This window comes from Poecilia mexicana, unplaced genomic scaffold (assembly GCF_051168715.1).
Source record: "Poecilia mexicana isolate PSO_F unplaced genomic scaffold, ASM5116871v1 scaffold_14, whole genome shotgun sequence".
In the NCBI taxonomy this organism is placed as follows: Eukaryota; Metazoa; Chordata; class Actinopteri; order Cyprinodontiformes; family Poeciliidae; genus Poecilia; species Poecilia mexicana.
In genome coordinates, this window is record NW_028263383.1 from 15,033,097 (window position 1) to 16,180,201 (window position 1,147,105).

General features: G+C 40.5%; 55 protein-coding genes, 2 long non-coding RNA genes and 2 other non-coding genes across 88 annotated transcripts; 27 read left to right on the top strand and 32 right to left on the bottom strand.

Moving 5' to 3' along the window:
* Window positions 1-791: 791 nt before the first annotated feature.
* mthfs (5,10-methenyltetrahydrofolate synthetase (5-formyltetrahydrofolate cyclo-ligase)) lies at window positions 792-1,985 on the bottom strand. The gene has a single exon (XM_014995426.2). It carries the CDS (start codon window positions 1,627-1,629, stop codon window positions 1,030-1,032), a length of 600 nt encoding a protein of 199 aa, XP_014850912.2. The 5' UTR covers window positions 1,630-1,985; the 3' UTR covers window positions 792-1,029.
* An 82-nt stretch (window positions 1,986-2,067) lies between these two features.
* On the top strand, window positions 2,068-9,771 carry adss2l (adenylosuccinate synthase 2, like). The gene is made up of 13 exons (XM_014995383.2): window positions 2,068-2,365; window positions 2,950-3,052; window positions 4,240-4,308; window positions 4,387-4,437; window positions 4,517-4,583; window positions 4,690-4,797; window positions 5,735-5,816; window positions 5,934-6,060; window positions 6,146-6,300; window positions 7,541-7,665; window positions 7,746-7,843; window positions 8,752-8,901; window positions 8,992-9,771. Exons 1-13 carry the CDS (start codon window positions 2,132-2,134, stop codon window positions 9,042-9,044), a joined length of 1,422 nt encoding a protein of 473 aa, XP_014850869.2. The 5' UTR covers window positions 2,068-2,131; the 3' UTR covers window positions 9,045-9,771.
* Window positions 9,772-9,856: 85 nt separating this feature from the next.
* On the top strand, window positions 9,857-25,871 carry kcnk4b (potassium channel, subfamily K, member 4b). Of its 3 annotated transcripts, XM_088012244.1 has the most exons (8): window positions 9,857-17,081; window positions 18,081-18,201; window positions 18,490-18,766; window positions 22,425-22,548; window positions 22,646-22,806; window positions 22,894-23,080; window positions 24,236-24,399; window positions 24,728-25,871. In XM_088012244.1, the coding sequence occupies exons 3-8, from the start codon at window positions 18,578-18,580 to the stop codon at window positions 25,319-25,321; spliced, it is 1,419 nt and encodes a 472-aa protein (XP_087868370.1). In that variant the 5' UTR covers window positions 9,857-17,081; window positions 18,081-18,201; window positions 18,490-18,577; the 3' UTR covers window positions 25,322-25,871. The 3 variants fall into 3 exon arrangements, with proteins under 3 accessions (XP_087868370.1, XP_014850816.1, XP_087868371.1); XM_014995330.2 differs by lacking the exon at window positions 9,857-17,081 and having other exon boundaries at window positions 17,564-18,201; XM_088012245.1 differs by lacking the exons at window positions 9,857-17,081; window positions 18,081-18,201 and having other exon boundaries at window positions 18,208-18,766.
* Window positions 25,872-31,340: 5,469 nt separating this feature from the next.
* Window positions 31,341-46,185, top strand: esrra (estrogen-related receptor alpha). Of its 2 annotated transcripts, XM_014995284.2 has the most exons (8): window positions 31,341-31,848; window positions 33,621-33,718; window positions 39,214-39,597; window positions 39,800-39,916; window positions 40,036-40,149; window positions 40,903-41,070; window positions 41,963-42,232; window positions 42,949-46,185. In XM_014995284.2, the coding sequence occupies exons 3-8, from the start codon at window positions 39,219-39,221 to the stop codon at window positions 43,200-43,202; spliced, it is 1,302 nt and encodes a 433-aa protein (XP_014850770.2). In that variant the 5' UTR covers window positions 31,341-31,848; window positions 33,621-33,718; window positions 39,214-39,218; the 3' UTR covers window positions 43,203-46,185. The 2 variants fall into 2 exon arrangements, with proteins under 2 accessions (XP_014850770.2, XP_014850779.2); XM_014995293.2 differs by lacking the exons at window positions 31,341-31,848; window positions 33,621-33,718 and adding an exon at window positions 35,154-35,681.
* A 1,072-nt stretch (window positions 46,186-47,257) lies between these two features.
* prdx5 (peroxiredoxin 5) lies at window positions 47,258-50,059 on the top strand. Its single transcript, XM_014995320.2, has 6 exons — window positions 47,258-47,500; window positions 48,518-48,652; window positions 48,744-48,875; window positions 48,961-48,999; window positions 49,081-49,145; window positions 49,705-50,059. Exons 1-6 carry the CDS (start codon window positions 47,405-47,407, stop codon window positions 49,808-49,810), a joined length of 573 nt encoding a protein of 190 aa, XP_014850806.2. The 5' UTR covers window positions 47,258-47,404; the 3' UTR covers window positions 49,811-50,059.
* A 1,479-nt stretch (window positions 50,060-51,538) lies between these two features.
* Window positions 51,539-54,766, top strand: banf1 (barrier to autointegration nuclear assembly factor 1). The gene is made up of 3 exons (XM_014995260.2): window positions 51,539-51,645; window positions 52,496-52,648; window positions 53,468-54,766. Exons 2-3 carry the CDS (start codon window positions 52,523-52,525, stop codon window positions 53,612-53,614), a joined length of 273 nt encoding a protein of 90 aa, XP_014850746.1. The 5' UTR covers window positions 51,539-51,645; window positions 52,496-52,522; the 3' UTR covers window positions 53,615-54,766.
* Window positions 54,767-54,812: 46 nt separating this feature from the next.
* Window positions 54,813-60,920, bottom strand: gng3 (guanine nucleotide binding protein (G protein), gamma 3). Its single transcript, XM_014995270.2, has 3 exons — window positions 59,864-60,920; window positions 59,147-59,246; window positions 54,813-56,176 (listed from the first exon to the last, which is right to left on the bottom strand). The coding sequence occupies exons 2-3, from the start codon at window positions 59,243-59,245 to the stop codon at window positions 56,048-56,050; spliced, it is 228 nt and encodes a 75-aa protein (XP_014850756.1). The 5' UTR covers window position 59,246; window positions 59,864-60,920; the 3' UTR covers window positions 54,813-56,047.
* A 3,794-nt stretch (window positions 60,921-64,714) lies between these two features.
* On the bottom strand, window positions 64,715-73,001 carry LOC106922645 (uncharacterized). The gene is made up of 3 exons (XM_014995237.2): window positions 70,921-73,001; window positions 70,269-70,571; window positions 64,715-69,154 (listed from the first exon to the last, which is right to left on the bottom strand). Exons 1-3 carry the CDS (start codon window positions 72,989-72,991, stop codon window positions 68,889-68,891), a joined length of 2,640 nt encoding a protein of 879 aa, XP_014850723.2. The 5' UTR covers window positions 72,992-73,001; the 3' UTR covers window positions 64,715-68,888.
* A 19,417-nt stretch (window positions 73,002-92,418) lies between these two features.
* LOC106922637 (sodium/calcium exchanger 1-like) lies at window positions 92,419-105,322 on the bottom strand. The gene is made up of 6 exons (XM_088012617.1): window positions 105,318-105,322; window positions 104,461-104,567; window positions 103,724-103,842; window positions 102,455-102,554; window positions 97,231-97,503; window positions 92,419-95,410 (listed from the first exon to the last, which is right to left on the bottom strand). Exons 1-6 carry the CDS (start codon window positions 105,320-105,322, stop codon window positions 95,031-95,033), a joined length of 984 nt encoding a protein of 327 aa, XP_087868743.1. The 3' UTR covers window positions 92,419-95,030.
* Window positions 105,323-119,564: 14,242 nt separating this feature from the next.
* Window positions 119,565-122,041, bottom strand: LOC148155493 (sodium/calcium exchanger 1-like). Its single transcript, XM_088012246.1, has 2 exons — window positions 120,640-122,041; window positions 119,565-120,189 (listed from the first exon to the last, which is right to left on the bottom strand). The coding sequence occupies exons 1-2, from the start codon at window positions 121,981-121,983 to the stop codon at window positions 119,668-119,670; spliced, it is 1,866 nt and encodes a 621-aa protein (XP_087868372.1). The 5' UTR covers window positions 121,984-122,041; the 3' UTR covers window positions 119,565-119,667.
* Window positions 122,042-140,383: 18,342 nt separating this feature from the next.
* cnih2 (cornichon family AMPA receptor auxiliary protein 2) lies at window positions 140,384-150,883 on the top strand. The gene is made up of 5 exons (XM_088012618.1): window positions 140,384-141,759; window positions 144,525-144,593; window positions 148,154-148,201; window positions 149,898-150,229; window positions 150,856-150,883. The coding sequence occupies exons 1-5, from the start codon at window positions 141,679-141,681 to the stop codon at window positions 150,881-150,883; spliced, it is 558 nt and encodes a 185-aa protein (XP_087868744.1). The 5' UTR covers window positions 140,384-141,678.
* A 9,698-nt stretch (window positions 150,884-160,581) lies between these two features.
* On the bottom strand, window positions 160,582-171,587 carry tm7sf2 (transmembrane 7 superfamily member 2). Its single transcript, XM_014995168.2, has 11 exons — window positions 171,488-171,587; window positions 170,956-171,035; window positions 169,748-169,944; window positions 169,136-169,190; window positions 168,664-168,858; window positions 167,917-168,020; window positions 166,719-166,838; window positions 165,567-165,735; window positions 165,401-165,481; window positions 165,070-165,192; window positions 160,582-161,102 (listed from the first exon to the last, which is right to left on the bottom strand). Exons 2-11 carry the CDS (start codon window positions 171,023-171,025, stop codon window positions 160,942-160,944), a joined length of 1,275 nt encoding a protein of 424 aa, XP_014850654.2. The 5' UTR covers window positions 171,026-171,035; window positions 171,488-171,587; the 3' UTR covers window positions 160,582-160,941.
* A 2,242-nt stretch (window positions 171,588-173,829) lies between these two features.
* On the top strand, window positions 173,830-176,734 carry LOC148155494 (uncharacterized). Its single transcript, XM_088012247.1, has 2 exons — window positions 173,830-174,463; window positions 174,911-176,734. Exons 1-2 carry the CDS (start codon window positions 173,874-173,876, stop codon window positions 175,779-175,781), a joined length of 1,461 nt encoding a protein of 486 aa, XP_087868373.1. The 5' UTR covers window positions 173,830-173,873; the 3' UTR covers window positions 175,782-176,734.
* Window positions 176,735-177,189: 455 nt separating this feature from the next.
* On the bottom strand, window positions 177,190-186,583 carry vps51 (VPS51 subunit of GARP complex). The gene is made up of 11 exons (XM_014995135.2): window positions 185,787-186,583; window positions 185,469-185,598; window positions 184,208-184,354; window positions 183,891-184,110; window positions 181,985-182,888; window positions 181,123-181,338; window positions 180,906-180,989; window positions 180,683-180,817; window positions 180,482-180,603; window positions 179,632-179,719; window positions 177,190-177,953 (listed from the first exon to the last, which is right to left on the bottom strand). Exons 1-11 carry the CDS (start codon window positions 185,958-185,960, stop codon window positions 177,693-177,695), a joined length of 2,481 nt encoding a protein of 826 aa, XP_014850621.1. The 5' UTR covers window positions 185,961-186,583; the 3' UTR covers window positions 177,190-177,692.
* Window positions 186,584-187,139: 556 nt separating this feature from the next.
* frmd8 (FERM domain containing 8) lies at window positions 187,140-195,471 on the bottom strand. The gene is made up of 11 exons (XM_014995146.2): window positions 195,297-195,471; window positions 194,138-194,235; window positions 193,838-194,005; window positions 193,635-193,736; window positions 192,520-192,578; window positions 192,244-192,410; window positions 191,140-191,355; window positions 190,950-191,073; window positions 190,670-190,819; window positions 189,647-189,863; window positions 187,140-189,574 (listed from the first exon to the last, which is right to left on the bottom strand). Exons 2-11 carry the CDS (start codon window positions 194,226-194,228, stop codon window positions 189,465-189,467), a joined length of 1,404 nt encoding a protein of 467 aa, XP_014850632.1. The 5' UTR covers window positions 194,229-194,235; window positions 195,297-195,471; the 3' UTR covers window positions 187,140-189,464.
* A 1,303-nt stretch (window positions 195,472-196,774) lies between these two features.
* Window positions 196,775-200,315, bottom strand: rom1a (retinal outer segment membrane protein 1a). The gene is made up of 5 exons (XM_014995156.2): window positions 200,209-200,315; window positions 199,735-199,978; window positions 198,110-198,540; window positions 197,774-198,020; window positions 196,775-197,579 (listed from the first exon to the last, which is right to left on the bottom strand). The coding sequence occupies exons 2-5, from the start codon at window positions 199,882-199,884 to the stop codon at window positions 197,367-197,369; spliced, it is 1,041 nt and encodes a 346-aa protein (XP_014850642.1). The 5' UTR covers window positions 199,885-199,978; window positions 200,209-200,315; the 3' UTR covers window positions 196,775-197,366.
* Window positions 200,316-201,475: 1,160 nt separating this feature from the next.
* LOC106922535 (uncharacterized) lies at window positions 201,476-211,708 on the bottom strand. Its single transcript, XM_088012248.1, has 7 exons — window positions 210,373-211,708; window positions 206,023-209,428; window positions 205,633-205,661; window positions 205,153-205,314; window positions 203,966-204,032; window positions 203,746-203,850; window positions 201,476-203,004 (listed from the first exon to the last, which is right to left on the bottom strand). Exons 1-7 carry the CDS (start codon window positions 210,504-210,506, stop codon window positions 202,159-202,161), a joined length of 4,749 nt encoding a protein of 1,582 aa, XP_087868374.1. The 5' UTR covers window positions 210,507-211,708; the 3' UTR covers window positions 201,476-202,158.
* Window positions 211,709-214,344: 2,636 nt separating this feature from the next.
* zfpl1 (zinc finger protein-like 1) lies at window positions 214,345-219,080 on the bottom strand. 3 transcript variants are annotated; one of them, XM_014995101.2, is made up of 8 exons: window positions 218,901-219,080; window positions 216,850-216,962; window positions 216,639-216,750; window positions 216,352-216,545; window positions 215,882-215,957; window positions 215,361-215,546; window positions 215,168-215,288; window positions 214,345-215,064 (listed from the first exon to the last, which is right to left on the bottom strand). In XM_014995101.2, exons 2-8 carry the CDS (start codon window positions 216,949-216,951, stop codon window positions 214,878-214,880), a joined length of 978 nt encoding a protein of 325 aa, XP_014850587.1. In that variant the 5' UTR covers window positions 216,952-216,962; window positions 218,901-219,080; the 3' UTR covers window positions 214,345-214,877. The 3 variants fall into 3 exon arrangements, with proteins under 3 accessions (XP_014850587.1, XP_087868375.1, XP_014850598.1); XM_088012249.1 differs by having other exon boundaries at window positions 216,850-216,994; XM_014995112.2 differs by having other exon boundaries at window positions 216,850-216,997.
* A 14,414-nt stretch (window positions 219,081-233,494) lies between these two features.
* flrt1a (fibronectin leucine rich transmembrane protein 1a) lies at window positions 233,495-297,199 on the bottom strand. Of its 3 annotated transcripts, none has more exons than XM_088012252.1 (4): window positions 296,433-297,199; window positions 254,511-254,784; window positions 241,007-241,083; window positions 233,495-240,729 (listed from the first exon to the last, which is right to left on the bottom strand). In XM_088012252.1, exons 3-4 carry the CDS (start codon window positions 241,040-241,042, stop codon window positions 238,576-238,578), a joined length of 2,190 nt encoding a protein of 729 aa, XP_087868378.1. In that variant the 5' UTR covers window positions 241,043-241,083; window positions 254,511-254,784; window positions 296,433-297,199; the 3' UTR covers window positions 233,495-238,575. The 3 variants fall into 3 exon arrangements, with proteins under 3 accessions (XP_087868378.1, XP_087868377.1, XP_087868379.1); XM_088012251.1 differs by lacking the exon at window positions 296,433-297,199 and adding an exon at window positions 256,630-257,003; XM_088012253.1 differs by lacking the exons at window positions 241,007-241,083; window positions 296,433-297,199 and adding an exon at window positions 256,630-257,003.
* A 33,374-nt stretch (window positions 297,200-330,573) lies between these two features.
* rps6ka4 (ribosomal protein S6 kinase A4) lies at window positions 330,574-347,911 on the bottom strand. Its single transcript, XM_015009721.2, has 18 exons — window positions 346,919-347,911; window positions 345,083-345,154; window positions 343,983-344,050; window positions 343,127-343,277; window positions 342,855-342,970; window positions 339,944-340,051; window positions 339,779-339,859; window positions 339,046-339,149; window positions 338,700-338,850; window positions 338,346-338,507; window positions 338,123-338,248; window positions 337,245-337,378; window positions 337,025-337,118; window positions 335,456-335,626; window positions 334,288-334,479; window positions 334,038-334,197; window positions 333,780-333,943; window positions 330,574-332,849 (listed from the first exon to the last, which is right to left on the bottom strand). Exons 1-18 carry the CDS (start codon window positions 347,004-347,006, stop codon window positions 332,640-332,642), a joined length of 2,352 nt encoding a protein of 783 aa, XP_014865207.1. The 5' UTR covers window positions 347,007-347,911; the 3' UTR covers window positions 330,574-332,639.
* A 525-nt stretch (window positions 347,912-348,436) lies between these two features.
* stip1 (stress-induced phosphoprotein 1) lies at window positions 348,437-359,967 on the bottom strand. The gene is made up of 14 exons (XM_015009722.2): window positions 359,859-359,967; window positions 356,808-357,017; window positions 356,571-356,712; window positions 354,498-354,639; window positions 354,221-354,383; window positions 354,008-354,134; window positions 353,718-353,820; window positions 352,710-352,830; window positions 352,500-352,596; window positions 351,674-351,798; window positions 351,551-351,587; window positions 351,358-351,461; window positions 350,217-350,389; window positions 348,437-350,140 (listed from the first exon to the last, which is right to left on the bottom strand). Exons 1-14 carry the CDS (start codon window positions 359,964-359,966, stop codon window positions 350,068-350,070), a joined length of 1,725 nt encoding a protein of 574 aa, XP_014865208.1. The 5' UTR covers window position 359,967; the 3' UTR covers window positions 348,437-350,067.
* Window positions 359,968-361,063: 1,096 nt separating this feature from the next.
* Window positions 361,064-364,551, top strand: spata22 (spermatogenesis associated 22). Of its 2 annotated transcripts, none has more exons than XM_015009730.2 (7): window positions 361,064-361,141; window positions 361,765-361,902; window positions 362,014-362,197; window positions 362,532-362,904; window positions 362,994-363,117; window positions 363,208-363,305; window positions 363,766-364,551. In XM_015009730.2, the coding sequence occupies exons 2-7, from the start codon at window positions 361,863-361,865 to the stop codon at window positions 363,955-363,957; spliced, it is 1,011 nt and encodes a 336-aa protein (XP_014865216.2). In that variant the 5' UTR covers window positions 361,064-361,141; window positions 361,765-361,862; the 3' UTR covers window positions 363,958-364,551. The 2 variants fall into 2 exon arrangements, with proteins under 2 accessions (XP_014865216.2, XP_087868383.1); XM_088012257.1 differs by lacking the exon at window positions 361,064-361,141 and adding an exon at window positions 361,161-361,549.
* Window positions 364,552-364,661: 110 nt separating this feature from the next.
* On the bottom strand, window positions 364,662-499,185 carry lhfpl7 (LHFPL tetraspan subfamily member 7). Its single transcript, XM_088012258.1, has 3 exons — window positions 497,139-499,185; window positions 457,821-457,959; window positions 364,662-366,727 (listed from the first exon to the last, which is right to left on the bottom strand). Exons 1-3 carry the CDS (start codon window positions 497,499-497,501, stop codon window positions 366,501-366,503), a joined length of 729 nt encoding a protein of 242 aa, XP_087868384.1. The 5' UTR covers window positions 497,502-499,185; the 3' UTR covers window positions 364,662-366,500.
* A 145-nt stretch (window positions 499,186-499,330) lies between these two features.
* Window positions 499,331-512,966, bottom strand: akap10 (A-kinase anchoring protein 10). 3 transcript variants are annotated; one of them, XM_088012256.1, is made up of 15 exons: window positions 512,708-512,964; window positions 509,856-509,903; window positions 508,969-509,154; window positions 505,252-505,722; window positions 504,527-504,625; window positions 504,320-504,404; window positions 504,099-504,222; window positions 503,636-503,772; window positions 502,979-503,123; window positions 502,410-502,586; window positions 502,160-502,269; window positions 501,407-501,489; window positions 500,749-500,801; window positions 500,485-500,577; window positions 499,331-500,381 (listed from the first exon to the last, which is right to left on the bottom strand). In XM_088012256.1, the coding sequence occupies exons 1-15, from the start codon at window positions 512,727-512,729 to the stop codon at window positions 500,376-500,378; spliced, it is 1,839 nt and encodes a 612-aa protein (XP_087868382.1). In that variant the 5' UTR covers window positions 512,730-512,964; the 3' UTR covers window positions 499,331-500,375. The 3 variants fall into 3 exon arrangements, with proteins under 3 accessions (XP_087868382.1, XP_087868381.1, XP_087868380.1); XM_088012255.1 differs by lacking the exon at window positions 499,331-500,381 and having other exon boundaries at window positions 500,388-500,577; window positions 502,160-502,266; window positions 512,708-512,966; XM_088012254.1 differs by lacking the exon at window positions 499,331-500,381 and having other exon boundaries at window positions 500,388-500,577; window positions 512,708-512,965.
* Window positions 512,967-513,706: 740 nt separating this feature from the next.
* Window positions 513,707-518,020, bottom strand: bkgd (beta-keto-L-gulonate decarboxylase). Its single transcript, XM_014989708.2, has 9 exons — window positions 517,888-518,020; window positions 516,576-516,690; window positions 516,385-516,483; window positions 516,217-516,290; window positions 516,008-516,109; window positions 515,751-515,927; window positions 515,368-515,517; window positions 514,378-514,494; window positions 513,707-514,290 (listed from the first exon to the last, which is right to left on the bottom strand). The coding sequence occupies exons 2-9, from the start codon at window positions 516,640-516,642 to the stop codon at window positions 514,117-514,119; spliced, it is 960 nt and encodes a 319-aa protein (XP_014845194.2). The 5' UTR covers window positions 516,643-516,690; window positions 517,888-518,020; the 3' UTR covers window positions 513,707-514,116.
* On the top strand, window positions 517,997-523,133 carry LOC106919394 (uncharacterized). Its single transcript, XM_014989705.2, has 5 exons — window positions 517,997-518,172; window positions 518,250-518,493; window positions 518,580-518,707; window positions 519,367-519,409; window positions 519,500-523,133. Exons 1-5 carry the CDS (start codon window positions 517,997-517,999, stop codon window positions 522,896-522,898), a joined length of 3,990 nt encoding a protein of 1,329 aa, XP_014845191.2. The 3' UTR covers window positions 522,899-523,133.
* Window positions 523,134-523,268: 135 nt separating this feature from the next.
* aspa (aspartoacylase) lies at window positions 523,269-533,395 on the top strand. Its single transcript, XM_014989709.2, has 6 exons — window positions 523,269-524,379; window positions 526,907-527,102; window positions 529,644-529,737; window positions 530,267-530,374; window positions 531,751-531,860; window positions 532,341-533,395. Exons 1-6 carry the CDS (start codon window positions 524,120-524,122, stop codon window positions 532,530-532,532), a joined length of 960 nt encoding a protein of 319 aa, XP_014845195.2. The 5' UTR covers window positions 523,269-524,119; the 3' UTR covers window positions 532,533-533,395.
* Window positions 533,396-537,055: 3,660 nt separating this feature from the next.
* Window positions 537,056-664,085, top strand: abr (ABR activator of RhoGEF and GTPase). 3 transcript variants are annotated; one of them, XM_088012263.1, is made up of 23 exons: window positions 537,056-538,105; window positions 584,440-584,606; window positions 594,602-594,700; window positions 596,306-596,491; window positions 600,627-600,734; window positions 603,667-603,727; window positions 607,166-607,218; window positions 608,721-608,861; window positions 609,041-609,162; window positions 611,578-611,746; window positions 615,081-615,200; window positions 615,420-615,495; window positions 615,591-615,695; window positions 618,293-618,367; window positions 624,916-625,013; window positions 625,100-625,231; window positions 658,373-658,432; window positions 658,747-658,856; window positions 658,940-659,079; window positions 660,022-660,156; window positions 660,271-660,376; window positions 660,774-660,927; window positions 662,638-664,085. In XM_088012263.1, exons 1-23 carry the CDS (start codon window positions 537,319-537,321, stop codon window positions 662,725-662,727), a joined length of 3,294 nt encoding a protein of 1,097 aa, XP_087868389.1. In that variant the 5' UTR covers window positions 537,056-537,318; the 3' UTR covers window positions 662,728-664,085. The 3 variants fall into 3 exon arrangements, with proteins under 3 accessions (XP_087868389.1, XP_087868390.1, XP_087868391.1); XM_088012264.1 differs by lacking the exon at window positions 537,056-538,105 and adding an exon at window positions 577,967-578,085; XM_088012265.1 differs by lacking the exons at window positions 537,056-538,105; window positions 584,440-584,606 and adding an exon at window positions 590,682-590,964.
* trnav-aac (transfer RNA valine (anticodon AAC)) lies at window positions 654,529-654,601 on the top strand. The gene has a single exon. It is a non-coding gene; the product is annotated as a tRNA-Val (tRNA).
* On the top strand, window positions 657,647-657,719 carry trnav-cac (transfer RNA valine (anticodon CAC)). Its single transcript has one exon. It is a non-coding gene; the product is annotated as a tRNA-Val (tRNA).
* Window positions 664,086-665,579: 1,494 nt separating the features above from the next.
* Window positions 665,580-668,284, bottom strand: timm22 (translocase of inner mitochondrial membrane 22 homolog (yeast)). Its single transcript, XM_014989698.2, has 4 exons — window positions 668,026-668,284; window positions 667,160-667,356; window positions 666,229-666,301; window positions 665,580-666,131 (listed from the first exon to the last, which is right to left on the bottom strand). Exons 1-4 carry the CDS (start codon window positions 668,282-668,284, stop codon window positions 666,055-666,057), a joined length of 606 nt encoding a protein of 201 aa, XP_014845184.1. The 3' UTR covers window positions 665,580-666,054.
* specc1 (sperm antigen with calponin homology and coiled-coil domains 1) lies at window positions 668,222-754,507 on the top strand. Of its 3 annotated transcripts, XM_014989694.2 has the most exons (16): window positions 668,222-668,307; window positions 669,924-670,083; window positions 689,558-689,719; window positions 690,414-690,549; window positions 708,942-710,491; window positions 711,478-711,685; window positions 713,225-713,298; window positions 717,146-717,321; window positions 722,830-722,999; window positions 723,959-724,059; window positions 724,158-724,233; window positions 724,993-725,137; window positions 727,373-727,475; window positions 742,888-743,004; window positions 748,618-748,677; window positions 753,473-754,507. In XM_014989694.2, exons 3-16 carry the CDS (start codon window positions 689,564-689,566, stop codon window positions 753,560-753,562), a joined length of 3,162 nt encoding a protein of 1,053 aa, XP_014845180.2. In that variant the 5' UTR covers window positions 668,222-668,307; window positions 669,924-670,083; window positions 689,558-689,563; the 3' UTR covers window positions 753,563-754,507. The 3 variants fall into 3 exon arrangements, with proteins under 3 accessions (XP_014845180.2, XP_087868392.1, XP_014845182.2); XM_088012266.1 differs by lacking the exon at window positions 669,924-670,083 and having other exon boundaries at window positions 668,227-668,307; XM_014989696.2 differs by lacking the exons at window positions 668,222-668,307; window positions 669,924-670,083 and adding an exon at window positions 685,257-685,467.
* LOC106919392 (uncharacterized) lies at window positions 677,149-690,482 on the bottom strand. The gene is made up of 4 exons (XR_001418614.2): window positions 690,395-690,482; window positions 687,497-687,595; window positions 684,730-684,800; window positions 677,149-677,613 (listed from the first exon to the last, which is right to left on the bottom strand). It is a non-coding gene; the product is annotated as an uncharacterized LOC106919392 (long non-coding RNA).
* A 132-nt stretch (window positions 754,508-754,639) lies between the features above and the next one.
* adora2b (adenosine A2b receptor) lies at window positions 754,640-776,900 on the top strand. 2 transcript variants are annotated; one of them, XM_014989689.2, is made up of 3 exons: window positions 754,640-756,528; window positions 756,642-757,103; window positions 773,325-776,900. In XM_014989689.2, exons 2-3 carry the CDS (start codon window positions 756,784-756,786, stop codon window positions 773,998-774,000), a joined length of 996 nt encoding a protein of 331 aa, XP_014845175.1. In that variant the 5' UTR covers window positions 754,640-756,528; window positions 756,642-756,783; the 3' UTR covers window positions 774,001-776,900. The 2 variants fall into 2 exon arrangements, with proteins under 2 accessions (XP_014845175.1, XP_014845178.1); XM_014989692.2 differs by having other exon boundaries at window positions 756,645-757,103.
* On the bottom strand, window positions 776,888-793,555 carry zswim7 (zinc finger, SWIM-type containing 7). 2 transcript variants are annotated; one of them, XM_088012267.1, is made up of 5 exons: window positions 793,153-793,555; window positions 791,773-791,794; window positions 790,377-790,479; window positions 781,362-781,458; window positions 776,888-777,285 (listed from the first exon to the last, which is right to left on the bottom strand). In XM_088012267.1, the coding sequence occupies exons 1-5, from the start codon at window positions 793,226-793,228 to the stop codon at window positions 777,218-777,220; spliced, it is 366 nt and encodes a 121-aa protein (XP_087868393.1). In that variant the 5' UTR covers window positions 793,229-793,555; the 3' UTR covers window positions 776,888-777,217. The 2 variants fall into 2 exon arrangements, with proteins under 2 accessions (XP_087868393.1, XP_014845179.1); XM_014989693.2 differs by having other exon boundaries at window positions 781,354-781,458.
* Window positions 793,556-793,876: 321 nt separating this feature from the next.
* ncor1 (nuclear receptor corepressor 1) lies at window positions 793,877-864,330 on the bottom strand. Of its 4 annotated transcripts, none has more exons than XM_088012261.1 (45): window positions 864,200-864,330; window positions 854,696-854,888; window positions 850,845-850,939; window positions 850,496-850,706; window positions 850,175-850,357; window positions 849,484-849,597; window positions 844,451-844,507; window positions 843,319-843,371; window positions 841,719-841,785; window positions 837,395-837,567; window positions 837,028-837,118; window positions 835,675-835,853; window positions 835,529-835,583; window positions 835,330-835,431; window positions 826,105-826,235; window positions 824,734-825,026; window positions 822,214-822,279; window positions 818,902-819,038; window positions 818,714-818,807; window positions 816,878-817,316; window positions 816,672-816,795; window positions 815,762-815,939; window positions 811,539-811,705; window positions 811,029-811,143; window positions 810,202-810,287; window positions 809,943-810,105; window positions 809,733-809,858; window positions 809,006-809,089; window positions 808,645-808,895; window positions 806,931-807,237; window positions 806,110-806,340; window positions 805,696-805,896; window positions 805,138-805,224; window positions 803,011-803,127; window positions 802,795-802,930; window positions 801,266-801,729; window positions 800,116-800,232; window positions 799,697-799,830; window positions 799,199-799,407; window positions 798,958-799,101; window positions 798,138-798,283; window positions 797,954-798,007; window positions 797,657-797,857; window positions 796,583-796,753; window positions 793,877-796,239 (listed from the first exon to the last, which is right to left on the bottom strand). In XM_088012261.1, the coding sequence occupies exons 2-45, from the start codon at window positions 854,807-854,809 to the stop codon at window positions 796,058-796,060; spliced, it is 6,849 nt and encodes a 2,282-aa protein (XP_087868387.1). In that variant the 5' UTR covers window positions 854,810-854,888; window positions 864,200-864,330; the 3' UTR covers window positions 793,877-796,057. The 4 variants fall into 4 exon arrangements, with proteins under 4 accessions (XP_087868387.1, XP_087868386.1, XP_087868385.1 ...); XM_088012260.1 differs by having other exon boundaries at window positions 798,180-798,283; window positions 805,138-805,284; XM_088012259.1 differs by having other exon boundaries at window positions 805,138-805,284.
* Window positions 864,331-864,865: 535 nt separating this feature from the next.
* pigl (phosphatidylinositol glycan anchor biosynthesis, class L) lies at window positions 864,866-879,085 on the top strand. The gene is made up of 7 exons (XM_015012306.2): window positions 864,866-865,166; window positions 865,683-865,782; window positions 874,352-874,442; window positions 876,133-876,200; window positions 876,902-876,933; window positions 878,386-878,519; window positions 878,743-879,085. Exons 1-7 carry the CDS (start codon window positions 864,908-864,910, stop codon window positions 878,869-878,871), a joined length of 813 nt encoding a protein of 270 aa, XP_014867792.2. The 5' UTR covers window positions 864,866-864,907; the 3' UTR covers window positions 878,872-879,085.
* cenpv (centromere protein V) lies at window positions 879,018-881,868 on the bottom strand. The gene is made up of 6 exons (XM_015012313.2): window positions 881,772-881,868; window positions 880,443-880,493; window positions 880,188-880,280; window positions 879,762-879,831; window positions 879,556-879,670; window positions 879,018-879,246 (listed from the first exon to the last, which is right to left on the bottom strand). Exons 3-6 carry the CDS (start codon window positions 880,277-880,279, stop codon window positions 879,107-879,109), a joined length of 417 nt encoding a protein of 138 aa, XP_014867799.2. The 5' UTR covers window position 880,280; window positions 880,443-880,493; window positions 881,772-881,868; the 3' UTR covers window positions 879,018-879,106.
* A 174-nt stretch (window positions 881,869-882,042) lies between these two features.
* On the top strand, window positions 882,043-884,450 carry ubb (ubiquitin B). Its single transcript, XM_015012308.2, has 2 exons — window positions 882,043-882,195; window positions 882,915-884,450. The coding sequence occupies exon 2, from the start codon at window positions 882,925-882,927 to the stop codon at window positions 884,296-884,298; it is 1,374 nt and encodes a 457-aa protein (XP_014867794.2). The 5' UTR covers window positions 882,043-882,195; window positions 882,915-882,924; the 3' UTR covers window positions 884,299-884,450.
* A 2,627-nt stretch (window positions 884,451-887,077) lies between these two features.
* On the top strand, window positions 887,078-888,548 carry LOC106933200 (polyubiquitin-B). Its single transcript, XM_015012307.2, has 2 exons — window positions 887,078-887,188; window positions 887,787-888,548. Exons 1-2 carry the CDS (start codon window positions 887,107-887,109, stop codon window positions 888,482-888,484), a joined length of 780 nt encoding a protein of 259 aa, XP_014867793.1. The 5' UTR covers window positions 887,078-887,106; the 3' UTR covers window positions 888,485-888,548.
* A 1,266-nt stretch (window positions 888,549-889,814) lies between these two features.
* Window positions 889,815-900,053, top strand: p2rx5 (purinergic receptor P2X, ligand-gated ion channel, 5). 2 transcript variants are annotated; one of them, XM_015012304.2, is made up of 12 exons: window positions 889,815-890,269; window positions 890,803-890,953; window positions 892,346-892,417; window positions 892,494-892,569; window positions 893,317-893,401; window positions 893,898-893,978; window positions 895,673-895,814; window positions 896,865-896,998; window positions 897,075-897,198; window positions 897,662-897,727; window positions 898,816-898,904; window positions 898,988-900,053. In XM_015012304.2, the coding sequence occupies exons 1-12, from the start codon at window positions 890,139-890,141 to the stop codon at window positions 899,250-899,252; spliced, it is 1,416 nt and encodes a 471-aa protein (XP_014867790.2). In that variant the 5' UTR covers window positions 889,815-890,138; the 3' UTR covers window positions 899,253-900,053. The 2 variants fall into 2 exon arrangements, with proteins under 2 accessions (XP_014867790.2, XP_014867791.2); XM_015012305.2 differs by having other exon boundaries at window positions 889,817-890,269; window positions 897,075-897,168.
* emc6 (ER membrane protein complex subunit 6) lies at window positions 900,053-902,067 on the bottom strand. Its single transcript, XM_015012316.2, has 2 exons — window positions 901,863-902,067; window positions 900,053-900,731 (listed from the first exon to the last, which is right to left on the bottom strand). Exon 2 carries the CDS (start codon window positions 900,698-900,700, stop codon window positions 900,368-900,370), a length of 333 nt encoding a protein of 110 aa, XP_014867802.1. The 5' UTR covers window positions 900,701-900,731; window positions 901,863-902,067; the 3' UTR covers window positions 900,053-900,367.
* A 532-nt stretch (window positions 902,068-902,599) lies between these two features.
* shpk (sedoheptulokinase) lies at window positions 902,600-907,476 on the top strand. Of its 2 annotated transcripts, none has more exons than XM_015012329.2 (7): window positions 902,600-903,000; window positions 903,081-903,222; window positions 904,375-904,549; window positions 904,651-904,803; window positions 904,960-905,135; window positions 905,368-905,568; window positions 906,384-907,476. In XM_015012329.2, the coding sequence occupies exons 1-7, from the start codon at window positions 902,863-902,865 to the stop codon at window positions 906,776-906,778; spliced, it is 1,380 nt and encodes a 459-aa protein (XP_014867815.2). In that variant the 5' UTR covers window positions 902,600-902,862; the 3' UTR covers window positions 906,779-907,476. The 2 variants fall into 2 exon arrangements, with proteins under 2 accessions (XP_014867815.2, XP_014867816.2); XM_015012330.2 differs by having other exon boundaries at window positions 904,375-904,534.
* A 3,939-nt stretch (window positions 907,477-911,415) lies between these two features.
* On the top strand, window positions 911,416-919,435 carry LOC148155498 (transient receptor potential cation channel subfamily V member 1-like). Its single transcript, XM_088012268.1, has 6 exons — window positions 911,416-911,609; window positions 911,691-911,843; window positions 911,992-912,129; window positions 918,410-918,705; window positions 918,864-919,040; window positions 919,118-919,435. Exons 1-6 carry the CDS (start codon window positions 911,585-911,587, stop codon window positions 919,325-919,327), a joined length of 999 nt encoding a protein of 332 aa, XP_087868394.1. The 5' UTR covers window positions 911,416-911,584; the 3' UTR covers window positions 919,328-919,435.
* LOC106907480 (uncharacterized) lies at window positions 913,919-917,411 on the top strand. The gene is made up of 2 exons (XM_088012575.1): window positions 913,919-916,331; window positions 917,339-917,411. The coding sequence occupies exons 1-2, from the start codon at window positions 915,319-915,321 to the stop codon at window positions 917,409-917,411; spliced, it is 1,086 nt and encodes a 361-aa protein (XP_087868701.1). The 5' UTR covers window positions 913,919-915,318.
* Window positions 919,436-929,787: 10,352 nt separating the features above from the next.
* On the top strand, window positions 929,788-936,782 carry trpv1 (transient receptor potential cation channel, subfamily V, member 1). Its single transcript, XM_088012269.1, has 15 exons — window positions 929,788-930,047; window positions 930,213-930,367; window positions 930,449-930,601; window positions 930,738-930,875; window positions 932,169-932,464; window positions 932,672-932,848; window positions 932,926-933,084; window positions 933,157-933,249; window positions 933,342-933,412; window positions 933,864-934,029; window positions 934,102-934,168; window positions 934,277-934,605; window positions 934,680-934,801; window positions 936,184-936,305; window positions 936,389-936,782. Exons 1-15 carry the CDS (start codon window positions 929,803-929,805, stop codon window positions 936,475-936,477), a joined length of 2,382 nt encoding a protein of 793 aa, XP_087868395.1. The 5' UTR covers window positions 929,788-929,802; the 3' UTR covers window positions 936,478-936,782.
* Window positions 936,783-938,800: 2,018 nt separating this feature from the next.
* Window positions 938,801-995,297, bottom strand: fam222ba (family with sequence similarity 222 member Ba). The gene is made up of 3 exons (XM_015012326.2): window positions 995,037-995,297; window positions 960,767-960,894; window positions 938,801-942,505 (listed from the first exon to the last, which is right to left on the bottom strand). Exons 2-3 carry the CDS (start codon window positions 960,846-960,848, stop codon window positions 940,827-940,829), a joined length of 1,761 nt encoding a protein of 586 aa, XP_014867812.1. The 5' UTR covers window positions 960,849-960,894; window positions 995,037-995,297; the 3' UTR covers window positions 938,801-940,826.
* Window positions 995,298-1,001,417: 6,120 nt separating this feature from the next.
* eral1 (Era-like 12S mitochondrial rRNA chaperone 1) lies at window positions 1,001,418-1,010,841 on the top strand. The gene is made up of 11 exons (XM_015012319.2): window positions 1,001,418-1,001,701; window positions 1,003,372-1,003,533; window positions 1,003,685-1,003,812; window positions 1,003,907-1,003,984; window positions 1,004,438-1,004,484; window positions 1,004,566-1,004,627; window positions 1,004,717-1,004,829; window positions 1,005,908-1,006,213; window positions 1,006,882-1,007,031; window positions 1,007,945-1,008,025; window positions 1,010,365-1,010,841. The coding sequence occupies exons 1-11, from the start codon at window positions 1,001,596-1,001,598 to the stop codon at window positions 1,010,485-1,010,487; spliced, it is 1,356 nt and encodes a 451-aa protein (XP_014867805.2). The 5' UTR covers window positions 1,001,418-1,001,595; the 3' UTR covers window positions 1,010,488-1,010,841.
* On the bottom strand, window positions 1,005,319-1,012,654 carry LOC106933209 (uncharacterized). Of its 2 annotated transcripts, none has more exons than XR_001421424.2 (3): window positions 1,012,516-1,012,654; window positions 1,010,338-1,012,426; window positions 1,005,319-1,006,207 (listed from the first exon to the last, which is right to left on the bottom strand). It is a non-coding gene; the product is annotated as an uncharacterized LOC106933209 (long non-coding RNA). The 2 variants fall into 2 exon arrangements; XR_015765192.1 differs by lacking the exon at window positions 1,005,319-1,006,207 and adding an exon at window positions 1,006,970-1,007,059.
* Window positions 1,012,655-1,017,947: 5,293 nt separating this feature from the next.
* Window positions 1,017,948-1,040,743, bottom strand: LOC106933206 (flotillin-2a). Of its 2 annotated transcripts, XM_015012320.2 has the most exons (11): window positions 1,040,484-1,040,743; window positions 1,032,226-1,032,307; window positions 1,029,270-1,029,360; window positions 1,024,178-1,024,301; window positions 1,023,137-1,023,255; window positions 1,022,907-1,023,020; window positions 1,022,699-1,022,818; window positions 1,022,394-1,022,608; window positions 1,021,883-1,022,066; window positions 1,021,080-1,021,229; window positions 1,017,948-1,020,438 (listed from the first exon to the last, which is right to left on the bottom strand). In XM_015012320.2, the coding sequence occupies exons 1-11, from the start codon at window positions 1,040,530-1,040,532 to the stop codon at window positions 1,020,388-1,020,390; spliced, it is 1,299 nt and encodes a 432-aa protein (XP_014867806.1). In that variant the 5' UTR covers window positions 1,040,533-1,040,743; the 3' UTR covers window positions 1,017,948-1,020,387. The 2 variants fall into 2 exon arrangements, with proteins under 2 accessions (XP_014867806.1, XP_014867808.1); XM_015012322.2 differs by lacking the exons at window positions 1,029,270-1,029,360; window positions 1,040,484-1,040,743.
* Window positions 1,040,744-1,043,281: 2,538 nt separating this feature from the next.
* Window positions 1,043,282-1,052,117, top strand: LOC106933204 (sodium- and chloride-dependent GABA transporter ine). Its single transcript, XM_015012318.2, has 13 exons — window positions 1,043,282-1,043,471; window positions 1,043,762-1,043,896; window positions 1,044,656-1,044,860; window positions 1,046,087-1,046,219; window positions 1,047,174-1,047,308; window positions 1,047,391-1,047,494; window positions 1,047,565-1,047,689; window positions 1,047,786-1,047,898; window positions 1,049,898-1,050,038; window positions 1,050,120-1,050,219; window positions 1,050,297-1,050,397; window positions 1,050,495-1,050,662; window positions 1,050,944-1,052,117. Exons 1-13 carry the CDS (start codon window positions 1,043,297-1,043,299, stop codon window positions 1,051,091-1,051,093), a joined length of 1,785 nt encoding a protein of 594 aa, XP_014867804.2. The 5' UTR covers window positions 1,043,282-1,043,296; the 3' UTR covers window positions 1,051,094-1,052,117.
* Window positions 1,052,118-1,052,202: 85 nt separating this feature from the next.
* dhrs11a (dehydrogenase/reductase 11a) lies at window positions 1,052,203-1,074,188 on the bottom strand. Of its 2 annotated transcripts, none has more exons than XM_088012270.1 (7): window positions 1,073,774-1,074,186; window positions 1,056,310-1,056,519; window positions 1,054,581-1,054,675; window positions 1,053,561-1,053,690; window positions 1,053,326-1,053,418; window positions 1,053,169-1,053,234; window positions 1,052,203-1,053,074 (listed from the first exon to the last, which is right to left on the bottom strand). In XM_088012270.1, exons 1-7 carry the CDS (start codon window positions 1,073,903-1,073,905, stop codon window positions 1,053,033-1,053,035), a joined length of 768 nt encoding a protein of 255 aa, XP_087868396.1. In that variant the 5' UTR covers window positions 1,073,906-1,074,186; the 3' UTR covers window positions 1,052,203-1,053,032. The 2 variants fall into 2 exon arrangements, 1 of the variants encoding a protein (XP_087868396.1); XR_015765193.1 differs by having other exon boundaries at window positions 1,052,957-1,053,074; window positions 1,053,169-1,053,261; window positions 1,073,774-1,074,188.
* A 2,797-nt stretch (window positions 1,074,189-1,076,985) lies between these two features.
* Window positions 1,076,986-1,084,871, bottom strand: ggnbp2 (gametogenetin binding protein 2). 3 transcript variants are annotated; one of them, XM_015014116.2, is made up of 14 exons: window positions 1,084,756-1,084,871; window positions 1,083,832-1,083,952; window positions 1,083,316-1,083,396; window positions 1,082,380-1,082,633; window positions 1,081,042-1,081,140; window positions 1,080,685-1,080,798; window positions 1,080,383-1,080,592; window positions 1,079,253-1,079,427; window positions 1,078,988-1,079,176; window positions 1,078,771-1,078,900; window positions 1,078,554-1,078,676; window positions 1,078,306-1,078,451; window positions 1,078,006-1,078,218; window positions 1,076,986-1,077,747 (listed from the first exon to the last, which is right to left on the bottom strand). In XM_015014116.2, the coding sequence occupies exons 2-14, from the start codon at window positions 1,083,922-1,083,924 to the stop codon at window positions 1,077,544-1,077,546; spliced, it is 2,031 nt and encodes a 676-aa protein (XP_014869602.1). In that variant the 5' UTR covers window positions 1,083,925-1,083,952; window positions 1,084,756-1,084,871; the 3' UTR covers window positions 1,076,986-1,077,543. The 3 variants fall into 3 exon arrangements, with proteins under 3 accessions (XP_014869602.1, XP_014869599.2, XP_014869601.1); XM_015014113.2 differs by having other exon boundaries at window positions 1,078,306-1,078,475; XM_015014115.2 differs by having other exon boundaries at window positions 1,078,548-1,078,676.
* Window positions 1,084,872-1,085,643: 772 nt separating this feature from the next.
* Window positions 1,085,644-1,088,784, bottom strand: pigw (phosphatidylinositol glycan anchor biosynthesis, class W). 2 transcript variants are annotated; one of them, XM_015014117.2, is made up of 2 exons: window positions 1,088,654-1,088,784; window positions 1,085,644-1,087,371 (listed from the first exon to the last, which is right to left on the bottom strand). In XM_015014117.2, the coding sequence occupies exon 2, from the start codon at window positions 1,087,366-1,087,368 to the stop codon at window positions 1,085,872-1,085,874; it is 1,497 nt and encodes a 498-aa protein (XP_014869603.1). In that variant the 5' UTR covers window positions 1,087,369-1,087,371; window positions 1,088,654-1,088,784; the 3' UTR covers window positions 1,085,644-1,085,871. The 2 variants fall into 2 exon arrangements, with proteins under 2 accessions (XP_014869603.1, XP_014869605.1); XM_015014119.2 differs by having other exon boundaries at window positions 1,088,693-1,088,764.
* A 368-nt stretch (window positions 1,088,785-1,089,152) lies between these two features.
* Window positions 1,089,153-1,104,728, top strand: myo19 (myosin XIX). Its single transcript, XM_015014109.2, has 24 exons — window positions 1,089,153-1,089,398; window positions 1,090,970-1,091,117; window positions 1,091,220-1,091,368; window positions 1,091,482-1,091,595; window positions 1,091,771-1,091,903; window positions 1,092,200-1,092,269; window positions 1,092,354-1,092,456; window positions 1,092,552-1,092,648; window positions 1,092,733-1,092,809; window positions 1,093,744-1,093,834; window positions 1,093,943-1,094,108; window positions 1,097,163-1,097,236; window positions 1,097,319-1,097,440; window positions 1,097,547-1,097,660; window positions 1,098,772-1,098,948; window positions 1,099,028-1,099,165; window positions 1,099,574-1,099,681; window positions 1,099,766-1,099,836; window positions 1,099,919-1,099,992; window positions 1,101,033-1,101,175; window positions 1,101,765-1,101,894; window positions 1,102,578-1,102,663; window positions 1,102,761-1,103,084; window positions 1,103,160-1,104,728. Exons 1-24 carry the CDS (start codon window positions 1,089,339-1,089,341, stop codon window positions 1,103,271-1,103,273), a joined length of 2,883 nt encoding a protein of 960 aa, XP_014869595.2. The 5' UTR covers window positions 1,089,153-1,089,338; the 3' UTR covers window positions 1,103,274-1,104,728.
* On the bottom strand, window positions 1,104,700-1,106,570 carry znhit3 (zinc finger, HIT-type containing 3). Of its 3 annotated transcripts, none has more exons than XM_015014112.2 (5): window positions 1,106,374-1,106,570; window positions 1,105,722-1,105,753; window positions 1,105,576-1,105,641; window positions 1,105,134-1,105,211; window positions 1,104,700-1,105,051 (listed from the first exon to the last, which is right to left on the bottom strand). In XM_015014112.2, the coding sequence occupies exons 1-5, from the start codon at window positions 1,106,466-1,106,468 to the stop codon at window positions 1,104,861-1,104,863; spliced, it is 462 nt and encodes a 153-aa protein (XP_014869598.2). In that variant the 5' UTR covers window positions 1,106,469-1,106,570; the 3' UTR covers window positions 1,104,700-1,104,860. The 3 variants fall into 3 exon arrangements, with proteins under 3 accessions (XP_014869598.2, XP_014869597.2, XP_087868397.1); XM_015014111.2 differs by having other exon boundaries at window positions 1,105,134-1,105,214; window positions 1,106,374-1,106,568; XM_088012271.1 differs by having other exon boundaries at window positions 1,105,134-1,105,214; window positions 1,105,576-1,105,658; window positions 1,106,374-1,106,544.
* Window positions 1,106,571-1,106,983: 413 nt separating this feature from the next.
* Window positions 1,106,984-1,108,023, bottom strand: LOC148155499 (nuclear protein 2-like). Its single transcript, XM_088012272.1, has 2 exons — window positions 1,107,696-1,108,023; window positions 1,106,984-1,107,285 (listed from the first exon to the last, which is right to left on the bottom strand). Exon 1 carries the CDS (start codon window positions 1,107,954-1,107,956, stop codon window positions 1,107,726-1,107,728), a length of 231 nt encoding a protein of 76 aa, XP_087868398.1. The 5' UTR covers window positions 1,107,957-1,108,023; the 3' UTR covers window positions 1,106,984-1,107,285; window positions 1,107,696-1,107,725.
* Window positions 1,108,024-1,110,546: 2,523 nt separating this feature from the next.
* Window positions 1,110,547-1,121,335, top strand: vkorc1l1 (vitamin K epoxide reductase complex, subunit 1L1). Its single transcript, XM_015014104.2, has 3 exons — window positions 1,110,547-1,110,848; window positions 1,116,062-1,116,171; window positions 1,118,496-1,121,335. Exons 1-3 carry the CDS (start codon window positions 1,110,658-1,110,660, stop codon window positions 1,118,720-1,118,722), a joined length of 528 nt encoding a protein of 175 aa, XP_014869590.1. The 5' UTR covers window positions 1,110,547-1,110,657; the 3' UTR covers window positions 1,118,723-1,121,335.
* Window positions 1,121,336-1,125,508: 4,173 nt separating this feature from the next.
* gusb (glucuronidase, beta) lies at window positions 1,125,509-1,146,844 on the bottom strand. The gene is made up of 12 exons (XM_014978395.2): window positions 1,146,572-1,146,844; window positions 1,135,816-1,136,001; window positions 1,135,523-1,135,704; window positions 1,135,250-1,135,392; window positions 1,133,982-1,134,169; window positions 1,133,479-1,133,631; window positions 1,132,887-1,133,065; window positions 1,131,557-1,131,703; window positions 1,130,484-1,130,568; window positions 1,128,924-1,129,100; window positions 1,128,356-1,128,491; window positions 1,125,509-1,127,669 (listed from the first exon to the last, which is right to left on the bottom strand). Exons 1-12 carry the CDS (start codon window positions 1,146,761-1,146,763, stop codon window positions 1,127,518-1,127,520), a joined length of 1,920 nt encoding a protein of 639 aa, XP_014833881.2. The 5' UTR covers window positions 1,146,764-1,146,844; the 3' UTR covers window positions 1,125,509-1,127,517.
* Between the last annotated feature and the right edge of the window lie 261 nt (window positions 1,146,845-1,147,105).

Below are 1,147,105 nucleotides of genomic sequence, written 5' to 3' on the forward strand. Positions count from 1 at the left end.
TTCTGTTCCTGCTGGTTAGTGACTACCACACCATTTGTCAGGGAAAGTGTTGTATGACTAATGCAAACTCAAATACCACATTTGTCAAGAATAGTTATAAATAACCCAGGTTACTTTTTATACACCACATTACTACTAAACTCATCAGTCTAAAACTAACATATTTTGTGTTTTAACAGAAAATGTTTGATAGAAATGTTACAGGACTAATGGTGCCCATTGTATCTATTCCCAGGGATAGCTAGTGAAAGATGGGCTATTTAAAATACGAACAATGAATAGAGAAGATAAGGATTCATATGTAAAATGTCAATATGTGGCCAATACTGCCACCTGCCTGCATGACAGAACATCACAAAGAGCGGCCTGCAGTGGGCCAGAGTGTTGAATTAAGGTCAAAATGGAGGTTTGAGCTGAATGACACAGGAAGAAGATTATTCTGTTATCATGCACCCTAAATATCAATGTGATGTCAAAGAGAGAGTCCACAAAGCTGGTCATAAGGATGGTTTAGGAATGGCCTAGTCAAAGTCCAGACCTAAATCAGCCTGAGATGTTGCGGCATGACTTTATAAAGGTTGTTCATGCTCAAACCCCTTTAGTGGGACTGATGTAAAACAATCCTGAAAATGGAAATTGGACTAAAATTGTTCCACTGCGATGTAAAAAAACACTTATAGCACCATTTCTCAGTCATAAATTGTTAAAACTCGATCAGAAAATATATAACCGTGAGGAACTACTGTTTATAAGCTTGTAAGTCCAAATTATGAGTCTTATTACCAGGTTGGTTCTTTGCTATTTTGTATTTTATTTTTCATTAGTAGGTCAGACAGTATTATGGCATTACATACATCATCACAGCTAGAAGGTCATCTATGGATGACCACCAAATGGTGACTGTGTTAAATCAAACCATCATTGATACAGAAGGTCAAAAAAACAAGACTTCATGCCGTCATTCCTTTGAATTGGGAAGTGATTCATGAATTATCCTGGATCATGTGAGATGTACACATAAGTGACTGGCTACTGCTCCTCATATAGGACTTCGTCTATGAAGACGTCAGTGGAGTCCACGGGAACCTTTTCACAGAGCTGCTCTTTGAAAGCCAGGGCGATGGTGTAAGGCTTCCTTTTAGGGTGTTCGCTGCAGCGTCTCAAATAGGTGTCGTAGAAGCCCTTTCCTCGTCCAAGACGTCCTCCGCTGAGGTCAAAGCCCAGGCCTGGCATCAACATGAGATCCAGCCCTCCTGAGGTCAATGCTTCCTTTCTGCTATTGCAATCATCCGACGGCTGCCGGATATTCCAGGATGTCAGAGGCAACTTCTCCAAGTCCTGCAGACTGTTGATCTCCAGCATGTCCATATGTGAGCTATTGCTCAGATATCTGGGTATGAAGCAGCTTTTGCCCCGTTTGAACATGTCTCTGATTATTTCCTCAGTGCTCACTTCATCATCCATACTGAGAAACACTGCAATTCGCTGTGAGGAGACATACTTAGGATGTTTCAACAGCTTGCGTGAAAGCACCAGGGACTGTCGCTGCTTCTCCTCGGCGCTAAGCGCAGCAAGCCGACGCTTCAGCTCTTTCCTCAGGGCTTGTTTGGACGCTCTCAGCACAGCCATGCTCTCTCTATCAGGGACAAGCGCTCAGGGAAATCCTCTGTCTTTATGTGCTTATGTGTCCTTAGAGATCTACAGCTTGGTGTAAAATTCAGAAAGTTAAATATTAACAAGCACATGAACATCTAATAGGACAAGAGACTCTTGTCAAGAGTTCAACGACATGACGTTTTGCCTCCCATATCTCAGTACCGAAGCAAAACAACCGGAAGTTGTGCAAACTGCGTCATATAACGTCACATACCTTTTCGTTGGCTACTCGCGATATTTTAATAAACTGATAATCTGCTAAAACTTAATATAATTACTTTATTTTATACTTCCAAAGTCATTCACAGCCACTAGATAAAGGTATCGAAAGAGTAAACTAAAAACGTCCAGTAATAATAATTTTTTACCCAAAACAATAAGTGAATTGAAGGAAACAGCGCAACCTAGCGGTGCAGGACGACAGGACTTCCCGCGAGCAGAGGGAGAACGCGGTAAAACGAGGAGAGAGGGCAGCATGGCATCCGACGACAATATGGCTAACATTAACGGCAAGGAGGCTGCCTCCCTGAACGGAGAGCCGGTGGTGAAGCGGCCCAGGGAGAACGTCCAGCAGGACGTGTCGCTCCGCGCCCCGAGGGAGCCCCAGAACAAAGTGACCGTGGTGCTCGGAGCGCAGTGGGGCGACGAGGGGAAGGGAAAAGTTGTGGACTTGCTCGCTATGGATGCGGATATTGTATGCAGGTGCCAGGTACCAAACTACACTACCGTGTTAGCGCAATAGTTTTTACTTAACGGCGACTGTATGTTAGGTCAGTGTCGTTTTTATGTTTGAACTAACAGTTATATTTCCACTCGTGAGTGGAAGTCGGTCTGTTTGTGTGTCTGTGTGCGCGCGCGCGCGCGCGTGCCTCCTTTACATATTCATTACCGACGTTGACGTCATCACCTCCCCTGACCTCCCGGATGTGGAAGGGCTAGTTTCATGTTAGCAGACATTTTTTTTATTCTGTTCATTTCTTCTTTTTTTTCTCTTTTAGTCATAGTCACGAGAACAACACGGTTAGAGAATGGAGCTCGTGACCACACCGATAAGCATAGCCACTGAATAATCAGTTATGTAAGGCATCGACCTTGCAGGAAGCAGCTGTCCCTGTTGCTCTTCACACTCTCAGCTTCAGAAATTATTACCCCAAATGCAATCCCCCTGCCTGTCCAGCAGCAGAGCTGCCACGGCCTTTTGAGGCTTAATCAGAAAATGATATTACAGCTTGCTAACCTGATTTTGCAGGACTGTCTTGACAAAGCGGCTGCATGCTGTGTGCTGTTTTGCAGGGAGGAAACAATGCAGGTCACACAGTGGTGGTGGATTCAGTGGAGTACGACTTCCACCTGCTGCCCAGCGGCGTGCTCAACAAGAAGGCAATCTCATTCATCGGTAGGCTTTTATTCGCTTTCAGGACAGAAGATGGCGGGATGATAAAGGCATCATTAACAAGGACAGCATCCGAGCTCCAGCGGGTCTCCTTTATCTCTTCCTCAGTCGCACTTGAGGAAGAGATAAGAAAGCGCCATAGTAAACAGAGGGCACTGAACCATAGAGACAGTACAGTTTGGCAGAAAGCTGAACTGAGGGACGACCCGGTTTACCCTGGGTGGAACTGATAAATGGACTCGACGTAAAAATGTTTCCCCGCCTCCATCAGCCTTGTTTTGGGCCTGCGAGTGATTTATTTAGATTTTTAAGCCTGGATACACATTCTCAGTCGGATTGAGGTCCAGACTTTGAATGTGCCATTGTAGTCCTGTCTGTGTTTTTAGGGTCATTGTCCTACTAGATTCTCTCACAGCCTCCAAAAAAGTTTTCCTCCCTGGTTGCCTTTGTCTAGTTCCATCTAGCTTCTCATTGGCATCAGTATGATGCTGCCACCACCAAACCAAACACCCCTTCCTCTGGTTCCAGCATGTGGGCAGTGTTTAAAAATGTAAAATTACGTTAGTAATCTCAGTGTTGTTGTATTTCATATTCTTTAAACAGTTGTTGTGGGCAAGAAGGCTCTGACATAGCAGTCTGTATTACAGAGGGTTGGAAGAAGCCTCTGACTGAAGACATGAAGAGGATGTTCAGGCCAAAAAGGTCAATTTTGTTCTTATCCGACCAGAGTATGATTGTAACTAGTGATTATTATCATTATTAGTGGAAAAACGATGTCTTTAGTCAGAGGTTTCTTCAAACCCGCTGTACTACAGACTGCTACGAGAGATCTTTCCTGCCCACAGCGTCACCATCTGCAATAACTCCTTGAAAAAATTTGAATTGAATGAGTTACAGCATTCAGTTTCTCTTTGGGATCAGTAAAGTATTTTTGAATTTTGGTGATTGCATTTTTAAAAAAAGTGGCACATTCAGCAGATTTTTCATTTAACCACTTAAACATTTTGTACCCAACATAAGAAATACACTAAAACATGCAAATGAATAATTCACCTCCTTTTTAAAATAAGAAAACTAAACATTTTATTGCCTGAAATAAGTTTTTTTTAGCAGTCTCATAAATGCAGTGAGTATTAATTTTCTAGGATATTAAATGTATAAAATAATTCTTCCTCCTCGTTTGTAAACAGGCAATGGAGTGGTGATTCACCTGCCAGGTCTGTTTGAAGAGGCTGACAAAAATCTGCGGAAGGGGAAAGGTAAAAACCGTTTCTCCGGTCAGGTCAGACAGATTTGTGTAAAAACACACGAGTTGACGTTTTCTCCATTTCCTGCAGGACTACAGGGATGGGAGGAGAGGTTAAAGATCTCCGATCGGGCCCACATCGGTGAGTTTGCTTACCTCTCTCGTTCTCTTTCATGTTTTTGAACTGGAAACATCATTGTTGTCCTCGTGGTTTCCTCTAGTGTTCAACTTCCACCAAGCTGTTGATGGGATCCAGGAGCAGCAGCGGCAGCAGCAAGAAGGGAAAAAGTACGTCTGATAAGTTACCTGAACAAGATGTGAACGTGCTTCTCCGCAACTCGTCTCAAATTGTGAATTATTTCTGTGGTTTTTCTTTCATCTGCTTGCTCTCCAGTTTGGGGACCACTAAGAAAGGCATTGGACCAGCCTACTCATCCAAAGCCGCTCGCAATGGTCTGAGGGTCTGTGACCTCGTCTCAGATTTCAAGGTTTTTGAAGAGAAGTGAGTGACGACTGTGTCCAAGTTCCAACCATCCAGCTCAACGTTTTCCATTCAAGGAGACGATTTTTTTTCCTCCCGCTGCTACAAAATAAAACCGGGCCAGAGTAAAACCTTTTATCGCTAAAGCATACAAACTCAAACCGGAATGCATTTCTATTTTCAGATTTTAGAACAATTTGAATCCTATATTGCAAAAATTAGAATAAGGTGGAAAATTAAAGAGGACAGGGAATTTACTTTGTGAAAAGCCTGTTGTAGCTATTAAAAGAAGATTTTACATCTAAATTTATGGGGAAATCTCCTAAAATGATAATTTCTTGCTGCTTCCATATAGTGGTGGACGTTTATCGTGTAGTTAGCCCGATAAATTTCAATTAATGTTTAAAAAAACTGACATCTGAAATGTTGTTTTTACTACTCTCTCCATTGTTTGTTCCACAAAACTGGCAGCAAATATTTGTATATTTGAAAATAAGATTAAATCCATTTTTGATTTTTGCAGCTTAGTATTATAGATACTTTGACAAATGGGAAGTTGTTTTCAATAGCAGTTTTTGTGTTTCTGGTGCCGTGAATGCTGTTCCAGTTAGCTAAAAAAAAAAAAAGTAGTAGATACTTTTTATCATTTTTAATCTTTATCACAAAATATTGTGATAAAACACTAAATTCACATTACCCACAATTTATCTAAGAGCACTACTTTATAAAATCTTTTTTCATACTGAAAAAGTAGACAGGAAAGTCAACTTTTCAAGTAAATCACCAGTTTTCTGAATATAACTAAAGGCTGTGCATTCCTTGGCCAGCAGATGGCAGCACCTCTAAAGTCTCAAACCTGACAGAACCTTGTCGTCTCCCTGCTCTCTTCTCTTTCCTGTCGTAAATTGAGTATTTTCTTTTTTATTTTTTTTAAGATCTGCTCTGGTTTCTTCTGCAGGTTTCGGATGTTGGCCGATCACTTCCTGGCCATGTATCCAAACCTCAACGTCGACATCAAAGGGGAACTGAAGCAGCTCAAAGTAATTTATTATGTTTTTCCCTCTTTACACTTATATTTCAATTTAACACAAACAAAAGCATTTGAAATGATGCTCAGGTGAATTTCTGAGTATAACTGCACCGCTATTGTTTTGTAGGAGTACGCAGAGAAACTGCGCCCCCTGGTGACTGACGGCGTGTATTTCATGCACAAAGCCCTCACTGGTCCTAGCAAGAAAATTCTGGTGGAGGGAGCCAACGCTGCTCTACTGGACATCGACTTTGGTGAGCGACAGAGACTCCGCTCCAACACACGAGGAGGAAACGGCTTTTCTCTTTGTCCCCGTTTAACAGACGTGACTCTGTTTAGGGACGTACCCTTTCGTCACGTCTTCTAACTGCACCGTCGGCGGCGTCTGCACCGGCCTTGGCGTGCCTCCCTCATACGTCGGCCGGGTCTACGGCGTCGTTAAAGCCTATACGACCCGGGTGGGAGTTGGTGCTTTCCCAACTGAGCAGGACAACGTGAGTGAGAAACTGTGACCCGAATGCAGTCGCTGACAGATTTGTGGAGCAGAAGTCGCTGAGATGCTCTGCAAAAATAAGTCTGACGCCTCCTGATCCTCAGATGGCGTGAATATTCATTTGAGGCTTTTAATTATGTTTTTGAGTAGTTCTTTCTCAATGCTGGAATGGATGTACACCAGATAGTTTGGATGATATAATAAAAATAAGATAAGTTTGAATTTATTGTAGACTTACTGTCTGCACTCCCACTAGTATTTGCATTAGAGCTGCAACTAAAGATTATTTAAGTAATTGATTATTCTATCAATTAATCAGATAAAAACAGGCACACTCTGCAGATTTTTTATTTAACCACTAAAGGGTTTTCAGAAATGCATTACAACATGCAAATACACAAGTAATTCACTTGCTTTTTTGAGTAAGAAAATAAAAATGTTCAGCGTTCCTTTAGTGAACGCTTGATCGTTTGGCATCTGCACCAAAACAACCAAAAACAAAACAAACTGCCAACATCAACATGTGAAATTGAAGGATTTATCTGTTAATTTTTGGAATAATGAATTAATAATTGGACAGTGTGTTTTTGAGTCTTATACTCCAGTTAATGATTAATCAAACTAAATTAGTTGACAATTATTTCAGTGATTGCTTAGGCCAATTAATCGTTTCAGTTCTAATCAGGATAAATGTTTCTTGGCAAGAAGAAAACCCCACTGGCATATTCCAGGCTGAATATTCGACCACTCTTCTTGGCACAATTGGATTTTATTTTATAGTTGGTTTTCTGGCTAAAACCAGACTTTCATCCATTTTCGATGGGGAAGAGGTCAAGGGTCCAGATCCTTTACTGTGAGACAGTTTTACTCTTTCCAAAAGCAGCTTTGACGTCCAACCAGGTGTGTTTGTGCTGTTAAGTTTGACTTACTTAACCTCTCCTAGCAATTCAAGAACCAAATGATCTCATTTTGTTCTCAAAACCCAGAAGGTGGAGCTCTCGACGCGTCTTCTGGGTAGAACTTTTTTAAAGTGGCTTCTGACCACAGCTGCTGTGTGATTGGCCAGACATTTCAAGTGGGAGGAGCCTAAAAGGACTCTCTTGAACTGTGTTTAATAATCAGACCCAAACCAGGAAACCAGTCCGTTTAAAGAGATCTATGCTGTACAGTCAAAAATCCAAAGTCTTTAGTCATAGATAAACTTCCTGCTTCAGTAGTTTAACTTCCTGTTGGCTTTGCAGGACATTGGCGATCTGCTGCAGAGCAGAGGGCGAGAGTTCGGCGTGACGACGGGCCGGAGGAGGCGCTGCGGCTGGCTGGACCTGATTCTGGTCCGATACGCCCACATGGTCAACGGCTTCTCGGCGTAAGGAGCCGTTTTTGCGGTGTCTTCTCTCCGTCTCCTCTCTGCAGGGAGCTCAACACAGCCATGTTTCGTTTGTGCAGAATCGCTTTGACAAAGTTGGACATCTTGGACACCTTGCCAGAGATTAAAGTGGGCGTGGCTTACAAGGTCAACGGCGAACCCCTGCCGAGCTTCCCAGGTGAGCACTTCCTGCTGCTCGAAGGTCTTCCTGGATGTTTTTCTTTCTTTTTTTTTGTCAGGGTTTTGTATCGGCTGCTTTGAAATCCTTAAAAATTCTTGGATTTCAAGTAGATGTGAAATTCAATTGCTTGATTTAAATTTGGAGAAAATGTTGTTTACAGTTGAAGCCAGATACTTAAAGAATGTTTGAAGTTAAATCAGCCGATATTTTTCTTGGTTTAGAATTAACAAAATCATTTCTATTTGAAATTTGGCAGAAAACCTGGCGAGAACTTTTTTATTTATGTAACTTTCTCAGACCAATCAGGTGTCTAGACATAACATTTTTCATTATTTTAGTTTTCTTGTCCCTAATGCAGAATGTAGAAAATACTATTTTATTAATGACAGTAAGAAATTATATAAAAGCTTTTATTGAAACTGTTTTCTTTAGTTTATATTAATATTTTTAATTTGCGGTGCTGGAAAAGGTTGGAAACTTTACTTGAATTCCACTGTTTTTTATGTGTGAAGTAAATACAATATATTTAACCGAATTTTCACAGTTTGATATTTAACTCCCGTAAAAGCCGTGAAGTGGGCATGTCTTTATTATTTATTCATAAATTAGAAGACACTTTATCTGTTGCGTATAGATTCTGGGCCCTGGTGAATAAACATGGTGCTGGTTTTGTTTGGATCAGCTCCTCCAGGCAGAAACAGCTACATCTTTGTTTTTCCAAATCTGTTTTGCAGCAAATAAAAAATTTGTCTTCCTAAGCACTTGGTTTGTTTCTCAGAGTGCAACAAATGGGACATTTGAAGCCTTTTACCCAGATGGGTGATGAAATCCAATCCATTTTCTGCTGCTAAACTCCTAAAAGAAGCATTTTGTTTTTGTTTTCCTCCAACTTTTTGCTACGGCAGCAAACATGGACGTGTTGACGCGGGTGTTGGTGGACTACGAGACGTTGCCCGGCTGGTGCTGCAGCACCGAGTCGGCCCGGAGCTTCGAGGAGCTGCCTCCTCAGGCGCAGAATTACATCCGCTTCATCGAGGACTTCCTGCAAGTGCCGGGTTTGTAAAGAGATCTCCTCGGCTAATGGAGAAACCCGAGCCGGGCCCTCCGCTCACGTCCTCAAACGACGCTGTTGTTTCTCGTTTCAGTGAAGTGGGTCGGCGTGGGGAAGTCTAGAGAAAGCATGATCAAACTCTTCTGATCCCCAGCAGCAGGATGAGGAAGAGGAGGAGCTTCACATCAGCAATCATCATTTCACGCAAAGTGGAGGTCAGAGGTCAGGGGGTAGAAACCAGCAATGCTGCTTGTGTGCCACAATAACAAAACGTCTTCAGCTCTAATTTATCCATTCCACATACTGACCTCTCTCTCTCTCCCTCTCTCTCTCTCCATACATATATATATATGTAGGGTGTTAATAATGATATGAATAATGGTGCAGCTCTTCCCCGTATCGGTCCAGTTAAGCACAGCTTGTTTTAGCCTTTGAATGTTAATGAGCAGAACTGACATCTGTTTAATACGCAGGTCTATTTTTACATTTTAAGATGAGCAACTTCCAAACTATAAAAAAAAAGAGATTATATTTGTTACATGACGGGGAGGGGAAAAAACTCGCTAATCCTTGGGACTTTTTTCTTGTTTAGCACATTTTAGAGCAGAAATGCATCTCAATTCTTAACTTGTAGATTATTTGTGCGATGTGTGAAGGAACAAAATAAAATAAAAAAAGAAAACATCCTGAAGATTGAAGGGAGCGCTAAGCTGTCGGAATCAATGAACTGCTTTTCACATTTTCACAGTCGAGCATTTGAAGTGTGTGTAAATGTCCGGACGGTGGGTGGTGATGTACCGAGTGCAGCCCAATGTGGCGAATGTAAAGACTATTCCAGAGCTTGCTATTCATTAAAAGAAACCCATCACATGTAGTTTTTGTTCTTTTTTTATTTACTTTAGATCATTTTGGCTATGAACCGTTTTTGTGAGAAGGTAAATTATCCTCCCTCTGGGTCGACGGGTGATTTATTGTCCCTAACAGGAAATTGATTTGGAGTCTCTCTACTCATCAAACGGGTAAAGAAAAACCGGTTAGTCAAAGTCTGATCAGTCAGCATCAGTGCAAAAATACAGGCAATAATACTTAGTTTTATGTTATTAAGCCTCAGGAATGAAGTTGAAAATCTATAAAGAGAGGCTGGCCCGAACATAACATGACAGATGCAGGCGTCTCCAGCACATGCCTGTCGTAAAACCCGACACGCCGGATCCGAGTCCTCGCTTAAATCTTTGAGATTTCACAAAAGTAGCTGCAAAATGTTTATGGGATTTTGTGAAAACCTGCAAAAGCAACACGCAATCAGATCTTTCTTTTGTTCTAGCGAGAGATCGCATAAGTTTTATTGTATTTACTCATTTACAGTTTGAAATAAATATAACATGTTGATGTAAACAAAGGTTTTGAATGAAAATAAGTAGCTGGAAGAAAGAAATCTCATTAGTCAAAATGCATCCAAAGTGTTTCATTAGTTGTTTGATCAGTACCTCTTGCTTCAATAATGCATATTAAGTATCATTCATAATCATTTCAAGGAACTTTGTCATACCAACATTGTCATACCAGTTCAAATTTACATATATGGAACAAAACTCAGACTAAATCCTAGTTTAAGGGGCGTAATAAAAAAATGCTCATAAAAACACTTATAAGAGAGTTAAAAAAATAAGATGAAGCTCAAATTAGCTTTGCTAAATGCTAAAAAAAACCCTTTTCTAACCTTTAAATTGAAATGAGAGTAGAAACAACTTTTAATTATTGTGTATTTGTCATTACTCAATGTTTTTTATTATTATTCATTAGAGAAGATAGATACTTTTGGAGTCTTTAGTTAAACATTATGAAGACAAATATCTGCTTTTTCAGGAAAAAATAATGTGCCTCTGTGTGTGGAATCATGATAATGAATAAAATCCAGAACAGTATTTCTAAAACACAGAAATGTTCCATAAAAATATGTTCTGGGCAAATGAAACCAAGAGTAAATCTGAACCGGAGTCATGACGAGCAAAGGAAATTGAAAGCGTCTCATTGACGCGACTGTCGTTCCACACCTTCACTCGCCTTACTGTAGATCCTTCCCTCGTCCTGATAGTTTCTCAGCGTCTGAAAGCTTTCTCCAGGCATTGGATTAAAGTGTAAAGTAGATTCCTGGGCGGATCAATAAGAGGTGTAACAGGACGTGTCAAATGCACGCAGCTTCGAAGGTCTGGCTTTACTGTGCAGCTGCTGTGTTGGATGATGAGTCACATTCGTGTCATTTCAGTTAGTAATATCACATACTGTGGAAGATAAGTTTGTTTTAGCACATTAGCTCACCTGTCTGCACTTTGAGTTTCCTGGCATTTTATTGATATAAATTAATTAATTTCCTTTAAAATATTGAAATGTGATGTTAATCCAAGCTGGCTAGCATTTCAGACTACGTAGTCGGAGGTTCGGTGTCGTCATCATCGTAAAGAAAAGTCCAACATGAACGGGATTTAAAGGTGTGGAGTGTTTAACCAGACTAAATACTCGGAGGTCTGCAAACTAAACAGCCTAATTACCTGAAAACTTAATTGAAGACATTACTGATACTTTTAATGTCATTATTTTGTGGAATTCAATGTAATTATTCCAGAAAAAAAACTAAAACTCGGATTTGTTATTAAATCTGCATTTAAAGACATAATTTCATTGATTACCATTTCATCCAAAGTTATTCACATCCATTGCAGAAGGTCCTGGTCTAATTAGTCAGAATCATTTCTTTATATTCATTATTCATGCATGTAATCATGTATAAAAAGACATTATTGAACAAAAACAAAAACCTGTCGTTTGCTCAGTGAAACAGCTTTCTGCTGCGTTTCTGGATCCCTCCCAGTGCTGCGAAATTAAATATGTATGTGATGAATAAGCAAATAATTAAAAGCTATTGATGCTTTCCTTTTTTGGGTCAATTTAAGAGGAAAACAAGTAATCTGTTCTAGCTAGTGGAAGAAAAATGAGATATTTCAGTCTTCATGAGGTTTTATTGAGAAAAAGAAAACCAAAGGTTTTCTGGGTTTTCCCAGAAAACTTGCTAAGCCCGGCCCGTCAAAAAATGTTTAAAGTTGACAGGAAATATCACTTGATCATAACGAGTTATTGGAAGATTTGAAGATTAATACCTGGACATCAACTATAACGTCTTAAAATGCTAACATAAAAAAAAAAAGTAATGCTTAGCCTGGTGGGGCACAAGTAAAGCCTGGTGGCCCTCCAGGCTTATAATACACTGGGAGCAACCCTGCATGTATACTACAGGTATAAGGGATGTCGCCCAGGGCACCATTCAACCACGGGGCACCACTGACTGAGAATTTATTGAATATTTTATTAAATAAGTATTGGACATTTATTCATTTTTTATATTCTACATGATTATAAGTAAAAACATGTGTAAAATAAAGTGTATACATTTTCCATCTTCTTTTTCTGTCCTTTCTTTCATTTCGTCGTGTCTGATAACACGTCTTCCCTCAAATGACCAAAGTTGCCGACGTTTGCTAACCACGCAATTTCCAGTCGGGAGAAAGTCCCCGCATCATCAAATCTGTCAGAAAGTGTAGCTCGCTGTGGAGGCACGAGGGCTTAATTGAAAATAAAGTGCTCATAATAGCGGCGTAGCTCTTCTCCTCTCCTCTGTCTGCTTCGGTTTTTTTTTTTTTTTTTATTGCCGTCCTTTTCATGTCTACGGTAATTATGAGCGCGTCTGTCGTCAGGTCAATGAGTCTGAGCAAACTTTTGCTCCGGTGCAGGTCTTGCAGATGTTTTATTGGATCCGTCTCCACTGCTGGATGGACGTATTTATCTGGCTGCTAGGAACAAAACAAAGCATTTAACTGGACCAACATCTGGAGGTGCAGTCACTGGTCCACGAGAAGTAAGAGGAATTTCAATTTCTTTGTTTAACTCTTTTACAGTTTGTGTGACTTGACATGAATGATTGAACCGGGGAAAAAAGTTACTTTTTTTAAAGTATTTTTTTGTTTTGCAGAATAAAATACAGCTCTTCTCTAAGGTTTTGCCAAACATCAAACTTTTTTCTTCTCTCTCTCCCTCATGAAGTAATTTATGCATTCAAAGCAACGGCACACCTCTTTCACTGCAGTTGGACAGAGTTCAGTTTTGCCGAGATCGGACAGACGGAAGCTCTCACGCAGATTGAATTGAAGCGGCTAAATGTATTTAACAGTTTATTAGGTGCAGTGCATAAAATAAATCCAATTCTGCCTCTCAGCAAGTCGGGAAACCCAGCGGAGGTTTCCCGAGTTTGCAGGAAAAGATGAAGATGTTGAAATCGGGTCCGTCTCAGCTCATTTTACTCGATGTTCCTTCCACTATAACAGTCGTAGAAACTCAAAGTTTAGCGCTTTTTGGCGCCGCAGCAGCCGTGTACAATCAATCGGCTGTGAACGTTGCGTTTCAAACTCGGCGACCCTGGCGCTGAGCTGTGATTCATGACGCAGCGCCTTTACAAGGACTGTTTTAGAAACGTTATTAATCAGCAAAATGAGCAACCAATTAATTTAATACAGAATTTATAGAGGTGTGCGGTTAAAATGTACATTTTGACAGTCTTCAATGTGTTTTGATTTATTTTTAATCTTAGGAAACACAACGTAGGCCTGTCACTCTAACCAGTTTTGATGGATGGATAAATTGTCCCAGAAATTATTGCAATCAATGATAATATTGTCGTTTTGACAACATTTTCAGCTAATGTAATAACAAAGGCACGATAATGAAAGGACCCGGTCTCAGAGATCAATAAACTTTCCAAAGAACATTTAACACTGGAACTGGAAGACATTTCAAATATTCAAGAAAGAAAACGATAAATAAAATGAAATATGAAGTCTCAACAGAGGAAAATCACTTTACAAAACATTAATAATTAGGCTCAGAGAAAACAAGCAAAACTCCCTGTAGCAAAAAAAAAAAAATAAAGCAAACAGCATGGTACTGTGTGTCAAATGCTTGTTGAACTTTTTTCAAAATGGCGGCTTCTAATTAACATCAAATAGCAGCACTGGCTTTAAAGATTAGGCAAACAAGCACGCAAATGGAAATGACAAATTAACTGATTTAGTGCGTGTTGTGACGGGTTGAACACAAAGTAGTACTAGACGGTTTCACATCGTTTTTAAACTGATGCGAACGTCAAAAGCTCATTTATATTCTCTCTCTGTCTCGGCTCTTTGTAGAACCACCTCTCTCTGCAGTTTCGGCCACAACTCATAGATTTTATCTAAAATATTTACACATTCTCGGACGCTCGGTCAGATTCCACCGAGAGCGTCGGTGAAGTGCCGCCGGGGGGCAGAAACGAGAGGAACTGGCGAGAGCGAAGGAGCGAATGAGACTGACTGATGCACAACAGCTGAAGATGTGTTGGTAGCATGGTAACCGGTATTTAGGGTGATAATCGCTCTCTGATTACGGGGAACATGTTATCTGATGCGACAGAAAGCCACAAAGCTCGCACTGAAAACAATTGTCATAGAGACAAAGTACACACACGCATAATGTTGTTCTTATTTTTAAAGTCATTGTAGCGCCATCTGATCAGATCACGCACCATAAGGGAACCATCTGTCACAAGTGGGAGGTGGAGGGGAGGTTATGAATGCAGACAGACATTCAGGAGCCAGACGGAAAAAGATGGATTTAACTTGAGGGTGGCTAATAGTTCACCGAGCATTAAAATCTGGGGAGATGGAAGAAAAACGCACCAAGCTTCAAGGACCATTTGAGGCCGTGGTGTCCAAACGTTTTGCCTCGTTGGTCAAAAATGCTCCAAGTTGAAAGAACTTGCAAAATATTTTGGTTTTTATTATTAAAATAGCAAAAACTATATTTTTTTTTTTACCTGCTCAACTATAAACTAAATACACAATATTTTAATTTAATACTCGAAGCAGTCTAATTTCGTGATTCCTGTTGGCAGCGAATCAAAATCTTTGTAGGTTTGAAAGATGAAAAACTTCTTCCAGTTTTAAAAAAGTAACTGCAAATCATGTCCAGTATTTTTGTCAAGTTGATCTTAATTTTCTAGATTTTTTTTTGTTTTTGTGTGTGTGTGTGTGTGCGTGTGTGTGTGTGTGTGTGTGTGTGTGTGTGTGTGCGCGCGTTTGTTTGTAATACCTTGTGGGAACCATTTTCCTGACACTACATTGTGGGGACCAATTGCTCCTTGTGGGGACCGAAGCCTGGTCCCCACAACGGGAAACGCTGTTTATGGTTCAGGGCTCAGATTTCGCACTAAGGGTGTGAATTGAGTTTTGGTTAGGTTAGGTATGTAAAGGATAGGGTTAAGGTAAGGTTTAGGCTGTAGAAATGAATGGACGTCAATGGAAAGTCCCCACAAAGATAGCCACGGAAACGTATTTTCAACAATAAGAACAGTGAACAGGATATGGCTCACTCTTACAATATTTTGCCAAATTTATGTTACGGGCATTCCCAAATCTGTTTTTTTTGTTGTAAAAGTCACTATGTGTTTGTGGCCCCCTTTTACTAATAAATTAAATGGAAAGCAAAAACTTGGAGGAATTTTGTTTTTAAGATTTTAATTTGTATCTTCTTTGAAAAGACAAAGCATCACTTGAAATCACATCCCCGGATTTTTTTATGTGTATCTGCATCTGACCATCAAACCAAATTAAGCCATTTTCATCCATTATCAAACACGTCACCAGTCCGTCACAGAACTTAAGCTACGTGTGAATTGTAATTAAGTTTCCACCCGAAATCGTTTTGAGGTTCTACAAATGTCCCCCAGACCGCCATTTTGGATGCTCCTGGGACATGGAGAAAAGAAGAAAAGTTGGTTTCTCATGCGCACCAGATTCTCTTGGTAGCCAAAAAATGTTCACAAACTGAAACTACTAGGGAAAAACCCTGCAGAAGATTATATATCCATCTCCCTGAGAGCACATATATCTTACAATGTCATCCAAAAACCCAAGGAGATGAGTAAAGATTGAGATTAATCCCAGAGATTTTCTGGAAAAAAAACATGGAAATTTCTGAGTTTCAAAAGCCAAACATTTTCAACTGCGGCCTGCACTTTCAGAAACAATGTTCTAGATCGAAATATACTCATCAGTGTGAATGACCCAGTCCTAAATCAGAGAATTTGAAAGTTGATGTACACTGAGACTTTTCATGAACTCTCACCGAGCCTGAGCTACTTTGCAAAGAAGAACGTGCAAAAAAAAAAAAAAAAGAGTAGCAGCAAAAGCAAACGAGGGGGATTAGCAGTGCTACTGCTCACAGCAACACCTTGGACTCTGAAAATAATCTGATGATATGAGTTACAACATTTAATTTCCCTTTGGGCATAAATAAATTATTACCGAATTGAACTGAACTCAGTTTCGTTCAACTGCTCCACCTCATGTTGGTGTGTTGCGTTAAAACTCAATAAAACACATTAGCTTTCCTGGATTTATTGTGGGAAACGGACTAAAAGGTCAATGGGTTTGAAGACCTTCCTGTTTGTGGGACTCCAGTTTCCTCTGCGCGTGGTGCAGCGCCAGCCATCAAAGTGGAGAATGAAATTGAAGACCGATGAATGAAACTCTAGGTTGATGCAGATGAGCCAGAAATAGTACGAATGTAAGCATGTGTATGTTGGCCAGGTCTCACTGGACTCAAGCACAGGAACTCAAAAAATCCCTGGTATTAGACCGAAGGCTTACACATAGGTAAATAAATAAGTAAAGACTAAATAGGATTTAAGTGAGCTAATAAATAAATGTGGCACTGATAGACCAACTTGCTACAGTACAACTCAATTCACTCCTGCTGGGGGATTTTTCTAGTAGTTTTGATTGCTTTTTGCGAAGTAAAATAAGAATTGCACAATAATGAAGTAAATAATTTAGTAAATCTTTCATAAAATACAAATAAAAACCAAAAACTGCCTGACTTACACTGCCAAACCTCCATCCCAGCTCTCTCTTTAACTCCCTCTCTCGCTCTGTGTGTAAAGTCCGTTTGATTGAGCACCTTTTTCCCCCTCTCTGGTGTGCTCAGCACAACCCGACCGCGCTCCTTTTCTCACACACACTTGTCTGCATGCGGCTGCTTGAACTCCACGGGACGCCATCCCCGCCGCCGCTCCTCTCGTTGGATTCCTTTGGGTCTGAGGTAAGCGCACATGCCTCAAAGCGTCCGCAGCATCTGTCAGGCTGAAACTTATGGATTCAAATGGACTCCCGAGTGGCAATAAAAGTGGATCGTTATGCAGGGCTGCGTTTGCGCTGCAGCAGCAGCAGCAGCCCTGTTGGCATTTAACGCAGTGCATATTACACTTTCCTTCTGTCAAGTGTCTCACAGCGTGCTTAGCATTCTGAGGTGTTTATTCGCTTGGCAATTTCACGTCGACTGGTCGCAGAGGAGCTCAGTTAAGCGTGTAAAAGTTTCAATTTTGACTCCAAATGTGTGCCAGCATTATCATAAAAAAATGTGACTACAAACTAGCATCATGTTGTGTTTTTAGTCATTTATATATGTATATATGACTGAGATGTGCTCATATTTGCAAGCGGGCAGTTCCTCTGTGCATTCCCAGCAGCTGTAAAACTGGTTAGAGTGCACGTCTGTTTAGCTGTCACTGTGTGGCAGTTTACTGCTCTAAGTTTTGGATGCAGACCAGAACAGATCTGCTGACTAAAGAGCTACAATCTCTGAACTTCAGGGAATTGTGCTCCTTTATGCTGCTCCCCCGCCTCCCGCATGCAGTCCACTGCTTTTAGGATCGCAACTGGTAACCCAAGCCTTTCAGGATGATAACCAAATTAGAGCATCTCAAACTTTACTCGGCGTCTGAGCTTCTGATGACATTTAGCTGCTGCAGTTTAACTACGGTGGACTTGTGCAGAGTCACACATCCTCTTGTTTTGGGGTTTAATAAAGTAGAGTGCTGTCTTGATCTGAGCCAACAGCGATCAGCGTCATCCCACCCAACCTGTTTCTTTCACATCTCTCTCCTCCGGCTGATGATAAAGAGCCAGAACCCCCCACCCCCCACCCCACACACTCCTCAGAAAGCTCCACCTTGCTTCACTTTGCCACTAGTTATAGGGATGGGGAAAGTCTGGTTTGATTGGTGACATCAAGGTCTGAAGTGTGTCTTTCCCCGTGCAGTGTCCCCTTCCTTGGAGTGCGAGGGTGACGGGTTCCCCATCGACTACGGGTCCAGGGACACCATCATAAGAGCCGATGCGAAAAAGGAGCGAAGGCGTGGGCAGATAAGGAGGGCCAACAGGTGAGTTTGATCCATCTGTTGGGTTCACGACACGCATCGTGGACGTTTTATAAACAGACACACAATGGCCTCTGTTCAGAGTGTCACCAGGCAGGCCAGATGACAGATTCCCCCCCCCTCCATCTTCTTGTGTGTCAGCGGTACAGTAAAGCCCGGGCTGATTTAATGCCTGGTGCAGCTGATGTAACTGGACTGCCTGCTGCAGGCATGTTGGCAGTCAGGAGCCACTTTCAGACGTCGTGTGGTCAGAATAAAACCCGCGCGCTTCTGTGGTTGCTGATGTTTCAGCTGCAGCAGCTGGGATCGAGGCCCCGTCAGAGCTGAGGGCGGCAGAGAGAGGCACCAGGCTGAGTTCGGACTGAGCGGCGGCGCAGCCATGCGCTGCTCCACCCTGCTGTTGATCTTCACCATGGTGCTCCTTTACTTGGTGATGGGAGCGCTGGTGTTTCGCTCCCTGGAGGCTCCGCTGGAGGAAAAAGAGCACGCGGTGCTGATGGACCAAACCCGGGCTTTCCTGTTCAATAACTCCTGCGTTGACCTGTACACCCTCAACGACTACGTGCAGGTAAAGCTGGACCCGGCGAGGCGGGAGCCACTTGTTCTGTCACTTACAGATAATTTTTTTTTTCTTTTTCTACAAATCGCGGGACGTCGTGTCCGTGTCTCTTTTGAACTGTACGTCGCAAGACTGCTTCTGTTTAAGTCTTATTTCATTGTCATTTACAGTAGAAGTATTTAGCTTTGTTATCCTTTCAACTCAATTTTAGGATGTGTTGGATTGTATAAAAATCAGTTTTTTTATCTCAAGAAAAATTATTATACTTAGAATCATAAATATTCTCTATTTTAAATTTTAAAAACTATATTTTTTATGTTGCGGTTAAACTTTTAGCTGTTTCTGGGACTCGCTTAAATCATCCAACTTATGTACAGCTTCATGTGAAATAAATTTGGAATATTTCATTGCAAAAATGAATCATACAAATTGGCAAAAAATTTGATGGGAAGAAAAAAAAAACAGAAAATTAAAAAACTGCAGTAGTATTTTGTTGAAACCTTTTGCTGATTCATTCAAGTTGTAGTGTTTTTAAATGAATTATCATTATATAAAGGTGTCAGCCAGGAGCAGGATACAAAAGGTTCCACAGTGTTACATATAGTTACATATATAGTGTGTGTGTGTGTGTGTGTGTGCGTGTGTGTGTGTGTGTGTGTGTGTGTGTGTGTGTATGGTCATCTGCTTTGTGTTGACCAGTGACTGGCAAACTGTCTCTGCCTTCGCCACTGGTGACACTAGATACTAGTGGCAGGTGTAACCATATCATTATCTTTAATAGGAAAAAATATCTTTTCACTGGTTGATTACTTCATTTATAACTAGTACTTTTTCATCAATATTAAGGCATTATTGGCTTACTTAGTTATTAACAAGTTAAGATTTTGTGTTTTTTCAGAGTGGAAAGCTGAAGAAAAAGAAAGATTCTAGTTAGCACCACTTTGAGTCTAAACATACATTTAATGTACATTTAATGTATGTTTAGACTCAATATGAGTCTTTTTCTTCTTTTCTTCAGCTTTCCACTCTGAAAAAACACAAAATCTTAACTTGTTAATGGACCTCACAAGTGGAAATACAACATTTTGGAATGGCCGACTAACAATAAGACCTGCATTTGATGGTCACCTGAAGAGGATTCTAGACAAAATATGTTGTAAAAGTTCAATAGATTAAAAATGTTTGAATATTTTACATATTTGCAGATGTTGTTTACTCACTGGAGCGCTGCGTCTCTATTTTGCGGATCTATAGAGACCCAGCTCTGTGTAGCAGTGCAGCGTTCCTGCATAACTCTACTAGATAACAGGTGGGATCTGAGCAGCTATGTGACACTGGTTTTGCTGCAGAGTGCGTCTAAGTACAGGAAAGTTGATCCACACATAGGCGGAGAATTTACACTGCTGGTTTGGCCACCGGGTTGTGATCCAAAGATACCTGTCCTCGCTTCAGAAAGAACATCGTAAATGACTGTTTTAGCTCGCTATGCTGTCTACATGTGCAATGGCTGACATTTGCGAAAAGGTTAACGCGATCGAAGGATGGAAGAGAAGTAAGAAGTTTGTAAAGTATTTTAGAGAGAGATCAAATGAATGAAGAAGTATGAAGTCTAACATTAGAAGATGTCCATGTCTAGAGGGAAATTGAGATATGGCTCATCCAGTCATAGTAGGATGACCTTTGGTTCGGGTGTAAACCAGTAGGAAACATTACTCTTATGTTGTCTCTATGATAATTCATGGTTTCATATCAGCAGACTCAATTTCCTTTCCATTTCTGCTCTAAATTGCTCTGCTGTTCATAAAGGCTGTGGAGACGTTGGGTGATCTTAAAAGCTTTTGAGTCTTCAAAACATCACAGAGCAAAATGAAGCAAGAGCAGAGTAAGTATATCAACATACTAAGGAGGGAATAGGTCACAGCATCTTGTTCAAGCCTCTTTAACAAAACATTTCCATCAAATGTCTCTTAGACAAGCCAAAGACCAATTAGCTTGTCTGGCTAATTATAAATCACAACTCAAGCCAGTAATATTCACTCTTGCAAATAAAACCAAAGGAGGAGTGAAGTGGATCTCAGTAGATTCGATGTAAATGTCCGCATGGGATGTGACGTGTCCCATCCCAAAAGATTAATCACATGGGGAGTGTGTGACATCTTTGACCTGTCCTGTGCGTGTTAATGGTAAGAAGTATGCCTGATGTACCACAACACAGTGGTTCATCATTTGGTTTCTGTCTCAAATCCGCCAACCATCTGTGATCAATACATTACACCCTGGAACCATTGCATAGCTTTTGCCTCGCTTAGCAGTTTAGAGGTGTAGCAGCAGCAGGTTGACTTCAACCTGTTTCTACACAGACAGGGCCAGAAGGTATCCCAGATTTGTGACATATACACACACGTCATGTCCTTTAGCGCCTACAGTAAACATTAGATGTGTGTTTTTGAACGGACCCCCACAGTCTTGGAAAAGTCTAGAATTGTCCCCCCTCAGAGAAATCATAAAATAAACCTTTGTATTTAAACAATATCAATATGAAAAGGCAATAGAAACAAAGAACGGAATAAATCTGCCATACATTTAAGAAAAAAAAATAAGAATGAAATTTTAGACGTTCTTTCTTTTTTTTTTTTTTTTTTTTAGCAATTTCATTATAAAGTTATTCTTCATATGGGCAAAAAGAAATAATAAATTGCTCTTGGGTTCCCCCTGGTGGCCAGGGTAGGTCATGTTTCAACGGTAGTATGAGCTGCTGTGCTTTTCGTATTCAAACCTCCAAAGCAAAGTGGAAGATAAGCTAGCAAAACAATGTCACAAAAAAGAACTTCTTCTTCAGGGAGAGAGAAAAAGCGGAAGATTAGGAAAAAAAGGCATGTTTGTATGTTGCTTGGTAGACGAGAATTAGCTAAAAGAAAATTAGCTTGGTAGCGACCTTGAACAGTCCAGTTCAACAGGAAAACATTTATGCTATGTCCGTAGAAATCACCCTACCTAACTTTTACTTCAACATTTTTACAGTGCTATTATCATTAGATTTACTGATAGTATCAAATAGTATATAATGAAGCATGACAAAATAGGATTATTTTATTATCAGCATGCATTCACAGACCACATGAAGAAATCTAAATAGTTACTCAACAGGACTAGGTAAGGTAACGACAGCTTATGTAAGAATTGCGGTCCTCTTATTTATGGTTGTGTTGGCAGCCCTTGCAGTTATCCCTCAGATGTCGATCCCTGCCCCAAGTTGGTATTGTGTGTCAGGTTTCATTGAGCCACATGTTGGATGCTAAACAACTCTCTGGTTTAGTCAAAGTTTTGCTCTAGTATGTTCTGGGCCTAAAGCCACAAAGTTATAAGTAGAAAATCTTGGAACAGCGAGTGGATATTAAAGGGGTTGTTTGTGTCTGGTGAGGAGAAAGATATTTTTGAACACATTTGCTGCTGTGACTGCAATCAAGTGAATAAGTCATGGACTGTTTTTAATGTTGTGTTTTCCTACAACCAGCTATGCCTCATTTATGTGAACCCTTACAAATAGATGGAAGCGATAGTCTTCTTGGTGAGCCATTATAGTTCTAGTTCACAGACCTTTATACCAACATTGCATTTTTCAAAGCACCTTTACCTTTCTAATCTCTTGTGCTTTGTCCCTTCTCAGAAAGTGCTTGAGTCTGTAGGTGCGGGAGTGGACGCTGAAGCTGCTATACTCAATAAAACCTTTGCCACGAACTGGGATATAGCCAGTGCTCTTTTCTTCTCAGGGACAATAATGACTACCATCGGTAGGTGTCTGCTGAAACATTCACCGTGTCGTATATATATATATAACTGCGTTGACTTAAATAAGCTGCTTCCTCACCTCTGACTTGACATGTACAGGCTATGGAAACATCTCCCCCAAGTCAGATGGAGGAAAGCTCTTTTGCATCTGTTTCGCCCTCGTGGGAATCCCAATGTTCGGCATCCTGCTTGCTGGGGTTGGTGACCATCTTGGTACCGGGCTGAGAAACACTGTTGCCAAAATAGAGAAGCTCTTCCTGGTCAGAAGCTTTCATAATATTGAAAACACTTCCTTTCATTTTAAGTTTTTCTTTGTCTTATACCACGTTATCTCACTTTGTTGACAGAAGTGGCGCGTCAGTCCTACTGTTGTACGTGTGATCTCAGCAGTCCTGTCCATCCTGCTCGGTTGCTTGCTTTTTCTTGCTGTGCCCACTTTGGTTTTTCAAGAGGTGGAAAACTGGTCCCTTCTGGAATCTTCCTACTTTGTGGTTATCACACTGACCACAGTGGGCTTTGGTGACTATGTTGCAGGTAAACAAACAGTTCTGACTTACCTGTCATTCCTTAACATATTCTTAATTAGTGGGAAACTGTTTCACTTCTCTTTCAACATGCTTCTTTAGTTGCCTGCTACTTAAGTAATTAGGACTGTCATGTCTTGGATGACTGAGTAGCTTCCCTAGTGCATTTTCTTCTAAAGTGGCACTTTTCCCCAAAAGAGACTCCAATATGCTTTGATATATGTCTTTAAATTTGGCCATTGGACCATTTTTGCGGAAATATTAAAGCAACATCACAAGACATGAGCCAGGAAGCTAAAGCATTTCTTCCAGTTGGAGAATGTTCCCATGCATACTGACAGTTTTGTTTCAAATTTGCTTAAGTACAACAAAGTCAGTTTTTGTAAAAGGCCATCACTCTGATCTCAACCCAATAGAAAATTCATAGGTAAAGCTGAAAAAGTTTGCAAGCAAGACAGTCTACAATCCTGACTCCATAATGCCAGTTCTGTCAAGAGGAATCGGCCAAAATTACAACAAACTACTGTGAAAAGCTTGTAGGAAGCCCAAAATCTTAGACTCAGTTTGAAGACCTTTTATCCAAATGCTAAGGAGACATATGTAAACTTCTGAATTTGAAGAGAGTTTAAAAATATTCCAAAAAAAAAAAAAAAAAAAATCTCGTTCATTATTCTGGTATTTGGCAAAAAGAAACATTAATCCTAACTGTCCTAAAATCGCTAACGCTTTCTTTGATTTAATGTCAGACTGCACAGGAACTCAAGTGAACAGACGCGTTTGACCATTTTTGGTATGTTTTTGATGAAATTATTAATCTGTAGACAAATAGCAATGTGACTTAATTAGTCATCCATAAATACTTGTCAGTTGCAATGCATTAAGTTCTGTAATGCACAGACAGCATCATTAATTATTCAAATATTTTGTGCGAGGGATGAATTATTGATTACTTTGTCTCATATGGATGGATGGATGGATGGATGGATGGATGGATGGATGGATGGATGGATGGATGGATGGATGGATGGATGGATGGATGGATGGATGGATGGATGGATGGATGGATGGATGGATGGATGGATGGATGGATGGATGGATGGATGGATGGATGGATGGATGGATTCCGTTAACATTTTCCCTTGCATACTTTGTATTTGTATCAAAGGGGAAGGTGAATTTATGACCCGCATAGGAGAGAACCTTTTGCCAGAGTACTGGTACAAGCCTTTGGTGTGGTTCTGGATCCTCCTGGGTCTTGCATACTTTGCTTCTGTCCTGACAATGATCGGTAACTGGCTCCGGGTTCTATCAAAGAAGACCAGGGCTGAGGTACTTCCTTTCTCTGTATTTTTCCTGCTGTCTGCACATCATCCTTTGTTTTAACGAGGGAAGGTACTATGGTAGATGATGGTCAATGGTTTCAAGTGTTTCTTGGGTCTCTTTCCATCTACTGTATGGACTACCATGAGCTACATCAGCTCCAGTGTCTTGAGTTACCATTACCAATAACATTATAAGAGTGTTTTGGCTTTGAAGAGACTGTTCTGCATGCAAAGCATGAAATAACTAAAACATAAGGGATATTTTATTTCAAAAGTAGAGTTTAAAAATGTTGAGACATTCCATACAGATCTTAAAGTTTTTGTTTCTATTTCAGATGGAGGAACTGAGAGCCCATGCCACAGACTGGACCCAGAACATCCAGAACATGTCCGTGGACTTTCGTATTCCAGGAAATTTAGAGGACCCTTTCAAGCGTCGCCGGCGAAAGCACCGCCATCGCAGCCATGGTCACAGTCACAGTCACGGTCACAGCCACTCGGCCAACGGGGCCCCAGGAGAAAAACAAGAGCAAAACCAGAGTCAGAACGAATCTGGATCTTACTCTTCTTCCTATTCTTCTTCTGAATCAGAATCCGGATCAGAATCAGAAACAGACTCTCAGGCCACGCAGACCGACCGGGTTCCAGGAACGGAGGCTCCTCCGGACCCTGTCCAGCCGCAGCCTCTGGACTACTTGGCAGAGAACCTTGCCTTCATTGACGAGTCCTCGGATGCCCAGAGTGGCAAAGTGCAACTAGAACCAGTACAAGAATCAAAACAACCCAATTCTCGTCAGGCAAAGAGGAGACGCCACAGGCGGCCAACTAATAGGAGAAGCTCTAAAACCAACTACTCCAACAATAACAAAAGGCAACCCAATGGAAACACAACACCTGTCCCAGATCTTCCAAAAAAGCCCCTGGACTGAGAGTACTAACACCTTATGAGACCCTGCTGACGGAGGAGGTCTCAGTCAAGCAGTTCCTTTCTGTGTAAATGCTGCCTATATACTGTCAGTTAAAACAAAGACACAATGCTGATGCCTTATAAACCTTTGTGTGGTTTGCCATATAACTTTTCTCTTTGCATGTGAGTGCATATGCAGCAAATGAAAAGATTAAGATGCCATAGGCTTGACGACTTTGTGAGGAGCTACTGCTCTCTACTGGCCTAAAACGGTATTGCACTGATCACCACTGTGTCAAAATGAACCACTTTTTTTAAATAATCCGGGTACTGCAACCCGATTTGTGTTGTCAGAAACTTGCTACAACAGTGTGAAACTCAATTTAGAGAAATGTTGCTGTTACCCGAGTCCATTGTCCTTGAATCCTGCCAACAATCAAACAGGTTTACTTTTTGCTACCTAACGAGTTTGTAAAAATAATATGCATAGCCATCCATTTGCATTTTTGATGGTCAGATTCATCAGTGCTACTATTCTGCATCAGTGCATTAAATAACTTTTCAAAAAGAAATTGTTGTTGTTAAATACTGTTCTATTTCTCAGATTCCACCAAAAACATGCTGCTTGATAAAAAAAACAAAAAAACAATGGCATTTTTTTCCTAAAGAACAGAGCCTTGCATAAGAATTGATACACCTTTACATTTTTTGTCATCTATCCATTGCTTACACTTGCTGGTGCTTATCTCCAGTGGCCCCTGGACTGGTCTTCTGACTGGACTCTGTGAGAGCATTAATATCGAGGTGCAATTCGTTGTTTGTTGGCCAATAAATCTGATTCTGACTAAAAAGAGCATGTCGACTCACACCAGGCTAAATGCTGCTGAAAAACAATGGCTTTAAAGGAGACTTAAAAAAAATAGGAGGAAAAAATGTCTGTTGAATATTTAAAAGGCAACGTAATCCAAAGATTGCGAGAACACAACAGGAAAACCCTCATCTCCGCTAAGGTTCTACCAAATGAGATGTGCTCTAGTCTGGGTTCAACTTAAAAGACAGGATGATTTTTAAACAAGCCAAATACGTGAAAAAGGTTGACTGACACCAGCATAAAGTTGATTGCAGTTGTTGAGACATGTTGAGATTAAGGCGCCTATTGCTTCCACGAAGACATGCCTCAACAAAACTGAGTGTTTGTCAGAACTTGAAGAAAAATTCCTTTTTTGACAAACAGCGGATCTGTTTATTAAATTTAAAATTTGAGTCTATAATTAATTACTCTCAAATGTGATACATGCAATTTGATGTACTCAAACCAACCAAAATCAATAACCGAGTTATATTATTAAATCCTGCTTAACTTCCAGCGAGACCTGAAATGACTGTTTAGAGAAGCTTTGCTAAAGTCAGTCTCGCTAGCAAATTAAGTTTCTTAACCTTGAGACAGTCGTTGCCACTGAACAACACATTTTATCTTTGGTTAAGGAAAATGTTCAGAATTCACCTTAGCAAGTTTGACTTTAGCATTAGCACTATTGCAAACAAACTGAAGTTCATGGCTGAGTTATTTAGCAATAGGTAGATATTCCGTGTCTAAAAGTGCAAAGTTGTTACAGACATACCCTTAAAACATAGCAGCTGTAATTTCAGCAACCATATATTACAGGACTTCCACTTTATAAAAATATATGGTACCTTGTCCTTGTCTATCATAAATACCCATAAAATGATGTCGGAATTTGTCCAGCTTCCAATCCAGTCCAGCCTTTTAAAAGCACTTTAAAACATAATACAAGACCAAATGCCATACATAATAAAATGAACTAAAATATACCAAAAGTATAAAATTAAAAAGGGAGGGGATCCAGTAGAAAAACAGATAACATGTCATGTTTTTACAAATTAAAATATATTTTTTGTCAATTTTAATAGGGTTGGTCAGACTGTATCATGACCTCTACGGTTTCTGAAATGGGTTGGAATATTTTAAACACTGCAAAACATTTTGATTTTTAAGACCGGGTCAGGAATATGGTGCCAAATTTCAAAAGAGGACATTCTATCTGGTGGAGGTACAGTGTGATACGCCTGCAGTCGTCGGCTCGGCCGTTTTAACCTGCATTGATGCTTTTCAGGTGATCCCCGTAAGTGATACTCTGCTGGAAACTCTAGCTTTAGTCGGTCTGAAACCGGCACCGGGGGGGAATGCTGCTGCCGCTGCAGATCTCTTATCTATTAGTTATTTTCCATTAGGAAAACAGCTAGATGCTTATAAAAACCGTCTTACGCAATTGCTTGTTAAAGACAAAATCTGCTGACTTTAATGTTAAAGCAACCAGCAGGTGGCAGGCAAGATGCAGCAACACATTTAACACCTTTGTGGCGCTGGAGTGAAATTCTAATCTACGTCCTGATTGTGCATTTGCATCAATCTTAATTATACGGCATGAGTCTATTTTTAATTATCCTATCTTTCCATCCAGTCTCAGGTTTCCCAAATAAAAACATAAAGGCGAAGAACCAAATAATAACGTGTCCCTTGGAAATCTGAGACCGCTCTGAAGGACGTTGCTAAAAGAAAAGGAAACGTTTGGGGACTGCAACCAAGGAATTCAGGAAGCAGAGATGATGTACAAAGGCAGTGGGTGACCTTTTACTGGAGGACACACTCTCAGCTGCTATAACGTCATCCACCGCAGCCTCCATCTGCTGCCACTAGAGGACGAATGGTGGGCAGCGTCTGAAGTGCCGAGGCACACTTCTGACCTGAATTCAATGGGAAAATCCGTACCCAATTTAGATCCAAATATGGTGTCTCTACAGTGCTGCGCACAATACAAGATGGAAACCGCAGCCTTTTTGACAGAATAAGATAAATCCGGGGTTCCCATTGTCAGGACTTCTTCTTTTTTTTTTTTAATTTTATTTAGTAATGGTACAATACTAATCTAGATATAGAATCAACGAGACATCTATGTCACAAAGAAGTTAGCTATTTTGCCAACGCAGCACTCCCGTGACTTGAGTACAAGTTCTCTGATACTGGTTCAGAAAAACAATGGTGAACCTTGACCTTATGGGTAATTATTACAAATTAACTTATACAATCTGAATACAGTAAGTTAAATTTACTTTAAAAAAGCATGTTTATCTTGTACTACCTTCTTGGTGAGGAAGCTCTGGCTTCTCATTTCTGGCCATCAGTCACGACCAGCTTTCTTTAGCTGGTGTACTGATCAAACACACTGTTAAAACCTAACCAGTGAGACTGGTTTAAAAATGTGTGTACATTTTATTTTGGTAGATTTGAACCAATACGTCTGCGAAGACATCATGTGTTAAACCAACCGATTTCTAAAAACCAACTTAATTACCGAGATCATTTGGCTCATCAAAGGCAAACATTAATAATGGCTTTTGGATGAGGCATACAATTTTACTAAAGTACTGCTAAACTTTTCAAATATAAGGTGAACTGTCAACATTTTCCTTGGCAAATATAGCTAAAATTTGCTTCTCAGTCACAACAGTAATCTTAGTATGTTTGAGTTTTAGCTGGATGTAAACTTAAATTCTCTCCCTAACACAGAAACTTGCTCGATAAGTTTTGTGACGGGTTCTTAACTTTATTGACTTGATAATACCCTAAAAACCTGGGTACAAAACAACCAAAATGTTTTCAGGCGACAACAGGGACATTTTGTACCTATGTCATTTTTTTAAAAAACCAGCTTCGATGACTGCAGACTTAGTTAGGTTTAGTTTTCTGTAAACAATTGTGGTTTTATGACTCTAATAAGTAATAACAGCCTCCAACTGGAATGTGCTTAGTTACTTTAGTTTCAACAGGAAGTCATAATCCATCATGTGTCATGGGGAGCTTCAATCAGTGGGAAGAAGGCAAAAGAAATATCAAGAAAAAATTGGTAATTTTATTAAAATACTTGTAAGTTTGAAGACCAATTTTTCAGATATGAAATGGTGCCGGCTGCCTTGAAATGCTTCGTACTGTACATCTGGACATTTCCTACTTGTCTAGTGAACACGTGGATCCTTTCTGCCTGGGTAAATCTTCTCATGTAGCATAGTACTTTATGACAGAAATACATATCTTTAAATTTGAAAGCTAATTTAAATGAATGTTATCATCATTTATTATTCTTCATTTTTGCCATAATCATTCATACCATGTGATATGGGAAGCATATGCATGACACACATTTCTGATTGTCCTTTGGGCTAAACGTCTAATGAAACAAGACACATTATGACCTCAGATCTGATGGTAGATTTGAATTTTTGGAGTCATATAACCAAGTTTCCAAGTTCATCGATGGTTGAAGTGAAAACACAGCAGATTACATCTAAAAAGAGCAAGATATGAAAATATCAAAGCTATAAACATATGATGAACCACATCGAATGGCAACATGAAGGTACACACGGATATGAATGGAAGGGCAAATTGACTTCACCATTTTTGAGCATTACACATTTAGACTGTGCATTATCAAAATTTATGTCTATTAGCTTATATTTAATACCCTCCACATTTTTTATAGTGTAATGATTTGAATAAATAGGTTGTTTGGTGTAAAGGTGGACATTGTTTTGTGTAATCTATGACTCACTGATACTGCGCCTTACTTGCTTGTGCACTACAGGCACAATGGCTCCTTGGTATTTATAAACCATATGAGCCTACACCTGTCTGAGGTCATGACCCGCACTAAGGAGCACCCTCGGGACCCCAGCTGGCATCCATCAAGCGTTCCTTACGCCCAGACCATAAAGTCGTTCTCCACCATCCGATACACGCCGCACTGACTAGTTAGAACATTTCACGAAGCAGTAAATTCTAAAAACAAAACCTGCTTAAAACACGCGTGTTTTTCCCCCCGCCACTGGATGCGGCGTGAATTCTTCAGCGTGACGGCTTTCTCGTCGGGGATAATGCCGACTCTGCAGCAGAAGGCTGTGATGCAGCCCCGCAGAGTTGCAGCGTCTGCAGTGCCGAGTGAGTGACCTTGCTCAAGGTCGCGCTGACAGCACCGGGAGTTTTCCCTCTAGTGAGTCGCGAGCCCGGCCCGGCCCGCCACGCGCATGTGACCACATGGAAGATCCAACAGCTCCGACGCCGAGCGCGCGAGAGAGAGTCGGGGCAAAGCGAGCGTGACCGCGTCGGTTCCGACCACACAGGCGAACAGGGACCGGGCTATATTTAGAAGCAGATAATGGTGGAGTGTCAAGAGTGGAGGGGTATACACGTACCAAACTCCCAGTTTGAAAAATATTATATTTATTTCCTGCCGTAATTTAAGAACGTGAGTCACCGTTGAAGGTTAAACACCCTCTTTTGGGAACTTTACTCTTCTTCAGTCAGCCTGGAGTCCAGCTGTACTGATATGCGGATGTCCACAAAGTTTGAACAGAAAAAACAAAATCACAGTGCAAAAGAGCAGCCCTATTGTGTTTCCCAGTATTCCCCAGCTTAACCCAATTTCAGTGAACTTGTGAACCATTCTTCCCCGAACTCTATCCAATCAGTGCTACAGTGGACTGAGCCCGGTCACTGCCATAAGACCAGCAGCATGACAATATTTTCCATAGTGGTGTCCCGCAAGAGGTGCAGCTCAGTCTCTCTGCAACACTCTATTATTTTAACTCAAAACAACCCAAGAAAACATCTGCACGCAATTATATAAACAAAACATAAATGCACGTAATCTGCCAAAAGATAAAAACATATGTAAATCCGTAATCCTAACTGCAGAGAGTTTTATGAGGTGACACCACAGTACTGGTAAGTGGGCAGTACAGACTCCGAATTAGTTACCGGGGCAACGTCACGGTGAAAGCTGAACTGATTGAATTTATTTTATTTTGGGGTTGCAGACCCTTATTTTAACGCCGATGATGACGGTGGTGGGGGTGTTGACGGACGTAACGGAGAAACAGCGGACGCAAACCGAGGCAGAGGGAGGAGAGAGGAGCACGAGACAGAGGCTGCGTCATCAGCTCGTCAAGCTGGCGCGAGGAGAAGCGGAAGTTCGGCAGCTGAGCTCGAGAAATAAAACAACATTTTCTGCTTTATTTAGTCAGATACAGACAGTTTTAAGTTTTTGGAAACATTCTGATATACTGACGTAGAGCTAAACATTTGGTAACGTTACTCGTAGCCTACAGGCGTCAACTGCTCTGAGAGACGTTGCTAGGAAAACACAATTGTTTTATTGTTACTAATTCTTACCGGAAATTCTTTGTTTCCCCTCCATGTCTTGACGTGAATATTAAAACACAGCCTAGTTGTAGAAGCCTAAACGGGGATTGATAACGCCAGTGTCCAGGAGCGAACAGCCGGGTAGAGCTATTTGGTCGCCGGGTGGAGTTGTTGTTGGTTATCGCCATATTACGCGGAGAAACGGCTTAAAGGCGACGTGATGTGAAAAAAGAAGTCCGGGCGCCATCAGAGCAGTCCAGCCGACTTTCCAGCGTTAAAGACTTGACTTGAGACTGAGTAGGATCAACGCGATGCTTCTCCTTCTACCAGTAAATATACCATGTACACTTCCAGCGCTGTGGGTTTGAGGCATTATTGATGTGTTTTTTTTTTTCTGGGCATGCCTCAGTGATTGCCTGACGTGCATGCACGACTCGCCTGGCAGAGCTCTAAGTTCGCCTGGCCGTGTTATTGGGCTAAGGGGCACAACTCGCTGAATAAGTAGTTGTACAAATTGTGTAATAATTTGCGGCACGCGCTTCCTGTCTGTCTTACAATCCTCTCATGTGATCACCTCTATGCTAATTCACGCGTTTGTCCCGTCAGTCTGTCTAATGGTTAATCCCCCCCATTAGCTCCCATCAAACACTTCACGAATGTGAGAAATGATCGTATGAATGAGCACACACACATACAGCAAGCGAAGAATGCAGAGATTTGGCTTGGGTTTGTGCAGTGGTTATTTCTGTCCTTCTGTTTCCACTGCAGCTCTTCACTAATGACACAAATCGTGAATATTCATAACACCCAGCAGTTTCCAGAACTGTATATACTTACCCTGTGTGTGTGTGTGTGTATATATATATATCGAGTTATTCATCTCGATTGCAATGCATGGAACTATGTAAGTCACCGTGCCTGCTGGACCAAGATTGGGATCAGTGATCTGAAGGCATAATCCACTTTGGCAATTAACCTTTCACCGGTCCAAGATCAGTAGGCAAGGTCACCACTGGGGTGCCGCTCCGGCTCCACAGAGCGCCGCGTTTGAAAGCCTCAAACGGAGTTTAATGTGCAGTCTGTATGATGCACTGACAGGAAAACCCCCCGCTGTCTATAACTTAAGAAAAACGCTATTTATCACTTTGCAAGTGTCTTATATCAACGAAAGCACTATTTGGTTTAGTTCAGGGTGAAAAACTAAATATATTTTCCCTACTTGTTTTATGAAAGTGATCATTTTACTTTTTAAAATGAACAAGAATGGATTTTCTCTTCTTTTTTCCCCCCCTCAGGTTAAAATCCGCCCTATCTAAACTAAATTTCGGTAAAGATTTACCAAGAGTTGCAACCAAACTTCTGCCTACACGACTTCAGATGAATGAGGGACAAGGTGTTGGCTTTACTCTGTCTGTCCTTCAAGCATTCCTGTGACTGTGACCTTTGGAGTGTGTCATGCAGCATTCAAGGGGGAGGGTAGAGAGAAGATTCTGCATAGACACACTGGGTGTATTTATATTTGAAAAGAAAGTTGTTTTGTTGCTAGTATACGCAAGTTTTCGGATTGAGAGACCAAGACTATTAATAGAAGGTATGGACTAAGATAAGAAAATTATTGCGGAATGACAGTTTTAAATAATCATACCATGTTTTTTTTGTATAATGTTATTCTAGCAAACATGCACTAACATGGTACAGCTGATTTATTTGATGCCAAAAAGCAACAGTGATTTCACTGAAAATATTTCCAAATAGTCAAATTTCTCTTTCTGGTAAGTTTTGGTGGGCTTTTTTCAGCCAGCTGACCAGCAGTGTGCACAACAAGTTTGGGAGGGGTGACACTATACAGCTGTAAACGGTCGATTTAAACCTCAAAAACTCTGACAAATCCAACTTAAGTAGTTTTAAAACTAGGGTAACATTTTAAAAATCTTGGTATATTTTGTGACTAGAAACTTTCAGTGATCAATATTAACTTGGTGTATATCACATAAGTGTAATTGGTAAGTTGTGAAAAAAAGAGTTAATGTTTTTTTTTTTTTTAAAAAGTAGCTATCTTCTTGCTTTGTGTGAAACTCAAAGCTATTTGCTTACTTTGCAGATGTCCTGATAACTACAGGCCTGCAGCAAGAACAAGCCAGCGATCTGCCAACCAGGAGTGAGCAATATATAGGTTTCAAGCTCCAGTTCACGAAACAGGTAAGCTGCCCCCACATTACCTCTTATGTTAATGAAATATTTGTCCACAAAACTATGCTTCAGTAAGGATTATAGATGTCCGCGTGAGTCACCGCTCCTCGATCCTGCAATGGACCTTCGGCTGACATTGTTGGCGTCTTTTCCAAAAAGTAGTCACTCAGGCTGAAGACAGAAGAGAAATGAGCAAAGTATGAAGAGTAGAAGAAGCTGGGTTTGAATTTCAAATTAAAAAACCCACTTTAAGCAGCATGCAGGTTGAATAATTTGTGGAATATTGCATCACTTCCACCCTCTTTAAAGCCACGTCGTAGAAATATCTTTTAGGCTTTTGCTTCAAAGTTTATGATATAAACTGTATAGAACAGTCTTTGATTACCCTGCTGATTAAAAAACAAGTCAAGTGATGATCAAGATCTTGTGAGAGAGAGAGGACGGTTCTTCGTCTAAGATTAGTCTAAGTAGCAAATCGAAAAGGACAAACAACACAATGAAATATCTGTTTGAAAAAGTTGTTTGCAAGTAATAGAATCGTGGTCATTTCACCCTGGTACAAAATGAAGGAATCTTTTTCTTTCTTTTTTTTTTTTTTACCTGCTTCAACAGCCTCAGATTTAAAATATTTTCAGATCATGTAATATTAGTCTACTGTACGGAAAAGTGGTTATGGTACTTTAATAATTAATATCTGTCAGCAGGAGGCCATTCAGAATCATTTTGTTTAGCTCAATAATCACAATCTCTTATAATTTCATAACTAAGGGATCAAAATTTGGTGGAACTAGGATTTAATATAAATCTTCAGAAAACAATCTTCAGCTAAGTTAAATTATGCAGTGGGTTTTACGCTATTTATTTTTATAATTCATGAAAAAGAGAAATAAACTAGTATGCAACGGGAATACTGGACATTTAGTCTTTTCTGTATTTGATAAATTAGTCCTTTTGGTCATTTTGTGCCTGACTTTTTTTGGATATGAAGACAAGCTCTTCCTTTATACGGTTATAACAAACAATGGATCAAGTCATCTCAGCCTTTGGGATGTTTAGTGATTTTTTTTTAAAGAAGTTAAGGTGGTATTACTCCAGTTAATAACTCCATCCTTGTTATTTCGGTTCGACCAGGGATCATAATCCGTCATGTGAAATCAAAACTACAGTCAGCTGAAATAGGGAACACAGTAAAATGCTAAAAAGTAGAGAAAAAAATCTGAATATTTGTGAATGAATATTAATTTTTGTCAGTAGAGGTGGGCAAAATGGACTTTATCACAATATTTTGCTGTGGTGCTATTGTGATAATAATAATAATAAATGATGATAAGAACTATTTATAACTTTTTTAGGTAACTTTACAACTGTAGCTGCATGACACAGCATTAATTACCCCACAAACCCAAATATTGCTATTGAGAAACTCATTTGTAATATTTACTTGGGACACCAGTCGGATAAAGAATTTTTCACAGTAACTTCATTTAATCGTATAGGAACATTTTAATACATGGGACTGAAGAAAGACTAAATGATATTTAACTGAAGATAAAGGCAGAGCCCTGCTTATTTCATCCCTTGAATTAATAAACTGGAACTAGAATATTTCTGCAATATCATAACTTTTGTTTCAGTCCCAACGTCAGTCTTAACTAGAGTTAACTCCAAGTCTCTGGGTTTTTTTTTATGAGTCTAGCTGCTTTAAAAAGACATCAACTTCCAACGTAAAACCGGTTTCTTGTCAGCTCCCAGTGCTGCTCCTGGATCTAATGTGTTTAGCCCCAGCAGATCCATCCTGATCACAGCAGCTGTTACAGAAAGCCGATGTGGCCCGGCCCATGTGAACACGCAGCCGACACAAGCTAGCAGAGGCTTGGCAGTCTGCTCTCAGATTCTCCTGTCCAACCTGTGCCATGAGACCACACCGTGGACAGAGCTAACCTTTTAGCACTGTAGTGGTCGCGGCTGTACGGTAAGACGCCGACTTGTCCCGGGCAGAGTGACAAAAATAAAGCGCAGTGGGAGAGAAGCAAGCCGGCCAGTCAGGATTAACACCAGCTAGCCAGCTTAGATAGCTAAGGTTAGCTAACCTACAGCTGTCATCCTAATGTTGACGCTAGCTAATGCTAACGCTACTCTTAAAGTGCTGGCAGGAGTTTACATCGCCGCAACACACGTTTTCTATGTTGGGTGAAGTTAATAAGACAACATTTATATCCGTGTTTAACTTGACACGAGTTTAATTGTGTTTTAATCAATGTAGCTATAATGGCCTGCATGCATTTAATTTTCTTCAATGTTTTCTGCCAAAGCATATGTCGAGGTGGCCAGCAGTGCACATGGTTGATGAATTGATTTACTTAATCTCAGTGCTGATCATCTAGATTTTTTTTGCACAAGATATGCTGGCGTTAAGTAAGGGATTCACTATGCTGCATAACTCAGTCCAACTAAGCTAAACTTTAAACAGGCTGGGTTTGCTGTGACCCCCTTACTGCTTGCCAAACAGTCCTCTCATAACCTGAGAGGGCAAACTCCAAGAAACGTGTGCCAGCACCTGTGTGTTTGTAATATCCACTTTATCAAAGCATGCTTGCTTTGAGATGAATGTTTTAGCACCAACTGGAATCCTCTGTTATATTATTCAGTCCTTGTATTCATGAAAGTTTGCCTAGACATTGACTCAGTTTTCCTAATATCTTTGTGTCACTGGAAGCTCCTCTAATTTTTCCTTCCTTGAAGCAAGTTTTCAAGTTTACACGTCTGATATTGAACAGCTCTGATCACCTTCACGACAACAGATTATGCCTGGGGAATAAATGAAAAAAGTATTCAGCAGATTAGGAACAGCAGCGTGTTATCAGGACCGTGTTTGTGCAAAGGAGTGCAGAACACCGGGGTCACGCTAAATAAATGCATGGAGAGATGTGAGTCATATCAGGCTCTAAATGTTGTCAGTAGATGCTGGTGCATGATGGACGTCTTTTGCAAGCAGTTGGGGGCAGTTTAAACATGATAACAGAGTAAAGGGCTTAATGCAATGCGATTACAAACTAGACTTATCTATGAACCCATTATTATTTTAGTTTAGTTTAGATTTTATCATTGTGGTTTTCTACCCAAACTGTTGTTTTGTTTTTCTTTTCTTCATGTTCTGAAGCATGGAGTTCAGCTAAATGAATTTGGAGATTTGCAACTCTTCATAATTTCGTCGGCTGAAATGTGCTTATCTGGAAATAACTGATGGTTGGGGGGGAGAGAGAGAGAGAGAGAGAGAGATTGCTGAAGTTGACCGCCACTGTAAACACACAGGCCAGGCTCAGAAGTCGCATTCAAGTCTTGACTGGATTGAAGTTATTTAGGCTGCATAGATGCCATCGCGCTCAACCCATGCGTTGGAAACAAGAGCGCCGCCAGTCATCATCGGTGATGATCTGAAACCTCGAGGCAGAAGAGGTACAGATTTTAATCGATGAATTAGTGCGTGTGTGTTTAACCTGGCTTGTGTTTTTGTTTTCATATATATTTAAAATGTCTATTTCAAAGAGATTGGACTTCTTTTAGGCTTATTTGCGAAAGACTTTAGGACTAAGTTACTGGAAGCTGAATTACATTTTAAAAGCACAAGTTCACGTTGGGTTTCCATTTGGCAAAAATATCTGGATTTTATGCGCCATCTTAGATCCCCCATAGCACAGATTTGGTCACCATTTTGAATTAATTGGTTAAAAATTAAACAAGGCTGTGTAAAGCTTTTGACTTTTTGGATACTTAGAGGTGTGCTTCGTTGTCTTTCCTCTTAATTTCCTGTTTTAAATTTGGGGTGTGCACACAGCCTTGGTCCCACTCGCAGGTTACTGCAGTACCCTTACCGCATTACTCCAACATAAGTCATATCTCTGGATCTGAAGGAGGAGTGGCCAGTGTTTATGAGCACAGTGACCTTCATTCTGTCACCTTGGCCGTTTTAACGACTAGAGACACACGGCCAACACACTTCACGCCGCGGGGATCATCCGAGGACTCTGGAGTTTCATCTCAAAAGTGTTAAACGCTCCATTTTGATCGGCAGGTGAAAATAATAAGCAAGAAGGTGTCATGTTAGATTTAGGCAGGTTGAGCACCACAGTTTGTGTCGAGAGTTTTTTTTTCTTTTTTCCCTGCTGTCCTGTTCTTTACCATGACGGTGTTTACAGTCAACTCACACCGCTTCTGTGATACGAGTTCAAACCTTAAACCCGGCTGATGTAAACGCTCGACTACATGGAGTTGAGGTTGGCTGTAATCGACGGAGCTCTGTAGCTGAGATTAAGTTTTCAGCCAGTTTATTTAGCTTTCTCAGCAAGGAGAACATGTATTTTTTTGTGTGTGGGTGTTTGCTGTGGTTTATTTGATTTTGGATATGGCATTGCTTTTACGTTAGAAGTAAAAAAAAAACCAAAAAAAAAAAAACCCACTGTATTTAACAGTTGTATTAATAATTGAGTTTTTCAGTGTCAACATTCTCATGTTATAAGATGACGCTCTAGAAGAACATTTCAAAATGTTAAATGGCTTTGATTATAATTCTTAAGATAAAAAAAAACACATTAGGCACGGCCCAGCTTGAGAATCTTGGAGGAAAAATCTGCATTTTTATTCCCACTAATTCACTCCTTGGATTTCCAGGGTTCAGAGCCAAGATCTGTCATCTTTTTTGATAAGAACGCACAGATATTTTCTGTCATTTGTTCCTTTATGTTTATGGAACAGGAGGGAAAGTGTTTTTTTTTAATCAGAAATTGAATTTGGTGTTAAAAATTCAAAGATTTTAATTTTTCTTAATCCAGATTTCCCAACCCTACTGGTTTCACAGTATGTACACAAAAATAAAAAGTGAATGACATGAGCCTTTATTTAACAAAATAATATATTTTAATTAATTTATTTACTACACATCACAGTACAAGAACATAGCAGCGGTACATTAGTGAAAAAGAAAAAATGCACTACAGGTTATTGAGTGAATATGTATGACCATGTATTAAACTAACAAAATAATGTAATTCATGTAAGGTTACCTAAACATTTATTATCTTTGTTTTTGTTTCTTTCGGCTACTAAATATCTTCCAGTTCTAGTGTGAAGTGTTCTTTACAAAAGTAAAGCTTCTCAGTCTTTGAGAGGACAAAGTTTCTCTATATATTATTGGAAAACGGTCTCAAAACAACAGTGTTATCGTTTATCGCAATCATTTCTGGGACAGTTTATCGTGACAGGCCTAGAACTTGGTTTCTCTGGCAACGAGGAGTTTAAACCACAGCAAGCGATGGTTGTTTGTTTAAATTGCGTCCACACCTGGAGCTCATCTGTTAGGTATTTAAATAGCTGAAAACTGTTTCTGGTAAAAGTGAAACCTCCTACTTCAGTCCAGTCAGCTTTAACGCTCTTTAATGTGGTTTAATGTGCGGTCCGTTCTCTGCGCCTGTATTTACTTTGACCTTTCTCTGTTTTTGCTCCGTCAGGCATCATGTCTTCCCGGGAGCGCCGCTCTGAGGTCTACATAAAGGCGGAGCCGAGCAGCCCGGATGGAGGCGGCGGAGGCCGGACCAGCCCCGGCGGGGTCTCCTCGGACTCGTCTCAGAGCGGCGGCGGGGGCACCAGAGGAGACGGGGCCAAGCGCTACTCGCCGCCGCTCTACACGCCGGCCCTGCGCTGCCATTTTAAAGACGAGCCCGGTGACGGGGCGGAGGAGGGCTCCACCGGAAACGGAGCGGGGCGCTGCAAGTACGCCCTGAGCACGCTGCCCAAGAGGCTGTGTCTGGTGTGCGGGGACGTGGCTTCGGGTTATCATTACGGCGTGGCGTCATGCGAGGCCTGCAAGGCCTTCTTCAAGAGAACTATTCAAGGTGTGTGTACACGTGTGTGTTGTGAATAATTTCATGTTGGCATAACACACCAACCATGTAATGTGTCACAGTCGCCTTTAAATGCGTTCATTATGCCTTAATGAGAGAAAGATGATCATGTTTAGTAGCTGATACTGATCTAAATAATCAGTGATGAAGATGACATCTATTTAACTTTAAACTTCTGTTTTCTCTCGTCAAGGTAACATTGAATACAGCTGCCCTGCTTCAAATGAGTGCGAAATCACCAAAAGGCGAAGGAAAGCCTGCCAGGCGTGCCGCTTTACTAAGTGCCTCAAAGTAGGCATGCTGAAAGAGGGTAAGCGTTTGACGTGGCATGCTGACTCGTTTACGGCTTTTGGGGTTTTCCTCCGTACTTTATTTGCTGATCGATTGGCTTCGCTCTGAGCTATTTTAAGTATTTCTTTCTGTTTTTAGGAGTTCGTCTTGACAGAGTCAGAGGTGGACGGCAGAAGTACAAAAGACGCCCGGAGGTGGAGAACGCAACATATCAGAGCGCCCCTCTGTCTCTGACGAAAGAGAGCGAAAAAGGTGAAATTTATCCTCCATCTATTCTTTTATTGTTTTTTTTTTCCACCTCTTGAGTTAAAACAGATTTATTTGTGCAAATAAGAACAAAACTTTTTCATTTGGACCTGATACTTCTTTTTTTTTTAACTAATACTAATGAGCTCAGTCTGAGTAAAGCTTTTAACTAGTGATATTTATGTAAACACTTCATACATGTATAACCACTATGTGTAATGTAAGTGGTATATTTCATTAATACCATAAAGTAGTGTTTATATGACACATTAAGCTAGCCATAATCCAATATATTATTACAAGAAACATATTTAAGGGGGTCTACAATTCGCTCAGATAATTAATCTCAGTCTTCACCTTTTTGTCTTGCTTGGCTGCAGTTGCTTCTCAAAAAAATGCAAAATGTTTAAAATCTAAATTGTTTAAAAAATAGAAGCCACACACAGAGGCACATGTTGGTAGAGCATTTGGAGTGGAACTGCAAAAATCTTTTTCTTTTACTTTCCTTTGTGGTTGTGAATTGATTAAAACATTCATTTGGACTAAAAACGGCGCCCCCTACTGCTAACAAAGCCTCATTGTACTCCCTACAGTTCATAGGAGCTTCATTAAAATTTGACGAACCTTTCTGCTTTTGCTGTTAGACAAATCTCGCTGCTGCACAATTAGAGGAACAAATCTGGGTATAAATTGGTTATATTTCTGCAGCTTACGAGGTCTAACAGGTTAATTAACCGTTTGCTTTGTGTTTTCATGCAGGTTCCTCCAACATCATCGTGTCCCACCTCCTAGTGGCAGAGCCCGAAAAGTTATTTGCCATGCCGGACCCTCTGCAGCCTGACACGGCCCAGCGGACCCTCACCACCCTCTGTGACCTCGCCGACCGCGAGCTGGTTGTGATCATCGGCTGGGCCAAACACATTCCTGGTAAGAGATGGAGAAAAGAAGTGGAGCGAAAGGCATCTGTAGCATAGTAGCAATGTAGGAGATTAAGAAGATCTGCTCCTGCCGTATAGTAACAAGGTATTGTGAGGTGATTGGGTCATGTGGCTTCAGTATCCATTAAAGGAGGTGTTTATGGTGTTATGACTGTGGCTTACCTTTGAGCAGGAACAGCGGCTCCTCTGCCGCAGCGCGAGAGCTGAAACACTTCCTTGTCATTTAAAAGGATTACGTGGTTATTTTTATTACCTGCAAGTGTGGATTTACAAATACAGATTTTTCTTTTCCTCCACCAACTGAACTTGTGCTACCTTCAGAAAGCCATTTCAGCACAACTCTGCCAAGAGGGCATTACTTCATCACTCACAGCAGCATCTGCTGTGTGCGTTTTGTATTATTATCTCGGAAACATGGATGAAATGAGATTCTGGAGGCATCAATGAGTACAAATCTTTTGATTTCCTGCTTTTTGTTTTCTTATTGAAAAAGTTACTTCTGAATAAGAATCTTTTTAATCACTCAGAGGTTCATATGGTATATTTGGCCCAGTAGGATGTTCCTATGACAAACTTTACATAAGCACTTACTTTTATTGTTTTTCCTCTTCTTTTCCCTCCAGTTAAGCAACACTAGCATACCAATAATTCATAGTGACTTCCAAAAGTATTCACACCTCATATGGGTTTTTAAGTTACAATTAAACTGTTTTTTTTTTTGTTTTTTTGCTGCAATAGAACGGTTTGAGCTAAACCAATCAGTCATTTGTTAAGATGTTATTTGTTTGTCATGTCGGATGAGCAGCTCTCTACACCAATAATGTACGTACCTACCAAGTTCTTCTCATACAAACCTTGTCTCTTCCTTTCTCTGTCTCCAGGCTTCCTGTCTCTGTCTCTAGCAGACCAGATGTCCGTGCTGCAGTCGGTGTGGCTGGAGGTGCTGGTCCTGGGCGTAGCGTACCGCTCCATCAGCTGCGAGGACGAGGTGGTCTTCGCCGAGGACTTTGTCCTCGACGAGGAAATGTCGCGCGTCGCCGGACTGACGGAGCTCAACGCGGCCATCAGCCAGCTCGCACGCCGTTTCCGTGCGCTGAATGTGGACCGAGAGGAGTTCGTCATGCTAAAAGCCATCGCTCTCACAAACTCGGGTACTTGCACTTGAATTTTGATGCACGGACCTCATTCAGCCTCATGATCTGTTGATTAACACCTCTCTGCTTATTTACTTTTAAATCTTCTCACAGATTGACTGAATGGCTAACATGTGCATAATAAACTATAAAAGTGCATTAGGTGTTTCATTAAGGTGAACTAATGTAGAGCAATAAAACAAGTGGCTGTTATCGGCGTTTCAAAAACAGCTGATTCAGCGATGTCCTTTTATGCTACGGCTGAGGGTTAACATAAGATAAACTACTAGAAGTGATTGTCATATCTCATCCACACTGATGCAGTTTCTTCTGCAACAAATTGTTTGCATTGCACCTACAAAACAAGTGTTAGTTGATGATAATTGTCTAGAAAGAAAACCAAATTTCAAACGGTCATGTTCTTCACCATTCGCTGAGTTTTACAGAATGATTATGCAGCCAACAGGAAGAGCTTCCTAGCAGCTGCAGGTGTGCTCTGGCAATACCGGCTGAATGAATTACGCAGCACACATTCAATGCTATTTATACTTTAGAGAGAAGGGGGGGGGAAACATCCAAGGACAATGTAGCAACGGTAGGGAGAAGTTGTAGGAAAGTCTGCAGTCGGAGCTGCTGCTTAAAAATGCAGATTTAAAGACTCGGCGATGTTTCATTCGACACAAAACGATTCAACTGGAACGAAAAGCTAAACTAATCTTCGTTGTTTCTGTCAGACTCTGTTTACATCGAGGACATGGAGGCCGTGCAGAAGCTCCGGGACCTCCTCCACCAGGCCCTGCTGGAGCTGGAGTGTCAGCGGCGCCCAGACGACCCCCAGCGGGCGGGACGCCTCCTTTTAACATTGCCGCTCCTCCGACAGACTGCCGGCCGCGCGCTCACCACCTTCTACAGCATCAAGACCCGTGGCGGTGTTCCCATGCACAAACTATTTCTGGAGATGCTGGAAGCCATGATGGACTCTCCTTAGAGTGTGGAGCGCAAAAAAGAAAGGAGGAAAAAAAACAAAAACAACCAACAACAGAGCTGGTCTACAAGACTGGACAAGTGGCTTTTTTTTTTAAGAAAAAAGAACAAAAAGGAAAGTTTTTATTAGAGAACTATTGAGGAATTTATGCTTCTCATTTTAAGGAAAGTATAAGAAAATAAACTGTATTCACATTTTTTAGAGGGATTTTGCTTTTTACACCACGCGGTACCTGCCAAGCTCCAGTTTAAAAAAACAAACAAAAAAAACAAACAAACTGCAAGTGTGACAGCGTAATATTTGAACTACATCATGGAATGCTTTTTGTTTTTTTTATGGCATCAAGCTACGAATACTTCACCACTTCACTTTTAGGTACACGACAGACTGCAATCTGTGTAGCTTTTGAACTTTTTAACATTATGCTACATCTGCACATAAAAGCCATATTGAGACATCTCGTGTAAGGCTTGAGGGTCCATTGAGGTGGGGGTGGGGGGAGCAGGAGCTGTAGGCAAACCCATAGGAGTTACTTGCAATATTTCTTTTTTTTCTTTTTCTTTTTTAAAGGTTTTATTGGCTCTGGTGGTCTTTATTTGAGAGCGATCAGACAGGAAAATGGGTATTGAGAGAGGGGGAAGACACGCAGGAATCGGCCGTGACGTGGACTGAGGCCTCCTGACGTGGGTTGTGCTCTCCCCCTGCGCCACCGCGGCACCCCCTACTTGCAATATCTTAAAAGCAATATCATCCATGACTTTCAAAACACAAAAACAAGATGCTTGTTAGTATTTGTATCAGTTGTTCTGCATACTTTGGACCCCCAAGTGCTTATTATTATTATTTTTTTAATTCTACTCTCTTGTATTCTAGGAATACAGGATGTATGTGTGGAAAACAGGAAAGACTACAACTTTTTTTTTTTTTTTTAAATAAGAGGGATATTTAACATTAAGCCACTGAGAAGTTCCGGATGGATTCTAAACGTTTGGCGGTACGTCGGAGGATCGCGCATATCCATAAAATTCTGTCCTAGCAGCAAAAACCTGGCTCCCAGCAGCACGCGCGTCTGTGGTCGCGTGCTGCGGAAAACAAATGAGATCAGGGAAGAACACAACTTTATTTATTTCATTTTATTTTTGACATTAAAGTTTTGGTGGCATCGATAGCGGCTGGATCAGCAATGGATCCGCCTCATTTTGCTTGTTTTTTTAATAACGCCCTCCATCGTAGCCTCTCACCTTCATCCTCCACTACAGCCACACTTTGACCTCTGCAGCTGTGTGTCTAAAAAAAAGAAAAAGAAATGAAGGAAAAACACATCTTTCATACTTGGGCTGCGATGTATAACACTAACCTACGTGACTGCTAATGTGCGCGGTGAGATTTCGCCGCATTTTTATTTTTTTTTCTGCAGTGACGACGAACATTGCATAAAAGATCTCGAACGGTTTCGGTTTGAGATCCTTCGTCCTCCTCCTCCTCTTCCTCCTCTTCCTGTGGATGCACATGGTGAACTTGAACCCGCGCCCTGGGTCGGTGCTCAGGGCTACAAGACATTCAGCTTATGCAACATCTTTCTTTCAGATGTTGAAACCTTGTCTGGTTAACGTGTCGAAGGTCCTACTCTTTATTAGAATTATTTGTATAGTCGCAGTGTAAATGATCATTTAGGTAAGCAAAAAAAGAAATCTGAAGAAGAAAAAAAAGAAAGATAACCAGATCCCTATAACTAGAGACCAAAACGGTCAATACTCCTAGCTATGTACAGTTCCATTTAAACATGCAATTTGTAGTGGAAGCTAATAAAAAAGAAAGCCAGCGGATGTAATACTAATTCTCTCCCCCATTACAATATTTGTGCAGCTTACTGTGTGCTGATGTTTGTAAAAACTTAAAACTTAGTTTTCATATAGTTTCCCTCTTAGGATATAAGGGTACTTACATTGTGACTCTGTTGTGGGTTTGAAATTAAGCTTTTCATGCGGGCTGTAATCAATGTTTTTTATTTTGTTTAATTTGGGGCGGGTGGGGGTTGTTAGTTTAGGGATCAATTTCAAATGGCACTATAAATGCAGTGGCTTAGTAAGGCTACAGAAGGCTACCTCAGGAGGCAGCATCAGCCACATGGCCAACTAACTGTGGAGAAAACGATCAACTTGCATATTGGATTTAGACGAATTCGCTGAGCCCGAGTTTGTTTCATTTTTGGTTTTTAAGACGCATCCGACTCGGTAATCGTGCTTGAACAGTTGGTGCAGCTGCAAAATTACACTAGCAACATCAGATATCTGGTAGAATGTGACCCAGATTAGCTGTTGTTTTTTTATTTTTGATTTTATCTCTTGATTTCTTTGTTACCACGCAGTTCTTTACTGCAAAGATGGAGTTGTTCTGTTTATCTCTGTGTGTTTTCGGTACAATGGGTTTCAGGGGGCAGAGGGGCTTCAGATTGATCGCTTGTGGTGTCGCTGTTCAAATTATACCGTCATTTATAGGTTCTATTACTAATGTGCACATTAATATAAATGAGCAATACAACAAATTACCAAACCTCACATTTCCTTGTATAGCCATTGTGTACATTTAACATTGCCAGTTATAATTATTAAATGAATAAAAAAGAAAAACAAGTTAATGTTATCTTATTTAGAAAATTCAAATCAATGTTTGTATTTTGAAAGAGTATTTAAATGATTAAATTCTATTTTTTACTCAATTTACTGTCGTTTGTTGACACTGCTTTAATTTTGTGTGAGATACCGGCTGTAAATTTCTGTGTAGGCATTTTTTTTTTTTTTTGTTAGGTAAACAGTTTGATGTCCTTGTCTAAACATGTTCACATTAAATTCACTGTGAAAAAAAAAGAAGAAAAAAAAAAAAGAAAAAGATCTTCCACTGTCTGGCGCAGCAGGGAGTGGATTATTGTAGGTGCTTTGTGTTGTGTAATAAATGGACACACCACCACCACACACCATTGGACTCATATCTCTGTGGATGTGTTATCTATGCGTGTCGTGTTTTTTACCATTCCCACGCAGACGTCGACAGCGGACGCCCTGACTGCTCACGCAGCTAATCCTTTTAAAGTAAATCAGCCCATTCATTTAAATCAATTTGGCTTTGGTTGGCATCCATCTGTTTTTCCTCCCACCTATAAGCAGACCTGTCTAGGTCCTGTGATAGTGGTGGAACCCTGTTCCTCAGGTACTAAATGTTTCCTTTTTGTTAGCTTAGCATAATTAATCTGTGTGCTGTGGCTTGTATTTTGAGAAGAGCTGAAAAAGGAGTCCTACAGTGACTTATGCAGTCAGACCCTTTGAACTTTTTCACGTTTTGACGTAGTTGATAATCTTTGCAAAACGGCAAAACCTCGACCAGATTGGATGCAGAGTGTTTTGACCTTCAAGTCTCCCCACAGACACTCAATTGGATTTAGGTTTGAACTTTGAGCCACTTACTGTTCCACTGTCGCTCAGGCTGAATGCTGGGAAGGTGAACCTCTGCTCCAGCCTCTAGCATGCTTTCTGTCATAACGCTTTCTGATTTTAGCTGCATCCATCTTACCATCACCTCTGACCACTTTTCCTGTCTCTAAGTAAAACCTCCACATAGCATGATGCTACCACCACCATGTTTCACAGTAATGATTCTCTGTTTAGGATGAGAGTTGAATTTTGGTCTCATCTGACCAGAGCAAATTTCAACTTGATTGCTATGCCCCCTGCTGTGATAGTAGGAAACTGTAGACTGCAGTACTTCACTTTTGCCACAGTTCCATATAGGCCAGTTTTGTGGTGTGCGTGGCTAGTGGTTTTCTTAACATGCCCAAACCTGAGCTGACAGGAACAGCTGTGGATACCATGGCCACGTTCCCTTTAGCAGAGACTGTAGCTAAGGGATAATTAGCTCTACAAACAAACAAACCTGTATTAGCATCACTATTAAACACTGAAGCTTATGGCTGCTATAGCAGATGGCGCTGTGATACAGATTTAGCAGGCCTGAACCTGAAAGATAGGTTAAGTACTCAGACAAACTCTGGGTGGGACACATCCACGGGCATTTACTGTGTCTGTAAATAACACAGAGTGGCAGCAGAATCAGTCTGACGTGCCTCTGAACGCACCATTGCATAATTCGCCAGTCGTGACGCAGTCCTCAACGCTAGCCCCGGTTAGCTGCGCAGCTACAGCGGAGCCATTATGTTTTCCATTACGGGTTCTCTCCTTAAAACCCCCCGAGTCCTCCGGTGCGTCAGACTGCTGCACTGTTCTCCAGTCACCAAGATGCCGATTAAGGTAACAAACTTTCAGTTAGCGTTAGCTTTGATTAACGCCCTTTGACCTTTAGCGAACGGGATAGCAAGTATTGCCCTGCAAAAAAAAAAAAAAAATCTATTTACTTTGTTTTTGGGGTGTAGCTGTAGCTCGCGCAGCTGTCACATTGTCGCCATGACAGCCGAATGGCGGATACTGCTCCGTTTGTGGCATTCAGCAGCAAGTTATGCTCGACGTGGAGCTATCGACTGAAACCTAACATTTGGTAATAAAGGGCCTCTTTAGTTAACACTACTTCCTTGTGGCTATTTTGGAAATCATTTTACTCATTAAAAGATATTCCTGGTGCAGAACAGAAGGGATTTATTCACATATAAGTCTTCGCTCTTCATTCCTCTTCCTCATTCTGCTTTGTCAAGTTGCTTGTGCTTGTATGGAGGGCAAATAATTATGTGCATGAGTCAACCTGTGTTTTTCAACTTTAAACGTTTACGTTCGCTGCACACTTTGAAAATGTCAAGAAAATTAATAAATAAATATATAATTTGTAAGTATGGTGATTTGTCTCCATCTTGTGGCCTTTAATCGGTATTTGCGTATTTTGGAATAACCAAAATTTCTGTCAGTAAAGATACTTATCTCACCAATAAAATCAGGTATAAAAGACAAACAGCTACTTATTATTCCATGTCAGATTCCGTGTAACTTATTTATATAGTCTAGGTCATACAGGTTTACTATAGTATGAGTCCAAATTGAGTTAACTTCAGTCTAATACTATGAAATAGTCAAATGCAGATCCATCTTCCTTTGTGTTCAGATTCATCTGTGCTCCATTAGAAGATTTATTTGAAAGCTGAGAAATGAAAATGTTTTTTTTTTAACAAATTAAAAATGAAAAATTAGCTTAAATTGCAAAAATAAATGCTACTAGCTGGTATGGAAAAAAAATAAAGTGAACATTTAAAAAAAACAAAAAAAAAACGGCGTTACTGTAGGACAATTTTTAATCATCTTTCTTGTCCTGATCTCGGTCAGGTTGGAGAAGCTCTTCCTGCAGTGGAGGTCCAGGAGGGTGAACCAGGAAACAAAGTGTCCATGGATCAGCTGTTTAAGGGGAAAAAAGGAGTCCTCTTTGCCGTACCTGGAGCCTTTACCCCCGGCTGCTCTAAGGTGTGGCCCCCCCGCCGGTGACTCCGCTTGCCCCTCCTCCACACGCTGACCTTTTCATCAGCCACCCTCATTCTTTCTCTGCTGCCTGCAGACTCACCTTCCAGGCTTCGTGCAGCAAGCCCAGGAGTTGAGGAGTAAAGGTATACAGGAGGTGGCGTGCATCTCTGTCAATGATGCATTCGTCATGGCTGCATGGGGAAAGGAGCATGGAGCGGACGGAAAGGTATACATCGGATAGAAATATGCAAAATGCATGCTTCGAGTGTGGAGAAGTGTTTATTCATTTGTTTTCTTTTCTTTCTCTGTAGGTTCGAATGCTGGCTGATCCCACTGGTGCATTTGCAAAGGTAAAAAAATAAATGACCCCTATATGCCAGTTTAGTTCACAGTCTTTGTACTCATCAGCTCTTCCTGTTTGTGCTCATTAGGCGGTCGACCTGCTGCTCGACAGCGATACGATTGTGCAGGTACTGGGCAACAAACGCTCCAAGAGGTAAGCATTGTTATACCTATGAGTGTGATTTTAATGCCACAATTACAGTTTAATTTAGTTCTGAATGTTTCTGAACTTAAGGTTTCTCTATATTGTCTTAATAAGGTTTCATGCCCTTTACTATTGTTAGTTTTTTTTGTTTTTTTTTACATTTTCTAATAAATAGTAACCCAGTGAAGTTGTTAAATTGGACCTAAAACGACAAAACAAATCAATAAAACCTCTGTTTTAGGAATTTAATGAAAGTCAATAAAGTGTGGTTTAAAATAATCTGATGTATCTTAGACTATGAGTGTAAGATACTCCTTACTTGGCAAGTACAAAATGTATAAAGTTATAAATATAGCTAACCGCAAAACACTTAAAATGTTTGTATTTGTGAATGTACCGAAATAAATCTGGTACAGATTTCAAAAGTTTCAAAGAGTTTTAAAACGTTCGATTCAAAAATCGAAAGTTTTTAAAGCTTTAATTGTGGTTGTTTTCAGAGATGGCTACTTACTTACTCGCTGTGCCGACTACGATCTGAATCCCTCGTATTCTGAATAATCCGTTTCAGATACGCGATGTTGGTGGAAGACGGAGTGGTGAAGAAGATCAACGTGGAGCCGGACGGCACTGGGCTGACCTGCAGCCTCTCCTCCAACGTTCTCGCCGAGCTGTAGGCCGCTGCTGTAGCTTTTTAAATCCAGCTCCTCTCCCGCGGCTGCTCTGAAAGTTGTACAAACGAAGCTCGCCTCCTGCCGACTCGACCTCGGCTCTCTTCCCAAAGACGGTTGCAAACGCTGGTCGCAGGTGTCAGGAGGAAGGTGATTAATGCGCACAATATTGACGCGGAGAGCAATTCCTTGCACAACCCATTAGCCCTTGTATACTCTTACTTAAATCTTAATAAACGTCATTATTTTCCTCAATGTGTGCTTTACTTATTCGTTTTCCGTTAAGAGAAATAATTTCGCTTGTTAATTTTAGATTTCAAACTCTACGCCTGCTTCGAACATTTCACTTTCAGTTCCAGAGAGCTTTCAGGCATTTCTTCAAATTCATGCTGATTTGTTTGCAAACTCTAAACAGGTGTGGGTTAGTCTGTGATAAAAACTGAGCCTCCTGAAATGGTCGCTTTAGTATTCTGCAGAGTTAATGTTGAGAGAAAGAAAGTATTCGTCTTTTATCTTAAGACTCTGCTTAGCTTTCCAGACTTTGTTTTTTAATCTCCTCTATAAATTATAAATTGTCTGTTAATGCAGATGCAAAACCTACAAAAGGTGGAACTGCTTTAGTTTTTTGCTTAAAAGACGTGGGTTCTACAGCTAACATTTTCTCGTGGCCATCTTCTACTTATTTTCAAGCTTTTCTTTTAAAATTGAAAACACTGGGTACTTTTTGGATTGACCACGTCAGGTGTCTGCAACTTTTACAAACCAGAGAGACATTTTTACCCTCAGTCCATCTGAATAAAGCTCATCTAGAGTTGCAACTATTACCTGACCTTTTTGGGAAAAGGCACCTTACAATTGTTGTTACATGTCTACTGTGAGAAATGTCTTATGGAACCATAATTTTATTTCTGGGTTTAGGATTTAAAATAAAGAAAAAAGATGTAACCTTTGAAAAAGGAGCATTGATCCATTTTCTTCTATGTGGAATATAATTTGTGCAGATTTATGTAACAAAAGAAAAAGCACAGTTTCTAATTTAATGACAAGAAAAATAGATCCGCAAATATATTACTGGTACTTTTGGTGTCAAATTAAATGCAGTTATTCCATGAAAAAAGCTAAAACCTGCTTTTGGGATTATATAATTTGTAATAATTTTTTAACCAGAGTTAGTAAAAGCCATTGTGGAAGGTCCAAAAGACAGTTGTGGTTCTAGAGCGCAATTAATGTCGAAGCAAATTATTTCTACATGATTTAAATTTACTGACTAATGTACAAATCAAGCGACTGAATCCTTTAAAAGACATTCATAGACACAAAGGAGTTACCAACATGGCAATAAAAAAGATATTCTACAAATAAATAGTTAAATATGACATCACTAATGGTAATATCGTAGAAAGATGTATGAAACATTACACGAGGTAGAGATACATTGCTTTATAAGGTCCTGTCTTTCCTGTCTCTCCAAGAATGCTGCAGTAAAGGGGAAAAGAAAACAAAAAATCCTAAAGCATTTACTTCAGGCAATTACAGAACTAACTCTTATTTTTCACATTCATTTGATTTGACTGTAATTTTAAAAAAAGCCATTCATTATATATCTGTTAGCTCAAAATCAACAATACATGCCTATGTTAATGATGACCCTCTGTCGAAGTCACGTCAAAAAACTTTTACGTTTTAATATCTTGCGCCTGCCAGGTCACGCGCAGGGCAAATAGTTCCCTCAAAGTAATGACGTGCTGGCGCGGGCGCAATGCATTGTGGGTGCCGGTGGAAACAGAAACCAAATAGCTGCTCAGTTACGGTTTCATTTATTTTGAACTGGACGCTGAAAGGTACGTTTTTCACGCTGCCATATTCTGTAGCTGTAAATTTACTGCAAGTATTACAGAGCGGTAGATTATAGTAAGCAACAAAGAGAAGGAAAACAAGCTGAGAAACATTGTTGTTGTTTTAGTCTTAAGGCGCCTTCAATTTGAGCTACATCATGTCTGAGTAGCGCTAATTTCAAACCTGAAGCTTCCTCGGAGATTTTGTAATGGATTGCGCAATGTTTGGAGGTGGCTCGCACCCTCTGGCCTTGCAGGATTTTTGGGTCAGAGGTTTTTTAATGGAATGTGCAGCTAGCAGTGAAAGTCCGGTCATTGTGACAAATGTTGGCGTTGCGCGCCCATTTCACGGCTGTCTCTGGAGCGCGAGCTTTCTAACAAATACACGACAGATTTTCCACTGTGATGAGACTAGATTCCTTATTATGGGTCAGGAACGAACATAACTAGCATTACGTGAAGCTTGCAGTAAACTTTGCTCTTCATTTGATGCACAACGTTTGCGTAAACCTGATTAGCAAGGACAATCAAAACAATCTTGATATCGATTAAGCTCCGATTACAGTTTAAGACATACTAGCTATTTGCTAGTTACTTATTTCCTATATTATTTACTCAACTCAACACGTGTTGGGAAGTATTTCTTTTAGATGGAGTTGAATACATTGGTGTTTGTATAGCTGAAATAATTTGGTGTAAAGAAATACCTTGTCATACCAGCAAAATATTGTTGACCAAAAACGCAGTTAAAAAGGTAGCTATATGTTGTTGTTGTTTTTTTTTTTAAATAAATAAATAAATTATAATTATGTCATTTGCTATTGCCCGGATTATTTTGTGATCCTTCATGTTGCAGCTCAGCCCTTGGATCTTTGACACAGCCATGTCTTCAACCTCCCAAAAGCATAAGGAGTTCGTGGCTGAGCCCATGGGTGAGAAACCTGTGATGGCTCTAGCCGGCATCGGAGAAGTCCTTGGAGGGAAGCTGGAGGAAAAGGGTTTTGATAAGGTGCGTCTTTTTATTTCTTTGTACATTTAGAAAATATATATATATATATATTTCATATCACAGTTTATGAAGTGAACATATGTACACTTTTACTATATGTACACATATGTATGTTGGGTGAATTGATAAAGGGTCAGAGGTCAGTGACCTGTTTTGTTTCTGGTCTGACTTACCTGTCCGGATTTCGACTGATTATATAATTTACTGTTATTATAAAATAGAGGAAGTTTTGTAAGTTTTGATTGAAAAGAAAGGAAATTTATATATATATATATATATATATATATATATATATATATATATATATATATATATATATATATATATATATATATATATATAAAGCATATGACCCTAAGCTTTATTTGGTTTTTGACAAAAAGTAAAAAATAAATAAATCATAACATATAGGTTAACATAAAAGGAAAGCTGTGCTCCAACACAGAAAAGATGACTTAGAGCTCCAGATTTGTATTTTTTTATTTTTTATTTTTTGCATAAAAATATGCAGAACTTCATTACAGTTTCAGTTTTATTGGTTTTGATATATTTTATAGAATTTCCTGGGTAGTGACAAACTAGTTTAGATGTGAAAGAGTCTTGTCTTTCATTTTCGGTTTGATACAAAGTTGGTAAAACGCCAGCTAGCTTTGCCTTTCCGCTGCCACATTGAACAATCTGTTAACACTACAGCAGAGGCGTGGTAGCCAGAGCAGCTTTTCGAAGTTCAGTGGCTTAACAACACGTTTCTCTCTATGTTGAAAGGTTACTGCAGTTCTTTTAATCAATAATGTCCTATTCCTCCTCTTCTTCCTGTAGGCCTACGTTGTCCTTGGGCAGTTCCTGGTTCTGAAGAAAGATGAGGAGCTTTTCCGGGACTGGCTCAAAGATACATGTGGAGCAAACGCCAAGCAGCAGCGCGACTGCTATGGCTGTCTTAAGGAATGGTGCGACGCCTTCCTATAAGCCCCGGTTGCCAATCATGTTGTTTTTCTAACTTGTGAAGTCTGAAATGTACATTTCCTCTTCAGCAGTCAGTTCAGTCACAAGTATTCAGTAGTTTTCACAAAATAAGTAAAGTGACGTGTGCTCTTTTACATGCCATTCATTCAGATTAGAGCTCCTTCTTTCATTACTTTTCTCACCAAGCTTGTAAGCTATACAATAATGGCAGCTTGCAATGTTTACTCACTGGTAATTTCCTTATTATGCAAAAACTAATGGATAAATTTCAGCTGGAAAGAATAGAACACCGACTTCCCCTTTTGCTTGTGGGCTACTGATAAGTCAGGTTGCATTTGTGCTTGTTATGGTCTAGGTAGGGCCTTTTAAATGTCACCACAACTGTGTTTTATAATTATCCGAATAAAAGATCTGTTTATGAATGTCGACCTTTAGCCTGATCACTTGGCTCGGATGTCCCCAAATGTAAATTCAACTGATAATCTGCCGTTGTATTCTCACATCTAAAAGCAAAAAAAAATATAAAAAATACTTTGCTTTACTAGTTCAGTAAAGGTTTAGGGTTCAGACAACTATCTATTCACCTCCAGTTCTCAGCGTACTCGCTCCATTTTCTTACCAGCGTTGTGCTGTAATCCACCACAGACTGCGTCGCGTTTGAAGGGTTTCGCAGAGCATGTAGCATTTTGCTGAGAATAAAAGCGATTCTTCTTATTGTAGTGATATAGAAAATACGTGTAGAAGCTGCTGTTCCTGGAACAACATCACAATTAGACCACAGCAGATCTGATTTAAGGTCTCTCTCTCTCTGGAGCTGAACATGGGAATGTACATGAGATACTGTTGAGACGTAAGCTACATTACCAGACTTCTAAATAAAGTGTGTTGCTGTGCTTTTAAGTGGTTATTCACATCCACTTTTACGTTTCACCTGTTTATGAAGTCATCAGATGCCTTAAAGCATGCTGTTGTATTTAAATCTGATAACACCCTCTAATCTGTATCAGGAACAGCTTTGACCCGAGTCACTGCAGTTCCTTCGTTTATAAAAAAACAAAAAAAACACTGGCCCACGTGTTTTCATCCGTACTGTGAAAACTTCAGCTTTTCTATTGTGTTTATTATAAAACAATAAACTGCATGTGTCACATTCAAGCACATCTGTGGTTTTATGTTCACTTAAAAAAATCACAAGAGAGAGTTCATCTTTGATGACAGGAAGTTTTATTGTTTCAGTGCTTCATTTTCCAGGGTAAGATTTTCTGCCACTTTTTTTTTTTCTTTCCAGATTTGATGTTTTGCAAGGTACTGACAATGCAAGGGATGGTCACAAAATTCCAGATGCCAGAGATAATTTTGATTTTTTTTTTTTTTTTTTTTTTTTTGACGCAGGGATTTAAAACATAAGTAGCCTGTTACATGAACACCATTAAAAACACTTTGGAAGAGGCGGGCTCTCTGCACAGGAACGTCTCTCATCTAGATGGCCACACACACCCGTCTGCAAAAGTACGCCGTAACTGCTGCAGCTGCTTTGTGCTCTAAAGAAATAGAAAATTATTCATACACGACAGAGTTAATGTAATAGCTGATGTTTGCTTCTCCGCGTATACGTCAAATGTCCTTAAATAATCGCTGGAGTGAGCTGCAATGGGGTCGGTGTGCTATCGAACTATAAAATCTCCAATTTACAGTGCTCAAATACTTGGACTTGTTGCTTAGCTTCCACAGTAGCACCTAGCCTTACACACACACACATATGCTTCAACATCCACGCCACGGCGATACTATAAATGAGTGTAAGGTTAAATCTTGACAAAACTGATAAATTATATGTTGAAGTTCATAAACAGCCGTTGTCTTTAACCGGTACAGGTAACTGCCAAAATACCAAAACGTAAAGGTTGACCTTCTGGTAGAAAAAGCTCAATATCATCAGCATACATGAGAAGCCACCAAAGTAAAACAAATTTTTAGAGGGTAAATGTCAAACTTCACCTGTAATTTCTCAACATATAGCACCACTGAAAGCTATAAACTGAATTATGACATGTTACAACAATTCAAAAATAATATTCGGTGAATATTTTGTCCATTTTAGCAGTTACTTGTAGCTTCTTCGAGCATGAGATATACGTGTCTGAAATCAGATGACAGCTTTTCCGCTTAGGATTTTATATCTTTATTATGTTCACATTTTTTGACTCAAATCCTTTTTTTTTCTCCTTTTGTACAAATTTCCCAGATTCAAGAAATTTAGACCAAGACATTTTGTAGATGACTCTTAAATGTACATTGGCAGCTTTTTTTTTTATGTGAGGCTACTACAGTACACCAACGTCTTGTTTGAGTAGGAAGTACATGTATGCGCTGTACATACATGTACATACATACTGTACAGTTGTACTTTGAATCAACAACAATCCCTGATTTGTCTCAAAGCAGAGCACAGAAGAACTTCTTCTCCCTGAAAGGGTTTTCTGAGGTGGGCACCGGGGTGATCAGGGGGTCATCGCAGGCGTGCGCGTCGCAGTATGCCATCAGGTCGGCCGCGGCCTTCGAAACCTGCAGACAAAGACGATCGGAACATCGTTAGAAATGTCCTTGTAAAAAAAAAAAAGTCACTTGTTGACTGAAAGACGAGCAGGAATGGGTGTGGCATCGTCAGAAGTGATTTCCGTCTACAGCTGGAATGTGCTTGTGGACAGACGAGATTTAAAGGAGGTGGCTGGTGTTTCAATCAGCTGCATGTGGGAGTGAAGACGTGGAAACCAGGTTATCAAGCTAAAAGGAAGAGATTCTCAACCCTAAAATGCCACAAGTAAAACAGGTTAAAATGACACAACTTAAAGTTGTGTATAAGAAAAACAACAATCCATAACGGGTCTGAAGTCGGTCAGTTATTCCCATGGCAGCGCAGACTGCTTGCTCGCTCAGTCACATGGGACTCGTTCATTTTGTGTTGGAACCGTTTCCTGAAGCAAAGACTAAAGATGAGGACAAATAAATTACAGCTAAATGACAATTATCTAAGGCTAGCTAGCAGGGCAAATAAAAAAAAGACATCACACCTCCGCTTATCCACATGACCTTTACCCTTTCATCATTTTAGTTCCTCCATTTGATTTTTCTTCTGTTTTTTAATGTCCCACTTCTGGAACCCATTTGTTTGGTTTACCTTCCTGGCGAACGGGAATGTTGGGAGCTGTGAAGAATTCCCGCCACACTTTTCGCAATCCATGAACTACTTGCACATTTTGCTATACTACAACCAGGCATGTGACAGGCCAACACAGGGAAAGGATATACCGTTTTCACATATTTCTTTTTTTTACAAATAAAAATCTGTGCGACGACAAATATTTGTATGCTGAACTCAGACGGCTCAAGCTCGGTCAGACTATTTAGGGATTGTTTGTAAAAGTGGCTTTCAATTCTTTTCATGGATTCTCCAACGCAGACATGTGGATTTGAACCATCTGTAACTCTGGCTTCACGTTCAACCCTAGACTCAAATCAACAGCTGACTCCAACTGGTTTGACTCTAACCAGATTTCCGGCTCATTCTCGAGTAAAGCGTCACGTTTCAGGGGATGAGGAGGAGAAGTTCGTTTTCTGTCACGTTTTGCATTTAGGCTAACAAAATCACTTCAGTTTCATCTCACCTTCTTCAGCATGTCTCCAACACTTGGGGGTTTCTATTAACAATTACGTTCTTCCCGATCTCAGTAATAATAATAATAATAATAATAAAAATCATCTTCAAGAAGTTTTAACATGTCTGCAGAGCTCTGCTGAGATAAGGTCTGTTGGCCCAGAGCTTCAGCAGGGACGCTTCTCCGTCTGATTCCCTCGGTTTCTGTCCCCGAGCTCTGCTCTCTTTCTTTGTGAACCATCTTGCGGTCGCCTACTGTTTGAGGAAAATGTACTCATCTGTCCGTCTCCAGCCGAGGTTCACCACGCGTCATTGCACACACTGTGTGTATGGCCCTAATAATAACTCGGAATAATGAAAAGCATCAAGTCCGGAGCCCCGTTCTGCCGGCATCCTTGGCTTTTCATGCTGGATTTTTTTTTGTTTTTTCTTTGCTCGCATTACGTGGCACAAATTTCGCTCATGAAAAGGCAGCGCTTACTTTAACCTGAGCTGCACTCGTACACACTCATTCAACTATGGTTTCATAGTTGAATGAGTGTGACTATGTGGGAAGGACAGTAAGGGAAAAAAACCCCACAATTATTTCTGCATTTCCTTCTTAAAACCTCCATTTTTGCAGTGAATCTTTTATTAGCGGGATATTAACGTCGATGTTAAAATGTGGCTCTTTTCTCTAAGTTGAAGCTCTGTGTAAGAATAAGCTGTGGTTTTATAAAACATAACAGAAGGTTGGTGAAATCGTTGCATTTATTTTGGATTTATCCGTCGATTTTATAGTTCTGCACTTATGGTTTGTTTTAGAGTTTTAAAACGTCTTTTTGAGCCAAAACCACTGAAAAACATTCCAGTGGGCTGCTATGTCTGTCTTCCTCTAATTAGCTCATAAAGTTTTACACTGACATAATGAGTTGGAGAAAAAAATAATTTCCCCTTTCAGATCTCTTCAGTTTTTTCACATTTTAATGTTTCGGATTATTAAAACATATTGTGATTTTTATCTAATAACAAAAAGCTTTCCAAATCAATCTGACCCGATGCGGAAAATATAACTGCCTCCTGAACCGACTAACTTGTTGAATTGCGTCAACCTTAGATCTGCCAACACGGCTTTGTTGTTACTGGTAGCGAGTCTTGAGGATTTGACTTTGACTAGGCCACTTTTCTTTTCTGTAGTGCTGTGCATGAAAACAAGAAACACACTTTCGTAATTCTACTGGATGTTTTCCCAGAAGGTCTTGGAGATCATCAAGATGTTTTGTGGTAAATGCCTTTTACTGTTTGTTCAGTATTGGTTTTGACCTTGAGACTCACCCAGTTTTATTTTTATTTTTTTCATGCATCATGAAGCCTCAGATGTTCTTCTGGGTTCCTTTGTGAGCCTCCGCATGTGCCGCCTATAGTGTTCTGCTGTAATCACGGATTGACCAGCCATTCCTTCCCAACATTCACTGCTGTTCTGTCATTTATCCACTTGCTGATAATGGCTCTCACTGTGGTTGACTGGAATTCACAACGCCTCAGAAATGGATTTGTAATGATGTCAGTAAGTTAGTTTTCTCATCTACTCATGAATTTCTACAGATCTGGTCCTACTTCATGTTGTCAGGCAGACTATAGGGGATTTCTTGACTGTACAGGGTGGTAGCTAGCTAGTAGGATTACTTAAAAAAAATCACATTCATTACTGAGCAAGTTCAATTTTAACATAGGACCAGATTGACTGTTTGTAGCTTCTATTCACTCGCTCTATATCCATCCATTAACTGAAGTGTGACAACAAAAAAACAGCAAACATAGAAGAAATCTGTACAAGGCAGCCAATATATATATGCTGCCTTTCACAACACTGCATATGTGTGGGTAGCAGGTGATTTTACCTTTATCCTGCAGAAACTAGCCTCAATCTTCAGCTGCTCCACCAGCTTCCTGGCCTGGCCGACACTCATGGTGCTGTTCACTGGGGTGTCTCCTTTCATCCTGGCCACAGAAACAGCAACATTTGTGGTTTGGCTCAATACATTAGTCTCGTTAGTGCCCTGCTGCTCGCTTTCGAGCCGAATACACAGCGATGCACGACTATGTAGCTGGCTATAAGATCTTACCGAAGAGACAGTGGAGCTAAATGGCTCTGGTTGCAAAGCGAGCTTCAAGCCTGACTGTCACTTATCCAGAAGTCTGAGTATCTGTCAGTATTGTGTCACAAATTCATCACGGCTGATTTGTTATGTTATTTGTTAGAGACAAAAGGCAGCGTCTTTCTTTGATAAGGCAAAAGGAGCATAAAGTGGGCCAAGTGGGCAAGTCTATTCGACATGGCCCACTATTTCTCCCCCTCCAGTCTGTCCAGGAAAAGCCGTAGAGAGACGAAATGCCAGGAGCAGATAACTGAAGCCATGAAGACAAGTACGAGACGAGGACTTTGTACGAAATCAAAAAACAAAAAAAACAGAGATCAAGTCAGATGGGTTACGAACAGGGAACAGAAAATAAAAGCAGAGCAGAGAAAAGAGCAAATCTGCTTCTTTTATTCTGGAGCTTTCCTCATTGTCTTCTCCCCTCTCCTTCCCACCATCCCCCCTTTTTTCCCTCCTTACCCGTATGATATTCCTCTTCAGGTGCAATCTTCCCCCCTCTTCTCTCTCTCGCTCTCTCTCTTTATGTTCGCCTGTCTTTTTCCGCCTCTCCGTGTTCTTCCTCTGTCAGCTTCTGTTCTTTGGTGGTATCAGTGTAGCCGAACCCCACCCCTCACAGACTACCAGCCTTGGATGGCACCCTACTCTGTACAGTCCAGTGCACTGCAATTCTGCCACAGTGAGCACTAGATTTGTGGTGGATGGATGGATGGGATCACCCCCCCCTCTTCTCTCCACCCCTCAGCCGTGAATGGTAGCTACCAGACGGAGGGAGGTGCGGGTGGGGAGAGGGGTTTGTATGCCACCGGTAGTGGTTCTCCTATGTGGGTGGACTGCACCATATCCGTGTGCTGGATTCTCTCAGATTATAATATTCAAATAAATATCAGAGGTGATTATATTTTTTATTTATTTATTTTTTTTATTGTTTTTTGTTTTACAAAATAAATTATTGTATGAAATGAGCCCCCCCCCCCCCTCCCCTCTCCACAGACCTGATTGGTATTGTGCTCCTGAGAGATTTGTGATGCCCACCCTCTCCTCCGTTGCCATGGGGACTGCTGCAGTCTGGTTTAGTGGCTTGCAATCATGTTAAAGATTCGTAGGTTTTCTGCGTTCTTTAAATTAGCCCCATCTGGAAATAAAATAAAATCGTTTTGTTTCCCTTTTGTCATATGAGGGTGATGGACGAAGAATAAATAAAACGTTAGAGCAGGTGTATGTTTTCAGGATGCTCTCGGACCAAACACCCTGTAGAGCAAAGATGTCCACAGGCACACGTCGATACGCTTCGCTTCTTTGTCGATGTTAAATAAATGTACTTGAATGCATCTGGACTAGATTGCTCAATAAATAATTCGCTATACATTTTACACAACAGCAAAGCCGACAGGAAAAGCCTGGGAGACGAAAATACCACATTCTTTTCCTTCCGAAAAATGTTCGACGCCATCTTTGTTTCCTCTTCTTTAATGGCGCAGTGATCCCGACCCGCACTCCGGTTGTCCGGCGGAGGGATATCTCCTCCTTTTTATCGTCTCTGTGTTCCGTTTGCTATTGATGCCTGCCGTAAATTGTCAGTGGTGTATAGACAACTTAATATAGACTACAGTCCAGTTTCAAAAGATGCTATAGCCTAGACTTTTAGCACCTTCCGAACAAAAATAGACCAACACAGAATAGCTCAAAAATAAGTGGTCGATACAGGGTTTTCAAACTGTTTACCAATCAGAAATACTTCATTTTAATTTTGTATTCAACCTGTTTTACTTTGACAGCATGAAAGAAATCTGGTGTAACAACTTATTAAAAAATGAGAAAATATGATTATGCAGCAGTTCTTATGTGATTGTTTTTGGAAAACAACCAGCAATATTAAAAAATATATTTTAACATCTTCTAAAACTACAAGGCATAATGTAAACATCTGCCAATTAGTTGTTTGCTGCTCCTTTCAACTAATGAAACACAAATACAAATTTTATTTCCCACTTTTAAAGTCCTAAATAGTCAGGCTCACTCAATTTTTTTTTTATCAACATTGAAAGCTCTCTGGCCATCCAGCCAGTTTCCCCTTGATGCTCCAATCTTGATCAATCCTAAAACATAAAGACAATTGAGCGTTTGCTTCTAAAATATATCCACATACACCAGAAACATTCCTGTTTGTTTTTAGGTTCTGGCATCAGATTTAACTTAAAGGTTACACACGGATGATTTTATTTGAAGAATTAGAGCACTTATCTCGTTACTCACCTTGTTGCTGGTTAACTTAAGCAGAACAGAGCAGAGGGTGTCAATGGCTGCAGTTGCAGGACTCCATCTGCTGGCAGGCTTGATTGACTCCTGAGCATAATCCCCAGAGACAAGCTCTATAAATTGACCCATCAGCTGAGGTGGCGCATGTGCTCCCCAGTTTTGGCTAAGGTTGACAATCAAATAACCACAGTTCTGATTATGTTTCTTTTTTTTTTATTCTGTTGTTATTAGGAGTAGCAGACGAAAGGAATACAGACATTTCTTCAGGCATGTAAACGTTACCAACATACCACACTCGGCTGTACTTCTTACTCTGTGCATTTATCCGAGCTACCTAATGTGCCATGTGAGAGTTAAACACTTAATTAACATATCCTAATTAAGTTACACTTAATTACCGTAGCAGCACATAGGGACCTTTGAGTCCGGAGACACTTACGACTGAGAAATCTGGATTTACTGAACATTGATTTCATGCACTTTACTCAGAAAATCAACTACAGCCTGCGGAACAAGCAGAATGAGAGTCAGGAAAAGCTGATAATCCTGCAGAACTGATGTGCAGATATGTCAGAGATACACTTAATAGGTGAGCTGTTGGTACAGCCCTCCAAAACGCAGCGCAATCTATAATAAAACGTGCAGAATGTGCTTCTTAGAAGTCTGAAGTTTTGATTTTTAATTTACCGAACCGCTGTCTCCACCTCGTCATTCACGTCGACTGCTTTGACGGCAAAAGGTTTTCATTTGAACCCATTTGGGGAGTCGATTCTGTAACTGGACTCAGACACCTCAAGGCTGAACGTGTTTCAAGGTTAACAGTAATTGTAATTTTGAAGATTGGTGAATTATCAGTGTTGGAGTAAATTACACATTATGAGACTGGATATTTGTGCATCGTCCAACATGACCTGTTGGACACAGTCACATGGCCACTGAGTCATTTACTATAATGCACCAATGACTGATGAGCTCCCATTAACTAGTTGCTTTTTTATCTTTATGTCAGATATATCTAACAATACCTAGCTAAAATTCCTTAAAAATGATGGCAAAAGCTGTAAAAATAAATATTTTAAGTATTAAGTCCCAGAGCCCGCCTGAGGCATTATGACTTAAGCGACTGCTTAGATTCCCCACACCACCAGGGGGCCCCCAAGAGCACCAAGTTCGCTCTAAGAAAAATGTTCTATCAGCATTTCATAACTTTTTGAAGAATTTGAATGAATATGACTTACTTTGGGATCAATAAATATTTTATTATTATTTGAATTGACATGTAACTTTCCCTCCACTCAAAGTGTTCAACACGAAGACCAAACAATCCATGTTGGTCTCAGTGCAGAGCACCTTTCTCCATCTGTCTTGCAGCAAACTGCAGACAGATCTTTTTGTGAATTTCTATGAAATATGGCTTTTGTCAGTATGCTGCTTCTGAGAATTTGGCATGTACAAAAAGAAAATGTTTGAAAAAGCAAGTCTCAGTTTCCTTCTTCTTCTTCTTCACAATAATTAATGTGCTTGTGCTCATCTACCACATAAAATCCTAATAAAGTAGTGAAGCTCGTGGTTGTAATGTGACATAATGTGAAAAGGTTTTGTGTTTGTGAATATTTCACAAGGCTCAGTAAGTGTGCACTCAATGTAAAAACAATGGCATACTTAAAGGATCGTCTTAATTTTGTTATTTGGTTAATTCCTCTGTTTCATCCTCTTGATCCTCTCCACCGTCAGTCTGTCCTTGCTCAGTATTCAGATTGCACTGAACTGAAGATTCAGTGTTATCAGATTTAAAAAAAAAAAACTCCAAATAATAAGTGGAGTGTACATTTTTGACATCATACTAATATGATGCGTCATGATTCCACCCTGGGTCAAAAGCATCAAAGCCTAAAACCAACAAGACATTAACGTGTATTTTAAATAACACTCTAGTTCTCACAGAGTCGGTGCAGTAGAGCTTGTTTGAGGAAGTTACATCAGTCGGATGCTGGGCTTGTTTCAACCTCTCTGCCGCTCCGATCGATCTGCCCTGCGGCTGCCGCAGCACGCTGCTGTCAGTCGCAAACCGTTCTGACGTAACGATGATGAGCGAAGCAGACGATCATTCGAATCATCGGCCGCAATCGTCCATTTGCATCGACAGAAACGTAAAGACTCGATACTTTCCAAATAGACACTACTGGCTTCATTCATAGGGTGCTGGTGATCTGTTGATAGTGCCAGCCCGTCGGGTTCATTGCATGTTTTAGCTCAGAGGAGCTTTCAGAGAAGTGAGACTCCATGCCAGTATCAGAACCTCAGACAGCTTTATTTTATGTTATGTTCAAGCCGTATTGGGCATTTTATGTGATTGACCGATCAGGGTAGTGCTTTAAGCAGAAGGAATCTGAAAGTTGTGCTTTACTTTTATATTTAGCGCTCTTTAACCTGATATCTCTAAATAAAATCAGCCAGAACCAAACATAACCCATATAGTTTAAGTCGTATTTGACTGAAAGGTGTTTAAAGTCCACTTGGATCACTGCTCGTCAGCTACTGAACTTCTAACATGTGAAGCTCCTCTATATGGAGCTAAATAGGGGCCATAAAGTTTGCTAAACAAAAAAAGGTTTCTTTTTGGAACAGGAAAAAAAATCCTTGCATCTGAACTTTTTTGTTCAAAACCACTTTATTTATTGTTTTTCAGTTAGAAAATTTTGTTTTAGCTTCAAAACAATTTTTTTAGCACACTTATGGCCCCAATTTATGTCCATAATTTTTATGGGTAACTTTGTTTTTAGTTTATAATTTTTCTCATTGATTTTGTTGCTGTTTTTTGCTGTACAGCATTCTAGTGCAACTCTTGTTTTTAAAATTGACACAGACATTAATGGGACTTATTCCTTCCATCAACATCAGTGTTTTCGATTCTCTCTCATATCAAGTTAGAAATTAATTCTTCCATCGGAGGCCAATTCGTGCCAAGTGTATCTAAAACATGGAAGCACATGTCTGACGACAAAACAAATCGATAAACGTTAAATCAATGAACAGATGGGACGCCACAGCACACACACACATCTGCATCTTTATTATCCTTTGCAACATGTCATACAAATCTTCTCAAAATCTCAGTATTTGCATGAATGGCTCAACAGTATTTGAATGCCTATATATTAAAACAAAATGAATTGTATTAAAAATCTAAATAATTGTACCACAATGTTGGGCTTAGCGAGGAGATTCAGTCATAAATCCATCACCGGTTAGAGAGAATATTGGCCAGAATCACTAGTGCTGCAGAAAAGAAAGCAACACAGCAAAGACACGTTGCTTTCTTTTCTATAAAACTCGCCGAGGAAGACCACCGTGGACAGCTACAGATCCCGCGTTTGTGCATTTCAAGCTGGAAAACGTTAGCGGCAGCATATGGATTCCAATTGAAACAAATCAAGCAGGGGCTCCCCGTCACCAGCCCATCTGCTTAAACGTGACCAACATACTCAGTCTTTTGATATAGCAGCATCGTGTTTGTCACAGTGCACCTCAGAAGGATTATGAAGAGTATAGGCGGTACATGGAGGTAAAAAAAACTGCCTAAATACAAGGACCAGATGCTACAATATGAAAAATATTACAATTGGTTAAAGAGGAACAATCCATTAAGAAAAAAAGGGGCGGAGGGAGAAGGAGGAGGCAGCGCTAGAGGGAAGTTTACATGAGTTTCTGGGTCTCTGGTTGGAGGCGGGATGGGGAAACAGCACAGCGTTACTATGACGACGTCGTACCTGAAGAAGAGTTCTTGCCCCCCCATCAGGATGGAGGAAGGGTGGTGTTCTACTTTGATTTCTCTTCGTCAGCTGACCCATTAATGACCTCAAATTCAGAATTTGGTACAGAAAACTATTCCACAAAGTTTGAAAGTAAGCTTTCAAAACAGGAATAACTGGAGTTCCCCGAAGTAAGTGAAGGTATACAACGTTCCCAGATGCACAGCAAGAAATAACCCAGTATTTTTTGTGTGTGTGTCCAAGAGAAACAAACAGAAAATCTGAACACACACAGACACTCACACACTCACAAAAAGAGGCCCTTCAGTTCCCATAAATTAAAGAATTTCCTCCAGAGAGTCTCTCTTGAGGTCAGCAACGACCCCGCTGTGCAGCAAATTCACACAGTGTGACATTAAAGTAATCGCTTCGGCAGCCATTTTGCATATAGAGTTCATACAAAAAAATCTGGTAACAACAGCAAGCGAGCGAGTGAGCCGCCTCTCTCTCTTTCTATTTTCAAGGTGAGCTGAGCTGCAGAGACGGGAGGAGGAGTGGTCAGGCTGATGTTTCTCCAGCTGAAAGAAGGCGAGACGTTAAAAAAAAAAAATTAAAAAAAATCACCAAAACACGAGAGCGCCATATTGACCCTCGTTCGCCAACATCCAAACTGTCATGGCAGAGTTGGAGGGAGTCATTCTGTCCATCTAGACCTTCGTGTTTAAAAAAATAATAAATAAAATGCATGTAATATAACAAAAAAAGAAAAAGAAAGAAAAGAAGTATGGCTGTAGAAAAATATAAGAACTATAACAAAGTCGATCAGTCAGAAAATAAATCCACCAAGTAAAATTTGGGATTTTTTCACCCAGCTTCCACAGCAGCTGTGTACCAGTTTACACAAACTAAAGGCATTTTGGTTTTTTCAGACAACTGGAGCCAGACCTCACGTTAATCACAGCTCGAGAAAGAAAAGGGTTAACTGCAGTCGGAGTCGAATACTTGAGAAAAGCAGAGGATTCTGGTGTAGTACGGCTCTTTGATCTGTCGCATACACATACTTTGCTACTGTTTGGACCTTCAAGTCGTTTGTGAAGAAATACGTCAAAAACCTGCAGACTTTGCCCTCCGCCGCCGTCAACAAAACCAAAAGCTGCCGCTTTTAAGTTTGTCAGGAGGAGCATCAATAACTGAGTTCACTTCCAGTGAAAGTTTGGACCAAATTACAACGCCTTGCAAGTATTCATACCCTACATTTGCTCACACATCCATAAACCTCAATTAGGTTTTTATTGGATGGATTAAGAAAAAAAAAAATCTGAAAAGTGCGTCCTATAACTGTGTTTAGCCCCCTCAACTCTGATCCCTCTAAATTTAAAAAAAGCGGAGTTGGTGTGTTTAATAAAAATCCCCCAACAAACATTAGAATCTCGAATTAAATGAATACTTTTGCAAAGCAATGTTCTGAATGCACTACTGTTAAAAATATAAATATGATCTTATTTTAGAAAAATCCGCTCCAACAGATTAAAATACATTACATCCAGTTAAACACAGTGTTTAAAGTTCTGCTATCTGAAGATCCGTTGGAAGTAACAGCACTGCAATTCATCATCTACTGTCGAATAACCTTTTTTTAATTTTGTTGAGTTATAATGAGCTAATTAAATTGAATGTAATCCTCCTGTAACAGATTATATTCTCTCTTTCACGGAGTCTGAACCACTCTGGAAAATAGTTCACAGTGAATCAAGAAACATTTTCAAACCAAACCAAAGACCTTGTTATCAAGATAATGCATAGTAATGGAGAAGGTCAGCGAGCCACATGAGTCGAGCTCAGGAATAATAATAATAATATTAGGACTGATGATGGTTAATGGTGTGAAAGTAATTCGAAGATTTTTGGCTTGAAGGCTGCAAATAACTTAATCCACATCCACTGCCATGTAAAAAAGCCCAAAAATATTCAGCTTTTATTACAGTAGCAATTTCTGACAAAGAAAATATGTATGAAACATTGTGAATATATTTTAGTCCCATATTAAGAAATAATTGGTTTTAAAGCAGTTAGTACCTCTAAAAACACGTTTAGCATAAATGTGACTTGAAGCCTTTTGTAAGTAGTTCTTTCATTTTTAGGAGTTTTTTTTTTTTTAGATCACCTGGTTAGGAATCAGTAATGATTTCATCATCATCATCATCGTCTGGATACAAACAGGCTGTTTGGGACAGGTACTGGCAAAATGTTGGGATTGCTAAACCTTACTTGAGCTTTATCAGGCACAACTGATGTTTCAGTGTGAAACTATGCTACTGCAATAAAAACAAATAGATTTGAAGGCTTTTAAACAACACTGTGCTACTTCAAATGGGCTCCGTTCAGTGAATAACAAACTGCAGCGGGCAGACTATTATTATTATTATTGTTATTATTATTATTATTATTATTATTTTGTTTTTTTTTTAATGCAGAAACAATTTTATGACCGAAACAGCTTTGCAGGACCTTAAGTGTCACCCATGTGCTCTCTTGATTTCTAGAAAAAAACTGCAGCTCTGTTTCATGCTACATATTAAACTACTTTTTGTTAAGCAGGAAACACAGAAATACAACTTAACATAGAAAGAAAAACAAAATCAGTTTTCACTCTTTGAGAAGATTTAAAAGCACACTGCAACAGCAGGAACCCACCATCTGCTGAGCTGTTTGCTAGGAAATGCTCATGTAGTGGAATAAATGCTTTTATACAATTGTAAAACCTGCATTTCTAATTGTTCGCATTGACATTGCATGTTAATGCACCATTTAAACGAGTCTGCAAAATTTAACCACCGAAATGGCAAAAAACAAACAAACAAACAAACAAACAAAAAAACTTTACTTTCTAGGTCCACACCTCACTGTTCCACAGTTCAAACTGAAAGAAACAATGAAACTGATTAAATGAAAGCAAATGGTTTAAAAACAGTAACTGAGGTCCTATCTCATCTCTGATAACAAATGAATGGGCAGTAAAGTGCATCGCGCTGCTACATGTGGTGGAAAGTAGTAAAGAGCTGTTGTAGATGAATGATTAACAAAGAACCCTTTCCATGGTGCATTCAGGTTCTGCATGCATTTATGATTTCGGGCAAGAAAGTCGCTCCTCCTGCATGAACGTTGACTGTAAACAGGAACAAAAAGGAAGAGGTATTAGATTTTAAAAAAAGATATCTGAATTATGTCGGAGCTGTACAAAATATTGGCACGTTATCTTATGAACAGTACGCTGGATGGGGATCAAATTGTCTAACAATGAAACAAATGAACCACCCAGTCCTCTGTCTCATGTTTCACAGTATTGAAAGTGCACTATTTGCCAAACCCGCCAAGATTCTCTCTCGACCTGTCGCTCTGAAAAATGTGCTGCACTCTTTTTCTTTTTAACGCCCCTTTAATGCTACACAGTCCTGACCGTCGATCCCCTTCCCCCTTCAAACCTGCGTCTCCACACCATTTAGTTTAGGCATCAAGATCCGAGGAGTCACCCCGGAGTTGAGGTCCCTCTCAAACTCCAAGAGCTGACCCATGAAATTCAGGTTGGGCGACACCACGGGCCGACGGCTCCGCACGTACTTGTAGGCGTCCGTCATGGTCATGAGGGTGTGCTTCATAAGGTAGGCGATGACGATGGTTGCAGAACGGGACACACCTGCCTGGCAGTGAACCAACACGCCCTGTCCACTCTGATATGCCTCCTCTGGGGATGAAAACAACAAATTGGTCAATGTTTGCTTTAGTATGTGAAACGTGACGTTTTTCACTGTAATTTTGACATTAAAGTAGAAATATACCAAGAATACAGAGCATCTCTTTGCTTAAAAGTGGTGCATTTTGGAGTATGAAACCACAAACGCACACAGTTCTTTGTCTGGGCACCTCCAGGATTTGTAAAGATAGATCAGCTGGACCTTACAGCAGCCTTTGCTCTGTACTCGTCTCACCTGCATGACCGTGTTGGTATCCAATGGACAGTCTTGAAGTGGTTTACCGCTTACCTGATTTAGAAAATCTTTTCTGTCAAGCTCATTCATTCCCCCTCTTTATCTTCTTCTCTTTTGTGTGGGGTGCCACAAGGTTCTATGTTAGAACCTCTGCTTTTTTTCCCTTACACATGTTGACACTTGGATCAATCATAACGCAGCACAATGTTAAATTTCCTTGTTATGCAGATGATTTGCAGATTTATTTACCATTAAGACCAGAATTAAATAATCCACAACATTCCCAAGCAAAAAACAAAACTGATTTTATTTGGCGACAAAACTGCCACTGACTGCTAAATTAATTTACTGGTTTCCTTTATCTACCTTGATTTTAAGTTGCTTTTCATTAAGCACTTCGATCATGATAATGACATCACATTTCATTATAGCCAGATATTGTTCTGGGGACTGTGTTAATGTTCATCAGAGAGACAACCAATCTCTGTGTTTTTCTCTAGCGATGGCTTGAAGGTAAAAGTCTTAACAGTTTGTGTCCAGCATGTGTGGGATCACCAGAAAGGTTCCCTGCTAATTTTTGAAAACAGGACTATAATGGAAATGTAGAAACCATTATTATAGAAAAAGGGAAAGCTCTAAAAACAGAAATGGTAATTTCTTTAACCCTAACCAACTACAATGAGAGTCAAACATTTCCTAGTTCCTATTTTACTTTTACTTAACTTTACACTGGAAACTGATAGCAAACCTTCACCTAAATGCTAGCAGACCTGCAAATGAGCTAATTCCCCAATCCAAACACAATGCTTACACCACATAGACACAGACACGCACAACAAAACATTCAGATTATAAAAGCTGAATTCTCACCAATAAACTCAAAAACCTCCTCAAAGTACTGGCGAAGGTTTTGCTTGCTGTTGTCAGTGGCTGGGAGCCTTTTGTAGCGCAGCCCCGCGTTGGTGTGGTAGAGCGGCAGGTGTGTGGTCACATTTACCACGTAGCCAATGTTGAGGCGCAGCAGCAGGTCCAGGTCCTGGGCGTCTCTCTCGTTCCCCAGGAACAGGAAGGGCAGGATCGGGCTAATGACGGCATTCTCCGCATCGGGAGTCATCACAGTCTCATCGGACAGGGAGGCAGGCAGTGATGAGGAGAGTGGCAAAGACAGCCTCACTGGGGAACAACAAGGAAAGTGTGGATGCGCATTGGCATTTCGAGAGTGGCTACAAGACTCAACTTCAAACAAAAGGATATCGACTTCTGGTCGCTGCTAAAAAAAGAACGCCATGCTGGACATTCATTGTTGGGTGTAATTTCGTGCTAGCAACACGAACATTATGTAGCTACTTTGAAATTTTATTGAATACTCTCAAATGTACAGTTTCAATTATTATAAATATTACAAAAATATCCTCAATGTAGGGTTAGCTTATTGGTGTTTAGACTACCAGATTTTTGTACTTTCAGCATTAATAAAGAGACATAACCTGCTCTACTCGGGTGGACTGTAAGTTAGTCTTACTTCGGTTGTTCTCCTCATCTTGCTCTCTGTTAAGGGAGTTCAGGGCCAGGTGAAGGGACTGAGCCGACGGCAGAGAGTGTCCTCCCTCCCTTTCTCTCTGCCAGGGTTTGGGTTTGATCAGTGTGCTGGGGGCCGAAGGGGGAGGGGAAAAGGACACGGGTGATGGTGGAGACACGGAGCGGGGAGAGGGCGATCGCGGATACACTTGGCCATGCTCAGGACTGTCGCTCATTCCAACATCATCTGCTTTATTCAAGAGCCTCTTCAACGAGTTACGGCCATCATCGTAGCTAGATCCCAACCTGCTGCCTACAAAACCAAGGGCAGCCATTTTGCCTTGCTGAAGCCGTCGTCGGCCAGCATGGTCTGTGAAATTAGTCTGACCGTATTCCTGAAGGTTCTGACAGTCCAAGAGGGCAAGGCCGGGTCCGTTACTGCCATTCTGGGTCTGGCTAGAACAGCTTTTCCCAACACTCCTCCCATCGTAGTTGTTCTTTTGGGCTTTGGAATGGGTCATTTTCTTGGCCAGTTCCTCAGGCCAGATGGTGCGCACGCTGTAGTCGTCATCGTCAGCTTGCAGCATAGCCATTGGGTGAGTCGGTCCTAAGCCTCTTCCAGGAGGCTTTCCCCGGCGAGGGTTGAACGTCACCACTATCGGGTCGCTGCTGCAGTAGCTGCAGGAAGAACTGCCAGTCTGAGATGCCTTGTTGTTGCAACCAGACACACAGCTTTGGATTGCCCGCAAAGGGGTTGAAGACGACAGAGAAGTACAGGGAAGGCATCCTCCTACTAGCTTCTTCCGAAGGATAGCAGGACTCTCAAAGTTTCCGGCCTCTCTGCCGCAGGAGGCACAAGGTAGAGGTTTGAACAGAGCTGCTCGACAATCAGAAGCAGTGCTGTTAGACGAGGAAGTGTTTGATGTGGAAGCGGTGGAGAGGCAGCCACCCAGATTCTTCAGGCCCATGTCTTTACTTCCTCTCTTCACTGCGCCGGCATTGTGGCCACAGGAAAATGAGGTAGAAGTGCTTCCTCCACCTCCTTGGTAACTGGAAGAGTCTCCTTTACATCCTGGGCATCTTACCAACCTCCAGCAGCCACAGTTGAATGGGTGCGCACAGTCAATGGTACAAGTGTGGTCTGGACTAGGGAACCCTCCGACACGGGAGGAGCAGGGGGACAACGGAAGACCATGAAGAATGTGAGGGCGGTGATCCCTTGTGCGAGGAGGGTGAGGTTGGTTAAGCTGCTGAAAGGAGACTGGGACATGAGTGGTTTGGGACGGGGGAGACGAAGGATAGGTGGAGTTTAGGATGGCAGCATGGGGAACAGGAACAGAGTGGTGGTGGTAGGGCAGACTGTGGCTATTATGGCTTTGATGAACAGTTCCCAGCTTGGAACTTTTCCTGTGACCCAAAGAGGGAAATTCCTGGTCACCTCTGTAATGAAAACTGGAGTTTTCTTTCTCTTTTTCACCCCTGAATGTATGCTGATTTGCCTGAGCAGGGACAAACTGGAGGATCCCTCCAGGGGACGACGACAGCTGACGGACCTGTTGTGGCTTATGCTCGAATCCACAGGGCCTCCCAAAGCTTCCGGTTTTTTTCTCGCATTGTCCTTGATCAAACTGGGAAGAGACGCATTTCCCTCTGCCGCCTTTTACACTTCCAGCGCGCCCTAATGAGTTACTTAATCCTCCCCGTCTCCCTTTGTCCACCGATACCTTGATATCAATAGTATGTGTGTGGGAGGGAAGCCGTGGGGCAAGCGTTACTGTGCCATTGCTATGGCAGTGGCTCGGGATGTGGAGGACATCTGCTGGGATGGCAGGCTGGTTGCCCTTGAATCTCTGCACACGGGATGACCTGCGCTTGCATTCCACACTCACAGATTTACACGCAGGTGAGTAAAAATGGGAATGAGAGGCGTGGAGATGCGAAGGCTGGGAAGCCCGTCCATTGGTAGAGGCTGATATCTGAGAGGAATGCTGTGGGATGGTTTGTGGGGAAGCCTCACACACGTTTTTGGGGCGCTGAATAACCACTATGCGCTCGTCAAGAGGGAGGGGAGGCATCTGGGTTTATGCAAAGCTGACCAAAGAAAGAAGAAAGACAGAATCAAATCAGTCAGGGGAATATTATTGCAAAAGCACTTTACATTTCACTAGTTGTAAAACTGCTGTTATATCTAAAAATGTGGAGTTATTTATTAAAAGGAATAATATATTTGACTTCGAAATCTAACGTACAAGAGTGATACCCTTAAAATCTTCTAAAATTTTAAAATGCTACAATCACAAACATTGTATTTTAGATGGAAAAGACCAACACAAACTGTTCAGTTTTGAAGTGGAGGAAAAGTAATATTGCAAATGTAGAAACCGAAGTTTTTTGCCTCCATTCGACTTTTCATCGCTTGTGAACAGAATGAAGTCTTGCAACACATTCTTGGTTGATTTAGGTCTAGACTTTGACTAGGAATAAGGAATTAATATGATTTGATCTAAACCATTAGCTGAAGTCAATATTATTGATTAAATGACACAAGCTGAACTTTTGGAGTATCAAAATAGAAGATGGAAAATAAAAATCATGACCACACTCTTCAGGTTTTTAATGAAGACGTAAAAAAAAAAAAAGGGTAATGTTTAATTTTTGTTCCACTTCATAATTATGCACCACACTGTGTTGGCCTGTAACATCAAGTACAATACATATTGTTTATGGTTGTAATGTGACAAAATGTGAAAAACCTTAAGGACATTGATACTTTTGCAAGGCACTGTTAACTCTTAAAAGTGGTGACACATATTCACAGCAAATTCATACGTTTTGTATTTGAAAGACACTAGCAGTTTTTTTTTTTTGCATAACTATTAAAATAAACAACCTCTGATGTTAAATGTTAGTTTCGACCTTGCAGAAATTCACATTTGCATCAACAAAAGGAGAAACCTCCCAACAAAAACCAGGTTAATTTCAAGTGCATGTTTGATGGATATTACAGTTTATGTATCCATTCAAACATGCAGCTCCCAGTCTGGTCCTGCTTATGCCATGGACAATGATGCTTGTCTGTAATTACAGTTTAAATTGTTCCCCTTGTCATATCTGAAGTTGCTAACCTGGTTGCTGTTGGCAATGCATAATCCCAGCTAATCCTGATGGCACTGAGGGTTCTTAACAGCTAAATCCAAAAGCTGTGATAAATGAGCTGCAACAACCTTCATCCCCTCTGAGGGGCCCAATTCTTAACAAGATGCATTCATTTGAAATAATAAGCCAAATCATGGAAAAAATAGCTAAAGCACTACAATGCAGTGGCTTTCAAAAATGTAAAAAAAAACAAAACAACAGGTTTTGCTAGATCCAACTCAACCAAAGAGCGGCTTCACAGGGGAATGGTTCAGTGAAATCTGACTAAATATGTGGGGGTCGCCTGAAGAAAGCTGAGTCAGGGTGTTGTGATGTCCTCACAATCTGATTCTAATCCTAATCTGATTTGGAGAAGCTTTGCGAGGCAGAGTTGGCAAATATTGCGCAGTCCAGATATGGGGTGATTGGAAAAACTCATTTTGACTAAAATTAAATCAAAAGGTGCATCAATAAAGCTTTTGTTTAAGGTTGTGCACACTTCTTATTTTATTATGCCATTTTATTTTATAATTCAAGAAAATGTCACAGTACTTCAGTTAATTTGTAAAGAAAAAAAAATTCTTTTATGCATCATTTATTACAGTTTTCTTTTTTGATGCCACAAAATCCTGGCGATGCAAACAATATTGAGAACCACTGCATCGGTGAACCTTACATGTTAAATCTGAAGAATGTCAAAATGCCCGTTTTGAGATATTTAACCAAAAATTTTGCTATGGATGAAATAATTACACAATACGGATAAGCTATAGCTTGTCAGCGTGTGTACCTTGAAGCAAATAAAAAAAGAAAAATCAATTTGCATTTGTTGTTTCTGGTCTGCACTGCGAAAGGAAAACAAGAAAGTGACTCATGTCTTATAGCTTAGAGCATTTCTTTTCTTCAGAGGCTGCTTGAGAGCTGCAGAGTCTTGTGATCATCTGAAATGAAAAACTTCCAGCCTCTATTTATGGTATTGGTTCATCCTGCCCTTGGTGCAAACAGAACAAACCAGCTAATTTCTTTGGGCCTGCCAGAAACAAGCATTTGTCCATGCCACGGTATAAACAGGGAACCCACATACACAACAACACAATGCAGCTAAGGAGTAATTTTTCATTTCATTTTATTGCAAGAAAAGATTATCTGAGTGTTTTTCACATGCAAGCAGTTGTACAAAATAAACATGATAGCAGCTTAAATTGCTTCTGTGATTAATGCTACCTATAGAGTTGCTATACTTGTTACATTAGTTTGATATTAATATTTTTTGCAGTGCAGTCATAAGGCTGCTGTGAGACATTAGGATGAAATATTACTGCCATTAAAATGAAAATCCACCCTCTTGATACATACACGGGTAATTATAATCAGCCTCCATCTTTGCTTGATGAAGTGCCTCAATTTCCTCCAGCAAGACGGCTCTGTGGGTGGCCGCACTGGTCAGCGAGGATGATGTTAGCATGCTAAACTTAGCATCAAGTTCAAGTCTGTGTTGGCTGTAAAGGATCAGAGGTTTTCTCAATGAACACGAACTCAACTGTTACATTTAAGGATTCCTCCATTGTGTTAGAGCGTTCGGTCTTTATTGCTTGATGCAAGTAGAGTAATGGAGATACAAGCACATTCTGCTCCACCTGTAGTTCCAGCTTTGCTAGTGAGCCACATGTGTAATGCTAATCTTTCCCCCCGTGAATAGTGCATGCTAATGGACCTCGAACTTTTCACTGAAACTACTTGTATGGTTAGTTTGACACTTAGAAATGGGTGGAACACATTTAGTAGCATGTTGACTGTCTAAAGTTGTCTGATTTGGGCTCTATCCACATGGGAACATTTCTTTCTTAAAACTGGTTGCCAGTTTTAAAGACGCTCATGTCTGCATGGAGCCTTTTCCAGAAATGTTTTCATCCACACAGAAACCCTAAAAACCGCCCAAAACGCAGTTTTTAAGTGGTGCTAAACATGGAAAATTGGATGTGCGCATAAAGCCTCCACATGAGGTTAGTGGTCAACATAACAAGAATTTGTTTAGTTCAGAGGTTCCCAAACTGTGGGGCGTGCCCTCTAGGGGGGGCGCCGTGCCATTGCAGAGGGTGGCGCGGGAAGCCGTCTGGATGAAAAAAAAAACAAGAAAAAAAACATGAATGCTGTATGCGCTGGGTTTTAACCTTAGAATGGCCAACTCTCTGTTATTCCTATGTCAATTTGATACAGTAGAGGCTTCGTCACTTCCCATATTTGTGTCCTCTGTCACTTTTATCAGCAGTTAAAACTGTTTAATCCGTTGTTAACATGTTGTAACCTGTTTTTCCGAGCCGCCTTTAAACGCAACATGAGCGCTACGACGCTAGCGCTGGGTTTCCACCTGTGAAGGAGACCTGCTGCTGCTGTGCAGAGCTACAGTTGTGTTAGAATCACGGCAGCAAACCAGCAAAACGCAAAGAACTTTTCACAGTTTTTCCCTCCAAACTAACCGACTGAGTTGAGTGAAGCTGTTGGATGCAGGTAATGTTAGCTAAAAGATGACTAGCTAATATCAATACAGGACCTTGCTTAACAAGTAGCCTGTAGGCTACTGGTGTTGTTGTCTATATCCAGCTATGTACATTCATTTTGCCCCCAAAAAAGTCTCCCCCCCCCCACCCCCCACAGACATCGTTCAACCAGACAGCTATTTGTAATCCATAGGGTGGGGGGGAGGAGGGGGCAGGAAATGTTTGGAAACCACTGGTTTAGTTGATTGGCCACTCTCAGTCAACTAGGATGGACATAAGCAAACTTTACCCAACCTACAGCCCCTCCCTCCCATAGGGTGGATTTTCATTTCAACACAACCATAGTTTAAAAAAAATAAAAGACTCTTTTTGGGAATGGAAGACCATTGGGAAGACCTGGAAGTGCACGACCCCGGCTGACAGCAACAAAAGTGGGCAGAGATAAATCTACAGAGGGACAGATCACACAGATGCACCATAAACCACAGACTACAGGGAGAGGAAGGAACATGTCAGAACAACTGTGGGGACGGGAGTTCAACCCCAACACAACACAGTTACCAACCCATCGGGAAAGCAAAGCGCGCTCCGGTGTCTCCATGTTTAAGTCCTCGCGCAGTCTGGTGACGGTATCCTCATCTCTTTTCCACCCCTCTCTTTCAGCCTTGCCTGCAGTGGAGGGGGGTTGGGGTTACATTGACCCAGTTTTATCATGGTGGAAGTCACTATCACTCTGATCACTTTCCCCTCACAAGCAGAGTGTGCGACAGAAAGAGCGGGCTGGCCACTGGCATTTTCACTCAACTACAGTTGCAGCTTGGGCCAAACAGAAGTTAAAAATACTCGGTGGTAGTGTCGCTGGCTGACAGTGTTTTACTGGGAAAAACACGGGAGAATGAGCAAAAGCATGAGCAAAAGCCAGAGCCAGGGGCAGCAGCACAAGCGCTGGCGATTACAGAGATCTGATTTGCCATTTCGTCTGACAGCGTGATTAGGTCAAGCATTCTGCCTGATTTGCTTAATAGGTCTAATCTCGAATCGGACGCTCTAAAATAAGACACATAGCGTAAAAAGTCAGACTTTTCAATCAGTTTTAAATTCTTTGAGTGCTAAAAATTTACAGCAGAAAAAAATATTTTGTTGAATATATGGATTATTGAGGAATCTCACTGTATAGATTCACTCATATTAACAGATAAAGATCAGTGGTGGAAGGTGTTATTGCAACAAGACACACATTTATATTAATGCCTTTTTTAACCATCTATCAAGGATGTCAACACTTCTGGAGGACATTGGCAGAACTTTGGCTGCATATCAGGATCATCTCAACCTGATTTGATATCAGAAATCAGTCCAATCAATCAAAAAAAGAGAACCCGATTCTATTGAAACACATCTACAATCTCTGATATAATTAGGTTGATAGAAGCTCCTTCCCGTTATATTGGGTCAGTTCTTATTGTTGACTATTCTCTTTTTTGAGTAACATCACTTGATCGAGTCTTTTCTAACATTCCACTCTAAGAAGTAAGTAATAAAAGTATGTATAATTTTTGATGATATCGTATCGGGTGGTTATTGGAATCGCCCGATACGCAACACTGCAATATGGCAGTGAAAATACAATACAGGTATTATTCCAGATCGTCCTGAATGTGTTAACGTCTGAATTCAGAGGAATTATTAAAACTTACTGATTTGGTGAGTTTACAAACAGCGAACGTCTTATTTAAAGCACAAAATCAACAGTTGCCAGAAAAAAAAAAATCAAAAAATTGTTCTCAAAAGAAGAAGGATTTTATCCTTTCTGAGAGGAAGACAAATTTAAAGTTTGTAAGATCAGAACCACAAGGAGTTTTTATGTTCTAGTCTGTGGTGTAAAACTATGGAACTAAAATAATGTCCAAACATTAACCAATTCAAATCAGGAAATGGTTTACACTAAATATGAGAAACTGTCTTGACGTATTATCATGTTGTTGTTGTTGTTGCAAAGCACTGTTATCCTCAACATTATGATTACTTTGTTGTTATTAGAGTTTTTAATTTGTAAATTATTGAATGCACTGCATTAAGCAAGAACCTGAGAGTAGAATGAAGGTATTTTGATACAATACTTACAAATAGGATGAGATTTTGTGATGTTGCTGGAGAAGGGTTGGGTTTCAATAGGTTTACACTTCTACCCACTTCTTTGAATGTTTATTGTTTGCATTGCTGTCATTTTAATTGCAACTTGACGTTTTCAATAAAACACACACACACACACACACACAAAAAGAGAAATGCATCATTTAGCGTTACAGACATTCTTCTACCGGCGGCCGTGTCTTTGGGGTTTTCACTTCCAAACTGATGCAAAAATCTTCCAATCTGAGCTAGAACAACATCTGATATCCTGTCACGTCTCTGCCGTGTTTTCTCTCGTCCTGAAGGCGAAATGCTTCTGGACCAAAATGATCTAAAACGGTCTCTTTAGGAGGTTAATCAAAACTGTGTTTAATTAGCCTTGTTCATGTGAAAGCACTTCTGTTGGTTGATCCCAATTAGCCACTGAAGCTGATAAGTTACCAAGTCCTGTTGCTCTGTGCGCTTACATCCCTCCTGAAGCTGCTTCACTTAAAACCTGCAGCCAAACAGTACAAAGAGTTTAGGGGCCTGTCTGAGAAAAAAAAAAAAAAACACTGTTTCGCTCGTGATCAAAGAACTGACTTGTTCTTTTCTCTTGGCAGTTTTTTCAGTGTGGTCCACTTGTTAGCTGTTTAAACTGCCAAACAGCAGATTGCCTCGGAGGTGACAGCCAAGTAAGAGAAAAAGAGAGAGGAATAACGGGAAGCACACAGGGTGTTACTGCACAGTGTAGGAGCGCAGGCACAATCTGGCTCTGTGTTGACTGCGAGAACGCTGAAAAAGAAACTCTTCCATCAATTTAATGGCTCAAATCGAAGCGTTCCTGACTCAGGGCCATCAGACAGTGTGTAATGGCAAACCTCTGTAGTAAGTAGTGACAGGAAAATAGCTGTAACATGCGGTGAAACGGCATTATATGTCTTCCAAAGATATCACAGGAAGCATAAAGCTATAACCTGCGGATCACAACAAAGGCCACGATCAGATCTTCTCAAAAGAAAAACACCTAAATGTCACAGGACGATATTTACGGCAAAACCACTGCAGAACGTGTCCACTCAGGTATGCAAAAGCTTAAGGAGGCTACGCTATGAAATCCCTTCAGCTCCATCTGAAGTGGAGCACATGAAAGAGGAGTAATTTGGAATTCAAACTCACAAAGATAAAAAGACACGTGTTAAAAAGAGAGATGGGAAGCAGGCCTACAAAGCAAGGGCTCTAAACGTCTGCAGGGGGAGTTCATGATGGCCTCCCTCGGCTCACAACACACCAGCAGAGGGAAGATAACAGACAGCCAACCGCCAGGAGGAGGACGGAGCACATGTCAATGTTTTGTCAGAGATTTCTCTCCCATAAACACCCAACACTGCTGTACACGTAAATTCAGTATTTAGACGGATAAAGCTTTGCAAAAGTATTGATTTTACTTTATTGAGGCCATCAACACAAAGTATTGCAAAATCGTGAAGTGAAAGTGGTTTCTGTTTTTCCTACCCTTGGTTACCATCAGGTTAATCAATAAGTACATATGTGTAACTTAGTCTCAGCATAAATCCAGCTTTTCTGTGAAGGACTCTAGGACATTAAGATAATTTTATTTATATAGCACATTTTCAGCAAAAAGGCAATTCAAAGTGCTTTTACATTTGACCTTAGTGAACAAACAGACAGCTCGGGGAGAAAGTTGTGGAAAAGTATAAAACCAGGTTAGATTATAAAACTTTAATCATCTCACTGAGACGACTGGCCAAGGACAGAGAGCATTAATCAGAGAAGCAGCTCCATCAATCCAGCCAGTTTGGAACAAAGGCAAGAAGAAAGAAAAAGTCATTAAAAGTCTTGTTTGCAGTTCGTTATGGAAAGCAGCGGCCAAGCTGATAAAAAGCACGGCAGCTGCTGCAAACAAACTAGTGGAAAAACAAATCCTTCCACTTCACAATTATGCATCACATTTTGTTGATCTATTACCTGATTTTATTATTTTTTTATACATTTTGTGATTGTTACATGAGAGGGCGAACACTAATGCAAGGTATTGTAGCACTTTACTTAAATCAGATGATAAAGAAACATATTTCTTCATCATCTGATAAAGACAGCGCCTGGTATTTGCAAAGTGAGATCACAGAGGCCTCTCCTTCTCCTGCAGGCTCCACAGTCTTCATCACCTGGCCTGTTTGGGATGCGCGGTTCTGCTCCAAATGGAGAGGCCGCGTATTTGGTACGTTCAAGATGGTTCTTTGAATGCACAAGATTGATGAAGAGCTCTCCGTTCCCACTCTCCACCCCACTTTTATGCAGCTACTTCATCACAAAACAGATGACGGAGCCAAACGCCCACACAGTGGAGAGGATGACATCGGAGCAACAAGGTGAAAATGATCCGCATCGGACTCCCAAATTCAACACAGACTTTTTTAAGACCGTTATGAACGACATTATATATGCATGTATGTGTGTGTGTAAGAATGAAAAACTATGGAGGAAGAAATGGTACTCCTTGTGAGATTAACCATGAGAGATTTTCAGATTCTTACTCAAGATTATGAGATTAATTGCCATTCCTTTTAATCAACAGGAGACCAGTGGTGAAGACGAATGTTGTCCAACCTAATGCTGATAAATTTGTTCTTACCCACGATGGACTTTGTAAAGTTAACTAGCTAGCTAGCAAGGGTATATTAGCCATAGACATTAGCAGCCAGTGGTAGCCTCGACTGTATCGAAAACGCAACGACGGCGTCTGCGCACTATTCAAACATTTTCCAGACAGAAAAGTACCACGAGAAAGGCAAAAGAAAAACTAAATTTGAGACTAATGTGTTTAATGCCAACTTGCTTTTTGAAAAATAATTTAAGACATATTGAGGCCTAAATTTTAGATTTGTTAATTTAAAATCTCTTAAGGACGGGCAGACACTGTCGCAGCAGGTGGAGGGTTCTCCTCTGTTTACAGCGCTCTGCTTGTTTTCGTGTAGCTGTCGAGGTGTGGACTCGGTTTACAGCAGACCTGCTGCTGTGACAGGAAATATTGCATCCTAAAATGTAAACCGACTGCTGTCCACATCGTTGGCAACCTGATAGTTGCTGACTGAGGCTGCAAATCTCAAAATAAGGACATCACATAGTGGCTCTGTTTTCATTTGATCCATAACCTAAAACTCAGAACAACAGTCCGGCTGTCGATTGGAAAGGAATATGTAAATTGTCAGTTCAAAAAAATGGTAATAGTGCCAAATTATCTATACATGTACAAACATTTTGTACCATCTGTTTTAATAAAACAAAAATGGAAAACGGTTCAAACTGAGGTACAGAACGGACAAAGATATTTTCTCTAGTTGAAATCCTCTCCACCACCAGTGGACGGTCACCAGCGCCACGTCTTCTACTAGGCTCCGAGCGCCAAAGATTATCATTTGTCAAACTTTCTAATAAGATACTTTCTTTCTGTGAGTCTTTTCTGGACAAAGCCACAAATCGATATACTGCTGCCAAAGAAGCTTGTGCATTTCTTTTCTTTTATTTTCTGATAGAAAGTACATCAGAAGCCATCCTTCAGTGTTTAGCTCTGCCCCTTTCCTGAAAATGCCATTGACAAAACATGTTGTATATTCCCAAATTTGGACTCTAATAGAAAAAAAAAACACCTGATCTGTTCTTACATGTTGAGCTAAGTCTCTTTTATGGATAAAAAACGTCTCTTACTCTTTGCTTTTTTTCTCCCCCATAGAAAGTTGTCATGACTTTGTCTTTTCCGCTACCTGGAGGAAGCTCCCCATAAAAGTTGCTGCTGCCACATGCCTGCTCAGAAGGAGGAACTGCTGCAGTTTTCCTCAGACAACCTTTTTTAAGCAACTAGGATAATACGATTAACCGAGTTTAGAATCCGACACACTAGATTCAGATTCTAGTGGATCTGAATGCGACTGAGCGGACTGCATTAGCATGAACTGAACTGAATAGGATTCTGGATTTGGACCTGCTTATTTTGAGATTCGCTGTGAGCTGGCTCTACATAAATAAGCCGAACAGAACTGAGTCGCCCTCCTAATCCTTACATGAGAAAAAGGACATCAAACCGTTTCAGCCGCTCGGTTAACTACAGGGAGCTAATCAAGGAAATACATGCAAGCTGCTCCATTTGTTTTGATGCAGCAGTAACATTTGCAGGAGTGTGTAGAGACGTCGGGTCCATTGGACAGATTAAATGCTGAGACGTGCAGCACAGTTTGCTCAATTAGTCCACATAACAGGACCAAAGAAGACATCCGCAACGAGAAAATGTTTGCTTCAAGAACAAGAGAAATAGCGCTAGATGTTCACATCTGGTCAAGGAGGTAGGAGCAAATAGATTCAATCGTGTTCAAGCTAAACGGAAGAAAGAAAAAAAAATGAACTCGGGTAAACATCAGAGGCGATCATTAAATATACAAATAAGTCTGGAGCCAGGCCTATTTGTTAAAAACAAAGAGGAAACAGTCAGCAGGGGATCAGAGGGAGCCTTGATGCTGATGTCACATCCCTCCGGCGGCCCAGTGGGGCGTAGCTCTGAGGACTCGGAATGAAAACGACAACATTAGCCGGGTCTGTCGTTATCAGTAATGAAGGAGTAAATAGCTGGTTGTTTATAGAGTGTAGCTCAGGGACGTGACTAAAACTGAAAAAACAAACAAACAAACGGATAAGGAGTTAGATCAACACACAAATCAAATCAAATCAAATGACTGATGAATTGTTCAACCAAGTGCAGTGAATGAAAAAAAGAAAAACTACAAGATGACTCAAACTCTATTCAGGCTTACGTTACAAATCTAATGATGTCACAGGAAATAAACAAAGCGACTCGCTCTGACTCAGTCGCCCAAATTGAAGCGCCGCGTTAACGCTGGCGTTATAATACACCCCGATAACGATCGGTGCCGTTTGATTTAGATCCGTTTGGATGAACTGGCAAGGGGGGTGGGGGGGGGGTCGTGTAAAAAAAAATTACTTTAACAAGAGTCTGGATGAGAAGAAATAAGAAACGCATTAAAACCTTGCAAGGTGAAGGAGTCCGTCAAGTCTGCTCTGACCTTTTACAGGTTCTAGTCAGAGAGGAGAGACTCGATTGGACAACAGGTGTGAATCCCTGATTGTTATGTACCAACAGTTCTGTGGAGCCCAACACAGATGGTCTGGACATTTGGCTGCTAAAGAAAGGAGGTTGTTCTCTGATGCTAAAGAGGGCAGATAACTTCTACGTTGGGGGGGTAACACCTAGATAGTCTCCAGGATGAAGAAACTCTTGCTGTTATACGGCACTGTAGAGGTTTATAGGAGAGCATCTTGACCAATCTCATGACGAGATCATGCAGACACAATCTGAAGCACAAGAGGGGTGAGGGGCACATGATAATGTTTTCCATTACAGGGGGGAAAGCAGATGCAACTGATGCAGTTAAAAGGCCCTTTCCAGATATGCGCTAAATTCGCTCGTCCGTCTCGTCAGACCTCACATCACGTCAGGCGAGAAGGGGGCAAGTCAAAATAATTACATCCCTTAACGTCCGCAGTCAGCAGACAGAGTGATTGAAGCTGCAGAGCGGAGAGGAAAACCAGCGAACGGCGTGATGGAAAACATGCAGCAGTTTCTTCTTCTTCTCTTCTCAGCCTGACGGATTTACCATGCGGACAAACCCGAGTGGACATCTAGCATCAGAATCCCCGTCTGAGAATAAAAAATAAAAAAGGGTTTTTACTTTCATTATTTGAAAGAAAGTTTACGATTACGTTTATAGGGAATATGCTAAACTAAGCCAGCTATAGGCCACTGAACTGCTCAAGAAAAATGCATTAAAACACGCAATCGGGAGTGTGATCTTTCAGAAAGTTGGAACAAAAAGCCTCCAAAAATAGAAGTCTCTGAAGAGAGTTCGCCTGAAAAGAAGATTTTGTCGTTGGCTGAGATTTGAGCCCTCTGACAGGTGAAGATAAAACCAACCGTAATCTGCTTTGAATATATTTTAAATAATCTTCTCAAAATACAGACGGACTTAGCAAGAACTGAAACCTTAATGGACCTCAGATGGAAAATGTTCTGGCTTGGATAGAGCCTCACAGAAGCATTAACCCCTCTTGCACTTTATGTTAAAGGTGAGAGAACGCCATCATGTTTTATGTGACAGGGTGAGTCAAGGTAGAAGTACCAAAAAGGAGGCAAACAAACAGCATGTTCCATGTTTAAATTGACTCAGACACTCCTAATTAAACAATACGTTTGTGCGGCATGTTATGGTATGCATGAGAGTAATTAGGTTGATCTTTAAATACAGCCTCTACATTCTTCAGGTACACAATAACCTTTGGAGCAAAGAGAATCCCCCAAACCATTTAGTGTTCAGGTCCACCTCAGAAAAATAACCCAAATAAAATGTGAGACGATTCCTTTTGACAGGAGTCTGCGTGGCTTGAACATAAAAAGCCAACAGTGACATCTATGAGCTGAAGTGGATGAAAACAGACTCTTTCTTTTCCCCCTTTGGAATCGGCGCCAGACGGTCTTCAAGGAAAAGCAACAAAAACAACAACGGTGGGAAACTCACACAACCTCAGAGCCTCACAGCACACACAGAAAAAAAAGTTACTTTTATCACTAAACTTGGGTTAAGTGACTCTAAGGGACATACATTTTGGAGAATGGTGTGACCCCAGAGAACCAAAGTTTAGATGCATAATTAACTTCCTCGAATCGCTCAGTCAGGAGTTTGTCTCGCAGGTTATGTGAAGTGATAATTCGTCGAGTTTTGTTTGGGTTCGCTATTTCGTCATAACATTAGTAAGATGACACAAAAAGGTCACAGTATTAAAATGTGGCAATACATCTTGATTTGCAGATGCTGCTATCCAGTTGCTGTCATTTCTGGCTGTCGTCTATATAAAGTAGGTTTACTCCTTTATAATCCGCTGATATCAGGGTGAGAGCTTTAAGCTTGGCGCCCTCTATCTCTGCTAACACTCACATACATAGAAATCAGTTCTCTCTCCCAGGCCTGCATGAGCAAAATTACATCGCTCAATACTTTCAGCTCTTGTTTTGGACGTCTTGCATTTGTTTTGTGGCAGAAATATTTTCTTGCAGGGTGTCGGACAATTTAGAAGCTACCTTTCTTGACATTTTTCAGGAATAATCCCATTTCACATTGGGTCCATGTTTAAATAAGCCGACTGATCATAAATACAGAGGTGATACGCCATGTCAAATTATTGAAGACTAAAGAGAATAAACGTTGCTAAACTGGTGCTTCGTTCACATGAGACTGCTGTTTGGGAACTTTCAATATTTTCAGATGTTAATTGGGGAAACGTGTTTAGACGAATCCTTGAATCCAGTGTTGACTTTAGAACATAGTTTGAGATTTATGAAACGCTGGGTCAACAAAAACTGTTTGTGAACCAAAATGTCGTGTCTTCTCATTAAGCATTTAGCTCCTCTAATAAATCATACATGAAGTTCAGGTCAAAAAAAAAAAAAGATGTCAATCAGAAAAAAGACAAAAAAATCTCGTTAATATTGCGAAATAATCTATTTATATTTAGATCCAACGCGCTGAGGCGTTCAGAACGAGCCTACCTGAGGCCGTCCCTCCCCCCGTGCCGATTATTCATGTGTTCACACCAACGCCAACCAGGTGGTCAGGTGAGATAGTTACAGTTTGAAGGGTTATTATTATTAAAAAATAAATAAAATGCATAACTTTGGATCTACTTCTGGTTCACAATGCTGACAAGAGTATTTGAGCGTAAAGCCAACATACAGTACATAGAACTGCACAACAGAGATAAATAGTGATTGATTTTTTTCACATAGCGATGTGGAACAGTGGACTATCCATGCACACAGCAAATAGTGAAATGGCTCCATCTAAGCACACAGTTCAGAACTATAGAGCCGGCCAATTAGAAATAAGTGTTAACTGCTCATAGAGAAAGGCTGCACCTGTCGTATTGTGAATGATCACCCTCAAGCCAGAGTGGCATCTTTCTTTTGTTTAGTTTTTTTGTTTTATTTTAATCCCCACAACCATCAGAAACTTTAGATTTCATGAGGAAAGCACATTAGCGAAACATTTCTCTGTCACCAACAAGGGTTCCTGTGGTTTTATATAAGCAATGAGTCAAAAGTCTATGGTGTGTGAAAGCAGCGTCAAGCTGTGCTGCTGAGTGATGACTCTCTGTGGGGTGATCAATAGGCGTGACCCTGTCACAATAAAGACTCGTGCTGGCATCTAAAATACATACAGTGCAATAAACGCCTCACGGGAATTTTTTTTTTCGTTTGTTTGTTTTTGCACCTCAATGGTTCTTGTGTGTTTTATAACCAGTCACATTTTCTGCAGACTAGTTTCTGTCTAAGCAGTCCTTCAAAAAAAGCAACAGAAAACAGAATGAATTAGCTCCGATCTACAGAGTCTCCTCTGTTAAAGCCATTAATCCTTCACCGATGCCGCTTGCACCAACAACAAAAGGCTCAAATGGTGGTGAGTAAACCAGCTCTACAATCTTGGCTGTTCTTCCTCCGCCTTGTTGTTTTCAGGGCCACTCTGCAGGTCAGTGATGGAAAAAACACACTCACTCCTGTTCTGCGGCTAGGTGGCGCACTGCCCTCTTCCCCCCACTCTATGTTTTATCGCATCTTTGCGGTCTTGCCAACCTTTACCATGATGAGAAATAAAGCTGATGTGGGCCCGAACCAGCAGGCCTGTCCCTTCACTTCTTCTCCCTGCCTAAATCTGCACTGTTCACCCCAACAGAACCAATAATCATCCTGCATATGCCACCTTCTCGTGGGTTTTAAACAAAACAAAAAAAAAAAACGAAGGGGCACGGGCTGCGTGTTGTGGCACGTTAACAACACGTTGCTATTGTAGTGGAAGTCATCGGGCCACGCAGGTGGAGGTTGTTCTGCGGCTCTTTGTTGGAACCTGCTGCTTGAGGCCGACAGTCACCAACATCACTGAGATTTAAACATGACTTACATCAAGAGTCCCGCTCCGTGTTCATCACTCACGCGCAGCCGAGTCACAAATCCCCACGCTTCATGCCGTGGACCCCGAGCGGAACGAGCCGGTGGGTCAAGTGTGCCGATCCAGATGTGTGACACTTTCCTCTGCGTGGAAGCGTAGCGAGAGAGCAGCCCCGGTCTGAGTGGCGGATGCTCGGCAGCTCGGTCGGGCTCCGGACTGAACCGACGCGGCAGCGAATGTCATCAGAAGTGCTTGGCTCACTCAGCTGGCGTCACGTCCGAGCGCGTGTGTCACGCCGAGCCGCGGTGCGCGTGTGGCGAGGAGACACTGACGGGGGAGGTGGGCTCTATTGTCTCCGCCGTGGATGACATCATCCCACACCAATGGCGACGCGCACGAGACGAGCGGAGCAGGGGCGAGCACGCAGCACGTGCGGGCTGGTTGTGGTGGTGGTGTGTGTGTGTGTGTGTGTGTGTAGGTGTGTGTGTGTGTGTGGCGGGGGGGGGGGGGGTTAAGTATGTTTTTTTAAAAGTATGTTTTTTTTTCAGAATCTCTCCTTTTTACTGTTTATTCAATGTTACATGATGTGCTTATTATTTTTCTTTAATTATGTAAAGCACCTTGAAATGCCTTGCTGCTGAAATGTGCTATACAAATAAAATTTGATTGATTGATTGATTGATTAAGTGGGCAAATGGAGGGATAGTAAACACAGTAAAAATAAGAAAAATATATCAAACGTTATGTGATTTAAGCTAATTAATATTATTTTGTATGATAAAAAGTTTTACAGGTGACATGATGCTAATTTAATTATAATAGTGTTGAATTTTATGTTTTTTTTAATATTGTTTTGAAATACTTTTGCTTAAATGCTCTCTTACTTTCTATCAGTGTTGTCTAAATTGCCAAATTTTCTCCCCCTTTAATTATACTCTTACTAACACAGAGTAGCTTGTGATGTGAAAATTATGCTTGTTGCTTTTACACGTTTTATTATTACTTTAAGGCTGAAAGAAAAACACCCTTTCAGAACAGCTTTGTATAACTACTGTCCTGTTTTATGCATTTATTTTTTACATGTGTTTAAGTGTTCTCCTTTTATGATTTTGTTTTTATGTACATAGTGTTCTGTTCATAATTTTACACGAGTGTTTAGAAAAGCGATATACAAAAATATATATATTATAAGGCTTCTTTTGCAACTCAACACAAACTCAGTTAGATCAGATGGAGTCTGTGTACATCAGATTTCAAACCAAATTCTCGAATGGATCTATGTCATGACTTTTGCCAGATCGTTCTAACTAAATAGGTTTAGATCTTCGTCGTTGCAATGAAAATGTTGTTTGTTTTTTGGAGGGGTGGGAAATCCATGTTTTTTGGTGGACCACCAACCCGATCTGAGATCCCTGCAGGAAAACCTAACCTAGAAAAGTGATGAATTAGTTTTCCATATTGTTTGGCATGTAGCTTAAAAAGTTCCTCCATGTTTGCTGCAGGCGCTAGCTTGTTGCCAACTGCAAACAAGACTTCTTTCCTTCAGCTTTTGGTTTCTTCTTGCCAGCCAGCAGTGATCTGAGTGCTTGTAGGAATATTTTTGTATTGTCCTTGTACCTTTTAAAGCACCGCTGTGCAATTATATTTTTGGAACTATGTTGTTTGATTTTTAGAATGAATTTTACTTAAATGAAATAAGCTGAAAACCTTATAATTAAAAAAAAATTAAATTATAGTTATTTTGCTTTCTAATGGCCTGCTCTGTGGTATAGTTAGCATTTTTCTAAGCATAAATAGACAAGCAGGTTTCTTTTCAATGATCCATCTAAAAATAATTATCATTTCAGCCATTTTTGAGTTTTATTTTAATCACATTTTCATTATAAAAAAGAAAAAACTTAATTAATGACATGATTTTTAATTGACAAATACTTTCATATACATTTCTGATCATTTATTTGTATTTTTTAACGTCAACATAGAAAGTACCGTTTGATGGCCAGCATCAATTGAAACGTCTGAATCGAAAGTGCCTTGAGACAACGTGTGTTGTGAATTGGTGCTGTGTAAAACTGAATTATTCCTCATCCAGTTATTTTTAAGACGTGCAATCAACTCTTTTGCCGTCTCTGTAATGGTTTCCTTTGAGGCTTTGTTATCTTTCGCAGGACCGTGTCCTATTTCGTTCGTCACAAGAAAAGGAGATGATTGGCAGGGATGTCACGCTGACCAGGAAATCGTTTCCTCACTGTGTGAAAAATCACAAAAAAGACTGGAGCCACGAGTTATCGTCTAATTTTAGCCGTCAGAGCAGCTTTAGCTGTTCCCAGCAGCTAAAAATGGCTGACAGTAGAGACACGCTGCGTCTATAATGGAAGGTCATATTTTATCTTTACCCTAAAAACTGCACAGCGTTTGACATTTTAGTATAAATCTTAGCTTCGTTTAATGGCTGTACAGCAGCATATTGTTACCTTCATCCATCCAGAGCCACAATGCATTTTATATTAGCATTTCTTTTCTCCTGTATCTCCTAAAACACATGTTGGACAGTTCCCCCAAAGAGAAAAGCAATCTCAATTATGCTCCCGCGATAAATCCCCTGCCAACGCCGGAATCACTTTATCTCAGCAGCCCCCAGTCACAGCTGCGACTTTAATGAGTGAAGTCTTTCACATTTGCAATTTAGCAGCATGAGCCAGACAATAGTTCACATCCCATTTGTGAGGGACTTGGCACCTGCTGCTCATGATAAAATAATGATGTGCGAATCTGCTAATTGAAGGGATTACAACATTTGACACCTGCACTTTATGCGAGTCTACGACTAAAGCGCAGAAAGATTTGGTCAGTATTTTTGTCCCTCATGTCAGAAAATGAAAATTATAAGATATATCATTTTTAAATCAATATTTCAAGCTTTTATTGCTCGCAAATTTAAAGATAACAGCTTACAGATAATGAAAAAACAAAATTCGGTGTCTCAGAAAAGTTGACTATTATGTGAAATTGACTAAAAAACAGGATATTTTCAACAGGAACATCAGGATTCGTTACTTCTGCCTCAGCCCACTCTTTGGGAAACTCCCTCAAATCGCTGAAAAGACATTGCTCGACAATCGTCTTAAGTCACACTTTTTCCTTCCGCTCAACTTTTAAGGGATATCCACTCATGGTTGTCTAAGCCCAGAAACCCTGCAAGTTTTAGATCCACCCTTCTTGAATGGCTTTTTCAGTTTACAGTAATGTTGTGGCCGGCTGAATGCTGGGTCTCCATCCTCTGTAGGCATTAGTTTATGTTTCACTTTATGCGTCATGAATCTACACAAGTATGAGCTTCACTTCCTGAAATGAGCAGCAAAAAATATTTAACTTTTTCACACTATTCTAATTTTGAAACATTCAAGGGGTGTAAATACTTTGGTAAAGCACGGTGTGTAAACAAACCGATCTAAGTAGTGACAGGCTGCCTCTGTGCGGCTGGAGGGACCGAAAATAAACTGACACCAAAAGAAAACGCACCTTTATTTTCAGTCTCCTCTGTCTGAAAAAATAAAACTCCTCCTTTCTGTATCCAGGAAGCTGAAAACAGAAGGCCACCCTTGACGAGTGCTTTTAGAAGGACTTGGAGAAATATAGGCCTTCAATTTAGAGCCATAATCTGAGACTTACATGAGTTTAGTAGAGAACTTAGAGGAGGGGTGTCCAAAGTGTGGCCCGGGGGCCATTTGTAGCCTTTGAAATGATTTTACTTGGCCCCTGACCAAAAGTCCAAGATGATAAGAATTTGGCCAACAACATAGGAAACAGGAAAAATTTGGAAATTGTCTGTTTTTTCTTTTAATAAGGCAACATTAAACCCCCAAGCTTAACCCTTTGTATTGCCTTGTTGCTGAAAATGTGCAATATAAATAAAACTACCTTTATCTTTACAGTCTGAAGCCTTTGGATCTTTAATGATAGATTTCATCAAAAAAAAAAAAAAACCATTGAGCAGGTAAAACGAAAATAAATTATGTATTTTATTTTGAGTTTGAACATTCGTAAGTCTTTGTCTGTTTATCCCCCCTGAAGGATTAAAGAACCTGCAGCACCACGAATCGTAAAGTTTGGGCATTTCACATTCAAATGTTAGCATTTCAGCTAATTAGCCCTTTTACAAAAAAAAATTTGTACATAAAGGAACGATTTACATGTAAAAACTGAGGTAATTTTCATAAATAATACTGAATATTTTGTTTGAATTATAGTATATGCTGCATATTTTCGGGACAAGAACGCCCTCAGATGATCCCAATTAAAACATCCTTCAGTTTCCAGACCTTCATCCGGTTCAGCAAGCGCGACAAGTTAAAAGGGATTTTTTCATGTCTATAAAAGGGGAGGGTGGTAAAAAAAACAAACATCTTTGAGTTATAGAGCAGAGTACAAGGTAATTCGACCATGAACAGAAAATTGCATGCGCCCACAAGTAATAATAATAATCTTTTTTGTCACACCAGGAGGTTTGCTTGCAAGTTAATGTGTTTGCAATTAAGGGATGTTTTTGCCTGCCATAAAAAGACAGTTATTAAGACACAGAGCTGCAGTCGGAGGATTATTCCACATCCTTTTTTACTCCCTTTCACATCATTCCCTGTATTTTTGCTGCTGCTTTTGGGGAGCATAAAGGTGATGTCAATGTTACCCAACCGTGTTTTACATACAAAAGTAATACAAACACTACAAACCTTTCTGGGACCATAAATCATCAACATTTATTTCCACTTTTTATACATCAAACGTGCATATAAATAAAAGTAAAATAGATAATAGAAATAGCTCTACAGCAATACAGTAACAATAAATATGGCTATGCACACTCCAGGTTAAATAAATAATAATAATAATAATAACAGTAATAAAAAAGACGGTAACACTCTCAAGTAATACTGTACACACATCCTGTTTATAACACATTTTTCAAGTCAAATCATGAACTCTTTTGGTGCTTTCTAGTTGTGCCGATCGCTTCACTCGTTGCTTTCTGCTGTGCTTTTGTTGTACCAGTGTCAGCAAGACGGAGGTTAAAAGAAGAGTTTTTCAAATCTACACACAAACTATCACTTTTCTTGTTTTTTTTTGTTAATGTGAACAACACCCATGTCCCATCTGTGAAGTCTATTCTTTAAACAATATTATCCCAGAGAAAGGCTCACCTGTATACACACACACACACACACACACCACACGCACACACGCGCGCACGCACACGTATATGTAAACTTCATAAATCTATCTAAAAGCAAACACTTTGCTTCAACTTCACAATTGTTGTAAAAAAACAAAACAAAATAAAATTAAAAAACGGGTCATTTCTTGGAAAAACTTGGCTGTCTGAAACCGATGGAGGAGGCTATGTGAGGAAAGGGCACCAGGCAGTGGAGAGAGCATGAAACAGCTGGGATTCACATGTACAGAAAAAAATAAATAAATACACCAACACTTCAACAGCCAGGTCCAAAAAACCACACACGGCATTTTATAAAACAGATTACCAAGAAGAAACCGTGAATCTGAGTACGTGCAAAAGTAAACACATCGAGTCTTTCACGAAACTCCCACGCACAGTGGTCATCCTTTACATGATATACAATGAATAGTTAATGTTAATATTGATTACACAAACACGTCTTGTCCTTCTCGAGTCCTTCATATTGCACCGAAGCTCTACGTAACGTCACTCCATGCACCAGCGTTAATTTTTCATCCTCCACCGAGGAATCTCGAATGTCCGAGTCGGGATTGAGCGAACTGAATCGGTAGGTTACACAAAAAGACCAAGTAATGCTGCAGATGTCAAGCAAAAGAGCGGCTTGGTGGAACCGAAGCTGATTATATACAGTGAAAAAGTCTTGCGCACCTCACAGATTTCTTCTTTGTTTTGTTATTTTTACACTTGTTTCAGATCCTCAAACACATTTAAGGGACTTTCTATTGCCTCAGTAAAGGTCAGTGGTTATGATTTACCACTAAAGCTGTAGTAACGCTGTTTGTTTCCTGTCTTGTTACGTTTTGAAAATACCTGGTAAGTGGGTTCAAACGTGAGGAGAAGAAGGGCATCCGTTTAAACGATCAGGTTTAAGTTTGCGTGATGCTTTTGATGCGAAATGTCCATGCATGGTACAGATTAATTGGGTAATGACTGTCGGTGTTACTTTTCTGTGACGTCCCCATCTTGTTTTATTTATTTTTTTCAATATAAGAACAGACCGACCATCAGGGAATGAATCGTCAGCGCTCTATTAGGAACCCTAAGTGGTCAAGTAATCAAAAGGCAAATAAATCAGTAGGTGATGGCTCACGTTTCACTTTTGGTTTCCCTACTTTCCTCTACAAATTCAAAAATCCATTGCAGGGAGGTTAATATGGTGATCAAATTGTTTATGCTTGGAGCTGAATGTGTAAAAAGATGATGTGGAAGCGTCTTTTTAGTTGCAGCATCATGTTTTCAGATGCCTTTGAACCAAAAGGCTCACACGCAACAGGTGCAACGAGGTTTTAAGAAAGACTGTCATCAAAATGGAGTGCAAAATACCAATTTACCAAAAATAAAAAGAAAAAAAAGGCATTTGGGAGAATATTCTATGCACTGATAAGAGAAAAAAGAAAACTTTAAATGGATGGAAGTCTATGTGGGAGTTTGCTGCTTTAGGACCAGGACGAGTTATCCTGATGCTATACGGGACAATGATCTGAAGCAGAGCAGGAAGAACACCTACAAATGGTTAAAAAATACCAAAAATTAAGATCTCAGAATGGCCTAGTTAAAGGCTGGACCTAAGTCTGATTGAGAGCCTGGAGCATGACCCAAACTAGGTTCTTAATGCCCATCAACCCTCAAATGTTCTTGATTTTGTAAGAAATTCTGCAAAGGAGAGTAGGTCATAATTTGCTGCCAAGGATCACTAAGTTATTACTTTATGGTGCCAATTATTTTACTCCTGTTATCATGGTTTGATATTAAAAATTATTTGAAGATCTAAAACACGTAAATGTGACCAAATAAAAAAGGAAAAACGGAAGAAATCTGTCGGGGGGTAAGTACATTTTCACAGCTCTGTAAACGTCATATGAAGTAAGTATTTTAGTGTAAGAAAAGAAAGTTTAGCTTCAGTGGCTAAAGCTAGCTTTCACAGCGTCATCAGCGGTAACAAAGTCCCAAAGTCCTTAAGTGCATCATTTTCTAGATTTTGTGCTATATCAATAATAAGTGATGATACAAATAGTTAGAAATCTTGTGAGAAAACTGTAAAAACAAGAAGAGGAGTCATGTCTGTACTTTCTTATTTTTTGCCTTGCGTTTAGAAGCCAGGCACGTGGCAGTACGCCTCCAAGGAGGACAACAGGATGTAGATGAACCAGAGGGAGATGAAGAAGAAGAAGGTGATGAGCTTGGCTGTCCGTGGGCCCCCGAGCTCGCCGCCCGAAACGCTGGGGCGCCTGCGGTAGAGCAGCACGAGCACGCACACCAGCGCCATGATGGTGAAGAGGGTGACGGAGAAGGCCAGCGAGCCCGGGTTCACCTTGAATGTCTCACCTTTGGTGTTCCAGAAAACGGCGGCGATGGTCCACGCCACCCCGATGCCCAGGAAAACGTTCACCGCGTTGCTGCCCGTCACGTTCCCAATGGAGGCGTCGGCGTACTGGTCTTGGATGGCGGCCACTTTACTCGCAAATGTGTCTGTGGAAGAGAGGACGAGAGAAACGGGGTTGGTCTTTAAACCTACGCAAACGGCTGATGACAAATGCAAGGTCCCAGAGTCACCTTGCACAACTGGAGCAGCTCCAGTTTTCCTGGCATTGATTTTTTTCTAATCACACTTATCAAAGCCGTCTGTGAACTGCGGTGGCCTATTGATGGGCGCATTGTCATTCTTGGGGAGGCTTTTCTCATCAGGATAGAAATCTGTCATTGTGGGATAACGGTAATTGCTTACAGAGACTCACTCTCGATCTGCAGTGACCCTTCTACCTGCAGGAATGAGGCGGTTCAATCTGTGTCTGTATGCCGGTCGAGCACAGAGTGAGTATCGGCTGCCAAACTGGACTCAAGGCAGAGTCTGATTAAAGAGCTAATGTCTCAGCAAGATCTAGAAAAAGTCATCCACGCGTTTATCTTTAGTCGCTTTGGTTACCGCAGTAGTCTCTTCACTATTTGCCTAAAACACATCCAGACCCGGATCGCTGCTGCTCAAGTTCTCGCTAAAACCAGGAAGACAGGAAGCATCACTGCTGTAGCTCAACACAGCAAAACAGCCGAAACACTGAGTTCCTTTAATCCAAGGCCAAAACCTTCACCTATTTAGAGCTGCCTTTGATTCATAGTAACTGGAACATTGATCAATAAATATGATTCTGATGACGACTTTTGACAAAACAAACTGCCTATCGTCTGTTTCATACTTTGTGATTGTTGTTTTTATGATGTAAAGCACTTTGAACCGCCCTATAGACGCTAATTGTGGTATATAAATAAACTTGACTTGAAAGTTGATTTGAAGGAAAATAGTTTTTATAAACCTAATTAAATATGAACACAGACGAACACAGAGAGCACACTGATTAGGCTCTCAACGCAGATACAAAAGCTTTGCAGAAACACTTTTGACGTAGCGTTTAGAAAAGCGACACGCTGACAGAGTGTCAGGGAAGATACGAGCAATGCAAATTTCATTAAACGAACTGTGGCAGGCGGAGTGGGTGAAGCAACGCACGAGCTGCCGGGGTTAGGAAACAAATTCAGGAGCGGCGCCTCGTTTGTAACAAGGGCAGTTCTTCTTTGTCTCGATTTCGCGAAATTACGAGATACAAAACTCGTCTACATGGGGAAACTTTGTCATTTTTTGCGAGGTTTATGTCTCGTTAAAAGCAAAACGTGTTCCCGTTCAAACGAGAAAAGACGTAGCAGTGAAACGGCACCCTCTTGTGGGATGTTTTAGTGTCGTGTAGCAGAAGCAGGACGGAGAATCAGAGCGAGCCTCTTTACGTTTTTCTGAGAAGTCGCAATTCCTGATTTGAAGGACGTGTTTAAATGAGAAAGCTGCTAATTTTAACGAGACGCATCTCCTGAATTAATGTTTTAGCCACATATATATAGGTATATTAAGGCACATTTTAAACATGACTACCAAAACCTCTGAATAAACATGTTGTGCATCCCTAAACAAAGCTATCAACTGTCTTCCATTTTGCATGCTTGTGTTCTGCACTCAAACCTGTCAGGCTAATAGATACTCTTGTTGTGCCTCAAAGACACACAAGAAAAAAATAAATTGAGGAAACGGCGACGTGGTAATACAAGCCGATCGTACAAGTGAGAACTGTGTTTTCCTTTGTTTACGTCTTGTTAAGGTGCTAAGTGAGAGCTTTGGAGATAATTCCTCTGACAGCTCAGGAGAACAAGAGGTTACGTAAGTCTCCCCCGAGCAGCTGCTTCTGCGCCACAGGCGAAAAGCCCAGGGGGATTACAGAGCAGGTCGATTCCTCGGCACGGACGCCCACCTGGAACAGAGGTGCCGAGGGCAACAAACACCACGGCGGTGACCGAGTCCTTCAGGCCGACGGTGCATCCGAAGTGCGAGGCCAAGTCGCCCGTCACGGCCGTCAGGACGCCGATGAGGGAAATGGAGACGAAGAAGCAGGCCCAGCCGTTCCAGTATTCGGTCGGGGGGACGAAGGCGAAGAGGACTTTCCAGAAAACCGTCAGGAAGTGCATGATGTAGTCAAAGCAGGACGGCAGCCGCTCCTCCCCGCTCTCCTCTTCGTCGTCGTCACCTAGCGGGAGCACATGAACGAAAAGCAAAAGCAGAGGGAATCAGCAGCTGCCCGAAAGAATATCTGGCGATTAGCACGTCTTTCTTCTGCTGTTGCCACTGGGCTGTGTGGGGGTTTGTTCATCACCAAGGAACCCGCGCTGCGTAAAGCGTCTGTCTGCTGTACTTAACGTTATCAAGATGTCACCGTTGCGCTAACGAGGATTCAGACCTGACTTGACCCAGGAGTCACCAATGTACTCCGGGGGGAAGCTAGCGACACGAGGACATCAGTCAAGGCAATTATACCGATTGATGGTTCACACACACAAGCAGGATCTGTGTTGTTGTTTTTAAAACAAGTAAAGTTCACAATAATTACCCTGTGGAGACAGCTACAGCCTTCCTTTCTGTTCGTTAGTAGATGTTTTACAGACATATATGGAGCTAGCTGTTGCTAAGCCACTATTAAATTAATATTATAAAACTACACAGTTAGAACAAAGTCAAAAAAATTATCACAAAGCGTGTATGCAAAATGATCAGTTTCTCTGATTTCACTCTTTATAGGTTTATGTTTGAGTGGAATGAACTTTGTTCTTTTATTCTATGAACTACTGACGTCATGTCTCTGAAATTCAAAGCTAAAATTTTGTATTTATTCGCAGAAAATAAAAATGGTCAAAATAAAGAAAACGATGCAGTGCTTTCAGACCGCAAACAATGCAAAGAAAATAAGTTCATGTTCATTTAGAAACAACAAAGCTGATATTTTAAGTCGGAAATCTGTGTTTCGTGGAATAACCGGGAGGTTCTCAATGGGATTCATTGCAGTTAGCTCCTAATTTTTTTTCCAGAGCTTTACATTCACATTTTAAATATTATTTTATCAATTAAATCAACAGTTTTGTCTGTATAATACCAGACTACATGAATGCGAAATCATATTTCATATAATTTAATTTCAAGAGGAATTAGTCAAACGCAGAGACACGGTTTGTAGTTTTATCAATACTTTTATCGATCTTGAATGAAAATGAGTTTGACTCTCTTAATTTAAGCCAGGGGTCCCCAAACTTTTTCCTGCGAGGGCCACATAGCTGTTCCTTTCTGTGGTCGGGGGCCGGTCTTAGTTTTTGCAGTAAAAAAAACAAAAAAATTCTTGTCGAGGGGGGGGGGGGTTGTTCTGTATTTGAAACTGTCGAGCGGGGGGGGGACACGACGACACATTCGCGCTTTTAGATAGATTTTTACCCAGAATGCAAATGGAAAAAACCGTGAGTGAAACGGTGACTGACGAGTATATATTCCATTGAGGGAAAGTAAGTTTCACATTTGCTCAAAAGCCCCCTGGTTGTTGAAGAAAAATCCACATATAAACCAGAAAATACAATATATGAAAAAAAACACTGAATGCTCTCTGGTATGAGCAGGCGGGCCGGATCCGGCATTGTTCAGGGGGCCGGACCAAATGACGTGGCGGGCCGGATCCGGCCCGCGGGCCGCAGTTTGGGGACCCCTGATTTAAGCCACATATACCACAGAGCTGTCAGTCGATCTTTGGTGTTGGAAAGTTTCCCAAAGTCAAAGGGAGTCCCTCAGGGTCCCGCAAAAACCTTGGGCTTGCCCTACATGTTGAGTAGCAGCAGATGGCGGCTCATATTAAGTCCGGTTCTGCTGGAGGTCGGTTCTGGTTGGAAGCGAGTCGTTAATTTCCACTGCTGCCGTGTGTCTGTGCAGGAGGCGAAGTCGGTAACTCAACCTGTCGAGCGTCCTGGATCCGACTTTAACCAGTCGGCAAAGAAAAATTAATCACACCGAATTACATTTTAGTTCAGACTGAACAGGAATGTGTGCAACTGAATTTGGATCCGACTGTGGCCGTTCATGCACAAGAATTGGACCTGTTTATTTTATGACTGAATTGTAATTACCATCGAGACTTGAGAGGAAACCTGTCGTGCTGACAGATTTGAAGCCCGTTGTCTGGGCTCCAACAATTTCAGATTCTCGTTTCTGTGGCAGAGTGACCGACAACAAACAATTTGCAAGCAGCACTGTGAAAAACAGCGGACCGATGCTGAAGTTAGCATCTGCTTCAGTTTGCAACCAATAGGAACCAGCTTCAGCGGGTTAAGCTGATTTTAAAATAAACTGATTAAACTTTTAGTCAATTTAGATTTCTGTCTACAACTCTCACTCATTAATAAAATCTTTATTGCAGTTGTAAAACCACCAAAAATATGGATAAAATCTGGTCTCATCTCGTTCTCATGAAAAATACTGTCCTGTCGTATAACCTCAGTAGCTACATGTCTAAATACATCACAATAAAACTACTCTGTTATCCTCTTTTAAGCAAAAGCTCTGCGAAACTTTAAAAGCAATGAATTTACTAGTGGTAGTAAATCTTTAGGAGATCTGTACAATGACATACTACACCTCCCTGCTAATATCCTCATCAAACTCTGATTTTTCTGAGAGAAAAATCCGTGATTGATTCTGTCGCCCTGATCAGTTTTAAATCTGCCCTGCAGAATTAACATAATATCACTTTCTTTCCTCCCTTTAGGTCTTATACGGAGAGAATATCATCTGAAAGAAAACAAAATGGTAGAGAAGTTCTGACACTTTGTGAAAGAGGTTGTGTTTTGACAGGTCTGCGTCCAAACCTCCAGAGCTGCTGTGAATATCAACATGCACTGAAGAGTCTAATACCTCACCGCAGCAGTAAAGACGCATTTGCTGACCTGTGGTGTGAAAGAACATCTTTGAAAGAATGATTTTCAGGCTTCAGACCGTCCTGTCTTCAAGCAAACAGCATGAGTCAACCCTCCACCAGAGAGCCTTCCCTATATAATAATAATAATAATAATAATAATAATAATAATAATAATAATAATAATAATAATAATAATAATAATAATAATAATAGTTCAGTTTTAAAATAGAGTATAGCCGAAGGGAAAAAAATGTTTTGTTAGGTCTACTTTTTTTTAAAATCATTATCTCAAACACATAAAGTGGTAAAAATATCCTCCTGATTGCAGACGATTATGCTACAGCAGGTTTTGTTATTCGCTCAGTTCAGGAAAACTCCAACAAGCCGGCCTGATCTGATTGTTATTTTAAAAACATAAATTCACTCACGAATCGATGTCTTTACCACTGAGATCGAAACAACGACTGAAGGTGCAAAGGACAAGCAGCATATATTGCTTTGAAATAGATGCAGCTGCAAACAGAATTGCACGATAAAGATGTGAGATATCTTCCAAATCAAGACAAGAGCCTCATATTCAAGAAGGTTAAGTGAGTAATCTAACTATTTGTAATAATACGTCTCCTAGACAGAATAATGCAGCGATGGGATTTGTTTGATCTCAGAGTAATTATACAACACATTCAGCCAAGCTTAGACTTCATTCTGCTTTAAAGACACCAGCATAGTTTCATTGTAAAGTTATTATGGTTGATGGCTCACTTCCTCTAAGAATGACGTGTATTTGTATTTTGTTTAAATTCCCCCCATGATTAAATTTAAATGTAACCATGTCTCGCGTCTTTTAGAAAAAATATTGACCAACTTCATGTAAAATTGATCTTGAACCGTCACATCTCATCTTTTCTCTGTTAAAATGCTTTTTTGTTCTGAGTTACAGACTTTTAGACTAATTTAAATATGCAGAAAAAGTACCAGAACTACACAGAACCAGTGTTGAAAGTTAGCTGTACCATCGCTTTCTGTTTTATGGGAAGGCTGCCCTGGAAATCTTCACTTTGTTTTCGACGATTTTCCAAAAGGAAATCAGTCGAGAGCGAACCGATTTATTGTCCCACTAAATTCACATGCATATTGACCCCTTTACCAGCTGAATTAGTTACAGTAAACACATCTTACCACAAATTATTGATGCTTTATTGTCAAACAGACTCCAAGTTAAGATTTGTATCCATTTAGTAGTGGGTACTGTTGTGACGTCTAACATTTTTTACACGTACATCAACTTACATGTGCTGTTGCTATGGCTACAGCTTGTCAAGAGGACGGTGATGTCCCTGACATTAATGACTCTGAAGTGATGACTGTGAGAGCTCTGATGAACTAGAGACCAACCCATTGGCTGCTGTACTTCTGATTTCAGTGTCTCTTTTAAGGAAAGCTTTACCGTAACTTCCTAAAGTTTGAACTGTAACCAGATCAAGTTCTCATTGCTAATAAAAGTGGTTTGAGGTCAAACTTGTATCTTTTTTGTATGTGTTGCTACAATAATCTGTTTAAACTGTTTTTGTCAATTGGTAGGAGTTCTTAAGTTCCGACTACAAATGGAATAACTTATGATTATTATAGATCATTTTTCAAATTTTAGCAGCATAAGGCATTGGTTTGATTTGATTTTTTGAATTGATAAAATTAAAGCTCTGTAAAACAAGGTGAAAATAAAAAAAAATTCATTTTGGAAGCTGCTGAGCCGTGCCGAAATGTGTGTTCTTGACAACAATGAGGTAAATTCTCAGCAGGAACGGACTTCCGTACGTTTTCACTATTTTACATGTTTTCAAAGAAACGTTGCTGACTTTAAGCTGGAACAAACAAAATGAAAACTTCTGGGTCGGGAAAGTCGATTTACTGATTTTGTGTGAGAGAATCTGAAAGTTTCACAAAACAAATGGCTTTTTGTGAAAGAGCAGAGCGCCGAGAGTCGCATAAACTGTCCAGAGCCGCTTTTACGGCGGGGCTCATCAGGAATTCAGCACGTAATGCATTTTTAATCAGCTGTCAGCTTCAAACAGATGCAGCAAATAAACGCTGAATCGCCGAAGGGCGTTAGAACTTTAAACCGAGACTCTCGTCTTTGGGGCTTTAACGAGAGCGAAGCACGACAGGCGGCTGGCGGGACTTGGTCCGGACCGCGCGGGTCCGCCTTCGCCGGGAGGAGCAGATGTTAAGCGTTCAGGTGCGTGTGGCTCACCTGCGCTGACGGTGACGGCGCTGACAAACTGCTCCCTCCAGCTGCTGCTGCCCACCACCAGCGCCAGGTTGGTCTTCTTGATCAGCTTGTCCACGGTGCTCTGGAGACGAACACGGAGACAGAGACAAGAAGCCGTGAGACACACATTATCGGCGCAGGCTTAGCAAGAAGTGACACGGGAGACACTGATGAGGTGACCGAGGGTACAATTACTGGTGTCTCTCATCCCACAGCGGTGCACAGTGAGTCACAGAACCAGATTTGGAGGGAGGTGGGGTTGAGCTGGGCTTCATGCCCACAGGAAACAGAGCCAGTGTGGGGAGCCGGGAGTCTCAGATCTGTATCATGTAGCAGCTTAAATGCTCTTAAATAGTCTTAAAGGAACACAACGGCCAGTTTCACACGCAGGCATCAGTTTACTCTGCGAACACACCGCGTCCCGTGGCAGGAACGGGAGAAATAATAAGGCTGGTGTCATGGTGATGTAATCAGGGGGTCTCAGATCGGATTAGCAGAACAAACCAGAGGACAAACAGGCGTCTTCTTCTCAGGTCTGAACCTGCAGAAAAGGCCTTTTTCCTACAGTAGATTTTATTTGCTTTTGTTGTAAAATCACATCCGTTCTCTATCAATAATAACTCCTATTAAAATTGCATGTGCCGCGTAGAGACGTTAGTTTGCAACACGAACACGCTTCATAATCCAACACAGATCTTTGGCTGAGTTTAGACAGTCGCTGTAAAAGATGAAATTATGTAATTTGATGAACACTGCTATAACATTTGGAGATTACTCTTGGTCTCTAGGTTTTGTCTCTTAACATACAGAGCTTTTATGCTCTCTACCCTCATAACTTGAAATTTAAAGACTGTGGTATTTTTTAATTTACTTTATTTTCTCACCTACAAGCCAAATCAGAGCCTCAAAATGCCTCTGCTTTCCATCAAGAACTTTGACAAGCTTGTCCAGAAAACTGAGACAGAAATAAAGATTCCTCTACTTGCTGATGTAAATGATAGATCGTGTTGATTCAAAATAACGAAAGGACTTACAGACACATATCCAGCAGCAAACTGTTCGCACTCTAACTTTCTCAGCGCAAATAATACGACGTGTCTACAGAATAATTCTTAGCAGCTTCATGTTTCAAATGAATTACAGCCAGGTAAAAACAGCGTCAACTATGCTGTTTATCCGCCAGCGCAAGATGTAAACAAGAGATCTTGTTTTAGGAGGAGAGTGGCTCAGAACTGCTGGCTTTTAAGTTACCTTGAACTCGTAGGATTCCTCAATGACCACCTCCAGCTTGGTGTGCTCTCCCAGGACGGGGCAGCCCATCTTTGACACGTCCTCTGGACCCACCGCCGTTTTGTTGTCATTGGTGTCCCCTGCGCAGATCGGCAGAAGCAAAAACTTTGATTGTACCTATAACTAGAGCCAGGCATCCTGTGACGTTTCAGAGGTTTGAGAGAACATCAGTGAACAACACTGCAATTTAAAAAAAACCCCTCTTGTTGTTCAATATAAATTCTTTGTGCTACGATGAAACTGCGATGGAAACATTTCTGTCACATCACACGTGTCATGCGTTCAACAACTGGACCTTACTACTGGAGGAAATGACGAAGAAGATGACAGGAAGTGGTAGGAAGATGGTGGCGCGCCATGTTTTTTTAATGATGTCGCGTGAACAAACATGTTAACGTGATTTTTAACGCATTTCTTCTTTTAATGGAAACATAGCAGGTGCGAAATTGTGTGTTTCCGACTGTAGTGGAACATCACCGAAGTTACGTACAAACAGCTAGTGTTGAAAGAAAGCATTAAAAACTCCCAGCTGTGTCACAAACCATGAAAGAGACACAGCTAGCCTTGTGGGGAAAGGTAGTCTGGTCACATGAGCCCAAAATGCTACTTTCTGACCCTCCAAAACATGCGGCAGAGAACCGAGCTCACCCTCTCTTCCATCATTAAACATGGAGAAACTCATGACTGAAGAGACTCACCGTGCCTCTGTCCCACCTCCAGCAGCACTGGTTCCTCCAACACAATGGTGAACGTCTTATTCTTCTCATATTCCTCGTCATCGATTATCTTCACATTCAGCAGCTTCCTGGAGACAGACAGGAAACAAACAAATAAAACAATGCACCGATGACATTTAAACGTTTTAATCGGCTCCTTTATAAACATCAGTCAGGAAATCTTTTTTTTATTTTATTTTTTTTAAGTAGCACACAAAACACTTGATGATTATGTCCATGATTTATTGCAGAGATTCGGGTAAAACAAATGTTTCAGCCCACACAATGAATCATGAAACTGTTAGGTAAGAGGGTGGAAGCTGAAAGTGCTCCACAAAATATCCTGTAATGCCGAGCAAAATTTAATTTTTTTTTCCCTTTCCCCCAGCACTCCACAAGAGGGCGGACTCCTTCTACATCATTAAGTCCATTAAAGTACGAGCGTGTAGCGACATGGCCCACACCCCTCCCACACACTTCACATCCTAATTCAGATTACCAGAGAAGTTCGCTGTGGAAATTATAAGCGCTAACTTTCAGGGGGGGGGGGACCCAGCAAACTCCTAAACCAAATCCCAGAAACGCATTTCTTACATCTGAATGCAGCACGAAACACGAGGTGTTGAGCTGTGACCACCATATTTTCTTTTTCTTCAGCCCCGCTTCAGAATCCTACGCTGTCACAGCCCGTCTCTCTCTCTCTCTCTCTGCATCTCCCTAATGATATGTGGGTGGTTGTCTATTTCTGTCTACACACATACACTCAGGGTCTGACAAGGCGCAGGGAGAACGTTCAGTCGCAGAACACAAGATATTTTATTTTAAACACCAATGATCACGTCATCCCGCTGTTTAATGTCAGGGAGAGTCATACCAGTGGGAGCAGAGTGATTCGCTGCAAAGCCTCGGATCCTCACAGAGAAAAAGAAGAGTTTATGTACATGCATGGTAGTTTATTTTTGAAGCTTCCTGTTTGGGTCTTAAAATAAAAAAAATAAAAAATAATAAAAAATGTGAAGGTTCATGAGGCAGTATTTGCCCGCTAACATGAGCTGATTAAACCGCTGAAGACGTTTCTGTTACAAATGTATTATTTAGCCATTTTATTAGAGCACAGCTTACCTTTTGGACCCCCGTTTTGTCCGAAAACTAGCTTAATCCCAAGTCAAGGTTTTCCTCAAAGATACACAGCAAATTTGGAAGTGTTCCATCAACTCCTACAGAGTTGAATTCAACATTTTGATAATGTATATATTGGTCCACTCTGGATGGTGTAGAAATTACACTTTAGAAAGTGTTACTTGTGATATAGTTGAATCAACACTCACAGTAGTTGAAATTAAACACACATCAGTGTTGACTTACTCAACACTAGTGTATTTTGTCAAAAGTTAACAATATGAACATATTAATGCAACACAGAATGGTGTAAAATATATATTAACATAGAAATCTGAGTTTTAAAAAACCACTGGCAGGGTGTGCTGTGGTGGTGCAGGAGTTAAGCACAACCCACATATGGAGACTCTAGTTTTCAATGCGGCTGTCGTGGGTTCTCTTCCCAGTCTTCCCCTTCTCTCATTATCCGCTTTTTTTGTCAATGTACTACCAAATAAAAGCCACTAGAGCAATTAAAACTGTTTTTTCATGTTGTTGAATTAACACTGTTTTTTTTAACATGCAACATTTACACTGGAAATCTAGCACTTTTGAATTTGCTGTGTATTCACGTGACGCCGTCATGCATTAACTTCAGATTTATTGGTTGTACATTCAGGACATGAATCTCGTGTAAACTGGGCCATCACTTCATTCACACAGCTGAATAAATTGGTACAAATTCATATATAAAACTATTACCAAAACCCCTCCATCAATATTCCCAACAATACTTTCATTTCAGTTCCAAGAGTTCGTTCATTATTAGGTCAAACCAACGTTTGGAACAACTTGAAAAAACACTAAAGTATTGACTTTTATCAACTCGATAAAAACCATGAAACATGACCAATGTACCTGCTTTTAAAACACTATCAGTATTATAATATGTCTAGTCAGTTTGAGTATGGCTGCATTTCTAATTTTTTCTCTGCTTTATGATATTCTTCTGTTTTCTGCTGTGTGATATCCTGATGTTTTGATGTTTTCTGAACGTTTTGGTTGAAAACAGGTTAAATAAAGGTTATATAGACATGAAATAAACTCACAGCATCTCCAAAGCGCTCTATTAGAAACCAGTTAGGGCTAATGGGAGCCTTACCCTCACTGGAGAGGACTCTTGAGTAAACTCCATTACGCATATGAGTGGCACATTACTGCCATCCTGCAACATTTTCCGACATGCCAAACAAATGCGTGACAACCTGCCTTAACTGGTGATCAAATCGGGTATTCTGCAGTGTCAGATGCAAAAAGGAAATGCTGGAGTGTTGTTTATTTAAAGCTGCGGCTCTTCTTTTACCATGGAAACGCAGGCAGTGTGACGGAGCATTTAGGTTTCAGAAAGGTTTTATGTAACAAGGCCTAATGAGTGATGGCTGCTGAGCAAAAATACAGTTTCAGGCAAACTCATTTGTGAAAACCCGAAAAAGAAAAAAGTTTTTGTTCAGTCTGGAATAATCTACTCAGGTTTCAGTAATTCAGTGGATGTAAATAATAATGATAAAAAATTAAACTACTCCTATTTTTTTACAAACAGAAAAACTATTTTGTAAACCACTACATGGCGTTTTAAACATAGTTCTCAGTGAATAGTAAACCAATTAAGCTTTACCTGAAATATTATTGATTTTAATCATCCACTTGAGTCAAATATGTAGCTCAAAATTCAGATTTTATGAGTCATTTTAATCTACTGTATGAATTTATCTGATCATGCTGAGGCTCAGGTGTGCCGGCTTGAGAAACTTATGAATCAGTTCTGAGAACAGAAGTCGTTCCCAGGGAGAGCCGTGCTAGATAAAATAGCTGACTAACTGGAAAAATATTGACAGGTTAAATATCGATCGCCTTCATTTACCGAGAAGCAGAGGGTATTTTTTCGACAGAGAGTTTGGAATAACTTAAACACCAAAATCAACCAACCTCACAAAGTCTGTCTGGCTGATTTTATCCCATTTTCTATGTATTGGTTCAGAAGCTACCGCTTTGAACAGTTTGGGTTTTAATTAAAGTATTGGTTTGGTTCATATTCACGCTGTGACTCGCTAAGGTCGATGTTCACCTGGAGAACATCGAGTCGATTTCCATACAAAATCCATCCCATCGTATCTCCCGTGGGTCTTAAAATCGGTGTTATTGGAAGTTGTGGAGCATTCCCTGCATTAAAGTTTAATGTGAGGTGTTTTGTTTCTGCATCTCCAGCCTGGTTGGATCCAGAAGGCCATGTCCTTAGGCTGACCCACAATATGCCTGAATAAATAATAAGCAAAAAAAAAAAAAAAAAGAAAAGCTGCTTTGTTTAATATGCAGAAAAACATTGGAAGCATCTTTTAGACTTATTTCATTCCACCTGTTTGGCACCAAGGACAGCATATTTCTGATTTTCTTTTTTTCCCATTAATTCATGGGAATCTTATGATTTTTTCACTATGCAGAAATGAAGGCATGTATCATTTTAAAGATTTTACAGACCTTGGGGAAATGAGGAGCATAACATCTCAAGGCTTATAGAAATACTTACTCTTGCGGTCAATTTCTTCTTCCTCTTCTTCTCCTTCAGTTGTCTCGTAATGGTTGCATAGTTTTCCCATGGGGCAGTATTCTGAAAAGCAATCTCCTCATCCATTTCCTGTTTCTGGCCATTTGTTTATATTTTTGTGTTGCCGTCCATTTCCTGTTTTCACACCACACTGCCTCCTGTTTTCTATTCTAACACTACGGCATGAAACCCAGGATGAGATTCTGACTTTATAAGATTGATGCCACAAAGAGTTTTTCTGGCATGACAGCATCAAAACGTAACGCGGTCAACTTTTTATTTTTAAAATAAAATGGCGGCAACGGTCACTGAAAGCCAGGGATGTCAGACTCATTTTCGTTTTGGGCCAAATCAAGATCCTGAATGTTTTTAAAGGGCCGGTCGTGCCAGAATGTGTCGATAAAACCCGTCAACCAACTGTTAAATATTAACAAATCTTTGCAGTTTTAGTAGTTCCTAAAATTAAACATCTTTTCACATCGTCCAGTCCCTCCAGGATTAGTGATTTTTTTTTTGGGATGGAACAATAAATTCACAAATTTTGTGGGGCTAATTTAGAAATATTCTCAAGGAATTTTAAAATATTGACGTTTATGTGTGACGTTAAATGTGACATTGCTGACCGTCACATCGATCACAGAACAATAACTTCACAGGCTAATAACTTGACATCAAATAAGGCTGAGGCAGTGGGTCGTAAAAGTACAAAATACTGCCACCTGCAGGTTAGTGGTCAGATAAACACAATGTTTCTCATAATTTTCTGGATAATTTTCAGTTATGTATTATCGAGAAGAAATGTGGGAATCTGTTGATTTTGACATGAATTTCCACAATCACAGGAAACTGGGAGGACTGGTTGATGTAATTTGGCACCTGGAGTCTTGAGGGCCACACAAGAAGCTACAGCGGGCCAGATTTGGCCCCCGGGCCTTGAGTTTGACACATGTGCTATAAGCAAAGTAATAATTATAATATCTTACGCTGATTTTTGTAAGAAACAGAAATCTGAGCATCAAACACTGATAGTTAGCTCTTATGTAGATTACAGTCTGGGATTTTTAAAAATGTTTTTCCAACCCTAAGCATTTTTGAAGCAGCCGACTTCAAAAAGTCGGCTGCTTCAACCGACTTTGAAGCAGTCGGTTCAAAAATGCTTAGAGTTTTTGAACCCTAAGCATTCATGGTTCAATGTCTGTGGCCAGACCTGTGGCCACCAGGTGCCACAGGTCTGGTGGCCAGACCAACAGGTGCCACCAGACCTGTTGGTCTGGTGGCACCTGTTGCTGCCACCAGACTGGCAGCAACAGGTGGAGGAGGGGTAGTGTAACTGAATATATTATGACCAAGATGCAGGAGGTTTTATTGAAGGCTTTTAAAACTTCATGCCTGTTTGCTACGACTTTGAGAGGAAGCTAACAGCTAGTCAGACGTTTGTCCAGCTTAACTGTTTAAATGGACTCAAAATTTTCCTTTTTCCAGGTTTCGTAGTTATATTGAAAATCATTCCTACGGAGATCATAACCAGGACACAATAACCTGCACAAGCACATGAGAGGTTTCTGCACTTCGATATGCATTTTTCCAATCAGTGATTAGCATAATTAGCTATATGACTATTCAACATTTCACATTATATCTCTGTTTATTTTATAGTAGTAATTGATCTGAGAACCCATTTTCGCGTTGTTATTAATAATAGATTAATTTCGGCAGCATAAATTCAGAGAAGCTGTTTGAGAGTAAAAAGAGTAATTTCGATTTAATGAACCGAGCCATTAAGACGAGGATCTCTCAGCAGAGCCGGAGCTCCCATCACTTACTCCTGGAAAGGTCCAGCACCGACTCACGCTTCCTGTTTTCACGCTTCCTGTGTTTTCATGCTTCCTGTGTTTGTGGGAAGCTGCTCTCACTGTGGCTGCACCTCGCTTTGCAACCAGAGGGACAGATGTCAGAAAGTTTGCTTCTCCCTCTGTTCTTTAATTTCTTTAAATCAGGGCATGGTGCATGGTTGCTTTTTGAGATCTTCTAGCCTACTTTGTGTCGTTATATGTTGACTCAGGCTAGGATTTATTTAATGCTCTAAATTACAGTAAAAAGAAACAAATCGTTGAGAGGACGACTACTTTTACGGTACCATACAGACAGTCGTATTTGACGAATTTTAATATTTCTGAAAAGTTTATTTCATTAACTCAGATGACTGAGACACATAATGTACACGTAAGGTGTTTTGAAGCCTTTATTTGTTTTAATTACAATTATTTTCCATTCACATTTAAAACACAGAAATGTGGGCTTACTGAAAAGCATGTTTAATCCTCCTTAAGGATACTTATAATCTGACAAAAGAGCTTCATCAGAACACCTCTAATTTATGAATGACACAGCTAAATAATGATTTTAATCCGTTATTAAAGCTAGATCTATTAATCTGAGGAAGCCAGATTTTTGTCAAGTGAAAAACATTTCCTTTTTTCTTTTCACATTTTTGTGAATTTGCAGGGTAAAAATACCCAGCATGCTGCGGAAAACCCTACATTTCATTTATCTGATTTGTAGGAGCTGCAGCCTCCGTCTTTTCAAGCCGTTGTTAAAGCTACAGAACATTTCCATCGAGACTTCACAGCTCTCACTAAAAGCATATCACATTTCCCTGTGCCCTGTTCATCTCTGCCTGCCAGTCTCCTGAAGCACTGGGGTAGTTTCTGAGAAATCTGCATCGTAGTCCTGAGCTGTTGCATCGTGTCGCACACACAAACTGTCCTGTCTGAGCTTTGAGGCCTTGAACACTGCAGCCTGGTCGGCTCCATGTGGAAGCAGGAGTAAAACTGCCCAGGGTTCCTCACATTGCATAAGAGTCTGATAACATTAGATAGAAAAAAAAAGAGAGGGTACGCCTTATTTTTACATTATTTCACTGGAATAACAGAAGGAAAAGAGAGATTCAGCAAAGAAGTATCAGCTCTTTTCAGTAATTCAGAAAAGATGCTTCCTTAAACCTGAGCTGAATCCCTTTATTTCAGGCTCTTGTAAGGGCTGAGAACAGCAGAAGAACAGAATGGAGGAGATTAGGAATAAATATAAATAATGTACTTAGCCATGATATTATGGAGTGAGCTTGAAAGGGCGAAGATCGGACAGCGACTCTAGTCCTGTAGTAATCATCAGCACTCGTTGTTTTATCACATCTGAACTGTGAGTGATTGAGATAGTTACCAGTTTATAGCGACATTCAACGTCTTCTACTGCATTCAAGCGCAGTCACAAAATATCAATAAAATCTCTGAGTTTTATGCTGATTCACAAAGTTTGCAGAGTTAATCTGCTCATAAAGAAGAAAATCGCCAACTGATGTAGAATTAATCAAAAGTGAAGTGATCAAAGCTTTTAATTCTAATCATTTAAATTCTTTTCAACAGAACGATGGCAAGAAAAATAAAATAATATTAAATATAGGTCAAATAGTTTTTTTATTTAAATGTTTTTTTTGTTTTGTTTTGTTTTTTGGTTGGTCTCTTGCTTTTATTAAATTTAACAATCATGTATGAGCCGACCTTTGTCTATTTTCTGACTGTCTTCAGTCTTTTCAATGTGTAAAAAAAGAGAATTATGTGACTTTGGGGCTCAGCAGTGCCCCCTATCGGCCATACTTTTCACCTTACGCTGCACATTTTCACTGCACATTTATGACCAATTACACTAAAGATGCCACACACATTTTTGGGGGTTCATTGTCAAACTTTCCGTACACAAGACAAATAAGAAAAAAAAAACACAAGACGAAACCAGCACAGAAACAGATAAATAATATTTTAGTGTAGGATACAAGCTTATTATACCTTCACTTTGTTATTTCAATTTCCAGCTAAGTCTGACAGACTCATAAAATCAAATATAATCAAACTGTATTCATTAAATTATAATTACTTTAGAAAGACTGTGGAATATCAACACATATAGTGTATGTGTAATCAAACATGTCAGGTCAATCTCAGGTCATTCTGATTCGGCGGTAATGGAGGTTATTAGAAAGAGTTCTGTTGCCAAACAGCTAAAGAGTCATTTATAGTAAATCTAAGTCTTTTTTATCCTACGGTATCTTCTCCTTAAAGCCCTCCGGAGACACTGAGACGGCTGTAATTGATTGCTATCGAAAATTAGTTACTGGATAACTAACTTGCAGTATGAGGCCCAATCAGTCTTCTAGCTTCAATTTTTTAAATATATGAGCTTTATTACCTTTACATCCCCTCATTACTTCATTTATGATCCTTTAAGCGAATGATTTTGCAGAAGGATGGTGTTGTGCCTCAGTAACCTGGCACTGTGACATAATGTGAAATAATTATGTCTCCAAACAATAAAGCACCTGTATCCCTGCTGACGGTCTGCTAGCCTGCAGGCCATTATCAGTGGCGCTGTTCTGTCAGATCAGCATACGTTGTCAGATAGTCATACGCTTAGCTCAGACATGTATACGCTGTCATTACCATATGATTTTATTTAATCAGCAACATTGAATCATGACGTAGATCATCATACACTTTATTATTAACAGCTGTATGGCAGCCTGACTTAGCGGTTAAGTAGGTTAATGAGTTTTACACGGGCGTGTGTTGTAGTTGACTGCAGCTGCAGTCAGACCTGCTTTAAATGCACTTTGAAACCACGACAACGCATGTATATCTAGTTATTATATTATATGATATTATAAACAATTTAATGACTTATCTTCGTCATAACTTGTTGCGTATGCTGAACTGACAACTCCACTGGCGGTCGGCCTTCTTAATGCGCATGCGCGGGCATGGTACTAACTGCATGTATGCTATCCTGACAGTGTATGGACATCTGATAGAACAGGGGCATTAAAAAATGTGTTGGCAATATTCAGTGGCGCACAAATCATACAAATAGATTAATAGTAAATTAATAAATATTGTGAAGAGAAACCGCTTATTTTTTCAACATTAAAAACATTTGTTAGGATTGTGTAGGAAAAATGTTGATACCTTTTATACATTCAGTGTTTTGTGGTCAATATTATTCACCGTTTTATTAATGTGGGTTGCCAGTTTGGTTCAGGCTTCCCATCAAGTTATAAGAATGATAGAAAACTTCCTTACAAAATGCTTTAGACCTGCAGCCCATAGGCGGTTCTAGACACAGGCTAACAGAAGTTAGCGTGGACAGCGCTTTATTATTTTTGATACTTTAATTAAAAATGAGTTGTACAAGTTTATGTTATTGGGAGCGAGGGGGGCGATGACATGTAGTTGCACCCCTGGCCATGATGTTAGGTAAACTGAGATCACCGTGTTTTTGGACAAACATTCAATTATCTTTGTAGTTTTGCTGTGAAGACTCACAAAAAGATGAATTCAGAAGGCATTGGACCCAGTGTTGCATTTCTGCCTTGACATTGTGTTGGTCTGACAGAGTGAAGGGACTTTTTCCCCCGACTTTATTCCATTTCTCTGGGACTAGCGCTTAAAAGATTCACAGAAAAAGAGCCTCTGAAGTCTGACTTCAGCTTGAAGGCTTTTTAATAAATCAGCAGTCATTTCTGTGTATATTTCCCACTTTTCCTTCCATTGGTCTACACGTCAAAGAGCCGCAACCTTGTTTTCACGTCATCGTTTTTGAATTAGTGGGAGGAAATGAACATGCGTTGTGACAGGCGGTGAAAAGCCTGAACTGATTGAACCTCACACGGCTGACGGCCCAGTTAAAGGGACAGTTCAGGTTTTTGGTAGCGGGCTTTTGTTGAGAGGTTATGAAATGTAACTTAGCAAGTTTGCTTTGTGGGAAACACAGATTGGTTATTTTATTAATCAAACAAATCAGTGTTTTCCTCAGGCATTTATTACTATTTACAGTGAAGTTTATATGGAAAAAGAGGCTGTAGGTCTCTGAAATACCAGCCAGTTAAAAGTTATGTTTAGAAAGTTTTATATCTATGTTTAGTTTATGAAGAGGAGTTATCCTGTGCTTTGTTAGCACTGGGTAACTGGAAACACCCTAATATGTCACAAAACAAAGTTTCAACAAGTCATATCAAAATAAAGTTAAATACATCATCTAAAAAAATTTGCATAAAGGTGAAGCAAATAACTAGCATAGTAAACAAAAAAAAGTCTTAAGAGTTGGTCATAAAGGATTAAAGGAACAGTATGGATTTTTTTTTGTCCTGATCCAGAAGATATTTTTGTGTAAAAAATATGAAAAGAGAGTTAAAAATGAAGGAATCGCTGAGGTGAACCCAGAGATGAATGAGAAGACTAAATTTGATGGTTAGAGTCACTGTCAGCCGTTTGCCAACAGGAACAAAAGCTGCAAACTCTTAAAGACGACTCTTCTGGGAACAGGGAGCGTCTTTGTCACTAATATTCCACTGCATGAATGAAAACAAACTTTTCTCCTTCAGGTGATGATAGACGAAATGTCAGGGGATCGGGAATGCTAGCAGCAAACACACAAATGTGCTGAATACTTATTAAGATATTTCAGTTTGGATTAACTGTGAATCATATCTGTGCAAAGCTGTGCCACAAAGCTAAAAAAAAATAAAATAAAATAAGTGTAGCGTAATTACCTGGAGAGTTAAAATTAGATTGCTTGGTGCACAAGCTAGAAGAATGGCAGTCTCACATTAGTGCTGCTTAAATGAAGCAGAGCTTTCCTTCTCCCTTAATGAGACTGGAAGGAAGATGATTTGTGAGCTGCGGAGCGGCTGCTGTGAACCTGTTAGTCAACGTTTACCGCACCGCTTCCATCTTATCCTGGCTGTCCGCGCATCCTTCAAAAGTCTTAAATCCACGTATCTAAAATTAAAATGTCTTAAACTGAATTAAAAATGTGATTTAGTCTTCAATTTGTTAATTACAGGACTTGAATGTATCTATTTAATCTTGTATGTGTAGTTTTTCTAATGGGACTGTCCAGTTTGGCAAAAGTTTGACTTTGTGGCGATTGAGGCTACCGCTAGCTAGCTGCTAATATACCCTTAATAACAAGCTGGTTAGCTATCCTGTTAGCATTTGTCAGCAGTTGTACGTCGTTTGTTTTCACCACTGACTCGCTTCTGTTGCCAATCCATGCGAGGCTAGGAGCCTTTAAGCTAGGCACTATGGGGTTTTTTACGATGCTTGGTTACGTAGAACAGGATCACCCAATCATCCACAACATTTAGAGTTTTTTCTGTCTTAGATTTCATTCAAGGTGGCATTACAAAAGCTCTTAAAAAGTCTTAAATTTGACCTGTAGATCCCCTGTCATCTGTGTGCATCCAAAAGTGTTACTGATCGTGACTACGTCAGATGTGAGCAACAAAGAGCATCGTATCAGGACATTGGTTTCCCCCTTTTGAGAAGGGAAACTGCCTCAAGTCTTTCATCTTTGGTTATGTAATTGCTCCGATTACCCACTTCAACCCTGACAGGAGTGAACGGGTTGCACATTGTGAGGTGGCAAACAAAACCAGATGCGAGCTTATCCTCAATACGGATCTTCCTGTAATCCGCAAGCGCGGAATCAAAACGCTTTTCCATGTCCGCTTGTTTATTTCAGTTCGGAGGTTTGTGTCTGTACACCATAATCTAGTTACCACAGGGATGCATTTAGATGGCAAATATGATTCAACTGCATGCAGAGATTTTAAGCCGTTCCTCCTGGCTCTGTGTCAAAAGCTTAAAAACTTGGCTTCCTCCCCGTTTTTCTCTCCTGCGTGCTCAAACGTCGACTTGCACACAGAAAGGAGCGAGCGGAAAGCCTGAGACGCTGTAGCCGGCGCACACAAATACAGAGAGGATACAGAGGGCCCTGGAGGGCCGCTGCAGAGTGTCAGCTCTTTGTCCCGGTCGCTCAGGGAAATATTGGGTAAGAAAAGCCAGCTCTGTTTGAAACACGAACTCTGGCAGCCCGCAGAGCAGCAAGCACCACAGACTCACTGCAAAGAAAGTGGCAAGTCTCTGTTGATAGTGAAACACCTGGACAATTAGCGGCAAAATGGAAATTCAACTGCAACTCGCGTTCTAGTTACAGCTTATTTTTCACTCCAACAGGTAAAACTGAACCGTGTGACTGGTTGAAAACATGGAGGAATTTAAGTAAAAATGGCAAAACCCCTGCCAGCATGCCTAGGTGGGCCCCATATGGGGAAAATGAGGGCAGACTATATGGGTCCCATATGGGTTTGCCCATGTAGGGCCACAGCCCACATGGGCCCTACAAGGGCCCTATATGGTGGTGGCCCACATGGGTTTGTCCATTTAGGGCCCATGTAGCGCCCATGTGGGCTGTGGCCCTACATGGACAAACCCATATGGGACCCAATATATATCAACCCTCCTTTCCCCCACATGGGTCCCACCTAGGCATGTTGGCTGGGACCGAAGGAAGGAAGTTTTATTAAGAAAGTCCTATGTACTACAGCACGAACCCTTTGAAAACCTTTGCACGTCCACACACTTAACATTAATTAGTTTTTGATTCCCTGTTTGCCATTTTCCAAAGTGAAAACGAACACCATGTGGACTCTGACTTAAGCTCTTGCCTAATCACAATCCTGCACCCTGACGTTCAGCATGAAGGAGGCACAAACAGCCTCAGGTGGCGCGCAGAGATGAAGGCTTTTCATAGAAATGGGATTGGAAAATTAACTCAGCGCAAGTTGGTGGGGGGGGACTTTACTCGATCTGCCTCTTGAGATCGGGGATCTTTAATCAAAGATTTACACTCATGATCAAAGCGCCCTTGCCTTCGTGCTTCCCTTCCTTCACGTCGCCCTTTTAATCCGAGGAGCACGGGAAAAGCTCGCCGTCGCTTCGGCATTTTTTCCCCCCTTACATCTGTAACTTGTATTCTTCTCATGAACTTCTTGTGGCAAACTGTACTCCCCTGCCGGATCTCGCTCTCCGTCGTCATCTGAAGGAAGCATTACTCCTGTCATAAATTAGGCAGGACGCTTGAGTCTCTGTAAGCCCGATGATCTTGGTTCGGTAGTTGAGGATTTTATCCACAGCTCAGCTTCCTGTTTGACTGCAGACACACGCTGCCTGACTCTAATCTCTCATTGTTATACACTCCTGACTCATTATGTGCAGCCGTCTGCAGCGTGCTCAGAACTTGCGGGACTCTCTCGACCCCTCGTCAGCCGCTTTAATTGCCTCGGATGCTAAAGAAGTTCCCTTTAATTCGCCTTCGGAGTGGCGTTTTTGTTTGATGTTCGAGGTTTAAAGAAGTGGAATCAGCACACACACACACACACACACACACACACACACACACACACACAAGCGCGGCCTTGATTGCAAATGAGAAGACAGAAGCAAACAGCCAAACATACAAAAGCGATCTGTTCGCATCTCACCTCCACTACTGCGAGGCAAAGTAGAGAAATTAGGTGAGCTCTCGCTTCTCTCTGACACCGTGTATTCACCTGCCTTCCCTCCCACTCGAGCCGGCCCACACCATCCACCTACACGCGGCCCCTGAAACTCTGCGCGCGCAGACGCGCTCCGTTCTTTCCTTTTGTCCTCCAGTGGAGCTGATACTCGTTCTGTGATGAGCTTGACATGGCGAGGGTTTTGTTTGTCTTTAAAATTAGTGGAGAAAAATAACCAGAGAGAGAGAAGGAGAGAGAGACCTCTGCTTGTGAAGTCATAAAGCAAATACAACCCACATGTAGTTACTATTAACACCAGATACATACCAGAGACAAAGAGTATCTATGGAGTACACTGTTGGTATGAAATGATTTTTATTTCAAAATCTCAGAATAATTAAAGATTTTTTTCATTTACTTTCTTGAAATTGTGAATTTCACAAACATTAAGGCTGCTTTCACACTGAAGGTTTTCCTCTTTTTTCCTTAAATCCATTTTTTATTGTGTGTGTGTGTGTGTGTGTGTGTGTGTGTGTGTGTGTGTGTGTGTGTGTGTGTGTGTGTGTGTGTGTGTGTGTGTGTTCATACTACTAATTAAACCCGACTGCAGTGAGACTTCTGTGTGAATGGTTTGTGTCCCCAAAGCGACCCACATGCACAGAAAAAGAACTTTGATGTCACACAGCGGCGCTCTGCTTACGGAAGTAATAACGGATGGAGTCGTTTATGAATCAATTCATGAAGTTTACTCGGCAACGAGAGCCGACAGTATCGTCTCAAAATCGTAACAGCGAGAAGAAAGCTAATAAAAATAAAGCGATGACCTTTTGTGGAGCATTGACTGCAACTTCTGACCCAACCAGGAGTGGTGGGACTGCGATGTGATTCGCTCCAGTGTCACAGACATCTTTCATAAGATCATAATTTTAATTATCAGCCATTTTTTTTTACACCCTGATTTCCACGTCTGTCTTTTTATGGTGCATAATTATGACGCATGTCCCACAAAAATTACATAAAAATCAGATAAAATTTGCCATGACTGTTGCAGCTGCTATGAAAGTGTTACTATTCACATTACACGAGTCCCACACTGAATGCCACTCAGTGAGGAGGAAGCCACTGGTCCAAAAGCAGCAGGAAGAGATTACCGTTAGCAAATGTCCTCATTATTATGAAAAATAGAGCTCACATAAGAATCCAACAGCCAGAAATTTGCTGGAGGTCTGATTTTTCTAAAGGTGGAATTTGTAGCTGAAAAAGTGTGTGAGAGAAAAGTTGCCAACAAACCAGACGAAGCTAAATGTCTAGCTTACTACCATGAGAATCTTGTGGAAGGATATTCAAATTATTTGACCTTAATCATGCAGTTTCAACATTATATCTACCAAATACAAATGAAATATACGTAAACCTTTGAATCTGAAGAAAGCTAAAACAAAGTCTCTCTCGTTCTGACCTAATTTTTCCAAAATAGCAAATGTTTAGCTTGACTTAACATCAGTGAGGGGAAAAAAGGCCAGTAATTTGATTTGAGCTGTGTCTTTGGGCCTGTGCGATCCTTTTCATCTGCCTCTGAGTCCTGTTGTTGGAAGAATCACACAGGTTTGCATCTCACACACTTGTTTGTGAAGCTTCCTCTGTCCCTTCCTCGCTTTTCTTGATTTCCATCCTCGCTACTCTGTCGCTCACATGCTCTCCCCTTTGTTTTCTGCAGGGGATCTACAGTGCAGCACCACAACAAAACATCAGACGCTCAGCGCAAATCCCAACGGGCTACGTTTTTAATTCTCTCTATTCATTCACAGAGTGCTGTTCCTGTGCCTCTAATTCTCCATCTTCTTCTCTTACATCTGCTACAATGTGTCATTATCTGCAGCTCAATTATATCCTCTTATCCTCCCACCTCTTCCCCCCTGAAAGATCTAAATTTCTCCAAGCGAAGGTATCTGTGACTCATAAAAATAGCCCCTGCATCCGTTACCAGAATAGGCCGCGTACAATACTATGGAAGGACTATTTAGCATAACCAATGTGTGGGCTGTGATGTTTAATCAAAGAGATGTGGAGCGTTTTTAAAAAACAATAAAGGAATTAGCGCTTACATGGTTTCGTCGTTCTGGAACTCCAGCTTGCCGGAAACCTCGTCGTAGTCCTCCCCTGCTTTGGCGGTGCCCTCGACGGTGTGGTAAGGCACGGCCACCTTCCCCCTGGCACCGGACGTCCTGTGCACCTTCACCTGCATGTTGCCGACGCTCTCGCTCACCCTGGTGGAGTTGCTCTCGAACGTGAAGATGCCGGCGTGGTCGTCGTCGTAGATGGTGACGGTGGCAACGGGGGCGTTCCCCAGGGCCGCCTTGGGAGGGACGTGCGAGGAGATGCCGACCATGCTGTTGCTGGACGTGATGGAGTTGGGCTCCAGGACGGAGACCTCGGCCCGGTGGACGATGCGGGGGTTGCTGAGGCGCACGTAGAAGTGCTCGTCCTCCTCGAAGATGTCGTCGTCTATGACGCCGACGGTGAAGTCTTTAGTCGTCTCGCCAGGCTTGAAGACCAACGTGCCCTCGGCAAACTCGTAGTCTGAGCCTGCAGTGGCTGTCGCATCCTCCGTCCGGTAGTCCACCTGTGTGCCACGGGTGAAGAGACTTCATTAAATATTTAGAGAGTGGAGCTTTAGCAAATTGCTGACTGGTTAATATTTCATAGCTTAAGTAGTTTGGGTTGGTTTTTATTTCACACTGAGGATTTGGAAGATTTTCACATTTACACAGCCTGGCAACAGTTTTCATACATTTGACCCTTACGATGTATTTCATTAGAATTTTAAGTGCCTAAGACAAAGTAGTGTATACATATGGCTTTATTTTATTATGTTTTGCAAATAAATATCTAAGAAGTGTGGCTGCATTGATTCCACCTTACTTGTCATGTCAAGTTTATGTATGTCATATTTGAGTAACAAGGCAGTTCATAGTGCTTTTCATGGTAAAACACCATGTACATTCTCAATCCCAGGAACAACATCATCATTGAACTCAGGACAAGTTCAAGGTCACTGGGTTCTAGCTCTCACCTTAACTGTGCAGCCGGCCTCTCCTCCATGGCGGCTCACCGTCAGCTTCAAGGACCCGCAGTTCTCAAAGCACTGGTAGTGAGAGGGGTCGAACTGCAGGTAGATGGTGTTGGGATCTTCCTCCTGCCCGCTGGCCTCATGACAGCTCACCACTTTCCTGGCCTGGTCAGCCGCGTGCTTTTTCAGGATGTTCCCAGCTCCGATCATCATGCGCGTGGCCTGAATGCGATAGAAGGCCCGGCTCTTCTGCTGCTGCACCAGCACTTGGTAGTTGGCCATCTCAATCAGCTGCTCCATGTCTTTGTCTGGATGCCTCTGTTTTAGGTCCTTCAAGGTGCGCGCCATCTCCCGGCGGGCCTCTTCCTCTTGGTCCTGCTCGGCGCTCATCCCTCCACCCTCCTCCACCCCCTCCAGCATCCCATCCAGAGCCTCCTTGTTGTGAAGGTGGGAGTTCGTGCCCTGCCCGTCCATCTCCAGGTCCATTTTGGTGAACATGGCGTCACCTTCGGACTCGATGATGATGCCTCGGTTCTTGTCGGTGCGGTAGCGCTTGTTGACGTACTTGTAGAAGAGCAGGCGTCGGTCTGCGATCCAGGCTTGCAGCACGCAGAGAGGGAAGAAGAGGAAGGTGAGGACCGCCTCCCAGACCTCGACCTCCCCAGGGGAGAAGACAGACAGGATCAGGTACAGCCAGATGTAGGCGAACACGCTCCAGGCGGCAGTGACAAAAAACACCCGCAGGTGCTTTATCTTGCGGGTCTCGCTCTCTGGCACCACGTAGACACAAATGGCGATAATAATGAACATGTTGAACGCAGCGCTGCCCACAATGGTGCTGGGCCCCAGAGCTCCAGCTTCAAAGTTGTGGCCGACCACTTCGATGACAGACAGCAGGATCTCTGGCGCCGAGGAGCCGAGAGCCATCAAGGTCAGGTTGGACACCGTCTCATTCCAGATGCGCACGGTGGTCGTTGTCGTTTCGCCGTTCGGCTTTTTGATGGTGATCTCCTTTTCCTGAGAGGTGATGACCTCGATGGAAGACATGAAACGATCCGCGATGATGGACATACCCAGGAACATGTATATGAGAGCCGCAAAGTAAACAATGGCGCGAGCCACCTTGTCACCAACTGCAGGGTTCTGGGGGTTCCACATGGGCAGCACCACGCCCTCTGAGCAGTTGTCCTCGCTGGAGCAGTTCTTCGGGGTGTCGCCGGCGTCTTCATGGCCGGAGCTGCCGTGGGAGAAATGAGTGACTCCTGGCTGAAGGACCAGCAAGAAGGTGATAAACATCCACGGGGCGATGGGTCGTGGTAAGCTCATGGTGCGTTTGTCTGAAGTCATGATCAGATTTGGAGTCTTCTAATGCTGGAGATCAAATTGTGTCACATTTGAGGGTTTGTGGAAGGTTCCTCTGCAAGAGAACAGAAAGAAAAGATTTAATATTGAAGGAGTGTTCTAGATCCAGTGCCTTAACAAAAGTTTTTATACTTTGAATGTAGGACTGGATGATATGGCTGAAAAACATACCACAATATAAGCATTTCATTTCAGTTGAGATGGATAATTACTGATTAGTTTATTGTTTTAAATATCTGAAATACTTCTGATGAGGTTGCATGACATTTCCTGTTTAATCCAAAGTTTTCGCTCCGCGTTGTTATTTTTAAGCAGTTTCGAGGCCAGGTGGCGAAACCTGAAACTGCTGCTGTGCAAGTTACCCAGCAACTTGTTGCTAGGTAACAAGGAGTGAGTGAGTTGGTTGATGCCACCAACTATCTCGCTCAAACGTGAGAGTTTGAGCGGCTAAAGCCTTTCCTCTGCTTACATATCCCAGAATGCCATGAGGTTCTGGGGAAAATGGAAATTTTTTTTTGAAAAGAATGAATATTTTTCCTTCATTACTGTGCATTGGTCTATCAGATGAAATCCAACCACACAATAATTTGAAGTTTGTAGCAAAATGTGGATGAAGTTGCAGGCGAATAAAAGACATGAATCATAATCAGTTCTTTTTAGTTCTCTTCCTAAAATGACCTCTAAACAAAAAAAGTAGGCAAAAGCAATCAGAGCTGTGCACTTTTATATAAAACTGATGTGGGGATCCAACCGTTTGTTCGGTCCAAGCCTCTGGCAGCTACTTTTGGTTGACTCACAGGGTACTGAACAATCCAGTTAGACTCCTACACATATAATGTGTCCATTGTGTGCAGAGAAACTGCAAAAATGTTGCACTCTGCACCTGTAGTACAGAGGGGAAAAGTGACTAAGTCCACTGCGTACGCTGTAGTCAGATGAAGATCCAGAAATAATCTTTCTTGGTATTAAGAGAAAGCAGGAAAAGAGCTCTGGTCCCTCGGTAAGCTCTTCTACATTATTATTTAAAAGAAAAACACTCCCGGTAGCTCATGAAAACTGCATGGGAAAGACTGCTTAATGCTAAAGCGTAGTAAACACCTCTAGTCCTGCGCTCTACATAACCAATATCAGGGGAAGACCTTAAAATAATCCTTCAGTGGCTTTCTTGGCAGCTGGGTTTTAACAGCTTTGAGCGAACAATCCAGGCAGCAGCGCCGACACCACCCGGGGAATTAACATCTGCAGCGGCGTGAGCGGCGAGGAACAGCCCAAGAAACGTCAATTAATTTAACCGGTGCCTCCTAATCAAAAATTTAAGACCACCTCCATCCCCAAAATAGGTTTCCCCCCATCAGCAGCAGGGGGAGATTCACGTTGCTTTACGTACAGCACAGGCTCTCATTGGCATGCAGCAGAGGAGAGCTGCATCCTGCACTCTGACCCACCTAACAGGAGGAGCACGTTTCCCCATCGAGATTTCATTTCACGGGGCGAGGGGAGGGCAGGGAACACAGATGCACAAATTAAGCTGGAATTATTTATTTTTATTTTTTAACTGCAGCTCATGAGGGAAATAAGCCGACTGTATTTGTGCATCCCAGTGTAATGGCTTAACAACACCTGTATGCTCATCGCAGTGAGCCAAATGCCAGCAGGGTTCGGCGCTGCAGACGGCAACAAAGCAAGTCGAACCGGCACAGTTCCCCCTGCTCGGCTGCAGATGCATAAAATAAAATGCAGTCCCTTTCATCTGGCACACAAGCCTGCACAAATGTGTGAGTGGGTGACGTTTCTATGGCAAAGGCAAGCTTTCCAACTGGTAGTGGTGCTGAAATCCACACACTTCTTTTGACTACGGTATCAAGCCACAGAGTCTGTGTGGTTCCTTCGTTTTTCTGCAGTGGATTTCTCACAACAACAACAAAACAAACATGAACAAGTAGTAGCAGATAAATAAGGTTCATCTCTTGTTTCACTGGAGTTTTGAAGTCAAAGAGTGAAATATTTAACCTTCTTCTCATTTCATTGATTATGTGGGAGAATACCAGTTAGAGGAGAATAGAAATATATGTTATTGTCCCACAGAGCTGCAGGACATTCGATTGCATCATAAAGCAAAAGGTAAACGGTAGCAAGAAAAATGTAAAAAGAGAAAATAAGACTTATTGTAATGTATGTTACCAGAGTAAACTCTAGCTCTCTGTACTGAGGGATTATAAAATTGACTTATTTTTTAAAAAAGTATTCATCACCGATGTTGAGCCCAGCAGGATGTTCCCTTATGACTTCATAAAAAAATAAATAAAAACTCATGTCAGTTTTTAAAACAATAAAATGAACAGAAAAGTAGCACAGACCGAGTTAAACCGTGACAATTTAATCCTCCGACATTTTTCTTTCTGCCAAGCAGAGGTTCAAAGGCCAGCAAATAAACACTTGCACATAATGAGTCATTTTGATGCCTGCTTGCTCTTGTTTTGAGTCTGTCTGTGTAAGTGTGCACACACAGTCACGGTAAGAATCGAGAGTTCTCGCAAATGCCATGAAGGAAAATCACCAAGACGAAGGAAAAAAACAAAGGAGCTTTGACTAAATTAATGAATTTAGTTGGCGCCCCTGGTAAAGTTACGTAAAACTTGGTTTCGCAGGTTTTACTCAAGTTTATCGTGCAACACGTTGGAACTCACTTTGAGTAAAAAGTGGCAAAGTGGGGTCAGCAAGTCTCTGTCGCGCCACCTGGTTGCTTGGGAGGAGTTACAGAAAACAACTTCCTGTCCCAAACCAGGAGCATGTGTGTTATTTGAGCCTCATCCCAATCAATTAGCAGCAAAATGTTGCAACTTTAAATAACAAAGAATCTCCCGATCTATTTACAATGTTACAAGAAACCATGAGGAAATTATATGCACTTAGCGGTCCGTTAAAAAATATTTACCACTAAAATATGTTCATGTCCAAACAGATGAGCAAAGAGGAAGCCAAGATTTTAGAAAAAGATGATATAGTTGTAAAGTAAAAAAAAAAAAAAAGGACTATAAATTCATCAAAACAGCTGGTTAGTTGTTGTTTTTGTCCAATTTCCATGTAGGATTTGCTTTTTGTGCGTTTGGAATGGATGATTATCAGAGCCAGGCTAGTAGGACAAATATTTTTGTTTGAACCAGATTCACAAATTTGCCACACATTCAGATATTCGGTGCCATAAGGATTTTTGGTATCCATCCCCAGATTTATACCAGTCAATAGCTTTAAGTCTGCTTTGCTTGGCGCGTTCTTTAGTCTTCATGCTGTAATAGCAGCCAGTGACTGGATCTTCCAGACTCAGGCGACTTTATGCTACCATCACTGCAGACACATTCAGTGCGTTCAGGAAGTCTCCATCCACTCAGCACCAATTGGGTGGACCTCTGTTAAACTACATCAGTCACCTTTGTTCACTATGATTGATTTGTAAAATCAACAAAAAGGCCAAAACATCCAAGGGGGAGAATACTTTTTATTGGCACTGAGCCTCCCATAGAAAGCTGAAGAAAAAGGACGAAGTGGACGAACTAGAAGGCCTGTCCAAGACAAAAGGTCAAAGGTCCTTCTCTCTTTATGCTCCAACCTTCTGAAGTGTTACCAAGTTCTCTTCTATTGGCAGAAAATGGTTGTAACAAACACTGGCTTTTACATATACAAACAATTATTGCTTAGCCTGTAATTTCTGGCGTCAGGAATAAAAAGATGGATTTAATACAGTTTGGGTTTCTTTTTTTAGAGGCATGGAATTTGCTTTATTCCTTGCATTATATTGAATTTTATTACCACATTACTCACCTGGACGCAGTTGTCAGTGAGTCAGCCCGGTGTGGAAGTTGTAGCCTCAGGAGATGAACTTCTCCCTCATGTTGCTCTGTGGAGACACAATTCATCTGTCATCAACAAATTGCGGAGAGTGTTGTACAAAAAAAATTACAAGGAAGCAATCCACGTTAGTACAGAGTTTTAATGAGCTTATTTACATTAATAAATAAATGTCACCTGGGGGAACGAAAAAACACAAATAATAATACTGATAATAAAACGCACAGTTGCGTGTTGAAGACGGTTAAAAAAAATAGAGGCAAACTACAAAGGAGAATGGAGATCAAGTGGATTGCTGACAATCCAATCAGGAGCCAAAGAGAGCGGTCCGGTCGGTGCACACAGCTGTGGCACAGATACTCACAGAAAGCCCCGAAGCCCGACTGGATCCCGGTCTCACCGTGGCCACCCTGCACCACCTGAACGCGGAGAGGCAGCCTGTGTGCCATCCACGCAGCGGGCTGGTTTGATGCTCCTGGCTTGTTGCGCTGGCGTCTTGGAAATGCCGCGTCGCTTCCCACTCCGTTTCCTCGATGTTTTCCTGACAGTTAACCCTACCTCAGCAAACTTAAGGCAGTCCGATCACTTCCCTTCACTGATTTGCTTTTTGAATCATCTTCCACCAAAGCTATTGCTTTTATTGTTATTATTTAATTTCTAAAGTAAAATAAAAATAAAAATAAATCAGCTTTCTTCTCTTTAGACTATACGTGCGATTGTTGATGCGTAAAAATAATAAATTAAATTGCTGGGTCTATCCTCGTTCCCTCAGCTTCAACCAGACAAAATTTCATGAGATTCCCCAGTTTACGAAAATAAAGAAGAAAAGCATTTTCTTTGGAAAGCCGGGGGGAAAAATCCTTCGCTCTTCTGTCTAAGCTGGTAACGCAAAAAAAAAGAAAGAAAGAAAGAAAGAAAAGAACCAAGGACCGCACATGAGAGTAGGCGTGAATGGATGGTGTAGAATCGAGAGGACGCAAAACGGCACGGAGCATGGATCAGGACAAGATGGACATCAAGCGGAGGAATGGTGGCAGACAGGGAGAGAAGTTGAGGTGCTGTGCAAAAAGGAAGAAGGCTCGCCTTACTCTTGCGGCGTGGGCAGCATTGGCATAAGAAGCGCGATGAGCGGAGAAGCGAGAGCTGTAACACTGCAGAAACAGGGGAGGAGACGTTCACAAGCGGCGCTACACGCACGGCTGGTCCTCCTGACTGCGCATCAGGAGTCCGGGATGAATGAATGGACAATTAGACTCCAAAAATCCACGCAATTGTACACTCATCATAGATATAGACCATAATGGGAAGTTGGGTATATATACACACACCAATGGCTTTTATTTGTTGTTGTTTTGAGCCTCCCCGATGTTGATTTGTTTCTGCTGTGGGTGGTGGGGTGGCGGATGTTTTAGTCTGGAGGGTTATATATAGCACAGAGAAAACGCAAAGTCTCAATTTCATCCTTAAATAGACCACTGGCCAAATGATCAAACTCACTCTCCAAAGTAAAAATGACTGAAACTGACCAGTTGTGTAACAAGACTAAACAATAATGGAGATTTAAAACAAATGTTATGCAGTTGAAATCATATTAAATTCATTACTTCATAGTTCCTATGAAGTTGGTGTTTTGTGCTGCCTGGAACCTGAAACACCATTAAATCCATCAGTGATTATTGACTAGATTGGTTTCTTGTTTATGTTTTGTTTTGTTTTTCAGGTAAAGGGTTAAAAGGCATAATTAGTGGATTCAATTAAACACTGTTTAGCTGATTAGATTAATTATCTATTTTTTTCTGCAAAAAATAAATCAAAGAAAATGTAAGAGGGAACTTAACCTTTCAATAAAGGATATATTTCTATGATAAAGATAAGTTACACGTCAAATAATCACTTGAGATTATTTCCTTTCTGATTAAACAAGTTTGTTTATTAAAAGTTGGAGAGGTAAAATGTGCATTTATAGTGCATTTATTTAATTATTTGTTTAAGCTTTATGTTAAAATCATGTTTCTGAATGGATTCCTGACCAAGAGGCATCAACAAATACAACACAGAAAAAAAATTATTGCAAGAAAGTTATATATTAGTAGGATCCTAAGTTGTGTCTTGGGTAAAAAGTGTAAAAAGTGTCTAAAAGTGAACAGAGAATCAATTATGCAAACACAGACACCTCGAATTATGAAATAAGTGAAATATCTAGCTTAATGAATTGATAAGAAAAGATAAATTGAACTGGGATTTCTACTATAAATCAGAGTTAGAAGAGGAATCAAAATAAAATGGTTAAAACAAGCTGTTCATTTTGGTTGGTGCAAGTTGGTTGTGCCACCAAGAGGGGAAACAAGAAACACTGTTAGCTTATATGGCTAACAGTGTTAGCTTGTGTGGCTAACAGCGTTAGCTTGTGTAGCTAACAGCGTTAGCTTGTGTGGCAGTGCAAAGACAGTTCCCACTGTGCTTATCAGTGCATATTGAGGTATATTTGGTGTTAGAACAATTAAAACAGGCAGTTTTAACCATTTTTGAAGGGAGTCTCATATATTTTGCAGGTGGTTGGGGATCCTAACCCCAATGGTATTAAGTTTGATGCTTCCATATTAGCACGAAGGTAACGGAGACAAAACCCTGCATAAAACGAAGATGAAGGCAACTCCTCTTTCAAAATCTGTCTGGGAAGAACAAGGATGTGAAGATGATTGAAAAGAGTTTATTTTTCTTTTAAAATATGGTATTTGGTGATATTTTAGCCAATTGTTTTCATGAGAAAATTGGGAAAATATGTGAAGTAGGACTATAGACTTGTTAAAAGAAAGAGAAGTACAAGAGCAGGAGATTCCACTACACCTGAGGGAGGAAGGAAGATAAGGGAGTGTTGTTGTTGTTTTCTTTTTTGTTAGAATTTCCAGAAAATAAAGTGATTAAAAGATGGTGGTAAACTAAAACAAAAATTATCATCAACAAATACCTTAAAATACTGTAAAACTTGGAACCATGACACTAAAAAAACAAACAAACCTCAAGAGAAGCGATATCCCTGTTGCATTTATTACAATAAACAAACATTTTCAACTGATTCCCAATGTCAGAATGTCAACATGCCTAAGAATAATGTGTCAGTAATGGCTATTTATGGCTCTAAAAAGGTCACCAGGTTTTGTCAAGGTTTTATCATTACCGTCCCCAAATGTGTGCGTCTTTAACCATCCACATGTTCTCACTCGGAAAATATCCCGGTCTACATCTTTAAAGCTTCAGTGGCAGCGACGCGAGCGATATTGCCGTCATTATAGACGGCGTTCATTTAGTTTTATAGGTGCATGATTGCCTGTTATGATTATGAGGGGCAGGCTTGACGGGATGATTGTGTCAAACCTTGGAGGGGAAATAAAAGAGATTAGACTGTGAGCCCGAGGACAGGGAGTGCCGGAGGAGCGGCTCGGCAGAGAGTAGTGCTCCTGCGGAGACGAGACAGTTTCGAACCGCATGCTGATGCTGGAGGAAAGGTTTGTACCGCCACCTGTGGCGATGCGTCCCCTCAACACGTCACACGCCGTTTAGAGGAGCAGGTAACTTGCAAACGCTCGTCTGCATCTAAAAGCTCTTAGAGCGGTGTAGAGAAAACAAAACAAAACAACAAAATCTCTTCTCATCTCAGCAAAATGTCAATTTATTGAAAAACTAAATTGCTGCAGTGAAGCTGGCTCGTTCTGCTCGTAGGTGGGAGCAGATGGTGATGTATGTGCCTTTAGCTTCGGTGAACAGAAGGTGTTGCTCGGAGTAAACCGATGCAAATGGTTTTTACTGCCTCTTTGCAAGAAGGCAGTGAAATGACACCCCACTATATTCTCCAGCTTGTTTAAAATCTCTTCAGGCGACTTAAATAAATGTCACAGTCCATCACTGTAGTTTAGCTCCTCAGACCCACTCTAGCACTCAGCAGAGTTAGTAAAGCTTTCACAGCATGCATCCTGAGAGGTTGTGTCGGGTGAAGCTCCGTCAGAGGCGGACTCCTTGAGAAATGAGGTGCAGCTTGGATAAACGCTGACAGGGAATTTACCGCATATTCTTCTTCAAAGGCTGTAAATGATAAGCAGTAACATTTCAAAGCGTTAAAACAAATTAGTTTCAATCAAAAAAGTTTCCAAGCTTACGCCTCACAGAGCAGCCCTTCCCATGATTCCCACACTCGGCTCCTTCAGACTAGCCGACAGCAATTAGCAAACGCCCGGTTGAGCTGCGCATCAGCCGAGCTACGCCTCGTCAAAACGTCGTTAAAAATGTAGTAGAGGAGCGGTGTTGAGTTGACTTTCTGACGACGGGTTGCCAGAGAGAGCAGGGGTTTTTAAAGAGGCAGAGAACCAAATTCAAGAAGTTAAATCATGACGCAGAGTAACTGAAGTTAACACAGTTACTGTTCCTTCAAAGTTCAGCAGTTTATGTAAGAGCGTATTTATTTTGTCAACCTGGTTTGGTCCCTCCAACCAATCAAATCTCATCTACTGTTGGGCAGTTTTCATAAAACTTTGTTTGCTGTACACCTGAGAAATCAGCCACGTAGCAGGAGATTATTTAAAATCAAACCCAAGATGATTTATTGCAGACCCAATAAATCCTGCAAACAGTCCCGGCTCGGGGCTGTTTAACTCCAGTTGTTCAAAGCGGCGAGTCCATCTCTGCGAGTTCCTGCAGATATTTTTACCACCTGGTTGCCAGATGATGTTTTAAATGGGCCAATTAAAATATTATGAAGCAAAGGGCGCTCAGTCACTTTAGCAGAACACCCAACGACACAAACAATGAAGCTCAGCGCTGCAGCCTGAGCTTGATGTAATTGCGCTGGTTGGAAACGCGGCTTAGATGAAATGCATTTCTTTCTGTATGTTGAGGAGGAGTCGTAAGGAATGGCTCCGTTTCAGCCCAGAGAGAAGTGACTCACATTTAGCAGTGACGCACGCTTAGATAAGACATAAAAGGCTAACAGTCTTTTAAGTTATTTAGAATGAAAAACGACGCACTAACATGATTTTGATAAAAAAAAAAAAAAAATTAATAAATAAATATATATGTATATTGCAGCATTGTGGCAGATTAGACTGTTTTGTTTTAAAAGTGTTTGTTGCTGGAAGATTGTGAAGATTGTCTGGCTGCTCCACTTGTTAGAAATGTTTGAATTATGTCACCAAACACACAGGCCCACCATGCGCCCACCGAGTTTTTGCAAAGCTGAGATTTTCTGCACAGTTTGCACCTCTCGTCCACAGACACAAGAGTTTTTGGCGAGAGAGACACATCCCACCGTCTGCATCGATGCAGATTTCGAAAGTGGCTTTCAAAATGTAAATAACGTCATAAAGAGCATTATAAGTAGAGTCAAATTTGATTGTTTTTTTTTTTTTTATTCCAGTAATTTATGAATGAATTACAGAATTAAATCGGGGTAAAGTGGAGTTCTGTCTCATGTCTATTTATTTAGAAGTTTTTCTCATCAACCGCCGAGTTATTAAACCTAAAATCACATTTAGGTTTAGAGTGACATTTTAATCGGACCAGCATGTTAAATGAATCGACTAAAAGGGTTTGATTCGTGCAATTCCGATAAAGATTTTTCTCCACTGAATACTGAGAAAAGTATCAATAAGCACGCCGTTTTTCATCAAGTGTAAATAAAGACATATGACCTACTTTTTCCAGATTGCTACTAATCAGAATTTCTTCTTTTTATGAGTATCAGTTGCCAATTATTACTTTAGTAATTTGAATATTTAGTGTACTTTTGTTGCGCATTTACATAAGAGTTTTCTTATGTAAACTCCAACAGTTCACATGTCACACTGTCTGAAAGCTTCACCAGTGGTGCAGACTGTGTCAAAGGGTAAAAAGATAGCAGGTTGTCTCACTGGAATAAAAAAAAAGAAAAAAATATCACAGTAAACAGTCAACTTCGTTTAATATTATGAAGGAAAGAATCAGTGAATATTTGGAAGCTGGAGCAAATATTTAACTCAAATCATGGTAAGGCTGACAAACATCTTAAAGCTCCTACAGCCGATGAAAACGACGTTCCACAGCAGCAGAAACATTGTGAAAACACCTGATTTCTGGTTGGAGATCTTAAGAGCAGCTAAGAAAGGTTTGTTTTTGTTGCTACGGCAACTGCTGCTACTACGGCGTATCCATGGTTTTCAAAGACGTGCTCATGACTATTGTGATGCTGAGCTATTTTTGATTCCTCTATAACTTTATATTAGTTCTCATTAGAGGCTGTTTGCGCTGTAAGAGGCTCTCAGCTGTTCAGGGCTAAAAAAAAAAAAAAAAAGGTTTTTGTCATTAACCTTTTAAATAAGATTTGATGGAGTTGCGCCCATAATGCCACCTGTAATAAGACAGAGTAATATAGGAATATCAGGGGAGATTGATTGAGGCGTTTTTGGCATTACAAAGCACTGCAGCAGCCGTTTAGGCCGCAGCTTTTACATGAAAGTCGGCTTACAAAAGCCGATTATGCAGTTGTAGTGACAGAGGCAGGCTTGTGAAGTTTTACAGCATCCTGTTAAACAAAAGCTTCTTCCCTGGCAGCATCATTCGAACAGATGCTCCAATAACTTATTGATAACAGCCTCGGGAATATACGACTCTAATAATAACAGATAAGATGCCAAAGTTGGGACAGCGCATCGTGCTGCGAGGTAAAGCAGTCGTCTGGGGTTCAGTTCCTGATCTGATGCATTCATTCCCAACACGTCTTCCTGCCTCATTTCCTGTCTGACTCACTTAAGATAGGTGTTCTCACATAAAAAGTTTCAGTGGTTGAAGCTACAATTTCTGACAAATCATGGAAAATGATTGAATTCAGAAATACTTTACTGATCCCAAAGGGAAATTAAAAGGTTGTTGCAATTCAAATTATTTGAGATTCTTCAAAGAGGGCAAAGTTGTTGTATTCAGCTGCTGGTCGAGCTGTATGACAACATCGCTAGGTTAAATGATTTACTCTATTTAGTCTCTTTGGTTCTCACTCTGTACGACCAGACCCGTTCTTGAATCAGCAAAGCAGAAAAACCCAGAGGAGAGGAAACGCTCACCTGAGAACGAGAGCATGTCAAGTCATCACGGTCAGTTTTTGTGTCTGTTTGCCATTTTGTGGTAAATCATTAATCAGTCAGGACAATTTTTACTTTTCAAAAACCAGCGATTTCTCTGAAAACCTCACATAAAGATAAAGTTGCTGATAAGAGCTCTGCTGCTGTTTTCTTGTAGTTTCTTTCCCCTTATTTGTACATTTCCTTGTATTCTGTGCGTCTGCATCCAAACATGAGCCGCATGTGAAGCTACTGCGTTGACCTTAAAAAGACATGGAGGGGATTTATGAAGAGGACCGGAGCGGAGTCAAATGGACTGATCTAATTATTGGAGATTACGTGCCGTAAAGTTACAGTAAAAACCATTTGGCCTGGTTAATGTGCTCCATTAAGGACATTTTCAAATCCCAAATGTGTTTTCTTCACCCATCAGCTTTTTATGAAAAACGATCAACAGGCAGGCGGGAGATAATGAGGCCATTTTTACCATCTATGCACCTGCGGGACAGAATAGATCATTTCCATCGATACAGGCAACGCCACAAGGACCATTACTTGGTAATCTGGAAGAGAGGAGTTTTTCAGGTAAGCCGATGTGGTCTGCCACTATTGTGGCAAATCTCATAAATATTTTAGCAGGTACAAGTGGAGAATAGCATTTACTCATTTTGTAGATTGGAAATGCGGATAGAAACCAAACCGATTGAATGGACACAAACGGGAAGAGAGACGGATCTGTGTCAGATGTCTGTTGTCGCCAATGTTTGCCTCAGGTTTGTATTTTGTGTAATTATGTTGAATTATGTACTTTATTTCCTGCTTGCTACTATTTTACAGCCAGTTAGTGGAACACAAACACATCTGCATACTGGATATTTTAAAAAAAGACATTGTGTTTAAAGGTGGGACAAACCAATCCACTTTTTTCACTTCCAATACCGATACAGATATCTGAGGTTTAGTATCGACTGATACCGATCCGAAACAGAAAAACGGTGCTGAATTGACTTAAAATATTTCTTTTTTTTTAAAAGACACAGACATACATGTACTGAATTACAGATTAATTTGATAACTCTGCACCAGAACAGAACATTTAAATACACCAATAGTTTTTACATGTTGCTTAAACATGTACAAACAACACAACTTTAACAGTTAGAAGAAAAGCCAATGCAAAAATAAATAAAGCAATTAGACTGTACAGATCCGACACATAGTCACTCATGTGGACTGATCTAGAATTGTTTTCAATACTGAGACCAATACAGGTAATAAAACCAAGTCAGTGCATCTCCAGTTTGTAGTCAAACTCAATGGAGGGTTGCCATTTAGGAGAAATTGAACTCTTTCCGTTTCCCTTCTCTTGCAGCTTCCAGCCCCTGCAGTGCTACTGAGACGCTCCGCTTCTACAAACCTCCACTGTCGCGTGTTTTTCATTTTTCCAACCGTTGTGGTGAATGTGTCTGCATGTAGGTACAGGCAGCAGTAGCATTTGAAGAGCAGTTTTCTGCTAATCGCCTGTTAGGATGCCTCTAGATCTCATATAACCCATGCTGCGGTGCAGATGCCTCAAAGCATTTGCTAGCTCCAATTAAACAGACATTTTGAACATTTATTTTAGTGGGTCATTTGTTAGAACAGCCAACCTGACCATCTGTTGCTGCCTCTGCCTCTAACATGTTGCCATCTTGTGGCCAATTTTGAATCGTAACAGGTGGACTGATGAAAATATTTCAGTGAAAGAGCTAGATGATTACAGCTGTTAATCTGCTGTATTTTTTTTTTTACAGTTGACACTGGATATTACGAAGCATACAAGAATACTTGAGAGACATATTTCCCCCCCCTCTCATTAAAAGTTTATACCTCTAAAACTGAAGAAACACACAGATCATGTGGGAGAATCTGACATTAGTTCAACATTTCACTCCACAAATCTAAAGTATGACAGGAAGAAAACCAAACAAAGTCCAACAGTAACGCTTTATTTGACAGGGTGTGCATGAGACCGACATGTCACTGTCATAAACATGACATAACACCTGTCATGAACAGGAAGGAGGCTTTATGAATGTCCATAACTGTTGTCATTTGGTAAATAATGACACTTTTTATGCAACGTTGCTTTAAAAGTTGCATTAAAAGTCCATTAAAAGTGCCCAACTTTGCATTATTTTGTAAATAATAACACTTTAATGCAAAGTTGGGCTATTTTAATGGACTTTTATTGCAACCTTTAGAGCGACTCTGCATTAAAAGTGTCATTATTTACCGAATGACACTTCATGACGACAGTCAGACATTCATAAAGCCTCCTTCATGTCCATATTCCTAACAGGTGTTATATTATGTTTATGACACTGTGCTGTCAGTCTTATGCACACCCTGTCAAATAAAGTGTTACCAGTCCAATTTGCAGTTTATCCCAACTAATGCAAGGGAGTGTAGGAGATGTGGAAGAAGGTGCACTGATCAGGAAAGACCAAAGTTGCTCAGAGTTGATGGGACGGCAGAAGAAAACGAGAATACAAATGCAAGGTACACTTTTCAGATTTTTATTGGTATGTTAAAAATTATGTATAATCTGTGAGTTTATTCATCAAAATCCTAATTGACGGTTCTATTTATAATGTGTCGAAACTTAGAATAGAATAGAAATAGAACAGAAATAACCTTAACTAATCACTTCCTGTTCAAAACACGCAGCTTCTCCAACAAACATGTAAGATGGCCGATGCTTCCACAGAGTCAATAAGATGTACAGGATGTGAGTCCTACTGCAAGACACTGTGTGGTGGTGACAGAAATAGTGTTTTATAATTGTTTGAAATTGTAAGAAACTACACCAGGATAACAAAATTGGTTTGTAGGTAAGAATGTTAGATATTTTCATAGAGAGGGAGCTGCGATGTCCTCTTATGGCCACTAGTGGGAAGCCTAAAGCCGGTAATGAGACAACAATAAGTCTGAGAATGAGTCTTTTCTTAATTAAGCTGATTTTAAGCTGTTTGCAGGAATTTAAAGGTGGTTTTAATAGAGGTCCATCTGTTATAGGTCTAAAGGTATTGGGATGAAAAAGGCTGTATTCAATTTTGAAAAACAGAGACATCAGAAAGAATAGATTTTCTATGATAATAAGAGGAAATGAAAGCAAAAGTCAAATTTACACACAGCCATTTGCAAAAGACAAAAAAAAAAAAATCTCGACATAAGCCAGCAAAGCCTTGATTAGCATTTAAACAACTTTGTAATAGTTACACCTATAAATAAACGTCACCAGGCTGTCGACCACTTAATGTAGGTGCATTGAAACCTGGGATTAAGATCTTCACTCTGAAGGCCAGAAGACTAACCATGTTGGACTGGTTCCCATGGATCCCGGCCCAAAAAACACATCATTTTCGATGACGCTAGATGGAGCCAAAACCCTGACGGAGGCTAATTTGTCAGCTTTCAACACCAGTGGAACTTGACTGCTGTTCACCATTACATTATTTACTGCATACTGACGGCAGAGAGAATCATTACGACACGTCAGATGTTCAATTTGAGTTTGCTTGCTCGACAACTCAAATAGCTCCAAGGGAAATGCTACTGTGAATTTAAATGGCACGACAAACGTTACATCTGGAAACATGTTGAACAGACTGCAGGCTAAACCTTAATCACTGAGAATACAGAGACTAAATAATAACACCAGAGTGGAAGCTACTGAATCCTCAACATGCATCATTCCCCATCGATCATAAAGTGTTATTCTGCTATCGTAATGATTTCCCTACACACACACACACACTGCAATCTGGAGAGTTGGAGACCCCAGATGCACAAAAAAATAATCCATAGAGTAATAACCTTACATTCTCAAAACACACTGGTTTTATGTTCGATATGCTCTATTAACCTGAGGAAAAAATAATGGATTTTTGTGAGAGTTTTTATCTATTTTGTTGCATAATAAATAAAATAACAAGCCAGCTGAAGATCTAATATCTAAAACACAGATAAGTAAAAAAAAAGAAAAAAAAGTAGGGATTAATGGTCTTGATCATAAAATTATGATAAAAGAGAACATAAAATAAGAAATCCTGGTACAAGATCAAGCACTCTGTTCTGTGACAAGATGGATTATTATCTTGAAAAATGACTTCATCATCAGGTAATCTCCTTTGTGTTGAGACGGGAGAAGTGTCCCAGGTTTAAATGTCAGCCTGTGCTCTTTCAGCGAGATGTCATGGCTGCCATCTCTCCTGCTGCCGTGTCTGATCACATCCTCACACCAAACAATAGCAGAGCTGTGATTGTCTTCTTCGCTCTGCTTTTCAATGTAATCTGACAGAGTGCTGCAACCTGGATTTATTATTCTATGCCATCAAGTTTTTACCTTTTACTTTATTAAATGTAAATCCAATTCATTTCCATCAGTTTCTCAGGGCTGTCTCACAAACATCAACTACTGCTTTTCTCATTGCTTTTACATTTTTTGTTACATACTGCGAAGGCATTTCACATATTAAACTGTGAGTTTACCTGTTAACTGGCAGCAACTCATTCTGCATCACTTTCTCAGTTTTTATTTCTAAGAGTTACTCTCTCAAGTCTCTGTTGTTTGGACCAGGTTTCCTATCAACGGGTGAGCTTAAACACATGCAGAACATCAAATATGTATCTTAGCTTCAAATTTATTTTTGTAAGCAACTTTTGGTATTTAAGAAACACAAAGCATGATGTGCTTCCATACTGTCACAAAACAGCATAAATGCTTTATTATATTTCATCTGCTAAAAAATGTGTGTAAAATATTGTTCTGAATAATGCTTCATATATCATTTAGAAAATACTCCTGACTCGCCATGCTCTCAGCTAACACTTGTTTTCTGTACAAATTAAGGCTTTTTCAGTTTTGAATTTCAACAGAGCTGCTAAAGGATCTAGGGATTAATGGTCTTGATCATAAAATTATGATAAAAGAGAACATATATTTTTGTAAGAACTCAGATATCATGGAACCATTATTATTTACTCTGAATAAACCGTATTTTCCGGACTACAGAGCGCACCTCACCATAAGCTGCACCTACAAAGTAAAATAAATAAATAAATAAAATTTAAAGCTGCAAGCAGCCTCGAGCGGCCCTCGCAGCTCATCGCCGCTCCAGCCTATTGGCCACCGCGGGGGTCCCAGCACCCAGCCCTCCAGCCACCACGGATGCTCTCAAGCAGCTCCCGCACTCATCGATGAGTTCTGCAGCGCTCCCTGATGATGCACCAAAAATCTGGTGCAGATCGGCGGATGTAGCACGGAGATATAGCGGTTTCATTAACCTAGGGGGCGCAGTGGAGTCATGCCTCCTGCGAGCATGTGCTTGCTCTGAATCTAAATGAAAATTAGCACTTTCTTCTTTGATTTCCAATTTTGACTTACAATGATTCACTTCCTGCTAAAGCGCCCCCTGGCGGTTGAAGAAAAATCCACAGAAAATCCGAACCGGGCTATAAGCTGCATGGTTCAAATCGTGGGGGGAAAGTAGAGGCTTATAGTCCGAAAATTATGGTAAATGTAAAAAAATAAATAAAATAAAATAAAATAAAAATCACATAGCAGCAGCATACCAAGTAGCTGAAAGAAATAAAAAATGACTTGAAATAAATTTTAATAGCTTGTTTGCTAGGTAAAATTGGTGAACAAGACACAACTTAAGGTAAGTTATACCAAACTTAACAAAAAGGTGAAAAGAAGGATTGTAGCTAGCTGGAAATATTTGTTTACATGTGAAGGACTAGCTAGCTCAATGTTTCTGAATGTTAGCTGAACGAGCTAGCCTAGCAGCCAGTTAGCCATAATGCCATGCTAAATACATGGAAGTAAAGGTTGCCAGGTAAAACTAATCTAAAATAATATACCTGCAGTTAGCTTGTCAGCTCATTAAAAGTAAACGAGCCTTTAGTTTTCAGTTTTCACTTCTGAAATCACATAAAAGCGATGGTGGTTAGGAACTGGGCTAGTTTCAGTGGTAGCTAAAGAGACATTTATGTAAGAGCAGGTAATTGTTACAATAGCAACTAATTTAAGTGGATAGCCAGGTAAGAGTGGATGCTCTGCCAACACATTGCAAAGAAATCAGCCAAGATATCCGGAAGAGAATTGTGGAGCTGAACAAGTCTGGTTCATCCCTGGGAACAATTAACTGATGCTTGAAAGTGCTGCATTAATCTGTTCAAATAATTAAATGCAAGTTTAGATGTGATAATGTCTGACCATCATGCGGCTCAGGAAGAAGATGTGCACATGTGTTTAGCTTTGTTAAGTCAACTTCGCATTGCATTTTCAGCAGCTATCACATCTGGAAATAGTTTTGCCCATAGTTCCCAGCAAGTCTTGGTCAGATTGGATGGACAGCAGGTGTGAATAGACATTTTTTTTATTCTTATAGATACTAAGTTGTGTTTAGGTCTGGGATGACATTAAATATACTTTAACTGAAACCTTTCGATTCACGATATGTTTAGAGTCCTGCTTCTCAGTCTGACGTATGTCATATCATGCAACAGGTTTTCTTCCCACATCGTTTTCTTCTATTTACCTCCATCCATCATCCAACCATCCTGATAATGAAAGGCTACCAACATACTAACAAGGTGCTACCCACTGCGTTTCAGATTTTAACAAAAATGTCAGGTTTGTCTCATCTGACCAGAGAACTTTCTTCAAACATCTGGTCGATTTACAGCTAAAATTAGCAGAAACACAACAACTACATAACCACCATCTTACGTGGTTCTGATGCACAAAATGAGACTGAACCATTGGATGCTGTGAACATTTCTCTTTTTCCCATATCTTTGACATTTTTGAAAGCAGATGCCAACGCTCAGATCTAGAGAACAAAATTATTTGGTACTTTTCAATTTAAAAAAGAAAAAGTATGTGGCACGTCTTTGCATTACGGCACCAGCGGTTTCTGAAATCAGTCCATTGTGAGGCTGAGAACGACTGAAGGGAGGAGAATGAGAACGAGGCAAAGTAAAATACAGCAATTTACTGCATGCTAATGGTGCGGAGGCAGGAAATGACAGGTAACAGAAAGCAACACCCTCTCAGAGCCAGACTTACATTTCACCAAATGATGGATGATTGAAAGCTCTGGTGAGGAGGGAGAGGGAGGCAGACATCTCCAGCTTGCCCTGCCCCCTCATCAGTCTCTGGGGAGCAGGGGATTATAGAAATATAAAAATGCACGAGAGAGGGACGCTGACAGAAAAGAGGAGAGAGGAAGCAGGAGAGCGGGAGGGAGACGGAGCAACGCTATTGGTTGACTTTTATAACAGCGACCGTGGTTGAAATTTTTCTCTCGCAGTCTAAGAAATAGTGGAAAGAGGCAGCCAGAGACAGCAGACTCAGGAAATACACATCTCTGGAAAAAATAAAGGGCGGTCTGTAGCAGAGGGGCTTTGGGTAGACGAGATGAGAGGCTGGTACCAATAAGTCATGACTTCTGAGAGCCGTGGAGATGTCTTGCTTATCAACAGGAGTGTTTTCAAAATCGGCACAACTGCGCACTGTGAACACGTAGATTCCCTACAGGGTTCTGGTTAAATCTTTTCCCCTACACTCCTTTTTTCTTCTTCTTCTTCTTCTTTTTTTTAATTGTTTCCGGCCAGAAGTGAAACATTTTCCTGGAGAAGAACCTGCGTGTGAAGGCTCTCTCTCTCTCTTTTGAGGTTGGAGAACTCTGAGGAATGCATCTGAGACGCAGAAATAGGGCAGACAACACTGACATGGTGCCGACCCAAACTGACAGAAACAAGGGCAGAGTGGACTGTTCAGAGGCAGACACGGCTGCACCCGCAGACAGGTACTCCCTACTCGATGTTAAGGTCAGTTTAAGGTATCCGTCCTTGCTTTTGGTCGTGTATTTGAGTGTTTCAAAATTTCGTGTCGATTCCAAACTTGTGCGTGCCGTTTGAGTCCTCCTTTGGTAAATCACTGGAGCAACAAGTATTTGCCACAATAAGCCTGCAAAGCAATACCTTCAACTTTAGGAGGGAATTATAAATGCTCAACAGCCTACAGATAGAAACAAGCTGGATGTTTATAAAACCGTTAAATATGACCTGGAATAACATGCCAATAAGGGTGTCTGAACTGTAAGCCATAGTAAACTTGACTACCATAAGCCATAACCACCCTGGACAGTAATCCTGTTTTTTCTTATTCTTTCTTTTTTTTTCTTCTTTTTTACTGCTCTTAATATCGACAACAATCCTGCGATTCTGCAGTCGGTGTGCCCATCAGACACTTTTACCTTCAGAGACATATGTGTAGGTTTTGTCTCAGGAGAAACTCCTCGGCGGAAGAGGAGGCAGACTATTTGCCTGTCAGAGATTGAAGAGAGAAAAAAAAAGAGGAGCACCGGGTGTGTGTGCGTTGGGGGCAACAACAGTGAAACTGTGGCTGAGAACAGATTTCCTCAGAGCTCCCCGAACCCCAGCGAGACGTCCTGCCGTCAGCCACACAAAAGGGGAGACAAGCACTGGAAGCAGCTTGAGCTCACTATTGATCGTCACTGTCAGTGATTGCTCTGCTCGCACCTGAAGTGGAAACAGACAATAAGCAGCCGCTCAGGAGGGAGGGACACCGGCAGCCTGAAAACGATATAGAAAGAAAGCAGGCGGGAAGTTTTTGGATTTTTTTTTTTTGTTTGTTTTTTGTCCCCCTCCTCCGGTCGTCAGGCTGGCTGGGGAAGCCATGGCGTTCACCTTCGCGGCCTTCTGCTACATGCTCACCCTGGTTCTGTGCGCCGGGCTCATCTTCTTTGTCATATGGCAGGTGAGTGTCACCAAAACCACTGCACACACACACACACACACACACACACACACACACACACACACACACTCTCTGACAGCGAATCGGGCACATGTTGGGGCCTGTGGACGTCCACTCTTATATCATCCCACACAGGCAGACAAACACGTCCACCTACACGCAGTTGTACAACACTTGGGTTTTTTTTCTCTTTCTTCTGCGCAAGCACACTTATTGGCTCAGGCCATTTAGGGTAAAAGTAAAAAAGTAAATGTGCCTTAATAGTCCTAGAATGTAGTAGTTTGATTCTTGGGACCAGTGGCATCTCTAAAAGTTAGGCTGCAGCCCACAACTACAACCAGGGGTCACTAATTATGACAACCAATGAACAGTCAGTTCATTCTTACTGTGCACATTATTAAAAAGATGTTTTTGTGTATGTTTGTGGGTTTGTGAGCGACATAATTCAACTTTGTGTCACTCTATGCCTCTTCTTGACCAATCAGTGTAATTTCACAGATTTCTTTTAACACCTTTAAAAATATAAAAATAGATTTAAAAAAAATCAATTAACAGCCAAGGTTTAAAATACTTTGACTAGGCCGTTTTTGTGAATACTTTAACAGTAGTAAAAAGATGCGTAGTAAAAATGTGTTTTTGCTTTTAGATTGACAGAATTTCTAACTGTTCACTTTTATGAGCAACACAAACTTTAGCGATCTTTGAAATGATATCTTATGACTAAAGATTATATGACATTAGAATAGTTTCAGTTGAACATATAAATGCATAAAATGGAATTGCAAAAACATATTTTCCTGACAGAAACACGACAATTTTGAGAAAACCCACGTTGTGCCAGGATGAGGTGGTTTTTCAGCTGTATCGAAATCGAATACTTGTTCACGTGTGGTTTTAGTTACATTTCTTATTTAATGGAAACACCACCACTGAAAACTTGTGTATTTTCAACATTTGTGGAATATTAGCAAAATTTTGCCCACATTTCTAATGGAAATGCAGCTATTGAAGTCTACAGTGAGTAGAGCAAATTTCTAAGTCAAATGCATTCATTTATGAATGTGTTAGTTTCTGTTTAGGACAAATGTTATCAGTTGGATTGTTATTCCTTTTAAAAGTGAATAAGGTAACAATGATGCACGCACTAGCAGTTTTTGAAATTAGCGGTGTGGGCAGCGAGAGACTATTTAATAAAAATGCTAACATGTGAAAATTTGGACTGTTTTCCAATATACTGCTGTTATGTCCCATAACTGATACTTATCAATACCAAATAGATTAAATATAGCTCCTTGCACTTTCAACACTGTGTAAACGCGGCACGATGCTTCTGGCTATATACTCATAGACCTGTGCTGTGTTCCACTTCTATGTTTTTCAAATAAGATTCAATCAAATTTCCATTACGCTTGCTTCAGAAAATGGAAATTTGAAATAACGTGTCACGGTTGGTTGAAAAAGCGAGAGTCGGGGGGTTAGGAGGTGCTGAATGTTGTCCACCCAGGGCACCGAACAAGCTAGCACCGTCCCTGGATGCACGATTTCTAATTATGCAATCAGTCATCCATCGGAGAGCTCCAGACGACAAACACTTTCTCAAACAAAGTGCTCCGGCTTCCTGAAAGCCTCAACGATCATGACTCTGGCCCGCCAGATTGGGCCTCATCTAACGCCCTGCTTTGGGTGGAATTTGTTCAGACACCTCAGGAGACCTGAGCTCTTTGTTTGGCGGTTACACACTCTGCAAACATCTCCGCTTCGATGTCTCACCTATTTTTTTTACATTTGCTGCATGGAGGCAGTCAGGCAGGCATAATGCGAGATATGAAACGCCTCATTAGGGCTATAGGACTTAAAATGACTAACGTACCAGTTGACTAAGTGGGTGAGACTGTATGTGAGTCACTCTGCGTGTCTGCATGTGAGGCGTGCGTCTGGCTCTGTGGTGATTTAAACACGCCGTCAAACCAGGAATATGTTCCGACTCCCTCCGCCCCCCTCGTGGGTCTGCCTCCACCCATGGGTGCAGCACCCAAAACTATGTATGGCTCACTCACACAACCAATCAGCTTTTATTCCTCCCCCCCTTCTCTTTCAAGAGTAACCATGGTGCCCAGCGAGGGGACTCACCATGTCTCCATGGAAACTGCATCTGTTTACAAGGGAGCCAAGTGTGAAAGATGAGGGGGCGCCATATGGGCTCAGACGGGGGAAATTACCGGGACGTTTTCTATTGTACACAGAAGTGGTTCCTCACTGCTGACGTTCACTCTTCTCCTGCGTCTTAAGGAGCAGTCGCAGTCATTTCCAAAGCTCAGTCAGCGCATCGGGTTGTTTTTTTCTTTTACTTTTAAAGCACTAATCTGATTTTGGCTTGCATTAAATAAACAAAAAAAATATCTAAACGGAAAATTCATGCATTTTTTACCTCGAAAACTTTGCAAGATACACGGATGCTTTTAATTACTGATGAATATTGCTAGCAGGTTTGTGTTTTTTCTGGACACTGCTGTGTGTAAAAGGGGTGAAAAATTCACAAGACAAGCCAGATCAATGCTTCCACTAATTGCACATGTGCGCATCCATCCCTAAATCACCATGTGTGCCTCTCACAATGCGAAGAATGCTGCTGCAGCTGGGCGGTATAGGCGCTGCTCGTCGATAGCATCGGCCTGCAGCCAATTGTTACGAGTGTGTCTGAAAAGTCGAAAGAACATTTTCTCACACCGTTCTGCTACTTTTTTCTCTTTTCTTCTTTTTTTCAGATCATTGCATTTGATGAACTCCGCACAGACTTCAAAAACCCCATTGATCAGAGCAATCCCACCAGAGCGGTAAGAAGAACCCTGTTGTTTCCCTAAATCTAAAAAAAAAAAATCAAACCTTCATGTGCTTGAAGAGCAATCTCTGCTTTCAGATTTTTTTTTCTTCATGATCATTACACGCATGCAAACAGAGCAGGCAGCCACAATTTAATGGCGGAGAATGGTCTGGGGATCCCTCTGGGTATTTAATTGAGCTCCGTTTAGAGCGATGCATTAATTTCCTTAGCAATAAATATTTGTACTTTTGATTTTACCGTTAATCCCGGCTTCCGAGCGATTGCCGCCGTGGTAAAGCAGACGGTGTTTCTTTGAGAAGTCATTTGTATGCAGATTAAAGCAATCAACGCTCTTCAAAGACGTCGGCTCCTTGGCCTAATCAGTTAAAGAGATCCATTTGAATGAAGCCCCTGTTTAGACAATGATGAACTGCGATGCTGTCAGAGCGAACTGCGTTGCAAGAACAAAATCTATAATTAATTAGAAAACAAAACAAAACACAAAGCCAATTTTTGTCCTAGTTTCTAGCAGTTTTCTTCTCATTCCTTGTCCTTTTACCAAAAATCCAATGTATTTTCTTTGGATTTTATGTATTAAAGGAGGACAAAGACGCACATATTAGTTCAATACTGCTCTTGAAAAACTTACCCGTTTATAATATGCTTCTTAAGTCACATAAAGAAGTGATTTATGCCACCAAACTACACAGAGTAACTGCATTTAATCCTATTATTATTGAAGCTCTTATTGAGCTACCAGTCGATAAAAATAACAATCCCAACAATACGGACAGGTTTAGGGTTCTTTAAAGGTAATTAATTGGAATTTAACGTGATAACGATAAATCAAAATCGTTATCACAATAAATGATAAACGATGCGATAAATGAAATTGGCATTTGACTCAGTTTACTCTCGTACTAATCAAGTATCAGCCGTTTGGTCCTCAGATCTGACACAGGTTGAGCAATTTCATAAAGAATCACAAGTAAAAATGTTTCTCCTGGTGAAAAGCTGGTGGAGTGAAAGTTTTGACTCAGCTGTGTCGAATACAAATCCTCGACACTTTTCAAATTTGCATTTGCAAGGAATCTTTCTTTAATCTTGAAATTTAGTGCTGCTATCTATCACATAAAACACAATGGCGTACAACAATATAAATATATTTTACCGTCCCAGAAGCCACATAAAACCTAATCTGTAACAGTAATTCCTCTCCTTGCTTAAGCTAACAGCGCTATCATGAGTCAGAAGAAAGTGTCATCATTCACTTAGCAACTGAGGAGCAGCTGTGAGCATCTTTTTCACAGGATAGCTAATGTTCTAGCAGTCATGTGAACCTTCATCTGAAAGTGAGGGAGCGATGAGGAGCGGGAGAGGAAACTGTGAAACCAGGCCGTGGGTGTGTGGAGGCACGCCAGCCACAGGAAGTGGACACAAAAGCTGCACCACCTGTAAAATCCATAACAGTCTCTGAAAAAAAGTGGAAGCCATTTTTCAAAGCTGAAAGCTCGTTGCGTCAAAGCTGCATGACTGAGTGGCGTTGCCACACACACACACACTGTAAGACGACAGCTGATGTGCAGCTTCTCCCCAAAAATACAAATCAACTGGACAAACAGAAGAGGAACTGGATGGAAACAGACGGTGAAAATATGCGCCGTTGGTTTCGGATTTAAGCCAAGAGAAGCCGCCGTTCGCGCGGCCGGGGTTGTGTACAAAAACGACAGTGGCAGTGAACATTTGATTACATACAGACAACATGGCAGTGTTGAAACGTGTGTTTCCAGTTTGGATTTGTGTTTGTAGCTAATATTCACAGTTGGAGTCTTGCAAACACAGTCAATCCTTTCAATGATTTTTATACCTCAGCTAAAATCCCCTTTATATCATCGAGTTCAAACGTTTAGTAAGCATTCATCTAATACTAATCTCATCTAGCACAGCGAACATTCCTCATTAAACAACTCTTTAGTTCAACAACTAACATTACTTCCTGTCTTACTTCAAAATAAGAGACTCCAACACAGACACAACATGGCTGCCCCAGAAATCAGACCTCTAGTGACAAAACCCAACTCAACCGCGTTTTAGGTGTCAGAGAAACTTCTAGATTTGCAAATTTTTTGGTGCTGCTATTAACAATACAAGCCACTAGCAAACTTTTCTCTTCCATTTTGTGGATTTAAAAAGTAGCTTAACAAGAAAGAAGCGGTTAGATTTCCCGATAAATAGTTGAATCGTTCAACTTTCGTGATATTCCTTTGCCACTCCGGATACGAGGACTTCCAGTTTCATTATTTTTTTAGAATCATTTTTGTATTTCCAACTGGGAAACTCATAAGAGCCGACTTTATATTACAGAAAATGCGTTGTTACTTTGAGAAACAGACACGACTTTATTGAGAAAAATCACGGCTTTTTAATCTCAACGCACGAAATCTTGTTACGCCTTAGCGGTGGACCAGGATGTGTTTTTTTTATATATATATGGCTGCAGAATAATTATCTGTATCAATATGATTTAAATGAAAGCACGTCAAAGTGTTTCATTATTCAAAGCAGCAGGTACAAATTATATTTTGTAATCGCTTCCTCGTTTTCGCTCTCTTTTATTTGTTTTGTGTAATTTCTCGACCGCCTCTGATAAATGTCCCCCGTTGGGTTGATTCGGTCCCACTGAGCCTGGATGACCGGACACAGATCCTCGGGGAAGCTACGGGCGATAAAGACGGAGTAGCACAATGATGGACAACTCCAACTCCAAACCAGATAACATTCGGTTTATCGCATTCACATGTTGACGGATGTGGGGCACGGAGCTTGAAAAAGACGGAGGGAGTCAGACAGACCGAGCTAACTGTGCTGAAGCTGAATAGTTGATAGCTGGCTGAGGATTCAGGGCAGAATTTACTCTCAGGTCAGCAGGGGATTCTCCATTTATGTCCACATTTTCGGAAAAAAAATCGACTAAAGGGAGCAGACATCAAGGGGCCTCGACCCGAGACAGAAGCTTTAAAAAAAGGACTCATAAATAAAAGGGAATTGGACTTGCTGATTAACCAATGTTTCTTGTTTGATGTAACTTTGCTTCACCGAAAAAAAATAATAAAATGGATGAACCATCTGCTAATGACAGGACTAATGATATTTTAGCTTCGCTGCTCTATTAAACACATAATTTCCCCACGGTGGCTTATTAGTGAACAACCCAATGAGTGACATACAGATAGTGTCTGATCGATGCTGTGAAAGACGGACGGCGTTCATATCAGAGCTGGGCGTCGAGTTATCGCTCGCAGGAGGGTTGTTAGCAGTCCAAAACATCACAGTCCATTAAAGGTAGACGGGTTTATGAGTGTAATCAATCCAAGCTTTTCGAAAACTAATAAAAAATCAAGCGATTGTTGGTGTTTTAGTTAATAATTACCAACATTAATATCATTTCCAGCTCTCTAACGGATGAAGATGTATTTGTTCTTTCATTATGTGACTGTTTTTGTTTTGTAGGAACATCTTGTATTTTGCAGACTATTGACAGGCGGTGTTCTCTCTCTCTGTCCTCCTTTTTAGAGAGAAAGGATCTTAAACATCGAGCGGATCTGCAACCTGCTCCGCAGAGTGAGTAACAGATGATTCTCACCTTTTGGACGGGGTGGAGGGAAGCGGATGACTAAGGCAGAGGGGCTTCAGACAACCAACACCATTTGTCTCTTTTGCACACACACACACGCACACGCTGATTCACATATATTCCTGGCCTGCAGACAGGCGGTGATGGAGATGCCATCAAGGTTTTTATCTGTGGAGTTTTCTTTTTTTCCTTTCGAAGCTTTTAGCGAAAAATAAACTCAAGAGTCTCTGAAAGCTCCTGTTGCTCTTTATGCTCCTTTGAAAATGCCTGAGTAGGAAGTTCAGGATGTAGAAACAGGGTAAGATTCTGATTCATTTGAGTTGGATGAAGGGACTCACACCGTCGACTCTAACATATATTTCTAAGCTGTAAATGAAAGAAGTGAAACTGTATTATGTGTTGTGGAAAAAGCCCTGAAACACGGTGGTGGCAGCATCATGCATGAAGCTGCAGAAACCCTGTTTAGAGCCACAAATATTACATGAACTTCTGAAAAATGGCAGCTTAAATTAAAAAATACAATAGAGTCTACTATAAGAAGTTTGTTATTTTGAAAGAACAACCGTTTTAAATGGGTTTTGTTTTTAGGTTCTGAAAAAGAAAAAACTCCACTTTCTTTCATGGAATGTTTACATTTATAAAAAAGGCAGAACAAAAGCAGATAAAGTTGTAGTGCCAATTGAAAAGTATCAGAGTGAAAAATGAACAGCAGTAATTTATTATTTAGTCATTAGGGAAAAAACTGTGGCTTCATCTTTTCGACATATTTTCACCACATTTGTAAAAGAAAAAAAAAGAGAACATCCATAAGTAAATATAATATAACTGGAATAAATTCAAATGTCAGTCATATTATAAAGTTATTCACATATTAATGAATGTCAGTTCCAAAACAATAAAAAAAATTTGCAAATTAAATATTTAGTTACAATCAAATACTGGAAAATAAAATATCTGTAGTAGACACTGGTGGGATCTCCAACATAGAGACAAGAAAAAAATAAATAGATCTTAAATATATAAATGACACTTCCAGTGTCATTCTGCTGTGGAAATTCAATGCAATTATTCCACAAAAGAGTTTCAAAGCACCTAAGACTGACTTTTGTTATTACACCTATACTTAAAAACTTCAGTTTGTGTTTTGTAATTTTTAACAAAGTCACTCAGACGCATTGTGAAGGGTCCGAAGAGCCACTGGCAGCTCTGGACCCGCAGACTGCAGACCCAGTACCAGAGCTATAATGGAATGGTTCAGATCAATCTGATAGAATGGTCTAGTCCAAGTCCATATCTCGATTCAAGTCCGAGGAAAGACTTTAAAATTATGCTGAAATTGTGTGAAAAACCATTAAAGAGATAATAGAAAGGACAAAAAAGTAGAAAATAATTGCAGCTGTTCTGCATTTAGACTGTTGAGCAGGAGTCTGGAGGCTCAGGATGCTGCTTACTGAATAGACAAAAAAAACTTGCTTTCATACAACGGGACTAAACTACTGATTTGTTGGAGGAAAGCTGGCAACTTTTAAATCAGCGTAAAGCCTAGAAACAAATAAAAACAGTCCAAATACCTCTGGAGCTACTTCTTCCCGTTCAGCAGCTCTGAAGGTCTGAGTTTACTCGGCGCTGCAGCATCCCAGCGATGTTTAACCCAGTCCTCGTCCTTGTGTCTGTCCCAACCAGTTGGTGGTACCAGAGTACTCCATCCACGGCCTCTTCTGCCTGATGTTCATGTGCGCCGGAGAGTGGGTCACACTTGGCCTCAATATCCCGCTGCTCTTCTACCATCTGTGGAGGTACGGTCCCACAGCAGCTGTCCCGTCGCTGTGTGTCGTGCCGTCCAGCCAAACTCCCCCCGCTGCTCTTTTCAGGTTCTTTCATCGGCCGGCCGACGGATCGGAAGTGATGTACGATCCGGTCAGCGTGATGAACGCCGACATCCTCAACTACTGCCAGAAGGAGTCCTGGTGCAAGCTGGGCTTCTACCTGCTCTCTTTCTTTTACTACTTGTACAGGTGAGGAGAGACGTGGTCGTCCCAGAGGTTGGTTAATGAGGACATCCAGAAAACGTTCAGGTTTTCTGGATTTTAAGTGGGAGTAAATATCTTTTTTCTTAGTCAAAACTGTATTTTATTCAGTTTTGATGTTTATTTAGAATTAATTTGAAGTGGTCAAATGTACAAATCATGTTTAGTGTCTGTTTTCAAATTGTTTTTGATAGAAAAGAGATTTTTTTCCCTTTATTTTTTAATTAAACTCATATTGCCTCATTTTTTGAACAGATGGACTTGTCACATGAAAGTCACTTTTTTTTATTTCTAGCAAAATAAAAATATTTCATCTGAAAGAAACCACAAATCGGTTCTGCAAGAAGTATTTTTAATTGTATTATTTCACGTGGATATTTGCCAGTGAGAGAAAAACAAAAGACTTGTTTGGATGTTTACCATCAGTTTACCCCAGAACTTCTAAATGTTTCCAATAAATTCCCACTAAAGGTTTGCCGTTTGGAACATTTCCGAGACATTTCCATGCACGTATTTGTGTTTTCCCATCACTTTGTAGCACTAGGTAGAGATCAGTGATGCCTCTTGTTGTGACACAGACATTTTGTTAACTTTTGCCCAATTTCCCTCCTCAGTATGGTCTACGCCTTGGTGAGCTTCTAACAAGTGCTGTGAAGATCTAACTGGAAGGAGCTGTAAGATATCCAAAACCGACGGAGGGAAAATCTTCTTCTTTTCATATTTTCTGACTCTTTTGGCCTAAGACTGATCTGACTGAATGTGAGTGTAAAACGGTGTTACTTAGGATCTTGTTTAAACCCTTCATCCCAGATACCGCTCTCAGAAAGCCTGAAGAAAAGAGAGGGGAAAAAAAGCAGCTCTGAAAGACTGAAAAGAAGCAAAAAAAAAAAAATGAGGATGTCGGATATTTGAGATGCCTTTGACCCCGATACACAATTCACCGATATTTCTGAAGGGCTGGATTTCCCCGTGCTGCTCTTACCGATCCGGTCGCTCAACTCACTGTGAACCTCCAAACGCTTAGGGGCCGGAAAAGAAACAAACACGTCTGTAACCTTCGACTTTCAAAGCGTTTACGATTGTTTTGATATCAGTCGTCGTGTTTAAAGCGCGGGTTACATCGAGCGGTCGCTTTAACCGCGTCGCAGTCGCATTTCGCGTCTTCGCTGCCGGAAGAAACGCAGAACACCGACAAGGTTCGTCAAGCTCTGACAAAAAAAACCTAAAGTTGAACACGACAAGGAAAATGACATCCAGGTACAAATCAAACCCAGTTTCACAGAAGGACGTTAGAGAGCCGCTGACAGGAAGATGCGTTTGTGCAAATCTGTGAGCAAACATGCGTTGGCACGGACTGGATTCAGCTTTTATGCCTGTGTCCACATTTTCCCGTGTCGCTGGGTTTGCTCATCATAAATTTGACTTTAAGGGTTTTCATGCTATGTCTGTAGCTGTAAAGACATATATTTATTGCTTCATAGGTTCATGCTTTTGAAAAGAGTAATAATGCCAAAAGTTTATAGTAAAAACAAAACAAACCTTGTGCCAAATTTAAGAATGAATCACGTTTTGTGCATTTAAAGGGATACTTCTGATTTTTTTTTTTCCACGTGAAGATCTGTGAAGTTTCCAGACTTGTTTCTGCAGAATGCTTACATACGCAGAGATGAGAATAACTTCGCTTCCCGAAAATCAGAACTGTGCCTTTAACACATCTGGCACCCGGTTTTTGTCTTTGTTTTTTTTTTTTAAATGAAGAAAAGCAATGTAGAAAAAAAAATCTGTTGTACTTTTAGTGTGCAGAGAGCGCCTTATTCCTGTTCCCAGTGAAGTTTACTCTCACTCATCTGCATCTATCCTATAGTCATTTTTAGCGAGCGGTTTTCGAAACTTTTCTCTGATCCAAGGTAGAGTAGAGATCTCATGTATAAAAAGCAATTAAAAACACGCAAAATAGCAACGTCGTGCGATCCATGAGACATATCAGAGGTGTGTTATTCAGTGTTTATAATGCCGGTGAGTGAGGCTCGGGCGTTAGGATGAGACATTAATGACTCGATGGCGACTTTTTCGATATCGAGGAAGTGTAAAAACGCAGCGAAATCACCATGGTGCCGTTTCAGCCGTAGAGCGGACGGGTGTGAGAAGCGAAGGAGCAAAACGGTTTCCATGGCGATGCTGCCTTCGATGAGACTTTGGTCCGTTTGTGCGTGTGATTGGGCAGAAATGTTTGAGCTGAGACGTCGTGACAGCAGCCTATGAAAGACGTTTCTCATTTAGTCAGACTTTTTAAACCTAAACTTCACAAATTGCCATTTAGATATTTTTAGTATCTAGATATTTAGGTACTAAACATCTGATGCCTGTTCGTTGTGGGCTGTCAGGGATTTTATGACACACTTTGATTTAGCTAGCAAGTCCACATGACCAATTTTAAGATTTTTGTGACCCTGAGTTTTCTGTATTAGCCTGTTTCCTTACCATGACAAAGAGACTGTATTGGGTCTTCCTGCATGTCACCTGACCTGCACTGTGTGCCAGGGCGCTCATCATAAGCTCAAACACAATGGCAATACGATAAATTCAAAGCAAAAAAATTTGAAAAACAACTTTTTCAGTAAGCTTTGTGTTTACACTGTCAGCTAGACCCACGTTGGAAAAGTGTGAAAAACTAAATACGCCTGCGCAAATTACCAAAAGTCATGGGAACAATTTTTCTACAGTTTTTTAAAAATGTTACAATTCAGAAAATCTCGTGTATATTATCAGTTTTGGGGAAATCAGTTTTTAAATGTTATGAATTGGGTCAAACATTTTCTACAGCAGCTTGCTGTCGGTCGCTTTGCTCACACAAATCTTTTCTGTTCTGCCAACAATGTTTCTAGATCAGGGCTTTCTGAAGGCCACCAAAACATTAACTTCCTCTTTGTAAAGCGCACCAGTCCCTCCCGCAGCAGGAATACAGACACACAACAAATGTAACAATGTTCAGTAGAATATGATAGAAAAATCCTTTGTTGTCCCACAATGGGGGATGATTTCTGTACAACAGCAGCAAAGAAAGAAGAAATCAATAGCAATAATCAATCATGGCAAAACATTTCGTTTTCATCACACCACAGGACGTCTCTCCAGTCTTAGGATCTTTGTCCCTGAGTGCATTTTGCACGTCGTAATTTGACCTTTTTTGTTGTGTAATGGATTCTTCTTCCTTCCAGCTCATGTCGATAAATTAAACTCATCTCATTGTGGATGATGACAGTCTTACATCTTCACAAGTTCTCTAGCTTTCCCAAATCTACTAAAGGCGTAATAATCTGAACTCCAAAGAAGAAGAACTAAACGTACAACCTTTAGCTACCTGAATGTGGTATTGAACTGGAATATGCTTCATCAAACCAGTGTCAGGGACAAAGAAATCTTGACTAGGACACTTTTAATTTACTTATTTCTTTTAATTTCTTTCCCAATAAAATGCAATAAAGCCAAACATTGTTATAGTAAGACATATTATTGACCGCAGAAACGAAGCAACGCTTCTCCAAGACGCTTTGCCGAGACACGCCGTCTATAGGAGAAAATCTCACATAGGTTGTGTGATTTCACTTTCAATCACTGAAGCAACTTTCATAGGCTCCCAGTGTTTTGGAAGACGAGCAATATGTCGTGCCAAGAGACGTTCGCAGATAATCACAGGACACCGAGACCTCATTGTTCCGCCAACTGTGTGAATGTGTGGAGTCTGGACAATCACTACTGAAGCACAGGAACTCGCCGACAGAGGAAGACATAACGCCTCCTGCTGGAACGTTATCATGTAGTCGCTCTAAATAAAGCATTTTAGAAAATTGAACTTACTGAATTCTGTATCGTATCCGTCTTTTATACATTCCTCATTATAATGCTAAAGTCGATTTGGTGAACCACTTTATATCTATTCGGTTACAATATGATGTGCATCTATTTACACGCCATATCCCAATAAAACAGTTATGCCAAAAGTTGCTTCCGAGTTTCTTCTTTGGTGCTGGAGGTCAGCAGGGTGAGAAAGGTCAAAGCCACTGGTTGGTACGCTCGAGGAGAAAAGAAAAAAAATAAATAAAAAAATAGCTCCCCAAGCTTGCAGAGGGGGAATTCGTGAGGAAACAGAGTGGTAAATTAGACGATGATAGAGGGCAGAACGCCTCGCTGAAAGCTGCCTAAGCCAACAGCTGCATTTAGAAGTGGCTGCAGAGACATTTAGGCGCATCTTGAAGAGTACGAGAATAACTGAGAGCAGCCCCCACTGAGACGGCAAGAGCTTCCACTTCAGAGGCAGAAAGCAGGTTAGAGCTTCCTGCTAATGTCTCCGGAATACTAACATGAGAACTAGATACATTAGAGGTTTACAGGGACAGAGATACAGCAGTGGCTTTACACAGGCATCACCGAAGAACATCACAAAGAGTCGTGGTAAAAGGTTTTAACTATCAGGAAGTAACCTTAAGTAAAAACACCCAAAGACTAACGATGCTAAACTTAGCCAAAATAAAACTGTATCTAAAACATATTTGAATGTTTTACACATTTTTGATCTTACAAATCAATTATGATAAACATTTTTTTTTTGACAAATTACAAGAATAACCCATTTAGTGTCAAAGTGAAAACTGATTTCTTCAGGTGACTGCATAAATTATCCACTCCCTTTAAAGTGACTGACCTAATTCAACAGCTAATTGGTGATAACTAGCTTTAGGCTGGCACTGGCAGCACTAGCTAGCTTTAGGCTGGCACTGGCAGCACTAGCTAGCTTTAGGCTGGCACTGGCAGCACTAGCTAGCCTTAGGCTGGCATTAGCAGCACTAGCTAGCATTGAGCTGGCACTGGCAGCACTAGCTAGCATTGAGCTGGCACTGGCAGCACTAGCTAGCCTTAGGCTGGCACTGGCAGCACTAGCTAGCATTGAGCTGGCACTGGCAGCACTAGCTAGCCTTAGGCTGGCATTAGCAGCACTAGCTAGCATTGAGCTGGCACTGGCAGCACTAGCTAGCATTGAGCTGGCACTGGCAGCACTAGCTAGCTTTAGGCTGGCACTGGCAGCACTAGCTAGCATTGAGCTGGCACTGGCAGCACTAGCTAGCATTGAGCTGACACTGGCAGCACTAGCTAGCCTTAGTCTGCACTGGCAGCACTAGCTAGCATTGAGCTGGCACTGGCAGCACTAGCTAGCCTTAGGCTGGCATTAGCAGCACTAGCTAGCATTGAGCTGGCACTGGCAGCACTAGCTAGCTTTAGGCTGGCATTAGCAGCACTATCTAGCTTTAGGCTGGCACTGGCAGCACTAGCTAGCCTTAGGCTGGCACTGGCAGCACTAGCTAGCATTGGGCCAGCACTGGCAGCACTAGTTAGCTTTAGGCTGGCATTAGCAGGACTAGCTAGCTTTAGGCTGGCATTAGCAGCACTAGCTAGCTTTGGACTGGCATTGGCATAGCATTGGGCTGATGTTGGCAGCACTAGCTAGCTTTAGGCTGGCACTGGCAGCACTAGCTAGCCTTAGGCTGGCATTAGCAGCACTAGCTAGCATTGAGCTGGCACTGGCAGCACTAGCTAGCATTGAGCTGGCACTGGCAGCACTAGCTAGCCTTAGTCTGCACTGGCAGCACTAGCTAGCATTGAGCTGGCACTGGCAGCACTAGCTAGCCTTAGGCTGGCATTAGCAGCACTAGCTAGCATTGAGCTGGCACTGGCAGCACTAGCTAGCTTTAGGCTGGCATTAGCAGCACTATCTAGCTTTAGGCTGGCACTGGCAGCACTAGCTAGCCTTAGGCTGGCACTGGCAGCACTAGCTAGCATTGGGCCAGCACTGGCAGCACTAGTTAGCTTTAGGCTGGCATTAGCAGGACTAGCTAGCTTTAGGCTGGCATTAGCAGCACTAGCTAGCTTTGGACTGGCATTGGCATAGCATTGGGCTGATGTTGGCAGCACTAGCTAGCTTTGGGCTGGCATTGCAAGGCTTGCACAGAGAAGTATTGCAACGTGCACTAGTATTTTTGTTTTGATGACTGTGTTTGCAATGTCATTACAAATACAGTCATCAGTCTGTATTTGATGACTGTATTTTAATGGCAGTCATCAGTCATTGCTGATGACTGATGCTGCTAACTAATTTTCAACAAAGTAAATGTCCTGCTGTAATGGGTCAGATGTTCAGTTATCTGGAAATGTTGAAAGCATGTTTTCTGCAGGAGGAAGATAATTTTTCTGTGTGGCGCCAGTTCAATATTATTTCATTAATATTCCTAATGACTTGTAGGAAAGGAGTAATAAAGTGCTACCTTTTCTCTTTTAGATATCTAAACCAAACTTTACTTGTTTTTTGATAAAACATTTTCAGTTAATTGTTTACATATTGCAGAATAAACTTTAATTGATTTGAAATGGTGAGAACATATTAAAGTATGTTCTGGGAGCATCACTGGCTCTTATCTAGAAAAGTTCTTATAAAAATCTGACCTGCTAAGATTTATGATCCTGAAAAACACCTTCTGGTCACATGTACAAATGGTGTTTGTCAAAAACAAGCCAGGGACTTGTTCTGGCGTCTGTAAGGTCCTGCGCTATATCAATAGTCTAAATAATGATTCAGACAGAAAACAACAAGGTTTCAAGCTGGTGTTTTTTCCTATGTTTGAAGAGGACATATTGCTCCCCGCTGTCACCATGGAAACCAAATTGTACTAGAAATTCCTGTTGACTCACATCGAGGGTCTCACTCAAAGCAAAAATATTCAAGTCAAAGTGGTGCAGATGCCCCGCGGCGCCGCTTTTCTGCTCAAAAACCTTTTACCGGGACATAAATATCTCGGACTCAGGTAAGCAGCCATGACAACCTGAAGCCCGGCGAGTGTTAGTGGCCGCAGACAGGAGCTAACACACGCACACACACACACACACACACACACACACACAAAAACATCTTTTCTACTCTGTCTCAGCCCACGGTTCACACTCCTGCACTCCCATCATCCTGGGCTCTTCCTTTCACAGCACCCTCCACCACAATAATTGTCTCAACTCCTTTCCCCTCTCTCCCACGTCTGTGCTCTCCCCGAGAGATGTAACCATGGAAACTGGCCACAACTGATGGGCTTGAAACGTCAGGATTGGCATACACAATCGGCCGGCTCGCACACGCGCGCAGAGATGCGTGCTCGCTGACAAACACGTACACAAACACACACACACACACTTGCAATTATTGTGCTCATTCATTATTATGCAAGACACTCCAGGCTGCATGTTATTGTGACTGTATGGGTTAGGAAAACCGCAAAGCGCCTTACATGTGAAATTTATGTTTAAATATGTGGAGAGAGTTTCATATTTTAGTGGAAGATTACCAGCACATTAACTGACAAGGAGACCATGAAAAGAAATCCAATTTCTGTAATTCGGTGTGTTTAATTAAAAAGGGGAATATGCTAAAGGGCTTTGTCATATTTTGTCTGCAGCCAAACATTCCTGCCAAATATTAAAACAGACTATTTACAAACGTATTCGTACCTTATGAAATGTTTTCAGAGGCTTTAATATAGGTAGGATTTTAAGCGATTGATATATATGCTATCAGATCAAAATTGCTAAGCAGAATTTAATTATGTCTCATCAGTAAGCGCAACAATATTGAATAATCAATTCGTGTCCAACCTAAGAATTGTTCCACACACACATAATTAAATCAATAGTTCTTAAAATCTAATTAATTGTTCAGTTTCGGAGCCTTTAGACTCTATTGGAATTTAAAATTTTACCCAATCGTTAACGTTTGGCTGTCAGCTACGTAAAGAGGCAGTTCGACGCTATGAAGCTTACCATAATAGCCTGAAATGTAAACAACCATCTCTCCACTGCGAAGAGATAAGCTGCCAAGCTGAACGAAGCAGTGATCAACGTTAAGTCAATGTGTGGAAGTGTGGTCGACTGAATGGCTTCGTTCACAATCTCCTAAAACTACAGGCAGACTACAAATCTAAAACTGACGTCATTCACAACTTCTCGTTCTGTTCACCGATTGGTCCAGATGAAAATTCTACCGGAGCAATCCACTGTAACTGGAGAAAGTGAAGATGGAGCAGAGACAGAAGATGAGAATCAAGCGGAGTGGAAAGGAAGGCAACGGCCAAGAGTGTAAATGCTGTAGAAAGTGTATTATGTCTATTTTCCACACTGAATATATGTGCATCCAGCATAAACACATCACCCCAAAACACTCAAAAACGTCATTATGCAGGAAAAAAATGCAGGTTTCAGAGTTAACAAGATCGGCTACAGACTTACCCTCTGCTTTGTGTCGGTAATAAATCCCATAAATAAATAAAACAAACTGAAGTGGGTGATGGGAATGTGGCAAAACGTGGAAAAGTACAACTGTGTATGAATTCTTTAGCAAGCGTAGGAATTCTGACAGACGTACTTATCCATTTCTATTATAATCTGCTTTTCTATTCTTTCCGTTTCCCTTGCAAGCCTTCAGACGGACGTAGAAGTGGAAGTGTTGTGTTAGCAAAGCGTTTGAGTCCAAGAATGTGTCAAACCTGTTCACACTTATGTTTTTATGTGGACCGTGGATCGTCTGTCCAGACGGAGACGCGACTGTGACTCACTCTGACTGTCAGCTCTCGCCTCATTTGTATTAATATCCATCACATTCATCTCAACTAACCGCAGATTTCGCTTTCAGCTCAGGGTTTTATTCGAGACGTAAAAAGATTATGTCCAACTGCTTGCGATGTTTCAGTCAGACAGGGCCTGCTTCCCCAAAATTGAATTAGATCACGTATCTTACAAATAACGCTTTTAGGTAAAAAGGTTTTTCCTCCTGCTTATTTAATTTCTGATTTCAGTCTGATGTCCAACAAAAACCAGTAATATAAATCTCTACAGTACAATTATAGTTTAATCCTGAAATACAAGCGACAAAAGAAGTGTACAAATGCACGGACACGTGTAGGAAATCCTGCCCACAATCCTGTCCTTGCACAAGCACATAATTAACACTTTGGATATGAAAAACAACAGAAAACAGCGTGTGGGTGAGGCCGGAGGCCAGCTGCGCTGCATAAAGGCCAGAAAAGGTGACAAATGGAGAGCGCTCCGTCGTCTGAGTGCACACCTCTGACCTCATACGGGGAGAGACATCATCTGCAGGATAAACGTGAGGTGAATCACAATGGAAAAGAGGCACGCATTTTTACATAACACTGCTGTCAGAAACAGGTTTTTAATTTGTTTGGAGACAAAAAAAAGTCATGATCAACGATAGCAGACAACGTGCAGCACGAGTCAGACCAGAGGTCATGGCAACAAGTCATGGATTTTTAATTTTTTTTTTCCCCTTTAAGGGAGGCGGCTGTTTGGAAACGAGCAGCGTTTTAACTGCAGCAGGTTCCCAGGAAGAGGTTAAATGATTCACAGCCGATTTTTGCTCACTTGTCACGTTCAGTTTAAATGAAGACACCGTGACGGCTACCCGCCGCAGTTCATCAGCTACACAACTTCGTGTTTCATAGTTTTTGTGCGACAGACCAAGTCAAAGCAACTGACACTGTAATCGTTGTAAGGGAAAGAAAAGCGATGCCAGCGTTTGCATCCGGCCCACCTGAGTCGGTACTGTGTAGAATCATCTTTCGCCGCGGGCTGCGGCTGCCGGTCTTGTGGTTGTCGGTTTCCAGAGACTGAAATTGGCGCCCATGCTGTGCAAAAATAACTCCAGCTCAGTCAGACTGGACGGAAGGTTTTTGTGAGCATCAATGTTTTACGTTTCACCACAGATTCTCAGTTGGATTCAATCTGGACCTTCCGAACACAAATAGGATTTGATCCTAATTGTAGATCGAACACGGTGGCAACAGCAGCGTCAAGATGCACGGTGGCGCCGCCATGTTTCTGGATGTGAAGAAGCACCTTCTTCAGCATGCCTCCCTGACATGTCATCTAAAGAAACGCTTTTAGATGAACTGCAAATGAAAAAGACTTTCCTCCTTGAGGATCTTCTAGAGATGCCAGGTTTTGGTTTCTCAACAGACTTGTTTGTTTGCTAATCATAGGTAACTTTAAAGGCAATAATTTTTTTTGTTTATTTAAATGCATACCACACTTTTCAGTTTTTTTTAACATTTAAAAATATTTAGAAATCATCCACCTCGCAATAACATTACTTTTCGTTGCCCCATCACCTAAAACCCCAATAAAATACTTGTCAAATAGCATAACATAGAAAGGTTTCAATGGTTTAAAATGTTTTTAGAAAATAAATGTTAAATGCTAACTCAATTTAAAAAGTTGCAACAAATAAGAAACCCAATTCGATGAATTTATTTATATTAAACTTCACCAAATGGACACAGTAATGTAAAGGTTGTGACTTCATTTTAATAAAAAGACAATTTACAGTTTGTTTCTTGTTTAATCTCGGCAGAAATCATTTTCACATGTAAAAGTAGATGTTTACAGTCTTAGGTTTTTAAAATCAGAATAAAAAATAATTCAATACAGTTCTCTCTAACCTCTAAACCAGTTCTGATTTAAACACTGATCTCAACCGGCGGGTTCCACTTCCAGTCTGTGTGAATTAAAATCGACATTATGGTTCTATGTAAACGTGACGTCGTGCACCAGTATTAAAAAAAAAAAAAAAAAATCCAGCATGTCGTCCTTTTTCAGTAAATATACGGGAAGATCCTGTAGGGGACTCGGCGACAGTAGGCGTCCCACGCGAGTCCGTACTTGGCCCTGCACTGCCTCTCGTCCCGGGCCTCCCGGTGAACCAGCAGGACGGTGAAGTAAACCACGTAGAAGTACGGCAAGAGGTGAGAGAAGCCTGCAGGGGGGGGAAACGGAAGAGCAACAAGCATAAATGACCTAAAAAGCAGCCTAAAAATGTCACCCGAGGGATTAATCAGTGTTGGATTGGCGAGGAGAAACACACACCTTCTCTTAGCAGCGTTTGTGACGTGAACCACATTTAACAAGCTGTAATCAAGAGTGCAGCCCCCCTCCGCAAATAGCAGCACACTTTCTCTTCCGTCTGCATCGCACAAAAGCCTGGCGCTGAATAGCTGTTTGATTATGCGCCTGCAGCTCAGTGTTGATTCATCCTGACGGTCACTTTATAAGCCTGTACTTAGAGCCTTTGTCTGTCATTGTTTCCTCAGTTTTTGTCTGGAACATGCTGCCATGTTATTTTTTTTGTTTTTTTTTTAGAAGTGAAGAATTTCTCAGTTTGGGATTTTGCACCAGCAATTAAGACAGAAACTGCATAATGCGTCTCGGTTACAAAGGCTGCGACAGCAGTGAGTCACTTTAAGCTGAATTTCAATGAGAGGTAGAGAGAGAAACGTCAACCGCAACAAAAGTCTGACAGCTGCTATTCAGGGATAGTTCAAGGAAAAGTGATGCAGTCTCTGCCGTGTCGTCGTGTCAAAATCTCACAGTTTGGTCAAAAATACAGAAAATATCGTGAGAGGCTAATAAGGCCTTAAAACATCCAAGGGAGAGAGATGTGGGTTTGAAATCTCTTCGTGTTGCCATGAACTGCAACCTGATTTTGAGAGAATTTGGAAGGGAAACAGGCCCACAGCATAATAAGTCTGCTGCCGTACCTAACTGTGTTTTAGGGCTTTTTTTCTTCCAGATCTGCATGTAGTGTTATTGGCATAATACTTAAAAAATTGGGTTTTATCTGAGCAAATCACACTGTTCCAGTTAAGCCAACAAACTCCACATTTTTACGTTTGACGTGGTAGGACAGACATTTTGAGTCGGGACCCTGCATGTTACATATAAACCCTACACCCAATCCAGTTTAATCCAATCCAGTTCAGTATAATTTAATTCAAGTTGATTCAAATCAAAAGTACTTCATTAATCCCAGACAGAAATTAAACGTTGTTGCAACACATACAGTTTTCTGCAAGGAGCTGCCATAGATGCTAAGAGCTGTAGGAAGGAAGGATCTCCTGTAGCAGTCTGTTACAGCTAATCTGAAAAAGCCTCTGACTGAAGTCTAATAAAGAAGATTTTCTGCAATTTTCTTGATTTTTATAAAGAACAATTCTTCGCACAATAATCTCCAGATGTTCTTTTTAAGTCCACGGCTCTGATGGCCTTCATAGGCAACCAGAACCATTGTTTCCCATTAACATGTTAGATGTTAATAAAAAATATCAACGTCTCATATGTTAAGTTCACCAAACTTTTATTGAACTAAAAGTTCGATAAACTTTTAGTTCATCTCATAAACCGTGATAATAAAAAATATTGGCCTTTTATGTCCACCAGAGGGCGCATTGACGGCATGACTATCTTACAGTTCCATGAGTCCAACACACAATTTTCTACTGAATTGTGTTTGAAATAAATTATGACAATTATTAGTCATTAAGAGACTTACGACGTTGTGTATCTTAGCAAGTAGCATTTTAATTAATCTAATTTGATGATTTTAAGATTGATCTGGAATGAGCCATGAATGCGGATCGGGCTTTCGGACAGAACGTTTTGTGGAGCGGCAAAGAGGAATAAGCTTCTGTACATCTCCACAATAAGGAAGTTATGGATTACTAATTAGACATTTTTATGCAAAAATACTTCAGGTAGATTAATCAGGATTGTGAAGGGTGGAATTTATAAAAAAATATATACATATATATTTTTTAAGATAATATTTTACTTTTCTGTGTGAGATTATGCTATTGTGCTAAAAAAATAAAAATAAAAAAATCAATGTGTGAACTATCTAGCAGACTGTACTGTAAACAGCACGAGAAACAGCTACGGCTTCTTTCACCCACACTGTGTTTTGTAGGGTTTTCACATAAGAAAGGGACTGAATACAAAACATCAGATATTAAAAATGACCTCAAAGCAGTGAAGAAGGTGTTGGGAAGCTTTGATGTCCAGCTACGCGGGGCGCATGGGCAGTCGGTGCTTTAAAGTCATGCCATTCATCATCAAAAGAGATTAAAACAAGTTTTAGACATGCACTGCTGTCCTACGATAGGATCAGGACGACCTACATGAGGGAAAACAGTCAGGAACACAAAAGGGCTCGTGTGAGAAAAAGCTCAATCCTCTCTGCTGAATATTATCTGTAAAGATATCTGCAGGCTTTCAGACAGAAATCTGTGCTGCTGTGGTTTACTATGCAGGGTGCGTAATATATATGGAACTACTTTAAAATAAAATTAAAAATCTCTGTACGGCTGATTTATAGTCATCCTGACTCAGAGGAGTCATGCTAACATCTCACTGTAAAACGTTTCATCCGCAGCAGGTTGTGATTCATTAAAGCTGAAACCAAAGAGTCACCTTGTCAGAATAAGTCATGTGGTTCACCTGGTGGCTCACCGAAAAAGACGTAGATGTTTACATCGCAGATTAGAGGGATTTATTGAATAATCCATAATTATACAGAGAAAGCCTGTTTTCTTTCTCTATTGAAAAAAAATAAATTCCCCAAATGCATTTAAAAGGAACCAAAGCGAAACCATCAACCACAGTGACGGAAAGAAACTAAAGTATCTGAAGCGGGTCTTGACACGAGTCAGGACGCCATCATCACATGGCTGTCAGCAGGAAACCTCTCTCTGGTGACAGGGAGACTTTTATTGGGAAAAGTGGAACAACATTCCTGCCAAGTGGCACAGATCTAACAAGCTAAGAAAAAACAGAAAGCCCACAAATGCACCATGCTCTGTTCGTGCAGGATTTATCTTATGTGGTTGATGAAGTTTGTATAAAAACAAGCCAAATAGTTAAATATAAGTAGATAATGGTATCTAAATAGTGCTTGTGCAAGCAGGAAGGGCTGCTTCTTTCCACAATTCATTTTGTTAAATATCATAGATTCACACAACCTGATTTGTTGGGATATAATGAACGACTTAAACAGTGGCGTCCTCCAACGGGGGGGGAAAGGGGGACCATGGCCCCGCCTTAAAAAATGTTCACCACCTCTTTGCGCCTCCAGAGAATCATTCTTATGTAATAGAAATTGAAATTCAGAGTCAAGATATGTTATATTACATAGTAGAATTTATATTATATATATATATATATATATATATATATATATATATATATATATATATATATATATTGTTTTTTTTTTTTTGTTTTTTTACTGGCCTCATCCGGCCATCACTATAAAACTTATTTTTTTCTACTTGACTAAAACTCCACCCAGCTGGTAATTAACACACACTATGATTGGGGATTTAAATAATAATAATAATAATAATAATAATAATAATAATAATAATAATAATAAATAAAAAAACTTTGTAATTTAGTTCTCATAAAAAATATCTCACAATGAGAAGAGAAGGACCAAAAACGGTCTTTATCAATGGATTTTTCTTTCTCATCTGCCATTGAATTTCTGTAGATGGTGGCAGAATATGTACGTTTTAAGCTCCTTTAGCCTATTTTATGTTATCTGAGTCCATAAAAATGTGATCAAGAAAAAAAAATCAGAAGAAATATGTAAGAGGGAAATAAATGATCACATAGAATCTCATTTACTATGTGAGATTTAGACCTCTGAAACAACTACTCAGACAAGTGACAGAGAATCCCCAGCCTGTTTCACTTATTATTATTGAATATTTCACACTTAAGTTGATATTTTTTAACAAATATACATGAAGAAACTAAAGAATTATCGGTCGATTTTGCATATATTTTCTATTTTAGCTTCCATTTGACAATTGAAGTCACACCAAGGAGCCTCTGAGGCTGTGTGAGGTTGGTCAAACAAGGCGGCGGGGAGCCTGAAGTGGTCTTACCACATGGCAGGGACCACGCCAGCGCCATAAGGAGGTCGCCGAGGTAATTGGGATGACGAACGAGACCCCACCAGCCTGACACCAGCAGCCGTTTCCCCGTTGCTGTGGCGATGGTCTCCAGTCCTGTAAGGAGTTGTGCAGAATGCAGATTAGGCAAAAAAAAAAAAAATAACTCACACCTCAGCTTCTTCCTCTCCTGTCCTGACAGGCATGAGTGGAGTTTCTTTGTTACACATGAAATCAAATGACGTGAGAAAATGGATTCCCTCAATAGATTTCCACAGCTTTTGCCGAATGATGAAAAAAGAAAAGTATGGAAATGACGGACGACCTGAAACGCTGGGGTGAGTCGGGTCCCGCCTGAACTGGTTCTTCTGCGAGTTGGATTTCCTGAAAATGTAATACCCAGCACCTGACGGCAAACGGAAACACGCGTTTAAAAAAAAAAAAATCATCAAATGTGCCGTGAAACACAACCTGATGAAAACAACATTCACCATTCAGGGCAACTACGGCCGCCGCCGTGAGCGAAGACAGACTCTGAGGGTGAGTAACCAGGAAGGAAGCCTGCAGGCTGTAGGTGAAGGGAACCCAGGCCAGGTCGCCAAACACCAGCATGAACCCAAAGCCGTCATGCACAATGTCCATTGTGGTCAGAACCGCCTCCTGGTGAGAATGGACGCAAAGACAAAAAGACATATTAAAGTAAAATGTTGAATCAGTCTCCACGCTGGAGTTTCAAACTCAATTTCATTTTGGACCACATTAAAAATCTGAATGTTCTTAAAGGGCCAGTCGTACCAGAATGTATGGATAAAACCAATTTGACTGTTAAAATATAAACAAATAGCTGCTTGTTTCAGCTTCCAGTAAGTGTTTCTTAAAATAAAATAACATTAAACGTCTCTTCACATCCAGGATTTTGAGATTCTTTTTGTGGGTTTCTTAACAACCAAAATCTCCGATTGTGTGGTGCTAATTTAGAAATATTTAATGTATGATGTTAAATGTGACTTCTTATTAATTGCCACTGACTATAATTTGACATCAAGGAAGGCTGTCTCTTAAACTCAACGGTTTTGGCCAATTTTGAGAAAAAAATTGGGAATTTGTAGATTTTGTGTACATTTTGCAGATTTGTTGAAAAACTGGAAGGACGAATGTAGAGGGCTCCAAATGACCACATTTGGCCCCGCGGGCCTTGAGTTTTGTCGGGATTTAGGTTTTTCTGAGTTCTCTGTATGTTTAGTTTAGGTTGCTCTGTCTTATTTTGATCATGTTCCCTGTGAGTCCTGGCTTCCCTGATAATTGCTCCCAGCTGTGTCTAGTTACCTGATTACCCTCCGTATGTATTTAACCCCACCAGTTGTCCTCGTCAATATTACGTCCATTGTCCATAGTAAGTCTTTTGTCTGCGCCCCATCACAGTCAAACTGTTAAGTCCTGTGTTGGTTGCTCTCGTATTCAGTCTTCAGTTTTTTTCAGTTGCTACCGGTACTTAGCTGTGAACTAACGTTTCTGCCGTGGACCTGGACTGTTTGAGCATCTTTATTAAATTCATCATCATCATCACACACCGCCACATCATGACAAGTTTGACACATGTAGCGTATCAAATATCTTTGTACAGCAAAAGTCACAGAGCTCACCTCGTTCCATAAAGCGTCTGCCACATAAAGCAGCTGGAAGCAGTTGACCAGGATCATGGAGAGGGAAGGAGAACCGCGAAGCTCCGCCTCCTTCATCAGCATCCCGAGGTTAATGACCACCTGAAATAACTTGTGTTTAGAAAATCATTGTTTTTTGAAGTGGTGTTTATTTTACCGCATCAGGTAGAGTTTGCAAAGTTGGTGGTAATGTTTAAAAAAAAAAAAAAAAAAAAAAAAGCTCAAGGGGATTGAGCTCCACTTCAAAGCATTAGCAACCAAAGCTAATCGTTTAGCTTCTCCTCCTGATACGAAGCTAAATCCGTGATCGCAATGTTCCAGTCTCGCCCTGATACATTGTCAACCAAATGAGAAACGTAAGTGCACCGTGACTATGTTGTAATTCTGCATCTCATTGTTTGTTATTCTGAACCTTATGAATCTTTCGTAGCTTCCAACTGTAAATAAATTATTATAATTTGTCAGTACACGATCATGTGAGTTCACTTAGCTGTTTTAATTTGGGACATTATCATCGATTTTAAAAATTCTGAACACTAAAAAGTAAATAGTTTTGACATTTCCAAAGAGGTAAAAAAAAAAAAAAAAAAAGATCCCACACATTGTCTGGAGCCAGTTGGTGGAAGGTTTTTCTTCTGCTCTCCTACGCACGCTGCTTTAAAACATTCACATGTACAAAGGTTTAACTGTTTACATCGTGACTAAAGAGGGACACCACTTTCCTTTCGTAATTAAATCTTATTAATTTGTTATTTCTATTCTGAAGGAATCTGGTGGAGTGATAAAAACGTTTCATTTCAAACTAATAAATCTCTCTCTGTTTTTTTCTCTCTCTCTCTCTCTGGTGACGCAGATGCGAGATAAAAGTGTCCAATAAATCTGGTACTGTGCTGCTGGGTCATCGGGGAAGCAGCAGAACTTTGATCTGGGTTGCGACAAACTGAGGCTGCAAATCGATCAGAGGAGAGCAACAGTGCCACCCGGTGGTCAGTTTGGGTTTTAAAAGAAAGGGAGTTTAGCTCTTCTGACACATTTTTGCATCACATTTGGATATATCACCATCAAAAAAACAAAAAAAAAAGTACGAGACATTTTAAGTTGTGCTTTTTCCTAGCTTTTGGAAAAAGTGATCAAAAATCTAAAAGTAAAACAGAACATGATTTAGTCACATTGAACTCACCCAACCAATCAGACCTGGTCTGAGTTCACAGAAATACTTGAGGTCAAAGTTTCCGATCCGAGGGTTCAGCTCCCGCCCAATGAAGAAGTCATAGAGGGGATTCCCTGCAACAAGACAGACAGCAGGTACCAACAACTCTTTGAAGAAGCTTGGATGTTAAGATGCTATTCAAGTTACCGTGTTGTCATATGAATACACAGAACAAAGGTGTGTACCAGTAGATCTATTTATCTACATGTTCTCTTTAAGCAATTAATGCATCATTTATATATTCGACAACCTTAAATATTAATTGCCAATAAGCAATTTGTTCACAAATTTAGTCGAGAATCATTTCAGCCCCGCATGCAACTCTAACATGCAGAAATTGAGCTGATGCAGTCACACGTGTTTTTCTGTTGATTAGAGGAATTTATCCTCTCAGAAACTGAATAGCATTTCTGCTGTTTTTTTTTCTCTTTGTGGTTGCTTATTGCCTGAGGATACATAAGAACAGCGTGTTGCTGGCGCAGCAGGGTCGCCCGACTTAAAAAAGGCAGGATGCAGTTGATGCTGATGCCTGCAAACTCCTGCCGAGCAGCAGGGCTCTTGGATATTTACCCACAGGAAAACCAAAAAAAAAAAAAACATCCCACAATCCAACAAACGGGCGTTCGAATGCGCAGTGCGTAGCCACCGGCCGTGTTTACACAGCGCTTTCGTGTTGACTTCCCCGCTTTTTGCATGGTGAAAAGCTCGCTTTCTCACCTGTGTCTCCCCCCAGGGCCAGAGCATGGGAGGGGGCCCAGAAAGAGCGGACGTAGAGGTAGATGGAGGACAGGAAGGACACGGCGACGGCAGACACCGCCAGCGGCACCAGCAGCTCACACAGATATCCAAGAGGAGCGCCGAGCGCCAGCAGCACCGACAGCAACACGGCGCTGATGCACAGGCCGTGGAAACCTCAGGGAGGAGAACAAACAAAGCTAAATGTTAGAGCCCCAGGGAGAGCAAACAGACGGAGGACTGCATTAAAAAAAACAAAAAAAACAGCTAAAAGTTGACAGAGGAGATGTTTATCTAAAGTAAACTTCAGCTCAAACGTGAGCAGAGTGTCGTACCAGGAGATATGAATCATAACAGCTGGTGATGCACAACAATAAAACATCACACTTTATTTATTTAGACAAAGAGATTTCTTTTTAAAAAACTGTTGATCAACAATGAAGCTGATTAATACCATTTATGGGATACTTGAGGCGGCTTCCGTCCCTCAGAGCTAATCCTTCAGAAACCTGCATGCAAATAGATATGATGGAAATAGATATCAATATTATACTTGAGGATAATGTAGTAATGTTTCAAAGATCTGATGTGTCAAAACAATAATCACGACATACAGTTTGAAGAAATGCAATTGTCTAAATCAAAACAAATATAACAAGAAACTCAATTAAATCATGCTCTGTTTTACATTTTATATTTATTTAAATATGTAATAAGCAGTGGCCAAAACTGCTGCCATCACTGTTTATGTGTTTCTGCTATTCTACACTTACACACTAATCAAGTATGTGTTTTAAATTGTAAGTTTGGACAAGATCTTGCATTCTGTGAGTGCTATTAATGGCGAAAACAAAAACAAAAAAAAAACTAAAAACAAACGACCACAAGGATATTCAACAGGACCACCTCACAGAGCTAAATAATATAAACTGCTTAATGGTTTATCATTGATTATTCATGTGCTATATGCATTTCATCATATTAAAACCACAGATTTTCACTGGATGTAACTCAGATTTTACGTGACAGACCAAAACCAAGTGGACATTTTGTAGACATTTAGTACCTTCCCTAACGGCAGCAAGTAGAGGAGGGCGTGCAGTACGATCCATGCCAGCAGCAGCGTGGGAGCCAGCGGGTCCCACAGCTGGTCGGCGGAGGGGAGGCAGGGCGGCCACTGCAGGACGCTGGCCTCCGCTGATTGGCTCACACAGATCAGGAAGAGAACCGTCAGTGGGAGGAAAACGGGGATGCACACGGCGCCTGAAAGAGCAGAGGAGGAGATGAGACGATGGGACGGTGAGACAGGCGAAGAACTTTGACTGATGGCAGCAAAAAGACCGAAGATATTGAAGGTTCCTGCATGAAATAAATGGGGCAAATAATACCAGGCAAGAAAGACATTTAGAATAATGTCATGATCAGGAAATCAATCTACTGTGGATAGACGCCTTTCAGTATCAGATGAGCCCCGTTCTATAAATGCACTATTGAACTTCATTAACACAAAATCCTACCAAGTATTTTTGCCTCATTTCTAGTGTAAATGTCTTAGTACACTTAAAATAACACAGAACTAACTTAGAAATAACTTTTCAGTGTGACATTTAGGAGCTTATTTTATGCCAGTAATTCCTTAATGTTGATACTTTTAAAAAATCTGGCAGATTTTGTTATTTAGGGAAAAATGTCCTGAGTCAACTAGAAACTAAACTAAACTAAATTCCTGTAAGAAAACATCTGTTAACAGAATTTCAAATAATCATATTCCACAAATTAGTGTAAATATGTTCATCAGTGAATCACGTCATTATAAATAATACTGCGTCTGTTGCACGTATTTTGAAGTGTATGAGTTTCGTGATTTCCTTTCACATGTCATATGTGTTTGCTTCTTACTAATAATAATGTCTAATCTTGCTTATCTCTAAAAAGAAAATGGGTTAATTGGACCAAGACAGCAGAAATTAACTTTATTTTACTCATATCAACGAGAAAGTGTTTCCTAAAAGTTAGGACATCTTGTCCCCTAATAGTTACACCTATCCACTTTGGCTGGGAAAAAACAAAAGATTTTATATAACATTAAAACCAAAAATTAACCTTACTTTACTTATTAAATGCAACACATCAACAAAAAAACAGAGGAACGTATTAGGACACCCTAAAGTATCCTACACAGTCGGTCCTACAGTGTCTTTTTCTTTTCCTTTTTTTACATTTGACTCTCCCATCACAGATTCAAAATTTTTAAACTTCGCGGCTCTGGCTTACCCAGAGTTCCTCCAAACTCTCTTTCTGTGTCGTGTGACAGTCGGTGTTTCGGGGCTTTCTTGGCTCCCATTTTTCTCCTCCTGTTTAGGATATTGACACAGATAGTGGACACCAGTCAAGATGCATACATTAAAGTGAATGATAATAATAGTGGAATGACAATAAAGAAAGAAAAAGACTCAAAATTCTTTAACTTCCCTTTAAAATCAACATGAAAATAGTTCAAAATGAAGGACAATGATCCCAAACACATCAAAACTATGCTTTATTAGTGTGTTTAATAACTAATTAAACAGAGCAGGGTAACACTAAGCTTCTATAATGGACCAACATTCATATCCATAAAAAACAAAACAAAAAAAAACTGTATGGGAATGCTGCCAAACTTGGATCAAAGTGCAACCAGTGACACACAGACTAAACTTTCTACACAGAAATGGGAGGTAAACACCATCTAGAAACGCTGCAGTTACCATAACCTGAACGTCAAAGTGAGAATCTGTTATTTAACACAGTAAATGAAAGCTCTTACCAGAGTTGGGTGAAGGAGGGAGTCTGCGGAGCCTCAGAGGCTGTCCTGTCCGTCCACACTGCAACCTGCACATGGATCCGCCCAAAGTACGACCTGTCGGCATGGAGCTCCCTCTCAGCCAATCAGATTTGTCCGTGGTCATCAGAAGAGGGTGGAGACAAGGTGCCTTAACCAATCAGAGCCAGCTAATCAGATGGCGACAGCTGAAGCAGGTGTTATGCCCAGAAACGCATGCCTGCCCAAAATTGCATCCCTTCTCGCGGGAGCGCGCATCGCTCTGTTGACGAGAAAACGGACTGAAATATGACCGAAGAGGAAATTTTAAAGATATTTTTAACATTATCACGTTTCTTAACCATGTAATCCCTAAAATGGTGGGTTTTATTTCGCAAATTACTTGAAATAAATACGGTTTTTACACCTTTATTGACACATATGAGTCGAACTTTTTTTCAGCCCGTGTCTGTTGAAAACGTTCTCCGCAAATGGTTTGAAATTCTCTGTTTTTTCTTTTGATACCACAACAGCTTAAAAGCATTACAAAACAGAGGTCCAATATGTAGAACATTTTACATCATGCTTAACTTTCTAGTCTGTTAATGTAGGAGGAAATGCATTTTAATTCATCAGCCTGAAAATATTTGCATCCATCCTGTTGATATAAAAATTATAGCATTAGCTCAGAGAACAAGTGTCATTACGTAGAAAAGATGAAATCCTTCCAGCTCTTTATTTCTCCAAGTTAGCACAGGGATGCATTTTTTCGCAATTTGCTTTTCCAGCCTGCCAAAATATGCATCCCCTCTTTATTTTCCTCAAATATTATTCTAGTGATTTAAAACTTATACCAGCAGATCATGGAACTATTCTGGTTATGTAGAAAAAGTTATTTCACTCTTAACCTTTTATTTCTTAAAGTTAGAACAGGGATGCATTTTTTGGCAACATGGATTTCCAGCCTGCCACGATATGCATCCCCTCTCTATTCTCCCCAAATATTATCATATTGATATAAAACTCATACCAGTAGTTTACAGAACTACTCTAATCATGTAGAAAAAGTTATTTCACCCTTAACTCTCGATTTCTCCAAGTTAGCACTGGCATGCATTATTTGGCAACATGGATTTCCAGCCTGCCATGATATGCAACCCCCTCTATTCTCCCCAAATATTATTCTAGTGATTTAAAATAACTTTTTCTACATAATCAGAGTAGTTCCATGAACTACTAGTATAAGTTTTAAATCACTAGAATAATATTTGGGGAGGATATAGGGGGGATGCATATCGTGGCAGGCTGGAAATCCATGTTGCCAAATAATGCATGCCAGTGCTAACTTGGAGAAATCGAGAGTTAAGGGTGAAATAACTTTTTCTACATGATTAGAGTAGTTCTGTAAACTACTGGTATGAGTTTTATATCAATATGATAATATTTGGGGAGAATAGAGAGGGGATGCATATCATGGCAGGCTGGAAATCCATGTTGCCAAAAAATGCATCCCTGTTCTAACTTTAAGAAATAAAAGGTTAAGAGTGAAATAACTTTTTCTACATAACCAGAATAGTTCCATGATCTGCTGGTATAAGTTTTAAATCACTAGAATAATATTTGAGGAAAATAAAGAGGGGATGCATATTTTGGCAGGCTGGAAAAGCAAATTGCGAAAAAATGCATCCCTGTGCTAACTTGGAGAAATAAAGAGCTGGAAGGATTTCACCTTTTCTACGTAATGACACTTGTTCTCTGAGCTAATGCTATAATTTTTATATCAACAGGATGGATGCAAATATTTTCAGGCTGATGAATTAAAATGCATTTCCTCCTACATTAACAGACTAGAAAGTTAAACATGATGTAAAATGTTCTACATAATGGACCTCTGTTTTGTAATGCTTTTAAGCTGTTGTGGTATCAAAAGAAAAAACAGAGAATTTCAAATCATTTGCGGAGAACGTTTTCAACAGACACGGGCTGAAAAAAAGTTCGACTCATATGTGTCAATAAAGGTGTAAAAACCGTATTTATTTCAAGTAATTTGTGAAATAAAACCCACCATTTTAGGGATTACATGGTTAAGAAACGTGATAATGTTACAAATATCTTTAAAATTTCCTCTTTGGTCATATTTCAGTCCGTTTTCTCGTCAATATGCGAGAGAACAGAGCGATGCGCGCTCCCGCGAGAGGGGATGCAATTTTGGGTAGGCATGCGTTTCTGGGCATAACACCTGAAAACTCCTCAGAGGCTAGTTTATGTTGTGAAATAATAGGGCATATGCCACGAGAGGTGGTGACGTATTTCCGTTTGAATTTATTCCACATACGTTGGTTCCGGGTTCTGCTTGCTCCTATTGTTCTTGGCCGAAGCTGCACTTGTGAGAATGAAGAAGTCACAGAAAGTGACATATCTCCGAGCAACTGGCACAACATCCGAATTTTGTTGTGTACCGTTGTGTCCGGTGAGTAGCAGGTGCAACAAATTAGTCAGTTTTTTCAACTTCCCTACTGATGAGGAGTTACGGAAAAAATGGATAGTGGCTATCCGGAGAGCTAACTTAGCTATCAAAGCTCACACTAAAGTTTGTAGCCGGCATTTCAAACGTGAGGACATACAAGAGCCCAAGTCTGAAATCGGAAGACGAAGGTTAAAAAAGGGAGCTGTACCTGCTCTCTTCCAGTGGAATAATTTTTCCCTTCCACTCCCACAACCGGGGGTTTGGGAGAGGAGGAAAAGACCACTACCAGAGGACAGCGAGGAGGAGGCTAACCCACCGGCTAATGTCTATACTAAGGAACACGATTATGCCTCAGCTCCAGACCCTGCAGTTGTGGATTTGGTTTTGGAGGAAAACGATGCTCTCCGGGGGGAAATCCGACAACTACGGAAACAAATGGAGAGCCTTAGTCTGAGGCAGCGATTTGGCATTCACCGTTTTGGATCATCGGACAAGGACATTAGATTCTTCACAAGGTAAGACTGTGTTTTCTATTCATACCTATCAAGTCTCCAGTTTTGGCCGGGAAGCTACCGGTTTTGTTTTTTTTTTTTACCTGTCTTTCATTTACTGGAAAATACCAATACGGGATTGTATTATTATTATTTCCAAGTAAATTTCACGTATAATACCATAATAATATGTACAACCCCCCACCACCCATCTAAAGGTAGCACTGGACCGCGAAAAATTTATCGTATTTTGCAGTGTGTGTGTGTGTGTATTAATATGCTTAGAACACAACCAAGCACCTCTCCAATATTACAGGCAGCAGTGCTATGTACTGTAACACCAGGACTGTTACTTTAAATAATTAGTTTGACATAAACATTTTATTTTCAAGCACTCTACACAGATTTTTTTTTATGTTGTGTTGGTAAATATGAACACTTATTTCTATTTCAATATGTTTTGTTTTTCAGGTTTGCATCATATGACGTATTGATTCGTTTCTGGTCCATGATCGAGCCCGCTCTGCCATCCATGGTCAGTGTTCGCCAAGTACAGAGAGGAGGAGCTGCCATCGACTTGACTTCCTCAACCCGAACCCTGCAGCCCATTGATGAGTTCTTCCTGTTTTTAAATTATCTGGCCCTTGGATCCAAACACCGTGATCTCGCTGAACGTTATGATGTCCATCAGTCCACGGTCAGCCGGATAATTACTGCATGGACCAACTTTCTATTCACAGTGCTTGGCTCCATTAGGATCTGGATACCTGAGGACCAGATCCACAGAAATCTACCTGCCAACTTCAAGGACTACCCCGACACAACAGTCATCCTTGACTGTACTGAGCTGAAGTGCCAGTGCCCATCTTCCCCTGTACTTCAGAGTGAGGTGTTTTCATCTTACAAATCACACTGCACTCTGAAGGGGCTGATAGGGATGGCACCACATGGTGCAGTGACATTCATCTCAAGACTGTATACAGGGTCCATCAGTGACAAGCAGATCACACGTGAATCTGGTCTCCTCACCCTCTTAAAACCTGGGATGGCTGTCATGGTAGACAGAGGCTTTCTTATTGATGACATTGTACCCTGCAAGGTTTACAGGCTAGCATTTCTCTCTGGAAGGTCTCAAGTGTCAGCAGGCGAAGTTATGGAGACTCAGGCCATAGCACGCCTTAGAGTGCATGTGGAACGTCTTATTCGCAGAGTCAAAGAGCACAAGTTATTTGAGTCTGAAATTCCCCTATGTCTTTTTGGGAGTATCAACCAGCTGTACACTGTTGCTTGTTTGCTCACAAATTATGAGAATGGCCCACTGGTAAAGGTTTGGGCAAAGTAGCCTGTTGTCAGCAACTGCAAAAAAATTTATTCTGTATGTTTTAAATGTTATATTTGTTCATAAAACAAAACCGAATGTTTTCCATAACTGCATTACACAGATCATTTTTCTCTTATCAGTGTTTAGATTAAATAAAGTATTTGCACATATGTCAGACTTTCAAGTGTGATATTGAAATGTAACGCTTTCATTTATTAATAGCAAAGTAATATGAATATTGCAATAAGTTAAGCAAATAATTCAATATACAGAGTAAGGGCAGGTGGCATAAAAATAAAAACAGAATTGGTTTCCCATAACAATGCTCTTTTTTCTCTCTTTTCTAGAAAACAAAGTACAAATGACAATACTTTCAAAAGGCTATGTCTTAACAGTTTTGGGCTGGCTTTAGTATTCTGTCAGAGTTCATCTGAAGTCAAAGTCAACATAAACAAGTTGTAAATCATGCTTGTCAGTGAAAATGGAAGTCTTTGAGTCCTGAGTATCACAAGCTGTGTAAAGGTGAAATAAAAACCTTTTCAAATATTAAATATTCAAAATTAATTTATAAAATTCAATTGATCAAATATAACTATTACTGACATTTGCTTGCCTTTTTCACGGTTATCTCACTTATGTAAAACGTACAAACTATAAACTAATCCTGTACTGTTATCAAAAAATAACACTCATACACCAAATACAAAAAACAGAGAAAGACAGATTGCAAAGGGTGAGATTACCAAAGCCAGACACGTTTTTCCTCCTTTTAAAAGAAATAATGCCAATTACAGCTATGACAAATTGCACACCTGAACATGGCACAACTAATGTACAATATATGTTAAGTCATGTATCTCCAGTGGTGAAGCTGTACAATGACACCTTACCTGTTCAAATAAGCATGAAGGTAATGATAAAAAAAGAAATAGCTTTGTCTTTTATGGTTGTTGCAACTTCAATGTCATGGAAAATCCTCTCAATAAAAATGTCATTTTCAGTATATATGACAAAATCGCACCAGTCACATCCTGAAATAAGCATTTGTCCCTGCACCTGCCAGTAATATGGATGTGTGTGCTTCAGTGAGCGTCTGCCATCCCTGTTTATGTAGGAGCAGTTCACATAACTCCTCACATTTGGACATTTTATTTCTAAAAGACCAAAAGCTGATTGTGCCTCTGGATCATAAATTATTCCATCTGGTGATGACCCCATCCAGGGTGCATCAGGATGGATCAGGAATCCACAGGGGTAGTGGTTTACTTCCCTTACCCTGCAGTACTCCTCTACTGCTGTTGGTTCCCAAGGCAAGCCCCCGCTGCATATCAGAAGTCTGACCGGAGGGTCTAAGAAGCCTAAGAATCTCATAGATGCTTTGGGAAAGCAATACCTGAAGTGTTAAATTTTAACAATTAGTAAGAACAAGTTCTTTTAAACTCATACTTTTTTATTCTGGACATACATTCAGGTTAGTTCATTCTCTATGCAGACATGTACAGAGAAAACAGACAGGAATCAAAGATGTGCTGCAGTTTACAGTTAATGGATGAAAAAAAAGTCCACAAATAGCCTGAAGAGATTTATTAATGGAGCAGCTTTCACTGGACACAGCCTTGCGCTTTAGTCATCAGTGTTTTCTATTCACATTCATATTATCTTCAAGGTCAGAGAGCTAGAGTTCCCCTGTGTTCAGACTGAATCCAAGTTTTTTCATTCTTATTTTATAGTAAATGATTAACAGAAGAAACTGTAAGTAAACTGAACAAACAACATGGTTCGTAAATCTTGGAAATATACCAGCCAAGAACTGTGGGAGTAGTAATAAACAAGAGATTCGGATGATTATTTTCCTACGATATGTTTACAGTATTCACCAAACTAGTGCCAATAGTGGCTAAACGATCCCGAACAACGCAACAGAGGTACAACTCAACCTCTCTCACAGATCACTTCAATAACACTCTGCTCCATCGGCGAGGGGTCCAGGCAGCGGTGGGCGGAGCTTCCCACTATCTCATCCAGCAGGAAGTGAACGAGGTTCTCGTCTGACACGAAGCGCCACAGGTACATCTGCAGGTAGTGGCAGTCGACTTGGATCTGCTGCAGGCCGTAGCGCCCAAAAGTGCGCAGGCGGACACACTCCAGGAACGTCTTCAGGCTGATTTTGATGATTCCGGTCATCACGGAGACCTGGGAGACAGGGGACATTAACCGTCACGCCACTGACAGCAAAACAAACTCATAGCCACAATAATGTTTGAAGCTTGCTAAAGCCACTGTCCTGCATGTTTTAAACTTGTACCAGCCAGCGGCTGGATTGGGGACCAAAGTTGCAACATTTGTTACATTTTCAGCTGGTGTGGTTCTCTTTCATGCTCCATTGTGTCAAACAATCCAAACCCTTTGAAAAACCTGTTCCTCGCCTCGCCTGTGGTGGCGCTGCACCGAGAACTACTGAAGGAAACAACGTGCAAACCTCTGAACCTTCTTCACAAAATGCTAACAAAAATAAAGTGGCATCAGTTGTAGGATTTTTCTCCAGCTAGTGTCAGTCATGCGTTTGTTTTGGTTGTATTTACCCAGCATGCCCTGCACTTAAGTTCGCTTCCTGCTTTTGAAGTGGTCTCTGGTCCACTTGGCGTTCACGTATGCACTCAAACCGCACCAGGGTTCACTTCCACCGATCTTCATCTGGGTTTTTAGGAGGTTTCTGGTCCACATCAGGGTTCAATTATGCATTCACACTTCCTTAAACAAACCAGGCAAACGAACTAGAGTTGGATCAAATTGAACTGAACAGGGCCGGTGTAAATGAATCCTCAAATACATCCCAAATTTGGTTTTGGAATAGATAAGGCCGACTAATGTCAAGCTTCTGGAATGGCTCTGAAGTCAGCCTTATTGAAATTCATGGATTATTTGTTCTAGGAATCCATCCATTTTATGCAAACTCTGCCATTGCTTGATGGCTACAAGAAGAATGTGTTTTTGTTCCTGTAACTTGCTAAAAGCCATTTATTCAAATATTGCTGGGGGTGTTTATGTTAATTTGATTCTGTTTGTATAATTTTGTCACAGTGGAAGTCAGAGAAAATCCACAGCAAATGTAAACTTGCCTGACACTTCTTTGTAAAAACGTATCGAAGCTGTAATAATCAATCCCCCCTCAAATTAAATCAATTAAACATCAAAATTAACATAAGTGGCATACCAATGTTGAGTAGCTGTAAACTTCTGACAGAAATCGTTACTGTGAGTTAACAACAAATCAACTGGGGGAATATTCAAACGTCCCAAGAGCAAAGAACAGCATCTGTGAATGCAAAGTCATGCTCTGTAAGAAGCAGATCTCCACGCTGAGCACACACTGGACAATTCCTACGTGCTGACGAGGAAACTGAAGATATCAGCCAGCGGTTGAAAGCCCAGTTCATTAAATCAAGAGCTTGGAAACGAGAAACACAAAGAAGGGGGACTTCTACACAGGCTCAGAGAGAAAACAGCAACTAAATCTGAATAAAGTTTTTAGTTAGATAAATACGACAAGAATCTACGTTGTGCAGAACAGCCTTAAACATGCTCTTGTTTTCTTTCCTGAGTCGCTAGGAAATGATGCGAAGGAGGAAATCGAGGGGCATCATTAGCATGTTAAAGTGCGCCCACGTCCGCGCCTCCAGAGTCAAAGCAGTCTACTTGAAAATGTAACCAGCAGCGTCGCTGAGCATGCTCCAATTCACACGTTCCCACAGGCAGACAGCCTGCAGGTCCCGGATCACGTCCTGCTTCTTTAGTGTGGAGGAGATTCTCACGTGGCGCTTCTATGGCCGTCGAAAGATATTTATTCAACTGAATGAAGAGCAGCACTGACCTTGTTGAACTCCACTGAGCTAAAGATGTCGATCCTTTCAGAAAACAGCTTGTGGATGTTGCTCAGCAGATTGGTATCCATGGGAGCGCTGCAGGTAAAACAACAGGTAACCAATCAGTTATTGTTTCTATTCTAGACATCATAGCTATACAATAATAATTCACTTATTTAGAGAAAAGCAAATGAAACAAATAGTTTCCACTTCAAAGAATTTTTAGGAACATTGCAACTATGACAAAATTACCTCTGTAGAAATAAACAGCGACGACATTTCAGATGCTTTTTCTTCAACTCTTAACATGTATATAACTCTAACCCTGAATATCTCAATCTCTGCCAACAAATATCTCAATATGACAAAAAGGATTAAAATGCAGTTTTAAATGAGTCTGTTTCTGAATGGGTTTGGTTCAATCAGCCTCTTCACCAATTTTGCACCGACTCATCGCCATTAAGTCCACACGTCTTTCCAGTAGAATATGACTAAGTTACTAAGCGTTTCAAAGCATGTACGAATTGACACATTGTCAGTACAAACTGCCACGAGGCAGATGGCCTCATGTGGTGCCACAAAGATTCATTGCTGAAACAACTAACACTGCCAAAGAATGAAGCTCATTGAAAGTCGAGTTTGTCATTCGTTAGTATTTAATTCAAAGCTCTTCTGTCAAATCGCTGACTACAGTTTCCCCAAAACACCAAACACACACGCAGCTGCTCTGAGGTGTAACGGGCTTGTCGCTCCAACGCCAGAATAAGACACTGAAGACTCATGAAGGTGTCTATATCTGTCGCTGCCATGATTTTTAATGACCAAGGCAACAGAGCTTCATAAACAAAGCTGCTTCACCTCGGTGTGTAGCTGGCTGCGTAACGGGGCTGCTGCCTGGAGCTGCTGTAGACGGAAAAGGTCCTTTTGCTCGAGTCGCTGCTGTGGGCCTTCCTCACACCCTCTTCATACAGCAGGCCCACCTGCGGTGCAGGACATTCGTGGATGACGTTCAGGTAGGAACAGAGGCAGTTTGACTCGATCCGTCGTTCGAAGCCGTACCTGCACGTCGATGGAGGTGGTGTCCTCCACTACTCTCTTCATCACAGCTCGGACGTTCCTGGGCTCGATGGTGTTGACCCAGTCTCGAGTTTCGACACTCTTTCTTAACATCTGCGAGATGATCAGCCCCTGAACCTGGACAGAGAAAGAAAACAAGGTGTCGTCTTGGATACGGCGTGAATTTTCACTCTTGACTCTATTTTTGTTTGTAATGGTGAAATACCTTGACGTAATGGTTGAGGAGCTTTTGTGCCGCTTCTCTTGCTTCTCCACATAACGTTGTGACTGGTGTTATGGGATTTTGGTGCTGAAAAAGACGGCCGGTCTTTTAACAGAGTCATTTTAAAAACTTGTTTACAGTTCGTCATGCTACAGCCACACACGTGTCTGTGTGTTTTTCCAAATTCTGCATTGCGCTGTATTTTACATTTCTCCAATACCTGGACGAGAAACTGTTCGTCTGTGAGCGTGAGTATGTAGGAGATGGTGGACGTCTCAAAGTCCAAGCAGAGGCGAGACAGCAGCAGCAGGAGAGCCGGGGGCGTGGATCCTCCTTTGTCTCCGGCGCTTTCACAAAACTGTCGAGAAGACTGGCACACAAACCTGATGAAGTTCACCACCAGGTTCTCACGGACTCCCTGGCTACAGAACTCCCCCTACGGCGACGGCACAGAGAAAAGCTTTCATTAAAAACTCACTTTTTTAACTTCGTGTCAAACTCATTTTCATTTTGGGAAATGTCTACGTCATGAATGACCTCAAACGGCCGATTGTGCCGGAATTTACTGATAAAACATCTACAAAAACGGTTAAGATACTGTGTTGGAATTGCTTCTTAAAATTAAATAATATTAAACACCTATTCAAACTGATCTGTCCCTCGTAGATTTTGCATTTGTTTTTGATTTTGTAAAGGTAATTTACAAAATATCAGCAAGAAATTTTGCGATACTTGTGTCAGTAAATCAATCTATCAAATTTTATTTGTATAGCACATTTCAGCAGCAGGGCATTTCAAGGTGCTTTACATAATTAAAGAAAAAAAATATATATATATATATATATATTTTTTTTTTATAAAATAAGAACATAAATGTGACTTTTTGTTACTCGCCATGTTGATCACAGATCTGACATAAGTGAGAGTTGGCGTCACTTAAACCCAATGTTTTTTGACCAATTTTGTGGAAAATTTGCCAAAAAACAAAAAAATCATACAATACCATTATACAATATAATTGTGAGGAAGGATGGAAAATCAATAAAGCTCATAAAAAAATGTTTTTAACAAAGGAGATTTACCTTAAAGTAAGGCTTGTTGGAGAAAGTAATGTCCTTGGCGGTGAAGAGATGGACTGACGCCAACACCGACTTGATCTGGTTGAGAATAGAAGCTGACAGAGATGAGAGAAGCTCTGGAAGGCTGCTGGGAGCGTCTCTGCCAGCTGCAGGCCCTCCTAGATGCGTGCCGCCTCCAGCCACGGAGAGTCGAGGCGTTGCCAGGGCCTGCCTCACATCTGTCAGGCTGTCCATGTAGAAGCTCTGCAGAGCAGAGAGATACTGCTTCACTCGCTCCGTTGCCGCTCTTACCACAATTTCCGTCCCCCGGGTTGGAACAGCGGAGCCGGGCAGCAGTTTGGCCACAGCCTGCAGCCTGCGGTGGAAGCGGTCCAGAGCGCGGACCAGGAGGGAGTTATCGCCGACGCCTTTCTCTTCTTGTATCCTCCTCTCGACAAGCAAGAAATACCGAGCTGCCAAGTCATCCACGAAGGCCTGCAGCTTGCCGTTTGCCATCTGAGGAATATTCTTCGAAGCCAGCTCGCCTGTCTGAGCATGGTTGATGAACAATTCTTGATAGGAAGTGATAACCAGACATAAGCTGCTGACAAATTCATTGCAGCCTCTGTCTATGAATTCGAGAATGTCGGTGTTTGGGGTGGGAGACGGTAGAGAGATCGTCTTAGGGGAGTTGTTGTCGCTCGGAGATCCTACGGCTGTAGAAGAGGATGACCTGCGTGTTGCAGCATCTTTCAGAGCTGGAGTCGGTGGGTACGGTTTGATCTCTGCTTCCAACCCCTGAAGGTCCAGCTCCAGTCGAGAGCCTGCGTGGCTCAGGAATTTATCACAGAGCTCCTCTGCTGGCTCATCCAGCTGCAGCAGGAGCTCCACACACTCCGACAGGTCTTTGGCGCTCGTCCCACCATCTCTATAAACACACACACACACACGCACGCACGCACACACACACACACACACACACACACACACACACACGCGCACGCACGCACGCACGCACGCACAAGAATTAAACAGATTAAACAGAATCAATACATGGTGCCTTGCAAACATATTCACATGCCTGCTTTTCCAAGTTTTGGCATAACAACGTCAATGCATCTTAAGGAGATGGATGTCATGTGACATAATTGTAGTTGAAGAAGATGCATCGATTTTTTAACCTTAAAAAAAAGCTTTTGTTCTCAGTCCCACTTATTCAATTGGGTTACCACATCAATTAACTGAATCTTTTCTTCCTTACGAAACAACTCAAGCTTAGTAAGAATGAAAGAAACATGTCTGAGGACATATTTACTAATTCATGGTATCTACAGGTTTCAGGAATTCAAATTTAATTTATTGGAAATTTGAATAAAATTTAATATAGAAAAAAATGTAAATATAGGGGATGGTTGGAGGAACTTGCTGCATTACAAACAAGCATAAGAAGAACTCTGAACTTTGTGCTTCTCTCATTGCATATGGCTCTCTACAGTCTTTACCCCCATAGTCCGAAGCTTAGTTTTTGGCACCCAGCCTTGTATGGATTGACACTTGGCAGCAGAAGTCAGTCAGAGGTGAGTCAACTGCTGATAAATTTGCAAGTACCCAAGATGGCCTCAAAAAAGCTAGCTAGCAAGGGTACATTAGCATCTAGTTAGCCTCAACCAATGAAGATGTTTGCGTACAACTCGGACTTTTTCCTGAATGAAAAGCACCACAAGCCAAAAAACTATATTAAATAGTCCTGGCACAACAAAAAATGAGACCTGTGATTAATGTATATCTTATTTGATCAATTTAACATGTTTTAAAGCTTTAATTTTAGACACAAGAACTTAAGACTTTTCAAGGATGCGTGGACACCCTGTAATTAATGATTGTGCCATGTTTCCTTCATCGGTCACCCCTGATCTTAACAGATTCCCACCTGAACTTCTGCCGAAGCTCCTGAGCCAGCTTCTCCATGATGGTGTTGCAGTCGTCCTGAATGCCCTTGAAGGAGGGCAGGTGGCTGTACTGCTGCAGCACGCAGCGAGCACGCCGGTGGGAGCTCACCGCCTGAGCGTAGGCCTGCAGCTCCAGACACTTATTCAGTCTGGCAGGTAACTCGAACAGAAACTGAAGTTTCCTCAGTAGCGTGTGAACCCCTGGCAGGAAACATAATGGGACAAATAACTAAGAAAATCATCCCAAAGGTAAACAAAAGTTAAAAAAAAAAAGAAAAAAAAAAAAAGTGAATCATACCAGAGAGTTTGGTTATCTGTGCGTGCTGGTCCTGAAGCGTGCCGCTGATGGAAGCGCTGAAGTCAGTGATGGCAGCCATGTTCGCAGACAGGCAATCCATTTCGTCCTCCATCTTTTTGAAATCGTTCTTCATTTTTCTGATGGTGTCTAACAAAAGAGGAAATACCTCACCTACATGCTTTGAAAGGTCTTCAGTCTCCTTAAATCTTCACAAATTATGTCATATTACAACTGAAAACTTCAATGTGATCTGTTGAAATGTGTATGTTAGATTAATACAAAGTAGTCTATCATTTGTATTAACGTGTGCTACAAATACATCTAAAAAAATTTGAACATTGTGGAAAATGTTCAGCATTTTTTGGTCACTCATATCAGAAAGAAAAACTCAAATAGATTCATTATGCATACAATTAAAAATGTCCACTATATTTGCACAATAATCAAATTACAAGAAAAAAATGATTTAAATATTTCACTGCATGTGCCATGAATATGAGGTACTTTCTGAACAAGTGACAAAATGAAATTAACGTTGGCCCTCAGTGCAGCTAAATAAAACTTTAGAGCCATAAGAGTTAAATAGTCTTTTGTGAAAAGATAACTTAAAAATGTTTAATAAATATCTACAATAGAAAACTCATGATCATTTTAAAAAAACGTTATTTCTGTCATTAGGCTTAAAAACAAAGAAAAACATAAAACATTTACAAAAACAGGATTCACCAATAATGTTTTTTTAGGGCTTTTGATATTTGTGGAAAACGTAAACAAAAAGTTTCCAACATAATGAGATTTTTTTGTTTTAGTTTTACTAATACCGTACTTGTGAAAATTTAATACTGAATTTATTCCATGCAAATAACTATAACACTGCTAAAATCCACTGTAGCTTTAGCTATATTTCTTTTTTTGTAATTGTTAGTTTTCCAATATTAATCAAATTATTAAGAGTAATTGTGCAATTTCAAAGACCCACTTTGAAATTAGATGAGTCTGTGTGAGGAGCTGCAAGTTGCAGGCTAATAGTTTAGATGAGTCTGTGTGTTATAATGTCCCAGTCAAAGTACAGACCTAAAGCAAACTGAGAACATGGCTTGAAACTTAATCTATTGATGAAATCTTGTGTTATTATCCTTCCGCTTTACAATGCTACACTGCTTTATGTTGGTCTATTGCACACATTGAAGTTTGTGGATGTAACGTGACAAAACATGAAGTAGTTCAGGGGCTACAGATACATTTGTATCATCTACTTTACCTGTAGCAGATATGAACTTGTTATAGTTTTCATAGACCAGGGTCTGCATGTCACTGTCCAGAGAGCGGATCTGCTTCACCATGCAGGTCTCATGGTCCATCAGCTCAGAAAGGGAGCACTCTCTTCTAAGCTGTAGTTTAAGAAGCATAACGGGCATAAACATCCTTTAATACAGCACACTTGTGTTTCCAGAGCAAGACCTCAAAGTCATCCTACGTATTTACATGTAAATATAAAGTGCTGGAAACTGTATGAGTGGCTTTAGCGACTTATGTTTACACTACTACTGCGTGATAGTAGAAGCTAAAAAGACAGCACCTTGTTGAGGTAGAGCTCCGGGTCAAAATGCGGCCCGTTGATGTCGCAGGGATCCAGGGACTGTGGCTGCTCCGGGGTCTTACCCTCCTCGTTTAGCCCGTAGTAAAGCTTCAGCATGCCGTGCACCCTCCGCCTCCTCCCGGACTCGTCCGACACCGAACCGTCGGCGTCCATACTGAACTCCGACCAGCTGCCAAAACGGACGAAGCGAAACAAGCACCTGACAGCTCAGAAAGACGAACTGAAAACTCTAACTCCCCGTTTAAAATAAATAAATATTTTCAGCTTTGCAGAATGTCCTAAATAACGTAAAGTTGTTATTCAAAATATTCAAAATCTGTCATATTTCCTTTGAGAGAAAACCAGCTGTATGGAGTCGTTGTTGTTTCCGCATTTGTAGCCAATCCAAACTTACGTTCTCACAAAGTGTACGTAATCAAGTCTGACTCGGATATGCTACCGCGCATGCCTGCACCATGACGATTTAAAGGGCCATTTACCTTCTCTGTTTTTCTTTTCTTTCTTTCTTTTTTGGGACTGAATCATTGTTCTAACAATGGTGGGAGTGGACCTAAAAATTCATTCTTATTTTTTTCTTTTTTCTCTGTACCTTTTACCACTGTTAACTATCCTGCATAAATATGGGAATATACTCCATTTATATGTCAATGAGTGATATACACAACTTTGAATTTGAATTAACTAAATGTATTTAGTCCTAATTGTTCCCTCAATTCCCTTTGTTCTGATATCTCTGCTCAAACCTCTCTTTTCTAGGAGTATAAATGACTTGATCAGATAAACACACACGAAAAAAAAAAAAAAGTGTGAATACGCTGTCTATTACAGTCCCATCATTGGAAAGGAGCCATCTTGGATTTTGACACCGTCTGGAGCTGGAGAAAAATCTGAAACTTTCCCACTTCGAACTCTGACATGTTTATTTTTACAACTAGAAACATTTTCAACTAAGAGTATGGATGGGTATGGATGGATAATTTCTTCTTTGTCACACAACAGAAGAAAAGCTTCTCTCCTGTTGTATCATTTTATGTCTTTATAGCAGATTTTGGAATCAGAATAAACAAAGGTGCATTTCACAGAATATCTACAAGAGTACATGGAAAGGAACCACAATCTTTTATATTACTTCATACACACTGAACAAGTATTCTACAACAGAACAATTATCAGCAAATGTGTAATGATAGAAATGATGGGCATGTTTTAGTTCAGCTGTAAAACAAAACTACAGATGGTTTTAAGAATAAAAGTTGTAACAGTGCATCATGCTTGTTAAAATTAATATGGCTTCAGTATACAGTACAGTTTTTAGGTGTGTAGTAAGCACACTTTTGTTTTTTTAATACATCTTACTTTATTTTAGATTTTTAAAAAAGACAGCAGAACTGACTGCCTACAAGACAACATCAGTAGGAAAGGTAAAATTCATACAAACCATTTTAATTCCCGATTTCAAAGCATGAAAACGGGGACTCCGATATCAACATGGTTTTTTTGTTTAAAAAAAAAGGCACTTCTGCTTCTTCAGAGCGACTGTTTAAAGAGACAGCATTTGATTAGACCTAATTCTTCATTACTGTATACAAACACAAACACATGAAAATGGAAGTAAATGTAGTCAATCACAAAAGTTCAAAAGTCAGCTGATGGAAACAGTTGTATAAAGATTACGTTAGTATTAGTGCAACATTACATTAGGCAGAGGCTGTCGGAATGGCAATTCTACAACGGGTCATGCATAGTGTGTGCTAGCAACGATGTGTCGGGACTGCTAGGGGTTACAGACGGTCGCTGATACACAATCCGAAGCTCAAAAAAAAGGAACATTCTGGAGTTTGCATGATGAGAGGAGGAAGAACACATGAGGCCGTCACTTATCAAAGGAAACCAGACGTTCAGGTGGAAGGCAGTGTTACATATATTAGGCTTCCTTCTTTCAGTGTAAAATTTGAAACGCACAGTACAGACTCAAGGCGGTTGCATCGGCCTGAAATCCAGAGACGCATCGAGGAGTGAAATCTGTCATCTACCGAGACAAAGCAGGTTTGGTTTGACGTGCAGAATAAAATTCATACAGTACAGTCAGATTTGCCATAAGATGCTGTTTTTAAATCTTACCGTGTAGCACCACGGTGATACACGACACCTTGAGAAGACAAGTGGAAACCCCATCTTTTTTTAAAATGTTCTACTATACACTGATATTGCTTTCTCTCTTCTTCAACAATAAAACTTTACCATTAGTTTAAGTTTCAGGAGAGGCACAGTTATAATGTAGTCCTTTTTTTTTTTGCTTGTAAGGATTGATTGAATAATAACATGAAATAACGGATAAATGTGAGCATTTATTTAGTGTCAGCGGTACCTAGTGTGGAAATTTAAACGATTAACTTCAAATCTTAGCTCCAACTAGAAAGTTCCTTGCAAAAACATTGACCTTTTTACTTACATTTAACAAACATCAGTGTATTTTAATGAGATTTCATGTGACAGAAAAGTAGTGCATAATTGTGAAGTGAATCTAAATCTAATGCTGCACACAACAGTCCTTAGGTGTTACATGGAGGTGGCAGCATCATGCTGTAGTTTTTGTCTAGGCTGGCTGAGCGTAAGAAGTTTTGCAATGAAGCCTCAGCAAAAATTTCTTCTTCTACTGTAGATATGCAAATCTGGCACAAACACACAGAAAAAGACTCGCAATCGAATCAAAAGGTGGTTCTGTTTGACAATTATGCACCACTTTGGGCTGGTCTGTTCACAACAGGTTAACAATGCAATGAAGTTTGTGTCAGTTTGGTATAAATGCTTTTGTAAGGCGCCATAACAGAATAACACTGGTATCTCTAGGTTTATTGTTAATTTATAATTCAATTATCTGATCCTGACTTTAATCTTTAACTCTCAGTTTTTTATGTGTTAGTTTCACACACACACACACACAAAAAGGGATGAATGCAAAAATCCTCAAATGAAATGAAATGGAAAATGTACTCACAAGAAACTTCCACAGCACAGCAGATGTGCTGCCATAACAGTGAACCCTTTATGTTTCTACCAGTGTTTCTCCTACTTGGCTTCACCGTCGATCGTGAGAACAAGGCACTGGTAGTTTGAAAAAAAAAAAGAAAAGCAGAATAATGCCTTCGCACCCTTAAGTTACTCCCCCTTCTAGAAGTGTTGGTCATGCTGACTGAGGAGAAGCTGCAACAATCTTTATAGGAAGCTAAAAAAAAAAGAGGTACTGTGGTGGTTTATGCTCCTTTGAGGTGTGGCATGTTTGAAGAACAGCACTCTGCAGAAGAGCTCAGAAATAGTTTACGCTTGGCGGATTTCTCTGAGGTTCGACTCCGCCGAAGAGCGTTTGGATGGCCGTCGGCCGCCCGGCGAGTTCAGTTCAATCTTTGCAGGTTCGGGTTTTAGAAAGATCTTAAGTTTTCACATTAACGTACTCTCATACTGTACACCACTTTAAAACGATAAATACACCCACACATAGATACCTCTTACTTGGTCCTTGGTTTGCTCAGAGACTAACTGAATAAAAAAAAAAAAAAAAAGGAAAAATAATAATAAAAAAAAGTCTTATTTTTCACTTTTACATCTCAGTGTAAAAACGTTCAGGTTTGGTCGTCGAGGAGACGGAGGCAGAGAGGTTTAACCCTGCTCCAGGCTCTCAGTGTTCACGGCGGAGTAGGTGGGCGCCGTGGCCTGCCGAGTGAAGAAGGACGCGGCTCTTTTTGGCTTTAAGCGTTTGATTTCTTTGCCTGAAAGACAAAACAACAGAAGCTGGAAAACGCTCCTCTCGCTTTTATTTCATGTTTATTTCGAGGACTCACCGTTATCCACGTAGCTGATGGTATTGAGGGAGTGGACCCGGCTGCACACGACGCTGCCCTGCCTTTGCAGCATCCCGCGGCGCCCTCCGCGGCCGTTCCTGGTGCCGGCTTCCTGTCTGGCGGGCTCCTGGGGAACGCCCGGCTCGTTGGCAGCGCCCCCCTCTGACGTAGACATCAGCTCCACGCAGAACTCGATAAAGCCGCTCATTAACTCGGCCTAGGAAAAAAAAAAAGATTATTTTGTCAATGTTTTTTTTCCTGCACAATAAACAGCAGCTTTAATCTCCATTTGATCTGAAACGGGGAAGCAGAGGCGCATAGCGGTCATGTTGGCGTCGTCGGATTGGACCCAAGTGTGATTATGATTTGCTGATGTTATGTAAGGCCCCTTCGCCATCTGGTGCTCAAACAGGCTTTTTCCATCGCAGCTTTTGATGATGTAAGACCACTGCACCCATCACCCTCTGCAGCAAAAACTGAAAATACACCCTTTCAAAAGTATTCACAACACTTAAAATGTTTACTTAGGGCATCGTAGTAAAGGGGGTCTGAATAGAAATGCATACCACACTTGACACCCTGTAGGCTTCCACTTATGCATTATTTCCTGATTATCACCAGCAGCGCCAGGTTACTTACCTCTGTTTTTCAGTTGCGAGTAAACTAACGGGTTTCTATTTCCAGTCCAGTAATCAGATTAGCTACTTTTTTTTTTTTTGCAATTTTATTCAGAAAAAACATATATTTTTATTTTCCGAAGCAAGAATTTGGTGCAAAACCAAAAAACTGGTTGAACAGGAAGTAGTAGAGGAAATGCTGCTTTCAAACACAGCTGATTGGCTCTGATTGGTATTTTTTATGTTGAGGCGCTGAGGGGGCAACTAATAACGTAACTTATAAAATCACAATAGGAAACATTGACGTTTGTGTTTGTAAAGGGACAAAATCTAGAGGAATTCAAGGGATGTGGATATTTTAGAAAAGATCGTTTGATTATTTTACCATATTCCCCTGAGTTCTTACTTGTTTTGAGTAAATCTTCAGCAGTTTGTTGACGGGAGTGCCGTCTTCCTCCCCGTCAAACTCCAGCCACAGGATGTGCGAGTCCCCCTCCTCTTCGGGGCGACTGTGGTCCCACGAGAGCTCGCTGAAACGCAGCCCGAGCAGCACATGCTGCAACGAGACGTGACCAGCAAGAGGACAACTTTTCACGAGAAGAAGTAAACAGCTAATAACTGTCCGACTGCGCCCAACGTTAGCAATATTTCCCCCCAAAACAAGAGAAAAGGCAAAGAAAATTCACCTTCTCCTTCACGTCCATCACATAAACTCCGTCCAGGCAGATCCCGACACTGACAGCTTTACGTCTTCCTCGTTGGAGGATGCCTTGAACTGGCTTGTCAATCTCCCCGCAGAAAAAGGCGCACCTGATGGTAGATTTAGCGTCAACGCGAGAAAACGAAAGAAAAAGTGGCTAACACAACAGCTCCTACCCGTAATAAGGCAGAGTGTGACACATGCTGAGGTACTGGTGCAGGAGCTGCTGCGGCTCCGGAGAGCCTCCAGTGGACTTGCTGATCTTTCCGTACTCCTCGGAGAGCTTCTGCTCCAGCTCTGCCTGGCGGCTCGATTTCCCTCGCAGGGTGGAGAAAAACCCTCCGCTGCCCACGGCAACGTGAGCCGGCACGAAGGAAGGCAGCTTCTTTTCCCTGCGCGCAACAGAGGGCAAAGGTGAAATTAAATTCTACCCCTGTGAGACAATTCACTGCTGAATCCAACAAGAACAAACGTATTCCTGGGTCTCATTTGATTTTGTTTTGTTTTACTGTGGAAAAAAGTGATAATTTGCTTTTGTGGTGTCAAAGATATATTGAAATTATTTTACAGCAAATACTCTTGGTACAGGGTTGTCCCTGTACCATTTATCATTTATCATGAAATAGATTCTTTGATTCATCGTTGTAATCATAAGTTTCAGATATTGATGGTAAATAAAATAACAAAATAAATGTTATCTTTGCCATCTCTCAACTGCTCCGTGGGAGTGAATAAATATCAGTGAATTCAATAAAATACGATGAAAAACAGCCGCTGTGTGCAGTTTAGTAATTTAAATCACACATTTTAAAATAAGTTTTATTTCAAATGGGAATGTTTTTCAAGAACAATATTTGTGTTTCTGGTGCAACGAATGCTACGCCATGTAGTCACAACCATCCTGTAAAAGTAAAAACTGATGCTTTCCAAATTAGAGAAGAAATCTATTAACTGGTTGATGCATTTTTTTTTTAAAATTTAATAATGGATATATGCTTTGACTCTCATACACAAACATTAGCAGGTTTTTGGTGACGTTCTGAAAGGAAAATTGGAATGAGACCTGAAATAAAACTGTTATTGGCTGGTAAAACCCTGACCGGTGCATCGCCATTTAAATTGTAATAAAGTTGGTAAGGCTTCTCTTGACGTGACGACCAGAACCAGAGACAAACTGCATGTTTTAGAAATGATTCTGTGGCACATTCATCTGATCAGATTCCACACGGCAGCAGCTTCTGAACATCGGTCCTTAAACACAAACCAACAGATCAACTTACCTGATTTTAGTGGTGATCTGCTGGCTGTCAAGACCAGGCCCCTCTTCAAGAGCGAGGGACAAGGCGCCGAGCCCCGCCCAGTGCTCCGGGTCGCACGGGTACCGGCCAGAGAGGATGTTGCTCCTGGCCTCCTCGTAGAGAAGTCTCAACACCGTCTCATCTTTAATCTGTGGAGGAGCAGAGACGCAATTAGTGTTTTCTAACGCAACGGCGAGCTTAAGAGCTTCGTGCAATGAGTAGCAGTTCCCAATGAACGCTTCGCAGTGCGGATGCTACCTGCAGCTCTTTAGATTTCGGGTAAAACACGTTGCGCCTGTACTGCAGATATGGTTCATCTGAGGAGAAAAGAAAAAAAAAAAAAAAGAAAAGAAAAGTAGGAAATAAGGATGCGTCAGTGTTTACTGGTTTTTAGGTCATTTAATTTGACACTTAACAAGAGTCTCTCAATTCAGAGTGGAGCACCGAGGCTACAGACAACTCAACCCACTCAGTCCAGGCTGACAACCCTCGAGTGTGGGCAGAACGTCCTACACAAAAATGAAAAAAAAAACAACTTTCAAAGCAATTAAATACTCCCTTTGATATCCTTGGTGGTGTTTTTAGCCGTTGCCGTTCCCTTTTTCTGTGACTTGGAGTTAACACATGTGAGCTTTTCCACTTTGATTGCTAATAACCACGAAAAAGACAAAAACAAACAGCAAACTGAGTCACCGGCTCACAGCCGTTTAGAGACGAGTAGCACTTCAACAAAAGTCTGCTGTGTGATGTGTGGTCTGTTTGTGAGAGATAACAGCTCTCTGGTGTAAAACTCTAAAAAAAACTCTGTGCATTGTGCACATTTGTAAGAACTACTTTATTTGCACCGGGATTGTTACAGTGGGAAAATAATTATTTGCACAGGTTTGCAAGACAAAACAAGTCTCTAAATTCTATTAAAGTTAAACTTTAATGTGAAGAAGCACAATATAAACCAACAAAGGATTTTTTTTTATTTAACCTTAAATGTAAAATTGATATATATATATTTTTGAACACTTACTCAATTTCTCTGAGTGTGTTCTTCTTTTAACAATTTTTTTTTTTTTTTTTTGGGCTGCATACTCCAGTTAATGATTAATCCATTACTAAATTAGTTAATTATTGTTTCAATAATTGATTCTTCAGAAATAATTGTTTCAGCTCTAGTCCACAGCATTCAGTCATGAAAGCTGATGCTCAGCTATTTTATCTTTACACATTAACCTAAGTAGCACGCTTAGCATTAGCATGCGAAGCTGGAGTACGTGTGGAAAGTACTTGTGATCTCAGTGTTAAATGGCCCCAGGCCATTAGTATATTTAGTATATTCCAAATAAGACCCTTTGTGCTGCTAATCCCATTCAAGTTCCCACCTTGTGAAATGTCGTCTTCCGACGCGTCAGTGAATCGATACAGCAGATCCTGCCACTGCCTGCACAGCTTGTACGGCTGATGCCTCGCCTTCAGCTGCAGCTCTGCAGAATAAAAGAAAAGGCGATCCAGTTAGTTGTGTTTTGAACTTATTAGAAGATAATAGGATGCCTAAATCATAAAAAAAAAAAAAAAGGGTTCTTACCAAGCAAAGGAGAACAGAGCCAAAAGGCAAAAGCATCCGGTGCGGACTCTGGGATCTGCAGGGCTTCACGAACGCTACGGCCCAACTCCTGCACGGAGACGCTGCCGAGCCCTTCCATGGATAAGTGGACCGCGCTCTCACCAAACAAATACACCAGCACGTCCTGAGCTGTGGGAGACACATGCAAAAAGTGGTTCACAACAGCACAATACAGGCTTTTCTATTCTTAATGATCTCAATAGACTTTGAGGTCTATTGACAAAATAAAAAGAGGAAGGAGATAATTCATTCCTCCCTTACCACGGGAAAGTGTTGCGGAAGAAGCCACACTTCCTCTTTGCGAATGATCATCAGACAAATCCGCAGGAAAACTGCAGTTGTCACCCTCCATCTTTTATCTGAAACACAAACGCCAATACTTAGAGCAGGTAGGACATTTAGACAGCAGCAGAGCCACAGGTTGCAGACCCCTGTGATATATCAACAAAAAGTTATACATACATATGTGATGTGGAAGGAAAATAATGGTATGATATATATATAGAGAAAGAGAGTACAACAAAACTGCAAACATAACTGGCAACCTAAACTTAAACAGCAGAAAGAAAAAAAGAATTAATTAGAGAAGCAGCCATGAGGCACGTTGTGACTCTGGAGGAGCTGGGAACGTTCACAGCTCAGGTAGGAGAACCTGTTGACAAGTATTATTTACATCTTCCTCCTTTAGGAGCTGGAGAGTGCAGATTGGGAAAGGAACGTTTTGTTTTGTTTGGTCTACCCTTGAATTCACTGATGGGTGTAAATACAGATTTCACCCCTCCAATGTGTGTTTTAATAAACACAAACCTTAGCAGCGCCTTTAAAATGTAGATAATAGCATATATTATATGACCATATTATTTAATACGTATGCTAAAATAAAGCAACTGTCCTTACTGGCAGTCAGTGTGTCGCCTTAAGGGATCCTTACTGGGAATAATTCAACGTACTGGGCGACTGTGGTTGGCCCAAAATTTCCATTCTTCTGTTTTTCTTTCCGTCTGCTTTGTTTTTGTTTTGTTTTGTTTTTTTTTAACTCAAGCAAATTTGTGTTTGGCAAGTTTCTTAAACGTCTAATGCCTTAACAGACAGAAAGGGGAAGCTGTCTCAAGGACATTAGTTGATTCCCTGCCCAGGTCTAACAGGAATGACAGCCTAACAGATAAGGGTTCGGGGGGAAAAATCCATCATCAACAAATCAAATTACCGTTAGCTAATGCTAGCTCAGAGACGAAACAAGTTTCTATGTTAACGATTTAAACACCACCACCTCGGAGTGACGGGTTTTGCTTTTACTTTAGTATGTTATGTTATTCAGGAGCTACTTTGCCAATTTGAACACTTATCTCTGGCCCATCAGCTAAGTTTCAGTGTTCTTCCCTGCAGTCTGTAGAAATAAACAGACGTTCCGGTCACCTACCTGTATTATGGTAAATTCACCTTCACTCGCTGCGTTTTCCTGGGACAAAATTCTGATATTGTAACAAAAACTGCTAAATACATGAGTCAACAAGCAGTTCGTTCCTGCGGTGTTTTTCCAGCGAGGAAGGGTTAGCCAGGCGCCCGAAATTAGCTTTCCGGGCAGAGAGTGTGTGGTAGCTGAACGATTCGATCATTTTGACCGGTTCCTCATCAGGGCGCGTTGTGGTTGATATCAAAAGCTCTTAACCTCAGCAGGACGGAGAAACTTTTAAATACGAATACTTTATTGAAGTGATTTATAGCAAATGTCTACCTCCATGGTGATTTATACTTTCCCTTTTGTCTAAATGAGCGATATGTTTATAGCGAGGCCAAAAAGATTTAATCCCGAAAACAAGTTGAAAGCTAAAGAGCGCGCAGTCGTCACCTTACGTAATGGGTACGTCATCGTCACTGAAATCCATCAAGGAGATTATTTTGTTTTTTTTATCCAGGCAAGTCTTTGTTGATCCGTCTACAAATGAGAGATTATAAGCAAAATAAAACCGTGCAAACACAATAGAGACAAAATGAATAAAGAAATAAATAACATTTATTATTATTATTATTATTATTATTATTATTATTATTATTATTATTATTATTATTATTATTATTATTATTATAAAAACAACCGATTGAACAACAAGCTACTGAATTGTAATTAGATAATTAGAGAGCAGTTTTTGCATATTTGAGACAAAAAAAATGGCAACTTGCAGAGGATAATGGCTTACAGCCATCCTGGACATTGTGCTAGTCCATCACAGGACAAAGCATGCACCATGTAAATAACCTAACATGTATGTAGTTTGTTATACTCTGAGAAAAGCCACATATGTCCATGGAGACCATGCAAACTGTGGATTCAAAACCAGGACCTTCTTTAAGCAAGCCAAAAGTGCTAACAACCCCACCACTATGCAGTCAGTAATAATAGTAATTAATATTATTTGTTTTTTATTACTAATAGTAGTAGTTGTAGCAGCCATTAAAAACATTTCCACAGACTGAAAAACAAACTTGAAAAAATAAGATCCATATTCAAAGAACAGAACATCCAAACTCTTAGGGGTTTTGTCAAATTGTATGCCACAGAATTGTTTACATTTTTAGCATTTGAAAATGCACAGTTCCCTTCGCTTGTTCCCTCCACCTGACACAGGTGAGTAAATGCAAAGTTCAGCAGGATGGGGATTACAGCTGTAAATGGGTTTAGCAGCTTTAACAAAGGTGTCAGGACAGGGGACACACTTGATGGCTTTAACTGAATTACTGACACCGCTTAATCAATCTTCTTAATCCTATTCCTTCATGAGAGAGGAGAAGCAAGGGCAGAGATGCAGGCCAGAGGATTCGCCATGAAGAGAAATGTATTACAATACTCGCATGTGCTTTATTTATGTTAGAAAAAAAAGGAAAAGGGACGCCACGCCATAAGGCATTTAGTAACTTCAAACTTTAATAAGTCATCTGTTAAATTATGTCATAGTCCTGTTACGCAGCAGAGCATTGCACCTCATGTCTCTCTACGGTCAGCTTTACATCTCTGTTTTCATAAGTCCACAAAAATCATCTGTGTACACTGCCTCATCAAATACTGATTTATTGCTTTTGGTCGTAAGAATGCAAATGGTAGATCACTTTCAAAAGCAACAAACAAATACAGTACAACAGTGACGGGTTACCAGTCACGGACAGGTCGCAACAGGAAAAAGTAGAAAGGAATTTAAAAAAGTGGTACTTTATTTTGACAATGTATATTCCTAGAAAATTCTTTGGGGTTTTTTATTTTTACTGTAACTTTTGTGCTTCTTTTATTTGTACTGAAGGTTCCTGGGTGGAGTTTTAATTTGAAGACCATTCTGAATTATCTGGCATCGTCCAACTGACAATAAAAAAAAACCCACTCTCTAATCTTGTGAGATTCATAGACATTTGTTTGTTTGAATTGCCCTTTTTTAAATTGAAATAAATAATGATCTCTGTAAAAATTATTTACATGTCTATACAGGGTGTGCGGTTTAGTTTAGGCGGGCGCAGTGGTCGTCTCTCCGGCTGTCCCTTCTTCCACCTTGTTTTTGAGCAGCAGGAATGTGAGCACAGGATCGAGGTACTCCATGACGGTTTCCTTCACTCCCTTCTCCAGCAAGTACCCTTCGGTTTCGATCTCCGTGTTCTCCTTCCCTGCCACTGCTTCCATGGCAGTCTGCAGGAAGCGCAAGCTCACCAGAACGGAGCCCTTAGGCGGGGAACGAAATAAAGGAAGGAATGAGAGGCTGGCAATGTAAATATCAACTCAACCTGCTGCAATAAGGGACTTTGTTTCTTATTTACCAATGAACAGAAAGCCGGAGGTCAATGGTAAATCAAAAAACTCATGGAAACACCAGTTTAAAATTAACAGCAGTCAACTTAAAAATTTTCCAAGTTTACCTGCAGGAGGAAGATGGACAGCACTCCAGCTCCAATGGTGTTCATCAAACCCATGTAGTAGTTGACCAGGGCCTCTCTGCAGCCTCTAAGGTAGATGTTGAGCTCCTCGGTTTGGTAGTCGTAGTTGTAGTGAGCTGAGTTGTTGGTCAGGCGATACTGGATGCATGGTCGCGGAGAGCTGGGGTTGCAGCAGCTGAACGGGACTCCATCCACCAGGTAGCGTCCGTCTACGTTGCTCTTGATGCGGCTACAGAAAGACGTAAGAAACCACTGCCTCAGGAAGAGTTCTCTATGGATACGTCTTCATGGGGAGCTCTTTTGGTCTCATCTACTTACTTTTTCACTTCCGTGGAGCTGAAGTCAAGGTAGCGGTTGCTGATCCACTGGACCTCAAACCAGTCCCTGAAGTCATTGTTCCCGCAGCACTGGAACTCCATCTGTAAGCGGTCGATGTTCTGCTTCTGGAAGCAACGGCCCGGGGTGTCCGTGTCCTTGTAGAAGCGGATGCCATTCCGCAGGCCGGCTTTCAGCGAAGACTCCAAGCTGCCCTTCATGGCATAGCTCATGATGATGGCGAGCAGCATGAGGACGGTGAAGAAGCATGAGACAGCAAAGTAGGGCTTCAGGAAGTTCTTCCAGCGAGGGAATCGGCCAGCGTCCAAGGCGTCCTGACAGATCTTCGAGGCAAAATAATTGATGCCCAAAGACGCCAGCCCAACAATCATGAGGGTGTTGGGCACGATATGTATGTCTGTGTTAGCCATTACCTGAAAGTCGGGCATGCAAAATACAGAAAATGTGAATTCACTAAGTTAGGTTTCTTTGATTATGAATTCTACATCATAAATTTATGTGCACTCATTAATAAAAAACTATGTGGAAAATATGCTACTGGTTCCATGTATCCACAAAGAGATGATGCATCACAATGCAGTGAACTGTTCGACTGAGGCAGTTCATTTCTGATTTACTGAAATCATATTCAATTGAAACAATGCAAACTACTTTCACTGTTCTTTTTAAAAAATTATCAGTACACATAACCTTCACACCTTTCTTTTTTTTTTTTTAACTTTTTCAAAACATTGAAGTGAGATCATAACTGCTGTATTTTGACCTTAAACTCGCTCATGTGCTCTGCAGCAGCGCTGGAAGGGCTTTAACATCAGTTTACCACTGGGTGGTGCTACAAAAGCAATAGGGATTTTTGCTCTTAAATGAGTGAAGAATATTTAGGCTCCTTTGTTTCTGCTTTCTTTTGTGTTTTCTAGAAAACTTTTGAATTTTTAGCTCAATCTTTGTCCCATCAGACCATAAAACATACCAGAACATCCAAGTGACCAACAGTACTTGTAACACAGTCGACATTTTCTTTCTTTACTTTGCAAATCTGTGCAAAGTACTATGTAAAAGTACATGTTCTAGTTGATAAAAGATAAAAAAAAAATTAAATAAGCTCAAATAAAAGCACACTGATTTATGTGAGGAAAACATGACAGCCTTCAGAATAAGGGATTAATTAGTTTGACCGAGACTCTGATTTAAGGAATGATTAGTCAGGACCCAAAGTGGGTCAAAGGTCTGTAAACCTTTGCAGGTTCAGAGTTAATGATGTTTTGTGTTATATTGACCAATTTGTCAAACTACAAATATATTCCCAAAGTCCATGATGATGTTTGACAAATGTTTTGATACTTTGCATCAGCAATAGTATCCTAAAACTTGCACACAAAAAAAGTCCAAAACTTGTTATTTTTGCATCATACCAGAAGTTACAGCTGAGATTTCATAGGTTAAAATTCTAATACAGACAAACATAAACTCCATAATAGTTTTGCATTTCATATCAATAACTCCTTCAATAAAGCTCTAAATTAAATGTTATGATTTCAGCTAGTAATGATGCTAAACATTATATAATAAAAAGATACCAAGGATTTGACAGGCATCACAGCAAATACCTCCGCTCTTCTGCGCAGCTCCGTTTTCAGGAGGCACCCCAGGGTAAAGGTCGTGGCCCCGGCAACCGTGGCACACCAGGACAGGAGCCACAGTCCCTGTGCCAGCTTCACCCGTTTTTGGAAGGGGAACTTCATCTTCATGACCACCATGGTTGCAGCGCAGGGTTTTGGGGGGATCCGAGTCTCACCGGGGGAGAAGGGGAAGGAGAGCGACGAGCCAGCGAGAGACGATGCTGTGTTTTGTCTGCGAGGCGAGAGAAGAGTTTAGAGTTAATAGACCCCAAAAGTCTCAGGGTGAAGATGAATTTCAATAAAACTGAAAGATGACAACTGAGCTGCACAAAAAGAAAAATACTGAGAAATTTAGAAAACCTCTCTCCAGATCCTGTAAGATTAAAAACTTTTGTTTTTTGTTTTCGACATCTCCAGTGGTGTCACCTCAAAATAAACAGATGTGAATGCCCCAAAGTTCACCTTATTGGTCTCCACAAAACGTCGTGAAAAAGTCCAGTTCTCCGCTGACCACCGGACGCTTTCCTGTGTGCCACACAGTGGATTTGGCACACTGCATGGTGGGAGCGTCTTACTGCTAATGCCTACCTATCCTATTAAACCGGTCTGTGGATCCAGGCCAATGTCTGCTCAGCACACATTACTCACACAGTGGGACGAGAACGACGAGCCTTATCGAATCTGACAGGAAGATATTCTTACTGAAGTCATTTGTGAAAACACTCGTGCTTAGAGACAGAATTTTAAAAATCTTTATTCTATAAATCTAAATAAATATGAGGCTACTAGAAATAAATCAGACATGTAAAATATATAGATTCATTCTGAATTTTGCACAGAGCAAATTTGTATGATTTTCCTTTCAATATTTTCAACTATAATGGAGCACTGAAGGTTTGAGGGGCAATAAATTACTTGTATTGTACTTGACAACTTTTACTAAGATAAAATATTTCTGTTGCCATAACCAGTGAAGTAGCAGAGTATTAGTAATGATTATCTTCTAATGCTACCGAGGAGTTTAGAGAGACAAATATAACTCTCAGCACAGCATTAAGAGGCTCATAACATTCCCTACACAGAATACCTATCACTCTGATGTTAAATGTAAATATAGAGAAATGAAAACGTTTTGGAAACAGAAACAACTTTATTTTATTTTTTTCTGTTTAATATAGAGTCAATTTTTTTTATTAGACTTTTTTTACATATAAAGAAAAAAGAGAAAGGTAGGTTGTGATAGTGAAAATAAATAGATTTTTGTTTCACAGCAGAGTAGCTGACTACTCACTGACACTGCAAGATGTTTGTCGTGTTAATCAGAGAAACAACCTGGGAAAAGAAACTGTCTCTATGGCAGCCGGTTTTTGCAGATAGCGCTCTTTAGTGTCGACCTGAATGTAACTGTCTGAACAAGTTGTGTCCAGGATGTGTGGGGTCTGTCCTTTTCCGGATCCAGTCATATTCATTCACATTCTTTAGGTAGATTTACTACCAACATAAAGTTGGCAATAAAGCAAAAGTAGGTCATATTGTTCATTTCAACATTTGACTGTTACGTTCAAGTAAAATTTAGGTTGTAAAATGTAATAGCTAACATTTAATGCTCTCCAAAAAAATTTTTATAACATAGTTAGAAAACTACAAGTTTATTCTTTTAGGTTCAATTATATTGATTTGTGTTGGTAACCTAAGTATAAAGAAATAAAACAAATGCAAAAAGTACATACTGAGTCTAACTTATTTGCTTTATTAGGTGGAATATAGACGTACCTACATGTGTTGTGATCAGGTGTTTTGACAAGCTAATCCAGTATTGTCACAGTTTTACTGTTCATGAAGGTACAAAGAGGTCGCATAAAGACAAAATACTATAAATACATACAAACATACATGCAAACAAGATGGCGTCTACAATTTCATACAGCACAGAGAACACAAAAATTTAGAAAGCTATCCCTAAACATCCGACAAAATATTCTGCAACGAATTAGCCAGTGGAGCTGAATCCAAGCTGCACCGCGGTGGTTCGATGTTTACACCGTTTTATCGCACTCCTGTTACTGTTATTTCAAATCCATTAATCATACATTATTTAAAAGAGGACTGGGCGAAAAGCTTTGATGCTACACCGGAATAAATATTATAGGTAAGTTTATGAAAGAAGAGGAAAAAGAATCTGCTTTGTCGCTGGGATTGTGATCAGTTCAACAACATGCTAGTGACGAAGGGAGTGGAAGGCTTGTCATGAAACACAATGAAAAGAAAATTAGATACAATTAGAAGTTAACTGGCAAGGTACCTACTAATTTACAGTTTATTATAAAACATAAATACATTAGCAAGCGTTTGAAAACTCAATCTTCAGCAGCCTTTTAGTTTAGTTTTGTTTCGGTTTTTTACAGTGCACAGTCAGAGCTGAGTTCGCTCCCCTTTCAGGACCTCCTCCGGAATCGCCCCGGTCCAACCGTGCATCTCAAACCTGGCCGGGTCTCTTCCTTCACCCGACGTCGGGTCGCATATGAAGTGATTGAGCAGCTGTTCCGCCGACCGCAGGCTGGCTAGGATGCCGTCTTCCTCGGGCGCTCTGCTCTTTACCAGCCTCCTGATGACCGTGTCCCTATCACTGCTCATTCGCCAGTGATGAATGATCTGATTGTCGAGGTCCTCGAAGGCTTCGTCAGCTGAATGGTGAAGGCAACGCGCGGCCTCTGTTCCTCTGAGCTCTTCGTCGTGGCGTATCAGAGGTATTTCTTCTAGGCTCGCAGATCGGATGAGGATGGAAGACTTGACATTTGGACTTGTGGTGATCCTGTAGCTCTCCTCCTTGCGCATGCCGTCAGACAGATTCTTGAAGCCGGAAGGTAAAGTGTTGGCGTGGGACGACGGGACGAACTCGTTGTGAATGGTGAACTGAAGATGGGGTATCTGCAGAGGGCGCGGAGAGTGTCTTCTCACTAGGTCCTCATTTCCCGACTCGCTGTCTTTGTCCATGTCCGCTTCTTCCGGCCTCCATGCCTGACCTCTGTTTGATCCCGTCAGTATGAGGCGTGGGGTCTCCTCTCCCACCTCGGACCAGTCGGATTCCTCCTCCTCTGGAACCGACCCCAAAGCCTGCTCCGGTGCAGAGGTGGCTTCTTTCCCATAGTTGTGGCTGTCCATGAACTGAGCCGGTGGGGGGGCGATTGGAGGACTCATCTGCGGCAGTGCGTCACCAGAATGAGAGTGTGGGTTGACTTGATGCGGCCCGGCTGTTGCCTAAAGTGAACAGAGGTTGAAACTTAATCGGTTATAGTGCCTTGCTAAATTACACCACTTTGACCTTCTCACATTTTGTTACTTCATAATCACAATCTCCGGTGTTTTGCTGTGATTGGCCAATACAAAGTAGTGCTTGACTGTGAGAATATTACATGGTGTTTACCTACAGAGGGTTAAAAAAGACAAAATGAAACAAATATACACATTGTTAAACAAGTACTTAAATATACCATGAAATAAATAAAGGTTTGATTGAAATAATTAATTTGATGGACAGCTTATATATTAAATATGTAAAAACAAACAAACATTGAAACGCAAAACTATACACACACACACAGACACACATATATGTACATACATATATAATGTCCATATAATTATTTCATAGTTCCTGTTCCTGCAGCTTCACCCTGAAATAATCTAATCTGTCAAAACTGAACCTCAAAGTCTAGAGGTGAGGATAAGGGCATGGCTAACATTCATTTGTTGATCGGTTATTACAAGTTCCTATAAGTAAAAGCCGAAAACTCTTTTCCTATCACTCCACAAATATGTATTACTTTGTATTGTTTGGATACTTGACAATGTACTGTTACACCTTATCAAGAAAATATAAAGTTAAACAAAAATCAAAAACTGAAATCAATCATAATACATTCATATTTTATTGTATTGTGCCCACTTTTAGTAAATGCGTGTGTGCTTTGAATGTGATGATAAAGGCAAACATCTCACGTTTATTTCTTCCATGGTGCTGGCATACTGAGCGTCACTCAGTTGCTCGGTCAATTCGGAGATGCGCAGATTCAACCTTTCTTGCTCTCCTTCCATATTCTGAAGCTGGTGGAGAAGACAGGGAAAACGCAGGTTCTTCAGTAAGTAAGATAATTGGCCCACAGTGCAGCTCACCAAAACATTTAGGAATATGTTAATTGAGGGAGAGTTGCTGCCTCACCACTGAGTGAAGCTTCAACTCTAGACGACTATTGGTCTGTTGTGTGGAAGAACAATCATCACGGAGCCTTAAGAAAAGAGACAGAAGCAGAGTAAAGAACATATATGTGCAACATGTTACCATGCAAGCACAGTCACCACTTTATCAGTTGCACCTTTCCAGTCAGTAAAGTGTTTTACAATTGTGGTAGTTATTTGTATCAGTTGTTCAAAAAAAGGTGTGTAAAACATTCCTTGGAGATTTGAACCCATTTTGGGAAAATAACATTATATCGATATAGACTGCTGTCAGTCCATGACGTGAATCCCCAGTTCCACAATGATCTAAAGCTGCTCTTTTGGATGGAGATTTAGTGCCTGGGGAGTCACGTTTGCCCATGACGTATGTAATGTGCCGGTTTGATGCTATGAAGCTTACCGGAAATTGCCTGCTCTGTAAACTACCATTCTGCACTGCGAAGAGAGAAGTGCCAAGCCAAACAAGATGGCTGTTAATCTTACTTCAATATTTGGAAATGTGGGCCAACAAGAACAGAAAGCCTCCCTTCTGCTGTCATTGCCAAACTACAGGCAAACTACAATCTTAAAATGGCAGAGAAAATCAATACTATTATTCACAACTTCTCCTTCAGTTCGCTTGTTGGTCCAGTTGATATTCTATTGGAGAAATCCACTTGGATGAGAAATCAGAGAAAGCCCATGGATCATTGAAAGGAGATGAGAATTGAGTGGAATTGTGTAGGAAGACTGAAAATGGCTGAAAATGGCTGCACCGTGGTAATACAGTGATGGACATTGGCAGTCTTCATACTCAGATGCAACGGGCCCAGGATGTACCAAGACATTATCTTTATCTCCTTCACACCTTGACACTACCACCACCAGCAGCCTAAACTATCGATGCAAGAAAGGATGAATAACTGCTTTCTAGATAAAACTGAGACTCCCATTACCAGGCAACATTTTCCCTCTATTCTATTGTACACTTTTAATTTGCTTTTGTAAACTGCACCCTTGTTTCATGTTTTGTGGGAGACAGAGGGGCACCTGGCGTGGTTTTCCATTGCTGTAGCCCATCTGCTTCAAAGTATTCTGCATAGCTTGGAATGAATTTATTAAGTCTGCTTTTGGCTTTGTGTCATCTCGAACCATTCCCCTCTGATGAAGATGTTTTTATTCTGGAGGCACCTGTTAAACCTGCCCATGAGGTTGCTGAGCTCCATGCGAGTCCTCTGAAGTTCAGTTTCCAGGATCTTCTGGCTACTGATGAACTCTTCTCCCAAGCACTCCATCCTCACTGCTGTCTTCAGTAAACTTTGCTGCAGACCTTCATTTTGGTTTTGCAGCATCCTAGATAAACAAAAAGTAAAAGAAAAACACTTCACTAAGTTACCGCCATCACTTTATAACTTTTTCAGTTAGCAAAACCCTGAAGCAGCGATCTCAAACGTCAGTCCTCAACAGCCACAGTCCTGAAACTTTCAGAGGTCTCTCTGCTAATATTAGCTAATTAGCATAGCTCTGTATAGCGTGACTGCATGCTAGTGAGGATGTTTCGCCATTTAATTCACGTCTGTAAGACAAGAAACATGTCTAAAGGTTGCTGGACTCTGTCCCTTGAGGAATGCAGGTTGAGAATATTGCCCTAAAGGAAAACATTGGGCTTACATGATCCTGCCAAAGTCATGCGATTTTTCCTGTATGGGAAAAGAAAGAAATATGTTGGTGAGATGAAACACATTCAAATGGAAGTACTGCTGTACTGCTAAAGTCTAAATACTAAAGAGGTTTAAAAAGGACATAAGAATAAAAACCTTTAGTTTGGATGCTGAATTGATTTCCATTACTTTTGTGCATAGTGTCTAATCTATTGTTCTGCTGCAAATAATGTATTTTCCACCATGCCGTGCATGCACTTGCCAGAATCAATAGGAAAACAAATGAGACAAATATTGTTACATAACTTATGTTTTTTTTTTTGTGACTCTTCCCTAAAAGTGAACAAACTCTAAAGATAGATTGCATGCAGAAGTTTAGACTTGAAAAGTAAGACCATACTTTAACATGGAATGGCCCGGAGAAACTTGTCCGTTCTTCATCCAAACCAGAGGGATTATTTGTGTTGCTGGGGGAATCAGTGCTGACAAGACATTCTGGCTTTCTGTGTGAAGGTGAACTAATAGCAGAATACTCCTTTAAATTATGATGATGATCATCAAGAGTGTTGTGTTCAAGATCACTGTTCAGGCTCAGATCTGCCGGAGATTCAGGGTGATGGTCATGATGAAGATTTGTTTGGTGGTATTCAACATGATGACGCTGAACATCTGGATTGTGATGGTCTCTATGTTGATGACCTGGGGTATGGTAGCTTTCATGGTGAGGACTTGGACTGTGACAGTCATCTTCATGATGACTAGCTGGACTACAATGAGCTTCATGAACACTGCCTGGACTATGGTGGACTGTCTGTTCATGGCCTGGACTGCTGTGACTTTCATAATGATGGTGTGAATGGTGGGGATCTTCATGATGGTCACCTAGACTGTGTTGCACTTCATGAGCATGGCTTGGGCTGTGGTGGTCTCCATGATGATGGCTTTGATTGTGGTCATCTCCCTGAAGATAGCGTGGAGTGTCCTGATCCCCAAAATCTGGATGGTCTGGATTGTGGTGTTCTTTATGATGATGGCCTGGACTGTGGTCATGTCCATGATTATGACCTGGAGTGTTCTGGTCTCCATAATTACGATGGTCTAGATTATGCTGGTCCCCATGATTCTGGCCTTGACTGTGATGAACCCTGTGGTGATGGCTTGGACTGTGATGGTCTCCATGTTCATGGTGGTCTGGACTGTGGTGGATTTTATGATGAGACTGATGACCTGGAGTGTGGCTGTGGTCAGGACTGTGAGGGTGTTTAGGGTGGAGATGATGGTCTGGACTGTGGAGTGCTCCATGATGATGGTGGTCTGAATTGTGGAGGCCTGTGTCATGATGATGGCCTGGACTGTCGTGGTCTTGATGATGATGACGATGATGATGATGATGGCTTGGACTGTGGTGATCTTGGTGATGATGATGGCTTGGACTGTGTTGGCCACCATGATGATGGTGACCTAGATTGTGGTGGTCAACATCATGATGATGACCTGGACTGTGGTGGTCACCATGATGATGGTGACTTATACTGTGGTGGTCAACGTCATGGTGATGGGGGGCTGGACTGTGGTGCTCTGTGTCATGATGGTGGCCTGGACTATGTTGGCCACCATGATGATGATGACCTAGATTGTGGTGGTCAACATCATGATGATGACCTGGACTGTGGTGGTCACCATGATGATGGTGACTTATACTGTGGTGGTCAACATCATGGTGATGGGGGGCTGGACTGTGGTGCTCTGTGTCATGATGGTGGCCTGGACTGTGGTTGCCACCATGATGGTGGTGACCCAGATTATGATGGTCAACATGAGGATGACGGCCTGGACTGTGGTGCTCTGTGTCATGATGGTGGCCTGCATTGTTGTCATCTCCATGGTGGTGGAGTTCTGCATCTTGATGACGGCCTGGACTGTGGTGACCTCCATGATGATGACGGCCTGGACTGTGGAGGTTTCCATGATGATAGTGACCTGCACTGTGGTGATCATCATGGTGATGGTGACCTTGGCTTTGGTGGTCTCCATGGTGATGGTGACTTGTACCGTGGTGGTCTCCATGGTGATGGTGACCTGGGCTATGGTGGTCTCCATGGTGATGGTGACTTGTACCGTGATGGTCTCCATGGTGATGGTGACCTGGGCTATGGTGGTCTCCATGGTGATGGTGACTTGTACCGTGATGGTCTCCATGGTGATGGTGACCTGGGCTATGGTGGTCTCCATGGTGATGGTGACTTGTACTGTGGTGGTCCCCATGATGATGATGATGACGATGGCCAGGACTTCGGTGCCTTCCATGGTGATGGTGGCCTGGATTGTGGTGATCTCCATGATGATGCCGATTAGCTTCTTTATGGGAGTCCACATGGTAGTGCCGGTGGTTTTCATAGGGCTGAGGCCTGTCCTTGTGCTCACTATGGTGATGTGGACGTGTTGGACTGTGAGGATCTCCAATGTCACTGGTTGAACTGTGACGTCTATGCAGATGAGGAGTGGTAGGTCGTGAGCTTGAATGGCTGTGATAGTGATGACTTGAACTATGATGGTCTTCGTGATGATGAGTTGGACTACAATTATCTTCATGAGTCTTGTCTCCGGACTGATGGCAATGTGGTGCATTGTGGTGTCTATGGTGATGGTGATGACTAGTAGTTTGGCCATATCTTTCATGTTGGTGATGACCTGGGCTGTTGCAGTCTTCATTGTTATGGTGATTGGAACGATGGCGGTGGTGGTGCTTTCGAGAAGGCAATCGAGATTGATGCTCACGAGCTGGGGATCTTGAGCGACAGCTTCTACGTCTGTGCTTTTCATGACCATATGGACTGTCGGAGCAGACGCCGGGATGATGGGAAGCATTAGAGTGAGACAGACGAGAAGACTTAGAATGCTTGCTAGTATGGGAATGCCTGCTTGAGCTAACTGAGTCTGCACTTGCAGCACGACTTCTCTGCTGTCTGGGTTTGTCAGTGCTACTGTCTGTCTCCCTGGATCTGGTAGAGATCTGTCCTGGGCTCCAGGGTCTTTGAGCATCCGTGACCCCAAGAGAGGTAAGTCTCATTGGGCTGAGCACTTGCCGTGTAATCTCATTAAGGAAGGCAGAAAACTTCATTTTTTCTTTCATTAAATTCTTCTTAGCTTCACTTTGGCTCCTCTCCAGCTCATCTCCTTCATTGCCTTCATTTCCTCCTTTGTCTTTGGGTGCTTTGAGATCCTCCATTGATTTTGCCTTGCGGAAGCTTCCATCATTTCCTAAACCTCTTGTACTTGTTTGCTGATTTTTGAATCCTGCTCTAGTAGGACAGCTTCGGGAAGACTTCTCAATCCCTTTTTTCTGCTTGGCAGATGTCCTGTGCAGACTTCCTCTTTTAATTATTAAAGGGGCAGTGTCTTCTTCTTCTTCTTCTTCTTCTTCTTCTTCAAAGTACCGATGTTTTGTAGAAATGTCAGTAAAAGACTGGGAATGCTGAGGCTTTCTGTGAGTGTATGTATCTGAGGAGTCACTGGTGTTTCCAGTAGAGAGGCTAGAGGTGGAAGAAGATGTGGAAGAGGAGGAAAACGAAGAAGAGGAGGAGGAGGAGGAGGAAGATGATGATGAGGAAGATGATGAAGAGGAAGAGGATGTTGATGAGGAAGACGTTGAAGATGAGGAATCAAAGGAGGTTTCTGAAAGAGAAAATTGACGATGCTTTTGCCTGTGGTGACCATGGTGAGGGTGTGAAGAATGACTCTTATCATGTTCCCCGTGATTTGGGTTGTGTCGAGGATGATCGCCGCTGTCCACTGTCGACAGAGTGCTGTTGACAAAACATTGTATAGTTAGAATGTTTGAATCACATTGATAAGAGATTTTTGTTTATTTCATGTAATAGCACATAGTTGCAAAGTGGGAAAAAAAACGTGGTAATCTTGGTAATCAGAAAATAATTGTTTCTAAGTCAATACTTAGAAAGAAATCTTTTGTGGTTTTTCTATACCACCGTTGTACAGATGGAGTCTATGAATTTTGTCCATTCCTCTTTGCAAAATCCCACAAACTCAGCAGTTTTTAAGTCTTGCACAAAGTCTCAATTTTTGAATGATATAATCTAAGCCTCTCTAATGTAGATCTGTCTGTAAGGATCCTTGACCTACTAGAATTTATTTCTTTTGCAGCTCTGACTGGTTTCCCGTTCGTCCTCAAAAGAAGCGTCCTTGCAGCACGAGATGCTCCCACCTCTATGTTTCATTTTGGACATGCTGTTTTTAGACCTAACCTATTTTAAAATTGACACAACTTTATCCCTGACCACTTTGCTGTATTCCTTGTTCTTTATGAACTTATCAGAGAACAGCTGCATATAGTGAGGTCGAACTGCACACAAATTGACTATTTTTTGCAAATTAGGTGACTTCTGAAGGTAATTTTATTTTTCATGGATTGTCTTGATGGGTGTCCGTTTAAAAGGGACTCAATCCAGATGCATTTTATAAATTTGCAAATAATGCAAAGTTCGTGCGTTTAATAGACCTTTAATTCTACTTTTAAAGCAACTTTGCATTAAAAGTGACATAATTTATCGAATGACACTTCATGACAACAATCATAATCATTCATTTATGTTCATGAAAGGTGTCATGTCACATTTATGACAGCGTTATATCACCCCTTCAAATAAAGTTTTACCAAAAAGTTCAAGTGATACGAACATTTTTGCAAGGCATTGGGTCTTAGAGCAGGGAGGAAGAGTCACAGACTTACTCTGGACTGGTGTTGTCATCGGACCGGTGATGGTAGTGATGGTGGTGATGGACCTGGTGGTGGCGATGCTGCATCACTTGTTTAGCCTTTCTGTGCTTCAGTTCTTTTTCCTGATGGTCACACATTTCAGACATCTTGCAACTGGTCTGAAATATTTCTTCATCCAGCCAGGCAGCAGCTGAGGACTGAAATAAAACAATCAGTTTAAATTATACTGTTTTCATTTTTTTTTTTTTTTGTTAACTCAAAAAATTATAATAAAATTGCGCATTTCATATTTTATATGAATCTAATAATTAATGTAAGCTTGATATAAAATGAAACACCATGACATGAAGCAGAATTGATGCTTATTTTGTAGGAAACCAATGATGAAATGTTATTGTTTAAAAAAATTAATGTTTAAATTGACAAACAGCCTAAAAGATAAAGATATTCCAGCCATTTGTTGTTAAACTAAGTGACCTACAGTCAGTATCTGTACTTACGTTGAGAGCTGGGGCGTTCACACTGACGTTCCCTCTGTGATGCACAAGCTGAACCCGTCCTGACATATCAATATATATATCTCTGTGCCAACCAATGACAGAAGGGCTTTGATTTGAGCGCCACTAAAAACAGTACAGAGCGCGACTGCTTCTGCAGGAATCAATAAAAGAAAGAAAGTACGAATGAGGGCAACATATAAACAGCGATATAAACTATGGTCATAAGCTATTCGTACAGATGTGTTTAGGTTTATTGCAAGGCAACAGCTCTACCAACTGCACCACTGTGCAGCCCCATCTGTCTCACATTACCAAAAAAAAAAAAAAAAACACATCGTGATAATCCTCAAGCTTTTGGGGAAAATATTCTGTCAACTTACATGACAGAAGAGATATGAATAGTCAAACCCGGTGGGGGTAGTGTGATGGTCTGGGTCTGCTTTGTCATTTCCTGACCTGGACAGCGAGACGTAATGATGGAACCAGGAGTTTTAACGGGTAAAATCCTGAAGAAGAGGCTTCGGCTAGCGGTTCCTAATCTAAAGGTCAAGTGGAGCAGAACAATAAACCGAAGCATTCCATAAAGATCACTTTTCAGTGGTTTAAAAAAAAAAACAATGAAGATTTTGGATTGGCCTATTCAAAGTCTAAATTTAAATCAATTTGAGATGCTGAGGATTGACCTTAAACAGTGTTTCCTTCTACTAAATCTTCCAGTGTGACTGAATTAAAAACAGTTCTGCTGAAAAGAAGAAAAAAATCTTTGAGGAGGGAAATTGTGTTTCATAGACAATTTTCTATTAAATTCTTGAAGGTGTCACATATTACCCTAATTCTCCATCTATACATCTATATCCTCTTGTTTGTTCACGCCGTACAGCAACAGAAGAAATAAACAGCCAAACTGTTTTGTTATTGAGTCCGTTCTAATTTTGTAACACAAAATGTTCCCTCCGTCGTTATATCAAATACTGTTTATTTCAGCAAACATTTTATAGAGTTTTGTATTTATAACTGACGTAAAGTCAGATTTCTTTTTACAAAAAAAAAAATCAATAGGCTATTTTTACACTGTTACTCTTGACATTTCTGTTTTCTGATTAAAATATATTTCTTCTTTGCTTTAATGCTCAAGGATAAGTCTAAGCTCATCCCTGTGTTAGTTTGTGTTGAAGCTATCATGTAAATAAATACACTCTGTAACAGAGGTGCAAATAACGGCATGTTGACAACAAAGTCAAATTATTGATAAGTATGTCCCTATTATGTCAATGCAATGGACAAGCTAATAACTCAGTTAGCGAGAGCCGCATTGAACTCCGATAATGTGACAGGGGCCACTGCACTTCACACGTTTTAATAAATCCAGTCTGCTACTTATGTCTATCTATACATACATATAGATATAAACAGAGTGAAAAAAGAGGACATTTGAACCAACCTAAATAAACAGCTTAATTGTCAAATTTAACAAATTTAATAAATGAACTTAATTCGGTTATTTGTTACCAGTATAAGTTAGATCAAATATTCTCTTTTTTCAGTTCATATAGACGTAAATAAAAGTAAAAAAAAGTGTATTTTGATGATGACAAAGACCAAGTCAAGACCTTTGTTTTAATCCAATTTATCTACAGTGTTTTACAAAACTATTCATGCTGCTTAGACCTTTCCAGATTTTGTGACGTTACACCTGGACGTCAATGTCTTTAATTTTATCTAAACATTTTATTGATGCTCTGGGTGTTTGTTTACGGTCGCTGTTCTGATGAACCTCTGCTGCCTTCTTCAGTTTTTTTCTTCTTTTTTTTTTACAGATTTTTTTTGAATTTATCTCAGTCCATCTTCCCTGCATCTGCTGAAGACAAGCATCACCACAGCATGGTGCTGCCACCGCCATGTCTCATGGTAAGGTTGGTATGTTCAGGGTGATGTTCACATCTAAAACCATGAATCTTTTCCTTTCGCGATTAAATGCTACTTTAACATAAGAACCCAATGAAACGGACAAAATGCGTAAAAGAAACTCTAGAGGTGTGGACACGTTGTCAAGGCGCTGTATGTATGAAATAGCCAGTAGATTTCTCCGCATCAATTCAGCTGTGACTCAAATCCGCTAACAATCAATGCAGCGAACCTGTGATGCGTCAACAACACAATGGAAAGTTGGGAGAGTCAGATGACAAATGCAAACGCAACGCGTGTTTATAAACTCCAACATCTGCACATCAATTATTGTGGTGACTGATGTGAGATGCAAGAAGTTGCACATATAAATGTGGAATTGGGTTTAAGAAACTTAAATAATACGCCTTAATAATGATTAAAAAAAAGGGAATTACCACATTAAATAAATTAAAACATGGTATTGCTAAATTTCCTCAGACATACATGAAACATTTGTGAACAAAATGTGAAAAGTAATTTGTGACGATGTCTAAATTTTTCATGTATTACTTTTAAATGTAAAATACAGTCAACCTAAATTTCTCTAAGTGATATTTTTGATTTCAGTATCTGAAGGGACAGTTCGGAGAGTTTTAAGAATATTGTACAGAATTTAGAACAAAATGGGAAGATTTCTCAGTTAAAAACCATAAAGAAGCACTTCATGCAATTAAAACTATTTTTTTTGTTTGTTTTATGTTGTGCAACCAAGTTATGTTTTTTTTTTTTTTTTCCCCAGGTAAATTATATAGAATAAATGGCACATCATTTCTGTAAAAGCTTTTTTATCATCTCATTTTTTATGACACAAACCTAAAATCTTTGTTTGGCCACCTTTTTTTTTTACTTAATCAAGGGAAATGAAGAACGATCAAGCTGCATAAACAGCAAAATTCTACAGATTTAATGCAGCCGCAAAATGTTTTCAAACCCATTTAACTTTTTAAAAACAACCAACTTCAGTGTATTTTGAAATTATGAGAAGCTAACATAAATTAAAGAAATACAGCAAAAGACTTATAGCTGCGAAGAAGCAAAAATGTTGTTCTCTAAGCTACTGACTCATGTTGACGTTACTCTATCATATATTAAAGTGTGGGTTTGTAACGACACATTAAAGTATATTTAGTATACGCAGTATATTTAGTAATAAATCATTGTTTCCTCTGGTTTACCACAGAAAACAGCAAAATAAATAAATAGTTAAAACAATCTTAAAAATGTTCTGTCATGCTACAATCCCTGCAGCTTTAATGAAAAAAAAACATCTCTAAATGTAATTTTGGCAGCAGCATTAACAGATGAGAGCAGAGCAGAACGTCCGTTATGTGGAATCTTATCGACCTCCGTGCTTCCCCTCCTGTGTTAGCATCAATATGCTGCTTACAGGCAGGAACTTTGCATAATCTGTAGTCACAACGGCACGACAATGTGCCGGACATATTTCCACATCAGCGCGTGACGAAGGCGACAGATTTCTAAAAAGCAGAGCCAACAAGTGCCAGAAGAAAGTCTAAAGATTCAGCAGTAGAACGTGTCACTTTGGGGGATTCCAATTTAATGGACACTCGAAAAAAAAACAACAACAACAACCAGGAAAACATACATACAGCAAGAATGGCAAATCTAAAAGCAAAGCACTCAATTTGCAGAGGAAATGCAGATCATTACAGTCGTAGAAACGTAGGATGTGTCGGGTAAGTTTGACTCCATGGCGACAGAGTCAATCAGTTTGTAATGCAGACAGTTGAAGTTTCCTCAATGCTTCCACATGAAGTCTAAACAGAAATTAACTTACAAAGATCACAGGGAAATGTTAGCTGAATAAAGTATTGCCCCTCGTCCCCAAAAACAACATTTGGATAAATTGTGTAACTGCGTCGAGCCCCGGGGTGTCGCCTTTAAAGGTTCTGTGTTTCACCTGGATCAATAGAACCGGCCGAATGGTGTGAGAACTGCTTCTTTACAGTCTGAGGAACGTCCTCCTAGGAGTTGGGCAAAGAGCTCCCTCTGGTGGGCAGTCTGTGCATCAGTTTCTTTTCAGACCAAACAACAAATCGCTGCTGCTCCTCAGTTTTTCCCCACACGGATGTTGGGATTAAGAAGAGGATCTAGGTTTGGGTCTGAGCCGGCCGAGGCGCGTCCGAGTTTCGCCATGATGATGATCAACGTGAAGAATCCCAGAACTCCCACCAAGAGGAGCATGAAGACCCGCTGCTTCCAGGACAGAGCCGTCTTCTTTCCTCCGGTACGATTTCTGGAAAGAATGCATGAAATAAGACAAAACTGGAGCAAACAAAATCCTCATTTGTTGTATTCTCTAGTCTCACTGCGCCACGGCAGAGTTTCAAAGGACTGACTTTAAAATTCGTGCGAACCAGCCGAGCGCCGGTCGCCGCCGGTACTTGTCGTCGTCAAAGTCGATCTGCGTGACAGAGCTGTGAACGTCCCGTGTGTCATAGACCTTTCTTGGCGATGACGCTGGAGAACAACAACATGCATGTGTTGGTAAAGTCACAGAAGCCGGAAACAAAAGGCTTTCTGGGGATCTACCTGTGTGTATTGTGATAGTGTCACTGGTGGAAGCAGCAGGAAAGTTGACCACAGAATGCTCTGGCATATTCGTATTCCCGTTTTTATGAAGTCCGCCGACATTTTCTTGTGTGGGAGGTGAGGCAGCAGGCGGGCTGAGGCTAGTGTTATAGGAGTGACTGGAATAAACGCCACTTTTTTCTTGTCCTGTGAGAAAAAAAAACAAACAATTTGACTCATAAGTCACTAAGGCAGAACCTTAAAAAAGTATCCAAATTTTGTGAGATTACAACTACAAACTGAAATGAACAAACAGATCTCCAACTCCTGAAGATTTTTAAATAGAGTTAGGTCTGGACTTTGACTGGGCCATCCCTAAGTCAATCCAGCGTAGCGCTGGCTGGATGTTTAGAGTATTCAGGCTGATGGGAGGCAAACTCACTCTAAAGATTTTATGAAGCCTCATTGTGACAGCTATGTGATGAAGTTCAAGGGGAAGGAATGGTTTTCTGATACCCTGTGTGTCCAAACAATTGACTCACCATCAAATGTTGACCAGTCTGTGTAGTCAGAAACATCAGCTGTCGTTTCTTCAAGAACCCCAACGGGCTCTTCAATCTGCCAGGGGAAAGGATTTCATTATCACACATGAATACAGAGAGAGAGAGAGAGAGAGAGAGAGGGAGAGAGGGAGAGAGAGAGAGAGAGAGAGAGAGAGAGAGAGAGAGAGAGAGAGAGAGAGGAAAAGAAAACAAGAGAAAAGAAAACACAAAAGAAAGAAAACGAAAAAATAAGAACACATGGAAACAAAAGAAAACAAAGAATGAAAAAACAAGAAAACAGCACAAGGAAGAAAAGAACACTAGAAAGAAGAAAAATTAAAAAAAAGAAAGAAAAGAAAGAACACTACAAAGAAGGTAAGAAAGAAAAATAAAACAAGAAATAAAGAAAGAGAGAAAACACAGAAAACAAGAAAAAAACAAGAAGGAAAGAAACATCAACAGGTCGTTACCAACGGCAACCCTAAACCAGCTCGAGCCCAGTTAACGGATGAGAGCTGCTCTCTCAGCACATCAGCCACTGGGCTGGCCAGATTAGAGGGTGGGAACACTGGGCCCTGACAGGAGGGGCACTGGTACCCCGCTGGCGCTGTGTGGAGCGGTAGCCGAGACGCCAAGTTGTTCAGACACGCCCAGTGGAAAACATCTACGGGTCGACAAAAAGACATGCTGGGTTGCCGACTGCTTCTGCTGCTTTGGGTTTATAAAGATCCAACGGCACAAAAAGAGTTCATCTCACCATAGCAGATCAGTCTGACTGTGTCGTGTGCGGTCAGCGGATTATTGCACAGAGCACAGTTCGGGTTGTAATCGCTGTCCTGAAGCCACTGCAGATAAGACTGGACGATGCACTGAGGAGCAGCAGGCGGAAGCGCAGGATGTCAATGCAAACGTTGAATAAACAAACATAAGACAGAGACGGCTCTGTCTCTGCACCCCCCAGCATTTACCTTGTTGTGGTTGGAAACAAGGCAATGTTCACACACGTTCACACGATGCTCGAAGCAGAACAGGTTGGTCACCTTCCTCTTCGGACACTTGCACAGACCCATAGCCGCATGCGCTGCGTTGGGGAAAATAAACAATGCGGATCTGCTACTGTTTTTGTTGCAGGACAACCAGAAAAAAAAAAAAAGAAAGAAAGAAAGAAAAAAAGGATTTTTGTCAATAATATCCGAGCGGATCAAACATGGAATAGGGAATTGATTCTGGAATAATAATAAGAAGAAAAACATTTCCCCAATAGCTTATTTTTCTTTTCTATACTTATTCAGACTTCATGTGGAATATAAATAGGTTTTCTACACATTTTCAGAATCATCAGGAATAGTGCCGGGCAATAAAACAATTCCAATAATTTAGAGAGAAATGTTAATAAGACTTATAGAGGCAAGTTTCATAAAATTGCCCTTCAAAAAATATCATCAGAATAGAAATTATCGAGCTTGAATTAATTTATCATGTGATGAGTTGCTTATTGCGATAAGTTTAATAAGAAGAGATTACAACAATATGTGGAATTAATATTTAATCTGTATTAATTAAAGAAATCCTGCAGGTCTTAAAGAAATTCTGTCTTTAATTCTTAACAATTTCTGTAAAAAAAAAAAAAACACACACTGTTATTGAGAATGTTTAAACACTCAATGATATTCAACCATCTGACTCAAAATATGTTTCCAAAACAAAAGGACGTGGCCTCCAACTTTTTAAATTCTGCATCTGTAGAGTGTCTGCTAAGTCCTTTTATTGAGGTCTATAAAAACCGATTGCATCTTCGAAGAATGACACCTGATAATACATAAAGTGTTTACTTTATGTAAAGTAAACACTTTATGTAAACGTGTCAGATTGCGTATTGAAATGCAGCAGATTTTTTAAAAATACATTTTTAAATTGAAACCATGTCTTGGTTCATACAGACATATTTATTGAGATAATGTTTTCCTGTCCATAGCACATAGCTCTACGTAGGAGCCCCATTCATGACCATTTTATAAATTATAAAAATCGAAACATCTGCCTAAATAGGAGCGGTGTCTTGTCTTTCATGTTTCCACCATGACATCTATGAACTTAAAAACACTCTTAGCCTTTACCCTAAAAATGTATCTGTTTCATCAAAGATGATCATCTGTAGACAAATGCAGATTTATTGTAATGACCCGTTAACAACCCCATGAGTGAATGTAAACTATCCCTCTGAAACAAAGCAGCTGTGAAAACCTGACCAGCAAGAGTTTCTAGCTTATCAATGGATATCGTATTTTTTTATGACACCTAGATCACAGTGAAAGAGATGCGATGATCCAACATAAGTTTTTTATGTCAAACTTTCCCAGAATCAAATTTCGAGAGTTCTCGATCTTATTTAAAGTAATATTAATGTTCTAATGAAAATTCTTAACTATTTAATTAAGACAAGTCAGTGGAAAGGCTTTTAAAACAGAGCCTGCAAAACCACAAACTGTAAGAAAATGGAAGGATGGATGTACTATTTAGAAAATGGGACAGTTTAATGTTTATTACCCAAAGTTCAAAGGTTTCTCAGGTAATTAAAAACCTACAGTTAATAAACTACAATTTAGTAATTTTGCAGCTGATTGTGGTCCCTAATGTCTCGTTTTCTTGTTTATATATGACGTAATCACGCTGTAAACGTGACAAGCTGAAGATGGGGGATGTTAAAGGAAGAATATTGATAAGAGCACCCAAACATATCTTACTTCCAGCCCATGCTACAAAAACCACGCAGTAATGCTACATGTTGACCAAAGTTCAACCTCACCACCAGTTATAACAAACTCTAAGACTTTTGAATAAACTGACCATTTAAAAAGCATATTTACATATTAGTACCACATTTTTTCAGCAAGAAAAAAAGAACATCTTCTGACAGCTTCACTCCCACATTTACGACTCTCACATTGGTTAGCTGCTAGCTCGGCGAGCTAATCCAGCTAGCTGCAGGAGCTAAGGAAGTAACAGAGTAAAAACTCACCTTCTTAGTTGTCACGGTGACATTAAAGAAGAGTCGTTTGTTTTAAGTACTGCTACAACGCTGTCATTTAAGGTGTCTCCCTAAATTCCCAATGAAAGTTGCCACAGAGGATGTCATCATAAACCTGAGCTGTCTGCTTCCTCTATGTGTTTATGTGCCACGTCTCTTCCGGACTTCTACTTCCTGCTCGTGGGTTTTTATTGGTGGCCTCACCAACACGTGCTGCCACCTACCGAGCCGGCGGAGAGAGTCACGTAATGTTATTATATTTGGCAAATTTCATATTCACAAATGTACATTTTCACCATCTTCACCTTTTTTTCCCCCACAGTTTTGGTTAAGGAAATCGAACTTTATTTATCCACTATTTCCAAGAGTATTAACAAAAAAGCTGTAAACATATGAATGTTGTAGATCTCTGAATATTTTTAATTTGTCATGTCTGTAATATCTGCTTTCTGTTCTTTTTGTTTTTCATACCAGTGCATTTACTGTTGAAACCTATACCCCTGGCATACTTTGTAATATTTTGTGTTCTGTTTCTTTGTTTTTCTTTGTATTTGTAAAGAAAGATGTTCATTAAAAAAAGTTTGTAAATTAAAGTCACAATCCAATGTGTAACAATTTGTCAAGTTAATATTCATCTATGTGGTAATACAAATGTGACATTAAATCTAATTGGTTGACCTGCACAGCAATATAAATCCAACCAATCACCTTTTTTTATTGCCTAGCCTCTTGTATTGATTGGTATTTAATACTTGAGGTTGGCAGGTAAAATAAAGAAAACTATGGGATTTTGCTGGTGAAACAAATGTTAAAAACAAAGACGATATTTAGTCCCAGATTTTTATGTCTAAGTAAATAATAACTGAGATATCAAAAAGTAGTTTGGTTTTTGATCTTACGCCTTTTTGTAGCTGTTTCTTTTTCAACATTCTTTTTCTCTGCGTTGAAAATATATTTCAAAAAAATGTGTTGACTTAAGCCAATGACATGTCAGCTGTTACACTGAAGATAAAAATCTTAACCTTTCATCTCTTAGCCATCCACTAAAATGCTGTGTTATTGATCTCTTAAGCAGATAATCAATAATGGTTTGCCATGGGTCTGTGTACATAAGCTTCCAAAAATTTTGCTGAGTTTTTCCTCACAAATCTAAGAAAATATCTAAGAATGTGCTCTTAACTTATTAATAGATTACAGGAAAAAAATGACTGGAGTCTAATCTATATCACTATTTTATCTGATTATGTTAACAACATTTCAAGTTTCAAATTTCAGGAATATGAGCTGGAAGAATGACATTTATCGTACCGCAAACAAATAAAAGCATTGCTTTAAATTTAACACAGCAGAGAAATTAAATAACACCCTTTTAAACAAGTTAGAAATCAAGAAAAACAAAGAGGAATAGTGTCACTAGTGGATAGAACACAACAATAAAATATAGATTTAAAATAACCAATATAATAACATGACCATCAAGCACCTGAATCAAAAGGTGTCTGAAAAGTGGCAAAACACTGAGTTGTTTGGGAAGGCAAGCTAGAAACACACAAATTAAAGCTGTGAGAGGGAAAGAAAATGACACATACTTTATAGCAAAGCTCCATCCAAATGTATTTGCTCTCTTTCAGTCTAATAACTCTAAATAAATTCTAGTGAAATGTATTGCCTTTCATTCACTTAATTAGTAAATAGTCCACTTGTTGTTCAGTCAATATCCACACATTACTATGGATTACTGTTCAATTCTTCATCTAATCTCTTGACATGACAACTGAGTCATGCTCACCACAAAAACGGCTTTAAGTCGAAGCAGAATGTTTGAATACAAATGTAAAATTTGTTTTTTTTAGATTTTTAGTTGAGAGACGTTTTTAACACAGTTGTAGTGTTTTTCTTTAATTAAGAGCTACTCTGTGCTCGTCTGTCTCTTCAAAGAAAAAATACTTGGTGGTTTGTGACCATGATGCGACAAATTGTGAAAAAATTAGAGGCGCATGCACGCTTTTTACAAAACGTTACACAATAGTCACCAGTACATGTTATCAGTCATAAATTATGCACAGGCGTGTCGTGATGAAGGTATGAATGAATCTTTAGGAGGCAAACACAGTTTAATTTGGGTAGAATAAGTAATGAAACAAGTTTGTTTTGACAACTGAATTAATTAATCCACTAAATTAATAAGTAATTACATGAAGGATTTTCACAAATGATCCTCCGTTCGACCTGAATCTAAAAACCTCTGGTATCAGTTCATCAGCTCTGCAGGTGAACAGCCTTCATCCGGCTCCTTTAAAAAAGCTGAAATTTCAAAAAGTCCGCATGCAAGCTTGATTGTGTCAATGACCGCGGCTGAATATGAGAACAAATTGTTTCCTTCACACTCCACTGCCCCCCCCCTAAATTGCCTGTAGAGGGAGACATTGAGGGCAAAATGAGAAAATGAAAAATTAAAGGAACAAACCAAGAGCAGAGCAGGGAGACAGAGCAGTGCTGCATATTTATCATTCAGTGTTCTGTCAAATTTGGCTTAAAACATGACACAGCAAAAAGTCAAAGAAAAACAACCTTTTCACAAAAGGCGGCTGAAGTCATTTGTTGAGCAACCTCCACCCGCTCATTAGATGGAGCGTGTTTCAGCAACACGGACACCTGTGTCAGCCCTCGGTGAGAAAAACAGAGAGAGAGACTTAAATGAGTTTGTGCCAAGGAGCACGGACCCGTAGTATCCCGCAGTGACAAGCGGGGACGAGCATAAATCACTGACAGTGGGGGGAGCAGAGGGGGAACGGAGGGGGAATGTAGCTTTCAGATGAAGGCAAATCTAAAGACAAATGACAGAGACGCTGGAGGACGTATCAGCCCCCCGGGGGGGCTGCAGCTCGGTCTGAACGCGGTGACGGAGAGCCGAGCCGGGTTAGGTTGTAGGACGTTATTGACTGATTGAGTCTGGCAGGTATTGATCAGCTATCAGCTCTATCTGTGAGGGAGAGTGTTAAGATTCAGGCATGGCTCGTTTAATTATTCTCCTCCCTGATGCTGCAGTCAGAGCACAGCCTCTACGTGTTCACATGTGTTACTTTGACGTGTTGCGCTCAGATTACTGTACATAAAGAATAAATAAATAAATAAATAAATAAATAAATAAATAAATGGGGGATTTTTTTTATGGTAAAATGAGCTGGGATGTATCGGTAAAGCTATTAGCAGGTCATCCAAAAGTCAACAAACAGAACAGTTTTATTGGCAAAACTGAATAAAAATGTGCCCTGAGAAAATAAGTATTTTCATTTTGAGTTGTAGAAACGCATTTCCTGCATTGCAATTTGTTATACGAGACAAAACGATCGATACCAGCATAAGACAAATCCTTTCAGCGATCCACGTTCTTCTGTTAATTGTGCTCACACGGCCTTTTAACAAAGATTGGATGTGGCTCTTGTTCTCATCGGAAAGGCCCTCAAGTACTCTTGCATTCACTCCAAAATAATTAGTTGCCATCCAACAGAAAATAAAAATCCAGAAGCAATAAAATATGCATAAAAATACAATGTAATACCGAGAAGTATTCATCCAAATGAATGAATTCAAGTGATCCTATCACTCCAGGTCTGCAGTGTCCAGAAAACAAAACAAAAACAGGAGCTCCTTGAAGTTCAGTGTGGGACCTGGAGAGATGAATCCTGCCTCTCTGTTTGACACATTCTGTCCTTATTGTGGCCCGACTGGTGAGATTTGTTTAATGTCTTAGTATATAGTCAGTATGAGGTTTCCAGATTCTTGTTTGATGAATGTTGTCACGTCTGATAGTCTGGTAGATTTGGTTCAAACGGGGACCAAAGTTGCAAGATTTGTTACATTTTCAGCTGGTGCTGCTCGCTTTCACGCTGCACTGCGTCAAATGAAGCAAACCCTTTGAAAAACCTGTTCACCTCCTCGCCTGTGGTGGCGCTGCATCAAGAACCGCTGAAGGGAACGGCATGAAAACCTCTGAAGACATGAAGGCAACTTCCCTCCTCGCACTATGAAAACAAAACTTTACCAGCCGTCTTTGGTAAAAGACCATGAGCCATTTCTCCCTCTAAGGCTAGACGCAATTGTTTTGGTTGTATTTACCCAGAATGCCCCGTGATATAGTCTGCTTCCTGCTTTTGGAGTGGTCTCCGGTTTGCTTGCATTCACATATACATTCAAACCGGCACCAGAATTCATTTCAACCGAACAGAGACCCAGGTTTTTAGGCAAACCTGAGTTTCTTTTTTGGTCTACATCAGAGTTTGATTCCACATTCACACCTCTCCAAATAAACTGGAGTTTCCAGGTAAACAAACTAGAGTTCGACCAAAGTGGACTAAACAGGGCTGGTGTGAATGCACCAAGAGATGCAATCAGGTCCTCAACTTTGTCAACTTTTAACAGCTGTAATCAAACGAAGGGGTGACATGAAAATACGTATTTAACTCTTTCCTGTCAACAAATAAACAATTAACTAGTGTGAAAAGCTAAAAAAAAATGCTCAAAGTCTTAGGTTTTTGAACACCATTATCGCAGGATTGCATATTATTTGTGTGTGTGTGGTTGTGTGTATGAGAGAGATAGCTGAAAATTAAGCTAAATCAAATCCATGGTCACATAGCCACATCATCTAATTCAAAGGGTAATTACACTCTGGATGCCGTTACTTTATCAGGACGGTGGCTCCGAAGCAAATCCATCAGGCTTTGTTCTGGATGAAATTGGTCTGATTGATTTATGGATGTCAAGTGAAGGGCAAAGAGACGGAGACAAAGAAACTCCGGAGTGTGAGAGAGGGTCAGGGAAAGGCAGTCGCAGATGTACGGCTGAGACACGGCCCCCTGATGGGGGGGAAGGAGAGTATTGAATCAGACAGAGACAAATGGAGTGTGAGCGACAGAGAGAAAGAAATTTAGACATATGCCTGCTGACCTCAACTCTTTTTCTGGACAGATCAATACAGGGAAATGCATGTGCGTGTGTGTGTGTGTGTGTGCGTGATGCTTGAAGGGGATCTGTGTGTGCCGCTCCCAATAAACATTGAAATGGCAGTGACATTACCTCGGTCCTGACTGGCTCCTCCCTGGCCTTCAAACCTTTGCTCATGTCTCTATTTCGTTTGAGACCTTGTAATCTTATCAACGACTGAGAGGTCTGGAGATCCTGGATTATCCTCACCGCAGAGTTTGCTGGGGGAAAAAAAAAAAAAAAATCACGATTACACTGCAGACTGTGGCAGTCGGAGAAGCAGTACATGTAGTTGCACAAATAAATCCCCTTTGTTTCTAACTGTGACCGTGAGATGAAGCAGATTGTTATCCAAAATACACACAAATTAGAAACAAGGAGATTATTTTCCTTCTCATATTAACCTAACACATTTGAAAGGAGAGCAGATGGACTAGACGACTGCTCAGACCTTCTACAAGAAGTATTAGGGTTAATCAAAAACAAATGCAAGCATAAAAAGTGAAGAAATTTGTGTTGACAATAACGTTTGCACCATAAATTATTCCCTTCATTTCACTTTTATAAGGAAAATTCATTTGTGGGTACCCTAACCCTATCCATTCCATTCTCTCCAACCCCAAATACTGGATCTGGACTGAAAAACCCGACTCTGTGGGTGAGTACTGACATTGTGGTCTTAGAGGGTTTTCCCACGAAGACCCTCTATGGCCACTAAAGAGTGGAAATGCAGGACTGACACTGGTTGCAGTGGCTCTTCTTCTTAATTGAGAAAAATAATAACTTCTCTATGGCTTCTGCATAGCAGCTGCACCCCAAACCTAACAGTTTGTCTTTCTGCGTCAAAAATGACTTTGCCTTATCGTTTTAGAAAAAATGAAACAAGCTGAAATAGCCTCTGACTTTTTCGTGCCTTGCCAAATTAGCATCATTACGAAGACACTTCAGTTCATTTATTCTCCCAAACTGAGCCTCACTCTTTGCTAATTTCCTGATTACTGTTTATGTCCTGAGTACTGATTAGACCAGACAAAAGGTTTTAAATGCTGATTTAGATCAAGGTTTCCTAATAATCTTGCAAATCTGTCAAGAACAGATCTTTAAAGAAGGAGCACTTCCTTCAGAAATTCTGTGACCTACTTCTTATAGGTAAATGTATCTAATTCATTGTTTTTGGATTCAGAACAGTTAATAACAGGTTGGGTTTTTTTTTAAAGTTGAGTTTAACATCCCAAAAAAAGATAAATGTGTTAAATATTAATGTGTTGAATTATTTTGAAAGGTAATTATTGAATTTACGCCCTATATTTTAGGTAGCCTTTATATAATGCTTCCTAAATGGAAATGTCAGTCATCTGAATCTTTACTTGGAAAACATGGTTTGCGAACAACGTTGTTCTAAACACAATGAAATACGCTTCCAAAAGAATAAATAATCCTAAGAGTTTTAACTGTGACAACTGTTCAGTTATTCAGATGTTTAAAAAAATGCAAACATTCCTTGTCTTGCAGTAAATCCCAACACAACCAAAACATCTGCCCTGTGAAACCAAGTACTGAAGCCAGGATTTGTTTAGTGAAGGGTCACCTGAAAGGACAACAGGCAAGCAGTCAAAGACTAAGTGCCCTGGATGACAGGGAGTGCAGGCGTGCAGACCCTCCCCATCCCAGCTCTCGGCTGTTATTGGTTCTCAGGATAGTCCGTAATCACCATTAAAGTCTCAAAGGGTCCTGCTTTATGAGACAGTAAATTACGTTGACACTGCACAGTATGAGATCCGGGCGCGTTTGCAATAAAGATGGACGCCCTCGTGATGGATAAAGAAACTGTGGAGACCTTGAGTGGTGGGGGGGGTGGGATCCCCGCTCCAGGTGCTAATAGATAAGAGCATAAATATAAGATGATAAGAGACACTTTGTTGCAGTGCAGGTTATCTTTGGGGAATCTCTGACTATCATTGTGTCGTAGAGATTATGAAATTAATCTCTGTGGCTGGTGGGGAAATAAAACTCCTATTTGTTTTTTCAAAAACACCTTTTTATAACATATGTCTTGGTTAGGAAACAAACAATAACAAAACCAAACATAAATCTGTTTAATAAAAAAAAAAAACATATGGCTATCTGTCCTGAATACTGTTATAAAAAGAATTGTATTGTAAAAGAAATGCAACAAGCAAACTTGTACACAAAAGTTTGCTTCCAAACTCAAACAAAAGAGATGTTTAAAAAGGTAAAAGTTGAATTTAAGAGCATTATTGTCAACAATAATTTCCATACCTGTATATGGAATGTGATATTGCTGTGGGTTTGAGGAAAAGTAATAACGGAAGGCTAACAGCCAGTCAGACAAACACCTATTTTTAGTTGTAATATCCATTAAATATAACTTAAACAAAAAAATGTTCATAGCTCTGAGATTAATTTCTACATCATCTTTCAGCGGTGGTCAAATGCGATTACAAGAGTTCAGCTATGCTGCAGTTTTGTGAAGATGAATTAGCTAAACCTAAAACTAGCATGCTAACATGCTAATCGCGAACATGCTAACACTTGTTTCTCTTCTTTTTTGTGTCCCAGTGATGTGCGGTCAGGGGAGGGTCATCATGGAAAAATAATATATAATAATGAAACCATTTATATTGCTATTTTCAACCTGTGGTTTGTACTATAAAGTATCTATTTTTTACTTAGCTTAACCAATTCTGATTAGTTTTTTCTTAAAATCGCTGGATTTTTGCATTTTCCCATTCAAATGCTCAGAAGCGAAGCCGGTGAGGCAGCAGCGAGCTGAGCCTCACCTGGGATTGCGTAACCTCTCGCTAACTGCACTGGCTGCCATTCTATGGGAGCATATTCGTCCTGTCTGTACGCCGGCAATAAAATGGCTAAAAAACTTTTAATATATGGACTGATTTTCCATAATTTCGCTTATGTATATAATGTACAGTGTGTTTTTTTTTGGTCACCAACTGTGTTTGTATCGTGTTTTGTGTGCGGAGGAGCGATCCCAAACGGCAGAGAACAGACTCCAGGTGAGGCAGACAGTTCTCTTGCCTCATGGCAGGGGGCACTCATGATCCCAGATATTGTGACTCCACAACTGCAGAGTAAGACACAGTGCGCTAGCCATGGAGCTAGCCACACAGTAAATAAGTAAAGTACAGCGATATATTTGTTTTCTCCTCTCTTCCGACGTCAACATTACAGACTACATTTCTACACTTAAACAGTTTTCTAAAGTGGATTTTCAATTGAAGCAGGAGATAATAATTAAAGGAAGACCAACACCGGAGCTGAAAGTTTTGCTTCGAGACAGTTTGATGATTCTCAAACGGAGTAGAAAAGACATGCTGAGGATAGACGTGGCTTTGGATGAATGGATATTTTTGTGCAGAATTAGCGGTGCATGGATTTCATTGATAGATAAAGGTATGAAATGTGCGTTTTGTGGGCTACAGTTTGTATGTCTAAATAATTCAGTAAAGTAGAAGCGGTAGCTAATCTACCACAGCAATTATTTATTAATAAAACATTAAGCCTAAAACGTTTTACAACAATAGACTAAATGTTCTGTTCTGTGTGCAAAATTCTTGAATGTTTTTTGGCGATAAATCCTAAAACATAAAGTGGTATTGTTGTAAGTTGCCATGGAAACGAGTCTGCATAGCTTGGCGAATACAGCTGTGGATCATAGCACAAAATCAATACCTACATTTCTAAGTTTTACTGAGTTAACGCGGCTATGGATGACATGTAAATGATTAGTCTTTTTGCCCTCCAGCGTTGTATGCATGCGCGAAATTTCCGTACGTCCAATAACATGCATGGTGTCTAAGTCATAAGTCAGAGCCTCACCAGCAGTGAACCTCACCGCACGTCACTGTTGTGTCCATAGAGGCAGACATGGAGTTCGCCTGTCTGCTTTAACTGCCACAGACTTAGTCAGAGATGTTTCATGCTGTTGCTGTGTTGATACTGAGTCATTCTCTTTGCCAACCTGTGATTCTGACCTGGTGACATCCGTGGTTTTACTGCTGGTTGACTAACTCTTTCAGCCACTTCAAGCTTGTGTTTCTGTTTATCACTGAGAGCATTTTTGGCTCGTTGGAGGCAGGAAACAGCGCTTGCTCACTTTAGTATAATACAAGGTTCAGAATGCAAATGGGTTTTAGACCCAATCTAACACAACTCAGAACGCACAGAACCTGAACCAACCCTGAAATGCTAGCCTGTCTGTTGACAGAAAGTCAACGAAGGAAAGGTCAACGCAAAAATAAATTAAATAATGTATGAGCAGAGGGAGAGGAACCATTAGTGATGTGGCATTATATGGAGCTACAAACATATTGAGTATTTCACAAGTCAATTAAGTATTTTAGTTGCTTCTAGAATGTAAAATGTGTTTTTTACAGACAGAAGTAGAAGTCGAAAAACATTTTTTGAAAAGTTAAAATTGTGCATTTATCTCCAGAGCCTGTTAGCTTCTGCTAGGAAAATCCATCTGCTTACAAGTATCATCACTTTCCATTGTTGGACTTCTATTTGCAAAGTTTGACTGTTAAATTTAGTTGGTTTGCTGGTAAAATAGAACAAAATAGTGTTTCTAAATAATACAGCAATACCCGTATTGGTAATATATTCCCAGTTATCATTTCATTTTAGCTTATCAAAGTCTGATCTGGAATCTTTCTGATTACAGAAACCATGTTTTCCTCTTTACCTCTAAATAAAATCTGTCTAGACCTGCAAAATGTTATCCTTCCTTGAAATACTACTTCTAAATTAACTAAATATACATGTTATACTATTTTTGCTAAGAGTGTGTAAACTGCATTAGGAAACCACTTTTATTTAATCACGAGCACACAAATATTTTCTGTACTTGTTAAAATTGTTATTTCAAGATTTTAACCAAAAAAAACAAAAAACTTCTATGAGTCTTATTTGAAGAGCAAAACCACACTTTCTGTTTTCCCTTTAGACAAAAACAGAAATCTCTCTCTTTAGATATTTTTATGACTTTAAAGATTAGAAAATGTTATCTTTTACAAAAGGGAGTTGTGCATAATATTAACAGCAGAGGACTCACTAATTGTGGCACGGGTAATTTATTTAAAACTTATTTTACAATATAGGATTGTTATTCCTCCTACTGAATATAGTTAAACTAAAGGTAGCATCTTTCGGGTGAGATTATGTCTTACTACAATTAAAATGAATTTATTCGAAGGTGTTATACATATTTTAATACGTGAAGATTGCTGTGAGTGAGTGAGATGATTTACAATTGTGTGACAAATATGCACATATACAATAGGAGAGGGGTTTTATTTTTTGAAGGGATGCATATTTATGCAAGGACAAAAAATATGTTTGGGTGAGAAAAAAATGTTTGTGTGAGACGAATATATGCATGAGAGAGTGGCAGAACCAGGCTTAAATGGGCCTTTCATAGTCATGTCAGAAATAACACACACATGTATGTATTATTCTAATTTTGTTGTAAAAACTCCATGGATTTATTACCTAAAATAAAAAAATAATAATTCCATTGCTATTGAAATATAAACATTTATTCATAAGGTTCTTTTTTTACAGTTAAAGTGGCGGAGAGCAGCATGTGGCTCCAGAGTTGCAGACCCCAGTTTGGTCTTCATCATTTCAGGACAGCAAAATATGGATCCTACATCTGGTTTTAGCATCACCTCTGTGAAACACTATAAATCTTCCTATGAATATCAAGAAACCCTATCCAGAAGAAGATACAATGTGCTATTTAAGGACCTACACATTCAATGCTAAAACTCACTTGGACACATTCTATTTCTGTGTTTTAAGCAAACTTTTTGCCTTATAAAGTTGCTTTTGTCAATAATTACTTACAAGTAAATATATTACAAGTAAATATATATCTCACAAGTATTTTTACTTTTTTTTTTGTAATTTGTGATTAATAATTTTACTACTTCTCCTAGTTTTGTGTCTCAATTTTGATTTAGTTATGGGGGAATTTTCCTGCCATAATTCAAGAGCACACATTTTCAGTCTGAAAACAGGATTTCATGTCTTTCTTCTCAAAACTTTTCCTCGCGCTCACACTATATGGGTGCGTTCACACTGCAGCCTGAAGTGACTCAATTCCGATTTTTTGGCAATTCCGATTTTTTTGCCGGGGCCGTTCACACTGCCAGTAAATGCGACCTGTATGCGTTCTGCAGTGTAAACGGGCAAACGACCTGAAAGTGTCCCGCATGCGCAGTAGAGGGCGCAATAGCGTCAGCGTTCTCAGTGTTCTGCCAACCGCCATAAAAAGAAGAAGTGCTCAGTGTTTGCGAAAGCAAACATGGAGGCTAACGGTGGAGCTTAGCTTACATATTTGAAGTTGTTGTCCGGGCGGAGCAGCATATTAACAACTTAATCCTCATATAATCCGTCATGGTTGTTGTTTGTCGTCCCACTTGCGCGTATCAGGATGCAGAATAGTGAGATTTGTTGAGAATCAGTGACGTTCAGTTCGGATGAAGGCGGCCTGGACATTAGGTCGCATTTGAATCTGATACGTATCGGATATGGGTCAGATTCGAAAAAGAATCCGACCTGTGCTGTTCACACTGCCATGAAAAGATCAGATACAGGTCGCATTACGTCAAAAAAATCGGAATTGAGTCACTTCAGGCTGCAGTGTGAACGCACCCTATGTCAGCTCTGACTTTCTGCTCGCTTCCGAAACTTTTCTGTTTGCTTCTGGAGCAAAAAAAATTGCACCATCACCTAGCAACCTCTCAGCCAATAGAATGAAAGTATTGCACTGGGTGTGTTTGTTTCCTTCTAGCGGGTGTGCCTGTGTGGCTACTATCGATTGTAGCAACCTCATAAATGATGCTGATAAAAAGTAGAAGTACATACTTCGCTTGTTAAATGTAGCACTAGATTTATTAAAATTATGAATTTCCACAAACAGCAAATTTTGTCTTAACAGTGACTTTAAACTGCATGAACTTTGCTGAAGAGAAATATGTTCAGAAATGTTTTTTATCTTTGTTTTTTGTAATAAAAGTCTAAACTTTTAGCTGTGTAAAAACATTACACGTTGAGTTTTGTCAGGGAACAAACTAACAGGAACAGAAGTCATTTATAAATGCTGAACTTGATGAGTGTTGAACTTTTGAGTGCAGATTCTTTAGAAAATGATTACAGTGTTTTGGAACAAAGGCCTTTTTTTTAATGAAGCAGTATTATTAACTTTTCCATTCCACAGCTTCCACATTTAGTCACACAGTGCAGCAACAAAAACATCCGCGCTGTAAAACATTTATTTTGTCATCTGCGAAACACAGAGGGCCAAGTTGACATCAGGCAGTCATTTATAAAAAGAAAGAAGAAAAATCAGAAAGGGAACAAAAGATTTTGATGTTATTCATGTGGGTTTAAGTTTATTATATTATAATCACTTTCCTGTAACTTCTGGAAATGTCACGATGATGCTGATGAAATATCTCTTATATTAAAATAAGAAAATATCCAGAATTAACCTTTACACATAGTGTGAATACTGTAGGAACAAAGCTACTTTTCTTAACTCACAGTGTTTAAGTTGCACAAATTCTGCATATAAGCTTTTTCTTAATTAGTTTTATTCAGCGACCTCTGCAGAACAAATGCGTTTTATTCCCTTTCGAACAAATGCATCGGTGATATGCCCCTGATTTAATTGAGGAAAAAAGGGCTGGAGCTAAATTGATTTGCAAAATGTAATTTTATACCAGTCTGGAGCAGCACCTCAGTAATGTGAGCCACATCACAATGATTACCACCACTTCAGAATAAATAGCCCTCTTCAAACAGATGTTTGGCTACCTACAGCAAATCTGCTCGGCAGCAAATCTGCTTTCGATAATACTGTAAGTAAATTTAGGCTTTGGATATAATCTCTCCGCCAAACACACGTGCTTTAAGTCTTCATTTAGCCTCCTGCATTAAACTAATTAGGCAGAAACACAAAAAAGCAAGCTGTGGAGCGCGTCGGGGAAACAATGCGGTCCACCTGCAGAGTGCGTTTCTGGGAACCTGCCACAGATAGTGTGTTAGACCTTGAGAATAACAGGATTAGATGGGTATACGGTTACTGTACGGATCATTGTACAGTAATAAAATGTCACAGGGCAAATCATCCTGGCCTATGAATACCAGGGTATCATTTAACAAATGTAAAGTCAGAGGCTAGCAGGAAGAAGATTTTCACTTCAAGCTGGAGAATTGATGTATTTTCCAAATGTGTTTACACCCATTGAACCTTCACTCGTTATAATGCACAAGATCAGATGAATTTCATTTCATTTTATTTATTTATTTATTTTTTTTATGATAGATAAATCCAAAATAAGGCTTAATTATGAAGGTGAAGGATACAGAAAGTCATGCAAAGGACCTGCAGGGGGCGCACCAATTGAAAGGTGGTGAAAATGCAACTTATTTTGAAATGCAACTTGAATGCAGCTTAATATACGGTAATACTGGGAGAAAACCAGTTAAGGGCCATATTCACTCATTGCCTTCTCTCCCATGACTGTAAAAAAAACAACTAAATACACGATTCTGTTCCTGTATGGTTTAAGTTTGGTTCTTGGCACATCATCTGAGCACAAAACCTCAGTTTTTGTGTGTGTGGTTTTCTTTCAAAGTGAACATGTTTAGTATACCGACTACAGTTCTGCATTCACATTTTGGCAGAGTATGAAATGCCCTGGATGAAAATAACTTTGTTCTTGTAGCTTCAAAGTGAAAGAACATAATGAGCGAGTTAAACTCTGAGAGCAACCAGGTTCACCCTGCAGCAGGAGAAGGAGCGTAAACATGCAGCAGGAGTTACATTACATGACATTACATTACGGTCATGATGTGTCAGACTCAAATCCAAAATGAAAATATCGACTTTAAAACTCCTCCGTTTAATCTGACTGAGCTTGAGCTGTTTTTCAAAAGCAAAGAAGCACATGAAAGAAAATCCACCACCATGTATGTATTTGTGTATGTATGTATGTATTTCTATGTATGTAAAATGGTTTGATCTGTAAAAGGAGTCTTAGGTTCGACACAACATGTTGAAGCATTCAAGGGATTTGAGTACTTATTCAATGTAATTTACTGATAAAAAGGCAGTTTTATGGAAAATCTCACATCTCAGCTGAAGTTGAAACAGATTCAATGCTACATGCTGTGATATCCAACACTGAGCTCCACTGCATTCCTCTGTCCCACCAGCTCAGCTGCATCCCACAGGGATTACAGCCTGACTCCCAATCTGCAGCTGTCTTTGTTGATACCAAGGCTGCTGCTGCCTGGTCCGTGTTTGTAACGAAGTGGCAGTCGAGGAGTATAATTCATTTCCAATTAAAGAAAGCGTGACATTCAGATTCGGTCATTTTCTTTTCATCTCTTGTGTTTTTACCTCCACTGCGGCGCAGAGGGAATTTTCCAGCTTCGTTTGGTTTCTCTTCCTGTACTGAACTGTTATCTTCAGGTTCTTTGAAGACTTTCGAGGACAGCGCATCAACAAGACGAAGACAGGTTGTTCGTGATCTTTATACTGGACTCTGTTCTTTTTTTTTTTTTTTTTACTGAGTTCTCATCGTTGCCGGTCACTTTCCAGAAAGTCATAGATGGAGTGTGTCTCTGCGCCGGCTGAAACTGGGATTTCGGTGCAGCCGAAGGAGTTCTTACTCCAAATCCCAAAGGCTCAGATCAAGCATTACTTCCAAAATCCATTCAGTGTGGAAAGACTCCCAACCAAGATGATCCGACTGCCGGCTTATTCACTGTTAACTTTTGAAAAAAAGAAGAGAAAAAAAAACACATAAACCCCCCAGAGAGCTAGGAAACCCATCTGCTTTTTCTATTCTTCAAAGACTCATCAAGTCTGTGTGTCCATGCAGAAACTCTTATACATGTCCCCGGTTTGTCCTCTGTCCTATTTGGTCTTTTGGCTCATTCAGTGCTGTATAGTCTGTAATTGTGGCAGCACAATGAGATTTGCAGGAGAAATTGTTCAGTAATGAGACGAGAAATGACTGCCTCACATCCAATTTGTCTCATCTTCCAGCTTATCTTTCATCTGCGTGAGCACAAAAGGTGTTCGAGGAGAAGCGGAAAGCCCAAGATCAGCAGGAGAAACGCACATATATGTAATCGTTGTTTTTTTGTTATTCTCTTGTGCCAATAAAAGCTTTTACAATAAACAATGAGGTTTTTAAAGACAAGGCTACAACAGGCGGTGTATAATCAGTTTGTGTTTTCAAAATAAGCACATTTTCACCTGATGATTTATTAGTTATCTCCAAGTTCCCATTTTTTCCCCTGAGTTTTGGAAACAGTTCACAGCAGAATTCCTCTGAGTTACCGTCATCAGATATTTCACTTTCACAGGAACTTAGTCGAATGTCTGACTTTTTCTTTTCCCTCTTGCAGGGTGAAGTGAGGAAACAAGTGAATGTAGGTTTTCTGTAATCCACATTTGGTCTGAACTAAACTTAAATATACTCCCCTTGTAATATTTAAATTAATGTCATTCAGAGGTGCTCAAGAGTAAAATGTACTTAATTTCTTAGACAAAGAACAATAAAGTTTTCTTCTTCTTTTTTTGTAGTGAGTGCTGTTTTGCACACATTGCACTCTTGTCTAAAGCTCATCATGAAACCAGATGAGCTGTATAGGTAGTTTGGGATTTTTTTGATTACAAACAATATTCCACTACGAGAAAACAACATGGAGCTTTTGGCCAGGGGATGTCTTAAATCTACCTCACATCAATTCATACTCACTGACATACAGCACTACTGGTTACTGCACTGGGATTTTCATTAGCAATTTTTTTTTTTTTTTTTTTTTGATATGGCACCAAAACTGGCTCCAGCCCGGGGGCCTATATTCTGGCAAATATGGCCCTGCTGATGCATCAGGTTTTGACGTTTTACCTTATGATTTAATTCAAAGAAACTAAAGGTAGTAACGTTTCTTCATTACTTCACTCAGTATGTGCAAAGCACCACCACCACCGGCAGAAAAACACACCTTTAGCATGATGCCAACTTGGACAGCGTTTTAAACTTGAACGCCTCACCTTGAGCGCTCCAGACATTTTCACCTGTGATGGGGGTGTAACTCGCTCAGTCTTCTCCAGAAAGCGTCTGTCTCGTCCGTTGTGGGGATGTCAGTCGAGCACCGATGTTACATTTTCCAGTTTTATCTCAGGTTTGAGTCTTTACAGCGCTGCAGTTCCTGAAGATTATACAAGAGGTCTGAGGGTAACGACTTGGGTCAGGCTGAAACTATTGAAACCTTCTTTTCATACAATAAATAATTTGTTGTTCTTTATCTTAAAAACTAATACCAGATGCTGTTGTTCCTGCTAATGTAGCGCCATCCTATTAGATTCAGTCTGCTGCGTTCACTTCTCTCTCTAACCCCCGCTATTGGTAATCTTCTAACATTTGCTGCTCTGTGCAGAACTTTATTGTCTTAACAATTTCTATTGGCAGCCCAAGGGCTGGAGCTGCCAGTAGAAATTGCAATTTAACAGCGGACTACACTAGCGTGGTTATAAATAAATGAAATAGCGGCACACTGCATTTCTGAGGCAATCAGCTGTGTGACAGGCAAAACCTGAAGTTGCATAAAAGAGGAAAAAAAGAACCAGGCATTCATCTTCCATCCATTGTTTATCCTTGCAGGGTCATTTGGAATGAAACTATAGGATGCATTAACATTAATTTGCTTTTTATTGGAGTAGCAATAGTGTCAATTTTTGAAAAAAGAAAAAAAAACAAAAACCAAATGATCCAATCACACGACAGCCAATCAATAAATTTAGGCAATGAGACAATGACAGTGAGTTCACTGTACTCCAGCGGCCTCCAGTCACCATGTCAATCCAATTGAGCAGCTTCAGGGCGAACATCATGCTAGAGCAACGGACGAAGCTGCAGCCACTGTGTGACCTGGATGAAATCTACACTGAATAATAAAGAATCTCTGAATGCAAAACGGATCCCTACCAAGACGTACCTTGATAAAGTGGCCGATTGGTCCATGTGAAATAACTAAAACATGTGGTTAGAAAGAATTTTATTTTATTTTATTTTTTACAAAATAAGACTTTAATCATGTGTGAAATAGGAATCTATTTTGGTGTTCCTTTGTCATCGCCATGGAGACGCGCTGAAAGAGTCCAGCTGCATGCGACGCGGTTCTCAGTGCTTCCTTACTGCCTCTCGGGTACATTCACACATCTGCACTGAGCGCTGTCTACACATGTTAACGTCAGGTTTGAGCGAGGCCGTAAGGTCACGTCCAGGCAGCGGCCTGCTAAGAGGCTGGCATGCTCCGGCTCATATTCCCGGCCAGTTTCGTCTGGCTGCGGGCTGTGGTGCGTCTTACATGAGGCCTCCTCCAAACCGAAACAATATGTGGGTCAAGTTTATGCGTGAAGACAGCTCACTCGAATAGAAATCTTTTGCTGCTCTGATGCCTCCTGAGCTGCTAAAAGATTATCTCCACAGGGGTGAGGTGAAATGACTGGTTGCAGTGATAACAAGATTATAAAACTTTTATTAATCCCCTCTGAAGATGAATTCATAAAGCAAATTCCACACATATCTCAGGTTTACATCTTCTTTTCCCCTTCTTCTGTGTTTTTTTAAAAGCAAAATTATGGCACTATTATTTTCTATAATTTTCACCAGAAAAAAATATATATTCATGTGGCTGTGGCCAAGATTTTATTTATACAAATGAAGAGGAAGTATGCATCTTTAACAGACCCACTTAAAAAAAAAGGAAAAAAAAGAAAGAAAGAAAAAGTCACAATTACACTATATCAACATTCCCCGAAACAAAATTAGCCAAGCCAGTAATTTTGGGTGCAAGGTAAATTTTACATTCCACTGACGTATTGTCTGACACCAGTACGAAACTCTGCCGGACGGAATAGTCAAAGGAAGCACAAACGGTTTCCCCTTTGGAAGCAACACAGTGATAAACAACTGATAGACGACAATAAACCTGGGAAGGGGGGGCGGGGGGGCATCCAGGTATGACAAACAGACTTATGCAGCGCTGAACCCCGCTGTGCAGCAGCCATCAATCATCTATCCTTCTCAATACACACAGGTTTGCGTCTTTACCCCCGTTACTGTTATTCCTCCTCCCTGCTAAGTGCTAACACATTTACATTTTTAGTGCTGCTCAGTAATAAAAGAGGTGGAATGAGCGGAGAGGCCTTTCTCCGGTCGCGAAAACAAACATCAGTGAACCGCTATCACTGATGAGCCTCCCCCCCATCAACCCCCCACCTGTCCACCCGCCCACACAACTTGGCCGCCGCCCCACAGTGTAGGTCAACAGTGTTGCGGTTGGAGTCTCCTCAAATGCACTCACAGTTCTTGGCCTCATCTTCTAGGTCACTCACAAGAGTCCTTCCTCCAGCAGGAGGCTCTGCTTTATTAGCTTGTCCGCTCAGTCAGAACGGCAGCGGGGAGGAAACCGTTTACAAACCCAAAAAGTCAGCAACTGAGGTCACGGGGTGAAGCACACGTCGGAAAAGAGCAGCTGAGGTCGTTGCCTAAGGGGATCTGAGGGTTCACATGCCAAACCTTTGGGTGGTTTGATTAAAAAAAATATAATAAAATGACATAACAGTACAAACAACTCACGTCGATGTTTAAAGTGAAAAACAGAAATCTGAAAACGGTTGAAATTCATAAACTGTGACAAACATGAGGTACAAATTAGAAAAAAAAAACAATTTTAGCAAATCATATCATAAAGGACAATATAAATAAAGATATCTGTGCAGAGTTTCATCATGGAACAAACCACTGAAAAAGAAACGGCAAAGCATTATCCGAACACAGCCCAGCCGGTAATGATAATGGTAAATAATCTACACACAACGTGCTGCAGCACTACCTTACTGATCTCAGGTGAATGATCTGAAGAGGTAAAACCAAAGCTGATCAGCCCTCGTACCGTCGTAACCCTGCCATCTACTGAATAAGGAAATAGCAAGCCTACTTTAAGACAAGTGGTTATTGGGTTGTTTAAAACAGAACAATTCACAGCTTTACAAAGCCCTTTGCTCAGGTAGCTGATAGGGCACATCAATATAGTTGAGGCATTTGGAACAATGAGTCAATAAGACTACATACTGTGTGTGACTGGTGAGAAGGAAAAGAAAGAAAAAAGTACCAAAAATGTCTGTTTTTCATCATTAATGAATCCATTTTGAGCTGACCGCTGCGGCTCCCATGTGTGAAAAAAACTCTACCTTCACCCACGCCAGGTTTGACCTAAAGATACATTCTTACATGTCACAGGGAAAGAGCAAAAAAAAAAAAAAAAGAGAGAGAGAATCATACACAGGCCATTACTAAGACGGTGAAGAAACACTCAGCTGTGCATTTACACCTGGGGCACTGGCTGCTGCTTCCTGCAGTGAATTGTTCCCACACAGTTCAGTTAATTGTATTCAGTCCTCTCAGTAATGAACAGTAGGTCATTTGGAATGGGAGACCAGAAGAAGAAGAAGGCACAGAGGGGTGCTTCAGAAGTGTCCATGCCAAGGGAAATTGTGCATCTATACAGTTTTACCAATTACACTATGAACAGCATCTGGAACAATACATCATGTGTAGCAGTAGTCTATATCTGGGATTCCTCCTTCTCTATAGCCACGGTTGGTGCCATGCCCGGCGTTAGAAACGTGGTTGGACCCTTTGTATAAGCCGGTGCCGTTGGAGGGGAATATGGTGTGAATGATGTAATCCTCTCGAAGCGGTTTCGGCTGCATCGGCGGACAAGCTGGCATTGGTGTCATCTGGAAACCTGGGCCGCGAATCTCCAGGATCGTGTTATCCTTCTTCGTGCCAGATTCAATGTAGTCGTCATAGGTTTTGCTTTTCCTCGAGCTACTGCGAGTGTAGTGGTCACGGGAACATAAATGCCCAGTTCTATGCCCGTACCAGCAGAAGACACCAAAAATTAGAGCCAAAGATACAGTGGCGGTAGCTCCGCCAATAATCCCTGCTAGGGGCAGTGATGTAATCTGACGTGAATCCTCGTCCACTTCCTCTTCCGATGAGCTAAGGTCTGACGTTTCTGCTTTTGCACAAACTAAGGCTTCATCAGAGTCAGCATCTCCAGAAACGGTGGATTTGCTTTCTGAACTGACAGCCAGTGGCACCATGCAAATGATATAGCTAGAGCGTGGCTGCAGGGAAGTTAACAGATACTCTTGGCGATCACCGCGCACAAGTGTCTCTGTGATCGATTCCATGGCATTCCCAGTACCTTGTCGGAGCCAGCTTAGCCTAAAAGAGGAGCTTGGTTGAGCTGCACTCCAGGTAACACGAATACTGTTGTGAGATAGAGGTTTTACATTTAGCGCCAAGCTCTTCCCCACACCACTGCTGCTAAGAGTGTAGTCTAAGCCAGAGTCGGGAAACCCGAAGCCAGGCCTCTTTGAGCGCAGAGTAAAGAGGGAACCCTGTGGAGGTGCATTGGTAGTGGAGCTCTCAACCCCACCAACAGCCCCTTTGTCTTTAGTCCCTGTCAGTCTCACGACTTCACATTCCTCCATTTCACTGCCCAGGTCAATCAAAGCCAGGTCTCGCACCCTGTCTGGACCATGGCAAGTGAGACCCCTGACGGTGATGGTGTTGCCGCGGGCACGCAACCAGTCATAAAGCCATCGGAGGTTGCAGCCACAGTGCCACGGATTCCCACGCACCAGCAGCTGGCCAAGACTGTCAAGGTCTTTGAACAGCCCCCTTGGTAACGTAGTTAGGTTATTTCCTGACAAGTCCAATCTCTGCAACCTGTGCATGCCATCCAAGGAACCACGTGGCATGTGAGTCAGGGCATTGTCTTGTAGAGACAGTCGCTGCAGATGAGCACTGGGCAGGTTGACAGGTGGGGTTTGAAGGGAATTGCGCACGAGGGACAGTTCTGTCAAGTTAGAGAGACGGGAGAATGTGTCATCTGCAATGCGTTGGTTTGCCAAAAGGTTCCCATCCAAAACAAGACACCTTAATGAGTTGAGGCCTCTGAAAGCATGGGTAGGGATAGTAGAGATCCGGTTGTCATCCAGACGCAGTTCCTCCAAAGAAGCTGGCAGTCCCGAGGGAATACTCGACAGGTGGTTGCGTGAAAGAAAAAGCAAGCGTAACCGCGGGTTGTCGGCAAAGGCCTGATCTTCAATGGACACGGTGGAGATGGAGTTGTCGTCCAAGTGGAGTTTTTCTAACAAGGGCATTCGAGCCAGCGTGGTGCGAGGGATGGTGCGTATGTTGTTGTCCTGCAAATGCAGCTCTCGCACAGACGGAGGAAGGTGCATGGGGAACTCATCCAGCTCATTATCATAGAGGTAGACAACGCGTACAGACAGATGACGCTCCAAGGAGGTGGGGAGGCCTGGGTTGTTTATGTGGTTGTTCTGAAGGTAGAGGACAGATGCAGAAGGAGGCAGTGATGGGATGGAGCTCAGCCCACGATCATTACAGTAGATAAAGTCCTCGTCGCACCTGCATACAGATGGGCACGTCATGTCTATGTCCCCAAAGTATCCTTGTATAGAAGCAGCAGCAAACTGAAGCATGCCAGCATGTATAGTCAGGCAAAGGAACAGCACAAAGAGCCGGGCACCCAGTTTGGCCATGCAAACAGGTGCCATTATTAGGAACATGAAGACTGTCTTTTTTTTTTTTTTTTTTTGTCCCTCCCCAAGTATGGTGTTGCTTCCTAATAAGCTGCACCGAGCAGGAATCCTGCGACCTCCACCCTGAGAAAGAAAGAGAGAAAAGAGAGAAAGCAGTTAACATTGATCCAGGCGCAAATTAGATGATTGTTGTACATGAAAACGGAGATGATTTCAATCAAGCTTAATGAGCTCATTTATACTTAACAGCATATTTTACTATGGTTTTGTCACCCCCTTTAATAGAAAGAAATACTAAGATTACAACATAGGAACATATTCCTGTTGTTGTTTCTGAGCAGAAGCATGTCACGCCAAGAAACAAGACTGAGTTTTTCTTTTCACCAGTCAATAATCGTACCATCAGGGGGTTGTGCACACATGGGTGGACCTGCATGGATTCTCAGCCTCTCAACACATTCTGCCTTCAATTCAAAGCTAAAAAACAAAACAAAACATACACACAGGCAAATATTGTGTCAAACGTACAGATAGAGGAGCTATGAAAGATAAATTCTCAACCTTATAATCAAACCTCGTCTTCAGAAAATGCACAAATAAGTTTTGAAAAAAGCATAAATGATTAACAAGAGCTTAGGAAGCTCTATAGTTATTATGTATGACTGTAAGCTGCACAGAGATGGTCATGAGGCAAATTTAATAAGAGTTATACAAAGATATTATCTGCAGCCAAATCAGGAGGTATTGGTACCTCATTAACAGGTTGTGCAGGGGGAATTTACATAAGCTGCACTGAGGCCGTGATTGGTGTCCTGATTTGCTGTTGTTGCTGATTAAATGAGCGATATCACAACAGCGAAGCGCGGAATTGATTGCTGGGATTCGGAAACTGGCAAATTGCAACACTATCGGTGACAACTTGAGCCCATCACGGAGTTCAACAGCCAGCATCTTCGGTTTGCATCGTTCAGCCCCACGCGGCAGCCAAGCGCAGCCCAGCACGAATATTGATTCTCCCACAAATCCGAGGTGATCTGCCAGAGCGAGTCGCCTCTTATAGAGATTACAGGATTCCCAGGAGTGCGAGTCAAACAGCGCGATAATTAACCAAATGAATGACAAACTCTGCTGGGAGTCAAATTTAGTAAATGCACATCTGCAAACATGGCGCTGAACGTGCCTCCGCAAAGGCCGCCGGAGTCACCTCGAAATTTTACGAGTGTCGTGAATCAGCGTTTCGATACATAAACATAAGCAAACACTCCGAGAGCAGTGGCACCGAAGCAGATCAGGGATCATTTAAGGGAGAAATAAGCACTGCATGTCATTTGTCAGTCTGAATGTTTGTGCAGGATTACGTTTAATCTTGGTGGAGATTGGGGCTGTTACTGTGGGGGCATGTTAATGTATAAAGAGGGTCTCAGGGTGTCATGTTTTCTTTTTTACACTTAAAACTGAAGAAATTGCAAAGGTAATTTGTCTTATTTCTTTCTAATTAAAATAATTGAGAATTAATCACAGAAGGCTTTAATGCTGGTTTTCTACCATGTTAAAAACTTTGAATGTGAAACTGCTTTTAGTCACTAGAATTATTGCATTCATAAAACTACATTTCATGTGCAAAACTTTGAATTAAAGTAGAAAAATTGGTAAAGGTCACACATCTGTGAAGCTCTTAACATCAAGTTGTCTCAAATCAAAATGCATCATAAACTTTTATTTAACCAGGATAAAAACTCCTTTAAGGAAACACTTGGTGCTACTACTGCTAAATGTAAATATGTATGAAAGTAACAACAGATCGCCATTAGAGGCAGCAGTATTATGACTGCAATAATATATTTTCAGAGGTAGGACTATTATATGTTGCTTTTTTGTTTCAAATAAAATCAGTTGTACTCTTTTTTTATACATCTACTTTGACTCAAAACATTTTACCATGAGCATCTCAGAGTCCCCTGCATTGTTAAAACTAATTTTATGCACCAAACATTTAAAAATAGCTATCATAGTATAGAAGCGAGCATTTTCAAAATCTCCCCTTTCAGTCACTTATCAACGATGCATTTGTTTTTCCTCTAAAATGAAATGCCACTACATTTTAGGATTTTATTTTTGGCGTCGGTTTTCTGTACTTGCTTCGGTTTTACACAGAAAGATACAGAAGTTGGTCACCAACATCTGCGCTGCATCGCCCTCCTTTTCCCCCCCGACTCCACAAAATATTCAAATTGACTTGCAACCCACTAATCCCTTTTCATGCCTACTTCCACTCCAGTCCCCTCGACGCAGCAGAGTGGAGTCAGTGCTCTTTAAAGTGGAACCTGAAGAGTGAAATAAAAAATTTAAAAAGCGGAGATTGTTACTTTGCGCAGTTTGATATTGACTCGGTTTACGAGCGGAAAGGCAGATGTACGCGGTTTTCTGCTGTAAATGTTCATAGGGGCATTTGTTTGCGCTTGTGTGTGTGCATGTGTGTGTGTGTGTGTGTGTGTGTGTGTGTGTGTTGTCAGCAGTCGGGGTAGTGCTAAAGAATGGATGACTTTTGAATCCCAAGAGCTTCGGCTGCGAGTCTCTTGAACACTAGAGTATTTGGGTCAGCCCTTTAAAAACAAGATAGATGTGGTGTGAGATTGAAGAGGCACAGAGAGCCAGAGGGATTAAAAGAGCATATTGAGCTGTGATTCTCTGGATTAAGCAGGTGCTACATGGAATAACAGCCACACATTTTGAGCTTTTCTTTCTTTCTTTCGGGGTCTTGTGTTTGCTCTTTTTCTTTTCTTCAAGCTCAAAAGAATGCCAAAAAAAAATTACAGCTCTTTGTATTTGTGAATACCTAAAGAGACCTTTTTGTTTGTCTGTTTGTCCACGGACGATCAAACTGAAAGCATTAACCCACATGTGGAGCGTGATCTGTGGCGGGGAGTGAAGTCGGGATGTGGGGTAATGTGTGAGCTAGACAGCCGGTCGCCTCAGGCCGAGTACTGGACACCCGACTACACCCGATCCAATACTGGAACTGGATCAATTTGCATAAAAAACAGACAAGGACGGAGAGAGAGAGAGACGGAAAGCAGCTTTTAGCTGGACTACTGAATCCCCTTCTCCTCACTAAGACTCTAATAGTGGCATAGAACAGGGGAAATCTGGAAAACTGGGTTTTAGATGGCTAGAGGAGAGCCTGGCATATCATAAAATCCACTTCACTTGTGGGAAAAGAAAAAAAAAACAGACAACTGTGGTCCACAGCTTATCTTCCACGACATGGCCGTGCACTAGATTTTAGATTTAGGCGCTCGACATGAGGAATGGATGATGCAAAACATGATGGGCAAAGTGATGACTGGGATGAAGGAAGAGATCACAAAGAAAGAAAATTAAAGAGGAAAATGGTACTTTAGCTTAATCACAGAAGTTGTAGGATTGTATTTGTGGTAGATGAAATCTGTTGTAATAATATAGGATTGTTTATCTTTGTCAAATGGGCCTGTTATCTTTTAGTGAGTATAATATGGAACAAGGATTACAAAAGGAAAATAAAAAAAAGACAAAAAGAGTATTTTTACTTAGTTCTGCAGATTCTAAGCTAAATCTTGAAAGTAAACAAAATGTAGGAACGTCATTGCTCCTTACAGTGGCTTCATTTTGTCTATTGTCCACTAATGTAAAAAAAATCTCTATTTCTATTAAATAAGAAACAGTTAAAATCGTGGAGAAGTTTATTGACGCAATAAGTCATTAAACAACATGGTGTGCCATCATCCTCCTCCCACTTCCTGTCGTCTTCTTCATCATTTCTGCCAGTAGTAATAACCTGTTGTTGATGACAGATCGTGTAAAATAAAATTTAAAAAAAAGTGTTTCCATTGCAGTTTTGCTAAATAAATTTCCACACAACCCTAAAACCTCCGCCTTTCTGTGAAGCAAATTTATTTTCCGACTTTCAATGCGGTGAATGGAAACTGCCAGCTAATGTCTTGCAAAAAGTATTCATTGCTTTTAAGCTTCAATTTTACACCACAACCCCACATGTAAATTATTGTATCTGGGTTTTATGAGATATAGCAGATGCCTGTAATGTGCCATTGCGTCCTGAAACTATTGGATGCATCTCTGCTCCAACACACCTGAATCAAATGAATGGTCACTGACCAAACTGGGCGACATGCAAACGAGGCAATTGCAGAGCAGCAGTACTGGAGGTCTGCAGTTGCAGTGACGGATCAAACACAAAGCAGCACAACACATAGTTTTAAAAATGATTTTACAAGTTAAAAATGCAAAAGAAGTGTTTGTGTCGAGCCCCTTTTAAGCTCTGATTCAGCTACATGTAATCAAGAGCCTGAAGTAGTTCTCCAACTAGTAAAAAGCCGTTCAGTGAAGAGGTTTGATAAAGAACGGTATCGCACAATCAGCAAGTCAGAGGTAAACACTTAACATGACAGGCTAGACAAGGAGAACATTTATTAGAGAGGCAGAAAAGAGACCCGGGGGTAACTCTGAGGGAGCTGAAGAGAGAGAATCTGATCAGATCACACCAAAATGGAAGTTTCTGTGTGACAGAAAACTGACACTGAAAATCACCCTGAACGCACCGGCATCTACACAGGGAAACAAACTGTGAAGTAGCTTTCATTCAAATAAATAAATAAGATAAAGACAGGGAAGCTGGTCAGTTAAGATAGATAGAGCTAAATAAAGCTTAAAGCTTTGGTTGCCGTCCGGCAGGACGACCCCAAACACACAGTCACATCTACTATGGATTGGTTTAGAAAACGGATGCTTGTGTTTGAATGATCCAGTAAAACGTTCTGACCTAAATATAATGGAAAATCTGTCACAAAACCTGAAAATTACTCTTCACAGACGCTCTCCCTCCACACCGACTGAGCTGCAGATATTTTGCAAACAAAAACTCAAATGTTAGTCTCTGCATAAAGCCGGTAGATGAATACCCCTAAAGCAGATGTGGGACGTTAAATGAAGCATTTTCTCAAATGGGACCGATTACCAAATCAGGCCGCACTTCTCAGACTTTTATATTTTCATATAATTTCAAAGAAAATTGTGAAAAACGTTATTCTCCTTGCGTGTCACAATTATGCACTGCTTTGTGCTGATGTGTGCACAGGATTTTATTTAGGGGTGTCAGGATTCAAATTCACACTTTTAGGGTGTTTATTTGTAAAAAAAGTCTTTGAAAACTTTGATTTCCTTCCTTTTCACAATGATGCGCTACTTTGAGATGGTCTGTCACATACAAACAAATACAAAACAATGAAGTATGTGGATATAATGTGGCAAAATTTGGAAGCATACAGCTACTTCTGCAAGAAATTGAAAGTTTTGAATAATGCAATATGATAACAGGTCTAGCATGCTTGTCAACAGTTACTTTGCATTTAAATGAAGCAGCACATTTAAAACGTCTTGTCCTCACTGTCTTATTTAAATGTATACTAAATAACAGGAAGTGACAGATTTTCTTCTTTTCTTTATTCTATTCATGTACGTCAGCGAACAGACTTGTGACTTCACATTGCTAAATCACTGCACTTGCTTCAAACACAAAGACAAAATCAACTTATTAGTAAAAAAAAAACAAAAAAAAAACATGTATATCAGCATCAATTCCATACAAATGAACTCGATCATCAGCACAGAAACTGTTCATGAAAGGTTGGATCCGGAGCCAAGAAATGAGGCTAAAAATAGACCCGCGCTTTCATTACGCAGCTGCCTGTTCGCCACATCGGCAGCACTTTGACACACTCTGGATGTTTACGTCTAATTGCCTAAAAATGCGAAGGCCGTAATTACTCATTTGACTTTCCATATTTACTATAGGAAGGATTTGCCGCTGGTCTCCGCGAGGCGAGAGAAACCCCGCAGCCGTCTGCCGAGAACCCAACAACATTCACACTCGGGGGGGGATTCACCTTTTAGAGGGCTGTGTGTTTGTTGGTGGCTACGCAGCTCACAGGACCCTAAAGCTACTTGATGTATAGCTTTTCGGCGCCGTGTCGTGTTTCATTCCTACAGCACCATAATAAGTTCTGCTGTGCCACCAGTCCAACTCCTCGCTCTCTCTGCTTCCCTCTAAACTCCTTCAGCTCACCGTTCCCGCTTCAGGATAGATGGATTGCAGCTAAATCCTTTCGGCATTAACATGAGGGTGGCATCCTGCTTGCGGCAATATGCTCCGGCGCTGTGACCAAAGCTGGGACTGGATCGTGAGTCGGCGGGATTTTTTTTGGCGGGGGGGAGATTGAGTGTTTGCGACGCGCTGAATGCTGGCCTTGATCGATGGTGTAATCCAGTGGGTTTCTTCAGGGTGTTACAAGGGAGTTAGTTATCTTAGCTGAACTGGATCTGACCTCGGTTCATCAATAAAAGTCCCATTTGGAAAGTTTTTTTTCTGCAATGCAACAAACACTTTGGGGTCACGGTGACAGAAATAAGCAATTTTATTTCTTCCTCTCAGTATCATGCGTCATAATTTGAATTTATGGTGCTTTGCACTTCACCCAAATACATTGAATTCCCCAGCAAAACCTTAATTGAAATGTGAACATTTTCCCCCATATGTAGCAAGACACAGATAAAAAAAAGTCACAAATTTTTCTTTGTCATTTAATGAATAGCGGGGTTGGTGTGAGAATAAACTGTTGGCAAATTACTGTGAGAAAATTTGTCTCCAACAATTTGGCACACAGTAGAATACAATAAATATAAATTTAGACATTAATAACGTAAATTAGATTAATTAGCCAGTATTCAAAATAATTCTGACCAATAGGTGGAGCCAAAGTGCTTCTGATAAGATCCTTTAGTGGGATGAAAAACGCATCAACAAGCAACAAAGTGGACCTCGCCTATTTGCAGTTCAGATCCGCAGATTCACCTTTTCACTGATTTTTCTATGGAACCTGACTCTAAATGACCAAGTGGTAATTTGAGTTTTCAAAGACTTAAATCAACTGAAACTGATCCATGCAGCTCAAAACTATATAAATATCAGAAATTCAAAACTGTCGGATGACCTCTGATAACAAAAGTTGTATTTTTAGAAAAATGCCTCACTTTCTTACTTTACTGTGTTCATAAGTTATTGAGTTGTCTGTCTTTATATGGAAGAGAATAGCTGACAAATGAAAGCTTTTCAAATGCTCCATCTTGTTGCTCTTTTGAAATGTTTTCATAATAAGCGTATTTGAGCTCTGCAAATTCTTCCTGACCTTTTCTCACAATATTCCTACAGGACGGGTCGTCTAAAGCAGCCAAACAACCTTTTCAAACGTCCGTATCATTAGCTGCTCCACAGCTGAGCAGAAGAAATACATAAGTTTAATATTCAGGCAGAAGTGTGGTATTTTTTACACTTTGAGGCACAAAGTGCAAAGAGATGCTTTTACTTTCTAGGAGGCAGATGTCACGGTGTTTGCCCCACAATCAAAATGAGCAGACATGGCGTGGGGCAGAATTATTGTTCCTATTATTACTGCTGCCGCCTTTCCAAAAACAACATTTAATAATTGTAAGACTAAAAAATGGGGTAATCTTCAAAAATCAAAACAAAATAAATAAAAATACATCCCATTGTTAGATTTTTATTGAAGATATTGTGCAACTTGAATTAAAAAAAACTCAAAAATGTGGAAAAAAAACTTCAAATAAATAAATTTTTATTATCGCTCAGTGTCCCTCTTCCTCTCTGTCAAACACACAAAATAAATAAATAAATTTATTAAAATTCCAATTAGTAAATACACAGCATGAGAAAATAATCCCCAAAGATAATATAGATTTTTTTTGTTATCTAAACCACCAGTGTTCACCACAACTATAGAAGCTTCTAATTCTGATCAAATACATTTTTCTGACGTATTTCTGAATGTAAAAAATTGAGGTTTCTTCAAGAGTTTTTATGTAAGGAACCATGATGTCCTACTTCCCTGTGTTCCTCTTCAAAATGGGAAAGACAAGGATAAACCCAAGAAGTGCAGGTGTTCTCCTTTATCATAAAAAAACAGCTTTAGAGAAAACAGCTACTTGCTTGAATCTAAATATTTAACTTCAGAGAAAAAGATTTGAAACAGAACTAATGACAGAACAACAGTAAGTCGTTTTAGTACATTTTCTCTGAAACGGCGTTGGGTTTCTCTGCTTCCCAGCTAAATGAAACAAAAAAAAAAACAGACAAAATCTCACACAAATACAGAAAAAGTTTCAGCATGAAATCATGCTGCTGCAATAAAAAGAAAAGCATTTTAAGGCTTTTTACACATCATTACCAGGAGGAGTAATAAGTGTGGACGGCTCTCTCTGCATGTATTTCCCTGCTTTTGGCTGCAGTTGAGATCCAGTTTCTTGCCACCGCAAGCGAAATTTGGTCCGACCACAGGTAGAAATAAGTCAGACATCTGCCACTTTGGAGCCTGATACAGTGGGACACCAGAACGAGGCTGGCAGAGCAGACGGTAAATAAAGCTCAGAGGATGTCGAGCTGCGACTGTGGTCACACTCAAGGCTTCACGGGCCTCTAGATTAACCGGCTCTGGTTTTAATGTTGTCCCGACGCTACATAGAGAACATGATTTAATCTCAGGAAGAGCTAGCTTCTGGATTTTATGAAAATGTACTTCATGGTTTTAAATGGCGCCTATAAAAGGCAAATTTATCTCCCCCCTCCTTTAAGCCAAAGAGTCGGCCTGTGGTTGTCACGCTTCAGCAACAACTTTGATTGGATTTTTTTTCTTCTTCTTTTATTTGGGAGAGACACTGACACTGAGAGGGAGGTTGGTTAGCTTAATTGGTTAGATTTGAATTCAACCCTGACGAGTCGCGATATAAATGCGAGGCTGTGGGAGGGCCGGTCACACAACAAGGCCCTTCCTTCAGGGCGAAAATGGATCTGAGAAAAACAAATGAAAGGCATCTTCCTAAACCTTTAGTGTTAAATTTTGGACGTCTGTCATGTGTAAAGAAGTGAGCTTGTAACCAAAAAATAACACCCTCAGGTATTACAGCAACATATAAATATCATATGAGACAAACAATAGAAATTCTGACAGCGTTCAGGTTTTGTCCTGGTTCTGGCCAGTGTTGTTACTCCGATGCACACAGGTACCAATGATCCTTTTTCTGTACCAAAGGAACTTGTAACAGTGGTTGTAGGAAAACAGCAGTAGTGAATGGAAACAGCTAAAAGTCTCACAAAGTCAACTAGAGCCTTTCTCATGAGGGTTTAGTTTATTTTATTAGAAAAGAAGGTGTAGAAATATTATGATATTCTTAAGACATCAGCTGTCATGCCTTACAGTCTATAAGTCAGCATATAGCTAGCAGAAGGTTGTTTGATCGTTTTGGTGGCTTAAAAGAAAGTCAAACTTCTGATTCACTATTACTAGTTCATTTGGCTCAGACACTGAATAAAAACTGAGTTGCTACTGCAGGTAATTGTCGTGGATAACATGGAGGGAACCGTTTAGAGAGCTGAATTATTGGCTTGCTAATATGATTCATGGAAATCAGCAGATGCTTTTGAATCTACAGAAGGCAAAAGACGCGAAAATCCTCGAGTAAAACATTAGCTAACATGGGAAACTTTATGCTCACAAACAACAGCCCTGTTGCCTTAGAGATCTGACTTTTGACTCTGTAAACCAATCGGTTATCACAATGAGACATGAGCTATGTTGTGTCCTTGAAGAAAAGAATTAAATTGTTATGTAATTCCAGGACAAAATGGATCGGAACAAAAAGATTTTTGTGGGAAAATGTGAGGAGAAATCCGCCAGCTTTCACATCTCTCAAATATTATTAAACAGGAACAACGGGGCTCTTTGTCGTAGGTTTGAACAAACCCAAATGCAGAGTAAAACTCTGGTTAAATGGGAAGCATTGAAACCATTGAAACCACAGAGAGCAAATCATGAAGCAAGTGGCCAGTAAATGGAAGAATCCAACACTAAACAATGGGATGATGAAAGGAGGCAGGATGGAAAACGACAAAGAAACCAGACGAGGTGATCAGATGAAATGTGGTGCAGGTGAGGCAAAAACAGAGGGAGGGACAGAAATCAACTCAAAGGAAGCAAAACTACAACTGGAAGAAACTTCAAACCAAGGGAATCGACTGACACTAGAAACAGATCACCATTAACAAACTAAAGACTGTCCTGACAACAACAAACACATGAACTGAATGTAAAAAGACACCAAACATAAATGAACACCAAGGACAAGATAAAAACATAAACACCCAAGGATCTGGCACTTTGGGAGAAGTAAGGCGGTTCTCACTGCTAAGCATCCACTTGACCTATTCCCATTAGAAATAATTTTTTCTTTTTTGTTTTAGGCAAACCAAAGCCGTAGCTGCACCTCACTGGCCTTTAGATTATAATTCTCCAGAAAAGAAAAGTAATTCAAGGTAAATAAAAGTGTTTTTATCTCACTAGTAGGCAACCACATGAACAACAACCTAGTGATGTGGAGATGAATTCAAGGGAATGAAAATCCTCTGTGTTGCTGAGGTCTACCTACTTTATTGTACAGTAACTGAACTTCTGTCAGGATGTCTAATTAAAAACACACATTGGTGGCATATGACGCACACCATAGTCACCCCACAATTAGTTCCAGTGATTACAACCCACACCAGCAGTGTGTGGCCCTCGAACGCAGCTCCGTGACTGGATGCAACGCTTCCTGATAATGTCCCTTCCATAACTCTACGATTTATGTCCTCCTTTTGTCCCAACATGACATCAATCTCTTTCATGTGCTGTTAGGACGACGTCTTCACGTTACGTCCCGGTTCTACCGATGCCTCGGCGTCACTAAGATGTGGATTAGCTTTGCTCTCCGAATTCCAGTTCAAATGTTAAGCTCTCAGCGTCCCACAAACCAACAGCCTCTGAACATCACACGCAGCCGGGACGTCTGGGGACCGACTCTCGGTCTGCAGGGGGTTTAAAAAAAGGAAGTTTCACTTCAGAGACATTTATTCTTGTCCTTGCTCCCCCGTTTGCATATGTCATCCACATGCGTGTGGGACTTGTGGGAACAATAAAGCAGCTGACTAAGACTCGAGCTTCAGAATCATGTGAGAGTTTATTTTATTTTACTTTTTTTTGCCTATCCCGTCAGCTGACATGAACAGAATTTTTTCTACTCTGCATCTGCGTTTCAAAATGTTTTCATCTTTTTTTTTTTTTTTGCTTTGCAGCCACTTCCCTCTGTGTCTTTGAGCAGCTTTTGTTGAGCTTCTTGCTGAAAGTGAAAACGCACGGCGGCAATTCCTGGGACTGACAGGAGGAATAAATGCTGGCAAAATGCCATCCAGTTAAAATCCACTTTGGCTAATAATGTATTTCTCAAAGGAAATTACAACAGCAATGCAACACAGAAAATCACTTACATGAAGTAATTTCTGGTTGAATTGCTTTCCAGTTGTCTTTAAGATACAGCAAACTGCCGGGTTGGAAAGCGGCTTAAGAAACATTTTGTCATGTTACCATCATCAAGTTTAATGTATTTTGTTGGGATTTCACCAACCCAACACAGTGCAAAATTGTTAGATGGAAGAAAAATTATGAAAATAGATGTGAATTAGTAATTACCCCCTTCTCTCTGATGCCCCTAAATGAAATCCTTTTTGTTTTTGTTTTTTTGGAAAAACAGAATCTGTGAAACGGTCTCCTTCACCTCCTGCCTGAGCTAATGCTGCTGTCTAAAGAAATGCATCACTCCCGACCAAAAACCACCAATCAGGTCCAGGAGGCGGGTCACAGCGCTGCCAATCAACTCAATGTACTCGCTGCTAAATGTGCTGATGGTGGAGAAACGACTCACCGTTACAGGAAAATCATTGATGGCCATGCTAACTAGCCTGTCTCTGCTAGCTGCAGCGTAGCAGAGAGCAAGAGAGCGAAGGGGGAACTAGCAGGGGTGCATGTAGGGTGATTGACAGCGCTAACACCCGCCTCCTGTCGCTGATTGGTTGTTTTTAGTTAGCACTGGGAGCTCTGGGAGAAGGCAGAGGAGCTAGATTTTTTTCTGCAGATTATCTGTCTCATCACAAAATGGTCAGCTTTTCAACAAATATGTAAAAATTTATAAAAGCTTCCTACTGCAGCTTTAATATTACGGTTGTTGAATGTTGACTGTGAAAACCTTGAAGGCGTATAAACACTTTTGCAAAAAATAGGGACATCATGAAGTCATATGAGTTAATTTTTTTTTTTAGAAATGGATCCAAACTTCAAGATCCCATCATGCAGTGCACACTTCTCAGAATGAGAGGGGTTCTCATGTATGAGGCATCGGATGTGGGAGAGATCCGGTCTTAAGACGCAGAGAGGAGAGTTTCTTCACTGATCAGATTTTCTGATCAAAACTCCTACAATATAATCATTCTCACTGTCACAGTGTCATATTTAGAGAAACTTGGTAAGCAAGGATTAGATCATCCCTCATTTAGGATGACTCAAACGAGGCAGAGCTACACACTTACTTAGGTCCAGACGTTAATAGCACATTAAAATCAAAGAACTGAGGTGTCCCGGTGCAAAGCCGGTCTAAAAAGAAGAAAAAAAACATAAAATCGTTCTGTTCTTCTAATGGGTGCGAGCTTTTAGAGAAACCTTTAGTGATCGCTTTCTTTGGCCTCCTGCCCGCAAAAAGAAAACGAGGGGGATAATCGTGCTTACCGGCTCACTATTTAACCGTTTGTAGGTTAAATAGTGTTGTTTTTAATGGCTTCATTTAGGTTGGATTTTAATTGCCGCCACAAATCGGGAACGAGTGACAGTGCAAGGTGTTGCTCCGGTTCGGGTGGCGTTCTGTTCTCGTCCATGTCGGCGATTATTTACAGCTTTTCAATCGAATTATACGGCCGTGAGGATGATGGAAAACCTTTAGGTCAGCATTCTGCGCAAGTGATTTAAATTTGTCTGAACAGTGCAGATGCTTTACAAAATCTAACCTGATATATCCTAATAAGTAACCTAGTGTAAGTAGTAACAAGTAAAAATAAATAACCTAATTAGGTTAGAGGCTAATAAATGAACACTGAGTCAGATTAGATTCACAGAAAGAAATTATCCTTCCATTTAAGAATGCTAATCCAAAGTTTAAACATTTGAGAAAGACATAAATGTTCAATTATTTTTGCTTCAACAGCCACACATCGGAAAACTCACAACTAAAAGTGAGTATTAATGATGCACCAATCAATTAGCCAGGTTTCAAACACTTTGATTGGCTGTGAGTCGATCATTAGGTTGCATCATGGAAGGATTATCTTCCTTTACAGTTTGGCGCTGTTAGTTTAAAAACAGACAGAGGCATTCGCACGTTTCCGGAGTCTGACTGCTTTTGGATTCAGGACAACGTGGTGCTGCGCCAGCCATCCTGCGCTTTCACAGGTTGGTGCAAAAAGTAACCGAGCGGTGAGAGCGGAGATGCAAAGAAAAGACAAAAAAAAACATTTTTTTTAAAGAAAAGCACCAAAATAATGGTGCAAAAAAATTGAGTTAGAGATTGAAAAAAATCAGACTAACACAACTGACACAATGTGACTGATATTAAGTCTGAATGAAGAAACGATTATGCTCCTATTTATGAAAAATATTGTACTGATGACATCTTGTCATATATGCAGATATGATGTATTGTAAGATATGCAAAAAAGCCCAATATGCCTGTCAAACTTTAGGAATCAGCTTCAGCTGTATTGACATCCAAAGTCTGAGTCGGGCCACGATCCATGTGAATTCCTTCGTCCCATTACGTCACATCTGTATTAAAACGAGTGATTCTAGTTTTTCCTCCTGTTCAATTTTGCACATTTCTGTTCCTTAGGAACCAAAAATAAACAGAACAATCCTCATACTCACTTTTTGAAGTGGGGTTGACAGGGAAGGAGATGATGCCACATCATCTGCACTATTCTTCCCAACACAACTCCTTCAAAGTCTGCAAACACCGCTGTCCTCCCAGGCTCCTGCTCACACAGTCCGTGAACTCCAGGAAGCCGAGGCGGATGGCGGCGTGTAGGAGTGCGCTCACTCGCTCGCTCGCTCTCTCCGTTTTATAGGAGCTGCTCTTTCGTTTTCAGCTTTTGGGACTCTGATGTAGATTAGTTGTTGCTTCTGATTCAGGATCGGCTCCCTGCGGGGAAAAAGAGAGACAGAGAGAGAGAGAGACGGAAACATCATAAAGGGTCGCTTGTGAATATCGGCGTCAATCAAGTGTCACCATTTCTGATGAAACCGTAACCGGATTACGACACTGTGCCGGTCTCATGTCGTTTGTCGTACGTCGCATTCAGACTGTTTTCATTGCTCTTTCATTCAGTCTTGGTTGGAAATTATTATTGTAATTAAGTCAGATGTGCATTTGTAATTAGTGGGACTTCAGTTTAACAGGAAAGAGGCTTAAACTCAGATTGAGTGATTCTTAGAGGGATTATTCAGAGTTTTTGAAGTGAAGTTTTTGTTAAAAGGTTAGAAGCAGTTGAGGACGTTCAAACTACTAATCCAAGGGGATCGAACCAACGCCGCCTTTTCCAGTCTTCAATCTCAAAAACATCACAGCTGTTTCCACTAAAGGATTTAATCTGATATAAAAGTAAAGCAGCATACAATGTAAATGCTGATTTTACAGCTTTAGGAAAAAACTTTTTTTTTTTCAAAATAAAACAAAAAAAAACACTGTAGTCATCTATTTCGGCGATACAAGTCATATAGCAAAACCTCAATAACAAGAAGTTTATCTATGTAATCAATACATGTTTTCCAGACATTTACAGAGCTTTAAATGTTCTCGGTACGTCTCACGCTGGAAGATGATTGGCAAACATAATCCATGTTCAGTGCAAACATTGCGACATTTGAAAGTAGGACTGCGTGATAAATCCACTTTATTGCTTAATCAAATTTTTTGGCTTTTGAAGATTTTATTTTTTCAAAGTCTTGATTTTTTTATACCGATGTACTCCTTGGTGTTTTTCTTCAGAGTGACGTCAGCACGCGCAGGGCGGCCATCTTGTTTGACAAGCGTGTTTTACAGCTTCTCTTCATTTGTGCTTTGAATTCAGGCCAAATAGACCCAGGCTAAGTTGATTTTTTCTTTTTTTAAATTGTGAGAATAAAGTTATAATATTACAAGGATATAGTCATACAACAATCAAGTTGAAAAAATAAAGTTGTAATATTACCAGAATAAAGTCAGAATATTAGGAGAATGAGGTTTTTTTGAGAACTCCACAAAAAGTCCACAAATAAAAAAATAAAAATGAGGAATCTTGAGCGTCTTGTAAAGGTTATATTTTAGTGTTGATTATACAAATATGGAAATACGTCAGCTTTTTAACACATCAGCGTCAGATTATCATCAGTAGCAAAACTTTTGAAACGGTTGAGCAAAATGAGTATTTTGAAGAAAGAACCACAAACTGAGCTGGTCGTGTCAGATCCTGGTAACTACAGAAGCTTTTTCTCATTAAAACAACTAATTCTCGATTATTCAAAATGTCTTTTAATCTGTTAATATTATGACTACATTATCGTAATCAAACAGTTAAAAAATTAACATCGCGGCCTGGCCCTGATGCTCTGAATGGATTGATTTAAAAGCAACGTTTTGAAAATATTTTCTGTGAGAAGTGAGGAGAAAAAAAATAGATTAAAATCAGAATTGATATGAAAAAAATGTGACTTTTTTTTTAAGCTAACATAGCATTCGCATAAACTACTATGAAGACCACTCCAACAAGCTGTTGGCGTTATCCTCTCACTAATCTGGATTCAAACTAAGACACTGAGAGAGTCGTCCAATGCAGGTGATGAGTGAACAGTCTGGCCTTTCAACATAACCTCACCTTAAAACTACTGAACTGTCCTTCCAGGTTTAGCAACGTTGAGGCAATTTAGGCCGGTTTTCACAAACCCTCCAACAAAGCTGATTAAAAATAAACAATATGCAGCACCTGGAGTTTATAACTTACAAAATTACCTTTTTTTCCCCCTAGAAAATGCTGTGAAACAAAAAGCACGCCTGAACGCCGCTGCCGCCCCGTCTCTGACTGTCAGTCTCCAAACTGACGTTATGGCACGAGACGGCAGGCCGTCTTCCTGTCAGTCACAATGAGGAACTCCACTTGTCTCATCAGATCATATGATTTAAACTAAAAAAAAAAAACAGAAGTAATGCCTTCCCTTTCTTCCTCATAAATTCTCCATCAAACAATTGATTTTATGTCTTTTACACCTGAGTTTGCCTGTTACAAAGTGAACATGTTGAGGTTTTGACAAATGTTCTTTAACAGGAAAGCCTGAAGGAGTGCAGGTAAGGGAGACATTATTGAGAAACACAGCAGACTGGTTGGTTTTGATCAGTTTGATAACACTTCACAGCTGGTAGAAATGATTTACTGCACAGACGGCTCAATGACGTAGAATCTGACGATAACCGCTAAAGATCAAAATGTTAGCAATTTTACCGATTCCCATCCTCGTTGGGATTCACCATTGAACGGCTGAGCGGAAACTCAAAAACCGGACCATCTTCTGATCAGTAAATGCTCCATGCTGAGCTTTACCAGCATGGAGCTGGTAAAGCTCCATGCTCCATGTTGGTAAAGCATGGAGCATGGAGCTCCATGCTTTACCAGCATGGTAAAGCTGGTAAAGCATCGTGATGACAACTCTTCAGTGCAGATGCTACTGCCGAGTACAGCAAACCCAATCTCAGCTGTTTCAGTATCAGAGGGGCATTTAAAATCAAGTCGGATTAAGCAAACAGATACAAGAAGCCATTTTGAAGAAACTATTGCAGTGGTTCTTAACCTGGGTTCGATCGAACCCCTGGGGTTCGGAGAGTCGGTCTCAGGGGTTCGACGGAGCCTCTGCCGCGGAGGTAAAGACACACTGTGTAAAGTCGTGATGACGCCCCGCTTTGCCATCACTTGCTGCAGAGGATCACGTTACATTGCTTAGCCAATCAGTGCTGAGGAGGAGCACTGATTGAAGGAGCTTCACTCTCAGCGCGGATTTGAACTTGTGTCTTTAATTACTTCAGCAAAACTCACCGTTTTTACCAAATTCTTTAGCTTTCGCTGTACTTCTAAATCTGCTCCTTAGTCGCATCTTTTCAGGGTTGGGAAAAAAATCATATTTTATTTATCACTACAGAAGGGTTCAGTGAATGCGCATATGAAACCGGCGGGTTCGGCACCTCAAAAAAGGTTAAGAACCACTGAACTATTCTCTACATCATGACAAAAAAACATGTGAGGTTCTTTCAGGCTGAATGGAGAGCGTGAGAGGCAAAGCAGATAACAGGAAGGCTTAAAGGGAGAGAAGTGGGGAAAGCTTTGTGTGGTTTCCAAGTCTTTTTATAGCACAATTAAATGAAAATGCTCTATACATCAAAAATAACTTTAAAAAAAAAACTGTATATGACGCCTTGAAAATTGGCCTCTGTCTCTTTAAGAACCTCCCCCTTTAGCAAGTGACACAACATGCCATCCACAACCAATCTTAGGAGTGTTGTAGTTCATATGATGAGCTCAGAAAACTCGCAGTTCCTCCAACTGTTAGCTAGTTGTGCTAATATGAGATGTGAAAGTCATTTTATGTGTTTAAAACTGTAAATCCCTGTTGTGCAGCTCCATCACATCTCCTCCTCGTGTAAATAAATAATGAGTCCTTATGGCAGGATGGCTAGACAAAATATTTTAAGTGCTGTTCTTGCAAAACTCGGCTTTGTTCCGAGCCTGTTAATTTGTCTTTTGAAGACAGTCGGGATCAATTTTCTGCGCAGAATCAATTTACACCTGGAAATAAAAATATTTTACAACACGATGACAAAAAAAAGAAGAATGCTGAATGAAGTAAAGTGGTTTAGAGATTGTTTTTGCAAGTTTCCGGCCCAACAGCTACAACCTGAGCATTGATATACGATACTATTAGAGCACAGAGGAGTAGAGTACAAATCACATCAGATACTGGAGCAACTTAATACCAGAAATGCCTGAAAAAACACAACCTAGAAAAAAATGTTGGAAGCTCAGACTTATTAAAGGATTTTAGCTAGCATATCAAAATATGTCTTTCCTTGTTAACAGCTGCAGGGGGATTCAGAGTCCCTTCAGACCTGAGAGGCCAGGATGAATCTTAAAGTATTTCTGCATTTAAATGCGAGTCAGGAGATAAGTGGCATTTTTTGGGGGGGGGGGGGGAGTGTCTCGTGTATTTGTGTGCAGATTCACCGTTAGCTGCAGGTGAAATGGAAACCTTTGAGGTCTGACTCTACCTGCTTTGCACATCAAGCTCCAGCTCAGTCAGAATGGGTGGAAATGTTTTTTTTTTAAGCCTTACAACACATTCTCAGTTTGATTTAGGTATGGACTTTGACTGGGCCGCTGCAGCTCATAAATATGCTTCGATATGAACCATTCCGTTTTAGCTCTGGTTGTATGTTTAGGGTCGTTATCCTGCTGGAAGGGGAACCTCTATCTAACAAAATACCACCATCGCTCTGTATTTATCTAATTCATTCATTCATGTTTCACTAAAGTCTGTCTGGCCTCCCTGCAAATATATATTTAAAAAATGACCCTGTTTTGACATGGGAAGGTGTGCATTGTTACTTTTTGTTCTCATCTGACCAGAGCATTTTTTTTTTTTGCCAAGATGGCTCGTTGTATTCTTTCACAATTGCTTTCTTCTTGCTAATCTTTCATAAACACCAAATTTTGTTAGTGAATGACTAAAAGCAACAGATTCTCCAACCTAAACACGAACACGTGGATTCTGAAAATAACGAGAATCTCCAGGGTAAAGGGGGCTAAAAAATGCACACTGCATTTTCAGCTTTTCTTGGATGACAAAAATGTACACGTCACAATTATGCCACTCCTTTATGTCGGCCTGTCATATAAAATTACAACGAAATTCCTTAATATCCGAGGTTGGAAAGTGTGGAAAAGTCTGAGGAAGCACTGCAGCTTCTTACTTCTGTGTTACTGTCGCATGTCCCGCCGCTGACACCAACATGCAGGCCTTCCCGATGTCCTATTTAAACCACATGTCGTGTTTGTTTCATGTCTCCACAACTGTGTCACGCCCACCTAGGGAGCCGCGCCGCTCGGTCGGAAAACCTTTGAAGCAGATGAATACTTCACACAGATGTTAGGTGCAAATGAAAAACCTGCGTTCAGTGTTAGAAATAAAAAAAAAGAAAGAAATGCTGTCACTGAAGCCGGAGCTTCCAGATCCCTGCCTTCTGGGCAGAGCGCGTTTCGGCTGTGATTTAAGGCCAGTACATCATCGGTTATATGGATGAGCTGTGATTAAACAGTTTTCAGCGCCGTGTGGCGGAGCGGCGCGCCGAGTCGAGTCAAGCTCGCACACAGGGGGGTCGAAGCTTTATTCGTGAGGAGCTCATATCCTTCTTGCGCCGGGCGTGATCTGTAAGGACAACAACTGCTTGATTACCACGGCAACATGGGAATCTGTCGCAATTCACAGGAACAGACGGTCGCAGCAGAGACCTCCAATCAGAGCGAACGGCGAGGTTCAGTTTATTCGCCTAATTTCTCTCCGCAGGTTTCTCTGATTGAATAAGAAGTTTATTTAAAACCGTCACAGCGAGAGATTTGAAGTCAGCAACATTGTGATTAACGGAAACGGCTGACACCTTCCCCCTCCAAGGACGTCTGACATGTCCAGACTATCTGGCCTCGTCCCCACGTCCCATAATTCCTCCCATCACTGCGATGAAATTTAACTGACCTTTAGATACCCAGCTCTGACACACAAGTTGGGTTGCATATCGTCAATTTTCGAGTTGATATCTCCAGTTGGACGCCTGCCAAACACCTCCCCGATTGACCTTGACAAGACCGAACCGCTTGTTCTCCCCCTCAGAAATCCTGCCCCCTTAACAAGAACCGTCAATCACGGCGACGCGGGCGCACTTCCTCCCTTCCCCGAGCCGCGCTCAGGTTGATCTCAGACAACCAGCTGCTTCTGCTGCTATTGCAGATCCGCTGCGCGTGAAATCTGCTGACTCAGGTCCACAAATACTCTTTGTCTCCCATCTGGACTGCCGCAACTCCGACGTGGCTGAGCAACCTGAAATAACTGCAACACAACAGCTGAGATCAGCTTAAACGTGCAACTATTTTACATGTTTTCAAGCTGGGAGTGAAAAGGGCGATTCGATTTGCAGGGAATTTTGATTTAAAATTACAGAATTGCGCACAATTGTAATTATTACTGCATTTTGATTTTGGCTACAGAAATTAAAGAAACAGAGTCACCACATTTTAAAGTCAGTGAATAGAGTAGGATAAAATGTACTTTATTCATCCCACAGGTGAAATTGCTTATTTGTTGACAAGCTACCCCATGTGTTAAATATAGACATAAATATAACCATAAGCAATGTAAAATTTATCTAAAAAATTTTTTTAAAGTAATGTAAATATGATCTAAATTTAAAATAACAAGTATGTATATGGAAATATGTCAACATATAAACAAATCTATAGACTTAAAGAGACTCGGAGATTGAAGTTGCATAATCTGATGGCTACATGAATGACGTCTTGTGGCTCAACTCAATAATCTCAAAAGTGTGAAAGAAAACTCAAACACAGTCACTCTTTCAGTAAGTAATTCTCAAACACAGCTTCTTTTTAACCCCAAAAGGCCATTCAGAGGCAGAGGTTTCAGAAATGGAGTCATTACCATGTATGAATGACGTAGTGGATGTAACAGCAGAGCTAAAGTGCTAACTCTTTTAGACAAGAAAATGAATTGGTTTCTTTAGAAAAATGCTCCCATAAAAGTTTAAATTAATGTGCTGCTAGTTACTGGCACGAAAAAAAAAAGGATGGTGAGCACGGATGAGAAGCTAATGAATGTTTTCAGAATAGTAAAGAACCCAATTAATGCGGGAGCTCATGTCACGCTGTGGAAACTTACATCCTGTCATATAGGAGCTAAAATTATCCACAGAGTGCCTGGAAATGTTTGTTGTTGTTTTGTTTGTTTTTTCTTGTTATAATTTATAGGGATTTTTTGAGCTAGCCCAACATAAAGATGCACATAACTGTGAAGCGAAAGGAAACTTTTCAAAATGTTTTTACATAAGAAAATCTCAAAATGTGATGTTATATACCATCCAAGCAAGGATAACTGACAGAGCTGTTTGTTCTCAGTGTGAGTAACGTCTCTTACTCAAGCTTTTCATAACACTACAAAATCAGGAATAAAAGTATTACATTATTGTCTTATTGGGTAGATAAGGTCCGGGAGCCAAACGTGGCCCGCCATAGGTTTTTATGTGGCCCTCCAGACTCCAGTTTTTCAACAAATCTGCAAAACTCACTCAAAGTTCACACAAAATCTACAGATTCCCACTTTTTTTTCAGACTTTTACTGCAAATTTGTCTCAAAATTGGCCAGAAACATTGAGTTTAAGTGACTGCTGCCTCGGCCTTCCTTATGATTGATACGGCGATTTATAAAAAGTCACGTCTAACATGATTTGTTAGCACAAATATCATAAACATTCCTTACAAATATTTTGAAATTGGCACCACAAAATATATGATTTTGATTACAAAAAAATAATCACAAAATCCTAGATGGACTAATCAGTGTGAAAAGATGTTCAATATTATTTAATTTTAAGAAACACTTACTGAATCCTGAAACAAACAGTTATTTATTGGTATTTTTAGCAATGTAATGTATTTTATCAATACATTCTGGCACAACCGGCCCTTTAAGAACCAGATATATGATATGACTGAAAATGAAAATGACACCCTTGACCCCTGACCCAGAGGTACAGACAGTTTTATACTCTGGTTGTATTTCCGTCGCGTCCTCTTGTACCATCCACGTGGACAAAGGACTTAAACGAGCAGAACCAAGGTACAGGACCTGAAGCCGAAGTGATCCGACACCCTCACACACACACACACACTGCTCTCATGCAGACAGAAACGCTGCGATGTGATCAGACTCTCAACGCAGCCGCACATTATGCGTATTCACTGGCAGGCCGGTGGTGGAGAGCCGCGCCGCCGGGGGCGACAAATAAGAGACAAAGCGCGCCGCGGCAGATCATCGCGCGCAAACAGTGTTGTTACGCGCCTTTCCTGCTCGAGCCTCTATCTGAAAGCGCGTTCTGGCTTTCCTCGTTAACTAAGGCCAGCCTCAGACCTAATAAGAAAGCTTTTACACGCGTAATTAGGAGACACTGTAATGCGGTGTGTAATGCTCAATTTACTCTATATGATTCTCCTTCTTGTCCTCTTTAATTTCATCCTGAATCAATCCATCAAACTCCTTTTTTCCCCTCCCCATTAAGCAGACTCCCCCCCAACCCCCCACCCCACATTAAAAGCCCACAACGACCGTCCAGTTTGCTCATGTCGACTCCATTTTGAGCCCTTCTAATAGCACCACTGCCCTCTCTTTCCTCTCGTTTCTTTTAAAGTGTCAGCCTTGTATTTGTCAAAGCGAGGCGGAGGATGTAGCAGAAACGGAGTAAAAACGTGTAGCTGGAATAAAACGATAAAACAACAGGCTACAGCTTCCGCCAAGACGCGTACAGTAAGGCTGGCGGCAACAAGGACTCGCCGGTGGAGCCTAATGTCAACATGGAGGGAAAATACAGTAGAGTGGAGAGGAAAACAGAAGCTGTGAAAATAGAGTCTGGTGCGCGCAAGTGGATGAGTAAACAGACCGATCCCACTTTTGAGAGCAGGAAGGAAACTGGAGGCAGAGGAGAGGAAGACGCAGAGAGAGTGAGGCACTCGGGAGAGGTTAGCAGACGGAGGCTGCCGATTTAAATGTGCGCACGCTTGGACGTTAATTAAAAGTTATCCACGGATGAATTTCACCGCAATGAATTGTTTCCCTTACCGTAAGAAACCTGCGCGCCTCCCGAAGGGCTGGAGCCGGGTCACTAAAATCTGCCATGCATGTTTTTCATGCTCTCTGCCTTTGACAGTAATGAGCCGAGCCGGCATGATTGGCCCGTTCGGCAGCTGATTAGAAGCCGTTTCCCCCTAATACGTGGATTAACTTTGACATTTTCGCAGAGATTCTTTAAAGTGTAGCAACACTTGGTGAATGTCATTTTATTGTCAGTATTTATTTCAGTCAGAAGTTCTGCCACGGCTCGGTCTTAAAAGCCTTCTAGAGGCAGCAGCAGCCAGCAGTAAGACATTTAACTGTTTTTCCCCCCAACATCATGTCTATATTTCAGTCATTTCTAAATGTCTTGTACAGACTTTAGAGTCACAGGATGTATGGCTCGCTAAAGTAGTTCAAGCGGAAGCACAGTGCGTCTCTATGAATACAATTAAAATCTTGTTTGAAACATTTAAGATTTTAGATAACTCAGCACATTGTCTTCCCAACTCTAGTCACGATCCCTATGTTCACTCTGCCACAATTTTCTGTGAATGTGTATTTACACAAGACGATTACACTACGATGGTACCTTACCAGTCTCTTTGTCGGAATCCTATAAACGTTGGAGATTTCTGAGCCTCCTCCATCAGTTTCAGCCCAGCTGAAAAACATGATTAGTATTCACACAGAGAAATGGCTTTCTTGACTCAGTGATCAGATTGGTTTGCAGGTAAAAGTGAACAAACAAGTTTTAAAAAGTCATTCAAGCAGCACTTTAGTGCGAGAGAAGACGGTTCAAATTTGTGAGGATGTCGCACTATCAGACGGCATCCTCACTGTTCCTAATATATGATTACCTTAAGAAAATACTTTGAATACTAAATGCAATTTTCTCCAGAGTAAGAGGATCACTGGAAATCAGTAAGAGATTGGCACATGCACAGTGTTTATTAGAAGGTAACGTGGGTTCATCGGTGCAGCCGGTCCCAATGACTCTAATGAGAGCGGCCACTTTGCTAACAGAGCAGCAGCTAATGTTGCCAGTGACCGGGGGGGCGATGGGCCAGTTGACACGGTCAGTCCTGCCCAATATTCTTGACCACCAACCTTTAAGTCATGAACATACTGCCACTTCAGCCACCATCTTCCCCCGAGCTCCACGTAACGCTGAACAACTGCATTTTTTTTTTTTGCCCACTCAAAACTCCTCGTGATCAAACATGATAGCATGTGACGGCACGACACCGTCAGGTTCCTGATTCAGTATGAACAAGTTGTTAAAGGCATTCCTTGGTTTCTCCAAGTCATGTGCATGTTTGGTCTTATTGTTCTGTCACTATTGACAGACGTACAGACAGTAATGATAGCTGAGGCCTCATGCAGAGTGGGGCGCTACGCTGCTGCTCGGTTGGTGCAACGCGTCAGCCTGTCATAGCTGTAACGTCGACTAAAACAGTTGGCTGTTTTTTATTTTTCCTCTTTACTTACACTGCAGCAAAATGAAATGTGCATAAAAAAAGAGTTTACGAGCAATGACTGATGGTATTATAATGATCAATCGCTGAAAATTTTGTAAAAAGACTGTTCACAATTTCAGGGGGAAAAGTAAAACTAAGATATTTTAGTTTTTTTTTTCTGTTCAGAATGACCTGGTAACTTCAGTCTAAAGGTAAATTGAGAAAAAATGGCACATCTCCACGACAACAAAGCATGATGGCACATCCCTTAATCTATAAAATCCATTCTGTTTTCTTAAAAAAGACCATAGTAAAAAGTTGTTTCCAAGTGTTTTGCTTGTTTATCAAAACTCTTATATAGATTGGGTTTTTTTCTACCTTCCTGATTGTAAAGAATCAAAATAATCCAGTCTAGGAGCAGCAAATCAAAGGGCTAATTTTATCAGTACTGCGCAGGTGAAAGACAGAACTCATAGAAACCTGTTTAATGTTGGATTTAAATGACATTAGCTGGTTAAAGATGACACCAAGCTTTGGTATGTTATTAGTGTGCTGCACAGAAATATGACTGAAATAAATACCATCTACCAGAAGGAGGTTTTAAGAGTTATTTTCAGTTTGATGAGGGATTAGAATCAATCATATTTCATAACTGGCCAAATTTGGGATGAGAAAGAAAATAGCAGGAAATAGGGTGAAAAATGAATACGCTTAAATTTAATTAAAATTTGAACATCTACATGATGCATTGAATTGAAACTACAAAGAAGAATAAACTGATATGAAAAAGTGCATGGCTACAAAATGGATGTTGTATGGAGAAAACAGAAGCTATTGTAATATTTAAGTGTTGTTTTTAGCTGTAGAAGTTGAAATACTAGTAGAAGAAGCAGAAATATTTGCGTATTTTTTAGGACACGCTGTATATTTTGTTCTGTAAATACTGCAGGTTTTCAAACCACTCAAATTTCCACTCAAAGTGGAGAGACAGCAGCAAAAACAATGAATCGTTATGAGTACAGTTTATGTCTGTACATCTTCTATTTTGACCTATTGTCTCCTAAAATAAAACAATTACAATTAACGAAGTCTACGAGTTGTTCCAGTTGCGTCGCACACCACGCTGAATCACATGTTGAATCAAATCACGTCTGAATTATTCTGTCATCATTTCTAGCTGCTTCATGTGGATTTTCGAAGTACCTGGCGGCCAGCGGTGCATCAGTCGACGCCATCAAGCCTGAGCCTGCAGGCTGATGCAGATGCACGTCCCTACTTAAAGGTCAAAAGGCTTCAAAACAAGCATCCACGACCTTTAACCTTTTTGCTTTGATGATTTTAAAGCACAAACTTTGACTAAATTTGTCCGGCTTTTCACTTCTTTCTCACAACATATGTTTCAGATTAAGATGTAATTACAAACATATGTAATCTCTGCAGTAATTAGATGACTGATGGTTGTGAAGGATTTTAATTCGGGAGTGTCAAATGAGAGCTAAGGGAACAAAATATCAAATATTTTTGGTTAATTTGAAAACCACCAACAATTTTACTTCCACTTCAGAAATATGTTACTTTTGTGTTTCTCTTTTCCATAAAATCATAATAAAATGTACAAAAGTTTGTCACGATGGGGGGAAAAAATACAAGGAAAACATAAGTACTCCAGAGTGGAATTACAAAGGAAAACAGCAAGTCAACAAAAGTGATGATGATGCTGCTCCGAGCCTGACGAGTGTGTGTATCCAAAAGGTTTACTCTACTTTTTCTTTTCTTGGTATTTTCCATGTTGCGTCTACCAGGTGCAGCTGCTGGAACGAGCAGCAAGAAATAACAATTCAGTTTATGGTAGCATAAAGCAATGTAATTTGTTGGGTAATATTTAAAGAATAACTTCTCACACTGATTGGTTTACACAAATAGCATTCCCAGAGGCAGCATCTTAACAAACTGAAATGACATTTGCAGGTTCATTAGCATATTGTTTTATGTGCTCCAGCAGCCATAAACGACACGAGCGGCACCCGGATCGCCCAGGCAGGTTTGAGCGACTGTTCATCATCAGAAGGCGTTGGATGTGTCATCACGTTACATAGGAACAGATCATCGCCAACACTCTCATACAATGCGCTTAGAAAGTGAAAGAAATGTGTTGATTTTTTTTCTCTTCACATTTTTATCAGTAGAAAACAATGTTATGTGTTATTAGGATTTCATGTAGAGAAAAAAGTGATTTTAAGAACAGAAATCTAAAAAGTGTGGCGTGCATTTGTTTTATTTACCCCTCTTCAGTCAATATTTATAAAACTTACAGATTTAAAAGTCTCACGTCTCTTCCAGCTGTTACTTTTTGCCCATTCTTCTTTGCTAAATAGCTAAAGCTCAGTTAAATTTCATGACCACTCTTGGTGGTTTTGTGATGAATTCTTGATTGGTTTCAAGTATGGACTTTAACTAGGCCATTCTAGGTTTCATCTAAACCATTCCACTGTAACACTGTTGTAGCGTCCTGTTCCTGTTGGATGGTGAACCTTCCAGGTTGATGCTTTTACAACCTCTAACCAGTTTTGTTGTTGTTGTTTTTTTTGTTAAACTTCCCAGTACTTGGATAACTCCACTGTATCAACTTTGAGTGAAAGCCCACCCTCTCCCCCACAGCATGATGCTGCTGCTGTTGTGTTTCACTGCAAGGGTGTGGAGCTTTAGCTAGCATGGATATGTTGTTTTTCACCACACATGGGACAAGAAAATTCATATTTTGTCTGATTTGACCAGAGCAACTTCCTTCGCTTGTTGTGGTCAGGTGGGATCTACGCACAGATCCCACCTGACCAGTGGGTCTCTGCCGATACAACGGGCCGCCTGGCTGCTTCTCGGATTGATGCGCTCCCCACCTGGTTTGTCAGTTTAAGTGGCAATGTCTTTGTAGGTTTCAGGTTGTGTCATACATTTTCAGATAACGGATTTAACCGTTGAGGCATTCAAAGCTTTTTATAGCCTAACCCTGATTTAAACTTCTCCACATTAGGGCTGCAGCTAACGATTACCCTAGTAATCGATTAGTCTGTTGATTATTCTGATCAACTAGTCAGATTTTTAAAAAAAGGCACATTTGGCAGATTTTTCATTCAACCACCTAATCATTTGTCTTTTCACTACTAGAAATAAATAAAAAGATGCAATTACTTTTTTTAAATAGGAAAATAAATGGTAGCATTCCTTCAGTAAATTTGAGCCATTTTTTGGCATTACGTTTTTGGCTAAAACACATTAGCAAAGGTGGTTTTATTTTTAAATGCAATATATTTGTATAGTTCTGGTTTAAATACTGATCTGAGTAAGTTTTTATCAACAGATCAATCAATCAATCAAATTTTATTTGTATAGCACATTTCAGCAGCAAGGCATTTCAAAGTGCTTTACATTATTTTAAACAGTGAGAAAGAAAAAGAAAGTAATAAAAAGATAAAAAGAAAAGATAAAATCACAGCCTAACAGGACAAGGCCTCCAGCCTTGCAGCACCAGGCTCCGTCCGCCTGTTTCGCGAAAATTTTGCGCTAGGACTTTCGCTGTCCTACGCGGATTTTGTGCATTAATTGGTTACCTGTTAGTCTAGAATTTACAGGGTTAAACAGTGAGAAAGAAAAAGAAAGTAATAAAAAGATAATAAAATCACAGCCTAACAGGACAAGGCCTCCAGCCTTGCAGCACCAGGCTCCGTCCGCCTGTTTCGCAAAAATTTTGCGCTAGGACTTTCGCTGTCCTACGCGGATTTTGTGCATTAATTGGTTACCTGTTAGTCTAGAATTTACAGGGTTTTATATACGCGCAATGACTCCCAGTCACTCGCAAATACATAGAAGGCATCAATTGCCATAAGCAACTGTAAACAGGTGGGTTTTAAGTTGAGATTTAAAGGCACCCAGTGTTTCAGCTGTTTTACAGTTTTCTGGAAGTTTGTTCCAAATCCGTGGTGCATAGAAACTGAATGCTGCTTCTCCTCGTTTGGTTCTGGTTCTGGGGATGCAGAGCAGACCAGAACCAGAAGATCTGAGGGGTCTAGATGGTTGGTACAGCAATAACAGATCTTTAAGGTATTGTGGTGCTAAACCATTCAGTGATTTATAAACTAGCAACAGTATTTTAAAGTCTATTCATTGAGCTACAGGGAGCCAGTGTAGGGACTTTAGAACTGGTGTTATGTGCTCTATCTTCCTGGTTCTAGTGAGAACGCGAGCAGCAGCGTTCTGGATCAGCTGCACCTGTTTGATTGATTTATTAGTCAGACCTGTGAAGATGCTGTTGCAGTAATCAATACGGCTAAAGATAAACGCATGGATGAGTTTCTCTAGATCCTGCTGAGACATTAGTCCTCTAATCCTGGAGATGTTCTTCAGGTGATAGAAGGCCGACTTTGTGACTGTCTTTATGTGGCTCTGAAGGTTCAAGTCAGAGTCCATCACTACTCCCAGGTTTCGGGCCTGATCCCTGGTTTTCAGTTGTAATAACTGAAGCTGAGCATTGATTCTAGTTCGTTCCTCTTTAGGCCCAAAGATAATAACTTCAGTTTTGTTTCTGTTCAGCTGGAGAAAGTTTTGGCCCATCCACACATTTATCTGATCTAAGCATCTGTTCAGTGATTGGATGGGTTCAGAGTCACCAGGTGACATCGTGATGTAGAGCTGTGTATCATCCGCATAGTTATGGTAGCTAATCCTATTTCCTGCTATAACCTGAGCCAGCGGGAGCATATAAATATTGAAAAGAAGGGGTCCTAGGATTGAGCCTTGGGGTACCCCACATGTGACCTTTGACCTCTCTGATGAGAAGTTTCCAATTGAAACAAAGAAATTCCTGTTCTTTATGTAAGATTCAAACCAGTGGAGCACTGGACCAGAGAGTCCGACCCAACTCTCCAGTCGATTCAGTAAAATGTCATGGTCAACAGTGTCGAAAGCTGCACTGAGGTCCAACAGAACCAGCACTGTGGTTCTCCCACAGTCTGTGTTTATATGGATGTCATTGAACACTTTTACAAGGGCCGTCTCCGTGCTGTGGTGTGCACGAAAACCAGACTGGAAGGAGTCAAAACGAGTCATTATTGTTAAGAAGTTATTTAATTGTTTAAAAACTGCTTTTTCAATAACTTTGCTGATGAATTGGAGGTTGTAGATCGGCCTGTAATTCTGCAGTAGTGATTTGTCTAGATTGTTCTTTTTTATCAGTGGTTTGATAACTGCTGTTTTCAAAGTCTGGGGGAAAACACCTGAAGACAACGATGTGTTTACTATATGGAGCAGATCATTAGCAACGACAGGCAGGACTTTCTTAAAGAAATGTGTGGGTAGGACATCCAGACAGCAGGAACTGGAGCTTAATTGACTTATAATTTCTTCTAGGGTTTTATAATGAAGTAGTTGAAATTGGGTCATTTTTACTGCCTTTGTTTTGTTTGGGCACAGCATTGGTACTGGCTTTGGAGTGGATGTGCAGATTAATCCTCTGATCTTTTGAATTTTCTCTGAAAAGAAACTGGAAAACTTGTTGCAGGCGGCATTAGATTGAAGTTCAGGTGGTAACATCACAGGAGGATTTGTGAGCCTGTCAACAGTAGCAAATAAAGCTCGGGCGTTGTTAGTGTTTTTGTTTATGACATCTGCAAAGAAAGCCTCTCTTGCAAGTTTTAGTGTTGTGTGATAGTTACGTAGTCTTTCCTTGTAGATGTCATAATAAACGTGTAGTTGAGTTTTACGCCATTTCCGTTCGGCCCTACGGCAGAGTTGTCTTGCAGACAGAACTGTTTGTGCATTTCTCCATGGAGATTTCTTCCTACCAGACACAACCTTCACTTTAATGGGTGCAATGTAATCAATGATATCTGAAAGTTTGCACTGAAAATCATCTACCAACTTATCTACGTTATTATAGTTTAAGGGCGAGGAAGCAGAGTAGATTTGATTAAATGTTTCTGCTGTGTTTTCTGTGAAAGTACGTTTTGTGATAGTAGCTGTTTGTCCAAGTGGGTTAATGGATAAAGAACATTCAAAGATAACAGCAAAGTGGTCCGACAGGGCGACATCAGTTACAGAGACATTGGAAATATTCACACCCTTACTGATAACCAGGTCCAGTGTGTGTCCATGAGTGTGTGTTGCTTGTTTGACATGTTGTGTTAAACCAAAACTCTCTAATATATCAAATAGCTTTTTTGCCCCTCGGTCTTGGGGGTTGTCAACATGAATGTTGAAATCACCGACAATTATCAAACAATCGTAGTCAATGCATATGAGAGATAGAAGTTCATTGAAGTCCATAAAGAAATTTTCCACATATGTTGGAGTTTTGTATAAGGTTAGTATCAAAGTTCTTTTGTGGCCTTTTACCTCAATTCCAAGATACTCAAAAGACATAAAATGACCCAGAGAGATTTTGCCACAGTTCATGGTATTTGTAAATATTGAAGCCACGCCTCCTCCTTTTTTTATGTTTTCTATTCTCACTTAAAAAATTGTATGTAGGAGGCGCTGATTCAATTAGTATGATTGCTTCATTATTGTCATTCAGCCATGTTTCTGTCAGAAATAAAACATCAATATTATGCTCAGTGATGAAATCATTAATTAATAGAGCTTTAGCACAAAGAGATCTGGTGTTTAAAAGAGCCAGTTTAAGTGACTTGGAGGCTGAAAGTTCTTCAGTCTGAGGTTCCTGTATGCAGGGGATCAGTTTGAGGTTTGAATTAAGACCGCTGCTTTTTGTATTTCTGTTTTTTCTAACTTTTCTTCTAGTGATCCGGACAGGTAATGTCCTGCTATGAAATGTCGGGGGGCCAGACACATTCTGGTGGAAGACTGTTGTAAAAATAATATCTGGACCCCGGTCTCAGACCTCAGAAACGCAGAGTGCTGGATCCTCAGGGAGGTCAGAGGCAGGTGGCTTAGATGAAGTGAGGTCTGCTATGTTAGCGCTAAGGAGAGTCGTGCCGAGGCGAACCTGTTGATCTATTCCAGCCTGCTGAGAGGAGAAAGAGTCCGTCCGCCTTCCTTTCTGACCCGTGTCCTCCACCAGCATCTTCAGGCGGCTCAGGTGCAGCCCGACTCTCTTTAGTGATTGACTTCCTGGGAAACTTTGTTCTTGTGAGTGAGTAAAGGAGCAGAGAGGAATGGGGGATGGAGGAGGGGAACCGGTTAATCTGTCACCAGTCGATGTTTTATCAGTTTGTATTGGAATAGTTTGTTCTTGATAAGCGGAGGGTTCCATCCTAGTCAGACATCCTTGAGCCAGTTCTTCTGAAGCAATGGTCACATTGCTGTTCTTGTTGATAAAATGAAAAATGTTTGCAGTGAGCAGCCTTATCCCATGTTTGTTAAGATTGCGTCCTCCTCTTCCAAAGAGGTGAAAGCGCTGCCAGTAGATCCAGAGGTTATCAATGAAGGTCACTGAGCTGGCTGAGCAGGTTTTAATCAGCCATTTGTTTATCATGCCCAGCCTGGAATGTTTTTCGTCTCCCCATTGAGGCGATGGAATTGGACCGCTGAGAAATAACTTCATTTTTAATTTTCCCATAGTGTCCAGAAGAATATTAAAGTCCTTTTTTAGAATCTCCGATTTTTGCTTTGCCAGATCGTTAGCTCCAACATGCACAACTAAAGTCTCCATGTTTGGCTGATCAGCGGTTAGAGAGTGCACTTTGCGAGTCAAATCAGAACAGATGTCCATTTTTTGAGTCCGTGTACTGCTGTACTGCAGTTAAGGATGAATCGATTACTAAATTAGATGACGATTCAGTAATCGATTCATCACGATTAATCCGATTGATCGTTTCAGTCCCGTTTCACATTGTCGTGTTTGACCGCTGTTTGTATTATGCTCTTCGTGACGGTGTTTGCTCACTAATCTACTTACCAATTTGGTCACAGTTGCTACAACATAAAATCTTAAGAAAGGGACCGGCCTGAGGTAAGGGAGAAAAAGTCTGGCTATGAACGAGGAAAAGGGAATTTAGATTTAAGGTAATAGACACACTACAAATCATTAAATTAAACTGAAATCTCACATTCCCCCCCCCAAAAAGCAAAAATCGGAGACATGAACCATATATGACATGAATATAAGAGTGAAGTATAATTCCCTTCATCCAACAGAGTAAAACCCCCAGCTGATTATTAAATGAGCATTCATTTCAGGGCTTTTGCTGCAGGGGATGGATTTCCAGAGAAGTCTTCTTCCCCCTAACAACCTTTCAACATGCATTTGTCTCAGACGCAGGCTGTAATCATATCGCATTCACGGCGTTACATTTCCTTCCTGCGAGAGGCCGAGCCGCGCAAAAACGTGAGACGCTCCAGCCTCTCGGCAATCAGGAATTCACATGTACCTCGCTGCGGGAGGCATTAAGAGACGGGCACGGGGCAGGACGGACACGCACGCGCCGGCCACATCCAGGCTGCCATACGTGACGCGGAGTGGGAGACAAATTGCAGCGTTGCAGGCCGAAATGGTTCACAGCCTCAGCTGAGTCTGATGAATTCCTCCCGCTGAGCTCCACTAATCACTGCAGCCTGTCACAGACACGCCCACCTTCCCCAGGAGAGCCGACAATCACGCTCCCGATCTCGGGGCAGCCGCTGGCAGACCCCGTGTAATGCACGCTTGAGGACACACCCAATACGGTGCCCCTCCACAAATCCACAATGGGGTGCGGAACGGATCGCGGCCGCATCTTTCCTCTTCCTTCTCTTCTGCCTGGCAACAGAAAAGAAAAATTTATATACTTTTTCTGCTTACTGTGTGTTTTTTACGACAACCCTGCAGCCATAAATCACTCACCACGTCGTTAATATTTAATATCTGACTCTTAATTGTTTCTCCTTTTCTTCCCCAGCATAGACACCCATGCACCGAGCGCGTTCATTTGTAAGCTGGATCAGTGTAATTGATGCAACGACTGGAAACAAACAGGCAATTTAAGTGCTGGAAACCTCGCTGCCTCCCATTGCTCTTGCTCCTCCTCTCTTACCCCTTTGTTTCCTCTTTGTCCTTTCACACACACACATTTGCAGGTACTTCGTGGACCACCTCACAATTGAAAAAAGGTGGAATAAATGACAAGGTCAGCGTTGCTGGTAAAAACAACAACAAACAAAAAACATGTGAGATGGAAAGGAAATTAGGCTGGATAAGGGTAACGAGGGCATGAAGAAAACAAAAACTAATCTGGTGAATGACCCACGACTGGACGGTCTGTTTAATGGTAAATTTGCAGCTCAGACCGAAAGAAACGGATCCCATTATCGCTAACGGAACTACTTTTTTCATCCGTTTCTGTTTAGCGACATCGACCGCTCGCTCCTGTTCATTTTCATCCTTGGTAACCTGCAGCCTCATATGAGCTTTAATTCACTGAGCCATTTCCCCTGTTAAAATGATGAGACCTGTAAGGCATTGCAGCACGTGACGTCACACAACGAGCGTCTGAACCTTTTACAAATGTGAGCAAAACTGTTGATATTCAGCTGATGTAAAAAAAAAAAATTGTGGGGTTTCCAATAAATAAAGGCAATTAAAATCAAACGTAGAAATCGTGCTGGATGCGTTTGTATTCAACCCCGTTAATCTCATACCCTTAAATAAAATCCAGTGCAACCAATTTGAGTCAAGTAATTAAGTACCAATAGTTCTTATCTTGTAAAATTGTAGCTCAAATTAAAGCCATAAAATCTCCATGTAATAAAAAAGAAAAAACTTTTTGACTTGTATGCTAAACACTATGTATAGTAAAAAAACAAACACAAGACCCTGAACACAACATCCCTAATGTGAATCACGGTGGTGGAGGTATCATGCATTGGGATGGGGTTCTATAGATGATATAGATGGATCCAGGCCACTTGCATCATCCTTCCATTTCACCCAGTACTTTAAGGTGGTATTTCACTTAAACTCAAAATAAATTAAAGTATATTAAGATCTGTAACTCAAACATGAGAGAATGTTAAATGTTTAAGGAGTAAGATTTCTTTTTTTTACACAACATAACTGTGTTTCCTGATGAGAAACAATTTCTACTTCCTGTTTTCTGCACAACCCCATCTCTGATAAACTCCAAAGCAAACCGTCTAACAGGGGAGATGCAATAAAACGCACGGCGAGGCGGCCATGGGAGCAGCGCAGTAATCAAACCGTGTCCAAAGATTGGCTCCAGGGAAATTTTTCAATCACTAACAAGATATTTTCCTCTCACTTTTCAGTAGCAGTCAGAAAAAATTACTGCAACTGTCTTTGACAGCCATCTCATTGCCCACTCCTTCAATTACTTCACCACTGACAAAATTACACCCTGCATATTTTATCATCCAAAAAAGAAGAAGGAAAAAAAAAAGAAACAGGATAATGTCAACTCCATTTAAAAAGTCCTACGCTGCTGCGCCTGTAAACATTTTTGATGCGAACATTTTTCAATTTATGCACGAGTGTGATTGGTCTGCAAAGGCGGCGCTACTTGTCATGTTGCCACCCAACGTGCACACACTCCGCCCGGTCACTTGTCGTTGAAAAATTGATTTGATTCCAGCTGGCGTTGAGATCCTTTGTCTGTACGGTTCACCCTGTGTACACATCCAACCTTGATAACCTGATATTTATCAATAATCTATATGTTATAATGTTCACCTGCTGATGGAGTAATGCATATGGATGCATTAATCTGATTCCTCTTGCCCTCTGAGCAGCAGTTAGAGACAGTCAAGGCTGTCTGAATGTTGAAGCTTCTAGTTACTAAACAGTTAATAATAAATGAATGAAGTCTAATTATTTAATTGGCCTCCATTTTGACATATTCAATAAGTTGTTATGATGTCTGCATAAAAGGACACGACGAGCCTTGGAGGACATAATCTGCTCTGAATCCTCAGAACCAGAACTCAATTTGGAGAAGCAGCAGTCAGTTTTCACGCTCTGGTAATGTGGAAGAAATGCCCAGAAAACTGAAAAACTGTTGAAACACTGAGTTCCTTTAAATCGAGCCTAAAAACCCACTTGTTTTTAGCTGTGTAACTGGAACATTTATGAATATATTTGATATATATTTGCTTGATGGCATTTGACAAAATGTAATCTATAATTGGTAACTGTGTGATGTTTTCATGGTGTAAATCACAGTCAACCACCTTATTGCTGAAACGCCGCTATACGAATAAACTTGACTGTTTCTTCTTCGGTCTCTGTTGCAGGTGAAATCCTACAATAATCTATTCTGGAACCAATTATTTATACTGTACATTTAATTTTTAGAAAATATAAGATTTCTATCCACTCATACTGATGACCCTTTAGCTGAAGGATACACCTGTAACTTTGTGCATGTGTAATTTTTGTATAAGACAAATTGAATAAAAGGTGCAAACGAAAATAAATTAACTGCCATCTGATGTCAAACGAGACCCATTTGCGAAAAGATGCTAAAACATTTAAGCGTTTGCACCGGCATCTCATTAGTGCTATGTGCTCAGCAAATGAAGATTTACAAGCATGTGCAGCTGAGAAGATTCCCAATTCACTGAAGTATGATCAATCAAAATAAAATTGTTCCAGAAGTATACGGTGCTGCTTTACAAGGAAATAATGCCAACTGCAGCTACGGAGTTGGTCACTGACAGAAAAATCACATGCACCACAAACACTGCTCATTTCTGCAAAGTGCAACGTGCCACAGGCTTCAATGTCAGCACTTGGTCAGCCGCAGCCTGAATCAAACGTTTGCTCTGACACTTCAGAGAGGTTTGTGCCATGGAGGATGCTGGCCTCCAAGAATATCATTATATTTTGGGGAAAAGGAGTGATGAGAATGGTGTGCAGGGTTTTCCCCAGAAAACTTACTAAGCCCACTGCTAGGGCAGTCATCCAGCCGGCGGCCATGTTTTTGAGTTAAAAAATGCTTAAAGTTGACAGGAAATTTGAAAATATCACTTGACAGTTATACATTATTGGAAGATTAATACTTGAACATCAACTACAAAGTCTTAAAAATAGGCAACGATTAAACAAAACTGAAATAAATAAACAATGCTTAGCCTGGTGGGGGCACAAGTAAAGCCTGGTGGCCCGCCAGGCTTATGTGGGAAACCCTGGTGTGAATAGTGTTAATCGCACCCTTTTATCACAGTTCTGTTAACAGTGATCACATGATCATCTCCGACTAAAAATATAGATACTGCTAGTAGAAATACAACGGTATAACAAGGCCTTAAACGATCCGAGAAAGCTCAGATCATCCTCTTTCTCCATGGTAAGAAAGAAAATTTTCTTTGCTTTCCAAACTGTGATTTTTTTTCTTTAAACTTTCGAATACTTTAAAAAGTGCAATCAACCCGAGCCTGGCTGCCATCTTTGACATGGTTTGGCATTGACTCAAAGACTGCCTGCCTGCAGCTAAAAATGAGACTCTTATGAGTAACAAGCAGGCTGTATAATCTGTTTTAAAACAGGTATGATAACCAGACAGAACCTGGCAGTTAAAATGACTAAATGTGTCAAATTTTGACATTTCTAATCATAAATCTGAAAGCGCGTTGACCCTCTGCAGCATATCCGAGGCATCGCTCCGGGGTTCAAGCGTTCAGAAGTGCAGCTTCTATTTGTATATGTCACACTTACATTCGCCCACTTGTTGAGAAAATGTTGGAGAATGACTCATTGGGCTTTATTTTACATCTGTGTAGGTATGAACTTATGGTTTCTGCCCTAATGAACTCCAGACTTCACATCCATCTTTGTAATAAGGGGTTAGCACGCTGAAACTGTAATAACTCTCGGTGTGTATTTCTCCACGGAGCTTTCTTATGACAGTCTGATCTCAGCCTACATTTACTTTCTTAGTCATCTTCGGCTTCTTTTTGATTTTCCATTTATGGAGCAGAAATCCAGGCATCTTGTGCATGAAGGGAAGGCGTCGTTTTTATTTAGCCGCTAACCTGAAGTGTGTTAGCTTAGTTACTGATCGTCTTTAATCGGTTAACCAGTTTTATGCTTTGTCATGTGGGTTCATATTTTCCGTCTTTCTATTTTTTCTCTCTCTCATTTTCGTCACTTCAAAGTTTCACTTGAAGTGTCTGAATTTTCTTGCTTTTCCATCCCTCTCCCACTCACTTCCTGATGTTGCTCATTCTCCCTTGAAAGACTTCACTTCTTGATGGCGGCATTATCACAGCAACCTCTTGACAAACAAACCCCCACTTACGCAACAAAAGCACGCTTACAGAAGCACACACACACACACACGCACGTACACACACACACACACACACTGCGTAGGCTCTCTGCAGTGCCTCTACCTCATTGACCACAGTATATTACTTCATTAGCTATAGAGCAGATTGTACCGTTTTAAGTGAGATTAGCTTTCTTTGTCTCCTCCTGGCCTCCAAAAAGCCCCGTGCCATAAACATTCACTTCAGACGCAGAGCCAATAACCTCAATGTCAAGTAATTTTATGTTTTCCTGGCATTTTTCTATCCGCAATTCATTCCTTTATTCCCTGAGAGAGTGCGTGCTGGATGGGCTCCACGACCATCTGACAAATTGTGACTCTGACGCTAAAACTATGGCCGTAAAAAAACAAAACAAAAAAAACCACAGTACCAGAAGTCAAAAGCTTCTGTTATAAAGACACTTTCATGAGAACGGTATGACGCAATTTACTAAAAAGCTCATGCATAATAAAAAAAAAAAAAAAGAACGCTGCCGTGTTTTTGTATATTTAACAACACTTTTGAGTAATATATATTAAAAAGGAAAACTGCAATATTAACAATCAGAGCGCTCTGGGGTAGTTTCTATAAAGGGCAGCCATTTGTCTTTCTGTACGGAGGCAAGTTAAAAAATTTAAGAGGTAGACCGGCTCCACCAGAACTCCATTTCAAACCTTCCGAGAAATTTTCAGCCCAATTGATCATTGCAGTTCATTGCACGAAGCAGGGAGTCTGTGCAGGCTCAAAAAGAGGAAGAGAAGGAGGAGGATGGGGGAATCAGAAACACTAAACCTGTCCATCTGGGCGCTGTCTGCGTGGGCCGCTGGTTCGCTGCACCCTGACCGCGCGGCGAGAGGCTGATGCGTCGCTGTAATCTGACCCAGTGATGATGGTGCAACAAGCTCTGTTTGTTTCCATATAGTGGTGTTGTGAAATTAATACGTTTGCTGCTGGTAAAATATGCGTCGTTTTACTTGGTCGCCATTGCATTTTTCACAGCTGGCCGCGTACAAGCTCCGGGACCGGAGAGCATTAATCTGAAAATGTAAACTGTGAACAAACACAAGGCTATGGGAATACGCTTTCATTTTCAGGAGCACAAAATGACTTTCCCTTTCGACAAAGAGTGACGTACATGCCTCTTAACGTACAGAAGTTACAAAAAGTCCATGATTTGTGATGCCACAAACAATCTGACCAAGATAAATCATTTTAAAGCTTTTTCTACCTTTAGTAGAAAAAATATTATGCATATTTCAACTGAGAAACAAACAATTCTGCATGCACAGCCCTAAACTTATGACTCCTTTCATCATTTTTAGTGTTATACTTTTAGTAAAGTGTACTTTGTCTTTTTGCTAGTCTCATAAACTTGTTTCTTGCCTGCTTACCCTTTGTTATTTCCGCAACAGGTTAAACGATCTACTCCTCTGTTTGCACTGTAACAAGTAGAATCACACAACTTTATATTGTGGTTTCTTGTTTTGATTTATTAAACGTGCAACAGAAGCCCGAGCCCAACCCGACCAACAAGGAAATAAATTTGGCCCGACCCGGGTCGGGTTCGGGTCAGACTCGTAAATCTAGACTCTACTGTGGAATCATGAGCTGTGGAAAAGAAATGTCCTCACAATCTGATGCATGTTCTGCAAGGGAGCGCCGCTGAATGTCGCCAACTTAAGGTGAGAGATGATGATTTTGCAACTTTTTTATTAAGATTTTGTTTGCCCTCCAAACGATTTGGATGTTTTTTTTTATTTTTTATTATTAATTCCTCTGAATATATCGCACACTAATTACGGTATTTTTCGGACTATAAGCCGCTACTTTTTTCCTACGCTTTGAACCATGTGGCTTGTAGCCCGGTGCGGCTTTTCTGTGAATTTTTCTTCAACCGCCAGGGGGCGCTTTAGCAGGAAGTGAATTATTGGAAGTCAAAATTAGAAATCAAAGAAGAAAGTGCTAATTTTCATTTATAGCAAGCACATGCTAGCAGTAGGCACGACAGAGAAATTTCTTCAAACTCATATGATGCAGCTTTTAAGTTTTTACGGGCAATCGGTCTGGCAGCACAGGAGGAAAATAAAGCTGCTGCTCGGCGTGAACGAAACCATGGTTCGGCGTTGGAGACGCACAACTGCGTCCTTAACAAATCCAGTAGGTTTATAAGGACGCAGCCCTCTGCTGCCCTCTGCTGGGTCCTTGTGGAAAACCGAGAGCGGCGGAGATACCAGCTGCTTAAAGTATGGTGCGCTCTATAGTCCGGAAAATATGGTAATTTATTTTGACAATGGTGTGAAGACTAATGTGTCTTATTAATCAGTCAAACTATTCTGCTAAATGTCACACTGATACACTTGATATACACCAATATCCAACGTAACATAATTTTAATCTGTACAGTCATGAAACTGTAATGTATACGGAGGTTTCTTTCTAATATCTTGCCTTGAGATCTTGTTAAAGCGCTACAATTAAAATTCCACTTGTATAGAATCGGATAAGAGAATAGGAAAGGGGTCCTTATATGTAGCACAGAATAGCAATCAGACCGAGCAGCAGTCATTTAAGCTTAGAGAAGCATTTTGTTCATGAGCTAAAAGGAGGAGAAAAAAAAGTGAATGAAAAGAAAGGAAGGAATCCTCCGAGCAAAACTAATAGAGTTTGAAATCAAAGCGGGATGTAAATATGTGCAGTTGCCTGAATGAGTAGGTTTGATTAGGACATTTTAACACAAATGTTCACATTTCTTTGATGCATTTTTCACCCATCCAGCTTTTCTTTTCTTTTTATTTTTTCCTCTCGTTTTGGGCTGATTCCATTCAGCTCTCCTTGCAGCTAAAGGGCAGTGCCCTGTCTGTGAGCCAATTCCCAGAGCTTTCTGCGATGGTTTGTGAATTATTCATTCAAACATGATTGACTGCAGGATTGAATTACGGGATTGATTGATCAGTGGGCTCGTAAAACGGGATCCCGATGCCCGCTGAAACCTAAGTGTGACTTGAACGACTTGAGTGGAGAGCAGCATCAGCAAAGCTCTCTGGTTATGGTTGACCGTCAGAGTTATTGGTAGTTTGCAACAAGGAGTCGGTAAAGTTTTGATCCTGGAGGATCTTTGTCTCAACATGCCAAACCGAGCAAAAGAAGAAAAAGCCGCTGCGTTCAGGAATCATGCCAACACCGACGTCCGGGTATTAGAAACCGAAGAGAAGATGGAAAAACCTGAAAAACAGTCACAATAAAAGCACAAATGCGACAAATGCTGACTGGATATTGGAAAAATACTTTTGTCCAATAAGATAAAAAAAAAACACCCAACATGTCAATATGGGCTCTGTTGGGATTTGCTAGGTTGAACGGTTTCTTATTCAATGGGCTTCGGTTCTCACTCACGTCTTATATGAGGATCAGTTGGTATTGAGAAAACCAATTTAAATTGTGCAACAAGTCCAAGACCCATGAAGGTCCTAATTTGTACAATTCCTACAAATAATATACATTTTTGTCATTTCAGTAACTCACACACGATTCATCCTTATTTTCTCCTGCAACATGAGGAGCAGTTCACATGCCTATATGTTCATTTATTGCTTAGATTATCTTAAGAGTTGTGATGTCATCAAGAAAGTATGCATTAAAAAATTAGAAAGCATTAAGCTGTCCTGAATCTGCTGCCGTATTCAAGCAACATCCAAACCTTATTAGATAGTAGTACCGTTTATGTTTAAAAATAATAAAGACTAAATTCTGCCTATCCTTTTACCTCTAGAAATCTGCATTAAATCTTTTACAAGAACATCTTTTCTCTTGGTTTATATTCTGCTACGATTATTAGACATACCTTACATCTCTCAACAAATGACATGGAAATAAAAGAACAAACTCCAGCTATATGCACTCAGCTTCCATCAAAAAGCTATTTTTCAATAGTTTTTTCAGAGTAATGCAGCATTATAATGTTATAGAGAATAAAAACCACTTTCTTCATGGTTTGCTGTAACATACGTACCCACCGTTACTGTGGTAACTGCTACAATGCTGCATGCTGAATTGATGCTAAATGCAAGAACAATATTCAGCCAAATATCCGATTTGTGCAGAAATGTCTTTGGATTGATTCCAGCAGATTACTGAAGCAGTGGTTTCAGTCTCAGGCTCCGGTTTGATCCTCGACTGTCTGTCCTGTCAAAGCACAACAAATCTCTGCATTCCTCGGCTTTCATTAATGTCTCGCTTTATCCCTCAAGGTTCAACTTTCAGCCTTGTTTTTTAAGACTCTCTTTCCTGTTTGTGTATTTTTTTTTTGTATATTTCTGTCTTGCATCTCCCTGTGGAACTACCACAATCCCAGATTAAGCAGAAATATTCACTACTTGTTCATATGCGTGCGTCTGTGTACAGCCTCTTATGGTTTTATTTTTCTTTTACACTCCATCCATGTTCCGCCTAATCCGGTGTCCTGTTATTTCCTGTTTGCAGCTGATGACCTCCACGCCTCCAATTGCTGTAACACTGAGCAATCAGGTTTCCAGGAAACACTAATCAGATCCTAGATATCCCGAACTGCTTTTTCATCCTCCATCATCAAAGAGCCCGACTCAATTGTCAATTCCAATTTGGTGCTAAGGGAAGAAAATAAAGCTGACTGCCTTTGGGAGTTTCCTTAAAATGTGGAAATTAAAGAAAGTAGCTTCCAAGCCTCCACTTCTGAAGCCATGTTAAGACTCAGTGAAATAAATATGATAGTCTAAGTCATGAATACCAAAACTGTGTTTATTCAAAACTACTCTGTGGATCTGATTCCAAGCCCATCAGTGGAAGCGGTTGCAGATTCAGACATTGGTACTCTCCACCCAGGGCGTAATTCAATTAGGGGTTGGCTCCAGTACTACTGAAAACAAAAAATGACTTTGATGGACCTTCCAAGCAGTTTGAACTGTTTTGTTGCTGAAATGTGCTACACAAATAAACTCGATTGATTGATTCGATCAGCAGTCATTCCCGTTATGGGAAAAAAAAGCTAAACTGACCTCACTCAAATCCAATAAACAGAAGCTGAGCAAAAAAAAAAAAAAAAAAAAAACTTGATATGACAAAATGTTTTTTTTTTCTTGATAAGAAGGTAATTATCTTTTACTTACTGGTTTGTGTTTCAAATATAAAAACTAAAGTAAGCAACACAAAAAAAAAAAAAAAAAATTTCCACAAATTAGCAGAGAAAGTAAGATGTCTAAGAATTGGAATGGTGCTTTTTCATCACGTATAGTAAATAAACTTTATCCAAACATTTCAGGAAAATATCTGTTGCTATTGTGGGAACCCTTTCTGTGCACGTTTGTTTCTCTCGTCCAAGTTTGTGAAAAAAAAACAACAAAAACAACAGTAAAGAAAGCCACAGCACAGATTCAACTCCGTAGATTTATATTCAGTTAAGACCCCCCTCTAGGTGTGTGTGTGTGTGTGTGTGTGTGTGTGTGTGCGTGTGTGTGTGTTTCAGCTGACATCACAACACACAGTTTGGACTCCCTGTTCCACGGTGGTCCGTACTGTAAATCCTAACACCGCATGTGAGACCCAGTAAGATTACCCTCGCAGAATGCTACAGAAAAGCCCCTGGGTGCTCAGATTAATGGAAAGCGGCGCGTGGCTGAAAGAGTCTAAACAAACAGGCAGAGTCTGGACGGCTTTCCTTCTCGCGCTTGCAGAACAGTTTGTCCATCTGCCAAGATTTTAATATTCAGCAAGCACAAAATTACCATCGCAAGATCCCGCAAGATAACTTCAACATCAGTCGTCTCATCCTGACTAAACATCCTTCAGATTGTTAATTGAAAGCATTTGAAAGCGTTTTCAGCAGATTAAAATATATTTCAAGATGAAACTATATAACTGGGAATCCTTCAAAATTAGTCAATTTATTAAACGTGACAAAATTGTCCCACTGTTTTATGGGAAAGTTACTCTGTGACATATTACTTCAACTAAAAGATCAAGATTAGTTCACTACTAAAGGCTTCATACACCTTCAAGACAAATATCATAGACAGCATCCATTTGTTTATTCAAATTGTAAGATAATTGATCACTGAAGTTTTTCAGAATCTAATCTTAAATTTGCTGGATTTCGTCAGTGGAGGTAAAGTCACATTAATAGAGAAGAACGGAGAAATCATCCGTCAACTTTCAGCTTGATCAGCTAAAACGCAATAATACCGCCCACCACAAAATCACCATGACAACAACACTCTTCCTTGTGGAAGTTGCTACAGCAGGAAGAAGACTGAAAGTTAGCTTGTTTCAGCATCTGTGAGGTCAAGGGAAGTGCAAACATGAAAGAAGCTTTTGAAGAGGAAACGGTGTTTTCTATAGCAGCGACATGTGACAAAAAAAGAAAGAGAGCAAAACCTAAAACAGATAACAGGAAGAATAAAGACATCATAGCATAGAGGCTCTATTTTCTTAACCTTCAGCTGGATTTGGACAGCCGTCTTTTGTAATCTCAGAGGAGAAGTAAGAATCTATATTATCGAGGAAAACATGAGACAGCGGTTATTGAGGCGTTAGCCATGCTAACTATGCTAATTTCTAACATAAGATGAAAAGAAATACTAGACTTTTCTGTTGTTGATGGCACAAAAGCCAGAGCACAATATTTCAAACATCAGTCTTAAATCCCAGCTATTTTCTTACAAGGAAATACGAATTTGCAACATTGCCAATTGAATGCCTTACAAAAAACAGAGATCAGCAACCAGATAAAAAAATCTCATCTCATTTCTGTGCATTAAGAATTTTATTTAGGATTATTTATGAGGTATTTTTCTATTCAAACTTTTTATTTTCAAACTGATGGGTGTTTACTTTCAACTTGTAACCTATAGCTTCTAGTTTTCCAGAATGTGACACTAAAAGCAGAGCCATGGCTAAAAATAGGAAAGACAAGAGAACATGTCATTCGGGTAAGGGATGTTCTTCAACAGCGAGGCCATTGCTACAAATGAGCTCATCCCCTAAAATCACCCATATCTACACTCAGACAGATTAAACCTGAGCATACCAGGCTGCATGAGGATCCATGTTTAAGTCTTATAACCATGAACACTGAGGAAGACATATTTATCCTCACTGTTTCTACAAGTGTGAGGCATCCTGGGGTCGCCCCGTCTCCACAATAATTTATTTTTAAAGCACTGGTTCCGATAATTAGAATAAGAAGATCTGGCATCCGCCAACCGAGTTCTCATCTCGACATGTTGTTGCTTTTAGTGTTTAATTTTATGCGTGGCCTCTGTCGCCAGACAGTTTCATTTAGGATTAGAGGCTTTTTTGTAAATGTGCTCCTCGCATGTTTTGGTTACCACAAGCTCTTGTGGGTAACAGGGAGAGTAATATGTCCCGCATATGTATCCAAAAAAAAAAAAAAACTAGAGAGAGAGAGAGAGAATAAAGAAAGAGCATCATTTGGAGACACAGAGCTGCAGCGTGCATGAGTCATTCGCGTTCAAATGTGTATTTTCTCAAGTCAGTTGGCAAATATATGCGCTTGGGCTGGCACGCCGGCTGTACCCTACTGGCTGCCAGCTGTCACTCAGGAAGACGGAGAGATGGCGGATTGAGAGGGAGAGCGGGGAGAGATAAAGGGGGTGGTGATGATGTGAGGACACGAGCCCCGAGGCTTTCTTCCTCTCTTGTTCCTCATTTGTCTCTCTGATGATAACAAAAAACATGGCAGCTCAAAAGGAGAGAGGTCGACATCAGAAGGCGAAAAGCGCAGAAGAGAAGGAGGAAGGCGAAACGGGAGAGACGTGACATTTTTCAGAGTTGTTAGCAAAGCACGCCGGCCACAACACTGGGATTCCTAATGCATTAGCCCAAATGAGCGAACCTCAGGGTTCCCCTCAGCGATCGCTATGAACGTGATTTTTTATGCAGACGTCCAATTGCTTTGTTTGCAGAGGGCCGCACGCTTTAGTCGCGGCCTCTTGCAGTATTTATTACAGTTCTCTTCTGACTAATTAGGATGGGCTGGGGGCAGAATAAAGCTCCTCTGCAGAAAGAGGAACAAGAACTCATTTTAGCCTGAACAAAAAACAGGCATCCTTTTGGGTCCAGATTCTCTTTTTTTCTCCCTCACTCTCTCTCTCCAATTAGGAAGAAACGGGCCCCTGCTTCTCATGCCAGCGATGACAGGCAGGTTTCAAAACGCAATGAAAGAACAAATTCATCACCGCCAGTGAAAGAGGGCGACGTGAGAGGTCTCTCTTCTGTGCCACGCTTGGCAGTGAACACGGAGAGCGTGTAGAGTCAAGCGCCGAAGCAAACTCGGTGTACTGTACCTGTTAGAACGTCACGACAAGCCAACCACGGCTACTGCAAAACCCAACATCTTTGAGAAAACACCGTTTCCTGCTCCAACATGACAAATGGAGCTTGGGGGGGAGTTGTACGCCTCTAATGGCGCTGGCTGGACGAACAGCACGCCGTCCACAATCTGATGTCATGGACTTTCACGGCATCAATCAACCTGCGGCGACGGAGCCGGATTTTCATAGTTGCTCTGAGAAAAGTGTCAGCGTCGTGTGCAAGGAGCTTTATTTGAAAATACATCATTCGTCCAACAAGCCGTACATTGTATTTGACAGGAGGAAACCTGATATTCTGTGCTGCGCCGCAGCACGCTTATTGATTCGCAGCGTTGCATATCGGACACGCACAAGCTAGCAGCTCATGTTCCGCTTTATAGGAAATATAAATATTTCATGCATCGAGCTTCCGAGTTTGCAGCCGATTTATCCCGTTTTATTTGTGTATTTTGGCAGCTGACGTCATGTGCAGACTAATTACACAGAGTGGCGCGAACTAACCTTTAAACCTCATCAAAGAGATTCATCTGGAGACTTCAAATACGCTGTTGGACTTACAAAATACCAATATCACATGATAATCATGTTTTTCTGACATTCTGATCTGTTTTATGATTATCTTTGTTCGTTTTATGTGTATGTCAGAGAGAAATATCAAATAATGAAGGTTTATTTATTCAAAATCATCTAAAATCATCTTTTCAAGGTAAAATGTTGAATATTTGTTATATCAACATTCAGGGAGTTTAATCTTTATTTTCTGGACTCGCCCATCAGTAAGGCACTGAGGAATAACTCTTGTGATTGGTTGAGATCAGTCTCCTCTTGTCATTTAAATCCAACTGATTTGCTGCTGGCCACGCGCCTCAATCAGTCTCAATGCATGTGAAAATAGCTGCAATTATACAACTGTACATCTCGGAAAAGCGGAAGTAGAGCCTTCTGCACAGCCAACAGCAATGCAGCAAGTGGTTTCTGAATGATAAGAAAACAACAAAACACTTGTCTTTTCCAGCAGCCATTGTACAGAGCGTCCAGCGGAAAAAAAAAAAAAAACAGCTGACCAAAACGTGCTGGAGCTGATTTTACAAAAAAAAAAAAATAACTTATTGCCAAAAAATGTCTGGGTGGTGGTTGTTTTAGGGCTTTTTTTTAAAAAAAAAAACCAAATGAAAGTACAAACATGCAAAATGCGAATTTTAGTCTTTCCCGCTTCCTTTAAAAGTGCAACTGTGAAAAACTTAGTGGAGAAACGTGATTTATGCTCATCTGATTTGGATAACCATGAAGTAATCCGAGTAAAGGACATTAATGTAGCTTAATGTGCCTCATACATTGTGCTGCGTTACTAATAAAACTGACGATGCACACTCGGTCTGTTCATAAGAGACTGAATTCTTTGAGACCCTGGCTTAGTAGATGATTAAACAGCACTTACTGAATTCTGCTGGATTTATTTGCTTTAATGTCAACAAATGTCAGTCCTGTTGGGCTGGAAAAAGCTTCCTCCGTCTCTTATTTAGTTCAGAGGCTTGGCAATTTTAAAGCAAGCCCCCATCAGCTACTTCTGGTTTTTGTAATAACAACTAAAGGTCACAGCATTTTAAATGCTTTTAAATAAACTGATTTTGTTGAAATTGGTCAGACAAGTATTAGTCAGTATGAGCTTCACCTTAGACCACAAATTCCAGTTTTTTTTATTATATTACACATGAAGGTTATTAATAAACTGCCAGGGACATAAATAATACCTCAAATGTTTCAGCGTGTACATGCGCAGGTTAAAACTCAGCGTTTCTTTCAAGGCTGAGCTTGTCAGATTGAAGAAATATGCAAAGTGATTTGTATACTAGTCTTATGCAGCAGTGTGTTGTGTGTTATGAGATTTATATATATATAAAAAAAGAAAAGATACTCGTGTCTTCTAATTCAGCTAACTTGTTTTTAAAACTGTATTTTTTTGGTTATCCGTGTTTTCTAATATATTTCTTTCCTATGTGTAGCCTCAGCCTGTTACTGAAAGGAAGACGGGATGAATATTAAAACAGTTTCAGTCTCCAAACACAGCAATCTCATGTACGAACAAGAAAATATTGCCAAAGGCAAAAAATAAAAATAAAATAAATAACAGACTCTACTGAGACAGACAAATTGCGATTCTACTCCAGCTCAGTTTGCTCTCACAAGTAGCTTTAAGCTATTGAGGTCTGTTCCTGCAAGGGGCGGACGTTCAACGTTCGATTGAAGGAACTTTTGGATTTACGAGAAGTAAAGTGATATATTTTGAAGCATCGCTGCATTTTAACAGTTTTCACCAACACTCATCTTTTATCTGCCAGGGAACTGGTCCCTATTATCACAGCATACAATTTTCCCAGTTTACTTATGACAAGTATTAACCATGGTTCAATTTCAGCTAGCTTGTAATCAGTAAATAGCTCTTTATTTAAAAACCGGACATGTCAGTGTTTCAGTATCTTACATGAATGAACTGAGCCATTTCTTTTTTTAACTTTATACAACCTTAGTGTTTTCAGAACGATAAGTTGCCTTATGGCAAACATTTCTTCCAATTGATTCATATCATATCATTCAATCACATTGTTCTCAAAAGTTGTATCTGTCACCTATGAGACAATTTTTCAAAGGTTCAGTTGCAGTTAGCTCTATTTATATAGTAAATATTTTTTTTATTTAAGTGGTTATACATCATTTTTAGACAACCATTTAATATTTTAACCACACATTTAATATGCATCTGTGGTAGTAATTGATTTTATTTCTATCAGTTTTCTATCAAACTGAATAAAACTCGATAAAACTAAACGCAGGATGCTAACAGAGTCTATTAGCTTGCTGGAAGCTAAATGTATTAGCATGATGTCTTGGTCGAACTTTACCTCTAAATTAGATTTCAATAACTTTGTTTATCTATTCTGTAATTTAATCATTTTAAAGATGTCATTGATCTAGTCAATCTACTGTTTCTACAAGCTAAGTGGTGTAAGCTAATGAAAATAAACATGAGATATTATCAAAGCAATGCTTCTCTTTTTGCTAATCATTTTAACTGTCCAGCTTCACTTTCTGTACATTTTCAAACATTAACATTTAGCTTTTTAATGTCCAAATAAAATAAAAAGCATGGAATTACCTTCTAGATGTACCTTATCTGGTGTTGGGTCATAACTCTGGTTGAAACCAAGCAGCAACATCTTTCTTTTAATTGTGCTCCTCTTTCCACAGAAGCCTAACTGAGACGCATCCCAGCTAACCCCTGGTGTACGGCTAACCGAGCTTGGAAATGGAGGCCTAAATTGAATGATGTGCCACCCCACTCCAATGTCACCATCCATCTTCACAAACAGCTGCCTTGGCCGTTTCAAATGGAGAAAATTGTATCTGCCAACAATATAAGCAACACAGGCAGCATTTTCCAAATATGAAACTCAAAAATAGAGCCAAGCTTATTACTCATTAGAGGGATGGATAAATTTACATTATATCTACTAATAAGCTAATTATCAGTCGATAAATAACCTACTACTCACACTATTTCCTTCAACTGAAAAAAAATGAATGAGCTGGGTCAAAGATATTTTTGTTTTACATATTTATGCAAAAAGTGAAAATATTTACAACTCCCCGGTGGTTTGTAATGCCTCACTACTAAATCATATATGATGTATTTTGCAGTCAGCGTAGCAAGAATCAGCGGCAATTACAAGACAACTGGAAATGTTTTCATCTCCCTTCATGTTTTATTTGCCTTGGAAGCGTTTCGGTTTGAGGAGCATGTGCTGATCCTGTCATTCCCACCCCGCCAGATAAACAGCAACTCGTAAAACTCGGGCTTCTGCCGCGCAGGGTGGCAGGGAAGTTTACAATAAATGTCTGGATAAATCCACAAAACGCGCCGTTGCCAACTCTCCTCCAATGAAATACGCTAATGACCGCTCGAAAAGTCACACAGCGAAGCCCAGGCGACGCCCTAATTTACATGTGGATTAGGTTAATGGCTATTTATTAGCAGAATGAAAGAACTTACAACAAGATTACGGGGAATGAATTTTGCGACTTGGAAACGGGATAAAACTGAGTTGTGGAGATGAGGGACGGGCGGCGCCTTCTGTCGCTCAAACAAAGTCTTACAAAGAAACCAGTCCAGTGAATTTGAAGTTTTAAGCAGCAGCTTAATGTGTGGTTACCCTGCAAATGTTCAACTAATGAATTTTTAAGTCATGCCCACAGATAGAAGCTGTAGCACCATCAAAAGCCACAATGGCTCCAAAAGGCTCTCCTCCACCTCTTTCCCTTCATTTCTTTCTTTCTTTCTTTCTTTCTTTTCCTCCACCACAAAATGCTTTCAGTAAACACAACCAGGGACCTTATTAAAATAAGGTTATTTACACGGGTAAATTAAAAAATATGTATTATAAAATACATCTTCGGTCGCTCTAAAACACAGCGTTCCACTGGGTTCTGTTCTTAGCCTCGTTTTATTTTCTTCCTTTTCGCCATCTTTTCTCATCATAGGCATGTTTTCTGTCACGGCGTTTCCTATAGATATTCAGCTTTCTGCTACATTAGCGCAGCAGTTAATCATTATTTTATTCCCTCCCACATATATGGATGCGATTCTGTTTCTACGCCTCACTAAAAGGTATTTTCAACTTCATTTGCCGCTTGCCCGAAATGCACTTCAGCGTGAAGATCCCCATAATTTTTCTCTTGAAGCTCAGTTCTTAACCTGCCATTTAAATATGCTAGTCCGTTTTCTGTTTCAATTACATCTTGCACATTTTATGTAGCTCGTCTTGTTTTGCCTCTCTGCTGCGGCAAAAATAAATAAAAAATACAAAAGACAGCAGGAATTACAAATTTTGTAATAACTTCAAATCAATATTGAGTACAGATGCTTTATGGCTAAATCGCTTTCATTTTAGCGCCAATATCTGTTTTAAGATGGATTCTTTGTTCTCACAGATTTCCACCTGCTGCCCAACACACACACTCACACACACAGTCGCCAATTCTTTCACCTCCAGTAGCAACAATGGATGCTGGCGAAGGCTGTCATTCCTCTAATGACTGTGCTGTCGTGAATATAATGGTGACGCCGTTGTGTTTTATAGACAGGAAGTCCTCACAGTCCCCATGCCAGCAGAAAGCGCTGACACTCGGAGCCACCAGCAGCCCCTCGCCGATCTCAAACGGCGTCACGTCCATCCAATTCTGCGAAGCTGCTCCGCAGCCACGCAGAGGAGGACGCGATGGGAAAACAAAGCAAAGTGAAGAAAAAAAAAGGAGAAGGTGGAGCTGTGATGTTGCAGATATGCATCCAGCTGATCTCTCTCGATCTTGCTTGCTTGATTTCTCATTCGCCTGCTGCGATATCGTCCACGCATCGTCTCCTCAGCCTGTTTTGAACGGCTGTTGTGTGATGTGTTTTGGTGGCTAATCTGTCAGAGATCAGGATGAAATGATCTGCCCATCAGTCAATAACATCAATACGTCAAACGTCAGCCGGTAATGCAGCCTCGCTTTCACGGCCGACTGAAACGAGCACTTATGATTTAAGACGAGCTTATCACTGGCAGCAAACAACACGGGCCTCAGATCGGCTACAGGTTGCCAAGTGAGGTACTCTTACAGCTCTGGTCATTACTGAAAGTAAGCCTGAAGGCCAAATGCAATTATAAACGGCTCCCTCCACATTACCCTGCTTATTGCATAAGCTGCAGACCTAAAACATTGCGTGCCTGCCAGCGCACTCTGTTTCTACTATTTTTCTTGAGCGACATAGGAGTGATTAGCAAGCACCTTGGTATCTCATCGTTCGTAGCTGGAATTAATTGCTAAACACAAAACCAATCTGGAGTATTTCTTTAGCCCATATGATTTGTTTTTGCTGTGTCCACCGGGAGACTCAACATTCTTCAAAGAACGCCATTTTGTACCACATAATGCCTCCTGATCAGGCTTCGCTGAACCTTCTCATTTCACAGGTTGAAACAAGAAATGCAAAGATGGTACAATTGTGCACCTAATTAATAGGTGTAAGAATTATTTACACTTAAAAATCGTGGTATTACTTTTTTTTATTGGGCTGAGTTAATGCTTTTGTTCATTTGCAATGGCATTAGCCTTTATCAGCTTTAAAGTACTTAGCACAAGCTAATGCAAGGTTTTTTTTATTTATTCAAATAAAAAATAATCACATTTAACTAATTCTGTTGATGTTCATTTTAGTAGCAATGACATAAGCCAGTGAGATAATAATGAACAACATCTCTACACCAAAATAAATAACATTTTCCAAAACTATGATCCTTAGCTACACCTAAATTTGCCTGTGAAAAATATTTAGTTTAGTCCAATAATTATTTAAGGAGTAGGGGTATCTCAACAAAACTGCCTCTCACAACCTGGTGGTGTTCCTGACCCCAACATGGCAGCCATCGCTTTCTCCCAGAAGGCAAAGCTCAGAGCTGGGAGTGATGGCAAACCCCAGTGGTGTGGGATCTCTTTGGATGTCAGAAACTATAGTACTGTTATTTTGGGACAAACAACTATGAGCAATCCATCAGAACAGCTAATTAATAGTTTGTTTTAGCAGCTTTCAGTAAAGGCATGCAGCCATGTTGGACACTGAGAAAGGGATTGGTCGGTGAGCTTCGGCTTTTGATTTGGATTTCTGGATTCAGAGTGTTTTAAGGGGATTTTTACGACTGAAAAATTATTTAAGCAAAGAGTTTTACTAAATATTAAAGGTTTACTCATCTAAGTTGTGGGTTTATTCTTTTCAACTCATGCTTTGGTAGTCATAACGTTAGTCATTAGGCATTTTACCCATTTTGGGGCTGGCCTGCGTCGGATTGGTCCATATTTAACCCCAGAATGAGCCAGCATAACAACCTGAACTGGGATGTGGGGGGTGTTTTTTTTACCCAGCAGTTTCTAATAGTGCGAACAGTAAAATATGGAACAACATAAAACCGAACAGGCAATCAGAAGTTTTGTTCTCCTGCAATAAATCAATGTCCTCGGCGGTGTAAACAGCGTTTGGCAATAACTTTAAATCAAACATCAAACGCAACACATCACACAAAGACTCGTAACACTACAAAGACTCCGCCTGCAACACTTTGGGTCTGCTCTGTCTGCAAATGAACAAGACACAGCCTTACCATTCAATAACCATGTTAATATCAAAACATCTGATGGCACTGGAAGAGGCTGCATTGTGCCCAGGCGGCTCATGCATTTGCAAATCTCAATAGCTCGCATCTATTGATGTGCGATGGAGAAATGCAAATCAGTTCAGCAACCCTCAGCAGCATCAGTGGCAGAGCTGCTAGAAGGATTTTGCTGTATTTTTTTAATATATTTTTTTAAAGGTGAGTGGAAGTCGTATGACTGTGCAATGTAATCAGCGAGGCCATTCAGCACTGCTGCCATGATTACTGCCAGACGGAGGCCTCGCTGCCAGCGAGTCAGAGGCCAGCCCGTCCAAGAATACCTCTTCCAGCATCCACAAGATGAATTCCTTTGGAGATGCCATCTGTTTGTCTATCGCCCGAGTGCTACGAGCACAGGTTAGATCAAGCCGTTACATCAGGCGTGTCTCTAGCCTCTCCTTATCCATGTGAGCTCTGGTTTTGTTTTCCTCTCCCCCTTTCGGTCCAGGGGATTGTTAAGAGAGCTGCAATATGGAGGAAAGCCGGTGGCGTTGATCATCTGGATTGTTCCTCTGCCATGATTAGAGGGTCCTAGTTAAATTTTGGTCTTGGTGGAGGTGTTTAAGAAGCAGCATCTGAAGCTATCCCACTGGTGTTTGTTCATTTTGCCCAAACGCCATTTTGTACCTTTGTAGTTTTAGGGGTTTTTTTTGGTACCCCAACTTTGTCATTGGGTGTCTCTTGGGTCTCTTAGCAATCCTTAAAAAACTGAGAATTTAGCTTTTTTGTGTGTATCTGACTCATCTAAAGGAAGGAAATGTGATTTTATGATTTCAACATATATTATCAATCAGTTCCATCTAGAGTTATTTTGTATAGATAAGGTCTTCTAGTGTGTCGTAGTTTATACGACTCAGAATGCCAAAACAGGGATCAAAACCCAAATAAATGGAAAATTTTGAAGAGGCAACATAGAGAAATAAATGATACATATTCTGTGAGCATATGTATAAGTAATAATCCCCATAACCCATGAAAACACTAAGATACAAAGAAAAATAAATGGCTACATAGCAGTTTAAGTTAGCAATAATGTGCAATGAGATTTTCACAGATCAACCTTGAATCTAAATACCCCGGTCTCATGGTCCGTCCGTTCGTTCATCCACTGGCCAAACCTGCCTTCCCTTGTAGGAAGGAGGGAGTACTGCACCAGACACACACACACACTTAAGGGTCCAATTTAGAGGGACCAACGAACCTAAACGTTGTGTTTTGGGAAGCTGGAGTACCCGGAGAGAGCTCACTCAAACCTCGAACCCACAACCTTCTTGCTGCCAAGTAACTGACCCACTTTGCACAAAGATGTAAAAGTAGAAAAGCCAACAGTTATGCTGCTTGAGTGTTAAACCATCACCATCCATGTGCTTCTGTCGGCTAGCTGATCACTGTCATCCAAAGGGTGTATAGAGTGATGAAAATCTTTTTGCAGTTTTTAAGCTAAACTTCGGAACAGGTGTAGTTTACTAGGCCTAGTTTACTAACAAAGATCCCAAATTATTTGCGTACAAGTACAAAAAAGAAGCTGGAAGGGTAAGAAAAACATTTCAACATAGTTACATAAAGTGGATGGTGCAAGCTGAGCCCAAATTGTTCAAATAGGAAGGCAAACAATGCAAAGATTAGATGCATTATTATTTATCATATTTTCTGCCCCATCAGTTTGCACTTGCTCAGTCTCTGATTCTGTAAAGCAAAATATTTCTCAGTTTTACGTTTAGATTTGGATCATGTTGTGTTGGTTTCAGCTGTTTTACAACCCTAATGACAATTTAATGGGCATAAATGGTGGTAGCATGCGTGTGTGTGTGTGTGTGTGTGTGTGTGTGTGTGTGTGTGTGTGTGTGTGTGTGTGTGTGTGTGTGTGTGTGTGTGTGTGTGTAGGGGTTACAGGCATTATAAACGCAGTAATTCTGTCCACAAGTCCTTATCAGATAAAATAAATGGAAATCCAGCAGGGTGGGGCTTCTAAAACTTACCTGATCAAGTTGTTGATTAATCAACACCAGAGGGAAAGATGGAGATAAAAGTCTGCACTAATAATGGAGTACATGACATCAACAGTACTAACTATATATAGAAATAAAATTGGTTAAAAGCATTTGAAATATTCCATCTGAAAAAAAAAACAGCCTTACTGTGCTGTTTTGATGTTTTTGCATGAAGCCAATCAATCAGTGCAAAATCCCTGAAGCTTTCATGCTCTCCCCTCTTTTGTTAGATTTTTCTTTCTTCCTTTCCTTCCTTTCTTTTTTAATACCCACGCTGGGCCTTCGAACCAGAACCCAGTCCTCACATCAGGCTGCCAGCTATTCACTGACAGCCGCATCCTCAATCATTTGCCTTGGCATTTGCGGAGAGCCGAATGTATTGTCTCACAGACAGACCTAATTGTTTCTTGAACCGTGCCACGAATATTGGTTGAGTAAGAAAGAAAAAAGAAAAGGGAGATACTTGTTGGGGCTACAGCGCGGTAAAACACTCCTGAGGTGGTTTTTCTTCTTCGCACAGATCGGATGATGGAAAAGCATATTGGCAGTCCGGGCACATCAATCAACGCTCACCTACCGGATAGTGTTCGGGGCTGCCGCTCTTTCCCTTTTCTCCCTCCCTTTCAGTCTCTCTCTCCTTTTCCCTCGGCTGGTTCAGGCTAAGTCCCCCGGATTTGGCCACCTTTCTCCCCCGAAAGCTGTCCTCCGGAATCAGGTGCGATCGCAATCTCGCCACCGTTGTATTCCCATATGTGGACGCCACCGCAATTATGAACGCTCCAGTAGATGAGTGACTGGATACAGCCCGTGTGATCATGTGCTGCCAGCCCCTTCCTCTCCTCTCCTCTTCCCTCTCTCTCTCTCTCTCCGTCTACTCTGTGCAACTGCTCCCTCCGCCCGATTATCTCCCCGCTGCGGCACTGGCTGCACGGTAATACGGAGGCATAAAACGAGCCGGACTCGCCCGCAGAACTTGTGCGGGGTTTATGATGGTAATTAGTCACCGGAGCGGTCCGTGCTCGCTCATCCGTTGCAGGCTTGGGAGGGAAAAAAAAAATGCGCTGGCTCTCATGTGCTATTTGCACTGAATAAATTGGCCCCGAGACGCGGAAACGTGTTTTATTCTCTCAAAGAGAGAGAGAGAGATGGGGGGAGGAAGAAGAAGAAGAAGAAAAACCCTCCAATGTTCCAGCTGAGATTGGTGGAGAAAAGAAGGAAAACATTGATGAAAGCCTCTAGGCACGCTTTGAACAGTGATCTATCTATCTATGATGCATGGTTTCATTTGTTTGATTATTTAAATAAATATATATAAAAGTGCAGTGTTCGGTTTTATATGTGCCCCTTTACTTTGATGCCCCTAAAAGAAGTAAAATAATGATCAAAAATTGCCTTTAGAAGTGGTATCTATCTATCTATCTATCTATCCATCTATCCATCCATCCATCCATCCATCCATCCATCCATCCATCCATCCATCCATCCATCCATGACCCTCTGGCAGAGCTGAAACTGAGGTGTGTCTCAGATACTTCGTTTCAACTCGTGGACCTTTTTGGAGTCCACAATGTTTACAGCGACCCGTTTCCTTTTCCGTCGTCAAACATCCGTGAAAAAGCAGATTTCAGGGCAGAACATCAGAGCATCAAATCAATCATTTAGGAAATACCTGTAAAATAAAACAAATGTGTCGCCCATACGATGATTTGCTTGTTTCCTTGTTGGTCAGCAAGTTAAATACTGATGTTAGCTGACTGGGGAACCGTCCTCCACATGCAGGCTGAGCCCCATTTTGTGGCTTGCAGCGAACTTTCTTCAAGCCCCCTAAATACGTTTGCAGTTTGGTGTTGATCCATACGACAAAATCAAGAATCATCACACCCCTTTGATTTCTTCAGAGGACACAGGCAGCTCTATGGTGCTGTCAGGATACCTATTAAAGGAGCTTGATGCTGGCACACGGTGTCACAGCTTCCAGTCTCCCCCTTTAGACAGAACAAACATCACAAGATATGAGTAGATGCTGATTCTTGTAAGTCAACGTTTGAGCTCTAACACGGTTTCCACTGCTTGCTACTTTTTTTTTTTTTTTCAATTAAAAATGAAAACCTAAGACAAGCAAGCCTACTTTTTTTTTCACATGTATATAAAGTCTTGCCCTCATTAATGTTGCAGCCCGGGCAGCGGAGAGCACAGCTACCAGCGGTTGTGTTGTACTGGCTAATGTCAACAACCATGTTTGAGTTCATGACTCAGTGTCAGCAGCTGATGTTGGTTTACAGTCGCTCGCACATTTTCAGACGTGTTAATTAAATGTGCCTGCCTGGTGATGGAACATGGACTCGCCCCGTAATGCTGTATGCTCAGAGTGATAGCGACGCTGTCCTTGAGGACCGGGTCTGTCTGGCTCTGGGCTTGGTTGACTATCAGAATGCCCGCATACTTTGTGAGGTGCATGCAGACACATTACACATCTGTAGTTTTCCTTTTGGTTTATTTGATCTATAAAATCTTTTTGTCTTTTTCCTGCAACAAAAAGGAAAACTTTCTTCTAAAATAGAATAAATGTGATCTAGTTTTTCATTTTTTAAGTAAAAAATTACAATTATAAGAAATAAAAGAAAAACACTTTCCATTAGAGAAGAATTAAATTCTTGTGTTAAGAAATTATAAAAAAAAAAAAAACTTCCCACTGGAGGGTGAAATTTGAACCACTGTAGACGAGGGGGCACACAAAATTGTTCAAAGGTCCACGAACGGCCCCTGAGCCGCGCTTTGGACACCCCTGCAGCATAGCCTCTGAATGTGAAGTTCCAACCTCGTTTGACTTTGACTAGACCGACTCACACCTGAGTCGACGCTGCTATAGAGGAATATTTGAGGGTCTTACCTTCATACCATCACCGTGTGTTTAACTGTTTGCTAATTGAGATCGTGATGTTCAACGTGACCTTTCCCCCCCGCCTCATCCGTCTCTCACAGCGCCCAGCTCACAGTGAGGGAGCGACTAACATCTGACCCCTCTGCGATATTTACTTCATCCTTCCTCCCCCCCCCACCCGGCCCCTCACGCGCTGCTTTCCGTCTCTGCCGCGCTCCCTCTCCATGGCGTCTCAGCGGGAGTGGGAGTGTAATTACGCAGTCAGACGGTGTTTACAGACGCAAAAGCGCCTTAATTTATTCCAACAGTTAGCAGTAATTTCCCAGTTTAATTTATAGCTCCTCCACCCAGTGGGAAAGTGAGAGAAGCAGATAGTGAGAAAGAGAGTGGGGGGGAGGAGGAGGAGGAGGAGGAGAAGGAGAAGCATATGGACCTTATACTGCTAAACACAGCCACCGCGACTTCTACAAGGCGTGTTCACACGTAAAAGGCTTCATTATTGGTTTAGCTGCGCATTTAAGTTGTTTTTCCCCTGATCGGTGGTTTGGGTTTTGATTGCGTTCACAGGGGAAGGAATGCAAAGCAGGAATGTTCATCGACGGCGCCTCGCAGGAGTAATCACACTTCCATGGCGTCACCGAAGAGCTTCTATGAATTTTATTTTTACTTTTATATGATGGACCACTTCAAAATAGATCACAAATGCAAAGTGGAATGGAAAGATTTTGAAAATATTTTCAGAGTAAATACCTGAAAAGTGTGGCGTGCATTTGTATTTAGCTTCCCTAACTCTGATACCCCAAAATTTAGAACAAATTATCTTTAGCCACCGTATTAGTAGACCCATATCAAGATATAAGAGCTTTTTTAATCTAATTAATTAATATTTATGTAAAAAGCACTAGTTCCACTGGCAGATTGCTTAACTCAGAACAAGATGTTTTTTCCTATGCATTAAGTGAAATACTCGCAGGGCTTTCCCCCAGAAAACTTGATAAGCCTGGTGTTTGGGCGCTAGGGCTTTGAGTTGAAAAATGTTTAAAACTGACAGAAAATTTGAAAATATCACTTGATAATTATGTGTTATTGAAAGATTGGAAGATTAATATCTGAACACCAACAATAAAGTCTTAAATGCAAACATTAAAAAAAAAAACTTAAATAAATGACCAATGCTTGGCCAGGTAGGGGCACAAATTAAGCCTGTTGACCCGCCAGGCTTATAATACATCTAATACTTATAATACTGTGAATCTGAACTAGCACTTTTTCATAATCATTAAGGAATAATTTACTTAAAACATATTTTAAAATATATCTTATTAAAAAGTTACTTGCAAGATAAATTGTCTTATTTCAAGACAAATGAACTTGCATTCATTTGTAACCTCATTTTTAATCAGGTTTTCATTTTTTGGCCTAGTTGCTTTAGGAACTAGGCCAAAAAAAAATACATGGCAAGATTTTGTGTTTTTGCAGGGAATGAAAAATGCACTTGAGATTTTTTTTTTTATTAATTTTCCTTCCATTTCACAACTAAGCTCTGCTGTATGTGTTGTCATATCACATAAAATCCCAACGAAATATGTGATGCTTGTGGTCGTAATATGACAAAATGTGAAAAAGTTCAGGGTGCATGAATACATTTGCAAGTCACTGGATGTGTTACTTGTGATGAAAACCCCCCACAAACTCTCCTGTCATCCTGTCCCTTTACAATCTGCTCAAGCAGACAGCAGACTGACAATCATGTCATTTCAGGCTGCAAACTGTGTAAAGAAGACGACTGAAGGCTGGATTAGTTTGTCCTCGCCGTCATTAAATCATTGCTGTGACCAGGCAACGTGTCACTCTTTGGCAAAGTGCAACACTTTCTTACTCGTAAGCAGATTTTCAGCTCATTTTGGATGGGATTTTTCCTTCCACGCTCAGAGAGCACTTTGACTTCAACGCTTTCTGTGCACTTCTTCGCCGTGAGCACCGGGCATTGATTACGTTTGTGCTGTCGCCTCACAACAGCTACAGTGGCTTTTTATTGACTTTTTTGGGCGGCCGTGTAAGGCCAGGTACAAAACCTTAATGACCGCACAGAAAGACTTGTGTCAGGATAGCCAGGAAAAACAGCCCGCTGAACTGAAACGGCTGCTACGGAAACACGACTTTTCCGCCTTCAGCTTGAAAGCAAGATATTGATGGAGCACTTTAGTGCAATTTGAACAAGCAGGGGAAAAAAACAAGGACAATTGAGCTAGGACTGGAAAGCATGATACCAATCTTTGTCAAATCTCTGAGCAGTCTCAGATACTTAAAAACATGTTTTTTTAAAGAAAAAAACAAACATTTAAAAGCTGAACAACTCTGCTTTTTTGCTGAGTTTGGCAATGATATTGGTGCTGAATATTATTAATGACGCCGTTCTTTACATTTTCCGTTTTCTCCATCATCATGGACAAACGTGCACCACAACGCGACGCGAGGGCTCCGCGAAATTGGACGAGTGCAATTCACATTTATTCATCGGGCTTTGCTTTTCCTCCAGAAGATAAATTGCATTTAATGCGATGCTAGAATGAGCTTAGGTTCCTGGACATCCAGCAGTACAGCTGAGCAGTAATAAGATAATTAGCAGGAGTACAAAAGTCAAAGCCACTGGGGCCTGTGAGCACTTTTAATGGAGAAACACTAATTAGAGAAAGCAGGGGGTTCTGAAAGAAGGAGGGAAAATAAAATATGGTGGCCGATTAAGGTAGGGTGGTCAAGAATGACATGAAGGAAGCAGGAAATTTTTAAAGCGGACACACCATGATTCTCTGTTGACAGGGATGCTGTGGCTAACTTTGTCCGTTTTGCACCAGATAATAAATTTTTCCTCTTGTAAATAGGCTGACGAGTAAAACACCAGTGACAGAACATGCAAAGCCTTACTTCATGCAGACAGACAGACAGACAGACGATAATAATACATTTACTACATGCTTACATTACTTTTCAGGGCTTTTCTAGAGATGCATTGATGTTTTTTTATTTTTAAACAGGAATCACAAGTTACATTTCCCTCCAATCCACAGAGTTCAAATTATACACACAGAAACAGATGTACAGCATTGATAAATAAAAATTATTCTCTCCCTTTGATGTTTTACTCTTTTTGTCGTTTACACCAGTCAATCGTGATCAGCAAAACATAGCTTTTTTGACTGAAAGAAAACACACAAAACAATTAATGTCAAGTTGAAGTGGCGCTTCTTGACCATCTTGGTAAGAAAAAAAAATTGTTCTGTCATGAAGTGGTTTTGGTGAGGTGAGGAGATGACGCTGAGACCCAGGTAAGATGAGGAATAAGATGAATTTAATGATAATATTGCTCAGTAACAGTCCAGGAAACAGGCGGCACGGCAGATAGACAAGCACACAGCTAATCGCCGGTAGCTCTGAAAACAAAGACCGAAAAACTGGAGCTGACGCCGACACAGGACTTAACCAGTACTACTGGGACGACGGACAGAACAAACGCAGACAGCATACACTTGACCATAGACAAGGACCTGACGAAGAACATAGACAACAGGGGGGACTAAATACACACAGGGGTAATCAAGGGAACGAGACACACCTGGGAACAATCAATGGGAAGGACAGGACAGAGACTCACGGGGAACAGGACAACACACAAAATAAACTCAAAAATAACACACAGTAACACGGATCGTGACATGTACTGAAGAAAGAACTGATTATCTTTGAAATAATACCAAACAGAAACTGGCCAAAAATCATGACAGGACCTTGACCTTAACTCTAAGACGATGCTTAGAAGACTTGATGTTCCAGGAACTCAACCAGTTCAGACGAGCTTCACCATTACCCAGAGCTACACCAGAAGCTTGTGGATGACTGCCAAAAGTACGTGGTTTCTCTGCGACTTACTACATTTACTAAAATATTTATAGGGGTGTTGATTTGGAAAAGATATTGATAACAAAGAGAAATTAAATTCCACCAGGTGTTTGCTAACTGCTGATGGCTAGTCTGAAGGAGCTGAGTGGGGGAGACCCGAAAGAGGTGTGAAAGAATCAAGGTCAAATCAAAAAAGTTGATCTTACTTGATACTGCACCTTTAAACATGACTGCAACGGTTTTAACAGAAGTCTGCTTTGAAGCCATCAGTGACCACTGTCCTTATCAAGAGTAGGAAGTACAATAAACTCAACTTAGCATCCTTTCTTTCTTTCAGGAACAGCTATACATTATGTGAAAGAAACACCACAAACAAAAGATGTCTGATCTATAAAGACAGGCCAGCCTCAAAAGTCAAATTCAGTTTAAGTAGAAGTACTTACACCTCTACGCCTGGGAGCAAAAGGCTTCCTTATTCCCCCTTTCAAAGCCATCCGCCATTTTTATATCAGTGATTTTACCCCACGGTTCACAGGAGTCGTCCGTCTTTCTTCACCTTGGTCCGTTAATGTGTTTCCAGGCTGGGCTGTGAACTGCAGCCGGAGCGGCGTAAAGACTTCAGGCGGCGCTGGACCGGCGGCTGCTGCGTTCTGAGGTAAACTCGCTGTTCCAGTCAAAGGGAAGAACCAGTGGCTTTGAAGAAAACCATACATGGTTATGATTGCTTCAGTTCTGTGCCATGAAAGGCTTGACTGAAGGCATCATACAGCCCCCAAACTATGCTAAATATAGCGTGTAACTCCACGGGGAGCGGCACAAAGGGCTTTTATGCAATTTCTGCTCACAGTAGTTCTCCTCAACACCTGTAAACACACTCTGATGTGTAAAATCAGTGGAGTTTCCTATTAACGGAGCACCGCTGTGGCGTCTGGTGTGCGCGTTACAAGTGAAATTTGGGCATTTGAGTTTAATAAAACACAAAAATAAGGAATATCTTAGAAAACAATTGGGTGGGTGGATTTAAGAAACGTTTTTACTCCTTCGGCAACTTCATCAGCCTCCGAAAACAGCAACATTTTACTCAATGTCACACAACTCATGTATGAATCAACCCCTCTGTGTGTCCTTGGAAGGTATTTTTTTGTTTCATGGTTTAATAGCGAAACAAACAAGATACCTTTGCCGTTTTATGTGAGCGTGAGCGCTCATCTCGGGAGACATTTTCTGAATAAACTCTGAAAATGGAGCCGCTGGATGGTGCATTCATTTTGGAGAAAACATCCAAGAGCTGTGATATCGGGCCTGCTGTGTCAGAATGAGCCGGGGTAATGAAAAATCCCTGAGTGTGCTTTGTAAGTGCTCCTGCCTTTCTCTTTTTAAATAATTTTAATCAAATTAAACTTAAAATCTTAAAGAAACAAACGTGAAATTGTTATGGAAGTCCTAAATGCCCAACAAAAGGTACTCAGCATCCTGTAATAATCTGATGAAGATTAATTTTAATTTAACAAGTGCAGGAGGTGAAGCTTTAAACAGTGGTCCGTTTTACAGCCATTTTCAGAAACCTCACTGGAATTTTACATCTAAATATGTTTTGTAAAAGTATTTCTTCGGCTTTTTTGACCATTTTGTCACATTACAACTACAAATATTAATGTATTTTATTGGGATTTTAGGTGAAAATCCAAAAACAAAGCAGCAGATAACTGTAAAGTGGAAGGATATATTATTCTTACATTGAAAATAAAAGCAAACATTTCAAACCTGTAGTTCTTTAACTACATGCCGTACGTCATTCTCAACATTTTACTTTCTGCGTCAGAGTCAACATATTTCTCAAGTCAGACAGAAGATCACCCAGTATTGCTTTGTTTGTACCTGTGGACATGTAGCTGTCTTTGTTGGGTTTTGTAGGATGAATGTCTGGAACGTCTGTTTTCATTTGGAGAGTTGTGAATGCATCATCGAACACTAATCCGTCTAAAAACCAGGCTTCGGTTCGGTTGAAGTGAACTCTGGTGCTATGCCAAACTGGAGACTGCTCCTAAAGCAGGAAGCGGACTACAACACGGGGCATTTTGGGTAAATACAACCTAAACAAATGCAAGAGTTTAGCGCTAGCAGAAGAAATGACTTGTGGTCTTTTACGTGTCATTTCCTGACACTGGTTCTTGGTGCAGCGCCACCACAGGTGAACAGGTTTTTTAAACGGCTTGTTTCATTTGACACAGTGCGGTGTGAATGTGAACTGCACCTGCTGAAAATGTAACAAAACGCTCCTATTGAACTGAATCTAGACTATTAGATGTGAAAACACTATTAACGCTGGCAGCTCCTAGTGTTTACAGTTCTGCACAGAATAGGTGGGTCAACTACTTTTTTTATATTCACTAGCATGCTCTAACAAACCACCTGGCCTTCACACAACATATTGAGATTATATTTTTACTAACGTGGTGGCTTCTAAACGAAGACGGTTGAGCTCGATTTTAATTACAGGTATTAGAGCAGTGGGGACTGAATACAAATGGGATAGTACATAATTCTCATATTTTATTTGCCAATTATGGCAGATGACATAAATCCCCAATAAAACATATTACCTTGTGAAACTGTGCAAACCTCAAAGATATCAGTACTTTTTGCAAGGATTTGTATAATCCATAATCCGCACATCTTTGTCATTCAACATCTTCAACTAGCGAGATAAAACCAAGGCAAAGGTGTAACATTCAAAGTACCGCCATAACTGGGGGAGATTTCTCTTTCATTTGAAAGTAAATGGGTTCTGAGCAGAACCATAACAGTATCCGCTTTCCAACCATTTTACTTCTCAATGGGGCCTCAAACTATGAAAACGACCACACTTTCACCCGCTCTGTCACTTACATTTTAATGTTCGGTCTCCACTTAAAGCTTTCGCCTGGCTGCGGTTTCACTTAAGAAGCGCATAAAATGGGCACTAGGCGGGTACGGCGTGTCATTAGGCCTTAAACAGGAGGGGGGAAAAAGGAGTGACCGGGCTGCGGACGAAGAATGGGACAAAAAAAAAAAACGATAGTAACAGAAGGAAGGAAGCAAGGAGGAAAAGGTTTTCATTTTTAGCCTTTCATGTAAGTCCCACAATGCCGAAGCCATCTAACCATACTGATATGTTTAGTGATCCATTATAACATGATAACAGCCACATTGGCAAAATGAACTGAGCCAGACCACTCAACTAAACACAAAGCAGCTGTCAAATTCAACTTAAATGTCACGAGCTGGCAGCTGCTACACCCAAATTGCTGCACACGTTTTTTTTTTTGTTTGTTTGTCCTTGTGGGCAGCTTGATTATATTTATAAAAGTCATGTTGGCCTCATCTGCTACGTCCGACCTTGTTTCCCCTCGCCCGCTAAATACTCCCGAGACCTTTCCTCTCCCTGCTGCCATGAGGGAGGCGGCCATTACAGTCCGACTGGACTCCATCTACCTGCTTAGCGTCGAGGCCCAGAGATGCTCCTCCATTTTGCCATAATATGTTGGGGAGGATCCCCCCCCTCCAACACTCACTCAGGCAAAACCATCTATATACAAAGTTGACGGCTCATAAAGATATAGTCCAGTGGTGTGTGGTGTTGTTTACAAATGCAAAATGATTAATAAAAAAATACAGGTGGTTATTGAAGAGGGAATTGTTGCAGCAAATTTTAATTTCAATTTATTTCTTGCCAGTTCACAACAACGAAGGCAAAACACTGATGCAGAAAGATTATCGAAAACTGCAGTCAGATTTTTGGTTCAAATTATTTCATCTTTAATTATAACTACAGACAAATTAAAATATTCTTAAAATGTGAAATGCTCATAACAACGTATGGTATTTTTTGAATAGCAAGACTTTTTGATGTACCTACCAAATTTATCCAGTCTTACTCAGATACTCAGGTGTTTCTGAGTAGTTTATACAGATGTTTATACTTTTTTTTAATAAATTTGCAAATTTCTAAAAAAAAAACTAAAAAAAAAAAACTAAATGAATTTTGTATAAATATTAAAGAAACTTTAGTAAAATTTACTTTTAATAAATGTTTTAAACTTGTCAAAATACAGCAAACGTTTTAAAGAAAGGGTGACCCAAATCCTGTTTCTTGCTGAGAATTGACTGAGCATTTGTCTTTTTTTCAGTCCAGCCCAGATGAATCTGAAAACTGGATTCCTTTCTTCTCATAAGGCAAAAACGTGAAAACCCTTTGAGGTTTTGGCTCTACAATGACCTAAACTTGACTTTCCTACAAAAATCTGACTTCTTTATTTGTTTAATTAAGATTATTGTATGCTTAGTTTATTGTTGAGCAGTAAAGAAAAATGATATAAGACTATAATTTTTTATGTTTCAATGTTTTTAAGAGTGATGAGTTTTTGGCTCGTGGGTCTGTGTAATTTAACGATTTTGGCCCAGTTCTGACACCACTGATCCAAGGAAACCCGGCAGATTCACTCGTTGTGAAAGAGAATGGATAGTCGCTTCTACTGTGTCATTGACTTTGCAGCAATGATCATGAGGATTTGTTTTCCATTATTAATTATGTCTTTTTTATCCGTGAAAAAGCGTCTTGAAAAGGGCGATTTTGATAGGTCTACCACTAGGTTGAAGCCGATGCGGCCGCCATTTTGCAAATGCCAGTTGCGTTTAAAGGCACTTTTTAAAGTAGGAAATTACAGTGAAACTTCAATAATACCTTAAGCAACTCGTTTATAGAATAAAAAATTATTATAGATCAAATTAAATGTGATTAAAACATTTTACACTTTTTCTTTTCAATTTTCTAGGACTGGCAGAGAAGGCCCTGCTGGCTCTGTCAGCCCACCACTGCTAATTACAAGAAAATTGTTGTTTTCAAAAGTCTGCGTTGGTGACAATAATAGAGCATCATCAGTGGATGCTCTGTAGGAAAATCTACAGACCTGATATTGTTTGTTGCTGATATAAAAAAACAAATCCCCTTTTATTTTAATAAGGTGATTTGTTTTGAGCACAAAGCTCACCCACCCCTTGCCCGGCAAACCGCTGAGGCTAAATTACTTATCAAAGATTTCTTGTTGATGATTTCCAATTAATGATCTAATTTTCCACCCCGCTGGGCCGCCTCGCTCCGTCCTGCAGCATACGGAACTAAAATACCGCAGGCAGAGGAGAGGCAGACACACTTTACCACGCAGGCATATTGTTGGGGTGTGGGCGAGTGTGAAGAGGAAATCCTCTCACACAGTGTGGCGCTCACACATACTATGGGTTTTTTTAAATTTTTGTATTTTTAACAGGACTGGTCACAGCAGCCAAAGGAGAGCATACTTAAATTGTCTGAGGAAAATTTCTCTTGTAAACTGAACAATAGAGGATGAGAAAAATAGAAAAAATGGTTTTCAAGAGTATAAACTGCTGCATTCTCTATTGTACTGGCATAAAAAGCCCAAATATTGAAAAAAAAATGTATTCATTCATTTTCTGGTCTTAAAATAAGCCAGAAAAAAAGGGACATTTATCACAATTGCATAATTTATTTAATCTCAATTTTCAATTTGGGATTTTATTTTCTTACCATTTCTTGTTTTATATTTATTCTGTATTGTACATCTGAAGCACCAAAAAAGTAACAACGACCAATAATTTCATAAATTTTGCCATTTTAATTGTTATAAAGCCAAAGAAATGTGGAAAATGTTCCATGAAAAACAAAACTTTGTAGGGATTGACATAACAGTTGCCAATAATGCCATAAATTATGTTTAAAAATAAAAAATTAAAACTTTGCAAAACAAAATAAATGCAATGTCTTAGGAATAAAAGACTTTTTACTGGTTTCTGTTAAAAATAATAAGGTGCAATTGAAGCTACAGTTGTCATATACCTTGATCAAGGGTAAGGCTACTATAAATCCAGTTAAACTAATAACAGTTTGAATTAATTTCATAGTTTAATCACTTCTCTGTTGTAATTGAAAGAGACAACAGCAGTCATCTGACCTGCATGTGTTTGTTAACCAACCAATGACATAATTTCTTCATTTTACCAGAAAGTTCTTATTATATCAGTGGCTAAAAATCTTTCTAACACTATAAACATTTAAAATCACCTGATTTTGTAATATTATTGGCAGGTATTTTACTATTGGTTGCTATGACTTTTTGGTTTATTTTCAGCTCTCAGCCATCTTTAGCAGGTGGATATCATCATCCCACATCTTGACTTAGCCATGTTTGCTGACTCCACTCAGCAAATATTCTCCAGAGACCCTCAGACTGCGAGGTTCTGACAGATGTCTGACAGATGTTCTGTCAGTGTCGGCTCTGGACTCGGGCGAGGCCTATTTCAAAACTCCAGTTTTCCGCCACTGCTCTTGTGTTGATCTGTGTGTTACGTCTGGACTCAATGCGATACTAAAGCTTAAAGTTTATCTTTATTTTCAGGTCCCTGGAAGACCCCTGAATGTTTTGGGTCTGAACTGATTAGATTTATACTGCTAATTTAAAAACCCCAGAGCATGACGCACCCACCACTATGTTTCAAAGAGGACATGCTTTCTTTGTTGTTGTTTTTAGCTTAGTTTTGTTGTCACATAAGAAATGCTCACAAGGCTTCTTAGAAATTCCTGCCGCTCCTTTGGACTAGCGTCCATTTTGTTATCAATAATTTAGGAGGAGTGTCCAGTTTTTGTAACGTGCCACATCAAGTCATTGACGACTTTCGATCTTGAGCATAAATAACGCTCTGGACATTTTGTAATCCTGTTGGTTCTCTGTGTAGCCTCTCTATAAACTGTTAGCAAAAGGATGAAAATGTGTAGTAATAATAAGGAAATATCATCCAGGATCAGCTGAAGTTCAGCTCTTATTAAGCAGAGCCTAACTAATTGGTGGAAGCTTTGGACCCAAGAAGTCTGAATCCTGCCACCACGAGCGTTAGCTTAATGGTTAGCTTAAGTTATGGCCCCTTTTGTTTTCCTTTAACAATTTGTTGTTACATTTTTTTGTCTCATTTTTTTTAACTCACTGTACCTGAAGTAGTTAGGAGATCGCGATCTTTCATCTGGGTTAAATCTCGAAAGGTGGAGGATAAATAATAATCTCACTTTTCTGAGCCCGCTCGTTTCCTTCCAGATTACCAACACAGAGAGAGGACTTAAGGGATAGCTAAGATGCAACTGAAACGTTAAAGGAAATTTTATTTGGCTTCTGGTTTTCATAGAAATGTGAAAACATTTTATTTTCAACCATTTTGTTTTAAGATTTTATTCCTGTCCAAAGAGTCAAAGTGGTTTTTCTTTGCCCGGCTTTTTTACTGCTTGCTCTTTTGGTTCTAATAATAAGTCGCAGAGAGAAAAAGGAGCTGTTCTGCTTTGTTTGCATTAGGACTCAATGAGAAGAAACTCTGACTGAAAACCCCCATCAGCAGATCGGACCCCGAACCTCGAAGCGATGTCGTCATTGTCGTTAATCGGGTTCCAGAGGGAGAAAACGTTTAACAAGTTAACCGGAGAGAAATTAGTCAGCTTCAGAAATCTGCTACAAAAGGAAAAATGTCCAGCTGCTACATCTCTTCCCAGGTTCAGCAGACAGTCTGATGGTGAAATCAAACTAAGGCCCTCCAATCAATGCAGGTGTTTGTGTTGGGCTGTGGGAGACGGAAATATTTGGACGTCTTCTAAAAACGGCATCGGCGCTCCCGACAGTGCCCGTCTCTCCCAGCACGAAGAACACCGAGGGCCGTCTATCGATCCGCCCATCTCCCCCTGCATGTGGGCAGGGAGTCACAAGTGCACTGCAGCCTTTTATTTCTACTAAGCTACATAAAATGGTTTTATGTGGAGCGAGCGAGCAGAGGAGGCCTCGGAGTTCGCCGGGAGGTCAGAGCAGCAGTCCAGCTCCCTGGTGCCACAGAAAAAAAAAAAAGGCTCTGTGCCAAATAGAGAAGCAACGGTGTGGACCGACCGGCGCTGCTGTTGATTTTCCGTCACACCTTCCCCCATCCGTCCGGCCCGGTGCAGCAGCGTCTGCCGGACCTCTAACAGGGTCAGGAAGTCTTCAGGGAGAGTTGTTCCTGTTTATACCTGAGCGTTTACAGTAAATGACCTCAATATAACTGGACATCTAAAATACAACGCCTTGCTGTAGCTTGGTAGTAGAAAACGCTGGCTTCCAAAAGGATTTCTTTTTTGGGGGGAATTATTTCTGTCACCAAACCGTAGTGGACAAGTAAAAGCAGTAGGGCTGAAACGATTAATCAAATTAATCGCGATTAATAGATTCTTGAAATCAAACTCAACTAATTTAGTAATCAGTCGCCAACTGGAGTAAACAGACTGTAAAGATGGCCGTTTTATTAAAGAACAACACAGTCAGAGCATGCCGTAGCTGAACCAAAACTGTACAAAAATAAATATATTCTGTATTTAAGATATAAAACATTCTTTGTCTATAATATATTCTACCCAAATCTCCTCAGGTGGAAGTTTTACCTTCACCTGGTTCAAATTCTGTAAAAAAAAAAAAAATCTCCTGTTAATCACCTTTTGCTATCCAATTATTAATTGCAGATACAATGATCTAGCGTACACTAAAGGAATGATACGTTATTGCATTTTAGGCAGTAATATTTTTATTCAATTATTTGATGTGTTTATAATATATCAAACAGGCTTAAGAGTTTGAATGAAAAATCTTCAAAATGTGCCAGGTGCTTTATTAGTTTTTATACAAAGAATTTACTCACTAGGCTGAAAAACAAATGTACTCCACACTTTTCAGATATAAATAAATAAATAAAAACTACTACAAACTACATTTTGTTTGTCCATCTGTTTAAAAGGCTTACTTTGCAGGAAACCAATCTTACTGCCATTCGTTGAACGTAGTTGTCTGCAGTTTTTCTATTTCCCTCAAACAGCTGTTGTGTTTTACTTCTTTATCAGGAATCACTCAAACAGGATTAACTTGTGCATTTCTTGCGGAGTATTTTCAGCGGAGGATTACTAAAACATTTTGTGTCTAAAGAAAAAAAAGAGGATTTAAACATTTTCTGCTCGCTGGGTGGGATTATCTCACATAAAATAAACTGCAGAGCTCATATTCATGGCAGTCAAGGGGACAAGTTGCTCAGGATGTTCTGCTGAGGTGCAGCAGCAATAAACCCGTGAGTCTTTGCCAAATAAAGCAAGGCATCTGAATATTCAACATATCATATCAGAATTAATTTGGGGAAATTGTGAAGACTGTGTGATCAGGCAAAAAAAAAAAAAAAAAGAGAAAAATATCACACTTTAAGTCAACACAAGAGGAGGCAGTGAATTAATAACGAGGGAGCAACAACACAGATTTCCACCTTCATTGTGCGTTATTATTACCCCACGTAACCTCCATCTCTTACCCTCACTCTCCACCGGCTCTTCCCCCGTCAACCAGTGGGGGAGGGGGCAGCAGGCTGGTGATTATTATGCTTTGCTGTTTGTGCACAAGGGCAAGGACGCATTTCATGTCTCCTACGGCTGCATGTGCCACTTCCAGCTAATATGTCGTCCCGTGAATGCGCCGCAGCGGCTGCAGCTGGGAGGCCTGAGTGATGGCCGCAGGCGCTCGGAGAGAGTTCCTGCACGCACGCACGCGCACTCACGCGCGAGAGTGCGCACGCGCAGGCATCAGCAAAGAGCAATTTGGAGGCTGTTAATAAGAGCAGGGCAGAGCGCTCTCCACAATAGACTCGATTGTGTTTCATCTGGAGCGGTCATCCTGTGTGTGCGCGTCGGTCTTGTGTCTGCCCATAAAAAGCGCTCATGCATTACAAGGGCCTGACCCAGATCACAGATAGACGTAATAACGCATGACAGGTTGTCCTTTTGAGAGCCGTGTGTCCTAAAAGGCAGACTGGCCACTCGCAGCCTCTGCGTCTGATACCCTGACGGGGCTGACGGAAGCCCGCTGAGCTGCTGGCTTTTAATTTGAAATGCAAAACTATTCATATATATTTATATATATTACATTTTTGTCACATCACATCTACGAACCCGCTGGGGATTTGATTTGGAAAAGCAGCAGAAAGTGCTGCGTGATTGGGAAATTATGCGAGCGGGAAAAGTCATTAGCGGGATCCTGTTTTCAGGTTCGTCTTTTCTTTTCTTTTTTTTTTTTTTACCTGCACGCAAAACGCTGCGTGTGGTAGAAACCCGACAACCTGAACACACCGTGGCGGCAGCATAATGATGTGGGAGTTGCTATTTTCAAGGACAGGGAAGACACTCAGATTTAATGGAAAGACAAATGGAGGAAAGTCGTGGAAGAAAACCTGCAAGTCTGCAGAAGATTTGATTTAATATGTTTTAATTTATTTATTTCATTTTCATTTGGGAACAATAGAGTACTTTTGAATTGAGAGTGGAGCGAAGGTTCACCCTGCAGTACCACAACATAATCAGAGCTCCAAGTCTAATTGGTTGATTTCAATAAAGGCGTAATCGTGTATTGAATGGCCCAGTCAAAGTCCAAAGATAAATTCAATTGAGAGGCTTTGTCAATTTGCATCTTTTGAGGCTCTTTGCATACAAGTTTTGACTCAAGTGAATTAATTTTTATTCCATTTCAAAATTATGTATTGCCCATAACATCCCTATAAAACACATTAAAATTGGTGGTTGTTGCATAAAAAAAGCTTGAAAAAGGTCAAGTGGTATAAATATATTTACATTTCATATCATTATTCATAAAAATTTGGTTTGCTATGGGCTTTGAGTTTGGTTTTTATCTCGGTTCTTGGTTCTGCTGCCACTAATCACATCCCCAGCAGTTACAAGCCTTTCAGCTACTGTCACTCCTTGCCAGATTCTTCTATTTCCCTCTCTGATCTGCTGCCATGCTGGTTTCCAAACCTGATGGGTTTTTTTTTCTTTTGTCTTTGGAGTTTGCTTGAACTTTTGTTGTTTTTTTCTTCTAAGATCCGTGATTCTGCCACCATCTTGTCTGCGTTCAGGTAATCTACACACAAAGCTAAAGCCTGACTACAATTTTCTCTGAAAACTCGAGTTAAAGAGGGCATTCAAAAAGCCACTGAGCATAATCGTAAAAGCAGGATGCATGGCTTTGACCCTCAACATGCAAACTGCACACGGCCATCGAGCCAAGGCCTCATACCAGCCACTAGAAGCTCTAAAAATACTCTCAAGATGTGCTCACGCACCAGGATGTCAACTTAAGCACAGTTTCCATGGCATCTGTGAGAACACTCAGATTATATTTTTTCATTATACATGGGGATGTGTGAGTGCGATATTAATGATGCATACGAACAGCTTCCCCCAGACTTTTAACAGCGCTTCTCGCAAAACAAACGCGGATTATGTATTATTCAGACAATCTCACGTTGCGAAACTCCAGCAGTGCTAAATTTCTCCGCTTTGACGTCTTTAGACTTAACGAGGTGAGACTCGCTCTCTGAGTGGCGTCAGATGAAGGACACGCGCTCCGTGTGGGGAGGCTGGTCATCCCGGTAGGGCCGTTTGCGTTTTTTGGACTGAAGCGTACGTAAACATGTGATCACGACGTCCTCATTGAAATCCCCCGGTGGAGTTTGTTTAGTTTCCCGCTCATTTCGTTGTGTTGTTTTGAACATTTTCACGAGGTGAAGCCACAGCGAAGGGAAATAGCACGGCAGGCTTCTCTAAATTATTGCAAACGTGTGCCTGAGAGCAGAGGAGAGTTTTCACAGCACCTCGCAAAAGTACTCAAATTGTTTGAAAATGTTCCAAAATTCTCCCATTAAAACCAGACAGTTTGGGGTATTCTACTGGAATTTTGTGTGACCTAAACAAAGCAGAAAATAGTTGAGAAAAGAAATGATATTCCCTATTGTATTTATTTATTTTTACAAGAATTTGTATTCAACCCCTTTACTACACCAAGCTCAGTCAGATTTAATGGAGAACGTCTTTAAAACAGCAGTTTTAACGTCCTGGTATAGATTAGCTAGTTGGGTTTGTGTCAGGGATTTGACTAGGCCATTTGATCTAAAACATTCAGTTGTGAGTAACTAACAGGTTTTCTTTCAGATTGTCCTGTGCGACTCTCCATCCATCTTCCTATTAACTGCGATCATCCTCCCTCCACATCCACAGCATGACGCTTCCACCACCATGTTTCTGCTTCATTATTTTTAAACTACTTTTTGTTAATTTTCATCAATAGAATCCACTCTAAACAAAGTCTCCAGTTGCTATGTGAAAAATGTGGGGGGAAAAAAGGTTTGTGCATTTCTGAACAAATACTGAGAATCTGTGGCCAACATGCAGAATGAGATTTCACAAAATGTCAACTTCATAGAGAGGATATATAGAAGATGTTTCATGTTTGATTTGGTCAGTCTTACTTCTCAATATAATCCAAAACATCAATGTATCTATCAATGCTGAAGACAGATTCATTAAAAACTGAGTGTTCGAGGAGAAAAGAAGATCTGCAACTTGTTAACAAATGCAGGACAACTGGAGTGTTTTAAAGCTAATCTTTCTTCGTTCAAGAAAGACGGGGGGAAAACATTTATGTATTTCTGCCTGTACGGCAAAAATAACATTCCAGATTCAAGAAGGAACTTCAGAGACTAAAATGCAAAGATGCGGCTTCTTTTTTGATCAAGCGCAGACGTCTGTCAGCGGCACGTAGAGCAACGTAGACAAGAAACCACTGAGGTGCCAGCAACAGGTGACACGCAGCACCAGAACCTTTTTAACATCTCGTAGTGGGAAGTTTTCCCAGTGAAATGTGTTTCGACTGCATCACCCTGTTGCAATATGCACTTTACCAACTAATTTGATTTAAAGTTAGATATTGAAAACAGTTTACATTTCTTCTTTTTTATTATTATTATTTATTTGTAGTGTTTTTACTTTAGTATTTAAAATGCCAGAATTTCCACACAATTCTATATTTTGTCTGTTTAACAGCATTATTTTAAAATATCAAATCAATTACTCTGTGCTTTCTACCAAATACTTTTTTTTTTTTCATTCTTACTCGAGTAATATCTTGGATTTTCTCTCCTTTACTTGGTTAAAATTGTAGTGCTACTCTTGCCTGAGTACGATTATTTTTTGGCGAGAAGGCCCCAGTAGAGATTTTACTTCCTGCTGCAACTCTAGAAGTTCAACCTTCCACTTCAGAGCGCTACTTGCTAAAACCAGCCGTCACTGAGACACTTTCTTCCCAGACTGTGGTTCATTGTGCTCTGATGAACACAATGAACGCCTCGCAGCCTGAGTAGTCAGCTACTCTGCTGTGAAAGAAAATAAATAAATAAGCAGAAGTGTTTTATCACGATGAGTGTGCATATCTGAAGTTTTTATATTCCTAAGTAATGTCTGCACACTGCGAGTTGTGAAACGAAAATGAAATCCGTTGTATGTGCACACATAGTGGTTCTGATTCTGCATGCACCACAAGAACGTATATCATTTAAATCACTCAGAAACCGGGTCATCCGTATGTTCCTACTCATCTCACATTCAGCGTCACAAAGTGGGAATGTGATTGCAAAGTTAAGCTGGACGGCACTGGGAGCGTTTAATTTAGAAAAATACAAAGATTTTTTTTTTTTTTTTTTTTTTTTTTTTTTTTTTTTTTTTTTTTTTATTCTAGTAAGATGCAATGTTCTGATCTTAGTGTCTCTCCCAGGGAAGAGACACCATGCATTTTTAAACAAGACAACGTAGCATCACATGCTGTACACATCACAACAACAGAGCTGCTAAAGAACGGAGTCCTGAACAAGTCAGTGCTAAAAGCCTTGCTGTTGCTGCTGTCGTGTCCTAAAATGCCTGGATTAACACATAAAATTAAGTCAAGAAGGCCGAGTCATAGAATGTGTTCTGTTCACTATTACTGTGATAAAGTGTTTGCAAAAAAAAAAAGGTGATAATTTATGATTTTGTTTGCAGTTGGAGCTACAAACTGTGCTGAAAATGCAGCTTAATTCATTGAATTTGTACAATAAAGCTTTCAGGCTAGCATTAGCCCTGCGGCACAGCTTGTTGTGACAGAAAGTGAGAATAGTAGCAACTTTGTTTCAAGGTTGTTTTCAAAGTTGTGAACTTCAGATGTGGTTGGCTGCCTGCTAGGAATGTAGCGTTTTCTCTCATTGGGTTTTTTGTCATACTTTTATGGAGGAAGACAAAAATAGTTATTGGAAGTTGAAACCAAACCCCCTCATAAACAAGGGGTCCTGTTTATGTAGACATCAGCATGAGCAGTGTAGTACAGCTCATCTTTACAGGAAGTTAGAAATGTAGCAGTTCAAAATTTACGTGGATATTAGTTTTGGGAGTCACGTTGACTGTTTGTTGTCATTTCTGATTTATTATTGTTGTCAGATGTGGTGGTTGAGAAGTGGTGAGGAGAGACGCAGAGACCCAGGTTGTAGAAGAAAATGATTAATTTAATGAAGATGCTCAAAAACAGTCCAGATCAGGCAGCACGGCAGAGACAATAGCACAGAGCTAAATACCGGTAGCAACTGAAAAACTGAATAAGAGAGCTAACCAACACAGGACTTCACAGTACAACTGTGATGGCAGGCAGGCAGGCAGGCAGGCAGACAACAAATGACATACAACCAAGGATCCAACAACAGACAAAGACAACAGGTGGGACCAAATAAACAGGGAGGGTAATCAGGAAACTAGACACAGCTGGGATCAATCAACAGGGAGGAGGTCGTTACGCACTTCCGTTTTTTGGCTTCGCTTTGGGACAGGCTAACGAAGGTGGATCGCGGAGTTGACAGAGCAGAATTGATACAGAAACAGCTGATCTTGGCGGTTGGCATAAACTGGTTTGTGACTGGACTGCTATGGCGACTCAAGTTGAGGATGAGGGAGACGATGAAATGGATTTTGGTGACTGGACTCCAGTACGTGGTAGTAGAGGATCAGGAAGAGAACGAAGTAGAAAGGAAGAAAGGTTGGTGGAGACACAAAGTAGTAGCAAACGGAGTCTAGAAGAAAATAGTTCAGATGAAAATAATGCAGGTTGCAAGAGGATTGTTGGGCAGGAAACTAAGTTGATCATAAAGTTTAGGAAGGAGGATGAAGGGATACAACTTAGTCCGTTAGCTCTGTCAAGAGAATTAAAAAAGAAGTTTGGAGATCTGACACTTGCTAAGACTCTTAGAGATGGGAATCTGTTGATCACAGTGAGGAATGAAGAACAGAAAAACAAGGTGATGAACGCCCACAGTATTTGTAAAAAACTGATTACTGAGATAAAGATTTTGGGAGAGGGTAAAGTGGTAAGAGGAGTGATCACAGGTATCCCAGTTGGTGAAGATCTAGAAAAACTTAGACACAGTATTAATGGAGGTGAAGTAAGTAAAATCAAAAGATTGATGAGAACAGTGGAAGGTGAAAGGGTGGAAAGTCTCTCAGTAATGTTGGAGTTTCAAACACAAGTTCTTCCTGAAAGGGTAAGAGTCGGGTGTATGTGCTTCCCTGTAAGGCCATATATCCCTCCTCCTCTCAGGTGTTATAAATGTCAGAGATATGGACACATTGCAGCTGCATGTAGGGGAAAACAAAGATGTCCAAAGTGTGGAGGAGAGCATAATTATGATGAATGTAAAAATGGGAAGGATAAGTGTTGTAATTGTGGAGGGCAACATAGGGTGACTTATGGAGGATGTGAAGTCAGAAGGAAAGCAATGGAAATCGAACAAGTCAAAGCTACTAATAATATAAGTTATGCTGAAGCTGTTAAAAGAGTGAAACCTAAGGAAGTTATAAGGAAAGTTCAACCAAACCCAACAACAGAACAGAGACCGAGTGGAACTGAAACTGGGTTAACAGTTGAAAAAATTCTATTGTTCATTGCATATGTAATTAATTGTACAGATCAAGTTAAGCACAAAACAGAAAAAATCAAAATAATTGTGAAAGGGGCAGAGAGGTTTTTTGGTATTAAGGACATATCTTGGGAACACATAAATACGAGGTTAGGGGCAGAAGGAAAGGTCGAAGGACAGGAAGATAAAAACTGATCATCCTACAATGGAACGCTAGAAGCCTTATTGCAAATGGACAGGAATTTAAAGGATTTATTAGAGAGTATAAAGATGATTTAGATATTATATGTATTCAAGAAACATGGCTTAAACCAAATCTTGATTTTGTTATAAAAGGATATGAAAGCATTAGAAGAGACAGAGAGGGGGGATCTGGAGGAGGGTGTATTACATTTATTAAACAAGGAATTCAGTTTAGATTATTAGCTAAAGGAAGAGAGTTAGAATATATCATTACTGAAATTTGGACAGTAAATGGACGATTTAAAATAATCAACTTTTATAATCCATGTAAAAGACTATCATTAGATTTAATGGAGGAAATTGGGGTATTTCTAGAGGGTAAAGTTATTTGGTGTGGGGACTTTAATGGGCATAGCTCTTTGTGGAGTCATCATAATGATCAAAATGGGGATATAATAGAAGAAATAATGGATGTTAAAAATTTGGTCTGTTTAAATGATGGAAGTGGGACTAGAATTAATTTTAGAGATAACACAGAGTCAGCAGTTGACTTAACATTAGTTTCAAATTGTTTAGCAGGGGTTTGTTTATGGCAAGTTTTAAATAAAACAACTATAGGAAGTGACCATTATCCTATTAGGATGGAAGTAAAGCTAAATATAGAGAGGTATTGTATAAAAGGGATAAAGAAGTGGTCTTTTAGGTCTGCGGACTGGGGAAAATTTAGGAAAAGTAGTGAAATAAAAATGTTAAAAGTAGACATGAATAGTAGTATTGATGATTTAAATTCTTTTATAAGTAATGCCATACTTGAAGCAGCTGATCAGGCTATAAGGAAGGAAGGCGGGAGAAGAGACAGAAGGTTGGTGCCCTGGTGGACATCAGAATGTACTAAAGTTATAAAAAAACGAAATAAAGCATTCAAAGTATTAAAAAGAAATCATAATTTTCAGAATCTGAATGAATACAAGAGATTGCAAGCAAATGTAAGAAGGATTATTAAAAATGCAAAAAGAGATTATTGGAGGAGTTTTTGTAATTCAATAGGGAAGGAGACAGATATTTCTAAGGTCTGGGCAATAATTAAAAGGATGAATGGGATTAAGAGAATAAGTGGATATCCAATACTAAATGATGGAGAAATAACAGCAGTTACTGATATAGAAAAAGCAAAAATGTTAGTAAATACTTTTGTTAAAATCCATAGTTCTGAAAATATTAGTGAAGAGGGGAAAAAAGGAAGGCAAAAGACAATATTGGAGAACAAGAATTTATTGCAACAAATGGAAGATACAAATGATCCATTGAATATGTATTTTACAATAAATGAATTAAATATGGCACTCAAAAAATGTAAGCTATCAGCTCCAGGAAAAGATCAAATTTGTTATGTTATGGTTAGTAATTTAAGTGAGTCTTCTAAAAATATTTTATTAGAAATGTACAACAGGATATGGGAGGATGGAGAATTACCAAAAAGTTGGAAGGAAGCAGTGATTATTCCAATTCGAAAACCAGGAAAAGATGAATCCAAACCAGAAAATTATCGGCCAATAGCGTTAACATCCAACTTATGTAAGATAATGGAGAGATTGATAAATGAAAGATTAATATATTATATGGAAAAGAAGGGACTTATATCATCTTATCAGAGTGGTTTCAGAAGAGGGAGAAGTACAATGGATCCAATTTTATGTTTAGAACATGAGATTAGAAAGGCTCAAGTGAATAAAGAGAGTGTTGTGGCAATATTTTTTGATATTGAGCGAGCATATGATATGATGTGGAGGGAAGGGTTATTAATTAAAATGAGAAGAATGGGTATAAATGGTCATATGTTTAGATGGATCAAAAATTTTCTAGAAGGAAGACAAATACAAGTGAGGATAGGGAAGGACTATTCTGAGAGTATGAATATAGAAAATGGGACACCACAGGGTAGTATAGTAAGTCCGTTATTGTTTTCAGTGGTAGTTAATGATATGTTTAAAGAAGTAGAGGGTGGAATGGGATTTTCACTTTTTGCTGATGATGGAGCAATGTGGAAAAGAGGAAGAAATTTAGAATTTATTGTTAAAAAACTTCAGGGAGCAATTTTAGCTGTAGAAAAATGGTCGTATAAATGGGGTTTTAAACTTTCTGTAGAGAAAACTAAAATTATGTTTTTTACAAGGAAAAGAGTTGATGGAAAAATTAAATTAAAATTATATGGACAGGATTTAGAAAGGGTTAAACAATTTAAATTTCTTGGAATGTGGTTTGATGAAAGAATGACATGGGGAGTGCATATTAAGAAAATAGTAGATAAGTGTAGGAAAGTATTAAATATAATGAGATGTTTAGTTGGAACTGAGTGGGGAGCTGATAGAAAATCATTAAAAGCAATTTATACTGGGTTAATTAGGTCAGTCTTGGATTATGGATGTATAAGTTATAATTCAGCAGCAGATTCAAACCTCCATAAGTTAAATATTATTCAACATCAGGCATTAAGATTATGTACCGGTGCTTTTAAAACATCTTCAACAGCAGCATTACAGGTTGAAATGGGAGAAATGCCTCTTAAACTTAGAAGGGATCAATTATCCTTAAATTATTGGTCAAACTTACAGGGACAAAGTCAGGATCATCCAACATTAGAGGTACTTAAACATGGCTGGGAAAATTCAAAGAAACAATTAAAGAGCTTTGGATGGATAATAAACTCTAAAGTTAATGAAATTAATTTAAATCAGTTAGATATATGTCAGGCAGTTCCATTATCTGCAGTTCCACCTTGGTTAATTCATGATACTGAGGTTGATTTTTCCGTCTTAGAAAAGAGCAATAAAGATAAATTTAGCAATATGAATAGTAATATAATACAAGAATACTTAAATGAATATTGTAACTATGTACAAATCTACACAGATGCATCAAAAAATACAGCTAATAAGGTAGGGATAGCATTTATTGTACCACAGTTTCAGATTAAAGTAGGAAAAAGGATCAGTGATGGAGTCTCAGTGTATACAGGAGAAATGCTTGCTTTACTTTTAGCAGTTCAGTGGGTGGAAGAGGTAAGACCATTAAAATCAATTATTTGTTCAGATTCTAGTTCTTCATTATTTAGTTTGCAAAATAATAAATCAGATAGTAGACCAGATATATTAATTGAAATACAACAAACACTTTACAGAATCAATATGATGGGGCTAACAGTAAATTTTGTTTGGGTTCCAGCACATCACGGGATTAAGGGTAATGAAATGGCAGACAGAATGGCCAAAGAGAGTACTAACCGGGTGAAGATAGATATTAATGTTAGTTTTAGTATAACAGAAATAAAGGGTACAATTAAAAAAAAAACAAGAGAGAGGTGGCAAAAGTTATGGGATGAAGAAAAGAAAGGAAGGTGGTTATATAAAATTCAAAAGAATATTGGTCAAATGAGAAGAACAGAAAGAATAAGAAGAGAAGAGATAATTATTTCACGGTTTAGAATCGGACATACTGGACTAAATAGATCATTATTTCTAATAGGGAAACATCAGACAGGGAAATGTGACTGTGGGGAAGATGAGACATTGGAACATGTTATTTTCAGTTGTAGGAATTATTTGATGCAAAGAAATAACTTAATTAGAAACCTTAGTAGCATGAAAATGAAATTTGATATTGTTGATTTATTACAGAAAGATTCAGGAAGTAGAGGATATGAGGCCTTATTTTATTTCTTAAAACAGTGTAAGTTGTTTAATAGGATATAGTAATATTTATTTATTTATTTATTTATTTATTTATTTTTTTTTTTTTTTTTTTTTTTTTTTTTTTTGTCATGTGGTCCACACTCCTTACCAGTTGGTGGCGGTAATGCATACCTAAAGTTTCTTGCCAACCGCCATTAAAATTCAAATAGAAGAAGAAGAAGAACAGGGAGGACAGGACAGAGACTCACAGGGAAACAGGACTAAACAGAGAAAATCTCAAAATAACTACACAGAGAAACACAGATCACAACAATTGTGAGCTTTGTGAGTTAGTGGCTGCTTATATTTCTGTTTATTTGGAGACTTACACAGCACACAGCTGAATATCCCTGTGAGCCCCAATTAATCAATAATGTATCAATTCATCTCAGACCAATATGCTCACATCTAAATCCAGTATAAAATGACAGACTCTGATTATTAAAACCAGAAAAAAGGGTGAAGAATACCTCCAAAAATATTTTTGTCATTGGTCCCTAAAACCAAACGCTTCATTTTGCCTTTAAACCCTTGATTTGTGTCTTGTAATGAAGTTATAGCGAGAGATAAAACATTGCAGGCGGTAGTCAGGCCTGCTGCATGTAAATACAGTCAGTGAAAGAATGTTCCCTGATGCTCCGGCTGAATCTGCAGCCTGCGCCTGGTTAGCATTCATCTCTCCCAATAATCTGGTCTGTTAACGTCCCCCGGCCGTCTCCTCCAGCATTTAACCTTGTCAGAGATAGGCTGGGATCCATTAAGATTTCCTGAAAAGGCTTGAGCATTACAGGCTCATTTGGAGCGACTTCCATTTTTTAATAAACTGCTCGCAGCCCCGCAGATCAAAATGCCAAGGAGGTGCAGTTAACAATGGCAGAGAGAGAGAGAGAGATACGGCTCATAATTTCCATCGCACAAAAGCTCAAGAAATCACACCGGATGATTCCTCCCCCTTTAGGGTTTTGTTCTCCTCCTTCCTCCTCTTTGTGGCGGCACCTTTTCATTACAGCGCGCCATCAGCTGGGAACATTCAACACGTTTCAAAGCTGCTCGGTCGTCTTTTCAGGTTCGTAATCCCTTCTGTCGAATCCCCCCGGTGTGGTTTGTCTTTCTCCGCCGCCGCCGTGATGCTGACATTGTTTTTCGACGGACTTGGAGGACTGGTTGGGACATGGCATCCCCGAATCTCTTGACAGTCAAGAGTGTCATGTCGCCGCTGCGGAAAAGAACCACGGCTCCGGGCAGACGAGGGTGGAAAGGCAATGGCGGCGAACGAGAGATGAAAAGGGCCTTTAACTCAGAAAGGAGAACTTTCTGAGTTAAATACTGTTTTTGCTTTTACCAGGTAAATCACTAAACGGCCTCCAACACGAAAAACGAGCTTCGTATCGAATAGCACGATGTTGACATGTTCGCCGCTCGAATACGTTCATTGTGCATAGTCCTCATTCTCTCCCGCTCAATTTAGCACTGAAATCCACTATGTAGTGCAGAAGTCGTCTCCCCTCTGATATTTCTCGGAACAAGATATATGATTAAGAGAAAGCGGCGCCTTGATCTACGCGCACGCTGCTGCGAAATTAAAATTGCTCTCCAAATGCCACGGCGGCGTGAGGAGAAGAGAGAGGAAGTGATGCCTAAACATGTTCTTTAAAAAATACAGACGATCACATATAGTGACTGTTTTCATCTGAAAGACTGACAGAAAGGTATTCGTCATTTCCTCTTTCGGAGCCACATTAGATTTTTAGGGAAATGAGGCCAAAAACAAAAGTAGAAAGGTTTAAAATTGGTGCGTTTCACCTCCTCTTTAGGGTTTTAGAGATGCCCTAAGAAGTTACCAGACACAACCGAATTACGGTTTCAACAAGTTGAAGGGGCTTGGAACCTTTTTTTTTTTTGCCTTCATTTTATTAGGTGCAGTAATAGTTTAAGTTAATTCTGTCACAGAGCTTCTTCCAGATAACATCCAGAGAACAGAGAAGAAGGCTCACTCAGAGCTATGCAGTATTCGTTCCTCAAACTATTCCACGTTTTGGCGCAAAAATATTTCCTCAGCTTTTTTTGACATTTTCAGTTCAGGAACGGTCAGGGGGGGTCAGTGACCTTTACAAGTCGTTTTGTCTTCGATCTAGCTAATCAAAAGTTGTTTAAAATGGCCCTATTTAGACTTATTATAGAACTGTTTAGATTTTTAAAATAAAGAACAATTTATTGTTTTATTTTTTTAGGTTTAATACTTTTTTTGATGGCAAATACAATTTTTATAGATTGTGATGTAAAAATTGCAGAAAAATAGTCATCAGATAGTATTAACGTCATTCTTTGGAAACATTTTTTATTTTATTTTTTTCATATACATCTTATAAGAAAACACCTAGAAAAAAAACTGCAAAAACTGTCATTCTTACCATACCATAATTACCTATAAATTTGAAAACATGAGTATGCCACGAGTAAAACACAGTGTGCAGAAATCTGCTGCTCGAGATCCTCCTTGATTATTTTTAAGCTTCAGCTGCCACGCAGATGGCCTAACATTTGACTCTTAAAACGCTTGGTACAAACAGAAGAATCCGTTTCCAGCTCAGTGGCCTGATGCGGTTCTTGATGGTTTTCTAAATTCGTCTCTGAGACGTTTGATTAAGAGTGGGCACTCCTGCTTTTTCAATGCGTCAAACGGGTGAACCCCCCACCACCACCACCTCTTTAGACATACTCTCTACATCAAAATGTGTGAGCTCTCTTCTCCCCCAACTCCACTCCAAAAGTTCTCGGGGGAGCAATTATCCGCCCTCTCTGCACAGCCAGCACACTTATTATACACATGCTGTAGAATCGGTCAACTAATTAATGAAGGAATCTAGAAACCTGTCTGCATTTGTGATCCTCCGACGGAAAGGGCCTGGACTTCAGAATCAAAGGTGTTGCTTCTGGTAAAGTGCAACACAACCTCTCGTGTGAACTCCTGCTGCAGGAGGCGCTCTCTGCTCTTGGGTCACTTCCAAGCGGCGCAGATTGTAATTGATGATTCCGAGCGAGCGTTCCACCCTGATCCGTCTTTGTCGCGCTCAATAAATTACATTTATTCCATGCAAATCATCCACCCAGGGACTGATTTAATTAATGGCTTGGTGACACATTATATTCATGTTTTCCATTTCCTCTCTATTGCTCACTGTGCGTCTCTCCGCGGCGGCCGGTCGCGGCAGGCGTCCTGCTGACCCCTGGCGGCGGCGGCGGCGAGCGGTTTATGACGCGTCCGGCACCACGGACAGCGTCAGAGTTCACGAAACCTTTCTAATGGGCAAATCCTTTATTGCTTAAATTAACGAACCAGTAAATATTTAATTAATCATTTCACATTATGCAACATTCGTTCATTTGCAGCAGCATTAGTTCTCACCACTAATAGGGTTTATTTCGTCTTTGTGGGCTTGTGGGTGGGCTTGTGGGTCATGATGAGCGTGCAGGTTCGGGAGGAAGCTGCATCCTGAAGGTGTGTCCAGCTGTTTCCAGGTGTGTGTGTGTGTGTGTGTGGTGTCGGTAGCAGAGGCCTGTCCTGCAGCACACGGAGAGTATGTGAAGCAGGGAACCTGATTAGCCCGGAGGCTCGGTGGGCTCCATTCGCAGCCAGCGATCAATGAGCGGGGCTGCAAACCATGCCAATCAGCTTTATTGGTTTCTCCTTGCTTTTATGTTTCCACATGGATCACTGCCGGTGATGTATAATTCCCTTCAGGAGCCCCATGATCATCCTGCGATCCCACTCCATGGAATCTGGAGCGAGAGAGAGAGAGAGAGAAAATCTCAACAATTGGACAAATAAATTATATTTCTTTTCTTCCCTTTAAATCCTCCAGTTTTGTTTATTTTTTCTTCTTCCCTCAATTGTGTTTATTTGCACTGTGTAAAAAAAAAAAAAGTTAGCCAACGTTATTCATTTCAGTTCAACTTATTCATATAGCAGAGCCAAGGCCGTAGGTTCGGTCTAAGTTTTGGTGGGGACCTTGACACCCCCCCCGTCCCCCCCCCCGGCAGCACAGTGAAATGCCCAAGAGCACAGAACATTTTTGAGAAGGTGGGGGAAACCACATTGGCTTAATAACCCCTCCCCCCAACCATAACCATATCATACATCTTGTGTATACAACCAGATACAGTCATACTCAGCAGATCAGTTCAAGAACACTTTACTTTTTCCTTTACAAAATTCAGCAAACGTTACAAGTAAGATCAAAAGAAATATCCTCTGGATACAGCAAACACAATTGCAGATAAGAAGAAATCAATAATAAAATAAAAAAGAAAAAATATTACATAATTAACAGACCTATTCTACCTCACATTCAGTGCTGACCTTACTAAACACCGGACTTTACAACAAATGCGTTGCGTGATAGATATCTAACTTATGGGTCCACTCACTGTACTTACAGCCGACGTAGCGAAATAACTTCTAATGTCTGTCCTTTTCTTTTTTGGTGGCGACATGGTCTCGGAGACTCAGAAGGAGACGCGTGTGCCCAGCTAGCCGCCGCCTTTTGCAGCTAATTAAAGAACGTCCGACGATTCAACTGACTCCCCCTCCCCCCCCCCCCGACAGCACCGTTCCGACACGGTCTCGGAGGCTCATAATAAATGTCAAACTAAGAAGCTTCCGTTCCGCGCACCGCCTGTTGCTGCTAATCAAAGATCGTAGATCCACGTTCTTTGAGCCAATATGGCAAAAATTGGTCGGGACTTTTTCATATCCCGTGAATATTGGTCGGGACATGTCCCTACCGTCCCTACCCAAACCTACGCCCATGAGCAGAGCTATATAAATAAGACGCCGTGACGCCACAAACACACCATCCCTGCTGAGAAGCAGCAGTGGTGGTGGCAGCATCATTTTCTGCAGCATGCCTCGAAAGGCTCGCAAAGGCAGAAGGTGAAATGAATGCAGCGAAGCATCGAGAGATCCTGGAGGACAATCCACTTCGATCTAGAAGAGAACCACGGCTTCAGGGATCATTTATTTTCCGGCACGAAAACGATCCGAAGCATATCCAGCTGAAGATACGCAGAGACGGTTTGAAGACGACGAGGTGGATGTTCTGGAGTGGCCCAGTGAACAGTTTTTATAGGCACCGTAAGCTACATACACGTAAATCCCCCTCCCACACACACACACACACACACACACACACACACAGTTAATTCCATCAAAATCCAGCTACACATCATTTCACTGCATTCGGATTGGAATCCAATTATATACCATTCCATTGAGTGCAATCCAATTAGGATATGAAACAGTCAGGCTGTGTTTGTTGTAAAAATGTCAATTAGCAAAAACCTGCCTATCAGAGGAACTCGTGGGGGATTTGCATCATAACTTTACTTCAATTCAAAGTGACATTATGGAATATACTTGTAAGTTAAAAAAACCCAAATTCATACCTTTGACAGATTTAGATTTTAAATTATTTCCGTTAAACCAAGAAGTTTATTCCGAATGGGAAATGAGACTGCCATCTTTTACAAGATTCGATAATCAATCAATCAATCAAACAAACAAACGTAAAAATACCCTGAATTAATACGTTGTGATTTTCATCAAGGGAAAAAAGGTTATTCAAACCTTTTGCTACCAAAACTAATATCTGATGGTAGCAACATCTTTCATGCTTATAAATGTTTTTTTTTTTTTTTTTACATCACTCTGAAGGAATTCTGGTCCACTGTTCAGTCTAAAAGCTTTAGAAATGATTTTTGAGACTCCAGAAAGTCCCATAGCCTTTTTTTCTCATTAGTACTTGGATCTTTTGCTGTTTGAAAACTTTTTGCCAACTTCATGTTGTCAGATTGGTTCTTCTTAAAGTGTTATGTGTTTTCCTGTCATCTCATGTTACCTTCAGTTGTTATAAAAGAAATGCTGCAGAAATAAAATATGACTTTAAAAAATTTTAGCTTGGTAACTTAACTCTTTGGAATCAGACTCCTGTCTCTTTAAGGAAGTCCTGCTCTTTCCAACACTCCGCCTTCGGGGAGTCATCACAGCATCACTCCTCTATTAGCACTTTGACAACATTTTTACCAGCTCAGCTGATGTTTGCTAATTGCTGCGGGCTAGTCTGAAGGAGCTGAGTGGGGGAATCACTGCAGCTTTGAGGAGGAGCTGCGCCTCGACGGCAGCGCTTGGGCCACCTCGGCATTTCACACAGCTGAATGGTTGCCACGGGAGATTAAAGGATTTAACAGGAATGAAAGAATCAAGGCAACACGTCAGGTTTGTTTTTGATGAGGGAATAACTTTATAACATGATGTAAAGCTAAAAAAAAGTGGATTTTACTTAATGCAGCCTCTTTAAGTGAATTCTTAACCCCATATGAAAATCATCCATGAAAACCGCTCTGCCTCTCTTTGCATTCATGCCGACATGATTTGAAAATCTTTTCTTTCTTTCTCTCAGTTTGGTATTAAGAGACACAAGTTGGCATTTCAAACTGTAAATAAGATGCTTGTCTGGTGCAGTGAACATCTTGCATCATTAACTGGATGCTGGGTCTTTTACTGCCCAGTCTGTCAGCAGTGGTACAATGAGTGCACCTGTGCTCCCAGCCTCCATTTTTTTGGTAGACGTTTTAAATAGCTGCTTGTCCGGATGGAGCAATACAGCCCAGCAGCAGACTGCAGCCGGAGAACATCATGCACTGCATTATACAAGATGAGTATTGAGCAAAACACCATGCAAAATAGCAAATGTGATGAGAAACAGCCGGCAGGGGACGAAGCAGTAAACACAGAAGCTCACAGCAGCCCCCTAGTGGTGCAATAAGCTCATTACAGGTGGATAAGCGTGGAGCTCAAAAAGCAGGAGCCTTGTTATGCAGAGACAGCTTGAAAAATCATCTTTGGCTTAGCAGCAGTTTAAAAAGGGAACACAGTGTAAAATGAGCAGTAATACAGTGATGAATATAACATCCAGAAGTAATTCCTGGATCATCACCGCTAAGCTTCTCAGCCGCACCGGAGGATCAGCAGCAGGACGAGATACTGAGTGTGAGGGAAGGAAACAGCTGGAATTTAAAGGGAGTCTTTTTGGACACCCCCCTGCTTACGTCAGCCATCGAATTAGCATAATTTTTAAAGACAAATTTAGATCTTTTTACATGGAATGTATTTGGTATTATGTTTTTATTGTCTTTTTCTTCTTTGTTTACTTTTTTTAAGTAGAGCCTCAAACATCCTACAACTTTTTACTCAAAAACAGATAAATTATTAAATTTGAATATCGTGGAGAGTACGTTTATATATATATATATATATATATATATATATATATATATATATAGGTGAAATAATTTGTAAGCGAACAGGCTTTTGCGTTAAACTTTATGCTAAAACGGAACCGGAAGTGTCATGACCGGAGTGGGACTTCGAGCACCTTCTCCCAGCAGTAGCATGGAAAGTATGGCGGCTTAAAAATCTACTTGTAACAGAAAAAATAGTGGCTGCACCCTAGTTTACAGCCTTAATCTTTCTATACAGTTAAGCTCAGAATCTTTCATACCACTGGCATAATTTTGTGGTATGAATAGTTATAGGTCTGAAGTACTCTTAACGTTTTATAGAGGCCCAGCTAGATGCCTGATTGAATCTGACAGAGAAGCTCGTCTCGAACGGTCAATGATCAAAGTCCCAGAGGAAACGATAATACAAAAAGAATGCCATAATTGAAGCCATTAAATGTTTCCGTTATTGAGGATACAAAAAAGTTGATTATTTTTTAAAAATTCGAATATTAATATTTCCTTTTTGAAAATGCATGACATGCATGACTCATTATAGGACACCTGTCTGATTTATCATCAGAAATAAACTTCGAGTTGAGTGAAAATAATTTTAAATTTAAATTTACCAGACTGGGGTTCACTATATATAGCAAGAAAGGTACAATATACAGTCATATTCAATAAATTAGTTCCGATGAGGACGTGTTAGCAACATGTCTGTATGAATGTTTTTTTTAAATCAGTCACATGTAATATTCTAATTTTAAATGTCATGTTTTTATTAGCTGTAGACAGAAAAATCATGATTAACAGATTTAAAGGCTTTATTTCATCCGTCCGTGTATTTAATCTATATAAGGTGTTTCATTTAGTCACAAAGTTCCTGAAATAAATAGACTGTTCAATAAGATTTGAATTTATTGAATGGGTCTGTACATGTTGGGTTGCATCAAAGAAGCCACACAACCAGTGATTTACAAAATAATGCATCAAGACATTTTAATTCACAAAAAAATCTATATAATCAATTTTTTTTTTCTTTCCTTAGCTGAAAAGAAAGTCAGAAAACCCCTTTCCCTCCATCAAATTGTATAAATATAAATATCATCTTACCGTCATATTTCCTCTAGTTTGATCACTTAAGTTCAAATAAATACTACTGAAACATCCAACAGACAAAAAAAAATCATAACCAGATATTTCAAAGTAATATTTATTTTTGCACCAACCAAAAAACAAAAAATACAAAAATACAAATCTTGGTGCAAAAGATAAATTCCCAGTTAGGACACTGACAGTAAAATAGTAATGCTGAAACCGAAAAGAAGAGCGCGAAAAGAAACATCACCTACAACAGCAAAGGAATATCAACACCAATAAAAGCAATTCTTGAGTAAAAACATCAACAAACAACCAGTTCAATTCAAAAACAACATCAGTGGGGAACCAACGACAGCAAAGATGCAATAATGTTTCATCTGGCACAGAAATATGAGCACAACCGATCCGCAAACACCCCTCAGTACGATACATAAAAACACACACTCTCTCTCACACACACACACACGCACGGTGCACTGGAATTCAACAAGAGCTAAAATCATGATAAACCCACAACCACATTAAAAAAAATCAAAGATATAATAAATATCAGCAAAAATCACTGTTAAAGCTGAAATGTGTTTAATCGCTCAACTGACAACATGTAAGAAGTCCAATAAAAACAGATACCTTTGAGACCGCTGTCAAACCATAACTCATTACATGATCAGTTTCCGTTTAAAAATCAAGATGGGTATGTACATTACTTTCACCGAAAAGTCGTGTTTGGAGATCCGAAGCTGTACGACGTTTTAAAACCACCTCAGGAAAAAAAAAAAAAAAGAAAAGAAAGAAAAAAGATGAGAAACAACAAGGTCTCAGCATCACTATGGCGCTGGGAAAAGCAGACAGACGAAGGCATCGTGTGCGCTCCGAGATCCCATCTTCTATCAGTCGGGTACGAAAATATAGAAAACCGCATGCTAGACTGAAGCAAACATGAGATTCAATTCGACAAGCTTGTTTTGTGTTTTTACAGCTGCTACTCCTGAACACTTAAAAAATAAAAATTCAACTCTGTGGATCAAAAAAACTCCCAGAGTTGAGCGATTTGAGACAAGAGCTCTGCCCGGAGCTGGTAGTGTATTGGAAGTGCAGCACCTCTCGTGTGAAAACTGACTCCCACTACGCCCCGACGCTCACCCTGCACAGTGCCCAACATCCAAACGACACATAAATCACAAAATAAATCCCTCTGTGCGAAATCCCTGCAGCCCCTTTATGCATCTGCGATAATTTGATCGTCGACATTCTCTCCTGATAGTGCAAACGGCTCAAAATTTGCCCCTCGAACGTAACCGATAAAAGTTGATTTCGTTTGTGATCATGTGGTGGAGAACTTGTGAAGGAGCGGTTTGATTGATTGCAGATAAAATCAACGATTGAAAGGCCGGTTCGCTTGCAGCGTGCAAACGGACGCGCCTTCTTACTCACAGAGTCGCTGGAATTATGGCTTCTGCTCATTAATGGCTCGATTTTTCCCTTTCCTCCTCCTCTGACCAGGCGCTGCTTCATCACCACGGTGAGGATAAATTGATTGTGCCGAGAAGAAAAATACTGAACAGGAATTCAAATCCTCAAGGGCACGTCTTCTTTTTTCGACAAAATACACGTTTGGTTTGAGTAGAGTGCAGCGGGAGGAATCGAGATTATTTTTCCGTTAAAACTATCGTCGTAACCGCACCTGTGTTTCTTATCCATCAGTGTGGGTTTGTTTGTGTTTTTGTTTGTTTTTTTGTTTTGTTTTGTTTTGTTTAGCACTGACCCCACCAGCAGACACCATGTCCTCAGTGTTAGGATACGCCTCTTGTTTTTGTTTTTTTTTGTTGTTGTTTTTTCCAGCGTCGCTCCGGCCGCATCATTTGGGCTTGATGTGCTTTGGGGTCACAGTCTGCTTGTTCTGCTCTTTGGACGCCGAGGACGAGGTGGAGGAGGAGGACGAGGAAGAGGAGGAGCTCCATCGGGTCTCCACGCCCGTGCTCGTCATCTTGAGCTTGCGTCGTTTTGCCAGGGGGGCGTTGTCGACGCTTTTCAGGAAAAAGCCTTCTCTCTTGCAACGGTTAAAAGCCTGTTGTACCAAAAAAAAAAAAAAAAAAAGGTATTCAGAATCCATGATATATTTCTTGCCAACAATGTATCCATTTTCTTTTTGCAAATGTCTTCTGTCGATTTTTATTATAATTTAGAACCTAAGTATGGAAATAAAAATGTGGCTTTTTAAAAGTTTCTTAGTGTAGATATTCCTCAAAACGACAAGTTGTCTCATATATAAATGACTCTGTGGACTGTAAAGGTTGCAGATCCCTGGTCTGACATGTAAAATCATCACAATACACTTAAACGTTTAGAATTATAATAGTAGAAATACTTTTTAAGGCATGATATATGCTTAATTTAAAGTAAAATCCAACATTATTTTAGTAATTTATTCTAGCAATTATTCTGACAATTAATTGGATAAAAAAATATACATTCTGCAGATTTTGTTCTTTAACTGCTTAAGCTAATTTTATATAGTATTAAAAATACATGGAATAAGGCAAATAATTTATTTCCTTTCTTGAATAAAAATTTTATTGCTTAAAATGCAATAACAGCATTCTTTTAGTGCGTGTTTCATCATTTGTAGCAAAAAAAACAAAAAAAAAACACAACTTGTGAAAAGTTCAGCCCTTAACATCAATAAAATGTAGAGCTGATCAGTTTTTTGAGTAGCTGATTATTAATTAGATGAAAAGTGGAAGATTTTATTGATTTATTTTAACAGAATTAGAAAACTAACATTTTATAAGTTCTGGGTAGAAAATATTTACAGAAAAAAAGTTTTTTCATCATAAATGCAAAATGGTTTTTTTGTACAGTTTTGGAATAATTACTGCTACGAATATGTTGTTCTTTCAGCAACTGGAATGTTTTGTTTGTTTTTTTTTATCTGCGTGCTCCAGTTAATGATTAATCAATTAGTAAATAATTTCAGCCCAACATAAAAAGCAGCTACCTTGTATGTAGCATTCACATATGTACGGACTGTTGGCCCGCTGGACTCCAACACATCAGGAGTGCACAGAGGAGTGGTGGACATGGACGCTCCGCCCTGCAGCCAGCTGTTCTCCTTCAGATCGGAGAGTTTCAGGCGTCTCTCTGGATCCACAGTCAGGAGTCCTGAAGACAAACACATCAAAACGGGCTTAAAAGATACAATTATGTGACATTTATGCTCTCTAACTACTGGACAAGCGTCACTAGCAGCACAAACCTTTGACGAGCTCTTTGGCGTCCTCTGACACACCCTTCCACGCCTCCCCGTCCAACGAGAAATCCCCCTCCTTTATCTTCTGCATGATGTCGACGGCGTACGATGAGGTCATCCCGCGCTGCTCGCTCTGAAACGGCACCTGGCCCGACAGCATGGTGTACTGCAGGACGCACACGGAGACTCATTAGCGCTGCTGCCGTTACTTAGCCGCGACACATGTCACATAACCAGGGCGCGCCGGCTCAATTACCAAGATGACCCCCAGACTCCAGAGGTCGCAGGACTTGTCGTATCCGGCGCTCTCAAAAAGCTCCGGAGCGGCGTACTGCAGCGTGAAGCAGGGCGTCTGCAGAGGGGCGCTGCCCGCAGGACACAGGCGAGCGAAGCCGAAGTCGATGACTTTCAGCACAGAGTCCTCGCCCTCGTCGGTAAACAGCACGTTCTGAAAGGTCAACAAGAAAGGTCAACCCGTGTAGCGCGCTGCTGGTGGGAGGACACTGCTACAGGGTTCCTGCAGGTTCAACTGACTAATTTAAGACCCTTTTTCAGACCATTTTCAATGAAAATTAAGACCAGCGTCAAGACAGAAATGTACAAAAGACAATAGCATATTTTATATGTGTGTAAAGACACAACAGTGTAAAACTATCGAGGAAAAAAGCTGTAATCCTAGTGAGATCACCTGCAGATCAATTACTGTTGTTTTTTCATCACATTTTTTTAATCTGTGTGAGAATACCGCTCGGTTCTGTTTTGGTTTTCCTTTTCTGCTCCTTCTCCGTCGCTCCCTTTGTACCAACAACTTGGTCAAAATAAAACTCTTCAGATGTAAAAACCGCTAACCCTCCGACCTCAGAGTTTGTATCACACCAAAATGAGGCTCTTCTATCAGTGCTAGTCGCAGCAGTGCTGACCGTTTTCTGGGGAGCGTCAGCCACACCAGGGGATCAAACCGGCGACATGCTTGTAGTTCTCATCAGTCACTCTGCACGGCTCAGACATGGTTCTCTACAGTGTTCACCCCGTACTGCCAACCTTTAGCACAGATTGAACATCGTACGGTTGGCAACATAAATGAGCCCGCGATAAATTTACTAGCTAGCTAGCTACCGAGGTATATTAGCAGCTGGTTAGCTGTAGCCTCAGCAGACCAGAGTCACAGAACGCAATGAAGATGTCTGAGCGTGACTCAAGCCTTAGCGTGACAGAAAAGTCCCACAAGAAAAAATAAAAACATGGACGCAAAATAGTCCAGGCTGAGACAAAAATTTAAGACTTGGGATTAACGTATTAAAGGCCAAGGCAGGTTTTGTCTGTAATGTATTTAAGGATTTTTAAGGTTGCGCAGACACCCTGTGCTAGAATGATTGAAATAAATCAACAAAACAAATAAAAACTAAAAAAAATAAAAAACCCACCTCAGGTTTAAGGTCTCTGTGCACCACTCCAGCGTCGTGCATGAAGCTGACAGCTGAGACCAGGCTCTGCAGCAGCTGACTGGCCTCTGCCTCCCCAAACAGCTTCTTCTTCTTGATCCTCTCCAGTAACTCCCCGCCTCTCAGGAGCTCCATCACTAAATACGTGTGATACTGACAGAGCAGAAGATGTACCAGGGAAAAAAAACTAATGAGTCATTTTGTTGTACAATCCAGCTGATTATCATGTAGCGTAAACTGCACACATAATATTTAACTGAGGTTGGTATTGTTTTTGTCCCCAATTCTTTCAAAATAAAACCAAAGTAGAAAGCCACAGTTCTGGGAAAGCAAATCTACCACCTTCTTGCTGAAAAAGACATTAATTATTGATACAATTTCTTTATAATTTCTAGTTAGGATTTAAGACATCTTAGGAAGCCAAAAGAAGGGTATGAAATCTAATTGAAATGTTGCGCAGTAAAAATATGCAGCATCCAGGGTTGGAAACAGTAGAAAGTGCCTGAAATGAAGAAATGCTGAAGAGAAAAGTGATCAAATCTAAGAGGCAAATACATTTTCATGACGCTGTCCCTTTAAGGTAGGCAGTGTGACGTATGATGAAGGAAAAAGTGAAGAGGAGGCTCAGCAGTTTTACTGTTAGTGTCATAAAGTTCTACCCTGCAAAGTTTCATAACATTTTTCCTGACAAACTTCTACACTTTGATTCCTAGAGTCCTAAACTCTCTTAAGACTGTTTTTTTTTTTTTTTTAAATCCAAATACAAACGTTTACTGCTGATATTTCTACATTTGTAGAATTGTAGAAATAGGCTTTAAAATCAACCCAGTAAAAACAGAAACAGTCAGGAAGATGTTGGCGGATAGATTCATCATCGAAAACACTCACGCCCTCATGTGGGGAAACAAAGACGCTGCAGTTTAAAAGGGAGTGAATGCAACATCTAAGGCATTTGGCAACAAGAAAATATTCAAACTAAGAAAACTGATGCATTTTGTTAGGTTTCCTAGACTTACGTGGAAATATGATAAAGTGTGTATTTATCTTCTGACAGCTTGGTGTTTGTGTCGATAAATAGATTTTAGAATTTATTGTATTTATACGTCAGTGACCAAAAGAAACATCACATTACTATTTAACCTTTCTGCAATGAAATCCAAGCACCTATAACTAACAAAGCACTTTTGTTCCATTACATGTTTTGTTTCTCTCGCACCAAAGACGTTCTGTTGACTCCTGCTGAAATAATCGCGTCTACTTTCCTCAAAACAGGCGTAAATTTTAAGTTACATCTAACTTCCTTGGATGAAGACACTTTTACAGAGATAAAGAATGGAAACTGTTTTTATACTCTAGTTTTTTTCTATCCTTATCTAAATTTGTAAGATTATTAAATTCCAGACTTTGTAGGAACCCTGAATTTAAAACGGCATATTGTTTTATTTTCTCAGCTGGCAGTGGGTTTTTACAGATAAAGTTTTTTTTTTTTTTATGCATGTCCCGTTTGATGTTTTGTCTGTTCATCAGCTGTCGACGCGGCGGTTCCTGTACCTGATCGGTGAAGACGTCGTACAGCTTGACGATGTTGGGGTGAGCCTCACACTGCCTCAGGGCAGCAATCTCCCTCTGAGTGTTCGCTTCCATTCTGACAAACAGGAAAACAAGACCAGTATGAAAAGTGCTTACACGTAAAACATGAAAACCGATCCGTGAAGGACAGACGAACACTTCTCAAACAGTATCACACTAAGGGCGCGGCCTGCCCTCTCACCTGCGGCTGACGATCTTGACGGCGTGCTCGTGGCCGTTCTGCTTGTGTCTGCATTTCCTGCACACTGAGAAACTCCCCTCGCCCAGTGGAGGACCATGGAGATCCAGCTCATAGTGCTGGAAGAACTGGGATTCCTGAGCAAACGTTCGTGAAGAGGACAAGCTGTTGGTATCCAGTGATCACGACGCAAGAAAGTGTGTTGTCACAGGTTATTCATTATTTACAGATAAAAGCTTAAACCTGCAGTTTGCAGCCTTTGTAAACATTATATTTTTCACATATTTGTCAAGACTGTCACTCTTTCCTGACTGTATAATAAGAGCGATAATCTGTGCGCGTACAGAGCATGATTGACAGCTCTAAGACCCTCCTCCTGGCTCTGATTGGTTGCTTCTGACTGGGAGTGGTGCATTTCTGGGAAGTAGTAACAAGTTTTATGAATTATGTAGAAACAAATGTTTATAGAAGTTACACAGCTATTATTCAGACAATAAGTTTGTTTCTGAAAGGAAATAGTGAAAAAGCAGTGTCAACTTCAAGTTTAAAAGAAATGTCTAGTTAAGCTCTATGTAAAAAAAATACATGTTGAAAATTATTAATACCCTTCTCAATAATAAATAAAACTTTATTATTTACATTACATCAAACATAACGACTGAGAAGCCTCTTAACTTTTGTGCAGCCGGCTTTAGTTCATCTATAATATTTCCCTAATTTCTATAACTTTGATATTTTATTTTTAAACATGAAGGTAAGAAATCAGCCTGCCAAACTGCGACTGATTTCCTGATAAAGCATCTTTCTCTTTTGCAGAAGGCAACACCTACTTCTGCTTCAACCATTTCCAAACGTCGCCCCGGCTCAGCCTCCAGCCGTACCTTTAGCATTGCACTTTGCTGGACAGAAGCAGAAGCCGGGCGCTCCGCTCCAATCTGACATTCGACAAAGTCTCCCATCACGGCGTTCTTGTTGAACAAAATGGAAGGAGCAATAAACGAGTAGCCCTAAAAACAGAGAAGAAGAGTTAGGTGTCAGAGACACGACTGCATCTGGCAGAGTGTTGTCTAACTTTTCAGACGGCAGCTGAAGATGAGGGCTGACCTGGAAAAGGCGGTCTGTGCTGGGGGGCGTGCTCGCCGGGGAGTAGACGGGGTCCATTCCGGTGAACTCTTCGGCAAAGTTGCCCACGTCGAGTTCACTTTTCAGCTCCGGTTTGAATGGACTCGGTACCTTCTTCTGTGCTAAGTCGGACCAGTTCAGTCCCTGTGAGGGAGCAGTGAGCAACGACATGCTTCACGAGAAAATCCTCAGACCTTCTAGATCATTTCTCAAGTCTACAAAAGTTCACAATCAATTCACAGCAGTAACACAGAAGTAAGGCTTATAATACAAACTGGATGGATGGGAAGAAAAATGAGGGAACGTAGGAAAGACGGGCAAGCAGGAGGGAAGGACCTTGAAGAAGGGATGAGCTTTGATATCCTCGGCTCCTCTGGGCCCAGAGCCAAGTCTCTTGTGTGGATCCTTCACCAATAACTTCCTCAGCAGGTCCTTAGCAACCGGTCCAATCATGGAGGGGAACGGTGGATCGCAGCGCAGGATACGTCTGACAGGAAGAAGGTAAACGGGTTTGAAAATGTCGCCTTCCTAGATTCCTACTCTGTTGTCCTCGGAAACAAGAAACAGCACAATTTTCCGACCTGCTCTACACCAAACCTTTTGTTACAGAAACAATTCGGGTGACTTCAGATTGAAACAAGGCGATTTAATCCGTGAGTGATCATTGAGGAGCAGTGCTTACTTCGACACCTCACTCTGGGAGTTCCTTTCTCCCTCCAAGGTGAAAGGAGAAGCTCCCGTCAGCAGCTCGAACATCAGGATCCCCAGGCTCCACCAATCTACAGACTTCAGAGCAGCAGAGGGAGAAAGCAAGCTTAAAGACGAGCATGGAAAGGCCCAGACTGGAACCGAACTGGGGCTGCTGCAGAAGGAGCGCTTCTTCAAAACCAACAATCTGGAAAATGTGATCACATCTAGCCCTATGATAATAACACATTTTAGTGGACGATGAGTTCTCCCAGTAAATGATGGTGGTAAATGATAATATTGACATTTTGAGATAATTTTCCACCAATAACAATACGCTCTCCGTTTAACACTGGAACTGGAAAACCTGTTAAATATCCAAAATAAGCAAAGAAAATAACTGAAACGACAATAACTAAAATGGATTATGAAGTCTCTGTAACCAAAACATAATAACCAATCAGCTTAGACAGGGATAACAGGCAAAAGTGGCAGGTAGTGCAAACTAACTTCTGGGTGTCTAAAAAAAACAAAAAAACAAAAAACAGCGTTTCCCAAAAGGGAGGATTTTCAACTATATTAAAGTCTGGACGACTCTTGTCCAGATGGAAATTATCGCACTCCCTTCAATTTATCATGCGATTAATTGATTTACTGCTTAACCATATCATCCAACGCCTGGAAAAATATACAGACACTGCTCTTGTATGATGCAGTCAAGAGGTCACCTTGCCATGGCCCGTCTTCCCCCGGATGATTTCTGGAGCCATGTACTCGATGGTACCACAGAAAGAGTAAGTCCTTCCCTTCTGCAACAAGACGAAGACAAAAAAGGGATTTACTTCACACACGAAGAGGACAGTAAGTTGCCACCGTAGGTTTGGGTTACGCACGTCTTCTTCCAGAAACTCTTTGCTGAGCCCAAAGTCGGTCAACACCACGTGGCCGTCGCTGTCTAGAAGGATGTTCTCCAGCTTGATGTCTCGGTACACGATGCCAAGCTGCACAAAACCACAGGGGGGAAAAAAGGCACTGAGATACATTTATGTTAAATGAGTAAAAATAACATATGCAAATAAAAAATGTTTAGTGCGTAGAGGTGAGAAAATGGCATTGCTAGTCCATAAACAGCCTGTTTTCTAAACTCATCAAAGTAGGAATCAGTTTTATTTACTGGGGGGAGAAAAAGGTAAAAGCAACAATCTCAACAACAATTTCTGTGACATTTTTCACATTTGCAATAACGATTTTGATAATATTCGCCCCTACGTCCCTCCCTCACCTGTTGCCCTAAAGATTTCTCATAATTGTGTCTTCACACTTATGAGAAAGACAAAGTCAACTGTGCAAACGGTTGTGAAAAACAGCTTTTTGGATTTCACACATCATTCTTGTGAAAGGACATCTGCCTTTTTTTTGACTGTATGACACAATTTTGACATTTGCTGAACAAAAAAAAAAAGGAACAAAAAAAAAAAAAATGGATACTGAAATAGCTGAACATGCAGCTGATGTTCCCCAGAAAGATCAGCTAGCCACAAAGGATGATACAACAGAAGTCACTGGAAAGGATTTGGACTGGCTGCAATTTTGGTTCTGTGACAGGATGTTGTAGGGGAAATGTTTCTGTTTAATGTTCGGGCTGAATTTTAATTAATTACCTTCTGGATTTATTGATGCGTACCAACGTAAACAAATGGCACAGAGTCCCAGAGGAGCAGTCAAAGCGTTGGCATTTACAGAGTCATCGTAAACTCTCATGTTTATGACTACAAATGAGGATGAGAATGATTACCCTCCGTAGTTGTTTATTAGCTGAACGCAAGTGGAGGGTTGCTATTTGGGCATCAGAGCATGTGACAAAAACTGCTTGGTACTATTTTTACATTCAATGCACAATACATTACATGCACAATGCTTTGTCATATTTCCAAATAAACAATCAAGTTGACATAAACATGTTTTTGGAAGATGTCAGCCCTTATTCTAAGCAACCAATGTAGCTTTAAATCTCAGTGTCATTTTCCACATTCCATGAGTGTTTAGCCATCCTGCCCCAAATGGGATTTTTCTTTCTTAAAAGTAGTTACTTTTTAAGTACTGTATTTTCAGACTATAAGCCGCTACTTTTTTTTCGCTCGCTTTGAACCATGCGGCTTGTAGACCGGTGCGGCTTTTCTGTGGATTTTTCTTCAACCACCAGGGGGCTCTATAGCAGGAAGTGAATCATTGGAAGTCAACATTGGAAAGCAAAGAAGAAAGTGCTGATTTTCATTTAGAACAAGCACATGCTAGCAGCAGGTATGACAGAGAAATGTTTTCAAACTCATATGACGCAGCTTTAAAGTTGAAGGCTATCAATCTGGCAGTACATAGAGCTGCTGCAGGTAAGCTCGGCGTGAACGAGTCTGTGGTTCGGTGCTGGAGATGCATGGCTGCTCATAGCCTGGTGCGGCTTATATAGGTACGTTTCCAGTTTTTTCTTCTTTTTTTTTTATTTGCAGGTGCGGCTTATAATAAGGTGCGCTCTATAGTCCGGAAAATACGGTACATACTTCGCCTAAGGTCATCAAAATCTAAATATGTGGCACGGTAGTTGGTGCTGTTGCCTAGCAGCAAGAAACTCCCAGGTTTGCATCTTTCTGCCTGTTCCACCTGTGCCTGTCCGAGTTCACGCTGGCTTCCTCCCACGCCTCAGAAACACGACTGTTCAGTTAATTGGTCTCTCTAAATTGCTACGTGATGGACTGGCGACCTTTACGCGGTCAGCCGGGTATGGATGATAGACGGATCCAACGCGGTACTGACCTGTTGCTTTCAATTTGAGAGAAAATAGCGAAGCACCTTTGGTATTCCTACTCAAGGTTATGAAAACAATGGATTTTAATACCGGCTTGTGCTTTGCGTCTACTGTTATGTCACAGGCAAATCGACACATTAGCAGAGCAGAAATACTGGAAGCAACACAGATTAGACAGTTAATCTTAGCTTGCTGTGATGACTTTCTTCAGCTTATAACATTCAGATATTATAGAGTGTGCTTGTGGGATGGTAAATTGCTTTATTTTGCTATTGGAATCGTCTTTTTTCTGATTAGCATGAATTAGCTCTTCCCTTGTATGTCAACAAGAGAAGAGCTAATTTTCTTGTTGAATTAGCTCTTCAACAAGGGAATTAGCAGTGGGGAGAAAAATGAGAGGCAGATCTAATTTGTTTCTCTTGCAGCTTTTAACAGTTTCATCAAATCCTAAAGATTGACTTTACCTCCTTGAAAGCTACACTTTAAAAGAAAAAAATAGAAGTCACCCAATGCTACGCCACAAAAACCAGCAGCGATAAGCTGAGGAATGCTTTTAAAAAGAAATCCGACTTCCGGCTTCTCCCCAACATTTAACTATCAGTTATCAAAACAACATGCAAGATGGTGACTAAATTCAACACTGCAGCTGCCTCCCTGGGATATGAGCACAACTAACAGCTACGGGAGTTGCGTAACACTATTAGGTAATCACTTCCTCGAGCCAGAGTGTGTTTCACACAATGAACACCAAAGCAGGCTTCTCTCCTTGAAGTATAAAGTCAACAGCTGCAGAAAAAAAAAAGCTGTAAGTCAAGCAAAGTCCAGTCAGTCACTTGTGTTGTGAGTTCAACAAAAGCGGATGTAAATCAAAGTTAACGATACAGAGAAAGATATAAAAACCAATGAGGAATAGAGAGTGAATGTATGCATTTCACCAACTTTCGAATGTGGTGGAGAGAAATAAAGACTGGCTCCGTTCAGGCGTTGAAGTCACCCACACTCACCTTGTGCAGATGCTCCAGAGCGAGAATTATTTCCCCGATATAAATCCGCACCGCTTCTTCGGAAAAGTGATCCCGCTGGTACAGGTGAGTAAACATTTCGCCGCCGCTCACATAGTCTGTAGTCGCACACAAGAACAAATAAAGAGGGGGCTTGAAAAGAACATGCAAAGAAATAAACACACTGGAAAAAAAATAAAAATAAAAACACAGAGATTCAGACAGGAAGACGAATCTGTTCAGTGTGTTTGACGGCTGATCTTCGATGGTCTCACCCAGGATGAGGTGCAGCTTGCTCTGAGTTTGAAAGGCGTAGTGAAGGGTGACCAGGAAGGGAGACTGGCGGATGTGCTCCAGCACCTGGCGCTCGGTGCGAGTGTGTTCCGTCGTCTTCGCTTTCTGAACGATCGCTGCTTTCTTTAAAACCTGAGACAAGTAACAGAAGCACAAGACACATGAATACGTTTTGATGAACTCTTCTATTGCAGCTCTTGCTGTGTGATTAACATTGTTGTTGCTCTACTGTAAGGTGAACCTCTCCTGCTGTCTCAGGTCTTTCGAAACCTCTAACAGGTTTTCTCTAATTACTCATCTGCTTATCAAATCTGATCAGTTTTCCTATTCCAGCTGAAGAAAAGCTTCCTCACTGCATGATGCTGCCCTCATCAAATGAAGGGGTATTGTGAAGTGTTTTAACGACACATAGGATTTGCATGTTGGCCAAAAACTTTTCCCAATTCTGGCCTCATTTACCCAAAGTACCTTCATCCAGTTCGCTTGTGGAGAACTGCAAACAGCATTTCTTCTTAACACCGCACTTTTGAGGTTGTTTTTTTTAAATATGCAAAAATATTTCATGCTTAACTTCACTTTTATGCACTAATTTTTGTTGGTTCTAATACCAAAATACCATTGACTCCTACGCCGTATTTTCCAGCTGATCCTGAAAGCTTACAGTCCAGAGTGACATACGCGTTTGTTCTTCTTCATGTCGCATTTTTTATGCGTCTTCTAGTCTGGAAAATACGGTAATTGTAACATTCAAAAATGTGGGGAAGTTCTATACTTTTGTAATGTGTTAAAAGAAAACGAGTTAAGCATAAACTTTTTATATCATGCGTGTAATTTTACCTTCATTGCATACAGCTGGCCCTCATCGTGGCCGGTGTTCTTCCGAACCAAAAACACCTTTCCATAAGCTAGAAAAACACAAAATTCATAGATATTCAAATTTCAGCTTGCAAAAACAAAAAAAATTGGTGAATCTTAATGGTTTTATCATTTTTGGAGGTATATAGTTGTCAAAAATGCTCAAATCTCACAGTTTATAGTTTATTTCCTGCAGATTTTATTTCACATTGATTGGGGATCTGACTCCTGATTAGATCCTTTAGTTTTAATTAAACATAAGAGGAGATTTACGGAATAAAAAACAAGGAGAGATGTCCTCCTCATAGGTAAAAGTTGTTGGTAATCATATAGGTACATACATTTTAGGAAACAAAACAAAACAAAACAAAAAAAACAGCTTTAAATGGACAGATTACAAAGTGGGAACAAAATGCTCCAGAGGCAGATATGATCAGCTAAACATATGCAAAATCCTTTAAGTACAACAAAATTAATTAAGTTTTTTTTTTTTATAGACACTGCATCAGAAGTCAGTAATAAGATCCAGCTAGCACAATTTGGTCTGATAATTTAACATTAAGCTATTTTTACGGCTATCTTAACCACATACTTCTTAGAAAAAGAAATATGTTAGGGCTGTATCTCCTAGATAATGTTGAATTATTCTTGTTCTCCATGTTGTCTTTACGTCTGTAAAAGTGGATAAAAAATTTCTAGCACAACTTCACAGTAAGATTAGATTGTGAAGAAAACATCCCAGTCATGTCTTTCCTGTAATTTGACAACTTTACGTGTTAAAACAAAAAGTATGCTGATGGACAAAACATTATTTAATAAAAATAAAGATTAAAATGGATCAGTTATTTTTACTTCTATTTTGTGATCATTATCTTGTTGCATGATCTAGTTTGGACAGATATAGTCCCACTAAACTCTGAAAAACTCTACATAAGAGATCCTGTGGCTGCAAAACAACCTTTAGCTTACCAAAACTGACCTTGCTGGTCAAAATGAGGCTTTTGCATTGTGTCTTATCTAGTGTTTAACAAACATCCCTATTTAGGTCTGATTTGAGCGAAGACGATGCTTCAGAAGCTTACCTCCGGTGCCCAAAACCTTGAGAAGCTCAAAGTTCTCCATGCCAACCCGTTCAGTGTGACCTGTGAGGTTAGCTAGGAGAAAGCAAAAAAAAAAAAAAAAAAATGAATACAGTTTTTAGCAAATCTGAGAGGGTAAAACAATTTATGCATCACTTTGTTCTTATAACATTAGCACTGCAATTCAATAATTAGGATATCTATTAAAAAAACATGTCGACTGATTATTTTATGATTAGATCAGAGAGTAGCCAGATTTTTGTGCGTCTACTGTCCAGTTTAATACTGTGATATAAGGAGTGGGCAGTGTAGACTTATCAAGATATTTTGTGGTACTACTGAGATGGCGATAAAATTTTTTGATAAAAATACAGCTTATTACTTCTTATTTCAGTGACTGTGAGGCTGTGACTGCGTGTTTGTGGTGTTGAAACACGAATCCTGTTCCTGAAAACCGTTCCCACTACAAGTGTCATTCATGTCACTAAACTGCCATTAAATGCATTTTTAAATGTACTGATATTTATTGATTCTCTTGTGGAGTAACCAGTGACGAAAATTGTAAAAAACAAAATAAACAAAACAGATTTCAGTCAGTTTAGTTATTGTCTCTAGCATCAATAATTAAAGTGCGTATATTGAGATGATCGATAAACAATTATCATGAAAAGATTTTTTTTTTTTACAATAAATGATAAACAATGCAATAAATGCCCACCCCTCTGTGATACATGCATATTATCTTTGGAGTACAAACTAAATAGTACCAACAACACAACACACACATACATTAAAAAAAACTTGAAAATAAGATAGATTTTTTTTCTAGGGCTCATTTAATTTACATGCAGTGCTTTTCAAGTAGAATATTACATCTCACTGAGGTTATGTGAAAGTGCCTAACTGTGAAGTGGAAAAAAACAGGACATATGATTTAAAAAATAAATCTGAAAAGTGTGCTCTGCATTTGTATTTAGAGGTATTGCATAAACTCTGAATAAAATCCAGCGTAATAAATAGCTTTCAAGTGTCATCTAAGGAAACCTATGCAAAGTCCAGATCTAAATTCACCTGAGAATCTGTGTAAAGACTTAAAAACCTATGTTCACCTATGTTCTTCATCCAGTGGCTGATTTAACACCTTTACCAACAGGAAGAAAAGAAAAAAAATTCTAATCTTTTCTAATTTTTAGTAACATTTGGAAGCACATTTATCATTTTCATTCCACTTCACAATAATGTTGGACTTATTTTATTTGACATGTCAAATAAAATCCTGATAAAATAGACTGAGTGTAAATTCTTGTTCTGTAATTTACTGCTTTATTGCTGGAACTAATGTAACAATCACTGCACATTAAATTTATTTAAATGTACTCACTGTGCATTAAGGGAAGCAAAATAGAGACGCTTACTACAATTTAGTGCCTTCTAATAATCATTTTATTCCAAGGTAACAACATTTAATCACAGTACAATTTTTCTTTGTTTAATATCCATTTATTTTGCTTCATAATAGTTACTTAGAGCAGTTTAGTTTTACAAATCACTTCTTTATGTGACAGGTGTCTTTGAGAAGCACATTACAAATGTGAATGTTTTTCAAGAACTGTTTGTGTTTATTGGGCTTTAAAAAGAACAGTTTTTATCGTTATCACAATAGTCCCACAAAATATCACAATAAGTCCATATCGCCTACACCTGCTTCATAATTGTCTTATTACCAGTGTTGATTTTAGCTTAAGCGACACTTCGTTCACCGGGGTTTCTTCATTTTAAGAAAAATTGTGTGAACAGTGTTGGTCCATTTCTCAAACAATGTACGTAAATCTGACTTACCATTGGTGATTTGATGCTTGACAGTACAGGCCTTCTCATTAGATTTCCCATCGGAGTCATCACTGCTGTCAGATGTGTCCCCAGACATAATTTTAACGGGGAAAACAGTCTGTATGAACTGATTTAATAAACCCAGATGCTAACTGACTGCGCTACAGGCTCGGTAAGTAAAAAAAAAAAAAAAAAAAAAGAAGAAGAAGCTCTATTGTTGATGCATTGCGAGGAACGCAGGGATTATCGAAATGACAGGACAACTGTATTTTCGAGGCAATGCAGCTGGGTTGAGGTTAATCCCCATGCGTTTGACATCCTGGTGTTTAGCATTGTTTTTTACTCATGTGATTGGCCGAAATCCGGGGGGGAAAAACAAGGACGTGTTGCTTCTGCGGTTCTTCAAGCTTTGTTACGGCTGCCTAATCTTCACCAACATTTAGAGGAAACAACAGCGCTGCTTTCAATTTCTGTCACTGAATACGTCTGTGCTACTTTTAATTTAACGCACTGTTGTTAGCATTAGCTGTGCAACACCAGTTATTATTCAAAAGGTAGCTAATAGTTACTTTGTAATAACCCAAACCTTAGTTTTAAATTAACTATCTGGCTAGGGAGCCCCCCGTTCCCAACATTTTTGTTAGCATATCTCCAACAAGAAGGACGGGTTCCCACCCAGATGCGGTAGAAGCTGTACAGATGTAAAACAGCTTTAGTAGCTAGCTGTCCGTCAAAGTTTGAACGATTAGCTAAGCTAAGTGTTTGCTAGCCTTTTCAACTGGCCTGTTCAGGTAAGAGCAGTCAGTCCGTGTCGGAAAGCAGCGCAGTAGCTCCCCGTCTTCTTTCCTTTCGCACCAATTAGATACATAATTTATCCATAGTCAGGAAAAGTATGTTTTACTTTATTTTCCTTGCCACAGCCAGTAAACTGCTAACACCAGGATGCTTTCGAGACAACCTGGGCGACGGCCAGTCACGTGACCACTAATGGTGGGCGGAGCAGTTTTACTAGAAAAGTCAACGTACGTATTACCTCACTTATTATCATATAGAAATTGTAATTACCTCAATAAAGACCATTTATGCGAGTCAATATAATCAAAACCATGAGTTTGGGAGGTCACCTTAAAGAAACAACCCAGTGTTTGCATTTCTTTTAACTAAAAATAGACTTAACTGCGGGTGAATGAAGACGTAGTGAAATACGGAGTTTTGTTGTACTTCAACTGATTATTTCCAATTCATTTTCTATTTCCTGTTTGGAAACGTATTGACATAAAATGGGGGGGAGTAGATTAATACATGATAGTAACAATGGCAAGTTCTATTAGTGACTTATCAAAAAAATATCTGGCTTTTACCATAACTGCTCATCATGTTATATACATGGATATGCTTTAAAAGGCACACAGAATGTAGATAAAACCCCCCATTGTACATTTCAATGTATTGTAAGACACACGTTAAACTATACTAAACTTTTTCACGTGAAATTAAAAAAAAAGAAGAAAAAGCCACAACTGCCAGTTAACATACATTCAGATAATCTGTATTTTAATTTACAGCTAATTTCCAATAGTACATGACGTTCCTGGGACTAATAGAATTGTTGCATGTGGTTTATTACAAAATAAGGACCAGACAGGGGGGGATGAGGAATGGAAATTAAACATATCCTGATATCTGCAGTCCACAAGAACAGAAAACTGCAGAGAAATGCCCCTAGTGCGACAATGGAAAGACAAAACACGTGAATCCCACTCTGAAACGGTGGCACAAATACACAGTGAAACTTGAGATGTTGAGGTATCCAAAGCCACACGTGGCAAACTCGTCCGTTGTAATATAAACATGTATTTATGCTTCAGCGGTCAAAGTCAAGCCGACTGAACCATGAGGAAACCGGTTGCTAACATCTGCAAAGCGAAGCATTAAGAACAGACTGGGCAAACTTCGAGAACTACTTTGCCTGGTGTAATTCTCTCTTAAACTACCAGCAGGTTGTGCCAAAACTCTAAACATTTAAAACGCACCAGACGGTACAATACAGAATTAATCAACAGATGTTTTCAGTAGGTGAGTCTTTGATGAACCGTTTAGTCAACGTGAAAAAAAAATAAAATAAAATTCGAAAAGTCTGCAGGTCAAGTATTTTGCGAAAAAATATCTAAAAAGAAACAAAAATGTAATGATACATTAGCAAGCTCTCTGAAGCCCTTTGTTTTGGGTTTACTATAACTGAGAAGATGAGAAACAGATGTTTAGATGAAGAAATGTAGAGAATCCCTTCATTTCCTGTTGGATTTAGAAATACTGTATCATCAATTAAACTGCAGCAACTACGTTAAACATTTTTCTTCCATTTGTCACATTTAAAAGCTCAAATAATACGTGGTTAATTAATAAGATTAAGCTATGATCCTGCAGGAAAATTGATTCCTAAAATGTTCCTAATATGCTCAGATATTAGTGCAGCGGGAAAAAATAATTTGTCTGACAGGAAGAGCTATGAATTTAAAGTTCAAGGTTACTTGCCAAACTGCAGTAGCTGACATTTTAATGCGTTTTAAGCAGATTTACACTTTGACTGAGGAACAGGGTGGATTCAGAGTTTCATAATGTCTGAAAAAGCATGACAAAAAGAGGAAACAGAGGAAAATAAAGCTAATAAACCAGGATTACGCCACACTCTTTTCATGAACTTGCATGTCAAATCAATAAGAAATGTTTAAAGTTTACATTTCAAGCATGAACCAGCATGAACAGTAAAAACAGCTTCTGGCGTAGATTTCCCCTTTAAACACCGAGCATAATGTCGTACTGCATTGTGATGTTTATTGATGTTTCACAGCATCTTTACAAGTGAATTTACTTCTTTTTTTTAAGTTGATGTTGTCTGGAGTGCTGAAGTTTTCCAGAGGATATGACAAGATGCTTATTTTCCCCGCTTCCCAACACAATGTCAAAGTTGTGAACACGAATAAAAAAAGCAAAATAATAATAATAATAATACAGGCAAATGTCCCAGTCAGGCCGAGGGAACTATAATCTTGAATTTAAAAGGCAAGAAAGATCAGATGTATCATTTTTAGAAGAATCTGCGTTTGGTTCCACTGGTGTCTCAGAACTTCTTTACATACATGGATACTGGTTCCACATCAGCGGATGGCTATCAGTCCAACATCGATGAGTTTCTGTATCTTCTGAGCGATGACCGGATTCTTTAAGTGGCTGCGAGAAACAGAGGAAAACGATAGTCAGATCAAGTATTTCCAGAGGGTCGTGCGGCGTTAGCCTGCAGACGTACTCGCTGAGTGCCTGCGGATCCTTCTGCATCTGTTCGAGGATCAAGCGCATGGCTGGGTCAGACATGATCTGCTGGACCTCCGGGTCGGCCATGGCTCTTTTCTTCACCTCCTCTGGGCTGTCGTTCCTCATGGTTTGGCTGACCATGCAGCGCTGCATGCCTTCTGTGGCTTCCTGCATGTCGGCAGAGCAGGTGACAGTTAGAGGGATTCTCCCTGACTTATTATGAGCAGACGTTAACTTGTTTTATACTGGAAATGGTACAAATTCCAACAAATCCTGCAGTGAATATTGTGTTAAACATGAACCCAATCATTGCTGTTTGGTTATAAATATTCAGTCTGATCAAGTTTGAACTTTTCTAGATTGATTTATTTGTCATAAAAGTTGCTTTATAAAACAGACATGCTGAGCAGAAGAGGTTAAGGCCTTGTCCACATGTATCTGGGGTCTTTATAAAAACAAATATCTCTGTCACATCATTTAAAAAAATGAAACTTTTTCTGAAACCACAGAATTGGTTTCAGAAGTTTTCATCCACATAAACCTGCATAAATCTGCCCGACAGTTGTTTTAAACATTTATTTGAGTGGACAGTTATATAGAACTTATTTTAAATAGTGTATTACAACATAAAGGAAAGAAAACATAAGATTGGGAAATGTGTCACAGCAAGTATGTGGATATTTAGACATATTATTTGTTACAGGGAGTAATGTGCAAAACCCCAATCCTCCGTTTTCCTATGGACACACAACATAAATATGGAGTTTTCTCAACTATCACTTTGGTGGGAGTTTTCATAAATAATCGCTTTTTGTGATATAAAACTCAGTAACAGCTACGATGACGCGTCGGTCTTAAGCTAACAGAGCCATCCAAATGGGAGGAGAAACAATATGGAGCAATGTAATCTGAGAAGCAGTGTGGAGCTTGAGGAGGAATATTTTGACTTCAAATTGTCTCAATAATCCTTCAGAAAAGTATCGGCAATGCTAGATATAATTATTCTCTAGCATCAGACATTGGGTGTCTAAAAACACCTGAATACTCCAAACTTCACTTTAACGATTTTTAATACATGTGGTGTTGATGAGAAGCCGCCTGAGTCACTTTCAGCTTTTATGGTGTATGGAAAATACCTTTGAGGATGAATCCAGCTCTAATGCCTTCTGGTACGCATCCATAGCTTTGGAAAAGTCTTTCATGGCCTCCAATGCAGCTCCCTTACGTGTGTAGCCTTTAACTATGAGCAAATTCATTTCAGTAGTTAGAAAAAACCCTGCTTACACTTTACACAGACATTATTTTTAGCTCATCACTCAAAATACTTACTGAAACTGGGCTCAAGTTTGATGCATTCTTCACAATCCTGATGGAGGAGAAAAAAATCAAACGCAAGCTCAGAGTGGATTAATCTAAATGGTGTTCAGATGTGCGTTTAGCGTAGTGGCGTACCTTCAGGGCGAGCTGGAACTCCAGCAGCTTTGTGTAGCAGGCAGCTCTGTTACTGTACAGTTTGGCATCATTGGGGTTTCTCTTAATGGCCTCAGTGTAATGTTTCATGGCTAAGGGGTAGTCTCCTGATAGAAAGGAAACAAACAAACAGCATCATCTTTAGGCATCATTGTAGCTCTGTAATCAAGAAAACTTAATACAGGCAGGGTTCTGCAGGTTTCACAAACTCAAAGTTAAGACCATTATAAATGAAATTTAAGACCTGTATCGCAGCAGGAATGTGCAAAAGAGCCCACATGGTGCCAAGCTAAATAGCACAGAATGAATCAAATGGGTTGGTTCATTCCAGAGGAACTGATAAAATGGTGAAGATGAACGTCGTCCAGCCAACCAGCGAGCTAGAGAGAAAAACTAGCTAACTAGAGTTAAATAGTTTTCTCATTCCTCCATTTTGTCAGCAAGAACCAGAACCAATATACACTTGCTAGCTAGCTAGCAATACAGCCTTGCTAACTGTGTTTGCCAATATACCCTTGCTATGTAGTAAGGATATATTAGCAGCTATGTACCAGGAGCTTAGTACTTAGGCTGCTGGTACCTAGCTGCTGTCTTATATACATAGTCTTGAGAAAAAAAAGACTACATAGAATATATAAGACTAATTAGTCCTGCCACCATAACATCTAAGACTTGACATAACATATTCAAGGCCAACTTACATTCTTTTCAAATTAACTTAAGACATTTCAAGGCCTTCATTTTAGATATATGAATTTAAGACTTTTTAAAGGTGTGCAGACATCCTGATGTAAACCATTTTACAAACCTTTCTGGAAGGCATCATTGCCCTTGTTCTTCTCTTCAAGCGCCAGTTCTGGGTTGATATAGGCTAGTTTTTCTTGCTCTTTTAAAATCTTCTCTGCCTGCATTAGATGAAGTGAAAGTGAGTGAGATTCTCAGGCAACGCTAACTAAAAATTGCCCACTTCTCATCTGGTAAATGTTGATTTTTTAAAGCTTCCCACAATCTACTGCACCTGTTGACATTTCTTCAACACATCTGGAGTCCGGTGCTCAGTCAGACTCTTGTTAAAGTATTGGATAGCTTCTTTGTATTTCTCTTGTTTAAAGTACGAGTTGCCGATTCGAGCCAGGGCCCTGCAAACAGAAGGAAGGATGTGAAGTGATGGATCAGACATCTCAGAAAACTACAAGTGCATCTTAAAGTTAGAATATTGTGAAAAGCTTTAATATTTGGTCACTGGTCTCAGAGTACAGGTTCATTGCACAGAGTGAAATATTTCACCGTTATTGTTTACAGACAATTAAATCAAAATTCAGTGTTGAAGGAAATTCAGTACCACACCCTAGTCAGCTAATTATGATGAATGGTTCCTACCAAACTTCATCCTTCCACTCAACTTTCTATGACGATGCTTGGATCCAGCACTCTTAACAGTAGTTACGCTTTTTTGTGCATTTGACTGGACAAGTGTCTCCAGTCCAGTCAAAGCTGTTCAGTCAGCTATCTTTAGAGACAATTTAGAGACTCAGGAAACCTTTGCTGGCGTTTTCAGATAATGAACTCATTAGGGTGTGTCAACATGAGGCCCCTATATTATCTGTTCACAAAATTAAAACTTTGACACCCTAATTTTCTTTTTTTTTTTTTTTAATCTTCCAGCCATAATCAGCAAAATTCCAAAAATTAAAGGCTTGAAATGTTTCACTATGTGTAATGAAGCTATTGAAAGTAAAAGTTTCCTTTTCTGAATTGTACTAAATTAAAAGTTGTTTTTTTTCACAATATTAACTTTCTTTTAAATTAACTTAGGTTAAAAAAATAAAAAAAAACTAATGAAATACATTGAAATTTGTTGTTGAAATGTAATGTGACAATTTTAAAACTTCATCAAGACATTAAGGAAGTTCATCTTAATCATGCATTTCTATTAAGACTTTGATGCAGTTATTTTTTTCATGTTTGGACCGTCGATGCACCAAGATGCTCTTTACCTTGTAGAATAAACAAATGAAGAACTTACTTTGCTATTTGTCTGTAATCTTCTCTGTTTTCTCGGCCGACATCAATGGCCTTCTCGCACAGCTCTCTACACTTTTCAAACTCTCCCTTCTCAAAATAGACAGCTGGGAAGAAAATGTGAGACAAACTTTAAAAAAAAAAAGAAAAAGCCAAAGGTTGACAGCTGAATTAATTTGAAATTACTGTAAGCTTGCATCAACATGTCTTTTCTTGCTTTTGTTGCATCAAGAAGCAGATATTTTTAAACAGTTTGGAAAACAGTTAAGAACCAATACGTCTGAGTGCACAAACCTGCTTGATTAGACATATATGTCATGTTGGTCGGGTCGTGCTTAAGTGCCTGATCATAATGTTTCAGTGCCTTTTCAAAGTCTTTATTCTTATATGCAGCATTCCCCAGTTCCTTTTCCTTCAAAGCCTGGAAAACAGAAGAATAACAAAACGTCACAGCCGAGAATTATCAGAAGGAAAGATGGAAGAGGGATTCGCTTTTAGCCCTTTTACCATCTTTTTGTTTTCAGGGAGATCTTCCTCCTTGGGAGGAGGTGCTGGGGTCTCTTTGGGTTTGGGAGGAGAGGGGGCGTGTTCCTCTTCCTCCTCCATCTCTGACAGGTTCAACCCCAGGAGCACAGAGAGAGTCGTCATTACTCTTGGATCCTGCAGCTTCCTGCAAGAGCATTGAAAAACAGATTTATCTGATTTAATAAATTTACACGGTGCTGGACTGCCTTCCAGACAAAGAGTGAATATTTCCTAAGGCTTTTTGTCTAAAGTTACGTACGTGCCGAGCTCTGACGGTTTGTTCCTGAGCTGCTCCAGCAGTTCTCTGTAGCTGGGATCCGTTAGAAGCTCACGGGTCCGAGGATCGTTCTCAAGCTTCTGATACAGGTTGGGCATGGCAAAGGGGTTCATCATTGATTTCTCTGGTGAATGACAAGATTACTTTATGAGAGACAACAAACAAGAAATCCTCCACAGACAGTAAAGAGTTAAGCTCATTAGCTGGATCCGCTACAGCAATATTTATTATGACCATTTTGTGAATGACTTTTTAAAATAAAACACGTTATGCAAATGTATCAATCGTTATTGCACTTTTTTAAAGTAGAATAAAAAGTCAGATGTGCTTGAAGCATGTACTTTAATACAGAAGGGAACAATCCCTTCATTTTCATCTTGCTTCAAAGCTGCTAAATCTTATCAAGTGTTTTTGGTCTTTTTTCTAGTGCAAATATCTTAGTACACTTGAAATAAGACAAAACTGATTTACAACTAACTTTTCAGCAAGGTATTGGAGCTTGTTTTAAGTAAATTGTTCCTTGATATTAATGGAATAGTACTAGTTCCACTGGCAGATTATTTCACTCTTGTTATAAAGTAAATTGCCTGCCAGTGTACTTTTTAGTACTTTTCTTAATCAATATTATGGAATAACTGACGTAAAACAACTTGCTGAAAAGTTAATAAGTATAGTTTTGTCTTATATCATATGCACCAAGATATTTGCACTAGAAACCGGACCAAAAAATACTCAAGAGTGTTTTTCAAGAGCGTGAAACAATCTGCAGTATATTTTTTTCCACTTATGTGGTGGTCTTTAGAAAAAAAAATGGAATCAAAATCAAAGAAATCCTGATCGGTACATGCCAAATAAAACTGACTGTAGTGTTTATATTAGGGATGTGCCGATCAGGTTTTTTCCTGCCGATACCGATACCAATCACCCATGAGGGCCGATACACCGATACCGATCACATAATTATTATTATTATTTATTTTTTTTTATCATAAACACTACCAGTTACATTATGTGGAAAAAGGAACCATGAATTCACCTTAATTTAGACAAAAACTTGTTTTTAATAACTTTTTTCAAGAAGAAAACTAAACAAAACAGGCTAAATAATACAAAGAGCCAAAATAAAACCTCTCAACATTGCCAAAAAAATTCAAGTATAAAACTTAACATTCAAAGGCAAAAACAGGATCCATACAATAAACAATCCAGAGTTACTGAATGAAAACTTCCTGATAGCATGGCGGCTAGCTGATTACTGCTAGCTCTGATTGGCTGTTTCTGACTGAGCGGAGTAATTATGCAGAACAGGGAGGAGATCAATTATTTTTTCAGAGATTATCTGTCTCATGTTAGGACAGCGAAAGTTTTAATACGTATGTAAAATGTATTTTTTAAGTTAGATGCTGCAGCTTTAAGCAGGTTCGGTGTGAGAGTCACCACCAGTGGAGCAGAAGCGAAGCTCCGTCTGTGAAATATTACTACCTGTAGCGTAGCAGCGGTTCAACAGGAGAGCAGAACCAGCGTCTTACATCGCAGCTCGAAGACTTAAATAATTTTGCGGGTTATTTGTTTAGCTTTCTGACCGTCATGCTAATCCGGGTGAGTGTTTGTAGCTGTGCGCTGCTTTACCTGCTATCTGATCCTCCGTATGTCTTTTTTACTGCAGTGAGCCTCGATGTAGCCAAACTCCGTCAAGTATGGCACTGTTTTTATGTCGTATTAGCTTCGTTGTGTTGATGCATTTTGACGTGCTTCAATTTTCCGCCGCAACAGCAAACTTCCCCATTCACTCAGTGCGTTATAGTTACACATCGCTTAGGATTTGTTGCTGCGCGTTTGCGCAGTGTGAAGGAAAGAGGAGACCAGCTGCACAGGCAGGCTGCGAAATGAGATGATCGGTATCGGCAACAAGAGCCAATGATCACTGATCACCGATCATGCACTTTTTCACGAAAATCGGCCCGATTATGATCGGTGACCGATCGATCGGCACACCTCTAGTTTATATCAGTGAATCTTTTTGTATAACCAAACTAAACAGTCATGCTTTCGTACCTGCAAGCCGAGCTTCGATATTCTGCAAGCCCTCCTTCAGCTGCTGGTTGTTGGGCTCTTTGCGGAGCCCCTCCTGGTACGTCACTCTGGCCTCCTCTAGCCGGCCAAGAAACTCCAGAGCGGCGGCTTTGCGGGAGTATCCCTGCAGGAAAAGTTGGAAGGTTTCAAATTATGTTTTTGATCTATTTTTTTCCCCTTCTGATTCCTCAAATTGCAGCAAGACACGAGAACTCTCACCTTGCCCCAGTCGGGCTTGATCTTGATGGTCTGGACGGCGTCCTGGAGAGCATTCTCGTAGTTGCCCTTTTTGGCGTAGGCAGCAGAGCGGTTGCTGAACAACACATGGTTTGATGGATCCAAAGCCAAGGCCTCGGAGTAGCAACGGACAGCTTCGTCGATGTTTCCTGCACTCAGCGCCTTGTTGCCCTGGTCTTTCAATGCTGACACCTAGAATTCACACATTTGCTAAATGTTAGCACATACAGAAAGCCCAGCAGAAGCCGAATGCAACCTTTGACAGCTGCTGCCGACAGATCTGAAAAAAGAACAGCTGTCTGTGCTGAGCTGCTGATACAGGAATGCATTCACTGTGCTTAATACACATTCAACAGAAGTAGAATAATAATAGTAACAATGAAGGAGATTGCAACAAAACTTTAATGTAATTTGGAGGGAATATAAATAGCTTAAAAACTACATGTAGACGTCTTTAAACAGAGCTGGCATACATTATAAATATTTGATGGATTTGTTTTGATGTTTAACCATCAGCTTCTCCTGTCTTAACAGTAATAACACTAAAGAACATGAGAAAGTGATAAAATAGTATTGATCCACACTACTTCGACCAGAGCAGTCCAGCTCCAGACCCTCTGAGGACTGATTTTGATCAATATTACCGTAAACTCACTAAATGGAACCCAGCATCTAAAATCTTCAAAATAATTCATTAACATCACTACTAAAAATGGGTGTGGCTATTTGTTTTTTTTGTTGTTGTTGTTGTTTTTTTTAGTTCAATGTCCCAAAGGTCTTTTGGTGTGAAATGTGCGAATCGACCTCAGAACAAAAGCAAATGACTGTGTGAAGACGTTAACCGAAGCTAGCAAGAGACGATGAAACAAGTCCTGTGGGCTGAAAGGCCACTTAGCCATGAAGAAGCTATTATTACAAGAGTGACATTAAGAGATTACAGTTTGCAAATGCACTAAAGGACAAATGCCTTAGTGTTGGGAGACATGCTCTGCTGTCTGATGATAATAACATTTAAGTGTTTGGCCATAATGTCCTTTGTTAGATTGGACAGGAAACAGGGAAAGCTATGTGCAGTAGCATCATGTTGTAATGTAGGAGGAACAGGTGCACTTCACAGACAGATTGTATCAAGAAGAAAGATCATTATTTGTAAATATTGGGACATTTAAAATTGTTCGTGTCTTTCAGCGTCCTTGTTTTATAAAAAAAAAACAAAAAAAAAAACAGTTACAGCTGGCTAGATCTGGCGTTCAGGCAAAGAAACAACTTGGGTTTTTACTAAAGCATTATAATGCCCTTCTCATACAGGCATCATTAAATATATTGGTGATTTAGAAAGCTTGAATGCCTGGGACTTATAATTAGAAGTCCACATACCGCAATCCAAGCAGTTCTTGCACACATAATACTGTGATCACATTAAATTTGCAATATATTGTGAAAAACAAGAGGATAAAGAGCTGATCCCAGCCTCAGAAAATTTGTGTGCCGAGTTGAAAATACTTGTGAAAGCAAGGCATCCTACGAATGTCAGATGTTAAAGTAGAAATGGACAAAGACTACAGCAAATTACTCTGAGAAATCTGTGGGACGGTATCCAAAATGTTGCCCTAACCTCATCTAAAACAAATAAGAAAAAACTGATTAAAGAAAAATTTTGTCTGAATTACTGTGAGAAAAAAAGAAAAGGTATTTTATCAAATGTTTATAAAGCTCAACTGTACATCGTCTCGTTTAAAGCCATTTCAAGTCAATGCAAAGTATCCATTAAAAATAATAAACTTTAACTCTGAAGAAGAAAACTAAAGCCAAAATTTCACATTTAAAATGCTTTATCCATACATGTCCTTGGCAATATTTGAGCAGTATTTTAATGTTCCTTTCAAATATTATGAGATAGAAATTGTGACATTGTAACCCAGTATTACTAGGTGTAATATTGAGAGCAACAAGCAGCATACACAGCAAATTAAATATATCCTTGTGGCTCCTAGGCTAGGTAAATATTATTTTCTATAACCTGTTAATATAAAACTTCATATTCTGGAGAGTATGCGCACACTCCTATCAGTGCAGTGCGACTGTCTCAAACTATGTGTACACTATGTTCCGTTATATACATCGAATTGTAATTACAGAGCAACTCAGTATTTTACTAACTACAGAGACAGTTCAAAACATAAACTATCATCTGAAAACCTTTCGATTGAAAACTGGAAAGTTCGAGAGGTCACGACAGTCTGTGTCGGCGTGCGGCTGTAGCCATGACAGCGGCGCCGTGTGCATCTAGAATGATCCTCCCGTCTGAGTGTGAGCTCGTGCTGAAGCAAGCCCCAAAAAATCACTACAGCACGTGCCGCAAGAGAAAAGTTTAAACAGACAGTGCCACTCTTCCTCAATAAACAAATGAATGAAATAAGTCCAATAAAATCCATATCCTTCAATGAACTAATGTCCTCGCGGTGTGAGCTTCATTAGCTGTCGTGCAAAGGTTAGCTAACTCTAGATTCACTGAGACGTTTTACCGTCAAGGATATTGAAGTATTTGAAGCACTACATTGAAACGATAAAGCAATAGCCCTGAAACCAGAAGCAGTTTTACTGGGACATCCTGCTATACTGCGAACTAATAAAACGAGCTAGCGCAACGTTTGGCCAAGACTGATTTATCTCTACGGGGTTAGCTGCAAACAGAATGCTGATCAGTTTTTGATTAACTGATCAGCCTTCTGTTTGTATTTACCAATTGTAAATACATGATGTAATTTCACTGTTAACAGTTTCCAACATTTTTTGCATTTCCTAACGGCTTAGAAAAGCCCACTCTCTAAGCTAACTGGCTGCAGTGAATGACGCTAAGCTAACAAGCTAAGAAACACTGAAATCTCTCAACGCTAAAGCTAACTGACGACGCTAATCTACAATATTTTGTTGGTAAATATTACGAATTCAGCTTAAACGAGATAGGCTGAAAGACTTGGTTTAAACACCGAAGCTAACAATAGACAATGAAATAAGTTAAGGGACACTTACTGTCTCCATGGTGCACGCATGCGATTCTTTCCAGAAACTACTTCGGACCAGCGCCTCCCCCTGAACAATGTGTGCAAGTTGCCAGTTTGGGATGTTGAAAATCTGCATTCAGTGCGTGGGGCAGAGCCGCAGCACCAATATATACACTACTATCTGAAACTTCCAGAAGAAAGGGGGGGAACTATACCTAAAGCTGTCCTGCTCAAGATATGTTCCCCCCCCCCCCCTAGATTCTCAATGTTGTGTAATTCATTACATGTCATAATATTCATATTATTGCAGATCAACAAATCTTCGTAGAAATTTACACACTAAAAAAATAAACTTAAACCTGTGATTTTGTGTATCAAATAGTCGTCTAATAATGTGATGAAATAAACTTGTACACATTAATAAAATAATAACCGATGCGTTTTTTTTTTTACAATTGGAATAAGATTGTACTTTTTAAATAAAGTTAAAAAAAATAAGTTGTTTTACGTGGCTAACGCCATCGCCGATAAGGTTATCACGTTTAAGAACCTTTAAAGAAATTATGCCATGTTTCTACACAAAATGTTTTAAAGAAAACATAACAAAATAAGCTGATTCATTCTAATTCAATTCAGAAATACTTTTCTTTATCCTAAAGTGAAATTAAATGTTTATGTTATTCTAGTACCTTAAAAGTCGTTTTGGATGGTGATACATTCCCCTATGCTCCAAACAGTGGAGAAAACTCTGGTCACTTGAACTTTCGATGGTATCTCAGGAAAGAAATTTCAGATCATAGAACATAATAAAACTTTATTGCCGTTTTGAATACATAATCTTTTCTAATCTGTGGGCCCATACTGGTTTGTGGCATCCAGAATTCTCAAAAACTATGTACTGTATCAATCTCTCAACTGATATCACTTGTGTAAGCATTTATGGAAAGCTTTGTCCTAAAATTACATTTTGTTCATCAAAACAGTAAAAAATAATACTAGTTTGTTTGAAAAGATCTCATAAAAAACATAATTTACAATGAGTAAATACCATAGCATCAAAACATTTTATAATGTCATTTGAACCAATAGTTTCCCTGGTGGAGGCCACATGTAATAGATAATGAAAGGTAACAATGTGCAAAAATATGATTCTGAAATAGCCAGGATCGTAATTAGCTGTATTACGAAGCCCCGAATTTACTTGCGGATCGTGAACGCATCATTATTGGTGGCGCGTGAACCTGTGGAGCAAGGTAGTGAACTGAAATATAAACTGCGTCATTATCTCCTCGGCTATCTTGCAAACTTTAGGTAAGAAGAGCAAGTGTATATGTACACTAATTACTTAAAACGATAACGAATAATAAAAGTAAACTGTTGCTACATTTCACACCTGTTTCTAAGTTAAACAATCTTGCCAATGCAATTTGCTAGCATAACGTATAGCTCACGGTAATAATGTTACACTAAATCTTTGCTGAACTTGTATAACGATTAAAAACTGCTTGAAACGTGGTAACTGAGTACTTTTCGCATTGTGTTTGTATCAGTAATGTCCAACACACACTAGAGCTATCTTTAAAAAATATATATATATTTTTTCTGTTTATTCCTTCTTCGTTCTGCTAATATTGTCAGTATTTGCTAGCGGAAAGAACAGCGGGATTTAGTGGCCAAACATGAGGAGACAGGAACAGCAGCTGGAGAGACCAGCAACGGGTTTGTTAAAAATATTTCATTAAAAAAAAAAAAAAAAAAAGAAAAGGTATTGTTCCAGGATAGTTTGTATGTTTCACAAATGTACTTTCATGTATTGTATAGGTTTGCTTTCTTATTCTGAAAAAAAATAAATTGCGCAACTACATCCACCCCCATCCAATTGTCTTGGTAAACCTTGGTAAAAAGTGTTTCCTTTCCTTTGCTTTTTCTGTTAGGCTACCTGCCTTTGTCACTCTTTAACCAGAGGAAGAGAAACAGAATTCCTCTGAAATCTGTTCCTGGTGAAAATGAGTTCTTTTCACCAAGTGAATACATGGCCAGCACCAGTTCAGCTGCTAGTGTAGGCCCCTCAGGTAATCACGCTTCTGTCACTAGGTGGCGGCACATTCACAGAAAATATTAACAATACCAGACTACCTTTGAGACGTTTTTAATCTCTTGGGATGTATTGTTTGTCTTTTCAGCTACGTATGAATGTTACCAGGCCTCAGATTCTTCTCCAAGTTCTCCTCAAAGCCATCAGTGGAACAGACAAGGTGTCCCAGAGTATGCTAAACCCCAGCAGTATGGCAACAGAGCTTCTCCTGGACCATCTACAATGAGAACCTACACACCCATAGCACATCCATACAAAGCCGGGGCCAAGAGGTGCTTTTCAGTGACTCTCTGACCATCAGAATGTCTTGTGAAAACTTTTATGACACAGCAACAATCAAAGTAAAGCGGTATGCTAATGCTATATTCAGAATTTATTAGCTGCATTGCTTTCATAGGAAGAGAATCTCAAAAACTCATGTGGTTGTGAACAGTTCAAGTGTTTGAAAAAAAAAGTGGGATAGTTTACAGAATGTTCAATGCAATAACTTATGACAAGCAAATGAAGGCAACCCATTTCATTCAAAAATAAGGAAACTTGCTTATTGTTTTTTTTTTTTTTAACCTTTAATTAAATTACTAAAATATCATTATTGTGTTGCTTCAGCTCCATGACGGGTCAGTCCAGCAATCCAGCCGGACAGTGGGTTTCGAGCTCCGGTGTCAGTCCCGGACATGGCCAAATTCAACATCCCTATGGCAACAAGAACCCCCAAAGCAAGCCAGCACAGCATGCAGGGTTCTCTCAGACGGCTCAGCAGTTGTCCAACAAACAAACCTTCCCTGCACGTCAGTTTTCCCAGCAGTCCAGACCTCTTCCTCCTCCTGAAGCTCCTCCGGCCGGCGTGCCGCCTGCCCGAGCTGCACAGCAACCTACCAAGTCCTGGACGTTTACCAACAGCTTTGAGATTCAAAAATCAAACTTTATCGCAAAAAAGAGTTTGAATCAACCTCCAACAGCTAAACCAACCAAAAAAGAGGTAGGAAGTTGCATATTCTGCATGCTACACGCATAAATCTTGAAATAATCATTTACAGTGCGCTATTTTGATTGTTTTGCTGTTTTCAGAAGGAAAGTGTTCCAGCGAAGCAGCCTATGGAAATCTCCCTGAGGATCCTGACCACAGTTATTAACGGAATGAGACACTGGAGCCAGTTTAAAGATAAAATTCCTTACTTGTTTGAGATATTTGGTTAGGGAATATGAAGTTCCTTCTGCTTACAGCTCATTTGAGATATTTCTAAACACCTTTAAATAGACAAGTTGTGACTTTTCCCCACAGCCACTCTGGACTCTGCAGTCACTCTGGGGCTCTACGGAGCCAAGAGCTTTCTACTGAGAGACGGGAAGGACGTGCTGCAGTGTGTCTTCTATGAAAATGTGAGTTTGAAATCAAATGTAAACAAGCGCATCTCTGTTCGAATATATATTTAGTTAAGCTACGTTCAATATGACGGTTGTGCAATTTATTTGAACCAAATGATGTAAAAACAACAAAACATTTGCTTGCAAATTTTGCTCTTTTTAAAAACTGTTCATGTGACTAGCACAAAACTCAGTCTAGTAGTTATGCAGATGTTTAGCAACTTATTCCTGGATTTCAGATTTTTATTTTTAAAAGTTTATCATTTTCCTTTTATTTTGCAGCTACTCTCTACTTTGTCACAGAATCTCACTGAAATATACTGAAGTTTGTGGCTATGAGGCGTCATTATAATAATTTTTATTAACATCTTCTCTCATCACATCAAACTCAAAAACCTTCAGACAAAATAAACAGCACAGTGAAATAGCCTTACTGTTTTTCCTTTTGTTTTTTCCTCCATTTGATGTCCGTCAGGAGCAGCCGCTGCCGCGCCTCATTCGAGGTCAGGTCCATCGCTGCGTCGGCAACTACGACCGCAGCAGAGACGTCCTGGTATGTGTGTCCGTTCGAGCCGCTCAGCCGTCGGAGCAGAGGAACGCTCTGGAAGCCGTCAAAGTGTCGGACGCAGAAATGAGAGCGCTGGCCAAGATACTCAGCGAAGTTTGAGCACAAAATGGTGCAAAATATTGTTTGTCCAGCTTCTACTGCAGATATCTTACTAGACTTGAAATAAGATTAAACTGGCTTGCAAGCAACTTCTCAGCAAGATTTAGGAGCTTGTTTTGAGTCAGTTACTATTTAATATTGATTAAAAAAAGAGTATTAGTTTGACTGGCAGATTTTTTTCACTCCCAAGATTTTTCTTCCAGTGGAACTAGAGCGATTTTATCAACATTAAGATGTTAGTATCTTAAAACAAGCTCCTTTATCTCGCTAAAAAGTTACTTGCAAGTCAGTTTAGTAGTTCTCAAACTAATAAAATTTAAGAGTAAGTTTAATTAAGATGGTGTGTTTTAGCAGTGTGGCGGCTGTCGTCATCAGTCAACATTTGAGATTCATAAGAACATTTCTATATGCTCTAGTTTGTCGAAAAAGAAAGGTCGCTTTAACAAAAATATTGTTTTTGTCATTTTCCCTCAAGGTTGCAGCTTCCATACTTGTATTGTGTTAACATTTACATGCTCTCCTTTCCTGTTTCTACAATTTTCTGTGAACAAATATAACGGAAAGTAAAGCGTCTGTTTTTTAGAAGTTATGAAATTCGTTTTATTACAAAGAAATGCCACAAAAACAACACACAAATTAATTCGGTTAAAACCTAAAACCAATCAGTTATCCGAAACTGAAAAACGGGGCAGTTAGGAATAAAGTGATATCAACAACAGTTAGTTTATTTACAGTCAAATTCCACAATGAAAAAAAAAAATCAACATATTTTCTCTACAAAACACTTTTTTTTTTCCTCCAGTGCTGAGACTTTACACATAATTGTCCAACAAATAAGGAAACGAGTCCAACGTCGTTACCCCAGTCACGCACAGTATGAGGTCCAGTACACTACTTACATTTCTAATTCCCATTAGCTTTGAAATATGGCAACAAAGTCATGTTAATCTTTCAGTTTATGTCAGTATTGAAGCCCAAATTGGGAGTTATTTAAAGGTTTAGTCTGTTAGTAAAACTCTGAACAATAACTGAATATGAATCTTCTTAAACACTCGCTGAAAATGGAGGTGGGGTTGGAAGAAATTGGCAGTGAACAGGAAAAGTTAATTGTGGATATTTTATACCAGAACTTCAAAAGCAGAAACTGGATCATATTTCACATATCATTTTGAATCGTGTGCCAGCTTAAGAATGTAAAATCACTGAATTTGTTAAAAAAAAAAAAGGATTCAGAGAATTAATGTTAGCTGAGCGCTGTAGCCGCTCCGCGAAGCAGCTTGAGTGATTCACCTCTTCAATAATTTGCAGAAGCGTTTCAGGGGGATAATTTAAAACGAGCGCGTCGCTTTCTTGGCGGCTGTTATCCTCAAGGATTCAAATACATCTTTTCAGCATTTCTCCAAGCTATGAATCACACACTGCATGAAGTACATAAAAACACCTTACCATCGAGAGGAAAAGAGTAGAAGAGAAAAAACACGTCACATGACACAACAGAATCCTCAGTTTTCAGCAGAGAGAGATCAATACCTGATAACTGTATGAAACTTGTCTTTGTTACGTCAAAAGGCACAAGTTGGTCAGATCACATTGAAAATCTAGATCAGCTGTTCTACCATTAACAAAGTCCATCTTTTCATGCAGTTTTAGACACAATCCCTACATCTCCTGGCATTTTGCAACATTTTCTTTCCTGAATTAAAGTTTAGGATCGGGTGTCGTAGGCAGAGAAAACAAGCACATCACACAAACAAATCTGGGGATGAGGGTGACAAAAACACGCAGCGTGTTCAACATCTTTTTATTATTCTTTTTTGTCTTTTTCCTTTATCTTATAACAACACCCCTCGTTGTGATTTCCCTCCTTTTAGGTCAGGAAACTGATCTTTAAATTGTCCATTCAGTGGTTTTGATGCTGCGTCTGCGATCCTTTTCTTTGCGTCAGGAACTGAACTCAGTCTTTGAAAGCTGAACAATGTTTTGACTCCCACTGGTCAATTCAAGTCCCAAGAGAAGAGGGCAAAAAGAAAGAAAAACCTTCCAAATATCAAAGTTCTTACTTTAAAGAGTTTAGAACTTCCGAGTTCCCATGGATTTATTTACGACCAATTCATTCTAGAGGCGACCCATTTAAGGTTCAAATGTCTGTACAATTTCCTTGAAATCCTCGAACTGTCCTTATTGCCTCTTCGTCAAGCTTTCGTAGTTAAAAAAAAAAACTTGCACTGAAACATTAATGTGGCTGAAATCACAGAGCGTCATGCTTCCATTCGGAATGTTATATGCTTTCATTCAACAAAAACAAAACAGAAAGTTTGCTGTTTAAAAAGAATTTTAAATGACTTCAATTTGAGTTCATAACATTACAGAAGCAGGAAGACAGCATTTGTTTTTTTTCCTTTATGCATGTGTGTGTTTTCAGCTTCAGCGAAAACAGAGCTGGGCAGAGCTTCTCCCAGGAGCTTTGCTAGGTGTCTCCTCAGGACATCATGTCCCGGGACATATAAAGTGGTCAAGAGTAAAAGAGGAAAAACAAGACGGAACTATAACAGAGTGGGCAGCGGGGTGGGGGACAGCTGCTCCTTCGGCGCATATTTGGCAAAAAAGGGCAAGAAGACGGTGAGCATGACTCCAACGATCGCCAGCATGTAGCCCCAGCCGATCTGGCACTCGCCGGCGTAGTAGATGTCAGCGTCTCCGCAGAAAGATCGGACCAGTGAGGAGTTAAGGCCAAAAGGGTACACCAGCAGACCAGTGGCCATGATGAACACTGCAGAGAGAGGAGAGGGGGAAAGGGAATGTTAGCATGACCTACAGAAGAGAGGAAGGGCTTCACACAAAATGTGTTTCAAGGATAAAAGATGTTGCTCTGTGTCAAATATTTTGGATCTACTTCTGTGGTTTGCAGAAGTCCATGTGTTATAAGTAGTTTACATTTCTAAATACATCTAGATTTTGTATATTTAGTCTTGAATTACGTTTGGTGAAGCGTTACACTTGTACATTTCCTTAAACGTGTTGCTTCTTTTTAACAAACAAGCCACTTTCAACCAAAATTTGAAGCCCAACATTATTCATACTCTCAGTAGATTGACAAGAAATGTGAGATTAACCAGGAAGTTTGTTTCTAATAAGAAATGAAATGTAAAACAATGTAAAAGTAGTATCAAATTTTAAGAAAAGTATCTATTTTCTTCTCAGAAATCAGTTGAAAAAATCTTCATCGACTGCTGAGGAGCTTTTTTGAAAGTTTCCACTGATAATATTGAACATTCATATTTTGTGATTGGAAGACCTTCATGCCATCACACTAATCTGTATCTCCCTGGACAGATTCTCTGTTAGATATAGTCTACGGTATGGATAATTTTGGTCTTAACTGTATGTTTAACAAATATAATTTATTAAGATACTAAGTTAACTTACTTGTGGTAACTCATGTAGGGTCTTACATTTTAAGAAATAATTACCTACATTTTTGTTTTCACTAATGTACGACTTTTATCCCCAAACGACTCTATGCAATATGACTAACTGTTATATCCACCAATGCCCACTTGGTGGCAGTAGATGGCTTGCTTAATTTGCCAGTAGCAGATTGTTGGTGCTTTAACAGCCAAAACAAAAATTTCAGTTACTTAGATAACAAAAAAATAAATCTCAACCTACATTTTTAAATGTTTAAAAGTTTTCCTAAGCTGTCATTTCATTATATTGTGTTTTTTGGGGGGTTTCTTTTTGTAAGTTAGTGAAGAAATGAACACAGCTGCTGTAGAAATGAAGCCTTTTTACCAGTACTGTGATCTGCTTCCTCAGACATTATCATCTGCACCCGTAGAGCCTGAGAGCAGCTCACGTTTTACAAACCAAGCCAAGTCTCCTGCTCCAAGCTGCCAAACATTTATTGACTGTGCTACAGACTGTCATGGATGCTCTTAGTCATCCTGAGAACTGCCTGGGTTTCCATTACATTTCTAAGTACTTTCAGAACTGAAGAGCTAATGTTGTTGAAAAAACCGTGAACTTATGATAGCGAGGAACTTAAAAAGAAATACTACAAAGATTTCTTTCATCACTCCGTATTGATTTTGTCAGAGTTCTTTCGTTCAAAGGTAGCAGCTTTAAGCTCTGGGAGACTGTATTCATGCAACAGCTGTAACAGCTTAGATGTATGAAGATCGAATCAATGGTTGCTGAGGACAGTAAACAGCTAGAGGTGATGCTCAAGGTACACTCCAGAAGCTTTGCTGGAGAAAAATGCGGGGAAGCACAAAAGTGGTATAAATCGATTAAGAAAAGTTATCTGTTGGGTGAGCTCTCAGTCTGCTGCAATATCTCTCAAAACAGAGTTTTTTTTTTTTCCTTTTTTGTTTTTTAACCCTCGTGTTATGTTCGTTTGTGAGGTACAGCAATAATGTTCCCGGGTCAATTTGACCCGGGAACACCTATCGTGTCAGAAAAAAAAAAAATTCTCCAAATCTTTTTTGTGTCTGATTATTAACTCCTATACTAACCATTTCAATCAATATTTGTGCAATTATGTTTTGTATTCCTCACAAATAAAGGATCAATGACAACAATTTACTCATTCGGACATAAAAAAATGTGATTTACATATTTTTTATGGCCACTGAAAAACCTAAACACAAAATAACACTAAGTATCTTTGAAAGTGACTTTTTGTAAATTTTTTTATATTAAATTTAGATTTTTTTTTGAAGGGGTCATCTTTATAATTGAACTTGAGACCCTATTCTGCCCTGGGTCAAATTGACCCGCTGACTAAAATCAAGACAAATGAGTCCTGAAGATGATCCTCCAGGTGGATTTCCAGTTTAAACCTGCATGTCCAAAATATAACTGGGTTTTTCATCACATGCTGCCCAGATTTTTATGTCATATTTAGCTGGTGTGGAAGGCATATATAGTGTAAATGAGCAGCGACCTCTGAATGCCAGCGGTGATCTTTATGAATGCCACAAATCTTCCATCTACTGTGACATTGGGGCCTGTTTTATAGGACAGGAGAAGTTACAACCCACATGTTCCACACTGTTGTATTAGCTGCTAGTTTGTCTTGTCCATCGATTGTCAAATCAGATTACTCTGGAGAAAAGTCTCCAGAAACATTATGGCCCATAATATTACCCTGCCTGTCTCTGCATCCCTTAGACTGGCTGTTGATTCATTTTTTGACTTGAAAACTCTGGTCAGAATGAGGACCTCCAAATATGCATGTAAATGCATCTGGTCCAGCTCCTTCCAGTTCTCTCCAAAAACTCGCCTTCCTTTTAGACTTGTCATTTCAACAATGATTTTCTGTTTTGCACTAGACACGAGTAGCTCAGACTGACTTGATGTCTGTGATGTGAGTTACTGCCATCCTGGCATGATCAACAAGAAGTTCCAGAGCTTCCAGGGTTGTCATCTTTTTATTTCCCTGCTGCTCATTTCCTGATCTCCAACAGTGACAATATTACATGTACCTTCAGTGTGTAATGCGTTTAGGACTCCCTTGCAGAGAGTATTTATGTCCCCCCCCTCCACTTCTGCTGAGGGTCCACTCAGTGTGGGTGGAGTTTGTCCACAGGAACAGAAAAGGTTCCTGTCAAAAGTTGCATGAACACCTGCTTTCTGGCAGCTTCCTAGTGAAGTAAAGAGAATAGTGAAAGAGTGGGTTTGTGTGCGTGTTTAGGTGTGTGTGTGGTGTGTGTGTGTGTATGTGTGTGTGTGCATGCATGTGTAGTGTGGTGTTTGTGTGTGTGGTGAAATATGTCTTATAGGTGCAAGGAAACAAATAGAATTGGACATTGTTTTAACCTTTTTACCCTTCAACTTGTATGGCGGGTCAAATTGACCCTTAACAGTACGTCTGTAACAAATGGACCTAGGGGGGGCTGCAAGTGTGTAAAATGAACCATTTTCATTTTATACATAGAGTGCACCTATTAAGACAAATAGAAAAAGTTTCATGCAGAAAAAATACTTCTATTTTTTTTTTATTTTTAAACTTTGAAACGGGTCAAATTGACCCGGAACATAACAGGAGGGTTAAAGGGTAGCAGCTCGGTAGATATTGTTTTTCAAGCACCACTGTATTGGTGTACATTTTAAAACATTAGTACAACAATTTGGACGTTTTCATTTGTAGCGTCAAGTCATAAAAATGTTTAAAAAAATAAAATAAATAATAATAATCCATTGTCACTACCTTGTTGGTTGAATGATGATGTGTAATTATGCAGACAAACAACCCTAGAAACTGGAATCTCAGGAAGGTTTGGGGGTTTTCAAAACCCAATATGGCCGACTCGTACATAAAACTCAGTTTTCTCAAATTTTTGTTTCTCAATAAAGCTTATGCTTAACTATATAACATTTAGTAAAAATGTTTCTACAGAATCTGAAAGTACAACATGCACAGAAATATATTGTTATATTGTTAGTAGTCACAACAAATTAGTTTGTATGCACCATGTATAATAAAATTTCTTTTGAAAACAAAGGAAGTACAACAAGTAGCACAGTGTGAGGTCCATGGTTCCTTAGACTTTGTTTTAGAGTCTTTCCTTTTAGCTCGGTGTATCAACCAAAACCAGTATCTCACTGCTGTCTCCCTAGCTCTCTATGTTTTATCTGTATTGTGTAACAAAAAGAAAATCAGTAGTGTAAAAAAAAAAAATCAACAGAGGAATGAAATCACAACGGCCGACTCAAAGAAGCAGCAGCCAAGCAGAGTCATGGTCAGATCTTATCAGGCAGACCTGGACGGAGTTCAAGACGTCGTCTTGATCAGATAAAAAAAATGTTTCTTAAGGTTGAAAGTATCTCTGCAAGCCTTTAACAAGAGAGTAGGGCTTAAAAAAACCCAACCACTGGTAAAATCCACCACAAATCAAACGGATCAAGTTAATCAGCAAAGAAATCCCTGGAATGTTGGAAATGGCTTTGACAGATATTAAAAGAAGCAAACTGGCTGACAGCCTGAATTTATCCGAAAGCGAATGGATAATGCAGAACAGTGTGACATGCACTTTGTGACAATCCTTCAATTAAGGCCAGGGAAACTGAAGCATCTGCATAGCTGCCACCGCAGGGTGTACAAGCCTAATTTCTAAAAGATCTTACATGGCCCAGTGGCCTAATCTTAAGAGGAGCGGCCAGCGCGCTTGAAGAGGCTGACATGACACGAAGACGCCATGCAGGGGGTCTGAAGCCTGAACAGGCTCATAGCTCGTCCCACCAGGGCTTCCATTTAACATGGCAAAACGAATAACAAACCTCAGAGTCCGCTGACATACAGCAGACACCACAAAGGACTGACTGGGGCTTGTGTTAGCCACAGGAAGAAGACGACTAGCTTTAGTAGGGGAAAAGAGAATTCACGTCGTTATGAGGCTCAGAAAGACTCAATTTATCATCAAACAAAGACGAGAAAAGTTCCTCATTTAGACCCAAATGTGGGACTGTGAAAGAAGCTAGCACTGCAGCAAACAACCAGAAAGGAAGCAGTGAGATGCTTAATCATTTGCTTCCTAATAGCCGACTGCACAAATCCCCAAATTAACAGCCTGCGTACGTGAAAAAAGAAGAGAGCGATAAGGAAAAGCACTCATGACGATCAGGTCAACAATTTGTTTTAGTCATGGCTACATAGGGAGGTCATATTAATGTCTCGTAAGCCAGTGAATAATGTAGAAGTTTCAAAGTTAAATGGGGATCCACGCAGGTTTCACCCAACCCAAATGGTAAGACATGATTTTCTTAAGATGCATTTCCCCCATTGATAGCTGGAGGCAGTTCCAGTCAGAAGCACACATCAATTTGGGGGCTTTTTATGAATCCAAACCATTTTTTTAAATCATATTGGACTCTCAACATCAGATAAAAGAGAAATATTTACACTTTTAACGAACAACACATGTAAAATTTAGCTTTTGGTCATAATGTTAGGAAGTATTTTCAGAAGAAAAGAATGGATTGGATGTTCCAGCTGGTCAATGATTCCCAAACACACATCCAAACTGGTTTTGGGATGGATATAGCACGCTAACTTTAAACCCCATTTCAAAATGCTAATTCCATTAGCTCCACCCATTTAAGATTAAGAGTTGGCAAATAAAACTAGAGTAATGCAAGAAATTTAAAATGTGTGTGGCTCAAGTTCACCCTGCTACATTCAATAGCCGTAGATTTAATAGTTTCTTGGTTGTGGCCTTTTTTTCACATGTTCCTCAAAGGCTGGAGAGGAATTCTTTGTTGCTTCTCCTCCTTGGGTAAATGTGGTGTTATGGGCGTGTCCCGGACAAAGACAGCACAAAAGGAAAACAAAATCAAATAAAACAGATCAAGAAACGCAGAACTACTTTGCAAAGAGTCACTTTTACCAGCTTAATGAGCCGAATTAACCTTGAATCTTGTTCTCAGCGGTGTAGCAAGAAATGGAAAGCAGCTCGCCGACATGGTAAAATAGGCTCGCAGCAGTGAAAATGAGAGAAAGAGATTGAATGGGATTGTGGAGCAGGAAGGTGTGTGATAACCTGGCATCCAAGCGTGACAGCGAATCACTTTCATCCCAGACCTCTAACACAGAAATCACTGGCTCAGTTTATTACAAAAACTAAGACGATCACAGGAGTACTCGCATGCTGCGTTTTCGCGAGTTTGGCCGTAGAAATCTGTGATCTGCTACTGTCGAAAATGTCTGAAATCCAATATAGCGTAATCTCATACCTTCAGTCGTCTTCGGTTTTATTCTCCGTGGTGAATAGAAACCTATTGTGTGAGCATCAGAGATCCATTCAGCGACTCAGATTCTGCTTTGGATCAAACTCTGTGGCTCCTCCGCTGCCATCGTTACCGGCCCCTTTTGCTATAGGGACGGTTGAATTGTGCTTGGTGACTTTCCGACAGCGAAAGCAGGACATTTTTAAGTTAAGCAGTGCTGCTGCTTTTGTCTGTTAGTTTTCTCCTTTTGGGGGGAAAAAAGAGCACAGAGAGAGCAGAGGGGTTTCAAAACAGGTGAAAATGTTTCACGTTGTATTAGGTCATACACCAACACAAAGTAGCAGATAATGATAAAGTGAATGGAAGTCCTCCTGTTTTCACTGTTTATATATATACTCTGATATACAAAAATACAATTTTGTACAGCTAGGTGCATATTGCAGATTTGGGTTGGACTTTTTAGGTCTGGCCTGAAATCTACATCCACGAACAGCCGTAACTCTTTTCTGTCAACTGGGCAACCGCGAGTCCTGCTTTTTACAAACAACAAACAGCAGTTTTAAGCAATCACATGGAAGAAAGGTTGTCCAGTGAGGTTGGACCAAAACCCAACGTTTTGCTCAACACTGTGATAGAAAACGAACACCATATTATCCTGAAAACACAATCAAAACCATTTTTTTTCCACCAGGGACAGAAAAGCTGGTCAGGTTTAGTCTGAATCGGGACTAAACACAATATATACATATATATATGTGTGTGTGTGTGTGTGTGTCATTGTCGTTCCACTTCATACACAACACTTTGTTTTGGTAATTTCACAAAAAGAAAAATGTCAAAATACAATGTTTAATATTTTTGCAAGGCACAGACAGGTTTGATCCCGAAATGGTCCAAACACAAAGGCAGGCTGACCGTCGGATGGAGACCAGCTCCGCTCAGATGACGATAATCAAACAAACACCAGGTGAATCATGTACAGAATCACTTGTATCTACATAGAGAGCAGCGAAAACAAACTTCTTCTCTGACGGCCGCTCAAACGGAAACATCTTCGGGTGCAGTTCACTTCAAAGACACATGAAAGAGAGCAAACGTTTGACTGTGGCCTCACCTAAACCGGAAAGGCATTTGATGTCACATTATCTCGCGTTGCAGAGACATCGACACAAACCGGCAGAGAGAAAAAAACAACAACAGATTATTATTCGCTGTAGTGCCTCTTCAGATGCACAAAAACAACTAAATGATGCTAGTAAGTATTGATTTTTCCGGACAAAGCGTTTCTTGTGCGTGTTTGGCAGGAAGCGTGCTGTGCTGTACGTACGGCGGCAGAGAAATGAAGCCTAATCACACATGCAGGTCAGAACCCGCCGCTCATGTGCAGTCTCCATCTTGCTCTTCCTCGTCATCTCGTCCCTTCTCTTTCTGCACGAGTCAGCACTTCCAGGGGGACGGAACAGGTGGACTTTGCGGGCCCAAATGTAGATAATAATATCCCAGATTGGTCCAAGCCTGGTGATGTAAGTTTAGAGGTGATTTACAACAACAGCCTGGGGGCAATAAACCCAGACTCTGACCCAGATACACACACACCTTCAAAATTGTCAGAGTCCCATAACGATGTCCTCGTATAGAAAAATATGCAGCTGAAACCAGATATTTACGTACGCTGCATAGAAAGACAATCTTGTTTTCTGTTACTTGAATGTTTTAGCTCATTTTGGATTACAATGAATCGTTGCCATTTGCTACATTGCAGAGAAATGAGTTGCAGATTTTTCTTTTACTTACTTCAGAATTAGAGTTTGTAGACATTTTGTGAGGGTTTAATCAAGTTGCATTTTAAAAGCATACCAAGCTGTGACATCATCATATTGGCTTTACCAAATCATAAAGTAATCCAACATTTCTCTTTCTGCGTTCTGGTATTTAATATTTAGAAATGAACTTAACTGTCCCGAATAAGGAAATGGTTTTGTCTGATTCAATGGCAGACAGTGACAAAAATAGGTCACATGTCTTTTTATACACTGTATGTAAATATCTGGTCTCAACTGTAGTCCCAAAAGGCCTTAATTAGTCACTGAGTATATTCGCTGGAGATGTGTCACGGTTCCCACAATAAAAGCAAAACAAAGGACAGCAAATTACAGCGACGGGCCTCTGGGAGGCTAACTCTTCCCTGGCCACACACGCAAGGAGGATTTCCATTTTCCTCTCAATCAACAGGAAAATGGAAACGGGGCTCTGCAATGCGTCGCGCCCACCTTTGACTGTCCAGCCAACTTCCAGTTAGATAGCAGGGAGAAGGAAGCAGAGGCCAGACTCGTACAGGGAGGCGACGGGGCATTAAGGAGAGGCAACAAATGCGAGTCTCCTCTGCGAAGATGATAAAACACAATCACCTTCAACGGAAAACGAGCCGGAGCAACACGCGGCGCCACGCACAGACAACGACAGATGGCCCGCCGCAGTCTCTACACGGCTGAACGTGCGGCGGGTTTATCTTGACCCCTTCGGTGGACTCGCAGTGAGGAAGGGTGCAGTTTTCGGGAGTGCCGAACTTTGGCGGCGATGAATCTCCGGGCTGTCAGCTGGGAGCCGGCGGAGCACGGACACAAAACGGCGGGGACTCCGTCCCAAGGCGATGAGCCGTGCAACATGTCTGCTGCACACAGGCGTGTTGATAATTAAGCTCGGCGCGCCTCTGGAAAATTATGCTAATGACGTTCCTGAAACAACCTACATATCTGGAAACATTTGGCTTAAGGCGCTCTCGCGTCGAGCTGCAAGTCAGGCACGACTGCGTGGCATATGTTTAGGTCCAGGAAGGGAAGACGGACTGTAATGCACCAAATTTATAATACACCAAGTTTACTCGTTTGTATCCTTCAGGCACAGTACAGGTAGGCAGTCAACACACTCATCATAATCATATTATAATTTCGCTATTTAATTCCATTTTTGGACAATTATTTTTTTCAGGATGAAATTAAGATTATGATTTTAACAAGAGACTTTAATAATTCAAAATAAAAGCATTTGTTGAATAGTTTTTCTCTAATCCAAGTAAGGTCATAATTACACACCATGATACTGCCACCACTGGTCTTCACAGGAGAATCAGCGGTCTGCAGTTTAAAGGCCTCATATTGATTCACAATATGGTGTTTTACCTGATTAACTTGTTCTTCTATAATTATTTAAAATGGTGAGTTTAAATGCCTCCATTTCTCCTTGTTTGACATCACTGAGCTCTTTAGATGAACTCTAATTAGACACATTAGGAAAAATAATTTTAAAAAATTGGCTAAGTAAGACAACAGACCAATCTCATATAAAGCATTTTAGTCCTTTAAGCAAATTAAAATCAATGTATTCAGTCCATCTTGCATTTAGCCACAAAGGGAGAAATAAAAGCAGTCGGTTCGTTTCGCACGTCAAGCCAGCGTGTTTGAAGCCCAGAGGGTTTTACTTATTAGGGTCCACTTGAGAACGACTCGTTAACGAGGAGATTAAAGCAATTTCAGTGGAAATGGTTGACTACCGTCTGCGGACGGCGAGGACCTGTTGACCTTGAGAGATCCACAAAAAGAGATAAGGAGGGAGAGAGCGGCGCGGACAGACGATGCCGATGAGGAAATAAAATACTGGGAGTTGGGAGAGATTAGTGGGCCAATAAAATATCTCCTGCTATCTTTGGAGCGAGCCGGCCGGCTGTGTACTGGTCAATCACGGCTCGGTAATGGGCCTCTTTATCATTGAGTCATTCAGGACCGGCTCATTCGGAGGGCTGCAGAGGCCGTTCCAGCCGTCCAACAACAATACGTTCAGGGATGGAAATGTTCTGTTTAGCGTCCGAAAATCTTGATGCTTTTCGCATTGGCGGAGAAAAGGGCACATCTAACCGCATCCTAGGACAGAATATTAACAAAGCCTCTCAGCTTTCAGAGTTTAATAAACAATGATAAATAACAAAAAGGTGAGATATACAATCAAAGCTAAGGAAAATCTCTACATAGAGCATAACACTATGCATATGTAAGATATTTTATTAGTAATTTCTTTCTGCAGGTCTATTTTGTTATAGGAAAGCATTGAAATATTCAAACACACAATTTAGCAAGATATGTAAATCAGAGCTAGACCACCAGACATATTGTCTTTACAGAATTACACTATTAAAAATGTAAACAAGGGCACAATGCAACCTTTTAGTGAACTGTAATCTATAAAAAAAGAGCTGCTTGTTTCCTACTGCAGTGGAGATGAAGATGGTCCATTCAGGAAAGCATAGCTGCATCAAACTTTAAGGTGGAACTGCAGAAAAAAAGAAAGAAAAAGAAAAAATTGAATTGTTAATGCATGTCACTATGAGGAAGGCATACTGAGTTTTGCTTAAAAAATTTTTTTCTCACATGACGTTGTGGACAGGGCCTAAAATCACAACAAAAGATTTCTGATGTGTGCAAATAAAAGTTTATGTTTGGAAAATAACTTTTTAAGTTCACGAGACAAAAATGAGTTATTTAATTTAAAAAAGTTAAACAAAACATTTTGTTTTTAAAAAAGAAATCATTGCAATTCCGAAAGTTTTGATTACAAATTTATTTTCCTTAATTGAGGTCTTGTTTTTTTTCATTGAATAATTGGGAAAAATAAATAACTACATACTCTGCAAACCAGACCCTAAACGTAAAGTCTGGTTTGAGTTTTTCCCCCTTCATTAATGACATACATTATATCTATCATGGTAGATCAGGGTGAGTTATTTTTTAATTCTAAATCAGTGCTTCTCAACCCTGGTCCTCACCGCCCCCCCTGTCCTGCATGTTTTAGGTGTTTCCTTTCTGCCACACACCTGAATTGTATCTCTGGGTGATTAACTTTATGGTCATGCAGTCATTTGAACCAGCTGTTCTGGAATAGAGGCACATCTAAAACGTACAGGGAAGAAGCTTTTTAGTTATCTAGCTTTGCTAGCAAAGTCGTTAGCTAGCAGCTAGCTAATAGCACAACAACAACAGCCTAATGTCTGTATGATAAAAATACTGAATCGATAGATAAGAACAGTTTTTCCTCACCTGACTGTCTCCTCCCGCTCAGTAGTTCTTCAGAGAAAAGCAGGGGCCTGTCAGTGTCTGTTGTATTTCATTACCTCTCTGCTTAAACCGCGACTCTGTGCTGAAGCAGAAACGATACTTAAACGTTTTCCGTCATCTGACAAGAAGCAAGTCTGCTCCACTTTATTCACCAAAAACGTTTTTTTTTTTTTTTTTTAATTCACCAAAAACTGATCTGTAATCTGGATCGTTCGCTTCGTTGAGCTCCGCAGTTAGCCGCTTTATCTCACTGCGAGACAACTGCGTCATGCGTCACGGGCAAAAGGTCAAAGGTAACAAGGTGACCGGATTATTATGTTGTACAAAAAAAACCCCAACAAAAAACAAATAATTTTAGTACATGTTATTATGTGTCAGAAGAGGGCTTAGAAAATAACAATAAATAATAAATAAATTAATTAATTAAAATAAAAATATTGACCAAAAGGGCACTTGGGGGCAAGGAGCAAAAGGGGCAGGTGCTCAACCACCCCCAGTCTTCCCCTCTGCACGTGCCTGTTGATAAGAAACCATTTTCTTGGAAACTGGCTGTTCTCTTGTATCAAGAGGGATAAACATATTTCCATAATGTACATGAATATTAGGGCCATACTAAGAAAATACCAAAAAATAATAATTAAAATAACATTTAAATAATACAATGAAGTCATAACATTGTAACTTTTCTTGCTATTTTGTGACTTTATTCTATCATTATTTCGACTTTATTCTCATAAGAGTTTTTCGCAATATACATCCGCCATTCTTGTTTCTTGTTTCATTTCTTGTATGAGTTTTTGCAGCCTCCAAACAAAGACCCTTAAGCGTGTGCATCGCCGCTCCCTGTGCATGCTCAGCCATCTCAACTCTTATTTAAGTCGGTGAAAGTGGATCCTCGGCGCACTGGAGCAATCATACATGAATCCAACATGCTGGATACAATCTATCATCCTAATTACTTCCACTTGCATGTCTCAATCTATTTGGTTGTATAGCAAATTAATTTACACGTTAGAAAATGTGCTTGTCCTCCACTTTCCTTCTTGCGAGGATGCAACCCTACGTGCGCCCGGGGCTGTATCGGCTTACAGCCTAACCCAACCTAATCTCCACCTCGCAAATTAAATTAGGACAGCAGACAAAGTACCTCAGCTGTCTACAAAACTGGAAAATAAATATTAATGTTACAAAAAACAAAAAAAAAACAGAAAGCGGTGGGAGGATTGAAGACATCGATCAAATCTGAAGTGACGATCCATGACTGAAAAAAAGTAGAAAAAAAAGTCAAGGTTTAACTGGTGAAACCTGCAGGTGGATGGCTGTGGAAGTGATTTCTGTGTGTGTGTGTGTGTGTGCGTGTGTGTGTGTGTGGTGTACAGCCTTGTGTCTGACATTAACCCCCCATCATCAACTCTTGGCCCCGAGTCCGAGCCCTTAACCATCTCCTGGGTTCAGCAGCTGCCTCGGGCCCCGAAGCAAATGTCAGCAGTGAAACGCAGAGCAGCCCGGCGACTCTGGCGGACGGGTCGTAAATCCAGCGGAGCGGCGGAAAACCAAATCACATCTCTGCGCCGTGATGGCACAACGAAAGGTAAAGCAGGACACGCCACACTGAATGTGATTTCATGATTTAATTCAGTTGAGCTGGACTTTGCTTGACCCTCAGCAGACCATAAAGAGGATCATTTGAAACACAAAACAACCAAGACTCATAAAAGCGGCACGAAATGACAACAGATAAAAGTAAATCCCCTACATACCGATGACCCACGCGGCACAAAGCTGTCAGATCACAACCGTCTGAGCGAAAAGGTAACATGAAATGGTAACAAAAGGGATCCGACAATGTGATACTTAACATTCTGGGCAGGAGCAACATATGACTTCATGAAGGAAGAAATAAATCTAACAAAAATGGATGCTGCTTTGTTCACATTGTAGCTAATTCAACAACCTTTCCGAGTACAAAATGGAGAACTGAAATATGATTCTGTAGCTACAATAAATAACATCTACTAGCAGGAGCTGTGACTTATTCTGGTTTGACCACTGGTCAGAAGAAATATGTCGTGCAAGACAAAGTTTTCAGCTAATCGTCTTGATCAACAATGGCTTAGGTAGACGGGTATGCAGAATGCTTTAGGTACAAAATGAAGGCATGAGGGAGGAAACGATGAAATGGAGATCCGGATTGACGACGAGGTGAAATGACACAGAGCCTAACAAAACGACCTAAAGTTGCAACAAATAGAAAAATAATGCCACAAAAATCCATAAGGAGAAAAAATGATTGCAAAATGACTAAACAAATCCACAAAGAAACAAAAAGATGAGCCCTGAGGAACTTAGAGCTCCATTATTTTATAAAAGTTGCACTATAAAAACTACAAAAGTTAAAAGTGGGCCAAAGGGAAAACAAGCACCACATGTCAGGATTTAAAACAACAACAAAATGATTCAAAAGAACGACCAAAGAGCAACGAGACTGTACTAAAAAAATACAAAACAAGTATAATACAAAATGTAGCAAAACAACAATGGCAGAACAAAGAGTGGCAAAAACTATAACAAAAAGGTGAAAAACACCAACTTGTTACTTTAAATAAAAACAATTAACATTAAAGAGACATCAAACAAATACAAAGTGACACAATTACTTCAAACAAAATCTTTTAAAAAAAGGAACAGGAAACTACTATGAAAAATTTCAATTTTACTGTAAAAATGGTTTATTTGATAATTCATTGAATAGAACCTATCATTATTATAGCTCCAGCTGTTAGATACCATTTGTTGCTATGAGCCATTTACCTAAAAAAATGGCCTATTCAAAGTACATGTTGTCTCAATCTGCTGTTGTTACACACAGTCTGGCAGAGACACTTTTGTTAGTGCACGGATAAAAAGAAGACGTAGGCGCGGTTTCACTGAATAAACATAATCCAGTCATTTCATAACATATGAATGTAAAAATATCACACCCCAAGTGCAGAAACCAGAAATCTGTTTGACGGGGCGGTTTAAAAGAAACAAACCACTTTAATTCCCGTGCGACTGCTGCACATTTTTTCAAATTAAAGACCGTGGTTTAAATTGGCTTTGCAGAGATCACTCAGAACACAGACGGCCCTGTAACTCCAGGAAGAAAATGCGGAAAAAGCTCCTCCACATGCATTCACCTTCACTGTTGTTTAAAATGAATTTTGCATCCACACTCTTTTTTTGTTGTTGTTTTGTTTTAAGTGTTGCCTTGGCAGCGTGGCTTTTCTAAAGTGATGAAATAAAGAAGTTGGAGCTGCATGAATGTGATGTGCACAAGGAGGCTGTAGACAAAAGGAAAGCCTGAGCTCTGCACCTGCACGGGGCGCAGCGCAGTAAGTAGAAAATAGCTGCTATTAATCACTGAGTGGAAGTGTGTGAATAAAAATCTGACTTTTGAGTTCGCTTGTGTGTGTGTGTGTGTGTGTGTGTGTGTGTGCGCACCGGTCGGTGTGCAGGGATTTTAAAAACGTCCAACAATTTTACGTACGGCTAATTTGACCAAAATTTGTTTTGGAAGAGGATTAAACGCTGCTTTGCAGAGCTTTTTTTTCAGGAGAAATCATCTAAGAGCAGCAATAAATTCAACCTTTGGTTTCTGCTTTGTCTCTCTCGCAGGTGGTACGCCGGCTGCGGGAGCGAATTGCAGCTGCACCGTAAAAAGCACAATCCATTACTGGCTCTGGACTCAGCAGTGTGCACGGACCTGCTGAGTGAAATTTTCTGGACATCGTCCACTGCTGTTTGAAAATGCTTTTAGAAGAAAAATAAAAAAAAATACAGAACAACGGCGTTCACCTTTAGGAAAATGTCAAATTCGTACCTTATTTTTGCAGGAACGTGCTAACTACTTTCACAAACAACGATTTTAGTTTTCACAAACATAAAACGGGGCTGGATTTCTTTTCTTCCCAAACAAGAAAGGTGAGGATTTGCAGCACAGAGGGCTTCTTGTCTCGTGCCGTCACGCCAGCATGCGGGATTACCGCAGCGTCTTACTGAACTTCCTCCAACATCCTGGACTTCTGTCATATTACAAAAAAAACAAAACAAAAAAAAACAAACACTTTTGTGTTCTTTTATATTCTTCGGAAAATAGCTTCCTGCTGAGTCAAACTGGGAGGAGAGCATCTGCGAATCGGTTTTCAAATCTTACCTGCAATTCTCAATTGATTTTTAAGCCTGGGCTTTGACTGGGCCGTTCTCTGATCTAAACCATTTTGCGGCTTCTAACTGGTTTTCTTTGTCATTTTGCCTCGATTTATTTACATCTCTTTCCTCTGGTTTCTCTAGGGACGGTGCGCTCAAAGAGGGTTAAGTATTTGTTTTCATAAAATTGCGCATAAAGCCTAAGAAAGGCTTAAAACAAGAAGGTCTCACATCATTTACGAGGTTCTTTGTGTTGGTAAAACCCCAGTAAAACACATCTAATGGTTGCAGCGTGACCAAATAAAAGGGAAAAGTGCAGGTTTTGGCGTCGAGCCTAATGGTAAACAGAGCGGTTCATGTGGAGTGCAGGCGCATGTGATGCATTGCTGAAACATAATGAATCCTAACAGAGGACATGGGGACCTGCTGGGCTTCTGTAATGAACCTCTGTCCCACAATCACTCTCTGACCCACTTGCATTAAAGAGAACCAGGAGCCATTATGTTCAGCTGTCTCCACCACACACCAACAAGGAGAATGTGGAGCACACAGGTGTGTGTGTGCAGTGGGATTTCCTACTGTACACGACCGAAGAGTCAAACGGGAGCCGCTGAGCTAAAGAAGACTGGACGCTTTCATACACTCACATTCCAGCAGAGAGCTTCTTAAACTGCTCACGGGTTGCGGGCGCGCGCGCGCGCGTGTGTGTGTGTGCGTGTGTGTGTGTCGGCACACTCCCATCAAACTCATCCTTGGTTGAACGCGTCTTATTAGACATACAATGTCTCTGTTGTGAGTTTCCAGTCGAGCAGACTCGCCGTGTGTTTCAGGGTTTTGTCACACCGCTCAGCTTCACCTACCTGGGATTTTCAGCAGAAGATCCGAAGATGTGAGAACAAAAATGTATTCAGTCCCTACAAGCGATGTGAACAGGCTTACACGTTGCCCCAGACGATCCTCTCCCCCTTTGGCGCTGACTTTACTTTTTCCTCCATTTTCTTTTACTTTCTGTAAAAAAAGTAAAGGATAACTAAAAAGAAATAGAGAGAAAAAAAAAACAACTTCTGAAAAACTCCAAAAATGAAAATGAATTTGTTCACATTTGAACAAATTCAAAATGAGATTTTTCTTATCTCATGAGATTTAATTTGACTGATTATTGGGGGGAACATAGAACGGAAACCATAAATGATCAAAAGGTAAAACTCCATGTAATCATCCCTTTGCTTTCAGCAGTGTTTGCCGAATTGGGGAATAAATACATGCTGCACTTCTGCACCAAGCTGATCTCCACTCACCCTGTTTCATATTGAGTTTGTTTTTTTTTTTTTCCTTTTTTTGGTTCGGCCACCGCCGGGCTTTGACGTTTCAAATAACTAGTTTTCCAGGTAAGAGCTTTTGCAAGAGAACTACTTCAGCACTATACTTAGCCTCCTTTCAGACACGCATGGCTTTACATCTGAAGAGCACACTGATGCTGTTTCTATGAAGGCTTTATTGCCAAACTCAGAGGTGAACCCGGTGAAGATGGAGAAACGTGTTTGTTTACTGCGAGCGCCATGAAAGAGTTGATCCGATCAAACGCTTAACCCGTATGGCTCGGTATTTTTTTTTTTTTTTTCCCCCTGACATTCACAAAACAAACCAGGATCATTTAACATCTGTATGGTAATTTGAACTTTCTATACCTTTTGTCACTTCACAGCTATAAACTTCAACGGGTTTTATAGTTGTATTAACGTACTGCAAGTTGTGCATAATTGCAGCGTAAAGTGGAAGGATAAATCTCAGATGTCTATTCAGCTTCCTGAGTCAATACTTTCAATAATTATTTTTTCGGACTTATGGCTGCAGGTCTTTTGCGGTATATTTTTACCGGTTTTGCACATCCAGACACTAAAATGTAGCGGGGAAAAAAACACTAGGACATGATTTGAAGCTCTAAATCTTTAATGCTATCCCTTGCTTTTGCATCTCTGTATCTCTAAGGAGATACTTCAGACAAACGGTGACACTACGGTGTAAACATGGTGCCCCCCTCACCCCCCAAACTATCTGCTAATGGTTTAACTGGAACCTCAGCCCACCTTGTCTGCATTTGCTTCTAAAAAATTATTTCCAAGACTAAAAGGAAACTTACTGTTCTTTAATCAACCACAAACCTCACTTTAATCTGAGGAGCTCATCAAAAAAAAATCCATCCTGAGCCTCTCGATGCGGACAAACGGCTGGTGTCTGGCCTCCGATCGATCACATGCTTTCAGAACTGTAAATGAAGGGTTAGGTAACGAGGACGAACGGAGAGGTAATCAAGAAGACCACTGGAGATGCAAGGGAGACGGGCGCTAATGCGGTGAGAGCATTTCCCTGGTTACAGAGGAGTGGTTTTTCTAGTCACACACTCACACGGACACACACACACACACACACACACACACACACACACACCCCATCAGTGACATTTGACCCTTCTTGGGAACAGCGTCCTGGTTACAGCCGTCGCCCTCAGTCTCTTTTATTTAAAGCTTCATCTCTCTTTCTATCACACACATGCACATTGAGGAGGTCGGGGTCAGGGGTCAATGGGCGACCTTTGATCGTCCAGGCTAGACTCTGAGGTTTAATCACACACACTGACTGTTTGAAACCTTGAAACCAATTCAACACCTAGCTTGAAGTAGGTGAGGCATTGTGCTGCAGACATGCAAACCGATATGTCCAACTAAGCAACATTGTTGTTTTCCATCATGTCCTTTTATTTTATTTGTTTCCATCAGAGAAGAGCAAACATCTGGACGAAACGACGCTAACTCACGACCGACATGGAAGCACATCAGTCTGCAGTTCACGGTTTGTTCAGGCCAAACTGCTGACCAATTTATCAAGAGGAGCGCAGCAACTCATATCATGGCACAGACTCATATCATGGTCAGAGACGTAAACAGCGTGAGCAGCAGCCTGGAAGAGAGTTTGCTAAGTGCAAGTACATCAAGCCCGGGTGTGAAGAGGGATTTTTAAGCTCTCAACACGACGGCAGAGATTCTCCAAGTCTGACTTTGTATTACTCTTTTTGATTTTGTTAACATATCAGGTTTTTCCTTCCAGGAAGACTCACCAGTCCTCTTTAGTCTGCTTTCATCACACTCCAGCTCATTTGCGAGTGTGAATATGTAATTGAACTCTGACGTGGACCAAAAAAAGCAAACTAAAAACCTCGGTCTTGTTTTGGTTAAAGTGAACCGTGGCGGAGTTCGGATGCATATATGGATGCTGGAGACGGCTCCGAAACCTTCTATTGTGAAGCAGGAGGGACTTGGACATCTCAGAGTTAAGGTAAGTATTAGCTTTATCTAGTTTATACACAAAGAAAATACAGCTTTAATAATGTTAGCAGAGCTAACCACGCTAAATGCTAACATTAGATGCTAAACACTGTTTAAAATTTCAACTCCATGATTCTCCTACTCTGTTTAAAATGACAAAAACAAAGCTACAGGAAAATCAAGTCAATGTTTGGGTGTTTTATTTGAAATGCCTTGCAACATATTTTATATTTCCATCAATGTAAAGGAATTTATTGACAAAAAGCCAGTTTTAAACCCTGTTTTTTGTTATTATTATTATTTTTTATGATGACGCGGCCTGCTTTTAAGCTGCGTCCTCACTTTGTGTCGATTAAAGCGATGCTTCACATTTTATCATTTCAGCATCCCTTATTTTCATGCCAAATACTGAGCTGCTTATCATTTAAGCTTTCTGCTTGCCAGCCATTATGCTGGAACCTGAAATATTCCTGTTGTCTTCAGGGAGATGAAAAGGCAGGGAACAAAGCCACGAGTCGCGCTTCAATAACACGGCAGAGTCCTTCTTATTACGATCTTCAATCAGCACTTATTACTTCCTTGTCTCTAGCAGAAAAGCCCGTTTCTGCCTGAGCCGTGACCCAGAACAAAACAACAACTTATGCTGGGCTTCTGTTATTGCAGGTTAGCTCAGACAACGCCACACCCACTGCACCGACCTCGCCACCTTCCAGGTACACACACATACGCACACACAGCTGACACAAACAGTGTGCTGTGGTCCCTCGTGTTCCCTGAGTAATTATTATTTCTTCATTATGCAGGACAGGCTGGGTAACATCATCAGGAGCTGAACTGTTCATGGTTTTATCACTTAGCAACAGGACCGAACCTCACAGCCTGTCCAATCTCCCTGACACACACACACACACGCACACACACAGTACGTCTTCCTATCTTCACAAGGACTTTGGATTGACTTCCATTTGTTTTTCATTAATTCCTGTATCTTAACCCTAAACCTAACTTAAACTCAATTCATATCTGAAAACAACAGCTTCAGGGTTAGAAGTGGTCCTCTATATGCAGTATATAGAAGCACACACACACACACGCACGCACGCACGCACACACACACACACACACACACACACACACACACACACACACACACAGTACGTCTTCCTATCTTCACAAGGACTTTGCATTGACTTCCATTTGTTTTTCATTAATTCCTGTATCTTAACCCTAAACCTAACTTAAACTCAATTCATATCTGAAAACAACAGCTTCAGGGTTAGAAGTGGTCCTCTATATGCAGTATATAGAAGCACACACACACACGCACGCACGCACGCACGCACACACACACACACACACACACACACACACACACGCACACACACACACTATGCGCTTAAGTGAAATAGCCTAATTTTGAGTTTGCTTGACAGACAGCGCTTTAATGACCGAATGCCTGAGTGAGGACTCAAGCTGACAGAAGTATCTATAGGCGCCTCTGTCACGAGACGCTTTGACAGCCAACTTACCATGGCTGTTATTATACCCACAACAGCTATGCTACGTTTCTCATTAGGCTTTTTAAAAACATTCAAAGCATTGCAAATCATTCGTACACCTTGAACTTGAACTCCAGAGAAGCAGCCAAAGACTCGGGAGGAGCCGTAGAGCTCCACAGCTCAGAAGAGACTCTGTTGAGTGGAAAGCTGTTAGTCATGAACATTAATCTGTTCTTTATGAAAGAGTGATACAAATAAAAAGTCACTTTTGAAAGGAAGGCATAATAAGGCCTGTCCGCAGTTTGCCTAATGCCAAGACAAATAGCAAACATTTAAAATAAGGTTCTCATCTATTCTGGTTGAAAGACCCTGAACGTACCAACCACATTCTGGAGCCTGGCGTTGGCTGCTGTAGAGACGGCTTCCTTCAGCTGAGACACAAAAAACGGGTCTGATTTCATAGGCTGATGGATGAAGTCAAGCACAAGACAATCCAGGAAGACAACTTGCTAGAGGCTAGAAAGACTCGAGACTGGTAGGGAAGTTCACTTTCCAGCTGGACACCAGCTTTAGACATACGCTCATGTGTTAGGGTGGCCTAGCCAAAGTCCAGATCCAAATACTGGAGGAAACAAACAGGTTTCATGAAGTAATTGACTCATTTTCCTTCCTCGCTACGATTTCTGTGCATAAAATCCAACAAAATCCAAAGACATTTATAATGTGACAAAATGGGAGAAAGTCCACCATCAGACAACTGAAAACCAAAGTAGACCCTCATCCTGTCTTCAGTCGGATGCTGCAGCACTCTGGGAGTACTGAGTAGTATGTAATGAGAACAACTCTACAGCTTCGGCTATGAAATCCCTAATTATCCACTCGCGTTTTTCTAAAAAGCGGCTCTGCAACCATTAGTCAAACAATACGACTGTAGCTCAAAGGATCCTGAGCACAGGGAGAGCCTATCAAATGTCTCCCTCCACAGGTCAGGTCTTCGCTACCGGAGCGCGATAAGGTTTCTGTTTCATAACGCCCACCCAGCACATCCACACAAAATGTGACCTCCTGTTCTTCTCATTTAGAGGGTTAATTAGAAAGTGACTGGCTGTTGTTTACAAGAGAGCAGCCATATGTTGTCCACATTTTGCTCATCAACTTTCTGTAAGCCAAAACAAAAAAAGAAAAGAGCTTTAACTAGACACACAGACATGCAATCCCACTCAAACGTGTGTGTGTGTGTGTGTGCGTGTGTGTGTGTGTGCGCTCAGTGTTAATGTGGATAATGTTCCCTGCCATTAGCAATCTTCTTCTCTCTCTGTTTTGGGGGAATTAAGCAGCTCAATTTGGTGCCCGTCTTGGCTAATGAGAGGTGATGCGATGAGACTGTGTATGTGCAGACGAGAATGTGTATAATGAGAAAAGACAACTCTAATCTACCGAGGCAAAATTATACCGTCTTCCAAAAAGAAGGGCTTCTTTTTATTCTTCCTTGTCAGATTCACCGGAAGGCTAGGACGTTTGCTTTCTGACACGTCACCTTTCAGCAAAAAGGACTGTCTGCTTGACGCACACTTCAGCGCTTGACTGTACGCCACAACACTCCCGAACTTCGAGCGTGTGCACATTTACGCTGCATGCATTTGCATTCATTAGCTCTGACATTTGCGTTTGTGGTGCATTGACGTCCATTTGGCTTGTAGTGAGCGTCTGATTAGTTTATCGAGTTTGAAAACTAGCTCGTGTGTGTCTGGGCAGTAATGAGGCTCTGATTTTCCAGGGACAGACAAAGGTGCTGGAGGACTGATGGATCGGAGAGAAGAAGACCCCGTCAGAGCCGACATTGATTGAACGGCGACGGCAAACTGAATATGCAGACAGGCACTCGGGGAACGGTACAGCAGAGGGTGATAAATGTACAAACAATACATAACCAAGAAAACCATCTGTAGAGGGGGATGTGAATGGCTGAGCAAACATTGTCTGGTTTGGTCCTTCTGTTTTAGCTCAGTCACACTTTACCCACCGACTCACGTCTGGATTCCCAGCTCTAGGGTTTTCACACCTGATAGTCTGGTAGACTCAGGTGAACTGAGGACCAAAATTGCAGTATTTCTTTCGCGTTCAAGCTGGTGCGGTTTGCTTTCGCACTGTGCTGTGTTAAACAACTCAAACCATTAAAAAAAAAACCTTCCATTAATACACCTGTGGTGGAGCTGCATCAAGAACTACAGAAGGAAATGTCTTCTTCTCAGAAGAAGACATAAGCGCAACGTCCTTCTTTGCAAAATGCGAAACAAAAATGCATTTAGTGGTTCTAGGATTTTTCTTTTGCCTTTGGTAAAAGACCACGAGCCATTTTCCCTTTAGCGGTAGATGCACTGGTTAGTCTTGGTTGTATTTACCCAGAATGCCCTGTGGTATAGTCTGCTTCTTCCTTTTGGAGCGGTCTCTGGTCCAGTTGGTATTCACATGTGCATTCGAACCAAACTGAGACCTAGGTTTTCAGGTAGACCAGAGTGTTTTTTGGTCTGCACTAAAGTTTGACTGCGCAATCACACCTTCCTAAATGAACCAAACTTTCAAGTCAAATGAACTAGAGTTCGATTAAAGTGGACTGAACAGGGCTGGTGTGAATGGACATTTGGCAGGGTCAACTTTTTGTTCAACTGCTTTATAGATGAAGTTATCTATACCTTTACAGATGCAAATGCGCCCTTCGAATGGCTGTGTGACCACCACTCCAGGGTCTAGGAAAGTAGTAAAAATATGAGTTCATTCATCTTCACTTGTTCTAGGATGGCAAGAATGTTATTTTTCTTTAACAGGCAGTCAAGACCACTGATGCAGACACAACAGCAGCTGGATGTTTGTCATTAAGCTGAGCCGTCGGCCAAGGAAAAAGTAACCATCTGTCAGGCAGACGAGACCACATTAAGAAAATTATCTGTGCAAAAAAAAAAAAAAAAAGGTTATTATGTGGACCTTCGACTGTGAAGCAGCTAAAGAATTTAGATTTATTCTATTTTTGTTTTTTATTCAATTTAAATGTTTCAGATCATCAAATGAGTTTTTACCATCAGACAAAAATAACCTGAGGGAATACAAAAAGTAGGTTTCAAATGATGACTTCACTTTGGAAATCCCTGAACTAGAACCCATATGACAACATGAAGTAGACAAAAAGATCTGGATAAGCAGCGCATCATGTTCCAATATAAAGAAATTCAAAAGCAGCTGAAAACCAATTAAAATAAACAACCTTTGGTCTGGAAAAATGTCCGGACTTTGCTTTATTGACCATATTTTCCAACAAATCATGGAACATGGAACAGCACTAAACCTTCTGATGAACTGCAACCCAACCAAAATTACTTCACAAACACTTTGACAACTCATCCAGTAGGACTCTAACGAACCCAGGACAATATTTTAAGTACTGCTTTAAGCCTCATGTGCCTCAGTTAAGATCTGTTCTCATAATTCAGTAAGAAAGAGAATCTGTAGGAGAGTTTCAAAGTGAAGAAGGAGAGAAATGTCATCATTCACAAACAGAATGACGATGTTTGAAATGTCCTAGTCAAAGTCTGGGTTTAAATCAAAGTGAGATGCTGAAATAAAACACTTCTGCTAAGAACAGTGAACCAAAAATCCTCCAGAGTGATTTAAAAACTTAATTATTGGTATTGTTTTGCACTTATTCATTCAGAATGGAATAGTTTTACAAATAAAGTGTAGACTAACAGACTCATGTTAATCAATCAGCATTGATGAGGCTTGAATTCTTGACCCAAGTATTTTTTGTGGAGGATGTAGTGATTTAATGGTCCTTATGGAGATCCTCTGCAGGCCCCAGATTATGACACAATCTTCACGTTCAGTCCATCAACCATGAGTCATCTGTTACACTTTCTTGTTAAGTAAATACAACCAGCCTCTCCCGTGAAAGCCAAAACCAAATTTTGTATGTAAGCCTCGATTACTCGCATTGCCAGTCCACACACACGTGACGTGCCAAGTTGTACTGACACGCATCATCTGCCATGGCCGCTCCGGAACGAGCAAAACCACGAGTCCAATGAACGATGGTGGGCGGATTGTTCCAGATGCTCCTCAATCCAGCTGCAGTCTGTTGGCGGTGTCACAGCGTGACGACACGCTCCCATATTGATGACCCCGCTCCCTTCCCCTGTCTGCTCCTCTGGGCTGCCGTCCTGCCATCTCGCGCGCTGCCTGCCAAGCCCATTATCCATGCACACTTTAAGTCAAAATGCCACAAGCTCACTAACTGATCGATGGGGTCTTAAACAGCGGGGGGCCATTTAAACAAGGAGCAGAGGTTGGTGTGGGGTGTGTTTTCGCATGTGTGTGTCTGACAGTCCTCCCGCAGCCGGCATTCCCAATGCCATCTCATCTTTTCCAGCCGTCTGTATGGATTTAGGTGGCTGGCCCGTGGGCCCGGCTCCATCGATCGCGAGGGGCCAACCAATCACATTGACGGACAGCTCGGTTGAAGGCACACCTTGGCTTTTAATAGTCCTGTCCGCCAAACACATGCTCACGTGGCGAGAGCTTGAGGAGAGATAACGGAGCGGTGCAGCTAATGCATGGCGACACCCAGCAGGCAGTCACTGTAACCTTGTGTATCTGCATAATGAGGCAGACAAAGATGTAGACACAGAGAACCTCTAGCAGTCACAAGAACAAAACAATTTAAGCCAAAGCTTTGGTGATTTGCTCAGCCCCATGTGTGCACACCTCCTCTCATCTGCTGGGCTGAGCAGCAGCAGCTTTAAAACAGGCAATGCAAATGACCTTGTCTTATCTTGAAGCAAACACTGGCAAATTAAATTAAGACTCCCTGCGACAGTGAGAAGTGCTGTTTCCTCACCCTTGTTACTCTAGTGGTTAAGCAGCATCCCTGGGTGTATTTTGATAATCAGTGTCGGTAGTCAGACCGTCAGGACAGAGGTATTTGTCTGGCTCGTGTCAGAATTTGCCTCTGTTTTGCTTAGAGTAAGAAGCATAGATCTTTTGGGATTTTCTTGTGAGTGGGTATTATTTGTGTATGCAGCTTTCTCTTAGATTTGTGTCACCGTGACGACCATTAGCGTGCCGCTCTTTAATATTTCCCCCTTAAGGTAGGCGGCTACAGCAAACTGTCAACAACACGAGCTCCAGCTGAAACCCCATTAACTGTTGATAAGTTATACCTGCGTTACATTTGTCGGGGCACAAACACACACACACACACACGCGCACACACACGCACACACACACCGGCGCTCCAAAGCAAATGAGCCCATATGTCAAAGTTCCTGACAATATTCCTAATGGCTCAACACAAAGAAGGCTAAACATCAACGTCTACAGAGTCTCTGAGGAACTCTCCATTATTAAAGTGGTGAAATGGAGACCCCATTGGCCTTTAGGATGGGGGGGCTAAGCCCGGGAACATTATGTTAATCAGAATCCTACAGGGAGAAGCTGCCTCACAATCTGATGAGTTGTCTGGGGATGCAACAAAGGCAGCATGGACAATTTCCTTCCTCCATAACAACTTCTCAATGGAAATTAACAAAGAGCAGATACACATCTAAAGAAGGTGCCTTTTTTTTTTTTCATACGTTGAACTGTTTTGGTAAAGTTAATTTCATATTTTTCAGTTCAAAACAGTTAAATTAATTACATAGAATTACATTACATAGAATCCATCCATCCATCCATCCATCCATCCATCCATCCAATCCGCCTCGCCACAGTGTCAGCCGAAACCTCACACTGGGAGATCCGAAGGTCTTAAATATACAGTCCCTCTGGCAGGATTTGGGTCTGCTACGGCGTCGCCTGTTAGGGGGGCACACCTTCCTAAGGGAGGCATTCCCATGCCTGAAGACAGCACCTCACCCAGATACTTCATCCAAAGTGGTTATGGATTGTCCATATTCTCGCATACCTTTCAAACAACCCCTCTTGATCAGAGGCGGAGCCATAGGAGGGGCCGGGGGGGCCAGTGCCCCCCCTGTCATCTGATTGCCCCCCCCAGTGGCCCACCCTGATGATTGACATGTAACAGCACCAGGTCATTCCTGTACATTATTTGGAATCCTTCTAAGCTAACCTAATATCTAAAGAATAAAAACAATAATAAATATATGAAAAAGAAATCTGCACAGCTGCTATAAACTTATCCCATCTCTGAATAATGTTATTTCATATCCTACATGCATATCATCTAGTGGTAAGAGTAAAACAAAAAAACAAAAAAAACAAAAAACTAGTATGCTCTGGACTGAAGATGGAGTACACAAACACATATTCATGACATACTTTGATTAAATTAATAAACTAATTCCAGTACCGAAAAATTAACTTTATACCAGGCGAGTCTCTCTCACCTGAGAATGTGAACCTGTACTGGGCTGATTCTGTGCCTTCAAATAATTTTAACAGCTCCTGGAGAAGTTTCATAACTTATAAGTCTGAAACAGGAACAGGTCTGAAAAAAACTGTGCTACAGTTGAGAGAGATTCCTTTGATGTATCAAAGAGTGATGTCATCACTGCTGATGACACTGTTACCATAGGAACTGAATATTCTAATGGTGCATTCACACCAAATGCGCTTTGAGCGTCAGGCGAGTCTGGTTTACATTCAAAGTCTTATGTGGAGCGTCCAACGCCGTGCTAGACTCTCGAAACGCGCCACAACGGCCCTCGACGCGCCTCCACATAGACTTTGAATGTTAACCAGATGCGCCTGACGGTCAAAACGCGTTTGGTGTGAACTCACCATTATATGTACAGTGTCATATCAGGTCCATCATATTAGGACCAAGGACTGGTCCTAATATGATGGATTCATTGTGAATTAAGTTTTAGTTAATGTTAGAGTTGGGGAAAATGTCTGGGTTAGGCAAAATCGCAGCTACTAAAATGAAGGGAAATGAATGCAAAGTTCTAATACGGGTCGAAATAGTTTTGACGAGCCTGTACAGAATTTTGTTTTCAAAATCATTCTATAAATAATTATATAATGTTAGGTTGTTTTTCTGCCAATTGCATAGCTGCACCATACCAGTAGACTAGTGTATTGAATGTGCTGAAACACATTCAACGCATTAGAAACCAGTCAAACCAAAGGACAAACTTTTAGTTCTGATTGGTTTCTAATATGTTCAATGTGCTGAGACACATTTAACACTTTTGGTTCTGATTGGTTGTTTCTGGACAGCTGAAATTGATGCTGTGTTTTCTCCATTGATTTTGGAGTGAGGAATTCTGTGTCTGTTTTGATTTCCTAAATTTGTGTAAAGCGTTGAATTTTCATAATGCCCAGTGTTGGCAAAACCTGGGTTTGGATAGTGACCCAGGTTAGTGCCACCTGGGTGTGGGTCGGTGTAAAGGCCGAGCCGGGCATAGATTGGTCTTCATGCCAACGCCAGCATGAAGGCCCTCCATGCAACCAGTGGAGTTTGGTGGCATGGATGTTTGTCTTTCCTCGGACCTCCCTGGTTGATTGGAGGTCCATCGTTCTTCGGACCTCCCTGGTTGGTTGGAGGTCCATCTTTCCTCGGACCTCCTTGGTTGATTGGAGGTCCATCTTTCTTCGGACCTCCTTGGTTGATTGGAGGTCCATCTTTCTTCGGACCTCCTTGGTTGATTGGAGGTCCATCTTTCTTCGGACCTCCCTGATTGATTGAAGGTCTGTCTTTCCTCGGACCTCCCTGGTTGATTGAAGGTCTGTCTTTCCTTGGTCTCCTCTGTTGGCAGGGAGCCTTCTGTTTGCAACCTGGATGTGGGTCGTCGCAAAGGCTGAGCCAGGCTATGCATGGAGACCCCTTGTTGATTCAAAGTCTGCCTTTGCTTGGGCTCCTTTGTTGGTATGGAGCCTTCAGTTTGCAGGGGGACCTCTGGTTGGGTGCAGACTCTCAGATGGTTGTTTTCCAGAGCAAGTTTCAACTTCTCCTTCAGGTCCACAACCTGACCCTGCAGAGATTTCACAGTTTCCTCCTGCTCTTTGAATTTGGAAGCTTGCTCAGAGAGACTTTTGAGCTGCTCCTCGTATTTAAGTCTCACTCTATATTCTTCAACCATTACTTCTATGAGACCTTTATTGCGGGAGGCATATTTTTCAGCCTCCCACTTGAAGTGCTCCAGCTGTCGAAGAACGGTCTTGTCGGTTGTAACTTTAGAAGAGCAAGTAACCTGTTCACGTTTAGCTTGCAGGTGACGTTCTTTTTCCAACAGTTTTTGCAGCTTTTGAATCTCCTCTTGCTGTGATTTGACTTCAGCCTGGTATGAAATCCTTCTGTCTCTTTCCTTTTGGAGTTCAAAGATATTATTCTGCAGTTCTGTTTTAAGATTGTCAACCTGCTTAGTCAGATCTCTAACGTGTTGGTTTGTCTCTTCCACTAAAGGGGTGATCTTGAAGTCAGCAGATGGAGTTGTTTCCTGCTTGACTTCCAATGATCTTGGAATCTCCAAGTCGCTGGAAGGACTTGATTCCCCCTGGATCTCTGCTGACTGATCTTCCAACTCAATGGAAGATGAATCAACAGATTCAACAAAATCGCTGTCGTCTTCTAAAGGGAAAACGATAGCGTTGTAGTCAACTTGGATGTTGAGCTCCATCATTTCGATCCATGAAAGCTCTGCTGGAAAAGCTTCATGTTCACATCCAATCTGTTGTTGCTTCATGTTTAAACTCGGTAAATTCTCGCTTCTATGAAAGGCGTGTAATATCTGAAATCGATATCTTGCTCTTTCCGATAAACTTCGAACGTGCTCTGAAGAGTGATCTGCCGCAATAGAACTGTGGAACAGGTCTGAGAAAACGCTGTCTGTGAGCTACATTCAAGAGAGAGATTCCCTTGTGATGTCATAGAGTGATGACATCAATGCTGATGTCATTGATGCCATAGAACTGAACATTCTATAGTAGCCTGAAGTAAAAACATTTTTCTAGACAATGTCAAACATTGAGAAGTTTTAATTTTTGTTATCAAACATTATGAAGCCAAAGAAAAAACTAAAAACTCAGAAATATACAGGGCCATCCTCGAGAATCAACTCAAACCCAGTTTCACACAAATACAAGGACACTAGCGTAAATGTTTAGCTTTTGACACAAATACACACAGTTGCATACAGAAATACACAACAAAAGAGAAAAAAGCATGAGTGCAGTATTCAGAGGACTGAAAGAGGCTGAAATTCACCACATAAAACCTTTTAAACCACACTCAGGGGAAAGAGTGAAAAGAATCAATTGCACACAAAAAAAATTATGCAGACATTTGAATTAGTAAACAGGTTTGGTAGAAAGGAAGCAGAGCTAAAATATTGCTTTCAAAGTAATATTTAAAAATGTTTTCAATTTTTAACAACAAAACAAATTGCTTTGTTTTTAACAAATTTAAAAACAAAATGTGGAGGTTCTGTATGCTGACAGTGTTTTCTTCAGGGAAAGGCCTATTCCACTCCACAGGGTTGTTCATTTTTCACTATAAACTTCATCATAAAAGAGGTGAACAGGTTTTACAACCCCTGGCAAAAAGTATGGAATCACCAGTGTTGGATGAGCAGTCATTCAGACATTTCATGCTGTAAAACAAACTCGGATCAAAAACATGATACAATATTAAGGTCATTCCAAAGTGCAACTTGTTGGCTTTCAGGAACACTCAAAGAAATGAAGAGAAAACATTGTGGAAGTCAGTGAATGATACTTTTATTGACCAAACACAGGGAAATAAATATGGAATCACTCAATTCTGAGGAAAAAAGTATGGAATCATGAAAAACACATAAACAAAAGACCATTCAAAATACATCACTAGTATTTAGTTGCACCATCTTTGGCTTTTATAACAGCTTTTAGTCTCTGAGGCATGGACTTGATGAGGGACAAACAGTATTTGGTGCCTACTCTCTTTGATAGCAGTTGCCAGATCAGCTTTGCAGGTTGGACCCTTCTTGTGGAACATTTTTTTCAATCTCCACCACAGGTTTTCTATTGGGTTGAGATCTGGACTATTTGCAGGCCATGACATCGACTGAATGTGTCTTTCTTCAAGGAATGCCTTCACTGTTTTTGCCCGATGGCACGATGCATTGTCATCTTGGAAAATTATTTCATCATCTCCAAACATCTGTTCAATTGAAGGGATGAGAAAACTGTCCAAAATGTCAATGTAAACTTGTGCATTGATAGAAGAATTAACCACAGTCATCTCCCCAGTGCCTTTGCCTGACATGCAGCCCCATATCATCAAGGACTGTGGAAATTTGGTTGTTTTCTTCAGGCAGGCCTCTTCATAAATCTCACTGGAACGGCACCAAACAAAAGTTCCAGCATCATCACCTTGTCCAATGCAGATTCTTGACTCATCACTGAAGACAACTTTCATCCAGTCATCCACAGTCCATGATTGCCTCTCCTTAGCCCATCGGAATCTTGTTCTTTTATGGTTAGGTGTCAATGCTGGTTTTCATTTAGCTTTCCTGTATTGAAATCCCACCTCCTTTAGGCGATTTCTTACGGTTCGGTCACATACATTGACTCCAGCTTCCTCCCATTTATGCTTCATCTGTTTAGTTGTACTTTTTTGGTTTTCAAGACAAATGACCTTTAGTTGTTTGTCTTGACGCTTTAATGTCTTTCTTGGTCTACCAGTACGCTTGGCTTTAACAACCATTCCATGCTGTTTGTGTTTGGACCATATCTTGGATACAGCTGACTGTGAACAGCCCACATCTTTAGCAACCATGCGTGAAGGGTTACCTTCTTCAAGAAGTTTCACAATCCTCTCTTTTGTTTCAAGGGACATTTCTCTTGTTGGAGTCATGGTTCTCGCCACTCCACTTCGTCCAGCAGCCCTCCAAGGTGTCATGACTGCAGGTGTTTTGAACTGCACACTAACGGGCACATCTAATCTGGGGCAGGTGTCCATTTAGGGAAAGGAAATAGACTGGGTGTGTCCTTTTTTCTACCTCCAATTTGAGTGATTCCATACTTTTTTCCTCAGAATTGAGTGATTCCATATTTATTTCCCTGTGTTTGGTCAATAAAAGTATCATTCACTGACTTCCACAATGTTTTCTCTTCATTTCTTTGAGTGTTCCTGAAAGCCAACAAGTTGCACTTTGGAATGACCTTAATATTGTGTCATGTTTTTGATCCGAGTTTGTTTTACAGCATGAAATGTCTGAATGACTGCTCATCCAACACTGGTGATTCCATACTTTTTGCCAGGGGTTGTAAGTTACCAGCACTCCAGGTACGGCTTCAGTCTTTCTACTTTGGTTTTTCCTAATAAATAATGGCTATTAAAAAAATTAATAAAGAAAAAGTGAGATGAAAGGAATGATAGGTGATGGAGTTTTGTTTTTATTTTTATTGTTAATCACTTCAGTACAAGTCAGAATCTATCTGTTGTAGCTCTACTTCTGATTACCCCATGGGTGGTTTTCTAATTCTACACTATTTTCAACGTCTGCCACGCTCCTTCGACTAGATAGATATATAGATGTGCGCACACACATTTAAAATTTTGCCCCCCCAGAGGTAGTCCTATGCCAGTCTTATTAATATAGTAGTTATTTAATGAAGAATTGTACACAGGTGTATAATTTCTCAACGCATCAGTTAAACGTTTCTCAAAAACCATTCATGTCTCCTATGGATAAAAAAATCCAGACAGTGGAAGTGGACTAGTTTAAGAGAAATATCAATACTGACGCATGTTGGGGCCTTCATGCCGAGTCCAGTCACTACACAGAAGACATTTTCTTCAACTTCTTGTAAGCTTTTTCTTTGATGCGTATTTCATGACCATAAGGATTGGGACGTAGGCAGACCATGCAGTAAGGTCAAGAGTAATTTTTTGGCTGAGATCTTTCTTCATAATGTAAGACCAAACACCACCACTGCTGCATATGAGGCCCCAATCTTTCTCTTTCTCCAGCCTACCACCACTTGTAAAATAACACACCGACATACACTACTATTTCAGGCAGAGACTGATCCACAACCCAGAGGGAGCACTCCACCCTTTTCCTCCTAGAGCCTTAGAGGAGCTGACCCTCCTCTGCTTCACACTGAGCTGCAAACCACTCCAGTGTACCCAAGGTTGTGGCTTTTAAATGCAAACGGAACCCCATCATCTACACAAAACAAAGTGGTTCCCAAGCGAGACGTCCTCGTCTCCATAACTTCACCTTGAGATCCTTCCAGTCCGTGAAAACAACCAACAGAGTCTGAGACAGTGGGGAGCCATGACACAGTCGAACCATTTGCCAATCCAGATAATTATATAAGGTCTGATCATGTAGCTTGATTCAGATCGCATACAGTCACATCCAATCCAAACTATAATAAGTGGACGCCCGGTATTAGTAGGGGATGGAGACCACAATCCCCTGCAAATGCTGATATTTGTGAATACTTGAGACCTCCTCTAAAAACACCTAAAACTGACTATTTTAATCGTTCAATCACCAAACACACCTCAATATGCATTATTATACACCGTGTAAACCGTCATAGCACTACAGCAAAAGCCAGTGTTCATGGTTTCCCTTTACTCCGCTCTTGGGGGGAGCACATTAGTCTGAAGGTGCATAAGTCACCGTCAAGGAAAATGACTGGCGCTTCTGGACTAGCTGGTTTGAGACTGCCAGTCAATAATGTGTCAACTCGCATTGCACTTCAGTACTCCAGTTTTTGAAATATAGCTCTGGAACAAATTAAGGGACCACTGAAAATGATCAGCTTCTCTGATTTCACTCTTTATAGGTTTATGTTTGAGTAAAATGAACATCGTTCTTTTATTCTATGAACTACTGACAACATGTCTCTTTTATTTGCAGAAAGAGAGAAATTGTTAAAATTAAGGAAAAGATGCAGTGCCTTCAGACCTCAAACAATGCAAAGAAAACAAGGTCATGTTCATTTAGAAACAACAATATTGATGTTTTAACTTAGGATGAGTTCAGAAATCAACATTTGGTGGAAAAACCAGGAGGTTTTCAAAGGGGTTCATTGCAGTGGCCTCTTAATTTTTTTTCTAGAGCTGCATTTTAAATAAAAGAAATCAGCAAAAAATTTAATTTTCCTCCAATAATTTGTAGTCATCTTCTACATAAAAGTCCTCACATGTGAATCTGCGAACAGGTGAAGATCCGCTGTGCAGTTAATTTCACTGATTCCAACTGGTAGAAAATTATCTGTTTCTGAAAACGCAGCTAATTGCATTAAGTTGTTGGGTCTGTAGCTGTTCCTACTCTTTTCAAGCGCCAGTGGAACAGAACCACGTCTTTCCACCAACAGACGTCTATCCATTTGCTTTCACATGTCACTTGTCTGGTTAATTTTAGCACAAGTTATTGCTATAGACCCCCGAAATTCAACTTTCTAGTCTGATTCTCTCCTTTCTTATTTGGAAGACTTATTCTAAGAAGTAGTTTTTGACTGCAGCACTGAAGAAGCCCCGCAACGTGTTTAAATCTTTTATGTGGCCGCATTTTTATTACACGGTAGAAAAGACAACATTCCAACATCCTTTAACCTAACAACCATAACATGGACACATCCTAAATACTGCATGAACATCATGTACATCACAGAACTTGAGACGTAGCAAAGCGTGTTCCCATTCTTGATGTTTGTACAGATTCACTTTCAGTTACACCAGATAAGCTGCAGCAGTAGCATGTGGGTCGTGAAGTCAGATAGGTCAATCAATCAATCAATCAAATTTTATTTGTATAGCACATTTCAGCAGCAGGGCATTTCAAGGTGCTTTACATAATTGAAGAAATTATGTAAAGCATTTTAGCTTTTTCAAACTGGAGATGGGAGATCATGCAGAATCAAGCATCGGCTACGACACAGGAACGGCAATTGACTGCATGTATGCTGTAATTAAAATGACATACTCTGACCCACAAGGTGTCCTAAAGTTAGTTTTATCATCATAAACCTTTTCCTAGGTGACTTACATTGTTATAAAGCTGTAAAGGCTGATGTGAAATAAAGCTAACAAGCCTCCTAAACAAGGGATTAACTCTAGATTTATTTTGTAATTTTTAGCATTAGTGCCAAAAGGTGACAGTCACACCTTTTTGTGACCGTCAGCTACACAATATCGCATTTTTGTTGTTTTTGCCAGCAAAGTAAGTTTGTTGGCTGGGTTAGACAAACTAATATCTTATGGAGTCTATGCTGCTGAAATACCCCTGTCACTTGCAGGTGGGTTCTGTACAATCTTGTAATTTGAGCTCGACAGCTCAGTATCGCAGTTCCTGATATTAAATAAAGTCCCATGACAGAAGATAAACAAAAACATGTCATATATCCACATCCCAGGTGCTGCGGATTTATCATCTTTGTTTAAGGGGACACAGAGCAGAGGTGATACAAGAACTAGATGGGGTTTTTTTTGTTGTTGTTGCTGCTAAGCATGCCACACCAGATGCCCCCGGATACCTGAACAGGAAGCTGGGAATTACTGGCTTTTGAAGCTGGACGACAACACTTGAAATCTCAAACTGGCCGCATGGAGCACTCTGGCCAGTTCCTTTTTCATTTCCAGTAATTGCTAATAAGGACACAGCTATTAAGATGCCGCAGCTGAGCACTGAGCTGAAAGCATTTTATAACATAATCACCTGCTGCCGTAGCCAAGAAACGCCATGTTAATACTGTCCATTTACTGCAACCGAGTGCTGCAATTGAGATAATGGACCAGAGGAGGTGGGAAGCACCATCACAGTTTCTGACTTAATTTTTCCGAAAAACCACTCAAAGAACCCTGTATCCACAGTTCTCTTTAAGGTACTTTTGCAGGTCATACTTTTGATCTTCCAATTTTGTAGGTTATCTTAGAGGTTCAAATCAGGTGATATCTTATCGTTGGTAGATGACTCTCTTGGGTTCTTCAGCTCAGACTCCTCAAAGAACGCCAATTCTAACTTTTCGTTGAGCAAAATTATTATAAAATCATCACGTTTGGATGGTTGGCTGTTGGCAAAGATGCTGAAAGGGAAGTGAGAGGTGTTGCACCACCAGTGATGTTCCTGAAAGAAACATGCACTACAAATGGTACAAACATCTCCATTCAAAGCACCTCATAGAAAACTGAGAAAAAGTAACAATAAATCGTGTTCTCTTAAACATGTTTCTGCATTTTACACCACGTCTTTCCCACCAAACAACCACTCTGACTGAAAATGTTTTACAACTTCTGTTGTGTTTCACTGAGGAAGATTGTTGTGGTGCGCAACCTACAACCTCCATTTCCCATGTAATCGGTCATTGGTTAAATAAACCGATAATCATAATGATGGTTTAGAAGCTAACAAAGTGGGTAAAAAACCCTGTTATCTTCAGGATGTTTTGCCATTTAATCTGGATTTGTACTAAGTGAAGATGCAGAGACGTCTTTCTACTGTAGGTAGGAAATAAACTGCTTATTAGATTTATCAGAAGCTCCCTTCAGAAATCCTGAAGTGTCATTTTAATCCTTAACCTGCTTGTTCGTTTGAGAAAATTGAAGTCTGATTTGAGAGATACAACATTCAAAATGAAGATGATTTCACTTATTCCAAGAAAAAGAACTTATCCATATCCAAAAAGTAACCGCTCTCCCTTTTAAATGAAAAATTAATGTGATTATTCCCATTGTTTTGGATAGCACAGGGAAATTTCACTAGCAAAACCAACACCTACCTGACTACTGCAAGTCAAGTTTATTTGTGTAGCACATTTCAGTTAAAAGGCACTTCAAAGTGCTTGACACACAAACCAGTTATGAACATTTACAATTTGTCAAATGCCATCAACAAAATCACCAAGCAGATATACATAAAATATATTAATCAATGTTCCAGTTGTTAAAAGTTAAAGGTGTGTTTTTAGCCTTGATTTAAAGGAACTCAGTGTTTCAGCAGTTTTACAGTTTCCTGGAAGTTTGTTCCAGAGCAGACTGAAGAATTCACTTTAATGGAACCAGTGTGACAACAGGAAGTGGGTGAAAAGATTTGAAAAAGCAATACATCTCTTGCCTGGAACAAGAGAGAAAGATCACTAAGGCATTTTTAGGGCTTTGAAACTCCAGTGAACCACTTTGAAACTAAAATGTAAAAAAAATAAAATAAAAATCCGAAAATACCTAAGAACACATCAAGGACTCAGAACCTAGCTCATCTCAAGCTCACGTTTTGATGCCATAAAACGTAGCCACCATCTAGAAACTGTTCCGTATTTAGTCAGATTTTCCTCCTCTGACATGAACAGAAAACCTGCACAGCGCTTTGCTAAACAAACATGTTTGCTGATCTGACGCTTGAAATACGGTCAACCAGCCAACCAGAGCAGTCGGACGTGGATGGAGGCCAACGTAGAGCTAATCCGCCTGGCTGGTCCGTGTAGCCGGAGGCTACCGGCGACCTGCTCACACTGTGACCTTTACCTCCGCGCTACAGATCACCAGTCCGCCTGCGCTCGGCCCCCAGGGGCTGTTGGGCATTTGTCACAAATATTGCCGTGTTATGACAGGGCCTGCCTCGGAGCGAGCGCGATCCGCTGCCCCCGCGGGCCGCACAACATTAGCACCCCGCCTTTATTAGTGCTATTAGCAGCCACTTTCATATCCAGGCGGCGTCGGCGCGAGAGGCTGGATTGATGACGACGATGATGATAACGATCACGGTGGCGCTCGGAGTGGGGGGAGAACTCGCATCTGATTTGCGAAGGTTGCCGACGACGAGGGCTTCATTTCCATAATGAATCCTCAGCGGCTGTTTGATGAGCTGCTGACAAAGGCAGAAACAAGTGTCCCGACTTCCTCAGACGAACGGCGCAGAAACGAAGACGAGCCGCGTTCACGAATGACTCGATCGACGTTTACTTTTTTCTTTCTTTCTGATTTTAGATCCAATTGAGCAAAGTGTCGCAAATCTAGAAAGTTACAAAGCAACAACCATCCAACCTTGAGTGTTATACCAAACAAGAAGAAGCGTAGTTATTTTATTTTTTTCCTTCATTCATCCTCCGGCCCTCCCCAGCTTCAAACAGCCTACCTTCAAGCTTTATTGCCATAGAGCGACTCTGGCTAGATGAGATCCCCGCACAGCTTAACATCTGGGCGCTTTGCCGCTGATGCCCTCATAAATAAAAGATAACTCCTGCCTACCGCGCACAGTCGCATTGGTATAAATCATGTATATGGATTTTTGCTTGGCTTTCACTCTCTCTTTCTCTTATAACCCCCCCTCACTGTTTTTCTGTATGCCCCCTTTGCACAATTCTTCCTCTCTTCAGTCTTCGTCTTTTTTTTTCTTCGCTGCCCAGCATGAAGTCCCCAAGACTCGGCGAGTTGGCAGGTAATTAGGAGCGTCGTGATGGTGGGATGGAAAGCCACCTTGTCTTTGTTCTCTGCTAATTCAAAATGTCTGCAGCTTGCTCTGAGGGCTGAGAAGCAATATAATATTTACTTCGGCTCCTAAGAGAAAGAAATGAAAGGTCCAGATGTCGTAAAATCAAATGTGAGTGGACGGTCTGATTGTACAGAATGGTTTTCTGACATATGACGAATGGTTTTTTTTTTATGTGGCATTTTCGTATCAGTTTCTCAAAAACAAAACAAAACAAAACAAAAACAGAACATATTTCAAACTAAAACAAAATCAATATGAAAACTTTAGGTTTCAGGAAATAAGTGCGTATTTAGAACCCCATTGCGCAGCAGTGATTTGAAATAAACATTTTCTGAACACCTTCATGACTTTCCATGTGATAGGCGAGACATTTTGGTCCCCTCTTTGCTTTTTTGGTTTAGCTGTTGAACAGGTAGACCCACATTTCGAAATCTGGATGCACAACAAGGCCGAAGCACCACACCGCCACCACCGTGCGGATTGTGGTTCCTAACAAACATGGAAGTTTGGACTATAGTCGGACTTCTCTTCTTTGCTCCAAGACATATTGTTACAGATGTTACTTATCGGCTGAATTATTCTTTTGAGAAGATTCTTTCCCCACACAGTCCTTGTTCAATCTTTTTTTGAATTGTACTGTCATGAACTTTAAAAGAAATAAATAAAAAACATTTAACCTTCATTCTGCCTGATCTACATGATCCAAAGGAGGAAAAAAAAAGCCAAAAGCCTCTGCATTAATAGAGCTGGCCACAAATGAATCAAGTGCAGTTGGTTCACAGCACCAAAGTGATACCAACCCATTTAAAGGAAGATCTACTTGGATTTCTTTTCTTTTTTTAACTTAAAGCTTTTCCAGATTTGAATAATTTCAGAACCTACTAATGGTGGGAGCATTTTTTTAGATGTCGTGATGTCACATCATCTGTATATTTGGATAAAGATGAGTGCCAGAAAAGGTCGTTTTTTTTTTAAACGAAGAAGTAAGATAAAATGGCACTAGGCAACACACCTAGAACAATACTTTTTATATATTTACAAGAAGTAGCGCAAACAAAAAAAAACATCCTAATTCTCTCATGACAGAGTTTATCAAATGAACATTATTGTTCTGGAGGAATATGTGATCAATTCTTCATTCCCTTTGAAAATGTAAATAAAGAGAATGTCCTGAATGGATTCCACATTAAAAAAAAAAAAAAAAACCCACCCATTTCCATTGTAACAGAAGACTTTCAGTGAGTGACTCTCAGGAGCAGCACGCATCAGATGCCCATTTAAAATGGATTCCTGCTATTCAATTATTGTGAAACTAAGGCCTGAGCAACGGGGCTTTGCCGATAATAACACAGCTTTATTAATGTACAGCGTGATGCTTTAGTGATGCCTGAGGGGGAGATTCTTTTCCCCTGCCGCCCCTTAAACACCCCGGATCACATTACGGGGACCGCGGAGCCGTTATGCGTCAACTTAACACACGCAGACACATTCTAACAACCAGCTGAATTTGGAGATAAATGGCATGAACGAAGGCGGAACATGGATCATTATGTGCTGATCAATAGAGGATCCGGAGGACTAGGCAGTGGCTGACTGTAGGGCCCGATCCCCGGTGAACGGAGGAGAGGTCAGCGGTAATATTTAATCCCCAAAGACAGGAAGCCCAAATCAAATTCAAACAAAAGAAAAACTAATTATGTCAAGTCTCCTCTAGCTGATGATAAAGGATAATTACTTTTTTATTTCCCCGCGCCAAGGCTGAGTACATTCTTTCAGATGTGGCGACGTAACCTTTAACGAACACCGCTTGATTGATGAGGCGCCTTCTCACCCCCCCCCCCCCGGCCCCCCCTCAAATGATTACCAATCACTGCGACCTCCCCCCCCTCCAACCCGCAGAAACAAGGCAAATACAAATAAAATAATCTGTCCTCTTTAACGGCAACAAATAAGTTTGCACAAGACATGAAAAAGGCAAGGCCCTCATTTGAGGAGATTTATACCCTTTATTATCTGATGCGTGTCTCACCAGTGAGACAGAGTGCAATTACAGGAGAACACATATCTGTCCCATCCAGAGTGACCCTTCCTGACGAGGGGAGTCAGCCACAGACGCATCTACCCGTCTGCGGCGGAGAGGCGCTCGCACAGATGGAGCTAATGATGAATGAGACATCTCCAGAGCCTGATACATATTTCTCATTTCTCCGAACAAACAATGCAGAGATCTGAAACGAATATCGCCAGCTGAACCGGCGCCACCTGGCAGGCAGGCGAGGCGAAGGCTGATGATGGAGATCTACACGAGGAACTGCGTCCGCTTGTAAACCCAGCAGATGCCCGGGTTTACAGGGAATAACACACCGCTGACACGCTGTCAGTCAGTCGACGATGAAGCAATTACAACAGAAACGGATAAATAGCAACATTTCCGTAGTTTCAAGAGCACAACCCCGAATCTGTGTGTCCTTTGAAATTGTTATTGCGGCTTGTGAAACGTCTGTAACTGATGTGATGCTTTGGAAAAGTTTTCTCCTTGTTCTGACTGATGCCGTTTACTCATTAATGCTCTTTAAGATCTCAGAGGCCTCCACACAACAGCTGCAATTATACTAGGATTTAAATTACACACAGGCGGATCTACTAATTAGATTACTTCAAGGTATGTAAGAATTTTGTTCACCTGACTTGAGAATGTTGAAGAGATTTTTGCAATATTTCTGAAGGAAAAAATTTTATAAGCTATTTTCTGTTGTTTAGTTTAGTAATGGAGCAAAGATTTTGCAGATGTAATATGTAATAAACAATCGGGAATGTGTGTAAAATATTCCAGAAGCTTGACTAGTTTATGTATTACAGATTATCTAATTCTAAGTGGTCTTGTTATTAGAAAAGCATAGAACCTGCTCACTGTTTGTGTTTTCAAAATAAAAGTCGAATTTAATATGTAAATTGCACTTATTAAAAACAGAGGTTCAGACAGTCTTTAGAGTTAACGATATAATAAAACGGCTCTCAGTAAAAAACAATAAAATAGCCTCTTTGGTTTAGCGTCAATAAGAAGCTACATAGCTAACTTTAGCATTGTTAGCAGCTAGCAGCTACTCAGTTACAGTACTTCTGTCTTGTCCATCACCGTTTTGTTCAAGCTACTGGTCAAAATGTTGCCAGATTACAAATTTAAAACTGATGGAGCTTCCTCAATATTTTTGAAACTTACGTCAACAAGCACAACAAAAAAATGTTTGTTAGCTAACTCTGTCAGCACGTAACAGGGCAATATGAAGCCCAGTATGAAGTCCAGTGTATCCTGGGTGGGAACCTTAGAAATATAAGACACAACGTCCATCTTTAACTGTTCAACACTAATGACTTTGCAATGGTGTGGAAACGACACGTTCTTGAATAACTCGGTGCATTTATTTAACGTAGCACATCAGGTACAACTTACCAAACAAGCGCATCATCTCTTACTCTTCCTACCGTTTTTCATTTATTCTTGTCAGCGGCTCCACCTAAGGGCGTGGAGTAGCATTACACAACACAACAGACTTCATTAAGAGTCCTTCAACATTTTGCTTTCTTACTTCAAAATAAGAGTCTCAAAAACAGCCAAAAAATATTAAAGCTCTCATCTGAGGCCTATAGTAGTAGACTTAACAAATTTCATCAGAGGAAATGGATAACAGTAACTGGATAGAGTCCAGTCACAAGGAGAAACACTGTGGTGTTTTAATATTCCAATATCTGCTATGAAACCTTGCAGCACCATAGCAGACACATGAACAGTGAAGTAATGCAACAAAATTCTCCTTCCCCTTTAAAATTGTAAAATTATTTTGTGTTGGTGGGCCACATAAAATCCCAACAGACTACACTGAATCTTGTGGTTGTTAATGTGACAAAATGTGAAACGATATTCGTGCGACATCAAAACTCTTGGAAGGTGCAGCACATCCAGTCTGGCAGCACATTCGATGCGACAGCTCAGCTCCTCCGGTGTCGACTCCTCAGAGCGGACACGGCCGGCGTGCGGCACATCCCGACCCCCTCCGCCTATCAGCCGTTTGTGCCTCGGCCGTGACACTTGACAAATGCCGCGCTACCCTCCAAACCTGGTTACCAGCAAGTTGTCCACTGACAGAAGCCATTTGCTGTTTAATGCCACCGAAATCCGATTATGTCTTTTCGCAGGCCGCGGCTGTCAGCCAGCAGAGATGGATGGAGATGATAAAGTAAGGCTTGGAGGAGGAGAGTGTGTTCTTTAAGGTTATGAAAAACAAATAAATAGCAAGGTTCAAGGACGACTGCGGTTGAACGTTGCTCTACTCGAGGTGAGGGAGTGAAGAGTATTCTTGTTCACTGGGAAACTCAGACACACGTTGATACAATGCTTTAATGTGTTTTATTGGGATTTTATGCGATAGACCAAACAAAACAATGCACGATTGCAATTTGGAAGGAAAATATTTGATGCCTTTACGAATAGAAACCTGCTCCTAATCCATCAACACGCTGGAGAACATGGTGGTGGCAGCATCATGCTGTGGGGAGGCCGGTCAGAAAAATGGATGGCGCAAAAGGGAAAGCATTTTGAGTCACTACTTTGAGTTTTTCTATCCTGTAAAGCGAACAAAATTAAAGGTTGAGGTGAAGGAATGTGAAAATGTTTGTGTTTTTGTTGCAAAGCTGTGTGCATTTGTTTCTTCTGCATGTTTTCATGGTTTCTAAGGAAAAAACAAAAACAAGTAAAAGCCAGACTTATATCACAAAGAATGGGTGCGTACAGCAGTAGGAGTTCAACTGGTTTTTAGAATCGCCCAATATTTGACAACAGGTGGTCCCAAATGGCTAACTCCGTTCGGAAGGGCAGCGAGTGTGGATTGATTCCAGGTGCTTAAAGATAAATTCTGAGTTTGTTACCGCTGAGCCGTCCTCAACACTGTTTCACCCGTTTCTTTCCCCCTTCATTCATCTGGGACTGTGTCCATTCCACAAACGCACCGGCGCCGTCTTTCAGCCGTTGTTTGCCAACACAGTTTACTCCTCGGGGAGGGAAAAAGAAAAGTCCAATCCAGTAATCGCATTCCTCCTCTCGTTCCTTTGTCTTTCCGCCATTCTCCGTTTCTGGATGGGTCCATTCACAGAGCGGGAACCACTCTAACCCCGCCGTGAAATGAAAGGCTGAGAACTAGAAAGGCTGAGAACGACGCGGCCCGGGCTTTCTTTCGGTAACACAATTAGCCACGAAGCGGGCAGGTCCGGCCTCCAGCTCATTCAGCGCCGCATTTGATGGCCGGCCAGACCCATGACTTCATCCACACACACCATCACGCTATTACTATGCAAAGCAGCGCCACTTTCTCCAAAACCCCGGCCCCACACACACTCTAAAGCCTCGCTTTGTCCCACAGCCGCTAATGCGTGTAATTTTTGTGTGAACGAGGAGCCGAGGCTGCGAGCAAACACACCTCTTTAAGCTTGCGGCATTATCGGATTTAAGCCCATATGGCACAGGGAAGATGTGCCGTTCTTTGGGAGAACATTGGGAAAGGAAAGGCTAGACGAAGCAGGAGGAGAAAGTTTCAAAGTTTCTTGAATGTACCAATCTAAAAACAGACGATCCAAAAGAGAAAAGGCAAAGTTTGTGTTTGTGAAAATGTCTTTTTGTACGGACTCCCTGAGGCACCTGGGGGAATTATTTCATTTACCTGAATTTCCTTGCAATAAATTAGTAAATAGCTTACAACCTATTGTGATTGTAGTTTTAGTGCTCACAAATGTTAATTTAAAATTCCACATATGTACATAATCAAGTAACCATGTTATCTTCAGTTGTTATAAAAGTGCTGCATATATCAAATGTGGCTTGAAAGAAATTTGACTTCATAATTTTGAGGAATTGAAATTGGGCCTCTGTCTCTTTAAGAAACCCCTGCTCTTTCTAACACTCCGCCTTCAGAAAGTCATCACAACATGGCTCCTCTATTAATCCTTTAACTACGTTTTTAACTGTTGCTGTGAGAAGTAGCTCGTGTAACGAGCTCGGCAGATGTGCAGCTCCACCAGGTGTTTGCTAATTGCTGCTGGCTAGTCTGAAGGAGCTGATTGGGGGGAGCTGTAGGGAAGAGGAGCTCTGTGAGGCGGAAACCGGGACGCTTGGAAACAGCCGAGCAAGGATGAAAGAATCAAGGCAACACTCCAGGTATGTTTTTGATGTGGGAATAAAATCAAGTAAAGTTGATTTTATATAACGCTGCTCCTTTAAAAAGCCTCAGTGAAAACATGTTTATACATTCTTAACTCTTTGGTACAGAAACTGGTTGAAAATCAATTTATGACCTGCGTGTCCATGTTGGTTTGTGTAACGTGAAGATGGGAATAGTCCAAATAGTTTGGATGTATTATTCTTTTTTTGGCTTTCCTTTTTCTGTTTCTGTTTACACCTCAGGATATTAACATATAAAGAAAGCATTCCAAAAACCTTCCATAAAATAACAACAACAACTGAAAAGGAGATGAAGTCACAAGTTTTAACGTCCCAGAAGTTTTTGCAGCAACTATTCTGACCGGCCTTTGAGAATACTTCCTGACTCGATTTTCGTCAGCATGTCAGTGGAACGCACAAAGCCGGCATTCCTTCAGCACGGGACGGAGGCAGGTTTATATAATTAAAATTGACTGGCACACGGCGGAGGGCTCCACACCCATCCATAACAGATATTGAAGACGCCCCTGGGAGGGCAGGCAGCCAGAGGCCTCCCTCCATAAATGAGACAGGTTTGTTGGAGAGCAGGAGGCTGCCACCACAATCAATTTCCTTCTCCTCAGCCGGTGTGCGCGCGTGTCGAGCGTGTGCACATAAATTTTCCGTGTACGTTCACGTGTCTGCACGCTCCGTCTTGGGTATAGCTGGGAACCGGTCGCCAATCACAAATCAGTTGGCTCTTTAAAAGCTGCTCAGGCCCTTCTCCCCCAGCGCCCCCCGGGACACGGCTCTGAGTAGTTGATGGTGTGGAAGCGAATATTAACATGCTTCTGGGACAGAAAAGGAAATAAGAAAGACTGCAACACGTGTAACTACGATGGGAGAGAGAGAAAAAAAAGAAGTTGAAATTGGTTGGAATGTAGCAGAGCAAGAAAACAACAAGGTACAAGAGGGAGAAGGATGAAAATAGAAACACGTAAAGCCGCAGAAGGAGCCCCTTTGGGACCCATGCCATGCTGGTCAGCTCGGCTTAAAGAAATCTGAGAAAAACAGCACTTCGTGTTTGGCTGTTCTAAAAAAAAAAAATCCCACAAGCCCCTGTGTAATTTCACAACTCACACTAAACTCACATTTCCCTTTGAGGCAAAAGAGAAATTCAAATAGCCGGATGCGAGAGGGCAATCGTAATACTTAGAGCTGTGCTTAATAGCACCTTTCAAAGGGTCCGATGTAAAAAAAAAAAAAAAACGTGTGCACACGAAAGAAACGTTCAAGGTTATGGTCAACGTTGCTTTCAAAGAAAAGAAATCCACTTCGTTTCACAGGAACTCAAAAGGCATATTTCCAACTCCTGAGATAAAAAACCTGTGTCCTATGTTTCCCAGCAAAAATCTGGGAAAATAGGACACACCATTCTGTCTTTAACTGCAAAACACCTAATCAGTTTGTAGAGTCTTTAAAGTGAAACTCATCCTCAAATCAACTCGAACGGTTCCTAAGCAGCTGAGTTTTTCTATTGGTACAACTTCATCACAGGTTTAAAAAGCGTAGCCCTCCCTCCCAACTCACCTCTTTTACAAGCATTGATTGATCGCGTTAACCAGATTTACAAATGTGTGAATTATTTGCAGTGTGGAGACAGAGGGGGATGGGTCTGCTCTGCTCTGACTATCGGTGTAGCGTTGAGAGAGGCTAATGGCCACTGTCGCTGCTCGCTCGGGACAGACAGCTGCAGAGCGCTGCCGCCATAAAAGTCTCCCAACAACACAGAAAAAACAGTCGCTACATTCATCACTAGTTGTTTTGAAAAAAGAAATCACGACAGGAGTCTGAAAATCGATAAATGTGTTGATGAAGTGGATAAGCCCACTTTGTTGGAGGGGCGGGGTTTAGCTCTCAGAGGGGTGTGAGCTGCACGTCAAATTAAAATGCGTAATGTTAGACTACCACAAGCTGTCTGAGCTTGTAGTCAAAGCTCTGATCATAGGGTTCAACGTTCTGCTATGCTTAAAAACACAACTTGTTGGAGTGCGCGTCTTGCAAAACTACATTACATACTTTGTGGTTTCACAAAAAAAAAAGTGTGTTTCACCATCTGCAGTGATGGGGGACTGTTCTTGTGGCCGACCGCGGTCGCACGAAGCAGCAAGTCCGCTCCAAACAGCACACAGACGAACGTGTGGAAAAGAGAAAGAGAGCAGCTGAAACACCAATCGTTAAAAATGATGACGACCGAAGCAAAGTTCGAAGTTTTACCTTGAATTATTGAACTGTTAATTGTGTATGTCCTTGTGTTTTAATAGGTTTAGTTTTTCATTTTGCTATATTCAGCTTTTGTTTTAGTTTTTTTTTTTTTGTGTGTGTGTGTAATCTGTCATTTTAGCTATCTTTCTTCACATCCTCGAGTCGTTGTTGCTCATTCAGTTATACAGACTCACTTGTTCCCTGATCTAGTGTTCAATACCCGCAATATTTAGGCTTCTCTTTTTGCAGGGAGACAACATACAAGCACAATGCCAAAAACCACGGAGAACAGGAAGCAAAGTCAGGGTGGCACAATGCAAGTTTTGCAAGCTTTATAAGGACACTACCCCTAATTCTACTAGATTAGCTGTTCATTGTAAAATACACTTTGCAAAACATTTAAAACTGAACTTAGATTTCTCTAAGCCGTTGGTCGCAGATGAACATAAACCTTATAGCTCGTTTTTCCGTTTCTCTCAAGGGGAGCCAAAGGATGAACGCTCAGCTTTTCCCATTTCTGGCTGACTTACTGGAACTGAGGGACAATGCAGGGTGACATCGGTCCTTAGCTGAAAACTTGTTGAACCACACATGCACTCACTAATTCATGAAACCCATCATTTAACAATAAACGTCTGAAATCAGCATTTGGTTTGATGAATCTCTGCCATCGCTCCAGTCTGTCCCTCCGGGGCCTCAATCCACTTCTATGCTAATCGACATTCTTCCTTTTCTGCCCTTAATGGGGGGGCTTTAATAATGCAGGAATCTTCCATACAATTCTGTTTAATTCCATTGTGCAAATCATGGCCTGGGGCCTTTCCTCTTCTCTTCTGAACTTGTTTTCTCACTCCAGGTAGGCTGAAAAGGTCTCCAGCAGTTGAATCCATAATTCTGTGGTGGCTGTAGATAAAGCTATTATCTCCCACATTTGATCCACCTCTCTCCGCGCTCAATATTATATTTCCCAATTAAGGAAGTTGTTGAAGGTGCAGAGTGTCCCCCTGAGTGCATTTCCTGCCTCGATTCCTTCACTTTGTCATGATTTTATCCGTATCCCCCCCGTCATACACACCAGTTTCAGATTCCTCTCTCAGCTGTTTTTGTCTTTTGTCTTTATCAGCCGTTCCGAGATGCATCTGTCTTTGCCAAGCGTCGAGAGAGTGAGCGAGAGAGCGACAAAGCTCAAAAGAACGCTGCAGAAAAGGTGGCACAGGTGGCGGGTTCGATGGGAGTGATTCATAGAAGAGAAAGAAGCAGCACGAGATAAAAAAAAAAAGAAGCCAGCAGTTCAATTTGCAGTAATTCTGTTATCTGAGGCAGTCAGGGCTGGACTACAGCTTCACATACAATGGGTCCCTCTGGTTCTGTATGCGCTGCGTCCAAGACTCTAAACTCTGATTTACGCCTGAGCGTTGTCTGGATGCAGGAAGCGCACACACACACACACACACACACACACACACGGCGCGTCTGCAGCGTGTGAGCATCGCAGCCGCCCTTCAGGAGCAAAGATCCCGTCAACAGCAAGGAAGAGGAGGAGTGATGGAACTGCCAAAAGCCATCAGCAGTAACAAGACCGCAAAAAAAAAAAAAAAAAAATGCTCAAAAGTTATATGTCCGATTGGAAAAGAGACGTGCAATTCAGCAAACTTCAAAGTTGCTGCCACAATATTTTTACTATGTAATCCTATAAATGAGTCTTCAACATGAAATTACAATTTTTTTTTTGTTTCTTCAGTTTTTATTGTGAAAAACTTTACAAAAACTAGAGTTTGAACTGTAAAACAACTTTTCTTTTCGTTTTTTATTTTTATTTTGTTTTATCTCAGTCTGTAATGTTGTTCAAAGCGAACCGCCACCAGAACTGACATGCACTCCGATAAATTAGATCACAGATGCGAAGGCCTTTTAAAAGGCGGACTTTTTAAAGGGAGTCATCCACGACCAGTTAAATATGTTGTAATGTTCCTGTTGGTTGTGATATGTTCAAAAATTATACATCTGTAATGTATTTTTCACCTGCGTAATTCATGCTGGTTCGATGACGTGGGCATGTTGTGGCAGTGGGCTTGAACCCGTTAAAAAACACAAGACGTCAAGATCACGGAGGCGGACTAAGACACAAAACATCTGGATTGAGACAAACTGCCTCAAAGTTTTTATGTGTCATTATACACAAGACTGTGATTTTTCATGATTTATCACGTGAACAGCTTTTGATAAGATCTGGTTTATTAATCAGCATGTTTTATCGTTGCTTTAAAATTGTGTTAATACTGTGAAACTGTGGCTTTTTAACTCGAGGTTTTCACACAGTGAAAATCTCACCCTGACCCATGCCTCCCACGAAAAGCTTTTTTGTGCTCAGAATTCCTGAATAAATAAAAGATAAAATTAAAAAATAGTCGACTTTATAAAGAAACAGAGTGGCCAAAGTGCACACTGATGGTGCAGAAGAGGAGCGCTACATCACGCTAGCATAGATTATGCTCCGGTACTCTCCTCTGCTTGAAACTAGCAGGAGAGACAGAAACCAATCCAACCAATCGGCCCGCAAATGGATAAAATCCAACACAAATCATTCTAATGCCTTAATAATTACCATGGCTTTAATGAGCCCATAAGAAAACAGCTTATATATTAACCATCAGGCTGTAATTAGAATGGAGCCTGAGCTGTTAAGTAAACAAATTAATAATTAACGTGCTAACAAATAAGAGTTTTAGAAAATATGAGCATTGGACGTTGTTTGTTTTGGTTTGTGTCTCTGCAGTTCGGAGATACGCTGCAGGGGTAGCCATTAACAGCATAATGCCCCCGCTATGTTTTAAATGGCAATGAGGGGATGGAGGGAGGAGGTCGTTTGGGTGAAGGGTGAGCCTGGAGAGAAGGACAGATACAGTCCATCGGGCTCCACCGCTCTGGCCAATGTGTCGGAGAAGCAGCCCGCTGTGGAGGGGGGATTATTGAAATCTTCTCAGCCGGGGAAGGTTTTAAATGACGGTGGCGGCCGGGCGCCCCACGACGCTCTCTCTCCTCCTCCCCCTCACCTTCCCATACGTCTGCAGGAGTCCCCGATAAGCATGAGAGCTATCTCCGATGACACCCGAATGAGTAAATCCGCCGCTCTCCTCTCCTCACACCGCCGCCGTTGCAGTCTTCACCAGGTCGCAGAGAGCCGGGACGGGGCGCGGGGAGAAGCTGGAGACGAGGCGGCGGCGCAAGCTGTGACGGTGAACGTTAATGGGGGACAGCAGATGTGGAATTAATGTGGCACATCTGGAGAGGACAGAGCCGGAGAGGAGAGGCGGCAGCAGCAGCCTGGAGAGGGACTGATGAGGGAGAGACGGTTCAGGAGAGAGACGGAAGACAGGAGGGACTGATGGTTTTGATTTGACTTTCAATGAGCTTCTCGTATTCACCGAATGTGTCTCTATCGGCCTCACGCAGTACGTCTTCAAGAAGTTCTTGTCCTTGAGGAATAGTGCATGTATTTCGAGGCGACACTTCAAACACCCTGCTTCCTTCAAGAGATGCCAGGCAAACATATCAGGAAGAGGATTATGAAGCCTCACAAGTCCGCTTTATCCTTGCGTACAAATTTTGGTTTTGTAGTAGACACTTGAAGTTATCGCGTTCATCCGCAGGTTTCAACAAGACAAATGTACGACGTCTTAACGCCATTTTAAGTCAGAAAGGCAAATTTGGGTCTTCTGAACTTACTACAGCCATAAGCATACAGCCAGTTTGGATGTATAATTAAATAAATACATTTACATTTGTATTTATTATGTGTTAAAAGCCAAAAAAAAATTCCAAAAATGTGTTTAACTTAAGTATTTAAATAGTACATTAATCAAACATTTATTTATTTTAAGCCTTACCTGAGAAAGTGGGTGGAGCTAACCTTCAAAGTGTGGATTAACCAATCAGATGCTAGGGTCTATTTGATGAGCCACAGAGACAGATAAAGTTATTTGTAAAATGTACCACAGGACATATTAGCTAATTATTTAAAAAACATTAATTATATATGATTTGACATTCAATTTAAATCAGATTTCAATTTTAAATTTGAGTTTTGACCCATTTACACATTAATAACATTTTTTTAACTGTATGAGTTTTCCTTAGTGATTACATTTATATAAATAAACATCGTTCTTTAGCTTGTGACCATTATTTTGTTTGGCCCTTGATATGCATAGATCTACTGCAAAAGTCAGCATGTGAGAAAAACTTTGTTATCCAAACCCCTCAAAAAAAAAAAAAAAATCATTTTCCAGCAGCCATTTTCATAAAAATGACTGCTGGATTTCCACCATGTGAAATGTTTCAAATTACGTTATAAAGTTGTTAAGACATTCACAGTAAAACCTCCACTTCCTACACAAGCCTCAGCCAAGGGGCCAGACCTCCCTCCACCCACCAACCCCAGCGCTATCTTGGGAACTCCATCAAACGCGAAGCCAGAGGGCAACCTGAAAAGTCTTCCCTGCCTCCCACCGCCTCTCCGCCTCACCTCTGCTCGTCTCGCAGACTTAACACCTTCATTCCGAGCGTCAGAACGGAGAGCGAGCGGTCCCTGAAACAGACATGTTCCCTGCAAGGTTTTTACTGTAAAACACACACACACACACACACACAAACGTCAGCTGCACAGTGAGTTTCGTGTCAAACATTTCTTCAGCATTGGGAGAACTCTATAATAAGCCATCGCTGTGTTGGAGATCTGCTTCGCCTTTATAGACACAACAGAACAAGGCAGTGAGGTTTGCCTTGAATATCAACATTCTCCTAACAGCATAAAAAAGTGGAGATGTGCCCGTTGTCCCTCTACATTCTGACTGTGTAGGTTAGTTAAGAAGAAATTTGGTTTAAAGTTCGCAGCAATCCAAAACACATTTTACAGATTCTCCGGTTAGGCGGTAAATTTATTTTTTTTTAAAATATTACGCCTTTGTTCAAAAAGTGGTAACTTGATGGGAAACAAATGTTGCACATCACAGCGAACGCATCACCCCCACCATGACATGCAGTGCCAGCAGCTTCATGCTTTTCTTCATCAGAGAGTTGATGGCTGCAGGTTCAGCTTCCAGCAGAGAAACAACTGTTAGAGCCACAAATGGGAAATATTTCAGTTATTTATATGATGGTTTGTTTATCATACTTACTTAAGAACATTAATATTTGCTCAGGCCATTTTTATTGTGAAATTAAGTTTTATTTTGAAAGGCTTACTTCCCGTCGAGCCGTATGTTGTATTAGAAAACCAACTGACGGATTGCTTAGACACAACGCAATGCAGTTTTTGACCGTGCAGGCTGTGTGTTTTTTGGAAAAAAGGAATTGTAAAGCTGATTCACAGTCATTTTTGTATTTGCATTTTTTTTGCTTTACAGATAAAGAATTTTTTTTGTTAAATTGACGGTTTGCACGCATCCTTTACTTCCGGCTTCTAAGGAAGCGGCATTTAAATAAGGCGGCTCGTTGTATAGCCCTGTTAAAATAACACGTTAATGGTTCGCTAATTTTGTTCAGTCTGACATTTTTGGTCCGATCCAGTCGACATTTGGATATGCTTACCTTCCCTCCTTCAAATCTGGAAATTTTCACGTTAAAACGTGAAAGGCCTGCTAATGTTCTCGCCGAGCTGATCAAAGGGCCAAATTTTCTAAACCTCAGGGCATGTCTTCAATGCAGATTCGCTCAGATTAAGACTTTTTGACACACTCCTATTTCCTACTAAAGACACATTAACCATCAAGTTATGTAAAAAAAAAAAACTTTATCTGCGAGGCACAATTAAATCTCAGGTGAAGATATAAACCAGTGATCCTGATATTCTTTGACTTTTTCTTTAATTAGCAGATTAGTTGTATCACACAGACAACCTGACAGGCAGTGGCCATGAAGAAGAAAGGCAAGGAGCGGCGAAACAAGCCGATATTCCCCCCTCAGACAGAGCGAAGGATTTAAAACGGATGATCTTTCTCCTCCGCTGCACTCGTTCTCTCGGATATATTGCACCATCAGTCTCCCGGCAGTGGAAGATGAATAAATTAATCTGGAATGGATGGCCTTCTGCATGACACATAATCACAGATTACACTGGGTGAACTGGGAGTGATGTGCTGGGCTTGGCTTGGGGTGTGGAGATGGAGGACTGGAGCAAAACAGAGGATGGGGGTGAGCAGGGGTCAGTCACATTAACCCCTGTCTGCAGCAGCGACCAGAGAGATGCTCAGTAAGAGACAGAGATGAAGAGCAGAGTCCAGGCTACTCAGGCTAGGCTACAGGTTTGTCTCCAACACATGATCAGCAGGATCATGTTCGCTAACGAGACGTTTGCTACTGGGTCAGGACTCGGTCGAGTCAACTCTTCCCTCCTGAAGAACGTAAAAAATAAATAAATAAAAAAAATCAAACAAGCTGGTATCACCAGGACAGTGTGTTTATTTATATATTTGTGTAAAATATAGAAAACTATCAAAAAAGCTACAGAGTCACTTTAGAAAAACACCCTGAAAAGAAACGTCAGCAAATTTCAGCCTGCGGTTCTCCATAGCGACCATAAGATAAAAATATGACGTTACACCTGTGATCAACTGTCTGCAATATCTAAAGTTTAAAAGGCTCTCAGGATATTTTAGGATATTTTATTAATCCCCATCTTAATTTTCCTAGCTTTATCGTGATTGAAATGAAGAACTGCTAAGAGAAAACAGAGACAAAGAAGAAGCTTCTGGAACAATCTGAGACTGCGCTACAGATGTTTTTAGCTGGACAAAGGCTAAGTCCACTGCTGCTCCTAGAAAACCGTTTACTTTGTAACTTCAGGAAGCATATCGTTTGTTTGGTTTTTAATAGTGTTGAGGATAATCTTGCATGGTGTGCAGAAGAAAACAGATGACTTGGAGCTGGGCTACTGCTGAGGCGTAGCCAGCAAACTGAGGGAAGATGTGTGGACCGCCCAAGTAGATTGTTGTATTTTGTGTTCATCTTAAAGCCTGACCAAAACTCCGTAAAGACGCAACACTGTACATTACACAGTATATTGAACCAATTTGTCATGCCTACTCAGCCTGACAAGGCTGAGTAGGCATGACTCAGCCTTGTCATGCCTACATAGGCAATGTAGCATCATAAACGTTGGCATGTTGCACATGATGAACCAGGGGTTAAAGGTTAGGGATTTTTCTAAAAGTTCCCCATGAAAGCTTAACTCTTGATAAGTGTTTTATACTTTATGTCAGCCACAATGTGGTTGTGCTTTGAACAGTGAAACTATCAATGAGTCTTGTGAAAGCAGAGTAAACATGCTAGCATTAGCTGAGCACTAGGCTAACTGCTGTACTCAAGCTATGCAGAGTGGATTAGCTTGTGAAATCTAAAGGTTTTTCTTTATGCTGGGTTTATGACGTTATCTGAGCCAGTCATCTCAGTGTTGGAGTGGCGTAATGAGGGTATCCAGCAGAAACCGTGATTAGTATATATATATATATATATATATATATATATATATATATATAACTGAAGTGGCTCATATCAGGAAATCCTACCAATGGCTGGAGAAAGCTGGACTCAAGGACAGCACGGAGGCCCTCATCCTGGCCGCCCAGGAACAGGCCCTAAACACCAGAGCAATAGAAGCTCAGATCTACCACACCAGACAAGACCCAAGGTGTAGGTTGTGCAAGGAGGCCCCTGAAACAGTCCAGCACATAACAGCAGGGTGCAAGATGCTGGCAGGGAAAGTGTACATGGAACGACATAACCAAGTGGCGGGCATAGTGTACAGGAACATCTGTGCAGAATATGGACTGGAAGCCCCGAGGTCAAAATGGGGGACACCCCCAAAGGTGGTGGAGAATGACCGAGCTAAGATCCTGTGGGACTTCCAGATCCAGACAGACAAGATGGTAATGGCGAACCAACCGGACATTGTGGTGGTGGATAAAGAACAGAGGAAAGCCGTTGTGGTGGATGTAGCAATACCAAGTGACCACAACATCAGGAAAAAGGAGCATGAGAAACTGGAGAAATACCAGGGCCTCAGAGAGGAACTGGAGAAGGCCTGGAAGGTGAAGACCACAGTGGTGCCTGTGGTCATCGGGGCCCTCGGGGCAGTCACCCCCAAACTGGAGCAGTGGCTCAAACAGATCCCAGGAACAACATCAGACATCTCAGTCCAGAAATGTGCAGTTCTAGGCACAGCCAAGATACTGGAGGACCCTCAAGCTCCCAGGCCTCTGGTAGAGGACCCGAGCTCAGAGGATGAGAGAGACCACCCACGGAGGGTGAGAGGGGAATTTTTTTTTTTTTTTTTTTTTATACACACACCTGTCAGGAAAAACAGTCGCTGTCAGCATCTGTTATCCCCCAGTTGACCGTATGGAACTGATGTTGATGTTTCGCTGCACTTTGGAGCTACTGAGTTCTGAATATATACTGTGCAAGTCATAGATTTTAATAAAATATCAGACCGAGGCTCAGCATAAATTAAAAGGGTATTTTTAACTGGTTCTGACTGGTATCAGGTTTAGACTGGATTATGGCCAACCAACATACAGTCATTTTTTGCCACATATTAAAAAAAACTGAAATGCAGTTTTCTGAAATATCTTCTGCTGAATTCCACCAAACTATGTTGACTCCTTGAAGCAATCCAAACAAACGTCTGAGTTTCCGCTCAGCAAAACACAATCAAGGTGAGCAAAGGAATTCATCACGTTGATTCATCTCAGACCTCACATAATGAAATTTTCTCACATTCTCCTCCGAGTAACTTAGTTTAAAGGAGAGGTGGGGGTAAAAAATAAAAATAAAAAATGAAGACACAGCGACCCCTCCGCAACCCAGAGCGCCTCTATTTAGACAAATGAACGCACCGCTGTCCGTTTCATTTTTCTCAATTAAATTGTTTGCCATTTGGAACGCTTCCCGGCTCCGTGATCATTAAAACCGCTGCGTGTCGGAGGAGGCTGAGTGGGGGGGGGGAGGTGGACGGAGGGGTGGGGATGGCACTTAATTTAATTTCACAGCCGTCACTTCTACCTACGGTAATCGACAGACACAGAGAGAGAGAGAGAGAATGTGAGGGAGTGGCGGCTGCAACGCGGACAGATAAATAATGACAATAAACGCACCATTTGTCTGATGGGAGCTGTCGACATGAAAAACACTTATCGATCTTCTGGGGCAGATCGGTGCGACTCGTCTTGATTTTCATGAGAGAAAATCCACCGTTCTGGAATAGGGGAAAGAAATGAATGTTGTCTTTGCGGCGAGAATAATGAAAAAAAAAATCTAAATGAAACGACTTTACCTTCTGTCAAACTCAACAAGAAGAGTTTATTTTTTAAAGATTAAGGTGAACGAGTAAACACCCCTCATATCTGCCTTAGAGTTGAGTCCACCCCCCCCCCAATGCTACATTGACCATAGCCTAAACCCCTTGCCTTTGCACACCTTAACAGTTACTTTGATGTATTCATCTGTCGATAACTGGCAGGCTCGGGAGAAAATTGCAGCTGAAGTAGAGAAATCACATCAACATTGGACAGAACAGCAGAAAAAGTCATGTTATCCCCGTACTGCAGTGTTTATCAGGGGGAAAAAAGCATCTTACATACTCAGCATCAATCAATCATACATACGATATTAGATAACTCTTCTGGAGCCAGATTCACTACCACAGAAAATGAAAGTAAAAACTATGCTGAACTTTGTTTGGGTTTTTTTTTCTCTCACTAGTTATGAGTGGGACCTGAATCTGGAACAGAAATCACTTTCTTGAGAAGGAGAATGCTAATTCTTATCGACCCTCCGGCCAAGCTGGGGAATAAGCGACGGTGGCCGAGTCACTCAGCATTCTCAACACCATTAAGGCCAAAAGTGGCGGGAGACGAGGGAGAGGGGAGGAAACACCTCTGGCTTAATCACTTTTATGGCTTCTCTACATCAGAGATTTACACCAGGATCCCCAGGGCTCCATAGTTACAGACACAAGATTTTCTTTTTCTTTGGGTTTTAACAGCGTCAGTGCCAATGCTGACCAAGCCGTCACACTGCTTTGTGTCAAGTTTGTATAATTTATCTTGTTTTGTTTTGTTTTTTTGTGCAAAACTGTACACATTATTTTTATTAATTGCGTGAGTCTGGGTCAAACCATTGAAGCGCTTTTCACACTTCACACATATAACCACAGTGAGAGACATCTGCTTAGAGAGCAGCTGAAACACTGATCCTCACATCTTACGACGTTCAAAGCAAAACACGCCGTTAAGGAAGCAGGAGGACAACGTTTTCTGAAGTAAGTGGTGCTTAAAAACGAACAGTCCGCTTGAACCTTTGAGGACTAAAACTGTGAATATTTGTAGCATTAGCCTATAGCCATAGATCCCCCGGTGGACACCTCAACGAAAATCAAAATAACAGCAGCAAACAAAGTCGTTGAGATTTCTTTTTAACGTGCCTTTCAGGGCGAAAAAGAAAAAAGCTTCAGAGGTTACGACATGATGGCGTTTTTCTCTTTCTGCTAACCAGCCTCGGCTCTGATGTAAAGGCCAGTCAACCTGCAGATGTCAGCTCACTGATTTATAGTTTCACTCCACCGTTCTCCCTCTCTCGTCCCCGAATGACTATATGTCGGTGTTATGTTGTCCACGACGTGGATCGACTCCTAATAGACGCCATGTACACACGCACGTCAACGCTTCCCCCCCCAACCCAGCAGGTTTGATTAATTTGGCTCGTAACGCATGTGAGCAGAGCTATCACAAGCATCCAGATGTTCCCTATCCCTTTTGTCAGTACACCCTCACACACACACTCTAAGGTACACATCTGCTTTCAAACCCTTTCCCTCTGCTTCCAGTAGTCGAGGATGTTATTTGGTGTGTGGCGCATCGATGTTTAGAAGATTGCTTTTTTGTAGCTTCCTGCAAGCGGCGACTATCGCCTCTTGATCAGAGGCAGAAGTGTGTATTCATAAAGGCTTACAGAGATTAGGCTGGGAACTCGGAGAAAGTCTTTGTGTTAACACAAACGCACTCCAGCACAAACGCACACTCCACTGCAATCGCCACCAATCACGCGCAGACACCCTCTCACCCACACCGGAGCGCGGTGTTGACCTTAACGACTTGGACGTGAAACATCTGCAGGAGCCAGAAGAGAAGCTTCAATTCGACTGCCCCGTATTTTTTTATTATTTTTTTTATTTCTGTGAGACCGAAACTCCGGCCACAGTGGAGTCCTTTAGTTAACCTCCTCCTTTCACACAGCCTCCCACATTTGAAAAAGAAAAAAGCAGAAGAACAGGATGAGGAGACAGACGATGTGAGGGGAATGATAGATGGCAGCCACCGGGAATGCCGATTCATGACCAGATAGTTTATGAAGCTGGGTGGCAGAAGGACTGCAGGAGTGGAATCGTAATGTTTTTTGCTTTATATCTACAATATAAAACAATGTCATGTTCACGTCCAATGTGACTTTGTCTGGTAGGTTTAGGTCATTGTCGTCAACCACAGATAAGGTTCACAACATGGGTGTATGTTTGAGGCTCTTATTTTGACAGAAGAAAGGAAGTAGTTCTTGGGACTTCTTTTCCACAGGATGGTATACCTGTCTACATACGGTAATTAAAACTTGCACATTAAAATAAATATAAAAGTCTGCTTCTGGAGAAACCTTTGCACAGCTCAGGACAATGAAAAGAGTTTTAAAATTAGTAAATGAGAGAAATTACAGTTTGATTGAACGTAAGGCAAAATAAAAGAGCCGTGATCCAGGATGCAGAGCCTCAACTGTGGAGTGCTTTTTACTTTAGACCGACATTTAGCTGTATAGGCTCAATATTGGAGCCGGAACGAGAGAAACTCCTGTTAGTTCACGGGTCTAGAACTCTACTTTATAGAATCAAACATGGAGAACTAACATCTAACTTCATATTGCACAAATCTAGACCAACTGGAAGCAACGAGTAGTTTCATCAGAACGAGCATCCAGAGAAACCCCTACGAGTTTATAAATTATGGACTACTTGTTCTTATTCTTATTACGCCGTTTTATACTTTTACCTTTTTGTCTTTCCTTTGGTTTGCTGCTTTGCTTGCATTTCCTTCCAACTCATGTAAATCACTTTGAAATGCCTTGCTGCTGAAACTGTGCTACATAAATAAAATTACCTTTCCTTACCTTACCAGGTGGCAAGTCAAAGTGTGAATGTGTGTGTTTTACTTACATAAAACTGCTGTGTACGGTAAACAAATGTGCTCCGTTTACCATCTGAATGAAGCGCATCCTGCTCTATGCTGGGATTGAGAAGGTAATTAGTGCAATTGATTAAGCACTTTATTTAATCAAAATAAAGAAAACCTCCCGACCAGAACAAAACGTCTTCCTCCTAAAAACAACATGGCGGCTCGGTTTAAAGTTCACACCTTCTGTATTTGAACAAACATCCTAGTTTCTGGAAAAAAAATAAAAATAACACTGTGTGGACAGTGTGGAGGTATCTGATGAAAAATACATCATATCGACTGTCGAGTGCTGAGCTGGAGGAGGGATCGTTTGGGTGTGTTTTATACAGACAGTACAAATAAGAAGGAAAAAAAAGCTTTTGGCAGGCATTGACCCCACCGTGAACTCCTCCGTACGTACTAGTGTCACAGATTCATTTCTCGGGTCATCTGTATGACAGATAAATAATCTGAAACTGGCTCATGCAGCATTTATGAGCTCTAAATAGCTAAAATATTGTAATTAGGAAGGTGCTATTTCTTTTTATTATGGCCATGTCTTGTTCATATAAAACCAGTGTGTGTGTGTGTGATGGATTGATCTGTAAATGGCGTGGAGTAAATAGGATGTTTTTGAAGGCCAGAGTGCGCCATGCTGAGCCGAGGGGGAAACGGGGCCATCATCACAGGAGTGACAACTAAATGGCCACTAGAAGCGTGGTATTTCCGTGCCTCTGAGTGTGTTTGTGCATTTCCAGCTTTTAGTTGATGGATTGTATGCGGCCAACTCCGGGGGGCCAAATGGAGGATATCTGTGTGTCCATCATCGCTTCATAGACCCTCCGCTGTTGAGCGGTGATGAAACAATGGGAATTTCTATCACACGAGCAGCTCGCTTACTTGCAGTCCTCCCACCGACAAGCGGTGAGCGTAGCGAGCTTCGACTTGACATGACGGGAGGAAGCAGACATCGCTGCCGACTGTTCGATCAGGTGAGTGTTTTTGTTTGCACGTCTCCGACACCGCGAGGCGAAACATGGACGTGGGCGAAAGAGTGCGTCTGCTGAGGTTAGCGAAAGTTCAGGTGGGGATGGTTTACTCTTGCTGCGTGTTTATTTAGATTATAAACTTATTCATCACACGTGTGCCATTTGATCAAAAATGCTGACATAAAGTCATGATCAAATTTAAACATTTGTGCTTTTACTGTATGAATAATCAACTGTAATAGGGAGAATGAGGCTTTGGTGTCATTTTGTTTTTATAATCCAACGAAACAGGAGATCGATTTCTAATAAAAGGTTCCAATTCAGGAGTCTGGCTGCTGCCTAATGTGTTAATTTGTCATGTCGGGTGTGCAAAGAAAAAAAAAATACACATAACAGTGACAGTCATTTATCACCACTTTTTCTTGACAATCCTCAAAATGTCAGTCTGTGGTTCCGGTGAAGTCAGGTTTGTTGTTTGGTGCTAAACCTTCAATTAGACCCTGATACAACGACGCTGTTCTTAAAACTTAATCTCTAACTCATAGAAAAGCTTTTACTCCTTTAGATGTTTCTGGTGGACGTTAGAAACGTCCCAGTCTTTCAGGACGACGTGCACTGGACTATCAAAACTACAAGATGAGGAGCTGAAGCTCAGATTGGGAGTAAATAAAGATGTTCGTGGCATAAAATGGCTTTGGTGTGTTTGAGTTGACACGCTCTGTGACTCAAAGAGAAGAGCGGCTTAGTCCAGTTCAGCTTCACTGTAGTAACACAACCTTCACATGTTCAAAAAGACTTTTCTTCACAAACTATTGGAAAACAGAGAAAGATCAGACAAACATCACAATGAATGTTTTCACATTTCGCCACGTTACAATTATAAACGCAAGTTTCTTCTTATGGATCTGATGTGACATACCTACAGAAAGTACGGCATAAATATGGGCAGGGAGGAAAATTATATTATATATTTTCACATACAAATCTGAAAAGTGTGGCGTGCATTTATACTCATAAAACCGGCTTTTCGAAAGGCCAAAAACGGATAGCAGCTTTACCGGAAGAACAAGAAAACATGTAAGTGAGTGCCAAACAACTCTAACCCTGCAGCTACAACAACAATCAATTTAGATCCAACAATATACATGAATTAGAACGGCCTATTCAAAGTCCAAACCTAAATTAAAATGGAGAATCTGTGGCAAGTGACGTCAAAATTGAAGTCTGTTTTTAACCATTTTTGGCTAAAAATTAAACCATTTTCCAAAGATCGGGGGAAAAATGTCTGATGTGCTAATCAGGTAGAGAAATGGACCAAAATGCCTGCAGATAACTGCAGAAAAAGATGGCTGGTTCTACAAAGTATTAATTCCAGGGTGGGGGCGAATAAAAAAAAAAAAAATAATATCGCCGCACTTTTCATATCTTTGTTTTGTAAAACATTTGGAAAAATACTCATTAGCTTCCCTCTATTTTAAGAGAAAAAAAAACGTCTACAAAAGTTTGCAGTTGCAACGTGACTATGGTGTGATCAGTTTTCAGGGGGTTGAATACTTTTTGGAAGCATTACATTTACAGACAAGCACAATTCGGCAGAAGCGCTGATGACGGATTCCTCATACTCCCCGAAGAACTGACTGACTGAGCCGGAGCGTGCAAATAAAAATGAGGCGAAGCTCCAAATCAAAGTGAAATAAAGCTCTTTGGTCAATACCTCAGAGTGCGGACCAGCAGAAAGCTTTGATTATCTGTGAGTTCAGGAGGATTATCGCCGATCCATCCACTGTGGTGAACTCTCTTCACCTGGACGAAGAAATAACAATAAAACCATCCAGCAGCGGTGGAAAATCTAACACGCACTTGTCTTTTGTTTTGTTTTGTTTTCCCCCCCCCCCTCTCCATCATGCAGCCACTTGTCTGAACGTCTTTGTTCCCCTCCATCTTGTTTGTGCCATATCTCCCTGCCCAGGCCTGTGTGGGCAGCAGGGAGGTTCAGATTTCAGATACGTCTGCCATGACTGTGACAGTAAGTCTGTGATCGGGATTATCAGAGGAAGAGACGGAAACAAACACGGATACGCAAACAGAAACAGCTGTTTGAACTCTGTGTATTAATGCGTGTTTGGGATACGTTCGCAGGAAAATATGGAAACGGATTCTGCCGGTGATGTTAGACGTTGTTACCACGGGCACGGAGCCAAGCTTGATTAAAACGCACCGTCCCGTCAGAAGAGAGATTATATATACACATCAGGGTTGTAGGGCAGCAAGAAGCCAAAATAATCCAAAAAGATTAAAAAAAGGAAAGGAAATTAAAAAAAAAGAGATTTTGAATGCAGACTGATAACTGAAGTGACTTTATCGCTCAGGTTTTACTGAACGTACATCGACAGGAGGACGATCTGAGCCTACGTGTCAAATCGAGGCGCGTTTTAAATGATCAATATCAGTTCCTGACTAAGATCAAAGTTAGACTGAGTGTAATTTTACGTCAGCTGTTGCCTCCCCAGCTTGAAAATACACATTCTATCTCTCTCTCTCTCTTTTTTAAAACATATCTCAATATTTCTTCCTCTTTTGCAATGATGTTAAAGATAAGAGAGACTACCTTGGCTGCGGCAGCCCTCCTGTCTGTGTGTGTCATGTGATCTGGCTATGATGTTCAAACTAAATGCTGAGTTCATATTGACATTTATCAACTGTTCTTTAAGTTTTATCGACATATAATTAGCCATAAGCATCCTGCCATTGGCCTCGTACATCCACAAAGCTCTGAAACCTGTTGGCTGTGCCAAGCTGAGTAAATCCTTCAAAGCAAACACTAAAGCTGTGTGTATTTTAGATGACATGTAATGCCACCACAGTGGATCATGTTGACCGAGATCTTGTAAAACTTTTGCACTATACCTTTAGATGAGGCATCTATCAGAGGAAAAAGAAATCATGCAGCTGATTTTCCTGAGATCTTCAAACTGCAATTACGTTATGATCTACAAATACTTTTTATGAACACTCACTGCAGCCTCACTACAGAGTTTACTTGTAAGCAGCAAGAAGTCAAAATAAACCATGAATAATTCATGGTCGGTCTTACTTGTTGAGCTCTGAATCCACGCTCGTCTTTCTGTTGAAATCTCGAGCGCAGCCCTTTCAGCCTCACATGGTTTAATCTGTTTACATATCTGTCTCTCTGAAGTTAGGTGGGGAAAAAAAAAAAAAAAACGCTTCTAAAGATTAGGAGCATTTTATTTTTCTCGTTGGTATTGTAGTGAGACATGAGCTGCAGCTGAGCTCGGATCTGAGAAGGAGTCCAAACAGAACCACGGCGAGCAGCAGACGGAGCACGGTCACAAATCTAAACAAATTCATTCACTTAAGGCTGAAATGCATAATAATTTGTGTGCACTTTTGTCATTTCTAGTCTAGTTTTGCATGGGTTTCCTGTCAGGTTCTGGTCTATTCTCCCCCCCATACCCACAATGTTCTCAACATCATGAAGTTATTTCTTCTTCATGGTGATTTTTCTTTTTCTGTCATTTTATCCAAGCTAGAAACGTGACACAACATTTGATTTCGCACCTCAGGAAGGTTTCCTCTCATCAGTTCCTCTCTGTTGGTTCGATGGTGGACACGGATCAACGTTGGCTTCCGATCACTTCCTTCCTCCTTTTCTTCTCCCAAACGGCTAAAAGCTGTTCGGTTGTGAGCAAAATCACTTTCCTTAAGCTTCAGAGAAATCCTCAGACTCTCCATGGTTAGCCTTGTAATAAGCTAATATCACAAGTATCCTGTTGAGCATAAACACCAATAAAATCTTGCTCTGCTTCTGTTTCTTTGTTTAATTAGAGACGATTGAAATAGATTGGCACATAAGCTCTTGATTCCAGCCATGACTATCTCCAATAATCAATACGTTTGAGTGTGAAATTGTGATTCCTGCAAGCAAATATGTAAATCTCACTCCTGCAGTAAAACATCTCGATAATTAAGCAACAAATCCATCCATCAGACTGATTTTGAACACATGATGAGACTGGTGTACTGAAATGAAAAATCCCTGGTGCATTAATACGATTTAAAATATTATTCCTACAAACCTCTACCGCTGTTCTAATTCAAACCAACGTCGGTCAATAAAACAAATCTAATCGCCTTATTTGAGGAGCCGTTAAAGCTTCCAGGCGTTTGACGCTCCCACCGAGTCCCGGCCGATATCAATCCTGATCCGGTGCTCGGAGTGCAGGATGAAGGAGGACGCGCTTAAACGAGCCTGACGGGAAACTGATTTGGTTTTCAAAGACAAATGACACCTAAGCCGTACAGGAAGTAAATGTAGAAACGCAGAGGAACGAGTGGCTCCCAGGGGGAGCAGCAGCACGAGATGTGTGGCGTTTCCGTATGCGGTCAGACAGAGAGTGTTTTATGAGAACGGCGCGGCCGGCTTGACAACGAAGGAACTGGGAAAAGAAAAGAGGGAAAAAAAAAAGGACAGCTTTACCTCTGGTTCGACTCAGCCAGAGGATTTGGTAATTCAGCAGAGAGCAGCTGGAGCCTTCTGACACCTGATGAGTCTATTTGTTGGTCTATTTGTTGGAGCAAAAATATCAAACTAAATACATGTAGGGAGACACAAACAAACGTCTGCGTTGAGCTTCACTCTCTCCAACGAAGCAAAATTAATTACATTATGGAAAGGCGAAGGATGCTTTTCTGGCACACCGAGTTTCCTCAGTGTCTAGCAAAAGACGGAAACTATTGATTTCATTTTAGGGGAAATCTGGACGAACAAAACGGTAAATTGCCAATGAAAGCTCCCAGTGAGAACATCCAGCTGGAGCCTGGATACTTCATCATGCCTGCTCAAAAGTCTTGTCATCTGGCTCCTCTGGCCGCAGCAGTAAAAACCGGACGAAGCCAGCGACTGTAACGCGTTTTGGCCCAGATTATTACGTGGAAACTTGACGCTTTGCATTGCGAGGTAGTTTCTATTTCTGCTTTCGGATCCGATAAATCCGAATGCAATCTTCAGTTTGAATGTCAGAATTAGTCTTGTTGTTGATGAAGCACGTTGTGTGCTGCGCATGTTAGGCGAGTTGGTGACGATGTGCGCATGGTGGCGCGCCTCCATGTCCAAGGTCACAACCCTGAAAGGTGAGAAAAGAGTAAGAAACAAACGCTTCAAAACGTTTCATGAACCGCAACGCATTGTTCTGATCGCAGGCAGTGACAGTAATACATACTTCAACTTGTAGGCTCTAAACATGCTATGAGTCTTTCTTTTTTTCCCCACTTTTTTTTTAAATCCAAAAAAATCTCCCAAGCCAGAAATTTCACCTTATTTTTGTTGTTTCCAATTTAAAAAACAAAACAAAACAGTGAAAATCTTCAGGTTGAATCAATCCTGACTCAACTACAATCATTCATCGTGGAAAAAAAAAAAGGGAGGAGGAGAAACGACTTAGAGATGAAAATGAAAAATTACAGAGCAAAGCAAAGCTTCTCAAAAGATGTCAAGCCTGCGACGCGTCAAGGTTAGATTCCTAAACTACAGAAGACGTTAATTACTGTGGATCCCTCTAATAGAGTCACGCTGCGCCAATTAGGGACAACTGAGACACAGCATGGACATCGAGAGCTCATTACTCACACAAACAACACAATCCTCACGGGGAAAAAGGAGATTAATGGCACTTCTCGCACGGCGCATACGCACTGGTAAAATATTTGCAGTTAAGGACAACGTGAGCAAAGGGAAGCGTCTTCGCAGTTTAAGCGGTGAAGTCGGAAAAGTAAAGAGACGCAGGAAGACGGAAACAAAGTGAAAGTTGGAGGAGAAGAGGATGAGAGGAAAGGAATCGCAGATGGATGTAATTTCCTCTCTCGGAGGCACGGCGGTAATGCATTGTTGTGATAATTTCACGCGCGCTTCTGCTGTCAGGGAAAGCGTGTGGTCTCTTCTCTTCTCTCTCTCTTTTTGTGTGTTATTTTCCTAGCAGAGCGTCCACAGAGTGGGGGTGTGCTGTTGTAAAAAAAAGAAAAAAAAAAAAAAAAAAGTCAGGGCACACACAACAATCAGGTCCTCTGACAAAGAACCCGTCAGTCGCTCTCCCCTCTCCTGCTTGAAGGCCTTTCTCCACTCAGAGCCTGACAGGCTGTAATTCTGCTCCAGAACAAAAAAAAAAACTCAAAGTGCAGCATTGCTCTCAGCAGCAGTCAAACTTCTTTTTTTTCTTGCTTCAGACAGTATTTCTCTCAGGATTAGACGGATGCTGCTTTCTCGCCGCGGTCATAAAAAGAGCTGATTGTCCCGGTGACCCCTGGTGGGGGTCGTCCACTTCCTGTGGCCTCTGCGTGCTCAGACTGCGTTAAACTGCCCGACTATAAAAGATGATGGCGAAATTAGAGCCTCCCTGTGTTACTTCTGTTTCCCACTGAAGCTCCGGTGTTAAAATAAAAACCCTGATATATATAATTTCTATATCAAACCTGTAAATCTGTCCAATTCCACTCAAGTTTCTTCTTACATATTATGGTGCCACGTTTTAAGTCGATCACATCAGTGCCCTAGATTTCAGTCTATTTTATTTTGCATTCTCTCTTTCATCCTTGTATTATTCATGTACTTTATTAATAAAATAACTCCCGATATGAGTCTTCATTTCTTTCTCCCTCTAGGAATCACCAAAGCTTCTTCTTTTATCTTGAAAAGCTCGCAGGGCTTCCTTGATTATTCTATTTAATTCTGGGCTGTTTCTTCTTCTTCTTTGGAAATTTAGAAATCAAGAAAATCATAAAACATTGAATATTTTTACTAAAGACTGAAGAGCAGATTTCATTTTTACTGCATCTTAATTTTGTTTTCCACCTCTAGTTTCTGTGAAGGTTTGACCTGCCGACTGATTCCTTTTGAAGAACTATAACAAAACAGAGGTAGCCGGTATGCTAACTCATTTAGAAGCTAACGTTCATGGGTTATAAACAGAAAATATGCTTATTGCATATCCCCAGAGCCATGCTATCTTGCTACATTTAGTATGAAACATGATGTAGGAAACAGTATCATATTTTAATTTTCTTCACTTTAAAAACTGCAGTTAAAAGCAACATAATTTGTGTTTTCTTTGGCTAAGTACTGAGTGAAATATGGTCTGTAATAATGTAATAGATAAAGCATTTATTGACAAAAACATTTATTTAAATTTTTAGTGTGTATTTAAGTTTTTCACAATGCATTTAAGGTCAGGGTTACTTAACAGTTTAGAAAAGTCTGAGATTTAATTTTCAGAATAAAGAGGGACAATATTTGTAGGCCAATCTCACTGCCTGTCCATCCATTCTTAAAAATTGGCCAAAAAAAATCTTTAAAAATCCTGGAATTGTGTCATGAAAACTATGAAATAACCCTGTGAGTACAAAATCTCCCTACAGGGTTCAGTCCAGCACAGGTGTGTGTGTGTGTGTGCGTGTGTGTGTGTGTGTGCGCGCGCGTGCGTGTGTGTGTGTTGGACTATGTGGTGACAGATTGAGGCTCGGGGGAGCAGTGACACCCTGCTCCCGACTCTCGTGTCGAACGTAATCCGAGTGTCTGGTTGCAGCTCAGAGATGTTACACTCACCTTCTTTTCTCTCGTACTGTCTGGTTTCATTTAGTTCTTCTTTGTCTTTCTCATTTCTCCGCTCGCACACTAGATGCTTTGAGTCCCACACATGCCTCGTGCCTGAGAAGCTTTGCTCACAGCAGTAAATAGCTTCTGTGTGACATCAAGAAATGGCAGCGATTTGGGGTCCATCTCCACAACTCATACTTTTCCACAAATGGTTTTTACAGAATGCGGGATCACAGCTGCTGATGTCGTCTAAAGATAAAGCACGTTTTGTAGGAAATACTGAAGTGCCCACTTCTGTCAGTTTTTCTTCTACAGAGGCTCGCAAAGAAGAAAACCATGAGGCGATGACAGTTTGTGGTAAGCTACAGGAGGCAGAGCAAACATGTGAGACCAAATCGGAGCTTTCTGGGCTGAATGCAGCTATGTGGAGAGAGCAACAGTGAAACACGGCAGTGGCAGCATCATGCAGTACGAACATCAATTTATTTCAGCAGGAAAACGGGTCAGGCTTGACAGTGAAAACAACAAAAGATTGAAACTAGGCTTTCAACAGCAGTTTATAGCAGGAACATTTTCCGAAACTTAGTCCCAGAGTTACAATACAACGGTTTAGATCAGGGATGTCAAACTCATTTTCATTTTGGGCCACATCAAAAATCTGAATGTTTTTAAAGGGCCGGTTGTGCCAGAATAAGTGGATAAAACCAATTAAATTGTTAAAATAAAAATAAATAGCTGTTCCTCCAGGATTTTGTGATTGTTTTGGGGGGGGGGGGGTTATTGCAAACAAAATGACAGATTTTGTGGTGATTTTTTAGAAATGTTTGTAAGGTATTTTTATCATATTTGTGCTGATGTGAAATGTGAATTTGTATTGCTCGCTGTATCAATTACATACTGTAGCTTTACATCCAGTAATGCTGAGGCAGCAGTCACTTAAACTCAAAGTTTTTGACCAATTTTGAGAAAATTTACAGTAAAATAATAATAATAAAAAAGCAGAGATTTAATATTGTGTAAATTTTGCAGATTTGTGAAAAACTGTAAGAACTTATTGATGTAATTTAGAGTTTAAAGGGCCACATAAAAAAAACTACGGTGGGCCAGATGGGGTCCCCGGGCCTTGAGTTTGACACCTGTGGCTTAGATTAAAGGATATTCATGTGTTAAAATGGCCCAGTCAAAGTTCCGGCCTAAATCCAATTGGGGATCAGGTTGAAAGACTTGAAAGTTGTTGTTCTTCTTCTATGGATTACAAATATACGTAAATATCTGTTAAGTAGGGGCTGGAATTTACCGTATCGGTTATCATTTATCGTGATACGAATTTTGATTCGTCATTGTTGCTTTAAATTCCAATAAACGATACTTAAATCCCCCCCAAATTGTCCATACTGTCGAGATTGTTAGTTCTCCACTGTGTATTCAATGAAAGTACCATTACATATCAGTACATTTTGTAGTTACTGTGAGCAGTTTAGTGATAAAAATCACATTTCCTTACGTGACTGGTGTCATAAGGGTTGCATTACAAATGGGAATGTGTCTCAAGAGTACTATTTGTGTTTGTAGAGTTATAATTGATAAGTCAGGCAGTCACAGCTATGATGCTAACAATACAGTAAGTTAGTATTGTTATCACAATAGTACCACAAAAAATACTTCACGCAGCTTAACAGCTATGTGCTAATCTATGTTGGTCTATCACAGGGGTGTCAAAGTCAAATGGATGGAGGGCCAAATAAAAAATTTAGCTACAAGCCGAGGGCCGGATTGATCGAATGTTCATTGAATTTTTTTTAAATGACGCATATAGTCTAGTGAACCTAATTGAACCTACTGAAAACCTAACAAATATATTCCAATATGATCAGATAAATAAAGCAATATTTTCTTATGGCTCTGTCAGTAATCTTTAATTTTCAACAGACACAACTGAAATATTTTTAAAATATAATTGGATTGAAATACAATAAAATAAAGTGCAAAAATCTATTAATCCACATATGTCAGAGTCAAGGCATTTAGATGTGTCGCCGGCGACACATCTAAATTTGCAGTACCGTAATTCCGCCACACGTAGCGCTAAGTGGAAAAATTCCAACGGTTTCTGAAAGGGGAGATGTTGCACTTTCCAGCAAGTATCGGGTTAATACGGTAACTTCGCAGCTGCAGCTGCAGAGAATGTAATTAATCCGGGGGGCACTCGTTTAATAGACGGTATATTTCGGCAATAACTTGGTGGATATTGAAAGTTCCGGTTGTTATGGATACATGGGTAAGTACATCATCTCACAGAACATTTAAAGAACTACTTACAGTTCAAATAAGGAAGATATTTTTTTTCAGACGGGGTGCCGGCTTGCTGCGGTCTGCGGGCCGGTTCTAATAATAAATCAAGATCATCCCAGGGGCCGTAAAAAACCTTCTCGCGGGCCGGATGTGGCCCGCGGGCCTTGACTCTGACATATGTGGTCTATCACATAAAATTTCAACAGATTCACTGACTTTATTATTATTATTTTGTTTTTTTGCAAGGGTACAGATCATTTCAAATCTTTCAACTGAAGATTTCTAAAAAAAAAGAAAAAGGATAAAAATCCAAATCGATCACTGTTGAGCATCCCTAATTTCTCAAAACTACTTTTCTCCCCATACTCCGTGTCTTCCTTGGATACTTTGGTTAGAAACTGAGAGCCGGGGAGAAATCCAGCGGCGATGAAAGAAACGCAGTGAAACTCCTGAGTAAACAGCGATGGAACAAACCAAGAGAGCTGGGAGACAAGAGAAATCATTAATGCATCAAAGGCTGTCAGAGGAATACCGACTGAAAGTCTGAAAGTGTAAACACAGCAGATGGTGAGCATCTCATCCTTGGACGGGCGATTGTGCCCCGCTGATGTAGTATTAGCCCCTGCTGCGGTTGTTTGTATCTGCCTGTCAGTGAGAAGGGATAATAGTGAAAATAGCTGAGTGGATTATGAGCTTAGGCCGGCCGGTCTCCACGACGAGACCTGTGATTAACACGCTTTCCGAGATTCCAGCAAACACCTCATCGCAAAAAAGAAAAAAAAGAACCATTATCATTCTTATTACACACTCACCCTCTTAAAACGCAAACGTGCTTGAAAACAAATTAAGGCTTATTACTGTGCCTGTGGCAGGATGTTCTGCTGCCAGTGGCGGCGTTTGCTGGAGTCAGCACTAAAACGCAAACGCCGACGAAGTGAGACGTAAATCACGAACGTGTTCGTCGCAATATGAGCGCCGCTATTAGGGCAAACAGCTATTTACAGGAAGCTTAAAAGATTTACTGTTAATAGTTTAGTATTACACTGTGAAACAATTAAATTCACTCAACGTCAGAAAGAACATTCAGATGACTAATGAAGAACATTTATTAATCGTCATGGTAAGATTGGTGTTTTAATGAGTTGTTATAGTTTTCTAGAACAAGCGTCAATGCATTTTGAAAACAAAAACTAGATCTGCATGTTTACATTTGTTATGAATTTCTCCTGTATGGTCAGAGCTGCTCATATAGCCTCAAATGTCTATTTATATCATTAAAATGCGAACAAATGTCCCGTATACAGAGGTATACATCAGGGTTTCAGGGCCATCTGGACCAGTGAGTATAAAAAGTATTCACTCCTGTGGCTGTTTCACCCTTTTTACTGATTTTATCAATCAGTTATGATTTAAAAAATGGCTTTTTTGACCAAACGAATATACAAAAAGGTTTCAAAGGCTTCTTTTGACTCTTTCAAACTTTTTTTTTGGCATTGTGGCTAAAACGCACTTTTATCTCTAGAGAAGGCATTTGGTATGTCCATATTGGCAACACATCGACTCAGTTGGCATCCTCTCAGTTCATATTGATGCTAAACTTGTTTCATCAGGGTTTCTACAGGTTTCACCAACTCATATCTAAGACCTTTCTAAGATCTTTATAAATTGAATTTAATATTTGTATCTCCTCGGAAATGCACAAACATCGCTCAGCCAACTGACGATAAATTTACACTTATCCATGATAGATGCAAAAAACGCTAGCTTCCTAGCTAGCAAGGCTATATAAGCAGCTAGTTAGCAGTAGCCTGAATCACCTCTAGTCACAGAACGCAGTGAAGACGTCTGAGTGAAACTCACACTTTAGGTTGACAGAAAAGACCTGCAAGAAAAAAATAAAACATACGATATACAAGATTAAATTGTCCTGCAAATATGTACCGTATTTTTCGGACTGTAGAGCACACATCACTATAAGCCGCACCTACCAAGGTTTAAAAAAAAACAACAACAAAAAAACTGGTATCTCCGCCGCTCTCGTTTTCTACACGCAGCAGAAATCTGCTGTTAAGGACGCAGCCCTGCGTCTCCATGGTTTCGTTCACACCGAGTTTACAAGCAGCGGCTCCATTTCCCTCCTGTGCTGCCAGATCGACGGCCTTCAACTTAAAAGCTGCATCATATGAACTTCTTCGTGTTGTTTCCATGATGAGGAGGTATGAGCTTGAAAACATTTCTCCGTCATGCCTGCTGCTAGCATGTGCCAAATTAAAATTAGCGCTTTCTTCTTTGATTTCCAATTTTGATTTCCAATGATTTACTACCTGCTAAAGCGCCCCCTGGTGGTTGAAGAAAAATCCACAGAAAAGCCACACCGAGCTCCAAGCCGCATGGTTCAAAGTGTGGGGAAAAAGTAGCGGCTTATAATCTGGCAAATACTGTAATTAGCATATCAAAGGCTAACTTACTTTAAAAAAAAATAATTTAAGCCACTTTAAGGTCTTAATTTTAGATGAATGAATTTAGGACTTTTTAAGGATGGGCAGACACCCCCGTTCCCTGTGATCAGCGCAGACAGTGAAACGGTAACCCCTGCCCAATAAAAGGTTCTGGATGCAGAATCCAGCTGTGAAGACAATCCCGTCTAATTCATGCATCACTCCCTGCGTAGCGGCGGCGGCAGCCTCATTCTGACCCCGCAGTCACACACTGAAAGAAGTGAGATGAAGAAGGGAGGCTGGCGAATGAGACCGGGCTTTAATCTGCTCAGTCCCAGCCCGGCCGCTCGGCCCATCCGTCTTCCCCCGCCGTCTGCCTGCTCCTGTGAGGTGCCCTCCTTTAACTGTAATCACAAGGAGGCGAGAGCCAGGTGAGGGATGTGTTGGGACGGGGGGAGGGAGGAGGAGAAGCACATCTCTCTCTTTTATTTCTCCTTTCACCTGTGTCGCCAGCGAGGATGTCTTCGCTGTAACAGATTAGGGCATAAACTGCGGAGCATCCATCCCATCAGCGGACCAATCAGTGTGAGTGTACTCAACGCACACAGGACATATCAATTAGAAGGACGAGTGGAAGTGCAGAGCTGGCGTGTATTTGTGTGTGTAAGTGTAATATATTATGGAGCAAACCCGTATATCAAAAAGTAGTGGGCGCTTTAATACGTCTGCTTCATATGAGGTGAACTGAAAGTTTAGGAAAGAAGCAACAGAAAGACAAGTTATTTTACCCTTTTGCAAAATAAGACGATAAGACATCGCTCTCGACTAAAAAGTCGTGTCTGCTTTTGTTTGTCCCATGCATCAAGAGGTATAAAAACACACCACATTACATTTCGTTGCAAAAAGTAATTAATAAAAATCAATAAAACGTATGTGGGCGGCTGAGTGAATGTATACCAGTCCAAAATTTGGTGCCAGTGCGTGGGGGTCCGTCTGAAGGAATATACAACTACTAATGCTACTAATTAATACTGCCAAAACTCTTCACTAATCTCCCTGAACACACATTCGAAACCCATTCTTATTTCATAAGACGTCAGCTTCAGTTCTTGTGGGAAGATTTTCCACGAGGCGAGGGAGTTTGTCTACGGGACGTTTTGACCGTTCATCCAGAATCAGTGAGGTCAGACACCCAACTCTTACGTCAACCCTTAGAAACTGTTGCTAAAAGTGGACGACTTATTAAATTAAACTACTTTTACACCCCGTCACACTGCTCCTAAAGGTGAAAAGACAATCATAATATGTACCAGAGCTGCTCGGTTATAGAAATAACAATGAGTAGCATGTGTTTTTAGCATCTGTCTTTATAAACAAGGAGTTCCCGCAAACTGTTTTCTTGTGTTTGCTGGTCATTTTCTCCTTTGCAGCTTCGACTTATTCCTGGAAAGAAGCAGCGTTTGTCCACAGCGTGGTGTTACCGGTCTAATGTTACTGGTCTTTCCTTTTCTTTCTGCTGTCTTATGCTGACTTTGAAGACTATCAGCCTTAAACACACATAATTTGGTGGACATTACAAAATAAAAGCACACTTGCAAAAAAAATTTTAAATAAAAATCAAATAGAAAAACTGGAGTGTTTTCTGACGATGTTCTTATTGCTACTGCTTGAAACCAAAATCAGAACTGAAATATAGAGGGCTATCAAATATATTAACGCTCTATATTTGTTTTAAGATATTAGTTAAAGCCTGTTTCATAGAGACGTCTCTCTCGTACGGCAGCATGGCCCCACCTCTGTTCCTAATCCTAATGATTATTTTAATATTCGGTTAAGAAGCAATATCAATAAAGAGTGTGGGTGGATAAGGGAATGCATGAGTCCAAAATGTTTTACCACTGTGCAGTAAAAACAAAACCAACTCATTCATGAGTGAGCTGTGTTCTTTCTGGTGGCTTTATGAGAGCTGCCTTCATATATTGCAGCACCTTTCAAATAACTCAAATAACCTCTGAGCACGAAGCTCAAATCATATCGTCTTCCCCCCAAAAGAGTCAGACAGGGATGAGCGCATGTCTGTATGAGCATTATGTGCTTGCAAGGCATAAGCAGGCAAAGAAAGAAAAGAAAAATGTGTGGCTGGCTTAAGGAAGCCTGTACTGTACGTCGGGCTCGGGGGGGGTTTACGGCAAACATACAGAGCAGACTTTTCCATCATTACTTTCGGTGTGCACGTTCCAAGGGATGCACCTGTCGGCACCGTCTTCTTGGCAGAGACAAAGTGGTTTGTTCGAATGCGACTGCAGGACCGCGCTGGGGTGATTTAATGTAGACTCCAGGCTGAGCGGACAAGCAGGTGCAACTTACTCTCACATGGCAAGCGTCAGAAGGCGGCACAAGCAGCTGTGTGCTCCAAAAAAAACATAAATCACAGGTGCTACATTACAGTCTCTTTCCTGGCTCAACATCCACGGAGCGATTGGTTTGAGCTAAAGATTAGCACAGATGTACAGGAGCGGTGTCTGAACATTATTATATCTCAACAGCACAAAGCAGTTCATAGTTTTGAAGTGGAAGCGTCTTTTGGTCTCTATCAGCTTTGGAAATCTAGAGATTCAACATTTTTCCCCCCTATTCTCTTCAAGGTCAATCTGACTGGCTCCCTTTAGCTTAGAGGTTTTAAAATATGTTTGTTAGTTTACAAGCCACTGAACAAATTAGTGCATTAAAGACATGTTGTTGTTGTTGTATCAGTCTTTCAGATCGGTATCCTAGTTCTCACCCGCTCTACATCCCCACAGCCAAACACGGAGAAGCAGCATTCAGTTTTTATGCTCCACTAATCTGGAACAAACTTCCAGAAAACTCCAAAACTGCTGAAACACTGATTTCTTTGAAAGGAAGGCTAAAACGACACTTGTTTAGAGTTGCATCTGACTAATAAAACTTGACTTTGATGATGGAATTTGACAAAATACAATGTTTCTCATTTGCAGTTCTCAGCATAAATGGTTGTTGTGTTATGTTTCTATCATATAATATTATATAGAGAACTTTAAACTGTCTTGTCGCCAAAATGTGGTATCCAAATTAACTTGACTTGGCTCTTGCCACAATTTCTCAGTTGGATTAAGGCCCAGCGTACGTGTAAGCAAAGGAAACTTCAAAACTTCAAAGGTTCACTGTGTTCTCTACATGGTTTGTAGCAAACAGAGTTTTATTTCTTTCTTTCTTGAAATTAATAGTTATCCCGTCAATAAATTCTCCCACCTGAGCTCGTCCAGAGACGTCAGTGTTGTGGTAGTTTTGCAGTTGTGTCAGATTCTATTTTTGGATAATAGACTGAACAGAGCTCTGTGAAACATGCAAAGCTCACAATATTGTTTCATAACCCTGCATTAAACTTCTCTCCAACTGTCTGCTGTGCTCCTTTGTCTTTGTGACACTGTTTATTCAGCAAAGTGCTCCAACAAACCTTTGGTTGCGTCCTTCACTGGTATGAAAAACAATCCGAAGAGCACGAATCCCTTTCCTACCACTTCACTATTGTTCACCATACCATGTTGGTGTGTCGCACAAAATCCCCCAAAAAGGTGCCATCAACTGTGCAGTTGCAGTGTGGCAAAATGTGGAAAAGTTTCTAAAAAGTGAATACTTCTGCAGCGCGGCTGTGGTTCGGCATCGTCCTCAGAGGCAGCGTCAAAGACAGAAAAACAAACGTTGACCTCCTTTGCCGCCGAGCTCACCCTGATGTACAGTCAGCTCCCAGACGTCCTGCTGCCACTGATGTACATGTGAGAAAATATTCCCTTTGCTGCGCTCTCTGCTTTCACCGAAAGCCCAGTCGTGTTCTGGATCACTGCACTTCTTTGTTATTTTCATCTGAGCAGCCTCGCTGGACGAGCAGAAGTTCAACTCGAAACACAACTTTTCTGTTTCATCCTCTACTTGTTTTGCACGTTCAGCAAACGAGTAAATCGTTAGATTTTCACCAGAGCCCATAAATATATATATATATATTGCTTAAGGCCATTTCTGCTTGTGAAGATATGAGCTATGCAGAAGGGAATGGAGGTCAGTTTGTAACAATGAATCTGCATGCACTTTCTTCACTGCTGGAATTTAAAACCATTGTAATAAATATAAGCCGTTATAAATCATTTATACGTCTAGGAGGCTGAAGCAACCATAGCGTTTGGAGGAGCTGGTCCTGTTCCAAATGAACTCTGGTGTGGATCATTTATGGTGTGACACAGCTACCAGGCGTACGCTGCCAGCTTGAGCTAAACACCTTCCCGTAGCCAGGCTTGCATTGCATCGTGGGATGCCTTCAGAGTAAACGAACTAATAAACAATGTCTTTGCATCGTTTTTGTAAAGCATAACGCCCCAAATTCAACGTTCAAGACATCTTCTCTGTATGGTTCTCAGATAATTAGCGTTTTAGCAAACAACATACTTCTGCTAGCTCAGGACAGAGCGCCCGCTTCCTGTTTTTACTTCTGGTGTTTCCTCCTTGGACACGTCTGACCAGGCAGAATCATCACGTAGTTTATAGTGACAGATATCGGTTCGCTTTATACGGTTCTCTCCGTATAAAGAAACCAAATCACTGGAGAAAGTCATCGACTGATTTGGACTGAATTAAATGAACACACTCTGACACATACCTACACCTGGGACATTGACGGTAAACCTGATGCAAGTATAAAAATGTAACATACATTAAAAAGAGAAGTAGTTATGCTGATAAATCTATGGGGAACATGTAAGAATATAGCATTTTCCATTCTGTAGTCCTGTCGTGATGCGCAATAAATAAATTAATCGCATGATAAATTCAAATTAGCTCAATGATTTTCCTTTTGCATGATTGTTTTTCTCTTTCTCTCTCTAAAGACTGGATGACAAAAAGCTTCAGTCTGGTTCTTTGGTCTCAACCAGCCCATTTTGTGAAGGTCAGTTTTGTTTACAGAAACTTCATAGACAATTTTACTGGATGTTTTGTTTATTTATTTTGGATATTGAAAATGTCTCCAAGTTAAAATGTTAAATGTTCATTAGAATTCAGGTTTATTGACCTTTATGAGGATCTACTTGCTTATTGTGCCATTACCATTAGCAATATATGACTTGAAAATGGTCAAGAACAACCATATCATCGTTTATCGCAATAACTTCTAGGACAATTAGTCGTCCAGCAAAATTTGTTGTTGTGACAGTCTGTTTTACGGATTCTGGAGGAAAAACCCTTTGATTAGGCCAAATGCTTTCTGGAAAAACGTTTTCTTACAACACAAGACAAAGCCCAAAGTGTGTTTGGAGGAGTCGAGGTGAAGTTCCCTGTAAATTCATCAACTTTAAATCAACAGCTGGTTGCAACTTGAACACAATTGAAAGTTGCAGCAGGAAAACACATCAGAACTAGAACGGAAAAAGTAAACTACTGGACCAGCAGTAACTTGGTTTGTTTAAAACATAAAGGAAGGAAACCAACTAATATAAAGGAACTTTGCTACAGCTAAAAAAAATATAGAAATGGACATCTAACCAAATAACAATGTAAGTGTATAAACAGTAAATAATAATCTACTAGTGGAAAAAAAGATTAATGTAGATCATTAATCTGCATTAATCTTGTACATAATAAATATGGGTGAACTGGGATAGCAGATGTTTTCATTATATTTAGGTAGGACGCAAACTAAAAAAAAATGTTTTCAGCTGTTAAAAGTACGGTAACTGGCAGCCAGTTTAAATGGTAAAAAAAAAAAAAGTATTTCCACTGTTGCCCAATGCTATTTCTATTTTTACTTTCTAGTCAGGAGCAGACTCAGGTGGAGCTGCTATTCGGCGAGTAATTCAGCGTTAGGCATCTGACGTTTCGTTTAAAACCAACTTTTAATAACTATGTATGTATCAGCAATGCAGATGAGTTCACAATGGTGTTTTCATGACACGATGAGCCACAACTTTCCTAATTCACTTAGCAAAAGGATTTATTTATCTCATGCAAATGAGTGTCATAAACATGTGGAACGCAAAGGCAACAGAGCCCAACCGGCTAATCAATCATAGTGTGGGTGTGACAGGTACCGGCACTCTCAACTTTCTGTTTACCGCCTACAAAAAACAAATTGTTAACAACACAGATGGCACAAACAAAAAAAAAAGAAGACACACACACACACACAACAAAGTGGCACAAGTTCTCAGTCATCGCTGCACACTGAGGAGAAGATCAATCACTGCATGAGAGGGAAGGGGATAAAACGGCAGAGCAGAAATGAAACGGAAAGAGAAATAGGCATAAACATGCGCACACACTTTACAAAGTTGGTGTGTGTATGTGTGTGTGTGTGTGTGTGTATGGAGGACCAACAGTGTCAGACACAACAATGAGTCATCCTGGCTCATTGTTCTCATCAAACAGGGACTGATGGGAATTCCTGAAATACACACATCCACACAGTGGAGTAGTATTACTCTGGCCTTATGTTGGCCAGGCTGCCAGTCAGAAGGCAAAACTATTCCAACAACTGGAGCACAGCGCAACTGTTTCTGCACACAGTTTGTTTTTAATTAAGAGGGGATACATAGAGCAGATATAGAGTAGTCATTATCTTTGTAGAATTAGACAACTCGTAGAGCAATCTCATTTGGGACAATCAGAAAAAAAGGTTCTCATGTAGGATTGAAGCTAACAGCTTCTCAGACCCATTTAGCATTTTTACGTCTGTGAAGACATTAACTTTCAAGCAGAATTTAACGACTACTGAGAAAAATTGTCTAAAGTCCAAATCCAGCTACCTGTTGCATTCAACCAGCCCCAAAAACAACGTGAGTCTCTACCTGAATGCCTGTACGGTGCATGCAGGTATGACTTGTAACCAAATCTCCAGTTAGTTCTGTACTGGACGCATTCTTAAAGTTTAGAATATGCTTAAAAAAATCTGATTACTGCCAGTGTATTTCAACTTTTCTTGTTCAAAAGGTTGAAAAACAAACCAACAAAAAACACAGAGTTGTTTATCTTGATGACTATAACGTACCAAAACGCATCTAATCTTTAAAACCAAGGCATCGAACCCAGCCGTCATTTCTGTGGGCCTATACGCCCTAAATAACTATGATTGAATTGTACAGTAACTGGCTTTAATTTATATTTATGATGAGACTGAATATATTTCTGTGTATTCACACAATCTGCTTAGTAAAGTACCTTGAATCTAAATAAAGAAACTGAACTAGATTAAATCAAAGTGGGTCTGAAACAGCAACATTTGAGGAGAAAATTATAACTGAATTATTTTTGATACAGCAATGCTAACCATCAGAAATGTTACGGCAGCCACTATAGCTGCTTTTAACTCATTACAACAAACAGATGTAACATTATAACATTGTCTGCATAGCTAAAAATGATCCTACGTTATTTCACTCCATTTAGTTTAAAAAAAAAAAGATTAACAATGTGCATCAGAACTCATGAAAGCGAACTTTTTGTCGTGAATCATCTCCTTATCATTTGTTAGATTTGAGTTCTTTACCGTCTTCATACAACATTGGATGCATTATGTTGTAACATCTTTAGTTTCTGCGGTGAAACAAGGGAAGCTGCCTGAAGTGCAGAATCCGGCTTCCACCTCATCATCTTGGCTGCAAGTTGCAAAATGAAAAAAAAAAAAAAAAAAAAAAGCAGAGAGCCCTTCAGAGGTGGAGGACTCATGTAATATGCATAGCCACCAGCTCTTTGAGTGTGTTTGCCTGTGTGTGTGTGTGTGTGTGTGTGTGTGTGTGCGTGTGTGTGTGTGTGTCACTGTGTGATTGTGTGTATTTGCTGGAACTTATGTGGCAGAATGACAGAGGAGCGGGAAGAAAAGGGAGACAGCAGAGGAATAAGAAACAGACACTCAGGATTTTTGGACCCTGCCACGGTTCTCCTTTATCTGATGGAGGCCAGAGGGCTGGAGAGGTTCGTCAGGGACAAACCACAGGAGGAAGGAAGACTCCCCTTTCTTATCTTTCTGGCTCATCTTACATAGTTTCTACTGTTAGCGTATCATTTGTATCTTGCCATTGTGGGACAGTTCAGAGGGGCGTAACAGGAAAAGGAGACAGCTTTCATTTTGTCGCTTTACAGCCACAAACTTCAGTGAACTTTATTGGAGTTTGCAATGGACCGACATTAAACAGTGCTTAGCTTTAAATAAAGGTCTAACAAATGGGATGTGCATTTGTTTCCAGCCCCCTTTACTCGGCTCAAGGTGCTGCCGCTAGCGTTCATAAGTTGCCTAATACAAGCAAACCGGTGTTTAATTTACTCTCAGTGTAAATCCAGCTGCTCTGTGAAGGACTCCGAGGTTTGTTAGAGAAGATTAGAGAAAAAGCATCGTCATGGAGACCAAGAAACACAGCAGACGGGTCAGGGAGGAAGTAGTAGAAAACTTTGAAGCAGGGTTGGGCTAACTAAGCATCCATTCAGTCCATCAGCCAAAAACAGAAAGTGGGTGGCTCGACCGCAAACCTGCCAAGACACGACCATCCACCTGAACTAACATTTATGGAAAACTAACGAGGAGGAAAATAGTTGCTTAAAGAAAGCAGTAAAAAGTCAGGATTGTTGGGACACACAACTATGGTGTTAGCACACCATTGCTAACGATTGCAACGACTTGCGATTCAATTTTCCAGACGCTTCTGCTGTACGTTCTTCATCACAATGTCCACATTGTGTTTAAACGCAACTATTAAACATCAAGACTGGTGATTTAGGGAAGTGAAAACCTAATCAACAGCTAAAAGATGTCAGGTATAATTAAATGTAACACCATCCATATGAGTCTATATGATAGAGTGGTATAGCTGAAATCTGTGAATACTAGAGACCCCCTCTAAAAAACGTGTATAACTTACTTTTTTAGTAGCTCACACACCAAATATACCATAATGTCCATTAATAAGTGCATTGGAAGCCATCTACTGCAAAAAGCAACAGCTACAGTTTTCATTATTTAAACTGTTGGGGGTTCAGCCAATCAGCACCAGGGAAAGTAAATGGCACTCCTGGATTGGCTGCATTTCAAATCCCAGCCAATAGCATATCAAGTAGCATTGCACCAGTGTGCTAAGCTGGGTTTTCTTTTGAATATTTATAAATGCTCTGTGAAAAAGTGTATTCAAAGGCTGAAGCCAATTCAAAATGTACAGAAAACCTTTGAAAAATGACCTTGAGCCACTTTAGACAGAAGAATGGAGTAAAACCTCAGGGTCTTGATGAACAAGGCAGCTGCAAAGATTTCCAACATATGTTGTACTAAAAGTCTTTAATTACTGTTTTAAAAGATAATAAACCCTGGAACATATTAAAGCACGTACTCATTTTTAACGAGGACATTAAAGATGAATTAAAAATCTGTTAATCTCTGTAGATTGCCTTTACAAAGAGCTTATAAGAGACCTTTCCAAGAAAACCGATGAACCGGATAGGACGATAGCTCAGTCCTAATTACACCCTAGCTCTAATTGACTGTTGGACCAATTAATGTGGTTTTTGTGGGTAATGTATCAGCGAGCGAGCGGAGCCAGGCGCTGCTGTAATCATAATTACAGTAGACAACAGATCAGACCAATGTGGGATCCCACAAAAATGCACCAACACACATGCCAGCTTTGATTAATAAGCACCCATTAGACCCAGTTTATGCATTTGTGTACATTTGCAATTATGACAGATGCAAAAAAAAAAAAAAAAAAAAAAAAAAAAAAAACAGAGGAAAAAATATGAATCAAACATGTTTTTATTTTTCTAAATGCTTTGTCAAATTAGAAAACGAAGCGGCCGTGTAGAGATTCACCGGTAAAAATTAATCATTTCTGAATAAATCTGCCTTGTCTTGAGTAATTAACGAGACGCGAGATCACAAATGCAAAGCGGGCTGACTGCGTTCGTGTGTGTGTGTGTGTGTATGTGTGCGTGTGCGTGCGCGTGTGTTTGTTTGTAATACCTTGTGGGGATGATTTTCCTGACATATACTACGTTGTGGGGACCAGTTGCTCCTTGTGGGGACCTGAGCCTGGTCCCCACAAGGGGAAACCCTGTTTTTGGGTCAGGGGTCAGAGTTAGGGCTAAGGTGTGAATTGAGTTTTGGTTAGGGTTAGGGTTAGGTATGTGATGGTTAGGGTTAGGAAAAGGGTAAAGGTAAGGTTTAGGCTGTAGAAATGAATGGAAGTCAATGGAAAGTCCCCACAAAGATATCCGTGCAAACATGAGTGTGTGAGTGTGTATGTGTGTAGGTGTGTGTGCGTATGTGGGTGTGTGTGTGTGTGAAGGCGTTACTGGTGACCAATCACATCATTGTCAGCAGTAGGAGTAAAAACAACTCTGATTATACAAAGAGAGACAATCACACGTATCCACACGCTGACAAAACACATATCCACGGCTAATGTCCGGTGTCAGTCCCCCGGCGTGTCGCAGGTGACGGCGGGGTCACTGGGTCACATCCAAACTGGGTCACACAAACAAACAGAGCAAATCAGGATGTGTGAGAGCTTAATGGACCGGTCTGCCTCTCACTGACTGCAGATCAGGGAGATTTAAAGGTGAGTAAAAAATATTTAAAAAATAGTATATTTGAGGGTTGTGTGAGAAGCCTCCGGCGAACCCACTGATGAAACGGAATGAAATATCAGCGATTGACAGAAAGAAAAAAAAACACAAACAACAAGAGATCAGAGGTTCTGATTGTGATGAAGGCGAGCTAACTGGGAGAGCGCCGTGGAAGAGGTTGAAAGAAGCTGGAAAAGTTTGGAGGGGAACGAAAAACATGTCAGAGAACGGGTCACGGATTTAATCCACACGCTTTTCTACAAACAGCATAATAGATGAGGGGGAAGCAGGCCGGAGGGCAGAACAGAAATCTTCTGCGCCGACAACTCCAGAAGAACCGGGCTTGACCTGCAAACGCTTCCAACGCGATAAACCGGGAGATCCTGGAAGGATGGCAGGGATAACTAGGAATTAGGAAAGAAATAATTGCTGTCATTGGAATCATGATTTAATGCACTCAGCGAACAGTGATTCACCTTCCAGTCCTTCTAGATGAATCTTCTCTTAAAGTATCTGTGTTTACTTAAACATAGGATATTAAAAAGGAAAATAACAAATACATTAAAAGTGATGCTTCCTTGAACAGGTTATGGTAGGTTTATGCTCATCTATCACAAAATCATTCTGCTTTATCGATGACCAAACACACATTCGATCCTCTCTGATCCATAATCTTAACTGCCTAAACTGATCAAACCTGAGTTGACAAATCCCACACTGAACAAAGATCCTTTAGTTCATCTTTTAAGATTCACTAAACCTTTATTCTATGTATAAAAATGTAAAACAAAGGCATGTTTCTAATACTTTTCAGGGAAATCAAAACCAACTCGGAATTAGACAATAAATCACTTAGTCAAACTTGGAATGAATTACAGCTTTGTAAATACAGAATAATCTTCATGTTTGATTGCTGATTTTACGTAGCTGCTACGAGTTTATTATTATTATTTTTTTTTTCATATTTGAGCTCGCCCAGTTTGTTCACAAACACATCTCTGAAAATTATAAGCGATTATCCCCGATTGCTTCTAAGCTCAGCCAATTAATCTTGGCTCCTGTCCCAGATTCCAACAAATCACCGGAGTTGAAACGCCGTCTGTGGTGGCGTGTTCTTAAAAATCTAATTCCCATGCAACATGGGACAGCCCTGGGCTTGCATTAAAACACTTTATGATTCGTGAAACCGTTCACTGTGGAAACAGAAAGCATTGTGGGTAATTTTATCTGCGACTGGCTGGGATGAAACCTCTTCTCTTTATTAGGGATGAACCGATATGAAAATTTGGGCCAGTGTCGATATCTGACATTGATATTGCCGTTACGCCGATATTTACCGACATTGTGAGGATTTTATAAATTTCACTATCTGTTCAACACCTTGAAAAAATGAGGACTTCACCACTGCTTCTCTGCTTCAGTTAAACTCTGCCACGTAACTATGTTTGGTTTCACATGACCAAACTCCTCCGTTCTGCCACTCCAGAAACAAATGATGTACATAAATATTGGTTTCTAATATTGGCCCAGTTTTAGTTGTTGTTCCAATAACAATATGTTAGACAATGACTGACATCAGTCGATACCGATGTTAGTAGCAATATATCGTGCATTCCTAATCCCTTTATGGCCTAAATTTCAAATCTCCACCTGGATATTTTTGCTTATTTTAATTGTACGCAGTTCTTTGACTATCCTGTGAGTAAATATATTTGCCCATTTATCCATAAAACCTGGAACTTTCAATATCCAGCAAGTTTCTTTCACAGTTTACCATCTATTAAAAGAGTTCCCCTCAGATTAATTTCACTTCCTGCAACGGCAGGAGTGAAATTACCGTATTTACTCGGTATTGTCTGGAAAGCGTAATGTCTTTAGAAACCATTGGAATTTTTCAGATAGCGCAAAGTGTGGAGGAATTACGGTACTGCGCTCCGTTCGGCCTGGAAGGGTTAAATACGTCATGATAACTCTCAGCAGCAACACTAAAAGCAATGTCTATGCACTTAATTACAGTTCATTAAGAGAAAATTCGAGTTGGGTAAAATCATAGCTGACAGGTAAAGCCTTATAAAAATGAAAAGTCAGCCTTAAGTTTCCAATGAGTCCATTTCTGCTATTAATAAAAGTTCTCCTTTATTTCAAGAACTTTCATAATACTAACTGTGACACAAGGGACGTTCCAATCATCTTTTTCCTCCAACAGAGAGATGAAAGAGAAACTCTCTAAGTGCAAATTAATTGTCAGAGGAGCAGATTCTGCTAATAGAGTCTGCCTCACTAATCCAGCCTGATATGGAAAATGTATTCGGCTGTATCAGAGAGATGACTGACATGCTGCACAGGTACCATATGGGCTCCGGCGGCGACAGCGGCCCCCGTGTAACTCAGCAAGTGCTTTGATCAAAGCAACTTCCTATTTGCATCGCCGTGCTTCGTAGGACATCTGCATAGCAGCTTTGCCCAAGGGAGCGCTGACACAGCAGGCAGGGCTTCCTCGGCATCAGCACAATGAAACTTAATGTGGGACTTTGTACAGGTGGAACAGAGAACACAAACCATCACGCCTTTCCTTTCCCAACGAGGTAAAAACGCAGGAACGGGTTGCTCCTCGACGATGACGAAGATAAAAATAAGAAATCTCGCTCAGCCAGATGTGGGTCCACATGACGACCTCTCTCTCCAGGGTCCTCTTTCATTCGTTCTGCTGCGACTGCAGAACTCGATGACTGGAAGGCAATTTCAGCCAACGTGCCAAACCCAGTAAAGCCCTGTAACATCGGTACTTAACAGGGGAATGGTGATTTTCACTGATTGTCAGTGCGTATATCTAACCCTGCCTCTGAAAAATGTGTAGATAAAACCCGCCAAGTATCACACGGCGGAAGTAGGTCCTGAGCCTGCTGGAGAATTATGGAAATTAAAATGGGGGGGGGGAACCAGGAAGAGCTTTTTTTTATTCACAAATTGTAAATCAGCACAGTTGTAAATGTGAAAAAGTAAATGAATTCCTCAAAAAAATCTAACTTTTAGGACAATTATATAGCTCTGTTATAGCTCTGAAAAGCATTACTTTACACATTAGCCACGAATTGTTCTTTTCTTTGATGATTTCATGTCTTACAAAGTGAAACATAAAGATTAAATAACTGACTTGCATTTCAATGGCATACAGATACAACATTACAGGTGCTGGTCATAAAATTAGAATATTGTGATAAAGTTCATTATTTTCCATAATGTCATGATAAAAATTAAATTGTCATATATTTTAGATTCATTGCACACCAACTGAAATATTTCAGGTCTTTTATTGTTTTAATTTTGATGATTTTGGCAAACAGCTCTTGAAAACCCAAAATCCCTGTCTCAAAAAATTAGAATATTATGAAAAGGTTCTCTGAACGAGCAATAAAAATAATCATCTGAATCAACAAAGTAACTCTAAACACCTGAAAAAGATTCCTGGGGCCTTTAAAATCTCCCAGCCTGGTTCATTACTCAAAACCGCAGTCATGGGTCAGATTGCTGACCTGACTGCTGTCCAGAAGGCCATCACTGACATCCTCAAGCAAGAGGGTGAGAAACAGAAAGAAATTTCTGAACGAATCGGCTGTTTGCAGAGTGTTATATCAAGGCACCTCAGTGGGAAGTCAGTAGGAAGGAAAAAGTGTGGCAGAAAACGCTACACAACGAGAAGAGGTGACCGGACCCTGAGGAAGATTGTGGAGAAGGGCCGATTCCAGACCAAATTAAATTTTCATCTCCATAAAACTTTTCAGCAGATGGAAGCATGAAGTGCTCCAAAATCTTCTGATAGCTGCTGCATTGACCCTGCCCTTGATAAAACCCAGTGGACCAACACCAGCAGCTGACATGGCACCCAGACCATCACTGACTGTGGGTACTTGACACTGGACTTCTGGCATTTTGGCATTTCCTTCTCCCCAGTCTTCCTCCAGAGTCTGGCACTTTGATTTCCGAATGACATGCAAAGTTTGCTTTCATCCGAAAAAAGTACTTTGGACCACTGAACAACAGTGGTCCAAAGTGCTGCTTCTCTGTAGCCCAGGTCAGGCGCTTCTGCCGCTGTTTCTGGTTCAAAAGTGGCTTGACCTTTGACCTGGGGAATGCGGCACCTATAGCCCATTTCCTGCACACGCCTGTGCACAGTGGCTCTGGATGTTTCTACTCCAGACTCAGTCCACTGCTTCCCCCAAGGTCTGGAATCGGCCCTTCTCCACAATCTTCCTCAGGGTCCGGTCACCTCTTCTCGTTGTGCAGCGTTTTCTGCCACACTTTTTCCTTCCTACTGACTTCCCACTGAGGTGCCTTGATATAACACTCTGCAAACAGCCGATTCGTTCAGAAATTTCTTTCTGTTTCTCACCCTCTTGCTTGAGGATGTCAGTGATGGCCTTCTGGACAGCAGTCAGGTCAGCAATCTGACCCATGACTGCGGTTTTGAGTAATGAACCAGGCTGGGAGTTTTTAAAGGCCCCAGGAATCTTTTTCAGGTGTTTAGAGTTACTTTGTTGATTCAGATGATTATTTTTATTGCTCGTTCAGAGAACCTTTTCATAATATTCTAATTTTTTGAGACAGGGATTTTGGGTTTTCATGAGCTGTTTGCCAAAATCATCAAAATTAAAACAATAAAAGACCTGAAATATTTCAGTTGGTGTGCAATGAATCTAAAATATATGACAATTTAATTTTTATCATGACATTATGGAAAATAATTAACTTTATCACAATATTCTAATTTTATGACCAGCACCTGTATATAAATCACTTTCCACCAGATACAATGCTTCACCCCTAAGCCAGGCTGCCATTGATGTTTTGGGACGTGACAAAATAGTCTGATTCACTCACTTCTGCATGGCAAATGCTTAAAGTGGCTACAACGGGAGGGCAGTCCAACCTTTTTTCTAAATAATTTAGCTCATAACTATTTGACCACTAACTCATGGTGTGTTACTGCGCTGACTGCTACAACAAAACACATAGTGGGATATACAGTGGTCAGTAGCAAGAACACAAATTGTCACGTTTTTACAAAGCTAAAGGTTGCAAAAACCTCCTAAATGCAAGACATTTTCAAGAAACGTAAAATAATAAAACCAGTAGAAAATGTTTTCTAAACATCCAAAGCATTCAGTAGGTCTAATTCATCACAACAAATATTTTTAAATCAGTTCTTCATGATGAAATGTCTCCTCCTGACCAGAAGTGTTAACCGTTTTCTTAGGAATTAAAAGCCAGCGAGTGTTGCTAGTTAGCGCGCTGTGAATTTAGTCGCGGTTTCTCATTTAAGTCTCGAGTGCCATTTCTTTCCTTTCATCTCCCTGAGCAATAACGAACCACAAGCCGCTGCTGTTCCTACTTTAATGGAGCTACACAACATATTCTCAACTGCATGAATATGGAGGGGAAAAAGGGAACCGTGCTTCATGTATTCTTTTTTTTTCTTACAGAATAAAAGAAACAAGCCTGCAGGGGAAATTCTTTTCAAGTCCTCAGCTCATGAATCTCCCAAAGAAATATTTCAACAACAGTATATTTTTTGAGCTGGGAAACTATGTGCTCACCTGTAGTCAAATCAATGCAGAGGAGGAAACCCAAGGCGTTTAGATAGAACTGTTACAATGCTCAATGCAAAATCATAATCTAAATGTTCCCGTTATGGTAATACGGCTATAACCCTGCAGGAAAACAGCTGAGATTAGGCTTGTGTGAGCACTTGGTGCTTGTACACTCAGCCGAGTGTGTCGTGTATTCAGCCCTGAACAGATAACTGTTCTCCCAGAATCTGCCCGAGCGCAGCGGCATGATGGACCGGAAAAGCTGCGCTCAGCTACTTCTGCATCAGACTGGCTCAGTGGATATTACCGAGACAAATTTAAACAAAGTTTCTGTGCTCAAGTCTTCTTCGCTGCATTGTAAATAAAATCTGTTCAACATGTTTTAGAGGAGGAAAAACAAAGCAAAAAAACGCAGCCTCCAGCCAATGTGAAGGACCCTGACCATCAAAAAGCAGAGATTGTTAAAATATGCATGATGGGGGAAGAAAAAGCTTCTTGCCATAACACACACAAACGCAGGCCTACTTTGGCTCGGCGCATGAAACATTGATGGTGACGGCGTTCATACGGTGGTGCAGCAGCTCAACCGCTGGATGGAGTTTACGTCTAATTTTGGACCGCACCCAGGAGACCCGAGCTCTCAGGAATGAGGGAGCTGGGCTGTTTTACTTTGAAAGAAATGTGCTTCGCATGCAGCACCGAATGTGGGTATTTATCTACATGCAGCCCACTACACACAGCTTTAAAACCGAAGGGCTTTTTAGGTTCTTAAAACCACAAAAGTGCTTCAAATTCATTAAGGTGACTGAGCCGCAGTTTAAAATCGAGGTGACAAACCTAGAAATCTCCATAGCAACAAGAATGGAGAGCTCTGCACTAAGCAGATGATGGTGTACAGTAACAAATACCAAGATATTATTAAAGTACGTGAGCTGACCAAATAGTCACTCAACCTGCACGAGGTTTTGTGAATATACAGTAAAGGCAAAATCAGTTGGACGATAAATTCTTTCAGAAATTATTGCGATAAAAAGTATTATTGTTGTTTTAAAACCATTTTAACAAACTGACGCTTTTTATGGTATAATAATCCAAGTACGGCCTCCCAAAGTTCAACAAACTTTAATTCCTAAAGAGCATTAAATACTGTGACTGAAAGACATTTTAAATATCCAAAATAAATAAACAAAACAACAACAAAAAACGGACACTTGAAGTCTGTAAGCAAAATTGCCCTTCAAAAAAAAAAAAAACAAAAAAAAAAAGGACTGAGTTGAGATGCACGCGCCTTTTGTGGACCGGTCTTTGGTAGAAAGAGACGCGAGAAAAACAATCATGCAAATGGAAGTGATGGAGCTCGTTTTAATTTATCATGTGATTAATTGATTTATTGCTTATTGTGCCAGGCTTAAATGCAATCGCTATACACCAGGTATTGTGAGCTCACACTCAATCCAATGTAATGTAACAGCATCACCCGAGATGCTAAATGTCTCAGAGGCAGCTTGAATCACAGATAAGAAGAAGAGGGAGGACAATTTAGATTTGTTTTGCAACAAATGTAATTGCAATATCAACAAAAATATCATGTTTTTAAATCAATCAGCCCAAAAAATCGTTGAATTCTGTGATGTTTTGAGTTATGCATCATTTTTACAGAGAAGATGGATCCGACACAGCAAGTGGAAACGTAACTTTTGACATTTTTAGTAAAAAAAATGGGTGATACACAAACGAGTGTAACGGCACGACTACAGAGCTCAACCAGGTCCGACCCTCAAAAAAAAAAAAAAAAAAAAAACACACTGCGACTCTTCAAAACAAGAGGACTTGTAAAGTTTCAAGGCAGAAAGAGAAGTGAAAATAGCAACTCTGCATCACCACAGGCGGGATGAGGAGGAATCCTTCCCCGACGCCCCGACTCTGACTGAACTCTGGCAACGGAGAAAACGCTCCTTCAAAGACAAACAGACAGCGCACTCCTTTTAATTTCTCACCAACTTTCACCCCCACAGGTGAGAAGCACAATGTACACTCAGTCCTTAGCAGACAGACATCTCCTCTGCCTGCTGTAATGAACACGAGGATCAAAAAACAAAAAGGCGTCGCTGCGAGACTTAGAAGAAAAGCTGACAAGCAGTTCGTTTCTCCCAATCTGCTGCAAAAACACACACACACACACACACACCCTAGCAGAAGTCCCGCTGATGATACACACGCCACAAAGAAAACCATTGTTTTTAATCTCCTTGTTACAGTTTATCAGCTCAGTTTGATAGCACTCCCTCTCAACACACACACACCCACACACACACACACGCAGCCGCAGAGCTGGGAAAACAAACACTCTTCTGATCTGCCGGCTCTCTGTCAACCCTCCGCCTATCTAGACAAGAGTCGACCTGGAAGTGGAACAAAAGGCCCGGATCCTCGCTTAACGTCAGATCGGGACTACACACACACACACACACACACACACAGAGAGAGAGAAAAAGACTCAGTTTGCTTGCTTTGCCACCGATATGTTCTAATTTTTCCAAAGCCGCATTGATCTGATTGTGGCGTCTGCCTGTAAGCAACGAGCCCGTCGTCAAACCATTAACTGGCGGCTGCGAGAGCTCCGCTCTCGTCAATAAGGATTTAACCTCACTGATGAATTCAGATGCTAATCACGCCGAGGTAAATGCCTCGTGCTGAGATTCCAATTAACTGCTCGATACTCGCAAGGACAGAGGTTATGTAAACAGGAGTGGGGGCGGGATAAAATGGGGAAAAAAAGAAAAGAGACGAAACAATTATTGGTGCTTCTAATTAACACTGAGGAGGTAGATGAGAGAGGTGACTCGGCACTTAGGAGGAGAAAAACGATGGAAACTTTACCAAACCCCTCGCGCAAACACTTTTTTGTGTTGTTGTTTTTCTTATAGCTCAACACCTGAAGAGACCGCGCTGCATTCACGGGCCGACTTCGCTGTTAGGGGCGAAAATGTCGGCCTGGAAAGTCACATGTAGCCGTGAACAAATGACCTGTGTTAAGGAGGGGTAATTGTCTTTTTACAGCAGCCTCTAAATCTCCCTCCTCTGGCTGACTCGCCCATGTCATGCAGGCTCTGGTTGCCTAGCAGCAGATGTCCTCGACTCTTTTGTTTTTTGTTTGACTGACGAGAAACAAAAGTCAGCTCTTTTTAATTTTTTTATTTAATCGCTCTGGTAATAAGCAGCACTATCAGGGATGCTGGGGGGAGGAAAAACATTCATCCTAAACAAACATGGAGTTGACACATTTGTCACCATCATCTGAGGGACCAGAACCGAGTCGTTTATTTCAGCGGAGCGTTGGGCGCACGTGTGCTCACCTGATGCCATCTGCATGTATCCGGCCAGGGTGCAGATCCTCCGCTCGCAGCCTCCGCCGGGCAGGAAGATGGTGATGATGGCCAACAGGGAGCTGACGGCCAGCAGGGCGCAGCCTCCCGAACACAGCACCGCGCTGGTCTGAGGGACACAACGACACGACTTCATGTCAGAGAGACGAAATCGCACCACATGTTTACCCGTTTCCCTGCAGGAACAAACCGACAGCGCCTCACGCTGCAGAAACACAGCTTATGGTTAGCACACTTGGAAATAAGACAAAACAAACTCACAAGTAAGTTTCCAGCAAAGCATGTGGAGTAATTTCTTCATTTCAGTAAAAAAAAAAAAAAAAAAATGTACCAGTTCCACTGGAGGATTAACTCACTTATAACATGGGAAAAAATGTCTTGTTATAAGCGAAATAATCTGTCAATTAAACCAGTAGTTTTTCACCAATATCGAGGAATTATTTACTTAAAACAAGCTTGTATATCTTGCCAAAACGTTAGTTTCAAGTTAGTTTTGTGTTATTTAAAGTGTACCAATGTATTTGCTCTAGAAACTAGACAAAAATATTTTGGCAAGACTTTATTTTATTTTGTATTTGGCAGTGCATCGAAGTATTCACACACCTTTATTCACATCGCAACTGCAAACACTGATGCACTGAAGCTCGATGATGCTGACAGACCGACAAAAGAGTCCGGTGACCTTTCACCTCAAGTTGTTTGCAGCCTCCAACAGGCTGCATCCTTCTCCCCACCAACCCTGACCAACTTCCCTGTTTGTCCAGTGTAAAAAAGCATCCTCGCAGCATGATGCTGCCACCACCATGTTTCACAGCTGGTGCATTCAGGGTAAACACAGAGTCTCTCAGCTGCTTCTCAATAGGATAACTCATTTATTTAGTTGTGTTAACAAAGGGAGCTGGATTTTACCGAGTCTAATCAGACAAACATTGAAACATCACACCTCTATTTTATATCCTATCCCACACATTTTACAAGCACTACTTTGTGTTAATGTATCACATTGAATTCTCGTGACTTTCACACAACAAAATGTTAAAAGTTTAAGTGGCGTGAACACTTTTCCCCTTGCCGCTAAAGACTTACAGTTCCTTTACGACACACTGGAGACCACACACACCTCAGCCAAAACATGTTCAGCTTTTAGTTTTGTCAGGTCGCGTAGCGTCGCAGTCGGTCCTCCTTCCAGGTTAGTCGCTTTATCTCAGCTGGAAATCAGCCCTGACACACTAAACGAGAGCCGCCTGTCCCTGTTCATTACACTTTCGCTTAATCACAACACCAGAAGCTTAAGCACCTATTGGACACACGTATTCCTCATTTATTTATTTAAAAGTTTCCAACAAACCAGACTTACAGTGCCTTCCTTGTCCTCAATGGAGCAGAATGCATCAATAAAACTATTAAACTGTTAAAATATCATAGATTCCCTTGTATTTAATGAGTACTTCTTAAAACTGAATAATTTTCAACATCTTTTCACACTGATGTAATTTGATTTGACTAAAAAAAATAATATTTAACCATGCACTGTTATCTATGTGGCCCTCTAAAGTCTTTATAGCTGCGGTGAGCCTCGAGTTCGACGTGTGTCGCAGACGCCGTCGTTTTCCTTCCACTTCTAATCTCTGCTCTACTTTGTGAAGAGCTCAATTATTTAAAATGAAGCTTGCGAGTGTTCAATACTTTTATTTCTGTGCTTTTTTGGGTCAGTATTTAATCATATTGTTTCCTTTTTTCTTATTTCAAGCACTCGTCAGTCTCAAAGGACTATCCACAAAGGTTAAAAGATGCCAATGTTGGATGGTGCAGCGGTTAAGCACAACCCACAACCCTCTCTCTCTTTGCCTACTTTCCTGTCTTAGCACTTTGAAATAAAGGACACTAGAGCCAAAAAAATAATAATAATTTTCATAAAACTGTATGAAAACACAGGTGATTAGCAAAGCAACGCCTGTGGGGGCGACTGGAGGGAAAATGTCTGACATGCACAGGGGAATAACAGGCCTAAAACACAAGTCATTACGTGTGCCTGCGATCTGACTGACGTGAACGAACGGAGGGAGGGGAGGGAGGCCGAGCGATTTCCTCGGCTGATAGATTTAATTAGCTTGCTCTGGGTGGCTGGGAGAGAGACGGAAATACGAAAATAAAGAACTGGTGGGATGCTGGCAGCGACGACGATGATGATTACGTTTCTGACCTTCATTTGTTGCAGGTTGATAAATAGGTGCGTTCATCATCCCAAACACGTAAACAGAGCGCTTTTACCCGCGTCGCACAGGAGGAGCCGGAGTGCCTTCGCCCTGGGGCACCTTGACCGGAACAATTAAGTAAGAGAGGACAGCAAGCGGAAAGAGAGATACTCACCAAGTCGTTTTATTGCATATCATTTCGAGAGCCAATAAAGGTTTAATTTAATTTATATTTTATGCCTTCATTACAAAGCCCGGTGATTACTTCTTGTTCCTCCAGCAGCAGCAGAGCGTCAGGTTGTCTTTGTGCTTCCTGACAAAACGCACGCAGATATGAGACCAACTGCTATGTTCAGCCAAGCCCGTTTAGAAAATCCGCCAAACAGAGAGAGACACAGAGGACGCTGAGCAAGTTTGAGAAGCTTTGTTAAAAAGATCCACACAACGTGCCGGATTGTGATCTTAAAGGGAAGACTGTACAACATTCTGGGTTTTTAGAAGCTTTATGCAGAGCAGAGAGCATCAGACTCATAATACGAGGTCGTCACCGTCAAACGTAGGCTGGGATTTCCTGAACGTCAATTTCAGAAACTGAAATACTGTCCACTGAGTTCTAACAATAAAGTTCGGGAACAAATACAGTACCTATAAAAAGTATTCAGCACCTTGGATGGTTTTCCCTTTTTGTTGCTTTTACAAATCAACCACAATCAATAATATGTGACTTTTCTTTTTTTGACAAAAAACTTAGAAAAAAGCCCCATAAATGTTAAAGTGAAAACTTATTTCTACAAAATAGTGACAAAAAAAAAGTAACATAAGTGGTTGATAAATATTCACTGCCTGTTTAAAGTGACTGACCTAATTTCACAATAAGTGGACAGAAGAGAAAAGAGGTTGGACTAACTAAGCAGCAAAAAAGAGCCACCACTAATATGAATATAGCTTCCATGCAGTCAGGTGCAGTACATAAAAGTCAATGTTTACTAAAAGGAAACATGGGCTAAGTGAACAGTCTTCTATCAAAAGTCGGCTGACCCTTTTAAAGCTCTACATCTAAAATAATTTATAGAACTAGCCATTTTGTTTGTTTAAATAAAAATAATTTTTAAAAATGGCATTGCCAAGAATTTTATTTTTTAGAAATGAATATATTCTGTAAGGTCTGCAAGTGATTTCAACTTGAGAATTTCGGCTTAATGGCAAAAAGTTTGGACCCCACAGCTTCTCTGTTCGGAGCCAAGTCACTAAGACTTAAAAAATACTGCTGTAATTATCAGTAGTAAAAGTGAACAGAGCTTAATGTAGGAAATGTATTGCCCATAAAAGAAAAATAAGCATAAAGATGCTGTAAAGATGAATATTATTAAAATATTTTTTTTTTTTTTTTATGTGGAAACAAATTTGTAGAGATGTAAATATCAAACTTTTTTGGGAGATTTCCAGATTCCACATTTTAAAAGATGTTTAGTCAAAAACTTTTCTATCCAATTTTGTTTCCCCTTGAAAATCAACATCATAATATAAAAACAGCATCAAAAATCATGTTTCTAGACTTCCTGCTTTGAACTGACATTATTTATTTGAACAGGGAACAGAGGAAACATCAAACCACAGGAGCAGTTTTACTAATATTTTAAACCAAAGACAAAATGATTATGGAGGTTAGCATCGTGGATTAGCCGTTAGCATGCCCGGCATGATTAAAATTGATTTTTCCGTGTGTATTCCAAGAAGTTGTGGATCATTATCTGAAAACTAAACTAGTCTAAATATCTCCCAACATTTTCATTTCTAACATTATCCACATCAGACAGCGGCTGAACGCTAAAAAGGAGAAAACAGATCAATGTTGCTGTAAAAAGCCTTAATGTTGCTCACATCTCTCACACTCAGCGCTAATGAACAACAAACATGATGTAAGTGCAGTTGCTTTTAAATAAACTTGGTCATTTTTCACATTGAAACTAGCTAACTTTGAGCCTTCTTCACCCAGTAACTTCATTTAAATTTAATGTTGGGTTTCCAGCTATTCTCGTTCATGGTTTTGTGAGAATGCAGTGTAGGAAAGTCACAAAGCTGTCTGTTTATATACCGCCAGAAGCGATACTGACGGTGACAGAGAACTGAAAACAAACCTCCATTAGCAATCAGCGCTAACGTCTCTCTCCCCAAAAAGCAGGAAGTCGAGTTATTTAAGAAGCAAATACTGAACGTAACTACCTTAAGTCGGTCTTCTAAGCACCATCCAGCTATTTTTATCGTGTTTGTACGTTTCACCACAAGAAGACAAAGCAGAGGCACCTAAAGATGGAGATTAGCCATAAATCTCTGAGGTTTTGTTCCGTCTTGCTAAACTGATATTCATGTATGCAGAGGAATGTCTCCTTTCTCTCCACTGCTTGATCTTTGCATGCCTTGTGGGCTCAAAGAGTACAGCTACCTCCCACCCTGCTGTTCGCAATTCACAGTAACACATTGGAGGCACATCGTGTCTCATAGAGCAGAGCAAAGGTTGAGAGAGGAAGACAGTCAGCCTTCATTATGAAAGGCACAAATTTAGGGAAAAAAGTGATGTAGTTGGCCGAATTGAGTTTGAGTGCAACTTTTAGCACAAAAACACAGCATTTTCAAACAGTTCTGGAAATTTTTAGATGAACATAAACATGTTGTTTGTTTATCTTCTCCATTTTTCACCCACTTAATTATCTACTCCCAGTAACAGATTTATACACTTGACATTTTCCGTGCCATTTAAACACAACCCAAGACTAATAAAGACCATCAGAGCACAACGCACAGCTACTTTAACAAAAACAACACACACAAGAAAAAACTGCCAGAATTTTAATTAATAAGGCCCCAATCCATCAATTTCCAAAACTGTGACTGAGTGTGATTGGGCGGATAAGGCGAAGGGGGAAAAAATCCAGATAATCATAACGACTTCAACTTTATCAGACCCAGACAGCAGCGTTTAGCAGGCCCCTTCCTCCCCCGCCCTCAGATGCACTTGTTGTTCTGAGCGCAAGTTAATTTAGTAGAAAATGGGCTCCTAACAGCACTGGTCTTTTTCTAAATAGATCGTAATTATGTGTGAATAACTGGCTGAGCCACTGCAACGGCCAGAGCCCAAGAGAAAGGAGGAGAAACGGGGGAAATCCAGCATGTTTTCTTTCACTTAGTCTGAAAATTTACATTGGAAATCAGTCCTCTGAGAGTAAATTACCTGTCATTTATGACCCTGTAATAATTCACAATGCCATATTTGTAGAATATACCATATTTTCCGGACTACAGAGCGCACCTCACTGTAAGCCGCACCTACAATAAAAAAAAAAAAAAGGAAACGTACATTTATAAGCCGCTGGTATCTCAGCCGCTCTCAGTTTTCACAAGGTGCAGCAGCAGGCTAGCATGTGCTTGTTCTAAATCAGTGGTTCTTAACCTTTTTTGAGGTACCGAACCCACCAGTTTCATATGCGCATTCACTGAACCCTTCTGTTGTGATAAAAAAATATGATGTTTTCCCCCCAAATTCAAGACCCCAAGATCACTACATGTTCTTAAAAGGTAGCGTCTGCAAGAACAGTTCTACAAAATATAGTCAGTGTTTTCAGCAAAGTTGAGCTGACTGTCCCGGAACGACCCAAAGTATTTAAAATGTGCCACAGTTTCAACAGGTTGGCCATCGAGAGAAACTGGAACCACTTTAAGGTCTTGTTTAGATCATTTAATTAGCTCTACATTCTTAAGAGAAAGAAAACTTAATAATAAATAAAGTCTTTGCCGTATTCTGATTTAGTAATGTAATTATATTAGTTGTGTTACCACCACCACGCCAGTAGAGGCAGTAGGAACCCCGAAAAGATGCGACTAAGGAGCAGATTTAGAAGTACACCGAAAGCTACGATGAGTTCAAATCCATGCTGAGAGTGGAGCTCCTTCAATCAGTGCTCCTCCGCAGCTCTGATTGGCTCAGCAATGTGACGTGATCCTCTGCAGCAAGTGATGGCAAAGCGGGGCGTCATCACGACTTTACACAAGTGTGTCTTTACCTCCGCGGCAGAGGCTCCGCCGAACCCCTGAGACCGACTCTCCGAACCCCAGGGGTTCGATCGAACCCAGGTTAAGAACCACTGTTCTAAATAAAAACTAGCACTTTCTTCTTTGATTTCCAATTTTGACTTCCAATGATTCACTTCCTGCTAAAGCGCCCCCTGGTGGTCGAAGAAAAATCTACAGAAAAACCGCACCGGGCTGTAAGTCGCTTGGTTCAAAAAGTAGCGGCTTATTGTCCGAAAAATACGCCAGCCAAATTACTTATCATTCACTGCATTGGTGAAGGTTTATTTCATTGCAAGGTTGTGATTAACAGTCTAAGAAGATGAGTTCAGTGGAGAATTTATCATTAAGCAAACGAGGACATGGTAAACAAAATGAGAAGGCGCCTATTCATGTCATCTAATATGATAATGGAGGAGATGTACAACAATTTCATAGATTGTAATCTGATTCAAAAGCTGCATCACAGAAGCAGTTATTTCCAGCTCTTCAAACTTCATTAGAGAGGGATTCAGCCAAATACATGCTCCTGTTTTTTATTACCATTATTGTACCTGAGCTAGTCGGTACTGTAAAACATGTAAAGGACATCAAAACGGAGAGCGGAGTTTTTAATTTGGAGGAGTCTGCCGATAACAAAAAAAAGAAATTAAGAATAACTTTAAAATGTTGAATTTGAAAGACTTTTTGAGAGACCACCACTTTACCCAATAAGTTTACTATTTGTTATCAAGCTCATTTTAATTCCCAGTTCCTGTTTAACCCGCTGGGCCGACCATAGTAGCTTCACAAGTTAACGACACAAACTTTAGATTGATTTGACCAAAGTCTCAAACCGATGTGGTTTCTAGAAGGATCCGAGCAGAAAACTCAAAATGTTCACACTTGATTCAAAGTGACTGAATTCCTGTTGTGTTTAAGAGACGCATATAAAAGCTTTATATATATATGACGGCGAGAATGGACTGGATGCTGGAACTTTTTATTTCAACATTTTAGTAGGCCTCTGGGAGCCATTATTCCACATGCGGTACTAAAAAAAAAAAAGATGAACAGCAGGGGTGTGACGATACATCCAGCTCATGAGATGTGCAGTATTGGATTCATGAGACGAGGTTTTCACAACATTTATGGGAAAACTTACAGTCCACATTTCTCATTTTCCCAAGAACACAATCAATTTCAGACTCCAGTCTTACTATAGCGGATCTTTAACTTGACAATCAAATGCAGTCCAGAGCTAAAAAATTAGATATTTAATTAAAGCTGTTAGCAGCTAGCTGTTAGCTCATTCTTCTTACAAATTAAGATTTAATGATATCAAGAAAAGGTAATTGTAATACTTTTGCGAAAAACTCGATGACGTTACTGATTAGTCTAGTCACATTTTCCAGACTCTCTTTCTTTCCCTTCATCATAATTTTTCTATTAGCTTTAGCATCCTGGCCACAAATATAAATCCAGGTCAGTGTAAAACCAAATACATAACTGGCATGAATGAATCAATACATTCTACAAACTATATCTAAGCAGTGCTTTGCAATATTGTGATGATTCTTTTTAAGGTGAAGCTCAATTATAAATCATTACCATGGGTATCCAAACCGCTGCCACATGAATGACTTAAAAGTTTCTTTAATGATTTCATAACTGAGGCAACAAACTGGGGCGAGTCAATAACTTCTTCCTTTATCACTTCAGAATAAGAGTCCCCGATATCGATATCTCTCTCTGTAGTGTCAAGCTTCTTGGTTACAGACCAACAAGATTAATATCACATGGATTTTTACTTTCATATTCACACAGTAAATTCACTTATAATATTCCTTTATGTTTGTAATCTGAATATGATGGGCGTTCCTGGCACATTTGCATGTATGGAAATTTAAAAAATAATTTAGATTAACTTGCTGAACTCTACTGTAGTAGTTCAGTTCAGGTGTGTAAACATGGTGCAGTTTTCCCAATTTAATATGACCGACATCAAGACCTTACAATTAAATCCATCAGAGTGGGTCGTTAAAATACCGCGAGGTATTTCTGGTCGTTCAGTCAGAAACACCTCACGGTCAGGTCTACGACATTTTTAATGACTTTTTCAGTGCAATAAACCCCTTAAAACAGTTTTTTTTTTTCCAGGTGTGATAATAACCGCAGATCCAACAAGATCTGAAGTGCTTCAGATCTTGTGTATAAAACGTCCATTCAGCTGCTTTGAGCAATAAAGGGACACTCCGAAAGGGATTGTTTGATTTCCAATTACACTAAGGAAGTCAGGGATTACATTGTACAGGCCAATGAAATTTCATTGTCTCCTCAATTGGGAGTTGCAAGATGGAGATAGCAAGGCATGTCTCATTAAACACACTTTCCCCCTCTAAGCCGGGCCTGAAAGACTAAATGCTCCGGCACTCGGCTGTGGAAAATGGTTTCTGCTTTTTCCAAAGTGCCAAGCGGAGAGAGGAGAGCTTTAATGCTCAGCGCCGGCCGTTGACTATAACTCCTCCACTTTACAATTGAACGACTCGCCTTTTATGGAGGACAAGAGGTGAAACGAGAGCCCTGCAGATCCGCTGATAAGCAGGCGTGATGAGTTTGCCATATTGCCGGACGGCTGTTTTCGTGCATGCGTGCGTGTGTGTGTGTGAAAGAGAACGAGCAGAAGGGTGGGACGGACCTGTGGCAAACATGTTCAGGTATGACATCTGAACCTGGCTGCTGTCTCTCCCTCTGTGCGGCGCTCGCCTCGGCAACCCACATCACTCATCAGCATTCAGAAGCGCGAGATCTTAAAAGTAACCCGCCTTCACACATTCTGCCCGCAGGAGCCCATTAGAACCACAGCGCTGCTTCCCAGAACATTTCTTCTCCAGCCATAACACACACACACACACAGACACGCACACGCACACACACACACACACACACACACACACACACACAAGCCAAGGAAATCAGTCAAGATTTCATCAGACTGCCAATTTTATCCGTACTTTTCCCCACTTTATCCCAATGTTACGTAACTTCATCCAACCCTTTCACTCAAAGCGCTAATACATGAAAGCGAGCCCGCTCAGGTCTCTAAATTAATGACCTGAATTATGCATCATCATCCTCATTGATCTTCGCGGGGAGGTGACTGGGAGACGGAGCCTCATTTGGAGAAGTGCGTCTGCGTGTGTGACGACCCTGTGAATGGCTGACGGAGCCGCGTGTGTTCAGGCTGAATGCGAGATGGAGAGGAGACAAACGAAAGGAGCGGAGAGCAGATTTATCACCTGACAAGTGGATGGAGTGTCCATTTATGCCTCAGGGACAGGCTGCAGATAGGAATTGACATTCAGGAGCACTTAGTAGGACATTGCCACACATTGCTCAACGAGCCACCCCTAATGTTAGCATGCAAACACATGTACGCGCTGGAAGGATTTCTTTTATGCATGTACACTTGTGTGAGTCTGATAGAAAACGTCGACCTAGAAGCGTTTTTGCTCCTGTTGAACATCATTTTTAGCGGTTAGCATTTAAATTTAGCCTGTTGTTTTCCTGCTTTATGCTAGCTAGCGGAGAGCTTAAACGGTCAGTGCAATCTTGGAAACATAATTGATATGTTGAGCATTAAAGGATTAAAGGGTTGGAAGGTCAAGAGGTCAACAAACCCCAGTTTTTAGTCTGTAACATTTATCACTAAAGTAAAAAAGAAAGCATAATGGCCGCTCACAGAGTGAGGTTGATATTCGTCAGATTTAAATACAGAGGCACTGAGATATTGGCTGTCAACCAGAAAATGTATTATTTTTGGTGGGTGGCCAGCAAACAAACTATGCGATCATTTTTAGGTAAGTGAATAACTCTCTTAAGTGGCTTTGATGAGTTATGGATATAAAAAAAAAAAGACCTCAAGAATGTACATAAAATTTGATTTCATTGCTTATTGTTTAGGACAAGTTTTCATTAGTCCCTATAATTCCTGATTGTGGAATAATAGTTTGAATTTGTTGGCTCCCAAAGCCAAACAAAACCAAAACTTTAAATCAGAGGTCAAAGAAGGTTGACACGTCTCTTCACCGTTGGTGCAAAACGTCCCAGGACAGCGGCTTCTTTTCTTATCAAATGAAGTTGAATATTAAACTTCTAAAACTGCAAAAGCACAAAATGAAGAGGGCAACATTCTCAGCAAGAAGTCTTAGTATTTACAGCTTTTGTTAACGACTGCTCAGTGTGAAGGAAGATTTAAAAAGCTAACAAAGCTAACAACTTTCAGTACGAGAGAGGTGTTTAAAAATAAAGCCAGAAGGAGCCCTAAATATGTAAAAAGCTATTAAAAAGAGGACTATTCTCTATCGAGGAATGTTTGCTGTTCATTAGAGCTTTTAAACAGAGTGAGACTTCAGCAGTTGACTGGAAGGCTTGGCAATTTTCTGCAACCATTTTTCTGTTTTATCTTTTTGAGCTTTGAACTTCTATCTGTAAATGAGCTTTGTGGATTTGAAAATACACTTAGAGGTGGGGCTGACTGCAAACCAAAGTCTGGAGTTAGTGATGCAAACCACGCTAACATCAGTGATGATAAACACAGATAAAAAAAAAAAAAATTATATATATATTCCTAATATAAATAATTATCTGTCAGGCTAGAAATAGATCATACAGATTTTGAATTCTGTTCACTACAGTTATTACAAAGAAATCAGCTAAATTAGGTGTTAAAGTTTTAGATATAATTGCCATGGCATGTTGAAGTGGACACAGAGACACAGAGGTAGCAAGAGGTCATGAAAGTTAAATAAAGAGGATAAACAAAAAAACATACAAAAATCACAGCAGAGTGAACGGGGAAGCAATGGGATTAAACAGGAGGAACCAGCAAGGAGTGACTGAGAATGACTTATTTATATACTGAGGAGCTTGATGACTTCAACAAGGAACAGATGGCTGGTTAGAAACGGGTTGCAGGTGTGAGGGGAGAGAAAGAAAATGGTACAGAGGACAAACTGGGCAACTAGGAGAATGAATCGAGCCTTAACAAATAACACATAAAAACTAAAGTAACTAAAGGAATGAACAAAGGTGAAACAGAAACAAAGCTGATCTAATCAAAGAATAGAAACTAAGAAACACAGAAAATACAAACAAACCCAAACCCTAATTATCTTTTCCCAGTGCATGTGCAACAAATAAATATTCAAAATTACTTATTAAACGTCAGACAAGCTGTTTGCATGTTCTTACACAAGTAAGCTCGCCGATTGCGAGCTTGAACTTTACGGTTTCCACTCCACTCCGAGCGGAAAGAGCCGCTTGAAGCAGCGTCCTGCTGGAACTTGGCAAAACTTTGCATCAGACTCCACTTGGTTTTCTAATTGCGAAAGGCAGCTTTAAAGTCAAGACGCGGTGCTCCAGAGATGTGAGGAATTTTACCAAAGCACAACACTGAAATTAATAATTAACAATGTAGTGCTTAAATAATGCAAAACGTGTGCTCCGGGGGGCTGATTTATGAGTCTCTGCATCATTTTTCTGACCAAAAAAACATATTTCTGCTATGTTTAAAATGCCACGCTATGGCATTAATTTAACTTTAATCACAAAGTTCACTCACGGTGGCCGTTTTAGCCTCTCATGTCACTCTTACACATAAATGCTTCCTCCATCCCACACAAAGTCTGCACAGCTTGGAACAGAGTCGCTACTGTTTCAATGAAAACATAAAGCTATCCGCAAATCTTCTGCTGATCGGCTGGACCTCAGTAAGCCCCTCGCTGCTTTACCCCTGCAGGTGTGACTCTTAGTATGGAGTCACAGAGAAAACTCCCTGGTGCAAAGCGACGCTTCAATGTGGCTCTGAGTCTTTGGTATCAGGCTGGAAAACAAACCGGACTCGCAGTCGGATTCCTCACATGCGTGAGATGCCGTTAAACAGCTGAACGCTTTCATGCTTCGCTTTGTTTTGACTGTTCCCCAGCGTGACGACGGGGAATGTTTGATTTGGATCGTAATTCAGAACGGGAAGTTTTCTCAGGCCGGAGTAACTTAACACCGACCCGTCACTTCGGTTCTGACTCAAACTGCAGTCTAGCGCCTCACAAAAGCATTCACACCCCTTTAGGTTGTTCACGTTTTATCACAAGTTTTAATGGAAAGACAGAAGTGTTATATTTACCTCACTTTACAATGATACCCCTAAATAAAACGAATCGCCTTCACCAAATGATGTCAGCTACCTCGACATAATTTAATCTCGGTGTCAATCCAGATGTTCTGTGAAGGCCTGGAGAACATTAGGAAATTTCATCTTGAAAACTGACGTCTATGTAATAAAATTTAACAAATAATTTGGGCCTGTACTATCCTCTTTAATTTTATACCTATTGATTTTGCTGCTTTTCTAGTGTGTTTTATCTGTTGTTAAATTGCACTGTTTAATTTTTTTTTTTTTATCTCCTTGTAATTGTTGAGCACTTTTTTTGAAAGCGCATCATAAATAAAGTCATTATTATTATTATCTTCGTAGAGGCTCAAATGTGGGAGTTCGGCACATTTTCAGGGGGTTAATCCGATCCGGCTCACGGTGCTGCAGTGTCTTTGGCCCGGTTTCAGGTGCAGCTGCCTCACTGCCAGGTCACTAACCAGCACCTGCTCCACCACCTGGAGACCAGCAGGACCTCACCTCTGGGCTCCGTGGGTGATTCATAAACCCAAATAGTTGTTTGCTTTATAAATGAGCCAAAGGTGCACTGTGACCTGTCACTCTCAACAAGTGCTGAAAGCCACCAGAGAGCCTGAATGCGCACCAGCTTTAATCAGGACCGGCTATTTACCAGTTTGTCCGCGTCCTCTAATCCTCTTCAGTGCAGGATGCAGGCGACGCACCGCGTCCTGCAGGTTCCTCATCCGTCACACGTAGAGGTGAAAAATTGCAGCCGAAATGTTTTCGCACAAACAGCCCAGAAAACGGGGCAAAAACACTGGATGCCAAGCGAGGCATCTTCTTGGCAAACACCAACACCATACACCCGCTGTTTTTGTTTTTAAAGACCCATGGAGTTCGACTGTAAATCAGCCCATGCCACGAACAACGGCCCGCGAATATAAACTGCCTGAGGTAAACTTGAAGCTTGCCAAAAAAAAAAAAAAACTTCAGCAGGGCTCCGCTTCCCCAAACTGCCGGAGAAAAACATAAACTGCGGCTTTAGTTTCCGATGGGCTGCGATGCGGGATGGAGAAGCAGATGCGTGCTGGTGAGATTCCCAGAGGACGGCCGGCTGTATGAAAAAACCCCTCAGGTAAAGTGTGGATAGACAGTGACTCACGAGGAGAAGAGGATGAGGAGATTAGGACTCGAAGGAGAACCTCTATTTTAGGCGATGCTCAGAGAAAAAAAAAAAAAGAAATCCCCATCTGTTGAGATCTTTTTTTCTCTTTTTTTTGTCAGAGGTCAGACAGAGTTAAATCTTTCCACAATTTATAATGTTACACTACAACCAAACAACGTATTTTATTGGGATTTTTATAACAAACCAACAGAAAGTAGAGCATAAATGTGTAGTGAAGTGAAACAAAATATGTGGTCTTGTGTGTTCTCTTAAAAAATAAAAATTCTAAAAAGTGTGGCGTGCATTTGTTTTCAGCCTCTCTAAGTCGATACTTACACATTCACCTGCTGCAGTTACATCTGCAGGTCTTTACAGTGTCAGATTTGTACATCTTGCTATGAAATCTGTCTGATTTGGCTGTCCTGTAGCATCCCTGTAGCCACCAGCACCGTTCACCGGGGTGGTCCAATGTTCACACCGATATGGAGTGGATGAAAAACTCAGCCACAAAACTCCACAAAGGACATTTGTAAGTTTCTGTTATTGCTTCCTGCCACTCTTCCATAAAGGCCAGATTTCTGGCGTACACTGATAATTGTCGCACCCTTGTTTTAAACTTTTTCACATCATGGTCTAAATCCTCAAACCAAATGAATTTGATGTCAAACGTTTGTGCTGCAGAGACGTTCGTTTGCGCCGCTATCGTTTTAAAGGCAGAGGTCATCAATGGTCAACCAGTCAGTCCACATTTACAAAATCAAATGAATTTTGTGCCAACCAACTGCATTGTGGCAGCACAAACCAGCAGCACAAACACAGCAAAATTAATCGATATTAATTTTGGAACCATCTTAAAAACATTTGTGCTGCACAAACCAGCACAAATATGGCGCAGATGATTTGTACAGATGATTTGTACCGTATTTCATTTGATTTTGTAAATGTTGGTTGGAGGGGGTCTGGTTGACCTTTGGTGACCTCTGGAAGCATTTATAAATATTTGTAAAATGATAATGGCGCAAATCACATTTTTTTATTTGACACCAATTTTGTTTAATTTGAAGGAAGTGGAGGACCAACTTCACTTTGCAGAACAGCCATATGTACACATTCGGCTCAAATCAAACTTGGAGTGAATCCTATTGTCAATTCTTATACTAAATGACGTTCATTTTTATATGTGAAAAACAAAATGTTTTTACCACATTGCGGCGTCTCTCTTGTCATATCCTACTTTATTCTTCTTGCTCCTCTGATGTTTGTCCAACGCCCTGACAAGGCCCAGTCGGTTCCCATTGGTCAGTTTTATGTGCGTCAATCGTGCCACGAGGGAGGCGTTATGCAAATGTGCCCCATTGTAATGTGGCTGTTTGAAGAAAAACATACCCGAGCAGCAGAGGAGCACGTTTGCTTACATTTGTGAAGCAAATATGAAACAGACTCATTGAAATGATTGTTTGTAGAAACTATTCATTAAGATCGTTTCCGTAATAAGGTTTGTAATTGTGTACGTTTTTTTTTTTTTTGTTTGTTTGTTTCATAGCAGGTGGCATTGTGCACAGCTACAGTAAGCAATGCAGTTGTCACTATTTATCAGAAAAGATCCAAACAGCCGTTCTACATGAGAAAGAGACGGAGATGATTATTGTAACTGTTGTGATACTTTTTTTTTATCTGCCAGGTGGTTTTAAATAGATGTTTTAAATAGTAAAACAGCCAGTCAGACTAGAAAAAAATAAGATTGTATCATATAGAAATGTTATATTCAGCACTGCTACTGCCAAGCAGGGTAAGCCACAAAAGGTCATTGTCAAAGAAAGTAGCTATGTACGAAGTGCTGTGTCCAATGGAAAGTTGATTGAAAGGAAAAACTGTAGAAGAAAGAAAGCACACAAGCAGCAATGATGACCACAGCTTTAACAGGTTTGTGGAGCAAAAAGACCATTCAAGAGTTTGGGGGGACTGAGACTCAGGAACTTCAAGAGTCGCCACACAGAAGCAACCAAAGCATCGACTGCAACTGTGGCATTCCTTGTGTTACACCACTCCTAAACTAGAGAATCTTAACTGGGCTAAGGACGATTAAACTCTTCTTCAGTGGTCCAAAGTCTTCTTTATAGATTAAATTAAATGTTTTATTTTAATTTAGAAATGAAGGTCCAAAAATCTTGGTGAGGCAACACAGAATTCAAGGAAGTTGAGGTGTGACGCTGCAACACTTAGGCTGCGTTCGCACTGCAGCCTGAAGTGACCCAATTCCGATTTTTTTGTCAAATCAAATTTGTTTCACACCTCCAAATATATGAGACCTGTATATGTTCTCCAATGACCTGAAAGTGTGCAATAACGTTACACTTAGTGTTTTGTCAACAGCCATAAAGAGGAAGTAGTGCTCAGTGTTTGTGGAAATGAACATGAATGCTAACGGTGGAGCTTAGCTTACACATTTGAAGTTGTTGTCCGACTGGAGCCAACATATCAACAACTTAATCCTCATTATGGTCTGTCATGGTTGCTGTTTATCTTCTCGCTTGCGAGTATCAGGAGTATCAGTGATGTTCAGGTCAGATGAACGCGACCTGGACGTTAGGTCACATTTGAAGAGATTTCGTATGTATCGGATATTCAAGTGACCTGGGTCGCATTCGACAAAAATCCGACATGTATTGTTCAGACTGTCATGAGAAGATCAGATACAGGTCGCAGTAAGGAAAAAAAAATCGAAATTGGGTCACTTCAGGCTCCAGTGTGAACGCAGTCTTATCAATCATTTAGGGAACCATTTTATCCGCCGCTGTTTCATCAAGTCCAAAGTCAGTGTAGCAGAGATGCAGACTTTATTTCCCAGCAGGACTTTGCTATCTGGTTTACTGACCAGCATGTCGCTGTGCTCGACTGACAAGCAAACTCCCCTGAACTGAACCCAGTAGAGGAGATATTCTGCCATTTCTTTATTGAAAACCCTTTCTGTACTTGTTCTATGTAAGCAGAACAATTTCGTAAGAAACTAAATTTTGGCTTTTCATTCGCTGGGAGCTTTAAGCAGCTAAATTGACACAAGGAATCTCTTGAAACGTATAACTGTGCATACTGAAACTAATATATGAGTTTCACTTTGGAATTGAATTAAATGTTTGTTCTTGTGTAAGTTATTGAAATAAACCAACAGTACACGGTGTCGTCTCCCACAAATATAACCCTATCCAAGATGAGCTGCATTAAGCAGCTAACGAGAGATCCACGCCTCAACAGATGTTGGATTTTCACCCCTCTGACAATTTCTTCTCTTTTCTACAAACACATTATGAGCCGACATCTTTCTACTGCAGATAAGGGAGCCATCAATAATCATAACCTCGCAGAATATCACATCAAAAACTCTAAGTGGACATAAAGCTCTTTCCCATCAGCTCCTCTAATGCCTATTCTTAAAGTTACATTTTGGAAATACTGACTCTGTAGACCTTTTATGGGACTAAAATTGCTTCTTCTTCTTCTTTTTTTAAATCGCTGTAGTTCAGGGAGAAGCCCAAACACATCACATTATCATGAAGGGTCAGTTAAACTCCCTCCGTGATTCAGTAATGATGACAGTAATGATGATGAGAGCTGCAGCCTGCCTTAATAGGTTCATCCAAAACTGTATGACGAGTGATCAAGTGTCCATCTGGTAATGCTGAGTGGAGTCTGCCCACGGACACGTGCCCATCGCTGACCATCTTTTCCCCCTCGGAGAGGAGATCACAAGCAGCATGCAAACATGCATCTCACATATCCGCTCCTCCTTAACTAAAGCGAAACGCTTGGACAGTTTCTCTTTCCCCTTCTGGTACGGCACCACCATGTTTATTTCTGTATCAACTAGCTCCATTGGAAGATGACCACTGGCGCCCTCTTCTGAATGGCGGCCACACTATAATCCTAAAAGAAGGTCTAAGTGAATGTTATCAGTTAATCGATTGGAATTAATCTAGTAAATTGATTAATTGTTTGCATGTGGAATCCCAGCCTTTTGAAAAACTTGTTGCCTCCCACGCCTGTGGTGGCGCTATACCAAGAATCACTGAAGGAAACAACACGACTGTCTCTGAGCTAGACGTTCTTCTTCACGAAATGTAAACAAAAAGGGAGTGGTGTCAGATTTTAGCAGTTATAGGATTTCTCTTTTGTCTTTGGTAAAAGACCATGAGCCATTTCTGTCGCTAGGCCTAGACTTGTGCATTTGTTTTGGTTGTATTTACCCAGAATGTCCTGCACTACAGTTTGTTTCCTGCTTTCGGAGTAGCTTCCGATCCTCTTGCGTCCAATTTTCCCAAAGTTCACTTCAACCAAACCGAGACCTAGCTGTTTCGGTGCATCAGAGTTCAACTGAGCTCATTCACAACTCCCCAAACGAATCAGACTTTCTAGGCAAACGAACGAGAATCCGATTAAAGCGGACTGAGCATGGTCGGTGTGAATGCACAGCGAGAGACATCGGCCGCCTGGGGAGCAACGAGTCCAACAGCAAACAGCATTAGCCAAGGCCTTCTCTCCTTCTCTTGCTCCTCTGATCTCCTTCTAATCTCAGATAACTGGGAGATGATGGACTCCTCCAGAGGAGGCGGCAGGGTTGTTGAAGAGGCAGTTTCTGGTTAGATTAAAAGAGCATGAAACTCCATCCGACTATTTCATAGGGCTGTTCTAAAAAATAGATCACAAAGGAAGATCAGATAAAGAACTGAGGATCAAATAGCTGGCTTGAAATGCAGCTTAATGATGACATCCTCAGAACCAGGCCAGAGGTTCTTATTCAGCTGATGATGATGATGATGATGGTGGTGGGTGGGGAGAGATGATCCCTGGGCGAATTTCACCTCCTTTTTTCCCCCTCCTATTTGTGAGAGCTGCAATTGAATTACAGAGCTAGTGCAACTGATACTTTTGTGTTCCTTCTCCCCCGCTCCCTTCCACCCTCCGAGTCGCCACAAAAGATCCCAGCCATTGAATTTGTCTTGATTTTGTCTCTCGGCTTTGGAAGGAGCTTCTGATAAGGAAAAGAGAGAGAGAGAGGCTGTAAAGATTCGCAAATAAAATGAGTGAAAAAAGAACGATCACATTTCATTTGGCAGAAATAAACTTGCGCTTGACATCTAAATAAACAACGGAGCGCAACGGCTGCGTAGTTCCCCCCCATCCAGACATTACGGTTGATCATTTCACATAAGAGAGACAACTGCTGGTGACAAGAGGAGCAAAATGATGGGAGAGTCGGACAACAAACGCAGAGCAGATCTGAGCGAGAAGGGGAGGAGAGAGAGGAGGTCTGCTTTAAAGAAATGCTGAACTCTCTCACTCTGCCGTAATAACACCACAGCCCACATACAGTAAGGCTCCATCTGCGAACGTCTTCCCCGATTCGTAGCTCTTCATCAACCCACCTACTCACGGCAGTAAAAATAAGTTCAGACGCGACCGTGGAAGCACGCACTGCTGGGTGCTGGAAATTAGAAGCGGTGTGTGTTCTGTTTGATGAGTTTCCTAAAAAAGACAAAAAAAATGCAACAAAAAATATTTATAAAGAAAAACAATAGAGAGAATTGAGAAAACTGAGAAAACAGCTCAGAAACAATCCATCCGTCCATCCAAAATTTTGCATTTTAGATAAGAAACCAAGTATCTTACAGCAAATATGCTTTTTGTTAATTTTGAATAGTCCATTTCTATCCGTCTGTCATCAAATATGCATTACTAAGCAGTCTTTACAGATAGGTTTACACTTAGTCCACAGAGAATACATTAAACACACCAACTGCTAATGTACTATTAGTTTAAAATGTCAATTATGTCTTTGTTTAAAAGAAAATATTGAAATCCTATGTAGAACTGCATAGATGTGCAACATGGATTGGAGTCTCTCACACAGTGTGACATCACCTCTGCCCTTATAAAAAATTAAAGTTTGATCTTCGAAAGGCTGCGGTGCAGTTAAACTGAATGAATGAATGAACTATTTCATTTTCTGACACATCAGATTACACAACATACCTCAGCTATATTATTTTATTATAACAATTTTAGTCAAGTTTAGTTTTCAGTGTATAAAAATGTTTTGCATCAAGCCTTCCATTATTCCAGAATAATAAGAATTGGCTAAAGTGAGAAGGTCAGGGCTTCACATAACCAATGACAATCACAGCATCTCTGATTGGTTCATCTCTGAGGTTCTGACCTAGCTAACAGCCTGTTCTGCAATGCATTTTGTTTTGAGCTCAGTCTGATCAAGTATTAGTATGAATATCTGGGGATAATCTAGTGATTTTTCTATTTCCCGCTGTATACTAGACTACCACCGCCTCATAATCATCCTCCCCTTCAATTTCACTCCTTTGTCAGATCCTCCTGTTACCCTTTTGCTTATATTCGCGTTTTGGTCTGCTGTCTGTTTCCAGTTTTTGGACTCTTTGACTGTCAGTTTAATTCTTACAGTAGCTGGAATCTCTGAATCTGTTTGATTTGGTTCCTACAGCACAGAGAACCGGGCCCCGGGTCTTCCCAGTGGGAGATTTCCCGCTCTTGCGATGTATTAAAGGTCCAAACGACTCCAATTGGCTTTTCTCTGACACTGCTGATGAATACTGGCACTCCTCATTGTGTGCCTGGGGGTGAACCCAGACACCCTTCACAGGAAACTCATTTAAACTTCACCGCCTCGTCTCTTCACGGTTTATAACCGAGAGTTAGGACACAAGAGTCACAGTTCGTAACCCTGCTAATTTATTTCCAATCCCATTAAGGGTTTAAACAATGTGCACGTAAAAACAATTACTTTAAGTCTGACTTTTTTCAACTGGGGATTTCCTCTGGAGGAATTACTTTCACTCCACTGTTTTGTATGCAGTGTGTCAGAAAATCTGTTTTTTTATTATTACTTTAACTCTCACAAAAAATTAAAGACAGCCAAGAAGCAAGTGAAGTAACATTTCCATAGATCAAACTGGGAAAGGAATAAAGTGGGGGGAAAAAATCCAAAAAGGTTAACAGACAGAAACTAAACAAGTGTGTGAATGGAGCATCAAGATAAATAAACTGACTAGAATTTTGTCGCTCCAACTGCAAAACTACATCAAATCAACTTATGCTTACTTTGATCCAAGATAACGGCATTAATTTTTCACAACACTGAAGGAATCGAATTAACTGTGTCGGGATCATTTTAGCCTGGATTAGAGCCAAAAACATGGAGGAATCAGACACTGAATTACAGCGTTATGGATTAGAAGCTGAGCCGCACACAGCCTGAAAACTATTTCAGGTATGGTTCAGAGATTATTTTTTAATAAAAGAAAATGCTATTAATGATCTAGTTTGTCAATGTCAACTTTATTTCTGTATAATTTTAAAACAAACATGCTGCACCAAAGTTCACATCAAGAACAAAAACATCGTTCAATAGAAGTGATTACAAAATAAAGCCGACTCTGAGAAAGTCTAAACCAGTTCGACTGTCAGAGCAAAGATTTATAACAGCTTGCAAAATTTCTTTATCTCAAAATTGGCAGCAGTTATTATACAGTGCTAAAAAGGTTTCACTCAAAATATGAAGTTACAAGCTCAAAACCTGGATGTATTTTATTGGGGTTTCATGATAAACAAACATGAAGCACGATATCAATGTGAAGTAGAAGGTAAACAATGGACGCTTCACAATTTACTTTTTCTTTTACAAAAACACAACTAATAAAAAAATAAATACAAGGGTTTCCCTCAACATATCATAAGCCTGGCAGCCCTCCAGGCTTTACTTGTGACAGGCTAAGCCTTGTTTGTTTATTTATTACAAGTTACAGATAAAGAAGTTTTAAAAATTGGACACTTCCATTAGGACGAAACAACTGAAATGCAAAATATATATATATATTTTTTTAAATGTAATTTCTTTTGCATTTGTAATCTTTAAGACTTTATAGTTGGTGTTTGAGTGCTGTTAATAATGTCTCCCAATAACGCATAGTTACCTAGCGATATTTTTGAGTTTCCTGTCAACTTGAAATATTTAACTCAAAAACACACTGAGCCCTCACGCTGCTACCGCCAGGCTTAGCACATTTTCTGGGGGAAACCGTGGATACACAAAACATTAGGCGCATAAAAATGAGAGAGCCAGACCGTGGATCAAAGCAATGTTCTCTGAATGATTCAAAGTCCAAAATCCAACCGAGAATCCTGTGCATGACTTGAAATTTTATGATCTACATCAAATCTTGACCGAGGCTGAACCGGGCAAAAGGATCTGACACACAATAGCATCTTAACGAATACACACCGCCTTGTTTCAGTTCCTCACATAAATCCAATGAATTACTTTGACATTTGTGGCCGTAATGTGACAAATTGTGAAAAAGCTCTGTACTGTACCAATCCTTCACCCTGAAAATACTTCTCTTAATACAAAACGTCAGATTGCAGATGACTAACTTCTGCTAGAGAGACATTTCCGGACTGGAATGAGTTTTCTTCGTCTGCTACAAAAGTAGCTTACGGAAAGGGTGACCGCTCAAGAGGAGGCCGTTCTTCAGCGAACCTCTAACACGCTCAAAAAAAAAAAAAAACACTCTCAGAAGCTCGGCTTGCTTTTGCATTTATGCATGATCTGCACTACCGCTGTTCCCTAGTGCCAGATTCATAATTCATACACACTGTACTGTAGCAACTGGAATTGCTACCATATCTCCGTCCACCACTCTGCTTGCTTTCATCGGCGGGTCCGACCCGGTTCAAGTTGCTCTCGGATTACAGCAAATCCTCCGACCTCCCGAAAACAATGAGCGTCGACGGCGGCGGCAGCACAGCAAACAAATTGGCTTGTTTTATTTCATAGTCAAAGAGGCAATCGTACTGCTAATGTTTTATCTCTGGATGAATAAATCAGGAACCGTCTTTTTCCACACAAATCAAGAGGGTAATAAACAGCCGGTTGCCAGGTCTGGATCGCGGTTGCATCAGTTTATAATGTATCATCCTTGTGGCAGGAAGAGCATCTGCTGCATGTTAAGGAGTGTGGCGTCTGCCCTATAGGGGTGTTGGAAGAGAATGATGTAACACAGCAAAAAGCGGCTCCTTCTTCTTCTTGCCTGGTGACAGTTACAGAGCAAGACACTAATTAATCAAAGTGCGAAGCATGTTAGGTCTGAAGGTGAACCAACTTCAAATATTAAAGATTTGCAACTTGAGCTGAACTATTTATTAGGCTCCAACCTGTCCGTTCAATTATGATACTCTCCAACACTCAAAGACTTTTGATTAGAGCTCCCTGCTTACTTAGCCACAGATAGCAACACAGTGTTCCTGTTTTATGTATTTCCCTTCTGCCACACACCCGACCTAAATAACTTGGTGATTAACAGGCTTTGGATCAGGTGCTCTAGAGAAGAGACGGAGCTAAAGCCTGCAGGACAGAGGAATCTGAGGAGCTGGGTTAAAAAATAAAACATTGGTCTAAATTCAACCATTCATCTGTCTGTCTAACCATCAATCTATTCATACATCATCTGTTCATCAGTCTGTTAGTGTATCAATTCGTCTCTCTGTCCCTATAACAATTTGACTGTCCAACATTCACCAATCTCTCTGTTCATCCACAAATCCATCTATTTGTGTGCCATCCGTCCTTCTACTCTTCCGACTCTTTGCCCGTCATCTACGGTTTATCCGTCCGTCCATCAAATTACCATTATTAAAATGTGTAGAAGCACTATATGGTAACAGTCTCTAAGGAGCTGTATTATGCATTTTCCAGGCACACAGTTTGTTACTTTCAGTTATTCATAACAATGCATTACATAAAAAACTTTAAGGGAAATTTGACTTTGAAATTTGACGCCTTAAAATCTTTCTGACGCACAGGTCCACCAGGTGTTTACTAATTGCTGCTGCTAGTCTGGAGGAGCTGAGTGGGGCGTCCACTGGGAGCTGCAGCTCCGTGGACAGGCAGCCCACACTGGTTGCCATGGGAGATCAAAGGATTTCTCAAACATGCATTGAAGAATCAAAGCAACACTCCAGGTATGTTATTGATGAGGGAATAAAATCATAACATAATAAAAAAGACAGTTTTACATAACATTACCAATTTAAGATGAAACTTCTTGACTTTTTCAGATGTATAAAGTAACGCGCATCTAAATGCCTTTATTAAGCATCTGTTTGTTTTGTGAGTTCTCTGAGCGATGCCCTGCAGGGAGCAGCATTACTCGCATCTTCTCCTCATTTAGCTCCCTCTGTGGAGCTGCACATTAGTACAGTCTCTCTCTCTCTACGTATTGATGCAGAACAGGAAATTAACTTTTTATTAGGGAGCCGTTTCCCGCTTTGGAAACTGGTTTCAGTGTAAACCAAACCAATACAGTTAGATTACAAGGAGACAAATTTGCAGATGCTGTCTCGTTTCAAAAGCCTTGCATTTATGAATCTTAATTTCAAGTTTTATGCCTCTACTTTTAGCCATGAACAAAGATTTAAAAATGTATAAATTGTGTTCATTCTTTGTTTGATGGTTAAAAACTGTTCCTTGAAGTAAATTGTTGTAGATTGTCTGCGGCATGTTGAGAATAGATTATTTTGATGATAAGTAATAAAACCGAATTAAATACAATGTTTACAACGTCAAGAGAAACACAAACCTAAATGTTTAAGTTACCTTTCTGTGTCAGAAAAGATCTATATCAGCGAATGTTTTATTGTAGATCGGGGATGTCAAATTCATTTCCGTTTTGGGCCAAATCAAAATCATGAGTACTCTTAAAGGTTGTGCCAGAATGTATTGATTAAACCTGTTCAAACTGTTAAAATATCAATGAGTCCTTAAAATTACGTAACATTATTGAACATCTTTTTACTCCCTCCAGGATTTCATGTTTGTGGTAATAATTTGGAAATGCTTGCGCTTATTTATGACGGTAAATGTGACTTTTTATCACTAGCTGTACAGGTCACGGACTACAATCTGTCATCAATTAAGGCTGAGGCAGCTGTTTAGTACAAGAAAGTTTTTGACAATTTTTGAGAAAATTCTGCAATAAACTCCCCAAAAAAGTGCGGGGATTTGTTGATTTTGCGTGAATTTCCACGACAATTCTCAAGAAACTGGAGGGACTGATTGATATAATCTGGCAGTAAACAAAGAAAAGTCACATCTATTTGATTGAAAACATGACATTTAAGCTCACTTAGTGTTCAGTCTAGAATCTAGAGGGCCACACAAAAATCTCTGGAGTTTGACACATGTAGATGCTGTATGTGAAGATATGTGAAAAGCATGGTGAAGTTAATCTTTCATTCTGAATCCACACACAGTGGAGGTACAGTAGATCTCTATGTTGTGTGTTTTTGCGTGCCTCAGTATGTACTCATTCAGCTCTGGTGTTGGATTTGCTTCCAGAATTTGTTTTGATTTATTGTATCCCATCTTCAAGCAGCAGTATAGTAGTGCTACCGGCCACAACCCTACTCCTGAGGAAAAAAAACTCATCCATCTTTATGCTTTACAGTTGGAGATTATGGCTGTTTATTCTTTTTTTTTCAGTTCACCATTGGTGAATTTAACAATGTCACATCTCAGCACGAACTTCAACAGGACATTCCAGGATTAACTGATTAAGCTTGATATTGTAGATGAAGCTTTAATGTCTGCAGGTGTGACAACGCTGCAGAGCTTCGTCTCCCTGGAGTCTGAAAACCTTTTTTTCTTTTTACATGACTTTGCCTCTTTTGTTTTTCTAATCCCATAAAGGTTTCTTTAATTCCCCAGAGCTCAGCGTTACCTTAATAACTGCCATTTCTGAGCATGAAAAACTGAGGACACACTGCTACCTGAAAACACTTCACTAATTTCTTGTAGCCTTTTCCTTCCCTGTGGAAATCAATTATTTTAATTTTTGGCGGGCTAATCAGCTGCTTCAGAGGAGCTAATGGATGGTGATTGTTAGAATAAGAGGTGGAGAAAAGGTATATTAATAAAACTTTTTCAAATTTGCACAAATTAACCTTTGCTAACAATGATTATGATGAGGCTTAATGAGCGGATGAAGCTCTGAAAGATCGTAAAAAGTTTCGTGAGTGCTGAAGTGTTCATTATGTCAGATTGTTAAGTTTAGTTTATCCACCGTTTTGTTAGCTATTCACACCCATAAGATTGTAGTTTCACATAACTACGTTATAGAAACTGGCCACATGTGAACTGAAATAATTTTTGACGGCTTCATAGAGTCTTTTGCAAAACAATTCACACTTTCTTCATTTGTGTAGATTTTTGTTACATTAAAATTCCAAATTTCAGTGTGTTTTACTGGAATTGTATCTAAAAGACTACACTAAAGTGCAGAAACGAGAGGAAAATGATACGACTTTCAAAGGTTTTTAGAAATGTCATGTTTATAAATATTCAACCCTTTTTAATAAGATACCCCTAAATAAAAATTTATAGCAACCCATTTCAAAGTCATTTCTTTCTAAATAAAAGAATTAAACATTTATTATTATTATTATTATTTACAGAAACAAGACTTTCCAATTAAATCCCAATGATACGTGACTATGAGGCACGCCACATTTTTTCAGATTTTTTGTTTTGTTTATTTAACTGTCATTATCCTTCGTTTCACACTACTTCAAGTTGGACTATCACACTAAATCAAATCAAGGGTTTTAGGTTGTAATATGACAAAAGGTTCAATTGATGTGAAGCCTTTCACAAATTTCTAAGTATAGAAGAAAAAAAAATGGCCTCAACAAGTTAAATATCCCGCCACAAAAGTCTTTGGAAATTAAAAAAAAAAAAAAAAGAAAAGATGGCGTGTCATGTCCAAATCACAATTCATCTTTAATTTCTTTTTTTTTTTAAAGCGAGACATTACGAAGCAAAAAGAATGCAATATTCCTACTTACGCGGCACTAAACCAGTCTAAACCCACATGGGACTCTGGTTTCCGAGGCTGCACACCTCGCTCTGCGTTCGGCTCTGATGTTATGTTTGGGAACGTGGCTCGATCCCAGGAGCTTCACGTTGTCTGATGTTGCAGGAAGCCGATAGAAAAAGTGGAGCAGTAAAACTAAATCGAGACACAGCAGGGGATGGGGGGAACAAAAAAACAAGAAAGCGTCGTCGATTGTGTCAAACTCAAATCTTCTCCCGTTTTAAAAACTTTTCCGCTGTGCTGGATGTCGCCTTTTCAAAATGAGGATAGATCACTGGACTCATTTTTTTTTTGTTTTGTTTTTTTCCTCCTCGTCCCACCCTGAGCTATTTTTGCTGCGAGCCTTTTGTTTTGACTACTGATAAGGCGCAACAACCGCTCTCCACAGTGTGTACCGAGACAACTGAGCCATCATTTATGGTAAAAAATGGAGAAAGCCTCCCCTGTTAAATCAATATAAAAAGCGCCCGCGGGATCCACAGCGGAGGCAGTGGAAGCGACAGGCCGTTTAACAAATGGACGGCGGGCAACTGACTCAGCACGAACCCCGCTTCTGCGATCCGAAAGACAGCACCTGTGAACCGCCGAATCAGACGCTCTTAAATATCACCAAAGCAAAAAGCATAATTCATGGGAGAGATAAAGGCTCCCAGCTCTGCTGCAGCTGGGAATTCAGCCATTATTACAAAAAATAAAAAACATTTCTGCTCTGCTTTTAGAACATAATCAGATCTCTGTCCACTGGTGGCTTTGAAGGTGCACATTAAAGCGCTTTACCTAGAGAATACCAAATAAGGGAGACATAAAGCGATCATACACTTCAGGGTGCGTCCATCCTTCAAGGCTGATGAGATCATAAATCCTCCTCCTCCTCCTCAGCCAGACTGATTTTCTCTCTGCCTCACAGAGATGGGTGTAAAATGCAGATCAACGCGTTTTGACCCTCTTCTCCTCATCCTCGTCTCCGCCTCAGCCACCTGTTCCATCTGTCATCTGGACAGCTACTCAGCTGCACTTGCAGTTTCCCTCCCATATGTGGCGCTGACCTCTGACCTCGCTCAACCCGGGTTCCCTTACTCCCTTCTCTTTGTGCTACAGTTGCATTAATACCAACAGGCTTATAAAGACACCCTGTCACACCATATCTTCGCTTGGTTTTACTAGCCGATCAAGACACGACGGCATAGGAATACATGTCCTCCAATATGCAATTGACACTTTATCGTAATTATTGCCACAGATATTTTGGACATGTAGAAATATTTCGTCACATTAGCAGCTCTTACACAGTCAGTAGTGAATCAGTGTTGCAACTGCAACACAAATTTAACAGTAACGAGCCAATAATGATGCAACAAGTCGCTTCCTCCACCAGTAAAAGTTCACTCACCTCAGTATGCTGGATGCTTGACACTGAAAGTGGAACTGACATCTTGACCTAATCAATTTGGATAATAATTAGCAGACCACTCTGGGTGCTGGTATTATATTCCAGATATTCCAGATATTCAACTGATTCTTAAATATGAGAAAATAGTATTAGGAACTTGACAAGTGCCTTGTCTAAACACAAATGTTTTCATTCAGTGTATCTGTTTATTTTTTAAATTAAACGTCACTTTCCGAGGACTGCTGAAGTGTACTACGTTGCTGATTTTACTAGTCTTCATTTTTATATAAACATTCTACATTTCAATAAATACTTGGTCAGTTATTTTAAGTGTCAGAGAAAGTGTTATGTTGAAATCACAGTTCTTCCAATGAGTACCGTTTTTTTTCCAAACTCAATTAGTAGTCGTTTCATTTAAACATAACTTCCTAATTGACCTAAACAATAGTAATAAGTTCAGTAATCAAGCAGATCTGGTGAAACATTAAACACATACTCATAAAAGCATGACAGGGCTGAACTTATGCAAAATTAGACCCGATGCAATACGCATTTTTTCACTGCTACATGGCAAAAAATAAGAACTGAGCTGCTTTAATTTTTGTCCTAGTATTTGCTTGTGCAAAAATTCATTAAAGGAATATTACTGCTACAAACTGAGGCCCATTTAGGTATTTAATCTGTACTGGATGAACAGCAAATCCACCATTCTCAATGTTACAACCAAACATTTTCTAAAGCCCTTTAAAAGGATTTCATTCTATCCAGTCAGTCGCCTCTCAGGATGAAAATGTACTTCCAGTGAATTAAAGGTTTTCTGAGTCAAGTGTAGAATATATTCTGCTCAGCTGCTGCGTTCAAGGACACCGTGATAGAAAATGAAACCCATATGAGCTTCAGCATGCCGTTTGAATTCAAATTTAGATTACAGCTAACAGAGAAGAGCTATAACCTATATACATTAAACTAGACTGCCCTAGGGTGGCCTAATAATATCAACACACATCGGTTTTACTTGAATGTTCTCCTGTCATTCCCATCTTGAAGAATAGTAAACAGAAATGGGCATCTGTGTCAGAAAGTTATGATTTAGTAGTGTAAAATTTCTCAACTTAAAAAAAATTTACATTAAAAAACATCTTCAGCTACTTTTGTTTCATAAGAACTGTTGAGACTGGAGGTCTCTTAAAAAAGTGACGGCTTTTTTTTTTTTTCTACTGAATGCCGGCTTTTCCTAAAATTTTCAGCTCGATTTTAAGCTTCTTAAAACTATTTTTTCCAGGAAAGCACAACAACTGGAACTCGGAGGTATTGTTGTTCTTTTACGGCACAATTAATAAGAAAATCAGATTTCAACTCTTGATTCTCTCAACTACTTAACCGCTAAACATAGGCACTGCCTTCAACAGAACACAAGCAGATCAGAAACAGATTAAATACATAACTCTTATCGGCGCCTGACAACGCTGTCTGCTCCGTTTGATAGAAAAGATAAATAACAGCTTGATATATCTACACATCATTATGCACCCTACCTCTCAACCATTATCGTTTCTAAAACATATTGCGTTCCATTTGCATTCTATCACCATAAACGTAGCGGGAGTTTAGAATGAATTTTCGCTCAAAGCTCAGAGGGACCGCCTCACAAGTGCATAAAAATGACATCCACAAGGCAAATATGAACGCTCCGCTCATTCATGCTTTTTCTATACCCACACAACACCTACCATTATTTTGTCTCACACACACACACACACCCACACACACACACACACGCACACACACACACAGCAGCGGCGGTCTGGGAATAAACATGCTCTGTATGATAATAAGTTAGCAGCATATTTCATGCAAGACTTGCTGTCAGTGGCCCAAACATCCATTTCTCTGTCTGGCTCCAACTTCTCCACTTCTTTTTTTTTTTTTTTTTTTTTTACAACTATTTACGTAACCTGGCGTAAGTCAAGGTGAACGAACAACAACACCGATAATTTATATGTGGTCCCCCGCCTCGGGCCTCCAGGTGGGTTTGCATCATAAAGCAGCAGCCAGGTGCGACAAACTGGACACCGGACAAAACAGGTTGCTCCACAGGAAGCTTGTAAAATGCGACCTTTGACCCCTGCAGCCTCATCCTGCCTCTTTCAGCTCGAGGACGGCAGAACGTTATAGGTGGAGCGTCTCCAATAGTGACCGGCTGAAAGGACCGGCAGCTTATTAATGGAATATGACAATAAAACGGATGATGGCTCCCTTTGTGTGTGTGTGTGTGTGTGTGAGTGTGAGTGTGTGTGTGTATGGTGGGGGGGTTTAAGTGGATACTGAGTTGCTTTGGGATCAGCTGGGTGACAACAGAAAGAATGTCATCGAAATAACTCACCAGGTCTCTCTTTGTGTTTCTCTTTGCTCCCTGGCGTCGCTCGGCCGTCTCTCCCTGAACCCTTAATTACGGCATCAAAGCAGACACTGTTCATCACATCAATGTCTATCATCCTTTTATCTTCCCCGCCCAGTAAAAGCAGAATGCATTTGCACTTTACTTTGTGAGCAATTTCACACAAAGGCTGCACGCCTTAAACCTTCCTCCAATTTTTCCACATTACAGCCAAATTCAATGTATTTTATTGGTACTTCATTAGTAGAAACCCTTGTAAACTTGTGATTATGAATGGGAAGTAAAATGATGCTTGCTCTACTAACTGTTTTCTGACTGCATGTTTAATATTTTTAGTAGCCACTAAAAGCTTTTCTTCCAAGAAATGTCTCTATTTATCTTCAGCCATCTTCCCTTCAACCTGCCAGCTAGCTTGAAATTTCAACAGGCATGTAGGAATTAAATTACAATTAAAAGAAAAAATTAAAAATTATCAAAAAAAACCTTCCAGTTTGTATGAAACTACAATTTATAATGAAACTATAATTAAAACCAACTCCAAGTTTTGTTTTGAACATAGTGTCGGAGCTGATGTCATCTCTGTCTGGCCTTGTGGTTAGAAAGACAAGAATTATAATCGATGGACGAGATCTACATGCCTCCTTTTCAACTCCTCTGGGATTTGGGGTCATAGTTTTAGTAGTTTTGCTAGGTTTTGGGATGCTAATCAGCTACTGCACCTTGTTGCCACGGTTACTCATTATAACAAATGTTGGAAAGTAAAAAAGTAAGGGGAGTGACAAAAGTCTACAAAAAGAACAAGTTAGGAGAATACAACAGAGCTACCATTATATGCTATCATAACAACCAAAAATATATTTTACAAGATATTTTTGCTTACTACATACACAAGGATATATTTCCACCCCAGTTGCCATTAGCACGGCAGCTAATGCTATATAAAGTCATTTTCGCTGCAAGTTTGCAATGTTCAAAATGCTCTGCTTTTTTAACTTCTGTCTCACAACTCAAGATATTTTGAACTCTCAACATTGAAGCCGAGTGTTTGCTTACTCTTGACAAGACTGTCAAAATACCATATTTTCCAGACTACAGAGCACACCTACAAAGTTATTTTATTTTATTTTTTTAAATAACTGGAAACGTACCTATTTAAGCCTCACCGGGCTATTAGCCGCTGGTATCTCCGCCGCTCTCGGTTTTCCACAAGGACGCAGCAGACCGCCGAACCATGGTTTCATTTATGTGCAGCGGCTCTATTTCCCTCCTGTGCTGCCAGATCGACAGCCTTCAACTTACAAGCTGCATCATATGAGTTTGAAAACATTTCTCCGTAGTGCCTGCTGCTAGCATGTGCTTGTTCTAAATGAAAATTAGCACTTTCTTCTTTGATTTCCAATTTTGACTTTCAGTGATTCACTTCCTGCTAAAGCGCCCCCTGGTGGTCGAATTAAAAGCGACAGAAAAGCCGCACCGGGCTGTAAGCCGCATGGTTCAAAGCGTAGGAAAAAAGTAGCGGTTTATACTGTAGTCCGAAAAATACGGTAATAAGAGGTGTTTTGCGTGAAGTAGTGAACTGATAAGCACAACAAAACAACTGAGGGCATCAAGCATACATTTCTGTGTTATGAACTTTAAAAAAGCTAAAATTTCAAGATAATAGAATTGCTCAGGTTATCCATTTTTCTCTTGTAAAGACAGTCCAAATGCACATGAAAACCTTTTACTTCACCATTACGCACTGCCTTCTGTTAGTCTATCGCATAAAGCTGCAATAAAATGCAACAAAGGTTGAGGTTTCAATGCGACAAAAGTACAGGAGTGTGAATACCTTTTCAGATGCGTGTAAGAAAAAATAAAAACATGCTTTAGCAGAAAGCTTCTGCACAGAATGAGATTGTTGGGGGAGAAAGCAGTCAGACAGGTCAGCTTTGTGTCTCTCCTGCAAGCCGGACAGCGGTGGCCTCCTCCCCCCGCCACACCCCCCGTAGGGGCGTAGGGGAACATTAGACTCCATAACATCATTCATAACAGCTCGACACACTTCCACACAAATGGGTTTCACCACAGAGGACTCCCATTAGCATTACAGCAGAGGAGGCTTATGAGGTAAAGGAGGCGGAGAGACGCTTCGCTGCAGCAGGCGTGAGGAGCAAACTGGAGTCCGCAGAGATTTCAAAGCTTTCTGCTTGTTCACATGCTTGTCTGAAAGCATCCCAGGTTGCCCTTCGCCCCTGTGGTGCGTCTGCGTGTGTGACATGTACGGCATTAGATCGTGTGGCACACCCCCTCCAGCGGGAGGCCAACTCGGAGAACAGGCCCTTCATTTTTCTCCGATGCAGGTCAGAGAGATAAAGGCTAGACCTTGTTCATCATCCTGTTATTAGGCAGCAAACGAGCTGGAGCGTCCGCTCTCTGATCCTGCAGTCTGCTTCAGCCAAAACAGTGTGAACAACATAACAAAAGATCCAACTACAAAACAGAATTTAGATTACGTTTCAGTGGAAAAATGTATACAGCTGTGTAGATTTGGAAACTTATAGCAGCTTTAAAAAAAAATGTCTTCAGAGAGCTTATGTAGAGGTAGAGGGGATGATTGGGACTTTCTTAAGAGAAATTTGTAGAGCGTTACAAGCACATAAAACCACAACTGCAAGAAATCATTTACATTACCAATTTGAGACCATTTTTAGAGCCACCTGTAGTTCAGGGTTTGGGCGGGTGTAATTAGTCCAAATCCTAGATCTGTACATCTTTGATTCACTCATAAATACAGATGTTTTATCCCACCTCAGAGGCATTTAGCTGCCTGCATTTATAACCCATATATTTCTTTATTTCCAAACTATTAAGGCAAAAGATACAATTCCAGAGAAGTAGCATTGTTTTTTAACGCTTGAATCAGTACGCTTAGAGTTCCTGCCGATTTCACCAGCTCAAATTTAAAACTTTAAGATCACTGTCCTCCGAGAGATGACACAACGGAAATGTACAAAAGAAAATTGCATATTCTATACGGTAGAGTACGACATTTTGCACAGAATGTACAAAGTTCGACATCTGAGCTGAAGGTTTGCTTATTGGCTGTTAGGACTTCTTCAAGCTATGCGTTTATATTCACACTCTTATTTTTAGGTTTTTATCTTCACATTGTCCACCAACGATGCGGTGAAGCAAATGACGTTTATTCTGTACCCAGACAGAAGCCCTACTGTGGTCAATTAGGTAAAATTAGCAACAGAGTTAGCAACACTCAACAAAACTGAAACCATGACTGAAAGGTCTGTTCCAAAGAATCACTTCCTTTAGCAGGTTGGACAAATTTGATCCTGTTGGTGGTGATACAGCTATGACCTGGTGCCTCATTGGCCCCTGGTGAATGTAGCACATTAGCTTTAGCTTCTGTTAAATTCCATGTTGGCATAGCGCTTCCCACATCCACAAACCATTTTAGGACTATGAAACATTTCCATTATCTTGAAGACAACAAAAATATTCACAAGCACAGTTTAAAAAACGAGTGGAAAATCTTTTAAATGCACTTAAAGTAGATGATTATACGAGCCACGTCTCTGAAACTCACTTTAACCTTCATCCAACTGTCTGCATCCAAACAGCCAAGCAGGAACACGAATAACACGTAACATGTAGCATTTCCATTTAATCCAAAACAAAGTCGTTAAAGACAGTAAATAAAAGTTGCGTAATAAAACCAGATGAATGCAGCTCCGTCCAAACATTTCTTACAACGTAATCCTCTCTACATATTGATTTAATGAATCAGGCCAAACACAAAGACTGTGCTGCTGCCAAAGGATTCAGAAGTGAATTTCATTAAATGAGTTATCTGCCTACTTAAAAGTAGTTCTGGCTCACTGAGTGATGAAATGAGCGTCTAGCATGGTTTATGCACCAGTAAGTGTTCTTCATAGGTAGCTGGCAATTAGGCGCGTCGAAACATCTCCAGTAACGTCTACAATTCATCTTCCTGGCACGCGGCGCAGACAACACGAGCCGCCGGTTCTGCCTCGCGCGGTGAAGGATTTCAGCGGAAGCAAGATAACGTTTTCCTCCACAGCCCAGGAGCTCGGCTTTTTTTTTTTTTTTGACATGCTGCGGGGTTTTTGTTTCTTCGCGGACAGGCAAAAGACGGGGTTGGACTCGAACACGTCCCAGTGGGCGCTGTTGGAGCCAGGCCACCACTCGTCGCCGTAACAAGCCGACCCTTAGACACACACACAGCTACGGCTCGCGTTGGGAGTGTCGGCTGGCAGCTGTAGAGGCCAAACTAATCCAGCTTCGTGAAGCAGCCGGAGGCGCGGAAGCTGTTAACGGGTTAAGGTGAAAACGTCTGCTGGCAGGTTCACTCGTTCGTTCTCCGCCACGCTGCACCCAGCAGCAGGTCGCAGTAGCACACCTCCTCCAGGTGACACGCCCCACCTGCCAGCTGCCCTGGCAGCGCGCATACTTCAAGCAAACACCCACGTCTTCAAGGCCACGTATAAATATAACAGTATTCACTGGAATACTTACAGTTACAGCTCTGATAAGGACATTGAACACCGCAGAGGAAACTAAAAAGAGGCTAATTATGTTCAGCTTCTTTAGCCGTTTTGGTTTAAAAGAAATCAGGGTTTTGTTGTGGCAAATTTCCAATCTACATGCCGTGTAAAGCCTGGCATTGCCGATTTCGGAGATTCTGATTCACTACAACTAAGAGCGCTGAAAGAAATTTCTCCAGTTTTACACGAGAGATTTCCAGCTCACTTAAAAATATAAACCACACATTTTGGAGTTAAACAACAAGACATGATATGACTTCTAAAAGCCTTGCAGCATCGGTGACCTTCTGCTGTAGGTAATCTATAAAGATATTTAATAAAAATCACCTTTTGTTATTGTTTTTATAATCAAAAACATGTCTCATTTGGCTTTGAAGAGCCACGGTAGGGCGGACAAAGAAGGCTGCAGACACCTGATACAGATGGATAAGTGTGGCCAGGCGAGTGTGCAGTTGTGTGCTGCTCTGCGAGATCTCCACAACCCACTGCTTTAAACTTCTCCACAACTTTCTGGAAAACAACAATGTGAAAGTGTCACGTTACACGGGAGACAGTAGGTCCCTGCCAGCCCGTCTCTGCCCTTCTGCCCTGCACTCCACAACGCCAGCAGCACAGAAAGCCAGCAGAGCTCTCCAAAGAAAAAGAAAAAAAAAACAGAAAGCTTTTGACAACATGGAACAACAACAGAAAGAAAGCAGGGCACAAGTAGGCCAGCCTCCCAGGGAGCCTCAGTCCTGGCCCGACTTCTCAGACTGTCCTCATGAAGACAACAGCCCTCAAACTGACAGCTGTCTGCACAAACACGAGCAGAACCCAGTAGTTGGTGTTTCTGTGCAACGAGCTGTCTAGCCTCTTTTTTTTCTTGTTTGTTTGTTTTTTGCGCTTCGGACCACGGTTTGTTGACAAGTTGGAAACAGAAGGCCAAACCCGTCAGCGAGGAGTGGTGGAGTAATAAAGTGTTTCTGATGAAAACTTAATGGCCCCTTCACCTTTATTGATGGCGGTGGGATCGGGATCCCGCGCCGTAATAGCGCGAGTCGCTCCGTGCAGGAGAGCAGCTCCATCAACCTCACGCTCGCTACCACACCGAGCAGAGCGAAGCTCGTAACAGGGAGGGGCACGGATTGACACGCCGAACGCTGGCTGGATAATTAAATCACCCTCGATTTTAACCAAACGGGCTGAAAGCGGTGTGTTACGCTGAACTAAAGCACGGTTGGTAGTTAGGATGAGTCACAAGATAAAAATCCCCGAGAGGTAACAGGTAGATGGATTCTAGATGAGTTGGAAGAAAGATTAAGAGTAAACATCCCTGCATGCTTGATTGAAAATCAACTAACACATTTTTTAAAGGCTTGGTTTTGGTATTAAAAAAAAAAAAAAAAAAGATCAGATTTGCTTTTTCTGAAGCTGGAAGCGTCTTGTCTACAAGGTCAGGACAGATTCAACGTGCAATATTAGATCTCAATAGTTCATAAACATTCTGCAAAGTTGCAATGTTGAACCAAAATCATGCTACTTTTGGATTTAAAAAAAACATATCAAAGTGTCATCAGCAAACAATCAAACCCACAGCAACTCTAAAGCACGGCGGTGTGGTGGTAATGACATGGGATCCCAGGACCGCAAAGTCAAAGAAATGACTGTAAGCTTTTGAAATTCGATTTTTGTGAGTTTGTTGGAAGTTCTGAAAGCAGATTTCAGATTTTTTTTTTTTTTTTACATACAAAAGTCCCAGGCTGGAATCTATGCGCCTGTAAATCTGATGCACAAGCAACGTCCACAAACAACACCAACAGATGAAAACACTACATTTTCTTGCAGCTACATGGAGTTTTTGCTTCAAAAGACAAAATGATGGGACGCTGGATATGTGTGTGTGTATATATATATATATATATATATATATATATATATATATATATATATATATATATAGTTTTAGAATAAAATACAATTAATTAATAATTATAGACTGTGTAATTAATTTATTAGTCCCACGACTAATAAAACTTTTGTCAGTGTTCTCCGGCTATATTTAGTGGAGAATATTGATGCTTTGCCCCTCCCCTACTTGTTACTGTATATCTCTGTTCTCCTACTTACAGAGAAGATCAATTCAGCAATTCGTTGTTTGCTATGGTATAAAATACAGTGGTGATTATGCTCCATGTGTAACATGAAAGGACATTTATGCTTGAAATCTTTGCTTTAACACTGAAACCGGGTTACTTTCACTCGAGATCATCGCACTGTGAGAATCTTACCGAAGCTCGTCTTTTTCTTAGCCAAGTTAAAACGAAGTGCTGAAGCAGTGGGAGCAGCTGACCTCGCTCCTCACTCCGACTTTCCTTTATTAAGAAGAAACCGAGGAATTAAACTTGTCTATTTGTACCCCAACATGTTTGAACTACAATTGCACAAACAGGACTTATTAATAATTCCCTTTCAAATGCTAATTTGCCTTCATACATAAATCATAGCTCCAGAGCTGGTGGGTGTTCTCGGCACAGAGGAGAGGGAGATGGAGTAAAAACAGCCTCAAGTAACTAATGACATTATCCTGCAAGCCTGCTGTTAGGGCTTGCATGTTTCATATTCTACCTAACACGTGCATTTCCAATGCAGACGCATTTCAACTGAACAAGATCAGATGCTGATGTTCATCCCCGGCCGTCCTGCCTGCGAGGACACTAGCTGACGTGTGATAAAGCCGCACAGCTGTTGAAATCCGCTTGGACACTCTTTACCGGGATTTGCGGGAGAGGAAATTTGAAATCCTTGGGTGGGAGAGCACTGAATCAGAGAGCCGCCTGCCTCCCAGCTTTGATATGTGTGTCTGGGGCGTGCTGTGCCGGAGACCCGCTTCCTGGTCAATGCATTGCCTGACTGAAAGGCAAAATATTATCCTAAATCTGAGTGTGTTTTTCTTCTTTACAAAACACTTTGGAGGAGAAGCACACAGCTTTATGAGATGCTTGGTTCAGTCTGGCACACATGAGAAATTTGGATAACAATAACATCCCCTTAAAGATGTTCAAAAAACACATACAGAATTGACTCAATTAATTGATTTAAATTCATTCGTATGCCTTTTTTTTTTTTTTTGAAAGATTGTAATCACATAAAAAAATAATTTAGTTTAGGAAACATCCATGTAAAAAATATATATTTTTACCTTTAGGACAGCACTCCGGGCAGCATTCAGTTCCTGTGCTCTGCTAATCTGGAACAAACTTCCAGAAAACTGCAAAGATGCTGAAAAACCAAGTTCCTTTAAATCGAGGCTAAAAACCCGTCTGCTTAGAGCTGCTTTTGATTTGAAGTAATTGGAACATTGATCACTATATTTGATGTACATTTGCTTGATGATTTTGACTAAATGTAATCTTTGCTGCTTATTTCATAATTGGTTAATTTGTTGTTTTTATGGCGTAAAGCGCTTTGAACTACCTTGTCGCTAGGATGCTATGCAAGGAAACTTGTCTTGACACTTTCCCTCAAATAGTTTGTTGGGGTGGAGCAAACGGGGAGAGTCATCTTTGGCCATTCCTCTTTATACCATCAAATGTTTTGAATCATCGTGCTAAAAAAAAAAAAAATAAAAAAGAACAATCAATTCTTCTCATATTGTGCAAAAGGTTTATGATGCCACGCACCGTAACAGGTTTCCTGGACTTCACAGCACCACAGAACCTCCACGTATTCGCTCTCTGCTTCCCACCAGATCCACCACGTCTGCTGCTAAAACACTCCGTCCTATTTCAATCTGACCACGTTGTTCCAATTAACATCTCCGTCAAGTGAGGCAACCTGTATGTGTTTTTACGTTTGTGATGGTAGGATAACCAGAGGTCCTCTCCTAGCAACAGCTTCATACTTATTGCTCATTTCAGGCGAGGAGCCGTCTTCTCGAAACCCTTTTCTGACTTTTGAAATTTAACATGGCCATCTCACTCAGTTGAATGGCATGTTTTCTTGTCTTTCCCATTTTTGAACAGAGGCTAAGAGAGAAAAAGAGGCATCTACATCATGTCGTTCTGCTACATTTGTTCAGCGTGATTTTATGTTGATGCAATTTTTTTAATTTTTTTTTTTTTTTAGCCTTGGTAGAAAAAGGAGTTAAGGCTTTTTACACATCTTAACCAGGAGATTCAATAAATATTAATAAACTGATAAAAATCAGGACTTTAAGTTGTTTTCCCCCCCTCTTGATCAGAAGGTGTAGCTGGGATATATATATATATATATATATATATATATATATATATATATATATATATATATATATATATATATATATATATATATACACACACACACACACACACACAGCTACTGCGCACCTGTCCATGGACGCATGCAGCCGCGCCTCCAACCACAAGTCAGGGTGTGTTATGCCTTGTTACCTGCCAGGAGCTGGAGGGGATCTCTGCAAATTTGCCCAGTCCCCCGAAGGTGTAGCACCGGTACATGTGATCCAGAGACTCGGAGCAGTGCCACAGCAAGCCGAAGCTCACCGAGTCCTTGGCGCCGTGGTGCTGATGATGCTGCTGGTGGCCGCTCCTCAGCTGCTCCTTAACAATCCAGGCGGGGGATATGAAGCTGAAGCTGCAGACGGCCACCAGGGCGGAGGACAGGAGCACCCAGAAGCAGCCCACACAGCTGAACATGGTGGCAGTGGCTTGGGGCAGAGAACCCGAGGACAGACCCAGACCGATCCCGAACCCGGCTTCGTCTTCTTTCTTCTCCCGGCCCAAGAGCCAATGCATTTGGAGCTCGCCGCCTTTCAGGAGCGAGACTTCAACTTGTCCTCCTCCCTCTGTCCAGCAGCACTACATGAGCAACAAGCAGGGATGCGGTCAGTGGTGATGGGCATCAGCGGCTGCAGCTCCGCGAGTCCCCAGGACATCTGGTCTGTAAAAATAAAATAAAATAAAATAAAAAAATAAAAGAGCTGGTGGAAGCTGAAGATGCGGGAAAAGTCAGGTGTTCCGCTCGCTCGGGCTGTCACAATGCGAAATGTGACACTCTAAATGTTTGCACAGACAAAAAAATAAACTGGAAGTGGAGGAGTGGGAGTGGAAGTGGAAGTGGAGGAGCGGCGAAAACACCTGAAGACACAGGTGGACTCTTCCCACGTCTACCCGCGGGATGCTGCCTCTGCCTCAGGACCGACAGCGCCTTACTTTGCTCGCACTACTCGCCTCAGTCGAGTCTCAACAATGCCAAGTTGGCGTTTGGTAACGGAGAAGCTTCCGCCTGGGACCTTCAAAATAAAATCTAATCGCTAAGGTGGCGCGAGCTCCAGGAAATCCAGCTTTAAAGCTACATGCTAGGTCTTTCCGTAAAATCACTTGCTTATCTCAAATAAAACAACGAGTCATGGTCGTTGTACTTCTGTTTAGTTGTAAATTAATCAGGATAAAATCGTGACTTTCGAAAACCAACTAGAATACACAAGCCTCTTGTGACATCACATGAGGCATTAAAGCAGCTCGTTAGTGGTTTTCTTCCTCTTCATTAGCATATTTGTAAAAGTTTCTCCCTCAAAGGTGTTTTCTTAAATTCTGCCTGGTTGTAGCCGAACAGTTCCACGTTTGAGAGTTCACACTGCATGACTTTCAGGAAAGTGTGGCAAAATTAATCATATTAAAGTTGCTTCTTAGCCTGAATACCCACATTTCATTGTATAAAAAAAAACAATCTCACTGATGAGTTTCTAGACCTGTTTTGCCGAGTCATGTTTTGCTTCTACTGAAAATGTTCAAATCAAAAATTAGATTTGATGAGCCCACATCCTAGCTGTTAGCTAAATCATGGATTCAACTTGCAGTACAGCCAATGCTGGTGGCTGAAAATCAGTAATTATTGAAAGAGATTACAAGTGAAAAAAATATGTATGGAAAATAAACAGATGGGAAAAATAAGATATACAGGCAAATACTTTGGATTAGTCTACAATATTGGAGTCAAACCCTGGTAAAGATGGAACCTCTTTCAATGAAGTGAGACCAAAATACACCACAATCTTTTCCCCAATTTGGTATGAAACCCTGAAGTATAAACCAAAACTTTAATGCTAAACATAAATAAGAAATTTTGAAAAAGGATGTTTGCTTTTTTTTAAACAAAAGTTTCTTTGCTCACAATAGGTCTACCATTTCTGAACTTCAATTTCTTACTCTGAAAAAGAAAACTTCTTTCAGCAATTTAAGTTTTGGTTTTATGCCTTTAATATCTGTAATTTAGTATCTTTTTTCTACAAATATTTTAATACCTCTACTTTCTTTTCTTTTCTATGAACTGTGCTACATTAATAAACTTACCTTGTCTTTACAATCCATGGATCCTGGATCCAATATTTAAAAAGCCAGAGAAGTAAAATAATGCATTTTCTCCAGCTTTACCCCATGACAGTCCAGCCAACACTGCCCCCATGTGGTCAGACATGATAAACCACTGTTATGCTTTTGCTTTTAAATAGCTAATATTTAAAAATGTTTTTTTTTTTTAAATGAAACTAAGCATTCTGTTAAAAAGAGCAGTTCTGACTAACCAATTCAAACAATGAAACAGGGAAAGGAAAAAAAACCCCACATGTTTTATAATAATTGTATTTGAATCAAACACATTTTAAATATATTATAGATCAAGTACACATACATGTCAAAAACAGTGGTACATGGTACCAAGAGTTTTTTTTTCTGGTTCCTTTCCACATCTAGGTAAGGCTCAAAAGAAAAAAAAAAGAAAAAAAAAAGAAATGAGCACACCTTCCAGTTTAGCAGTCAATTCATTACTGAGTTTTGGGTCAGCAATGCTTATGTGTATAAAAACTAAGATCACAATAAAAAAATAAAAAAAAGACAAATATTCATACAAGGGATAAACCAGAATTTATATCTATATATATATATATATATATTTATATATGTATAGAACCTTAAGGACGTGGAGTCTGGAGTTTCCTGACATAGCTGGAGTATTATTCTATCGTTCAGTAAAGGTGCCTAGTCCAAGCACAGGATCCACTCTTTCTTCGCCTGCCTGATTCACAGTCACGTCGCGAGACGCTCTGCAGTACACAAAGGGCCAGGGCGGGACGGCTAAAATTAGTAAACAACTCCACGCTGCTTCTGTGACTACGACTCGAAAACTTGCTGATTGGCTCTAAGTGGTAGACCCAGGCGAGAGGAAGTCACGTAAAAAACAAGGAATGCTTCTAAAAACAAAAAGGTGCTGTGTGGGAGTGAATTTAATGAAGTCCTAGTGGAATCCTCCATAGGTCCAAGATAAGCAATAAACCGTAGTATCAAAATGCTGCTGCTGGACACGTGCTGAATGTTTTCCTACAGGAGTGTCTTAATGCGAGGCCCTCATGTGCATCTTCATAGTGTTTTGGAGATAGAAGATTGAAGTACTTCAAGTTTTTGTCTCGGTCCATGCGTTAACATTCGCCCGAACTGACAGCAACACACACACACACACACACACACACAAGCATAAGGTGAACGGGGAGGAGATAAAATTCTTTGTTCTTGTTTTGAGGGGGGAGGTAAAGCAGTTCACTGCGGCGTAAATCCAGCCGACAGACTTAGTCAGAGTCTGCAGGGAGTTTTCTGTCCTTTGGTTCCACGGTGGGGTCATAGCTGCACACAGACAGAAGAAAACACTTAGAGGATGACCTGTATCCATCACACACACACACACACACACACATTCCTACTGAGAATCCTGCGGCGGCTTCTGTACCTTGGTGGATTTGCCGGGGCTGTCGTGGTTCGACTGGTGGACGACGTCGTTGACAATCATCTTGGCGATCTTCCACGCCATTTCCTCCTGGGCCTTCATAAAGAAAGAAAATTATAATTATAAAAATAAATACCGCACAAGCCAAAAAAAAAAAAAAAAAAAAAGATAAATAAATAATAGAAACAAAATATGTGGAAGAGCTTGTACCAAGGCTATATGAATCATTGATGATACTTTAACGGCTTTTTTTTATTTTTATCTCACCTCGTCTGAGTTGCCCTGGACCCATTTCTTCATTGCTTGAGAAAACATGGAACCTTGATAGGGAAAAGAAAAGCCGTTTATTACCTACGAGACTTGCTTTTATGACATGAATATTTCAAGACCGGGACGTTTGACTTTATAGTTCAGGTCTGGTCATCATTTCTAAGTTTCTATAAATGCCTTTGTCAGCAAGAAACTGAATCATTTTCAAAGAAAAAAAAAAAAAAAAAATATATATATATATATATATATATATAGCTTGATCTTATTGGATAGAGAGCGGAAGTCAGCAGCAGATTTCTGCCACAAATATTCAAAAGGTTAATTAGGTACGGACTTCAACGAGGTTTGCTATTTTTTATCTAAACCGCAACAACGAGAGGCGAAAGTCAAGTCAAAGTCAAAATATTTCAATTTCACACATAAGCCAAACCTTGAGAATCTCTTCTCTTGGACTTAAAGGCTTTTGTTTGACTTTAAGAGCAGAAAACTCATTTTTTTCGACTCCAGAAAATCTCTTAAATACTTAATTGGGCTTTGAGCTGTGGGGAGATAAAGTTTTTATACATACATACATATATATATATATATCTACAGAGAAGAAGGTCGCCGCTGAACGCAAGACGAGGGGGGCAGGAAGGACGTTTGAGCGTCTTACCTTTTGATTTCTTCACATCGGGTTCTGGCTCGGCCTCTCTGATGAACTGACCCAACTCGTTCACCTTTCCAAAAGTCATCTTTCTGAGAACGCAGAAGACAGGAGCCGATGAAGAGCAAAGGGGGTGAAAGGAGGCCTGAACGCACACACTCTGTGTGTGTGTGTCTGTTAAACACATACCTATCAGAAGAGCTGTGCATAAAATAGATTTTATCGATAAATTAATTTTTGGTTTTTGAAGATTTAAGGAGGGTTTGTTTTTTTGTCCCACCAATCCATGTCATGAGTGTCAATAGTTCAGAGTGATGTCAGCACGCCCACGGCGGCCATCTTGTTCACAAGCATGTTTCACAGCTTCTGTTGATTCAAACTTTAAATTCATGTCAAATCTACAAAAGAATATTAGAACCGGACTAGTATATATATATATTTTTTTTCAGTTACAAAAATAAGTCATAATTTTATAAAAATAAATATCAAAATAGCAAGATAAAGTTGAAATATTACCAGAACAAAGTAGTAATTTTATGAAGGCGCCAACACAAAAAATAACAAAAATTAAAATCAGGTATGTTGAGCATCTTGTAAAGTCACACTTGGTATTGTTTTAACAAACAAAGACATCCTTCATCTTAAACACATCAGAACCGTTACTATCAGTGTCAGGACTTTGAATCAATAGTGAAAACAATCCTCAACACCATTCATTTTTGAGGACTGAGCTGGAAAGTCTCGTTTTGCGGGTGAACTCACCCAGCGTACGGCCGCTGGTAGAGCATCTCTGGATCCAGACTGGCCACGTCCACGGTGATCGCCTCGTCGAAGTTCTTCAGAATCTTGATGGCGGCTTTCTTGGCTCCCTGCTGCAACGGGGGCACAACGGGGATTTGTCTTCATGAAAGCGACAAAAACCGGCGGAACGATCGCGACCTCGCCGTCGTTACCGCGACCCGGCGGGGCGGCTGAAAATGTCAGTCTGTGTGGCTCGACGTGCGCAGCTCACCTGAACCTGGGAGCTCTCGCCGCCGGCGTTCAAGCCAGGGCGGTCGCCGTCTGCCGGCACGCCCTGACCTTGACCTTGACCGCTCACGTTCACGAACTCGTCGCCCCGCACCGAGTTGATGAGGTCGCTCAGGTATTTGTAGTATATGTTGCTGGACAGGAAGCCGGGCAAATACACCTGAACGTTTCCAAAACAGTTGGACGAGCAAACATTAACGACAAGCCTTTGCAGCTGATCGTTTCCTAAGTTGAAGTTCATGTTGGATATAATTCGTCATCAGAAAAATGGCCTCAGTCTCATGTCTTTATAAGACGTTTAGCCCCAAAATATGTGCACTAATAATTTAGATTATCTCTTATTCCATCATTTCCTTCATCAGTGAAACACTTTAAACACTTCTGTCTAGTGCAATTAAAAAGAAATTGATGTTTACTAAATTGCTAATTAGTCATTTACAAGTTAACACCACCTTAACTGACAGCGCTTTGTTACAAGCGGTAGAAAATTATTATTATTTTTTTTTTTTTCTGACGCCCCGAGGGCGCTCTCATCTCATCAGAGACTCTGACCTTCTCCATGGTCGTCCAGGCCTGTCTGAGAGGCGTGGTGAAACAGTCAGGGAGCGGCCCTCCCTCCCGGCAGATGTTCGACTCGATCTCCATCCGCACCGAGTCGCCGAAGCCCAGAGGATTGGTGGCCTGGAGTGAGAAATACCTGGACAACAACAAAAAAAAAAAAAGAAGAAAAAAATACAGCATTTAACATTGATTACTATTATTCTTAAAAATTTATGTCAGACAATAATATGACAAATAATCATGCAAGTGATATATATCAGTTGCATGGATAATACCTGGAATAACTGGTCGTCCAGGCCTCTCAGACAGACCTGGACGACCATGGGCCTGGATAAAACCCGTGTTAAACGGACAGTGGAGTCCGGCGACGACAGGCGCTTTAATTCCGTAACAAAAGTATGTTTTTATCTTTTTTTTAATCTTTTTTCTTCTTTCCAAAATCTCTCTCTTTCTTACGGTTTATTCAATGTCACATGCTGTTTTTATTTTGTTTTTTAATTATGTAAAGCACCTTGAAATGCCTTGCTGCTGAAATGTGCTACACAAATAAAATTTGATTTAATTTTGACTTGATATATATAAAAATGACATTGTGATTTCTCTCAGAAAAAGCCACACCCGAAGCTTCTTAGGGTTTTAGATTCGTACTTATCATAGAGGATCATGGCGTCGTTTTGAGCCTCCTGGCCGTCATACTGGCCTTTCTTAGCAGCCAACTGGTTCTGGAAGTTATCCGCAGCCAGCCAGAACTGTAGTATATTCATCGCCTCTTCCTTCTCCATGTACTGTCAATGAGAGAACATGAAGCCCATGAACAAGTCCAAAAAACTACAGGGCGTCTCTGCAGGATCGCTCTGATAGCAGGTTAGTACACAGCCGCAGCAGAAATCTTTGTTTCTTTATGTCTTCCTGACTTGTTTTCGTGTGTGTGTGTGTGTGTGTGTGTGTGTGTGTGCGTGTGTGTGTGTGTGTGTGTGTGTGATTTATTATTGTCACTTTGTCACTCAGCCTCTGTGCTTTTGAGGACCGCTGCAAAATACGGAGTCAACAGGAGGCGCAGACTGTGTGAGAAAAAAAGGTGAGAAAACCAGCGAAAATTGGGCCTACTCACCTCTGAGAAATAGAAGAGCGCTGACTCACAGAACAAGATGTCAGCCAGGAACACGGAGCCACTCGTCAAAACTTCTATCTGGTATTTACAGAAATGGTGGCTCCGCAGGAATTCGGTAAAGTGCCTGGAAATCAAAGGGCACACGAGGGAGGCGGAGACATCCGTTACCGAGGATGTCACACACACAAAAAAAAAAAAAAAAGAAGAAGAGAGAAACTCACTGTTGTTCCAGTATGGAGAAGACGACCGACTGTGCAATGACGAAGCAGTTTGGGTCCACCATGCCGTCCTCTCCGCAAATCTTAGCTGAGTGGAAGGAGAACAGGGGAATTTTTTTTTTCTTTTACGTTTTTCTGGCTTCAACCAGAGGTTTTTTTTTTTGTTTCCATCGAGAGGCACTGATGCTCTGCGTCTGTTATTCTTCTTACCGACTATATCGTTTCTGATCTGCTCTGTGATGGGGATGGGCCTTGCAGCATCTGGAGAAATGTATTTGGTGAAGATGGTAACAGCATCCTTTTCTATACCTGCAAACGCAGAAACCCGCAGCTCATCATCTGCCACATTGCAAGCACAGACGTCCATTTAATTCACTGGGTTTTTATGTAGGGCTGAAATGATTAATCGTGATTAATCGAGATTAATTAGATTAAATGTATGTAATTGTGATTAATCCAATTAATTGCGATTAATTGATTATTGGAATAGTCAGAAACTAATTTAGCAAATCGATTGATCGCTAATTGGATTATACAGACTCCAAAAAAAAAAAAAAAGAAAGAAAATTTGCTAGAAAAATTTCCAACATAATCATAGCGGTAATTAAGTCAAAACTGTACACAAAATATATACGGTTTGCATTTTATATAGAAACATCTTTGTGCATATTTTTTAGTCAAAACTCCTCAAGTGGAATAGCTTTAGCTTCACCCGGTTCAGATTTATTAAAAAGATTTTCTTCTTTAAAAAGAGATTTGAAGTATTTATTCCATCTTTTAATGTATTTCTAATATTGTATAAAAATCTGCAGAATGTGCCAACTTCTTTATCCAATTAATCGATTAATCGCCTAAAAATCAGCCACTTCCACAAACAGACTAATAAACTGAACAACTACCAGTGACAACAGTTATTTTTTTTTAAGTGGACTCACTTTTCATGAGAGTGTCTGAGAAGTCTTGCAGAGTGTTGTTGGGATGTCCCTTAGAGGGAGTCCCTGTCCTGGAGGGCGCCTGTCTGCTGGGGGTCTCCGCCCGAGACGGCTTGGCTTCCCCGCTCGACGAGTCCCTCCGGGTGGACAGCGGCGACGGGTTCCCGCGGCTGTTGTGGAGGGCAGGGTCGTTGAACGCATTCTGATCGAGCTCTGGCCCGTCCGGAGAGACGGGGACCGGCTCGGCCAGCGAGCTGTGTTTGACGGAGTTGAGGTTTTGCGCTCGGACCCGCGACCAGCTGGCCGAGCGGAAGCTCTCGGCCTCGAGCCAGAACCGAACGAGGTGGTCGGCGCGCCGCTGCTCCATGCAGTGCAGGAAGTGGGGCATTGCCACATTGTCTCTGAGGACCTGGTCCACTGTCTTGGACATCCGAGAGCGCGTCTCCTGGGGCTGATAATTCACGCTGGAATGCCCTGGAACGGACAAGTGCACTTAGTTTAGGAACATCGCTAAAAATGCCGTCCTGTTCTGCATCAGTGAGCTGTTTAACAACAAAGTCAAGAAAGTCTTAAGAAGCTAATTAAAAGAATGCTGTGTTGTCAATGACATGTCAGGGAGCCTTTGACTCATTCAAGCTGTGAGGATAAAAACAATGGAAGTTGAAGCAGAGTGCAGCAAAGTGCTCTCATTTACTAGCCATTTTATAATCTTCTAACATTGATGGTATAAATGAAGAAGGAATAATAAAACAACAAAATATATTGTGAAAGACACATGATCAATATTGATTGAAAATGCTTCCAATTCGGTAACACTTTAATTGAAGGGGTGTGCATAAGACTGACATAACACCTGTTATAAACCTGTCATAACACCTGTTATAAACATGACATAAGACCTGTTATAAACATGACTTAACACCTGTTATAAACATGTCATAACACCTGTTATGAACATGTCATAACACCTGTTATGAACATGTCATAACACCTGTTATGAACATGTCATAACACCTGTTATAGACATGAAGGAGTCTTCATGAGTGTTTATAACTGTTGTCATTGTCATTAAGGGTAACCATGCTACTCCCCGAGTCTCCTCTGTTCCTGTAATAAATCCTGAATGACCTGTGAAGGTGGGATTGCTAGAAATAATAATCTTGAATGCTCCTTTTAATATATTGTTCCATTAAAAGCTCTTAAAGGGAAGTCTGAATCCACTAAAATTGGTATCGTCTTAAAGATACTGACAAAACTCTGATTGGTGCATTTACATTTCCATATCATGCTGCATCATTGACCACAGCCTCTGAGGCCAGGGAATGCACACCAGTTTTTAAGTTGCATATTCAGAGGGCGGAGTTCACCGGTGGGCCAGTAGGTGGCCTTAGACTTTGCGATTTCACACCAAAAAAAAAAATAAAAATAAAAATAAAAAAATCTTCTCTCAACACTGTCAAGACAGTGGATAGAAATCACACAAAGTCAGTTTCAGAAGGGTCTGGTGACATGGGACTCCAAACACAGAAAATACAACCAAAAAGAAAGCTATTTTACTTTTCATCTGAAAGGAGACGGTCAGAATGACTTTGACTAAATCCTATTAACTAATGCTACCCTCCACCCACTGTCTGTGCTGCCTTGAGTCTTGAATCAAAGTCATCTTGGAGGACCGTCCCTCATGTCTGCTGCTTCTAAAAGCTGTTAATTTTTTTTTTTACTTTTTTCTTCTAAATATTCTTCTGTTTCCAATCCCTACCTCTATAAAACAAAAAGCCCTTTAAATTTAACATGCTATTTCTGGAACGCTGTTTTAATTAAAACAATAAGGCAAAGAAAACCACACAGTGTTGTTTAGAATCCCGTCTCTCAAGTTTGAACTCTTAAAACCGGCTGCAACCTCAGAAAGAAATAGCCAAAGGAGTCACCTCCACCTTTTCTCACATCCTTTCTTCTCTTTGTTACAACCACAACCTAGTGACAACAGAGCACGCCAGGCTGCAGCACAGGTTCCTCCACCTTTCAGTCACCCAGACTAGCTAGTGCAGTTCCCTGTCTGCCGCTTCTGTCAGGCACACAGCCGCTTACTGCAACTGTCCCAGAAGGTGACATAGAGCCACCTAATTATAGTTCGTTTTTTCCAAGAAGAAAAAGGTGGAGAAGTTGCTTCACCGAGCGTCAGGGCCGAGTTTACCTGACAGTTGTCAGAATGAGTGGGTGTGCTTCGACGTACGAGCGCCTCAGGCAGAATTACAGAGGAGTGGAGGCAGCTGAGCGACGCGGCGGGATGTTTAAGATGCTGCCGTCGTGACGAGAAACTTGCACAGGCAATCTGCAAGGACACCGCCTGAGAACTGCTTGCCTGCACGGAGATTAACTGGACTCCAGCTTGGGAAAGATTTTTGAAGGAATCTTTAAGATAATTACCCTCAGATTTTAGTGGCCGTTATTTGGCTAGACATGTGTCCTTGTTTGAAATTGCAGGCAACGTTCCTAAACATTTTCTGGATTCTTTTCAGAGCTTGTTTTTAGTTCAGACGTTTGGTTTCAGTTTCAGTTCAGTGGTGGTTGTCTTCAAGTGCTTTAGAAATAAAGTTGGCAGTGTGGAATGAAAACAAAGTAAGGCTAAATGGCAGTGGTGGGATGGATGCTGCAATGGACAAATGAATGGATAGACAAATGGACAAAAAGAGGGATGGGTGAAGGAATGAAATAAAGGGATGATAGAAAGGGTGAACATACAAACTAAAAATGGATGGACAGAAGGAAGGACAAGTGAATGAAAGGGGGAAAATGGATGGATTGATGGGTGAATGAATGAAAAAAGGATAGATATAGATGACAGATGGATGAAAGGGTGAACAAATGAAAAAAGGCTAAATGGATGAATGAGTGAAAAAAATGGAATGAATGAATGAACAAACGAAAGGAAGGAAGGAAGGAAGGAAGGAAGGAAGGAAGGAAGGAAGGAAGGAAGGAAGGAAGGAAGGAAGAAACAAACGAAAGGAAGGAAGGAAGGAAGGAAGGAAGGAAGGAAGGAAGGAAGAAGGAAGGAACAAACGAAAGGAAGGAAGGAAGGAAGGAAGGAAGGAAGGAAGGAAGGAACAAACGAAAGGAAGGAAGGAAGGAAGGAACAAACGAAAGGAAGGAAGGAAGGAAGGAACAAACGAAAGGAAGGAAGGAAGGAAGGAAGGAAGGAACAAACGAAAGGAAGGAAGGAAGGAAGGAAGGAAGGAAGGAAGGAAGGAAGGAAGGAAGGAAGGAAGGAACAAACGAAAGGAAGGAAGGAAGGAAGGAAGGAAGGAAGGAAGGAAGGAAGGAAGGAACAAACGAAAGGAAGGAAGGAAGGAAGGAAGGAAGGAAGGAAGGAAGGAAGGAAGGAAGGAAGGAAGGAAGGAAGGAAGGAAGGAAGGAAGGAAGGAAGGAAGGAAGGAAGGAAGGAAGGAAGGAAGGAAGGAAGGAAGGAAGGAAGTTTAAAACCACAGCCCAGAGATATATAATATTTTCCCATAATGCATTTCCTCCCCGTTCCCATACTCGCTAAACATACTTCAATAAAATTGAAACTTTGCCATTTCATCATTCTGCTAAATCACATTGAAACATTTTTCTCCTTTTCTTTTTGGTTTTCTTTCCCTGCCACACGTCTCTCCCTCTCCGTGTTCATCCATCTGCTGTCATCTCAAGCGTAGCGGAAACACAGAAGGGCTTGCTGCGTACCGAGGTCTCCGAAGTGCGCCGCCTCCATGTGGCTCGGCTGCTTCTTGAGGATGGCGGTGCGGCCCCGAGCGAAGGAGTCCATGTTGGCTGATATGGCGCTGATGGCCACGTGGCTCGGCCCGGCGGCGTCCAGGACGGCATTGTGGTTCTTCAGTCCATGTGATGGAGAGTGGGGGCTGACTGGAACTGGGTCAAACAAACAAACAAAAAAAAAATGAAATAAAGCTGAAAAATTACAGCCATGTTTTCAAAGTGACGTCAGTGTGACGTGGATGACAAAGCCTCTGATTGTGGGTGTTTTTGAAAGAGCTCTTAGTGTCCGCAGGCCATAAAAAGAAGCCTGAGAGGACAAACTGTGCAGTGTTTGACTGACTGCTTTGTGTTTCACTGATAGCAAGAGCTTGTTACTTGGATCCTAATGATACATTAACTCTGTTTAGAATAACTAAAGCAAACCTAAACCCTACAAAAACCTAAAGACTCTCTTAAATCCAAGGTTGTCTTCCATGCTTAGATAAAAACTCAGACTCACTTTATAAAACCCCATCTAAAGCAAACAAACAACTGTTGTTTTGTGAAAGCATTCATTCCCCTTGTACTCTTTCAAAGCTTGTGTTTATCTCACAAACACAAGCTTCAATGTAACTTCTGCAGATTTCACATGACGGGCCAACAGAGTAGCACAGAGCTAAAGTGGATACAAAATTTTCTCACTTCTGAGCCATTCTAACATGAATATCTTTGAATGCAAACTGACCTATTATTCTCCTGAAGATGGGGCTGAAACGACTAATACGATTCACCTCCGCAAGCTTCTCACGACACAGTTTCCAATTGAAACCCTCTTCTGTGATGTTTTACAACGCCGGAGGTAAAGACGAACTCACCTTTGTTAACTTTAGCATCCGTTACTCTCTCGGGTTCCTTGCTTTTGGCTGTGGAGAAAAGGAGAAAAAAGGCGACGTGTAACTGAAGGCGTAAACACTCGGGATCATGATACAAGGCGAGAGCAGCTGGACAGAATGGAGATGCGCGGCGAAGGGAGACGCCGCTGCAGCGACGGGAAAACAATATCTAGTTACTTGATGGCACGGTCAGGAATCTGATATACTGGATGCTGCACAAAAAATGTACGACATGGGAACTTAGGCAGCATTTACCCCTCAAGGCCTTTCAGCCCTAATGAACTAAAATATTCATCAAACCAAGCAAACTGTGGTCAAAACTACTTGTATAGAACCTGGTGTTTTTGGAGGATCAGCGTGAAAATCCCTGACTAAACTAAACATCAATTCCTCTCTATGCTTTTATGTCTCCCGCCCCCTCGTTAACAGTGACTCTTAATTAAATCTGCATGTCATTTTTCAAACAATCCAGGCCTATTCCTTTGCTCACAGCTTCTTTAACCCTCCATCCAGGTTATTTTGTGTGGATCTAAACAAACCTGGGTTTCTGTGTATTGACACTAAAAGAGAAAGAGAGAGAGACTGCACTGGGTGTTGAAAACTTCTGAATGTAAAATGTGAAAGGACCTGGTGTCTGTGTGCATGGGGGACGAGTGAACAGAAGGCAGCCGGATCCCTAGTCATTCATTTTTACGACGTTAAGGAGTAACGTTTTTGAAGTAGAACACCAATTTCCTTAAGCTTTGTCCACACATGAATAACTGGAACAACAGGGAGATATATCGTCTTACTATTACAAGCCTGTCACAATAAGCAATAAATCAATTCATCACATGATAAATTTAAACAAACTCAATCATTTCCATTTGAATGATTTATCCATTTTCTCTTTCTTTCTCTCTTTCCACCAAAAACTGGATGACAAAAGAGTTCAGTTCGTTGCTTTGGTTTCAACTAGCCCCTTTTTTTTTTGAAGGACACTTTTGTTAATAGATCCTTTAGCATCCATTTTATTTGTGATTTCTGTTGTTTTATTTATTTATTTTGGATATTGAAAATGTCTTCCATGTCAGTTCCAGTGTTAAATGTTCATTAGAATTTAAAGCTTACCGATCATAGAGAATGTGTTCTTGCATTATTATTATGCTATGACCATTATATTACTGAAAAATGGTCTCAAACAATATTATCGTTTATCGCAATAACTTCTGTGGACAATTTATCATCCAGCAAAATTTGTTATCGTGACAGGCCTACTTATCAATTCATTCTATGAGCTGAGCAATGGGGTCAGTGGTCGATTTTCAGAACTTTGCGGAGGCAGATAGGATCGATGGATAAGATCGGTTTCACGTGTAGGTATCGGCCGATCACCCAAAATTAATAAAATGTGAGCCCGTCAATCTGTTCACCCCACTATAGCCTATAAAATGAGTCTGACATTCCTCGAGTGCCACCGTTCTGCAAATGAATGAATGGTTAGTGACCACACCTTTGCAAAACTTGCCTTCATGAAAAGGAGGCATTTCAACCTTTTGTTTCGGGTATGTTAGAGCAGAGATGCATCCAGTAGTTGCAGAACAGTTGCACTCGAGGACTGGAGCTGCAGGCCCCTTGGTCTAGCGCTTCAGCAATGGCTTCCCATTATCAGCTGGAACAGGACATGAGTTTGCTGTAGATTGTAGTTGAATCAGGATCTATAAGCAATATTGGAACATCGACAACATCCCACAGACCAGCCCTTGGGGACTGGACTTAAACACCCCTGATGTAAAATGTTTGAAATGACTATCATAATTTTTTTTTTTTTTTTTAAACTTGTATGCCCACTTGGACTTCCCATATGCAGAGCCACTGGCTTCCTGTCAGCCCTGATTACCATCGCTGCTCAGAGCATCCACTGTCTTTTCAACACTTCCTCCTTTTTTTTGCAAACAAGCAACGTCAGCAACTCTGATGCAACCAATAAAGAGGGAAAAAAGCCACTCATCTCACTCGTTAGGATATAAAAAAAATTACTAACTGGGCTGGTTTTCTAAAGAAACACGGAATCACTGCAATTTGATGGAGTGCTAAGAAAGACTGCATAGTTAGTTAGCAAGAACAAGCCGAAACGACAGTGAGCTAACAGAGATACTCTGTAATACATTCAGTTGCTGAAAGTAATCTGGGAGATGTTTACCTGTATCATAGAAATATTTGATATTATGCAATTACAAACGTCAGACAGATTGCATTTGAAAAGTGGTCAGCCATTTCTAAACCCCGGTGTTGTTCAAGACTGTATTGCATAGGAGACATGTCAGGCTCCTCTCGTTATAAACAAAAGATTATTTACTACAAAGTGCTCTAATGAGTGCGTCACACCTTATTACTTTATGACAGGTTACAAGTCTGTGCGCACTCAGCTCAATGAGACTGAATGAAACTAAAGTTAGCACGCTACATACATTTCCACAGCTGCATACAGTGCAGATAACGACAGCTATGCGAGCTGGAAGTAATGCAGAAGGAGGCTCAACACAGACGATGCAGCTCGCGAGTAGTTTCGAGCTGACAGCACGAGGCAGTTTTATTGCCAACCAGACCAACAACAGGTTTGGTTAGCTTACAGAGGCCACCGCTAAGCTAACCGCGCCACTGCAGCAGGCAGCGGCGGCAGGAGAAGAACACCACCACCACCACCACCACCCCGGCGTCCCTGTCCGTTTTAAACCCCGCTGTTTTTAATCCCCGCTCTGTCATGTTGCCGTGGGCTTCTCCGTCCTCGGCGGGACTCTTCCCCGATAGCCGCGGCTAACGCTGCAGATCAGCAGTTTGAGCTTCTTCCTCACCTTTCCTCTTAAAAAACGACATGACGGGTTTCGCACTCTGGACGCTTCCTCTGCTCACTATCACCGTCCCAGGGACGTCCCACGAATTCCTTCATTCAAACGCATCGGCACCGTACACTCCTGATGCGGAAGTCGGTTTTATTTCGGAATCTCCTCCGGTCTGTGCTGTCAAATCAAAATTATCCTCAAATCCAAGCCGAGCTCGGTGGCCATATTGTCAATAAACGACCAACTTCCGGGCTGGTTCTGGGAGCAGCATTGTGGGAAATGAAGTACTTGCCCGCTCTGGTCGGAAGATGGTGCTGTTTGTCCGCAGTGTATTAACGTTAGAAGTTTCAAATGTAAATACACAATATATATTTATCAGTATATTTTGATTTTTTTTTTCCAACACAATACATATTTTAGCTCCACTAGCTTTACAACTTTACAAGTTTTTTTTTTCTTATGGATTTACAGTTAGGTCTCGGCTTTGATTAGGTCATTCTAATGTGTATATGGTATAAACAATCATTTACAATGATGCTCACTTCCATGTGTAAAAGATGTTAACGTACAAGTAAATAAAATAAAAATGGAAATCACAAATATAAGATTTACAAAAAGGCTAAAACGGAGCAGTTTGAATTTGCAGAGGAATTTCTGCAATCATGTAAAACTACACACCGTGAGATTAAAAATAACAGGAAATATTTTCTGCACGTCCGAGTCACATTTAATGAGGCACCGTTTGCATAAATCGAGGAACTACTTTTCAATTTCTCAATAGGCAAATTACAATATTCTTTGTAGGGAATCATGATGACAACAAGGTCTTGCTCCCTGTGGTCAATTCATGAAGTTGGGGATTTCTTTAAAATCCCAGCTCCAGTCACTTGCAGATCTGCAGACAGCTTAGAATGTGTTCCTTTAACAGTTTAGCCGAGCAGGAGAGATGACAAACTGGCAAATTAAAAGTTTTTCTGTCAGACGGGTGACAGGAAGTCAGAGACTTAGGCGTAAGAGGGATGCGAGTTTATTATGTCATTACATACTGAAAATGTAGCTGAGCAATGATAAAATACAAACAGAGATCACCTCCTTTCAGAATGATACACCGTCTAGAATTCACTGCATTATTCATTTAGACAGTATTTTAAAATTTGAATGCTTCCATCCCATGATCAAAGACATCATTCATACATTTTAAATCATATTACGATTGAAGCCTCACGGTCCTCAACCACATTTTTCACAGAGACAATGTCAGTACAGTACTAATAACTTCCTTTGACAATTGCTCGTCAACAGCAGACTTGATTTAAAAACAGAAATGATTAGGACTGATATATAAACTCTTTACTATCAGTATGATGTGCTTATATAACCAAACCTTCATTGTCATCACCGTTTATTAAGCTTTTTTTTTTTCAATCTCGACCGACGGTGTGTGTGTCTTTGGGTCTGTCGATGCGATAGACGAACTCTGCGGGGAGGAAGTAGCCCAGGTACTCCACGGTGTCGGGCGTGGTGTCGATGTAGTAGTGGCCACCTTCTCCGTGGCGGCTGAAGCCGTGGGTGTGCTCCACACGCAAATCCAAGCCCTGGAAACGCAGGACAAAAGAAAGTGACCCGCAAACGCCACGATCTGTTCCTCAGCATCGTTACTGAGGCTGCTTTGCTTTACTCACAGGGTCTCTGGATACGAGCACAGACTGGCAGATGAGCGGAGCGCTGGCCTCAAAGTGCTTCAGCCAGTTGTTGACTTCGTCGTCGGTGTTGAGAGGGCAGGCTGAGAACTCCCTCGGCTATCGATGATCCAGAGCACAGAAATAAATGAGTGCGAGTGTCTCCCAGTAGCCAAAATACGACGGCGTACTAGGGGCGTCGCAGGCAGAAATTCTGAGATCAATCTCAAACTTTTTGAGTTTTTTTCTTTATGTACGCCTTTTCTTTTCTATCTTAAATAGCCACAATAAGCCGTCATAGTAAAGTTCTGTGTTTTGCGTCACATCATGTATACAAATAGATTAGCTTCCAGTTCAATTGTATGCCGAGGTTCTAAAGCTAAATTTAAAAACAGCTAACATTTGTCATTATGTCGTTCCTATTGTTTTAGATCTTTTAATGAGGACAACAAAATGTCCACAAATACACACAAAAAAACAATTTAATGCACCACTGTCTGTTGGAAGAGCGCAAAAACAAGTTTGAGGTATAAATGTAATTTTTTTTTCTAATTTAGTTTTTTTTTATTTGTATTATTTTTCAGATTTTTGAACGTGAAATAGGGATATAAATAATTACTTTTTTTTTTTTTTTACTGAATTAATGCTTAATTTGATGGCTATAAAAGGCTACTAGACTAAAAAAGACTTAGTTTTTGTAAGTATGATTTTAAGGATATAAAGATGATCCCTTTGTTGCTGCGCACTGCAGGTCAGCTGGCTGAGAGAAGAACACATAAAAAGAATAGAATAGTTCTGATTTTTTTAGCACAACAGGTAAAGGAACCAATACCAACAAAAACAACTTCCCAGACCCATCTGGACCAACTCTTTTAAGCTTGGTGTTGCTACGAACATTTTGGCAATCAGCTTTAAATCAAAAGACAATTAGATCAAATTATACTTTTTTTTTTACTCAACGTTATCAGAATCTCAGCCTAATCCAGTATTTACCATAATGTGGATTTTAGCCTTCCCCTTCTGGATGATGAAGGTGCCTCCCAGAGCCAGGCTCTTGTCTGGATACTGAGCTTCCAGAGTCTTCCTCAGTGCTGTTACCAGACTGTTGCTTCCTGTCCTCCTTTTGGCTCGCACCTCTATGACCTGGAGAGACGCACACAGGCAGAGAGGAGCGATCTGCTTCATCAGCTCCCTGACCTTCAGTTAATGTTTCAGAGCACACTTGTGATGGGGCTAAAGTGCATACAGTTAATAAACGAGTTGGGTTAATTTTTCGCCCCCCTCACCGCCCAATATATTCATTATCTTGCATTGATTTTAAAATGTCTGCCTTGACTCATTTCCTGCTAGACTGAAATCCACTTTGACACTGATACCTTTCCAGGCTTCCCCTCGCAGGCATACAGATTCGCCAGGAGTCCAAAGTTGCAGTCAGAGAATTTGTCACTGTACTTTTCTTGCAGACACTGACCATCAACTGGATTGATGGAGGAAAAGTAGCTCCCGTTGACTGCTGGTCTTTCTTCAGTCTCAGTGAGAACAAGAGGCATGAGCTGTAGGCCACAGCGTTCAGTTTTATTAAAAATTGAGTAAAAAAAAAAAAAAAGTCAATTTCTTGCATATAATAATTCACCTCAGCGTTCATCCCGGTAATTCTGGAAGGGGCGGCTCCTGCTCCAAGGATAAAAGCCCCCGGTAGCTCCAGCTCCTTGGATATTACGTTCATATTGTATTCCTAATATAAGGACAAACAGTAAAAAAAATAAAAAAAAAAATAAAAAATTCTTTACTAAAATTGACAGCATGCAAAATCTGCAACATATGCATTAAAAAGATCTCAACCTTATGTGTTTGAGGCAAAGGGATCAGATATGGTACACCTCCAACATCAGTAATGCGAGGTTTACCACACAGACCTTCAGGACATGAAGAGAAAAGGCAAAGAAATGTGACAAATACTACAGGACAGCATTATTCAAGCGTCCACTTTAATTTTGATCTAAGAAATACCTTTGACAGGAAAAAGGAAAGGCTCCTTGGTGAGATCTGGACATTCCACAACACTCACTTGAACTTCTGCAAAATTGGCTTCCAGCCCAGCCTGCAACACTGTAACCAGCACGCAGCGCTGTCAAACTGAAAATCCAACTTTATAAACATGCATGGGGGACTTTGACTCTCTTTCTCTAGTAAGTCCCTACCTCCTCGCAGCTCTTCGAGGGCCGGGGCGTGCAGCTGAACTTTCTCTGTTTTGCTGATGTCTGCCATAACAACTTCTTCCACAGTGACAGTGAATCTGCTTTGTGGCTGCTAGCTCTGCAGAGACAAGCAGGAACAGTTAGGTTTAAAGTCCAACCAAAGAGGAAACACTGGCGAGAAGGTTCCTCCTCATTTCCGGTTTACAACTGGGGAAACTAATATTTTTTTCGGTTTAATTTCAAACAAATACTAGTGGAAAATATTTTTTATCAGATATACAACATTTTTAGTAGCATATATAAATTATGTAAAATATTTAAGAAAGTTAATTGTTGAATTAAAAAGCCACTAGCTTAGAGTAAGCTTTTCCGCTCGCTTTTAGCTTCAAACGGAAGTGGACTGAACTATCTTGGTTCTATTGCTCTGTGGTCTTTGGTGATTGGTCACAGGAGCGGGTTCGCCATATTCTGAGAGGCAAGTTCGCCTTGGGAAGCAAAACAATATTTGTCTGGAATAAAACGAACATAAAAATTCACGTTTTAGCTAATTTCGGTGAGTCTTTTACATATGCAGCTATGTTAGTTTTAGTTCTAACAACAGCATTCACTGAGAAATAAATAAACAATATTCACATGTAGCGAACTGACGAAATAATGATCGTAGAAATCTCTACAACAGACTTTTTGGATTAGTAAAGTACTTTCCACAATGTCCCTTGAATGCACTAAAGGTGATTTGTCTCAAAAAGAAATTGTGAATGTGAACCCTTAAATGTAATTTTTTTTGGATGAGAAATAATCTAAACACCGACAATAATAATAATAATATTTTTATTTTTTAATGTACCCATGTAAGAGGTGAGAGATGACCAAGATACAGCGGTAGTTGAGTAATATTTCTGGATGTGACTAACTCCAGTGAATGAAGAGCAGAAATATGTTTTATTTAATGCAGATACAGACACACGCCTACAGATTTTTTTTTATTTTTTATTTTACCAAATGCATTTTTACTCTTACTCGAGTAATTTATTGGACTTTTTACTTTGGATGGGGTAAAAATATGTCAAAGCAGTGCTCTTACCTACATTTTTTTTTCTTTTGGTACTTTACCCCCTTCTGCTTTGCCGATATGTTCTCGCTTCCTGTCATTTTTCAGCTTTCTAGTGTGAGGCGACAAAACTGCCACTCACAATATTGCGGTGAAGTTAACGCGCGACCCGGATGCTCATGTGACGCTTGCTCTTCTAAGTTCGTCACGATGCTAATGTTTAAACACTTCCCGGTTTTATCCGTACACGGGTCTTCCACTCACCCCTGTTTTGGTGCCGCTGTTTGTCTTTATCGGACAAACCAAATGATTCGTTGGCGGTGTTTTTCCGTCTGCATCTGTAGTTTTCGTGATTCCTCACTAAGATAGCACGATGTCAGAAGCAGTTCCTTCTTCCTCTTGTGTTCTTCCAGATAACTTCACAGAAGCTGATGGGGTAGCTCAGCCAGGTGACATAATGTTGGTAAACTCCCCTCCTGATGATGGGGAGGAAATATCAAGTAATCTGATGTCCTCTCTGAAGCAGCACAATGAACAGGATACAAACAGGTAAAAACTAAAATGATGCTGCTCCAGTAGGTGGAGTGAGTCGGATGTACCATATTGAAAGTGTATGTGTGTTATAGTGATTCAGGGGACAGCTTGTTCATCACTCAGAAATGTGCACCTCAACGACGGAGGCGCTCAAGCAGGAGATCAAACTTCAGAGATTCACCAGAACATGAATATGATGCATCCACCTCTGAGGAGGAACATCCAGAAGACAGAAAGCAGAAGAAGAAAAGCTGCACAACACCAAAGTTCACCTTTGACTTCCTCAAAGAGAGAATGATGACTAGGTTACCATATTATCAGAACAGAAAACTTCATGTACGACCACAGAAAGAAAACGTAAATGCCCTTTTCCTTATGTTGAAGACTTAAAAAAAAACGGTGCACATGCATTTTGATTGCAGTATTACGCCATGGGAGGTTACTTCAGATGTGCGGAGCGGCTTTGGGACAGCTATCAAACAGGAGAAGATCTGCTGGAGTCTCTACCAACTGCGGACGAGGACGGAGAGCCCATATCTCCAATGTCAGAGTAAGTTTGTTTAACCAGACTAGCGTATTTAAAACGCGTGCATACACTTAAAACTCTCAAACAAAATTTTGTTGAAGATGGATAGAAAACACGTTACCTTCTATACGAGTGACGAGTTTTAGACATAGCATTGAATAATAAATCAAAGGCAGATGAATGAGGTTAGTCCCATAAGACTTGTTTTTGCAAAGTTCCTTAAAATCATTAAAAAGGGATTGCATATAAAGACATTTAACCCATGAAATGTTGCTGATCAGATCAGGTTCTGGTCAAGTTAAACCCTCTTAAGGTCTTAAATGTCAAAAAAAAATTTTAATATTTTTAAAAAGTCAAAGATCATCCAGTGTTTTGAGGATTTAATTCAAATGTTGGTGAAATACTCTTTTGTTATGTTCTGACAACCTGTATAGAAAGAGCAGATTTGGATGTACGTCAACCAAGAAAGAAAATAGTTTTTGTAGAAGTTTTACCCAAACCATAAATTTCTCTTGAATGTTGATCACCAGATCAATATTATCACCCTTACATGTCAGAAAGTCATACTAGGAATTAAATAATGTTTCTTGATTTTGAAGCAGTTGTGCAATGGTCCTATACTTTCATTCTGGCTGTAGAGCAGTGGCAAAAAAGCATAATGTTGTTCCACTCTTCTGTTTTAGAGAGGAAGACGAAACTACAGAAAATGAAGACATCAGATTGGTGGTGAGTGCGTTGCTAACTTCTAAGGAAGAGAAAAAAACAGCTTGTTAAAGTTCTTCCTGAGGAAAACATACCATTTTTGTCAACTCACAGGAAAAGAAGCTCTTTGTGGTGTCGAAAACAAAGAACTCCCAACCTTGGTACAATCCTAGAAAGGGATCCAGTGAGGAAACGCAACAGAATGAAGAACGCTACAATGCTGCACGTGAGCCACAGGGAAGACCAGGAAGGATGACGCTCAAAATATCGACAGGGATACCCTCATCGAGGAGGGTGTCGTCTTCAAAAACAAAGGAGTCCAATGAAATCTCGGAAGAGTCGGAGTCGGTTGATGATCGATTGTCAATGTCTGGAACCCTCCCTGCTGAAACTGAAACGGGAAAGAACAGCAGATCTCCAGGAAAAGAAAGTAGAGCAAGTGGTCTTATTCCTGAAGACAATGAACAGATGCTTGGTAACGAAAGCGATGCCACATGCGGTGGGGTGAGTGCAGAGCAGAGCGACAGACAAGCAACAGACCCTCATACTGGGGCAGACAAACAAACCGGTGTTCAAGATAATAATATAGAGTGTAGAATAATCAAGGTAACAAAGAGGAAGAAGAAAAAACAGGACAGAGAAGATGACAAATGTGTAGAAGAAGGAAATGATCAGAGTCTAGAGGGAGCCGGAGGTCATCAGCCTGATCCCTCTGCAAACCTGATTATCACAGAGGAAGTGGAAGCTCCTTGTATGAAGAAGAGGAAGAAACGTGAAGAAGAAGAAATGTGGTTACCCTCGTCGAGGGGGGAGTCCTCTTCGAAAACAAACGAGTCCAATGAAATCTCGGAAGAGTCGGAGTCGGTTGATGATCGATTGTCAATGTCTGGAAGCCTCCCTGCTGAAACTGAAACGGGAAAGAACAGCAGATCTCCAGGAAAAGAAAGTAGAGCAAGTGGTCTTATTCCTGAAGACAATGAACAGATGCTTGGTAACGAAAGCGATGCCACATGCGGTGGGGTGAGTGCAGAGCAGAGCGACAGACAAGCAACAGACCCTCATACTGGGGCGGACGAACAAACAGGTGTTCAAGATAATGATATAGAGTGTAGAATAATCAAGGTAACGAAGAGGAAGAAGAAAAAACAGGACAGAGAAGATGACAAATGTGTAGAGGAAGGAAAAGATCAGAGTCTAGAGGGAGCCGGAGGTCATCAGCCTGATCCCTCCTCAAACCTGATTATCACCGAGGAAGTGGAAGCTCCTTGTATGAAGAAGAGGAAGAAACGTGAAGAAGAAGAAATGTGGTTACCCTCGTCGAGGGGGGAGTCCTCTTCGAAAACAAACGAGTCCAATGAAATCTCGGAAGAGTCGGAGTCGGTTGATGATCGATTGTCAATGTCTGGAAGCCTCCCTGCTGAAACTGAAACGGGAAAGAACAGCAGATCTCCAGGAAAAGAAAGTAGAGCAAGTGGTCTTATTCTTGAAGACAATGAACAGATGCTTGGTAACGAAAGCGATGCCACATGCGGTGGGGTGAGTGCAGAGCAGAGCGACAGACAAGCAACAGACCCTCATACTGGGGTGGACGAACAAACCAGTGTTCAAGATAATGACATAGAGTGTAGAATAATCAAGGTAAAGAAGAGGAAGAAGAAAAAAAAGGACAGAGATGCTGACAAATGTGTAGAGGAAGGACAAGATCAGAGTCTAGAGGGAGCCGGGGGTCATCAGCCTGATCCCTCTGCAAACCTGATTATCACCGAGGAAGTGGAAGCTCCTTGCATGGAGAAGAGGAAAAAGAAGAAGAAGAAAAAGAAACGTGAAGAAGAAGAAACGTGGATACCCTCGTCGAGGGGGGCGTCATCTTCAAAAACAAACGAGTCCAATGAAGTCTTGGAAGAGACGAAGTCGGTCAATGATCGAGTGTCAACGTCTGGAAGCCTCCCTGCTGAAACTGAAACGGGAAAGAACAGCAGATTTCCAGGAAAAGAAAGTAGAGCAAGTGGTCTTATTCCTGAAGACAATGAACAGATGCTTGGTAACGAAAGCGATGCCACATGCGGTGGGGTGAGTGCAGAGCAGAGCGACAGACAAGCAACAGACCCTCATACTGGGGCGGACGAACAAACAGGTGTTCAAGATAATGATATAGAGTGTAGAATAATCAAGGTAAAGAAGAGGAAGAAGAAAAAACAGGACAGAGAAGATGACAAATGTGTAGAGGAAGGACAAGATCAGAGTCTAGAGGGAGCCGGAGGTCATCGGCCTGATCCCTCTGCAAACCTGATTATCACCAAGGAAGTGGAAGCTCCTTGCATGGAGAAGAGGAAAAAGAAGAAAAAGAAACGTGAAAACCAATATATCCGACAGGAGGTGGATGAACAATCAGTTCAGCAGAAGGAGGAGGATTTTGTTGTGGTGTGTGAAAATGGAAATATTGTTACAGACTCTTTAAAGACCAACAAAGCTGCCGAGTCTGCGACGAATGACGTACATGTCCCAAAGAAAAGGAAGAAAAAGAAAAAAGACTATTCAGATTTGGATGAAACAACAACTGAACACCCAGAGGCAATAGATCATTCAAGTAATGGTGAAGTTTTTCAGGAAACGCTGGAATCCAATGGGTTTAAAAGAAAAAAGCACAAAAAGAAGAGCCAGTCGCCTAATGACAATCAGACAGATGTGGACCTGTCAAACGATGCCTCGACCTGGCCAGAAAATACAGACTTTGTTTATAAAAAGAAGAAAAAGAAACATGTGAATGACCAAGTAGGACTTGCGGAAGAAGATGAAAGCGTAGAGAAAACTCCAAAAGAGAAGCAAGATATTGAGCAGGAGACCAAAAAGAAGAAGAAGAAGAAAATGAAGGATGATATCAGCGTGAGTAACTCAGAGGACATGTTGGCATATGGTGACTATTCGCAGCTTGTGCGCAAAAAGAAAAAGATCCATTCTGTCCTTTCTGCTGATGATGAGGAACCGTCTCCATCTGCTCATGAGGGCTGTGCTGAAAAGCCTGAGGTCAGCGCTGGTGAGTTAGCCGCCGAATCAGCAGACGATTTTGAACATTTGCAAGAATCAAAAGATGGCAAGAAGAAAAAGAAGAGGTCAGCAGCTGTCCCCGAGAGTGAGGAAAGGGAGCTGGAGGAAACGTCTGAAGCGCCGATCAAGAATAAAGAGAAACACAAGAGAACTAAAAGGCTCACGGAAACTTTGGAGAGTGTTGAGCAATCTCAACCCAAAGGAGCTGTGGTTGTGAAGAAGACGAAGAAGAGGAAAAGCAGAGGGGAAGTCCCGGATGAAGAGAGCCATCAAACCAAAGAGGACAGAACAAATCCTGGGGCTGGTTCTAGGTTTAACTCGGCGTCATCTAAAACGTTTCCAGCAGAACTCGCGACGTCTTCCTCTCACTGTATGGAGAGGAAAAGAAAGCATAATGCAAGAAAAAGACTTTACAATCCAGATAAAGACTTTCTCTCAGACTTAAACAGCTCTCCAGATAGATCATGATGTCATAAGCTTTATTTATTTTATTGTAAACTGTTAACCATTTTAGGGTGACAATGTTGAAATTTAAAACCTTTTGGGTTCTGAATTAGGTTTTTTTCCTATATTTAATTTTGTATCAAAGCACTTTTACACCAGAATAATTCTCAATTATTTTTTTTTATTGAGACATAATATACAAAAATGTAAATAATTTTTATAAAAACTAAATATTCTATTAAAAGAAAAAAAAATGCCAGGCTTGGAGGCTTCTCCCTTTTTTTCCCTTCTAACTTAATTCATTATGGACAAACAATTCAATTCTAACTTCATCAGGTCACAAGACACATCTCCAATTTTTTAAGGTCTTTGTCGCTCGCACTTAAAAGTTATAAGCTCACTTTTTGTGTTCTTTTTGGTGTTTGCTTCTTCCTGTCCGATTGGATTTTCAGGCCGTGTTGATACGAGATTTATTTCACAGTGGATAGTAACTCTCTCCTAAGATCATCAACCAGCATTTTGAAAGGTAACGACACAAAAGTTGTAAATGAACTAATCAGAAACTTAGAAAGTATCTACGTCCCTGAGTTTTTTTTTGGGGGGGGACACAAAAAATATACTGTTAATGTGGTAAAAGCACCACATGTGAAATGAGCTGCTGTTGAATTTGTATTAATTTCAACAGCACAAAAAAATTTAAAAATTATACTTTTCTTTAATTGGGACCAACATTGAGTCAAAAAGATTTGTACTTGCAAATGTGCAGCCCTAACTATTAATGTTCTGTAATTTGCAACATTTTTTATTTTTTTTATTTTGTTAGGATTAGGCACCAAAACTTCACCAGCCCAGAGGCCCTTATTCTGGGAAATCCGGCAATGCATAGTGCCATTATCCTTTCCCTGTTTCAGTTGTATCTATCTTTTTGTCTAATAATTTTTATCTCGCTTTTTCTGTGTGTTTAGCTTAGAAAATGAGTGTTTTGTTGTATTTGGGACGGCAATATGAGTGGGTGTGGCCCGGGGCGCCATTCACGCTACAACCGCCACTGGTCTCCACACAGTAACAGCTGACTGAAGAGCTCGCCGGCTGAGCACGCTCGTTACGTCAACACGCAGCCCCAACAGAGGATTTAAAACGGCGAGTCTGTGCGGCTCCGGTTGGAAACTTTCCAACCACAGAGAGAGAGACCAGCGTGTCAGCAGCATCCACGCACCGCTCGGCAGCGGCTCCCACCTTCCAGTCATGTCCAATGGCAGCAGCAGCAGCAACAACAACAACACGGCGCGGTTTGACGCGGCCAGGAGAGTGGCGATCTTCGGAGGGACTCACGGGAACGAAATGTCCGGCGTGACACTTGTTAATCTGTGGATGCAGAACAGCGCTGAGATCCAAAGAAAGGGACTGGAGATCAAGCCCTTCATCACGAACCCGAAGGCCGTGGAGAAGTGCGTTAGATACGTGGACACGGACCTGAACCGGGCCTTCACTCAGGAGAACCTCAGGTAAACAAACACGGGGACAGGTGACAGCTGGATGACGGGGTCTGCGTGGGATTCTGCTGCTGAAACTTTGTGTTGGAGATCCACAAAATACACTAATGACTCCAGTAGCGGGTTAGACTTGGTTTATTGTGTTTTATAGGACATTTGAACGCATTTAGTGTTGTATGAATGAGCAACATGAAGTGTATGAATGACGCACACGGCGCTCGCGGGGCTAGGAGGTACATTGCAACATAACTTTCACTGTATATGACAAAGGTCACCCAAGTCTTGTACCTATAATTCTTTCTCTGTCACGTCACGTGGATCAGCATCAGCATGTTGGTATCATAGGTTGGTGTTTGGGTCCAGTAGCCAATAACAGCGGAGCGGCGTGTCCCCTCCTCCCGCGTCTGCCTCCTCCTTGGCCGGGCAGCAGCTGACTCCCAGACACCCTGCAGGAGCAACGTGAGCGGAACGTGACCGAGCTGCGCAATGATACCGAACCGTTTGAGCTGTCACTTTCTGTTGTTCCGATTTCGGAAGGAGAACAGGGTATTACGCAAACGCTCGTGCAGGCTCCGTGCACGAGCACGCGCGAGCCGCTTGGTTTTGGATGGAAAAACACCTGGTTTATCACACCGACTGGCCACAGCCATCCCATCTATTCTGCTGTGTTGTACATTGCAAAAACACAGAATCTCACCAAGTATTTTTTTGGTCTAATTTCCAGTGCAAATATCTCCTTAGACTTAAAATGACACAAATTAACTTACAAGTAACTTTTCAGCAAGATGTACTAGCTTGTTTTGAGTCAGTAATTTTTGAACACTGTTCAAAACGTAGTAGTTCCCCTAACAGATTTATTCACTTACAGCAGTGGGAAATACCATGCATATATTATTATCCTTATTTTAAATGGAATAAGATCGTTTTATTAAACTAGACAAAAATACTTTGTAATATTTTGCTTTTGTAGCATAGCAAGGTGCTTGGTGGAAGTTGCTCCCTTCATCAGCTGCCTCCAAGAGTTCATATATCTGACTTTTACATCACTGAGGGTTTTCCAGTATGAACGGCCTGTTAAAGCCCACACTACAGCATCTAATAGGGGTTTAAATCCAGACTTTGACTAGATCACTTTAAAATGTTCATGATTTTGCCTTTTGTAACTGTTCATAAGCAAACTTGTTGATGTGTTTTGGATGACTCTCCTGCTGCACAACCTGAATGTGCTTGAGAAACTAATGGCTAGATGTTCTACTTAATGGTTTTCTGGGAGGGACTTTTCATCGGTTTAGAAAAGTCAGGTCCTAAAGTAACAAAGCCTCCCCAGATCCTCATACTACCGCTACCATGCTTGACGTGATTAGTCACAGTAACATTTAAAGGCTTTAGAGAAGCAAAGCGGCCCAAGGTCATAAACTACCATCACCACCGTCGGTGTGGTTCTTTTTCTGACATTACAAGTTAGCTTTACACCTTCCAAAAAGCTAAATGAACAGAATATTTAGCTAAAAGTCTCAGAGATGAACAATTTTAGATATAGTTTTGTAGACATTTCCAGATTGATTAATTTAAATGACTTTCTTTTGAACTTGACATAACAATTTTTTTATATATATATATTTTTGGCCTTCTACATTTTTTTTTTATTTTTACAAAAGTACCAGATTGGATTGGATGGCTTTGTTTCCTTAAAAAAATCATCATTTGAAAATGCGTTTTTGTTGTTCACGTTTTTATTGTCTCTTATCTGACGTTGAAATTTGTCTGATCTGAAACATTTCAATGAGCAAAACCAGGAGAAGTCTGCAATGGGGGTTAAATACTTATTCACAGTACCGTGTTTACTCTGGCCACTAACCTTTGGCACATATTTCAGGCTTAAACATTCCAGTGAAACTTTGGACACACCCGTGGATCTTCAATGGTTTTTCCTATAAAGGTCATTTATCCTCAAATTATCTGAGAGATACATTGGTTAATTTTAAAACTGTGCAGCTGCCATCCTGTTTGTCCTCTCTCAAGGAGATGAATCTCTTTGAAGCTCTTCTAAAAACAGCTTATTAAAAAAATTCTCTGACAGCTCTACTTTTCCTCAAACTCAGCACGTCTCTCAGCTGTGAACCCATACGTGCTGGAGTCCACATTTCTCCACAGCGTGCTGATATTTGGAGAAAACGGCATCCTAGGGCCATATGCGATGTGGGTGAGAGAATGTGGACTGCAAAGGCTCTTTTTCTTTAAAAAAAACAACAAAAAAACTCCTGTGGTTTAGAGAGAGAGTTCTCCAGACCAGTGGTTGTTTTTGAAATGCAGTAGAATGAGTGGATTGAAGTTGAGAGAGAAAGAAGCATGTTTGGTGGGAGTTTAACCTCAAAACAAACTCCCAGATTCTGTGGTCCGAACACACAAGTCCATGAGAATGGTACACTCAAACCACAGACATCTTTTTTTCTTTTTTTTTTAAAACAAATTATGCGTCAAACCTGTTGCTGTTTCTACCCCTGAAGTCTCAACATTTGACACCGTTTGTGTCGTCCAGCGCAACAGGAGGCGACGAGCTGCCCTACGAGGTGCAGAGGGCCCAGGAGATCAACAGGATGTTCGGCCCCAAAGGAAGCGCCAAAGCCTACGACGTGATCTTCGACCTCCACAACACCACGTCCAACATGGGCTGCACTCTGATCCTGGAGAGCTCCAAAGACGCCTTCAATCTGCAGATGATGAATTACATCAAGGTGATGGTCCGCCGCGGCAGTTTTAAGTCGACCTGTAGGAATGTTGGTTTGAAGAAAGGCCTACCAGACATGCAGATCCTTACAAAGCTATTTTTCACCTTTTTGTCACTGCAGCAAAGTTGGACAAACTACATGTTATATGGAGGGTTTATATAATGAAGCTCGGGTAGAAGAATCCGCATGAAGTGTCAGAAATAAAACAACTGCTGAAAGAAAGTCAAAAATAATCTCAAATTGCAGCTTGCAAAACAAATCACATAGGAGACAGAGCGTATATGTAGAGGAAGGTTAGACAAGACCAAAATCAAAGGTTTCTGACCAACATGCAAAAGCCACCTGAGGTAGAAAACCAAACATTGAGCACAACGGTGTTGTGAAACATCTTTATGGTACCGGCATCATGCTGCTGGACAGATTAAGTCCGAAAACGATGACGGGACTAGATTAGAGGCTGCAAACATCTGGGACGGCAGCAGAGCTTCAGGGTTGCGCTTGTTAGCAGCACGTTTTATTTTAATCATCAGTGTTAAGGGAGCTAAATATAATCACATGCTACATTTCTCGGGATATTTATGAAAAATTGAGAAAATCTTTTATCTTGTTTCTTACAACCTACAGTTGTTTGCTACTTTGCATTGTTCTATCACATTAAATCTTAATAAAATATAATTAAATTAAAGAGTGCAGAGTACATTTCACCACAGAGGTGATTCCTCCTGTGAGTTGTATATTTGCAAAACGTTTTTTTTTTTAATTTTGGGCTAAATTGTGTTTTAAAAAAAATAGAGAGAGAACTACGAAGACAAGGAAGTGCTGGTTCTCTCTCTGTTTCCGGTCAGTGATTTACTAAGACTTGTGGTCTATAGTCAGATCCAGTTAGAATACGTTACTGATAAAATGACCTGCTTAGCTTTACTGTGTCGGGGAGGAAAGGCTACGTGAAACTCATAAACTTTGGCTGGTATGTGCTGGCACTAAGCCTGAGAAAAAACAAAGATTGTTTTTCCAAAAAATTAACAATTAGAGCTGCTTGGTGCTTGTTCTGCTTGTAACAAAGTCTTTTAACCATGATGTTGCTTGGGGAAGACATTATTTGTTAGTATGGTTGTTCTAATGAGAAGGGCAGGGCTCTTTTAAACAACATATAAAGGAATGAAGATGTATCACCAGAGAGCTACAAAATGGCAGTTTTGGTTAGAAAACCACCATTAATTATTACAACAAGGTTTTGTTATACAATTAAGGAATCTGGAGCGTTATAACACTCAGTATTTCACAGGAAAGAATATTTTATTCATTAATTTTTCAGTAATCGGGTAACATTTAGACTTCATTCTGCTATCATTGAAAAATCTTTAAAAAAAAGCAGTTCCTATTGGTGCAGGAGAAACATTGCTGAGACAAACAAGAAAAATCAAAAATATCATTAGAAAGGCTGAATCGGCTGTTTTTATACACAGAAAATTTTGTCACACGAATCCAAAGTAGTTACCACTAAAATCAGATTACATGAAATGCATCCAAAATCCTTGTTGTACTTTTTTTGACGTACATTCTCAAAGGCTTTTTGCAGCTTATGAGTGGCCATGCTGCAAAGCCTTTCTATATTTACCTCCCGCCTGATGTGCTCAGTTAAATCCACACCGCTGGTTTGAGAACGGCGGACGGTTTCTTGCCGAGTTGTTTGACTCTTCTAAGGAGAAATTAAGTAGATGGGCAACATGGTCACTAAGAATCTATGTGAATGTTTCTCTGCATGCTTTTGGGAGAGTTATTACAGAAGATTTTCTTATCGCTCTGTGATTAAAAACAATCTTCGCAGTTCAGTTTTACTAGCTCAGTTTACCTTGATTCCTGCCAGACGAATGTACAACGTAGAAATCATTTTCCCATCAGTTTCCAAAACCACCTAATATATTTTTTATTGGAAAACATTTTGGATGTGCTAATCTGGTGCTGCATTGCTCCTTGATTACCTGAACAACTTGCAGTAATTAAGGGAACCATGAATTCTGCTGTTTACGTAGACCTGAATGGCTAAAAATAAATAGTTTGTAGTTTGGGCTCTTTGTATTTATTTGAGTTACATTTGATTAAACTAAAAAAAAAAAAAAAAAAGAATCAAGACATTCATTAGTGAGCAAATACAGACAGCTAGCTGATATTTTGACATATCAGCTAGCTGATATGTCAAAATACAGGCACAATAGATATATAGATAGATATGTTAAAATACAGGCATGATAGATGGATAGATGGATAGATAGATAGATAGATAGATAGATAGATAGATAGATAGATAGATGATTTGTCAAAATACAGGCGCGCTTGCTAGCTAACCACTGAAAACCCAAAATGGGAGCACACACTGTTTCACAGCACTGTATTTGTCATGTTTTCTCCTAGAGGAATTGGCTCTGATGTAATTTTCCACTTTGTCAAGCAGAAACCTAAAACATTTAACTGTGTTGCATAAGTCTTTGTCATAAAAGCTTCTTTTTTTTATACGACATTCTTGTTGGTGTTTTGTTTTTTTTACAGAAAGCCTTCGCTCCTGCTAGCTGTCTTGTTCTCCTGAATGAACATCCTCTGCTGAAATATTCCACCTCTCGCTCTGTGGCCAAGCACCCTGTTGGTGAGTCTCTGACTGTCCAGGGATTTTCTCTTCTCTTTCAAATAGTTTACAATGTATAGACAAGGTTAGTATCAAATAACTTTGAAGGGATTAATTTGTCGTTATAAAGATTACGTACTTCTAGTCTGACATTCACTTGTGCGTATATTCGTCATCAATGGTCAACATTGTAAGGATTTTGAGTTTCTCAGTGTTTTTTTTTTATTTTAACCTTTCACAATTTCCATTTTGATGACATCTACCATTTTTGATCAGAAAAGTTGTCAAGTTTTAAGGCGGAATAATGCCAGGTCAGGTCCTTTTTGTTAAACCACAAAGTTTATTTTCAACTTGGTAAAACAACAACAACAACAACAAAAAACATTTAACTAATTATTGGGAGGTACACAAATACTTTTGAGGCTGTATGTTAGACTTTTATTCTCTCAGTTTTATGCAAATAGGTGTCTCTGACATCTGTGACCTACTCCTGTATAAAGCATCTGGTGATTTCTTAATAACGTCGACCGTGTGGATTATTTCGTTGCAGGTATGGAAGTGGGTCCTCAGCCTCAAGGGGTTTTAAGAAGTAACATCTTCGAAGCTATGAGGGTCATCCTGAAACATGCCCTGGACTTCATCTCTCTCTTTAACGAAGGTAGAGCTTTTAAAGCCGCTCCGTTAGGCTGCGAATCTCTGATGACGTAAGACTTTATGTTTACTAAACTGTGACTGTTGGGCTGAAGCAGAAGCTCATGTAAACATAAATTGTCGTACAGTTTATTTAAAAAAAACAAAAAACTTCCCTTTCAATGACTCTGTGATAAATCGTCTGATGTGTTCGAGGAAAATAAACATTTTGTAATAAAGCAAATGTCCATGAGGCTGACTCATCTCTAAATCTCTTCTCATCTGGCTCGTCAATCCGCCTCTCTTCTCTCTCATCCCCCACCCCCGAAGGCACCCAACGCCGTGCCTTCCTTCCCTTTACATAAGCCCAGCTGCCTGTGCCAAGTCCCAGTTGCAGCCTGTTGGTCTCCCCGGACTGTCCTGCTGTTGAATGGGCCCGCTTGTTGGGAGCCAGTTGCTTTCCGTGTCGTGAGAGCGCGGCTGCCAACGTTGCGGTAACCTTCTGTCGCGGGACCACACCGGCGCTAATGAATGCCCCGTCATAATGATGAATCGATGTTCCTGCGCATTGAAGCCGAACTCCTCGATGAAACGGCCGATTTGGCCGTAAGGAGTCCTGAAAAGGGGCACCTTACTCCATGAGGACACTGGATAAAAGTGTGGCTGAGGCATCAGTACTCGTGGTTCCTTTGGCCTTGATTGAAATGCATTGCTAAATAAAATCCAGTTCCTTTCAGCAGTCACATGTGTTAACTTAAACTTCACAGCTGTTCTGTGAAGGCCTCTAAGATTTGTTGAACAAACATCGTCATGAAAACCAAGGAACAAAGCAGACAGGTCAGAGAAAACGCGGTAGAGAAGTTTAAAGCAGGAGTAGATCATAAGCTAAGGAACTTGTTCAATCCATCATCTGAAAGTTGACTGGATAGTAAGTCTCAACTGCAAACCTGAGGGATGCGATACTGCATGTTTTGGTGTTGATTTTATACCAAATAAATACACCCGATATCAGTACTGATATATCGATACTTTTTTGTTTGATTTTGTCATATCGTCAGACTCTTGACCTTTAGGTGTTTTTGTGGTTTTTCCTTTGACTTGTTTTTGCTCAAACGTCGGACAGAATTTGGATAAAGTTTGTAGCTCTCTACATATTATGATGATTTGTGTGCAAAATGAGGGAAAAAGAAGAGATTTCTTCTATTTTGCAGTTGTGTGCTACGTTGTGTTGGTCCAAGAAAATACATTGACATTTGACTGGAGGTCAAACGGAATGAACGCTTTAGTCTACATTAAGCCTTTTTCTTTTTTAGCTCAAGATGCTGCATCTAAAGTTACAATCAGACCCATTAATACGTCAGATTCTGTCATAAACACAGAGTGTGCCTCCTGTGTGTCGGCTAGGAATGGAGTTTCCTCCATGCACGGTGGAAGTCTTCCGGGTCTTGGAGAGGATGGACTACCCCAGAGACGCCAATGGGAACATTATTGCCATGGTTCACCCCAACCTGCAGGTAACTGGCTGGAGGCAAATATGCTGTGCCTGTAAAAAGTATTCATTTCCTCAGATGATATTGTCTTTTTATTGCTTCTACAAGTTAATCATAATCAACAAAATTTCCCCTTTTTTGACAAAACATTTATAAAAAAACTGATTTCTGCAAAAATAACGACACTTAAATAAAAATGTGGAACATAAAATAAATAATTGCATAAGTATTCACCTCTTTTGAAGCGACTGGCCAAATTCGTCATCATCCGAGAGGTGAATACTTTTATATTCGCTGTACAGCTGCCTTCAACTTCACTGGGATTGCTTTCTGATATGTTATTAGTTGATGTGAAAGTGTGTGTGTATATATATATATATATATATATATATATATATATATATATATATATATATATATTTGTATATATATATATATATATATATATATATTTAGCAGCAGTCGAATCACTTCCCCGCCGGCCGTTGTTTGTTGTTGTTTCAGGACTGTGACTGGGAGCCGCTGAACCCCGGCGACCCAATGTTCCAAACGTTCGATGGGAAGACCATCCACTACCAAGGCTCCAGCACCGTTTATCCCACTTTTATTAATGAGGCCGCCTACTACGAGAAACAACAGGCGTTTGTGACCACCAGGCGAGAAACCTTGGCTGCGAGTGCCATCAGGAAAGCATGAAATGTTCTCCGGAAAGGCAGGGAAAAAAACAAAAAAACAATAAAACGACAAAACCCTGCAGAGATATGTTAGTAAATTTTGCACAGGTTGCAGATCAAAACGCTCGGTGCAAAATAACATTCTGATTTCATTTTTATCTTTTTAATATCAGAAAAATCAATTAACTATGCAAAAAAAAATTCACCTATTAAGCTAAGTATTTCTGATACTGTCCATTTATTTACATTAAATGAACTTTTATTAGCGTTTTAAAGGCCAGGCCTCATTACTGTTGGCTTATTAAACATTCCAAACACACTCTTTGAGTTTCCTACTGGTGCTCAGGAAGGCCATGGAAGATCAACACCTACGACCTCTGACCCAGAACTGTTGTCTCCTGCTGGAAACGTGTTTGTAAGATCTATTGAGGTGTGCTATGTGTGGCCTTTGATTCTACCTACCTTTAACTCCAGTATAGCATCTGTGGTGCTGCCCTATTGTTGCCTTATTCATGGGGTTTCCAGAGAAACTCAACACAGCAAATTTAGCGAAGACTTTGTGCATAACATGTCAATCCATAAGAGGTTATTTTGAGAGATGGTACCTGAGCTCTTCCTTTTACACTCCATTGATAGTGTGAGACGTGTTTTGTAATTATATTAACATGTATTTTTTGATATGTCTATTTATGTATGTTTGATTTTAAGTATTTTCTAGAAGTCATGGTGCTGTCTGACGTTTTTAATGTCTTGTGCGTCTCTGTGTAACGCCGTCGTTTTACTGTAGGTCATTTTTCAATCAGCAATATTTCTATGAGCACCATTTATATTAAACAGTGAAGTACTGTGACAATTATCCTTTCAAATAAATGTATTACATCAGCGTGTAGGCGTTTTGTTTTTCTTTGAAGAGTCGAGGGAAGATATCACCTCCCACCACAAGAGGGCGACATGCAACCACAGTTTAAGATCCAATGACGACGTAGCGGTTTATCTGAAGCATTGGTTGGTAGATGGACATTATCTCACGGGTGCAACAAAGGAAGAGGGAAATACATTTTGACGTGTTAAAAAACCCCATCAGATTGCTTGATGTCATTATTTATGAAAGTTAATGCCCATTTATGCTATGATTTTTTTATAGCATAAATTGCTATAACGTAGGTTTTCACAACATTTCCATTATAATCGATGAAAGAGAGAATTTGGGTCAATTGGGTGCCAATGAGCTCTTGGTTGTAAAAAAAAAAAAACATTGTTGCCATGGTTATACATTATAGCGCTGTCCGGAAGTAAGAAAAAAAAGTAAAAATTATTCCAACTGTACAGCATGCAACGTTAAAATTAATAATTCTCCAGAAAAGCAAAGCACAAAGCAAAAAAACGTGACCAAAAGTCTACAAATAAATAAAAAATCAGAAGTAAAGTAACTACTCCAATGTCCTGCCACTTATTCTAGAAAAATAAAGTCTAAATAAATAAAAGGTTGATTTGGAAAGTTTTTGTTGATTTGTCTATTTTAAGGGGGTTTTGGCTCTAGTGTCCTTTATTTCAAAGTGCTAAAACAGGAAAGGAGGTAAAGAGAGAGAGGGGGAAGACATGCAGCAAAGGTCACCAGGCCGGCCGGGACTCGAACCTGTGACGGCGGAGTAAAGCCTCCTTATGCGGGTTGTTTGTAACCCCTGCGCCTCCACAGCATCCCACTTCTTTTTGCTTATCTTAAAACAAATGAATAATCATTTTTACTTGCGCTCAATCTTTTTAAATGACAAAACCAACAAGAAATCTTTGCTGTGCTTAAACAAATAAACTGCTATAACATCGGCATGTCACAAAGTGTATTTCTAATTTAATCTCATCTTCCTTCATAGCCAAGAAGGTAAATTAAGTGTTTTTTGTTGTTTTTTTAATCCTGGCATGTAGGAACTACAGTGAAGTTCAAGCATAATTACGTACAATGACAGCAAATACTATGATTACAGTGTATGAGAACACCGTTTTCCACATCTGTCATTATCACTAAACATTTCTGGAATCCAGCAAATGCAGAAGAAGGGAGCCGAGGGGCCTGGCGCTGAAACAGTTGAGCAACGTCTCGGACGGAAAACATCTACATTGCACTTGGTTCTCAGTAAATGCCTTACATCACATCATGGTATTTAAGGAACCCAATAAAAACCTGCAGTTTTTCAACTATTCCAGAGTATTGGTCCACTAGTCTTTGTCAAGCTTTCGATGTGAACCCCACACTGACCAAGCATTTTTTAAACTTCTGTTTTACTGACCGCTGATCATGAAGAAGACCTGATCTGCACTCCACCAGTGTTGAGACGACAGTTCGTTCATTTCCTATAACCATTCTAGAAATATAAGTGCACAACCACCTGCTGGTCTCTGCCTGTTCGGTGGCTGCATTAATCACTGTAATCCAGTCAGGACTTGGATGACCGCAACAACACCCGATCGATAGACATTGAGAGGAACACGATCTTTAAGTTCCTGGCAGGGATCCGAATGTGCACTTTAAACGCTCCTCGGGGTGATTCCCTGCTTCGACCGTGCGCCTCCTCGATACGTGACATTACATCTGTTTTACTGGAAGAATGCCGCTTGGCAGCTCATCAAATTGTTGGTATCGGATGCAGCTGCATGGATCGGCGGCTAGAATTACAGAGCCGGTGGTTAGCTGTACTCCCTTCTGCATTGTGGAAATGATGTTTGTCGGCATGAATGCAACATTTATACCGTTGCTTCATTTATAAAATCTCAAACCGGTGAGTGCTAAGTCGGTGTTTGTCTGGTATGCCAAAGAGAGAGGAAGTGGGGTCATACTGACCTTTTCTCTCTTTTTTTTCCCTTTTTTTTGGTAGTAAGACTCAGTGCAGACATGGGAATGAGGAAGTAATTATCTGCACAGGGTTCTGACATGCACCTGTTGTGGCTGAAGCACAAGTAAAAACCCTCCACGGGTCTTGCAGTGGCAGCAGCTATGCTTCTCTTCTGATTGCAGTCGCTTCGAGGCTTCTATACTTTTCAGTGAAACTGCTGAAACCACCAGCTGGACGGAAGGGGAGTTATGTAAGAGTCTGTTTTAGCCTTCCTTCTACATTTGTGCTCTGCACAAAACCAAGTTGGCAGCGCGCTGCTGGAAATGCAGGGGTTGTTTTGGCAACCAAATGCAGTGAATTCCCTGATTTGTCCACGTCTGTGACATCAGCTAGCATGTGGATAAATCTGGATGATAGAGAAATCATTTGAATTTAATGTGAGTCTAGCAAAAAATAAAATAAAATAAAAAAAAAAAAACAAAAAAAAAACATTTGGTTGCTTGCTCATTTTTGTTAATTATGCATCGGTTTTAAAACATACAAACATCGATTATTTAAAGAGGAGTGTGACTTTATTGGTGATGATCGCAGGTGGTGGGAATAATGACCCACAAATCAAACATTAATACAGCCCCAATATGACGTTGTAGTGGCCCTGGATCTAAACTCATCAAATTACTAGAAGAAGAAATACTCCATATCCTCAAACCAGTGCCGGATTAATTATTTTTTAGGAATAACTCCTAAAAATAAGTTCTTCCAGTACTGTGCGTAAGTGGTTGCCAAACTGTTCACCTTCTGATCCACACACTGACAAAGGAAGCGAGAGAAAGAGCTAATTGATCATTAATCCATTAAACAATATGGATGACAATAAACAGCAGTGCAAAACAAAAACAAAACAAAACAAACATTGACAGTCAAAATACAGCATTTATTTATTTTTAAGTGAAAGTGTTTTTTTTCTTTTAAATCTCTACTAAAATATACATCATAAATATCCACTACCATTATGAATTTTGTTACTTAATGATTTGGGAAACTAAAAAAGCATAACATTAAACAAAGAATTTCAAAAAGGAACAAGAACTATAGATATACTTAATGCTATGAGGCCTTCAAACTGAAGGATGAGCCTTTTTCCAGCACCCCCTTTAACTGTGGAAGCAAGCTTTCTTGATGAAGTGAACACAGACAGTTAAAGGTTGACTAAAAATACCCCAATCCACTACAAAAGCAACTAATGTTGCATTCAAATAGTGACGGAATTTTGTACGTTTTTGCGATATACACACTGTGCGGTTAAAATATTAAAATATTAAATTTTTAACAAACAGGATGACAAGTTAATATAACAACAGGATGATGATGTGATTATTATCATTATAACAGCAATACAAATACAGTGCAAATATTAAAAATTAACATATAATAAAATAATGATAATAATCAGAATTTTGATTACTAAAATATAAATAAAGGGAATCATCTGTATAAAAAAACAACAACCAGAAGATAAGAAAGAAATTAACTGGACCAACATGAACAGAGGAGATAAAGCGCTTTTTTTCTCTAGATTTTTTAAACAAACGTTTATGCTTCTCCTTCCGTCATTAAAACTGCGGAAATCACAGTTACAGTAGAAAATCGCAGCACTTAGATGCAGTAGATTAAATATGTCCCAGCAGTACTTGAAGGCACCACGGCTGGAAACAGGAAGTCTCGAAACTTTTCAGCACAGTGACAAACTTGTTAACCGCATCTCTGAGCCGACACGTCTTCAGCCTGACTGCAGTCTGCGGAGGGATGAAGAGGGTCTGAAAGGAGTCAAGTCACCAACGCCAGTAAATAATTTTTGTTTCTTTAAATAAAACGAGGTGTCGAGAGGAAGGTGGGTGTATGCGACAGATTTACCGCTAACTGACGGCGAAGACAGTTAGCTCCAGCATTCCTCTCTCTGACGGCTGCCTGAACATCACAATGTGGGAGCAGGAGGAATTCGCTAAACACTGGAGGAACGAGTTCCCCGACGCAGAGGTCCCCCGAATGGACTTGAGCTCCGTGGAGGACATCGAGTCGGAGCTGGAATCATGTAAAGCCAACCTGAAGAAGCTCCAGAAGGCTCTCGCGGAGGAGAAATTCAAGGTGATATACCTGCAGACCACCGTGGCGCAGCAGAAGAGAAACGACCCGGAGAGGTTCGAAGGAAAAGATGAAAACTTCAACGCAGAAACGTTCGCCGTTCCTAAGATGAGGAATGTTAGAAAGCCGCTGCGGCGAGAAGATGAAGGCGGCGGCGGAGAGAGGACCAAGGTGTCCGACTCCGGGGGCTTGAAGCTCAGCGCGGCGGCCAACACGCCCGGCTCCTTCGGCCGAGAACGCAGCAGGTTCATCGGCAGGACAGGTAAGTACGTCCCCATCCCCGTCCCGCCGCAGAAACCCAGAAGGGAGGACAAGGCCGCCAATGACAACGAGGAGGAGGACAGCGACCGAGAATACGAGGATACGGAGCTGAACGAGAATTTCGTCCGGAATAACTTGTTGATGCCGAAGAGCGTTGGCAAGGACAACCAGCGGACGCCGGTCATCTGCAGGGACAATCTGCGGCCTTTCCGCCACAGCAGGGACCTTGACTCCGATGACGGCAGGCTGTCTCCGTCCTTCCCGCACGTTCACCGCAGAGCCTCCCGCGGCTCCGGCTGCAGCACACCTGACAGAAGGAGTGATGGCTACCTGAGCTCCGACCATGACGACTCCTCCTCTGCAGGTAATCCATCTTTCATGCTTCCAGTGATTTGATGCTTCAGCAAAAGAGTATTAAAATCAGTGCAGTCACAGATTTATTTAGTGTTCACATTGAAATATATCTTATAGTTATTGCATCCTGCTCTTATCATATCAATATAAATGCTGCCTCGAAAAAAAAAAACATTCACATCCCTGGAGATTTTCCTCTTTTCCTACTTTACTATATTATGTATTTCACTTTTTTTTTTAAAAATGTGATAAATGTTGCATTATTTGGAAGTGGAAAAGCTTTTTTTAGTTAGTCAAACATCTGAAAAGTGTGGCCTGTATCCACACACCCACTCCTCTGATGCGCCTGAATGTGATCATTAGACAACCAGGAGAAGTTTAATGCAGCTTTAATTTATTGTTTTAATCATCCGAAAATAGACAGGTGAAGACCTCAAAGCTTTCAAGACGTGGTTGTCCACCTAAACTGATAAGATTGGACAAGGAGAGCATTAATTACAGCAGCAGCCAGGAGGCACAGTGGAGTTGCATAAATTGATAGCACACAAATGCATGCCACACTTATCAGATTTTTATTTCTTGGGGGGTAGGGGGGCGGTTGCGACTTTGTGGTGGTCTAATGAAAAGCACAGAATATTATCGTTGTGATGTGACAAAATGTAAAAAGGTCAGCGGTTATGAATAGTTTTCACAAGGCCACCACCGTGTCACTCTTTCCTCCCGTCATCATATTCCCAGCTGTGAGGCACACAGGCCTGTACCTCTTTTTAGACAGGAAGTCAGCTGATGGATGAGTTTGTTTTCTGGTTTTTTTGCTCTCTTTTTTTTGAGATGGGTAGCCTTCTTCCTTATTTTGAATGGACTTGATGATGATGATGTAAAGTAAATGGTTTCCAAGAATGTGAGGTGTTATCTAGGATTGGTTAAAAAATATATTAATTCACCTCCAAAAAATGGGTGAAAGATATATAAAATAGATGCAATAATATAACGTGAATTTTACCATCTTGAGGAAGATAGCAGCTCCCCTCACTATCCTCTCCAGGACTCTCTTATTTGCTTTATTATTATTATTTTTCCAGACTTAATTACCTTAAACCAAAGCTAAAGCAGTCTATCACATACTGTGATCCTGTGTTTACAACAAGTTGGAGGCTGTTCTGGTAATTTTTTAAAATTCTTTTGGGAAATATGTGAAAGTGGCAGTGTTTCTGAAGTAAAAAAAAAAAAAAGCCTGTCATATTCAAGTGTCTATCTAGCTGTGTATTAACGGTGCATTTCCGATGATTCAAAGCCCTTCAGCTTCCTGGTGCACAGTCAGGTGGGTGCTGATTGATGTAACATCCTGTCAATGCAGCTCTACATTAAACACCCCACAAAACTGCCACATGCAGAACGAGTGTGAACGTTGGCTGCAGAGTGTGTGAGGTGCTGTGAGCTGTGCGGAACTCTAGCATTACTAGCCAGACGGGTAAACGGTGCATTCACGCTAGATTGACTGGAAATCCTTCCTCAGGCTAATAATGCTGGCTGAGAAAAATGCCACATTCATTAATTAACAGTTAGTGCTTTGCAAAAAAAAAAAAAAAAAAAAAAAAAAAGTCCTGTCCTTGAACATTTCCACATTTCTTCAGGTTAAATTCACAAACATGAACGTGATTTAGACCAACACAAAATGGGGGTAGTTATGAAGTGAAGAGCAAAAGATTTGAGGCATGGGGAGGAGATTCACCTTTCAGCAGGAAAAAACAACCCAGACAAACAGCCGGAGCTATAATGAGACAGTTTAAACAAACACATATGTATGTGTTAGGATGGCTTAGTATTTTTGCCTAGTACTTTCATAGCACACTTAAAATAAGACAAAGCAAACTTTCAGCAAATGTTTAGCTAAACACAGGATCTTGTTTTAAGTCAATAATTCTTTAATATTGATAAAAACAAACTAACAGATTATTTCACTGACATGGGAAAAAATATCTTGGTATAAGTGAAAAAAATCTGCATGTGGAATTAATATTAAATCATTATTAATGAATTCTTGCCTTAAAACAAGCTCCTATATTTTGCTGAAATGTTGGTTTTCTCTCTTTTCAAGTGTACTAAGATTGAAACTAGACAGAAGTACATGGAAAGATTTAGTGTTTTGCTGTGTTGTGTTGGTCCATCATGCAAAATCTTTAAATACATTAAAGTTTGTGCGTGTAGTGTGCCAAAATGTGAAAAGGCTAAAGGGGTTTGCTTTTGCAAATCACTGTAGTCTGAGTCCTAATTTTGCAAAGCTGCACCAAAATAACACATACTGTTTATCGTTTGGTGGTTTCTGTAGGCGCCGTTTCACCTCCAGCTGAGGAATGCAACCCACTGGCATCCATATGTTACCCTGGACTGGTGGTGAATGGGCGTCAGCCCGCCAACCTGTTATGTCTGATCCGATTAAGATCTATCTGCATGTGCAGAACAGTTCTTGCTGCAGATGCAATGCTGTGTTCTAATCTGATGCGAACTGGCTCACATAAACGTTTTCCAGAGCTTCTTGTGCACATCTAAATAAAAACTGGTGCCAGGCAGCTCAAAAATCAATGATTTCTTACCAGTTATTTTTTTCCTGTAATGCACAACTATATAAAATGTCCAGTGAAATAGAGGCTGGTTCTGTCTAGAGATGGCTAGTCTGAGGAAAAACGTCAGACCACAAGATTCAGACAAATCCCACTGCATAAATCTGATACTTCCTTAAAAGTGTGGCGAAATTGACCAAGATTGTCTGCAATCTCATGAGTCAACATTAAGTGACTAAAGTGAACATGAGAATAGACTGAGGGAAGCTTTCTGAACAGATAAAACATGTGCTGTAGTACATAATCTTTATTAACGGAGCATTATGGCAAGCTTATCGCTTAATTTTTTAAATTTTGATCGCCCTCCTGATTACAATATATCCAGAAGGTTCTATGTGGAACGAGAACGGCTGCCGCACAAACGTGGTAGCAACTCCACTGTTGCAACAGACAGGAAGCAACGTGACGCCAAAATAGAACTTTGGATTTTCTGAAAGAATGTCAGATGGCGTGTTCCCCGCAGATGCAAAACAAAGTCATTGTGCGACGAAGTTCTGGCTTTGCTTCTCCAACGTGAAACTGTCCAAACAGAGACAAAGAAAGGAAAGAGTCGCAGTGATTTCCAGTCACAGCGAACCGTTTTCTCTACCCCCAGAAACTGATTGGGGATTGTATTTTACTGTAAACATGTGGAAAGGTAAGGAAAAGCAATTACTGTTAGTCTCTTAATCTGCTCCGTCATTGTTATCCCACAGGATACTGACGCTTTGCTGCGACGGCCAGGATAATCAGTGGAAGGACTTTAGCTTTGACCGCGAACAATAGAGGGTGTGTGGGATGGAAACCCAAGAATTCCTAACGCGTAATGCCCTCAGATTGACTCTTGTAATCCCAAATAAGAATAAGGTCATGTTGAGTCCGAGGCGACTGCTTTAGCCTCTGTCTGTGGTCCCTCTGAATCAGTTTTCACAGAAACTGATTCACTTTATCTCAACGTTTTTGCTAGGTTGCTTCATTGCCAGACTCTGTTTCCTGTTCAGCTATCTTCTGTTAAGTGGAGTCACAATGAGGACTCCAAGGAGTACCGAACCAAAACGGACTCTTGTTGTCTGCGAGGGAGGACTGTCACAGTAAAGCCGGTGGAATTGCTTAGTTACCGACTTTGGCATTGTTAAGTCACTCCAACAGCAGGATGGTTCTGCTGACGGGGCTGTTTCCTGTTCCTTTTACCTATCACACACTGCTCAGTTCAGTATCTCTCGGCTCTGAAAGTTACCCGCAGCTCTTCACTGCACCCATGCAGAGACCTCTGACACTCTGATGTCTGGCTTTGTTTTAGGAAATACAGAATTCACACTTTACAACTTGGTGTTTCTTGCAAAGTATTCAATTCATGCCCTTTTGAACTTTACACACTTTGTCACGTTGCAGTCACAAACTTTCAGTGCGCTTTATGTGACAGACTGAAGCAAAGTGGCTCAAGAGGAAAAATACTCCTACCTTTCAAGACAAACGGAGGTTATTTCTATAACACTTAAGTTACAAGATGTTTGAAGCAAAAAAAAAAACAACAGTGCTCTGACATAGAAAAGGAAATGAAAGTTGGACTACATACTGAAATGGTTCAGTTGGTATGACTGTAAGTGGGAAAGACAAAAACGACACTAAACAAATGGGGTTTAGCCTAGATTTAAAGGAACCCTTCTTTTCAGCATTTTTGCAGTTTTCTGGAAGTTTGTTCCAGATTAGAGGAGCATAAAAACTGAATGCTGCTTCTCCATGTTTGGTTCTGACTCTTGGGATTCAGAGTAGACATGGAACCAGGAAACCTGAGTGGTCTGAAGGGTTATGACCACAGATCTTTGAGGTATTTTGTGCTAAACCATTCAGTGGTTTATAAACTAACTAAAGTATTTTAAAGTCTATTGTAAGGACTTTAGAACTGGGATGATGTGCTGCTTTTTTCTAGTTTGAGAACAGGATCAGCTGACTTTGTCATTGTCTTTATGTGACTCTGAAGGCTCAGGTGTGAGCCCATCTCCACAGGCCTGATCTAGCTCTAATAAGTGAAGCTTTGTGCCCACTCTTCCTCTTTAGGTCCAAAAATAATAACTTCAGGGATTTTTTATACACAGATGAAAGGTTTGGCACCTCCATACATAGATTTTTGTCCTTACATCTGCTCACTGCTGAATGAGAACAACTTTACTGGGATTTTGAATTACATGCTCTGTCGGCATTCGAAACGAGTAAAGAGGCTCAGCGAAACTGAAGTTATGTGATGAGAGGACAATTATGAAAAATGAACAATAGATTAGTGGAAACTGTACTGTGTTAGTTGTTTGTCTATTTTTATATTAAAAATGTTTTCAGTTGATGCTCTTAAGTTTTTAATACATTTCATCTCATGCATAAAAGCACAATCAAACTGTCATTAGTGCAAAGCTGAGAAGTCATTTATCTCTCCATCAGCGCAGCAAGCTGAAACCTGTTGAAAGGATATTTTACACATAGCAGCCACATTCGTCTGACTGCAGAAAGGACCGGTTTATTAATGAAAACTATGGCTGTGGGAACGTCATTAATTTCGCCTCACAGGAAGTAGTGTCCTAAATAAAACATACTTGAATGTTTCACGCTTGCACCGATTCTTTGTCCAGTACTCCGTCGTTTATAACCCGGCGTCTATGCGGGTTTTAACCTATTATTTCCTTTTTTCTCTCTTTTTGATAAAGAATTAAAGTTATCGTCCCGATCCCTTAGTCTGAAAATGGTTTTATTAATCCCAAATGACAAATTCACAGACTGCATACACTTTAATCCAGAAGGATTACTGTTATCGCAGTAGCCTTCTGAACTTTTTAAAGTTATGTTTTTGAATTCTTCAATAACAGAAATGGTTAGTTAGGAAAAACTGTTTCTGTCACTCCCTTTTTCCTGAGAGAGTGGGTGTTGAGCATGAGGCACCTTCCCGTTTCCCTGTGGGTTGGCTCTCTCTGTGCTCAGGGCAGGTCCAGGCCCGTCTTGAATAACATGTGCGGCGGGGGAAACTGCGCTCTTTGGACTACATAAAAACTCACAACATTGGCTTGGTTTGATCATTGACTGTTTAGTCCTAAATAAAAAGCTCTGGCTTGTTGTCGGTTTTATTTAAGTGGAGTTACGCTGTGATTTATTGTAGAGTGAGCGCTTTACTGTTTGGCAGACGGACTGTTTAGAAAAAAAAACAAAGAACAATCCAGCCAGAATAGTTTGGCTCGCCTCTGTCGTTAGACTGCTGATGAGCTAAGGTGGGTTTACATTAGCTTCTGTGTGAGTGTGTATTTGGCTACTCAGTGCAGCACGTACACATCATGGGAAACAGTGACTGTATTGGATTTGTCAAAGGAAATTAGATTGTAAGAGTTCCCAGCGGGAAATGCATCAAGAATGGCACCTAAGTTTGAACTGTGACTTGGAATACAGCCCCAAGATTTATTGTTACTGTGCAAATTAAATGTACTCAACATGCTAGATGCGTAGAAGTTCACAAGTAACTTTTTTTTAAAACCCAAGTCATGACTCAAGTTTTTCACCAAAATTCAGTCATGTTCCAAGTCTGTAATGATGGAAATAAATATGTTTTTTCACTTGTATTATTGGTCCTAAATTACCAGATGAACATTAGGTTATTTGTGTATCTTTTAACATGTAATTTACCATTTTAAATCAACCAAAGGTTGCTTTATAATAGAAAAATGTATCAAACAAATATTTACTCAACTATAGATATAAATATGCATCTATGTTTTGTGTATAATGATAGTTTAAAATCTGCTAAAGTTGAATTTTAGAATGGATCAACCTTTTTTATATTATTATAATGTCTAAGTTGACACCTGTTTGTCCCTGCCTTCACATTATTCATTCATTTTTTATTGCACCAAGTATGGTTTTCTTCTTTTCACTGAGATAGAGAATTTTTTATATTTGGAAACTGTTTCTAAATCTTTGTTCTCAATTCTAAATGGTAAATATTTTTAAATTTTGCTATTTTCAGGTGAATGTGTCTTTTAAAGCTGCAGTTAGCTTTGCAGTGAGAGAATGTCAGAAGTGAAATTATTTTATTTTATTCTGAAATTATCCTGTGATCATTGTTGTGAAGCTTCACGCAACATAAGCAAATTTTTATGAATTCTCATAATCCACCAACATCACAGGCTAATTATCAAATTCACCCTTTCACAATAAAACCACACAGCAGCTGCAGTCTGTAGCTCACATGCTGACTTCCTTTTACTCTTCATTAAATCAGATAAAAACCGTTAAGATACGAGTTTCAAGTCTTCCAGGCTCAAGTCTAATTCGAATCTGAAGTCTCCTATTTTTGGTACTTGAGTGCGAAACTTGAGTCGTCATCTCTGACTAAATAAAAACTGTTGGCAGCTGTGATGTTTGTATTTCATTAAACAAGAGGCAAATATAGTTTTGTACAACCACAGGTTTATATCGTATCTAGTAAACAAAAGGGTGAAAAATGCATCGGCTTGACATTATCGTCAGCAAAACATCTTTCTGACTGCAGCGTAGTCAGTGCAATTCTTCAGATCTGGTCCAAATCTGAAGGAAAATTGAACACAGCAAAATTTTCTTTAAAAATGTTCCGTTTACTTTTTTACCAACAAAAAATATATATATTTTTTTATCACTGCATAAATTCAGAGTTTACAAACAAAAACTGCTCAAAAAATGAAATCTTCCCTAAATAGTTTTAAATGATTACACCACTACACCAATGAGTTTGTTCAGCCATCCAGCTAACCAGAACTCACTACGTCCAGTCAAATTTTTGGAACATGAATGCAAGGTTCACTAGTACTTCGATGGAAACAAAGCAAAAACATTTAATTGGCTGAAGTGACAATATGAGCAATATTTTTAAATTTACAAACTCCATTAGAGTTTCTTAACTGTGAATTATTGTCTGAAAAGATTTCTTTTAAACCGTGCAGTAAAACTCTGCCCATCTCATCTAAAAAACCTATTTGTGGACTATTTGACTCTACAATAAATTCCAGTATTTTATTTCTATATAATATGTTTCTCAAAAAACTAATCGGAACTATGCAGTTCTGACCTGCTATTGCTCCAAACCTGTGCAGCATTCACATTTTTCAGTCCTCAAGGCTAATAGACTATTTTTTGTCCATCTTGTCTTCGTGTTGCCTTGGTGATGAGTCGGCATGGTTGGAGACGGGAGATGGGCAGAGTGTGTGTGTGTTGCAGCACTGAGGATGAGATGGGTGCTGAATGTTTCTACTAATACCTCTGTGTTGGAGGTGTGAAATACACGGTCAGGCACTGCTGGTTGTGAGGCATCTACTACAGAATCGTCCAAATGGAAATTAAAACTGTAGGACCTGAATCTGAAATCTTCAGCACTACAGTGTACTGAATGTTCCAGTATTATGCATAATTTATTTTCACATGTAGTGTTTACTTCTTCTGCTTTACATGACGCTACTGTACATTTTGATTAGCCAGTGGGTTTTACCGTAGTTAATAATAGTTTTAAAGAGCCATTGGAATTAAAAAAAAAATAGAAACTGACTCGATCTTTAAACCTTGAAAAGGAGCAATAGGTAGAAAAGTAGAAAGAATTTAATTAAGAGTTTGAAAATAGTCGGAATGAAAATTAAAATTGGTGTTTGATACTCCTTGATAAAGACTATTCATATCTAAGGTGAATAAAAATAACTGCTTTAGCACTCATCCCTGAGGTACACCTTTGATCACAAGAAAGCATTGCCAAGCTTTCACACTATTTCACCAATAAGTGAGTAGTTTTATTATTATTATTGAGTTTTGTTTTCCTTTCCCAATCAATCATTGTACATTTGTAAAGTTCAGAAGTTTAACCCTTCTTGGGATGGTAATTTATTCAATTGGAGATTAGAGCAAGTTATGCATAGCCTACAAGAAAACAATCACCTGGAGCCATTTGTTGAATCAAAGTCTAAATTCTTTATTAACCAAACTAATCTATCTCTACAGGGATTTGCTGATGTGAAACATAACTCATAATCAGAGAAACGCAAAGATAAACCACAAATAACAGTTGGCGTCTAGTACTGATCATAATCAAAAGGGCTTTGACCAGAATAATTAATGAATACATTAAGAGCTTTAAGAGCACTTGAGAATTTCCTACACTCTTCCCAAAACTCCTTCTGGAAAAATTTCCTTACCCCATCTGATATCTGTTTAAGGAATAGGGAACAGAAAGTATAAAGTAAAAAGAGTAGACCTCACTGACTCATTGGTCAACGTAGACGATCCCACCTGCGTAGTTGAAGATGTCATTTTTTTTCTCTATTCAGGGATCATCACACCCTGGAAATATTGACAAAAATTCAGTTTTTGTTCTCCTTGAGGATCTGGAGGGCCAGCCACAGTTCATTAAAAGGATAGTTGTTTTAGGCAACTCCCTACATCAGAATGCAAGACACAAAGTGTTTCTTCAGGATGGCAGCAATGGGACGCAGATGGGACTAACACAAACAACATGGCAGATTCTCAGTCTTACTGGAGAGACTCATTAGAAAATCCCTTAAATGTGGTTTGTCTTTTTTGGTATTTTGAGCTCTGACTGATGCGTCCCTTGCCATCTCTTGGGGGGTCCCCTACCTTACAAACACCGTGGGATTTTTCAGGTCTGGCGAACGAAACTGGACCAGGTGACCTTTGTGTACTTGTATCATAGGAGGAATTCCCTCCGTTCGGATTCTGATTGGACTTAAGCTCACCTCGTAGAAACTCCTGTGACGCAATACGTTTCTGCAACCTGCTGACGACATTAGCCGCAGTCATCAAGTGTTGAAACTGTGACTAGGAGTGGAAGTATTCAGGGAGCTGAGCATTGCACGGCGGTGGCTTTCATGTCTCAGAAATCCGTTACATTGTTTGAAGATCTACTTTCAGTATTAATTGCACTTTCCCATAAGACTCTCTTTTTGAAATAGAAAGTCATTATTTTAAAAATGTTTTTTGCTTGTTGAAGTAGTAGCTTCAATCCGGACCATGTGCTTTATCTGCACCTGATTTTCCCTTAAGTTCCTTATTTATGGGACTCTGACATACTAACCTTTCGTTTCTAAAATCAACAAAGGCGTGGACCTCCCATGAGTTTGTAATAGAGTTACAGACAAGCTAGAAAGAGGAGCTGGAAGCTACTCCTCTTATACACACACAGCTAAATTCCTTTTTTTGCCCTTCTCATTTTCCTGTAAGCAGGACTGAGGCCATCTAATTTTCACTCCTCCACCCTCAAGTTCTCTCCCCTTTTCTTCGCTTCAGGATGAATCATAGTAACTTGGAGTTTTTGTGCATGAACGTGCCATACAAAATGGCAAGAGACGAGCAGCTGTAAGATTCAGGAGTATGTGAAAAACATGTGGTTTTCCTGTCAGTTAACCGATTCGCGTACCACCTCCTCCATTCCTCCTAATAACAAGAAACCACATTTAAACACACAAAAAAAGAAAGAAGCAACATTTATGAAGAGAACAAAAAAGTCTGATACTGCAGTCAGAGGCTGCCCTTAGTTCGGTCAGGGTTGGCTTTGGCTGCCATGGAAACCCTACTGTGCATTTGTGGTGAGTGAGACGGGTGTGCAGGAGAGTGCATGCTGCATGAGGGTCCACAGAGCCCTTCATTGTTCTCTGTCTGACTGTGGAGTGAAGTCTTCATCAGTTTGCTACTCTCTGTTTCTGCTTTAGGTGGTGCATCTGTTTACACTCATCCATATTTATTTTCTCAGGATCCACTTTTGTTTCAGTATTACTGCTCATTTGGAAGTAGTAATGCAACATTAAGAGGCTGTAACCATGCAGTGAAAAGTAGATAAAAGTCTGTCTCTCTCTTTTTTTTAAAATGAGCTTCTGTCATGTGATGCCGTGTCACGGTGTGTGTTTTAACCTTCTGATCAAAACACACTAAAACTATTTCCCTTCTAAAACTTTCAATATTGCATTGACAAACAATGTTAGCACTTACATTACGGCATAGAGCCTCATCGCATGGCGCTTAATAAAATGGTACTTATTTCCAGTTAGGACAATTCTTTGTCAGGCTTTCCCCCAGTATATTATAAGCCTGGCGGGCCACCAGGCTTGACCCCCACCAGGTGAAGAATTGCTTATTTATTTAAGTCTTTTTAAAAAGTTTGGAAACTTTTCTTAGTCACATGCATGTTGTGTGCAGCAATATCGCCGTTCATAAATTTGCGATAGATTAAACTGTTATTTCAGTTCGGATTTATACCATGCCAGATTTTTAAATATGAATGCAAATTGCTCACCCAGTTTGTGGCTAATCAGCTTTTGATGAGCTTAATGAAAATAGCCATGATTAGCACTAGTAGTTGATGTTGTAATGAAATTAGCACATCAGACGTGCCGAAGCATGATGTGGGAAGACCAATGACTGTACTATATATAAAATGTATATTTTCCTCGTGGTTGGCTCATATGGTTATTGTTAAGTAATAAAGGATTCTGTGGTGGATTATTTAGCAGATGGGAGTTTAGATTTAACTCAGTTTCGAACAGGGTAAAGAACCAGTGCGTTGACATATTTAAACCCTATGACAACTGACTGAGCTATTACCAAACTAGATATAAATAAAGACAGAGATAAAGTTCCTGCCTTTGTCTCAACTAGCCTCGACTCTTATATTTATGTTTATTACCAGCAACATCTCAAGACTCGATCATTATTTTTGCTAACTTGGCTTCCTTTTCATTCAGTCCTTTTGTGTCAGTTACTACTTTTATTAATGTTGCCCTTTAATTTCCTCTGATCATAACTTCTGAATGCACTTTCTAACCTTATAACCTTATGATTGTCTGAAAACCACCGGAAAACACACCACTCACTGGGGCTGTAATAAAACCATAGCAATATTACTCATAAACATGTGGATAAAAATCTACATTTTGCTCACTCTATTTCTCATCTGTGAATCTTTGCCATCTTTGATGCTGTAGTGTGTATCAGCTCTGAGTTTCTACTACAGTGGGCAGAAAATTATATTTGCATGCAAAACATGGATTCATAGCCAAGACCTTGACTGTATTAACTAACAAAGGACATTAATTCTGCTTCAATATAATATTGTTCATCCCTAACACACTAATGTAAAACTAATGTTTCATTGTTCCATTGCAACCTTAATAGTTACTTTTCTCATAAATTGATTTTATCTCATTGATAGTATCAAGCTTCTTTTGAGGCTGTAACATCTAGTCATTTTCATGTTGCTGTGGTGAGTGCAAACTTGTCATAGCTCGTTTTCTAACCAGCAAAAAGAGGAAATTTTCTTACTTTGTGTTGAGCAATATTTTGTACACAGCTACATTTTGTTTTTTGTTTTATATCTTGAGTTCTGGGAAGTTTTCCAGCACAAAGTGACAACTGCATGGCAATGATTCACACGGTTGCATGTTTTAGAAATGCGAGTTACGACTTTAAGCTACATGGTTTCACCACATCTGTTTGTTTCAGTGCACTAATGGGGAAAAATGCTAACTTTTCGCTTGTGTGGATTTGGTTTGGTGACATCGTAAGAGGCACAAAATCAAGCTGATCAGCATAAGTAAACACTATGGCGGACACGTAACTTATGACATTTTTCAACATGGATTCAGAAGCTGTCACTCTGATTCTGCTCTCAAACCATGATGAAGACGGGCGTGAATGACGACACTGATGCAAACGCTGTTGATGACGTTGATAAATTTCAGACCTTCCTTCACCTGATTTCTGGTTGGTCGTCATGCATAGTCTCCGCTCATATGATTGCTAACATTTAGCGACAGTGGAATCCAGATAATCTAGTCTGTGCTGGTCCTCCTAACAAACTGCTGCAGTGTATTTTATGGTCTGGTTGTACTGATATCCATTTAGCTCAAACGTTTTGCTGTAGTCATACAGAATTACATGTAAGTATGTTTTGAGTGAGGAATTGGATTACAATCATGCAAAGAAAGAAGAAACACAAAGAACAATTGAAAACCTGGTACCCAAACCAACTGTTTCCTCACGCAGACATGGTTTTTCAACCAATGTTCAGAGGTTGGTAGACTAACCAAAGATTGTACTTTACCCAATGTTTGGGGTAGAGTACAAAGAGTAACCCTGCTTTAACAAGTAAAAGAAGTAGCCATCTAAAAAATTGCTAAAGTAAATACATTTAAAAGTTAGTTTTATCCTCCCATAAATGTAACCAAGTGTAAGTACTTAGTTGGCCATGCTTCAGCAAAGTAGCAAATCAAGTTCTGTGATTGACTACAACTAAGGCAAATGTCCTGCCTAGTAGCTTGAAAAAAAACAACAACAACCGAATAAGTAATAAAAAATGAAGTTATTGAGAGCATGCTATTCATTTTTACTCTACTGCAAAATCTAGAGATAAGTGGGATTACAGGGAAAGTCGTGAACACACTCTTGGTCAGGCTTTCATTGTCCCTGCTGGTGTGTGAATCCTCACATCGGCAGTGTTACTGTATCAAACAACTTCTACATTCAGGCATTTAAAAAACCAACTAAATATCATGGACTAACACCTTAAGAAGATTACCTGAGCTTCTGTGCCTTTTTAGATTTGATGCATGTAACTGAAAGGAATGTTCTGATTTTTATTGTTCTACTTAAATCTAGTGTCAGTCCTTCTGTGTCTTACAAGACAAAGTGTTCCCTCAGACTTTGGCACTGTGTCCCTTCTGTGGCCTTTTTCAACTGAGCTGTTTCTGTTGTCACCGTTACTCCAGGGAATTGCTGACGCATTTGCCTTTTCTGTTGAAACACCTGCGCTGAGAACATGAAAGCATTCTCTGTTTCCTCTGGTTCTTAATCTTAAAGACATCCTTTGCTACGCTTACCACTTTCACTTCCCCATCTTAGTTGGAGGAAACGTGAATAGTTGGAGAAAGAATTGGATTGTAAGTGGAAATCCAATTCTCCATTTCAGGGGTTCCAGTAAATTATTTTTTGCAAAAAGCCTTCCTGCTTGTGAAAGTGCATGGAAGAGAAGCGGAAGCAGCTGATTGTGTTTCAGGTCACCTGAGAACCTCCTGTGGGTGTCCAGTGTCTGTGTCCACAATTGCTAATGGAAACAATAGCCACTAAGTGGACCTAGGGCAAGTAAACTTTCTCTCTGTTACTCCAGAACTGAGACACAGCTTGCTTTTAAAATGTGCATTTCACTATAGTTTTATTATTTATAGTTTCAGCTTTTTTTCTACAAAGGTTGTTGTTGATTTTAAAGTTAGCGGTACGCTTGTTTACCAGGAAATCACAGTTCATGGGAAAGAACTCACCTTCCTGAGGCACAAAATCAAGCCAATTAGCTTGATTAGCTTGATTTTGTTGACTCCGTTGGTTAATCATGCATCCTGTCTACAGAGGCTATACTCCTCCTTGTGTTTGACTCTTCATCTCAAGGCATTTGCTGTTCAATAAAGGGCATTAGAATAATAAACCAAGTTAAAGGCGCCAGTATGTCTGTGAACTGTTCCTAGAATTTAAAAGCGTTTTAAGAAGAAACTTCAGATGCTCTATTTGATGTAATCATTCACAGCTTCTTCTGTATGCTGATTGGCCAAAATAAAAATTATATTGGAGAAATCCATTTCAATGGGAGAAATCCCAGATGGAGACCTAAAGGAAGATGAGAATTGAGAGGAATTTCGAAAGACGGCTGGCCAGGCTTACTTACAGCAGGAGTATTTGGAATATTCTCAAACTGTCCCACCCCCACTTGTTACTTCTAGGCTTTTCACATCAAAGACAATTTCAGCTGTTTTATGTTTTTTCTTTGGAGAAAATTGTTGGATGTCCAGGTTTGGCAACTAAAGCAACTGTTTTATTGGTGCTAAGCTAATTTGAGTATGAGCAACTTAACAATCTAGAATTTGAAAATGTAACAATGTAGCATCAGTAGTAGTATAACTGAAAGTGATTATGTTACTACTGTAATACCATGAGGTTTTTACTCAACGTCATCACAGTGTGAGGGACTCTCATCTGTCCATGCACAGTCTAGAAACCCCCTACGTCTCCAAAACATAAGTATTTTACTTTAGAACCATCTTTTAACTTAACTTACCTCTTTGCCTTGTAGCACCTTTCTAGCCATAACATATGGTTCTGCTGGGCAGAGAGCGATATTGCTCATGTCTTAAACCCTGGTGGGAGATTATATTTTCGTCTATTTTACAGAACTTTATGGTTTAGAGAGAGTAACCAAACTGAAAACCAGCTTTAACGAGTAAAAGCTGCTTTAACAAAGCAGCTTTTACTCTCCTTTTACACCGAACCCCTCTCAGGTGTCGGTGTGTCCGCGTGTGTGTATGAGTGTGTGCTATTTTTCGTTTCTGGTGGCACCGGACTCCGGAAATGTTCCAAGTGAGCAGCATTAAAGCCACACAGATACAGATAAAACAGCAACTAGCTTTGAAACCACATAACCAGATGACTGTTTATCTGCAACATGAGACCCTCAGTAGAACAAGTGAAGCTCACACTAACTTCAGGAGACTCTGGTCTTTATGTTTAAGCAATGGGTAGAACTCCCTCTTGTGGACATATAAAATATTTATTTTCTCTGTTTATTTAATTCTAATTTGAAAAAAGTTGCCATACAGTGCTTATATGTTGCTAAAAATGAACATATATGTGAAAACATTGTTTCGGACTGTGGGGATGTTTTTATCCACTAGTTAATGCAAAAATAATATCAATATGGCATAAACTACTGAGTCTGTAAACCTCCAAGCTCAGTTGCGTAAGTTGTACTGGACATTTTCTGAGTTAGCACCATAGTGATGGACATAAATCTGTTGAACAACATGACTTGGACTTTGCCAGTTGATTATTGCGTCATAATGAAAACATAAAAACATTCTTATCCATTTGCACAGAATGATTAAGGGAAGAAATTAGCCATTTTTATTGGTAGTAACAATTACAAGTAGGCAAGAAAAAAATCTCAACCTCAAAATCCAATATGGCTGCCTTCGTCAATATAAATCTTATTTACACACTCTGTAAAAAGCTTTTTATTTGGAGATTTATTTCCAAACAAATCCTTCAGACAATTAGTCCCTGTAGTGTCTAAAATTACACAATCCAGGGAAATACATTATTAGTTTTAAAATGTGTGGCGCAAATCACAAACTTTGAGTCTTATTCACTTCTGCTTGAAAGGTTGATATTTTCAGCAACATTTGGTAACATTGAGCAATGTGCGTACAGAATTAATCAGTTTTGGTTATTTGGCCAGTGGCCAGGTCCGATTAAGCAGAAAATTGGCTTTTTCTGTCATCATTAAATTACCAACATTTCCCCAGTTTTTGTACTGCTCTTTGAAAGCTATTATTGTACCTCTATTCAAACCTCCAATCTATTATAAAACTACTTTGTCCCATATATTGTATTTATCATATGTATCTGTAATGTGTCTCCTCATTACTATATCATCCAATACATGAGTTTTCTTAAACTCTCTTACCTAATTTTAATCCTTATTTGCAGTGTTTATAACCACAGACTCAAATCTTTCCTTGCACCTCCAGTGTTACTGCAACACAATACGGACACTAGAGGGCAGTAGTTCTTTGCTTAGAAAGCAGTACCTGCTGTATTTCTCATTTCAACTTTTTTTTTTATTATTTATTGCAAAACTTAAAACTTAACAATGACATTTTAGTCCATTGAAATAACCAAATGCGAACAGAACAGAATTTTAATGGAGCTTTTTTCTGTATGAATGCATGTTGTGAAATAGAGAAAAACACAAAGATGAGTAATCAGCATAAACACCATACGAGACTGTGTGTACAACAGGGTTTGTGTGTGTGTGTGATGTGGGGGCAACGCTTGTTATCTGGTGTCTGTCCAATCGCAGCGTGATTCAGACCATTTCTACATTGACCTCAATAGATCAAAGTGAATTCAGCTGGCGGGTGATGAATACTCTCTCTATGGCTTCACGTCTCCCTCTCTTTTACTCACACACGCAGATTATTTTGAACCCCTTTGTCCCCTCTCTCTCTGTTTCTCTCTCTCTGTCTCTCTCTCCTTTACACAAACAGATTGAGTTATGAGGGGAACTTTAACTTATCAAATATCAGAGACTGAATTAATATAGAAAAGCAAACACAGATACGGCACCGTGGGAGACTAAGTTGTGCCACATAATAGGGCAATAGCGGCTTTGTGGGGGGGCGGATCCAGTGCAGATGAAATGGATGGATTTGGGGGATCAATGCTGTCATGAACAACAATATCAAATCTTGTATTTTTCCTGTGTAGGCAGTTTTATTTCCAGTTCAAGAGAAATGAGTAAGTGAAGAAATCAGTTATGTAGCCATTTGATAAATGATACTGTCAGTATCTAACATCTACTTCCCTGAAGCTCATAAAGTGAAGAGGTGACTGTAAAAGAATGTATTACCCACTTCTTTACTTAAAGAAGCGATAATTAGCAGGACATCAGAATCAATAGAACAGTAGCGTAGATAAAGTCAGGGATTCCCATTTAACATGCAGATATTTTATGAATGGTGCACTCCGGGCTTTTAAATAATGCAAGCTCATTGCTTGTCCCTGCCCCCCCCACCCCTCCAACAGCCTCCTACACAAAGGGACATGTGCGAAAACATCTCATCTGTGATTGTCGCACTTCTTTGAACAACACATTACAGCCGTTATTATATTATACCGTTGGCGCATTAATTATTGGTGACAGAAGCGTGGATTATTTTGAAAACACATCCTTCATGTCAGATTGTTTTGGTTCTAAATCTGTTTTCTGTTTCACACCGGTGCTTCTTTAGAAGCCACTCACGTGGAAACACAGCTGTCTACTTTCTGCGTACGCTGACCCACATACTCTTAAAGTCCACACACACACACACACACAAGCTCTAATGCTTGAAATGTTGTGTGTGTGTGTGTGTTTAGGTGGAGGTTAAGCAGGATCAAGTATTTATTAGCTGCAAACCAGTCTTTTTTTTTTTGCTGGTTTGTTTTATTCTCAATATTCCAGTTTCAAACCGAGAGAAGATGAAGGGGTAGGGGGGGGCAGCAGAGTTTTCCCCAGCACATCTCCTGAGAGATGAGCAACCCCTCGTTTCCAATCCACCCATCACCCAATCTTCCCTCAGGCCTTTTTCTGGGGTTGACACGTCGAAGAGGGCAAAAAGCAGTGGATGTGGGTGGGGTTTGTGGGGCAAGGGTATCTGGGTAGATCCTGGCGGTAGGAGCGCTGGGTGGCCGTCTGATTGGCTAGAGGAACGCCGCGCTGCCTAATTACACACATACCTCCCCACATAGTGTCAGTCGGCTGGTAGCGATCACATAGACTTCCTCCAGGCCTCTTGACAGGAAATCTTTATTTATCTCTACAAATGTCACAATAGGAACCAGAGATATTTTAGTTTAAATGTCAAAGTGCAGTTGTATCTTTTTTCTCCTAAAGTCAGTGTAATAAACTAAAGAAAACAGGTACTTATATTCATTGAAAGCTTTTTTTTTTTTTTGTTGAACCCAATTTCTCTTGTAGATCAGTGTTGTGACATTCCTTTAATGGACAGAAAGAGATTAACACCTTATTTTAATGAGATCAGCTGAGATCAAAATGATTGTCTTCTGTAAAACCTCAACCTATATTTAGAGCCCAATAGTGTTGGAGTATCATGCTATACAGTAACCCAGGCATGCTTATTTTTCACCTGAAGTTGCAGACTTTTCATTTATTTATTTAATTTTTTTGCTAACCGATACTTTTTACTTGACCAGGATCTGTGACACACCATGTTCCAGTTGTTGTACGTAATAGTATTGTAGTTGTGATAAACTTAACTCGTTTACAAATGTCTTTTTGGACGCTACAGTAGTCCTGACTGCAGCAGATACTTTCTTGTGTTGATTTATGTTGTAACAATGCATCACCTAAAACCTGCAAATGTTTTTTTATTTGTTTCTGAAGACATATGTGACTAAACAAAAAGGGACATTGTTGCATTGTCTCAAATCCCGCTTCTGCTGTTTTTATTCTGAACTTTTTGGTGAAGTGCTAAGCTAACGTTAGCATTCTAATAATTCTGTTTTGATATGACTTGTTGATAGCTTGGCTTGTAATGTATTTCAGGCCATATAAAACTTACAGAAAAAGTTGGTCTTCATAACCTGAGCAATTGATTTTGAACGTTGTAAAATTTATTGACCAGTGTTTCAGCTGCTCTCTGGAAATCGAAGCGTAGCAGATGGGTCACGTGACGCAGAAAGACAAGGATCCACATGAGTCCGTTTCATTGCGAATATTCTTGTAAAAGGTGCAGGAAAACAAGATTCTAAGCGGAAAACCCAGACTCGATCACGTTGACAATGTTTAGACCTGTAGCGTGACGCATCATGTTAATCCAGAAGAAAGCCTTGTCTGTCCTTCAAAACAAATCAATTCCACTGCGGAGACATTGAGAAAATGTGACAGCCTATCTCTAAATGAAAACCAAGAACAGCTTAAAGTCAAGATCGTATCAGTCCACTTATCTTATCCCTCCCAGCTCCTCTGCCTTAATGCCAGCGCGCCCACACACACAGCACAGTGTGTGACGGACCATCGCTGAACACTGACCTTTCTGCAGAATGAACTCGTGCGTTGCTGTATTTTAAAACCCCATGCTGCTGCTACCCCCCCACCCACCCCCTCCACATCTGAAACCAGACAAACACTTCAGCCGCTCTCCACAATACCTGAGCCAATTGTGTTGGCGGTGTGCGATGCGAGGAGTTCAAGGTGGGGGGAGCAAACTCTTGTAGAGACACTTCATAATGGCCCTCTTTTACTGCACAGCTTGACTGCTTATTAATTTTTGATCGATGTAGGTTTGGGACGCTCCAGGAAGGCTAACTGCAGCCTGGTTTATTTTGTGTGTCAGGTCTTTGTTTGGCTGGTGCCCTTGAAAGATGATGTATTCTAGAGGATGAAACCAGCAGCTTTGTGTTCAAAACCCTAAATCAGACGTGCACATGGGAAACGCGTCTTTTTGTCCCAGATTTAGGACAAAGGAGCCATACGTCTGGATCATCAATCTATTTTTGATGAAGAGCCACTCACCAACCTTCTTCATCTCCGTCTGCTCGCTCTGTGTGAACCTCTTTATGTCCGTGCATCCTAATAGCACATTTATATTCATTACTAATCCAACAATAAATGCTACAAACCAGAGATAAGGATTAAACCTCCACACAGAAACTCTTTAATCATCCATATGGTGACCCTGTGCATGTTTTCATCAGCTGGCACATATGAGGATTGTAGTGAAACAAAGGAGTGCTCAGGCCCCGCTGCCTCCAAAGATTGAGGAGAAAGGAGCGGGTGAGTGGTTTTTGGGGTTCCTCCTGTCATCCTTTGTGTCCTAATTGAAGTTTTTCTGCCTCTAAACCCTCCAGACTTTCCCTCCGCCCCCCTGCCGGTTAGAGAGGAGGGAGGTTGGGGGGAGCAGGCCCAACAGAGGGTTGAGGGGAAAAGGTTCTTGTCAGGCTTTGTTGCCACTGGCATGATGCCTGTCCCCGATTGCCCTTCTCTATAGCTTTGAGGTTCATAAACCTCAAAACTATTAAAAGGGGTGACGTGAGGTCTTTTTCTGAGAAGATGACGCCCTGAATTTTTTCTTAATAATTTTAGTTTTTCCAAAGGATGCACATAAATAGTGTAGCTACTACTTTGGCTCTAATGCAGGTATTTCTCCGTTCAGGAAGAAGTAGTGCAGTATATGAGTCGTGGATCCTTTATATGTGTGTGTCTGTGTTGATGAGTGGGGCACAGAGAGTTGCCACGGGAACAGAAGACGAGACTCAGTCAAAACATGACATGAACTGCACAGTTCATCTCTCTGTTTTTCTTACTCACTAAAGGAGAGGTTGTCTGATAGAAAACACCTGGTTATTTTTTGTGCCGTAAAAGGCTGTGACCTTGAGCTTGCATTACACTGTGATGCATTGTACTAAGTCATAAAAGCTATTTATAATGCCACCATTCGATTTCACTGTTTCTGTCTGAAGTAATCATTTGTAACCAGTTTATTATCTTTTCTTTAAAAGTAATGAAAAGAAAAGAGTGTAGCAGAAATTTCACGGTAAAGCACCTTGTGAAGTATCGACAAATTTGGATATGGCAGTCACCTTTGACGGAGCTTTAATGTCCCAATGTGAAGCTGTGAGCCCACTTTGTTTCAATAACAACAAAAACCAAAAACCTGTCCTAATCATGAAAAAAGGTGAATTATGTGGAAGTCCTGATATAGTGGTGAAATATCTCACTCATGTATGTTCCGCAGTACTTTTGTAATGACGTCGCTATCATATTTTCAAACTTTTTGTTTACCTAAACACATCTGTATAGCACCATTTATTGATCCCTAACCCAGGGATCAATAAATGATTAGCCAAGTTAATCAGAAAGTAACCTGAGCTGCCATCAGTCGTAGCTGTTCAGAGCCTTTGGCATGCTGACTCTTCAATGACGCAGACAAAGTGCCTGCTGAGATTAGCATGAGATTAAGTAATGTTATAGCTATGAAACTGATTAGGGTTTATTCCAGTGATACAATGGTAACATATTCAAGGGTTCCCCCCAGAAAACTTGCTAAGCTCAGTAGTTGAGCGCTAGGGCAGTCATTTATCCAGCGGCCCATTGTGTTTTTGAGTTAAAGAATATTTAAAGTTGACAGGAAATTTGAAAATATCACTTGGTAGTTATGTGCCATTGAAAGATTGGAAGATTAATGCTTGAACACCAACCATAAAGTCTTAAAACAATGCTAACATTTTAAAAAGACTTAAATAAATAAGTCATGCTTAGCCTGGTGGGGGCACAAGCAAAGCCTAGTGGCCCGCCAGGCTTATAATACAAGTGGGGAAACCTTGATATATGTATGTCATATTTAGGATATCTGAGTTTCCATATGACACCACTGGATACTTTGACTTAGTGTGTTGGGTGTATATTACTGTTTTCATATTTCCTATAGTCATCAAACTGATGGGAATTGGGCTGCTATGTAATAATGCAATTTTCCTTTTTACTAACAAATGACCTGGAAATGTTCAGTAAATGTTCAGTAAATGCATATATAGGAAGTTAAGTCCAATTGCTTGATTTCTTTTAATAGCTCTGGTTCAGAAAGTTGGTCGAGTTACTTTGGACCAGCTGTTCAGCTTCAGCAGAGATTCTGTTAACCATCCCGTGTAGTGACACAAACCGTCCGCTTCACAGCTGCTTCTGAATTCGTTCCTGCGCTTAAAAGAGAGAGTGTGAGAGCGGAGCCGATGAGGCGTTTATTTGGGATCGAGACGAAAGGGAGAGAGAGAGAGGGCGAGAGAGAGAGGAGGGGTGGATGGAAGAGAGCAAGCCAAAGAGAGAGGGAGTGTTTCTCCCTTTCCCCTAGCAACGGTTGGTGGTGTTCGTCTCCAGCCTCTTGTTTTCTTTTGCACACACACACACACACACACGCATACACACGGACACATCTCCTGCGCTCACTCAACTCGCTCGCCTTCAGCCTGTTGGACCCCCGGGGTGTCTCTTCACTTTCGTTTTCTCCAAATGCTTCTCTGGGCTTTTTCCTGCCAGACAAAGGCTTTTTATCACGGATAAGAAAACAGAAATTCTTTGCAAAACGCAGCGAGATTAAAGAGCGGAGGACGTAAGAGAGAAGCAGAGAGAGTGACAGAAGGAGAGCGAAGGAGGATGGAGCCTCTGAGCGCTCACGGTCTGCCCCGGCTCTCCTGGATCGACACTCTCTACAGCAGTATGTATCTTTCTCTCCATCCATCCATGTCCTCATCTCCACTCATAGATGTTCCTTAAGCCGTCTTACTTTCCACCCCCCATTTTCCTACCCGTTTCCCTTACACCCATGATTACATGCACACAGTTTGAATTCTTTGCATTTTTTCAAGACTTTTGCTCTGCAGGTATTATGGTGGATGTCTGTAACTCGTCAGAAAACTCATCTGGATCTCCATTTTTTTTTCTGCTCTGGAGTGGCAACACCTCACTCCTGCTGTTTTCAGACATAAAGGCAAGGGGAAGCCCTTATATTGGCAGTGTGTGTCTGAAAACCTGGAGGTAGAACTTTATGTTCCAAGCCATCTAGAAGAGCAGCTGGGTCAATAAGTGTTCAGCTGGCAGTCCTATTTGATAAAATAACAATTTCATAATTTTCCTTTGGCAACTCTCCTAACATTCCCCTGACTTTGGTTTGTTTGGTTGTTGCTTAGCTCAAAAAAGCACAATATAAACATTCATTCATATAAAACACCTTCCATAAATTAGGGATGGGCTTTTAGCATATCATTTATTGTGAAATATTTCTTGTCATGAAAAGAATTTTGATTTAATGTTCTCACGATAGATTTCAGTTAATGTTGAAACACTGACAAACTATTTTCTCCCATTTTTTTTTTCCCCGCCAGAGCATTCACGAATATCAGTAAATTTGAAAAATGTGATTAAATAAAGTCTCTATGTGCAGTTTGACGATATAAATCACACTTCTTTAAGTATTTGGCATCAAGTTTGTGGCGATATGAATGCTATGCCTAAAAAAGAAGCGATAAATACTTTTTAATCATATTTTTAATTATCACAGTACCACACAATACTGTGATGAAATTCCAAGTCCACATCGCCAAACCCTGCCACAAACTAGTGACATGTATGAATGCTTGTTTTCAGATCAGCTACTGTTATTCTATGCAGTGAAACCCCGGTCTGATCAGGTGCAGCCGCGGTTCTGTTGGTGTGTTTTTGAGCTTCTTTGTGTGTACGTTGGGAGTCCGGGGCACATGGCACGGCCGCTTGGGATTTGCACCACTGTGTCACCACTGTTGCCATGTTGTAATCTCCTGAGAGAAAGTAAATAGGAGGACGGACAACATGAAGTCCTGGCGGGATTAAAACGTAGGGAAAAAACATTTTACCTTTGTGGTAAAGAGTGGTAGAATATACTTTCCCCTCATTAATCTTGTAAATATTGTGTGAAATGTTTCATTAAAAATAATTTAAGCAGATTTTCTTAATCTGTGATGTGTGTTGCTCTGTGGTTTGTTAAATCGTTTGTTTATTGTAACTGTGCAGGAGCTGTAGAGTTACTAGAAATTCACATTAGAGCTGAAATTTCCAAAGGACAGCCAGCATTTTGTAAACAATTATCATCTGTGACAGAGTTTGAATCCTGAAAAGACAAAAAACAGGGTGACTTTAAAAATATGTTTCACTCAGGTTGTCACAAAAATGACATTTCAAACTCAAGACTAATAAAACTAATACTATATATCTCATTTAAAACGCTGAATTTTTAAAAACAGTTTTAAGAAAGCAGTCCCCTGAAGGAAATGCCACTTAAAATAAGCAGCACACAAGTTGATCGCCCTCTACCTCCAGCCTCCAAGCAGGATGCTCAAGACTATCTTCTGCAGACTAACCGGATGAGTCCTACCTTTAAACGCTGCTGGCAGACACACAGGGGTTTTATGCCTGCAGTGGTGTCATTTTGTGTTGTTGATCTTGTTGTATTTCACATGATGTGTAAGAAAAAATGTCTGTAGAGCAACCTGACTTCTTAGTTCAAATGTTAACAAGCATGGAGATACAATTATATTAACATGGTGTCCATCCCAGGTTTGAGGCAGGTCCGCTTTATTTGGATCCCCATTTCAGAGAAACAGGGATCCAAAAAAATAAATAAATAAATTAAAAAAAAGCTCTTTGCTCTTACTGTTGACCATATACCAGTGGCGTCGGTGTTCTCTTATGACTGTAACTGCCTTACAGACCTGGATATTTTTAGATGCTCAATGCATGCATTAATACTCAGGCGTTTCTGCATGATAATCAGTTTCTGAATCATGTGTAGCGTTCACACGGCTGTGCTGTATTCGGTGTATCCTGGCATCAATGTGAAGCTGATTACATTCTAATTTGACACCTTGTGGAAGTGGATCCATTTTTAATGGCACCAGATGCCAGATGTATGCACCAGGAGGCAGGATATTAGTTTCACAACTCTTTACTATCGTGAAAAAAAAAAAAAAAAAGCCACAAACATTCATGCGGCTTAATATCTTTTGCTTCGTCTTTTGTATGTCTATGGAAAGTTGCTGAAATTGTCTTCTGCTCAAGAAATTAAAATTACATTCAGAACGAGTAACACCTCAGAATGTGTGAGGCGACTCGTATTATCACTCATATTTCCTAGGAAGTAGCACGCTGACCGCGTCCCTCTGCTTTCAAACCGGTATGCATCCCAACTACAGCGTCCTCTGTTTTCATGGGAGTTACTAACACGACGGTGTAATTGCATCTCTTCTTTTTAGCCACTGACATGTTAATGGCTGTGTGTGTGTGCGTTGATCGGTGACCGCACATCCTGAACCACAGGAGCCAAGTGGGAGTAAATGCTCAGAGGCAGAGTGACTCTGCTTCTCCCAGAGAGACTGAAGCCTTTCTGTTTAACCCCACCGCCAATTTAGGCAGCGCGCGTTGCATTTCTGCCACGTGTTTTGTTCTGTAACGGCAGCTAATCCTAAAAGGTTTACAGCGCCAGTGTGTTGAACAGCGAAAATGAAACATGATAAATTAAAGTCTTCCCATTAGAGCAAGCACACTTGGAAAAGAAAAACAAGGCAAGTCCAGACCTTTCGTCAGTCTTCCTCTGCAACATTTGTCCAGTCAGCATCTAAAGTAGTCGAATATCTGAGAGCAATTAGTGCGTCTCAGCTGCTTCCCTTCAGCAAAATTTTTTTTTGTCAACATTTTTTCAGCTCTTCTTTCAGTTCTAAGGCTAATCACTGTCTCTAGTGGGTTTCTCACACAGTCATAAACGTAATCAGTTTTGTTCTAATCTGCTGCAGAGTGAGGACTTTTTCCCCCTTCCTGTGGTTTGATGCTTTAGGCTGCTGTCTCATTTTAGTTTTCTGTCGCCCAAGAATCTGACTTTATGAGATACCAAGATATTGCGTAACATCAATCATAGCTTTATGACTTTGTTGCTAAAGCGACTGGGAATTTTGTGTGTGTTTTAGCTTTGTGTCATGGATATATATATATATATATATATATATATATATATATATATATATATATATATATATATATATATATATATATATAATTTTTTCCGCTTAGTTTATCAAGTTATTCCCCCCATTGACCATTGTTTACAATAGCTCCTTTACCAAACTCTTTCAATGGAATGTAAAAACAAAAACAAAAAAACATAAAAGAAGAAATCTACCAAGATTTTACATACTGAGCAGTATTTGTTTTGAATTTTTGTATGAAGGTGTTTCATGTTGCTCTGACTGATGTCTTCACGCTGGGCCATTTCCTGAAGTGCCACACTAATGCTGACGTATTTGATGGGACTTCTTGACCAAAAAGGTCACAATATAATTTTGTCATTTTGAATCGTATGTGCTAAAAAATTTAAATAAGTTATTCTGCTTTGTAAACTTTGCATTCTGATTTGTACGGTATAACATTTAACGACTGGTGTTTCAGCTGCTCTGTGCATCTCTGCCTATACTGAAAACATTCCAAGCATAATGCCTGGAGGAGGGCATATCAAAGACAGACGGACGCCTGCAGCAACTAATGCAGTCTCTCTCCTACTATTTTGCAAGCTATGCAAAACGTGTCCTACTTAAAATTGGTTAGCATTTGGACAACATTTAAATGGAGTTTGCTAAGGGACTCAAATCAATCAATTAAAATGTCTTGACTACGACCTTGGTCTGATATTTGGGATTTAATAGCGATGGACTCATTCTTCAGGGTCCTCACTGCCACCTTCACAGAATAAGACTGGTCTCTGCTTTGCTTCAGTGGCATGTGCAGCTCAATCAAAAGGGAAAGCCAGATTATGTAACGATCTGGATATGGACATTTTGGCATGGTGGGGCCAATGTGGCACGTGCACATTCAGGGACGTAACGTGTGTGCATATGTCAAACGGATTTCCTCTAATCCGATTCAGAAGGAGGAAGGCTTGAATTTATATGCATCTCTGGGGATGCAATAGAAATAGTTTTTGTCACGCCGGTGTGTCAAAGAGTAGTTCTGCTGTGCTCTAGTAACCACACCATGAAAATCAGGATTGGCAGATGAGTAGTTTGTCACTGGTTGAAGATTGTAGCATGAATCCGGATTTTCATTGCTTACTTGGAATAAACTGTTTCCAAAAGCTGGTAATCCGTCAGTTCTTCATCACTAAACAATTGCGAAATAAATAGTGTGATCTGATGAATGTAGAGTTTGGTTGTACGTTCACAGTTCCGCTAAAGAGGAAGCCCAAATGCCAACATAACATGTTGAAGATGTATGACAAAAGGTTTCTGCTTGTCATCCACTGCCCAGTGTGTTAATGATCAGTAAAGATAAGCCCCAACTCCTCTGGTCATTTGATCACACAGTCCGTCATTGGGATGTGACTGTCTCAGCTGGTGACACTACCTCTTATTACATGTGTCTTTTCTGATATCTCACAGAGAAGACCCACAGATGCTTACGTCTCTGCTTGAAGTATTTTGAGAAAAAGGCCAGATTATTGAAAACCTCTTCCGGTATCATATGGGTACTAAAATCTTTCTAATAGATCAACTTGGCTATTCCACGGAGTATCAAAGATTTGATCAGGCAGGTCTTACTGGAAAGAGACCCTAGAGAAGTCCTAGAACCATCTAAGGGTGCATTCACACCAACCCTGTTTAGTTCACCTTAATCGCACTCTAGATCATTTGCCTAGAAAGTCCTGTTTGTTTGGGGAGGTCTCAATGTGCCATCGAACTCTGATGTAGATCTAAAAAGCAAAATCTGGTCCACCTAAAAATCAAGGTCTCAATTCAGTTGAAGTGAACTCTGTTGCAGTCTGAATGCATAACGTCAAGCGGACCAGAGACCACTCCAAAAGCAGGAAACAAACTATAGCGGAGGGCATTTCAGTTCTACAACCAACACAAACGCTCCTGTGTAGCACATGCAGGAGAAATGGCTCTGTTACCAAATTTAAGAGAAATGTTACCACCACTCCCTTTTCATAAAAAAGGAAGTTGCACTTAAGTGTCTTTTTGTGTGCAGCACCACCAAAGGCAAGGGTTTAAACAGGTTTGTCAAAGGGTTTGGTTTGGTTGACACAATGCGGTGTGAAAGTGAACCCCATCAGGTGAAAATGTAACGAACGTTGCAGCATTTTTCCCCATTCGACCCGAGTCTGCCTGTCTATCAGGTGTGAAAACACCCGAAAGGAACATTGAATACTTTCTTCAAGCCTGGGAACACATCGAGATTGCCCAGGATTAACTGGAAAGTGTTGCTGGGAAGAGGAGCATCTTGAACCACTACCTCAACAGAGAGATGGATGGGATTCCCAGGCTGCCATATTCTTTGTCTGAATTCCCTCTGGAGCACATTAACTGTAATGAATGGAGTTTACTGCTGGCCAGCAGCTCTTGGCTGACTTCGACTCAGTCCCAGTTCTGTCTTCAAATGTTAAATGTTAGCAGTTGTTTGGCTTGTCACATGCCTCGTCTCAGCAGACGGACTCTCTGCGATTCTGGACAGCTTCCCAGCAGACTCTCTGAAGGGAGGTTTAGTAAATCCAGGAATGTCTCGGCTGTTGCACCTTACAGAGATCCGATGTGACCAAACCACTTGTCTTTCTCTAACCTCGCCTCTCAGAAAGAACATCCAGTACTTCTACACTCCAGGGGAGATGAATCCAAACCTGTCATCTAAGAGTGCTTTTCAAACATGTCAGTTGTTTCTCAGCCACACACAATTCAGGTTAAATCAGCCACCTAATCCAAGTGTTTGCCAGCTGTATATTTAGTTATTATATTTACAGTATGTTACTTTCTCTCTTGCATGTCAGCTTTGAATCGATGTCCTCTCGTCGTTTCATCCCTACCGTTGTCCTGGTCAACAGATGAATCTGCTCTTTCTTTTCTCTGAGCTTGTAGCTATAGAAACAACCATTCAGACTTCTTGTCACACACACGAGCAGGAAACAATCTGAGTCAGCCTCAAGCACTGTTATGTAATACAGTAATCTCTGCTGCCCCCTCAGTGCCATCTTTCTCTGCTTTGTGTTCAAGCATTGTCTTTTGCTTTGGGCCCGTTAAGGAGTTCAGGCTTACGTAAGAAGTTAATCTCTTCACAAAAAAATGCTCCCCAGTTTTATTTAGAAAAACAAAGATGCTGGAAATGACTAGTTTGACTATTCCAAATGAACACGTCTAGCTTATAACAGTGAAAACTGAGATCTGGCTATCAATAGCAAGTCTACCTTGACTTCTCAGATGTTTCCCTCCCTGCAGGGGTTCTGCTGTACCATGACAACGTGAGTTCATTCAGTTACAACCTTCTCCATTATGGATGAAGCTTTTGCCACTGACGATATGTTATAGTTCAACATGCAGCAAACAAGCAGGAGCGAGATAGCTTAGCTGATCCTTTAGCAAGAGTCAATAAGTTCCAGAAGTTACTGATATGAACTGTATTTATTAAATTCTGTCTTACAAAACTTTTAGAGAAATCCGACAGCAAAGAAACACCGATTAAATCCAGCGTGGCCCTGATCTGAAATATTGATATCTGATATTAGTAATTCTGCTATGGCTAATAACCAATATTTACTGATAAATGTTTCCCTTCCCTTTTAACACCTTGAAAAAATTACCACAACACAATCACTGTCACTGTGCCATGCCCAAATACGAAATACCACATGGCCAACCCACCACCATTCCCGAAACACGTACACAAACAGCAACAAGATGGAAATAAACATCACTTATTATTATTATTATTTTTATTATTATTGGCCCAGTTTTACTACACAGCCTGCTAAATATGATGTGTAGCCAGTTAGAAACTGAGCTGATGGAAAGCATTGCCATTGCTTTGTCCTTGTCTTCCATGATTTTTTTCTCTGAAATCATGTTTGATCTCGAAAGGTTTTGTGAGATTTCCTGTCTGGTGTTTGTGTGTGTGTGTGTGTGTGTGGTTTGCTGTATTTGCTGTGTGGCTGTACAATCTGGTACCAAACTGTCATATCTATAATTTCTTATTCTCTTCAGTCTCATAGGATTTAAAAATCAGGCAGTAATTTTAAAATCTTGCCATGTGAAGTAGGCATTAGGTTGGTGTTTCTACAATCATCCATCCTTGCTGGAAAGTAAGGATGAATTAAAAACAAGTTATAATTTGGTTTACTAAATAATTCCTACAAATTGAAAAGTATCTTAGACATGAAACTGATTTTGGATGTTAAGCTTGTAAAAGAAACCACTGGTTTAAGGATCAGATGTCTCACCATCATTATTTTGGGTAAGCTCTGGTATCCTTTGTTGTGTTTGATGTTAGAGGGTGTGTCATGTGTCTCAGTGTGTTTGTGCTCCAAGTCTGTGGGGACCATCACTATACCCTGAGGGGGCTGAAGCCTTTTGTGTGTGTGTGTGTGTGTGTGTGTGTGGGTGTGTGTGTGTGTGTGTGTGTGTGTGTGTGTGTGTGTGTGTGTACTCCGTGACATAGACAGCAGTCATGCTGTAGGGCTATGGTAACCACCATCCTCTTCCTCCTCTGCCATCCATGCCCCATCTGTCTCAGCCAATCGGCACAGAAAGACCTCTCTTCCTCAGCCAATGGTGAGGCTGGCATGTTTACATGCTCCCGGAAGGCAGGGGCCATCATTAAGCATTCAGGTTAGTGTAGCGGAAGAGAGGAGTGGGGGAGACAGGAAGGGAAGATGAGACCATTATGAGTTGGGGCTGATGGATGCACTCCGGCAACAACCAGTCAACCAGCCAGACGCAGGTGAGCAAACATATGTACTAATTCATCGCAAATTTGATTACATTCGGTGTTCAGAGATATTTCTTCAATAAGTTTCTGGCCGATAAACCAAGAATCCATTAGGCCATTGGCACTTTTCTCTTCTTTGTGTCTTCGTATACATGCGCTTTTGTCGGGGTCATTAAAGATTAATTGCCCCACTAAGCTGTTGCCATCTGGTCTCAGTGTGTTGTCTATATGCTTATGTCAACGGATGCTGTTCAGCCTGATTGGCTCTTTGACATTTGAGAAATCCTCAGTGAGAAAACAAGGGAAAAGGCCAAATGCATAGAATTAAGCTGTCATGTGGACAGGTTCATGATCTTTTGAAATGGGATTAGTGAGTGGGAGTAAAAGGAGAGGAATTATTTCCTGTGTGTGTGTGTGTGTGTGTGTTTGCATGCTGTATGCCTTCATTTTTCTTCTTTTCTCCCACACCAACAAGCCGTCTCTGGATGTCTGAATACATCACATTAAGCAGGTCACATGACACAAACGGGCAGGAACCTGAAGCAGTCATTACGCACCATATTTTATTTTGATCGTCATTATAAAGGGTGACAACACGTGGATGGCGATGGAAAATCATGACACATTAGATAAATTTAGAGCATACAAACTTTTTGTTTAAAACTCACTTAAAAATAAATCTAAATACCGTAGATAAGAGTGGCACTTAGCCAGTATATCATGCTGTATAATATCTCCATTGGCAATAGTTACCAATACTGACCTCCAGCCATGGCTTTATAGTACAGGTCAGTTATAGGTAAATGAAAAAAAAGGAAACTCCTTTGGATCATTGGAGAAAGTAGAGAAAAGCCCAATATTCATGTTGCTGCAATTGAAGCATTGGATTTCTAACGCAATCTCAGTGTGTAGTGCCTTATGCTTGACCATGTAAATGGGGGATATGAATGGAATATCATATCTTCAATCTATATATGGAATAATTTTAATTTTTCACATTTAAAATATGGTTAATAATCTACATTTGTAATTATCTCCATTTAGATATTTGTGTACAAACAAGAAAACTGTGATATGATGAGACACCTTGTTTCCACCAATTGACAGAGAACCGATAAGAGTTAGCCACTGTTTGATGTGCAATTTGATTGAAACTTTCAGTCTCTTCTGGCAAAGTCTCACTTAAATTTAGATGAGTAATTTCAAACTTGTGCAGATGTTTCTCCCAAAGTCGTCAATAAATCAGGCTTACTTTCCTGATTTTTGGGTGATCGGCTGATACTTGCATTGTGAAACTGATTTGATCTGAAAATCACCCACATATCAGCAAAAAGCCTTTGCTGCATGTCTTTTCCCTCCTTCTCTCTGCCCCTTTCCTTTTGGTATATTAATAAAAAGGTCCCTAGAGCTGAAAATATTCTAAACTCCCCCGCTCTCAACCAAAAAACAGAAAGTGAGTATGTTATAACGCAAGGTAGTTTTTCAAAGATTCAGTTGTATTGTTATTATCAGTAGTATCATCAGTTTTAATACTATTTACACATGTTGTAAACAGTAAGAGAAGAGTAAACATGGTTACTGTGTATGTTTTTAAGTGAACATACTTATTGGGCTAAAAATGATTCCTGTTTTGTTCTTCTGCAGTTTAAACTGAACACTGGGAGGCTGTAAAAGCTGATATTTGTTGTCTCCTCAGAGGCAGACCGACAGTCTGCTGCTTAACCGGCGTGCTGCTCAAGCCTCACAGCTTGCCAACTGGACTCTTAAAATCACTATCATAATGCCAGTAATGTGTGCCGTTTCTTTTGTTTCCATCACTTTCCACATAGCAGAGGATTTTTCTCGCAAACTACGGAAAAGTGATGGTAATTAACTGGGAGAACATAGAGCAACTTTGTTACTGACAGGCAGGCAAAACTCTCTGAAAGCTTCCAGTTCAAGGACTCTAGACTGTACAAACGGCATATTGGACAATTTTGAAACGCTGTTTTTTTGAAATCTTGGTATAATTTTATATCTGTAACCAGCATATTTGGAGACACACATGAAAAGTAGTGTTGACATGACCATCAGGACCAGTCATGTCAACATGCCCTTTTTTTCCTGTAACAGCTGCACCTCCCCACCCCCACATGTTGCTTCAGTAATCTAGTCTAAGCATGTCCTGCATCAGAAATCCATCCATCTAGAGAGCTGTTGTTGTCGTTACACTGATATTCTAAGCTGGCTCTCTTTCCAAGGCAATGTTTTCTTTCCTCACGTTTGGGTTCAAAACTTCCTCTCATTGTCTTCCTTCCACTTTAATTAATGTAAACAGAAACAAGTTGTGTGACTGCGACAACCGCCTCTACGTGGTCACCAGGGAATAAAACATGGCCACCGCACCATATATCTGAAAGCAATCGTCACAACAATGTCAGTGTCATTCATTCCTTTGTGTTTTGATATTTTTAGCCAGTTAATTGAAGAGTGGTACATTTTCATTATATCTCCTTATCCGGTGTAAAACTGTAAATACTTGGCTGTAAACGTTTTGTAGCTAAAATGTAAAACAGGGATAGGAAATAAATGGAGTTATTGTAAGGAGTTATCATGCCAAGCAGTCATTACAGAAACAGCCAGAATCATGTGGCAACAGATCTCTACTTTCGCATATTAGTGATTTATTTCAAAAAGGATGTTGTTCTGCAACAAACGTCAACGCAGCTGTGACAATGCTGTGGTACTTTTGAGGTCTGTTGGCCTCAAAAGGGGCCAAACAGACCAGATGTCTTCTCTGTGAAGGAAGCCATTTTTAGGAAATGGTTTTTAATGATTCAAGTTTTGTCAAATCAAATCCCCTAGTCTTTTTACATTAAAGCAAATCCTATACAGCAAGGTGAGACCATATTTACTCATTGTTCATTCAGAGTGGTGAAAGGAATAAGTAAATATCACAGCATCACTTTATTATTGTTGTTATTGACAATTTTGTATGGCTCTCATTAAAAACATTTGTTAAATTGGGTAGTCTAACTACTACAATTTAGCTAGCCACTTTTACTATTAATTTGATCCTGCTCGTGTTTAGAAAAACACAATATAGATAAAATGTATAACTACTACTCTTCCTTCGAATGTATAGTACATCCCCTGTACATCCTCCATCTTTATTTCTGCCCAGGCTAGTTATGAAACGGGAGTATTTTCTCTGCCTTACTGGCTCAAAGTATAATCCCCAATGCTTTTACGTGGTGCGAAACATTTCCTTAACCCTGAACTACTCGGTCCGACACCCTCGGTGTCTCAGACTTTCTCCGTCTTCGCTGCATCGTACTCTCCTAATTGGGCTGTGGAGCCCACTAAACAGACAGCACAATCACCGATTGGGTCGCCCCAAAGGCTTTAGCCGGGCTTTTTGCATTTTAATGACTTCATTGTAGTGCTTTTGTGTCACTGCACGGTTTGATTCACTTTCCATTAGCACATGCCCACGAACGGGCATGCACAGTACGGTCAGTGGCACGCTGAGGAACAGAAGCGCACACAGCAGATTTACAGCACTGTTTTACTGCGGGTGTGTGGGCACTGAATAGCTCTTCAGTACATGTGACTGATTTGTCTCCTCCAAACCTGCTGCTCGTGTGGGGAGTAGTTCGGCTGTAGTGAAAGTGTTTCTGGGCCTTTCGGTGTGTCTCCATGTGTTTGCCGTGATGGATGTGGCGTTTCTAACCCATCTGAAATATGAAGATTTATGCCAGGTAGTTGTAACATATAGTGACTGGCTGCTATGGCAACGTCTCCTGGTTGAGTTTGGGGGGATGTAGTGAATGAGTATGGGGGACTGCATACAAGTACAGGGGGGGGTCCTTATCTCTTGCTGCCTACAGGCATATGGCTCGTGAAGATATCCAGCAGTTGTGGATTTGTCTGTCCTTTGGCATATTAAGGGACAATATCAGCCTGTGCCCCAGCAGGAAGTGCTCTACATGTGTGCTCACTCCATGTGGAGTAGCTAGATAATGAGTACCCTTCTTCATCTCAGTTAGCTTCTGAGGATTTCTGATTTAATGGTGAACTGCAGAATAAATATATATTGGTGTGGTCTCAATGGTTCATGCTGATTAGACTTTTCCCTCATCCACCGTTATTTCTCTGTGTTTTGAGTGTTGTATGGAGGTCAGCCCTCTTATTGGCATTCATTGGGTTAGTTTCCTGAACACAGCGGTTAGTCCTATTGGAGGACCCAGCCATTATCGGCTCCATCAGGCTGGATTAGAGAAATGAGGAGCAAAAATCTCACTTTAACCTGATTATCCAAAGACCACAGCCTGACTTAGGAGTTCAATCATTAATTTTTTTAGCTTAAAACCCTTAATTATTATTCAATTTCTTCTCAGGAAACCATCTTTAGCAATCTTTCACACTGTTCCCATTTTTGCCACGTCAAAACGAGAAGAAATGCTGAACATTTGAACATGAAGTCCTGTCTCCCATTTGAGATATGTACCTTAGTTTTGCGTCGTGCATGTGTATTGGGATGAAGAGTGTAAAATATACAGCCCGCTCCAAGATACGGCCTCCTCCCTCGTCCAATAAAACCCCAATTTAACGTTCCGGTAGCAAACTGGATTGGAATGTGGCGGCGTGCGGCGAGACTCATCTGAAACATCCGCCCATCTGTTGCTGCTGCGTGAACACGTGGCCGCTTGCTTTCTCTCCCGTTGTATCGTGAAGTCAGATGTTGTCTGGAAGAGATGGGTGTGTTCGTGTATTGATTCCAGTTCAGATGGTTTCAGGACGAAGCAGCTACCAGTAGAGAATGCAATCTACCGCTCCTCATCTGCCTCTTTGGTCAACAGCTGCTTGTTTTAAGCCAACAGGTATTGCTTCTTTTTTTTTTATTCATAGGTTTAAAATAGGGAAGTTGTGTGAAGAATGTTATTTGAAGTGTTTTGATTTGTGAATTTGAAGCACTGCGCTTTGTTAGTCGGTTGTGTTTCTGCTATTAAAAAAAAAAAAAGCTTAACGAGTGTGGAGTGGTGTAACCGGCTGTAGACACAGGCCATCACCAAGGCTTTTAATTTCCCCAGTGTCACCCCCTAATTGATAATGGCAGAACAGGGAGGTGTAAAAGCCTGAATGCACTGCAACAACACACGCACACAAACACAATGACTGTGCATTCGTCTTGCTACTAATGTACTGCTGCGGCTGGGAACCTGAAACTTGGCAGCTGAAATATTATTCCAGATTTATTTATTTTTTTGTTTTGCTTTGGACATAGTGTTTTGTCTTGACTTTAGAGAGTTTTCTCGAAGTCGCTTGTTATCTGCAAACACTCTGGAAAGTGGTTATGGATGGTGGGGGGAATAAAAGCTCATCGGACGCTGAAAGGTTTAATATCGGTTTGTGTGATTGTCGGGTTGCTTATTCATTTTCAGCAGCGCTCACAGTTTGCACGCCAGTTTCTTGGTGCCCACACACTGTTGGCTGACTGCAGGCCATGATGTAATCCATTCTCTCCTGAGAAAATTGCTGAGGAAGGCAGCACAGCTCCCTGATTAGATTCTCACGCTGTAGCGGCAACTTTTTCTCACTGTGATTTTATTAGTTGGATCCATGTGCACAGCGAGTTCAGCGCTCATAATGGATGAAAGGAGAAGGCTGGGACGATGGCCGTGTCGACTATACAGCTCATTTTATCAGTCATTATGTTGTGAAGTTGGTTTACAGTTTTGGAGTTGCATCAATGAATTGTGAAGACAGCCATGTTTTATGACTTATGTTCAGCTCTTGACATTTATTGACAATCTGGTGAAATCAAATCGAATTCTCTAAAAGTCTTGTCAGTGTTGTCCTGAGATGAGATTTTTTTTTTTTATGTTTCCAAGAGTTTTTTTCACCCTTTATTTCAACTTGTATGCTGCTTTTAATTTTCCTGGAATCAAACTAATTTGATTCCAGAAATTTAATTAAGCTGAGCCAGTTGTAGCCATTGTGCTAATGCTAATGGTCAGGAGGTTAGCAACTAAGCTGAAAATGGGCAGATGTTGGCCACCTCTAATTTTCTAGAAAATTATTTTAACTTAATGATACAATTTTAAACCTTTGAAATGTGTGCACTTAGTATAGACATACAGTCAAATTGTGGAGAAGATGTCTGAATTTCCCCAGTTTTGGATGAATGGGACATTATTACGCATTATAAACTATCCTTAATTTGCATAGTGGACAGTGCTGCTCATGGACATCGTTCCAGATTTCCCTCTTGGGTTTTCAGTGGTTTGTGTGAAATGTGGGAACTGGAGGAGTTTCAAAGTAACAGTATTTTTTACCTTCTGGTAGTTTATTCATATCATCTTTCTCTTTCAAATTTGAAGTCCTTACTGTGACTTTTAATTACACCGCTTATGTGAACAAGCAGAAGGCATTTGGATCAACCTCACCGGTTGTCATGGCAGCCTTTGCCCTTTGCAACGAAACCAAAGCCCAGACATTAAGAGCGATAGGGGGAGTGAGAGCTGTCTGTCACAGTGAGAGTGATGTGAACTGACACAGGTCAGAGGTCGTTGCACCCAATGAAAGGGTGCAATGGTTATTTAGTAGCAACTCCCTGCAGCTCAAACTGATTTATTATGCAACAATTGTGTCTTTATTTGCATCATAGCTGTCTGCAGCTCCTATCAGCAGGGACTAAAGAGTATTCGGTTTTTAGACAGGGAGAGTTTAAGTTGGGCAATCAGAGAAGTACCTTGTTCCTACCGTATCCTATTACCTTGTTTACATTTAAACACTTTCCTTTTGGACATTGTCTCCGTCACACGAAGCAGCTACAGTGAGCAAGTCTGTAAATTCAGATCAGTGAGCTCTGTGTGTGTGGGTGTGTGTGGGTGCGTGCGTGTGTGTGTGTGTGTGTGCGTGTGTGTGCGTGTGTGTGTGTGTGTATTTACCTAGTTAAAAAGGTTTTCTGGTGTGAGCCACTCCTTAATAACAGAAGCCTCATTGATCTGACTCACAGCAGAGCCCAGGAGTTATTGTGTAGAGCATGTATCTGTGGTTTGGGTAACACAGGGAGAGTATCTGTGTGTCCAGGCTGGCAGCCCCCTTTTCCCAAAGCTTCTGGTTGGAAGAGCAACTTTACGGGTTCGTCTGTGTTTGAACTCTTTCACATTTTATCACATTATACCCAGAGTGGACAGAACGGGAATTAACCCACCTATTGCAGGGCGAACTCCTACCAATGCCCCAGTGGGATGAATAATTGTTACACAAATTATTGTGATAAATGATATTGTTGTTTTAACACCATTTTCAGGTAATCTATTGATAATGACGTAATAATGCAATTTCACCCACCAATGATCTTTAATTTTTTTATTGAATACTAAAGACTGGAACTGTGAGATATTTGAAATATCGAAAACAAAACACGACAACCAAAAACAAAAATTAAAACAGACTTAAAAATCACACTATGGAAGCCATAAATAAAATGGATTACAATGTCTCTGTAAACAAAGTTGCCATTCAGAAAATATGAAATTATCATGTGATTAATTGCTTGTTGCGACAGGCTTAATGCCAACATAGAATGAAGTTCAAGGAGCTGAAATGCTTTACATTCCTGGCTTTAAATTTTTTGGTCGGTTTTGACTTTGTAATCACATTTTCATCCTAATAAAGCTTCCGGTTTGTTGTCAGTGATGACCAAAATCCACTTTAGTTGCCTAGTAAATTGTTCTGAATGAAATGCAACCCTGAAATGTACCTACATATAAATTATCCACTACTGCAGTTACACGTCACAGCATCTGTGATGACTTCCATTAGTCCTCTCATCATTTTCCTGTTTCACTGAAAGCTTGTATTTGGTAAAGCTCAGTCCCCCTGTTTGCACATCAGGCTGTGGGTGTTGTACATGTGATTTGTATCTTGCTCAAAGCTCTTTTTAGTCTGCAGTGGTAGGTTTGTGCCTTTTTGTTCAGCCGATAATACAATATGGCAGGAATTTTGTCCGAGTGTGACTACTGGGTCGTCTCATAAAGGTCGGCTTTGAAAACTTTTCTAACATGAGTGAGACATTTCATGGTAATTGCTCAGACACTGTTTACTCTGCTATAAAATATAACATTATTAACAAATAAACTACGAGGGAAAGTCCGAGTGACAATAAGCGCACTGTTTCAACATAATAAAGGGCTGTTTTGACTAACAAATGAATCGTGTTCACAGTTCCGTATTTATTGAGAGTTGGAGGGCAAAGTTTTTCTGTTTTGTTTTTTTTTTCAGACCAGGATGTAATGGTTAAAAATAACAGTTGTTTGTGCCGGTCAGCTTTAAGTTTACTAGCTAGACTTTGGTGTAAAATCCATCAAATTCACTTTTTGTAGTATATCTCACTTCTAAAAAGACACACATCTTTGGTTTTTCTAACTTTTAGCTGACTCTGATCTCTTTTTAAGGAATTTAATATAAGATATAAGAAGAGATAAGAACATATGATTATGACAAGGTATGAGAACTATACAAGTTAATTTAGTCCAAGTAGGGCTGCAACTAATAATTAATTTATTAATCGATTATTATGACGATTAATCGATTAATCAGATAAAAAAAAAATTAGCACATTGTGCAGATATTTTATTTAACCACACAGCCCTTAGTTTTACAATATTAGAAATACATTAAAGAATGAAAATAATTAATTACATTTATTTAAACAACAAAATAAATATTTTATTGCCTAAAACGTATTAGCCCAGGATTCCTTTGGTTAATTTGATCTGAGTAAATCAAACTGTAAAACATATTTACAGACTGAGGTGTGTGTATGTGTATATATATATATACAATTTTTTTTTTTTTTTTTTTTTCTTAAATGCAAAATGTTTTGTACAATTTTGGCTTAAGTACTACTCTGAATATGTTTTAGTAAGAAACAAAACTAGGCATAATTTCACAGCTATCTTTGTTTCTAACAGCGGATTACCTCAGCCCTGCAGTTTTAGTTGTTTTTTTCCTGTGTCATGCAGGCAGCACATATGCATATTTTTAATCCATGTACTCGTAGGAAAACACTGCTGACCAGCATACTGTCTGCTAACCAGCTGCGAGGGGCCGGCCATATGCAAATGAAGTGTGAAAAGACCACATTTTAAACCTTCTACTCTGCAGCGGCTCTTCATGGATGTGTGTTTATAACGCGCTCCTGAGCTTGGACGTTCATCACTAGAGCCTTCATTTGAATAAGAGCTGGCTCAAGGGTTTGAAACAGAGCAAGCATTCAGCGCGGAGAAGCACCATGCTGGCTGCAGTTTTCATATCACTATTTCAGCGGCAGGCCACACATGTTGGGTTTTGGATCAACTCATTGTTCAGTTACAGACTAAGAAGTTGCGCTGCTGGTGTTTAGAGGGGGACATAATGTTGCCTAACTGTACAATGGACAATTGCCGGTGAAGAGACAACCTACTGAAACACTTATGGCTTTCTTCTTTGAGGCTGTGTGCGTCATTCGTTCTCTGTTCGCCAGTGATGGTGAGTTGCAATTTGCTCTGGGTTTAGCTGTGGCTTCTAAATGTGTGTGTGTGTGTGTGTGTGTAAGTGTGTGTGTGTGTTTGCGTGTGTGTGTGTGTGTGTCTATAACCCAAATAGCATGTGCAGTCATTATCTCTGAATTGCTGTGTAGATTTTATAAAAAATAAGCCTCTTTCTTCAAGGGCCAAAAATTAGTGATCAGATTAATTGTGATTAATCGATTATTCAAATAATTGTCAACTAATTTAGTAACTGATCGTCTACTGGAGTACACAGACTCAAAAAAAATGGCCATTTGCTGAAGGAACGACGTACTCGGAGCAATAATTAAGCCAAACATGTACAAAAATATGTACATTTTGCATTCATGATTAAAGAATAAAATGTCTTTAAATGTTTTCTATCCATGTTAGAAGTATTTTTCACTTCAGATGCATCCTTTACTACAGGTGTACACTAAAGGAAAGCTACAATTGCATTTTAGGCAACCAATCCTCTTCTTTACATTTTTGATATTGCATAAAAAAGGCTGAAGTGGTTACAGGAAAAATCTGCAGAGTGTGCAAATTTTTAAAAATCCGATTAATCGTCAGAATAATCGATTACTAAAACGATTGTTAGTTGCAGCCCTGCTTTCCTCTAAGGCCATTTCGTCGTACTCGGTGTGATCTGCTACTCCGTCACGCTCCATCATGATCTTATTCCAGCCCAATTCTGCAGACATGGATGGCCATACAGAACAGGCTACAGCTGGTGGACCCTCTAAAACATTCTCTCTCTCCATTGTTTGGCAGCAAAACATTAACATAAAACATCAAACGTGCAACAGTGAAGCGACATTAATGTAGCTCTATGTTGAGAGGTGAAAGCAGTTCTGTGAGATACAAACATTTTCAGGCCAACTAAGAGGAAGTGATGTTCTCCATTCTGTAAACCTCAGGAGTAGAGAAATGAAATCATAAAACAACTAATGCTAACATGGTGATGAAAGGCTGTTTCTGTTTAACATCCTGTTAGTAGCAGAGGTGTTCAGTGTGTTGCTGTGTTTATGTCATGGAAAGCGGTGGCAATGACAGGACATAACATTTTACCGCAATAACAGCGAAATTATTTTCTCTCAGCATAAGCCAAGCCTACTGCATTCAGTGTTTCTTTATTTCTTTCATCTCTTTTACTTTAACATTCATTTAAAAATGATTTGATATTTATTTTTCAATAACTAATTTGTTGGAGGTGCAATATCTGTATCGTATCGGAAGTGAAAATGTAGTATCGGCACGCCGCTAATCATAGATTACATACAATACCTGCAATCTGAGCATGGTTTGCATTTCATTAATCAGAAGAGGCATTCAGTCCAAATTCTTCGATTTTGTTACATTCCTCCTTTTTAAATCTCTGTCTGGTTGTATGGTTAGAAAGCTGGAGACAAAATTTTCAGTCTCCACAAAAAAGCTTTAGTGTTTCTGGTGACATCACATCAGAGAACTCAGATAATCAGAGTTCATATCAGTACATTCACTAGTTTTATTTTTCCTCTTTATTTGCATGTGTCTGATCTAGGATAGTGTTTGTAGTCAGTACGGTGACAATAAAATGTATGAGAAAATGGGTGGATCTTAGAGAAATTTGACTGTGATAGAAAACCTGTTTTATTCAGAGAATGATAAACTTCTAGAATTCAGTATCTGAAATATTTAGTGATCATAGATGTCATGAGTAGGACCAGATGGAAAAACTCAATCAGGAACACAAAAGAATCACACTAAAGTTTTGAAGACAATCATTCATAAAATTGTTTTTTTTAATTTTTTTTAATTGTTTCAGAATACTTTTGAAAAAAAAAATCATTCTTGAAATGCTTACGGGGAAATCCATACTTCATTGTTGAGCAGGTATTTAAATCTTGATCCGTTTTTATGAATTAGCAGCAGTAGGTCTGCCTTGTGCAAAAGACAGTTGCATTTACTTCCTCTTCCCTCTCTGCCTCTGTGTGGCTTTCATTAAAACTGCTAAGCAGATCTAATGAGCTGAAAGACTGACCAATCACATGCCAAATTGCCCTCTGAGAGGCTCTCACACACTTAACACCAACAATGACGAAATCAAACGGCCAATATGCATGACGGTCGGGATGGATAAAGTAAACTAGTCTACTGTATGCACTCCAGCTCTCTGCTCGGCGCAGTTGGAGCTGTATTTCTCAATGGGCTCTGTGTCCTTCAGATGTTTCTCCAAATAGAAAATAAAGAGCAGTAATGGCTGCCTGCTTTAAAGTAGATTTGATTTGGATTTGATCAGCGTGTTGGCATCTTCCTCACCTTAATACTTCACGCTCCACTCGTGTCTTCCTGCAACGCTTCACGGAATACAGCTATTTCTGCGTGTGCGTGACAGCTGCATAAAAATCCCGTCGGGATTCAAATTCTCAATTATCAACACACACACAAGCATGCAGCTCACAGATGGACGCTCTGATTGACAGGTGGGCCTAATGACTTGAGGTACGTGTCACAGACTGCATGTCCAGCCGAGCTGCAACATTAACTGGATGATGTGAATTGTCCCTGTGGGGTCTGAGTCCCGCTTTTTCTATTAGTTTTTATCTGCATCTCATTAGAAACGACTGATATGTTTCATGCACGCAAACATATCAGGACTAGAGCACCCACACAACTCCCACACAGTCACTGTAAAACATCACCGAAATTCAATTTTAGAATTTTTTTAAACACTGCTGACTCAGTCTATTTGATTTTTGTGTGTTTTTAACCATTATTTATACAGGTTGTCTCATTGAGAGTCAATATCTCATTCACAAGAGAGACCTGTTTTGATAAGACATAGCAAAAAAACAAAACAAAACACAGTAACAATACCAATACCAGTTATTAAGAAATCCAACTCAATTTAATAAGCTAATAAAATGTGAACCAAAAACAAGAGCAAGTTTCATAAGAATGCTCTTTGTCTAAAAGAAAACAAAAGAAATATGCATGAAAAGGAATGTGCTAGTTTCTGTGGGAAAATCAGCTGTGATAACATAAATCAACCTCTTTCTTTATATTTTTTTATTCCTCTCTCATTCTTTGAATATCTAGTTGTTATTCCAGTCGTCTTGTTTTTGCTGCTGCTCTTTTGACAGCAGGACAGGAGTGATTTCACAGTCAGCGATGTTCCCTTCCACTGGAGCTGTCACTGCTACTCGGGGCTCGACTGCCAGCCTTTATGAGTTTCGACGTGATTTCTGACACAAAGTCCAGTAGGGCTGTTGTAAACGAATATTTTAGTAATCGAGTAATCTATCGATTATTCTTACGATTAATCGAGTAATCGGATAAAAAAAATTATAAAATGAAATATTGGTAAATCTGGCATAATACTATCAGATATCAATATCAGTCCAATTTTTCATATTTGAACATCCCTAACAGTTGCTTTTTTTGTAGTTTAGAAAACTAACTTGTAACAATAATAGCTCACTTTCTAAGTTAACCAGAAGAAAAGTTATAGAAAAATCTGAAATTATATTGAATTTAATAACAAAGAGGCAGGCTCACAAATATGCTTATAAAAAATGTCTACAATCCAGCTTTTAGTTTATGTATTCATCTTCAGTGAGTTTAATAGATTAATTAAACTCACCTTGCCACCTAACCTGTCACGCTTTGGGTTTGAAAATACGGGAAATGCCGCCTGGAGTGGGAGGAGAGGGCGAATGAACGAACGTAAGATGGGGTGGAGGCATGGGCGTAGGTTTGGGTAGGGACGGTAGGGACATGTCCCGACCAATATTCACGGGATATGAAAAAGTCCCGACCAATTTTTGCCATATTGGCTCAAAGAACGTGGATCTACGATCTTTGATTAGCAGCAACAGGCGGTGCGCGGAACGGAAGCTTCTTAGTTTGACATTTATTATGAGCCTCCGAGACCGTGTCGGAACGGTGCTGTCGGGGGGGGGGGGGGGGGGGGGGAGGGGGAGTCAGTTGAATCGTCGGACGTTCTTTGATTAGCTGCAAAAGGCGGTGGCTAGCTGGGCACACGCGTCTCCTTCTGAGTCTCCGAGACCATGTCGCCACCAAAATAGAAAAGGACAGACATTAGAAGTTATTACGCTACGTCGGCTGTAAGTACAGTGAGTGGACCCATAAGTTGGATATCTATCACGCAACGCATTTGTTGTAAAGTCCGGTGTTTAGTAAGGTCAGCACTGAATGTGAGGTAGAATAGGTCTGTTAATTATGTAATATTTTTTCACATAGGATGCTCAGACAGCAGAGCAAGGGGCAGAGCAGAACGATGGAGAGGTGGCTGGAGCTTCAGGGCTCCAGGTGAGGTGTTAGTTCTCAGATATGAAATATACTGTGAAATTATCTCAGTAAATATGGCATTTGAAGTGTTAGTCTTAAATTAAGTTAAGCTAGTGTGAATACAAACCAGGTTACGCTTTGTTTGCTCTATAGGAGGCAGTCAGTGTGAGTGCCAGTGACCAGGGAGTATCCAGAGGATATTTCTTTTGATCTTACTTGTAACGTTTGCTGAATTTTGTAAAGGAAAAAGTAAAGTGTTCTTGAACTGATCTGCTGAGTATGACTGTATCTGGTTGTATACACAAGATGTATGATATGGTTATGGTTGGGGGGAGGGGTTATTAAGCCAATGTGGTTTCCCCCCCCTTCTCAAAAATGTTCGGTGCTCTTCGGCATTTCACTGTGCTGCGGGGGGGGGGGGGGGGGGTGTCAAGGTCCCCACCAAAACTTAGACCAAACCTACGCCCTTGGGTGGAGGGGAGGAAATAGACCAGCGGACTGACGAACCGTTAGACCGGGGGACGAACACGGGGAAGCAATACGGGATATTTACGACACCTTCACTGGTCACACTCAGAAACTCATCTACCAGCCATGTACGATGCGCTCCGCCACCCGTTTCTTCAGACCGGGATATGAAATTTATTGTGCGGTTCATCGGTAAAGCTACATTTACACGGTAAGCATCAGCTACTCAGCCGCCCGCCCTGTTCAGTCTACCGCTCACCTCAGCGCTCTTCCCGCCGTTCGCTTTCAACCAGCAGCCCCGGAGGAGAAATGCTGCCGTACTCCAGGCATTCCCCAAGTCATTTTAAGGATGCTTATTGGTTCCCCAAAAAACGATAAAAAGTCGGGCATTATCATCAATCCATAAAATCCCCACGGGCCAATCTTGAAGATTGGACTTTATGCCGCTGAGACTTGGCTTTTGTCAACAACTCAGAGGCGGAAGTGAGAGCTCCGCGCAACGTAAATGAAGTCCCGGCCGGAACACGGTGCGCTAACTAATAAAACATAAATTAACGAAGCTTCGAGGCAGGTAAATTTTCCTCGAGGAATTTTAGTAATCGAGGTACTCGAATCATTCGAGGAATCGTTTCAGCCCTAAAGTCCAGTACACGACTGTGACAGGGCTGCGACTCCACGAAGTTAAAGTTAACCCCTGGCTCTGGACTTTTAGTAGTTTTTTGCTTTTATTTTTAGGGCTGCAACAATCGATTATTCAATCACATTATTGTGACGATTAATTCGGCACAATCTGCAGATTTTCCATTAAACCACTTAAGCCTTTTTTTATATACAGTGTTAGAAGTACATTAAAAGTTGCAAATAATTTATTTACTTTTGTTGAAAAATAAATCAGCCCAGACTTCCTTCATTTTGGGAGCTTGGTGATCCACCAATCTTCTCTACCTCGGCAGAGATTCTGGGTAAAACAGATTTACAGACAAAGAAGTTTTTAACTTGGATACAAAATTTATAGATTGCTTTGTACAGTTTTGGCTTAAATACTGCTCTCAGGGTGGACAATTAATCGATTACTACTTTGATTATTTTCGATTACTGACTTTTTCAAAAACCGATTAATCACAATTACTTAGATTAATCGTTTCAACTCTTTCATATTTTCAGAGCTCTGTCTGAATTGAACATTTTCATTTTGGGTCTAGTTGTTTTCTCTCAACACTTTCACAGCAAATTGTTATTCAGTACTAGAATTCATTTCTCGGAGTTGGATAAGTGGCTGGAAAGTGATGCCTGTAACTTGAAGTGATCCCTTTGTTCTGTGGTGAGCTGTTAACCTGCACTTTTCCTGTATCAGAGCAGCTGGAAAGCACTCCAGCCGTCCATCCTATAACCTTATCCTCCATCAGGAAAACAGAGACTTGTGCATAGTTACTTTTATTATTTATGCTCTAATTATTTGGACGTTTTCATGGAAGATTGTATTTTGCCAGGGCAAAATGTGCCTCAAATATATCGCATTTTTATCTGCTTAGGTGTGACGATAAACCTGAACCTTTCTGTCCTTCACACACAGACTTCAACTACAACACAGATGGCTACGACGGGGACGGAGCCGAAGACGGCAAGTCCCAGGACAGCTCCGAAACGCTGCCCTACATAGACGAATCGCCCACCATGTCCCCCCAGCTCTGCGTGTCTCAGGGGCCGGATGGTGAGGCGGTCTCCCCCTCACCTCTGGAGGTAAGAAGAGGCTCACGGATACACACAACAAGGGGGGGACAAACGTTTTGACTTGGGGAAAACTGTTCATACCCCCCGGCATTTATTGAGGTTTTATACACTGTGAACATACCGTTCCTTAAGGGATACTTGGTGGTGACAGAATCAGGCTTTGGGGATCCTTTTTTTTTCCACTTGAAACTGGGTCTCTGTGTTTCAGTCACACAAAGTATGAATAAAATACACTGAATCTTGTGGGACTAAATGGAAAAAATTAAAGGGGTAAGAATAATTTTTCAAGGCAATGTAGGTACTGTATGTGAATGACAGAACAGGATTATGTGGCAGATTGCTTTCCATCGAAACATGGATGAATAAAGACATAGTCTGAAATACGTGATTTTTTTTAAAGATAAGTTAGACTGATATGCAGCAGTGCATGCTACTAGAAACCCTACCGTTAATTAGATGACGGCATTTCCTGTCCTGTGTACATAAACGTTGCTATCCATCCTGTAGCACTTCATCCTCGTTTTCCCTCAAACATCTGATTAAAGGCTCTTAGCTGCTCTGCTCCCAGATCTGTTCGAAATATGAGATGATTGATGGCAGCTCCTCTTTCTGTGTCAGCTCCACACATTCAGCTGAAAAGATTAGACTCACTGAGGGTTGTTAGGGGCTTTGACGTTAATCACTGAATTCTGGTAAATACACGAGCTCAACGCAAGCATGAGAAGTTGTGTTTAGTTCTCACCATGGTGCCTAAGTTAATAAAATGGCTCTACCGTGTCTTTTTGGTTATTTTTTCTTGTTCTTTCCTGAATTTGTGGATTTACTAACGTGTTTTTACTCAAACGATCAACCTTCCAGTAAAACAAGCCAGTGATTTTGTTTAAGGCTGCAACTAACGATTATTTTAGTAATTGATTAATTTCTTTCATTCTGATGATTTATCGATTAATCTGATTTAAAAAAGAGACATTCTGCAGATTTTTCATTTAACCACTTAAGCATTTTTTATACAATATTAGACAAATAATTTGATTACTTTTTATGATAAGGAAATAAACATGTTATTGCCTAAAATGCAACATTTCATTCCCTTAGTAAATCTGAACCTGATGAAGCTAAAACTACGTCACTTGAGGAGTAGTTGGGCTAAAACATATTTACAGACAAGTGTCTTTTTTCTCTTAAATGTACATGTTTTTCATACAGTTTTGGCTTAGTTGCTGCTCTAAGGGTGTTTTATTTTTTTCTATTAAAGGCCATTTTTTGGAGTCTGTATACTCCAGTTAACCATTAATCGATTACTAAATTAGATGATGATTATTTCAATGATCGATTAATCACGATTAGTCCGATTAATTGTTTCAGCCTTAGATGTGTCAGTGCTACTTTGTGCAGCTATTTCCTCAGGAAAAAAAATGCATTTTAATCTTTAGTACCTGATGTTCTCATTGAATTCAAATTTAAGTTGTTTTTTTTTCTTACAAAGTTCTGCTGATTTTACCTGGATGGGTTTTTCTTGCTGCTGAAGTGGAGGGAACGTTGTGACACCATCAGCATTAGAAACAAAATACACTTAAAAAAAAAACTTTCACAAGGTGATATTTTAGATGGTAAATCATTCTAGTGCAGTTTTGAATCTGTGCTGTTGTATATATAAACTCAATATAATTTTATTACGTATTTCCTTATGTTTCTGAGTCATTGTGCAGTTTTCTCTTCCTGATCCTCTGGTGTTGGTAACTTGACCTGGCAGTCACTTCACTCCAGGACCGATAATCACCTATAATCACCTACCAGTGTGTTGTCCACCCACCGTGTTATCTGGCCCCCAGTAATTGTTGTGGTCCAGCACTGGTAGCTGGAGGGCCACTGAAACAGATGGACTCAATTTGTCAGTCTGAGTGTAAATTACAGCACATGTGTGGACTGTGTTAACCGAGAACGAGGGTCCAGATCAATATCTGTCACTTCAGGAATGTTCATTTACAGCACAAACTTATTCATAACATATAACTTTTCCACATTGTCAAGTTGCAACTATTTGGATTTTATGTAACAGACAAACACAAAGTGGTGCACAAGTAGAGAAAAAAGGCTTGAAGTCTTATGTTTTTTGCAGCCTCAAACTGATTTTCTGAAAGAATAGGATCTAATCTGATCTTCACCTGTTTGCTGTGTTGCCTGCTGCTAATTTGGGCTTCTTTTCACAAGCACTTTCTTCAAGAAGTGCATAAATAACAGTGTAGCTGTTCTTCCATCTGAGTTGTGGAGCATAAAAATACTAAAGCTGACAATGTGGAAGCATCCTGATCACAAATGAGAACAGAGGAGCAATGAAATGATGGATTTATCACTTCTTAATCTTTAGCAATATTGCTATTGCATGATTAGCTTCCTAGCTTAGCCCTCTTCAGCAGTATCAACATGAATGAGTGGCCTGTTTCTCCCCTCAGAACACAGGAGGAATAAAGTTTGTTTGTTCCCAGTGTAAAAAATAAGATTACCTTCCCGTATTTACTAATTTCTCTATTGTTTGCTCTTCTATTATCTGTGTTATGCATTTCTTACATTTCAGGAAATGGAAAGCACAATTTCCTGAAAGACATTTTGTAGAATCAAAATGTCTTTGATTCTACATTTTTATTCTAGATTTGAAGCACCTTTACTGTATAATCACTGCGATATAAATACCCCTGGTCCTCATCCAGGATGTGTTTTTAATCGAGCTAATTCATAAATTATGAAGCTTATTATTCAGATGTGTAGTTTTGCCAGAGCATCAGTTTGCTTATTCACTGAAATAGATGCTTGTCTCCATCTAGTGGTAAGCAGCAGTAAGAGCAGAAGATGTGGAAAATTGTTAGTTATTAAAATATGAAACTCAAAGAAGAATACTTCAGATATATGGTGTCCAAAATCTACCAAACCAGAACTGTCTTAAAAACAAGTAGAACGAAACATCTTTTGTTCTTCAGAAGCTTTAACTTCAGGGTCCTAGGAGTTGGTGGGAAAAAAAAATCAAACAAATTCTTGTAATTTTTCAAGAAAACAAAAAATCTGACTTTACTTTTGTCTAATTTTGGTGCAATTCGTGTTTTTTTTTTTTAACACTTTATTTGACAGGGTGTGCGTAAGACCGCCATGTCACTGTCATAAACATGATATCCTGTCATGGACATGAAGGAGGCTTTATGAATGCCTATGATTGTTGTCATGAAGTGCCATTCAGTAAATAATGACACTTTTAATGCAAAGTCGCTTTAAAAGTTGCATTGAAAGTCCTTTAGAAGTGCCAACTTTGTATTATTTTGTAAATAAGGACACTTTAATGCAAAGTTGGCACTTTAAATGGACTTTAATGCAACTTTTAGAGCAACTTTGCATTAAAAGTGTCATTATTTACCGAATGACACTTCATGACGACAGTCAGACATTCATAAGGCCTCCTTCATGTCCATGACAGGATGTTATGTCATGTTTATGACACCGTCATGTCCGTCTTATGCACACCCTGTCAAAGTGTTGCCAAAAAAAAATCTCTAAATTTTTATATGTGACCTACATGGCCTGTAATAGTCGGCATCTCCTGCACAACAGCACAGCCAGAGAAGAAAACGTGAGCGCCTGAAGGCTTCTTCACTTTCCTCCTCCTCATGCTTGTTAAGTTGGCCTCTATTTCTGCTGAATTTGCAGAGCCTTTCACAAAAGCTGACAGCTCCCAGCTACACACATGTATGCAGTATGATGTACATGAATAAATAAGAATAAAATGGGCACATATTTATATTCTCCTGACAGAACAGTGAGTTTTCTAAAGTTTGTGTTGGGTTTGTCTTCACTGTTTATCGCTGGTTCTCCTTTGTCTTAGTCTGGTGTCGTTTTCTGTCTGCTTTCCTTCTTTTTAACGATCCTCACCCCTCAACTTAGTGGCTGGAAATTCTGCTGACTTTGAAATATAGGCCACAAACACAAGATGAGCTAACAGTCACACTTACCAGTGCTTGGTTTAGAAAGTAAGGCTGACATTTATGATATCATCTTGAATTTTTGCCGTTTTTACTTTGTATAAACAGTGACGATACACTAGAAAAACCTTCAACATGACGGCCTTTGAGCAGTGAAACAAGACAAGAGTCATCGTGGGTGATAGTTTTTGCATTGGAGCAACTTAAATTTAACAGCATGCCAACATCGTTGCAGTCCTCAATCATTAAAAAATACAAACACACCTAAACTAAACTCTAATTAGAAATATATATCTTATACATCGTAGTTGTTTTCAAGCTACTGCACAGACTTTTCTGTAAAATTGTCCAAGATGATTTAAGATAAAGCTCATCTATAGAACAAAATGTTGTGGCTAGGTGTTTGGCTTTTTTTTTTTTTCTTAATCCTTGTTTAATAAATGTATAAACTGCTTAATTCGAAAATGAGCTTCTGATGACATCACATTATTTTTTAAGTACTTTTCTGGGTTTGTTTAGTTTTTTGCTGTTTATTTTTGGCATTTTACTTAAATTCCTCCATTAAACAGCTTCTGAACAGCTGCCACAAAAAGGAGTGTTTTCATCTGTGAGGAGCAGTGATTGTTAAATTTTATAATGTCTGCTGGGAGGAAGGAGCTGTGATATCGCTCATCTGTGCGCATAGGATGCAGCTGTAAGTCACCGAATCATTCACATCCTGAATCTTCAGTTTAAGCTTTATTAGCCTTAAACATTTGCTGCCTAACTTGCAGAAATCCTGTTTAGCACAAAAATCAGTCAGGTGGAAAGATTCCATTTGGGATAAATATTAGTACAGAATAACCTTCTGAAGACGATGTCAATGTTTGCTTCAGCTTCAGCATCAAAATCAGTGTTTGGGAATCATTAGAGTGCGACTTTGGCATAAGCATAAGAGTGAACTGAAAGGCATTGAAATGTTTAACCCTTTCATGCATAAATTACGATCCTTTGTGTCAGGATTTTTTTCCAATTTTATTTCTTTTATTTTTTTAAGGCATAAAAAAACGGTAGAAAAAAAAATGTGTTCAAATTTTTTTTCTCTATTTTTTTAAATTGTAATTTTCCCCAAATACAAAGTTGTTATTTGAAAAATACATCAGTAGTGTTGTTCTTTAGGAGTTATCTGATGTCACTATATTTCTTTTACCTGCAAAAGTCGTCTACAGTAGAAGGAGGGACCGGGTCGGTTGGCATGCTTTTTTGTCTGTCGGCCATATTGGATTTAACAGAAATAATTTCTTGCATTTGCAGCTGATGGCCAGTAGTTGATAGTGTATTTTATGATGCATTAGTGTCCACTTCAGTGGTCTGTGTGCCTTTATAACATAAAAATCCACTAGAAGCACAAGAACATGGCTTTTAGACAGCTGTCCACTGTAGTGGCCACTATGCATGAAAGGGTTAAAATCTGTAAAAGTTGCTAATTTGCCCCAGTTTTTACCAGTGCCTCCATTATTGTGCCTCTTGTGATGTCATCAACCCAAATAACGCAAAGGAGATATTTTTTCTTCTTCTTTTCAGTGGGATTTAAGATATTTTGTGAAATTCTGTTGTGGACGTCTCATTTATTCACCACCTTGCTGTGTTTTTATTGTGAGTGACCACTTGTCAATGAGACCAAATTACATCACTGGATGGTATCTCAAAGCCCAACACGGAGAACGCTCAGGAACTACTTGATCTGCAACCAGAACCTGTCGTTTACGGCTCTGAGCAGTCCACTAATGAGACGATGACCAAAGGAGGAAAAACTGTGCAGCGCGTACCCATGTGAGAAAGGCAGAACCTGTGTTTTATGAAGAGGAAGTGGCTTTTGACTGATGAGAGCGGAAGGCTGAAATAAAGAAGAAAAGAAGAGAACGCAGACGAGTGTCCCACCGTTGACTCTAAAGAGAACCGGCCTGCGCAGCCATCAAGGAAGTGGCTGGATAGCGATAGTTGTGAGAGGAGGGCCGGGTGGAGAGGGGAGGAGGGGCCGGCTGTATCGACCGAGGTGGAACTGCAACACACACACACCGAACACACACTGAACACACAGAAACACCAGGAAGCCCAGCAGAGGAAAGGAGGGGTGGGGTTGCGTAGGCGGGGCCCTCTCTCCCTTTCTCTCCCTCACTCTGTCGGCGTCCAGACGACTTGCTCCGGAGGGAAAATCCTGATGTGTCCAGGCGGGCCCTGATCCAGAAGCAGAGAGAGGAGAGGAGGTGGCAAAGGAGCGGACAGGAGAAGAAGGAACCATGGAGGAGGAAGAGGAGGAAGTGCTGGGCTACTTGGACAAGGTGCTGGAGGAGGAAGACGAGGTGTTTGAGTATGGAGATGGCGAGCTGGACCTCATCACTCCGGTACATAAACAGTTCAAGGTGAGGTGAGGCGGGCACTGGACAGCCGGACGCAGGAAAAACCCGCCGGCGTTGCAAACACTTTGAAAGCTGATCCACTCGTAGACTAACTGAAAGCCGTAATTGGAGTCCTCTTATGATGTGGCGTCAACGTGTTTGTTTTTCTGCTTGTGAGACATCTGTGCTGCAGTCGTTTGTGTGTGTGTGTGTGTGTGTGTGTGTGTGTGTGTGTGTGTGTGTGTGAGAGAGAGACGAAGCAGCTCCTCTGGAACACGTCTCTTCACTCTGCTGCTCTGTGAACACTTTTGATTTCTGCTGCCCAAGCTAACTTCTGTGTGTGTGTGTGTGTGTGTGTGTGTGTGTGTGTGTGTGTGTGTGTGTGTGTGTGTGTGTGTGTGTGTGAACTCCGCTCTGCAGTTGAACTGTCTCACACTGCCACAATATCAGCTTTGTTATCTCAACCAGTGAGTACAGGAGGTGCAAAAGGAAAGTATGTACGGAGAATCCTTCTGCGTTGGGGAGGGAAAAAAATAAATACTTCCTTGCTTTCTGGATTTCTCATCTTGGCCTTGCTACACAGTAGCTCTTTGTACAGCGGAGGGAAAATATTCTTCTTCCTGTCTTCTTTTTTTTTCTCCCCTTCCAACTTGCTACGACGTATTTAACACTAAAATGGTAAAGTGAGCACTTCTCCTGCACTTTAGCAAGTTTAGCCAGGGGTCCGGTCTAAAATCCATCCTGCAGTGTTTCAAAAGTATTCATACGGCTTAAACTATCATTTTATCACAATCCTGCTAATTATGGCAATAAATTATACTATTGTTATTTTGAGACCATTTTCAAGTAATATATCGATAATGGAATAATAATGCAAGTTTGCCCTCCTAAGGACCAAAAGCTTTAATTTTCTGAAAAACACTTATCAGTCAAACTGAGACATGTTTAATATCTAAAATAAAACACAACAAGCAAAAGCAATAAATAAAAACCACACACAACCGAAACCATAAATAAAATGGATTTGAATGTTGCTGTAAACAAAAAAAATAATCATCAAAGTGGAAATGATAAAGCTCATTGAAATTTATCACACGACTAATTGATTAATTACTTATTGCGACAAAAAAATGTTTGCGTTTTAATGGGACCTAATGTCACAGACCAACACAAAGTAGTGTGTACTTGTGGAGGGGAATGAAAATGATGAATGTTTTCAGTATTTAGTTTACAACTAAAAATCTAGAAGCTAAAATCTATTTGTGTTCAGCTTCCTGAACTCTGATGAATCTAAAAAAGATCAAACCAGTCATTTGTGAAACACTAAAAGCTTCAGATGTCAATAACCTGAGATTAAATTACTTATAAGTGGACTCTATTTACTATTCAGGTAAATTTTACTCAACAGGATCAGAGAATTGTCTCAGGCGAAGTTAAATGCAAACGAATGCCACACTTTACAGACTTTTATTTCTAAAAAGCTGAAAATAAATGTACCGATTTATTTCACTGTTTTTATTAAAAAACGTATAGAAAGGTTGTAGTAGCAATTAAGCCTGTCCCACTACGCAGTAAATCAATTAATCACATAACAGATTAAGATGAGCTCGATAATTTCCATTTGGTGACCATATAAGTTGAAAAGCCGACATTTTAAAATGAATAAAAATTAACAACCAGTACAAAATAGTTGCATTATTTTTTAACAAAAGTCCCAACTGGCACTTTTTGCCTGTTTTTCCCGACTAAGCTGAATGATTAATGTTTTTAAATGTTTTTTAATTTTATTTAGAGACTTCATAATTCATTTTAAATATTTCTTGTTTTTTTTTTTATATTTAAAACGTTTCAAGTATTTCACAAGTGTTTTTTTTGTTTGTTTGTTTTTTACCTTTGAGAGCGTATACTTTCCATTATTATTATATTAGTTGAAAATGGTCTCAAAATGACAATATTACCATTACTAGAATGATTTATCATCCAGCAAAATGTATCATGAGTATACACACTTAGCTCATACATTACAACCTTTCTCTGTTGTTTGGGTCTGTCGTGTCCCGTTAAGGAAATAGAACCTGGTTAAATCTACAGAAACGTCTGCTAGTACCACCATTGCTAAACAGTTAGCTGTGTCTTTAAAAGAAGACTCGTGAATCACCATACTTTGTGTGATAATCGTTCAGGACGTCATCACAAACCACACCTTTGGTCCTCAGAGATAACATCGATGTCAGAGGGTAGTAGAGACGGATTTAACACGTAGAGCCGAAGTCGGGCCTTCTTCCCCCTCTCTTAGGGGAGGGCTGGTGTGCTGATATCATCGCAAGGATCTGACCGTGTTAATAATTGATCATCCTTTGTCCTCACTAGTTGCTTTTTGCAGATCTGTGAAGGTGCATATGTGTGAGCAGATTTAGAAACCCGGCCCAAAGAAGACTTTTTTTGTTTTTTTTCATAACGACACAGCAGAAGATTTTTATTTCTTTCCATCCACAGAACCGACTCGTGTCACAATGTATTTTTTAATTTTTTTTATCTGATATTGTGGTATTATGACACGAAGCTCTCCTACGTGGTGCATTGATCAGGAGTCATGGTCATTTAAATATGCAAATGCAAAAACACAAAATCTTACCAAGTATTTTTGGTCTAGTTTTGAGTGCATATATATAAGCACACTTGAACTAAGACACAGGAGCTTGTTTAAAGTCAATGATTCCTTTATGTTGATGAAAAAGTATTAGTTCTTCTGTCAGATGGTTTTATGTATAACAAGACATTTTTCCCATGTTATAAGTGAAATAATCTGCCAGTGGAAGCAGTATTTTTTTCATCAACATATATTAACTTGAAACAAGCTCCCACATCTTGCTGAAAAGTTACCTGTAAGTTAGTTTGATCAAGTGTGCAAAGATATTTGCACTAGAAACTAGAGCAAAGTTTCTTTCTAGTGCGAAAGCGCCATCGGTTTTACTTTTCTGCCTAAAAGTAAAACTGCATGTGACTCAGCTATCCTCACACTCACTAGCTAAGGAACGGTTAACAAAAAGAAAGAAAATGTCCTGACCCAGGTTATGTTCTGTGGAAATATCATAAAAAGGAAAGGAAAGTTGCCTGGAAAACTGGGAGGAAAAACAGACCAAATTAGTGTGAGAGTTGAGGAAAAATGCACAGAAACTCTCGCCATCGCTCTTCTGAAATTTGGAGTGCTATGCGCACAAAAAAGACGCCAAAACATTCATTCAGATTTACATGATGAAATATAATCTAAAAATAATGGTTTATTTTAACTGGAAACTTCATACAAACTAGAGGAACTGCTTGGTATTAGACTTACATCACAACCTTTCTTGACATATTTACACCTTAGAAAGGTGCGACTTCTTTGACACTGACCTCTATGTATAGCCGCAGCCTGGAAGCCGCATGATTCTGCTAAGTTACCATCGACGTTTTCAGATTAGGAAATATTCTCACTGCACAAGTTTTATGGATTCCTGTCAGGTTTTCGTTTCAACCATGTGTGTGTTTTTTATTCTGGCGTTTGCCCGTTGTCGTAACTGCTCCGGCGCCGTGCAGGAATTAAAGTCGCGGTCCTCCCGTGCGGTGCCGGCGTGTACTTTGTGTCCACTTCATGACAGCGTTGTGTATTGTTTTGCAGGGAGATGTTGAGAAAGGGCTGGAGATGAAGAAACTGGTGCTGTCTGGTTTCTTGGCCAGCGAAGAGATCTACATCAACCAACTGGAGGCCCTGGTGCTGGTGAGACACACATTCTCACACAGCTGCTGCGTGCGGACCTGTTTTAGTGGGTCAGAAAATACTCAATCGTATCGAGAGCCGAACCGCTGCCACTGCAGTTTCCTGAAACACACGTTTCCCCAAGCTGAAGCAGCGCAATATGTCATTTCCTGCCTTTTTGTAGCCACACGCTGCCCTATGACCAACATGGGGTTTCACACATGTCGGATTCGAGATAACCACTGTTTAGTAAAACTAGAGTTAATAATCAGAGTAAAGATGGAAAGTGAATAAAAGCAGGTTTTGTTTTGTCCAGTAAGGTTAAATCTGTCTTTATTTTTCAGCAGCTGCCGTCTCAGCCGTATGTGACGACAGCCAGACGTTACACAACACAACCCAAAGTGGCCGAGTGTCTCCAGAACACATTTGCATCATGACTTTTAGTCCTACTTTGCTTTTAATCGGCGACTTTTATGTTGAAAACCTCTTTAACAGGCCAGCGCAGAGTTTGTTCCTGCTTGTGTCGCCGTTTACAGCTCTGAGTCTAAACCACCGTCACCGCAGGCTTACCCACGATGAGGGATTGTTGTAAAGTTAGCAACTTGATGCTATCGCCTGGGCTTCTGTAGGCAGACCTGTGTTATATAATCAACTCAGTCCAACTGTATTATGCAGTAAGAAACATGATTTCAAAGTATTTATAGTTGAATTGGAAATGAACTAAATGCTTGGACTGGGTTTGAATGAAATGGATTAATTTGATTCTATGGACACCTGTTTATCTTCTAAATTGCCTTCAGATGGCGTGTGTGTATATAAACTGAATTTAATTGATCGGTTTACTTTCAGTTCAGTTTTTTTCTGGTGTTAAATGGTTCAGTTTAAAATTCTTCACTTGCTTATTCTGAAACAATACTGTCCTGATTGATTGATTGCTTCCTTCCTTTTCATTTCCTCTGTTACGACTGCAGAAACGATCCAATTATAAATGTCGCTTGTATGTTTTTATATATAGAAGTGGGGATGACCATATGGAGTTGGCTTTACTGCGATATTTTGAGGTGCCATTGCGATAACAATTGGCGATAAGAACCATGTATTATTACTTTTTTAGGTAACTGTATAGCCGTGTCTGCATGGCAATCATAGCTGCACAAACACAAATAGCGCTCCTGTAAAACATTTAGGAAACCAGTCACATCAAGCTGCATGTTCAAGCTTTTATGTTGAATGACACTTTTTCACATCTTCTATGAAGACTACTAGCTGTGCACTGTAACACTGTTTGGACATTTCAAATTGTTTTTGATGGACTCGACCGGTCTAGTGAATGAATACCAGACTCTCTATGCAGTCCTTTCATTCTCATACTTCTACTGGATCAAAGTGTGTGCCTGTGGCCGTCATGACCGCTGTGTAAAAACATGAGCTAGCCTGTCTGATGCGCCTTCATCCAACCTCTGAAATCAGAAATACTCTGACTCATCGTTAAAAGCCAAGAGAAAGCTTTCAAGTTTTTCACTCTTATCTGGACCCTCAATCCCACCCACCAGAACCAGTCTGCTTTCAAATTCGACGTGATCTAACCCTCCGTTAATTGAACCAGATTTCTTTCTCCCTCCGCAGCCCATGCGCCCCCTGAAAGCCGCAGCCACGAGCTCGCAGCCCGTCCTGACCATGCAGCAGATAGAGACCATTTTCTACAAAGTCCAGGACATCTTTGAGATCCACAAGGAGTTCTACGACGCCCTGCTGCCCAGCATACAGCGCTGGGACGAGAAGGTCACCGTGGGGCATTTGTTCCAGAAGCTGGTGAGTCTGACGTCGCCTCAAGAAGTTAGACTGCCTGGGTCTTTTTTTTTCTTTTCTTTTTTCCCCTCTTTGATGTCATCCACAGAGAACAAGAAAATGGCTGTTAAAAAAGAGAGTTGTCAGGCTTCTCTCAGTTGGCTGCCAAATTTAGACAAGTGATTCACCAAGTAGCTGTTCCTGTTTGTGTACGTGTGTGTGTGTGCGTGTGTGCGTGTGTGCGTGTGTGTGTGTGTGTGTGTGTGTGTGTGTGGGCGTGCGCGCGTGTGTGTGCGTGTGTGTGTGTGTCCCTGACATTTGCAGAAATAGTCCAGCTTTCAGTCCAAGACTTTTTTGTTGTTGTTCAGAAAGACTGGTGTCAGATCAGTTCACATTAATCATCTATGTAGTGAATTCTAAACTATCAGGCTTCATCACTTTGGTACAGTTTTTAAAAAGTAAACAATTAAACTGAACTGCTTTACATGGATTGTAACTAATCTTCTATTTGGTTCATAACAATGCGCCAATGTAGAATCCAAAATCTATTTTAATCTTTGAAAATTGTTGAATTCAAATTGTATTTTCAATACCGACTTGCAGCAGTAAGCTCATATTTGAGTTCATAGAAACCGATTTTGTTTCTCTGCTGTTATTTTCTTACCTTGTCTTGACGATTTATCGTCCTGTTGCTGTTTTCGGGCCAAGACCACGTTTCCTGAAGGTTCTGGTGTTTTATCTGGGTATGAATTAATCAGATGTCTGGTCCGTCATGAGAGATCCTGTGCTGTTGTTGCTGTGATTAGAGCAGAGGAAGTGTTTTCCAGCTCAGTAACAGATTGTATCATCTATTTTTCAACACGACTGTGGCTCAACTTGCTTCTGATTAATTGTTGCGCCTGTTGGCTGCCAGCTCAAAAAGCCAAGAGTCCTATTGGTTTTACTACACCTGTCAACACATGAGTTGATGTCTCTGTGTAGCGATCCAGTTATGAGATAAATCTGTAGTTTATGTTCGTCTTTCTTGGAGGATCAGATTTAGACACGTTGTAAAGTATCTTATTCAGAAAATGGCTGTAAATCTATGATTGTGCCAAAAGTTGTAGCCCCAAATTGATTCACTGGATGTCATATTAACAAGCAACATAAAATCTAAAGAAAAAAAGGTAACACTTTATTTGAAGGGGGTTGAATAAGACTGTCATGACACTGTTATAAACATGACATAACACCTGTCATGAACATGAATAAGCCTTCATGAATATTTATGACTGTTGTCATAAAGCGTCATTCGGTAAATTATGACACCTTTAATACAAAGTTGACATTATTCAAAATGTCTTTGTTATGACAACTTGACATTAACCAAGAAATCATTACTGTTTAAACTTTACCTTTAATAACATAAAGATACCTAATTTTTAAAGTGCAATCATTAATACTTTTATAACAAATTTATATCAGTTTAATTAACCAGATTAATTGTGATGAATTGATTATTGAAATAATCTTCAACTAATTTAGAAATTGATTCATCCTTAACTGGAGTAGACAGACTCAAAAAATGTCATTTGCTAAAAGAAAGCATACACATGTATTAGAAAGGCTTAAGTGGTTTAATGAAACATGTGCACAATGTGCCAATTTTTTTTAAATTTGATTAATCGATTAATTGTCAGAATAATCAATAGACTAGTTGACTACTAAAGTAATTGCTAATTATTTTACACATTGTTACCAGGGGTGCTAACAAATGTGCCAGATCATGTACATAAACCCAACTCCCTGCCCGGTTTGCGTCTTTTACAGTAAGAAAACGTTGACTCACCTCATGCACACAGACCCAGGGGCTGTGTGAGTAAATGAAACGTTTATTGAAAGTGTCCCATCAGCTGGTGCTTCACATCAGACCAAATGGTACAAATGACTTCAAACTTTCCCTGTTAGTGACTCTCTTCTGCTGGGATCGATCGCAGGAGTCACACCAGCCAGAGTCAGCTGTTACTGTAGTCATCAACTCCCATCTGTGCTGTTTAAATGTGCGTAGACGAGCATGTTGTGCGGCGGCAAAACATTTAGTTGGAGTGGCAGTGTGAGAATACAGATGGCGGCGTAATTAGCCGCCACACGCATCCTGCTGCTCCTCGTCGGCAGCGTGGAGTCCACCGGAGCAGCAAGGAGTCCCAGGAAAAAGCGCGCAAGAGACGAAAGCCCGCTGTGCTTCCCTGTCGTTTCACCTTTCTCACACAAGCTCCAGGTTGGGAGAGACTTGGTTGGATTTTGATTGGGAGATAATTGTTTTAGTCAGTTTGTTTTTAAAAACTGTAAATAATAATAAAAAAAAATACTATTTTCGATTTTCTGTGTAAGTGGACAATATCCCTTCATTAAAAAGAAAGTTTGGGCAAAAGCAGTGATTTTCTCAACAACACCCCAGAGTTATAGTTTTGTTTTTTTACCCTGCAAATCCAGTAAAATCCTCAATTATTATGGGGCAGCAGTGGTATTTGCATGTAGATAAGACCTAAAGAAAATAATTATGGTTGAAAACCTCAAAGTGTACAAGAGGGACGTTGTACCTACTCAGTTTATATTTTAGTCAAGATGTAGATCAAGAATTCCTCTCTGTCTGTTTACATTAGGCTTACATTCAATGTGGGGCTGAAACAATCAATTGGGTCAATTAATTGTATTAATCGATTATTGAAATCAACTAATTTTGTAATTATATAGTCACTAACTGGAGTATTTATGCTTCATAAGGTCATTTGCTTAAAAAAAGAATACAGTCATTTGTGCTCCTCATTTATGGGAGCACAAATGAGGGAATGCTGCTCCCACAATCCCTCATTTCCCACCTGCCACTCTGACCGGCTGCGTGAAGTGTTGCAGTTGTCCCTGGAGCACCGTGGGTTCCCTCCCATTCCCGACACTTTGTCACAACGTGCCGAATCAACGTGAAGAAATGTTGTGATCTTGTATCAGTTTGTGCTTCCCACTCTCTCTATTTCTGGAAGTTTCTCTTCTCCTTCCAATGTTGTGCAAAAAACTCACTTCTTTCTGTGATAATGAGGATTGAATCCTTATTAGGCTGGTTTTTGGGTAAAGATATTAATGTTATTGACTGAGTGAAAGCTTTTCTGTTGGTGCTAAAAAAGACCAAAGGTGTATTGAAATGTTATGCGATAGAAAAGCACACAGTACTACTTATGACTTTCTCTCACCAGTGATTTTCTGTTTGCCATTTTTCCATCACATCCTGACTCATGAGGTGCAGGATTAATAATCGTCGACCTGAGCTGTCGATTTCTGCGGCTAAACCTCTTCAGAACGCTATCCCCATCTGAATTATGTGGCACTTTTTATTGCTTTATTTACAGCTAACAAAGTCCTTTGACGTTCGTTTTTGCGACATGACAAAATGTAAAAGTTGCAGGGATTTGAATACATGTGCAACGCTTTGTATCTAGAAGAGAGATGGGAGGAAATGAAGATCAGACGGGGAGTTTAGGAACAAAAGTAACAATAGCCTCTGATTCACTCTGGTCAGTTAAGTCCACTCCCACTCCTTTGACAGAGTGCAGTCAACTCTCCAGCTTCTGCATTCAAGCTAACCTGCAGCAGAGTGCATGTGTACGCAGTGCTGGCCTGCAGCTTGTGTTACAATGCGCACACAGCGCAGCAGAGAGGGGCTGTTAGTGGATGGGAAGAGAAAGACGGCGACTCTTTCAGGAAAGGGGAAAGCGGATTTGTTGACTGTCATGTGACGAAAATTAAGGCATTGAAACGTCTTGAACGTTAATTTAAAAAGCAATTTGGACTTAAATACGTAAATCACAGCTCTTAAATGTTTTTCTTTATAGGACTATTTAATCTCATATATTTTATGTCATTTTATTCTTTTTTGTTTTCTGGTGGGACTTTTATGTCAGACAAAAATTTGAGTCGGACTCACATCGTCATTGCGTTCTGTGACTCAAGGTGATTGAGGCACCCGGTAACTAGTAGTTACCGGACAAAAACAAAACATTTAAAATGCTTACTTAAATTTGACTACGTACCCCTTAAGACGTAAATAAAACTTTTTTTTTTCTAATAGTCCTACACTTTTTGGTTCCTTATATTTTTCTGACTTATCTCTTTTTCCGTAATGCTTTAGGCCAGCCAGCTGGGAGTTTACAAGGCCTTTGTGGACAACTACAAGAACGCGCTGGAGACGGCGGAGAAATGCAGTCAAGCCAACATCCAGTTCCAGAAGATATCTGAGGTTAGTTTTTTGTTTTTTTATTTTTACAGTGAAAGGTAGGCAGACAAAGAGCTGTAACATGTCTGCCAAGGAAATCAGCAGGGTCCATTGGCTTATGTACTGTAACGTGTTAAAACCTGTGTTGCGTGTGAACAACGACTTTTGTAGGTTTCTACATCACTAATTGGACTGTAAGCATGTCTTTTGTTTGTCTCGGCTCCTATAAATCCTCCTCACTTACGTGATGATGAACAGAAACAAAGAAGGGAAGCAAATAAAGTTTTAAATAATCCTTTCATTCAGAGAGCAGCTGTTTATGGGGAAATGTGCTCTTAGTATGAGGAACATGAGCTTACCTGTGTGAGTCATATAGTTGAACCACTTGACCCACACATGGACACATTAACAGAAACAACTACAGTTGCAGTATGTCACTTTATTAAAAACTTTTTTTTTTTTTTTTACATATTTGTTAAAACCGTCACCATGTCATGACAGTTTGCAGTGAGACAGAGATAATCTGTGAAAAGATCAATCTCCTCCACCTACACTGTGCTATTATTGACATCTGAAGAAATGCACCACTTCCGACCAGAAACAACCAATCAGAGCCAGGAGGCGGGTCTTAGCGCTGTCATTCAACAGCACATACTCGCTGATAAAAGTGCTAACGGTGAAGAAACAACTCACCGTTACAGGAAAGCCGTTCATCCGCCGTCATGCTAACTAGCCTAGCATTCAGAACGAGATCCGCTGATGGGGAAAAGCTGTAGTGATAGCACAAAGCAACGGCAGCACCTCATGAGATTGTGATTGACGAGCGCTAAGACCCGCCTCCTGGCTCTGATTGGTTGTTCTAACTTTCTTTTCCCCCCACAGATTATCTGTCTCTTATCGTATCGTCACAACATCATGACACTTTCAAAAAATACTCAGAAACATCTCAATGAATGTGTACTTTCAGAATATCTCCTCTTGATTTTGATATGACTTGTTGATAATTCTGCTGTATTTGCTGTTAATCGTGGACACAGAACATACAGAGTCTCTGTCATTGTGAGCAGGAGGCGTGTGGTTTATTTTAACTGTTCATATAGGCCACAATCTTTAGAAATTGGCTGTTCATAAACACACCAACATAACTTCAAACAGATGGATTTTTAGGCTTGGTTTAAAGGAACTCTGTGTTTCAGCAGCTTTGCAGTTTTCTGGATACTTATTCCCAAATTTTAAGTGGACAGAAGCTGAATATACATAACTTCCTGGTTGTGCAGCTGACACAACTAGCAACAGTATACTAAAATTACATGTGGGGAACAATGTTTACAAATCACTCAGGTCTTCTGGTTCTAGTCTGTGCTGCATCCCAAGAACCAGAACAAATATTCAGCTTCTATCCACTTAAAATGTGGAAATAAGCATCCAGAAAACTGCAAAGCTGCTGAAACACAGAGTTCCTTTAAACCAAGCCTAAAAATCCATCTGTTCGAAGTCGCCTTTTTATTAGTAAGAGCTGGAACATTGATACCTATATTTGCTTGATGATTTTGATTATAGCATTTGACAAAATGTAATGTTTTTTTCTTTTTTTCATAATTGGTTACTATAGTGTGTTTCATGGTGTAAAGAACTTTGAACTGCTTTGTTACTAAAATGTGCAAAACAAACTTGACTTAAAAAGGAAAATCCTTCATCAGGATCCCATTCGATACCAGTTTGTGCCGTCCCTAATAAACATTACTCCCCACATTTTAAAGACTTGACATGTGAAAAGCTTGATGGATTACTCCAGTAATCATAATTATCAATTAACCTAAAACCAGACGCTGTGGATTTGAATTTGGGAAGCATATCTCACCATCTGTTCATGTGAACTGAGGCTGTTCTCTGAGCTGCTATCTCTACTCTGAAACCTCACCGTGTTCAGTGTCCTGCGGCTCTTGCAATCAATATTGTGCTAAAAACAGAGACACGCTAGGTGTGTCTGTAGAACAGCACAAATATTTATCCATCCATATTTTATACCTGCTTTATGCTCACCGGTTTGCAGAGGGTAGTTTCCAGCTGTCATTGGACCAGAGGTGCAACACAAACAGACGAAGCACAAACACAAAGTCCATAGTTAAAAACACTGAAGACAAGCAATATAAAATATTCCTTAACTGTGGTTTAGCTTCTTGTAAATGCTAACTGCGGTTAGCTGTGGAGGAAATCTCAACAAATTAATTTCCTCAAAAAGGAAGAGACTTCTAGTTGCACTTAATCCACATCCTTTGGTACATCCTCTGCTCTGCTCAGGCCTTACAAATTCACTTCACTTGCTAGTAGAGAAAGTCATTAATCCATAAAGTTCTGCAATTCATAAGGGAATCTTTGGAGGGAAATCTCATTAGTTCTTTAGGTTTTATTACTTATTTTCATTAGATATGATTGTTAAAACTAGATTTTTAATTTGAAACCATGTCAATGCAGAAAATTATAAGGATTGTTATTTTCCTCCATGTTGCCCAGCTGTGTTTGAATGAGGCATTACTTTTGAACTGAGCAGAAAATTGAAGTATTACTATATTCCCTAATTTATTCATCAAATGTTCTTGTCATTGTCTGCTTTTTACTGAAAGAAAGATGCGTCATCAAAGTACATTTTGCTGGTTGATGCAGTTAAAGACCGAAACAATGGTGGGAGTTCTTAGTTCTGATGCATTTGATGAATAGAAAAAAAATAAGATTTCCCAGAATTTAACTTACTGATCACAGATCAGTGCTAAGTAAGTACTGCACAGTGTAACCTTACATAAGAACTGGTAATTGTGCGTTTGTTTTATTTTCACTTTGGTCCTTATTGCCTTATAACCAGTCCAGTATGGTTCTAGTTTTTGCTAGCAGTTCTTAGTAAACATCTTAAAATTCATATTTTTTAATCAGATTTTTCTTTTTCCCTGTTTCTGTCCAGACTGTTAGAGTGAAAGGACCCAAAGACTCCAAAGACTCCTCCACAAAAAGTTCTATGGAGGGTGAGTAGTGTGTGTTTCCTGTTGTTTTTGTGCTCCAGAATGTGTCTATATCTGTCTGGGTTGTGAAAGGGAATCCAGTCTTGTCCTTTCTGCTTGTGCATACAGCAGTGGGCATCAGGAGTCAAACCGTAGTATGTGTGAACCTGCTCTCTCTCTCTCACACACACATGCACACACACACACTCTTTCTCTCTCTCATTCTCTCACTGCCTCGCTCCTCTGCTGCCTGTGTGCCTGAGAAGGGAGGCAGTGATCTGGAGCGGAGAGTCAGAAGAGCAGAAGGGGGATATGGCGGTTCTGCTGGTGCTCAGACTGTGTTGTAGCTGCAGATCCGGTAAAGACCGCATGAAATGAGCCGCTGGACTTTGACGGAGTGTTATTTTTCTCTTCTTTTTTTCTTGTGCCTCTGGGATCCCGTAGTTAATAGGTGGAATATGATTGGGCGACGAAGTAGGAGCACTTAATCAATAATTTTTTTTTTTTTTTAATTGCGCTTTCATTTTCATTTACTAACATCACCTGTTCCATTTAAACTGCCTTGCTAACGAGTGCGGAGAGAATGGAAGTTTCTTTTAAAGCTGTTATGTGTGCTGGACTTTATAATTATTGTTCTTTAGAGATTCCTTTTTGTTAAAAAGATCCAGATTTTCTGAGTATACTGACCTAAAAACAATGTAGGAAAACGTAACGGTGTGTCAATGTGAGTGGATAAGTGTGGTATATCTGGCTGTACTTTGTCTCCACCTTGCAGATTAATGCTACTGCTGTGAAGATTCTGCCTCAGGGTAGTTTTCTATAAGTGAGAGAGAAAAAACCCTAATGTGCTGTAAAATGTGTTACATGATACCTGGGAAGAAGTTAATTAATGTGTTGCGAATGACACTTTCTCAATTTAGAGAAACTGTTTAATTGGTCTATTCTTGTCCTCTGTGCTCTGGCTGCACGTTATTATTATTAACGGATGCTTATGCCGTTTGTATGCTCTTTCATTATGTGTACAGTGATGTAGCATGAAGCTACTGCATATCCCCCAACAATCAGGGGTTGTCAGCATCTGAAACAGCCTCTGTTATTAATTTTGAGGCACCAGGGGTTCCTTTCTTACACCCACGTCTTCCTGTTTCATTATGTTTTGTAACCCTACTTCGTTTGTAAGTAAATATAACATTATTTGCTCAATCATTTTTGGAAATACGGCATTGATGAGATGAGCGCAAAACAGTTTGAATGTGATCGTAGATTTATTTATTTCAGTAAATGTAACGGTAATGAAACACCTTCTGGTTTGAAACACTTTCAACTTTGCTTTCAAATTATTCAAACTCACTGTAAATATATTTGGTCCCCAGAGGAACAGCATATTGTGGTCAGGTTCTCTGTTTGCTTAGTTTAGGTCAGGGAGTGTCCGGATTCAACTTGTTCACTTCTGATTCGATACCGATTGATTGACAGCGTTAAGACCCGCCTCCTGGTTCTGATCGGTTGTTTTTGGTCGGAAGTGGTGCATTTCTTCAGACGTCAATAATAGCACAGAGTGTAGGTGGAGGAGATTGATCTTTTCACAGATTATCTGTCTCGTTGCAGACTGATATGACATGGTGACAGTTCGAACAAATGTATAAAAAACTTATTTATTTATAAAAACTATATACTGCACCTTTAAGGTTGTAGAGAGTCGTATGCAGTGCTCGCTGCCAAGAGCCACAAACATACCCCAGAAATTTCAGTTTTTGCTATTCTTGACCACAATACTTATATTTTTTCAGGCGCAAATTTCATTCAATGTGGCTTTAAAAAGGTCTGAAAAACCTTAAATTTGACTTTCTGAATCCTGAATAAATTATATTGTAATTTTGGTGTAGCAAATCAGTATTGCTACACCTAAACACAACCTCAGAACAAACACTGCCCTGGAGGTGATCTACTGAAGCTCACGTCTTGCTTTACACTCACAGCTAACCTACCTCTGCCTCACTTCCACAGATATCTTGTTGTATACAAAGTGGCCTAAAGTCATCTGATACTTCCTGCAGCGCCTGTCCTCTGTGTGTGTGCGCGCGACCCACTCTGCACACACGCATAATTAAATATTCTTTGCCCTCGCAGTCCGTACAGGATGTGTAGTAAACCCTCTCGGAGGTGGCGGCACCGGTTCACTGAGCCACAACAATCGACATGGGCTGCATTCATGATCACAGGGTGGAGGGACTTCAAAGAGCCTCTGCACAGCTCTCTCGCAGAGTCTCATTAGTGTTAGACAGTGGCTGTGTGGGCATATTTTAGTGAGGAGTGTATAGATGGAAGTCCCATCAGCAGATAAGGAGGGATGTTTTGCTTTCACTCTTTTGTGCTTCGTTGTGGAGGAAGTAGGAAAATCGCATAAACAAGGGAAAGAGAAAAATGTTTCTGTTGTGCTGCACGGCTAAAGGACTGTAGATGAAGCACAGTGTAGTCGTCCTGCTCTCTGCCTGAGTGGAACAACCCTCCCTGCATGCAGAAGCTTCTTCTCTGTTTCACTTGGCTAGTTTTCTTCCCTCGGGCCTCAAACGTATCGGCTCTAACTTTTTCATTTCTGAAATGGAGATTAGCTTCTTTCCTGGGTGGAACAGCCTTTCCATTTGTTTCTGCCCTTGATGCTGTAGCGTTATGTTTCATGACAATGTCATGTGACACGGGCTGTAATATGAGGGGAGGCACCTTTGACGTTTTTATTTAGTGGCTTCTGGAAGCCGGACTGCAGTGTGGGAATCCATAGGACTGGGGTCATGAAAATGTCTTTGTTTTTTTTCCCTTTCTCTGTATAGCAGCTTTATAGAGAAATAGAGAAATTTGAAAAATTTTATTCTGGAAAACATATAGTTTCGACAATAAAAATGAGAAACACGTCATGTTCTACATCCAGAGTTGGCTTGTCTTTTTCATGTTTATACCACCTACCATTTCTCTTTTCTCCTTAACGTGACTTTGTTTCTGTCCCCTCCATCTTTTCATTTTGCTGCGTCTGTGGGAGTGTGTTACCTCCAGCAGTCACGTATGCAACCTGCTGCTGCCGTTTCACTACCTTAGCAGCAAAGCCGACCCTAGAGAAACCATTAGAGCGCCGATGAGGGGGTGTCTCAGTCTTATAGCACTTTATATAGATGTGTTGTGTTTCCTTTTCCATAGAATAGCTGCTTTTTTCAGTTCTGTGTTTAGTTTAACTCATAGCAACCTCACTATGCAGAATTACTATTTATTACTGCACAAACGTAGGAAGAATCAATCAATGAAATGTCTTTTTTTTTTAACCCCCACATGGAAAGTATGTTTTTTTTTTGTAAGATTTTCTTGTTTAACTCTATGAGCTGCGTTTGTGTATTTATTGTTGTTTGAGCTCCAGGACTGTGACCCACTGTGTGTCTGCGCTGACTCAGACTCTCCGTCTTCTCTCCCCCACAGATCTTCTTTACAAGCCCATTGACCGCGTTACCAGAAGCACCCTGGTCCTTCATGTGAGTGCACCGCAGTCACTTCCACAGCCTTAAAGGAGCAGCCCACTTAAACTGTGCGCTGGATCATAACAATAAACACAAACTCGTATCGAGCTCCCAGCTAAAGCTGTTCCAGTGTCTTGTGGAGGTTTTCACACAGCAGCTTTGACATTTTTACATTTTGCCAACCATGAACTTTAATGGGGGTTTTCATTGGGATTTTATTTGCCGGAACAAATTAGCTTGAGGCACATGTGTAAAGTGGAAGGGAAATGATAAATGGCTTGATACTTTTATTCTGAAGATGTGTGGATGTTTATTCAGCTCCCACTCACTCTTACACCCTCAAATAAAATCCTATCATATTTTTTCTTTTGTAGTTTCCCTTCCATTTCACAAATCTGCACTACTTTGTGTCATTCTATAACATAAGGCTCCATAAAATACACAAACAATAGGAAGCAGTCTTGAGGATTTTGGTCTTTACCAACTTGGAAAATTGGAATCGACCAAAATCAGAATTGGTCGATCGGACTTTTTAAAGATTGGTGATTGGCCAAAAAGCTGCAATCAGTGCACTCTTAATCGTAGAGCATCCTTTAGCAACAAAGACTTGAAGTAGTTGTTTCAGTTCTTTGAGCTCTCTTGACGTCTCAATGCATCAATTCTCAATCAAGATTAGGTTTGAATTTGTCAACAATTTAATCTTCTTTTATAGATCATCTTCCATATTTGGGATGATAGTCCCACTTTTTTCGAACCCTTTGTTGTTGGAAAGATGGCCTCGTATTTGACCCAAAAATCTGGGTCAAATACTTTGTTCTTATCTGACCAAAGGAAAATCTTGTGGCTCATTCAGCCAGTTTTCCAAGCTTTGGTCATCCTTCCATTTTGATTTATACACGAGGCATTCTCTGTTATCGTGAAATTTTAGTATTTAACCAGCTGTCTGAGGCCTGTAGAGTATTGCAGTGTGGCTCTGAGGTTTTTTGTTGGCTCAGTCTGACAGAACACCGACCCTCACAGGAAATGGCCTTATAAACCTTCCCAACAGTTGCTCCTCTAAGGGCATTGTTGATGTCTTTTCAGCTTCTGCATCTTTAATAGCGACTGAAAAGGGAAACCCAGATCTGTTGTTTCCAGCCCCAAACCGGCTTCCACCTTAAATGGGCAGACATTATTCAGAAACTGTCAGCCGTGGAAGCCGTTTACGGCTGTGTGTGCGTGTGGTTGTGCTACGGGAGCACTTCACATGCATGTGTTTGCATAAAGCTGGCAGAGAAACAACAAGCCTTTCACTCTGAAACGGCTGTCATGCCTGCTAACCATGCAAGGAAAATTGGCTGCGCTCATTCTGGAGCGAAGGCTGTTCCAGGCCGCCCTGTCATCTGCAGGATTCATCAAAAGCAAGGAGCTGAGATTACTTTAGTGAAAACTTTCCTTGTTTGATAGAAAATGAAAAACCAGAGCTGTAAGACTGAATGTGTTTTTAGATGGTTTGATTTGTTTGTTGACTGGAACAGGACCTGCTGAAGCACACGTCCAAGGACCACCCAGACTTCCCTCTGCTGCAGGACGCGCTGCGGATCTCTCAGAACTTCCTCTCCTCCATCAACGAGGAGATTGATCCTCGCAGGACTGCCGTCACTACGCCTAAAGGAGAGGTACGTGGCACGTTAAAAAAATTTATTAAAAATTAAGACCACAACCTTTGCAACCGCAGGATTCTCACACAAATACAGCTGAGTCTATTCAAATGATGCCTCCCTTTGAAGTGAGCGTCCTGCCGCCCTGCGCGCGTTTTTAATCTGCCAGTAGGAGTTTACCTCTGGTGTTCTTCCAGGCGCGTCAGCTGGTGAAGGATGGATTTCTGGTGGAGTTGTCGGAAAGCTCCAGGAAGCTCCGACACGTCTTCCTCTTCACCGACCTGCTTCTCTGTGCCAAGATGAAGAAGACGGCTGTGGGGTGAGTGTCATCGGTCGGACTGAAAATCTGTGATCCAGTCTCCTACTGGAACTGCCGAAAGAAAAACTCAGCCTTCCGACTTGAACTCGGCTCACTCTGACGTTGGAAAACAATGACTTTAAAATTCACTCTGTCAAGTTTAGTCTTAAAAATCTGTCTGATCCACAGACTGCAGCTGTGACAAGTGATGTGTATATTTTATTTTCACTCCTGGCAGATTTAGATTTAAATTATTTTTCATTTAACCTTGGTGTTTATTTCAGATATGGGAATGAGAGAGACATTTTGCACAAATAAACATAAAAGGAGTAATACACTTGCAAAATACAAATGTTTAACCTTTGGATAGAACATAACATATCTACAGTCATTACAGTTGTTCTCAATAACCAATGACAAAATCTCAACCTCTTGACGATTTCGCTTTGGCGATGAGGTCCAAATTGTTGAGGTTGGAGAATTTGTCTCTCTTAGCTTCTGCCAGTCAGAAGTAACAATGATGCTAACATTACAAATATACTATTAGCCTTTGTTCTCATAGCAGGCTGTGAAACAATGTCCGTGTGCTGAAACCCTCCTCCCGGCTCTGATTGGTTGGAAATACGCCGAGAGCGGCGTATTTCCACAGATGGCGGAAGGGCCACCGGGAGGAGGTGGAAGAATTTTTCACAGATTATCTGGCTCATATTAAACTGTCAGGAAATAGTGACAGTTTTAACAAATATGTTTAAAAAAAAGGCATTTTTGTTTTGAAGCTGCTTGTACAGTAAAAACAAGTGACCAAAACAGATCTCTCCTCCTTTAAGCCTGATCGTTTCTTTTTGTGGTTCTCATCATCCCTCACTCCTCGCTCCGATTGTTGCCATAACTACCACGGCTGAAAGTCAACAATAATGGCCTGTGCCGTTATCTCAGCAGGCCTCCGCCAAGCGACACATGGAGCAGAGCAATCGTCCAGAAACTCAATCATCTCTAATCCTGCTCAATTCCAAGACGATGTCTGTTATGTTGTTTGATAATAATTTGTGTTCACGATGCAGGAAATATATGGCAAGATGTCTTACCATGTCTGGCAACGAAGGGGTTAAATTATTCCCATGTCAGACAAAACAGTGAACTAGACATAAAGTAATGTCATGTTAAAAAAAGGAATTACCTGGCTGTTAGCAGGTTATAACTGTAGTTAACCACATTGACAAAGTGCAGTGCGTTATTTTTTTTTTAAATCTAAGTTTGACATCAGTGTTCTCGAATGTGCCTTTTGAGAACACCCAAGATCAGGGCTGGTTGTGCCAGAATATACTGATAAAACCCTTTAACAAACTGTTAAAATATTGATAAACAATGTGTCTACATTTAGTATGTACTACTTAAAATAAAAATAATATTCATTGTACTGTAATTAAAAAAAAAAAAATCAAAGTCGCTTATTTTGTGGAGCTACTTTAGAAACATTTGACATAAATTTTGTGACATTTGTGCTCAAGGATGACAGTAAATGTGACTTTTTGTGACTCCATATTAAACTTTAACTCGACGTCAAGTAAAGCTGAGGCAGCAGCACAGTAGACGTAAGGAATACTGCCACCTGCAGACGGGAATTAGAAGTCACTTAACGTTTTGATCATTTTTGTGGAAAATTTGCAATAGACTCAATTGTGCACTCGTGCTAAAAAGAGCAGGAATCTGTCGATTTTGAGTAAATTTCAACAAAAAACTTGAAGCACTCATGTAATTTGACTGTATGCAGGTGAAAGCTGCTTTGATTGTTATTTTGAAGATTCATTCTATGATTACAGCATGGCCGTCCGTTAAATGTGTTTTACTCACATTCGTCTTGCTTAATTGCTTAAAATGATGAAGACAATGCGTGCTGCGGTGTCAATATCAACATGGCGTCTTTATGTATGCACTCTTGATTAGCTGTCTGAGCAAGTGTGGCGCTATAATGAATGGAGTGTGCTGCATGATCATTTTATGCTCGTTAGTGACGCAGGACATTACTGTCTGCAGCCCCTCATCGAGTGGAGCTGACACTCCACATGCATCATTTTCATTAATATAGATTTGTGACACGAATAGACTAAGGACAATCCATTATTCTGCAGCTTCCAAGTTACCTTAACCTACTTAATAGAGACACAGACAGTTTTATAAATGGAAAATTAGGGAATAAGCCTTTAAAAAAATGGTGCTCTTATTTATCCGATTGCTGCCCTTAACGGTCTTGGCTGAATATGCAAATATTCTAGCCTTAGCAAAGATGTGTAAATCATCATATTGTTTTGTTTGACTTGAACTAATTGCTACCCATTCTGTGTGTGTGTGTGTGTGTGTGTGTGTGTGTGTGTGTGTGTGTGTGTGTGTGTGTGTGTGTGTGTGTGTGCGTGTGCGTGTGTGTGTGTGTGTGCGCAGTCGCCACCAGCAGTACGAGTGCAAGTGGTACATCCCTCTGGCTGATTTAACTTTCCAAACCCTGGACGACTCAGACTCGTGTCCGAGCATCCAGGTTCTGCCGGAGCACGAGATCGAAGAGATGAAGATGAAGATCTCGGTTTTAAAGAATGAGATACAGAAAGAGAAGGTAAGCTTTGTTTAGTTTTGTTTTTTCCCCTAGTCCAAACTCTATTTATGTAGGTCCTGATCTTTAATTCAGCTCTCAGAATGGACTGAAACTTATTTCTTGTAATAATACAAAAGTCCTAGATTGAGAGTTTTTATTTTTTTCTTGAAGAGAGAGATTTTGTTTTTTCTTTATCAAGTTAGCCTTCAATGTTTTTATTTCAAACTGGGACTTTCCAGTTCTCATTACATCTAATCATCAGCTGAATCTTTTGCTGTTAGGAGAAAGATAAGCACAAACAAGTGAATGTCAGACTTCCGTGGAGATTTGTGTTTATGTAAGTGATGTAAGTGACTCCTTACTGGAACGGCTGTATCTTTATTTTTAACTGTGCTTTTGTCACCCACCCTTATGTTTGTCCTGGGACAGCACCAACATCTAAAAATATTAAGCAAAAGGAAAAAATGTTTCGTGGTTGTTGTTTTCTTTAGCTAGTTGTGGCTTTCCTGCTCTGATTGGGACCTTTTGTTTTTGTATGATTCACCTGGGCATCCTAACTACGCTACATTTCAATGTTATTCCCCCAAAGCTTAATTTCTAGAACTTTGAAATTTTCCACAGGACATTGTTTGATGTTTTCCCACTATATGGTACAAAACAATTGTGATTACGTAAACCGTGTGCCTGCTGATACCGAGAAGAGCGCTCCCCTTTCTACGTGATTGTGTTGAGTGTGGTGGGAAATAAAATTCTTGTTACAAAAATATAAATCCTGGAGTTATGAAAGTAAAACCATAAACAGCAATCGCAATTTATCTTGAGTAGAGTCACGCCAAATAACCTGAATGGATTTTGCAGACGCATGCTTCCTGTTTAATTCATTTTGAAGCTGACAAGAAGTTTGAGCCAAAACAGCACAGTTTGCCACGACCATCTGCCATGATTATTTTACAGCGTTTACACCCTGAAATTGAATTAAATTTTTTTTAAAGTCAAAGGAACTTTGTAATAATTTACATAATTTTATATTTTAAAGAGGTACAAAGAAATATCAAATCACAATTCCTCGTTCTAGCCATTCTGAATCAATTCAAAATGCTCATAAAATCAATTTTAAAATGCTTATAAGTCGTACTTCTGCTTGCTAGTACACTGCATATGTCACATTCATTCAACCTCTGCACAGCAACGTAGTTAGCAGCTAGCTCCCTCTGTCTGAATAGAGTGCGCTAGCATTTAGCATGAGGAGAGCGCGATTGTTCAAGGTTTAATTTGAATGCACTTTGGATAAGACAGCAAAGTCTATTTTATTTTAAACTTTGTGGAGATTTACAAAACATAAATGCACTGTGACGGTATAGTGTATTTTATTTTCGGTCAAAGGTCAGTACACTATGGTAGACTGAAGTGTGCTTAATTGTTAAAACTTGTTTATAAACAGATTAAATCTAGTCCAGTATGGAACCTTAAAGAACAATTTTACATGTTCTGTTTGCTCACATTGTCTTTTACGCTCTTCAGTCACAGTTTAATCTTCATTTTTGATTGTTTAAATAGAAAAAATGGTTTCTGAATTAATGTGTTTCTGAATTGAATCGGGACCCTAAAACTTAAAATCTAGTGAAATTACAGTCATAGCATAAGTGCCTGGGATTAGTTGTTTAATTTGCTAACAAATGTAGTAAATTAGTAACTATCCCAGTTTTAAAGTTAACAGAACAGCATAAACTGTCAAGGAGTTTTATTAGTGAAATGTTTGAAGTGGAGGAATGTTGAGCATCATTGCGACCACCTAAAAATAGTTTAGACTAGATCTAGGAAGTACTACTATTTTGTGGTGAGATGGAGGTAAAAAAAAACTTATCCCAGGATAACAACCCGGTTTCTGTTGTGGAAATGCTCTGTAAAATGCGCCGTTGTGTCATCGCGTCTTGTTAATCCTCGTTAGTGCTAAAAACAAATCAGCTGCTAAAAAGAGCTGAATTATCAGATGTTGCAACTCTTAACAGTTTCGAGTTCATTCAGTGATGCGCAGCGTCATCCAGGCCGAGTTGTATCGCCGCCATCAGGAGCGGAGAGTTCCTGTTATTGCCTTCTCACGGCGCTTGGCTCGCCCACTCGGGGCACACTGAGTGGCCACTGCTGGTATTTCCAGGCACCAGAGGCCGGTGGAGGGAGAGATTCAGCTGATTGTTGTCTGGGAGGCTCTGACTCACAGCTTCCTGGTGAAGACAGAGGATTTATTTTCTTTTTCTTTCAGTCCTGACTAAAAAAAATCAAACCCTGCAGTTATGAAATGCTCTTAATGGCATAGGGCTTACGTTTTATAGCTTCTCCAGTCTTTTTATATGAAACAGTTGAGAGCTGAATATGAACTGGCAGCATTGATGTTGGCAGGAGATTCTTGAAAATCTGAAGAAGAGCTCAAGGAAGTTTTTTTTTTTTTTTGGTTGAAATCGTCCTCATTTTACCTACAAACAAATCGGATGCAGTGAAGTTATCAAATTGAAAAAGTACAAATTTCTTCTTTTTTTTATCCAACAGAAAACACCAGGTCCTGATCTCATGAAGCAGTTCTCATTACGTTTAGATCGCCTGCTGACTGGATACATGACAACCACTACTGTGTTTCTAAATGATGCTTCAGATTGTAAACGACAGAGGGATGATACTTGCTTTTACCCGATTCATTTGGAAGTAGAAACATTGACAAACGCAATTTAGAAAATTTATTTGATTAGGAAAATTATTTGCAAAAGTAAACAAAACTTCTCTTATTTTTCTCCTGTACCAAAATTACCACCAGCTTTCAGCAGGTGGTATTTTTTCCTTGCAAAACTTATCTACGGGAGTTATGTTTTTTGAGATTTCAAAGTTGTTTTCTCTTGCTATTATGTACATAAATAGGCACCGTCTTCCCCCTAAATGTCTGCTTAATGCTGTAATTAAATGTCTCACCGCTAAGAGACACTATTAGCTCATCAAGACTATTTTGGACACAAATGTGCTTTTTCGGTTAGAATTTGAGCAGCAATAGTGAACATGTCGATATATTCCATGAGCGAATTCATAAGTCAAATTTTTATTTTCTATTCTTTCTATTTATCACTTTATCTTCTTAATTTAGTTGCTAATTTGTCATATCTTTAATAAATCCACAACTAGATTCATGATACAGTAAACAAAAAGAAAATGATCCCTTTTTTTGAGCTGAAGTTCTAATCGAAAGTCTAAAATCTTGCATGTTGTGATGAGAGTTTTGCCACTAATAGAGTTCCGCTCTTCCTCCTTACAGACTTCTATTTCAGATAACTAACCACGCAGTATCTTTGTTTGTTTTTCTGTGTTTGTGCAGAAAGCTCCAAAGGGTCAGAGCCGTGCGGAGCGTCTCAGGAAGAAGATGAATGAGCAGGAGTCATGGCTACTCCTGCATTCCCCCACCATCCCGTTCCGCATTCACAACAAACATGGAAAGGTACTCGTGGCCCAGTTGTTGGCGGTTGCAATGCTCAAGACTGACCACTAGATGGAGCGATAAACCTTTGAGTAGTTTGTAACGGATTAGAGCGAGAATCACTAAAATCCAATCCCCAACTCTTGGTTTTTCTTATTTTCGGTGACTTTCAAAAAAAAAAAAAAAAAAATTATTAAAAATTTGATTTATTGATTAAAACATTTATGCATGTGTTTGCAGAGCTATCTGTTCCTCCTCTCTTCTGATTATGAGAGGGCAGAGTGGAAAGAAAGCATCCAGAAACTCCAAAAGAAAGGTAACTGGCTTTAATTAAACAGTAAGGATGAAGTATGACATAATTAAAAATAAATGTCCCACCAAATTTTTCTGTTTGTTTTTATTTTAAATCAGATCTCCAGGCTTGTGTGCTAACTTCTGTGGAGCTCCAGGTCCTGACCAGCTCCTGTTTCAAACTCCGAACCGTCCACAACATTCCCGTCACCACCAACAAAGATGGTACGACACGCTCACACAAAGACTCTCTTTTATAATCTTGAGTTTAAACCCTCACATAGTTTAAATCCACACACAACGCTTTCTTCCCCCCCCCCCCTTCTGCACAAAAAAGCCACATAAAGAAAGCTGAGGCCCTTTAGGAGACGAATCTGGGATGCAATATGTTTCTCATCTATCTCATAGCGGCCACTGCCACGCCGTGTGTCGGCGATGAGATCCCAGCTCCCATGTTTGTTTTTGCTTCAGATCTCTGCATTGCAGCTCCTCTCAGAGACGGGAGGTTGGGGTGGAGGGGGGTGGATGACATTAAAGCCATCTGGCCGACCCGCTCTGATCCCCTCCCTCAAATGCCAAGAGGTTCTGTCATCCACTTGAAATCCCCAAAGCTGGCAGGAAGGTCTCGAGAACACAATGTTTGATTCTTACACAAGAGAATCCGAGTGAGGTATTTAATGAGGCTGCGGAGGTTTCTTGGTTCACTTACCTGTAAACGTTGAAGGGCTGGAGGAATTCACCGCAGTCGTGTTTTTACACTGAGGCACCCGCACTGTGTAACCTAATCACTGTGTTGTTGGTTCCCTATAATTCTAAACTCAGGCGTCTCACTGGACTTTTCTGTCAGGCAAAGGTTTGATTTGAATGAAAGCATCTCTATTGTTTTCTGCGACTCAAGGCGATTGAGGCTACTGCTAACAAGCTGCTAGCTAGCTAGTTCAATTTTTGCCTCTGTCTTAGTGTAAATTTATCAAAAGTTGGTTGTGCAATGTTTGTTTTTGCCACTGGCTGACTGGTTGAGGTAAGGTGCAAAATAAAAAAGCTTTTTAAACCTGGAAATATGAAGGTTGAGGCTGTAGAGAGCTACATGTGAGACACACAGTCAGGTCAAGCACAAATTAAAGCATAATTATAAAGCCAAAGGAAAACGATACAAGTATTTCAAAGAGTTTTTGCAGATAAAAAAAAAAAGTTTGGCATGTGTTTGTATTGCGTCTCCCTGACTCAAGTGTTTGTAGAACCACCTTTTGCAGCAATTACCGCTACAGTTGTTTTGGCATGCGTCTAGCGGCAGGATTTATAACCCGAAACCCACTGTTGTGTTTTGACTGGGCCATACAGATTTGATTACAAGCATTCAATTCTACTTTCTCATGTGGTTGCAATGTGACAAAATGTTAAAAAAAAAAAAAAAAAGTTCAAGAAGTACGAATGTGTTACTGTAAAAAGGCTTTCCATCTCAGTTACCGTAAGTACGGTAAGTTTCAACCAAAGATGTTTTGAGTTTGTTTTTAAAGAAAACTCAAATCTTGCAGTTAGTGTAAGATTTTTGACCAATTCCTTGATAGAAAGCAGCATAAATGCACCAACTTGAGTGACGTAAGATGTAAAGACAAGGATCTAAAAATGTAATTACGTTCAGTGAAATCCCTCTTGTTTACGTCACTCATTATTTACCTGATATCACATTAAATGTTTAAAGATCTGTTTTGGTGGAGAAGCTTACAGGCCACCCCGAAGCTGAACTCTATGAACCACCTCTCTGTGAAACTTCCCAGTCGCATATTGAAAATACACACACACACACTTAAACCCAACGCTGTCTGTTCTCCCCTCCACCACCTACGCTGGACCTCACTATAGTCCTGTCAACCCTCATCGTAGTTTATTTACCAGGAAACAAGCAAACTTCACAGGGTTTAACCAGAGCAGGAATGCGTCGTCTTGAAGTGTTTGTTGGCGATTCGTTTTGAGGGGTGGGGGTTTCTGTCTGCTCTTCCACACAACATTCAGCTCAGCTGGCTGACAATGTTTGGTCTTATACCAGCAGCATGAACAGAAATAGTTTGGGCTGACTGATCTTCAAATGCTGAAATTTACTTTTCTTTTTTTTTTATGCTTACGGAGACACTCTGAGCAAAAATGAATTGGAGTTCGTTTTTACATTTATTTTGACTTAATAGTTCGGGGAACCAATTATGTTGACTTTGGGGATTGTGTTAAAAATAGTAATAATTACCAAACATGGAGTTTTATTCCCCACTAAATAAATATAACATTTTTCAGTAAGTTACATTAGGGCTGGACGGTATGGCTGAAAAACCTATCGGGGCAAAAAGCATTTCGTATCAGTCGACATCAATAATTATTGATCAGTTTTCTTGTTTTAAATATCTGAATTACTGCCAAACCAGTGGTGTTTCACCTTGTATCCACAGTTTTCAATCCATGTCATTGTTTTTTTTATTTAAGTAGTTAATTACTGACTTCTTTCCTCTGCCTACATTCCCCAGAATGCTGTGCGGTTCTGAATGGGAGTTCAGTGAATATTCTATTTATTGAATATCTTGATATAGTATTATCTATTGATATCGATTGTGTGTCCATTGCAATATATATTATTGATTTATTGTCCAGCCTCAAGTTAAGGTTAAAGCAGTAAGAGCTGAAGGTTTTTAGTACCGGGGTGAAAATGCATAAATGAATCTATACCTTTACGTAAAAGAAGTTCTTTTTCTAACTTTTCAGTGTGGTACGACACTGTTTCTAATTTCACCTGATACGGTATGTTTCAATAACATCTCTGTTGGCTTGTTTTCCAGATGAGGAGACCCCCGGCCTGTACGGCTTCCTGCATGTGATCGTCCGCTCTGCCACGGGATTCAAGGAGTCGGCCAGTGAGTTGTCATGCTTTTTGTGTTTTATATCTAAAACCTGCAGGAATCCACATATATGTGATCATCATAAACATCAACGCCTAGTCAGTCACGGCAGCCTGCCCGCGTCTCTGACAACATGCACCATTTCAACTGACTCAGAAAGCACTTCAGGCACATACGCTGGAATAAAAATCAGCCACGCTCGCTTTCGATGCAGGAACTGCAGCCAAACATGCTGAAATGCTTTGTTCACTTGCTCTGAGATTGCCCACTTTAAACAACAGTTTCTTTGTGCATTCTTCGTAACTCTTGGTTCGTTATTGGCAGAGAGCGGTGTTGGGTTTGAAACCACCGAGACCGTTTCAGACGTGTCAGCGGTGGACAGCTGCTGCTTCGCTACACTTTGCTACCTTTGTTGAACAAATACCAGATCAAATATCAGAGGGCTGAGGCAGAGAGGGAGAGATATGACTTTTCTTTTTATTATTTATTATTTATTCCAGTTACCATGACAGCCCTGCGTCTGTATAGGAAAGCTGGTCCACTAGAATGTCCTGGTTAATGGATTGGAAAGCTTTCTCTCTCTGGTCTGAAAGACTGTTTGATCCTCGATGGAGCGGAGTAAGCTGACGGGTTTGAAATGAGTAGGTGTGTGTGTATGTGTGTGTGTGTGTGTGTGAGGAGATGTTGGGGTGGTGGGGTGGGTCCTCTGATACAATTTGTGGGCAGCATCTACACTCTAAGAAATAATCCTGTAAATTTACAGTCAAATACTGGCAGCTATAGATGCCAGAAGTTTACTGTAAAATGCACAGTAGCTGTACCGTAATTAATCCTGACAGAAGGTTACTGTCAATGCAAGTACGGTATAGATACTGTGAAAGAATGGTAAACTACTGGCGTCTATAGCTGCCAGTAGTTTACCATTTTTTAGCCAATATGTCATTATTTATTATCTTATTTATAGAGACAAAAACATTTTGGCTTAGCTTTGATCGCATAGATCAAACCACCGGTCCAGCACAGCCACTCTCCCCATTATGCCGTCTATAGCCGAAAACTTCAAGAAAACGACTCCGCAGTTAAATAATGTTAACTCAAACGGCCTTTCTGACAGTTTTAATGTTTGTTTAACCACCGACACCCCGTGCTACACCTGCTTAGCTAGCTTTAGCTGCTAAAAAAACAATAAACCAAGGGTGCTCACGTCCAGTCCTCGAGAGGTCCTGCAACTTTTCGATGCATCTTTACTCCAACAGACCAGGATCAGCTCTGAGCGGACCTGCTAACCAGCCATTCATTTGATTCAGGTGTGTTAATTGGAGCAGGGAAGCATCTGAAAGTTGCAGGATGGCAGCTCTCAGGGACTGGACTTGAGCACCCCTGTACTGAACAGTCGTACCGCGATATCAATACAAATAAACCTACTTTAAGCATAAGTTGATACTCTTGCGCAAACAGGAAGTTCATGCATTCATAAAAAATAATCAAAATCAAAAACATGATGGTCTTAACATGGAACTTACCTTGTTTTAGTTTTTTTTAAATTGATTTTTATTGAGATACAGAATACGTAACAGTATAAACGCAGCTGTGGAGGGGGGGGGGACTGGATTACTGCCGTCGACATATTTGCGTTTGTAGATAGATTTTTACCCAGAATGCAAATGGAAAAAAACCGTGAGCGAAACAGTGACTGGTACTGACTAGTATATATTCCATTGAGGGAAACTAAGTTTCATATCTGCTCAAGAGCCCCCCTGGTGGTTGAAGAAAAATCCACATATATATGAAAAAAAAAACACTGAATGCTGTCCGGTATTGTTCAGGGGGCCGGACCAAATGAGGAGGCGGGCCGCATCCGGCCCGCGGGCCGTAGTTTGGGGACCCTTGATTTAGGGAAACTGACAAACCTATCTTTAAATTTGACTAAACAAGTGTTTAATTAACATTGTATTTTTAACATACAACACCAACGCTGGTAATCTAACACTTTTGATTATGCTCTGTAGATTTCGATTCATTCCCAAAAAGATTTATTATGGAAAGTATTTTTTCCTTTCCGTTTAATATTGTCTTTAAATGCTGGTTCTCTAAGATGCAAATACAAGTAAAATGTCTTGCCTAGGAAAAAAACAGTATTGTACAATTATTTTGCGGTAGTTTAATGCCAGTCGTCAGTCTTGATTGTGGCAACAGAAGAAGACATCAAATTGACAATATCTTACCGTATTTTGGAATAACAGTATGTTACTGCCGGAATTTCACCGTAAATTTACAGCCATTTCTAAGAGTGTAGTGAGGCATGCAGATTCAGGGTGGGGCATGGCAGCCATGGTGACGGTGAGGGGTAGATATGCGTCGTTGTCGTATTTATGACGAGGAGCAGCAAATAAACTGATATAAGCTTATTAGAACAGCTGAATAGAAGCACGGAGGGAATATTTAGTAAATATTTGACAGGCTTGTAACACAGCAAAAAATTTTACTTGCAAGATTAATCTTCACAGCTGGGTTGTATTTACGTGTATTTATTCCGGAGTCTTTTCTTCTGCTACCCACAGTTGAACACAAACAGATTTTATCTACAGCGCCATCTACCCTACTGAAAGGCAAACTGCAGTTCCTTAACATAAGTAAAGCCTAAAGGCCAAAGGGATGCCACTCACGGCTGAACTCTCTGAAGATTGCTCTGACCCACATATTGACCCAAAAAGCTGTTTTGTTTCAGTAAAAATGTGTTAAAATTAACTCATCTGGAAATTTTTTATATCTATTCCTATTAGGATTATGATTTTTTTCTTATAGTACACAGCTTATAAAATCTGTTTAGCACCATTGCAGAGACATTAAAGTTGCAGTGATGTGAGCTTCCTTTCTGGTCCTCGTCAGCGTTACTGCAGCTGTATTTTTTAGCAGCTGCAGTGCGGCTTCGCTCTGCTGGAGAAGAAGACGACGACGACCAGGAACTGTTGTTTTCAGCCTATTTTAAAACCTTGAATTAGCCTTTCAGACTTGGATGAAACGTAACAAGAGATTTTTCCACTTCATCTGAAGGGTTCATTGCTAATGTTGGAACACGAGTTTGAAGCTCTGTGCCTGTTATTGAGATAAGTGGTACTTTTTTCTGATTAAGCTAAAGAAAAGTTCCACATTAAATCATCCATGACTTAATGAGTGCAGTTCTGCTCAGAGTGCATCACTGCTAAGCTGTGTAAGGTACCATGATACCTGACTTAAAGCTGCATGTTTTAGAACCACAGCTTTCACACTTTCTGTGTAATTAGTCCTCTCAAAATGTAAATGTGACACAAATTAGCAATTTTTAAGGCTGCATCGTGCTTTTCCTTCCGTTCTAGAGTTAAAACTAATCAGTATGGAACAGAGGATGTTATTGGGGTCTGTTATTTGTGTCAAAAACAATCTCCGCTCAACGGGAAAGTGGCTTTAAATTCAGCCCAGGGCAAAACTTAGTCTAACTGGGTCACAGCAGCAGAAACTGGGAGTTGAGCGTGTCACAAAAACTGCTTATTAAAAAGGAGGTCTAACCTAATACAACGACAACAAACAAAAAAAGGTGAAAAACAGATCATGCTATTTTATTCTGAGTTTTTATTTCCGTCTGTCAAAGTGACAGCAGCTCTCTGCAGCCTGTGCTGTGTAGGAACAGTGTGAACAGATCCAGATAAGAACATGTAGGCCAGACGCTAAGAAACGTGCGCAGACATCCCCGAAATCATCCAAACAAGAATATCTGCTCTAAGACAAAGGAAGGATAGATAACCGTATTGTTTCATCACCACCATCTTTCTGTCCAATTCAACGTTGGCTCCTTGTTTTCTCATTTCCCAGCTTTTATTAATTTTCCCTCTCTAAATTGGATAAAAACAGCTCCTGTTCTCTGCTCATTTTATTTGTTCCTGTAAAACAAATATTTCCTCCTGAGGCCTTGAAGGGAAACCTAGAAACCGCCAAGCTGGTGGCTGCAGAGCGCTGATTAGTCTAACTGATTAGCACTTGCCTCTAAACTCTGTGGACCCGCAGTTTGACCCAACATTCAGCGTCGCCTGGGGCGCAGGTTAGCCTCCTGTGCGTGAGCGTATACATACACACACACACACACACACACACACACACACACACACACACACACACACACACACACACACACACACACACACACACCATGGCTGTGCTCCTTAGCTAATTAAGATGAAAAAGGATGGGATCCATTACCAGGTATTTAGAGGTCGAGACCCAACGCTGACCAATTTATTCCCCCACTTTTCTCTCCCAATGGGCAAGCCTGATGGTGACTTGCCAGGAAAATGGAAACTCATGGACTTCTGCCCCGCTTGCCGAAGACCCCCTGGATACAGTGCAGAGAAGCCAAAACAAAAAAAGAAAGCCCCTCTAAATATGCTTTCTGTGGCCTCATTTGAGTTTTTGGGTCGGGGTTCAAACATTTTTTTCAGAGAGTAAGGAAGTCGACTTTCAGAGAGTAGGGCTGCAACTAATAATCATTTTAGTAATCGATTATTCTAACAATTTGCTAAAAATGGCCACATTCTACAGATTTTTCATTTAAAATCTGTAGAATGTGCATAAGAAATGCCAAATAGAAATATATTAAAAGATGGAAATAAACAATTTAGTTCATTTCTTCAAATAAGAAAACATGCATTATATTGCAACAGATGCAACAACAGCATTACTTTAGTAAATCTGAAGCAGGTGAAGCTGAAACTATGCCAGTTGAGGAGTTTTAGCTAAGACAGATTTACGGAATATATAATGCAAAATATCTATATTTTTGCACAGTTTTGACTTAGGCTAAATACTCCCATTAATGATTAATCGACCCATTCATCGCGATCGATACAAATAGTCGTTTCAGCCGTAGTTTCTGTTGGCTGTGGCTATCAGAGAGCAGTTCATGGATATGGCGGCGTTATCAACGTTGACAGCATTCAAACTCCACAAGCATTCAAACCTCTTGAACCTCACCGCTAACTTCAAAGTTTTTGGTATTTTTTGTGATTGGCCAACAGAAAGGAGTAAATATTTGTGTAAAATGAAAAACAATAGATTGTTTTTTTTCTTTGCTGTTTTGATTTATTGATTTATTTATTTTTCGCAATAAAAACCTGAGAAATGTGGTGTGCATGTGCATCAGGGGCATGCTTCTCATTAGCTGCAACAAGGAAGCTGGTTAAGAAAACCTGTTAGAAAATGTCTAATCTGGGATGGCATACGCTACATCTACAGCTCCAACTGAACGCGTTGGATCAAATCAGCTTCATGTTAGAGTGGCCTAGTAAAAGTCCAGAGCTGAGTAAAATTTGCATGACTTGAACGTGTCTCTGAATGTTCAAATCTTACCCCAAAATTGGTGGCTCTGCAACGTATTGATTCACCACACTTTTAAATATATATATTTTTAAGAAACTTCAAAAAAGGAATAAATGTTCTGCTTTTTTTCCCCTTTCTTTCAGTTAAAATAAACTTTTTGATATTAGATATCAAGACATATGCAGCTGTCTAAGCAGCTACATGTATGTAGGGGAAGTGTACAATAATTGCTTCATTCCCCACACGGTCCAGCTGAATTCCCCTTCGCTGAACTTCCCTCATACCACTGGCACTAATCTCTTCATCACTGGGACGAATTATGCCCGAACCTTTCAGGATGCTGAGAAAATAAACAAAGATGGAGTTAAACCAGATGGAATAAGACTCCATGTTCCTCTGATAGTTATCTGAATGCAGCCAAGGTGTGGATCAGGCTTTTCTTGTGCTTTCAATACAATGTTCTCTTAGTGTTTGAGTAAATATGCGAAGGTGAGATTCACACACATTCCCCCACACCTATCGCTGTGAGAGGTCAAAGCACACGGCCATCCGTCATGCTGTCAGGTGGAGGTGTCCCCGGGGGACGAGGGCCGCGCTGCGGGACGATCTGGAGACGCATCACAGGCAGCCGGCAGCTCGATCCGCAGAAACCCGTTTACTGACTTGATTGGTTTGTGAAGGGGGTGAGGGTGGGCTGGTCCCGGTGGAGAGAGGAATGAGGCTGTGGAGCAGAGGAGAGCAGCTGAGACCGACGGTCGGCACAGACGGAGATGAGAAACCAGAACAAAATGTCAGCGTGACGCAACGAAATCCTGTTTAGGTCTTCTCCTGTTCAACTTCTGACTGCCTTCCATCCATCCATCAGTCCGTCCATCCATCCGTCCGTCCGTCCGTCCGTCCGTCCGTCCATCCATCCATCCATCCATCCATCCTTCCTCATACCTTCACTGATTCTTCCCTCTTTCTGCTCCTTCCTTCCTGTCTCTGTTGTTGCAGCTTCCATATTTAATGTCACTGTGAAAATATTTGGCAGGAACTCTTCATCATGAACTTTAGTGTTTGCTCTTTAAATCTGACTTCAAAACGTTTGGAAGATTTAGGCAGGAGAGACCCGCCGCAGCTTCACTTTAAATCAAGTAGCAAAGCATGAAGCATTCAGATTGTATGTTTATCTCATGAACCTCGTCTCCCTCTCTCTCTCTGTTCTCCGATAGATTTGTACTGCACCCTGGAAGTGGACTCATTCGGTTACTTTGTGAGCAAGGCCAAGACCCGTGTCTTCAGAGACACCGCAGAGCCTCAGTGGAACGAAGTCAGTCGCCACCCGACAAGTCGCCGCGCCTCCTGTCCAGTCAGCTGTTTTAAATCTCCCTCTATCCCACCTGCGTCGTTTTCCAGGAATTTGAGATCGAGCTGGAGGGCTCCCAGTACCTGCGGATCCTGTGCTACGAGAAGTGTTTCGACAAAAGCATGCTCAACAAGGACGACAACGAGATCGTGGACAAGATCATGGGCAAAGGGCAGGTCCAGGTGAGGTCCGCCGGCCAGCCGGCCGCCGAACGAAAATACGTCACGTTTGTTCCCATTTTCTCTCCGTGTGAGTTGCTTTAATGAGCCGTCTAGCCTTTCTGTGAAGTAAAGTGGTTCTATGGTGGCGGCTTGTTATGAAAGTGGTTAGATTAACAGTCTGGGAGTAAATTTAAAGGGGGGTTTCCACTGTTTTGTTGGGAGGAATCTCTTTAAGTTCCATTTTAAAGTGGATTGGGTGGTTTCATTTTCTGCTTTGGTATCAATGTTGAGTTGATGGTCCGCCGAGGCGTCGTGTTTCCATTTTCCCTTGAAGTCACGGGAAATCAAATAAAGCTTGGCTCCTTCTGTAACTTTCCTGCAATTCAGCACAACTTTTACAGTGAGTTCTGCCGCAATTCAATCAGTACAGCCTCTCGGCATGAGGCCTCTGATGGATGGAAACGCTCCCGTCTTTCAGCGATGTCCCCGTTCTTCCTCCAAACTTGCACAGAAAGTGAGCGTGTGGCTGCTTATTTATAACCCTCCCTCTTCTGCTCTTCACATTTCAAAGGACGTATTCGTCGCTTTCAAGCCTTTTGCAGGGGATTTGTTTATGGCGTGCGGAGTCAACAGGTAAAAGTAGAATCCGTGACAAGGTTTTCCTTACAAGTGCCACACGTCGGATATCAAAGAAAGTGGGGCAAACATGAAACTTCTCCAAAATATCTTGTGCTCTTTGTTGTTTCTCCGCAAACCTGCTATAAATCTTTTTTTTTTAATCTTTTTTTTTAAAAACGACTTTGGATGGAAAATGTTGAACCCGCATGTTATTGTTCACATTCCTTATTTGTTACTGCAGCTTTCCATGCCTTCCCCTTTCAGTTTGAAGATTTATGCCCTTGAGTTTTGCCTTTGATTCCCTCTGAAAAACAAATGGAGTGACAGAAGCGCAGCACCAACCGTGCATCCTTCATGATCCACTCAGATCTCGCCGTGGTGTTTTTCTCCGTCTTTGCATCCACTCAGCTCGCTTCAGTCTAGCAGTTTAGCTCAAAGTAAGTGAATGATTTAGATAACCGGGATTAGTTGCTACATAAGGATCTACGCAAGTGTTCTGCTGCCTGTTAAGGTTTTTCCTCCAGGATTTCTTTCCTCCTGTATTTAGCTTTTAGCAGCTTTTATCTGACTACTGAAGAAAAGCATTGAAGCTACCATCACCGTATTTAAAGTGCACAATATCGACTCAATTGCAATTTAAAGTGACTAAGAGCTTTTAATATTCTATCACTTGTTTTTTTTTTTTCCAACTTATCTGTCACTGCACACAGCATGTTCAGTTATACAGTGTCCATAATATATTCAAGAACTCTTGCGTGTTTCTGTTATGGTAACAGCGTGTTTGTTATGCTAACAATTATTTTAGTAATCAATCATTCTGATGATTAATTTGGTAATAATTTTTTGACATATTCTGCAGATTCATACATCCACTTAAACCTTTTTTGTGCAAAATATAAAAAAAAAATATTTTCATATTTTTTTAAATAAGAAAATAAACATTTGTTGTTATTATTATTATTATTATTTGGATTAACTGATTAATAATTGGATAGCAAAAAGGTACTCAGAGTTTTTTTGTTTTTTTCTTTTGCAGAATTTCACATTTGAAGAGTTATTAAATGCAAAATGTATGTATTTATATTTTTTGGTGCAGCTTTCAGTAAATGACCTGAAAGCTTTTTGAGTCTCTTTACTCCAGTTAACAATTAATCGAGTACTAATTAAATTAATTGCTGATTATTCCAATAATCGATTAATCACAATTAATAGTTGTTTCTGTCAACAACTTTTTTCTTGTCCGTCTGAAACAGAGTAAATAGGGGTGAATAAGAAACAGCACTTTTTTTTCAGACCTTTCACTTAATTGTAGATAGACCTAACACTATAATTGTGTGTGGCTTTCTCTTAAAGTATTGTGTGAAATCTGAATATGACACATAAATGTTAAAGTGCTCAAATGTGGAAAAAGTTCAAAGGATAGGACTATTTTTACACCACAGAGTATGAGAAACTTCGATTGTATAGACCGCTACTGAAAAACCAAATTCCCTTTTCTTGGTTAAATGCAACAATCTCACCTTCAAATGAATCATGTTAGAAGATTTCATCTTTGATTTATAGCTGCACCGTATCCAACACCCTTAATGAAATGACTACCAGTCTGCGAGCCAAATGCTTCTGCTGCTGCTGCTGCTGCTGGGAATTTCCGCTTCCAGACGACACCAGCCAAGAAAACATAAAAATAAACCGGCCACATGTTCGCTGGCTCTGTGTTATTGAAGGCGATCGGAGAATGGCATGTACTTTGCGAAGCTCTCAGGAGGATAGAATAGTATAACGCACCGTCTGATTGCCCGGGAATGATCCACTGCACTGCAGCGACTTGTGTTTGTGGATGTTGCCATGAAATTGAATGAAGATGTTCTTTTATTTCAAAATAAAATCCTTAAGCTGCTTGGCTTCTTCGAGCCACAGGCTGTGTTAACACAAGCTTCAGAAAATGGAACAGCTTCATGGTGCCTTGCACAGGAAGGCATGTGAAGTGTCGAGACTCGCACCAGGACCTGAGCTTGTTGCTTTGTTGATGAAACAGAGTTTGGAAGGAGCCTTTAGTGTTTTGTTTTTCTCTCCAGAGGCCATCTGATTTATTTAACAAGCTTTGCAGAACACTGACTGACCGTAAATGGGCATAGTGGTCTGAGAGTTTTCCTCTCTCTCTCTTTCTCTTTTTTTTTTTGTAACCGCTGTTGAGAAAGTTGTGCACTAATGTCATCAGAGGATGCTTTAGTCACAGCCTCAGATCGTTCTAGTTGTGACAGTTTGCATTTGTAACTGTCTTCCGTTTTGTTTCTTCTCTTCTCTTTTCTTTAAAGTCTGTTCCTACAGTGAAAACATGGTGGTGGAAGCATCATGCTGGTGGAGACGCTTTTTTTTTTTAGCTTTCTTTTTGGGTTTAGCTTCTCAGAGACTTCAGACTGAGGCAAAGGATGTTTACACACCTGATAGTTTTTGATAGACTCGGCTTGATTGGGGACCAAAGTTGCAACATTTGTCCCATTTTTAGCTGCGGTTCTCTTTGACACTGCGCTGCGTTAAACGAACCAAACACTTTTGAAAAATCTCTCTCACCAGTAGTGGCGCTGCAGCAAGAACCACTGAAGGAAATTACACAAAAACCTCTAAAGACAGAGGTTTTCTTCTTCTTCTATAAACAAAAGCGTTTACATTTTAGCGGCTCTAAAATGTCTGCTTTGTCTTCGTTAAAAGACCACAAGTCATTCCTCCTATTTCTGTGGTCGCATTTACCCAGAATGCCCTGTGCTGTAGTCCTGCTTCCTGCTTTTGGACGTGGCATATTTTCTTTGATGTGAGTTCATCCAGCCACATTTGTGGGAGGAGAGAAATCCTTAAAGGTTAGACAACACCTGTGTGTGCTTCATGGAGAGCCCTAACCACACGAGGAATTCGAGCATTTATTTCTCACCATGAAGCTGTCTGACAGCCTCAAACCAAACCAGATAACCTCTGACCTTTGAGGTCATGTCGCTAATCCTCAATCACATGGCGACAGAGTCAGGCTTACTCTCCTCTGGTCTTTCAATAAAATGGATTCTCAATAGGAGCTTGGAAAAGCTTTGTCTCCAAACTCTTCATATGACCAGTGTGGGCAAGATGGACTTAAACGTCATTAACTTGAACTTATCAATTAAAAAATCTGAATTCTTGCAAGAAATTCATCACAGTAAATGTATTTATTTATTTCGAGCAGGTGATGGAGTCAAAACAGAAGGAAAAAAAATATATCTTGACATAATCTGTTTAAAAAGGTAGAAGATATGAGATCTGATGGTTTCCTCCCCCTCTCACACTCATCAAAATATACAATCATTTCAATCTCCCCAGACCAAAGAAACCCTTAAAGTGCTCTAACATCAAATGGCACTTAAATCTCTCATAACTGAATATACAGTCGTTTAGCACATTTTGTTTTTATAACATCTCAAATATTTTTGCTGTTTGTCTACTTGTTGGCTGAAATAGATGGTGGGAACTTAATCTAGCTTTGAATTTGTTTTACTGAAAAGCAGAAACACTTGTCTTCAGAGGGCTGGTTATATAACTGTTTAGGTGAACAAACGTGATGCTTTGCCCAGTAGAAATGCATCATAATCACGCAGCTTCAGCAAATCTTTGAGCTGGTAAACCAAACCTGCCCTCAAACCAGCATCTCAGTTCTTGAGGCTCAGGAGTTTTATGACCAAAGTCACTCTAATCGTTAGGAAGTTTTCTTCTAAGACGAGGCAATGGCTTCGCCGGGGAAATCCTTCAGATAAATAAATCCCTTAGGCGATCCTGACAGACGCCACATTGTGCCGTTTGGACTGAACGTTCTGTTCTCCGCGCTGTTTGTGGAAAACGTCTGTGTATCCCCGTTTTTGTTCCGTCGTGCGTTGCTGCAGCTTACATTTCATTATGCGGGATCTCCTGTGGAGTTGGGTCCCCGGCAGAGGGACACCACCTCACCCAGCGGAGCCTGGGGGCCTCGGCGAGGTGTAACCTGATAGTCCTGAGCAGCTTCCCAGAAATAACGAGAGCCAGAAAAGTTGGATTACGGTCGCAAACAGACAAAAGGGCGATAAAGTTGTTTGTCTCTGAGAGCTCTAACCTTTCTCTCTCTCTCTCTCTCTCCCTGAAACTTGCAGTGGTGGACAGGGCTACATGCATTAGCTCGGCGTTGCAGTAATGCGAAGCTGTGGGTGCTGAGGGGTTGTAAAGTTTGAGGCGAGCACTTTCATTTCCACTTTAGAGAGGAGGGCTCCTATATTGCTACATGGGGGCATTAAATGCAAAGTTTGGCTTACTGTACGGAGGGGTTTTATTGGGGTGGAAATGCAGCTGCTGGGAAAGGGAGCAGGGGCGATCATCTGGAGAATTCACTTTAAAACTAAACGTACCAGCCAGGACGTCTAATTACGATCTGATTGCACTCATTAGAAATTTGTGGCGGAGTTCTGGTCTCTGGTTTATCTGCAAAATAGGAAGATACGAGGACCGCATTCATTTAGGAGATTATTCCAACCGCCCTACTGTGAGGGGTCGCTAATCATTCATACTGGGAGCAGATTAATACTGAGATGGCACTTGAAACTGACATTAGCATCTTGCGTTGGCGATTAGCACAATTAGTGTTGCTAAACAGCAGCATCAATGTGCGTATTACAAAGAGAGTAGATTTAGAGGAGGCTGGCGAAATTTGCAAAGCCTTTCATGTTTACTGACGAAGTACGTAGACGTCGACACAGCAGCACGTTGTTTACAGATGGAGTTGATTATGGATCGATTTTTAAAGTTCATACATTAATGAAAGCCTGTGGTCACAAGATCATAATACGAAGGAAGCTGATAAAAAAGAAAACAACTAATAGCAACGGCGTTTCGTGGATCATTGACTCCAATTTGGTTGCGAGTCAGAACCAACAGTGGGCAGATTGTGGTGCGGTGCGATTCACTGACAGACATTCTCCATTAAATTAATCATAATTTTCTGTCATTGCTTACGTCCTGGTGTACCACATCACCAGGTGCAGAATTGAAACGCATATTTCACGCCAATGACATAAAAGTCGGATAAAATGCGGCATTTTTTTGGGGGGGTGAATAGATCAGAATTGGGCCATTCAGAGTGCAGTAAAAAAAAAAAACGGTTGCATACGGGCAAAAAAAGCTAATTTGAGTTGCATTTCCATGCTGTGTGAATGTAGCCAGTAGCTCCTTTACATCTTTGTGCTTTTTCTGTCTTCATTTTAACGCCTCACTGAAACAAAAAAATAAAATCAGTCTTCCTGATGCAGAAATCAGATGATCACCGGCTGATTTCTGCATCTTTTCCTCTGGTCTAGTGAAACACTGCGCCAACATCAGGCAGGCAGGGCAGTGAAATTCAGTCATTAACCCAGCAGAAAATGCTGTTTTCATGGAATTTATGCCTAAAACTCTCAACCGTTCTTTCTTTTTTTAATATATGTCACTTTTGTTAAAAATGTCTTCCCCTCGGGACTTGCGGAGTTGTGGCATCTCCTGCTGTGTTTGTTTTGAGCACAGAATTGGGGTGATTTTAAAGAGTGTGTGTGTGTTTGTGTCATGCTTCAGTGTGTAAGTATTGATATAAATTAGCAACTAATACATGGAGTCATTTATTTTGTATCCGCTCGCCTCCTCCGCCCCCCGTCGTTCGACGCCGCGATCCGTCATGTTCCCACCCTACACGCCCCCTGCGGTCATACACACGCAATCTTACACACAGCTGTCAACAACACTAACAGATGGTGCTCTGCTCTTGTGCTCTGCTGCTCGGGGGACAAACCATAGGCTCGCGCGCACACACACAACTGGGTGATGGGGGGCTGATCTGATGATATCAATTACCAGCAGTAATACTCGGTGTTTATTAGCTCAGGCCTCTCGTTTGGCGAGATGTGTGTGTTGGAGCTTTAGCTACCAGGGTTGTGGACATTCATTTGAAATGGCCAATAATAAGACAAACTAAAGCATTATTTCTTCGTATCGAGCCTTTAATTTCTTTAACCGTTTTCCTGCGATGTGCAGTTTTCCTCAGCAACTATGTTTTTTAATTAGCCTCGTCTTTCACGCTCCTCCTGTTGCAGCATATGGCATTTTTTCCTTATTGATGAGGAGTCCCAATTAAGCCGGCTTCCTCATCAGTGGATCCTTGATCAGTGAAGCTGATAGCAGTGTCTTGATGGATCTCGATGATTTCCTTGTCATAATCCAACAGAGGGGTTCATCCATCACAACTCTGTAGCCTTTTTGTCCCCGTTACAAACCTAACAACGCCTCCCCACCCCACCCCCGCCTCGCTTCAGGGAATACGCTCACTCTAACGAACTATATTCAAACAGTTCATGCCAAACATCAGATAAGCTTGTTTTTTTCCTTGTCAACAGATGAGCTTTGGCTGCTGACCTGTCTAAGCTAGCTGCTATGTTACACAAAGACAAAGCACACATGATTTCATCATTTTTGTTTTGTTTGGATAGTTTTGATCTGATGGTCTGATGCTGCAAAATGTAAACAATTTTAAGTGAAACAATTCTGGAAATCTTTTGCTCATCTTTTAAGTCATTATTATATGTGTGTTTTCTAAAAAGAAGCCCTTTAATTGAGTCTTTTATAAGCCAACTTTATTCATAAAGCACCTCAAAGAGCTGCACAAGACGAGTAAAATTAAGCTGCAAGCAGCAAGAGCTAAATGAAAACATTCCCAGTGATATTGTGACATAAAAGCCTGACAGGAAAAAGGTTTTCAACTGGGTTTTACGGGCCTCTGCAGTCAGCAAAACAAAGTCTAAAGAGTCTCACAGCTTTGGAGCAACAGTTGGCTATTAACTTTTTACATAGAAAGACTGAGAACAGAAAAGTTAATGTTCTTTTAACTTTAAAAAAGAACAAATGAAATTTAAAGTCCGTTTCTGACATTGAATTGTCAGGATTTAATGGGCCCGATACTGAACCTTGTGGGACCCCAACATGTTCCACAATATGGAATCAGAGACAGAGTTGGGGAACTTGCTTGGAGGCTAATTCACCCAAACTACTGAGGAAGGATTGCATTTAATTAAAATACACTAATGGTTTTGATTTAATATGGCTGGTTTGACACAAAGGTATAGAAAACCAAAGGCTGTGTCTACATTCCAAGCCATAAATAAAAATCTGAATATGTTCAAATCAGTCTTGGCAAGTCGCAGCTTTACATTACCAGAGATCGGCCATAGAATACATTCTCAGCAGTGACTGCTATGCTGCCAACGATAAGAAAATGTCCAACTAAATCCAGAATCCAGCCTGTAACAAGTTCACAAATCCCCAAACTGCTGCTGGCCTCTGTACAACTCGGAGGCGTTAGACATGCTTCTGCTTCAGCAGAGATGAACGATGCACTGTGACCCGTGTAGGAAGAGTTAAGCTGAGAAGCTTTTTTGATGCGTCCACCCAAGTGACAGAACAAAAGCACGATGTAAAAAGGTCACTAAAAGGCCGAAGGACCTCAACGGGACGTCCTCCATAATGTCATCTGTCCCTTATCTCACCCTTTCTTTCTTTCTTTCTTTCTTTCTTTATAAAACCACCACTACAGAAAATAACTATGAAGTCTAAGGAAGTCCATCTTGCTAATCAGTCCTCATTATAAGATTACATAATCCTTCAGGAAAGTCTAATGGATACACAACAGATGTATGATTTCCTACCAGAAACATTGCACATGTGGCACATGTGGAGCAGGCGGTGGGAGGGAAACAAAGAAGTCGGATCTGGGAGGGGGGGAGAAGAGAATAGGAATGAAAGCCCCAGATGGTGGCCAATTATGAGATGCTGGGAGTTAAAGTGAGAACAAAGGAGCTCATCACAGCCTGAGAAATGAAATGCTCTCCAGAGAGGGACGCCATGAATCTGGGTGTGCACTTACCACCACCCGTTTGTCACATGGAAGAGTCAGAGTTCAGACATAATTGCCTGAAGGGGGGTTTTCAGATGCTTGAACAGTGAACTGCATCCAGATATAATTGATAGGTGAACAAGAGAGGCTCTCAGTGTGACTAAAAGAGCTTCAGGTTTTTTTGTGTGTGTTGATGCCCGTCGGGATCCGCTAGCTGTTTCTGAAGTGCTTTTCTTTATTGTCTCACTTTTGTCATTTTTAACTTTCTTACCCAGATTTCCCAAACAAAGCCGTTCCTCTGCAAACAAAGAAAGGAATAACAGACAATGCATGTCAGTCTAATAATAATTTGTTCCATTTGACCATGTCCTCTGCGACAGCTTTTCTCGCTTTGTAACCTGTGACTTTGGGGGAGAAAAAAAACAAAAACACTCCAGTTCAAGATCTTCTTCTCCTCTTGTTATTCCTCACACAAACTCATTCCTCGGCTGTCCTCAAGCTGCACAGTTATTGACAACAGATGACAAAAGAATCACCTCGTCTTTTCTCATCGCAGTCCCAGTTTGACTCTCAGAGGGACAAAGCTCATTTCATGCTGCAAACTGTCTGCCAGGACATTGTGAAGCTCCGTCCCATGGATTATCAGAGATTCTCCACAGCTCTGGCTCTGTTAAATCCCTCTTTGGTCAACACCCAGTTCTGCTTTGAGACCGGACCTTGGATCTATTACTACATCTACCTGGAGTTAATAGTTAGAGTTAAAGTTGATGTTGGATCAATGCATAAAATCAAGATTGATTGGATAAAGATTTTGAAATGGTAAAAAATAATCCCAACAATAAGCAGAGTTTTGAGGAAGTGTTTAAACATCATTTAATTGGAATTTACTGTGACAACGAGAAATCAGAATTCCTGTCACGACAAGAAATTTATGATGATAAATAGGACTGTTGTAAAAGAATATTTTAGTAATCGAGTGCTCTATAGATCATTCCAGCGCTCTTCTTACCGTTCGCTCTTGTACTCCCAGCATCGCGCCACACAATTTAACAATGCTTATCTGTCCCCCAAAACCGGACAAATCTGGGAAAATTCAACACCTGCTTCTGACTTTGCACAACCTAATACTAAGAAAAAACAAGGTTGGCGTGTTTTTCACCCAGTGTTCACATAAAATCACCAATAGTGGCTAATCTAACTAAAAACTTTTCAGTCTCCTTGTAGAAATGCTGATCACAGCCTCTGTTTACATGATGGAAATATAAAAAAATATAATATATATGTGGATTAATTTAAGCAAGAGGGGCTTTACACTAGCTGTTGTAATTATGACTTATTTTTTATTTTTTCATTTCAAGGACAGATCTCTGTGGTAAACAGAAACGAGTTTCCAGTAAAGAGCAGATTTACATAAACAGCCCTGAGTGTCTCGCTGCCTTCTCTTTCCATAATCAGATTTCACATTACTTGCAGATTCTGGTCTCCACCACCAGCTTCAACTTGTTGTTTTTTCTTCTATTCCACCAAAACCCCAGTGGGACCAGAATACTTTCTTCCTCTTCCTCGTGTTGTTTTTGGCAACCTCCTGGCCAGTATTAAAGTAAGTGTGCCTTGGAGATGCGCTGTGTCCATGCTCCGAGAGCCTGGTCTGTCTTTTAAAGTGGTAAGCCAGCAGATCAGAGCCGTTCCTGGAGGAGTTGACATTTGTTCTTCAACTCTTTGTGAACCCCCCCACACACACACGCACACACACACACACACACACACACACACACACACACACACACACACAGACTACCTTGCAGAATGTGATGTGAAGCTTTTAACCAGTCACCACATTGTTCTGGTGATGTGTTCAGTCGTTTGTGGTTCCACACATCATCGTGTTGGAAAGGTGATCCTTTCTGAAGTCTGTTTTTGGGGATGTGATGGAAAGGACACCACAAAGTATCAGCCATACACCGTGAATGTTAAAAAATTAACTAAAAATTGTATTCTATTTTATTGCAGCTATATTGTGCTTTTAAGAAAATTACTTCGATAAATAAACTTCCCCGTCTTCAGCAATGTTTTGCAGTGCATACCCTTTATTTTTTGGGAAGCCAGAGTCACCTACAAAACATGACATATAAAACTTGTAAAGTAATCTTGAGTCATAATATTTAAGAGTGGTCACGGTACATTTTATGACTCCTTGCATCTCGACTGCTGAGGAACATTTTTTTGCTGAATGTTTCCCCAGAAGCCTCACTAAGAATTTACCAGGTAGTGCAGTGTGTCAGCGGGGTTACCGACATCCCACATCCCCCTACAGCCTTGATGAAATCTACAGCAGTTCGGATGTTACGACAGGGCGTCGCAATAGCTTGAACACCATAGCAGATTCTAATATTATCCATGTTCATGGTAGAAAGAAAGTGCATCCTCTATTAACTCCAACTACATGATCTGACCTACAACTCTGTTCAAATAAATCACACTGCACCATGCCATTATTTATTAAAGATGTTGCCAAAATGGAAAAGTTTATGACAACCTAAGTTGGCCCCGAAAGCCTTAAACATTAAGATGCCTCTTCGAGCATTTTCCCCAATTATTCTTAATACAGTTTTTTCTTCCTTTAGGTTATTTAAGGTCTGAAAACACAGTATACATGTGTCAGATTTGTCATTTTCTGCAAATAAATGGTCAAAATGACTATTTTATCTTCAGTTAAAAAATATTTAGTCAAAAGTGTGTAGAAAAATTCAGGATGTAATACTTGTTGTTTTCCTGTACTGTAAAATATTACATGCTGCTGATTTGAATAAATAGACTGATGACTGATTGGTATCCTAGACACAGAATCCTAATTGAGACATGCCGAGTTAAAATATAAAGATGTATCATACTAAGGTTTCTTAATGCCTGGATCAATATATCTGATGTTCTACGATATATTGAGAATTTCTGGAAGTCTAATTCTCCAATAAGACCGTTTATTTGAAATGCGAGTTTCTTAGATCTCGTCTTTTTGTTCTCCACCATACGACTATGAAACAGTGAGGTTCTTAATCAGTTACTGCAAAGCTTATTTCTGTGTTACTCTGTGGATAACTCCAGTGTTCATAAGCCCCCAGCCTTAAGCACGAACTCATGATAACTCCACAGGACAGAGAGAACAAAGTACAGACAGAGATCAACCGACTGCTCATTAGTAATATTTCCCAGGCTTTTAAGGCTCTTTAATTGAAGCCCCAAAGCCCTAAAATACAGTTTTTAGTCTCTTGACCCGACATTGACATTTAACCCTAGTGTGAGAAGAGGTTGATGCTTAGTTGTGCTATTTTAATTTGACATTTTGAAGGCCCAGTGTATATTGCACCACTAATAAAATACTTTGTTTACAGACTCTATAGTTCCAGTGATTGTTTAAGATCTCTGAATTCATGTTATTGTTGTTCCTCAGAGTTATTGCTGAGGGTACGATCCCAATTGACATCAAGCCGTTCATATGGCAGAAACTGTGAGCTGTGCCAGCCGTTTGATCCTGATTTATTACTTCCTGTCCCGAGGCAGGAGGGAGGGAGAAGGCCTGTTTCCTGTCCAACTGTGCAGACGTTAAGAACTGGTACTGGTTTTCTAATCACTAAAGCTTGCATAAAATTATCTGGTCTGTTTCTAACTAAGGAATGTGAAAGCTACGTAGAATTACCAATATTTGGTTCCTATCAAATGTAGTCCTCCTCTTAGTACGTGTGGTTGTGATGTTATGTGAGAGACCATTTTACAGCCAGCTCTACGCTTAAATTGTTTAGATCAAAGTCAATTCATGTGTTAGAAAAGCTTTATTTAGAATGGAGTCCTGTTTGTGAAGTTAGGGACCACAGCCGCTCACAAATAACTCAAATCTGCAAAGACTTGAGATCCAGTATAAGAACTCTCATAACTTTCTATGGCTAAAACTCCAAATATACCTTTAAAATGCATTAATACACAATTTATTAATGCATTTTATTAATGCATTAATAAAATGCATCAATCTACACTGCAAAAACACAAAATCTTACCAAGTGTTTTTGGTCTGGTTTCTAGCGCAAATAGTTTAATATAGATGCAATAAGACAAAACTAGCTTATAAGTAACTTTTCAAGAAGATATTGGAGCTTATTTTAAGTAAATAACTTCGTAGTATATGCTTGTTGTCATTTCATCAATATTAAGGAATTATTGACTTAAAACAAGCTCCTATATCATGTTACTTGTAAAACAAGCTCCTATATCATGTTACTTGTAAAACAAGCTCCTATATCATGTTACTTGTAAAACAAGCTCCTATATCATGTTACTTGTAAAACAAGCTCCTATATCATGTTACTTGTAAGTTAGTTTTGTCTTATTTCACTTGTACTGAGATATTTGCACTAGAAACTAGACCAAAAATACTTGGTAAGATTTTGTGTTTTTGCAGCGGATGGTCTCTGGGGAACAGCCAATCAGCACCATGGAGAGTAAAAGATGCTCCAGGATTGGCTGCTTTTGGAAAAGCCAGCCACTGGTCTTTCAAGTATCATTATCTGTAGGTAATTCAGCTTCCCAATCTTTTGAATATTTTAGAAATTCTCTATGAAAATATCTGCAAATGATCGAGTTTTCTCACGTTCTACAGAAAAATCCGTGAATAGATAGTGGTCCACCTTCAACTGTATAATTACATACCATTTTGTGTTGGTTTATCTCAAAACCTCCTTATAAGACACATTAAAGTTTAAGGTGATGAAATAAATACTTAAGTAAGGCATTAGAACGGCACTTCTTTAAAGCTGCTTTGGCATTTTGCTAAACACTTCCATAGATATTATTCGAAGTCATTCCGTGTGACCTTTATTTACATTGCGAGAGCTCAGTTTTTGGCTCAGTGATGATGAAAAGGTTAATGGGAGCTGCTCAAGTCTCTTCAGACTTGGAGTGAGGATCCAAGTTCAAGTTAGCAGTGAGGTCATGCAGCTGCACCACATCCACCCTTGGTGCTGACAAGTCAGGGATCAAAGCAATTACACTTGATCTTCTTCAACATTACCAGCTCTGCCGAAACATTCTCTCTCTCTCTCTCTGCCTCTCTTTCTTCGGAAAATATAACCCGTTAAAATGGCCTCTTCACTCCAGCTTTGATGCGAACTGCTGAAACGAAGCACGTAAAACGACCTTGGACACCAGCGCAGTTATCTGCAGCTCGTCGTGTTCCTCGGATGATGAATTGTTCCGCTCGAAAGCAGCCTGTTGCATAACCGGCGTGTCGTGAATTCATCTGAGCAACCCGTTTTTTTAGTGGCTTTATTTTCCAAACCTGTCCCTGGCAGAACGCTGGAACGCATTGATCTGGTGGTGGGCGCCGGCTCGAGCGCGTACCTCTTCCCTCTGGTCTCCGGGCTCGCGTGGGTGTTTTGTGAAGGCGGGCACCTCAAAAGTCAATGTCTCGCAGTCGCAAATTGTTTGAATTATGCAATGTATGTTGTGTAATAGCCGGGAGAGGGATGTGTAACTCGCGTGTGGGTTCCAGGAGTCGGGGGGGGGGGGGGGGTGCGGGGGGAGATTTGTTTGGGTTGATAGCATCTCTTTCTCTTTGCGTCGTCTCCTCTTCCTCCCATACGAACAAATAATGTTTCACTTAAACCTCACTAATCCTGCTACCTGGCATTAATCATTAGCAGGAAGCAGTTCAGTTTGGTTTCAGATTCGTCTCATTTTTGTGTGATTTACAGGAAGAGAAAAAGGAGGAGGACTGAGATCAATGCACAGTAGAGAAGAAGAAGAAGTCGAGAGAAGACTTGGAGTCAGAATAGTGAGAGAGAAAATGTTAAGCTCCTCTTTCAATCATTGCTGGGTGCTAAAGCTGAGGGTTTTATCGATTAAGCGATTGATTTTTCCACTGACACGTTAATGGATTGTTCACCTGCAAATGAGGTTTGACGGCAAAGTGATTTATTTTTTTCAAGGGCCTTTGTTTTTATTGGATACAGTGAGGAGGAGCGGGGGTAGAGGGGAGGATGGATGTTTCCGTGACTGGATCGCTGACCTGGTTTCACTGGAACACAAAAACGTTAGCGCTTATAAAACTATTCAGGACTTTTGGGGATTTCAAACACCGTTATGGTTTGGTTTTGATTTGTTTGGAAGCACAATGTTCTGACTGAGTTTTATGTTGGAAAAACCCATGTGGGGGAAAATTTTAAGATTTAAGCATTCACGTGCTTGTAGGCCAGTAAATTACACCTTTTTGTCATTTATATCAGACAAAACAAGCATAACAAACTGATGTCTGCTTGTTAATTAGTAATTCTTGACTAACCACCTCAGCCTTGCACAAAAATGTATTGGAAAATCAGGAGATTTTTTTGAAATTGCCATGTTTCCATCGAGCACATTTAGTTTTGTAATTCCAATTTGCGTAATTTTATGGTCGATGGAAACACAGGTAGTAAGTATTTCCAAACGGATCGATTTGCCTTGTTATTGAGTGATAAATGTACCAGCCTTCGCTTATCAAGCTGAAAGACAGAGTGCAGCAACAAGTGTGGGAGGGGCCACCCTGGCACTTTCTCAGGCATCATATTAGACAAACTTTGTACCTTAGCAACACTTTGTTGAAATAATTGGTTATATCTTGTTTGGAGGTTTGGAGGCAAACTAAAGCCTCAAAAATATTAAAGAATGTACGTTTTGAGTCCTGAGCTGAACCCTAATGAAAGCTGCTCAGTTATGCTTGTAGGCATTTTGCTTAGCTCTGAGGAAGCCTAGCAGCTCCGGTCTGTCTGCTCAGCGCCTCCTCTCGATTACTCACATGACTTCCTAGAAAGCCAAAGTGACTCTGCGTTGTCGTCGCCTTGAAATATTTAGACCATCCTACTTTTCTCTCTCACACTACTTCTTCTATGTTCCCAAGTTGCATAACCCCATCTCATGTCGTGTCACTCATGATCATGCTGTCACTTTTTCTTCTCTTAGTCCCACCGTGGCCCACCCCCTTCCTCTCGTGTAATCTTCCAGGTGGCTGCGTCCAGTCAGCACACTTAAGATAAATTATTCAAGCAGGTCAGCAGCAGCTAAGTCTTTTGAGGCTGCACTCTCTTCATCCCTGGAACTGGGTCACGATCCTTAGATGTAACGAAACCTCGTCCCGGTTTGTGATTGTGTTTAGTTTGTTTACATTACATGATGTTTTAAAGAATCACATAGATTGCATTCACAGGGTTCACACAATTGAGGCTGAATTAAGATTTTGTTGGTTTTTTTTGCACGATCATTCATACTAATAGTTAAATATTTAAATGCGACTGCATTCAGATTCGTGTAAGATTTAGTACAACATTTGAAAGTGGCGCAGATAAGATTTTTTTTCTACCTATTTAATCAGAGTAGACTACTCATCACTGTGTTGTTCTCATTGATAAAGCATTACAAATATTTATATGAATTAGATGCATAGAGAAGTTGCCTGTTTTTTTGCTGCAGATGACATCACTCTTCAGTGTGGATCCTACTACTGAGTGAATAATTGTCAATGCCAGTGATGTATGTTACAGCAAAGTCGGAAGAGTTAGAAATAAGGTATTTTGAAATAGTTATATTTTCTATTACATGTCTACGGTTTGTTCAGACTGAGAGAGCGAGATTCTCAGCTGATAACAAGAAGGCTAAAACAAATTACAGCATCATCTGTCAGTATTAAATTTATTACATTACAAATCACCAATTAAGAATATGTTAAAGACGAAGCTTTCTGTTTATAAAATGACATCAGTTTGATGGAACTTTTCAGGACGCTCATGAAATCAGTCATTTCCATTCACACACGCTGATGATGGCAAGCTACTGGATTGTAGCCACAGCTGCCCCAAAGCAGTCTGACAGAAACGAGGCTGCTATTTTGTGCCATTAGTCCTTAAAGCTAGATAACTCACATTCTGTGAGTCATTTTAAATCATGCCGTAGTCATGATTTAAAATATTCCATTCTGATTCAGGACCTCAACAGTCACAGGGCGACTCTGTATCTGTAAGAACCTTTTTATATCGCACTCTAAAACAAAGTAGATCCTGTTAAAGAGTTATTCCATCTCTGACATACAGTTTATGTAAAATGATGTCATACGATGAGGATCATGTCCACTGGTGTTGCACTGAGTTTAATTCAAGGTCAACTTAAAGTTGTAGTTCTGCTCTGACAAGAGAACTGACTGTATTTTTGTTTGTCTCGTGCTCATAATGGCGTCTTTTCTAGCACACTGCCACTCAGCCTGAGAGCCACACAGTTTGCTTTCCGTGCTAACTCGGGATCTAATCTTGCCTTCCTCCCACCCCTGACACTATTTTGTTTTTTATTTTCTTCTCAACTGAAAATATTCTGGAAAAGACTTTCTTGCAGATGCTGTGTCTGACTTTTCTACAGGGTGAAATAAATGGAACAAATCTCACCCTTCTTGTTCGAGGAAACAGTCTTAAATCAAGATAAATATCACACAAGTATAAAATAAATAACAGAATCATTAAATGCACTTAACAGTACTGATGAATGGCTTAAAAGTCGTCGCTGTTAAAACAAACAGCTTCGGGTGTGCAGAGCGTGACCTCATTGTATAAACTGGGTTTTGTCATGCAGAACCCTGCAGCATTGCTCCTCTCACTGCTTGCTGTTGCATCAGGGTGCTTCTCAGCCTCTTTTCTTTTTTTTTTCTTATCTCCTTCAGTCTATTTCACAGCTTTCATTAAACCATATTCACAAACCCCCCCAAAACAAGAGAGAAACATTGCAGAAAAGTTTTATCTTCTCAAGTGGATTTTGAAGTGGATTTTAAATACCTTGTATTCTTTGACATCTTTTAGCGCTCTTTGCACTCTCTGCCCGTGTTCATCACAGCCACACCCAACAACGGCTTCTCTTTACTCGTTTCCCCCCTCCTCCCCATCTCCTTACTTCCCCCTCAGCCTCCTTCTCCACTTTTGTTCTAATGTGCTTAATAAATGATGGAGCGGTTTATCAGAGGAGGATGCTCCCAGTGGCCAGGATGAAAGAGAAGCAGGAATAATCTTTAAAGCACCCCAAGGCTGTCAATTCCCACCCTGCCAAACCTTCCCCCCTCCTCCTTCTGCACTCGCATTTAGCACTCTCGCTGCACCCTGAAAGATCCTCCCTCGAAAGCCCTCCCGACACACAGACCCCTCTCTCTCTCTCTTTTTTTTTTAACTCTTTCTCCCCTGCTTTCCTCTAAAGCTCCTGCAAAGGCAGCAGAAACAGATCAAAGAGCAGCAGTGGGTCATCCCCTGAACATGTTTATACAGATCAATCGGCTTTAACCTGATTGAGTGATGCGCTCAGAGTCGGGTTTGCAGCATTCACTCTCAGCCAATCCCTGTCCTCCTCGAGATGCACTTGATTACCATGAAGCGCTTTGTCTTCAGTGATGAGTATATCAAACACGCCTGAGGCATCTTCCTGTTTCTTTCCAATTTTGTCGTTTTTCAGTCCTATGGTCCCAAATGATTGTCTTTGTTCCCAGATACCTTCTTAAGGGATTTACGAGGACGAATGAACCCAAGAATATAAATGGATACTTATGTGTTCAGCAATAACTGGGAGTCACATATGACAACCTATGAAGTCAGAAGTCTATATTGGTCTTTTTCTGCTTTAGGTCAAGTCACCCTTCCGCCAATTTATATCCCAATTTTGTACCTAAACATGGATATTTTGTTTCTTTCTACTTCCGTTTTGTTCCAGTTTACAAACTATTTCATTCCCATTTACTTGAACCATTGCATACCAGCTCTCATCAAGTTATCACTTTGTTTTGGTTCTATTTACCCAGAATGCCCTCCACTATAATCCACTTCCTGCTTTTGGATTGGTCTTTGGTCTATGTTGCATTCACACTCAGGCTGCACCAGAGTTCACTTCAGACAAACCGAGAGTTGGTAGATGGACCAGAGTTCACTTTTTTGGTCCAGATTAGAGTTTGCTTTCCCCAAATGAATCGGACTTATTTGACAAACAAGCTAGAGTTGGATTAAAGTGGACTGAGCAGGGCTGGTGTGAAAGCACCTCACTGGGCAAAATACCCAGCACCTTTCTGGATAACAAACCCAAAACGTCACAAAATGACTTATTTTGCCTATACTGAGCGCAAATGCTGTGTTGGTAGAAATTGAAAAAAGAAAAAAAAAGGGTTCAGAATGAAGTCATCAGAAAAATGCCATTTGGCTTCAAAAGAAAAATCCATACAAATCCAATCTTAGAGGCTGTGAAGAGTTCAAAGCGTTCTGTATTAAAAGCACAGTGAGACACATTGAGAGTATGAAATTCTCATCTTGCATTTTGCTAGTTTCTGGTAACGTCTCCTCACTTAGACCTTAACTTTTAAATTCACATTTTTCTTTTAGTTATTACTCGCATGATGATCTTATGGATTTCTAATTTTATTCAGGAGTAGAAAAAGTGGTTTTGCTGTATTCAGCTGTAAAAATGTTTCACCTAAGAAAGCACTTCATGCACACCAGGACTACATATACAAAGACAGAATGACCCCAGCTGAGAACTGGATTTGTACCCAGAACAATTGCTCAGAACCATAAAGCGCTCTGTTTTCTTTGAAAGTAGCTTCATGTAAGTTTGTCATATTGTCAAATTTGACATGCCAAAATTTTTTAGATTTGAAGAGGTCCATCGTTGTGCTTCCTGTGACTTTATTATAAACACCACACTGAAAACAGCTATATTTTTGTATTCTTCATTCAGTAAGCGCATTCACACAGAAGAGTGTTGTCAGCACAACCTGGTTAGAGCTTAGTGTAGTTCTTCCACTGACTGGGAAAAAGACTGGATTTCAATTTTAAACTGAGTGAAGACCGGTCAGAGATCAACACCAGACTATTTTTCAGTGCGTCTGAAATCCCGGGTCATATCATGGGTAAACTGAAAACATTCCCGGGCAGCAGCTACACAATCCCAGGATGTTCAGCACTAAGGCAAAGAGCTCCCTGGCACTGAGACCGTCTATTGTTCATTGGGTGGTTTGCATCTGTTAAAAGGATCATACCTATATTTGAGGACTTCACAAATGGAGGCTGGAGAATCACCAAACCAACAGCAGCATCCCAGTGCTGGTCTGGGAACAGCTGGATCCAGACGCAGCCTGCAAACATGGACCTGGTCCACCCGTGCCTGTGGTCATATAGTAGAACCACCTTGTCTATAATTACAACGCAGGGCTGAACCTGATGCCACAGCACAGGCGGCCAGGGATAAAAACCAACTGCTTATTCACATATAAGGGTTCTTTGCAATCTATTGTTTTTTTGTATTGGAGAAAAACTTTGCTGTTTACGTAGAGTATAAGATGACAAGCAGCAATAACAATTAGAGAAAAGCCTTAGGCAGCTGCAACACAACACCAACACCAAACCATGCTCTAATAAAGAAAACATCTCATAGATCTAAGATTTGACTAATTACTCCACTCTATCTTTTATATGTCTCTCCATTCCCACAAGAACCTTCAGCCTTACCTCCCAGTTGGGTTCCCTCCTCTCATCTGTCGCCTTTTTATTGGTCCCATGTCTCCTGAGCTCAAGGCCCCTGAGCTATTCATCTCAAAGTGTTAATTTATCTCTGCAGTGGCTTAATATCTGTTCAAGGCCTTCTAGGGATAAAAGGGTTCATTATTTGGCTCCACTTTATGCAATATAAACCAGCCCAGCGAACAGAACCTGGAAGCTGAATGTGCCAGGATTCTAGCAAATATTACCAATGTACAGTAATATACTTTACTCTGATTTCCGGTGGCACGTCTGAAATAAAAGTAGGGGTGTTAGAGAGCTGTGTCAGATGAACTGTTGAACTACCAGCAGAGCTTTTTAAGATTTAACCCTGGATTCTGGGTTAACATGTCTGCTTGGGCTCTGTCTTCTTTTTAATGTCTTAAATAAATGATGAGTTGACATTAGTGAGAGTGGGTATGTGACTGTGTAGTATCTGTTTGTGATCTGTGGGGGCAGATCACAAATGTCTCTGCTGAGTGGGTTTTGTTGATGTGATGGATAGTGAAGCATTGGACTCTGGTTGAACTGGTTGTACAGATGCCAGTTTCTGTCCCATTGTCAGCATGTGAATTGACACTCAGGCGTTTCTAGATGTTTAAAGTAGGGGGAAAATACATTAGAGCCATTATAAAACCAGATCAACGTTTTGGCCTCATCTGCATAGTGTTGACTTTGCAGCAATCCCTCGACCTGATGGGCTACCAACAGCAGCTTTGTCCGATAGAGTTACTACTAAAAGCAGAAGAGTATTTTCAAATAGATTGTTCTTACCAGCGATATTTCTGTCCAATTTTCATATAAATTCTGAGCAAACTTTTAAAATGCCGCAATGTTTCCATCTACTGGTTCGGAGAAAATCAACGTAATTTAGCCGTGCCTGTAATAAACAGGAAGTAGAGGTTGCAAACTAGCATAGACCATCTGAGGTAAATGGAGAGAGGCTTTCAGGAATGTGTAGCTATCGGGCAAGTTGTAATTGTTCTGTTATGTCAAGCATTCGTGATGTTGCATGCTGTCAAGCTGTTCTGTCTGGAGAAGTTGAGAAAGAAACGCAGTTCTCTGAAGCGGCTCATCAGTCACGTAAGGTAAACGTTTGTTACGCCAGAACTTATTCAGCAAATGTGTTCTCCACTTTAGCGCATGACCTTTTTTTTTGTTTTGTTTTGTTTTGATGGAAAAGCCAAAAACTACCTCAAGCGAATGTAAAAACGTTTTTGTGAAATTGAGGAAGTTACTTTGAATTTCATCATTTCCATCAACCTTTTCTAAGGAAATACTTTCCTAAAGCAAAAATGTTTTATGGGAACATTATTTGTTAGCTTTAGCTAACAGCAGTTTAAAAAAGAAAACAATTTGAACTGTGGACCAGTTCAAGATGAAGAATATACAAAAGATCATCTACCTATTAAAACTGTCAGTATTTATCTTATGCTCTTACTATGCTCCTTGGATTACCCCGATCTGTATTTTCATACTTAAATCATAGAATGATTTAGTTTTGAAATGGTTCAGAAAAACATTCCTCTACTGAAGTTTATTATTGTCTACCTCATATTCATGCTGTCGAACTGTGAACTGATGGAGGTGAAACCACCATCAGTTCCCCACTGATCTTACTGGTGAGCATTTTCTGTGTAATCCACTGAAGAACTCCGTGTCTTTGCTCCTAAATGTGGTTCTAGCTGTTCTTTTTCTCGTTTCTTTCCTATATTACTCTGGTGAATGGCTGCTATAATAGCATGAACCACTTTCAAATAAAGACCCTTAAACATTTATGAGTTGCCATATACAAAGCTATTCCAGCGTTCCCATTCTCTCCCATCTTGCCCCGAAATATCTCCCCGATCTCCCTGTGGGGTTTTTCTTCTCCCGTTTTCAAAACATGGTTTTCCCAGACATTCTTTCCAAGTTGTGACGCATGGAGTGTGTATGTCTCAAAGCTACGGACCCGGCGAGTTAAAAATAATCTGTGCTGAGGGGTTGGCTGAGGTCTGCTCCACAACAAAGCTCCACCTCCTCTCCTCCGCCTTCCCCTCCGGTCCGCGGAGTCAGACGTTCTCGCCGTGCCACTTGCCCTTTTCATCTGCTCACTGTTTTATCGTCACCGCAGAAGACACGCTAACCCACATGGTTTTATGCTAGGGTTTTGTACAGTCTGAGGTTATCCAACACGCCCTGTGATGACATAATGAGTCTGGTTCGGTACTGTAAGGATAACTACTGCTGACTGAATATTAAACTTAAACATTTCTTCTATTTTAGAGGGAGAATCGACTGAAAGAGACTCCAATGGTACTCTAAGATTAAATGATAACATACATCCCCTGTGTAAACAAAGCTGTTAGTGACTCATTCATTAAATGAAAGAAATTCTGTCTGTGTTTTTCTCTGCTTATCTGAGGCCCCTCTATGAATCAGTGAACGATCAGCGGGCAGATGTCTGCGCCGACTCCGAATCACAATCACCACAGCTTTAAAATGCATCCTCGCGCATATAACCTTTCCAAAGCTGAATATCTTTCCACTCTAATTCCAGCGGGTTGGGACACAGAAGACAGGGAGGGAGTTTGACAGGCACACACACGTTCCTTTGCTGTGTATCGATCCAATATGTAGAGGGATCCACGTATGAGCGGTCAGCTCGGCTTGTCCTGTTGAATAAACGTGAAGATTTGATCTCGCTGAATGTCTTTGACTGACTTTCCAGCGTCGACAGGCAGGCTTAGGGATTAGGGGAGAGGGTTTTGGTGGAAAATGCATAATAGTCAGTGGCAAGACAAAAATAGAGATATGCCAAGGAAGGCACAGTAACGGGTGCACAGGGTGAAAGAGGTGGAACAGGGGATTAAGGAGAAGAGAAGGAAATGCATTTCTTATAGAAATGGACCTGTTAGAGATTTGTGGCTGATTTCTAATCTCTGGTTTCTGTATAGATTTTTTTCCAGCTTCTCTATCCTGACCTGTCATTAATCTTTTTATATTCAGAACAGCAGAGGCAACGTCACACTGTGTGTATGAAAGGGCAGTCGCTCCAAAAACGGGCTTTACGAAGTTAAAAAAAAAAAAAAAAGCTATGAACATGTTTAGCACACACTTAGTTTCACTTGCCAACATGCTGGAAATATTTTTAAATCCAGCTTGTTCAATGACCGACAGCGATAGATATCGTAAAAGAACAAGACGGCTTTTTCTCTGTCCAGTCCAGGTCACTTTGCTTCTTCACTACAATGTTTGGTTACAAGCTGACATGTGGCTGACATCTTCCTTGTTGTGTGCAAAAACCTTCTTGTTATTTGTTGAAAGTCTTGCTCTCTCTTGCTCATTCGCAGCCTGAATAAACCACTTACGTGTCTTAATATATTACAAAAAGTTAAGTTTTCCTCTCAAGTTGCTTTTCACCACTCAGTTTCCTCTGACTTAATTTCTGAACACCTCACTGATACTGAAAATGGCTAACTTAGCGGATAGCATTGTGCTGTGTTGTGCTACTTACAACCTGTTCAGTTTAGCACAATTTCTGATTAGGAGTAAATGTGTTACATGAGCATGAAAGCTAATGAAGTAGAAGCTAAAGCGTGCTAAAACCACAGCGCCATCTTGTGGCCTGGCATAACCACAGCTGACTAAACATGGAACTTTTTCCCAATAAATATCCGAAAACCCTGGCAGCGGTTTTAACGCAGCCTTAAGAGTTTGGCTGTAGATGAACTCCAGAATTGTTTAGGATTAAATTGCTTGTTGATTGTTTTTAATATTCATTGCCGTTTTTTCTCATCATATTATCCACTTCCTGTGCAGCTCTGGGAAAAGTTGACCAGGGGTCAAAGTACTGACCAAAACACAGCGCAACATTTATCCATCCCTCCCTCTCTCTCTCTTCTTCTCCTGTGTTTCTTTCTCTTTTCATTCCTCATTGACTGTTTGTCCACCCCTCCTCTCTCTGGAGGAGTGTCCATCCACATCTGGAGAGGCAGCTCTGCTCCTGGAGCTCATTCACCCCTCCTGCTCGGCTCCCTCTCTCCCTCCTCTCTCTCTCTGCCTCTCGGAGAGCTCGCTGCCTCCGTTTGCCGTGGTGGGAGTCAGATTGCACAGTGAGGAGATGCTGGCGGCTGACTGTGAAGCGAACTCGCAGAAGCAGGATCCTACCTGGACTTTTTATGAGGCTTGTCAGAGAGGTCATGGCAGCAACCAGCTCTCGTTCTGCTCTTCATCTTTTTCCTTTTTGAATTAAAAAGACTTTCTTTTCCTTTCTTTTTTTTTTTTTTTATTCGTCGCTTCTCGGCTCTCCAGCACCTGGTCTAACCGTTACGGGTTACGTGGAGATCCTTCCTCCAAACCCCTGCCTTCTCCTCAAGCTCAACACTTCCTCCCACCTGCATTTTTGGAGGAAGGGGAGATTCGGCGGCTTTGGGATGACGGAGATCCTGGTGTCGGATGTGAACTTGAACTCTATGTGTGAGCGTCTGGAGCAGCAGTGCTGCGTGGACCAGAACCAGCACAATCTGTCCAGCCAGCCCCAGACCCCGGTGCTCAAGAGACACTCCAACACGGGGGCCAAGCTGTGGGGCCGCGTCCGCAGCAAGCTGCTGAGACAAAAGGTCTGACATGCGTACACAAGCTGCTTCCTTTCTGCTTTTTTTATCTTCTCTCTGCTGCATCTGTCCCGCTGCATTCATCACGGTATCACTTCCATCTGTTAGTTCAGCGTCTCTTTTATTCTCAGCACATATCTGTTTGCTCTGTCCAGTGGGGAGTTGACTCTTCTGATCTGATGGCTCTATATGTGATGGATGGTAGTGATGCTAATGCCGTGACCTGGTTAGAAAGCAAAGTTTTATTCGAGAGGATTGTTGCAGGAAATGGCTTCAGATGGATTTAATATCCGGTAAATGAGGGTTTGTGGAAGATGAATTTATTGCTCTCTGTAAGAGGTATAATCACACTTTCTTGAGATGGAATACAATGTTAATGTTTCAAGACGCAGCACAGAAACCGCTAGAGCTTATTATTATTTCCCTGGATTATACAATAATCTAATCAAGAATGGAAATCTCTGACTTTCTCATTTATCTAATCTTTCTACCACCGTGAGCTCATCTCAGCCTCTTTTTTTTTTTAAACTCCCTCCAGTGTCTTTTGCCCCTTTAATTTTCTGCTGAAGACAAAACAAATGAGTGACTCGATGTGTCTGAGATGTTTCGTAGTCAAAACAGCTCCCTCCGCTGTTCATTTGAGATATTACCCTCAGGTTGAAGTGATGAAGTTAGTATTTTAATATCGTCTTTGACCGGCAGACGCAGAATTTGGCCTGATCCAATTCTCAGTATAAATTACTCAGACACAATTTGCAAATCATGTTTTTATTTGCCCAAATACGGTTTCAGGGCATACAAGTTTTATTAAGCCATACTTAAATTGCAGGATTTTAACTAAAGAGAAGCCGCTTCTTCTTTTTTTTTTTTTTTTTGAGATGTTTTTTTTTTCCTTGCTTCTGAAATATCACAAGCAAGCTCTGATTATATGCAAAGCTGCTCACGTGCCCCTTCAGCTATGACTAACTGAGATATAAAATTAGATGTTGTGAGGCAGTTTTGCTCTGCATTCGCGCATGTTTATTCAGCAGTCTTCACCTCATTATGAGCGCATCGGCAGAATTTCGCCTTTGATTTAGTGTGCATAATCAGACGCTTCAGCACCTGTGACGAAGCTGATACTTTACCTGACCTCTGATGTCTTCCATTATTCGAAAGCTGCTTTAGCAACACTGACTGCTGTCAGACTGAGAGGAATAAGAGAGGGGAATTGCACCTTAAGGCCAGCCTTTACTGAATTGACCCATAGGTCTGGTATTGATTTCTTCTTCTCCTCTCACGCTGTTTTCTCAGTGTCAGCAATAGTATATAAAAAGTGATTCTCTAGCATAGAGTAAAGCTGCAGAAAAATCTCCCACTCACCCATCATGTCTCAAAGGCCCCATTCATTTTTACAATCATTCATTCATTTCGAAGTAGATTTATTTTTTTTATTTTTTGTTGGCTGAGTAAATTCGTGTTGCACTTGCATGCATAGTTGCCTTTTGATCCTGTCAGCTCTTATACAATTCTCCCTTTATTCTTCCCCTGTGCTGCCTTTCTGCCCTGACATAACCGGTACCTCTCTCAGAGATGAGAGGCTGTTAAATCATCTGAGCTCATCGCTCAAAACGGCAACATAACAAAAGCCTCTAGGGTGTTTTTGCGAATAGATGAAGCGATTCATGTACTTGTTTTTGTTATATTTACATTTTAAAACCCAGAATGCCAGCATTTTTGTAACTCTACAGTCCAAAAAAATGTACCAAAATTGCAACAACTGAAAGGGAAAAAACGGGCAAAGAAAGCATTGCTGTGATTACTGAGCAAGGCAGGGAAAGCAGCAGACATTATTGCTTTTTTCTCTTTGGGTGCACCTATGGCAAGCAGCATGTTATCTAATTTCTGTTCAGAGGAATCTGCATGAGAAAAGATTTGCGAGGGCACAGAGGAACACCGGGGAAATGTTCTTCCTGCTTCGGTTGACAGCCGAGCCTAATTAAGATGCAGCAAGATGAGATGGGAGGCTGACTTAGGAACACTAATTGGACTGGAACCAGACGTCGTATATCTCACTTGTCTTAACAAAAGAGCAAAAGATGATGAAGTAGCTACAGGTCGGCTCTTTGCTGGATGAGTTTTTTTTTTTTTTGGTCTGTGTGCTTGGTGACCTGCTTCCTGGGTGGGTTTTAGTGTTACTTTGGCAGAGAAAACAATGCAGCCATCACGCTGGATTTAACCATCAGAGAGAGGAACATGTGGCCATTATCACCTGCCCTCCACCTCGCTCATCCCTCCTCTGCATTTTAGCCCTCGTACAAAATTATACTCTTCCTTTTAAGTATGTTGATTAGTGCAGATGAGATATTAGGGTTTCATCCCTCGCTCTTGCTTAAAATGCCAGCCAGCCCTTTAATGGCCCTTTTATGTGGGCCACATAAATCTCCGTCTGTCCCCACCGGCGGGTGTAGCCCTTTATTGGCCCCCCATTTATCCCCTCCTGTGTGCTGCGTTGTGATTGGTTAAATGAGCTCCGAGAGGTCAGTAAAATATTCTCATGTTGATACCTAGAATAACCTCCTGGCTTCTAGTGGTACGGCTGAAAGCGTGCAGGCTGGCTTCTGCCCCTGCAGGATGACGAGTAGGCATTGATCTTCTATGTAGGCGGTGAGGGCTTGAGTTTCATTACACGTTGAAACAGATAGATAGGGAGTGAGGATTTTATTTCACCAAACAAAAAGCTGAATATCGCATCAGGGCAGAGATGAAACTTTGTGCAAACTGACACATTATATTGCTTATGTGCAGCTAAAGACGCCGTTTTTACTTCCCTGGAAACCCATATAGATCATCTAATTGCTCCCATGTTGTCAGAGATAAGGATTACAGATCACCAGAAAACCGAGGTAATGAGCTCAGCGTTGTATTGTGCCGCATCCGCAAAAGATTGTGTCTAAAACCATCTCTGCAGAGCTGGCCAAAGAAAACATGAGGGTTTATCAGGGGAAATGAAACACTCGTATAGATTATCTCTATATCACAATAAAACCTGTGTGTTCTTTCTCAGGCAAGGCACATTAAGTCAGGACATATGTACGCAATAAAACAATCTCACGGTAAGGGTTTTATGTTGAGTTTGAAGAAATTACATTTGTGACGAATGTATTTGGAAAATCAGATTCTTGAGCAAAACAAAACACAATACTGGGTTCATGAGACGGGGTTATGAGAATTTTCCTTTTTACAAACAGAATGCAGGGTTCTCAAATCACAAACTTTGTCTTTAGACAAACTGTAATTGGTGTAGAATAAATTAAAGTGATTCTTGATATGTGTAGAATATGCACTGACCGGCATTAGTGGGACACACACGCCAACTTGACTTGATTCTGCACTGATTATTCTGATCACTAGTGTAGAATAATTCTTGGTATGTGTAGAATATGCATCATTCGGCATTAGTGGGATACATGTCAACTTGACTGCATTAAAACGGTTAGTGCCAACACTTTTTTATGTTGGCACTAGATCTCACTACACCACTATTAGAGAGTTATTCAGGAATGATCTCAGGCTTTACTCACTGGCAGAAGGTTGCAAGAAAGTGCTAATAAGAAAAATAAATCCTTAATGTATTAAAATATTGCATTTTGAAATCATATGAAACATTTACCCAGAACTCTGTCATTAAAAACTATTTAACCTCCTTTATTCTGCTATTATTATGAGATAATCCCAGCTGAGTGAGCTGGAGAGCTTCTACTCATCTGGGCTGCAGGCAGAGTCGTCTTCCAGACATATAGTACTCATCCATAAGCTCCTGTTTACAGGCATATTCCATACACTGGATGTGAAGGTAACAAATCTAAAAATCACAACCATCGGTTGTTGGAAAATCCCTGTCTGTTGGCTCAAATGTGCAAGTAAGGAGGCAAGGCAACATGGCAGCTGAGCTGAACGCAACCCGTGGCGCTGATGCCATCCTCAGCTATGTAGTAAAAAGACTCACCACTGATGAGCATGTAAGCAATATGCCTATGTGACCAGGACATCTAAAAATAGGCATGCTCCTTATATTCCAGAGAGCAAACACACTGCAGGGTGATGTTCTAGCTGGGACTCGCTGCACAAACACTTCCTGTAATCCTGCTAAAGCCAAGCAGGCGTGCAGTTTGCACCGTGTTCTAATTAAAGAACTAATAAAAAGCTCTCTGCCGCTGAATGAATATTTAATCAGCCAGAGAGCAGGCGCAGGAAAACTGTGATTAAACACAAAGGGGGAATTAAAGCAGCAATTCATTATAATTTTCCTGCAGATCAAAGGATCAAGTTGTTCTTTCTCGAAGGTTGTCAACACCAAGAAGAAATAGGGTGATTTATTATGGGTAGTGTTAATTTAATGAGGCTGTCTAACTACAGTTATACTCTTACCTCTCATTACTTACAAAGTTACTCCTTTTTTGTTGTTTAACAGGAGAGTTTAACACCTTTTTGCGCTTATTCCCCGGAGGATTTGTCCACAGCTTGTAAATACTGAAGCAGATTGATACCGGACCTAAAGTCTGACCACATGTTCTCAGAGAAACTGTGAACCCTCCCAGTCACAGTGCTGCAGCTCTGAGTAAGAGCAGCAGAGGGGGAGGGGATAGCCAGCCAGTTCCCGTAGTGTAGTGGTTATCACGTTCGCCTAACACGCGAAAGGTCCTCGGTTCGAAACCGGGCGGGAACAGCCTTTTATTTTTGTCTCTTCCAGGAGCTTGTTGAAATAATGTGATTGTGAAACAGCGTGACTTATGAGCTTTGTTCCGTGCCTGCAGATCAGTCCGACTGGGTACACGCTTTACAACCTGGCTAACAAATAATGTTTCTGCTTGTGTGAAAATGGCAGAGAGCTCAGACAGGAGTGTGAATAGATGTAGAAATCAGACGTGGATTTTCTGTCTACATGTGGGCTGGATCATGTGGAGCTGCATATGCTTCCTGCTGAGCACACCGAAGGGCTGAGAGGTGAAGGGAAATATGTGAGGTCAAGTTTAGTGGGCCATGTGCTCGCATGTAAGTAAGTAGGGTTCAGTGTAAGAGCAACACATGGTTAAAATACAGCTAATGCACTTATTAAGAACCTGGCATGACTAGAATGTTCTGTAGGTTTAAAGGATTTCTTTGCTTGTTTTAAGCTAAAGCCTTTGGCACAATCTTGGATGTCATGGTGACGTTATCTGAAATTACACCACGAAATACGGAGAATTTATGTGGGAGGGTTGGTTTTTTGACTTTCATTGTGTTTTGTACAAGTCCACGAGTGCAAATATTTGCTTTGATATTCCAATAAAAGGACATTTGTCCGAATCAGCCAAAAAGGAGAAATAAATATCTGTGCATTTACGTCCTTGAGGACACAGTAAACCAGCCAAGAGTAAGGTTTCATCTCTTTTATGCTATATGAGATCATTTTATGCTACGAGATCATCCATTTAAATTTGCTACATAGTTTGATTTAGCCACTGATCACTTTCAGATAATAATTCTGTCCAGTGCTTGTTTATCTACCTTTTTTTTTTCCTGTGCCAAGCATTTTCTGTATTACTTTAACTTCCCTTCCTTCTGGTTCCCAGACTGTCACCCTGTCATTCAAGATTACACCTCACCCTGTCACTAAGTCACTCCTCATTTTCACCTAAATTGTTTCTTGCCCTGAAAACATGTTTTTGACATTTAAGCCCAAGCTACAGTATAACAGAGATTTATTTTATTATATATATTTTTTTAGATTGAACTCTTTGTTTTTGCCTTCTGGCATTCGGTTTAAAAGAGCAGTAACACCTTCGCTCCAGTAGGAGGTGGTCATGTCAATATTGACATCAGAATTCCAAAGAATGAGAACGAGAGGAGTCATTCGTCCAAAGTTTGGTGTACTTCAACCTTTTTACGTGAACGTTAAAACATTTCAAAAGATTTTCAAAATAACTCACAAAAATGCACAAAAACTCAACATTTTGATAACTTTTAATCCCCCATCTCTTAAGCACACTCGCCAAACATGTAGCAGGTAGGTCAAAATCCTTAGGAGGAGCTTGCTCTAATTCAACATGTATTAAAAGTCAGAAACGGCCAAATATTACCCTTTGACCAAAATGGCCAACTTCGTTTTGGGTTTACCACAAACCTCCAAGAGACTTTTACCTTGTTTTAGGGGGATCTATCTATGTACCAATTCCAGCTCTCTCATATTTAACAGTTGACCTATCTCAATTTACGGGGCGCTAGAGAGTCATTTGACCAGGCCCATTTTTAATTCCATTGAAATCCAAACATTTTACGAGGTAGACAATTTTCATTACATTTGGTGAGTTTTTTAATATGTTGAGGCCTCGGGGAAAAAAAACAATTAATTTAGAAGAAATGTAAATGTGACAATGGGTTTAACATTTATTGCATCAAAATCAAAAACAAAATCTTGAGCATGGCTAAAGCAGTGCTAAGCTAAAGATTCAAAACATTCTCTCTAAGCAGTTGTAACTTATATTTTCTTTGACACTATTCAACCTTTCCCTTCAGTCGTAAAACTTTCAACCTACATTTGCAGCTTAAGGTGGAAACTGAGTCGAGATAAATCAAAATGGTGAGTTGTTTTTTTCTTTTCTTATTAAGCTATGACGAGCCAGTCCACACAGATCCACTATTTTTAAAAAAGTAATAGTTTGGAAGTTTCACAAAAATAACTAGTGTGAAAAGAGTTGCTGTTTCAGTTTTCAGCTTACATTAAAACGAAGTCATTTTGCTCCATGCATGCCCGTCGGGTCACAATAAATCATTTCCCATAAAAGCCGAGAGAAGGCCAGTAGGTCAAGTTCTTCTCTTTTTTTAATAAAGAGAAGCCCAGTTCGGAGATGCAGATCTCAGAAGGGTCACTGAGTGCAGCCACTGCCTGTAATGGATCCTCCTTGTTTTTACAACCCTGTTTGCGTACATTCATATTTAATCAGGTTTTTTTTTTTTTTTTTTTTTTTCAAATGAGCAGAGAGTAATGGGGAGCACATCTATGAAAAGAATTGTTTTCCTTGAGACTCCAGTGAGCTATAGGAGGCGTTTTCAATGCGTCCCGTTTCCCTTCCTAGCAGTAGCCGTTTACAGACCCAGTCGTGGTGATTACCCATCCTGACACAAACTCCCACCCTGCTGGGAAAACAGCCTGGAACAGTAATAGGAATGCATGAAAGGAGAACTAAATGGCTCCTTTATGAGCTAATGAAATGCACTCAGAGAGGATGTTTAATGGTGTGCAGAGGTGTAATGACATGACTGCGGCGTGCAGATGCTAAAACCGACAATAAAAAAGTACTTAGCTGTTTTGGCCTCATGCAGAGCGCGCAGACTCCAAGAGGCTTAAAACAACACCAGCTTGCCCTCGCTGAGGTCTTGAAGGGCTTTGTGGGATGAGAAGTTCAGACTTGGAGAATGTATCGAAGAGCAGGCCAAGTGTCTGGGCCAATCTGGAGCTTTTGTTGGACCCCGGAGAGACCGCCGAGGGGCAAGTCCTTGGAAGCACGGCGGAGATGGCATCATTCATTCCTAAAGTAGGAGCTGCAAGGAAGCAGTTTTACCCATCGAAGCTGACTTAGATTTGATGCAGAGGATACACAAAAAGCAGGTCAAAGGTTATTTCTCTAAAGTTTTATGGTGCTTGTGCCCTCTCTGCCATTCTGTTTCTTCATGCGTCTAGTTAGAGAGGGACAGATGCTTGTCTCTCTCTGACAGCTGTGGGTGACACTCAGTTCCTGTAGTGTAGTGGTTATCACGTTCGCCTCACACGCGAAAGGTCCTCGGTTCGAAACCGGGCAGGAACAGTTTTATTTTTTACAGCACAAATTAGCACTGCAAATGCCACAAAATGTTACTGGGGTATTGTTGGTCTAGTTTCTAGAGAAAATATCTTCAAGAACTTGAAATAAGACTAAACTAAATTTGAAGTAACTGTTTTAAGTAGGTTACAGATTATTTCATATTGTACTGGAAATGATTTTCCCAAAGAGCTAGCTCTTTTTCATCAAAATTAAGAAATATTGCTGGAAAGCTACTTGTAAAAATGTTCCTTTTTCAAGTGTGCTAAGATATTGGCACTAGAAACTAGACTACAAATACCTTGTAAGATTTTTTTTTCTTTTGAAGTAATTTGCTGTTTAAAGCAGCAAATGTTTAATAAATTATCTTTTCTTCTTCACCAGAAGAATATTCTGATTCTTAAGTTATCGTTCAAGAACCTACTAAGATATTTCTGCTGGGTTTTTTAATAATTCTTTGGATTTATGGAGCATAAACTAACAGTGCTGCCCAACTCCAACATATTACTGCACACTTTGTCATTCTTTTCAGCCAGAATGTGGCAGCGTTATCAGCTCCCCTCTGGGGAAAAATGACCACATGGATTTAGTGATTTGCCCATATTTGGTTAAAAAATAAATAGATTTTAACCTCTGTATTTGTCTTTTGTGTCTTTCAGCTGGACCCACAGACCGTGCAGTCCAAGAACTGGCACATGGACGTCATCGAGATGAACGGGGTAAGAATCACGGCAAAGTCCTCTTTAAAGTTAAATTGTAGCAGTACTCTGTGATTTATTGTGTTCAGCAGAGGCAGCTCCTCTGATTAAACACTGTTTTAGCACAGCTGTATTTCTGGCCAGATCCACAGGAAGTGCAAATGACAGCTGGATGCTCTGTTGAAGCCAAACAGATCGTTTTACTCCCAAACAGATCTGACTATCTGTATTTTTGCCATGATAACAAGAAGCAGAGCAGCTCAGAGATGTTTGTACAGTTGCGTTTGTGTGTCTGAAGGAGTCATTTTACAGTGTATCTGGATCTGAATCTGCAGATTAAGGTGGAGTTTTCCATGAAGTTTACAAGTCGGGACCTCAGCTTGAAGAGAACGCCGTCCAAAAAGCAGAGCGGGGTGTTTGGAGTCAAGATCAACGTGGTCACAAAGTAAGCGCTGTGGCTAGCTAAATCGCTTGTCTGGTTTCTAACCTGCTTGCCAACTGAGAACTAACGGCTGTGATCGTCCGCAGGCGCGAGCGCTCCAAGGTGCCTTACATCGTCCGCCAGTGCATTGAGGAAGTGGAGAAGAGGGGGATTGACGAAGTGGGAATCTACAGGATCTCAGGGGTGGCCACGGACATCCAGGCCCTCAAATTAGCATTCGACACAAGTAAGGCCTCCACTCTGATTCCTAGCTCTGTACTGCTAGATCTGAAACCCACAATGTCTAAATCCGTCTCACTGTAAAACCAAGCGTTGACTCCAGAAATAGCCCCCATTTCTCCATATGGACCAGGTTTATGCTCATAAACTCTATAAGTACGTCCATTTCCTGTTTTTGGACAAATGTTAAAAACCAAGCCTCACCGCATTTGTGCCTGTTGTTTATTATGATACACACAAACAGTTTGCAGGAGTAGACGGACGCATCTTGCCGAGCAACAAACAGCCAGCACCACAATACTTAAAATGTCCTAAATTGACTAAACAAAATGTAAGTTTTCCTTAAATATGTTATTCACCTGTCTTAAATTTGGTCATGACAGGAGTTTGCAATCTCATATATTCAACGTGTACATAGTTTCTTTTTTTTCTTGGAACTTTTATGGCAAGCAGAAGTTTGAGTTGTGCACGTTGTGCGAATTGAGGCAGTTAAGGCTAATGCTAACTCTGCTAATATACCCTTGCTAGCTTTTTTGCGTCTATCGTGGGGGGTCGACACAGCAGCAAATGACAACAACACGCAAAAGTCGTTGGCGCTCTGGGTGAAACCCAACACACGGGACGCGACAGCAACAAAGTTGAACATTTTTCAACTTTCCTGTGTCGGGGGGTTTAGTATTTAGGAGGAGCAGCTGTCAGATGCTCCTGTCCTGTGTTCAGTAACAGTCTCTCAATTTCCCTCACAGCTGCTTTTTCTCCCTAAGATGTGACCAGTCAGAGTCAAGATCACCTTTAATTGTTGGGGGGTTTTTTGTGTTTTTTTTAACCTTGACCCCCATCTGCATCTGTCTGCTGAGGAAGGAGCTAAAGAGAGAGCAGCTGCTCTGCTGAAAGTCCACGATGAAGCTGTGTGATCTCTCTCTAACGGGTCTGTCTTCGTGATTCGCAGATACCAAAGACATCCTGGTGATGCTGAGTGACATGGACATAAACGCCATCGCAGGAACACTCAAGCTGTATTTCAGGGAGCTGCCGGAGCCTCTTCTCACAGACCGTCTCTACCCAGCCTTCATGGAGGGCATAGGTGGGAGGACTTTCCAGCTCAGCTGTAGAAGATCATGCTTAAAGTAAAAAAACAAAACAAAAAAAAACAGGCCATCAGGACATAATAGGACATGTGTTTTCCTGTCTGTTTCAGCTCTCTCAGATCCTGCAGCCAAGGAGAACTGCATGATGCACCTTCTGCGCTCTCTGCCCGACCCCAACCTCATGACCTTCCTCACTCTGCTGGAGCACCTGAAAAGGTACGCAGGAACACTCACACCGTCAAAGTTTACAATGCAAAGAGATACTTCTTTTTTCTTATTTTTTTTAGAGCTGCATTTCGTTCATAACACTTATTAACCCTAAAAAAAAATCTCACTACTATCTACTGCAGGAAATTAGGCTTTAAATTAAATAAAATGATCCAACTTTTTTGAAAAGATTTTTTTTTTAAATCAACCATATCCAGACTTTTTGGGGTTACAGAAAGAAAAAAAAAATTTCTGTGCCATTGTAGCATCTTTCTGTTCTGGAAATCCAGTGCGAATTTTGCAGGAAAACTTCTAAAACTAGCATTTCAGTAACTGCTTTCATATTTAAAAATTGAGTTGTAGAGTCTGCCTGTAACGAAATATTTCCTGTCTGTTGTTCCTGCAGGGTGGCTGAGAAGGAGCCGGTCAACAAGATGTCCCTCCATAACCTGGCCACCGTGTTCGGACCCACCCTGCTCCGGCCCTCTGAGTCAGAAAGCGCCAAGGGACAGCACATCACGTGCGCCTCCGACATCTGGTCACATGATGTCATGGCACAGGTACACGATTTTAGTGCCGGTAGATGCAAATTCTCACTCCGTGACTCTCCTGTGGTTTTCCTTCGGTAATCTTTACGACGGACAGTGAGAAAGAGCAGCTTCCTCTGCTGCCGCTGCACATGTTTTCTAGATTAACTCGACTCCCACATCGCCCACTGACCCGTCTCAGCGGGGTCCTTTCTCCCAGCTGTATTTAGCTTTCTCACCATCTATTTATCTCTCCTGACTGACGGGTTTCATGTGAGCAGAGGTCTTCTCTAAGCTGGATAAACAAGTCTGAAGTAAACACCATAAACTGGGCGGCGTGGAAATGCAGGAGGTCTCTGCTGGCTCCTATTTTGTCCTGAGGATAATTTGTGTTCAAAAACCTTTACTCCAATGTTTATGCGATGTATTAAACTTGGAAGAAAAATGCTTCTCGAATCGGTTCCAAAATGTAAATTATATTGCTTTTTTTTTTTTTTTTAAAACAATTGCTAACTTCTCAAAAATAGATTTTTATGGGATCATTCACAGTCACTTGAATTGATGGCTTTTGAGCTTTCCCGCATATTGGACGTTCCAACAACAACCTTTAGTCTAGTTTCCTGGGATTTTATTTGATAAGTTGTGCATAGCTGTGAAGTGGAAAAGGATTCAAAGTTTTCAAAGTTTTTCGACAAATCTAAGTTTTATGCATTCGGCACAATTTTATTAACCGTGACAGAATATGCTGGTCCAGAGCTAAAGGCGGGTATTCTGCAACTTTTAGATGTGTTTTTACTTTAACACTCCAGAATAAATAAAAAAAAAGTTATTAGCAGGGCTTTTTATTGGGTGACTGAGTGCTGAGGAAGTAATTTATCCATCTGAGTCAGGTGTGCTGGACTCTAACGATAGCAGAACACTGCCCCCTGGAGGCCTGGATGACGAGGCCTCTGGTTTAGATCAAAACAAAATCATGTTAGACTCAGTCACAGTCTATTGTTTTAAATACCTGAAATGCTGCCAAACTGGTGTTGTAACCTTTCCTGTTTTACCCACAGCTTTCACTATTTTTTAAAATAATTTTTAAGCAATTATGAGGGGTGATGGTGAAACATGAAACTACTCAACAGGTTGTTGCTCGGTAACCTAGTTGGAGCCACTATCCTAGCCTGCCTTGTCATCAGAGGTTGAGTGACTGAAGCCTTTCCTCTGCCTACATCCCCCAGAATTCCATGTGGTTTGGATCAGAGTTCAGCGAAATTATTGAAAATTCTACCAGACGTATCATCTGTTGATATTGATCATGTGTCTATCGCCATATATATTATTGATTTATTGTCCAGCCCTAAGATAGCCTATAAATTCTGTTAATTTTAGTTTATTTACATCACTCCAATTAACAACAAATATGTGACTGGTCATGGGAAAACCAGGAACAAGTCTCCTATTTCACATTTTGAGTAATTTACAGACTCTGGAAGAGTAGATTTTTAAGCCAATGATGTCAAACACATAAAACTTTTTCTTTCTTTTTTTTTTTTTTCAAAACAAGATTAGAGGGAGAACAAGCCTCAAAGTTTTAAAAAAATTTATCCCCAAACAAGTCGGGCAACCTGGGGGTGTTAACAAAGGCTGTTAGCATTACTCTGCATTAACCCCCCAGGATTAACACTCAACAGGATGAAAAAGTTTAAGAACCTCAATAAATTAGGGTCTGTCATCACTCCTCCTCTCCTTCTCCAGGTCCAGGTGTTGCTCTACTACCTGCAGCATCCTCCGATCTCCTTCGCCGAACTCAAGCGCAACACGCTCTACTTCTCCACTGACGTCTAAAAAAAAAAAAAAAAAAAAAAAAAAAAGCCGCCACCCCGTCGGGGGCTCCGCCCGGACCGCGAGGGTGACGCAGCGCGACTCCACCCAGACCTCGGACCCCACCACCCAGCGCTCCAGCCTCAGCTCTGCTCCCAGCAGACCGCTCGTCTCTGCTGCCGTCCCTCGCTTCTCCCATCTGAAGAGGAAGACGAAACGCTTTCCGGGGGCGGTTTCGGAGAACGCTTTCCGGCGGCAACGCGACCGGCCTCTGTGGGAGCACACCGGGGAAATGTTCAGACGGGTGTCTGGTTGGGGGCGGGGCAGAGACCACAGCCTGGAGCAGTGGACAGGACAATGTCTGAGTTTATGTTTCCTGATCAGAGGCATTCCAGAAAAACAAAACAAACATAAAAAAAAAAAAAAACGGCATTTACGTGTTTTATAATAATGTTCCTCATTTGTTTCTATTTCCTTTCTGGTTTTTCCTGGCTTCGTGTGTGCGTGTGTGTGTGAGAGAGAGAGAGAGAGAGAAAGTAGGACTGTGGATGTCTTCCACTGAGAGCGTGAATTTGTGTTAAAGGGACTAAGCAAACTTCCGAGGCGGCTGGAAAGCCATTCCAAGAAACGGCAAGGATTGTCTCCGCTGAGTCTTGGCCAAAATTAGCCCTATTTATTTTGAAAATATATATATAATATTTGTGCCTGTACAGTTTTGTGCAACTAGAGACGCTCTCTAAGGAGTCTGTCTTTTTGAAGTTTATCCAGGTAGTGATGTTTCTTTTTGTTTTGGTTTTTTAGACCGTTTTTTTTTTGTTGTTGTTTTTGTATCACCGCGTGGTCGGTGAGCCGTTCTGAGATAAATCTGCCAGTTCAGTTCTGATCACTTTGTAGACGAGCGAGGGCACACGAGGGTTGACGGCGGGCGGGAAGGGGGTGGGGGAATAACACCACAAACGGAACAGTTGGCTTTTATTTTCTTCCTCTGCTTCTTCTTGCATTTCAAGGCTGTTCCAAGTGTGTGTTGCTGCACCAGTGTTATCTGTAGGACGATTTTGCGTAGACGCCCTCATTGCATGTTCAGCTTGTCGGTGAAATCCAGCCGGGTAACACAAAGGTCGGTCGTCTCTGGGAAGGAGAACGAAGAAATCGATACAAAGCCAACCTTTCTGCTATCAAGCCTACATATCTTAAGAAAATGCAAGCACTGCTAAATGAGTAATATTTGATATTTTTAATATAAGAATAAAAAGAAACAAAAACTGTTGTATTTTACTTCCTTTGAGAAGAATTTCAATATGCTGTAATATTGCGACTAAATGTCCATGTGAACTTTTTCCCTCTTTTTAAGTAAAATAAAAAAAAAAATATTGAAGCACTCACTTTGTGTCTGTTTGTGAAAATTATTAATGTAGATTTTCTGGGGTTTTTTGTCACCCTTAATTCTGCAGATTAATACACTGTTAATATTAAAGATTACCAAAGTAAATAAAAAAGCGGTTTTTAAAGGATGATTTTAATTAAAAGACGAAAAAGAGATCGAAACATACCTGGTCTTTGATAAAACGTTAAATAACTGAGATTAAACACAGACTAGCTATCCGCATCCAGGTCCTGATCACTACCAGAAAGAAGAAATCACTAAAGAGAGGTCAGTGCAGTCACAAGCGGTCGAATGCGGCCATAAAGGGTCAGAACCCGGTGATTCCTTGTGCCGGTACCAAGTCTGGATAAATGCAGATGTGTCAGAAAGAGTATCCAACATAAAGCCTAAGATAAACCAAAACCTCGCAAATGCTACATTGCTGTCGTTGCTGCCAAGGACGGAACGACCGGTTATTAGCTTTAGGGGTCAATAACTCTTTCTCGTGAGGCCAGGATTATGTATTCCTCTATTAATAAATTAAGTAGTGATTTGAAAACTGAAAAAAAAGTAGTCTTTGACTGATATTATATATTTAAACGTTGAGGAGTGACAAAAATACAAAAGAAATCAGTAACGAGTTTTTCATAACGCTGTCTTCCCATATTGGTAATGATAGCTGCTTAGAAAATGGTGTTTAGATGTGAAGATGGTGATAAATATTTTAACAGCATTAAATAACATCATGTATCAGACCTGTTGTTTCCAGCAGCCACACTGATTAGGAAAACGCTTCAGAAATGCTTCTCGACGTTTTCAGCTTGTTTGGAGACTAAATCTGCGCATGTTGCACCCTCTAGTGGCCAATATCCGTCATTGCTGCCAATGACTCTTCCAAATGCCACCAGCTCACGCAGACTTTGATAAACATTAATTTCATAGGTCCATATGTTAATTTCTTTAACTAATCTTATAGAGCCACCAGAAAGTATTTACACCTCCGTCACTTTTCCCACATTATTGTTGCAGAATCCTTAAGAACAGATCAAACAACACTTAATGACAAAGTAAGAAAAAACAGAATTTTTTTTCTAAATTTATGGAAAAATATAAACAAAAACATAACAGGTTAGTATTGGCACCTATGATGTTCCAAAATGATCTCTAAACTGATCATCCAGGAGATCCTCCTGCAGCTGGAGTTCACCAGTGAATCCTATAGACTGGACATGATTTAAAATTGAATCACATCTGTATTTTACATTTAATTCACTAAAGAAAGAAAATGTTTGGTTGAAGCAATAAATATACGCCTATATTTCTAAATACATGCTAAGCATACATCACTGCTGCCACCAACTGGTTTGGAGGGGAACTGCAAGTTTCAGAGACGTGATCTACCTTGTAGTTAGTGATGGATTTTATTTAAGGGCATCACTAAAGGGGTCTGAGGATAAAAGCCCGTTAAATATCTTTACTATGTTTATTTTTGTAAGAATGAGGACAAAGAGCATTCATCCTCTTATCTCCTTTAATTCATAATCGGGAGCACAATGATAACTAGTAGTGCCATCATACTGTACACACAGATTGACAAAGAAAGAGGCATTGCATGTTTCAGAAAATTCCTGAAGTCAAAAATTGAAACTAGAATACCTCTTATTGTTAAAATTACTGAGTGAACGAACCACTTAAAAAAAAAAAAACTTTAATATAAATAATCCTACTTGATTACATCCTGTCAATTTATATAACGAGTCTGTAACCAAATAGCGGGTTTCCGGGCCTCGGTATCAGGACCCGGGTGCGGAAGTTTCTTTGTTCATGAGATTCTGTGACTGGAGACGCAGGAACATCCCCTACAAGCGCTGTTCAGGTCCCAGCAGAGTCCCTGAAGCCAACCTTCGTCGACGTTCCTCTCTGTGCCCCGGCTTCCTCGCAGCAAGTCCACATAGAAAACAAGTTCTCGTCCGTAAAAGCCTCTCGTCTCATCGCAAGTAATATTCGATGGCAGCGGAGAATGCAGCAAATCCTCCACATCCGAGGACTCCGGCTTTGAGACCAGCTGCGCGACGGACAGAAGAAAAGGAGAAATAGAGAAACGACATGAAGCGGAGCCCAGTTTTAGGGTGAAGCCAGTGGAAAAGGAGGAGGATACCTACCGCGGAAGCCTATGGCTCCTCCGGTCACACAGCCACTGTACACCGCATTCTTCCAGTCAGACTTTCCTCTGTGCTGCAAAGCAAATGGATGCAAAAACACTGATGGATTTACCTTCATGGGGACAGAGACACAACAACTGGAGGACAAAGACTGCGGTTTCCCCTCCAAAGTCGTATTCGATAAATTAGAATACAAGTTTAGATGAGGCCCGTTCGTCGGGTTAAAAGTATGTTTTGAAAATAACTTTTACGCAGGTATTAAACATACTTTTCATTAATTTCACATTTCTAAATTTTTACATAATTTTTTTATTTGTCTGGTGTAATGCTCTAATTTTAAATCTCATCTTTTCGTCACCTGCAAGTGGAAAATCATAATTAATAGAAATAAAGGCTTTCAAACATACATCTGTGTCAGTAGAGTGCTGCATCATTACAAAGATAATATATCTTTCTTATATACATTGTTTGTTTTACATTTAAATATGTATCTATATGAATGGTTAATTAATGCTTAGATGCTAATGGTATATTGAATTAACTTTTCAGAGAAGGGGTAGACTATAAAGATATTTTTTTCTTCCACCTACTTATCGTTCAAAACTTTTGTAACATGTGATATGTTTATTTTCAAGTGTAAATGAATGAAATAAACAGACAGATCAATAAATATAATGTGTTTCACTTTGTGATCAAGTTCCTGATTTAAAAGCCCTTTTGAGTAATATTCAGATTTAATCAGCAGAGGGCGCTCTAACACCTTTCCTCAGAGGTTAAAACGGCAAGATCGATATTTAAATATCTTGGTAAAATATATTATAGATACTTTACAATAATAATAATTTTTAAAAAATAACACACAATCAAAATGACGATACAAAATGTCACATTCGGTGTCACGTCGGACAAAACCGGAAATGATGCCACTCACTGATTCAATGATGCACTCGGTGCAGGAAAACATGGCGCCCACAATAGCAAAGTTCTTGGCGTACGACATGCCCCTCTGGCCCATGTCTTTCAGGACTTCTCGAGCCGTCGGCGTCCTCAGGGGGTCTTTGGGGTCGAAGCCGACATTGGTGTCGATACCAGCTGTGAACACACCAAAAGCTCCTCCGAGGACAAACCCTGTGGAAAGATAAACGCTCCATTATCAGATACAAATAAGGAGTCACTAGAAGCGAAGAACACACTCTCATCAGCGTTTTCAGAATCATCTTTAAATCTGCCTCCCATTTTGTCACGTTACAACCAAAAGCTTTGCTGTTTTGCATTGGAATTTTACCGGACAGGCCAAACCAAAGTAATGAAAAACCGTAAAAGGAACATGATGCATGTGTTTTTTGGCTTGGTTCTTCTTTGCGAAGCAGCTAAAGCTGTGATAACTCCTCCAGAGTTACCCCTGGAGGAATTCTGAAAGTTTATTTTCATAAATGGTTCAAACATCTTGGTAGGTTTATGTGATCTATTATTCCTATATCTATTTTTAAACTTCTCAACTTGACCCCTGACCTGTATTCGTCTTCATGATGCGGTTTTGTTTACTAATGTTCCCCAAAGAACATCAGAGGTTTTCACTAACAACTACGTTTTTCTTAGATTAAATGACACACAAATTATGGACTTTATTAAAAATAAATTGTAAGTGACTTCTAAAAGTTGGCTGCTCTGGATTTTATGTTCCTTAATACGGATCTATGCCACATTGATTTTCTTCCATTTGAAAGAAAAGTGACAACCATAAACCATTTTGTATTCACTCATAACCTAATTATCCCCAGGTGTGCGGTTGTTTACCTCCTACACAGGCCAGGACCGACTTGAAGGCGCAGCTCTCCATTCCCCTCTCTATCATCTTCTGTTCGTCGCTTTTCGGAGGCACCGGCAGACCCCCCATAACTCCGGGGCTCAGATCTTTAATGGGCCGCTTCTCCCCTACCAGGTGCTCCAGAACCATACTATACTGGATCGTTGGACTGCCCATGGTCGGAACCGAGGAAGCTGGACCTGTAGAGTCTGAGGCAGCAGCATCTGCAGCCCCCGTGGACGCGGCCATGTTTCTCAATGACACTGCTCTATGTAAGTTTAGCTGTGAGCTGATAGGGTGCAGATTCGCCGAATTATTTTCTAAGCGCAAGTTAAGTTTTGGTGGGTAAAATGTTTGTTTTCTTGTAGAAAAAAAATATATCTATGATCACGTGAAGAAAACACAACTTGAAACATCATGTCTCTCTTAGTGTCTTAGTGTGTATATTTTTTAAAGTCGCCACTGTCTCTTAAACTCCCATCCGCACATTCGACATAACAGCCAAGTGTGTGTGCTCATTCACAGTCAGCCGATGAATCATCTTGCATAAGGGGCAGACGAAGCGGTGTGGGAGGAGATTGTCTTTAAAACACATAGCAGATCATTTTTGATAGCGGCATGATATCAGAGACAATGACAGCGGCGTGATATTCACCGTTGACAACAGACTTATGCAGCAATAAGTTGTAAATAAAGTATTTTTGAATTGAACTGAATTGAAACACCACTCGGACCGCCTGCTGGTTAACACATGGTGTTTTATTTATCAAATTCCATTAATTTATTTGCTTTTTCAAATAAAGCAAATAAATCAATAAACAGTCACTGAAAAAGCGACTGTTTATTGATTTATTTACTTTACCAAACATTTAAAGCCACTGTTTTTCAGCTTTTTATTTCCCTTTGTTGATCAATCTTGGTGAACAAAAGTTGATGTCATCTCAACTTTTGTTCTTGACCCAAAACCATCCTTGTATTTATCTGAGTCACATGGTCTAAGTTAGCTTCCTTTAGAGGTTTTGCCCTCTTGCGTACTGCCCTAAGCAGTGGCCCCAAAGAGAACGATACCCACCCCTAATTTGATATCTGCTTATTCTTCCTTCTTGACCAATTTTGTGTGCGTAATCATTTTCTTTGCATGAATTATATAGAGGAAAGGTGAAAATTTGTCAAACTCCAACATGTATTTATTTAAATCATGCTCCCTCCCCACACACGCATAGAATATTGCTCACCCTTGATCTTCAAATAATTCCAGACCACAAGTTAGGAGTTGTTGTGGTATTTTAACGTGTTTCATCTCAAGAAACTCATATCCATCAAAATAAAAATCAACACTTTCAAAATGGAATAAAAGATTATTGGCCTTCCTCTGTCTGAACCTCTGAGGTAGCATTGGATTATATTCCTGAGCATATATAATTAGGTTTACCATGAAAAATTTGGGAGATTTGGGGAAGAAATGTAATGCCTGGTACAAAAGTGATCAAAGAGCAAAAGGGTTATTGCTCACTGATGTACTAACAGTTGAGGTTTGCTGGAAATGAATTAATATTGAATATGTGAGCAACAGTAAAATAGGTTAATAGGTTAGGTTAATAATGACTTTTTATTAGAAATGTAAAATAAATAAATAAAACTTCGCTTTGGCAAACAACATGCCATTGTTCTTCTCACTCCAGGGCATCAAAGAAAGCCAAATAATCTCAAAGTTTGACCATATAATACAGAGATAATACTGAATTTCAGAGTCATTGATGCCCAGGTTTATTTCCTTTGATCAAAGGTATACAATAAGTTATATAAACTTATATAAAATGCCGTTTTACTTGTTATTTTTGTCCTGTCCGTTTCTCATTTTTGAAGCATTAACGACTACGTTTCCCAGAAACCTATTCGAGCACTGCGCCAAATCATCCAGCACGCGCTCCACCCACCGGCTCAGTCAGCGGGTGTCACTTTAATGACTCGCGTGAGCGAGGCGGCGGCGGTAGCAGCATCACAGAAAGCAGCAGCAGCAGCAGCAGCTCCGCCGCATTAGCGAACAGGTGAGGAGAAGAAATGGACTACATGTTTCTATCTTTTTCTCACCTTACAGCTTTCCTTAATTTTTCTCCAGTTCACTCAGGTAAAATCCAAATATTTTAACGTTACTGCTGTCTTGTGTCTGACATTTAAGAAGGAGTCTAAGTTGCACGGGACCGGTGTTGGCTTGGCCGGGGCAACACCGACGCAGAAGTGACTGTAGACGGTTGTTTACAGTGTTAGTGAGAGTAATTTTGGTTTTCACGGTCATTTTATAGCTGACGTGTTTTCTCCTGCTTTATATAGGATGATAGAGTCCAAGGACATGTTGTTTCCAGGGTAATTGGACCTGGAACTGGCTGTATTCTTGAACAGGTGAGGGGAATCTCGCCTGCAGGATGTTGAAAGTCTACAGGATGCTTCAGATAATTTAGTGAATTTCGCTGCACCGGCGGGGTTTGTGTGCTCAACAGGGTTCCAGCTCGATCAATACATCCCATCTGCTCGATCAAACATCTGCTTAGTTTCTTTAATTGTTGTCTAGAGACAGAAACCTAATTCTCTGATAGACTAATGTTTCTTAGTCTATCAGAGACTGGTTTTGTATTGCTTTTTTACAAAACAAATAGGCAAATCTTCCTATTTGTGTATATTTTAGAACTCAGTCTTTTGTATTAATTTCTTTGTTGACTTGGCTATATGTTTTAGATCAATATCCTTCTGAATGATCCAATAACCCATTTTCAGTTTACTGGAGGGTCACCAGACATCTATTTATAATGCCCCAGTATTTCAAGAAATCCAAGCACTACAGTTCTGAGAGAAAAGATCCAGGCCCAAAGTATGCTGGATGATTCTCCACCATCCTTATCAGAGGCTATGTGATGCTTCTCCACATGTTCATCATTTTTGTCATGCCAAACCATTTTTGAATGCTCAGTATTTGAAACATGCAAATAAATAAATACCTTTTTATTTATAATGCCATGTTTAAATACAGTTTAAACAGTGCTGTACCATCATATCTAAAACTATTATAAATCGCAAAAATAAAATCAACAAACCTTCAATACTGATCATATCAAAAATGTTAGGAAAAGGCCTAGATTTAAAATATGTTCTTGTTTAATTGAGAAAGTCATAATAGAACGGCAAGTCTTTGCAGGATGTTTGAGTGTCATCTGGAAGAAACGAGTGAGAAAGACGGAGAGATTCTTTATGCCTTTTTAAGAAGTCATAATCTGCCAATGGAAAGTATTTTTATGTCTCTCTAAAAAGAGAAATCTTCATGTTTTTATTGACGTCTGTATCTCGTTATAACAAGATACAACTCCAGAATTTATTTCCTTGCTCTGGCAGTTTACCGCTTCCATAAGTAAACATGTCCAGCACTGTGAATACATATTTTTCCAGTTGCTATTTAAATAGTCAAACTTACAACAGAGGGCGTAGCTTTAAGTTTAAACTCTTTTAAGTTGATTTAGAAATCTCGTCTCAGCAGATTTCAAAGCCTTAGACCGAGGTGCTGCTGGAACCTGCTGTTAAAAATATTTAAATAGATTTGCCTTGAGAATTAAAATGTTCCAAGAAATATTAAATCCATTAGTTTTTTTCTCCTGGTGCTTTTTAAAAATGTTGAGACATTGAATAAATGTCAAAAAGAAAAAAAAAAAGAACCAGCTTAGCAGCTTAAGTTTTGTGTAAATTGTTGGTTTTAGTGCCAAGTTGTGTCCAGACCACCTTTGGGAGCATCAAGCTGTTCTTCCTGGTGTGATCAGCGAACCATTTGTTTCTCATTAGATCATTACCTTTGTAGTTAAACGAGCCATTGTTGCGTTTTGTGCAGCAGTTTTCTGAAAGGTTGCAGTTTCTGTCTTTAATTGGCCCGTCTAGAAGGTCTGTCCTGACTATGTTGTTTGTGACTCTGCTCCTGCCACGTAAACAGATGGATCATTATTTTATTCATAATGAAGATTCTTCAATAATAAACAATTTTTTAAATAACTATGAAGGATATTTGTATCTACAAGTGGGGAACAAAGACAGTTTGAATTTGAGAATTCATGTTTTTGAAGAACTCCACATCCATCTCAGTGTGGAGGGTGCTTGGCATCAAGTGGACAATGGATTACAACACTCCCTGTTTTCTGTTGCTTTTGGCAGAAAAGATGAGAGAATTCTAATATAAGGACTTTTCTTTAGGAGGCTTCCACTGCATATTTTCTTTATAGAATGACATTAAAGGGATGGTATTATGTATTTTCTGATGGTTATATCATGATGTTATCTTATTCCCTCATCAAAAACATGCCTGGGGTGTTGCCTTGATTCTTATATGCATGTTTGAGAAATCCTTTAATCTCCCACGGCAACCATTCAGCTGTGCAAACGCCTGGTTGGACCTAGCTCCACCTTTGGGGTGCAGCTTCTTCCTCAGAGCTGCGATTTCCAAGCTTCAGAGCTTCCTCCTTACAGAGGAGCCCTCCCCCACTAAACACCCACTCAGATCCTTCAAACTAGCCAGCAGCGATTAGCAAACACCTGGTCGAACTGCGCATCTGCTGAGCTCATTATACGAGCTACGTCTCAGAGCAGCGCAGGTAAAAACTTTGTTAAAGGGTTAATAGAGGAGCAATATCATCAGGATGTTGTGATGACTTCCTGAAGGTGGAGTGATTGAAAGACCATGAGTTTTTAAAAAGACAAAGGCCCAATTTCAAGGTGTTAAATTACGAAATCTAAAGGAAAATATAATCATATACATATATACAGCATATATATAACAGCTGTAGGTGATCTAGTTACCTTCAGTTGCTAAAATGGCACTACGTGTCTGGGAAACGCATAATACCGCCACCTTAAAGACTCTGTTTTTACTCATGGTTAATTTGGGACACTGTCTGCAGGATCCAGGCTGTTTTCAGGACAGGCTGTTCTTCTAAAAAGCCGCAGGAAGTGCAAGTCATATGGCAGTCTGAGCAAAATCAAAACATCCGATTTTGTAATTGCTCATTTGTTAATGGAGCCGTTTCCTCAATTTGATTTGGACTGGATCTGTCCAGCAACTAACATTCAAAAGTAAAGATATCAGACTAAGAACTGCAGCATCTACAATCTGGAAATCCATAGGATTTTCTTTGTTATTGATGGAGGTAGTTATGAATGTCCAACAGCAAGGAGCTGAGAGTTTCTCAACGACTCCTCTCATCTTCTGTTCAAGTCATTATCCAAGCAGTTCCTGTCATTGCTGTGCTATTTATAGCCAGGGGTTGTGTGGGGAACGTACACATCCAGCTGTATAGTGGCGAAACTGTCCTTTTATTACCCAGAAAATGTTATCTCGTGATCTCCTTGACTGCTCTGCTTAGTGGGAGGAATTCGAGCCTGTGTGAATGTGAGATGCTGAGAGGGGAATTCAAGGTCCCCGTCTCAGTGTTGGGGCAGACTCTGAGAAATATCTCCCACCAGCGCCGGTGTCCTGGAAACGGCTCACGTTGAAGGTGCTGCGGAGGGACGGCAAGGAGAAAACGAACTGTTTTCCTCCCACTGTTGGTTCTGAGCGAATTGGCTCGGGACGGGTAACTACATTCGCAGTGACCGTGTCCATCTGGTGAAATAGAAGATGCTGCAGTGATGTTCTTCTCTATTCAGAGATGCCAAATTACTTCTGTGGAAAAACACACACTAGTAGTGATGGATTACTGACTTAATTTAACACTTGGGACATTAATCTCTGTCTCGCGTTGGCAAACATTCAGCTGCCCCGATACTGAAGTGAAAGAAAATTATCCTAGATGAACCAACCCTGGTTTATATGAGGTTTATGACTGATTAGATGAACCTTACATTCGCTTTACAGATATCATAGTATCCCTTGGTTTTTGTACTTTCAGATCCACTTCTGTTCTCCAATATTTTATGTTTTTGTCCCTTATGGATATAGGTAACACAAGAATGCTATTCAAGGATGCTATTTTATTGCTTTTGTCTTCTGAACACAATTGCAGTTACATTGCTCAGCAAAAGTATTCCTATCCGTTGGACCCATTCACATTTTATTATTCTACAAACAGAAACTACAATGCATTTCATATGTGAAAGACAATATCCTGAGTTATGGATAGTCCCAGAAAGAAGACATGATGTAGCACAGCAACTAGGAAGCTGATGCCAACTCTGGATGAGCTGCAGAAACTGAATCTGTTGTCATGACAACTTTTGGTCACACACTCTTCAGCTCCTTCTTTTATGACAGCGGTAGGATGAAAGCCATTGTTACCGGTTTGTCGCAAATCATGTGGGTTACACTGCCAACATGTTGAACGAGGTTCTGACCAAAACTGAACTATGTGGCCTGCATGTTGAATGACATGAGAGGTGGAAAGAGTAGCAGTGCACATCATCCACGTGCTAGAATGGCCCGAGTCCTGAGCATAAATCCAACTCAGAATCTAATGCAAGACATATAAAGTCTTGCAACAGACTCTTTGCAAGACTTGTTCACAGATGTTCTCCGCAAACATCAAAAACTTCAGTCTCTAAATGTGCAAAGTTGCTAGACATTATCCAAAACACAGTAGCTGCAGGGACCGGTGGTTCTACGAATGATTAACTCAGGAATATAAATGCTTGCCACCGTTTGCAGATTGTCCAGAATGTAGAAACCCATCTGTGAATTACTTTGTGTTGATCCATCACTTTATATTTCAAGAAAAAAACATAGAAGTTTGTGGTTTTAACCTGACAGCATGTATGAAGATTCAAGATGCATGACTGCTTTAGGAAGGCATTTTGCTCAGGGTTTGTTTTTATTTTTTCTCATGTGAGATGGGCCTTCCTTATCAACTGGTGATGCTCACAGTAAGACAGTATAATAATCATAAAATACTTCCTACAGACCTTTGTTACCACAAACAACTCATGCAACCTGTTTTCAGTTAGCAGTAGTTCACAAATACATCAACCAGGCCAGAGAAGAAGGACTGGACTCAACAGAATAATGTTTTCAGAAAACTGACTTTGCAGCTGCTGAAACATAATGATCCTATATGTTAGATTTTTATTACACTTATTACCATTTTGCTAGAGGATGCATCACAAATCAGCACCTTAATTTATAGGTTTTAATAGCTTTTTTTTGTATAAGAGCGTAAAACGTTTCCAGCAGTCTCTAATTTATGCAGTCAGAACGCTGATGAGCCTTAATCCTGGATCAGTTCATAACGGGCTTCTATCAGACTCTGGAAAATCTTATCAGCACGTTTGAATTTGTTCTCCTTGTGGTAATACTTTTGACAATACAAGATGGTCTGAGGCGGTAAAGAGATGGGATGCCAGCAGGGCTGCCTGCATTTTCTGACAGCATCAGCACTGCTGTTAGATTTTCCCCTGAGAGAGGGTTTTTTTTTTTGTTTTTTGCAAAACAAAAAAACATTTAAATGTTGCTGTCATCAGTGTGGACTGTCAGAAGTGCAGAGCATTCATTTGTGTTCGTGTCAGATATGTATTTCAGTTGAGCAGCTTGAGATAGCGGTAGTCCATGCTTATCTCAGAACTCTGTTTGAGATGGACTGTATGTATAAACCCACTCATAAACAATATGTTGCTCTCTCTGGCTGCGTTCCTCTGACTTTATACACTTTGAATCAAAATAAATGTGTCATTAGGTTGGTAAAGACAAGTGCAAGGTGTTACCACCATGAAGGTTTTTAAATTAACTCAAGTTGTTCTACATTTAAATAAAAAAAAAAGACTCTTAATATCTGTTTATTCATGTAGAGAAAATTGACTTACAAAGTGTGAGTCATCATTGCTTATTTTCTGAACCATCTAGTTGGTTTTCAGTTGCCAGAAAGTCAAACAGCAAACCCGTTGGACAGATAGTGGGGCTTTATTATTAATAGCTGTGTCCTCTGAGGTCAGTGTGTCGGATATCCTTGTTTGTCTCAAAGCAGTGTTCAGCTCCCTTTCCTGTGTGTTAATCCACTTCACTGCGGGAAGAGAATAGCTTTCATAGCTCTCTGTAAGAAATTTTTAAAGTGGACTGAGGTATTCAACATTATTTGAGAATAATTTAACTGGAATTCAAAAAAGCAACGTAGCATAGATTATTAAATGTTGCCTTTTAGGGCGGTTGCCCTTGACTGTAATAACGGATACTTATGTTGGAAGGTGAGTGGTTCTGATTAGCAGAGTGGAACTCCATTTAGAAATGGGCTAGCCAGAATTTGAAACCTAGCAGGTACCTTTACTGATTTTAGCTGTTTCTGGTCTCTAATAGATATTCATGCAAAATGTTTTCCTCAAGCCTTCCTCCTATCAGCTGGAAGTTATTTGGAGATCAGAGTTGACATCATGTTGCATGTTTGTTGAATCCTTTATCTGATATTATTGCCGATACATAGTGCATCTCTAGTTGCTTCATCTCTGGGCTTTCTTATGACGCCATTATACTAAAAATGGTTAACTTTGTCTTCACTTTGTAACAGTGTCTACACTAATGAGTGTTCTTGTCAGTTTTACTTGGTAGTGCGTAGTACATAAGAAAAAAAACCACGTTTTTGATGAATTGATCATTGTCGAGCTATAAACCTGCTGCCGTCAGTAACCAGTCTGTCTCTCTGCTCATTGCTTATTCAATTAATTTAATAAATAAATAAGAAATATCAACATTTTTGGCTAAATGTGGGCTTGGAGGTATAAAATGAAATACTCTTGCCTTGTGAAACAACAGATGGCTCTCAGCCTCTGCAAGATTTTCAAGAACATTTCTGCCTAAAAATATCCCACCTCAGTAAGTAGATACACATTGTGCCTCGCAGTGGTACAGAGCGTTTCTTTCTGTTTGTTTGTTCTGTGAAGGGAAGCTCCAAGCATCTTCATTTCCTCAGGCTGTGTTTGAAGCTCAGGAAACAATCTACATTCTTGACAAGCATCGCCCTCAGTGGCTCAACTCACTGGCTTTAAGGAATGCTAATGTTTTTGTCTTGGTAAAAGTGTAAAAGGCATGCAGCTCCAAGAGGCGGGTGAATTAAAATGCAAACAGGACTAGCAAGCTTGGGTGTGTGACTTATCAGGTCGTTAAAATATTTGCTTTGTCTGTTAGTTGTCTGACCCATTGTAATCTCCTTTATTCTCCATACAAGTCAAACCGAACACACCCGCAGTGAACATCAAATGCCTTTCATGCCACAATACTGGGTACAGCATACAGACTCAAAATACAAACAGGAGTGTTCATTTCTGTTGGGTTGGACAGAAAGGGTTGTTGTTGGTGCTGACGATTATGATGTTACTTTGTGGAAAGTATCTCGGTTTTAGTGGCTGCGTGTTTTTTTTTGTTGTTGTTTTTTTTTTTTTTTTTAATTCCCTCGCAGACCTTGTGGATGCTGTGCTTGTGTTTCTATGGAGTCCGCCCACTCGGTACACTCAGCCAGCTTGGCAGACTGGAAAGCAGCTGAAGTTTCTGCAACGTGGCTCCGACTGGCTGTTTATCAGTCAAGAACTTTGACACTGGGAGAGCAGGAAGTTCAAACCTCAGGGGAGCCGCAGCTCTGAGAAAGATGAAACAGAAAACGGGAGGCTTAAAATATTCATAAAGGTTGAATCTGTCTTCACATTTTATTAGCGAGGTCCCCAAATATAGAAGATTGCTTGGGGAAATAATGAAGGACTCAGACTGTTGATGCATAAATTTCTAATCACCAGTTTATGAATAGCTCTGACTTGTTGCTGTAAATGTTTGCTAAAGAAAAAAATAAATAAACTTCTCTGTATTTTTGATAATTGTAAACAGAGCTGGCTTCTATATAAAATACTCAAATAAAATAATTATTTCTCAAGAAAAGTCCAAATTTACAGAACTGTCTCTCAACATTACTAAAAAAATTAGAAATACATTATCAAAATCCTCCAAAACTAAACTAAAGAATTAGAGCAATATTTGCTCCTTCACTAAACACAAATGTTTTTCTATTTCTGTCCAAATGTACAATATGCATCTTATGAGAAGACATTCGTTTCTTTTAATAAAATGATTTCAAAAATAAGAAAAAGAAATCTCCACCTTTTCAGTATTTGAAGGAAAATCATTGTTAGGAGCAGAGGACAGTGTCGTATTGTGCTGCAGTTAAACAAAAAAAAAAGTTATTTTAAGACGAAATGAATACAGACAGAACATCTTAAATTGTCTCAAAAGTCTTGTATTATTGCTTTTAGCATTATCGCACAGTGGTTTCTGTTCATATTCTCTGTAGAGAAATTGGGACTCTTACAATAATTGATGCTAATCTGTTACAGATTCGAGAACAGCTGGAATCAGACTCTTACAAAGGGATCAAACAGATCCCTTTCATAAGGGATCATATTTACTTTAATATTCTAAGCTTCCTGTTGTTTGCTGATTACTCCTTCGCTGTTTTTGCAACCTGAATAAACAGCCAACACCCGTCTGCTGAAAAGGTTTAATTCATTTTTAAACACTACTCTCTGATAGTGAACACAACTGTCTTTGTTCTGCAGTGGCAACTTCCACAGAGAAAAGTGTGATTGTTGGCACAATGTTAACCTGTTAGCATGCAGGTATGCAGTGTTCCTTGATAAATAAAATAGCCATAAACCCGAGTCCCGAGGTGAGACCTTGTTATTCAGAAGATTTGTGAATCTACACTTCCCAGGCCTGAAGGCGAACTAGAAAACCTATTGATCTCTGTCCAGATCAAAGCAAACCATCAACTCAGCATTTTCCTCAGTAGGTTCCTTCTCTTTTTTTTTTTTTAACTCAAAGATGCTGATATAAGCAGATGCTCTTGTGGTTTCACAGTTTCATATTCCTACACCAAGAACTTGTTTTTTATTTGAGAAATTACTTCAGTGTTACTCATAACTATATTTGAAACGACTCAAAAATACCTCATTGAGCACAAACAAATCAAAAATGGTATTTGAAATGCTACCGTTTTGCTTTAGACTCAAAAAATACTTTCAGAAACACTAACACAGGTGTTAGCACGTTTCCCATTTCTAATAAATTCTTCTGCCTTCAGAAAATGAAACATTTTCTGTAATTTCTAGTTTGAAACTGCCGCACCTCCGCTAATACCACATTATGTTTCCTGTTACATGCAAGTTTCACATCCCCACTGACTAATATAGGAACACAGAGGGAACAGAGAGCGCCTCACAGCATGGGATACAAAGCGATCCCACGCTTCCTGTTGGGCTTTAGCTGAGATGATGGTTTTTTCACACACTCCTTTACTACATTCAGGTGTTGGACAGATGCTACACATGTGCTCCAGCAACGGTACAGTAGTAACTTAACGGTGGCGTAGTAGTGCTAGTATTTGCACACATTTAGACATGAATACATTTGTGGAAGCTCCTTAAAAAAGATCTGTAAAATGACTATCCTATATTGCAAGTTTATAGTGTTTTTATAAATGATGATCCAAATCAACACAGAAATTATTTATCAGTCCCAAAACAGCCCTTCTCTTATACCAGGTGTCTGTAATCTGAGGCAACAAATGGAGCTTAATGACTTTGGATAAAATGATAAAGAACCAACTAATGTTTTACATATAGATATCCATCCATTTTCTTTACACCCTTGTCCCTTATTGGGGTTGCGAGAGGTGCCTATCTCCAGCTAACGTTCCGGGCGAGAGGTGGGGTACACCCTGGACACACACACTCAAACCTAGGTACAATTTTTTAGAGAAACCAATTAACCTGACAGTCATGTTTTTGGACTGTGGGAGGAAACCAGAGTACCTGGAGAAAACCCAAGCATGCACAGGGAGAACATGCAAACTCCATGCAGAATCAAACCCAGAACCTTCTTGCTGCAAGGCAATAGCTCTACCAACTGCGCCACTGTGCAGCCCATCGTATAGATATAACAAATGCAATTAATCTTTGAATAAATGTACTGAAAATAAACTGGGTTTTTACAGTGTTTGATTACTGCTGCAGTAAAATATGAATGCATCTTCACCAGCAGTGCTAACGAGTTAGCATGTGCAGATAGACCAAAAAGTTTACCAAATGGACCAATATCTTCCCAATCAAGTGATTAATTGTTTAAACAAATTAATCACCGTTACTCAAGTCGGTAGTGGGTTAACTAGATATTAACGTACAGAATCAAACAATCAGTGAACCAACACTTTTTGAAGGAAACGAAGGAGTCAGAGCTGTTTTTGAGGCAGGAAAAGGAAGGCCGTAACCAGTTGTGATGGAGGTAGTTTTGCCAACAACAGCAACGTCAAGAACGAAGCTGAGGAGTTCAACAAGCATCAGAGGGTGGAAGAGGAAATGGGAAAGTTGTGGAAAATAGCTGGTGCCAAAAGTCTTTGAAAAACTTGTGGCTGTGAACCGATTCAAGGAGATGGGCTGGAATCTTGGATTTAGACTCGAGCTGCAAAAACAGACGTTAGATTTGACATGCTGTCTGTGTTTTGGATTTTCAAATAAAAGTACCTGCTTTCTTGTTCTTTCTGAGCGTTAGCATTTTCTTTACCATATTGCATCTTTCTCTTTGTTTTAGACTGAAACATGTTTAGGCTTGGCAACAATATTTTTTTTAATCCAGATTATGTAATAGTTTCACAAATACACAGACTAAGAAGAGAAGTTTCTACACCCTACCTGTTGGTACACTGGAGGAGTGGACAATTCAAAGATTGTGATTAGCAGGTTGGAGCAAAGACTCTTTCTTTCCTCATTAATTCATTCAAAATGCTGATATTTACAGACATTAAAGAATTTCTGTCTTTTGTAGCAGATTTACATTTGTATCATCAATGGTTGAAATAACTTGAGTGGTTATGACAGTTTTTTTGTTGTTGTTGCATGAAGTAAATAATTGGTTAATGTTTGTGTGTTTGATTGGGTGGAGGCGTTAAACATCTCCTCAACCTCAGAGGTCTTTCTCTGGAAACTGGACACTCAGACTTTCAGGACCAAAATTTGAAAGACTTTCATCTACATTGCTTTTTAGCAATAGATGGGGAATGTTGCTGAATAAATGTGTTGTGAGTCTCAGAAGTCAAACAAGGTGGGAAGGCAGATGGAACATGTCTACTATACGTCCATGGACAATAAACAAATGAGTAGTTTGTTTACCTGGGAAGAGCTGCACCAGACAGGCCAATGATAATCTGACCTGACTTGTCAGAGTGATAAACCCCAGCATTCATGTAATTTTTGCACTTACTACACAAAATTTCATTTACATTGTTTAAATAATCTTGAGCTGTGACTGGTCTTGCTGCTCCAGTACAGGTAGCCATTTGGCTAACTGCTGCTCTGATCATGTGATGTCTTTAAGGTCACTAACTCAAGCAGCACAAAAAGTTTACAGGTGCTTTCTGCGCTTTGATATAAAAAAAATGCTTATTTTTCAGGAATCCTACTACACCCAGGCAGTTGGTATTTTTATATTTGAGCATTACAATCTCATTAAATTGGACATCATTTTAGTTTTAATTCATGACATTTTTCTACAGTAATATTTGTGTTGAAGGAATTTGAACTGGTATATGTAGTATTGCCAATTTCTTGAAAAACATCAAATCACTAAACAAATAGAACCGTCTTTATCTTTAGTACTGTCTTTTCCTAGACTTGACATTTAAAGCATCTGGTGTTGCTCCATGTGTTGTTTAGAGATTTTCCCATGGTGATGAGGATGATATTCAAAGATGCATGTGGGATGCCGTACAGCTGGTTGTTGAGTGGGTCTGCCTAGAGGAGGCGTGGCTGACCAAACTGGTGAAAGGACGCACCGAAGGCCGTGTGTTTTGTGGCAGAGGCTAAGGAGCTGCTATTTGTTAAACAACTCATGCAAGTACGAAAATGCCATGCTTAAGTTTAGAACTGTCTCCATAGCAATACATCTAAAGCCAGCTGGACTGCGTTACTTTCAGGGAACAAACTGGTGGGTTGCCTGCGAAAACTACCAGAAAAACACTTACTTACTATGGAGACCGAAGGGTGACCGGTGGACAGACTTTTCATTTTGCAGACAAAGGAGTTACTCTGACCATGTAGGCTTCATCTTGTGCTACTTTCTGGCTGTTGCTTCCATCCTGTGCACAATAATCATGGAAACGGATTTATTTTTAGACACACACTCGACTGAATCACCATCACTGCATGTTTGCTTTTATATCCGTCAAAAACATTGTGCGTGCTTGGAGAATCTGACTCACTACTCCTTTCTGTGCACATAAGGAGGCAGAAGGAAGACTTGTGAGGCAGTCGGCGCCCACCGTAGGAGCCTCACTCAGCCTGCTGGATATTGTCATCTTGTTTCACACAATGGTGGAGATACTTCACCTATTCGGTGTCCTGCCGTGCCGCTCCATGTTCTGTCATTATTTATTCATGTTTCTCCATCGCAATGTTGCTTTTATGTTCTTCATTTAGCCAAGTTTTGAGTTTTGCAGCAGGTTTGGATAATTGGCTGTATTATGTCAAGTCCATGAGTTTCTTAAATGTACAAGGCGCCCATTGTTATGGATGAAAGATATCTGTGCTTGTACTGATTGGTATTTGTTTGCTATTGTCTTATGTAAGATGTTTCTTTATTTTGGCCACACCAAATATTGTGTAATTTCACTTTGAGCAGAAACTTGATCTAACCTTACTTTGAACAGGTTAAAACTGAAATTATTCATATTTATAATCCATCACATTGATACTTTGAACCATCATAAAAATACAATACAGTAACCAGTTGTGAAACAAGCAATAAATGTTACATTTTGTCAAATGCCATCACCAAAGTAATCAAACTAATATACATCAAGTGTGTTGATCAATCACACCTTAGGTCAACAAGGTAGACCAATCAGCCATCTTGTTTTTGGACTGTGGAAGGAAGCTAGAGTAACCAGAGAAGAGGAGAGAGCATTTCAGATCTGTTGCATTAGAATAATAAAATAGCTGGCGTTTCAGTTTCCTGTGTTATTATTAATATTTTTATGTGCTATATTTGGCTCGATGTGGTTCAGTTTGGCCTTTTCTGATTATAGTACCATTCTGTCAAACTGCAGAAACAGACAGTTGTTAAACACCATTAAGTGTTGCCAAACTAGGGATAAAAATGAACAAAGTTAGTATTTCCAAAGATCACGTTTTTAACCAGTTGTTGCTGTTTAAGAGTGTTATGCGTCAACATACAGCCAACACTCTCTGTCCCCATGGAGGAATTTGGTGTCGCCACACAGACACTGAGTGAAACCACAGTAGCACGAATGAAGCACTGCATTGACAAAATATGTGTGGGCTGCAATTTACGTGGCATTATCTCCACAGACTCAATGTAAATACAGATCCTTTCAAAAGCATTCATAGCCCTCGAGTTTTTTACATTTTGTCATGTTACAACCACAAACTTCAATTAGTTGTGTTAGGATTTTATTTGCAAGATCAACACAAAAATGCATAAAAGGGAAGGGAAATTATCCGGACGGTATACGTTTTTCTAGAAGTAAACATTTGGAGGGTCTCTTCTTTCTGTCATTTCTTTCCCAAGGCTAGATATTTGGGTGACTAATGATTGTCCCGTCTGCAAATTCTCCTGATCTGTAAAACTCTGCAGCTCCTCCAAAGTTACTACGGATCTCTTGGCTGTTTCTCTAGATTAATTCTCTTCCTGCCCGGCCTATTGGTTTAAGTGAATGACCATATGTTGGTGGATTCCAGTTGTGCAATATTTTTTCCATGTTTGAACGATGGCTTGTGCTCTGAGACAAAACCTCAGCTTGGGATAATGTTTTACAACCTAACTCTGCTTTAAACTTTTCACCATGATGACTTTTGTGAAGGAAGTTGTCTTCTTTAGATGTTTTCCTGTCATTTCCTCATGTCATTCTTGTTGCAGCGCCACCATAGGTGAGGAGGGGAACAGGTTTCTCAAAGGGTTTGGTTTGTTTGACACCGTGCAGTGTGAAAGAGAACCACACCAGCTAAAAATGTAACAAATGTTTGAATTTTGGTCCCAGATCAAACTGAGTCTACCAGACTATGAGGTGTGAAAATCCCCTTAACCTCTGAAGCAGAACTTCTACATTTATACTGAGATTAAACCGCGCTGAAAAAAATCTGTCTCTGCAACAGGACGTGGGAGTTTGCAATGCCTTAAAAGCAATCTGCAGTCTTTCTCAAGTCTAGCTGCAACACTTTAAAAGGCAGCCTCTTGCTTACGAAGGGGTGCGGTCAGATTGAGTTCCTCTGTTAACCACCAGCCACAAACTGAAGCCTGTTTAATCCCAGACCCGAATGCGGTTCACTTTCGACCCACATGCTCTACATCCTTGGCAAGCTGCATGTTGTGGGATCAAAATGAGACCATTACTGAAGAACATAAATTCTGACTGTCAGCCAGTCCACAAATGATCCACCCTCATATTACTGAGGCTTTCTGAGACACAGATGGGCTTTGTCAGTGCCAGTCGCTGCTGTTTCTGCCCACACAACCTGGTGTGGTAACAAAAAAAAATACAATATTGATATAAATAGATTGGAGTTGCAGGATTCGTTTGTAAAACTTGTAATTTAAAAAAAAAATGGTGATCTTCCATCTCGATCACAGGCTGCATTGCATTTTAATTAGATAACGGCTGAATCTTTTCAGGATAAAATTCATCGCTCTTGTTCACCTCGCACTCTGCCCAGTTGTTTGTGTCACATGATGGCGATCCCGTCCTCCCTCTGGTTCTTTCTTCCTTCACTGCAAAAAGAAAAACCCAAATTCTTTGCAAATATTTTTGCTCTCTAGATTCAAGTGCAAATATCTTTTATACACTTGAAATACAACAAAACAAACTTACAAGTAACTTTTCAGCACAATATAGGATCTTGTTTTAAGTCATTAATATTGATGAAAACATACTAGTTATGAGTGAAATAATCTTCCAGTGCAGCTATACGTTTTAACTTGTAATGTGGGAAAAATGGCAGATTATTTACTTGCAATTAGTACTTTTTAAAATCGATATTAAGAAATGATTAACTTAAAACAAGCTCCTATATCATGCTGAAATGTGTCGTCTTATGTCAAGTCTACCAAGTTGTTTGCACTAGAAGCAACATTGATAAGTATTTGTTTTTGTAGTGTTGTTTTTTTTAACCCTTGTTAATCACAAGTGTAAAACTGAGAGGTGAGAACAGAAACATGCCCATGGCAGCAGCTATGTGACACGCTTCTCCTTTGTATGAAGCAGAAAGAGAGCGAGGCACTTCTTCCTCTTTCTGGCTGCTGTGTGGAGGCTGTCCGCCGCTTCTCGTGTCCTTTCATTTTCACCCCCGACTTGCTCCATAGGGCCAAGCAGCAGATATTTATCCTCAGTTGTGGAGCAGAGCACTCAGGCTCCAGGACAGCATCTGCTACTTAACAAGTGAGTGGTCTGCTCGAGAAATCACATGCTGTATGTTTTTGTTGTGTTGATATCCTTTTATTTTTTTTAGATCAAAAATTGGTTTGAGTTTGGTTTTCAAAAGTCCAGGGTTGGTGGGGCTGGGGGGGGATGTTTGAACTTTATATAATGAGAAAGAAAAGTCTGGGAAAACATCGGCAGTAGATGTTTTCAGCCTGATTTCTGACATTTCTGGCAGCTCGTCTCTGCCGCTTCACCAAAAGCGAAATAAGAGCTGGGTCAGAACTTTGCACAACTTTTAGGAACAGTGGCTTACAACAGGTAATGCCATTTACACTTTGCTACAATAATATTAATTTCCAATGTTCTTTTTTTTTTATTTTTTAGTAAGCTTACTATTGTCATGATCTGAATGTAGCAACATTGTACTTGATAGCCTCTCGAGATGTTCAAGAAAATGTCAAACTATCTTTAAATGCCTGATTAAAAACCACAACAGGAAAGCAGCTAATTTTGCAACCACAGCTTTGCAGGACTGCTATTTCCTCTTTGATCAACATTATATCTGTAGTTTCATGCAAACATACTGACAGGATGTATGCTGTTTTACATGTAGAGCTCCTAGTTTGGGTGCATGCATTCCTCTATGCTGCTTATTCTAACCATGCTGACATGCAATGAGTGTTTGAAGTGGTGGGAGAACTTGGTTGCACTGCTGTAGTGTCTCAACTTAAAGCTGTTTCTGCCTCTGATCATAGGTTATGATAAGCCATGTTAGCCAGTGTAAATGATGTGCACACAAAAAGTACATTAGCGTGGTAGCTGATTTATAGGGAAAAGCAGAGCAACTTTCCTGTACCTTGTTCGGCCTTCCTGTTATCTGCTGAGTGTTTTTCTCTCTCACTCATTTAAACTGCAGACATGTTTCAAGGTAATGTAGAAAATGCTTTCCTTTTTTATTAGCTTTTCACTTATTTCCTCTAGTTGTAAACGCCTGAATTTTGAGTGCTCCTCCTTCAGCAACAACATCCACAGTGAAGAGTGTTGTTACCACTAACTTATTGAACTGGTTGAAAATGATCGAGTTTCTGACAGACTGGGCTGCCGTTCAGTGAAGCTGAGAAAGGATATGTGTGAGATTAATATAAATGTTTAGAAACATTTGTTGAAATTATTGGGGGGTTTTTTAATGGGTTATCGAGTCAGATGGAAAACCAAATGGTTTTGTGAAAAACCAACTTTTTATCCATCTGAAATTGGTTCCGCTGGCAGCCGTCATTTATTTCTGCAAATAAATATACAAAACGTGTATAAATAACTTCCCTTTTTTCTTTTCTCTCCTCTCTGTAGTGTAGTCCATAAAACTGCTCCAGCACTTTGTCCCGTATTCAGCCTACCATTTAACGTGCTATTTTTAGCAGTAATTAAGGCAGATGACTACCTATGACTTATTTCAGAACCACAAATTATGCTTGCCTTTATGTGAAGTTTGGATTTTTTTTAGAGCAGGGTCCATGTTTAGGATTTCACAAGTCATGTTCAAAGCCATGCCTTTTTTCTGCCTGTGAATTTTTTTTATCAGATTGTTAAAAAATGTAGACCAGTTACTCTTTCTAGATTTCTATTGTCAGCTAAATAGCGATCGCAGTTTCTCATCTAAACTTTTACGTTGTTCAAGAGACGAGAACGGAGCCTCCGTGTCTGTTTGTCGTAGAGATTGAGGTTTCACAGCTAGTAGGTCGTTGGGAAGTAAGTGGGACACCGTTCTGGCTCCTGAGAATCAGACCTCCGCAGTGCAATATGGCGAGGTCAGTTTTGCAGAACGTGGCTCCGCAGTGGCCGAAAGAGGTGAAGCCAAAGAGCTTTTTTTTTTTTTTACTCTCAAAGCTGCCAGGTTATCTTTGATCGTTCTGTTTTTGTTTTTTTATTTGAAAAATATAAATAGAGTATCCTAAACGGGAACGTCTCAAATTACACCTTTTCTGTTTGTCCACCTCGTGATGAGAGCAGGTCAGACTCATGCCTGGCAGTAACGGCCGCGTAAAATGACCTGAGACGAGGTGAGATGTCACTGCTGAGGCGTTGTTGGACGGCCCACTAAGGCAGGAGTTAGTCACAGGATATTGCCCCGAGAAGTCCTGAGGATCATCTGATGGGCCAGAAGAGAAACACATGCTCTCACACAAAACACTGAACACAATCAGCAAGTCCTGAAGCTCCTCTAATCTTTTCTGTAAACACCAACACGAAAAATCTACAGATTATTTCACAAAGTGTTTGTAGCTTCGTTATCTTATGATTTGTATGCCATGCTAATAAATACCAGCAGTATTTCTAGATGAGAGGTAAAATATTAAACTTGTCATCATAGCTCTGTGACCTCAGACTACATCCTCCATCTTCTCATAATACATTTAAAAATGAACACGATCCTGTGTATCTAGAGTCCTAGATACTAGAGTCCCTAAAAAGACATTTTTTATTACAATATTTCCTCTTCAGCTGTGTTTAGATTTGTACCCAGTGATATTTATACCGATTACCCTGCTGAAATCAAGAAATATATTAAATAAATATGAATAACACAAAGCTACTAATAAAGCAGTAAAGATTCATTTAGTGATTAGAAGATCAGACGAAATATTACGAGAACAGAAACTTGGAGGCGACTGTTGGCCGATGTTGACTTCGAATTTATTGTGCTATTTTGTGGTACTGTTATGATAATGATAAAATTATTTAAAAAAAATATAAATTTTAAGGTATGTAAAACATTCCCATTTGAAACAGGCTTCTTCAGGACGCCTCTTACTTAAACAGGTGTGATTTATTTCACTAAACGGCACACAGTAACTACATTTAATCATATTTTCAAAGCTACTGATATTTATTCATGATCTCGCGAAATGCAAACATGGGAACGATAACATTTCCAATGATGCTTTCAGTTTAGCTTTTTATTTGACATAATGAATCACAATCCTTAACATATGAGGTTTTCCACATATGCCCGCCCCCGTTAACATCCATCCACCCTTTCATTTCTACGACCGTTTATTCTCCAGCGGCCATTGGGCGAAAGGCGTTGTACGCCCTGGGCAACGACGGGACAAACAACCTTGCATGCTCACACTCAGACCTGAAGGTTGTTTAGACATTCAGTACTTCAGGTATTTTTAGACATCCTTTATTTTTACATTATAATGATTCTACAGAACTCTCTAGAACGGTTCAGACATGTTTTATCTTCTAGTTTTGTTCAGCATTTCATCTCCAGATATTCACTCAAAATATAATTTTTGGTGGAGAGAATCAGAAGGAAGTAAGTAAGGCAGAAGCAAGGCTTTGCTATAACGCTTCATAAGTATACGGTTGACTTATAAACCCATGTGCGTCATGTAACGGGTCCATCATGAATTATCCGGTTGCCTCGGGAGATCAGGTTGCTAAAACCCTAATCAATAAGTCAGCCTGGCCACAGGGAACAACACAGGAGGCACGCTCATGTTTAAGTGGCCTCCTGTTTTCCCCAGATGAAGGCTTTTCCTTGAAACATAAAACGCAGTCATGCTGACCACATCCTGTTGGCGATGGAAACACAAACCCCTCATTGTGTGGGTTTTTGAAAACATATATTTCTCAGAAAGATAACCGTTGTGGCCTTGGCCATCTGCGTTCCTACTTGCTACTTATGTGCATGTTGTGTCAAGTCTTGGTAAGTCCCTCCAGGTTTGAGCAAATTAGATAAGAGAGGCTGTTCCTTTACCTTCCTCTGTCAGGAAGCGGTTCAGTGGTGTTACTTATTACAGCGGCTTTTCGTTTGTGTATTTTGGAACGGCAAGAAAATGCCACCAGACGGTGTTGCTGCCTTATAGGTTTGTTGTCCCTATTCTTCTGTGCTTCCTATTGGCATTGTGGATAATTGCATAACATTATTTAAAGAGAAAAAAAGATTAAAGTTAAAGGTCTGTTTCCAAGTCTGTTTTGTTGTTGTTGTTATGATAATCATTAAACAAGCTCCAGATAGAATCGATTAGGACAAAAGTTACTAAGCGCCAAGGTAAAAATAAGATATAAAAATGCTAAATGTAGCTTTTCTGTCTCCAAACAGGCAGCCATGCTTAAATCGGGCGCCACCAAGGGAGGGCTGCCCAAGCCGGGACTCCAGGAGCGGGTAAGGCAGGGATCCTTGACCTCCTCTACCTCCACCTCTGCAGCCTTGAGGAACTCCAGGTCTTCCAACACGCTGGCTTCAGACCAGCGGCTCAGCAAGGTGAGTCACAGCAACCAGGTATAATTTAATCTGAATTTAAATTACATTTATTCAGAAGATTATTACAATCTAACTACAACTCATAACTGTTTGAAACCTTTAGTGCACATTTGACCATTTGTAGCAAAGAATGCAGCTAAAAGAAAAAGCCCATCTAACATGAACATGTGAAAAGATCCCATCCCTTTTCTGCTTGACTTAACATCAATACCGTGTAGGGGGGATTTATTGACTATATATTTGTTTTAGATTAGCTGATAATTGGATGCAAAAGGTTTTTTATGAACAGAATTTGAATCAAGTAGCCCTAACTTTGCTACTTGATGAGTTCTGGGTACAGAAAGTTTTTTATTATTATTATTTTAAATACAAAATGTATACATTTTTGAACAATTTTTGGCTTAATTACTGCTTTGAATTTTTAATTTCTGTATACTGAGTGAACGATTAATTGATTACTAAATTAATTCATAATTATTTCAACAACCAATCCAATTAATCGTTTCAGCCCTATTATGATGTTCCTTCACTAATGTTGTCTATCAAACGTCTGAGGCCTTCACAGAACAGCCTTATTTACACTGAGATTGATTACACTTATATTTACAAATTAGGAGACTTCGACAAGCATTTGGGTTTATTTAAGGAGTAGAAGAGTATAATGTTGGCACTAACCTGACGTGTGTGTTTGTAGCTGAAAAGGGCCAGCAGTGACGATGCCTTGACGAAGCCGGCCCTTGGCGCCGCAGCCGCAGGCTCCCGGATGAAGAAGACCGTCACTACCGGAGGAATCTCTGACCTGGCAGAGGCCCGCCCTCGCAGCCTTTCAGGTAGGCGCTCTGCAGCTTCTGGCTCCGTCACAGTCGGTGAATTGACCACATGCCGCCACTAGGTGGCCACAGAGCGCCGCTAAGGCTTCTGTTGGAGCGCAGCTGGCAGCAGGCTGCCTGAAAAAGACTCCATTTATCTTTTTCTCTAGTTTTCCTGTTTGCACTTGTTTGTGGGATTGAGGTTTGGTGGCTGGGAAGGAAGACTGTGGAGGTTCTGGCCTGGAAAGTCTTAGTGAACCATTTTATAATTTGTAAATGACCGAGTGTTTTAATGGAAATTAATGGAGACTTTCTTTATTTTTACACTTAGTAGCTGGAATTGTATTTACTTCTCTATTGTAGCATTTATGTACAATACTTTGCCTTTCTTTTACCTTATTCATTAGCACTAAATTAATGTTTTTCTTAGAGAATTCATGACGTCTTTAATCAGCTTTTTTTGCTTATTCCATCCATTATCCTACTTGCCTTGTGGGGTCACCAGGGGTACTAGAGCCTAATCAAGCGCTAATCATGGCAAGCAATAACCATGATTAGGGTTATCATTTGTGATTATTGTAATAATTGTCATCTACTTTAGTAATCAAATAATCATTAACAGCAGTATACAGATTCTGAAACGGGGTATTTGCTGAAAGAACAACATGCTAAGAGCAGTAATTAAGCCAAAACCATAAGATAATATTATACATTTAAGATAAGAAAGCTTTGTAAGGCTGCTTTAGCTTCACCTGGTTCAAATTCTGCAGGGGGGAAAAAAAATTCCTATTAAGCACTTTTTGATATCAAGTTATTATTCCATTAATCCAGAAGGTGATCGCCAGATGAGACCTCGGCTGCTTTGATGCCAAGTCAAGTATAAAAGGCTGAACTCTCCACATGTCAGAAGTATTATTTTAGCTTTAGATGCATCTTCACTACAAATGATCAAGGTAACATTTTTATCATTTAAAGGAACTGAATTATTTATTTTTATGCACTTCTTATCTTGTACAAAAAAAATCCTTAAGCGTTTAAATAAAACTTCTGCAGAATGTGTCAATATTTTTATTTGATTACTCATCACAGTAAACCCTCCCGACCCCACTAATGGACAAGGGTGTAAAGAAGATGGATGGATGGATGGATGGATGGATGGATGGATGGATGGATGGATGGATGGATGGATGGATGGATGGATGGATGGATGGATGGATGGATGGATGGATGGATGGATGCTCGCTCATCACAGTAATCAATAGAAAACATGATGACTGATAATAGCTGGTTCCAGGCCTAAATATAAGTAGTCCTTTAAAAAATAAAATGTAGCACCTACTTGTTTGTTGGCATTACACGTTATGAGATGAACTAAAACTAATTAAAAAAAATTAAATAATGTATTTTATATTTGGTGAAAACAAGGAAGTTGGAGATTAGGAGTTTGTCGGTGCATCTTTTCAAAGAACCCTCAACGCGTTGCAAATCTTTGTTGGTTTATGCCGCCCGATTCCCAGGATGCTTTTCTGCTCGTCATTTTGTTCTTTCAAGGGATTTTTTTTCCACTGCGTGACAAAAGACTGCAGAGGAATCGGGAAACTGCAGCCAACTCCTGCTCTCGCTCCTATTACACTAAATTAGACCCCGATCAACTTTCGCTGGATTGTGCTCTAATTAACAACAGGTCGGGTTTTCACACCCGAGGACAAGAACAAATTCCTGCTTTGTGCAATTCATGCTAAATAATTAAAGTTGACATCCTCTTACTGACCTAGATTTTCAGAAAATTGCTGGTAGTCGACCAAAATTACAGCTATAAACCCCCCTGTGTCTTGTATCATGGGGGGTTGATATATTTATGGTAAATTCACTCCATTAATGAGCTTTTTACTTACTATTGGCTTTTTTTGTATTTCTCAAATTGACACAGCACCCTTAAACCTAATCCAATCCTGACAAAAAATGACAAGGCAGGTTTAAACAAATTTTACGTATTTTCCTTGCAACATCCCTCAGGCAGACTGCGCTGCTTCGCACCTGGTGTGGGAAAGGCAATGAACGATCGCCACTGCGCATCCAGACATATGAAGCCAGACAGTGAGTGGATACGTCAAGTCGGTCTGAAAAGGCAAGCAAACTGGAGTGTGGAAAATCTGATGTGGCACCTGAAAGAGTTGCAGCGGTTAACCGTGTGTGCAAAGTTTGACGGGCATCACGGAGCCTCGTGTTTTAAATACCAAACATGGGAGTCTGACTTTATGGTTGCTAGAAATCGTTAAGAGGGAAATGACATGATTTGAATATAGAGTGGGGTGACGATCTGTGATATTTTGAAATGCTTTGAATGCTAGCTTTGATCGATGGTTGAAAGCTTCTCTGGAATGTATCAGAGCTCAACAGTTTTGGATTTTAAAGCTGAATATGTGTCTAGGTTTCTTTGGTGATGTTGCAGGGTTGGTTTGAAACACCCTGTGTGGTGCCATGACTGTCCAGACTCCAAACCAGCTAAAGTGTTATCACCAAGCAGATTTGGATCTGTGTACATATAATCACTTTATAGCAGGTGTTGTGTTCATTAAGTCTCATTTGGATACCAGCAAAAATCTTCATACTCCCTGAACATCTTCACATTTTGTCTTCAGTGCATCATTTTGGGATTTTAATGAACCAACACAAAGAAGTGCGTGGTTGTGAAGTCATCATAGCTCAAAGAAAACATTTTACTATATTTTTGTGAGATATCGCTGTCATTTTTTAGGGCTGTGAACACCATCTAAATATCCTCTGCTGCTCATTTATAGATGCTCCCGCCATGCATGCGACCCCTCCCTTCTCTGCCCTCACAGCAGGCTCTGCTAATGACTTCAAAACTGTTATTTTTGCTAATGGAGTGTTGCTCCAGTTCCATCTGGCGTTTTACCAACTCTGCCCTCCTGCCAGACAAAGAGTTAAAACCCAGGCCCACACCGATGACTTATTTAAAGCACTTCGTCAATAATTCAGGGGGGCTTTCACTCAGGGAGGAGTCCCTGCGGAGCGCGCAGAGAGAAGCGACGGAACAGAAGAAAAGTTCCTGTTGCGGAAATGAAAAGCCTCTTTGGTATGGCCGCGGGGCGTAACTGGATAAATGTGTTCTTCATTGATGGGTGCTTTCTTTCGCCGTTGTTCAGTCGATTTCCTCTCGCTCTGATAGTCAATGTTTGTGTGAAAGAAGTCCTTCACTCATTTATTTCTCCGTCTGATCTGATCTATTCCAGTCACTGACGTACATCTATGTCTTTCATAAAGATCCGTACCGTCTTATTCAGGCTAGGGCGCAGGTACATGTCAAAATGTTAGAATATTGTGGAAATCCCATGTTTATGTCACTCATTTTAGAAGGTAATAATAAAGAGTGGAACATGCCAAGCCTTTATTGTTTGCCATTTTTGAGGATTAAGGCTTGCAGATAATGAAAACCCAAAATTTATTCTCAGAAAATTAGAATTTTCTGTAATAATTTTAAAAAGGCATTGTTAAAGTATAAATGTCAGATAATGCCTATTCGTAGAAAATGGAGTGGAAGGAAAAAGTATGATTGGAAACAGAGGTTTAGCCTCATGCAATAACCAATTAATAACATGATCAATTAAAATAAACTTGATAATTTCCATTCTGATTATTAGTCAGGAGTAAGATGGTCGCAGCATAACCCTGTTTTACTTGTATGCCATTGTTTGGGAGGCACAGAAAGAACGACAGCGATGTTCCCTGAGTTGCTCATATCTGTCAGATAAATTAGCCGTGTGTGCCTCAATCCACTGAGAGGCCTCGGCCTGCACAAGCACTCAGGCTCGACAAACAGACACACTCAGTCAGTGGCTAATAAGACATACATGTTTGGACTTGCAGATGGACATAGAAATGATTCCACCACAATGAGTCCTGCACAATGTCTCCTGTTCTGGCTTGTGTACAATTGAACAGTGTGATTCACCATGTGGTACCCTGTTTATAGTTGCTCCTAATTAACCCCTGTTGTGCATAGTGTGTAAAATGTTTATCTGGGCGAAGCATATCTCCTCTACAATATGAGAAATGTGTGTGGCTAGCTATAAAAGGGCCGATAAGTGCGTTGCAGATTTATCTGGGACAAACTTAGAAAGCGTTTGTGTCCTGATCCAGATCAGGACACAAATGTTGTGGCCTCAAAGAAGTCTCTGAAAGACAAAGACTGCAATGGTCTTACCGGGTCTGCAAAGAGATGGACGTCCCGTGGTGAGGAGAACATTCCTAGATGGATTAGAGACGCGTTTGTTTACTAAGGAGGATGTGCTTCTCACAACAGGAGAGGACAATATGGAAAAGAAGCAGCAGCTTCTGTAGGGAGACAGGAAAAGACCTGGAATCAGAGCATGCTGTTTAGCTCTAGACAGAGATTCATATCCGATCTATTTAGGGTTGGATTTTGTTGCAAACTAAACCTTGAACTTGAAGGTGCATCACTTTTAAAAGCTCTTCTAGCCAGAGCATTTTAAGTGAAGTATTATATAATATTAGATAAATGCACAGCTGTTAAACCTCTTGAGAACATTTTATTTACTTTCATTTTAGTATTTGTTTTTCAGAAGCTAAGAATCTTCATTTCAACTTCTGTTTTCCAGTTAGTTCCTTGCCCCTCTACCGATATTACCACTTATTTATGCAACATAACTTTTGAAAATTAGCTTTTGTTAAAGAACAATTTGAATTTAAACGGTACAACTAATTACCCAGTGAGTTTCTGCGTGCTAGATTTGGGTTTTTGAAAACTGTCACTAAATACTAGCCAAGCATAATTCGCTCATCTAAAATTAAGGCCTTAAAATGTCTTAAATTCACTTAAAAAAAATTAAGTTGGCCTTAAACATGTTAATCACAGTTCTTAATTTTTTTTTCTTGGCAGGACTATTTAACATCCTTACATTCTATGTAGTTTTCTATGGACTTTTGTCTCGGGCAAAAATTTGAGTCGCACCCAAACATCTTGATCTGTGACTGAAGGTGGTTGAGGCTATCAGAAACTAGCTGCTAATATGCCTTTTCTGGCTAGTCAGGGAGGTTTTTTGTGTCTATCATGGAGGATGAGTGGCAATTTATCACTTGTTGGTTGGATGACTTTTGTGTTTGCTATTGACCGTCTTCTATTGCCAACAATACGATTCTGTGCACATTCTGTGCAGAAAAAGACTGACGCTAACGGGGTTAAGGATGTAGAGAGCATCACAAAATATGTAATTTTTGTGAGGCTCTTAAATTTAATTCACAATGGTCAGAAAGGTCTTAAAAAGTCTTAGCATCTGAGTTGGTGAAACCTGCAGAAACCCTGTCAGTTACTGAACTGCACTAATCATTTGGCAGAAATCCAAATCCTGCCTTTTTTCTCTCCATCCTCCTCTCTCTCCTGTACTTCCAGAGAGAGGTGGGTCACCACCGCTCACCTCATCCTGGTGAGCGTAAACTGGCTGACGGCAGTGGGAGGAGGTGTGTGTGTGTGTGTATTTGTGTGTGTGTGCATGCATGCATTTGTGAGAAAGCCACTCCTCTTCTGAGCTGAACCCAGTCATCACGGCAATAATGAAGCGCACACAAGGCTGCTGCATGCCGGAGTGACATACTGTCACCACTCTGGAGGACAAACACAATCACACACATTCATACACACTCACACAAACTGACGCTGCACGCTGCCTGCCTCCTCACACATGCCTACACACACACACGCAGTCCTAGAGAGACGTGGAGAAAAGCGGTGAGGACCGGAGGGAGACGAGGATTTTTCCATCTTTTATGGCTTTTGTCGACATGTGACTAAGCGGAGGTGATTGTGAGAGGAGACGACGGTCCGGACACTGACACCCACTCACACACACCTCTCCCCCCCGCTGCAGTCACAGATTCTTGGATTAGTCTGCCTTACTGTAGCGTGTGGGAGTCGGGGAGTGGACCAACATGGGAAACCAAGCAGGGAGGCTGGAGGAGACGGAGTCAGGTCGGATTCTTGTCTTAAATTTGCTCGTTTGTCTCTCTGCATGTGCGCCTCTTTGCTCGTGTAAGGCAGCAGAATACAACAGATCTGAGCTAATCTCCTGTCATGTCTGAGTGTTTCGCTGGAAGACAAGTTCTGATTAACGGCATCCTACAGGACGCGCACCAACAAAGCGGCGGCGGACCGCTCTCCCTGCGCTTGGAGGAAACGTAGTTTTCCATGCAGTCCTTCCGTTGGCATTTGTGCAAACAAGCCGACGCATTTTGTGTGCGTTGGTGTGTTTCCACATGCAGTAGGTCTGAATGCGCACCTGTGTGCCCACTATAGTGGTCTGGGGGGAGAGAAAGCGCCGAGTTGGATTTACTCTAAGCACGAGGGCACCTCACAGGAGGAGATGCTATCATCAGTCTCACATTCACATCCCTCCTCTGCCCCGAGCGCTGAGATTTCCATTTCAAAGTGGCTCTGAACTGCACTCGGCAGCAGCTTTTAGTTTTACCAAGGGACAAAAACAGCCGAGCTTTTCCGCAGCCTTCTAACCTCTGCTTAATAGGACAACCTAGAACATTTGCTTATTAAACTGTTTTATGTATGTATCGGTTTGTTTATAAAAAAGAAGATGTAGCGCTGTTGTTTCAGTAGCGAAGGCAACAATTACAAGCTGTTGCTCCAACACCTTAACTTCTGGTTTACACTGTTACAGTGAATGTTTTTAGCTCAATATCTACGCAGCAGAACATTTATGTTAAACTAATTATTTTCTGATTGCAAAGCAAAATGGCTAGCAGCAGAAAAGAAATAACCTAAGGTAACAAGAATGTGTGGCTAAAGGAGTTTTCTGTTATCTTTCTTTTTCCCTAAAAAATGTAAATATTTAAACTGTATTTGGTGTGGTGCTTCATGACTCCCAACTTCCTCCAAGATTCTTCAAAACGAAGCTGGTGCAAAGCTTTAGTAGCCTTAGTAAATCTGAATAATCGTTGTTATATATATAGTAATATTAAGCTATAGGTCAGGGTTATGTGAGCCTTTACCCTTATCTTTGTTTGCCATAGTTGACAATAGCATGATTGAAAACAGTACACGGTTTTACATTTAGGCTTAAAATGTTCAGTTTTTTTTTGTTCAAGTTTGTCTGAGAAATTGTTCAGTTTATCTTGGAGGTTGGAGATCAAGCAATGACACTCGAGTAGAGCGCATTTTTACCTGCAAGTCAGAAAACCGGTGGGATTTGCTCTTTATTTTAGCTCTCACTTCTATGTACTTTAGACATACTGGCTAGTAGCAACACATTTCTCTACGTTTTACTTACAAAAGTAGGATGTTCACAAATTGTTTTTACACAAGATACAAACGTACTAATAGGTTATACTGGCAACTTTCACAACATTTTATGTGTCTGAACACAAATCCAATATGGCCAATGGCCAATATCAATGTAGAGCAACTCGGCATGCTCCGACTTTCCCAGTTAGAATTCCGACTTGATGGAGAATCTTTGTTTTCCAACTCAGAAAATCCAACTGTACTTCACAAAGGTGCTGCATTTTCTGCATTCATGGTGGCATACTCCTCTCCTTCAGCCCCTATTTCTTGTGGTGTAGCTCAAAGTTGAATTTTGGGAACTTTTTTAATTGAATAGTTCTTCCCCCTTGAAATCCCTGTTTCCCGATCTGGAGCTATATCTACCTAGATTTAAGAGACTCAGAAGTTTTTTTACCCTCATAAAAATAAGTGTCTATCCTTGATCTTTGGGTGTTTCTAGGGCAAAGTTGTTTAATTGAACTGCTTGACCGATAGCCCCAGAAGAGCAGCGAGATTAGCCAGATGCTCTCAACAGTAAGCCATCCAGATCTATGAAACTTTTTAGGACTGCGAAGTGGAAAAACATTCCTGATGCTGGAAAGGAAACGTGGGAATATAAGAAACTGACTTGAATTTGATTGAAGGTGTTATCTCAGGATTGGAAGGCGAAGGAATAAGCTGTCTGCAGCCACGATAAGCAGGTTGTTATCTAAACTGAACCAACTCTGATGGCTGCTGCTGTAGCGCCTCTTCTCTTCTCTTCTCTTCTCTTCTCTTCTCTTCTCTTCTCTTCTCTTCTCTTCTCTTCTCTTCTCTTCTCTTCTCCATTTCTTTTCTTTATTTTTTTCTTCTCTTCTTTTCTCTTCTCTTCTCTCTTCACTTGCACATTAGGAAACAAGCCAAGACCAGCGCTTTGGCCCAGCAGGTTGCCGGGTTTTGATTAATTGTCAGCTCAGTGCTAGAACTCGCTCATGCCCATTTTTGTGCAGAGTTAAAAAAAAAAAAAACAGTTCAACAATATTTGCTTAATAAAGGTTTTGGTCAAAAATGGAAAATCTTAAATGTTTTCTTGCTTCGGATGATTGATGCGAATTCTTCACTTTAATACTTCAGGATTCTGCCAAGCTTTATTCCAAATGGGTCTATGGCCAATATCAATGCAGTAGGTAGTGTTATCGCCTGAAAAACATTCAGAGAGTCAGTTTTTAGTCTGTTGGTGGGATAGTAACATTAAAGCTGCAGTATGTAACTTTTGTAAACCATCCATCCATTTTGTCCCTTAGTGGGTCGGGAGGGTTGCTGGTGCCTATCTCCAGCTAACGTTCCAGGCGAGAGGCGGGGTCACCCTGGACAGGTCGCCAGTCTGTTGTTGCCCCGTTGGGGGCAACAACAGCCATCAGATGTTTATTCCAACTGGCAGTCGGTGTTTTGCATCACAGTGTGGAGGAATTTTGGCCCACTATTTTTGCCAAATTTATTTTAATTCACCCAGTTTGAGAGTTTTCTGATTATGAACAGCCTTTTTAAAGTCGATTGGATTTAAGTCAGGACCCTGTCTCAGTCACTTCATAATATTTTTAGGGATTGTTTTCTCTCTTTTTTTAGCCTTTTAAAGGCAGACCTGCTGGTGTTTCAGATCATTTCTCTGCTGCATAAATCACATATGCTTAAGCTTAAGGTCACAAACTAAAGGTTATTCGAGATTTTTTGATAGAAAGTAGAATACATAGTTCCCTCAAAAACCAAGCAGTCATGAGCAACAATGCAGTACTGGGTAATTCCTCTAGTTTTCAAATTCCTGAGAGATATGGTGTTATTGGTCTGTTGCTAATAATCACTGTAGTATGAGCAGCCACTGGTTTTCTGACTTTTTATGACGACATAGATAAAAACTTCTAAAATTGGGTCTTAGGACATTCTTAGATCCAAGTTTAGAGTTCTGAGGTGAATCAGATACAGTGTTGGAGCCTCTATAAATTTCTTATTCACTTTTTCAGCTGACATTTCGAGGTCAGCATTCACTGTCTCAGCCTGACGGTGGTGAATGCCTTCTGAGGGTTCCTGCTCCTTTTGGCACTGACGTATTGCAGGTGAGCAGCACTTCTGCCAGTCAGAGTGGATTTCCAGTGAAGGACACAACACACAAGTGTCATCAAGTGGCCTAGAGCAGGGATTTATCCAGCATCTGATGGCCAGGACGCAGTGAGGAAGTTACTCATACTTTCCGTGTCAGTTAGCAGTTGGTACAGTAAATACGGCGGGATTTTCTCAGAGCTTCGTGTTTGCAGAGGGAGGTGTGCTCTGTTTGAATGTCCTGTTTGTGTAATGGAGACCATTGCACTGGACATCAAAGTTGATGCATTATAGCTCCCACGTCTCGGCTCATAAAAATCCCTTATTTCATGCTCCGTCGGCCAGGACTGTGATTCCACTTTTAGTGCATACCAAATTCAGCTTATCCTGATGTGGTTTTTATATCTGTCAGCGGCTGGCTGTGGTTCATCTGCAGTTTGGGAATGTGAAATCTGGCCTTTCTGTGGATGCCGTCTGTTGTTCAGGGCTGGTTTTATCTTTACCCAGACACAGATCAGACCACAACACTTCAGTACTGATACAGTCTACATGACATTTGGTTTGCATTTATTTATCGCATTTTCAGTTGCGGAGGACAAAGACAGTAAAAAATTGCCCAATATTACATGTTGCCCAGTCACGATGTCTTAGAAATAAGTCAGTTATTTGTAAAAAAAAAACTGATTTTTACTGAATCAGTTATTTCTGTAGTGGTTAAACGATCCTCATGCTACTCGATCACAAATTAATAAAAGTCGGCAAAGCATCAGAGGTCAGCACCGTCGGTAAAAGGTGATCTTTATATCTTCTGATCTGTTTATTAATCTGTTGACATTATCTCTAGTGAGACTGATTATATTGAATTAATTAATGATTTTGTCTTAAGCTACAATCTATAGAAGAGAGGTTGTCTTATGTTAAAATGATAAGGTCTTTATTTTAATCTTTTTAAGTTCTCTTTTTGATTTGTTTCATGCAGCAGATTCTATGTCTTATATCATCCTTTTTATGGTCAGACTCAAGGAAATCTAATGTTTCCAAAGACTTAACTAAAAACACACCAGTCAAATGTTAGGAGTGAATTCCCAGTCTACAGTTTTTGTTAAGCCTTGATCTCACAAGCTTGATTTTAGTTGATTCCAGTTTCTCTTGAAGAGCTACATTATTGTAGCCTGGTGCAAACCAGCCGCTTTACTACAACTTTTGCTTTGTACGGAGGGCCTGGGCTCTCTGCTATGGAGAAACGGTTTCTTCCTGGAGGTATAGACTCTGGTAGAGTTTTAAATGTTATCTAATCGTTAATGTTTGTCCATGACGTATGTAATGTGACAGTTCAATGCTATGAAGCTTACCTGAAGTTGCCCGAACTGTATACGACTATCCTCCACAGCGAAGAGACAAATGCCCAACCAAACAAGTCAGCTGTTAATGGTAATTCAGTATTTAGAAATGTGGAAAACAACTTTGTTCACTTCTTCTGCTAGCACTGCAACTCAAAAACGGCACAGAAAATTTTCGTCATCACTTACAACTTCTTCTGTTCGCTGATTGGCCCTGTTGAAATTTTATAGGAGGGAATCCAAATCAATGGGAGAAAGCCCAGACTCTGCTGTAAGTGAGATTTGAGCAGAGTAGCACAGGAAGGCACTGGCAAGGATAATATTATAGAGGACATGAGAGCCAAATTCAGAAACAATTTCTTGTCTTTTCTCCCTTTAGCAGCTATTTGTTATTTATATTAGGAGAAAATGTAGCTTTCCCTGCTCGTGTGAAAGAGCTGTTGCTATAAAACACAGTTTTACTATCCTTATAAACCAAAAATGTAAATAATTTTAAGTTAACATTTTAACTAGTCTTTAGCATTTTATTATTATAAAGTTTATTTGATAGGGACAGACACACATCAACATAGACCAGAGGTTCCCAAACTGTGGGGCGCGCCCCCTAGGGGGGGGCGCCGTGTCATTGCAGGGGGGGCGCGGAAGCCGTCTGGATGAAAAAACAAAAACAAGACATGAACACTGTGCGCTGGCTTTTTACCTTAGAATGGCCAACTCTGTTATTCCTCTGTCAATTTGATACAGTAGGGGCTTCCACACTTCCCATATTTGTGTCCTCTGTCACTTTTATCAGCAGTTAAAACTGTTTAATCCGTTGTTAACATGTTGTAACCTGTTTCTCCGAGCCGCCTTTAAACGCAACATGAGCGTTACGACGCTCGCGCTGGGTTTACACCTGTGAAGGAGACCTGCTGCTGTGTGGAGCTACGTAGGTTTGTGTTAGAATCACGGCAGCAAACCAGCAAAACGCAAAGAACTTTTCACAGTTTTTCCCTCCAAACTAACCGAGTGAGTTGAGTAAAGCTGTTGGATGCAGGTAATGTTAGCTAAAAGATGACTAGCTAATATCAATACAGAACCTTAAGCTTAACAAGTACCTTGTAGGCTACCGATGTTGGTGTCTATTTTCAGCTACGTACATTCATTTTGCCCCAAAAAAGTTTATCCCCCCCGCCCACACACGCATCGTTTCAACCAGACAGCCATTTGTAATCCATAGGGGGGGGGGCACAGAAGAAAAAGTTTGGGAACCACTGACATAGACAAACTGAATAAAACAGCAGTTCAATGTTGCAATAGCAACAGCTCATTCACAGCACTTGTCCCTAGATGGGCTTTTAAAAAGTAACTCTAAAAACTGAAGTGATAATAATTTAAAATAGCACAACATTTAGCTACAGTGCTAATAGCACTGTGCTTATTAGCAATTAGCACAGTTAGCATTTCTAAAAAAGCAGTCTGTCTGTGTATTCCTTAGAGAAAGGATCCTTACCTTAACTTTATTTCCAAATGCCTGCCAAGATTCTCCAATCCAGTTTGTTCAATAAGAAATGAAGGTTGGAAGCGCAGTAGGATCAAACGGAGCAGCTTTGCTGTACTCTGTTCAGCCTTCCTGTTATCCATTAGTCTTGGTTTTAATAACTTTATGTTAAGTAACTCACTGATGCTGAAGTTGCCAACTTTGGGTCTTCACTCAGTAACAGCATCCTCATCAAAGACTGTTGTGGCTCTTTGATTCAGCAATAAGACTTGATGTATTCACTCTTTAAAACTCTTTAAAAGTTTGGATTTTAGGCGTCTGACCTTTTACTACACTTTGTCTGAGGATAGGAAAAGATTGACTTCTATAAAACCTGCTGGTTATTGAAAGCGCTGGCAAATATAACTATGGACATGAATCAAATAGTGAAAACTCCATATGAATGTGTGGAAATTTTGCCAGGGGAATATGTTGCATAATTGATTAACTTGCCCCTTGTGTGCCAGTAATGGCCTCAAATCGAAAATATGATGTTTGGTGGATGTTTTACTTATTGTTTCTCAGATGGCTTTATAATGGCTTGTAAATTTTTAATTTGATGTAGGCAGCCACTGTTGTATAGAGAAGCTAATAATTTTTGTTTCAGAATGGCTAACACTGCTATAACTAATGGATTCCAATTCATTATCTTAAAATATAGTTGTAGCTGATGCAGATTGGCCATGTTTACTGTCTATTAGCGGTACCTTCTCATGAAACTAGGATGATTTATTGTGTTGCGCTTGAACGGTTAATCTGATTAATTGATTATTGAAATAATTGGCAATTAATTTAGTAATTGATTAATCATTAACTGGAGTAGATGGACTCAAAAAAAGCTATTTGTTGAAAGCCAAAACTGTACATAAGTATATATAAATGCACAGTTAAGATAAAAAAAAAAAAATCCTTTATCTCTAGATGTGTTCTACCCCTGGTTGCTAGGAGTTGGGTATGCAATGCTATGAAGTTTACAATAGTTGATATTTGCCTTGTGTGAATAAGATCTTTTTGTATTATGAATCGCCTTCAATGTGGTAAAATAGCTTCTTATAAACTGTGACGTGACGGGGGTTTAATGTTGCAAAGCTGTTTCTAACAGCGGAAATCTTTTAATGTTCTATTCGGCAAAGAGATTTTTATGTCCCAACAGTGATAGCTGCATGGCTTTTAGTGGCACTTTGGACCAACTGGACTTATCTCTGCTCAGTCACTGTTGCGGTCATGCAGGCTCAGTTCTGTCTGCAGTCCTTTCTTTTGTGTAACAGGAAAGGAATGCCTGAGACTCCTGGTAGTTTACCAACAGGCGCCGATTTCAATCCCTCTAACTTTGCCTACAGGAAGGCCATGGACACACACTGTGGTTTTTCCTCCCATGTTCTCATCTGAAATACAAAAAAAGTTCCCATTACACTTCCACCAACCCGGAGAGGAAGACATGGGAGCGGCGGAGCGCGTTTCCTCTGCAGCGTGTGTTTGTTTTCACGATGCCAGTGCGTCATTACAGACGCCAACTTTGTGACACTGTGACCACCTGCAGTCATGAATTCATCATGACTCCTCAACCGTCGCCCTCCCTTCTGTAAAGTGAAGTCTCTCCACACTTTGCTCACAATGCACCCTGTCACCTTTCGACTGGCTGGCATGCAGGCCGCAGCTATCCGGCTGGTGCTGGACGCTTTCCAGACAAAAGGCTCTTGCTGTGATTTGAAAGCTCATTTCCATTAGGAAGAATGAAGCCTGCACAGTGCAGTGCTGTGACTGAGGATATGACCTTTTATTAAATAAACAAATGCATTTGGGTTACTGGAAGTTGGCCTTTAAACGTTAAGGTAATTATTTAATGTATGGAGTATATGCTGCTCTATTCAAGCTGCTGTAAATCTGTTTTTGTTGCTAATTCTGCGCTGGCATCAGTGCAAACTGCTGGTTTCAAACACCACATGAGTTTATTTGATGCTGGAGGATCGCTACTCCTCTGTGAGCCATGTAGCGACCCAGATTTACTGCCTCGTCAAAGGAGTTACGGAGCCGAGTCATGCATAAAAGACTTCACTAAGACTTCACTAAGCTAAACTAATGGTTGTCTGTGTCAGTATGTCATAGCTTGGCACCAGAAGGAGAAATACGTCTTTTGCAGAGCTTAAGAAAATCATGGCCTTGTTCTTTATTAGGCTCACAATCTAAATAAATTGTTTAGGTATGGGCAAGTATGTTATCTTAGTCTGTGATGACCTTAAAGTACCAGATTTACAAAAATGCGCTACGTGATGTAATGGCTTTTATTTCAAACAGAAAAGCGTCATGGACTCTTACGGCTTGCAGACTTGTAGAACAATACCATTTATTAATTATTACAGTTAGACTGGTATCTGTAATGTTTTCTATCTTTTTAATTTTGATAAATAGAGCTATTGTTGAGTCAAGACCGAGATCAGAGAAAGCCAAGATGCTCAGGGAGACCAGACTAACTCTGAGCCAATGTGAGACCATTTTCAAGACCACTACTGCAATCATAATAATAAAGTTGTTGCTGCCAATGTAAAATCACATGTCAGCAAGCTAGGCTAGCAAACTAGCCTACAACAGATTAGCTTTTTCAGGGCTTATACATTCAGCTAAACTTTAAATGGAGGTGGAGGAGTAAAATTGTTGAGACAAAATAAGACTGAATATGTAGTCTCAGCACTAGCTTCAGGCCAAGACCGAAAAGCTGATTTTTCTCATTAGTTAATTAGTTGGTTAATCTTTTAGCTAGCCTGCAGCCAGCTGCTTAACATGCATGCAGCTGCTGTCTTACTGTTTAAAGCTGCATTAGCAGGAGGGTGATGGTGTTGGTCATCTAGTGTCCATACATTGACTGCTCATGATTTTCAAACTTGTTAGTATTTCCAAAATGTCTATTTTGGAAATACTAACTAACAAAATATAGGATCCTCTTTCAGCTAACTGAGTGGTAGCATCAGGCCGGGGAGGTGCAGGAAAGTTTTTAGCCATTTCAAAGCCAAACACTTTTAGAGCTCCATAATAAGTGACCAATACCATTAAGAGAAATTAACACGTACAAACGATGCAATGGAAATTTCTTTACTACACTTTTATCCGGAACATTAGTATAAAGTTTAATGCCGTTAACCGGCCGACGCCCAATTTTCTTTCACAAGTACAATTTTGCTTGAATAAATTACTAAAATTGTAATTATAGGGTTTTTTTTCTTAATCATTAGAGAATGTAGAATAATTTCGTGCACCTTGTTCACTTAAGTTTTTATTACCTAAGTGAACAAGGTAATAAAAACTATGGTCTGGTCAAACTCTCCTGGGAGTCTTTCAATGATGGCCCCAGAGCAGCTCCACTGGTTAATTGTCTCTTTCACTGCTGTCTTTGCTCTCCTTACAGCTTCTTATCTCTTACTTTCTGCTTTCTTTAATCCACCACAACCATGTTTTATGTCTTTTTTTCTCTGTTTACATAAAATCTAATCTCAACTCTTTCTGCTTTCTAGTGTGGTTATTTGTTGCAGGTTTTAATAATACAAAATAAGACACCTTTTTGAAAACTGCAGAACTTGAGCAGCATGTATTTAGTTGTTTTTTGTTTGAAGAAAATTTAAGAGAAACATTGGTGACATTACTTTGTGCACATGATCATCTGTGGTGATGTTAGGTTATAAAGGTTTGTGACCTAATAATCAGTGACTTTAAGCTTCAGATGGTGTCGGGTTATTAAAAGAAATGGAAAAAAGGATGCTTATCGACCAGGATTTTTTCAGTAGATGTTCTGTCTCTATTTTTTTGTAAAGCTTTGACCTGCTGTGCTGATGTCAGATTTATAATAAATGTGTAGGGGGGAGCAAATACTTTATTCCCTCATCAAAAATATTTGTGGAGTGTTACTTAGATTCTTGCATGCATGTTTCTTCCACTCAGCTCCTTCAGACTAGCCAGCAACAATTAGCAAACACCTGGTGGAAAAGCATGAGCTCATCATGTGAGGCAGTGAAACGCTAAACACTTGATAGAGGAACGTTGTTGTGACGATGTGCTGAAGGCGGACTGTTGTAAAAGAGCAGAAGCTTCTCAAATTCAAGGCGTTTGCATTTCTTTTAAGTCACGCTTGATGTGTAAAACATTTTTATAACAACTGAAGGTGACATAGTTACTTAATTGTGCTATAAAATGGGACTATTTATGTTGAAAACACATGGTACTGCTCCTTTAAAATTTGCTCTCCTGCAGTTAAAAGGGCTGATCTTAATCAGGATGTTGTCTCTGTCATTTGGGAACCTAAGAACAGCCATGAAAACTGTCTCAGATGGGGATGAACTATTAGATGCATCGTATCTCCTTTGGCTTTCTCCAGTGCACAGTAAAGAGTAATTTATATCACCGTGCTGATTTGGCTTTTATGTCTTCTAGAAGAGTACATAATTTAGCAGCGCACATTGGCCTCATTCTGCCACTCAGGATTTTTTTTCTCCCTGTGAATTTCAGACATAAGTGACTGTGGATGTTTAATGGCGGCCATTGGATCTTTAAAGTTTCCCCTGTGACGTATCTGCTTCATCCGAATGGATTGCTGTTCAGAACCAGTACAGCCTGGCAAATCTCCTACATAAATCTGTTTGTTTTCTTCAGATAGATTGATATATTTACATATTTGTAATGCTTAAAATTAATTAATATGAAGTCCCTCAGTCTGCAGCCACAGTCTCTTACTGGAGGAATGCTAAACAGCTCTGTGCCCCAGAAACGTGCCAAGGTTGGCAGTTCCTGCTTTCTCAGTAAGAGGATGCTCTGCAATGTGTCTATCCGTGGCGGACTACTCCACTGGGGGACAGGATTTTCACTCCAAACTGGGCCATTTGTTCGGGGATTGTGCATATGTGTATTGTGTTCACTGAAAGTGTGTAACCGTGTTGATCAGGAAGATGCGCTGTCCATCTCCTGACACAGGCTGTCTGTCTGCCTCCCGCTTTGTGGGTTTGATGATGATGATGCGGGAATGTGATGCACACACTGCTATCTTTGTCCGCTCGCTGCTTTAGCTGCTTTGTGCCTGAATTGCTCCACGTGCACAGCGACCGCTTGTCATCCTTTGAAACAAGCGCTTCCCTTGTGTCTGTGCTGCTGTTTGCTGATGGGCCCAAAACAAACAATACAGCATTTTCAGGCGACATCCAGCTCATGCCAGGCGTCAGTAAATACTCTTTATATTTCAGAGGGCTCTGGAAAACGTTTCATCCTCGTGACCCACATTGATGCTTTTTGAAATGCCAAAGTTGAGCTCTTCTGCAGTCATGAATGACAGCAACACACACAACCAGGCAGATGTGATGCTGGAGAACAATCTGTGACTGGGCCACAGTGATCCTAGTGCTGATTAATGCAACTATGAATGTGACAAACTCTCTATTCATGACTCCTGCATAGCTGAATGCTGATACTAATAATCTTTTGTTTTCAGTGTTACAACGTTCTTGAAAGTTCCTTAAACCTCATTAAAGAGCTGTGGCAGATTAGTTTAAGGGGATCTTGAACCGTTTATGTGACAGAGTGGAAAAAAAATCACACGTGTCTGTATTTAGTAACATTCTAGATGTTTCAGATTACGTTTTGGAAAAACTTATATATGATACAAGATGTCACAATATTCCTCTTTGTTTTGGATGATTTGAATGTTTTCTTATTTTCTTCTTCTCTTTTGATCAGTCAACTTTTATCTGTAGGACTTTTCAAGCAGACAAGTCTAAAAGAAACGCATAAAACAACATGAGATATTAATAAACACGGTCAGCATAAAAAAGATGAAGAAATAAAATGACAGTGGATGAGTTATTAATAAGACACAACTGTGTAGAGAGAAAAACTAAAAGAAAATGTGTAAAATATATATAAAAGCATAAACCACAATGTAAATGTATATAAATATTTCTGTTTTTAATTCATATGTGTCTTTTCTTTCATATCATATTTGAATTCGACGTTGTTCTTTCAATGTATTCCATGTCTTCGGTGTAATTACCTGCTTTTTCTTTTTCTTGAAACTGCTTTCAATTTTCTTATGCGTGATGTACAAATAAACATGCTTATCTTGCACAATTGCTATCTAATCTGCACATTATGGACTTGATTTAAACGCTTAATATTTTTTGATTTTGTGTTGCAGGTGTGCAGACGACCAAGAAGTCTGGAATCCCTGCTCCGAGAGAAATCTCCTCCTCTATAACGAGAGATCGGGTTTCCCTTAGAGATCAGCTGAGGAGTTCCTCTACTAAGAGAATCGTTACCAGTTCCAGCACCTCCAGCCTCTCCACCCTGGCAAAGCAGACGCGTAGCTCGACCAAACCCCGTGCGGACGCGGAGAGCCAAGAGAGGGGCCTGCTGGAGAGCCAGGTGAAGGAGCTTCTCGCTGAAGCTAAGGCGAAGGACTTGGAGATCGACAATCTGAGGACAGAGCTGCAGCGCTGCAAGAGTAAAACCTCCCCTGCTTCGTCGTTGCCTTCTCCCAGCTCAGTTTCAGACCAAGCGCACGCTGCTGATGGTGAGCAGGGGCAGGTGGCTGAAGCCCTGGTCCTGGTCGGGGAGCTGAGGGAGAAGAACGGGAGGTTCCAGAGGGAGCTAGCAGCACTCCGAGAAGAGAACCAGACATTGAAGGAAAAGCTGATTTGCTTGGAAGCTTCTCCTCTTTCTAGTAAAAAGACAAGCTCGTCTGTTACCTTGGTGAATGGCGTCCCTTCAGAGCCTACAGCTTCTCCAAAGGACAAACTCGTCCCCACTGCCAGCCCACTCAAAACCTCCGTCTCCTCCAGCTCCGACATTACCAAGGATTCGCCATCACCGGACTCCTCGGAGTTCGAGAAGCTCCCGTCGTGCTCCGAATCAGGCAGCAGCAGTGGCAGCGGCGACGACGTCACGGCAAGCAGGTCAGGGGGTCAGGATGCGTCAGTGCAGAGGCTAACGGAGCAGATCCACAAGATGGAGGAGAGCCATCACAGCACAGCGGAGGAGCTGCAGGCGACACTGCAGGAACTGGCTGACCAGCAGCAGATGGTGCAGGAGCTAACCGCTGAGAACGAGCGCCTGGCGGAGGAGAAGCGCCTTCTGCAGACGTCGCTTCAGCAGCAGAGAGAACGTCTGGAGGTGATGGCTCAGAAGAACGAGACGCTTGCCGTCAGAGTCCAGGAGCAGGCTCAGGCTCAGGCCCAGAGGGAGCAGGAGCTGGGGAGCCAAGGGCCCAGGCTGGCCGAGTTGGAGCAGAGGTACGCCGAGCTGGTGGAGAGCTCTCGATTCGAACGGGAAAAGCTAGTGGACATCCAGCAGCAGCTGACGGGCAGCTTGAGGGCTCTGGAAGAGGAACACCAAGAGGCTCAGGGGCAGGTCTGCTGCCTGAAGGAGGAGCTGGACAGACTGCAGGCCCGACTGGACAAGGAAGTGGAAAGCAGCAGTCAGGTATCGCAAGCTGCCGAGGAACACAAAGCCACGGCGGAGTGTCTCAGGCTGGAGAACAGCAGGCTCAAGGCACAGGTGGACATAGAGAGGCAGAAGGTTGGTGAGCTGAAAGCCATGCAGAGCGCCAGCGACAGCACCGAGCTCCAGAACATGCTGAAGACGGCCCACTCTGAGAGGGACAAGCTGGAGGTGGAGCTGACCGAGCTGAGACAGGAGCTGCTGAAGGCCCAGGCTGAGACTGAGCATGTGCGAGCCACAGTGTCAAAGGTAGGGAGGGAGACGTTTACACACCGACTGAGGTTTCAAGGATTCAGCATTTAATTACTGTAATAGATGGATAGGCACACAGGCACTTTATTAATCCTGCCATGAGGAAATTCATGATGTGTCTCAGCAGCAAAGAATGAAATTGCACATAGCAATAAACAACTCACAATAAAAGACTATCTAAAATTTAAAATGCCTAAAAGCGTTTGTATTAATCTTATGCATTTTGGTTAAATATTTTTGGATCCCTAGACATTTTTAATCATTGAAGCTGCAGCTGTTGTTGGTGCCGTTTTGTTTATTATTGATAAGCCACCATGTTTGACATGGGGCCATAGAGTCCAGTTATTCTGGCTCTATCTATCCTAATCATTAGTATTTATTTTCAGTGATATTTATCTTCACTTAAACTGTAATCCTTTGTTTTTAGCTTCCTTGGTTTTCCCCCAAAGAAACCTCTCACAGTCAGGGCTGGTAATGGCTCTACAGTGTTAGGTGTGTCTCTTTTAAGTCATTATTTTGGGAGGTGACGGAGGTGCCAACAGCATAGTTAGGCTTGTTCACCCGAGCCTGATCCCTTGAGTCACACAGCTGTCCTCTGCCAACTGGATGTGAAAATGAGGTGACTCCATAACTTCCCTGACAAGCATCTTAATCTGTCTCAGCCTCATGGCGTCAGCTGTGGGACCGTCCCAAGTGGCTACATCATCTACTGGTCTCAGCATCCTGTCCTCATAGAGATGTGCCTCCCAGACAACCACAATAATCCTCCTCTGACTTCAATAGTTGTAGTAAATAAGACGTTTTTTGTTCTGTTTAGACTTTAATTCGACATGGAAGTGAGAAAAACTAAAGCAATCTTGAGTAACCTTTGAATGTATTTAGAAACGGCAACACCGCAAAATGACCTAGAGCGACTTCAGATGCAGTACATTCAGTACTTTGCATAAACACACAAACTTTATAAACATTGTGTCCATACACAGGTGGAGTCCACATGCCAGCAGGTCCAGGAAAAGGCTGAGAAGAGAGAGCAGGAGCTGAGCGACCGGGTGTCGTCCCTGGAGGAAGCTGGAGTTCAAGCGGAGAACCAAGTGAAGGAAATGAAGGAGACCATCTTTGAGCTGGAGGACCAGGTGGAGCAGCAGAGGGCGGTCAACTGTCACACCAACCAGGCGGTCCTGGACATGGAAAGTATGTACCGATCGCAGGTTTTTTAGTTGTGCACCGTTACGTGACGTCTTAACCGAAGCGAGCATCAAGATAAAAAAAGAAAATGAGAGACTACACATGAGGGCTGCACATTTATCATGTTGTTTATTATTTATCGCAATAGATTTCTCAGTATGATGGAAATTTTGTTGTCACAATAAATTCTAATTAAGAACATTTAAAACCTTCCAAATTATCCATAGTGCAGCTTAGTGATGCAAATCACACTTTTTGTGGTAATTTTTATTTTAAGATTGAGATTAATTTAAAACCTGGTGAATAAAATTATTTACCAGAAATTAGCGTTCTACCATTTGCTTTTTTTTTTCTTTTTTTTTTACTTTAAAAAGATCTGTGATTTTGTCTGTGAAAATGTCACCATGATTTGCAATAAGTGCCAGTGCTTGCAGACCAGGTTTGCTCCATTCTAGACTTTCACAAAATCATTAAGAGGGCCACATGTTGCCTACTAAGCAGCACTCTGGTGACCCCTGATATTGATAAAGCAAAGTGCATTTTTTAAAATATAAAAGCTTGTTACATTTATGAAGTGTTGTTGCAGTTTATGATACACCCCAGTTTGCGTAGATAAAACTGTATACATAAACAGTTTACAGTATAATAATTGATTACTTTTGTTGATGATCCCCATCTCTGGATTTCTGTTCATATTTTATAATCACCTGATCATTTTGGGTTAAAGTTAAATGCTCAACAGTTTATAAAGGGCTCCATCTAATGTAATGGTTATTAGCTGAAACAATCAGAAAGTTGATCTTACTGCCATCAGGTGAATCCACTTCAAACATTTCTCATGCTGAAGTGAGTGAATCTTCAGCAGGGTAGACAGAGTGACTGCATAGTGTAACATGACACTAATCTAGGATCATAACTCCGACACTTGGTAGCATTTGCATGCTATTTGTTGCACTGGAGCGCGTGGATGGGGTATGTGGTGTTTGTAAGACGCTTTGCTCATGTCACGGAAAATTTCAACATAGTAAAACTATATTCCCAGTTCCACCATTAAAATGCGAGGTCTATGCACAATACAGCAATGGGAATATGAACATTATAAATACTTTGAAAATAGCCATGAATAAATTCTCTCCACAGTCCCTACAAAAGCTGAAGGTTTGCACACCCATAAGTGCAGGATTTACTGCAGGGCTGTAGGATTATTTAAGCTCAGTCTGCCCAGACCGATTCCCAGGAGGACTCTTTAAACATCCAGGGGAGTGTAAAGTGGAGCACATCTATCGTTGATTAAAAAACGTTCATGTTACTGCTGTAAATCAGGGCAAGTTATATTGGCTTGATAATATTATTGCAGCGACCAAGACGTACTTCAAGAATAGTTCTGTTATTGGACGTTTTATTTTTGGAAGAGTTGGCTGCCGTTTCTCTAACATAATCAAACTGTTCACACACTATAATGGTGACTGCTACTACAGGACGTGTGTTTAGTTTGTTATGCTGTTCTTTTTGGGGTTTTTTAATATCTGAACTTTGCTGTTGCAGATCTTGTCAAAAAGATTGAGGAGCAGAAGGGCGAAGCAGAGCGACAGCTGAAGGTTTTGAATCGACAGATGAAGGTAAGAAATCTGTGACGTGGCGTTCTGCTTGGGTTCAAAAGTTCAACTAATTGTTGTTTGCTGCTCCGGTTTGGATCCATTTGAATGATACAGGTCATAAAATATTTCACCGTATTTCTATGAAGACTGATATTTTTGGAAATTCAAATGCGCTACATGTACAACATCTTTCTTTTCCTTGTTCTACCTAAAAGTGGGAATCAACCAAACCGTTCAGCCTTCTTTAGGAAATATGTATTTTCACAATTATAAGATAATAGTAAGGTATGCAGAATTCTTTGTTGAGTTTATATATGTGCCAACAATTCATAAATATAATCTCAGAGTAAATGGGTCATATCTGATATTCACCTCAATGCATTTGGTCAGTTAGATGAACTCTGACACGTGACAAGATGCCAAAGGTCACCGGAAGTGAAGGAAACTGTGAAAATAGAAAAGACAGAAGGGTGATAAAAAATTAGGTTAATCAAAATTCATTCTGTTACGTCACATGTTTTCCTTACATCATTTAACCCGCAAAACATTTTAGGTCTTAATGTTTTGCATAAGTATCTGATGCATAAAATAGTTCGACACTGACACAGTTTTATGGAAATCAGTATTTCAAAGAAACACTGTTTTTGGTGTCACTTGGAGGTCAGGATGATTTCGTTTGGCTTGTTTTTTCCTCTCTTGCCTTCATGCCAACATAAATCTTTCCACTGAGCTCTGGTCAGACAGCATTGTGCCGCATGTTAGCAGAGTTTTCCAAATCCTTTTCTAAGTTTAGGTGATGAGCGATACTGTTTCTGAAAAAATTGACTTGACATTATTTCGAGATGCAACAATGAGAGAATTAGTTATTAAATTTGTAAGAGCCAGTGCATATTTTACCTGATTTCTAATGTTTTAGAAGAAGTAGAATTAACATTAACTTTTTTTTTTCTAGCCCTCCTGCCATGAGCGAGCAGAAGGCTTACCTTGTGGGAGAGAGATTAATGTGAAACAACAAAGACAAAATGATACAAAGTTGACATTACGAGTTGCTTTTAATCTACTGCTAGCACAGTTGGCATTAGTAAAGTTTCAGTCTCCATGTGAAATCCCAGGAAGATGTAAATCCTAACATCCCAACTGAAATGTCCAAAAATCTGTCAACATTTCCAAATCTATCATACTCCATAACAGAGGGAGGTTAAAAGTTTAAAGGAATTGAACAGAACAACGTTTCTGTAACATGTTCAGCCTTCCCGCTAAAGCCAGCTATGACGCAACGTCCCAGTAGACGGTTTGAACTCATGTCTGCTTTTCATGCCCAAAAACATCTGCAAAAGGAAGAAGGTCACTGTGACACAAATTACCAAACTTTAGCAGCCCGAGCGGCTAACGAGCTGATCTTGATAAAACATGGGCTCTGTGTGTGGAGACAAAATAATCTCATGCAGTTTATTATCCAATGGATCTTGGCGATCAACTGCAAACTGATGGAGACTAAAGTATTGCAAAATGTTGTAAATAATGTAAATTGAATGCAGACACTCTTATTGTTACATTTTGTCTTAAAAATGGTTAAATAAGCAGATGAGTGGCGTTTTATCCCCATGTGAAAGGATTGTGTCCGTTTTGTTTTGCTCAGTCCTGACATATAAAAACACAACAGAACAATTCAGATTATACCTACTGATAGCAGCAGGTCTATAGTAATTATGAATTGATACAAAAGGATCGTCTGTGACTGAAAAAACTGGCATGTTTTGTAATGTTTATCTGTATAAAATTAAAGTTATTCCAAGAATAATTCAAACAGATTTTCTTCTACTTCATTCTGTGGTTTATAGTACTTTGAAACAGTTCAAGAAATGTGGAATAATGTTGGTGTTTTGTAGGATAGTAGCCCGGTCTGGACTCTTGTCATATCAGAGCGCAACATAAATGGCTGTCCCATAACACGCGTCAGGCACTATAACAGAGCGATGTTTCCAAATGAAACTTTAAGTGTAACCTTTCTTTTCTCAGAACCATCACAGAATGGAAATGTGGATAGTGGTCCAACAAATGAGTACCATTATTATTATTATTATTATTATTATTATTATTATTATTATTTTAAACAAATGAACAGTTTAGGACTTAGGGCCATGGAGGAAAGGAAGTGTTCAGTAAAAGTCCAAAAAATCTGGGCTGTGTGATGATATGAGGTTGTATTGTTGTTGCACTTGGCAAAATTGTTGAGATTTTTTGCAGAAAATTCATGGACAGATTTCCAGTAAACCTCTGGGAATAGTTTTTTAGGCAGTTGAATGTAGAGAGATGTGTTTTTGTTATGTCTTTTTTTATAACTTAATCTGACACTTATAAATATAAAATATGATTTAAATAAAAAATAGAAGTTTTATTTCTTATTTGGAGAAAGCACCATGAAAAGCTTGTTATCAACTTTGCTTTAACTAGAAAAGCACCAATTAGAAATGAATTGGCCAGTTTTCAGTCACCAACAACCTTAATGATTTGATTTTAGCCCATTTTTATTTCTCTTTAAAAAGTATAAATAGCGATGTACTTTTAAATGACAGCAAACAGTCTGCTTCTCTGCTTTGTGTGATAACACAATTCTAGTAATATTTCAAAACAAAAATAAAATGCCACAGCTGACTTTTTAAACTGTATTTAAACATATTACATTAGCATTTTGTGTAATTAGCACAGCGGACATGTTTAAAATGACCGAGCTGACATTTTACGCTGTTTTTAGACATCTTGTATTAATTAGCATTTTGCATGATTAGCATAGTTAGCATACTGTGATAGTAGACCCTTAGGCTAGCTGCTGGATGTCCTTAAGAGTCCCAACTATTTCTTAGGCAGCCAAGTTTCTTCTTTTGTTGTTCAGAAACAACAAAAAAACGGGCTGAATCTGTCAGCGGATGTAAATCCACCACATGCTATTGGCTAATGTTAGCTTGCAAGGTGTCCCTTGCAGATTGAACTGAGCTATTTGCTAGAACAAACCAGACCAAGTTTTACTTTGCAGGTTGTAGCAGCTTCATAGAAAGTACAGTTTATTTTCTAAAAGCCTCCTAAACATTTTCTGTCTTCATTTTTAGACCTTAGCCTAAGTTCCTCAATCACTGATCAGAAAAATGTTAGATTCTTCTGATCAGAGTCAGTTTAGAAGAAAATCGACCCATTCTGGTTGTCAGCTATTTTGTCAGTATAGCTTTTTATTTTAAAACGCGATGTGAAATTGCAACAACAGCTAAAGTTTAGCTTTTCATCTTATGGAGAGAGTTTCATACCTAAACTATAAGCAAATGAAACAAACATAAACATGTACAGCATTGCTATTTCCAGATTGGAAGAATAATTGCTTTTTACATTTTCATCTTTAATGTCAGATTTGGTGTTATGTGGATGCGACAATCACTTATGATTCCTGCAAAAGGATCCAGACAGAATCCTGATAGATCCTTCATGCACAATTCATGATAAAATCCCAAAGGGTTTATAATCCTGTTTAATCAGCCAAGCATGGCAGCCTCAGACCTTTAAAATCCTGAGATTCATCTCTTTTCCAGATTGTTTGAAATAGTCTTGGCAGCTGCATTTAAGCCGACCTTTATCATAGGAAGACAATTTTTTTCATTCATTTAGGGACCCTAAAGAATCATTGATACTATGTTTAACATACTGTTAATAAGCAACATCCTTTTATTTATTTTTAGGCTTCAGTTTTGGGGTGCTTACTAGCGATCAGTGACTCTCGACTGTTTTTTTTATTTGCCCCTGTGTTGTTGTTTTTTTTTTTATTTGCATAAATTAACTGCTGTGCCTCAACCTGTGCTGATCCATGTGTTTATGTATTTAGGAGGAGAGAGAGGAGTGGCGGCGCTTTCAGGCAGACCTCCAGACAGCGGTGGTGGTGGCCAACGACATCAAAGTGGAAGCTCAGCAGGAGCTGCGCGCTCTCAGGAGGCAGCTGCAGGAGGAGCAGGACCGCAACGCAAAGCTTTCTGCAGACCTGCAGGCCATGCAGGGAGTCAGGTACTGCCCACTGTTTCCATCCCCCTTACGCCCACCCAGCCATCTCCTTCCAGCCCCCTCAGGCACCAGGCTGCAGCTCCTTTCTCTCTGAACGTACCAGGATGTGACATACCTACCAGAGTCCTGCCAGATCTCCCCGCAGCAACAATCTTTAGACAAGTGGCCCAAATGATCCCGACTCGAAAGAAACTCTTGCTCAAGAGGTTCCCAAATTTCCTGTTTGATCCTAAGAGAGGATATGTTTTCATCGGAGGCATAATTAAGAGCTTCGGTGTTCGTGTTCCTGGGATTTGGCAGACTCTGTAGGTCAATGAGCCATCTCCTGCAGTTTTATTTTCCCTCTGTATTTTTTACTCCTCTCAAAGCTGCTGCCCTTTCTGTTTCCCTCTTCAACATGTATTATGACCTGTGGCAAACATTCGGACTTCACACTCGAAACACGTTACATGTGAAGACGTCATTGCAGTTTTATTATAGGCATATTTAAAGTGCCAAATTAATTTACCTTTTCACATTTTGTCACAATAAACCCAAAAAATGTATCTTATTTGGTGTCATGTGTCAAACTCAAGGTCCACTGGCCAAATCTGGGCCGCCATAGCCATTTATATGGCCCTCAAATCCAAATAAATAGAACTTCAAGATAAGTCAGGTGCTTAGATGTTACTTATTTAGTCAAATCAGTTTTTATTTATGTATTTCAAAATTATGTGTGTGACAAGATTTCCAATATTTGATTTTCTGAAGTACTCATTGAATACAGAGAAAGCTATACTACTTTTAGTACTTCAATAGATCATTTTATTGCACTTTAATTTATTCTGCTACAACCGGCTCTTTGAGGACATCCATGATCTTGGTGTGGCCTAAAATGGAAATGAGTTTGACACCTAGTGCATAAATGTGAATGAATATGATTTTTTTTTCCTACACTTAAAAATCTGGGAAAAAATTATTTTTTTTTTGTCTGTATTTATACTCAGATTAAACAACATTTCAGTGGACTTTATTTATGAATTAGATACTTTTGAAGGCAGTTGGTTGGACAAAGAGTAAAGTAGAATACATACCACCTTTTGCATATTTTTATAAAATATTTCAAAACTGTGTTCCGTTGTCTTTTCACTTAAAAATGACGAGCTACTTTTTGCTGGTCTAGCTTAACAGATCCCATTTAAATATGTTGAAGTTGTTGTAGCGTGACAAAAGGTGAAAAGGTACTAAAATAGTTCTTAAATTTTAAAACTGAGGATAGCTGTGGTTTATGTGTGGTTTACCAAAAGAGTCCTAAAATTCCAAATGATAAAACCTTAACGGTGGTTTGTTATATTATCATCACCACTCCGGATGAAATACTTCTTTATTATTTTAAGCACCTTAGCATGTTCAAAATAACAATAAAAAAACAATTGCATAAGCACGAGATACAGATAAGTACCCGTGTATTTAGTTTCTGGTATTAGACCACATCTCAATCACCAAACTTTCCCCAAGAAAAGCTGTTGTGCTGCGTCCGCTCCCCTCCTCCATCAGCTGATGTCTCTGTTAAAGACGTCCGTCTGACGAGCCCGAAGCCCAGGTGAGTTCTCAGCCAGCCTGCCGCTCCCCGCCTTGTGTGCTGCCAACGCTCACTGACCTTCCTCTCTGTGTTTGGCTTCATGCTGCTTCTTCAGCCTGTCTGACTCTGTCTGCTTCTCCATACGCTGGCTGACTGCACCTTCAGGGCTACCATTCCTTCCCGGTTTGCTCTCTAAACATGTGGATCAGTTAGATTGTATCTGGTGCCACCTGCTGTTGTTTTCGATGAATAACACTCCTACTTTTTTTGATGGAAAAAGCAGGATGATGATGATGATGATGATGGCTGCACTGGCATGACTTGGACTTAACTCATGCTGTTTTTAACGACACAGATACATATCCAGATACATATCCATAGCATCTCCATCACAGGGTGATCTGGCTGTATGAGTGACTGTTTTAATCTTATGAGGTGTGCATGGAGGAGTTGAGGAAAAATATGCCCAGAGGTCTGGCTTTTTAAATGACACGAAGAAGCAATCATGTGTTTGTTTTTTTTAAAAGTAGACTTTCTACATCATTCATTTTTAATTTTCTTATCTTTTTCTTTTCAGAATCAGCACTGGAGCCACTTTTGACACCAAGACGGCAGTGGAAGGACACTAGAGAGTGACCCTCATCTCAGCACCATGTGAAGACAGTGTTATTGTTGCTCTTTTATTTTATGGAAACCAGCTTTGTTTTGACTCACTGTGCAGAAGGACGTTCGGGCCTTCACGGCTTCATTTCTCCATATATGGCTAAAATATTTTGGGGGACTTTTTAAATGAGAGTATTCTATTTTATTTTCTCACTGAATTTTCTTGTTTTGTCTGGACTGTTGGGTTCTTGTGTTGTGGATGACTTTTTAAATTAAATCTTTTGTGCCTTTGAGAAATCGGAGAAGATGGAACGGCCTGTTATGGTGAGGGGTGTAACAAATGCTGAATTTTTTAGGTTCGGCATAGCTAAGAATTTCTATCACTGAATTTGCAACATTGGAAAATGGCTAAATCTTGCTTTTAAATGCAAAAGCAAGGAGATAAAATATTTAAAAAAAAAAAAAATTTGTAATATTTCCACATCCCTTTAGGAAAAATATAGAAGCACTGCTGTTAGAGGATGTTCAGTCTGTTGTTTTGCCTTTTGGGAGCAAAATGGAAAACATTATGCACTACATGCCGTATTAACACAAAGTTGTTTAAATGAACCATTAATTGCTGGAATGGTTCATTCCTGGTTGCACATGTAAAACACCTTACATAATATTAGCTTGTGATATGAATTCCAGGAATTAACCATTACATGCGTTACACTTTGGAGCAGATTAACTGTGACGTAGCATCTCTGCTAGCAGGTCTCTGAAGAGAGAATCAGTGCAGCTGTGGTCAGCTTTCTGCCAAGGGCTGCAGTGTAAAACACCAGAACTACCACATTATTCGGACTATAAGCCACTACTTTTCCTCGCGCTTTGAACCGTGCGGCTTATAGTCTGGTGCTGCTTTTCTGTGGATTTTTCTTTAACCACCAGGGGGCTCTTTAGCAGGAAGTGTATCATTGGAAGTCAAAATTGGAAATCAAAGAAGAACGTGCTAATTTTCACTTGGAACAAGCACATGCTAGCAGCAGGCACGACAGAGAAATTTCTTCAAACTCATATTGATTCAGCTTTTAAGTTGAGGGCCGTCGATCTGGCAGCATGTAAACTCGGCGTGAACAAATCCGTGGTTCAGCGTTAGAGAAGCAGGGCTGCTTCCTTAATAAACCCAGCAGATTTATTTATTATTGCATCCTTATGGAAAACCGGGAGCGGCGGAGATACCAGTGGATTATAGCAGCTTATATATGTATGTTTCCAGTTTTGTTTTGGTTTTTTTGTTTGGGTTTTTTTTTTTTTTTTTTTTTTAATTTGTAGGTGCGGCTTATAGTATGGTGTGCTCTATAGTCCAGAATATATGATGTTCTAATATTATAAGATCATAATATTAGCTTGTGACATGAATTTTATTCTTCTTTTGAATTAAAAAAAGAGGTAAGTGCAGGTGTGGCTATTGGTGTTTTGACTGCATTACCAAAATCCAAAAGTTTGTACATTTAAAACTATACCAGAACGTGGTAATATTTACAAGCAAAGAGGAATAATCAGCCAGTCTGAGTCTTTTGAAACGGCTGGATATCTGTGTTATTTGAGTCCATCTGAACCAGAACCTCAAGGTTCTCCTTTGCAGAATGAAGCTGCAAACAGCGTAGAGTTGACCACATCTGCTGCTGCTCACGTCCCGCCCAGGAACAGAGCGTGTCATGGAAATCTTCACTATCTGGGGTAAAACAGAGCCGCACATTAACCAGTCTGAGCGCGACTTAACCAGTGGAAAATAACCTTAATTTGCAAAATTAAAGTAGTGCAGTAATTTGTTTTAGAAATCCAAATTACAGGGTAATCCAATAGTTTTCATAAATCTTCATCAGGATTAAAAATGTCAAAACTATTTGGTGTAATTCTTAGTGATCATGGTTTTGCAGCAAAGAAAAAAAAATCAGACTGAACATCCTCCATCCAGGAGCTTTAAGGATCTCTTTTTTTGTTTTGTTTTGTTTTTTGCTCTTATCTTCTTGTTACTGTTTTTATATAAAGTACGTCACTGACAACTCTTTCTTAGTCTTTCTTCTGCTATTCAAATGGAGTGCAGTTCATTTTTTTAGCCCTAAGATGGCGCTGTGGATCACATATTGACACTTAATTAGGCATCTCAGCTTCGAGGTCTCCCATGTTTTACAGTTGTGTAATTTTTTTGTTGGTAGAATTATTTTTACATGCAGATGTCATGACACCATGCTGCCAATGTTAGATGTAACCGTTAACGACGTACTTCTGGACCAATCGAATTGTCTTAAAATCAAAATTTAAAGTCATAGACCAATAAAACTGTGTTCCCGAAATATTTACATCACTTTCAAATATTTATATTCTATACTCCCTCTTTTTTGCAAAAATCAGAATTTAATATATTAACCACACTGACCTTTTCTAACCTTTAGCAGATTCCAATAAATTACAAGCTTTATGTGTTTATATGTAAATATTTTCCTCACCTTTGGTTTAAACTCTTGGAGAGCATCACATACCAGAGTTGTAGAATTATACTGACAGTGCATGTGAAACATGAGGTCCTTTTACAACCCAACTTTAAAAAGCCATATCATCCAAGCCGAGTGAGCGGTACTGGTGCTCGAGTAAGTTAGGTTACATAAGAAAAGATGAAATGTTTGGAAAAATCTTTTTATGAGGCCGAGCATTCCTGTTCATATTGTGATAATTTATTTTGCCGAGGAAGGACTTGGCTGTTTTTTGTTTTTTTTTTCTGTATGTGAAGTTTTATGTAAATGTCTGACTGTTGTTCATTAGGTGAATAAATAAACAAAATGTATCCAGCCCCATGGCTTTTATTGACACATCATACTGGTCTGTAGACTCATTACGGTGGCAGCATCATAATGTGGGGTTTCTTCACTGATCAGAATTGGTGAGAATATGGGGAGGAGGGTTTTATATACAGGACGGCCCAGAAGAAAACCCGTAAAGTCTGAACTAATGTAAGCGACGGAGCTGATCAGTCACAGGACTCTGATCCAAATCCAAGTTGGAATCTGTGGAAGATTATCGTTTTCAGATCTCCATCCAGTCTGACTGAGCTCAAGTTATTATCAAGTTATAAAAAAAATAACCTGGAGTATTTGCAAGTTTTCAGGTGTTTGAATGCTCATATCATCTCATTAGTAAATTTAGAACACGTTTTTATTTCAGAGCCTTCATTCCTACTCGTCATCAGGACTAACATGGAAGATTTTGGATCAGAAACGGACTGCATCCCCCTCCCCCTTCCACCACCATAAGCAATATGTTTTGCTCGAGTATATGCAAGAAATTGTGTTTCTTGTGTCCGTCAGGTCCCAAGGTGATGACGGGCGAGCGTTGAACTCCGACGGCGGCGGCAGCCAATGGTGCGGCATCTCCGTGATCCCTGGTACGTCACCCGCCGACGCCGGCGAAGATGCCAGCTCGGAGCCCGGAGCGACCGTCAAATCCCTCATTAAGTCCTTTGACACCGTTGGACAGAGTGAGCACCGAGCACACGCAGACACAAGCAGTGGCCAGGCCGGCCGTCCCGTCACATCGGTGTAGCTGTAGAGAACAGCTGACGAGCAGCTGTGGTCTCCAGCGTTCATGTCTGTCGTTTCTCAGCTCGTCAGGTCTGGGCTGACTCCTGGCAGGCTGCATGGGTGAGGGATGGGGGACGGGAGCGGAGGCCATTCTGGTGTTTGTCAGGAAAATCATTTGGCGGAGGTCAACATATGAGATGAGCTGCAAGACCGGGACTGATTAGCTGTTTTAATAAATGTTATTTTTTTTGTTTGTTTGTTTGTTTTTAGATGGTTTTTCATGGGATTCAGCATTTAAACACATATCTGGAAAGAGTGGCATGCATTTCTATTCAAATATTTTGCATATCCCCCCTTTTGCTGCACGTGTACTATGGTGTTTTTACCAGCTTTGCACTTTTACAGATATAAATTTATGGCCACTTTTATTTGCAAAAAATATCCTTAAATGTCTTAATGTAGGTCAAAGTAATAAGTCTGTGATCATCTGACTGGAGGACCTTGTGCACCACATGGCTGGTGGCAAACTCAGAAATTGGACTTTAATGTTTACTTTGAACTTATTACTTTTTTTATAGCTCTCTGTCTGGTTTATACACGGCATGACGAATACAGAAGCAGTCCTGTCTGCAGCTCCTCCAGAGCTACCATGGATCTCTTGGTCCCAAGCAAATTTTCTGGGGTTTTACCGGTCCCAGTTTTTGGAGGCAGTGGTGCTCCTTTACATGTGCAAAACTTATGGTATTATTTTCTAACTGCTTTAAACGTCTCCACATCTTTCTCCCTGATCTGTTCTTTAATCTTAATGTTGCTCTTTATTCACCGTTTTGCTGTTTATATACCAAACGTAAGCTGTGACACCACAGCCTTAATGAAAAACAAAAACACACTCTTACATTGATGGTGGATGTTACAGACGGACCATGTCACGCGGTTCCGGTGCTTCCCACCCCCAGAAGCCCTCTGAGCGGGATCCCTGTGCGCACTGCACCAGCTGCAGCCGTCTCCCCCATCCAGGTATCTAAAACCGCAGCCTGCATCCAAAAGTCACATGTAGGATTTGGTGGAGGGGAGCTTGATTTAGACTTTTTTTTTTTTTGTCTTTCTTTTTTTAGAGACATTCCTACATTAAGCCACTATCAAAGACGCTGGAAAAAAGAATAAATCACGGCGAGTTCGCTCATCCTCGTGGTATGTAACACTCGGTCCAAATCTTATTTGATCTGCCGTACCGTATCCGATCGGTTGTTGCATGGCATAACGATCTGGTTCTCTACAAAAAATATGGAATTGAGGCTCCTGTTCACTTTTGCTGTACAATTCTGGATAAAATCTTCTCCCATAAGCCAGAAATCTAATATCAATCATAGATATTTTGACACAGCCAGCTTCTTCAGCAATGACCTTCCATTAAAGGCTCTGACCAAACCAGGATTGCACTTTGACCTTGCGCTGGTCTGTGGCAGGAAGCCGGTCAGAGTGAAGGAGGACATGCAAACAGCAAGCAGAAAAATAATCCAGTCAGCCAGCCCTGTCCTCACCCAGAGAGCCGACCATCAGATTTTGTTGTGTCCTGGTGAAATTTACATGTTCATTCAAATCCCTTTGGCTCTCACGCACAATGAAATGGTTGCTTTAAGCAAAGTTCTGCTGATTCAACATCCTCAATGAGAAGTACAATGAACATGGACAACCAATCAACTTCTGCCAGTTTCTCACTGACTTTCGCCACTTCCTTCTAGAAAAACACGTTTAATTTAAATGCAACTCTGAAAATTCTCTTAAATGTGTCACGGTTGATTTGTTTCCAAAGCCTCCCCCGAGGAGCCGCCGTAGGAACATAGTTTCCTGACTGGAAGCAAACATTTCCAGGATACGCTCTGTTTTCGACTTTTTTGTCACATTCTTCTGCATCCACATCCGTCTCTTCGCGTCCTTTCGATTCCGCAGATAAGTTGTCAGGTTTTGGCGAGGACCTGAAACCAAACAGCCTCATGAGGAAGAGCCCTTCGCTGGAGAGTGTAATCAAAAGCCCCATTTCCCTCAGCAGTCGCACCGCATCGTTCAGCTACAGCCGAGGAAGCAGCAAACTCAGGTATCGTCATTTGGATCTAAAGATGAGCTTAGAGACACAGGAACAGCGTGATTACAAGGAAAGCACTAAAACAAATTCGGCTTCTTTCTCACTTTAAAAGTGTTTGAAACATCCAACTTGATTGCACTTATTTGGTAGTGAAAACTCTTTAAAATAAAAAAAAAATGTTCGTCAGATAAATTAAAAGCAATTCCTTCCTACTGGGATCCCCCCCCACCCCCCAAACAGAATAAATGTTAAATTTTCAAATAAAAAAATAAGTTCAGTGGAATAAAAGATACATTTTTTAAAAAGTTTTTTGCCACTAATTGTGAGAGATGCTGCTAAGCTAAGCTAAACTGTGAAAGCAGTGTAATTGTGTGCCAAACCGTTTGGTTGTTTTCAAATGGATATATTTACCTTTTACCAATTTCATAACATTTTTCCCCTTAATTATTGTTGTTGTTGTTATTATTATTTTTGCCTTCATGAATCATCAAAAGTAAAACTCCATCACTCCAGCAACTGGATACCCTTGAGTTACATTAATAGATGCACTTTTATGTGTTACAGTCAGGCAGTAAAGCTGGTTAAAACCGTCATCTGTTTGGCCCATATGAAGGAGAATGCAGTCTTCTACTGAAACTCGGCCAACATTATGAAACTCTGGCTGCAAAGACACAAAAACCTACCAGTCCAAATCTGATATTATTGCTTTACTAAACTCTGTATTTAGCATCACAGCGATTTAGTCACTGACGTAATTTCTCCACAGATATCAGCTGCATCTGTCACCATGTTTAGGACGTTTATTGTTTATGTGAGAACCGCTGCGTTATTATCGATTATATGTGCAAATACCCACCAATTCTGGAGAAATTTAAAATGAAAAAAAAAAAAAAAACATGTCCGCTTCTAGCGTCGCACAGCCTGAAACGGGAAAAATAATGAATTCAACAGCAGAGCCGCAGTGACGTGTGAAATGTTTAAGCATGCTGAGTGGAACGACCATGTCTCGTGTTCTTCCCATGGCCTCCAAACCCCAGGGAGCAAGTCCCTAGAATAATATTACAGATAGACGTTAAATCTATCTGTCATGCATAGGATTTCTTTCCTTACTGCTTTACAACTGTGCGCGTTGTGCATGACTTTCTGGAAACATTTGAGTGTGGGACCATAGGGACATGGGGGGGCCAGGCAGTAAAAACGGGCTTCCACTCTGCACTGACATGGCCGCCGTTCCAAGTAAAACGTGGCTCCGCTCTGAACTCTAAAACAAATAAACGAAACTACAAAGAAGCTCCGGAATCATCATGATAGTGCAAGATAAGATAATTCCTCCAGTAATGAAAAATTGCAAATCAGAGGGGCTTTTTTTTTTTTTTTTTTTATAGCAAGAAAAACTAGTAAATTTGTTTTTCCTTTAGAGCAGCACTAAACACAGATTTTGAACCTTAATTTTCCCGTCTGTTTCTCCTCTTTTCTACTTTCTGGACTTGTAAAAAAGTTTAGCTGCCTTTTCAGTTTAAAGTTTTTTTTATTAAAGCAAATCTATTCTTACTTAAAACTCTCCTAAATCACACTTAAGTCTCTCAGTATCACTGATAACCTAGAAAAACACTCTGATCTTCCAGGTTATAGAATCAGAATCTATATGAATAAAGTTGGCACATCTCATTTTCTCGACAACAGACGATCCCTCGGTAAAGTTTTTACCAGGCATGCTGATTTCTTCCCACGTATCAAATTTTCTTCTACTAGAATCCACTTGCATTTGTTTTCCTGTACACTCTGCAGCTCTGAGCTTTGCATTTCATCTAAATGATATAGTTAATGTGCCTCATTTAAGTTTGAGATTAAATGTTTAAAAAAAAACTTTTGCTGTTGCATAAAAATGTTTAACCATGTGATCTTTTATTTTTCTGGTCCAAACAGAGAAGAACTTTTGAAAAGGAGAGATAAAAATCATCTAGTAGTTCTATGAGAAATCTGAGAAGAATCAGATGTTTGTTTGTATTTTTTTTTTTAATTGGGCCACAAATAATAAAATTTGTTTGCACAATGCATCCGTTGCTCTGATCCGTCATAATTTTAGCTGTCTGACCAGCTTTGATTAACAGGCTTCCTCCACGTACACATAGATAACTGTGGGACAGTGGAGGAACTGAACTAGATATCGCACAAGTTGTACTCCAGATGACATCTCTGCTCTCTCTCCCTCTCCTCTGACTGCGGCCCACGTTCCCCTGGTGACAGTGTGGAAAGAACGGACCCCTTGGCCGCTCTGGCGCGGGAGTACGGAGGATCTAAGAGAAACGCTCTACTGAAGTGGTGCCAGAAGAAAACAGAAGGCTATCCGGTAGGGATCACAGGCCACAGACCGCTCTCAAACATGAGACGTGCTCCACACACTTTCACGCCCAGCTCTCCTTCACGTCTACATCTGACAGTTTGATTTTTAGCCTTCACTCCCCTGGTTTTCTTTTTTTTTTTTAAAGTGAGCCGATACCTCCCGTTCTCTGCTTTATATTGCATGACGTGATATTGATTATTCTGACCCCAGGTACTGAGGTCAATCTTTATTTATTTGTACTTTGTTTTTGGCAATCGCTGGGTTGCACAGCCAGAACGGCGTACTGTTGACCAACCATTTAGCTACTGGCGTCTCACATCTCACTGGTGTAAATGGCTTTATACCAGTGTATTTAGACGAACAATTATTCTGATTTTTTTCACTTTGCAAAGAATATTTAGTATTATTTCCTCTGATAACCTTGAAAAGAATCACAGTGAACTACCATCCGAATACACATGATACAGGGTAGAAATCCTTGAATTTCAATTCGGTGTTTTCAAGTTTTGGAAAGTTCTTGACTTCTGCATGAAGTTCTTGCAAGTGATTGATGTTCGACCTGCACAGTTTTGGAGCAAAGTGCAATGCAACGTTTGGTTCAAACCCTAAATTTGGACAATGTTGTTTACAGTTGAAACCAGATATTTTCATGCATTTAATTAAAAGAAAAATCATATATACTTATAGATTATTTCTAGATTAACATATTTGCATGTGCATGCTTGTTTATTTGTTTATTTATTTATTCATTCATTTATTTATTTATTTATATTCAGTCACATTCAATTACTATAGACTATAGTCGTTTAATCTCTGGATTATAGAGTCACAGGCCCAATTTCAGGCCTTGAATTATGAAGTCGAATTTCTTTTAACTCATGTTGGATATACACAGCATGTTAACAACTGAAGGTAACGTAGATACTTGGTAGTGCCAGAAAATGGCGCTATGTGCCCGGAAAACGCATAATACTTCCCCTTTAATCTACTTCTCAACAACTGATCTGTTGGTTTTCACACTTTCTGGAATCAGCAGCAGAAACTGAATTTGGTTTTTCGTTGGAGGAGTTGTGACCTTTGCTGTGATTTAAGTTCATGACATTTTCTTTCAGAAGTCGGTTCTCACCCCTTTTACTTTCTCAGCTTCTGCCCTGGTGTGTGTGCAGCAGCTCTCTGCTGCTCTGAAATGAGTCGCGTTCCTTAATACTTTAGACCGTAAGCATCACTTATCAGACCAGGCGGTCTGAAAGTCCGGGGATGGACAGCTGTTCTCTCTAGAACGGACTGATTGCCGATTCGCCTCTTGCCAGAGTTGCGGTGGAATGATTTGGATCAACGCATGTTTATGTGTTAGAATGGCCTAGTCAAAGTCCAGACCTGAATCCAACCTAGATTCTGTGGTTAGATATTAAAGTTCATGTTTATAGATCTTGCAGAGAAGAATTGACTGTTTTTTGTTGTTGTTTTTTTTTATCTGCCAGGCTGTTAAAAAATGTTCAGGTTTAATTACAGAGAAAACTGATTATGAGAAATCAACAGAATCATAAAATATATTTTAAGCATTTTTATAAAACCTCATGTTATTTTCCTTCCTCTAAGAAACACAAATCATGAACTTATTAGTGTTTTTCTTTTTTTAATCCTATAAATAGTAATGCAATACTTTAACATTTCTGGTTGTAATGGTTCCACGAATGGTGGAATAAATATTTGTTAGGCCACAGAGCCAAGTGCTGACATTAACCAAGCCCAGTTTCTCCCCTAATAGCCAGTTTAAGGAACCCATTATGCCCAGTGGGATTACAGATTAGCCAGTATAATCACTGTGCTAAAACGTTTTTCCTGCACGCAGAGGGGCTGCAGGCTGCAGACTCTGGATCTGGAAGGAAAGGAACGACTACAACCCTGTGTGCATTCTGATGAAAAATACGACACAGCCTCTTTTTTTTCTTCTTAAAATCAATTGTTTTATGTGACTTTTCCATAGAAAGATTCACAAGTTCTAAATATAGATTCAACTTTTCCAGCGAGAGATTGAGTTATTGAGTGATGTGTGACGTCGATAGCTCTGACTTCTGGAGAACAATGCTACTGAACTTTGAGCCGCCCTCCCTCTATCTCAGCTGACTTTCAGGTCACAGTTTGCTCTGCTGGTGAAAGAGGCACTGAGGAGACACTCTGAAACCAGAGCTGATGGCCCGTCTGTTGGGTGGATAAAACCAGTGACTTTTAGACACAATCAGTGGTTTGAACAGTTTTTAAAGGCCCTTAAAGGTTTGCTGAGATATGCTATAGATATATGATATATATATATGTGTGTGTTATAATCTCTACAGTAGATGAAAGTTGACAGCTCCTTCACAGTCTCGAGTCTCTTCCAGTTTTCTTCCAGGATTTCTCTGCGTTTAGCTCCATCCACCTTCCTAACCCGCTGTCCACAGCCTGATGCTCCCACCGACAGTTTGTAACATAATGTTTGTGTTCAGTGGGGTTTGTTGCAGCTCTTTTGCAGTCAGTCAGAGATTTTTCCGACCAACCGATTTCCTGGGAATCTGGCGGCAGCTTCCTCTTTCTGTCAAATCCAAGATCACAAACTACTCTTCCTGCTGCATCACCATCAACATTTAGGGTCTCTGTTGTCTTTTTGTCTCCTTTTCCTTGTTCATGAAAGGCATAAACAAAGTATTTGAGGTGCTCTGGCTTAAGGGACACATGATTTGCAAATGTGATTTCGAAATCTGCCAAGTAACCTAATTTGCAGAGGGAACAGTATAATTTGATGTGTTTGCTGAGATTTAAAATGGTTACACAGTTATTTAGTGGTATCAGTGTGTGTGGAGAAAGAAAGGAAAATGCTTGCCGCCCATTGAAGATTTTTACATGTGAAACATTTTTTGTTTATCAATTTTATTCCTCTTCGTGTAGACGCAGTGAAATACTCTGACGTTTGTGGTTGTAATGTGTTAAAACAGTATAAATACTTTTGCGAGAAAATGCAGATTATAAAGCAAACCTGTGGATTTTAGTTCAGTTAAGGACAGGTGAGTTGAGCAACATAAACTCTTCACTGTAAGCGCTGATCCCTTCACAAAGGGTGATTATTTGCAAATGTCAGGAATGCGTTAAGTAGATTTGGCTAGCAGCGAGGTTTTGGCTGTGGCGTAATCGGTTCCTTTCTGGATTCAGATGGTGATCCATTGTTGTTCAGAGCGCCATGCGCCCGCTCTGCTGCTGGGTTTCTCAACGCACGGCGAGGCGGTTAACTCTTTCATGGACGCCTCGCTTGAGCCGCGACATAAAGTCTTGACATTGTACAATGCGATCGATACGATTAGCAGAGATTTCCAGGAAGTGACCCTGGAGATTTTTTTATATCCTTCTGCTGAACTAGAGCCTTTTCAGAGGGATTTCTGTTTCTGTTGATGTAAGGACATATACTGTATATTTGTGGGCCAGCAGTTTGTGAAAGTGACTCTAGTTCCTTAGAAAACGTGACCACAAGATCCTGTTTGAGTCTCATGCCAGGCTGTGAGGAAAGGTTACGGGTTCCCCCGGGTTTTTCATGCATACAGTAAATTACAGCCTCTGTTATTTTAGCAAAATTAGAAGGTGCAGTTATTACCCTTTACATCCCATGTAAATGTGAAAATTTGAAAAAAACAAAAAAAAAACGGAACATTCTGCATATTTTTAATTTAAACATGTCTTTCGAAAACAATGTTACATTAAAAGTAAAAATAAATAAAACGATTCAAATCCTTTATCTTAAATTTAAAAAAATTTTGCCAAACAGAAAGCAAAGGCAACATCTGGAGCTAAAAAAAAAAAAACCTCTGATAAGCTCACATTTGTGATGCTTGACTAACGTTGATCTATGGTTGATGTATTAACTCTTTGTTTGGATTAACAGATTAATAAATGGATAGCAAAAAGCTCTTAATAGGATTTTTTTTAATATATATATATATATTTACAGAATTTGAACCAGGTGAAGCTAAAACTTCGAGGAGTTTTGGGTTTTAGCTTAAGCAGCATTAATTACTTCAAGTATTTTGCTCTTTCAGGAAAATAGCCTTTTTTGAGTCTGTGTCCTCCAGGTAACAATTAATCAATTACTAAATTATTTTAACAATCGATTCATCATGATTAACCCAATTAATTGTTTCAGCTGTATTTCATAGTTTATGTTTATAAATGAATCAGTTTCTAGAAACTTCTCATTAGGAATCCTTTTACTTCCTGGTTTCCAGCAGCATAAATATAATCTCAGACAGACGCCCGCTTCTTTTAGCCACTGGCTCCATAATTTACCTGGCAACAGGTTAAAAAAGATCAACAGAGCTCATAGTTGGAGGCCAGCAGCAGAGTGTGGCATCCCGGGGTCACAGAGGTCACATTCAAACATAATAAACATGCCCACTGGTTGTGTGGGCGCAGTCCTTTCTGTCCTACTGTTCCAGCTGTAAACATTTGGACAGATGAGAATCAGACTGAGCGTCTCGTCAGCAAACACCCAGGCGGCTCCGGAGCAAAACGAGGGGTGGACGTGTGGCTGCTTGTCCACCTTGTGGAGGATCTGGGATGCGGTCCGTCTGCTCCTGTGCATGACATCGCGAATCCTCTGAAATCATCTCATGAATATGTCCTCACAAAGCGAATGATTAGGATTTTTTTTATTATTTTTGTGAGCATGTCGCGCTTCCTCTTCTTTCTGCCTCCGACAAATTCACAGAAGTTTTAATTCAACACTAATCAGCATTTTAATTATGTTCTCGGCCTCTTCAGCCACATATTTACCAGTCAGGTGAAAGAGGAAGCTTTTTGGCCCTTCCTGCCCCCTCTCCGGTTCCAGGTGGTTCGGTCAGGACTCATATGGGTCGCGATTGTCTGCCAGAGACAAAGTCGAGGTCAGTTGTTATTACAGTCCCTTTGTTGGCAGAAGCCGTTGTCAGCCGACTGCCTAATTAAAGTGAAACAGCACCTGGGTGCTATTGTGAGCATTATGGGAGATTATTTGATGGTTTATATTAGCTGAGGGCATAATAAATCTGTGTGATTGTAGCTGAGCAGAAAGCCTGATGTCATTCTTTGCTTTATTTTCTGAAATCAATAAGAGGGAGAGTTTGTGTAATGATCACAAGGAGAGGGCTGTTAGATGTGTTGTAACAACCCTTTGCTTTGCTCAGTTATTATGATTTTAATATTAGTTTAGGCTCTCATTGCTCATCTACAAAAGGGAAACGTCAGTCACTCTGGTCTCAACTCAGGTGTGTTTACAGATTTGTGGTTTGGTGTCATGTTTTCTACACGTGACGCCGCCTCTGATGGCTGAGAACGTTTGAGAAAAATGTAAAGAAACACAGTGTGTGTGTGTGTGTGTGTGTGTGCGTGTGTGCACTCGTGTGTGTGTGTGTGTGTGTGTGTGTGTGTGTGTGTGTGTGTGTGTGTGTGCGTGTGTGCACTCGTGTGTGTGTGTGTGTGTGTGTGTGTGTGTGTGTGTGTGTGCGCGCGTGTGTGCACTCGTGTGTGTGTGTGTGTGTGTGTGTGTGTGTGTGTTGTACATGTGACCATCTTAAATTTGACCTTTCACATGCTTTTTCCTTCCATCGTCCATTAACATGAAAATGCCTGTTTTGGACTCTTACTGAGAAACTTTTAGCCTCTTATGGTGGATGTTTTACCCATTTTATTTATTTATTTATTTTTAGCAAATCAATCATAATCAGCAGAATTTGTCTTTTTTGACTAAATAAATAAAATAAAAGTCTATAGTAAATATTTTTATTTGGCTGTCATTCATTTGTGGAGATAAGTTTTCACTTTCTTTTTGCCTTTTTTTTGGCAAAAAAAACCAACAACTAATTTTGTTGATCATGACTGACTTGTGAAATAAGTAAAATTAGTAAACCATCTAAATGAGTGAATTCTGTTAAAACTCACTCTATATCTACCCTAAAGTGTCACAATCAGAAGCTGTTAATGTGTTTATTTCATGACATTGTGTCTTTGAAGCTAAATTAATCCTAATTTTATAACACTGAATTTTAGAAAAACAAGTCAAATCAGATTAAACTGCAGGGTTTGTATTTTCATCTAGGGTTTTCTTAGTTCAAAGAAAGCTTCATGTTGTTTTTTCCTCACACTTCCACTGGCCCAGCATGACTCAGGGACCGGATTGGTTTATCCAAAGACGGAAACCATCCAACCATCAAAGATCGGACCAAAACTCCTGATTTCTGACCATGTGAAACGTCTTTTAATCAGTTTTATCTGTTCAGTCACGGTGAACGTTCCTCCTATTCCCCAAACCTGCAACCCCAGATTTACCTTAGATATAATAACTCAACATCATATTAAGCAACATTTCTCTGTAAACCCCCAGGGACATCAGAAATGTTGATAAAGTTAAACCTTTGATCAGCGTAGATAATCGTTTGCAAACATATTAAGTTTAGTTTTCATGTTTCTTTTGATTTTCTTTGTAAAATTGGCCTTAAACTGATTTTATAATTAACACAATCCCAATTTGATTTTATAGAAATTATTTTAAATAAATATACAACATCTCTTCGACAGGATTGTTTTCCCAGCATTCGATTTGATCACCATTTAATTATTACACAATAACTTTAACGCTAAACACAGCCAGTCAGATCCTGCACATGCACAAAGACGAGTCCAGCGTTACAGAGCATGCCATCACCATGGAGAAGACATCATGTCGCAGAGCAACATGTTTGTCCACCGTCTGCCTCCGTACCCTAAAAAAACACAGCCTGTGCTGAACTCTCGGGGGACGGCGAGGTGTGAGCCCAGACCGGCTCCGTCACCTCGACCGTCAGGATTCTGGGAAGCACAGATCGATTAGCGAGGGCCTTAAAAGCAGCCTCTGATTGACTCTGCCCTGTGGGAGAGACTCGAACGACCTCTCACAGGAAATTAGAATACACAAGGGACGCTGTGCACGTCAGCTTTGCACTAAACACATGAAGCACGCAGCGCTGTCGCACTGCGTTTCAAGGCGGATTGTAAGATGTGTCCTTGAAGGACTGTGTGGGGAAAAAAAAAACAACTTCCCAAGGCCATTATTTTTGATCATTTGTAAGTTCAACTTTCTTTTTCTTGAACCAAAAAAAAAAACTTTGTTGACCGCACACACCTGGAGCGTTTACTGCCATTTGTTTTATTTTGGTGTCACGATGTTGGAAATGTTTTCTGTAGTCTTATGTTTTTGTTGAAAGCTGAGAGCGCATTCAGACATGTAGCCATTCGATGATGCGTCTATTTATAGCCACGATTTAGGGCTGAATTTTGTCTACATCATGTCTCAGACTGTCGGTCCGCGATCCAAACGCAGCCCGCCGCGGCTTTTTCTGTGGCCGTTGAGACTTTAACAATAACTTCGGGTTCCCAAGAGGTCAGCTGTCGTTTTTTCCTAATTCATGTCAGCCTCGATTAAACTGGATCTGAATTAGATGTTTAGTTCATCCAGAGTCTTGGTTCCTCTCTTTCTGTTTCTTTTCTGCCGGTTTTCAGAGGTTCTGCAGAAGGAAGTGAGTGAGAATAATCGATTAAGCTGTTTATTATTCTGACTATTAATCGGATAAAAAACAAATGGATTGATAAAGATTTTTCATTTTACCACTTTAACTTTTTTAAATAAAATATTAGACATGCATTAAACATGCAAATAAAAATAATTCAGTTCTTTTTAAAAAAATAAGAAAATAAACATTGTATTTCCTAAAATCCAGTAACTTGGCATTCCTCTAGTAAATCTGAACCGGGTGGAACTTGAAAAGTTTGGAGTAAAACATATATACTGACAAACATATTTTTTTTTATCTTAAATATAAAATTTATGTGGGATTTTTTTGTAAAGTTTTGGCTTAATTACTGCTCTGAATATATTTGTTTGTTTGCTTTAGCAAATTACCTTTTTTTAAGTCTGTATATTCCAGTTACTGATTAATAATTTTCTGAATTAGTTGACAAGTATGTAAACAATTGATTTATCACAATTAATCCACTTAATCATTTAAGCCACATTCTTAAAGCCAAAACTTCAAAACTGCTCATCACAGACGTGTTGAACGTTTAAGGGGTCTCAGTGCTAAAAACTGGATCCGGAAAGTCAAAATCCAAGATGTTAACTTGTAATTCTAAAGTATTTTTGCTGGGTTTTGTGTGTGTGTGTGTGTGTGTGTGTCACTGTTTAGACGCAGAAGCTTTCCTGAACATTTGCCTAGTTGGGAACACGGTCTAGCCTTGCACTGTATATTTATCATGCTCTTTGATGTCTTAATTTAGGACAGCTCTGGACACTTTATACATTTTTTTTCTCAATTAACCATAGAAGCCAAACAAAAATAAATGTGCTGTTTGCTCAAGATGGGAACAATGAGAAAAGCCTCTGAACATTCAGCTCAGCTGGGCCTGAAAGAGCAGAGCCTATCCGGCCCCATCTGGGAAACTTGCACACACACACACACAGTGCACACACGCACGGAGGCTCACACAAAAGCCATTGAAGAAGCGGAACGGACCCCCGGGAGAGTGGGGTATGGAGGTCAGACATCGAGGACAGGAAGAGGATAGAAGTTCAAAGAGTCGACGTTACAGTTCTAATAACGAAGGAGGGAATTTTAGAGCCGCTGCTTTACTCTACATTCATCTGTTCATTAGTTTGTTTATTCCGTTTCCTTGAAACGTGACAGTCAAACTTTGTTTCTCCCCCCCAAAAGCTGTAGATATTAGGTTTATTGTAAAAAAGGAGCCAAGAATCTCAATCATAAACCCAAATGATGTCATGTTGAAACTGTGTGGACTACAGGAAAACATATGGAGCCTTTTTTTTTTTTCTTTTTTTTTACTTCAGAGTTGTTGTGTGAAGAGGTGATGTAATGTACCTAAAAGCCAGAGTTAAATAGACTTTATATAACACAGGAAGGAAATGCTGAGAAGCCTCATTTGGAGAACATTGACATTTTGTTAGAATGTTCTCTTCGTCTCTTTTTAACCAGATGAGACGATGCAATATTTAAAAAGGTCAGTGGAATCCAAGATGTTCACGAAACTCCTTAAAAGTTTGGAGTTATTTGGCTGAGAAAATGAAGGAAGTTTGCCCTTTCATTTCGATTTCTGCTCCAACTACCAAAACTGTACACATTCATCACGTTTTGTGTTGCAGCGCAACAAGATTTTGCTCAGGTTTTCATCCTGCATTTCATCCGGTGTGAACTCTGCGTCAGTCCATATGACAGGTTAGTCTATCAATAAATAGAATGTTACAGCATTTTTATTTTATTTTATTAAATTTTACTGTTAGAGTAAATAAACAGAGAAGAGGAGGAGGGATGGGAAACGGCGCTAGAGGCTCTCATGGTTCGGCAAAAGTTGACAAGAATCAGGCTCGGCCTCTGCAAGATGTTCCCAGAAAATATTCAGTATTTGTGGTCTGTCCTCTTGAGTCCTGGGAACTTTAAATTGCAGCCCACATCTCAAACTGAACAACCACAGATCACCAATCATCAGGACCAGAGATTATCTTTAGCACTGGAAGATTTCAGCTAAGACAGCTTTATTGATTGACAGGAAATATTTTTTGCACCCAACTTGTTTTCCTGAAACCGCTCTGCTCTGGTCAGTTTGGTGCGTTCCTGCTGTGCCGGCTAAAGGTGGGCTATGAATTTAGTCTGCCGACTGTGAGAGGGGAGACCTGCTGCTTCAGCTTCGATGACCTTGGGGCCAAGGTCACTGACCCCCACGACAACAAGAGTCCAGAATGCAATTAGAAGAAGTTGTGAAATCAAACCGTTTTAGATTTGCTCATCGCAGTTAAGACTTAACAGGCTGAGTCCAAACCGGTGGAGAGTCATGTGATGCCCCTGTGTAAAATTTTACTTTTTCCTAATCAATTCCTGCACATCTCCAAAAAGAGTTTTTACAACAAACATACTTCAGTGCCATCCAGCTTCTTTCAAATCCACTGTGCAAAGGGTATCCATCGCTCCCTGCTTGCAGAATGCATCTTTTTTTTGTTTTGTTTTTGCAGAATGCATGTTACAAAGTCATTTTCTTCCTTCTTACTTCTCCTGTGAGTAAGAAGTTCAGTGTTGCAACAGTGACTTGTTGACATTGGAGTGTGAAGTGGCATTAAAGCATGACGGCAGTAGTTGGCTGATCATAAGACCAGTGGCATCTACATGCAGCTGCAGAGGCTAAATCTCTGTGTGCGCGTGCGTGTGCGCGTGTGTGTGCGTGTGTGTGTGTGGTGAAGGTCCAACCTATTCATGAATGTCATTTTAAAAATATCTACAGCATTCAGTAGATAAAGACCGCACTAGATATGACCACGTGTTGCTTCTGCAATTCCCTCCACAACTAGTTTCCTGTATTGAACTGCAACGATTCAATGTGAAAATGATGATATTTCAGTTTTATGCATAAACTATGTGCTTGTCTCCATCTTTGTAAAGCAGAGGTTGTTTTGCATTTAATTAAAAAACAAGCAAATGAAGAGAGACTGAAAAATACCTGGGCGGTGTTTAAAGTGAGCTGCTACAGTACAAAAAAAAAAAGTGACAGTTTGTTTCACTTCTAACGAGACATGTAAATAGAAAAAAAGTAGAACTAGTACTGTTTCATTAATGTTAACAAATTATTGACTTAAAATAAGCTCCTATATGTTGCTGAAATGTTACTTGTAAGTTACTTTTGTCTTATTCCAAGTGTAGTAAGATATTAGCACTAGAAAGCAGAAACTACTTGGTAATATTTTGTGTTTTTGTGGTGTATCTGCTGGCACTATATGCTGTTTATCATAGGGCAATGGCATTCTCTTAATACTCTCTGAAGGTAAGTCATAAATTGAGGTTGTGCTAATTCATCACAATCACGTTTTTAATTGAGTGGCAAATAATCTGAGAATTGAACAAACTCCTTTTTGTCATGACGTCCCTGCAGCAGAAGCGATTTTTAGCCAGAGCCAGTTCAGATTTTGCCCGGTCATGTTTTGTTGGCTTTGTTTGGTTGCCTGCAGTGAATAGCGCCGTCACTCTGGCCTCGTTTTTCTGCTGCAGAGAATGGAGTTGACATGCTCTTCTCGTCAATGCTAAGGTTTTCCTCCATAGTTCTCAGACAGAGGAAGGGAACCTGTTCCCTCAGGATTGAGTTGTTCTTCTCTAGTCGCAGTAGAAAGTGATTACTGGACAACGATGTCTTGTTGGTGGTAATGGTGACCCTGCTGCAGCCTGCAGTGGTGAAGAGCTCTACCTTTGGTCATGAGGTCTGGTTCAGGAGTGAAAGAACAAGCTGCTAGATAGAAGCTTCCTCTCGCGATGGCCTGTGCTCAGACATAGAGATTATTCAAGTGGAGCTGCTGGTGCAACACGTTGAGAGGAGTCAGCTGACTTGGTTTGGCAATGGAAGAATTGATGTACTGCCAAAAATTACACTGTTTTACATTTATCCTAGTATTTTTGTCTAGTTTCTAGAATACTTGAAATAAGACAAAACTAACTTGCAAGAACCTTTTCTGCAATATGAAGGAGCTTGGTTTATAGTCAATAATTCATTATGTTGATGAAAATGTACTGGTTCCACTGGCAGGTTATTTCACTTGTACATCAGGGAAAACGTATCCGTGAAATAACCTCAGTGGAACTAGTACTTTTTAAAAATATATATATTAAAGAATATTGACTTGAAACAAGCTCCTTTATCTTGCTTAATTCAAGTTTACTAAGATGTTTGGACTAGAAACTAGACAAAATACTTGGTGAGATTTTGTGTTTATCTAACAGCAGCTGTTAGATATAGACATAGACATTACATTTGTCTCCACTACCTTTCAAAATGAGAGGGTTATTTAAAGCAGAGGCAATGCAGCAAAACTCGCTCATCCATTTTCTATACCTGCTGAATCTTTGCAGGATAACAGGAAGGCTCAGGATAACAGGAAGGCTCATGTCTGTCTCCAGCACTGGGAGCCTTATGAACAGGTCACTGGTTCATCACTCTCATGTGTTTTCATTTTTTTCTATATGACTTTACTTCATAAATTTATGATCAGCTGATGAAGGATTGTATTGTTGGATTATATAATTTTTTCTATACTATGTCGATGGAGCCTTTATGTTAAACCCACTGGACTTTCATCATTATTTTATTACTTAGTACCTTTTATCTGCAATTCAATCGTGGAATGAACTCAGCAAAATACTTCAAAATCAAACAGTAAAGTAATCTTTGAATCCCTGATGCTTTTTTTTAACTTCACTGAACTGTAACTTTTTAAAAGAGAAAGTTGTGTAGAGTGATCAGCTGTCCATGTGCTGACATGCTGAATCAGGCTCTCTCTCTCTCTCTCTCTCTCTGTCTCTCTCTCTGTCTCTCTCTGTCTGTCTCTCTCTGTCTCTGTCTCTCTCTGTCTGTCTCTCTCTGTCTCTCTCTCTCTCTCTCTCTCTCTCTCTCTGTCTCTCTGTGCGTCGGCTCTGGCTTTTTGTGCCGGGCGACACGCTTCCTGTCGCTTGATGCTGTGTTTGCTTTTCTGATCCCGCTCCCAGAGACCTGTTGTTGTCCTCTGCTGTTTTAGCATTCACGTCTCTCTCCCCATGTCGTTTCCAACAGCCGCCCCTCTCTGCGCCATGACCTCTTCCCCGAATTCAAACATGCCTACGATTACGATTGGCTCTCGCCAGACCCGCTGACACCTGGAAAGGCTGTCTCACACAAATTGTCCTCAGAAGCCCCCCGATCAGGAGACTATTTCTGTCTACTTTAGGCTTGGAGTGTGACTAACCCCCTGCTGTTTGCCCCAGTGTGATGCTTGTGTGAGTGTGTGTGAGTTTACACATGCTTCACCCACACTCAGTGCCTCTGAACCAGCTGTGAGAGGGAGAGGAATGTGAGTGGACATCACTGCCCAGGTCTGTCCTTCAGCTGAGGACCTGAACTCACTGAGCACATTGTGGAAAGTCACCGATTTGTGTAGCTATTTTAGAAATATTTGCAAGAAAATTTGCTATATTTGAGCTTATGTACAGCAGTAATAATGACTTTTTGTTAAACTCTGCATCGATCACAAATTGCAGCTTGACATGAAGTAAGGCTGAGGCAGCTTCACTTAGAAGAAATAAGAAATATTAACATCTGGCACTTAAAGCCAATGTTTTTGACAATTTTTGAGGAAAATTTGCGATAAACTCAGTTTTGCATTAGCACTAAAAAAAAAAGTGCTGTTGACTTTGTGTAAATCTCGGCGATTGCAGAATCACAAAAAAACTTGAGGGACTGATTGGTGTGATTTTGCGGCAGATAAAAGCTGCTTTAAAAAAAAAGCTGATTAATAAAATATAAGCAAACAACTGTTATCTTGTAGGTTTTATTTATGCATCTGGATTTGGCCCCTGTGCCCTAAGTTTGACACATGCGCTTTAAAAGATCAAAAACCAGTACTTCCACTTATAGGAACTGAAAATGTTAAACTCAGAAGGCTGGTGTCAAAGCAGGAACTGGAGACAGATGTTTATTTACGCTTTTATTTCCTGTTGTCTAGACTTCAGTAAACAGCTTTTCATATGCATCAACAAGAAAAGTTATTGACCCGCTCAGCCGGTCCAAACGCTGCAGCAGAAGCTCCTAACAGAAGAGCTCACTTCACTCCTCTTTTCATGTCTTTGCACTCGTTCTTCCTCTTTTCAGAGTTCATATTAAAATCCTCCTGCACAGCCAACAGGAATGCAGCAAATAGTTTCAGGACGGTAAGTGAACAACAAAACACTTGTCTTTCCCGGCAGCCATTGAACAGCCAGCGGTAAAACCAGCTGACCAAACGTGCTGGAACTCCGCTTGGGTTGCTAGGTAACGGCACAGTGGGACTTTAACAGTCAGGATGTTTTCGAAACGGCTTGTCTTCATAGTGCTCTGCTCGTTTTTTTTTTTGTTGTTGTTTTTTTTTATTTAGCCAAAGTCAGCGACCTGCAGTAATCACGTCATCAGCACCATTACATGTTTCACTTCCTTTCGCTGAATTTCCCTCCTCAACCTGGAGAGTGCGTCTGGTTTAATGACTACGCTAACAGGCATCCAGACAAATGAAGGCAGCCAGAAATGTCCCCCTTTCCCCCCGCGTTTGTCTGCAATTCCTCAGAGCTCAAGGGATAGTCATTATTGCGGTGGCCGGGTGATTTAAAATTTTTGTCCCCGGGTCTCAGAGTTGTGCTGTTTTTCTATCCTGTCAGGCAGTTAATTGCATTCACCTGGCATCACATATATGGATCAGTCACTGATTAGATTTGCAGAATGAAAATCCGCAGCGCTCCAGTCCGCGGGGCCAGGATTGAAGACCACTGGCCGGGAGCAACGGTAAACAAACACGAGGCAGCGTGGCACGTCGCTAGCATCTCTCTGGAGTCAATTCTCTGTGGTGCAAGACGCAGCAGATGGACTCTGAGATATTTATTGTGCTGCTTTCGCCCAAAAACATATCTTCTGGTACAGCAAGTCCAACCTTATTGTTTTGTGCTTTTTTTTTTTTTTGAGTTGTGAAAACAAGGCTCTTGTTTCTTCTGGGGCACAAACAAATCTTGGCGCCCAGGTTGGGTTGGGCCGCACATATCCACAGCAGATTCAGTAGAATTAAAGTCTTTTTCTGTTTCTTCCATGTGCAACACTCTTTTTCCTGACTTTTCTCCTACAAATTTGACATTTCTGCACTTGTAGGTTTTCTTTTATGCTAAGTGTGACAAGCGGACACCATAAAACCGAGATGTTGTATTTGGCGACGAAGTGGTTTCTGGAATGTAAGGAGGAGAGCGTCCTCAGCTGCGAGGCTGCATGGTTCCCAAAAGCTCATGAGAGGGATGAAACAGGAAGACCCCGTAAATAACTTATCTATCCAACGGGGAGTGTGCAACCTCTAAACAATGGCCCGCAGGAAGTCTTTCCTTCGTACTCCTCAAGACTTTTCAGGCCCAGAATACACTGAAAGCGTCGTGTGCGAGGTGACATTTCTGCGCGAATCCCACAAACAAAAACAGGAGGAGCTGAACGTGCCGCTGCGCACGTTCCTCACCCAGAGGGCAGATCAGAGACCTCATCGACGGCAAATATACGAAGATCCTCTTACCCGCAGCTGATGGAAACACTAGCCGCCTTAAATGGAGTCTGGACAGCCCAGAGTGATACGTAATGGCATTAGATCTTAATTGTCATGTTGTTTTCTGTGGTTCTTTGACTTAATGGCTTTTTCATGGGCTCTTCATATCACTCGCTCCCTCACTTGCCCAAGTTATGGATGCTTTAAGGTCACCATAATTACTGTCTGTGACTTCATCCTGCGATCTTGTGGCTTTCTCCTCTCCTCCTGCTGGTAATTAATGATGAATAATAAATAAATACTTTTCTCTGCCAACAGAATATCGATGTGACCAACTTCAGCAGCAGCTGGAGCGACGGCCTGGCTTTCTGCGCCCTGCTGCACACGTACCTGCCTGCTCACATCCCTTACCAGGAGCTCATCAGTCAAGATAAGGTACAGGAAGCCTGTGCAGGAGCGCACACTGTGGAAAATACCCCCGGCTTCCAAAAAATAAAGGAACACTTCCCTGCCTGCGGGTCAGACGGGTCAAAAAGTAATTCTATTTAGAGAACAGAGAAATAAAAAACAATTTAAATAAAAAGCAATAAAGGAGGCTACTGACTGAACAGCTGAATCTCTGTATGGGAAAACATCCAAGTTTAAAGGCAACAGCAGGTTTTCCTCCCTGTTTCACAATCAGTTATACAGTAGAGGCCTGCCGTCTGTCTGCACACAGTTTAAAATTAAAGCTGCACTATGTAGCTTTTTTAAAATATATATATATTTTTTTTTACATATTTGTTAAAACTTACTATGTTCTGACAGTATGAGATGAGACTGAGCCCCTCTGCCGTCTTCTTGTGGTCCTACTGCCATCTGCAGAATCAATCAAGTTTATTTGTATAGCATATTTCAGCAACATGGCAGTTCAAAGTGCTCTATGTCATAAAAACACACAAAAAAATTTCTGGTTGTTTCTGACCTCACCTGGTCAGAAACAACCAATCAGAGCCAGGAGGAGGGTCTTAGCGCTGTCAATCAGCAACGTGATTTGTCAATCACGCTGCTGAAGATTGACGGTTTTCTTACCATGACAGTAAAACAGTTTATTCTGTTTATTGATGCTAATTAGCCTGAACATTCACTATTTAGACAGTAAGGTGGGGTGTGAGCAGTCCATACATGAGGATGATTGACTGTGCTTAGACAGGGAGAAGTGTTTCTGCAGAGGGCAGTGGGACCGCACGGAGAAGGTAGAAGAGCTCAATTTTTTCACAGGTTTTTCTGTCTCAACATGGTGATGCTATTAACAAATATGTAAAAAAAAAAACTTTTTATTGAAGTTACCTGCTGCATATTTAAGAGGATATCTTGAGTCAACATCCTAATTACACAAATGTTGACCATTTATCATTTATTTTCAATTTTCATCACAACCACAAACTTTAACACTCCACTGGGTTTTATGTGGGCGATCAGCATACAGTTGTACATAGCAATGAAGAGGAAGTCAAAAAATAGAAATCTGTGAAGTGCTGTGATCCCTTTACATTCAGCCCTTATGAGCCTATAATTCGTAGAACCACCTTTCTCTGTGGTGGCAGTGATTTGCACCACGTACCGTTTCGCACGTAGGCCAGGAAATTCATTTTCGCTCTGATTCGATCAGAGCAACTTCTTCGCATGTTCGCTGTGTCTAAAAGCCTGGCCTGTGGGGAATTGCAAACTTGTTTAGATTTTCTTTTTACAGCACTCTGATGTTTGAAGGTTTCATTATCAATAGCTGCCATGTCAAAAACAACATTAGCTGCTGATGTCTGCAGTTCCTCTGGAGTTACCATGGGAACATTAGCCACTTCTTTAAGTAATATGTTCAGTCTAAATTAATACCAAACCAAATAAAATAGACTTGGAAATGAACAACAAAAAAATAATATTTTAGCACAGCACTACATTAAGTACCTGCAGCTGAAACCATTACAGAATCTATGCACTTTGTCCTTTTTCTTTCCTCTTAGCAGCTTCTGAGGTTTTGTTGGACTCGGGCTTTCATGGCCGCTCTGACCTCCTCAATAAGTGGGTCAGTGTTTCATCAGCATGTAATGAGGGACTCGGCTCATCAAACTTAAGTGATTGGAAATCAATGCTTTTATTGAAAGGCGTGCTGAATGCACCCAGCCCCGTCTTCACCTCATCCTGTCCTCATCAGGCAGTGGGAAACGTGTGGTTTTACGGTTTACATTACATCTTCCACAAATTAGAGGACTGGAAAACATGTCGGTAAAAGGGGTTTGTTGTGATGCGCCCTGCAACATTATTTTTTAATTAAGGTGTGTGTTGCGCAGGTTGACAAGTGTGGCATTTTGCACGTGTAGACCCTCTGTCCACACAAATCACTCACACCTCCAACCAAGACACTGAGATACTTCCGTGAGTCACAGCAGCTTCTGCAGCGTGAGCAGCTCCTTGTCGGCTTGCATCAGGACACCAGAGCGTCTTATAGGCACTGAACGTTGCACCACACACTTTCTGACTACTGCTTCATGTAGAAAGCCATTTCCTTTTTAGAGCCTCCTCAGATTCAGTTAAAAAAAAACAACAAAAGTTAGCATTTTTAATGATCTAATCTGCTTCTTTTGTTTTTCCCTTCCTTTCTCCACCCTGTTTTTTTTTTACTGGATAATTTTGCATTTGAGAAAATGTGGAAAAATTTAAAAGTGCATGTCGGGCCTCTTTAGCTTGCAAGAACTGAACTGCCTGAAAGCAATATTCATGGATTGACATGTGGAATATGATGGAGCAATGGGAGAAAATAAAAGTATGAAAATAAACTTGTATGAGAATAAAGCCAAAATAATACAAAAATACAATCATAGCATTATGACTGTATTAAATAAGTTTATTATAATAGTTTTATTCTCACAGTATTATGACTTTATTCTCATACATTTTTTTTTTCTCAGTATGGCTCTAATATTCCATCGCAGTGATACGCATGAGCGTGATAAAAGTGAAAATCGTCTGCTTATGCACCCCACATTATGAGCCAAGTGGGAAATAAAATCCTTGTTTTGTGTTTGATGTCGTCACGGACTCGTCTAATGGAGTTGCATCCATTTCGCAGGTCTTTTTTATTGGCCGTTCAAAGAAAGCACGATGATGAATTATGAATGTTTGTGTAGTCATGCTTTAAGTGACGTAGTGATGCTGACGGCTCTGTAATGCAGTCTGGTGTACAGACAATATGCTGCCTCCCTGGGGGACGGCGGCTCCCTCACTTTGCTCTCACATCGCGGCAATAGATAAACGCCTTCGACCCGACCTGACATGTTCTACCTGATAAATTGGTCGTGTGAAGGTGGGTGCGTACAGCCGTGAATGTGTAACATGGAGCTGATGACGGAGACGCAGCACGGCCCATCTCTCTGAATAATTCAATAGACATGTGTTGCCTTTAATAACTCTTTCTGAGTGACTTTCCCCGAGGCCCAAACACCCAGCCTGCTGCCGGTGTAATCCGTCCTCCCAATAATCCCATTACTAGCCTCCTTCACCTTTTGTCATAGGTACATTTAGGAAGATAACACGGTAGGTCTGCTTAGATTTTAGGTAAAAAGGTTTCTGGGATTTGCACCCGGGTGACATAACTGGAAAATAAAGGAGATGGTGAAAGAACCATAACAGTACTGACTTAAAAGGTTTTTTTTATTATTTTTTATTTTTTACATTATATAACTATTCATATATATATTTTTCTAATGAGACAGGAAGCCCTGAGGAATGTTGTCTGAGCTCACCAGCTTGGAGACCTAACAGACAGGGAACCTACATGGAGATTTAAGTGTTCTTTAACAAGCCAGATCTGCATTGATTTCATCACAGTGATGAATAATAAAAAAAGTAACTTACAAAAACTAACATTTCACCAACATTTCTGACACTTTTTCATTTCCGACTAGCATTTTCTCGTAATAACTACTTCACCAGAATCAGGGGAGCATCTACATACTTTCTGAGGTGTAAGCGAACATGTCATCTGCGCCCCAATGACATAAACATGTACAATTCATCTTTAATTAAAGTATGAATAATAATAAATGTACATATATGTGAATAAATTGCTGCCTACAGGGAAATTAAAATGAATGAAACAAAAAACAGGGCAATATTTCATCATTTAACATATCAGTGAGCCAAAGAGCCACTTCTGTTGGTCTGAGTCTAGAACAGCCTGTGGGCTGCAGGTCTGAGGCTTTTTGTTAGCAAGTTTTCTATCATTCCTACAGCTTGATAGGAAACCAGCTCATTGCATCTCCATATCCATCTTGGGTAAATTACAAGCAACTGTAGAATAATGATAAATTATCAATAATGATGTAATGTGAGATATATAGATAGATAGATAGATAGATAGATAGATAGATAGATAGATAGATAGGAAAGTTATATCCTATATTTATAGATATATCTATACTGTGTATATATATATATATATAGATTTACATAGATATGTATTATATGTATACATACATATATATGTATATATACATGTGTATGTATATATTTATGTATATATATGTATGTGTGTGGGTAGAGAGAGATCGATAGATATATAGATTGATATCGATTTGTAGATGTATATAGATATCTATATATAGTTTTTTATATATAGATTTATATATATATATATATATATATAATGTAAAGTATAGGAGCAGTAAAGACGAAGCTCAAACTCTAACTCTTTTCTCCACAGAATAAGTCTGTGGTTTATTTTCAAGTTTTTAACTGTCATTGTAATGCAGCTGCCTTAAGGTCATTCCAAAGACACAGTTGCACATCTCAAACTCTAACTGTCCATTGATAGTTGCAATAAAGTCAAAAGTATTTATACCTTTGATTAATTTTAGTTTAAAGTAATCTTTTGATCTTATCAGCTTATTTCATCTGATCAGAAGCAGTAACAATGTAACCGTCAGTAGTTTTAAGAACGGATTTGATTGGTGTGCTGTCAATAAAGATATTTTTTTAGAAATCTATAGGTGATTTTCAGCATGTCCTTTTTGTCATGTTTGAATTTATTTTCCAAAATTGGTACATTTTTGTTGTTTTTTTCCCCTCATTTTTTCTACTCCTATCAGAAACAAATCTTAATCTGTCACAAAAACATCTAATTTTGCCATAAAAAGTTGCTTTGACTTATTGCTACAAATCTGTTGACAGGAAGTGAAAATACCACAATCTGGTCATTTGGTCCAAACACTGTTGAAAAAATGTTTGTTATACAAAATGGAAATTTGTAGGGAGCAGGTATTGTTTGGCGTTTCTTTGCTTCAGCTTATGATTTATAAAACGTAGTGAAACAAGGTGTTTTCTAGGACACTTTATGTTCACAAACAACACCCAGAGTCATCTTTGTGGTCTGACTGTTAACTCACTGCTTGAGTTATCCGTCACTGCCACGTCATAAACTGTGTTAGCATTGATTTCATTTCAAGATGTTTCATCATCCCGGGTCAAAAAGCGTTTCACTGAAACTGAAACTTCTCTCTGCCTCCACTTTTGTGAATCTAGCACACTTTTCCTGCATAGCAGCACTTTAGGAAAATTTTGTCTGTAAAAAAAGTTTTGTCTCAAATTTTGCAGTTCCATGCTACACATCGTCGTCCATTGATGTTTCTTCTTAGAGGTGCTGAAGGTGACATGTATTTTAAAATCAATTTCCTGCAATGGAAAGGTGGATTTTACATGTATTTATATTTTATACATTTAGGGCTTTTAGGGGATTCTGGCTCTAAAACTTAAGCCTTTACCATCCTCATTTATACAAGATCGAGTAAATGATGACATTTGCACATTTGTTTTATTGCTTATGTCAGAAACATGCAGGAAAATGTAAGACGGTCACATAAGCAAGCTGAGCCTTATGCTGGTTTTCAGCCCGTCTGATGGGAGATTGTAGTGTTTATTGGTGTGTCTGTGAGCTTATTATTGTTGCTGAGCGAAACCTCCGTGTCTCATTTTCATGTCTTCTGAAAACCCGACGGTTTGTTTCTTTTGGTTCAGGTCCGGAATCTGACTCTAGCCTTCCAGGCCGCCGAGAGCATTGGCATCAAAACATCTCTGGTGAGCAAAGCTGCAGCACACACGCACGCACGCACGCACGCACGCACGCACGCACGCACGCACGCACACACACACACACACACACACACACACACACACTCTTTACAAGCTGGAAATACTACACTTTGATTTTCTTAGATTTTATAGCAATAAACTGTACAACTTTAATTTACCCAAAGGACGGTTTTCCCCGAATTTGTGAAGATTTTTCCATTACTTACTGCTGATGATCTTAAATCCATATTTCTGTTGTGTTGCCTCGATTGTAACGAGAAAAATAACTCATTGAAAAACCCTTGCAATTTGCAAATGCGCAACAGTCAGCTACGTTAAACTGTTTACACTTGACGAGAGCTCCTAGTGTGTTTTGTGTAAACAGTCAGGTTCAAGTTTAGTCCACAGTGAGTTTGAACCAACATTTCTGCAGAACACAGCTCAGTCAGGGAAACACTGAAAACCTGTTTATGTCAACTGTTACTTCGTATCATCATCCAGACAATGAAAGTTTCAGATTCCTCTTGTGTGCCATCACTCCTTTTTATGCTTAACATCTTTTTAATCGACTCAGTTATGAGATGGATGCTTTTTATAACTCATAAAAGGAGCGTGGAATAAAAACATCTAACTGTAAAAAGGTAGCAACATGTGCTAATTCCAGTTTTTAACTCTTATTGTGAAACTGAGAATTATTTAGAATTATGGTTACATTTACTGCTGGTCTTTCCTCTTCAGGGAGTAATTATTGAAAAGACATTGAGTGAACATTGGGTTATGGCCAAACATCCACTTTGTTCTCAGATCCAGTGATGAACTTCTGAAATTACATTTGCATTATTGACAGCCCAAATTTATTTAAGCATCACTCAATCACCTTCAGATGTCATCCGAGTCGATATGACTGCACCCTTGAGTTACGAGGAACAAAAACGTGCGACTTTGGTGCAGCATTTCACAGTATCTTTGTTTAAAAAAAAAAAAATAGACAGGTGTGAAATTTGTGAATGAATTGTAATTTTTTGCAGATTTCTTTAAACCATCACTGCTGGGTACCAAGCAGGGCTTCATTCTGTCAGGAGAAAAACAGTTTTCACTTTGACTTGGTTTTCTAAGTGTTGTTCTGATGTTAAGGCTTTAAGAACTGGAAATGGTAACAAAATGTGGCCTTTATTCTTACGATCGATGTTAAACATTAAGGTTATTTCACTAGCTTTATTTAAGGAATGTGGATTAATAATCTCTCGTTCAAGATCTAAAACAACCAGAGCTGCACTTGAGAAGATGGATTCGATTGCTTCATCGATCCGTCCGGATCATGTTTACAGCTTCCTACCTTCTTCTTGTGATTGGATCATTCAGGACTCTTATTAGCAGTAAATGACTGCACTAAACCGTCAACACCTGTATTGGAATGAGCTGCCAATCAGAAGATAATTGATAGTTCTTGTTTCACTTTCGATGGAGGCCACATCTGGATGCGTCAGGGGTCCAGCCCATGCTCATAATGTCGTCACCTGCAGCTGTGACCAAATGTATCACCTCTGATAGATTTGAGTCTGAAATAATCCTGTCATTTTACCAATATCTCTCTTCTGGCTGGAAATAACATTAAAGTTCTGGAATCTGAATCTGACAGAGAATGCGTGGAGGCATCTAAAGATTAGCGTCAGTCTTTAAACAACCCAAAGCAGAACTCCATAATCGTCTGTAACTGAAAACATGCGGCGCTTGGAAGGTCCTGCTGCTTAAAATCCACAGAAACCCCACACTGCTCTTAACTTTGGAGCATCAGGTCACGTTTCATTAATGTGGTTTGAGATTTTGGCACAAATTTGTAATTGGCATTCCATTTTCACTGGACGCTGTCCAAAGATGTTAAAGTTACTTTATCATTTAAAAAAAAAAAAAGTTTTGTTGGTGATAAGTTCAAGATGTCTCCATTGCTCAGGTGTGATATTGGCCCATTTTTCATACAGTATAGCTGTGTCCGAACTCAGGGTCTGCATCCTTTGAAGGACGGATTTGAAGGCCGATTACGTCATAGCGTGGCGACAAGGCCTGTCCGAATTCAAATATGTTTAATCTTCATTCTCATGGTGGCAGCAGATTTCTCCGTTCATCTTTTATCGTCTACCAGAACCGAATTGTCCACACCTCCAAACTTCACTGCAGGCATGCTGGTTTTTTGCGGTGCTATGCAGTTCCTTTGACTGCCAAACATGGTGCGCTTTAAGGCCTCTAAAGAGTTTATTATTTATAGTTTGGACTATATCGTCTAAATGTTTTCCAGCAAAGATCCCCTTAAATGTGATTTTTTTTTTTTCTTCAGCAGTGGAGTCTTGCGTGGTCATTCCAAGTTATTACACATAACTTAATTTGTGGATATCAGTGGTTTGGATTCTTTTTTCACGTTTGAACTGGACTGGTGAGAATTTGATGACCTTTCACCTTTAGAAATTTCACAGAGAAAACTGGTGATGTGTTCAATACTTACTCTCCTGGTTTCAGCTCCATCATAACAAGCCCTGGTGGAAGAAATCAACTTGATAGCCAAGTTAGTCAAATGCCACTTGCAACAAAAACACAATTTGAACATAATTTTGCACTTGCATGTGCAAATGAGTATTTTGTGCTCGACAACATAAGCAGGCATACAGAGTCTGGGAGCTGGGGTTGGATATGACTGCTTCCTGTCCTATGCAATGAGCAACATACCATCCATCAATCTAATGTGTGTGAAATAAAAACAAAAACTCCATCATACTCCCACAGCCTTTGTTTGCAAGCACTCTACTTTGCATGTTTTTTTCATCCCTGCATTAACAACAACACCACACTACCGAGCGTAAAGTAGGGACTCATTAAAGTTTAACATTCCAGTCCAGGACAATCATTATTAGAAAAAAAGAAAAAGTCTACATTTAAAGCAATTGCTTTGTTTGTTGACATTCTGTGTTTGGAACATACTTGTCTGCTTCATTAACTGACCAAAATAGTACCTGCAAGAAATAAAAAAAAAATAAAAATGATAATAGTAAGTATATGTTGAGATTAGAATCAGACGTCTACCCTAAAACTCCCAGCGGGAATCTTTTGTCCTGATGTGGCTTTTTAAAACTCTAAATCTGGAAGTTTGACCACAGCAGTAAAGTGACTTAACAAAGGTCACGCTTTGGTTTCTTATAATTCTCTATTACGCGTTTGTGGTTGGATTTGACTGAACTGTTCCCATGTCCACAACGTAACCCCTCCGTCTCCCCCCATCCTGACTCTCTTTCTCTCTGCTGGTGAACTTTGGACTCCATGTTTTTCATCTTTCTTACTTTGAACACATCCCAGAAACTAGTTCCTCATTGTTTTTAGGTTGTGATCTCACAGAGGCAATTACAGAAACCTGAGTCAGCAGAGAGATCTTTTCTTCTTTTTTTTTTTCAGATTCATGCCATGTCAGTATAAAAAAGATAAAACATTTAACAAATCAACTTTTTGAGTCAGAGGAATTTGGGAAAACAATCCTGCGAGCTTTACGAGTGTTTCCTGCATCAGATAGGTTTGTTTAATTTCTCTGTAGACGTGTTGAAGTTCAGCATGTTTGGACTCCGTGGTGTTCAGGTCCCTCCAGAGATGTTCTGCTGCGTCCAAATCCAAACGTTGTTGGACTAATTTACGGTTTTCTGCATCATTTCCCAAAAGCCTTTGCCTGTGTGTGTGTGTGTTCAGTTAATTGTTTTAGTTATACTGTAATCCCTTCACTTGCTGTCACAGCTTATTAAACCTGCGTTGTCATCAGAGTCTCTTTTCTGTGTCACGATTTCTTCTCCATTGCAGGATTACGAGAACGCAGGAAGCATCTAGAAATGTTGTTCTCTGTCTTTCTTTCCATCTGTCCTGAATAATTTCCTCAGCATGATGCTGCCATCACCATTTTAGACTGTTGAGATGCTATTAGGATATAAGGCCTCTGGGTTTCCACTGCATACTCTGCTCATTTATTAAGGCATCGTTGGAAAACTCACAGTTTTTGGTTTTTAGTGACAAATGGCCTCTTGGAAGTGTTTTTCTTCCACGTCTGGAACATAAGGAGTATAAAAATAGTCTAAAAATATCTTTCTCCTTGTGCTCCATTCAGTGAAATGTTTCATGACAACATAACAAATATTTTAAAGGAATGGAAGAGAAAAAACAACCTGCTAATTTCATTTAAGTGTATCATCTACCATTGATTTTAAAAATCAAAGTGTGTCTTGTGTTCAGTTTTACTTATGTTGAATACATCAGAGAAAACAAGCCACGGTCCTCGTGTCAATAATATCCTCTTTAACATTTTTGAGAAGTGTTCAGCAATGATTGCATGCAGTAACTAATCAAATATCTGATATGAAAAACAAATAAATTGTCTTCAGTAATTTGTACGTCATGGTAAAGATGGACATTTATCGTATCATTTATCATTTATCATAATAAATTACATTTTGATTTATCGTTGTCATTAGAAATTCCAATTAATGTTTGAAACCCCCAAAACTGTCCATATTGTCAAGAATATCAGCTTTAATATTTGTTTTTTCACTGTTCATCCAATGAAAGCATCAATAAATATTAATATATTTGAAAATCGGACTAAATGCAGTTACGATTTGCATTTTAATGATATAAATCATAATCTTGTGATTTTATTCCCGTAATACGACTTCGTAATTAATTAATGTTCTCAGTGAGGCCCTACCCGCTGTATAGCCTTTACCGTCAACATAACTTTAATCCCACGTCACTTCCGCTGTGTTTCCGTTCCAAACAGGACATTGAGGAGCTGATGAAGACCGACAGGCCCGACTGGCAGAGCGTCATGCAGTACGTCTCCCAGATCTACAAATACTTTGAGACCTGACACCTCAGGGAGCCAGGCGGGACGACCAGGCGGACAGGGGGACTCTTCTGTCCCGTCTCCATGTGGGACACTCTCCTTCCAGACTGGCTGAAGGCCGCCGGCTGACCATCGCTCATCAGCTGCCCAAAAAGTTTCTGAACTCACCTCTACAGTCAGAAGTGCGACCAAAAAAAGGAGAGGCGCTGCAGTCGGCAAAATAGATTTCTCAAAAAGACGTGTCTGCTGAGCATTTCATTCACAGATGAACTAATACTGATCCAGAGTCACTCTGACATCTTGTAGCAGTTTGACAGCGCAGTTGAGATTTTTTTTCTCTATTTTACAGTTAAAAATTAAAAAAAAAAACTGTCGTTGATGTCTTCCATCATCCTCTTTGTGCTGATGACACGTTTCTCAAAGGCAGCGTCAAAAAGCCACTCTGCTCCGTTTACAAATCAAATGCTCCCGACAGACTCAGTTTTGTTCTCTTTTCGTTACCACAACACAACTCCGGCGGGACCATCCATCACAGCGAGGAGCCGCTGCAGGCTTCTGTAGCGATATGATAATGGCAACACATTCACCTCTATGATTAGATTAGTCCCTGATGTTAAGGAATAACTAACTGCTGCCGTCGCACTGCACAGGTTTTCCACGTTTCCCATCCAAAACTAAAGAAACAAGTGAAGCAAACTGTGTGCATCTGTAGGCTGCATGCCACGCTGAAATATGGACGATGTTTTACATGTAACAGAGGACACTCCAGCTTTTGACACGCTTCAATTTGCAGACGCCTGTTTTCTTTTCTTTTTTTTTTCTTTTTTCTTTTTAAATGAAGTTGTATTTATTTATTTACAAAAGTTGCCTATTGACAAGTGACACAATGGAGAGAAATGGAAGACGCTCTCTGGTGATGGATATGTCTCCGTGGTAATCTTAGGTAAATAAAGGATTATCTTGAATTTATTTTTGCTCCTCATCAGTGTGTCTGCTCTCACTTGTCATGTTTTGACACGTCGGCTGGTTGTGGGTAAACGGTCCAGCCTCTGTGTTTGTGGCTTCATCATGCTGCTGCGTTGCTCTGTGGGCGATAAATTGCTTTCCCACTGCGCCCATTGAAGTCCAGTGCCAGGACTGGAAAAACATTGCAGTCAGTGGGAACACTCAGGAGAGCTGCCAGCTTTTTTACAGTACACCTACTGTTGTTACTGTAACACATTTCTGTGGCTGCAGGTTCATGCATGTAAAAAAAAATGTACCGGAAAACGTGACTCAAGTTTTTAATGGATACGTTTCCGACTTTTACTTCCTCAGACATCCAACAGCATGAAAAAAAAAACTAAATTAAAAGTATTTCCTCCTTTTGTTGTATAAAATCAAATTCCATCAAATCAGAAACACACCTGGAGTGTTTTCTTTATTCCTCCATGTATGTTTGAGAAGTCCTTTAGTCTCCCGTGGCAACCATTCAGCTGTGTAAAACGCCTGGCTGGACCTAGCTCCGCCTTCGAGGCCCAGCTCCTCAACAGAGCTGCAGTTTCAAAGGTTCCCAGTTTCCACCTCGTGGAGAGATCCTCCCAATCAGCTCCTTCAGACTAGCCAGCAGCAATTAGCAAACAGTTGGTGGAACTGCACCTCTAGCTTGTTATACGAGCTACTTGGTGCAAAGTTGATAAAAGGATCGTTGAAGGGTTAATAGAGAGGCAATGTTGTGATGGCTTCCTGAAGATGGAGTGGGGTTTGTTACAGATTCCTCATAAATCAGTAACTCCACAACTTTCTCCCTGGCTCGTCTCCGGTGTTCTTTGGTCTTTGTGATGCCGTTTATTTACTAATGTTTTCTAACAAACCTCTGAGGCCTCCACAGCTGGATTTATATTTAGACTGAGCTACAAATGGACGGAGTCCCTTGACTAACTGGGTGACATTCGAAAGAGTCAAATTCATGTTCACACCACACTTTTAAGAGTTTGTATGTAAAAGTTTCAAAAGCATTTATTTACTTCACGCTTCACAAATGCTTCATTTTGTCTGTCAAATAACATTAAAATCTGAAAGATAGAGGAGCATGAATATGTTTGGAAGCCATCATACAAATATTTTTTTTTGCATTGCTTACATGCAAGTGGAAAATAAACAGTGCAGCTCATTTCTGGAGGAAGCAAACACTGGTAACACTTTATTTGAAAGGGTGTGAATAAGGCTGACGCAACACCTGTCATGAGGGCATAAATGTTGTTCAGTAAATAATTTTATTTATTTTGAACATGACATAAGTATAAAGTCACACACATGAACAAGGAATGCAAAAGACATTTTTGTACCACAGATATAAAAAAAACACCTAAAAAAGTAAAAAAAAAAAAAAATTAAAAAGGCATAAAACGTTTAAGAAAGACATTTAAAAAAAAATGAAAACATGACTTTTAATGCAAACTTGCATTAGAAGTCCATTAAAGTGTCATTATTTACGGAACGAGACTTCGTGGCATAAACATTCATAAAGACTCCTCCATGCTCCCGTCAGTCCCTCCAAACAAAGTGCTACCCATTAGTTTGGAGTTGAACTCCTCTGGCTTGATGGCAGCCAGCGGTGTTGACTTCAGGTCGCGTAGGTGTTCTCACGCGCGCGCACAGATCAGCGATCACGTGTCGGGGGAATCCACGTGGAAACCGAATGTTACTTTAACCGACTCGTAGTTACGCACAGCGTGGCACCGGCGCTCTGGTGGGATTTCGCCTCTTATTTTTTTATTTTTTAAGTACTTTTTAGCTGCGTGTGTGTCGGGGCGTGGCTCCTGTGTGAAAGTGACCCCCCTCTCCCTCCTCGCCCTCTCGCGTTTCCTCCTCTGCATGAAAACCGCTGTCTGAGGGAAGTTGTGTGACACACTGTTACCAACACCACGGACGTACAGATGCCGCTCGGACGCTCCTCCGCTCCTCTGCATGTGTGAGGACACCCAGAAGCGATGCGTGAGCTCGTTAAGGTAAGTCACACAGATAACCAGATGAAACAGACGGATGTTGAAGTTTTTTTTTTTTTTTTTTTGACAAGTTTGCACAAACCATCTGGTCTAAAAGTGCCCTCCTCGCTTCGCAGCAGATGGCACCTCCTGCAGCCACTTGTGGAGTATTCCTGGATTACAGCACACAGACTTGCTGGCTTCTCTGGGACTAGAGGCGTCGCGGATGACCGTCACTGATGTAACCCACCTGCAGATTTCAGGACGCACTCTGCTGAGATGAATGCTCCGTACATCGCGATCGAAGCAGTGATCGCTGTCCTCTCCATATGCGGCAACGTGCTGGTGTGCTGGGCTGTGGCGATCAACAGCACGCTGAAGAACGCCACCTACTACTTTCTGGTGTCTCTGGCTGTGGCTGACATCCTGGTCGGCTGCCTCGCCATCCCCTTCGCCATAATCATCAGCGTCGGCTTGTGCCTGAACTTTTACGGCTGCCTCTTCCTCGCCTGCTTCGTCTTGGTACTCACTCAGAGCTCCATCTTCAGCCTGCTGGCCATCGCGATTGACAGATATCTGGCGGTGAAGATCCCACTGAGGTGAGTCCGCGCTTTGTCACTGACGGGGTTTTTTATTCATAAAGAGGGAAAGCTTCTAACTTGTACTGAATTCCCGAACTCCCAGATGTGGTATTATGGCTCTCTGCCCTGGGGGTCATCGTATGAGGGGGACAACATAACAGCTCAGAATAAAAATGATCTGCGCTTTGAGCCGGAGCTAGTTTTCTCTTCATTTCTTTATGATATCTAGTATTTTAATAAAACATGGCGTAACAGTGAAGCTAGTTGATGAAGCAGATGTTGTTTGCTTAATTTAAGGATTGCTTTGAATAGATTATGTCATCTCTTTACTTCAAACTCTGAGGTTCTAAAAATGATTTTACTTTACACCAAGCAGAGATTCTTAAAAGTATTCCAGTTTTATAAAACAGTTGCTTTATTTTTGTCAGGAAGGGTTTGATTTGTGTTTATGAGCAAAAAAACGTAAGTCTTTCCCCCCCCCCTCTCTTTTGCCACAACCTACTTCCCCTCCATTATCTTTTGCCGCTGATTACCAATAGTGGTTAAAATATGTGTCAGACCGGGGCACTACTGATATGATAAGGTGACGAATAATATCCTGTAAACTGTTACAGAGGCGGATGGTATTTTTTATGCTTTTTAATGTAGAACAATTGCGAACAAATGTGATTTACTTTAAAGTATTTAAAGAGTTTTTACATGGTTTATAAAATGACAGGTTTAATGTATAGTAATAACATGTAATAGAGTATGATAAGATATGTAATATTGCATAATTAGAGATGCACCAATCAATCAATCAGCCTGATCATTTTTAACTTTGATCCATAACTGGAGTCTAATATTTTACAAACACAAAGATCTGGTGTGTTTGTAAAAGGATTTTCGCCCAGCGTATTGAGTTTAATGATCAGATGAGTGTTTTGTGTATAAATATGAGCGATCTTGTAATTGTCGTGAGGTGGTGTGGTTGCGGTGAGGAGAGACGCTGAGACCCAGGTTGTGTTGATGAATAAGATTAATTTAATAATAATAATACGCTCTCAGTCCAGGACAGGCAGCACGGCAAACAAGCACACAGCTAATACCGGTAGCAACTGACATATGGGACTCACGGGAGCTAGCACAAACCAGGACTTGACAGTTCTACTGGAAAGTACATACGGTCTAAAGAGAAGCTGGCACAAACCAGGACTTCGCAGTTCTACTGGAATGTCCGACTACGTTAGACATAGACAACGACAAGTTGACGTTAGACAAGGACCCGACGAGGAACACAGACAACAGCTGGGTAAAATACACACGGGGTAATCGGGAAATGAGACACACCTGGGGAGCAATCAGCGGGGAGGACAGGACAGAGACTCACAGGAAACAGGGCTGAACACAGAAAAACTCAAAAATAAACACACAGAAACACGGAACCTAACAGTACCCCCCCCCCCCTCAAGGGCGGATACCAGACGCCCACAAAAACATTCAACAAAAAACAACCCAACTGGGTGGGCGGAGGGGCGATGGCCGGAGGGCAAGTGTCCAGAAAACAACAAAGAAAAACAACCCAACTGGGTGGGCGGAGGGGCGATGGCCGGAGGGCAAGTGTCCAGAAAACAACAAAGAAAAACGACCCAACAGGTGGGCGGAGGGGCGGATCCGGCGGGCGTCGCCGGCGCAGGAAGCGGAGTCCCGGAGGCGGGTCCGGCGGGCGTTGCCGGCGCAGGAAGCAGAGACGTGGAGCCGGGTCCGGCGGTCTCTTCTGCCGGCGCAGGAAGCAGAGACGTGGAGCCGGGTCCGGCGGTCGTTCCCGCCACCGCAGCAGGAGGCCCTCGGGCCCGTGGGGCCGGCTGGAGGCCCTAGAAGGCCGGCAGAGGGGCCAGCCGGCAGGAGGCTCGGACGGAGCTGGCTCGAGGAGCTCGGGAAGCTCGGGGTGCTGCGCACCGGCAGCGGGCTGCGCACATGCAGACTCTGGAAACTCGGGGGGAGCAGACTCTGGAAACTCGGGGGGAGCAGACTCTGGAAACTCGGGGGGAGCAGACTCTGGAAACTCGGGGGGAGCAGACTCTGGAAACTCGGGGGGAGCAGACTCTGGAAACTCGGGGGGAGCAGACTCTGGAAACTCGGGGGGAGCAGACTCTGGAAACTCGGGGGGAGCAGACTCTGGAAACTCGGGGGGAGCAGACTCTGGAAACTCGGGCGGAGCAGACTCGGGGAGCTCGGGCGGCTGCGCTCCGGCAGCAGACTCGGGGAGCTCGGGCGGCTGCGCTCCGGCAGCAGACTCGGGGAGCTCGGGCGGCTGCGCTCCGGCAGCAGACTCGGGGAGCTCGGGCGGCTGCGCTCCGGCAGCAGACTCGGGGAGCTCGGGCGGCTGCGCTCCGGCAGCAGACTCGGGGGACTTTGGAGCGGCCCACGCCACTAATCGTGCCGCCTGCCGCCCGGGCGCCAGCCTGGCTGCTTGGAACCCCACTGCCAGGGGAACTGTGGCGACAGGAGACGGGCTGATGGCGGCGGCTGGAGAGGAGGCAGGAACTGGTTGAGGTGGCGGAGCTCTGACAGGTGAGGTGAATATTTTCTTGATGAGGAATTCTTCATGCATTTCTTGAATTAAATCCAGCATGAACGGATCAGCGTGAAACATGCTAGACAGGTAACTGAAGTCCTCCTCGAACTGGATGTTATAGATGTCCTTTGATTTAAGGAAGGGGTAAACGGGTGGAGCTGTGGCGGTGGTTGCTGGGTCCATGTTGGCGTTCCTCACCAGTCTTGGTCGGGTCCTTCTGTCGTGAGGTGGTGTGGTTGCGGTGAGGAGAGACGCTGAGACCCAGGTTGTGTTGATGAATAAGATTAATTTAATAATAATAATACGCTCTCAGTCCAGGACAGGCAGCACGGCAAACAAGCACACAGCTAATACCGGTAGCAACTGACATATGGGACTCACGGGAGCTAGCACAAACCAGGACTTGACAGTTCTACTGGAAAGTACATACGGTCTAAAGAGAAGCTGGCACAAACCAGGACTTCGCAGTTCTACTGGAATGTCCGACTACGTTAGACATAGACAACGACAAGTTGACTAGACAAGGACCCGACGAGGAACACAGACAACAGCTGGGTAAAATACACACGGGGTAATCGGGAAATGAGACACACCTGGGGAGCAATCAGCGGGGAGGACAGGACAGAGACTCACAGGAAACAGGGCTGAACACAGAAAAACTCAAAAATAAACACACAGAAACACGGAACCTAACAGTAATAACTTGTAATGCTGCTGGCAAAGAGTGAGCAGCATATTTCATTTCTATTTTAGTCTTAAGAATGATAAAAAAAAAAAACAGAAATGGGATTGGTCAAAGACAGACTCCATGTCAGACGTCATTAAAAAAAAACAAACGACATGAATCATCCGGATCAGAAGCCTGATCGTTGGGTCTGTATCGATAAAACTTTAAAAACTTTAGTCCTTTTTTAAAATGATTTTGTTCTTGCTACTCGTTGAGAAGAAATGAAAGTTACATCATATTACTTTTTTTCAAAATTGATATTTAATCTGATCGCCAATAATTGGCAATGATTAGAGCTGACATGCTGGGACATTTCAAAGTAGACATTGCTGGAGTCGATTTCACTTACCGACGTTAAATCTTCTGCTCCTTCATTTCCAAGTTTGCGCCTGGAAGGCAGCCATTCCCTGTAAATCTTTATTTACTCCTCAGAAACAAACCAAACTCCCATTTCTCCTTTAAGGTTGAGGGTTAAGGAGTGAAATGAGATGCAGCCTGAAACCCATCAAGCGGTGCTCTAATTAATCACGTCATGATGGTCATTTATCTGCAGCGCTGCAGGTTCAGCTGAGAGCCACTCGGCTGTTTAATCATATATGCTAATAATGCAGGAGAAGCAGAAGCATGCAGACCTCCACTCACACCATCTTCACATGAGATGAATGCTGTTTTTTTGTCTTCAGAAAGACGCACGGATCAGAATCAGATCAGGGACCCGTGAAGCTTATTATTACACTCTGGGTTTATCCAGCCAGTCCTTTGAAATTCATCAGGTGCCAGGATGCATAAAGTCATCTTACTTGCTTACATATTTGTTTTACGTTTGATGGTAAAGCAACAGAAATCCGACAGGTTGGCATCTGAGTAATAATCATCGATTTTTAAAATTTCGCTAACTTATTTTACATCACGTGTTGCGATGGTTGGTCGAAAAAAGTTTGACACGGAAACATTTAGCATTTGAACTCAGCAACTTAATACATATTCTGTGAGTGAATTAAATGCCAAATGTACAGGGGAGCATCAATTATTGTAGTTGACGGTAATCAAGATTTGCCCATTTTCGCCTTGACCAGCATTGACAGATTAAGTTTAATGCATTGAAACCAGCATATTTTTAGGTCTAGTTGAGAAAATCCAGATCAAGTGCACAGGAAACCCACTTTTATGCATAAATGGGGGTCATCTAGCAACTCCATTGATTGCTAAATTAAAACCCAGGTTCAGCTGAATGTGTTTGTCAGTCAAACTGAAATGAGAAAAGAAAATCAGTATTAGTGCAGCATTACACCAGTACAGCTAAACGTTGGTCAAACATAAATGCTTCTTTTAAATTTCACACTTATGAAATAAACATGAAATAAACGTCCTTGGATTTCAGCAGGTGGTATTTTTTTTTTTAATTCTTTTTTTTTTTTTAGCTTTTAGTCACTGATTACTGTAAAGGTGTGATAAAACCACGTTGGTTTAACTTTATCCTACACTCGTGTGATTTTCTGTAAACGTTGCAGCATAAAGGAGCTCTTGAGTGGAGATTTAACTTTAGGACACAGCAGTGAATTCACTCAGCGCGCTGCTTAGCACGGTTCCTGAGCTCATCCTGTGTTTTCCGCTAATCTGTTTCCAACGCTGCCCCGCCCGAGGGCTCAGAGACCAAAACCATTCACTGCTGATTTCCATGCTTCTCTGCTCCACACCGACTCCCGGCTGCTTTTTCTTTGTGTTCTGCTGATGGACACAAAGAAAGCACAATAAAAACACAGACTCTTAGAAAATGATCGCAAACAAGAGTTTCCCGCCCAAGCAGTAATTTAGATGTGAATTCATCTTAATGCTTTTGATTCATAAATTAAATCTGCTTTGACAAATGTTCCAACAATGTTAGCAGTAAATATGTTTTATTCTAATAGAATAACAATAGAAGAACAATATTTAGCAATATTTAAAACTAATAAGTGTCCAATTTATTTATTTAAAAAAGGCTGAATTTACTGACATGTATTGTTTGCACTTATCTAACTTGTAAAAAAAAAAAAAATAAAGCAGGGTTGAGTGATTAGAGACAAAAGGCGAAGCCTCTGGATCGATACTTGCCACTGAGTGTCAGAGCTGATGGCAGAGGCCAGCAAGCTGTACTCTGAGTGTGTGTGTGTGTGTGTGTGTGTGTCCTCATGAAAACAGAAACAGACAGATCGAGCTGCCAGCAGGGACAGCGTGGTGCTGCTTGGTATTTCCATGAATTGAGGAGCAGCAGCTTTGTGATCAGATGGGAAGCGTCTGTCTGCAGGTGGTGTTGTTTTTGGGCCGTGTCAGCGAGCTGTCGGGCCGTTCGTGCCGCGTCGGATCCGCTGTCATTTCCATTACGCTCAGAAACCCCGGCAAGAGAGGACAGTCTGACACAAACTCGCGATGAAAGTTGCCTTTCATCCCGACTTTACAAGCGAGCGGCTTGTAAAGTCCCCCGTTTGTACGTCTATTTTTGACCCACAGAGCCAAACCTGGAGCTTGTCACTTCCCCCCCACGCAGAAGTAAGTGTGGGGGGGAAGTGACTGTTGTGACTCTGAGAGCATAAAAACACTCAAAGAATCCTGCAGAAAAATTCTCATTCTGAAAAGTTTTGCCTTGTGGGCACTGAGGAGTCCCTACGAGTTTGCTGTGTTTCTAATCAAACTATTTTTCTAATGGTTATTTTAGTAATCGATTAATCTGTCGACTATTCTGACAATTAAACCACTTAAGTATTTTTATACAATATTAAAAATAAATTTTTAAATAAGGAGATGAACTTTTTATTGCCTAAAGTGCAATAACGTCGCATTCCTGAACTGGGTGAAGCTAAAGCCATTTTTCTTGAGGAGTTGTGGCTAAAACATATTTACAGTCAAAGGTGTTTTTATATTAAATGTAAAATATTTCTGTACAGTTTTGGCTAAACTATTTGCTCTCAATATGTTTTTTTTTCACCAAATGGCTTTTTTTTCTGTATATCCCAGTTAACAATTAATCGAATTTTAAAGTTGACGATTGTTTCAATAATAGGTTAATCGTGATTGATCTGATTAGTCGTTTCAACACTTCAAATTTTTATATCAAAAATGAACAAAAACTTGTTTTAAAATTATGATTTCATTTGTTTGGGGAAAATATATCCAAAGCAACTTATTGGAAATATACCGACCCACCTGTTCAATCACGATCAACCTTTTTGTTTTGGTTTTGATGCCAAAGAAGTCGAGCTTTTCTGACAACGTGACTGAAAGAGCTAAAATAAAAACTACCAACACATCACTGCCTGTTATATAAAAAATAATAAACCAAAGACAGATGAAACAGCAATGCCACGTAGAGATCTCTCCGGTTTAGCAGAGCAACACGAAGGAAAAAACCTGGAGACTTTTGCACATTCTGAACTTGTTCATGCTTGTTCATGGTAATACTGTTCCATGCGTCTGTCTCCGCCGCAGCTATCTCTGTCAAAACATAAAAGCACTTACAGATCACACAACAATCTGGAACTTTTGTTACAGATACCGTGATGTGAACGTAACTTTTCCTGCTTTCTTTGACTCTGAACTCTAAGGTTTCTAAGGTGTTAAGAGTCAAAGTGACATAAGCTGATGGGGTAAAATGTTCTTACAAACAGTCTGACCTGAAAATGTTGTGGAGTGACCTGACAGCTGCAGTATGCAGCTTTTACAAGAATATGTCTTTTTTTTTTTTTTTTGCATATTTGTTAAAACTCTCACTACGTCCCGACAGTATGAGACAGATGATCTGTGAAAAAAATCAACTTCCTCCCAGAGCTATTATCGCCATCTGCAGAAATGCTCTGCTCCCAAACAAAAACAACCAACCAGAGCCAGGAGGAGAGTTTCAGCGCTGTCAGTCACACGTGTGTACGCGCTGCTGGCTGGGTCTGATTGGTTTTTGTTTTGTTTTGTTTTGTTTTTTTATGGTTTTATTGGCTCTAGTGGCCTTTATTTGAGAGTGGCCAGACAGGAAAATAGGTAATGAGAGAGGGGGCAAAGGTCACCATGCTGGGAATCGAACCAGTGTCATCCTCTTCGAGGAATAACGCCTCCATATGTGGGCTGTGCTTCAGCCCTGTGCCACCACAGCGCCCCTCTGATTGGTTGTTCTTGACCAAGCTGGGTATTTCTGCAGATTTCTGCAGAAAGGACCACACAGCGAGAGGGTTAGAGGAGCTCGATCCCCCCTCGCCCCCGCAGATTATCTGTTAACATGTTATTAATGTTACATACCGCAGCTTTAAGCAAAATTCTCCATTGCGGCTGAATTAAAACAGCGAGCCAAAACACCTCCAACATGGCGGAAAAGACTTATTGTTAACTGCTGCAAACGCTTGACAGCTCTGGCAAGAAAAATAGAAACAAAAGAAATCTGTAAGGAGGAAACACTTTTTTTTTTTACGACACGGTAGTTACACACAGCTGCAGACTCTACATGCAGAAAATAAGATCAGTGCCTATGTTGAGCTCAAATGACACATCCAGAGGCATTGGTGTGCAGGTTTGCTGGCCTGGAAACGCCACGATTCTGTCCCAGATAGAAGCTTTTATGGAGCAGAGAGGCCAGATGCTTCAAGATAACCGAGCCACAACACACACTCAGCGCTTCCCCCACCCCGACTCCAACCCTGCTGTTCTTACTTCTCAAAAACAGCCCCTCTGGCTGCTTTCTGAGATCAACTCAGACACACCAGACAACTCTTAAGAATTATCTGTTCCCTCATATGCGGACCCCAGTCAGAGAAAATGAAACCTCGCTCTGCCCCAGGTGTCTGACTCAGACAAACATCGTGTCACTGGGTCGTGCTTTGCGGAGATGGAGGTGTCTGCGTCGCGGCTTCGTAATGCGATGAAGCGGATTTGGAGTTGAAGAACGAGGTGAAACTCTGCTGGTGGCTGGACTTCAAAACAGCCGATCCATATTTGTGGATTCGTGACACGGACAACGATGGGAAAAGGTGCAGCTTCGGGATGCAGAATGAGCCGTGAGTCGATGAATGCTGCACCTCTAAGGATCAGCTGTAACACAAAGCAATGAGCTGCAGTGAGATGCAAAGCCTTGCAGTGTGTGTGGCTCTGTGTTGGTGCAGAGGAGTGGGTTTGATTGTGGGTTTCTTGGTTTTGTTACGATGATCATATCTTTGCTGTTCATCTCACCGCGATTTTGTAATTTTGTTAGTGTTTCCCAGCCTCTTGGTGCCATTTTGTAACACAATCAAGTGACTGTTGCCACCGGTTGTTTTAAAAATGCTCTCTATATATTAAATATGACTTGAAAGAAATTTGACTGTAATTTAGCATCTTGAAATTGGGCCTTTGTCTCTTTAACCCTTTCATGCATTTTGGTCACTCAAAAAGGTAAAAAAATATATTGTGAAAAAATATATTGTGACATTAGATAACCCCTAAAGAACAACACTACTGATGGATTTTTCAAATAACAACTTTGTATTTGGAGAAAATTACAATTGATCACCTAAACGAAAAAAATTAAATTAAAATTTTTTTTTATGCCTTAAGAAAATAAAAAAAGGGAAATAAATCCTGACACAAAGGATCATAATTCATGCATGAAAGAGTTAAGCAAGTCCTCCTCTTTTTGAAACTCCACCTTCAGGAAGTCATCACAACATCGTTCCTCAGTTAACCCTTTAACGTTTTTACCAGTGTTGCTCTGATTAGTAACTCCTGTAGTGAGTTCAGCAGATGCAGTTCCACCAGTGTTTGCTAATTGATGCTGGCTAGTCTGAAGGAGCTGAGTGGGGGAGGACGGCAGCTCAAAGGAGGAACTGCATCTCAAAGGCGACGCTGTTTCATGATTGAGTGGTTGCCATGGGAGATTCAGAGGATCCTAAAGCGCTTCACACAAAAAAAAAAAAACAGTAGTCTTTTACATTATTAGCCATTTTGTTATGACATGAATGTCAGTTTTGCTTATCGTTAGATGAAAGCTTGCCTTCTCACTTCAGCTTTGAACTAGATTTCCGTTTAGGAGACAGCTAGTGTTGTCAACAAAGTGAAAACTGTGTGAAAAAAGGGGCGATCTGAGTCAGATGGAAGGGAATCCACCCGCTTGTCACATCTGAAGCGAGTTTGACGACAGCCTGTGGGAGTTTTAGCCCTGCTGTAACTGAAACTCAGCATTGATTTGATGTTTTATAAATGTAAACTTTAACCTATATTGAGTGGATTCTATGTGCTGGAGGCCGGAAAGGAGGAATAGTAGAGGAGTCTACAGCCTGCGGCTCTGGAGCCATAACTGGCTTTTTGGATCTTCATAACTTTGGCTATTGATTAAAAAGAAACAGCTAATATTTAAAAATTTAGACACAATAACAAACAGCTTTTCCTTTTATTCCTGCAATACTTTCAATTTAATTAGACACTAAAAGCACTGGTAACGTCTTTTTCTCCTCATAAGGTTGGGATAGCACATGGTTTTCTATCGTTTTCACAATAAATCTGAAAAGTGTGGCAAACATTTGTATTTAACCCTTCTTGGGTCGAATTGCTTCAGGGAACACCTGCAGATCTTTATCCACTTTATTCTGACCTCTGCAGATCTTTAAAGCCTCTGATTTATCCTCTGCTTACCTTGATGGTTTTGTCTCCCCAGCCAAACTTTCCGTTATTTATACGGGTGAATAGACGATGCGCAGTGAGATCGTACTCTGACCTAACCCTGACCTGCCTGCTCTGGTCTTAATGAAGCTGCTTGTTCAGTTCAGAAAACATCTGGATTTAAACCGAGACGTTAAACAAGTCGACTCAGTTTACGCATCAGGTGACATCTGGAGGGAGTTTATCCTGGCTGTCAGGAAACCAATGACAAAATTTTGACAAGTATTATTGAGCTTCAGCTTCACAATCTTTTTCTACGTTGTGTTAATTTATTATGTAAAAAGGCAATAAGATACACGGAAGTTTGTGGTTGTAACGTACCCTGAGATGGAGCATGAATATTTCCACAACATCCTATTAAATATTCAAATTTTGTCTATTTAATAAGTAGATAAATATTGACTAGGATTAATTTTGAGAAGGAAAAAAACTATTAGTGACGTAATAAACTTTTAAATAAACTAAGAGACTAGTCTAAGCTACAAAATATGCATTTAGGATTCTTTGTCATCAACTAAACTACAAAAGAAAATATGCTAACCTGTCAATATTTAGAGACTTTTGTTGTTTTAACTAGATAATATGTCTTTGATTAAGATTGGTGCATCTAAAGTAGATGTTTGAGCTTATCGTAGATGTTAAACTTTGGTCAATTTCACGTAAAAACAAAAAATTTGAATCACTGTGGTGAAAGAAGCAACAGAGAAATGGAGTCTGGAAGTGACTTGAGCCTGGCATGATGAGGTCAACCCCCATCAGCAATGACATTTTCACCAGTAAGGGGAAATTCCTTCAGCTTCAGCGAAGCCTCGAAATTAATCCTCCGTCAAAGTCATAGAAAACCTAAAAGCCGTTTCACTCTTGAGAGAGCGTGATGCAATCAGTTTCATTTATCACTGCATTTCTCTGCTGCTTTAGAAACTTAACAGAGCAGATCTATTTTACGTTGCCTCCTGTAACTGATCTGTGTTTCTGAGCAGCGATAAACATGATCAACCATTTGTTTCTCTCTGTTTGTTAAACGCTGCTTTGTTCCCTTCAATTGACGAGCTGCTGCTGAGAGGATTTTATCTCAAGCTGTGCCTGGCGTGTCTGCTTAAAGTCTGCCTTGTGGTCTGTTTAGTTCTGCTCAGGTAGCGAATGAGTGACTCTCTTAAATTGGATGTGTTTTCAGTCGGGACTCAATCGGGAATGATGTGAAAAGATCATAAACAGTTACTATCTTGCCTGCTTTAAATAACTACACATGGAGACTGAATCCAGATTAGTTGATCCCAGAAAATAAAGCTAAGACGGGCCAACCGAGTTCACTACTACGGTCTTAAAACACCTTTAAGAGAAGCAAATCTTATGGCTGTTTATGAAAAATGTTACTTTATTAACCTCTGAATTGTTGTTCAAAGGTTAGTATACCTTTAGTTACACAGACTGCTTATACACATGGAAAATTGAGGTTATTCCCTCTGCTCTGCAAACAACAGAACATATTGATTATAGTAGGCATCTTAATATTATGCTACTTATTTTGATTTTTATACACAGACTTAAAGCACTTGGTAAATTTAGCACTTTTTAAAAGCTTATTGCGTGACATATTTTCTCCACAGCATGGCTGTCTGTCTGGAAATTAGTCATTTGTCGAATTTGAAAGCTAGCAAAAGGTTAACTTCAAAAGAAGCTAGCTTATTAGCTTATTTGCTTATCGATGCTAGTTAGCTGGCCTCTTTAATGCAGCAGCAGCTACGCTACACAGCCGGAGAAATCTCTGGACTCTTCCAGGTTCTCGATATCTCATTAAAGGACTTTAAACCAGATAAACTAAGGTTTAGTAATATACTGTGCTATATTATTGGTGTAGTATATTGCTGTTGTAGTCTTTACAGAGCATCACTGGGAGTTGGGAAGCTCATGGTTGGTTTATTACTCGGATCATGGTTATAGTATTTAATCAGAAGACTCAGTGAAGGTGTGCAGACAGATTTACAGCAGAGACTTTGTCTCCTGCAGGAACTTTGCACCAGTTTTCTTCTCACCAGTCAGTTTGTACAAACAATCTGAAGGGAGTTGATATGATTGAGGGGTTGTCCAGGTCAGTGACAAACACTCTGCTGTCACATGTTGGACAGTTTGTGGGGCTTTTGCTGTGGACGCAGCTGGACTTTAAAGTGGATGTTGGGAGTGCTCAGGCCGTGTTTGTGTGTGGCGTGGCAGAGGTCGGTGGCCCCTGGGGGCTGAGGAAGCAGAGTTTGGAGAAGAAAGCAGAACAAAGATAGATGCCGGCGGGCTGTCGTCATGCCAGGACTAATCCGTTCAGCCGCTGGTTTGCTCGCTGTCTCCACGGAGAGTGGGGAGCGGTGTTCAGGAGATGGGCCCTCTGGGAAACGGATCCCACACTCGCCGTTGTGCTCAGTGATTAAAAGGAAGACGGACTGGGCGACGGAGACCAACAGCAGGATGTTGTGGGTAATGAAGGAAGAGCGCAGGTCATGATGAGCTCCTTGGTTTCCTCTGCTGGGCTGCTTTGGGTAGCGTGTTTTTATTATTCATGCCCCCTGGGGCGTCCCGCTGGGCCCCCAGCAGGGGTCACAGGACAGAGCCAGGGCTCATAAACTCGTAGCGATCAGAATTATAAAAAGGCAGGGGCAGAACGGGATAATGATTAAAAATAATTTCTGCTGTTATGGTAACCTAACTTTTGTTTTACAATCAAATTCCCTGTAAAACAGGAGCAGTGATTTTCCGTCACGAAGCCCAGATTAAAGCCACATTTCCATCACCGCAGCATAAAACGATTGTTCATTTATCATCATATTATGCTACTGTTCCATCCAGTTAATGCGGAGATCAAATCCAGGAAGTGCTGCCTGAGGAGTAATGAAACAAAGCCTTGTAAAAGGCCTTGAACTTTTCCATGTCATACACAGAAAAGCTCAGTGTATTTTATTGAGATTGTATGTGACAGACCAACACAAAGTAAGATTTAATTATAAAGTGGGAGGAAAATGCAAAAAACCCAAATCTATTTTTATTTCCTAGTTTCTAGTGCAAATATCTTGGTACACTCAAAATAAAACAAAACTAACTTAAACTCACTTTTTTTGCAAGATTTAAGAACTTGCTATAAGTCAATAATTCCTTAATACTGACTAAAAAAGTACTAGATCCACTGGGATACAATTTCAGTTATACCAGAGATGCACAATCCACTTTTTTTAAATTTCCAATAACGATACAGAAATCTGAGGTTTAGTATCGGCCAATAACGATCCGATACAGAAAAACTGTGTAGTATTGACTTAAAACGTTTCTTTTTTTTAAGCGCAGACATAAATGCACCGGATTACAAATACATTTGGTAACTCTGCACCAATACAGAACACCTAAATACAACAATAGCTTCACAAGCTTGGTCAAACATCTAAGAAAAAAACCCCAATTTGTTCAGTCAGTGCAATTAGGAGTACAGCTGCCAATGTAAGATAAATAACAAAGAAACTGACAAAAGCAGTAGATTGACTACTTTGGACAAAAATATAAAAATAAACTTTCAAATGGTTCAGGAAGTGCAATTAGGAACGATAAAGAGCATAAAGCATAGAATTAGACTGATTAGATCTGCTGTTATGGATCGGACACATTGTCACCAATACCTGATTAATTTTTTTCAACGTCAGGACCGATGTAAAAATCGGACCAGTCGTATCAGCATCTCTACTCATACTGAGACATGATTCCGATAGCACGTCATCAGTTTTTCATCAATATTAATTAATTATTGGCCTAAAACAAGCTGTCATATCTTGCTGAAAGGTTACCTGTCAGTTTGTTTTCTCTTACTTCAAGTGTACTAAGATATTTTCAACAGAAAATAGACAACAACGAAAGTTGTGTTTTTTCAGTGTGCCACATTAATGAAATGGGCCTCTTCTGTCGTCTGCAGACACACAGCGGTCATAATGCCTGATCCTTTCAGAGCTCTCCTCAGTGTTAGCCAAGAAAAGAGCCGTGTTCTTCCCTATTCAGTGTGCAGCTCTCACGCCCAGACATACTACATGTGACACCTCCAGCTCAGACTGACCCCTGTGTTTGGAAACGTGTCCCTGTCAGCGTCCTTGTGAGTCATTAGCGTGCGGCTGTGCCTTTGAATCACTTTGAGGAAAAGGCATGTTGGGCTCCCAGCGTGGTTCACGTGATCGGGACGGTCAAGACAGAACCCAAAATGATTCACCCAGCTTCCCTACAAGCGGCCCTGATGTACAGCTGCTGCTCTTGGCTTCATGTTTCAGCCAGGGAGCGTTTTTATGAGAAACCGGCTGCAAGTTCTTGCTCGTGTTTTGATGCGTGTTATCACTTTGAAACGCCGCGGAGCATTTTAGCACGTCTTAAGATTTGAAAGAAAAGAAGATGTTATACATCTGCTTCCTCTTCACAGACCAAGACCTGCATACATTGATATACGAATAAAACAAGCAGGAGACTTGTTACTTTCATTTTAACCCTACAGAGGCACATGGAGCATGGCTGCGTGTAGATTCTGTCTGTGGAGAATAAATACTTTATGGAAAAATACAGTATGTTCTTTGATTCCATTAAGCTATTTATAGATTTTCCTTACAGCTGTTTATCACATATCCTCCTTTTCCTTGTTGTGCAGTGTCACTAGGAATTGCATTTCAGCTGTAGCCAACTGTTTTGCTCAGCCCTCTGATAATGCAACCAAACATTTTAATCTGTTAGTGATCTACACTTTGGTTTTCTGGAGCACTTTCAGTCTGTTGTAGATTTGCTGCTGAGCTCTAGAACTTTGTCCAGTTTGTTCAGTTTTGATTGTAGAAAGTCTTTGGTGTGTAGTTCATGGTTGATTAAATGACTGTAGCGTCCCGGTTCTGTAGCTCCTGGTGTGCCATTTGTAGTCAGAACTCAGAAATTCTGAATTCCCAGTCGGAGAAATCAACTGGAACGTTAACCGAAGTCAGACTTCCGTCAGAAAGTGGTAAGACCAGCTTTTCATGTCTTTATGGCAGTAACAGTGGCAAGCTGTGTTGGAAACGTATTTATTTTACAAGATACACATGTAAGAGTGCATCTAAAATCAATGTTTCGTTCAGCAACTGTGAACGAATTAAAATTGGTGTTTGCTCAAGAAAACGATGTTAGTAAGAGGTACTACGAACAATGTCTTCTTGGGTGTCACCATTTTGAAACACTGGCCTGTCCGACTACGACAACTGGAACTCTGCTATCTTGAGTCCGAACCAAGTCCAACATCGGCGGTAAATGCAACACTGCATTCAAAACGAGTCCAAAGCATCACCTTACTACCATCGTACCAAACGCGGTGTCTGAATCTGTTAACAGCTAATCTATAAACCTCAATTGTGCCGCCACGTTGATTTTTTTTTTTTTTTTTGAAGAACCCTTCAAACTAGGCCGCACCTGTCTGGTGTTTTTGTAAAATCTAACATGCTAACGGAAGTTTTCACAGTCTGACCTCAGGAGGAACTTCCTGGAAGAGTGACAGCAGTCCTCACTTCCCTTCCAACAAGCTGTGGAATTGTAGACCTCCGATTCCTTAGAAAGTGCTCTATGACGTTTTTCAGACAGATCAGATATAAAGTTGTATTTATGGTGAAGCTCATATTTGTTCATGATTAGATAACCATGTTGTTTGATAAGCAGCACCTGCAGACTAAACCCTGTTTTTCAGACTGCTGCAGCATGTTGGGGGTGCTGTCCTCACTTCTCCCTATAGTGTTTGTTAAGATCAGATTGGTAGACTATGACAAAGACAAGACTGTTTGGGTTCATGTTGTTGCAGCAGATCTCTATCTGTGCTTTCCTGGTTTGATAAAGCCAGAGCTGGCTTTTGTCTCTGCATAAGCAACAGAAAATGAAGCCAGGAGCAAAATACTTTTGCAGGATTTTGCATACAAAACATCAATTAACAATTCTCCTGGACTATTGTTTTCCTTGCAAAATGTGTTCCACAAAACGAAGTTTGCATTTTTCCATAAAGCCTTCTCGAGATTCGAAACCATCACACATGTTCAGACACGTCTTCAAGCTGTTGGCGCAGATTTGCACCTTCAGCTCGGTTTTTTCCACTGATTCTCAGAAAAACAGAAAGCGACGGTGACCGTCTCTGCTTCTGCCCCCGAACACGAAGCTGAATATTGATCAGGGATTGTATGATCTCATCGTGACTTTGACCTTTGAAGATATTGTGAGTTATGGATAAAAATGTGTTTTGTGAGATCACTGTAACCTTTGTGAATAATATTAACCTGTGCCCTGTTTTCTCCAGGTACAAGGAGTTGATGACGGGAAAGACCGCCAGGAAGATAATAGCCATTTTATGGATCCTCTCCTTTGTCATCGGCCTCATTCCCTTCTTTGGGTGGAACATGAAGGACTCGAGTTGGGAGAACTCCAGCTCGGTCAACAACTCGGACTGCAAAGGGTGTTTCTTTGAGAGCGTGGTGGACATGCAGTACATGGTGTACTTTAACTTCTTTGTGTGCGTGCTGGTGCCGCTGCTCATAATGCTGGGCATCTATGTGAAGATCTTCACCGTGGCCAGGAAGCAGCTGAGGCAGATTGAGCTCAAGTGTGTGGGCAACGGCGACAACCAGAACAAGAGCCTGCTGCAGAAGGAGATCCGGGCCGCTAAATCCCTCTCCATCATCGTGGGACTCTTCACCGTCTGCTGGCTGCCCGTCCACATCCTCAACTGCCTCACGCTGTTTTACGGCGCTCTGGACAAGCCTCCGGTTGTCATGTACGTGGCCATCATTCTGTCTCACGCCAACTCCGCGATCAACCCAATCATCTACGCTTACCGCATTCAGGACTTCCGGAACACTTTCCGCAAAATCCTGGTGCGGCACTTCCTGTGCCACAAGGAGGAGCTTTACCTCAGCTCCAATGGCAGCAGACGCAACAGAGATGAGGTCACGGTGACCATCGACCCTCTGCTGTAGAGGCGGAGGACTCCATCAACGTCAAGGCGTGAGGTTTCTAATGTTTACAGAACAATGTGAAGATGAACCGATGTCAATCCCACCTTGAATGTAGACTTTTATTTATGAATTGTATTGGGTTGGGATGGGGGTCTGTGAAGTTTTCAACTACAAGTCTTAACTTTTTTGTTGTTGAAGGATTTTTGTTGAAATAGTTGAAGCTAACTGGATTTGTAGGACTGAGGATCCAAACTCAAGATGCTATTTATTGTTCTGAATTCACCCTGTCCCAACTACAAACACTCCTCTTTTTGTGCCCTGCTGTTTTTTTTTATACTCTCGACATTCAGTACCAGTGTTAAAATAATTTATTTATTACAAGACCTTGTCTTTCAGAATGTATTGATCAAACAAACGCGAGTGTGTGCGTGTGTGGGCTACATCTGTACTTGTGGAGCTAAAGAAAGGTACAGAGGTAGCTTTCCTTACCTGTGGGTATTCTGCAGCTCACAGATCTTTGCTTCATCTGTCTGCTGAGAGGAGGACACATTTTCTTCAGCCTAGATTTATTTATGAATTTAATTCGGAAGGAAGCAGTTGAGGTGAAAGCGTGAATTTCTGCGTATCATTCATCAGTACACAATAGTTTTCTCAGACAAGCTGACCTCATGGGTCCTTAAATAAGAACCAAGTTTGTAGAGTGCTAAAAATTCAAATAAAGGGACAGTATAGTTTTTTTTTAATTGTGAGGTTCTGCTTAACAGGAGTTCATTAAATTGCATTCAAAACATTTTCAAGACAAGTTTTATCTAAAAGCAAGACATACATGAATGATCATTTGATTTTCCATCTACTTTAATTGCCCTTGAAATCTTCTAAGCCTTACTATTCATTTATATAAAACCCAATTATGAATGTTTTGATTTTATTATCCTAACCGAGATAGCAAACTAAAATAAATATAATTCTAAAACGTAAGCAGGTCGAGGGTCAACTCCATAAGTAGGATCTGAAAGATTAAGATGTAAAAAAAATAAGATGTTTTTGTGATGTCTTATATCCAAGTATTTCTAAATATACATATACACCAATCTAAATGCAATGGGAAAATGTAACAGGTTAGGAAACCCCTCAATTAATGACTTAATTCTGGTAACTGGGCATTTTAAAGATGTTTTAAGGTCTAAAATTGGGGATTATTAACTATTTTCATCAGTTTAAGACTATAAAAACCTTGGTTCAAAGTTAGTAACTTACCTGCAGTAAATAACTTAGTATCCACAATTTTTAGACAGATTTAGAGTTCTTCCTGGACAATTAAGCTAACGGCTAACCTGGCATAGACGAAGACAAAAAACGGTGAAAAGCAACCAGTTGGTTGCTGCGGTGGTGAACAGATAAAGCACAACGCAGGTATGGAGGCCTTAGTCCTCAAAGCAGAAACCTTAATTGCAGAGTAACTGTTCCTAAATAGTATTTGAAGAAAACTGAAATTATTTTATGCTAGAGTTGTTTTTAAATGATTAAAGTCTCCAACGGACTAGCTGCTAGCTTTAGCCTGTGGGGCAAACTAATCTGGATTTATACTAAATTAAGGGAATGCAAATGTTGCTTATAACCACAACAGAATCTCACTTTCAAAATACAAAATATATTTTTTTAATTATAGGATGAATAAGAAACAAATCACTTTTCTTCGCCATGCATCTTACTGTAACCACTAAAAACCAAACTGTCACCTTTGTATGTGTTCCACAGGAAATGGCTAAGTGGGTTGAAGTTGGCTTAGCTGCAAAACTCACCTACAGTGATGTGCATTTCTTCAGGCGTAAGCTCAGGAAGTGGAGAACGGATCGTACCCTTTAAACTAACTTTGCGTCGGCATCAAGCCTTTTTGGCTGCTTCACCATGACATCATGCAAGATGACACCTCAAATCAGAGTCCTTTATGTAACTCCACGTTGACCGGGTTCTGGTCACACGTCTCTTTAGTGGCTTGCATAAGACTTCATAGCTGTCGTCATTGCTTTGGGTATAAGAGTTCAAACCTTCGCCCACAGTCGGTCTTAAAAACCACAGATGGAACAGACACAAGCCATTTGGTTTCAGAAAACAAAAGATTTGAATCTGTAAGACAAACTTTAACTCAGCCGAGTAATGTTATGTGTGCCAACAAAAACAGGTTAGTAAATCCAGATTCCAGTGAGGGAGATTGTGAAAAGTAAATATTTTTAGACATAGAGGCATTATTATAATTCAAAGAAAAGCTTTTAAGCTGCATAAGAAGGTCTTTCTGCAAAGTCACGCCATGTATGAACTACCAGAGGGCGTTAAGGTCACCTGACACTCATCACTATTCAAATGAACGTTGCACTGACATTTTAATTTCCTGATTTGGTGTGCTTCACTGGTGTAAAATAAGTGCTCTGATGTGGAGCCCTCGGTCTATGCTGCTGCTCTGTCTTTCTGCGTTTCTTGATTTCCACCTCCGTCTGATTTCAAGGGCTAAAACACAGGAGTGTCGCAACGTTTGGGGACATTCCAAAGGAGACATCTATACTGTAACTGCACTGTAACGTTATCTTATCGTCTTTGTTGACTGATGTGTGACAATAAGTACTGTAGCTGTCTGGCTTTCTGCTTGATGTCAAACTGTTGCCTTGATTTTTTTATTTTAAAAGGTAATGCGAACAATGGCAAGTTCAACATTCCTGCCTTTCATTCCCAAGTACCCATTTGTCTGTGTGCCATCCTGTTGCTACTAATCAGGAAAAATGCCTCCACTGTGGTCAAGCTGATGTCCAACTTTTTCCAGAGGCGAAAGTTCATTCGTTCAACACAAAACCACAACTGTTTAACATGATGCAAACTGTATGTATGGTGAATTATTTTGTTAATAAAGGCAATGTTTATATTGGTAAGGTCGGATTTTATTCCCACATTTTAAAGCAGCGAAAATTTTATATTTAGTAGCAGCGCATGAGAAAAAAATCACAACTGTCCAGTGAGATGGTTTGGAAGTGACCTCGGTGTCCAGATGTTCTCTCACTCCATAACTGATGGAGCTGTAGATAAAAAGCAACTAAAAATAAAGCTATAAGTACTTGAGATCTTACATTTCTAAAAGAAAACAGAGTAGAATCTGTTCTCTCTCAGATAAATACAGCAGGCCAGAGAGGCGGCCATGTGGGGCAGCTACGGGCCCCCGGTCCCGCTCAGCACCGCGGACATCTGCTGATCAGAGACGCTCTCCTGTTGGGTCACAGCCATAGCCTGACACAGGTAGACGGCCAGGATGTGTTTGCACTGGGAGGAAAGAAGAGAGAAAGAAAAAACAAAAAGACAAATTCATTCCACAGACGGTGGAAGCAAAAATGATTAATGTCACGGATATGAAGCTGCAATGACAGTCGGCGGTAATTCCAACAAGAAGATCTCATCTGAGGAACCTGTTGCTAATATTCCTGTGAGAATCCTCCAGTCTCAGCTAATTTCAGATATTAATCAAGTTCTGCACCAAGATCTACAGAGTAAATGATGACATGGGTTATTAGACTTTATTAAGTCTTGGAAGCGTGTAATATCAGTAGCTTGATTACTGGATCATGAGCAATTTTGCAGCTTTGTATTAAAATATCTTTATGGATACAGAGGTGTGGAAAAATCAGCTGATGACTGGAAAAGGCTCTGACCAAAAACCAGCTACTTGGAAACTCAAAAATGTATCTTTTCCAGTCACTGGGTGTTTTAAGCCAGAGAGTTAGCAGGTTGTGGAAACGACACTCTGGTGTTTAAGTTGTTAAAGAGTGAAAAACATAGCTATTTTCAGCATTAGTACTTTTTTTTTTCTTTTAAAATGAAGCGCATACAGATAGGAATCTGTTTAAAAGATGTGATATTTTAAGCTGCATGAGAGCGAGAGAAAGCAAGACTGTCAGCAGCAAACAGGAAGGCTGAAAACTGGACAACAAAGTTGCTCAATCAGTGTTTTTAATGGAACAAGCTGTATTTGGAAACGTCTTATGGGATGTTACAGTTAGCAATGCTAACAATGGTATTTGCTTAATTTTTCTCTAATTTTTCATTTATTTCAATTTGAATAAGTAGCGACTCACACACGGCATTCAATCATCCTGTTCTATCATAACCAATGACTGGTTGACAAAAGATAATAAATGTGGATCTTATATCTTCTGAAAGTTTTTCAAAGATCAATCAATACTAGAGTTGCTATCTGCAGAACAATACTTAGATAAAAACTGAGATCAGAAATTAGGCAACACATTCTGATCAGTTTTAATATGCTTCAATACTCAATGTCTGATTTTCAAACTACTTCAGTTTTCCACAACACTAAAATTATTTATTAGCGGTGGGCATTTATTGTATTATCAAGCAGTAAAAATTTCGCTATTTTATCCAGTTTGTTCCATGAGAGCATCAATAAATCAGAAAATTCAAAAACACGATTAAATGTGTTTACTGTGTGCAGTTTAGTGATATAAATCTAACTTCTTTTTTTTTTTTAATGAAGCGGTGTCCTCTTAAATGGGAATTTATTTATTCAATATTTGTGTTTGTGTTCACTATAAATGGTGTGCCATGCATTCACAACCATGCAGTTACTTAAAAAAATAAGAATAGTTTCATTTTTAACATGATCTTTATCACTATCACAAAGCACCTCTAAATATCCAGTAGACACAGAGTTTTGTTTCTGCTGAAGGCAGTCTGCTGCTAGTATGGGAAAGGCAACACATTTTGCAGTTGCAGCTCAGTTATTTATCCTCTGACCCACTTTCTGAAACAAAATGGACCTGGTCCATATTTCACTGAGCCAAGTTTGAGCCTACATATTCCCTGAATGGACTCCAGCTGCTGAAAATCATGCATGAAGGCCCTTTCATAAGACTCTACAAGAAACTGATGCACTTCCCTGTGACTGTGAAAGTAATTTTACTTTGTTGTGTGTTTTGTATCAGCGTTGCTCAATGGGAGTCTCCATGGTCTGCTGCAGCTCTCCGTTTCTCACACTGATTTTAGCTGCATCCTCCAGGGAGACAAATCAGCCGCGCAGTCGGAGAAGGAGCCGATCTTGTTTGTCTCAAGATATTTAGGGAGAGACGGAAGGGGAGACACCCATCAGTGACCAGACGAAAATACAACCTGACCACAACACATCTGTGCACACACACCACAGTGTGCTTTGTCTCACTTGGCGGGGCAAAGTGTTTTGTTTTTTTTATCAGAGATGCACGCTTGACTGACAAGACACAACGGCTTTGAAATGGGTTGCATGTCTCCAAGCGTCGCTGGAAAGTACACGATGTACGACGAAGTGATGTGAACTCTGATACGTCTGAAGTTCCTCTGCAGAACTACAGGGCTTTCTTTAAGGACTATGGGTTTGTGAACTGGCCCTTCATTGGAACATCTAGTAACGCATACATTTAAGTAGGGCTGACATGATTCGTTGTATTAATCTATTGGGAATAATCGTCAAAGTAATCGATTAATCGTTAACTGGAGTGTACAGATTAAAAACAACAACAACAAAAAAAACCCAGAGTATTAATGAGGCCAAAACTGGATAAAAAATGTTTAACTTTTTGTATTAGAGATAAAAAAAAAAGTTTGTGCATTTTAGGCAATAAAATTATTATCTAATTTGAAAAGGGAATTGAATTATTTGTTTCTTTGCTTCTTTTAATGAACTTCTAATATTGCATAAAAAAGGCTTAAATGAAAAATCGGTAGAATGTGCCAATTTTTAAAAATCAGATCAATTGATTAATCATCAGAATAATTGATAGCTAAAATAATTATTAGTTGCAGCTCTACATTTAAAGGGCAAAAGATAAAAACGGTGCAAGAGTTGCAGTTCGTTTAAAAATTGTGTCTTTTTACATGAAGTAATGAACACTGAATATCATCAGCAAAACCGATCTGGTCTAATAAAGTCCAAACTTTAACTTGGGTACACGATTCCTGAGGAGCTCGGAAAACGTTGTGCTTATTGTCTGCGGTCCTTAAAGCCATGCTTGTTTCCTATTGAGAAAGAGGAAGCTCAGGTCGTTTCATTGTTGAAACATTTTGCTTAAGACGAGATTTTGTAAGTCGATTTTATTCCAAGAAAGGTGTGGAAACAGCAGGACTGGTTGTTACAAGGGCTGCACCGATTGCAGTTTTCTGGCCGATCGCCTATTACCGATATTTTAAAAAGCCTAACTCACCAATTCCAATTTTGGCCGATACCATTTTTTGACTGAAATGTTGCTCAATATATTAAGAAAGTTGCTGAATCGGCAACAATGTGGTGACTATTGTTAGCTGTAAATGTGCAGACATGACCTAGTCGGCCGGTTTGTCAGTCAAACCTCTCTCACGGGAGAAAAGGAAAGCACAGGGATGATTTTTAGACCTTTGCCGAGGTTGATAACATCGGTGGATAAGATTGGCTTCATATGTCAAAATCGGCCGATCACTGATCTCCAAAAATTAAGGAAATTGGCACCGATAAATCGGTGCACCCCTAATTGTTTCCATTAATAAAGCAAGTTTGTTCGTTATTTCCTTAATAAAATCCCCTAAAAGACTCTTTAACTTTAGTTTTCTGAAACTGATTTAGAGTTTTATGTCATCATCTTATGGTGTTTTAGGTCACATCCACTTTGAAACATGAAAAACCTCAGATGGTGAACGTAGCGCCCACGTTCGAATGCGAGCTGAAGCTTATAATATATATTCTTGTTTAAAAAATTTTTATCTTGGCTTTCATTTTCAGTTGGACCTAAAATTAGTCAACATATATGGAAATTAAGTTTTCATCCTTGTTGGAGGATTGACTATAAAAACGATAAATAAAAGTAATTTTGCAAAGACTGGACGGATAAAACACTTTTGTGTTTGAAGGTTTGCAATGAAAGTACTGATTAGAATGTAGTTAAGCAGTGACAATGATGAGCTGACTGATGTCAGATGTTAAATTGCAAAAAATAAATAAAACTGCTTTACCCCAACAGAGGCTGCTATGAATGCTAAGGCTAGTTAGCATAGACACCAGTGATGGCGGATAAACAGTTTTCCTTTAACACTAAGTTGTTTCTCCACCATTAGCACATTGAGCAGCGCGTACACGGGCATAATTCATAGCGCCAAGACCCTCCTTTTGGCTCTGATTGGTTATTTTTCACAGGGAGCGGTGCATTTCTTCAGATAGCAATAGTAGGAAAGGGAGGAGGACCTTCATTTTTTCACTGATTATCCGTTATGTTGCACTGTCACATGACGGCAAATACAGAAAAAACATACTGCAGCTTTAAAATACCTAAATAGGGACACAGCTTATACAGAACCAGGTTTTGGGAGACTCACCAGCAGACCTTGGTTTCTGCGTAGAACGGTGTAGGTGAACGCCGGGCAGGGACAGTAGTGACAGGACAAGAAGCAAGTGTACAAACGGCCTGAGCCTCCAATGACCTGCAAACGATTCATGCAAACTAGATTAATACAAGACAGAGCACTGATGTAAATTTTTCTGCTGTGGGTTTATTATGTGCCAGGAGTCTGGCAGCAATCACAAATATAATCACCACACATTGGTTTCACTAGAGGGTAAAAAACCCCTTGATTCTAATTACCGACTCTTTATCTCTACAAACTTAAAAAACAAACAAGAGTGAAAACATCCGGCATCATTATTTACTGTAGCAGCGAAAATAACACTTTTATATTTTCAGTCCTCTAATGACCAGAGAAACGGTGAATTAAACTGCAGACAACTCCTTCAAAAAAGAACATTTCCCAAAAAAGTCTTGATAGTCATCAAGCTATATTTTGGCAAATGTGAGACAGGACTTTGTGTTTGGTTTGGTTTTTGTCTCTAAATGATGGCATTCATGCCCTGTATCGTTCTTTTTTGTTGAATTGTGAACTCTGACCTTAAGGCAAGCGAGGCCTACAGAGCTTTAAATTTTGTTCTTGGTTGTGAAACAGAATGTGTTATTCTTGGAATGCTACTCATTCCAGGAATAACACATTCCTTGAATGTGTTATTCCAAGAACACATTGTGGAGACCGGCCACTTTCACTGTCCAATTCTAATTTTAAAAAATTCTTCATTGATCCCAAAGGGAAATGAAATGTTGTAACTCATTTATTTAAAGAGTTATTGTAGACTGTGATGGCTGTTTGCAGGAAGGATCTCCTGTAGCAGTCTGTATCACAGCGAATTTAAGGAAGCCTCTGAAGACATTCTCTATTTTACCATGACTCTATGTCTTATAAAGAGGTTCTGTTCCAATGTTGTTTTCCTTTGTGGGTAATAGATGTTACTGGACTTAGAAGTGGCTTTTCAATTACTTTGTTTTCTACAAAACGTCTTTGGATCTATTCAAGTATTCAAGTGATTATTGATTCTAACCTTGTGGCAGCAATAAAACCTTGGTGTGGCTTGTCCTAGGAGACGGTAATTATATTTTCACGTAGTTCAGGGCTGATTTGGATAGATTTGCTTCCCTTTAAAAACTAAATAACCATTTAAAAGCTGCATTTTGTATTTACTCTAATAATATTCGATAAACACAGATATTTTAACTATTCTTTTCTCTCTCAGGAGCTCATTTCGAGTATTCCCCACTATGAAAAAGTTATGATCTAAGGTAACCGTGCTACCATTTTTCCAACCTCATCATTTCCTATGAGTTATTTAGAAGAGTGGGAGCCGATGTCATGTATTTTTAAAAGGAGCTGTGTGGGATGTCTAATGGCCCTGGGTGACGGAGCGTCGTGTCCGTGGTGTTGGCATCCCCTCCCAGCTTTGGACAGTGATTTAAGCGCCTCTCTCATGCTTGTGAGGGTGCACGGGGACATCACATTGGCAAATTAGCATCACACAGCACAATAACTAATGTCCCTCAGACTTGGCACCATTATTCTGCTGAGATATAATTCATTACCTTCCCCTATGATCTCCCAAAGTAAAAAACAGCTCATTTGTTCAGTACGACGCTTCATTAGAAATAAGGCACAGAAGAGAAAATTGCCTGGACTCAATGCAGCTTGAGGAAGACAAATAAAGCACCATGAATACTGGGATGAGGAAGGAACACTGTGGTAACTAAACCGAGGACTTTCTAAAGAGTTGGACTGATTAAGAAGCAGCTCACACTCGGGCCCTTTTTGTTTTCTGTTGGCGTCAAAGAAATGTGGCTCTGCTGGAGCTCACATAGCAGCACTGGCAGCTAATATCATCAAAGGATACAGTAACATGCAGACATGGATAAGTGTTTGTTTGGCAAACACAATACATCAAAATCTGACATGTAGTGGCAGGAAAACAAAAAAAGAGATAGAGAGAGAAAAAGACTGAGAGAGAGAGTTAGCATTGAAAGGAAGCCATCACGATTCAGAGAACCAGGAGCTGACTGCTTCACAACCGCATGCGATCATTCTGCATATGTGCATCACCATTCAGCTGATTGGGTGCATTTATGTTGACTTATAAAAGTGCTTTAAGATTTAATGCAGGGTCTCCCCCAGGGTATTACAAGCCTGGCGGGTCACCAGGCTTTAATTGTGCCCCCACCAGCCTAAGTATTGCTTATTTATTTAAGTCTTTTTAAAATGTTTGCATTTTTTAAGACTTTTAAGTTGATGTTCAGGTGTTGATCTTCCAATCTTTTAATAACACGATTGCCAAGTGATATTTTCAAATTTCCTGTCAACTTTAAACATCAAAAACACGACGGGCTGCCGGATGAATAACTGATAGCACCCAACCAAAGGGCTTAGCAAGTCTAGCAACTATGACAGAGTTGTTAAAATAGTTGCAAATGATGCTAACCACAGAGAAGAAAAACATCTTTGACCTTCACTCAGGTGTTTGAAAGGTTAAAAGGTCAGGAAAGTTTCTGTATTTGTACTCCTAACAGTCAAGGAGCAAACATTCATAGCCCAAATCTAAACATTTCTTGTTAAATTCGTAGATTAGGGTTGGATTATTTCCTTGATAATCTTTCTGACAAGCTGTCATTCTGTGCTGTGGTTAATTGCAGTCAGAGTTGGACTGTGCCAGCTTAACTTTATGAAACTGAAACAGATCAGTTAACGCAGATCTGTTAGTCAGAACCAAAGCAGAAACTTTATATGGATGATGCAACAACTTACATTTTTTTTTTTTTTTTTTTAGCCAAGTGTTTATTTGTCACTTGTTATGTTTCCATTGACTATTAAATTTTGCAGATGAGAATTAGGAAAATAAATTTGCTTAATGGAAACTCACAATTTTCTGCTGTACAGAAATTAGTGTATTTTGCAAAACTGCAACGTAAACTTTTTTTTGATCACACAAGTCACGTGATCAACAACAGGATGTTACTACTGCTGGAAAAGATGAAGACGACGACAAGAAGTGGTAGGAGGATGATGGCACAGCGTGATTTTAATGACATAGTGTAAAACTGATTCACCTGATTTTAACTGCCTTTGTTTTTTAATGAAAACACAACAATTGCAAAATTGTGTGTTGTTTTTTTCTTAAATCCTAGTGCTGCTCTGTTAAATCTTCTAGCAACTTCTCTTAGACGACTTTTCTCTTGACTTCCTCCTCACTGGATTGTTATGCATTAATCCCAGTTTAGTGTTTCACACGTGTCTCCATCATCCTTTGACAACTTTCGCCTGAATTATTGCCTTTTGTTGCATATTTCTCCATTTCAAACATCTAACAGTCTAAGAGCCCTTCAAAATGATTTAACATGATTTTTCAATTAACATGATTTTTCTGATATCCAACAGCATAAATCATGTCATTTACGTCATTGAGCATCAATTAAATGCTAAAAGCATATATCAAATGATGGATGTCGAAAGTGCCACATGCTATAGCTATTAATTGTTTTTCCTTTCTGCATCTTTGAGCCGTCACATGTCTATAAAAGTAACAATAGTGATCAGATCCTTTCAGCCTTCAGATTCTGAATACTACACAGTTCATTTTCTTTCATAAGATGAAACTTGGTTTAATTAATGACTTGGTAATTTTGACAGACACACCAAAAATGACTTTCATTAATAATTACCAGCTTAAATTAAGAACTGAAGAGTTCTCATTCAACTTTTTGAAAAACGCAGAAAATGATCAAAATATGCCTTTGAAGTTGTGGCCTTATGTTTACCTTCATTATTTATGCAATGAAAAGTGTGTGGGTGGAAGTATTGACCAACAAAAAAAATGGAAATGGAAAATAGAAAAATGGTGAGGAAAATGGAAACCGAGACTTGAAGTGTGATTACGCCAAACCTAATTTGATTAAAACTATTTGGGTTGAAAGTAATAAAAAAAGGTGACAAAATATAAAAAAGTAACTTGTTTTCATCTGCTTAAATGTTTGTGTTCTTCTTCAGTTGAGATTTTTTAATAACACCACACAGTCGGCGTTTCTGTTCATACTTTTGTTCCCCTGCAGACATCAGTGCATCATCCCTATGTAAAGGTCAGTGGATGTTAGGAATGAGATAAGGTGAAGATCCCAGTGGTGAAATGCCAAGTTCTCATGAGTAATTCATCCCTTCAGTGGAAAGAGGCTGAGAGAGAACAACCACAGCATGAGAAATCCAGTAGAATCCAGCAGATACAGGAAAAAAAACATTAGCATATATACAGGAAGCTACAAAAAACCCCTGCTTCCTCCGTCATCTCGATTCAGTAACGTACAAATGCATATCACTCAGCTCTCTCATCGTCTTTTAATCCAAGTGGAAATCTTCTGGACGACTAATTGTAGGTGGCTTTTTTTCTTTTTTAAGGGGGAAGCTTATGTTCTTCAAAATGTCGCAGTTGAGATTTATTTGCTAAAAGTTCAATGCAGCTTCCTAAGTCAGAGCGTGGTGTGAAGATGATGTACCCTGAGCTGAAACACACATCCCAGAGTCCAGCTTAAAAGATCAGAGCTGTCAGAGCACAACCCCGGGTCGTCAAAGAGCCGTTTTCACCCGCTCACTGAGGCGCTTCCAACGGCTCATTAAAACTCACCTCAACACAGCCGGAGAGTGAGTTAGGCTCAATAAACATGTTTTTTTGAATAGATGTTGCTCTCCTAATAAAGCTCCCCTAAATACAGAGGCATAAAAAAACTGGCTGTCAAATATAAGAAGAAAATAAATCAGTAAGAGGCTAAACAAGCTAAAAAGAAACATTTATTACTCATTTTTCTCAAACATTTACAAAACTTTACTTGTACTAAACAGCTGCCTCAGCCATAATTTGATGTCTACGGCGAGTAATAAAAAGTCGCATTTACCGTCATAAATAAGTGCAAATATTTCCACATTAGTACCAAACACTTTGATTGCTACTGCAAAAAAAAAAAAAAAAAATCACAAAAAGATCCACAAAATCTTGGAGGGACTGAAAAGAAGTTCAATAATATTATTTAATTTTAAGGATTCATTGATATTTTAACAGTTTGTGAACGGGTTTTATCGATACATTCTGGCACAGCCGGCCCTTTAAGAGCATCCATGATCTTGATTTGGCCCAAAACGAAAACGAGTCTGACACCCCTGATCTACAGACAACAGCCAGGACGTTAAAGCTGGGCAGAGATTGGTCTCCACACTGACAATGAGCCAAAGTGGTCACAAAGTGGCTTTAGGACAGGAAGGGGAAAGCGTCAGTGTGACCATCACAAAGTCCTGATCTCAGTCCTCTAAAGTCAAACTCATTCTCATTTCGGGCCCAATTGACATCACAAATGTCCTCAAAGGGCAGGTTGTGGCAGAATGCATTGATAAAACGGCATCTGATGAGTACTTTCTAAAACTAAACAATACCAAACATCTTTTCACATTGATGCAACTTGGCAGTACTAAGGTAAAAACTGCTTTTATTTAATTGAGAAAATAAAATTTAAGCACATGACTGTTATCTTGAAGGGTCTAGGGCCACATAAATAGTTGTGTTGGGTCAGATTTGGCCCCCAAGCCTCGAGTTTGACACATGTGGAAGGAAACCCAATAGGAGGAAATGTACACAAACCTCTGATTTTGGCGACATTAATACATCTCTACTATATTATTTCTCTCATTCATGAGAGAAATAATGTATTTTTAGAAAGTGGAACTAACTTTGGAGACTCTGACCTGAAAAAAAGAGAAATTTGGTCTGATCTAACTTCAGACAGTGAGAAGAAAGATGTGAGCCTCTTATTAGGTGTTTGTAAACTTTTGGTTTCTACTGTCCTCACATTCAGGAATAAAACAGCGCAATAAAAGTCTGGTTTCAGAAATACTATGACATAATGTTGGTGAAAAAGCAAAAAGGAAAGTCATTTTCACTCGTTTCTTTTGTAAAGAAAAGGGATTTTTTTTTTTTTTTATCTGGCCCTACAGAGTGCCGGACAGCAAATATCAGCCGGTCTTGAGGGAAATCACACGAAACAATCACAATTCAAGAGCAGAGGTGAAACTATCCCAACAGAACCACGTTCCTGTTCGGCTTCATTGTCATAAAACGGCTCTCTTTATGAAACTATTTTTATTCCAGGAGTTTACTGGAAAACCGGGGCACAATGACCACAAACTGTGTGCAGAACGTCGATTCTCTCACCACAAGCAGCTTTACGCCCTTCTGACGCGCAGACAGCATGACTCAATAAAGATGACGGCTTTGTTTGTCTGAGAAATTCTGTGGCAATCCTGGATTTAGAGAAATAGATAACATCCGGACTCCCACTTCTTGCTTTGAAGAGTAATGATAAATGTGTTCAGACCTTCTGTTGGATTTATTTTTAGTTATTTCCAGGATTTATCAAAAAATCTTTGTTGCTCTTACATTCAACAGAGGTAATTTACGTACTGAGACACACGATCGTTTTTCTTCTTTAATTTAAATTTAAATTAGTCAGAATTGAAAACTCATCATGACTATTTTTTACAATTTATTTGCAGCTTTCTTAAAGATGAACAGCAGCCCTCCTCTGTCTGGTGGAGAACCGTCTCCTCAGACTCGTTTCTGACTCATCTGTTCCTGGGGTCAAAGTCCTCCAGGACGTCACAGAGGTCACGATTTGAAGATGGCAACAGTTGGAGTTTGTTAAGAACCTCCAGCTTCTGAAGTCCAGTCCTTTTCTTTATGTGCTTTAGAGTTTCTGCAATACGCTACTGTGGGGCTGAAACGATTAATTATGATGAATCAATTATTGAAATACTTGTCAACTAATTTCGTAGTCGGTGGATCTTTAACTGGAATATACAGACTCAAAAAAAGACCATTTCCTTAAAGAGCAACAGACTCATAGTAATTAGGCCAAAACTGTAGAAAAGTCTATGAATGTGTTTTGGATTTAAGAAAAACCGTCTCTGTCTGTAAATGTGTTCTACCTAGAACTCCTCAAGTGGCAAAGTTTTAACTTCATTGGTTCAAATCCCGTAAAAAGAAAAAAATCTCCTATTAAACACCTTTTGCATTCATCTCTTATTTAAAAAAGTAAGTGAATGATTTGTTTATTAGCATCTATTAATGTATTTCTAAAACTGTATGAAAAGTCTTAAAAACAGCTTCATTTAACCACTTATCGAAGTGTCAGAATAATCAATAGTAGGGCTGAAACGATTCCTCGAATGATTCGAGTACCTCGATTACTAAAATTCCTCGAGGAAAATTTACCTGCCTCGAAGCTTCGTTAATTTATGTTTTATTAGTTAGCGCACCGTGTTCCGGCCGGGACTTCATTTGCGTTGCGCGGAGCTCTCACTTCCGCCTCTGAGTTGTTGACAAAAGCTAAGTCTCAGCGGCATAAAGTCCAATCTTCAAGATTGGCCCGTGGGGATTTTATTGATTGATGATAATGCCCGACTTTTTATCGTTTTTGGGGAACCAATAAGCATCCTTAAAATGACTGGGGGAATGCCTGGAGTACGGCAGCATTTCTCCTCCGGGGCTGCTGGTTGAAAGCGAACGGTGGGAAGACGCTGAGGTGAGCGGATAGCCTGAACAGGGCGGGCGGCTGAGTAGCTGATGCTTACCGTGTAAATGTAGCTTTACCGACGAACCGCACAATACATTTCATATCCCGGTCTGAAGAAACGGGTGGCGGAGCGCATCGTACATGGCTGGTAGATGAGTTTCTGAGTGACCAGTGAAGGTGTCGTAAATATCCCGTATTGCTTCCCCCCGTGTTCGTCCCCCGGTCTAACGGTTCGTCAGTCCGCTGGTCTATTTCCTCCCCTCCACCCCATGTTCGTTCATTCGCCCTCTCCTCCCACTCCAGGCGGCATTTCCCGTATTTTCAAACCCAAAGCGTGACAGGTTAGGTGGCAAGGTGAGTTTAATTAATCTATTAAACTCACTGAAGATGAATACATAAACTAAAAGCTGGATTGTAGACATTTTTTATAAGCATATTTGTGAGCCTGCCTCTTTGTTATTAAACTCAATATAATTTCAGATTTTTCTATAACTTTTCTTCTGGTTAACTTAGAAAGTGAGCTATTATTGTTACAGGTTAGTTTTCTAAACTACAATAAAGCAACTGTTAGGGATGCTCAAATATGAAAAATTGGACTGACATTGATATCTGATAGTAACACCGGTATTATGCCAGATTTACCAATATTTCATTTTAGAAATTTTTTTTATCCGATTACTCGATTAATCGTAAGAATAATCGATAGATTACTCGATTACTAAAATATTCGTTTACAACAGCCCTAATCAATAGATTAATTAGCTGCAGCCCTGCACCACTTAGCATAAACATCTTTACCGTTAGATTGATACTGAGCAAAACAGGCTTACTAGCAAAAATTAAACTACTTTCTATTGCCATACGAGACAGGAAATTGTCTCCATGCCATTCTTAGCAGGCACATCACCACAAACATGTCAGCCAAACCGTGAAACACGGCGGGTGCAGCGTCATGTTGTGGCAGTGCTTCTCAGTGGTACGCCAAGGCAGAAGGTGAAAGGAATGCAGCAAAATGTAGAGAAATCCTGGAGAACAATTTGTTTTCGTTTATAAGAGAGCTTTTCTAAATCCCCTAAGTAATTGAATCTCAGTATAAAATCCAGTTGTTCCAGAGGTCAGACGGAGGTCAGACAGAGGACGCAGCAAACAAAAGAGACATGCCTGAGACAACACTACACCTCACCCTGAACGCACCACCCCCGCTTGAAAAATAAACCAACTTTATATGACTGTTACTCAACCCGGAAAGTCTTGTGATACTGTTGACAGAAGAACCAAATTCATAAACAGCAATCACGCGGCTCATATATGGAAGTTGCTCTGTTGTACCTCGCAGTTCAACACTCTGGAGTTTATAGAGATTGTCAGCTGTGCAAGCGGGGGACTCCTGACTGCAAAACGTGCAACGTTGACAGCTACTTAACAGACCTGGAAGGCTTTTCGACCGCTGGGAGAGGACAGACACGTGACGGAGCGCTGGTCAACCAGGTCCAACGCCTGCAGCGCACAAGTCCCGAAGACAAACTTCAGCCTGCGAAGACGAGAGGAAGGCAGCGTGAGAGCTGAGGGAAACCGATAAAGCCAGAGATCTCACGGCTTCGATCTTGGTGCATGATTATAAGATTATACAAGCTCCAAGGATTAGTCGATTAAGAATAATTTGCTATTTGTAAATTCATTGATGATTCAAGATCATTTTTACTGAGATGTTCTGATCCCAGACCATGCACGGTGGCAAAACACAAAACTGCTGCTGTACAAGTTACACAACAGGCTGTTGTTGGGTAACCAAAGAGAGGGTGAGTTAGTTGATGCCACCAACCTTTGTTAGCTTGCCAACAAAGGTTTGGGAGCGACTAAAGCCCTTCTTCTGCCTACATCCCCCAGAATGCTGTGCGGTTCTGGACCGAACAGATTATTTAAAATTTAATCAGATGTATTATTTATTGATATTGTTCACTTTGACATTTCAAAGGCTCAAATGGATAAAACTCAAGTAGCTTTATTGTAAACTTGGTTGTTCTGCTTCCCACTATTTGCTTTTTGAAAGTCTTGCTCTCTCTTGCTCTCTTGCAGCTTGAATAAACCAATGAATCAGATCGAGTTTGGTACCAAGTGGTCAACAATCAGGGCCCGTCAGGCAGAAAAGATTTTAGCCAACAGAGGATTTTTGGTGCCTTTTTGGGGGGAGAGGAGGAGAGAGAGGGTGAAAGTGAAACCTAGTTTGTTTTGTTTGTATGTTTATAAGTCTGCAAACCACGAAAAATAAAAAAATATATATACAATCTATAGAAATGAAAAAAGAAACAATGTAACCACTTTACATTTGTCTTGTGATAATTCCAATCATATTTTGTAAGTAGTCGCTAATTCGTGAAAAGACAAACGTGGAGCGGAACCTCAACTTTCTGACACAAAACAAAAGATTTTCCACAGCGTGAACCCCTAAACTGGAAACTTCCTGATGAACAAACAGGATGTGAAAGTGTTGCGCAGACAGGGAACAGCCCTCACTGACAGCAGCTCAGACCACCAGGCCAGGAAACATCTCCGTCAACACACAGGCCAGCTTCGTGTCTCTGTCTCCACGTCACGTGGGCCAAATCCGAGCCATAAAACTGCCCCGTTCATTCTCCTTGGTGTGGTTTAGCAGATCACCATGACTCAACCCGAGCACCCTTTCCGTCACCGCTCGACTCACGCCGGATGATTGATGTTAAGCAGATATTTTAAACAGAAAACTGAAGAAAAATGGCTGTCAAGCTCAAAATAAATACCTTTGACAGAAGCAAGTGTGATATGTATTAGGAAAATGGATACTTACGCAATAAGTAGGTCATCGGGTACTGCAAAATGAAAAAAAAAAAAGATCTCAATTTCAAACTGTAACAAATAATTCCAGTTTACTGAGGAACTGTTTAAAGGAGACTAAAATCTAACTCCAGGTTATTGCTTCTGGCCGTCACACTGTAACTGGAACATTGCAATCAAATGCAACTAGTCTTGGGTAACGTGTTACTCTGTGGCAAAGAAAAGGCACGCTGCCAAACTTTTTTTTATTTATTCAGCAGCTCCACATTCTGCCTGTGCAAAACATACGTAATTATATTGTTGCAAAAAATAAAGACTTATTTCTTATTTTACGGATTATCTTTGAGGTTAAATAACATCAGGATATATGTGTAAAACACCAGGCACAAGTCTGATTTTGCAAATGAGTCTGCAGTAAAAGAGAGCACTTGCAGACATTAATGATATAACTACAAGAGAACAGTCAGTTGAAACAACAAAATGCATTAAAAAAAAAAAAAAACGTCGAGCAAGAAAATTAACTCAGAACGGGGCAACAAATTTAAGTTGTTCTCTCTGTTTAAAATAAATAGGGATTAAATGGAAAATATCCACACACATTTCTTGGAGCAGGGTGAGTAGTAACCTTCACCATCTGGAAAGCCAATTGTTCTATTGCTGTTTCAAATTCCACTTTTTGCTTAGGCATGATGCCAGTTGTTAATGCTAAGGATTACAGTTACAATGCAAAGTTTGAAAAGAGCTATCCAATCCAACCTGGCACAGTGAAAAAGTCTTTGCATTCTTAAAAGAAATCCTCAGCTGAAAACAGCTGTTTACATCTACTCAGGTTATCTTTGTCTAATATAAAATTTCTCTGACGATCTGAAACATTTACGTTTGGCAAAAAGAAATAACATTAGAACTGTATCAAGATGGGAAATATTTTTTTCCAAGAACTACTACAATGAATTAAGAAACCACTTCACACATTAAGTCTTGTCATAAAAAAAATAAGTCAACATTGTTATGTGGATACATGGTACGTTAACTTATTTGTACTGAAGATAGGTGGTTCTGGCCTGTCAAAACTGTTCACGGCTCTTAGAATCCAGCTCATATTCTAAGACAGCAGTGCCCCCTACAGCTCAAATAGTTAACTACATCACCATGCTCCATTAGCAAAAGCTACATTTCTTTCACTGTACAAGCAAAGTAAAATACTTTCATTTTATTTGAAGCAAATAGCAAGTCGCTATAGACATCCGATAATTGAAATCTGCCAAGACAGTGCGGGAACTGGGAAGTTAGCATTTCTCGTTGTTAGTTCGTAGAAATCAAGACACTTTTCCGTTAAAACCAACCAAGCTAGCGGTCGTGTTGGCCCAAATATCACCACTCGCTCTTTTCTTACTTTGGGTCGTCTCTTCGTATATTTTCTGGATGTCTCGGAAAAGTTGTTCTGCTACTGCAGGTAAAAATGTCCGCATTTTTTCCACAATTTTTTGTTTCTGGCACTACCGCTCTTCATCAGCCAATAAGGCGCGACCATAACATTACGACTTCCGGTGTCAAAGTGCTGTAGTCCTTTCAAAGTAAACGTTATTTTCACCTTTGCAAATAAGCACGGTAATTATTTATTTTTTTTATTTGACTTAACTTTCAAAATTCAATAGTAATCCTTATTTTTGGCGATAAACCAGGAGCAAGAAAAATATTTAACTGAGTACATATATGAAAATAAAACGTGGAAATCTTAGTTTTTAAGACTTTGGAATACAAGTAAAAAATGTTTTATTTTTTTCTTTTAAGTCAGAAGAAAATACTCACCTTATACATGGACGGTGACGTGAAGGGGTGACATGCACACTTTATGAAGGTGAGATTTCTTTTTATAAGAGATATTTGTCTGTTTATCCTATTCTAACAGACTGTCAGACTTATTACATACTATTCATTATATTGCAATTCATGACACTTTTTTTTTATTTAATATTGCAATAACTTGCCAGTAAAGAGCCAAGTGAAAGTTGCAAGTACACCTCAGCAACCAAGCATGACAGTGTGCAGTCAAAAAAAAAAAGAAAAAAGAAAAAAAGAAAAGAAAAAAATGGCACATCTATAAACCTACAAATCTGTCAGTGGTGGAGAACGGATCCACTTTATTCGATTGGTCTGAACTCTTGTAATAGCCTACTAAGAGACATTGTGCGATACAAATATTGCATTTTAACATCATAGGACACATGGGGTTTCAAGTCTCAATTTCCAATAGACAAAAAGAGTCACCACTGTGTATTTGAAAAGAACTGGGAAAAAGAAACCAACCAAAAAAAAAAAACTGAGACGGTCTAATTCATTTTCTTTTTACGGCTTCATGTCGGATTTAAGATTCAAGTTTGTAAACTTTTTTGTTTGTCACCGCGTCTGTAAACACATAACATCCCTAAAAAGCAGGATGGAAAACAAAGGTGAAATGAAAAAATAGTGAGAAACATCAAGTTTCAAGCAACTTGAGCAGAGAGACAGCTAGAATATGGCATTGTTACATAAAGAAAACGTGAACAGAGTTACTGCCGTTTATGACGTCGATGTAATAGGAGTCGTCTCCAGAGCCAACTGTTGACGGACACAATGAAAGCAGATATTAAGTTATCAAGATTCTGAATCACATTGACAGCAAACTCCTAGACATTTAACGGTACCATGCACTTAAAAACAGTAACTGATGCAGGTGTTAACACCAAAAATATATTATGTACCAGCAGTGAGGAAAGAAAGGAAGTTCAAACATCCAGATTTTAATTGAGTGGCGGGGAAAAAGTTAAAGCACATCTTAGTATAGTCCTAGGATGGAGGTTGATTAAGTTACACAGCAGGTAGTACGCTTTCTGTTGTCCGAAGCCACAAAGCAAACAAAAAGTGCAACAATGGTGCAGAGCATTCTTTACGTTTGGTTAGTTTCTGCGTTTCGTGTAATGAGAAGACAAGTTTTACAGAGCTCAGATTGTTGTCAGGACAAGAAACGAGGAAGAAAATAAAAATAATAATAAGAGGGACTGCAGAAACAAGTACAAATGACACCAACATATATCTCTGAGAAAATCGTTTTTAAAGCTGCCTTCTCTCTTAACTCACAAGGCGTGGCAAAATCATCTGTCAGAAAAGAAAGCTGAAAAGAAATCACATTTCATGACTGACATTTTTTTTTGTTTGTTTGTTGTTTTTTCTTCCTTTTGGAGAAGACGTTATTCTGGACAGCTTGGAAAGAGAAACTGCAGGGATGCAACACACTGCGTTGTCAGCTCTACTGAAAGAAAAAGGAAAATTAAAACTCATTGGCTCACTTTCATCATTCAGACAGGGTCCAGGAGTAGTCATAACGATCATCATTTCCAGCAAGCTTATTTCCGACTTTTCACCTTTCGGCTCTGATGCCAGTGATCTCAACTTGTTGTGATGTTTCTCTGTTCCAACTGGGTGAGAAGTTGTCTCTACTGTCTGTTTATTTACGATCCACGCATCAGCTCCACTGTGTGACGAAGACTGACTTCAGATTTCGACGCTTCAGTTTTTTTTTTGTTTTTTTTTGTTTTTGTTGTCCACACCAGTTCAGGCTCTGGTGGTGCTTGGTTGACGGCGGCACAATCTGTGATCCGCAGAAGGGGTCAAGTTTTAACAACAGGTCCGTCTCTCTTAGCAAAGCCATGGTAAAAAAAATAAAATAAAATAAAAAATAAAGTTTCAGGTTGGTGGCATGGAGCGACTGCGTTATTAAAGATTACACCACACCTCTTTCCCAATTAAAGTGGATCAAGTTAAAAGCGACGTTAAAATAAGAAACAAGTTAAGAAAAACACTGCAAAAAGGTTACTCTATTTACAAACACATTTTCTTAAAGACAGGGTGTATCTTTTCAGAATCAGACAAAAAATTCAGAAATAGCTTCTTATGTTTCTTTTTTTCTTTCTTTTATCACGAAGGAACTTCTTCAGATCGACTGGCGCCGTTTGTCGTCCTCCATGTTGGCGTGTACGTCTCCCGACAGGCTCGGTGAGCGCTCCTGGAGCAAATACGGAGTCTTGTTCCGGAGAATCCTGCCTGCTGCTTGCTTCTCCTAGCTGACCGCCAGGGGGCGCCATAGCACCAAAACCAACAACAAAAAATAAAAAAAGAAGAAGAAAAAAAATAATAAAACCATGACACCACCCCATCCGCTCCTCACTCGCAAAAAGAGTGAGGTTAGTTCCGGGAGAGGGGCGTGGGCAGATCCGCCTGAAGCGCAGGCCGTTTCCCTGGTAACCGGGCTGTCGGCGGGTTCAGTCGTCGCTGTCGGACAGGGTCTCGTACTGCTCCGACAGCAGAGACTGCCACACTCGCTGCTGCCCCCTGGCTGGGGGCGGCTGCTGCTGCTGCTGCTGGCTCTGTATGGAGGCTGAGGCCATGGACGTGGGCGGTGTGCTCATCAGGGTCAGAGGGTTGTAAGGAAACTGCATGGGACCTTAAATAAGGGAGAAGAAGAATGAGACAAACTGGTCTAAATGCCCCCTGTGCACTTCATCCGAAGCACCGAATTCGGCTCTTATTTAGGGAATCTGCAGGTCTTAGTGAATGACTTCCCTAAATTTTTAGCAAGACTAAAAACTCCTGGATGAAAATTGGAACATCGTCGTCCATGGAGTGTGGCTTTAGCTCCGTGGCCACTTCGTAAAAGCAAAACAGATGCAGGGAGGGAGGAGGAAAGGCTGTATGGAAGGTGAGGGTGAATACGAACGGTCCAGAGCCACGTGACTTCAGGTTTCATTTTACCAGTAATCATGTTTTCAGACAAACGAGCAGCTCACCTGTGGACGGAGGTGGCTCCTCCCAGGTCCACTGTGCTTGGGTTTGTCTGTGGTACTCCCCGTCAGAGTGGACGGAGGACACGGACGACGGACGCTCCCCTACCGGGTAGGCCTGACCCAGGTTGGGCGACTTGGACTTCCGGCTGTTTGCTTTGCCCTGCTTCTGTTTCCCTGCGGATTCAAACGGGCGGCCATTTATAAATCAGCTGCATGTTTGTAGCACAGATGGAGACGCAGAAATCCTTAAATCAAATTCTTCTATTATAGCAAGAGTATATCAAATCTTTAGAAACCTAGAACTTTAATGAACACAAAAGTGTCAAGTTTGCTTTTCAATGTGTTGATTTTCACACAAAGTCAAGTTTGTTTGCGTACAAGTCTGTCACAATAAACAGTTAATTAAAATGAGCTTGACCATTTCTATTCTGAGGATTGATATATTTTAAAGGAAATTTTGTTTACAGAGACTTCATAATCATAATTCATAACTTTATGGTTTTGGTTCTGTGTGGTTTTTATGTATTGTTTTAATTTTGTTTTATTTTGGATATTTAAAACATCTTTCGGTGTTAAATGTTCTTTACAAAATGTAAATTTTGTGGCAAACTTGCATTATTATTCGCTATTGTCTATGTAATACTGTCCTACTGGCCTATTTGTTTGGCACATTGTGGTAACAAGACAGTTCAAAGTGCTTTACATCATAAAAACACACAGGCACCAATTATGAAACAAGCCAGAGACTTTGCATTTTGTCAAATCAAAATCATCAGGTGAATATACATCAAATATATTGATCAATGTTTCAATTACTGTGAGTCAAAGGCAACTATGAGAGGTGGATTTTTAGCCTTGATTTAAAGGAAGTCAGTGTTTCAGCAGGTTTGCAGTTTTCTTGTAGTTTATCCCAGGTTAGCGGAACATAAAAACGGAATGCCGTTTGTCCAAAAAGCAACAAATCACAACTCTGGAGCCTGCTTGTATTTTAAGATTTTCCACACGTCTTTACCTGGGTTACTAATAAATACCACCATGTCTCAGATGGTGGAGTTGGTCTTCCTGTTTTTGACCTACCCATGCTGGGAGACGGGCTGGCCTCCTGTCGGGTGTCGCCGCCCGTGCCGGGTGCGTTGTTCATGACAACAGCTCCTCCTCCTCCCTGGTGCTCCTCCTGCCTCTCCTCCAAGTTGCCCATTAAAGCCTTGCGGATGATGTCCTCCAGGCCCGAGTTACTGGCCGGGTCGTTGAACGACTGATTCCTCAGGTTGATGCTGCCTGCGGTTTACAACACAACAAAACTGCAGTGAGACAGGAAATGGAAACTAGAACGAAGGCATTTGATCTTCTGGATTTTTTTTATTTTTGGCTTACTGGAGCTGGTAACAGCAGGCAGGTTAAAAATCTCTGTCCCAGGCTGAGCATTTCCTGCAATATGATGGAAAAATGTTGAAAACAGAAGCAAGTAGGAAAAAAGAATATGACATGAACAATGAGAGAGAAGAACTAGAGGGAATTATTTAGTTTAAACACAAAAGATAAGAGAAGACCCACTTACCAACGTCAGAATCCCCAACACCAGAGGTGGAGTTCAACTTACGGAAGATTTCCTGCTTCTTGGATTTAACCATGGGCGAAGTGCTCTCCAGTTTGGTGAAGAAAGCAGGCAGGTAGCTGACACTTCCTGGGGACCGTGAGTCACTCCTAGAAGAGCAGAGAGCAGAAAGAGAGCAGCTGAGGCAAACACCACTGCAAAAATACTAAATCTCACCAAGTATTTTTGTCTAGTTTCTAGTGCGAATATCTTAATAGACTTCAAAAAGACTAGAATAACTTACACGTATACTTTCAATAATTCCTTAAAATTGGTGAAAACGTGCTTGTTTTACTAGCAGGGTATTTCTGCTAGTAAAACAAGCAGAACGTGGGGAAAATGTCTTGTTATACGTTATGTTAAACGAGCTCCTACATCATGCTGAAAAATAACTTTTAAGCTAGTTTTTCTTATTTCAAAGGCACTAACACATTTGGGAAACAAACTAGACCAAAAATACGTGGTGAGATGTGTTTTTCCAGTGGAGTCTACAAAGTTTCAGCTCCGTGGGGAGAACAACTACAGACACAGGAAACAGTTCATCTGGGAGAATTCAAACAAGAAACTAGAAATAACTCCAAGCTGCATGTCATGCAAGTACCATCAAATGTTCCTTCTGAAGCAAAACTAAAGGATATTTTTTTCATTTGTCTATGTGTTTTTCCCCCCACTCATTTCTCTAGAAGAAGTCGTGATCTATTCCGACAGTTTTACCCTTTGTATGAAGCCTGTAATTGTTAGAGCGAGTTAAAAATATCTCACATAAAAGCTGCTAGTTGCATACCTGATCTCAGAGTTGTCAGTGTCCCGCCTTTGGGACGGAGGCCCGCCCGCCTCCTGCTTGTCCATGCCTTGGTACCCCTGTGGAGGAGAGATGGGTTCGTAGTTCTCCATCTGCCTGCTTCCTCGGTCCGGAGACTTGCCAGGTCTGAATGCAGAATGCAAAAAAAAAAAAGGAAAAAACAACCATATCTTAGACGTACTGTTTGAGTAGAAATACCATCCTGCGTTTTTACTCTGCATACCTGGCCCTGGATTTGTCAGGGGCGTTCTCTGGAGAAACCTGACTCGAGGGTCTCTGGTGGTGCGGAGGCTGGTTCTCAGGACTGTAGCGGCTCGGGGCTTTGACCCGACCCGAAGAGGACACCAGTGGCATGGAGCTCTGGAATATGGTGGGCGCTGACGAAGAGACTGGGGGGTCTTGATTCCTGGAAAAGTCTTGGGTAATTATATGCTGGGAAAGACACACAAACAAAACAGGTTGGAATTATGAAATAATATCCAGATTTTTTCAGGTAAACTAAGTGCGAGCTGGCAACATCAGACCAGGAAATAAATGTGCGTATTTTAAATTGTCACAATAAATCATAAACAGTGCAACAAATGCCCAGCCCCACCCAAAAATACAACTAAAATCTTGTCCACTAGATGGCACACATTCTCATTTTTGTAGTTTTGAATTGAATATCTAGATTATATTTTCGTTTGCAAAAAAAAAAAAAAAACTGTAGCGGATCCCTTACCGAAATATGGTCTGCCAATGTCATGACTCTGTGGGTTTTGGGGACCTGTGAGTAGCTGTCTGCCTGGGAGGAGGGGGGTTGCGGCGGCTCTGCAGACGACCGGTACCGGCCCATGTCGTAGGTCCGCATGGCAACTGCAAGAGTGACCAGAAACAGGGAACGTCTAATTAATTAAAATAGATGAAATGATGAAACAGAAAAGAGCCGACAAGATCCAGGAAATGAGTAACTGATCACGTCTGCAGGGAGGCGACTAAAATAACTTGTTTTGGACTGGTGACCAGGATGGTGAAATAACAGGACGCCAACTCATCCACATAAAGGTTTGCTCCACAAAGCCCTCGCTACCGAATCTCCCATAAAATATTCAGATTATCTTTGCCAAAGGTGAGACATTCTCGGACTTATAGCCTTCACACCTGCTGCTTGTTGTTGTCCGTCTTCTGCTTTGTCCTGCTGGGGCTGGACTGGGGAACTAGCAGGACTTATAACCTCAATGGCTCCTCCAGCAGTGTTATCATACCGACTGGATGACACTGAAATTTAAACATGGGAAAAAAAAAAAAGAGTCAAGTTTCATACAAGAACATAAAAGGGAGGGGAAGATTGGATTCTAAAGGAGACGATGTTTGTGGAATACGTTTGAATTTAAAGTCATCTCAATTAACAGAGTTTATTCAAGTTTCATTCACTCGAGGACTTTTAAAGACCATCATGAGTGGAATATAAGAAATGTACAAACTTCGCCCATTTAACTGCCGATAAATTTTAATTAACCCTCGATAGAACCAAAAAAAGGTCATCTAGACATCCTAATGTGACTCAAACTTTTGCTTAACAGAAAAGTCCCGAGAGAGAGGAAAGAAAAATAGAATGTATGGGATGATTTAATCGTTCTGTCGCAACACAATTTGAAACCTGTGATTAATGTATTTAAGGCCAACCTACTTTTTAATGAATTTAAGACATTTTAAAGGTGCAGATGTAACTTTCATGAAGATATATATTTTTTTACATATTTGTTGAAACTGTCACTCTGGTGTCACAGTTTGGTTTGAGACATATAATCTGTGAAAAAAAACAAACTCCTCTGCCTTCTCCCAGTGCTATCTAAAAACAACCAATCAGAGTTGGAGGAGGAGGGTGTTAGCGCTGTCGATCACATCTCTACTACGCTGCTGCTATTATAGCCTGTTGTGAATGCTCAGCTAGTTAGCATGGCCACCAATGACAGAGGATAGATGGTTTTCCGGTAACGGTAAGTTGTTTTTCTGTCATGAAGACATACATTGAGCAGGATTAGGTTGAATGACAGCGCTAAGACCCTCCTCCTGGTTCTGATTGGTTGTTTCTGATCAGGTGCATTTCTTCAGATGGCAATGATGGCTCAAGTAGGAGGTTGACGAGATCGATCTTTTCACAGATTATCCGTCTCATAACAAACCATCATGACATGGAGACAGTTTTATTAAATATTTAAAAACATTTTTTATAAAAATTACATACTGCAGCTATAAAGCTTTAACATTAGGTACATGATTTTTGACCGTCCTCATTAAAGGCACTCACAGCTGCTTGAAGAGTCGGAGCTCTGAGAGCCTCGCTCCCGCGACTCTTTGTCTGAAGCTATCTGCCGCGTGATGATGACGTCGATAAAGTTGGCGGCGGTGATAGTCGTCTTCCCGTGAGTCCGAAGCTCCTCTTCGATGCGGGACTTTGTCTGAGGACCCTTCTCCTTCCCCCCAGCGACCCCGGGCCCCTCAGCGTAAGCTGGATGCGGCTTTCCGCCCGGCAGAGACATGGCGTTGTACGGCGAGTGGAGCGACCGCCTGTCTGCTTCCTGCTGCTGATCCGAGAGGATCGACCCCCGCCGCGACATTTCATCGTCCCGCTCATGTTTGCTCTCCTTGACCTTGGTGACGTCCATCTGCGGAGCGAGGGCCGCGGCGTCCACCAGCGCAGCCAGGGCGTCGGCCGCCGTGCTGTAGCGTGAGCTGCTCTGGGACGCCGATGTAGCCACAGGCGGGTGGGGTCTAAGAGGAAATAACATAACATAAGAGGGGTTTTTTTTTGTTTTGTTTTTTTTTTTCCCCCAAGTAATTTGCAAAGCATGCTGGGAGTACAGCTTGACTGGCATAACGGAAACTTGACCACTTCTCACGGTATTTTACATCGTTGCAGATAAAAAGATAATAGAAAACGTGCAGCTTTAAATTAATGGTATGTTTGAAGTTTTATTTTTACAATATTACAACAAAACTATTGATGATTTAATACCTTTAATGTGTGTTAATGTTTGGAGTTGGTAAGTTCTTTCAGAAGGATTTAAACTAAAGTAAAAGTCAAGTATTTTAGGTATATTTAATGCAAATTTATGGTAAAATTTTCAAACTTTTCCAGCACAGCACTTTGGAGAAACCTTCACCTCATTATTATCACATCATTAATATCATTTATTACTGTTAACAATAATGTCTTGTGATAATTTTCTACATTCTCGGTCAACTAAAATAAAATTAAACTTAATGTTTTGAAAAGTCTCCCTCATAGACCGAATTCACCTGTCCGGTTTGAGAACTAATTTAACTAAAAAAATCCCCCAATTTCAGTAAAATTACTTAACATATAGAAAAATAAGTCAACCTTTATTTTAACTACAAGGATCAATAAATCATTGAGCCAATAGGGAGTAATAGATATTCATTACACTGAAACAATCCAAATAAATCTCAAGATAAATCATAACCCTTCTCAAATTAAATGGTTAAAGAAAATGTCTTAAAAAAAAAAAGCTCTCAATAAGTTTTCTGGCATTTAGAAAATAGAAATCATTTTGGAATATCCAACTAACCTAAAACAAGAGAAGTTTAGTCTGATTTTACTTCAGGCAGCGACTCTGAAAAAAACATCTGGTTTTAGCTGTAAAGAAGATTTTCCAAATTTAGGCTTTTAATGAAACGTTGGACTTTCAAGGACTTCATACAGAAACCAAACACTTTCCAAAACCTTTCAAAACACCTGACTGAAATCTAAGCATTTTTTAAGGATTTCAAGGAAGCACCCATTCAAACCCTGTCTTACGAATTTTATGAGCTTACATTAGTGAGGTGATGACACTTTTTCCCTGGAAGATGCTCGGCCGCTGCTGAACGACCACATCCTGGGTCCGGAGCGACGGAGAAGGGGAATGCAGATAACCTCGGCTCCCTGGCCGGCCCGGCTGCTCCGGGGCGCCTGAACGATGCAGAAGGGGCAAACGTTGCAGCGTTGCTTCTGAAACTACTCACTGAGCCGACACTTGCTAAGTAACTCACCTCCACGCATGTACTCATTAGTGCGCTCCCGCTCTCTGATCTCCCTTTCCTTTTGTTCCCGTTCCTTCTCCTGCTCCCGCTCCCTCTCTGCACTAGCAGCAAGGTGGACTGGATGGCCTGAGTAGAACAGGGACAACAACATGCACGCAAAACGTTAAACTTCATACCTGCATGACATCATCACACCCCTGGCATCTGATGCATCATTGTTATATGATGCATCAGATTGAAGTCATGGTTTAAATACTGGTCCACTGCACTGGGGGACGGGATGAACAATTACCTCCTAATACACTAGAAGTGGTCGAATCTGCAGCCTTACGAGCTGAATTAGAAAGGTTAAATATTATTATGTCGAGAAAAGGATGAAAAAAAATTAAAACTAAAAACCAGGTCTGCCTTATTGTCAGCTATTATTAAAAATGCCCAGTTTTATTTGATTGTTTTTCCATTTTTCAGCTATGACCACAAAATGTTGGGAATTTCTGTGACTTATTAACACTGCCATCTGAAAGGAAAATAATTAGAAAAAGGTGTAGCGTTTGTGTATATAATCATTTTTGATTTATTCTAATATCCCTAAAAAATGGAGACACCTAATCAATAAACAAAGCCCACCAGAGAGTAATTTTATCAAATCCTAAATGCAGCTGTTCTGTGCAGACCTCTATAGGCAGCATCATGCTGTGTGGTGCTTTGTTTTTCTTCAGTAGTAACAGGAAGGCTCGTCACAGCTGATAGGAAGATGGAATGGAGCTAAGAGCAGAGCCACCCTGGAAGAAAACCCGCTGGAGGCTGCAGAAGACGTGAGACTGAGGTGGAGAACGACCCTAAACACACAGCAACGATTCAGACCAAAGATTGGTCTTGTGCTAGAATGGTCCAGTCAAAGTTCAGACCTAGATTGTGACACAAAACACTTGCCGCTTTCAATGCGGTAAAAGGTTGGTCTACAATGTGAATAGAAATGACATTTTAGATGCAATTTGCACAAAGAAACATGCATCACTTTCCTTCCAGATCACAGTTAGACACTTTGTGCTGGTCCAAGACATAAACTACCAATAACAAACATGAGGTTTGTGGTTGTGACATAACTGAATGTGGAACATTTCCCCAGGTATGAATACTTTTGCAAGTCACAGCACACAGACAAACACACAAGCACCTTTGGTGATACGGCTCAGTAAAACAGACCGTGCACATGGGGATGCGGCTGGTATGTAGCTGGTGTTAGAAAGCTCAGGTAGTTTAAATTTTGTCACAAGAAGATTATGACTGTTTTGTTTTTCTGTAAACAGAAGCAAGTTAAACAAGCTAGTAATCATAAACTGAAGAAACTTGAAATCTAAAATGCAGCTGTGAAGTCAGATCATCTTGGTGCTTTACACTGAATCTACACATTTGGGAGAAAGCAGGATTTGGACAGAAATAATTCAGAAACATGAGGAGTTAGAGCGGAAACTATCGATTATTTTAGTAATTGATTAATGTATCGATTATTCTGACGATTGATTAATTTAATTTAAAAAGGCACACTCTACAGATGTTTTATTTAGCCACATAAACATTTTTATACAGTTTTAGAAATATATCAACTGATACAAATAAAAGTAAAAAAATCCAGTGTCTTTTTTAAAATAAGAAAATAAACATTTTGTTGCCTAAAATCTAACACCATTGTATTCCTTTAGTAAATCAGAATGACATTTTCAGACAAAGGTGTTTTTATCTTAAATGCAAAAATTTATATATTTTTCTTGCCTTAATTACTGCACTGAATATGCTAATTTTTATCAAATTGCTTTCTTTTCAGTCTGTATACTCCAGTTAATAATTAATCGATTACTAAATTAGTTGACAATTATTTCCATAATCGATTAATCGTGATTAATTATTTCAGCCACATGGAAAATATTGAATTCCTCCAGAACTTCCAATCAAAACCTAAACATTCAATCAGAACACCTTGACAGTTTCGTATCAGACCGATCCCAGCGGTTCCTGCGGTAATCCTAAACCTCTCTGGGCGGCCGAGACTCGCCGCAAGAGTGTGAGGGGGGACACAGAGCTGGTGGCAGCAGAGATAAGGGAAAAACAGGGTGTAGGATTGGGAGGGGTCCTCACCTGGCGATATGGAGGCTGGGTTGAAATGCCTAGGAGGGAAAGGGGGCTGAGCTCCAGAGAGGTAGGCGCGTTCCAAAGTGGGAGTACCTGTTCCCCCAGGGTGAGGCAACAGGATAGTTGGAGGCATCTGGGTTAGATCAATAATCCCTTTTACAGACAGAAGCAAAGGGCCAGTGGTGAACAACAAGAATCGATCCATCAGTTTCTGAATGTATGTAGACACTTAGCTGTAACCCATCACCTTCATCCCAAATCCCGCTTGATCAGAGAGCGACAGGGCTGCGCGGAGTGGAATAGTGGTCAACTTGTAAGAGGCAACCACTCAGCAAATGTGAGATTTCGATGACCACACCCGATAAATAAATTGAGTTAACAGCCAAATGAGTCGCAGCCCCAATTTAAGAGAGAGCAAATCGTCTGAATTTGTCAATTTGTATTAAAAAAGAAAGAAAAAGGTCATTTGCTTCTGGGCGTCTGCAAAAGGTAGCCACTACTTCACAAGCACACAGTCTGCATACTACAGCCTCCCCTGCCTGCTGCGGCAGATGAGAGACTTACCTCGAGGAGGCGGCGGGTACGGGATGGCGACGGGTTGTTCCCGCGGCGACAGCCCTCTGGCCATGTCGGGCCGAGGGATGCCATGCATCTGCTGCGACGTGATGTAATCGTTGAGGATGGTCTGCCGAGTGTTCTCCATGGTGTACAGCTGGTAGGTGTTGTGGTAGCCGGTTGGTGAGGGTTGCCGGGGAAACATGAACGCTATAGGACACAAAGAACAAAAAAAAAAAAAAAAACAGATGAATGAATATGAACAGACGGCTCACTGAGACTCATCGCTGTTGCTGACGTCAATCACTGAAAGAGATCCTGTCGACCGGATGCCTAGGAATTAGGCAACCTGATCTGCTTTCGTCACCTATTTATAGCTGAAGTAGAAAAAAAAAAAGTGAGAACATTTTAAAAACACCGTACCAGGATCGAGGCCTCTGTGGCGGAAGGCCAGGGTGGGGTCCAGGTGTGGGGGCAGGTGGGTCTGATACACCTCTCCGGGAACCAAAGGCCGGTGGTGGGGGTCGAACGGGCTGTGGGAGGCCACAGGGTCGCCCACCGACACAGGCGACTTGGATGGGATGCTGTCCCTCTGTGTCGGGGTCATGGCACTCTTCCTGTCATGTGCGGCGGATTTGGCAGAACTCATGCCCCCTTAAAGACAAACAAATGACCCAGAATGAGCCGATTTCATCATGTCAGAGAAAACATTAAATCAAAATTTAAAAGAGCATCAAATATCCGCAGCAGATGAACACGGAACGTTAATCCGACACGTTTATCCAACGTGGTGAGGGATTATGTCCATTTTTCAGGATTCCTCACTAAATAACTACAGGCTGTCAAATGGCTAAAACTCTCAGGATGGAAATTGTAACATTGTTTTCCATGTAAAAGACCGTCTATATATAAAGGCCTGGCGCTCTCTCTGTGACGCTTCGCAAAAGCAAAACAGAGGATGCAGGGAGGGAGTAATTCCATCTAAACTTGGATTGATATTTAATAAATGTGACACTTTAATGTCTCCACTCGTTATCCTACCTACTCAGACTGGAGCACAATACGAGGATCCCTCACATACCGACTGATTAAAGCAGAAATCATTACTTTTTGACTTGAAAATCGATTTTGAATCGAATCGTGGCTCCAAAACTTGTGAAACAGTAAACGATTCCCACCCCTAGTAAATCCCCAAAGCATGAGCCAGCAAAATCCTTTGCCCCTAAAGCGCTTATGGGACGTACCCTCTGAGCCCCGTCCCAGCATGGGGGATCCTCTGGAGACGGGATTGGTGCTGTAGTTGACGGGCGTCCTGCGAGCGCTGGCGTCTTCGTACATGCTGGGGCTGTGCTGGGACTTCCCGGCCTCCTGGTGCGTGGAGCGCAGGACGGAGGCCGTGCTGTTGACCACAGAGTGCCGCACCGCCTTGCCCTCCTCGTACTTGGGTCGCTCCATGGCCTCCAGCTGCGGCATGCTGTGGGGAAGCTTGCTGGGGCTGGTGATGAGGGACTTGACGTTGTGTTTGATGGTCGGCTGGCCCAGGGAGTAACTCTGTTGCAGAGAGGAGAAAGTATCTCTATTTGTATGAAGCGATGAATAGTTCAGTAGTTTAATTCAATTCAGGGCTGGGACTAATGATTATTTTAGTAATCAATTAAATGGATAAAAAGAAAATGGCACATTCTACAGAGATTTCATTTAATCACTACAAGCTTTTTTATGCAATATTAGAAATACATTAAACGATGCAAATAAACAAATAATTCAACTCCCTTTTTAAACAGGAAAATAAACATTTTATTGCCTGACATGCAATGACGGAGGACTCCTTCAGCAAATTTGAACCAGGTGAAGCTAAAATTAGGCCAATGAGGAGTTTTGGCTAAAACATATTTACAGATAAAATTGTTTTTCTCTTAAATGCCAAATGCATTTTGTACAGTTTTGGGTAATTGATACTCTGAATATGTTGTTCTTGGTCTGCAATGGATGTTTTTTGAATCTATACACTATAGTTAACAATTAACCAATTACTAAACTATCTAATCAATTGATTGTTGAAATATCAACAATCAATTGTTGATTGTTGATTTTTATAGCTAAAATAGTTGTTTAATTCAGCTATTAAACAGTTAATAGCTGAATTGTTTCAGCTATTAATATTAATCAGATTAACAATTAATCTGATTAATTGTTTCAGCTATAACTCAAACAGTTTTTCTTAAACAGGGGTGTCCAAACTTTTGGGTCAAAATTGCCAAGTTAAAAAGACTTGCGGGGCAAAAAAATAGTTTTTTCTTCTCAACAATACGTTAAGCTGCAGAACCTTGATTTAATAAAAATAAATTGATTTTTTGTTGAAAAGGGAAATGTGTAAATTATTGTAATTCCAAAAGTGAAAGAAGGTTTTTCAGGCTTGCCTCACCATAAAGAAAGTCATCCAGTTTTCCAAATTTTTAATGTCTTGACTGGACAAAATAAAAGATTTGGTCAATTCTGAGCTCCAAAAATAGCATTTAGGTCAGTATTTCTTTGAAAATGCTTCCAGCATTCAGACAATTTTAGCAAATGAATGAGATGCAGATTTGGCTGCAGCAGCGTTTACTTTTGAGTAAAAGTAAGAAAGCAATACTCCTGGTTATGCAGAGATATATAAAGATATAAACTATGGAGTCTTGAAGTGTTAAAGTTACAGAATAAATACAAAAATCTCCACAAAAGGAGCATAAAAATCCTACAGAATGAGCCTAAAATGTAGATATAAATATAATACTTTGTGTCGTAGCCAATATTTTCTATTGTAAGATTTTAATTTGTGATAATTTTGCCTTAATTAAAAATAAAAAGTCTTGTATTATTCTTGAATTGCAGTCAGGGGCTAAAAACAATCTGTCTTAGGGCTGCAAATGGCCCCTCTGGAGACAACTGATCAATAAAGGGTTATTGTTGTGCCCAAACCTGAGACATGGAGCCCTCTATCACCCTCCTGTCAGGCAGGTCAGGAGTCTTGCACATGTCCTGTCCAGGTTGGTCCTGTCTGGGGATTTCGTGAATGGAGCGCCCCCTCTCTTTGATGGTGTTCACTCCTTCGTAGGGCTTGCCTTTGACGATGGCCTCTTCGAATGTTCGGATAGGCGGGCTTTCTGTTTTTATCAGCTTCCCATATTTCACCGTGTCCTCATACGTGTCAGCGGTAGTTCTCGGTGTCCCTAATAAAAAAATAATAATAAAAAATAGATAAATAAATAAAAATTACTCCAGCCTTGCTGTGTTTTTGACACAGCAAACTACAAGTGTGGAAAGCTTCCCAGGCATCCACCTTGCATAATGGACCCAGGGATCAGCGCTCTTTCCTTGGAGTCGCCATGATGCCCTTCTCTAGGTAAAGCCCGGCTGATCAGACCTGGAATGAAAGAAAATATCACTCATGAAACAGAAAATACAAACTACGCACTATTAATGCTCCTTACACTTTCTTACATTACGTTACATTCAGCCATGAGACTCAGTTTATTTTACTGGGATTTTACTTCCTGTACTAGCACAACGTAATGTATCACACAAGTGGAAGCTTTCCTGTCCAGCATTTGGTCCAGTTTGATTTGACATCGTTTCTTTTCTATTTTATGAGAACTAAAATATCTGTTTTATGTGACCACTTTTGCCTTTATTTGTCTTATTTTTGTGCAGCACTTTGGGCAAGCTTACTCTCTTACTCTTACTCACTTTGTTTTGTTTGTTTTCTTTACAAATTGCTTTATACATAATCTGGATTTGGGAAAGGTCTGCCCTGGAGAGATTTCGGACATGTTTCCCCTGAGCGGTGGATCTGTGCAGATCATTGGGTGACAGATTAAAGGGGTCTGAAAGCCACAATTTATAGAATTTCATTTGCAATAAAAAAAAAAAAAGACATTCATAATTTTTCTTTCAAGTTGCCGTTATGTGCTACCTTGTGTTTGTCTGTCACATAAAATCCCAATAAAATACGACAAACTGTGTTTTTCCAAAGTGCAGTGGTAAAGCCGGTGACACACGAAGAGTACCCTCGAATGGAGCGCCCTCCCTGCCATGGTGCGCTCTTCCCATGGGACCCTCCATCATGTCGTGGGTGCGTTTCAGGTCATGACCTGTTCTGGGGCTTCTGGTGTTTTCCCTGGGATTCTTTATACCTAATGGAAACAAAGAAATCCAGCTTTAAAGAATGGCAAAAAAAAACACCTATTAGGCACTTCAACAGTAATAAATCTCCATACCATCATAGGAGAGGATGTGGCCACTTTTGCCTTCATAAATGACTTTAGCCAGCTGCTCCCCCCTGGCTTTATCTGGGCTGCCCAGGTCCTCCGTGGCCAGCTTTGTGATTGTGCCCTTCAGGAGGTCAGCAGCTATGCTAGGCTGGGACAGAGCCGGAGTGCCCTGTGTCGTTGACAGCAAAACAATGTTACTTCAGTGGATACACACACACATAGGGGAACCAATAAAGCGTAAATTATTTGTTTAATAATTCATTACCTGAGTGATGGATCCTCTGAAAGCCAGGCCTTCACCAACCTTTGCCGGGTTGCCTCTGCCGTCCTGGATGGAGGAAACCACAGCTCCTGCCGGGCGGGACAGAAGAAGAGTTCAAGTGGAAATACATCAAGTTATATGACGACAGGCGCAGAACAAGTACCGAAACTTTCATGAGAGCATTTCCAGCATATGAATACAGGGTTCCTATGTCCCTATTTTTGTCTGTTTCTGTCGTACTTTTTAAAACTTTCTGAAGATCTGGGAAGAAAATATAAATCTGCTCGAACGTCAGCCGGGTTTTACTGTCTACAGAATCATGAAACTGGGTAATGCTAAATTTGGCATCTGATTTCTGAAGTGCGATTTAAGGGACCTGTTTGTTTTTGTTGTCTTGACTAATTTAGATCGATTTGATCCAAGTTAGTTGGATCAAATGGAATCTGGTTGCCATTTGAACCAGATTCACTAACTGCAAAAAAAATAAAAAATAAATCACAGATCCAGTTCAACCTCAATTCAAAGTTTCCTCACTTGATTGGTTTATGCTATTTAAATTTATCAGATAAAAAATGTGTAAGTTTTGTACATTGTAGATTAATTAATGCTGTAAGTAAGCTGCCTTTCAGTAAAAAGCCTTTTTTTTTTGAGTCTATGTAGTCGAGTCAGCAATTAATCGATCATCAAATTGATCGACAATTATGTCAATCATCTATTCATCACGATTAATTACTGAAACATAATCTCATCCGAGTCTGATGTTAGTTTGAAGAGAAGGTTTGTGTTTTTTTGGTATGTTTGTGTAGCCGTGTGCCAAACGTTGGACCTACCGGGCTTGTTGGGGTCCATCTGCCGTGGCAGCCCCAGAGAGATGGAGCCCCCGGAGCTCTTCGTCCCCTCCGGCCCGTAGATGGCATGAGAGGGCAAATAAGTGCCAGGAGTTCCCTGGATAAGAAACGGGACAAACAGTTCATCTCATGTTCAGGTCACTGCGGCCAACAGAATAATAAAGTGGTGTCAAGTGACACCGATCATCTTTTAGCTCCTGATGCACTGATTACGTTACGGTGTCGACTACCTCACATGGTGAGAAACCAACCGAGGACGCTAATACAACCAGAATATTGTATTAGCGGAGCATCGATTACGGCTCTAATCACAAGCAGAACAAACGCGCAAGTAAAATTGGATTTGAAAGGGACGAGTGGGCCGCGCTGAGGTAAACAAACCCAGTTCTTCCAGTTTAAACTGAACCGTCCACGTGAAGCCAGTTAGAGAATTAGATTTGAACATGAAGACGGAGAATTTCAGTGACATGGAGAGAGACCCGGGTGTCTTACCTGGGAGATGGAGCCGCCCTGGATGAAGGAGGGCTTGTCTGTGGGCTTGTTGGTTGGAATGAGCGGAGGAGGAGAAGGAATGTTGGGAGGTCGACTGTGTCTGTTGAACGGCAGACGGACTCCGTCGTTCATGCTCTGGACCAGCTGGGCGGGGTTGGGATGGAGGACTGGAAGGGAAACAACACAGAAGAATACAAACTCTGATTAACGACAAATTAAAGATTTTTTTTATGGTGTTCGTCACAGGGCTGGGCGATGCTGCATAAAAATTAAGTCTTTTTTCATACCAGGTTTGATTTTAATCGCTTCGTTTTTCTCACTTTCTTTCCTAGAAATTAGTTTACCAATGACAGAAAACATTTTCAAAAGGTGGCTTTTATTCCAGTTGTCTGTTATGCGAGTTAAGGCGATGCTATCAGAATTTTTGTTTAATTACGAGAATATAGTCAAAATATTTGCAAAACAAAAATGGAATTTTACCAGAGGAACGTCTTAAAATTACAAGAAAAAAGTCGATTTAACGAGAAAAAAGCTTGGTTACATTTTTTGTTGTTGTTCTGTATTCTTGTAATTTTATTCAAATTCAATTCAAATTGAAAAATACTTTAATCGATCCTAAAGGAAAATTAAATGTTACAACTAATCTCGCAATTAAAAAAGAAAGAAATCTTGACCCTTATATTTTGTCGTTGAGTTGATCTGAATTCAAATTCCACATAAACAGAAACTCTAAAGCGGGTTTGTCAAACAAGATGGCCACCAAGATGGCGCGCTGACGTCACTTAACTATGGAAACCCAAAGAGTCCGACGGTGGAAAAAAATCCAGATTTTCCAAAAATTAAAACTTCAAAACAAAAAAAATTATTAATCGATTAATCACCCAGTTCTGGTTTGTAAACATTTCTCATTGCAATATTCCGTACTCTTCTAGACTTAATATTAAAGAGTTGTTTTTACTCGTTTTGAAAAATACACAAAAGTTTCTACAGTAGATGGACAAAAACGAACAGAACGATTAACAGATGAAAGGTTAATCAGATTGACAGACTGGTAAAAGAAAAACCAGATGAATAAATCAAACTTCATACTTGTCCATCCTACAAAGGAAATTCTATAAATCTTTCTCAGCATCTTAGCTCCAAAAGCCCTCATTTCCCCTCAAAGCCCACAGGATCAAACATTTAGATGCTCCCTGTCTCCTTTGATGTACCCTGGTAAAGCGGAGCAGACAGAATAGTTCATAACAAACCACAGATCCACAGCGGCGCAGACCGAGCGGCTTCGCTGCAGGGGAGAGCACCTCGTGTTCTGCTCTCTCCAAAATAAAAAATGCAAATGGCTGGAAGAGTTCCTCCGACAGTCACAGACATCATAATCCTGTCGGCTCAAAAGGGGGACGGATGAGAAAACAAGTCCCTCTATAACAGATTTATAAAGCCCTGCTCCGGGGAGACGGTTCGAAGCGAACAGGCTGTCAGCGGCTGCAGAGGGAACATCATGGCAAACAGAAGCAAAAATCGAGAGAAATTGGGATATTGACGCAGAAAAGCCTAAATCACACTGGATTTATTCTGATCCCACTTCATGAGTCAAAGACTTGAGGCCTATGCAAGAAGTTATTTCTGATTGGAGATCCCACAGGCATCTACCGAAAGGTGGAAGACTGACAGGATCATTAAGAAAAAAAACTAAAAAAAAAAAAAAAAAAAAAAATTATATATATATATATATATATATAACTATAAAAAAAACAGTTTTTTTTTTATATTTTATCAAAGCTAGAATAAGATGGCAACTAATGATTATTTTAGTAATAGATTTTAGCAGACTCTTAATCAATTGCGGCATATGATGCTTCTCCAGATAAAAACTTACTTCTAATGTCTAATGAGAAACGCTCAGCCCTTTCTGCCGAGTTAGTATCAATAAAGTGTAGAGTTAATCTGTTGATTAATTTTTGGGCAAACCGTTTAATAACTGTAGAATTTCAACCAGGTGAAGCTAAAACTTTGAACAAGGAACACAAAGTTTTGGCCTAATTACTTCTCTGAATGTGTTGCTCTTTCAGCAAATGACCTTTGAGTCTAAACCAGTTGACCATTATTTCAATAATTGATTAATCACAATTAATCCGATTAACAGTTTCAGCCCTGGTCAGTTATGAAAAGCCTTTGTTGGCACTGCAGTGCTTCTCATCATTGCTGACCAGCTTTATGCATGTTTCCCTCTTTGCAGATGAACTCAAAAGTGAGTTTGGAAAACCTCCATACCATCACCTTAATCTTTAACAGGATTCTCCACCAGATTCTGGCTGGGGAAACCCAACGTTACCAGTTCATGCCAGAGCTGCTTGGTAACTGGCGCAAACTTCAGATTGGCGAAGCTCTAATAAGTTTAATTTCAATCAACAAAACTTTATTTTCCTGCTAGCAAGTCGGACTCTTCTGGTGCAAGTGCAACTAAAGCAGCTCTTGCTTTACACTGTGGAGATTTCATAGAGCTAAACCACACATATTCATGCGGCAATGAAAGAATAACCTTCACACGCCATTTGGGTCACAGAGGTGACCAGTGCTGCCAGAAGGATGATTTAACTATTCATCTTAAAGTGAAACATAAACAAAGACTACATACAAAACCCTACAGAATGAATGAGAGCCATTATCGCTGCCAGAGATGGTAAATATGCTCATGTTCCCAGTTAAACGAAGTTCAAATGCATCTTGCATAGAGTTTATTAAATAGAGGAAAGTCAGGAAGACTTGTTTAGAGAACAGGAGTTCAGACTTCTGCCAACTGTGGCCACAACTGTCAAGTTTTCTCATTTGCTATGAAAAAAAATGCTAAAACAATTCTACAGTAAAAACTAATTAAATACGTAATATTTTAATGAAACCTGCCAACAAATTTTTAATGCGTTGTATTCAAGGATACAAAAACATGATACGAGCTCCTCTTATTAAAAAACAAAAGAACGTATCAGAGGGACTAAACAAAGTTTACAGAATATAATTTTCTTATTTAAAAGAGAAACTGGATTGTTTATTCGAATCTTTAAATTAATTTCTAATACTGTGTAAAAAATAAAAAGGCTTAAAAAACCTTTAGAATCAAATTAATTATCAGAATAATTGACAGAATAATCTATTTCTAAAATAACTGTTAGCTGCAGTCCCAAACAGCAGGTTAAATAAGTTTAGAGAAAGTGGAATCTAAAGGCCTCAAACACCTTGTAGCAGAAATGAAAAAGACAAAGCAGCAGCCAGACAGACAGAAACAGAATCGACCAGGAAAATAAGGTGAAGACGTGCGATTCTTTTACTTGGAAGCTCTCAAAAAGAGGAGGAAACGGGGACATGGGGGTCAGGCTGAGGTAAAGCCTCACTCAGCCCCACAGGGGAGAGTCTCTCATTAGAGAGACTAATGGCCATAATGCTGACCCAGAATGGATGGACCTGTGTAAATAACCCCGCTCTCCCACCTGGACACACACCTGCTAAAACGCCTGTGCCGTGTAGCTGTCAAAGCTCGGCGGCTCGCCGACTGCTCTGCTCCTCGCAGCACTTTGGCTTCGGGGTGCTAAAAGCTTTCCAGAGTCAAGCACATGATGTCACGGCTCTCTCGCACTCCGTGTCTAAACCACGTCTGACCACCCGGGAGAACAAAGCCTTCCGGCTCCCGACCGGAGTCACATCAGGAGGATCGCCGCCGCCGCAGACTCTGGATCGGTTTAATCATGCTGTAAACAGGACCTGCTAAATTCTGTCTGCTGACATCCATGGCGGCAGAACCTGCTGCCCCCTCTGGGGTTCCAACAGATTTTCACAGCAAACGTCCATGATTAAGCCGACTCAGTTAACAACATTAAAAATAGTGGATTACTATTAATTTACAAAAAACTATTTCTACAGAAATCAGGCTTTAAATACAAGATCTGCAAATGGTGGACGAATGAATGTAAGGGCAAACTGTTGAAATGATAGATGAAAGCACAGATCATTGGAAGAATATGAACAGGACATAAACGTATAGATGGAGTCAAGAATAATTTTCCATGTTTTGATTTTCGACACCAATCCAGACCAAGAAAAAAAAAAAAAAAAAGAACATTTTCCAGACTGCACAGAAACCCTGTTTGTCTCCTAGGAGACTCCACAACAACGATCTGGCCTTCAACAACACAACAGGTGCACAGCAACTAAAGACCGAGCTCTTCTCGTACCGTCTCTGTCCAGCACAGAAGGGCTGCGGGTGTTGAAGTGGGGCCTGCGCTCCAGGTCGCCCTGATCCTGCCGCTGCTTCTCTTCCTGGTGAGCCGAATCATGTGCTGCTTTGATCTGGTGCTGCAGCATGGTTAAACCGCTGATGGGAATGCCGCCAGGACCGTAAGAACCAGGCACCTGGATTAATGCAGCGGGAGAAATCGATTCAGGACACAACACAGAAGAAAAAAATAGACACAGACGCGTTAAGTAATTGAAAGTGTATGCATGTTTCACCAACTGAAATTTGACACTTTTAAAGACTATGGTGAATAAAATTTAAGACTTGTATCACAACAGTGATGTACAAAGGAAATCCAGAGGGCCAAAATTGTGAAAGCAGCAGCTTTGAGCTTCTCAGATAATAAAAATGGCATAAGGCCATGTCGTTAGCTAAGTAGCTAACAAGAGAGCCATACTCTAGCCGCTAATGGCTTGTTTGTTTGCTAGATAGCAAGGAGATAACAAGCAAACTAGCTAACTAGCAAACATTAGCAGCTTCTTACTGGACGACCTCAACCACCTTGAGTCATAGAGTGCAGCGACTGAAGACATCAACTCACATTTAGAAAATAGAAAAATCTTAACTACTGCCATGACAAAATGTAAGACTAACATATCTAAGGCCAACTTACATGTCCTCTAGTGAATGTAAGAAATATTAAAGCCTTAATTTCATTTATGTTAACTTTTTAAACAAAAGGCTCAATAAACCATTTCTTCATCTCAAACAGCTGATTTGGACCACCTGGTTCGCTGAGTACTGGCTACATCTAGTTCAAAAATGAGAGAGTTGACAGAAGTGAAGTTTCCCCTGCGTTACAGCTGCCTTCATCTTTGCCAGTGTAAATAAATCAAGCTGAAACTAACCATAGGAGGGATGGCAGCTGCCCTGTGCTGCAGCTGCTGGATGTTGAGCTGGGCTTGCTTGGGCGAGGGCATGAGCACCGATCCCGGAGGGCTGAGCAACGACGGTTTTTCCATGGAGTATATTCTGCAGAGATAGCCAAATAAAATAGGCAATTGTGTTGCAGAGCAGCTATATTGCAAGTATAAAGATGTTTTCAGAGGCTCACCTCTGCCGATCAGGCTCGGCCTCCACATCTTCGTCAGCACTGCAGGTAGCGCTCGAGTCATTGTCCGAGTGGAGCTCCCTCTGCCGATCGCCCGGCTCTCCCTTCTCCTTGATCTCGGGCTCCACCTTGACTTGAACCTCACCGGTCTTCATGTCCACGTCCTGAGGTTCGGTTTTGGGATGCACGGGGCCAGGGAAGGAAGAAAGCTTGACTTTTTCTTCCTGGGATCCGCTCTCGCTCTCTGGGCTCTTCTCTTCCTTGACGCGAAGCTCCCCGTATGAAGGCTCTGCGGGCTTTCCATTGCTGGCTTGACCTTTGTCCTGGTCTGTGCCCAGAGCTTCGCCCGCCGTGCTCTCAGGTCTCTTTGAGTCGACCGGTTTTGAGGAGTCGGGCTGAGAGGGCGAAGGTGCGCTCTCTGTATCAGAGCTGTTATCACCAGCTGAGGAAAAGGAAGACTATGTCAAGGATTTGGGTAAAGGCTTCAAATGTCACAGAAAAATAACATGAACCATTTTTGCACTTTCACAAACCAAACACAAACCGTCCAAACACACAACAGGTCAAACGAGATGAAACATGCAGATCCGCCTGCCATTATCAGCTTGCATGTTCTCCACTGCTGCAGCTGTTGCCATAGTGATATCAGCAGAAGCATTAAAGTTAGAGTTCCAGCTTAACTCAATATCTGAGTGTTTGCAAGTGCACTTTCACATTCCTATGTCTACCTGATCAGTCTATCCAGGGTCTCTGCAGGTTTCACCAACTCAAACTTAAGACTAACAACTTTATTCAAATAAAAGTTGTCAATCGATAAGACTGGTGTTCGACCACAGTGTTTGAAATCGACAAAAATCACAGACTTCAGAGTTTGAGTCAGACCAAATGCTGCTCTTAGCTCAGTGCTAGGGGCAGCAGCTCCGACTGTTTTCTGAGGCGCTTTAAAACCCGACGGGGTCAAAACTGTGACATTTCTACCGTCTGTTTGTGGCTCTTGACAGCAGTTGGTGTTTCTCACACTGCATATGGATCTCGACAGCCTTAATAGCGTTAAGCTTTTAATAATAATAATAATAATAATAATAATAATAATACGAAGAAGAATACACAAAGCGTCGAATGGGTTTACAATCAAAGTGAGTCAGTGGTAAAGTCAAACATTGTCTAGTTAAATGGCAGCAAATTTACATGTAAAAAAAACTAGCTAGCACGGGTATACGCGCAGCTAGTTAGCGGTAGCCTCAACTTCCTTAGATCACAGAAGTAAGTAAAACTTTTGTGCGACAGTCAGGGACAGGTTTGCAACGATGTGGGCCCCTATGCTGGAGCTTGTTTTGGTGACCCATATACTGAAAAAATGTTTTGTTAATGCAAATTGCACATCGTTAACAGGCAGTTTAATGCATAATTATGTATTAACTGATGATACAGACTGACGGAGGTTTAATACGTCCCTTGGTCAATAACTACATGTTACCCCCCCCCCACAAAAAAAAAACATTACTATACATTCATAATTTTCAAATACTTCTGTTTTGTTTATATTCATAAAAAAATCCCAAAATATTATTACTTTAAACAGACTGAACTCAAGCTGCGTAACCCATAAACAGGAACTGGAGATGTAGCCAAAACCAAACGTGTGTGCAGATGTGCAGCTTTTATTCCAACTGCCCTTGGACTTGGACCTCTGATAAACAGGAAGGAAAGAGTGTGGGAACATAAGTGTGTGTGTGTGTGTGTGTGTGTGTGTGTGTGTGTGTGTGTGTGTGTGTGTGCGTGCGTGCGTGCGTGCTTGCGTGTGTGTGTGAAACAGAACACACGCTTCTTCTGTCTGACCTTCACTGTCATCTGCATTGTCCTCGTCATCATCAGGTGACGCCGTGGCTTGGCCTTCCCCTTGAGACGTATCAGCGCGAGCTCTGCGAGTATCCTGGGAAACAGACCGCGATTACCACCTTGCATACACATGCTGCAAGCCGCCACGACGGCAGACCTTGACAGGAAGCAGAAAGCTGGGAGTTTACCTTCTTGTGCTGCTGGAGCAGGTTGTCCAGGTTGTGGCGCCTCTTGTAATTGAAATAGAAGTTCTTGCACTGCGCCTCGCTTTTGGTGCCCACCATTTTGGCAATGGCCGTCCAGTTTCTGCCATGTTCAACTAGCCCTGGGACAGAAAGCACAAGGACGATTCGAAATGCGGTACACGTAGTCTGATGCGGCGGGAAAAGCGCAACAATATGCTCTCTACATTAGCGACGTTCCGAATCCGTTCAAGCATCAAAGCATTTCTATATTCTTGGAGTAAACTCAACTCCCAATGTCTGTTGGTTTACTGTAGGTACAATTTAAATGGCTAATTTATTTATTTTTTTTAAATCTACTAAGTTTAAAAAGCAGGAAAATAGTTTTGTCTGCATACAATTAACTGGAAACACACTAAAATACTGACAAGTCATCCGAAAACAGAGAGCAAACATGCTAATGTTACAATAACACTTTAGCAAACTGTCGCACATAAAAAAACAAGTCAGGAGTTTATGGGAGGACTGCAGATCTATACATATATGCAGTCATATATATGTTTAGAAACAGAAGATCTTAAGCTATTGAAGCATATCCATGGTATTCAGTTTGTGGCAGTATCTGACTGGGACATCGTTTCAATCATTTTGAACAACTCATATCGGTAAAGTATATTTTTTTTGTTCTTATCTGGGAATTTCTTCACTATCTTTTTATGCCTTTTAAATTAAACGCAACTGTAAAAACCTCAATGATAATTTGTTACACCAAAACTCTGAAAGCCAGATCTAAAACAAGCATTGAAGTCCTATTATTATGTCAGTCGACTCAGTTTCTAATCAGCTCTGAACTCGACAAACTTTAGAAACTGCTCAGCGAGCTGCAGTGAACTTGGCAGATGGCCATTTACCTTTGACATTAGGGTGTCTCTCTTTGAAAACCTGTAACCCATGGTGACCAGCTCTCCCTGCCAGCCCTACTTAGAGGAAAGATGCTGGCAGCTTAACAAATGATCACAAAACACCAAAACTGTTCCAGTTAGATGATGGAATGAGGGCATTGTCAAGAGACTAGTGAATGTTACCTAAAACTGCACCAACGTCCTTTAAGATTATCTATGGCTAACAGCGACGTAACATACGCAAGTATTTGATGTTTCTTTCACAAAATGTCCTGCATGTCTACATGTTACTATTCTCTTCAACAAGGCAGCTTTATTTTCATGGCAAAGACAAAATCTTAAGAGAGTTTTCCATCTGGTAGCTCAGGCTTATTCACAACAATCACCAAAACATTTGTGATATTTAAAAAAAAAAAAAACAAGATAGTCACTGAGGAATCGTTTTCATCAACTTTTGCCACATGGTCCGAAATTTATTTTTTAATACAAATTCGGAATAAATTTTGCAGAGTTGTTTGTTTATTTTTCTTTTAACCCACCATAAACCAAAACTGTGGATGTAAATGTCCATGTTCTGCAGAAAAGTGATTTGAAAATCATTCGAGGTCCAAAACACAAACAATATCCTCACATCTTTTAGGTTAGTTTTCAATTATTCAGGCCTAGAGAAAAACGTCCGTCTCTCCTCAGCAATGCAAACAGGATACAGGGCACTCTTTCCTGAAAACGTTTCATGCATAGGTACACACATGTCTGCTTTGGATTAAGAATCACTGAAAGTTTGTGGTCCTGTTAACTCTCAAGTTAAAATAAAAGCAAAAAAAAAGTGCTTGCTAAAGGATGAATAATTAGTGTGGTAACTAATATGTTGCATTTCAATTTGTAAGAAATCTGCCACAGACAAAAACAAGAGCACATTTCCATCCACGACGTTTCTTAAACTGCGGTCCGCACAAAATCGCTCCAAGAGTTGTTTTAATAGGAAACAATACAAGGTAAAATATCTTGTCTTGCCTGCATGACTACTCCCTCATAGATGAGTACGTTCTCTGACCAAGAGAGGAAACTGCTCTGTTTTTCTGAGCAGCCGTGTGTGGAGGCTTAAAAACCATTTCTGAACCAGGTCTTGTCATATGACTAGCTACACTAATCCAGCAGACAGATCTGAATGCCGGAGAAGATATAAAGCAAGATGCATTTTAGCAAAAGCGGAGGGAAAAAAAATATCTATCGAGCCAAGAACGTTTTAATTAATCTGCATTAATCCCTTTATTCACTCCCAGTCTAAAAGCCACTAGGATTTAGAAATTCAATTCAATTCAAAAATACTTTAATCCCAGAGGGAAATTAAATAATAATAATAATAATAATAATAATAATAATTAACAACAATATTAAATAATTAAATAGAAATCTGTTCTAAGTACCAAGAGAAAGAATTCACACCATGTTCTCACAGTAAAAATCAAGCATTTTCAACATGTTTTCAAACGACACAAATGAACTAAAAAAAAAATAAAAAAATACAGTTTCAGTTCAACATTATTTATTACTGTTACTAACACTGTCTTATTATAGTATTCTACACGAGACATTAGAATTAGAAGGACAATGTAAACTAAATTACAGCAAAAGTTTAGGTTTTGAGTTGTCTCCTTCACACAGGTTATAAGCCTGACTGGTCTGAGAAAGTTACAAAAAAATCTAAAAAAAAATTTAAAAAAAGAATTCAGGGCAAGTTTTCTGTCGTTTAGCAAATAGACATAATTTTGGAAATCCTAACTGACCTAAAAAAAAAAAGAAAAAAAAGAAAAAGAAAAGTTTGTTGTGATTTAACTCCAGGCAGTGAGGAAAAAAATGTTCATGCATCTTTTTATAATCTTGAAATATCTGGTTTCAACTGTAAATGGCGCCTCGCAAATTTTAATCAAATGTTAGATTATGCTTTCTTACAAAACAGTGCAGTTTGAATATCAAGTCCTTTCAAGGACTTGATAAGCACTTTTCACACCTTGTACATGCATGCAAACCTTGAAGAACCCGAAGGGCAAAGTGAAGACGGAGAATATTTTACTGCAATGTGACCCAAAAATGATTCTAGTAGTGCAGTCTCACATTAACTACCCAGATACTTTCAAGGCAAAAGTAAATGTTAGTGGGAATAAATGTAATGCTCTGTTGCTCCTTCAATGATTGATCACTTCTGAGAAGCGAGTGAAGCAAAAAAAAGCTATGAAGAAAGAAAAAAAAATTCCTGATAGAAAATAAAGTGCATGCAAGAAACAAGATAGGTTGATGAAATATCTATTATTCATGAGAACAACCGAGTTGACCATAAACAGCAGCAGACCTGCCGCCAAGTGAGCGGCTGCAGAAAGGGACAGTGGAGAAAGGGGAGAAACGAATCAAACATTACCTTTTTTGGCGACCTCCATCTCCTCCTCGGTCCAGCGAGAAGTTTCTCCGCTTTCACCAGCGCCAGCTAAATCACAAAAGGACGAGATGCAGATCCATTAGGACTCCCGGAGAGGAGGAGGGGGGGAAGGAAAAAACATAACAAAAAAAGAAAGAAAAACGACAAAGTGAAAGAGTGAGGGAGATGAACGGACAGCGAGAGAGAAAAAGAGAGAGAGGCTGTCTTCTCTTCAGCCAGCTTCTTCTCATGGCCACTAATCTAATAATCTGTTTACATTCAGGACTGCTGAGACCTGCTCCCTCGCTTACTCGCCTCCTTTCACCCTCCTACTCCCTCTCTCTCGTCCACAGGGAAGGGGAGGGGCCGCCCTGGTCAGCTGACACAGCGTCAGACACCGGAGGAACCGAGAGCTGCCGGCCTTCCTCTTTGGGAAATGGCCTTGGATGGAGGCGAACGGGCAAATCGAGCCGTCAGGACCCGAGCCCTCCCACCGCTCCGACTGCGACGCCGTGTGTCCGACACACACTCCTCCTTTTGCTCTCCTTGGCTGCGCAGTTCAAACTAAAAATTCACAGAAGTGGACGGCGAGAGCGGAGGGGAACAAGTGAACTCTAGCCCCGCTCTATTCCAGGGCGCCCCGATGGGGTCGCGTAAACATTTGGACCAAAATAGCTGCAGATGTCCCCTTGAGATTAGGAGGAGGTCAACAGTCCCACCGTCCACCCATTCGCCCACCTTGTGAATGAAGACAGGTGCAATGTAAATGCAGACCGTCAACATAAACTCACGCCACCGTCGTTCTTCCCCCCCCCACCACTGAATCAGCAGCTTGTTTAACTTGCCTGGCAGGCCTTCAACTAGGCAACGCTGACCCACAGCTACACTTTAAAACCAAGGCAACGTAGTTCTAAGAAATAGAAAAGGTTACAACAGAGTGAGCAAATACAATCTGTTGCATCATAAATATGTCCCTGAAATTTTCTTCGGATTTTGTCACGTTCTGAATGCCTTTGTTGAAATCAATTATGTAGGGGATTTTGTTGCGACAGACCAACAAACACAGGCACCTGCTTGTATTTCGAGGAGGAAATATTTTGTATGACTTTCTATTTTGTGGAATTAAGGCTACTAGTAAGCTTTTTATATCTACAGGAAGAACATTTTCTTTGTTCTTCTGTGCGAAAGAGCTCAAGCTCAAGTCAGAAAGAGCAGAAACTACGAACATAAATGTTTAAGTTTTGCCTATTAATTATTAATTGGCTTTAGGTCTGGACTCTAGCCGGCGACTGCAGAGTCATTTGAGCATTTCTGCTGATGACTTGTGCTAGAAGTTGGAGGTGTGGAGAGAGAAAAGGAGTGGTTAGAGTACTGTCCCCTGAGGAACTCCTGGGCTGCTGACTTCCTGTTTGGACACACAAACCTTCAGTCTCATAAACTGCGCCGTGTCTGTCAGGTAGTCATTGGTCCAGGTGAGGGTTAGGCCTCCACCTTCTGGAGTTTCTGCTTTATATGCGCCGCTCCTGGTGGCAGCATCTCAAATAAGCTCTGCTATGTTGATTCTGATTTGTTCTTTTTGCAGACTTTGGTACCATATTTTATTTTTATTTTTTTTTTGCTTGAGACACTGCATGTTGACAATTATTCCCTCCGATTGTGAACGCTGTGCAGCTGGAAGGGTTTTCGCTTTCAATTTTATTACTTTCGGACAGTTGCTATGATCTGCAACCATGGCAACAAAGTTTTCCTTTTGAATCTGGGAACTGCTGATTAGCATCTCAAATAATACCTGAACTACAACCTCAAATACTAGAAGAGTTGGAAAGAAGACTCCATAGGTGTGTGTATCAAAGGTAAAAAGTTCAGACAATCTCACCCATCGACCTTCATCGTCTCTAAACATACAGAGATTTAAAGAGGAGCAGCAAAAGGAACTGAGTTGTATTTCCAGTGTTAACATAATAGTGTCATCCAGGACATATTATTGTCTCAACCGGCTGGAAATTGAACTGTCGGCATGTGGTGATAAACATGACACAGTCTTCAGTCAGAGGCCTTTTCAGATTCATTGTGAGACTGACTGCTACTGCAGATCCCCCCTGCCCACAGTGAAGGTGGCATCCTGCCCACAGTGAAGGTGGCATAAGTTGCAACATTTAATTTCCCTTTGATGAAAATAAAATATTTCTGAATCAAACTTCCTCAAACTTGCTGCAGCATTTAACTATCTTTCCATTAACTCTGACCAATTTCCCTGCTTCACACCATGATGCTGCCACCACCGTCTCACGGTTAGTTGGCCAGTGTTAGTCAGTCACACATAGATAAGACCATCTTCTTCCACATGTTTTCTGTGTTCGCCATGGCTTGTAGAATGTGGAGTTGCTAAGCTAAAACGATTAATATTCAGATCATGAATCGTGCAAAATAGACTTAATTTGTAAAAGAATCGAACAGGCTGCAGTTGGAGCCGGAAGCACAAACGTTTTCAGTTTTTTTAGCCATTAAAATGAGAGTTTTCACCTTTATTAGCATCTGCTGCTACCGGAGTGAGGGACTTTGCGGGCTCCTTCATTCCCTTCTGCGCTTGATCAGATTTAGGGAGCTGTGGAGGATCTGGCAGGGTGGGCTCAGAGGCGGGAGGAGGCGTGTCCTCGGCTGCGACGGACGCAGCCTCATTGGCCATGGAGCGAGTGGTGATCCTTCTATTGCGGCGGCCCTGGCTGTTGGCAGTCTTCCTGCCACGCGGCGTGTTTTGCTCCTTTCCGTCCTCGTCCTCCCCACCGTCACACTTGTCTTTGTCCTTGCCAATCTCCCTGTGGTTTTTGGACAGGGGGATAAACACAGCTTTTAGCTGCTGCTGCTGCTGCTGCAGCAAATATCTATTCCCTGATGACGCAGCAATAACAGGCTCTTCTCGTAACCTGCTTTTGTCGCCGCTGACTGAATACAAGAAAAGCATATTAAAACTTGTCGATAGCAAACCCTAAACAGACACGTCAACAAGTCAGACACCTGCTGGCTTGTTAGAACACATCATGGATGTTATACAGGGAACATGTTTTTTTTTATTTTTATTCTTTGTAGTCACTCAACAGGTTAGATTGAGAGTTCCTCTACTTTATTTTCTAGACTTGTAGAAACTAGTGACAAACTGAAGGTTGAAGTGAAAAGTTTTTCATTTAAAAAGTTGATCAGTGACACACTGGATTATTTCTTCACTGAAAATGATTTAGAACAATCTAAGTCACGGTAAGTCAAGAACGGTAGTGTCTAACAAAGCTGTCTGACATTACAGCCACACCTGAACCGACTCTGAGATGAGCTGAAGAAAAGCAAAGCATTGCCTTGCACCTGGTCGCTATGGTGAGATTTAAAGGGCTGGTGGCATAAAATGAACAATTGCCAGTATGGATGCATGATTATTGTTGTTTTTGATTTGTTATAGGTCCGATAAGTAAAACTGGACTAATATTTAATTCCATCTTGTTGTTTCTGAAAAGGGTGAAAGTGAAGCAGCGCAGCAATATGGGGAGTTCAACTGCAGCAGAAAAGTTGTTTTTTCTGTGTCGAAAGAGTAGAAAAATATATGCAATATCAGTAAATATCAGTCACAACAACAAATCAATATTGGCCCAAATTTTCATATCGGTGCATCCCCACATTTCAGCTTCCGAACAAATTAAATACAATGCTTTTCTTTTGTAGTGAACACACTGCACCTGATCAGAAGTCAGATATTGTTAATCACAACACCCTTCAGTGTGGCGGTTGTTACTAAGAGAGAAAAAGTTTGCTATTTAGTGATGCGCTTTAAAATGTAGCAGAAGCACGAATAGGGGGAACCTTTAACTATGGCGCCTAAAGAAACATCAGCCATGTTATTCAACTCACCGAGAATCCTCCTTTTCATCTTTCTCTTCCTCGTCCTTCTTTTCCTCGTCCTCTTTTTTCTCAGACTTCTCAACTTTGTCCTCTTCGTTCTTGTCTTCCGACTTGTCTTCTTGTGAGGGACGTGTTATTTGCTGCAGACAAAAAAAAAAAAAACATATTTGGGGAGGAAAATGAGTCGGGGAGGAAAAAATATATTTTAAAAACATTTTAAATATCCAAAGCGAACAAGCAACAACAAAGAAAAAAAAAAAAGGATATGGAAGATTCTTTAAACAAAATTGCCCTTCAAGAAAGGGACTAGTTGAGACCAAAGAACCAGACTGAAGCTTTTTTTCATCCACTCTTAGGTAGAAAAAGAGACAGAAACAAAAAACGTTCATGTAAATGGAAATTATTGAGCTTGATTTCATTTATGGTGCGATTATAATTGATTTAGTGATCGATGCGACAGGCTTCTGCCAGTTATATCTAGGATTTTGTGATGGTTTTTAACTGACTTTGTTTCAGAAGACCCAGCAAAGTAATGATGTGCAATATTTAAAAACCTTTAGGATGCAAGATGCAGAACTAAACTGTACAAAGACGCTTGTTCTTAAAACGTATAGTACGTTTTAGAAAACCCGTCAAAAATGGAAAAAGGTTTGACACTGGCTTCATGTCAAACAAAACTTTACTTCGCTTGTCATTTTAGTTTCACCACCTAAAAAGTGACAAACGGATACATAATGCATGAATTTCAGCAACTGGGCTGATGGAGTGACTGAGGACATAACAACATTCCTGATCATCAGTGCTGGCGCGGTACACCACAGAATGCTTCCTCCTGACTGTTTCATGAAAGCGCTGTGCTGGAACAAGTCAGGCTATGCCAAGCCAAACATCCCATGCTGGTACCAGATGGGGCCAAGGAATGTGCTTCCCTCAATGGTTGGGGCAGAAAGATATGAAATGAGGTAAAGAGAGAAGATAGATAGGGGTAATTTTTTTTTTCTTTGTTTGGAAGATGTACAAAAAGGGTCGGGGGGATGATCCCACCCATCTAAAACATGATTACACGAGTTAACTCAGCTACTGTATGTCATCAATAAAGATACACCAAGAATCCAGCTATCCACTTACACACATTTCTGGTCAACCGGCTCTGCTTAATGATGAGCAGCTATTCAGAAACTAAATCCACTCATTTTCCCAATCGATGAAATGTGCAATTTATCGCACATGAAATATAAAATGTATTTTATTGTTGCAGCCTAAAACTACAGATTTTGCAGCCTTTGTAGAATAAAAAAAGAAAGTTGCGGTCATGGTTGCAAAATCTTTTAAGCTTCATTTTCACCAAAATATTTGAAATTGCTGCGCCTGACCTTCCTTTTCCTTCTCTTTCTCTCATCATCTTGTAATCCCTCTTTAACTGAGAAGACCTTCTGCTGGTCTCTTTTCTAATATCTCCTCTCTGATTATTTTCTCTTTGTATTGTGATAAAGATATTTTTTAAAATAAGCAGAGAGCAACAGTGGGCACAACTTCTGCACAGAAATTAAAGAGGAGTTGGCTTATTCTTGGCATTAAAGTAGCAAGAAATGTAAAGTAGGCAACAACAACATTGTTCATCTTAAAATGATATACTGGCATGGACTAACTAATGATCATTTAGCTAACATCTGCAAAAACAACATTGTACTGTTTTATCCTTTTAAGATGCAAACTTCTTTCAGTGATGGTGTCTTTTGACCATAAGCTGATCGGAGCTACATTTTAATCAACAACATCAACATTAAATTCTAACTAGGGTAAGTTGGAATTGGTAAGGAGATGTTAAATGAATGTTTGCTTCAGGCACAGGCTGATTTTAAAGAGTTTGATCCTGTTTGTTTGGGTCAGATGCTTTAAAAACAAGGTGCTGCAAATAACTTTGCTCCTTTGCTCCTAAAACCACTTGCACAATTTGTGTTTAGCTGACTAGAAACAACAGAAACGCACTACTTCCTGCCAATGCGACAGAGCTTCTTTAATTTTTTTCCATGTCATAAATATGTTACTAGATCCGGCCTAGTCAGACAGTTGTTGCATAATGTAGAGGAAAGGCTTTGGGCTGCTCAGTGAACCATGCAGGTTAAGATGTTGCTATATTAAAAGAGAACTGTGCATGTCTGAGGGTGGCGGGTCTCTAGCTGCCTCGTGATGCAGTAAAGTCTGCAGTGTCTTTGATTTATTAAATAATGAGAAGCAACACACAGCCTTAATAGTAGTTAGCAATTCACTGAGTTCTTTTCTCCACCCCCAAGAATGACCATGACAATGTCTGCTGCAGCGAAAGCTGCGTTTGTGTTTGGTTCTATTCGCTACGACACGGCTGAGTGTCGAGCGGAACAAGCCACGTTCTTGTGCTGTTGCAATAAGTTACTAATCAGCTAATCAATTAATAAATTGTTATTTTGAGACCAAATTGAAAATGGTCTCAAAATAACAATAGTTTATCACAATAAATTCCGAGATAATTAATTATAGCGCAAAATTTGTTATTGTGACAGGCCGATAAAAGGACGACAAAGGTTGGATGCTCACCATGGAAACCGAGTGCAAACTTTTGGAAGAGACATTACTGCTGACCAAAGAGTTGCATTAACTTTTTAAGCAACTCTCCTTAAACATATAATGACCAATATCTCTGCTACTAAATGTATATTTTAAAAAAAACACTTCCTTACACATTTGGTATTACCCAGTGACTTAGGGAAAGAATTCCTCTTTCTTTATCAACAGCTTTCAAAGTATATTCACTCTTATGGCCAAGAAAATTTCCTCGGGTTACTCCTCACCTATGACCCACCCTGAATGTGGTAGACTACGTTTCTCATAGTATCTTTTCTTTTTTATATCACCAAGAGGTTCAGTCGGGTTGTTGGGGGACATTCTCATTGCACATGGTCGGCACTGACAAGCTGCACTAGCTGGGTTAGTGAATGCTTATATATTTGCTTTGGAGCCAGAGCCGTGGCATTCCCAGCCCTTTGCCCACACTGATTCAACCGAACATCGCTGCAGAGGCTCTCCGAGGATCTCCTCGAAAACTCAAAATGAGGTGCCTGTGGTTCCTCTGTGTTTTGAGGCAAAACAGCTGCCCTACCTGTCCGGAATATTTTAAGAGCCTTAATTTCTGCCCTCGTTTTGTCGATTCACTGGGTCCGTTTTTAAAGTTTGCATATGACAACGCCACAAGTCAACCTTCAACTTCCTGCCACAGCATTCAGGCCACCAGAAAAGCCGTTCAATCTTGCGCCAAGGGAGAAGACCTCAGGAAAATGAAATGTAAAAAAAAATGTCTTCAATATTACTAAGTGACTTCTGTTCATGTATTTTTTTCCCTCTTATTATGATGCAAATATTCTGAAATTAAACATAAACTAGTGTTACAGTTAATTATTTTAGTAATCGATTATTCTTGTGATTAATCGCATAAAAAAATTTGCTACATTCTGCAGATTTTTCATTTCACCACTTCAGCTTTTTTGTAAAATATTAGAAATACATTAAAACACAGAAGTAAACAATAAGTCAATTACTTTTTTATATATATAAAATAAACATTTTATTGAATAAAATGCCACTTCCTTTAGTGAATTTGAAATGGAAGAATTTAAAACTATGCCATTTTGGGATTTTGGGTTTGGAGTAAAACCCATTAACAGACATAAAAAGATTTTATCTTAAATGCAAAAATGTATTTTTTTTGTACAGTTTTGGCTTAATTAGTGCTCTGAATATGTTGCTTTTTCAACAAATGGTCTTTTTTGAGTTTGTATACTCCAGTTAAGGATTAATCAATTTCCAAATTAGTCAACGATTATTTCAATGTGGCGATTTCATCCTTACCGTAAAAGTTTGATGGTTTTTTATTTAAGGTTTTAGTACATGCATCATTCAAATATTGATGACAATCTTTCAAACAGGTTATGCAGTATATTGTGTGTTATGTACTGGGGTGGTGAATAGTGTATTGGTGATAGTGATTCAAAATTCCATCATCATAACTTAAGTTCTTTGCTGAATAAAAGGGTTAAAGGACATATATTCATGGAAAAGAACATTTTCAAAATCCACAGTCACTGCCTGTTGCCATGGTAGCTGGGAGCTTTACACAGGAGAGTTATAAACGAGCAAAAACCATCAGACAAATGAAAAACATGGACACAAATAACATTTTTTTGCCTTTAAGCAATCCCTTAGCGTAAAAGTGACATTCAAAGTCTTTTAAGAGCCTAAATGGCGTGTGTGTGGTGGTCTCTGCTGGGTTCAGCACATTGGTCAACAGAGTTATGGGGGAAAGTAGTGGTTGGCAGGCAAAGACATTTGATGCAGTGTGAATATAAGCTGCTGTTAAGAAAGATGCATCCATCTTATTGTGGGACAATATCACATCCATCTGCTTTAATGTCTAGTGTGAATGTTAGAGCGTCGATGAGCGAGGGATGCCCTGGTTTCATGGACTTGGAATGAAGCGTTTTGAAGCAAAGAAGCCTCTAATTTTCTGGTGTTTTTCTAATAACATTTTGGTTTTGTTTAGGCTAAGAGTTTACCAAAATGGTCTTGTTAATATTCTGAAAATAATAACCTGATTATGACTCAGCAAAACATCATCATGCAAATACTTGCAATTTCTTAGCCTATATTTATCACTTATACTTTTATGAACACCGTAGCTCTTTTCAGATCATCCTTTGGTTCCATGCAGAGGTTAGCTACGCCTTGCAATTACCTGAAAGTTCCCAACATGGAACAGAGCATGAAATTCAACTAATTAATTTTATGAACCCATTCCAATTACAAACCTGTAACCAATAATAAAATGAGCTGTACAGGGTGATTGTGGAAGCAGTGTGATGCAGTACTATGACACCTGCTGAAGAACCAGCAAATGTGCATGGTTGCAAATAACCTAAGACTCTTCTAGAGTCAAGCTGATCTGAAAAATATGCCGATCAGTAAATAGAAACATGTCGAGTATGTTGCGCAACAGCTTTGCATGCATTCAAAGCACCAACTGCATCTTATAAGGGTTTTAAGATGGAACACCACAGGGCAACCCCCCAAAGGCTGAGCAGGACATCTTAGGGCATTTTAGGTAACAAAAACCATTTTTAACACTGATGTGAAGAAAACCAACAAGCAGAAATATTGCAGCAAGTATGACCTCAGCAAGAGCCCTGTGTGATGTTCGTGGTGTGCAGTGGTCAGAACCTAATAAAAGCTAAACCGCTGAACTAACAACAGGGTACGGGCAGTGAAGACTCGATAACGCACACAGGAAAAGAACGCCAACCCCTGAAGTGCAGTAACTCAGATTTCTTAGAAAGTGTATGCTGACATCAACAAAAAGCTGTTTAGATGATGTGGGTTAATTCAGTTTACGGCCTACGGCAAAGCAAACCAGTCAGGAACCCCATGCTGACCCTTTCCCACTGCTCTCAGTTAGGGCTGAAACGATTAATCGGATCTATCGTGATTAATCGTGAAATACTTGTCAACTACTTTAGTAATCGATTAATCGCTAACTGTAGAGATTCCGAAAGTGCACTTCAAATAGGGCCTAATTAAATCTGTTTTATTACTTCTCAAGTTCCAGTTTCTCTATTTTAATTCTATTTTAACCATATTTATTTTAAAAAATGCAACATGTCAATAGCTAGGGGTCAACATTTCCTGTTATTCTGTATCACAAATGAAACAAACTGCTGCAGTCCAGCAGAACATCTTGGTTTTACAGGATGTTGAAAAGTGCTTCCCTGGTCGCCGCGTGGAGCAGTGGATGAAGCGGCCAGCATACAGAAACCACAGACCTCACTGTCCTGAGTTCGAATCCCACATGTCTTTTTCCCCTTCTCTTAGCCCTCATCCTGTCAGATTACTGCAAATAAAGGCCACCAGAGCCCAAAACAATATTAAAAAAGAAAAAAAAAGTGTTTTGCCGCTCATTTTTTTAATGAACTCAAACTAAGAATCTCGTTTTTAACATAGAAAGAAATCTCAATTTTGAAAATGCTTCAGAGTTGAACGGAACACCACATAAAAGAAAACCTTTAAAAAGTAAAAGCCTGTGCACGCTTCCATAATTTCTTCCATGTGTCACAGACATCTCCATTTAAGTAATGGCCCCCAGTGTTCTTGGTGATGCTTTCATGTTCCTCCAACTGCACCCCCCTCAGCGCTCCCTAGACACAGTGGCATTTCTAAGCAGGATAAAGTGCAATGTCACGCAAACTGTTCTGCTTTGAGGAACATAAGCCAGAGGTGTTGCTTGACGCTCTAAATTCGGTAGATCCTAATCCAATGGAGCGACACTCAGATGTGGACAAATTAGCCAGATCCACGGATTCAAATCATCACAGCTTAGAAAAGCTACAGGATCCACAGCAGACCTGCAGAGGTCTTGGTGAGCCCTCACACCTAACAAGGGAATAAAACGTGAAATTTTATGACGAATACAAAATCTTAAAAAATAACCTGTCCTGGCCTCTGAAGCAGTATACATTTTAAGTGCTAAACAAGAGGCTAATTTCGCTTAAAATCTGCTCATAAAAAAAGAATTTCGTTTTTTGACATGCATTAGCTTATGAAACCTTGCAAAAAAGCATAAAAGGAAAGTTAAGAGCCACAGGGCTTCCTCTGAAAATGGGAAATAGCACCTAGCCCACAACATAAATACATGTACATGGCCGCAGAGGTTTGATTTGAGTGGTAAATAAAGACCCTGCCTTCACATGTCCCAGAAAACCTAGCCTAAAATAGCCGTGTTCCACTGCCTACAGGCCTAAAATAAATATCTAGGTTAGGAAACTAGCCGGCCAGCCAGAACGCGGCGAGACACAGATGGCAGCCAGAACAACCTGACCAAAAAGTAAAAGGCTTTGGGTTTAAAAGTTAGTGACATACCTGCAGACTCATTTGCTGGCAACAAAAATCCCTGTCCTCCGCCGAGCGCCAGAGCTAACTCGCGTTCCAAGTGGGAATTTAGCCTCCAGTGCCTCCATGGGACTGGTAGCAGTGGAGGGGCAGGACGGCACCATCGCAGAGCTCCTTAGAAGGGCTGCCGGGCCGTAGCGCGGCCGCACATATTCCAGGAAACCGTGTCATCAGGCCTCTTAAGCCGCCCAAAGAATCGTCCATCTCACATGCACGCACTAATCTACGCGGGGTCACTCAAGGTAATCCCTGCTGAGCACTCTTTTTTGATTGGCACTCACAGCAGCACAGGGAGGGTTTTTTTGGGCCTGTCAGCTGGTCGGACGATACCAAGTCGGGATTTTCAAGCAGGGGGTGGAGCTCTCACATGCTCCAAAGAAGTAAAAGTAAATGGAAAATGGGGGGGGAAAAGAAAGAGCACACAATCAGCAGATAGGCTGCCAACGCTGACTCGGTCTCACTGAGGGTTTTCTTTTTTTTCTTCTTTTTTTTCCACTCAGTTTCACTCACTTGCCCTACATTCTTCTGCTCTTTGCTGCTGCTCCTATCCCACTCTAACGACTCACTCTGCTCACTCAAATGCCAGTTGCTGGACCTTGGAAATCGGCCACACACTAATAAACAATTCCTTAAATTACAACCTAGAACAAACAAATATCCCATCTATACATGTAAAGTAAACAGGCTTTTCCCTCCATCTTCACCAGGGTTCTCTTAAACACCGGTGTCCTAACTGCAAACGTTAAACATTGAGGAAACTCATCCAACCACTTGAATATGAAAAACGTTCTTGTGCTCAATAGGTATTCTGAAAACTTTAGTTTGCCACCTCCTCTTACGCAAAATCGTGCTCCAGAACCACACAGTTCTGTTGCACAGCAGATGTACTGGACACAATGTTCTCTACAAGAGCTTGTGGCACAGGAAGCAAAGGGAAACAGCCAGAGAGGATGAGACCTGTCCTTAGCCTTGATTGCAGTATTTTCTCTGAACCAGTACAAGCTGGAGGTTACTCTACCCTTAACAGGATAAAGAATGAACAAGACTGAATGAATGATGTTTTCAGTGATTGAAAATTAATGTTTGCAGAATGCTATAAAGACATTCTAGTGGGCTAAATACTAACAGAACGTCCTCCAGATAAATCAGTCTGATCACCAAACAACATCCAAGAACATTAGTAACCAGACTAACAAAACAGCATTTATTATATTTCATTTCTCTCCTACCTTTGACTCAATAACCATCCAAGGGTCCCAGCATAACGCAGCCCGAGGCCAAGTTCAAACTTTCAACACATTTTCAGCATTTACATAACTTCCACCTTTGGGGTTGTTGGACTAAGACACAGACAGTGGAGATCAGGAACCAATCACCGAGCTTAGAGTCAGAATAAAGTATGCAAAGATTAAGACTTCACAATATCATCATTGTAATATTACTATAGGGAATACTGTTCAGGTTTAGGTAGGGAATTCCCTAAACTCTTCAGGAAATCCATGACCACATCCCAAAACAACAGCTTGGATTATTTTTTAATGTCTGCAATTTGATAAAGATTTCCTTACAGGGACAGTATTGTGTAAAATAATAATGTTATTCCCTCATCAAAAGAATACCTGAAATACCTGCTGTGATCCTTTCATGCATATTTGAGAAATCTTTTAATCTGCCTTGGCAACCGTTTAGCTTGGACCTAGCGTCACCTTTGAGGCGCAACGCCTCCTCGGAGCTGCAGTTTTAGAGCTTCCACCTCACTTCCCCAATCAGCTCCTTCAGACTAGCCAGCAACAATTGGCAAACACCTGGGGAAGCAGCGGATCTGCTGAGCTCGTTACATGAGCTACTTCTCTGCACAACACTTGTAAAAACATTGAAGGGTTAATAGAGGAGTGATGTTGTGATGACTTCCTCTAGGTGGAGTTTCAGAAAGAGCTGGAGCTTTTTAAAGAGACAGAGACCCTATTTCAAGGCGTTAAATTAAATTATGTAAGTCACATTTGATATATGTAGTATTTTTGTAGCAAATTAAGGTAATGTAGTTACTTGATTGTGCTTTACAATGGCCTTATGTGCCTGGAAAATATATAATAGTGCCTCTTTAATTTTGGGCAATCAGCCGACATGTGAAACTGATCTTAAACGCCTTAATTAAGTTCTGAAGATTAGCCACTGACTCCTATGGCTCTGCCATGACAGCGTTGGTGAAAAAAAAAAAATCAGTATTGGCAGGTCTTCTTAAATCTTCTTAAATGCTGGACTTACCTGGTTCCGTCCTCTCCTCCTGCCATAGTTTCTCCTGACCAACGCCTTGTAGTTTTGGTTCTTTTTGGTCAAGTAGTAAAACAGCACACAGTCAGCGACACACTAAAAGAAGGAAAAAGAACATTTTTATATGTTGTTTTAACTGGTTTAGTATCGTTATTAGATGAATTACGTCCAGCTGGTATCTATTCACATTTACCTTCCTTTCAAGATACGAGGCAATCAAACCAAAATTCTTGGGATGTTGTATGAACCTGCAGGGCAAATGCATTCGTCACTCATCTAAACCAAACTCCCACTGCTGGGACTTAATAAAACCGTGGTGATAATTGAACACGGACTCACTTCTCCTTAAAGATCTCCCTCTCGTGTTCCGTCCAAACGTTCATGAACTGCCGAGCTTTGTACACCTTCATCGGGTCGTCCATCAGGCCGTTCATGTTGATGAACTTCACCCGCCTCTGCTCCGAGTCGTACATCATGGGAGGGATGACCGACAGCTGCCTCATTTGTTTCTCGTTGTTCTGTAAGGCACGGAGGGGTCAGAGGTCAGACTAGGCTTGTTGCGTAAGACCCAATACAGAAAGCAGTAGTTTAACTGTGACGTGCTTCAAGACAAAATGCAAAGGCTGAGCAACATCACTTTAAGCCAGCCTGAAGCCGAACAAAAATCAGGTACAGATAAGCAAGCTTTTAAATATAAAGATATACATGGAAGTTGCACGGTCATAGCTCTCAATGGCTGGACTTGGTCACCGCCGATGAAACTACGGGTGCACCGATTGCAGTTTTCTGGACAATCATAAATCTTTAAAAAGCTTGACTTGTCGATTCCAATTTTGGCTGATAGCGATTTTTCTACATATAGCAACTATGTCGCTGTATTTAGGACTATTGTTAACCAGCCACGTGCAGTAGTAACCTGCTGGGCGTATCTGTCAGTTAGCCGCCCCTTCTCAGAACAGCGGCTGATTTTCAGAGCTTTGTGGAGGTAGATAAGATTGGTTTCAAATCCAAGTATCAGCCAATTGTCCATCTACCAAATTTAAGAAAATTCAGACAATTTATTGTTGCACGCGTAGATAAAACCCTTCCTATTGTCACTTTACACTAAAAGCTTAATGCTGAGCACCCAGCAGAACGGTTCCTTTCTCAAAATATTTAAAGATGGGTCTTTTTGCCGCTTCAATGCGTTTTGCGAAAGTAGCGATGATGTGTGAAGAAAACAAGACTCAGAAATCGCTTCCAACAAGCAGATCAAAAAGACAAGATGGAAAATATATACAATTCAAATGTAGAGCATGTCCTTGGCTACATGTAGCTAGTCCACCATTATTGTTTTGAAAACAGTATGGGGAGACTCGTGACACCGACTTTAGGATGCGTCATGTTATGGCTTTATTATTTGTAAACCCGCAGCTGAGCAGCTTAACGCCATCTCCACTTGTGAGTTATGAACGGTCAGCGTCGGCTCGTCTTTGCGGGTTTGCGATGCGACTGTGTTGCAAAAGAAGCCGAAGCTTCTATTGTGGAGAAGTTGCAGGAAAATCAATCAGGTGCTGCTGAAGTGCTTAAATACTTTCCCTCTCTGAGGAATGCAGTGGAAATCTCACAATAAGAACCAGCATGATTACGACTGTAAACAATTAAACCCCTACAGAGGAAGAGCACTTCAAATGTTCTGCAGCTGGTTCCCACCTCCTGTTCCGAGAGACCGTCGATGATTTCAGAGATCTCGTGCTCGCTCCTCGCTATTGTTGCGGAAAGACCCGTTCCTCTTTGTCCGACTCTGTGGGAGAAAAACGGGACAAAATGAAGTACCAACAATAATAACGTCGAATCTGTCTGCAGTGAAGATCCAGCTTTAACACAATTGGAAAAAGTCAGAATCTCAAAAAAAGACCTATCGACTCAGGTGGTATAGCTTTAGCTTCACTCTGCTCAGATTTTAGTAAAGGAATGCTATGGTGTTGCGTTTTAGGAAATAAAATGTTTGTCGCTAATATAGATTTCCATGACTTCATCAAACCGGTGCAGGTGGCGAAGGATAATGAGCGACGCTCACCTTTGGAAGCGCTCCTGCTGCTCTCGCTGTTTGCGGATCTCGGGGAACTGCCGTTCGTAGTACTCCCGTGTTCTGCTCTCCTTGGCTTTACGTCTGGGGTTGTTCTCCATGCGCTCCACCTTCTTCTCCCATGCCTCCATCAGCTGGTCGTAGCGCTGGCAGATCTTCTGTTCCTGTGCACCGGGAAGGGGAAACGGCACTCTTGAATCAGGGGCGGTTTTTGTTCTTATGCAGGGTCGAGACAAGATCTCATCGGTTTGAAGTCTGTTGTCACCAAAGTGAATCAGAGAATCCGCAGCAGGATGTTGTTTTATATACAGGTGAGAAAAATAGAAGGAGTTCATTCACCATTTTAGGTCCATAATCACAGCAATTGACAGCATGTACTCCGACTATTTTTTTCTCAAGATTAATTAAAAAGATAAAAATTATGCATTATGCTTACAATAATTTTTGATGAATATCTGCTTTGTTAAAAAAAAAACAACAACTTGTATTTCTGTTTGTAAATTTTAAAATAAAGAGACAACATTTCTCTAATAAAGTGGATGGGTGCATTTTCTTCAGAAGGTAAATGCTACAAAAAACTATTTACTTTAGTTCTTCTGAAGCTTATTTACATACATTTAATGTCTGCATGCAGTGAGCTCTCTGAATTCAAGTTGCAATTTTTGTTTGGCCACACGGTTTTGCCCAATAAAGCGATTTGTGATTCTGAAAATGTGTAAAGTTCTTTTTTAATTATTCCATCAAAAACTGAAAAATTGTTCAAACCTGCATTTGTTATTGTATCTATAATGAAAAATATTAAATGTGTACTTTATTGTGTAAGGTCAAAAGAGACACATGGCTTAGATGCATAAGTTAAGATAATCTTTCAAATTTTTTATTTTCTGATCAACTTAAATTTATGACCTGAACTTGTTCCTATTTTCTCTCCTTAAAAGGGCAGCAGTACGCATTTTCCAGGCACAGTGCAATTTTGTAGCATTTATAGAGTTATAAAAATGTTGCATACATCAAATATGACTTAAAAGGAATATGACTTAGTAACGTAATGCCTTGAAATGGGGGCGGGCTGCTCTGTGAGGCGGAAGGCTCAGCGTGGAAGCTGCAGCTCCGGGGAGGAGATGCATGGAAAAGGCGGTGAGACCAAACATTTTGCAAACCTGAATGGTTGCCATGGATTCCTCAAACATGAACGAATGAATGAGCTTTACATGACAGGATGTAAAGCTCAAAAAAGTCAACTTTTACATAGCACTGCCTCACAATGTAATATTCAAAACTGATCAAAATCAAAATCTGCAGGTTTGACCTCAAACATCTGGAAAAGCCTGAGCAACAATAATGTTAACAAAACCGATCTCACCAACCATGGTCTACCAACCATGGTCACAACTATTCTCTGTAGGAGACCGAGCAACATGAGCACGTTATTTAAACAGTCAATGCAGCAGTTTTTCTTTTCTTTTTTTCCCTGAAAAAAAATGTAAACAAGTCAAGCACGCTGGTTGAGGCCAGAGCAGGAGCGAGTGAGGAAGCCATTTGTTGTGGGTTTCAGTTTGTCATCGACTCCATTTCTGTCTCCCGTCCCATTCACAATCCGCTCCGGTGCAATCGTTATGTTTACAAACCCTCTTCAACGGGTCATGGCATTTCTATTACACAAGTTTATTTTGAAATCATCAAATAAAAACACAGTCTGTTTACTACCGAGGTCAGGAAAACTACTTAAATCCATAAATGCCTTGACGGGAAAGAGTTAAAATGTTTTGGGAAGAGGCTAACAAGGACAGAATGGTCCTTTTTTCTTTTTTTCTCCGACCTTCTGCAGCGAGGGACCAACAATTCACCTTCCTCTTGGCACAAGGCCACCAGCGCTCTGCCATTGTTCACGGTCCAAAAGGTCTGCCTGAGCCCGACAAGGAGCTGCCAGAGAGGTTAGCCTCGCTGAACCGCAGCGACACAAAAAAGATCTGCGTGTTTAAACACAAGGTGATCCTGCAATATTTAAATAACCGATAAGGCTGCGGTTTGGCAAGGCACTTCTCAGAAAGGCTGTTTGATGTGACAATATTTATTATTCCACTGCATACAAGAGTTGTTATTGCCCCACACAATGCGTCCAAACAAACGGGGGAAACCGAGGCGTCTCCTGTTCCCTAAATAATACAGCGGCTGTATAATTTTACAGCTTCCACAGCCGTGACCCACAGAGTCCAAAGAGCCTCGGCGAGCAGGTCCTGCTTATCGTCGCCTCGTTTTGAAGCTGATCTGGTGCCGAAGCAGCAATGTGTGGCTTTTTTTATATGATTATTTGAACAGAAATGTTTGAAAACTTTTTTTATTTTATTGTTTTCTGACGTCTTCAGCTACATGCCACGAACACTTTCTGAAGACATTGGTTATAAATCGTATATATCATTACTGTAAAGATCCGACTTTATTTTGGGGCTGGAACTAAATTGTTTTAGTTATCAGTTAAGTCAGATTTTTAAAAAAATGGTGCCTCCTCCAGGTTTTTCTCTTAACCACTTAAGATTTTTCACACAATACCAGAAAAACAAAAGTATAAAAATAAATAATTAATTTTTAAAATATAAAAATAAAACATTTTATTGCCTAAAATACAAAGATGTAACATTCTTTTAATTATTCCACTGCATACAGTTGATTATTTGTAGCAAAGGAAGCGTCTCAGCTAAAAAAATACTTCCAACATGAAAATTTCAGCCCTTTCTGCTTGACTTAACGTCAACAGGATCCAGGATTGATCTGTTGATTATTTATTCTTTTAACCAATTAATAACCGGGTAGCAAAAGCTGCTTGGTAGGATTTATTTTCACAGAATTTGAAGTGGGCAAAGCTAAAACTATGCTACGTGAGGATTTCTGAGAAAGATTTTTTTTTCTTAATTACAAAAGGTTTATATTTTTTGTACAGTTTTGACGTAATTACATGTTGTTCTTTCAGAAATTGGCCTTTTTCTGTGTCTGTATACCTCTGTTAAAGATTAATCAATTACTAGATTCGTTGCTGATAACTGTTTCAGTCATAATACTTTATCTAAAAGTGCATCGCCGCATCATTTCCCTCTAAAGACATATCCGTGTGAACATCCATAGATAGTCTTTGATAAACTCGAGTCTTGGTCCTGCTGACAATATTTTTAAAGGAAACCGTTTTTCAGATGTTTAGTCTCTGTTTTGATACGGCTTGTTGATAATGCTGCTATGCAGTTCCAGTGACTGCCCCATCATAGCAGTTCAGACAGGAAGCTGCAGCAGTCAGAATCCACACAAGAGTTTTTCGGTGTGAGTCTGGGGAGTCCAAAGTGGGGCGCAGGGGCCATTTGCAGCCCTCAGAATGAATTTATGCGGCCCTTGACGACAACTGAAAAAATGTTTGCTGACTCAGACCATAACGCAAGTAGTTAGACTACTTTGACTGTTTCATTAACATATTACATGTCTGGTTTATTGCTGAGCTGGCAATACTAGACAAAAAAAGAGAAGAATTTTACAGCAATTTCAATAAAAAACAATGATATGCAAAATTTTGTGGCCCCCTGAGTACATTCAACTTGACATTTTTGGCCCCCATGGCAAAACGTTTGAACACCACTGGTGTAAATGTAACAGGTGAAGAAACACTTGGGTTATTAGGGAAAACATAACAAAATAATGCGAATGGCTGGTTGGTTTCAATCGCCTCCTTGCAGCTGGGGGAACGTCAGACATCAAATCCAGTTTTAAAAATGCCTTTAAGGAGACCAGATCCAGTTTTGGAGATCACATGAGGACATCCACGACCAAAAGAAAAAAAGAAAAAAAAATAGACTCTGAACTCCACTCTGCTGTCAAATATATTTCTCAGAAGTCATTTTGGATTAAACTGGCTCCAAAACAAACGTGACACCACATACCGTTGTTATCAGGTCAGCAGGTTTGTGTGGACTCATCAGATTTTAGCCAACAACACAGCTGCTCCAGTAAATCATTTACTTTTGAAATAATCTGCAACTAATTTACAGTGTTATGTTTACATTATAAGGTAAAAAGGAAGCATATCGTAAAGCCAAACTAAGTGCAGCCGGTCATTTAAAAAAAAAAGAAGAAAAAAAAAGGTAGGAATAAATTGTAACCAGTGCTTCAGAGGTCAGGTGAGGACAAGTGGTCACATGTTGTATTGTGCTGTGAGTGTTGCACCGACTATGGGAAAGGAAAGGAGTTATCATGTTGTGCCCATAATATCGAAACACTCAAACATAAAACAAGATGCAAGTTTGGCACCGTGTAACTCCAGGGTGAGGAAACTTACCCTTTGTTTACGTGCGTGGTTCCTCCTCTTAAAAAACAAAATCAGCTTCTTCCGCATGACTTGGTTTCTGAAACAAGACAGGAACCCAGTGAGTTGTCATGTTTATACAGGAATATTACTGATTGAATGCTGAGTTTAGAAAATGTAAAATATAATAATAATAATAATAATAATAATAATAATAATAATAATAATAATAATAATAATAAAAACACCTGTATGTGGCAAACTCAAAATAGGTTTTATAAACTTTGCCCACAGTAAAATTCAGGCATTTTAAAAGGACACACTTTGGAGATAAAATTAATACAAATGACCTAAAAAAAAATAAAAATAAAAAGACAATTTAAATTATTATTGGAATTACATTATGGTTGTTATTGATAATGTACTGGTGATAGTGTTCAAAGTTCTAGAAAAACTAAAATGAAAAAAACTTTTTTATTTTGAAATATTTCTCTCACACTCCTTATGACAACAAATCCTCCAATTTCAATAATATAGAAGACATAAGCCACCCTGTATTTCTATTACACACATAAATAAGTTATTGAGACATTGGGAATTATCACACTGAAACAATCCAAACTAATTGTCTGAAGGTAAATTACAATCCTGCGCAAATTTATTGCTTAAATATAAAATATAAAAAAGTCATAAAAAAATCTCTAAAACAAAATGTTCTTGGTAAGTTTTCTGGCATTTAACAAATACAAATAATTTAGCTAATTTTAGCTGGCCTAAAACAAGAGAAGTTTAGTCTGATGTAACTTCAGACAGTGGAAAGAAATGCATACATGTTTTTTTTTTTTATTAGGTTTAATAGCATGTCTGGTTTTAACTATAAATACCATTTTCCAACTTTAGGCTTTTAATCAAACATTAGATCAAACTTTATTACAAAACTGTGGAGTTTGAATATCCAGCACTCTGAAGGATTTCATACAGAAATGAAGCACTTTCTAAACTTTGGAAAACGTATAATTGAGATTCAAACGTTGAAGGATTTTAAGCACCTAAAAGTCAAAAAGTCTCCTATAAAATCCATCCAGCAATGATTTGTCCTTAAATGATTTGCGTATTTTGTGACACACACAAAATACCGGGAATTCTTCCGTTTACAAATGCTGTTGGGGTGTGTGTGTGTGTGTGTGTGTGTGTGTGTGTTTGGGGTGGGGGACAGTGAGGCCGTTGACCCTGAGAACGTGGCCTGTTCACTCGGTTCACACAGAATCGCTCTCTGTCCTGATAAAAGGCCGAGCCAGATGGGTCGCTCTCGTGGTACACGCTGATAAGAGCTCTTTTTTTTTGTTGTTGTTCCAGACGACACAGCCTTCAACCCCTCATGCAACCTATTCTGAACACACACACACAAACGCACGCACGCACGCACGCACGCACGCACGCACGCACACATCGTCGCTTCCTCTCACAGCCGCCGCTCTCCTTGGTGTGAGCAGTAGGTCAGCCAGGTGACTCAGCAATCAGATTAGACTGAATTATCAGAGAGGTTTATGAGACCTCGGGTCGGAGTTGAACGGTTTCCATGGCGAGCGTCTGCGCCGGCACGCTAACGAGGTGAATAAAAACAGGTACTCACGTTTTGATGTTGTCGTGGTACACCTTTGTGTCTGACGGCTGGTTGTACAAAGGCTATTAAAAAGAAGAAAAAGAAGAAGAAAATAATTATTACGGTTGCTGTGCAATATGTCATCCTTGTGCATTAGTGTTAGGGACACAACGAGAAATCCGCTAGCGACCGGTATTAGACCGTTTTTAGCTTGACCGACTCTGACCGGCGGAGCCAGACGGAAACTTCTCAATAAATGAGTCGTATGAGCCGCTACTAGCTCCTGCCAACAACAACATATGTTTTTTTTTTGTGTGTGTGGACACTGACACAATGCTAGGCGGTGAGGTGTCTGAACATGATGGAGGAAGAAAAGATGCGTGAGAAAGTATTTCTGACGTTTCCAAACATGTCTGAATATTATTTGAATTGAAAGAGAGAGCAAGATTTTCAACAGATAGCAAGAAGGGTAAAAGGAGGTTTAATGCTTTACATCTTTGAACATAATTTCATCGTACAAATTATACACAACCTTTTGTCTTTGATATAACATGTCAGTAAAAGTGTGTTTTCCAGGCATGTAATTCAGCACCACTCATTAGGAATTAAATGCCGTCCTTATTTACATCTTCCATCCTTAAACAGAATCGGGAAGCAGTAAAAAACGCAGAGTTGTATAATAACTAGTTACATTTACTTAAGAAGCATTTTAAAAACAATTTCCTTGTATGAATAGGTTTATTTTGCTGTATTTTGTTTTTTACTTTTGAGCAATTTTATTTTGAAGTACCACTAATTTTATTCGTTTACAATTCTTGGATATTTTGTAATTAGGTTATTTATTTTGGTCCTTAAAATGCCAAAATAATAATAATCATCTTAAGATATAATTTTTGAACATTTTTACAATTTTTTTTTTATTTTTTTTATCAGTTACTCATTACTTGAGCACCTTTTTACCAAATACTTTTTTTTACTCGAGTAATTTCTCAGACGGCTACTTTTTACTTTTGCTTGAGTAAAAATATGTTGAAGTAAGTAGTGCTATCCTACCCACCTCAAAAACAATCTAAACAAAATTTGAATTGGTGCATCTCTAATTATTTAAAATCCTTAAAGATTAAAAAAAAATCCATAAAATAACCACAATTAATTAACGTACCAGCTCAACTTTGGGGCCAAGACCTTCCAATATTTTATGGGCCTCCTCAGCTTTTTTCTGAAAAGAAAGCATTGACATCACAACAGACGCTTAATGAGTTACTGTGAACAGCTTAGTGATACAAATGACACTTTTTGTGCTACTTGGTGTCCTAATTGAAATAAAAATGGTCACTTTTACAATCACTAGGGTACCTCAAAATATTGTGATGAAATTTTAAGTTCATATCCCCAACCCCTAAGTGAAATTATTCCATGAAAAAAATCGAGAAACTCTCCGAACCTGCATAACGAAGTTTGGAAACATTCGTTGGTTCTTCTCTAGTGTAAGCCAAAATTATTAAGAGCCATTATGGACCATCCAACGAGCCATTTGCGGCTCTGGGACCGCAGGTTGCAGACCCCTGAGCTAGTGCAATAGCAAAAATCCTAATTAAATACAGTAATATTAATAGCTGCGACACATCAACACGTTGAAGAGTTTAAGGCCCCGAAAGCGCACAGCTGCACCAAGGGGGAAAAAGAGCAAAAAATGTTGATGCAAGAAAATAATTATGGAGGCTGGCAAGAGATTCTTCCTGGGTCAGAGCAGATTTTTAGCTGAGACAAGATCATTAGGAGAATAATGACTCAGTGTTTAATTTCCCGGGCTCATCTACAGACAAACAAGAGGACAAACAAGCGCAGCTGCCAGACTAACTGGCATGAGCGAGCGCCTTCACATCCTCCAGGGTTAATGGTTGACTGAGAAGGAGAAAGCGTCTCAGCACTCTCCGACCACAACGCTGTCTCGCAGCCATGAACTGCCATGACCCCCACAGAAATGGTTTTCCAACTCCGTGAAACGCAGCTCCTTTAGACCGAGGCTGTTCAAAGTGAGGCCCGGGGGCCATTTGCGGCACCTGGACTGATTTTTTTGTGCGACCACACTCGTCTTTCCCCTCCTCTGTCATTTTTTTTTTTTTTTACATTTCAATACACAAGAAAAAAAAAGAAAAAAAAACACATTGCTGACAAAAAAAATTAAAAAAGCAAAAAAATAAATAAATAAATAAATAAATAAACAATATTAAAATCGTAGGAAGCATAAGCTTATCATACAGTCACTCTTTTTTTATATAAGTACAGCAAATTATCAAAATCCAAAGCAGCAGAATCTTTCTTGTATATTTTCCTAAAATCATCTCCACAGAATTCCAGCTGAATCTGTAGACAAACCCAAAAGAAAACAATTAAACCTTATTGTATTCATCTAGTAAATAATTTCTAGACATTTTGTTTTTATTATTTTGGGTGAAAAACTGCTTGGATGCCTCACAACAACTATTCCACACCCGAATCCCTCTAACTGAAATCCACTTGTTTTTAATATTTGTTTAGTTTTCTTTTTAAACAAACCATTGTCTCTTAATTTATAGTTTATTTATTTCATGTTGAACCATGTCTGTGTGCAGCTTTTGTATATAGTCAATGATGTTCTGAGATCTATTAAATCAGAACATTTTAAAGCAGGGGTGTCAAACTCAATTTCACCGAGGGCCACTTCAGCATATTGGCCACCCTCAAAGGGCCACATTGACGGTACAAATCAGGAGTGCCCAGCTGCAGTCCTTCAGACTGCAACTTTTAGATGCATCCCTGCTAAAACACACCCCAGGCAAAAGGTTGACTTCCCTCATTAGCAGCAACTCAGTTCTGTAGAGCCTTATAATGAGTAAATGATCCAGGTGTGTTAGAGAAGGAACTCATCTAAAGTTGCAGATGGTAGCTCTGGAAAACTAGACTTGGGCACCCCTAGCATAAAATGTATGAAAATACAATGTTAAAAATAAATTGAACACCTCATATTGTTAAACAACTCTTTGGAGCTTCTGGTTAGGAAGCGCATTCAAAACCTTTGTTTGAAATGGCGCGTTAAATTCAAGTCTCCATTACAGACCAGAGAAAACTAAAGAGAATGCAACTTTGTGTTAATCCATTTGAGGAGCCGGCAGTTTATCTTGAGGAAATAAATGACGATGCAAAAGTTAATTAGATTGTTACATGCGCAGTGCGCTGCTCAACCACTGCGGAGGCAGTTACGTTACGCCACTGCGAAGAATTAAACACCGCTGGGAGTAACTCATCCAGCGGATTTAACAAATGGAGCCTTCTGGGTTCACGTTACCCAGGAGAGCGGCGCTCTGGAGGAGCTGCAGACGTAACATATGTCCGTTTCGGAGAAGCGAAAAAAAAAAAAAAATCCTTAAAGCGCACACCGGACCCCGCAGGGTAAAACACTCAGAGTTCAGTTGATCTGTTTGGATCAGACAGATCCAACTGACTGATGAATTAGCGCAGATTTTTCTGCAGATGGGAACCAGGAGGAAGTGCGTTCAGACCCCAGCGGGTGAAGTGATGTTAATTTAAGTGAAGTCGCTTAATTTAATTTATTAAAAGTTATTGGGGCCTCAGTCAGTGGTTTTTTTGTCACTACGGAGAAAAATGTAGATGCATTTATCTGCTTAATTTGTGATGGGATCAGGATTCACGGTGAATATTAACTAAACCGCATAAAATGCGGCTAAATAGCCGATGTTAATATGATTATAATTTCACGGATAAAAATAGTACAGGGCCAATTTTTTTTTTTTTTTTAATGTTGTCGGTCAAGATAACGGATAACAAAAAAAGTCTAGCGCGACCTGCCGCCCAGACACCAACTCACACACATCTTCATTCACAGTCTTACTTGTAAATCGATTTTTCTTTTCTTGGACGTTTTGATGTTAGCTTGTCGATGTCTCAGTTTTATTCGCTGGTAAAATCAATAAGCAGCTTGAGGTGACTCTGCTGCTCTCTAGTGGCGAGAAGCCGTAATGTTGGCTGGTAACAATCGGAATGCATTATGGGAGATGTAGTTTGTCGTCAATTCGTGCTCAAAACCTATTTTAAGTCAATCATGGACCTATAAAACGCTGGGGGGGCCACATAAAATGACATGGCGGGCCACATGTGGCCCGCGGGCCTTGAGTTTGACACATGTGTTTTAAAGTGTCCACTTCCAGAATAAAGTGTTTTTTTTTGTAGGAAACGTTTTCTGGTTTCCTTTTATTTTTATGGTGACTATGACAACATCTACTCATTGCCTTACTCTCTGAAACAAACCCATGTGAACCAAAGCCTGATGTTAGTTTCTCTATTGAAGCAGGTGTTTTTTAAACAAAGACCCTGTTTTTTTTTGCTGAAAACAGACTAAGTATTATTTCATTTTCTTTAGTCGAGCCCAAAATAAAAAGCAAAATTTGTTTAAATGAAATAGTTCATGCTTAGTTTTTTGGTGAGTAGATGAAAAAAAGAATAGAAACATTTTAAAAAAAATATTGGGTGATTTTAATTTTTAACAGGGTGACAAAAAGTTTGGACCCCACATTTTAAATGTAATCTGAAGTGAGTTTTATTAAGTTTTAATGGTCAAACTTTTTAAAGATTCCATTGAAAACACATCCCAAGTCTCTTCCACTGCAGCCAAATTAATAAAAAGAAGAAAAAAAAAGAACTACAAGAAAGTCCAGCAACAGTGGATACTAGGGCTGAAACGATTCCTCGAATGGTTCGAGTACCTCGATTACTAAAATTCCTCGAGGAAAATTTACCTGCCTCGAAGCTTCGTTAATTTATGTTTTATTAGTTAGCGCACCGTGTTCCGGCCGGGACTTCATTTGCGTTGCGCGGAGCTCTCACTTCCGCCTCTGAGTTGTTGACAAAAGCTAAGTCTCAGCGGCATAAAGTCCAATCTTCAAGATTGGCCCGTGGGGATTTTATTGATTGATGATAATGCCCGACTTTTTATCGTTTTTGGGGAACCAATAAGCATCCTTAAAATGACTGGGGGAATGCCTGGAGTACGGCAGCATTTCTCCTCCGGGGCTGCTGGTTGAAAGCGAACGGCGGGAAGAGCGCTGAGGTGAGCGGATAGCCTGAGCAGGGCGGGCGGCTGAGTAGCTGATGCTTACCGTGTAAATGTAGCTTTACCGACGAACCGCACAATAAATTTCATATCCCGGTCTGAAGAAACGGGTGGCGGAGCGCATCGTACATGGCTGGTAGATGAGTTTCTGAGTGTGACCAGTGAAGGTGTCGTAAATATCCCGTATTGCTTCCCCCCGTGTTCGTCCCCCGGTCTAACGGTTCGTCAGTCCGCTGGTCTATTTCCTCCCCTCCACCCCATCTTACGTTCGTTCATTCGCCCTCTCCTCCCACTCCAGGCGGCATTTCCCGTATTTTCAAACCCAAAGCGTGACAGGTTAGGTGGCAAGGTGAGTTTAATTAATCCATTAAACTCACTGAAGATGAATACATAAACTAAAAGCGGGATTGTAGACATTTTTTATAAGCATATTTGTGAGCCTGCCTCTTTGTTATTAAATTCAATATAATTTCAGATTTTTCTATAACTTTTCTTCTGGTTAACTTAGAAAGTGAGCTATTATTGTTACAGGTTAGTTTTCTAAACTACAAAAAAGCAACTGTTAGGGATGCTCAAATATGAAAAATTGGACTGATATTGATATCTGATAGTAACACCGGTATTATGCCAGATTTACCAATATTTCATTTTATAATTTTTTTTATCCGATTACTCGATTAATCGTAAGAATAATCGATAGATTACTCGATTACTAAAATATTCATTTACAACAGCCCGAGTGGATACAGTTGAATCATTGTTATGAGAACCAAAATCCAGTCGTGTTTTGTGGTCGGGATGTTTGAGCAAGAAGTAGAAAGATTCATAGTGGATTTCATAGTGGAAGCAACTTAATACAGCTCCACGGTGGTTCAAAGCAAACGTTTCAATTCAAAGCAGAAACAGGCAGAGTGGAGAAAAACTGAATTTAAAGAAACGGTTACAGCCCATCTGCTGCAAGGATCAAGAAGAATCGTTGTGGTCCCAGTTAAAAAGACAAATTAGCTTTATGGGTGGCTGCAGCCGAGACAGGAAAACTGAATAACTCCATCAGAGATGGGAGGCGGTGCGTTCGGAGGACGTACCCTGTTCTCATCGTAGATGATCTGAACGATGCTGCGGTGCTTGTGCTCCACCGGAGGAGGGGTCACCGGCTTTTCTGGCTCCATGGGCTTCGCTGCTTCTTCCTCGAGTTGTTGCTAGGAGACAACGTTGAGATGAGAAGTTCAGACCAAAAAGCTTAATATAAAAAAAATTTAAATTAAAAAAAAAAAAATCACAGTCAGTCACACATTTGAAAACTCTGGAATTTCAATGTTTATGTTTTTTTTTTTTTTGTGTGTGTGAAACAACATAAAGCACCTGAATAATCAGCTGATGCTCATTGGAGTCCTAGCAGTTCATTCATTTTGTATAGACTGATATTAACTGTATACACATTAACTTAATTAGGTACTGTGTGGCCAGCTATCACAAACAACTTTTAGGACTTTTAATTAAATACAGTAATATAAATGCATTATTTAGAATTAAGACATAATGTAAATTTCACTATTTTGCTACCTAAAACTCTGGCTATTTACAAAGCAGGTCTGTCTTGTTTTGTTTTACTGCCACTGGAAACAAGCTGGTTTGTTTTGTTTTTTTTTTTGCTTTTTTGTTTTCCCTGAACGGGATCATTATGAAACATTTCATTAAGGCCAAGGTTTCTTATACAACAACCTTTGTTTTCCAGCCTTGCCCAGTGACAAAACGCCTGGCTCGCTTTACCCCCACCTGCTTTTTCTTCAGCTTGGAAATCTGCTGTTCCACTTTCGCAATCTCCCTGTCCACGCGGTCCATGCTCTGAATCAGCTCCTCCTTGGACAGCTTGGAGGGAGACGTGTCCTGCTCTTCCCCCATGAGCAGCGCAGGTCCTCCCGGCGACGGGGACTCCACTTTGACGGTGAACGGAGACTCCTGGTGAACGAAATTTGTTTAAGAAACGAGAACTGTCAGGCTTGATTTCCTGCCAGTAACCGAGTAAAGTAATAAAACCTAGATTCGGCCGAGAGGGAAGAGAAGGACAGACTAAAACAATCAGGCTAAAACAATCACCTTTTTGACCTCTACACTGGCTCTTAAGCTGTCCTGTACAGTGTGGGGCATGGGCAGCACAATACCCCCAGCAGTGGGAGGGGTGCGGTTGATATGGGCCTCGGCAACGGTCTCCATGCGAGGGCGCTTGGCCTCCAGGGCCTCGTGCTCTGCCTGCGCTGTGACAGAGTGAAACTGCCGATCGTAATCATGGTGGCGCCTCTCCGGAGGCCTGAAGTGCAAAAGCAGACATGAAACGTATTTAGAGAACAGTTCACCACAAATTGTTTGTAAAATATGAACAAATCTGAACAGATCCAGGAGGAATTGAAAGAAAATCTGCTGCTTAGACGACGGGGTGAGAGAGCACCTTTCGACTCCGGGGTGGAACTCGGAGAGCAAGGACAGCCGTCTGCGGCCCTGTGGATCCTGCATGTGAGTGCGGTAGTCTGGGACGGGGAAATCCTTCAGGAGGAAGAGGAAGGAAACAGAAGACTTAGAAAGCAATCTGGTGAATTAAAAAAAAAAAAAAAAATGGAGGGGTCTCCCCACAAAAAAAACAAAACATGAATTCCTGCAAAATGAACAATAGCAGTTTAAACTCCACAAATTTCCCATCGAACCATTTCTACGTTTGAAAGTTGTTTTAATGAAATGACTGGAGGATTTTCTAGCTTTTCAGAGCATAGAGTAACATAGATCTGCCCTTCCCCTCAGCCTCCAGTAGCTACAAGAGGGCCACTACACATTTCCCTATTTTACAACAACACAACAAACTTGTTTTCTTCCAAAAGCTTTTTGTGTTATAAACGCACAACATTGAGTCTCGTGAGAGCTCCGTCTGCTCGTTCAGAAAACAAAGTAAAGGCGGACAGCTGTGAGCTTTCAAAACCAAAGCCGGCAGTGTGGGACAACCGGAGGCATCGACGTCAGCGCTATGGAGAAAACCTGGGCCAGAAGTTTCCTCCCATCATTCTTACCAAAACAATAATGACGGTCCAACGCTAAATGCTGCTGTCAGCTGAGCAGATGCTTCACATTTCTAATTTATGTGTTTTCACAACTGATAGTCCCTTTCGATTGAAGACCAAAATTGCAATATTTCTTATATTTTCAGTTGGTGTGGTTTGTTTCCACACAGCACTGTGTCAAATGAACTAAACCCTTTGAAAAACTCATTCACCTCCTCACCTGTGGTGGCGCTGCACCAAGAACCACTGAAGGAAACGACACGAAAGCCTACTGAGAACAACTTCCTTCTTCAGAAACGTAAACATAAATGGAGAGGTTGGAGAATTTCTCTTTTTGTCTCTGGTAAAAGACCTAGAGTCATTTCTCTCTGTACATTTGTTTTGGTTGTGTTTACCCAAAATGCTCTCTGGGCACATATGCATTCTAACCACACAAGCCTTCACTTCTATCAAACTGATCCCTCGGTGGACCAGAGTTCACTTCTTTTGGTCCGCATCAGAGATCTGTTGCACATTCACACCTCCCCAAGTGAACCAAACTTTAAAGCCAAATGAGCTAGAGTTTAATTAAAGTGAACTAAACAGGGCTGGTTTCAAACGCCATCATGCATTTTTACCCTCATCATTAAAGTTATTTCTACATCTTGTTTACTCTTTCAAATCTTGCGACTGGCTGAGGAGCAAAAAAAAAAAAAAAAATCATCACTGCATCACTCTCTTGACCTGCAAACCGGGCTTTCCCCTCTACAAGTCAGCTGATCGGGGTTGTTTGACTTTAACCACTTTGGTCACTTCACAGAACACGCAGGCAGCAAAAAGGAGTCTTGAAGTGTTTTATTCAAAGAGGCTCCAATTCTTAACACAAAAAAACAGCATGCTTGTAAAGCAGCCGACTGCTTTACTGCGTCATGTTTTCAGAGTGCAGCTCTGACAACAGGTGCATTAACCTCTTAAAATTTCCTTCTACTTATTGCTGCACACCTGTCTCTATCTGATCTGTCTGAAGCAGCATTGTGCTTCAGACAGATCCGGAGTAACTAGAATTTAATTATATTTTTGCTTAACTCTTTGTCAACATAACAAAAAAGCAAGTCACATTATTACCACAAGCAAAAATATATATTTTATTTCAGCTGAAGTAGGAAAGACTGTTATTTCTCTACTTTAAATAAAATCATTTGGATCATATTAAGCATATTAGTTTCGTTTTTTTTTTAATACCCTGCTTTTCTTAGGTTTTGACATTACAAGAATCCCATAGAAACATCTGGCTGCTTGCAGTTAAATCCTTCAGCACTGCAGAACATTTGTGGTAAAACAGATAAATCCTCAGACTTTATTTTTGCCTACAAGGCCATGTCCTGAGGTAACATTTTTGCTACGAAGAGTTATGCAAGTCAAAAATCTACTTGTGTATTTTGTTTGAAACATGGGACCTTTAACCCCACCCAGTCATTTCCTGTAAGCTGCCTGCTTTTTACTATCCCATAAAAGCAATAATTCCCAATTAACTCCTCGGTCGGTCAGTCACTCTGAATGGAAAAGTAATGCTGACTTCATTTAGAGGTTTGACTTTAAGAATTGTTGTTGTTGTTTTCAAATAAGACTTTAACCGGTAATGTATTAAATTAAAAGAAAATTGCAAACAGTGCAGAACAATTTCAAAAATGTTATCAGAACAGTGTGACTGCCAAAAAACCCCCCAACAAAATCTGTTTTCAGGAAATATTCGGAAATCCCTATCTTCTCCTGGATTTAAGCAAACAATCAAATGCCTGGAATTTTTCAGCCAATACTTTTCAGTGAAAAAGAGATTCCAAGAAGGATGAAGTCCAAAAAATGCAAAGAAACATGACCCAATTTTTTTTTTTTAAGTTTCTCGGTTTAATTTCATTTAAAAGGATAATACACAAAAAAATATATTAATATGGCTGCGTCAGACAAAGTCTCTCACCAGGATGGAATATAAAAATGGAAATTGAGCCAATCAGTGTTTCTGAGCCACACTGTTTGTAGACACCAACCTAACATGTAAAAAAAAACTAAGTGAAAGGAAATAAGAAAAAGATAAACAGGAAGTGATAAAAACCAACCGCAGGCTAGCGTCATTCATTTATATTCTACCTGTTGCTCATCTTTGCCTTTTTATTGTTTAAATTGTCCTTCAGTCTATTTAGTTCTAAAATGATAATAATCATCAAATTCAGTTACTTCCTTTTAGATTTAAAACAACAACTCAAGAGAGAAAGTGACATGTCTTCCTTTCTCTTTCTCTCTGAGAGAACATTTCCTCCGACTGAGGACGGAAGCACCAGAACAAGCCCACGCATGTGCATCCAGATCAGTCCGATATTCTTCCAATGCTGCTGCTTGCTCTCTAGTCAACAAGGAGAAACGTGCCGGCAGACCAGAACTGAACATTTTTGGTCCAAACCATCTCAAAATGAGTTACTAGAAAATAAACAAGTGTGTCAAATTGTTGAAAGCAGAAACAACATAAAACTTTAGCCTTTTTGAGATGCAAGGTGTCCACAAGCTAAGATTTAAACTAGAATGTTTAGTTCTAGTTAACAAATGTCAAAATACGCAACACTGTCCTTTTGTAAAAACACTTAGAAATGCCAAATCTCCATTATCTACCTTTGAAATGTGAGGGGGGGGTTTGCATCACACTCATGTTGCTCGCATCACAACTGAAGGAAAACAATATTTGTTTGTGTTTACAATTAATTCCAGACTTTTCACTTTTAGTACTTCTGCTTTATTTTAGCAAAACTAGGAACTAGAGTCGTATAATTGCTGAAAATACAGTTAGAAACTCAAATAATGTATGATGCCTTTGGTAATGAGATTCCACGTTTCACCCTGTTGCTCTGATTTAGTTTTGTTCACATTATTACCAAATTATCTGGTCCTTTTCATTTGATTGTTAAATTGCACAGCTTCTTTAGCTTCTCACAACTGAAATTGGATCCAATGTTTTTTTATAGATGAAGTTAAACTAAGGATCTCACTTAATTTCTCTATTTTCAAAATTTCACATTTTCCAGATCCAAATTTGTTCATGTTTTGCAGCAGATTTTATAATTTAGAGTGAAATATAAGACATAACCTAAAATGTTCCTCAAATTATGAACCACTGTGATTATTTCATCAATCGGATTTTTTTTTAAAGGCGCATTCTGCAGAATTTCTTTTAATGCCAAACTAGTAAAGGAGAGCAAGAGGCTTTACTGCAGTTTGGTTTTACCTGTTGGTGGCGCGATCCGGTGAAGGCGTACTGGACACCAGAGTGTGACGGGTATCGGCTCTGCTCGCTGCTGAACGACCCCTGGCTGGGGGGGTAGCCCGAGCTGCTGGACATCCTGGTTCGGTGCTGGTGGGCTGCTGCTGCCTCACAAAACGGAAAGTTTGGCTACACCATGTTTGGCGACACGAACCACCTGCACACAGGAACGTGGCAATAAAACGTGGTGCATTTTGGACATTGGGACAGACGTTCAGCAGACACCAGGAAGGTTCGACAGAGTAGAAAACGGGTGATTTGTTTTATTCTTGGCTTTTATAGTCCTGCTGCGATCGCAACTGTTAATGCAAATTCAGTCATTTTTTGCTAATTTTTGCATCTAATCGATCACATTTTCTGTATTTAGCGACTCTAAACAGTAACATTTGCCTTTTGAGAGGTGCTGTAGGATTTGTGTTTGGGACATTCCCTGCTCTTCTCCCATCTCTGCTCCTTAAATACAGTGCTCATTTACAAAATTACAAAATCCTAATAATTACCGAGTCAGTAAGTGATATATTTCATTAAACTGCGATAAGGGGTAGGATTAAATAAGTGTCTCCTTATCTCTACTTCTTTTCAAACAGAAAAGTGGCAGTAAGTTAGTTATTTTTTTTCTTGGTCATATATGCCTATGTTTTCACTTCTCCTATTTTTTTATTGTTTTTAAAAAACTTGTTTGAAATAAATAAATAAATATAATCTTGTATCTTATAAAAACAAAAATGAAGTGGTTAAAACTGGGCCAAAGCTGTCAAAGCTTTACGTTAAACCAGGAAACAGTCACAAAATGTTGATCTTTGCACATCTAGTTAAAAGTTCAGGAGTTATGAATGAACCACTAAAAAAAACAACAACAAAAAAACAGAAAAACTACACCTTTAACACAGTTTTCCACTTGCAAAATCTAACAAGGTACACATTTTTGATAGTACTGTTGACAAACAGGTCATAAAATCCTTAAAGCGCTGACCTGCTAATCTAGCCTCTTCTTGGCATTTACAGTAAGGTTAAAGATAAATGTAAAATATTACAAACAAACCAAAAAAATGCCTTTAGAGGTAAAAATAAAAATAAAATAAAATCAACTTAGTTATTTAGTAGTTTGTTCTCTTGTAATATTCATCATCAAATCGCAGCATTGGAGCAACTTTAGAGAAAAGAGGCGAGTTTCCAAAGAAAATTGGTATCTGGATGATCAGTCTGTCGCTGCGCTTGCTTTATCGGCAGCGACGACGCTGTGGAGTCAGGGACAGTGCAGGCGCAGCAACCGTCTGAGCCACAGAGGAACAAAGAAACACTTCAGCTAACTGCCTTTACCCTGATCATCCCACATTCTTAATGAACAGCTTTAAAAACGTCAGTGCAGATATGTTTTTAATCAGCTGAAGCGTTTTAAGAGATCGCTCGGCTCGTAAAGTTGATGATGTAATCTGTATTGAAAACCTAAAAAGGAGCCCAAATGTGACAGTGATAAAAAAAAATAAATAAATAAAAATGTCCCCAAGTTTCGTGCCACTGACATGAATGAGTTGAGCTTTTCAAGACAAGAAATAAAATGCAGCTGCAAGTAACGATTACTTTTGTCATTCATGACTTGGATAAAAAACACTTGGTACATTCTGAAGATTTGTCATTAAGGAATTGTATATGGTATTAGAAATACATAGGATGCAAATTAACAATTTAATTAATTTTTTAAATTTGAAAATAAACATATTATTACCCAAAATGGAAGAACAGCATTGCTTTTAGTGTATCTGTGATCATTTGTAGCACAAGATAGTACTACTTCTAAACTCAGCTCTGTCTGCTTGACTTATCAAGACAGTGTGGGGTAAATTTGTACTTTATTTTTTGGATTACAAATTAATAATAAAATGTGCCTAGCAGAATTTTTTTTGTTTGTTTTTTTACACAAACTGAACCTGGTGAAGTTATAACTTTGCCACTTGAGTAGTTTTGCTAGAACATATTTACTAGCAGAAGGTTGTTTTTGTTTTTTATCTTAAATACAAAATGTACGTATTTTTTGACATTTCTGGCTTATTTACTGCTCTAAGTAAGTTGTTTTGTTCTCCAAATGGCCTTTTTTGAGTCTGTCTACTCCATTAAAGGATTAATTGATTACTAAATTAGTTGACGATTAAATCTGTTAATCACGATTAATCGTTTCAGCCCTAAAATAAAATGCAGTCTGTTATCAATTTGCAATTACATAAAAAATGAAGAACACGTAAACACTCTAATATTCTGAGATGATTTGGTCAAACTATTAACATGAACTATAAAGGCTGAGCCTTTAGCAAAAGAGGCGATGTTTGCGAAGGATACAACATCCCCCAGACTGATTTAAATAGGTCGTTTTTGACAAATGCTCTTTCTGGACCCAAAGAAACATGGATGAATGTTCTACAAGTTAGCATGGATCAGTTACTGATGTCAAAGTACACCAAGTGCTTCAAACTTTTTAAAACCGCTAGCATATCTTCTCTCTCTCTCTTCCCATTTCCCATCTGTTTACTTCAAATATAAGCCATTAAAAGCTCAAACACCTGTCATGATTTTTGTCACACTAGAAATAATACACCTTTTCCCAAGATGGATAAAGCAAAGAGTAACTCCCCCGCATATTGCTGCTCACTGCCAATCAGTTGTTATTAAAAGTAAGGTCCTGACACACAAAACAACAAGAACATACACTGTGTGATGCAAATTACAAGCTGTATTATCCTTGAAATGCTGCGATTTTACTAGATTTTTATGTTTGAATTTGACCCGTCAGAAAGAAAATGAAACTCTGGAGTTTTAACCACGGCGCTCACAAGGTTTTGTTTGGCTGAGCCTGCCACTAAGCTTCTGATAAAAGCGGTTCTTATGAGGCTGGGATGACACTGGGTTTGTTAAGAGAATGTTTTCATGGTTGGTCATTATGTTTTTCATTTTATGAAGCATCCTTCTTTGTACAGTATTCTCTAGAGTGGACCTCAGAACTGAACCAGCCTTCTTTATCAGCTAGTTGAGTTTATTTTAAGTCACTGGCTCTGCTGCTGCCCCAACAAATGATGGCAGAAGAGATTAGCATAGATAACTACTAACATGTTGTATCACTATAACATGTTAGCAGGGAGAGGAGTATTTGCTGCTGCTTTTGTAAATACATGCAATTTGGTCATGTATTTAATTATAAGCCTGACGAGCCACCAGGCTTTACTTGTGCACCACCAGGCTTAGGACTATTTATTTTAGTTTTTTAATGATTGCCTTTTTAGATGGTGTTTAGGTGTTAATTTCCCAGTCTTCTAAAAACACATAACTATCAAGTGATATTTTCAAATTTCCTGTTTGAAAATTTGAGGAGTTAAAAACTTTAAACATTTTTCAACTCAAAAACATGGCGGCCGACTGGATGACTACCCTAGCACCCCGTAGAACTGGGCTTAGCAAGTTTTCTGGGGGAAACCCTGTAATTGCTTTAAATCTTTGTGCAAAAACTGACTATGTGTTTTTATTTTGTTGTGTTTTGTTTTGTGTTTTTTTTACACTGGGAAAGCTTATGATGAGAATTTAATCTCAGATGATGCCTCATATATAGTCTATTTAAAATAACTGTCACTATGCGAGTCAGATTCAGGGACTCATTTTTATGTTACAGCATTCTACAGAAAAGCAACTACAAACAATTTGAGCAGAAGAAAATCAGAAAAGTAGTAGGCATGAACTATCGGTGTTATGGTATAAGAAAGGTATGAAAGCAGCTGTATGGAGAATAAAGTAGCACCGCATTGTTTCTCGTCCACCTGTTGCAGCACACTGCAGGTCAACTGGCTATTATTACACTTTTCAATCTCTAACAAAGACAATTAGTTAACATTGTGATACCTCAATGATTTTAATTAAGGTTTTCATGCAATTTAAATTTTTACACTGGTTAATCTCTACTTTAATAGCCAGATATCTACATTCAACTGAAATACAGACTGAAGACTGAACATCAATTTAAAAAAAAATAAAAAAAAGATTTATGCACTTTAGAAATGTTTGCAAGCCCAACACTTAATCCCTGTTTATCTCTATTAAAAGCACATTTCTTAGTAAGAAATCCTTCAGCTTAGCAGGACATAGAAATATATATTTTCCCCTACTTTTTTTTAAAGTCACATGGCAATCGCGTTTTCTAAAACATGCTATTGCTTTCTAACGTTTTTGTTTTGTTTTGTTTTATGGACTTTTTTTAGCTGAATTTCTACAGATACTTAATTTTTCCCTACCTTCGCTTTTGAAATAAAACATGGGAAGAGATAAAAATGAGTTGCAGGCATTCACCCTTGTTAGCAGAATCACTTTTCGGGCACAGCGTTCAACGTGACACCATGAGACTCACTCGGTTTTGCTTTCGTGTTGTTTTCCCCTTTGTTTGAAGGACACACCCTTTATTGTACACGAGTGTCTTCAATTAGACAAGTCACGTGATGTGACACAATAATTCAATAATGATAAAAACAACAACAAATGAGAGCACAAAACATTCATAATGTCAACACCCCCACTTGCTCACATTTGGGTAACTTCCTCTGACTCTTAATATTTCAACCAAAATACATTCATGATACACCAAACATAAACATTCCATACTTCCCTAACTTAATCTTTGTTGTTGGTTTAGTTAGTACATCTGCAACCATTTCATTGGTTGGACAGTACTCTAGAAAAACTTTTCCTTCATTTACGACTGATCTGACAAAATGATATTTAATATCAATATGTTTACATCTTTGTCTATATACAGGATTTTTGGCTAAGGATATGGTACCCTGATTGTCTTCATAAATCTTAGCTAAATAATCCAGACCATCCATGTTGAACAACAGTTGTTTCAAGTATAAGCATTCCTGTACAGTAGCAGCTAATGCCATGTACTCTGCTTCACATGTAGATAGAGCTACTGTAGGCTGTCTTTTGGTCTTCCATGAGACTAACGGACCATCTTTATTTAGACTCATACAGTAACCTGTTGTACTTCTTCGATCTGATACATCACCTGCCCAATCAGCATCACTGTATGCATATATAAGGTTATCACAGGCACCCTTTTTAAAACATAGTTCCTTATCTTGTGTACCTTTTAGATACCTGAAAACATGCTTTACAGTATTCCACTGCTCTGCGGTTGGGTTTGCAAAGTACTGTGCCAGTTTACTTACTACATAGCTTAAATCTGGTCTTGTACATGTTGACAAATAGATTAAGCTTCCTACTGCCTCCCTGTATTTTCTGACATCACTCATTACTTCAGCATTATCAGCGTAGTTGAGTTTCTGCTCACAAGGAATAGTTCGTGGCTTACAGTTCTGCATGTCAAACTTTTCCAATATTTTCCTCACATACTTCGACTGTGACATTTTAATACTGTCAGCATCTTTCTCAAAGTCAATGCCAAGAAAATGTGTCAACTTTCCTAAGTCCTTCATCCTAAATCTGGATGCAAGTTTCTCTTTTACATCTCTAAGGATATTCATATCACTGGCAGCAATAATCAAATCATCGACCCATATAATGATGAACACAGTTTCAGTATCGGTGATCTTTGTGTAAACACAATGATCAGCAGGGTTTTGAACAAACTTGATTTCACATAGGTAGTCATGCAACATTTTGTTCCAGTTTCTGCCCGACTGTTTAAGTCCATAAAGAGATTTTTGCAGTTTATACACCAGTCTTTCATTTTCTTGAGATTCCTTCTTGTAGCCCTCTGGTTGTTCAATATAAAGTTCACATTCGATTGGAGCATGTAAATATGCTGTCTTTACATCCATCTGGTGAACAAACATGTTCTCCTGTGCCACCTTTTGCATCAACACTCTGATGCTCGTCATGCTAGCAGTTGGTGAAAAGGTTTCATCATAGTTCATACCTTTCTTTTGACTGAATCCTTTAGCAACATATCTAGCCTTATATTTGTCTGATCCATCACTATTCTTTTTGATTGTATACACCCATTTACCCCCCACTACACCTTTACCCTCAGGTAAATTGGTCAGGGAAAAAGTAACATTGTCCCTTAATGACTGCATTTCCTCATCCATTGCTGTAACCCACTCTTTTGCATTCACAGATGTTACAGCTTCTTTGTAGGTTTGAGGTACTCCACTTATCAGTCTGTAACAATAATCAATGTTGGCTATCTGCTCTTCATCATCAATGCTACATACATAGTCATCCAAATAACCTGGTTTCCTTTTTTCTCTGACAGGGTATCGCCTCTCAGGTTCTTCATGTTTTGTTGTGTGACTGGTACTCGCCATTGGTTCCTCTGTGCTCAGTTTATGGTCAGAAACATTTACTGGATCAGCTTCTGAAGTTTTGGTTGCTCTCGGACTAATTCTAATCATATCATCATCGTCCAAAGTTACATCCGTCTCATTTTTCTCTCTGGATACAAATTCCACAAGCCTGTGTTTCTGGATTTTCCTGCTGTTTGGATAGTAGACCATATAGGCTGGACTGTTCTTGTCATACCCTATAAAAATGCCTTTTTCACACCTTGAATCCAGCTTCCCTTTCTCTTGTTTGTAAGTGTAACAAACGCATCCAAACTTGTGCATCCTAGAAATGTTAGGCTGTCTGCCTGTCAACATGAAGTAAGGCGTTTGCTGTGTGCGATTATTATAACATCTGTTTCGCACTACAGCAGCTGTCTGAACTGCATATGGCCATAACATTCTTGGTAACTCACCATCGATTAACATACATCTAGCCATGTCAAATAAAGTTCTCCAGTTTCGTTCTGCCGTACCATTTTGATGTGGAGAATATGGTGCTGAGGTCTCGTGTCTGATACCATTTCTGCTCAGTAATGCCTGATACTCTTTTCCTGTGAATTCAGTACCATTGTCTGACCTCATACATTTAATCTTTCCATGTGGAGCCATGTCGGCAATAAACTTTTCAGTAGCTTGTACTGTGTCACTCTTGTTTTTCAAAAAGTATACAAAGACTGCACTGGAATAATCATCTGTGAAGGATAATGCATATCTGTGACCAACTTTGGATATTGGGTCTATAGGTCCTGCTAAATCTGTGTGGACCATTGCTAGTGGTCCTTTAGCTCTTGCATCTGGCTCCCTGTTCCTAGTTTGAACAAATTTTCCTTTTGTGCAGACTTCGCAATATGGCATTGGTTCACCTCTCCCTTTAATTTCCATGCCATGAACAACATTTTCTAGCTTCAGTACATCTCTGTAATTGCAATGTCCAAGAATCTCATGCCAACTTTGTAAGTCATAACATTTTTTACACTGATCTCCACATTCACTGTCCATCATTTGTAAGTAATACAATTTGTTACATACGTGAATGGGGAACTTGGTATCGTCTCTGAGAAGAACGTTCTTTCCTTCTTTGAAGATCACCGTTGCTCCGCTGGATGTTGCAGCTTTCACTGAGAAGATGTCTTGCGGATATGAAGGGATGTATAATGCGTTCCTCAGCACCGTTTTAAGACGTCGACCTCTCCTGTCAATCAAAAACACTTCCGCGTCTCCTCGTTGCTTAGCAACCCCAAAACACCTGGATCCATCAGCCAATTCCACGCAGTGCGTCTCGGCCTGGAAACTTTCATCAAGCTTCCGAAACTTCTTGATGTCGGTGATTATGTGCGACGTCGCACCAGCGTCCACCATCAGACCTCTCCTCTTGATGTCGTCCACTCGCATGTCAGCGTCGCTCACCCGGAAAGCAAACTCTTTGTCGCCGCCCGTCTCTTCGGCTACTTTCCGTGCGTTGTCCCGTTGTTTTCTCCGTCTGCAGGTTGCGTTGCTGTGATTGTTATTCTTACAGTAACTGCACCACTGCTTCCGCTGGCAGGTTCTGCTTATGTGGCCTTTCGTCCCACATTTAAAGCACACGATCTCAGAACTTCCTGCTCCAAGATCATTTGCACTTCTTGGTGCCCACTTCGTACCAGAATGTGTTTTAGCTTTCATCACATTGTCCTCAGATACTGTGGCACGCATATTTTCAATGTCCTCAAAACTTCTGAGTTTAGTCTTAAACTCTGCAAAAGTCAACGTAGCACCATCTTCGCTTTGAGTGATATAAATAGCAAATGGCCTAAATGTCTCTGGAAGTCCTTTCAGGACCATGGCGATCAGAAGTCCGTCGCTCAGCTCCTCACCTGCACTTCTTAAAGCGGTGATCGCTGTCTCAGCTCTGATGATGTACTCGGTAACCGACTCACAGGGTGATTTCTGCAGTGACGTCAGCTCAGTATACAGGTTAATCACTCTGGGCTTTCCTTTACCGGCGTAATGGGCCCGCAGGATTCCAAGCGCCGCACGTCCATCGTCTGCCGCGTCATGCATGATAAGTGATAGACTCTTGTCATCCAAAAACTGAATGAGCTCTGCATAAGCCTCAGCGTTTTTCTTCGCGTCTTCCTCTTCATCGTCATCATCGGAGGGGCTTGTCAAAATTGTCTGTTTCAGCCCTTGCAATCGAAGATGTCCTAAAAACTTTGTTTCCCATAGTTCGTAATTTTTCTCGTCTCCATCAAAGAGAAGTCTTGACCAGCGGCTGTGTGCCATGTCTTTTTCTCTTCTGTTCATTTCCCTTGTTTACTTACACAACAGATGTTCACCGTCTGTTGGGACATTCACTCGTTTCTTCATTGATCCTGGGCCCATAACCTGTTAGCAGAATCACTTTTCGGGCACAGCGTTCAACGTGACACCATGAGACTCACTCGGTTTTGCTTTCGTGTTGTTTTCCCCTTTGTTTGAAGGACACACCCTTTATTGTACACGAGTGTCTTCAATTAGACAAGTCACGTGATGTGACACAATAATTCAATAATGATAAAAACAACAACAAATGAGAGCACAAAACATTCATAATGTCAACAACCCTCCAATGCATCAGTTTCATAGCAGCTCCAGAAGGGATTTGAGGCATATTGGGGTTGTAAACATAAATCTATCTCAGTGAAGCTTTAAGGTCGAATTAAAAGGGTGCAATATCACAATGGCTCCGTCAGACTGTTTCCATGCAAAGTGAGCAGGACTTGTGTAAAAAAAAACCCAACAACAACAAAGAATAGGGTTAATGCTGCTACTGTCTTGTGTTTCTGTTGTCACTTAAAGCGACATTATAACACAGTTAACTGCAACTGGATTAGTACCACATCATGATAGCGAGGGGGGATGGGACTGCTTTCACACAACAGGGAGCGTCTACAAAAAACGAACATAACAATAAATATATCAACTCATATTAGGGCGCTTTAAACGTACTTTAACACCATATTAGGACGTTTAGGATGTTGTTGTGGCTAGCTGGCTAACCCAGCCTGTATTTCACCTTAAACCACGTCGCCATCTTGCAAGGCAGATTTTCAGCGTACAGCGAGTCGCTTAAATAGTGTGTTAAGTACTGTCGCTGACTGGCTGCATGTAGGCCATATGTACTCACCCCATGTTTGAAGTTTGTAGAAACGGGAAAGAAAGGTAGCCCGTGCAGAAATCTGTTTGAATTGTTGATTGTAAATCCGCGGGTTGTGGGCTGTGAACGACTGAGCAGACTAAAAGGCTGCGCCGCATTTGTCGGTCGATGTCCTAACAGTGACGAACAATCGTTTTCGTTAGATTTTAATTTAGAATACTTAATAAATACCTATATATATACGAAACGGTTGGTTGTATTAAGAGTAACATAAAATGTTGCGCCTCTTTTCAGTTTTTGCTAATATTTTAAAACTACGACACAATTATTTTTACATATCTGTAAGGACAGTACAGTGTTACTCCTAAATCCTCCCCTCAAACAAGGTAATGCCTAAGAGCATTTAAAATGGTACTTTAAAAATTTCTCCCCTTCAGATATCAACAGTTAGACTCTTATTTTATGGACGTACATCTGATGTTCTTAAATATCATAATTATATTACAATTTTATTCTTAAAGTTGTTCAGGCTTTTGTTAAGTAAAATACGAAAGTCATTCTAATTGTGTATTTAAAAAATAGCGACAATTGTGGTACATGGTTACTTTTGCTGACAGACGAGTTTTTTAAAGAACAGTAAAATGTATGCACTTTTTATATTATTTTTTTTACACTCGGAACCACTGACGGTTTGGAATTGTGTCCTTACACGGACTGTTTACGGGGACGGTCAAAATAATGTATGTTTACCTAGTCCTCTTCGCTGTTTTATCCTATTTAGTGTGTATAAAATACATTTACAATCGACAATGGCACGCTTTGAGGAGCTCGCTGAAACGTACCTTCAACGTTTCGTCAGAAAGAAAAACAGTTGGCGCTGACGTCAGAGCTCTGGTTGTTACTGCGCATCCGGACGATGAATGCATGTTCTTCGCCCCAACGATCATACGGCTAGTTGAATTAAACGCCAGCGTACACCTGCTGTGCTTGTCTGAAGGTATGAGAAGAGAAAACACTGATTCGCATTGATAATAACGGCAAGGCAGTTTAAAGTTAAGGGGAAACTGACTACGTATTTCATCTAGAATGTTTGGTTTCAGTTTTATCCACCCGTTCGGGTTTAGACTTTGAAGTAACTCTCCTTGGCCAAAAGACACAAAGGTTAAATATAAACAAAGCATCACCTTTAAGATTGAAACTATAGAAAAAGTAATCTTCAGGTTGAAAACATATTAACCTCATCTTCAAGGTGAGGTAATAAATAAGTAGGATGTAAAAGCCATAGAAAACTGGTATCCGCTTATGTTCAGTAACTTAATTTGTGAGGCATGGGGGCGGTTTGTTGAATGATGGAAAGCTAATTGGCACTATATTTTAATCAGGCCTAATTAAATTGACAATACTATCATTGAGTAGTATATAGATGTTTCGTAAACTTTATACGGGCGAGTTATACTTTTTTTATTTTTGATAAACCTGTGGACTCAACTTTTTCTGCAATTTTTGTTTACAGGGAACTACTATCATCAGGGATCTCAGCGCAGAGAAGAACTTCTCAGAAGCTGTGCTGTGTTGGGAATACCAGCCTCCAGAGTCACCGTCATAAACCATGAGTAAGCACAGGTTTGCAACAACATGCAACTCATAGATAACTGCTTTCACACTGGTAAATCAACGTTGTCTGTTTTGCACTATGAACCTGATTAACTTACTTGAACACTGTTATTTGATGGGGAAAAGCTTATTAAGAATTTTTTTAAAACAAAATTACTAATGGCAAACTTATGTTCTTTGTTTTTAGTTTGATCAGTGTCAAGAACTGTATTTAGTTATTCCTGACTTCCTATTAGCTTGGGGGCTCTTTGTATTAGTTGACACATGATATTAATACTAATATTAATTTCATCATTTTCCAGGGATGGAAAAAAATGAAATTTATCTTAAAAAGAAAGTTTAAAAAAATCTGAATTTCTAAACATAATTTTTTAATCATTTACATGTATATTCCAGTGACACAATAACACTTTTTATTTATTTTGATTTTGATTAAAATAAAAACATGTGTCTATCTTCATCAAGATAGACTGCTAAAGGGCCAAATTTTCTTTATGGGCTATTCTTCGGACACCCCTCTGGTACAGATTATTGTACAAGCAATTTCAAGTAAATGTTTTAATAATAATAATAATAATAATAATAATAATAATAATAATACATTTTATTTGACAACGCCTTTCAAAACACCCAAGGACACTTTACAACATTCAAAACACAAGTTAAACAGTAAAGAAATGGCTACCAAAAATGTACTAAAAATTCCGGAATGTTATTAAAACTAATAAAACAAATATAGAAATAGGGAAATCTGCTTAAGTAAGGTAAATGTGCTGATTTAATGTTCTTTAAATATTCTAACCCACTATTATGGTCTCCGTAAGGTGGCGGGGCTTTCTGGGGGATTTCTTACCGGGAGGAAGATTGCTCTGCAGAATTAGAATGCTTTGGGATCCCTGAAAACAAGCTGACTAGAGGCATGCCTGGGTTTCAGTGCTAGATTTCCTAGATACCCAACCTGGTTGAAGATATGTATAAATGGATGGATATTCTTTATTTAGCTCATTGCTTAGCTTCTTAGCACGTCTGCCTCTTTCAAAGCATCAGATTCTTTCTTCTAAGCCAGCGTTTGTCAAAACACAAAGCGCTGACCACAAATCCACAAATCACATCCTGGCATTCTGCCCGCAAGTGACCTCATTCTTTCTGAGCTGATGTATTATGTAAGGAGGTTGATAAGTCTGCCCTATGGGACACCAGATTCACCCAAAAAAAAAAAAAAAAAACTCCCCAAAGAAATCCCAACACCCATTAATCTATACACTCTTCTACTTCCTGTATGTAACAAAATATATTTTTATTTGTACATTTTTGTAAAATATTGTAAAGCAAGTTTAAAAAGTGAGCTTAAAGCATAACTTTTTTTTTCATCTCAAGTTTGAAACAATAATTCTCTTGTGAAAGAGAATTCTCTCTCTCTCTCTCTGTGTTTAATGTGGATAAAATCTTCAGCCTGACTTTTAAATGTTTGGAGTTTCTCAGAAGCTCTGAGCTGCCTCCATGTGGGTCCCGGCATGTTGCCTCACCAGGAGAGCTGGATGAACTCTGACACTCACCTGGAACTGCCAGTAATGAGTTGGCAGCATTCCCAGACTGTCTGCCCCAAAGAACAACTGTGTGTGTGTGTGTGTGTGTGTGTGTGTGTGTGTGTGTGTGTGTGTGTGTGTGTGTGTGTGTGTGTGTGTGTGTGCGCTTGCTTCAGCACTCTTGCCCAGACCCCACCATTTTACCATCTTTTTGCTCACAGAATATAGCTGAACTTTGTTCTCTGAACTGTCTGCACTTCTGCTGAACCGGAGGGTGGCCCGTTTCCCCCTTTCCTTGTATGCCCTTGTTTGCCTGAAACACACACCTAAACACACACACCTAATCAGCACTTTGAGACGCCCGCTCACTCGCCACCAACTGGTTCCCCGTCCTCCTCCCCGCGTCCACATCTGCTGAAGCCAACCGCCAAGGACTGTGGGATACATTGTGGCGACACACTAAGCGCTGCTAATGTAGGTCATTGCGAACTGTTTTTCTCTGCTTGTGTCTGCACACGGCCAGCCACACTTTGGCTTCGCTCCCGACCTCGCTCGCCGGTTCAAGTATGCTCTTGTTTTTCCATTGCTGTTCATTTTGTTCTGCCCAAAGACGGAGAGAGGACAGGGTAACCTTTAGTCCACATTGATCGTTAGAGTTGAACTGGTCAGTTTGGGGTTGTAGCTCTCACTGTAATGAGGTCATATATTTGGGCTGGTTCTTTATCCACGTGAAGGACAATTTCAAATCTTTTCTGAATCTGTAAAATAACAAGATTGGTCAAGTTTATTTGTAGGTTTTGTTTCCTACCTTCATCCCTCTGTGGCTAATTTTTTATTTTTTTGCATCTGCAACAGAAAAGTATCCCCACAGCATGATGATGCCACCACCTGTTTCAAAGTGGGGGCGATGTGATCAGGCTGAAGCGCAGATTTACTTCTCGCTCTCCACAAAGTTTTGTTTGTATGTCAAGAAGGTGCTGTGGTGGCTTCATCTCATCGGCTGTGCACTGTTGTTTAAAAACAAAATCTACAAGTTTTGAATATACCAAATTCAGTTTCTGATTTTAATAGATTTTTTTCCTCCCTTTTTCTTCCTTAAAAAATGACAAATGACAGAATATATCGTAATAAACTGGCTTTTATTTCCATAATTTCTTCTGCAAGTTGACCTGAAAAGAAATAGAAGCTGTAAAACACATTTGTCAAAGAAGATGAGCTTTGGTTCTCTGCAGCTGCTCCAGAGTCACCATGGGCCTCTTGGCTTCGTCTCTGATTAATGTTATCTTTTGGTTGGTTATACTGGATTTTATTTAGTGGTTACTATAGTATATATGTTTTGAAATGTGTTTTGTTTGTTGGAAAAAATAAACGAAAGTATGAATCATTTCCTTCTACTTTACACCTAACTACCACTTTGCACTGGCCTGTCACATAAAATACATTGACCTGTGCTGTTGTTACACGGCAAAAATGTAAAAATAACAAGATTAAGCTGGTGTGAATACTTTTTAAAGTCACTGCAGATCAAACAGGTGACTCCACCTGTATTTGTTATGGAGACACTAACTCAGACAGCTGCTGCAGCTCAACAGTGGAAGCCCTAGCTGTCCTCTGTGCTGCGCTGCGTTGTTGATGAGGGAGGAGTTCGGGTGGTTACATGGCGACAGATCTTAGTCAGACAAGCTCTCATGCAAATACAGATCATTTCTTCGACGCGACAGGAATAACATTGGAGCTCCGTTTCAGTATGGCAGTTTAATGGCGATGGGACAGCTGTGTTGACAGCATGAGGGTTGGGGGAGGCCGGCGGCACACCGGGGTCTCTGCGATCAAATTCGATCTGAGCACGCTCTGGTGCCTCCTTGCTTGCCCGTGCTTGACCTCTGCCTGCTCCCTGGGCTCGATTGTAGCCGCTTGCTGTGTAAATCCCGCTGTCCCACCGTCGCATTGTCCATCAGACTGAACTTCTATCAATGCCCGTCTCTGACTCTGACTGCTGCTATGCTTCAAATCTTCTCTCGCTAGCAAATCAAAAACTGGACGCTGTGGTTTTCAGTAGGATATGTGCAAACCTCTGCAGAGATATAAACATCAAGCATGATGTTTTTCTGAAAAAAAAAAAAAAAAAAAAAAGAAGCCTGTTATGAACTGCCAGGTTTAAATATACACTGATCAGTGTTAAAAATAACCAAAGCTGATTTATACTCACCTGGTAGTGCGTGACAACTAAAAACAAAGAGGCTGAACATGTGTAAATTTGTTTAGAGCACAACTGACATGCAAGTTATAATTTTTTCATCTGGCGCTCGTCTGTATCCCTCCCTCTTTTTAGTACCGCCCTGAGCAACTGCCCATATGAGCTGGGAAGGACTCTGCAGTCCAATACTCATTTGTTTCGAATCTTACATAAAGAATAGGGATTTATTTTTGTCAATAGGGGACTTCTCATTGGAGAGGACAAAAGTAACGTGGGGTTTTCTGGTTCTGGTCTGCTCTGCATCCCCAGAACCAGAACCAATCATGGAGATGCGGCATTCAGCTGCTGTGCACCACAAATCTGCAAAACTGTAAAACAGATGAAAACTGAGTTCCTTTAAATCAAGGCTATAAAACCCCACCTGTTTAGCATTGCTTTTGAACCATAATAAATGGCACATTGACCAACATGCCGTTTATGTATTGATGATTTTGATGATCTCACTGGTCAGAATGTCATATTTGACACTGGTTTCGCAATTGTCGACTGTTCTTTATGGCTTTTTATTTTTTGTGTCTTTATAATGTAAAGCACTTTGAACTGCCTTGTTGCTGAATTGTGCTGTTGAAATAAGAGTGATTGGTTAGTTAGTTTGATTGATTGATTCGTTGGTTGACTGATTGATAAATAACAGCCGGTAAGCATCACATCCATGCTTCTTCACACATGAATGTTGACATGTAGAAACTTCCTGTCAAAACTACGGCACTAATCCCATAGATTTTATTGGACATGTGTGAAGAGTGGTAAAACCTGCAGGCCACGAGTGCCATGTAAATAATGAAACAACATATGTCAGTTGCCTTAGCTACCGCAGCCGCAGCCTCCTTGTTACAGTGGCTTATTGAGGCTGTTCTGTCAGCGTGCAGTGGCATCTCGGCTGTTCCCAGCAGGACATATTATCTGACCTCATGGACAGAAGTCTGGCAGCTTCACAGGCCTGTAGTCCATGTGACCAGACGAAACAAGTCCTCTCTAACACACACACACACACACACACACACACACACACACACACACACACACACACACACATAGAATCCTTTTACTGGGCCAAAGTTCAACAACTGCGTACAGATGCCTGCAAGCAATTAGGCATCCGCATGCAAAGCTACAAAGAGGATCTGGCGAGGTTACTTGAGGACAGTTCGTCCTGTTGCCATGGTGAAGCCGACAGCCTGCATGGCAGGAGAAAGGTCAGGTGGATCTTGCTCCTATCTATCCATCCATCAATCCATCCATCCATCCATCCATCCATCCATCTCATTTAAACGATCAAAACAATTATTTGTTGTGGCTACTTAAGTTTGAACTTTTTTTCCTTTCTGCCAAGTCACAAATGCAAACTTAGGTGCATTTTGTTGAGATTTTACATAAAGAACCAACACAAAAATGGCAAAAAAAATTATGAAGGGCAGTCATATATATATATATATATATATATATATATATATATATATATATATATATATATATATATATATATATATATATATATATATATATATATATATATATATATATATATGTATATATATATATATATATATATTTTTTTTTTTTTTTTAAATCTCTGTATTTTCTTTACCCTTGAATAATATAGAAAGTTAGGTGTATTAGGTAGAAAATGTTCTAAATGCATGTAATTAAATTTGACTCTGAATTCAGATGTTCTCTGAAGGCCATAGAGGTTTGTTAAAGAAAGACAGCAAACACAGAGCATCATGGAGACCAAGGACCTACGCAGACAGGTAGAGAGTTGTGAAGAAGTTGAAGAAAGGGTTATGGGATAAAGCCATACCCTAAGCGTGAACAGTTCTCAAAAGATTATAGAGAATCAGCGAAAAGTAACACTGCTCGGGTGAGATAATCAGTTCACAGCTATTTGTGGTGCACTCTGGAAATGTTCTCAATCTTAAATGCATATGAGTGAACTCCAAGCATCAGACAAGACAATCATGCTCTGAAACCATAGAGATAGGGGAGTAAGTGTTTATTTTTCAACAAAAATATACATTTAAGTTCACGGTAGCCTAATGAAATTGCTCTCGGTATAATTTTAAGTATTTCCAGTCAGTGACATTATTTGAGGTGATTTTGAAAATATTTTCTATCATTAAAGTGTACGATTTTTTTCAAAGTTGGGCTACATTAGCCAGCGTTTAATTATTTTGTGTTACCATGCAAAGTAAAAAAAAAAAAAAAGAAAAAAGTATCTGTAGCCATTTTATAGCTTATTTGAGGTTTCACAATTCAATTATTTGATTTCATTTTTATAAATTTGTATAAACTCTCAGACTTTATTATCAGCTTCAAGGGTTTTATTTGTCAAAACACAACCACAACCTCTCATTTCCCAGCTAAGTGCTAGCTTGTGTTGGTCTGCCTTGTAATAGCTGAATAAAACCCGTTGAGGTTTGTGGATGTAATGTGACAAGATGTGAGTGGTGTGAAAACTTTTGCAACGGAGCTTGGTTTGTAGGTTCAGGGTGCTCCTATTTATTTGCTTTCATTTAGTTTCAGGTTGGACAAAAGCAGACATAACCTGATGCCCAGGCCTCATTATTAGTAGGTCACTGGTATCAAATTGTCAGGGCATTGCATTCAGTCCATGATGGACAGTTTTAAACTATCTCTGAACCCTCATTCCTCCTCGCTGTGGCATTCATAGCCCCCTACCCCCGAATGCCTGACCCCCCATGGCCCCGGCAGCCAATAGAAATGTGTTCTAATCCATCACTTCCCTCTGTGACCTCCACTGTCCTGGCTCTTTGTTAGCAACAAAAGACAGGGAGACAACTGCTGACATGAGGCCACCCCTGCAGCTCACCAGCAAGCAAGGCTGCAGCTCACACCAGATATTATATATTTAATTGTTTTTATTCTCTAAAAACTTCCCCAAGTAAATATAGACTGTCATTTGTAGCCCAAACGTTTTCATTCTTGTTATGTTTCAAACTCTGGCCTAACATGGAAAATCTTTGGCAATGTACACAATAACCTCAGCACTAAATCCTTCTGCTTATCTTTTAAAAGTTTACAGCTACACTCTTCCTTGCAGATGTCAGCAACCTTTTGTGGTTTTTATCAGCTGAAAGCAGAGAAGTGAAAACAGCATTCGCTCCATTTTTAATTCAAGCCTCTGGGTTTTTGCTGTGAACCGTGTCAGCCAAATTCATCGCTAAGCAGATTTGAAGCCCCTTTGCTCTTATTTATGTGTGTGTATGCGTGCGTGTGTGTATGTGTGCGTGTGTTTTTTTTCCCTCTTGAGTTTAGGATGTTGGGAAACACAGGAGATCAATACTCGGCGTTGTATCTCAGCAGCAAAAACGGGGGATTTGTGAATGTTTAGTAGGTCAGCAGGGTGGGTTGGCCAATCTTGATGTTTGATTTGTGCTTTGTGTCGCCTCCAGGCTGCAGTTTCAGATGAAGGAGAAGCTACAAGGCTATCGACCCTTAACCTTTGAACTCTTCAGTACTCGGCCATTTTTGCACCTAACAAAAGCTCACTTTCTAAAGCGCTGTTAAAGAAAAAAATTGAGCTTTGGACAGAAATAACTTATCGTACTTTTGAAGTTGCAAAAATAAAAGACTTCACACTTGAAATGGGACTTCTGTTCTGAGATGCATTTCAGACTGCAGCCTGGTTTTTACAGTGAAAGAAAGCGCCTTATTATTAGCCAGTGGCATTGGTGGAATATGGGATGTTTATGGCTCATAACACTCTGCTAATGTTAGCTGTAGCTTCACAATAATCACCACATAAATGTCTCTCCAACTGAATGTCGTATTAAATGATTTTGGATTTAATACAACAGAATACAAAAAACTCACCAGATGTTCACTCGCTCTTAAGCTAGATGCTAACAGAAGGACACTTCCGGCTAAAAATATCAAAATAAAAGTACTTCCTGTTTCCTTCATTCAGATGTTTAACAGTCATTTACTTACTAAACTGTTCCTAGTAATAGTACCTAATATTCTAACAACTTTACTATTTAGAATTGAGATAAAAGGTTTTAAATGTGGACTTAGAGAATGGCTTCCAAATGTTATTACAAATTAACTTTCTGAAGCAAAAAATACATATTTAGTTCAACGAAGGAGTGGAAAACAGGAGCTAACTTATTCATTATAATGGCACATGAGCAGATCGCTTAATACAGAAATTCTACATTTATAAGTTTTAATTATTTTTTCTTAGCTCATAAATGTGGATTTATGTTTCTAAAAGGATGAACATATTACATTTGAACAACTTCAAAAATAATATTTAAAAAAGCTAATTTTTGGATGCATTGATAACTGCAAGTCAATTTTTACATTTTACAACAAATCCTCAATTGGACTAAGGTCTGAACTTCGACTAGGCCATTCTAACACGTGTGTGTGTGTGTGTGCGTGCGTGCGTGCGTGCGTGCGTGCGTGCGTGCGTGCGTGCGTGCGTGCGTGCGTGCGTGCGTGTGTGTGTGTATATATATATATATATATATATATATATATATATATATATATATATATATATGAGCTCTGGCTGTATGTTTGGTGCCATTGTTCTGCTGAAAAGTGAAGCACCGCTCCAGTCTTTTCCAGTATTTTTCACAGTTCCAAATGATGCATTCAATGTAGGCTTTAACACAATATCTTTCTTCTTATCTGGTTTCCATAAAAGCCAGATTTGACCTTTTTTTTTTTTTTTTTGCAAAACAGGAAGGCGGTGATGTGTTTGATCTTGTTGATAATCAAAGTCTCCTTCTCCTTTTTTCTTTTTTTGGCCCACTACAGAAAACTTCCAGATGATCCCAAAGCCGAATGGAGCGTCTCATTAATCTCCTCTGCAGTACTGAGGCACATTACAGATCACTGCATCAACATGGTAGGTTCACCTCTGAGTAAAGCTCTTATAATTTCCCCTTTGTTATTTAAAGTTTCTCAACCTGTTGTTTTATATTATACATGTGTTTTGGCGCCCCAGTTGCCCAATTCATTATCCCTGTTTGACTGCGGCGTGTGTAATAATCCCTGTTAGCCACGCCCACTCTGCATTTTTAGCCCTGGAAAAACAGAGGAAATGGCCTCTACTGCAGCAGAAAGTCGAAATCTGTTTACACATAGATTCTTATCGGCCGCCAGCACAGTTCCGTGCTATTAGCTAATGGGAATGCAGTAAATTTAGAATCATATTCTGCTTTTTCCACACATCTGGTTTATATCAACAAGAGCTTAAATCGGAATTACCCCCAACCAAAGACAACACAGGAGCAGGAGAACAAGCTCTTTTTTTGTAAGATTGTGGAAGTGCAATCAGGCTCCCTTGACTAAAGTAGACAAACAAACACACCGTCTCCTCCTATCCTGTCCAGCCCAGCTGTTGTAAAATGCAGCCCAAAAGTGGGCAAAAGACTCATGTTAGTCACACAGAAAGAAACATCTGTTCTGAAAATCCAAAAGTGGTAATATCGCTTCTTCAGCCTAGTGCATTGTTGTTCTCTTGTGATGCAGTCAAAATGTATGTCTTGCTCATTATTTATGACCTCAAAAGTCACGAAAAGCCCAAAATTTGGACTTGCAACAATAACCATCTCTGAAGAACCCTGAACACACCAAACCCCATTGTGAAACATAATGGTGGCAGCGTCATGCAGTCGCGAGGCTTTCTTCAGCTGGGTCAGGAAAGTTGGTCAGAATTGATGGGAATATGGGGTGCTGGGGTGGCGCAAGGGGTTAAGCACAACCCACATAAGGAGGCCCTACTCATCGACCCGGCCGTCGCAGGTTCGATTCCCAGTCTGGTGACCTTTGTCGCATGTCTTCTCGCTCCCTCTTTACCTAATTTTCTGTTTTTACACAAGTCATGTTTTCAAATTTATCTTATTGAACAAACAATGGAGAGCATAGTATCCCGACAATACGGAGAGTTTTGGGGGATTTTAACCATCATTAATAGGAATTTGTCATATCAATAAAAACAAGCGATCAATAATAAACAATACGATAAATGCCTACCCCTATTAGAACAGTCTAATGTCCAGACCGAGATCCACAGATGCCCTGTCTCCAATCTAACTAAGTTTGGGACAGATTGAGAGGAGAAATGATCAAAAGACTCGCAGGTGTAACTGCAACAACAGACAGTTCTTCCATTGCATTGTTCATATATGTTTGTTTATAAAAGCAATTTAAAACTATCTGAAAACCATTTGAATATTTCTTACATAGATTCATGAGCGTAGGAGAGTTTAGAGTTTGCAGAGAAAGTCATGGTACTGTAGACCTGAGCACAGCCGCTCACATCTTCAGTCATGCGCCTTCTGTTCTCCCTTTGACCTGATTTTTTTTTTTTTTTTTTGTCCTGTTTCCCCCCGTGGTGTTCAAGTATGCACAGAAAAACACTCTGAAATATCTGGCTGTCAGCTGCCATGCAGCTCCCTGGTTAGGCACCAGCAGGCTTCCACTAACCCCAACATCTTTTCTTTTTATTGCTTTGGTTTCTTTAACTGTACTCTTAGATACCACCAATTTTCTTTATTTTTTTACCCAAACCTTGAGCAATTTTGTTGTTCCAGGTGCTGACCTTTGACGGAAGAGGTGTGAGTGGTCATGCCAATCACGTAGCCATCTATAAAGCTGTCAGGTAAGGACTGGCCCTGAAGGACTTAGCCAGAAGAACAACTCTGGCAACCACCAACGCTAAAACCCTGAAAGCAGTCCGCTCCGCAGTCATAAAAGTCTTTCCAGGAAAATGCAGGAAATTTGGACTCACAACAACAGCCATCCCTCTAAATGCTTCCCCACAAAAACACACACACACACACATGCATATAGACCATGTTTTTAAGAATTGGTCTGTTACATAGCTGAGAGGTCATCCAAACAGAGTCCTCTGAGGCACTGGGCTTGGCTCCTAGCGAGCGGCCGTAAATTCTGTCCCCCGAAGTGGTGAAGAGGGAGGGAGAGGAGGGCGGCTTGGGTTTGGAGAGGCCGGCTCCAGCCAGACTGTTGGTTTAAAGAAATGTGTTTGTGAAGAGTAAATCAAAATCCCTAGAAGGCACTTGGATCTCTTTCTAGCAACCGGCTGCACCTTCACGGTTATGGTTCTCTGTTAGCCTAGTTTGTCGTTCTAAAAAGTGAGCCCTATAAAACACCATCTCATGATTCTCATGAGGCTAGAGCCCAGAGGATCTTAGTGTTTTGCTCATTTGTAAACAGATTACGGAGAATAAATGTGTGAAAAAGTCAGCACTGTTGGAGGTTTTCATGAATACCATCAACATAAATGCAGCTCATGCAAGTTCCTGTGATATGAACACTAAACCTTCTTGTTTTCCCTTGCAGACATCTTGCTTCTACTGGTGAATTGCCTAAAGGTAAGGTGTTGCATAAAGACAACTTGTAGAAGATTGACATGTTTACTGAAGGCTCTGGGAAGTCCAGCAGAGACTGGATTGGCTGATCTTTGCCTATTTAATGAGCGTTTAGCGCCCTCTTCTGTTCAAACACGTTCAACAATCTTCTCTCTGCTCCAGTTTACTTGCAGCCAGTTTGGCCTCAGTAGTTGTGCGCTTTCAGATTCTTCCTCTTCTCGTTATTTTCAGAAGTTTCCATAGAAGCATTATTGCCTTTTAGTTTTACTTTTGTTTTCCTCAAAACATTTCTAAAGAGCCACCGGATGGGAAATTTCCTAGAAGACTGAAATGAAAGCTTTTGTGTTCCACTTAGTACACAAAAACATGAAAAATAAAAGAGATAATCGAAGAGTAAAGAAATATAGAATCCTGCAAAAGTATTCGTGTCCCTTTCAATCTTCTACATTTTGTCACATGACAACTACAAATTGCTTGCTTGTTTTTCTATATTTCCTTAATTATGGGAGATCTGCGATTGGCCGATAATAACACATGAAACCGCCACAAAAGTCTGAAAATCAGCCACTGTTCCCTTTTGCTCTGCTGTGAGACAGGGCTGACTGATGGCTCACCAGGTCACTTCTGCAGGTCCGCTGTTAACAGTAGTTTCTTCACTGTTGCAAACTTAGCAACTTTTCAGACAAAACAACCCCAATCTGCTCCAGTCAAAATCAGAATCAGTACGTCCCTGACCTGGTGACTTTATGACTGACTCAGAGCAGAATATACCAACCAGCTTCCACACTACCATAGCAGAAAATCTGTCTATTCCAGGAAGAGACTGGCAATAAAATTTTCCACATTCTGTTAGCGCACAAGCAGGTGAGCCCAGTATCTTTACTCTCTTCCTGTCAGCCGTTCCTTTGGATTTAGCCACTCTATAGTTATTAAAATGATCAAAGGTAAATATCCCTCTGTGCTTACTTATTTTTAGCTAAGAAAAAGAGTGAAAATTGTTGTTTTCCTTCCACTTAAACACTACTATGTGCTGGTTATCACATAAAGATAAAAAAATAATAATAATAATTCCCTGAATGTTCGTGGTCATTACAAGGTAAATGGTTCAAAGGACGAGAATAAAACTCTACAAAGCACCGTCTACTTCACCCTGACGACCTGTCCTGCTGTTGGCTCAGAGTGAAGCAGCTGACGATTAGGCCCGGTGATAACCCTCGCCATCAGGCTGTAAGGGGATCTCAGCTAATCTTGCTGCATGTGAGGGGAAACCGTCTGCGCCACATCAGCAGTCTGAGCTCTTCTACATGACGTATCATTTGAGCGCTGTACAGCACCTGCACACTTCTCATCTTAAGAACTTGAAAAGCAGGTTGACCTTGTTGTCTGCCTAAATACCGTCCACCCTGAGCTTTTAACATTACCAACTGTCTGAGTCTCCCTTGTGTTTGCTCACAGATTGTGTGTTGTTCGCCCTGGAAACCGTAGGCCTTTTAAGGAAGTACACCTCTGTCCTGGACCTTCCCTTCAGCTGGTTTCTACCGTCACATTTTCACTGTGTTGTTGGTCCAAAGGGCTACAAGCAAGCCAAAGTAAGCCTTAGGGTGAACAGGTTTGCCCACAAGACACGTCACATTGTATTTTTAGACTCCCACACCCTTTTAGTGCTTTGTGATATGAATATGCACTAGGAAAGCATATTTTACAGCATGAAATAAGCTGTCAAAAGTATAAATGACACAATATTAGGCATAATCAGTCATTTTCTAATGTTCTCATCATGTCTCGAGTTAAATCTCAACATGTCCCTCACAGGCTGCCATGCTGTGTCATCGTTCTCAGCTTCTGTGGTTTCGGTATCTCTACATCACCTTCTCAAGGTACATGTTCACAAACACATTCCAGATCGTTCCACAAGGACCGAAGAATCTGAAGATCTACTGAATGTTCCAGCTTGTGACGGCATGCCTATTGTTAACCTTTCAGTTTCCACATTTTCATGCGCAGTTGTTACAAACAAAGCGGATGACAGTTTTAATGAATCATGTTGTGTGTTTAAGAGACTCAAAGAATGTTGTCAGGACACTGTATGAAAACACTAAAGATTTTTATTGTTCTGTTTTTGATATAATGTTGATTAAAAAAAGCGGTTTTCAAAGTTGTGTGGCAGCGGTTATTTTTACAGCATGTCCCCTTCCGGTTTAGACATGTCTTTGATGCTCTTGTGAGCTTGCATGCTTTCTTCCCACTTCTCCCCGCAAAACTTCTCCACGATGATGCTGCGCACAGTTCCTGGATCCAGACAGTGTGGAGCAACGCCTGAGGAAGTAAACAGGAACAGAAAATAGGAACTGAAAAACAACAACAAAACAACCCGCTCATGTTCGGTATATTTCAATAACACCTGGTTTTACCAGACGAGTTTATCGTTTAGTTTCAAGAGAATTTTCAGTTCCCAATATTTACCCCCCTATTATGATCATAAGATTTTTGTTTTGTACATATACTGTAGAAGTATGACTCTGGAGGAGTCATTTGGTATAAACACGTTCTTGTTGTGAAATAAGATGAGCAGGTCATGAGAGTAATGCAACCATCTCATGTCAATACTTGAGGCTGGGGTCTTACCAAATCCATCGGGATTGGATCGTGGTGTGTAGAAACTTTGAACTCCACAGGTTTTACAGAAGGTGTGCTTAGCAACATGAGTGTTGAAGGTGTAGGTGGTCAGATTATCTACCCCCTACAGAAAAGAAGACACCACAAGCATTAAGACCTTTTCTCCTTTTTTAGATCTTAAGTAACCACTAACGTGTTTAAAGTAAACCGGTTACCTGTAAAAGAGTAAAGCGACTCTTCGGGACGATGAAATGGTGGTTTTGTTTTTTCGTGCAAACACTACAACTGGAGAAACTGATCAATTAGATTCATATTTTACAGTTCCTTGGAAAGCAGCGTCCAAGAAATTTTCCAGCCATTATCACTTTACAAATATAACCTTTAAAGTGTTTCACTGAAACTTTGTGTGACAGACCAACACAGGGTAGAACACAGCTGAGGAGGATACGTGGGTTTTCTAAACTGGTACAAATACAAACCTTCAAAATTTGACGTATTTCTATTTGCACCCCGCCTTTGCAATGATACCCTTAAAAGCATCTGAAGTAGCATTTAGAAGTCATCTAATTAGTAAATTGAGTCAACCTGTGTGTCGTTTAATCTCAATGTAAAGATCAAGAAATGTGATTGAGAATACACACTTGCAGTGAAACACATGGAGGTCAGGAGAACTCCAGACTTCAAATCTAACAGCTCCACAGTGGCATCCACCAGAGTGTTTCACAAGCTCCATTCTAAAAAAAGAGAAATAAACAAAACCATACATATATGAATTATCTATGTCCCTTTAGCCTTACTGTAGGTACATCAGGTAAATCAACTGTAGTCCATTTCCTCCATCACTTAGTCAAAGTTCAGTAGAAACTTGTGACGTGTTTGTTGCGAAACCTGCTTACCTGACCCAACCAGAATATTCCAGTCGTCCTATCCAGGAAATCACAGTGAGCCTGATCAAAGTGCAACACTCATAAGTTTCACAATCACATAGAAGACCTTTCACCAAGATCAGATTTATCACACCTGCTGAATACGTTATTTTATGTGTGAACAGATCATTACAAAAGTAGCCTGCTAGACTGTACGTTCAGTATATGGGCTAGGCCTAGTTCTTCCTTATGTGTTGTTTTCCTGAAACTCGTTGAGATAGCTGATAATTGCTTTCAGCAAGGGGAAGGGCAAACTACAGCCGACTTGAACAAACACATTCCTTAGAGGTTGAACCAGCTCAGCCTGCATGATGTTGGCAAGCAGTGATGTGTTAGATCACGAGTTCGGTGTCATATGACATGGTCCCAGATGGGTGGGCTAAGGGAATGCTGTGACCCAAATACATAATTTATACATGCTCTCAGGTCAGTTATCCAGTCTGTGGCCCAAAAATAGACACCAAGTAGGTTACAGATCCCCTTTTGAGCTTGCTGTTTTATATTATGTCAAACTAAAAATGGACTCTGCTTGTTGATTCTAAGATTTATTTTTCAAAGTCTCCATTTGTTTCTGTGACTCTACACAAGCTGCAGATGAAAAAGCTTAAAATATTAACCAAATAGTCCAGTCAATGAATGTTTCTATAAAAATTACTAAAGCTAGTGGCCAGCAGTCAATATGTTTGGAAAAAAGGTTCTTTCACATACATGTTAAAAATAGAAATTTATTCAAATGAGAAGATACTTTAGCTCAAGCTAAACAGATAAAAACACATCCTAATATAACTAGACTATAACATTAATATTGCCATAAAACGAACCGTGCATCATTAAATCCTACTATTTTCATAATTTGTTTGATTCCTCTGTCACAAAAATGACCTCGAAACAGATAAAAATGTATTTTTTTTCAGGGTTAAGTTTTGAGTTGCTACCGTTCACTAAGACATTTTTCAAGGTTAAATTTGAGTATAATATTTAAAAATGGCATACCTTCTTTATTACAACTGCTAAACCCAACATATTTTATATATTAATAGGAATCAGTTGGGTGATACATCTGGGATTTTGCATGGTCATGCGGTTATTACTGTAGTCTGAGAAATGCAGTCATTCGACTTGATGGAAAAAAAACATATATGTCGTCTTTTACTTCGTCTCATCGAAAACGAGGTCGCTGAAACCCTCATTTCACCTTACATTTATCCAAAAAACCGTCAACAAAGGGCTGCATATAATTCCTAAATAAGTATGCGTTAAAACTATCGAAAATAGTGCTAGTCATCATGCTTTACTTACTGTAACTCAGCAACCAATCACAAGGCAAACAAACATCACTGTTATCCAATCAGAAGAGAGGAGAAAGTTCTTGTTGTCGTGGCGTTTCTGGCAGATTCTGGAGAATGACCATTCACTACCACTAAGATATCATTCCGCAGCTGAAGAAAATTTGTTTTTCTTAAAATTTTAGCACATTTTTAAAACATCAAATATAATTAAACGTCAGGCTTTCAAAAAACATCACAGTACATAGTTATATTTTTATGGAAAGGGTTTATTTCAGGACTTTGAGAACTACTTTTGTATGCGGACTGATATGAATCTCTGGCACATTAGCTCAGTATAAAAGACAGTGTCGCGCTTCAGACTGCAGCATTTCTTCAACAGGAGAAGACGGCGTTGCTAGACGATTACAGAATTGACTATTACAGTTTCGAAAGCTGTAAGTACATTTTAAGTACAATTTATGAAATACAATGTGTACATCGTATTCGTTTTTTACAAGTGAATACAATAATAGTAGTATTTAATATTTGTTGTTTGCTTTAATTCTTTTTCGAAGTGTAAAATTATGTCAGTTGAGGATAGTAACGTATACCGATTTAATTTTGGCCGGAGACTCTTTGGTCTATTTAATTTACCGTTATTTTGTTCTCCGTTGTTTGTTTAGAGAGGTGTTTAGTGCTTGCCAGCAATGGCAGTGACTCGACATTTTGGCTTCGGCCATTAGAGGGGAACTGACGAACAAAGAGTCTATGAGCTCAAAATGGCGCTCGGGCTGTTAATGGTTGCTAAGGCGCGGTCGTATTTTTGAGAACATTAATGTATACATGCATACATACACACACGTATGTGTGTGTTTGTGTGTGTATATATATATATATATATATATATATATATATATATATATATATATATATATACATAAATTTTTTTTCTTTTGGTCTGATATCTTAATGTCTCATTTTTTCTTTTTTTATTATTATAGACTATTCTCTCACCAAATGTGAGAGCTAAGATGTGATAGCTTATTTCTTTCTCGTTCTTTTTTTTTTTTTTTTTTTTGTAATTTTATTATTGTAGGCTATTCTCTCTCAAGTTGTGGCCATTTCCTTTAACTTATTTTTTTTCTATTCCCATTCCCTCTTTTAATTTATAAAGGTGGTGCAAGATGCAGATCTTTGTGAAAACCCTCACCGGCAAAACCATCACCCTTGAGGTGGAGCCCAGTGACACCATTGAGAATGTTAAGGCCAAGATCCAGGATAAGGAGGGCATCCCCCCTGACCAGCAGAGGCTGATCTTTGCCGGAAAGCAGCTGGAAGATGGCCGCACCCTGTCTGACTACAACATCCAGAAAGAATCCACACTCCACCTGGTCCTCCGTCTCAGGGGTGGCATGCAGATCTTCGTCAAGACCCTCACCGGCAAAACCATCACCCTGGAGGTTGAGCCCAGTGACACCATTGAGAACGTCAAGGCCAAAATTCAGGATAAGGAGGGCATCCCCCCAGACCAGCAGAGGTTGATCTTTGCCGGCAAACAGCTGGAAGATGGCCGCACCCTGTCCGACTACAACATCCAGAAAGAATCCACACTCCACCTGGTCCTCCGTCTCAGGGGTGGCATGCAGATCTTCGTCAAGACCCTCACTGGCAAGACAATCACCCTGGAAGTTGAGCCCAGTGACACCATTGAGAACGTCAAAGCCAAAATCCAGGATAAGGAGGGCATCCCCCCTGACCAGCAGAGGCTAATCTTTGCCGGAAAGCAGCTTGAAGATGGCCGCACCCTCTCTGACTACAACATCCAAAAGGAGTCCACCCTCCATCTTGTCCTCCGTCTCAGGGGTGGCATGCAAATCTTCGTGAAGACCCTCACCGGCAAGACCATCACCTTGGAGGTGGAGCCCAGCGACACCATTGAGAACGTCAAGGCCAAAATCCAGGATAAGGAGGGCATCCCCCCTGACCAGCAGAGGCTGATCTTTGCCGGCAAGCAGCTGGAGGATGGCCGCACTCTGTCCGACTACAACATCCAGAAGGAGTCCACCCTTCACCTTGTCCTCCGTCTCAGGGGTGGCATGCAGATCTTCGTCAAGACCCTCACTGGCAAAACCATCACCCTGGAGGTGGAACCCAGCGACACCATTGAGAACGTCAAAGCCAAAATCCAGGATAAGGAGGGCATCCCCCCTGACCAACAGAGGCTGATCTTTGCCGGAAAGCAGCTGGAAGATGGCCGCACCCTCTCTGACTACAACATCCAGAAGGAGTCCACCCTCCATCTTGTCCTCCGTCTCAGGGGTGGCATGCAGATCTTCGTCAAGACCCTCACCGGCAAGACAATCACCCTTGAGGTTGAGCCCAGCGACACCATTGAGAACGTCAAGGCCAAAATCCAGGATAAGGAGGGCATCCCCCCTGACCAGCAGAGGCTGATCTTTGCCGGAAAGCAGCTGGAAGATGGCCGCACCCTCTCTGACTACAACATCCAGAAGGAGTCCACCCTCCACCTTGTTCTCCGTCTGAGGGGTGGCCAGTAAATGATTCTAAAAAAAAAAAAGAAAATGATTCCATGTTCTCTTAATTTGTTTCCTATGTCGACATTTAATGTATGACATGTAAAATTGCAAAAATGTTACAACTTAAGCGACCAAAGTGTGTATTCATATCACATAATAAAAGGTTAAACTTATCTTTGTGGTGTGGTTCATTTGTCAGAATTAAGTAAACCATTCATTCCATAATATCAAAGTATTTTTTTCCCCCAGTTCTATAAGAGTATCTGAATTTGCCTTTTGAAAATGTTAAACTCTGACCATAAAATATTTAAATCATTAAATGCAAACTGTTAGTCTTTTCCTTTAGAATGTTAGCAGAAGTGACTGTCAAAGTTATAAAAAGACTTAAATGTGTCTGTTATAAACTATGCAAGGATTAAACTTTTTACTTTGGGTGTAATTTAAAATGAGTACATTTCAATGCTGCTCTAGTTAATGTTAAAGCAACTCTAGCTGTCAAGAATTCAAAAATGAAACGTCAATAGACGACTCAAGCATGATTAAAATATCACAATTTTCCACATATTTTACATTTTTTGAAGAGTCAATTGGCCAAAAGGTTAAACGATTAGCTTTTTAAAGGAAAACGGCATATTGCTGAAAATTGTTATATTTTGTACTTTGATCACTTGTTCAATTATCTGTCCAACACTCTGAACTGGTTAGGTATTAGGCAGATTACTAACTACTTTAGTCAGCTGCCGGTCAGGCACGCGTCCATTTTGTTAGTCACATCACAAACTTCATGTCACATAATCAATGAGGTGGAATAGACATAGCTTTAGATAATTGATAGGTACAGTACATACAAGAAGTTCTCCAGACTATTGAAATCATGTTACATGAATCTCACTATTGCTCCTTATAGCAAAACTGAAACCTAATTGCACATCCGCATATAATAGAAATTTTGAAAGGAAATTAACCAAAATCTCATTGTAGTGATGTGAAATGTGTTAATGTAGAATCAGCCAGTAAGTTTCAGTTATCCTATCAAGGAAATCACAAAATTCATTGCTACTAGGTTTCACAACTACACTAAAATCATTTCACATTTGAATATTCTAATATCACTGGTATTCCTGTTCCTACATTATCTTAACATGCCATCATGCCTTTATAATTTCCAAAATGTAAAGTTTTTGTACCTTTCAGTTCCCCTTAAGTGGAACATTTCATCATCCCTAACCACAAGGGCATCCAAGGTTAAATGAGGCTTTGAGCTGAATTTCTCCCTTGCATAACTTTATTATATTTATATGGATTGATCTGATGACAGAATGATTTAATTTGTGAGCCAACAATCACTCAATTTACATAGTGATTCATCAGTTAACTAATTTTTATGTCCAATATTCAATATGCTCATAAAACAGTGATTGGTTTTTGACAGAGCTGTCAATCTTGTTGCAAACTGTAAAATAGTTCTTAAGATATGATTCAAGTACCAGTGGTACTTGGGCTGGTACTAGGAGCAAATGTGGAACTTTGTCTGTTGTGATTTTGTTTTAAATTTCTTATAGATCAAAGTATCTCCCAATACTTGCCACATACTGAAGTTTTAAAATGTTCAACATACCCAGGACTATATTCTGCCACGGTGAAGCATACAAAGCAGAGGACTTTAAAAAGGTTATATCACTTAATCTTGAACTGGTTTTTGATTACTTAAAACAGTGGGCATCATAAAAAAGTTTAGATGTACAAGTTAGCTAATCTGATGACGCTGCCAGGGCCGGTCCAAGCCTTTGGTGCCCTAAGCAGCTTTTTCTGGGAGGCCCCCCATACCAACATGTCAACGCCAGATGATTCATAATTCCTAAGATGCTCTATGTATGTAACGTGCCTACTTTTATTAGCATTATTTGTAATTAGCATATATTATACCAGTGCTATTATGACTTGACTTCAACCTTAGAGGAGTAACAAATAAAAAAAATAATAAATTGGATTTTAAAATGCAGAGTGGTGTTTAAGTATGCCATTTTATTTTAACTATTTGAAAATAACATCAACTGATAAACACTAAATTTAGTATCCATTTCCCAACAGTGGCAGCAGACCATTAACAGGAAGAGATTAATCATTATTATCTATAAAAACAATAAAGTAATTATTGCATTATTCAATGTTATTATATATATATATTTTTTTCTATCATGCTAGTTTGTTGCTCTTGGGGGCCCCATGGTGGCGTGGGGGCTCTAAGCAGCCGCTTACTTTGCATGTGCCTTGGGCCTGCCCTGGAAGCTGCTGGTATTTGATTTAAGAGTTATTATGCTACTTGTTTTTGTTTTAAAGGGATCTGAACTGCATTTTATCATGTCAAGTTAGTTCAGGATGTAATATATTCCAAATCTGAACTGGCCCAATCTGGTAAGGTTTTTTGAATGGGATCCCCAGTTCTCAAAAATATTGTTAGAATCTCTTGTAAAATATTCTAGGCGGAGAAGTAGGGGCTCACCCAGGTTCGTATTCCTTTAATAACCACCACTGGTGGAGTTTGAGTTAAAAGTTTGGCAACCACACGTTTAGAAATTTGATTTTTATAGCCTGAAATCTTGAAGTGTAACTAAATTTTGTAGTTCATTCATTTTAATACTGCTGTTTTGCGCACCTTTTTGAATATCATCTAATAGGCTCAGGGATTTTAATAATATATATAAAACCGGGCTATGTAATAAAAGTAATTAATTAAAAAACGGTATACAGAAAAAAACTAAAACCAAAAAATGAGGACTATTTTCGTGGGCGGATGAATATCACTTGATGGGCGCATCGAGGGTATAAATGTGCTCGCCTCTTAGCAACAGCAGTCAGAGAGCGGAATTCGCCGTTTTTGAGCAATCTAGTGAACTAGCTGCAAAAAATTGTAAGTATGGTGTTTTGCGCTTTATGTTTTCTCTTACTATACAGTTAACTGTTTTCTTGAGTAGTTTCTGTTTCATATAGTTTGTTTAAGGTACTTTTTAATCCAGTTGGCTTCATTTGTTTTTCCCAGTCAGCTGACGTCTAATAACCGGAACACGTATGGTGGTTAGCAACCAGGAATAACAATTTCAAGCAATTTGGTTGGCAGGTTCTCTTTTATTTTGTCGGCAATTTTAATAACACCGTTAAACAGAACAGCTGTTGGTCTTCAGAAACTACGCGACTTTATTTCGAGCTGTGTCATCCATTCGACTGAAAGCAGGAAGGCAAACAATGGCTTTTTCCAAAATGGCGTTTATGCTTGAATCGCCGCCCTCTTACCAGTCAGTTCGCTCTGTACACTGAACCCCACAAACTGTTCTATTTTTAATTGCCGTGTCTTTCATGAAGAGACGAGTAATTCAATTATGACTGTAGGTTAATGTAGAGTGAATATCGACGGGATTTTAAAATCTAATTCCCCCACCTGAATAGTTAAAGCAAGATAAACGGGAAGTTGAAACGGTACCTCGGGATCCTCACTTTCTCTTCTATTTCAGACGCAAACATGCAGATCTTTGTCAAGACCCTCACCGGCAAAACCATCACCCTGGAGGTGGAGCCCAGCGACACCATTGAGAACGTCAAAGCCAAAATCCAGGATAAGGAGGGCATCCCCCCTGATCAGCAGAGGCTGATCTTTGCCGGAAAGCAGCTGGAAGATGGCCGCACCCTGTCTGACTACAATATCCAAAAAGAATCCACCCTCCATCTTGTCCTCCGTCTGAGGGGTGGCATGCAGATCTTCGTCAAGACCCTCACCGGTAAGACCATCACCCTGGAGGTTGAGCCCAGCGACACCATTGAGAACGTCAAGGCCAAAATCCAGGATAAGGAGGGCATCCCCCCTGACCAGCAGAGGCTGATCTTTGCTGGCAAGCAGCTGGAAGATGGCCGCACCCTGTCTGACTACAATATCCAAAAAGAATCCACCCTTCACCTGGTCCTCCGTCTCAGGGGTGGCATGCAGATCTTCGTCAAGACCCTCACCGGCAAGACCATCACCCTGGAAGTTGAGCCCAGTGACACCATTGAGAATGTCAAGGCCAAAATCCAGGATAAGGAGGGCATCCCCCCTGACCAGCAGAGGCTGATCTTTGCCGGCAAGCAGCTGGAGGATGGCCGCACTCTGTCCGATTACAACATCCAGAAAGAATCTACCCTCCACCTTGTTCTCCGTCTGAGGGGTGGCCAGTAAATGAGTTCAATATTTTATTCACTTAACATGACAAATGCACCTAATAAAGTGAGATCACAATAAATGGATTTTGTTTGCCTTATTTCCTGTAGTTTGAGTGTATTACATCAAAGTAATTGGTGGGTAAATTGCCAGATTTAAAATATTCCTTTGCCCTCGGTAGTTTCCATAAATCTGAGCAGATTCATGTAAAAGCCACTAGATGGCACTGCATTACCATTGATGACTAATGTGTCCCTTACACACTGGTCAGGCTATTCTGTTCAGACTGCAATACCAGCCTTTTGAATGGGGGACTTTAAAGTGATTTGCAAAGTTTCTACATTTCCAGGGGATGACTTGTATCCAAACCAATCTAAATACATAAAGTCTTGAATTCTAGTGCCACCTGAGATTTATTACTGCCAGACTTTTAAAATAACAGATAATGTGTCCAGAAGCCTTGGTCTTCAATGTGACCTTTGTCTTGCCGAGACAACTGTCAGCCATTAGAGCTGACGAAGCCATTAAATGAAAAGGCCCCAAAAATGAACCTGTCATGCCCTGATCTAAGCAGGTGATTTGACCTCAGCAAACCCCACTTTGGCCATTATCCAGAAATGACTGTGGTCAACCTTTCCAGTGTACATCCTGGTACATCCAGTAAAGGTGGCATTTATAAAAAAACTAATGGCTTCATTAATTCTGTTCCCCAGTTGGAAATCTAGTTGTACTAGGTCAAAAAAAGACTTGAATTCAATTAAGCCCTTTGTACATTTTTTTCATAGTTCTGTAAAGGATATATCATAAATGCTTGGCTATTCTAGCAGCTCTTTGTGGCACAACCTGTTACTAAAGCAATTACATATTGATACTTCACTTTCCTTTAAATTAAATATTCTAAAGAAAATTGTGTGATATTAAAACTTAGTGAATGATCTGAAATGTGTTAATGTAAAAAAAAAAAAATCAAACGTGTAATGGGGCAATTCTATTTCACTGAAATTTGAAACAGTCCAATATTTATAGCAGATTTGCCCAATACTTTAGATCAACTTGCAAGCATAGTGGTTGGGCTTTTGAACATATTAGCCTCCTCGACCCCCAATCCAAATTAATACAAACAAAATACAATACAGGCATGGAATATTATTTATATAATAAATCTATATTCATGTCTGAGTTTCTCTTTGTGACATGACTAACAAAAACATGGATTTTTGTCCCCAAGACATTCTATGAAAGCCCGTTTCCGCCACTCTGGTAAAAAGTAAAGATAGTGTAAATAAAGATAGTATCTCAAAAATAATGAGATACTATTTTAATTCCTGAAATAATGAGATGCTATCTCGTTATTTTTTTAGACATTATTTCATTATAATGAGATCATTTATTTTATTTTCAACGGAGTGGCAGAAACGGGCTTCCATAACATTCTAAGTTTTTCTCTGTTTTTTTCTTCATTTTTTTTTTAGCTGAACTGTAAAACTAGTACTGAGTGAGTGAAAGGAATTTCTCAGCACCTCACACTGACTTCTGGGATGCGAGCATCAGCGTTTCTCAGCCCCTGTCTGTCTATCGCATGACAAGTGACCCAGCTGTGGCATATCAGCGGGGATAGAGAGAGGCTGGGACCTGCTGCTGTCTCATTTCGGTTTTTGGCGAGGCGCGACTAATGGCAGGCTGCGGGGGCTTCTTCTTCTCTCTCCTCAACTACAAGACAGAGAAATATGTCATCGCCGAAAACAGGAAAATCGGGATTTTGTTTCGGCTCTATCAGCTGGCCGTGCTCGGATACATAATCGGGTGAGGTCTGTTGCGCGGACTAAAGGCGCGGAGAGTGGATGGCAAAGTTAAAAATAGGAGAGCTTATGGGACAATTTTAAATAGCTGGTGGCTTTAAAGTTGCACATGATGATTGCTTTTTACTTTATCTTGAAGCATCGCCAAGTCAGGATTGAATGTTTTTTGTCAAATCGGCAACTTTTTTCGTTATACCATAGATTTTATGCTATGACAATTTATTTGTTAATATAAGATTGGATTTACGATAAACTTAACCTCAAAATCGAAAATAGCAAGGCCTCTGGCTTTTGGAAACTGGTTTGCCTAATGGCATGCACGTCTCGGGTTCAGGCATCGTTTGTGTCGCGGTGTAACTCCCGGGACATGCATTTGCATAGACAAATCATTTCATACCACCACTGCACACAGAAAACACTGACAGCAGCCTGTTGCTCCATGCTGGTGAGGACTGCAGCCTGCTGAGGCTGGAGAACGTGGTTCTAGCTTGAGGGAACTGTTCTAAAACACAGTGAGTGATGAAGATGATGTTTCAGATGGGTGTTTGTGATGAAGAAAGGGTACCAGGAGAGGGAGGAGGCAATCCAGACTTCAGTCATCACCAAGCTCAAAGGCGTGTCTCTGACCAACACCTCAGAGACCGGACCTTACCTGTGGAGTGCAGAGGATTACGTCATACCTCCGAATGTGAGTAATTTATTGTCAAATTTTTACATTTCAACCAGACTTTACATTATCATCATTTGCCAATTACTGCTGCAAGTTTGTTTTTTGAGGGGTTTGTCTTTATCTGGTGTGTACGCCTGGTCTGACATTTTTGCTCAAGGTCAGTCAAATGAGAGGGAGAGTGTTTGCAAACATAAATCTTAAGCTAGGAACTTTTAAACTCTGATTTAGGTATGGACTGGGCCACTTCTGTAAACCAAACATGCTTGAGTCCAGTCCTTTGAAAGCTATTTTCATGCAATCTATAAAACACTGGACATAAATATCTATATATAAAGACGATTGTGTGTTTTGCTTTCTTACAGTTTGTCGTTCACTAATGTTCTTTAACCAATTTGTAGGGCAGGAGTGTCAAACTCAATTTCATTTTGGGCCAAATTAAAAATCTGAATGTTTTTAAAGGGCCGGTTGTGCCAGAATGTATTGATAGAACCCATTAAATTGATAAAATATCAATAAATAGCTGCTTGTTTCAGCTTTAAATAATACTGAACATATTTTCACACTGTTCTGTCAATCCAGGATTCTGATTGTTTTTTGTTTTGTTTTTTTGCAATCAAAATCACCAATTTTGTGGTGCTAATTTAAAAATATTTGTAAGGAAGTTTTACAATATTTGTGCAAATGTATGATGTTAAATGTGACTTTTTATTAATCGCCCTGTCAGTCACGGACTACAACCTGACATCAAGTAAAACCGAGGCAGCAGTCACTTAAACTCGATGTTTTTGGACAATTTTGAGAAAAAATTGCAGTAAAATCAGAAAAAATGTGGGGATCTGTTGATTTTGCGTGAATTTTCTGTGAATTTTGCAGATTTGTGAAAACTGGAGGGACTTGTTGATGTCATTAGGAGTCTTCAGGGCCACATAAAAAGCTATTGCAGGCCAAATTTGGCCCCCCGGGCGACACACGCGTGTCGTAGGGCCTTCAGAAAACAGCTGCATTTATACTGAGATAAAATTACACAAAGGTGAACTCTACTGACTATTTAGGTGACATGTGAAGGTGGTTAGTTACACTATTTAGGGGCATCTGAGTAAAGGGGGCTGAATAAAAATGCACACATACATTTTGTTACTAAATGTTGAAACCCGTGTCATTTTCCTTCTACTTTACTGTGTGGTACGAAATAATTTTAGTTTGTCATGTAATAAAATATATTGAAGTTAGTGGTTGCAACTTGAACAAACACTGTTTCAAAACGTTCCTTCTGTCTGCTGCTAATGAGAAGTGTCTTTTTCGCCATGTGGCATTAGCCTCAATGTCTGTCTCAGCAGACTGAACAGTATTGAACAATGTAATGTGCTTAACCTTTTACTTTCTTTTTCTAAACCTAATTGAATTCTGCAGGGTGAGCAGGTGTTTTTTGTAGTAACAAATTACATAGAGACCCCGAATCAGAGGCTGGGCTTCTGTGCTGAGGTGAGTACCTATACTGAGATTTTTTTTTTTAAATGTAGCTATTCCATTGTGAAAACCTTTACTGCTCCTCCTGCAGAGTGTTAAGGTACCAGATGGACGATGTCAAAGCGACGACGACTGCCCTGAGGGGGAAAGTGTCACAGCTGGACATGGTAGGAGTCATTCATTGGGGAGTTTCTTAGAAACTTCAGAAATACAAATCTGGAAAAGTGCCAAAAATGTTAACTTAAATAGGAAGTAGATTTTCGAGTTAAGGCAAGCTATCTTATAAAAGTGCTTGGTATTCATTAATTCATAATATTAGAAATACTGGTTCTTGTACAGTATTTGAAACCAAAATTAAGGTACCACACATACAGAATGACGGATATGTTGTTGTAAATTGTGCAAAAAAAAAAAAAAGTCAACTTTCTAAGCACCATAAAAACATCAAATGAGTTTTAAGGGTGATTTTTAAAATTTACCATGTCACAATTTTTGATGCTTCAGTAATAGAAGCATTTAGATGTAGTCTTCTTTTTAGTATTAAAAAAATGAGCCCAAACAACTATGAAAAAAGGAGCATAATTTATCCAAGGTTCCAGAAAGCAACAAGTGATAATTTAAACTAATATTTTAAAAATGTGTCAAGAAAAAAAACTCTTCTTCAGCTGGTCAGCTGAAGTTTTAATTCCAGCTTGGAAAGTCTGCGCTTCACAACCAGTCGAGGGTTTAGCTATGCAGTGCATATTAAACATTAGTGAATATTTCAACAATAAACTACTCACCACTTCATCAAAGCATTAGTACACGCAGTACTGCAAAAAATTTTGACTTGGGAGTATAATCCTTCCAAGAGTGAAATATTGCCATCAGCTTGTTTTGCTACTTTACAGAGATTAAGATGTTGTCTGTTTTAGGAATAAAGACGGGCTTGTGTTTGAACAGCACAGGGACCTGTGAGATTCACGCTTGGTGTCCCATCGAATACAGCCAGAAGCCAACGTAAGAATCCTCCTCCCAATGTGTGTTAACGCTAACTCATACAAAACTGAACTAAATATTCCTCTGATATACAGCAGAGCTTAGGGCCGGGCGATGAATGGATTTTATTGATTCACCAAAGTTTCTGTTCACCAAGATTTCATTCTTGGAAAATCTGGATTTTTTTTTTTCCCCACCAATGAACTCCTTGGGTTTCTGTAATTTTGTTGTAGAAGCACATTTTACATTTTGTATTTGGTTGGACTTTGAGTTCAAAGTTCAACCAAAAGAAACGATGATATCAATAAAAGCAATTAAAAAATATTTTCTATCATTTGTAATTTTTCTTAATTAAAGAAGAGAGAGGGGAGAGAAAAAATGTTTTTATTTCATATGAAAAGTCTGAGATTCTATTTTTAAATCATCTGGCCCAGTCCTAGCAGACCTGTTATTTCTAAAACAGCCTCCTTATAGTGGCTGTCTTTTTTTTTTTTTTTTTTTTTTTTTTTTACCACAGAGAGCCATTACTGAGCGACGCAGAAAACTTCACCATCTACATCAAGAACTTCATCCGGTTCCCCAAGTTTGAATTCTCAAAGTAAGTAGCTATAAGTGGCCGCTGACGGCTCCTGTGCCTGTGGTTTTGAAAGCGTCGCGGCACAGAGTGAGATGGGGGGCTATACATATTTCAATGGCTGCTTTAAATAGCATTAGGGTGCCAAGTCATCTATTTATACCGGCATGTGCATTGCTCTCAGCGAGACAGTGAAACAGTCATCTGAGACGTCCTTGACAGCAGCCCTTGGTTTGGACAGGTGTCAGATCAGACGGGGGTTTGCCCAGAGAGCGGGACCGGTGCCGCTCGCCGTCCGCGTCCCGCAGGAGAGAGCGGACCGCTGCTGGACATCGTTCCTAATTCATCAATCAGGAGCTCCGTCTGATTACACATACGTCTTCCTCGTGCTTCTTCTTTAACCGCAGCGTGCCAAGACATTACGGCAATAGAGGAGTAATTTGACGCCACTTGATGACTGCCACTAAAAATGGCTGGCAATACAACACCCCTCTGACAGTGAGGCACATTCGGTTACACCGGGAATCTTGTGTGCTGCTACAGGAGCAGGAGTTCAGGTTACAGCAGGTCTTAAATAAGAAATATTACGAGTTCTCCACTTTTTAAAAGCTTACAATAGAGGTCAGATGTCACTGAGATGCAAACTCCCATAGAAGCGGCATTCAGTCAGTAGTTCACATAAATCAGATTGCATCTATTGTTCACTTTTCAGCAACACGCCCACACAGTAAGTCTCTCTGCAGCTTTGTGAAGGAGGGAAACGTTGCATCAGAAAATGTAATTTTTGAGCCTCTAAAGGGGCACTGTTATGTAAAACTGACTTTTGTTTTTTAACTTTACATCATGTTTTAATGTTATTCCCTTATCAAAAACATACCTGCAGTGTTGCTTTGGTTCCTTAATGCTAGTTTGAGAAATACTTAATTTCACCTGACTGGACCTGGCACCGCTTTTAAGGTCAAAGCTCAAAAGCTCCTCCTTCCCCCACAACTCTGTCACTCAGCTCCTTCAGACTAGCCAGCAGCAATTAGCAAACACCTGATGGAACAGCGCATCTGCTGAGCTCGTTATACGATCTACTTCTCAGTGCGGCGCTGGTAAAAATGTTGTTAAAAGGTTAATAGAGGAGCCATGTTGGGATGACTTCCTGAAGGCGGAGTTTCATAAAGAGCAGGAGTTTTTAAAGCAACAGAGTCCCAATTTCAAGGTGTTAAGTTACGAAGTCAAATTCCTTTTAAGTCATGTTTGATTTTTATATATATATATATATATATATATACACTGCTCAAAAAAATAAAGGGAACATTTCACTTTAATTTTGTGTGTGGCTCCAAATCCAGGCCTCCATTGGTTAATAAATTTGATTTCCATTGATGATTTTTGTGTGATTTTGTTGTCAGCACATTCAACTTTGTACAGAACAAAGTATTCAATGAGAATATTTCATTCATTCAGATCTAGGATGTGTTATTTGAGTGTTCCCTTTATGTTTTTGAGCAGTGTGTGTATATATATATATATATATATATATGTATATATACAGTGTGTGTGTATGGCACTGTTATAAGAACTGAATGTAACATAGTTACTCAATTGTGCTGTAAAATGGTTACTTTGTGCCTGGAAAATATAGAATACAGCTGCTTTAAATGTAATAAGTCACTATTCATATCTGAAAGAATGGTCTGTTTTTGCTTCTCCCTCCCCTACCTTCGTAGGTCAAATGTCCTTGAAACATCTGATGAGGGCTACCTAAAGAGATGCTTCCATGATACAGAGAACCATCCCTACTGCCCCATCTTCCGCCTCAGAGATCTGGTCAGCAGAACGGGGCATGACTTCCAGGAGATGGCTGTTAAGGTAGAGAGAAGCAACTGGTTTCACTTGATTTTTCTCGCGGCGTTCATAAAAATCCCCCTGGATTATATGTAACATATACAAACTAAAACTGTTCAGTTCAACATCTCGTTCATGTTGAGCGACGGAGAGAAATTTGAATGTCAGAAACCAACGGATGAGGGACTATCATGAGGTTAGCATTGGTGGTGGTTTTTATATTTATATTTTTTTAACAATTTATCTTGTTTATGGCTGCAACTAACAATTATTTTAATAATTGATTAACCTACTAAATATTCTGACAATCAATTAATCGAATAAAGAAATGAAAACATTACATAAATGTATTTTTTTTAACCACTCAAGCTCTTTTTCTTTTTAATAAAATATTACAAATACACTAAAAGATGCAAATAAATAATTTTCTTATTTAAGAAAAGAATTGGATTAATATTTTATTGCCTGAAATTCAGTACCAAAGCATTTCTTTAGTAGATCTGAACCGGTTACAGGATGTCATCTGTTGCTGTTGAAATGCTTGGATAAAATGTCATAATGCTGCATTTCTATTCACTCCTTTTACTTGGATACCCATAAATAAAATCCAGTGCAAAAGAAATTGCTTTCAGAAGCCACCTTTTGAAACTCCTGTTGGTTTACAAGTCTAGATCAAACTTGGAAAGTACCATCTAGTTTTATCAGATCAAGAATCCAGAGAAAGCCCAACTAGTTTATAAATTACAGACCACCTATTCTTAATCATGGGGAACCAATAGATAGTTTTATACTTTTTTGTTTTCTTTTGCTCTTTCCTTTGTTGTTGTACTTTCTTCTAATTCATGTAAAGCACTTTGAGCTGCCTTGTTGCTGAAAATGTGCCACATAAACAAAATTACCTTACCTAATTAGCGAGTGGCAGAAAAAAAAAAGCTTAAGTTGAATAAACCCACATGAAGTCAAGTGGTTTAACTCGCCGGGCGTTAACTCTGACCTTCTTGATTTCATGATGACCTGTCACTTTGTTTTCCATAGATACTGTCTCACCTTGGGCTCACTGTGTGTGTTCGACAGGGCGGCTCTGTCGGTGTCCTCATCGAGTGGAACTGCGACCTGGATAAGGACTCGTCAGAGTGTAATCCACAGTACAGCTTCACCCGTTTGGACATGAACTTAAACAACTCTATCACATCAGGATACAACTTCAGGTGCGATGCTTCTGCTTAACTTTCTCCTTTTTTTACATATTTGGTTAACCTGAACCGTTTCCCTTTTCTCCTCCAGACATGCGAGGTATTACAAAGATCAAAATGGTGAAACTTTTCGCACCCTGTACAAAGTGTATGGGATTCGATTTGACATCATGATCAATGGGAAGGTAAAGCAACTCGCAAGGAAACTACAGCGGGTAAAAAGTGTTGAACATGTCAGCGTTTTGCCAGTTTCGATATTTAGGGAAGCCGTTGATGAAAAATTCACACTAAATGTTGCCAACATGTTGAAATATGAAGAAATTAATGTGCAGAAAGCCAAGAAACCAGCTGAAATCTGTTGCTATTTAGAGACCAAACCTGCTGCTGTGTTCAAATCTACATCAGTTAGTTTAATATGAGCTACTGGAAATTAGAAAATATTTTTGGTTTTAGTAATATAAATCTCTTCAATCAAGTTTTATATTTTGTTCAAAGAAATTCTTGTTTTAACGAGCTTTGTATCTCATTTTAATGAGTTACTGCTCCCCAAGTAATCCATTTATAACAACATTGGAAATATTTAAACAAACAAAAAAAAACACTGATTTGTTCTGTACGTAATTTACCTGCTGCGTGTGATTCTACAAATAAAATAAATGTTTTGTTGATGTTTTGCAGGCTGGGAAATTCAACATCGTTCCTACAATAATTGCGATTGGCTCAGGCGTTGCTCTGATGGGCATCGTAAGTAATTTATTAAAATATGCAGTGGATGCAGTGTGTCGCAAATATAGAGACTTTGAGCTTCTTTGCATGATGGACACTTTCAAACTTTAATTAGTATTTTATGTGATGGACCAACACCAATTAATGCATTATTGTAAAGGGGGCAGAAAATGATGCTTCAGATTTTAGTGAAGCCTGGAGTTCTTTTGCTTCCTGTACCAAACACACTTCCAGGTTTTCTGGTTTTCTTTTCTTAGGAAAGATGTGTTTAGCCTCTTCCATCTCCACGCCTGTCACCACAGATGTTGCGTTCAGTGTCGGCTCTGTGGCTTTGTCTTCATGTCAGCAATCTGGGTTTGCAGTGTAACTGATGTCAGTACATAATCTTTGCAAACAAACAATAATTACTAGTGTTAGGTTCCTTACACTTTATCGTTAAATTTGTATCCGACACACGCTCAGCCTCAACGTTTCTGCTCCTCATATATGGAACACCAACAAGGCCAAAATGGTGTGAAATTCATGTCTTCCAAAATACATCAATATACAGGCAGCTGAAAAATGAGTAATCACGCCACCAACAAATGGCCGATTGTTTTCATCCAATCAGCATATTTCTTGGATGAAAAAGGACCAATCACAACCAACAAGTCAAAATATTCCAGGAAGTGACAGAAATTACAAATCAAAACTGTAGAATTTCAGAAAAACACAAAAGAACATATAACACTTAAATTTTGTAGTCTAATAATATGTAGTTAAGGAAACAAATGTGGTTTGTGCATTTCAGGTAAGATTTTTATGTTTCTTAAGTTACTATGATGTGATCCTGCGCCACAGTACCAGTCAGCTCACACCCTCTGCACTGTTGAAAAGCTTGCTGCACCACCGGTTTCAAAACATGTATGATTCCAGTTCCACTTCATAATGATCCAATACATTGTGTTGGTTTATGATTTTAAAATCTCAAAGTACATTGAAATCTCTGGTTGTGACAAAGTAAAAGCGATATGAATAGTTCTGCAGGGCATTGTTTTACAATTTCAGAAGGGAAATAAGTATCCTCCTGTGGTTTTGAGAGTTCGGTTCTTATGTTTGTCTTGCAGGGAGCCTTTGTGTGTGACATGATACTTCTCTACATGATGAACACGAGCTCCTTCTACCGAGAGAGGAAATTTGAAATAATCAACTTTAAGTATGGCTCAATGGCACAACGTTTTTTTCCCCCTTCTTATCGCCTCCATGCAAGCTTTTCTATTTATTTATTTATTTTTACAGAAAAGAGAAAAATAAACAGAAGGACGATAAAGCAAGCAACCGGGATAGGAGATCCAGAAAATCCGTCGCAGACAAAGATGCAGCCAACTCTATCAAAAAGCTGGAGGAAACTGAACTAACGGTGGAGACGTCTGCTCCTGAGGAGAGCCACGCGGAGAAACGGGGTCCCACCGTTCCACGCAACACGGGGCAGCGATACTCAGCCGTCCAATCCAAACAAGGCGCAGTGCCAAAGCATCATATCAGTTTCTCTTCGCACAACTAGCATGGCGGGCAACTGAAGACTACTGGACTGCAGACGTCTCTTTAACGCTGCGGAAAGCGAACCCCAGTGTCAGACTGACGTCTGCTGCTGGCCCGGTCCCTGACTGATGATGTGTTGAAGGATGGAAATCTCAAATGTTCTGCAGCACGCATGAGGGACCAGGCAGTCACAGGAGGAGGGTGATCGTTATGCTCAATGAGTTAAACTAAAACTTTGTCAGAGCTGAATGCTTATCAAGCCGTAGTCACCAACAAGAATCACTAAACATGCAGATGTGGGGCAGACCAGTGAGGGCCGAGGGTTTGAAAAGGACTCTGTGAGAATGGAGATGGTACCAGAGTGGCGACATTAAAGGGCCTGTTTGTAAAGTTACGATTGCAATTTGTTACAGTAAAGCGATGACCCTTGTGAACATCCTTTAGTTTTTCTTAAAACTAATCCATGTGAGTAAAATGTGAACATTTTTGAAAGGAAGATATAGAAATAGAAAAGGTCAGGGTACAATAACATGATTTGTAACAGACATGTCAAAGATGCTTTTGGAAATATGAAAAAAAAAAGGGTTTTCCTGTTGGACACTGACTATTTAGTGAAAATGATTTATGTGAACTGTTAATGCTGCTACTTTTTATCTGCAATTTGATTTCCAGGTAGTGGACACAATGTGTTTTGATCATGTACATGAAGCCATCTGCTGTGTGTGTCTTAGTTCTCTGTTTGAATGGATGCTGAGTTTTTTTCAGTCTGTTCAACGTAATGTTGATTTACTGCCTGACTCATTAAGAGATTAATGCAAAGCAATCTGTACAGAGGTTTTTATTCCAATCAGTTGCAATATTAACCATGTTTTACATGAAAATGTTGCCACACTTTATTAGGATTTTACAAGCTAAGCTATTAATCATTGTGGTCATGTTACTGGTAGCTGTAGTAGGAGGACAAGTAATGCTACCTACAGTAAAACTGACACTTCCTCAATTAAACCATCTACTCACAACAGAAATATTTAGTCTTTCACTACAGGGTTGAGCTACGAACAGCAGCAGGATAGACAAACCTAATGATTTACATAGCATCATATCGAAACATTTCAGGGCTGATTGTGGGTGGTCGTCTCAGTAAACATGCACCATCCCGTACAAGAAAGTCCAGAACAGGACGTAGGTGAAAAGCCCTCCGACCAGGCCTCCGGTGAAGAGCAGCCGCCGCGATTTGAAGCACTTGTTCCACCGCCGTCCGGCCTTGAGGATGAGCAGCAGGGAGAGCAGGAAGGATGAGAGGAAATAGAAAACAAACCCGTAGAGCCCCGTCAGCCCGAGGATGCCGGCCGTCGCCCCCGACAGAGCGGAAACGGAGGTGCGGCAGTAGTCCAGCACGACGGCGTTGCCCCTCACCGCCACTTCGCTGATGAACTGTGGTCCCTCGCGCTTGGCCCCAACTCCTGCCATCTTGGCTTCTTTGGTCTACCACCAGAGGGTGCTGTCGTTACAGGAAACATTAGCATGTTTAGGAAGCAGACAGGGTTACAGAGACAACAGGCTCAAATCGTGGCAGTGGCAGCTATTGTGGCACTTTTGGTGACAGCTGCCGTAAGGTGGCACCCCGTGCCAGGTTGCGGCGGTCCGTGGTCCCATACGGCAATTGTCACCGGAAGTGCCGCAATAGCCGTCACTGATTTGAGCTCCGCCCTGCTCCAAAGTTAGGCTACTCTCGTCCAATCTTAACTGCTGTTTTTGCACATTTATATTGCCAGAGTAACGTTACAAAGTGAAGTGCACTATAAACGGCTGTAACAGGTTTTAAATAGCTACATGGCCACATTTATCTGGTTAATTCAGTCTCTTCTTTCCACCTGTCAATTTATAGTTGTACTGAATTCCTTCAGTTTTACATTCTATGGACGAGGACGACGGCCACTGAAAAAAAAACTTTTTTCCTCAGATTTTAAGCAGCAATAGAGAGAGACAGCTCTGTAACAGTAATATTGTCCATTTATCTTGTTACCCACCACTTATAATCTTGTCAGAAACACATATGCTTTCATCCAGAAATTAAAAAAGTAAATTATGTGTAAATCTTGAATAAAACTCTGAATCCAAAGACAGTATCGACAAGACAGAGCTTTAAATAATGCGCAGGTTATTTGATCAGAGCATCTGTAGAAACTTTGTCCCACTATTATTGACAGATAACGTTTGAAATGCAGCTTTATGAAAAAACAAGCCAATGGATTAAATCTATTCTTAATGAGCTTGCAATTGCTGGGTTAGTAAGATCAAACTGATGCATTTGACAAATTAATCACAAAGATAAAACAACCGAACAACAATGGAAGTACAGAAACATTAAAAGAACCAAATATGAATTGGCTGGTGCTAGCTTAGGCCGAAGTGGAGCTATTAGTTAGCTTCTGTACATTAAACAAATCCGTAAAATCCCAGTAAAATCACCGGCCTGGACTCCAGCCACCAAGTAAGCAGTCGGTGCTCCAATGTGACCATGAGTAGGCCAGACTGCATTTTAACTCAAACCTGCTGCTTTACATTCATGTCACTGCTGCTGCTGACAGGCTAGCTCTGTTAGCTCTCGCTAACAGTGACGACCACTCACCGGATTTTAACGAAGTTTTCCAATTTCACTCGATGAAATTATTGCAGCATAATAATAATAGCACAGAAGGTTACTTCACACCGTTGGGCATCTGGTGATTTAGTAAATATCAACTGCTCTAGCTCAGACACGACACATCCATCCTCACAGGACTGACACTCCTAGCCGAAAGTCAACCATGCTCCTTCGCAATGCATTGTGGGTACAAGACAGTCATCAAACAAGACGGGTGTGTTTGTAAGACGGGGAAAAGTAGGATATTATCGTTTTGAAGCAAAAATTCACCCAAACTTTGTAAATTTCATAGATGTTGCTATGCTAGACACGCTATATGCTCACAATATCCAAATTTACAGAGAGAAGGATTTTATCCAAGTGATAAAATTCAAAACATGAATAAGCTTTTGTGTAAATATTTATATATTTAACTATACCATAAAATTAATTTATGCGTTCAATAATAGATAATTATTTTTAACGATAGTTATTGATTTTTTAAACCATGTAATCAATTATACGTAATGAAAAAAATCATTACATTTTTATATTTGTAAGCTAATATATAAACATAAAAAAATGTTACCTCTATTCAACAAATCTTCATCTAAGATTAAGTACGTGATTATTTTAAAGAATCCCAAAGATCTAACACGCCTGCCCAAATATAGTTAAATAGACTTTAAACAGAAAAGGAGCACCAGAAGTACCAAAAATTAAACAGAGTGGCTGTACGCAAATGAAAGATTTATTCACATTTGTTTCAAAATAACAATACATGTCCAAAAGTACAGCATACATAGTACAGGTATTAACCAAATAATTATTAATTAAAGAAAGGAATTACTGAAATAACATTTTTTATTAGCTGTTCTGCAACAGCAGACTGTTTACGGTCACTTCTGCTTTCTTTGTGATTTCCGATTTAATTTTTGTAACGTGAACGCAACAAAGTCGACTTTGCCTTCAGGATGATGTGCAGCAACTAGCAGAGCCAGCAGTCATGTCTAACTTCATCCTGGGGATAGATTTGGGCACCACGTCGGTGAAAGCTGTATTATTGGCAGCGGGCTGCAGAACTGTGGCTGCGGGTCACTCGGAACCAACCGCTGCCGATCTTAGCGACGATAGCGGGATAAAGGTGAGCTGCTCGCTCAACTTTCCTCCACCGTTGACGGAACTGACCATATCTCAGCTTCTGTCTGTCTCTGTGTCATCCAGGCGAAAGAGCAGGACCCCGGTGCGATAATAAACGCTGTGAACCGATGCTTGGCTCAGCTACCCGGAGACAAACTGCAGCATGTCAGCAGGGTCGGCCTCACGGGACAGATGCATGGGGTTCTGTTCTGGAAGGCAAATAGCGGTAAGAGGACTGTGTCTGCTCTGACACTTCAAAATAAAGTACATTGTGGCGAAAGTACAATGAGCTGCAAAAAACTAGCTTGTCTCGCTATGAAAAAATAAAAATAAAATCATCTTATGCATACTTAGTTGCTGGTTAGTTCGTCCTGAAAAGCTTGCTAAAAATAAATCAAAGTTTTGTTATCTCAGTCATAATCGTTAAATATTAACGATGCACATTTATGAACTCTGCACATTTCAGATGCCGAGATCTCAAGCGTCAGTAACTGAATGTGAAATAAATGGGGGCAGAATTAAGATGGAGTGTTTACTAAACTTACGTTAAACCATTTATTATCCCATCTATGAAAGCACATTTAGTTTATCCATAAAAGCTTATAAATAATGTATGATTCATACTTGCTCTGACACAAAATGTTAAGCAAGGTGTGCTATAAAATATTAAAAATATAATATATTGATAACTTCCACTAAATGAAGCAGCTGTTTGTTAGCCATATGTTTTTGCTTTCGTTTGTCTCTCGAAATCAAACATTTTATAAAAGTTATCTTTGTTCCTTCTTAGTTTTATGTTAGTTGTTATCTTAGAAAACGTCCATGCATGGTGTGTTTGATCAAAGATTCAATAATAAATACTGAAATTGAAAACACAAAACCTGGAAGTTGAAAACTGGAAGTAATTCTATAATTCTGCCTTTTCTCAAAAAAAAAATATTATTCTGTATACATTACAATAATGTGTATAGAATATAGAATGACCACTGGTTTGAATTACAAACATCTGTGTAATTCAAACCAGTGGTCAACATCTAATTTTTTCTACACTCATTTTCAATGAGTGTATTCAGTGTGACGATTCAAAATAGTTGACATTAATTATTTGTCACACCTTACAGGCAGAGGTGATGTCACACTGTGTAAGAGTGCTGCCACTGTGAAAATAGATTTTACTTGTATATCAAAACAAAGACAAAATGATAATAAATTAAAGTCTTACTAAAAAACCTATCAAATGTTTTGGTATTTGCATCATTCACAGCTGTATTCACTTCATACAGATTTAATTAGGGGGATTTTTACTGGAATGACATTTACATCCCTTCTAAACTCAGTGTTCCAATTATACATAAAGTATCGTTTTTCTGTGTCGCAGGCTGTGATTGGTCAAATGGGAACTATTTCACACCCAGAGACACCAGTCAGCTGGTCACATGGCAGGACAGACGCTGCAGCAGTGACTTCCTGTCTTCTCTTCCAAAGCCGGAGTCTCACCTCGGCGTTTCCACGGGCTTCGGCTGCGCGACGATCTTCTGGTACATGAAGCACAGGTTGTTGCATAGCTCTTTCAGGCTCCACTTCCCTCTGTGATCTGATAAAAAAAAAAAAAAAAAATAAAACAGACATTTTGTTTTTCCCGGTTTCTCTGTAGGCCTCAATTTCTGGAGGACTTCAGTGTTGCAGGTACGATCCAGGACTACGTGGTGTCCATGCTGTGCGGGTTGGACTCATGCGTGATGACGCCTCAGAATGCAGCCAGCTGGGGCTTCTTCAACACCGCAAGCAGTCAGTGGAACGAGAACATGTACGTCACACCCAGAGTCACCAGCAAAAGCTAAACTCTGCGTCCTGCGGCTTGTGCATGTATGATTTGAGCTGTAAAAGCACCTAACAGTTTCCACCATCGCCACCAGAGAGGTGTAAGTCCTTCTTAACAACCTGCCCTGTGTGCATGCTGTAGTCTGAAGGCTGCTGGCTTCCCCGTTCGCCTGCTTCCTCGGTGTGTGCCGCCTGGTGCCTTGGTGGGACAGACGCACTCTGACTGGCACGGCATTCCTGCTGGTACACCAGTAGGGGCCGCTCTAGGAGACTTCCAGTGCTCCGTCTACTCCTGCATGAGTTCACCAGCAGATGCAGGTGAAACAGGAAGTCAAGTCTTTACTATGATTTAGTGCGCTCCATCTCTATGCATTTTAAATAAGGAGATCAATTTGTTTCCACTAGAAAACCTAACAAAGCTGATCTGATTAATGCATGAAATAAAATGTCTCATGCTCCTGTTTTGATTTAGTTTTAACTTTGAGCACCAAAGAAGAAGTTTTAAAGTATTTGAAACTCCATATCTGAGAGGCTTTTGTCGTTCTCCCAGTTCTCAACATAAGCACATCAGCCCAGCTGACGTTCGCCATGCCAGCTGACTTCACGCCTCCTGACTCTCCTCAGCTTGAGTCGTCCATCTCCTACTTCCCTTACTTTGACTCGTCGTACTTGGCTGTGGCGGCGTCTCTCAACGGCGGGAACGCGTTGGCCACTTTTGTGGAAACGTTGACCGCCTGGACGAAAGAACTCGGTAAGTTTTACTACACAGCAGTACCTCGCAAAGCTGCGTTTACTCCACTAATATTTTCACACCTCAGTGTGGTTTATTGAGACTTTATGTGACAGATCTTTACAGAGTAACATCAGGGTTTCCCATAGTGTACTATAAGCCTATAAGGCTTAGCAAGTTTTACCCTGAACACACACATTGTTTTCAACACTTTTATAAATAAAATCTGAAAAGTGTGTCTGGAAAACAGTACGTATTCAAAGTTTGTACTCTGTGTAACTCTCTTTAGCGCAAGGACAGCTGCACGTCTTACTGAGTGTCGGCCAGCTGATAGATCGATCAGTGATTGGCCGGTGCTTACATGTAAAGGCAATTGTAGCCACCAATCTTATCTACATTGGCAAAAAAATCTAAAAATAAAATGCTGTTCCCTGTTGCTCTGCTATGAGAGAGGTTCTCCAGTTAACATTAGTCACCCTCCTGTTGCCAACTCAACCCCTTCTTGCTACATTTAGCAACATTTCAATAATTGGTATTTGCCAAAATCAGAATTGACAGGTCAAGCTTTTTAAAGATCGGTGATTGGCCAGAAAACTGCCATCGGCGCACCCTTAGTATCTCTCTATCAGCTTTGCACATCTAGATACATTTCTTTCCCGATTCTTCTTTGCAAAATACCTCGAACTCAGTGAAATTAGATGCATCTGTAAACAGCAAGTTTTAAGACCTCAGATTCTCAATTGTGCTTTGACTGGGCCATCATGACACATGTGGAGTGTACTTTAGAGTAATTACTGTGGGGAAAGTGAACTTCTGCTCCTTTTTAACCCTGTCAGGTGTGGAGCCGAGGGACTCATGTTTGTACGAGAAGCTGATTGGCTCTGCCCTTAACCAGGAGAGCAGCGACCTGATGGTGAGTCCCACCATCCTGGGGGAGAGACACGCCCCCCTCTGCCTGGGTCAGGTCACCAACATCTCCGCCTCCAACCTCTCGCTGGGCCACGTGTTCAGAGCGCTTTGCCGCGGAGTCGTTAGCAACGTCGCCTCCATGATGCCCGTGGAGCACCTGCAGCGGGCGGGCGTCCGCAGGCTGGTGGGGAGTGGGAGCGCGCTCGCTCGCAACGAGGTGCTGAGGCAGGAGGTGGAGAGGGCGTTTCCTCTCCAGGTGGTTTACGGACAGAATGCAGACTCCGCTGTGGGTGTGGCCATGGCCCTCTGTGACCGACTCTGAACAGCTAACTGGGGAATCCCTGCATGTTTATTTGATTCGCTGAGATTATTTTGCACAACTTTTGAGACTTTGATTGAATATAATTGTTTTTGTTTTAACTAATTAACAGGTTTGCTTAAAGTAGACTTGATTCAAACATTTAGATTTTTAGAAAACTCTTAAAGGGGCAGTATTATGTGTTTTGTTTTGGGGGGTTTTGTCCAGGCACATAGTGCCATTTTATTGCACAGTCATATAATCATGCTAAAGTGGAATTATTATGTAAAATTTACTCTCTTTATTTTAGCTGTTATAATGTTATTTCCTCATCAAAAACATAACTGGAGTGTTACTTTGATTCCTTCATCCTTTTTTGAGAAATCCTTTAATCTCCCATGGCAACCATTCAGCTGGGCAAAACGCCTGGTTGCTACCTAAAAATCGATCTATCATCAATTGATCCCTCAGAAGTTTTCTTTGTGACTTAAACACTTTGCTTTGCTCTTCTTTTCTTGTCTGGAAATAATTTTTATAATGCATCATGAAGTCTTCAGAATCCCAGTTGAAGATCATTTTGCTACGGTTGTATTTGTTTTTTTTTAGATCATTACATTTGATATGAAAAAAAGTGCTTAGGACATTGGTAGATATTGCAAAATCAATAGAAATCACTTACTGATCCCAATCGGGAAATCAATAAACATCTGTTTCTGACAGCACTTGTGTGTACTTTCCAGTCAGAGTCCTAATTTCATCGAAAGTGTAATAAATTGCAAATGCTATAGTTGAAGATAATCTTATTTTGTGTTATTTTATTGTGGTAATACACTGTTTTACACTACGCCAGTAGATCGAGGCTTCAGGGTGATAGAATGAAGAAAATAGAAGCACTTATAATTCAAGGCAGATTAAGAGACTGGGAAATTTACCTCCCTAACATTTTATTCCAACAAGCAAAGAATTGGAAAATGTTGCATGGAAAAACTGTTACACCTCTTAAGCTTTTGCTAATTTTGAGACTGGAGTCTCTGGTGAGGAGTTATTTTAAGCCTTTAAATCTAACGCATAATCACTTAAAGATCATCAAGCAAAATTTTTTTTACACAAGGGCAAATCTGCTGAAGACTTCATCGTCAAATCAATTTATGCTCCCATCGGACGATGTGCTTGCAGTCTGTCCGGTACATGCATGTTGGGTTGGTGTGTTGCATTGTGTTCTTGGAAGTCTTTATGGTCAGTGCAGCAGCCTTTAAAGCACTCAGAGCCTCAGTAATGTGCAGCATCTTATCTGGGTTGGGTCACTGCTTTCCACTCAGGCTTTCTTCTCTCCACTTGACTTCGTGTTAAGTGAGCGTCTCACGATGCAGGATTCACACGCCCTGGACTAAGCCGGATGCTGGATTGTTGTTTACTAAAAATTAAATTTTTTGTTTCAGTAAGCAGGAGAGAAAGGCTTGTTCTGGTGAGTTAACTTGCACATTTATTTGCATTCTAATTCTTATAGAGCAATTTGAAAATTGTCTTAAGCCTTGTGCGTGCGAGGACTGAGGTAACTGATACAAGTGATATGGGTGTGGGGTCGGTTGGACCCCATTTGTAAACACAAGGGTTAAAGCATGGAGATCAGTGTTTGTGAATGTGTTCAATGATGTCCGCATAAATACGGACTGTGGGACAACCACATCACTGGTGTTGTTGGACCTCGGCAATGCTGCTGACCGTGATACAGTATTGAGGCCAGAGAGCTGAGTTAGGACACTACTACAGTATTTGACTGGTTTGAGTCTTACTAAAGAATGGATCTCTTAGCATCAATTGGGAATTTCTTAACAGAGGGACAGAAATCAAGTGTGGGGTACCCCAAGGATACACAGCTTTACATCACAACATCACCAGGTGACTCTGAACCCATTAAACATGTGCATAGAACAAATCAATGTGTGGATGTGTATTAACTATATCCAGCTGAACAGAAACACAACTGAAGTTAATGTCTTTGGACCTAAAGAGGAATGATCAAGAGTTGGCATGCAGCTTCAGTTATTGCAGGTAAAAACTGGCGATCTGGCCTGAAATCTGGGTGGACTCAGACCTGAACCTTCAGGATCACATAAAGACGGTTACAAAATCAGCCTTCTATCACCTGAAGAACGTTTCCAGGATCAGAGGACTAATTTTCCAGCAGGATCTATAGAAACTGATCCATGCGCTTATCTTTAGTTGCATTGATTACTGCAACATTTTCTTTACAGACCTGACTAAAGCAATCAGACGGCTGCAGCAGATCCAACAAACTGTATTTCTTAAAGAAGCTTAGATTCTTCTATGTTTGCAGCAAGATGATGCAGATCTTCTCTTAAGTCATTTGTGGAGAGTGTAGTATAGACTGTCATCATCTGTTGGCGTAGAAACTTAAAAAGATGAAGACGGTTAGGTCTGTTCTGGGGTGATTTTGTTTTTTATAAAATAAAGAACATAATGAACAACCTGAGCATCCTGTGACTGAAATATAATCTCTGTGTCTTCAGAAAGCGGTTTCTTCAGAGCCGGTGAAATAAAGACTTCTTGGCACTTCCTTCCTGCCCACAGCAGCAACCACTGATAGGTTGCAGCTGTGTCGGAAGAAACTTAAAGATAGTTGCATCTAATTTTCCTTTGAGAGCAATAAAACACCTTTGAATTGAATTGAGTGAACCGAAACATCGGGTTAGGTCAACACAGATCTGGTTCAACAGACACAAAATCAACCATCACACCTAAAATCCTGTAGAAAATCAGCATAAGAGAAGAAACCGAACTCTGGACCATCTGGACAGATTATGCAAAGAGCAATGGCCAAAAATGCCATCACTCTATGTGTTGTTTGAAACATAAAAGAAGAAAAAGTATTGTTATACTGGTAAACTACCTGATGATAAAATTAGACAATCGGCTACCATCAACTTAAACTATTAAGTTTATCAAAGAGCCTCTCTTTGAGTCTGACTGCAGTGTCTTTAAAGCGTGAGGTTCAGGAGTCAATATCTTCTAAGTGCTTCCCCGAAAGGAGATAAGGGAAAAGATTATCTGTGCATTCACTTTTTGATCATGATAGTTGCAGCACACCCTGCGACAGACTAGTGACCTGTCCAGGGTGACCCCGCCTCTCGCCCGGAACGTTAGCTGGAGAGGCACCAGCAACCCTCCCGACCCCACTAAGGGACAAGGGTGTAAAGAAAATGAATGAATGAATGGATGGATGGATGGATGGATGGATGGATGGATGGATGGATGGATGGATGGATGGATGGATGGATGGATGGATGGATGGATGGATGGATGGATGGATGGATGGATGGATGGATGGATGGATGGATGGATGGATGGATGGATGGATGGATGGATGGATGGATGGATGGATAGTTGCAGCACAAGATGAAGATGTCATTTAGCTAAAGTAGTGGCTGACAAATAATTCAACAGCTTTCTAGTTCTAATGCATAACTTGCAATAATGACCTGTGGTGTTCCTCAACCAATCCAGGATCCATGCTGTGAAGTTTAAAGCATAAATGACTGAGGAGAGATTTTGTGGATTTAATTTCCAAGCACCTCCGAAATTAGGACGTTGCCGGGAGCCGCGTGGCTCAGTGGTAGAGCGTGTTCACTATACATAACGTAGAGGTTGTGTTCCTCGACAAAGCTGTGTTGGGTTTGATTCCTGACCTCCAGTCATTTCTTGAATTTGAGTCCAACTTTCTGCATAGTAATGAACCCTCTTTCATAGCATGATTCTTTCCAGATACTATAAGATTGGATTAGGTTAAGATAACAAGAAATTTAAATGGATTTAAAGTTTCAGTTGAAAATTTGTTTATGAAATCAGGTTGCATTTTTAGCTTTTAAAAATCCTTAGTAACCTCTTTGAGTTTAATCACATTCAGTCAAGTTATTGATGTCTGATTGTCATGACACTAAAATTATATGGGTCTAACTGCAGCCTAATTAATATTTGTAGTGAGTAATATCATTGGTGTCTACTCTGTGAAGCGAAGGACTGAGACAGCAGCCTTGTGGAACCCCAATCTACAACCAGCTGAGTTAACCTGGATTTGTTCTGTCTCAAAACTACAACCAACTGGTAATTGAACTACGCAGGCTAAGAGTGGTTAGCTTTCTAACCAGAACTAATTCAAGTATATTGCTAAAACACAACAGTAATCAAGAAAATACATCATGGCATGCACATAATACTCAGGAGGCATTTACACAAAAATGATTGTACGATTGCTCCCTCTGAGACCCACTGAATGTGAAAACACCTGTCATGTTTCATTCCAGATTACCAGAGTTTTATGTAAAGATGAGGAAATCAAAGATTTCTGATTTCCATCTGGAGGCGGATGACAGAACGGAGGAGGAGAAACGGAAGCAAAAAGCACCAAAGAAGGATGGTTTGGCTTCTGCTTTAGGTTTGAGCAAAGAGGCCCCTAAAGCCCCCATGGACACCGACTACCAGGAGGAAATGGAGCCGGTCAAGCTCAATTTTGACAAGTGAGTCTCAGCACACAGACATAAACTGATTCTGCCTTAATTTGCCATTACATTACAGCAGGGGAACTGTGAGCTGTCAAGCCACTTATTACTGATTATAATAGACTAACAAACTGCTTGATCTGCAGTAAAAACCCTGAGATATGCAACAACTTTTGCTTCCAGAGGGATTCGAGGTGAGGCATCACGGCCAAAGAGAGACAGCTCCACTTTTACCATTGAGCGTCTGTTTGAAGCAGTGGCCAGCAGGGACGTCAACAAACTGGACGGCCTATACCAGTACTTGCATCAGAACATGAAGAAACTCTCTGACTCTCTGTGTAAGTGTGTACATGACCCAGCAGGTGTCCCAAACAGCAGATCTGTGTTCTGACTCCCCCAACATGCGGTCACATCCACAGATCAGTCGTACGGTAAAACCGCCCTGATGAAAGCTCTGCTGCACCTCAAAGATGGCAAGAACGAAACCATAGAGGAGCTGGTCAAAGTTTCAGAGAGGATCGGCGACATAAAAGAGTTTGTGAATGCCGCCTTCACCGACAGCTACTATAAAGGTAAACTTTCTTATGAATAAAAGCTTAAACTTGTCAGTCTGCTCTCTTTCTCCATGTTCCACCATTTTAAAGTACCAATTAATAGTGTCCTTTTTGGTTTTTAACAACAAAAAAATATAAAAAATATGTTTTGCTATGTTTATTATAGGTCAGACTGCTCTACACATAGCCATTGAGAGGAGGAGTATGTTCTACGTAAAGCTGCTGGTCAGCAAAGGTGCAGATGTTCATGCCAAAGCCTGTGGGAAGTTTTTTCAGCCCCATAATGGTCCCAACTTCTACTTTGGTAAGTTTGTAGGGAAGAGGTTTGGTTTGGACCTAAAAAAAAAAAAAAAAAAAAAAAAAAGCAATTTGGCCAATTGCAGTTTCTCTGTTAGAAATACAACGTAAGAAAATGCAGGAAGACTATTCCAAATTGTGTTTTGGGAGTAGGTGGCCATTATTGAGTTGTCACACTATGCAAAAGAGTCACAGTAAAACAAGGTTTTGCTAATAACTGAACCAAACTATCATAGAGTTGTTGAGTCATCAAAAATAAACAAAACACAATTGTTTATTAAGAATATCTATGAAATGTGGAAAGACATGGAGTTTTATTTTTACTTGAGTTAAAATTCCCTACCAAGTCAATTCCATTATTAGAAATGTTCCTAGGAATCAGATTTTAAACTTCTCAGCAATCGACGTTAGAGACACCTACTGGCTAAAGGAGAGGATAGGTAAGCTTAAATAGGCATGACCTGCGTCAGGTAATGCAGTCATTTAAGGATTAAGTTAATATAAAGCTTTCAGCATGGGACTTAGGAGTTATTAGTCAAAATGCATTACCCTTTAGCCTAGCCGATTGCCTTCCTGTGTAATTCCGCTTGAAAAGAAAAATATTGCTTCCAGCGCAGTTTGGGCTTTCTCCCCTTGACTCGGATCGTCTCCAGTAGATTTTTTACCGGGCCAATCAGCGAACAGGAAGAGAAGTTGTGAACGATGACGTCAGTTTTCTGCGCCGTTTTAGAATTGTAGTCTGCTTGAAGATTTAGCAATGGCAGCAAAGTAAGAAGACGAATGCATTCTGCTGGACACTGGGCTGGTTTTTACCGGGCTAATTACTCTCTATATAGCGCCACCTAATGCTGGGTTATGGTACTTTTTAACACCTGAGGCGCAGTGGCGGAGCTAAACTTTTAAAGTTGCGGGGGCCAGGGGGGTGCAGGACTACCTCTGGGGAGGCCAAATTTAAAATGTGTGTGCGCACATCTATATATCTATAGATATATAGACATTTCTAACATGATTACCACCCAGAAGGAGAGCGATGCTCAGAAGGAGCGTGGCAGATGTTGAAAACCACCCATGGGGTAATCAGAAGTAGAGCTACAACAGATAGATTCTGACTTGTACTGAAGTGATTAACAATAAAAATAAAAACAAAACTCCATCACCTATAATTCCTTTCATCTCACTTTTTCTTCTTTATTTTTTTAATAGCCATTATTTATTAGGAAAAACCAAAGTAGAAAGACTGAAGCCGTACCTGGAGTGCTGGTAACTTGAAACCTGTTCACCTCTTTTATGATGAAGTTTATAGTGAAAAATGAACAACCCTGTGGAGTGGAATAGGCCTTTCCCTGAAGAAAACACTGTCAGCATACAGAACCTCCACATTTTGTTTTTAAATTTGTTTAAAAACAAAGCAATTTGTTTTGTTAAAAATTGAAAACATTTTTAAATATTACTTTGAAAGCAATATTTTAGCTCTGCTTCCTTTCTACCAAACCTGTTTACTAATTCAAATGTCTGCATAATATTTTTTTTGCAATTGATTCTTTTCACTCTTTCCCCTGAGTGTGGTTTAAAAGGTTTTATGTGGTGAATTTCGGCCTCTTTCAGTCCTCTGAATACTGCACTCATGCTTTTTTCTCTTTTGTTGTGTATTTCTGTATGCAACTGTGTGTATTTGTGTCTTCTCTCCTTCGAGAGAAGACATGTATATAGATTTCAGTTTAGCCATTTATTTTTGATGGATGAGCCTTTATGATTGATAATATATAACTGAACATATATATTTTTATAAACTTAAAGATGCTTTGGATTTTATTGAGTTGTAACCTGGGATTTCCTCAGCTATGCACCACGTCTCTGGAGAGATGGAGGAAATTAGGGACTGAAAACTGCACACACCTGCTCCTTCATTTAGCAATCAGTAGTCCTATAAATTTGAACTTCTATGCAATGACGGGGCAGCTGACTCCTTTCGCAGACTCCTTCCATATAATAAATATATATTTAGTCATGGAGCCCTCCAGGGGACATGGGGAATTTTTTTTTTTTTTTTTTTTTTGCGTTCCCTCAATAATGTACTGATCAGTTCTTGCGGCATAATTGATACTGTAAGCCTTTCTTACGGTGGCCGCCGTACTTTCTGCTTTAATACAAGCTTATAAGGTTTTTCCATGAATGTTAATATCTCGTTGTGAAATATCAGACGTTTTATATCTTTTTTCTTTAGTGTAGAAAGGCACAACAAACCTATGATATAAACAGAAACAGTTAGTAGGAAAGAAATAAAAATACATCCAAACTATTTGGACTATTTCTGAGTTATTATCGCGGGGTAAACAGTCATCTGATTGTGTCTCTACTGTGTTCGTAGTCTGAATGGTTTAAAGGGCTGCTTTCAGTGCCGTTCCATCTTAGCCTTAAGAGACATAAACATGCAGTAAATAAATCGATTTTCAATCAGTCTTTTGCACCAAAGCGTTAATAATAATTGCGAGGGAACGCAAAAGAACAGAAAAATCCCCATGTCCCCTGGAGGGCTCCGTAATGTAGAAACCAATTTTGATATGGGTAAAAATAAAAAAAATATTGCTCTTGGCTTCCCCCTGGTGGACACTGTTGGTAATGTTACCCTGTGATTTGAGCTGCCGTTAAAAGCGTATTCAAAAGCAAGCAAACCAGTGTCGCAAAAGAGAACTTATTCTTCAGAGAGAGAGAAAAAGAGGAAGAACAGAGGAAGGTTGCTTGATAGCAACCTACAAAGGTGCCGTTCCAAAGCTAAACATTTATGCTAGTGTCCTTGTATTTGTTTGAAACTGGGTTTGAGTTGATTCTCGAGGATGGCCCTGTATATTTCTGAGTTTTTTTTAGTTTTTTTTTTGGCTTCATAATGTTTGGTAACAAAAATTAAAACTTCTCAATGTTTGACATTGTCTAGAAAAATGTTTTTACTTCAGGCTACAATAGAATGTTCAGTTCAATAGCATCAATGACATCAGCATTGATGTCATCACTCTATGACATCACAAGGGAATCTCTCTCTTGAATGTAGCTCACAGACAGCTTTTTCTCAGACCTGTTCCACAGTTCTATTGCGGCAGATCACTCTTCAGAGCACGTTCGAAGTTTATCAGAAAGAGCAAGATATCGATTTCAGATATTACACGCCTTTCATAGAAGCGAGAATTTACCGAGTTTAAACATGAAGCAACAACAGATTGGATGTGAACATGAAGCTTTTCCAGCAGAGCTTTCATGGATCGAAATGATGGAGCTCAACATCCAAGTTGACTACGATGCTATCGTTTTCCCTTTAGAAGACGACAGCGATTTTATTGAATCTGTTGATTCATCTTCCATTGAGTTGGAAGATCAGTCAGCAGAGATCCAGGGGGAATCAAGTCCTTCCAGCGACTTGGAGATTCCAAGATCATTGGAAGTCAAGCAGGAAACAACTCCATCTGCTGACTTCAAGATCACCCCTTTAGTGGAAGAGACAAACCAACATGTTAGAGATCTGACTAGGCAGGTTGACGATCTTAAAACAGAACTGCAGAATAATATCTTTGAACTCCAAGAGGAAAGAGACAGAAGGATTTCATACCAGGCTGAAGTCAAATCACAGCAAGAGCAGATCCAAAAGCTGCAAAAACTGTTGGAAAAAGAACGTCACCTGCAAGCTAAACGTGAACAGGTTACTTGCTCTTCTAAAGTTACAACCGACAAGACCGTTCTTCGACAGCTGGAGCACTTCAAGTGGGAGGCTGAAAAATATGCCTCCCGCAATAAAGGTCTCATAGAAGTAATGGTTGAAGAATATAGAGTGAGACTTAAATACGAGGAGCAGCTCAAAAGTCTCTCTGAGCAAGCTTCCAAATTCAAAGAGCAGGAAGAAACTGTGAAATCTCTGCAGGGTCAGGTTGTGGACCTGAAGGAGAAGTTGAAACTTGCTCTGGAAAACAACCATCCGAGAGTCTGCACCCAACCAGAGGTCCCCCTGCAAACTGAAGGCTCCATACCAACAAAGGAGACCAAGCAAAGGCAGACTTTGAATCAACAAGGGGTCTCCATGCATAGCCTGGCTCAGCCTTTGCGACAACCCACATCCAGGTTGCAAACAGAAGGCTCCCTGCCAACAGAGGAGACCAAGGAAAGACAGACCTTCAATCAACCAGGGAGGTCCGAGGAAAGACAGACCTTCAATCAATCAGGGAGGTCCGAAGAAAGATGGACCTCCAATCAACCAGGGAGGTCCGAAGAAAGATGGACCTCCAATCAACCAAGGAGGTCCGAAGAAAGATGGACCTCCAATCAACCAGGGAGGTCCGAAGAAAGATGGACCTCCAATCAACCAAGGAGGTCCGAGGAAAGACGGACCTCCAACCAACCAGGGAGGTCCGAGGAAAGACGGACCTCCAATCAACCAGGGAGGTCCGAAGAAAGATGGACCTCCAATCAACCAGGGAGGTCCGAGGAAAGACAAACATCCATGCCACCAAACTCCACTGGTTGCATGGAGGGCCTTCATGCTGGCGTTGGCATGAAGACCAATCTATGCCCGGCTCGGCCTTTACACCGACCCACACCAAGGTGGCACTAACCTGGGCCACTATCCAAACCCAGGTTTTGCCAACACTGGGCATTATGAAAATTCAGCGCTTTACACAAATTTAGGAAATCAAAACAGACACAGGCAAATAAAATTCCTCACTCCAAAATCAATGTAGAAAACACAGCATCAATTTCAGCTGTCCAGACACAACCAATCAGAACCAAAGGTGTTAAATGTGTCTCAGCACATTCAACATATTAGAAACCAATCAGAACCAAACGTTTGTCCTTTGGTTTGACTGGTTTCTAATGCGTTGAATGTGTCTCAGCACATTCAATACACTAGTCTACTGGTATGGTGCAGCTATGCAATTGGCAGAAAAACAACCTAACATTATATAATTATTTATAGAATGATTTAGAAAACAAAATTCTGTACAGGCTCGTCAAAACTATTTCGACCCGTATTAGAACTTTGCATTCATTTCCCTTCATTTTAGTAGCTGCGATTTTGCCTAACCCAGACATTTTCCCCAACTCTAACATTAACTAAAACTTAATTCACAATGAATCCATCATATTAGGACCAGGCCTTTGTCCTAATATGATGGACCTGATATGACACTGTACATATAATGGTGAGTTCACACCAAACGCGTTTTGACCGTCAGGCGCATCTGGTTAACATTCAAAGTCTATGTGGAGGCGCGTCGAGGGCCGTTGTGGCGCGTTTCGAGAGTCTAGCACAGCGTTGGACGCTCCACATAAGACTTTGAATGTAAACCAGACTCGCCTGACGCTCAAAGCGCTTTTGGTGTGAATGCACCATTAGAATATTCAGTTCCTATGGTAACAATGTCATCAGCAGTGATGACATCACTCTTTGATACATCAAAGGAATCTCTCTCAACTGTAGCACAGTTTTTTTCAGACCTGTTCCTGTTTCAGACTTATAAGTTATGAAACTTCTCCAGGAGCTGTTAAAATTATTTGAAGGCACAGAATCAGCCCAGTACAGGTTCACATTCTCAGGTGAGAGAGACTCACCTGGTATAAAGTTAATTTTTCGGTACTGGAATTAATTTATTAATTTAATCAAAGTATGTCATGAATATGTGTTTGTGTACTCCATCTTCAGTCCAGAGCATACTAGTTTTTTTTGTTTTTTTACTTTTACCACTAGATGATATGCATGTAGGATATGATAAAAACAACATTATTCAGAGATGGGATAAGTTTATAGCAGCTGTGCAGATTTCTTTTTCATATATTTATTATTGTTTTTATTCTTTAGATATTAGGTTGGCTTAGAAGGATTCCAAATAATGTACAGGAATGACCTGGTGCTGTTACATGTCAATCATCAGGGTGGGCCACTGGGGGGGCCAATCAGATGACAGGGGGGGCACTGGCTCCCCCGAGCCCCCTCTGGCTCTGCCTCTGCTGAGGCGATAGTTGACTGTTACCTGTTGGTATGCTTTATCCACTCCATTACCAGTTTTGATGGATATTTGGGATTATTATTTTGATGGAAAAACGAAGTGTGTAAACCATCTTACTGCAATATGAGGGAAAGTTGACAGATTTGGAGGAAGCTCCACTTTATTTTCCCCAATTCATTTGTGAAATTCACCATTAATAGTTGCCGTGTAACAAACTCTCAGCATGACGCCTCAACCACCATTTCTCAGAGGTAGCACAGTATGTGTTGTGATGCATGTTGTTTAATTATTCCATTATAGGTGAGCTGCCCCTTTCTCTAGCAGCCTGCACAAACCAGCCTGACATAGTCGGCTACTTAATGGAGAATGAGTATCCAGCGGACGCCAAGATGGCAGACTCTCACGGCAACACAGTGCTGCACGCCCTGGTGTTGGTGGCCGATAACTCGAATGGGAACACAGAATTCATAACGGCCATTTATGATCGCATCCTAAAGATCACTGCCCGACTGCATCCCAAGATAAAACTGGAGGAGAAAGAGAACAATGACGGACTCACAGCTCTCAAACTGGCTGCCAAGAATGGCAAGATTGGGGTAAATGCAAACTCAGAGTAACTTTAAAAAAAAAAAAAAGACTAATATGGTTGGAGCGCTCAGTTGTGACTAGATTAGAATCCTTTTGTCTCTAACCAGATGAGTCTGAACTGTCACAGACTGTTTGTAACTTCCTTTTTTTTTTTATTTGTCTGCAGGTATTTTCTCACATCCTCCAAAGGGAATTCCAGGAGAATCACTACAAGCACTTGTCCCGTAAATTCACTGAGTGGGTTTACGGACCCGTCCACAGTTCTCTGTACGACCTGTCCTCTTTGGACACAATCGAGAACAAATCTGTTCTGGAAATTCTGATATATGGCAGTGAAATTCCTGTGAGTCCCAGCTTTGCAGGCAAACTCAGAAAAACCTTAAGCTGTCATCAAGGTCACAAGGTCGTGTCTCTTCTCAGAACCGCCACGAGATGCTGGAGAAGGAGCCGCTCAGCTGCCTCCTGGAGGATAAGTGGAAGAAGTTTGGAGGAGGAATGTTTTTTTTCAACTTCCTGGTCTACCTTGTGTACCTGCTCATCTTCACTATTGTAGCCTACAATAAAAAAGATGCTACACAGGTAAACAGATTTACACAGTGTTCAACAGAGCCTGAGACGGACCTGGACTGATGTCTCCTCTGTGTCCCACAGCTTCCGTTTATCCCTGACGACGCCTGGGATTACCTGTATGTTTTTGGCCAGCTGCTGACTTTATTTGCAAACTGCTATTTCTTTGTCATTGGGGTATGTGGCCCACAATTGGTTTATATCAGCACCTTGTATAAGTTTAAGTTTACTAAGACCTCTATAAAAGTCAAGGCCTGGGAGCCAAATTTGACCCGCCTTGGCTTTTTTGTGGCCCTCTTGACTCTAGAGGGCTTCATTAAAAGGACCTTCAAAAAACAGCTTAAAGATAAGCAACAAATTATTTTATCAATGAAATCAATGCATCCTTGTCTGTATACTACCAAATTACATCAATTTGAAAAGACGTTCAATATCTTTAAGTGCTCATAAAATGCAGAGATAACTATTTATTAGTTTGCTAATGGCTAGTCTGATCAATACGTTCAGCCACAACTGGCCCTTTGAGGACATTCCTGATCTTGTGTCCCAAAATGAAAATGAGTTAGAGATCTTTTTCTATAATGTCATAATCCCCAGATTGTAGGCATGACGAGGAAGCGGCCAAAGCTGCAGACACTGCTGATTGATGGATATTATGAGATTCTCTTGTGAGTAACGTTTTCTACTATTATTTTATTACAGATTTGATCAATAGTAGTTTCAGATTGTCTGGCATAGAAACACGGTGACATTTTGAGGACTTCACTGGGTGTTGGGTTTTAAACAAACACTTAGCAGATTATAATTATTAAGTTTCTTCCTGTGCACAACTATACACGACCATGTATTATTTTGTGATATAAATTCCAAAGTCAAGACATAAGTTTGTGGTTGTAACAAGCCAATATTTGAAAAAGTTCACTACATATGACTTTTTCTCCAAAGACTGTGGTGACTACAAGTAAACTTGGGCCACATGTGCTGCTAGCTTCTCTCAGGGCTTACTGTTCCTGGTGGCCACTGCTCTGTACTGGGCGAGGAGGCAGGAGTATCTGGGCTTCCTGGTTATCTGTCTGGCTCTCAGCTGGGTGAACGTGCTGTACTTCTCCAGGGGCCACAAACACATGGGCATCTACAGCATCATGATACAGATGGTAGGGGTTCCACTCAGCTGTGACTGACGTTAAAGTGGATTGTTTGACGTCTAAGTTCTGATTTCTTTGCAGATGATCGTCAGTGATATCCTGCGCTTCTTTTTTGTTTACATCGTTTTCCTCTTGGGATTTTCAGCAGGTATTTTATCTCAGCTCCAGTAAACAGAGAGTTAACAACTCCAGGCTTGTCAGTATTTTCACCATGTATTTGTCTCTTGTTACAGCCTTGGTCACACTGCTTATGGAACCTCAACTAAAAAACCAAACAGAAATAGAGAATCCAAGTCCTTCTGATGCCTCCACAACTGATTATAAATGTATCACACCTCACTACCAAAACGTCTCTCATACCATCCTGCAGCTCTTCAAGTTCACCATCGGCATGGGCGACATCGAGTTCATCCATACTCACCAGTACATGGAGGTCTTCTACCTGCTCCTTATCGGCTACATTGTTCTTTCCTACATCCTGCTGCTCAACCTGCTCATAGCCTTAATGAACAACACTGTGAAAAAGACCACTATGGAGAGCGCTGGCATTTGGAGGCTTCAGGTAAGTGAATGCCGTCCACATTGGTGTCTGTTGAAGAGTGGGCTTTAAACGGGTTGGTGTGGTCGTCCCCAGAGGGCTCTCACAATCCTGGAAATGGAGAAGAGGCTACCCTGCTGTCTGAAAAAGAGTTTTCGCTCTGGGGTGGAGAGGAAACTTGGCACCGCTTTTGGAGACGATCGTCGAAGGTGTTTCAGGTAGGCCTCTTTACGTTTGTTTCAGCTACTCAAACACATAAATGGCTGTGCAACATATTTATCGTTTTGTCACTGATAAAACCTGATTCTTTTCCACTCACCTTCCAACCGGGTTAAATGATTAAATATATTTATCAATTCATTCCATTTATCCATTCTTCCTGGATAAATTACTGGGGGTTAGAAATCCAGTTGGCCTTTCTAGCACTGTTGCTGTGAGCCAACAGTGCTAGAAATGCTGTACCCACTGGTGATTTGTTAATATTCATTCTTCATTCCTTGTATTTATTGTTTATATCTTATTGCCAAACCTTTGGTCAAAGTGTGAATGCTCAAATAGCTAGCTTGCACTATGCTGTTATTATAAACCTTAATATATAATTTAATCCAGTGGAATAGCGTCACTGAAATATGATCAGGATTTATATTTGCTAAATGCCACAATAATGAGATAAGGAATATATGAGAGGTCTGTTTATCAAAGCTGCAATATGTCACTGTGTGGTTTCTCCCCCATTATCACATTAAGCAGCACATACACGATCATGATTGACAGCACTACAACCTTCCACCCGGCTCTGATTAGTTGTTTTTCACTAGGAGCGGTGCAAATATGCAGATTGCAGTAGTATAAAATAATAAATATGTAAAAAACATTTTAGAAAGGTTACATATTTTACAGTTTTAATCTATTCAAAATCAGAAGTTTACAGATTATATTCAGGGTTTCCCCCAGAAAACTTGTTTAACCTAGTGCTCAGGGGGGGCAGTCATTCATCCAGTGGTTCGTTGGGATTTTTAGTTAAAAATTTTTTTAAAATTGACAGGAAATTTGGAAAGATCACTTGGTAATTATGTGTTATTGGAAGACTGGAAGATTAATGCCTAAACACCAACTATAAAGTCTTAAAACAAATGCAATCATTAAAAAACTAACAATGTGTAGCCTGGTGGGGGCACAAGTAAAGACTGGTGGCCCGCCAGACTTACAATACACTTGGGGAAACCCTAGTATTGCTCAGGAAAAAAATTATTCACAGTTCACAAGGTTTCAAGCTATTTACCTCGGGTGTTGCACAGCGGTAAGTAATGGAAGCATGCATCGCCTTGTGTCCTTAGGGTCGAGGAAATGAACTGGAACAAATGGAACACCGACCTGGTCAACATCAGTGAGGATCCAGGATGCTGTGATCGGAGCCAGAGGACTGATTTGGACAGCCCTTCCGGAGGATTTAGCATAGGTTTGAAGCTTTTCCTTTCTCCAATACTGAATATTTGCAGACCTTGTAATATTTCCTTGTTTTTTCCACAGGGAGAAGCTGGAGAGGCTTTTTCATGGAGAGCACATTGAGGAGGAGGAGAATGTCTCAGTCCTCTTAGTTGAGCTCTCATCCTGTATGTCTGAGGAGGAGAAGAAGTTATTAAACATGGCGGCTCAGCTTGAATGATATGATCAACAAGTTTTCCCAACTCAAACATATTGCTGTGTAAAAGAGAAAAACTTGAACTGTTTCCCGAACTGACTTGGAAGTGTTTATGATGATTACTTGGTTGTTGTATTGACTACTTGAAAGCAAAAAAAAAAAAAAACTTGAGTGATCAAACTGAAAGCACGCAATGAAATAATCACTTGAAGTGCCATGAGTTTGTGGTTTACACAGCGCAAAAAGGGTTGAAATTGCACTTGGTGTTTATTTCAAGTTTAAACAATAAGATACATGCCATAGGATTACTTGCTGCGTCTCCTGCTCTGACTCCTGCATGACTGTCTGCCTCGCCCACTGGCTGACTGACAAAAATCTATTTTACCACCTGTGTGCATATGAAACTACCTGAACCCAACACATTTAAACTACAAGACAAAGACAAATAAGTATGCACACCAAACAATTTCTTTTATTTGTTCAAAGCAGTATATTGTTACTTAAGTAGTGACTAACTGAAATGCAAGGAGTGACAGCAGACGTGTTTAATACTGGGAGGCTGAAAGACCAGGGCTGATCACTAACAGGTTGCAGGTGTGAAGAGAGAAAGCAGAAGGCAGGTGCTCTACATGAGTGCACCACTAGATGAAACAGGTCATCATTATCATCACTGATGCGTTGTTTTCTTCATGCTTATGCATTTTAAATAAGTAAGTCAATTTTTGTCTTTTGTGTCCACTAGAGAGCCTTTCTGCCATCAACTGTCTGAAGTCTAACAAAAGCTGACCTGATGAATGCATGACAGTCTTTATGAAATAAAATGTCCCACATTCCTGTTCTGAAATTCTCCTCATTACCTTTGAGCACAAAATAAGCTTGAAATCAATTACAAAATCCAAATCCAAAGCTATTTACCAATGTGTTACTGCAAGTATATTGTAATATATTCTCATATGTTAATTTTCCTAATTCATTTTTGAATACATTATATAGATATATATGACTTATGGTTATATTGCAATATACTGGAAAATGTAAATACGAAATCTCATATGTGGAAATATATTGCTCAATGTATTGAATTATATTTTCCAATATGCTGCGGCATATTTTTGTGAAGGCAGCTGACCTTTGCGCCATGCCAGCTGACTTCACACCTCCTGACTCTCCTCAGCTTGAGTCATACATCTCCTACTTCCCCACAGCAATGCTGCTGCCACCAACATGTTTTTTTAAGGTTTGGTCGGCTCTGTGGTCAGAGACAGGATCGTGGGTTATGAGAAAGGGCAGAGGCACCAGGCGCAATACTCACCAGGCAGGGGATTCAACCCCCGCCTGGTGTTTGGCTTATGTAATTATTAATAACTGTAATCAATAATTTATTATTTGTTAAATTAATAAAATGAATATTATTTAGTTTAATTGGGGTACCAACTCCAGCATCTCTTAAATCATAAGCCAAACTCAGTCTGTTGTCAATGAATGAATTCAGAAACTCTACACACAACCAGGAATGATCACTGACATGCTTATTTCTAATCAAGTCTGAGAATTTATTAACAAAATAGCCCAACTTTATAGCTGAATTATCCATAATGGATTCCAACAACATGGAAGTAGTAGGACTTTAATGGACTCTGTAGAGTCATTGCAATGCTGGTCATTTTGCCATGAGATCGTCCCAGTTGGTTTTCAAAGTGAAAACAAATTCTCAGAATTTGATCTGCACATTTAATGGATCAGTGATCCTCCGGCCAGGTCTGTGCCCTGGTTCATCGGTTTCACTCTCTTACACAAAATTCATAATGAAGAGGACAAAAATAAGCAGGTTAGACTGTAGAGGTGTTTAAGCCTCAACGTTCACAGATTTTCATTTGTTTCACCTGTTGTTGAAGCTTGACGGTAAAAATAAAAGTCTGAAATCAACATCTTTTAATCAGCCATTTCAAACTGATGAGAGTAAAAATAGTAAGAGTTTATCATCATGTTTTCAGTCTCTATGAATGACTCAATAAAATCATTTTAGTACAACTGGAACTATTAACACTTTCAAAGGTATAGCGGATAAATAAATAAATATGTAAAGGCAGAATATTTTATGCTTACGCAAACCGTTTCACAACAGAAAAGTGCAGCAGTAATACGGCGCAGAAACATATACTGACAGCATTCAGAGGGAGACAATACCTCTAATCACCAGAGAAGTCTGCAGTTTGACCTCATTCAGCGACCCCTCCAGACTCCCTCTAGCATCTGCCTGATCAACAACTCTGCAGTCTGCTGTGGCATCTTTTCAGTTAAATATATGACAGCATCATCTGCATACATCTTTACTATTTTCAAGCATTTTCACATGCAAGCAAGGCATCAGTGCTCCTAATATCATATAATATTCACGTGAGCATTAACTATAACTATACAAGCTAGCACCTGCATCCTAGCTTGCTCAACAGCTGCATGGCAGCAGCTACTTCAGACGGTGCCCCTCTGGTTTAGTTCCTGTTACGGTTTTGGTTTTAGTATATTTCACATCCACTGGCCAAACATTAGAAGAAGCAACTATTAGCCGATTCTCAGTCAGGCTGAAAATGACCCGGATGTCTCCGTCTTTTCCTTATTCTTACTGTATATTTTAATTAAGGCAATATGAAGTCCCTGCCTGCAGGTGAATGATCAGTTTTGGACTCTTTTGTTTGTGATTGTTCAGACTGAAAGAATGAGAGGAGTGTGATGAATGGATTTCAATTATCTTTTACAAATGTAAATTGGAAAAATGAGGAGTTCCTTTGAAATTAACATGTAGACAAGGAAGCAGATCCAAATCACAGGCTGCAGGAACAAACGTGACCATGATCAAGAGGTTGAATATCTAAGTATCTCACGGGTAACTGTGCAGTTTTTAAAGAAAAGGAAGTCAACATTTCATGAAGACTAACCTAAGTGATGTTGGCTGGCAGAAGCTCTCAAACCACAAAGAGTCACAGGACCAGAGCAGCTCTGACAACACACACACACACACACACACACACACACACACAAGCTGAAAACTGAAATGAAAGCGCATAGAGTTGCACACAGGAAGCTCTGCAGCGACTTCATCAACTAACAAGAACAAGACAAGAAAGGCATAGCTCAGATGCCAGAAAACCAGACAAACATCCTCGGACCCTGAAGGGTAAGTGTCTCTAGTAATTTTTATTTTTTTATTTATTTCATAAACATGAGGATGTTTAACTTTCAATATATTTTAAAGTATCATTGATGGACATTTTTCAGTTCACTAAGTAGAAGCTTTTTATGCAGGAGGAAATCTGCTGAAGTCATCATTAAGTCAATTTATGCTTCAGTTGGACGATACTCCTGCAGTCTGAGCGGCACATGCATGTTGAGTCCTGGTTGATGTGTTGCATTATGTTCTTGGAAGGACTGATGGTCAATACAGCAGCCTTTTAAGCACTCAGATGTGTAGGATCTGATGTGGGCTTGGTCACCCACTCAGGCTCTCCTTTCTTGTTAAGTGAGCATCTTATGATGCAGGATTCACATGCCCTGATCTCAGCCGGACAGCAGACTGTTGTCTGATTTTTTTTAATTTTATTAAACAGGACCGTCAGGATTATTCTGGTGAGTTAAGTTACACATTTATTTGCATTGTAATATTTATTATAGAACAACCTTTAAATTGTTTTTAGAGGTTATGGGAGTGCTGCAAGGGTGGTGGCCTATTGTTTTCATGACATGTTTATTAGCTCCCACTGTTATTTTGTGCTTTTGCAGAGTTTATCTCATATTTCTGAGCTGCAGGAATCAATACGTTCTCTAATGTTACAGGAAATTCAGACATGAGGTGCGTGCTCTTGCACAGACTCCCAACCACAAAAGATTTTTTATGGGAGAGTGTTTTCCTTATATTTGTGGCGCGACTGAATGATTTCACAACTCAGACAAGGCTAAAATAAAATGAACCTACTTCTGTTTTCCTCTTTTTTCTGTTGCTGTTCTGATGTGTAATAACCATACGGTGGGGGGTCCAAACATGTGATTTCCCATTATTCTTGGAAAGGAGAACAAGGAGTCACCGACGATGGTCTGAAACCTCCCCTGGCTTCCTGAGCAGTCTGATTTATTGCGATGAACTGAACTCTGGGAGAATATCTCACATCTTGCGTTTGTTGAATGGATTCTTTCATAAATTCTGCTGTTAAAGAATTTGATTTGACCCCGGAGAAGCAAATAGTTGTCAGATCAAGTGTTGTGTGTGTAACTGCTGCCATGGAAATCTTCAAAATAAACATCTTTGTTGGTCACCAGGAAGGAAAGATCACATGTCTGAAAGAAATGAGGGTGTATTTAAAGGCCAGAGATGTGAAACTTTGTGGTTAACATGATTCACACTGGATTTAAACATACTCAGTGGTCTGCTTCCTTATTGGTTACAGGAAACTGGTCTGCCATGTAATTGATCAAGTGGAGGGAAGGTTTATATGTCCAAATGTGATTGAAATGTTGAGATTTCTTCTCTTGAGAGCTTTCAATCAATCAATCACTGGAAAAACATGCTAACATTTTTAAAATAAATTCATGGATACATAGAGTTAAAATATCAAACGTTAATTTGTGCAAATTTATTTAGTGGTGAAACAAATGCCCCTTTAAGATGATTTGTTTTTCTTTTACTTAAGTCTTCTGTACATCGTTTAATAAAAATTCAGATTAATAATTGTAATCAAGCATTTTTCAAGGTGCACTTTACCATCTACATAGATCAGAGTTTTTAACTTTTAATTAACTTTTAGTCAGTTACCAATTCCCTTTTTGTTTCCCTTTGGCGTACATGGCATAAAAAATGGGAAAGACTAGAGAACATGCCATCCGGATGAGGCAGAGTTTGTTCAATCAAGAAAATGCCACAGGAAAATAAACTCATCCATATTTACAGTCATGGTTATGGCTGTAAATATGGATGCCTTGCTTGCATGTGAAAATGCTTGAAAATAGTAAAGATGTATGCAGATGATACTGTCAAATATCTGGAACAGTGACAAAAAATGAATAGTCGGAAAGACGTGAAGACACGAGAAATCAAATAGCTTCCAAAATCGCAATGCCTCCAAATCATATAAAAACAATTTATCTCCCAAATGGGAGTGATGTCAAAAAAAAAAAAAGAAGCCTTTTAGAGCTCATCACAAATTGTATCCTTTGTTTATTCTGGAAAGAAAAATGTCTCATTGAGATTAAAAAGCCTTTTTGAAGAAAGATCTGACATATTCAAATGTGAAGTTTGTCAGTGGGGGTTTAACTGGAACCGATGTGACTTAGATCAAGCTTTTTATTGGCAGTAAACACTGTTTCTTCATGGTGTCAGAAGTGAAGTTGATGGAGGGGTATAAATACCACAGAGCAGACTGTTCTTCTTAAAGAAGCTTAGGTCTTTCTATGTTTACAGTAAGACGTGAACAGAAGGAGTCTGTTATTGACAGTGAAATATAGGCTGCCATTATCTGTCGGCGTAGGGGCACCGGAGGCTCAAAAACCTGACAAAAGAAGGCTGGGTTTATTCTGGGGAGGAAACTTCTAGAGATAATTTTGCACAGAAGGATTCGTCATAAAACAAAGATCATAATGTACAACGCTAAGCATTCAGAGACTGTAATGTAACCTCAGAGGTTTCTTCAGAGAGAAGAAGAGAAGAAACCTCGCTTTGGTGCACCCTTCCTGCCCACAGCTTTAACCACTGTCAGTGACTCCCTGAAGAAACTGAGTGAGGCGAGCTGAAGTTTGCAATAAGATTCCCCTTATCTGCAGGAAATGTTATGAAATTAAAGCTAAATTTATCCCAAGGCTTTTTTACTCATCTGACAGGGCTCTGAAATCAATGGGTAAAATTTCACAATGCGCTAAATGCTGCTTAACGCACAACAAAATGCTTTTTTTTTTGTACGTAAATAATATGGTAAACAGTTAAAATTATATAGAGAAAATAAACTACAAACAAATATGCTTAAGATAAATTACCCATTGAGAAATTAATAAAGGTTTTCTAAAACTAGTGGAAAATGGCATATAAACACTTACCTATTACACAATTAGACAACATATAAATAAATCAGCTACCATCAATTTAAATAAAGCATTAAGTGTATCTAAGAGCCTTTCTTTGAGTTAGACTTCAGTGGAGTAAACAGTGTCTATAAAGCGTGAGGTTCAGGAACCAACATCTCTTAAGTGCTTCCCCGAAAGGAGATAAGAGAAAAGATTATCTGTGCATTTACTTTTCTATCATGATAGTAAGAGATGGAGACGTCCTTTAGCTAAAGTAATGGCAAATGACTGAATTTATTTCTCAAGCACAGAATACTAAATGATGGGCTTCAATTAAGATGTCAAGAATTTTGAATGGATTTATAATTTCAACTGAAAATGTATAAAATCAGGTGTTCAATGCATTTTTAGCTTTCAAAAATCATAAATAACTAGGGGTGAACTGATTATAGTTTTCTGGCCGATCGCTGACTGCCACCTTTGAAAAGCCTGACCTGCTGATTCCAATTTTGGACGATACAGATTTTTCTTTCTTTGTTTGAAATGTTGCTAAATATAGCAAGAAAGTTGCAGAGGTGTCAACATTGGAGTGACTATTGCTAACTGCAAACCTGCAGACTTGACCATGTCTGTCAGTCGAACCTTTCTGGTTGAATTTTAGACTTTTGACGAGGCAAATAAGATTGGTGGATAAGATCGGCTTCACACCAAATATCGAACAATCACAAATCTCCCAAAATGAAGGAAATCAGGCCAATTTATCACTGCACCCCCATTAATAACCTTTTTGAGTTTAATCACATTCATTCCCATTGTCATGACACCAGAATCATATGGTTCTAACGGCAGCCTAACTAATATTTGTAATAAGTGCTATTACACTAAATAAAGCAAGGAACTTGGACAGCAGCCTTGTGGAACCCCAATCTACAACCAGCTGAGTTAACCTGGATTTGTTCTGTCTCAAAACTACAACCAACTGGTAATTGAACTACGCAGGCCAAGAATGGTTAGCTTTCTAACCAGAACTAATTCAAGTATATTGCTAAAACACAACAGTAGTCAAGAAAATACATCATGGCATGCACATAATACTCAGGAGGTATTTACACAAAAATGATTGTACGATTGCTCCCTTTGAGACCCACTGAATGTGAAAACACCTGTCATGTTTCATTCCAGATTACCAGAGTTTTACGTAAAGATGAGGAAGTCAGATATTTTTGATTTCCATCTGGAGGCAGATGACAGAACAGAGGAGGAGAAACAGAAGCAAAAAGCACCAAAGAAGGATGGTTTGGCTTCTGCTTTAGGTTTGAGCAAAGAGGCCCCTAAAGCCCCCATGGACACCGACTACCAGGAGGAAATGGAGCAGGTCAAGCCTCAGATCCGATTCAATCTCAATTTTGACAAGTGAGTCTCAGCACACAGACATAAACTGATTCTGCCTTAATTTGCCATTACATTACAGCAGGGGAACTGTGAGCTGTCAAGCCACTTATTACTGATTACAATGGACTAACAAACTGCTTGATCTGCAGTAAAAACCCTGAGATATGCAACAACTTTTGCTTCCAGAGGGATTCGAGGTGAGGCATCACAGCCAAAGAGAGACAGCTCCACATTCACCATTGAGCGTCTGTTTGAAGCAGTGGCCAGCAGGGACGTCAACAAACTGGACGGCCTATACCAGTACTTGCATCAGAACATGAAGAAACTCTCTGACTCTCTGTGTAAGTGTGTACATGACCCAGATGGTGTCCCAAACAGCAGATCTGTGTTCTGACTCCCCCAACATGCGGTCACATCCACAGATCAGTCGTACGGTAAAACCGCCCTGATGAAAGCTCTGCTGCACCTCAAAGATGGCAAGAACGAAACCATAGAGGAGCTGGTCAAAGTTTCAGAGAGGATCGGCGACATAAAAGAGTTTGTGAATGCCGCCTTCACCGACAGCTACTATAAAGGTAAACTTTCTTATGAATAAAAGCTTAAACTTGTCAGTCTGCTCTCTTTCTCCATGTTCCACTGTTTTTAATAATGTCCTTTTTTAACAACAATAACAAAATAATAAAATATATGTTTTGCTATGTCTTCTTATAGGTCAGACTGCTCTACACATAGCCATTGAGAGGAGGAGTATGTCCTACGTAAAGCTGCTGGTCAGCAAAGGTGCAGATGTTCATGCCAAAGCCTGTGGGAAGTTTTTTCAGCCTCATGATGGTCCCAACTTCTACTTTGGTAAATCTTTTTTCTCATAGGACACTGATTTGCTTCCGACAAAGGTTTTGTATTTATCTAAAAAACGCAGCAGTTCTGACCAAATCTACTTTCTGTGTGACAAATATAGCAAAAGGATTCGGCTGGAAGACCATTCTAAATATCTTGTTGGTTGGCATTAAGTTATAGTAGGTGATATGACACTGGGAGTCAGACTTTGTCGCCAACCATGGCCTCAAAACTTAACACAGATGTTTTGCACAACATTTTATTTGCACTTCTGACAATTTGAATCTTTTAAATTTGTTGAATATGTTTTTGACAAGGTAGAAAGTCACAAAACCATATTTCTTTCCCATTTTCTAATAATTAGTAAAGTAATATTTTTGCGCTAACAATATGGGATGTCGTTTGTAAAGTTGAAGTGACGCAGGTAAAAATCAACAGCAAATTAACAGCCGCAAGAGAAAAGTAATGGAGTCTCATTTTTCAAAGTTATATGTTCAACATCTTATTAATTAATTCATAAATGTCAGAGTTTAAAACTAAATATTAATTAGCAAGCTAAATTTGTACCTGTTTATGTAATATGAAGATATAATAAACTCGGCCATACGAACCTCTTCGTAGCTGGCGAGACTGAATTACTTCCTCTCACCTCTTCGTCATCTTTTTGTTTTGCTCTTTTTTGTACATTTCAGCTTAAAAACAAAGGACGAGCAGTTTTAATTTAAACAGACGTCAACATTAATCATCAGCAGGAGTTCATAAAGAGGTTAAAAAAACTCAGCTTTATTTTCATTGTCCACTTCCGGTTATTGGGACGTGAATTTTAATATTAGCTTAAATATTTAGCTGAGCCCTAGCTCGGGGGTAAATATTTAGCTTGAAGCTAAATGCTTGCTAGTGAGAATATTTAATATGTAAACTAAATATTGAGCTTGCTAGCTAGTTAAATATTTAGTTCCAAACTAAATACTTGTCTTGCTAGCTAACAAATAATAGTATCTAGCTGCACAAGTGCGATTTTACTTACATTTTCTCCAGTCCACACTGGCTGGATAATTTCTACACCATCACTAGAATTTACATTTAATTTCTCAAAAGACACAACTATTAGGGCTGCACAGTATATAGTGTCAAAATCAGTGTGTGCAGCATTAATAACATTAACAATATTCAGCCAGAAGGACAGTCTTGTGTGGCAAAAGCTCACAGTTTTCTGGTAAAAGTTCATAGTTTTCTGGCATCCTGTGTTTATAAAGTTAGGACAGTATGTGTTGTGATGCATGTTGTTTAATTATTCCATTATAGGTGAGCTGCCCCTTTCTCTAGCAGCCTGCACAAACCAGCCTGACATAGTCGGCTACTTAATGGAGAATGAGTATCCAGCGGACGCCAAGATGGCAGACTCTCACGGCAACACAGTGCTGCACGCCCTGGTGTTGGTGGCCGATAACTCGAATGGGAACACAGAATTCATAACGGCCATTTATGATCGCATCCTAAAGATCACTGCCCGACTGCATCCCAAGATAAAACTGGAGGAGAAAGAGAACAACGACGGACTCACAGCTCTCAAACTGGCTGCCAAGAATGGCAAGATTGGGGTAAATGCAAACTCAGACTAATGATTTGTTCTTTTGAAAATAAGAGTAATATGGTTGTTTAGTTCTTACACTAAACACTAACTATGGCGCCAAAGTGCTCATAGCCTTATTTATTGCCCCAATCATGTTTTGGTGTGAATTTATCGTGAATTTATGGCAAATATGATGTGGAACATAAGTAACTTCCTTTCTGTTATTTGTCTGCAGGTATTTTCTCACATCCTCCAAAGGGAATTCCAGGAGAATCACTACAAGCACTTGTCCCGTAAATTCACTGAGTGGGTTTACGGACCCGTCCACAGTTCTCTGTACGACCTGTCCTCTGTGGACTCATATGAGAACAACTCTGTTCTGGAAATTCTGATATATGGCAGTGAAATTCCTGTGAGTCCCAGCTTTGCAGGCAAACTCAGAAAAACCTTAAGCTGTCATCAAGGTCACAAGGTCGTGTCTCTTCTCAGAACCGCCACGAGATGCTGGAGAAGGAGCCGCTCAGCTGCCTCCTGGAGGATAAGTGGAAGAAGTTTGGAGGAGGAATGTTTTTTTTCAACTTCCTGGTCTACCTTGTGTACCTGGTCATATTCACTACTGTAGCCTACAATAAAAAAGATGCTACACAGGTAAACAGATTTACACAGTGTTCAACAGAGCCTGAGACGGACCTGGACTGATGTCTCCTCTGTGTCCCACAGCTTCCGTTTATCCCTGACGACGCCTGGGATTACCTGTATGTTTTTGGCCAGCTGCTGACTTTACTAGCCAACTGCTATTTCTTTGTCTTTGGGGTATGTGGGCCACATTTTCACCCAGTGGTTTATGTTGCCACCTTGTGGCAGTTTAAGCTTAGTAAAACCTCTGTGATTGTCAAAATTCCCAGATTATAGAAATGAAGAGGAAGAGGCCAAAGCTGCAGTCACTGCTGATTGATGGATATTATGAGATTCTCTTGTGAGTAGATTTTTCTACCATTATTTTATTTCTACAGTGTCTAACACACATACTTGCTAACATTTTGAGGAATTTACTGGAATTTTGTATGTCAAACAAAAACACAGCAGCTCATGATTACGAAGTCGAAAAGAAATGAAATAATGTTTCCAAACAAAAAAATAAGTGAAAATGAGGCAAATATACACTCTTCCCCTGAGAGAATGACCTCATTTAAAAAAAAAAGAAAAAAGTCTTTCTTCCTACACACAGTTACATATCTATCTGTATTGTCACAGATGGATATAAAAAATCCAAACAAATTGTGTGGTTTTGTTACAAGTTTGTGGTTGTAACAAGCCAATATTTGAAATAGTTCACTAGATATGACTATTATTGCCAAGGCTGCAGTGACTACAAGTAAACTTGGGTCACATGCACTGAGTCGTACTAACATCCATGCTGTTGCTAGCTTCTCTCAGGGCTTACTGTTCCTGGCTGCCACTGTTCTGTACTGGGCGGGGAGGCAGGAGTATCTGGGCTTCCTGGTGATCTGTCTGGCTCTCAGCTGGGTGAACGTGCTCTACTACTCCAGGGGAGACAAACACATGGGCATCTACAGTGTCATGATACAGAAGGTAGCGATATCAATCAGCTGCAACTGACACTGCAGTAGAGGATTTGACATCTAATACCTGATTTCTTTGCAGATGATCCTCAGCGATATCCTGCGCTTCCTTTTTGTTTATATTGTTTTCCTCTTTGGATTCTCAGCAGGTACTGTATTTTATCTTATCCTGAGTAATTAGAGAGTTAACAACTCCAGGCTTGTCAGTATTTTCACCCCAGTTTTGACATGAAATTACATTTTGTCTCCTGTTACAGCCGTGGTCACACTCCTCATACAACCTCCTCCTGAAAACACAACAGGAAAAGGGAGGCAAGGATTGTTTGCTACTGCCAAACCCGACACAGAGTGTTTCACGCCCACCTACAGAAACATCTCCTACACTACCCTGCAGCTCTTCAAGTTCACCATAGGCATGGGCGACATGGAGTTCACCCAGGATTACCAGTACATGGAGGTCTTCTATGTCCTTCTTATTTTCTACATCATTCTCACCTACATCCTGCTCCTCAACATGCTTATAGCCCTAATGAGCCGCACAGTGGAAAAGATCACCGAGGAGAGTGCCAGCATTTGGAGGCTGCAGGTGAGTGACTGGCGTTCCTTTTTTTATTTATTGAAGAGAGCAGTAGTTAAACGGGTTGGTGTGGTCGTCCCCAGAGGGCTGTCACAATCATGGACATGGAGAAGAGGCTACCCTGCTGTCTGAAGAACAGTTTTCGCTCTGGGGTGGAGAGGAAACTCAGCACCGCTTTTGGAGACGATCGTCGAAGGTGTTTCAGGTAGGCCTCTTTACGTTTATTTCAGCTACTCAAACACACAAATGGCTGTGAAACCTATGTTTATACTTTTGTGATTGGTAAAACCTGATTCTTTGCCATCCACCACCCACATTTAACTAGCCTGGTTGGCATTCTTCTGTCCCAGCTGCAGATCCTGGTGATGTGGATTGGAGAGTCATTGTCTTGTTCACTCTTAGCATACTGCTTGATGTCATCTATGTAGAGGAGGTGACCGATAGTTGCCCCATTTCTAAGTTTATACACAATCTGGTCTGTGCAGAACAACATTGGAGACAGAGCATTGGCTTAGTTTATGCTACATTTGATGAAGATTTCCACAATTGGCTTGAAATTGGTGGTTTTCCACAGCCTAATGGAGTTTGCAACAAAAGTTCTTAGAGTGCTGTTGACTTTGTAGAGTTTCAGGCCTTCCGGGTTGACTGACATTAAGTCATAGGCTTTCAATCCAGGCAGTGCTCATATCATTCAAGCTGAGCAGCCATGTTTGACTCTTCAGATATACAAGGGCTTCATCGTCTTATTTGCCTCTAGAAGTAGGCTTTAGAGGCAAATAACTTGGATACATTATTTATATGAACAAAAGGCCCTACACAGGTAAGAAGTCCACTAAAGATGGAAGGAAGGACAATGGAAAGCATTGTAAATATATTATTGGAGGTAAATACTGATAAAGTGAACCTGCAATCATTCATTTATCTAAAGTTTGGGATATGAGCAACAGAAAGCAAAACTTTCACACAGAGAAACAGCAAAGAAGCAAAAGTAAGAGGACAGAATTAAGAAACACGCTGCAGAACTCCAAACATTAATAGTAAACTGTTGAGCTGGAGTTAAAACCTAGTCTAGGTTATTTTGCCAACCCAGTTCTGAATCAGATATGAACCAATTCAAGTGTTTTTTGATTTAACATATTGAATTACTCTTCACTAGGTTAGATTTTTAAGTAAATAATATGTTAAAGTACTAACATTTTGCATTGCGACAAAAAAAAAGTGTGTTAAAAGGAGTAATCTTTAACCTGGAGGACTGAACAGGTAACATTTGGCTAAATATAATTGTATGTCTGGTTTCAACTATATGTTGATAATCTTTTTTTGGGGGGGGGGAATTTCTTACGCTGTGAAGCAAAACTCCTGATACTACTGACTCATCTTCTGAGCAGCTGGAAAATTGGGAAACCTCAGCAAGAACTAATCAGAGAGCCGAGACAAAGGTTTAGTCCTGTATATAATTAACAGAAAATTCAGCTATGTGTTCAGGGTCAACCGATGCACAGTTCACAAGGTTTCAAGCCATTTTAAACTACCTCAGGTGTTGCACAGCTGGAAGTAATGGAAGCATGCGTCGCCTCGTCTCCTTAGGGTCGAGGAAATGAACTGGAACAAATGGAACACCAACCTGGTCAACATCAGTGAGGATCCAGGATCCTGTGATCGGGGCCAGAAGCCTGATTTGGACAGCACTTCCAGACGATTTAACAGAGGTTGTTAAAAAAACAAACAAACAAAAAGTCTCTAAGACTGTACATAAATCCAGATCTTGTAATATGTCCTTGTTTTTCCACAGGGAGGAGCTGGAGAGGCATTTTCATGGAGGGCACTTGGAGAAGGAGTAGGATGCCTCAGTCCACTGAGATGAGCCCCCTGAATATATGAAGACTTAAAAATGGTCACACAGTCTGAATGATACAAGTAATAAGGTTTTCCAACTCAAACATATTATTGTTGAACAGAGAACAGCTGGAACTGTTTCCTTAAGTGACTTGCAGTGTTTGCGTTGTTGTAAATACAATTTCAGAAGAAACATTCAAGTAATATCAACAGTACCAAGGAAAATGTTGAGGGTCTTTCTGTTTGATGTCAATAACTCTTAAAAATTTACCTTTAGGCATGCTGTAATAAGTTTTGCTTAATCCTAGATGAAATGTTGTATTTTTAATTAAAATGTCTTGCGATGCGTATGTCAACGAGCTGATTTTGAACACGAGCGGTGCAAAGGCGCCCCAACCTTCCTGTGCCTCTGGCGTGGCTTAAAATCCATCATGGCGTTCTACTGATCATCAAGGTGCTGATCCTTCCTCTCCTGCTGGGTGCCCTTTATGCAGGTCCCATTTTCATCACAGCCAGACAAGCTAAATCTACTGCAGTCAGATCAGGCCTGCAGATTTCACAGCTTGCCTTCGTCTACTCGACTTCCTCTAGCCATGAGGCAGAGGCAGGCCAGGAAAAAGGGCATGAAAGCATAGCAATCGGAGCAACAATCGCCACCTTCGGCACCGGCTGACACAGTTACAAATTGTACGTGTTCCAGACCTTTTTGTTCAGTCACTTATTTGGCTGTGCGGCTCTCGTCGTAGTTTCCTTATGTTATGCAAATAAAAGGTGATCATTTTGGCTTTTCAGAGAGGCATTTGAACATTTTTTTGCCCAGTGTACTGACAATATATAAAAAAAGTAGTATTTGCAGTCAATTATTGGATATTTAAAATCAAGAATCCAAATAGGATAAAATATACCATGATTTTGACAAACATTTTGTGGAGACATGTTTGATCACAATTCTTTTTGGGAAGGTTAGAGCCCACTTAAGTTTGTTGGTCTCTTGCCATGGAGCCGGCTTTTAAGATTAGTCCATAATTGGGTTTTGGTCTGGGTCACTCCAGAAGCTTAGTGTTAACCTACCTTATCCATTCCAGAATCAGACTTGTATGCATTTCCAGCCATCTTAAAGTTTCAATCTTCTTTTGATTTGAGTTGAAGTTGAATTCTTCACCATAATTCTACCCTTTTTGCCCCAGCACTACTAACAGCAAATCAGTCTCACCTTCATACGACAACCAGGTTTGAAACCTTCTTGGTTTCTCTGAACATTCTTCTCTCCATTGAGGCCAAATAACTCAATCTTGAAGAGGTAGAAGCTTTTCTTATACATATATATATTAAACTCGGTTGACGTATATCACTGTTAGATGGCCAAACTTAAACCTGAATGGTTACTGATCATCGTACCCACCTTCCTTCTACCTAGAGCAGTCTTAAACTGTTGTCTGGTGGTCCACGGGCACCCCCTAGTGGCCCGCGAGGTACTGCAGGTAAACGACAGTTTATTTGCCGTGACGTCAGCTCAAAGTGCGATGCTACAGCTAGCTTACCAAAGGATTGTGTTAAAAATAATGATGGAAAACTGGCTTAAAACCGGGTTACTCAAAAGAAAAGCTGCAGTTACCGGTGGAAAGAAAACTCCAAGAAGATTATATGATCAGAGGATGTCATAGCTGCTAAATGTGGATGTGTGGTTCACTAGCGATTCCTTTGAACGGTTAACGGTAGGAATCGCTTCAGTTAGAACTGCTCTTTGAATGATTCTCTGCTTTCGGGTCAACAGCAATTATTTTTATTTAATTAATAAAAAAATTGCATACAATTGATAGAAATAATAAATAAATAATAAAATGGGTTAAACAAAAAAATTATTGTTAAAGCAACTCAAGTCTATTTTCCTTAAATTGTGCTTCTAAATCACAAATAGCCCTAAATGTTAATGCACATAGCACTTTGTAGTAAAACAACTTTTTTTTTATTTCCATGTGTTTGACATCATTAGCTTAGACACTTCCAGAATCAGTAGGCAAGAATCTGTAAAAAACAAAATACCCAAGTAGATCTTCAAAGTCCATGTTCATGGCTCTGTTGTGGCCAGTCACATTTACCAAACAGCACCACTCTTGTCATTAAGATGAACAAAGAAAACACCAATAAGTGAATTAAGACTAATATTTTCATTTCAGGTTGCATCATATATTAAGATGCGTTATCGCAGGGGTTACGTGGTCCATGACTTTGTTAAATGGGTTAAGCGGTCCTCACTGAGTTTCAGGAACACTGAATTTTGAGAAACCCTGATCAATGACAACAATCCCAAACATGAATCAAATCAGGCCCGACTCCTCCAAATTGTTCAAATGACAGTTCTGACACATTTCAAAGCATAAATTAGAACTTTATTTTATTATTACAATATTACAAAAAGAGTAGCACAACTCTCACGCTCTTGCCTCTTATCTGTCGTACAGAATGACACAAAAGAAAGCCTCGTGGACCTTCTTCCATTTCACAGCAATAGTACAAGAAACAAAAGAGGAAAATAAATTTTAAATAACAAGCAAATCAAGTATAAATAGTCACAACTGCAAACTGAAGCTTTGAAACTGGAAAAACAAAAGTTACAGCTCAGTAACTACACGTTGCTAAAAATATATAATTACAAAATATTCCTCCTTTTTCTTGCTTTCCAACCATAAGGAATCTAAGGAATTGCTCTTGATGGAAGAAAAAAAAAAAAAAAAGAAAACTTCATTCAAATTAAAAGGCAAAAAAAGAAAAAGAAAAAAAGAAATTGCTGTTTCTGTATGTCCTTTCCCTCCTCCTTCTCTTTATTTGGGTTTTTTTAATTAAAACCATGCTCATTGTCAAAGGAAAGTCCAAGGACCAAACACTTAAGGCTTTTTAAGGACTGTTAGGGAGTTAGGTGAACAAAACATAGGTGTCATTGTGGTATTATACACACACACACACACACTTGCACACACATGCCAACGCTCACTTTTAACTGCGCCGGCAGCATTCACACACAATCATTAAAAGTTACAGTAGTCTAGTAGGTAAGCCAGTGTACAAGAAAATAAACAATGCATTTGCTGTTTTTCACGTTGAACCGAAACGCCGGTTTCGTTTACCCTCCGAATGATCTTGCAAGTGATCAATTTGGTCTATTAGAACAGACTTCACATCAGCATCAGTAGCAACTCACGTGCGACTCGGTTCCTAACCCGGTCGGGAGGTTAGAAAGCTCCGCCTTGGCTTTAGATTCTGCATCGCATTGAAACAAACTTCTTCAGTGTCCACAGAGCCGACAGATCCCTTTCGATACCTGCAAAACGAAGAGCCTCGACATTCAAGTAATACATTTTGTTACAAAAAAAAGACGAAAGAAAAAAAAAAAGTCTGAAAAGTAGACAAAGATGTGATGGCACAATTTCATACTGGTGTGTCTTCATCAACCTGACTTTGGCCATTTTAAGGTAGAGGAGGGAAACGGTTTTCATTATTGTCTGCCCTTAGTATTTCTGAATCTTGTTGCCAAATGTGGCTCTAGCAACAAGGTTTATTTTTTTTTAATTACCTGAATTCACTGCAGCATTATAAGCAGAACAGAGCATTAGCTTTTTTTGTCATATTTGCTCCTGCTTTATCTTCATAATGTACAAACAACCTGATTACATGCTTCTTTTACCAACTGAAAGGAGTTTATCTGTAGTAGTCCTATTATACAAATAAATTAACAAAAACCTCTGCTGACATGTATCCTACTTGTTATTGTAGCCCCTTTCCCATCAGTCTCCTTTTCTCTGCATGGAAGTGATTGTACTTAATTTTAGCGTCACCACCAAAGTGAAGTCTAAACCAGTCACAGCCAAAAAATTCCTGATATTGTCCTGTAAGATCACAAAAAAAAGCAAAAATATCAGCTGATGCCACCATTTTTCTGTGAGCGATAACTTACTTCTTTCTTACATGCATAAGAAAAGTCACGTTACGGATCTGAAGTAGAGATAACACGGAATCTGTTCAAATCCAGGCACAGAAATTCAATGTATGATCGAGGAAGAAGCAGAGAGGATTACGAGTGTGTATATACACACACACACACACGTACACACACACACACACACACACACACACACACACACACACTTCAGGAAATAATAGCTACCTGTGGAGCCAGGAAAAAAAAGCAAAACTAAAAATCAAGGAATTGATCACTTGCAAGATGAAACAAAAACAAAAAGAAGAAAAAAAAAACTATTGTTCTGCGTTAAATATATTATTTTACCCTCTTTAATACTTGATGTCCTTTAGGTTATCTGTTGAGTTTTATTCTTGTGATTCCTTTCTTAAGACTAAACAAAGGGGTTTGATAATGGTTGTGGAGACAAGGCCATAGCTTATCTGTACCCTGGGTGCTGGATGAGAGCGGTTCTGCCATCTCCGACCTCTGGACCTACCCTGCTCAGAGGGGGCCTGTGCATCTTGCCCATCAACCCGAGATTCTGATCGCGGAAGTAGGGCGTCTGGAAGTCCCCACCCAAGTAATCTGCCGTTTGCATCAGATTAGTCTGGCCGGACGAGGACGTGGTGGAGCTTGTTGCGAGCCTGTAATGGGGAGCCCCAGGGGGCCCACAGTCCAGCGTGGTACACCCTCCCGGGCCGGCGTTGTGGAATGGCATGGCTACGTCCTGAGACCCCGAGCTGTCACTGTTGGGTGTGGGAAGGATGCTGCTGCTCCAGATGTGGGACTGGAAGTAGTGGCTGTTGGGGTAGTGGGCCATGGGGCCGGGCATGTTGCTGTTGACAGGTGGGGAGGGGGTGGGCCGGTCCAACGGAGGCTTCAGCGAGTACGGCTGACCGCCTAGCACTTCCCCGGGGTAGCCCATGCCTTTGAACTGGAAGGATGGGTCCCTAGAAGGCTGTTTGCAGAGGTGCGTCATGCTGTTCTGAATATGGGGGACGTGGGTCAGCTGATGGGGGTTCCAGGAGCGCATCTTCTGCTGCTGCTGCTGGGCGGCGTGTTGGAGCGGATTCGGTTGGGGGTGAACGTGATGCTGCAGATGCTGCGGGTCAGCGTGGTTGGAAGGCAAGTGGTTCAAACCGGCCACGCTGGGCGGGGGATGCGCTCCCATCGGAGCAGTGGCTTTTTCTTGGGGGCCAATGACGCAGTTGGGTGGGGGAAAGCCAGGCGTGGCCGGGTTACTGTGCATGGAGACCCTGGAGCACGCGCTGATGAGCAGGTTGCGACTGATGGGACTGGGGTTGGCGAGGTGGCCTTCGCACATGGAGTTGACCCCAGGGCCCTGGCCCCGCGCTTGGCAGAACTGGTTGAGCTGATGCACAATGCTGCTCAGGTCAGCCTGCCGGACTTGGTGCATCCCGGCGGCCATCGAGAGTGGAATGGCTGAGGTAGAGACGGTAACGTTAGGTGGCGCGTCGCCATCCGGCAGCTTTCTGCTCGCCTGCGGGCCAGGCGGCAGCTGTTGCTGAAGCATGACTGCGGGGGGGCCCTGCGGGTGGCCGAGGGCTGGGTGCTGGGTCAAAGTCTGGAGTCTGCTTGGCCCCTGAGGGTGCAGGGCCAAAGGAGGAGGGTGTCTAAGACTCTGAGTGTGAGCCTGCGGCTGAGAAAGGGGTAGGTGTAAAGTCTGAGGCAGGTCCTGCTGTTGGTGGGTCAAGCTGTGCTGGGGCCGGGGCAGGCTGGGCAGAGGTGGGTGGTGGTTTAAAGTGCTGGTTGAAGCCACTTGATGGGGTCCAGTGGGAGGGTTCATACTGACTTCAGAGTGCAAGCGAGCCCGGCTACCGTCGAAATCTTTCAGGACGCCTTTGACCGAGGGCGCCTTGACGATGGCGAGGAGGCCCGTCTTTGCACTGGCCTGAGAAGGGGGATATGGGCTGTAGCGCTGGCCTGACGTGTCCAGCCCGTTGACCGTGCGGCGCACGTGGTTACGCTGGGGGACTTTGACACTATTGGGAAAGATCTTGATGGTGAGGGGGTTGTTGGCAACCTTCTTAGCATATGCGTCCAATTCTGCAGGGGTTGGAAACGGAGCGGATCTCATCCTTTGTGTGGTGTCCCCTGGAGGAGGAGAACCAGAATAGATGGAGTTAAGAAGGCAAGAAGAAAAAACAAGGTAGGCAAAGTGAAACGGACAATTTAATCTAGCTGAAATTATTGATCTGTTTCACATTTTGTCATGTTATAACCACAATCGTTAACATAATAAATGATGCATCACATGAACCAGGGTATCTGCAGGTTTCAGCAAGTCAAATGTAAACCTTTTTAAGCATTTTTAATATTACCTTGAATGAAGCTCAGAAAAAAACTATAAATATGCATTACAACCAAGTATAGCAGAAACATCTGGGGTCCGTTTGTGACTCTTGGCACTGCATATGGCTCTCTACAGCCTTAAGCCTCATATTGCCAAGCTTAAACGTTTTTTTTTGCCCTGAATGTACCTAGCCTTATGGTGGTAAATTCATGTGCAGCATCTCCTAACGAGAAATTTTCACGTAAAGAGATGCAAAACTCGTTAAAACCAAAGTTTCTCGTTAGTTTCTCATTTAAACAAGACAAGTTTTAAATCTTAAGAAACGAACTGTTTCATAACGAGATATAAAAATGTTCCTCTGACAGATTACAACTTGTTAAAAAGGCATAAAGCCGTTCCCTCCGACTCTCCTCGTCACCGTTTCTTCTAGACGACACTTAAACATCCCAAGAGATGTTGCTGTTTTACTGTTATGACCTCTCTCACTTAAACAAGATATTTTGTTATCAGTTAGACAAAGCGATCTAGTGGCAAAAAACGGCAATAAATTTGTACTCATCCACGATAGACTCAAAAATAAAAAAGCTAGCTCACAGAGTGTATTAGCAGCTAGCTACTGGTAGCCTCAACCACTTCTAGATATAGGACACAATGATGATGTCTGCGTGCGACTAACAGTAAAATCCCATGAGGAAAAAAAACAACCCAAAAACATATGAGAATATGTAAGATTAAATGGTCCTGCCACAACATTTAAGAGCAGTGATTAGTGTATTTAAGCCCAACTTTTCTTTTATGTGTGAATTTAAGACTTTAAGGACACAAGGAAACCCTGCCAAATTCTCTGTCCTTCCATGGCATGATGGTTCTTCCACCCCGTTTCTTCATATGGACAGGGTGTTCAGGTCAATGTGCAGAGGGAGATTTCTACTATAAAAGATCAAATTTGGCCTCATCTGACTGGAGCATGTGCTTCCACAAGTTTCCCGAATCCCCCGTTAACGATTTGGAAATAGTTAAAAATGTGTACATATTTGTACTGAAATTGAATTAAAACACAGATTTTCAAGGGCAAATGCTTGCACTGGATTTTCACTGGATAATATTAGAAAGCAATCTTGTGTAATGGCATTCTCCTCAAAACCAGCAGCTCCCATTGGCATGATCACCAGATGTAGATGAGGTCGGGGTTTTTCCTCTTCTCAGCAGAAAATATCAAAGCTGACGTATCTGGATTCCAGTGAAATCCAGTAAAAGTACAGTTGTTGGTGGCTTTTAGGTCAAAAGCCATTACCGGGGTCTAATTGACACATTCAGGCCAAGAATAAGTGCTGAGGGTGGGCTGCCATGTAGTGGGTGAATCACAAACCAAACAAAGAAGAGAGGCTGTAATGGTCCCCTGTGGCTGCTACAGGGAGAAATAAAAAAAGAACACACAGAGTGAAAAAGAGATGGAGAGCAGCCCCTCCATGACAGCAGACAACTAATCAGACACAGAGGCAGCGTCTCTGATGTGCAGGAACACCTCCTAGGACTCGGCTCACACACACTTCTGCTGCACCTGCTAAGCACTGTGACTAAATTTAACAATGCCAGAGTGACAATGTGAACATGATTACCTGTTTGCGAATGTGGGAGGGCGTGAGGTTGTTCAAAAACGGCAAAAACAGCCACAAAAGTAGTTGGTTTATATGTCAAAATGATCCATTAAATCTGTTTAGCTCTCTTTTTTTCTTCATCGTTTTAAATCTGAGCAGATTTCAATGCACAACCAGCCCAATTTTTAACATACCCAGAACGTTAAAATTCATTGTTGGCTACCTTATTAAATGGTGTATAATAGGTTGATTTTACATTCTTTGGTTTGATTATATTTTTCCTCAACGGACAATCGCATAATAGTAAAATTACTGGTAACTTTACAAACATTTTTCAAAGTAACGGTTACTGAAGCATTTCTTCTACTTGTACTTTGAACTTAAGTAAACTTTGAGTTGGTCACATTTTCTAGGAAATTCTATTTATTAATTAATGACTTTCTGTGTCTCTGAGGAAGAAATGATATGCATGACATGACAGATGTGGTGGGAAACTGACTCATTTTGTTAGTGACCGGCTGAAAGATGACCCACATACAGTCATATTCCATAAATTATAATATGATTTCTGACAAGATTCGTTTGTCAGATTAAAACTACCTTTTAAAATAACCTTTAAGCTGGCATTATGCATACTTTTCATTAAATCCACATTTCTGTATTATACATATTTTTATTGATCTGATGTAATATTCTAATTTTAAATGTCATGTTCTCATTACTGTAAACAGAAATAAAGGCTGGGAAACACCAGTTTGTGTGCAATTAATCTAAAAATGTGTTTCACTTGGTGATAAAGTTCCTGAAATTAATGGACTTTTCAATATTCCAGCTTGTTTAATTAGTCCATATATTTTTCCCCGTGCATACAGAGAGCACAATGCTCTTTGGTAGGGAACTGCACCAAACAGTGGCTACTTGGGGTCATCACGTTTCCATTAGAGAGTGATCATCAACATACAGCATTAACTGATTGATGGTGAGGAATGGCAATTAAAAGCCATTACTTTCCCAGTTTTATGAATATTGAGCAGCTGGTTCTCTTGGACCACTGGGGTTTAACAATCTGACGGGACGCTGGAAAAGACCACAGTTGTGTTAAAGTTGTGCAGAAACGAATTCGTCCATCATCCGGCCTTTTCACGCCTAAAACGGCATCTCAATGCTAAACACGTTTCAGCATCATAGACGCCGAATGTCCATATTTCACATTTTCAAAGAAGTATTTTTTCAAAGCAGTTACAAGAATGACAAATAATAAAAATATGAACTACACCTGTGACACAGTTGCCTTCTTTTTTTTTCTCCTCTGACCAGGGGAGGAGGTACAATTAGCTCAGGCAAAACTAATGTCTTCACAGCTAATTAGTCACCTGACTTTGGTGCAGAAATAGGAATAAATCAAGTATGTGAGATTCTGCTGGAAGTCTGCAGTTTCCTGTGACCGAGGGCTTCGGCTCAGTCTCTCAGCAGTCGGACTAACCTCGTGGGATGAGGCTCAGAGCTAAAGCGACTGAAGTGAGGGGCACGGACCAAGCAGAGCTGGTAGTCGTGCCAATCGGCTGATTAATTCCTGCTTTATTTGTGAGCAGGAAACAATGGGTAGTGATGTGTGGGGGCTGGTATGGGGCGGCACACAGACACACACACACGGGGGGCTGGGGGGCTCCACTGAAACAAAGTGTTCAGCCCACTGATGGCACCCTCATTAATGCAGGGGTCCGGGCCAAGGAGCTGGAGCCTGACACCCGCCATCGTTGAGCCCCAGTGTCTGTCTGTCATGGAATAAATGCCAGGCTAAGCAAACAGAGAGAAATGAACACTTCCACACAAGCACACAGACATGCTGAGGATAGGTTTCGCCTGTCAAACACAAGGAATGATTAATGATCTTGTTGGAAATGATGTCTCGTTGTGACAGGAACAGACTGAATAAATACAGGGCTGATTTTACTGGAAAATGTAACCACAGTCGGGGATTCTGACAAAGCCCGCATGGTGTGAAAACCTCCCGCCGCCTCGTGTGTTGCAGAAGAAAGGGATGGGAGTGAGAAGGAAGAGAGCGCCATGATCTGCCGCAAGTCACAAAACATCTTGAGCGTTTCATAATTAAGACTTATTTAAGTCATCACAATATTGGGTCAAATCATCCGATCACATGGCTTCTGATACTACTGCTACACAGCTTTATTTGTCTTTCCCACCTGAGGACCACAAGGACTTATTAAGAATCTCGGACTGTCTCTCAGATGGATTAAAACCCTTAACCTCCAACTAAATCTCTTTCTACACTGCTCGTCTTTACAGCCAACTCACTATACACCACAGAAATGTAATCCAAAATGAATCCCCATCTTTTGCTCCAGTAAAGGCAGCTAAAAACCTGGGTGGCTAATCGTTGACCAGCTGACCTATAAAGATCATGTTGCCTCTGCTGCTCAATCTTGCATCTCTGCATAGCTAAACATAAGAAATATCAGGATCGAACCAACACGTCACGCAGCTCCTGGTGCAGTCATCTCCCATGACTACAGTGGTCTCAAACTATATTCCTTGAGGGCCACAGTGTTGCAACTTTTAGATGCGCCCCTTACCCCACACTCTTGAATTAAATGGCGAAACTGCTTCACTGACAGTCGAGCTACACACACTTATGCTAATGAGCCAATACTGGAAACGGGTCTGCTGAAGCAAAGAGATATCTAAAAGTTGCAGGACATTGTTGCTTGAGGATTGGAGTTTGAGACCACTGATCTACAGATAGTGGCTGGACTAAAAGTATTCGTTGAGGATCACTGGCTACCCTTAGCAGTCTGAATTAAATTCAGGTTACTACAAAATACTTGAATGCTCTTGCTAAAGCGCACACCATGACTTTGTCACTCCAATCGTCAAGAGATTGTCGGCAAGCAGTGCCCACACCAAAGCTCTTCAAATTCAGGGCTGGAGGTCTGGTCTCCTGCAGCTATTGTGTCTCTGCTTCAACACACCTGAGGCCAATAATGAGGTGATTAGCAGGACTCTGGCAAACCTGACTGCACTGTGGAGGTAATTCAGGTGTGCTGGACCTGGGACATCTCAAGAAGTTGCAGGACACCAAACCTCAAGGCATGGATCTGAAGTCCTACACCATGCTCAAGATGATCCAGTTTCTATGTCCTGCTTTATTCCATGATGGTGGAATGACCTACTGAGCACCGCTGCCTAAAGAGTTTTGAAGCCCTGAGCTCTTCAGAGGGCATCTCTACCACTTCCCAACTCCCTCTACTGCTCTTCCCTATATGCTTGCACTTAGGCCTGTCATGATAACAAATTTTGCTGGACGATTAATTGTCTAAAAAATTATTGCGATAAACGATAATATTGTTTCATGACCTTTTGACACTGATTTAATGGAAATGACCAATAATGCATGTGATTTCCTGCCATAGATAGATACACTTTGTTTTCACAAGAACACATAACACTGGAACTGAAACTAAATAAACAAAACAACCAAAAACAAAAAATAAAATGGATTCTCAGTCTCCATTAACAAAAAACGTACTTGAATAAAAACTAAACAAAAAGCCAAAATGGAAATAAATACTGCATTCAACCAAAAGAGTGCAGATTATGAAGTCTGTATACTATATTGGCCTTCAGTAATCACGAGATTTAAATAGAGAACATGGGCACATCCGATTACCTAATGCAGTAGTTCATACTACACGATTTTTTTGCCCCTATTTTCTCCTTGGTGATTTCATAACCGATCATCATGTAGTGTGATTTAGATCGTCTTGGCCGCTCTGATCTAAATCGGGGTTTTTCCCGACTGGGAGGTTAACGCAGCCTGTTGAATGTGACAGGTAGCCAATCAGAAAGCGCGGATTCTCCTCATGCTTTCTGAGGGGAAATTATGGAGGGGAATCCCAAACAGCTGACAGCGCATGGAGATATGTGGAAACAACAATATTTATTCAACGTTTCGTGCAATGAATATAGAAATGACAAGGAGAGGAGTTGGAGCCAAATTCCTACTGCAGTTGATAAACCCGGTAACTTTTCAGCTGTTCTTCGTTAACGTGACATAAATAGGTTATAATGATTTTCATTCAGTCAGGATTTTACGCTGACTCTAGCCACATGCATTACAGGTAAATTCTAGTAAAACACTGATTAATGCCTGATATTAAAATTAGTTAACTGGACTTGTAGCCATTATTTTGTGCCCATGTGGCTGGACACCACATGGCACGATCAAACCCGATTGAACCGTTATACCTAGGATTTCTGTCGGCTAATGTGTCTCAGGTTTTGAAAATGGGCCGACAACTCGTGTAGTGTGAGCTGGACATTACACTAAGGAAATGAGGAAGGGAGGGTCAGTGGAGAGCACCGGTGCTGAGCCTTTTTTCATTCAGTGTCATCAAAAGAAAGAAAAAACGCAGGAAGAGACGATAAAGCCGATAATTAAAATGAGGTTGATGGGTTTAATTTATCGTGTGATTAATTGATTTATCGTTTATAGCAACAGGCCTACTTGCACTCTATCACCCCTGTGACCTTTAACAGAACCTGACTGTCTTGTTTGACAAAATCTGGATTGTTTTATCCTCGTTAAGTCGATTTGGATAAAAGCATTTGCAAAATACAAAAGCGTCAACTAATTGGTTTACATCATGGAACAAAGAAAGAAAAAGACTGATTTCTCGTGATAATCTCATGAAACCTCTGTTCCATGTGTGAAACAAAGTAGTGATTTTTGGTTTTCCCCTGAAATTTTGCTAAAATCCTGAGGTGGGATTCCTGTGAAAGCATGTATGATCTTAACTGTGTGTATGACATTAAATCCCTATTCAGTACAAATAAGATGGAAACAAAAGACTGACAAAGTGAATTACAGTGGGAAATGATCATGCTAGTGGCTTGACATGTTACCGCCTTAAAATATGCAACAGAGTGGACAAATCATTGCCCAAAGTCAGCCTTTAACTGTGACTAAAATGGATCTCTTGCTGGTTAGATCAGCAAAAACTCCTGTCGGCAGCCGATATATCCTCTACCAAACAAATGTAGCTTATTAGAAATAACCTGAAACCTGGATTATTTGAAGAGCTACGAGCATGAAGGGAAGGTTAATGAGGAATACGGGGGAAAACATGTTGGTGACTGCTAGTGGCATGGAGCATATTATCTCTCAGATCTCCAGCTAAGTACGTTGCCAAGGAGGAAGCGGGGGAAAAAAGGGCCCACTCTGGCCAAGCGCTAATTATCCCACTGCTAGAGAGCTGATTGGAACACAAGTGCACAGTCAGCAGGCACTAATTAGGGTTTCTTTTATTCAAACTACTGTTTTTATTGAGAAAGGTTTAAGCAGCAGGGAAGCGGGAGCTCGTGCTGCTGGAAATTGCAGTTTTCGCACATGAGCAGGAAATTAGAACTGAAGGCTCTGTGTCAAATTAGACAAGTGGTATTTTTTTGTTTGTGGGTAGAGGAGGAGGGGGCATTTCACATGAAACCTCTTCCTGCCTACTTTTTGCACTTTTGAGGAAGCTGATGCCAATAGAGCAATACAACTGTGGTGGATGCTCCTACCACCACCGCATAGTGTTAGTATTGATTTCTTTATTAGTATAGTTTAAGTTATTTCATTTAGACATATATTCTAATGGGTGCACACTTTAGTTAATGTCTGTCTGAATGGTTTATTTATATTTGTGTTTTGAGGTGCTGCTGATAGGAACCAGCTGGTGGAGGATCCTGGGGCAAACCATCCACAAACTACTGAGACTGAAGGGGGAGATGCCAAGATTATTTAATTTTGTCACTTAAAATATTCACTTATTGTTTGTGCTAAGTTAAAGTTATTTTGCTTTATTTGTTTATAGAATGCTTTAGTTAATTTTGTATTTATTTGTTCTTTTGTTTGGTTAGACATCCCTCCTGTGGTAGATTTGGGTTACTCCACCCCTATTTAAGCAGCCTTTGTTCTTTGTTTAGGAGGTCAGTTTGTTTGTGTTTAGTTAGAGTTCAGTTGACCTCAGTTAATTTGGATCCAAATTTGTTATTTATCCTTTGATTTATTTTTGCTTTAAATCTTTATGCTTTATTAATGATTTTTTTGAATAATTAAATGGAAACCTTTTTTCTACTTTGAACGTTTTTTGTCCTTGTTTGAGTCTGGTCCCTCACAGTTGGTGTCAGAAGTGGGATGATTTGCTGCTGAGAGAGGTTTCCAAAATGCCTGGAAGGGGAAAAGGACGAACAAGAGGAGAACCCAGTTCTGAACATGATGAAAGAGAGGCGGCAGAGGAACATGGAGCGGTTGGTGGATTGTGTGACATGGATGAGGAGGGGAGTGAACCAACACTTACAGACTTGGCTAACCTTCTCCGAGCCCATATAGGACATCAGAAGGCCACAGAGGACTACTGGGCCAGAGAAACTTTGAAGCAACAAGAGAAATTTGAGGAACTACAACAGCAGTTCAGATTGTTTAAAAGGGAGAGCCAGTCCCAGACTACGCCCTCTTCTCTTCAGACATCACCAGTGCGGCCTACACAACCACCAGACCCTGGAGTAGCAGCTTCGCCTCAGCACAGTCAATCAGGTGACCTTCATGTACAGTCGTCTGTTTCCTATGCACCTAAATTGCAAAAATTGAGTGAAGAAGATGATATTGAACATTTTCTCATTACTTTTGAAAGAATAGCCTCTGCCTGCAGGTGGCCAAGGACTGACTGGGCTTTTCATTTAATACCACTGCTAACAGGCAAAGCCAGAAGTGCCTTTGTGCACATGGATGTTGATTTGTCAATGAATTATGATCAAGTTAAACTAGCTGTTTTGCAGAAGTATGACATTAACAGTGAAACCTACAGGCAAAGATTCCGCTCGCTTCAGGTGGAGCTAGAAGAAACTCCCAAAGAGCTCTACATCAGACTGAAGGAGTTATATGTCAAATGGGTGCAACCTAAGGGCAAAACAGTTGGACAAATCAATGAAATAATTATTCTTGAACAGTATCTAAGAATGTTGTCACCAGAACTTCAGGTGTGGATAAAAGAACATAATCCCAAGACTGCAATGGAGGCTGCTGAACTGGCTGATGTGTTTGTGGCTGCAAGGAGGAGGAACTCTTGGGCTTTTCAAAGCTGGAAAAAGGATGGCCGCCATCAATCTCCAGCCCAACCAGTTTCAGCTGTGGGTAAGCTACCTGTTAAAGAGAGATTTGGTTCAAAATTTCAAGGGAAAAAGCCCATTTGTTACTTATGTGGACAAGAGGGTCATACTAAACCAATGTGCCCCCAAAATGCTGTGAAGTTGTCCCAGATGTGTTTTGTGCCTAGGAAAGAGACTCCAAATGCTGGAACACTGAACCAATTAATGGAGGTTTCTGTGGAGCTCAACGGTCATGCACTGAAGGCCCTGATTGATACAGGGAGTACACAGACTTTGGTCCAGCGCAGGTATGTCTCACCCCAGCTTGTTTGCACCAATGAGACCATTTCAATCTGCTGTGTCCATGGTGATAAAATGGAGTATCCAACAGCAGATGTTTATGTGACTATAAAAGGACAAACTTACCTGCTTAATGCTGGGGTTGTGGATAACTTGCCATTCCCAATTATTCTTGGCAATGACCTGCCAGTGCTTATTGACCTGTTGAAGTCTCCTAAGTGTAATGTGGCTCTAACTCGGGCCCAAGCAAAGCAGACTGAGGAAATTGTTTCAGACCTCAGTACGTTACCATTTCACAATGTGGAGGTTTTCACAGAGGAAACTAAGGACAGGAAGTCCAAAAGACTACGGAGAAGAGAGAAGTTTCAAGGGACGGTGGTGGTTCCTTCTGATGCACCAGATCCTGAGGTACTCAAAGATTTCAAAATCCCTGGTAATATATTAGAGCTGCAGCACCAGGATTTAGGTCTTGTGAGATACTTTAAAGAAGCTAAAGTCAATAAAAATGGTTTTGCCATTCAAAATGACCTTCTTTACAGGCAAAATGGGCCAATTCAACAGCTTGTGGTTCCCAAAGCAGTTAGAGAAACTGTTTTGAAACTGGGCCATTCAATTCCCTGGGCTGGCCACCTGGGGAAGCATAAGACCTTAGCCCGCATAAAGCGCTGTTTTTTTTGGCCTGGCTTGCATAAAGACGTGGTGCAGTTTTGCAGGAGCTGTCCAGAATGCCAAATGACATCCGCTAGATTCCCCAATAAAGCTCCTCTCCAACCTCTTCCAATTCTGAGTACACCATTCCAACGATTGGGTATGGACATAGTGGGCCCGGTTGAAAGGAGTAAAGCCGGTAACCGGTTTATGCTGGTGCTTGTGGATTATGCAACTAAATATCCAGAAGTTTTCCCTTTGAAAGTTGTCAAAGCAAAGAGTGTTGCATTCTGTTTGGTGCAATTTTTTTCTAGAGTTGGCTTTCCTCAGGAAATACTGACTGACCAGGGCACTAATTTTATGTCCAAGCTGCTCAAAGATGTGTACCAGTTGCTAGGAATTAAAGGTCTGAGAACAACACCTTATCATCCACAAACGGATGGTCTCACCGAGCGGTTTAATCAAACACTTAAACAAATGTTACGAAAATTTGTGAGTGAAACGGGCTCTGACTGGGACCAATGGCTTCCATATATTCTGTTTGCATACAGAGAAGTTCCCCAGGCCTCCACTGGGTTTTCTCCCTTTGAGCTGTTGTTTGGCCATGAAGTGAAGGGACCCCTGACGGTTCTAAAGGAGCTGTGGGAGGGGGGACGAACTAACAAAGAACCTTTAAATGTTGTGTCTTATGTGCTCCAGATGAGGGAGAAGCTGGAGAAGATGACCAACCTGGCTCAGGAGCACATGAAGACTTCTCAGCACAAACAGAAGACCTGGTATGACTCTGCAGCACGGGAGAGAGGGTTCGAGCCAGGCCAGAAAGTGCTGATTATGCTCCCTTCAGAGGACAGCAAGCTACTGGCCAAGTGGCAAGGACCTTATGAGGTACTGGAGAAAATGGGACCAACAACATATAAAATCTCTGTTCCAGGTAAAAGGAGCTCTACTCGCATTCTCCATGTGAACCTGCTGAAACAATGGGTGTCCCGGGGCCAAGAGAAACCTGCCTCCTTTTACATCCGGAGCGTGGATGATGAAGAATCTGAGGAGCAATATTTGCCTGTTCCATCAGCCTCTAAGCCCAGTTTGGCTCATCTGTCAGAAAAACAACAGTCGGAAGTGAGGACTGTTTGTCCGTCGACTGTGTTCCAGGAGAATCCAGGTTATACTGAGGTGATAACTCATGACATTATCTTAAAAGCGGATGTTGTTCCAAGACGACTTAGTTATCGTATACCTGAGAGACTTCTTGAACCATTAAAAAGAGAAGTTGAGTTAATGCTTTCCCTTGGGATCATTGAGGCATCACAGAGCGAGTGGTGCAATCCAATTGTTCTTGTCCCTAAGAAAGATGGAACAATAAGGTTTTGCATTGATTTCCGCTATCTAAATTCAGTCTCAAAGTTTGATTCTTATCCAACACCACGAATCGACGATCTTATTGGAAAACTAGGCAAAGCAAAGTATCTCACCACCATTGACCTTTCCAAAGGATATTGGCAAGTACCACTCTCCCCCAGGTCCAAAGAGCTGACGGCCTTCAGAACACCATGGGGCCTTTAACCACTTTAGAGTGATGCCGTTTGGACTGCATGGGGCTCCTGCCACATTTCAACGCCTAATGGATAAGGTACTCAATGACCTCTCTCATTTTGCCTCTGCATATCTAGATGACATCATTGTTTACAGCAGCTCCTGGGATGAACACATGCAACATCTACAAGTGGTCTTTGGGTGTCTCCAGAAAGCAGGATTGACAGTGAACCCAGCCAAGTGTGCCATAGCAAAGAAGGAAACGGAGTACCTGGGTTTTGTCATCGGAGGAGGATTGGTGAAGCCACAAATTAAAAAAATTGAAGCCATCCAGTCCTGCCCCCTTCCCCAGACGAGAAAACGGCTTAAATCCTTCTTGGGTATGTCTGGTTGGTATCACAAATTTATCCCTAATTACTCTGCTAGAGCTTCTCTTCTCACAGACATGACCAGTCTTCGGGGCCCAAATATTCTACAGTGGTCTGAAGAAGCTAAGCAAGCATTCAGAGATATTCAGCAGGCCTTAAGTAAAGATCCTGTCCTCCACTGCCCTGACTTCCAGCAGGAGTTTATTTTACAAACGGATGCATCAGATAAGGGCCTTGGCGCTGTGCTGCTTCAGGGTTCTCCAAATGATCGGCATCCAATCGCCTTCATCAGCCGTAAGCTGTATCCTAGAGAAACCCGTTATTCCACAATAGAGAAGGAATGTCTGGCTATAAAGTGGGCTTTGGATTCGCTCCGCTATTATCTCTTGGGGAGACAATTCATTTTGGAAACTGACCACAAAGCTTTAAAATGGCTACAGAAGATGAAGGACACCAATAGCCGAATAACCCGCTGGTACCTGGCCATGCAGCCCTACAAGTTTGAGGTGCAGCACATCCCTGGCAGACAGAACATCACTGCTGACTACTTGTCCCGCTGTACCAGCGAGCCTTCAGAGGAGGGGGAGTGTGTGGTGGATGCTCCTACCACCACCGCATAGTGTTAGTATTGATTTCTTTATTAGTATAGTTTAAGTTATTTCATTTAGACATATATTCTAATGGGTGCACACTTTAGTTAATGTCTGTCTGAATGGTTTATTTATATTTGTGTTTTGAGGTGCTGCTGATAGGAACCAGCTGGTGGAGGATCCTGGGGCAAACCATCCACAAACTACTGAGACTGAAGGGGGAGATGCCAAGATTATTTAATTTTGTCACTTAAAATATTCACTTATTGTTTGTGCTAAGTTAAAGTTATTTTGCTTTATTTGTTTATAGAATGCTTTAGTTAATTTTGTATTTATTTGTTCTTTTGTTTGGTTAGACATCCCTCCTGTGGTAGATTTGGGTTACTCCACCCCTATTTAAGCAGCCTTTGTTCTTTGTTTAGGAGGTCAGTTTGTTTGTGTTTAGTTAGAGTTCAGTTGACCTCAGTTAATTTGGATCCAAATTTGTTATTTATCCTTTGATTTATTTTTGCTTTAAATCTTTATGCTTTATTAATGATTTTTTTGAATAATTAAATGGAAACCTTTTTTCTACTTTGAACGTTTTTTGTCCTTGTTTGAGTCTGGTCCCTCACAACAACCTTTATAAATAAACAAGACCAAGAAGGGGAAAAAATAGTTGGTCGATCAGTAGTGCCTAAGAAGCGGCCCAGCTGCGTTCCATTTGTTCTGCCTATAAGAACCGAGGAACAAGAGCCACTTCAAGGCTCTCGAGTCTTCCTGAGAGGAAAATGGGCCGTTTTCTTCACTTGATATACTCCTCCGACAGCCTTTACACTTTACAGCCATCATCTGTTAACAGTCACTCCCTGATGATAAATAGAGCAGTTGCTCTGGCCTTGTCTCTGACAGCAGCCCACAAGCTTGTAACTTTAAACGACTCTCACGTCCCCAGATTCAGTCGCAGCAGAAGAGGCCGGCTGGTCGGCCGAGCGACGCGGAGCACTTAGAGCGAAGGGTTCAACAACAAGATTCATTTGCTGATTCAGTCTGTTTTAAAACCTGCTGGCAGTTTTGGTTCACACATTTTCCTCTGCAAGTAAGAGATGAGAAGTCTGAGCAAAGAGCACGTTGTTAAACCCTGCAATCTTTTGTGCCTACATGTTTATGAATCAATGTTCCCTTTTGTAGGAGAATCATGTCTCGTCTTACTACCTAGTTATTTGCCCTCTCTAAGGGAATCTCTCCAACAAGCACCTCAAATTCAGGCCTCAGCCAATTTTTTTATATATATATATATAATGTCAGTAAATTATACATTTCCAAGTGTCGTCAGCACCTGGTGACCTCCAATCAAACTCAATTTGCTTTGAGTCTTAAAAATCTTGGTTTAATCAAAATCTGAGCATCGGACTTTACCACAAATCCAAAGTAATTTAAGTCCATTCGAGAACTGAGGTGAACATTTTTACTGATCAAAGTCAATATTTGGTAGAACTAATCTTGAAGCAATAAGCCAATTAATCGCATAAGCTCAATAATTTCCATTTCACTGAATTATTTATTATTGATATTTAAAATGGCTGCCAGTTCCAGTGTTAAATGTTCATTAAGAGTTGATGTTTATTCATCTTTGAAGGGACACATTTGCATTATTATGGCTTTATCATTTTATTAACTGAAAATGATCAACAATATTATCGTTTATTGCAATAGCCTATGGGACAATTTATCATCCAGTGAAATTAGTTATTGTGACAGGAGTAGGTAGAATCGCCATTTACGTCAATTCCAGCAGAGACATAGGTGATACCACACTTCCTGTCAGTAGTAGAAGGTCTGCTTGCTTCTCTACCACCTTTGGACATTCGGAGATAAGAGTTTCTCCATCCTTATTGGCAAAAGTTCAGGATCACTCAGATTGGTTGGAGAGCATCTACGAACGCCTCTTGCCAGAGATTATCAAGTAGATTTAAATGTGGACTTTGACTGGGCCATCCACACATAGAATGCTTTCATCTAATCAGTTCCAGTAAGAATCACGGTCTTACTGGAACATGAATCTCACAGTCTAATGTGTTTACCAGTTCATAACAGTTTTTCCCCCCAGCATTGCCCTTTATTTAACCATTTCCCTCTGACCAGCTTTCCTGATGTGGTAGAAAAGCCTTCCCAAAGAATGATATTTCCATTACCGTGTTACAGGGTGATGTGTAGTGCTGGTTTTCCACCACAGGCAGGGTTCTGTGTGTCGACCCAAAAAAAAAAAAAAAAAAAAAAAAGCTGAACCTTCGTCCACATTGGCTGTGTCCCCTACATGCATTGTGGCAAACTTCAAACAGGAATTAAAACAATCGGTTTCCTTGTTACTTTTCCATTACGGCCAGATTTCTGGTCTGTAAGACCCTTCTAATCAACAGACACCCCACCTAACAGGTGAATCCCTACATAACTCCTAATGATCCCTACAGCGTCTGATCCTCACAGATCCATTACTTTAACTACGGCGTCCCCCAAGGCTCCATTTTAGGTCCTTTACTTTTTAATTTGTACATGTTGCCTCTTGGTGGAGTCATTAGGAACCATAGAATCAGCTTCAGTTATGGTGATGACACTCAGCTATGCATCTCATTGTGTTAGGACGACCCCCAGCCAATCACTGCACATTTTTTATTTGCATTTCAGACAAAGACCTGGATGGCACAGAATTTTCTCCTGCTCAACCAGGACAAAAGATAAGTTTTAATCATCATCAGAAGGACATCATTCAAAAATACAAACTGCATCTTTTAAACCTTCAAACCAAGTCAGAAGCCTGGGCGTACTTCTTGACTGAGCTCACTTTTATTCCACATATTAAACAAATTGTTAAAACAGGATTTTATCATCTAAAAAAATATAGCCAGAGTTCAGCCTACTCCCTCCGTTGACTGATGATTATTTCCAGTCGTATAGACTATTGTAACGCCCTGCTTTCTGGTCTCCCAAAAAAAGCCTTCAGCTGAAACTCTGCAGCTCGAGTGCTAACCAAGACCAGAAGGCAGGCTCGCATCACACCTGTTTTAAAATCACTGCATTGCCTTCCAGTACGTCCCAGGACTGATTTTAAGATTGGTTTACTGGTTTTTAAATGTCTTAATGGTCTTGCACTGTATTATCTTGCAGACCTGATGAGCCCTTGCGAACCCCAAGGTCCTCTGGCACTGGACTATTAACAATTCCCAGAGTCAGAACACAGACTTATGGTGAGGCTTCTTTCCAGTATTATGGACCCCGTTTGTGGAACGGCCTGCCAGAGAACCTGCAGAAAATGTTTGCTGTCTTTAAGAGCAACTCAAGACTCGACTTTTTAAATGCATTTCCTGAACTGAATCATTTCTGCTTAGTCTGTGTGTTTTCCATGCAGTTGTGTGTTTTTCCATGTGGGGTTGGGCTGGGTAATTGTTTTTGTTTGCTTTTATTGATCTGTACAGCACTTTGAGCTGCTTTTAGTATGAAGGGTGCTTTATAGATAAAATTAATTGATCTAATCCAGAGTTACCATTGGTCAAAAGGTTAGCATTAGGTCAACGCTACAATAGTTTTGAAACCCTGGGGTACTGGAGACTTTATCCCTGGAATTGGTTGTAATGGTCACATTGTAGGTATGATGCATCTGTACCAACGAGAGACTGAGTTATGTGGACTGAGAACGAAGACGCTAACACAGCGGACGCGAGCTACAGGTGCTGGGTCCGACGCCGCACAATAGCTCTGAGTGAACCGAATTTTTCTTAGGCTCTTTGATAAAACAATTAAGAGCGAATGAAACGAGATCCGTGTCTTTTCATGTAGCAGCGTCTGTTTGAAGAACAGATGAAAAGGAGAGAGCATTATAAAAGTAAAAGGGACGGAAAAATGGAGCGAAATTGCACTTCTTGGAATCGCCGCGCTACTCGCGTCTCTCACTCCATCACGTAAATGCATTACAGTGTTGGGCAAGAAAAAACAAAATGAACTCCAGTTGTGCTCAGATGTGTCTTGGTGTGTCAGAAATGAGGAAAGAGCAGAGAAACAGTCTGGGCTGATGGCTGCACCGTGTCACAGGGCTGCCTGAGAGAGGCAACAGACGCCGGCACTTAGCAGACTCCCTCATGCTCGCTGATCTCCTGGGGGTTGGCTGATTACTGTGATTCTGAAATTACAGTCTTGATGAGCGGGAGCATTTCAGAAAAAAAAATGCTGGAATGGAATAGAAATGGGTCAGGCTGGGACTGAGCTTCCACAGAAACTTGGATGGGAAGAAAAGGAGACTGTGATGAGGTGAAGCTGGAAAACGTAAAGGATCATAATTATTTCGGTTTTACTGTGATATGATCAGACGTTTCTTTGATGAAATATATGTTTATATATAATGACGAAGTATAAGGCCATACTTTGAAAAAATAAAGAATAAAAGAGAATAAAGTCATAATATTACGAGAATAAAGCCATGCGAAAATAAAGCTGGAAAAATATGAGAATAAATTGATATTTCCAGAAAATCGTCAGTTTTACGAGAATAGTCATAATATTCCACAAATAAAGCTGAAATAATAAGGATAAAGTCATAATATTTCAAACCCAAAGTTGCTCAAGAATAAAGTAATACAAGAATAAAGTTGAAATATCACAAGAATACAGTTATGTTATGACTTCGTTCTCATATTGTGACTTTATTCTCGTACAATTTTATTCTTGTAATTGAATTTTAACCCTTTCATGCATGAATGATGATACTTTGTGTCAGGATTTTTTTCAATTTTTTTTTCATTTTAAGGCAAAAAAAAAAAAAAGGTAGGAAAAATATTTGTAAAAAAATATATATATTTTTAGGTGATCAATTGTAATTTTCTCCAAATACAAAGTTATTTGAAAAATACATCAGCAGTATTATTCTCTAGGGGTTATCTGATATCAATTTTTTTTTTTTTTACCTGCCAGAGTCGTCTACAGTAGAAGGAGGGACCGGGTCGGTCGGCGTGCTTTTTTGTCTGTCAGCCATGTTGGATTTAACTAAAATAATTTCTTACATTTGCAGCTGATGGCCAGTCATTGATGGTGTATTTTATGATGCATTAGTGTCCACTTCAGTGGTCTGTGTGCATTTATAACATAAAAATCCACAAGAAGCACAAGAACATGGCTTTTAGACAGCTGTCCGTTGTAGTGACCACTATGCATGAAAGGGTTAATATTTCCTTAGCCTGGCCCTAATACTCTGTCGTAATATAGAAATTAAACCATAAAAGCTGTATTTTTGCAAGCAGCTCAAAATAAAACTTCAACACTTCATTTGTTTCGATTATGCGTTCACCACTCGCTAAGAGTCGGCCTCTGCTCTTAGTGACCTTAGCTTCTCCATTTGCACTGCTGGCTGGTAATGCTCAAAAAGTCTCTAGTTTGTCAGCAGTCGGGTAGTAAAACTCAAACACATTTAATTCAGCTGCCAGGCACTGACAAGTCTGCTGTTAAACCAGGGCAGCAGATTGCATCTTAAATTCATTCGCATTACAAGATCAGCGGGGCAAAACCACTCAGCCGCAATCTGTCTGCAAGTCTGACAGTAACCGACTCTTCCTGATGGTGAAAATTAGGCGAGATGGCTGTGTTTAACACTCTGCCGCGACGGCTGCGTTCTGGTAAAGCACGCAGGGCCACGCTGTTGTGACAGACACGTCTTCGCGGGGGACGAGGGAGAGGGGCGGGGAGCTAGTTCATCAGCAAATTAATGGCGCAGTTCATCCTAATTTCCCTTGACAGATTTGCGCTCGAGAACAAAAATATTCCCCCGCGAGTGGAAAAAAAAAAAAAGAGCTGGAGATGTAGAATTTTATCTGCTTGCATTATGATTGTGTGTGCGTCCTGAGATCAGTACTTACATTTCTGCGGTCCAGTGTTCATCTGCGTGTGGGGGAGAAGCTGGAGGGGGAGGTCACCTGGCCCTGGCAGACAGGCCAGCATTTCACACAGACACTAATGCAACATGGGACACGCACTTCTCCTCACACTGCACAGAGAGAGAGAGAGAGAGAGAGAGGGGAGAGGTCAGACATAACTGCGAGGCAGCACATGGTGCGTGGCGATACAGAGCCTGGGTCTGGACTAATAGAAGTCTGGAGCTGCTCCCTGGAGGCACAGGGCCGGGGAGGACATAGTTAGCTTTCAATTAGAAACTGATTCACACCTGCAGCATCAGGTAAGGTGACATTTGAAGCCAATAACAACTTCAATTAAACATCAAACAGCTGAAGTGAAACGGGCAGACTGGGCCTGAGGGACTGGCTGTTTTAAATCGACCCAGTCTGCCTGCCTTCTCCTTCGACTCGCCCTGCATGCAAGCTAGTCAGACCCCGCTACCTGCGCTTTACCTCTGCACCCGGCGCAGACCACGGCAGGAGAAATCATTCACTCAGGTAGATCATCCGGCAAAGTTTCCACATTTTCAACAGACTTCAGTGGATTTTATTTGGTTTCTGCGCATTTGTGATCGCCGCCCTCAACTTTGACACCCCTCAATAAATTCTGCTGGAGCCAGTTTCCTTTAGAGGTCGTCCAATCAATAAACTGAAGGTTTTAGGCGAGGTTTAAAACAGTACGAGTGTTTGGAAAACTTAACACTATATCCAGGGTTGGTACACGTTTCCCACAGTAAAATTCAAGAACTTTCTAAGCATTTTGAAGGTAAATTTTCACACCTTTCCAGCACCACACAACAGTACGAGTGAACTAAAATAAAGTGTCAATTCATTATCATGCGATACAATTAATTACTGTGATAATATTCTATACTGTACACCAGGGACAAAATAAGCTAACATATAACCAACTTATAGTCTCTCACAACTCAAAGGTCTAGAAGAGTTACAAAAAAGTCTAAAATATTCCCGCAAATGGAAATAATTTTGGAAATTTTAACAGACTAAAAACAAGAGAAACTGTCTGAATTCAGTTCAGGTAGTGAGAAAAAAAAAAGTGTCTTAATCTTCAAATATCTACTTTCAACTACAAATAACGCTAAAACCTTAAAAACACCTACTTTGAAATTCAAGCATTTATGAAAATTTCAAGCCTCCAGTCAAACCCAAAAATGTCTCCATCATGAAACATTGCAGCATCATGAAGTGGCGATACCTTTGCTCAAAAAGGAAGCTGATGAAAAGATGAATGGAGCTCAATGCAGAGCAACACTGGAAGCAAACTTGTTAGAAGCTGCAAAAAGCTTGAGACGTACCCACAAGTAGCCAGGTCTGCAGTCAAACAAATATTTCCTCCACGTCGTTTTAAAAATGCTGCACCCACAGCGTCCGTCTCAGGAGAGTTTCCATCCACATAAACCCACACGAATCTGCCTCGGTGTTTTAAACATGCCAAACAGGTAGGGGGCAGTGTAGCACAACGCTAAAACCTGTCAGCCAATCAGACTGCTTCAGAACAACCAAACTTCCTGTTAGGAATTAAACATGACGCTCATTTGTGTGGACAGATACTTTTAAACAGTGTATTAGAATCTAAAGCTAAACACCATGTCGACTGGGAGTTGTGCTAAAACATATGTTTATATATTGGTGCATTATTTGTTTCAGACTGTAATGCGCAAGACCGTAAAAATCTCTTCTTATGAACACAACGCCAACACAAATATGGAGCTTTCTCATATCTCCACTGTTTTCAGTGATGTGACAGAAAGATGTGGATGAAAGGCCAAAACGCATAAAACTGAATTTCTTTTCCCAGGTATCCAGCTAGGCCCAAGGAGGAGGTTCCTGTTCCAGCTGATCAACAACTCTAAACATATGGGTGGGTGGCGTGTCAGTATTACATCATCAACAGTAAGGAAAGCACAGAGACGGTGGGATCCTCTAAAGGGCAGATTCTATGCATTTAGATTTCATTTTTAGGATTGGAAAACGTTTGCATTTGCTTGAGAGAATATTTCTGAAAGACCTGGAGGATCTCCAGATCTAAAAGAGACCTTTGTTTTAGGGACATAAAATCAGTGGAGTCAACGTCAGGAAAATAGAGGACAGCTGTAGCTCCTATAAATGTCAGCCACGTCGTACAATAACTCGGTACGGGAAGGAAAGCCGAAGAGTTAGCCATGCTCCACTTGGCTTGCCGCTGTATTCCAAACACAACAGATGCTTGCTTAATCAGCACCGGGAGAACAGTCAGGGAGCAAATTAAGTCTACAGAGTCCGTGCCCTCCCCGTTAGCTGTGTGGCATCAGAGGAGGGCGGCAAGTGTGCGCAGACAAAAAGCTTCTATGAGAGAGGCAATTACCAACAAAACAACCTTGGCATGCCTGCCTGCCGCAGGGTGATGGCTTAAAAGTGTCTTCCCACCCGCAGGGAGGATAGACAAGAGGAGGAAAGAGTGACAAAGCCGGAGAGAAAGGTGGCAAGACTGAAAGACGGGTGGCTCCAAAAGAAGAAAAAAAACAGGAGCTCAAAAAGGTCAGGATGACAGCTCATTTAAATCCTCCCAGTGAGAGAAGAAAAACAAGGCTTAATGAAGCTGCCAGTAATACACAGATACCTGAGGGCGTTGCACCTCGGGGTGCAGCAGGGGCACAGTGGCAAAGGGGAGGCAGGGAGAAAATGGTGGGTGGTTAGCAGTGGGTGGCGGAGCTGCTGTCTTCAGACGGATCTGGGAGCCTTGGAGGTGCTGCATCACCTTCTCCGTTCCCCTGATCCTCCGCCGCTCCAGCCTGGACGGCCATATGGCGGCGATCCCTGCCCTCGATACGGCGCGTCACCATGCATTAACTCTAATTGGCCTGATATGTTATTCTTTTTTTTCCCCCTCCGGCCTTGGAGGGGTTTTTAGGTACACGGAGCCTTGATGTCAGCAGGCAGGATTTCCAGCACTCGTTTATCTGGTTGCCAAGATTTTGCACAAAGATAACAGCAATCTCTCTGACAACAGGCAGATTCAGGGGTGGAGGAGAGCGGAGTATCAGACGGATCAGAGTCTGTTTTTCAAAGCTTCCAGAAGCGAAAAAAGAAAAACAAAACAAAAAAAAACTGTCGCACAGCAGAAATGATGCGGGGACGGAATACAAAATGGTAACGTCTCTACCGGCAATCCAAGGAAAAAAACGCGTTTATCGTATCGTTTATCTTTTATCGTGAAAATTTGACTTAATGTCTCAAAATATTTCCAACAGTAGGTCAAAAATGTTATCGTTTGCTCCACGACAGCATCAATAAACGGCAAATTTAAAAATATGATTAAATGCAGCAACTTTGTGCAGCTTAGTGATATTAATCACACTTAATTAACCGGCATCCTGAGGAAACCCATTTCAAATAGGAGTTAGGGGTGAGCAATACTCAACTTTAATTATGATATTTTAATATTGTATTGTAACTCTGCGTCACAGCAATTACAACCCCACAAACACAAATACTGCTCTTAAAAACATTCCTGTTTATAATGTGCTACTTCAGAACAGCAGCCACATAAAGAAGGCTTTGCATCATTAAACTAAACATATTTACTGATTTTAGTCATTTTTTAGCTGTACTGCTATTTGACACTTTCATAAAAAAAAATAAAAAAAAGAAACACCTGAGAAAATGCAAAAAAAAAAATACAGACAGTTTTTGGGGGTTTTAAACATCACTGATTGGAAATTATGGCGACGATGATGAATCAGAACCACCATCGTGATAATCTTATATAATCTTATAATATTTTCAAGAACTGCATTTGTGTTTGTGGTCTATGAATGTTGTGACATGGAGTCACAGCCACACAGTTACAAATAAAAAATAAATTAATCTGGCTTTTGTTTTATCACAATCTTTGTCGTAATCACAAAAGGCAACACAAAATATCGTGATAAAATTCTAGGTTCATATTGCCACCAAGTACACACACACACACACACCTCAACACATAAAAACCCCACACATGCAGCAGACTGCCCCCCCATGCCCTCCTGCTGCCCCACAGCGCCCCTGAATGTCAGAAAACGGTGCGGCGGGGAGCGCAGCGGCAAAGGTCAGTATATGGTAATGCCTGAGCTGACTCTGTGCTTTACAGCGCAGAGGCGGGGGGAGATGAAACCCGACAGACAGCAGCCTGACGTCCGCCGTGACATCAAATCCAGCAGCACACACACACACCCCGAACGAACGCAGGCACTTCCGACAAAGCCACAAACCCCCGCGGAGGCTTTTTAGCGCCGGCTACTTCTCTGTGAAGCTGCTGGTCGACTTGACCCGACAGCCAAATCCAGACGGGAACTCTGCTAGTTATAAACTGCTGACTCCGAGTCCTAATTGGTTTTCGCTAACAGGTATTCGGCTCTGTGTCCTGGTGGCTTTGTGATAGAGTCAAGCCCCCACCTGGCATGAGAAGAGACAGAGCCGGGTGTGTGGAGACGCAGCAGGGCCAGCTGGGCAGGCCTGTGGAGTTAAGCCAGGCGGCTCATACTATCAACCTCGCGCAGACAGACACCAGGGGGCTCTGAAAATATTACTTGGGTCCCCAAGCCCCCCTGTGACTCGGCAAGCCTCCGCCAGCTACTTATAGAGCTGTAATAAAAGTGTGTGAATAACTGTGGAGCTTCTATTATAGACAAATAAAAGCGAGCAGACGAAAGCAGGACTTGAGCAAGTGATGCACATGGCTTGTGTCATGTGTCAAATTGCTCCCATAAAAGCTGACCTATATTTTCTTTTCATTCCTCGGCGGGGAAGGGAAACTAGAAAGCCAGCTGAAAGTGGGGGGGAAAAAAACATAGAATAGGAAGAGGATCAGGAGGGATGGAGGCCATTGAGGTGGATTACGGCCATCACTCCCATACTGGGCCTCCCAAAGTATTCACACCCCGTTAGTAGTTACAACCACAAGCTCCGTTTCATTGTGTCATTTATGACAACGATCAAAAAGTCGCCTATAAGTGAAGGAAGGAAAATTAAATGTTTTAGTTAAGGATCCACGATGTTACCATCATCGGTCGATGTTAGCTGTAAAATTTTATATCGGACATTCTGTCAAAATAACTCACCGTTGATTTTATATGACTAACCAGTGACAATGATGCCTGCAGCACAGCACAATGCCAAACTTGCACAGTTCCGAGTGTTTGCATCATCTTAGAGAGCAGATGTCATTAATAAATTTGACAAAATACAAGTTGAAAGTGTTACATAATTTTCAGCCTCCTTTTTAACATTTGTATTTGGCAGCTGGCTAAATTGACAAAGATAATGCAGTATTTTAATTCACAGTACAGAAAGCCAGAAAGTTTCAGGAAGTGGGTACAGGGGGAAAAAAATTATCGGTATTGTATCGGTTATCAGCTAAATTAGTTTTACTATATCGGCATATCAGATATCGACCAAAAATCTAATATCGTGCATCCCTAGTTTTAAGTTTTTTGTAATGAAACAATTGGGGATGTATTGATGGGAAGATTTGGGCCTATACCAATATCCAATAATAGCTCCATAACCGATATTGCATGTTATACATATTTCACAATCGTTTTGACACGTTGGGGGGAAAAGAAAAAAAAAATGACACTGCTGACTTTACCACCACTTTTCTTCAGTTGAGCATCCCACAATCCTTTGCTGGATCCCTATCACATGACCAACCTCTTCCTCTCCTTTTCCTGAAAACGGCAAATAAATATCAGCCAAGTTTTATTGGACCAATACCAATATATTAAAAAAATAATACCGATGCTAATGCCGATATATCCTGCATCCCTATATAACAAAATTCTTCAAATTTCTTTGTCTTTCACCAGAAACTGCAATTAAAAAAAGCATCAACATTTCTGATTGTAACTTTATAAAATCTTCTCCATCAGGTACTAAAATCACCAAAGAAAATTAAGAACTGCAAAAGGCAAATTATTGGTTAAAATCTCCCCAAACGGTAATGAATGGGGTCTGTAAAAGAGAAATCAGCTCATTAGGGGAAGATAAATAATATTAGAGGAAAAAAAACAACGAAGGGAGGCAAATTAGGTGGGAACACGTTTGTTTGCCGTTTATTTTTTTCTTTACCAATTATTAGAAAAGGCAATTAGAAGAAGCCAGTCAGCACACTGCACATGACTTGTGCTTATGGCTAAAGTAGAGGAGAGTGGAAGAGTGGAGGAGAAAGCAAGCTGCTGTTATTTTAATTGCATGTTTACCCCCAGGTTATGGGTCTGAAATAGAGCCAAGAAAGGGAAAAAAAAAAAGTATGTAGCTGCCGACATTCAGAGCAACTTCACCGTGTTGATTCTCTCAGGGACAGAGGGAGTGAAATTACTTTTCTTTGCGAGGCGAGTCTCTGAATAGGAGATAAAGAAGAAAAAAGGAGCACGAAGATGAGAACGGCTTTTTACCGTTGAATACCGAGCCAGAGTAGTTTGTCAAAAAGAAATGGTTGAGGGAAGGGAGGGTTCGCCTTGGCTGTCTTGACTGTAGGAAAGAAAATAATTGTTTGTTAAGACCTTCATTAGGCTATTAGGCTTTAGACCGTGAGATTGAGACGCATTTCTGCTGCTTTGCAGAGGATTGTAGCCAAGTTGCAGCGGGTCATCGCTTCACACAATGCATATTGATGACATCCAGTTTGGGGGGCAGCTCATTGGGGGTTTTTTCAGGCGGGAGATACCCCTCATCACCCTATGGTGATGGATTAGCAGAGAATTTAAAAACAAGACGACCAACGTCAGGTACAGAGTGGGGGTAACAATGTTACAATATGACGCAGTGCAATTTCTGCTCAGACGCTTTTACTTCGATGGTTCTAACCAAAATCCAACCAGGCCAATCAATTACACTCAAATCAGCCAATGTCAGAGTCCAAGTGGGGTGTTACATAAAGTCTGAACGATGCTGTTCTGTGAAAGCCTCTGAGGTTTGTTAGAATTAGTGAAGACGAAGAAAACACAGATCAGGAGCATTTCTGTGGATCATTTTCAAGTTTAGGCCATAAAATAAAATCCCAACATCTCAATAAGCGCAGCTCAGTCCATCTAAAAATGGAAAAAGCACAACAGAAGTGCAAACCTCCCAAAACACAGAGGACACAACAAACAAAGAAAAGGTTAGACCAAAACTCAACTTTCTGCCAAACATCCAGAAACATTGTGTGGTGGAAAACTAACCACACATCGCCATGAACCAAAGATGTTGACAAGTCATTTCTCCCATGTCCAGGTCAAGTCTCTTGTTACAGATATGAAGCATTGTGTCCTCAAAAACAGGTCACCTGGTCCGCCAACAACAATGCACAGATGGGAAATCAAAGCCAGTTTTGATTGGCTTTAATTAATGTTAATCTAAAAGTAAATGAAAGCCTAAAATCTGCACTGCTCCATACATAAATAGGCATCTAAAACCTTAGAAACAACCAGAGACTGGCAAGTTCACCTTCTAGCAGGACAACGACTCCAAGCTTACCGCCAGGAATACTTTAAATGAAAGCACATTTATTTACTATAGAATGGCCTAGTAAAAGTCCAGACCTGAATAAGGGTAACATTCTATGGCAACTTTTCACTCTCCATCCAATCTACAGCAATATGAGCAAAAACTGTCAGTCTCTATATGTGCAAAGTGGTAGAGCTATACCCCCGAAACACTCGCAGCTGCATTCGCAATGAAACGCGACTCTACAAAGTATTGTGAATTTGAAAAAGTTCAAGTGGTATGGATACTTTTTTGCAAGGCAGTGTAGCGCCTTAATTGAGAGTCAGTAAAATGGTGGTTTCTTGTGTGTCAGGGATAAAACTGTCAAGCAGCGAAACTGCTGCGGTAGTGTGGGAGAGAAGGAAGACAGCTACAGGAAAGCGCTCCTCCGCGGAGGGAGGGGAGTCGGTGAGCGAGCTGGGGAGACGGTGTGAACGCTTCGTAACTGACTGATGAAAAACTGACAGTTCCCAGAGGTGAGGTAGTGGATATGGAGCGGAAAGAGACAGCGTGCCCCTGGAATGCCGTGCAGTCCGACGCTGGAGCAGCAGCGGCGTCGTCGTCGTCGTCTTTTTGCATACGTGGCGGCGTCACGCGTGGAAAGCTGCTTGGAAACTATGAGACTTCTTATCAAACTGACCTCATCCCTCCCCTGCTTTTTTTGGATCAGCAGCTCAGATCCTCATGCATGATGACAGAGTTTCCTCGCAGTGGAAAAGATGACGGGAATGATAGCGAGGTGAGCTGATGAGAGGATGAGGCAATGAGTTTTCTGGGCTGGCCTGGCCAGCTCTGCCACATGGTCATTACCAGTCTACCACACCAGCGGTGAAGATGTCCCTTCTTCAGCCTGCGGTTGGCTTCCTAGCAGCCACTTAAGGCGGCCCTGCTTCCTAAAGAGCCCCGCAAATGTGGAAGGCAGCGCCAAGTGTGCTCAGTCATGTCCAGGCCAGCCAAGGTCACGCGGACGGGCAGGGAGCGTTGGCAGTGCCATGAATGCCAAGCGGCCGGGGCCCCCAGACTGCACCGACTGACAGACGTGTTTACACCTGACAGAAAACGCCGTGTGCGCCGGCTGCCAAAACAGAGGCGATCCAGAGCGTGGGGTGCCAGCTTAGTTATTTATTTATCCGCTGCAAATCCACGGAGAGCAGAAGCCGGGCATGTCTCTGTGAGGAAAAAGCCAACCTACTCTGAGACTTGACAGACTTCGACTATTTTAGGGAGGAAGGAAAAAGAAATGAATAAAATAAAAAAAAAAGAAAGAAAGAAACGGCTCTCGTGAAGCAACATTAGAAGATTGGGGTTTGATTTAGTCGTAGCGCTTTTCACAACGAGTTCTGATTAAATACAGTCCTTCAATTTAATAAGCCGTTCCACAATCATTCATGATAAGATTAAGATTGGGGGAGGGGGACTGGTCTTCATTATAGCTGATGACAGCTCAGTGCAAACAGCTGGAGACCAGAGGTGCACAGTAGAAGTAGATGCTGAGGATGTCATTCGTTTTCCAGCTGAACAATCAGAAACCAACAGATGGAAGAAATGTAAAACCCGACCTGAAGAATGAAAATCAGAGCAGATCAAACATATTAGGACAGCTTGTGGAGACGTTCATGGTAATCTGGCCCTGCGATCGTACGCTCGGAGCCAGCGCTCATACATATGCGAGAGACGCTGCGCCTTTCATCTCCTCGCTGGTGCCACAGCATCTGTGTTATCTTTACAGATCCTCACATCACACCAGACAACAATGCGCCGGGTCACATTAAGATATGTCAAATGCCAGACGGGTGGGTTTGGTACAGGACTGGAAAACCACGATGAGACTTTTTAATTCTCCATGATCTGATCCTGTAAAAGTACGAACACTGACAGCAGTTCGATTCAACAACACTTTATCCCAGAGTTAAATGATGGTAACTCATAGCATCCAAGTATCTTTGAAAACTTGATGTGGACGGTGACACTGTGAGAAGGAAGGATATACAGTAGCAGTCGGTCTCTGAGCAACTCTGAAGAAGCCTCTGACTGAAGACTTGCTGTATGGCAGTCTCATGACAGTCAGTCCCACCCAGATTATGTGATTGTTGCGGCACCAGCATATTTACACTCGTGGTGCGTTTAAAGACGGCTTGGAAAATCACGTTACCACATCTTAACGACTAATTAAACAGTTTTAACGGCTGGAAAAAAGTGCGGGAGACAGGGAGCCCGAGAGAAGCAGGGAACATCCCAAAAGTACGATGTGCACACAATGAGAAAATCCTACAGCACATCTTAAAATGGTTCCAACAAGAAGGTAAATGTTACCGTTTAGCGTCACATGCTGTTTTTGTGCAGGTTTGACTTTCAAGAGACGTCATGAAACGATAAAATAGAAGCGGCCAAGGAGGTTGGTCAAAATTCAGCCTAGCTGGAATGATTAGGAAATTCAAAACCGTTAAGGTGACTGGTCAGATTTGTTGTTGGTTAGACGGGCAGAGAGACATGATTGTGACCCTTGCCCTTTATGATCAACGGAAGAGATGGTTTGAGCTTCCATGAAGCCTCCTTTTATACTCCTCTGGGATTCGGTGCTGTAGTTGGGCATCATAACTGTTGAAAAGTGAAAAAATACAAAAATATTGGTTCCAAATATTCAGCCCCTCAAAAAGTGATGAAGTCTAATCAAATCAAAGCCAACATAAGAGTTACTCCAACATGCTGCCACCGTTTTGGATCACCAGACTCTAAATCACCTGCCATGGGAGCTGAGGCAGGTGGTTTTTCAAGTTGCGTGCCTTGTGTGATTACGCTGACAAACTGCAGAGTGATGATTTAAGCAAGACACGGAAACGTAAAGCAAGCAGACAATCAGGACTTGATTACATTCTGAAAGATACACAGCACATTGCAAAAGTATTCCCACCCCTTGACCTCTTCCACGTTACAACCAGAAACTTCAATGCATCTCATCGGGCTTTTATCAGATAAACCGGCACAAAGCAGGACTTAACTGTGGAGGAAACAAAATTAAATCCGACATAAAACAGAGAATTGGAATAAGATCATGAACCACAGAAGACAATGTCAAATAACACGTGTCGCGTTTCTTTACGAAGTAAGATTGAGCAACACCGACTATAAAAAGGTTTAAAAGCAGATGTCTGAGCTCCTTCTCACTACTCACTGTAAGTGAGGCATGCTTTTTTCCCCCTGCTTAGTGGGAAATGACTCAATGTGCTTCAAGCTAAAGTGAGGTAGTATTGTTCCAGCTGGCGGAAAAAAAAGGGGGGGGAAATGAAGATGGAGTGGTTTGATTTCATTTGTTAGCAGGTGCATCCATTTTGTGTTCTTCCCTATACCCATCTCGCCTCTCTCAGTCAAAGCGCTTATCAGGAACTCGACACCCCGGCGACAAATTGAGCCTGCGATTAAAGGGAGAAAGAGGGGGCGCTTTGTTAAGTGCTGCTGATTGGGATCCCAGGCTGGCCTCGCACATGTGAGACGTGTGTTTGTGCATGCATGTATGCCTGGTACGGAGCCAGGAGCCGAGCCGAAACCGCCTCCTCCCCTCCCATTTTCCAGGTGTTCCCACGGCTTACGTTTCTGCTCAGAGTACTCTGCAAACAAGTCCAAATCAATGCAGCTGTTCGTCTGAGTCAGCCCCCTCGGTCGCCCGCATGCGTAGGGAACCGTACAAGCCCCGAGTTCACATAAACAGGAAAAATTAACCTCCTCTGGCATTTCCAGTGCATTCCTATCGACACGTACGCTGTGTTTAGCAGAGGGGGGGGGTGGAAAGTGGAGGCTTTTTGTTTGTCCCATTCAGACCCATATTATTGACCCAGCCCTGGCCCGTTTGCAAGCATTGGGCTGATTTAAGGTGGGGGGGTGGAGCAGCTCTTCTAGGCAGAACCGTGCAGCGCCGACTCTCACAAATCATCCTAAAAGGGTTTAACACACACACACACTCCAGGGTTATATAGGCATTTTGTGAAAGATTTATTCACCGTGTCATTTATAACTGGTGGCCTGTCTGAGTATAAATCAAAGCTTCATGATCAGACATTTCTGGAAAGAAATATGCAATGTGATGCCAAAAAGAAAAATGTATATGCATTTGTTACAAAACATCTGTGGAGTAAGAACTTAAGTGATTTCATCTCATCTGTGAACACCGACCTCTAAAATGCAACATTCTGGCATATAAAGAGTAATTTTATCTAGGGCTGAACCAATTAATTGGATCAATCATGATCAATTATTGAAATAATCGTCAACTAATTTAGCAATCAATTAATTCTTAGCTTTAGCATAATGACTCTGGAAAAGGTAATTTGCATTTCCATGTTCAGTGCAGTTGTTAACCCGAAACTGTACAAATATATACGTTTTGCATTCAAGATACAAAAAAACTCCAAAAAAAAAAAACCTGTCTATAAATATTTTCTACCCAAATAGGCAATAAAATGCTTATTTTTATTTAAAAATTGAATTTAATTACTTCATATATATTTTTGTGCATCTCCAAAGTTGTATTAAAAAAGTTTAAGTGGTGAAATGAAAAATCTGCAGAATGTCGTAACATTTTTTATCCAGTTAATCTGATAATTGCTTAATCACTTACTAAAATAATTAGTTGCAGTCCTAATCAAACAGAGGATCACCTCGGACACAGATTAGACATTTAGCTCTGGTACTAACCCATAGCGTCTTCCTAATGAAAAGCCTAACCGCAGTATGATGCTGCCACCTGCACGTTTAGCAACAAGGAAGTCGTTTCAGGGTGATTCTGTCGCAGTTTTCCCCTTTAAACTACTGACTCGGGTAAAAACCAGGGAATGTACAACTTTTTTTAGCCTTTGTTACTAAAACAGCTGAAAACCGTGATTGCGATAACGTTCATAGTTCAGGTTTCCAAATGGAGTCATTGCAGACGGGTAGCAGTGTGTGTTGCAGTGGTTCTGGAGGAGCCTCTGACAGAAGGCATTCACTTGTTGAGCTACTGAAGATGATGATGCTCATGGTTGTCCATAATGTGGAGTTCATGAAGCATCCCCAGCTTTAGATTCTCAAGAAACAATTTTTAATCCATTGCACCTCAGCTACAATAAAATACATTAAAGTTCGCAACTTTAATGTGGGAAAGTTCAAAGGGCGTGAACATTTTTGCGAGGCATGGTTAACGTTCAGCTTGACTGACGTGCTCAGTATAAAAGTAGCTATAAATAAACTCCACACATATATATATATATATGTGACGAGCTCTGCTGCTTCCACAGCAGCCTGACCTTCAATGCGACCAAACGAACATCCTCGTATCTGCAGAGCAGACAAGGAGAAGAGAAGACTCCTGCTCCACTGCAGGGAGGACAGCATGCCATGTGCTCCCTGGCCCCTGGCGATACACAAGACATCTGCGGTCGATCTTTGGTCTGCTGCATACGTGTGAACACCTCTCCGCCCCCAGCTCTTTCCTCGGCAGACAAGAGCCCGGGGTGGGGGGGGGGCGGACGGCACGGTGACTCCGTGGAGAATCGGGCAAACACGAGGCTCGGCACAGCAAACATCTCACCTCTGTGACTGCATGGGAACATCTGGCCCTCACAGGCTCAAAGGGCCGTCCGTCTGTCTAAAACGTGAGCCTACACACGAGGCTGCTGGTGTATCAGGGGGTTGTCATGGCACCAGCTTTTTTTTCCTTTTTTTTCTTTTCTTTTTAACTCCTACACAGGTACTGGTCGGTTTACAAAAACAGTCTCTGCAATATCAGAACAAGTAAGCAAGTAAGCTGCTGAGCAAGCAAACGAGGAGCGATTTACCAGCTTTACAAGCCAAACCAGAGAAAAACTTGATATCCATCTATTGCAGCAAAACTGTGGTAAACAGGACAAATATTTAGATTTTTTTGTTTTTTAAATCTGACAGATCAACAGCTGTAATGTGAAAGTCTTGAATGTTGTTGCCGTTATGGTCGATAATTGATTTTTTATCAATACTGTACATATTTTAGTTACTTCATAATTCCTTTTGATGCTTTGGGGGCACTTAAGACTGCTTCAGTTAAATTCCCCACAGTCCTTTGCTGCATAGCTGTCACATGACCAACCTATTAATCGAACGATACAGATATGTTAGAAAATGACTATTTGTCATCCATAATTATTTTGATACATAGACTAATTGATTACTTTGTTGCTGAGCACTTCACTTTCCATTCGTCTCCCTGCTCTATATAGACAAAAAGTCCAACAAGCCAGTTGATTAGTTGGGCTATCTGCTCACATACAGTCTGCAGTCAGCTACGAAACACACACTGTTCATTTTCCATATCAACCGTTTTAAACTTTTTCCTCAATAGGTGTGATGTACCTTTAGGTTCCACATGTTTTTAGTGATGGGAATATTTAAAAAAAAAAATAGAAAATCTCTTTGGCGACATGGGAAAAGTGTATTGGTCGTCTTTCAGCCAGCTGACATGTGCAGGGTAAGACATGCTGTGCCAACTCGGCTCGGTCTTTTTCTTCCCATCTTTTTAAAAAGGGATTTTAACAGTAGGAACAGTTTGACGTATGAAATGTTTTGAGGTCGAATACGGATTCTTGTCCCTCCGCGGTGAATAAAATCAAATGATTCAACTGGTCAGTTTTAGAGCATCAAATCCAAGAAATTACCAAAATCTGCAGTGAGTACAAGGACAGAGCTAGAGAAGAAGATTGTGAAATGTCTGAATTGTAGGCCTGGTTTACCTCTAAAAGAATTACTATAATATCTCACTATGCATTTCAAACAAGAATAAAAACTGTAGGAGACTTAATATCCAGTAATTAGTTTATGTAATCGCATTAAAGAAAATCAATGATAAATTATTAAGTATTTAGGTTCATCATTCTGACAAGTGGATTTTTTTTTTTTTGCAATATTTTTGCCATTATTAGCTACTTTGTTCATGTCTGTCAAACATGATGTGAATAAACTTCTAAATATGGATCCAATTGTGTTCATTTAGCTGTAGAATAGAAAAAGAAAGCATATTTTAAGCACTCAGTTGTGCTGCTGTATGCATGAACTGACCGTTTATGAAGTTCACCATCTTTGGAAAATGTTTTGGAAATTCGAAAAGTTGTGTTCTCCTGTGTGGCTCCCAGTATTTCACATATATTCTTAAAATTGTGAAGTACAATGAGGTTGTATATTATTTCTGCGATAGTTGCTAAAATGAGTAGACGTGCCAATAATGTGATTTATCTAGTGTGCAGACACTGATGAATTTTTAAACTCATTAAGCTGTCAATACCCGTTTCTGGCCTGCACCACCGAGACGCGTCATACAAATAATAGAGTTAACCCAGCTGAGGAAAACTGTTTATTTTCCCTTTGATTTCTCTGCTGCCTGTTCTTGCTTCATAGCTGTTTATACGGATCTCCGGTGACTGTCCAATGATTCAAGACTGATGAGGCTTGCTCAAAGGTCTATGCCATTGAACACAGCATTAATGCACCCAGCAGCAAATTTTTGCTATCGACCCCGGTTCCCTGCAATAAGGACAGAGCCATCAATCAGGCTGTGATAGCCGACACCAGACACGGGCTGATGAAGTTGGGGACTTTGGAGCTAATGATAAATGGATCTCTCAGATATGGTCACACTATACTATGACAGTCTACAGAGAACACTTGACCTTTAACAAAATCCTCCGCCACTTTTTGCAAGTGCTGTGCCACGCACAAAACAAAAACTAAAAGTACAAATATGCGGGCAGCTGCTGCGGTTGAGAAAGTGCGAGTTTTATGCGAGAACTCCAGGGTCCAGTTGAGGGTCTCGGCCTCCTCTCTGTGAGATCTGCTCCTGGCTGGCCCAGCCCTCCTCGTTTCTCACACCAAAGCTCTGGGAGTGACCTTCAGCAGGCCTGCGAGTCCTGCTAATTGGGGTCTTAACTGAGCGCAGCAATCCACTCCCCACTCACAGTGAACTGAAGGGCCGCTGGGGCAGAGAGGGAGAGAAAGAGCGATGGCAAGAGAGTTTTCTGCTGAGTGGTAAACAGACTGCACTTCAGAACTCAATTTGGAGAATTAAACTTCAAGGTTCTTGTGGTAGAAAATGTTCAAAATGTATGATATGAAGCCATTCTTCGTCTGACAGCGAAACAGACTTAGCCTCAATATTATTCCTAACAGAAGATTTGGTTTCAAGTAAGCTTTTAATTTGAACATATTTCTTCTGGTTGGAAGAAATTTGGACATTTTAGAGCAAACCAATCAATGATTGGGCTTGAATCTGACTAGCGTGATGGAAATCTGAAATACTTAGAGATGGAGAAATCATGAAAATGGCCAGAGGAAACCTGCAAAAAGCCATTTGGCAAAAATAGGAAACATTTGATTGGAACTGTTACATTACAGACTTTTCTATTGATTGAAAACAGTATAATTTTCTTTTAGACATGCCAGTTTTTTGTAATGAGAATTATTGATGAATTATGTTTCATAAAGTAGACTTTTCAAACTGTAACAAAATCAGTTAAGTGTACAACATATGCTGCGCTTCCATTGACCATGTAATTGGGCAAATTGGAATTACGACAAACTTGCTTAGTCTTTCGGTTGTACTGAAAGTATTGTATTTTGCAAAACTACAGTGGAAATACTATTTGCATCCTACGAGTCACAAGATCAACAACTGGATGTTTCTACTGGCGGAGAAGACAAAGACGACAGGAAGTGGTAGGAAGACGATGGAGCGGAGCAACATGTTAATTGTGTGAAAACTAATTATTGTGTGATTTTAATTGTCTTATTTAATTGAAACAATGCTTGTGTTTTTTCAACATTAGAACATGAACAAAGTTTTTGCACACTTCTAATGAAAGACAGCTACTGTGACACAAGACTGATACAGTAGGTCCAACTAAAAATGCAAAACGCATGATTTTATGATTTTAAAGAGGCATGCTTTTGAAACTACTAAAACTATATAAAAAAAGAATGAAAGGATGAAAATGTGAACAGAGTTGCTGAAATGACTGAACTTTTCAACAATATTCCCGTTCATCGGATACCGCAGTTATTGAATGAAGCAGGTTTTTTGCCACACACACCGAGAAAAATCAATGCACTACCCAAAAGAATTTAAATTCACAGCATCAGGTCGTCTGCTAACTGAAATTAACCAACGAAATACCAAAAAACTATTAAGTTTGATGAATATTTCAGCAGCGTAGAGCTCAACATGAGGTGCATCAGAAACGTGAATTTACAGTAGAAGTGAGCGTGTTTTTCTCTGCTGATTCGAGTCTTGAAGCCTGGAGTTCTAGCAGACAAAGCAGCTTAGAGGTCAGGTTCGATGTCCGGCCCGTTTCTGCAGTTTCTTCAGGGTCAGAGGTCACAGAGGTAGCTAGTGCTGCATGCTAGAAAGATTTTTACTGCTCCAGCAGGAAGGGAAGGATACTCTCTCATCACAGTGCAGGACAAGAACCGGGAAAGGCTTAGCTCTGCAATTTTCAGGGTAGAGGGGTCACATGACTGTCCCAACAGCTGATTCTCTGTTGCTTGGCAACATGTTGATTTTTTACTTTCCTAACGGATCGTCATCCTTTAGTTTCTAAGGAAAACAGAATCCAATATATCCAGTCTCCATGCTTAATTAGCATCTGTAAGAAACTTTATGCGTCGTTTTCGAAACAAAGACTGTCTATTCGCATTACAGGGCATTATCGCCACCTGTAGGATGGAGTGTGAATAGATGAGAAATTTTTAAGATTACTAAATCTGACGATTCTTGGGTGTGCTGTGGTGGCGCAGGGGTTAAGCACAGTCCACATACAGAGGACTCAGTCCTTGACGTGGTCGTCGCAGGTTCGATTCCCGGCCTGGTGACCTTTGCCGCATGTCCTCCCCTTCTCTCATCACCCACTTTCCTGTCAACTATCAAATAAAGGCTACTAGAGCCAATAAAACCTTTAAAAAAAATCTGATGATTCTTCAGTTTCTAACATTGTCTGAAGAGAACTTCCCAAGGATTTTTTGAATATTTTTATTTTTTGCAGTCAAAATCACAGATTTCATGGTGCTCCTTTAGAAATAGTTGCATGAAATTTTCTTCGTTAAACCATTTCCAAAATCATTATGTAAAAGAGGACAAGAAGAGTAAATTGAACTGAATTGTGCACCCACTTGTGCATAGTAAAAGGTTTTATGAGTTTGATTTTGTTCTGGAAGCCAAGTCTGTGCTCTGCTGCAACACTGGAAGCTTTTGAAATCAGGGAACATTTCTTCAACTGAAGAGATCAAAAGTTGGTGAGAATGAGTGGCGGCAGGAGGAAATCCTGCTCCTTCTGTCCACAATTCTGCAACGCAACGTTAACTCATGGATAGTGAGATGCATCGAGTCAATTTTCTTTTGATTGATTTAGATATCTGTACTCTGTGCGTAAAGTTGGAAATGTCTGCACTTGACGGTCAGATTTTTCCATCATGGTTTTAAAAATCTGGTCAAAGACATAAAATATTCAGCTAACCCAAACCGTAAGTAGAAGAAGGAAATGCCATCACTCACAGGTTAGCATTCACTTAAACTCAATGTTTTGGGGCATTTTTAGCAGAAACTTTGCTATGAACTGCGTAAGCCCAAAAAAAAAAAAAAGCAGGAATTTGATTTTGCGTTAAATTCCTCGACTGCAGAATCACCAAGAGTGGTGTGTGACTAGCTGTGTTTCCATTACAAATACGCATAAAACCTCTGTCTATATTCTGCTAATGTCGATAAAACACATTTCTTACCTGCGATGTTTCCAGTACATGAGAAATTAAATTAAAATCCCGTGTGAATAAACTTGTTCATCCAATAAGTAATTAAAAACCCAGGCAATAAATATAAAGAGTTACACAAGATTACATTCATAATTGAACCTTGTCGCCAGCTCTCATCTATCAGAGGAGACGCTGACGTTTTATTCGGGTGTAGAAGAGACAAGCCCCGTATAGTTGAGTGGCCACTGCGGTGTTTAGGGGAAATGTATTCTGCAATTTTACAGAAGAGTTATAGAATGACAACGTTTTATAAACTGTGTGATGCTGTCAGAGCTCTGGTGGAGCCAGCTTCAGCATGTCCACAAAAACAGAAACAAATCATCATCATCCTACTACTTCCTGTCGTCCTCTTCTTGGTTTTCACCAGTAGTAACAGCCGGTTGTTGATCACGTGACTTGTGCAATGTGAAAAAAAACATTTCCATTGCAGTTCTGCGAAATACATCTATTTTGATACAGCTGAAAAACCACATCATCTCAAATCAAACATCTTTTAAGCAAATTTCTTTTCATAATTTCAATTTTCGCCCCAACTCCATAGTTAATGCTAACATAAACACTTACTGATTGGGAAAATATCACAGTTTTGAGTTAGACTGATCTGAAAATCAGCCAATTCTGCTTAATCAATTTCTATGTACAAGTCAAAAAATTAGTAGGTCCAAAGGTCACAAGCTGGTTATTACAACATTACTGCCAGCAAATGTTTCAGAGTGATGCAAAAATAAGCTTAATCTTTCAGCGCACATTCAAGCAACAACTAATCAATGTATTAAACGTAGCACACTTTCAGGAGTTTTTATCTCAAGGCCGATGGGGTCAATATTCAGCATGCAGAAAAGTGGATAAAGCAGGTTGAGGCTGGCTGCAGCTGTGCACTTTGCCAACACATCGCCCTCATCATATCAGGGCTACTTCCTATATGAATGATCACAACTCGCTTAAAGACGGAGGGGAGAGAAAATGTGCAGGAAGTCATCCTGTAAAAACAAGATACAGAGAGCCTTTCTGCATGGGAAAGAGTCATCGAGCCGCTTTATTTTTGTGAGGGCAAAAGACTCTTTCTGGAGGAATAGGACGGCATACAGTGAACATGGTTACCATTTGAAAGTGGGCTTGTGATAGATCCAGTGAATGAGACTTTGAGCGGGAAGGGCCCTGAATAGAAAGGTCTGCATTTAATTTGCTAATCCATCATTCCAATTGTACACTGTAACAAAGGGAAAGGAGAGTGGTGGGCCATTCAGAGGCAATGGAGCATGCGAAGGGGTGCGTGTGTGGTTCTCCTCGGAGCCGGAGAGGCCGCGGCCCCTTGGCCCTAAAAGCCCAGGCAGCTCTGGGGAGAATGGGCTCTGATGAGCTCAACGGAAGCAGGACTAATCCCTCCATGTCTAAAGAATTGTTTAACTATGTTTGACTGATTAACCCAAACCCCTCGATTCCACTTACAATCTATTTGTTCAATCAAGTCCCCTGCACTCATCGTGGTGCAGTGTGTGGGTGGCGATGGCAGGCGAGCGAGCGAGCGAGACGGAAAGAAACAAAAGGGGGAAGCCAAACAATCCATTTCGTGGAAGAATACAAAAGTCAAAAGGACAGCTTTTTTTGTTCTATTTGCAATTGTCAAAACGCACGCTGCACAAGCATTTCTGTGAACCAGCTGTTGCTAACTTTTCAAAAGGTCACAGGACTCTTCCCAGAGGAGATTTCAAGCATAAAGCCTGCAGTGAGTTAACGCAGAGCACCGCCATGCTGGCTTTTTTCACCAAGTTCAGGCAAAAAAAAAAAAAAAGTACATTTAAAGACACCGTCCCTCGAGTGGAAAGGAGGTTGTCAGGAAGATTAACCCAGCTTCCTTTTATAGCCTCTGACAAGAGGTTAAATCACACATTACACTGCCTGAAATGTCTCCCAGTAATTAGATCAAGAATATTACTCTCTCCTCGTCCCCATCACAGACTGCAGCTGATCAAAGCCTAATGATGGTGTCAGTGCCATTGGCTGTGCTGGCAGGGTAAATCTCCCCATCGGGGATGGCAATCTGTCAGGGCAGTGAGCCCTGCTAAACAGCACAGGACGTGAATACAATGGCGCTTGACGCAAAGTGGACTAAATGAACCACATCCTCCACCAACAAGCAATCCATCAGCTCTGCATCATTAAAATTCATCGCTTTGTTTTGAGTCCACGCCGGCGTGTTTACACGTACGCAGTCGGCGGGGTCGTACGCGGTGAGCGAGAGGAGTCGGTGACATGTACGGGCTTCCTCCGCCGAGGAACGCGAGTCTCACAAGCCCGCATCTCAGCGCCGGAGCGGATCCAGGCAGCACCTGGTCTCTGGACGGGGCCAGCAGGCCACTGGCTATTAATTACAGACGGCAAACACGCAGAGAGCAAACTAGAGCTGGAACAATCGATTAATCGTGATTAGCCGATTAATTGAAGGAATCGCCAACTAATTTATCAGTTAATGGTCAACTGTAGCAGACAAAAAAAAAAGGTAATTTGCTAGAAGAGGATCATATCCAGAGCATTGATGAAGCCAAAATTCTACTAATATTTTCATTAAAGCAAAGGAAAACCCTTCTTTGTCTGTAAATATGTTTCTATGCAGAAAACCTCAATTGGTGTAGTTTGAGACTCAAATTCTGTCAATTATAATTATCTTTTGCACCTCTGTATTGATGTAAAGTTTTTCACATATTGATATATTTTTTTAGCTGCAGATGCATCCCAAAAGGAATGCCATGTTAGTTTAGGCAAAAAAATATGTAACAAAAGGAATTTGATTTGTTTATTTGCAGTTATTCACACATTTCTAATACTATATAAAAAAAAGGTTTAAGTGGTTAAATGAAAAATCTGCCAGTTTTTAAATACGATTAATCGTCTGACTGATAGAACAGTCGTTTACTAAAATAATCGTTAGTTGCAGCACTAAAGCAAACCTTTACAGTGAAATTGCTGCGAGACGGATGCCTCTCTCTCACATCAGTGCAATCTGCCTCAGGTCTTTCTTTGCGAATACTTGGGAGCAGCTCTTTCATATTGCAAACCCAGCCTTCTTTCCTCCACTATCTCAGCCATATTTTACAGATGTTACACCACTGCAGGGTACAATCTCCAACTAATGTAAAATGGATGTGTGCCATCATGATAAAAGTTGACATTTTCCTGTCCTAATCCACCTCCTCCTTTGTCAACAACCTCTCCTTTTATTCAGCTTTTTTTTAATGTGTGCATGAACACACATAATGGTCAATGTCATTATTTGCTCTCGAAACTCAACGGCGGCAAACAAAAGCAGGAAATGGCGAGAGAGACGCCAATCACACAGCGCTGAAAGATGTCTGACAAAAAGAGGCCCTCGAAACATGACGGCTTTTCTTTGCCGTATCCATTCGCAGCGGTACCTGGCTCCTGAGAAAGAGCCCCCCCCCCCTCCGCCAAACAACAGAGTCCTCAAAGACAAATGACCCTGATCTTAACCCCATACAGGTGGCGCAGCTCTAACGCAGCGGGCCTGAAGAGAAAAACACCGTTTTCAGAGCAGTTCTCGGAGATCACTTGGAAAAGCACAAAGACACCTACATACCAGGGAAGTATGTTTTCACCGACAGGCAAATCCTCTTGAGCGCATGAATAGTTCTTAGTTTGGACTACAAGCACCTGGTCAAGAGGAAGGCAGAGTCATAATGGTACGTTTTTGTAGCGGCAACTGCAGTTCGAGCGTCATGAGGAAGGCAAACAAAGCAGAAAACAAAAGCAAGCATATAGAATAATGCATCGACTCTTCAAACAAGCTGTATTGATTAAAAACAAGATGTGAGAATTTATTTCTTCATGATTATGATCAATTCCAACTAAAGAAAACATGCTTCTTTATGCAAGCAGTGTCCAGATTAAGCTAATTTCAAAGTGCCATGCAGTCATACAGTTATCTAAAAACACTGTAAAAAGTTAGTTCTAGGAAATCTATTATTACGTTTCTCCAAATTCCACTTTATCCATCAACTATTTTAATTAGGCCAAGGAGTGTGGAGTGAATGAAAAGTCATCAATAGACAATTACTGTTAATGTTTCACAAATAAGTGAACATTGAATGATTTTAAAGAACTCAATTATGTGCAAAATGGAGAATCTCATGTTTTTCACATATTAAATCACCTTTAAAAAATATTTTAGAATTGAGGTCAATTTCAAAATATCTCGCAAAGAAACCTACAAACTTTCATGATGATCACGACCCTCCATTCATTTTCATTCCCTGACTTTGTCCCAGAAATCTCTAGGACATGTTTAGCTTTTACCAAAAATGAGAGAAACTACAGTATAGACTCTTACCCGCCAATATAAACAAATTGTAAAAAATATTCCACGTTATATTGCGGATTTATTTTTCTGCGATGCAAAAAAACAACAGGAACCTACATGCCAACATCAACGTGATCATTAAGATAAACTGAATAAATCAATGGAAGAACTGGAAGGAAAAGTGCAATCATGCAGGAAATGCATCCATAGCACTTATAGAGTGGTAAGTTGTGTATCGTACACCCAAAAGTATCTGGGGATATTTAAGCACCGTTCAGACGACAGAACAGCAGCAGTCTTCCCATTTCACAATGAAAGGGTGAGAAAAACTTTAGCCATTAGGAGAAATGGATTTCTTACATCACCAAAACAATATAAGCAGCCGACATCACAGTTTATCAAGTAATTACATAAATATAGGTTGTAACTTTTAAGATCGCTAGCGAGGAGAAAAAAACATAACCATGATACTTGGAAATCGATAGAAACCTCCACAGTAATGATGACACCAGTGCTCAATCGATTAATCGAGATGAATTGATTATTGAAATAATTATTTGGAGTATATACTCCAAAAAAAAAAAAAATTTTTCTGATTAAACTTATTCAGAGCAGTAATTAAGCCAATCTACATAACGCATAAGGTTTCCCCAGAAAGATCGCTAAGCCCGGCGCTCAGGGCGCTAGGCCAGTCATCCAGCCGGCCACCATGTTTTTAGTAAAAAACATTTGAAGTTGACAGAAAATTTTATAATTGATAATTGTTTGTTATTGAAAGACTGGAAGATTAATACCTGAACACCGAATATAACATTTTAAAAAAGGCAATCACTAAAAACTAAAACTAAAACAAATACTTAGCCTGGTGGGGGCGTAAATAAAGCCTGGTGGCCCGCCAGGCTTATGATACACCGGGCAAAAACCTGCATATACATGTGTACATTTAAAGTATAAACACTTGTCTGTAAATATGTTTTGGGTAAAACTACTCGAGTGGTGTAGTTTTCACTTCTCCCAGTTCAGATTCACTAAGTTCTTGAATTTTAGGCAATAAAATTGAATGTATGCAAGAAGGCTGAAGCGGTTAAATGAAAACTCTGAAGAATGCTCCAATTTTTTCATCTCATTAATCACCAGAATAATCATTTCCTAAAATAACAGTTAAATAAATTGCATTTACATCAATGCATAAAAGCCTTTGCAAAGAAATATGACTTCTGTCTAATTGTTCCTCCATCGAGTCAAACTGCACAGCTCAACTCTGCACTGTGATTACAGCCAACATCCCCCTGCAGAGTGGCAACTGCATCTCTGCACATTCCAGGAAAGGCAGCCAGCTGAAGGCAGCAAATACACCAGAGAGGAAGAGACATAAACAACGTAAGCTAGTTTGAAAGCTGCAACGATGTTTACTGTCTCACCGAGCGCATTTCATCCCCGCTGCTTTCACAGCAGCAACGGTATTTCAGCTCGCAGTACGGAGGGGGATGGAGGGGCTTGCTGATGCCACCGGTCTGCGCACAGAGGGCTCAGTCACAGGCTGGGGAGGTTGTTTGGACAATGTGGGAGTCAGACACACTGCCTGTCTGGAATAACGATTCAGTTCAGCTGCTACAAAACACCCTCTGGTTCCTGAGGAAGTTTCATAGAAGAAGGAAAAAATAATAAAGCAGAGTGAATGTTTTGCAGGCACAGCAGCTGAAAACCTCAGAAGAATTTCTGCCTTGTTTGAGTTGGTGCGTTGCTATCAGAGAGCGAGGCCTGCATTTGCCTCCAACAGGCACTGAATGACATGCCAGAGATTAGCCTCTGAAGGTCACAGTCCTAGTCTATCCTTTCAGCCGCTTTTCACAACAGAACCCCAGGCCCTTTTGAACAACAGGAAGAATGTCATCTGGTTACTTTTCAAGGCACGGAGATACCATTCACAGCGGCCAACAATGGCTGCAAACAGCACCGGAGGGTTAGAAGGTTATAAAGAGACCCATTCTGAGCAGAGCTGGCTCTCTAGTACGGTGCACGCATGGAGGAAGAGAAAAAAAAAAAGCACACCCACACACCAAGGCCTGGAGAAGTGGTGTAAGCCATGATAAAATGAGGAGGGTCGTGGCCAAGTGGCTTGGCCTGACCGCCCTCCTGAGCGGCTCGGCTCGGTCTTCCTTCCTCTCCATGACGGATCTCATCACGGCCGTCAGCCCTCCAGAGGAGCTGGAATCCGTGTCAGATTGGGGAAATGATAACCGCGTCATAACATCACTATCTTCTAGTTTCCAGTGTGCTGGAGATAACGCATGCAGCTACTCAGAAAATTGAAATCCTATTTGAACTACGTTTGCTTACAGTCAGAGTTGGGGAAAGTTCATAATATCTGGAGTAAAGTTCTGCGATATCAGGAATTGTTTCTAGCCTGGCCATTGCCGTCCTACTAGGGCACCAATCCACGTTTTTCACTTCCGATACCAATACAGTTATCAGAGGTTTAGCATCGGCCAACATAGATGCAAGCAATGACAAGGGAGGAGGTTCCTTCAGTCCGTGTTGGCCACGCTTCTAAATATCGAGTCAACATGAACAGCCGTGTCGCTCAGATCTGCACTTCCCTCTTCGCCATGGAGGATGGTCGTTTACAACACAGGCAACTGGCAAGCTTCTACGCATCAACCTGGCACATTATACAAGTCACAGTTAAACATTAGCAAAGGGGTAAAATGTAAAACTTCAGAGTTCATGCCTCCAACAAGCAAACAGCCAAGAGTCCAGATCCTCCGGACAAAGCAAAGACTGTAGAACAAGAGGCTGGTTTTTACCAGGCTACATTGTTCTCTTACATACAGTAAAAAGATTTTAAAAAGTGGATAAATCCCCACAGAGGAGAAAGGCTAGTCAAACTGGTGCTCTCATTTTATCTGATTTTAGGAGTTTAAAACAAAAATGTCAGCATCACTAAACTTAGATTAGATTGAGGCTGTTAGTTGCATCAATCCCCCTGATGACCCGTAACTCTTCAGTCCGCTCCAGGTTCGCCCAGATTAAACATTTGAATTATTAAATTACTATAATAATATTATTAGACATTTAAAAATGTGATCCAGGTTATGGCTTGTACTAGTTTAGCGCTTTATCAAGTCCAGATGACCCCAAAACGCCCAACTCTACATTCACACACCGATTGTGGCAAGCTACTGGATAGTAGCCACAGCTGCCCTGGGGCAGTCTGACATGTTTGCCTGTCCTCTTTAAAACCCTCGGCTGGTCAAGGAAGAAAGACGCTCAGACTGAGCCGGGCTCTGCTGATCGGTGGTTTCCTGTTAAAATCAGGTTGTTCCTTTCCAGTGTGACCACATGCTTGATTTAGACGAGAGATTGCTGCACAGCCAACAGCTTAACCACTGCATACTAAAATTAGATATATGTGCATATTGCATGTGTACAATGCAGTGCTGTAATCTATTCATTTTACTGGATTGAGAATTTTAAACTTGTGTAAATTGAATCAGTTTATTCCTGACGGGAAATAAGACTGCCAAAAACAAATGATCAGTTTTTTTTATTTACAATTTAATAAAAACAGCATTTTGAAAATTACTTTATGTCTTCCTCAATAAACCAAAGAAAAAAGATCTTTATTGGTATTACTGCAATCAAATCTTTGTGCCCAGCTGATAACCGTCTTTTTGCATGTTTTCCACTGAAAAGCCTCTTTACCATCACAATAATCTTTAGCCCCCTTCACAGATTCTCTACACCTCAAAACACTAACATTCCTGCCAGAAGAAGCATCTTGGGGTATTAATTTTGAGTTTAATGAGTTTTTTGTTTGAAGTGCTTACGTCACAGAATATCAAATACATTTCCCGTGTTTGCAGAGAAACACGGCGCTAACAAGCCGATATTAGCTTCATTTTAGCCCTTTTAGTTTTTGTTAGGCAACATTTTAAAACTGCTAATTTTGACTTTTGTGAGAGAAGTCACACCTCTTTCAGCAACAGGTGGGGGAGAAACTGCATTCCTCTATGCTACACAGACCCTGATAAAATCTCAGCGATGCTGGAATCTTAATAAAACGTTTGTGGTTCTGAAACTTTTTAAGCCTGTATAAACTTGACGCTAACTGGCTAATGCTGTGACAGCAGACTGGAGATCAGCTGATCAGACAGATGGAGGCAGCTGGTTGCTTTAAAGCAAAGTCATTTGTTGTAGCGTAACGGACGTTGCTCAGCTGAGAAAAGGACGTGTTGGACACATAACACTCTTTTCAGAAGTGCAAAGAGTTAAAATAAAGGATTGTACCTCAAGAGTATGAACGTTTCAGTTTGAGTGGTGATAAAATCCCTCCACACACACACCATCTTAGACTTGCTAGACTCCTAACTACTGTGATATCTACCTGCTGCTAAAGGTATGGCAACGATTGCTGATAACTTCACAGAATCTTGCTTGAAAAAATCTGAACTACCCCTTTAGCTGCAGCCATGTAGCATTTACAAATATAATCTAATCTTACTTAGGCTGTAAACCTGGCCCCACATCACCACACTTGAGTGACAGAGCTGAAACACTTGACCAATTTAGACTAACCAAGCCTTTGAAATATATAAAATAAAGCCCAATTAGCCTGCAGCATTTTACATCTTCTCCATCTCTAATCCTCTCATAACTTGGCCTTATTTAACATCTCACCAACTAGAACACTGAGCTCACTTTTCCTCTCTCCCCAGACATCCCCCACAGCTTTACTGGTGCTTTGTTGTGAAATCCCTGCTGACCCCACCACTCAGGTCAGCCTCTGAGCCTCTCTGTTGGTAGCTAATGACGTCCTGATATGTACAGCTGGCATCCACATTGGAAAAGTGCAGCAATAACCGCTGACATGCTAATGGCATCTATTGGGATTACTTAAGAGCGATGTAGGGTTTTCCCAGAAACCTTTCGCCGCAGATCGCTTGGTAGCGCGGCTGGGGAGCATCGGCGTAGGGTCAGTGATCCGATTGAGACGACCTTATCTCGCGCCATAAACAGATAACGGTATCTGCCCTGCTCCTCTGCCGTTCCTGGGAGATGGAGGCAGATAAACAACGCCGTCATCTGCAGCGTCTCTGACTTGCCTCATCACACAGACGCTATCCTAAAGCAAGCCCTGTTGATTCTGCTGCACCGACTCCTGTTACTGGGAGGCTTAAGATTCCTACATGATTACCCTCAAGCTGAAGACATAACAATTTCAGAATCCCTTTGGTCCAAGTGTTTGTAATGTCAGTCCCCAGCTTAAAACCTCAGGTTTGCTGAATGCAGACTAGGGCTGGGTGATGTGGCTGTAAAACACATCACGACATAAGCATTTCATGTCAGTCAATAGATTGATTTTGTTTTTTGTTTTAAATATCCAAAAAGCATCTAGTGACATGACCTTTCCCCTTTTATCCACAACTTGCTCTTGAGTACTCATTTTCTATTTTCTCTCAACTAGCCTTTTTTACTTTTTAGCTGACCTCTGACAGTTGACTTCCCATGACAAATTACTTAATTTCCCATAATCCTAATGGATACTAGCAAGTTTGATGAGCTAGTTATGCATCTACCTTCTTTTTACCAGGCTAAGCTAACACCTTTCCTCTGCTTTCATCCCCCAGAATGCTGCACGCTTCTGGATCAGTGAAATTATAAACATTTTATTGGACATGTTTTCCATTGATATTGATTATGCGTCTATCACGATAGATGATGTTGGTGTTTCATCACCCAGCTCTCAACGAGAACCTAACCATCCACAGCAGGGCTCTGTCCCATTTCCCTCTACCAGCTAGCAGGAACATCTACACATCACACACAAAAACATGACAAAAATCATAAAGCATATCTCAACCTTTACCTGCAGTCGTTGCAGATAAAATAAACCAAGTCAGGTGAAGCCACACAAGGCAGTCATTTCTCTCTGATGCACATCCTAAACACCTGATCTAAAGTGCATTATGATTCCTGGTATCCTCTCTGAGCGTGACCTAAAATTGTCCACAAACTCCAGCAAACATCTGCTCAGAGTCTGACACCAAACACATATAGCAGAGGAGTCACAGGGCAGCCTCTCCTGCTGGTGGGTGGCTGAGTGGGTGAGTGTGGGCAGACAGCTCGCTGGTGACTGGAGGGGCTGAAAGGTGGAGCTGGCTGGCAGATACCAGATAAAATCTCTGCCCTGCTGCCTCATTTGCTAAATGGGTAATATCCACACAAAAAAACGCTACTCTAAAATGACTAGGTGAGGAAAGTGAAAACCTGCTATGCACATCAAGCACACAGGCACCTGTGAGATTTAGCATGCATGGGTTCCTGCTGGAATATGAGAGAATCAAACGCATTTCATCTGGGAGGGCACGCGGTTACACATTTCCAATTCAAGTACCGTCACTAAAACCCTACGCCAAATCACTGGCTTTGAATAAACTCAAAACGAGCGCCAGCCAAGTGGCTCATTTCAGCTCGGAACATCACATCAAAAAAAAAAAAAAAAAAAAAAAAAAAAGGAAAGTACGCCGGTTAGTCGAACGATTTCACAGTCAACAATCACAGAGTCCAAACTGTTACTAATCAATGTATTTTAATGAGCCCCCTGTGATTTCCAACAACAGCTGAAACATGAAAAGCTGCTCAAGTTCTCTGGTTCACTCTTTGTACCTTGTGATCTGTTATTCATGGACTGCTCTGTAGTCTCTGAGAAATAAAGCAGAGCTTTGATGTTATCCTCTTATGACTGCTGTCCGACACAGGCCTAACGCTGGGGTTCTTGTTGGGCTGCCATGAGGCGAGAAAAACCTTTTTGCAACACAAAACAGCCAAGCATCAACACAATCCACTGGAATTTTTTTTTTATTTTAGCTTCGAAAGCCAAGCAACATTCACGCCTGCCTCCAAAGAATAATACAGTACCTTGCAAAAGTACCTACACATCTGCAACTGTTTTGGTATTTTAATCAGATTTTGTGTGATAGACCAACAAAACATGTCTCATAATTTCAAAGTGAAAGGGAAATTATGTGGTTCTAAATAGTTTTTACAATGTTTAACAAGTGTACCGTCCTTTTTTATCCAAGATTCTGATGCAACATTTGGTAAAACCTCTTGACATTAAAGCTTAGGGAAGAAAGGCTCTACCATTTTTCCACCTCTACATCCGGTTTTCTTTTAGTCATATACAAGATGGAGATCACCTGAAAACATTAGTTTCACTTCTATTACAGACTCTAGTGACCTTTCACTGTGTGCACCCATTAACCAGATTCCCTGTTCCTGCAAAAGAAAAGCATCCCCGCGGCATAATGGAGCCAACACCGTGGTTACAGGCAGTTATCCGTCACATGTAGCATTTCGCTGGCTAGCTAAAAAGACCAGTATTCGTTTCTTCTGACCAGAACATGCGTTTGCTGTGTCTAGAGTTACCCTGGGCGACCGTGCCATCCCGTTTTCGTTTCTAGATGATTATGCACTGCTTGAGATATTTGAAGCTTGGCAGATTGTTTTCCAACCTGCTTTAAACTTCACAACTTTCTCCCTGAGAACGAGGTATTCGCACAACATCCTGACACTTAGGTGGATTTTATTTACCGATTAGGCAACTTCTAAAGCAGCTCTGGATTTTATATGGGGGCGTTAGAAAATGGGGGGCCGAGTACAAATGCATCTCAACTTCATAGCTGCACATTACTCTATGTTGGTCTATAACAGGAGTCTGCAACCTGTGGCTAAAACAGCTGAAAATAAAGATTAAAGATACAATAACAAATGCAGGTTTTAGCAGTTTTTCACAATTTTAATGGAATAATTGCATTGAAGCTCAGAATGACACCAAATAATATGTTTGTTTTTGATGACAATGTATCCATTATCTTTTTCCAGAAGTTTTACCTTTTTTTTCCACTTTAAAACCTACAAACAGTAATAAAATGGTGACACTACATTAACAACCATAAGAATTTATTTAAAAAATGTTCCTCTCCTAAAAATGTCATGCAACATTTCCAGCTCTAGACAGTCTTTATTTTCCTGAACTGAGGCCCAAACTGTCTCTATGGCTTGGTCTAAAACATCGACTCAATAAATGTAATAAAATTTGTGGTTTCTATCCTATGAAATTGGAAAAAATGTTTATGAATGCTTGTAATAAATGGCGGTGTAGCTAGGTAGGTGTGCATTACATTTATAGTGTATTCTGTTCCCTTACCTACCTTTGTTTATTTCTGCAACACTTTCACATCCCCCTTAAGCAAACTGAGAAGGATCAGCAGTCACAATGCCACGCCAAAGTTTATTGAGAAAACCACCCTCCTAAACCACAGTGTAAATCAATATGCTCAAATATACTTGCCAGTATCTTCCTAGGGAGAGAAAAAAAAGCCTAAAAAAAAAAAAAAAAACAAGACGAGCTTGCTTTTCTGTCGGCTTGCCCTCAGCAGAGACTCTGGATTTGCAGTGACAGGTCAAAGAGTCAGCACATGACTCACGGACAGAGGAGGAGAGGCACTCTGAAAAAGCCACGCAGAGATCTAATTAACACATGCATTCAAGTGGTATTTCCATTTGGTGGAACGCAGTAATTTTCTGCATTGCTGGCCAGCGTGACACGAACAAACGAACCAGGTGCTCCTGACACTCAGACTGATTGCCTGGCTTTATGACTAAGAGCAAACATGAGCGTCATTTTCAGACTCAGAGCGTCGTGAGCACATGGGGGGGAAGTCGCACCTGCGGCACCAGAACCACCGCGCTCCTAACCGCCGTTGACCTCCGAGTCGCAACGCATCTCCGGCATCTTCGGGCGGAGAGTTGTGCGCGATTCGTCAGGCTGTCGTCATTAGAGATGAGCCGCGCTTTACAGATGAGAAGAGGCCTTACAGTAATTTGCTGCTAAGACCTAATTAATCTTCATTGTGCTGGGAAACATAGCACCCAAACGCAAAGACGGTTTCCTTCTGCACTGATAATTGCAGGGAGTCGAGGGACCTGAGTTTCCCCAACAACAAGGTCTGAAATTTAATTATCTGCTCTTTGGAAAATGTAGGGGGAGAAAGCTACATTGCAAAACTGCACTTTGGGGCAAGTAATGTCAGGCTCCTGTTTGAGCAAGCACAGGATATCACTGAGCCCATCCTCCATGCTGCCATAAATTAAACAGTCTCACCTTTGTGTTTGGGGGGGGAATTGCTTTGTCACATGACCACAGATTGGCTTTCTGTCGTTTCTGTATCAAACTGCAAGTTCTGAGGCAAGTTAAGCAAAACTCCAAACGGTTGCAATATTTAAAGTAGTTGACTTCAGAGCTGGGGTTCCATTACAAGTGTGCAAAACTTTCAGTATTTTGCCATTGTCGATAAAACAAAAATTATTTCACAATTGTGATGTTTCCATTAAATAAGAAATGCAATTTAAAAAAAAAAAAAAATCACACGCGAATACATTTTGTTGTGTGGCAAGTCATTAAAAAACATGCAGCGCCATCGAATTCCTACCACTTCCTGTCGTCGTCTTTTACACCAGTAGAAACATCCAGTTCAAGACATCCTGATGCATAAACCAAGGCAGATTTGAAAAATATTGCCTTATTGATTGGTTTTAATTTGGGTTAGAAACTGAAGCTGACAGAAAGTAATGAGAAGATACAGGATTGGTTTTGTAGACAGTTCAATTATCTCATATGCTGAACTGCCTGAAGTACAACATTATAAAACCATTGGAAAAATTAATCAATACAGTACAAACTGGACACGATGCATTTGATACAAATTTAATCTTTTGTTGATGCTAGGCTACATCTAAGTGTTAAAATTGACTTTAATGACCATTTCAGCAAAACAAAAATAGACTGAAGACAGGAATAGAGGTCATGACTTGCATTTACAAAATTCCAGTGGATAGTACTGCATTTAAATATATTTTAATTTTTTTTTTATTAAGAAGTTAAACCTTCATGTTTAGAGCATTTACAGAAAGAGATTTAAACTTAGAGGAGTGGCAAAAGCAAATGAGGTGGATTAGCAGGACATTTTACTGAGGAATATTGTCTCTTCTGCCCGGATATTGAGCCGTCAGTATGTCATGACTCAGGAGTCTTCAGATTCAATTGTTTAAAAAAAAAAAAAAAATCATAAAGGGTGAGGAAAGATGCCTCAACACATGAATGTGAAAATGTTGCAAAATTTCTTCATTTTTCCATTATAGTTTAAAATGCCTCTCTATCATTTTTTTCTCTTATTATATGAAAGCACAATTGTTGGATAACAGAAAAAAAGTCGGAAATCAGTATTGGCCCAGAAAAGTCTGATCGGTGCATTTCTACTTTTATTGCGCCCCACACTGATCAGCACAAACACGATCCTTCTCCCGCATTTTGTCATTATGGATCCGCTTCCCCAACAAATAATAACAGTCCTGAATAGAACAGCTGGTATCCTCCGATCATTTCCTACCCAACATTAATCCAGCTTCATCTTACCCTGAGCCGAGGGTAAGACTTTCCCGGTCCCATCAGTCGCTGTGGAGTTGCTCTATACTGCGGTATGCTTCTCAATAAAATCCGTGACATTACAGAGCGATCACATCAACGGAGCCAGCGGACCCAGAGCAGCCAAAGACAACACGGACAGGCTGTGGCAACATTAACATTCCTCCGTCTAAAGACCAAGCTCACAGGAGGAGAGGAGGAGGAAGAGGAGGAGGGGGGACATCGATAGGATCCCATTAGTTAAGTGCGCCCTTAGGATACCCGAAATTTGATCAGAGATAGTCCTCCTCCTTTCCAGACACGATCCATTAGAGCTCTCCTGCTCCGGAGCTGCTCCTCCTCCTCGGTGGTCGAGGTTGTGCGGCAGGATCAGGATGAGCCCGGTGACGTCAACCTTTTGTTATCACCTTTAACACTTGCCTTTGCAGGTGCAAACACTTTCCTCTGTCGCTGCGCGTAAAGCTGCTATTTGCACAGCGCACACATCCCCGCGTCTGCCGCGAACAGGGCTGACACTCGCATCTGGATATTTGCTTCCACTTCCCGAAGATTTTAGGGAATATCACCAGCGAAACACACTTTAAATTTGAGCAATGTAATATTTTTTAAAAACTCAACTTTATTTCAATGAAGCTTTTTTTTTTTAACACTTCGTCTAAAACATCCTGGGAGAAGTGGTATAAAACTGCCTGTATGTGTAGTGCAAATTACGTATGACAATCCTGTAGCAGGCAAATGAATAATCCCCTGCGGGTTGGTGTCACATCACAAAATACAACTAGCTAAAAAGCCCAGTTCGCTCAGTTAACACCAGCTTGCAATGATAAAATTAGGCTCCCCGTGTCCCTATAAACATGTATGCCATTACTGAGAGCCAAAGCGTTGCTGTGGGGTTTCACAACAGATAAGCTGGGATAAAACGGGGTCAGCAGAAAGCTATAAACCTCCAGGTTGCCAGTCAGAGTGCCAGCTGACTGCCAGGGCTCCGGGCTAAGCTAGCCAGACAGTCTGAAACATACACAGTCCCATTGTTGCCTTCCCAGCCTCCCCTCATATTTCTGCCTCGGTTCAGGGGGACGTCACACGGCATCGAGCAGCAAACACGGGAAAAAGACGCAGGAACTTACCCTCCGTTCACCTCAGGGAAAAGCATCATTTTAGACCGTGGCCATGGTTTAAAACGGACAGATTTTCTGCCGTCGCCCTGCGCTGGCCGAATCACTGCTGCTGCTGCTGTCTGCGGCACCAACTTCCGGCGCATGCGCACTGGCAGGTGCGTTCCAAACAGAGCCGTGCGACAGAGAGCGTTAAAGGTACAGCCGACTCATCTGAGCTAAATGGCGAATTTAGCAGTTGGTTTTAAAAGATACGTGTCATTTTAAATATTTACTTTTCTAAAATAAAATAAATTCCCGAAAAATACCACCAATGGCTTCACTACTTCATATTTTATGACAATAGAGAACAGGGATGTACAAATGGCTTAATTATCTTCTCTTTGTGTGGAGGCCTGCTATTGACCTAATTATTCTATTCAGGTGTGGTGCAGCAGAGGCACATCTAAAAGTTGCAGGGCAGTGGCCCTCCAGGACTACAGTTTGACACCTGTGCATGATTTTGCAATTCAAGAATGATGCAAATTTTACAGACTTAGCACAGGCAGTTATTAGGTTGCAGCAAGCATTTTTGGAGAAAAATGTCTTTTTTAATAAGATGAAAGTACTTCAGATCTAACAGGAATTGCATATTAATTTTAATACAAAAATCAGAGCAATTTGCTTATATCATTAAAGCATTGTATGTTTTAATGATATAAAAGCTGCTACTTTGTGTTTGTCTATTCCATAAAATCCAAATAAAACACATTGTTCTCAGTACTTAAAATGTACCTAAATGTGGAAAAAGTCTAAAATACATGGTTACTTTTTATTCACAATGGGTGCTTCTAGGTTTTCTTTCCAGTTTATTTGAGCCTGAGGTCTGGCTCTACTGTTATGTAATTTACCTCTCATTCTTACCTCTATATTAGGAAATATAGAAAGTACTCCTGTCTCTGTTGATCTGTGTTTGATCTGTGTAACAGGTGTGTCCTTAAACAATACTTAATTAGATTTTATCTGTAAACTGCCAAGTTGCATCAATGTGAAAAGACGTTTAATATTACTACATTTAAGAAGTACTCACTGAATACAGCGGAAGCTATTATTCATATTTTATTAATAGGTTTTATCAATTTATTTTTTGAAGACATTCATAATCTTTATATGGCCCCAAATAAAAATGAGTTTGACATCCCTCACCTAAAATTTAATCTCAATATGAACTATATTTTACCATGATTAGGCACAAGGCTGAGCAGAAAAAAATGAGGGCAAATGCTGCCAAAGTCCAAGAAAAAAAATGTTTCAATATAACAAAAATAAAGCCTGGCTCCTGGTAATCAACTAATTACAAATTAGTAGAAGCTTTGAAAACACTCAGAGCTGCACCCGAAGCATATGCAATCTGAGGAGAATTGTGGACTATTGTTAATGTTAAATTGATCTTTATTTAGAACGTAAAAGAAGCGGCAGATGCATTGCTTGCAATCATGTAAAGGAATAACCATGTCTCTGTAATTTACTTAGCAGCTGTCAACTTCTACGACGTTTTATTTTTTAATACCACAAACTCACTGATGAAATTACTGTCATGCACTGTTTTCTTATGAGCCAACCAAACACGTATTTAGTGCACAAAATGTGGTTTCTCGGTCACATTTGAAGAGACGGTGGTAAATAAGCCCTTAAATCAAACTTGGCTTTAGGCTCTAAACAACCTTTGCCTGGCTCTGTATATTTTCCAAAAATAAATCACAAAAACAAATTAATAAATCCTCAAAGCCTATTTTTTATGTTTAATGGACACCTTCTTGTTTGCACATGCAGTGTTTATCTGGCTCACCTCAGTCATCCTCGTGTGCTGTACTATATTAGGAATCTTGCTGGGAAAGATAAAGCCAAGAGAGAGCACTCCTGGTCAATAGTGTCACATGCTTTGTGATTTGATGAAATGTTCTATTTGTGCAGTCTGGTGTGTATGGCCCCCTAATCAAAGACTTATATTTCTGTGACAACTAAAATAAATTACTCCATTACAATCGCCCACCTGCCCCTCTCCACAGTATTGATACCCTTTTATTACCAGACGGAGGCAGACGGACAACATCGACGATTGGGCCGAGTTAGCGAGAACGCTCCAAAACGTGTGTTAGGCGGCCGCGTAATGTCATGTCAAGGTGGAGTCGCCACAAAAAGTAATCACACGTGATTGTCCTGGAGAAAATTACACACGTTCAGAGCCACAAACACGCCTGATGTGGCGCATTGTGAGAGATAACCGCACGGCCCCCGGCTCCCAGAACAGGCCCGGCTTATTACAATACTTCAGCCAATTTAGGCCTGCAAGCTTCACTTCCCCCATCAGCGGCGGCAGAAAGAGGGAAGAATTTGGTTTGAAAGCCCAATCACATGCAGCGCTCCAAGTTCAGCAGGTGGGGAAGTAGCAGCAAGCGGGGCCCCATCAGGCAATAATACAAAGTTAATGATGCAGAATGGTGTCTTTCTCCATGGCGAAGAAGACGTCAATACAGGATGTTTAAGAACGTTGTTCCTAATTACGCTTTTTAAATTCAACACTGACGTGATTGATGATTTCAAAGGGAGGCATTATTGATCCACTTCACAGACAAGTCTCATCGATTGCAAGTCTAGAATGAATAAAAGTTTTTTTTTCTTTCCTCTTACACCTCCCCAACCCTTTTATTTCCCCCACTGAGAAAGAGATTGTACAATCAGAGCATCAGTGTGACCTATATGGGTAGTTTGGAGCCAAATCACATCTTTTACAAAGGAAGCCCTGAGCAAGGACGTATGGGACGGTGATTGCTGGATGGAGGGACCCTGGGGGTCTTTTAAGGCATCACACGCAATGCAACAGTTAAACCCTGTGCCTTTCTCAGTCTTTGCATATGTGACCTGTGGCACGATCGCTACTAACTATAGCGAGCGGCAGAATTGCTTTAAATCCTCATTTTTACCAACCCTTTACACGGATCAGTTTGGAAGAATTAACAGAGGCATTGCTTGCAAATTAAAAACATTTTATTTTATTCACAAGAATGAAGAAGTCTAATACAGTGAACTAACTTTAAGCTACTGCAAGCACACGCCTTACAATCCTGCCAACAACGCCACATTTTGAGGCAGTGGCTTATAAATCTAGTTGGGTCTACTCATACGAAGATTCATCTATATATTCATTAATCAGTGGGATTCTTTACAAATAGTCCGTCTTCGCTGGGGGTCTCAGCATGATTAAGTTAAGGAGTGGCTGTTTCACAGAAAGCCAGCCGCCTGTGCTGCATCATGCCTCTCGCTGCAATCAGCAGTGATGGAGTGATGGATGCTCTGACAGATTGTTTTTCTTCTCCCCCTCCTCTCTTTTCCCCTCAACACACACCTCCACTCCCCCGGTGACATGCCCCCATGGCTTGTGCTCATACTTTGTTATTCCCTGAGAGCAGAGAGGTGTCCTTATTAGTGCATGAACCTGACACTCGTCGCATGTCTAATCCCAGTAAATCAACAGGAGATCCAGCAAAGGCCGGGCGCGTCATGACACCACCTGGTTCAGCTGCAGAAACTTTCTGCATATTTAGGATGATCTGACCTGCTAATGCACCGCTGGCTGCTTAAATTACACAAAACCAGATTGTAGGGAATCAACAGCTCATCGGATTGCAGCAACAAGGATGAGATTTTTTCCCCCCCCTCCCATCACATCGTGCTGGATCTCATTGGCAAGTGCACTTCAAACAGCAAAAGTGCTTATGATTAAATGGTACGCAGGCAAATCTTTTCCTTTTTTTTACCCCTTTCGGTCGGGGTGTAGTGGGTTCTTCTTCCTGAAGGCCCAAGTTAATGCTGTTACAGAAAGAACTCGGATACACTCCCACGTGAAGTGGCCATGTGAGGAAAGCCCAAAGGGAGGGGGAAAAAAAAAGAGCCTTGAATGAATCTGAGAGGAAGAGAGTGGGAGAGACCCAGATGTAGGGAAAGTTCAAACATTACTGATCCTCAAATATCCTTTTTGGTTTCTGGTTCAAATGGAATTTGGCTGTAAGTGTCTGCTAAAAGCTCCATTTTTGTTGCCCCCCCCCCTCCTCCGTCGCCACCGAGCTTTTAGAGCTAGATGATGACAGATTGTGAGCTACCTGATATCCTTCATCATTCTCCCCCAGTGGAGGTGTTTGTTCCAACCCGAGCAAGTCCTCAAGGACTAACAAACAGCCGGCGGGTTTTGATGGACCACAGGGAGACATCTGCTCCGCCTGCCTTCGTCATGCGTGTTTGGAACACCGTGTTACAGTAATCAATCAATATGCAAGACTCGTCTTTTTGGCCTGTTGATTAATCTAACAGGCCTCACGGTTACAAAGTTATTATGTCGACCTGTCGTTGTGGATTGGTTTTTGAGGAGCTGCAGAGAGTGGGTATGACAGCAGGCATGGCAGAGTGCTCAATATAACCTCAACAACATTGTCACAAATGCGCTCGGAGCGCCCTCGGGGATAAGCTCTGTTCTGTGCGCTCCGGGGAGCCAGGGGGAAGGAAAGCGTCTGCGCGGTGCAATCTGATTTGCGGTTACGGGGCACAGCAGCCCTCGCCAAATGATCAACAGAATATCATCCCCGGCCCCCCAAAAAAAGATCCCGTGAGCGCAGTCATCCATTTAAACTGCAAGTTGCTCATGTCAGCAGATGTGTTTCTGCATTGTGATGAGCTCTTATGGGATTGCCGTTGGAGGTTTTTTCGCCTCTAAATGTCCTACCTGCTGTTGACAGGTGGTTCCAGAGCTGAGGGGGGCCCCCCAGGTGTCCTCTGGGAGTTACAGAGAATTTGCTGCAAAATTATGCACATCAGCTTGTTTCCTCCCTAATTTCTCAACGGAGACAAAATATAGCTGCTAAACGTGTGAGTAAAAATAATAAGAAATCCTGGGCGTGGAATGCATGATGTATCGGCACTTACGTCAGTATCGGCTGGGCCGATATTAACAACTGATATTTATTTCCATCTCGTTGCCATTTGTTTCTGGAGGAGGTTGGTCAAGTGACAGAGCTGGAGGATTATGGGGAATTTAACTGAAACAGAAAGGCAGTGGTGAAATCAGCAGCTTCTTTTCAAGAAGTTCAAGGGATAGTAAAATATATATAATACATACAATATCGATACATATCGGTTATCGACTATAACTGCCTCAATAATTTCAGGTGATACATTAAGAGATTCAAAGTGGTTTCAAAGGGATTGTCAAGTTTACTTTGTAAAAGTGCAAAGAATAATATTCATTGTTTGATTGTTGAGTTACCATAGTTACAATCAGAGGTTTAGTCCTAATCCTTTCTTTGTATTTGAGCTCAGTTTATTCACTAATACAAGTCAACGAATAAAAACCAATCATCTGTGTTTTCCAGCTCAGCCAATCAAACTTGGTCCCTTCTCCAGCAAATTTGTATTAAGACATTGTTTGTGGTGGCGCAAATACAACCCTGCTTAAAGTCAAATACAACATTGGACCAACGCTGAATGGAAGTTAACCCTAATGACCCTAAATAAACAACTAATGCTACTAAAAAATGGTTTGGGTCAATGCATATCTGTGCCCTGGAAAAATCCAGTTGAGAATCTATCAAGACCAAACACATTCTACATCTAATCTGCCTGAAATTGTTTTGTTCCAAAAAGGATTGGGGGGGGGAAAAAATGGAATTTCAAAGCTAGTGGAGACATAATTCAAAAGACTGCTGTAACTGTGGTTTTACAAAGTAGTTAAATGCAAATGAATATCAAACGTTGAGGTTGAGAAAGGTTGAGGTTAAAGGGGGGAGCAAAAGGTGAAAGTCTAAAATATATCTTCCCTTGACCCTCATAAGAAATTAAAAAAAAAGAAAAAAGAGAAAAACAATTTTGGAGCAAAGGCAGTTCCCATAAACCAAGAGTCAATATTGCATGTCACAGAGAAAATGCTGCAGGGACGTCTCCCAGGCTTGAATTCCTCTCTGTCTCTGATAGGATGGTAGAAATAACGACAGAGGAATTGCAGTTCCTGTTGACAGCAGACAATGTGCTCCTGGATATGTAAATATGAATGAACGTCTGCGCTGGACATTAGCCAGATAACTGTGAGTAATGTTTACCTAAAAGCCAAAAGAGCAATGACTTCCTTGACCACAATCATAATCATATTGTTTTATTAAAATTACTAGAGATGTTCATCATTCTTCAAGTATGTATGTGTGCTTACATGTATCAATTTAAAGCTAGAATTACTACAGTCCACGTTTCTTTCGACACTCCTGGTACATGTGCATGCCATTAACCTGCGGTTATTAACTGAAAACATGGTTACGCCTCTCAGTGTCAGCACTAAGGTGCTGCAGTTAACACGGTAGTCGTTAGGGGGCGGTGTAGCCTTCACGCAGACGTCATACGGACGCTCTCCAAAGCGGAAACTGCTTGTCGTTGACTGAAGCAACATGGTGTCACCCTTGAGGCAATGTGAATGTAAACAAGCGGCTCATCTCTGTCACAGTATTTAGTGTTTTATAGTCTGAAGTAGGAACGTTTCGTGTTTAGGAGCATCATGGCTCTCCGGGTGTTCGGCCGTCTGCTCAGAGATGGAGCCGTCATCTCCACGCGGCTGATCGGGTCTGCTCGGCAGGAAAGTGCGTCATGCCTCCTCGCTTCGGGTCAGTGCTAACATTAAGGTTTCTGCTGCTCCTCTATCTGACGCTGTTTAAGCAGGGAGACAAATCTGAGCGTTATTAGCGCAAGCCATCAGCTGGAATAATGTGACATTTAGCTAAATAAAAGTACTCTGAGGTTGTTGTTTTTTTACGTCGAGTGGGATACTAACACTGTTGGTACCCCAGTAATTATATAGGCTAAATATAATTATTAGGGTAATTATATTACTCTTGCTGTTGTAAAAATAAAAACATTCTTAAACATAAGTTTTGTGACTATCATGACTGTTGCTCAACTAAACTAAGCTTTTTCATTTTAATTTAATCTTATTTTGACCCCAAATGAGCTATTTCTATGTGCAATTAGGGGATTTGTTTTAAAAGAATGGAGTCACTGTGATTCATTTCAAGTGCTTATATATTTATTGTTTTGTTTCTTTTTTCTAAATTAAGAAAGGAATTTATTTGTTATGAAATAAGATGATTTTCTTAGATAATAACAATAATAATAATAATAATAATAGTAAAATTACTAAAAATTTTCAAAAACAGTGTTTTTCAATTTCTGTTACACTTAAATAGCCTCAGAAAAACACAACATAAATTAGAAAAATTAAGATAAAGTATAACAATAAAACAACAATAATATTAAACTGAGATAAATGCCTTCATGTCACAGAACCAGTAAAAAGATAAATGCTTTAAAGTGAAAAAAATAAGCACAAAAGGTATGTCATAAATGTTAAAAAATAAAAAAATAAAAACAAAAGACATCGGAGCAAACTAGAATTTAAAGACTTGAAAATACATTTAAAGGGAAAAAAAAACTATATGCTGTTAGACAAACTTTAGAAAGCTTTTCAACTTTAAAATCCAGACAGATCCAAACCTTTGTCAACGCAATTAAACAGATTAAAAAAACTATCTTGGTTGTTTTTGCTCATTGGATTGCAGCTAAATAATTTTCGAAATGTGAATGTAACATTTCTCAACTGTCCATTAGAGTTTAGAGTTTTGCAGTTCTACAGGTAAGAAATGAACTACCTGTGCTCTTTCTGTAACTGATGCTGAATGAGTTTGTGAGATAGTGAGGAGGACATATGTGAAGATAGTGCAGGACATTCACCAGGGCAGTGAGACAGCGGTGAGGTGTGCTAATCCTAACTTTGGGCCTGATATAATAACTGAACTCTGGTGTGGGTCAGTTACACTGGGAAACATGGAAAGTAGCAAATGAAATCCCAAGTGTGCTGAAATGTGGTATTTCTTCTATTGTTTTGTTGTTATTGTAAGCAAACATTGAGTTCCTTCATCTACATGCTTCCCCGTAGGATATGAGGGAGTTTTGTAACTAAGCATATTTAGTGGGTTGATGTGACGGAAGAGAATGTCATGGATAGGATGAAATGGAGGAAGGTGAATCAAGAAGACTGATTTTTTTATGCAAAAAACAAAAACAAAAAAAAACCCTGCACAAGACAACCGTCATGCTGTTCCCAGCATCTGCTTCATTAGAATAAGAAGTTTTTGATGAATTTTCGGAGACATTTTTGACAAGGACCCTGTGAATAAATCCTAATAATGTTCCAAATCATTCAGCATCCAGGAAGCGCAATCAGTCATCTCGCTCTGGCGCGGGCATCAAAGTCACAGAGATGTTGATGTCTTAACAGGAAGCGCTGCCGCCCGCAGCCGATGCGGGAGGCACGGATTCATCTTCACTCCCGCTTGCTTTATTACATCTGAAGCATTTCTCGGCGGAGTGATGAAAAGCACAGCGGCGGAGACGGACGACGGCGTTTATCACCTCCCAGCCTCAGTTCCTCCAGAAAGCAGTAAGCAGGCCGTTGCCTCGGAGATTTACCGGTCCTACTGTGCAGGCCTGGCGTTATTTTCAAAAAGTGCTGATGATGTCATCCTGTCACCAATTTGACATGCCGTTGTTTTTCCACTCTAATCATCTTCCTGTGCGCCGTGTCCTTAAAGGTGAACAGGTATCCTTGTTGCACAGACATCCTGACCAGCCTCCCGACTCAAAGGTGCTGAAGGTGGCTATAATCGGAGCGCCAAACGCCGGAAAGTCCACGCTGTCCAACCAGCTCCTCGGCAGAAAGGTCTTCATTGGTCTTTGAAACCTGCATTCGCTGTTGTTTCATCTTACTGTGGAGGAGGCGATGCTCACAAGTCATCTTTTATTGTTGCTCAAAGGTGTTTGCTGTATCCAAGAAAGTTCACACAACGAGGTCACGTTCTCTGGGCGTCCTAACAGAGGACAACACACAGATTGTAAGAGCTTCACCAGAGATTGAAGCAGGGGTGTCTCGATACAGCTTGATGATACCGATATCGGATCTTTGAGTATTGGCCGATACCAATATTGACCCGATACAATATGAGCATGAATCATTTTAACTTTTATTACTTATTTTGTATTGCAGAATTTTAGGAAAGGCTCGATCGAACAGATCAATAATCAGCGACAATAAATATGAGAACAACTAACCAATTTATTATTTACCAACCTGTCTGCTCGCGTGAAATACTGGAGCGTGTGTTCTTTGGGAATGCTTATATCCCAGATGTTAGATGCAGGCCAATATAATCTGATACACAATTCTTTTGGCTGTTATCGGACCAATATCTTATATCAATATCGGATCAGGACACCCCTAGATTTAAGCAAATTGTGCAGCTCTAGAGAAAAGACCTTGATCAGTCGGTTTTGTGCTCATTTTGCAGATTTTGCTGGACACCCCTGGCCTCACCACACCATTTAAGGCTAAAAGGTGAACTTTGTGTTCACTGATTTGTTGCTGCTAAACGTCTCTGGTCTGTCTGAGGTTGTAATGGATCCTCTGCTTTCACAGACACCAGCTGGAGAAATCCTTGCTCGTGGATCCCTGGAACACCGTCAAGGAAGCTGACCTGAGTATGAGATGTTTACGTCTAGATCTGAGCTGCGCTTGAGGTTTGAACGTTTCTGAAAAGCGTACGAATCGAACTTTTGTCGATTTCCAGTGGTGGTCATGGTGGACGTGTCAGACAGATGGATGTGCTCCGCGCTGGACTTCGAGGTGTTGAAATGTCTGGCCGAGCATCCGCACATCCCAGCAATCCTGGTGCTCAACAAGGTATCCATGTCTCACACTGTCCTCACATTGTGATCCTGCCACCAACACGATGTTCTACTTCTTGTATCATGTGACTGAAAAACGTATCACAATATAAGGGTTTCCTATCAGTCGATATCGATGATAATTGATTCGTTTTTTTTGTTTCAAATATCTGAAATTTCTGCCAAACTGATGGCGTAACCGTTCCTGTTTTAGTCACAGTTTTCACTCTACGTTGTTGGGTTTTTTAAGCAGTTATGAGGAACTGTGGTAAAAAATAAAAATGATAATGCAGAAGTTACTCAATAGGCTGTTGCTAGGTAACCGAAGAACGAGTCGGTTAGTTGATGCCACCATCCTAGCTTAGCTGACAGTGACAGGTAGAGCAGCTAAAATCTTTCTTCTGCCTACATCCCCCAGAATGCTTTGTGGTTCTGGATAGGAGTTCAGTGAAATTATTGAACATTTTATCGGACATATTATCCATTGATATTGATCACATGTCTATTGCAACATACACATTTTTATTTATTTATTCTTCAGCACTAGTTGTTTAAATTTTGAAATGATTTTTCATCTCTTATCCCTGGGAAATTTGTCATTTTTCAGTTAAAAACAAACAAAAGTTATACAAAGCAAGGCTAAAATGACTTAACTACACAAATGAATATAAATATCCCACAAAAGCATTAAAGTTTGTGGTTTAACAAAATGTGGAAAAGTCAAAGGGAGTGTTGACCTTGTGCTTCAAATTATGAAAGGAAATGTATTATTATCCATCAAACATCTAAAAGAAGCACTTCCCACTCTCACCACTCTAACTCTGCTTTATGAGCCACGGTAAAAGATCAATCTATTCTGTCTTTGTCAGTCTGCCATGCTGTCCATTCTAACTTCTCAAATCCAGTTTGTGGCTCTTGGCTTCAAGCCTTTCGGCTCCTGCAGCTCTGCTGTGGCTCCTCTCTCCTCCATTTTCAATCAACATCATACAGAAGAGCCAACTTTTTCTTGAACACAACCCAAAACTGTAAGAAAAAATAAATAAAGCTTGTGCTTCCACGTGCACTTTAAGAAAAGTCTTGCGTAATGTTTTAAGGTGGACCTGTTTAAGGCCAAGAGCAGGCTGCTGGACATCACGGCTCAGCTGACGTGTGGCGTGGTGAACGGACGGAGGGTGCGGGTGAGGCCCGTCATCAAGCCTCCGTGGGCTAAAAAGGAACCCGAGAGGAGTTCCGAGTTACCTCCCAACGAGGACACGGCAGCGCTGGAGGGCGGCGAAACGCCAAACTCTGTGCTGAGCAAAGAGAAACTGAAGCAGCTGAGGAGTCAGCGGGGCTGGCCTCACTTTAAGGACGTCTTCATGCTGTCTTCTGTGGACAGAGAGGATGTGGAGACTCTGAAGGTGAGCAGAAACACAAGACAGGGATGCATGGGGTGTTTGAAACTCGTTCCACTCACTGCGCTAACTTTCCTGGTAATGTGGAACAAAATTTTTAAAAAAAGTATGTTAAGGTAATAAAGTTTCCAAAGTATGAAGTATTTGGCTCCTCTTCTAGAATTAAACTAAATAACAAAAGTGGTGAAGCATAATTAATGCTGTAAATATATAAGTACATAAATTTGATAATTTACATTAACCTTCTATATTAATATAGTTTTTGGAGTCAGCAGCAGAAAAATTACATCACCTGCAGTGCCCTGCAAAAGTATTCATATCTATCTGCCATGATGCATTTTGCTGGATGATAAATTGTCATAGTAATTATCGCGATAAATGATACTAATGTTGTTTTGAGGCCATTTTTACATAAATTGATAATGGCAGAATAAATCAAGTTTGCCCTCATAAAGAGCATTAAATTTACCTAACTCTTAAGTAAGTTTTGAAACTTTGAAAACCATTCCTTCTCTGTCTTCCTCTTTACAAATATCTTTCGGTTTGCACCGGTCCACCACGTAAAATCTCAATAAATGCGTCGAAGTTTGTGGTTGTCGCACATTCAGATGTGAAAACAACTGCAGATAGCCGTCAGTTATGAATACATTTTAACACATTGTTTGCTCTTGCAGAGCTACTTCCTGGTTGAAGCCAAGCCCGGACCTTGGAAGTACCACAGCGAGGTTCTGACCGACCAGAGTCCAGAGGACATCTGCACCAACATCATCAGGGAGAAGCTCCTGGAGTATCTGCCACAGGAAGTGCCCTACTCCGTGACCCAGGTGAGGAGAGCAGTCACAGCACTGCGGCCTGTTCAGAGCACAAGTTTCATCTTGGGCTGAACCTAATGAGTATTTTAGTAACCGATTAATCTGTCAATTATTCTAAAGATTAATCAATATTGGGGCATTCTGCAGATTTTTTACTTAACCATTTTAGGCACTTTTTTGTTTATCTTTTTGCTAAAGCTAAACAAATGTTTGTAACGTCAACATGTGAAAAGCTCAGCCTTTCTGCTTTACCTACGTCGATACAGTGCAGGGCTGGTCTTTGTTTTTTTGTTTTTTTATCTATCTATTAACCAATCGATTATTGGGCAGCAAAAGATGCTTGATAGGATTTTTTTTAACAGAATTTGTACCAAGTGGAGCTAAAACTGCACTCGAGGACTTCTGGGTAGAGCATATTTTACAAAGAATTAATCTTAAATGCAAAATGTATATATTATTCGTTCAGTTTTGACTTAATTGCTGCTCTGAATATGTAGTTCATGTAGGAATTGGTCTTTGTTTTAGTCTGGATACTCCAGTTAATTAATCGATTACTGAATTATTTGACAATTATTCAAATAATTGATTAATCATGATTAATCCAATTAATCGTTTCAGTTCTAGTTTCATAAATGGAGGTTATTTTCTTCATGTCAGCGTAAATTACTCTGCCGTTTCTTCTTGTGTTTTGGAATTTTAGTTTTAAAATCTGATTTGCTGCGCTTGTTGCCTCTGGTGCATTTTAATTCATCTTAAAGGATTTTATCATATAAAACCAACTCGTATGAGTATGAGCATATTTACAGCCTCTGATCTCCATTCAGAGCTCTTTTTTAAAATTCCCCAGCTGTTTGTTTGACGTAGCATTTAGTTTTGTTAGTAGGTGCAGACAGTTTCTACTCTTAAAATCCGTCTCTGTTTTCAGTCTATTGAACTCTGGCAGGATGGAGAAAACGGGGAGCTGGACATTTCCGTGAAACTTTACACCAAGAAAGAATCTCACATGGTAAGTACTGCAGCGTTTCCATCCGTCTGGTTGTAAGGCGTCTGGCAGCTTCACGTCTCTGCATGTCCGCTTGGTGGTTGGACATTAACGTCCCCTGTGTTTACCTGCAGTTTAGCCTGTGTATACACACTGCATCATTTAGCTGCGGCAGCTGTCCAGCAGCTTAACCCAGAAACGTCTCCGCGGAGACAAACGTGCACGTCCCGGTCGGTGTAAACGCTCAGAGACTTTGGCTTTCCTCAAGCTCTTCATCCGGTGACATCACGAGGTCAAAATGTGCAGCTGGACGCCGTTTACAGACAAGCATCACATAAGTATGCTGATGTTAACATTTATCTGCGTGTAATCTTTAGGAGAGGCCTCCCAGAGTCGTCCTGGTTGACTGTGAATGTGACGTTTTGTTTAGGATAATTAATTTTATGCTCCGTTTTGTTTTATTTTAGGATAGAAAAGTTAAATTGTTAGTCTGTAACGTATATTCTGTTTGTGTAGCATTCATTGAAACGTGGACATTTGACTGAATTTGGCTTTTTTTTTTTTTCAAACCAAGAAATTTACCCGAAGAATCCTTTAATATCAAAGTGAAAACTGATTTCTACAAAACAGTGACAACCGAACAGAAATATGTATCATAATATAAGTGATTGCGTAAATATTTACCCCCTTTGAAGCGACTGACCTAATTCAACAGAGGGCCAGCCAAATGGTGCTGTGAGTCTCACAATGAGTGGAGTGGGGCTCAGTGACTGTGTGTCAAGTGATTGTAGTATAAAGACAACTGGGAGGTCCTTTCAGTACTCCTGGATATCACTTATTTTATGTTTTTATGTTACTTTTTTTTACTTGATTGTCATTATTTTGTATAGATCAGTTTTCACTTAGATAAAAACTGATTTCTGTTGTGTAAAAAAAAAAAGAAGCCACATTTTGTTGATCGCGATTGATTTGTAAAAACTAAAAGGAGTAAAACACCTTTTTACAGGCACTGTTTATACATATATTCCCCATTTACCCCTATCTTAAACTTCTTTTCTTTTTTTATCTCATAAATATTTAATCCACCTTTTTGGACTCTGCATATTAGATGAGAAAGAACATTTGTAGATGCATCTGTGCGGCTGAATGTTTCAAGGCCACTGCCCTCACAAGGAGCGGTACTTAGAAGAACTCAGCTTTCCAGTTTGGGTAAGGAAAGCAAATTGGAGCTCTGCAAACCGACCAACAGCCTCTGAATAATGTTTGATATCAAGTTATATTTTCTGGTCACTTCACAGAATGGACACAGGGAAATATAGTTTATATGCAGTGTAATTGTTTGTAATTTCCAACAGGAAAGCAGGTAGTCTTCTAAAACATATCACAAGGTTGGGTCTAGATCATCTGGAGCTCCGGGTCGTCTCTCATGCTTTAGATCAGTTAGTTTTAAAATATATCCAGGTTTTAAAAAGTCACGGCTTTTCAACCATAACTTGAAAAAGGGCTGAAATCATTAATCGACTTAATCGCGATTAATCGATTATTGAAATCATCAAATAATCTAGTAATCGGTTCAACGTTAACTGGGATATACAGACTCAAAAACATGCCATTTATGCAATCAAAAGAGTAATTAGGCAAAATATAAACAAAAAATATATACATTTTGCATTTAAGATGAAAAACAACTAAAGTCTGTAAATATGTTGTATTCAGGAACCCTCAGTTTTACCTTCACCTAATTCAAATTTTGAACAAAAACTATCGTCTATTAAGCACATTTTGCTATCCAGATATTAATCCAAATTGAAGTACTTATTTTTTATGTATTTCTAATATTGCATAAAATATTCTTAAGTGGTTAAATGAAAAATCTGCAGAATATCCCAATTTCATTTTAATTAATTAATCGTCAGAACAATCTATTACTGAAATACTTGCCCGCTGCAGCATTTGTTACATTCAGGCCAATATGCAGTGGAGGTTCAAGATATGGAACAAAATACCAATAATAATATGTTATGGATCACATATGTGTGATAATCAAGCCATACCAATTTATCACAATACATTAAATTGTACTGTAAGTAAACCAACATAAAGGGATTTATTGTTTATTTTTGCTAAAGTTTTCTGCATGTTTTTTATACATTATGCTTTTTTTCTGAATCTTTTTCTATTTTAAATCCATTTCAGTTCTTTATTTGTCTTCTAACCTGTGTTCCAATAGTTTTTCCTCAGATCTGTTTTTATTTTTAATCATTTAATATTAAGCTCTTCGGTCACAAATGTATTGTTTTTATCGATAAATCGATCAAATCGAGACAGAATGAAACCTGCTGCGTCGCTTCTCGTGTCTGCAGTCCATGGTGATCGGCACGGCCGGCAAGATGGTGGCGCGGATCGCCCGGGAGGCGGGGGACGACCTCAGCCGGGTCTACCTGAGGGACGTCAGGCTGAAGATCGCTGCTAAGCTGAAGAAGTGAAGAAGACGGAGAGCTCCTGGAACATTTCTGCCTGCTCTGTTGTGACTCCTTTTTTCTCTGCCAAAGACAGAACCGGAGCTAAAGAGGTTATGGCCTCATCATGAGTCTGACATGGAGCCGGGAGGCAGCATATGCTCCATCTCCAGTCCAAGAACCGCCATGGACCTGGCTCCTGTCTCACAAAGAGACGTTTTACTCCTCCTTTCTTTTATTTCAGGAACCCACTGTGTCTTCGTTTAACCCGTTTGCAGGGATATGTTACTGTATTTAGAAGTGAGGGTGGGGTGTCCAAGCTTTACTCAGACGACAGACGAATCGAAATGTTGCAGCAGAATAAAACCCAGCTGAAGTGTCGGCGTGTTTTTAAGCTCCGGTACCTTTGTGGTAGCAAACATGACACGGCGGCTCATCAAATGGATGTTTTGACACGACTTTGACAGCTCCTTCATGGCTGAGCGGGTTTGGCAGGCTGTGAAAAGGCCGACGTTTTTATCTTTGGCTCTCAGGGCTTTTTCTTCCCTCGGCGGGCACAAACGCTGCGCTGTAGATAAACCGAAGGCGAGAGCTGCACCGTCATGTTCACTCACATATCCCTGATGTACCGTCCAACCCAGTTCCCTCCACTCCCTTCATCACTTTAGCCGTCTCTGCTGCCCTTTGAAGTGTAGCCATCCATCTCTGCTACCATCACTTTCCCTCTTTTTCTTCTTCTCTGTTTTTAACGCTCGCTCCGTTCTTTTGGCTCCTATAAAGCCCGGCTCTGCCTCCGAGGGCTACATTGTCTCCCTAATGGATGGGGAAAGTGGAGCACTAACCTGATGCTAAAGTGGGTCAGATAATGGGGATTAGATTCATTCCCGCTGCCTGTGGGTTAACTCAGCAGTTCAGGGCATGTTGATGAATAACCAGCTAGTAAGTGTCCTGATGTCAGGGATGGGGGAGTGAGAGTTTCCTCACAGACAGAAGCTGTGTCAGTCCCTGAAGCGCCCCTTGTTCACTGAACAGCTGCTACCCTCTTGATTTGACAGAGCAAAGATCGCTGCCTTAGATAAGCTAACTCCAGCTCAGCTCAGAAAATTAATTTAGATCCTATGCAGGGTGTCCGCGCATTCTTAAAAAGTCTATAATTCTTGTAACAGAAGTTTTTTTTTTAATAAGTTAGCCTTAGATAAGTTAATAACAATGGTAAATTAAAATTTTGTTTACCCAGGTCTATTTAACCCCGTATATTTTATGTTTTTTTTTTCTTGCTGAACTTTTCTGTCAGGCAAAAACTTGAGTCACACTCTTCATTGCGATTCTCAAGACCGTTGAATCTGTCGATTTTTAGCTGCTAATATGTCCTTGCTAGCTAGCTGTTTTTTTTTTTCTTTTGCTAGCTAGCTAGCATATTGTTTAGTTATACAATACTTGTCATGGGGTGGGTGAAAATTTACTGACGTTTGGACGATATTCATACATTTCACTCATAACTGTTTTAAAAATGTCCTAACAAGTTAAAAAGTCTTCAGTTTGAATTGGTGAAACCTACAGAAACCCTGTTATGAGTAAACACAAAACCATTCAGAGCAGATTGTACAAATAAAGAGGCAGTCATGTAAGGGAGACAACCATCATTTTTATTTGACATTATTGGCTTAAATGTAACAATGCTCCAGCTCGTCCTTTCCTTCGTCGACATTGAGTGAGGGCCGTAGAACCCTTACCATTACTAAAACTCAGTAATGGTAACGGTTTAACTGCCCCCCTCGGTTGTGTGTTTGGCCCTCTGACATTTCAGCCCGAGTCTCCTCCGGCGCCGGCGGAGGTGGAATGATACCCTGGATAGTACATCATCTATACTGTAGTGTCTCTTTAAAAAACTTACAGTATAAGATGATATCCTGTCCAGGGCACAAGACAGAACCCCCAAGCAGCTTGTCCATGGCTCGTCTGGAGTCTGCAACAAAAAATTGGGGTGAAAATGATTTAAAAATACAAGTAAATTCAGATTAATTGGCCGTAGCCTCCTGTCTGAGCTGTCCTCACCTGTTTGCCCCTTGTCGTTAGACATCTTCATTACAAGTGTTCATGTCTGGTCCATGTCTCCTAACTGCTCAGTCTGTTGGGCTCCAGCACTTAAAAGGTTGCCCCCCTCAGCTCATTAGCATACCGTGATGACATCTGGGGTGGACCAGAGAGTTTGTTTTTTTTCTCCTTATCTTCTCTCAACCTGATTGCCACAGTCCAGTAAAGGTCCACACCCTTGTGCCTCGTCCTGAGGCTGTTACGGAGACGCCAGAGAGGTGTGCTGAATGCAAGAGCGGCAAGGAGAGAGGGACTGCTGAGAACCCAATGAAACCAGTTTGCAGTGTCCTACATGCCATGAAGGGAGCATGTTGAAGTTGGATTAGACCACACTGTAGTATTTAAGTCTACAGGTATATTTCCAAATGTAACATTGTCTAAAGGTTCAACAGCTTTTGTCACTCATTTCAAAAAGTGAAAATCATCACGCAGAATTACAACACATTTAATGAAATGTTTCAATCCCTTTCATTTTTTTTATCATATTGATTATAACTTACAGATCATGAAAAACCCAAATTGTCTCAGAAAATTTGAAATGCAGTCCAAGAAAGGTTAAAAATGTGGCCAATAAAATAGAAAATGACTGATAATCCCCCCTAAATGTGGCAAATTTTTTTATTTTAATAAGGCATTTTATGTTTCGGATCTTTAAAGATTTATATAATCCATTTTAAAAATGTGTTTATTATTGAGCAGGCTACACTGAAAAAAACAAACTATAAATTCATTTTTGCGTTTTTAACTTAATGAATTTTGTGGCACAAAAAACAGTTTTAATTAACCAGTTTTAGTACCAAAGGCAAAAGGTTTGGATCCCGCTGTTGTAGATAGAAGCAGGTTGTTCATAGAGCTTATCAAACATATTCGTAGAAAGGTGAGTGGAAGGCACACAGAATAAATGCTACACACGAGCTACAAATGTCATTTCTTGTATCGAGTCGCTCCTGAACCAGAGACGATGTCAGAAGCTTGTAGCCTTGGGTTAAGGCGAAAAATAGCTGGATTGTTGTTCGGTGGTTAAAATGTTCTCTCCTTAAATTAAAATAATTTCTACATTTCATTTGGAAGTCAAGGTCTCAGAGGAAGAGTGAAGACTGAAGTTTAGTTTAAAGCTTTATTTAGAGCCATACAGAAAGAAGAAAGAATGCATGTTATGCCTTTTCCTGGATGAAAAAGGAACACATAAACAAGCTTCTACACTTTAGAGTATGTAGAAATCTAACAGGTTTGTTTTCTTGAATTAGAAAAAAGACATGACTTCTAACACATGCCACACAGTTCAGACTTTTAGTTATAATTATAATTAACTAAATGTTTCCCTTCCATTTCACAGTTATGCACTAATTTGTGTAAGTCTATCATTTAAGGTTTCAATGTCAAACTTCGTGGTTGTAATGTGGCTAAATGAATTCCTCGGTGTAGTCAGCCACACTCTTTTCCATCTTTCTGTCTTGCTGTGGCCTTTGACCTTTCTTGGCTACACTCTAATCAGAAGAATCCCGACAGTCAGCCAAGACAACGTTCCTTCATAAAGCCACTGAGACCTTAATCTCCCCATGTGGAAAGAAATCTAACATTGAGCATCTCTTCACTCCGGATTTATGTGCAAAGCGTTCACTGTTTGGAATTTAATACCTCTATATATCAGCATATGTGGCGTTATCTGACTTATTATTAAAGCTGCCGTCTTTCTTTCTTCCTTCCTTTCTTTCCTCGGCCATGTTGCGGGGTGAGGAGGAACGCGTTCTCACCCTCGTCACGTTCCCTGCCTCAAATCACGGCTGAGCTGTGATGGAGTGCGGTTCCTGCTGCGTTTTCTCTTTAATCCCTGACAGTTTGTCCACGTGCGTTTAAAAATAAACCGTTTTTTCCCCTAATTCTTCTTCTTTTTCTTCTTCCTTCTGGAGGAATCAAGTCGTCTGACTTGAAGGTTTTCAGCTCCACTCCGCCAATAAACCGACAACAGGATTCAGGCTGGAGAAAGTTTTGTTGGAGCTGCTAGCTGAAACGGCTTCGGGGTGATTTAGCGGAACAGGGAGGGGGTTTTGTCCAGGTATACTGACTTTTCGAGCGGCACTGATGAATGCCCCCCTCCTCTGAAGCCGAGTCATTAATATGGAAATACCCTCCGTATTCTTAATGCGCTCCTCTAAGGTCAGTGTCATTTATCACACTTCCTCTCCTGTACGGTTGAGACAAAAATCCAGTAATTTACTCTGGTAATGATGTGTGTGTTCCTCAGAAAGGGCCCGGGTTAGGTGGGACCCGGTGGCTCCTGGTCAGGGTGTGTGTGTGTGTGTGTGTGTGTGTGTTGTCCCTCCTGCTGGGGCCGATAAACACACAGGCTGGATTATCTGGGTGGTTTCCGTGGCGTCCAGAAACTTTTATCTGCAGCAGAGAAGCCGCTGCTCTTTCTGCAAGACAGATAAGTTTTTGCTTGTCTGACTGTGATAATTAGAAGACACTTTCATTGAATGTTAAACAAGCTTTAAATATGTTAAATCCAAACTTTTAGTCACATGGACCAAAAATCAGCGAGTTAAAAACACTTGAGGGCCACAAAAGATGTTTTTTTCCACCAAAGGGTGTCAAACTAATTTTCATTTTTGGCCGTAGCAGATCATTAATATCCTCAAACGGCCGTTTGTGGTAGAAAATAATGATAAAATCCACAAACAAACTGTTACAATATGAATACATAGCTGTCTCTCCAATCGATAAGTACTTCTTAAAGTTAAATAACACTGAACGTCTTGTCTCAATGATGTAATTTGGCATTAAATACATAAAAGCTGCTTTGTTTTGATTGGTAAAATAATATATCAGTATCAGCGCACAATTGTTACCTTGAAGGTTTAGAAGCTAGTGGGCCTTATATTAAGCTATGGCAGGCCGGATTTGGCCCCCAGACCTTGAGTTTGACACACATGTACCGACTCAACATTAAACTAAGCAGGCATTAAACTAAACATTTGTTTAGTTAATACTTTAACTAAACAAATCAAGTAGATTTGTTGTTGGAAAGAGAAGTCATGATGGATGTAAAACATTCATTTCTGAGCAGTAACATCAGGATTTAGGTCAGTCTTTCTTTGAAAACATTATTTCATTAAAAGTAGATTTGAATGCAGCAGTAAAACTTACATTTGGTCTTCGGAAGAGAAAATGTAAAAAAAAATAAAATAAAATAAAAAACTGGGTTATTAATAGACAAATAGTTGAAGTTCATTGCCAAGAATGTTTTATTTTACTTAAGATGTGATAATTTAGTTGTAATCAAACTCCTGATGCTGCTGTCAGACATGAAAAACCAGCTTTTTGGTGCAAACCGTTTTCCCACACTCATATTGGATCTTTTTTTTTAAAATACAGACTAATTAAGAGTTTGGAGACACATCAACAGATCTCATTAACAAGCAGAGTAACGTCTGAACAGCAGCTGTACACAGGGCTGATGTCCCACGTCAGTTTGCTTCCACAAGATGAGGTTATTAACTTAAGGCCAGCTCATTATGGTTCTTACAGCAGATTAGAAAACGTCCTGCAAAGTAAGAAGATTTTTTTATTTTTTTTTTTGTGTTGAAAAATGAGCTTCTTATCAGCTGAGATAAGACCGAACAGAACTGCGTACAACTAGCGAGGAGGACGGGACATTTTAATGCTGCTCTGAAGGGGAACTCTGGGTGTTTTCGATATTCATGAAACAAACGCAAACCGCTTATGTTTTACATCCCTGAGTTGGTTTAAAAAAAGGTTCAGTTGAGTAAAACAAACTGTCAGAAAACAGAAATGTATTTTTTTATTATTGTTATTTCAAAAGGGGCTCATCCGAGTCAGCGGTTCCCAAGGGTTTCCTCTTCCCAAATTAATATTGTAAAACAGTATTTATTTCATATTTGTTATTACAAAGACAGCATCAACAACCAACTTATTGTTTTTAATTATTTCCAAGTGTAGCTTTTTAATCTGCTGTAACGCTTATTACATAAATATGTTTTAACTGCCGTAATTTTTGTCAGCTTGGTTTGTGAGGATCTCAAAATAAACGTTGATTTACGACCCCCAACTTTGATCTTTTTTGTCTTTTGGCAGACAGAACAAATTGTCCTGCTTCTAAACTTTCAGAACTATTTCTAGCCTGCATACCGGATCAATAAGCTGAATAAAAAATGTAATCTAAAAAATAAAACATCCCAACAATGGTTGGTTTGTGTCCTGTTTCTGACTCTTCTTGCATTTTGTACTTTTATGATCTTGTCATCGTCCACCAGGATGAGATGTGAATATTTTTAATTTCTTCCACAGTTAAGAGCCGCTTACTGTGCATTGACAATAAAAGTATTGTAGAGTTAAGGTTTTAATCCATAATGATGCACACTCTGGTTGGTGGAGAAGCTCCTCAACAAACTGTTAATTTTACAGTTTGGTCAAAGTGAAGTTGAGGAACAGTTTACCACATTTTCAGAACTTAGCTGCTTTATTCTCCTACCATGACACGACTGTTTTGGATTACATTACCTTAGCGGACAAAAAGTAACCAGATTTCCTTTTTTTCAGTGCTACAATTATCACAAGAATGGTCAATCATAAAACGGCATAATGCACCAACAAGATGACTCCTAACAAAGGTTTTGGTCAATCCTCAAAATGCTTGAGGATTGATATTAAGCATTATGTGAGTAAGTTCTTAAAGTTTGTGTGTGTATATATATATATATATATATATATATACATATACTGCTCAAAAAAATAAAGGGAACATTTCACTTTAATTTTGTGTGTGGCTCCAAATCCAGGTCTCCATTGGTTAATAAATTTGATTTCCATTGATGATTTTTGTGTGATTTTGTTGTCAGCACATTCAACTTTGTACAGAACAAAGTATTCAATGAGAATATTTCATTCATTCAGATCTAGGAGGTGTTATTTGAGTGTTCCCTTTATGTTTTTGAGCAGAAAAATATATATATATATTTTATTTTTTCCTCATTTTCGGCTGATGCCACTTTGAGAAATACCAAGCTTGCGCTCAAATTCAATTTCAGTGTGGTCCAAGACTGACGGGGATCGTCTGAGCGCCACTCACATTAAAGTAAGAAGAACTGACAAAATAAGCCGTTTGGTGAGTTAACTTAAAAGGAAAAAACGCGCTTAGAAACTCTTCAAATAACAGACTACTGGTTCCATCCTACACTTCCGTCGGCTGGAAAAGTGTTAAAAAATATCCCTGCAGTGACCTCTACTGGCCTGAACTGGCTATGACGGCTCTGTTAAGATCAAATAAATGCGCTATCCTGTGAAGGATCAATATTAGCTTTATTAGCCCATTTTCTAAATGATGCAATTCATTTTATTTACGTGCATAAGAGAAATTGAACACAGAGACGTACTGAAGGTGATATAACTTTATATTAGAGTGACAACACAGAATAACATGAACACATGCTTAATCCTCCATGCTGCCGTGGCTTCTCCTTACAGCCATCGGTACATGAGAAGCCATGAAATAAAACCGAATGAAAACATCAACAGAGAACAGACGTGTTTTAGACAAAGATGAGAGTTAAGGCATAGGTCGAAAATGTGTTTTTGGTGGTTTTTATTTCTTTCTCAAATGCTACACCAAGTCACAAGAAGTTGCATCTGATTAGTCAAATGATTTTGCATTCTTTGGCACAAATATGATGGCCAAAACAACTGATGAGGTCAAAAGTTTCAAAATAAAAGCTTTTTACGTATATAGACTTATTTAATAACAATTCAGCTATATATTCAACTTCATTTTCATCTACAAGATTAGGCGAAAGCACATTTTTAACAAAAATCCTGTCACGTCTCTGAGGTGATAATCTGCACAGAGCTCATTACTTTAACAAAGGCACTAAGGAAATCTAATTTCCTAAATTTAAACAAGTATCACAAAGAGGTTCTGTTTAGTGAAAATGTGCGTCATTGCTGCACAAAAGTTCAGAATTATGACAAATATAGGTGAGATTATAATATATCTACGTATTTTTATTTATTTTTTTTTATACAACCTTTAACATAAAAAGCATGACTGTTAGAAACCTGTGAAACAATGTGACCGGAGAATGAAGGGGGGAGAGCTGCCAATTATTTAATGTGCAGCCGAATGACATCAGTCTCTGAATGAATCTCACTGACGGGAAAGCGATCCGTTCTCCCCGACAGGTCGGAATGACTCACTTCCTGGGAACGGCTGAAAGTAACGGCACTGGCCGACACAAACGACAGAGGATAACGCGACAAGCTAGCAGACGAATGTGATTCCTGGATCTGTTCAGGCGTAAAAAAAACACAACACATAGAGCATTTTAGAAAACAAAAACAAAAGAAAGGGTTTTAAAACTTCACAGAAAATACAAACGGGAAAAAAAAAATTAAAACTCAGAGGCAAAATGTAAGAAAATGTTTATGGTCACGGACTCGGAAAGTCGTCATTAAGCTCCTTACAAAGTGGTTTATCAGCTGTTTACTAAAAAATAAAAATAAACGACAACAATAAAAGGCAGGCCAAACATTCACAGTATGCTGGACAACACAGATGATTACAAAGTTTTAGATTTCTGACATTATGTAACAACTACAAGCAACCCTCCCTTTCTGTATCAGTCAACCCTTAAGAAAAAAAAGGAAAAAAAAAAAAAAATCAACCTGACTAAAAACCAGGAAATTATATCACAATCGCTATGGTCTGACATAATAATAAGAACGGGATTGGAGGAGATTCATATTCCGTTTCTTCATACCAAAACTTTTTCTCTAGAATTCATAGTTACGGGTCCAGCTGCTCAAACTCAGTCATTCATTGGACCCACCAATCAAAAGAGCAACAAAGCACAGATGTCATGTGAAGCGTTGCCAAATTGATCACATGCTTGTTTTCCAACTCGTGTCATTTCATTTCTGCTTTGTCAGCGTGGATAGAAGAGGACGTGCACGGGGTTCACGATGTGATTACTCATGATGTGAACGCCGCTTCAAAGGGGGGGCGGACAAGGAAGACAAGCAGAGAGGAGAAATAAAACGGCAGCCTAACGTTTTGCTACTTGAGGTAATAGAAAAGGTTTCGACAGCCCCAGCTGAGATCCAGGGTCTCCTTTAAGGCTATGTATGGCTTTCTTCTCGCTTCGCAGGTGCAAATGTGTTCAAACGAGTGATAAAAGTGAAAGAGAAAAAAAAAAACACCAGATTTACTGTAGCCATGTTTGACAGGCATAAATCCACATTAGTGCATGAAGGTTTGGACAGGCACTGGACATCGGAAACAGACGGGCAACATGATAAACTGCAGTGAGGATCATCGTACAGCTGATTCAGAAATCCACCTCTTACAGCTACACTCAGAGGAAGAGATCAGTCAGAGTTAGGAACTCATCTGTAACGACAGACAGGAAGAGGCAGCAGCTGCGTCACTGCACAGCTTCCAGAGGTGGAACAGCGGCTCAACGCCCGACTTGGAAAGTCTTTGACTCCAGCAGGAATCTGCCCCTAATCTGGACTGGAATACACAATACATCTCTGGATCTTTAAGCAACACACTCTGCTCTGTTTTGGATACCATGTAGAAGTGAATAAACAGTAGCATCTTAGCTAAGGAGGATAAGGACGAACTGAAACCAAGCTAAGATACAGCTTGATGCGAATATTTCTTTTTCCTATACAAAACTAAAATTCGCTTAGAAATAGTCTGAAAACAAAAAAAAAACCTCTTGGTCGGTGTCAAGTGTTTCTGGTTGAAGGCAGTTGCAACGAGGGATTATCTGACTGAGAAGCCTCTTCATGCTTGAGGCCTTATTGTCTCATACATCACACAGCCGCTTGGCATTGTGGGCCGGTCATCTTCTGGAGCAGAGGGATCTGTGGGATCAGAAGGATTAATGCAATAAATATGGAGGGTGGAAATGGATCTTCTTCCATCATTCACGTTTTCCCACAGTAAAAATCAAGAACGTTTCAAGGTAAGTTTGCAAACTTTTTCCAGCACTGCACTTTGGAGATAAAAACCAGACAAATTAACAATTCCCTATTATTCAATATAATTCAGTACTGTTATTAACAATGTCTTATTAATGTGAATTGTGTTCTACAGTCTAGGTAAACAAAGACTTTGAAATGTCTCTCTCACACACAGCTGACTGGTCCGAGAACAACATTTAACAAACATTCCTCAACTATAAACTATTATTTCTATCACACAGATCAATAACTGAAATCAAGCACTTTCCAAACCTGTAATGTAAACATTTACCTGTTCAAGATTCATAGGCTAGAAAGAAATATTCTGAATGATGCTCAGGGTGATTTTGAATAAGAAAACAGAAATCAGATCAATCTGATCAAATACAAAAATAAACAAATCTGAGTTTGAAAATGGGTCACAAACCTGTATGGTTTTAGCTCGTAATGGAACATCTTTCAGTAAGAAAAAAGGTAAATAAATGACTAATCATTGAGACAGACGTTGAGTTAAGGCGTGTGAGCTCTCATGGATGACTCACCTTGGTCAGATCTACCCCGGTGAGGGCGTTGATGGAGACGGGGAGTTCAGCTAGAAGTCGATTCACCTCTCCGGTCACGCGGCTGCCTTCGCCACTCAGGATGACGATCTCACTGGTCTTGGCCAGAGGAGCAGCCACCTTACTGGTGATCTGCAAAACACACAAGAAAAACATTAAAGCTTCAAGCACTGGCCCAGCGTCCACTGGATGGTGACTGAATCAGAAGGATCCGTTTGAATGGAACAGAAACAGCAACATGTTCCACTCCAAGTTAACAGGAAATGCATTCATTCAGTTACTGATTATTCTGGAGATTATGTTTTGGATTAACTGATTAATGCCATGTGAGAGCTGGCATAGTTTGGAATAGAGTTTAATTGCAGACAAAGGCCTTCTTAACCTAAACTTCAAAATGTGTAAAATCTTTGGACAGTTTTAGCTTAATTACTGCTTGTAGTATGTTGTTCTTCAGGAAAAGGCCTTTTTTGAGTCTGTCTGCTCCAGTTAACGATTAATCAATTTCTCCCAAATTCTATTGATTACGATTAATCGCTTCATCTCTACATTAAATGTTAGTTTACAAAGCAATCTGTTCATGCAACATGGAACTGATTGGAGTTCAGATTTAATGCCACATTAGCAGAAATGGCTACGTTACATGAACAAAACATACTAAATAACAGATTGAAATAAATATAATTTACAAGTCGACTTTCTGCAGTGACCAAAGAACACATGAACAGAAATGTGGTGAGGGTTAAGACGGACTGAAACCCAGATGTAAATAAGCGTGTAGCGCGGACCTTAGGTAGAGCGTCCAGCACCAGCGCCGTCTTGGCAGCTTCTCCGTACTGCTGGTAGGCTTCAGCCTTCAGCCTCATCTTCTCAGCCTCTGCTTTGCCCACAGCTTCAATAGAAGCAGCTTCAGCCTCACCAATGCAGCGGATCTTCTCAGCTTCCGCCTGCGCCGTCAGCACCCTCTTTATCCTGCGATGAGACACCAGAAGCAGAAATGGGTCACGAGTGACTTGGCAGCCTTCTGCCGTATGCCAAACAACCTCTGTACATGCAACCAAATATAACTGTCAGTACAAATGATTATGTTAGTGTTTCGAGGGAGGCTCCAGTTAGTTTACGTGTACAAAGATATTTTCACTAGAAACTGGTGTAGATTAGCCTAGATTAAGCACAGACAACTTTAAACACAGTCAGAAAAGCAAAAATGATTGTTTCACATCATATAAAATTTGTTTTTTATATGATAAAAATTTATTCCATTAATTTCCAGACTGCGTAAAACCAACTGAATCGTACTTCTGTCCCTCGGCCAGCTGTTGCATCTTGTAGGCTTCGGCCTCTGCAGGTCTCCTCACGGTTGCAATGAGCTCCTTTTCGGTTCGATCGATCTCCTTCTCCTCGATGGTGATCTGCTTCTTCCTCTGCACCACCTCGATCTCGATCTCCTCCAGACGGATCTTCTGCTGCTCCTTGGCCGCCTGCAGCTCATACGCCAGCTGAGCCTCTGCTTTCTGCAAGGAATATTCTTTTTTTATATGGAACTACATCTAGAATTTCACTTGTCTGTTTTTGAATTTTGCAGAATGTGTCGAACTGGATACCTTTGTGTTCACTTCCTGGTTGAAGGAGGCTTTCTGCATCTCCAGCTCTCGTTTGGAGTCGGCCATCTTTGTGTCTGCGACGAACTTGACGTCCATCATTTGTTTCTTACACTCGGCTTCCTGAAAGCAAAAGAAGAAAAATTAAAAACGGCTAAATTAAGACGATCAGCGGATGGGAAACGCATCTTCTTCTTGAAGCTCATCTCACCCTGATGCCTGCATCCCTCTCTGCCTCCGCCACACCGATGTCTGCGTCCCTCTGCACTGCAGCCGTCTGCGTTTTCCCCAGGGAGCTCAGGTACTCCACTTTATCGTAAACATCCTGTCAGCAGGGAAAATAAACACAGGCGTGCAAAACAGCAAGTGGTGAAAATATTCTATGGGTATGGCAAGTAGAATTAAATCCCAACAAAACCAAACAATAAACCTGCTGCACACCTTGATGGTGAAGCTGAGGATCTCGATGCCCATTCGGCCGACATCGGGAGCAGCCACCTCCCTCACCAGAGACGCAAACTTGTCTCTGTCCTGGTAAATCTGTTCAACTGTGAGGGTACCTGAAGATTAAAGGGATCGTTAACGTCCTTAAACTTAAAACAAGCTGTAAGTTAGTTTTAATTACTTCAATTGTACTATATTTGCACTAGAAACTAAATGAGAAAACATGTTCTGGCAGCAAAAACTGATCCTAGATTTAATGTATTTCTTTGTATCTTATTGACTCTACAGTTTTGTTTTGTTTTTACTGTGAAGCACTTTGTGACTGCTGTCTGAGAAAGGTGCTATTTAAATCAAATGTACTTACTTACTATCCACCCTTTTACTAGGACATTTAACCATCTACACTAGAAAATAGATTATTTCAAGCCAGTAATAAACTGAATGATAATCTAAAATGCTGAGGAATTTTAAAATATTGTTCCTTCACTTTAACTTAAATGTGATAACTGGCTGGAATCCCCTTTGTCGAGGGTCTCAATGCATTTTTAAATTTGAATTTTGTGTCCAGATCAAAACCTAATGGAGATTTTGTGACAGCAATCCATCAGATCTTTTTGTCTTTTAATGTGATAAACCGATTAACACACTCCCTAAAAAGTTCTGCAGTCTTTCCTCTGCCTACATCCCCCAGAATGCTGTGTAGTTCTGTGTCGGCCTTCAATGAAATGATTGAATATTGTGTCAGACAATATATCTTATTATTACTATTACTACACTGATATTGATGATGTATCCATCTTCAGCCCTAAAGTACACTGCACATTTTTAATATGTATTTATTTAAAAGAAACATTTTGAAAACCACAAATCCTTTTCCATCCATTTCAGAGATAAACATGATTTTGTGCTAGCTTATTGCATAAAGTCCAGATAAGACACCATGCAGTTTGTGTTTTTAACAGGTCTAAACATGAAGCGGTTCAGACACCGTCAGCAACAAATCTGAAAACAGCCGTCTCAGCTTCAGGAAGTACCCACCAAGGATGGCGCGCAGGTGACCCTCCAGGGTCTGCAGGATGACGCTCTTGATCTCCATCACGGTCTTTCCCAGGAACTGTTCACAGGCGAAACCCAGCAGTTCGTTTTCCGTCATCACCTTCACCTAGTGCCAGCACGGACACAGATTGTCAGCTGAACACACACATCCGCAAACCCAGGAGCGAGCGGCATGCATGAAAACGTGTTAGCTTTTCTGCTGGCTGCGGGCAAACACACGCCGTCCTTCCATATTCACTTTCACATCATCACTGGGGTATTAAAAACAGGTGACTGAACGCAGTGAATCATCACAGAAAAAGTGGTAAAACTGGTGACATTATTCACTTCAGTGACATGAATGCATAAATGGTGAGTTTTTGAAAGAAATTTTTAACTTTTTACAACTGACAGCAGGCTGCAAAATATCATTCCTCCACATCGAAATGGGTTTGTTCAAAACTATTTTCACATGAAACCCCAAAGTTAATGCATTTTTGGTATATATAAAACCAAACTGCATGGCCAGACTTTGTCCTTGTGACTTTCTCAATCATAATCCAACTCATTTTTAAATTAGAAGCACTTTAGAATAAAAATACCATATGTAAAGCTACATTTTACTCCAAATCTACTTATCTAATCAATAAAGACAAGCAGATATTTGATTTAAAATGTCACTTAAATAGGGCATATTTAATTTTACCTTTGAGTAATAACTGCAGTCTGGCCACAAAGCTGCAAACAATGTAAATCATTTAAAAGTCAACTAATAAAAAACTGCATTTAACCTGAGATTTACAAAATGAAGGCATTTAAAGGTCATCAAAAAAGCGCTAAGAAGATTTAGCCTGATAATGTAGTCCACAGGAGCTGAAACGGTATAAAAGACAGTGAGCTGGGTCCTTAGGCGAGAGGTCTGCACATGGTTTTGCTTTACGACATGCACTCCACTCCAGAAACGAGGGAAACACAAAGTGAGGAAAGATGGTCGTCATTCCGAGAAAACCGTCTGCGAACAGAGGAGGCCGCAAGCCAACCACATCAACACATACATGCCAGCGCAAACAGACAGCAGGGGGAGCTGTGCCACGACTCGGGCTTACACAAGGACCTGTGAGGGGTGATGGCGGTAGAAACCCTCCTATCTGTTATGCGACACCATCTTTTTGTTCCTCCAACTTATTAAAAAACTGACATATTACTAGGTGCCCAAACTTAAAAATGAACTTCAAAACTGATTTGGGTTATAGGTGAAAATGTCCAATGAGATGAATATTTGAATAAAATACATCTGTAATAAAATAAAAAAGAGAAATCTCAACATGAACGTTATGTTCTGGTTTTATTTGAAAAGCTTCTACTGAGAGCCACTCCTCAAGTCCAGACATGTTTAGCTGTGGAGGAACATATGACTTGTTACCATGGAAAAGGCCACAATGGCTCTGGATTAGGTTGGGCCAATCAGATGATGCCCAGGATGAGCTTCTGGGTTAAACCGTGAGAGTGAGAGGAGTTGTTTAGCAGCAGACAGTGGGGTCATTGTCAGTTACAAGTAGGGAAACTGAGACGGGAACCGTGTCATAACTCTGGCTAAAAAAAGAGAACTAATAATCCCACTCTGTCATGCAGACGGGAAGCAGGAAAATGAAACAAAGAAGGATATGATTTGGAGAAAAACAGTGTTTCACAATTTTAAAGAGAAAATCCAATAGAATCCCTTGGGAAGCTGACAGTTTTGCTTCTGGAACAAAGTTGATCTTTTAATCTGTTTCTAAAGTCAGAAATCTAGCACAACAGAGTGGCTATAAAGAACATTTTAGTACGAATTCAGTTACACATTAACGTAATATATCCTGTTTTAAACAATGCAGTGGTGGGTTTCTTCCTGTTTGGCCACGTGGTTTATTTTGACCATATTGGACTAAAGAGAGGCTCTTAGAACATCTCAAAAACATGTCTTTAGTGATGTCACGACATGGATTACAGGCTCTTGGAAAAAGGAAATTTGATCCTAAACAGAAGCAGTTAAACTGGTTCCTCACAAGCTCAGACACTAAAGACAGGGTTTACCTTTAGATAGTCAATAGTACATCTGTCGCCACTGGGATCTGGATGGATTTTAATTTTTTTTTACAACACACAAAGATAAGGGTGTGCCCACCGCATTGCTGAATCTGTCACAGCATGAACTTAAAAAGATAGTGGATTTTGACTTTGTTTACAAAAAGAAACATACTTTGGCACTGAAGAAGTCCGGGCTGACGCTGCTTCAAACAAAGTGTGAATGACCTGAGAGTCTAACATGAAGACTCAACACAAACTGAATTACAATCCAATATAGTTTAGCGTCTTTATTGCTTTCTGAGCTCTGACTGGTTCGTGCTTTAGACTGACCATGATTTTCCACTACATGGTATGGTTCGACTGTGTTCATAGATCAACATGACAATGATTTCCTGCTTTGCTTCTCACAGTATCCTCTTGTTGTTGGCAGGATAAGCTGTTTATTCTCTCAGTGTGCTCAAGGCTTTTTTTTGAGAAAACACACACTTCCCTGAATGTGAGAACATTTCACATTCAGGCAATGTGCATTTTAAAAATAAGAATCGCAAAGGAGTAGGACGTAGTTACCGAACTTAATCACCTTGTGAAAAAGCCACAGAAAAGGATTTGAATAACACTTATTATTGCATGACTTTATGCATTAAAAAAGATATAAGAAAAAAAGTATTATGTTTGTATCGATGGGGTTTCAATCAAGACAATTTTAAAGGACTAACAGCTGATACTCTTCAGTTGCACTCCCACAAATATACAGTTAATTTTTGCACATTGAACTGATGTAATTTTTTTATTTTCACCCTTTACAATGATGTTCATAGTGCAATAGAGACTATCCCTGCTGCTGCAGCGTCATGTGACATTCTCTACATGTTACACCCACACGGATGTAGAAAGGAACGCTCTGCAAAAAGCATCTAAAACATCATTTCACTTTATGATGTACAAAGCAAAGTGTTACATTTGTAAGAAAGGAGAAAATGTTTCCTGAAAGCTTTCTCTTTTTGCCCACCCCTGGAATTGAGTTAAAATTTTACGAGCAGAATTATCAAACATTGCTCAAGAGTAAAAATGCTAGCAGCATTAGCTCAGCATTTCGGCTAACTGCCTTTGATCAACAGCAGCTGTATGTGTCTAATTAGAAACAAAAGAAACTCCCTTTGACAGATAATGCCTGTCGCTACCAAGAAAAACAGAGACTGCAGCACTGAGGACGTCACAGGCGAGTAAATTAAGAACATCATCACAGTGCTAACATGGACCACTTAAGGGTGATAAAGTGAAGCATTATCTTACTGCACTTTAGACCTACTGAGTTTTTAAATGCATTTTAGGAGGTATCGGATTTAATCTCTGTACTGTAAAAAGATTCTGATTGGGGCACGCCTGGACAGTATAAGTGGATTCCTGGCAGGTTTTGTCGGCTAAAATAATAAAAATGGAAGGAAAATAAAAGCTTTTAAAGCCTCACAGTTGGTTTTCAGCAGTATACATATAGATTTGAGGGCCGGTCTCCTGCAACTCTTAGATGCATCTCTACTTCAACACACCTGAGTCAAATAATGAGGTCATTAGGAGGACTCAGGAGAACCTGACTGCACTGAGGAGGTGATTCAGCTGTTGGAGTCAAGTGTGTTGGACCAGGGAGACATTAAGAGCTTCAGGACACCGGCCCTCGAGGACCAGGATTGCCCACCCCTGGATTAGAGGCAAATAAAACGGCAGATTTGGCAAAATGCTTTGGGGCAGTGGTCCCCAAAGTCAGTCCTGGAGGGCCGGCATCCTGCATGTTTTAGTTTTCTCCCTGGTTTAAATGATGGCTCGTTAGAGGGCCTAAGAAGAACACTGACATGATGAAAAGGTTGTTACTTCTACCAGGGAGAGAACTAAAGCGTGCAGGATGCCGGCCCTCCAGGACCGACTTTGGGGACCACTGCTTTGGGGGTTTTGTGGTGGTGCAGGAGTTGAGCACAATCCACATTAGGAGGCCTTAGTCCTTGACGTGGCCGGCGCAGGTTCGAATCCCGGCCGGGTGACCTGAGCCACATGTCCTTCCTCTCTCTCTCTCTCTCTCTCTCTTTACCTACCTTCTTGTGTTAGCACTTTCTAATAAAGGCCACTAGAGCCCCAAAATTTTTATTTATTTTTAACTAAAAATACAGATTTGGCAAAATGCGGTTGGAGTTTTAAAAATTCAGGTAGGTAAGAGGTAAGAGTTGTTTGAAGTTCTAGATCTGGACACTGAACTACTGACGACTTATTTCACCACCTTTGTCTTGATGCATTTCATAGCGATGCCCAACAGCCACCGCCACCACATTGCTAAAGAGGAATAATTCAACCGGCAGATGATTTGTACTGAAAGCTGTTAAATGGAAAGATAAAAATGGAATAGCAGCATAGAAATGATAAAATGAAAAAAGGGGTAAACTTTGAGTAAATACAGCATTAGTTTTGCTTTATGTTAGTTTGGATTCACCCTATTTCAAGCTAAAATAGTTGACACCGTACCATGTAATGGAAAACTGGCTCATGGCCATACACTCTAGTCGGAAAAATGCTTTTCCTTTGGATCCAAGTTGGGGTGAAAGAAACTTACTAAAACTATGTCTCAGTTTTCTTGCGGCAGCTTATTGATGCAAAGCATATCACTACCAGATGGTAGAAGAAAAGCATTGAGAATAAAGGAAAAGAAACAAAAATCTGCTGCCTATGTAAGCTTTAAAGTGTTGGATATTTTCACTATGGATCATTTACCTTTGAATAAAACATTACAGCCCTGAAACGAACAGAAAAAAAAGACACAACACTGTCTGCAGCTAATCAGGGGATTTCAGCTCGATGCATTCTGTTTTAGGATGATATAAAATCATGCAAACAATTTAGCCCAAAGTCTGAGTGAATCTTGAAATCTGTACATAAAACTCCTGGTCTGCTTTGATTTCTGGCTCTTCTAACAAAGAAAGGAAGGTATGGGTAGAGGGGTTAGTGGAGCCTGATCTGGCATTCCCAGAGAAGTGTGATGATTTACCTGAGCCACCCCAGTGACAGTTATAGCTACACCCTCCGCTGTCTCTACATCCTCACACTTGGGCTGCAGGGTCATAATCTCAAGCGTTATCCTGTGAAGAATGTGGAAAAATATCAAATAAAAATCGACATGTACGCAGGGAGAGGAAATGAACGGAAGGGACAGATAACACACACAAAAAAAGAAAAAAAAAGAAAAAACAGAACAAAAGTGAAACCATTCACCCAAGGACTCCAGATCACCAGCAGCAGAGCAACAAGACACTTAATCCAGAATTCAGACTCCTTCGAATTCTGATGTAATTCAGGATTACGTATGAGGAAATGCAGCACAACTTTCTTTGGCATTGAACTCCTCAGATCCCCCCATTTGCAGCCAATCAGAGATATTATTGGTTAGTTTGTTAGTGGCACCATTCTCCTTTGCCTGTCTTTGGCCTTTCTGGGCCTTTTCAAGTGCGTTACCTGAGCCACCCCTGTCACAGCCAGGGGAACACCCTCCGAGGTTTCGATATTCTCACAGCGACAGAGGATGGTCATAATCTCCAGAGACATTCTATGCAGACAGGCAGGCAGGCAGGCAGCGGGAATAGCATAGGCAAAACAGTAAGTTGGACAACAGTTGTTAGGAACGTCAATAACCATCGACAAGTAGAAGAGGGAAGGGAGACGGGGACAAACACACTGCACAACTTTGCCTTTTTCTTACCAGATTTCATTCTGATAATTAAGAAAAAGAGAGCATCACGAATTAATAATCCAATTTAATATTTCTAGCTGATCCTATTTTGATTGGATTTTTTGTTTAAAGTGTCAGAGCTGGAAATAAAAGCCTGTTTGCAGCTCCACCTACAAGTGCTTTCCAGAACAGCTGGATCAATGAGTCAAATCCTTGAGCATTAAGATAATTGCTGCATCTAAACAGGAAGTCAGGCTCCCACTGCTGTAGAATGCCGTCTATGTTGCATGGTACACACAGGATGCACATTAAAATAAAACAGAAGCTGAAGTAGACAGTGAAGAATCTCTGGGACTGCTTAAATTTCAATGGTGCATCATCGTTTAGGTTTGGTCTATGCTCAGGTTTCCTAGCAACCACAGACGAAAAGCAGCACTTATTGTGAAACGAGTGACTTCAGGTTTTAATGCTGAGACAGGCTGATGGAAAAACAAAGCAAAGCATGTTAGCTAAGCACAAACAAAGGGGGGAGGCAAACTAATTATAAAACCATTTACAACTGGGAACTCCAGAAACATGGAAGATGGAGTCACTTTCATTTTTAGATCATTTTTCAATAGCAAATAAAAGTTTGTTTTTTTATATGTAAAAGTAAACTAAGAGTTTGTCTTTCCAGTGGAGCTGCACTTAAAGGAATAAGATGAGCTGCTCTTTTTTCATATATGAAAAACTCTGGATTTTATGACGGATGTTATTTGTCTTCATTTGTAAGACCGATTGATTTCTCTAGCGATTCGTTTTCATTACGTAATTATTTTATCAGCGTAAAAGTCAATTACTGATAACATGTAGTTTGTTAAACTAAAAGCTGGTAGCTAGCCACATAGGTGCATACAATTAAAGAGACACTAAATTAATGAAGCAGGTCTAAAATGCAAAATTAATCTAAAATTTAGCATTTTAAAATTTAGATTTTAGATTAATTCTGATTAATCTAAAATTAATCTGAAATTTAGCATTTTAGATTAATTTGGGGGAACAAGAATTATAATTCTGATAACCGCTTATGCTGTTATGACCCCTGATAAAAAAAAAAAAAACACTCTCAGTGACATTCTGCTGGAAAATAATAGTCAATCAAACTATGGCTACATTTCATGGGAATCTTTAAAGAGATTAGAATTTTTTTTTTTTTTTTTTTTTGAAACATCTCAAGGCAGGCGGCTTTCTTTTCCAGCGGAAAAACTCAAGTAGAAAATGACTAAAACTGCAAAAGTACAAGCTGACAAACTGGTTAAATATCAGAGATTCCTCTAAAGTCAGCAAATGTTACTAACATCTGTTACAGTTTAGCAATTAAATCAGCCGGTTTTTATATAAAACAAAATCATGGCAAACACAGTGCAGAAAAAGATCTGCTTAATCAAACCAGCAGTTTACTTCATATAATAACCAAACCTTCATAAATAAATAAAAATGCAGAGTAGTTAATCCAAATTGTGTACTTGCCAACTCCACTGCAGGCTTTTTTTTTTTCTTAAGAACGTTGTTAACAGGAACTACAAGTTCATAACCCACAACGGCAGCAGTAGATTCATCCTCCCAATCTGCTGCATAACCACACTTGGCTTTACTCTGAGTTTATGCAAATTTAGAAAAATGGAAATAAAAACAGTCACTGACCGTGCGGTCACTCCCATTCATGTGCAAAGAACACATGAATGAGAGAGAAGAGAGAAGAAATCTAGTTATTGGAAAACAATTGTGTAATCATATAATCAAATATTTATGTTAATAAAAAGAAAATGTCATTTAGTAACATTTGTAGCACATCATCATAAACCAATACTAAATCAAAATCCATTTGATATTAAACCTTATTTTTAGATATGATGAAAAAATCTGATTTTACAAGACAAATGGTGGTCGTTTTAATAAAACTACTTCTCCCAGACATTTATATAAACTAAGTTTCATATTAACATGACTGAAAGTTGTTTGGATACTTCTTTTTTGTTGACACTAGTAATAAATAGACAAAAGAAATGTTTGCTTAGAGTGACTCAGTCCTGAGCTTTAAATCCTGATTAAAGTACAGTGTATTTTTACAGCTGTGCTAAAAAGGATTTCATCATTGAAACCCAACAAGCCGGTTAATACAGTTACTCCTCGTCATTTATCTCTGACGTGGGCAGTTTTGTCGACCAGCAGGCATCCTGCTCTCACAACACAATTAGGAAATGTGTCTCTGTTACGGCCACAGCAGACAGGTTCTTACCTCTGGATGTCAGAGATGAGCCACCAGGCCCAAGCCCAGCCCCCCACGACATACGTCTTCTGATCCGAACCACAGCAGCCACCTTCCAGAACACATTGAGCAGGAGTCACATGGTTGTCATCATGTAAAATATCCAAATACTTATATCAGCTGGTAGGTTCTCTCTTTTTTTTTTTTTTTTTTTGAGACGGCTACTTCAAAACGATCAAAATCGAAAATCCAGAAGAACATTTTTAATCCAGAAATAATCATTTGTGCTTTTGAAAGAAAACCAAACAAAATCAATCAATGATTTTTTTTCTTTTTCCTTTTACTGGAATCAGTTAGCTACTCAAGAGGATGTTTGTGTGCAGAACAGAGCGTCTTGCGCTTCATTATTTGTTTCACCCACAGACCTCACAAGTTCACAAAAGGTAACCACGTTGCCTTTGCTTTTCATCTCGACTGATGATATGAGGTTGCACTAGTAGAGCCTGCAAAAGTCTTGCACCTTGTGGTTTGATGACAAACATTCCCACGATTGCCTGAGCTTGTAGCCTAGGCGCTAAATCAAGATAACATTGACAATAACTGTGGAATCTTTCAAGTTGGGAAATGTGCCAATAGGAAAACAGGTCACGACCTTTCAGACTGATTTAATCTGGACTCTTTAGTGCGACATTCCCAGCTGTCACATGTTAACTGGCAGGCAAAGAAAAGGGAGATCTATATTTACTGTCTCAAAAAACACGACCTAACAACTGATAATTGTAGGGCCTACTGACCCAGCCATCTTCAGCTGTCTCTCAATGACGAAAGACTCTCAGTAACAGTTCTTGTGACATTTCATGTCTCAAGCAGAAGTGTCACTGTAAGACAAAGGGTCATTTCCAAAAATCTGAACTTTCCAGGTAATTCAGAAATTGAAACCAGCTGTCGTCTTAAACATGCAAGGACACTCTCTTTGACCTTAAATTTTAAGTGTAATGCCAACTGGTCAGGTCACCTATAGAAACACATGGGCTACATACTGATTTAGACAGCAGCATAGCTGAAATTCCTAAATGCTCTCATTCCACAGACAGAAGAAGGGAGGGTTCCTGATTAATAACATGGAATGTACAGTGTGACTGACATAACACATATGATATTAAACCACACATCCTCTTCTTTCAAGAAGTTAGAAATATTTTTATTTTCTAAATCAACTGGTCCTGGTTTCAAATGCAGAGCTCATGCTGTAACTCAGCTCTGGTCTTAAGCTCCAATGTTTCATGCCACTCATAAATGTTTTGTTTTCACAATGAAGCTGAAGTGAGTGAATGAGGAAGAGGCCCTTACAGATTCAGTTAAAGGGGCAGGAAATCTGTGGTACAAGCCAAAAATACAGTTTCAACAAACCGTGGATCTGCCACAAGTGTGAAAAAACACAGAAGTTTTAAAATATTCGTTTTAAAGATCACAAACTCCCCGATACTGTTGGTGTCTATACCGTAACGGTACAATTTTGCTATGAACAATTTTCTTTTTTACATACGTGAATCTAAGACAAGCGCAAGGCAGACTTTAAATTACAGGGTCACCAAACTATTGGTCAATTTTTCCACAATACAGAAAACGTTTGTTTTCCAATTTACTGAATGCATCAAAACTAAAAGCTCTCTCTATTTCAAGTCTATAAAAAGGGTCAACCGCCAGCATGCACTTTAATACATGTTTATAAGGATAACAAATTAGACAAAAATGCAATTCCTTCAAAATTACTACATTTTCCCCCACTTAAATACTGTATTATAGTCCTTATGGGGGAAAAAAACTAATCAATCAAAATCAGAATTGGTAGTTGAGATCAATTAGAAAAGTGCATATTGGTGGATATCTTTGTCTGATTGGTGCACATATTTGTGACATTTTGTTCAGAACAAGTTTTGTGCTTGACTTCAATATTGTCATGAGCATTTGTGAACATGATGCACACATATTTTTCTCTCTATATGAGCCCAAAGTCAGGGGTTTAAGAAACATGAGATCTGCAGACCAGACAGTCAGTGCAGTGCGGTGTATGTATCCGCCCTGCTAATTTAATTACCTCTGTTTCTTCAGGAGAGCACCACCATATTTCACCAGTGTTCATTAGAAAACATACAATTATGCTCAACATTCATTGCTCTTAAGTCTACTTTTCTGTATACATAGCGTATTAATAAAATAGCTGCTTTTTTTTTTTACCAAAGTATCCCATTCTAAAAGTTAATAATATAAAGGAAAATGGCTGCAACCAAAAATTATTAAATCTACGAGCCATATGCTGTAGGGATGTAATATAGATAAACATGGTGGTAAAATCAGGACTTTTTAAACATCTTGAACAGACCAGACTGCATAAAAACAAAGCGGGAATATTGCTATGGGAACATACTGTACATATGCGAAAATATGGCGGATATGATCATTCTATTCACAAAATAATTATAAATTAAAGCTCCGCGGAGCCTCAAGCGGCCCTCGCAGCCAAGCGCCGCTCAAGCCTATAGCCACCGCGGATGTTCCAGCACCGCCTCCCGCCGGCCACCGCCGACGCTCGCGCGCCGTCCTCCATGCGATCCGCTTCGATGTCTTCGGCAGCGTTCACTGGCCATGCACCCAAAATCTGGAGCAGATTGGGCCATGTGGCAAGGAGATACAGCTGTTTGATTAACCTAGGGGGCGCAGTGGAGTCAAATTGCAATTAAACTGTATTGGGCTCCTCAGAGGTTCACAAGTTTCACTCATAAAAAGTCTGGTGCAAATAGGATGATGCGTTTGTGAATAAGAGACGATCGTATGCATATGGCGAGGGACAGCCATTTTGCCACTCCCCCACGGGTCTGTAGGCATTGACAGAGTTCATCATCATCTCATGTTATGTCAGTGTGCACAGGGTTGGAATCCATGACACACCAACATGTTTTAGAGTGTAAAAGTAAGACATACAGTATAAAAAACAGGTGACTTCCTGTCGGAAGTGGGCGGGGCTAAGGTGATGTCATCAATCGACCACCTAACTGTGATGAGGGCTGGTCTATAATGAGACATAGAAAGTCTGATGCATCTGTGACCTGGCATTAGGAAGTAATTTCACATTCATGTTTCATGATGTATATTCAAAGTTTGGGACTTAGCCACGCCCCCACGGGTCAGTAGAGTTCATCACGGCAGAGTTCATCATCATTTCATTTCATGTCAGTCTGCACAGGATGAAACCCATAAGAATTAGAGAGAAAAAGTAAGACATACAGTAGAAAAAACAGGTGACTTCCTGTCGGAAGTGGGCGGGGTTAAGGTGATGTCATCAACTGACCATCTCAATGTAATGAGGGGTGGTCTGTAGTCAGATATAGGAAGTCTGATGCAGCTGTGACCTTCTATGTGGAAGTTATTGCATCTTGATGTTTCATGGCGAATAGTCAAAGTTTGGGACTTAGCCACGCCCACATGCTTTGACATAGAAAAATTCCTACGATAACTTTTCATCTTTAATGTGTCAAGTCTCTGCTGACTGAGTTTGAAGTCTCTATCTCAAAAGCTGCAGGAGGAGATAGATCAGATGCGATGTCTATGAAAAAGAGGAAATGGCTGATTTTGATCCAAAATGGCCGACTTCCTGTTGGGTTTGCACCATGGCTCCAAGAGACTTTTTTGTAGGTCCTGACATGATACACATGTGTACCAAGTTTCATAATTCTAGGTTAAAGCATGGCTTGGGGCTGATCATTTAAAAATTTCTAGGGGGCGCTGTAGAGAAATTAGGCCACGCCCATCAACGACTGTTATGGATTCCTGTTCGGGGATGAATAAGGATGCATCCTAGTGAGTTTGGTGCAGCTGGTCTGAATGATGTGGAATCTAGAGCCAAACGTATGGCGGCGGCGTTCCCTCTGCTTCGCCGCGCTGCCACGGCCACGCCCTCTACTGAAAACTCTTGGTGCTTTAAAGCAAGTGAGACCAACATGTTATCTGTCATCCAACACAGAATCATCTTGATTAGGTTGAGAGAGCCATAGATGGAGCTTTACAAGTCCAAAAAAGGCACTTCCTGTTCTGAGGGGGCGGGGCTTAGATGACGTCAGACTATGAATACATAGGATCGTCAGGCATCCCACCAGGATCAGTCATGTCAAGTTTGGTGCAGCTGGGCTCAAAATTGTGGAATCTGCAGCCAAACGTATGGATATGGCGTTACAGGTCACTTCGCCATGCCGCCACGCCCACCTGCTCCATCAAAGCCAAACAGGGTTGGAATCCGTGACACACCAACATGTTTTCTGTCTGTGGACACAGTTTCATGTTGATTAGGTCAAAGGGGTCAGATAGCGACCGTTCACAGTAAAACATGACACTTCCTGGTCTCAAGGGGCGTGGCCTAAGTGATGTCATCATTTGACCATTGGGTATTGTAGGGGACCCGATGATGATCAATCACTGAAAGTTTGGTGCTGCTGTGAGTTTTTTTCTAAAAGTTATAACCGTTTTCTTTTTCATGGCGACTAGGTGAACTTTGACCCCAGGTAACTCCATTTAGAAGAAAAAAAAATGCAAAACTGTGATAACTTTGGATCGGTCATGCCTTATGAACGATCTGACCGAGTTTGAAGCCGATCGATCGAAGTCCCTAGGACTAGTTCGAAAAAATGCGAACCCTGTGAACGGCCAAAATCGGAACTTCAATCCAAAATGGCCGACATTCAGTGATACTTGCACTATGACATTAATTGTAAATTCTGAGTGTCTTGGGGAGCTGTACAAGTGTACCAAGTTTCAAGTCTGTACGATAAAGTAAGTGAATAGGAAAGGGTCTTTTGAAATTTGCTAGGTGGCGCCCTTGAGCCGTTTCTTGTGCGATTTTTCTGGGGACCTTAAAATACGTAAATTTTCACCGGGCTCTATGCCCCCGCCAAGTTTGGTGAGTTTTTGAATATGATAAAGCCCCCAAAAAGCCAATTTATTTTACGGAAGAATAAGAATAATAATTAAAGCTCCGCGGAGCCTCAAGCGGCCCTCGCAGCCAAGCGCCGCTCAAGCCTATAGCCACCGCGTATGTTCCAGCACCACCTCCCCCCAGCCACCGCCTCCCCTCAGCACCACCTCCCCCCAGCCACTGCCTCCCCTCAGCACCATGTCACCCCAGCCACCGCCTACCCCCAGCCACCGCCTTGCTCTCAAGGAGCTGCCAAACCCGCCCTGAAGATAGTCACCTGTCATGTTCGACATTGCTCCCAGACAATGCACAAAAATCTGGTGTAGATCAGCTGATATCGCAAGGAGACACAGGTGTTTGATTAACCTGGGTGCGCAGTGGAGTCAAATTGCAATTAAACTCTATTGGGCTCCTTAGAGGTTCACAAGTGTCACTCATAAAAAGTCTGGAGCAAATGGGATGATGCGTGTGTGAATAAGAGATGATCGTTTGCATATGGCGAGGGACTGCCATCTGGCCACGCCTCCACGGGTCAGTAGGCATTTACAGAGTTCATCTTCATGTCATTTTATGTCAGTCTGCAAAGCATGAAACCCATATGACTTAGAGAGTAAAAGTCAGACATACAGTAGAAAAAACAGGTGACTTCCTGTCGGAAGTGGGCGTGGCTAAGGTGATGTCATCAATCGACCACCTAACTGTGATGAGGTCTGGTCTATAATGAGACATAGAAAGTCTGATGCAGCTCTGACCTGGCATTTGGAAGTTATTTCACATTCATGTTTCATGGTGTATAGTCAAAGTTTGGGACTTAGCCACGCCCCCACGGGTCAGTAGAGTTCATCATGGGAGAGTTCATCATCATGTCATTTCATGTCAGCCTGCACAGGATGAAACCCATAAGAATTAGAGAGTAAAAGTAAGACATACAATTGAAGAAAGAGGTTACTTCCTGTCGGAAGTGGGCGGGGCTAGGGTGATGTCATCAATCGACCACCTAACTATGATGAAGGCTGGTCTATAATGAGACATAGAAAGTCTGATGCAGCTGTGACCTGGCATTTGGAAGTTATTTCACATTCATGTTTCATGCTGTATAGTCAAAGTTTGGGACTTAGCCACGCCCCCACGGGTCAGTCGAGTTCATCATGGGAGAGTTCATCATCATATCATGTCATGTCAGCCTACACCGGATGAAACCCATATGACTTAGAGAGTAAAAGTAAGACATACAATAGAAAAAACAGGTGACTTCCTGTCGGAAGTGGGCGGGGTTAAGGTGATGTCATCAACTGACCATCTCAATGTGATGAGGGGTGGTCTGTAGTCAGATATAGGAAGTCTGATGCAGCTGTGACCTTCTATGTGGAAGTTATTGCATCTTGATGTTTCATGGCGAATAGTCAAAGTTTGGGACTTAGCCACGCCCACATGCTTTGACATAGAAAAATTCCTACGATAACTTTTCATCTTTAATGTCTCAAGTCTCTGCTGACTGAGTTTGAAGTCTCTATCTCAAAAGCTGCAGGAGGAGATAGATCAGATGCGATGTCTATGAAAAAGAGGAAATGGCTGATTTTGATCCAAAATGGCCGACTTCCTGTTGGGTTTGCACCATGGCTCCAAGAGACTTTTTTGTAGGTCCTGACATGATACACATGTGTACCAAGTTTCATAATTCTAGGTTAAAGCATGGCTTGGGGCTGATCATTTAAAAATTTCTAGGGGGCGCTGTAGAGAAATTAGGCCACGCCCATCAACGACTGTTATGGATTCCTGTTCGTGGATGAATAAGGATGCATCCTAGTGAGTTTGGTGCAGCTGGTCTGAATGATGTGGAATCTAGAGCCAAACGTATGGCGGCGGCGTTCCCTCTGCTTCGCCGCGCTGCCACGGCCACGCCCTCTACTGAAAACTCTTGGCGCTTTAAAGCAAGTGAGACCAACATGTTATCTGTCATCCAACACAGAATCATCTTGATTAGGTCGAGAGAGCCAGAGATGGAGCTGTACAAGTCAATAAAAGGCACTTCCTGTTCTGAGGGGGCGGGGCTTAGATGACGTCAGACTATGACGACATAGGATCGTCAGGCATCCCACCAGGATCACTCATGTCAAGTTTGGTGCAGCTGGGCACAAGATTGAGGAATCTACAGCCAAACGTATGGCGACGGCGTTACAGGTCACTTCGCCATGCCGCCACGCCCACCTGGTCCATCAAAGCCAAACAGGGTTGGAATCCATGACACACCAACATGTTTTCTGTCTGTGGACACAGTTTCATGTTTATTAGGTCAAAGGGGTCAGATAAGGACCGTTCACAGTAAAACATGACACTTCCTGTTGTCAGGGGGCGTGGCCTAAGTGATGTCATCATTTGACCATTGGGTGTTGTAGGGGACCCGTTGATGATCAATCACTGAAAGTTTGGTGCTGCTGTGAGTTTTGTTGTAAAAGTTATAACCCTTTTATTTTTCATGGCGACAAGGTGAACTTTGACCCCAGGTAACTCCATTTAGAAGAAAAAAAAACGCAAAACTCTGATAACTTTGGATCGGCCATGCCTTATGAACGATCTGACTGAGTTTGAAGCCGATCGATCGAAGTCCCTAGGACTAGTTCGAAAAAATGCGAACCCTGTGAACGGCCAAAATCGGAACTTCAATCCAAAATGGCCGACATTCTGTGATACTTGCACTATGACATTAATTGTAAATTCTGAGTGTCTTGGGGAGCTGTACAAGTGTACCAAGTTTCAAGTCTGTACGATAAAGTAAGTGAATAGGAAAGGGTCTTTTGAAATTTGCTAGGTGGCGCCCTTGAGCCGTTTCTTGTGCGATTTTTCTGGGGACCTTAAAATACGTAAATTTTCACCGGGCTCTATGCCCCCGCCAAGTTTGGTGAGTTTTTGAATATGATAAAGCCCCCAAAAAGCCAATTTATTTTACGGAAGAATAAGAATAATAATAATAATAATAATTTACAGCACAGTTTCAATAGGCTCTCGCAGCGCTTAGCTGCTCGGGCCTAATTACATCCAAATCATCATGAGAAAATTAAACCTGCCATTTCTCCTTTAGAGGGAACTGAAGAGAATCTGTCGACTTAAAATAAACCGAAGATAGTAATTTGTTGTCATATACTTTATAATACTCGGCATTTTTCCCAACAGAAACGCACGCATTAGTTTCTGGTTAAAAATATATAAATAATTTAACTGCTAAGCTTCGATATTATTTCATAGTTTCTCGTAAGGAGTGCTTTAACGAAAGAGTGACGCTCCAGGCAGGAAAAACACGGCGTCACAGAAACGTTTACGTTACCTGAAACAACGAGGGCCTCGTTCGGTCCAACGGTGTGGCAATTTCCCATTTTTATCGACACAAAAAACGTGAATCCACACTGGCTTAAAACATACAAAAGGCAAATATTTTTGTTTCTAAACTTCCCTTGGTCGCTTTAAGCGCAACCCTCTTCACGCCCCTACCGTAAATTACAGGAGGAGGGTTTTTTTCCCTTTTTTTTACGTTTTTTTTTTCCAAAATGGAGACCGGAGGATACATCTTTCAACACGGAAACACAGTACTTCCGCTGCATACTTTCAAAATAAAAGCATTCTATGTAGCGCTCGTGTGAGGTAGCTTATTCTGAACACCTCAACGTTGTGTGTTTTGTTTGGTTTCGCTGCAACTTGACTGACTGAAACAGCTACCCCCCCCCTTTTCTCCCTCAGCCCCCACCCAGGATTACTGGACAGACCAATGTAGGCGTGGGAGTGTAAATATCCGCACAAGGAATTCTAAACAGGATCCCTGTAAATTTACAAGAGGGGGCTTGTGTTCATGAGTTCTCACATGATACATGTGTCATCCAAGATCGATTGTTTAAACAGAGGAGGAAGGGGCTGCTACAGATAAAACTGAAATATGACAATATAACAAATGTTTTGGAGAATTTTGACACCTAGGAAGCTCTTGATTCCTATATTACGAAACTGTTGATAACAGAAACGATGCAAAAATATATTTAATACCTTAATTTAACGCCTTATGGCCACATGCAGCATGACACAAATTACCTTCTTAAATGGCTGAAGCAGGTGTGTTTGATTTTTTTTTTTTTTTTTGTGCACTCCAGGCTCTTCTGCCTGCAGTGCCTGCGGCCCAGCTCCACCGCTCACCATCCTCACTGCCTCTCCTCCATCTATCAAATTACTTGTTGCACCATTCTCCAGCCTCCACCAGGGTTGGCTGCAGCACAGAGCTTGAAGTCCTGAGAATCTGGGATGTTCCTATTGTGTATCTACGTTCCAGAGGCTTGATTTCCCCCCCCTCTTATCCAAACTCTCTGAAAGATCTTTTTTTTTTAAGAGAAAGTAAATCATCAGGCTAAAGCCAAATTGTAATCAACATCCGATGAAAAAGCTGAATTTAGATATAAACCTAATGTTTACTATGAGCTCAAGCTTACTGTAAGATAAACTTACAGTAAACTTAAGTATACTGCACAATCGCAGTATTTACACCCCTTGAATATTTTTGCATTTTGTCACATCACAACCACACAATTTGGTGTCTTTTATGAAAGACCAATACATAGAGGAACGTAATGGTAAAGAAGACTGAAAACAAACGCAAAGGCAACAGATTCAGGCCCTTAACCAATCATTTTGTTGGAAAAGAAAAAAAATTTGAAAAGCCTGTATAATTTTTAAACCGTTACATACCTTAAAATGCACCGGAATTTGTGGCTGTGTGATCATTTTCAAGGCATTTAAATAGTTTTGGAGGCATAGATGTATTTCAGATTGAGATGAACACAAACACAAAAGGAAGTCGAGCTGATGTGAGCACTTCAGAAAGTCTCTGTGGTTAATATAGCAGTTGTTATTCTGCTAAAGAGCCTGCTCTAGTCATGTATCTCCTGACCACGAATCACATGAATCGAAAGATTATGGTTTTGCCTAATAAGCGCATAACTATTCGCAGGACGGCATATTGACGAGTTATGTGAGTTCAGCTTAATTTCACCAGGAAAGGCATTTAGCATCAAATTGATGTTAGGCCAATGTTATGAGGAGCTTTTGTCAATTATTTCATGTAGAAATCATAATTACTTCTCTCGGTAAAATGTCACTGCTTTATTTCCAACGTGTTTCTAAAAAAAAAAAAAAGAAAAAAACATTTAAGCATGAAAACAAGCATTTCCACTTTCCATGGACAACAGTAATGCTGTATAATTAAAAAGTATTTTATTTCAGTAACTCAATTCGCCACATGTAACATTATACAGAAAAATTACACACAAGATTTTATTTTTCTTAGTGTGATCAGCCGCTGTGTCAGTTTTACTTTAAGAATAACACGACATTTTAGAGGGCAAAGAAAAAAAAGAATACCATTGCTAGGATTGTGGCAGCATTATGATCTGAGAGATTCTTTTCAGCAAATGAAGCTACATCTTATGAAATCATAAACGTGCAGACAAAACAAAACAATGGCTTCGCCAAAAGAAAACGCTTTGGAAACGTTTTGATCTGGTTACATTTTAAAACTACATTGATGCAGAAGAGAGACGTGGACAAGAGATGGCCTCATAATTTAAGAGATTTTGAGACCTTTTGAATGTTTAAAGACATTTTAAATTTGAATTAAAATTTGTTTAGACAAATTAGTTTGTTTTTAGGTTGAATTGCACATAATTGTCAAAACAAAACAAAAAATCTAAAATGATTTTCCATGGATTATCTTTTAAACTGGGGTTTTCACACTTTTGAGAGCTACTGTCCAGCACCAGATTTTGAACAGCATTCCTCTGCACATTAACTATCCTCAGAGTGGCTCACATGCTGGTCGAATCTCTGGAAAAGCAGGCAAAACACTTTATCAGAATAAAAAAAATGTTCAAAAAAGGCCACTTTTTTTTTTTTTTTTTTTTTTTTGCTATCATTTGCAATTTGTGACAACGGTCCACAAAACTTCTTCATGCCACCTCTTAACTTTGACCAACTTCTTCCTCGATGCGAGCCTTGGAGCTGCCACATGCTGGAGTGTTTGTGGTAGGCTAATCATTAAGGATAATAAAAAAAGGCAGGTTATATCACCCCAGAGCTGCTTAAATAACCGTCGAGCTCTCCATGGAGTTAGGGTCCAGACCAGCAGCCACGATGAGCAAGAAGGAAGCCACGGATCAGCAGCCCGGCAGACCGACATGGAGCAGGCAGATAGAGTTCACCCTGGCAGGAATCGGCTGCGCCGTGGGCCTGGGGAACGTTTGGAGGTTCCCTTATCTCTGCTACAGGAGCGGAGGAGGTGAGGAAGCAGGCTGCAAACAGAACAGCATTCTCCATATACGTTTAGAAGTCTTGACATCAGGGGGGCAAAGTTTAACCAAACACACTTTGGTTTTCTCGTGAAACGGACTCAGCGCGTGCTGGAATGTGATTTGTAAACTTAATTTGAAGTCATTCAATACCACCTGGAGTGGGGCTTGATTGTTTTGTAGTCATAAAGATATATTTTATAGAGCTAAACCTCACCTGATTATTAACTTTCACAAAAGTTAAAGATTGAAGAGCTGACTCACCATCCCTGTCCGCCAGGTGCCTTTCTGGTTCCCTACCTGCTCATGCTGGTGGTGTTGGGGATCCCTCTGCTCTACATGGAGCTGACTGTGGGCCAGTACACCCGGAGAGGCCCGGTTCATGCTCTGGCCACTGTTTGCCCACTCTTAAAAGGTACTTTGCACTCGTTCCCCCCTATCCCCAGTCTCTAAACAAACAAAAAAAAACTCTACTGATTTTGTTTGGCCCCTGACGAGTTATGAAAATTTGACCCCGGCACCTTAACACAGGTGCTTGATATAAATTTGGACTTTCTATTTTTAATTAGGGCAAAGTTATCACAGATCTTCTTAAGACAGAAAACACTGTAAGCAACACTAATTATTTGTCTTTAAATAACAGCGCTTTTTGGATTCTCTTTCAAGGACCAAATGTATCCAGTGACTTTTATTCAAACTCTGACTATGCAGCATCCAAATGTGCCTTTAATTTGTTTGTTGAACTTGGCAAAAGCAAGAGTTTAATCAAATTTAATTTGATAGAAAACGTGCTATGGTTTTTTTTAATGAGGTAAACCTGGTTTACAATTTCTAAGACTACTTAGGATATCCGCCAATGACGGTGTAATGGTGAGTTGGTTTTCCACCATTAGCACATTGAGCAGTGTACAGGAGGATGATTGACAGCACTAAGACCCTCCCCCTGTGTCTAATTGGTTGTTCTTGACCGCGAGCTGTGCATTTTTTCAGACAGCGATAGCAGCTCAGGGAGGAACAGGAGGACATGATGACAGTTTTAATAAATATGAAAAACAAAAACATAAATTTGTTTTACGACTTTGGCTCATGTCACCAAAGGTTTGGACTCCTCTATCCTACACTGAAGAAAGAAAAAAAAAGACTACATATGACCTTTTCTTTTGTCTAACCTCAGGGGTGGGCATAGCATCTGTGGCCATCTCCTTCATCATGTGCACCTACTACAACATCGTCATCACCTGGGCCCTGTATTACCTCTTCAACTCCTTCCAGGCGCCTCTTCCCTGGCAGAGCTGCAACAACACCTGGAACACGCCCAACTGCACGGACCACGCCACCAACAGCAGCTACTCGTCCACAGCCAGCCAGGAGTTCTTCAAGTGCGTCCGAGAAGGCATCACTCGCTGCATCCCCACAATGATCCAACCAAACCTCGCTAATGATTAGTGTGCAGCCGCATTACTAAATAACTTGCCGCTTTCAGGAGGCACACACAAGTTAATGCTTCTGCAAATGTGTCGCGAAAGTATGAAAGCATAACAGTAATCATCAGGAGAAAATTTGAAATGAGATAAAAGGCTGATTAAAAATGAGTTATCTGAGTCATGTGAGCAATATCAGTTAAAGTGAAGGTCAGTGATATGGAGCTAAGAGATAAAATATGGCAGAGGAAGTGTGTGAAATGCTGAGTCAGAATTAACCCTTAGCACCGACTCTAAAACGTTTCAACTCTCCTATTGAAACAAACACCGTTCTCCGCCGCTGATCTTTGTCTTTCACTTGGAAATAAGACAAAATATGTAGATCCGGTGCTGTTTTTGTGTACTCATTGATTTACTACCCCCAGGATCTCACTGTGCAAAAATGTAAACACCGTGCTTTCCTGTAAAGGCTGCCATGCAGAGAAGACTAGCTTATTATGAATATCTGAAGACAGCAGATTATGAATGCAGATTCTGAATGTAAGGTACTTGGTGCTCTGCAAACATCATGAGTCACACCTCATTTCTTTGTGTTTTTGCATCGAAGGAGTCAGCTTCTGTTTTATGTAAAGAGGTCTTGAGTAATGCCTCATTTCCTGAGTTGAAACTGCAAAAGAAAAAAGAAAAAGAAAAAGAAAGCCACTAAATTGTGAAATTTTATTTTGACATACAGAGACCTGGATTCAGTGCCAGCAGGATGTTTCTTAAAGAGATATTAGCTGAAAACCTGGCATAGAGCGGATGAAGCGCTGAAGGATGACCTTGTTTCTTAAGAAGCGACTTTTTTTAAAGTGTTTCATCGTTTTTGTGGTTGACTCTTTTTTCCGTCTTCTTGTTTCCCTCTGTTGCTCCTTTGAAGTCCACACCACTGTCACGATCAGTGACAAGAGCTGAACAGTAGGCGACAGAAAAAGCAGCCATAAAGTCTGAAGAAAAACTTTGAGCAACCTTCAGAAAGCCTGGAGAACTGAAAACGGCAAATAGAAATAAATTATGTTATAGTGGCTCTGAAGGAGCGTCTGACTGACTTTTCTTGGTTTTGATGGTACATTAAAGTATAAACAGGAATGAAAGTTATTCATTGCAAATTGCTAACAACCACTTCTATTTCCTTACTTGTGAAGGCATAAAATGCTGGGCCAGACTAGCGGAGTGGAGGAAACAGGAATCCTGCGGTGGGAGCTTTTCCTCATCCTCATCCTGGCTTGGATTCTCATATATCTGTGCATCTTTAAAGGAGTGAAGTCAACAGGCAAGGTAGGTTAACCTAGAGGTGACTGCAGCTCAGGGCTGGTTCAAACCTGTTTGGGGCCCTGAGCTGCCTTTTGTGTGGGGCACCCCCATACCAACTGGTCAACACCAGATGTTTCATCGTTCCAAGGCTACTCTAAGTGTGCAACAGAACATAGCATTAGAGTCATTTGTAATTAGCTTATATCGTACCGGTGTTGTTGTAGATATTAATTTTAACTTTACAGGAATAGTAAAGTAAAACAATTATTTGGATTTTGAAATGCAGAGGGATATTTAAACAATTATTTTAACTACTTAAAAGTGACATCAACCGACAAACACTGAAGTTACAGTAAACAAGTTTAATATCTTATATTTCCCCAAGAGTAGCAGCTGCCATCAGCAGGAAGAGATTAGCCGATTATAAGTGTCCCAACTCTAAAAGAAATGATGTAGAAATAGTTTCTCCATGTGTAGTATCATTTAGTTTGCATCATTTAATGTTATTAAATATATATGCAATATTTATAAGTGTTTCATATCAGTCGATACCGATAATTATTGATTTGGGTTTTTCGTTTTAAATATCTGAAACACTGCCAAATTGGTGATGTGACCTTCCCTGTTTCATCCACAGTTTCCGGTTGAACTTGGAAAATTTGAGTCCATTTTCGCATTTCGCGCTCTTTTCAATTGTTAACCGGAAGTGAAAATAGGCGTGCAAGTTCATTTCCTGTCGCAAAATAGGATTTATTTTTTTATTTACTCAATATATAATCATAGAAAACAACTAATGGTTGCAAAATTAGTTGTATTTTACGAGGAAAATAACACAAGCAGACGTTAAAATATTTAACTTAGATGAGAAAGAAAATAATAATTTGATTTTTTTTTCCGCAGCCGCCATCTTGGGTGAGAGATGAAGAAATGAACATGCTCTCTGTTGTCGTTTTATAATCTTTTCTCCGGTGTGTGCAGGTGGTGTACTTCACTGCTCTGTTCCCATACGTCATCCTCATCGCCCTGCTGATCAATAACGTGCAGCTCCCGGGGGCTTCGGATGGGATATCTTTCTTCATCGTGCCTGAGTGGGACAAGCTCCGGTCCGTGGAGGTCAGAGCGGCAAAGTACTAGGACCCGGCTGGAGCGCCAGCTGGTGGAGAGGTGGTGTAACAGTCGACGGTGTGTTTTGCAGGTGTGGGTGAACGCTGCGGCTCAAATCTTCAACTCCATTGGGATTGGCTTTGGCTCCCTGCTGGCCATGTCCAGCTACAACTCCTTCAACAACAATGTTCTGAAGTGAGGAGACCCAAATTAATTGTGAAAATGGTTAGAAAGCAAGCTGAGGGATGTTTTCCTGCCTCCACAGGGACACACTGTTCATATCCATCACCAACTCCCTAACCAGCATCCTGGCAGGCTTCGTCATCTTCTCTGCCTTTGGCTACATGTCTTATCTGCAGGGCATTCCCGTCAGCCAGCTGGCGGTGGATGGTGAGACAATATCGGTGTTGTCTTTAAAAACCTCTATTAGTGAAACCATTGCATTTTTATTCAACTGTCATCGTTGATCTTCTTGGATCTTGGCAGGTCCAGGACTGGTTTACGTTGTTTACCCACAAGCCTTCGCCAATATGCCGGTGTCCCAGCTCTGGGCTGTCCTATTTTTCTTCATGCTGCTGTGCCTGGGGCTGGACAGTGAGGTAGACAAACTGGAACTTTGCAGTGTTCATACCCCTGCAACCTTTTCAATTTTCACATGTTTTGTCCATTAATAACTGGTAAAGTGAGGTGGTATTCATCTTTCACTGGCTGCATATCTTTTGCGATATGCCACTAATAGCAATGTGCACGTTCAGACTGACATGTATGATTAAGGTCAGTCAAAGTGCATGGAACGTTTTTGTAAACATAAACTTTGAGCTCTTGCCACATATGGCCAATTTAATTTAGTTCTGGGCTTTGACTGGACCACTCGAACACATGAATGTTGATCTGAGTCCTTCCATGTCCTTGAAGCACAGTGTGGCAGCAAAGATGTGATGTTCTTCCTCTTCTGGGCCAGAGTATCACCTGCAGTGTTTGATTTTTTTCATAGGAAAACGTTGATTTTTCTACAGACTAAGACCAAGAAACAACAGAGTAATATTTTTTTTCTAGTTGATACATCAAAAGTTTGAACTTATAAAAGGATCATATTATGCATTTTTCAGGCACATAGCTCTATCGCGGAGCTATGTGCGCGGAGATTTGAGTAAACAGGTGGTGCTTTCTATAAAGAACCGCTTAGGCGATTTTAAGTCGATTTTTCATAACCCCTCCATCCCCCCCGAAGACAAAGCTTTCATGACATAACCTGAACAGAAAAAACTATTTTTAAATCCAGATGCCATAACATCTCTCTGTTATGTCTGCTTTCATGCTTGAATGCTATATTATTTCATGTGCAAGTGCTTTCCCTTGATTATGTATCTGGCACTGTACATGTTGACCGGTTTGCTGCCCTCGGCTTTGCCACGGACGTACAGTCAGTGGGGCCGACTTATCACCGAGTTCCCCGCAAGAGAACAACCTGTTCTTTTTGTTGTCAGTTCTGTCTGCCCTTTTCCTGCTGTCCTGTAGAAAAATAGATGGTTTCCCTTTTGGATCTGGAAGGGATTTTACCAACACATGCTTCTTTTTGCTGATAGCCTCACTAGCTAGGAGGCGTACCTGGGAATGAGCCTTGAGGCCTATAGTAGGAACGCTGTGCCAACACTTTTCTAGTCTCGAGAGAGCAGCAGTAGTTGATGGTGGACCATGCTGAACAAGAGAGACTGAAGTTTTGACTTTCCAGTTGGGATTGTTTTATCACTGACTACAGGGAGACTCAAGGCCACGAATATTATTGGACTGCTTGATTGGCAGCATTTATTATTCTTGCCAAAACGCTGACCAGCAGAAGTAAATTACTTATTTTTGTTGGTTGTTACTGATTGTTCTTATCAGCAATTACTTGTAGATATAGATTTAATTTGAAAAGTGATTAAGTCACATATTGATTTGAGCAGTAGCTTTGGGCGTTGTGTCCTTATCTCTGATAGCCACGCTGCGATTCTAAGAAAGACGAAGAAATAGATTGACTCCTGAAATTTTTGAAATGGCTTTCCATTTCTTCCAAACAGCCCAAATTTGCAGAGTGCATGATTAAAAGTTAACAGACTCTCCCCTCCTGATCTGTGAATCTCTGCAGCCCTTCCAAAGTTATCAACAGCCTCTTGACTGCTGCTCAGACTAGGTTGAGTTTATTTGTATATCACATTTCACCAACAATTCGAAGTTCAAAGTGCTCACACCATAAAAACATAATACAGGCACCAATTACGAAACAAGCTATAAACATAACTTTTCAAACGTCATCATCAGTACACATCAAATATGTTGATCAGGATTCCATTTAGCACTAATCAAAGGTAACTCTAAACAGGTGTCTTGATTTAAAGGAAGTCGGTGTTTCAGCATCTTTTCAGTTTTCTGGAAGTTTGCTCCAGATTTGTGGTGCATAGAAGCTGAATGCTGCTTCTTCTCCATGTTTGGTTCTGGTTCCGGGTATGACCTGAGAGGTCTGGAGGGTTGATATCAAACTACTTTCTACCTTCTCCTGACCTGTCCTGCGGGGTTCGTGATGCTGTTTATTCCAATGTATCCTTTGCTTTGTGGCAGTTTGCGATGGTTGAGGTGATGGTGACCAGTTTGATGGACGAATTCTACCAACAGCTGATCCGAATCTTCAAAAGGAAGGAACTGTTTATCCTTGCAGTCTGCGGTGTGGCCTTTCTGTTTGGGATCCCGTGTGTGATGCAGGTGAACCTTATAACCTATCAGGCAGTTCTTAACCAAAAAATGACCAAAGAGGACATCCTTACCCAGTTTTTGTGCTTTCAGGTAGGAATCTATGTCTTCCAGCTGATGGACCACTACACTGCCATCGTCTCCATCATGTTCCTTGCATTTTTTGAGATTATAGCCATCTGTTGGAGTTACGGTGAGCGAAAGTTGGTTCTCGCCGCTTATATGCATTCATATCCAACCATAGAGACGTTCTATATTTTCTTTGCTCAGGTGTAAAGAGACTTTCAAGCAACATGGAAGAGATGACTGGACAAAAGCCAAACATCTTCTTCAGGCTTTGTTGGCTCGTAGTTGATCCTGTGCTCATCACTGTAGGTCTACCGCATAAAAAAAGAGAGAAAATATCGACATTATCTCCTTACACCGAGTTTCACAATTCTTTTCTTTACCCCTGTCTCTTTGTGCCAGGTCATTCTGATTTTCTCCATCATCCAGTTCAGACCGGCTCGCTATGGGGACTACGTCTTCCCTCCATGGGCTCAGGGCGTTGGCTGGGTCATTGCTCTGGCCTCCATTATCTGGATTCCTCTGGGTGCAATTCACACTTTGTGGGTGCTTCCTGGTTCGCTCACGAAGGTGAGTTATACCCTAACTGAAATGTAGCGCCTCATTGTAGTGACAGCCTGATTTATTGACAAAAAACAAATGCTAAAATAAATTGAGCTTTGATTATACTGACACAATCTTACACAAAAAAGTGTGTAAGAATGAAAGAAGCTTCAGTTGCATATTAAAAGGAATTTATAGGGGTACCAATATCGGTGCAATTTGTGTTTAAAAACAGTTATTTATTTACTAGTGTGCAATCTATGTGTCATAAAAAGAAAGGTCGAATTTTTGCTGCATATCTGTTACAGAAACTGAAGCTATCGATCACACCGTATGCCCTGAATGCCACTAAAGGTCTATATAAGGAGAGGGGAGGAGGAGCAGGAGAACCGGACATATCCATCATCAGCTCCAGCACCAGCCTACCTGACAAAAAGTCCATTGAGACATATTTCTGACACATTTAGTGTTTTGCTCAAAACACTCTGCTCCCATCCGAGGCAAACAGAAAAACTCCAGCTTATCAGTAATGAATGTTAGTTCTTGAATTTTTCTTGGTCTAGTCAGGAAATTGAACAGAGCGATTTTATTAAAATTATATTGTGGTTTTTTTTGTTTGTTTTTTTTTTGCATATCTGCCTTGCAGATGGATGAAAATAACCAGGTATTCTAATTTGAGTTATTTAATTTGTGGGCTTCTCTTGTATTTTACTACCACAACTTTACAGGCTTTATTTATTGACTACTTTGAACGAGTGCGCCATCTTCTGGTCAAATCTATGCAACACATTGTATTGGATAATTTTTAAAGCATCATTTCTGTATTAGAAAATAGGATAATATAACGGTTTAACATTTGCCAGGGTGTCTGCAGGTTTCAGCAAGTCAAATTTACGACTTTTTAATGCCAACTTGAATGAATTTTAAGACCTAAAAATATAAATACAGACTTTGGTGGGGCAATTCGTGAGGTATTACAATCAAGCACAGCAAAAACGGGGACATTTCTGGGGCATGTTTGTGCTTCTTACACTGCCTATGGCTCTCTACAGCTTAAAAGTTGTTTTCTCCCCTCACAGAATGCAACTTGTTCGTTAACAGAAGAGATTCAGTGACAAGTGACGTTGTTTACCCATAACATACGCAAAAAAGCTAATTAGCTAACTAGCAAAGATATTTTAGCTGCTTGTTACAGTTAGCTTCGAGTCACAGACTCCCAACTTTTGGCAGACGGAAAAGTCCTGAGATTAAAAAGTCAAATTAACATATTTAAGGCTATCTTACATGTTTTAATAAACAGAATACATTCTAATTTAATTTAATGTTTGATACATGTATGTAAGACTTAAAGATGTGCGGACACCCTGATACTTATTGCTGCTGACTCATTTATTAGGTCAATCACGACAGGGAACTGCAGATAACACTAATTGGTCATGCAACCCTGTCATGTAAGATATAATAAAACGATCTTTGACCAAAGTCCACTTTGTATAGTGTTTCAATGCCAAGATTTTCTAAAAAAAAAAAAAAAAAAAAAAAAAAAAGCACACATTACACGCACAAATACCATGAGGGGAACAGTATTTATTTTGTTTATTAAGTACATGAGAAAATTCCAAGAGAAAGATAACATTTTGCACAGCTAGTTTCCTTTTCTGAACTCCATAGTGCAGAACAGATTCTACACAGGCAAATAGGTGGACAGTACGTAAAACCAGCGCGTAAAACAACAAAGACATGTTTCCCTAAATGCACCCAGAACATCTGCAAAGAGTCACCAGATCCAAAACCAGGGCAACTGTGTTTGTGAGATGAGTTAATAATGGAGTGGGATGTACAAACTGTTTCTGGCTACTCACAGTAGGTATGACATAGCATTGTCTAGGATTAGTTTGAGTAAGACCACCGCTATATCTGCAATTAGACGTCAAGAGTATTTATTAAAAAAAGTTTTCCTATAAACAGCAATTAATTCAATTAGATTTCCAAAAGATATGTCATGTGACCTACAAAAAGAAAACGAACAAAACAAAACAAAACAAAATGTGCAATCAATGACATATTCCCTCTGAGGTGGTGGCCGTGCAGATGACCACACAGCACAGCAGCAACTCTGTCCCAATTTGTTCCTACTTCACTTTAAAGTCGGCTCAGCTCAGGACTGAGACCAGCAGCTGACAACGTTGCTGTTCAGTAGTATTTTTATTTTTTTGTAGTGGTTTACAGAGTCCATGCACGTTATTCCTCGCATAGCCTCTTTAAGGCTCCAGCTCTTCTTGGTTAAGCTCCTATAGACCCCACACACCTCCCTCCCTTCCTTCTTTCCTCGCTGCCTTCCCACATGGCCAGCAGAGGCCGCTAAGGAGTCATGGTGGCTGCCTTCCAGTGTCACTGCTATAATACCTGCTCCACTGGTCTCATCTGCACATCTCCAATCTAACAAGACGAAAAACGGAAAAAAAAATATATGGGAGGAATTAACTTTACCACTTTCCAGATCAAAATATGAACAAATGACAGAGAAACGAACCTGAACATGAGGAGGGGCACCGAGGACAAACGTGACTGCACTGGCTACATCCTCTGCTTTCAAGCACTAAAAAAGAAAAACGGAGAAGCATCCCTGATGCAACAGTAGATGACATTACCAATTCGAACTGTTGTGAGAAACATACACGAACCCTTACCTTTATACTCTCATAGACAGCTGCTGCTTTCTCTGGATCGCTGTTGTGATGTCGGAAGGCAAACTCGGTCTCCACTATTCCAGGAGATATACACTGCAGGGACAGATAATACATTACTGCTCAAGGTTCACTCCTCTTTCTGTTCCACCCAGGCTGCATACAGTGAGAGTTATGACCTTCATTTGCTACTAACGGCAAATGAAGGTCAGTGGCGTTGTGATGGCCTCTCACTCACCGTGGCTCTTATGTGTGTCTTTTCTGCCCGGAGCTCTTGCCGTAGCCCCTCGGTCAGCGCAGTCACGGCGTATTTAGTGGCACAGTAGAAATGCTCATCGGCACTCGGCACAAGTCGGTGCCCGCCCATGCTTTAACAGGCCGAGAGAGAGAAAATCAGAACAAACAGGTGAATAATGACATCTCACAGTTTCGCCTAAGTTCAGGAACAAATTAGCTGCATGAATGGCTAATGTTTTAAAAGATGCTCACTGCTCCATATAGCACCTTTAATTCAATAAAGACACTAAAAGAGGCTTAAGCATTATAAATAATGGTACAAACAGTGTTGCGCAAACCTTATTCCACCCCCACACATTGATTAAGACTTTGTCTCTAAAAATGTTCTGAGTTTCTTTCTGAAACTCCGCCTTCACAACATCGCTCCTCTATTAACTCTTTAACAATGTTTTACTGAGAAGCAGCTCGTATAATGAGCTCAGCAGATGTGCAGTTCCACCAAGTGTTTGCTAATTCCTGCTGGATAGTCTGGAGGAGCTGAGTGGCGAGGGCTGCTCTGTGATGCGGAAGCTCTGAAGTCTGGAAACTGCAACTCCAAGGAGGAGCTGGCGCTTGGACCACTCAGGTGTTTTGCACAGCTGAATGGTTGCCATGGGAGACTAGATTTCTCAAACATGCACGAAAGAATCAAAGCAACACTACTATATGTTTTTGATGAGGGAATAAAATTATGAGCTCATGTCCCTTTAATAAATTAAACTATCTGGAGACTGCATTTTAGATTTGCTCAGGTTAACTTTATCTGGACTCAAAAGCTGGTTAACAATTAAAGTAAAAACAAAACAAATCTGTAAGGGGTCAAATAGTTTTGCAAACCACTGTAAGCAGGGAAAATTTTAAATGGATATCTGTTCCTCCCATTGATTTCTGCATGTGCCAGACGTTACCTTTGTTAATCCATAGTTAAAAATCCACCGTGAACAAACGGCCCTTTTGTCCCCAGATTGATTGAACAGCTTACCTGTTAATATTGATGATGTGGCCGTCATCCACGTTCCTCTCTTTCATTGATTTGTAGGCCTCGCGGGTGCAGATGGACAAGGCTAAGATGTTTACCTGCAGACAAAGTGAACACCTTCTTCAGCTACTTATTCTAAACCTGCATGTGAAGTTGTATTCATATGCAATATGCAATTAAAAGGGCTAAATTTAACAAACATGCTTTGATCAGAACTCTGGTTGTATGTCTGGGCTTGTTGTCCTGCTGGTAGATGAACCTCCAGCATCCAACATTTTCTTTCAGGATAATTTAGCTCAATGGTTTTGCTGAGGAAAAGCCTCCCTACTGGATGATGCCGCCGCCGCCACCATGTTTCACTGAGGGCATGGTGTGGTCATGCTGATGGACGGTATTACATCTAGGCCAAAAAGGTCAATTTTGGTCTCAACTGAGAAATGGTTCCTTATGGGAAATATTCATGTATTATTATGACTATTTATCAAGAATATAAATTTCTTCAGATAAACTTTTCAGATTTTTATTAAGAAAATAATAAAAAAAAATAGAACATTGTGTCATACTTTCTTTTCTTTTCTTTTTCCCGGTTATGTTCTTATGTTGGTCATTACATAAAATGCACCGATTGCAGTTTTCTGGCCGATCACCGATATTTAAAAAGCATAACCTGCCGATTCCAACGGTGAATTATTTTTGTGCAGAAAGTTGCTAAATATTAGGGATGCACCAATATGAAAATATTAATATCCAATTTTACTATAGCCAGTATGTCTAGTAATCAATATTTATTGTATCTTTACTTCAATGTTGTTTGGACACTTTAAAAAAAAAACAAAAAAAAACTGCCACACTGCTGACTTCACCACTGCCTCAATTAAAATACCCACAATCCTGCGCTGCGTCCCTGTCTTTGTCACATGACCAAACAAATACCACATGACCAACCTCAGCCAGAAACAAACGGCAGCAAAGTGGAAATAAATATAGGTTGTTAATTTAAAAAAAAGACCACGACTGATTTCACATGTTAGTTTCGGTCGACTGCCGATCACCCGATTTATCGGTGGACCCCCGACTGTGGCTACGACGAGCTGCGAATACTTTTCCAGGGTGATGAAACATCCTCGGGTGACTCGTGTTGAGGTAATGGCCGGAGCGTTAAACCCTGTGAACCGGCTGCGCCCATCCAGCTCCTGTCCTCTAAGCTTTTGTCCCACGGTGACACTGACTGACATCAGTTTATCGCCAGCGTGGTTGTAACATAGGGGGAGGTGATCAAACAAGGTCAGCGTACAGATTAAACACGAGCTAAAAATACACCACTGTACACATTCGTGCAGGCTGCCATGACAACAGATGGGAGAGCGTCACGAATGCTGGACCGTGGAGACAAAGAATTAGAGCGGGAGGGGGTGGTCTTCAGTGGTCAAGAGCTCGATGAATCAAATTGGCCAGGAGAAATAGTGCCGGCTTTCATTAGTTTGCCTCCGCTGTGGGAGAGCCAGTGAAGCTGCCTGTGTGTGTGTGTGGAGGGAAGCCGTGGGTGTCCACACGACGAGGCTTCAACTCCCGTTTCTTTAACAGCACAAAGTCTACAAACACAACTCTTTTGCTCACATGGGCTGAACGTTTCGGCTCCTCCCCTCTCCGCCTGCCTGCTTCTGAAGCAACGTGAAAATGATCTCCGACTCCGGAAGCCGCGTTTTCGGCTTCATCTCTTACGCTCACTTACGTCAATCATGTTCCTCCAGCCCTCCGTTTTCCCGGACAGCAAGGGTTCGTTGTGAGCCAGGCCGGCGTTGTTGATGCACACGTCCACCCCCTTGTGAAGCGTTTTGATGGCCGAGAACATGGACAGGATCTCCTCTTCGTTGGACAGGTCACATTTGTAAGGGACGAGTGTGCCGGTGTAGCCCGCGCTTTGACATTCGGCTGCCAGTTTCTGAAACACAGAAGGTTTGAATTCAGGTTAAGCTCCATGACTCAGGATAAGAAAACAAAGCGAAACAGGACCAAAGGAAGATCTAGGAATGATTAACGTACAACGGCACGATGAAAAGAAAAAACAAAAACAAAACAAAAAAAAAAAAAAAACGGCACACCCTTTCAGGCGCCGAGGAAACGGAGAGCAGATAAAATGATATGAACAAAAATCAACATCACACCAGCGCCACATCAAAAAAATCTGATATCGCTTATAATAAAACCCATTTATGACCCAGAGTCATACTAACGGTTGAGTAAAACTCATTAGGAAGTATGACTTGAGGAGGTGAACCGGCTGTGGAGCGGATGGGGTCAGGCAGCTTTCCGTTCAGGTCACCGTCACAGCGGGCCGTGATAAAACCTGACGCGGATCCTGGAGCGAGGCGCAGCTGCTTCGGTCAGCTGAAGTCGGTTCGACAGGAGGCAGCGTGGGTGATGAAGGTGGAGCTGCTGGCCCCCGGAAATGATGCGCAGCGGCTCACCAGACCGGATTTATCAATTCAGAGAAATAATCTCTAGGAAAACTTCTTACAGCTAATTAGGCCCGTCACCACAACAAATTTTTCTGGACGATAAATTGCCCCAGAAATTATTGCGATAAATGATCATTTGATCCTTTTGAGACAATTTTCAACTAATTATAGTAATAATGGAATGTTAATGCAAGTCCATCCACTAACTTAAATATAAAATAAACTTTACTTTCTAAATAACACTTAACACTGGAGAACATTTTTTATATCCACAATAAACAATCAATCAAAACAACAGTAATTAAAAAGGATTAAGTCTCTCTAACCATGCTAAGTTACAACAATGACGGGGTTTTTTTTTTATAGAAAATCTACAGCTGTGATATTTTCTTGATACACATATTGTGCTCACTGGCCCTTTGTTCTTGGTGTAGCCACACCCTTCGTTTTAAATTATGACACGTTTTAATCGACAGATTGAGCATGTTGTAAAGATAGGTCTTGGCAAAGGTTCTATAATGTAATAAATCAGAAAATGTTTCGAGGAAGCTTTGAACTTTATAACATCTAATAATAAGATTAAAACCAAGATAAAACTGGTAGCATGCTTGCATGAGGCTTTGACTTTCTGTTAAACATTTCATCCTAGACAAACATTTACTAATCTATTGTGACGTTGGGAACTTTTTTTTTTTTTTTTTTTTACAATACTGCTTGTTAATAACTACAATTACTTTATTCTTCTAAAAAAATTCTGTATTTCTAATCAGGATGGGACAGGATTAAAGGATCATTCCGGTTCCTTCTCCAACAAAACGTGATGGCGTGTACATCCCATCTATCGCTTAGTGTGCACCAGTTTCCCTTCGTCCTCTAAGCTGTTTAACTCAGATTATCCACAGAGAAATCATTGTCTGAGCAAAGCTGTCAAAACATTGTAAATAAAGAGCCCGACATGAAGCGCTTCGCATCAACTAGATGGGTGGTCACCTCGCTCACTTCTGCTTAAGTGCGACAACTGATATGTTCAGCAGCAGAAGTTAAATATCCGAGTAGAGGTTAGAACAAAGCCGGTAGCGACACGCGTCAGTGAATCCGCGCGGGGACGGGCCCTCAGGCTGGACGCCGCCTGGTTGAGAAGCTCGGGTTTTATTGAGAGCGGAGGTTAAAGCGACGGGGAAGCGGGGCCAGACTTTTGTTGGAGAGGAGGATTTAGTTGTGTTACTGAGGCTGAAGAGGGAGCAGCAGAGCAAACAGGCTGTGATCAGAGTCCAACTTACAGGAAGTCTCAGGCTGTGAATCTCTGCGTGGTTGTGGATGTGGGTGTGTTCTGGCAATGGCTGTTCTGCTGCGGTCAGTACCAGCCACAGATATGCAACCAGGCCTGAAAGCTTGAAGAGCAGCAAACGTACGAATCCCAGGTGGCTGAATTTCACCATGAGATGTTGTAGTCATTTTTTAATTGCTAACACAGGATGTTTTTGAACTCAATAGTACGGTAGACTGGGTTCGTTTGGGGACCAAAGTTCCAACATTTCTTACATTTTCTCTCTGGTGCGGTTAATTTGACACAGTGCACTGTGTCAAATTAACCGCACCCTTTAAAAAAAAAAACCTGCTCCCCCCCTTCATCTGTGGTTGGCGCTGCACCAACAAACACTGAAGGAAACGATATGAAAACCTCTCAAGAAGAAATGAGCGCAACTTCCTTCTACATGAAATGTAAACAAAAACGGTGAGATTTTAGTTGGTGTGGGATTTGTTTTTTGGTACACTGAAGCTGTTGGATGTGTAAAAGTTTAAGTGGTATGCAGGATATTTTCGGAAAACACTGCAAGTAAATCCCTAGCCTGTAATCCCTGCACATGGTGCACACCATCATCATGCCCGTCAATCATTCGTCCTTCCAGGTTGGACAGGTGTCGATGGATGAACTAGACACCTTCTCCGAGTGGTGAAAAGAGATAAAAATAGGGATTCCAAAGCGCTGTGGGCAGACAGCTTCGGGGGGTGAGACTGATCGATACCTCAAGGCAGCAGCGACGAGCACAGATAACTGAGAAATTAGATTTGACTCGGGATGGCTGAGTAGCTCTCTCGAACAAATGAGGGATTGTGTTATCAGACACAGTGTCTCCTCTTTGCTCCCTGCAAAGACGGGTGGGTGTCCAAAAGTGATTAAAATGGTAAAAATAAAAACATGTAGCCACTAGCCACACGGCTACATAGGTAGCAGTTCTTCCGTTCTGTTTTTAAATTCCACGTCTTAAGCAAATGTGGCACATAAAACAATTATGCTGTCATATTACATCTTCATCCTCATTACGGAGGAAGGACGAGAGGAAGGGAGGGAGTGCTGGCGTCAAAAAAGTGAACCAGAATGAGAGCATGAAAGAAAAACAAAAAAGAGACTAAGGACTTGTCCACATGTGGCCGAGTCTTCAGAAAAAAAAAAAACGAATCTCTCTGCCACATCGCTATAAAAAATAATGTCTTGCACATGGGATCGTTTTCAAAAAAGGTTTCATTCACATGAACGTGCACAAATACGTCCCGGAGCGTTGCTTTAAGCATGTCAAACATATAGGGGCCAGTCTAGCACAAAGCTACAACGTGTCAGCCAATCAGGTTGTTTCAAAACAACCTTGACTTCCTGTTAGGAATTAGGCCTGGTGCCAGGAGATTCCTTGATATAAGTTGAACTAGTTTTAAGTACCATATTATAGGACTGTCTGCAACTAATGATTATTTTAGTAATCGATAAATCTACTGATTATTCTGATGCATACATAAAAAATGGCACTCTACAAATTTTTCATTTAACCACTTAAGCCATTTTTTAAAAATACATTTCAACAAATGGCATTGTTTTGAGTCTGTATACTCCACTTAACGTCTAATCAATTACTAAATTAGTTGATGAGTATTTCAATCATTGATTAATCACAATTAATCAGATTAATCAAGTCAGCCGTAGCGCATTAGAATTTAGCGGTAATAAAACAAAAGATGTCAATTGTGTCAAAGCAAGCATGTACTTATATACACTATTTGTAGCAGACTATAATGAGTGGGATCCTACATTTCCACTTTAACACGTACACTCGAAAAACAAAAATACACAGTTTTCTCAAAACTATACTTTGGTCGGAGTTTTTATAAACAACTGGTTGATATTAAACAGCGTTTGTAGATGAAAGGCCAAAACACAAATATGTACTGGTTTTCCAGATATCTGGCTGCATGTGAACTAGGCCCAAGAGGTGTAAGTGCATAAAGACCAAGTAGCTTCCAGGCTGCTTTAGCTTTGAGACTGGACATAGGAGAAGCTCAAAATAACACCAAAGAAATCATAGAAACATCACTTATTTAAACCTGAATTCCTCTAAACTTGTTTATTCACTGAAAATGTTGAGAAAATACATTTTTACTGACAGAGAGACCCAATCGGAGAGGCTACTGGTGACACCAGGCTGTGTAATCAGACAGGCAGAAGGGTGAATGGGACAGTTGTGCACTTATCTCTTTTCAAAACTGCAACACTAAGCTAAAAGGTCTAAAGGTTGAACAGGGTGGGTTTACGACACTCCCTTTAAGACTGTGCAATCATCCAAGGAGATAAGCCGAATGATCACAATATCTGTTAGCAACTAGACTCAGTGATAAATCGGAGTTCCCTCCCATCAGTGGAGCAAAGTCAAAAGTCTAACTGTGACACTTTACATCAAAAGTAGCGGTTTTCATAAAGAACTTTTAGCTTAACGTTCAAATAAGAAAATTTAAAAAAAACTATTGCAGTTACATGTCACCAAAAATACAAAGGCGCTTTACAGACAATTTAAGCACTCTGGAAAGAAAAAAGTGATCTGGAAAAGCAGCAATCATTTGTAGTCAGCCCCTCTGTACTCTGACATCCCTAAATAAAATCCAATGCAACTGTTTTCAAAAGACATCTCAAAGGTTAAGGAGAGTAATGTAAGAGAATATTTATTGTGAACAAATGTCTGGTCAGGAAGACCGAGGAACACAACAGACGGGTCAAGGAGGAAGTTGTGAAGAAGTTTAAAGTAAGATTAGGTCATAAAACAATATCAAAAGTTTTGAACATTTCACAGAGCTGCATCCAATCCATTATCGGCAAAATGGAGACCGCACAACTGCAAAACTAATAAGACTTGCCGTTCCATCCTTTTCCTTCTATTTTATGTTAGTCTTTCACATACTTTCCTCATAAAACACACTTGAAGATGTAATAGAAAAAAAAAACAGGACCCAACATGAAGAAGCAGCATTCAGTTTTTATGCTCCTCTAATCTGGAACAAACTTTCAGAAAACGAATAAACTGTCAAAACAACGAGTTCCTTTAAATCAAGGCTAAAAACCCACCTCCTTAGATCTGCCTGTGATTCTTAATAACCAGAACATTGATCAATATATTTGATGCATCTTTATTTTCTTGATGATACAAAATCTAATGTTTTTATTGCTTGTGTCATAATTGTTTTTTGTTGTTTCTGAAACGTGCTACGCAAACAAACTTGCCTTGACAAAAACTGGTTGTGTTTTATTACAGTACTACTATTTATATAAGTTTCACGTTCCAGCTCTAACCTTCTGGAGCAAACACTCTCCTGCTACCAAACCGACAGTAATCCTGCGACACTACTCTCTCAAACGATGCCTGTGCTCCTCATTCATGCCATTCAATCGACAGACTCTGCAGCCTGGATACCAGAAGTGAGTCGCGGCACAGTGCATGCTGAGACGGGAGAAAACAAGGAAAACAGACCCAGGAGGACCCCATGGAGACAAAGTTGATCTGACACAGTCCAAACTGGAACGCCTTTCAAACGTGGCCAACTAAAAGGGGGCTTGGTATATTCAGCCTCAGACCTTCTAGTAGACATAAAAAGCCTTCCAAAAATCAGACAAACACTCGCTAACAACGCCAATTTGGCTGCTGGTGAAGAGACAAATAAAATCTATTTGCATTTGTCCTTTGTTTCTCTGAACACTGAACTTGATGAACTCTAGATAGACAGATAGATAGATAGACAGATAGATCCTCTGCCTCCTTCCTGACGGCTCGACTGTACACAAGCCGTAAGGAAGGAGGCAGAGGACTAGTGAGTGTGAGAGCCACTGTCCAGGATGAAACATCCAAAATCCATAAATACATCAAGGACAAAGCCTCAACAGACGATGTGCTCAGCAAATTTCTCAGACAATGGGGAACAGAGGACGAGGTGCTGGAGGAACCATCATGGAAGGACAAGCCCCTACATGGGATGTACCACCGACAAATAACCGAAGTGGCTCATATCAGGAAATCCTACCAATGGCTAGAGAAAGCTGGACTCAAGGACAGCACAGAGGCCCTCATCCTGGCCGCCCAGGAACAGGCCCTAAACACCAGAGCAATAGAGGCTCAGATCTACCACACCAGACAAGACCCAAGGTGTAGGTTGTGCAAGGAGGCCTCTGAGACAGTCCAGCACATAACAGCAGGGTGCAAGATGCTGGCAGGGAAAGCGTACATGGAACGACATAACCAAGTGACGGGCATAGTGTACAGGAACATCTGTGCAGAATATGGACTGGAAGCCCCGAGATCGAAGTGGGGAACACCCCCAAAGGTGGTGGAGAATGACCGAGCTAAGATCCTGTGGGACTTCCAGATCCAGACAGACAAGATGGTAATGGCGAACCAACCGGACATTGTGGTGGTGGATAAAGAACAGAGGAAAGCCGTTGTGGTGGATGTAGCAATACCAAGTGACCACAACATCAGGAAAAAGGAGCACGAGAAACTGGAGAAATACCAGGGCCTCAGAGAGGAACTGGAGAAGGCCTGGAAGGTGAAGATCACAGTGGTGCCTGTGGTCATCGGGGCCCTCGGGGCAGTCACCCCCAAACTGGAGCAGTGGCTCAAACAGATCCCAGGAACAACATCAGACATCTCAGTCCAGAAATGTGCAGTTCTAGGCACAGCCAAGATACTGCGCAGAACCCTCAAGCTCCCAGGCCTCTGGTAGAGGACCCGAGCTCAGAGGATGAGAGAGACCACCCGCGGAGGGTGAGAAGGGAATTTATATATATACAGGTGCTGGTCATAAAATTAGAATATTGTGATAAAGTTCATTATTTTCCATAATGTCATGATAAAAATTAAATTGTCATATATTTTAGATTCATTGCACACCAACTGAAATATTTCAGGTCTTTTATTGTTTTAATTTTGATGATTTTGGCAAACAGCTCTTGAAAACCCAAAATCCCTGTCTCAAAAAATTAGAATATTATGAAAAGGTTCTCTGAACGAGCAATAAAAATAATCATCTGAATCAACAAAGTAACTCTAAACACCTGAAAAAGATTCCTGAGGCCTTTAAAAACTCCCAGCCTGGTTCATTACTCAAAACCGCAATCATGGGTCAGACTGCTGACCTGACTGCTGTCCAGAAGGCCATCACTGACATCCTCAAGCAAGAGGGTGAGAAACGGAAAGAAATTTCTGAACGAATCGGCTGTTTGCAGAGTGTTATATCAAGGCACCTCAGTGGGAAGTCAGTAGGAAGGAAAAAGTGTGGCAGAAAACGCTGCACAACGAGAAGAGGTGACCGGACCCTGAGGAAGATTGTGGAGAAGGGCCGATTCCAGACCTTGGGGGAAGCAGTGGACTGAGTCTGGAGTAGAAACATCCAGAGCCACTGTGCACAGGCGTGTGCAGGAAATGGGCTACAGGTGCCGCATTCCCCAGGTCAAAGGTCAAGCCACTTTTGAACCAGAAACAGCGGCAGAAGCGCCTGACCCGGGCTACAGAGAAGCAGCACTTTGGACCACTGTTGTTCAGTGGTCCAAAGTACTTTTTTTGGATGAAAGCAAACTTTGCATGTCATTCGGAAATCAAAGTGCCAGACTCTGGAGGAAGACTGGGGAGAAGGAAATGCCAAAATGCCAGAAGTCCAGTGTCAAGTACCCACAGTCAGTGATGGTCTGGGTGCCATGTCAGCTGCTGGTGTTGGTCCACTGGGTTTTATCAAGGGCAGGATCAATGCAGCAGCTATCAGAAGATTTTGGAGCACTTCATGCTTCCATCTGCTGAAAAGTTTTATGGAGATGAAAATTTAATTTGGTCTGGAATCGGCCCTTCTCCACAATCTTCCTCAGGGTCCGGTCACCTCTTCTCGTTGTGCAGCGTTTTCTGCCACACTTTTTCCTTCCTACTGACTTCCCACTGAGGTGCCTTGATATAACACTCTGCAAACAGCCGATTCGTTCAGAAATTTCTTTCCGTTTCTCACCCTCTTGCTTGAGGATGTCAGTGATGGCCTTCTGGACAGCAGTCAGGTCAGCAGTCTGACCCATGATTGCGGTTTTGAGTAATGAACCAGGCTGGGAGTTTTTAAAGGCCTCAGGAATCTTTTTCAGGTGTTTAGAGTTACTTTGTTGATTCAGATGATTATTTTTATTGCTCGTTCAGAGAACCTTTTCATAATATTCTAATTTTTTGAGACAGGGATTTTGGGTTTTCAAGAGCTGTTTGCCAAAATCATCAAAATTAAAACAATAAAAGACCTGAAATATTTCAGTTGGTGTGCAATGAATCTAAAATATATGACAATTTAATTTTTATCATGACATTATGGAAAATAATGAACTTTATCACAATATTCTAATTTTATGACCAGCACCTGTATATAAAATTTGTCTGATCGAATCTTTCACAGAACTGATCCAGAACCGCACGATCAGCTAAGCAAGGTTGGTGGCATCAACTAACTAACTAACTCGCTCACTCTTTGGTTACCTAGCAACAGCCTGTTGAGTAACTTGCACAGCAGCAGTTTCATGTTTTGCCACCATGCCTCATAACTGCTTATAAATGAAAAAAACAATGTGGAGTGAAAGGAGAAAATGAATAAAATATGTCAAGAGGAAACTGTGGATAAGACAGGAAAGGTCACACCACCAGTTTAGCGGTAATTCAGATATTTAAAGCAAAAAATGAATCCTTAATTACTGATATTAAACGCTAATAATACCGTGATGTTTCTCAGCCATATCATCCAGCTCTATTTAAATGTTTCCATTTCACTCCTCTCGCTCCGTCACACGTGTTCGTTCCATTACATGTGCCGACCTGCTGCTACAGCTGCGCTAAACAAATGAACATTCCTGCAATATATTTCTCCCTCACTCATCAGAGCAGCTTCTTGAAACATGGCACGTGCTGCTGGCATCTCACAAGTCACACGACTGGAGAAGAGCGGGCAATGACAGACAGGATTGCTGGAGGCTCACAGAGAAAATATCAGTGAGCGTAAATCTTAAATCCTGAAATATGAGAAGAGAAAGAAAACAGTGGAGAGGTCATAAGTGATTTAAAACAGCTCTCTATAGACAATGCTTTCATTTGATTTTATGTTTGCTTTTTGTTTTTTAATTGTGCTGATGCAACTGGGATGTCCCACAAGAGCAGAACCCATGGAAACAAAATGGATTATTCAGGTATATGTTGTTCTTCTAGTCGCAGCGGAAAATGTGCTGTCAGTGGGAAGGCCTTCTGCATGGGTGAAACTGACGAGGTGAAGACGCCGCAAGGTAACCCGACGAGTTCAGAAACATTCTCAGGTTGAAGAAAAAAGAAAAAAAAAAACAGCAGAGAAAAGCTGGAAATGTAACAAACCTGTTTTTTGCAAACTCAATATAGGCCTGTCACAATAACAAATTTTGTTAGAGTATAAATTAACCCTGGAATTATTGGAGTAAACAAAAACACTGTCATTTTGAGACCATTTTCAACTAATAAAGTAATAACAATAATGACATATTAAGGCAGATAAACCCTCTCAAACATAAAAAAAAACCTTAATTACTACAGAACATTCAACTATAACTGGAAAACACTTTAAATATCATAAAGAAGTAAAGAAAGCAACCTGAGACAACAACAATTAAAAAAGATTATGAGGTCAATGTGACCAAAATTACATTTCAAGAAATAATATTCAAACTGGAAAACAGATAAAATATGCCTGTTAGGACTTTCGTGGGGAAAAAAAAGGTGAAAATGAACTACTTCGCACTGGATGCCAAATGTCTACACAATTTTTCAAAATCCCGGCTTTTCAGCAATATTTAAGTGGAGCGTATCTTTACTGATTCTTGTCCAAAGGGAAATGATCATATTCAACTTAATTTAACACGCAATTAATTGATTTAAATTGATTTATTGCTCATCTTGCCACACTTTTCAGATTTTTATTTGCAAATAAAATGAAAATAATTGTGACTACTTCACAATTATGGACTACTCTTTGCTGGGCTAGCAATATGAACCCCGATAACCTACGTTTCGAAATGTGGAAAAGTGTAAATACTTTTACACTAAAAAAAAAAGAGATTAGCAAAATAAGGCTAAAAGGGATGAAACAAAGGAAGTAAAGCTGCCTCATTTGACCCACTTTCATTACTCTCCAACGGGACGAATTGGTCACTGTGACACTAGAAGACAGGCTGTCTAGACACAACCCGCAGGAGATGACTGAGGCAGTCTATGTGTCTGAAAACGGAGATATTTAATGTGCCGCCTCAGATTCTGAAGCATGACTGAGCATCTTCTCCTGCCTCCCTCAGAACGGGCCCAGAGTGGAGCCAGATCAGCCGAGGTCTCCCGTCAAGCTTCTAACTCACCTGCCAAGAGCTTTCAGGCTTAATTCAAGATTAACTCCAGGCAAAATAAGGATGCTTAGGCAGAGAAAGCAGCGAGGGACCAAACGCCTGCAGAGGTGTGTAGACGCCCAGAGTCACAAGTCTGTTGAAATGAAGTGAAAAGGCACGCAGAAACTTGCAAAGTCGCCGTGCTTTTCTGCATTGAGTGAGAGATTCTGAAGCATTTTAGCTACAAAATGCTTCAATACGACACGTCTGAGTAAGAACTTGACTCATAGGCTGTACTGCAGGCGCAGGTGCATGCATGGCAGGACCGACTGGCCTCATTACGTCTCAGAACCTTTTAGTGGAAGTAAAGCTGCAAACATTGTGGGACTTTGAAACTTCATGGAAAAGCTCAGTGGAATCATGTGTTTTTTTGTTGTTGTTAAAGTAATTAAATGAAAATGACCATTAAATATTATTAATAATCAAATTTAGCCATTCCAGTTTGCCCTGGTTTTCTTCACTAAGAACTTTAATGGCTTTTACTTAAATTCATCTAGCGATTTCTCTATATAGATTAAACGGTTTGCTGCAGCTGTATGGAACCACTTTACAGGAAAGATTTGATGAAAACATACAAAATAACAACAAAAACAAAGAAATACTAAAAAAAAAACTGTGACCAGCTGCCTTGTTTCACTACTGAGATGTGAGCATGAACGTTTCTTTAGAGAGGAAGATTTAATCTTGATAAAATACAAATTTAGAAGAAAACAAGTAGAAAAACTGACCATGTCATGTTTTCATTGGTAACCAACTATAGAGTTGGACTGATTTCACATAAAAGTCTGGGGTCAGCAATCTTTACCATCCAGAGAGCAAATTCTGCAAGTCCAAAATAATAATAAAAAAATCACAACTTTTTAATTTAATAAGTATTTGTAATCAGAGATTCCACCCGTGTATTATAAGCCTGGTAGGCAACCAGGCTTTATTTGTGCCTCCACCAGGCTTAGCATTGCTTATTTATTGAAGTTTTTTTTTTTTTAATGTTTGCATTTTTTAAGACTTTAAAGTTGATGTTCAGATATTAATCTTCCAATCTTTCAATAAGCCATAATATTAAAGTGATATTTTCAAATTTCCTGTCAACTTTGAACATTTTTTAACTCAAAATGACGACGGGCTGCTGGATGAATGACTGCCATAGCACCCAACCAACAAGCTTAGCAGGTTTTCTGGGGGAAACCTTGTGTAATATTGTATTAAAAACATTTAAGTGGTTAAATAAAAAAATAATAATAACAATCAGAAAAATGTGCCAATTTCCTTATCCAATTAATTTATTCTATTGATTATTTTTGAAGTGTAAGCAGAAATGACCTAGAAACACTGCCAAAAAAGTCATTTTCATTTGCTTTATATTTAAAACCATATCTTTGAGTTTGTTTAATATTATTCAATCCAAAGTTATAAAAGAGGCCTTTAAGAGCCACAGGCAGCTGTGAAGTTGCAGGACGAAGCTTTAAAGCCATCAAAGACCAGACAGAGAAATGTCATTCGATGCCTATGTGCATTAATGGACAGAAAGATTATCTGATTCTCTGTATTCTTATCTAAGCTTCTCTGGGAATGCTTTATGCCGAGTCACTCTGCACACATCGGTGTGACAAACAGATGCCCCGAATTATCTGTGCTAAATTTATTTAATCTCAAACTGCAGCAGTGACAGCTCTGAATCTTGCATCTCTTTTCATCAAAAGCTTCAAATGCCAGCTCTAAAAAAAGCTGCATCTTTACAGAGAGGGAAAAGTTATTTTTACATTTGGTCTGGGTTAAAGCAAACATGCCCGCCATTTCCATCCTCCATCTTTTAACAAAACGCCACGCTGTCCATGGAAGAGCATCACCATTCGCCAACAAGGCACAAACTTTCTTTGGTTTGCCATCATTTCGCACGGTTCCTGAAAGCGTGCTCAGACAGGGACGCAAAGCGCTACATTCCACACCGAAGCACGACCGCCGGATTTGATTATGTGGCCGACTCCGCCCTGCCTCCACCTTCGGCAGCTCCTCTCAAAGGCCCGGCCGATCTCCTCAACACGAGCCCTGGCCTGCAGGCAAGTACTTGAAACCCAACAACAAACATTGTGATTATTTTTAGATTAAAAGCTGCAAACAAAACGCTTAAGATGTTATTAGAAATCTGACGGGACGTAAACCTACAAAAGTCTTCGGATTTGTGTAGGACAAAATGATCTATAACCCCTTGAGTTTTTCTTTTTTTTTTGGTTTTGTTTTAAATGACACTAGAAAACATGAATTTTGAAGTATTTTATTGGAAATTTAAGTGATAGACCGAAAACAAAGTGGGCATTTATCGTATTGTTTATCAAGAAAAATTCAGCGCTACATTTCAGTTATTGATGTTTGTGCTAAAAAACCAGAACATTATCAGAAATGTTATTTTCTACACATTTTGTTCCACGAGAACGTCGTTAAATATCAGTAAGTTCCAAAAATATCATTAAATGCAGTGAGTGTGTGCAGTTTAGTGATATAAATCGCACTTTTTTTAAACAAATAGCGTCCTGAAGAAGCCTATTCTGGTGAGTGTTTTTCAAGAATATTTGTGTTGGTGGCCCTACGAATGCTGTGCATGCAGTCAACATCCTGCAAAACTATGCATTACCTAAAAAAATATGTAAATATGGTTTTTTTTTTATCTCTATTTTAATCTTTATTGCTATCACAAGAACACCACAAAATATTGCGATAAAATCTTCCAAAATGGTGAAACTTTTTGAACACCTGCATGGTAGAAGATAAAGCGTGCGTTCTCGTTCACATTCTCGTAAGTGTGTTTGCATTACAGCTTCACAATGTGCTGGGTGAGCGGAAAAACGAGAGAACCATGTGGGCTATGTGGGAAGTGATGGCTTAAAAGGCCTGAGAAAGACTTTAGAGGGGATCTAATATGGCAGGAGAATCAATATTCATTTCCACAGCCGGGCTTCTTTCTCCACTCTGGAGAGGATTTCGCAAGCGATAATGAGAAGCCGAGTCTCTGCCGCCTTGGCTCCCGTCCTGTCCATTCCTGCGCCGAAGCCCATGGTGACCACACATCGCCCTCCAAAAAAAAAAAAAAAAAAAAACCCACCCGACCGCTCTCTATTCTCACTGACAACAAAACAATGCTGCCGCCACGACTCTCCGATCCGCTTCTCTCGAGAGTCCTGTTTGTACAAAAAACAGACGACTGTGGCGCTCGGGCCGCGTTTCTGACGCTCCCCCCCCCCATCTCTTTTCATCTGCTTTATTGCTCAGAGGGAACGTTGAAGTGAGGAGGTTCGCTTCCCGAGGCGAAGGCAGTAAAAGCCGGAGGGAGGAAGTTGGTGACAATTTGCTTGGTGATGCATTGGGTACATACGTTACCCGGCGAACAGCATGCCGGGTTTGGCACAACTGCAAGGAAAAGCTTACAAAGCAGGGTTAGCACAGTACTGGCTCAGACCCACTCTTTGAACAGACATACTACAAAGAAAAAGTACTGAAAGTAAAACAATTCTACATTGTGATTTTGTATTTTTTTCCCCCCTGAAATGAAGTCTGCCTTCCTTTTAAAGGAGTGAAATACAGAACTCTTACAAACGGGAAGAACTAGGTACAGTAGAGCTTACATTTTTTGACCTTGTTTAGCTGACACAGGCTGTCACAGTTAACTATTGACAGGATGCGGCCATGTGACTGGAGTATGAATGGAGGGAGGACGACTGTTGCACAATTCACACTCACTCTCAGCTGCTGTGGGTAAGGGTGTGTGTTTATAGTCAGGGTAGGAGGAAACGTTCGCCGTAAAAAAAAAAAAAAAAAACACATTATAGAAACATTTGATTTTTTTTTTTCTAAGTAATCCAAGTACGAAAATAAAATGAATCAACCTGATCAACACTTCAGCTTCCTATTTCTGTTTAACATTATGACGAGCATAAACAAAAACTACTACAGTTTAAGGCTAATTTCTTCAACAATTTTAATTAAATGCGGTAGCTGCTTTAATTTGAAACCAATTTAAATAAAATGCTTTAACCAAAAAAGGATATGGGATGAAGACTCACCTAATTTTGGTTATATTCTGTGCGTTAATTCAGAAAGCTGACTTTGCTGGGTTTCTCTGACATTTTCTTTAAAATCAAAGAACAGCAAAATAGGAAATTTGAGCAGTTTCGAAACCGTGAAGGTGTTCAGACATTTACTGCAAACTGTAAAGAGCGAGGACGCAGAAACTGGTGGAGCTACATTTCCAACATATCTGATTCTACTTTGGAAATAAAGGAAGGATGTAAACTAGTCATACTCAATTACACACCTTATGTTACAACGTAGTTTCACGGGAGTCTGCCCCGGAGGAGCCAGGAAGGCTTGTAACTTTGTTACAAACAGGCTACCGAACAGCAGCCATCTGTCCATCAAGTTGTCACGTGAATTTTGAGAGAGCTTTTAAAAACATCGGCAAAACAAAATAAAAAAAAAAACAAGAAGAGAAAATGCCAATTAGGCGTACAACTTAACTAGTTTAGAGCGGATCAATTAGCTTACGAAAAGCATCATTTCGTCAGATGTTGACGATATGTATTCCTGTAAAGTATGTGAGGTAAATGTTCGTCAGAACTTATGTGGAAATGCGTTTCCCTCCCCCCTTCAGCATGTTAAGTCTTTCTGGAAAAGTAAAGAAAGAGCATAAAAACTATTTTTGCGAAACTGAGGAAGTTATTTCAAATTTTGCCACTACCGTCAACAACCTTTTTTTAATGCGATAAATCAGGATGTGCATAGAGAAAACATCAATGGAAACACGGCTAATGGTAGGTGCAGCAGGGTTTTAAAAAGCTACAGGTAGCGCTGCTTTCCCCCCCTCCTCTTGTACTTGTTACTGCACGTTGCCGGTCAGATGTCACCTGTCCCATGCTCCCACAGAACACCAGCTTAATGGCTCGGTTTAATATCTGGTCCACTAATTGCTTTACATAAAGTCACCGCGACTTCTTCAGTAAACAATCTGGCTGACAAAGTGTTTGTGGTTCTGCTGTGTTTTCACTCCAGGTTACTAAACCACACAGAGCTCATACTGATCGTCTGTGCAGCTAGGCGAAGCCATGGTGTTCAAATCCAACTGTGATCAGGGTTTAATTAATCTTCCAGTCTTCCAATAACACAAAATTATCAAGTGATATTTCCAAATTTCCTGTCAACTTTAAACATTTTTTAGCTCAAAAATCCAGCGAACCGCTGGATGACTGCCCTAGTGCCCTGAGCACCAGGCTTAGCAAGTTTTCTGGGGGAAACCCTGGCGACAGCAGCATTCCTCGCGATAGGGTATAAAGGTAAGCATTTCAAAAGCCCTTGAATCAATGAGGCGACACGGGCGAGGCCTAAATATTCTCAGAAAAGATAAGCAAGGTGCAGAACCTTCAGGCTTAAAGGGGCAGGGCGGCAGAAACCTGTCTTGAAAGAGTCCTCTGTCCTCCAGCTGACACTCAGAGTGATCCAACCTGATTTTATTAAGCGGAACCTGAATACCAACTACAAATACCTTTTTTCAAGTTTATGATACCAAGAATTCAATTGTGATATTTATACACAGAGGTGTCAGTCAGAAACGAAACTAATTTGGCCTTATAGTTTACCAGTAAAAAGAAATCTGGGCATGGATTAAATATTAGCCATGATAATTACTTTAGTCAGGCTTATTAGTTAGTACAAGTGTGTGTCGTTAGAACACCTTTTTGGGTAACAAATCCTGCCTGAAAATGTTGGTTACAATTGAACAGAATATGTTAATTCAGAGAACATTAAGCCTGATTAAAAAAAGAAACTCATTTGAGTTGTATTATGAATACATATCCGTATAATAAAAATTCAGAACTGTAAAAGCTTCAATTCTAGTCCAGCAGTAGTTTCATAGAGTTGTTGCTAGTGATTTCAGCTGTAAATGGTTTGCATACCACATTAGAAAGGATTTTAAAAGTATACAATACGATTTCAGTGACGTCTCTGCTTTTATCCCTGCTTTATCCTCTGTTTTGTTTTCCTGTCTTTCTAAAATGAGACAACTTCATGAAAGAAAGAAACAACAAAGGTTCTTGCAAGTCATGATTCCCCTGTAAAGGACTGAGTCGTGATAAACTGGATCAACTTCAGATGTCGCTAACGGCAGCGTCTGTGAAACTGTATCCTTGAGATTTATTTGGTATTGATCCATCTGAGATTGTCGTTCTTAAATGTACATTTAGGGAGATGGTTCTGGATTGAGAAATGTTAAATAAACGCCAATGTGGCGTTCTTTATGAATGACTGACTCTTGATTGTGCAGATACACATATGATTAATAAAACAGAAGTTGCCAAATAGTGCCTGTTGTGTCTAAAGTTTGACATTATTTGACAAACTCAATCTATTTGAGTGATTAAATTGACCAATTTTAATAGAATGATCTTGAAACAAAATAATTAGAATTTGACTCATTTTGTTCAATGGGTAGATTTGAGTAACAGGAACTTAGGTGTTGCTAACTCTGATTTCTAGGAAGACACTGAGATTAGAGGTGATTATATCTTAAGGATGGGATGGGCAGTTGTCAGTGATGTGAATACGGAAGGATTGTTATTGCTCCCTCCGTGTAGAAATGTGCGACATACACCATCATCACTATATAGATTGAACACTACAGGACAGGAAATATCTCTGTCTCCCATGATTTAACTGTTAATATGTTAAATGGCACATGTAATTATGAACTAACGGCTTTATTTATTTTTCATTAATTTGCTAAACTTAGCAGGGCACGCCTAATACTTCCAAACAAACCTACAGCGTCTGCTTCACCGTGTTTCTCCACCTGGATAACGACTTTGTAACACAGGGGCTAAAGGTCTGTAGCTTCAACAGTAAAGCTAATGTTAGCTAGCCGTTAACGTTAGTTAGCAGGAATGTTGTTGCTCTGACAACACTCAATTTTTCTTTCTCTTTCATTTTTCTCTCTTCTTAATAACATTCCTCTAAACGACACCGCTTACCTCAATTTTGTCGACATTCCTGGCACAGCCGACAACCCGCATGCCCTGCTGGACCAGAGCCCGGGTTACAGCCGCTCCAATCCCCACCGAGGCTCCGGTCACCAGGGCCACTCTGCCTTTCCACCGCTCCATCTCCACCAGCGTCTTCACCGGGACCGTTTCTGACGCGAACCTACAGCTCCCCGCGCTGCGCTTCTGCCAAGCCCTAAATCAGGCTGCCGCGGTTGAGGATGTCGCGGGGGTTACGCACGGTATTCGAAATATGGGATGCACCCGTTCCAGAGTCCCGTATCAATCTGCGCAGCATCCAGGACGACGGCGGCAATAAGAGGTCGTAAAGATCGATCCATGCGCCTCTCGGACCGAAATGCGAAGAGTCCGGCTGCGTTGAAATGTTTGACTCACTTCACCTCCCACTTTCATTTCGAGCCACCGCACTGGGTTGGGAAGTGTTGAGAGTAGCTTATTAGCACCACCTAGTGGAGAGGATGGAAGAGTAAAAATCAAAGGTGAAACTGTGGCACAAATACCACTGGTGGGGCAGGGTGTGCTTTCTGAGATGCCCCCAGAAAGTCTTTAAAAAGTGGGTTGCCCCAAGGCTGTATGGGGTCCTTAGCAGAATTTCATTTGAGGGCCCTAAACTTGAATACAAATTTAGTGGATACAGGAAGGGGGGCCAGATTTATTTAGCTGAGCTTAAAAGCAATCTGATAATTAGTTCTTATCTGCTAAAATGTGTTTTGTGAACAAACTGAGTTCAAATACAAAAAAGATTAAAGTCATGGCATCAGATTATAACTCTGTGAACACAACAATCAAATAAAAAAAGATTACTATTTGCATTCTTACAGCACACTTGCCAATTCCTTGGGCACAACTGGGTCATTCATCCTTCACATCATGGCTTAGAATACTTTTTTCAAAATAATCCTGTTTGTCAAAACCAATGCAAGAGCATTTAATTAACATAAAACTTTCTGATTACAAGTTTCTCCCACCCAGAATCCTAACATTTCCACTAAAATGAAATGTAACATGAGAAAAATGCTTAGTCTGATTAAATCCGGTGCACAGCGAGGAAAGCGCCGGGTACTAACATCAGTACAAACTGTCCAAGAATGTGAGCCACTGTTCACATTCCTGGACAGTCAGTTTTATTTCTTTAACTGAAAATTAAACATTCAAAGGCGTGAGAGTAGAACAGGCTGACAAATTAACCATATGCTTTATGTGTTATTAATCTAACACGGGCCTCTGATGACATGAAGTTCACACTTGATTCAGAAATGTATTACAGCCAAAGAACATTTCATGCTTTATAAACCCAATAGAAACTTTCTGGAGTTTACTCACAAACAGTGAGCTGGTGCAGAGATTCATGAACTGGTCTACGCAACTAGCTGAAAAATTAATAAGTTACTTGATTTACCAAGTTGCTCCCAGTAGGCGTGAAGCTCTCCAACAGAGGAGGGACGTTTGGCACTGATTGTTAGAACCGTATTACATTTTTTCTGTCATTTTAATCTGAAACTGGATTTATGTCAGATCACTAATTCTGTTTATCCCTCTCTGTATGCATTTATAAAGTGGAGATCCACAATGCTGCCAATATGTTTTTAACTGTAATCCATGCAGCTGTTTTGACAGAATTAGGAAAAGGCTCAAATGTATGAATAAAGCCCTGAAGTGGATTCGTGTGAGCGTAGATTTGTTCGGAGCATTCTGTGAGGCACAAGTTTCAAACTTCTGTCCTCAAGGTTTGGTGCTCTGCAACCTTTCAATGCATCCTTGTCTGAACACACTTAAAGGGGCAGTATTATGTAAAATCCACATCTTGACATTTACATCATCAAAAACATACCCGGAGTTTTGCTTTGATTCTTTCACATTTGTTTGAGAAATGCTTTAATTTCCCATGGCAACCATTCAACTGTGCAAAACGCCTGGTAGGACCTAGCTCCGCCTTCAAGGCGCAGCTCCTCCCTCATTCAGTTCCTTCAGACTAGCGGCAGCAATTAGCAAACACCTGGTGGAATTGCGCATCTACTGAGTTCATTACATGAGCTACTTTTCGGTCTAAAATGCTGTTAAAAGGTTAATAGGGTAGTGATGTCATGATGACTTCCTGAGATCAGAAAAAGCTGGAGTTTTTAGAGACAGGACCAGTTTGAAGAAGTTAAAAAATGCAGAAGTTAAATTTCTTTCAAGTCATATTAGATATACACAGCCTTTTTATACCAACTGAAGGTAACAGTTGCTTGTTTGTGCAATAAAATAGCACCATGTGTCTGGAAAATACACAATACTGCCTCTTTAAAGACAAGTTATTGAATTGCCTCTCCTGGATGAAATCAAGTTCTATAGAGTCCTGCTAATGACCAAAGTATTTCATTCAGGTTTGTTGAAGCAGACTTGCACCTAAAGGTTGGAAGACACTGGCCGTCAAGTACTGGAGCTTCAGATTCCTGCTATCTGGGACATCCCAACTAAGCCACGGTGTAAAATTTGAAGTCTGATCAATAAAATAAAATAGGGACTTTGACTTTTCTGTCCTTGAAATGAACGGTACCAAAACAGGAACAGGAAACTGTATCCTGGAAACAGGATATAGTTTCCAGTTAAAAAGTTTCAGAAATCTGACGACGCCTTAGATTAGACCAATAGAAAACTAGTCAGCTGATGTGAAACCTGCTGTTCCAGGTTTTGTCTGAGGCAATACCTAGAAATACAGAGTAACTGGGATGCAACCCAATCGTCCGGGGATGGAACACCCGCTTACAGGTGGCAGAAAATGGTCTACTCCACATGACAGATCTGAAGCAACCCTCAATCATTTTACCAAAGCTTTAGTCCAGTCATTTACAGGAAAACTACATGTTTTCCCAAGTATTTTGTTTCAGTTCATTTTAAAAATACTTTATTGATCCCAAAGGGAAACTAAATGTTGCTGTAGCTCATTATTCAAGGTTTTTCAGAGAATTGCAGATGCTGATGGTTGTCTTTCCAGTTGGAGTTTATGCAATGAATGGGTCTGCAGAGAAATTTTGAGCCATTTCTTTATACCGACTGGTACAATTTTGGGCACAGCTGTACTTAGAAAATAGAAAATCATGTTTTTGGCTATAAAAATTGGTTTGCAAAACTGCATATAAGTTTCATATATTGTGCAGAAAAAATAATATTTAGAGGAGGGAAAAAAACCACATGTATAATCCATATTAATAAATACTCTTTATTTAGTAAATTTTTCTTGACATTGCGCTTTTAACACACCCCAAATTTATTACAAATGGATGTTTATTCTCTGTAAAATTTTTATATTTATACTTCTGTACACATTTCATGGTGCAACCCGTAAGCACTACACTGAAGTGTCACCATAAAGAGAGAGAGAAGAAAATGGAAACAAAAATAAAAATAAGACGACTAAAATTCCTCCCTAATATCACAGCTTGCAAAACTTGATTTCATATTCCACTGTGCTCTAACCCCGAAACCCTACACAAGACTAACAATAAATAGCTAGGCTTGGTCAAAGAGAACAACTAACATGTATGAATGTGGCAAATAGAGATGAACAACTGCGTCAGTGTACAAGTGCAAAAGAATCAGAGATGTCGAAGAGAAAAACAAAACAATTAATAAATCACGTTGATTTTAAAGAAATGACCCAACAAGACACCGAAGGATACACCTGAAATGTATCTTTTTATAACAACCTTGCAGCAGTGGTCACGAGTGCTTTTAAATTTTCCACGGGACGATGACGTTTACTTGACGCTGGTCGTGGCGAACCACTTTCCACAGACTCGCTTGCTCCGCTCGGTGGCCCGGCAGTAGTTGGTGAATTTCTCCTTGAGGAGCTGTCGGTACTGGTGGCGGTTGCTGTAAAAGGACTGGTTCTGTTCTAGAAATGCCTGGATTTCGTCCTGCGTCAGACCGCTCTCTTCATCGGACGTTACCTCGGAATCGTCCTGATCGAGGAAAAGGAAAAAAGATGGTCATGTATGATCCAAATCTTATGGAGTGTTAGAGCCACGCCAAGTACATAAAGTCCTTCGTCCTCATACATATTCTTGTAATTTTAGTTTTTATTTATATGGCCCCAATAATCCCGTCGTGCAATCTGAACAGTAGGTTCATAACTAGTTCTCCCAACATTAAATATAAAGTTAATTACTACTTTTCTACTGATGGCGATCAGAACAGGGCAAAAATAATAATAATCTTACCAGGAGTTCTACCAAGCTTAAATTTGCCTTTGTAGGCCTCATGTGAAGGCTGAGGTTGCTTTGATGGACTGCCCATGGTGACCGTAGTGCAATGTTGGCGAGCTTATCGCCACATAAGGAGGAAAAAATGTCTTTGGTTCGACAAGTGCTTGCTGACGTCAGGTTGTGGCCTGTGGTGTTCCCGTCCGACGTGCAACATTCGGTTTTTGGCTCCTGAGGAACATAAGAGTTTTTACCTTAAACATGTGGCTGAATATGCCGCATTCAACAAACTGGCATGTCCTCAGTTTGCTGCCTCACCTGATCGTTGCAGCTCTTGCCCTTTTTCTTCTTCTTTTTACTCTTGCACTGACTGTTTTCCTCAGAGTGCGGCCAGCAGTCCACACAGCTGTCTGTCCCGTCCTCCTCTTTGTCTTCGACACAGTGGTGGACGTTTGGGTAATCCCCTTCAGAGGGTAAGTAAGAGCAGACTGTGAGATCAGAGGGACAACATTTCACATACAGGGTAAAATATCTGTGATGAACGTCTGTGTGTGTTTAACCTGGACCTGCTTCATGGTTGCATATTCCCTCAGAGCAGGCGACGTCAGAGCCTTCTCGCGATCCCATCTCGCTGCCCTCCATACTTGATGAGTAGCCGCAGTCGCTGCCATTACTGTTGTGGGACAAATCTGAGGACAATGTTGTGTCCCGACTTGTTATTTCTCTTTAAATTTACACTCGGCAGGACTTAGACGTGTATATATATTGTGTAAATGGTTATACCTCGCTTGGTGTTATCTGAGCAGTTACAGGAGGCGTTTCTGCTGGTGGTCACCGTCTCTTCACACCCAGCCTCTTCCTCATCGTGGCTACCACAGGCCTTACAGCTGCCCTCGACTGAATCAAAGGAACCCTGTGACACCAAAACAAAAACATTGAAATGCAGAACTGTGGGTTTATATTAAAGCCCACTAGCGCTGTGTGAACTCAGAATTTTCACCTCATCCAGGATTTTCTCCTTGTTCTCTGCCTCCTGTTCAGACAAATCAAAACCGCACTTGTTTTTGCGTCGGTTTTTCCGTTTCTGTCTCTTCTTCTCCATTTTCAGTTCTTTGGCTCTCTCCTCCTCCGACAGTTCCTCCACAAACTGTTCGAGCCGACTGATGCCCTGCATCTTCTCCACTGCCATCTGGAGGTCAGAAAAGCACTCAGTTCAACGCCGAGCGGCAAAACTGTGCGGCGTCCTCAAAGCGAACGTGGAGTACCTCAAAGCTTTTCCGTAGTGCGTCGATACCCAGATGGAACAATATCTGCCACGTCTGTTCCTCTGCTCGTAGTTTCTGCCAGATCCTGTGCAGCCGCTCGTAGAGATGAATGCCCAGACAGGTCAGAACTTCCTCTTGTGCAATATCAATCGTTTTCGCGTGTCTCTCTCTGCGCCTTGTGGGGGGGGAAATAAAAACAGCACAAGCCAAAACAATATATATTAGCTAATTTCCTGAAAATCCTGACAGTATTAAAGTATAACACACCTTTTATTTACTCATAGTTAGGGGTGTAAACAAATAATCGAGCAATTTCCAATTAATGCTGTATCAGACTAAAATTGGTTCCAATTGATTAACTAATACTGTCCACTTAGACCTTCTTTTAGTGTTGTAGTTTGGCTGCCAGCCAGCAGAGGGCGACCCTGTTCATCCTCAAGTGGAGCCAGTTGATACAGAATTAAAGATGGCGGAGCCATACCGGAACGAGAAAGGAGAAGCGGTCCAAACTAAATCTCAAACAAAAGTTCTTGATGTGCTACAGATTTGAAGACAGAAGCGGAGAGCAAACCGCAGAAAAATTGTAACACGATAGAAAAAAACAAGATGTCAATAAGAAAGGTTGATTTTTAAGACGCGAGTTAACGGACTTCATAGCGTTCCTTGAAGAACAACTGCAGATGGTGCTTCTGTGGGAACATCTCTCCGCTCGTAGAAAATTAAGTGTTTCGCACATTTTATTCTTTTCATCTTTTATTTTTCTATCTAGCAACCTAAGAGGTCCCTGTTTTGTTATATTTTATACGTTTAAGGTTGATAATGTGTGAAAACCACAATTTTCAGTTTTTTCAGCCAGTATTTAATGCAACTGGCACAAAATAATGGTAAAATTGTATGAATTTTTAAAATGTTTTAAATTCAGAATATTATGAGAAATGTCGTCTATTTTAGGGAAAGGCCCTCTTGATACAAGAGAAACTTAAGTTTTTACAAAAAATGGCCACCTATCAATTAATCATTTGTCGATCAATAAGATCACTCAACTCTAGAATGACTCATAAATCGATAACTTGCATCCCCAATCGTAATGCATTCGCCAAACGATAAACGCGAGAATAAATCCAACTTACTCGTAACCTCCTGAAAACTCAGGCTCTGCCCTGCCGAGTAAGTGAGCGATGAAGTCCGTTTCGCAGCACACGTGGATGTGCCGCTCATGGGGGCAACAACAGAGACCCTCGTACAGAGCGGCGCAGTATCCCTTCTCCTCGCTGGAGTCCACCTCTCCAACCAGGATGTTGTATGCTCTGATCACTTTATTCTTACAGTCTGTGCAAAACCTGTTGGAAGTCAAAAGCCAGTCGGTTTCTCTTCAATCACAAAACCGCCGTTTTAGCGCTGGTGAGTAAACGGTCTGGTTACGACGGAGTACCTGTGTTTCCGCAAGTACGTCTCCAGCGTCTCAAGCAGACAGGCACTGTCGATGAGGACCACCTCATCCCTGCATTCTTGAGACATCAGCTCCCACACGTCCATCCAACTTCCCCTGGAGCATTTATAGCAGTGTTATAACATGCAATGCACAGCTCTGACAGCTACAAAGTAAAGTACACCCTCAGTATCCAAACCAAATATCTTAGCTGTTTGTTTTTCACTGAGTTAACTATTCAAAATATTAAGAAAAACAACATTTTTGTAAATTGCTAGACATATTTACCGCATTCTTCATAAAAACAGAAGCGAGTAAAACTTCTAAAACCAAAAATGTGACAATAAGAACGTTACTTACCCCAGGGGTTTAGGTTTGTGAGTGTCTAAGGAGTGCAACTGGCAGCGCTTATTCTTTTTACTTTTTGGAATGGCGTCAATCATGTCATTTAACTTTGACCTGCAAAAGGAAAAATAAAATACAACCGTTATTGTAATAATTGAACTTTTTCCACATTCTTTCAATCCGTTTACGAATTGAAACAAACTGGTACATAATTGTGAACCTGAAGTGAAAGGAAACATGGTTCTCTTTATTTAAATATGTGGTAAGCATTTGTATTCAGTACTTCCCTAGAATCACCTCATGTTGTAATGACAAACGCATGTCTGTTGGGATGCGTTTCTACCAGTTTTCCGACATCTTGTAGTCTTACACCTTCCTTGAAAACTAGCTCAATGCATTCACCAATCAAAGCTTAATGAAAGAGTGGCAATCCACCATCTCAAAGAGACTCCTTGGTCAAGTCGAAGAAAGTTAATTGGTTTGATGAGACCAAGATGGAGCTTTTTGGCCATCACGAAAGACGCCATGTTTGGGACGTACCAAACTCTGTACATCACAACAAAAACACCATCCCCACTGAAACATGTTTAGCATCCAACTGAAGCTACACAGACATTGTTTGAAGACAACAAGGTTCTGGAGTGGCCTAGTCAAAGCCCAGACCGCTGGGCTTTGACTAGGAGTTTGTGGTAGGAGCTGAAAAGAGCTTTTCACAGCCGGTTCACAGGTAACTTGACAAACTTTGAACAGTTTTGCAACGAAGAATGGAAAACCGCAGCAACCAGATGTGTAGCCTGATTAAGACTTACCCACACAGACTCCATGCAGCCACAGGCGCATTTACTAAATACGGACTTCAATGGGGCAAATATTTATGCAATGACTTATATTATGCTAAACATTTTTATTTGTCGTTTTGTAGAAGTTAGCTTTCACTATGGCATTCAAGGATTTTTACAAAACATTTACATTTCAAAAATTAGCACAAAAAGCCACATTTTGCTGCTCAGGATTGACTTATAAAAGCAATAAAAGGGTAAAACATACAAGGGGGTGAATAAGTTTTATAGGCACTGTTCCTTTAAGCACTTGGAGCTGCAGCTGTAACCGCAGCAAAAGGCAATTCTATAGTTCTTAAAAAAACAAAAACCAAACACTTAAGCAAGGCCCTGTAATATCAGACCTATGCTTTTTAAGTCTAAATATACATGTCTTCTAACAGTTAACAAAATAATCAATGCCATTGCAATAAAAATAATGGAGACAAACTAGAAAGGGGAGAACCGTGAACATTAAGTTTTCTGCTGTACTACTAACAATGTAAGAATAAAGAGAAAAGTTTTTTCCTCTCACCCGTGGATGTAAAACAGGGTATAAAGCTTCTTCATGTCTGCCAAACAAGCCTTGGTGACAGTGAGCATGCCCTTGGGTTTCACTGTGAGGGGCTCCAGCGCTGGGTTCCCTGTCTCCACTGAGTGAGAAAAGAGGCGCTCCACGCTTCGTCTGCAGCCCACACACGGCACCAGCTGGGACAGCGCACTGTACACCTCTCTGGACGACACCATAAAGGCGATATTCAGGTCCTGCTGCTTCAGCTTGGAATAATACTATGGGAAAAAATAAAATGATGCCGTCATCTATTTGTCCTCCACACTAAATCCTAGGGACGCACAGATTCATTTCTCCTCACTTCCAATACAGATACTGATATCTGAGGTCTGTTGTCGGCCGATTCGATACAAAAAAAACCCAGCACTGAATTAACTTATGTTTCCTTTTTCTTTTTAAACATAGACATAAATGTACTAAATTGCAAATTGACAATTGTATAGAAGTGTTGTATGCAGCCTTACATGCAACAATAGTTTCACAAGCTTGGTCAAACATGGAAAAAAACAACACAACTTTAATTTGTTCAGACAGTGCAATTAGCAGGATAACACCCGATGTACAATAAATAATAAAGAAACTGAAACTGACAAAAACAAAAGGTTGACTACCTTGATCAAACATGTAAAAATAAACTAAAACAAACGTTCTTTCAAGTGGCTTAGATGGAGCAATTAGAAATTATAATATAAAATAAGTAATAAAACATGACGTCACTCAAAGCCCATTGTCACCGATACCAGATCTAGAATTTTTAATAATCGGGACAGATACAGATATTAGCATCGGTTGAGTGCATCTTTACTAAATACACACAAATGACATCCTTTAGGCTTTGATTTTTGTGTGTGCATGTCTGCTAGATTAGAAGAAATTCTGTGACACAGTGTGTGAAATTACCTCGGAAAATTGCTTCCAATGAGCAAGGGTTACGTCAGTGCCTTCAGCGTCCATGAAACTGTCAGGAAACTCCATCACCATCTGACAACCATTAAAACACAACAGGTAATAATGACGCATCTAAAATGCCACGGTGACATTTCACCCATACTGACAGAGGCACAAGCAATTAGTTTGGTAGTCAGATCAGCAATTTAGTTTCAGACTGTTCGTACTCAGGGTACGGCTGTGTCTTTGCAAAGAACACAATCCGATCTTGGCTTTCCGACGTCAATGTCCTTTCAAGCACAGTCTGAACATGCCTCGACGTGACGTGAAAATGGAAAAAAGAAACCATAAAACTGAAACCGTACCCATTTGTTTCAGACAGTCAGGAAAAATTATCAGAATTGTGTTGGGAGAAAAAAAAACAATGCTGATTCTGCCCCATTTCTGCTTGTACTTTACAGGGTGACTCATAAGGGTCTATCTTCCTAATTGCTATTTGATGTGCTCTCTGTGATGATGAGGACCTACCGTGAGTGTGTCATCAATATACAGGGGAATCTGTCTCGCCAAAAATGGGTAATCCTCCTCGCCTTCCCTGCAAACTGCTACCAGGCGTGCCATGTCTTCTCTGTGCTGTAGATCAGCTCACCTGCAGGTCACACACACACACACACGCACAAAAGACAGAATGATGTGCAGGGAATGACTACATCAAACCCTGAGCACAAGCTCCACCAGGCTAATGCTACCCTACCTACTCCAGATCATTGGGGGCTGATATAATCTTGGAACTAAGAATTTGTCTTTGGGGTTCTTAATCACAAGAGTATGCATTAAAATATAAACAAAATCATCTAACGTTACAAACTACTGTCATAGGCACTCCTAAAGTAGCTAGCATGGTTATCTTGACCCAGATTTGCCCTGCTAAGCTAGCAAGCAACCTGGCAAAAGAAAGCTCTGGGAAATTTCTAAGTTATTAGCTTTACAAAATGTATTTCTAGCATTGTACAGCTTACAAAGCCGCGTTTAGAACGTTCACCTGTATCTGTTGCCTTTTAAACAATTACCTACTGATTTCCAAGTTAGCCTGCTAGCTAACTGCACTTCACAATACAACTTCCGAAATCAAATATGCCGTTCGGTTGAATTTGGGCGCACTGTTGTTTATCAAATGGTGTCCCTTCCGCCATCAAAGGTAGGTTGGAGTATTATTCCAGCTCGACTTCGCCCTGTCGGTGATAGCAAACCTGGCTAACCTGCTTGTTAACATCGCTGCTCCCCACAGCTAGCGTCAGCGAGCTAATCTAAGCTAATAGAAAGTTGGAACTATGAGTAGCTACTTAGCGACAGCCGTGAGTTTCTTTAAAAATATGCCGACAATACTAACAGAATAGTGTCTTCGTAAAGAACAGATACGCATAGTTGAACTTTTGAACAGTTTCTACTTACCGTCGTCTGGAATTAATCTTGAAAATAAACAAGTGCGACAGTTAGTGAGCCTGCTGCGGTGGCGGAATCTTCATTACTGATTTCACCTTTGGCCCCCCTCCTTCCCATACACTGGTACGTAATACGGATGATGTGGTACGCACTGCCTCCAGGGGGCGCAGGTGAGCAGAAAAACTGCCCGTTGGTGAAATAATAATTTCGATTTAATTTGTTGAGGTATTTTGACATTGTGATTTATAGCCCTCTACTGTTTTTGCCAATAAAAATATGATATACTAAGTGCAGTATTTAATTGTAATTACAAATCTGTGAGCATAATACCCGGATGAATAACATAAAACAGACGATTAACAAAGTAAGAAGATTAAAAAAATGGCCAATAAAATGCAAATTATAAATCTATGGAAAAACACAATTTTAACCTAAGATATTTTATAGTTCTTCATAATCACATTCTCACTGGACATTTTCTACATTTTGTCACATTACTACCAAAAGTTTCAATTTAAGTTTTCAGGGCCTTTTAATACCTTTTTATGGTGCAGAGTAGTGGAAAATGTCAAAATGGAAGGAAAATAATAGTTTCAAAAAATTTATAGAAAGAAAACATGAAAAGTGTTTACCACTCTTTATTTTGATACCCCTAAATAAAGTGTCACCATTGCCTTCAGAAGCCAGCTAATTAGCAAATAGACTGCATTTATTTTCAATATAGACATTTGTTAAAATATTAGTAAACAAACAGCTTCACGGAGACCAGTGAACACACCAGACATGCCAGTCAGTTTAGGAGATGTTTAAAGTTGGGTTAGGTATAAAAATATCCCAAGCTTCAGTTATTGTTACATCTCAGGTTCATTTCGGTTCGTCCACAAAACAATAACAGAGTTTTTTTTCTCATGAGGCTTTATTTTTGCAAGTCCCCCAAATATACAAACACAAAACATTTAGGACAATATCACCATAAACAAGCACCAACACAAAACTAACCCCATACAGATAACATTTTCTTCCATCTTCAGTGTTTTCCATTGTTCTGAATTTCAGTGCAAGTAACTCGAGCTTCAAATAAACTATGAAAAAACAAACCCAAGGAAAATGGTGCGCTTACAAACGTTACCAGAATTTTACTGTAATTTCACAGATGTGCAAAACATATATAACAAGGCAGTTCACAAGCATGTATGACAGTAAAACACACACTGAAAAAGAGCTGCTACAGCTGAGGGTGTCCACGACAGCATTGGTCGCTCCGGTCATGACGTTGGAGAGCAGGAAAAACACCAGCTGATTCCTGCTGACGGCCTGGATGAGGCAGAGTCTCTCCACTTTGACTCCGCTTCTGGAAACCGGAGAATCCGTCTTCTTCTTCTCCAGAAAGCTCATGGACGACGGCAGAAAACGACAGGCGGATGCTCCTTTGGAGAACAGTATGACCATGTCGGCCAGACCTAGGAGGGACATGAAAAACAACGACTGAGCAACGCTCCAGATGACGAAGGGCAAATTCGCCGAGCGGCGAGAGACCGGCTCCATGAGTGTCTGACATGCGAACAAAGCGGCGTACGACAGCAAACTTCCTAGGGAGAGGGTGAAAAGCATCTTGAGGCAATCTTTAACTTGATGTCTTTGCTGCATCACGTAGAGTCCAATCTGAACTCCTGCTAGATAGATGGAAACATAGCCGGCTATGGAGAATATGCCCTCCTTGTTAGCGTGCACGAAATCCTTTGATCTGTCCCTATTGTGCATCAGGAAGGTCTTTAGTTCGGTTGTTTCCAGGGCGAACTGATGACATCCACTGATCAGAAGGGCAAAGAGCCACGGCTGTCCAGCTGGTAAAACAACCAAAAGCACAGAAGCTAGAACTCTGACGATGGCCAGCGTGAAGAAGAAGTTCCAGTGGATGCCATATTCCGTCACGTGCTCGTGATAGCCGGTCATTTTGATGCTCACCAGCCGCCCCAAGCCTAGAGCAAGCAGAGGCCAGACAGACTGGATCTGCTTCGTAATATGGCTCAACTTGGATCCCGTGACTTCCCTCCTCCGTGCCTCAGGACTGACAAGTGCGTTTGCAAAAACAAATGCCCCGACTCCAAAGTCCATAACCCCTGTCCCGTAGGTCTCCGTCTTTGCATATCGCCTTGGAAAGACGCTGAAGTCGACGGCGAGGATGCTGATGGCTGTTTTCACGTTTACAAATACTCTGAAGAGAGTCACGAAGGGGACCTGGTGGAACTGAACGCTGCACTGAAGGAAGTTGCTGACGATCTTCTGTGGCTGCAGAGCAGAGGACTGGAAGCTGGTACGACAGATGTAGCAGAGCACGCAAGCTGAAAGAAAAGTTAGGCACACGATGACCTGCAGAAGAACATCGCTGAGAATTGTGCATGATAATACGAGGGGAAGGACGAGCAGAGAAAAATCAAGGAGTAGATGGGAAATCAGTGGAAGTGGTAGCGGTAGAGTCCCTTTGGCTTGGTAGTAGAGGACTAAGATGAACGCTCTGTGGATGAGACAGACTGGAGCGAGAAACGATCCAAGAGTCACCTCTCCCAAACTGGTCCCATTGAGATTACTCACAAACGCCTCCTTCACTTCCTTTTGAGCCATAATCTGCAAACATTTAAACACACGCAGTTTATTACAGGACGCAAGGGGCAGTGTATCCAAAAAACATCAAGATTTTATTGAAACGGTCAAGGAACTTTCCTTTCATGATCTACATCACATATGTCAGAGTCAAGGCCCGCGGGCCACATCCGGCCCGCGAGAAGGTTTTTTGCGGCCCCTGGGATGATCTTGATTTATTATTAGAACCGGCCCGCAGACCGCAGCAAGCCGGCACCCCGTCTGAAAAAAAAATATCTTCCTTATTTGAACTGTAAGTAGTTCTTTAAATGTTCTGTGAGATGATGTACTTACCCATGTATCCATAACAACCGGAACTTTCAATATCCACCAAGTTATTGCCGAAATATACCGTCTATTAAACGAGTGCCCCCCGGATTAATTACATTCTCTGCAGCTGCAGCTGCGAAGTTACCGTATTAACCCGATACTTGCTGGAAAGTGCAACGTCTCCCCTTTCAGAAACCGTTGGAATTTTTCCACTTAGCGCTACGTGTGGCGGAATTACGGTACTGCAAATTTAGATGTGTTGCCGGCGACACATCTAAATTTGCAGTACCGTAATTCGCCGGCGACACATCTAAATGCCTTGACTCTGACATATGTGGATTAATAGATTTTTGCACTTTATTTTATTGTATTTCAATCCAATTATATTTTAAAAATATTTCAGTTGTGTCTGTTGAAAATTAAAGATTACTGACAGAGCCATAAGAAAATATTGCTTTATTTATCTGATCATATTGGAATATATTTGTTAGGTTTTCAGTAGGTTCAATTAGGTTCACTAGACTATATGAGTCATTTAAAAAAATTTCAATGAACATTCGATCAGTCCGGCCCTCGGCTTGTAGCTAAATTTTTTATTTGGCCCTCCGTCCATTTGACTTTGACACCCCTGATCTACATCTACAACTTTCACTATACAGCCCTCAGAAAAACCTTAGATACAGTCAGAAAGGGATCCTGAAATATTATAGAAGTCTTTGCAGTACATGAAACCACACAGTGTCGCCTGCTAAGATCATCTGTTCATATCCTAATTTGCTGATTTAGACTTCTCTGTACACAAACCTTAGCTTATTCGCCAAGAAACATACGCAAAGAGCAGTCAATGCGTAAGTTTTCACGTTTAAAACAGGCGCAAATAATGCCCTGCTCCCTAAAGCAGCGTCCTACATGCAAGCGACATCAGTCAACAAAATTATTAGTTTCATGTTTTTTGGAAACGTCAGAAACAGCAAGGTGTCCATTGACCAGCACTTACCACGACTTCTTCTGTTAAAGACGGAGGATGAATAAATACCTGTTTACCAGCATTATTATTTTTGCTGGCTGTGCAGAACCTGTTCAGTGATAGCACGGTTGCTCACTTCCGTATTCGCAACCCGTGATGCATTCAAGAGCACTGGGTTTTCTGGTACTTATTGAGGTGTTAGATTTTTACTTTAGTAAATGAAAGTTAAACTAATTTCTCTGCCTTATAAACTAATAAAATAGCCAGAAATGTATAATAATACTAAAAGCAAACCTACTTGTACATAGTAAATCCCGCGGAAGACTTTGATATATGAAAAATAAAAAATATATGTCACGCTGTGGAAGTTTAAAAGGCCTTCGTTGGATGCTAAATTTAAAATACAGCTGCAAACTGAACCCGTATTAAATTAGAGGGATAATATATTTATGAAGTTGTACAGCGTTCAATTTTGATTTTGCTTCAAACGAGCGGTTCCTGAATGGTCAGGAAGAGGGCGGGAATGACGTGTGGATTGGGAGTGTGGTCTGGAAGGCAGCGGGACAACCAGCAGAAGTCGTCCTTGAGTTGTTGCTGACAGCAGAGGAATAACCGAAGTAACGTTTTATTTGTCATAGAATAGCAACTCATTTGAATCAGAAATAAGGCCCAGAGGTTTTATTTTCAGGCCAGATACAGAGGACGTATCAAATAAATGAGTTCTTCCACCGACCGGCGGAACATTGCTGTGGGACCCAGGAATGGAGGGGCAGCGGTAAGTTAGGACCCGAACACAAGCTTTTCGCCGGGAGTTTATTTAGATATTTTTCTTTCTTTTTCTGAGTATATAAACTTATAATATGTTATGTTTAACCTAAACAACAGAAATCCGCACCTTCTCTTGCGTATGAACGCCAGAATTACAGTCATAAAGTTTATCTGTTTTTATTTAATTGAAGGACGTGTGTACCTGCGACCAATCTGCGCCTGATTGATAATATAAATGTGTATAAATGTAGTGCTTTGTGCTTTAGCTTTACCTCTGGCTGTCAAACAGTGGGTCACAGCAAATATAAAGTTACTTTCTTTGTATTGTCCACACTTACTACTATTTTATAATAGACATTTCAAACCTTAGTATACATCCCATGTTATGTATGCTGATAATTACAACCTGTGCTGTTCTGTTTCCTAAATAAATGACTTCATCGCTCTAAACTGGCGGTATTATGGGATGTAGGCTACCTACCAGAGGATTAAGTGTCTCTGAACACCTTGAACAGGTGGCAGTCTTCATAGGAAGGGCAGCAGGTTCAGGTCATATGGCAGGCGTCCATTAGTCAGGGCAAATTAAGTTCACAGATTGCTAATGCATTTTTTTTAATTCTAGACAAAATTGAGGTTACAGAGTGTGCAAATGCAGTAATCACATTGCATTAGAGATTCATGAATCAATCAATCACAGCTTGGATCAGCAGCTCAAATGCAGAAGAATGCAAGTCTTATTTTCCTGTTCATTAAATAAAATTCATCCAAACTAAGCGATGTCACAGACTATAAACACATCAGCATCCACATGTACAGTTTTTTTTAAAACTTAAAAATCAAATAAAAGGTAGGATGTTAAATTGCCTCACATGCTTTTTTGATCTGTAGAGTATTTTAAGTCTGGTTTTAAAATTACATCCCTCTATTTTTGATATTGAAAATAGTTTATTTCTAGTTATTTTAGATAATAACTTTAGATTCATCCTGATGTAAAAAAAAATAGCTTCTCTTTTAGCATAAAGCAAACAACAGCAATGTTTTCTATACAGATTTCTGCAAGAAAAAGATGATTAAAATCCAATTAATTGAATGTTTTAGTATATTAAATAACTGATTAAAAAAAAGACAATAACATGCTCTGAAATGCCTGGATTTTAAAATGGAAAATTTGAAGGAACCCTGAATAACCCTTAAAGTCACAAAGATGTCACCAGTCGTCGTTTTATTTCTGCAGAGAGGTGTTTGTTTTTTAAATATGTCCCTCATGTTGTGGGAATAACAAGCATAATATGTACAAAACGACAATTGTCATGGGGTGCTGTGGTGGCGGAGGGGCAAAGCACAACCCACGTATTGAGGCTTTGGTCCTCGTGCCGGTGGTCGCAGGTTCGATTCCCGGCCTGGTGACATTTGCTGCATGTCTTCCCTCTCTCTCATTACCCTCTTTCTTGTCGAACTACTTTCAAATAAAGGCCACTAGAGCCAACAAAACCTTAAAAAAAACACAATCGTCCTCATCCATTTGGCTTCGACTGCATCAGTCCTTTTAGCAATTTCTCACCTAATCTTTCCACGCAGGTGAAGGGAGTCACCCAGAGAGTCCACTCACCTAACCGAAGCCGAAATGATCCTTTGGAGGAGGACGTTCAGGCCTTTCTTATTGACGAAGACCAGCTGCACACTTTTGATGACCTCACCAAGGTGAACCCCGTGACTCCAGCAACAGGTACCAAGTGCAAAATGTCCAGCCGCTCCAGCAGAATTCAAAAACTTTGTCCTCGTCACGTCTTTCCGTGTAACGCTTAACAAGCGTCGCGCTTTCTGCTAGTGCTGAAATGCCTGCAGGCCAGGTACAGATTGAAGGTGTTTTACACCCACGCCGGCTGCACCTTGGTGGCTCTCAACCCTTTCCAGCCCATTCCAGACCTTTACTCTGTGGACGTGATGAAGGAGTACCACTACGCCACTCAGCCTCAGGTACTCACATCATCGCTGCCGAAGCTTTGTGCCGTCGTTGACCTGTTGGCTCTTATTTAAATATGGACTTTCCCAGCCCAGCTCAGCAGAAGACGGGTTCTTTTTAATTCCAGGAGTTCAAACCTCATATCTTTATTGTGGCGGAGGAGGCTTACAGGAACGTTCAGGGTCAACTGGAGCCAGTGAACCAGTCGCTGGTTGTTAGCGGTGAGAGCGGAGCCGGGAAGGTAAATTCGCAAATAACGCTAATGCTATCGTGTCAAACAGATGTATAAAATATCAGCTTAGCTTTTTCCTTTTTGATTTTATTATAGGTCTGCAGAGTTCCCCTGCTGTTGCTCAGATTTTTAAAAATATTTTTTTGAGTCGCTGTGGGTCTGTCAATGATTCCCTTTGTTCTAGACATGGACGTCTCGCTGCCTGATGAAATACTACGCCACTGTGGCAGCCTCCGCCCAGGCCGTCAGCAGTCAGGACGCGGCGGGGAGGATCGAGAGGAGAGTGCTGGACTCCAATCCTCTGATGGAAGCTTTTGGTACGACAATAAACTATATATATATATATATATATATATATATATATATATATATATATCTCTACACTCTTACAAAACTATTCATACGTTGCTCTTTCATAGCTCTAATTTTTTTTAAAATGCTGTCACGCTCCCACCACAAACTTTAATGTATTTTATTGAGATGTTGAGCATAAATGCACAGCACACTTTTCAGAATAAAATAAAATAAATTAAAAACCCTGTTACAAATTTCACAATAATTCTCTAAAGTGAGATTTACTGACGAGTCGTTCATCAGCGGCCTCTGTCTCCAGGCAACGCTTGCACGCTGCGCAACAACAACAGCAGCCGCTTTGGAAAGTACATCCAGCTGCAGCTGGACAGGTACCAGTTGGCACCTCCCACTTTTCAGACCTCACATCCTGTCAGCGGGTTTAGCTCACCCTGTCCGACTCAACTCACTTCCAGGGCTCAGCTGCTAGTCGGCGCTTCGGTGCAGACGTACTTGTTGGAGAAGACCAGGGTGGCCTGTCAGCCGGCCAATGAGAGGAACTTCCACATCTTCTACCAGGTGAGCTCCTGACGCCTGATGCCCGTGTGGTTTATTTATAAAAAAAATTTTTGCCTATAGTGGTGTTTTTACAGAGCTGTGTGCTGTTTTTCTAGATGATGAAAGGAGCCACAGATGAGCAGAGAACAGACTGGATGATGCCACAGCATCAGGGTTTTGTGTGGCTGCCGAATTGTGAGAAACAAATTGAGGGTTGGTGTTTATTTTACTTCTATTGAAGCCTCCTAATAACGTATGTACAAGTAACTTATTTATTTTTTTCTTTTTTGTTTACAGAGGACGGTTTTCTTGAAACCACTGAGGCGATGGCTCACCTCGGAATTGATGCTGAAAGGCAAAGACAGATATTTAGGGTAAGAGTAACGCAATCTCTTTAATTAATCATTTGAATAAGATTCAATGTCAAGTAGCTTGTCTTTATAGGAGCTACTTTAGCTGCACTTTAATTAGTGATGCACCAATAAATCAGTCCAATTTCCTTAACTTTGGGAGATCAGTGATTGACTGATGTGTAGATGTGAAACTGATGTTATCCACTGATTCTGTCTAACTCCTCAAAGGTTTGAAAATCAGCCACTGTTCTCCTTTTGGTCTAATGCACGGGTGTCCAAAGAGTGACTCTTGACTGATTTTGTACGGACGCGACTGCAATTTAATAATAACACAAAATTAGCCCCCAGCACAGGTGGTTGATGCAGATGGAAACTTTTTTTTTATTTTTAATTGTGGCAGAAAGATTGCAGATAATTTAAGATCTTATTTAAAAAAACCAAAGTATTCATCTTTAAATAGCCGTACTTTTTGCATTCTTGTGCAGGGACAAAATCTATCCAGTTCCAAAGACAGTGACCTAAATCCAGCTTTTTTTAACTGACTACATTTTTACTATATCTCCAATAAAACCCTTGATAAATATTTATTTTAATAAGGCAAATCTACTAAACTCTTCTGAAGTTTTGACTCAGTTGTTTACACATCACCTTTCATTAAAAAACAAATCTGGCTACTTCTTTTGTTTAATTAAACTATTCACATGATTAAACGTTTTTACTAAGAATATAAAATTGTTTGGCCCTCAGGATGCTTCGATTTGAAAATTTTGGCCAATGTATCAAAACGTTTGACCATCGTTGGTTCATGGACCACTCACCAGGTTCATGTATACTGATAGCCATCCCACTAACTTAGAGACTTTGATACTATATGTAGCAACTTTTCAGACTGAAAAAATCTGAATCTGCAGGTTCACACGTAACAATAAAATTGAATAATGTTTTTTCATCACAGATTTTAGCGGGGATTCTGCACTTGGGGAATGTGAGTTTCTGCTCTTCGACAAGTGAATCCCAACCCTGCGACCTTGACCAACACTCTGAAGGTAGCTTTGATTCCACAGGTTGAATCGAACAAATGCTCAAAAGAAAGCTACAAATTTGGAAAGCTAAAATTAGCTAGTGGTTGATCATCATGAAGCACGTCTTTCTAGACTTCTTGCAGAGAGCCGGCGAGCTGCTGGGCGTCCCGGCGGAGGAGCTCTGTAGATGTCTGAGAGTGAGGACGCTGAAGGCGGGGAAGCAAAACGTTCTGAAGCCCTGTTCCCGAGCAGAGTGCGGAGTGAGGCGGGACTGCCTGGCCAAGGTCGTCTACGGCCAGTAAGAGCTGCAAGTTGATCATTAAGTAGCTCAGCAAAGTATTCATTGAAATTAGTCACCTTAGCATTTTAGGGTAGCATAAAGTAGGACGTAACTGTGAAGTGGATGATGTCAGACTGGATGCTGAGAGTCTGTGAGGAGAAATTTAAAGAGGCAGTATTATGAAGAATTAACTTTTTTGAGCTTTACGTGACGTTATGATGTTGTTCCCTCATCAAAAACATACCTGGAGTGTTGCTTGATTGGTTGAGAAATCCTTTTATCTCCTGTGGTAACCATTCAGCTGTACAAAACGCCTGTGTAGATCTAGCACCGCCTTCAAGGCGCAGTTGCAGTTTTCAGGTGACCTAACTTCTTCCCTTTCTCGCGATTCCCCTCACTCAGCTCCTTCAGACTAGCCAGCAGCAATTAGCAAACACCTTGTGGAACAGTGCATCTGCTGGTCTAATTGTAGAAGCTACTTCTTCAGTGCAACGCTGGTAAAGTTGTTGTTAAAGGGTTAATAGAGGGGCCATGTCACTTCCTGAAGGCGGAGTTTCAGAAAGAGCAGGAGTTTCTTAAAGAGACAGAGGCCCAATTTCAAGCTGTTAAATTCTGAACATGAGTACATACCAGTGATGTGTTCAAGACCACCTAACCCGAGACCAAGACAAGACCAAGACCAGAGTGTATCGAGACCGAGACAAGACCAAGACTTTTAGGGTCCGAGACCAAGTCAAGACCAAGACCGAGGGAAGTCGAGACCGAGTCAAGACCAAGACCAGCGGCCCGCGCTACATAAGACAATAAAATGTAAAATATGATCGAAATTGCTTCTCAAAATAATCTGAAAGATCCATATTCCCATAAAAACACCTAGATATTAAATACTTAATACATTTTACCAATATTAAATATTCCATTTCTGTGTTACAATGTGTGATGGTCTCGTGCCATCCCTAAAAACATAGCACCCTGGGAATTTGCCCATATTGCTCATATAAGAATCCACCACTGTTGCACCATTAAACATAGCAATTGAGGCAATGCCCTGACGGTAAATAACACTCAACTATGAACAGTGACCAAGGAGCAACAAGCAAGAAGTAGCCAAACAGAAGGCGCTCATCGGGACTGTTTTCACTCTCTCTCCCAGTACATGAAGCCAGGTAGTCTGACACCATGGCAGACATTACAGCTGCCACTTTGAACAAAAACAAAAAGCAATGTGCATGCTCTGCGTGCTCTTTCGTTTTAGTTATTTGTTAATTTAAATATCAACGTACATAATTAAATAATGATGCAGTGTACACAGAGCATTACAAGAACAAAGAACGGGTTCTGTCAGGTGAGATCGTCATACGCTTAACACGAACTCACGGTGTTCTGTCAGATCAGCATACGTTGTCAGATAGTCGTACGCTTAGCTCAGACATGCATACGCTGTCATTACCATATGATTTTATTTAATCAGCAACAAAGAATCATGACGTAGATCATCATACACTTGGTTATTAACAGTTGTATGGCATCCAGCTGCAGCCAGACCTACTTTAAATACACTTTGAAACCACGACAACGCATGTATATCTATCTAGTTATCATATTATGTCATATTATAAACAATTTAATGACTTATTTTCGTCATAACTTGTTGCATATGCTGAACTGACAACTCCACTGACGGTCGAACTTCTTAAGGCGCATGCGTTGGCATGGTACTCACTGCATGTATGCTAGGAACATAGAATCATGACGTAGATCTGTTAACAGTTGTATGGCATCCTGACTTAGCGGTTAAGTGAGTTTTACACGGGCGTGTGTTGTAGCTGACTCCAGCTGCAGCCAGACCTGCTTTAAATACACTTTGCAACCATGACAACACATGTATATCTATATAGTTATCATTGAAAACAATTTAATGACTTATTTTCGTCATAACTTGCTGCATATGGTGAACTAACAACTCCTCTGACGGTCGGACTTCTTAATGCGCATGCGTAGGCATGGTACTCACCTCATGTATGCTATTCTGACAGCGTATGGTAATCTGATAGAACAACGGCTCTCAGTGAGTGACACTCCAGTCCTATCTAATAAATAAAGAGCCGTGGAGAAGAATCTACTGTGTCTGAATGTCACATCACTATATTGCAGACTTTTGGACATAGCGTTGTCCCATATATGCGACAAGTCAGTCAACACCTCCGCACAATAATTCAGGCAGTGAGTGACTTTTTTTCATCACAAATTCTTATGTGTCTCTGTACAGCTAGCTTTGCTAACATCACGTTAACGTAGCTTACCTTCTTTGAGCTACTTTTCTAAGTGACGAAAATAGTTAGACGTTGTCCCCATCGTCTGTGAAAGCGAAGCGCTGCTGAGTTAGCTGTGGCCATCGGATTTCTTACTATTTATGCAGCGCTATTATATTACTGACGATTAGACAAACATTTTCTGCCGCTGAGAGAAAACCACTGCGCATGTCCTGGAGCGCCGCGTGCGAGTGAAAGGTGGGGAGGGGGAGGAGGGAGGAAGGAGTAGCGCCGCGCGCGAGTGAAAGGTGGGGAGGGGGAGGTGGAGAAACACGTAGTTGCTTGGATTTTAATTGGTGCGTTTTGCATCCAGTGAAAACAAAGATGTTAACAAATAAACTGGACAGTATGCTGCACGTTTAGTGATATTTTCACAGTTGCGGTCTCGACTGGTCTTGAAATAAAATGCCGAGTCCTCAGAGCCCGAGACCGAGACAAGACCGAGACCAAATGCGGTCGAGTCCGAGACAAGACCGAGACAATCAGAAAACGGTCTTAAGACCGGACTCGAGACCAAGACCGATCTCGAGTACCACAACACTGGTACATACTATCTATCACACTTTTTAAATTATTGTGCGAAAAAGAAATGTTCCACTTAAAAAGTAAGTATTGTACCACTTAAAGTCCCAGTAAAACACTCTAAACTTAGTGGTTGTAAGTTGACGAAACGTAAAATAGTAGAAGTGGTATGGCTAAATTCTCACCCCCATTTTAACATATCTAATGCTATGTTCAACGTTTTCCTTTTCCCCACCAGATTATTTGAGTGGTTAGTGACGTTCATCAACAGCTGCATCTGCGCCGGCCAGTCCAAATGGCGCAACTTCATAGGTAAAGCTTTATTCCCTCCGTCGGAGTGGGAATGACCCCCAGCTCCTCCACACCAGCTCTGACAGTCATCTGTAATCCGCAGGCGTGCTGGACGTGTACGGCTTCGAGTGTTTTCAGATCAACAACTTGGAGCAGCTGTGCATCAACTACGCCAATGAGAAACTGCAGCAGCACTTTGTGGCCCATTACCTCCGAGCTCAGCAGGTAGAGACGTTCAGTTGTTTTTTTTTTTTACCACATGTCAGCAGGGATGCATTTGGATGTACGTTTTGGTATTTAAACGCAAGTGCTATTTGTTGCCTTTCCTCAGGAAGAGTATGTGTCAGAAGGCTTGGAGTGGTCCTTCGTTAAATACCAAGACAACCAGAGTTGTCTCGACCTTTTAGAGGGAAGCCCCATCAGTGTGTTTTCTCTTCTTAATGAGGTAAATTTGTTATTATTTTCATTGTTTGTAATGAGAGATGCACTAGTCAATTGATCAGATATCAGGAATGTCCAACTCATTTAATCACTAGATAAAATCTTGAAAAATTCGGATGTTCTTCCCAGTTCATTAATTCCGTCTAAACGGAGTATTGCCTCCATAATTCAGTTCCTCCAGAATGTTGCCATGTTTTTTTTTTTTTGTGATCGTTTCACAAAATAACGTTGCAGGAGATTGGTTAATTTTTAACCGATACAGCTTAATTTTTAAGCTTGATCTTTGCAATTGCATGATTTTACAAAAAAAGTTGACATTGCTGCTCACAACCTTCCCGAAAAAGATTTTAACACAGTTAATATTTATAGTGCAAATAACATTTTTAAGTACTTTCAGGAAATAATACAATATAAATAAAGTCATGCCCTTTCCTGGTTATTCAAGTTGACATGAACTGTATGAGGAATAGAAGCAAATCATCCGGAACATCGCAAAATGGTTTTTGCAAAAAAAAAAAAAAACAAACAAAAAAACATGCGTTCATCTTGCTTGTTTGGCCGTGAAACAGGAGGTTAAATTAGAAGAGGACTAAAGAGGTTGGTCAAAATTCAGCTGAGTTTCTGACTGATCAGAAAAGAAGGAAATACAGAAAACATTCAGGTGATTAGTCGGATTTACGGAGAAGTTGCCATTACTTTTGAAAATAGCAAATCCATGCAAAATGAAGAATAGTTGTGATCACAACATCGCATCTTCCTGGAGAATCTGAATTTTGAGGCTGTAAATGCGTCAACTTGGAGCATGCAGTTCACTCCTCTGAATAAAAGTCATATAAAGCGTTAAGGACTTTTGTTTTGATTAGTAAATGGTACTTTCTTTCATTTTTGTTGAAAGTATCTTGATTAAAGAACCTACAACACACATGTGTTCTCTCTTATATGATGTAGACCTTTGAAAAAAATCAAAGCCTCCAAGTTTTGCAAACAAATTGGTTTTGACCAGGAAAAGCCTGATCAGTGCTTCTCGAGTTTTCACATCCACATTCTTGAAAGCGGCGCTGCAGCCGACTGAACGTCAGGACAAATGCCTTGTTGGTTTCTGTCTCGTCCTGAAGGAGAGTCGTCTGAACCGAGCCTCGGACTCGACAGCGCTGAGGGGTCGCCTGGAGAAGGAGCTGGGCGGCAACGACAACATCTGCTGGGACAAGTTCAGCAAGGTGCCACACTTCAACGTGGCCCATTACGCGGGCAAAGTCAGCTACCAGTTAGAAGGCATGGTGGAGAAAAACAAGGTAAGAGGCCGTCTTTTAGCTCCTGTTCAGACAGAGAGAGACCAAACCTGGTCGCGTTCACAAAGGTTTTCTCTCTCAGGACCCGGTGCCACCAGAGCTCATTGGCCTGCTTCAGAAATCTGACAATCTCCTTCTTCATGAGATCTTCTCTGACAAGGAAACTGAGATTCCTAATAGCAAAGGGCTCAGCAGAGTCACGGTGATCTCCAAGTTTAAGGTGAAACGACGAAAGCATTTATCGCCAATATGCTTGCTGTGGGTTGTGTTGTTTCTCCTGGAAAGTTTAACCTGTGTGTGTGTGTGTGTGTGTGTGTGTGTGTGTGTGTGTGTGTGTGTGTGTGTGTGTGTGTGTGTGTGTGTGTGTGTGTGTGTGTGTGTGTGTGTGTGTGCGTGCGTGTGCGTGTGTGTGTGTGTGTGTTAGCACACTGCATCTCAGCATGGTACTCCCGTAGCAATCGGGGCTGAAACAATTAGTCCGATTAATTGTGATTGCAGGAAATAATCATCAGCTAATTCAGTAAAAAAAAAAAAAAAGTGAGAAAAAAATTATTAAAACTTAATCTGGTATAAAAACAATGTATATTAGAGATGAAAAAAATGCTAAAATGATATGATTTGCACGTAGAACTCGCTGGAGAACCTGATGAAGCTCCTCCTCACCACGGCTCCTCACTACACCCGCTGCATCAAACCCAACTCCGACTGCCGGCCGCTCACCTTTAAGAACAGAGAGGTAATAAAGATCGGCTCACACGTCTGCGTCGTCTCATCGCCGCCCACGTTCACCGAAGCGACATGTCTGATGCTTCTCCGCCAGGTTATTTTGCAGCTGGAGGCCTGCGGGATCGTGGAGACCATTCACATCAGTGCTGCAGGCTTTCCAATAAGGTGCAGCTTTCCTCCTCACACTCTAATAGTGCGGTATTTTTTCTAAGCTTTAGGGGGATCTAATTTAATTTTTGTTGCACAGAATCCCGTTGAAAAGCTTCGTCAAGCGTTATGGACCAATCGGGAAATGTTCGGCATCAAGTCGCCTGGATACTGGTGAGTTTATATTGTTATTGAATCGGTTCTAGTCGATCGGGGAGGTCTGATGATTTTATTTCCTCTACCTGGATCTGCAGGTTTATTTTCCTTGCCTTTCATTTGTCTTCTCAGTAAAATCACTTCTCTACTTTTCTTTGGGACTTTTCAGTTTGAAAGACTTTTTAGCATCTTCTGAACTTTACAGGTAAACGCCATCTCTGCTCGCCTCACCACTCTGTCTTTGCGTTTGGGTTGTAAAGTGTTATTCACTTCAAAGCATTTGTTTTCCTCTAATGCTCAGCTTATTTCTGTGCTTCACATCTAAGCCTGTCGCAATAAGCAACGAGTCAATGAATCGCATGATAAATTGAAACAAGGTCAATAATTTCCATTCTGCTGATTAATATTGTTTTATTAGCCACAAACGTTTTATTGTTTTTGTTTGTATTTTATTTTGGATATTTCGTTTGTTGACATTACTCACTCACCTTTAGGGCTGAAATGATTAATCTGATTAATCGTGACGAATCGATTATTGAAATAATCGTCAACTAATTTAGTAATCGATTAATCGTTAACTGGAGATTATATCTATTTATATTTTTGCTATAAATTTTCTCTAAATTATCGAGCGTTCAACGAGGAGTGCTGCGTTGTTGCACTTTAGGAAGTAAATTTTTTATTTATTTAAAAAAGCAGTGAAAAAGTTATTTGTTTTTTTAAAATATGATTTTTTTTGTCTTTCATTAATGTAATGCTGAAGACGGCATATATTCTACTTTGATATTAAATTAAATAAAAAGGTATTTCTAATAAGATTAAGTGGCTAAATGAAAAATCTGAAGAATGTGCCAATTTTATTTTTGTTTGTTTGACTAAACATCAAACTAATTGATGGAATAATCAATTACTAAAACCGTTAATTGCAGCCCTAAATCGCCTCTAATGAAGCCACAGCTCTTTGAAGCACTTTAATGTTTCTTTCCTCACACTGACACAGATTCTGTTGGGTTGTTGGGCTGATTTAGTCTTTACTCGTCCTCATTCCTGTGTTTCAGATCCCGACGCCGAAGGCGCCGACGTTCTTCAGCAGCAGGTTGAGAAGCTCCTCCGGGTGGCGCTCCAGCATAATGCGTCGCGTGACGAGCGCAGGTCGTTGGTGCACTGCGGGAAGACTAAGGTCTTCCTCACCCAGCCAATGGTCAGTAACCACAGTGGTGTGCAAAATAAAAGTATTTATTTTATCTATTTTATTGGGATTTTATGCAACAGACCAACGAAAAGTTGCGCATAATACGTGGTTTTCTAATCTTTTTACGAAGAAAAGCCTGAAGTGCATTTATGCTGTGACTCGTAAATGAAATCTTTTTCTTTTTTGCTCAATGCCCCACAATTTCTTACAACTTCCCTTCTTTCTACTTGTTGCTCTTTCATAAAGGCCAGATATATAACCTTATTAGAAATGACTTTGGGCTTATTGCAAATGCAAACGGACACAAAGAGGAAACAGAAAGAGAAAAATGGAAGTGAGATGGGTCAGTGAAGAGGGAGGTAGGACCAGAAGACAGGAAGAAGGACAAAAAAAAATACAAGAAAACACCCGGGAAGTTTGTTTCTACACCTGCAAAAAGAGAGAGAAAAAAGAGAGAACCGAGAAACCACAGAGACAAACAACATATGCATAAACTGTACTTCTACTGTAATATTAGAAATACTGCACAATTTCTAAAATTGTCGTGGTTAAATGAAAAAAAAAAAAAGAAATGTAGAATGTGCCAAACTCTTCTCAGCTCGATCTGCTGGAGGATCGCAGAGGGAAGGTCCTGTCCCGGTGCGCCTTCACCATTCAGTGCTGCTGGCTGCGACACCAGCGGCGCCGACGCCTCGCCCGCCGGCAGTCTGCCACGTTAATCCAAGCAGGTAAACTGGTTGCCGCCCTGGACAGGTGAAGCTGGCAGGAATTAGTCAGAGCTGCCTGGCCTCGATTCCACTGTGAGTGCTGACTCTGACCCAGTGAGTCGGGAGCACACGGTGTCGGCACACGGAGGTCCAGACAGGTTGTCCTCTTAGAGCCAGGACAGGCCACATGCAGTCTTACTCTCTGATGTTCTTTCGGTGCAAGTATGAGATAAATACGTGTAGCATTTCTGTGATTTCAGGAATCTCAACTAGGGCTGAAACGATTAATTGGATTAATCGATTATTGAAATAATTGTCACCAACTTAGTAATTGATTACTTGTTAACTGGAGTCCATTTGCTGAGAGAATAGCACAGTCAGAACAGTAATTGAGCCAAAACTGTCCAAAAAATACATTTACATTTAAGAAGCAGTTAAATAAGTTTTACCCAGAATCCCACAAGAAGCATAGTTCATCTGGTTCAAAGTCTGTAAAAAAAAAAAATACATAAAATCCTATTAAGCAAATTTTGCTACCTAATTATTAATCAGTTAATCCAAAAAAGTCATAATATTATGAGAATAATGTTGTAATACTTCCAGAAAAAAAATTAATTCTCATAAAACTAAATCTGTATTCTCATATTATTTCAACTTTATTCTCGTAATATTGTGATTTCATTCTTGTCTTTTTGACTGTGCAGCTGTGAGGTCCTGGCTGGTCCGGAAGCGGATCCGGAGGTGGAACGGAGCGGCCTCAGTGATCCAAAACACCTGGAAGAAATGGAGGGTGAGACCGAGCGCCACCATTCATTCTTCCTCTATCTTTTTAATTGTTTTATTCCTTGGACATGGGATGTAACTTTACGGTGTAAATACTCGGGCAGGCGTTGTTGAAGTCCTTGGCTGAAGCGGAGCTCGACGACGCGGAGGACCTCGCGGCGGACGACAGCCCGGCGCTGAGCGCTGTGGTCAGGGAGCGGGGCTCCGTGCAGCTCTCAAGCTGCCAGGAGCCCGTCCCGGTGCGCGGCTGGCCCATGGGCCTGGCTCTGGCCTCGGCGCCCTCCATCACCGTCTCCCTGGCGGCCACGGGCTTCCAGAAGATGATTTCCGTGATGACCTCCCTCAACCTGCCGTCCAGGAGAGGAGAGTACAAGGTGGAGACCAACCAGTACAAGCAGGGACTCGCCTCCATTCGGGCTCGGCCCAGGGTGAGGACACGCTTCCTTCTTTACAAATGGATTTCAGCGTGATTCTTTAATTTTTTGTTTTGCTTCTCCTGACAGGGATCTGTGAAGCTGCACTATCAGCGCTCGCCCCTTCTGTACGCCGACATGCAGCCGGACCTGAAGAGCGACGTGACGGGGTTCAACGAGATCCTGCTGGAGAAGACTTTATAGTAACTTCACTAGAACCGGTTTAGTTAATCTCACAAAAAGAAAACTATTTAATGCTCCTCTGCATCTATTGCTGAACACTAAATCAAACGGGTTTTTTTTGCCAAAATGCCCATATTTGTAAAGGTTTGCATGTACAGAAGGATAATGCAGCATCAAATCACAAAAATCTTCTATTCGTTTGAGATTGTTTTTGTAGCAATATTTATATGTGATTCATATCTGAAATATGTAAACTATGATTATTTTAATTGTGGCATTTCATGACAAAACCACAGAAAGAAATCTGGTTGCAGTTCCTAAAACATACTGAAGATGGCACAATTTCAGCACCTTATAGAGCCAAAGCGCTGCTGCCTGCATGAGATTATGTCTGAGCCCATTAGGCCTTACTGAGTGCCTTTTGGAAAAACTACAATTGATTCATGTATGAAATTACATTCCAAAAGAATAAGCAGTCATGTTGGGAATAAAACATTTGGAATTTTTTTTTTTTTTTTGCGTTTCAAATTAAAGCACATGAACAGATGATTTACAAGGAGACACGCATGAAATTCACTTGGACCAAAGTCTTTTTTTGTACTTTGTATGTTTGTGTGCATGTGAGACCTTAATTCGTCTGACAGTGTAGCTGTTAAGTGCAATATGTTTATACGCTTAACCTCCAGCATGTTATCCATTACATAACATTGACAGCTTTGGCTCAGAAAACAGGGACTTACATATTTACTGTGTAGTTTAGTGCAGTTTGTCACATTAAAAACCACAAACTTCTATGAGTTTTAATTAATAGACCAACACAAAATGACATTCTGAATATAAATGCAAACATTTCTATTCACCCTGAAACGGTACTGTGTAAACTACTTTTTTCACATCTTTACCTTACCTTTTACATGCATATTATCAACCAAATTCAATATTATGCAGCATATAGTGCTGGTCTGTCTTAGAAAATCTCTATAAAATACATAGAACTTTGTGGCTAAATGCAGAAAAGTTATATTCTTCTGATTCACTATATGCATGAAATGGATCAACTTGATTTACCATTTGTGGTAATGTTGCTGCTCTTAGAAACCAAGTCTTTCATATACTAGGCTTACTGCCTATAAATGTAAGACGCAATATACCAAAGAGGTTTTTGTTCATGGATTTCTGTCTGGAAAAGGTAGCTGGTCTGTAATGAACTTTCCAGTTTTTAGCCTGCATAAAGCACTCATGAACAGCTTTGACTCAGAATGTGTAAAAATGTTACTTTTCGTTTCATTCAGATGCAGATTCATGAAAATGTCATTTATAATTTAGCCCAGACAGCTGGTTTTGTCAGGTACAAAGGGATCCATGTATGCAAACTTGAATCACACAGTCACAGTTCAATGTTGATTTGTAAAAAATATTTTATATAAAACTATTAAATGTCAATAAATTACTTGCGCATATGTGTTTAATCAATAATCTATGAACACTTGAGCCTTTATTTGAACATTATTTACATACACCGTCATTAGAGGTAAATGTTGCTATACAGCGCGTTTGGTATTGTCCGAAGAAATATCAAAAACTAGCCGCACGTGTAATTTTTATAAATCAGTCACTAGAAGATAATGCGTTGTCTTCACCTTCAACAACTTTTAAACACCGATCTGCAAACTCAACAAACAGAGGTTCCTGCATGGCGGCCTTCATGGCGGACGCTTTGCTCTCTGCGTCGTCAACGGAGCGCAGCAACTGCCTCAGGTGGGGGTTGCAGAGAAGATCTCTGAGCTCTGTTGACTGACCTGTAGGAAAGCAACACGATCAAAACGCTGACATATTACCATCCGTTTAAGTTGACAGAGAAACGTAAAACTGGATTAATACCCAACAACTGGAGCCTCTGCGGTGGCACTTTGTCGATGACGTCGTCCTCATGCAGGAGATCGTCCAAACTTAAAGGCTCTGCTGAGAATTTAAAGGAACAAACAAAAAACGTATATAAATTTGACATTACTATTATCTGGTGCAAAAAAACATTATGTTATCGTTATTCTGGAAGGATGTTCAGTTGTTTCACTTTGTAGGCATTGAGAACCGTGCCTCAAAAAGATACATCGTTGTGTTTAATGGCATAGCTTTTCCCCTCTCACAAGGAAGAAAATTAATCTCTTTGGAAATATTTTAAGAAAGTAGAAGTGGATGAAAACGTAAATGTAGCACATTTGTTATGATTAAGTGTAAAGCAATTTTCCAAAATAGTTTTTACAGCAAAACAAATACTTAATAGGCATTTTGGAGAACAATATCAGCGCTTTGGAATTATTACCAGAACCAGCAGCATCTTTAGATTCAGGATTTGACGAAGCGGGCTTCTCAACAGGAAGGCAGGAATCTATGAAAATAAGATAACTGTCAATATTAGATGTAAATACACGGTCCGAATAAAAAAGTACAGGATTTAGACTTCCATACCTTTGTGCTTCTTGTAACAGCCAAGCGAACAACTGAAAAGATTACAAGACAAAAAGGAAACAATTCAATTAAATTCAATCAAAACTTTAACAAAGACACAGTATCCTGGTCCAAAGGGAAAGAGGGGGAGAAAAAAATAAACTGTTAATTATGAGATATCTGATACATTTTACTCCAAATTATTCCTGAACTTATAATTGTGAACGAATATTAAAAGAATTAAAAAAAAACCTGGCCCATTCACACTTATTTTTCTAGTTCAATAGTAGTAAGTTTGACCCAAACCGGCTCCTGTACCATGTGTTGAAGTTTCTATGTTCTTTTTTTTATGTATTATAGCGATGATACATTAAATATTGGGGAAAATAACAGAAACAACGGTGACATAATATGTTAACACTGACAGGTTTAATTATCTACATGCTTTAAGTCACAAACTGCTTAGGTTTAGCCTTGTTTTTATCCACAGTATTCTGACATATGTGCCTCTATTTTCATTTAACAGAAAAATATAAAGTTGTGTTAAAAGAAATATGCGAACATTTATAAACTCAGATTATAATAAACTATGTTTAAGTGTTTTTACTTATGCTAACAAAATCAGCTAACACGTGATAAGCTATCTCGCAAGCATGTAGACGCGTTTACTTACTATCGTATTTTGCAGCTTGGACATCTGTATTTTGGAGGCTGTTCGCTGCACACACTACATATCTGCATTTTCCTGGCAGGTACAGAGCTAAACATACAACAAAAAATACTAGTTTTGTTGCTTTTAGTTGACCGGGGTAACAGAATAAGTAGTAGTTCCGGTTGAAAGGATTGTCCTTCACAATAAAAGCATTAGCTTCCGTTGAGGAAAAAAATAATGATTTCAAGTGTTACTGATTCTCTCACTTATTTTTATAACATTTGAACTTGTTATTATTTATATTTAGACCTTTTGTCTCATTTTAATCACTGAGTATTAACGCCAGAGCCAATCAACGGCTGTAAGAAGGAATTATTTTTCAATTTCCGTTGGAATCATGCTAATAACTAAACTTTGTTCACTAATGACTGTATTCAGTATAGTGCTGGATTTTCTTTAATGACATGTTTAATCAATGATGATTAAACATGCCATTATTTTGTTGGACATTTATTTATTTATGTTTTACTTTTAATTAAGACAATAGATAACTCAAAATTCACGTTCACAAAAGCCTTTTTACATTACCTTCAAAAAAAAGGAAGATAAAATAAACCAACCAGAAAAAAAGTTTAAAATTAAGACATTTTTATTTCATTAAAATACAGCGTAATACCGTCGTCACCCACGGACCCGGCCATATTTATACAGCAAAGTTAATCAAGCACACACAACTGACCTATAAAGCTCAACACTAAATGTTGTTGCACAGCTGTAACATGAGAGGGGTGGCTCCTGTTACAGGGCAGGTTAGCAACGGAGCGCTGTCTTGTGACGGATGAATGGCTATGCCCTCAATGTCACAGCCTCCATTTGCTGGATCAGGAAAGGCAGAGACTCGTGGCCATGGTCAACATGAGAAATCCAACTGGTCTGCAGGAAAACAAGTGATAAATGTTTGAATTAGACGTCTAATTCAGAGTCTACAAGAGCAATAATCAGACTTCATGCATGATAAACACGACGTTTTTATTTGTCAAGCTGTGAAGTTGCCTGAATGTATACATCTGCAGATGTTTCACATTTAACATATAGGAACTATATTAAACCAACAAGCCTCGTCATAAAATAGCCGCGTCAACATAATAGCAAGTGTTCAAATCTGAAGTGGCATGATGTGATCAAACAAGGCCAGTTGTGTTCTGCCAGAGATCAGCTCAGACATGCGGCCTGTGCACTGCAGCTTGACTAGTCAGCAAAATATCTGAAAGGGAAAAACAACAACAACACATCGCTTCCCTATTTAGATCGCTAGAAGGGATCATTTCTACTATGATTCTCACCTATAAACATCCAGAAAAAAAACAATGGCATCATGAGGACGCGCTCTTGGTTCTTCTGCGCTTCATTTGGCTGTTGTGATATTTTTCAGCGATCTTCCTCTCGTGTCCAGCGGGGCAATGGCGGTTCGTGTTCAGCTCGATCTCCCTCTTGGTTCTGCCCTTGCCGCCGGCGTGGCAGGAGTATTCGTGCAGGTTGTAGTAGTCGTACTGATCGTAGTAGGCCTCCTCGAAAGAAGCCAGTCTTTCCATATCTGTCGCCATTTGGAGACGCGGAGTAGCGGCTGTTTATCCCCGCAGTCTGGTCTGGGAGCAAGTAAACAGATGATGTCACTCTTTGTTTATATTCGCCAAGTCACGTGATAGCGCCACCTTCTCTTTGGTAGTTATTATTATGCAGTTATTACTGGTGTGTCCTAATGTGAAATTGGATATCTTTTTTTTATTTATTGAATTTGTTTGTTTTTTTTTAAACAGACTTAAAACAACACGTGTAGCTGTTAAATTTTGAGAGCTACAATTGCACCTAACGCATTGCAAAAAGTAGTAATACTTGTTTCACAGTTTGTAATTATTAAATTAAAAATTCAACGTGATTTATTAACAGTTATAAACTAACCTAATTGTGATTTTATTCACAAGTAAGATGATAAAAGTGAAGTCCATCATTAGTAGTGTTTTACATCTCTTACAGTTTTGCAAATCTAAGGACTTTTTATTCGCTGAAAGCACATCATATTGAACGTAGAGTGTTTGTGAACATCAAACTTCAAGTCTTACAGTTTCTAAATATTGACTGGCACGTTTTTTTTCTCATATTAAAATGTTTTGATCTGGTTTATTTCATTGGACCTCTGACCTTATGCTTAGTGCCGCTGTTGTGCTCCTCATCAGTTCGCATCAGTTCTTTCCAGTACTGAAAGAAAAGCAGAATTGTTATTTCTTCATTAGGGGAGGGATAATGTTTTATTATCAATACCTGCTATACAACTTTTTCTTTGAGTAGTGATCTATGTTTGTTTTTAAATTTACCCGAGATTACCTGAAACTCACCTGGACTCTTTTTACCAATTGGCTCACACCCAGTTTAGGGGTATCCGGGTAAAGAAGGCTGAATACAAATTCACAGCACACTTTTATCATTTACATTTATAAAACTGTTACCTTCCACTTCTCAAATGTTCACTATTTTTGTGTTGGTTTGTCACATAAAATCCTAATGAAATACATTTAAGTTCAATTGGTGAAGCAGTCCATAAACATGACTGAAATACAAACTTGCTTTGAGGTGCAACACAAGCTGTCATGGTAAAAAGAAATATGTAAATGGCTCTGTCTTGGACTTTCCTAAATTTATTTGGAAAACTTTTTCTACATAGTTGTTATTATCTTGTTTTCCTTTACTGCATCCTTCTTTTTTTCCTTTCTAATTTTGTTCATGTTGCAGGTTTCTTCCTTCTAAAAGGAAGTCATTCCTCCTCATGTACTCAGGATGGTGGAAACAGCAAGTAAAGAAGAATTGATTCAATCGGTGAATTCATCGAGTTATGCTTTATTTAATTGGATTCCTTGAACTTTTTAGAACTTGCTTCGGATCTCCTTAAATTGTAACAATTTGTTTTGATATACATTTTCAATTCTGCTGAAACTGTTTGTTGTGAAGGGACTTTAGTTGTGCAGTAGCACCATGGCTGAACTGAAACTCTCAGCTTATTCCTATCTGTATTTTCCTTACATTTCACAGCAGCTGCCATCGTTTGCATGATGAAGCACGCAGGAAGGCGGTATAATGAGAAGCAGACAAAGGAATGTAAAGAGGAAATTCACAACGCAAGGTGATTTTAAGGTAGAGGAAACAATAAGAAGGAAGTAACACTCATAAATAAAACCATCCATCCATCCATTTTCTAACACCGTTGTCCCTTAGTGGGGCCAGGAGGTGCTGGTGCCTATCTCCAGCGAACGTTTCAGGCGAGAGGCGGGGTAGACCCTGGATAGATCGCCAGTCTGTCACAGAGCAACACAGAGACAGACAGGACAAACCATCCACAAACTCCAGTCCTCAAGGTCTGCTGTCCTGCAGTTTTTAGATGTGCCACAGGTACAAAACACTGGAATGAAATGGTTTAATTACCTCCTTCTTGTGTAGAGGCCTGCTAATGACCTAATTATTCTATTCAGGTGTGGTGCAGCAGAGGCACATCTAAAAGTTGCAGGGCAGTGGCCCTCCAGGACTGGAGCTTGACACCTGTGATTTAGAGAGACCAATTATCCTGACAGTCATGTTTTTAGACTGTGGGAGGAAGCCGGAGTGCTGCAAGGCAACGGTGCTACCAAGTGCGCCACTGTGCAGCCCCACAGCCAAAAGAAAGTATAACTATTTGATTAAAATACTTTGTAACTAAATAAATGAATGAATTGTGAAATTTATCATGAAGAGAGACAAACACAATTTTAATTTCATTGTATGTTTCTTTGCTTCCCCCCCCCAAACATTGTGGTAACTGTATAGTTAAATTACAGACAAATTGTCTGAAGTGCAGATAAAAAAAAAAAATTCTTTGATGTGTTTAGTTTCATATGCAAGGCAGCCAGACTGGATTATGAGGTCTGCATTATTAAGTTCTGAACTCTAAGAACCTTTCTGTTTTATTTTTCCAACATGGAAATAAAAGTTTTACTTTTGTTTTGTTTTATGACACAATTAAACAAAGAAGAAAAGGTCCCGTTGGATACTATTCCCAAACGACTACCAAAGTGGTGGCACCCGGGGAGGTTTGAGGTACTGAAAGCGGCATTTACAAAAATACAAAACTACTCTCAGCCGTGTTGCTTGCCAAAAGCTAATTGGTAGCGGCCCGCCCCTCACGGTGTGGCGCGTCCTGACGCTTTTCCACGTCGCAGCTCTGCCTCATAGGCGAACCAGCTGCGTGTGTATGCGTGTCTCCAGCTAGGCCAGAGAGTGATGGCGGCGCCCGTCCTGAGAGTGTCCACCCCTCGGTGGGAAAGAATAGCCCGGCTTCTCGTCTGCCTGCTGGGCATACTCCTTTCTCTGTATGCGTTTCACGTCGAGAGGGAAAAGGCCCGGGACCCGACTTATGAGGCCATGTGCGACGTCAGCAGCTCCATCAGCTGCTCGAAAGTGTTCAGCTCCAGGTAATTTGAATTCAGCAAAGAGCGCCTTCTGTGGCGCTCAATGAAAGCTGGCTGCTATTGTGGCAATCTGGGAAGGGTTGCGCGCTTTAAACTGTCAAATGCACTCCGCTAATGTTTGACTGCTGCCTTGGACGGCAGAGGCTTGACTGTAAAACTGCCTTTTTTTACTGCAGGGATGCTGAAAGATATTTGCTAGGCAGAAAACCTCCAGAAAGAAGCTCCCTGCCTGTAGTTAATAAGCACAACATTAGCTATGTAGCTTGGCAAAGCTAACGTTGCTAACCGCTAGCAAACAGGCTACCCGTAAGTTACTTTTAGCCGGCTTTCTTTTAAGTGAATAACGACGGATAAATAATTTATGAATTGTAGTTTTCCAACATATTTAACCCAAACTTTATCTGCTTGGTGAGCGTAAAGAAGAGGTGGTTTGAGCTTATTGAAATGTTTGTATTGTTGGAGTACCCTTGACTAAAACTAGAATTTTTTGTGGTTCAGGCTTTTTAATATCGCTGTATTTCGTTAAATAGACGGCGCTCACTTATTCTATTGTCATTCGTCCCCAGCTATCAGTCTGACCCACGGGTGGAAGTGTTCACACTGGACAACTGCAGAAACGGAGAACAGTCTCTGAGCATAATCAGGCTGTGGTGCCAGTTACACGTACAGCCACAACTCAGCTGATAGTCTGCTGCTAACTGGACTTTGTGTTGTTTCTGATTGGTTTAGATTGTCTTTGACTGTTTGCTTCATTGTCCAATTTAGGATTACAGTCTTCAGGTTCAACATGAAGGGGTTTCTTTCCAAATTCTAAAAGAAATGCAACCTGTAAGGGGGAAATAAAAATCAGTTTTAGATGGAGTGGTTAAGATTTGAAAATACTAATAAAATTATTGTAAAACTTGCCAAGCCCAGTGTTTGGGTGCTAGTGCAGTCATTTATCCAGCAGTCTGTTGTTTTTCAGTTAAAAAATGTTCAAGGATGGCAGGAAATTTGAAAATATTACTTGACAATTATGCGCCATTGAAAGATTGAAGATTAATACCCGAACACCGACTATAAAGTCTTAAAAAATGCAAACATTTAAAAAAAACATTTAAATAAGTAATGCTTAACCTGGTGGGGACACAAGTAAAACCTGTTGGCCTACCAGGCATATAATACACTGAGGGAAACCCTGACTGATTTAAAAAAAAAAAAAAAAAATTTGAGAATCAAAACATGTTTAATTCTTCTCCCATTATCTGAAAATTGAAATATTCATTTCTGGAAATGGCTGTTTGGACAACATTAGCTTATTGTTAGCAATGTTGTCGTTAGCACAATATTTATTTTTTTGTGCTAAAATAAATACTGTTTTAGCGATAGTGCTTGGTTTCAGACTTGGCACATCACTGTCATTTTTGTCACTAATTAATGACTTCAGTTTCTGAAGTGACCTATATTCACTGATTAATTTAAGCTAGGGGTGTTCAAAGGGCCGCCATCCTGCACGTTTTAGTTCTCTCCCTGGTGGAGCAGCAACCTTTTCAGGTCTAACGAGCCATCATTTGATCCAGGTGTGTTGAACCAGGAAGAGAACTAAAACATGCAGGATGCCGGCCCTCCAGGACCGACTTTGGGCACCACTGATTTAAGAGTTTAAGTTTATGTGCCAAACTTGTTTTGTTTTTTTTTGTCAACCAAGTATCACTGTTTGATTCAGGATAATTTAATCCAGATTTGCAGGGAAACAATCCCCCACTTAAAAGCCAGATTTAGTCCCTGCCTACTCGGTTGTTTTCCAGAGCACACGCACAAATGACAAAACCCAGCTTGGCAGAATAAAAGGCCACAATGTCTCTGGAATGCAGACTGTTGAAGACTTGTTGCATATTTGTTTGATGAGTTGCATTAGTCTTGCCCTCTTCAAACCTGAAAAAATACCCAGCTGGAGGTATTTCCTTGTCAGCCAAACTTTCTCAGTGTGAATGCATAGTTCCCTTGGCATGGTTACCTCAAATGAATGAATATAAAAAAATATTGATGCCTTAACCTGCCTGTAAAATATACAAGCATTTGATGTACTTTCCAGGTGCTTATGAGATGGAATATTACTTTTTGTCATTTTACACTTATTAGAATAGCACTGGAAGTCTAGTAAGCTGACATTGGCCTGTTAAATTGTTGCCTTATCTACTATTCTGCAGGCAGCTGATTGACTGATGTGGCATTCACTGCTTGTAGTTTTTCAAATAAATATTATTTTTACCTTCAATAAAGTGATGGGTAACTTCCCTCTAGGGAAATTCCCTTGACTGTCCCTAACGCATAGCAAAATGTAATGTTTTTTTGTAAGCAAAGGACAAGTGTAGCCTTATTTCAGCCAGCCAGCAGTATGCAATCGAACTCCCCTAAAATCCTGCAAAAACTTCTGGTTTCTCCAGGAAGTATAGAATAGGAATGCTCTGATTGAAAATTTGAATATTTTTTTAAAAATGGCGGTATTTGTTGATTCTGGAAGTCTGCCCATGAATCACAGTAATTTACATAAGGGAATCTCTTCATCAGTGTTCTGTATTAAAGTGACTACCCATCAGGTGATGGTGTAAAACATGCTTTGTTCACAATAACAGGTTATTTTTCTTTTAATGGTAGAAATCTTTCAGTTCAATTACACGTATATTCAGTTTGATCTCAGCTATCAAACCATAGAGTAAGCTCAATTATTCAAAGTAGCTTAAAAAATTTTTTCAAGCAGATTGCATCGAAGCACCGACTTACAGAATTCACTCCTCCTGGACGAGCATGCAGAGCTTGTGGCGTTGACTTTACAGCAATCCCTTGTAATGAACATTCATGTAGCAACAGTGGAAAGGAGAAACTGCCTTTAACAGGAAGAAACCTCCAGCAGAACCAGAACTTGACCCAGGACAAGCAACCATCTGCAACAACCAACAAGTGGTCTGCCACAACTGATGGCCGCAGCACATTATTAAAACTAGCAAACTTGTGGCGCTGTAGTTTATTTTATACATTTTAAATTGCAGTTTTTAAATAAACTTTTATTCTACAAGTATTTCCTTGTCAGCTAAGCGATTTATAAAAAAAACTTGGCTTACAAGGAAATGCTTGTCAGCAATTCATACACCTGTCACAATGAATGGAACTGAAATAGCTGATGTAAACTGATGAGAGAAAATACAGGAACTGAGTTGTGGTGTTTAGCAATAAAAGAAGTGCTTTGAGGATTTGGCTTCTTAAACTTGCGTGTCACTCTAGTGGTACTCACTCATTTTGGTGCTAAAAGGCAAATATTAAGCAAAATAAGATTGAAATTCTAACCTGAGTGCCAATGAAATGCAAAGTTAAGAGTGGGCAACTTTTACGGACACACCCTTTGAAGTCGAATTTCTGACTTGTAAGGTTGAAGCTAAGTGCACTAGTGATTTTTTTTTTCTTTTCAATAAAATAAGTCAAGCTTATTTCAATAAATCAGTATCTACAGCCTCTGAATTCCATTACTGACTAATCGTAGGTAATCCCAACAATTATCAAAACGTTCTGGTTTTCTGACTAGCAGCTGATGTAAAACTCAGTTTGGCTGAATGCTGTTCTGATCACAGTTGAACTTATTTTAGCTACTTCTGATATTGGATTCAGATGGAAACTTAAGAGAAGTGTAATGGAGAATATTGTGAGAACCCCTGTGGAAACTGTGAATTTGGAAAGTGTTTGACTCTTAAGCTGCTGTGGCAAACGCCTCTGTAGAACAACAGAGGGAGAATGGGGAGTTTGATTCAAGTAATTTATAAACAGTAGTTTTGGGTAGAGGTGAAGTCTACTAGATGCTGGCATCATTGGACGTTTCAATGAGTTGTGCTGCTGCGTAAGGAGCCTTTTATCACCAAAGGTGTTGCTTTTGAGCATAATTTCTGGTTCAGAACAGTCATGATTCCATCCGCTTTGTTAAACTCGGATGTTGTTGGAGGAAATTGGCGTGCGGCACAATGTTTTGTAGCATTGAGTAACTTTGTGCTGTGTGAAGGACACAATGTCACCATGTGTTTACTATCGAACATCTTCTGAGTCAAACCCTGATTTGTGTGCCAGACATCTTAAATTTTAATGGAATCCTTATGAGAGTACACACACACACACACACACTCTTTCTGGTTGCCTGCATTTTTTTTTTTTTTCTAGAAACTTTTTCTGACTGCAGCTTTTACATAAAATATATCGCTACATGCATATATTTCCTAAAGTGCAACATCATAGTGTTCCTTTTGTAAATTGGAACACAGTGAAGCTAAAACGGACAGGTGTTTCTGTCTCAAATGGAAATTGTGTGTGTGTATATATATATATATATATATACACACACTGCTCAAATAAAGGGAACACTCAAATAACACATCCTAGATCTGAATGAAATATTCTCATTGAATACTTTGTTCTGTACAAAGTTGAATGTGCTGACAACAAAATCACACAAAAATCATCAATGGGAATCAAATTTATTAACCAATGGAGGCCTGGATTTGGAGCCACACACAAAATTAAAGTGAAATGTTCCCTTTATTTTTTTTGAGCAGTATATTTTTGTACAGTTTTGGCTTAATTACCTCTGAAGTTTCTCTTTTAACAAAATACCCCTTTTTTGGGTCTGTGTATCCAGGTTAACGATTAATCGATCACTAAACTAATTGGCAATTATCTAAGCAATCGATTAATTGTGACTTATCTGAATTGTTTCAGACCAAATTTAAATCGGTCACAAATGGACCTGGTGAACTCTAATGTGTAAGTTTTAATTCATGTGACAGTGACCATGAGTTGGTCAAATAGTCTTGGCTCATGTTTTAAAGATCAGAAAGCTTTCCAGGCTCAAGTTGGAAGCATGTTTTAGCACAGCTCTGCCTTGAAAAGCACATTGTTACTCAAAGGTATTCCAAGTTTTCCAGGAAGTGAGGTCTACCTGAAATTCCTTGAAAAGGAGGTGGAAAACCCCCCTTAAAGAAGAAAACAAGTTTAACTGCAGCATCAATAACGGGCCAACCACCGGTTAACAAACCACTAATTCTGTCCATTTTGCTCTCCAAGAATTCCAGGAAGTTGCATCATTCCCTGACTGCAAGGACATGTTTTATCATTGTTACCCACAGTGCTCAACTTTTTGTTGGATTTCCTGAAATAAAATTGTCCTCTTTGGTGGTGTTTTTTTTTTCCTGGTCTAGGTGGGGCCGAGGATTTGGACTCCTGGGCTCCATTTTTGGGAACGATAGTGCGCTGAACCAACCCAACAGTGTCTACGGGATACTCTTTTATGCCTTTCAGCTCTTACTAGGTAAGATGCAATTTTAGTTGACGCAAGCGCAGCAGATTCAGGAGACTTTTCCTCTCGCTTCAGGCACCGCCTCTGCTGAATCTCCCACCTTATGTTGCAGCTAAATTTGACCAAACTTGACCCAGATGCCCCCTGGAATAATATCAGACCACCATATGGAAATTATATTTGTCCTCTTAAATCTAGGGTATCTAATGAAATGATGGCAGCATCAAGTGGGTTGACCTCTAGAAGTAAACGTTGCTGTTGCTGAGCCATAATTCTGAACATTTCTCCTCATGTGCAGCTTGTTTGAACTTGAATGCTTCTTTGTCACAGACACCTTGTCCTCCCATCAGATGGGAGCTATGCTGGTAGACTCGCTCGGCAACCTGGGCTCGACGCCAAACAAGAGCTTCTTTTTTAAGCCATATCAGTTGCCTCATATGTGACTGAAACGACAGCAGCTCAGTTCAACCAAGAAACATGGGGAAACGCTGAAGGCTGCTTTGAAAACTTTGATTATTCCCATTTCCTTTGACCTGTCCAGAGAAACATATTAGCACCCCTCTAACTTTTTGTCATGCAACTACTATAAACTCCACTTTTTTTCCCCCCACTTCAGTAGTGGATAAGGGTGGGCAATTGTAATGACAATAAAAATGATTAAGAAATTTATTAAAACATTCCTATTTAAAAGAAGCCTCTTCAGGATGCTACTTAAAGAAGTGATTTAAATCATTAAATGGCTCATTTTTAAATTTCTGCCATTTGTTGTAGAAACGGTGCAGAAAATCGTAAAAATAACGTCTGTTTTTCTTCAAACATTAACTGAAGTTTATAGTGACACAATAAAAATTCTCATTGTGAAAATAAAGTTTTGTGATGTTTGGAAAAAATGATGCACGACTTTCATAAATATTAATCTGACAGTCTTGTGGGATATGTTTTAACCAGCTCTGCAGTAAAAACATATTTCCGTGTCTATTGAAAAGGAGAGCATTTGCAAACGGCAAGTAAGTATTGCCCACAGAGTTCTAATTAGATGGACGTCTGGGCTTTGACTACACCATTATTACAAAGGAATGTGCTAATAAACCCTTCCATTGTAGCCCTGTTGACATGTTTTCCTCTGGTGTTGCCCTGTTTTAGCTTCAGCCATTTTCCCACAAACACTGACCTGCTTCCCTGCCCCTGCTGAACAAAAAGCATCACTCCTTCATGTTTTCTACCTCAGATAGAAACCTTTAATTCTGGCCTCATCCTGTTGGCGCTGACTACGCCTCTGCACAAAAGTCTCACTATTTGTTTTGCTGTCTTTTTATTACCTTCCTTTGTGCCGTTGCGACCTTGTGGCAACACTTTAAAAACGATCCATAAACGGCTCCATCTCTTATCACTTCTGTAAACGGTGTGATGCTTTGTGACGTCGACGTTCTTCTGCATATCGCATTGGGTACATAAACTGTTCAAGCAGAAGTCTGAACGACCACGCAAAAAAAAATCAGATTTCATCAAAAGCAGTGACGATTGAGCATCAAGATCTGCTGTAAGAATGTAGCTTAGCCAAGCTTTGAGGCCTCTGGAACAGCTGGATTTTTACTGAAGTCAAGTCACATTTATTTCGGTCTGATTGCTTGCTCTGGATTTTATTTAGGGGAATCTGATTAAAGTGGGTTGAGTGCACTCCACGCTTTTAAAATTCACAATTAAGTCTATCATATGAGCTTACAATAATCCTCATTGGTCAAGAATATGTTTACATATTAAACCTTGTGAATCCAGAATGTGCAAAGTGCAGCTTTAAACGCCGATCATGTCAGTGAATGAGACGCTGTGCTGCTCCAAACAGTTATGGACCTCAGTGTTGATCAGAACACATAACGGTGGTCATTTCAGGGATAAGTAGCAAAATACCCTAAATGTCAGCTCATTTTTATTTAATTATTAAGGCTTACTTTGTTCATACCCGCTAATATTGTCTTCTCATTCAGTAATCGATGAATCATGAATAATCTGAATTGCTTCAGCCCCAACACGGACCCTTCAGGTTTAGGTGGATTCTTGTGTGAATTGAACAGAACCAGTAATTCCCAGCTGTTGCAATGCCCAGAGGACACCCAGACTTCAAAGTCTGTGACCATGCTTCATGTGACAACACAATATGACCAGTCTGCTAAGCTGTAAAAGGTGAATGTCATCACGAGGAGGCGCTCAGTACAAAAGGAGAACTGTCTGAAGCCCGATGCCTCGGCGGAAAGCGCAGACTCATCAGCTTTGGTTTCTTTCTTTTTCTTTTCTGTCCCTCTCTGCTCAGCTAAGCTTCTGTTTGTTTCTTGCCGCAGGAATGACCGTCAGCGCAATGGCTGCCCTTTTCCTCATGACGACGTCCATCTTGTCGGTGGTGGGTTCGCTCTACCTGGGCTACATCCTCTACTTTGTCCTAAAGGACTTCTGTGTCATCTGCATCACCACATATGCGCTGAACTTCATTCTGTTTATCCTCAACTACAAGCGACTGGTTTACTTGAATGAGGCCTGGAAGCAGCAGCTTCAGGTCAAGCAGGACTGAGCTGCCGAGAGGAGGCACGAATTCAAAGTCAAAAAGAAAAAAAGAAAAGCAACCTGATGACGACAAAATATAAAAAAAAAGGAAAACGTAACGCAACCTCTGAACTTTTGACTTGCCACCAGGAGACCTTGCTTCCAAACGATGTTTATTCTGCTGTGTGTTCAAAAAAAAAAATGAAGAAATTTAACTTAAATGTTGGGCCTGACATCTCAATATTGATTGCAAACACTGAAGGATTTGTAAGTGAAAGATGGCTTTTGTCCCTTTGAATCCCCCCCTTCCCCTCCATTTAACCTTTCACTTATGGGCTCAGCTGTCTGCGTGTGGGTTTGGGTGGAAAACACAACGCTGCTGAGGTGGAAGTACCCGCACAAGACGCACCAACGGAGGACAGCTCTGGTCTGAACAAAAAAACGAATCGCAGACTGGAAAAAGTGGAGACGGGACATTAAACGGTGAAATTGACAGATCATCTGTACTCGGAGCTGAGCAAAAGTCCCAAAGTCGAAACAAAACGCCCATTTGGTTACAGTGCAAGTCTGCAGATGAGGTTTCTACAGCAGGTTGAGAAGAGGATGATGCAACGATTACCATTTATAAAGGATTTGTTTTTTTTTTCCTTCCATGTTTACACTTTGTAGTACATTTCTGTTTGTTTTTTTTTTTATGAGGACCACTAAAATAAAACATGGGACAATGTGAGATACTGTGTGTAGATCAGTCAGATTTTTTTTTTTTTTTTTTTTTTTGCAATTCTGTAAATAGCTGCTGAGCAATACACCGGGCTAGATCGTGGCATAAATGACAAAACCCCAACCAATAAAAGCTTAAACGGTAAGACGACAGATCTGTAAGGTCGGGGTGGATGAGTCCGAGGATGCGCTCGGGACTTCTTCCTGCTCCGTAACAGCCTGGTCAGGCTTGCAGTTCAGACAGCTGTCTTCGTTTTAGACGTGGAAGTAATTGCATCAGAAACAGATCTGCAGGTTTCTTCTCACAATTTGCTCTAAGGCACCCTCACTCTTATTTTATTTTTGTTGTGTGAAAAGCATTCCTGACCACCACACAAGTGGGATTCTTTGAGACTTATGTGCCTAAAGGAGTGTTAAGGTGAATTACCTTTTTGTTTTTGTTAAACATTTTAGTTTTGGGGGAAATTGGGAGGGAGTTGATGTCAACACCAATTTTTCCTCATTGTTTTATCGTCACAGGGGACATTTTGTTCTTGTAAATGAAGAGCCTTGGCATGGGCCGGTGTGGGACTCCTGGTAAAACCACAGTATCACAAATTTCAGTGTTTATGAAGCAGAATATGATCCCTTTTTTTGCAGCCCCTGGTTTTTTTTTAGAGTAACAATGCTATTAAACAAGCTGGTGCTAGCTGGGGAATCAGTCAGCCTATTTGCAGTTGGCTTCCAAACAGAAATGCCATTTGTAGTTTGCCAACTTGTAAGAAATGAGCAGTGTTAAGCAGTAGTTTATAGGCAGAGCTACTTTAGTACACTTTCAGCCTGCTGGCTGGCAGTGTGTCGCAACAGTTGCAAACAGCCAAGGAAAACTGGTCAACTAAACGCATTTTTTGGTTTGAGTTGAGGTAGGCTAGCATTAGCTGGTTAGTCAGGCTGCCTGCTCAGGTAGCTCACTAATCTCTCCTTCAAAAAAGTTCCCAACAACCCAATTTTTAACCCTCCATGCAACACTCAAGAGGAGTGTGCCAGATGTCACGGTTGGACAGTGGGGGGGGGGGCTGTCCTGTCAGACCGTCAATTCCCAAAACCACACAAACTGGTAAAAACACTCTGTGGGATAAATAATTGGACCCAGTCTCTTAAGACCATGTTAGGGTTAAGGTAGCTGACTGGCTTTGTTCAGCAGCATGTGTGGGAGGGGAAGCGTTGCATTTTTTTCCTACGCTCTATGGCGTCTTTGACGCCATCTCTTTCTTTGCCATCTCATTAAAAGGACCTGAATCAGGAACACTACACCAATATATTTTTATTTTTTTAAAGTACCTTGATCCCGGTAACCGGTCCATGCCTGGAAGATACCGCTGAAGTGTTTTCTCCCTCTCGTCTCACAAAGTAGCAATAGGCTGCTACACTGTGACCGTCTGCGCATGGGGCGGAATGGCCCACTGGCAGAGGTGACTTCAGCCTCGCGATTGCACTAAAAATCGCCTGGCTTTCGCATACGGTTGGTGGGGTGTTGGTTGAACGGTCACAGGAAAAACAAAAACTAGTGCACTGTTGATGTGAACTGCACATGTGAACCAAGGAGTTAGATTTAAAGAACTAAATGTTGCGTTTAAGCCATATGTGGATTGTTTTGTTTTTTTTGTCCTGATGAGACAACCAAGTCCCTCACTGTTTTAAATCGCACCGAGTTTTATATCTAACATAGTCGGGTGAAAGCAGAACTAGACTGCTCTATGGAGAAAGCAGATGTAGCTTCTAGAGATTCATTTTTCTTCCATCCAGAGGTCTTTTTTTTTTTTCCCTCTTCACATGGCCACAACACAGTCTTACACTTTCAAAGATCTGTAACAGTCACTGTAATAAATGTAATGGTGTGATTCATCTGTGGTAATAAACCATCTCGCCTATGGTTCCCTTAGTACGATTTGCATCCTTCCTGTTGTAAATGAAGGGAGTGTTGAGGTGCTGATTAATGTCGAGCCGTGCTTTCAGTGACATGCTTCTAGAGACGAATTGTGAAATCATTGAAGTAATGAATCTATCCTGGCATGTTGTGACCTGTGCCCCTGCTTGTTTCGGTTTATTGTTGACCATTTTCCGAGGCAAACGCAATGTTTTAGCCCCAATTATTTTCCCCCTTTACATTCCAGGCACACATTCTTTTCTCTGCAGACCATAATCCTGTCAGTACTTATGAAAAAGGCATGAGTTGCTCTGGATTTCTCATGGTATAAGCTGATGTAAAAAGGCCACAATATCAGTACTTATACCAAGATTTTCACAAACAATATGTAACAATTTTAAACAGAAAAGCAATGATTATTAGTTTTAATATAATTTAATCAGTTGTCTTGTGCTGTTTTGACAAGTATGGAAGGATTTTTATCCTTTCTCTAAGTAAGGATGAATATTTAAGTATTTAATGTTGGGAATTTCTGGATTTTATTGCTCATTCCATTTTTAGTTATTACAAATTCTGGAAAAATAAAGTTACATGGATTTACTTTTATGTGACATCGGGTTTGTGACATTTTGAGGATTTTTTTTCCTGCTTTTTTATTGCCAGATGAAACTCATTCAAATATAAAAAGAGCAATTTCACCAAATTTTTTTGGGCCTCTACCAGCTTTTTTTTAAAAACCAGACCAACATTTGTGATTAAAGTTAATCTTAGAATTGAAAATGCTTCACTTTTTTTCCAATATTTTTCTGAAATTATGGTTTTACTATTTACACAAACTGATTTTAAAATATTTAAATTCAGGATCATTCAGTCCAGACTTTTCAGTATTATGCATTTTTAACTGTCTAGATGCCATAAAAATAGTGAAATAGCCCTTTATCACACTGCCAATTCACCGTGTTTCATGATCGCTGAGGGGTAAAAACGGAGCATATAAATTAACTAATGGGCGATGATGATATGAAAAATCTGCAAAATAACTGAAATGTAAATGTCATGGGAACCCTGAGTAATTATTTCGAAACAAACTCAAGTAAAAATACTTCATCAAATATTGGAAGAAAAACAAGATATTAGCTGGATTACTACACGGGCTAGCTGCTCTGCTAGCTAGCCTGACGTTAGCTGCTGAACAGACATACGACGCCAACTGTGTTGTAAAGTCTAAGAATATAATTGTTAGTTTCCACATGAGTGCTTGTGTTACTTTGCAAGTGGAAACTGTTTCAAACTGACAAATTAATCTTTTCTCTTTCGTTCTTATCTAGCACAGCTGGTTAAGCTAACTAACGGTGCGCCTCAACAGGTGCGGGAGGGGAAATTGATGCGGGAGAAACATTCAATCTGGCACATTCTGTGGTATCATTAAAAGGCATTTAAAGTATAAGAATGGTGCAACATCAAATTTTAACATAATGTAATTATGCCTTTTTAAACCTGAACAGTGATAACCAGCCTATGTCAGCTTCTGAGTATTTAATTTTGCATTGTACCAGTCTGGGTGGGACTCCTTATGGTCTATATGTAGCTTTTTTATGTCATGTAGAAAAGAATGGGAACCAGTAGCTGCTTGACATCTGTTTGGTTTTCGTTGCCCATTTTGGAAACATTGTACGTAAAACCAATATCCATCTTCATAAGGAATGAGCTTATAAAAAGTATGGCTTTTTATTTTTCTCAACACAAAACAAACTGACATTAAGCTGCCAGGCTCTTCCTGGAACTAAACTTGGGCCTGGTCGTGTTTACATAGACCAGGCTGTGCTAAGTGTGGAGCCACTCATGCGAGCCTTCTTACACTAATTCTTAAAAGTGACTTTGAGGAAAACACAGTTAGGAATGTTGGGCATAAAGGATCACTTTGTTGTTGGATTATTTGATGTGAGAGCGATCAATTTTCCATTCTTATTAATATTTATTTAGGCCTAGAGGTATAACTGCCATTTTAGTTGCATCACTAATGCCAACAAAAGTGCCTTCTGTTTGATCACCCGGCCTCGAGCCAAAGACGAGCAACAGTAACAGCCTTGTAAGAAGAAGTGCACCAGGCACTTCTGCTTGCCTTCCTAAGGATGGGATCACAGAAATTGGAAATTCCCAAAGATTTAACATCCAGTAACGTTGCAGTGCAGAAATGTGTTCACCAATTGCCAGACGGAAGACCCTGTCAAACCACTGTCGTTCATTGTTTTATTGTTCCTAAACCCCACCATGTAATTCTCCTCTTTTTGTCTAGATAAGAATGGTTTGTTTCAAAACAGTACACTGTTCAAATGAGATTGTAATTTTTCTTTGATTAATTTTGCCCTTTAGCTGTATAGACTGTTAACATTGAGTTATTTTAGTATATAAAAAAAACAAACAAAAAAAAACTAAAGTTGAGGGGCTGGAGGGCTTGGAATTCATGTGTCAGTGAAAATTGTTTATTAAAATTCTTTGTGGAGGAAAACTTACTGGGTTTGCTTCTGTATTGCCACATAAGTTTTAAAATGTTGTATTTTCTTACATGGAAAAGTGTTACACTAACGGTAGTAATGTGCGGAGAAAAAAAATTAATTCATATATTCCAAAATATAAAGTGGAGCTAATTTGAACCTGTTGTGTTGAAATGATCTACCATTAAAACATTCCCTCTGAAAGTGTCATTTTTAATCATTTAAATAAACAGCAGTATTGGCAACATAATTCATCAGTATATCATTCAGCACAAAACAGTTTCATAGCACTAAACAAAACTTTTAATGTTTATTTAAAAACAGAGAGCAACAATTATTCCTACAATTGGCAACGTATGGTTTTATACTTTTGTAATTCTATAACATTTAATAATAGAGTCGATGTAGAAAGATGTCGCACATTAAGTAAATGTGCCTCTTGCGCAGAATATTAGCTGCTTAACTAGTCAGGCTACATGCTGTGAAACCCAACCTACAGTCAGCTGGTTACCAAATATGCCGTTAATATTTGGTGGGGGCAAACCCGCCCAATTCCCTGACCATGATCATTTGAAAATATTTTTTACATTTAGAAGACATTTCAAATCCACAAATTTTGAAAGATTTCTAATTCTTGTGTCAGTGGCACCCCCCAGAAAATATAATTTTAACTTACGTTTTATTTTATAAATCAGTTTATTGATTTGTACATTTATGTTTTGGTCAACATTTTTCAACAATGGGCCATGACCACCCCCGTCCCACCCCTTGAGGATGCCACTGTCGTGAGAGTAAAATGTGTTGTATCCACATCACATTTCAGCCATCTGACCAGCAGTTTGTAGTAGAAGGTAGAGAAGGTGTCACACTATTGTATTCTGAAGGCAAGAAAAACAAATATGTTTTCTAGCATTCAAAAAAAAAAAAAAAAAAAAAACTTGGCAAAGAAGGAACATATGGAACATTTCAAATGTTTTAAACTTTTACCATGTTGCTGGTTGATCTGCATTATTCTACCTTAATTTTTTATTCACTTATTTAGAAAGGTTACATCCATCTTTCACCACTAACAAAAATAACACTTGGAGAGAAACCTGCTTAACTTGGCCATGCCTTGTGAGATGTTGAGCCTTGAGTTTGACATTTCTTTGGAAAAATCGTCATTTTCAAAAAATATAAATCTTTAAGATTGATGATACTATTTTAACTAGGTTGTTGACATGACCGTGAGATTACATTCATTTCTTCCATTTTTAATTCAACTTTGGAAACATTTAAACATTTGTTTCAGGGTGTTATTGGGCTTGTGAAAGAAACAAATGTTTCTCCTGTTACTTGATGCAACGTAGCAAAACTTCAGCTGTGTGAAACATTACTGTGGACTTAGCGGAAAAAATAAAAAGTTACTCTGAATGATTTGGAAATAGTTTCTAAAGCAAAACCCATAAAGAACATGTGTGAGTTTAAATGGCTGCTGTCAAAGTTAGAAAGGAATAATATTTGCCCGGCGTTGGTGGAACTTTTAACACAAAGGTCAGAGATCAGATGAGGGAAGATACACTGATAATAACCGTGATCACGCCACCAACAGTAGTCACGGCACTCTTGTTAACCCTTTAAGCATCATGCAAACATTTAGCCAGACGTTAGCTGTAGAAGAAAACAAATGACAGAACCTGAGGGATAAACGTAGTGCCATTATATCGTCTTTATTGCAGTGATTCAGACATAAAATGACTTCTTTCCTCTCAATTTATTGAAATCAAACATAATCAGATTTTCCCTTACACTGCAGCATGACATTATTGTCAGTATAAAGTCAGACTGGCATATTCCAACAGAAACTGTGTCCAAAGAGGAACCAATCATTCATTTCTCCAGCAATAAAACTGATTAGAAAAATATTGATGGAAAATGATCTAATAGTTTATTCCCTGAATACAGATGGATGGAAAATAAGCAAAGCTACAGTCAGATCATGAAACTGATCTATGGTTGATGCAGAAAAACAAACAAAAACAACACAACTGAATCTCAATTTGAAGAAGGTTTTAGTACAAATGGAACAGGAAGAACAACAAAGCTGAAGACATTTTTCTTTGATCCTTAAAAAAAATGGAAGTGTAACAAATAGGAGCAATTCAGACCCATTGAATTTAGTCTGCATGACTCAGAGCAACATGTCTACACTCAGCCTTGATTTGCTTAGGCAACTGTGACTTTTGCTTCTTCAAATACGTTTACATCATTTTCTTAGATTTGCAAAGCAAACACGGTTCGAATCAGGTGACAATACCGTGAAGAACTCTAGACCAAATACGCCAGGTATTTTATCGTTCATTTCATTTCAGATTAATTTCTTGATCCCCTCCATCCTATATATATATATTAGAAAAATAATCTTGTTTTTGTTCTAGTTTACATTAGCTAAAATGACCTACAAAATGTAATATTAGTGAACACACACTTTTCAGAAGCTCATTAGATGAGTTGCTCAACAGGCACCTAAATGCTCTTAGAGCGGCAGCTTCTGATGGATTTAACTTAATTTTCTAAAGAGTTTTGTCAAACTTTTGTTCTGGTTTATTCAATCTTCAGAAAACAAAGTTTACAAAGTCAGTCATTTGCATCAGTATTGGAGAGTCAGTTATTGTTTCTTTATGCTGAAGACAGTTTAATGGTCCCACCTATAAAGCTAAAATTATCTCCAGCTGATATAGTTGACAGACAGCTCAACAACTCTGGCAACAATTGTGCTGGGGTAGAGAAAATAAATTATTAATCGCACAGCCCCAATTACATACAGAAAATGCTTTATTTCTGTTTAAAGTCTCAACTTTTACCCAATAATGTACAAAGCCCTGAAATTTGAGAGAGATCTTATGATATCAGCACTGATGACTCACTGGGGTAAATCTGGACCGACGCCACGACTACTTCCGTCTGTAATTGAGCCAACTCTGCTCTATATAAAAATCCTGCGTCGCTTGCATATCACAAAACTGACTGCAAGCGTGAAGCTGACGATTAACGTTTTTTTAATACAGCACCAAATTGCAACCAATATAACCACGAGGCACTTTATGGAAAGACAGACGTCCATTCAGCCAAATCACTCATATTCAAAGTCAGTGCCATTGATCCTAGTTGTAATCAAAAGATTGCATCAAGTCATAGACGTTCATTTTTTCTGGATGTGTGTGAAAACACAACGCTACAGGCTGAGCATGTTGGAGGATCTGTCCAGTGTCTTCAATGTCTTTGGACTTGAACATGAAGGCAGCTTTGCCTGTTCCACTCTCCTCTGGAAATGTTCTAATCAAATCCAGGAACCTTATTTAAAGCAGATTTTAAGGCTTTCCTGTGTTTTTGTGATTACTGTTGCCGTTTATTTTCCTCCCTCATAATTCCTGCCTGCAAGTCTCCTTAGTGGTAGATTCCAGCAGCTAATAAGGGGAACTGAAACTGTTTCTTATTGTTGTATCTGGCATTTTTTTGTTCCTGTTCTTGTTTTGTTTTCCTTAAAGAAAACTCAATAAAGATATTTAGAAATACAGCAGTTTATACAATCACAGAGACGCTGGTGGAAAAACACAAAAAGGATGGTTTAACTAGAAGAAGGACCTTGATGTCATTTTGATTAGACATGATTTTCCGTGCGGCTCCAGCTGTCTTGCGGGGCTAAACGCTTGCGTTGGTCACTCACAGTGGGCAGGGGAACTTGGTCCAGAGGGGCAGGGTGCCAGTTTCATTTGCCAGTCTCCAGTATCTCTCCTTGAGGATGAATGCAGCAGCTTTGGGTTGCCTTTGCCGAGTAAAGATCCCCTTCTTGTTCCCCACCACACGCGTGATCCCTGCAAACACAAAGATCAACAGAAATATTGGAGAAGACTTTAATAAAAATATTAGCATTCACGTGTATGAAGAAAAAAGCAGGCATAAAAACTTTAACTATAGCCTCTGTATCAAGGCTACAAGCCCAGATCCTCATTTGAAGAAATTTAATTATCAGTTTTAAAACAATAAATTAAAAAAAATTGGAGATACACCTTAAACTCATCTGAACAAAACCCTTCAGATGACCCTGCAACTACAATGTAATTTTAACAGCAACACTCTTCAGTGTGGATGTCATTGAGTGAAGACTCAAAGTTAGCTACTTTCAGTATTGGTGAAATCCAAGGAAGAACCAAAAATTTAAACGGTTGTCTACGTCATAACGAGATGCGTCTGCACTTCAATCAAACAGATAAAAGGAAGAGGCTGGACAGAAAAAAAAAACACTCTGAACTGTCAACACTCATCCATCTAAGAACGAGATGGATTTAGAAATGTTAGCACCCGTTGGAGACTCTTCAAACTAAAGTACATTGACTAGGAAGTACAAACAAACCTTGTTTTACAGAAGGTGCTCTTGCACAATGTTCCCTTTGCTCCTAATATAAATAATGGCGACACATGGCAGGCAGGCAAGGAGAAAAAGTTTTAAAAGAAATTATATTTAGCTAAATTCTAATTAAAAATCAGAGCTCTGGTTCACCTTGTGTAGTCATGAAGTCAGCAAAGTTCCAGATGAGCTCGCCGATGACGTACTTCTTCCTCTTCTGGTCGAACACGCCGTGGTACTGCTGCAGGACCACTTTCTGATACTCCTCAGTAAACATCACCGGGGGGTCCTGAGCGGAAATATGACTCAAATATCAAATGGCTTGTTGCTATGGCGATGGAAAAAAGGTCAAATCCTTAGCAGACCCTCTCAAACAAAAATATGAAAGATTACATATTTAATGGGTAGGAATGGCATAATACGGTTGGGCTTTTAATTATGTGCTTACACTTGTTTTTCAGATCAAATGAATTAGTGTCCAATTTAAAATAAAAAACTGAAACAAAAAGTCTGGAAAACGTTTCTAATCCTCAGGATCCAAATATGTTTAAACGTGTTGGTTTTCAAGCATTGAAGCCTTTAACAATCCCACATTATTTTTAATAGGGTTGCAGTCAGAAAAACCCCCCAAAGAGACTAAAACTTCTGTAAAAGTGTTAAAATGCATCAATAAAAAGGCCAGAAACGAAGCCATTAATGGCCTGTGGGTGTAGATGCTCACGTTATGAAGCCCTGGCACGACATCGGCTCCGTACTCGCTCTGGATGATGGGCTTCTTGTACTTCCCGTACCAGTCCTCAAACTGAGTGTTGAGCTGGAGAGGGATGACCTCCACGTGGCCGGGGTCGTGGTACCAGGAGAAGTAGCTGTTCACACAGATGACGTCCACAAAAGGAGCCTGGAGGCGGAGCAAATTAATGTTTAATAAATACAAAAATAATACAACCTCACACACAGTCAGGATTCTTAAATTAAAAGTAGGTATTTTTCTACGTACTTCCATAGAATACAATCATTGATTGTTCTGGAATAACAGCACTAAGGGTTACTAATCTAATGTCACAATTATAAACTTTGCTGGATGATAAATTGTCCCAGAAATTATTGAGATAAACGATAATCTCGCCGTTTTGAGACCTTATTCACCTGATAATGGCATAATAACGCAAGTGTGTCCTCTCAAAGATCAACTTTAATTGTGTAAAGAACACCTGGTGCAGGAACTGGAAGATATTTAAAATGTAGATTAAAATAAAAAAAACACAAATGTTTATGAAGACTAAACTAAATTGCCCTTAAAAATCAGCTCGTATAAGGACAACAGGCAAAACTGCCAGTCAGGACTTTTGTGATCATTTTAGTTCATCATGTGACTGATAAATTTATAATAACCAAAAATTGTGTTCCTTATTGAACTGAAGGCTGTTAAAAATCCCAAATATTTACAGATGGTAGGTTAACTTTGGTCTCATTTCTAGTGGAAACATATTTATACTTTAAATAAAACAGAACTAATTTGCAAGTAACTTTTCAGCAGATATACAAGGTTTTTTAAAAATCAATATTTGATAAAAAAAAAAAAGCATAAGTACCACTGGCAGATTATTTCTAAGTATGGGCTAAGTAAAATAATCTACCAGTAGAAGTAAGACTTTTTCCATTAACTTTATGGCTGCAGTATACAACTTTTATAAGAAGGAGGGACTTAGTGCTGTCAATCACTCTCGTGCCCAACCCCTTCGCTAAGCTACAGTGTAGCCTATCAAGAATGATGCTAATGCTAGTTAGCATAGCCACAGATTGTGGCAGAAAACCTCTTCCTGTAATGGTGAGTTGGATTTTCATCATTAGCACTTTGCGCAGCGTACAGGAGGTTGATTGACAGCGCCAAGCCGTTCCTCTGGTTGGTTGTTTTAAACCGGGAGCGGTGCAAGTTTTCAGACTGCAATAGTAGCTCTGGGTGGAGCTCAGTTTTTCACAGATATTCTGTCTCTACCATCCTGTCAAGACATTGTGGCAGTTTCAATAAATATGGAAAAAACACCTTGAAGCTTTAGGGAACTGGTGACTTAAAACAAGCTCCTATATGTTGCTGAAATGTTACTTTTAAGTTAGTTTTGTCTTATTTCAAGTGTTCTCAGATATTTGCAAAAGAAACAAGACCAAAAATACTTGGTAAGATTTTGTCCTTTTGCATTGAAAGTTGCCAGACTTCACATAAACAGACGGAATAAACTTTTTTTTTCTTCTACTGCCAGTAGTGAGATGAAGACAGACTCACTCCTTTGTCCCGTGAGAAGTTACTGTCTGTGATGTAGGTCACAGGTCGGGTAGGGTCCAGAGCTTTGGTGTGCTTTATCAGCGTCCTGCAGGGGGAAAAAAAAACAAACTGCAGTGAGCCATTTTGCAAGCGAGTCGTCACAGGATTGGTCCACATCGTAGATGGATGATTACATCATCACACAGAGGGGAAAAAAAAAAAATCTGCTAAAGTCAGCTTTAAACTTTACAGTAACCACGCATGCCTGTGCCAGTAGAAGCATGAGACTATTTTGTTCTTCCTACATCACAGTTCCTCTGATGGCTGCAGTGATTGGATGGGTGGGTCTCTGCGGTCTCAGGCGAGCCCTGAGCTCCAGCTGTTGGCGGCTGCTTCGTAACCAGCCTGACAGGATTCCCTACATTGCAGCTCAAGGCCAAACCGACAGTTCTCCACTAGTCGAGGCTAAACTAATGCATCCCAAAGTCTGCTTCGTTTTTCATGCATTTCATACTTCTTGACAAACTCAGGGACTTCTCTCTGTGTTCATCAAGAAGTTAACAAACCACAGTGTTAGAAAACGTGGCATCAGTAAATGTTTCAATCAATATCCCCCATCAACTCCTTTTCTGGTTTACACCTTCCAGTCAAGTTTCTTTAATTGATGCACTTAGCGCCTCCACAAGGAGCCATGAAGTAGTGCAACCAAAAAGGAAACGACTCATTAAAAAAAAAACAGATGAAGCAATATTTACATTTTTATTTCTGGGAATGGTAAATATTCTCTACAAACCAAAGACCCACTGTTGCCCTCACTTCCCCATCTGCCCTTTGGAATACATTTTGCCCTCTTTCAGTCCATTTTTAATGATTTATTATTTGTAACTTACACTGTTAATTGAATGTATATGACCCTGAACACATATTTGGTAATTACTGTTCATTTTCACTTGTGTAGAGTAAGTGCTATAAGAGAATAAATTAATTTCTGAAATAATTTGAAACTCGTAAAAAAAAAAAAAAAAAAAAATCGAGTGAATAAACTGAAGTGAAAGTTTAGAGTGAAACAAAACCATAACACCACAATAACTTACTTGAAGTAGTTCTCAGCAGGGGGCATCTCTGCAGCGGGCTCATTGGCTACAGACCACATGACCACGGAGGGATGGTTCTTGTCCCGCCGCACCAGCTCATCCATAACAGCGAGGTGGTGGGTCAGGGAGGCGTTTCCAAAACTGCGACTGTGGTGGGAAAGCATAGGAGCAAAATTTGAGGGATCACAGTGGCAGCGCTTCCATTACAAATGTCTGCAAAACTATCAAAAGTCCACTAAGGTCAGGAGAAAAAACAATCAAACAAAAAAAAACAAACTTGCATTTATGGTGTTTCCATAAAAGAAGCTCATTTTTCTAAACCTTTGCTAAAGTGTGCAAATTAATGTTTTCCTCTCCCTTTTGTACATCAAGAAAAAGTAAATAAAAACCTTGAATGTCAGATTAAACACATTTTGTAAAGACAAAAAAAAACATGACAGAGTTCTGGTTGATATGCTCACAATGGAAGAAATCCATCATGATCATTTTAAAGCAACATACATCTAAACCAGACATTTCTACAAAGTTAGTAATTTTAGCTAGCTGAGGCAGTTGAAATTAAAACCAGAAGCACAAAATCTGTGAACAACAATAAATATTTTCTACAGAATTACATCAGCTGTTCATTTAGGCCTCTACCCAACTTAGGACAGTGGAGGCGACAGTCTATAGTTTTAATACTAACTCCACTTCCTGCTACTGTATAGTGCCATCTTAAAATGTAAACATAATTTTTTGTTTGAAAAACCAAAACTAAACACTAGAACCTTTCATTTTCCTGTGCCACTACTTTCACGTCAACAGGGTGGAATGTGACCTTTAGACTGGGGCTGAAAAACATGTCAATATAACCGTTTCATATCAGTCAAAATCAATAATCGATTTGTTTTTTGTTTTAAAAATCTGAAATGCTACCAAACTGGTGATGAAACCTTTTCTCTTTTCCACAGTTTTCCCTTCATGCCGTTGTTGTTTTGTTTTTAAGCAACCAAAGAGAGAGAGTTGGTTGACGCCACCAACCTAGCTTAGCTAACCGTGAGAGGTTGAGCGGCTAAAGTCTTTCCTCTGCCTACATCCCCCAGAATGCCGTGTGGTTCTGGATCAGAGTTCAGTGAAATTATTAAATTCTATCAGACATTATAGATCACGTCTGTATATTGATATTGATTTATTGCCAAGACCTACTTTAAAACACAAAATAAACACCTGCTTACATCATTAGAAAGGTGAACCCTCCACTCAAAGACATAAGTCCCACTCGTTAAACAAGCAGCTAAAAACCAACTATCCGGCTTTAGACTGGATGAAACGACATCCTGTCAGGTCTTACATGTCTTTAATGCCGACCCCTGGGCTCTCATCGATCACCACAATGCCATGGCGGTCACACATCTGCAGAATCTCCTCGGCGTAGGGGTAGTGGCTGGTGCGGAACGAGTTGGCCCCCAACCACTTCATCAGGTTAAAGTCCTTGACGATTAGGGGCCAGTCCAAACCTTTCCCTCGGATCTACAACACAAGACAGGGCCGGCTCAAAACGACTTGATCTGACATTCCCCGACCATGAGGATGTAGCAAGGTGAACGTTTGATGTCCTGTAATGTTACAACCACAACTTTCTGAACAGAGCTCTAAGACAACGGTTCTCATCCCCGGTGCCTCGTGTCCACCTCACCCAGTTGAACAAACAGATGAACAGATCCTGATGGCATGCTTAGGAGATAATGCAATCATTAAAATCAGATGTGCTGCAGCAAAGAAACAGCGACGACATGAAAGAGTGACCGCAGAGGAAACGGGTCGAGTACTACGGGGTCTATGAGATGTTCAGTTCAGGGGCGTCACATCAAGATCATTAATGTTCCCCAACACCAACTAAGAATGAGTCCTTGGTCTGTATTCAGCTTCTCTCTGGTACTTACGTCGGCATCTTCATGCTTATTGACCCCATGGAAATAGAACGGCTTGTTGTTGATGAAGAACTGGGTGCTGCTGACGTTAACTGTGCGGATGCCAACCGGTAGCGTGTAAACATCCTCAGACGTTGAGCTCGCATCAGAAGCCTTCAGGCGAACCTGGACAGGAATGTGATCCAGAGATTGTTGCCATTCTCATATAAAGCAATGTTGAAAATTTAAATCTGTAGATTTTATTTTATTAAAATCTTTCATTTTAATTTATAAAAAGGAGCAGAGTGGTCCACAGCACTTCCTTGACTTACATTTTGATGTTAATGTAAACATGTGGACCAAAACTGGCTTTAAAATAACCTTACAGCATGTAGGCCCGTAATCATTTCAGAAGGAAACACTGTGGAAAATGCATTAAACTCAAATGCCCTTCATTGCAATAACTGGTAAAAAAAAAAAACGGATGCTTTACTAATTTGCTTTCACTTCCTGGGTGGCATCAAAGGATGACTCACCTCCAACGAGTAAAGATAACCCGGGTTCTCGTGCATCAAGTACGGCCACCACAGGTTGACGTTTGGCACTTTGAGCATTCCAGAAGCTTGATTGGAGGAAACAATGCAGTGGCCTCCTTTGTCCATTAAAGTCACCTTCATCGTAGCGGAGGTCGTTCCTTTGACTGACACACCGTACCGGACCAACCCTGGAGTCAGAGGAAACGCCACAAACATCATAAGCTTGTTGCTTTTATTACAGCTCCCTGTCATTTGATGTTTATAATATATCCACATCGTCACACGGGAAGTAGACTTGGTTCGACTGGGGACCAAAATTGAAATATTTGTTACATTTTCAGCTCCTACAGTTTGTTTTCACGCTGCACTGACTGCGTCAAAAGAACCTCAGCTGTGAAAAACAAGCTCTGCCCTCACCGGTGGTGGCGCTGCACCAAGGACCACCAAGGAAACTGCATGAAAATCTGTGAAAATGACACAGAGCGCAACTTCCTTCTTGAGAAAGTGTAAAAAAAACATGAAGTAGCAAGATTTTAGTGGTTGCACACTGCAAAAACAAAATCTTACCAAGTATTTTTGTTATAGTTTCTAGCGCAAATATCTTGAACTTGAAGACAAAACTAGCTTACATGTGTTTACCAAGATACAGGAGCTTGTTTTAAGTCATTAACTGCTTGATATTGATAAAAAAAAAGAACTAGTTCTGCTAACAGACTTTTTATTTTATTACTTCTAACATGGGAAAAATGTTTCGTTATAAGTCAAACACTTTACCAGTGCAACTAGTACTTTTTAAAAAAAATTAATGTTAAGGATTTATTTACTTAAGCTTCAATATCTTGCTGAAAAATTACATGCAAGTCAGTTTTGCTTTATTTAAAGTGTATTAAGATACTTGCACTAGAAACTAGACCATAAATAGTTGGTTATATTTTGTGTTTTTGCAGCGTAAAAATCCTGGTCTTTTAGTCTTTGGTAAAAGACCATTTTTATGATTGCTTTGATTGCATTTATCCAGAAAACCCTGCGCTATAGTTCACTTCCTGCTTTTGGAGTGGCCACTGGTCTGGTATGGTATTCAAATATGCATTCAAATTGCACCAGAGTTCACTTCAACCAAACCAAGATCTAAATTTTAAAGGAGGACAGACTTTGCGCATTCATATCTCCCCAAATAAACCAGACTTTCTAAGCAAACAAACTAGACTTTGATAAAAGTGGACTAAAAAAAAGGCTTGTGTGAGTGAATCCTGAGACCCGTGGCTTACCTGTGTCGTCCAAGAAATCTGTAACAACGGTGATGTCATCCACGTAGGCTTTAGGAGTGGTATACAACAGGACTGGACGGTGTATCCCAGCATAGTTGAAGAAATCAAAATTAGTGTTCTGAACAAAGAACCCAGCAGGATACCTGTGAATCAAAGAGTCTTATTAGCAAAACCATTCAAGGTGACTCATAAGAGAAGCAGAAGTTTGGCGTAAACCAAGGGTTTGAATGTGAAAGATTACTGCAGAGACGAGAGGTTAACAGAGGAGTTTACCTCGTACGGTCAGTCATGTACTGGATGGTGCCTGGAGGGAGTGTGTGCAGATCCAGAGTGTTGTTCACAGCGATGGTGATCCTGCAGGGCATGGTTGGGTCTTTACGGAGTAAGGTGCCTATTTCTGCCTCAAACGGCAGATGCCCGCCTTCGTGTTCAGTCACCTTCACACCATTCACCCACTGGTGGATATAAAGAAGCTAGTTAAACACTGATCTAAAAAAACTTCCGATACAAATTCATTGTCCCTGGTTTTCAAAGTCCCTGGATCTCTGTTGCTGAGAAAGACTCACCACTACAGAGTAATAGTGAGCGCTCCCCACTCTGAGGACCACTCGCAGGCCGTCATCGGTGATCCAGCGGGTGGGCACCGTCACCTCGCGCTCGTACCACACCCAGCCAATGAAATCCCTCAGTGTGGGGTCTTGAGTGATGTCGTTGTAGCTGGCAGGAACCGGCATGTCGATCACAGGGCCGGTCTGGAACAACATACATGTTGCTTTTAGTGGATTTCTAAAAAGTACATTTGCACCAACCAAAAATAGATTCAAATCATTTTGGAATTCAATTATTTATTGTTAAATAATTTCACCTCTAGTGAATTGGGCGAGTCAGACTGCTTGGAATCTGTGATTCACTGGACTTTGTGGAAGAAACGATAAGTCAAGAAAACCACAATCTGACAACACCTGGGTTTTTTTTTTTTTAGGATTGTGAGCCATGATCCTACCATTTGTGTCCCTTTTAAATGATCCGATTAAGCATGTCACTGATCGGAATAGCCCTCAACACTATGCATAACTGCAACAATCCTATAAACATAACAGAACAGCTTCCTCTATTTCCCAAAAGCCTATTTTTACTCCATGAATGACCACATTTCTCACACGGTGTCGAGAAAAGTCGAGCTCAGCCCACTTCCCCATGCTGGAGATTTTAGTTTAATAATAACAATAAATAAAGTTATCTTTAAAACTGATTACACAGGTGACATCAAGACCCAACAGTAGAGTCAGATGGTAATAAAATTAATCTGGTTGTGTGTGTGTTATTGTGTCCTGCAAACTTTGCTTTAATTCTACTTTTTTCTATTTAATCATAAAAAAAAATCATAGTCAGACAGAAAGAGAGTTATGCAACAGGAAAAGCAGGTTTCCTGGAAAAAGAGGAAGTTTCCAGCCTGCAGTGAATAAATATAGTTCAGACTGCTCATTTTGAGCTCTAAAGGTTTAAAGAATAAAATCTAGACGTTTTGAGTAATTGAATAAAACCCAGAGTAAAATCCTTGAATTAATAATGATAACTTATGATTAAGCCGATAATTAATATTGGTTTAACCGGTGGTTGATGTTGGTTTGATTATAAGAATATTTACACTTAGTCTTATACTTAAAGGTGAAACAAGTAACTGTAACATGGTGTCAAATAATTAGAAAAATGAATTATTCTTGGTTTCTTTTCAGAAATGTCTGTAATAACACATTATGATTATAATAAGAGTAACTAATAAGTAATGGTTATTATAAAATTATAAGTGAATGCTAAATCAGAGAAACTAAAAGATTATAAATGTGAATTTGACATTGAACTTGAAATGGTGTAAAATGTGTAACTGTAACTAAAGGTCACTGATGTTGTGTTAGAGGTAGATGGTAGGTGAAGGGTCAGGTGGAAAGAGGAACTGATGGGAGAGCGGAGGTGTCCAACGCCTTATTGCTAAACTTCAACTTACCTAAGAGAAGGTTAGACACAAGAGGGCTGTTGAGCAACTCGGGGACATTAGAACAGACATCAGGTCATGTCCAAAGATGGTGATGGATATGAGATTATAGGTCCAAGCAGTCAGCCAATGAAACAGGCACAGCAACAAAGCTAGCCAATGCAAATGCACCAAAAGGGTGGATAACCCTTTATAAGGTGAGTGCAAAGAGGAGTCTTTGGTTGGATCCTTCAGGCAGCTTCGAGCCAAGATCGAGATGGACAAAGAACTCTGCAGCTGAAGAAGAGCCGGGGCCACAGAGCCGAAGACTGTTCTGCACATGGGGACCAACCCGTTAGCCCCGCAACATGTGGCTTCAAATTGCACTTTTCTCAGCAGGGTTCGAGACCCCAAAGACAAAGCCAAAGACAAAGACCAAGGCAAAGATGAAGATAAAGACAAAGACAAAGAACAAAGGCAAAGAGGAAGAACTGGTGTGTTCCTTCCGTGAGACCAGCCCTTCTACATCTCGAGAGACCAGAAAGATCGTGAGACGAGGAGAAAGGAGCTACAGAGCTGCAAGACAAGAAGGAGAGGGCCGCTACGAGCATGAGGAAGTCACCCTGAGGCCCGAGACCTGCCGCTCTGACTCAGTACTCTTCCTGTACTGGGAGCCTCCTGCTGCTGCAACACCTTTTTCATCATCAGGCCAGTTCTGGGGTTCAAAATGCCAAACTCCGTCCGTCTCTCTCAAAGTTTTTCTTTTTTAGTTCACAGTGTCAGCATTAGGGAAAGATAGGCTAGATTATTGATTTTACTTATTTGATTATTTCTGTTACTGATTTAAGCTGTACTGACCCTTGCAAAACTGCCTTACTAATAAAATACTTAGCATTAAGAAAATCTAAAAGATGTTGTGGACATTCAGTTAATGAGTCACCTTAAAGTTCTTTGATGGTTGTAAATTAGCTATGAAGTTTGATTCTGGGAGGAGAAAGTGGAAAATGTTTTATAGGTTGCTTTTAGCCAAAACTAAAACAACACCCTTGGGACTCGCCCGAGTCACTAAAACCAACCTGGTTCAATAACAAGTGCAAGTTGTAATAAAGAGAAAGAGCGACCGTTAACAGGTGTGCTCTGTGAAACTAGCTGATTCCGGGCTACTTAATCTGGCTAATTCACAGAGTGAAAAAGGGTGGGACATCTGGATGAAGGTCGTTAGAAACCAGGCTAGTCTTTCTCGCACCCAGCTTAAACAGAGTTTACTTCAGTTCTGGGTAGGGTAAATCTCGGCAGATTTAGGAAACTCAATTCACCCGTTAGACGGAGAGCTGGGAGCAACATCTCCCTCCTCTCAGAAGAGGAAGTAGAGAGAGAGAAGGGGGGGGGAGGTGTTGTGCAACAACGAGGTGGCGCCCAACGTGGGGCCACGCCCCTTGAGAAGAGGTGGGGCACCGCCCCTTGAGAAGAGGTGGGCTCCTCCCAAAGGAGTAGGAGGACCCCACTTTAACCAAGTCAGTAAAAACAGAGGCGAGTATCTGAATAGCTCACTTGGAGGCTAGCTCTTAAGGAATAGAGTTAGTGGTGACTGATCCGGCTGTCAGTCACAACCCTCGCAGTAACTGTATGGCATGCAGGTGAGGGAGAGCTTCTGCTGAGGATAGAGTCGAATATCCGGACGAGAAGCCAGTAGCCAATAGCCTAAACCCATCCCTGCTTGAAGGCTAAAGAGAGGCTTTGGGGGAAAGGCGACTCGAAGACAAAGACAATCATGGATGAAGGAAGAGAAGATGAAGATTGATCCCTGTCTAAATCCCCGTTCCAGTCAGCCCCAGTGAGAGTGATTCTGTGTGGAGAGGGATTTGAGACATGGACTCGAGCGAATCAAAGGAAGGTTGTCTTTGCCAGAATCGAGAAGTGGGACAGTTCTCCCAAGGGAAGGGAGGTCCCAGAAGAGCACGTGTATGAGGTCGTACGAGGCGTGCATGGAGCCCTAGGACATGCAGGCGTACGGTCTACACGTGAGGAACTGGTGGAACAAGACCTTTGGACGTCCCTTCAGACCGTCCGATGCAGCTGTGAGACTGTGAGTATGTGGTCCATACGCAGGGCTCTCAGGGCAGCGGATGGAAGGGTTGTTCATCAAAGAGCACATTACCCAGGGCTTTAGTCTGCATGGATGTAGCAGACCCCATGGATAACAGAAAAGAGAGGTCAGGAGTACCTCTTGGTGCTGATGGACATGGTGTAACAGTGACAGCTGTAGAAGAGTAGGTCTTCCCCTGCAGAGAAACTCCGTTCACGTCACGGAAAGCAGGAGGGCGGAGGCGCTTCTCCTTTTGGCCCAGAGAGGGAAAGGGGAAGTTGCGGTTTGCAGTGTCATTGAAAACAGGGCAGAAAGTTTGGATTAAAGCTCAAGATCAGCCTGCAACAACGGTGATCAAGCTGAAATTCAATGGAAAGAATTTTGTGAAGCAAGTACTGCACTGCAAAACAGTACTATTAATGAGGAAAGGGGTCCACAAGGTCAGTGCTCAAGCCAGTTCTTAGCTAAAGCGAACCAGAACATTGCAAGAATCAAGCAACATGCCATCCTGTGTTAGACTTGCCACTATTACAGGATGATTGCCATTCAAAGAACAACTTCAAGGCTTTGACTGGGAGGGCCCTGAAGAAATTGGATTATGCTAAAGAAGAACTCCTGTCACAAACGGATGGATTAAAATGGAAAAGGGACTGAAGTCGTGAGGAAGGAGTGGCATCATAGAGAACCACAAAGATCATCCTGCAACAAAGTATTGAACACCTGGAAGGGGAAGGGTCAACAGTTTCCTCCCAGGACCTGAACAACTTCTGATGCCTCCGACAACTCCAGTACCCCTTAACGACCTCCAGCGACGGAAAAGGATTATGATTATGGATAAAGCGTCATGCTGCTTATGCTTTTTGCTTTGTTCTGCTGAACTTCCAGATTTTTTTTTTTGGAGGCTTTCTGCCTCAGCCCGTCAGCTCATCAACCTGTCCCTAAGGATATTCCACATCCTGAAGAACCGACAGTTCATCCAGCTGAGGATCAGAGCGACCTGGGTTCTCTTCGACATTCGTCACTTCCTGGGAGGCATCAAAACTCCAAGGAGGGGGTGTCAAAGAGCAGTGGAGTTTTGAGACTCTGCATCTTCACATCACAAGCTGCTGTGGCCTTGGTGACGACTGAGGATCTGCATCTTCACATCACAAGCTGCTGAGTCCTTTGTGACGACTGAGGATCTGCATCTTCACATCCCAGAGGACCATCTTCTCTTTCCAGAGGATGAGGACGCAGACCTGCAGGAGGGTGTTGGGTTACCAGCATGTGAAAGGTCCGACCTCGAGGAGGGGGTGTCGAGAAAAGTCGAGCTCAGCCCACTTCCCCATGCTGGAGATTTTAGTTTAATAATAACAATAAATAAAGTTATCTTTAAAACTGATTACACAGGTGACATCAAGACCCAACAGTAGAGTCAGATGGTAATAAAATTAATCTGGTTGTGTGTGTGTTATTGTGTCCTGCAAACTTTGCTTTAATTCTACTTTTTTCTATTTAATCATAAAAAAAAATCATAGTCAGACAGAAAGAGAGTTATGCAACAGGAAAAGCAGGTTTCCTGGAAAAAGAGGAAGTTTCCAGCCTGCAGTGAATAAATATAGTTCAGACTGCTCATTTTGAGCTCTAAAGGTTTAAAGAATAAAATCTAGACGTTTTGAGTAATTGAATAAAACCCAGAGTAAAATCCTTGAATTAATAATGATAACTTATGATTAAGCCGATAATTAATATTGGTTTAACCGGTGGTTGATGTTGGTTTGATTATAAGAATATTTACACTTAGTCTTATACTTAAAGGTGAAACAAGTAACTGTAACATGGTGTCAAATAATTAGAAAAATGAATTATTCTTGGTTTCTTTTCAGAAATGTCTGTAATAACACATTATGATTATAATAAGAGTAACTAATAAGTAATGGTTATTATAAAATTATAAGTGAATGCTAAATCAGAGAAACTAAAAGATTATAAATGTGAATTTGACATTGAACTTGAAATGGTGTAAAATGTGTAACTGTAACTAAAGGTCACTGATGTTGTGTTAGAGGTAGATGGTAGGTGAAGGGTCAGGTGGAAAGAGGAACTGATGGGAGAGCGGAGGTGTCCAACGCCTTATTGCTAAACTTCAACTTACCTAAGAGAAGGTTAGACACAAGAGGGCTGTTGAGCAACTCGGGGACATTAGAACAGACATCAGGTCATGTCCAAAGATGGTGATGGATATGAGATTATAGGTCCAAGCAGTCAGCCAATGAAACAGGCACAGCAACAAAGCTAGCCAATGCAAATGCACCAAAAGGGTGGATAACCCTTTATAAGGTGAGTGCAAAGAGGAGTCTTTGGTTGGATCCTTCAGGCAGCTTCGAGCCAAGATCGAGATGGACAAAGAACTCTGCAGCTGAAGAAGAGCCGGGGCCACAGAGCCGAAGACTGTTCTGCACATGGGGACCAACCCGTTAGCCCCGCAACATGTGGCTTCAAATTGCACTTTTCTCAGCAGGGTTCGAGACCCCAAAGACAAAGCCAAAGACAAAGACCAAGGCAAAGATGAAGATAAAGACAAAGACAAAGAACAAAGGCAAAGAGGAAGAACTGGTGTGTTCCTTCCGTGAGACCAGCCCTTCTACATCTCGAGAGACCAGAAAGATCGTGAGACGAGGAGAAAGGAGCTACAGAGCTGCAAGACAAGAAGGAGAGGGCCGCTACGAGCATGAGGAAGTCACCCTGAGGCCCGAGACCTGCCGCTCTGACTCAGTACTCTTCCTGTACTGGGAGCCTCCTGCTGCTGCAACACCTTTTTCATCATCAGGCCAGTTCTGGGGTTCAAAATGCCAAACTCCGTCCGTCTCTCTCAAAGTTTTTCTTTTTTAGTTCACAGTGTCAGCATTAGGGAAAGATAGGCTAGATTATTGATTTTACTTATTTGATTATTTCTGTTACTGATTTAAGCTGTACTGACCCTTGCAAAACTGCCTTACTAATAAAATACTTAGCATTAAGAAAATCTAAAAGATGTTGTGGACATTCAGTTAATGAGTCACCTTAAAGTTCTTTGATGGTTGTAAATTAGCTATGAAGTTTGATTCTGGGAGGAGAAAGTGGAAAATGTTTTATAGGTTGCTTTTAGCCAAAACTAAAACAACACCCTTGGGACTCGCCCGAGTCACTAAAACCAACCTGGTTCAATAACAAGTGCAAGTTGTAATAAAGAGAAAGAGCGACCGTTAACAGGTGTGCTCTGTGAAACTAGCTGATTCCGGGCTACTTAATCTGGCTAATTCACAGAGTGAAAAAGGGTGGGACATCTGGATGATGGTCATCGAGGGTCTTCTGGCGACGTCCATCCTCATCTACCTGGCGTACCAGGCTTTCTCCATCAGAGGTCAAGGCAAACGGCGTTGGCTCCGAAGATGGGCGCTCTTGACCATTTGGGCAACAGGGTGGGGAGTTTTAGTGACCCTCTACTGGATGAAGAAGACGTCCACACTGCCCATCGTTGTGTGGTTTATGACCCATGCGGCGATATTTCATGATACATCTTCAGGGCAGAATCAGGACTCACAAGTGTCCGAGAATGTTCCCCCTGTGATACGTTCCCCATGGCTAGCAGCTCAAAGGGGCACACGAGTTTAAATCAGCCCCCTTCATATGCTCGTGCTATTGCTTTTTCACCCCTTTTCCCCCATTATAAGTAAAACTAATCGATAACTACTAATCATAAAGTTACCTGGGTTGCTGTTTCTCTTCAGGCACCGATCTGCTGCGTGGGATGTGGAACGACCGCAGAATCCTCTGGGTTCATATGGGTTGCATCGTCTACCCGTTGGTGTCACGACTGCGTGCACCTTGAAAATGTAACGGCGATCCTCTGCCTCCATGGACGTGAGGACCTGCCTTACATTGCGGCTTCTACGTCTAGATCCCTGGAACGGGACCACAAAGTCGTGTGGACCTCTGCGTTGGGCCAGACCGATGACGCACTTCAGACGTCGCCTTTGGAGAGTGGCCGAGTGTTACCCATTGTTCAGAAGCTTTGGGAGAATCAGATCACCCGTCAATGCCTGCTCACTCTGCACCTTATGGATGGCAGAGTAGTAGCGGTGGGTGATCCCATTCCACCAGTTTGCCCGGCGTCTCCAGATGTGTACGTAGACGTCGGATGTCAGACCAGCATTGCAACTCACGACCAGAGTACCCAAGCTGAATTTTTCAGTTCATCTCACCAAGAATGCCAGACTGAGGATGTACCTCTTGCCTTACAAGTGGATCAAGGAAGTCAGACGGACTCCACCATCACCTGCATTTGTCAGATGCAGTCTCCTTCGTTCGCTACGGATTTTCAGGATCTGCTTGAGGAATTGGAAGCGTGCTGTAATTTCCCAGCCGCCACACAGCTTGATTTGGGGGTGGACGAGTCCACTCCACCCCCACCACCACTGTTGGAACAATGCGACTTACCTGAGCCGTGTAGTTCCACAGTGAATGAAGTCCTGGACGCAGATACCTGGATCTCCCCGCCATCAAATCTGACGGAGTACGAGGTTGTTGACACGTGGACACCGTCATCTTCGCCCGTCACTTGCTACGAAAGAGACATTCTGACTATCCACAGTGGTGATGTGTTGGAATTGTTTTGATTGGACTTTCCGTTTTCTGCAACGCACCGTTCGATCTCAAGGAGGGGGTGTCAAGAAAACTGGCATGGACTTGTGAGATCTCTCTAGGTACACGCGGAAAGCAGGGTAAAAGGCCTGGGGAGTAACAGTAATCCTGTATTGATTTAAGAATGATTAAAGAAATGAAATGAAATACATATGTGTGTAATGGTTGGAATCAAATACATAGATAAGTAAATAGTTGAAATGATTTATGTCTTATAATCACAATGTCTGTAATGTATGACTGAAATATATAATCTGTATTCATGATCTGCGGTAACAGTAACAACTTAATTGTTATATATATACATTTTCAATGATTTCAGATAATGGTAAAACTGATTATGTTTTGAGTTGATTGTGTTTCATGGTACATTATAAGAAGATTGTAGAGTTAAGCACAGAGAGGCACTGAGCTGGCTGGGCGGGGACCTCAGAACAGATTGCCAAAAAAGGTAATAACTACCAGATGGTCAGCATTGCAAAGGAGTTGCAGCAGTCGGACGCAAAAGAGGGAGGTTTGTGTATTACCAAATGCAGGGTGGAGCGAGGTTTGGGAAGACGGGTACTTTCCGATGAGGTAATCGGGGAGAATGAGTCATAAGATCTCTCCCACACACAACTGTGGACCAGGAGGGTTTAAAAGCCAGCGAGCTGGGGAGGAAACTGTTCTTAGTCCGCGGCGCTGAAGGAGAATCAACAAGAAGACGCAGGCGAAAGATCAGCGGAGGACCACACCCTGGGACCGGGGGGAAAAGTTTGAGACTTCTCGCCGCAAAGAAGGACAAGATCCGTCAGCCCCAGCCCTGGCCCCTGAATTTGACCGTTTTCCTCTGCCTCCACCCTACGATCCCTATTCAACAGCAGCAGACTTGGGGAAAAGACAAAGGTCACCTAGTGATGAAGATTCTGTACGTCTAAAAGAGGTTGGACAGATTGACTTTGCTGCTTTTCCGGAAAAGGACTTTGCCCGGCTAGGACAGAGACTCTAACCAAGAACGTCTAAAGATTTCGGCTGCCAAGATCGACTAACATCGGGTGTGAGTTGCCCTGCCCCTAAAGCCTCGCTCAGTGAGATTAGTGACATAGGTTAGGGATAGAAATAAGATAGGATATGGTTGATTTGGTTGATATTATAATTTGAAATTAATATTTGTTACAAGTTTACAATTACTTTTATTAAATCTGTTTGTCATTTACCCCTGCTAAAGCTTGCTTAATAAAATATAATAAAAATAAGAATGGAGGTCGCGGATATTGAATTCAATTGAGTCACTGTTTGATGAGGGTTCTTCTGGTATAAGTAAAATCTAAATACATGATTCTAGAAATGGGTGGCTTCGTACTTTCCTTTGGCGAGCTATAAATAATGGCCCTGGGACTTATATCTAAGTCACTAAATCCAATCTAGCCGATAACAAGTGCACGTTATTTTAAGGAGGAAAGCTACCGTTAACAGGAGTGGTTGTTGGAACTACGCGGCAGCTAGAGCTACTCTGTCGACTGTTTCTCAACTGAAAAGGGCCGTAACTTCTGGATCTGAAGGTAGTTAGAGCTAGACGAGTTTTCTCCGCCACCAGTTTAAACAGAAATTCTCTAGTAAACCTATGATAGGGTAAAACCCAGGTTTCAGGGATTTTCCGGACCTGTTAGACAGAGAACTGGTCAATAGTCAGTCAGTGGTGAGGTTAGGGCGTGGCTGGCTATTGCAGAATAACGAACAACGGGAACCATCAAAGTTTCAACTTTAAAAAGTACAATACTTACTCTTTTGTGCACCTTTAAACTTCAAAAGTGGAAACCAAGAGGCAGTCCTCAAAAAGTTTTTAGCATTTGTAACAAGTGGTACCTTTTGGCGCTCCATCCCATTGACTGAAAGGTGAGAGGGTAAAGGGGTAGTGGTGAACTGGTCAGAAATGTTTGTCAGCTCTTGGCCAGGAGGTCTGGGAGCCTGTCTGATCAGGGCAGACCTTCATTTATCTTTTCCTTCATTTGTTTCGTCTTTTGCAACCACCTTCCGATACAACTTATAGCCACCGACCTTTACATTCAGGAAGCCTGACCCTAAACGTCAGGCTCATGTGTGAAGTGGCGTGGAGACCCGAAGGTAGCAGGGTTAACTGAACTGTTGCATGGTTAAACTTTGCAGTGGTCATCGTGTTACTGCGGTTTTTCACTCATTTATGTCCGTGTCTCCTTTAATTTCCAAGCTTGTGGGATGTATGAATAATGTAGCTTTAAATGCAACATTTATCCACAAATACATTTTCAATATTGACTTGATTGAGTGTACCACCTTTAAGAATATTATTCAGAATAAAGGCTTTTTAAAAATTATTCCTTTTTTTGTCATTTATTTGACAGATTCCAGTTTCTTCATGTGCATGACACCTTTGGTAGTTCTTGTGTTCCAAAGGGTTCTGGACTTGGACCAGTTTTGCTTTACATAAATTTTATGGCCGTGGTTGCAAAACTTGCGCAACATTTACCACTATTCGTAATAAAAGCCGTGATTGGTAGAGTTAGTTTATGGTGTGCGAAGTATTTCAGTACATTATACTTATTACGGTCAGTTTGACTTGCTTCGCTTCTGCAAGCCCACTCACCTCTGCCAGTCGACTTTTGTACCAAGCGCTTTCGAAGCCCTGGTTCCTGTTAGGGGATCTGTCAGCCCTGAAAGCCCAAAGCCCGTTCAGCTCCTTCAGCTCTCTGGAGGAGGACTCCCGCGGAAACAGCATGCCTGTGTCCAGCAGCAGCACCGCGTCCAGGCCGGCGAACAGCCATAAAACACGGAGCATCCTGAGCTTTACAGGTCAGACCACCGCTGGCAACATGAACTTCTCAACCGACAGTTTCCCCAGGTCCCTTAGTCACGTGACCTGGTCTAGAATCACGTGACTTGTGTTACCTTCACGTTCTGTCAGAAATATCAACGCCAATGCGATTCAGGGAATTGTTTTAAAGTGCTAAATAAAGCTGTTTATATTGCACCAATGAACGTTGTAATAAATAAATGATTCATTTATTTCAGTAGTTAAAAAGAAATTGTAGCTAATATTACACTGACTCAAATCACACGGTGATATATTTCTAGTGTTTAGTTCTAGTTTGATGATTATGCCTATGATTATGCTAATGAA

What these genes read in the sequence shown, in the direction of transcription:
- mthfs (XM_014995426.2), bottom strand. Translation starts at nt 1,629, where the DNA reads ATGGCTGTGCTGAGAGCGTCCAAACAAGCCCTGAGGAAAGAGCTGAAG.
- adss2l (XM_014995383.2), top strand. Translation starts at nt 2,132, where the DNA reads ATGGCATCCGACGACAATATGGCTAACATTAACGGCAAGGAGGCTGCC. An exon ending in GAAGGCAATCTCATTCATCG is followed by an intron (nt 3,053 to 4,239) that starts GTAGGCTTTTAT and finishes GTTTGTAAACAG; the next exon opens with GCAATGGAGTGGTGATTCAC. An exon ending in TTCAAGGTTTTTGAAGAGAA is followed by an intron (nt 4,798 to 5,734) that starts GTGAGTGACGAC and finishes TTTCTTCTGCAG; the next exon opens with GTTTCGGATGTTGGCCGATC.
- kcnk4b (XM_088012244.1), top strand. Translation starts at nt 18,578, where the DNA reads ATGCGCTGCTCCACCCTGCTGTTGATCTTCACCATGGTGCTCCTTTAC. An exon ending in AAATAGAGAAGCTCTTCCTG is followed by an intron (nt 22,807 to 22,893) that starts GTCAGAAGCTTT and finishes CTTTGTTGACAG; the next exon opens with AAGTGGCGCGTCAGTCCTAC. An exon ending in CAAAGAAGACCAGGGCTGAG is followed by an intron (nt 24,400 to 24,727) that starts GTACTTCCTTTC and finishes TTTCTATTTCAG; the next exon opens with ATGGAGGAACTGAGAGCCCA.
- esrra (XM_014995284.2), top strand. Translation starts at nt 39,219, where the DNA reads ATGTCTTCCCGGGAGCGCCGCTCTGAGGTCTACATAAAGGCGGAGCCG. An exon ending in CTGGGCCAAACACATTCCTG is followed by an intron (nt 41,071 to 41,962) that starts GTAAGAGATGGA and finishes CTCTGTCTCCAG; the next exon opens with GCTTCCTGTCTCTGTCTCTA. An exon ending in CATCGCTCTCACAAACTCGG is followed by an intron (nt 42,233 to 42,948) that starts GTACTTGCACTT and finishes TGTTTCTGTCAG; the next exon opens with ACTCTGTTTACATCGAGGAC.
- prdx5 (XM_014995320.2), top strand. Translation starts at nt 47,405, where the DNA reads ATGTTTTCCATTACGGGTTCTCTCCTTAAAACCCCCCGAGTCCTCCGG. An exon ending in AGCATGGAGCGGACGGAAAG is followed by an intron (nt 48,876 to 48,960) that starts GTATACATCGGA and finishes CTTTCTCTGTAG; the next exon opens with GTTCGAATGCTGGCTGATCC. An exon ending in GGCAACAAACGCTCCAAGAG is followed by an intron (nt 49,146 to 49,704) that starts GTAAGCATTGTT and finishes AATCCGTTTCAG; the next exon opens with ATACGCGATGTTGGTGGAAG.
- banf1 (XM_014995260.2), top strand. Translation starts at nt 52,523, where the DNA reads ATGTCTTCAACCTCCCAAAAGCATAAGGAGTTCGTGGCTGAGCCCATG. An exon ending in AGGAAAAGGGTTTTGATAAG is followed by an intron (nt 52,649 to 53,467) that starts GTGCGTCTTTTT and finishes TTCTTCCTGTAG; the next exon opens with GCCTACGTTGTCCTTGGGCA.
- gng3 (XM_014995270.2), bottom strand. Translation starts at nt 59,245, where the DNA reads ATGAAAGGAGACACCCCAGTGAACAGCACCATGAGTGTCGGCCAGGCC. An exon ending in CTAGTTTCTGCAGGATAAAG is followed by an intron (nt 56,177 to 59,146) that starts GTAAAATCACCT and finishes CTTTGTCTGCAG; the next exon opens with GTTTCGAAGGCCGCGGCCGA.
- LOC106922645 (XM_014995237.2), bottom strand. Translation starts at nt 72,991, where the DNA reads ATGCCTCCCCTCCCTCTTGACGAGCGCATAGTGGTTATTCAGCGCCCC. An exon ending in AGATGAGGAGAACAACCGAA is followed by an intron (nt 70,572 to 70,920) that starts GTAAGACTAACT and finishes GTTGTTCCCCAG; the next exon opens with TGAGGCTGTCTTTGCCACTC. An exon ending in GGAGGTTTTTGAGTTTATTG is followed by an intron (nt 69,155 to 70,268) that starts GTGAGAATTCAG and finishes TTTCATCCCCAG; the next exon opens with AGGAGGCATATCAGAGTGGA.
- LOC106922637 (XM_088012617.1), bottom strand. An exon ending in CGCCGTCACCGTCAGCGCAG is followed by an intron (nt 97,504 to 102,454) that starts GTGAGCCACACG and finishes TGCTCCCGCTAG; the next exon opens with GTGACGACGACGAAGAGGAG. An exon ending in CCTCGGCACCTCTGTTCCAG is followed by an intron (nt 95,411 to 97,230) that starts GTGGGCGTCCGT and finishes TCTCTTCCACAG; the next exon opens with ACACATTTGCGAGTAAAGTG.
- LOC148155493 (XM_088012246.1), bottom strand. Translation starts at nt 121,983, where the DNA reads ATGACTTCAGACAAACGCACCATGAGCTTACCACGACCCATCGCCCCG. An exon ending in AGGCCGGCTGCACAGTTAAG is followed by an intron (nt 120,190 to 120,639) that starts GTGAGAGCTAGA and finishes CGTGGCACACAG; the next exon opens with GTGGACTACCGGACGGAGGA.
- cnih2 (XM_088012618.1), top strand. Translation starts at nt 141,679, where the DNA reads ATGGCGTTCACCTTCGCGGCCTTCTGCTACATGCTCACCCTGGTTCTG. An exon ending in TCTTCTTTGTCATATGGCAG is followed by an intron (nt 141,760 to 144,524) that starts GTGAGTGTCACC and finishes TCTTTTTTTCAG; the next exon opens with ATCATTGCATTTGATGAACT. An exon ending in TTCTTTTACTACTTGTACAG is followed by an intron (nt 150,230 to 150,855) that starts GTGAGGAGAGAC and finishes TTCCCTCCTCAG; the next exon opens with TATGGTCTACGCCTTGGTGA.
- tm7sf2 (XM_014995168.2), bottom strand. Translation starts at nt 171,025, where the DNA reads ATGGGAGCCAAGAAAGCCCCGAAACACCGACTGTCACACGACACAGAA. An exon ending in CAGACGCTTTATGGAACGAG is followed by an intron (nt 165,736 to 166,718) that starts GTGAGCTCTGTG and finishes CATTCTCACCAG; the next exon opens with GAGGCGGTTCTGACCACAAT. An exon ending in GGCCGTAGTTGCCCTGAATG is followed by an intron (nt 165,482 to 165,566) that starts GTGAATGTTGTT and finishes GTTTGCCGTCAG; the next exon opens with GTGCTGGGTATTACATTTTC.
- LOC148155494 (XM_088012247.1), top strand. Translation starts at nt 173,874, where the DNA reads ATGAAGAAGTCACAGAAAGTGACATATCTCCGAGCAACTGGCACAACA. An exon ending in GACATTAGATTCTTCACAAG is followed by an intron (nt 174,464 to 174,910) that starts GTAAGACTGTGT and finishes TTTGTTTTTCAG; the next exon opens with GTTTGCATCATATGACGTAT.
- vps51 (XM_014995135.2), bottom strand. Translation starts at nt 185,960, where the DNA reads ATGGACGCCGACGGTTCGGTGTCGGACGAGTCCGGGAGGAGGCGGAGG. An exon ending in TCCTCAACCATTACGTCAAG is followed by an intron (nt 180,818 to 180,905) that starts GTATTTCACCAT and finishes TTCTCTGTCCAG; the next exon opens with GTTCAGGGGCTGATCATCTC. An exon ending in CCACCTCCATCGACGTGCAG is followed by an intron (nt 180,604 to 180,682) that starts GTACGGCTTCGA and finishes CCTGCACCGCAG; the next exon opens with GTGGGCCTGCTGTATGAAGA.
- frmd8 (XM_014995146.2), bottom strand. Translation starts at nt 194,228, where the DNA reads ATGGAGGGTGACAACTGCAGTTTTCCTGCGGATTTGTCTGATGATCAT. An exon ending in GGAAGACGACATTTCACAAG is followed by an intron (nt 192,579 to 193,634) that starts GTGGGAACTTGA and finishes TTTTCTCCTCAG; the next exon opens with ATGAACCATATCTGCAGTAC. An exon ending in TGATGGACGTGAAGGAGAAG is followed by an intron (nt 190,820 to 190,949) that starts GTGAATTTTCTT and finishes GTCTCGTTGCAG; the next exon opens with CATGTGCTGCTCGGGCTGCG.
- rom1a (XM_014995156.2), bottom strand. Translation starts at nt 199,884, where the DNA reads ATGGTGGTCATGAAGATGAAGTTCCCCTTCCAAAAACGGGTGAAGCTG. An exon ending in AGCTGCGCAGAAGAGCGGAG is followed by an intron (nt 198,541 to 199,734) that starts GTATTTGCTGTG and finishes CCCGACTTTCAG; the next exon opens with GTAATGGCTAACACAGACAT. An exon ending in AGCTCCACGGAAGTGAAAAA is followed by an intron (nt 198,021 to 198,109) that starts GTAAGTAGATGA and finishes GTCTTTCTGTAG; the next exon opens with CCGCATCAAGAGCAACGTAG.
- LOC106922535 (XM_088012248.1), bottom strand. Translation starts at nt 210,506, where the DNA reads ATGTCTGAAATGTGTGACCATCAGGAAAAAGAACTGAAGCACAGAAAG. An exon ending in GATGACAACACCAGTCCAGA is followed by an intron (nt 209,429 to 210,372) that starts GTAAGTCTGTGA and finishes TTTTGTCAACAG; the next exon opens with CACTCTGTCGACAGTGGACA. An exon ending in AGTTGAAGCTTCACTCAGTG is followed by an intron (nt 203,851 to 203,965) that starts GTGAGGCAGCAA and finishes CTTCTCCACCAG; the next exon opens with CTTCAGAATATGGAAGGAGA.
- zfpl1 (XM_014995101.2), bottom strand. Translation starts at nt 216,951, where the DNA reads ATGGGTCTGTGCAAGTGTCCGAAGAGGAAGGTGACCAACCTGTTCTGC. An exon ending in TTGTTTCCAACCACAACAAG is followed by an intron (nt 216,751 to 216,849) that starts GTAAATGCTGGG and finishes GCTGCTCCTCAG; the next exon opens with TGCATCGTCCAGTCTTATCT. An exon ending in TGGTTCGCACGAATTTTAAA is followed by an intron (nt 215,065 to 215,167) that starts GTCAGTCCTTTG and finishes CATTCTTTCCAG; the next exon opens with AAATCGTACCGGAGGAAAGA.
- flrt1a (XM_088012252.1), bottom strand. Translation starts at nt 241,042, where the DNA reads ATGCAGGTCCACCCATGTGTGCACAACCCCCTGATG. An exon ending in GTGTGCACAACCCCCTGATG is followed by an intron (nt 240,730 to 241,006) that starts GTACGATTATTG and finishes TTTCTTTCTCAG; the next exon opens with GGTGGAGGTCGCAGGATTCC.
- rps6ka4 (XM_015009721.2), bottom strand. Translation starts at nt 347,006, where the DNA reads ATGTCTGGGGACACATCTGACAGCAGTGATGACTCCGATGGGAAATCT. An exon ending in GGAAGACGGGCCATGGCAAG is followed by an intron (nt 339,150 to 339,778) that starts GTGACCTCTTGA and finishes GCTGCTCTGAAG; the next exon opens with TCTGTAGATTGGTGGAGCCT. An exon ending in CGCCAAAGAGCTCGTCAAAG is followed by an intron (nt 333,944 to 334,037) that starts GTTTGTGCTGCT and finishes GTTTGTCTTCAG; the next exon opens with GACTCCTGACTGTGGATCCA.
- stip1 (XM_015009722.2), bottom strand. Translation starts at nt 359,966, where the DNA reads ATGCAGATTTTCAACATCCCAAACTGGCAACTTGCACACATTGTTCAG. An exon ending in ATGCGTGCACCATGGAGACA is followed by an intron (nt 357,018 to 359,858) that starts GTAAGTGTCCCT and finishes TGTGAATTCTAG; the next exon opens with GTGTCAGCATTGAAAGACCA. An exon ending in AGCTGGATTCATCCTCAAAG is followed by an intron (nt 350,390 to 351,357) that starts GTATTTTCCATA and finishes GCCGACATGCAG; the next exon opens with GAAGCCACAGAAGGCATGCA.
- spata22 (XM_088012257.1), top strand. Translation starts at nt 361,510, where the DNA reads ATGAGGAGACAGGAACAGCAGCTGGAGAGACCAGCAACGG. An exon ending in TTACTTGTTTGAGATATTTG is followed by an intron (nt 363,118 to 363,207) that starts GTTAGGGAATAT and finishes TTTTCCCCACAG; the next exon opens with CCACTCTGGACTCTGCAGTC. An exon ending in AGTGTGTCTTCTATGAAAAT is followed by an intron (nt 363,306 to 363,765) that starts GTGAGTTTGAAA and finishes GATGTCCGTCAG; the next exon opens with GAGCAGCCGCTGCCGCGCCT.
- lhfpl7 (XM_088012258.1), bottom strand. Translation starts at nt 497,501, where the DNA reads ATGCATTGGCTCTTGGGCCGGGAGAAGAAAGAAGACGAAGCCGGGTTC. An exon ending in TCCCCTCCAGCTCCTGGCAG is followed by an intron (nt 457,960 to 497,138) that starts GTAACAAGGCAT and finishes TGTGTCCCTCAG; the next exon opens with ACCAGCGCGGTGCTGTGTTC. An exon ending in ATACATGCAGATGGCATCAG is followed by an intron (nt 366,728 to 457,820) that starts GTGAGCACACGT and finishes CTCTCTCTGCAG; the next exon opens with TGTTCATCATGGCCACTGGT.
- akap10 (XM_088012254.1), bottom strand. Translation starts at nt 512,729, where the DNA reads ATGTCGTTTTTTAAGAGGAAAG. An exon ending in GCCATGATCCTCTATGATAA is followed by an intron (nt 503,124 to 503,635) that starts GTACGAATCTAA and finishes GTTGTTGTCCAG; the next exon opens with GTATTTCTCACTCCAGGCCA. An exon ending in CCTGGACGACCATGGAGAAG is followed by an intron (nt 502,587 to 502,978) that starts GTCAGAGTCTCT and finishes GGAAACGTTCAG; the next exon opens with GTGTATTTGCCCGGCTTCCT.
- bkgd (XM_014989708.2), bottom strand. Translation starts at nt 516,642, where the DNA reads ATGGCAGACATCAGCAAAACAGAGAAAGTTCAGCTGCACGCCCCGGCC. An exon ending in CCTCGAAGAGCTGCGAGGAG is followed by an intron (nt 516,484 to 516,575) that starts GTAGGGACTTAC and finishes TGCTGGTTACAG; the next exon opens with TGTTGCAGGCTGGGCTGGAA. An exon ending in TGCTCGTATCCAGAGACCCT is followed by an intron (nt 514,291 to 514,377) that starts GTGAGTAAAGCA and finishes CTGCGTTTCCAG; the next exon opens with GGCTTGGATTTGCGTGTGGA.
- LOC106919394 (XM_014989705.2), top strand. Translation starts at nt 517,997, where the DNA reads ATGTCAGAAGCAGTTCCTTCTTCCTCTTGTGTTCTTCCAGATAACTTC. An exon ending in AATGAACAGGATACAAACAG is followed by an intron (nt 518,173 to 518,249) that starts GTAAAAACTAAA and finishes TGTGTGTTATAG; the next exon opens with TGATTCAGGGGACAGCTTGT. An exon ending in ATCAGAACAGAAAACTTCAT is followed by an intron (nt 518,494 to 518,579) that starts GTACGACCACAG and finishes TTTTGATTGCAG; the next exon opens with TATTACGCCATGGGAGGTTA.
- aspa (XM_014989709.2), top strand. Translation starts at nt 524,120, where the DNA reads ATGTCCAATGGCAGCAGCAGCAGCAACAACAACAACACGGCGCGGTTT. An exon ending in AGATGATGAATTACATCAAG is followed by an intron (nt 527,103 to 529,643) that starts GTGATGGTCCGC and finishes TTTTTTTTACAG; the next exon opens with AAAGCCTTCGCTCCTGCTAG. An exon ending in CATCTCTCTCTTTAACGAAG is followed by an intron (nt 530,375 to 531,750) that starts GTAGAGCTTTTA and finishes TGTGTCGGCTAG; the next exon opens with GAATGGAGTTTCCTCCATGC.
- abr (XM_088012263.1), top strand. Translation starts at nt 537,319, where the DNA reads ATGTGGGAGCAGGAGGAATTCGCTAAACACTGGAGGAACGAGTTCCCC. An exon ending in GAAGCACCCTGGTCCTTCAT is followed by an intron (nt 607,219 to 608,720) that starts GTGAGTGCACCG and finishes TGACTGGAACAG; the next exon opens with GACCTGCTGAAGCACACGTC. An exon ending in CCAGAAACTCCAAAAGAAAG is followed by an intron (nt 615,496 to 615,590) that starts GTAACTGGCTTT and finishes ATTTTAAATCAG; the next exon opens with ATCTCCAGGCTTGTGTGCTA.
- timm22 (XM_014989698.2), bottom strand. Translation starts at nt 668,284, where the DNA reads ATGGCCGCGTCCACGGGGGCTGCAGATGCTGCTGCCTCAGACTCTACA. An exon ending in GGTCCTGGCCTGTGTAGGAG is followed by an intron (nt 667,357 to 668,025) that starts GTAAACAACCGC and finishes ATCTTTCCACAG; the next exon opens with GGTTTGTCCTCGGAGGAGCT. An exon ending in CCGAGTGCATCATTGAATCA is followed by an intron (nt 666,302 to 667,159) that starts GTGAGTGGCATC and finishes TTTGCTTTGCAG; the next exon opens with CACAGAGGAAAGTCTGACTG.
- specc1 (XM_088012266.1), top strand. An exon ending in CAGACCAGCGGCTCAGCAAG is followed by an intron (nt 689,720 to 690,413) that starts GTGAGTCACAGC and finishes GTGTGTTTGTAG; the next exon opens with CTGAAAAGGGCCAGCAGTGA. An exon ending in CGAGTTCGCTCATCCTCGTG is followed by an intron (nt 724,234 to 724,992) that starts GTATGTAACACT and finishes TCGATTCCGCAG; the next exon opens with ATAAGTTGTCAGGTTTTGGC.
- adora2b (XM_014989689.2), top strand. Translation starts at nt 756,784, where the DNA reads ATGAATGCTCCGTACATCGCGATCGAAGCAGTGATCGCTGTCCTCTCC. An exon ending in GCGGTGAAGATCCCACTGAG is followed by an intron (nt 757,104 to 773,324) that starts GTGAGTCCGCGC and finishes TGTTTTCTCCAG; the next exon opens with GTACAAGGAGTTGATGACGG.
- zswim7 (XM_014989693.2), bottom strand. Translation starts at nt 793,228, where the DNA reads ATGCGGACATTTTTACCTGCAGTAGCAGAACAACTTTTCCGAGACATC. An exon ending in CCCGATGACCTACTTATTGC is followed by an intron (nt 790,480 to 791,772) that starts GTAAGTATCCAT and finishes TCGTCTTCGCAG; the next exon opens with GCTGAAGTTTGTCTTCGGGA. An exon ending in GCGGTCGAAAAGCCTTCCAG is followed by an intron (nt 781,459 to 790,376) that starts GTCTGTTAAGTA and finishes AATCGTTTGCAG; the next exon opens with GTCATTGGAGGCTCAGGCCG.
- ncor1 (XM_088012259.1), bottom strand. Translation starts at nt 854,809, where the DNA reads ATGTCCAGCAGCTCGGGCTACCCCCCCAGCCAGGGGTCGTTCAGCAGC. An exon ending in GATGAAAAGGAGGATTCTCG is followed by an intron (nt 825,027 to 826,104) that starts GTGAGTTGAATA and finishes CAAAAACCACAG; the next exon opens with GGAGATTGGCAAGGACAAAG. An exon ending in AGTGTCATCACCTCACTAAT is followed by an intron (nt 801,730 to 802,794) that starts GTAAGCTCATAA and finishes ATTTCCTCTTAG; the next exon opens with ACCCCACCCGCCTGTGGCTA.
- pigl (XM_015012306.2), top strand. Translation starts at nt 864,908, where the DNA reads ATGTATGTTTACCTAGTCCTCTTCGCTGTTTTATCCTATTTAGTGTGT. An exon ending in GTCACCGTCATAAACCATGA is followed by an intron (nt 865,783 to 874,351) that starts GTAAGCACAGGT and finishes GGCCCACTACAG; the next exon opens with AAAACTTCCAGATGATCCCA. An exon ending in GCCATCTATAAAGCTGTCAG is followed by an intron (nt 876,201 to 876,901) that starts GTAAGGACTGGC and finishes TTTCCCTTGCAG; the next exon opens with ACATCTTGCTTCTACTGGTG.
- cenpv (XM_015012313.2), bottom strand. Translation starts at nt 880,279, where the DNA reads ATGGAGCTTGTGAAACACTCTGGTGGATGCCACTGTGGAGCTGTTAGA. An exon ending in CTCCATGTGTTTCACTGCAA is followed by an intron (nt 879,832 to 880,187) that starts GTGTGTATTCTC and finishes CAGTTTCTCCAG; the next exon opens with TTGTAGTGTTTGCACGAAAA. An exon ending in GTCGCTTTACTCTTTTACAG is followed by an intron (nt 879,671 to 879,761) that starts GTAACCGGTTTA and finishes TCTTTTCTGTAG; the next exon opens with GGGGTAGATAATCTGACCAC.
- ubb (XM_015012308.2), top strand. Translation starts at nt 882,925, where the DNA reads ATGCAGATCTTTGTGAAAACCCTCACCGGCAAAACCATCACCCTTGAG.
- LOC106933200 (XM_015012307.2), top strand. Translation starts at nt 887,107, where the DNA reads ATGTGCTCGCCTCTTAGCAACAGCAGTCAGAGAGCGGAATTCGCCGTT. An exon ending in TGAACTAGCTGCAAAAAATT is followed by an intron (nt 887,189 to 887,786) that starts GTAAGTATGGTG and finishes CTTCTATTTCAG; the next exon opens with ACGCAAACATGCAGATCTTT.
- p2rx5 (XM_015012304.2), top strand. Translation starts at nt 890,139, where the DNA reads ATGGCAGGCTGCGGGGGCTTCTTCTTCTCTCTCCTCAACTACAAGACA. An exon ending in CCCAAGTTTGAATTCTCAAA is followed by an intron (nt 893,979 to 895,672) that starts GTAAGTAGCTAT and finishes CTACCTTCGTAG; the next exon opens with GTCAAATGTCCTTGAAACAT. An exon ending in TCGCAAGGAAACTACAGCGG is followed by an intron (nt 897,199 to 897,661) that starts GTAAAAAGTGTT and finishes GATGTTTTGCAG; the next exon opens with GCTGGGAAATTCAACATCGT.
- emc6 (XM_015012316.2), bottom strand. Translation starts at nt 900,700, where the DNA reads ATGGCAGGAGTTGGGGCCAAGCGCGAGGGACCACAGTTCATCAGCGAA.
- shpk (XM_015012329.2), top strand. Translation starts at nt 902,863, where the DNA reads ATGTCTAACTTCATCCTGGGGATAGATTTGGGCACCACGTCGGTGAAA. An exon ending in TTCTGGTACATGAAGCACAG is followed by an intron (nt 904,550 to 904,650) that starts GTTGTTGCATAG and finishes GTTTCTCTGTAG; the next exon opens with GCCTCAATTTCTGGAGGACT. An exon ending in AGTCAGTGGAACGAGAACAT is followed by an intron (nt 904,804 to 904,959) that starts GTACGTCACACC and finishes TGCATGCTGTAG; the next exon opens with TCTGAAGGCTGCTGGCTTCC.
- LOC148155498 (XM_088012268.1), top strand. Translation starts at nt 911,585, where the DNA reads ATGAAGAAACTCTCTGACTCTCTGT. An exon ending in TGGTCCCAACTTCTACTTTG is followed by an intron (nt 912,130 to 918,409) that starts GTAAGTTTGTAG and finishes ATTCCATTATAG; the next exon opens with GTGAGCTGCCCCTTTCTCTA. An exon ending in CCAAGAATGGCAAGATTGGG is followed by an intron (nt 918,706 to 918,863) that starts GTAAATGCAAAC and finishes ATTTGTCTGCAG; the next exon opens with GTATTTTCTCACATCCTCCA.
- LOC106907480 (XM_088012575.1), top strand. Translation starts at nt 915,319, where the DNA reads ATGAAGCAACAACAGATTGGATGTGAACATGAAGCTTTTCCAGCAGAG. An exon ending in ACCTTCAATCAATCAGGGAG is followed by an intron (nt 916,332 to 917,338) that starts GTCCGAAGAAAG and finishes TTTGACCGTCAG; the next exon opens with GCGCATCTGGTTAACATTCA.
- trpv1 (XM_088012269.1), top strand. Translation starts at nt 929,803, where the DNA reads ATGTTTCATTCCAGATTACCAGAGTTTTACGTAAAGATGAGGAAGTCA. An exon ending in TTCAATCTCAATTTTGACAA is followed by an intron (nt 930,048 to 930,212) that starts GTGAGTCTCAGC and finishes TTTTGCTTCCAG; the next exon opens with AGGGATTCGAGGTGAGGCAT. An exon ending in CCAAGAATGGCAAGATTGGG is followed by an intron (nt 932,465 to 932,671) that starts GTAAATGCAAAC and finishes ATTTGTCTGCAG; the next exon opens with GTATTTTCTCACATCCTCCA.
- fam222ba (XM_015012326.2), bottom strand. Translation starts at nt 960,848, where the DNA reads ATGCTGGCCTGTCTGCCAGGGCCAGGTGACCTCCCCCTCCAGCTTCTC. An exon ending in GAACACTGGACCGCAGAAAT is followed by an intron (nt 942,506 to 960,766) that starts GTAAGTACTGAT and finishes CTCCTCCTCCAG; the next exon opens with GGGACACCACACAAAGGATG.
- eral1 (XM_015012319.2), top strand. Translation starts at nt 1,001,596, where the DNA reads ATGGCTCTCCGGGTGTTCGGCCGTCTGCTCAGAGATGGAGCCGTCATC. An exon ending in CTCAGTTCCTCCAGAAAGCA is followed by an intron (nt 1,003,534 to 1,003,684) that starts GTAAGCAGGCCG and finishes GTGTCCTTAAAG; the next exon opens with GTGAACAGGTATCCTTGTTG. An exon ending in CAATCCTGGTGCTCAACAAG is followed by an intron (nt 1,004,830 to 1,005,907) that starts GTATCCATGTCT and finishes TAATGTTTTAAG; the next exon opens with GTGGACCTGTTTAAGGCCAA.
- LOC106933206 (XM_015012320.2), bottom strand. Translation starts at nt 1,040,532, where the DNA reads ATGGGAAATTGCCACACCGTTGGACCGAACGAGGCCCTCGTTGTTTCA. An exon ending in CTCATCTCTGACATCCAGAG is followed by an intron (nt 1,029,361 to 1,032,225) that starts GTAAGAACCTGT and finishes CATTCTTCACAG; the next exon opens with GATAACGCTTGAGATTATGA. An exon ending in TGCTGGACGCTCTACCTAAG is followed by an intron (nt 1,021,230 to 1,021,882) that starts GTCCGCGCTACA and finishes TGTGTTTTGCAG; the next exon opens with ATCACCAGTAAGGTGGCTGC.
- LOC106933204 (XM_015012318.2), top strand. Translation starts at nt 1,043,297, where the DNA reads ATGGAGTTAGGGTCCAGACCAGCAGCCACGATGAGCAAGAAGGAAGCC. An exon ending in TTCAACAACAATGTTCTGAA is followed by an intron (nt 1,047,495 to 1,047,564) that starts GTGAGGAGACCC and finishes CTGCCTCCACAG; the next exon opens with GGACACACTGTTCATATCCA. An exon ending in AGCCATCTGTTGGAGTTACG is followed by an intron (nt 1,050,220 to 1,050,296) that starts GTGAGCGAAAGT and finishes TTCTTTGCTCAG; the next exon opens with GTGTAAAGAGACTTTCAAGC.
- dhrs11a (XM_088012270.1), bottom strand. Translation starts at nt 1,073,905, where the DNA reads ATGGAGCGGTGGAAAGGCAGAGTGGCCCTGGTGACCGGAGCCTCGGTG. An exon ending in GCTGGAGGAACATGATTGAC is followed by an intron (nt 1,054,676 to 1,056,309) that starts GTAAGTGAGCGT and finishes CTTTGTCTGCAG; the next exon opens with GTAAACATCTTAGCCTTGTC. An exon ending in AGACACACATAAGAGCCACG is followed by an intron (nt 1,053,419 to 1,053,560) that starts GTGAGTGAGAGG and finishes CTGTCCCTGCAG; the next exon opens with TGTATATCTCCTGGAATAGT.
- ggnbp2 (XM_015014113.2), bottom strand. Translation starts at nt 1,083,924, where the DNA reads ATGGCACGCCTGGTAGCAGTTTGCAGGGAAGGCGAGGAGGATTACCCA. An exon ending in GAGTTTTCAGGAGGTTACGA is followed by an intron (nt 1,079,428 to 1,080,382) that starts GTAAGTTGGATT and finishes CCCCCCCACAAG; the next exon opens with GCGCAGAGAGAGACACGCGA. An exon ending in CTCAGATAACACCAAGCGAG is followed by an intron (nt 1,078,677 to 1,078,770) that starts GTATAACCATTT and finishes CATTGTCCTCAG; the next exon opens with ATTTGTCCCACAACAGTAAT.
- pigw (XM_015014117.2), bottom strand. Translation starts at nt 1,087,368, where the DNA reads ATGGCTCAAAAGGAAGTGAAGGAGGCGTTTGTGAGTAATCTCAATGGG.
- myo19 (XM_015014109.2), top strand. Translation starts at nt 1,089,339, where the DNA reads ATGAGTTCTTCCACCGACCGGCGGAACATTGCTGTGGGACCCAGGAAT. An exon ending in ATCCAGCTGCAGCTGGACAG is followed by an intron (nt 1,092,270 to 1,092,353) that starts GTACCAGTTGGC and finishes ACTCACTTCCAG; the next exon opens with GGCTCAGCTGCTAGTCGGCG. An exon ending in TGCCACGTTAATCCAAGCAG is followed by an intron (nt 1,101,895 to 1,102,577) that starts GTAAACTGGTTG and finishes TTGACTGTGCAG; the next exon opens with CTGTGAGGTCCTGGCTGGTC.
- znhit3 (XM_015014111.2), bottom strand. Translation starts at nt 1,106,468, where the DNA reads ATGTTTAGCTCTGTACCTGCCAGGAAAATGCAGATATGTAGTGTGTGC. An exon ending in TAAAGATGCTGCTGGTTCTG is followed by an intron (nt 1,105,215 to 1,105,575) that starts GTAATAATTCCA and finishes TTAAATTCTCAG; the next exon opens with CAGAGCCTTTAAGTTTGGAC. An exon ending in GCAGAGGCTCCAGTTGTTGG is followed by an intron (nt 1,105,052 to 1,105,133) that starts GTATTAATCCAG and finishes GCTTTCCTACAG; the next exon opens with GTCAGTCAACAGAGCTCAGA.
- LOC148155499 (XM_088012272.1), bottom strand. Translation starts at nt 1,107,956, where the DNA reads ATGGCGACAGATATGGAAAGACTGGCTTCTTTCGAGGAGGCCTACTAC.
- vkorc1l1 (XM_015014104.2), top strand. Translation starts at nt 1,110,658, where the DNA reads ATGGCGGCGCCCGTCCTGAGAGTGTCCACCCCTCGGTGGGAAAGAATA. An exon ending in TCGAAAGTGTTCAGCTCCAG is followed by an intron (nt 1,110,849 to 1,116,061) that starts GTAATTTGAATT and finishes TTCCTGGTCTAG; the next exon opens with GTGGGGCCGAGGATTTGGAC. An exon ending in TGCCTTTCAGCTCTTACTAG is followed by an intron (nt 1,116,172 to 1,118,495) that starts GTAAGATGCAAT and finishes TTCTTGCCGCAG; the next exon opens with GAATGACCGTCAGCGCAATG.
- gusb (XM_014978395.2), bottom strand. Translation starts at nt 1,146,763, where the DNA reads ATGCTCCGTGTTTTATGGCTGTTCGCCGGCCTGGACGCGGTGCTGCTG. An exon ending in TACATGACTGACCGTACGAG is followed by an intron (nt 1,135,393 to 1,135,522) that starts GTAAACTCCTCT and finishes TTTGATTCACAG; the next exon opens with GTATCCTGCTGGGTTCTTTG. An exon ending in AGATTTCTTGGACGACACAG is followed by an intron (nt 1,134,170 to 1,135,249) that starts GTAAGCCACGGG and finishes CTCTGACTCCAG; the next exon opens with GGTTGGTCCGGTACGGTGTG.